This window comes from Typopeltis vanoorti, chromosome 7, assembly GCF_054136105.1.
Source record: "Typopeltis vanoorti isolate ZY-2024b chromosome 7, IOZ_Tvanoo_1.0, whole genome shotgun sequence".
Lineage (NCBI taxonomy): Eukaryota > Metazoa > Arthropoda > Arachnida > Uropygi > Thelyphonidae > Typopeltis > Typopeltis vanoorti.
The window spans coordinates 25,324,652-26,478,084 of record NC_143555.1 but is presented as its reverse complement, the minus strand read 5'-3'; the positions used below and the strand labels follow the sequence as shown (position 1 = coordinate 26,478,084).

The 1,153,433-nt window shown below is 36.4% G+C and overlaps 3 protein-coding genes and 1 long non-coding RNA gene across 15 annotated transcripts in view; 2 read left to right on the top strand and 2 right to left on the bottom strand.

Moving 5' to 3' along the window:
- The window catches only part of Epg5 (ectopic P-granules autophagy protein 5), a 923,436-nt gene extending 798,150 nt beyond the window's left edge, over positions 1 to 125,286 (bottom strand). The window contains exons 1-4 of one of the 3 annotated variants that reach the window (XM_090395201.1): positions 125,050 to 125,286; positions 100,245 to 100,298; positions 68,816 to 69,277; positions 52,266 to 52,433 (exon numbers count right to left, since the gene is read on the bottom strand). In XM_090395201.1, the coding sequence (XP_090251327.1) occupies positions 52,266 to 52,433; positions 68,816 to 69,277; positions 100,245 to 100,298; positions 125,050 to 125,094 (729 nt within the window). In that variant the 5' untranslated portion in view covers positions 125,095 to 125,286. The remainder of the gene's footprint in view (positions 1 to 52,265; positions 52,434 to 68,815; positions 69,278 to 100,244; positions 100,299 to 125,049) is intronic. The other 2 variants (XM_090395199.1, XM_090395200.1) reach the window with 2 other exon arrangements.
- Positions 125,287 to 212,281: 86,995 nt separating this feature from the next.
- On the top strand, positions 212,282 to 290,000 carry LOC150104531 (uncharacterized). The gene is made up of 4 exons (XR_016548601.1): positions 212,282 to 212,377; positions 259,056 to 259,160; positions 270,494 to 270,601; positions 289,727 to 290,000. It is a non-coding gene; the product is annotated as an uncharacterized LOC150104531 (long non-coding RNA).
- Positions 290,001 to 296,578: 6,578 nt separating this feature from the next.
- ash1 (histone-lysine N-methyltransferase ash1) lies at positions 296,579 to 882,349 on the top strand. Its single transcript, XM_090395574.1, has 27 exons — positions 296,579 to 297,061; positions 329,888 to 333,156; positions 333,460 to 336,336; positions 386,089 to 386,238; positions 405,591 to 405,701; positions 448,394 to 448,565; positions 472,096 to 472,144; positions 495,304 to 495,412; positions 498,492 to 498,646; positions 518,908 to 519,106; positions 533,364 to 533,472; positions 552,561 to 552,716; positions 589,482 to 589,686; positions 593,797 to 593,851; positions 611,531 to 611,628; positions 621,825 to 621,879; positions 648,962 to 649,094; positions 680,952 to 681,099; positions 702,101 to 702,192; positions 711,678 to 711,764; positions 731,037 to 731,127; positions 778,200 to 778,398; positions 815,568 to 815,652; positions 828,783 to 828,964; positions 852,586 to 852,658; positions 875,003 to 875,194; positions 880,869 to 882,349. Exons 1-27 carry the CDS (start codon positions 296,579 to 296,581, stop codon positions 881,013 to 881,015), a joined length of 9,681 nt encoding a protein of 3,226 aa, XP_090251700.1. The 3' UTR covers positions 881,016 to 882,349.
- Positions 882,350 to 985,560: 103,211 nt separating this feature from the next.
- The window catches only part of LOC150104529 (lachesin-like), a 1,086,504-nt gene continuing 918,631 nt past the window's right edge, over positions 985,561 to 1,153,433 (bottom strand). For all 10 annotated transcript variants that reach the window (XM_090395729.1, XM_090395728.1, XM_090395732.1 and 7 more), the window contains 4 exons: positions 1,118,266 to 1,118,325; positions 1,093,384 to 1,093,473; positions 1,063,156 to 1,063,486; positions 985,561 to 985,690 (listed from right to left, as the gene is read on the bottom strand). In XM_090395729.1, the coding sequence (XP_090251855.1) occupies positions 1,063,380 to 1,063,486; positions 1,093,384 to 1,093,473; positions 1,118,266 to 1,118,325 (257 nt within the window). In that variant the 3' untranslated portion in view covers positions 985,561 to 985,690; positions 1,063,156 to 1,063,379. The remainder of the gene's footprint in view (positions 985,691 to 1,063,155; positions 1,063,487 to 1,093,383; positions 1,093,474 to 1,118,265; positions 1,118,326 to 1,153,433) is intronic.

Sequence of the window (1,153,433 nt, the reverse complement as noted above, 5' to 3'; positions counted from 1 at the left end):
TATTTGCTCAGGCATATTATACTCATTCATACATTCAACTGCCTCCCTAAGGTCTATCTACCCCCCCCTAATAAATCTAGTTTCCCTGATTTGCACATCCACTACATTCAGCAACACTTTTTCAAGTCTCCTTACACCGTATCCATTCAAATGCAAGCCATCCATCTTATATAGATCCTTTCACCCATCGAACTTACTCCACACATCCACAAATTCCACACCACTCGTCATACATAACCCACACATAAAGTTATTTACAATTATGGCCCTCATTGCCAACATTTCCAGCTTATGCAAATCATTTTGCAAGTGAAAGATATTGGCAGCATCCCTGATTGCCCTTTCTATCCTTGCATCATCAGTGAACATCTGATCATCTCCTGTCTGCTCCTTCCCAATATAATTAATGTATAAACTGAACAACAATGGTCCAAGGACTGATTCCTTGGGTACACCACTGGTCACTGTAAATTTGACAGATTAATACCATTTTCTGAAACCTGTCCTTCAACCACCCACTTATCCAAATCAATTGGAGAATATTCCTATCCCATATTCTCCAGTTTATGCAAATGTCTATATTTAATGTCAAATATTTAATAAATGATATTTATTAAATTCCTTGGTAAATTCCAACAGTATTATAGTGTATCCATTCCCTTTATCCAACTCAGCTGCAATATTATTATAAAATATCAACAAATTGATAAAGCATGATCTCACTTCAGTAAACTCATGCTGTTCTTTGCATAGTATAGCTTGTCTATGAACCAATCTTCAATGCCACTCCAGAAATATTGAGATGCGCAAGGTTAATGCAAAACCTATTATATTTATGGTAGTAAGATACAATGGGTTTTGCAATATCCATGCACAATGGAACTATCATACATTCTTTCCATTCCTGTGACATTCATGAGCTGAGACTCAAATTACACAAATATGTCAATGGCATATGCAATTCAGCTGAACATTCCTTTAGCAAACTTGCTGATAATCCATCTATTCCTATTCCCAAATTCTTATCCAAGTTATGCAACAGCTCATCAATACCTCATTCTTATGCACCTCTATCTCTTTATTCAATGTAATAGTAGCACTGTGTTCTATACACCTGTTTGATCTGACATGTGCTTTATCTTTCATAACTCATCTCACTCTTATTCTCATGATATCCCTTCCTTACACTCTTCTTCTTATGGATCTCTGGTTTAATAAGGTTGCACATCCATTTTATTCCCATCCGATTTGTTTTTCAAACTCTAGGTATACATGCAGATAGTGCCTTATTTAAGTCCCATGCATTGCTGATATCTTTCCCATTCAGATACTGATAGCACTGGACTAGAGAGAGTATTCTGAATTGGTTATAATTTCCAGCTGTGGAGTTTGATATGAAACCTGTCTAATTGGAACATTAATATAGTTAGCTACTTGAGAGTGAAGTACAGCATGATCCCTGTAACCAATTTGTGGTAGAATAATCACATTCTTAACTACAATCTCTTTTGGTGCTATGATTAAGTCTAACACTCTTTTATCTCAAGTTCCTTCTTTCACATGATGCTTAAGGAAGTTGTCTAGCCACAACTCAAACTTTCCTTCATTCCTATCATGAAGGAGAGTGTATTGATAAGTCACTCATAATAATCACTCATTTAGTGCCCATCAGGGTAATTTGGCAATGCATTTCATCATCCCCAGCAGATGAGCCACCAGGTTTGTAACATCACCTCACCATCTATTTTATCCTGTTAACCACTTCACATCAGACAGCCTTAAACGAAATGCTAAATGAGATATTATTACCATTATTGCTTTCATGAATTTTTATCCTAACTATACTCAAGTTGTCTGATATCATCAATAGTCCCTCCCTCCTCTCCTATCTCTTGTCATTCTAAAAAAAACTCAATACCTGTGCTGTTAGTGAGTCATAATTGTCATTTATTTTATTTAGTAATTAATCAATATCTCCAGTCAATATTACACTAACCTACAACTTAATACTCTAATTAGATGCTTTTAGCATGCTTGATGTGGCAAAATGATGCTATCAGCAAGTTGCAGAGATATATTTGTTGAGTGTCTACTTTCTAGTTCAAATGTTCAGTCACCAGAACTCATGCAAATGGTGATGATTTGATTCTATGATTTATGATTTTGCAAACTGAAGCAAATTTATTTAGCGCTCATAATTTTACACTTTATAGCTAGAAGAAAAACAAGCAACATTAATGGGAAATATTATATTAGTACATATTGAATCTAAGACCAGAAACTTGCACACATGGACTGGCAAAAATCAGATGGAACATTGCTGAGGACTATGATAAACAGAATGTGATGTGCAGTAGCTCAATCAGCTGAAGGGGAAAGAAATCAATAGTGCCTGGAATCAGTTACTTATGGCAACATCAGATTACATTCCTAAGGTTCAAAGGGTAAATAAAGTAGGAGTGAAATGGATAAACCATAGTATTACACAGGAACTTCTAAGAAAGAGGAAGATGAAAGGAAATATAAAGAACAGGGTACCCTACCCATCAACAGCATGAGGAGTATAATGTGCAGGCTAGGAAGGTGAAAATTGTAGGATGGAAAGAGATATTCGCATATAAAAAGAGATTGGCTGAAGCAGCAAAGCAAAGCCATAGAGAATTCTTTAGTTATGTTGCTCACAGAAGAAAGGGTGAATATGGAAATCTGACTACAGTTGCTAGAGATGGAACATGAGTTACTTCTGCTGAAGATATAGTTGAAATGTTCAATGAGTATTTCACATATGTGGGAGGGGAAGGCTAAGAATAGTGGTGAAAAGAAATAGGACAGGGGACTGACAGTCTAAGAATTGGGAAGAATTTAGAATATTAAGTAACCTTGATGTTTAAGAACACTGTGGGATTTCATGGGATATCACTACATATATTACAAGAATGAGCAAAAGAGCAGGTTGTTCAACAGAAATCTGGCACACAGGGAGAGTCCCAGAAGAATAGAAAGAAGGAAGAAACCAAGTCAGGAGTGTCAAACTATAGGCTAGTGTAGTATATCAGGTGTGAAGGTGTTAGAGACAAAGGAAATCTTTCAAGAAAGCAACATGGCTTTGTTAAGGGGAGGTCATGCTTTAATGACTTGGTAACATTTTATAATAGCATAACTAGTGTAAGGAGATACTTATACAATGATTTATTTGAATTTTACTAAATCACTTGATTGAGTACCATATGGTAAATACTGTTGAAAGCAAACAGGATGGGATGTATAGTGATTTCTTAGCTTGGTTACAGAGTTGGACTAATAGGAGCCAGCAAGTTGTGTAGAGAGGTTCAGTTTACTGGAAAAAAGGTGACGAGTAGGGTGCACAGGGTTCTTTCTATTCTGGAAACCATTGCTGTTTAACTTATATATATAGTTAAAAAGACAGTTCATGAAGTGAAAGGAGATATTCAGTTGTCTGCCAATGATTAATGAGTTCTCTGCCAATGATTTTTTAGCTTGGTTACAGAGTTGACTAATACGAGCCAACAAGTTGTGTAGAAAGGTTCAGTATACTGGAAAAAGGTGACGAGTAGGGTGCCACGGGGTTCTTTCTATTCTGGGAACCATTGCTGTTTAACTTACATATATAGTTAAATATACATAGTTCATGGTGTGAAAGGAGATATTCAGTTTTCTGCCAATGATGCTAAATTAAGAAAGACTATGTCAGGAAGTTCTGATGTGTTATTGTTACAACAGGTTTTGAATAGGTTAGTGCTCTGGGCTGAAAAATGGGAATGTCGTTCCAATGTTTCAAAATGTAAAATTAAGCACTTTAGCCAGAGAATTATTATTATGATTATGTGACAAACCAGAACAGAGTCCATGGAGTGGAGTAGAGTGTGCCCTCCCACAAGGAGTCCAAAGACTCATCGTGGGAGGACAATCTACTCCACTATTCACATCTAACCATCTCCCCTATTACTTAATTCTCCTACTACACACAATTACTATCAACATTGCCACCACCAACGGTACTTTTTGCCTGTAAATTGCATGTGTCCTGAAGGCAAATTTCCTTTATGTGGGATGAAAAAAACAGTTTCCAGGAGGGGAAAAACACTCCTGTTTCCATATGAGATTGGCTAACTCACTTTCAAATGAAAAAAGTCCATATAAAGAATAAAATAAGAAATGAGATTTGCCATATTGGAGAAACTATGCTTCAGGAGGGAGAGGACACAAGGAATCTTGGGAGATAGAGAACTGAAGTTCAGATGACACATCACAAAAGTTTTAACATTACCCAAAAAAATTACTGCTATAATGCAAAAAAACACTGAGATGATCAGATAAGCTAATTAGGCCTCATTGGATTTCTGTGCATAGATCTGGTCACCTGATGCTATACTGGTGATAAGCAAAAAATGGAGATAATGCAGAAACAAATACTTAATACTGTCTCAGAAGTCTGGATTGAAAGAATGCAATCTTCAGAGCTGGATAGATAGGAGGATGAGGGATGATACAATTAAGACATAACTTGATGACAAGAGCATATCAAAGAGATGAAGAGGAATTACTGCACAGAATAATGAGCAATGGAGAACCAGAGGTCATCCCCAGAAAACTGTACAAAGGTCATTTGAATAAGAAAATGAAGGGTTTTTTTTTTTGCTTGGCAGGAAGTGAACAAGTAATGCATTACATGGAGGTTTGGAAGCAATACTAATACTATAATAGCACTTCACTGCATAAACAGAACCAAATGAAAAAATATATATATAATTAATTTACTGAATTTTGTAATATTATACAGGTATCCTGCTTTCCTACAGGCTTCTGATCATAAGCATCTTTGCACTAGCTTTCATGTTTTCCATCATAGTTAGCTAACTCTAAATGTTCTTAACTGGTGTAAACTAACTTGAAATGTTGTTTCACTGAAGACAGAGTTAATATTTCTCAAAAAGCTTAATTGATCAATAAATCATAATTTACTGTATTTAACATGTTTCTGTATTATATCAATTTTATAAATTCAAATTAATGAATATGTCTGTCATAGTATTCAACACTAAATACGAGGCTAATCTCCTTGAATGGCAGGCAGTCTCAAGTAGAGTGATGTGGGCAAATATGAGAATGGAGAACTGGACAATGAGACCTATTTGTGCCTATGGTCCCAGAGAAGGTTCTACTAAAGTAGAAGTGGAGAAATTTTTTGAGGATTAACAGAAAGCATCTGACACAATGAAAAAGGAAAAGTTGGTCCTTGTTGGGGATCTAAATAGCAGAGTAGGAAATGATTGTCAGACATTCAAAAATATATTGAGTAAATTTGGAGAAAAGAGCAAAGCTAATAATAATGGCATATATTTGCTGGATTTCTGCTCAGGACATGGACTGGTTATTACTAACACCATGTTCCAACATAAAAATGTGCACAAATTCACATGGAGAGAAGAGGCTAGGAATAAGAAAAGTCTCATTCACTATGTTATTGTTGATAGTGATGTTATCTCCCTGGTGCAGGACACCGGGGTGTACAGAAGATTTGAAATTGGAAGTGATCACTATTTAGTCTTGAGCAGGATAAAATTAAATTTCATATTGAAAAGAATAACATGTAAGAAAGTTTTAAAGCGAATTAAAGTTGAGCAGCTCTCAGATGTGAACTGTAGACTAAAATACACAAAGATTATTGAAGAAACAATGAAAGAGTTTGAGAACAGGAACTAAACTTTAGAGATTCAGTGGCAAGCCTTGAAGAAAACCTTGATTGATTCAGCCAGAGAGGCATGTGTGGTTGTCTGCAAGGATAGAAAAATAAGAACTCCATGGCAGACACAGGAAGTTAAAGTGGCAGTGAAGGAAAAGAAGAAAGCATATCAAAAGTTCCTGGCAAATAAGTCAGCTTGTGCTCTTAGAGAATACAGAGACAAATGTAAGAAAGCTAAACACTGTGTAAAACTAGCTAAACAAAAGCCATGGGAAGATGTTGGTAAGAACATAGAAAATATCAAGAAGGTGGCAAGATATTCTGGAGGTTGTTAAAAAAGCTCAAAAATGCAGGAAAGAGTGCTATAAAAGGAATTAGAGATGATAAAGGTGATATGAAAACTGTAGAAAAAGATATCCTTGAAATATGGAGAGATTACTTCGAAAAATTGCTAAATGAAACAAGCAGTGATAGCACAGTGGTAAAAAATACTGACCAGGCATGAAATCAGGAATACATATCCATAATTGAAGTAGAAAAAGCCATCAACGGCTTAAGATGTGGAAAGGCAACAGGAGCAGATGATATTCGACCAGAAATGCTGACATATTGTGGTATAAAAGTCTAAAGAGTGGCTACACTGCACAGTTCAGAAGGCCTGGACAGAGGGACGAATTCCTGATGATTGGAGTGAGCTCTAATAAAAAGGGAAATAAAACTGAATGTGAAAATTACAGAAGTATTTCCCTACTGAGTGTTCTTGGTAAGATATATGCAAGTATACTTAAGAAATGGTTGAGAAGAATTGTAGAAGAAAAGCTTGGTGAAGAACAAGCTGGATTCAGGCCAAATAGAGGCTGTCAGCATCAGATCTTCACTTTACGACAAACAGTGAAGAAATCATGGGAATATAACAAAGATCTCTATTTGAGTTTTGTCAATCTGGAAAAGGCATATGATAAGGTGCCAAGAGAGAAGCTATTCAATACGCTACAGTTATATGGTGTCAATGGGGCATTATATCAAGCAATACTTAGTCTTTATTTGAGTTGTAAGTCAGCAGTCAGAATTGATGGAAGTACAGGAAGATGGTTTAAATGTTAAATCTGGTGTGAGACAAGGATGTACATTATCCCCTCTGTTATTCATTATCTATATGGATCACATTATGAAAGAAAGTGGTATTAAACATGATATCAAAATTGGAGATGTTAATACTTATCAATAAATCCGCTATGAGTCTGCAAGATTCCTCGACTAAATTGAAGAACTGTTGTAATTCAATTTAGTTCAATATTGTGTTCAATATTCTATTCAATATTGAATAGATATGGTATGAAGGTCAGCAATAAAAAGACAAAGACAATGAAAATAGAATCGTTGAAAATGTCAACTGCATTGTGAACAGGGAACCTGTGGAAGAAGTAAAACATTTCAGCTACTTAGGCATGATTTTTAGTGAAGATGGTAAAATAAATATGGAATTAGACAACATTATCAATAAAGCTGGTATGGTAGGAAGTCGAATGAATAAATTCATATGGAATAAGAGAGAAATTAGTCGCAACACTAAATTAGCTGTATATAAGACAGTTATGTTCAGGCAATGATAATCAAGGAAAAGGGGTAGCCATATTATTCAACACAAAATACGAGGCTAATCTTCTTGAATGGCAGTCAGTCTCAAGTAGAGTCGTGTGGGCAAATATGAGAATGGGAAACTGGACAATGAGACTTATTTGTGCCTATGGTCACACAGAAGGTTCTACTAAGGTAGAAGTGGAAGAATTTTTTGATGCTTTAGAAAAAGCAACTGACACAATGAAAAGGGAAAAATTGGTCCTTGTTGGGGATCTAAATAACAGAGTAGGAAATGATTGTGAGACATACAAAAATATTTTGGGAAAATTTGGAGAAAAGAGCAAAGCTAATAATAATGGCAAATATCTGTTGGATTTCTGCTCAGGACATGGACTTGTTATTACTAACACCATGTTCCAACATAAAAATGTACACAAATTCACATGGAGAGAAGAGGCTAGGAATAAGAAAAGTCTCATTGACTATGTTATTGTTGATAGTCATGTTTTCTCCCTGGTGCAGGACACCAGAGTGTACAGAGGATTTGAAATTGGAAGTGATCACTATTTAGTCTTGAGCTGAATTTCATATTGAAAAGAATAACATGTAAGAAAGTTTTAAAGTGAATAAAAGTTGAGCAGCTCTCAGATGTGAACTGTAGACTAAAATACAGAAAGATTATTGAAAAGAAAATGAAAGAGTGTGCGAACAGGAATCAAACCTTGGAGAGTCAGTGTTAAACTCTGAAGAAAACATTGATTGATTCAGCCAGAGAGGCATGTGGTGAAGTTGTGTGCAAGGATAACAAAATCAGAACTCCCTGGTGAACAAAGTTAAAGAGGCAGTGAAGGAAAAGAAGAAAGCATATCAAAAGTTCCTGTCAAATAAGTCAGCTTTTACTCTTACAGAATACAGAGACAAATGTAAGAAAGCTAAACAGTGTGTAAAACTAGCTAAACAAAAGTCATGGGAGGACTTTGGCAAGAAAATAGAAAATAAATATCAAGAAGGTGGGAAAATATTCTGGAGGTTGTTGAAGAAGCTTAGGAATGGAGGAAAGAGTGCTGTAAAAGGAGTTAGAGATGATAAAGGTGACATGAAAATGGGAGAAAAAGATATCCTTGAAGTATGGAGTAAATACTTTGAAAAACTGCTAAATGAAACAAGCAGTGATGACAGCACATTGATAAAAAACACTGATCAGGCATGTGGTCAGGAATATATATCCATACTTGAAGTAGAAAAAGCCATCAAAGGCTTGAAATGTGGAAAGGCAGCAGGAGTAGATGATATTCGACCAGAAATGCTGACATATTGTGGTATAAAAGTCTAAAGAGTGGCTACACTGCATAGTTTAGAAGGCCTGGACAGAGGGACGAATTCCCAATGATTGGAGTAGAGCTCTCATAGTACTCATATATAAAAAGGGAAATAAAACTGAATGTGAGAATTACAGAGGTATTTCCCTACTGAGTGTTTCTGGCAAGATCTATGCAGGTATACTTGAGAAACGGTTGAGAAGAATTGTGGAAGAAAAGCTTGGTGAAGAACAAGCTGGATTCAGGACAAATAGAGGCTGTCAGGATCAGATCTTTACTTTACGACAAATAGTCGAGAAAGCATGGGAATATAACAAAGATCTGTATTTAAGTTTTGTCGATTTGGAAAAGGCATATGACAAGGTGCCAAGAGAGAAGCTATTCAATATGCTACAGTTATATGGCATCAATGGGGCATTATATCAAGCAATACTTAGTCTTTATTTGAGTTGTAAGTCAGCAGTTAGAATTGAAGGAAGTAGAGGAACATGGTTTAATGTTAAATCTGGTGTGAGACAAGGATGTACATTATCCCCTCTGTTATTCATTATCTATATGGATCACATTATGAAGGAAAGTGGTATTAAACCTGATATCAAAATTGGAGATGTTAATGTCAGCTCTTTGCTTTATGCGGATGATGTTATACTTCTAAATAAATCTGCTACAAGTCTGCAAGATTCTCTGACTAAATTGAGTAGCTGTTGTAATAGATATGGTATGAAGGTCAGCAATAAAAAGATAAAGACAATGAAAATAGGCAGAATCATTGAAAATGTCAACTGTGTTGTGAATGGAGAACCTGTGGAACAAGTAAAACATTTCAGCTACTTAGGCACGATTTTTATTGAAGATGGTAAATTAAATATAAAAAGAGACAACAGAATCAGCAAAGCTGGTATGGTGGGAAGTCAATTGAATAAATTCAATTGACTTCCCAATTGAATTTATGGAATAAGAGAGAAATTAGTCGGAACACTAAATTAGCTGTATATATACAAGACAGTGTTCAAACCAGTTTTAACTTATGGATCTGAGAGCTGGGTCAGAAGTAAAACACTTGACCAAAGACTAGAGACCGCAGATATGAGAGTCCTGAGAAAGATTAGAGGCGTGAACAGATGGCATCAATGGCAATATCTTATTAAAAAGGAGGATATTAGGAAAGAACTTGACATTGTCAGCATCCAGGAATGCATTAGCAGAGCTAATCTCAGGTGGTATGGTCACTTAAATAGAATGGGAGAGGAAAGATTAGCAAAACAAGTGTTCTCTGCCAGGTTGGCAGGAAAACGACCCAGAGGAAGACCAAGATATAGGTGGATTGATACGGTACAAAGTGCCTTAGAGGATAGAAATATAAGATCTGATAATGTTGGAGTCTTGACAAGTAACAGACTGATTTGGAGGAAAATTGTAGATAGGAAGTTAGTAATGATGTAATTTTTTCATGTAGTACTGTCATATCCTGTACACCCCTTGAGGGTACATGGCAGGAATTTGATGATGATGATGATGATCAGACAGTGATCAAACCAGTTTTAACTTTATGGATCTGAGAGCTGGGTTTTAAGTAAAACACTTGACCAAAGACTAGAGACCACAGATATGAGAATCCTGAGAAAGATTACAGGCGTGAACAGTTGACATCAATGGCAATATCGTATTAAAAACGAGAATATTAGGAAAGAACTTGACATTGTCAGCATCCAGGAATGTGTTAGCAGAGCTAATCTCAGGTGGTATGGTCACTTAAATAGAATGAGCAAGGAAAGATTAGCAAAACAGGTGTTCTCTGCCAGGTTGGCAGGAAAACGACTCAGAGGAAGACCAAGATATAGGTGGATTGATACGGTACAAAGTGCCTTAGACCTGCGCTTTCAAAACTGTAGGCCACGACCCCCCTTGGGGGCCGTAGGTTTTGTTGAGGGGGGCCACGAAATAATGAAAACAAATTTAAAATGTTTTAAGACTAAGTAGATTTTTTTTATCCGAAAAGAAACATATTTACTTTTTATTATTTATTATTTCTTTTTTGTTATTTTTTATATTTTAATGGAAAAAAATCACACGTTTGTGTTGGTTCACAAATTTTGCTTCCTGCGTATTTCTGCGCTTAATGAATATTAGTAAATATATGCTTATTCATATAAGTTTCATTTCAAAGCAGAAATCTAAAAATTGCAGTTTTAAATATTTCACCTGATATTGAGTTTTTGTGTAGCAGTACTGAAGCACATCCGTCACATTAAATTGTTATTAAACTTCTTTTATGTTTTTAATCATTACCTTGTTTATTACTAATCGTTTTACGTTTCATGTACTTGTACTGTTATTATACAAAATGTATAAAAATATGAGATAATGTGCCATGTGAAATGAGTATGTTAGACGCTAAAAATGTAATATTTCCATTTGTTGCAATATTTGCTATGTATGTTTTGTATTGAATATAACCACAATAAATATTATAATAATATATGTCTATGTTAAGATTTTGTTTCAAGGGGGAGGGTGAAATATTTTAATTTTTACAAAGGGGGCCCTGACATTCCGAATTTTTTGAAGCTCTGCCTTAGACCACAGAAATATAAGATCTGATAATATTGGAGTCTTGACAAGTAATAGACTGATCTGGAGGAAAATTATAGACAGGAAGTTAGTAATGATGTAATTTTTTCATGTAGTACTATCATATCCTGGACATCCCTTGAGGGTATGACTAAATGACCTGATCTTTGCTTGGTCATTTATTCAGCAAATCATGATAATATAACACAGGTCTGTATTTAAGTTTTGTAGATCTGGAAGCAGCACATGTTAACATATATTAAAAGAAAATCCCTTCAAAACAATGTGCTTATATGATGTAAATAGTATATGATACAGAGCAAATACAGCCTTTGCTGGTTTGGAAGTATAGTTTTATAATTCACAACACTAAATTGATGAAATAAGAAATTTAGCTGCTAATATTTCACTAGATTTCCAACTAGCATCTTCAGAGCACAACCAGTTGGTCACACACAAGCAATGACGGTCATTAGTGAACAGATTAAAATTGTAGAAAATAACTCAAGTCCTAATTAACATTAACTTTTTTTTTGATCCTGATAAAAAAAAAGTTTACAAGTAAGAGCAGGTCTTAAAATGATTCTCTTCCAAATTTTTGTATATTAATACAGCCATGTTTGGTGAGGTTTGAAGAATGTTTCATTTTTACTGTTGACGCCAAGAACAGTCCCTTCAACTTGAAACATCTTCTGTGTAGCTCTTTAATTTTTTTTTCTTCTAATACTATGTGAAAAAAATATACTGGACATGTGGTTCGTCAGTGCTGACTTGCCACGATGATAGTAGTGAATGTAATTCTTATGTTCTCTTAGGCAGATGACAACAGTTCTTCCTATCCATTCATAGTCAATTCATATATATATACAGTCATCCCTCGACTTACATCCGGGTTCAGTTCCATCCGGCAGGACGCAAGTCGAATCGGACATAAGTCAATAAATTAAATCAACAGAGTTATAGGGGTTAGGGACTTAACTATAATAATTATACTGTCATTTTAATTTTTAAACCTTATTATAAAACTATACTGTGTGTTACTGCAACTATAAAACAGGAGAATAACCACCCAAATCTTCCTCTACAATCACATCTTCATTAACTACCTGTCCGAATGATCAGGCTGTGGCTCTTCTGGTGTAACGTTTTTTTTTTTTTTTTTTTTGATGAAAATGTCCGATGTGCTTTGTTTATTCATCTTCTTAAATTCATAAATTTGTTCTTAGCAAGCGAACACATCATGTACTTTCGTTTCTATTATTAAGCAGCATTCAACATTAGGGTCCATGCCTTCAGACAATTTAAGAACATCGCTAACTGCAAAGAACATTTCTGCAAGACCCTTAACTGTAAATTGTTTAAATACCTGTTCCTGTTACACTTTTTCCTCTACCTTTTCTCGTTTTTCCTCTTGTGCAACAGTTGTTCCACCAGTTCGACCAATTCTTCATCAGTCATCTCTTCAGGGGAACTTTCTATGAGTTGAATTATGTTGTCATCATTCACTTCGAGATTCAGATTGTTTGTTAGGCCCACTATTACAAACTTGCAAAATCATGCACAAACCTTTTTAATGTCTTTTTCCATATCCTACTCATACATTGAGAGTTCACTTCATCCCAAGCGACAGCAATATTTTTAATAGCATGATAAATATTGTATGTTTTCCAAATTGCATGAGAATCTGGTCATTTCCTTCAGTAGCAGAAATAACTTGTGAAAATGCTCTCCATAGATAATAAGCCTTAAACACTGCAAGAACTCCCTGATCCATCAGTTGGATCAATGAAGTAGTGTTTGGAGGGAGAAACATGACCTTGAACTTGGTGAAGATCACCGCTATAAGAAGTATAACCTCAAGCATTATCTATAATTAATAAAATTTTAAAATCGTAATCAACAGTTGATTAAGGCATCCTGAAACAATTTTTGAAACATCCACGACTTCTTATGGCTCCGATAATGAACTGGGAGTGTATGCTTCCTAATGTTTTTGAAGGCTCATGGATTCTCACCGTGCCATATTACAAATGTTTCAGTTTATATCCGGCCACATCACCCTTAACAGAATCGTAATACAGGCATTAAGAGCTTTCAAACTAGATATAGATTTTAGATTTTGTGGATCAATGTCTGCTCGGGCATTTTTTTCCAAAAGAAGGACGTCTAATCGATATTAAATATTTGCTTGGGCAAATAATTTTCCTCTAATTTTATTCAATTTTTCCACAAACTCCTTGGCAGCCTTCTCAGCACTTGCAGATTCCCATACATTTTCACATTATGCAGAGCAAAACGCTGCTTGAATCTCAAGAACCAACCGGAAGAATCATTGAATTTGTAGTCATAATCGGGTCCTGCTTTCTTCTTCAACATGTTGAAGACACTTAGTGCATTGGCTGTTATGGTCACAGTGCTAAGGGGTATGTACTTTTGGTTCAGGTCCTCTATCCATTATGCAAGTAGCTTGGCCATATCACCAATAGGACCTTGTCGTTGCTTTGCCCCTATCACCGATTTAATGGAAGCAGATCGTTTCACAGCCTGTACGATTTTATCCTTATGTTTCAAAATGGGCATCACTGTAGAATGAGACCATCCGAAGTCATGTGCGATCACATTGACGGGCTTACCAGCTTCATGTTGTTTTATAACTTGCAACTTCATTTCAATATCAATTCCTCATCTCTTTTTTTCTGTGATTCTTCATTACTGGGTTTTTTGATTGAGTGTGTGTAGGGGTCATGGTGCACAAAACATCACAAAATATTTAACGATAAATACACAAATAAACCACTTCTCAAACACAAAATCAACAGAGGAACTGTTGAAGACATGTGCCGACTGCCTAGGGAGGTTGCTGCTGAAAGAGCTGTTGCCACTGTGCATGCTTTACCTTACGCTCGCTTGCGTCTTGTTCGAAAGTACAGCCGAAAATGTTATTTATTCCCTTATGGGATCACGGACGTATCTTCGAAAGGATGCAAGTCGAGGGATGACTGTATATATACATAAGGCACTCTATAAAACCCTAGATGTGCTCAAGAATGGAGTTTGTACTTAGGTAAATAGAATGTAAGACATTAAAATAAAACAGCACACTAGCTGTTTCTTAGCTGTCTCCCAGATATACACACACACACATATATATATATTTTTCCCCTTTTGGGTTGGGGGAAGATAAGGGTATTTAGCGTTTTATCCATTTTATTTCAGTATAGCCACTAGCTAAAAATATGTGGCAAGGTGGATACGTAACTTCACTGGCAAGAGCAGCTGCAGCTTTCCAACTAATGGTACTGCCTATGTGTGTGTTAGTGTTTGTAGCAAAATGTATTGTATAGCCAGTGGCTAAAAATATGTGGCAAGAGCTGCTGCATCATTCAAACTAACACGAATATGTGTGTGTTAGTGTTTTTAGGATAATATATTGCTGCGGTGGAGGATGGTATGATTGCTTGTTCAAATATTTTCCAGAGTATGAGCAAGTTGAAAGGGTTTTTTTTTTTGTCACTTGGTTATACTATAAATTAGGATGCCAAAAAATTATATTCTTGATTTCATCCTATATCCAAGTGTAAGCAAGCAAAGTTTGCATGTGACTTCGTGTCATGAGTGGGCTACTTGTATGTAGAGGCTGATGACTTCACATCAATTACCTTGGTATCCCATAATACAACATATATAATGCTATGCATTATAGGAAGGACCACTACCCAGAACGGTTTCGATCTTTATTGAGGTCTTATCAATTGGAGCCATACTCAGAAGTGATACTAAAGTTGATAACTTTTGGCTACTTGTATATGAAAATATGACTTCTGCATTACTTCAACCTTGGTACCACTTCTAGGTCTGGCTCCCAGTGATGAGACCTCAATAAAAGTTGAAACCAGTCTGGGAAGTGGCAATTCACGTAATGCATAGCATTATACATGTCTGTAAGGATATGTGCAATGCATTATGGGATACCAAGGTAATTGATGTGAAGTCATTAGCCTCTATATACAAGTAGCCCAGTTGTGAAGTGACTTCATGTGTAAACTTCGTTTGCTTACTTGGATAAAGGATGAAACCAAGAATGTAATTTCTAGGCATCTTTAATTTATAGTATGTGTATGTGTTGGCTATCTAAAAATAGAAAAAAAGAACGAACCATTTGAAGGGTGCATGACTACTGTTTCTAAAAAGGACAGACAAATATTTATTCTTTTGCTGTTGTGAAGTGAATTTTAATCTGTTCACTGTTTTGCTGAATTAAAAATGTCTCCAAGGAATGCTGAAGGGCAAAGCTGGATAACTGAGAGATCTCCACATGGCCTTTTAAAAGAGTGCAGAAACTTCTGACCTAATGTGCAATCCTCACCTTCTCGTGGTGCACCCTGCCAGGTATCTAAATGAATACTAAATGAACAAAGATAGGCTAGCAATTTGGGATTTAGCTGTATTCTTACTGGCTTAAATCACAATGCAAAATGATGTTACAACATGACAGAATTTCAGGCCAGCTTGGGTATCGCCCTTTAAACAACATCCTGAATCCCTGACATTCCTATCATCAAGGAAACAGGATGAACAGAAAAAGTCAGCTACTGGAAGAAATCCTAATTCAACATCAACAGAGTTTTCAAGATTGGCACCATCAACATAAGAAGCATCAATGGAAAAGAAATGGAACTAGTTGAAGAACTTGATAAGTACAGATCGACATAAAAGGCGTTACTGAAATAAAGAAGACAAAAATGTAAGATTTTCATGAGCAATGATACAAGATTCATATTTCCGAATTTAGGGACACAAACATGTGTTGAAATGGTTATTTTACTTATTATCAATAAAATAACAATTTGACGTTTCAACCGCTGTATTGAGGTCACATCAGAAGGATACATGTGTATAGGGAACAAGCTACATGCTCTTGCACTCTGTACTGGTAAATTAAATCTACGCTAATTTTTTTCTTAGCCTGACCTCTAGCAATAATTAAATAAAATAAAATAAAAGTTGAGAAAATAAAATAAAATAAAATAAAATAAATAAAATATACATACATATACTAGAGGGCTCTGTCCCCGTAGAGCCTACGGTGCCCAATGCCTCAGATTTCCGGGCTGGTAAGCCCGGAAATCTGAGGCATTGGGCACCTTTCTAACCACGCAATCCAAACATACCACAGAAATGATTGGAAAAATACCAAGTCCCTACACCGCACCAAAACCTGGTTCGACAGGAAATTCAAAGAAGCATGCAAAATGCTCAAGCATAACCCAAATCTGAACAAAAATGATGGCCTAACCATTCCAAGAATGTGGAGGACCCATCTGCAACCTTTATAGCAACTAGAACAAGTCAAAGAAAAATCCCAATACAAGAAGACTTGGTGAAGTGTGTTTTTTTTCCCTTAACATTCCACAGCAACTTGAACTGTACAAGTCCTGAAGAAAATCATAGTATAACAATCTGAACTGTACAAATCCAAAAGAATCTTAGTACATGAGGACTTTAGCAGAGTTTATTGAAGATTTTTATTTATTAATTATAATTTATATAGATATTTTTTTTTCAACTTTTATTTTATTTTATTTAATTATCACTAGAGGTCAGGCTAAAAAAAAACGATTAATTAACAGCACAGATTTAATTTAGCAGTACAGCGTGCAAGAGCATGTAGCTTGGTTCCCTATACAAACGTATCCTTCTCATGACCTCGATACAGGGGTCGAAACGCCAAATTGTTATTTTATTAATAATAAGTAAAATAATCATTTCAGCACGTGTGTTTTGTGTCCCTAAATTCAGAAATATGAATGCAGATCACCATGTAACCTTAAAAGAAAGAATGATACAAGATGTTACAATCAGTCAACTATCATGAAAAAGAAAGAAAGAATAGGTGTAGTATCCAACAGTAAATAAGGCTAATCTTCTTGAATGGTAGGCAATATCAAGTAGCGTGATGTGGGCAAATGGACAATGAGACTTCTTTGCATCTACATTCCCACCTTCTGTGGAACCATAGACACAAAGGGAGCAAAACTCCACCGTAAAAGCTGCCGTTGCACAATTGGAAGAACAACAGAACATTGTGTCCTTTGATTGGAAAAGACCTGGGTTCGATTCTTGTCATGATGACGATGGGAATCTTTACATGGGCTTTCTCAGTTGAAGGTGAGTTAGACGATCTCATAGGGTGGTAGCATGGTTTTTTAACCGGAAACTCAGGTTTTTCATCTCACGTACAGACAAATTGTCCTTCAGAACACACACACAATTTACAGACAAAAAATACTATTGTTGTTGGTGATGATGGGTGATAGATGCCGTTGATGGTAGTAGTGTCGTAGTTGGAGAATTAAGTAGTAGTGGAGAGGATGAGATGTATTTAGTGAAGTAGAGTAGTGTGCCCCCTACGATGAGGCCGTGGACTCCCTGGAGGTGTCATGTAGTAATAATAATAATAAATAAAAAACTAAGGGAGCAGAAGAGGAATTTTTTATTCAAAAGCATTAGGGAAGGCAGATAACACAACAAAAAAGAACAGTTGGTCATAGTTGGAGATCTAAACAGAAAAGAAAATGATTATCAGATATAGAAATATTTTTGGAAAATTTGTAGTAAAGAGCAAAGATGATAATAATTTTAAGTACTTGCTAGATTTCATGTGAGGAACAGTTATTACTAACACAATGATCCAACATAATAATGTGCACGAATTCACATGGAGAGAAGATGCCAGAAATAACATAATCGACGAGACTTTTCTTATTGTTGATAGTGCTGTTTTTTCCCACTGGTTCATACAAGGGTATACAGAGGATTTGAAATTGGAAGTCATCACCATTTACTTTTGAGCAGGACAAAACTGAATTTCATATTGAATCAAAGTTGATCAGTTTTCAGAGGTGAACTGTTGACTATTCAAAGAGCCGTATGCGGCTCTGTGAATAATTCAGCTCTTTTTGTTATTAAACAATCTATTTTTGAATAATGCAAAATGAATGTTATTTATTAAATTAGAAACTAAAAACCAAAAATATAGCATTTGCAATAAATTAAGGACATTTTACATTTAATCAAGGAGATTTTTCATTAAGTCAAGGACATTTTACAATTGAAAATAGTACATGTGATGCTGAAAAATTTAATACTTTCATGTTTGAACTCTTTGAAATCATACGTGATAATCCTTCTTTACATTCGTCTTGGATTATCATGGATAATGCAAGAATTCATAAACCCAATGTCAAATATTTGTTTTAATTATTCATGCCAATTAAAATTACTTAAGTTATGTTTTATGTTGTTTTAATTTATTAAACCAAATACGTCACACTAGGATAGCACATGTTAGTGCTACGGTAGCACTTGTCCATTGTCTTCGCATATAGTGCAGGTGTGGTCTGTAAATCTGCTAATTTTGTTAAAATATGTAAAGGTTTTATAGTAGACACTGCAGTGCATTCATTTACTGGTGATTGTGTTAGGTAACATGAATATTGTAATTATTTTGTTAATATTAAATTAAATATTAACAAAATAAAAATATTTTTATAGTATTTAAAATGTCAGCAAAGAAGAGAAAGATACAACAAGAAAATCGGAAGTTTAAAAGTGAATGGACCGAAGCCTATGCATTTATAGCAAATACAGCAGGATTTCCAATGTGTTTAACATTGGAAACACGAAAAGCTTTCAAACGACAAAAAATCAAATATACTAAGACATTTTTTAAATAAACAGGATACATTTGACAAAGTATATCCACGGGGAGATGAAAGAAAAAAGACAGTAGAAGAGCTGCAACACAAAGTATACCTAATTAAATGTTCATTTTCCAAATGGATAAAAGCATCAAGTAATACAACTATTGCTGTTTTGTGGCCGCTCAAGTTGTTAAACGAGGAAAACCTTTTACGAACAGCGAATATGTGAAAGAATGTTTTATTAAAATGTCCGAATTTCTCTTCTGCGATTTTAAAAACAAAGCGAAAATAATTACAAAAATAAAACTCATGCCATTATTTGCTAAGATTGTAAGGGGACAGAACTATACGAATGGCAGAAGATATAACAAACCAGCAGGTTACAGATCTAAATTCCACACCAGAATTCTCCATTGCCTGTGACGAATCATGTGATGTGGATGACATTGCACAGATTGTACTTATTTACAGATACGTAAACTCTCAAGGACCTCAGGAAGAATTACTCCATATACTGCCACTTACAGGAGAAACTCGTGGAGAAGACATTGAATCTGCTGTTACTGCTTGCTTGAAAAGTAAGAGTATTAATATTAACAAAATAATATCTATTGCGACCGATAGTGCCAAGCATGAAATGTACAAAAAAAGGTTTTGTTTCTTTATTTAAAAAACAAATTTTGCATGACATGTTTTCCTTTCACTGCATAATCCATCAAGAGATACTTTGTGCACAAACTTTTCCAAAAGAGATAACGGTAGTGATGAATTTGGTTGTAGAAATTGTTAACAAAATAATGGCAAGACTGCTACATCATCGGCAATTTTGTGAACTTCTTAAAGAAATCAACTGCAAATATTCTTTTGCATAACAGAATAAGATGGCTTTCCAGAGGTGTTGTGTTGATGCGATTTGCAACCTGCCTTGGAGAGGTTAAGTTGTTTCTAAGACAAAAAGACCTTGAATATGCACGGTTAGAAGATACTCATTGGTTACAAAAATTCTACTTTATGGTGGATATGATTTCCCATTTAAACGCACTAAATAAGAAACTACAGGGAAAGGGAAATACAGCAGTTTTACTTTTAGAAGAAGTGATTTCGTTTGAACAAAAATTATATTAGTTTGTGACAGACTTAGAGAAAGGCACATTATTACATTTTCCTACGTTGAAGAAATATCAACAAGAACAAGCTGATAATTCCATAAATTTAACCTTTTACAACAAAATTGTGGTAAATATGCAATCTGAATTTAATGGGAGATTTAAGGAGTTTAAAAAGAACAAGGCAACTAATGTCATTTTTATTGCAACCACTTGAAATTAATCCTGCCGAATTAAATTTTTCACCTTTTGCTGGAATTGATGAGGTTGCATTTCAACTTGAGTTAGAGGACCTGAAAACCAAGGATTTGTGGAATTCAAAATTTAGAAATCTTGAATCTGACCTGGAGGAGTTGAAAAGACAAAAATCTATCCTTGTAATACAACACAAATGATCTGAAATAGAAGATCTTAAAAAGCAAGATCAGATATTTGACACATGGAATTGTTAACTGGACACTTACATGCAGTTAAAAGCGTACACATTTGGATTTCTATCGATTTTCGGATCAATATATTTCTGTAAACAAATATTTTCTAATATGAAATTTATTAAAAGTAAGTTGAGAAACCAACTAAACAACGCGAGTCTTTCATCATGTTTGAAAATAAAAATTACAGCGTATTCGCTGCATATTGAGAAACTATCCCAAGAAGTTCGAAATCAAAAGTCGAACTAAGAAGATATTTTAAATTAAAAAAATAGGTATGTTATTGGATTTTATACATATGTTTTTGTGAGGAGGAAATCTTTGTTTTATTATTTAATATTTAAAATATCATATAATTTCGTGTGACATGCCACCCCTGTGTTTTATAAGTATGATAACGTGTTACTGTAAAAAAAATAAATAAATAATTTAATTATAATATTTTTCAATGTAGTTTCTAAATTTAAAGCAGTGATGAGCAATTAAATAGTAAATCAACTACTCGGTTTGATCCACATAAAGAATATTTTCTTTTTCTTTGATTAGAAATTATTAATTTATTTTCCATTATTTAGGCATATTTTAATTTTTTAACTTGCACAAATAAATCCACATGTAAAAATCAACATTCATAAAATAGATTTTTAATTAAAATATACTAATTCTGCCATACAAAACGAACACCGTGGACCACACAAAAAACCTGAGAGGGCCGCATGCAGCCCGCAGACCATTGGTTGCTCATCACTGTGTGACTCCCTAATTTTTTTTTAACAGATTTAATTTTAAAAATGGCTCTTCACTCCAAAAACAGTTTTTTTCTATATAAGATGTTTGTTTTCTGCCAGAGTACATTGTGGCCAGTGAAAGTCGTATGGAAAGCTAGACCTGATTTGTGTTCTCTTCTGTTTAATTCTACACCAAGTTTGGTCAGCTTTGATAAGAAATATACCTCAGTCAGACCTCGGACATTATGATCATGAACAACAGAATGTGGCATCATCCAGCACTGTTTAAACTTAGCACTGCTTTGAATCTGCATTCTGATTTTTTTAATTTTATAAACAGTCAGACGGCTACAACTGTATAGTATGAACTATTCATTTCTCTTTTTTGTTGTTTTAACTTTCAGTTACCCTGAAGATGTAAGTCAAACGACTTACAAAACTTGTCAGGTTTTATTTCTTTATTGTACTTTTAGCTTAATAAAAAAAAATGTGGCCCAATTACTGGAATATGCCTTATGAACTTCTAAACCAGAAATTTCCACTTATAATTCCACTTTTTTTCATAAAGCGATCCATATAGATGAATAATAGTGGAGATATTATGCACATTATCTCCACTATTATATGTGCATCCTTGTCTTATTCCTGATTTTACATAAGACCATCTTCCTGCATTTCCTTCGATTCTAACTGCTGACTTACAACTTAAATATAGATTATGTATTGCTTGACATAATGTTCCATTTATCCAGCATAACTGTAATGTTTTGAAAAGCTTTTCTCTGGGCACCTTGTCATATGCCTTTTTCAGATCTACAAAACTTAAGTACAGATCCCTGTCATATTCCCAAGATTTATTGACTAGCTGTCATACAGTGAAAATCTGATTTGTTCATCTCCAAGTTTCTGTTCCACAATTTCTTTTCAACCTCTTTTCAAGTATGCTTGCATAAATCTTATACCTGGAACACTTAGTAGAGAAATTCCTCTTTAATTCTCACATTCAGTTTTACAGATGGGTACTATGAGAGCTCTAGTCCAGTCATTTGGAATTCAACCTACTGAACAAGTCCTCTGAATTATGCAGTGTAGCCACTGCAAAACTTTTATACCTCAGTACTTAAGTATTTCTGGTCAAGTATCATTTACTGCCTTTCAACATTTCAAGTTTCTGATGACTTTTCTACCTCAAGTATTTATACTTGATATTGAACTCTTGTTTGCATTCCTGTTGAAAATTTTCTCCTACTGTTTTGTTACTATGTTTTGTTTACAATCCTTCAAAGTAATCACTCCAGACATCTAGGATAACATTATCTTCAGTATACATATCACCTTTATCATATTTTATTCTTTTTACAGTAGTCGTTCCTTCATTTCTAAGCTTTTTCAATGGTCTCCAGGACATTTTGCCACTTTCCTGATATTATTTTCTATATTCTTCATGTCTTCTGATGACTTTTCCTTGGCTACTTTTGCACATGGCTTAGATCTTTTACATTTTTTTTTCTGTATTATTCTTTTGGGACATTTGCTTTTATTTGCTAGAAATTTTCAGTATGCTCTTTTCTTTTCCTAACTTCTTGTGTCCACCATAGTTCTTATTTTTTTTATCCTTGAAGCCAACTCACCACATACCTTCTTAGCTGAATCAATATTTTTTCCGAGTTTGCCACTGAGATTGCAAGATTTGATTCTTGTTTTCGAACTGCTTCATTTTTTCCTGAATGTTTGTATGGTTGAGTCTACAGTTTACCTGTAAAAGCTGCTCAGCTTTAATATTAAAACTTTTTTACGTACTGTTCTTTACATGTGATTATTTCTATCTTTTATTTATATCCCACTTTGTTTTCTAAGAATTTTCTTAGAAAACAAAGCTTTCAATGTGATATCGGTACACACTTTTTACATAATAATATACATATAAATGACTTCCAATCATCACGCGAATTATTCACCCTTTAGCAAATCTAAGGTCATTACATAAAGATCATTCATAATATTTGACTTTTTGTCAGCAGCTCTCTCTCTCTCTTTTTAATAACAAATATTTCATATATTCCAGTATTTCATTGAAGTTCAACAGACAGTGCACAGCGTATAGTACATACTGTAATTAGAGGCATCTGGAATGACACTCCATAATGATAAACACTTTCCTCCCACAGACACTATGCTGCATTCATGCAATCAACATAGATTTATTGTAGCACTAACAAAGTATCTAACTAAACACATTTGCCCTAACATCCTCTGTCAAATTTACAGTAGCAGAAAATGTGTGAAAAATCTGTTTATAATGTAGTTATTGTGTATAAAAATGACCCAATTTGTATAAAGATGCTGGCATTCATAGGCATTCTGGATCCCTGAGTACTGTTGTGCCCATTCGCTTGGAATGATCTTGTGTATGCCAAAGTTGGATAGCTGAGTAGTGACAATTAGTGAGGTTTACAGCTAATGTTAGTATTAAGCCAGATTGAGGACAATTTCTGTTGGTTCAATAATTCTCCTCTCAAGCTCACTTTTTTGTTTCCATTTTATGTTATGTTGCTTATGTTCCTTCTTCTTAGATTTCAAAACTTCTTTCAGCATAATTTACATACTTTGCTGTATCAACAGGAAATCCAATGTATCCAGAGTATTTTTCAAACAAAACGCTGTCTTTGAGCAAGATGGAAAGTTCAGTACAATGTTAACTACTTTGAAAGCCATTCTCAATTTTCCTTTTTTAAAAATAGTACTATCTGTCTTGAAAAATCCTACCTACATGATGTAAGGATATTGGTATCTTTGTAATCAATTGCTGTTGTACTTTTTCTGAAAATAATAATTTATTTAATAACATTTTGTCATAGCCATCCAGAAGGAAATGGTTGAACAAGAACAAAAGTTCCTCTTGCTTTTTTGTGTCATCATTCTTAATTATGTTCAAGGCACTTTTTTCTTTTTTTTTTTGGGGGGGGGGGTTGTGACAATAAATGACCTTAGATGAGAAGACTGAAAGGAAGTAGTGTATATCTTCTTGTATGGGGGGACTTTATTCTGCCTTATATTTCTGCACTCCAAAATGCAACACCTTGCACTTATTGATATTAAAACTACAACCTCACTCTTTTGTCCAAGTAAAAAAGTCTATTCAAATCTTCCTGAAGGAATTTAACATCAGCAGTGCTACTTATAATTCTTCCTAACTTTGCATCATCAGCAAATAATTGAAGAACCCCCATTCAGTAAACATGATACATCATTTACAAACAAGTTAAATAGCAAGGGCCCAAGAACAGAACCCTGGGGCATGCCATTGGTTACCCTCCTTTATTGAGACACTACTCCATCATACACAACTTGCTAGTATCGTTCAGAGTGAATCGCTAGTCAATCTAACCAATATACTATCTATTCCCATTCTTTGCAGCTTGTACACCAACTTATCATGTAGCAATCTATCAAACACTTTTACAAAATCTAAGAATATCACTGTATATAATTTTCCCTTAAATAACACACTTGTCACCTTATCATAAAATGCAAGTAAATTACTAAAACAGGACCTATCCTTTACAAATCCATGCTAACCATCATAAAGAATGCTATGTCCATCAACTCAATTCTGTATTCTATTCCTTCCCAATCTCTCCAACACCTTGACCACAACTGCAGTTATACAGACTGGCTATAGTTGGAAACTTCTGCCTTAGACCATACTTGTGGAGTGGTACTATTTTGCCTTCTTTCCACTCCTTAGGAACATTACCCACTGCAAGACTTTCATTAAATAAAGAGGTCAAGGGCATAGCCAACTGTGGTGCACATTCATTAAAAATACATGGTGATGTCATCCATTCCCACAAGCTTATTCAAATCTAACCCAACCAACATCTGATACACCTCTGTTTCTTTCACTCCCAATTCTTCTAATACTTGCCTCTCGCCTATATATATTACACCAGATAATTTACACTAGTACGATATATGCTGATAAAGTGCTTGTTCAATAATTCCAATATATCCTTTGCAGCTGTTAGTCTGCTGTCATGACAATCCACCAATATTAATCTATAATAATTATTCTTCCTCTTGCTTGCCTGTAGCAGAAAAATTAACTTGAGTTAACCTTGGCCTGACCAGCCAATCTCCTCTCATCTTCTTCATGTAGCTTCCTCACTGAGAGGAAGCTACAAGAAGAAGATGAGAGAGAGAACAGAGAGAGAACTGAAAGCACCATGTCCTTTCAGTTCTCTCTCTGTTGGTGGTTTACATTTTTGTTTCTGCATAGCCATGTGATCCTGTCCATGATCTTATATAATCAAGCCATGTCCTTCATTTTTTGCCTCTTGATCCTTTTCCCATAATTTTTCCTTCTAAAACTGTTAGTATCCTCTGTACTGCTGAACCTTTCAGTACATGTCCAGCCAATCTTATCTTTCTCTGGATCATTTCCTGTAAAAAAGATCTCTGTGTTCTTATTCTCTGTAGAACATCTGTATTTGTCACATGTTGTGTCCATGAGATTTTCAGAGCTCTCCTATAATACCACATTTCAAAGGCCATTATCTGTTGCTTACTCTCTTCTTGAATATCCAGGTCTCACTTCCATATTTGAAAATTGGCCACACTAATGTTCTTAGCATTCTTTTCTTTGTCTCAATACTTACAGAACTTCTGAGTAGATTTTGTTTTCCAGAATGCATCTTTAATGGCTGTTTTTATTTTTATTTCGTTATCTTGCTTTCCATCTGCAGTAAAGTAGGTGCCTAAATATTTGTATTCTGTTATATGTTCAATTTTCATATTGTTTATGAATATTTCTGGCTTGGATCTGTTTTCTTTTGAGATTTTCATAAATTTGGTCTTTTCTGCATTTATATCTAATCCAAATTCTTTACCTTCTTCAATTAGTAGCTGCAGTAATTTTCCATAATTAATTTGTTTCTGGTTTCTGCTATTAGAATGGTATCATCAAGCATATCTAAGGTTGCCATATTTTATATCATTGATACTAATTCCTATTTTTTGTTTTCCAGTCTTTTTCATCACTATCTCACTATAGATATTAAATAGATTTGGTGAAAGGATACAACCTTGTCTAACTCCTCTTTTTATTTTCACTACAGAAGTCGCAGAGTTAAACAGCTGCATTTTCTGTTTGGTGCAAATCATTTTTTTTAATCTTAAGTAGATGATCTGCTATGTCTAATTTATCTAACATATTGAACATTTTATTATGTTTTACCTGATCAAAAGCCTTCTGAAAGTCTATGAACATGTAAATGTAAATGAAACCTATGTAAATGTTCTTATTTCTTTCAAGTGATCTTTCTATTAGTATTTTTAGTTCCAGGATAGCATTAATGGTTCCCATTCCTCTTCTGAAGCCTTTCTATTGTTAACTCAATTCACCGATTAAGGCTCTTTCAATTTGTTTGTTAACAACGGTTAAAATAATTTTAGATGCATGGGATATTAGGCTCACAGCTCAGTAATCCTCGCAATTTTGTGCTTGCTTTTTTTTTCTTTCTTTTTAAATTGGTATGCAGGTAAATGTAAAATCTTCAGGTAATTCTATTGTTTTATAGATGTCCTGAATGAATTCCACTAAATAGTGTTATTATTGCCAGTCAAAGCCTTCAGCAGCTCAGCCAGGATATTATCGCACCCATGGGATTTATTATTAGGAAGATTCTTAATTACTTGTTCTATCTCCTTTCTTGTCGGTAGAGTGGTATCTGTTGTAAAGTTTAACTTAAGGTGTCATGAATCATGTAACATGTTACCATTATCACCATCATACAGATCAGATAAGTACTCCACCTATCTTCCATTTATCTTTTTCTTATCAATGATTATGTTTCCATCTTCGTCCTTGATGTTATTAGACTGTGTACGTTTTGCTTTTCCATTAAGTTCTTTCACTTTCAGGAATCCTTCTCTGGTTTTGTTCCTATTTTGTAATTCTTCTATCTCAGTGCACTTCATATTTATCCAATATTCTACATAAATGTTTGATTCTTCAATGTTTTATATCTTAATCTTTCTTCTTCCTTTGCTCCTCTTTTCCATGTTCTTCTTTCATCGATAAGGTTGATTACTTGTGTTATCCATGGTTTTTTCTTTCTTTCTTCTTGTTTATTCATGTGGTTTTTAGTAGATGTCATGATAGCTGCTTGTAGTCTATTCCACATTGGGTTCATTTTCGTTTTGCAACTGGCCAAACAGCAGTTCTGAAACATTTTCATTAAATTTTGATTTTACTATTGGATTTTGTACTATTCGCAGATCCCTTTTTAGAGGTTGACTTCTTTTAATTTTTATTGTTTTCAAGTGAATATTCATCTTCATTAAGACCAGTCTATGATCAGATGTACAGTCAGCACTTGGCATCACCTTGGAGTTCCGTATTCCATTGAAGTAACGTTTACTGACCACAATATAGTCTAATTGATTTTTGCATCTTCCATCTGGACTTCCTCATATGTATCTTGTTGTTGGTTTTTGCTCAAAATAAGTGTTAGTTATGATGTTAGATTGTGCTTTTTACAAAAATCAATCAGTTTTTGTCCTCTCTCATTTCGAATTCCAAGTCCAAATGGACCCACATGTGTAGATGTTCTCTCTGATCCAACTTTTGCAGTCACCCATAGCAAAAATAAACTTTACCATTCTATTTCATCATATATGTTAATTATTTCTGCTTCCTCATTCTGTTCTGTAGGAGCATATATTTGAATGATCAGCATATCTCTAGGTTTAGACTTCACTAGAATTGCCATTACTCTGATTTTTTGATGACATGGATAATGTTTTTATTAGTTTTCTTCTCTACAATGAATGCCACACCTCTCCTCGATATTTCACCACCAGAAGTATATACTTTATATATCTTGCCATTTGGAAGTTTCGACTCAAAATCTGATGATCCTTTCCAAAATGTTACTTATTCCTAGTATGCTAATATTCAATCTCTCCATCTCTCTCATCACAACCAATTTCCCACATTTATTCAATCCTCTTACATTCCAAGTAGCAATATTCAAGCCATTTCTGCATTGAGTTTCTTTATAGCAGTCACGGACTGATACTGCAGGGCCTGCTGCATCACCCTGACACCACTGTTCTGGTTTTAATCTCCTCTCATACTGCACCTTTTCTTTCTTTACCATGCTCATCACCTTTCTAGCCTGCACTTTATACTCTTCATGTATCTGATCACCACCAAATGTCTTGCACCTTCTCCATAACATTTTCTTTCCCAGCACAGCTTGCCTGATTTCACTGTTTATCCATTTCACTCCTACTCTATTTACTCGCTTAACCCTTGGTATGCAGTCAAAACTTGCTTTTGTCAGATACTTTCCATGCACTGTCAACATCTTTTCTGCTCAGATCATACCCAACATACTGATGCTAAGTGATTACAGGCGCTTTCTATAATCACCTGCTTTATACTTCCACATGTATCCATTTTTGGCAGTGACCTTTTCTTGATTCATCACTTCCCAAATAAGTACCTCATGATCACTCTCACCAACCAGCATCAGTATCAACACTTCATTAACAACTACATCTTGTGTAGTTATCACCAAATCCAAAACATTAAAGCCTCTAGTTGTTTCAATCACATGCTGCTTAAGATACTTACTCTCAGAAATTCCACATACTCACTCTCCTTGTTCCCATATACTATCTCCTCTTTCCAGTCTATATTTTTGTAATTCAAGTCTCCAATCAGGATCACCATTTTACATGCCCAACTGATTGTGAAATATTTAGGCAAATTAGTTGACCATTTTAAAAGGGAAAAGTACACAATGCTCAACACTCCTCATAGATCTTTTGCCAGAAATAAGATCAGAAGAATCTTGAACAAATTATGCACAAAAGTCTCCTGGTCCTGATGGCACTCCTAAGATTGTTCTGAAGTTTTACACCCCAGAGCTGACTCCTGTTCTGAGTTACTTTTTTTTTATGCTCTCTTATTTCACTAGTATCCACCCAACAGCCTGGAATTTAGCCTATATTCAACTCATTCTCAAGAAGGGTGACAAATATTTACCATTACTATCATCCTATCGCTCTCTCACCTCTATAAAATAATCAAGAAAACTATCAGCATCCAACTCATACACTACCTTAAAGGCACTCAACTAATATATGACTGCAAATATGGTTTCTGCCAATGCTGATCAACAGAGGAGTGCTTACATAATGCCCGTTTCTTGACAAATACCATGGAAAAGTTTGTTGAATCTCAAGGTTCCACTTGATATCTCCAAAGCTTTTGACCAGGTCTGGCACAAATGCCTATTAAGTGAGCCCCATCATTTGGTCTGTCCCATAACCTTTGCAACTGGGTTGCTAGCTTTCTGACTGGAATTACACTACACATGGCAGATGGTCCCTCATGTTAAAACTATACAACTAATGCTGGGATTCCACATGATTTTGTCCTCTCACCCATCCTCTTCCTTGCATTTATCAGTGCCCTACTCTAGCTGACCATCAATCCAGTAGTTTCCTTGATGAAAGTGTGCTTCGCCTCTCCTTTTCCCTTGACAAACTTGCACTATACAAATCACCATAACTTACAAAGTATCCACCTCTATTACCCTTAATTTTGATCTTCAAACCATTCTTCAATAGAATTTATTTCTCTTCTCTTCCGTCTAAGACAGGTTGAGTCTTCCATTGAGCAGGATCTTCCAGTTTCTCTATTCCTTACATTTTGAAAAATATTATAAGTTCTACATCCTGAAATGTTCTTTATTGATTTCAGTCAGGCGATTCTTGGTCACCAGCGTCTTCTTTTTTCAGTTATAAAAGTATTTATTAGGAAAAGGGATATTACACCCCATATTGTTTCATGCCGAATATAGAAACTATATAAAGTTCGGCAAGTCCAAGCGTAAGCAAATACCTGGATAGTGCAACACATAACCCATTTTGGTAGTGCAACACTGAGGCAACTCATAGTAAGGATGGAGCAAGCTCTGTTCACTATTCTTGGTATTTACCCATAATGTGAAACCCAGCTCCTAGGAGCTGTATTACTGTTCTACATTATGAGAGAAGGTCACTACCCAGACTGGTTTCAACCTTTATTGAGGTCTCATCAGTGAGTAGATAGACCTATATAATATAATACCAAGTTTGTAGCGAACAGAACTTACACACCCTACTATAAGAAGGTGTCCTAATAAATTACTAATTATATGAAGAGCCAAAGGCTTCAATTCAGCGACATGAACTTATTTAAGTTAAGGGATATTACATCCCATATTGTTTCATAGCCGAATAAGAAACTATATAAAGTTCGTCGAGTCCAAGTGTAAGCAAATACTTGGATAGTGCAACACATAACCCACTTTGGTAGTGCCAAAATGGATCATATGGGATATAATATCCCTTAACTTAAATAAGTTCATGTCGCCGAATTGAAGCCTTTGGCTCTTCATATAATTAGTAATTTATTAGGACACCTTCTTGGCAATTCTTATAGTAGGGTATGTAAGTTCTGTTCGCTACAAACTTGGTATTATATTATCTAGGTCTACCTACTCACTGATGAGACCTCAATAAAGGTTGAAACCGGTCTGGGTTTCAACCTTTTGGTAGTGACCTTCTCTCATAATGTAGAACAGTAATACAGCTCCTAGGAGCTGGGTTTCACATTATGGGTAAAAAGAACAGTGAATGGAGCTTGCTCCACCTTTACTATGAGTTGCCTCAGTGTTGCACTACCAAAATGGGTTATGTGTTGCACTATCCAGGTATTTGCTTATGCTTGGACTTGCCGAACTTTATATAGTTTCTATATTCGGCATGAAACTCTGAGTTTCTTATTCAGCTATGAAACAATATGGGATGTAATATCCCTTAACTTAAATAAGTTCATGTTGCTGAATTGAAGCCTTTGGCTCTTCATATAATTAGTAATTTATTAGGATGTTAGATGTCTGACATCCTAATAAATTACTAATTATATAGTTCGATACTGAGATAGTTCGGCCATGCTGCATGCATGGCCGAACTATCTCAGTTGTTATTTTCTAATTTTTTCTAATATTCTAGAATTTATTTAACCTTCTCAATTTCAAAGCTAGAAAAATACTGTTAGGCCTTATTTCCCACAAAAAATGAACCCAAACCATTTTCTTTGGGTATTATATTTGCTAATATGCAAATCTATAAAGCAGATGAGATCTCTCTTTTCTGGTTTAGCCTGACATCAAGCCTTTCTTGGCATAAACATTAATTATAGCCAATGCTTCCTCGGCATTCGAAACATTACGATTCCTCTTTAGCTCAATGCATGCTTTACCTCTGAACAGCTATTAATCCTATACAACCCATAAATTTTCTTCCAAGAGCTCACTACAAATAGTGACTCAAAACAGAAGAGAGCAATTAGGTTGATTTATGACCTGCTTCTTATCATTTCACACATCCCCACTTTCAAACAAGCATTTAGAAGAACTAGAAGGAATAGTTCCTCGACTCTACTAAACCCACTGAAACACGTTGCTATCATTCAATACCCTTCACAGTTCAATTGTAAAAGTACCAACTAACTCAAATCCTCTTATAACAATATCACATCAGAGCTTCTTGATACTACTCTTCCCCATTTAGCATCATCAGTAAACAAGCAGCAGTACTGCAGTAACACACTTGTCACCACTGCCTTTCAAGACACTGCACCACATATAACTTGATGGCTCCAATCAGCAAACTATCCCAGTACCAAATGATAATTCATCCTATCCAGCTTAATTTCAACAGCAGTTTGTCATACTGAATGTCTTTAAAAAATCTGGAAAATTCATCATATTAACATCTCAGCTAGTGAGAATGATCATGTGGTTTTGATATGGGATGTGGACAGGCATAAGCTGGAAAGGAAGAAAAATCACTAGCGCCTATGACTTGGTGAGATCACTTTCTGATAGCAAAGTCAGACTGTATTAATAAAGTCAAGTGTGGTGAAATGGAAAAGGGTGCAATATTGTTGGTGAAATGGATGAATCAGAATTATGATGAAATGCGATCTACAAATTAGAGTAATCCTTGTTGAACACGGTACTTATACAATGCAGTTTCGATATAAGACGGCCTACAAACTGTAGTAACCCTTTATCTTTTCATATATTTTTCAATGCGCGACTTAAAAATCAAATTTTATCTTCGTTAAATTTGCGTCTGCCCATATCGCACATGTAGTTATAAGTAGCAAATTTATATTATGGGAAATACCCTTTAGCATGCATGTACATCAATTGTTTACCGTATAAAGTGTTTATTGTTGAAAATTGTCTTCGTTTTCTGCCAGGAAAGAGCATTCAAAATCATAAGTGTCTTAATCTCAAGCCTAGCACTTCATTTTTTTGCGAGTTACATGCAATATGTAATGCTTTCTTTTTTTATGTAAAAAAAATTATTTTTATACTAATGGCCACTTAGAGCGCTTTTGCGATATACGCATTTATTAATAGGGATAAACCCATACACTGTAAGCCAAGGTAACAATTGAACAAGACTGAAGATACATTCGGTTTCGATCAGCACATGGGACTCAACCTTCACAAACTTCTTCATAAGTGCTCCAATCTCTTCAATAGTGAATTGATGGGGAAATATATTTAAACGAGGAGGAACTGGTAGAATTAATAGATGATGTCGAACCAAATGGCAGGGAAAGTTCTGCTAAAGATTCTGATTCCTTAACTTACATGAATTACCTGAATTAAATAAAAATATATTTTTGTTGGATGTCATCGTTTATATAATCTTTAAAAAAAAAAACGATTTTGGAACCTAACCCTACGTTTTCTATGTGATGAATCCATTAAAGAATTCAGTTCAAAGAAATTAGAAGGATTAGACTTGCCAATGAAGTTATTTTATGGATAATGATTTCTCAATGGAGCGCTCCGAAAATTCAGGAGACAATTGGATATTTGTTTAGCTCCATATTATGAACTTAATAAAAAATTGTAGTATAGTGGTAAGCAAGGTCTTATTACTGACTTCTTGATAACTAAACCAGCCGAAGTATGCAATGAGAATTATACTAATGAAGTCCAAGAGATTAAGTGATGACAACGTCCGGCCACTCGTAAATAAAGCACATCTACGAAATGTTAGTTCTGAAGAGTGACGATTAAAATATACACTTTATTTTATTTTGCATAAAAACATTTATGTATTATGTGCAATGAAATTTTGTACAATTTATAATTTTATACTATGTATTTGTTTCATAGTTTATATGTTTCTTAACTTACATGAATTACCTGAATTAAATAAAAATATATTTTTGTTGGATATGTCATTGTTTATATAATCTTTAAAAAAAAAAACGATTTTGGAAGCTAACCCTACTTTTTCTATGTGATCAGTCTCGCATAACGCGATTTATATAACGCAGCATTTTTGCGGAACCTAACATTCGCATTATACAAGGGTTATCTGCATTCAGGAGCTGGGAAGAAAGAGGATGTTATACAGGAGGTATAAAAAAAAACAAGGTATTCAGCACCATAAGTTGTAATACAAGCTAAGAAGATGAGAGTAATAAGGAAGGTGAAATTCACATATGTAAGGAGATTGGCTAATGCAGCAAAATGAAATCCTAAAGAAATCTGTAGTTATTTTGCTTTATTATCTGTAGATGGCATGGCATGAATGACATCTGCCAAAGTTACAGAACAAATGCTCATATTTCTAGTTGAGGAATTAGGAGTAGGCATTGAATAATAGTGGGAAAGAGGAGATACAGACAGTTCCTAGCATAAGTGTTAGGAATATTAAGTAAGTTTGTTAATAATGACGTAGGAATTAGGGAAATGTGCAAAAGGGCTGAAAATGCCCTTAACCTTGGCTCCTCAACAAAAGTTTGGCATGGTAGAAAGGAAAAATGGTGCAGCTGCATAAAAGAGAATACATGAGTGTGAAACTGAAAGACAGTTTGTGTATCAGATGTGGTGGTGAAGTTACTAGCAGTAGGATACTAAGTTGGATCAATGAGAACAAATCTTTCTAGGAAGCAGCATGGGATTTTTAAAGTAAAGCCTAGCTGCAGCAATATTTTAAAAGAGTAAAAAGTGCCATCTCCTGCAAATAAATCAGTCTTCCATATTTACTCTTTCATCTACCAGCAAAATAATTACAGAATGCTGTAGGATTTTGTTTTGCTGCATCAGCCAATCTCCTTGAACTCTCCTTCCTTGTTACACTCATCATCTTCCTAGCCTATATTGTATAAGCCTTGTGCCACTAAGTCCTCTGTTTTTAATACCTCCTTCTAGTTAAATCTTTCTCCATCTCTTGCATAATTCCATGATTCATCCACATTCTATTTATCATGTAGATAAATATCATGTCATGTAGCTGAACATTCTGGAATAATCCCTTCCCTTCACCACCATCACCACGCACTCAACATTCTCTTATGTACAGCAGCAACGCACTATCTAAAATTTCTGTTAACTTCATCCTCACACCAAATGGCCTCAAAGCCATTAAGAGCTTCTTTATTAGGGAAAATACATACAGGGATCATGATTATTTTGAGATCATTACCCACCTCTTCTTTCAACTCTTCTGTTTTATCAAAAAATGCTATATCTGTCATATTCTAGTCACATCTGCATATCATGTCCTACTGACACAAGGATTTGCAGACAGACTAATTTTATCAGTTACAAAATCTGCATTTAATTCCTGAAACTCCTTGCATTAGTATATAAGCATATAAAAGCTTGCCCCAGTCGCTCTTTCCTTACCACAAAACATTTAACGGTGCTGTTTCAAATGAGACCATCTCTGAAGCCCAACTCTCATCATTCATCTCACACACCAATCTTGGTAGCTAACTTGCTATCACTAAATTTTTCATCTAATTTTCATTTTTTTGTCTAAATATACATTCTTCACTTCTCAACACCAATCTACCAACATTCAAACTGCCATTCTTTACTCAAATACACCATCTCCAGCAAAACAGTTCTTTCTTACCCTCAAATTTATCTTATATATCTACATACTCAAGGCCTCTCTTCCTACACATCCTAAATATTAGACAATTTATAATCACTACGCCTCTTTTCCATCAAACTTCACAACACATAAATATGTCTCTCACAATCTTGTTCACTAACAATACTCAAATCCTGCTACTTCATTTGTGCTTCTTTGTAAATCATTCATTCCGACCAACACAATTCTCCTGCACCCCTCTCCTCTCCAGAGCATCGATCACTCTTCCTACTTGTCCCCACTCGAGCAAACCTTGTTCTGCTTGGATATTTTTCACCAGACAGTCCATCTATAACATTACAGTACTTTCCAACCTTCACTGCCATCATTCAACTTCTTGTTCCCAAGTGCTTTCAAGAGTCAGTCTTTTCCAGATTTCTCGGTTCACTTTCACCTGCCTTAATTCCTTCCTTACCCTCAACAATTCACTTTGTTCTTCACAGTGTTCATTCACCTCATTACCACCCCTCCTTCATTTCTATCTCTCTACTGTTCCTCTTTCTTTCATTCTCCTCTTCCTTATCAATCCCAAATTCACTGATTCACTGCGATTCAACGTTATCATTAAACATTAATTCTGTCCTACTATTGTTCTGTTATCATTCTACACTAATTATCTCCTACTTTCGTTCATCTTTCATTAAACATTCATTCTATCCATGTCAGTCTTCTTCACAACAAGTTCACGCATGCACCTTTCACAACTTACTTACTGATCCTTCACAGTAACAAACAGGCACACTTCAAGTACACATCTAATACAATGATTCCTCATACCCAGAAACTATCAAATCCTACAAATAATTGACCAAAATGCTTATTTTAAAGAGCAAACTTCGAGCACACCTTACTATCATAACCTCCTGAATATGCACATAACTATTATTAAATCCGTTTGAAGTCACTTTTATGTTTGTGAGACGAAAACTGAAGCACTCAGAAGGGAAATTAACTCCACAGCCACATATGGAACTAATTCATGTGTTAAGGCATAAGTGCTGGGAGAAACTAATGTTAGAGTAGAGGTTTAATAGACTGATCACTGAGAAAGGATTAAAAATATTTAATTCTTCTCATATTTTGTCTCAGTCAGTGAGATGAAATACTGAATAATGAAATTAAATATTATTTTTAAGCCTTTCTCAGTGCTTTTTAAATGAATTCAATGTTTGAGGTGTTGATGTGTGGAGGGGGGGGACACATATATGGACAACAAAATTCAGAGCCTATGCATATATCTTAGCTTCTGTATATTCACTCACAGATTATCTTCAAATTCTATTTTTCTTTCTTTAATTTTTATTTGCTATTTTTATTTATTTCCATGCATATTTATATATTAAAACATAACAAGATTAAATCAGATAATCGATATAAATAAAATACCATTAACCTGTTTTCCATCCTGTTCAGTACAGAAAACTCCTATCTATATGATGTATAACATCATCATCAAATTTCTGATAGATACCATCTTAGATGAAGGTACAGTCTGTGGAGGGCATAATCGAGTCAAATTTGTGGGTTTTTGCAATTTTAATATTGTTTCGCTGATGATGTCTCAGTAATGAAATGAAATACAGACTTGATTAAATGTGTCATTGAATTATTTATGTGTGCTGTATTTATTCCATTAAACCTTCAAATGAGTTCAAACTAGCACTTAAGTCTAAACAGTTGATTGCTGACTCACAAATTTAAATACAGACTTTGTAAAATACCTTGTCTACACTATATACGAAGGTGGTCTGAAAAGTTCTCAGCCAAACAATGAAAAAACGAATTTATAATTTCAAAATTATTTTTAGTTTTCAACATAATCTCCCTTAAAATTAATACATTTATTCCAGCGATGCTCCATGCCACTATCCAGTCCCTGTAGTGGTTCTCAGCAAGATCTGCAAAATACCCATCTACAGTTGCAATCACCTCTTGATAAGAAGAAAAACACTGACCAGCGAGGAAGAGTTTTAGTTTTGGGAAGAGACAGAAGTCAGAGGGACCCAAATCTGGGGAAAAGGGTGGATGTTCCAACAATTCATAGTGCAGATTCCTTAATTTTCCCACTGCCAAAACACCTTTGTGGGCAGTTGCGTTGTCCTGATGAAAGATGATTATTTTCTTCTGCAAACCGGGTCTTTTCTCACAAATTTTTTCGTCTAGTATGGTTAAAAGATCAGAATAATATTCCCCGGTTATTGTCTTATACTTTTCAAGATAATAAACAAAAAATTTTAAGATTAATAAACAAAATGCCTTTAGCATCCCAAAACAACGATGCCATGACATTTCCTGCTGATGGAACTAAATTTATCTTCTCTGGCATTGAACAACCAGCTTCTGTGCACTGTTTTGACTGCTGTTTGGATTCTGGTGTGTAATGGTGAATCCAAGTCTCATCCATAGTAATAAATAGACACACATAATCAGTTTTATTCTTGTTAAAACAATCCTAGCACTGTTCAGAGATTTTCATGCGAGTGGGTTTTTGATCTGCTATGAGCAAGTGCGGCACCCATCTTGCTCAAAACTTTTTCATTTGTAATTCTTCGTGCAAAATATATCCTACGCATTCTTTTAAAATGCCTATAGTCTCATCAATTTCATGTACTTTGACTCGCCAGTCATCCAATACTATATCATGCACTTGATCAATGATTTCTGGTGTTATTACACTTTTTGGATGCCCTTCAAGTGGATCGGCCACGTTTAAACTCGGCAGCCCATTTGTTAATTGTCAAAAATGAAAAAGAAGAGTGCCCATAAACTTTTATGGACTTCGAATGAATTTCTTTTGTCATTAATCTTCTATTACAAAGAATTTTATAACTGCACGATACTGAATTTTATCCATTTCAAGGGATACAGACAACACTTCTGCTTCAGACAGCTGTATAAAACAAACTACTTGATAGAATGACTTGCAATTTCACATGAATGCTTATGACAGATGTACCAACTTAGAAAAAAAAAATTTTGCCAAGTGTTGCCATCTATGGTCGAGGCCGAGAACTTTTCAGACCGCCCTCATAATAGTAACATTTTGAGCAGTTTTCATATTATTTACATCACCATAATTTTTCAACTATTTGTCATAAAGTGAAAATCTGATTAATATTATTATACAATTATTATTATTTTAATAATAATAATAATAATTTTTCAACTATTTGTCATAAAGTGAAAATCTGATTAATATGAGACACCCCCCCCCCACACACACACACCCTTTAGCCTGAACCTGGCTTGTTCTACCTTAAGTTTCTTGGTAACAATTTGTCTCAAGTATGTTTGCATAAATCTTATTGAGAAATTCCTATGTAATTTTCATATTCCATTTTATTTCTCTTTTTGGGAACATGAGAACTCTGCTCTTATCATCCAGAAATTGAGCTTCTAATAAGGCTTTATGAATTATGTAACGACTTGAAAACTTTTATACCTACATAATTGAGAATTTCTACTTATGTAGTCCAGCTGCTTTCCACATACCAGGTTTCTGAGAGCTTTTGTATTCAAGGACTGATATATATACTCCTTAATGCATTCCTCTTGAATATTTCTAACCACAGTTTTGTCACTCCTTACTTCATTTAATGCTTTCAAAGTAACAACTCCAGACATCTTGAATATATCATCTTTATTATCACCAATTCCTTTTACATTATGCTTTTCTCATTTCAAATCTTTTCAATAGCCTCTAGATCAGTGGTCACCAAAGTGGTTGATATAACATTGTTAGGGGTCGATTCGGGCTCATGGGTCGATTGGGGATCGATAGAAAAATATAAGACAACATTGTAAGGGTAATATTTAATTCGGTTAACTTGGATTACCTCCATCCTAAATGACAATGCAATTAAGAGTAAATCGTGGGAACAGTGACATGAATAGGACCTGTAAGATGGAGCAAGGTCATGAAAATAGTTAGAGGTTAATCAAGTAGGCCAAAATGACGTATTTACCAATAAACGGATGTTGGTGGTTCCTTCCCGGCAGGCACGACAGGAGCGAGATTGCAACACATGCGTGGTTCTTATTTACTTACACGTATTCAATCCCAGTCTCATTTTTGCGCATCGATATATGAGTGAGCGTTAATGTTCTAAAATTCATCAACATGCATATTATAATTCAATTGTTATTCATTCACGAACTAAACTTCTCTGTGTTGAAGAGTTGAGCAGGACTGGTAGTAATACCAGTAGTTTATTAATATCACTAGTAATAACAGTGATATTACTAGTGATAGTAATAGTAGTAGTAATATAATAATATATACAATATTATACATACAATAAACACTGTAACTATAAAATAAACAATCTAAAAACTCACATAAGCATCTTTTTTTTGCTTGTCCTATTATAATTACATAATAGTAAAATAGAGGGGGTCGATAAAAAGTCAAGAAACTCTTGAAGGGTCGACGGTCAAAGAAGTTTGGCAACCCCTGCTCTAGATCATCTTGCCACCTTTTGATATTTCTCATTTATATTATTACTAAAGTCTTCTGATCACATGTTAGTTATATCACACATATGTTTAGCTGTTTTACATTTTTCTCTGTATTCTCTGACTACTTATTTGCTAGGAACTTGAATATGATTTCTTCTTTTCCAGGACTGCCTCTTCAACTTCTTGCATCAACCATGGTGTTCTGATTTTCTATTCACAAAAACATGAAATTTCACAATTTCATGACCTGCCTTCCTAGATGAATCAGTCTATGCATTCTTCAGAATTTACCAGTGAAACTGAGGGTTTTTTTTCTTGAATAATATCTGTATAGTCGAGTCTACAGTTTACTTTTTAAAATAGGCTAAACTTTCTCCTTAAAGTTTGCTTAAATATTTACCTTTTCAAAACAATATTGATTTTTACATAGAGGTGATCATCACTTAAAATTAAGTGATGATCACCTGTTTTCAAATATGATGTATAACCTTATATTTGAAAACCCTATTATTCTGAACCTCATATTCTGAACCAGTGTAAAGATATCACTATGACAATAATCTATGATGAATAAAGCCAATAAGACTTTTCTTTTAACTTGTGTCTTCTATGTGAACATGGTGTTAGTAATGACTAATCTATGTCCTGAACAGAATTATAGCTGGCACTTACCACTTTCATTAGCATTGACCTCCCTACAAATTTTCCCAAAACATTTCCATACACCTGGGATTCGTTCAAGCAATTCATCTATGATGAATAATATAGTTACTCCTTTCCTCAGATCACCATTCCTTATAAAATTTTCAAAATTTTATAAAATTTTCTTATAAAAGTGGTATAAAATTTTCAAGATGGCAATTAAGATATCACTATTTGAAGTACAAAAACAGACACCAGAATAGTGCAAAAGCAGCTGATGTAGATGGCATGTGAACAGAAATGCTGAAGTACAGGGGTATAAAGATTTTACAATGGCTGCAGTGCATAATTCAGATGGCATGGTCAGAATGTATATTTCAACGTAATCAAAGTAGAACTAGCAGAGCACTCATCAATAAAAAGGAAAATAAAACTGCATGCAATAATTACAAAGGAATTTCTCTACTCTGTTTATGTATGCTTACTTGAAAAAAGCCTAAGAAAAATTATAAAAAAGAAACTTGAAAAAAAGAACAGACTGAGCTCAGGCCAAATAGGGGTTGTCAAGATTAAATTTAAACTTTGAGAAAACAGTACAGGAGTCACTTAAAGGTCAAAACTATATGTAACTGAGAGGAGACCTCCACATATCCTTTTAAAGAATGTGAACCTGCCAAATGTCCAAATCCTCACCTTCCTGTGTCACCTTTATTAGATATCTCCTTCAATGCTTATACCATAGCCCGAAATAGATGCAAGAAAACCATCGCCCAAATGGCAGCCAAGCCTTTTGGTCTTTTGCCAAAGCAATAGGTCATAACTTTTGCCCAACACTATTCCCACCCACCCCTCATACCCAGATGGCTCTACTGCATCATCACCCACAGAAAAGCTAATCTCCTGGCTTCACACTTGACCTCCAATGAATACATAACTGACAATGGTAAATGCCCCCCCCAATCATTCCAGCTGCCAAACATACAAAGCCTCCTATATCCTTTTGTCAGAAAGAGATCAGAAACATTTTTTAATTAGACACAAAAATATCTCCTGGTTTTAGTGGCAATCCTCCAATTGTCCTGAAAGTTTGTTAATGAGAACCGATTCCTATCCTAAGAAAACCATCAATTCCCAACATCAATGCCGATCAACAGAAGATCTACTCTCATATATCACCCATCTCTGGACAAATGCCAGGGAGAAATTTGATAAATCTCAAGTGGTTGCACCTGATATCTCTAAAGCTTTTGACTGGGTCTGGAATAAAGGCTTACTAAATAAACTCTGAATACTTGGACTGTCTCAAGATTTCTGCAGTTGGATTGCTAGCTTTCTGTCTAGATGCACACTACGTGTGATGGTAGATGGTTCCTTATCCTCTCACCATGCAACTAATGCTGGGGTGCCACAAGGATCTGTTCTCTCACCAGCCTTCTTCGTTCTGTATATCAACGTCCTACTTCAATTGACCTCCCATCCAATAAATAGTTTTGCAGATGACAGTACAGTGCATTCCTCCCTTTTAGTTGTGTAGAGTAACACAAATCTTACTCTATACAACTCACTTCAACCTTCAGAACATCAATTCCTCAATTCTGATCTCCAAGCCATTCTCCAATGGGGTTCAGATAACTTTGTCAATTTCAATTCTAATAAAACCCAGTTCTGACTTATTTCTCAAAAAAAAAAAAAAGAACCATTTTCATCCAGTATTATTTTTGATAACACCCAAATTTCCAGACAAGATGAGATTTCCCTTCTTGGAATTACCCTGACATCAAACCTCTCCTGACACATCACAGCCATTGCATCCTTGGCTTCCAAAAATCTAGGATCTCTCTTTCGCTTAAGACATTATTTCACCACTAAATCTGCCTAGCTATTGAATACTGCTCTCACATTTGGAGTGGGGCTCAATACAGAAAAGAGCAATTATATTGATAAATGACCCATCTGTTACCAACTCACTACTGCTATACTGTGGACCAGTCTCCCCCACCCCAATGTATTTCCTAAGAAATACAATATACGGGCTTTTAAATCAAATGTAAACAAGCTTCTCCTTTCCCAACCCACTACCCATATACAGTACTAATGTACTATAGGTTGATAACCAACCTCTCATGTATGGGCTCAACATAAAAATCTACCTGGATACTGAACAAATAAATAAAAACAAATTTATATCATGTCAGCTGGTCCAATTCATGGAGCTTACAGCAACTGGACAGGATCAGAGGCGGCGGATGGTGGAACACTCCCCCCCCCCCCCCCAAGATGAAGGACAAGTGCAAGATAAGCAGAGTAACCTGACAAATAAGCAGTCTGGGATGACATGGTCACTAGTAATGGCCCTTGGCAAGAACTCTTGACCAAAACACTACAAAACCTTAAGATGACAACGTGATACAGTGCCGCATGCGATCACTTAAATAATATGGCTCTGAGGAAGCACCCAAAACAACATCTGAGTGACTGTACTCTGGGAAAGCCTGCACTGGTACTAAGCTGTGAAGCAACAACTGACCAATATCTCAGTATGGTATCCAAAGGCCAACAATGGGATCGTGAATGTGCTACAAGAAATGAGCATATACCAACAAAGCAGCAGACACACTGGCCCAAATAATGCCCAGATGTATAAGGTTCACATCCATAGCTTAGACAGAGCCATGTTCAAAAAGTCCACTACAGTCTACAAATTATTTTAATCACAAAAATGAACAAAAATTACCAAACGCAACATTGAGACTTACCTGACTATGCTCCAGCTGGACATCAAGTATTTTACTAGACTAAAATTAGAGGTATTAAATAATTAATATCCTTAGCAGGCACAAAATAGACATTGTTTTGGTGCACAAGAAACTCGCATTTGAAGAGAAAATATTACCATTCCTGGCTACGGAATGATAAACCTGATAATGGATATGACCTGGTGATCTACACAAAAACAAATCTGCAAAACACCTCTGAACTTCTGAGACAGACACTCGCCAAGTGACTTCCACTGTGATCAATCTGCATAATTTCTCAATCTACAATGTATAGAAGCCTCTTCTATTTGATCAGCCAAGCCCTGTAATTGGAACCAGCCCATCCTCTGGGATTTCAACTCTTCAGCACACAATGGGGATTGAATGCTAACTAAACACACACACCCACAAATCAAGAATATGAAGATCAGTGACAACCCCTGATCTCCAGTTTACCACCACTGATACAAAAGAAACTCCCTCACCTCAACATATTAAATAATGTCTCCTTTTCCAATTCTGCACAATTCTAACAGGACTTATAATCCCCAGAATAAACAGCTTTCAAATAACCTGATGAAATCTCAGGAAAGTGACCAAAATTCACTGAAAACAACATTAACATAATTTCACCCAGGGTTGATAATTATGAAAAATTCCTTATTAAAATTACAGAAACAACTGCTGTGTTATAGTAAAACTCCAGTTTAATATATAAACCAAAATAATTACTCGATGTTTCGACCTTCTCATTAAGGTCATCATCTGGAGTATAGATATATACAAAGAAACGAGCTGCATGGTACTTCAAAGTCACATTAATTAGGTAAACGATTAAACTACTGGCATGACCTCTGACAAAAAAAAAAATCCCGTTATCACATCACAGCCAGAGTCCTGTTATTATTATTATCTATTTGGTTAAAAATCACTAAGAGATATATTAAACTAGAGGGCAACATGGTCTCACATAATTACCAGACTTGTTGCCTTATAACATGCGCTTTTTTGTACCTACAATTTACCTGAAAATTAGGATGTGTCCAATAAGCCGAAGGCATCTTATAAGCCTGTGCACATTATACACCAATGTGTTTTTTATGCATGTGCAGTTAGTTGGTGCATCATCACTTGTTCGTAATGAGTGATCAATATCTGAATAGTCTGCACGGTCATTAACGGTGAAGGATTTAAACTAGTAATCAATGCATCATATTTATTTTATAACCCACAGATTCTAGCAAGCACAGATATAGATATAGGATTGCATTTAAGTGTAGTATGATTGATTATGCAAAAAAGAATGGCAATAGGTCAGCAGAGCAGCACTTTGGGCTTCTACCTACAGAAAAAATGGTACGAACTTGGAGAAAAATGAGAGCAGCAATTAATAGAAGCAAATTCTAAAAAAAAAAAAAACAATCTCTGCAGAAAACCAGCAAAATGGCCAGAAATTGAAAATTAATTAAAAACTTGGTTAATCAATCAAAGAAGATCAAGTTGGTGTGTATCTACAAAAATGATTATTCAATGAGCAAAATTATTGGCAACAGAAAGAAATATCATAGATTTAACAAGGTTGCCACCATGGTGCTTTAGATTTATAAAGACAAGTTATTTATGCATGCATGCAAAAACAAAAATATCCCAAAAAAAATACCAGACGAAATTGAAAATAAAATCACTGAGTTTCACAGATTCATCATAAATGCTAGAAAAAAAGAAACTGCTATCACTACATTTGTGGCCATTATTCTGGATAAAACTTCTGATGTAATGTCAAAATCGCAGCCAACAACTGTTTCCCTTTTGTCAGTAATGGGCAATACACAAAAGATTCATTGGATTTACAGATGTGAACGATGATAGAACGTTTAGTGGTCTTTTTAAATATGTTGTAAACAGAGTTCAGATATTTAATATTAGTCGGCCAAACTGATGATGGTTCCTGTGTAATGAGTGGGCATATTAATGGGTTACAGAGGAAAGTTATCAAGACATATCCTTCAGAAATATTTATACATTGCTATGCCCATTTTTCGAATTTAGTTCTGAAGGCGAAGCCTCTCGGATATCAAGGAATGTAGATTGTTTTTCCAAACTATCACTGCATTGGAAGCACATTTTTCATCATTATCAAATTCCTAACATGTACTCTCAAGGGGTGCACAGGATATGATAGTACTACATGAAAAATTTACTTCATTACTAACTTCCTATCTACAATTTTCCTCCAAATCAACATGTTACTTGTTAAGACCCCAATATTATCATTATCAGATCTTATATATCTATCGTCCAAGGCACATTGTACCATATCAATCCACCTATATCTTGGTGTTCCTCTGGATTATTTATCTGCCAACCTGACAGAGAATACTTATTTTGCTAATCTTTCTTCGCCCATTCTGTTTAAGTGATCATACCACCTGAGATTAGCTCTGCTTACGCATTCCTGGATGCCGACAATGTCAAGTTCTTTCCTAATATTATTGTTTTTAATATGAAATTGCCATTGATGCCATCTGTTCATGCCTCTCATCGTTCTCAGGACTCTCATGTCTGTAGTCTTTGGTCAAATGTTTTACTTCTGACCCAGCTCTCAGATCCATAAGTTAAAACTGGTTTGAACATTGTCCTGTATAAAGCTAATGTAGTGTTCTGACTAATTTCTCTGTTATTCCATATGAATTTATTCAATTGACTTCCTACCATACCAGCTTTGCTAAATCTGTTGTCTATTTCCATATTTAATTTACCATCTTTAGTAAAAATTGTGCCTAAGTAGCTGAAATATTTTACTTGTTCCACAGGTTCCCCGTTCAATTTAGTCAGGGAATCTTGCAAACTTGTAGTGGATTTATTTAGAAGTAAAACATCATCCACATAAAGCAAAGAGCTGACATTAACATCTCCAATTCTGATATCCTGTTTAATACTACTTTCCTTCATAATGTGTTACTCATTATCCATACAGATAATGAATAACAGAGGGGATAATGTACATCCTTGTCTCAACCAGATTTAACATTAAACCATCTTCCTGTACTTCCTTCAATTCTAACTGCTGACTTACAATTCAAATAAAGACTAAGTATTGCTGGATATAATGCCCCATTGACACCATATAACTGCAGTGTATTGAATAGCTTCTCTCTTGGCACCTTGTCATATGCCTTTTCCAAATCGACAAAACTTAAATACAGATCTTTGTTATATTCCCATGCTTTCTCCACTATTTGTCATAAAGTGAAGATCTGATCTCAACAGCATCTATATCCAGCTTGTTCTTCACCAAGCTTTTCTTCCACAATTCTTCTCAACCGTTTCTCAAGTATACTTGCATAGATCTTGCCAGGAACACTCAGTAGGGAAATACCTCTGTAATTCTCACATTCAGTTTTATTTCCCTTTTTATATATGGGTACTATGAGAGCTCTACTCCAATCATCGGGAATTCGTCCCTTTGTCCAGGCTTTCTGAACTATGCAGTGTAGCCACTGTAAGACTTTTATACCACCATAATTCAGCATTTCTGGTTGAATATCATCTACTCCTGATGCCTTTCCACATTTCAGGCCTCTGATGGCTTTTTATATTTCAAGTATGGATATGTATTTCTGACTGCATGCCTGGTCAGTGTTTTTTACCAATGTGCTATCAGTGCCTGTTTCATGTAGCAATTTTTCGAAGTAATTACTCCATACTTCAAGGATATCTTTTTCTCCCGTTTTCATTTCACCTTTATCATCTCTAACTTCTTTTACAGCACTCTTTCCTCCATTCCTAAGCTTCTTCAACAACCTCCAGAATATCTTACCACATTCTTGATATGTATTTTCTATGTTCTTGCCAAAGTCCTCCCATGACTTTTGTTTAGCTACTTTTACACAGTGTTTCACTTGCTTACATTTGTCTCTGTATTCTCTAAGAGCACAAGCTGACTTATTTGCCAGGCTTTTGATATGCTTTCTTCTTTTCCTTCACTGCCTCTTTAACTTCCTGTGTCCACCAGTGAGTTCTGACTTTTCTATCCCACCAAACATCAGCAAGTTGTTCAAGCATGGTTTTACTTCGAATTATTTTACATAGCAAAAAACCTACTACAAACAACTTACTGGATTAGCCATGGGTAGCTCTCTCTCTCTCCTTCTTGTGCCGACCTATTTAGAAATTTGGAAACTCAAATTTTATCCCAAATTACCCCTAAACCAACCACATGGTTTAGGTATGTTCATCATTTGGAATCACAAAAAAGAAGAACTAATGACTTATCCAAACAAAATTAATTGCTTCCACAACACTATCAAGTTCACATTGGAACTAGAAAAAGATAATAAACTTCCATTCCTAGACGTCCTTATTAAGAAACAAACTGACAACAGCATCAACCTCTCGGTATATAGAAAACCTACCAACACTGGATGCTACCTCCATTTCGACTCGTCTAACCACATATCCCAGAAACTCAGCATTATCCATATGCTTAAAAAAAGAGCTATTTTTTTAAGCATATGGTATATAATATGTACCACAGACCCTGGCGACTTACAAGAAGAATTAATGAAAATATTCAGAGATCTATCCCTAAATGGCTACCCTACAAGACTCATCAACAAGATTCTCTTTAATGACATACCACAAAGACAACGAGATGAAACCCAATACATCAGCTCTATAACAATTCCATTTGTTAGTACCATATCCAAAAAATTAGCACTTCTTCTAAAACCATACAATATCAGAGTAACCTTCAAACCTATTGAGACCATTCAGAAGTTTATAAGATCCCCGAAAGATAGCCATCCTTTCTATAGATATTCTGGAATTTACAGCATACCCTGTTCATGCGGCATCAATTACATCGGACAGACAGCTAGATGTTTTGAAACAAGAAAGAACACATAGGTTATGTAAAAGACAAGATATATCAGGCCTTTCTTCCCATTTCGCCTCTACCAACCATAATATTGAATACGATATGAGTCATATGTCCTACATAGAAGAGAACTACCATTCCAGAACATTCAAAGAAGCTGCTACAATCGCCTGTTCAACAGGTAACTGTAGAACAGGCGATAAGAATCAAGGCCTAATCCTACCAGATATATAGAAAACTCTAATTAGATCATTTAACCAAAAAGAAATGAACTTTCATGAAAATTACAATAAATATCTCAACAAATAAAACGTTGTACTTGCGACACCCGTATTGTACCACGCACAGTGATAATTTTATAAATTTTTAGAATTGTCGGTTAGTTTCCTAGTTTTTGTTACTTTCCATTGCTTACCAGTGTATCCCTGAAAATGCTGACAGATATTAGTCAGCGAAACTAGTCGGATATTAAACAATTATTTACTTGACTAACATACCGAATTAAGTCTTTAATTTATTAATACTAGTGGTCAAGAAAAAAAGGTCATATTATGTGGTGATATATTATCAATTCCCACAGCCATATTAACATCAAGTTTGCTTGATGTTAATATGGCTGTGGGAATTGATATATGTGGGAATTGAATTACGCCCCATATAGCTCCTGCTTACTTTCAGTCAGTCAGTCTCTCTTCCTCCTCATCAAATGCTCTCAAATTCTCCAAGAATGAAAGACCTTTACGAACTGCTCATTAAACATCTCAACTATATCCTCTACAGAAGTTGTTCTTATACCATTTTCTCCTATCAATGTCATCTTTCCATAATCACTCTTTTTTTTTTGCTAGCTACATATATCAAAAGACTCACTAGGATTCTTTTTGGCTTCATTAACTAACTGCTGCTCATACTTCACTTCTGCTATCAAGTAGCAAATGTGAAGCAACCTGACCATTCCTCTATGTTGCCTCCATAATACCTCTTTCCTCTGTGTCACCCGCTTAATCTCTTCAATCATCCATTTCACACCAAACTTATTTAAACTTCTGACCCTTGGAATACATTTAGACATTGCTTCTACTACACAGTTCTTGAATATCACCCAAGCAGCATTGAGATCCCTTCCAGTCAACTCCTAATTCCATGCTACACTCTGCAAGCTGTCTCCTGAGTTTCTCATAATCACCAGCCTTGTAGTTCCACATATACCCTTTCCTCACAGAGGTCCTCACACTGCTGGCAACCAGTAATCACTCATGGTTGCTATCATCAACTGAAGAGTGATTAGATTTTATAATATCCTCTGATGAGATGTTCAAATCCAAGACCCAAATCCTCATGTGCCCTCTGTTATATACTGCCTGAGGTAGTTGTCTCTCAAAAACTCAAGAAACTCCTTTTGTTTATTTCCAGTTGCTATTTCATCATCCCAGTCTATACTGCCATAATTAAAATCACCCATAATGATCACCCTTTTCTTATTTGCTTGGCTAATTTGATTATACATTTTATGGTCACTACCATACACGTCACATCTATAACAACATCTGACTAAGCATTTCATTCTATTCACCTCTATCTCACACCATACTGCCTCAAACCATTGGCACTATTTCCCTCTTGCATCTCTACCTTGTATGGAATAACTCTTTCTCAATCATCAATAGCACTCCCCTCCCTTTTTATCCTTTCTATCTTCACGAAATGCATCATACCCTTCCATCTCTATTCCTGTCAGGATATCATTCTCATCCAACTGTGTCTCACTTATTCCAACAATTCTTGGTTGAACAGACTCAATGCAACCAATTTTATTTGCCTTGTTTCTTACACTTCTAGCATTTGTATACAAACATAATTCATTACTGGACCTATAACAATTTCACTGATACCACTTATTAAATGCAACTTCTCCACACTTAACTTGAGCCATTTCTTATTCTCCTTATTCATCTTAGAACCTTCTTCAAATCCAAGTGTTTCTCCTTTAACCCAAGTCCCATCCCTTCCTTTTTTGTCTACATATGCATTCACATCCTCTTGAAGAATCAACCTTTTTCACACTATGTCCCCCCCCCCCCCCATCCACCCTGAACTTCCCCATTTCCTTGTTTGTCTTGCACATGTTCTCTCATCCTTTATACTCGTGCTACTCACTTCTTCATTCATAACCACCACTTCAAACTCTCCTTTCTTACTCTCCCGGTCTTTCACATCATCTCTTACTAAATCAGATTCATTGTATGCACTTATTTCTCAATCTTCTGGCAGTAGTCTCTCCAAATGACAATACAAACCATTCAAATGCAGTTTATCACTCTTATACAGTTCAATTTGTCCTTCAAACTCATTCCATGCATTAACAAACTGCACTCCTTTCTCCTCACACATTTCCGCTAACATACTATTTACAATCTTCACTCTCTGCCTCATTTCATCACTATCATACCTTGGGCAACACTATGACTACCTTTCCTATCACACTATTATCTTTTATCCTTCTCAACAACTTCCTGATATCCAATCTTATGTGTTCCATGTTCCTAGTCAAGTCATTTATCCCTATTGCCACTACCAACTCTTTTGCTTGCTTACTTCTCATATCCAATGCCTCAATCATTTTATCTCTAGGAAAACAAACCTTGTGCATCTTCTCATTTACCACACCTCTAATAATCGAATCACCATATAACGTCACTCGTAGGTCTTTCATTACCTCTTTCTTAATTTCACTTTATATCTGTTTCATCTCTTGCCTCATCTTAACCAACTCAGTTTTCAAATCTTGCATCGCATCTCCACTCTCAATCACTCTCTCAATTTCACTGCCAGTCATACATTCTAGTTCACCGTCAATGGCACTCACCACTTAACTTTAATTGCACTCTGTTTTTCAACTTCTACTACATTCATATTGCTTTCATCATTCTTACCATCAATTGTTAAGTTCATAAAATCGCTTGTTTGCTTTTTCAGAACTTTTTTTTAACCAATTTTTCACTGGTCGTTTACACTGTCCCTCTTTACTATCAGATGAGCACTCACCCTTCTCAATGCATTCTCAATAGCAACACTTTCAGTTATCAACACGCAACCACTCATCACGTCTTCATTCAGATCAACTTTGCACGCACACACACACCTTCCTTCAATATGCCTTAAATATCCATAATTTATCTATATAATCGAACAAATACATATAGCACACGTCATATTTCATGAAATAAATGAAATCATAATTAAATTGCTGCAAAAAAAAAAGCTGCTAGCATCTTTCCTTCATTGGTTACCGTATTCCACTGTTTAACGATTTTGTAAAAAAACTTAAACAAACTAGCCCACACACTAGAAACAGAGCAAGTGCATAACTTTTACAGCATAAACTTACTCATAAACACACACTTATTTACAATTAATTATTCATTCGAAAAAACTAATCTGAAATGGGAGCTTTCTTCAGTCCTCACAAGTCACTGATAATTTTTGGACTCAGCAATAATAACAAGGCTACTCCCCTGAAGTATGGTTGGCATACTTCAAAGCTTTAGTTAAAATTACTAATATCTATAAACTTCTTTTATAGTTCTGTCTGTCCTTTACAGCTGTGAAATGTTTCCACTACTATTACTCGAATGTCAGTGCCTGTATAACAGGAAAGTTCTTTGTGCGCTGAAGATAGCAGTTTACTAACTGTTTAATTTTGTTCCTAGTATTATTTCTGTTATGAGATTACTACATGACTATGTCATTAAGTATGATCAACAACAGGGATTCAAGTGACCTTTAATGCTTTTTTAATTTTTTGGTTACAACAATTTCAATACAACAAACTGAAAGTCTAAATAACTCATAGGAATGAGAGGAAATTTTTAACCTTAAAAATACTGTGAACCAAACCAAATATCACTACAGAATAATAGCAAATATCACACAGAACTCTGGTATGCAACAAAGTTTCCCTCATTCTGAAACTGAACTTCAAATCATTGTTAATTCAAATCTGATTCAATATGAGTACGTCATTCAGGTTGATGGAGTAACTCTATAAAAACATCCACATTTCTCATATTTTTAAAGTCACATCTCAGCAAATCATAACAACTGATGAGGAACTTCAGTCTTGTTGAGTAGTGTGCAGTTTTTAGAGACACTTCAGATATTTTAGAGATAGTTCCTGAAGAGTTATTTATATCAACTCAAAAGTATGAATTATATAATATTTATTATAATTCAAGTACTTGAATTATTTTGTCTGTTAATTTTGAGATTCAAGATATTATTTACATGAAAAAATAATGACCATAGCTCAAATATATATCCATAAACAAACCAAAAAGTTGCTAATCTTACCTTAGATGATATCAATTTAGTAACAATTTTCCATAACTTTTGTTTCTTTTGTTTATAATTTTTATCAACTTCAAGAAACATCTTTTTGTACTTTATTAGTTCATATTGTGACTTCATATAACTGGAAACTAGTTCATAGAAGTCATTGTTTTCCAAGTCATTCTGATGCTATGAGGGGGAAAAAAATAAAATAAAATAAAACTACAAAAAACAGAAATCTTAAAGAATGTAAGTAGAAAATCTTAAATACAGATTTTTATGATAACAGGTTTATAGCTAAACAAATGCAACAAACAGTTATCTGAAATATTTCAATAACTAACACAATCTAATAATGCTGAAAGTTTAACCACTTCATTATACTATAAATTTAAGATGCCAAGAAATTATATTCTTGGTTTAATTCTTTATCCAAGTGTGAGCAAACAAAGTTTGCATGTGAAGTAACTTTGCAACTGGGCAAATCGTATATAGAGAATAATGACTTCACATCACTTGCCTTAAAAAAAAGGCAATGCTTTGCTGCCAGAGCCGTATGTAATAGATCAACATGGGGGCATAAGAAAAGTTGTTTATGAAATTTTGTGTATATGTGAAAGGCTTACAAGCTCTGCAAGTAAACACCTCCGAAGTCAGTCAGAAAGGTTCAAGCAACTTTCTGATGATCAGCAACTTACAATGAAAAAAAAAGCGGGCCGAACTTGAAAGAAGATGAAAGAGTCATGCCAAGTTCTTTGAGGATTACAAACTTCGTGTGAGGTCTCAGAAAAGGCATAATAAAAAGGGACAGAGCCAAGAATAGGGAGCTTCCTGGTTTGAGACGTCGCTAGAGAGAGAGAGAGAGAGAGAGAGATGGGGGGGTTTTCCAGAGGCTGCAGACGGAGCTCCCCATTTCCAGTCACCACCAGAGAGGAAGCTTCGAGTCACCAGAAGGCTTCCAGTCATCCAGGCATTTCGGCGATCCCAAGCCAAAGGAGACAAGCCGATGTAAATTCTCGAAGCAGAGAGTTGGCAGCAGTTTCAGTTATTGGAAGAGCTTCCAGTCGCTGAGAAGAGAGAGGGATCCCATTCGAGAGTCAAAAGAGACAGTTGGAAGCAATTACAGTTTCTTTGAGGCAATAGTTCAAGCTACTTGAGATGGCAGTCATCCAGGCATTTTCAGCGAGCCAAACCAAAGGAGAAAAGGCGATGTAAATTACCCGAAGCAGCTTTGGTCGGAAGTTTTTCTTTTCACCGTGGGAAAATAACATTTTGCCGGAGCTGTATGAGTACCACAGGTTGCTATTTACAGCCTGCTATTTTTCCGATGAGATACCACTGAAGCCAAATTTCCTGAAGGAAGCTCAAGAGCTGAGATGAAAGATTTGCCACAGAACTTTTAGTGAAAGACTTTTGACTGAATGTGCGATACAGAGCCTTTAAGTTAAACACTTTTGTATATTCCCTCTTATAGTTGTTATAGAAGGACGTTTAAGATTTTTGTTTAATAGTGATAAGAAGTGTCCTTAAGAGAGTCAATTGGAATGTTGGAAACTGATATCAAATTTATAAAAATAACTCTAACCTCTTTGCAAGTAAACTAAGAGTTTAATAAGTTAAATTTGTAAGCAGAGAGTTAATAGGTTTTTGAGTTAAAGAGATTAATTAATGTTGAAGTAAAAAAGGTTCTAATTTGTGCTAAAGAAATTTTATAGATGGATAGAGAAAACAATCTCCCTATTGTTTAATTCATGTATATTTCATAGTAACGTAAATAAAATGTGTTTTGATTTTTTTGTTAAAGGAGTGCTGCCTGATTGTTTATTTTTACAACTGCAATGTTCCTAAATAAATCTGACTTGTGAGCAGGAAACTAAGTGAGACAGCCGAAGCATACAGTTAAGTAAAAGAATAGACCGCAACTGTTTGTGTAAAGTTTTATTGAAGGAATTTGTGTTAGAGAGAGAAATCTGCTGGCCGTATTATTGAGTTTTATGCTAATTAAATGATATTAGTGGCACAGTCTAAATTAAATAAATTTTCTAGTATCTTAGGAATAAGACTCGTAGTGCAAAGGGTAGATAAACATAGTATGTAATAATATAAGCAAGAAAGATTCAGAGAGAGAAAGCGTGCACAGCCAATTAGAATGAAGCATATAGAGAAATGACATACAGTAAATAAATAGCAAGTAACAGACATATTAGTACGTAATAATAGTAAGAAACCACCAAACACACCAGCTACAGTGGTCCGTAGAATTGTTTTAGGTGTTTTACTGGTCCTTGGGCTTAGAAAGGTTGAGAAATGCTGATCTAGACTATGCAGATGTCCAGAATAAATTATTAACCATTACAAGACGAATTGCTGAAAGTCGATTTGAAAATAAATACAAATAAAATAAAAGAAATGAGAATCAATGTAAACAAGTTACCAAGTACAATTAACATGAAAAAATGTCAACTGTTTCAAATTTTACATCTCAGCTTTATCTACAGATGGAAGAACTACTAGAGCTGTTGATATAAGGATTCAAAGGGTAAGAAATACATATAATGAACTTAGTAGAGTATGGAAAATGAAAAATATTCACACACACATACATATACAAAAATATTTCATGCATGTATTAAATCAGTTATTTTATATGGATGCAAAATGTGGTTGGTTTCATAAGAAATATAAAGAACATTCATAAACCGATGTTTGTAAAGTCTATTTCGAAATAGGTGGCCACAAATTATTACTAATAAACCTCTGGAGAAGAACAAATCAGCAAAAAGTCAACTGGAAAACCAGAAAATAAAAATTTAGATGAATTGGACACTTAGAAAAGATAGTCAAATAATAGGTCATGTGATCTTGGAATCAAATTCACAGAGCCATCCTAAAAATTCGTGGAGAAGATCAACTTTAATGGAATGGGAGAAGAGTTTTGTGAAACTATGACCAATAGCAAAGAATAAGGAATAGATGGAAAGCATTTACAAACTCCCAATATTCCTGATGAAATTGATGAAAGAAGAACTCCACGCATGGGTACTACCTTTTCCACTACCATCTGATCATTCTCTTCATTTTCCACCACTTCACTCATACTGCTTGTAACACATCAATCGCATTATCAGGTATTTCATTTTTCAACTTACCACTAACATTCTTCTTATTCTCTTCACACTTCTGCCATTCACTCACAAAACACAACGCATTCTCCACTTTCATTCTCCTTGCATAAATCTCTCGTTCCATGTATTGCACACATTTTGCATATGCTGCAGCGAACAAAATCATGCATGCTAAATCCACCTGCCACTGTTTTGCACATTGGTACCATGACACACAAAACTTAAACCTTTGAAATTTACAAAATTAAGCACGCTATGCTTATTAATGAAACAAACACTGATTACTAAAATAATGCAAAAAATGAGTTAATTATTGCTAAATACTTCCAAACAAAGTGGTGTTACATATAGAAGATGCTACACATAGCAAGGTGTTTCGTTACACATGTTAAATTGTGACATTTTTGTGATTTTTTAACATTGTAAGGACAATGTTAAAAAAAGGAAAACAAAGGAAACAATGAAAGATAGAATAAAAAACATGGACATAGAGGAACATTTTCTGGCTAAAAAATAATTGTAAAATTAATAACAAAAATTAGAAATAATAATTATTATTATTACGGGCAACTCCAAGGAGTCGGCAGACTCATCGAGGGAGGCCCTAACATTATGTCAAGAACAACTATTCGACATTCACACAGTATCTATCATACCTCGCCTTTAACTCATTCACAGTCATGGCACCCACAATAGACTCTGGTAGCTTATTCCCCTCATTCACCACTCTCCAAGTAAAAAAACCTAGCTCTAACACCTTTGCTAACCACACTCTTCCCCAGCTTCCATGTATAGCCTTAGTCCTCCCACCACCAGTCCTATTCTCAAAAATATCTTCTGAATTAATCTTATAGAAACCCTTCAGTAATTTGAATGTCTCAATCATATCCCACCTTTTCCACCTATCAACCAATTTCTGCAACCCACAAATCTTAAACCTGTTCTCATAAGGTTCATTCCATAGACCTGCTATCATCCCGTTCACTCGTCTCTGAATCCTCTCCACTTCCTCCCCATGAAGAAGAAACCCTGGCACCCATATCTGGGCACAGTAGTCTCGATGGGTCTTATCAAGGTTCGATATAGAGGAACAATAACCTGTTTGTCTCTGCTTGTTAAAGTATTTTACAGCAACCAAGCGATTTGATGAGCTAATATAGCCACTTTTGCGATGTGTCCCCTAAACTTCAACTCCCTATCCACCAACACTCCCAAATCCCTGGCCTCATCAATCTCCTGGAGTACGTTTCCACCAGTGTGATATACTGCTGCTAATCTTTTCACCCCAAAATGTATAACCTTACACTTTGCCACATTAAATTGACATCCATTCTCCTTAGACCAGTCCTCCAAACTATCCAAATCATTGTGCAAAATTTTGACATCCTGTGCACTCACTATTGCTCTACCCAACTTTGCATCATCAGCAAACAAATGAACACTTCCTCTCAGATCCTTTCCTATATCATTAATGAACAAATTGAAAAGTAGTGGTCCAAGAACAGAACCCTGTGACACACCACTAGTCACAGGCCATCTTTTGGACTCTACTCCTGAATAAACCACTCTCTGATATCTCTCCATTAATCCACCCTTCTATCCATCCCCATATGCTGCAGTTTACTGATTAGAATTCCATGTGGTATCCTATCAAAGGCCTTGGCAAGGTCCAGTAGAATCACTGTAAACCCATTACCCTTATCCAATTCAGCCGTCACTGTGTTATAAAACGTGAGCAAGATACTGAGGCATGAACTACCCTTCACAAAACCATGCTGTCCCCCCCCCCATTCAGTATCCCTTTTTCATCTATCCAATCCTGTATTCTTCTCTTGACTAATTTCTCCAAGACCTTGACAACGATTCCTGATATGCTGATCGGTCGGTAATTTACAACAGCAGTCTTGGAACCCTCTTCATGCAGTGGAACTATTTTCCCCTCTTTCCACCTCCTCGGGACTAACCCAGACCCAAGACTCAAATTAAACAAAATGGTCAAGGGCATTGACAATTCTTTAGCCGCTTCACGTACGACATGAGCTGGTATACCATCCAATCCCACAAATGTATTGACATTGAGGTTTGTAAGAGACTATTCACCTCCACTTCATTCACCACAATTCCTGTATAAGCTATTGGTTCATTCATTCCTGCAATGTCACCACCTGGATCATATACTCTTGCAAAGTGCTCGCTCAGTAATTCAACTATATCAACTGAGTGTGAGCAAACAAAGCTTTGTGCCTGAAAGTATCTTCAGGACTGGGTTAAGGTGGTACAACACCAGGGCAACTCGTTGCAAAGGTGGAGCAAGCTACCAACACTCCTATCTCAGTATCTCATATAATGCAAAACACATCTCCATGCGGATATGTCTAATGTTATGCATTAAGGGAAGGGCTACTACCCAGACTAGTTTCGACCTTTATTGAGGTCTCTTCAGTGGGAGCCAGGCCCAAGTGGAGATATCAGGCAGAAGCATTAGCAGGTCATCTCTACCTATAGGAGTTGCCAATTGGTGTGCCACCCTTTTTTTAATAAATTACTCTGGATTTAGAGAAAGATATTGAAAGTTTATTTTTCACTTGGTTAGAGTATAATAAATTTAGTTTAATCCTTTATCCAAGTGTGAGCAAACAAAGTTTGCGCCTGAAAGTATCTTCGGGACTGGGTGAAGGTGGTACAACACCTTGTTGTACCACCTTAACCCCAAACCGAACTTGAATTATTCAAAAGACAAAGACTGAAAATGTGCAGAGACACTGAAAACTGTAATCTGAATGGCAAACCTATAGAACAAGTAAAACATTTAAGGTGTTTAGGCAAAATTTTTTATGAAGAAGTCAAATTAAATATGGAAATAGACAATAGAATTAGCAAACCTGGTATTATAGAAAGTCAACTAAATAAATGTATTCATACAGATAGGAGGTGTGCTCATTGTCCATAACAAAGCTTAGCAGTATAACTAACACCAAGAGTTAAAAATATATTTATTAAGCTCACTAATATTTCTCTGGTTTTCTACCCAGCATCATCACAGCACATTGAGAAGCTATTCTTAGAATCAGCATCAGCTATGAAGCACTCTCCTAACCCCAACAAATATGGTTGTATTAATTTACCACAGATCTGAGAGACTATCATTTTAAGACCTAATAACTGGACTTCTCCGAATTAACTTTGTAGTTATCTGACACACAGAGAGTGCCACTTCTACAATTACTTGGTTTAGTGCAGTATGCCTGTCACAGTTTCACTGTGATCTCATGATGCTGACTAGAAAAAACAGCAAAATATTAGTGAGTTTAAGAAATGTATTTTTTCCTCTTGGTATTATTTATACCATTAAGTGTTATTATGGATAAATGTACAGTAAGACCCCCCGTTTAACACTACCCTGATTAACACTGATTCGATATAACGCAGTTTTTCTGAAGCCTACTGAACCCAAACTAATCAGTGAAAGGTGACGAGTCATCATAACGCTGTAATTCCCCTAAACCCAAAATACTTGTTTTTTCCATACATCATGTAGTTGTTCATTGGCAGTGAAACAGCGTCCATGCTATCAATACAATTTGGAGTGCTGCCTAAAACGTTATTTATTCTGTAATCATTGATAATATTGACCAAGAAAATAAACAAAAATTCCATTTGTTCATTACTGTCATTTTTTAAATTATTCAAAATGAGTGGGTGTAAGGATGATAAAACAAAACTGATACAAAAAAATCATTTTGCTCGACATTAGGTGATGAGGCGATTAGAAAAAGGTGAATGTCAAGTTGACATTGGAGGTGCTTTAAATTCATCTACCTCTACTATACGAATGATTTTAAAAAACAAGAACAGAATTAAGTGTTCAGCAAACAAAACTACAATCTCTTCTGCAAAAAAAAAAAAAAAGATAACCTGATCCAGAAGTAATGTTTTAGAGGAAATGGAGAAACGTCTTTCCATTTGGATTGACGATGAAACCGAAAGCAAAACATGCTATTATGTTGGGCAATAATCATGGAAAAGGTCAGAAGCATTTTGCTTCTGGCCTTTTCCATGGTTCGATAGATTTAAAAAAAGAAGTAATCTCTGATAATTGCTTAATGAGATAAAAAGAAAACAACAAATGACAGTAGATGACATCATCACTAAAAAATCAAGAATTTCAGAAGAACTATAAACCTTCGACAGTACAAAAATAAACACTGTATTTCTGTGTACGTATGTATATGTGTTATGTATATTTTGCAAGTTAATATAAAAATAACTTAAAATTAAAGTAAAACATCTTTATTTTTGGTCGTGTGTTCCCCTGTCCCTATTTATGTGTTAAAATAACCCCAATAACGCAGTTTCATTTATCACTTGGTCTTCTAGGAACACCTCCTCCTGAGCGTTAATCATGGTATTACTGTATATGTAAATACAGCAATCCCTCGATTAGTGGGATTGCTGTATTTACATATGCGCCTAATGCGTTCTTTAAAACAGACGCATTAATCGAAAAAGCACTAATCGAATATAATAACCTATGGGAAAATGTATAATTCATTCCTCAGCTTTCTTTTTTGACCCTTAATTTTTTTTAATAAAAGAATTAAGGTATGTCTCAGGGCATAGTTAAAGGAAAACCATGAAGCTTAAAGACAATAAAACATATTCAGAATATAAATTTTATTATTCTACTTCTTCAAAAAGAATTGAGCTAACGTAGTTTGGCAGGCATTTTGTTTCTTATTTTCATATAACCGACGGTATGGTTTTATTGCCTCTTCTACTCTTCTGCAAATTTTACTGCTTCTCTTTTCATCAGGGTCAGCCTCTATGCATTGCTGCTTAAAAACTTCGATTGTACGAAAAATATTTTCAAATTGTTTCTGTGAAATCTCTTTTGGCTGACTATTCAGTGGTTAAATTTTCTTCATATTCTTTGGGATCTTCCCGCTGTGCATCTAAATTTAGCAGGTTGGAATCACTCATCTTCTCAGAATGAGATGTAATTAACTCTTGGACGTTATCATTGAATGGGAGAAAGAAATGAAGGACGTACGAATTGATCGCCAACACACGAAATCACGTGCTTTATAGATAAAATTTGTTATACAAGCAAAATAGTTACCGCTTTAAAAACTACAATGATCATAAAAGAGAATGGATTCTCCTTTTTGTGACATGCACAGAAGTGTCGAAGGGTCTCGAATCTGTGGGCATACTATAGCAGACGACATAAATTTTGGCGGTAAAAATTTGGAACATAGTATACATAGTGTACATGGAAGTAGTGCAGTGTGCCATTAAAAATAACTTTGTAAAATGTTTTAAATCAGTAACTAAATTATTTCATTCTGGTGAGTGATTTTTTTAAAAATAGTCAGCCATAAAAATGTATAGATGGAAAATTTTTAAAATCTGTAACATTTATTTTTAAGATAGGCACACTAATCGAATTTGGGTATCGAAAAAAAAATCACGCAATAATCGAGGGATTACTGTATGGAGAAATTAGTGAAAACACAAAACTAGCTGTGTACAATTGGTTAGACTGTGTACAAGACAACATTCTAACCAATTGTGACTTATTGATCTGAGAAATGGATTAGAAATAAAACATTTGATGAAAGACTGGAGACCACAGGTATGAATTCTAAGAAAGATTAGGAAAGAGATGGCAGAATCATATTAAAAATGAGGATATTATGAAGGAACCTGACTGTTAGCATTCAGGAGTGTATGTTAGCAGATCTAATCTCAGGTGGTACAGCCACTTAAACAGAATGGCAATGGAAAGGGTAATGGTAAAAGTGTTTTTTGCAGGATGGAAAGACAAGGACTCAGAGAAAAGTTAAGGTCAAGGTGGACTGATACAGTAAAAATACAGTAAGCCTTAGAAGACCAAAAGATCTGATAATATTGGAGTCCTGACAAATAACAGATCCTGTGGAAAATTGTTGAAAGGAAGTTAGTAATGAAGTAAACTTTTTATTTAGTACTATCATAATGTCCTGTACACCTCCCAGAGGGTACACATCAGGAATTTTATTATGTAATTTCTTATCAATTTTAATATATAATACGAATAAGATTGAATGTCAGTAAGAAAAGATCATTGATATATATATATATATGAAAGGACATACATAGGTGAAAGCACAGAGCTTTGATGTACTTTGGCAATGATGGGAAAACAAGATGAGAGAGAACTATTCATTATGTTTCATGATGGATATCAGAGAAGCTGACAATACACAAAACTTAGGAAGATGACTATATAATAGCAGCCTGAAAGAAGGCCATTATGTCAGATTGAATCAAATGCCTTGAATTATGAAGTGTAACTATATAAGATTCTCAAAATCTTTCCAGGTATATGTCCAATGGTGGCTAAAGTTTGCAATGAAGTCTGCCTATTGAAAGAGAATAGCAGAATCAACATTTCTGATCACTAATAAACAAACGGGCCTCTAGGTAGCTGGTGTTAACCTTCTCCACAACTCCCTTGCCTCAAAACTCAAGTACTGAAGTAAGGAAAATGGGATGATAATTTGATGGGTGACTTTTATCTTTTTATTCTGTTGGATAGAGTGCAGCAGAGCATAGTAGGGCAATACAGAATAGGTGTTAATTCTGGAACAAAAACATTAGCAAAACATGCATATGTCTAAATGTAAAGATTACGCAAAAAGACCCAGAGAAAGACCATGATCTAGGTAGTTTGATACTTACTCTAGAATAATGAAATATAAAATCTGACAATACCCGAGTTCTAGCAATTAGCATATTAATTTGGAGGAGAAAGACTGCTGCTAGGAAACTAATAACAATGTAAAACATGTATACTAACCTGCACATCCCTTGAAAGCACACATCAGGAATTTTGTGATTCTTACACTATGAGGCAAATAACAGAAAGAGTGAATAACTATGGAAATGATAACTTTAATAAGTTCTAATGGAAGCAAGGTGATAGCAGCAGACAAAATAGTTGATTCACTACATGGCAACTTTGCAAAGTGAAGCTCATCCAGATTAGGAAAATGCTATGAAAGAAACTGATGTGGAAATATGAAATAATGTGGCAATTGATGAACCTGATAGTACTTCCAATTACAGCATTTTGCATACTTCAGAATCTCAATGCAACTACAACCAGGGTAATAGATAGGATATCAGTTCATACATCATGAGAATGTACAAATAAATTAGCACTACCTCTGATTAGGCTGTTTAACTACAATATCAAGTCTAGTAATATTGCAAAAGAATGGAAAGAGAGCAAAATAGATCAGCTGCATAAAGTAGGTTCTGAGACACTCAACAAATTATAAACTGATCAATGTCTCAGAAGTGGTGGTAAAGGTAGTGGAGAAGTTAGTCAAAAACAAAATTCACAACTGGGTGGATAGCAATGTTATACTCTGTGAGTGACAACATAGCCATGCAAACAGGTGATGCCTTAATAATAACTGACATATTATACAATGATAGTACAGCTGAAATGGATAAAGGGAATGGATGCACAATTTGTAAACAAAGTGTTTGACAGAATACAAAATGGAACTCTGTTACTCAAGTTAGAACAACAGGAATAGATACAAAGCTGGCAATATGGACAGCTGATGAATAGATAGAACAGATAAAGTAGTACATGGAAAAGCAGAATTCAGGAGAACACGTGTGAATATGCCACAAATCTCTGTGTTTGGAATACTGCTATTTAATTTGTATTCAAATAATACAGAAAATGATTTGAAGGGATTTATTCTACTGTTTGCTAATAATGCATTTGATGGAATAATGCAATAGTTAATCAAGATAGCATAGAGAGACTGCCAAATAATTTAAATAGGCTGACATGGGCAAAGGATACCGGGTATCAATTTCATGGAAAACTGTAACGCATTCTGAGATGTGTACTACAATGATGGAAATGTTCCAAGAAAGTGATGTAGCTAAGGATTTGGGGTATTTCTGTAGACAGTGAATGAAGTTCAGAGGGATTATTTCAAAAGTGGCCAAAGTAGATCATAGAATTACTTGGTTACTGAAGAACATCCTAGTAATTAGAGATAAGAAGGTTATCATTCATCTTTCAAGGTTTGAAAAGGCCACATCTTTATTACTGTGTACAGGTCTGTTCACTAAGGCTTCTTGGGGATGAGAAAATGGTGGAGAAGATCCAGAGGTAGGATCCAGGATGATAAGTGGTGTCTAGAATGCTTTCTGCAAAACAGATTGAGGCTCTGTGGTTTGCATAACTTGGTTGATAGGTGGGAGAAAAAAAAAAAAAAAAAAAGATGTGACAGACACATTGGAGGCCTGAAGTGGCTTGAAATAAAAAGTTCCATGTCTGGTTTCTGTACTATGTAAAAAAAATCAATAAAATACAAAATAATAATAATATTAATAATAATAATAATAAAACAGAAAAAAATCCTTAGCCCATTTAGAGTACTTTGTACTATATGCCTGCATTTCATGAGTGGGAATCACATAAAAAAAAAAGTAAGTTACTAAAAGGGTTTTATAGGAGACTAATGTAGAGGAAATTTTTTCAGGCTAGAGAGGCAGAACAAAGGGGTCATCTGTGGAAAATGAGTAAGAGTGTGGTTAGAAAGGGCATCAAGCTAGATTTTTTTTTTCATTTAGGATAGTGAATGAGTGGAAAGAGTCGTCAGCCTATTCTGAGTGCTATGTCAGTTAATGTGTTCAAGGAGAGGTATGACAAGTAATGTGTCGAGAGTGTGCACCTCCTGAAATGTTTCTTTGAAATTATGGAGATGCCCATGCAAAAATAATAATAATAATGATGATAATGATAAAATCTTCATTTCCCCCTACCCAGAGTTCTTGATTCATATCCAAATAACAATCACGCTTTCTGTAAGCTTGATAAATAAAGCTACTGGTGAAATGTTTCTTAGGCTACTTCTTCTACCTTTTTTTTTTTTTGCACTCCAATGTTTCGACTAGTAGTATTATTACTTGCAAAAAAAAAAAAAAAAATCTAATATCTTCTCTCTTCCAACTTTTCCCCTATTTTGTGCATTAATAACCAGTAAATATTCCTTCTACCATTCCAAGCACACAATCTTGTCTAATTTGAATACTCAAAAAATCTCTAGCATTTCTCATAGGATTCAACACTGGAATACAATTCTATTTTGCATCGTTTTAAGCTCTTCTATTCCACTGACATTTATTCTGCAGCCTGCAAATTAGTTCATATCCAACCTATTCATAAGAAGGTAGAAATCTTTACTATCAAACTACAATTCGATAGCTTTGACTTCAATTCTTTCTTAAGATATGGAGAAATCCATTAAGAATCAACTTCTCCATTAATAAAAACCTCTTAACTAAATGCATGATTACCAATGAATTCTCTGACATTCAATCTCACAAGAAATTTTCCTGCTCATGTCACCTAATTTGGGTGACATAACCTTTAATGTAGTTTTTTTTATTTCTATAAAATAAATTTGAGAGAAGAAGATATTGATCTTTTTGATGATGTTTTCATGGCACAGAAGAACTACTGACTTGTTTACAAGTGACCTTCATCTCACTGCCATGTTGCTTACCACGTCAGGCAGTAGTACTTCTGAAGAGGAAATTGAATTAGTGAACAAGAAAGAAAAATAAAACAGCTTTTGTGTTCATGAGAACATAGAGAGAGAGAGATGACATTCGAAAGGAGTTTGGAAGTTTTAGAGGAGACAATAGAGTTTTAAGGAATTTCTTACTGAAAAGGTGGATAAGAGTGTTATGAGAGAAACAAATAGTTATCTCAAAATTAACAGATAAATTTCCTTTATATGAAGTAAAGTTGGGGCAGATAAAAGTGATTATATAGTTTCTCCCAAAGAATCAGACAGTTCCTTTTTGATACATCATCATCAAATTCCTGACAAGTACCCTCAAGAGGTGTACAGGATATGATAGTACTACATGAAAAATTTACATCATTACTAACTTCCTATCTACAATTATCCTCCAAATCAGTCTGTTACTTGTCAAAATTCCAACATTATCAGATCTTATATTTCTATCGCCTAAGGCACTTTGTACCGTATCAATCCACTTATGTCTTCCTCTGGGTCGTTTTCTTGCCAACTTGGCAGGAACATTTGTTTTGCTAATCTTTCCTCGCCCATTCTGTTTAAGTGACCATACCACCTGAGATTAGCTCTGCTAACGCTTCCTGGATGCTGACAAAGTTCTTTTCTAATATCCTTGTTTTTTTTATATGATATTGCCACTGATGCCATCTGTTCACACCTCTAATCTTTCTCAGGACTCTCATATCTGTGGTATCTAGTCTTTGGTCAAGTGTTTTACTTCTGACCCAGCTCTCAGATCCATAAGTTAAAACTGGTTTGGACACTGTCTTGTATACAGCTAATTTAGTGTTTTGACTAATTTCTCTTATTCCATATGAATTAATTCGATTGACTTCCTACCATACCAGCTTTGCTGATTCTGTTATCTATCTCCATATTTATTTTACTATCTTCACTAAAAATCATGCCTAAGTAGCTGAAATGTTTTACTTGTTCCACAGGTTCTCCGTTCACAATGCAGTTGACATTTTCAACGATTTTGCCTATTTTCATTGTCTTTGTCTTTTTATTGCTAACCTTCATACCATATCTATTACAACAGTTATTCAATTTAACTTGTAGAAGATTTATTTAGAAGTATAACATCATCTGCATAAAGCAAAGAGCTGACATTAACATCTCCAATTCTGATATCATGTTTAATATCACTTTCCTTCATAATGTGATCCATATAGATAATGAATAACAGTGGGTATAATGCACATCCTTGTCTCACACCAGATTTAACATTTAACCATCTTCCTGTACTTACTTCAATTCTAACTGCTGACCTACAATTCAAATAAAGACTAAGTATTGCTTGATATAATGTCCCATTGACACCATATAACTGTAGCGTATTGAATAGCTTCTCTCTTGGCACCTTGTCACATGTCTTTTCCAGTTCAACAAAACTTAAATACAGATCTTTCTTATATTCCCACGCTTTCTCAACTATTTGTCGTAAAGTGAAGATCTGATCCTGACAGCCTCTATTTGGCCTGAATCCAGCTTGTTCTTCACCAAGCTTTTCTTCCACAATTCTTCTCAACCGTTTCTGATGTACACTTCCATAAATCTTGCCGGGAACACTCAGTAGGGAAATACCTCTGTAATTCTCACATTCACTTTTATTTCCCTTTTTATATATGGGTACTATGAGAGCTCTACTCCAATCATCAGGAATTAGCCCCTCTGTCCAGGCCTTTTGAACTATGCAATGCAGCCACTGTAAGACTTTAATACCACCATACTTCAGCATTTCTGGTAAAATATCATCTACTCCTGCTGCCTTTCCACATTTCGAGCCTCTGATGGCTTTTTCCACTTCAAGTATGGATATGTATTCCGAATGTGTGCCTGTTGAGTGTTTTTTCAACGATTCTTACCACTGTGCTATCACAGCTTGTTTCATTTAGCAATTTTTCAAAGTAGTTACTCCATACTTCAAGGATATCTTTTTCTCCCGTTTTCATGTCACCTTTATCATCTCTAACTCCTTTTTGTCACCTTCTTGATATTTATTTTCTATGTTCTTGCCAAAGTCCTCCCATGACTTTTGTTTAGCTAGTTTTACACAGCGTTTTATGCAGAAAACATATTCCAAATAAATGCTGTAAACCAGAAAAAAAAATAAACTTTCTGTTTTTTGGATAATGATGAAGCTTCCTCAAGGAAAGAAAGAACTTTAAAATTATCTTCATATTCTAAAGAAATGGGAAAGAAACTGCTACTGAAAAGAAGATATGAAAGAAATATGTTCTTTTTTTTTTAAAGAAAGATTGTGCAAAAAATTATTTTTTTTTAGTTTTAGAGGAAAAAGAGGTATGAGTTAATTTATATTTTATGGCCATTATTAAGAGATGAAGAAACTGTGTTGAGCTTAAAGTTTATGTATTCACATAAATTCCTGTGATTTTGAAGAGAAGGAATCTTATGTAATGTTCATGTTCTTTAACTGTGTTAAATGTGCTGGCCTTTATTCTCTTTAGGAGATAAATTAATTTAAAATGCAAAATTGTATATAGCAATTGGAAGACAAACATTTTACACACACACCATTGAAAATAATACAGAAAAAAAAATCTACACTAATATTATTTATAAATAAATATATTATTTTTGAATTTTCCTTGTCTCTCACTAAATCTCTAATTCATCATAACATCCTTGATACAAATCTGTGGTATTAACCAACCATTTCTCTTATAATGAAAAGAAAGTGGAAACACATATAAAACAGATAAATGCCAGAGAAAAATATGGAGAAATTCAAATACTTGCTCAGAATATCTCAAAGGCATTTGATGAAATGTGATACTTAGGAGAATTTTTTTTCACTAGGTTATAAGGTGTATACTTCACAAGAAATTACATTCTTGTTTATTAACCATTTACACAAGCATAACACAGTTTACAGGGATGCAAACTATCATCAATGTTATTTAACTGCTTCCTCAAACATGTTGTAAATTAAGTCCTGGAGAACTGTGATATTGGAGCGACAGTAGGAGGAAGAAGAATAAACCATCTAAAATTTGCTGAATATATTGATCTTCTAGAATCTAGAGGGAAAACAAATCAGATCTTCGGGAAATCGCCACAAAATTAGCTTATACTCAAAAATATATGGCTTAACCATAGGTACCCAAATATCAAAAACAATGACAAATATCTGTGCTTCTGACCAAGAAGGAAGTGCTGTAGTAGAAACTGAAAAAATCCTACTTGAGGATACACCCACAGAAGAAATTTATCAGTTTAAACACCTAGGCATAAATATCTTTAATAAAGATAGAACAAAAATTATAAGCTTAAATTACCAACAGATTATGCCTTATTGACACATCATTGTGTCCTACTGACATAGAATTCAGTACTTCTATATGGAAGTGAAACTCGGACACACCTAAAACAATAGGAAAGGAGTTTGCTTGCATTTGAAATGAAGTACTACAGACAACTCCCAAAGATATCATACACTGATCACATCACAAATTGTGAAGTAAGACAGAGAATCAGATCTTTTCGCCAGTCCAAGATTTAACATCATAACTAATATTCAAAGGGAACAACTTATATGGCTTGGTCATATCAGCAGATCAAATGGTCTACCAATGCAAGTTCTTGAAGTATTTATTCAGGAACTCAAAAAAAAAAAAAAAAAAAAGAGGCAGCATCCTTTTGTTGCTACTTGTAAACACCTTTACAAGTAGCAAAATGGCATATACCCATATTATTAAATACTCTTTAAATACTTTAAGAGCATTTTAAATATCAGATTAACTTGTCCAAAACTTATTGATACACAATAACATTACACAAATACAAAAATGAAAACACTTACCCTATAAAAATCATCAAATGCAATTTTAATCACATACTCTGTTTTCTTCTGGATACTCTCGTAATAAGTTTTGATATGAGGACGGAGGTTTGTGACAACCATCTGAACCTTCTTCAAAGGAGGGTAATGACAAAGTATTTTGTTTTTTTTCATGGAATCAACAGAAATATTTTCTTGTTTCTGATATGTTTCTGAGAAATGAACTTCTTTATCATTCACATCTTCTGATACTTTGCTATGAGCTGTATCACTGCCATCCAACTCTTCAAAGCACTTTCCATCATCCTGTGCATATTCTGTAGTAAATTCTGCACTGTTATAATTAAATAATTTATCATTTTCAGCTGTATTTAAATTCTTAGCTTTCCTGTCTTCACAAGAGAGATCGGAAATATTATGTGATATCTGTAATTCAGAATGGGTCTTCTGTACAGATTCTGGTAGTACTGGCAGTTGCAAAACCTAATCAGAATAACTTAATTTCAATTACTATGTATAATAAATAATAATAAATTATTATATAGTAATAAATAAATACTTTTTAAATGCTTCAAATTTTATTACGTTTAGTTATCTATTTTGCACACTGTGAAAATTGCATTTACATTTAACCCTCCTACCAGCCAAGGTGGATGAAATAGCAAGACTACCCCCAGACTTTTTCGTGGATCAAAACTTCATCGGCATTCTATCTTTTATCAAGTATTTACCCTCCTCCGCTGTTAATCCTTAATGGCAATTTGAGAGCCATTAGCAGATTAACTGTGGTCAAGTGACTTTTGTGTCACTTGTCTTTACATGTACTCTATTACTTCAAATTTTCTTCACTGTACTTGGATATTCGATCGGTTTTTTTTTTTTTTTGCTAAACAATTTATTTATTGTGTCTCTTTTCAAAATAGAAGTTTCACATCTGCCAAAATAAATAATCAATCCTGAAATGACCATAGATCAGCTTTTGCAATTAATATACTTCAGTAATAGTTAATTTGCTCCACTTTACTGACAATATATATTATTTTTTGCGAATTTTCAAACGTCTGTTTACGTTTAAAATATTTTGTCAAATATTTATATTTTTAAATAACATTTAGTGAAATAAATATGACATTTTGCTTTCTTTCTTTGCAAAATAACTTTATATGGATTGTCACATTTCAATTTCAGGAATGATTGTTTGTTTGTTTTTTATGAACAACAAATGATTATAAACTGCATTACTCGGTTTCCGATAGTGTCTTTTTTAGTATCAAAAATTTATGCCTAATGGTATTTTATCAGAGACTCTTCTTTTGCTGAAAATTGCAACAGAGGGTTTTTTTTTTCCTTCTTTTTTTTTTTTGGAGGATGCACATTACTATAATATCCAGTGATTAACCACTGTAGATATGCTGAAAATATAATAGGAAGGATATCCTGTATGGAATGATTAAAAATGTATGCTCATTTTTAGAATTTTTTACTGCAACCCCCCCCCCTCTCCTGTCCTGGAACTGAGTTGCATAACTACTTTAAATTTCTACAGCTTTGAAAGCATTCAGACGGTATTCAAAATCTCTTATTTCAGTTTACCGTTTTGACAAAAGAAATAAAGCAATAATATTGTTGTATATCGAAGCTTCTGATTCTGTACTTTTTCTTTGAATCTAAAATTAGCAGTCTGCTGAAATTATTCTAAGATTTAGAAATACTATGCTGTATTTTCAACATGTAAAACTGTATACCACACAAAGAAATTTCAATTGTGTTATTTCTGTTTCTTTTTTTTTTTTTAAAAAAATCTAAATATTACTACTACTTCAATTTCTGCTGATTGCTATTTCTGAAATACGTCTTAGAAATGCTGGACAATAATCCTCTTACCTAGAGGAAAAGCTAAAAGTCATAGATTACTCTTTTGAGAAACACAAGTTTCCGAGAAGTCGTACTAAATTGCCTCAAGCAAGAATGTCTTGCTTCGTTTTCTGTTGTTCAGATATTATAACACAGTAAAACTAACATTTCTTTTATATGCTGATGAAGTATTTATGCCAAAACTGATTTCTTTATTTATAGTGATCAGTTTCACTTTTATTATTGAAAAATTCTAAATTAATTGATAATTATCTTGAAAAAAATTACTGCTATTGCTGCTCTTGCCTGCCATCTCACAAATGAATTATTAGAAAATATATTGGGTATACTTTCTAATATTCCTTTCTGCCCAGCAACAAGTTGTAGACTAATGGAAATTACTAACTCCCCCCCCCCAACACACACACACTGGGAACTAGATCAAAAGAACATGCCCAGAAGGCAGCACACTAAAGTACCTTGTGCAATAACTGAATATTTTACAGGCAGAAATTCCTTGTTCTGTTTTTCCATCTTTCTGATTGATTAGCAGACATTCGAAGCATATTCTGATATTGCATTTGTAGGATGACAGTGTTTTTAAATATTAATTTCCCCAATTAGACGTCACATAACTTCCTGATTTATAATAATAGGGAAATAATATGTATATTTTCTTATTTATAATTTGCAAATTTATAATAATCAAAACTTAGTTTCTGTGTCGAAAAAAATAAACGTTATGTGGAACAATTATTATGGAAAAATCACGAATGAAATAAAAACTGTACCCATGTTTCATAAAAGCTTTCGGGTGTCTGGTAATGTTGCAATGGGAAGGGGGTAGTGATGCTATCAAAGTTGAAATAAAGTTCATTTCAATTGTGAAAATATGAAATTTCACATTTGATGCATGCACATATACATATTTTGTATTAGAGAATATACGCAAAAGTATCACTTATATTAAAATTGGCTATAAACTAGCAGAAAATATATACATATCAATTTAAATAATAACTGTTTATTTCATTCTATAAAGACTGATTATACAGGGAAACCAAGAAAGTGAAAGTACAAAGAACAGTAGATTACTATATAATATAAAGAAAAATTTTAGTGATATGATTAAAGAATTTCATGTTATTCTCTATAAAGCAAAGTTGCTCCAGCGTGTCCTAAAGGAAATTTGTGAAGTATTATTCGATTTCAATGGTTTTGTACAAAAATAAAAATAATATAATCTGGAACGTCGGCAGCTGGTTTTCTTTTCTTTTTTTAAAAGAATATTTCAAATAATTATCGTGAATTAATTTCTTCGAGAACAAAGAAAAATGTTTTGTCTAGAAAGCGATTAGAAAAAAATTAGTGCAAAAAATTAAAAATGAAATTGGTTCTCCAAGGTAAGGCAATATTTAAGTGAAGAAATTATGCAAGACCTTTATTTTGTCCAGAAATTAAAATTGTACTGTACAATAAAAAGAGAAAACAAAAATATAAATAATTCCTCTATTTTTAGTCTATCCTATAGAACTAAAATCCAGTTAACCAGCATAGAACAAGGATCTGCATTTCATGTTATAGGTAACTGAGAGGTAGCTAGGAACATGAGATAATCCGATTAACCGTTCTCTTCAGCGTGAGGGTTTATCACACCTTCTAATGGACATGACGGTCAAATTGCACTTCTTATCCCAGTTCTTTAAATAGGTGGGCTGAATCATATCCAGATTTAGCTGGACGTCCTGGCCGTTTGGGAGGTTAAGCAAGGGATTCATTAGAAAAGGACGATGTGGAAGGAATACTATTTACATAAGGATGACATCCGTTATGAACGTTATAAGCAGCAGGTTAGAATAGTTGCAACTGTTGTACGGAAAGCAAAGTCTGAGTATGAAAAGAAACTGGCTCTGTAAGCTAAAGACGACCCACAAGAATGCTATAAAGAAAATGGGCTGCCGACGTTTCAGATTATATTATTTTTATTTTTGTGCAAAACTATTGAAATCGAATAATACTTCACAGATTTCCTTTAAGACATGCTAAAGCAACTTTGCTTTATAGAGAATAACATGAAATTCTTTAATCATATCACTAAATTTTTTCTTTATATTATATCGTAATCTACTGTTCTTTGTACTTTCACCTTCTTGGTTTCCCTGTATAATTGGTCATTACAAAATGAAATTAACAGTTATGATTTAAATTTATATGTAGATATTTTCTGCATAATTCAAATATTTTATTCTCCAATTTTTAAAGTAAGCGATACATTACCTTATTTTTATCATTCAAAATATGTATATGAAATTTCATTTCCTTTCACAATAGAATTGAACTTTATTTCGCCTCTGATAGTTTACCCCCCCACCCGTTGCATCACTATCACACTCCCAAAAACTGTTATGAAACATAGGTACAGTTTTTATTTGATTCATTATTTTTCTTAGTAATTGTTCCACATAACTTTAATTTTTCGATGCTGAAACTATGTGGTGATTATTATAAATTAGCAAATTAAAAATCAGAAAATATACATATTATTTCCTGATTATTATAAATCAGGAAATTATGTGATATTCGGTAATAGGCGAAATTAATATTTAAAATCACTGTCATCCTTCAAAAGAAAGTGGAAAACCAAAAAAGAAATTTCTGCCTGTAAAATATTCAGATATTGCTTGAGGCTCTTTAGTGTGCTGCATGTTCTATTGTTCTGTTTCTCAGTGGGGGTTAGTAATCTCTGTTAGCTTAGAACTGGGCAGAAAGGAATAATTAGTAAGTATACCCAAGACACAATTCATTTACAAGATGGCAAGCAGTAACAGCAGTAGCAGTGACACTCAGGAAGAAAAGAAAACTTCGTGGAATGCAGAAAAGTTGGAGCCTTCGCCTTTCGAACAGCTCTTGTTCTACCGATGAGGAGAGAAATCTTTCTAGCTCTGAAGATAGCGATTCAGCCTGTACTTTACATATGTCTTCGTGTAGAAAATGGGTGATCGCCACTGAAAGTACTTGTCCACGCTTGTCCACGGTTTCCCTTCATAGGTAAGCCAGGAAAGACTGACTCCAGCAACATTTTAAGCTCTTTCTGTCTATTTTTAGACGATGATATTCTATCCTTCATAGTGGAACAGACTAACCTTTATGCTTGCCAACAACATCAGCAAGTTGAGTACAGTCCGCATTCTCGCAGTAAACTTTGGAGCCCAATAGATATCAACATGCTCCTTACATTTATAGCACTCTTGATTGTGCAAGGTATCGTGAAAAAGCCTGCTCTCGAAATGTATTGGTCTACAGACTGGATTCTGAACACGCCAATGTTTCGTGATGTTATGACTGAAAAACAATTCAGTCTCATCATGAAGTATTTGCATTTTCAGAATAACGAGGAATACGATCAGGCAACACATCCTTGCCCAGTCCTCAACAAAATTCATGATTTTCTGATGAAATTCCGTCAGAAATATAGATCATTCGACATTCCTGAGAGAGACTTGAGTATCGATGAAAGCTTTATGCCATTCAAAGGTAGACTGAAATGTAAGAAGTATATTCCCAAAAAGAAAGGCAAAGTATGGAGTAAAATTTTTTATGCAGTTACTAGACCCTTTACTGGGGAAAGGTTACAGCATTAAAATGGATAATTACTATATGCGTCCTGAACTCGCTGATTTGCTTTTACAGCATCGTACAGATAATTATGGTACTGTAAATGCAAAAAGGCAAGACATGCCTCCAGATCTGGCTTCAGGAAAGCTATCAAAGGGGGAAATCCGTGCTTATCAGCAAGGGAAAGTATTTGCACTACGTTGGAAAGACAAAAAAGATGTTTTTCTGCTGTCTTCCCTGCATAATCCATCAACGGAATCCATGGAGAAGAATGGTTTGAAGAAAGAAAAACCCATTGCTGTGTGTGCATACAATGACACTATGGGTGGAGTCGACAGGTGTGATCAGCAGCTATTATTCTACTCTGTAATGAGGAAACATTATAAAATATATTACAAAAAAATGTTTGGACATATATTGGATTTTGTTATTTGGAACAGTTACCTCCTGCACAAGAAAAAATGTTTGTCTACCATAACATATCTAGAATACAGAATAGAAATTGCGTAAGCATTGCTGCATGCACATGCGCCTTCTTCAACAAGCAGAAAAACAGGCAATCCTGCCAGACATCTGAGGTTGAACGCTGCTAACTCCAACCATTATCCCGAAAATCTACCACCAATAAAATAAAATAAACCTGCACGCAAATGTTATGTATGTAATAAAAAAAAATATATCAAAAAGGAAACAAAAATCTGGTGCCCCGAGTGTAAAACTGCTTTGTGTGTTTACCCTTGCTTTAGGGTGTTCCACACTGTTCAAGAATTTTAATTTCTGAACAGTATGAAATACAAAATGTTTCTTTTCATGGTCATCAAAACAGTCCTTTTCAGGACTACAAATATTGACAGAGGGATACCTGAATGTACTGTTTCCTTTTCATCTTGAAGGCTAATTTTTAAGTTCTTTTTATAACATTGAATGATATTTTTGAAGGAATAAAATATAAGAGGAACTGGAATACCCTTTCCAGTTCCTCTGGAACTGGAAAGAGTATTCCAGGTCAAGTATTTCACCAAAGCAATAAAAAATAATAAAATAAAATCTACCTTATATATATATAAAATGATAAGCCTTTTTATGTCACGTTTTTTGAAACTCAGGGGCTACCCTGAGTGTTGAGTCTTCAAAATTCGAGTCATCAGAATTCAGGCAACCCTAGGTGCCAGGAGTTAGAACCTAGGCGCCAAGAGTCTGAACCCCCCCCCCCCCCTTTTCAAGTTATCAGAATTGAAGGAGAACTGGCCTACCAGTCCGGAACTTGGGGGGGGGGGGTGCCATAAGCGCTAGAGGAAGGAGTCCCCCCCCTTTTTGAAGACTCGACACTCAAGGGCTACCCTAGGCAGGAGTTCGAGTCTTCAAAATTCGAGTTATCAGAATTGAAGGAGAACCGGCCCACCAGTCTAGAACTTCGGGGGGGGCGTAGGTGCCAGGGGGGGAGGAACCCCTTTCGAGTCTTCAAAGTTAGAGTCATCAGAATTCAAGGAGAGAACTGACCTACCAGTCCGGAACATGGGGGGGTGGGCATAGCCCTCCCTAGTTAATAAATGAAATATATAAATAATAACGTGAACATTTTCACCTTGCCAACACTCAACACTGATGTGATATGGGCTCCAAATTTCTTGTTTCATATATATTACAAAGTTTTCTAATAAAAATTTCAGCTACAATGAAGTTTGACAGAATCAACAATATTATTACTACCTTATTTCTGTTTCTCGTGTGGGAGAAAAATGGTAAAATGTCACTCTTATAATTATATCAGATGTTATAATGGCAAAAATAGTAAAAAAAAAAATCATTTGCACTTTCTCTTCAAAACGCAAAGAAAGAACATTGTAAATTCAGCCAGTGGAAAAGAAAATACTACATATTTTTTTTCTGTAATCTGATTTTTTTTTCTTGTAGTACAAAGAAGAAATCACTGCATATAACATGGAGTCTGCAGGAGGAAAAAAAATCTGAAAATTGGTTACATTATAACGACTAGAGAAATCATGTCAGAAAAATTATTCACCTACGATTCTAACATCAGCAGACATAGCATTTTCTTCTAGATTAGATATCTAAAGTAACTGAACCTTTGCTACTATTTTGAGCTAAAATGAATGGGCATGTTCCCCAAGTGATTTACGTTTGTAACAGTTGTCTTGCGAATGATTTATGAAATAAATTCTCTGAAATATCCGCAGATTGATTCGGTCTACCCCCCCCCCCAAAAAAAAAGAAGATTATGAAATGAATATGCACCTTTTCTTAGAAAATAATTCAAATCCTCTTTTTCAAGATAATTGTATGAAATAATTTCTAATTTTTCGATAATAAAAGTGAAACTGATCATGATAACCTAAGAAATTATTTTGGCATAATTAATGTATAAGCATGTAAACGGAATGTCAGTATTTCTGTTAGGATATCGGTAATCAACAATCAAAAAGGAAACAAGACATTCTTGATGTATTCTGACTACAGCCTGAGGCACTTTAATGCGACTTTAGTGTTCTCCCCTTTCTTTCTCAATAGCACTGAGAGTAATAAGCCTTCAGCTTTTCCTCCAGTTAAGAGGATATTACCACGTATTTATAAGACGTAGATTATTTCAGAAATAGCTTCCAGCAGAAGAAGAAGTAATATTTAAATTTTTTTAAAGAAAAACAAACAAAAATAATACTCCTGAACTTTCTTTTGTGTGGTATGCTACATGGTGAAAATATAGCATATTATTTCTAAAATATCACATAATTTCAGCAGACAGTAGAACAGCTAGTTTTAGATTGCAAATAAATAGTACAGATAGAAGCTTCATGGTACAATCTGATTGTATATCTTTTGTCAAAATGGTAAAATGAAGTAATAAGAAATTTAGAGTAGTTATGCAATTGAATTCCATGAAAAGATAAGGAGGAGGAGGGAAAGCATTAGAAAATCTTCAAAATGAGCAAAAATTTTGAATCATTCCGTATATAATATTTTTCATATTATATTTTCAACATATCCATGAGGATAAGCACTGGATATTATCGTAATATGCATAATACAAATAAATAAATAAATAAAAGACGAAGTCGAAGAATCACTGCTAAAATATCACTGGATATAAATTTTTGATACCAAAAAGACTCACAATCAGAAACCGAGTAATGCAATTTAGCATTTTAACATTTTTTTTTTTTTGAATTTTGTCTTTATGAATAACAAAAAATCGTTTCTAAAACTGAAATGTGATGATCCATATAATGCTATTTGGCTAGAAACGAAAGCAAAAGGACATTTATTTCAATAAATATTATTTAAAAATATAAATATTTGACATAATATTTTCAAAGCAAACATTTGAAAATTCTGAAATTTGAAAAAAATTGTTTCTATATTATAAGTAAAGTGAAAGAATAATCAGTGCAACTCTTCTGGTGCACTGATTTGTAGAATAAAATACACCAAATTTACTATCACTAAATAGATTCATTGCAAAGGCTGATCGGTGGTCATTTCATGATTGATTTTTTTCACATATGTGAAATGCGTTTCAATTTTTGGTAAGAGACACAATAAATCATTTTAGAGGCAAAAAAGGTAAAATAACTTAAGACAGTAAATGAAATTCTAAGCAACACAATAGATGTAAAGACGGGGGGGGGACACAAAGGTCACTCAGCAACAGTTAATCCATTAATGGCAATAGAATAGCCGTAGCGAGGTTAATGGTGGAGTAAGGTAATGGCATGATAAAAGGCAGAATGCCGACGAAGTTTTAATCCATGAAAAAAGCTAGGGAGAGCTGACTATTTCATCCACACCAGCCGGTTGGGAGGTTAATAAGATTACACATTCATTTGACTCCTACTCTATTTATTCTTAGAACTCTTGGGAAACATTCTGATATCGCATCGTTTAAGTATTGTTTAAATGCTTCCCACACACTCTCGATATTCTTTCCAGCCATCAACCGATCCCATTCCAATGAATTCGGTATACTCCTCAGTTGGTCATAATTTCCTGCTTTGTAGTTTAGCATGTAACCTTTTTCTGAATGGAACATTCATAAACTTAGTCACTTCCCAAGTGAGTCAGTTTCTCTGACTCTCTGTGTTATATCTCATACCAGTTATTAGTTTTTCTAGACTCCTGACACCAAACGCATTCAGGTAGGCTGTCCCTCTTATACAAACCCAGTCTTGCCTCAAATATCAGGCCTGATGCCAATTTTTTTATAATGTAATCCATATAGAATATGAATAAAAAGTGGAGATAATGCCCATCCTTATCTTTCCCCTGATTTTACTTTACACCTTCTTCCTGTATTCCCCCCCCCCAATTGCTAATATGGAAGATTTTTGAGCAACGTGCTCTAGATTCCTTCACTTTAAAACCTAGGGTTTGGCTTATATAAATTAATGATTATTTCATTATCTGGCCACATGGTGACCAAACTCTAACCAACTTCATCAGCCAACTAAACAAACAACATAAGCACATACAAGTTCCACTGAAATTGAAAATCAAAACTAACCTCCTTTCCTGGATACATTAGTTACACATGACAAATATTATCACCACTCTTCACAAAAACATGGAGTCATTAAAGCCCTCAAAAACAGATCTATAAAGCTCTTAAGCAAGAATTTCAAATTATTAATACCACATTTATAAACAATGGCTATAGCAAAAATACCATCAATAAATGTCTTCATAAAACTTAACCAAAAATGCAAAGAATAGAGAATGCAGTAAAACCATAGCCATCCCATAGTTAAAGGGTTATCTGATAAAACAAACAGAATTCCATGCCATTACACTTAATGCTACATTTAAACTGCCTAGAAAATTTAAAACATATTCAACTCCTCAAAGGATCCCTTCCTCCCCCTTGGCCCACCATGAGATATACTGAATCCATTGCACCTACAACTTACCTTATATTGATGAAACCAGATGCACAAATTCAAACGTAAAAAAAAGAAAGAACACAAATGACACATTAAAATATAATAGTTTTGATAAAGCAAGCCTCTTGAATCACACTCTTAACACCCTACACTAAACTGATTGGAGAAGTGCCTGTTCCTTACAGCATACTAAAATCTGTTATGAACACAAATTTAAGGAATCATATGAAATTTTGATCAACCATCACAATCTAAACAATAATGAGGGCATAAAAATCCCAAGAATTTGGATTGCACAAAAAGGTTGGTCGATTGGTAGAGCCTCTGCTACTAATGGCTCACGAAAAAAGTTAAGCAAGTTTGAGTGTGGTTAGTAGTTGAAAGGGTTCAATCGTTCGATGTTGATGGCACACTGTCTCTCTCTCTCGATGAGTCTTTGGACTCCCTGGATGTGTCTAATAATAATGATAATCAATGTCATTCAATCCACTACAGGGTGAAGGCCTCTCCTATTGCAGGAGGGTTGGGTCTACGTTTCCCATGATGACCCAATCCATCTTGGGAGAATGTTTATTCACTCGTATCAATGAATGTATGAAGGTGGAAGACAATCACAACTTCTTTTAAGTTTTCCAGCCTTTATATCACCATCAATACTGTTTTTGTTCTGTAATTTTATCTGTAATTATGTGAGAACTCGTTGTTCTCTAGTTTCATACATCTCTTAATGATTTGTAACCAAGCATATAACAGGACTCTAGCTTTGATTTTGATGTAGGTGTTTTTTGTTTTTTTTTTCAGAGTTCAGGACAGAAGTGTTAATGGTTGACTTGACAAATAAGTGTGACTTAATCATACCATGTATACTCCAAACGATGACCTTGCTTTCCTTTTGTCATATTGCCAGGATGAAGCAATACAATTACAGATTTAGTCCACACCCCTTTCCTTCTCTCTCCTTTATTTTAGGCTTACACGGTGATCAGAATACATTTTGGAAAATTATGAAGACAACTACCGTGTTTGAGTAAAACTTCAGTTTAATATAAACCAAATCCACACTCGACATTTCGACCTTCATATCAAGGTCATCTTCTGGAGTATATACACTACATACAGAGAAAAAAGCTACACTACAATCTACATTGTTTGCTAAAGTTACTGACCAACCATTACAACGATTATTGGCCTGACCTCTGGTGAAAAAAAAAAAAACCTTTACTACATCAATGCTAGAGTCCTATTATTATTATTATTATCTATTGGTTACAAAATTACATTGGGCTGGAGGGCAACATGTTTATATATATATATAAACATGAGATTTTTATTTAATAAGGTCAAAGCACCTTATGGTAACTTGTGTTGGTAAAATATTTATAAGCTCTGTATTACTTAAAACTTAGTATTTCTTAGCCTGGCTCCCACTGATGAGACCTCAATAAAGGTCGAAACTGGTCTGGGTAGTGGCCCCCTGCCTTTAATACACAGCATCATACATCTCCTCCAGGAGATGTGCTTTGCATTAAGGGTAAATATTAAGAATAGTGATCAGAGCTTATTCTACCTTTACCACGAGTTGCCTTGGTCTTGCACTACATACAGGATCAGCTAGACTTGCAACACTTGCAGGTGCAAACTTGGCTGACTTGTCTGTTTGCTTACTTGGGAAATGGAGTAAATAAAACCAGGTTTATATTTAAAATAACTTGGTATCTTTAACATATATATATATATATATATATGCCACCACCCATCACAAAAATATGGAGTCATCAACACCCTTAAAAACAGAGTTACAACAATTTGCTCTAATCAGCAAGCTCTTAAACAAGAATTAAAAATTATTAGCAACACATTTATAAATAATGGCTATAACAAAAATACTATTAATAAAGGTCTTCATAAAACTTCATCAAAAAAGAATTTCGATTACAGTAAAACCACAGCCATCCCATACATTAAAGAGTTATTAGAAAAAATAACTGACAACAGAATCCTTGACCATTATAATCTCAATGCCACCTTTAAATCACCTACAAAATTAAAAAACATATTCAACTCCTCTAAGGATCCTCTCCTTCCACTGCCACATCCTGGAGTTTATTGCATCTACTGCACCTATAACTTACCTTATATTGGTGAAACTGGACATACAATCCCTATAATGAAAAAGAACACAAAAGTCACATTAAATATAATAATTTTGGTGAAGTAGGCCTCTCAGACTACACTCTCAACACCTTACACCAAACTGATTGGAAAAGTACCTGCTCCACCATACAAAAACCTGGTATGAAAGAAAATTTAAAGAAGCCTGCGAAATTCTGATTAACCACCCGAATATCACAATAATGATGGCATGAAAATTCCAAAGAATCTGGATGACACATATTCAGCCTACTTAATACTTAGTATCTAGCATACCTTTAGGACTTGAAGCAATCTTCATCTAGTATTGGAAACTATTCCACATCAACTGATTAAAATTTATATGTATAATCATGTTTTTAATATATATATATATATATAAACATGTTACTCTCCAGCCCAATGTAATTTTGTAACCAATAGATAATAATAATAATAGTACTCTAGCATTGATGTAGTAAAGGTTTTTTTTACCACCAGGGGTCAGGTCAATAATTGTTTGTAACGGTTGGTCAGTAACTTTGGCAAACCATGTAGACTGTAGTGTAGCTTGTTTCTCTCTGTATATAGTGTATATGCTCCAGAAGATGACCTTGATATGAAGGTCAAAACGTCACGTGTGGATTTTGGTTTATATTAACCTTCCAAACGGCCAGGACGTCTACAGACGTTCAGCTAAATCTGGATATGATTCAGCCCACCTGTGTAAAGAACCAGGATAAGAAGTGCAACTTGACCGTCCTGTCCATTAGAAGGTGTGATAAACCTTCGCGCTGAAGAGAAATGTTAATCGGATTATCTCATGTTCATAGCTACCTCTCAGTTGCCTATAACAAGAAACGCAGATCCTTGTTCTATGCTGGGTAACTGGATTTTAGTTAAATAGGATAGACTAAAAATAGAGAAATTATTTATATTTTTGTTTTCTCTTTTTATTGTACAATACAATTTTAATTTCTGGACAAAATAAAGGTCTTGCATAATTTCTTCACTTTAATATTGACTTACCTTGGAGAACCAATTTCATTTTTAATTTTTTGTGCTAATTTTTTTCTAATCGCTTTCTTGATGAAACATTTTGCTTTGTTCTTGAAGAAATTAATTCACGATAATTATTTGAAATATTCTTTTAAAAAAGGAAAAGAAAACCGGCTGCCGATGTTCCAGATTATGTTATTTTTATTTTTGTACAAAACCATCGAAATCGAATAATACTTCACAGATTTCCTTTAGGACACGCTGGAGCAACTTTGATTTATAGAGAATAACATGAAATTCTTTAATCATATCGCTAAATTTTTTCTTTATATTATATAGTAATCTATTCTTTGTACTTTCACTTTCTTGGTTCCCTGTATAATCGGTCTTTATAGAATGAAATAAACAGTTATTATTTAAATTGATATGTATATATTTTCTGCTAGTTTATATATTTTTCGCCAATTTTAATAATGTGAAATTACATATTTTCACAATAGAAATGAACTTTATTTCAACTTTGAGAGCATCACCCCCCCCCCTCCCGTTGCAACATTACCAGACACCCGTAAGCTTTTATGAAACATGGGTACAGTTTTTATTTCATTCGTGATTTTTCCATAATAATTGTTCCACATAATGTTTATATTTTTCGACACAGAAACTAAGTTTTGATTATTATAAATTTGCAAATTATAAATAAGAAAATATACATATTATTTCACTATTATTATAAATCAGGAAGTTATGTGACGTTGGCTAATAGGGGAAAAGAATATTTAAAAACATTGACATCCTACAAATGCAATATCAGAATATGCTTCGAATGTCTGCTAATCAATTAGAAAGATGGAAAAACATCATCATCATCATCAAATTCCTGCCATGTACCCTCAAGAGTTGTACAGGATATGACAGTACTACATGAAAAATTTACATCATTACTAACTTCCTATCTACAATTATCCTCCAAATCAGTCTGTTACATGTCAAGACTCCAACATTATCAGATCTTATATTTCTATCGTCTAAGGTACTTTGTACCGTATCAATCCACCTATATCTTGGTCTTCCTCTGGGTCGTTTTCCTGCCAACCTGGCAGAGAACACTTGTTTTGCTAATTTTTCCTCTCCCATTCTATTTAAGTGACCATACCATCTGAGATTAGCTCTGCTAACGCATTCCTGGATGCTGACAATGTCAATTCTTTCCTAATATCCTCGTTTTTAATATGATATTGCCATTGATGCCATCTGTTCACGCCTCTAATCTTTCTCAGGACTCTCATATCTGCGGTCTCTAGTCTTTGGTCAAGTGTTTTACTTCTGACCCAGCTCTCAGATCCATAAGTTAAAACTGGTTTGAACACTGTCTTGTATACAGCTAATTTAGTGTTCCGACTAATTTCTCTCTTATTCCATATGAATTTATTCAATTGACTTCCCACCATACCAGCTTTGCTGATTCTGTTGTCTATTTCTATATTTAATTTACCATCTTCAGTAACAATCGTACCTAAGTAGCTAAAATGTTTTACTTGTTCCACAGGTTCTCCATTCACAACACAGTTGACATTTTCAATGATTCTGCCTATTTTCATTGTCTTTGTCTTTTTATTGCTGACCTTCATACCATATCTATTACAACAGCTACTCAATTTAGTCAGAGAATCTTGCAGACTTGTAGCGGATTTATTTAGAAGTATAACATCATCCGCATAAAGCAAAGAGCTGACATTAACATCTCCAATTTTGATATCAGGTTTAATACCACTTTCCTTCATAATGTGATCCATGTAGATAATGAATAACAGAGGGGATAATGTACATCCTTGTCTCACACCAGATTTGACATTAAACCATCTTCCTGTACTTCCTTCAATTCTAACTGCTGATTTATAACTCAAATAAAGGCTAAGTATTGCTTGATATAATGCCCCATTGACACCATATAACTGCAGCGTTTTGAATAGCTTCTCTCTTGGCACCTTGTCATATGCCTTTTCCAAATCGACAAAACTTAAATACAGATCTTTGTTATATTCCCATGCTTTCTCGACTAGTTGTCGTAAAGTGAAGATCTGATCCTGACAGCCTCTATTTGGCCTGAATCCAGCTTGTTCTTCACCAAGCGTTTCTTCCACAATTTTTCTCAACCGTTTCTCAAGTATACTTTCATAGACCTTGCCAGGATCACTCAGAAGGAAAATACCTCTGTAATTCTCACATTCAGTTTTATTTCCCTTTTTATATATGGGTACTATGAGAGCTCTACTCCAATCATCGGGAATTCGTCCCTCTCCCTATGCTTTCTGAACTATGCAGTGCAGCCACTGTAAGACTTTTATACCACCATACTTCAGCATTTCTGGTCGAATATCATCTACTCCTGCTGCCTTTCCACATTTCAAGCCTTTGATGGCTTTTTCTACTTCAAGTATGGATATGTATTCCTGACTGCATGCCTGGTCAGTGTTTTTTATCACTGTGCTGTCATCACTGCTTGTTTCATTTAGCAGTTTTTCAAAGTAATTACTACATACTTCAAGGATTTCTTTTTCTCCTGTTTTCATGTCACCTTTATCATCTCTAACTCCTTTTACAGCACTCTTTCCTCCATTCCTAAGCTTCTTCAACAACCTCCAGAATATTTTCCCACCTTCTTGATATTTATTTTCTATATTCTTGCCAAAGTCCTCCCATGACTTTTGTTTAGCTAGTTTTACACACTGTTTAGCTTTCTTACATTTGTCTCTGTATTCTGTAAGAGTAAAAGCTGACTTATTTGACAGGAACTTTTGATATGCTTTCTTCTTTTCCTTCACTGCCTCTTTAACTTCCTGTGTCCACCAGGGAGTTCTGATTTTTTTATCCTTGCACACAACCTCACCACATGCCTCTCTGGCAGAATCAATCAATGTTTTCTTCAGAGTTTGCCACTGAATCTCCAAGGTTTGATTCCTGTTCTCAACCTCTTTCATTTTCTTTTCAATAATCTTTCTGTATTTTAGTCTACAGTTCACATCTGAGAGCTGCTCAACTTTTATTCGCTTTAAAACTTTCTTACATGTTATTCTTTTCAATATGAAATTAAATTTTATCCTGCTCAAGACTAAATAGTGATCACTTCCAATTTCAAATCCTCTGTACACTCTGGTGTCCTGCACCAGGGAGAAAACATCACTATCAACAATAACATAGTCAATGAGACTTTTCTTATTCCTAGCCTCTTCTCTCCATGTGAATTTGTGCACATTTTTATGTTGGAACATGGTGTTAGTAATAACCAGTCCATGTCCTGAGCAGAAATCCAACAGATATTTGCCATTATTATTAGCTTTGCTCTTTTCTCCAAATTTTCGCAAAATATTTTTTGATGTCTCACAATCATTTCCTACTCTGCTATTTAGATCCCCAACAAGGACCAACTTTTCCTTCTTCATTGTGTCAGTTGCTTTTTCTAAAGCTTCAAAAAATTCCTCCACTTCTACCTTAGTAGAACCTTCTGTGGGACCATAGGCACAAATAAGTCTCATTGTCCAGTTTCCCATTCTCATATTTGCCCACATTACTCTACTTGAGACTGACTGCCATTCAAGAAGATTAGCCTCGTATTTTGTGTTGAATACTATGGCTACTATGGCTAAATGATGGAAAAACAGAACAAGGAATTTCTGCCTGTAAAATATTCAGTTATTGCACGAGGTACTTTAGTGTGCTGCCTTCTGGGCATGTTCTTTTGATCTAGTTCCCAGTGTGTATGTGTGTGAGGGGAGTTAGTAATTTCCATTAGTCTACAACTTGTTACTGGGCAGAAAGGAATATTAGAAAGTATACCCAATATACAATTCATTTGTGAGATGGCAAGCAAGAGCAGCAGCAGCAATAGCAGTAATTTTTTTCAAGATAATTATCAAATAATTTAGAATTTCGATAATAAAAGTGAAACTGATCACTATAAATAAAAAAATAATTTCTGGCATAAATACTTCATCAGAAGAAATGTAAAATGTAATGTAAAAGAAATGTCAGTTTTACTGTGTTAGGATATCTGAACAACAGAAAACGAAACAAGACATTCTTGCTTGAGGCAATTTCGTGCGACTTCTCGGAAACTTGTGTTTCTCAAAAGAGTAATCTATGACTTTTAGCTTTTCCTCTAGTTAAGAGGATTATTGTCCGTCCAGCATTTCTAAGACGTATTTCAGAAATAGCAATCAGCAGAAATAGAAGTAGTAATATTTAGATTTTTTTAAAAAAAAAAAAAGAAACAGAAATAACACGATTGAAATTTCTTTGTGTGGTATACAGTTTTACATGCTAAAAATACAGCATAGTATTTCTAAATCTTAGAATAATTTCAGCAGACTGCTGATTTTAGATTCAAAGAAAGAGTACAGAATTCGAAGCTTCAATATACAACAATATTATTGCTTTATTTCTTTTGTCAAAATGGTAAACTGAAATAAGAGATTTTGAATATCGTCTGAATGCTTTCAAAGCTGTAGAAATTTAAAGTAGTTATGCAACTCAGTTCCAGGACAGGAAGGGGCGGGGGTTTACAGTAAAAAATTCTAAAAATGAGCACACATTTTTAATCATTCCATACAGGATATCCTTCCTATTATATTTTCAGCATATCTACAGTGGTTAATCACTGGATATTATAGTAATGTGCATCCTCCAAAAAAAAAAAAGAAGGAAAAAAAAACCCTCTGTTGCAATTTTCAGCAAAAGAAGAGTCTCTGATAAAATACCATTAGGTATAAATTTTTGATACTAAAAAAAGACACAATATCGGAAACCAAGTAATGCAGTTTATAATCATTTGTTGTTCATAAAAAAAAAAAAAAAACAATCGTTCTTGAAATTGAAATGTGACAAACAATATAAAGTTATTTTGCAAAGAAAGAAAGCAAAATGTCATATTTATTTCACTAAATGTTATTTAAAAATATAAATATTTAAACATAAGCAGACATTTGAAAATTCGCGAAAAAGAATCTATATTGTCAGTAAAGTGGTGCAAATTAACTATTACTAAAGTATATTCATTGCAAAATCCGATCTATGGTCATTTCAGGATTGATTATTTATTTTTTGGAAAGAGACACAATGAATAAATTGTTTACAAAAAAAAAAAAAAACGATCAAATATCCAAGTGCAGTGAAGAAAATTCGAAGTAATAGAGTACATGTAAAGACAAGTGACACAAAAGCTGCTTGACTACAGTTAATCCGCTAATGGCTCTCAAATCGCCGTTAAGGATTAACAGCTGAAGATGGTAAATACTTGATAAAAGATAGAATGCCGATGAAGTTTTCATCCATGAAAAAGTCTGGGGTAGTCTTTCTATTTCATCCACCTTGGCCGGTAGGAGGGTTAAACTAAAGTTTTACTAAACATGGTAGTTGTCTCCATAATTTTCCAAAATGTCTCTTTCTCTCTCTCTCAGACAAGATACTTTAAATGCCTGCATCCATTTACCTAGGAGAAATGAACGCTTTTTTTTAGTATGTTTAGAATACCAAATAGGAAGTCAGCCTGTATAAGTTTAATGAACACTCTTAATCTCAATATCAATGCTTCAAAGCACTACTTCAATTTTATCCTTAGAAAGCAAGGGAGGAAAAAGTTTCTTAGGAAGTACAACAACAAAGACTTTTTGTACAATAATAAAAGTTAAGTTATTGAAGAAACTGAAAAAGAATGTTAAGAGATTAAGCAATGAAAGTATGGTGCTGGATTATCAACATTCTAAGGCAAGAAACTATGGAAAGAATCATTTACGGTTTATGCTAAAATGACAAGATTTATTGTCTGAGATGGAAAAAATCATTGTCAAACACTATTGATTTGCATAAGTTGTCAAAATGAATTAGACTGCACTAAAGTAATAATTCTTCTATGGATCATTTGAATTTCCTGAAAGAAGGAAATCTATTTCGAGAAGAATTAGGCATCACACTTTCTACAGACTGGATTACAAGAAATGACATGACCTTGGTTTGCTAAAGGGTATGATATTAAAAAAAAAAAGCTTCTGCCAATCATAAAGCCACACTGACATTTATTTAAAAAAAAATTAGCTGGTTCAAAGTAGCACCTTATTACCACATGTGCTAATGCACATTGTACACAGGTGAAACTGCAAGTCAGTGGCAAGTCAGAATCCCAGGACTTTTACGAATATCAGAGTTTTCCTACATGGATTATACCGAATTTTGGAATATATCTGCAATAATTTTTGTCTAGTTCTGAAATTATTTCATACCCGAGATATTCTAGGCTAATTTTTAGGCAACCAAGCTTCCCATTCACTGCACCACAATGTAACTGATGTCTTGCACATCTAGCTGCAGATGAAAGACAATATTTCTTCAATTTACCTGGCTGCTAACTGCACATACATAATAAACTCATGGATCAGAGCATTCTGCATTCCTTCAAATTGAAAAAGAAGAATGAATTCATGCATAATATATATTTAATGCAGCATTGAAATTAGGCTATTAAAAAAAAAAAAAAAAAAAAAAAGTGTGCTCTTCCAATGATACAGAGAGCTGAAAAGTATGTGCTAGTACAGGAGTTGCTAACCTGTGAGCTGCATGCAGATTTGAAAATTTTTTTCAAGGTTTATGTTTTGTTTTTCAAAAGAATTGGGGGATATATTATTTATATTTTTATTTAAAAAAAAAAGTACACGCATTATAATCATTTTAAATTAGGTATATCACAAAATGTTTCTTTCTGAAAGCATGGCTGACACAAAATTGTGTTCTGCATGTGGAACTGCTTATCTGACAAATATAATCAACTGAAGACATGCATCTGGGCTTCTCTTGACATACTTCTATAAGCAAATATTTTACTAACCAGAATTTTATTAAAAATCAGTTGAGAAAGCAGATGAACAATGCAAATCTTCTATCATGTTAGAAATTATGGCAAATTCACAGAATGTTGAATTCATTTCAACAAAAGTCACATTAAAAAAAGATCATAATAATTAATTTTTAAAAATAATTTTTTAAATTTAATTTTACCGTGTGATAGCCGAAATTGATATGTTGTATAACTGACAATGCATAATTTAAAGATTGTGTATTGGTTAATTTCTGTTGTACTCCTTTGTATATTCACTGATTCAAACAAAATGGTGATGAGAGTGAAAAGCTGGTATCTAAACTTTTCACTCTCAAAAAAAAAAACTGGTGCAAAAGATGAATAATGTGAGTAGCGTGGATTTTTTGAAAATAGTATGGTGATACACATGCAATGATGTGTATACATGGGGAGACAATCAGGATGTGGAGACGACGAATAAGAGAAATGAGAAAGTATGGGTACGTAGGAATTGACATACTCAAGGATTATGACGATTGTGTGACTTATTTTCTTGACTACTTATATTAGAAACTATAACTCATTTCAGGAATGTTAGTCAAGTGAGTAATATTTATTATCCAATTACTTTCACCGATTTTTTGCTATCGGCATCTTCAGGGATACAATTGGTAAGTGATATGAAAGTAACAGACTAAGTTTCTGGGATATATGATGTGACGAGTTGAAATAGAGGTAACGTCCAGTATTCGTAAGTTTTCTATACACAGACAAGTTGATACTTCATGACTTATTTTTCACGGTATTAACAACACCACAAACACTTTTAACAACAAAGATGTTTTATTAATGCTTATATTTCGCTGATTTTCAACTCAGCATCATCAGAGCACAACACACTTGTAAATGCGACAGTGAGTGAGTGAAACAATATAATTGCAAAAGACAAAAGATCTAAAGTCCTATTTTTTGGCACCCTCTAACAAAAAAAGCAGTTATCCAGGAGTTTTTCTTAGGATAACCGTCTCCCAAATTTTTGTGAAGGTTAGGAGAATTCTTCAAAGCCATTGCTGACTCAAAAAATAATCTTTCAGATCTATAACGACTCCTAAATAGCACATTCGTTTTCCTCCATCTAATCCTGTGTGAAGGAGTGTCCAAAGCATGGTCTGCCAGTCCCAACTTGCCATAGTAATAGCAGCGAATGTATCTTTCATGTTCTTCCAGGGGGATGTTCACTGATCTTCCTGTTTGCCCATAATAGGCCAAGTCACAGTCACACAGAACTTCATACACTCCTGGGTGTGCTAAAGGGTGAAGTTTATCCTTAGGCGAGCAGATCAGAGTTGCCAGCTTGACACGAGGTTTGAAAGCGGGGCGAAGGCCATGTTTCAACAATACTTTGGCTATCTTTTCTGATGTACCTCTGATATAGGGAATAGAAATGGTGATGTTGTATTCTTGTGTATTAGGGGAGGGCAGAGTAATGGGCCTATGTAGTATTTTATCTATTTTGTAGGGATTGTGGCCATTGGCTAAGAACGTATGGCGCAGGTATTGGAGTTCAGCGGTTAGAGCTGTATCGTTAGAACAAATGGCCCTGGCTCTGTGTGTAAGTGTTTTTAAAATACTGTACTGTTGAACTGGATGATGATGTGATTGTTTATGTAGGTATCTTCCTGTGTGTGTGTGTGTGTGTGTGTAGGCTTTCTGTAAACAGAAAAAGATAGTGATCCATCTGAAAGGTGGGCGACTAGTGTGTCAAGAAAAGGTAAACAGTTATTTGATTCTTTTTCTACTGTGAAGTGAATTTTGGGGTGTTGGCTGTTTAGGTAGGTGACAAAAGCATCCAAAGTGTCTTGTCCATGAGGCCAGATGGCAAACACATCATCTACATAGCATAACCACACATGTGGCTTGTATGTAGCTGTGGTAAGTACTTTATTTTCAAAGTGTTCCATGTAAAAATTTGCTAATGGGGGAGAGAGGGGGGGAACCCATAGCAGTACCATTAATCTTTAGAATTCCCCCCCCCCATGTAAAGTAACCTGCATTCATGGTAAATTGAAATAATTCAAAAATATCTGGGGGAAATTTAGACTTGATTAAATCAAGAGTGTCTATAAGTGGTACATTGGTAAATAAGAAGATGACATCGAAACTAACCATTATGTCTGAATCTTTTAGGATTAATTTTTAACCAGTGTTTTGAAATGTTATCAATTGTATCCCTGAAGATGCCGATTAGCAAAAAATTGGTGAAACTAGTTGGATAATAAAAAAATAAATAAATAAAAGAGAGAGAGAGAGAGAGAACAGCAGATCATGAGTACAGGTACAGAGACAAGCAAGACTAAACAGTAAGAAACTATGCAAGACTGACAGTGAGAATTAGAATGTCACTGAGGGGTAAGATAGTGTGTAAGGCTAAAAGCAAGAAAGATAGGCCAACCATTGGTAAGCGAGTGGACATGACAGCAGCAAGAAACAGCGTATCTGAGAAGTGGATACGCTGTTTCTTGCTGCTGGAAGAAACAGCGTATCTGAGAAGTGGAATCAGTGGGACTTGTTACAGAACCAAAAATGCACTATTATGTTTGTTTATCACATTCATTTGTCCAAAAATGTCAAAATAAGTGAGACATGGTTGGATGAAGATGGCACCCTAACAAGAATAGAGATGGTGTTGTGTCGACTCTCCTATGTTTTGGGCCCTCTTTTATCTTTTATATGTATATATCACTCTATTCTATCTTTCTCTCAATAATTCCTATGTATTCTTTTCTTATTTCTTGTTTAATACCATTTACTTTAAACTTCTATCTCACATAACTCAACTCAGGCCGAATCCCTGACAAGAATTAAGCTGTTGGTTTGTGAGACAAAGAAAATGCAAATGGCGGATGCCTATTTCTTTGTCTCAGCACTGGTTCTAACTCCTTATTCAAATTCAGAGAAATTTATTTATTTTCGCTGTGCCACCCTGAATCCTAGATTACATTAAACTTGTATGACCAAGGAGTTAGAATGCAGTCAGCATTCACTCTTATCAACTATATTTTTCCAACTTGCAGTCATGATCCAATATTATCTATTCTCCCGCCTTTTGAGGTTCGCTAAATTTTATGAGCAAGTGCAATAGGTTCTAAGTTCAGACAATACAACATTTATATCTAAACAAAACATTTTAATTTCAAGAAAAATACATATAATACACGTTATAACACTGAGTCAATCGAACAATCAAAGCTAGGTAGAGAATTAGCACTCACATATACAATTACTTTATCCTTTCTATAAATCTCAATCTGAGAAACATATTTAATAACATTTAATACACTTGGTCTCGTTGTGCTACTCTAGTTAATCAATTCCATTCTCAATATGAATCAAATTCTATTCTCATTTTTCTCTGACAATCCTATTCAATATATATATAACAGACTCAATTAAGAACTCTAGTAAATCTCTCTCTCAAGGTTAATTCATGAAACAACTTTCTGTATCTCTTTCAATTTTAGCAGTAATTTCTAGATTCTATCTGCCACATAAACTTTATGCACAATATTCTGTTTCACTCTCAATCTATCATTTTACTCTCCTAAGAGTCTCTCGTAGCACATACAATAAAATCTACCTAATCATTTCCACTAGATAGAAGATATAAAATTTTTCACCTTACCAATTGCTGGTATGTTACTTTGGCAACTTCCTTATCTCGTCAGATATCTGCCTTCTACGACTACTTTACTTCACGCATTCTCAGAAGTTCACTGCGGATTCCCTCTATACTTCATAGTTGGATTTTTCTGTAGTCTTCCACAAATATAGTCTGCTGGGCTAGTTTCCGACTGGCAGGCTTCCTGGTCATTCGTCCGATATCTTCTTGAACAAAGGAAAACCACGTGGAGGACACCAGCCGGACCTACGAGGGCACAGGAACACAGCAGCATGAAAACGTCTAAAAGGGCCTTATCTCCAGCGTTACATGCACTTTTAAGCGTCGCACCACTCCTTTCTCTTTCGTCATCAACATCTACGTCATCTTTCTTCACATCACACACCACTTAGCACCGCACGCGGAATCCTCTCGTAACTTACGGAGTGTAGCGGTGGAAGGGGGGAAGGCACCGTGCTTACTAACGGATATGCCTGTACACAGTATTAAGTGTTTCCGAAGTCGGCCATTTTGCATTTTTGAATATTATTTCTCTCCCAGCAATTGTCAGGTACTTACATAGTATTTGAGACTAAGCAGCCATACATAATAAAATTTCACAATACAATATAATATAAAAGACATAAAACTAAATTAAGATTGCTATACAAGTGCTTATTCATTTCTGAAAAAAATCATTATTTTCTCCAAGAGAGTGAGAACTATGTTAAGTCTGAGTGAAACATAATTTTCTTTAATATTTTGTTTCACTCTGACTTAACAATGGACAGATATGATGTTTTCTGTGAAGATAGACAAGGCAGTAAGGGAGGACGAATGAGTTTATGGTAGCAGAGGGGAGCTTACGTCTATTTAAGGTGAGCATGCAAAGGACAAATAGTGGGGGTGGTTTTGAGAAGTATGGTGTGAGGCATTGGTGGATGGGACAAAACATTTAGGTGGGTATTACTAAAGACTGGTAATGTGGAGAACAGTGAAAAGAAAATATATAGGCAAATAAGAAAAGGGTGATCATCATGGATGATTATAATTAAGGAATAGAGACTGGAATGAAGAAATCTCATCAGAGGATGTTATTACAAATGGAGTGCAAAATCTTTCTCCAATTAGTATGAGTGACCATTAAGTAATAATCTGGGTTGTGGCCAACCAGAGGATGTTATTACAAATGGAGTGCAAAATCTTTCTCCAATTAGTATGAGTGACCATTAAGTAATAATCTGGGTTGTGGCCAACCATATGTAGAACTATAAGGCTAGTGATTATGAAAAACTCAGGGGACAGTTTGCAGCAATATCATGGAATGAAGAATTAGATGGAAAAGTTACCAATGCTGCTTGGGCCCTACTCAAGAACTATCTGGCAGAGGTAACATCTGAATGTGTTCTAAGTATTAGGCAGTTAAATGAGATATTGGTGAAACTGATAAATGCAGGTATGAGGCATGCAATATGGAAGGAGAAATTATTGAAGTAGCACAAGATGGGTGGTAATAATAAGATGCATGAAAAGTCCAATGAGCAGGTGAAGTAGGCAATTCACTTTGTAATAGCAGCAAAAGTGCAGTATGAGCAGCAGTTAGCTAATGAGGGGAAAAAAAAAACTCAGAGTTCTATTCATATGGCTAGTAGAAGAAAAATTATTATGGAAGAATGATACTGGTTGGTGAAAATGGTAGAATGATAACCACTACAGATATAGTTGAAATATTAAATGAGCAATTCATAATGGTATTTTTCCTTGTGATTGTGACATTCTGCATGATGTCACAATCATGAAGAAGGATGCACAGTGAGAAAGGTGGAGGAGTAATGGTAAATAGGCATGAGGTACAGTAACAAACAAATTAATCCAAACACTCACATTTAAAAAAAAAAAAAATTCATTTCACAAGAAAATAAGTACAAATTAAACTCAAACTTTATCTAATAATTTATATGTGCTCCTCTGTTCCTAATAAGTTGATTAATTTGCTTAGGCATGGACTCTACAACATAGAACACATTTTGCTTATTTCTGCATCTCGAAACAATACTTTTATAATGGATTGTATTAAGTTATCCTTTGTATCACAATTTAATTTTCCAAGACTCGTTTTCACTATGGCATACAAATTTTCTATCGAGTTAATGTCAGGAGCGTGACCTGGCCACTGAAGCCATTGGATGTTATGATTTTTGAGGAACTCTTTTTTTTTTTTTAAGGTGTGGCATGGAGCAAGGTCCTGTTAGCAGATGAGTTTGTCTTTCTGGATCCATGGGACCACTCTTTTCACCAATATTTTTATGTATTGGTAAATATTCATCATACTGTCAGCAGGCACAAGTGATCCTGGACAGTCATGTGTAAACCACCCCAGAACATCTTTTTAGCTGGGTATTTAGGAGCTGAAGGTGGGCAGGAGAAGTCTTCTCAGCCACTGATTTGCAAACATAGGGTACTCTCTCTCCTTGGACAAAGAAATGGCTCTCAACTGAGAACATGACCTTCCACTTCTCAACAGTCCAATCTCTGCACACTTTTGCCAACTGGAGTCTCTTTTTCTGCATAGCCTTCATCAACAGTTATTTCTTTTTTGGCCTGTGGAGAGTCTCCCTGCTTCCAACAGTCTTTGATGGACTGTATGTCAAAAACATTAATCTCACTAGCTGCCAAGTCTCTATTTAAGTCTACAGCAGATAATTTTGGATTCATTTTTCCTTTTCTAATTAGTAAATGATCTTGAGTAGGTGTAGTTTTCTTTCTTTGCCACAATAAAAGGTACTTATCTCCTTTTTAAAATCACATTAGCAGTACCCAAACCAACAGCACACTCATTGGCAATTTGTCTTTGAATCATGAATGTGTGTGGTGAGAAAGATTACATATTTTTGAAGGCTTTTTTTTTGGAGATGTATCCACTTTATAGAGACACAAAAGTTGACACTATGAATGTCAACTTGTTTACACTATTAAAAAAGCACAACTCTTAATAAACACAGTAGAGACAGTTAAAACAAAAAATACAGTCAAAAACCAAAATAGTGAACTAAAACCAAAACTGAATTATTGTGAACTAAAACAAAACCAAAACCAACAACTTAACGAAAATTCAGTTGTGCGGATTAATTTGTTCACTATTCTACATGAACAAATAAGTAAACTTGATGTTAATAAGGATACAGAGTTTAATTATACATCATTATGTGTTTTGAGGAATGTTTTCCAGGGAGTTTACAACAACTATGACATACCTTTCTAATAGTCTTACACTGGCCAAGTTCCAAAGGAGTAGAAGGATAGCAAAATTGTTCTGCTTCAATGTTGTACTTTGAATTATAGGCTAATTTCATGTAAGAGAAGTTATTGAGGACAGGACTAAGATTCTGAATTGAGTCACATAACATAATGGTAATTAAACTGGAACATATGAGAATAGATAGTAATTAGCATGCTGAATTTGAGACTGGATGTCATATAAGTAGTATATAGAGAAGCAATACCCAAAAGAAGGATGTTCCAGGGATCTGTTTTGAGGCCACTGCCATTTAACTTTTAAATTAATTAATGATACTGGGAAAGGTTTGAATGGTGATAAATGTTTGCAGATGATAGAAAGTTAGAAGCAACTATGAGAAGAAGAGCAGATGTTATGACTCTGCAAGGGAGCTAAAGACTGGTGAAGGGACAATTGAGTGGGGTGAAGTTTAATGTTCCATACTGTAAGGTTTTAAAACTTGGTAAGTAAAGATGAGATGCAGAATATAAAACTGGTACAGATATCTTAGAAGCAGCTTAGGAGATGAGGAATGGGGATGATGATGGATGAAGTCCTAAAACGTTGGGAAATGCATTGCTAAAACTGTGAGGATAGCATAGCAGATAATGGCAGTAATGTGGAGGACACTGAACTGTATAAGTAAAGATGTTATGGTTCCTTTAGGCTTTGATCAGATTACATAAATTGATGAGCTAAACAGAGAACTAAAAAACAGATACATTGATATAGCAGCAATAACTGAGACAAGAAAGAAAAAGAAGGGATCTCAAATTCTGGAAGATTATGTCATGATCTTCTCTGGAGTTCAAGAAGACAAATTGGCTTCATCTGGGGTTGCAATTTGGATTAATAAGAAATGGAAAAACAAAATTTTAGATTATACTTGGGTATCAGACAGAATAATCAAAGTTAGAATGAAAATTATGAATCAAACATTCAATATTTTTGGAATTTATGCACCAGTAGATGGAAAAGAGGAAGAGACAGAAGAATTTTATGGAAAACTTCAGGAATGTATTGATGAAACAAATAAAAATGAAGCAACAATCTTGATGGGAGATTTCAACGCTAGAGTGGTAAGTAACCCAATAACAGGATGCACTGGATCAGAGGGAGAATCAGTAACAATGGAATTTTATTAAGAGACTTCTACATATTTAACAATCTAAAAGTCAACAATACTTTCTTCAGGCATAAAAATATACCTAAGTACATATGGGAAGCAAGAGGAACAAAATCAACAGTAGATTACATTATTATTAACAACACACTAAATAATAATATCGTGGATATAAGAGTTTTTAGAGGGAGCAAAATTGATAGCAATCACATGTTAGTTGAAAGCAGATTTGAATTCATAAAAAGAACCACATACTTCAAAAGAAAAAAAAAAAAGACAACGACCCAACATCTAATAAACAGTTTAAAATTCACCTCCTACAACAGGAGAGTATTAGAAACTTATATAAAAGCAGAATAAGAGATAAAAGATAACCATCCACAAACAATATTGAAACTGACTGGAAAAATATAAAGGAAACCATACTAAAAGCAGCAGAAGAAAGCTTGAGATACAAATCAAGGAAAAACAAAAAATGGCTCAGAACTTAGAATGATGACAAGAAATCTATCTGCAAAGTAAAAACACTGCTGACTACATAAAATATAAGAAATTATAGGATGAAGTCAGAAAGCTTTCCAGAAGTATATGCAGAGAAGAATGGAGTAAATATATGAAATCATTAGAGCAGAATATCACTGGACCACAAAGAACAGGTTTTAAAATTTTCAGGCAACTACAAACAGCAGAAAATGATTAATTAAGAAATAATCTAATTTCAAAAGAGGATTGGATAGAACACTATAAAATATTGTGGAATGAAAAACAAGAAATACCAAATAATGACAAAACACACAAAATTGAAGATATCAATATACAGGAATGTACAGAAGAAATAATAATGGAAGAATTAGAAAAATAATTAAAAAACTCAAGAAATAGAAAAAGCCTGGCATGGATGGAATATGCATTGAGCTCTTTAAGTATGCAGACAATAGCTTAAAAGAAAACCTACTTAAACTCTTCAATGATATCTGGAAATATCAAAAGATTCCAAGGACAAATGAGGCTTTAGAAGAGGATGCACAGATGCCTCTTTCACAATGCATCAGATCATAGAAAAAAGAAAAGAATTTAACCTGCCCACTTTTCTTCTATTTATTGACTACGAAAAGGCATATGATAACTTGAACAGAAATCTACTCTGGAAAATATTATAAGATGATAAAATACCTCATAAATTAATTAAAGCAATAAAAAATTGCATCAAATTTGCAGATGGAACATTATCAGAACCTATAACTATAAATAAAGGAGTAAGACAAGGTTGTGGCTTATCCCCAATCCTATTCAACATTTATGTAAACAGAATCCTAAAAGAATGGAAAACAACTGTCAAAGATGGAATTAAACTAACAAATAATAAACAGCTAAATACAATACTTTATGCAGATGATCAAGTACTAATTTCAAATTGAGAAGATAAACTCCAAATTGCAACTAACCATCTAAATGAAATAGCTCAAAATGAAATTAAACTGAAAATCTCTGAAACAAAAACTATGGCAATGTGTGGAAACATCATTCAAAATGTCAAAATTATGCTTAACAATAAAATAACAGAACAAGTTTCAAAATTCAAATACTTAGGAAATATAATCTCACAATACAATACTGATTCACAATTGGAAGCAAAACTACAAATTTACAATAGAATGAATGGCATAATTAAAAGAAATTTTGGAAAACAAATGACTAAAGAAATTCAATTAAGATTACATAATATGACCTCTAAACCATCTCGCAAATTTGGAAGTGAAACCTGGATTCTAAAACAAAGATACAGACAAAAATTGGAAGTAGCACAAATGAAGTTTCTAAGACCTCTCCTGGGACTCATTAGATTAGATAAAAAGAAAAACACAGAATTAAGAGAACAATTAGATACAAAGAACATTGTACAAGAAATATAATAGAAGAATATCAGCAAAATTGTCTACACCACATAGAAAGGATGGATAACAATAGGATTCCCAAACTAGCATATAAATATAAACCTACAGGAAGAAGAGACTGGGGATGTCCAAGACTAAGATGGAAAAACCAACTTCTTCTGCAGAACAGGACATAAAAAGCCTATATCTGAATTGCTCAGATGACGATGACATTAAGATTACTGTAAACAGATCTGGTACCTAGTTTTCAAAAGAATGAAGGGTCCAGAGTCAATTAACTTAGGTGGTGGTTTCCAGTCTTTGGAATGTTAGACTATGAAGCTGAGATGCTCAAATGATTGCTGCAATACTGAGACAGACAAGATCAGGGCTAAGAGGATGACGGTTCATTACATAAAGCCCAGATCAGACCACATCAAGATAATTTTGCTATCATCTGGTCAATGAGATTTGAACCAAATGTGGAATGTACAGAGGCAGATAACAAATATGATGTAGAACACTGGTTACAACGATAGCGAAAGCATGTAATTTGCCCAGTCTGATAAAAACAAGACCCCTTTTGTCTCCTGAGAAAATCTCTCTTTTGGTGGAAAGCAGCCATCAGTGGAAGTTAGAAGGGAAGTAATCAATAAGAGGATAAGAAGTGTTTTGCATGCAGAGTGGTAGCATGGAATTCACTGTGTGAAAGAATGAGTTTAGAGTGTAGTATGAGAGACTGTGTTGTCTAAGAAAGATCGACAATGATGAGTCATGAAACTCTACAGAGATCAGGAATAATAAAACTGATTTTTCATACAGCAATGAATGAAATGACAAAAAAAAATATTTTCTTCTGTTATTCAATAAGTAAAGGATATGAAAAGTAAATGATATGTGTATGCACCTGCATGAACACACATTCACAAATACTATTAAAATGTCAGTGATATCAATTAATGTAAAATCTGAATTAAATAGGATTGATTATAATAACTAAATGATTCATATCGATATTATCTCCCAATATGATGGCTCACTAAATATATATAATGCCTAAGTAAAATGATACAAAACATTTTTTTAATAGCAATGCTAAAAAGTGTTTACAATAAAACTTCGCACTAATGTATAACAGTGACCGATGATGATAATAATAACAATCAAATCATTCACAATACCTCAGCACTTTTCACCTCTTTAAAATGTGGGACTTCAGTATGAATTCTCACCTTCTGAAAAGTATGAAACAATTTTGAAATGAAATTCCAAAGTTAATGTTTCATATATAACTTATATACAACCAAATTATTTATTTAATAATAAATCACCATATTAAGAAGGTATAGTCTTCATTAATTCAAGGTAGCATTCAAATAAAATTTAACCAAGGATATGAAAGTTATTAGGTAAGAAATAAATGATAAATTAAAGATGCCAAGAAATTATATTCTTGATTTAATCCTTCATCCAAGCGTAAGCAAACAAAGTTAGCACATGAAATATCTTCAGTACTGGACTACCTATATATCCAAGCTAATGACTTCACATCAACTGACACAACAACAGAACTTGGCAATAATGTATAACAGTGACTGATGATGATGATTCTTGTATATAGGCTTATAAGTTGGTAGCACGACTATTAAATTATTTAAGGAATTTACAATGTATACTGGAATATCAATTAAAACAAACTTTAATAAATACTTCCTATATTTTGGCAATGTCACATTACTATCTTCATGGGAACATGCAACTATGACACGTGCACACAGGCATTACAAAAAGCAAATGAAGCAGAAGAGAGAAAACTACTGTTGTTCCTAGAGTCCAAAAGGTGCCCCCCTAGCAGGCTATATTGGGTTGTCTTGGCTGATGGGCTGAAGTTCTCAAGAAGCAAGATTCCCAAATTTGTTGAGATTTGGAAAAATTTTTTAGAGCTCAGGCTGATTCCATGAACAATCTTTCCTATTTAAATTTGCTGCAGTGTATTAACATGGCTTTCTTCCAAAGTATTCTGTGGCTGGTTATCCAGAGCATGATCTGCAAGCCCAGAGTGGCTGTACTGGTGAAACCAGATGTAGTCTTTGTGTTCCAAAATCCTGACATTTGCTGTTCTGCCTGTTTGGCCAAAGTAGGACTGTTTACAGCTGCAAGAGACCTGTTATACCCCAGGTAGGTCTAGGGGAAGTGGTTGGTCTTTGGTGGAGCGAATAAGGGATGCCAATTTTTTATATGGTTTGTAACAAGAAGTCAGGTCATATTTTTTTAAGATTTTGGTTAACTTTTCAGAGGTACCCCGGATAAAGAGAATGGTGATGGATTTTGTGTAATCTTTGTTATGAAGGGAGGGAGAGGCGTTGTGGTTAACAGGTTTTAATATTTTTTGGATTTTTTTGGGGTTGTAGCCATTGGCTAAGAAAGTGTTAAGGATGTGGTTTAATTCAGTGGTTAGGGCATTGTCATCTGAACAGATTAATTTTACCCTATTATGTAGTGTTGTGTCCCATTCTTGTTTATTTATATATTTCCCTTATACTTTACTTTCCTTTATATATCTTATCCCTTTTCTTTGCGTATCGTCACCTCCATACTATAAATCTAAACTATTGCTCCTCTTATTATCCTAAATCATTTATTTCTTAAAGCTTTGCCATTTAGGATATTTAGTTTATAAAGAAATTTAAAACATGAAGCATATTCCTAAATAAGTCTAGAAGTGAAATAATCATGCAGTCATAACTTTGATCTCGTAACTTAACTTTTTCTTCCCCCCCCTGCACCTAGGTTCATATGTTATAACAAGCGGTGCATTGAATGGCAATCTCAAACAACTGAATATTTGATAAGCAAAAGTTCATTAAACTCATAAATACAATACAATACATTAAATTCTAAAAACTCCAATTCAATACTAAATTAATACAATGTTAATAAGTCTAGCAAAATAAAAAAATGAAAAATTTACACTAGCACGTGGGATAAACTGTTATGTTACAAAGGACTCTACACACAAGCTTTCCCGTCAATGATTAAGTTGTCTTAAATCCTTCAACCGTTAAGTACAATAATATGATATAATAACTCAATTAGACACAACTGGATTACACACATTAATTTACAAGAGTTATGTAGGCTTAGCAATTCCTTTGCTACAATGAACGCCACATTCAATTCTCTTGACCTTTCTCAGTTAAGGGTAAATTACATATACTATTATCAATACACACTATCGCTCGCTCAGCAATGGTGATAAATTAGTTCCCTCTTTCTCTATACTATTAAGTGAGCTAAAGTCCTAGTTCAACTCTCATTCAAGTCCTTCAATTGCTTAGTAATACGAATTACAACAACAGCCATATTAAATTAACAGAATTAACATAAAATCTTTCACAATACCGTTTGATGAAGCTCTTCTACTAGACGTTACTTGTCTGCGATTCCTGAAAAAAAACTCCTTCTATAGTGGGACATATTTGGGGTACTTGGGATCATGAGAGCTATCTCAGTTGCAGCATATCAGGCTTCTTCTAAGGAAACACGATCTATCTGCTGTTCTGCAGTCATCAGATTCGCCATGAGGATATCCACAATTTCTATTGATAGTCCTTCCATTAGAACAGGGTTAGCTTAGTATGCAGTAAATACCTTACTTCCCGACCATGTGGCGTCCTTTGTTCTTGATGGTAGGAAAACTGGACCTAAATCCCACTTACAAATATTCCATGTTGAGGTGGACGGAGGGGACTCCTGACCATCACTCAGGAAACTGCATAAGGTAACCTCCAAACGAAAACTGGCAAACGACCTCGTGTGTGTGTGTGGGGTTCCTAACTCTTTTATATTATGACCCTACCAGCACCTCATGCAACTAAATTTTTCCCCCGGCATTAGAATACGTTTATTGTAACCTGTTAGGGTGGCGTTTCCCTGCTGAACTTTCCATCTTTGGTAGGCCGTGTGCACAAGACCGACTCGCGGCAGTGTTTAAATCGGGAACCTTGACCTTGGACTTTATTTCGGTTCTAGGTAACCCTATGAATCAGCTTTATCAAACTCTATCAGCTCACCTATTTTTTCTAAGAATTAGCATAACTTACAATCTCTTGTTTCAAGTGTATAACAAGCAAGCCTTTTACATGAAAAATTCTTATAACTAAATACTGTAAATTAATTATCTCATTTTTCTAATATTACTCAATCAATGTTCTTATACGAGTTAACAATTATTCTTTTCAATATATTTATTTCATTTTATACTTAGATGCAAGCACGATTTTCTTATTAAGGTTTCTACTTGTTAAATTGTGATCAAGTAAATTCTCTTATGAAGTTTACAAAGATAACAAATTTAACAATAGTGTTTTTATAACCCCATATTGTTGTGAGGAGAGAGGGGGGGGGATTGCTGATGAATGTATCTGCCTGTATGGGTGGGTTTTCTGTAAACTAGAGAAAACCAAGGATTCGTCAGGCTTGCAAGTGATTAGAGTGTCTAGGAAAGGGAGACTGTTGTTTTCCTCTTTTTCCAAGATTAACTGGATTCTGGAGGTGTTGGTTGTTTAAGTGTGTTAAGGAGGGTTATGTATCTGAGCCATGTTGCCAAATAGCGAACACATCATCAACGTAGTGAAGCCAAACAATGGCTTTTTGTGGGGCAGAGTTTAAGGCTTTCTCTTCAAAAGTCTCCATAAAGAAGTTGGAAAGAGGTGGGGAGAGTGGTGAACCCATGGCTGTCCCCTCTTATCTGTTTGTAGAATTTTTCTTGCCAAACAAAATAGCCTGAGTTCATTGCAAATTGAAAAAGGGCTAAGATATAGGAAGGAAATTTGGCTTGGATGAGCTCTAAGGTTTCCTTGAGTGGGACATTTGTGAATATGGAGGAGATGTCAAAACTGACCATTATGTCAGTATGTTGGAGTGAGCTTCACCAGCAAAAGAATTTGAAAAGATACAGAGTCGGCACATAAGAAAATTTGAAAACTTGAAAAAGGACTCTACCTCTGAACCTCAACAACCACTCAACACTGTAATCAATCTTTCTTCCATTACTTTGAAGCTTGAGGCACTCAACATACTGCCACTTCGCTACAATTTCGCCATATCTCCTAAGAAAATACCGGCTGAAGAAAATGATTCAGATTGAACGTGGTATCCGCAGCCCTCCAAACCATATCACCAACAATACCAGACTGATGTAGCTGGTGTTCTCACCAAAACAAGACCACCAAAAACCAACCTATCCAAAGGAGAATATAAAGCTCTACATGAAATGAAGAAAAACAAAGAAATAGTAATCACCAAAGAGGATAAGGGAAATACTATGGTTCTCGACCAAACTGACTACAGAGGTAAACTTAATGCTTTATTGTTAGATTGGGCTACCTACTTCCCTGTTGAGTATAATCTCACCAGCTCCCAAATTAGAACACTCCAAAGGCTCCTTAAGAAGATCACTTCTTAGCCTGTGGAAGTTACCAACAAACTAAAACCTTTTAACTCTAGGACCCCCCCCTCCCCAAATATATGGTCTTCCAAAAATACATAAACAAAATGTGCCATTATGTCCCATACTGGATGGCACTGATTCAACCACATACAAATTAGCCAAACATGTAGCCAAAGTGCACATGGCAATATACCATCACACATAAAAAACTGGCACATAGAAAATCTCACTCCAACATACTGACATAATGGTCAGTTTTGACGTCTCCTCCCTATTCACAAATTTCCCACTCAAGGAAACAGATCTCATCCTCCCTATTCACCACTCTCCCCATCCCTGGCCAACTTCTTTATGGAAACCTTTGAAAAGAAAGCCTTAAACTAAGCCCCCAAAATCCCACTGTTTGGCTTCACTACGTTGATGATGTGTTTGCTATTTGGCCACATGGCTCAGATACACTCCTTAACACACTTAACTAAACAACCAACACCCCCAGAATCCAGTTCACCTTGGAAAATGAGGAAAACAACAGTTTCCCTTTCCTAGACACTCAAATCACTCGCCAACCTGATGGATCCTTGGTTTTCTATTGTTGACAGAAAACCCACCCATACAGGCAGATACATTCACCAGCAACCCCCCCCCCACAACAATATGGGGTTATAAAAACACTATATAATAGGACAAAATTAATCTGTTCAGATGACAATGCCCTAACCACTTGACTAAACACATCCTTAACACTTTCTTAGCCAATGGCTACAACCCCAAAAAAATACAAAAAATTAAAACCAGTTAACCACAATGCCCCTCCCTCCCTTCATAACAAAGATTACTCAAAATCCATCACCATTCCCTATATCTGGGGTACCTCTGAAAAGTTAACCAAAATCTTAAAAAAATATGACCTGACTTCTTGTTACAAACCATATAAAAAATTGGCATCCCTTATCCACTCCACCAAAGACCAATCACTTCCCCTAGACCTACCTGGGATATAACAGGTCTCTTGCAGCTGTAAACAGTCCTACTTTGGCCAAACAGGCAGAACAGCAAATGTCAGGATTTCGGAACACAAAGACTACATCTGGTTTCACCAGTACAGCCACTCTGGGCTTGCAGATCATGCTCTGGATAACCCGCCACAGAATACTTTGGAAGAAAGCCATGTTAATACACTGCAGCAAATTTAAATAGGAAAGACTGTTCATGGAATCAGCCTCAGCTCTAAAAAACTTTCCAAACCTCAAAAAATTTGGGTGCATGAGACTGCCCCAAATTTGGGAAGCTTGCATCCTGAGAACTTCAGCCCAACAGCCAAGACAACCCAATATAGCCTGCTAGGGAGCACCTTCACGACTTTAGGAACAACAGTGGTTCTCTCTCTTCTGCTTCATTTGCTTTTTGTAATGCCTGCATGCACGTGTCATAGTTGTATGTTCCCATGAAGATAGTAATGACAATGCCAAAATATAGGAAGTAATTATTAAAGTTTGTTTTAATTGATATTCCAGTATACATTGTAAATTCCTTAAATAATTTAAGTCATGCCTTAGATCATAGAAAAATAAAAAGAATTCGACTCTCTCTAGTAATGTGTTTCTTAGACTACTCTAAAGCTTTTGACTGTGTTGAATATGTGAAAGTGGGGGAAGTAATGAAAAGAATGGGTTTTCCTCAACACATTATCAGGTTGTTAGCCAACTTGTACAGGGAGCAAGAACACAGTAAGAACAGGTGTTGGATTGACTGATTGGCTTCAGGTTGGAAAAGAATGTTTACTTTCTCCTCACTTGTTTAGTATATATGTGGAGAACATCATGTGTGAAGCATTGGATGAGCTCAAGACAGGAATTAGGATAGGAGGTAGATTGATCAGTAATCTGAGGTATGCTGATGATACAGTGTTCCTTTGTAATGACATAAAACTAGGCCTAATTCTTGACAAAGTTAACAAGATCAGTAATAACAGAGGACTTCAAGTCAATCCTAGCAAGACAAAGATTATGGTTCTCAAAGGAAATACAAACAAAGAAGCTCTTGAGAAACAAATGTACCTTAATGGAGAAAGAATTGAGGTAGTCAGCAAGTTTGAGTACCTGGAATCCATTATTAATGTGAAAAATTGCTGAAGAAATGCCGAAGTGACCATACGGCATCTGTAGATGCCCAATGAACATAGATAGCTAGATAGATAGATGGATTATAAAAATCAAATTTCTCTTCCCATTGCTGACAAGCAGTGGGTACTGCAAAAAAAAGAACCTGTTCTGTTGTAAGTAATGGAATGCATAATCTGTTCCAAATATGCAGGGTAAGGGAGCAGATGTGGAATGTTCTACTGTTTCCAATCAGTAAATTACAAAGACAAGACATTGTGTCTTTTTATTTTTAAGTTGCTAAGTTTTTTGAAAGCTTTAGGTCAACCAAATCTGCAGAAATCAGATCTTGACTGTAAATTTGAAGAGGGTAAGACGGGACTGTGTTTTAGTTGTATTGACGTTCACAAGGTTATCCTCACCCCACTGAAGAACAGCAAGAAAATTAGAGTGTAAGATTGGTTATGAAGGATCTTGAAGCTTGAATTATCTGGGAACTAAAAGGTTTGGTTGCTTAAAGTAGAGTAATGGGGTGTACAGTTATTAGTAAAACTATGGATAGAATATGAAGTTAATAAGTTCCTTAATGAACAAGAGGAAGAATGTGAGTCAAATAATATCTAACCATGACAGAGAAGTTCCCAAGAGAGGAAACCATCCACTATGACACAGTAAATGACCAGAAAGGAAACTGGCAATCACCAAGGAAAGAAGGTAGACCATAAAATGATAACCAGATAAAGTGATTTCGATGCTAGATCCAAATGAATGCCAAAGGAAACCATAAGTGCCTCCACATCTTTTCAAGAATATGTCCAGAAGTGAGTGAGGTTGGGCAGATCAGCTATGGAACAAGACTGGTAGAATTCATATCAGTTACTACTAATTAACTGGTGGGCCTACAACATAGTGAAGAAGTTGAATCTTCTCCATTTTTTTCAAGAAGGCTGAAGTGAGAGCAATGAGATGATAGTTTGGCTTGATATAGATTTGCTTACATGTGTTAAGCAGGCAAAATTGACAGCCTTTAGGCAATAGAGGATGGATTTTAATTTTGGAGTGAAATTTTTTTTTTGAGGGGAAAAGGACCATCTTGACCATGTTAATATTAGCTATTCACTTTATGCAGATGTAATACTAAATAAATCCAGTGAAAGTCTGCAGAATTCCCTAACTAAATTAAATAACTACTATAATAAATTTTGTATGAACATCAGAATAAAAAAGACATTAAAAACAGGTAGAAACATTGAAAACATCAATTGCATCCTAAAAGGAGAAACTATGGGACATGTAAAACGTTTCAGATATTTAGACAATTTTTAGCAAAGAAGGTAATCATTTAACAGAATTAGCAAAGATGGTAGGAATCAACTGAAAAATTTTATACCATGGAATAAGAGAGAAATTGGTCAAAAAACTAGTTGTATACAAGACAGTGTTCAAGCCAATTTTAACTTAAGGATCTGAGAGCCAAGTTAGCAATAAAACCCCTGATGAAAAGATTGGAGACCACAGATATGAGAATTCTAAGAAACATTAAGAAAGTGAACAGATGGCACCAAAGGCAGTATGATATTAAAAATGAGTAGATTAGGAAAGAGCTTGACATTGTCAGCATTAGGAATATTATAATGTCCTGTACATCACTTGAGGGAATGTAACAGGAATATGATGACAAATATTCTTTATACGGCATAAATAATATTTCTATTTCTATAAATATTACAGAACATAATTACATAAAATATACAAATATTTTAGGTAATTTTTTATGAGAGATGTCGGAGAAATGTCACTGTTATTTTTCATTAACTTTTTCATAGTTGGTGATAACTAAGAAACTCACAGAGCAAGTATGACAGATACATGTAAATGCACCCACAGAGAAATTTCCCAATATCTTATCCATTCATGACCTTGACAGCCTCCCTGTTGAATCACCACCTGTTTGAGAAAATTCAAACATGTCCAATTTGTTATAGTGTACTGGGAATGCCCATGAAGGATGTCACCCACACATCACATGTGAGGTGTGAGAACTTAGGCTGGAAATGCTATCTATAGACCAAATACAGGATTAGCTATTTTAGGAAATATTTTTCGTATAAAACTACAAACAAGGATGTCAAACAGAAACTATGTTTTTATTTTGACTACTTTCATGAAATACTTTGTTTCACTTCATCAGGAAATGACATGAATAAATTAAAAACTAGAAAACAAGTAATAACAATAAACATTTCTAGTGAAAAATATCTGAAAATGTTTAAACTATGGAAAGCATGCATTCGCTATCATGCTGACTGCTGGTTAGTTAGCTGCTCTAACATACTACTACTACTGGTGGATACAAGTGTGTCATGATGGATTAAGGAAGACCAGACTTGATAGAAAATCATCCCTTGCTTTTCTCTTACACTGTAGAGGATTCTCCTTAGTAAAAATGCTAATCAATGTAGAGCATTTCAGTTTGTTGCCATTCTTCTTGGTGCTTTGATTCCATCATATATGCTGCCAGCCCTGATGCGTGCTTTCTTTATCAATGTCTCTGAAGTATTCCAATTGGTGTATTGCACCAAATCTGCCAGTTTGTCCTAAGCAGTGTAGACAACAACTGCAAATGATCTTGTAGACAATTAGTTTTTTAAGTGATGGATGTGGAAGTTTAGGAGGTTTCAGATGTTCATAGATTTTGTTGATTGGGTAGAAGGTGACTTTTACTTTTGTTGGCAAAGCAATCTTGCTATTTTATCTATGATTAATTGTATATATGGAAAAATCACTGTTCTTTTGTATTCTTGGTGGTGGTTGTTTTTTTTCTCTGATTGTCTTGAAGGTTGAAATAGAATTTGACTGATGTTCTGTTATAGCAATTTTTTGAAAGGACAGAAATAAGATACTGTAGCTCTCGATTTCTTTTATCTATGTTGGTAGAAATTCTGTTGGCTGTATCACATAAGGAACAAATGATGCCCGTTTTTTGCACTGGGTGGTGATGAGAAGCTTCATGTTGGTAAGGTACTGTGTTAGCTGGTTTCCCATACTCTGAGGAGCTTAGTGTGTTTTGTATCCAAAAATGGTAAAGACCTATTTCTTTTTAATTCAACTGTGAATTTAAAAACTGGAACTTAAAAAACTAATAACTGGTATGTGACCTACCACTGAGAGTCAAGTAAACTAAATTATAATGGGAGGAATGGTGAGAATGTGTGTGTGTGTGTGTGTGTGTGTGTGTGTGTGTGTGTGTGTGTGTGTGTGTGTGTGTGTGTGTGTGTGTAAGAGTGACAACGTTATGTAACTGTGCATAATGACAGGAATGGGTCTCATCACTGAAATTATTATTATTATCAATACCCGATCTCCACGGAGTCAGAGACTCATCGTGGGAGATACTCACTATTGCATAACAATGCTCATCCAACCGCATCTTAAACTGATTCAATGTGCCCACATCCACAACACACCCAGGCAATGCATTCCACTCACCAACCACCCTCCATGCAAAGAACCTGCTTCTCACTCCTTTACTCACACCCACCTTATACAGTTTCCAGCAATAGCCTCTTGTTCTACTTCCCTCTCCAATTCTACGAAAAATCTCTTCCATGTCTATCTGATAACAACCTCTGACCAGTTTATATTTTTCAATCATATCCCCCCCCCCCCTCTTCCTCCTATTCATGAGGTTCTGCAACGTACATTCCCTCAATCTGTCCTCATACTCCACATTCCAAAGACCACTGACTACCTTTGTGAATCTTCTCTGTACCCTTTCCAACATATCCTTGTCACCATGAAAACCCAGCGACCAAATCTGTGCACAATAATCCAAATGAGGCCTGATCAAGGCCTTATACAATGGAATCATAACCTCTCTATTTCTGCATGTAAGGGTTCTCCGCATCATTGCCTAATTTCGATGTGATGTCTTCACAACTTGTGCAATGTGGCTCCTGGTATCTCCTCTCATCTCCTCTACTTCTGTTAAAGTTTACCCACCAAGTGTATACTTGGCATCCCATCGTTGCTTACCAAATTTCAAACCTTCGCTTGGCAATATTGAACTGACAGTTCCACTTACCTGCCCATTAATGCAATCTATTCAAGTACTCTTGTAAGACATTAACATCAGCCTGACTGTGCATTGCTCTCCCAGTTTTGCAACATCTGCAAACAGCTAAATATCACTAGTTATCATTAACATATAAATTGAACAATGGCCCCAAAACTGACCCCTGTGGCACACCACTTTGAGACACTGCACCCCCCCCCCATATACAACCTTCTGATACCTATCTGACAGCCGGTCACTGATCCAACACAGAAGTCTGTTATCCAATCCCATCTCTTTCAATTTAATTAACAGCTTGTCATGTGGCAGTCTATCAAAAGCCTTTGCAAAATCCAAGTACACCACTGTATATGCATCTCCTCTGTCCAAGGTATTTGTCACTTTGTTATAGTACATAAGTAAGTTAGTGAAACATGATCTCCACTTAACAAACCCATGCTTATAACCACAGAGAATACTGCCGTTATCAACCCATTTCTATCCTACTTCTCACCAATCTCCACAGGACCTTCACCACAACTCCAGATATACAGGCCGGTCTATATTTTGAAGCTACAGCCTTATCACCTTTATGCAGTGGAACAATTTTACCCTCCTTCTACTCCCTTGGAACCTGTGCTGTTGCAAAACTCTTGTTAAACAGGAATGCCGATGCTACTGCCAGTTCCGCGGAACATTCTCTTAAGATCTGTGGTAATATTTCATCAAATCCTATCGGCTTATTAACATCAACGTTATTTATTTATTTCCTCAAATACCTCCTGCTCACTGACAATTAAGTTCCTCATGATTTCACCCTGATCAGGATGAAACACACTTATAAATTGATCACTGAATACCTCAACAATGTCTTCTGCAGCAGTTACCATTCTACCACTTTCACCCCTTAACTTCATCTTTCCATGATCATTCTTCCTTCTACTTGCCACATATCATAAAAACTCTCTAGGGTTTTTCTTAGCCTGATTTGCCAATTTCTGCTCATACTCTACTTTTGTTTTCCTTACTGACTGAGTCACTCTCCTGGCTTGTTCTTCATGTGACTGATTACCATTATTCATCTTGTACTTCCTCCAAAGGACTTTCTTTTTCCAGATTTCATGCTTAATCTCAACAATCATCCATTTTACACCAACCTTATTCTACACAGTAGTATCAGAAATAAAGGGGTAGATTCTGTTGCCTTCAATATGCTGGGACCTCTCATTGTAGGCGTTAATGGGACCTGGCTATCAAAATCAGACATACTAACTGGTATCGCTTGTAAAGAGTACAGATTTTTAGGAAGGATAGACAAAATAGGTGAGGAGAGGGAATGCTGCTAATAATATTGGACGACTGAATCCAGTTAGTGTTGAAACCTATGACTGTCATACTAGTAACAGTTTCTAATATCGCAGAGAGTATGCAGCCATCTGGTGTCAGGTGGAATCTAAAAAGATAAATACACAGTGGGCCTGGTGGATCGATTCCCAGTGGTGAAGAAATGCATCACCAAATAAAGACGATGGGTGAGTAAAAGTCTTTTCGTCAAATAAAGACGAAAAGAGTAATCATAATGGGGGAGTTTAATTACCCAAACACTGATTGGGTAGCAGTAAAATCTCATGAGAAGAATGAAACTGAATTTACTGAGCTGCTTCAAGACAAATTTCTCAAGCAGCATGTAACAGAAGACACTCGAGGTCACAGAGCATTACATTTGATTATAGTGTCAGAGGGTGTTTCAGTTAGACATAACTATTCTCCCTCCAGTTGATGACCATGATTATGCAGTACTCAGGTACTGCAGTACATTGGGTACTCAGTACCCGGGAAGTGGCAAAGTTTACAAATGTTCCATTCAGGAAAAGTTACATGCAGAATTACAAAGCAGAAAATTATGACCAACTGAGTTTAGCACAATGGTATTGGATGCTGGATGGAAAGAATATCAACAGTGCATAGGAAGCATTTAAAAAATACTTAAATGATGCAATATCATTTAAGTATTTTAAAATATATCATTTAAGTATAATACTTAAATTTATCATTTAAGTATTTTAAAATATATCCTGAGAGTTCGAAAAATAAATAGGGTAAGGGTGAAAATGGATGTGTAATCTTATCAAGCAAGAAATTTTTAAGAAAAGGATGATGTGGAAGTAATACTGTGTACATAAGGATGATGTCCGTTATGAAAATTATACGCAGAAGGACAGACGATTCACAACTGTTGTACAGAAAGTATGAAAAGAAACTGGCTCTGTAAGCTAAAGACAACCCCAAAGAATTCTATCAATATGCTGCAAGTAAAAAAAAAAAAGACTGAATATGAAAGAATAACTCTACTGAATGGAGATGGGGAGAGGGTGACAGATACAGAAGAGATTGGTCAACTGAGTGCCCATTTTGCGAAAAACTATCAACCTGATGTATGCAACATGGAGCTCACTGAAAACTCTTCACTAGATGAAGAAACTGAGGTATATGAGAAGAAGGTATTACAGCTGTTGCACAAACTGAATAAGAATTCAGTATAGGGGCTGATGGGATATCAGCACAGGTGCTAAAAGAGTGTAGAGCTGATTCGGTTATTTCTTTAACCAGGCTATATAATTTGAGTCTCAGAACAGGGAAGATTACGCAGGAGTGTAAAGATTGAGTGGTAATCCCACTATACAAGGGTGAAGATTTTCAAAAAGTTTTTAAGGGCTCGCATTCAGAAATGGGATGACAGAGAATCTCTACTTTGCAACAAATGGCCAGCATGGGTTTAATAAGGGAAGGTCATATTTTAGTAACTTGCTCACATTCTATAATAATATTATTATTATAATAATAATATAATAATATCTAGCTGAACTAGATAAGGGGAATGGATACACCATGATACTTTTGGATTTTGCTAGGGCTTTCGACAGAATACAGCATGGAAGACTATTGAATAAATTGGAGAATATAGGTTTGGATTATGAAATATTAGTGTGGATAAAAGAATGGAAGACTGACAGATATGACAGATAAGAATCAGTCCTCGGTCCACTGTAATTTAATCTGTATATTACTGACATTGGGAAGGATTTGACATGCAACATACAGCTATTTGCTGATGATGCAGAGATAGGCAGGGCAATCAGGAATGCTGCTGATATGCAGTACTTGCAGAATGATTTGAATAAGCTGGAATTGCGGGCATGGGAAAATGGATGTCAGTAAATGAAAAGTCATGCATTTTGGCATGATTAGATGTCCAATGTCATATTATATGGTTGGGATTATGCTAGAAGAAACTGATCAGGATAGAGATCTTGTAGTGTTAGTAAATAGGAAGCTGAAGTTCAAAGGCCATGTAGCAAAGATTGCAAATAATATTCGAAAGATAATTGCAATACTGAAACAAACTTTCACATATAAAGATATAGATGCCATTTTGCCTATTTAAAAGACTTTGATAAGATTCACTTGGACTATTGTGCACAGGTCCGGTCTCTTGGTTTCTGTTGTGAGATACAGTGGAGAGAGAGAGTGCAAAGGAGAGTGTTAAAAATTATATCAGGATTGTGGAATACTAATTATGAAGACAGACAGACAATTTATAGACTGCAGATGACAGAAAACAGGAAAAGGAGAGGTGATATTATTATTACGGGCAACTCCAGGGAGTCATTAGACTCATCGAGGGAAGCCCCAATTCATATTCATCACAACTATTCGACATTCATACAGTATCTATCATACCTCGCATTAAACTCATTCACTGTCAGAGCATCCACCACAGACTCTTTGAGCGCATTCCACTCATTCACCACTCTAAAAGTAAAGAATCCAGCTAACACCTTTACTAACCACACTTTTGCCCAGTTTCCATGGATGTTCCCTAGTCCTCCCACAACCAGCCCTGTTCTCAAAAATATCTTCTGAATTAATTTTATAGAAACCTTGCTGTCCCCGATACAGTATCCCATTTTCTTCTATCCAATCTTGTATTTTCCTCTTGACTATTTTCTCCAAGACCTTGATAATGATTCCTGTTATGCTGATTGGCTGGTAATTTTCAACAGCAGCCTTGGAACCACCTTTATGCAGCGGAACTATTTTCCCCTCTTTCCATCCCCTTGGGACTGACCCAGATGCGAGGCTCAAATTAAACAAAATGGTCAAGGGTACTGACAATTCTTCAGTCGCTTGACGTACGACACAAGCTGGTATACCATCCAATCCCACAGATGTATTGACATTGAGGTTCTGTAATAGACTGGTTACCTCTACTTCATTCATCACAATTCCAGTATAAGCTGTTGGTTTTTCCATTCCTGCAATGTCACCACCTGGAAGATATACTCTTGCAAAGTGCTCGTTCAGTAATTCCACTATATCGACTGATTCGGTTATCTCCCTACCCTCAGCATTTTTTAAGATCATTCTATCATGAATATTTTTCCTTTTACTTTGAACATATTGAAAAATCTGTTTGGGATTCTCTTTAGCCTGCATGGCCAATTTTCTTTCGTAATCCGCTTTTGCTTTTCTTACCACCCTTGTTACCATCCTGGCCTGAGCTTTATACTGTTCCTGCACCTGCTGGTCGCCTTTCTCCTTAAATTCCCTCTACAATTGTTTCTTTTTTTGCAGTTCAAGCTTAATAGTGTTATTCATCTATTTAACCCCTACTTGATTTTTTATTCAGACTCTTGGTATACAGTCAACCATTGCCTCCTGCAAACACTTCTTAACCACCTCCCATGCACTATCAACATCCAGCCCTTGCAGTTTTACATGGCATGGCACTGAGCCAAGCACACACCTAAGCTTGTCATACTTACCAGCCCGGTGATTCCACATGTACCCTGTCTTAATTGTAAATCCCACTCCTTTAGCCACCTCCCAAGTCATGACCTTATGGTCACTCTCACCAATTGGTGGCAACATGGTCATGTTCGTTACAGCCATATTCTCAGTTGCAATTACTAGGTCAAGCACTCTCTGCCCCCTGGTATTTTCCACTACATGCTGCCACAGATAGTTGTCCCTTAATAACTGAATAAAATCCAATTCCTTCCTCCCATGTGCCCTCTCCTCTTTCCAGTCAATGTTACCATAATTGAAATCACCCATAATAATTACCCTTCTTCCACTCATTTCTTCTATTTGCCTATGCATACTACCCCCACCATCTATTCCATCACCATATGATTGAGACTTACAAACTTCTGAAAGGTCATACATGATTTCAGTTGATGGAATTTTTCATTTTATGGAGGATGGGGAAAGGACGCAAGGGCATCTTTTGGAAATTGAGAATGAATGCTGTCAAGAAGGGAATTAGGGCTAGATTTTTCTCTCATAGGGTGCATAATTGGAATGGATTACCTTTGGATGTTGTGAGTGCAAGCAGTGTGAATGAATTCAAGAATAAGTATGATGCCTAGTGTGTGTAGTATGTGGCCTCCCTCAATAAGTGCCTGAAAGTCTCTCTCTTAATTAAACAATAATTTAATCCGAGGATGAATATTGTTCAGGAAGGTGACACAATCTTCTAATTGTGTAATAGTACTAGGCCAAATGATAAAAATATCAACATGACTTCAAATTTTTGGTTGTGTTCCATGATGTTGGAGGGATGTTTTCCCAAATCAGTCCATGAATAGGTCACAGCTAACATATTAGAAAGGGAAAGAGCCCATTTCTAGTCCCCCTTTCTATTCAAAAAAATCCTCTTCAAATTTGAAAAAGCACTGTTGACACACTGTTGAAAGAGGTCTACTGTGTCTAGTGGGAAAATGTCTTGAAGGAATTGAATGATTTCTATTCTTGGAATTAGTGAAAAGATTTACTATATCCAAGCTTGCAATCATATCAGTAGGTGCCAATGTGACGTCTTTGATATTTTCTTCTAGTGTATGGTGTTTTTTATACAGGAGAATGTTTGCCTGATGTAAAGTTTCAGTAGATTTGCTAGATGCTAAAATAGTAAATAACTTGCAGAGCATCTTGCATCATCAATTGGTATTAATGGCATGTCTTGTTTATGCAGTTTAGGGACTCCCCTTGGAACAAGAGGATCTCTAGATTCAAGGCATGTTTGGATTTTTTTTAGGACAAGTTCAGCATGTTTCTTATTATTAAGTTATTAGTTTTATAATGGAAATATCCCATGGGATCTCATTCCAACTTTTCGTAGGTGTTTAAGCCTTCTAGAAGTGTTTTCATTTTTTTTCTATGTATTCTGTGCAATTCAAAACAACTGCTGAATTACCTTTGTCAGCTTTCAATATTATGATGCTTAATTGATGATTGATGATTGATAGAAACCTGAAATTTAAGGGACATATTGCAAAGGTGGTGAAGGTAACACAGAGGATTGCTGCAATTATGAGAAGGACAATGACCTGCAGAGATAAAAGGGTTATCATTCCGTTGTATAAGTCTTGTTCTCAGATTTGGTCCCCAGGATTTGAAGGGGATAAATTAACTGTGGAAAGGATACAAAGACGGATGACAAAGATGGTTTCAGGACCGTACAATGTTAGTTATGAGGATCGGCTGAGGGAATGTGGACTGCAGAGTTTGGTGGATAAAAGGAGAGGTGATATGATTGAGACTTTTGAACTGTTGAGAGGTGGTTACAGGGTTGACACCGGGGAGTTCTTTCGCTTGGTTGAACAGCAGGAAGGAGTGATTACAAGAGGCCATCCCTGGAAGTTACGAAAGAAAACTGTGAGCAAGAGGGTGAGGAGTGGTTTCTTTGCATGGAGGGTGGTTGAACTGTGGAATGCATTGCCTGATGGAGTGGTGAGAGCGAGAACGGTCAATGAGTTTAAGGAGTGGTATGATAGACTTTGTTTCTTAAGGGGGAACCTCCCTCGATGAATCTTGACAGACTTTATGTTCTTAGGAAGGACCTCCCATGATAAGTCTTTTGACTCCATAGAGGCCTAAATAATAGTTCCTGAATTACAGGGTTGACACTGGGGGGTTCTTTTGCTTGGTTGAATAGCAGGAAGAGTGATGACAAGAGGCCATCCCTGGAAGTTACAAAAGGAAACTGTGAGCAAGAGGGTGAGGAATGGTTTCTTTGCATGAAGGGTGGTTCCTGAATAATAGTTCCTGAATTACAGGGTTGACACTGGGGGGCTCTTTCGCTTGGTTGAATAGCAGGAAGAGTGATGACAAGGGGCCATCCCTGGAAGTTACAAAAGGAAACTGTGAGCAAGAGGGTGAGGAATGGTTTCTTTGCATGAAGGGTGGTTGAATAGTGGAATGCATTGCCTGATGGAGTGGTGAGAGCAAGAACGGTCAATGAGTTTAAGGAGTGGTATGATAGACTTTGTGTTTCTTAAGAGGGGGACCTCCCCTTGATGAATCTTGACAGACTTTATGTTCTTAGGAAGGACCTCCCACAATGAGTCTTTTGACTCCATGGAGGCCTGAATAATAATAATAATAATAATTAATGTTTTTTAAAGACCTTTAATTCTATTTTTGGGATATTACTTATAGGAGGATTTGCTTGTAAAAGTACAGAGGCCATTTGAATGCAAAGAAAATTTGCAGCATTTCTTGAAATTCTATGGAGGCCTTTTTCCACATTTGCCTTAATACATAATTTTGGAATCTTACTGAGAGAGAGATCACAAAATAACTTTCTGGAGGACTTATAAATTATATATTTTATATTTTATATATATATTTTATTGAATGGCAATCTGTCACTGGGATTGTTTTTTCATAAGGTTTAAAAGCATCTTCTTTCTTTCTTTGCTTATTGTACTAATCAGCGTACCAATACTTGTCAGCAGCCAAATTGGTTTTAAAGCACCAGTTCTCATGTAATTCCTGAAGTTCAACAAACCTGAGCCCAGTTAGAACTTGGGAGGGTGACCACCTGGGAACTCTGGATGCTACTGGCACGAATTTTAACTTTTTGAGTTGGAAATTAGTATAACGGATCTCGGCAGCATTGCGTCAGAGGGAAGAATAGCAACCCAGAGAGATGAGCAGCGTGATAGAAGTTGAGGATAACAAACAGAGCATAAATAAAAAAATAAAAGTGGGGAGTATAAGTTTGAATTGCTGTGAAGTTTTCAGAGATGGTATTAATTGGGATGATAAATGAGGAGAAAGAGTGAGTAGCTTGCAAAGAGAGATGTGCTGAAAGAGGAGGTGGAATATCTCTGGAATGAGTTGAGAGATGTGAAAGAAGAGATTAAGCAACCGGAAACAAATCAGATTAGAAGTGAGAGAGAGTTATAGGAACGATGGAAGAGGAGAGAATAGAACCAGTAGAAGGAAGGAAATGAGAAAAATGCGAGGGAGTGCTAGAACAGATGGAGAGAGATACCAGGACAAAGGCAAATAGGGGAACAAAGAAAGAAAGTGTTAGTGAGAGAGTGAATGAGGTGAGCAAGGAACAGTGGTAAGAGATGTGATGTATGAAGATCCGATGATCTGTGGTGTGCAATATGGAATGCCTGAGGAGTGTTTGCCTGAATAAATGATAGAAAGTCTAGCTATAGCAATTAAGCAAGGTGAAAGCGTGGAGGAGATGATTGTGATGTTGGGCATGAATGACTTGAGAGGCAGTGTAAATCAGGTAGCAAATCTGAGGTTCATGCCTGAGAGAGGAAAGATAGTATCTGTGTTACCCAGGTATGATAATGCAGAGCTGCAGAGAAGAGCATTAATAATGAATAGTATGATAGCCAGAATGTGTAGAAAAGAGGAAAGAAAGGAACTGTAAACGAGAGACAGCTTGCATTTGAATGAGGAAGGACGTAGGCATCTAGAGAGAATGCTGTTTGCTGAATGAGTCTGTGTCAATGAAGGGGAAACCAGAATTATCAGGGTGGATGGTAGCTGGGGGTGGCCTCTTGTGGGAATAGGTGTTTGGGAGAAGAATGCTGAATCCAGGGGAGTCTGGAGGGGATAATGATAGGTATGGAAATAGTGACAATGCCTTGATTCTTTCTACTAATGCCATGAGTATCTGGAATAAAGAAGATAAATTGGTGGCACTGAGAGCATCAGTCTGTCCAAAGATTATTGGGATCTCTGAGACGATTGAAGATGATATACCAACTAGGAGTAGTATATTTTTAGACATTTTTCAACAGGATAGGAAGGGAAAATGTGGTAACAGAATACTGATAAGTGATGTACTGATGAGTGATACTGATAGGTGGTACTGGTAAGTGAGGACTTATGTCCTCTAAGAGTGGAGGATTTGGAGGGCAATGGAATTAATGATTTTGAAAGCATATGGTGTGAGGTAGAAGCAGGCAGGACAGGATATTTAGTGGGGTGTTGCTACAAGCCAGGGAGCATAGAGGATGAGAAGGAGATGTTTAGGCAGTTCAGCTTGGCAAGTGCAAGAAGAATGATTGTTATGGGAGTTTTAACTAAAGCAATATAAATAGGGAAGAGGAAACAGCATGTAGTAATAAAGGATTAAATTTCTAGAATTCTTGAGGGACATATGTCTTAGGCAACATGTAATAGAGGAAACAAGAGGTTCAAGAGTTTTGGATTTGGTCATAGCATCAGAGGAGCTGATTATAGCTAAGATGGCATCTCTGCTCCCTCAATAATTCCACTATTTGGTTTTGTTCTGTTAACTCCCCACCACGAATAATTTTTAGTCATCATTCTGAAGTCATTCCTCCTTGCCACATAGTGAAAAAACTCTTTACGATTTCTTTTGAGTTCATAGCTAGCTTTCTCTCGTAATTAGCTTTGGCCTTCCTGTGGCTTGTACTGCTCATGGATATACTAATCTGATCATCTTTGTCTTTATATTCCTTTCAAAACTTTCTTTTTCCCACAACTCTTGCTTAATGATGCTATTCATTCATCTAATCCCTACCAGATTTATTCTTCTGACACTGGGTATACATTCTGATATTGCTTTCTTCAAACACCCTTGACCTCCTCCCATACACCACCAGCATGTCTGGTAATTTCCCAGGTCGAGACTACATGACCTGAGAAATTACCAGACATGCTGAATTTTCTGTTAAGAAGGGATATATGTGGAATTACAAAGTAGATGATTATGACAAGCTGAGGATCAGCTTTGGCAGTGTCATGACATAAGAACTTGCAGCAGAGAGATGCTAGTGTGTATGGAAGGTAGTTAAGGGTGTTTGGAGAAAGCAATATCAGAATATATATCTCAAGGTAGGGCAGCTAGCATGAGTTTGGTGTCAGATAAAGAAAAATAGGGCAAAATATATTGTTGGTTGCTCCTGCAGACTTGGGGGTTCTGAAAAAAAAGATGTGGATGCTATGCATCAGCAGATTAACACAATAAGTGCAGGCTGAGCAATTATCATGGGAGACTTCAACTACGGTGATATGTTATTCGTCATCGTCCGGTAGCATCCTCTAGCAAGAGGGTTACAGCAGATGAGCAGCTCTTCTCCATTTCTCTCTGTCTGTCGCCTCCGTCATTCTTAAACCAGTCCATTCTACGATATCATTGAACCAATCTCTAGTTGGTCTTCCACGTCTTCTCTTCCCCTCAACTTTCCCTTGTAATATAGCTCTTGTCAGGTGTCCCGAAGAACCTCTCAGAAGATGTCCTGCAAATCTGTTCTTTCTTTGCATAAAATTCTTGAACAGTGTTCTTTCCATTACAACTCTTCTTAAAACTTCTTGATTTGATCTTCTCTCTATATAACTAATCTTTTCCATCTTTCTATAACACATTTCCAATGCATTAATTCTTTCCATATCTCTCTTTCTGAATGTCCATGACTCACTTCCATAACTAGCAATACTCCAAACTGTAGCTTTAACTATTCCAACTCTAAAACCTATTTTAATATTCTTTTTATTAAAATTCTCTTCATTTCCATAAATGGCGATTTAGCTTTGCCTATTCTATTTCTAATGTCCAACTCTGAAGTTCCTTTCTCTGAGATCCAGCTACCTAAATATTGAAATCTATCCACGTCTTCTAAAATCTTTCGTCCACATCATCATTACATTATCTCCTATTTTTCTGTCTATTATCATTATCTCGATCTCCTTTGTGTTAATCCTAAGTCCATATTCTTTACAAGAGTTTTCGATTCTTTAAACAATTTGCTGTAATCCATTTTCACTTTCTGCCATCACCACTACATCATCCGCATATCTTAAGTTATTAATGATTCTTCCATTTATTTTTATTCCTTCTATATCAAGCGCCTCTCTAAGCATCTGTTCACTATAAAGGTTAAACAATAATGGTGATAATTTGCATCTTATATCTTGGTCTTCTTTGTGTTAATCCTAAGTCCATATTCTTTACAAGAGTTTTCAATTCTTTGAACAATTTGTTGTAATCCATTTTCACTTTCTGCCATCACCACTACATCATCTGCATATCTTAAGTTATTAATAATTCTTCCATTTATTTTTATTCCTCCTTCTACATCCTCAAGCACCTCTCTAAGCATCTATTCATTATAAAGGTTAAATAATAATGGTGATAACTTGCATCCTTGTCAAAATCCTTTTTTCAACTAGAGTTCTCCTGTTTTCTCTCCATTTACACATACTGATGCTGTTTGTGACCAGTATAATCTCTTTAAAATTTCCAAGTCATAAGAGTCAATATCAATATTTTCTAGAATGTCAAAAAGCCTTTCATGTTTCACTGTATCAAATGCCTTTTCAAAATCTAGAAATCCCAAATACAACTTTCCACTATGGTTTTATGTTTTCTCCCCAATAATTCTTAGACAAGTTATAGCCTCTCTAGTTCCTCTGTTGGTTCAGAATCCAAACTGTTCCTCATTCATTTCTTTTTCTATTTTATTCTTAATTCTCTCTAAAATTATTTGTGGCAGAATTTTTGCTGCCACAAATAATTTTTGTGGCAGCAAAAATTGTTGCATTCTAAAATTGCTCTAAAATTGTTACATTCTAAAACTCCCGCCTTTTTTGGAATGGGGATAAAAATGGATCTTCTAAACTTCCCTGGTAATTCTTGTCCCTCATAAATTCCATTAATAATTTGCCTTGACGCTTCCATACCTTTTTTACCTATATTTATTCCTTATAAGTTCTACCTGTATACCATCTATTCCAGGGGATTTTCCTTCTTTCATCTTTTGAATTGCTAGATTCAATTCCTCCCTCATGATGTAGTCTCTGCCCACCATGCTCTTTCACTTGATTTTCTCCTCTTTCTCTGTCTTCATAAAGTTTACTTACATATTCTTCCCATCTCTGTAATATCTTCTCTTTTTCTCTCAGAATTTCACCTCTTTCATTCTTGACTGCTCTAGTCCTTTGCATCTTTCTCCTTCTTGTCATCATATTAATGTTTTTATAAACACCTTTTATGTCATTTCTTTCTGCCTTTGCTGTTGTATCTTTACTTATTTCATCTAACCACTTTACCTTTTTCCTTCTTATCTCTCTTTGTATCTCCCTACTCGTCTTTATACTGCTTTTTTTTTCTCCCCTATTTAACTATTAACTAACTTTCTTCTTTGTGTTATTTTCCTCAAGATATTGTCAGTCATCCATGGTTTCTTTCTTTTCTCTCTTTCCTCTTCTTTTTTGGCCTAAATGCATTTCTGTAGCAGTAATTATGTTTTCCTTCAGAATCTTCCATTTTTCATTTACATCTTCCACATTTCAGTTACAGACCATATAGAAAATTGGCATTCCTTATCCGCTCCACTAAAGACCAACCTCCTCCCCTAGACCTATCTGGTGTATACCAGGTCACTTGCAGCTGTAAGCTGTCCTACTTTGGCCAAACTGGCAGGACAGCTAATATCAGAATTTCAGAACACAAGGACTACATCCGGTTTCACCAATATAGCTGCTCTGGTCTTGCAGACCATGCTCTGGATACCTGCCATAGAATATGGTGGAAGAAAGCCACGATAATACACCGTAGTAAATTCAAATACGAAAGGCTATTCATTCATGGAATCTGCCTCAGCCCTCAATCCAAACCTCAACAAATTTGGTTGCATGAGACTGCCCCAAATTTGGGAAACCTACATCAGAAGACCTTCAGCCAAAACGGCCAAGAATACCTACATTGCCCGCTAAGGGGAACCATCAGGACTTTTAGGAGAAAGAATAGCTTCCTGCTTCGTCCTCATTTACTGTGTATTGTGGTTGCGTGCACTGTATTGTTTCCAAGTTCCTGTGAAAATGCAATGTTTGCCAAAATATTGTAGGTGTATTAAAATTTATTTTAATGTATATTCTATTGTACGTTGTAATTTCTTTAAGCTATTTAGTAAGCATCTCAAGGAGATGTGCCTTGCATTAGGGGTAAATACTAAGAATAGTGATCAGATCTTATTCCTCCTTTACCACGAGTTACCTAAGACTTGCACTACGTGCAGGCGCAAACTTTACTTGTCAGTTTGCTTACTTGGGAAATGGATTAAAACCAGGTTTATATTTAAAATAGCTTGATATCTTTAACGTATATTATACCGAGGGTAAAAAACTTTCTACATCTATGTATGTATGTATATATATATATATATATATATATATATATATATGTTAAGAATACCAAGCAATTTTTAAACCTGGTTTTACTCCATTTCCCAAGTAAGCAAACAGGCAAATAAGTCAAGTTTGCGCCTGCAAGTGATGCAAGTCTAGCTGATCCTACAGGTAGTGCAAGACCAAGGCAACTCGTGGTAAAGGTGGCATGAGCTCTGATCACTAATCTTTATATTTACCCTTAATGCCAAAACACATCTCCAAGACGGAGATGCATGATGTTTTGTATTAAAGGCAAGAGGCCACTACCCAGACCGGTTTCGACCTTTATTGAGGTCTCATCAGTGGGAGCTAGGCTAGAAATACCAAGATTTAGTAATACAGAGTTCATAAGTATTTTACCAGAACAAGTTGCCATAAGGTGTTTTAACCTTATTAAATAAAAATCTCTGGAGGAGATTTTTATTTAATAAGGTTATTGAGGTCTCATCACACTGATGAGACCTCAATAAAGGTCGAAACCGGTCTGGGTAGTGGCCTCTTGCCTTTAATACAAAACATCATGCATCTCCTTCTTGGAGAGGTGTTTTGGCATTAAGGGTAAATATAAAGATTAGTGATCAGAGCTCATGCCACCTTTACCACGAGTTGCCTTGGTCTTGCACTACCTGTAGGATCAGCTAGACGCATCACTTGCAGGCGCAAACTTGACTTATTTGCCTGTTTGCTTACTTGGGAAATGGAGTAAAACCAGGTTTAAAAATTGCTTGGTATTCTTAACATTTATTACACCCAATGTAAAATACTTTCTACATATATATATATATATATATATATATATATTGATGCGTATTTTTACAAATACACTATACATGCAATATATTAACCAGAATTTAGAAACGTATACACACCGTTTTAGCTTTAACTTTTGGTTTGGGTTTCATTAATTCTGCCATCGTTTTCAAATATAAGCCTCTATTTTCGCAATATATTCATCAGAAATTAGACAGTGCACACACACAGTACATACACGGTTTTGGCTGCAACTTTTAGTTTGGGTTTCATCACTTCAAACGTCGTACTAAAGTAAACACAACCAGCGCCACTCAAACCAATACTAAAACTAAGTCATCTCGAAGAAACACAATCACCCATATGCCTACAATGCCATCTCTAAAATATAGTGAACAAAACCTAATAAAAGATTAAATTAAATAACCTCTAGGTACACCAGTGATTGTGGATTACCATGCTTGTCACAGAACATGTGCAATTTAAGGATACGATACATAACATCAGAATATGTTGTTTCGTGATAGGTAATTAGCAAACGAAGTGATCAGTCTATTCATTCCGTTGTTTCGAATTACGCAGCACCAACATAGGTAATAAGATTAGTGTGTTATGTGAAGTAATTTAGCAGTCTGTCTATTTAGCGAAATTAAAAAATCTGCCTTCTCCACACAAAACCTGTTAATGGTTGAACTGGAAGGATTTTATAGACATGCTTCGTATCACTGATTGCCTATGAATGGCATTCCATCATAGGCAATCAGTATGGATTGAGCTCCGGAAGCCACAATCGCCACAACTGTTAAAGGCATGTCAAAATGATTTTTTCAGTGAATCTGGTATGGAACTTTAATAGGACTCCCCCCTCAAGATTCTAATGGAATGATAAATAATTTCCCTTAAAAAAGCAAGGAATGTTAGATTGATTGTTATTTTCAGAGTGGTAATAGAGATTTCTCTAAAGTTGATAAGATTGGAATACAGAAACTAACTGTGACATAACTCCATGATTTAAACTGCACGAAGAGGAGGCCTGGTTGGCCGAGTGGTTAGCGTGTCCGCTCTCCAGCCAAGAGGCCACGGGCTCGAATCCCGCCGTGGGCACGGATGCTTGCGATCGCCCTACAAACTGTGGGTGGAAAGGGAATCTGCAACCCTACCACTTATTCTAGCAGAAGACATCATTACCAAAACCATGTGAAGTACGGCAGTGACTATACGGCGTCTACAGACGTCAAATGTGAAAAGGAAAAAAAAAAAAGAAGAGGCGCAGTAGACCGTTAGCTTAAAATTAATTGAAGTACTTAAGAACTGTTTAAGATCATTATAAATGGTTTCAAAAGGAGAAAGGTGTCATAGAGTAACTCAATCGCTAAGAAAATAATCAAATCCCGCACCACCCCAAAGCTATATATTACACTATATTCTACTTCCATTGACGATTCATGCTCTCTATATCCGCTCTGGCGGTACAATTCTAGCTCTCCTTCTCCTGGAGCACCCTGGATAACGCTAAAGAGCTAGAGACTCTTGGCAACCAGACTATCTTCTCGATCTCCTGGTTACAGCACACACATGAACTCAAACACATGAATTAGCTCGCTTAAGTGCAAGGTGAATAGAAATATTGGGCCTTCTGTCCGAATTTGTGAAATTAATGTTCAGGGTATATGTAAAGCAAAATCTGAATAACTCTCAAAGAGTTTATATGACCACAATGTCGACGTTGTTCTTGTTCAAGAGCCTCACTGTAAGGATGAAGACCAACTCCACTGCAGGGGTCGATTGTTGGTTACATTGTGATTGGAGCCAATTACCATCATGCACATGGCCATGCCACCTATGTACATTGTACCCTAGAAGTTTCCCACTCATTACAACCAATATTATCGGCGTCATTCATCTGATAACCACCAACATAGGGAACATAACCATTACCACCTTGTATAAACCTCCCCCATCCTTTTTGTAGCCCCCACAAGTTCTAACAGTACGAAATACAACCACCCTGCGATACAATATTAACACCTACCACACGCTATGGAATTATGCTTCCAACAATGAATGCGGAGAGACTTTGACTGAATGGATAGAATTCACAACATGCATCTTATTTTCGATGCAAAAGACAGATCTTCCTTCACGTCAGCACCCTGGAACTGGGAGTACAACTCCAACCTCTGATTCATCACTGAAGACAACAATGGAGGTGCGTTACCTACATCAAGAAGAGTTCTCTCCAACTTTCCGCGAAGGCAACATAGACCAATTATATCAGAGGTAAGTCTGCAAGTAACCCTTGTCAGATCCATCCAACATCCCCACTGAAACTTCCAGAAAGCTGACGGGATACATTTGCAGCCTTTCTTGAAAAATATGTCTGTTAGATTCCTCCAACAAGCAATAAGTACGATTCACAGGTGCTGGTTTAACTATAGGTAAGAAGACCATTCCAAGAGACTTCCGCAAGGAATATACGAGGGTGGTCTGAAAAGTTCTCGGTTTAACAATGAAAAAACGATTATAATTTTAAAATTATTTTTGTTTTTCAACATAATCTCCCTTAAGACTAATACATTTATTCCAGCGATGCTCCAGCTTCATTATCCGTTCCTGTAGTGATTCTCATTAAGATATGCAAAATACCCCTCTACAGATGCAATCACCTCTTGATTCGAAGAAAAAACACTGACTAGCGAGGAAGAGTTTTAGTTTTTTGGGAAGAGGTAGAAGTTAGAGGGAGCAAAATCTGAGGAACAGTGTGGATGTTTCAAACTTTTTATTATAAGAATGGGTTGTTTGTGCTTGTCGGTATATCTTGATGTGTTGACAATATGTGATACACATTGGTCAGGAGAAATAGCTGACTGTTCCCGGACAGCAGGGTGACACTACCTAGTTTTCTTAGAAGGCCCATGCTTTTCTACTGGAGTGACGAAAATCGAGTCTTTCTACTGTCTCATTCGATTTCTTCTGTCGGTTGATGTCAAGGCTATGAATGAGTTCATCTGCAATGTCAGGGTCGCACATTCTAGGTATTCTTGATACAGGTTATTCCTATCATCGTCCAATCCAGATATACGAGGGTGTTCTGAAAGGTTCGCAGCCTCCACCGTAAATGGCAGCACTATCGGAGCGATTTTTTTAAGTTGTACATCTGTCATAAGCATCCATGTAAAATTGCAAGTCATTCTGTCAAGTAGTTTGTTTTATACGGCTGTCTGAAGCAAAAGTGTTGTCTGTATCCCTTGAAATGGATAAAATTGAGTATCGTGCAGTTATATATACTTTGTAAAAGAAGGTTTAACGCAAAAATAATTCATTCGAAGTTCATAAAAGTTTATGGGCATTCTTCTTCTTCGTTTTCGACAATTAAGAAATGGGCTGCCGAGTTTAAACATAGCCGTACCAGCCTTGAAGATGATCCACGTAAATGACGTCCAAAAAGTGAAACAACACAAGAAATCATTGATCAAGTGCACGATTGGATGGCTGGCGAGTCAAAGTGTGTGAAATTGCTGAGACTATAGGCATTTCAAAAGAACGTGTAGGATATATTTTGCACAGAGAATTGCAAATGAAAAAGCTTTGATCAAGATGGGTGCAATGCTTTTTCGCAGCAGATCCAAAACGCACGGCATGAAATCTCTGAACTGTGCTTAGAGCGTTTTATCAAGAATAAAACTTATTTTGTGTCGATTTTTTACTATGAATGAGACATAAATTTACCATTACACACCAGTATCCAAATAGCAGTCAAAATAGTGGAACAGAAGCCGGCTGTTTTCAGCTCCAAAGAAGACAAAATCGGTTCCATCAGCAGGAAATGTTTTGGGATGCTAAAAGAATTTTGCTTATTAATTATGTTGAAAAGCGTTAAACAATAACCGAGGAATATTATTCCGATCTTTTAACCAGACAAGAACAAAAAATCGTTGGAAAAGACCCCATTTGCAGAAGAAAAAATCATCTTTCATCGGGACCTGTCCACAAAGGTGTTTTGACAATGGAAAAATTAATGTTTTGACATTGTGAATTGTTGGAACTTCCACCCTATTTTCTAGTTTTGGCTCCCCCTGACTTCTATCTCTTCCCAAAACTAAAAGTCTTCCTCGCTGGTCAGCTGTTTTCTTCAAATCAAGAGGTGATTGCATCTGTAGAGGGGTATTTTGAATATCGTAATGAGAATCACTACAGGGACGGATAATGAAGCTGGAGCATCGCTGGAATAAATGTATTAGTCTTGAGGGAGATTATGTTGAAAAATAAAAATAATTTTAAAATTATAAATTCGTTTTTTTTCATTGTTAGGCCGAGAACTTTTCAGACCGCCCTCGTATGTATTATTATAGTACATATGTCTATCACTATGTTTATATATATTAAGGATTAATGTAATGCAACTTTACATGTGTCAGCCATACGCTAAATAAATAAATATCCGCCCCATGAATTATCAGTGCAAATATAGTAAAATTTCTCATGGTTTTAAACATCGCCACAACTATTGCCACCTCTCCACCATGTGTACTATATTTCCGCAAATATATCGTACACACATCATCACGTTCACTTCGCTACCAAACGTTACACGTAACAACTACCCTAAATATGTGGAACATCGACTAGCCTAATTACATCTCACAGAACACAATCAGAATGACATTACTTCTTAAAACATTCTCTATCTTTACTCTGCCAACAAACAACAAAGATCACCTATACATCTCAAGTGAATAATAAAAAAAAAAATTCGGTAACCCATGTTATTCTTGAAATGCAGTCAGCAGAAATCTATTGCACTGTATTACTAACGGAAATTAGTAGGCATGCAGTCGCTCTTAACCTATAGTCTTCTCTGCAGGCAGCAGCCTCCATCATTTCGATAGATGGGGAGGAGAAAGAGTGTTGCATGCAAGAAAAGTAGAAAAAATCTTACTAGACATTATGATTATAAATATCTGTTTTCCCAATCTATCCTTTATGATATATATCTATCTGGCTTAGAATTTTATGAAATTTTATCATGGGAGTATCTCTAAAACAACGTGCGAATTCTTTTTGCGTGATTGCATAATTTCATGCTATAGCATGCATTTTGTTTCAGTTTGTTCCTTCCAATTCATTTTTTAAATTGGCTAACCTGTCATATACCCTCGATATATGATGTGTAAGATTGCATCGTTAGAAATCTAATCTTCTCAAAGACTATTTTTTCCTACAAGCAGGGCGGTCGCAGATTAGATCGCACCCTGAGGCAAGCAATTAAATATCGCTCCTGATGGATTATAAGGCAAAAATATAAGAAAATCTCCAATTACTATTTTGTTTTTATTACAAGAGAAACATTAATGCAAAAGAATTACACAATAATATTAATAAATGTTTGCTCTACGGGGATATCGCACAATAAAACTGTTTATAAGCTCTTCTAAATTTAAATTATAAGCTATGTCCGGCTCTATCGATACAGTTGCTATGCTACACCAAGTTCTAAAATGTTTAGTTTTAGTATGTATGACTACAATTTTTTTATTGCTAAAATATAATAAGCATATAAACTAAACTAAACGCCGTATATTTGTAAAATATCTTGTTGCCGAAATAGGCGCCAATCGCAATATGGCTGAATGCGCCTTTCTTTATTAATCGCGCCGTGAAGCAGGCTGCCTCGATGCTACACCCACCTAATTCAAGTATTCATCTAATTCACAGGTAGGTAAAAAGAATGTTTGGCCCTAGTAGCATGGATGACAGGTTAGATGATTTGAATATACTGTATTTCTAAAGCAAGTTAGGACTATGAGTCCAGAACATGTATGTAAATTGCTTCGGTTTATTGGCTGATGTGCCTGTTTTCTGGATGATAAACCGGAGTTTCTGGGGGGAACACTATACCATCGTCGCCTGATATATACACTGTAATTTCACAGAGATGTTAGATAATTTTCATATTCTATCAATTTCCTGCAATGTAGCTCATCGTCCCATTGTATTAAATTAATCTAACAAAAATCTTTTCATAACTCCTCACATTACATTGCACTCGGTAAAACCTTGTCGTCGTTAGTTACTCTGAGGGTAAAAAAAAAAAAAACCTTTCGTTCCTTTATTGGAAGTAGACAATGCTTTCTTAACCCTATATACTCGTAGCTTTTGGAGAGTGACTGTACAGTTCCTTCTCAACCGGTAGTCAATCAGAATAGCAGTAACAAGACTATCGCCAATTAAAAGCAGAACTGATGAAGTGCCTGGCAAACAAGTACTGCCATCGCTTGGTCCTACTACTACTACTACTACTACTACTACTACTACTACTACTACTACTACTAATAATAATAATAATAATAATAATTTTTTTTTAAACATTTTATTATGTCTCAGTATAAATTACATACAATAATAATATTTACAATATTTACAATAAGGTTTATACAGAATTTTTGAATTTAGAATATAATAATAATAATAATAATAATAATATATTTTTTTTTCCTTTTTCTTTTATAAACGACTTATTTGTTTTTATAATGAAAATGATAAGGTTTACTATCACACAGAGTATCTGCACACACACAATGAAAAACATATTATATTTTCTGTACAGTACGAAAATTCGATATACAAAATGCAGAGTACATTTTATAAATATGAATATACATTTTTTTAAACTAGCTAAATATGGATTGGCACCAATGTACACACAATTCATGATACAATGCAGTAATGCAGCATACACACACAATTCAATAATAATAATAATAATAATTTTTTTTTCTTTTACATTTTATTATGTCTCAGTATAAGTTACATACAATAATAATATTTACAGTATTTACAATAAGGATTATACAGAATTTTTTTTTATTTTTTTATGTCTCTGATGAATTGCATACATAGTTGCTGTAGTAATTATATGTATATAATATTTATAACGCATTACAAGTGTGTATAACAGATACTTGCAAGTTAGTAATTTTTTTCCTCGAAGCTTAGCAGAGCTTATCTGAGGAAGATAATAGATGACAGAGGGTGGTGGTTTCATGGTTGTGTTCCTATAGTGGTCACAAGCCAGGTGTTGTTTTTACTGTTTGTTGGTACGTGCTTGAAAGACTTCGTCTGCTATTACAGTTTAACTTTTTTTTTTTTTTTGTGCAAATAGGGTTGGATTTAGACATGGTGTGTTTGTTTCTTTGTGTTCTTATAGTGGTAGTTTTTTGAGAGGGGGGGTTGTCGTAGGTTTGTGTGTGTGTGTGTGTGTGTGTGTGTGTGTGTGTGTGTGTGTGTGTGTGTGTGTGTGTGTGTGTGTGTGTGTGTGTGTGTGTGTGTGTGTGTGTGTGTGTGTGTGTGTGTGTGTGTGTGTGTGTGTGTGGTGGGGGAGAAAGAAACAGGAATTGCTCTAATTTTCATTCTCACTATAATATTTATATAGTGCCTGTTTCAGCTCTCTGTATGTTCCTAGGTTTCTGTTGTCGAACGGCAGTTTGTTTATCGTGTCAGGTACGTAGAAGTTTCGGGTGGCCTTGCCGTGGTGATTGTTGTACTTATGTGTTATGTAGTTTGATTGATCTGTATGATCAATTAGAAACAAAGGAAGGACAGAGAAAAATTGACCAACTAGCGAAATGTAGAAATAAAGCAGCTAAGGACATCTTACATGTGAGGCAGATCAAAGATGCTGAAGGAAGAGTATTATGGAGGGATGTGGACATAAGAAACAGATGGAAAATATACTTTGAGGCACTTCTGAATGAGGAAAATGCAAGGACTCACAGAGGAGATGGGCAGCCTTCTGAGGGGATGGTGCAGAACATCAGTAGAATGGAAGTGACGGAGGCCATGAAGAGGATGAAGAATGGAAAAGCGGTGGGCCCCGACAGAATTCCAGTGGAGGCATGGAAGGCACTGGGGGAAGAGGGAATTGACTGCTGTGGGACCTGTTCATGAAAGTTTGCCAACAGGAAAATATACCCGAGGAATGGAGGGAGAGTACTCTTGTTCCCATCTACAAGGGTAAAGGGGATGCACAAGACTGTAAAAATTACAGAGGAATAAAGTTGATGTCCCACACAATGAAGATCCTAGAAAGGGTTCTTGATGGTAGATTGAGGGAGGAGGTGGAGATTGCAAAGGAACAATTTGGCTTCATGCCTGGTAGATCAACAACAGATGCTATCTTTGGGTTACGACAGATGATGGAAAAATATCGAGAGAAACAAAGGGAGCTACATCTGGTATTTATTGATCTGGAGAAAGCATACGATAGAGTGCCAAGGCAAGAAGTTTGGAGGTGTCTGAGGGAGAAGAAGGTGCCGGAGAAATATGTCAGGTTGGTGCAGGAAATGTACAGAAATGTGAAGACAAGTGTTCGGACCTGTTTGGGACAGACAGAAAGTTTTCAAGTAACAGTTGGCTTGCATCAAGGGTCAGCATTAAGTCCGTTCCTGTTTAATATTGTGATGGAGGTGGTAACAGAGGAGGTGAGAGAAGATGCACCTTGGACAATGTTGTATGCAGATGACATCTTGCTCAGTGTAGATTCAAGAGAAGAAGCGGAAACTAAACTGGAAAGATGGAGAAAAGTACTGGAAGAGAGAGGTATGAGACTGAGCAGAAGTAAGACAGAGTATATGTGTTGCGCAGTGGGCGGTGGCCAGGAGACAGATCTGGAGCTGGAAGGAAATGTCATCAGGAAGGTGAGAGACTTTAGATACTTAGGTTCGACAGTGGAAGAAGATGGAGGAGGTGAGAAGGAAGTGGGATGCAGGATACAAGCAGGTTGGAGGAACTGGAGGGAGATGGCTGGAGTGTTATGTGATAAGAGGGTGCCGATCAATCTGAAAGGCAAAATTTATAGGACAGTAGTGAGGCCAGCTATGACATATGCTATAGAAACTGTGGCCCTGAGGAAAAATAACATTAGCAGGATGGAAGTAGCAGAGATGAGAATGCTTAGGTGGATGTGCGGTGTGACCAGAAAGGATCATCTGAGAAATGACTATGTCAGGGGAACAGTGAAAGTTACGAACTTAGGAGCGAAAATACAGGAGGCAAGGTTGAGATGGTTTGGTCATGTGATGAGGAGGGAGGACGAATATGTGGGAAGAAGGGTCATGCAGATGGATATGCAAGGAAGGCGGAAGCGTGGGCGGCCAAAGAAGAGATGGAGGGAGCTGGTAGAAGAGGATTTGAAGATGAAGAACTTGGATGTGGTGACAGCCCAAGACAGGAAGGTGTGGAGGAGACTCATAAGAAACAGTGACCCCACTTAAGTGGGAGAAGCTGCAGAAGAAGAAGAAGAAGATATGTTATGTAGTTTGTTGACTGTGGTCTTGTTATTTGATATGTTGTTCTGGTTACTCTATATGTTGGGCTGTAGTAGTGTTTTAACATGACTGTGTAGTGGCGTAAGTGTTTCACCTTAAATATTTTGTGTTTTGTCCATGCTTCCTGCATAAGAGTGGGTTGTTCCCAGAATATCAGTTTTATCATTTTATCTTGCAACCATTGTAGCCTGTTAAGTCTGTAGTCTGCGCAGAATGCGTATGATGTGATTGCATATCTTAAAATGTTTTCACATAATGCATTATAGATTAGTATTTTTATGTGGGTTGGGGCAATGTCTTTTAATCTGTATAGTTTGCTTGCTATTATCCTAAGCTTGGTATGTAGGTAGTTTGTATGGCTATTCCAACTTTGATCTGCATCGAAGTGAAGTCCAAGGTAGCGTGTTGTTTTCACCTGTGTGATGGTTGTGATTTTAGGTTCTGCACTTTGTTTATAGGAGGATGAATATTTGATAGTGAGGTATTTCGTTTCTATTGGCAGGGTTTGGGGATTTTTGAATATCATTAGCTTTGTTTTTCCAGGGTTTACCGTTTTCGGTTAACCAGTTAGTGATTTGATTGATGTCGTGTTGCATATTTTTGTAAGCGATTTTTGCAGTGTTGTGAATGGATACTATGGCAGTGTCGTCTGCATACTGGAAGATTTTACTTTTTAGGGGAAGTTGGCTTATGTCGTGTGTGTATATGTTAAATAGAATGGGAGATAGGACAGCTCCTTGCCGTACTCCACAGGTTACATGTACCTCTTTGCTGTGTGCTGATCCTATACGTGTGATGTGCTTTCTGTTTTTCGTGTATGCTTTAAACCACTGGAGTAGACGACCTCCAATTCCGATATGGGTAAGTTTTGTTAACAAGGTTTTATGTGTTAGAGTGTCAAATGCTTTTGTTAGGTCGATGAATACCACTAATGTTATTCTGTTTTTATCCAATGCAGCGTTTATTAGATCTGTGTAATCTTCCAGGAGTGTTGCTGTTCCTTTATTTTTTTGAAAGCCATATTGTGTTTTGGGTATGATTTGAAATTTTTCAACGTATGTGGAGAGTTTCTGATGTACAATGCGCTCCATGATTTGGTTGATTACAGGCAGCGTAGCGATAGGTCTGTAATTACTTATTATGTTTCTTTTTCCCTGTTTGTGTATGGGTGTGATTAATCCAGTCTTCAGTGTTTCAGGTATGTGTCCCGTTTCGAAGATTTTATTTAACAGTTTTTGTATAACTGGAAGTAGGTCGGTTGAGTGTTTCTTGATCTTTTGGTCTGATTCCGTCTATCCCCGGTCCTTTGTTAAGATTAATTTCTTGAATTGCCAGTGATAGTTCTTCTTTTGTTACTGTGGGGAACCACATCGACTGGGTTGCTCGTGGACCTAGTGGAGAATGTTCGTTTGTGTGCGGAAAGGTTGTTTCTTGTAGCTTTTGGACAGAGTTCACGAAGTGCTGATTAAATTGTTTGCCAACTGTTTGAGGGATTTGGGGTCGCAGGCAAAGCTGTGTTTTATTGTTTCTGTGGCAGTGGTTCTGTGTATATTGTCCAGCATTTCATTAATCAGGTGCCAGGTTTCCTTTATGTCATTCTGTGCTGTTGTTAATTTGTTGCTGTAATAGTTTCTTTTTGCCGTTCGAATCTGGGTTGTTAGGAGATTCCGTTTTCTTTTGTATTCAGCTTTTAAAGCGATATTGTTCGGTGACTTCTTAAGTTGTTTCCATAGGGCATCTTTTCTTTGTATGTCTGTTAGTATGTTGTCTGTTATCCATGGATTTTGTTTCGTTTGGGGACGTATTTTTATTTTTGTTAATGCTTTGTTGTATATTTTGTTAAATGCAAGTTTAAGATTATTATATACAGCTTCAGAGTCTAAAGATGCTATCTGCATCCAGTCTGTTTTTCTGATTTCATCGTTCACTATTGCTTCGTTTACAATGCTATGATACTGTTTTGTAGTGTCAGTGATTTTTATGGGTTCTGGTTCAGTGTGTAACTGTAATGCCGTGAAATAATGGTCTGCTAGTTTGCATGTTATGACGGCTGCTGTGTGGCTGTTTGGAGGGGTCCTTATATTTATATGATCAATGCAGGTTGAGGTTGTTGTGTTTCCGACTATCTCTTCTCGTGTAAACGACTGTATGGATGGGGTTATGTTATATGCCGATAATAGGTCTAGGTATTGTTCTGTGTTGTTATTTATGTTCCTAATGTTTATATTAATGTCTCCTATTATTATCAAGTATTTTGAGGTGGCTGAGAGCCATCTGTTTAGTTCTAGGAATTTTGTGGTGCTTAAGTTGGGTGGTCTGTATATTGCGTTTAATATCAGGGAGTTTTCTTGCTTGATGTTTTTAATTTCGATGCATATGTTTTCTGCGTATTCTAATTTATAGTTTATTTCTGTTACTTCTAGTTTATGTTTGGTAAATATTATTATACCACCGCCTCTTTTTGTTTGTCTGCAGTGTTTGTGTTGTTGGAAGTGTGGCATTTGGTAGGAGGATGCCTCTTCGTTTGTCGTAGATACTTCAGTCAGTATTAAAATGTCTATTTCGTCTATATCTTCCTTCAGATAAGCTTGCAGGGTCAGCCAGTATTTTTGAATGCTTCTGATGTTGATGTGGAGAATAGATAGTCCTTTTTTGGGGATTGTCAGTTGTTTCCATTCTGATATTGATTTCAGAATGTGGCAGTTATCATGTTCCGGGGTGATTACGTCTGCTTGATGGTGTGCATTCATGTTGGTTGGGGTGCTGGTCCTTCTTTACACGTTGTCAATATTCCTTTCAATGTGACAGCCTGTTGAGGTCATCTACGGATTTTATTTCGATTGGTTTTGCGTCTTGTGTCTTTCTAAGGAATATTTTGCTGTCTCTTATCCGTATAAACTGGTAATTGTTTTCGGTTTTTACTTTCCTTGCTTGGTAGAATATTTTGTGATAGTGTGGAGTAAGGTATTCAGACAAGTATATTGGGGTGTTGTCGTGGTCTCCTTTCAGATCCTTTACTACTGGATTTTTAATCCTGCTAGCTTTTATAAGTGTAGTTTTTGTTAGGCTGTTGGTGAGTCGCACTACGACGGGAGAAGGACGGGTATTATTTTTTCTTTTCCTTTTTTGTGGTAACCGATGCACTGACTGGATGTCTCTTGTTTCGATGGGGGAGCCGATTTTTTGGCTTAGTTGTATTACAGTGTCTCTTAGAGATTCCGTAGCTATTTCTGGGAGACCATTTATGAGGAGGTCATTTTTGTGCTGCTGTTGGTTTGAGAGCTCGTACTGTTGCTTTAGAGAGTTTAGTTCTTGCCGTAGGTCCGTTGTCTCTTTAATTAAATTATGCTGTCTTTCAGTTAGCTCTTTGACGCAGTTTTTAATTTCTCTAACGGTCTGTAACATATCTTCTATCGAGTTATTATTGAATTTAATAAATGCCTCAATAATAATAATAATAATAATAATAATAATAATAATAATAATAATAATAATAATAATAATAATAATAATAATAATAATAATAATAATAATAATAATAATAATAATAATAATAATAATGCTATTACATTATTCGCATAACTGAAAATAACTGAAACATAGTCAAAACCAGATATCATTCACAACAATATGAATAGTGACACAGGGCAATGCCACTCAGATTCTTTTCAAGAATCTAAGAAGTCTCTCAGGTATAACGTAAAATATGGACTGCTCCATGTAAATCGCTTTTTTGTAAATCGGAAATGTTTAAATCTTTGCTGTTTAATTCTTGTAGATAGTTAGATTCTTTGAAATTGCCCTAATAACAACTATGATAAATTTGGGTGTTCAACCCATTCCGCATAACTTCCAATGCCAGATCTTATTTACTGTCTTGTCACACTCTCCCATTTCTTTCTTCTTGATGTTATCACTAGGAATTAACTTGTCAATAATCACAATTTGTAAATGTTCAATTATTGTGACATCAGGTTCATTGTGATCAAAAGGTCAAACAGATTGTATTATCAAGTCTGAAAGAATTTTGATAGTTTCATTTTCAAATACTGTCTCGATTTTATGGTACCATCAGTTATATAATATATGAAAATCATAATTGTTGCATACATGCCAATGAATAATCTTGAAAACTTGATCACTGCGTATTTATAATGAGGCGTGTTTCACTGCAGGCACTAATCAGATGCGTTAATGATTCATCTTTCTGATCTCATAATTTGCATTTACTGTTACAGCAATCCCTCGATTAATGCGTTCTTTAAAACAGGTGCATTAATCGAAAACCTACTAATTGAATATAATAACCTATGGGAAAATGTATAATTCGTTTCTCAGATTTCTTTTTTTTTTTACCCTTAATTTTTTTAATAAAAGAATTAGGGTATGTCTCAGGGCCTAGTTAAAGGAAAACCATGAAGCTGAGAGACAAAAAAACATATTCAAAATATAAATTTATTATTCTGCTTCAGAGAGCCTGTGTAGCTCAGTGGATGTGGCGTTTGCCAACCACGGCGCTTGGCCGCACGAAGGAAGACTTGGTTTCGAGTCTAATCGGCGACTAGAGGAAATTTTTCTAAGCCTTTTTTCGACCGGTTCCCGAGTTAGTCGATCTCTGGCACGGGCAAGCAGGTTTTTCCTCCCGGAAACTCGGGTTTTTCGTCCTGTAAACTCAAGAAAATCGACCGTAGAACCCACATTATTTCAGACATTAAATATATTGTGTTAGGGTTAGGGACCACGAGATGGCGGCACATTTTTGAGCCGTCTCTCTTCACTGAGTACCGCTTAATTAGTGATAGCCTTGGGCCATCTATCTATGATTGGTACCAGTGGAGATTGAACTGCCCACTCAGTCTCCAAAAGTTAGATAGGGTTAAATGGCCTCGCCTACTCCCCGTATACGGGAATAAAAAGGCGTTAGCTGATTTTTTTTTTTTGATTATTTTGCTTCTTAACAGAGAATTGACCTAACGTAGTTTGGCGGCCATTCTGTTTCTTTTTTTCATACAACTGACGATATGGTCCTATTGCCTCTTCTGCGAATTTTACTGCTTCTCTCTTCACCCGGGTCAGTCTCTAAGCATTGCTGCTTAAAAACTTCGATTGTACGAAAACTATTTTCAAAGTGTTTCTGTGAAACCTCTTTGGGCTTGTCGGTGAATAAATTTTCTTCCCGCTGTGCATCTACATTTAGCAGGTTGGAATCACTCAACTTCTCAGAATGAGATTTAATTAACTTAGATTCATTCGAAAAGCTTCTAAAATCATTTGCACAAAGTGGAAAAATGTGCTTCTAGACGGCTCGCATATTGCTAGCAGTAATTTCGTTCGACGTTGAGACTTTATTGCCACGCTGAGATTTCTCTGATCTGGTTAGAAAAGTATTGGAAGGCATTCGCTTCCAAAAAAGGCCAGTTTCATCGACAATAAATATTTGTTGATCACAATAGTCCCTTCTCACACAATTTTCTTCATAATCTCTGGATATCTCCTTATCTGCAATTCAGCTTCGCCTATGATAAAAACATTATGCAGGCTATTTCTCTTTTTGAAACGTTCAAATCACCCAGCACTAATGTGGAAGGTTACAAAGAGACAATGCTTTTGATTTAATAAGGCCAGTATTTAGCAGGATCCGTTTTTGGTTATCATCTTCGATCCATGTAAAAAGACGTCTCTCTAATTCAATCATTATAATACTTTGATTTCGAGTGCATGCATGATGAACTTGAAGCAGCCTTACCTTTCTCTTTGTATTCAGCAGTTGATTCACCCATTTTTGTGTTATTGTCCAATCTTTGCTCTGGACTCGCCATGTTAATTTTCTTTATTATTTCAAGTTTTTCTTCCAATCAGATTACTTTTCGAATTATTTTCACAGTTCTATTTTTTGCTCACTAATTCATTTGCTCATGATTAAAGGTTAGGATAATAATTTAAAATAAAAAAAGTAAGGAAAACAATTGCACAAGATATGATCAGCAAAATACTATGTAAAACAGATGACATGAATTTTGGCCGTAAATTTGGAACATAGTGTACATGGAAATAATGTAGTATGCCATTAAAAAATAACTTTGTAAAATGTTTCAAATCGGTAACTAAATTATTTCATCCCGTGAGCGACTTTTTAAAATGGTTAGCCATAAAAAATGTATAGATCGAAAATTTTTAAAATCTTTAACGTTTATTTTTAAGCTGTATATAGGCGCACTAATCGAATTTTAGAGGCGCACTAATCGAATTTGGGTATCGAAAAAAAATGACGCACTAATCGGAGCGCATTAATCGAGGGATTTCTGCATTATTCATATTCTCATTTTTTGCTTTAATTCCATTAATTTGTAATAATGCCTGTTCTTCACCAACAAGGGTAAAAAAACCTGCTGATTCTTTTTGAAATTCAGCAGTGTTGAGATCATGGATCTGTAGAGTCCAGTTAGGTAATGACCACAAACCACGCAGTTACAGCATCAGAGGCGTGATGACACAGTGCATTGTCTTACTGAAACAGACAATGGTGACTTCGATAGAAAAGCCACAGAGTAGGAAGTATCGCGTCGTCTAGAATATCCAGATACTACTGGGAGTTCAATGTTAGTGGCACCACAAGCAGAGTTGTGAAGCATAATCAAGACAGTGAAGGACATATCATCACACAAATAGCTCCAAATTTCATAGTTGGTGTTAAACACTCTGGTGAGAGACATTCACCAGGCATTCGCCACACCCACACCCATCAATCTGCTCAGCACAGAATATAGCGTGATTCATTGCTCCATAACACAACTTTTCAAGCTTTGACATCCCACTGTACACGCTTTTTGCACCACTGAAGACGAGGCTGCATGTTGGATCGGATATGTCGGGCAGCAATATCGGGGTCATTTCATTGAAACCTTGTTGTGAACCTATTTTGTAAATGATTTTGTGCAGATTCATGTTCCATTCGATGTGGCATTTCTACGGAACTGATCGTTTTCTCTTTCACAAACACAATGCATTGTGTCATAAGGCTGCTCTAACTAAATGGTTTGTAGACATGAACATAAACCCACTTCACTGGCCTCTACAGAGCCCTGATCTCAACCCAACTGAACATCTACTTTATGAACTGGAGCGTCTAGTGAGGTCAAATTGTCCACCACATAGCATTCCAGGTTCTCATCACATGACTACAGTAAGAATGGTCCAAAATTCCATTAATCGCTATCGCACCCTTTGAAAAAATGTAAATTGTAGAAATAAATCCAATATCTGATATTGTAGAAAGAACCCCCTGTGACTTTTGCAAGGTGGCGCGATTGCTACTTGTTTCTTAGAATATGGTATTTATAAGTGGTTTGATGCTATTATTTTTCAGTTACCCTTCTTAATTTGATAAGATCTGTGCATAGTTTTATGCTTATCGTTCGAACTGCATTTCCTATAGGGCAGACTGATTTATTTTAGGCATTTGCGTTTGCAATTTGCAACAACGCTCTACTATAATGTTATAGGCTGGGCTGTATGAGTGGATTTGTTTACGTTAAACTTTTAGTTTTGATTGCTTCTATGACAGTATCAAACAGGAGCTGTTTTAGAATATATAATGAATAGTGTTGAACACTTATTTATCCAATTCTCATATTCCAATATGTTCGACTTCTGTTCACACTGCATTACTGTCAAAGCATTCTGAGATATATCACCAGTCTGATGATCACTTCGTTGAATTTCGAAGTTAGATACAGCTACTTCCTGACGATTTGTTGCTTCTCTGGCAAGTGATTGATTACACCACTCTTGCAAATGTAGTTCAATAAATATTTTATTGCAGAAAATAAAATTCTTCCAGTCCGTAAGTATTTTTTCTGTTATTGCAGTATGGGATTTGTTGTTGTTGTTGTTGTTATTTATTTATTTATTTTTGTTTCTTCCAACTCAACTCAAGTCAAAACCACATCTATCTAGAATTGATCTGAAGGAAAATAAAAGAAAAAAGATTTCATAATCTCCTTGTTTTCTTCTGTAATTTTACCTTTGGTTTTTTTCAGTCAATTTTCAGCTTCCTGGCCTGCTTTCCCTGAAATAAGATTTGTATGCTATAGTCGAATTGTTGTCTGATGAACACGATCTCTAACACCTGTTTGAGCATTGTTTGAACCAGAATGGATCTCTTTATTTTTCAAAATTAAGAAGTGAATGGAGCACTGTTATGCTTGCTCCTCAGTTAAAACATGGCTCACAAGGTTGGCTCTGCTGGAAGCTATGTTACCACTAGCATAAATGTTGGACATTGAAGCACACAATCTTCCCTGGCATATTCAGTTATGCTCAATTATTCTTTTTCTTCTTCTTCTTATTATTATTATTAAACATATCCAGTCAGTACATCGATTACCACAAAAAAGGAAAAGAGAAAGTAATCCCCATCCTCCTGCCGTCGTGATGCGACTCACTAACAGCCCAACAAAAATTACACTTATAAAAGCTAGCAAGATTACAAAATCAGTAGCCAAGACAATATCCCAATATACTTGTCAGAATACTTAACGCCATATTATCAGAAATTATTCTACCAAACAAGGAAAGAAAAAACAGAAAAAAAATTACCAATTTATATGCATAAGAGACAGCAAAATATTCCTTAAAAAGACACAAGATGCAAAGCCAATCCAAATAAAATCCGTAGAAGACCTCAATAGGCTGACACATTAAAAAGAACACTGATGAGTAGTAAAGAAGGTAACAACATTCCGACCCACATGAATGCAGACCACCAAGCAGATGTAATCGCTCCGGAACATGACAACTGCCACATTCTGAAATCGATAACAGAATGGAAACAAGTGACTATCCTCAGAAAATGACTATCTATTCTCCACATCAACCTCAGGAGCATTCAAAAATATTGGTTGACCCTGCAAGCTTATCTGAAGGAATAAATAGACAACATAAACATTTTAATACTGACTGAAATATCTACGACAAACGAAGACGCAATCATCTATCAAATGCCAAACTTCCAACAACACAAACACTGCAGACACTCGTACAAACTAAACGAGGCGGTGGTATACTAATATTTACCAAACATAAACTAGACATTACATAATTAAACTATAAATTAGAACTGGCAGAAAACATTTGCGTCGAAATTAAAAACATCAAACAAGAAAACTCCTTGATATTAAACGCATATACAGACCACCGAACTTAAGCACTACAAAATTTCTAGATGAATTAAACAGATGGTTTTCAACTACGGAAGAAGGCGCCTCAGAATACTTGATAATAATCGGAGACATGAATATAAACATTACGAACATAAATAACAACACAGAACAATACCTAGACCTCTTATCATCATATAACATAACCACATCCATACAGTCGTATACACGAGAAGAGACAGTCGGGAATACAACCACCTCATTTTGTATTGACCATATAAATATACGCCCCCCCCCCAAAAAAAAAACAGCCACACAGCAACCGTCATAACGTGCAAACTGGCAGACCTTTATTTCACAGCATTACAGTTACACACAGAACCAGAACCCATAAAACTCACTGAGACTACAAACCAGTATAATAGCATCCCAAACGAAACAATAGTAAACGACGAAATCAGAAAAACAGACTGGATGCAGATAACATCTTTAGACTCTGTTGATGCTGTATATAATAATCTTAAACTTGCTTTAATAAAATATATAAAAAAAACATTAACAAAAATAAAAATACGCTCCCAAACTAAACAGAATCCATGGATGACAGACAACATATTAATAGATATACAAAGAAAAGATGCCCAATGGAAACAACTTAAGAAGTCGCCAAACAGTATCGTTTTACAAGCTGAATACGAAAGAAAACGGAATCTCTTAACAACACAGATAAGAACGGCAAAAAGAAACTACTACAGAAACAAATTAACAACAGCTCAGAACGATATAAAGGAAACCTCGCACCTGATTAATGATGTGCTGGACAATACACACAGAACCACTCTCTCAGAAACCATAAAACACAGCTTTGCTTGCGACCCCCAAATCCCTCAAACAGGGCGAACAACTTTAATCAGCACTTCGTGAACTCTGTCCAAAAACTACAAGGAACAACCTTTATTGTCACAAAGAAACATTCTTTACTAGGTCCATAAGCATCCCAGTCGATGTGGTTCCCCACAGTAAATAAAGAACTGTCACTTGCAATTCAACAAATTAACCCTAACAAGGGATCAGGAATAGACGGAATCAGACCAAAAAACATCAAGAAACACTCAACCAACCTATATATATATATATATGTATATATATATATAAACCCTGGAAAAACAAAGCTAATGATATTCAAAAACCCCCAAACCCTACCAATAGAAACCAAATATCTCACTATGCAACATCCATCCTCCTATACACAAAGCGCCGATCCTAAAACCAGAACCATCACACAGGTGAAAACAACACGCTATCTCTGACTCTTGGACTTCACTTCGATTCTGATCAAAGTTGGAATAGCCATATAAACTACCTACACAACAAACTCAGGATAATAGAAAGCAAACTATTTATGTGTAGCTCAGTGGATGTGGCGTTTGGCCGCACGAAGGAAGACTTGGTTTCGAGTCTAGTCGGTGACTAGAGGAAATTTTTCTAAGCCTTTTTTCGACCGGTTCCCGAGTTAGTCGATCTCTGGCACGGGCAAGCAGGTTTTTCCTCCCGGAAACTCGGGTTTTTCGTCCTGTAAACTCAAGAAAATCGACCGTAGAACCCACATTATTTCAGACATTAAATATATTGTGTTAGGGTTAGAAACCACGAGATGGCGGCACATTTGAGCCGTCTCTCTTCACTGAGTACCGCTTAATTAGTGATAGCCTTGGGCCATCTATCTCTGATTGGTACCAGTGGAGATTGAACTGCCCACTCAGTCTCCAAAAGTTAGATAGGGCTAAATGGCCTCGCCTACTCCCCGTATACGGGAATAAAAAGGCATTCGGTGATTTTTTTTTTTTTAACTATATCGATTGAAAGACACAAAAATACTAATCTATAAGCATTATGGGAAAAGATTTTAAAGGCCTTGTCTTTAAAATGTTTTTATCGCCTTTTATCCCCTCATTTAATCTTTTATGATTGTGATATGATACAGACAGGAACTTGTTGTCTGTTCGATAACATCAGCTCTTTTCAGCCTTATAGTTGATAAGGGCAATCAATAACATGCACCGAATTATCATTTATCACTTGCAAAGATGCTTATTGCAACTAGCTCAAAAAAAAAAAAAAACACTCGTTAATTACACAAGCATGCGTACTACACTCTTGTTGTTATTAACTTGATTAAATGACCGATTCATGGAGGGACTAGCAACTATTACGAGGCTTAGAAATTACTTAAGAACGGCTCGCGAACCCGCTATATTATGTTAAAACTAAAAAAAAAAAAAAAATCATTGAAGACTGTTGCATGCAGTGGAGAATATGGGATTGGATTATAATTATTACATTAGATAAGAGGGTGGTTGACATAAAAAAGTGGTATATGGGAGATGAAGCACTTCACGATGTAAAGTTACCAGTGGTTAAACACAAGGTTCAGTCCTAGGTACATTGTTACTCACTCATTTTACTCAGACTTTTGGAAGGATTTGACAGAAGAGATACTGCTATATTCTGGAGATGCAGAGACAGACAGAGTAATGAGGAATGTTGTTGATAGATATTCTTGTCAAATAATTTTATTTCGTTGAAAATGTAGGTATGTGAAAATGGCTCTCAGTTCAGTGTTATTAAATGTAAAGTTATACACGTTTGTGTCATGAGATATCCAAAGCCTTATTATTCTGGCGGTATTATGATAGACGAAACCGATCAGGCTAGGGATCTTGGAGTTTTGTAGACAGGAAGTTGAAGTTCGAGGACCATATAGCAAAGATTGCAAGTAAAACTCACCGGATAATTCTAATGCTGAAACAAAGCTTGACATGTAAGGACAAGGAAACTATTTTACCTCTTTCCAAGGCCTTAATATAATCTCACGCGGACTATTTTGTGAAGGCTTTGACTCCTTGTTTCAGTGGTGACACTGCCACAATAGGAGTTCGAAGGAATTGTTAAATATGATATCGGATTTGTTGAATACAGATTGAGAATTTGTGGACTGTCGACACTAGCCAGTACGAAAAAGATGGGTAATATGATTGAAACTTATAAACTGTTGAACGTGTATAGGATAACTGTAGACAGATTTTTCCATATTGTGGAGGATCAGGAAAGGATGTGAGAGCATCCCTGAGAGTTGAGAATGAATGTAGAAAAAAGGAGCGAGAACTAGATATTAAGTGATAACCTAAGGTTAATTTTTATGGAACACCCTAAGATAAGTTCACATCATTTTTTGGGCTGCTGAACTTTTGAAAGTACTACAAACACTAACGAAATTATCTAAATTCAGTATTATTTCCTAATTTACCGAATTTGGCAGTTATGTTCTTTAGAATTTGAGGCTGTAAATGCGTATGGTGAATGGATACGATGAGACACGGACCAGAAAAAGAAGATACCTAATATTTGGAAACCAGCAACATGGAATGTTAGAAGTACACACCACAAAATACAAGAATTAGACCAAACCTTGGAAAAACAAAAAATAAAGATAGCTTCCATTACAGAATGAAAGAAAAAGCAAAAAGGAACAGAGGAAACCGATTTATCTTTATAGTGGAGTAAAGATGGAAGGAAGGACAAATTCAGGCATAATGATGTTTATACATAAAACATTAAGAAGAAATATTATACATTACAACTACTGGAATGATAGAATCATAGAGACAAGACTAAAGATACATAGAGGATATTTAACAATAATAGGCATTTATGCCCCAGAAGAGGGAAAAGAAGAAGAATCAGTGATTGTTTTTATCAAGAACTACAAAAGATTATAGACCAAATAAACCCTTCTGATTATAGTATAATAATTGTTGATTTAAATGCAAGAATTGGTAATACCTCACATAAACCCAATATAGGACCAATAGGAGAATCAATATATAATAATAATGGGAAGAGATTAAGGGCATTCACCTTATACAACAACCATAGAATAATGAATAGCTACTTTAAACATAAAGATATTCACAGATATACCTGGCAGGCAAGAAATAAAAAAAAAACATCATAGACTATATAATAATTAATATGAAATTATCAAATATGATCATAGACACCAGAGTATACAGAGGAGCAGAGATAGAGTCAGACCACTACTTATTGTTAGGGAAAATTAAATGGAAACCAACCAAGATGAGAAGGGAAGAAAAAACCAAAAGAATATAGAAATACAGAGCTATATAAGATTAAACTTGCTCAATTATTTTATTATTTATTACTATTTTCTGACATGGTTATATCCATGAAAAGCCATGAGTTTAATTTTCTCCGTTGATATTTCCAGGCCAAATTGTTGTATAATATTATTTAAATTATTGATTGATTTCTGCAGTTCATCTTCAGTCTTTCCAAAGATGATCTCGTCATCAGCAAAGAGTAGCGTGTCTATTTTTGTATGTCGATTAATTTGGAAGTCACATGTATTTACTTCTCTCCATTGTTGATAATATTGTCCATATATATGTTAAATAATATGGGTGATAAAGGACAGCCTTGACATACTGCCCTATTTATTGGTTTCCAAGTCGATATGTTATAATTCTGCTTTATTGCTATTTCATTATTGTGGTATATGTTCAATAGAGCATTGTATATTGGTTTGGAGAGTCTTAGAGTTTCCCGTAGTTTATTTCTCAACATTTTGTCAAATGCTTTTATATAATCAATGAAAGCTATGTGTGTTTCAATATTGTATTCTCCATGTTTTTCTATAAACTCTTAGATGATAAGAATATCAGAAGCTTTTATCAGAATAGAATTAGGGATTGGTTGAGTAAAATCGAAAAAAGTTGGACAGTGGAAGAAGAATGGGTAAACATCGAATATATATTAGAAAATGCTGCAAAAGAGAGTTTTGGAACAAAAAGAAAATGGATAAGACACAGTGGTCTGAGACAACAAGACGAACAGATCAAACAGGTAATCGAAGAAAAAAGATATCATATGAACAATGTCTAAATTTAAAAACAGCTGAATTGTTTATTGAACATAAAAGGAAAAGAGAAATAGGAAAGAAAGCATGTAGACAAAAAAAATAGAGAAACATATAAAAATTTTATAGCAGAATTAGAACGGGACTGTACATTAAAAGACCTAAAACATATAGTATCCTCAAACAAATGAATAACGATTTAAAATAAAGAACAACAATCGATATAATCGAATAAAATCCTGGCAGGAGCATTTCCAGTAGTTATGGAATTCCGTTGAAATACAACATCAGTGTTATAGATGAATTTACATATGAAGAAGAATGGGAATGGGACATTTAGAATAACTCAACAAGATAGGGGTGGAACAAAGGGATCACTGCATTTCATGTATACTAATGCCAGGAGTATTAGGAACAAGAAGGAAGAATTTTGGGCCTTGATTGGCTCTTCCTGGCCACAGGTTATTGGCATTAGTGAAACATGGCTGACGAAAGATGATGTAGTTACTGGGATAGAATGTGTAGGTTATAGTGTTCTTAGGAGGGACAGAGAGAATAAAATGGGGGAGGAGTGTTATTGATGATAGCTGATGAACTGCAACCAAAGAGAATTGAAATTGTATTGCAGGATAGTGAAAGGAGCTCATTTGAGGCTATTTGGTGTGAGATTGAGATTGGCAGAATAAAATATACAGTTGGGTGCTGCTATAGACCAGGTGATGGAATAAATGGTGGAGATAGTATGCATAAACAAATGGATGAAATGAGTGGAAGGAGGGTAATTATTATGGGGGATTTTAATTATGGTAACATTGATTGGAAGGAGGAGAGGACACATGTGAGGAAGGAAATGGATTTTATTCAATTATTAAGGGATAACTATCTGAGACAGCATGTAATTGAAAATACTAGGGGTGTGAGAGTGCTTGACCTGGTAATAGCATCTCACAATTTGACTGTAATGACCATGTTGCCACCTATTGGTGAGAGTGATCATAAGGTCTTGACCTGGGAGGTTGCTAAAGGTGTGGAATTTTTGATTAAGACAGGGTATATATGGAATTACCGTGCTGGCAAGTATGAGAAGCTTAGGAGATTGCTTGGATCGGTGCCATGGCATGTACAAATGCAAGGGCTGGACGTCGATAGAGCATGGGAAGTGGTCAAGGAGCATTCACATTGAGGTTATGGCTGATTGTATACCTAGGATCCAAAGAGTAAAACAAGTAGGGGTTAAATGGATGAATAACACGATTAAGCTTGAGCTGAAAAAAAGAAACAACTGTGGAGGGAATTTAAAGAAAGGGGTGACCTGAAGGCAAACGAACGGTATAAAGTGCAGGCCAGAAGGTTAACGAGTGTGGTAAATAAAGCAAAAGCCGATTATGAAAGGAAACTAGCTATGCAAGCAAAAGAGAATCCCAAACAGTTCTTTCAATATGCTGCAAGCAAGAAAAAAAACTGTACATGGCAAAATGATTTTAAGGAATGACGATGGTAAGGAGGTCACTGAACCAATCGATATAGTGGAGTTACTGAGCGCGCACTTTGCAAAAGTATATCATCCAGGTGGTGACATTGAAAAAATGAAGGAACCATTAGTTTATACGGGAATTGTGATGAATGAAGTGGAGGTGACTAGTCTATTACAGAACCTTAATATGAATACATCTGTGGGATTGGATGGTATACCGGCACGGGTCTTCCGTGAAGCGGCTAAGGAATTATCAGTGCCCTTGACCATGTTTAAACTGAGTCTCGGGTCTGGTTTAGTCCCAAAGGTGTGGAAAGAGGGGAAAATAGTTTCACTGGATAAAGGAGAATCCAAGACTATGGTTGCAAATTACCGACCAATCAGCATATCAGGAGTTGTTGTCAAGGTCTTGGAGAAAGCAGTCAAGAGAAAAATACAGGAATGGATTGATGAAAATGAGATACTGTACAGCGGACAGCATGGCTTTGTAAAGGGTAGATCATGCCTGAGAAACTTGCTCAAGTTTTATAACAAGATGACGGCTGAACTAGATAAAGGAAATGTGCTTACAATGATGCTGCTGGACCTGGCAAAGGCGTTTGACAGGATACCACATGGAATTCTAATCCGTAAACTACAACATGTGGGAATGGATATAGGGTTGGTGAGATGGATAGGTCGTTGGTTAATGGAGAGATATCAAAGAGTGGTTTATTCAGGAGTGGAATCCAAAAGACGGCCTGTGACTAGTGGGATGCCACAGGGTTCTGTTCTTGGACCACTGCTGTTTAATATGTTTATTAACGATATAGGGAAGGATCTAAGTGGAACAGTTCATTTGTTCTCTGATGATGCAAAGTTGGGGAGGGCGATAGTGAATGCAGAAGATGTCAAAGTCTTGCAGGATGACTTAGATAGATTGGAGTTCTGGGATAAGGAGAATGGATGTCAATTTAATGTGACAAAATGTAAGGTTATGCATTTTGGGGTGAAAAGATTAGCAGCAGTATTCCACATTGGTGGAACTGTAGTCCAATAGATTGATGAGGCCAGGGATTTTGGAGTGTTGGTGGATAGGGAGATGAAGTTTAGGGGGCACATTTCGAAAATAGCTAAATCAGCTCATCAACTCACTTGGTTGTTGAAAAATACCTTAACGAACAGAGACAAGCAAGTTATTGTACCTCTGTACCGAGCCTTGATAAGACCTCATCTTGACTACTGTGCCCAGATTTGGTCACCTTGGTTCCTTCTTGATGGGGAGGAGGTGGAGAGGATCCAGAGGCGAGTGACTAAGATGATAGCAGGTCTATGGAATGAACCAAATGAGAACAGGTTTAAGATTTGTGGGTTGCAGAAACTGGTTGATAGTCGAAAAAGGGGAGATATGATTGAGACATTCAAATTGCTAAAAGGATTCTATAAGATTAATTCAGAGGATATTTTTGAAATCATGACTGGTGGTGGGAGAACTAGGGGACACCTATGGAAGCTGGGAAAGAGTGTGGTTAGCAGTGGTGTTAGATCTGGGTTCTTTACTTTTACAGTGGTAAATGAGTGGAATAAGCTGCCAGAGTCTGTTGTGGGTGCTATGAGAGTGAGCGAGTTCAAGGCAAGGTATGATAGATACTGTGAGAATGGCGTATAATTGTGTGGACATGATATTTAGGCCTCCCTCAATGAGTCTAAGGACTCCCTGGAGTAGCCCGAAAAAAAAAATAATAATAATAACTAGAAAACACCCTCAAACAAAGCAGGCAAGTCACCAGGAGAAGATAATATAAACACAGAACTTATTAAATTTGCAGGTAAAGAATTTAATGCCAGATTTCTAAAACTTATATACCAAATATAGAAAGAGGGAAAGTCCTCAAAAATCTGGAGTCGAACTCTAGTGATCCCAATTTACAAAAATGACAAAAAACAGATTGCAATAACTATCCTGGCATCAGTCTCCTCAATACAGGTTATAAAATCTATGCAAAGATGTTAACAAACAAATTAATATCCTATATAGAATCACAACTGGTAGATGAACAGAACGGATTTTGCAAAGGGAAGACCATGTATAGAGTCGGCTTTTATTTTAAAAATAATTAGAGAAAAACATAGAGAATACAATATTGAAACAAACATAGGTTTCATTGTTTATATAAAAGCATTTAACAAATTTTTGAGAAATAAACTACGGGAAACTCTAAAGGAATATCACATTCCAAATCAACTATACAATGCTCTATTGAACATATACCATAATAACGAAATAGCAATAACGCAAAATGATATCATATCTACTTGGAAACCAATAAATAGAGCAGTCTGTCAAGGCTGTCCTTTATCGCCCATATTATTTAATATATATAGAGAGAGAGACAAAAATGGAGAGACGTAAATACATATGACTTCCAAATTAATCGACATACAAAAATAGACACCCTACTCTTTGCTGATGATGAGATCATCTTTGGAACGACTGAAGATGAACTGCAGAAATCAATCTATAATTTAAATAATAATATACAACAATATGGTCTGGAAATATCAACGGAGAAAACTAAAGTCATGGCTTTTCATGGAAATAACCTTGTCAGAAAATAGTAATAAATAATAAAATAATTGAGCAAGTTAATAATTTCAAATACCTAGGCTGTAAACTATCTTACATAAATGAAATAGATATTGATTTTAAGATGACAAATTTTATAAAAATCAGTGGAATAATTAACAGAAATTTTAAACCTAATTACGTACAGAAACACACAAGACTTAGAGTCTACAACACAATAACAAAACCTACAGAATTATATGGAAGTGAGACATGGACCTTTGGAGAAAGAGATATACAGAGAACTCAGGCAGCAGAAATGAAATTCCTTAGAAAAACAGGCCGGGTTTTTTTTTCGACTGGTTCCCGAGTTAGTCTATCTCTGGCACGGGCATGCGGTTTTTTCTCCCGGAAACTCGGGTTTTTCGTCCCGTAAACTCAAGAAAATCGACCGTAGAACCCACAGTGTTTCAGAGATTAAATATATTGTTAGGGTTAGGGACCACGAGATGGCGGCACTTTTTCAGCCATTCTCTTCACTACATGCCGCTTAAATAGTAATAGCCTTCGGTCAGCTATCTCTGATTTGAGTACCAGTGGAGATTGAACTGCCCACTCAGCCTCCAAAAGTTAGATAGGGCTAAAAACCAGCCTCGCCTACTCCCTATACGGAAATAAAAAAAAATAATAAAAGGGAGTGAGCGGAGCGGATAGAAAAACAGAAAAACTAACCTTATTAGACAAAAAAAGATATAGTGAAATAATTAAAAATCTTAAAATTAATTCAATAACAGACTCAGTGATGAAATATAGGAAAAACTGGCTAAACTATATAGCAAGAATGCAGAGAGAAATATTACCAAAAAAAGATCTCAATATATAAGCCTACAGCTACAAGAAATAGGGGACGACCAAGAGGATGTACTAGTCCAGAACAGGCCACTTGGCCTAGAACCTGGATAGGAAGAAGAAGAAATGCATATGGTTTTGAATGGGAATGATTCTGATGTTAAGTAAAATCGTCAAGAACAAACTTCATTGAAAAAAATTAACACGGGATTTATAGACAATTATTTCATTGACACTTCGATCTATGGATAAAACATAAAAATATAATTTAAAGACATAATAATGACGAGAAATAAATCTCTAATAAATGATATAATATTCAATAGCAAGATAAAACAATTCTCATAGAATATAAGTGAGTGGTCTGAAACGATCTCAGCCTAACAATGAAAAAAACGAATTTATAATTTCAAAATTATGTTTATTTTTGAATATAATCTCCCTTAAGACTAATACATTTATTCCAGCGATGCTCGAGCGCCATTATACCGTCCCTGTACTGGTTCTCAGTAAGATCTGCAAAATACCCCTCTACAGCTGCAATCGACTCTTGATTCGAAGAAAAACGCTGACCAGCGAGGAAGGGTTTTAGTTTTGGGAAGAGATAGAAGTCAGAGGGAGCCATATCTGGGGAACAGGGTGGGTGATCAAAGATTTCATAGTGGAATTCCTTAATTTTCACATCGCCAAAAGGCCTTTGTGGGAGGATTGTGAGGGGTGCATTGTCCTGGTGAAAGATGATTTTTTTCTTCTGTAAACCGGGTCTTTTCTCACACATTTTTTCGTCTAGTCTGGTTAAAAGATCGGAATAATATTCTCCGGTTATTTTTTTACCCTTTTTCAAGATAAGCAATAAACAAAATGCCTTCCTGGATAGGAAGGAGAAGAAGAAATGCGCATGGTTTTGAATGGGAAGGATTCTGATGTCAAGTAATATAGGAAGAACAAAACCCAAAACACCGATCCCATGAACTACTCTTCTTTTTCACTGAACAACGGACTTCTGTCCACTGTTTTGACTGCTGTTTGGATTCTGGTGTGCACTGGTGAATCCAAGTCTTGTCTATAAAAATAAATCGGCTCACAAAATCAGTTTTATTCTTGTTAAAATGCCAGTGCGTTTTTACAACACCCATCTTGCGCAAAGCTTTTTCATTTGCAATTCTTCATGCAAAATATATCCTACACGTTCTTTTGAAATGCCTATAGTCTGAGCAAATTTCACGCACTTCGATTGGCCGGTCACTTGGTCAATGATTTCTGGTGTTGTAACACTTTTTGGACGTCCTTCACGTGGATCATATTCAATGCTGGTACGGCTGCGTTTACACTTGGCGTTTAAAAAGTTATCGATGCACCTCGCGCAACATATGTTGCACAAAGTGCATCGATAACTTTTTTTCAGTTCTTTGTTGTTAATATTTTTCTCACTGGGTACAGTGACGTCAATAATTCAAACCTGTCGATGTTCGATTATTGCAATGTCAAGTCTATTGTTTTCCAAATGGCGATCAGTTTGCATTCTAATGTCCAAGAGAATTTTTGCTGTTTCGTTTTTCAATACTGTCTGTATTTTATCCTGCTACCTGTTATCAGAAGTAGGAAAGTCGCATCTTTTGCATACATGCCAATGAAAATTTGGCCACTTGATCTTGGTGGTATTTATAATCAGTTTGAGCTATCTTGCTGCAGGCACTGATTAGATGTACTATAGTCTCATCATTCTGATTGCATAATCTGCATTTTCTATTATTATTGATTTTCAAAATTTTTGCTTTGATTGCATTAGTTTGTAATGCCTGTTCTTGAGCTACTAGAACAAATCTTTCTGTTTCTTTTTTAATAGATCTTGTTCGTGTCAATTTTTTCCCCAGTGTATCGAAGAAATTGGCCACGTAAGGCTTATTTTTCCAGCACACATATCAGTTATTTTGCTGTTCCTTTTTTATAATCGGATTTGTTTCCTGTTGGTTTTAGAAGGTTCCCTTCACTAATTGCTTGAAGAATTTGCTCAGAGCTACTGTCGATGTAACTTTTAAAACTAATTTCACCTTCTTCCACAGTCTGTCGCACTTGCAGAAAATCCGTCCGCCTATTCTCTTGGTAGGTACAACCGGTCAACATCACCTCATGGATTGAATGCATGATGCATAGCCATTAAATTATTATTGAATGGATTTATTTTTTATTATTCTAAAAATATGTAAATATTATAAATAATATAAATTATAATTATAATTTATTATATATAATATTTAAAAAAATCAATTAACGTCATTTATGCTCTTAGAAGGAAACGGTGAACCCTGTCCAACTTTACGAGACCAAGTGGACAGTTTAGTCTCCACTGGTAGCCAATCAGAGATATCTGCTCCAAGGCTATCACTAATTAATCGGCACGCAGTGAAGAGAAAGCTATCAATTGCCGCCATCTCGTGGCACCTAACGCTAACGGCATATATATATATATATATATATATATATATATATATATATATATATATATATATATATATATATATATATATATATATATATATATATATATATATATATATGCCGTTAGCGTTAGGGGATGTATGATGTTTTGTATACAAAATTTTGTATACAAAACATCATACATCCCCTTTCTTGGAGATGTGTTTTGGCATTAAGGGTAAATATTAAGATTAGTGATCGGAGCTTGCCCCACCTTTACCACGAGTTGCCCTGGTCTTGCACTACCTGTAGGATCAGTTAGACTTGCATCAATTGCAGGCGCAAACTTGACTTTTTGTCTGTTTGCTTACTTGGGAAATGGAGTAAAACCAAGTTTAAAATTGCTTGGTATCTTTAACATAATTTTACCCAAGGTAAAAATACTTTCTACATATATATATATATATATATATATATATATATATCGAATATCTTGGAACCGGGTGGAGAAAAGGCTTTTTTATTTATTAAAAAAAAAGCTCCTCTAGTTGGTAACTAGAATTGCAATCAGGACACACTTTTCGTGGGGTTGTTTAGTAGTGAGGAGTGTAAACACCACTTCCAGTGAGTATATTTTATTAACGATAACAAGTAAATACACAGTAGTAAAATATTTACATCATAAATAGATATATACATACAGATTATATGCATATTTAACTCTTAATACCTTTGCTCTACTGTTATCAGATCAATAACAAATAAATACATAGTAGTAAAATTAGACACATCATAAGTAGATATACATCATATATTTACATTTGTTTTAACCTCCTTAGGGGAACTCTATTACTATTTTTTACAAGTAATTCATTTTGTGAATTTTCTTCTCATAGTCTTTAACAGGGATCAGTTAAAGACTATGAGAAGAAAATTCACAAAATGAATTACCGTATTTTTCGGACCATAAGGCGCACCTTTTTACATAGAAAAATCGACGTAAAATTGGGGTGCGTCTTATGGTCCGAAGGTAACATTAAAATATGAATCTTTGCACTGTACCAAAGCTGTTAGCGAAGTTTAATTACTGGTGCAGTTGTTAATAAAATTAGTAAGTACGCCACTGAAGGTAGTTACCTAAGCTATTTCGCTGCATGTGAATGAATCACCGATTTAGAGAGTCAATAGTCATTACTGTGTAAACATATATGCTTTTGTATGGTTCATTTGAATTATTTTTTATAAATCGTTAAAATTTTTATCTTAAAATTAGAAAAAATGAGTGTAAAACAAAAAAGACTTTCATATAACGTGAGTTATAAATTAAATGTGATAAATTATGCAAAACAATATGGAAACAGAGCATCAGGAAAACATTTTGGCCCACCACCAACAGAAAAAATGGTTCACGAGTGGAGAATACAAGAGGAACAATTAAAACTGCTATGTAAACACAAGAAAACATTCCGTTCGCATCTAGAAAAATGGTCAAAATTAGAAATACAAATGAAAAACTGAATAACAAATGATCGAAACATGGGAATATCTGTTTCTACGAAAATGATAATTTTTGAAGCGAAACGAAGGGCAACTGCTAATGGAATTTTAGATTTTACCGAATTTACCGTCTTGGCGCTTTAGATTTATGAAAAGACACGGGTACGTACAAAAACCACTCTGACCCCAAAAATGCCAGCTAACTATGAAGAAAATTATAGAATTCCATAGATTTGTCATATCAGCGAGAAGGAAATTTGACTTTGAACTTAATAAAATTGCGAACATGGATGAAGTGCCTCTAACTTTTGATGTTCCTTCAAATCGGACAGTAGATTCAAAAGTCACCAAATCAATAGTGATCAAAACAACAGGTCACGAAAAAACTCACTACGCTGTAGTTTTAGCTTGTTGCACGGACGAAACCAAACAACTCCCGACGTTACTCTTCAAGAGCAAAACGTTACCGAAAGATGAAATTCCTCGTGGCATTATTATCCACGTTCAAGATAAAGGCTGGATTGGATACAAAAGATATGGGCAAAACGTCCAGGTGCGTTGTATAAAAAGCCTACGATGTTAGTGTGGGATCAGTTCAGAGCGCATTAAACAGAATCAACCAAGAAGCTTCTAAGAGAAATGAATGTCATTCCTGGAGACCTTATTAATGGATCTATTAATAAACCATTCAAAAATTTTATACGGGAAGAGTGGAACAAATGGATGACAAAACCAAATCACGATGTTACAGCAACAGGACGTATGAAACGGCCAACAATTTCAGAAGTATGTACCTGGGTGAAAAATTCATAGGAAGCTGTGAAAGAAGAAACGATTATAAAGTCATTTGAGAAATGCAGGATAAGTAATACGATGGATGGTACCGAAGATGATGCAGTTTTTGAAGAGAGTGACAACAGTAGTTCAGACGAAAGTAATATGAACGGTGACATTAAAGAGACAAGTGATAATTCCGAGAGTGAAGATGAACTGAATATTACTAATACAAATAATTGTAACAATAAATAAAAATTAAGTAAAAATTTGTAAATATCTTTATATAATAAAATATTTTTTTCCAAAAATCGTCTCATAAATTTGGGGTCCGAAAAATATGGTAGTTACTTTCAGGTTTAACTCTTAATACCTTTGTGTTACTGTTATTATACAAATAAAAATAAATACACTGCAGTAAAATAGATACATCATTGATCGATATATTCATCATATGTTTGCATATTGCCCGCTAGAGGGCCAGGCGGATGGTTGTGTTTTCAGAGAGCTCCCGAAAGCTAAGTACAATTTTGAGTAAAAATTAGAATATAAGTTAAAATCATAACGCAATATTGCTAATTTTGGTAGCTTGTTGTGTCTGTGGGATTTTGGTGTGAATTCCGTTATTTAATTTAGTATATAACGTTACGTTTCATAGATTTGAATATGGCGCCAATGCGACGTAAGATAATGGCGTCCAAAAATATGACGCCATTGTTCAAAAACTATAATGAGTTTGTCCAATGTGATGTGTGTGGGATGTATGCATTCCCGAATGAGGCTGGAATTTGGATTGAAAGTGATGGTGGTGGGAGAATGTGCAGAAAGTGTAAGCAAAGTGAGGAGTTGAAGTATGTGTCAGGTTGTGAGATAGTTAAAGAAAGCCAGAATGTGAGTGAAAATAGTGGCTTGATAGGGAATTGCGATGTACAAGATGGCAATGAGAGCGGTGTTCTAAGAAACAGTGAAAGCAACCATACAGAGAGAGAAAATAGTTTAAATGATAAAAATAATGAATTATTTGTAGGAAGTGAGATCACTAGGTTGAGCGCAGTGATACAAAATGCGCAGCGGCAATTAGAGCACCTGCAAAACTCTTTCCAGAGTGATTCGGCTAACGTAAATGAACAGCGTAAGAATGGGAGAGTATCTGAAATAAAGGAAAGAGTGTTGTATGGTGACTCGTTATTAAGAGGGGTGATAGATGGCAGTGTAACTAAATCGTACTTACCGGGTGCGAAATTTAAGGATGTAAGTGAGAGTATTAGAGTGCAAAAACAGAGGGTGAAAGAATTAATTGTGGCGGGTACGAATGAATTGAAAGGTGATAAATTTTTTATGAGAGAGGACTTGAAAGTATTGTTAAAGGTAGCGAAAGAAAAGAGTGACAGAGTTAGAATGGTTAGTCTGTTGCCGCGCTATGACAGAGAAGAGTTTAGAAGGAGGGCCATAATCACAAATGACATTATGCGCAGGTTATGCAGACGGTGAGGTGTGGAATTCGTGGAATGAGTTTGAAGGGCGAAAGGACTTATACAAGATGGATGGCCTGCATTTGAATGGACTTGGTGTGCGGAGACTGGAAAGAGTGTTGCTGAATGAAGTGAAAATGGATGTGCAAAACCAGGGAAACTAGAACTACCAAGGAGGGGGGGGAATGGATATGCAGACATCAGTGAGACAGATGAGTGTAAGAATGTATATAATGTACTAGAGCCAGCACTAAGGACAAAAAATGGGAATGGGTCATTTAGAATAACGCATCAGTATAGGGGTGGGACTAAGGGATCACTACATTTCATCTATACTAATGCCAGGAGTATTAGGAACAAGAAGGAAGAATTTTGGGCCTTGATTGGCTCTTCCTGGCCACAGGTTATTGGCATTAGTGAAACATGGCTGACGGAAGATGATATAGTTAGTGGGATAGAATGTGAAGGTTATAGTGTGTTTAGGAGGAACAGAGAGGATAAAATGGGGGAAGGGGTATTATTGATGATAGCTAATGAACTGTAGCCAAGGAGAATTGAAGATGTATTGCAGGACAGTGAAAGGAGCTCATTTGAGGCTATTTGGTGTGAGATGGAGACTGGTAGAATAAAATATACAGTTGGGTGCTGCTATAGACCAGGTGATGGAATAGATGGTGGAGATAGTATGCATAGGGAAATTGATGAAATGAGTGGAAGGAGAGTAATTATTATGGGGGATTTCAACTATGGTAACATTGATTGGAAGGAGGAGAGGACACATGTGAGGAAGGAAAAGGATTTTATTCAATTATTAAGGGATAACTATCTGAGATAGCATGTAATTGAAAATACTAGGGGGTGTGAGAGTGCTTGACCTGGTAATAGCATCTGAGAATTTGACTGTATTGAATATGACCATGTTGCCACCTATTGGTGAGAGTGATCATAAGGTCTTGACCTGGGCGGTGGCTAAAGGTGTGGAATTTTCGATTAAGACAGGGTATATGTGGAATTACCGTGCTGGCAAGTATGCAAGCTTAGGAGATTGCTTGGATCAGTGCCATGGCATGTACAACTGTAAGGGCTGGATGTCGATAGAGCATGGGAAGTGGTCAAGGAGCATTTACAGGAGGTTATGGCTGATTGACCATTAAGCTTGAGCTGAAAAAAAAAGAAACAACTGTGGAGGGAATTTAAAGAAAGGGATGACCTGCAGGCACACAAACGGTATAAAGTGCAGGCCAGAAAGGTTAACGAGTGTGGTAAAAAAAAGCAAAAGCGAATTATCTAAGTCATCCTGCAAGACTTTGACATCTTCTGCATTCACTATTGCCTTACCCAGCTTTGCATCATCAGCGAACAAATGAATTGTTCCACTTAGATCCTTCCCTATATCGCTGATTAACAGATTAAACAGCAGTGGTCAAAGAACAGAACCCTGCGGCACACCACTAGTCACAGGCCGTCTTTTGGACTCTACTGCTGAATAAACTACTCTTTGATATCTCTCCATCAACCAACGACCTATCCATCTCACCAACCCTTTATGCAAGCAAAAGAGAATCCCAAACAGTTCTTTCAATATGCTGCAAGCAAGAAATAAACTGTACACGGCAAAATGATTTTAAGGAATGACGATGGTAAGGAGGTCACTAAATCAGTCGATATAGTGGAGTTTCTGAGCGCGCACTTTGCAAGAGTATATCATCCAGGTGGTGACATTGAAAAAATGAAGGAACCATTAGTTTATATGGGAATAGTGATAAATGAAGTGGAGGTGACTAGTCTATTACAGAACCTTAATGTGAACACATCTGTGTGATTGGATGGTATACCGGCACGGGTCTTGCGTGAAGCGGCTAAGGAATTATCAGAGCGCTTGTTTAATCTGAGTCTCAGGTGTGGTTTAGTCCCGAAGGTGTGGAAAGAGGGGAAAATAGTTTCACTGCATAAAGGAGGATCCAAGGCTACGGTCGCAAATTACCGACCGATCAGCATATCAGGAGTCGTTTCTAAGGTCTTGGAGAAAGTAGTCAAAGAAGTCAGAAGGAAAAAATACAGGAATGGATTGATGAAAATGAGATACTGTACAGGGGACTGCATGGCTTTTTGAAGGGTAGATTATGCTTCAGTAACTTGCTCAAGTTTTATAACAAGGTGACGGAACTGGATAACGGAAATGGGATTACAGTGATACTGCTGGACCTGGAAAAGGCGTTTGACGGGATACCACATGGAATACTAATCCGTAAACTACAACATATGGGAATGGATAAAGGGTTGGTGAGATGGATAGGTCGTTGGTTGATGGAGAGATATCAAAGAGTAGTTTATTCAGCAGTAGAGTCCAAAAGACGGCCTGTGACTAGTGGTGTGCCGCAGGGTTCTGTTCTTTGACCACTGCTGTTTAATCTGTTAATCAGCGATATAGGGAAGGATCTAAGTGGAACAATTCATTTGTTCGCTGATGATGCAAAGCTGGGTAGGGCAATAGTGAATGCAGAAGATGTCAAAGTCTTGCAGGATGACTTAGATAGATTGGAGTTCTGGGCTAAGGAGAATGAATGTCAATTTAATGTGACAAAATGTAAGGTTATGCATTTTGGGGTGAAAAGATTAGCAGCAGTATACCACATTGGTGGAACTGTACTCCAAGAGATTCATGAGGCCAGGGACTTGGGAGTGTTGGTGGATAGGGAGATGAAGTTTAGGGGGCACATTGCAAAAGTAGCTAAATCAGCTCATCAACTCACTTGGTTGTTGAATAATACCTTGACGAGCAGAGACAAGCAAGCTATTGTACCTCTTTACCGAGCCTTGATAAGACCTCATCTCGACTACTGTGCCCAGATTTGGTCACCTAGGTTCCTTCTTGATGGGGAGGAGGTGGAGAGGATTCAGAGGAGAGTGACTAAGATGATAACAGGTCTATGGAATGAACCATATGAGAACAGGTTGAAGATTTGTGGGTTGCAGAAACTAGTTGATAGGCGGAAAAGGGGGGGATATGATTGAGACATTCAAATTGCTAAAGGGATTCTATAGGATTAATTCAGAGGATATTTTTGAGATCAGGACTGGTGGTGGGAGAACTAGGGGACACCTATGGAAGCTGGGCAAGGGTGTGGTTAGCAGGGGTGCAGAGCTGGGTTCTTTACTTTTAGAGTGGTAAATGAGTGGAATAAGCTGCCAGAGTCTGTTGTGGGTGCTATGACTGTGAACGAGTTCAAGGCAAGGTATGATAGATACTGTGAGAATGTAATCGCATAGTTGTGTGGACATGATGTTTAGGGCCTTCCTCGATGAGTCTAAGGACTCCTGGAGTCGCCCGAAATAATAATAATAATAATATTCTTTAACCTCCTTAAGGGTATTACCATTTGTTACAAGTAATTCATTCTGTGAATTTACTTCTCATAGTCTTTAAGAGGGATCAGTTGCATGACATTTCAATTAGTTACATTCAGGTTTAACTCTTAATATCTTTGCATTACTGTTATTATAAAAATACCAATGATCGACAACGGTTTCTGTATATAAGATATATTTATTATATTTAATATACGTAATTTATTATTATAATTGTTATAATAATTATAAAAAAAATTATTTATTATTGAATTATTATTATATTATAATTAATTATTGTTACTATTATTATAAGAGGGCGTTGTGTAAGTATATGTGTGCGCGCACACACACACACTAATATAGCTGCTCCCGTTTTTATTAAGGTTGTTAATTTATAAGTGCTGCAAGGTAATTCTGTGTTTCGCGAAGTCAAAAGTTGTATAATTCATCGAAATTGGCTAAGTAGAATCCAAATTTTGTATGCTGGAAGTGTTAGATAAAGAGGATGGACACCAACAAGCAAAGAACAAAGGCTTTTGCATTTCAACACACACACACACACACACACACACACACACACACACACACACACACACACACACACACACACACACACACACACACACACACACACACACACACACACACACACACACACACACACACACACACACACACACACACACACACAGTGGCTCAGGGGAAGAAAGTACAAAGGTCACTAATCAAAATGTCCTATAACAAGTGTACCAAGCCGTTAAGCGATGAAGGGGATGGGCCGCATTGCTCTGCTGCAATCGAAGACTACACTACCAGTGTTCCGGGATCTCGGAATCCAAGTGGAAAGCAAAGGAGTCTACGAAATGTATCGAACGGTGCTGTGCACAATACCATCAGAAAATAAAGGCCAAAGAACAGACACCAAGCAAAAGCAATGATGCACACAAAGGCAAGTCTCTTCCTGCTACTAAGATAACTTAGATTCATTCAAACTCATGTATAAAGATTTGGTAAATATACACATGGAAGAAATTAACAAAAATTCGAGGAATATGAACATTATATGCAGTACAATAATGAGACAATTAAAGAAATATTAGGAACTGGACCTAAAGAGGAAATTAACGGCAGCGGTAGAAGGAATCATTTGAGAATGTTTATCTCTTTCTGCAGAAAAATTGCAGAAAGAGATAAACATCCTCAAGTGTTAAATCGAGCACATAATATAAAAAGAATGAAAAAAAAAAGAACTTCAAATAGAGGGAATACCAAAAGAAAAGACAGCAGATTAAAGCAACATAGTGCAATTGATTGCCACCAAAACTGCTATTCCAGTCACATTCACAGACATCACCTCTGTTAATCGAGACCCATAAAGAACAAAGAGAGACTACGAGCAGAAGTCTGAGAAACTGCATTCTAACAGAAAGCAAGAAAAGAAGGCCAACAACATCGATCCTAACTAACAAGAAATTCCTAACTCCAATCTATATATCTGAACACTGGACTGCGTACTTTAAAACTCTTTTACACCAGGCAAGGAAAACAAAAACAGAAAAACTACAAGTTCCTGTGGACTATGGATTCACAGATATTTGTGAGACAGAATGAAAACACTCGAGTTTATATAATTGTAAGAGAATCGGAACTACACAGCCTAACAATATGATAAATTTACTCTCCCCATCATTAAGAACAAGATTTAAAAATTATTTTAAAAATTATATCATGGAGATCTCAAATTTGGGAAAACATATCCAATCAGAAAATAAATTTTTCAAAGTCTTTCACTCTGTGAAGAAATGGACAGAGAACACTTCCACCAATACCGACTTCACTATCGTACGCACAAACGTAAGAAGCCTGAAGAAACTCTGGCATACATTGAAAACCCTGCTCAAGTCAAACTTGTCAAATATAGACGTGCTAATCCTCGTCGAAGTTGCAATAAATGACACAGAAACATATGCATACAACATTGAACTACCAGTCCTAGACCAATGCAGATCAAACAAGACAGAGAGCGAGAGATAGTATCATGGCATTTGTCAAAGAAAAATACAGAGTGACTGAAAAACAAACTCCTTTCGAACATGCAGTAACACTGATTTTGGAAATCACAAATAATAAGAAACATAACATCAAATACACAATAAACATAATATACATACCCCTAGATAAAAATCTACTCAGTTTTCTGGATGAATTAGAATCATGGTTAACCAGCATTGAACACCATAATTCTAATAGGAGATTAACATAACTACTTTAGATCATGTTTTTTCAACCACTAACACATACCTTGATATTCTAAATCAGTGCAATGTAAACCTTACCATAAACTCTCCAACAAGAGAAAAAATACTCAACAATTCACTAACATAATCATTCATTGACCCTATCAACATAGTGGCTCCCATCCATATCAGTAATTAACTCCAAAATTGCCGATCACTACTTTGTCTCAACTTCGTTTCCTTATGTCACCTCTCCTCATCCCAAACCGTAAAACTCGACAAAACTCGATCATATTAAAGAGCGTTGTCGACAACCTTATAAAATATATAGACTTAGAATTGCCTACTTAAAATAAATGACCCTGTGACTTTATAGAAGAATTTTCAACTGATGTTCACAGAAATATACAAAAAACCAACACAGCTTTTTTGTATATTTCTGTGATGCAACAAACATACAGTAATCCACGGATAAATGGAGACATTCTAAATAGTATTATTGTAACGGAAAATCTATGGAAAAGACTAAAAAAGTCACCGAGTAACACTCATCTACAAACATTATACAAAATCACAAGAAATCAACTAACGACAAAACTTAGTGGTGCAAAAAGACAGTACTACCGCTAATATAAAACATTTACGGAATATAATGAAAATATGAAGCGAACCTGGACTACATTTAAAGAATTATTAACTCGAAAAAAGAAAACTTCATCACAAGATTATATTGCAAAAAGCATTGGTCAGGATATGACGCAAAAAGAACTAGCAGACTTACTCAACTATACCTTTGCAAACAATATCACACAACTGAAAATGGTAATCTATCAATGATCAACAAAAAATTGCCAGCAAAAAGTCAACAGCAAACCAATTTATTTGTTCAAACATAATTTGAACAAATAAATCCAACATTTCTGAGACTCTAAATGTAGAAAGTATTTTTGACTTGGGTATAATTATGTTGAAGATACCAAGCAATTTTAAACCTGTGATACTCCATTACTCCATTTTTCCCAAGTGAGCAAACAGACAAAATGTCAAGTTTGCGCCGGCAATTGATGCAGGACTAGCTGATCCCACAGGTAGTGCAAGACCAAGGCAACTCGTGGTAAAGGTGGAGCAAGCTCTGATCACTAATCTTAATATTTACCCTTAATGCCAAAACACATCTCCAAGAAGGGGGATGTATGATGTTTTGTATTAAAGGCAAGGGGCCACTACCCAGACCGGTTTCGACCTTTATTGAGGTGTCATCAGTGGGAGCCAGGTTAGAAATACCAATATTTAGTAATGCAGAGCTTATATAAGTAATTTACCAAAACAAGTTACCATAAGGTGTTTTAACCTTATTAAATAAAAATCTCAGGAGGAGATCTAAATGTAGAAAGTATTTTTAACTTGGGTATAATTATGTTGAAGATACCAAGCAATTTTAAACCTGGTTTTACTCCATTTTTCCCAAGTCAGCAAACAGACAAAATGTCAAGTTTGCCCTGCAATTGATGCAGGACTAGCTGATCCCACAGGTGGTGCAAGACCAATGCAACTACCTGTGGGATCAGCTAGTCCTGCATCAATTGCAGGCGCAAACTTGATATTTTGTCTGTTTGCTCACTTGGGAAAAATGGAGTAAAACCAGGTTTAAAATTGCTTGGTATCTTCAACATTTCTGAGACTCGTCAACATAATTTTCCATACTGGTATTATTCCTCAACAACTAATAACGGGAATAATTACGCCAATTTAGAAAATGGCGATAGAAACGATACACAGAACTATAGCCAAGTTACCGGTCATCTCCAAAATTCTTAAAAAAGTAACACACACTAGACTACAGAACAATTTACAGAAGTGCAACATTACCTCACAAAACCTACACGGCTTCCAAAAAACAACAAGCACCACCATTAGTAGATATCGCCGACGCCATAAACATAGCTCTCCATAACAAGTTCGCTGTCCTTATATTTATTGAAATAAACTAAAGCTTTTGATTCACTTGAACATGACATACTGCTGACCAAACTACATTTACTCTTAATAAGAGGAACACTGCATACCTGGTTCAGAGATTATCTCTCTAACAGAACGTAAGTAACAAAAATAGGCACATATTACAGCAGAGCTATACAGATAAAACATGGAGTCCCGCAGGGCACCATATCTCCTACCCTGTTCACAACTTTGCCACAAGAAATAAAATATATCAATACGCAGACGACACTGATCTACTAGCAGTCCAGAAAGACAACACCAACCTTCCCAAAGCACAGCAAGGACTAAACGAAATAATTTCTACCAAAAGTCATTTATAATGAATAGCATCAAAACAGATGTTAATAACTGATAGTGGTGAGACACAGTGAATGAGTATTCCACTCATTCACTGTGGGTTGCCACAGTCAGTTGATAGTGCTTTTTCTGTTAATGGATTCAAGGAGAGGTGTGATAGATTCACATTCACACAGTATCTATCATACTTTGCCTTGAACTCATTTACAGTCAAGGCACCCACAACAGACTCTGGCAGTTTATTCCACTCATTCACCACTCTCCAAGTAAAAAACCTAGCTCCAACACCCTTGATAACCACACTCTTGCCCAGTTTCCACGGATGGCCCCTAGTCCTCACACCACCAGTCCTATTCTCAAAAATATCTTCTGAATTAATCTTATAGAAACCCTTTAGTAATTTGAATGTCTCAATCATATCTCCTCTTTTCCACCTATCAACCAATTTCTGCAACCCACAAATCTTCAACCTGTTCTCATAAGGTTCATTCCATAGACCTGCTATCATCTTGGTCACTCGTCTCTGGGCCCTCTCCCCCTCCTCCCCATCAAGAAGAAATCTTGGCGCCCAAATTTAGGCACAGTAGTCTAAGTGGCTTCTTATCGAGCCTCGATAGAGAGGAACAAAAACCTGTTTGTCTCTGCTCGTCAAAGTATTTTTCAGCAACCAAGTAATGTGGTTAGCTGATTTAGCCACTTTTGCGGTGTACCGTGTATGTTAAAGCTGTTGTTAACACTCCGTCAAGACAAAAGATGATATCCCATCAAGTTCCATGACCTTGTAGACATCATATTTACTTAATTCCTCATGTACCTCCTGCTCACTCATCATCATAGTTCCTCCCACATTGCTAAAGAATCTCAAGTTCTGCATTATGTTACAATCACAAGATGGAATATTTTAATGAACTGCTCATTTAACACCTTTATTAAATCATTCTTATTGTTTATCATTCTTCCATTATCGACCAACATCATCCTCCTGCAACTGTTATTCCTTCTGCTGGCGAGATATCGAAAATACCCAAGCAGTTTTTTTAGCGTTATTTGATAATTGCTAATCATACCACACTTTTGCTACCTAATGTGAGTCACTTTCCTTGCTCCCTCTTTGTGCTCCTAATATAACTGATTACCTCTACTCATCTTCTTATGCTTCCGCATTGCATTTTTCTTAAAGATTGCACGCTTCACAATTCTTTATTAAATCGTCCTTATTGTTTATCATTCTCCCATTATCGACGAACATCCTCCTCCTGCAACTGTTATTCCTTCTGCTGGCGACATATCGAAAATACCCAAACAGTTTTTTTAGCGTTATTTGATAATTGCTAATCATACCACACTTTTGCTACCTAATGTGAGTCACCTTCCTTGCTCCCTCTTTGTGATCCTAATATAACTGATTACCTCTACTCATCTTCTTATGCCTCTGCATTGCATTTTTCTTAAAGATTGCGCGCTTCACTTTTTTAGTCCTCCATTTTACATCTACTACCTACTTTATTAACTCTCCTGACCTTTGAAATACACTCACCCATTGCATCTACCAGATAATGCCTTAGTGGAGACCAAGCAGCAGCAATTTTCTTCCCCATGCAATTACGCATTCCATGACATCGCTGTGAGTTGCCTCCTGGGTGTTTGCCATAATCACCTGCCCTGTAGTTCCATATAACGCTGTCTCACTAAAGTCTTGTTATGGCCCTAACCGAAGCAATCGTTTCATGGTCATTTTTGCCAACTGGAGGATGATGTTGCACTTCATTTACAACTATAACTTATGATGAAACAATCAGGTTCAAGACGCTCTACCCACTTATTAACTGTTTCCTTAAGCACACGTAACGTATACTTTAGGTGGTTGTCCCACAAAAATTCAAATTCATTCCCTTTTTGTTCTTGACTCAGTCTCTTCAATACCTTCTATATTACCATAATTGAATACCCATAATATCCATAATACCCATAATGATCAACCAGACTAATTTTTCTAAACATTTCTTTCTTTCGTACTGCCTTCCACTTTACTAGGTCTATAGTAACAGCCTAATAAATAATTAATCTTGTCCACCTCAACTTCACACCATACTGCTTCAAAACCACTGTCAGTATTTGTTCCTTTCATTTCCACCCTAGATGGTCACAACTCTTCAGCCTTCATTAATAACACTCCTCCATTTTTGCTTTGTCTTTACAAAAGACTGCATGTCCCTCCATCACTCTTTCTGTTAAGAATATCATCCTCGTTTAACCATGTCTCAATTATGCCAACAATTTTTAGGCGAATGAACTCTATCAACGCTAAAATTTCATTCCTCTTATTTTGAATACATCTATCATTAGCAAACACACACACACACACACACACACTAGCCCAGTGTTTCTCAACGTGGGGCGTACGCGCCACAGGGGGAAATTTGAAAATGTACATGTACATATTTATACTATACTTTTGCAGAACTTGGCTGACTATTATGCTAAAGGGGGGCATCAAAATCTTTGAGACGTTGAGGTGGGGAATCAAGATCTTCGAGACGTTGAGGTGTGGCATGATCCAAAAAAATTGAGATACATAACACTAGCCCATCTCTGTTTCTATAACAAGCCAATTCTCGAACTTCTCGAACATTATTCTTGTGCATCCTCTCCGGTCCATTGCTCTGTATCATCACTGATATTTCACCTCTCCCTAGACCTAAGTATCATCCCCACATCCTTGACTCTCATAATTCTTTATTGCGCACTCACCCGTCTCCTCCTGAAACCATCATGTACACTTTTCGCGCAGTGACCCCTGCTCACCTTGACCTTCCCCGTTTCCTTGTCCTCTCTCTGTGTTCATTCTCTTTTATTCTCTTCAATCGCGCCACTCACCTCTCTATTCACAAACTTGATTACCTTACTCTCCTGCTCTTCCACAACACCACATGCTTTCTCAGGTTTTACATACACTTCAGTTATTCTCTCTTGCAGCAACAGTTTCTCAAACTAGAATCACACCAAATCCATTCAAATGTAGTCCATTTATTTCATACAGCTCTATTAGCCCTTCATACTGAATCCACGTCTTTCTTCCCATACTTAATCACGTTCTCATGCAAATCCTTAATTTTCCTCCATTAACTGTTCATACATTTAATCTCTTGCCTTATCTTTGTAAACTCTGCTTTCATATCTTGAATTAATTTTTCAGTGCAACTTACACAAAACTTATTATTTTCACTACCTTGCAAGCGTGCTGTAGGACCGGTAACTCACCTTTATCTACAAATGATGTTTTACTACTCAACATCGCTAACCCATCGCCGTTTCGACTGCTGTCATACCGTAACCTCACCTCCGCTTTCTCCCGTTGCTACATCCACGATCCTTTTGTAGGGTTCTTTTCCCATAGAAACTTCATGGGAAAGTGTCACCTTATAGCAATATTTTGAATGTAGAACTCATACCATTACAGATAATAATCAGAGACAAGTGGTGTAGGATATAAGATGGCATTCTTTTTGGCATAACCCTTTCTCTCTCATTGTCTATCTGCTTGCACCTTGCCTTCAATAATTGTATCAAAGCACCTTCGCCAACTTGCTTTTGCAAAGATAGGCAGACCTTGATAATGCTCATTATTATTTTTTATTATTACTTCCTCACTCAGCACTCACTCACGAATGTCTTCCTTACCTTCTTATGCTACTGTGTGCTATAAGTATATATATCATTTTATATTGTGTATATAATATGTTATCGGCTGAGGGCAATCATTCCCCTATAAGAAGTAGGCGAAGCCTTTTTAGCCCTACCTAACTTTTGGAACCTGAGGTGTGATGCTATCTACATAGCTAGCCAATCAGAGATAGGTGGCCTAAGACTATTGCGAATTTTAATTAGCATAATATAGTTGCTATCTGATATAAGTTGAGTTATACAGTCTATTTTCAAAAAAATTGAGAGAAATAACCCGTTTGCACATGGCAGAGATCAACTATCTCGGAAACCTGTCGGAGAAACTGTTAGAAAAATTCCTCTCGTCAGAGACTAGTTTCGAACCGTGAACGTTTTTTTTCGTGGCCTAGCGCCATTGTGCAAAAGCCATTTCCACGGAGATACACAGTCTTTGTGGATATTATTATTATTGCTATTTTTGTTGTATGGATATTTCAATGATGCAGTCGAAAGACACATCGTGGGAGACTGAAAAAGCACTCACAAATACTTGTAACAACTGCTTTCATCTTTTCACTACCGTCCAAACAAAAAACTCCTACCACCTTTTATAATTCCCACCAACTTTATAACTCTTACCAAATTGCCATGGGGATCCTTTCCATTCATGTATTGAAAAGTGGACTTCACTGTTAATCTCATAACCCTCCTTTAATATCTGATATATTTTTATCATAAACTCTGTTCCACGGCCCGCCTCTAATACAGCTTTATATCAGCCCATTTGATCCAATTTAAATAGCAGAGTTCTATTTGGAATTTTGGGAAATGTTTTGGAAAAATCCGAACTGTCACTGAATAGTTTTTCCTTTATAGAATTCAGTTGCCAGTTTATTATAAAAGGTTAGAAATTTAATAATGCAAGAATTATCCATCATGAAGATATGTTACACCTTATAAAGAATCATGTTCCCACGCAAACAGTCCTAAATTCTTTAATCGAATTCTCTAATACCTGGAACATCACTTTTGAATACTGAGTGGCATATAATTTGGTAATCATTCTTGGCCCCTCCTTTAAACAGTCCGATGTTTTGCTCTTTTACACTATCAGCTCATTCTGTAAACTGAGAAATAAATTCATCAGCTTTGTCAAATCAGATCTAATTTCATTGCATTTTCTCTCAACTCAGAGGCTGACACATCATGTAATCTCTTGGCATTGTTTGAATTAAAGTTCGTTGTATCAACATCTAGGCACCAACTGGTGTGACATATTACAAAGGAGTAGGGAGAGCATAGAATACAGCATCTGATAATGTCCAATGAACGGATGGATCAATACACCCTATTGCCTGGTTTCATCAATCTATTTTTTCATCGTTCAATATGGCATCTGTTACCACAATGTAGAAAGTACATACGTACAAAATGGCTACTAAGTAACTCAAATATTTTATGATCTTCTGATACCTCACTTCCATTACAACTCCTTAAAGTTATCCTTCCATAAACATTCACTTATACTTGACCAGAACGTAAGAACTCCATCGGACTCCTTTTGGCCTTGTCAGCTAGCTCCCTTTCCATAATTAGCTTTGACCTTACTTACCATACTGATCGGGCATAGGTATGCTTAACATTTTTTCTTTAATCTCTCTGTACCTCATTTACTTTTTCTGCAACTTCTTCATGGATCTACTTCCTACCTGATTTATTCTTTAGATTCCAGAATATATTGGCAAGTCTGGGCTAATGAGGATGGATGTCAGTTTAATGTAGCAAAGCGTAAGGTTATGCATTTTGGGTGAACAAATTAGTAGCAGTATATCACATTAGTGGAATTGTACTCCAGGAGGTTGACGAAGCCAGAGATTTGAGTATGTTGGTGGATAGGGAGTTGAAGTTTAGGGAGCACATAGCAAAAGTAGCTATATCAGCTCATGAGATCACTTGGTTACTGAAGAATACTTTGACAAGCAGAGATAAGTAAGTCATTGTTCTTCTTTTTCGAGCCTTGATAAGATCCCATCCTGATTACTGTGCTCAGATTTGGGCACAGTAGTCAATATAGGGTCTTGACTACTGGGTTTCTTCTTGATGGGGAGGAGGTAGAGAGGATCCAGAGGCGAGTGACCAATATGATAGCTGGGCTATGGAATGAACCTTACAAGAACAGGTTGAAGGTCTGTGGGTTACAGAAATTGGTTGATAGGCGGAAAAGAGGTGATATGATTGAGACATTCAAATTATTGAAGGGGTTTTCACAAGATTAATTCAGAGGAAATTTTTTAGAACAGATCTGGTGATGGGAGAACTAGGGGGCCATCCATGGAAACTGAGCAAGACTGTAGTTAGCAAGGGTGTTAGAACTATGGAGAGTGGTGAATGAGGAATAAGCTGCCAGGGTTTGTTGTAGGTGACATAAATGTAAATGAGTTCAAAGCAAAGAATGAGAGATACTGTGTGTATGTCGAATAATTGTTCTTGATATGATGTTAGGGCCTCCCTCGATGAGCGTAAGGACTCCTTTGAGTTGCCAGTAATTTTTTTTAACTGTTATAACATTTTATTTATCATCTAACAGAGAATTTTCATGTATACAATAAAGTATACTATTACATTTTCAGTTGAATACAAATATAGAGTACATTGATTTTTTTAAAAAAATATAAATGTACATAATTTTTTTTTTCAATAACAATATCATAGCTTATTATTAATCACAGCCTATTTACATATACACAATTTTCTTTTAATATCAGTATCTTCATTACTGTTATATAGTTTACTGACTGTTTTATTTGCATTCTTTGATTAAAAGGATTACATGTACATGAGTGAGGCTAGTTAATCGCACCTACTTCGAAGCTTGGGTTAGCTTTTATGAAGTGAGTAGGATTTAGTCTTCAATATTTATGTTGTTGTTACTGTTTATGTATGGGATGTAGTCATTGGATGCTGGTGATTTGTGATGTGTATATTAGTGTGGTATATTAACCTTGTTGGTATATATTCCAGAGTTCGTGTTTTAATGTTCCGTAGATTGTAGTAGTAGGTAGTTGAGTTGCGTGGGTAACTGATGTGATCTCACAAAAGAACCGTATGAGTTGTTGAAGGGTGTAGGGATTTAAAGAGTTGTTGTAGGTCGTGTTATACGATATGTGTGTCTCCGTTGTTTCGATACGTGATGTTGAAGTAATTCATTGTTAATGTTATATAGTGTTTCAGGTTTTTAATGCTCAGGATTCTGCGTGTCGCCATGTGCTCGTCGGATATTGGTTGTTGCGTGAGGTGTCCAAATCACTGTTGATACAATTTTCCTGTGTAATGTTTCTAATTCTGTTAGGTGGCTGTTTGATGTATTTGCACAGACTGTTATACCGTATCTGAATAGGGATTCACAGATACCGTGATATAGGAATTTTTTTTACGTTGGATGGAATAATGTCTTTTACTTGGAAGAGTTTTGTTGCGATGATCCGGAGTTTGGTATGTAGGTATTCTATATGTTTTGTCCATTTAAGGTGACAATCTGTAGAGACCATGGTATTTTGCATGTTCTACAGGTTTAATTTCGGGACATTGGCAGGTATTTTTGTTGTTAATGCAGCGGTATGCGTGACAGTATATTGATAGTGGTGCGGGGCGGATGATTCTTGGGTTGTGTATTATCAACATCTGTGTTTTGGTGCCGTTGATTAGAATTGCGTTTTGGTAGAAGTATGTTGTGATTTCATTTAGGTCTTGTTGTGCTTTGCAGAGAGCCGTGTTGATGTCTGTTTGGACTGCTAGTAGTGCGGGGTCATCGGCGTACTGAAATATGTGACTGTTTTTGGCCATGTTATGAACATCGTTAATGTATATGTTAAATAGAGTCTGGGATAAAATGGCACCTTGAGGAACACCGTGTTTTTTTTTTTTTTTGTGTACCCCGATTGTAACATGTACCTATTTTTGTTACTTGTGTTCTGTTTGAGAGGTAGTTCCTGAAACATGTATGCAGTGTTCCCCTTATACCTATTGAGTATACTTTGGTGAGTAGTATGTCATGTTCAATTATATCAAATGCTTTAGTTAAGTCAAGCAATATAAGGAAGGCATACTTGTTTTTGTCGAGAGCTTTGTTTATTGTGTCGGCGATGTCTTCTAATAAAGTGATGGTGCTTTTTGTTTTCTGAAAGCTGTATTGGTTTTGTGAAATTATGTTGTACTTCTGTAAATAGTTCTGTGGTCTGGTATGTGTTATTTTTTCTAGAATTTTTGAAATGACTGGTAAGGTAGCTGTTGGTTTATAGTTCTGAATATCGTTTATTTTACAGTGTTTGTAAATTGATATAATTATTGCAGTTTTTAGTTGTTGTGGAATAATGCCAGTGTCGAATATTATGTTCACGAGTTTCAAAAGTATTGGATTTATTGGTTCAAAATGTGTGTTATAAGGTCTGTGAGTCTTATAACACACATTCCTGGAGTGGTCTTTGGTTTTAGCTGTAAGAGTGTTTTTGTAAGAGTGTTTTTCCACTTGTAACAAAACAGGAACTTCTTTCAATTCCTGTTTTGTTACGGTGGAAAATGTATAGTTTGTTGTTGAATTTGTGTCGATAGTTTTTTTGTTGACCGTTAGTAGTTTGTCTTTTTTGAGTTGTGTGATATTGTTTGTGAAGGCATGGTTGAATAGTTTGCTAGTTCCTCTTGGTTTGAGTCCTGACCGAAGCTTTTTGCAATAAAATCTTGTGCTGAATTTATTTAAGTTAAGGGATATTACATCCCATATTGTTTCTTAGTCGAATAAGAAACTCAAAGAGTTTCATGCCGATTATAGAAACTATATAAAGTTCGGCGATTCCAAGCATAAGAAAATACCTGGATAGTGCAGCACCCGACCCATTTGGAAGTGCAAGCTGAGGGAACTCATAGTAAGGGTGGAGCAAGCTCCGATCACTATTCTTGGTATTTACCCATAATTATTATTACGGGCGACTCCAGGGAGTCCTTAGACTCATCGAAGGAGGCCCTAAACATCATGTTCTCACAATTATACGACATTCTCACAGCATCTATCATACCTTGCCTTGAACTCACTCACCGTCCTAGCTCCCACAACAGACTCTGGCAGCATATTCCACTCATTTACCGAGCAAAAAGTAAAGAAACCAGCTCTAACACCCTGCTAACCACACTCTTGCCCAGCTTCCATAGGTGTCCCCTAGATCTCCCACCACCAGTCCTGATCTCAAAAATATCCTCTGAGTTAATCCTATAGAAACCCTTTAGCAATTTGAATGTCTCAATCACATCTCCCCTTTTCCTCCTATCAACTAATTTCTGCAACCCACAAATCTTCAACCTGTTCTGATATGGTTCATTCCATAGACCTGCTATCATCTTAGTCACTCGCCTCTGGTAATGTGAACTTAGCTCCTACGAGCTGTATTACTGTGTACCCAGAGCTGTATTACTGTGTACCCAGACCGGTGTGTAACCGGTCTGGGTAGTAACCTTCTCTCATAATGTAGAACAGTAATACAGCTCCTAGGAGCTAAGTTCATATTATGGGTAAATACCAAGAATAGTGATCGGAGCTTGCTTCACCCTTACTATGAGTTGCCTCAGCTTGCACTACCAAATGGGTCAGATGCTGCACTATCCAGGTATTTTCTTACGCTTGGAATAGCCGAACTCTATATAGTTTCTATAATCATGGAACTCTTTGAGTTTGTTATTCGGCTAAGAAACAATATTGGATGCAATATCCCTTAACTTAAATAAATTCATGTCGCCGAATTGAAAACTTTGGCTCTTCATATAATTAGTCTTGTGCTGAAGTTTTCTTTTTTTGAGTTACTAGGTCGTTGAGTTCTACCCATGTTTGGTTCATATTGTCGTTATGTTCCATCAATTTTTGGAAGTAGTAGTGTCTTTTTGCCCTACGAATTTTTGTTGTTGGTCGATTTCTGGTGTTTTTGTATGAGGTTTGTAGATGTGTGTTACTGGGTGACTTTTTGAGTTTTTTGGGTAGATTTTCTTTTACATTAATGCTGTTTAGTATGTCGTCATTTATTCATGGATTTTTGTCTGTTTGTTGCCTCGTTTGTATAGGCTTTGTTGCTTTTTTGTATATTTCTGTGAACCTTAGTTGGAAATTCTCATATAATGTTACAGGATCATTTATTTTAAGCAGACAATTCTGGTCTGTACTTTTTACATGGTTATCCACGATGCTCTTTAATATGATCGAGTTTTGTCGACTTTTGAGGAAGTGAGATGGGAGCGGGTAGGTAACGTAATAAAACGATGTTGAGACAAAGTAGTGATTGGCAAATTTGACGTTAATTACTGATGATGATATATAGGTATGGATAGGAGCCTGTATATTGATATGATCAATGCATGATTGTGTTAGTGAAATGTTGAGTATTTCATCTCTTGTTGGGGAGTTAATGGTAGGGTATGTTGTACTGACTTAGTATATCAAGGTTTTTGTTAGTTGTTGAAGAAGCTTAGTCAAGAGTATTTATGTCAATGTCTCCTATTAGGATGAGCCTATGTGTTGTACGGGGTTCGATGTTGCTTAGCCATGCTTCTAACTCATGAAGAAAGCTGAGTGGATTATTATCTTGGGATTTGTATATTGTGTTTATTGGGTATTTGATACTATGTTTGTGGCTATTTGTGATTTCCAAAATTAGTGCTTCCGCATGTTCGAAATGAGTTTGTTTTTCAGTCACATTTTATTTTTCTTTTATAAATGCCACGATGCGACCTCCTATTTTGTTTGGTCTACATAAGGCGTAGGTTTGGTAATTATTAATGTTGTATGCATAAATTTCTGTGTCGTTTATTGCAACTTCGGTCAGTATTAGCGCATCTATGTTTGTCATGGCGTAGGTGAGCAGTGTTATCAATGTAAGCCAGTGTTTTTTAATACTTCTAATGTTTGTTTGTATGATAGTGAAGTTTGTATTGGTGGAAATGTTGTCTGATCATTTCTTCGATGAGTCAAAGACCTTGAAATGTATATTGTCTGACTGGATATGTTCGCCTATGTTTGAGATCTCCATTATATAGATTTTAATTGATTTCTAATCTTGTTCGTAAGGATGTGAAGAGTTAGTGTTTTATATTGGTAGTCTGTGTAGGTCGGATTCACTTGTAATTGTATAAACGCGAATGTTTTTATTCTTTCTCATGAATATCTGTGAATACTTAGTCTACAGAACGTGTAGTTTTCCTCTGTATTTTTCTTCCTTGTTTGGTATAAAAGATTTTTGGAGTATGGAGTCCAGTGTTCCGTTATACAGATTGGTAATGGGAATTTCTTGTCAGTTAGGATCATTTTTGTCGGCCTGATTTTGTTGCTTGCTGAAAGAATGAAGACTCTCAAACTTCTTCTGGTAAAACGAGCGATAATTGGTGGCGATCTCTCTCTCTCTCTCTCTCTCTCTCTCTCTCTCTCTCTCTCTCTCTCTCTCTCTCTCTCTCTCTCTCTCTCTGATTTTTGTGGGTGTCTCTGTTAATAGAGGCGATGTCTATGGTTCCGACTTGAATGCCAATTTTGCTGTCGATCAGTTGTATTATGTTTCTTAAGTCTTCTGTATTTTCTTTTTTCATTCCCTCAATTTGCTCTTTTTTCTTTCTTTCTTTTTCTTTCTTTTTTTTTTGGTAGCATGTGCTCCATTTGACACTTGAGTGTGTTTTCCGCTATCCGCAGTTCTACATTTTCGCGCTTGAGTGTTTCTTGTGTTTCTATCCCTACCGTTAATTTTGTCTTTATTTCATGCACGGTTCCTAACATTTCTTCAGAGGTCACGGTATTGAACTGTATGTAACGTTCATACTCCTCAAATTTTTTGATACTTTCTTCCATGTGTGTATATAACAAGTCTCTAATCATGAGTTTAAATGAATCAAAGTTATCTGTAATTTTAGGATCAGGAAGCGGCTTACCTTGATCTGCGTCGTTACTTTTCTTTGGTTACTTTTCATTTATAGAGAATAAAATGGGGGGAGGAGTGTTATTGATGTTAGCTGATGAACTGCAGCCAAGAAGAATAGAAGTTGTATTGCAGGATAGTGAAAAGAGCTCATTTGAGGCTATTTGGTTTGAGATTGAGACTAACAGAACAAAATATACAGTTGGGTGCTGCTATAGACCAGGTGATGGAATAGATGGTGGAGATAGTATGCATAAACAAATTGATGAAATGAGTGGAAGGAGGGTAATTATTATGTGGGGATCTAAACTATGGCAATATTGACTGGGAGGAGGGGGAGGACACAAGTGAGGAAGGAACTTTATTTTATTCAGTTACTAGGATAACTATCTGAGACAGCATGTAATAGAAAATACTAGGGGTTTGGGAGTTCTTGACCTGTTAATAGCATCCGAGAATTTGACTGTAACGAATATGACCATGTTGCCACCTATTTGTGAGATTGATCATGAGGTGGCTAAAGGTATAAAATTTTCGACGATTAAGACTGGGTATATGTGGAATTACCGTGCTGGCAAGTATGACCAGCTTAGGAGATTGCTTGGTTCAGTGCCATGGCATCGATAGAACATGGGAAGTGGTCAAGGAGCATTTACAGGAGGTTATGGCTGATTGTATACCTAGGGTCCGAATAGTAAAACATGTAGGAGTTAAATGGATGAATAACACCATTAAACTTGAGTTCAAAAAAGGAAACAACTGTGGAAGGAATTTAGGGAGAAAGGTGACCTGCAGGCAAAAAAAGGAATAGCGGATTATGAAAGGAAACTAGCTATGCAAGTTAAAGAGAATCCGAAACAGTTTTTTCACTATGCTGCAAGAAAAAGAAAAACTGTAGACGGCCATTCCTTAAAATCATTGGAATGATTTTAAGGAATGCCGATGGTAAGGAGGTCACTAAATCAGTCGATATAGTGAAATTACTGAGCGAGCACTTTGCAAGAGTATATTATCCAGGTGGTGACATTGAAAAAATGAAGGAACCATTAGTTTATATGGGAATTGTGGTGAATGAAGTGGAGGTGAATAGTCTATTACAGAACCTTAATGTAAATACATCTGTGGGATTGGATGGTATACCGGCACGGGTCGTACGTGAAGCGGCTAAAGAATTATCAGTGCCCTTAACCATGTTGTTTAATCTGAGTTCGGGTCTGGTTTAGTTCCGAAGTTGTGGAGAGAGGGGAAAATAGTTCCACTGCATAAAGGAGGATCCAAGACTACTGTTGCAAATTACCGACCGATCAGCATATCAGGAGTCGTTGTCAAGGTTTTGGAGAAAGTAGTCAAGGGAAAAATACAGGAATGGATTGATGAAAATGAGATACTGTATGGGGGACAGCATGGCTTTTAGTAGGGTAGATCATGCCTCAGGAACTTGCTCACGTTTTATAACACAGTGATGGCTGAACTGGATAATGGTAATGGGTTTACAGTGATACTGCTGGACCTGACTAAGGACTTTGACAGGATACCACATGGAATTCTAATCCGTAAACTGCAACATATGGGAATGGATAAATGGTTGGTGAGATGGTTAAGAGGATGGTTGATGGAGAGATATCACAGAGTAGTTTATTCAGGAGTAGTCCAAAAGACTGCCTGTGACTAGTGGTGTGCCTCAGAGTACTGTTCTTGGACCACTGCTGTTTAATGTGTTCATTAACGATATAGGGAAGGATCTAAGTTTCGCTGATGATGGAAAGTTGGGTAGGGAAATCGTGAATGCAGAAGATGTCAAAATCTTGCGGATGATTTGCATAGATTGGAGGTCTGGGCTAAGGAGAATGGATGTCAATTTATTGTAACAAAATGTAAGGTTATGCATTTTTGGGTGAACAGATTAGCAACTATATACCACATTGGTGGAACTGTACTCCAGGAGATTGATGAGGCCAGGGACTTGGGAGTGTTGGTGGATAGGGAGATGAAGTTTAGGGGGGGCACATTGATAAATGGCTAAATTAGCTCACCAAATCACTTTGTTGCTGAAGAATACTTTGACGAACAGAGATAAGCAAGTTATTGTTCCTCTGTACCGAGCCTTGATAAGTCCTCATCTCGACTACTGTGCCCAGATTTGGTCACCTAGGTTTCTTCTTGATAGTGAGGAGGTTTAGAGGATCCAGATGCGAGTGACCAAGATGATAGCAGGTCTATGGAATGAACCTTATGAGAACAGGTTGAAGATTTGTGGGTTGCAGAAATTGGTTGATAGGCAGAAAAGAGGAGTTATAATTGAGACATTCAAATTGCTGAAGGGTTTCTATAGGATAATTCAGAGGATATTTTTGAGAATAGGACTGGTAGTGGGAAGACTAGGGGCCATACATGGAAGCTGGGCAAGAGTGTGGTTAGTAAGGATGTTAGAGCTGGGTTCTTTACTTTTAGAGTGATAAATGAGTGGAATAAACTGCCAGAGTCTGTTGTGGGCGCTATGACAGTGAGTGAGTTCAAGGCAAGGTATGATAGATACTGTGAGAATGTTGAATAGTTGTGTGGACATGATATTTAGGGACTCCGTCGATGAGTCTAAGGACTCCTTGGAGTCACTCGTATTAGTAGTAGTAGTAGTAGTAGTAATAATAATAATAATAATAATAATAATAGTATCTGTTCTTTGTTTTTCATTTTCTCTCTGCATTGTAGACAGCGCCATTGTCCGTTTCGCGTCTCCTTTTGCTTTCTGCGATCCCTGAACCGTGAAAGTGTTGTCTTTTGCCACATCCAGAATAATGCGGCTCATCTCCTTCGTTGCTTAATGGCTTATTGCACGTGTTGCAGCTCATTTGCTTGACCTTCGCTGTATCAGTGACCTTTAGAATTTCTTCCCGTTAGCGACTGTAGTGCGACTTTTAAAATGGCGACGTCCTTTGTACCTGATTGGTTGATGACACCAGTTTACTCTATGACTTTCAACACTAAAAATTTCAATATTACTTAGCCACTTTTGGTGATTTAAATGCCCTTGTCTTCAGCGTGACTAGTAGAATTAAGAAGCAGCACTTTCAAAAAAACGGGAGCAGCGATAACAACGTGCGTGCATCCAATTGCCCACATGGCACCCTGTGTAATAATAATAATAATAATTATAATTATTATTATTATTATATATAGTCTGATACTGCTTTCTTCAATCAGCGCTTTACTATTTGCAATGCATTGCCAATCGTAGCCGGAAAATTCGCTAAACATTTTCTCTGTAAGACATTTTCGCAGTAAAATATTTACAATCTGCTGACCTTATCAAGCAATCAATCGAAAAAGTAAGCTAACAATCTGCTGATTTTACCAACCAACCAGTCAGTTAGGGGAAGGTAATTGCTTAAAAATTAAGATTTCCAACTGACGTTTTGTTTGTGTGCTTCCTTTCATAAATATTTCTGTGCTCTAACTCCGTTGTTATGGTCTATACAGTGAAAAGTAGTCTCAGCGGTGTCAAATTAGGAGATGATATAAACTATGTGAAATGTGAAAAGAAAGAGTGCAAAAAAAAGAGTACATACCGTATTGCAAGAGGAGAATTTATAAATATGTAAAACGTTCAGTGAGCATTGTCACCTTTCTCAAACTCTGTCTTTCTCTGCAACTCTATCTCAAGATAGAGTTGCAGAGGGATAGGGTGTGAAATGGAAGATGTTTAACATATGTGAGCTTCAGTCTGCACTCCTGTCTCTCATGTGTTTTTGCTTCTTTCACTTCAATTCTTTTGCTGTTTTACTACGAAGCAAAACCTTTCATCCAATTCAGTTCCCTCTGTCATCTGCTCTGAAAATAATACACCCCTTGCATCCTCTTTGAGTTAATCAAGTTCCATTAATGGCTATAACCTTTGGACAAACTGAGTTTATCAATGTCATACTCTTCTTTCTTATTCTGAATACTTGTTGCATTAGCATATACAAAGTGCTATCTGCAATCCTCTTTATATATCATGCTGATTATGGCACTAACGTTTAGAACCTTGGAAGCAATATGCAACATCAAGGGATCACTCACCCACTTTTTCAATGGTAGCCTGCTTCCACACTCACATGAATTTCTCCTAAACATTTTTTGTTCCTTGATTATCCACCTCCAAAGTTTCACGTAACAATTCTTTCTCAAGGCAGTTAAAGCAGAATATATTCAAATACAGATAATCACCTTATATAGGATCTTCATTCTACTCAATTCGCTTTATACAGTACATTCACAAACGTCACACGTTCCCTTCTGCACAAGCTGCACAGTGGCTTAGTATAGTCATTCGTCTCAACTCCCCTCTTCTCTGCCATATAATGCCAGTAGAATCATAACTTTTATTTTTCTCTGTTCGTATTTGATTGTATACAATAAAGTCTTTCATATTTTCTCGAATATTAAACTTGTCACCTACTAGACCATTAAAGCCATTGACGATAATCATCTGTTTGTCCTTCATTCCGTTTATAACATTGCTAACGTCTTCAATTTGGGCTCTAGAGAAACAGGAATTATTTACGTTCAACTCTAGAACCCTTCTATTCATTCAGTTTCCTTATACAACATTCGAATCTTATTCCCTCCTTTGCTACATCATAATATGCTCTTTCTCTCACGTTACATCTCTCACTTATCTGGTTTCAGTGAAGAAACTTCTCGCCAATCACTGAGTCGCACATATTGTTGTCTGGAAAACGTTACGTAAGTTTGGTATCTCTAATATTATCTACTGCTTACCTTTATTTTCCTTAATTCAATTCTTTCCTGTCACTTACTTCATTCACACAGACAAACAACCTTGATTTAAGAACTAATTTTTGTCGCATTCTGTAGTTCATCTCAATGCTACGGTTCTTCTTATTCTCTACCAAAACGTTTAGCAGTGGTTCACATAATACTGTCACTGCTCATACTAACCAGCTTCTTACTCTCTCTCTCTCCATAAGTCTCTCATTCAACGAACAGAATATATTTAGTAGTTCTTTGCCTTGCCCTAGTATTCGTTATTTTCATTTCATATTTCGATTTCCAATTTATATTCTTCGTCGTTTCCGTTTTGATCGTTAGATATGAAATTTTGATTTTCTTCTTTGCTCCAGACAATTTTATTATTATTATTATTATTATTATTATTATTATTATTATTATTATTATTATTATTATTATTATTATTATTATTATTATTATTATTATACGAGCACATCCATGTAGTCCAAAGATTCATCGGAAGAGACCAAATCTATACACACAATCTATCATAACTCTCCTTGAACCTACTAACAGACAAAGCACTCACAACAGATTCTGTAACCCAGTCCGTTCCTCTAGCCAAGTGCTGAAACATTTTTCCTGCATCTGTCCTATAAAATCCTTTAAGCAACTTAAATGTTTCTATCATATCCCCTCTTTTGCTCCTAACAACCAACTTCTGCAATCCACATGCTCTCAATCTATAATCATAGGAAATATTCCATAGGCTACTCACCAACTTGGTCACTCGCCTCTGAATCCTCTTCACGGATTCCACATTACCAAGAATCCCAGGGGAACTAGACTTGAGCACAGTAATCCAGACGTGGGCATATCCAGGCCTTGTAAAGAGGAGTGACAGTTTCCTTATCTCTACTTGTTAACATATTCTTCACTAGCCAAGTAATCTTATGTGCTACCTTAGCGTCCTTAGCAATATATCCTCTACACTTTAACTTTCTGTCTTCCACCACCCCCAGTGTCATCACTGTGTTAAACGGCTTGTAATCTATTTATCCCAAAGTGTATAACTTTACATTTCTCGATATTAAACTGACACCCATTATCTTTTTCCCATACTGACAGCATATTTAAATCGTTATGGAAGCTCCCCACATCGCCTTAATATCAACTATTAGTCCACTTAAGTTTTCCTTCATCAGCAAGTAATTGGATATTTCCTTTGAAGTTATTTCCTGTATCATTTATGTACCAATTAAACACCATTGGTCCCAGCACTGAACCTTCAGGCACACTAGTAGTCATCTGTTTTTGCCTCGTTTCTGTCCCTTCTATATACCACTTTTTTGATATCTGTCCAGCAGTCTGTCCACACTGGTTAAATGGATAAGAGGGTCACATCCATCCCTATTTCTTCTAATTTGCATAATAACAGAATTCACTGTGGTATTCTGTTAAATTCAAATCCAGCAAAATCATCTTGCAACATTTCCTTTATGCGACGAAGTTAGTAAATTAGTATTAACCAAATTTATATGCATTACGGATCCCTAAGTTATTCTCTTGATGTCCTTCAATTAGTAGCAAACATACTGATGATCTTTATTCTGAAGGTCACAATTCTGGTAGCAGGATATTCAAGAATAGGTATGTTAAACTTATTTGTTTTGTAGCACGAGTGACTTGAATTAAAACTTTTATATAACATTGTATCCGATTCCTAACGGTTTCTGCTTGTATCTGAATCATTTTACAATTCAGATGATTGTAGCTGAAGTATTGTCTTGCTTTAGCATATCATACTCTTGTAACGCTGTGTTTCAACATTAAACAATTATCTAAAAAATTAGTTAACGCCATTTATTCCCTTATATAAAATACTCGATGCCTTTTAGCCTTATCTAACTTTTAGCTCCTGAGTTGGCAGTTCAATCTTTACCCGATCAGACATAGTTGGCTAAAATCTATTACTGATTATAAAATGCAACTCATGAAGAGACTGGAAAACTAGTGCTATTATCTCTTGGTTCCTAACTCCTACAGGATATATTATTGCCTGATATAATGTGAGCTCTACGATAGATTTTCTTGAGTTTATGGGACAAAAAGCTCATATTTTCGGGAGTAAAAAATCCGAATGCTCCTCCCAGAGATCTATTAACTCGAGAATGGTTGAAAACAGGCTTAGAAGTAGTTCCTCCCGTCTGCAAATGTATTTGAACGTGAGTCTTTCTTGGGGCGGCCTAGCGCAGATAATTCAAACTCCATATCAGTAGTAGTAGTAGTAGGGGCGCTTTGAACCAGATCAAGATCAAGATAAGATAAGGAATTGTGACGTAATTTGTTGTTCCAATGATGACGTCATTGTGTGTGTGACGTCATGAGTTTGGAATGTATGGAATTTTTCTGGGGACCATCTGTGTGAGTGACGTCTCAGTCACGTTGTTAGTTTGGTTCGCGTATTGAATGTGGGTGATGTTTAGAGATAAGGATTCATGTTGTGATTGTTGGGGGCACTATGAACCAAATAGGGGTAGGGTGAATGGGGATAAGCGACGTCCATGTCCTGGATGTGTGTTGTTATGAGATGTATATAGGTGACATCATTTGTTAGTTGTAAATAAGTGACGTTATTGTTTTGAATGGAAAAGGAAGATATATTATTGGATATGGATTCGTGTCGTGATTGGTGGGATACTTAAACCAAACAGGGATAGGATGAATGGGGAAGCGACGTCGTGTCATGGGTGTGTGCTGTTATGAGTTGTAGATACGTAAATGGTTTGCATATGGCATTAAAGTTGATGGATAGTGATAATATAGAGTTTGGAATGTTTGGAATTTCTCTCGGGGGCCCAAAATCTGTAAGGGACATCACGTGGTGTGTTCGGTCGCAATTAGCATTGTGGGTGGTGTTTTGTAATAAGAAATCGTGATTATGTGTTTGGAAAATTCTGGTTAACATATGTCTCTCTGACATCACGTGTTGTTTTGGTTTGCCTATGGATTTGTGGGTGTTATTCTTGAGATATCTTGGAATTTCCCAGGGTGACAAACATCCATCATCGTCATCAAGTTTTGTGTTTGGTTGTCTGTAGATGGCAGTACTAATTTTCCAATACAGTTTTGGGTATTTCTTTACTGTTAAACACTATGGAAATTCGTAGCAAGAGTAGAGTCGAAATGGCGGCAGCGTTTTGACCTTTTCAGAATAATTAATTCAACCACACACATTAGACATAAAAAGTCGCTACTGTATCCATGGTGATATTCTAATATATGTACCCTATGATTATTCTTATGAAAAAAAAATATTCAGTATATAGAATTGGCTTACCAAAACATACGATCACAGGTCATCGAAATTACAAATATCACATGCTATGTTTAAGTTAAACAAAAAAAGATTAACTTACTTTCCAGAATATGGCATCTTGGAACTATTGAAGTTTTCTGAATATTCCAAAATTTTGATTTCTAACATATATTCACACCACAAAACACACAAACACAAGGTCTGAAATGCAGTTGACTCTTTTTCCTTATAGTTACTATGCAGTTTGTTTATTTCCTATACTCATTGTGGCTCAAGCTATGTTTTTTTACCCCACGGTAGCTCAATATGTCTTGTCATGGCTAATATCTGCCAGCGACCTATATTCACCAATTTGTTGTGTCTACTTGTTACTTTTCTGACTGAACTTGGAATATCTCCTGGTCTTACTTGAGGGTTTGATAATACTTACCAAACGACCATCCAAACTTCACCTTTTTCATGACTCCTATCCTCCATTTGATGTTCTGCGCAGTATTATCAGTTCGGGGTTTGAGTATGTGAGCGAAATGTTTACAGATTACTCAAACATTGTCAATAGGTAGCATTAGACAATTTTCTAAAATAATTAATTACAGGATATCAGTTTCCCCAGGTTTTGTTTTTCTTGTTTTCAACACCAACCTTTTTTAAGAGTTTGGTAACATAATGGGTTAAAATATCTACAGTCTCTCTGTAAAATAACCAAATTCTAACAGTCGTACTTTAACTATGAGTGTTTTTTTTTCTAGTCTGGTGATGGTATCTACAGAAATAGTAACGAAATCATCACTTTTCAGGTGAAATCTTCTCCATTAAAAATTCTGGCTATTAAAGGAATCGGGTAGTAAAATACCCATTTCCTTTTGCTTCCAAGAGTTGACACAGGTTCATGAAATATTTGAGTGATTGCATGAACAAATAACTTTAAATTCACTGAGTGGATTTAAAAAAGGTTTCTGGTTAGTATTGGCAAGAAATTTCACAAGAAAAAAATCATTTGTACTTTATTCATTTCAAAAGATACAATTACATTATTAGCTATCACATCTGTCATTTTTTTCATTTTCCTAATGGAATAGCATGTGTTGTCAAGTTTTGAGAAAAAAGTATCGACTGCCAGTCATATGTTTTTTAACTGTTGTCATGTACAAATGTAATGTTTGAAAAAAAAATAACAATGTGCCTTCTTTTCTACACCAAGCTTTTTTAAGAGTTTGGTAACATGATGGGTTAAATTATCTACAGTCTCTATGTAAAATAACCAAATTTTAACAGTCATACTTTAACGAAGACTGTTTTTTTTTCTAGTCTGGTAAAGGTATCTACAGATATTATAACAAAATTATAACTTTTTAATTCATTTGTACTTTAATTCAATTCTGTTATTTGCTATGGTCTCTGATTTTAATTCCCCCAACACTAGAATGCATGGGTGGTAAAGTTGTGAAATAAGTTTCGAGTTGCACTCAAGTCACTTGATTTCAACTTTTATTATGCACAGTTGTGTGAAATGTGAAAAGAAAAGAAAAGATGTACCTTTTTTTCTTTTGAAAGCACCATAACCGTTTTTGCCTATTTATTCTTGTTACCTTGCTATGAACATTCATTTATCCTGTCTTCTCATTCCCCAAGCTTGTGTTTGTGTTACCTGCATAGTATTCGACACATTTATTTTTTCTCCACCAAACTTTTTTTAAGAGTTTTGGTAATGTGTTGGGTTAAAATATCTACTGTGTCTCTGTGAAATAATGAAATTCTAACAGTCATATTGTTACAAATTACTGTCAAACTTCTAACAGTCGTACTGGGGGAAAACACGTTTTTTTCCTCCAAAGTTATCTGTGTTAGTTGGAGATGAGATCACTGTAAGATATCTGCAAAAGAAGAGTTCGCTCATCTCTACTAGGCTGAGCAGACATCTTCTGCAGGGGAGAGGGAGATGGGTTTAGGGGATGGGTGGGAGAGCATTGCAGGGAAGACCACTGTCACCTTCTTGACTACCCTTTCAATTCCACCACCTAATGCTTTTTTTACAATAATTAAACAAAATTGCATTAAGGTATAAAGTTATGGATTTATATATCAACTTGTAATCAGAATAACAGTGTAAAGTTTCTCTATGTAAACATCACAGAAACACATATATTTGTTCAATTAAGTTACAAATGCATATTTTATATTGATGAAATATTAAATCACCAAATGCTGATAGTTGCACTTTAATTCCAAACTGATGAAGAAATATATTCTTCATCAGTTTGGATGAAGAATGTTGGTAACTAGCATGTTGGTAACACCTACAGATATAGCAAAAAATTGTCACTATTTAATTCATTTGTACTTGTTACTGTAGTAAAATTAAGCGAAACGTTTTTATATTTTTTAAACCAATAGATATATATTTGAGCATTATTACAAGCACAGAATCGTTCGTTATGTTTCCAAAAGCATTTAAAAGTACACATTATGTTTCACGATTTGGGCATCCAATTTCATTTAAATCAAGAACAGGTCTCCCTATTAACCATCTTAATGTTTTTGATTTTTCTCTTCCTTTGGTGAGCAATATTTCATATTTGCATGTTGATTCTATTATCCAATTTCTTAGTTTGTCCAGAGATAGTGAACCAATTTCCCACTTCAGCCGCTGGTTATATTTTATTAACAAAGAATTCTGTTTTTCTGTTTTTTAACTCTTTCAAGTAATTTATTCCATCTACAAGGTGACTCTGTCAATGCATATCTTACAATAATTCCATCAGAAATACACATTTCTTAAATAAATTTGAAGTCTTATTTAAAAGAAATTGTACATCAATTCTACCAGTGATAACCGAAAATTCTAATTTTTCACCCACTGTAGATTTCTCATATTCGTTTTCCTTCATTCTTCTTCTTAAATTACTCCATTTGGCACCACAAATAATTATTTATTTATTATTATTATTATTATTTCACTGAGCTCGGTAGAAGTGGGGTTTCCACTCTACAGACTTGACCGCACGACAAAAGGCATTCGAATCGAGTCACTGAGTATCGGAACTTTTTCTAAGCCTTTTCTCGACTGGTTCCAGAGTTATCGATCTCTGGAATGGGCTAGCGGGTTTTTCTTCCCAGAAATGTTGGTTTTTCGTCCCGTGAACTCAAGAAAATCGGACGTCGAACCCACACTATTTTCAGACATTAAAATATTGTGTTAGGGTTAGGGACCACCAGATTGCAGCATTTACTAGCTGCCTTCTTCACTGTGTGCCAATTAATTATTGATAGCCTTTGGCCAGCTATCTCTGATTGGCTATCAGTAGAGATTGAACTGCCCACTCAGTCTCCAAAAAGGCATCAGCTGATTTTTTTTTTGATTATTAGCTCTCATTTAATATTTTATGTTAACTTTCTGTTATAAAATTCTAAAGAATTAGAACTTTACACAAAGAAACTTTCAAGGAATTTTGTCACTCACTCATTATTTTTACTTTACAGGACAAAAAACACCACAACACAATACAATAGTTGCAATGGATGAAAGATTACCTTAAGTCCAAAGTCACTTGACTCGTTTGTTTTTCCTTATAGTACTGTCTACGCTACACTACCCTTTCCTGATCGTTCCTTTAAAAATGAAACTTTCATGCACATGATTCACAAACATGTTTTTGCATGTTGGTGGATATGCTGTTGATGTCAGTTTATCTTTCAGATAAACTGACAAACAGAAAATTTGCATTCGTGTTTTCTGCAGAGTACAAACCTTTTTTCTGTACCAAACATTTTAAGAATTTAAGTCACATTTTTGGGTTAAATTATCTGCTGTCTCTCTGTAAAAATCACCAAATTCTATCAGGTCAGATTTTCGAATATGTGAAAGAAATGTTTATAGTTAACTCAAGCAATGTCAAATAGGTAGAATTAGACAATTTTCTAAAATAATTCATTACAGGATATAAGTTTTCCTCACTTTTTCCCCCACATTCCTGGCAATAAGTTCACAGTAGTAATTTTTTAACAATAATTAAACATTAAAGTATAAAGTTATGGATTGAAATATCAAATTTTTAACTGAATAACAGAGTAAAAATTTCACTATGGAAAACACAATAAGAACAGCAACACACATCGTTGTTCATTTAAGTTTTACAAATGCATATTTTATTTTGTTGAAATACTATTTACAAGTATCTTCACAGAGAAAAATTTGTAACATGTAATTATCTAAAAATATTTCACACTATTTAGTTTACACTCAACATTTTCCAAAGAGTTCAATAAAGAAAAATTTCATTATTCACTGTTTCTTGGTTGCATTACATAGCTGGTCATGCAAAAGAGATTTTAGAAATGGTACCATAGTAAGCACACCTCCACAGATTTGATAATGCATCAGTTTGGAAATGACACCATGCCCCCCTAAACTTTCTGTGTATTCTTTTGTCACAAGATATAAACAAGCAGTTTTCATAAAATGTTAGTAAATGTCCAAAATAAAGAATCTTTATCGAATTGGATAAAATCTTGAAAGTCTAATTTTACCATTGATGAATTTAAATGATTAGCGATAATTTTCCTAATGATATGAACTGCTGGTAATTCAGTTTCCAAAAATTGTAAATGATTATCAATGTCGTACATTTTTGGTGAAAATCTCTCAGCTTCTTCACAACTAATAGAGAAAACTTTACTTCCATCAGTTTCTGTATCATCAAGTATTAGCTCCCATCTTGGCATTTCAGAATATAACACTCAGTGAGGCCCATTTCATAGTCAACTCTTCTTTGCAAGTAGCTGAGGATATCAGACCACTTCCTGCATAACTTTTCCAAAGTGGTCCTGGATAAATACATCAAAATGTATGTGTCTTCTAAAATAATAATCGGTTTTAGAGCTATGTGAAGTGTTTTTCTCATGCTATTTTCCTGACAAAAGAAAATTTCAAAGACTTTTGTGGTTCACCCATTATTTTACTTTACTTTACTGGACACAAAACACCACAACACAATATGATAGCTGCACTGGATGAACGAATTGCAGTAACTGAAAAGACACTCGACTCGATGTTTTTTCCTTATAGTACTGTTTACCTGACGCTTACCCTGACTGTTCCTTCCAAAATGACACTTTTGTGCAGATGACTCACCGACATGTTTTCACATGCTGCTGGTGGATTTGATGTTGATGTGACTTTATTTTACTTTGTGACTTTATGGGGTAAACTTTATCTCTGTGGCTCAAATTCATCCAAGGGAAGATGAGCAAGCTCTCCATTTGCAGATATCTTTTAGTGATGTCACATCAAACTGACAACCAATGAGATAAGCGAGTTAACCTGCAGATGTCCGAAATTGTTGGGATGGGAAAAAAACAGCATTATGTGGTGGAGGTGAAAGGGTAGTCAAGAGGTTGACAGTGGTCTTCCCTGCAGGGAGGGTGGGGTGTAGGTCCACCCTACACCCCACCCTCCTCTAGAAGGTGTCTCATTTAAGGGGAGATGAGCGAGCTCGCTGTTTTCGGATTTCTATTAGTCATTTCACCTCCAACCGATGCTGATAACTTAGGAGCAAAAAAAAAAACGCTTTTTTTGCTCAGAATGGGAACTCAACTGTACAACAGTTGAGTTCCCATTTTAACAGTTTTTAAATGATGCCAAAATATGTCAATCAAATCAAACATCATTTAATGTCTTTTATTCCCTTATAGGGAGTAGGCGAGGCCTTTATACCCTATCTAGCTTTTGGAGACCGAGTGAACAGTTTAATCTCCAATGGTAACCAATCAGAGACATCTCTCCCATGTCTCTTCACTAATTATAAGCGGCTACTGATGAACAGACCAGCAACTAAATGCTGCCATCGCTTGGTGCCCAATCTTAACAGGATATGTTACTATCTGAAATAATGTGGGTACTATGGTCAATTTTCTTGAGTTTACGGGAAGAAAAACCCAAGTTTGCGAGACAAAAAAAACCGCTTGCCCTTGTCATAGATCGACTAACTCGGAAACCGGTCGAAGATGGGCTTGGATAAAGTTCCTTCAATCGGCGACTAGACTTTAACCTAAGTCTAACTTTGAGTGAACAAGCACAGAGTACACAAATGCCACTTCCACTGAGTATATTTTATTAAACCAATAACGAATAAATATATAATAGTAAAAATAAATACATCGTATATTTACATATGCTTTAACCTCCTTAAGAATATTACTATTTGTTACAAGTAATTCATTTTGTGAATTTACTTCTCATAGTCATTAACAGTGAATAGTTACATGACATTAATTACATTATTAGTTACATTCAAGTTTTAACTCTTAATACCTTTGTTTTACTGTTATAACTACTTAATTGTTAGTTCTATTAATACACTGTTATCTGAATAAACATTTTGATTTCTTAAAGTTCATTTTGCATTCCAGAAATTGTCTTATTAGCTGATGCTCTCTCTCTCTCTCTCACTCTCTTTTCTCTCTCTCTCTCTCTCTCTCTCTCTCACACACACACACACACACACACACACACACACACACACACACACACACACACACACACACACACACACACACACACACACACACACACACACACACACACACACACACACACACACACACACAGAGAGAGAGAGAGAGAGAGAGAGAGAGAGAGAGAAAAACTTATATGTAAAGGTTATTTCTGCTCAGCTATCTGAAAGGTGGCGTTAGTTAATTTGATGGAAGTAAATTCCTAAGGACTCCCATTCCTCTGCGTTCATCTTTTTCAAAAGGATAGAGTTCTTCATGACATCGTAAAGCTATCTATGGAACTAATAACTGTGCTGTTGCAAGAAAGTTTGACATAACCGTGAAGATGGTAAGAGAATGGAGGAAGAAAGAAGATATTTTTAAAAAATTGCCAAAGAAAAAATGTGCGATGAGAACGGGGATCACCCGATGGCAGCAACAGGAAAATCACCTTGCAGAATGGGTATTTGAACAAAGGCAGAATGGTTATCTTGTTACAAGAAATATGATTAGAGCATATGGACTAAAATGGTCAAGATTGAATCCAGATGAAAGTATAGAATTTCAAGCTACTTCTGGATGGTGTAATCGTTTTCTGAATAGACAAAATCTGGTAATACGACAAAAAACGAAAATAGCTCAAAAACTACCAGCAGATCTTGACCACAAACTTACTAGTTTCCATAAATTCATTATTCAGTTGAGACAAGAACATAAATTTCTATTGCCAAATAGTGGAAATATGGATGAAACTCCAATGAGCTTTGATATGATAAACAATAAAACATTGGAGTCTAAAGATAGTAAGAGTGTGCCAGTTCGAAGTACAGGTCATGAAAAAACAAGGTTTATGGTTGTGTTGTCATGTATGGCTGATAGAACCAAGTTAAAACCAATGATCATCTTCAAACGTAAAACTAAACCTAATATAAAATTTCCTCGAGGTGTTTTTGTACATTTTCACGAAAAAGGATGGAAGTCTGTTTGAACAAACCATTTAAAGTTCACATGCCAGAAGAGTGGAATAATTCGATGTTGACTAGTGAAAAATCATTCACAAACGGTGGATCCATGCGCGCTGCATCACGTGATATGTTGTGCAATTTTGTGATTAAAGCATGGAATAAAGTAAAAGTAGCGACTGTAATAAAATCATTTAAAAAGTGTGATATCTCTGATCTTATGGATGGTACAGAAGATGATCTGTTGTGGGACACTGATGGCAATGAAAACGAAATCAATTCACCGGATTCGAACTGGGATCCATATGACAATCATTTAAACAATGAATCTGAAGAACAATTTTCAACAGATGATGAAGAAAATTAAAATAAAAATTGCATTTAATAATTATTATTTGTTTTTTAAGACTTACATATATTGTAATATTTTAAATAAATTTATGTAACAAAAATTAATCTGATTTGTTTATAAACACTGCCTATTTTCTTATATAACGATGTATCGTAACTACCTAAATGTTCATCCAAGAAATTAAGCTTCAATTTTTTATACTCGCCTTATAAGACGACACACGATTACGAGGGGGTTTTCTGTAGTATTTGAGAGTCGTCTTATACGCCGACATATACGGTAAGTAATAAAAATTAGTAAGTTAACATAAATAAAAAAATCGTTAAAAAATAAAATTGTGTCTCATATGAAAAGTGCTGCCCCGGCGGACCACCCTCTCTGCCCCCCTTGCTATGCCACTGCGTGTAGGATATATGTTTCATGAAGAATTGCATATGAAAAAGCTTTGCGCGTGATGTGTGCCGCGTTTGTTCACAGCAGATCAAAAATGCACGTTCATGAAAATCTCTGAACAGATTGCTTGGAGCTTTTTAACAAGAATAAAACCAGGCCAACCGGCCTGGTTGGCCGAGTGATTAGTGTATCCGCTTTCCGGCCAAAAGGCTGCGGGTTCGTATCCCGCCATGGGCACGGATGTTTGTGATTGTCTGTGAAAATACTAGTGGTGGTTGTGGTTGGCGATGGCGTAGATGGGTTTGTTGTAGTTAATGAATTGAGTGGTGGAGACAGAGAATTGTGCAGTAGGTGCCCTCCATTGATGAGTCTTCTGACTCCCTGGAGGTGTCATGTAATAATAATAATAATAATAGTAAAACTGATTTTGTGTGTCGATTTATTACTATGGATGAGACTTGGATTCACAATTACGCACCAGAATCCAAACAGCAGTGAAAACAGTGGACAGAAGCCCAGGGCCGGTGCGAGAGAATCTGACGCCCCTAGGCAAAGAAAATTTAGGCGCCATACACAATGTCTCTATGCGGTAATTAGTGCGTCATTTTTTTCAATACCCAAATTCGATTAGTGCTCTTATATACATCTTAAAAATAAATGTTACAGATTTTAAAAATTTTCTGTCTATACATTTTTATGCCTAACTATTTTAAAAAATCACTCACCAGAATGAAATAATTTAGTTACCAATTTAAAACATTTTACAAAGTTATTTTTAATGGCATACTACACTACTCCCATGTACACTATGTATACCAGGGTGACCCAAACTGTGTTCTGCGGAAGGTGAATAAGTGCTGAGAAGTTCCTGGAATTTGTCATTTTAGTTTTCTAAGCATTTTTTATGAATAAATATTTATAGTGGAAATATTCTGAGGAGAATAATATTCGAGAATATGTCGAAAATTTCGGACCCAGAACGCCTAATAATATTTGTGTATCGTTAATTTTCACACATCGAAACCTTTCAACATTTGGGAAAGAGAATACCGCTGTTTATGATCGGTCATAAAAATTGCCTGCAAGTGGATTATAACAATCGGCCGCGTATAATATTTTTCGTACAAGCGAAGTTTTTAAGCAGCAATGCAGAGGCTGACCCTGATGAATAGAGAAGCACTAAAATTTGCAGGCCATACCGTCGGTTGTATGAAAAAATGAAACAAAATGCCCCCCAAACTACGTTAACTGAATTCTTTGTTAAGAAGTAGAATAATAAAATTTATATTTTGAATATGTTTTATAGTCTTTCAGCTTCATGATTTCACATTAACTAGGCGCTGAGACATACGTTAATTCTTCTATGAAAAAATTAAGGTTCAAAAAAGAAATTTGAGGAACGAATTATACTTTTCCCATAGGTTATTCGATTAATGCGCCTGTTTTAAAGAACGCATTAGGCGCACTAATCGAGGAATTGCTGTATATACTTTATATATATATATATATTGTGATACTCATACAAGCACACGTACACCTACAGATGTGGAAATTTGTAAAAATAATATCATTATGAACATTTATATATAAATGTTTATTATATAAAATTTATTAATCAAAACCAATACATTTGTATACAAATATGATTATTCATAATATCTGTATAACAAGAAAATTATTATATCTTAAATACAAAAATTATGAAAAATTAATCTTTCGGGCTTTTCCTTTGGTAAAGTTTTGAATTAATTAATCTATATTGATTGTAGATGCAATTTCATGCTCTATAGATATTATTGCATGACCAGTGAGTCGTTCCTGAGCCATCGTAGAGTGAGTGTAAGTTTTTGTAATTTTTAATTTCGAGAAACTCCTTTTTGAACTTGCTACCCATACTGGCAATGTCGAAAATATTCTCAGAGCAATAAACACATTTGGAACACTATTTTCTAAATTATTTTTGCATATGTATGACAGGACATCTAATGAGGAAGTATTTTCTTGAATTCGCCTTGCTATTATTTGTAATTCACTACAAGGGAGGCTCTAAGACTGATGTTGCAAATTATAGACCAATCAATATATCTAGAGTGGTGGTTAAGATTTTGGAGAAATTAGTTAAAATTAGAATTCAGGACTGGGCGGACAGCAATATGATACTTTATAAGGGGCAACATGGTTTTGTGAAAGGTAGGTCTTGCCTAAGTAATTTGCTTACGTTCTATAATAAAGTGACTGTGGAGTTGGATAAAGGAAATCCTTTCTCAGTGATACTGCTTGACTTTGCAAAGGCTTTTGACAGGATTCCATAAGGAACTCTGTTACATAAATTAGAGCAAATGGGTTTGGATCCGAAGATGGTGATTTGGATTAAAGGATGGCTGGCGGACGGATATCAAAGAGTGGTTTACGGAGGAGCTGAGTCCAGGAAAAGGCAAGTGACTAGTGGTGTACCTCAGGGCTCAATTCTTGGTCCTCTATTGTTTAATTTGTACATCAATGATATTGGAAATACCTTGAATGGAAATATCCACTTGTTTGCTGATGATGCAAAATTGGGAAGAGCGATAATCAATTCAAATGATGTGGATATTTTACAGGATGACTTAAATAGGCTGACGCTATGGACTGAGGTAAATGGCTGTCAGTTCAACGTGGCTAAGTGTAAGGTGATGCACTTTGGGAGGATGACATCGCATGCTGTTTACTATATTAACGGAACTGAACTGCAGGAAGTTGATGAGACAAGAGACTTGGGAGTTATTGTGGACAGAGAACTTAAGTTTAAAGGGCATATTGCAAAGATTGCCAAAACATCACATCAAATTACATGGTTGTTGAGGAACACTAACAAGCAGGGATAGGGAAGTTATTATTCCACTCTATAAGGCATTAATAAGGCCGCATTTGGACTATTGTACACAGATCTGGTCGCCAGGATTTCTTGGTGATGCGGAAGTGGTAGAGAGGATTCAGAGGCAGGTTACAAAGATTGTTGCAGGTCTGTGGGATGTTCCCTATGAGGATAGATTGATGATCTGTGGGTTCCAAAAACTATCTGATAGACGTAGGAGAGGAAATATGATAGAGGTATTTAAATTGTTAAAGGGATTTTACAGGATTGATACTGATGATATTCTTAAGACCAATGCAGGATGTGAGAGAACGAGGGGCCATCCCTGGAGATTGTGTAAGAGTGTGGTTAACAAGGGTGTTAGGACTAGATTTTTTACTTGGAGGGTTGTGAATAGGTGGAATGCTTTGCCAGAACTGGTTGTGAATGTTTCAACTGTGAATGAATTTAAGCAGAGGTATGACAGGTATTGTGTAAATAATAGTTAGTGTGTCAATGTCGGGTCTCCCGCGATGAGTCTTTTGACTCCATGGAGACACCGTTAAAATAATAATAATAATAATAATAATAATAATAATAATAATAATAATAATAATAATAATAATAATAATAATAATAATAATAATAATAATAATAATAATTAATCTTTCTGGCAATATCTCTAGAATTATCATGTGTTAAATAATTTTCCAATATCAAACATTTTTTAAACAGTTCTGCTGAAGTAATTTTTTGAAATTCATATATATTTAAAAGAAAGCCAAACTTTTCGTTAATTGTAGAGATGTGCATGAATTTTTCATCAACAGATGCAATTGCAGTTTCAATAATCATAAAAAATCATCTAATGCCTTTTTATTCCCTTATACGGGGAGTAGGCGAGGCCATTTAGCCCTATCTAACTTTTGGAGACTGAGTGAGCAGTTCAATCTCCACTGGTACCAATCAGAGATAGATAGCCCAATGCTATCACTAATTAAGCGGTACACAGTGAGGAGAGACGGCTTAAACGTGCTGCCATCTCGTGGTCCCTAACCCTAAAACAATATATTCAATGTCTGAAATAATGTGGGTTCTACAGTCGATTTTTCTTGAGTTTACAGGACGAAAAACCCGAGTTTCCGGGAGGAAAAACCCGCTTTCCCGTGCCAGAGATCGACTAACTCGGGAACCGGTCGAAAAAAGGCTTAGAAAAATTTCCTCTAGTCGCTGACTAGACTCGAAACGAAGTCTTCCTTCGTGCGGCCAAGCGCCGTGGTGTGTAAATGCCACATCCACTGAGCTACACAGGTTCATTGTGAATGAGCCTGTGTAGTTTCAATAATTGAAAAATAAAATGCTACCTTAAATTTTTGATTAAAATCTGTATTGAATTCATCCTCTGCTTCATACACAAATTGCGTCTTCTAAGTCTAACTGTTTCTTGTTCAAAATTAGACGTTACACCTAAGACCTCAGCGAATTTTTCCGCATCTGTTAACATCTTTTCAAATTCATCCTCATTTCGGATTTTCATTAAGAAATTCTTTGTATCATTAATACAATTTATGGCACCATTTATATCAAGGCTTGTATTCTGAAGTTGTTTGCTTGTAAAGTTTATTTCAAAAAGTATATTATACCACATTACTATGGATGCGATAAATTTGAACTTCCTTAAAGTTTTAAGAAGACTATTTGCGTCTAATTTCATGGTATGTCCACTTAATCCGCATAAACTATCATCTTGCGATATTTCTTGCAGTGTTTCGGAAACACCGGACAAATTACATCTTAAGGGCTTTAATGAGTCAATTCGACTCTCCCATCGTGTATCACAGACTGGTTTGAGTATAAAATTACTTATGTGTCTTTTGAGGTATTCCCATCGACGAGTCGAACCGGAAAAAAAATACATATAGACGTTGTACCGGGTCAAAAATGCTATGGCATCTAAAGTATTAGCAGTGCAATTCACTATTAAATTTAATGAGTGTGAACTACAGGGTACATACATTGCTCTCTCGGGTTAATATTTGAAATTCGTCGCTGCACACCTTTTACATCACCTTTCATATTACTGGCATTATCGTTTCCTCGACCTCGTAAATCTTGTATTGGTAATGAAAAATTGTCTAGTGTTCCTAGTATTTCATTTGATAAAATTTCTCCAGTGGTATATTTTATTTCTATAAATCCCAAAAAAGTGTTCGTTTATAGAAACCGTGCTATTACTAGTGTTTACGAATCGAAGTACTACGTTCATTTGTTCCGTGTGACCAATGTCGGATGTTCAGTCTTTTATATTTTAATATTTTGCGCAACAACAGATTCTAAAATTTTCTTTTTTTATCGCATTGGCGAAGATGTTTATTATATCATTTTGAATATCTTTTCCAAGATAATGCACATATGTAATTTTATCTTTTATTCTACGAAGATGTTCATTCATTATTGGATCAAACTTGGCTAGAAATTCGACAATTTTCAAAACATTTCCGTTTCCATGCGAAAACAATGTCTCATTTGTTCCTCGAAATGATAAATTTTTAATAGCTAACGTCTGAACTAAAGCAATTAGTCGTTCTAATACTTGCACCCAATGTTTCTCCTCTTTTCTAATAACTACCAAGTTCTCTTCATCAATTGTTTTCTTTTCTTTTATTCGAATTTCTAAATCTTTCCACTTATGGTAATTTTCAACGTGTCTTTGACTTTTTTCTTGTGCAGCTAAAATAGAATAAGTATTTTTGCAGTTCCTCAATCCAAAATCAACAAGGATAATCCTCCCTTGATCAAATAATAAACAGTAGAAGCAAAATGCGGAATCCGTGGATTTTGACTGCAATAACCACAAACGCTGCATTGTCTCGCCGTCAAATAGTTTTAGAGTATAATGAGTCATTGAAAATCTTCTATTATTGTTATCTTTCGGAAAATCAAAATTATGAATCTGTTCAGGTCCATGTTCAACTAATAGTTGACATAATTGATTGATATTGGAAAATTTTACAGGACACCAAGTTGTGGATCATTATAATTTATATTTGTAAAATCAAATCCTTTTATGATTGGATCTGTAGACCAACCAGCTTCAGAATCAACAATACCCATATGATCTGTAGATTTCTCCTTCGATGTTTTAATCCAATTTTTGGTATCTGTAGAATTCTCCTCCAATTCATTAATCGAAACTATGGACGAATTATCCAACGAATAATCTTGAAGATTTTCTTCTTGTATGCGATTACGATCTTCTCGGCAAAGATATTTTAAAAATGCACCTTCTTGTTTTTTCAAACTTTCTTCCTTTTCCGCTTTACGTTTGCGATATTGAAAACCTGATTTCGTTTTATCCATTACAGCTAATTTAGTGTTTTGACTAATTTCTCTCTTATTCCCTATAAATTTATTCATTCAACTTCCTACCTCTTCTTGGCATTTTGTTATTCTTCATATTTGCATCAGTGCCATGAACAATGCTCTTTATAGAACATGCACTTTACAAATCTAGCAAAAACACTGGTGCTCTCAATCTTCTCCAATTCATTAATCGAAACTACGGACGAATTATCCAACGAATAATCTTGAAGATTTCCTTCTTGTATGCGATTACGATCTTCTCGGCAAAGATATTTTAAAAATGCACCTTCTTGTTTTTTCAAACTTTCTTCCTTTTCCGCTTTACGTTTGCGATATTGAAAACCTGATTTCTTTTTATCCATTTTCAAAATCCAGTAATTGAAATATTTATAAATAAAAATAAACTTAATTATAAAAAATAGGGACTTTAAACTATTTCATTCACAAATAAATGTTTATACATTTACTTAATGAAGTATTTATCAATTATATATACCTTATATGTCATAACTATATAATTTATCTATCATACATTTATAATCTAATAATTCAACAATATCTTTTTCTATGAACATAATTGACAAATTTCTCAAATGCACTTCACCTAACGAATTGTGTAAATATTTTTAACGTGTTTAAGTAGAGAAAATGAACGTTCAACAAGCATTACAAACAGGCAATGTCCAGGGCCACATTTATACCTTTGGAGAACCGGAGGAACAACATCATTATGAGGTCTTAAAAATAAGCACCTTTTTTTTTTAGTTTATTGAAAATAAAAGTCAACATTTCCATGAAAAATCAGTAGAACATTGGTATACATATATTTTCATCAAAAAAAGTATAAAAATAAATCAGTTCAAATTTAAATTTTAAAAAATCAATAACTGAAAGTTTTTTTTTCAGTCTTTGGTTTTAGAAAATATATATATAGTGTCCATTATATCTGATTCAATGCATATTGCAATGCATAATAAAAGGTTACTTGTTTTATTTTGGTGCAAGTTGCTTCTTAAATAATTTTATAAGGATAAAAGTTTTTTTAAAAAAAAAAAAGAAAAGGAAAAAAAAGAATTTAAATGCAATCAAATTAAGCTTGCTAATCAAGGTAAAAATAGAAACTTTATCAACTATAAAGTTCAGATATTCTCACTAAAGATAAAATTTTGAATTCACGGTAATAAAAATTGTAGCAAAAATCATTATATTTACGGAATTACAACATGGATCTAAATATAAATATTAAACGTTTCAGTTTGCAGTAACATGCACAGTATGCCTCCCTGGTTGACAGAATGGTTAACGTATCTGCTTTCCAATCACCCAACTTTAGGTCAAAGGTAAATATTGTCGCCTAGTGCGAGAACACCTTACTTACTTACTGGAGGCCTGGGATTCACATAAAAAGCATTTATTATATATATATATATATATATATATATATATATATATATATATATATATATATATATATATATATATATATATATATATAGGATAACCAAGCAATTTTATATGCTTGGTTATTTTAGCTCCTAATCCCAAGTATGCAAACAATTAAGTTTGCGCCTGAAACAAAGTTCAAGTCTAAAGATGGTACAACACCAGGGCAACTCATTGTAAAGGTGGTTAAAGCTTTGATCACTATTCTTAGTATTTTCCCATAATGTAAAGCACATCTCACTAGAAGATGTATACTGCAATGCATTATGGGTGGGGTCACTACCCAGACCGGTTTCGACCTTTTTTGAGGTCTCCTCAGTGAGTAGCTAGACCCTAAATACCAAGGTTTTAGTAATACAAAGCCTTATCAACTTTACCTATATAAGTTGCAACAAGGTGTATTAAGCTTTAACCACCTTTACAATGAGTTGCCCTGGTGTTGTACCATCTTTAGACTTGAACTTTGTTTCAGGCGCAAACTTAATTGTTTGCATACTTGGGATTAGGAGCTAAAATAACCAAGCATATAAAATTGCTTGGTTATCCTAATATACAATATACCCAAGTTAAAAATTTATTCCCATCAATATCTCCTCCAGAGAATTTTATTAAAACTTAATACACCTTGTTGCAACTTATATAGGTAAAGTTGATAAGGCTTTGTATTACTAAAACCTTGGTATTTAGGGTCTAGCTACTCACTGAGGAGACCTCAAAAAAGGTCGAAACCGGTCTGGGTAGTGACCCCACCCATAATGCATTGCAGTATACATCTTCTAGTGAGATGTGCTTTACATTATGGGAAAATACTAAGAATAGTGATCAAAGCTTTAACCACCTTTACAATGAGTTGCCCTGGTGTTGTACCATCTTTAGACTTGAACTTTGTTTCAGGCGCAAACTTAATTGTTTGCATACTTGGGATTAGGAGCTAAAATAACCAAGCATATAAAATTGCTTGGTTATCCTAATATACAATATACCCAAGTTAAAAATTTATTCCCATATATATATATATATATATATATACAGTTGGTAAGAGATAATTACCTGAGAAAGCATGTGATAGAAGGGACAAGAGATTCTAGAGTGTTAGATCTGGTCATAAAATCGGAGAACATATCAATAAGTAATTTAGTTACAATGTCTCGGCTTGAGGAAAGCGATCATGTGGTCTTGACCTGGGAGATTGAAAGACGTGCTGAATATTCTATTAAGAATGGGTATATGTGGAATTAGAAGGGTGGTGATTATGGCAAGCTGAGAAGTCAACTTTCAGCTTTACTATGGCATGAGAAATTCAAGGGGAGAGATGTTGATGGTGCGTGGGAGATTCTCAAAGAATATTTGAAGAAAGATGTATCTGATTGTATTCCCAGAGTCAGAAGGAGAAATTAAGTAGGAATAAAATGGATGAATAATACTATTAAACAGGAGTTGCAGATAAAAAATTGGTTGTGGAGGACGTATAAAGAAAAAGGCGATGAGCGTTCCAATGAGCAATATAAGGTACAGGAAGAAAAGAGTAACCTGTATGGTAAGGAAAGCCAAAGCTAATTATGAGAGGAAGCTAGCTGATGAATCCAAAAGAAACCCTAAAGAGTTCTTTCGCTATGTGACTAGTAAAAGGAAGAATATCCATGGAAAGATTACTTTAAAAAGTGTTGATGGTAGGGAAATCACTGAAGCTAATCAAATAGTTGAGTTGCTTAGTGATCATTTCACAAAAGTGTACCATCTTCGTAGTGATAGTGCAGTGTCAGATATGCCATTAACTGATGAGAGTATAGAGATAGATGAAATTGAGTGCTTAATATATTAAAGAACCTTAATGCTAACGCTGCCATTGGGTTAGATGGTATATCGGCCCATGTGTTACGAGAATGTGCAAGAGAATTAGCAACTCCACTAACCAGAATGTTTAATTTAAGCCTCAGTTCTGGTAAAGTGCCAATAGAGTGGAAAGAGGGGAAATTAGTTCCATTGCACAAGGGAGGCTCTAAGACTGAGGTTGCAAATTATAGACCAATCAATATATCTGGAGTAGTGGTTAAGAGTTTGGAGAAATTGGTTAAAATTAGAATTAAGTCTGGGTGGACAGCAATATGATACTTTATAAGGGGCAACATGGTTTTGTGAAGGGTAGGTCTTGCCTAAGTAATTTGCTTACGTTCTATAATAAAGTGACTGTGGAGTTGGATAAAGGAAATCCTTTCTCAGTGATACTGCTTGACTTTGCAAAGGCTTTTGACAGGATTCCACAAGGAACTCTGTTACATAAATTAGAGCAAATGGGTTTGGATCCGAAGATGGTGATTTGTATTAAAGGATGGGTGGTGGACAGATATCAAAGAGTGGTTTACGGAGGAGCTGAATCCATGAAAAGGCAAGTGACTAGTGGTGTACCTCAGGGCTCAGTTCTTGGTCCTCTATTGTTAAATTTTTACATCAATGATATTGGAAATACCTTGAATGGAAATATCCACTTGTTTGCTGATGATGCAAAATTGGGAAGAGCGATAATCAATTCAAATGATGTGGATATTTTACAGGATGACTTAAATAGGCTGACGCTATGGACTGAGGTAAATGGCTGTCAGTTCAACGTGGCTAAGTGTAAGGTGATGCACTTTGGGAGGATGACATCGCATGCTGTTTACTATATTAACGGAACTGAACTGCAGGAAGTTGATGAGACAAGAGACTTGGGAGTTATTGTGGACAGAGAACTTAAGTTTAAAGGGCATATTGCAAAGATTGCCAAAACATCACATCACATTACATGGTTGTTGAGGAACACTAACAAGCAGGGATAGGGAAGTTATTATTCCACTCTATAAGGCATTAATAAGGCCGCATTTGGACTATTCTGCGCATATCTGGTCGCCAGTATTTCTTGGTGATGCGGAAGTGGTGGAGAGGATTCAGAGGTGGGTTACAAAGATTGTTGCAGGTCTGTGGGATGTTCCCTATGAGGATAGATTGATGATCTGTGGGTTCCAAAAACTAGCTGATAGACGTAGGAGAGGAGATATGATACATATATTTAAATTGTTAAAGGGATTTTACAGGATTGATACTGATGACAGTTTTAAGAGCAGTGCAGGATGTGAGAGAACGAGGGGCCATCCCTGGAGATTGTGTAAGAGTGTGGTTAACAAGGGTGTTAGGACTAGATTTTTTACTTGGAGTGTTGTGAATGGGTGGAATTGTTTACCAGAGGTGGTTGTGAATGCTTCAACTGTGAATGAATTTAAGGAGAGGTATGACAGGTAATATGTAAATAATGGTTAGATTGATGATCTGTGGGTTCCAAAAACTAGCTGATAGACGTAGGAGAGGAGATATGATACATATATTTAAATTGTTAAAGGGATTTTACAGGATTGATACTGATGACAGTTTTAAGAGCAGTGCAGGATGTGAGAGAACGAGGGGCCATCCCTGGAGATTGTGTAAGAGTGTGGTTAACAAGGGTGTTAACAGGTATGACAGGTAATATGTAAATAATGGTTAGTGTGTCAATGTCGGGTCTCCCGCGATGAGTCTTTTGACTCCATGGAGACACCGTTAAAATAATAATAATAATAATAATAATAATAATAATAATAATAATAATAATAATAATAATAATAATAATAATAATAATAATAATTCAGTTCCAACTTTATCGCACAATTATTAAGATTTATTCAAGTTCAGATTTGTTTTTTAAGTTGCAGTAATAAGTATAATAAGAAGCAATAAGAGAAGGATATATATTAAGTAATAAGAGAAAGATATATAATAAGTAATAAGAGAAAGATATATAATAAGTAATAAGACTAAGATAAGAAGAATAATAGTAATAAGTAATAAGAAAACAAAATTGATGAGTCTCCAGGAAACCAGGAAGTATCAAGGTGATGATGAATAGAGAAAGTGTAGCGCAAGTGAGACAATACAAATACCTTGGTAGTATAATACAAGAAAATCGAAAATGTGACATAGAAATAAAAGAAATAATTAACAAAGGAAAATATGCCTTTTATAGCAAGAAAAATTTGTTTATTAATAAAATGAATAAAAATCTACAGAAAAGGCTTATTAAGTGCTATATTTGAAGTATGACTTTATATGGGTCAGAAACATGGACAATTAGGAAGCTAAAATGTTGGAGGCATTGGAAATGTGGTTATGGAGAAGAATGGAGAAAATAAAGTGGACTGAAAAAATCACCAATGAAGAAATATTACAAAGAGTTGAAGAAGAAAGGAATTTACTAAAGGCCATAAGAAGAAGAAAGCGTAACTGGATAGGACATGTATTAAGAGGAGACAGCCTATTGAAAAGAATGATAGAAGGGAAAATTGAAGGAAAGCGACCAAGAGGAAGAAGACGACTAACGATGCTTGATGATATAATGGGAACAAGAAGATATCAGGAAATGAAAGAGGAAGCAAGAGACAAAGGAAATTGGGGGAAGATAATCTGCTGAGTTATACCATTGGACCTGTCAAGAGACAGAACACTAATTATGATGAATAAGCGTAATAATTCCAGCTTCAGTTAAAACATAAAAGCAATCGATAGTAACGATAACTTGCTATGCTCGCTAACATCCACTTTTTTACTCGACATTTGACCCTAAAATAACTAGAATCTTGATGCACAAAAAAAAATGAACTGACAAATCAATTTAATTTATAAATAATAATAAAGCTTGTAAATCAAATGGTCTGTTTATGTAATATAGAAACTGATCTTACCCACCAATTAATACAAATAGCAGCGCGCGCGCACACACACACACACACACACACACACACACACACACACACACACACACACACACACACACACACACACACACACACACACACACACACACACACACACACACACACACACACACACACACACACACACACACACACACACACAAAAATCTGTTGTCTCAGAAACGTGTTTCAAAATGATCGCAAGTTCAATACTGAGCGATCTGTTTTTTCCTAATAGGATTTTGGAAATCACAGGGTGAAATATTCTTAAGAACGTTATAGATTAAACTGACCATATATTTAATCTCTGGATTAAACTGCTAAGTCGGTGATTGGTCAACACAAGTCAAACATTTAGTAATAGAAATTTTTCCAGAGAAATTTCCATAGAATGCTGATGAAGCTTCATTAGCATTCTATCTGTTAAAATGCAATTACCCCCCCCCCCACACACACACACGCGGTTAACGGATTATTGTCTTTATGTGCACGTTATTACTTGGAATTTCTTTACTGTCTTTAGATATTTAACCTTTTTTGCTGCACAATTTATTTATTGTGTCTCTTCCCAAATAAAAACGAATTTCACATGTGCGAAAATAAATAATCAAAACATTTGTTTACATTGGAAATATGTCAAATATTTGTTTTTTAAATAACTTTTATTGAAATAAATATGACATTTTGCTATCTTCTCTTGCAAAATAAAATTATATGGGTCGCACATTTCAATTTTAGGAACGATTTATTATTTTTTTTTAATGAACAACAAATGATGTTAAACTGCATTACTCGGGGTTTCCGATTGTGAGTCTTTTTAATATCAAAAATTTATATTCAATGGTATTTTATCAGAGATTCTTCGCCTTTGTCTTTTGCTTAAAACTGCAACAGTACAATTACTTTGGAAAAATAAAGAATTCAAATAAAGAGAAAGTGCACATATGTTATCTAGCAGTATTTTGTGTGTGTGTGTGTGTGTGTGGTGATAATTTTGGGAGGGGGGGTGGGAGTTAGACATTAAAGACGAATTAATTCTGTTATGAAAACTTTGGAAATAAAATTTCATTTTGACGCATGCATCTACACGTTTCGAAGGATAAAGTGTAGGGAAAATCTCGCTACTTCAAAACTGCCGCATAATACCGAAAATATGTACATAACAGTTGACTTCATAACTGCCGTTTATTTCGATTTGTAGGGAGTGATTGGGGGAAACCAAGAAAGTTGAAATGCAAAAACCTACAGATTACGTTTATAAAAATTATGCATTAATATGCATATTATGCATAAATCTTGATAGGATTCAAGATTTACATATGATTCTCTATAAACCAAAATTTAAAAGTGCGAACCTTCGTGCAATCTGTGAACTAACCTTCGAACTAAGATTGTGAATAAAAAAGAAAACTTAATTTGGAAAAGAAGGAGACAGTATTCATTTTTATATTCCGATTTTCATGAATTTATAAAATAATTTTTTGACAAAAATAATTATCTTCAATCACATTCTGGGAGAATTTTAAAATGTATTGGTGATTAAAATAATTAGACAAAAAATTGATAGTGACATTGATCTTCCATAGTGATACAATATGAAGTGAAGAAAGTATGAAAGGATTCCTTATTTTGAGCTGGCATGAAAAACTATAATTATACGATAAAAACAAGCAGCAAAATGAATATAACTCATAGGTATTTAGTCATATTACTTCCGGTTACGGAGCAAACGGCAAGAAACTGCGTTTCTTGCTGTATGTAACTGAACGTAGCTACTACATACGCCAAGTAATCTAGTTAAGTGTTCTTTTCAGCGTGTAGGATTATTGCCCCTTCTAATGGACATGACTGTCAAACTACACTTCTTATCCATGTTCTTTCAGAAGGTGGACAGAATATTATCCAGGTTTGCTGGACATGTATATACGTCCAGCAAAGAAATGGTACGCTTACATACATGAATTTTATGAAATACAGGAGTTCCTGTTAGTTTTATATAGTTTTATATGTAGCAAAATCTGGCTCCCCGAAGTCTTGGTGCCCATAGGCGATTGCCTAGGTTCGCCTAATGATAAAACCGGCTTCTGAGAAGCCGGATGTTCAGCGGCAAAGAAGACAAAATCCGTTCTATCAGCAGGAAAGGTCATGACATCGGTGTTGTGGGATGCTAAAGCATTTTGTTTATTAATTATCTTGAAAAGGGTAAAACAATAACCGGAGAATATTATTGCAATCTTTTAACCAGGCTAGGCGAAAAAATTCGTGAGGAAAGAACCGGTTTGCAGAAGAAAAAAATCATCTTTCATCAGGACAATGAACCTGCCCACAAAGGTGTTTTAGCAATGGGGAAAATTAAGGGATCAGCACTATGAATTGTTGGAACATTCACCCTATTCCCCAGACTTGGCTCCCTCTGACTTCTATCTCTTCCCAAAACTAAAACTCTTCCTTGCTGGTCTGCGGTTTTCTTCGAATCAAGAGGTGATTTCAGCTGTAGAGAGGTAGGTATACTTAAAGGAAACACACGTATTAACCACAGTGAAAATTATTTACTTGTAAATATTTCATCCTAACTATCACAGGACATCATCAGTACAGTAGTGTAAACAATAATAGGAATAACATACAGTTAGGGCGCATAATCATGCGCCCTAACTCTATTTTTTTCCTATTATTGTTTAAACTGCTGTACGGCGCATGATTATGCGTCCTAACTGTATGTTATTCCTATTATTGTTTAAACTACTGTACTGCTGATGTCCTAAGATACTTAGGATGAAATATTTACAAGTAAATAATTTTCACTAAGGTTAATACGTGTGTTTCTTTTAATTATGATCTCACCACAGGTTTCGTTATTTAAAAAAATAGAGGGGTATTTTGTAGATCTTACTGAGAACACTAAAGGGACAGGATAATGGCGCTGGAGCATCGCTTGTATAAATGTATTAGCCTTAAGGGAGATCATGTTGAGAAATAAAAATAATTTTGAAAATATAAATTCGTTTTTTCATTATTAGGCCAAGAACATTTCTGACCACCTTCGTAGAATAGACAGAATTTACCTTCCAATTCATCGAGGAATAACTGTAGTAAAATACTCCAGTCGCATTCAGTGATCACTATACTGTAGAAGTGAAACTTTAGTGTTCCTAAAAAGAAAAACTAAAAACACTTATTAATCGGAACTTTTCATTATGGAAATTCAATGAAAATCTAACAGAAGAAAATGTATTTAACACGGAAGTAGAAAATATAATAGCAGAAGCTGATAAATATGCCGGCAAAGGTGGTCGATTGGTAGAGCCTCTGCTACTAATGGCCCAGTTAAGTAAGTTTGAGCGCGGTTAGTAGTTGGAAGGGAACCAATCGTTCAATGCTGTTGGCACACTCTCCCTGGATGAGTCTTTGGACTCCCTGGAGGTGTCAAATAATAATAATAATAATAACATGAAAATGCAATCAGTGCATGGGAAACATTTAAATTAAATATCAAAAGGGCAGTTATCCGAATAGGAAGTAAAATAAAGAACCAGCAATAGTGAGGACAGGAAGAAGATCTTAAAACGTTATCTAGCCTATTCAGACAGAACAAAGAGACAAGTAAAAGCAGAAAGAAATCGATTAAAACATGAAATAAAAGAACTGCAATACAAGGAAATAGAAGGTGCATGGCCACGGGCGCGTTTGAAAGCTGTAGAAAATGATGAAGGCAAAACAGCCACTGCTTGGCTAAAGAGCGAAGAGGCTATTTTTTTTCCGCCGGCGAAAATTGAGTTAAGGTGGTAATAAATCCCTCATTATTTTAAAGCCGGATATGAAACTCGGAGATCGAAATCTAAGAGTTTCATGCCGAAGAACTATCGGCGAGTCCAAGCGTTAGTCATCACCTGGGTAGTACAATACTAGGGCAACTCATTGTAAAGGTGGATCATGCTCCGTCTGGCTGTTTGAAATATTTCACGGGTTTTTATTTCTCAGATAAACTACAAACAGTACATCGTATTTATTCATACTGTAACTGTATTATCCGCACACCAGTTAGAAGTCGAATCCAATTAATAATAACATTTTTATTTGCTTTAATTAAAAGCGGTTCTCAGCAGTATGGATTAATATCAAAATTATTACTGAAGGAATCAGACCTTGAGTTTAGCACTTTCTTCTGGAATAATGCAAACTTAAAAAATTGGTACAATTATGACACGTTAATTCAAACATAATATAAGAAATAATCATCCAAACTTATATTTACGAAAACATCAGGGGACGCAAGAGTTTAAATCGTACGCTACAACTTCGGCCATTTGTTCTGAAAATGGATCTATATATTATTATATTAAAATAACGTATTGCAAGGTTTGAGGAATTTGGAATGAAAATGTCAGTGATAAAGCGTTGAACTATACCCAATTTTTTTAAAAAAATAAAGACTACAAATTTAGCATTTCAAATGAATTGAAGTTGTATATGAAAATGCATGCATCTAGGATAAGAAGCCGTGGTTTAGCGAGTTTGGAAATAAAACGGCTGTAAACTTGATCGTTCGTTTGAGTTAATTTTATGGAATGCTTTTTTTTTTAAATTTAATGTTTTAATGTATGTGGTGATGTCGTCTTGAAAAATAAACTAAGCAACGAAACTTATTCAGATATGAAATGATTTGATAATAATAAAAAAAAAAATGCTAAAAGCATTAGGTAAGCCAAGTGGTTCCTCCGTTGAGAAGTGTTTCCCGCCATGTTGATTGGCGGTTCGATGGTTATTTGGCCTTCAGAGACGTGATATGAAAAAAAAAATATTTAAAAAAAAATTGTAATTTGAAACATGACACTGCGGTAATTTTGTGCAGTTCTTTTACCAGGTGAGGCGTCATGTATCTATTTCTTTGTACTGTTTTGTAATACAAATAAATGATTCAAACTTGCACTGCATGTTGGTGTCATTGGTCAATGCACCTTGCTGCTCGTTTTGTATTTCTATTTAAGCCTAACTAGGTGTGCGTGTGTGTGTAACGTACAAGTTTTCTTACTAATACATGTTTAATCGGAGTATATGAATTGATTGCACTGACACGGGATGTTCGTGTTCATGCAGTAGCGTTTTTATTATATTAAATATAATGAACCTGCACGTACTTGAATGATATAAACATGCCGCATGAGTTTGATTGTCAGTGTTATGATATACTTCTCTTAATTATTGTTTGATTATCTATTGCTTCATTGCCATTTCCTCATTATATCGCCATAAATATCCTCTAAAAGCTGCTATCTAATCAAATTATCACAACCTGTTCGTTGCATTTCGTGTTTTGAAGAAATACCTGTAAGTTTTGGAATAGTAAGATTGACATGCAATGGCGTTAAATATTATTAGGAAATAATTGTTCACAAGATAGTTCTGTTTCCTGCAAAACAAACTGGCCGGCCTATACATGTAGTTCATGGATAATACATGCTCTTCCTGGCTATGCCCTGTTCATAATTCATGAAAGAAACCAAGTCAGTACTTCCTCTATTGCATAGTAATTTGCACAAATTAGCGTTTTTTTTTTTTTTTTTGAAACAATGGGTTACATTGATTTCATTTTATGGTTTACATCCTTTGATCCTTTTTTGTAGGGAAGGAGAGATGCTTCCATACAGTTTTTGTATCTAGAGTGAATGCTTATTAATTTACACCAGTTCTTTCCACTTGGCTTCAGGGTTAGGAGTCAGTAAGTATTTATAATAAAATTGTGCAATATAGCCTTGTTTGAAAATTACATTTTTTGCAACAACATTATATGGGAATATAACTTTTATCTGAAAACATAACTGTAAAATTTGTTACGGTATACATTCTTAGCTGATGCACAGTATACTAGTTTTTTGGTTTACATACTTGACAGGTATTCACCTTCTGCTTTTTGTGTCCAAATGGTAGTTTACCAGGGAGGTTCTGTAGCTGTATCTAGCAAAGTTTACTTAAGTACTAAGAATATTTTACAAGAAATGAATGTGGAAACTCGCATTCTAAACTGAAAAAAGAATATATAATAAGAAAACAATTGTGATAAAATTATACTTTATCACAAACAAATGCTTTTTTTTTTTTTTTTTGTCTATCATCAACAACATGAGAGTGTGACATTCTAAGAATTGCTTGTTCAGGATTAAAGCACAGGCTGTAGATTAACTAAATCTGAATGATTTTCTAAAGTCAACTAGTGATGTTTAATTAGAGAATAGTTGAATGGTTATAAATTCTGTCATGTAGGTTAAATTGAAGTAGATAGAGGTTGTAGGGTTTGGATACTGGTGTTATTTCTGGAAAACAGCTAGAGAACACATCTAATTAACAGACATAGGATACTGATCACTTAGCCTTAATTCATTTGTTGTAATTCTAGCAAGTTCTACTGAACAAGTTAGAAATCATTTATTTTAAATTGAAGGCTTATAAATTATGTTTTTATAGCTTATTTAAGGAGGTGTGCAGGGCATGAGAGAATTTCACACATAAAAGAGGCTCAAGGATAGGGGTGTGAAATTATAAAATATTCCTGTTTCAGGCATAGAGCAATAATATTTTATGTAAAAGTTGGTCATGGTCATAATTTGCCGGTGAGTGTATAGGAATATGATGTTCTATGGAGACACCACAACTTTGTCTGAAGAAAATATCTACACTATATATATATATATATATATATATATATATATATATTGATTTACTTCGCATAGAATTTGACAAAAGTGCATGGAAGAGTCGTGAAAAGTGGATCAAATAGCAATGAGATGGATATGAAGCTAGTGGTGTGATAGTAGGGTAGCTGTTGTGCAGTTAATAGTATGGTGGAACCACAGGACTCTGTTGCTGGATACTGACAGAATGCAGATTATAATACTAGGAATGAAATGATGACCAATACCTAGCTGTTTGCAGATGATGATGAAGTGAGAAAGACAGTGGTTAATAAAGATGATGTAGAGATTCTGCAGGGTGATTTTAATATGCTGACATCTGGGAGAGTGGATAATCGTTGTCAGTTACTGTTGCAGCAGAAAGACCACAACATCTATATTGCATAGAGATAAACTTTAGGAAACTGGTATGGCTAAGGAGGTAATAAACAGAGAGAAGGATATTGCTGATGTTAAAGAGCACATAGACAAGTATGGATAAAGAAACAAGGATTGCTTAGAAGGGTTTGATATGAACACATCTGGATTACAGATTTGACATCTGTGGGAGGAGGTGATGGTGGAGAGATCCAGTGTTATCACCACAGTTGTAAACAGTTTGTGTAGTGGGGGTAAGAATTAGGTTGGCATGAAAAAAAAAAACCTATTATATAGAAATAAAAAAAAAATTATATCAAGTATTCCCCCCCCCTCCCACCCCAAATCTGAAATGTGTGCTATAGGTTACATTTTTCAGTTTTAACTGCTGTTGGTCAAAACGTCTGACCTACCTCAACTTCAAACCATTTATATCATAATGGTTTTAGATAATTGCCTGATCTCTCTCTCTCTCACACACAAAGCACAAATAAATAATATCTTATATTTTTATTGAACAGATCATTTGTGTTTTTGATAATGAATTTGAGTTTTGTACTAAAGTTTTTAGTAAACTTGCCATGAATTTTGACAGAGGCAATACTGTGGCATTTTTTTGTAAGAAATTATTGGATGTATGGAAGTGGATTCTTTGCGGATTTTAATTTGGCCAAAAATAATGGGAAGAAAATAAGGTTTTTCATAAGTTTATTTTTTTAGATCAAGTGGAAATTTGTCATAAATGTTTCATAAGATCAGAAGTTGGATCAGTATCCATTTTCTGGTATGTGTTTTGGTCTTTGATAATGCAGTCATTTTGCATTTGTAATCATATTTGTTAATAAGTACACAAAATATCTTTATCTGTTTCATAATTATTATATTATGTAATTTTTTTTAAAGGATTTAATGGTGCATAGAATGAGAATAAGCTTAATGATTATTTTTCTATTAATAATGTTAATAACCTTCCCGAAGTGAGGTTCTTCATTAGGATCTGCCTCTAATTTTGCTTGTGCATCTGTAATTTTTTTTTGAGGAATATTTTTTGTGAAATTTAGGCCTTTTTTCTAGCATTGTTATTTTATTAGCTGTGGAGATATAATTAGATAGGTTAATTATTGAGCTAAATAACATAATCTTTAGTAGAAGTATCATCGATAAGTGGAATCCATGAAGGAGGGGAAACAGTCTTGTTTGTTTATCATGATATTCTATCTCTTATCCCTTGTTTCTATCTGAGAGGTAATATTAGCATTTTCTTACTGCATACTTTCTGACCACATGGAATTCTAATCAGTAAATTGCAGCATATGGGAATGGACATAGGGTTGGTGAGATGGATAGGAGGGTGGTTGACGGAGAGATATCAGAGAGTGGTTTACTCAGGAGTAGAGTCCACAAGACGGTCTGTGACTAGTGGTGTGCCACAAGGATCTGTTCTTGGACCACTGCTGTTTAATTTGTTCATAAATGATATAGGAAAGGATCTGAGAGGAACAGTTCATTTGTTTGCGGATGATGCGTTGGGTAGGGCAATAGTGAATGCAGATGACGTCAAAATTTTGCAGGATGATTTGGATAGATTGGAGGTCTGGGCTAAGGAGAATGGATGTCAATTTAATGTGGCAAAATGTAAGGTTATGCATTTTGGGGTGAAAAGATTGGCAGCAGTTTACTGCATTGGTGGAACCGTGCTCCAGGAAATTGATGAGGCACGAGATTTAGGAGTGTTGGTGGATAAGGAATTGAAATTTAGGGAACACATTGCAAAAGTGGCCAAATCAGCTCATCAAATCACTTGGTTGCTGAAGAATACGTTGACAAGCAGGTTATTGTTCCTCTGTATCGAGCCTTGATAAGACCCCATCTAGACTACTGTGCTCAGATTTGGTCACCTAGGTTTCTTCTTGATGGGGAGGAGGTGGAAAGGATCCAGAGGCGAGTGACCAAGATGATAGCAGGTCTGTGGAATGAACCGTATGAGAACAGGTTGAGGATTTGTGGGTTGCAAAAATTGGTCGATAGGCGGAGGAGGGGAGATATGATTGAGACATTCAAATTACTGAAGGGTTTCTATAAAATTAATTCAGAAGATATTTTTGAGAGCAGGGCTGGTTGTGGGAGGACTAGGGGACATCTATGGAAACTGGCAAAAGTGTGGTTAGTAAAGGTGTTAGAGCTGGGTTCTTTACTTTTAGAGTAGTGAATGAGTGGAATGCACTCCCTGAGTCTGTGGTGGATGCTGTGACAGTGAATGAGTTTAAGGCGAGGTATGATAGATACTGTATGAATGTCAAATAGTTGTGATGAATATGATTTGGGGCCTCCATCGATGAGTCTAATGACTCCCTGGAGTTGCCCGTAATAATAATAATAGTAATAATAGTAATACTGAAGGGGATGAGAATGAAGACCAATTATTCTCATCTAATAAAGATTTAAGGTTTTTTTTTTTTTTTTTTTTGTCTTGTTGTTCTATGAATGTGCTGATAAATTTGTTTCTTTATAAAAAATATCAACGGCTTACTTGATGGGAGATCTGGATGAGTGGAAACAGAATTTCTTGTTTCCCGAGATTGATTTGTTTTGTTTCCATGGACTATGGCAAATCCAGATATTTGCACGTTAGTGAATTGGATCGGAAATTGGATGTCTAATAGATACTAGAGATTTTTGTATTCGGGGGTAGGAAGTGTGGACAGCAGTATCAAGGAATAAGGTCCGAAGTGGGATTCTACAGGTGTACTTAGACCTTTGCTTTTTAACCTTTATGTCAATGATATCGTTATTGAATTGTAGGGTATATTCAATTATTTGTAGATGATGTGAGTCTTGTAAGGTTATTGGTAATAGTGTCAATGTGGTAGCCTTTCCACATGATTTAAATATGCTGGACAGATGGGTTAATCAATAGGGATATCAGTATAATGCAACAAAATGTAATGTTTTGAAATTTGAGATCTACTGATTGGAGACTGCATACTTGATTGGTGGATCTATACTACAGGAAGTGGATGAGGCAAGGGATCTTGGGGTGATAGCATATAAAAATTTGAAGTTTAGGACATATATTGCAATGGTGATGAAGGTAGCCTTGAGGATTTTTGCAATATTAAGAAGGATTATGAGCACTAGAGATAAAACAGTGGTGATTCCATTGTTTAAAGCCTTTATCAGGCAACATCCTGGTTTATTGTGCCTAGATCTGTTCACTAGGATTTGAAGAAGATAAGTTAGTTGTTGAGGGTGCAGAAGCAGATAACTAAAATATCAGAACTCCACTATATTGGTTGTGAAGACAGACTGCAGGCATGCAAACTGTAGGTGGATAGAAGGCAAAGGAGGGGGGGGGGTATAAGTAAGACATTTAAAATGTTCAGAGGTATTTACAGGATTGACACAGAAGAGAATTTTTTTTTTTTTTTTTTAATCTAGTAGAACAAAGGAAAGGTACAAGGACAAGGAGCCATTCCTGGAAGTTGTGAAAGGAGGTGAGAAGTGGCTATTTTATACATGATGGGTGGTTGGACCATGGAATTCATTGCCTGACAGTCAGGCAGTGAATTCCATTAAGTCAGGCAGTGGTGAGTTGAATGTGCAGATCGTTGAATACATTTGAGGAGTATTATGATGGATTTTATGCTCTCTAAGAAGGGCCTCCCACACTGATTTCAGTTGGAGGTTCAGAATATTGATAATACGATTTTCTAAGAGAGACATTTGTTTAAGAATAATTTATGCATTTCATATATTATATAAATAATATAAGATCATCTTAGTGCATTGTTTTTTTTAGTAAATTCAGTGCAATCCAGTAGGGAGTATTGTGAAGTCATGATAAGAGTATAAATATATACACACACGAAATTAGAGAAAATAAAGTTATCCTTAAATTTTAAATGTGGAAAATATATGTATTCAAATAAATGTGTAGCCAAAACGGACTAGGGATTTATTGAACTGGCACAAGTATTCAATTTAATTATTTAATAGTATCCTGAACCTCGGGTTCATGTAGTTCCTCAGTAATTCCTCCTCATAAGAATATTCAAACAAGCTTTTATTTAATGGAGCACTTATTTTATGCAAGAAATTGCACATATTATACTTAAACAAATGTCTCTTGTACATTGTCATACCCAAATTTACCATAGTTCATGGAAACAAATCAATCTCAGACAAAATTTGTTTCTATGCATCCACATATCTCATCAAATGAACCTTAAAGCTTAGATTTTTAATAAAGAAACAAACTCACAAGTATATTCATGTAACAAAAAACTGGTTTTAACAGGTGAGAATAATTGGTCTCCTTTCTCAAATTATACAATAACAAATTGGTAATATCACTTCAAAGATAAAAACAAGACAAGAAATGAAATGTCATAATAAGCAAACATAAGGCTGCAGATTTTTCTTTTAAATGCTATCCATCTGTTTTTGATTATGTATGATAATGTTCATGTTATCCTCAGACCTCCATGGAGTCAGAGACTCATCATCGGAGGTCCCTTCATCATATTCAGTTCATCATACCTTGCCTTAAATACATTCACATTCTTACAGACACCACACACTCATGCAGTGCATCCCAGTCATTGACCATGCTCCTTATACAGCTTCCAGGGATGACCTCTTGTTCTCCTGCATTTTATGAAAAACCTCTACACTGTTAATCTGATGAGAACCACTTCATATCATCCTTCCTCCTGTCTGCTAGCCTCTGTGAATTGCATCTTTTCAACGTTTCTTCATAGTCAATTGTCTCTGCACCCTTTCCATTAACTATTCATCCTTTTGAAAACCAGGTGATCATATCTTGCTTAATCAAGACCTTATACAGTGGATCCAAAATGTCTTTCCTTCTACAAGGCAGTGTCCTCTACATCTTTGCCAGAATTCATTGTGCTCTCCTAACAACTTTAGCAGTGTCTTTTAAATTTTAGATCCTTATTTATTCGTATGGCATGAATATCAAAACATGCAGTACAATTCACTTTAATAATATATAAAATTAAAAGTCAAAAGTCATTTTAAAAACCAATAAAATTAAAGGTTACATCCATATTGGTCAGATAGTTCATAGCTTCGGGTGTAGCACTTAAAAAGTCCAATTTGTCTCCTGAATATGCTCTGAGATAACACTGAGTCACAATATGGTTCACAGTTTTTCTCTGAGTTCCACAATCACAATGCGGGGATGGTCGTTTACCCCATTTAAAAAGCATGTCTGCACATACACCATGACCAGTTCGTATTCTATTAAGCTGAGTCCAGGATTTTCGTGGGAGGTGTGAGCAAGCATCAAAACTTTCTTGTAATTCATTGAGAGAAAATTTTGTGATGTCATCTGTATGGCTCTCCCACTGTTCTTGCCACTTTTGCTTCAAGTCAAAGTTAGAATGTAGTAGTAGTTGGGCTAATTGTAGTGGTGGATGTCTTGATCTCATTCGTCGTACACTTAAGTCTGGGAGATCTGAATGTATTGGTAAGGCTGTGTTCTCCAAGATTTTCTTATACTCATGTAAGAGAGCCTTAGTCCTGCGCAGATTCGGTGGAACAATGTTACTAAGAGCTGGAAGCCAGTGTGTGTGGGCGTTGATTTAATTGTGCCAGAAATCAGTCTCATTGTATTATTTAGTTGGCTATCAACAAGTTTAACATGTGTGCTATTTAGCCACACTGGTGAGCAGTATTCGGCAACAGAGAAAACTAGACCAAGAGCAGTAATCCGCAGATTATCGGCTGATGCTCCCCATGTCGTGCCTATTAGTTTTTGTATTATGTTGTTACGGGTTCTTAACTTAGCAGAAACGTTTGTTAGGTGTTGCTTGTAAGAGAGCGTGCGGTCCAGGGTAACGCCTAAGTACTTTGGAAACTTGTGTCGTAGTAAACATCCTTCAAAGAAGATATGTAAAGTGACATCTGCCATGTGATTATTAAGGTGAAAGGCTTGATACTTCTGTTTTGTCTGGATTGAGCTGGAGCCTCTATTTTTTATAATATTCACCTATAGTTTTCAGATCTTTTGTAAGTACGTCTTCAGCCTGACTCATGTTTTTGTGTCGAATGGCAATTACAGTGTCATCAGCATAACAGAACTTGTGTGAGATGGTAGCAGGCAAGTCATGTGTATAGGTTATAGAGTAAGGGTGCCAATACTGACCCTTGTGGAAGACCATTATTAAGTTTTCGTTGTCGGGACATTTTATTTCCTAATATAACTTGAAAGAAACGTTCAGTGAGCATGGAGGAAATTAAGTGCAGTCCATTTACATGGGACAATGCTAAACAATTTGTATATAAGACCTTCACACCATACTGTATCATAGGCTGCTGTTAGGTCCAAGAAGACAGCTGATGTTTTTTCTTGCTTCTGAAATCCAGCTTCTATGTATGATGTTAAAGTGAGCACTTGATCACAGCAACCACGTTTTTCTGTAAAACCAGCTTGTTCAATCGGGACATGCTGCATAATTGGTGTGGACAATCTGTTGTACAGAAGCCGCTCTAACATTTTATAGGTGCAACTCAATAAAGCAATAGGTCTGTAACTTTTTGCCTCCTGGGGTAGTTTTCCAGGTTTAAGAATAGCAACTGTTTTTGACTTCTTAAACTGGCTAGGTAGTCGGCCAGTCAATAATATATCAGAAAAGAATTCACAGAGCCAGTTTATAGTATTTGGCCCGCTATTAATCAGAAATTCAGGATGGACACTGTCGAAGCCTGGGGCCTTGCCTGCTTTGATATCTTTTATGACAGCTTTTACTTCATCTATAGTGAAAATTGAGGCATATTGTGAGAAAGCAGGGGCATTTATTTTTAAAGCTCTGAGTTCTTTCTTAACTTTCTTGGTATGTTCATGGTCCCTAGGTGCTCTTGACATATTAATGATTTGATTAGCTATTTTCTCAGGGGAGATAATTGTGCATTTTCTTTTAGGTAGATTAGTTGTGGATAGCTGTTGTAGAAGATTCCAAGCTTTTCTACTTGATCGTTTGAAGTCAAGGTTTTCAACCGTTTGAAGTCAAGGTTTTCAACCGTATCAATCCATTTTGTTTTTTGAGATGAGTTCAGACTATGTAGTAATTCATTTGCTATTTCAGGATCTTCATTTTTCAGGAACTCTCTGTAGAGATGTTCACTCTCTTCATTCCATCCAGGGACATAATCTATTCTGTAACCTCTAGGGATATATTTTTTCGCAGTTGATATGATTGCTCCTACAAATCTCTTGTACTCTGCAACTCTAGCAGGTATCCACCGAACACATTTATCCAATTCATTCGCAAAATATCTCCACTTTGCTTTTTTAAAATTCCAACGCAGTATTGGAAAGGATCTTGCTATAGGTAGTGTCATACCAATTTTCAGTAATACCGGTCGATGTTGACTGTGTGGGAAGTTAGAAAGTACATATCGTCTTGCTGGTAATGTTTGCCCTTCTGTGTTTATTGAAACAAAACATAAGTCTGGATTAGACTCTGTTTGCCATGCTGATGATCTAAAGGTGTTTCTATATTTGGCATCAAATACAAGGTGTATATTATTTATTTCTGCCCATTGAACGAGGGTAGTTCTGCAGTCGTTGTTATCACGGTACTTCCATTCTTCATGATGGCTATTAAAATCACCAATCCATACTGTTGGATATTGATAAGTAGGTATCACATCTATAGACCATGATGTTAAAGGAGGTTTATAGACATTAACTATTGTTGTGTTGTGAATTTTCACACTCACAAGATGGGTATTGTTATCACATCTCGTTGTCAGGACAGAAGCATTTTCTATATCATCCTTATATATGTTGCAATGCCATAATTCTGGTGGTATGTAGCACCAATCAGAGTGTAACCAGTTATTTTTCCTCTTCTATTAAGGTTGTCTTCGTTTTCAGCATGTGTTTCTTGAAGACGCACAACGTCAATGTTACTTTCTTGTAGTATTTTGCAGAGATAGTCGCATTTTGCTCTGTTAATTCCCTCGATATTTAGTTGACACATCTTAAGGCTAAATCCCAGTTTTTTTGTCAGCATCATCAATAAAATTAGAAAAATCAGTATTGTTTGACTGCATGCCTTAGCCAGGAGAACTAATTGTTAGACTGGCTGCCAAATCGCTCTAGCTCAATTAGCGTTACCCAGGGTGCACCATGAGGAGGCGAGCTAGATTACATCCCTTTAGATCCTTATCTACCAGCTATCCTCCAAATCTCTTATATCATCTACCTCCTTCAATATATCCCCACCAATTGGATACTCGATATCAATTTTGTTTTCCTAATTTTAAAACCTTACACTTTGCAATATTGAACTGGAAACTCTACTCGCATGCACAATTACCCATCTATTCAAGTTCTGTTTTCAAGCCACAGCATCTGCTCTTCTACTCATAGTTTTTCCCAACTTGGTATCTACAAACAACTGAATCCTGCCATTTAAACTTTCCCCAATATCTTTAACATACAGATTAAACAGCAATGTCCCTAAAACAGACTCTAAGTAATTACCCTCTCTGATTATAGCCCCCCCCCTCTAAACAAAATAACATTCCTAAAAAATGGCCAGAGAAGTTTCTCTACTCAGTGTTCCTGGTTAGGTTTATGCAACTATTCTTGAGAAACGGCTAAGAAAAATTCATGAAGGAAAAGCTTGTAGAAGACAGTTAGGGGAGTGGAAAGAGGGGAAGATAGTACCATTGCATAAAGGTGGCTCCAAGACAGAGGTAGCAAACTACAAATCAATTAATATATCAGGAGTGGTTGCTAAAGTATTGGAAAAGTTGGTGACAGGTAAAATGCACCAGTGGGCGAAAAGGGATGTGATTCTCTGTAGTGAGCAGCATGCCTTGTAAATGGCAGATCTTGTCTTAGTAACTTATTCAGAATTGGATAAAGTTAATGGCTACACCATGGCACTGCTTGAATTTGCCAAGGCCTTTGACAGAATATCACATGGAAAACTATTACAAAATGAGGAGAAAATGGGAATGGATATGAGGCTAATAGCATGGATAAGGGTTGGCTGACAGACAGACAACAGACAGTAGTATATTATTATTATTATTATTATTATTACGTGACACCTCCATGAAATAATATGGTGGAGTGGAATCTAGGAGAAGGATGGTGACTAGTGGAGTACCTCAGGGGGTGGTACTAGGGCCACTATTTAACTTGTATATGAATGACATAGGGAAAGATTTAAGAAAGATTCAGTTGTTTGCTGATGATGCAAAACTGGGGAGAGCAACAGTTGATAAAGGTGATGTAGATATTTTGCAGGACGATTTAAATAAATTGTCATTGTGAGCAAAGGCTAATGATTGTCTATTTAATATTGCAAAATGTAAGGTTATGCACTTCGAGTCAAAAAGGTTGCATATATTGTATCATATAGGTGATATTGGATTGCACAAAATTGATTAGGCTAAGGACTTGGGAATAATGGTGGACAAAGAATTAAAGTTCAGAGGGCATATTGCAAAATTTGGTAAAATAGTTCAAAGGATTACTTGAATGCTGAAAAACATACTAAGAAGTAAAGAAAATGGAAGTTATTATCCATTTTTATAAGCCTCTGATTCGGCCACATCTTGACTACTGTGCACAAATTTGTTCACCTTGCTTTCTTGGGGACCTGGAGGTGGTAGAGAGGATTCAGAGGTGAGTGATATGGTTACAGGTCAGCGGAATATTCCCTACAAGGGTAGGTTGAAGGTTTGTGGTGAAGGTTTCTGCCTATCAAAGTTTAGTTGTTAGGCAGAAATGAGGGGGACATGATAGAGAAACTTTTAAGATATTAAAAGGGTTTTATAAAATAGATGGAAGGGAAATTTTTCCGTATATGACAGTCAGAGAACTAGGGGCTAACCCTGGAAATTGTGTAAGAATGTGGTTAGAGGTGTGAGGACCTGATTTTTTGCATGGAGAATGAGTGGAATGGATTGCCAGAATTGGTTTAGAGTTCCTTGGCAGTGAATAGATTCAAGGAGAGGTATTAATATTTGACTATTTAGGCTATTTTCTTAGGGGGTATCCCTTGTATAATGCCATTGGCTTTTTTTACTGAATTTATTTCAGCTATTAATGATATTTTAAGGACATAGATAAATGAAAAATATGGAAGGAATAATTTTGGACATACCTTTGTAGGATGCTTGAGGTTGTCTTCTTTTGGAGCATAATCAGGCATATAATAATAAAAAAAATTATATATCTTAACTGCAAAATATGACTGAAAGGAAGGGGGGAGGGAAATGTGGAGATAGAAATATGTGGGAGCTAGAAATGTGGAAATCAAAGATATGTGAATTAAAAACTGAATTTCCAAGGATGGTCTAAAATTTTTTATTGGGAAAAGGAAAAAGAATATTTTTTGGACAGAGGAGAAAGATAAAATATAATGAATGAAGATTAGGGGTGGGAGTTATGTGGTGTGAGCCGTTTCGACTCAGTGTTGTCTTTGGAGCTTGTGGGCAAAGCAGCTCCAAAGACGACATGAATGTCATGGCAAGAATGGAGTGAATGAGGGTCATCCATGGAAATTGTGCAAAATGTGCATGGGTGTCAGGGGCTAGATGTTTTGCTTGTAGGTTGGTGAATTAGTTGCCAGAGGTGGTTCTGAGTACTTTGTCAGTGAATGAATTTAAGGAGAGGTTTTGTGTGAATAATCAGTCTCTCTCAGTGAGTCTTTTAACTCCATGGAGATACCTATACAATAATAAATGAGACACACCTGAATAATATGAAGATCAGGATGATTGTGGTGTAATGGAAATTTCAAAAGTCAGCCAAGAAATGACGTCAAATTATTATTATTATTATTGTTATCGCGGGCAACTCCAAGTAGTCGAAAGACTCATAGGGAGAGGTCCTAACATCATGTCAAGAGCAACTATTCGACATTCACACAGTATCTATCATACCTCACCTTGAACTCATTCAGTCATAGCACCCACAACAGACTCTGGCAACTTATTCCGCTCATTCACCACTCTCCAAGTAAAAAACCTAGTTCTAACACCCCTGCTAACCACACTCTTGCTCAGCTTCCATGTATGGCGCCTAGTCCTCCCAGCAATCCTATTCTCAAAAATATCTTCTGGATTAATCCTATAGAAACCCTTCAGTAATTTGAATGTCTCAATCATATCACCCCTTTTCTGCCTATCAGCCAATTTTTGTAACCCACAAATCTTCGACGTGTTCTCATAAGGTTCATTCCACAGACCTGCTATCATCTTGGTCACTCGTCTCTGGATCCTCTCCACCTCCTCCCCATCAAGAAGAAACCCTGGCGCCCATATCTGGGCACAGTAGTCTAGATAGGGTCTTATCAAGGCTCGATATAGAGGAACAATAACTTGTTTGTTTCTACTTGTTAAAGTATTTTTCAGCAACTAAGTGATTTGATGAGCTGTTTTGGCCACTTTTGCAATGTGCCCCCTAAACTTCAACTCCCTATCCACCAACACTCCCAAATCCCTGGCCTCATCAATCTCCTGGAGTATGGTTCCATCAATGTGATATACTGCTGCTAATCTTTTCACTCCAAAATGCATAACCTTACACTTTGCCACATTAAATTGACTTTGCCACATTTTCTCTAGTCCAGTCCTCCAAACTATCCAAATCATCCTGCAAAATTTTGACATCCTGTGCACTCACAATTGCTCTACCCAGCTTTGCATCATCAGCAAACAAGTGAACACTTCCTCTCAGATCCTTTCCTATATCGTTAATGAACAAATTGAAAAGTAGTGGTCCAAGAACAGAACCCTACGGCACACCATTAGTCACAAGCCGTCTTTTGGACTTCACTCCTGAATAAACCACTCTCTGGTATCTCTCCATCAACCACCCTCCTATCCATCTCACCAACCCTATATCCATCCCCATCTGCTCCAGTTTACTGATTAGAGTAACATGGTATCCTGTCAAAGGTCTTGGCAAGGTCCAGTAGAATCACTGTAAACCCATTACCCTTATCCAGTTCAGCCGTCACTGTGTTATAATACGTGAGCAAGTTACTGAGGCATGATTTACCCTTCACAAAACCATGTTGTCCCGCATACAGTATCCCATTTTCATCTATCCGGTCCTATATTCTTCTCTTGACTAATTTCTCCAAGACCTTGACAACGATGCCTGATGCTAATTGGTCGGTAATTTACAACATCAGTCTTGGAACCCCCTTTATGTAGTGGAACTATTTTCCCCTCTTTCTACCCCCCTCCAGACTAACCCAGACTGGAGACTCAAATTAAACAAAATGGTCAAGGGTACTGACAATTCTTTAGCTGCTTCACCTACAACACGAGCTGGTATACCATCGAATCCCACAGATGTATTGACATTGAGGTTATGCAATAGACTACTCACCTCCACTTCATTCACCACAATTCCCGTATAATTTATTGGTTCATTCATTTCTGCAATGTCAACACCTGGAAGATATATTCTTGCAAAACGCTCAATCAGTAATTCAACTATATCAACTAAGTTGGTTACCTCCCTACCATCGGCATTCTTTAAAATCATTCTACCATGTACATTTTTTCTTTTACTTGCAACATATCGAAAAAACTGTCTAGGATTCTCCCTAGCCTGCATGGCCAATGTTCTTTCATAATCCTTTTTTGCTTTTCTTACCATACTCGTTACCCTTCTGGCCTACACTTTATACTGTTCATGTGCCTGCAGGTCACCTTTTTCCTTAAATTGTCTCCATAGCTGTTTCTTTTTTTGCAGCTCAAGCATAATGGTGTTATTCATCCATTTAACCCCTACTTGATTTATTATTCGGACTCTAGGTATATATACAGTCTGCCATCTGCCATTGCTTCATGCAAACACTTCTTTACCACCACCCATGTACTATCAATTTCTAGCCCTTGCAGTTGTACATGCCATGGCACTGAACCAATCAATCTCCTAAGCTTGTCATACTTACCAGCCCGATAATTCCACATGTACCCCGTCTTAGTTGTAAAATCTACACCTTTAGCCACCTCCCAAGTCAAGACCCTATGATCACTCTCACCTATTGGTGGCAACGTGGTCATGTTCGTTACAGTCATATTCTCAGATGCAATTACGGTCAAGTATTTTCCATTGCATGCTGTGGCAGATAGTTATCCCTTAATAACTGTATAAAATCCAATTCCTTCCAATCAATGTTACCATAGTTGAAATCTCCCATAATAATTACCCTCCTTCCACTCATTTCTTCTATTTGCTTATGCATACTATCTCCACCATCTATTCCATCACCTGATCTATAGCAGCACCCAACTGTATATTTAGGTCTGCTAATTTCAATCTCATGCCAAATAGCCTCAAATGTGCTCTTTTCTCTATCCTGCAGTTCCACTTCTATTCTTCTTGGCTGTAGCTCATCAGCTATCATCAATAACACTCCACCTCCGATTTTATTCTCCCTGTCACTCCTGAACACACCATACCCCTCACATTCAATCTCACTAGCTGTATCATCATCTGTCAGCCATGTTTCACTAATGCCAATAACTTGTGGTCTGGAAGTGCCAACCAGACCACAAGGCCAGAAATTCTTCCCTCTTGTTACTAATACTTCTGGCATTAGGAACAAGAGGGAAGAATTGGCTTCTTCAATTCTGTATACATGAATTGAAGAAGCCGATTTGTCCCATCCCTATTTTGATGCTTTATACTAACTATCCCATTCTGATTCCTGGTCATTCCCACTCGCTTGGGCATATTACACACATTCACACACTCAACTGTCTCCCTAAAATCTGCAAATCTACTCCCTCCCCCTTAATAACTCTAGCTTCCCTGGTTCTGTAACTTCACTTCCACCACATTCGACAACACCTTTTCATGTCTCTGCACACCAAATCCATTCAAATGTAATCCATCCATTTTGTACAAATCCTTTCGCCCATCAAACTCATTCCACACATCCACAAATTCCACACCACTCATCAAACATAATTCATGCATAAAGTCATTAGCAATTATGGCCCTCCTTCTATACTCTTCACTGTCATGCCGTGGCAACAGACTCACCGTCCTAACTCTCTCACTCTTTTCTTTTGCCACCTCAAGCAATTCCTTCACATTCTCACTCATAGCCTTTTTATTTCCTTTCAAATCATTTGTACCCACCATCACTATCAATTCCTTCACCCGCTGTTTTTGCATCCTAATCGACTCGCTTACATTCTTTACGGTCGCACTGGGTTGGTACGATTTTGTTAAACTCTCAACTAACACACCTCTTACTAGGGAATCTCCATATAATACATGCTGTTTCATTTTATTTACACTCACTATCATACCCTTATTTTTTCTATCATACTTTTGATTATTAGTTGGCACGCTTGTTAACAATTGTTGCCAACGTTCCAGTTGCTGGTTTACACTATGTATCGCACTGCGTGATAAAGCTATTTCACTCATTGCATCTGTGTCGTCATTTTTATTTTCTGATGATTCATTTAATCGTCCTGTATGCTTAACTTCATTCACTCATCAACGCCACTCTCACAGCTATCAGGTACTACCTCGCAAATATCCTCGTTCATACCTCGAATGTCGCTGTTATCTAGTTCCTCACTTTCGACAATGATATCACTCACATGACCCGAAACATTCTTTAAATCATCACATTCTTTACACTTTTTGCACACATTTACTCCACAATCGTTGTTTAACCAGACTCCAACCGCTCTCCTCAATGCATACATTTCGCAAACAGAACACTGAATCAAGTCTTTTAAATCGAGATTTCCAGACAAATATGGCGACCAGGGCGCCATCTTAGTGTTCCTCTTTATGGGAGCCATGAGCACAGATAATCGATCTATCAGATTACTGTTTAAAATATTCAAAAAACTCACAAAAATCACCCAGACATGTTCAACTACTAAAGTAAACAATACTATGTAATATGTAATACTTAATATATACTTAATTATTCCTAGAATAACTTTTCTCAATCAGGAGCTCTTCTTAAACACCTTTAGGTGTTTAATTAGGAAACAATGTGGAGAGTAAAAACTGAATTCACAAGTAAAGACATATTAAAAAGTCATAATGAAAATTTGGAAGGCAATGAATTGAAAGATTAAGAAGTTTAAAAATATTATATACTAAAAGTCAGCAATTTAAATAATTGTGTGCTGGTCATTTTGGTAGATCATCTTTAAATAAAAGATAGAAAACTGGTTTTTAGTTGGAGTTTTGCTGGTTTTCGAGTAAGGGGGAATAGTTGAACTACTTTCCCTTACCTTACTTTAGTAGTGTGATATCTTATTATATAAAGAAATTTGTGAAATTAACACAGTTCATCAATGTGTACAAAGTATGCACTCATCCTCAACTGCTGCCTTAAATCAATACTAGTATACCTTAAAGATATCTTCTGTTTTAGCAGTATCCCCAAAACAGAACATTTCCTGTTTGTTTGTTTGTCCAAAAATCTTATGCTAGAAACAAAACATCAAACACTTATACCATCTTAAAATTTCCATATGTTTCTAGCATCTCAAAAGCCAACAAATACATGTTCAGATATTCTCATTACACTCTCTTTAATCATTCAATGCTGGTTGGTGTGTGATGCAGTTTTTGCTGTTTTCTTTTCATTCCCATCTGGTCATTGCCAGATGGCTCAGCTCTTCTAAACTCTTTTTACTATTCCTTTACATCATCTGCCTACTGTCATCTTGGCCATCCTCTTCTTTTTTTGCTGTCTGTTGTATTTGAATATAAGGTTTGATCTTACTGCTGTCATCCATCTTGCACATATATATCCAAACATTTTTTTTTTTTTTTAATCTCAGTCTATATATTCTTTACCTGTTGGGTAAAGGCCTCTCCCATGCAGGAAGTTGGATCTACTTCTCCTATGGTGATCCATTCTATCTTGGAAGAGTGTTTATACACTTGTATGAATGAATGTATGAAGGTGAATGACAATCACAAACATCCATGTCCACAGCAGGATTCAAACCTGCAGTCTTTAGGCTGGAGAGTGGATATGCTAACCACTCGGCCAACCAGGCCAGAATCCAAAAAGGTTTAGAATTTCCTTTAATTATTTTCTCCATTAGATTCTCTTTCCATTTTACTTTTCTATAAAGGTTCTTCATTTATTACCTTTTGCATCCATCCAGCTTGTGGAACGTTCATATAGCACGTTCTTTCAATGTTGTTAACCAATACCCTCAAATAAATAGGGAGCACTTGTAAATATGCATGTTTCCAGTACTCTGAACTTTGTGTCAAAGCTTACCACTTTCCTTTTTGATATCTTATCGATTTCCTGTAGATTTATTTTCACTTTTGTTATCAAAGATCTTATATCATTTCAGCAGCTAAATCATGCTTCGAGTTACTCCCTAGATACACAAAACTTCTAACCTCCTCTAGCTTTTGCTCATTTATATTTATTTTCTGCTTCATTCTCTTTTCTTGGAATATTGTTTTAGTTTTTGCTGTCTTCATTATCAACCCATATTGCTTTAGCACTGTGCTTTCTAGTTCATTTTCTTCAGTGATGACTGTCATTTGCTTATCTTAAATTATTGCTTCTTGTACCTTGAACTGAAATTTCCCATATATATATATATATATATATATATATATATATATATTATCCTTTATAACATCCATTATTCTTTCTAAAAGCATAACAATGTTTAGGATACCCCTTGTCTAGAACCATTTTCCTGTTTCTCCACTGTTTTTTAATTTGTTGATATTCTATAATAGATATAAGGTTCCTGTTCACTCTATAAGATTTGAGTTCGACCCATGCCCCTTTCTGATCTGTGCTGTCTCATGCTTTCTGAAACTCAATCAAACAGGCATGAATATATATATATTTAATGTAGAGCTTTCTCCATAGTTAATCTCACCATTAATATTTGGTACTTTTTTTTATGTTGGGTCCATACGTACTATAGGTTGATCATACTATATAGTACTGTATGGTACTATACGTTAGTACCATACGGTACTAACGTACTATAGGTTGATCAGCCAACAGAGGTTGGCTGATCAACCTATAGTACGTTAGTACCGTATATGGGTAATGGGTGGGAAAGGAGAAACTTGTTCACAGTACACCTTGAAACCCACAGGTTTCAAAGTGTACTGTGAAGGATGTTGGGTGGCAGCTGTACATGTTCCAATGGGCTTAGTACAAAGTGGGGGAATTATTGATGCTGTTTCAGATTTTCATTTCCCATGGAAGTATTTATAGAATATACAAATTGCAGAGAACAAATATTTATGTGAAAGTGAGGGAAGCGAGATATGGTAAGAGATGGGTCATTTATCAGTAATTGATCTCCTCTGCATTGAGTCAAGCATTTTGAGGGAGCTTTTAGGATCCCACTCCAAATGCAAGAATAGTACTCGATAGCTGGGTGGATTTGTGATTTGTATGAAGTTAACAGCTGTTTAGAGGTGAAGTAACATCTTGAGCGAAAGAGAAATCCTAGTTTTTTGGAAGCTGAGGATTCAGTAGTTGTGATGTGTTTATGCCAGGAGAGGCCTGATGTCAGGGTAATTCTGAGAAGAGAAATCTCATCTTCTCTGGGAATTTGAGTGTTATCAAAAATAATACTGGAAAATGATTCTTGTTTTGTGAGAAATAAGTCAGAACTGGGTTTTACTAGCATTGAAGTTGACGAGATTATCTGAGCCCCCATTGGAGGATGGCTTGGAGGTCAGAATTAAGGTCAGTGGTGATTGATGTTCTGTTGGTTGAAGTGAGTTGTGTAGAGTAGGGTTTGTCAAATGAAAGGGAGGAGCGCAGTGTGCTGTCATCTACAAAACTGTGTATTGGGTTGGAGGTCAAGTGTTGTATAACTTTGGCACATCTTTTGGAGAACCAGGGTTCAGAGAAGTGTGGGAAATATATGTTTTCATGCCAGTGAGGATTACTTTGGTGATACGTTTGGTGCATATGTTTGGATTGGAAGATCCGAAACAATAGTCCGACCATGGGAATGAAACATTGAGGCTGTCCCATTTGACACTATTATAATATCAAACTATTGTGTGAGAGTGTCTGTGTAAGCATTGTTGCATGGGGGATGAGATGAGCACTAGGTTGTGGTCAGAATTACCCAGGGGGCTCATTACATTCACTGCATATTTGGAAGGGTCATTGGTAAGGAAGAGATCTAGGGTATTTGGTGAGTGGTTTGGGTTATCTGGTATTCTGATTGGCTTGTGAATAATTTGTGTAAGATCGTTAGTGATGGCAAATGTTTCAGCATCTCTGCCTGCAGGTTTTGTACAACTGGAAGAGGAAAGCCAGTTGGTATTATGGACATTAAAGTCACCTAGGAGGATGATTTCACTGTTAGGAGAATGGGATTGGAGAAAATCAACTTTTAAGGAGAGGAGATTAAAGAGCTCAGAGTGGTTGGTGGTATTAGGTGAGCAATAGAAACAGCAGATGAATTTGACTGAGTAGTACTTCTTTCTTGGCATAGTACTTCTTCTGAATGTTCTGGCTTGTATTCTAGATTTGCTTTCATTAGTTTCCTTATTCTTTCTCTTAGTATAATCATAAGTACTTTTCCAACATGATTCATTAGGGCGATTGTTCTCTAATTGTCACAGTCCATTTTGCTTCTTTTTTTTTTTTTTCTCTTCTGGATTTATGTACTATTGCATAGCTAGTGTAGTTTGTCTATTATCACCTCACACTATGTTTTAGCATCTCCTCAGTGATCTCATCATTCTCGGGGGTTTTATGGTTCTTCCGATGTTTTATTGCCTTTACACTCTGTCCTTCACCATATCTTTCTTTCTTTCCCTGTCTGCTTGGCAGTAAAATTTCCTTCAGTTCATTGATTAACTTCTTTCTATCTCAGCATCTTCCCATGTTTTATATAATGCTGAGCATTATTTTTACCATCTCTCTTGGTTCTGTGTTCATCAAGATTTCATCCTTTATGGCACTCTGCTTTGAGCTGTATTTCTTGTTAATGTTTTTGATCGTCTTGTAGACTTCTCTTGCTCTGTTTACCATTGTTTATCAGTATTCTTGCACTGATCTAACCGTTTTGATATGTCCCTTCTATGTTCTTACATTTCCACAGAAATCTCTTTCTCTTAGTCTTTTATGCTCTTTTTTTTTTTCTTGAATTAGCGTTAATGTCCTTTGGCCTGTGTATCCCTGTGGAAATGGCATTTGCATCCATAATACTAGGTTGCTTGAAGAAAGGCCATTGTAAGTTCAATTCTAGTTACCAACTAGAAGAACATGTTTTACTACTTGACTGGTTCCCAAGGTAGTTGAACTCTGGATGGGTAAGTAGTGATTTTTCCTTCTGGAACTCAATTTTTCATCCTGTAAATTCCAGAAAATTGATCGCAGAACTCAGACTATATTGTTAGGAACTGCGAGTGCGAGATGATAGCAGTTGTCTGTTATACTCTCCTCCCTGGATGGGATGATAGTCTTGAGCTAGCCCCCCCCCCCAGACTCTGTAATGGTTTCTTTCACTGCTCTGTTAAAATTGATAAAAATAGTGTCTGTTAATTACAGGTGATATATTATACAATTGGATGTGATTCAGGAGACTTTAATTCTTTGTCTCCTAGTGGAATGCATCAACAAAGGTTATCAGCACCAAACTTGGTGTGTGTGTGTGTGTGTGTGTGTGTGTGTGTGTGTGTGTGTGTGTGTGTGTGTGTGTGTGTGTGTGTGTGTGTGTAGAAGAACCGCAGTTGGGTGTGAATACAGAATTCGAATTGATGTCATGTAGGTTGATGGAACAGGTGACAACAACAAAGAATGTGTCAGTATATTCTGACAATCTGTCTCGCTGTCATAAATTTACTTCAGTTTCATATCAGCCTCCTATTCCTGCTACTGTTGTATTATTTGATGCTCACCAAATAGTATCAGAGTCTTGTGGAGATAACGAAGTATTAGTTCCTTGTTCTATACCATTTGACCCATCCACACTCAGTTATATTCCTCAGGACTCCACACTAGTTACCAAATCCAATTGTTTTGGTATCATTTGAAGAACCTCCAATATCACATGTTGATATTGGAGATTTTTGTCAAAAACAACAAAAACAACATGGGGGTTGCCACTGTTAAGAAGACAGAAAAGAGGAAGTCCTAGAAAAGGATTTCTTTGCAACTCAATTTGTAAATGTATTAAAGAAGAGATGACGGCAATACCCATAGACCTGTCACAAATGTGGTACTCCAGGATATTATGAGGAAGCAGTGCTATTCACAAGAGACAAAAGACCAAATTTCTTGCCACCTAACTCTCCGTTAACTTAAGTTTCCCCTACATTATTCATGTGTAAACATTGGTGTGACTCAATCAGTTTCTGGTGTTCAGTGTTCTGTAATGGTGGAAGGATCATGATCTGGAAAAGATACAGTAATTGACTTAGAGTTATTTCCATTATTACAGATGATGACAACAGATAATGTATCTTCAGATAGATTGTATCAAGGTATTGTGGTTAATTCCTGATGATAAGCGGCCTGACCACTGTTGAATTTGTTGACATTCAACCTCATCTCCAAGTATCAGGGTTATGTGCAGATGGTCAAGCATTAGTTCATTGCTCTATACCAGCACTTCCCAAACTGTGGACCACTGCTGTTGAGGGGGGGGGGGGGCATGAAAATAACAAAAAAAAAATTTTAAATGTTTTAAGGCAAATATTTCATCACCTGATATTAACTTTTTGTGTAGCAGCATTGAAACACATCCATCACATTAAATTGTTATTGAACTTCTTTTATGTTTATAATTCTTACTTTGTTTAATATTAATAATTTTACATTTTATGTGCTTGTATTGCAAATGTACAATAAATCTATCTATATAAAAATAAAAGATAATGTGCCATGTCAAATGTGTAAGATGCTAAAAATGTAATATTTGCAATATTTGCTGTGTATGTTTTGTATTGAATATAAATACACTAAATATTATAATATATGTCTGTATTACGATTTTTTTTTTTTCCGATGGGGGCCGTGAAATATTTTAATTTTTCCAAAGGGGTCTTTACATCCATAAGTTTGGGAAGCACTGGTCTATACTACCAAGCTACATCCACTCAGATTGCTCATGATCCTTTGCATCATGATAATAGGAGTAGAGCCATCATGTATAAAAATACACCTGGGTATTATCACTAAGTCAAGAATTCATAAGGTGTCTTATAGGGTTTCTTTTGTTGATCCAGACACGAAAGTGGAGATGGTGAAGATGAGGCAGGAGATGAAGTGTATGCATGTTGAAATAAAGAGAATTATAGATGAGTGAAGAATGGAAGGAAAGATGGCTGTGTGAAAGTGGTAATGAATGCATTGAGAGTTGCCCTGTGTGGAGATTCCATTATTAGAGGTGTGACAAATGAGAAGGTGCACAAGGTTTGTTTTCCTGGAGGTAGAAAGAACAGAGTGATTGTGGTGTTGGATATGAGGAATAAGAGGCCAAAAGAGTTGGTGGTGGTGGTAGTAGGGATAAATGATCTGGAAAAGAACAAAGAAAATGTCAGATTGAATATAAGGAGGTTGTTGAGGGGAGTAAAGAATAACAGTGTAGTAGGAAAGGTTTTGCCCAGGTATGTTATTAATGAGTTGAGGTGATGAGAAAAGATCATGAATGCTACTATGTGAGGAGAAAGAAGTGCATTTTGTAAATGTGTGGGATGAATGATCAGTGGAACTGTATGAGGAAGACAAATTGTATTTAAATGGTTTTAGTGTGTTTGTCAGCTGGAGAGATTGTTGCTGAAGGAAGGTAATGAATGGTAGTGAATAGAAGATTTGATATTGTACAAGTGATGTGAAAGAGCAATGGAGCTTGTGAATGGAGATGGGAGTAGCATGAGTCAAGGAAATTAAAAGGCAGGAACACAACACAGTCAGGGAAACTGAGAAAATAAGGGAGGATGGGGGTTACCACATGAAAAGATTGGATGTTGGTTTATGAAGTGGATATGTGAGTAGGCAAGAAAGGATAGAGATTGCTTGGGGTGGGAGGGAACATTTGGGTTTGAGGAGGGTTGTAGGATTGGTGGTAGTATGGAAGAAGAGACTAGGGAGGTATTGAGGAGACACATCGGAGAAATGGTGTGGGTTTAGTCATTATAAAATGAGAAATGGTCTGTTATGTTTGTACACCACTACCAGAAGTATCCAAAACAAGGGGAGTGAAATTGTTGCATTGATCAGGTTTATTCACCCAAAAATTGTCAGAATAAGTAAGACTTGGTTGAACTAGGATGATATCCTGAGAGGAATAGGATGAACTTTAATTACTGTTTTTTGTGAAGAGGAGTTCTGTTGACAGTAGACGGTAACAAAGGAGTTATGCCCATTAGGCAGAGAGTTCTTTAGAACCAGACAAAACTCATTCAATCAAGCAAGTTCAAATTGGAGTGAAGATACAAGGGAAAAAATGGTGGCAGCGGTTTTAAGGGAATATGGTGTGAGGTAGAGGTGGACAAGATGAAATATTTAGTTGGATGTTGCTATAGACTTAGTAATGTGCAGGGCAGTAAGAAGGAAATGTATAGACAAATTAGCATGGTAAATAAGAAAAGAATGATCATTATGAGTGATTTCAGTTATGGTAAAATAGAATACAAGGAGAGATTAGCTCTGTGGTTCAAGGAAAATCCTAAGGAAGTCTTTTGTTATGTAGCCAGTAGGAGTAGAAATGATTATGGATTAATGACTCTATTAAATTGAAAAGGAGGCAAAGTGTGACCAGTGCAGATGATATAGTGCAGTGGTTCTTAACCTTTTAGTATTCGCGGCCCCCTCGGCATCCTAAAATATTTTTGTGGCCCCCTAGTTTCTAGTAACATAATAATTAAACTTTTTTTTTTTTTTTTTTTTTTGAAATAGTGGTTTTACTTACTGATTATAATGACAAAAAAAAAAAAAATCAAATAACAGAAATCAACTTTACTTGAATGTATTTTAATGAAACATCTGTTGTTGAACACTATCTACTAATTTGTCTATTCTTGCTTCAATTGTGTTACTCAATGCTATTCGCATGCAGGAGTCTATTCAGAGTCAATTTCATTATTCCATTTTAATATTTACCATTCTGGAAAATCTCTTTTCACTTTTCACCTTATGATTTATTTCAAATAGTTATTGCATTCATGAAGGACTTCTGATTTTTCAGTTCATCCTTTTTTCTTATAATAAACTGTTCTGGTTTATTTTTATGTTGCTGATGCTTCGTTTCTAAATGCCATCTTAATTTATTTGGTTTCAGACATTCATTTGAGAGGATTACACTGCAAAGAACACATTGTGGTTTTTGAATTTCATCATTTTCTACACTAATAAATCTGAATTTTATATAACATATCATATTTCCTTTGTTTACTTTTATTTTTTTACATTTATGACTGGCATTATTTTCTGTTTCACACGTGTTTACATCGATGGAATTATCACTATCACTACTTTCATGTGTTCTTCTTGAACTACCAGGTGTACTTATATTTGGAAAATCAAATAATGTTCTTTGTTTGCTCATTTTATGAAGGGGTAAATTTTAAGAAATAACAAATCAGTATTACAGCACTCAAGTGGCACCTAACAATGTTAAGTTCTATGCATTCGTACTAGTATTGTTTAAAACTTAGAGAATCACTTCCATCACACGTTCACACATCCAGTATGCAGATGTCACGACTGGCAGTGTTTCCAGCAGTGAAAAGTCAATATCAGAATTATGTATCTTTTGTGGCATCACGATACAAAACGATACAAGTTTGAAACAAAGTAAAATAAAGAGCAAAAAATAATTATTTTAAGAGATTTCCAAATTTTAAAAACTAGAAATGTTCTATAAATTCCCCCCCCCCCAAAGAATCACTGATATAGTGGGTCTTTAATCATCACTGTATTTGGGCATTTTATCCTGGAAAAGGTGGTGTTATTTCTGAAGGGATGGAAGGATTGAAGCTTTCTAAGTGCATGAGGAGAATGTGTTTCAAATGCTAAGTACTATGGAAATCGATAAGGCATTGGGACTGGGTTGGATTACACTGCGTGTTTAAGAAACTGTGCTAAAGGATTGACAGCTCCATTGACCTGGCTGTTCAGTGAAATTGTAACTATTGACAAAGTGCCTTGTTAAAGGGCACTCTTCTCTTTGTAATTTGCTTGCTTTTTATAATCAGGTGATGAGCAGTCAATGTGGTAGCTCTTCTGGATGATGTAATTAAGTTGGCAGATGGGCAGGTAAATAGGAATTCAGTTTAATTACTAATTGTAACGAAATTTGGTATCCAGCGATGGGAGACTGTATACTCTATTCATGGATCTACACTGAGTGGCCACTTAGGAATACCTCCCCATTTAGGAAAATAGGAAGGTGTTCCTAATGAAGTGGCCTCTCAGTAGACTACAGGAAATGAACGAGGCATGGGATCTTGGGATGATTGTCGATAAAAATTTGAATTAGGATATATGTATATTCCAAAGGTGGTGAAGGTAACCGAGAGGAATTCTGCAGTATTAAGGACTTTGATTAGTAGAGGATGAGTGTTGATTCCATTGTATAAAGCCCTGATCAGGCTAAGTCTAGATCATTGTCCCCAGATCTATCTGGTCACTGAGATTTGAAGAACATAAATCTATCTTGGAGCAGGTATAGAAGCAGATAACACCATCCTGAAAATATCAGGACTCTACAGTGTTAGTTATGATGATATACTGAGAGCATGCCAATTTCATAATTTTGTATGTAGCAGATGAAGGGTTGACATGATTGAAACATTTTATTATTTTATTGTACAATGAAACCTCTGGAGAATTCATGACTAAACAAACACACGTAATAACCACAGTAATAAGTTTTAATAAGTAAATATTAATTCTATAACTTGCTACTGCATGCATATTGGGATTTCATTATAATCATGTGCCCTAACTGTATGTTATTCCTAGTATTGTTTGAATTAAATGTAATTCGATATCCTAAGATACTTAGGATGAAATATTTACTCATTAAAACTTATTACTGTGGTTATTATGTGTGTTTGTTTAGTCATGATTGAAACATTTTAATTGTTGAGAGGTATTTACAGGATTGACATCAGGATGGGTTTTTATATAACAGAACAAGGGGGAGGAATAAGGACAAGAGACCATCTCTGGACATTGTGAAGGGAGGTGATGAGTACTATGTGAGAAGTGGTTTTTATGTGGGTGTAGTTAGACCATGCAATTCATTGCCTGATAGAGTGGTGAATGGAGTGTAGATGGTGAATGGGTTTAAGGAGTGGTTTGATAGAATTTGTGTTGTTTAAGATGGGTGGGACTCCTATAATGAGTCGGGAATAATAATAATAATTTCCTTATAGTTCTGTTTATTTTCTCAGAAGTAGTCCAATCATAGAAAATAATGTAATTTTGTATAGAGAGGGTTGTGGATTGGAGAGAGGATAAAATATATAAAGTATATTTTGTTAATTGTATTGGAATTGTAGCCATTAGTTATAAAGATGTGGTAGAATGGCTGATCATAGCAAATTGATGACTTTATTAACTAGAGTAGGAAGTAGAAAAAGATTGAGAAATAAAAATGTTAAGGATTAGCACTGAAACAGACAAATGTAATCTTAACATTGACTGTCTAATATAACATTATATGGTCATGTTTATGGTTTAATAGTTGATGTACTGCTGATTCCGAGTTTAATGATCAAGTATAAAGTTTAAACTGTTCTCACATTTCATTGCTGGCCTGTCAAAGCTAGAAAATCATTAACACCAATTGCTGAGGAGGATGCAATTCTGATAGATAAGCTTATATGTTGGTTACTCATGACTGTTATTTCTCAGGAAATAACATATATTAAAATATTAATTAGAAAAACTCTAATACTTTTCTATATTTCAGCAACGTTACATTTCCATCATCAAGGATTACAAAAAACAATGATACGTGCACACAGACACTAACACTGGGCAAATGAGACTGAAGAAATGCAACCAAATTTGAGCCAAGAGTTCTAAATGGGCTAAATAGGATAGTCTTGGCTGTTGGGCTGAAGATCTGAGGATTAATGCATTTCAAATTTGGGGCAGTCACATGCACCCAAATTTGATAAAGTTTGGAAAGTTTTTCAGGGCTGAGGCAGATTCGAGGAACAAACTTTCATATTTGTATTTGCTGCAGTGTAATAGAGTTGCCTTCCAGCATATCCTGTTGTGAGTGTCCAAAGTATGGTTAGCAAATCCTGAGTGGCTGTATTGGAAGAACTGGATGTAGTCCTTATGTTCAGAAATTCTGATATTGGCTGTCCTACCTATTTGGCCGTAGGAGGACAGTTTGAAACTTCAAGGGACCTGGTATGGTAGGTCTAGGGAATGTGGCTGGTCTTTGATGGAGCAGATAAGGAATGCTAATTTTCTTTGTGGTCTATAAGTGGTTGTAAGGTTGTATTTCCTTAGGATTTTTGTCAGTTTTTTTGGATGTGGCCAGGATATATGGGATAGTGATAGATCTAGAGTAGTAGTTCCCAACCTTTTTTCACTTCTATATCCCTTGGCAGCCCATTTCCATAAATCATACTCTTTGTATTAGCAAAATGTTTGTAATTAATATCGTTTCTGTTATTTCAAATTTATATGTTGTAACTGTAAATAAATAGCCCAAACTTTAAATATATTATTTCATAACTTGAATATGTTTTGAAATAATATTTATAAAACACAGAACAAATATTTTATACACAACAAATGTTCACTGTGATCCTTGAGCTTGTTTTGAGGCACATCGTTTTTTGAAATCAGGTTCAACTGATGTAAGATACAGTCTTAAATCTGCAACTGCATTCAGCTTACTACGGTAGTTATTTTTTATAAAGGTATAAGAAGAGAAAGCCCTCTCCACCAGCTCCATATTTGTAAATGGCAACAAAAACTTAAGTGCCTTGTCAGAAAGCTGTTCATATTCTCTGCTGATCTCTGCCCAAAAGTTAATTTTTTCTTTGAACTCAGCTTTTAAAGTAATATAGCTTACCTTTTTTCTTGATTGATAATGTATTCTTCAAAGGGATTTGCAATCCAGTTGTTCTCTTCTCCAGGTTTTGAGAAGTACTTCTGGAATGATGATTTTAGCCCTTTCAAGTGTTCAGTTCGCTCATTTCGCTCAGTTCGGCCAACCTGAGGTATTTCCAATACCTCAGATTGGCCTTTTTCAATACATGATCTCCAAAAATCTAAGTTTTTAATCATAGATTCAGTTTTGTCTGGAACTTTGAAGATTCTATTTTGAAGTGGCAAATTTAGGTTATTTATTTGTAGAAAAATATCTGATAAGTATGCAAGAGCCTGAAGCCAGTCACGGTCATGTAACTTAGAAGCAAGGATTGTCTTCAAAAAAAACAAACAAACAAACAAAAAAAAAACGACCTCATGTGTAAGTTTGAACAGCCCTGTTAGGCCTTTACCATGAGTGAGCCACCTTACATAAAGGAGCAGGATAGAATGAAGACTCATCATCTCTTCTTACAGTACTTTTGAAAATCCTAGAGTTTATGGACTTTGACTTTATAAGATCAACCAGTTTAACATTTTTATCAAGAACGACTTGTAATTCACTAGAGAGTTATATTGGGGACTGCTTTCATGGCACAACCACAAAGACTGGAGTAAAAACTTGAGATAGACTTTGTTCCCCATCATTGCATAGCCTGTCACATTTAGACCAATTAATGTCCTTTTCTTTGAAATAACAATCAAGTATATCTCACCTTTTGTATGCTCTGACAGAAGATGAAAACCAAAAGTTTTCTTCAATTCATTGCTTTCAAATACTTGCAGTGACAAGCAAAACAGTGAATTAAGCAACATCTGTGTTTTCATCAACTTGAATAGCAAAGAATTTACTATTGTTAATTCTACCTATTACTGCCACCTCAACATTGTCATACATATCCCGAATTCTTCGAGATATTGTATCATTCAGAAGTGGGATATAGTGTTCATTTTCCTCACATGTTCTTCTCCAAGCATACACGGAATGGCATCTTTTACACAAGGAGAAATTAAATTCTCAGCTACGGTATGATTCTTATCATATCTAGCAATATGATAACTAATATGATAGGGGGCTTCAAGTGCATTTTCATTATCTTTGTTAGCTGACGACAAGAATGATGTCACAATTTGATGTTTTGAAAAAAACAGCATTCCTTGTTTGTATAACTGGCATGTTTTGTTTGTAAATGCCACAAAAGTAAAGAAGATTTCATGTTACCATTGGATAATACTCCCCCACACACTACACACTGCTTAGGACAGTTCTCATCTCCTGTATACAAAAATCCATACCTACTGTATTCATCATAGTATTTTCTATTTTTACCTGTTTGAAGAACTGAAGACTGTGCCTTTTCACTGTTTTTGCATTAAAGTGTTAGATGCGTCCTGAGAAATTCTTGATGATTAGTCACTATTCACATTGTTTCACTTTTTTTTTTTTTTTTTTTTTTACTGTGCTGGTTTTTAACCACTGATCCATATTTGATGATACACGAATTGAAAAATTAATTTGAAACTTAAAACAATGGTACCGAGAAGAGACATTAAAGAAGACCTGGAAGAACTTGCTCATTGAACACTGCTCACAGGTTACTGACTGAGGTGTCCACTTATATCTTTCTTCTTCTTCCTAACATGGATTTTAGGCCAGGTGGCTGGTCTTCTGATTCTTCTTTTACCACTTACTTTATATCTGTATAATATTTTTGGTAGTCTGCTGTTGTTCATTCCATTTAAATGTTCTATCTAGTTTTGCTTATACTGTCTTATGTAGTGATTAATTGGTTTTATATTCAGGGAATTGTAAAATTTCTTCATTTGTTTTATGGTCCCACTTTGTATATCCAGCTATTTTTCTGAGAAATTTCATTTCTGCTGTTTGAATTCGTATTTCCTTTTTATGGTCCATTTTTCACTTCCATATAGTAGAGTGGGTTTTGACAGGACATTATATAGTCTGCTTCTAGAGTGTTTTTGTACTCGGGATGGCTTAAATATATTATTTATTATGCCATTTACTTTGACAAAGTTTGATATTTTAGTGTGTATCTTTTCCTTCTTTATATGGTAAATCATGTCCCAAGTATCTGAAAGTATTTACTTGTTCTAATATTTTATTATCTATCACTATTTTATTTCTTATTGGATTTTCCCCTTTGAATACAATTATTTTTGATTTTTCTTTAGATATTATATTATATTGTTTTGAGATATCATTTAATGATTTTAATGATCTTTGTAAATCATCTTCTGACGTAGCTAATACTATTTGATTGTCTGCAAATAGGAGTGTGTCTCTCCTCATTTGTGGGATTATTTGTATACCAAATGGGTTATACTGTTTCCAGATTGTTATAATTTTATTTGTATAAAAATCGAAAAGCAGAGGGAGAGGTACATCCCTGTTGTACTCCTCTTGATATATCTTTCCATTCTAAGATGTGTTCTAATTTAATTGCTATTTTATTTCCTGTATATATTTCTTGAATGGATTGTAAAAGTTTGTTTGGTATATTTAAGTCAATTCATATTTTAAACACTTTTTGTCTACTAATTTTGTCAAAGGCTTTTTCGTAATCAATAAAGGTCACGGTGTGTTTCTTTTTGAATTCTCTTCCCTTTTCTATTAATAATTTTAGAGTAAAAATTGGATTTATGCAGGATCAGCCTTTTTGGAAACTGTTTTCTTTTCTAGTAGTTTGTCCTCTACAATACTGCTTAGCTTCTTTTTTAATATTCCTATGTATATTTTATATATATATTGTATTTAACAGACTAATTCACCTATAGTTATTGCAATCTTCTTTATTTCCTTTTTATTTTATTTTATTTATTTATTTATTTTTTTAAATAATTGGGATAACCAGTGCTTTTTTCCAAGAGTTAGAGTTTCCAGACATCTAAACCATTAAAAAATTTCAGAAGTCTTTCATTAAATTTTTCATCAGCATTTTTGTATAGTTGTATATTTATATTGTCTTCGCCTGGGGTCTTCCTGTTTTTCAACTTCTTGATTGTATTTTTCAGTTCTAACATTGTGATATTTTCTGTTAGGTCATTCTTTGCTTTATAAAATTTTATTTTATTGTTCTCATCTGCTCAGAGATTTTGGAAATAGGTCACCCATTTATTTAAATCTATTGTTTGTATTTTTATCTTTTTATTTCTTTATTCATGTATTGTATTACTTTATAAGTTTTGGGTTGTAGCTTAAACATATCCTTTTCTGGTTCTGTTACGAAATTGTTCCATCTCTCTTTATGTTTTTTCCTTACTTCTCGTTTCATGATTGCACTTACATACTCTATTTCTGCTTCTATTGTTTTGGAATTTAGCCATTTCTGGTAACTGTCCTTTTTTATAATGAAGGAGATATGAATCTTTTGATGTTTAACTGCCAGTAAGCGAAATTCTAAGAACTCGGACCGTTTGGCTTTCAATCTATGTCCTTTTTTATTTTTATTATATTTTTTATTTTTTTGTTCCAGTTTTGTAGTCCTCTTTTTCTAATCCTTGATTCATGTATGGTTTGTGCATTTTTGATATTGTTGTTTAACATGGGAATCTTGTAATGAAATAATTTTGTGTCCACTTATATATATATATATATATATATATATATATAACAACATAACAAAGCTAGGGAACAGGGCTTTTCTCAAGGTTAAATAAAGAAGGAAACCCACCCTGCTACTTGTTATAATGTTCAATTAATTTCACAACTTTTGACTTGTATCTTGTCTTGCACTATTGATGTATATGCCTTTTTCTGCCATTATTCAATTTTTTTCGTGTGCCCTTAAATATCCTGGTTCATACCCCAGGTTGGGAATCACTGATAGAGTAATCTCTGCTCTGAAGGGATAGGGGAGATTGCAGTTACAGGGTTTTAATATTTTTTTGGGAATTGTGGCCATGGGCTAAGAAAGTGTTGAGAATATTGGCAAGTTCAGTAGTTAGGGCACTGCTATCGACTTAATTTTGTCCTGTTATATAGGATTTTTATAATCCCATATTGTTGGGAATGGGGTGTGACTGCTACTGAATATATCTACCTGTCTGTGTAGATTTTCTGTAAATGGAGAATGCCAGGGATCAATCAGGTTGGCATGTAATCAGTGTCTAAGAATGAGAGACTGTTATTGTTTTTCATTTCTAAGGTAAACTGGATCCTGGGGTGTTGATTGTTTAGATGTGTTAAGAAATTGTGGAGCATATCCAGGCCATGTGGCCAAATGGAGAACACATCATCTACATAGCATAGCAAGATAATGTGTTTATGTGGGGCAGAGTTCAAGGCTTTTTCTTCAAAGGTCTCCATGAAGAAGTTAGCCAGGGGTGGAGATATACAGCCACCAATACATTTTTATTATTATTATTATTATTCAGTCCTCCATGGAGTCAAAAGACTCATCGTGGGAGATCCTTCCTAAGAACATAAAGTCTGTCAAGATTCATTGAGGGGGAGGTCCCCCCTCAATGAATCTTGACAGACTTAAATTTCAGGTTTCTATCAATCATCAACCCCAGATCTCTTGTCTCCCCTACTTCCTCCAGTATAAATCCTCCCATAGAGAATGCAGCATCCCACCGATTTGGTCACCCACCACAGGATGCTCTGGAAGAAGGTCACTGTGTTACATATAACTGTGTATTGCAGCAAATACAAATATGAAAGGCTGTTCCTTGAATCTGCCTCATCCCTGAAAAACTTGCCAAATCTCAACAAATTTGGGTGCATGAAAAGGCTCCCAAATTTGAGAAACATTAATCCTCATATCGTCAGCCCAAAGGCCAAGACTTGACAATTTAGCCCACTAGGGAGTGCCATTTAGGATCTAGGCCCAACTTTGGTTGCCTTTCTTCAGCCTCACTTGCTCAGTGTTAGTGCTTGTGTGCACGTATCATTGTTGATGATGATGGCAATGTAACATTGCCAAAATATAGGAAAGTATTAAGATTTTTTATACTTAATTAATATTTTAGTATACATTGTTATTTTCTGAAAAATAGGGTTTTTATAATCCCATATTGTTGGGGGGGGGTGCGACTGCTACTGAATATATCTACCTGTCTGCGTAGGTTTTCTGTAAATGGAGAATGAGTAAGATTCATTTAGCCAAGATAAGGTAATGGTTAGTAAAAAAAACAAAATTGTATTACTACTACTTTCTTAAAGTTAAAGAAGTAGTAATACAATTTTGCTTTTAAGTCTTAGTTGGAGTTAAAGTCAAAATTGTATTAGTGTAGTAACTTCAGTTTTCTGTGTATTCTTCTTGGTGCATGTGTGATTCTGCTTTTTAAAAAAAATTAAAAATTATATTTTTTTTTTATGTTGGGCTGATATACGAGAGATTGGCTGGTCAACCTATAGTACTTTAATACCGTATATGGGTAGTGGGATAGGAAAGGAGAAACTTGTTGACATCTGATTTAAAAGCCTGTATTTCCTTGGGAAATACATCAAGGGAAAGGCTGTTCCACAGTACAGCAGTAGCAGGGATGAAGAAGGAGGGGAAAAGAAACTTGTTCTGTGGGTTTCAAGGTGTACTGTGAAAGGATGTTGGGTGGCAGCTGTATGTGTTCCAATGGGCTTAGTACAGAGTGGGAGAATTATTGATGCTGTTTCATATGAACATTTTCCATGGAAATATTTATAGAATATACAAATTGCAGAGACTAAACATCTATATGAAAGTGGGGAGGGGGACCGAGTTGGTAAGAGATGGATCATTCATCAGTCTAATTACTCTCCTCTGTATTGAGTTAAGTATTTTGAGGGAGGTTTTAGGAGTCCCCCCACTCCAAATGTGGGAAAAGAATTCGATAACTGGGAGGATTTGTGATTTGTATAAGGTTAACAGCTGTTTTGAGGTGAAGTAACGTCTTGAGCGTAAGAGAAAGCCTAGTTTTTTGGAAGCTGAGGTTGCAGTGGTTGTAATATGTTTATGCCAAGAGAGACCTGATGTCAAGGTAATTCCGAGAAGAGAAATTTCATCTTGTCTGGGAATTTGAGAGTTATCAAAAATAATACTGGGAGAAATTGGTTACTTCTGATTTAGCTATATTTTCCAACCTTATCAAATATAGTTGCATAAATGCAGCCGTATTTTTTTCAAGTTGGAAAAATATCTAGTTCCTTCACCAGACTCCTTTAAATGCTTTAGCTCCTCTGTACTTGCTGTTCTGTGAGAATAGTGGTCTTCCTCTGTAGAATGCCATAGCATTCTTTGAAGTGTGTTATATTCGATAGCATTTATGAAGCATTTTTGTATAGGATCCTCTGGCTTGTTGAAACTTCCATGTTCTGCAGCCATTTTCATATTGAAAGAAACAAATAAAATCCATTTATTTAAAAAAAAAAAAAATTATGTTGCTCTCACCCACAAAAGTTCCAATTTTTTCTATTTTTATAAATTTTATGTATATTTTTGTATTTTTCATTTCTTTTTCACATACTCTGGAAACCTTTAGACGAAACATAGTACTTTTTCAAGCCACTTCAGGCCTTCAGTAAGAAGGACGGTGGTCTCCCACTGTGCTATGATATTCATATCCCATCTAAAATATGTTCTGATTTGTCTCCAGTATAGAACAGTCAGGCAAAAATAGGAGAGATGGAAAAATATCATTTTATGGAATCTGATATAGTAATGCGGAACAATCATATTACTATTCCAAATCACAAGGAAAATGGTACAGTGAATGTTATTCAATGGAACCTAACCACATGCTGCTTCCGAGAGGTTGTTCTGCCTATAAATTAATGCAGACGAAATGTCATGTTATACACATATAATGCTTTAGATGCTGACACATGCACTCCCATAGTACTTAGGATATGTGGACTTCCAAAAAATACATAAAATAGGCACACATTATTTGTACATGGTAGTTGATTATATATTGCTTGCTTATAAACTTTAAAAATTTTTATGTCCTCCACTAATCTGATGTGTAAACCTACAATCATACATATCAGTCCCAAGTATAGCTCAACAGACACTATACTTCTGAGGTGGGCATCCAACTTAATCAAACAATGAGAATAATAACAGGAATATAAGATCTACACCAAATTATTGGCTCCCTGTTATCAATAACATTGCGCTTCATAACTTAGAAAAGCATCTCTTGCTAAATTATGGACAAATATAACCAACAATGTTAGCCTATCTTTCCACGAAGACATACAAAATCTCCCCTACAAGGAGACTAAAATCAAGAAATCCTGGTTGGAGAACAGCAAGGGAATTAATAGGTGAATCTTTCAAGTTGACTGACAGATGGAAAGATGAATGACTTCAACACTATAACAATCCCAGATTACCTATATCGGACCTTAGATCTAAACTACCTGGATTTGGACTACCACATCATCTTTGGACAATCTTAAACTGCATTAGAACTGGTCATGATAGATGTAAACACCATCTACATAAATGGAAATGGTCTGACTCTCCTGCTTGTGACTGCAGTTATCACTCTCAAACTATTAATCATATTTTACTGGATTACAAGATATACATAATGTTATGACGGAAGCTATAAACTGGCTTAAAAAATTGAAAATTGCTTTGTAAAACTTTCTTTTATGTAGCTTTTAGTTGTCCTATATCTGTTACATTGGTTTATTATGTTTCTCACTGTATTTTACTATCATCATCATCAAATTCCTGCCATGTACTCTCAAGGGGGTGTACAGGATATGATAGTACTACATGAAAAAATTACATCATTACTAACTTCCTATCTACAATTTTCCTCCAAAACAGCCTGTTACTTGTCAAGACTTCAACATTATCAGATCTTATATTTCTATCGTCTAAGGCAGTGCTTCCCAAACTTCTGGATGTCAGGGCCCCCTTTGTAAAAATTAAAATATTTCACGGCCCCCCCCCTCGAAAAAAATATCATAATAGAGAGATATATTATTATAATATTTATTGTATTTATATTCAATACAAAACATACACCGCGAATATTGCAAAAATCAAATGCATATATTACATTTTTTGCCTCTTACCGTTTGGTTCTGAAGACGATGTGGGCTGTTCTGGTAAAATATGAAATACTGTCCTTTTTTTTTTTGAGTCTGTTTCTGCGTCTTCTGATTGTTCGCTGGAATTTTTTTTTATTTTTTATCAGCCACTTATCCATCTCAGGGTTAAATTTTTTAACGTAGAATAGATCAAATAATATCACCACTTACCGATACTGGCACACCACAGACTGATAATATGAAATTAGTAAATTTACCTGAATAAGGGAATCCCCGGACCAGGAACATTTTTCTCTTTTGTGACTTTTCTCCCTTTAAGGTAATTAAGCCTAACGCGAAACAGACAGCAAAGGCAGGTTATTAAAACATGCATATGATTGGTGCGGTATTAACAAAAGATCGCGCAACTGAAAGATAAAAGCATAGCTAACAATTGAGTTCAAATGCTAACTCTCTTCAACCGAATTCCATATGTGAAACTGCCATAACATTCATTTTATATATATATATATATATATATATATATATATATATATATATATATTACTTAGTTTTAACACTTTTACGAATTTTAACATGTTCGGTGTTGAATTTTATTGCTACCTTGGGAAATCGAACTCTCACACATATAATTAATAACAATAGTTTTTAGTTAGATACTGTGTTTGCCCATGCAACATATGGTTTTGTTTCAGTCTATACAGCATAGTTTCTGTATGAGGGGACATGTGATTCATTAATTAGTGTTTTTATCCCAGTTGTTTCTAATTGCACTATTTGTTGAGAAATATATTACACAGACTCCTCATACCTTATTCACTGGCATAATAAAAGTACTTGTTTTTATTGCCTCTGCAGTATAGTCGCTGTTAGGGAGGGCGTGTTGTTTACGCTGCAAGGGATTTACTCTCCCCCACATGAACTTGTTTAAGCTTTTTTTTCATGTGTGAAGTATATGCGAAACTTTTATTGGTAACACAAAACTAGCTCGGATGACAGTGATAATATAAAACGAGTTTTGATATCTATATAAAGTCAATATCAACAGTCCATGATTACGAGCATGTGATGAGAGGGAGAGGAATATTCGGAGCTTCCCTGGAGAGCATTCAGAGTAAATACAATTAACCACTGCTTTGAAATGAAACATATGAATAAGCAATATATACCAATATTTATTAAGCGCCGAAATATGCAGGAAGCAAAGTTTGTGAACCAACACCAATGTGCGAATTTTTCCATTAAAATATAAAAAATAACAAAAAAGAAATAATTAAAGTTAATACGTTTCTTTTAAATTAAAAAAATCTACTTAGTCTTAAACCATTTTAAATTTGTTTTCATTATTTCGCGGTCCCCCTTCAACAAAACCTACGGCCCCAAGGGGGCCACAGCCCACAGTTTGGGAAGCGCTGGTCTAAGGCACTTTGTACCGTATCAATCCACCTATATCTTGGTCTTCCTCTGGTTCGTTTTGCTGCCAACCTGGCAGAGAACACTTGTTTTGTTAATCTTTTCTCGTCCTCATTTTTAATATGATATTGCCATTGATGCCATCTGTTCACAACTATAATCTTTCTCAGGACTCTCATATCTGCAGTCTCTAGTCTTTGGTCAAGTGTTTTATTTCTGACCCAGCTCTCAGATCCATAAGTTAAAACTGGTTTGAACACTGTCTTGTATACAGCTAATTTAGTGTACCGACTAATTTCTTTCTTATTCCATATGAATTTATTCAATTGACTTCCCACAATACCAGCTTTGCTGATTCTGTTGTCTATTTCTATATTTAATTTACTATCTTCATTAAAATTCATGCCTAAGTAGCTGAAATGTTTTACTTGTTCCACAGGTTCTCCATTCACAACACAGTTGACATTTTCAATGATTCTGCCTATTTTCATTGTCTTTGTCTTTTTATTGCTGACCTTCATACCATATCTATTACAACAGTTATTCAATTTAGTCAGAGAATCTTGCAGACTCGTAGCGGATTTATTTAGAAGTATAACATCATCCGCATAAAGAAAAGAGCTGACATTAACATCTCCAATTTTGATATCATGTTTAATACCACTTTCCTTCATAATGTGATCCATATAGATAATGAATAACAGAGGAGATAATGTACATCCGTGTCTCACACCAGATTTAACATTAAACCATCTTCCTTCAATTCTAACTGCTGACTTACAACTCAAATAAAGACTAAGTATTGTTTGATATAATGCCCCATTGACACCATATAACTGCAGCGTATTGAATAGCTTCTCTCTCTCTTGGCACCTTGTCATATGCCTTTTCCAAATCGACAAAACTTAAATACAGATCTTTGTTATATTCCCATGCTTTCTCGACTATTTGTCGTAAAGTGAAGATCTGATCCTGACAGCCTCTTTTTGGCCTGAATCCGGCCTGTTCTTCACCAAGCTTTTCTTCCACAATTCTTCTCAACTGTTTCTCAAGTATACTTGCATAGATCTTGCCAGGAACACTAAATAGGGAAATACCTCTGTAATTCTCACATTCAGTTTTATTTTCCTTTTTATATATTGGTATATAAAAAGGAAAATAAATCGGGAATACATCGGGAATTCATCCCTCTGTCCCTCTCTCTAGGCTTTCTGAACTATGCAGTGCAGCCACTGTAAGACTCTTATACCACCACACTTCAGCATTTCTGGTCGAATATCATCTACTCCTGCTGCCTTTCCACATTTCAAGCCTTTGATGGCTTTTTCTACTTCAAGTATGGATATGATGGCTTTGATGGCTTTTTCTACTTCAAGTAAAAACACTGACCAGGCATTCCTGACGGCATGCCTGGTCAGTGTTTTTTTACCACTGTGCTATCATAACTGCTTGTTTTATTTAGCAGTTTTTAAAAGTAATTACTCCATACTTCAAGAATATCTTTTTCTCCTGTTTTCATGTCACCTTTATCATCTGTAACTCCTTTTACAGCACTCTTTCCTCCATTCCTAAGCTTCAACAACCTCCAGAATATTTTGCCACCTCTTGATATTTATTTTCTGTTCTTGCCAAAGTCCTCCTATGACTTTTTGTTTAGCTAGTTTTACACAGTGTATAGCATTCTTGCATTTGTCTCTATATTCTCTAAGAGCACAAGCTTACTTATTTGACAGGAACTTTTGATATGCTTTCTTCTTTTCCTTCACTGTCTCTTTAACTTCCTGTGTCCACCAAGGAGTTCTGATTTTTTTTATCCTTGCAGACAACCTCACCACATGCCTCTCTGGCAGAATCACTCACCTTATTTTTCTTCAGAGTTTGCTACTGAATCTCCAAGGTTTGATTCTTGTTCTCAAACTCTTTTATTTTTTCTTCAATAATCTTTGTGTATTTTAGTTTACAGTTCACATCTGAAAGCTGCTCAACTTTTATTCGCCTTAAAACTTTCTTACATGTTATTCTTTTCAATATGAAATTCAATTTTATCCTGCTCAAGACTAAATAGTGATCACTTCCAATTTCAAATCCTCTGTACACTCTGGTGTCCTGCACCAGGGAGAAAACATCACTATCACCAATAACATAGTCAACGAGACTTTTCTTATTCCTATCCTCTTCTCTCCATGTGAATTTGTGCACATTTTTATGTTGGAACAAGGCGTTAGTAATAACCAGTCCATGTCCTGAGCAGAAATCCAACAGATATTTGCTATTATTATTAGCTTTGCTCTTTTCTCCAAATTTTCCCGAAATATTTTTGTATGTCTCACAATCATTTCCTACTCTGCTATTTAGATCCCCAACAAGGACCAACTTTTCCTTTTTCATTGTGTCAGTTGCTTTTTGTAAAGCCTCAAAAAATTCCTCCACTTCTACCTTAGTGGAACCTTCTGTGGGACCATAGGCACAAATAAGTCTCATTATCCAGTTATCCATTCTCATATTTGCCCACATTACTCTACTTGAGACTGACTGCCATTCAAGAAGATTAGCCTCGTATTTTGTGTTGAATACTATGGCTACTCCTTCTTTTCCTTGATTGTCATTGCCTGAATATAACATTTTGTATTTATTGCTCAGAAAGATCTCACCAGTTTTGGTCTTTTTTGTTTCAGTCACCCCTATTATGTCGATCTGGTACTTATCTAATTCCTCAGCTAGCTCCATTTATTTGCCATTCAGGCGTCTTACGTTAATAGTACTGATCTTTAACTCTGGTGATGTGGAGTTGGGGTTTGTTTTCAGATTTGTTCCAGTAGCTGACTTTTCGCTGTTCGCCCTGCTTTCCTGGCGAAAACAATGGGGGCCTTGTTTAACCGGGCGACACCCCAGCCGGCATGAAATTTTGTCATGTTGTACCATCATTTTTTATTTTGGTTTAACCAATAAGAATACAGTTTGGTCGGCTAAATCCCAAATTGCTAGCCCCATCCTCGTTCGTTCAGTATCCAAGTAGATACCCAACAGGGGTGCACCACGAGAAGGTGAGGATTGGACATTAGGTCAGAAGCCCTAATGTCGGTTCTCCGCATTCCTTTAAAGGCTATGTGGAGGTCTCCTCTCAGTTATACAGCTTTGACCCTTAAGCACCCCTGTACTTTACCACCCTGTATTTTACCATCATGAGATAAATGAATAAATAATAGATAAAAAAAGAATACCTTAAATTTCATTTGTAAAGTGAAAGGTCCTCTTCTGAGTAATGATATCATTTTGCATTTGATGTTTGACTTGTCACTAGTCACTATTAAATATGATACCACAGTATTACTTTTTAAGGATCTATAAGTGTGTAGAATGTGCTTTGATGGATTCTGCCCCCCCCCCCTCTTTCTTTGTGACTACAGTGATCTATATCTTTATTATGTATCCTTTAAATAAAAGTTTCAAGCCATCCTTAATTTGGTATGTCATTTAATGCAGAATCTTGCATGCATTTTCCAGACAGTTGTGTAAGGTACATCCATGTGTCTTAGTACAGCACTGCAGGAACCAATACCGTTATTTGTGGCTTTCTCCATGACAGTAGTAGAACTTCATTCACTTGTGAACTTATTGGTTTGCGATCTATGTCAGGTCTAACTTCCAACGATCCTGTTTCTTCAAAGAAGGATCATTTGTTGCAGAACATACATAGATGTGGACCTTGTCAACATATGATGAAATTTGCAGTGTGCAGCAACAGCATTGCAGTTGTTTAGGTGGTACTGCTTATGAACAAAGTATGTTGAACAAGGTTAATGCCATCATTCTGGATGCTATTAACAACTAGAATGAAGGGAAAAAATTTTGTGTTTAAAACCCTCCAGGCACCTGCTGAGTTGCGTGTTATGCAAATTCCAAGCATTTGGTGTTTACAAACATCTGGTGGTAAATTTTGGATGGAACTACTTTTTTCCCTATATTACTACTGCATGACATGCAATGTATTCCTGCAAAGTTTCACAGTATTTGGATCATCCAATGATCCAAATGCTGTGAAACAAGGTCTTCAACAGGGATACTTTAATTTTGATCACCCTGTATTTTAGTCAGAATTAATGGTCATTCTCTTGAATAACTATCAAGTCAAGAGTTTATATTCTGATCTCATATTTTCCAGTTTATGCAACAACCTTTTGTGTGGTATCCTATCAAATGCCTTAGCAAAATCCAACATTATTATAATGTTTCCATTCCCTATATCCAAATTGGCCATAACATTGCATTAAAATATGAGCAAATTGCTAAAACATGACCTTTAGTAAACCCATGCTGATCCTTGCAGAGTATAGCTTGTTTGTCTACTCATTTCTGTATGTGATTTCTTACCAACTTTTCTAAAATCTTTACCACCTTCAGAGATACTAATAGGTCAGTAGTTAAACATATCAGTTTTTGCACTGCCCTGGTTCAGTGGAACTGTCATACATTCCTTCCATTCCTGTGGTATCATTCCTGAGCTGAGACTCAAGTTATACAAACATGTGAAAGGCGTAGCCAATTCAGTTGAACATTCCTCTAGAAAACATGGTGATTTTCCATTTGTCCCTATTGACAAATTGTTATCCAGGTTATGCAACAGCTCTTCACATTTTCATGCCCCCCCCCCCCCCCACTGCTTCATCCAAGGTAGCATTAGCACTATACACCATGTGACATACAATTAGTTGATATTTCTTAGCAAATTGAGTACAGGAAAACCTCACTTAACGCGACTAATTAATCCATCAATTAATGTACGCTAATTGAAATTGCATTAAGTAAATAAAATAAACAATGGGAATAATTATAATTTATCTATCAGTTAGAGTAAATTTGGAAAAAAAATTACAGTATAAGCTATATTAGAAATAAAATCATCGAAGTTAATAAAAATCAATTGCTTAAATTTTTATTTAATGTCTAAACATTTGATTGAGCTACTTTCTAAAAAAAAAAAAATTAAGTAAAGATGTTTGAATAGTGGTTTATTTTTTCATCTTGTCATGCAGTTTGTGATCATAGCTGGCGATCACTTTATCAAGATTTTCAGCAGACTTTGAAGCTTCGTTCCGTATCAGGATCAGCAATAAACAAAATTTCCTTAGCATACTCCAGGTGAATGAAAACTAGCTCAAGCTCTTTTGCAGTTAGCTTCTTAGTCATAACATTCTCTTCCTGTTCACACTCCTTATCTTCTTCATATGCACTCTGTTCTTCTAGTTGAAGGAGATCATTCTCACTTAAGAGTTCTGAATGGGAATTGAGCAAGTTTCTCACATCTTCATTATCCAGTTCATTAAATGCAAGTTCTTTTCCAATTGTGCTGAATTCTTCAATAATGTTAGATCCTGGATTTTGCGCATGATAAACTAACATAGGCTTGAGTTTAAAGTTGTCTTCTACATTTCCTCCTAATAAATGCATAAGACGATTTTAGATACTTTGTATTCTTTTTGAGATGCTTTAGTTTTAGCTAGGAAAGTTTTTGTTGGCATATGCTTCCAACACAGACCAATTTCATTTCTGTTGAATATTTACCGATCATGAAAATCACCGTCCCTAATTATCCTTTGCACTTCTTCAGGAAACTTGGTTCAGAATCTTTATCAGCACGAGCAGATTCCCCAGTTATTCTTCCGTTATGCGGTCCAGTTTGATTTTTAAAATGGTCAAACCATCCTAAACTTGCAGTAAAGCTTTCACATCCCTCTTGAAATTTGGTCTCTTTCAATGAGGTAAAAATATTGAGAGCTTTTGCCTGAATATACCCCATGCTAAGAGGTATTCTTCTTTGGTTATAATCCTCAATCCAGCCTGATAGAAGACGCTCCATATCAATCATTAAATGGCTTCTATTTTGGGTGATCTGTTGTATGCTTAAAGGAGTAGCAACTTTTTCTAATTCTTTGTATTCTTTGCTCTTATTTAATATATTCTGAACTGTAGACTCACTGTATCCCAGGTCTCGCACAATCATTGTATTACTAGCAAACCTTTCATGTCTCTTAATAACTTCTAGCTTTTCTGCTTGCTGCAGATTGGCAACAGAAAATTTTGCTTAACGTAAAATTTCTCATAACGTAAAAAAATTGTGTTAACTGATTAATCACTCACTTAAAGTGGGAAATAGTATCATTTCACTCAATTGTGCTAACTGATTATCCCGCATATCGAATTCACATTAAGCAAGACTTTCCTGTACTCATTAATTGCACAATGTCATTAGCTTCTGACAACTAGAGTACTATCTGCATTCAGTCAGGTTATTCTTCCACATTCATTCTTTCTTTTGCTTGTGGCATAATGATAAAATTCTTTTGGATTGTCTTTAGCCTGCATATCCAATTTCTATTCATATCATATTTAGCTTCCAATACAATACTCGTTACTTTTCTGGCCTGCGTTTTCATAACTGCTGTCACTCTTATTCTCACAATATTCTTTCCACATCATGTTCTTCTTGTGGATCTCTTACTTAATAAGGTTGCACATCCATTTCGCTCCCAACCTATTTATTCTTCGAACACTAGGGTTACATTCAGATACCACTTCATTAAACACTTTTTCAAATATTTCCATGTATCGCTGACATTTTTCCCAATCAGTAAATGGCATATCAAACCCACCCATTAAAAATATCAGAACCTTATAGCAAATCAGTGGCATTTATTTGTATATGGTATCAGTTTGTTGTAGAATTTGCAGCCTCTTCTGTGTTTTGGTATAAAAGAAAGAAAAATGTGTGGGCAAGAGAAGAAGGAGTAAGAATGAATCTGTTGATGAATTAACAGAATGACAAAAAGTTTATTTCCTGGTTTGAAGTAGGAAAGCTATATTAATTAATGCTGACTTAATTCCTGAAGTTCTTATAGGTAAGAAAGCATAGGAGTGATGTCATCAGAACATGAGGCAGAACATCTACAAGAGAGTGATTGGAGTGTATCTCAGATGAGAGAAGGGTCTTGAGTTAGGTTGCTCTCAGATTATCCTCTTCTGGATACACTCAAGTAGGTAGGTTTCAGGTACCCCATGCCAAATGTTTGAGAAGCATTATATGGTCGGGCAGTTCTGGGATTTATATTTAGGTATTGTTAGCATTATGGTGTAAGTGGAAATTTGTGTCCTGACCAGAACCATCCACCTAAATTTTTGGAAGCTATGGCTGAAATGTGTTTGTGACAGAAGGACTTGAAGTCAGCATGTGAAGACAAATCTGATCTTATTTGGAGATCTGGGTAAGGGGAAAAAAATTTTTTTTTGAAAAATTAAAGACAGAAACTCAAAGTTAAATGAAATAAATTTATTAGTTGTAAAATTAATTGTCTTATATTTCACTGGATTTCAAACCAGCATCTTCAAAGCACAAAGCAGCATGTTATAATTTACATGCGACAAAGAGTAAGAGAAACAGCTCCAAATTGTTTTACTTACCACTAACTACCTCTAGAGGGGATCCCAATACCTCTTGGGTCTTTAGAGGTACTTGCTGGTTGGTAGCGTTAGTTATTTTATGTTATTTAGTGGAAGAGGTTAAATTTTAATCTGAAAAACGTGGGAGAAATTAGATTTCAGGCTGATCACTTCCACTTGTTTTTTATGTGCATTCGCATTACAGTTTTTATGTTGCATCCCCAATATTTATTGACTCCAGAAATATTGGAATCATTAACTTTTGTCCACTAAACCATCAGTTTCAAATCAACTCTTCAGCATAAACACACAATTGTGTTTCTCTTTCTCATGTTACAATGCTTCCATCAGTGGTATGAATCACGAAAAAAAAAAAGGAAAGAAAGAAAAAGAAAAGAAGTATAAATAGAGTAATAAATAGTAATTTAGGTTTCAGGATATTGCTTTAAAGTGATTTTGTGCCTTTATTTCAGAATTAAAGTGATTTTTTTTTCTAGGTATTATCATTTCATCACATGTAATGACATATCTGATAAGTTTTTTTTATTATTATTATTTTTCTAGAATCAGATATTTCTCAGATGGATAGACAAAAATTCCTAGGGTACAACACAGTTCAATATTGGCAGAAAAATGGAAAATAAGGAAAATCAAGCTGCAATAAAAATTGTAAGTTTTTATGCTTATTTACAAATGCTTCTAGATGTATTAAGACTAATAGGGGGAGGATTGAACTTCAGCCATTGGTTAACACTAGTGTAAATAACAAACACGAACAGTTTGTTTGAAAGATTTTCACACATGAAACATAGTCGATGATGAGGATATCCTCCTAGGGACAAAACATAAATGGTACATAGAAAGGCTAGAAGATGGCAGTGGATAGAATGTTCTTTGGTGTGCATAAAGCTAGTAATCGTAATGGACACTTAAGTATCAGAATACAGAGATGAGAAGCAGAAGAACATTTGAAGGAATCTATGGATTAAGAATTTAATATGATATTATTATTATTACATGACACCTCCAAGGACTCATCGAGGGAGGCACGCTATTCTATAACTCTCCACCTCCACTACTTACTTAATCCACCAACTACATGGAACACCACTAGTATCTATATACAATGCTATCCATCCACCATCATTAGTATTTTTTTGTCTGTAAATTACACTTGTTCTCATGGTTGGTTGGTCCATATGCAGGATGTTTATTTTTTTCTTCAGTTTTCATGTCACCTTTATCATCTCTAATTTTACAGCACTCTTTCTTCCATGTCTGTGGTTTTTTTAAAACAGTCAAGAATATTTGGCCACCTTCCTGAAAGTTTTAAAGCGAAGAAAAGTTGAGCAGCTCTCAGATGTGAATTGTAGACTAAAATACACAAACATTATTGAAGAAAAAATGAGAGATTGAGAACAGGAACCAAACCATGGAGTTTCACTGGCTAGCCCTTAAGAAAACGTTGATTGATTCAGCCAGAGAGGCATGTGGTGAGGTTGTCTGCAAGGATAGAAAAATTAGAACTCCATGGTAGACACAGGACGTTAAAGAGGCAGTGAAGGAAAAGAAGAAAGCATATAGAAAGTTCCTGGCAAAAAATGTTAGCTTGTGCTTTTAGAGAATACAGAAAGAAATGTAAGAAAGCTAAACACTATGTAAAACTAGCTAAATAAACGTCATGGGAAGACTTTGGTAAGCACATAGAAAATAAATATCAGGAAGGTGTCAAAATATTCTGGAGCTTTTGAAAAAGCACAGACATGGACGAAAGAGTGCTACAAACGGAATTAGCGATGATAAAGGTGACATGAAAAACTGAAGAAAAAGATATCCTTCATGTATGGAGTAAATTGCTAAATGAAACAAACAGTGACAGCACAGTGGTAAAAAAAACACTCAGCAGGCATGCAATCAGGAATACATATCCATACTTGAAGTAGAAAAAGCCATCAAAACCCTGAAATGTGGAAAGGCAGTGGGAGTAGATGATATTCAACCAGAAATGCTCAGGTATGGAGGTCTTACAGTGGCTGCACTGCATAGTTCAGAAGGCCCAGACAAGAGGGTCGAATTCCAGATGGTTGGAGTAGAGCTCTCATAGTACCTATATATAAAAAGGGAAATAAAACTGAATGTGAGAATTACAGAGGTATTCTCACATTCAGTGAGAATACCTCTCACTGAATTTTTCCCTACTGAGTGTTCATGGTAGTATTTGTGCAAGTATACTTGAGAAACTGTTGAGAAGTATTGTGGAAGGGAAGCTTGATGAAGAATAAGCTGGGTTCAGGCCAAATAAAGGCTGTCAGGATCAGATTTTCACTTTAGGACAAATAGAAATCGTGGGATATAACAAAGATCTATATTTAAGTTTTGTAGACCTGTGACAAGGTGCCAAGAGAAAAGCTATTCAAAATGCTACACTTATATGGTGTCAGTGGGGCATTATATCAAGGAATACTTTGTCTTTATTTGAGTTGAAAGTCAGCAGTTAGAATTGAAGAATGTACAGGAAGATGGTTTAATGTTGAATCTGGTGTCAGACAAGGATGTACATTATCTATATGGATCACATTATGAAGGAAAGTGGTATTAAACCTGATATCAAAATTGGGGATGTTAATATCAGCTCTTTGCTTTATGCAGATGATGTATCAATGAAAATCATAGAAAATATCAGTGCTTCTGCATTGATACTTTCAGTGCATTGTGAATGGAGAGCCTACAGAACGAGTAAAACATTTCATCTACTTAGGCATGATTTTTAGTGAAGATGGTAAATTAAATAATGAAATAGACAATGGAATCAACAAAGCTGGTATGGTAGGAAGTCAACTGAATCAATTTATATAGAATAAGAGAGAAATTAGTCAAGACACTAAATTAGCTGTATATACGAGACAGTGTTCAAACTAGTTTTAATTTATGGATCTGAGACTTGAGTAAGAAGAAAACACTTGACCAAAAACTAGAGACCACAGATATGAGTCCTGAGAAAGATTAGGGTCAAGAACAAATGGCATCAATGGCAATATCATATTAAAAACGAGGATATTAGATAAGAACTTGACTTTGTTAGCATCCAGGAATGTGTTAGCAGAGGTAATCTCAGGTGGTATGGGCACTTAAACAGAATAGCAGAGGAAAGATTAGCAAGTTCTCTCAGGAAAAAGACCAAGATATAGGTAGATTGATATGCTAAAAAGTTCCTTAGAAGATAGAAATATAAGATCTGATAATGTTGGAGTCTTGACAGGTAACAGATTGATTTGGAGGAAAATTATAGATAGGAAGTTAGTAATGATGTAAATTTTTCCTCTAGTACTATCATATCCTGTATACCCCTTTTGGATACATGTCAGGAATTTGATGATGATAATGATGATGAAGATTGAAATTATTACAAATTATTGGAATCTCGTAGGTACATCATTTCAAATGCTTTGCATTTCATTTTTACAATAATAATATCAATAATGTACACATTGCAAGTATGTGATCATATGTGTTACAAAACCAAAAGTAATAATTGGAGTCTTGACAGGTATTATATCAATTTTTTTTTTACAAACATTTCCAAATATATATCTTATATGAAATAAAACTTTTGTTTTAACAGTAAAACAAAATAATTTGTTTTGCTGCTTAAATAATGAGGTTCTTGCTGATCATTATGTAATGATTAATTATTTACAATTTCTGAATGAGTACTAGTGTCAGAATCATCTGATGATAGATATAATTTCGAATTTACATTTTCCAATTCATTATATTTACAAATTTCATTATTGTACTTTTCAAATCTTTTACTTAAATTACTTGAATTACAGAATCATCACTATCAGAATGAAATTCTACAGGCTGAGATTGTTATCTTTATGAACTAAATTAAGAGACATTTTCACATTCCTGTGATTTATTTAACTGTAAGTTAATGAACCCATGATACTCTGACACTATTTCATCCATGTTTTGTTTTGATTATCTTCACTTTTATGTTGTCCATTATCTGAATCTGTTCTTTGGAGTTTCTAAAATTTTTTATATGATTAGGTTTTGTTTTACCAGGATTTCTTAATTTTCTCCTTTGCTGTGTATTTGAATTATGAGGTTCAAAACTATTCCCTTTCTTACTATTTGATTGTGAATGAGGTGCACTTCATTTTGATTCAAATGATTATCCCTAGATGATTTATCATCAGATCCTAGAGATTTAGATAGGTAATCTGCTACTACATTTCTTTTTCCTGGAATATAAGGAATATATCAATGTTATATTCCTGCAGTTCCAGTTCCTACCTAATTATACGTTGATTTTTATCATTCATAATACTTAGGAATGAAAAGGCTGGTGATCAGATCTTATTTCAATAGGTTTTCCTAACAAGTACCTACATTTTCTCAAAGGAAATGTATCACAGAAAATGAGTATTATCAAAATTATGTGCATAGAGCTCATACGATCTGATCTTCTGATTCCCTTTTGTTACTGTAGATGCCCAGTGAACATATACTATACTATATGTTCACTGGGCATCTACAGATGCCGTATGGTCACTCCGCTGCTTGAATCAATGTAGTCCTGTTGTTTGCTTTTCTGTAGGCCTCAACTCTCTGAAAATCAGTTACTCCATACACACACACACCATCCATCCATCTTATTGATGGTCTACCCCTTCCTCTTTTTCCAGTAACTTTATCTTCTATTACTGTCTGAGAAGTCCCCTTTCCATCCTTTCAGTGTGTCCAAAATATTTTAACTTTCTTCTGTCAATATCCTTAAGGAGCCTTAAAGTTCTACTGATCTTTTCTAACACCCATTCATTGCCTTTCAATATATGATATCCTCAATAGCCTTCTGTAACACCACATCTCAAAAGCAGATATCAGTTTCTTATCTGACTTCTTTAGATTCCAAGTCTCACTTCCATAAGTCGCTGTTGGAAAAATGACTGCATCCAAAATCCTCAACTTTGTTCCCATGGAGATAGATCCATCCTTCCAGATTTTAGACAAGTCTCTAATGTTGTTTTAGCCATTCCTAACTTTCTTCTGACGTCTTCTGAACATCAGTTTTTCACATTAATAATGGATCCCAGGTACTGAAACTTGCTGATTTCTTCACTTCTTTCTCCATTAAGGTACACTTGTATGTCAAGAGCTTCCCTGTTTGTATTTCCTTCAAGAACCATAATCTTTGTCTTGCTAGGATTGAGTTGAAGTCCTCTGTTATTACTGATCTTGTTAACTTTGTCAAGTATAAGCCTAGTTCTTCCATGTCATTATAAAGGAGTATAGTATCATCAGCATACCTCAGATTATTGATCAATCTACCTCCTATCCTAATTCCTGTCCTGAGCTCATCCATTGCTTCACCCATGATGTCCTCTGCATATATACTAAACAAGTGAGGAGAAAGTAAACATCTTTGCCTCCTTTTCCAGCCTGAAGCCAATCAGTTAATCTAACACCTGTTCTTACTGTGGTTTCTTGCTCCCTGTACAAGTTTGCTATCAACTTGATGGTGTGTTGAGGAAAACCCATTCTTTTTGTTACTTCCTACAGTTTCACATGCTGAACACAGTCAAAAGAATAGTCTAAGAAACACATTACCAGAGGGAGTATGAATTATTTATATGATCTGTCTAAGGCAGAGGATCTGATCTCTGGTGCCCTTAAATTTCCTACAACCTACTTGTCCTTGGACATTTCTGCCTCAACTTTGGTCTCAATCCTATTTAGAATGATCTTCAAAAAAATTTTGCTTGCATGAGATATTAAAGTAATAGTTCTATAGTTCTTGCATGCCTTCATATCACCTTTCTTATCTAGTGGTATGAAAACTGACTTCTTCCAGTCTCTAGGACATGATCCTGTCTCCCATGTCCTTGTAATCAATCTATGAAACACTTAATTCCTCCATCTCCTGGGGCCTTAATTAACTCTGGTGGGATTTCATCTGCACCTGGATCCTTATTGCTTCTTAACTGCTCTTTCAACTTCATGCCTAAGTGGAGGAGGTTCCAAATCAAAATTTATCTGGTGAGGGCTCCCTTTTGTTAGATGAACTGAATTAAAGGCAATCTGATATATAATGGATTCAACAAAACTACCATTCAAAAATTATTGATAATTATCATCTTTCTATCAGACTACAATCTTATGTGAAAATAATTTCAGTACCCTACTTTAAAGAAACTTTGGAACAAATTGCAAGGATTTTTTGTAAATTCAATCTGTATGCCTCCTTCAAACCAGCTTGGAACAAATCATCCAAACCTAAACTTATCTGCAATATCATATCTTCAGCTTCTACTTAGGCATGTGCTGATATACACATGATTTATTACTCACTATTGTGATTCACGTTTTGAATGTAGTTAATGGTGTACCAAGTTTTGAAAAAGGTTAATGGTACAGAGGTACTCTGAGCCAGTTTGCAAAACCTATTGTCCTGTTAATTGCTTCTGATGTCTTGACTGATTGACTGCATGTGGAATTTGATTGATCCACATATGATTGTAGTATAAGTGAAAATACCATCTCACATAAATGTTGCTGTGAAAAGCACGTGCCCTTCCCACCTGCCTGCACGCGCACACACACAAAACATTTGTTTTGCCTATGCTGTTTTAGAATTCGTGGACAAAGTACTAATTGATGATGATGATCATCATCTGGTAAAATTTTGAACGTGCTGGAAATGCTACAATAGAGTTGATTTTCATCCAGGCTCCATACAGCTGCTTGGGAAGGCACTCTCTTCCACTGCACTCTTATATGTTCTAGCTTGTGAATTCCATGCCATTGAACCTAGTATGTTTTCTTCAGTTATATGACTTCAAATGCAAAGCATGTCCTTTTATGTGTTATAGTGCTATTCATCATGGGAAGGTCCACTACCCAGACCAGTTTCAACCTTTATTGATGTCTCATCAGTAAGAGCTAAACCTAGAAGAGATGCATAGTAATGCAGAAATCATATATATCTCATGCACAAGTAGGAAAAAGGGTTTAACATCTTATTATTAAAGTACTGGATTAGATAAAGGAGTCTGCGTGGTTAGCCTAGTGGCTTTGCACTTCGCAACCATATACTTGTGGAAGGAGTGTCCTAGGTTCGATTCCCGTCTACGACGTGAGGAGCTTAAGGATCTTCTTCAGCCATAATCAAGTTCTGTCTTGGGTGTGGACAGCAGGGTTTTCTCACCAGTTTATCTGGGGTTTTTCATCCTGCAAGCAGGCAAACTGGCCCTGTGAGCACACAGGGATACAGTCAGGAATTCTTAAAGGCATAGGACTGACCATCTTATCTTCGTATTTCGGTTACAAAATCTAAGCATGCTTGGAAGGTTGTGGGACTTAAAGGCCTGTTAAAGCCATTTACATAGATAGATATGGATTAGAGCTAGTTGCAGAAAGTTTTTTCACTTTTAAATTAAATGAAAAATGCCAATAGATAATATTATTTTTTTTATTTCTTTATCCAAGTATAAGTCTGATCTATAGTATTTAATAATATGGTGATACACCATTTTATTACTTATATATAGGTTACTTGTATATAAAGGCTAATGACTTCAAATACAAAGCATGTCCTAACCACTCAGCCGGCCTGGTTGGCTGAGTGGTTAGCCTATCTGCTCTCTAGCCAAAAGGCTGCATGTTTGAATCCCACCATGGGCATGGATGTTTGTGATTGTCTGTGAAAATACTAGTGGTGGTGGGCAGTAGATGGCATTTGTGTAGATGATGATAGTTGTAGTTTGTTGGTGGATTGAGTGTTGGAGACAGAGAGTTGTAGAGGAGGTGCCCTCCATCGATGAGTCTGGACTCCCTGGAAGTGTCATGTAATAATAATAAGACTAATAATAATAATAATATATGGGACATACCCTCATTAGCCAAAATGTTATGACCACTGTACCCTTTTCCTGCCAATTAGACTTTGCATTTAGCCTCTCATGGACATCAGTAGGTCCTCTCATCCCCATTGAATATCCATGATCACTAATTCTTACCTGGGGATTGTTTTGGACCAGGCAGTGCATATTGGTAGTATGGTCCAAAGGATCTGGACTCCTCCAGCAAAGCAATATCACATGGCTTGAAGTTTGTATATCTTGAAACAACAGCCACATGTTGATGCCAGCTCCTCGCTCAGTTGCTGACCTCCGGGATGGTATTCTGTCTAGTTGATTCAGCATACTTTAGGATACTTTCCATAGTCTAGTGGAGTCAGTACTAAGATGAGTGGAAGAAGTTATCTTGGCTGAAGGAGGGTCAACATGCTACTAGGTAGGTGGTTATGATGTTTTGATTCATGAGTATATGACCTGCATTGATTTAACCTGGCATCTTTCTTAGTTTAGCATCTACTGATAAGACTTCAGTAAAGGTCAAAACTAGTCTGGGTGTTCACACTTCCCATAAGGTTTTTGCATTATGGGATACTGTAACAATTGATTTTAAGTCATTATCCTCTACATTGTGAAGATTTATTGGCAAGCTCTGTTTGTTCATTCACACTTGGGTGAAGTGTTAAAATAAGAATATAATTTCTTCAGTATCTAGTATGCCTTTTTCCAGATCTTCAAAACTTAAATACAGATCCTTGTTACATTACATTCCCACAATTTCCTAGTAATTTATTAAAATGCAGAAATCTGATTCAACCTCTGTTTGACCTGAACCCAACTCGTTCTTCTCCAAGCTTCTCTTCAGTAATTTTTCCTAACTTCTTAAATATGCTTGCATAAATCTTACCCGGAACACTAAGTAGAGAAATTCTTCAGTAATTTTTGCATGCAGTATTATTTCTCTTTTTATAGATTTATTTATTTCATGTGGGGTTCCCCCCCCCCTTTCTCAACCGTCCGTTAGGACTGGTTGAACCCTCCTAATGAGGGTTTACCTATGTATTTTATGACTGTAGATCATCCAGTTTGCCTGTTCTGAGGGATGAAAATCCCGAGTTTTCTGGGTTAAAAAGCTGGCTAAATTACCTTTAGTCAAAAGAGACCAGGTAAAGGTTCCTCACATCATGGATGGGAATTGAACCCAGGTCTTTCCGACCAAAGGGCTTTGTCTATACTGACTTGAGCTACGGAGGCTCTCTTGTTATAGATAGGAACTATGAAAGTTCTACTTCAGTTAGCCTAGATTTGACTTTCTGAATTATGCAGTATAACTATGTAAAACTTTTATACCTCCATTTCTGTATTTCAGGCTTTTGCTAGTTTTTTCTGCCTCAATTATTGATGTGTTCCTGATTACATTTCACTTTAATATTTCTGCCACTTTTTTTTTTCTTGTCCACTACTCATTTCATTTAAATAGCCTTTCACAATAACAACTTCACATATTCAGGATATCTATAGTTTGTTTTCATGTCACGTCTATCATGTGCGATTCCTTTTACTGTATGCTTTCCTCCATTTCTAACTTTTCAGTAGCCTCCAGAACATTATAAAAATCAAGTGGATAATAAATCCAGCATTATTTCAAAGCTGAATACAGAAACTTTAAAAAAGTTTTGCATGAAATTTGACCGGAGAGCTTATGGGAATATGCTCGCTGACATTTCCGAGTTGCCCTAGCCGGACCGTATAGGAGACACGATTGCTATGCCCAGGCATACGTGTATTCATCTCCTATTGGTACATTTTGATAAGGTTTCATTGTCCTGACAGCTGTTTCAAACTGGTTGGTTTTCATCAGAAACCAAGCAGAAACCTTAAGAGAGCAAAAATTCTCTTTCAATACTAAGGAACTTGAAACGCAGGAGAGGTGTATTTTTCGTAAGCGAACTCTCAGTCAGCACGTAAAGGTATTTACTAAAATAAAGAGTCAAGACTTCAATTTGGTGATGCAAAAATTATAAAAACAAAGTGGATATTAAATCTAGCATTATTTCAAAGCTGAATAAACTATAAAAGTTTCGTATGAAATTTGACCAGAGAGCTCATTGGAATACTCTTGTCGGCATTACGAGTTGTCCTAGTCGGACCTTATGTTATGCCCAAGCATCCATGTATTCGCCTCTTATTGGTCCATTTTGATAAGGTTTCACTGGCCTGACAGCTGTGTCAAACTGGTTCTTCAGAGACGACTTTTATAGTTTCTGTATTCGGCTTTGAAATAATGCTGGATTTAATATCTACTTGATTTTTATAATTTTTGCATCGCTGAACCTCGTTTACTAAAATAAAGAGCCTTATGGCTCTTTATTTTAGTAAATGACTCCAGAACATTTGATCACATTTCTGATATTTATCTTCTTGATTCTTATCAAGTCTTCTCGTGACTTTTGTTTAGCTACTTTTACATATAGTTCTGAAAGTTTTTTGTATATTATCTTTGGGTATATACTGACTTACTTTCTAAGAATTTCTGATTTTTCATCCTCGCAGACATCACCACATTCCTTCCTAGTTGAATCTGTTAATGTTTTCTTGAATAATATTTGTATACTTGATAATTCGCAACTGACAGTATCCCTCTGACAGATATGATTGAATTGCTTTATGAAGACTTTCCTCCTGATATCGTAAAATTATTTGACTCTGTCATTAATGCAGGTTACTTTAGATTCCAGAACAAACTGTATAAACAGATAGAAGGAATAGCAATGGGATCTCCTCTTTCTTTAACTCCACCCAATTACTTTATGGAACATTTCGAACAATGTATTCTGGATATTTTTTCACCCAAATCATTAGTTTGGTAGAGATATGTTGAAGATGTGTTTGCTCTGTAGTACTCTTCCTTGCCCGGTCTTCATGAATTTCTTGAAAACATTAATTCAATAAACAAGAATCAAATTTACCCTGAAAGTAAAAAACAGTTGTCTTCCTTTTTTGGATGTTCTCATTCTATGTCAACCAACTCATGCTGGTAAATACATTGATTCTAGCTCTCATCATAACCCTTGTCAGAAATATGGTGTAATCATCCTTAGTTGACGAAGCTCATAAAATTTTTTCTTCGTGTTCTCTTCTGAACAAAGAACTGTTCATTATTAGAACTATCTTTATTGCTCATGTTGTAATGAAAAAACTATCAAAAAAATAATTAGTAATTATGTCCTTTGACCTAACCCTCCTCAAGAAGAAATTGCCAGAATTTGTATTCCATACGTTAAGGGACTTTCAGAAAAAATAGCAAGATTATTTCGACAGATTAACGTACAAGTCTCTTTCAATACAGTTTACAAACTTAATACATTCTTTATCTCACAAAAAGACAAATATTATCCTATCTTATCCTGGAGTTTACAGAATGAAGAAACTGGTCCATCTGCACAGATTCGTCTTGAAGAACTTCAAGAATACATTTCTCTTAAAGAACCCAATAAATCCAGTTTAGCAAGCCATATGCTATATCTACAAAACACAGGATTCAGTGGAACAAAAAACCAAAATGTTACACAAAATAATTTTTTTTTTTTGAAAGACTTTACAAAGAAAGCTGTGAAGCACATATCCACAACCCTAACCTGAACAGAAGCTAATGTCTAAAACCTTTTCAATTTTGGGAAGTTATATTAACTAATACTCACCATTCGTGTGTTCCTTAATTGTAAAATTTTGCTTATATTTAAAAATAATTAACTAAATTAATTTATTGTAATTCATTTGCATATCTATTAATGCAGATGAAGCTGTTCTCCTACAGCGTATAGTGCACATAATATCACATACTTTCAATTAAATTGTTGTTCTTTTTAGAGTTTTCCTATAACTGTATTGATAATGGTTATAAAACCTAGCCGAAAATTTTACGAATGCAAATATTTAACACAAGTGATCCTTTCCTTTTTTTTTTCTTTTTTGTAAAAAGCAATTTGTTAATTATCAAACTGAATTTAACTGAACAAAAAGTTAATTCACCTGATATGAAATGTGCTGAGTTAGTTATATGAAATATTATGTGTTAATAAAATAGCTTATGTCCTAAAATTACAGTCTTCAGCTGTACTTTCTCTCTTTTCCTTCCAGCTTCCACATTAAGTCATTCCGGAAGGTATGGAAAATGATGAAATGTGAAGTCACCAATTGTTTCAATTGTGCTGATGGCGTTCTTCTTCATGATTGGGATTATCACAAGTATGCATAATCATTTCTATATATTCTCTCTCTCTCTCTCTCTCTCTCTCTCTCTCTCTCTCTCTCTCTCTCTCTCTCACACACACACACAGACAGACAGAGAGAGAGAGAAATCTTTCAGTTATTGACCCACAGTGGGAAAGCAGTTTGCCAGTCAAATAACTGAAGGTACAATTACATGATTCTGTACTAAAAATGCTGACTTCATTTAACTAGCAAAAAGTTGGTTAAATGATGATTCAGTCATTTGAAGGTTTGAATAATTGAGAGATCATATATTAGGTATATAATAGATATGTGTACGTTATGATGATATAATAATAGATATACAGTAGATGCATATATAAGGTCTTTTGTGTGTCTTTACAGATTTGGTCTTCATGAGTGATTATTTATCATGCAGACATAGGAGTTCCAGTATAGTTTTCTATTTGTAACCCTAAAACTAATGTATTAATTTTGTTTATTCATGGAGAAAAAAAAAAAAATAATGCCACTCTCTCTTTTACATATTAGGCATAATTAGTGGAATAATTGTCTTTCATTCACTTAAGGATGCAGCTAAGTTACACAGCAGCTATGTCGACAAATAGGTTATGACAACTTTTAAAACTTACTACCTATGTTGGACAATAGTTAAGTCAACAATTATACATATGTTATCTCCAAACTTATCAAACAAGCTTCTTATTCTCTTCTTGTATTCAATCTACTTAAACAGCTTTCCACATATATCATTCTCCCAAGGATTATGAAGGATAACTTCATTAACATAATTTGACAAAGATTATTATTACTTGATATCTCAGTGTTTGTAGACTTCATCATTGAAAACCATTCTACAATTCATAAATTCCATTTCACATTTCAGTTGCACTTCAATTTTTAATTCTTCATCTTCAAAAAGATGAAGAGCTGAAAGAAACTTTTATAAAGCTTCTTCATGTCATTGGATTAAAATTCTGATCCTTTTCCATCAAACAGTGATTTGCATTTCTTTAATTTGGACATTTTCCTTCCATCTATATGAAACCTGGTTGATTTATCTTGATTTGAAAATGTATGGAAACTTCTTCGATATTTTCAGAATGCAAAAACATAAGTATTGAGTTATTGAAAAAGAAAGGAAGAAAGATAGTATTTTTTATTGCACTGAATATAAATAATACATCTGAATTGATTACATAATACAGAATAAACGTGGTATACAGTGATTGTAAATGTGTAATGTAAGTTGAAGAACGATGAGTAAATTTATTCAACTTTTTTCTTTTGAACTGCAGATTTCCCTGCCTCTATTCACTTCTGGCATCACATTAAATATCACAGATTTGGAGCAAATCCGTGATATTTAATTGCATCTGCTTAGAATTCTTCTTACAACCTCCATCCATGGTTGTCAAATATACAAATATTATTCAAGTAAAAATGGAAGAGTTTGAAAACGAGTTACTCTGTGGAGATCATGAAGAAAACATGATTGATTCAGCAGACATTCATGTGATGAAGTTGTCATCATTAATAGAAAAATGCAGAACTCCATAGTGGACTCAGGAAGTTAGAGGCAATTTTGGAAAAGAAGAAAGCATGTCAAAAGTTCTTGGCAAGTACATCAGCATGTGAACGAAGAGATTATAGAGAAAAATATAAGCAAGCAATATGCAGAAGTAACTAAATGAAAGTCATGGGAAGGTTTAAGTAAGAATATAGAAGACAGATATCAGGAAAGATGCTGACAGTTTATTTTTCACTTGGTCAGACTATAATAAATTTAGTTTAATTTTTTATCGAAGTGTGTGCAAACAAAGTTTACTCCTGAAAGTATCTTCAGGACTGGGGTAAAGTGGTACAACACCGGGCAACTCCTTGCAAAGGTGGAGCAAGCTACTTCACCCCAGTCCTGAAGATACTTTCAGGCGTAAACTTTGTTTGCACACACTTGGATAAACGATTAAACTAAATTTATTTTAGATATCAGGAAAGTGGCAAAATGTTTTAGTGACAATTGTGAAACCTCAGAATTAGAATTAGAAAAAGCCATTAGAAACCTGAAGTGTGGAAAAGCAGCTGAAGGATAATATTCAACCAGAAATGTTCAAACCGAGATGGAAAAGTTTTACTGTAGCACTGATTAATTGATAAGTCATGTCTAAATGTCAAATTCCAGGTGATTTCCTCACTGATGATGACCTGTAATTTACAGGTTGAAATATATGGTTTTTGAATAAACATTATTCACTCCTTTCCTTGTGTTATCCCGTGAACTTAAGAAAGTCAGCAACACTGTAAACATAAACAGTTTAATATAATTTTTAGTGAAAATGGAAAATTAAGCATGGAAAAAAAAAAAGAATTAACAAAACTGCTGTGGTAGGAAGTCAGGATACTAAACTAGTGCGAAAGACTGTGTTCAAACAAGATCTTAACTTATGGTTCTGAGAGCTTGGTTAGAAATAAAACACTTAATCAAAGATGAGAGACTACAGATATGAGAGTTTGAGAAAAATTAGGGGATTAAACAGATGACGTCAGTGGCAGAACCATGTTAAAAACGAGGATATTAGGAACTTGACATTTATAGCATTCAGAATTATGTGAACTAAACTTATGCTCATTTCGCATAATTCTGTGTAGAGCCTTACATAGCTTTCATTTATTTTATAGATTGGCAGTAAGAATTGAAGGTTGTACAATTACAGCATGTTGATTCTCATGTAGCTAGGAATTGTACACTATGTTCAATGTTATTTATAACTATATGGATTGTTATAAAGAAAAGAAGCATTAATGGAAGGTTATAAAAGTTAGCAAAAGAAGTGGCTTTTTGTTAGTATGACAGGAAAAAGGTTTATAGGAGAAATGTTTTAGCATTTGGCTAGATCTAGGTGGATTGATATAGTAAACAGTGCTCTAAAGACCTTAAAGATACAGTAAACAATGCCTTTATAACTAAATTTATAACTATATGGATTGTTATAAAGAAAAGAAGTATTAATGGGAGGTTATAAAAGTTAGCAAAAGAAGTGGCTTTTTGTTAGTATGACAGGAAAAAGGTTTATAGGAGAAATGTTTTAGCACTTGGCTAGATCTAGGTGGATTGATACAGTAAACAGTGCCTTAAAGACCTTAAAGAACAGTAAACAATGCCTTAAAGATTTTCTTGGATTGATAAAGTAAACAATGCCGAAAGATCTGATGATGTTGGAGTCCTGACAGATAATAGATTAATTTATCATCTATCAGGAAAATTGTCAGTAGGAAGTTAATGATGTATAGTTTTCATGTGTTATTATCATAATATTTGGTCCTCCCCACAGTATTACATATTAGTAATTTGATGATAATGATAAATGGCAATGATTAAAGGTAACAGATGAAATTTCTATTATAGAAAATTACCTGGAGGAATGCAGTTGTGTGTATGTTTCATTACTGGAAAAAAAGCCATCAGAAAATGGAAATGTGTATAGTCAACTGCAGTAGATGATTCATAAAACACTTAATGAAAAAGTTAAACAGCATAATTCAGAAGATTAAATTCTAGGTAATTGGATTAGAATTTCTATTGTGTCCATTTGTAAAAAAAGTATTCATCATCATCATCATCATCAAATTCCTGCCATGTACCCTCAAGGGGTGTACAGGATATGATAGTACTACATGAAAAAAATTACATCATTACTAACTTCCTATCTACAATTTTCCTCCAAATCAGTCTGTTACTTGTCAAGACTCCAACATTATCAGATCTTATATTTCTATCATCTAAGGCACTTTGTACCGTATCAATCCACCTATATGTTGGTCTCCCTCTGGGTCGTTTTCCTGCCAACCTGGCAGAGAACACTTGTTTTGCTAATCTTTCATCGCCCATTCTGTTTAAGTGACCATGCCACCTGAGATTAGCTCTGCTAATGCATTCCTGGATGCTGACAATGTCAAGTTCTTTCCTAATATCCTCATTTTTAATATGATATTGCCATTGATGCCATCTGTTCACGCCTATAATCTTTCTCAGGACTCTCATATCTGCAGTCTCTAGTCTTTGGTCAAGTGTTTTACTTCTGACCCAGCTCTCAGATCCATAAGTTAAAACTGGTTTGAACACTGTGTTGTATACAGCTAATTTAGTGTTCCGACTAATTTCTCTCTTATTCCATATGAATTTATTCATTTGACTTCCCACCATACCAGCTTTGCTGATTCTGTTGTCTATTTCTATATTTAATTTACCATCTTCATTAAAAATCGTGCCTAAGTAGCGGAAATGTTTTATTTGTTCCACAGGTTCTCCATTCACAACACAGTCATTGAAAATGTTTCTGCCTATTTTCATTGTCTTTGTCTTTTTATTGCTGACCTTCATACCATATCTATTACAACAGCTATTCAATTTAGTCAGAGAATCTTGCAGAATTGTAGCGGATTTATTTAGAAGTATAACATCATCTGTATAAAGCAAAGAGCTGACATTAACATCTCCAATTTTGATATCATGTTTAATACCACTTTCCTTCATAATGTGATCCATATAGATAATGAATAACAGAGGGGATAATGTACATCCTTGTCTCACACCAGATTTAATATTAAACCATCTTCCTGTACTTCCTTCAATTCTAACCGCTGACTTACAACTCAAATAAAGACTAAGTATTGCTTGATATAATGCCCCATTGACACCATATAACTGCAGCGTATTAAATAGCTTCTCTCTTGGCACCTTGTCATATGCCTTTTCCAAATCGACAAAACTTAAATACATCATCATCATCATCATCATCAAATTCCTGCCATGTACCCTCAAGGGGTGTACAGGATATGACAGTACTACATGAAAAAATTAAATCATTACTAACTTCCTATCTACAATTTTCCTCCAAATCAGTCTGTTACTTGTCAAGACTCCAACATTATCAGATCTTATATTTCTATCGTCTAAGGCACTTTGTACCGTATCAATCCACCTATATCTTGGTCTTCCTCTGGGTCGTTTTCCTGCCAACCTGGCAGAGAACACTTGTTTTGCTAATCTTTCCTCTCCCATTCTATTTAAGTGACCATACCATCTGAGATTAGCTCTGCTAACGCATTCCTGGATGCTGACAATGTCAAGTTCTTTCCTAATATCCTCATTTTTAATATGATATTGCCATTGATGCCATCTGTTCACGCCTCTAATCTTTCTCAGGACTCTCATATCTGCGGTCTCTAGTCTTTGGTCAAGTGTTTTACTTCTGACCCAGCTCTCAGATCCATAAGTTAAAATTGGTTTGAACACAGTCTTGTATACAGCTAATTTAGTGTTCCGACTAATTTCTTTCTTATTCCATATGAATTTATTCAATTGACTTCCCACGATACCAGCTTTGCTGATTCTGTTGTCTATTTCTATATTTAGTTTACCATCTTCAGCAAAAATTGTGCCTAAGTAGCTGAAATGTTTTACTTGTTCCACAGGTTCTCCATTCACAACACAGTTGACATTTTCAATGATTCTGCCTATTTTCATTGTCTTTGTCTTTTTATTGCTGACCTTCATACCATATCTATTACAACAGCTATTCAATTTAGTCAGAGAATCTTGCAGACTTGTAGCGGATTTATTTAGAAGTATAACATCATCCGCATAAAGCAAAGAACTGACATTAACATCTCCAATTTTGATATCAGGTTTAATACCACATTCCTTCATAATGTGATCCATATAGATAATGAATAACAGAGGGGATAATGTACATCCTTGTCTCACACCAGATTTAACATTAAACCATCTTCCTGTACTTCCTTCAATTCTAACTGCTGACTCACAACTCAAATAAAGACTAAGTATTGCTTGATATAATGCCCCATTGACACCATATAACTGCAGCGTATTGAATAGCTTCTCTCTTGGCACCTTGTCATATGCCTTTTCCAAATCGACAAAACTTAAATACAGATCTTTGTTATATTCCCATGCTTTCTCGACTATTTGTCGTAAAGTGAAGATCTGATCCTGACAGCCTCTATTTGGCCTGAATCCAGCTTGTTCTTCACCAAGCTTTTCTTCCACAATTCTTCTCAACCGTTTCTCAAGTATACTTGCATAGATCTTGCCAGGAACACTCAGTAGGGAAATACCTCTGTAATTCTCACATTCAGTTTTATTCCCTTTTTATATATGGGTACTATGAGAGCTCTACTCCAATCATCGGGAATTCGTCCCTCTGTCCAGGCTTTCTGAACTATGCAGTGCAGCCACTGTAAGACTCTTATACCACCATACTTCAGCATTTCTGGTCGAATATCATCTACTCCTGCTGCCTTTCCACATTTCAAGCCTTTGATGGCTTTTTCTACTTCAAGTATGGATATGTATTCCTGACTGCATGCCTGGTCAGTGTTTTTTATCACTGTGCTGTCATCACTGCTTGTTTCATTTAGCAATTTTTCAAAGTAATTACTCCATACTTCAAGGATATCTTTTTCTCCTGTTTTCATTTCACCTTTATCATCTCTAATTCCTTTTACAGCACTCTTTCCTCCATTCCTAAGCTTCTTCAACAACCTCCAGAATATTTTGCCACCTTCTTGATATTTATTTTCTATATTCTTGCCAAAGTCCTCCCATGACTTTTGTTTAGCTAGTTTTACACACTGTTTAGCTTTCTTACATTTGTCTCTGTATTCTGTAAGAGTAAAAGCTGACTTATTTGCCAGGAACTTTTGATATGCTTTCTTCTTTTCCTTCACTGCCTCTTTAACTTCCTGTGTCCACCAGGGAGTTCTGATTTTTTTATCTTTGCACACAACCTCACCACATGCCTCTCTGGCAGAATCAATCAATGTTTCCTTCAGAGTTTGCCACTGAATCTCCAAGGTTTGATTCCTGTTCTCAAACTCTTTCATTTTCTTTTCAATAATATTTCTGTATTTTAGTCTACAGTTTACATCTGAGAGCTGCTCAACTTTTATTCGCTTTAAAACTTTCTTACATGTTATTCTTTTCAATATGAAATTCAATTTTATCCTGCTCAAGACTAAATAGTGATCACTTCCAATTTCAAATCCTCTGTACACTCTGGTGTCCTGCACCAGGGAGAAAACATCACTATCAACAATAACATAGTCAATGAGACTTTTCTTATTCCTAGCCTCTTCTCTCCATGTGAATTTGTGCACATTTTTATGTTGGAACATGGTGTTAGTAATAACCAGTCCATGTCCTGAGCAGAAATCCAACAGATATTTGCCATTATTATTAGCTTTGCTCTTTTCTCCAAATTTTCCCAAAATATTTTTGTATGTCTCACAATCATTTCCTACTCTACTATTTAGATCCCCAACAAGGACCAACTTTTCCTTTTTCATTGTGTCAGTTGCTTTTTCTAAAGCCTCAAAAAATTCCTCCACTTCTACCTTAGTAGAACCTTCTGTGGGACCATAGGCACAAATAAGTCTCATTGTCCAGTTCCCCATTCTCATATTTGCCCACATTACTCTACTTGAGACTGACTGCCATTCAAGAAGATTAGCCTCGTATTTTGTGTTGAATACTATGGCTACTCCTTCTTTTCCTTGATTGTTATTGCCTGAATATAACATTTTGTATTTATTGCTCAGAAAGATCTCACCAGTTTTGGTCTTTTTTGTTTCAGTCACCCCTATTATGTCGATCTGGTACTTATCTAATTCCTCAGCTAGCTCCATTTCTTTGCCATTCAGGCTTCTTACGTTGATAGTACCGATCTTTAACTCTGGTGATGTTGAGTTGGGGTTTGTTTTCAGATTTGTTCCAGTAGCTGACTTTTCGCTCTTCGCCCTGGTTCCCTGGCGAAAACAACGGGGGCCTTGTTTAACCGGGCGACGCCCCAGCCGGCATGAAATTTTGTCATGTTGTACCATCATTTTTTATTTTGGTTTAACCAATAAGAATACAATTTGGTCGGCTAAATCCCAAATTGCCAGCCCATCCTCGTTCGTTCAGTATCAAAGTAGATACCCAACAGGGTGCACCACGAGAAGGTGAGGATTGGACATTAGGTCAGAAGCCCTGGTCGGTTCTCCGCATTCCTTTAGAGGCTATGTGGAGGTCTCCTCTCAGTTATACAGCTTTGACCCTTAAGCACCCCAACTTAAATACAGATCTTTGTTATGTTCCCATGCTTTCTCGACTGTTTGTCATAAAGTGAAGATCCGATCCTGACAGCCTCTATTTGGCCTGAATCCAGCTTGTTCTTCACCAAGCTTTTCTTCCACAATTCTTCTCAACCATTTCTCAAGTATACTTGCATTGATCTTGCCAGGAACACTCAGTAGGGAAATACCTCTGTAATTCTCACATTCAGTTTTATTTCTCTTTTTATATCAGAACTTTTCAGTCTTCCACTTGTATATGCAGGCATACTTGAAAATACTAGGAAAAAGTGTTCTGGGGAAGATTTTGAATGATAATCTGGAGAAATCTTATGGATTCACATGAAAGATATTCTTAAAATCATGATAATTTAATGAGGTTCTGTTTAACTTTCGTTGATTTAAAAAAAAACATCCAGATATAATTTTTTTTAGGTGAAATCCACCCATGACCTACGTATGTTTTAGTACTGTGGGTGGTTAGTGATAAGATAATCTGGGAAACATTTTCAGAGACCAAATAAAGTATGTACACTCACTAAATCTGTGTAGAGCCTTACATTAAGTGATATATAGTTTCATTTATCTCATGGACTGGCAGTTAGAATTGAAGGTTGCATAAGTACAGTGTTGTTGATTCTGGTGTAAGTAGGATTGTACACTATATCCACTATTATTTAAATCTATATGGATCACATTATTAAGAAAAGAAGTATTAATTATAATATCTAAGGTGATATTAAGCAGAGTTCTTTACTCAGGGGTGCTTGTGTACCTTGAGTAAAGTAATAACTACTCAGGGTACTAATAAAGTACCCTGAGTTCATAATAACTACCTTGAGACTAGATCACTGGAAGAGAAACCTTTATAGTCTGATTCTGGTAACTAACTAGAGGAATATTTTCTGTCAATCTTTGGTGTGAGTAAGATTTTTAACTTTTTTAACTGTGAAAAATCATGAAACCTGAACAGATCATTACTGTGGTCATCTGCTTAGAGTGTTGACAATTGGAACAACACCTTTATTTCCTACACTTTCTTCTCGTTTGATTCAGTTTTCTCTGACCAATAATAGTCTAGTAAAATAAATCTTAATAGATTTGAAGATCATAACATCCTTGTTCTTCAGCAGGTGTTCCAAGTCAGTCCAAGGGGGGAAAAAAATTATCTTATCAAAAATGTCTCAAGACTATTAACTGCTTGGTTCTTTGGAGTTAAAGTCAAGGAAGCTACGGCTATAAGACCAGTGTATTAAGTATTAATTGTGTGTATTCTTCTGGCTGATATGTCTGCTTTGAGGGATGAAAAATTCAAGTTTTTGGGAAGAAAAAACTGTGCCACCTCCTTATTGGACTGGCTAACTCACCTTCAATTGAATAGTCCTTTTAAAGGTTCTTTACAATTCTAGATTGGATTTGAATCCAGATTCGAACCAAAGTCATGATCAGTACAGACTTAGCTAAAGAGATTGTTGAAGACAAAACAGCATCTTTGCACTAATCATCTTCAGCCAACTTAACAAAGCTCACTGTAGAAAGATCCTGATAAGCACTGTTATAACAATTTGAAGATCAGGCTGCCTTTCTACTATCATTCCTCTCTGGCTCCTGCAGAAATGAGCAAGTCAGTAGTACCTCCCACTTTATCAAGAGCATCTCAGTCCTTCCTTTGTTTTTGCCAGAAATACATCAGAAGAATCCTGACTTGCTTGGACACCAACAATCCCCTCGATGTTGATGGATCTCTCTCTCTTGTGCTAGAAAACTAGTCCTTCATTATTTTATATTGTGTTTATGAACTTTATAGACATCTTGCTTCTGTGCTCTGGGGTGGAAGCAAGCTTATATGTAGCTTTTTGGAAGTTTGTATATTTATTTATTTTTTTGCACTTGGTTAAACTATAATAAATTTAGTTTAATCCTTTATCCAAGTGTAAGCAAACAAAGTTTGCACCTGAAAATATCTTCAGGACTGAGATAAGGTGGTGCAAACCCAGGCAACTCCGAGCAAAGGTGGACCAAGCTCTCATCACTCCTTGTCTCAGTATCTCCCATAATGCAAAGCACATCTCCTTGCGGACATGCATTAAGTGAAGGGCCACTACCCAGACCGGTTTCGACCTTTATCGAGGTCTTCTCAGTGGGAAGCAGATCCAAACATGGAGATACTAAGGCAGAAGCAATAGGAGAGGTCATATTTACCTATATGAGTTGCCAACAGGTGTACCACCTTATTATTGAATTACTTTGGATTTAGAGAAAGATGTTGGAAGTTTATTTTGCACTTGGTTAAACTATAATAAATTTAGTTTAATCCTTTATCCAGGTGTAAGCAAACAAAGTTTGTGCCTGAAAATATCTTCAGGACTGAGGTAAGGTGGTGCAACACCAGACAACTCCAAGCAAAGGTGGACCTAGCTCTCATCGCTCCTTGTCTCAGTATCTCCCATAATGCAAAGCATATCTCCTTGCAGACGTGAATACTGCTATGCATTAAGGGAAGGGCCACTACCCAGACCGGTTTCGACCTTTATTGAGGTTTCATCAGTGGGAGGCAGACCCAAACATCTTTCTCTAAATCCAGAATAATTCAATAATAAGATGGTACACCTGTTGGCAACTCGTATAGGTAAATATGACCTCTCCTATTGCTTCTGCCTTAGTATCTCCACGTTTGCTTTGCCTCCCACCGACGAGACCTCAATAAAGGTCGAAACTGGTCTGGCAGTCCCAAACATCTTCCTCTAAATCCAGAGTAATTCAATAATAAGGTGGTACACCTGTTGGTAACTCATATAGGTAAATATGACCTCTCCTATTGCTTCTGCCTTAGTATCTCCACGTTTGGGTCTGCCTCCCACTGATGAGACCTCAATAAAGGTCAAAACCGGTCTGGGTAGTGGCCCTTCACTTAATGCATGTCCGCAAGGAGATGTACTTTGCATTATGGGAGATACTGAGACAAGGAGTGATGAGAGCTTGGTCCACCTTTGCTCGGAGTTGCCTGGTGTTGCACCACCTTACTTCAGTCCTGAAGATATTTTCAGGCGCATACTTTGTTTGCTTACACTTGGATAAAGAATTAAACTAAACGTATTATACTTATATGTAGCATGTTCCAAAAAAGAATGATAAAAGTCAGTTATTACTGTTGTTCCGTTGTATTTACTTCATTTTACTTTGAGTGAAGGCAGTGAATTAGCTGTAGATCCACTAATTAATTATTGACCTCTAGTATGAATTCTGCCACTCACATTTCATAGCAGATCCTTTGGCCTAAAGTCATGGATACTTCTGGAGAAACCTCCTTTTGTTGCTGCTGGCATTACCAATGAATTTGATTGAGTTTAGCACCATTATTAACTTTCTTCTAAAAGTTAATCTATTAACTTTTTATATAGGATGACAGCTGAGTTGGATAAAGGGAATGTCTACACGATGATACTGCTGGATTTTGCAAAACCGTTTGACAGGATACCACATGGAATTCTATTACCCAAACTGTAACAAATGGGAATGGATAAAAGGGTGGCTAATGGACAAAAAGTGGTATATGGAGGAAGAGAAGGCAGGCGACTAGTGGTGTGTCACAAGGCTATGTGTTTGGACCACTGATGTTTAAGTTGTACATAAATGATATAGGAAATAATTTGAAGGGAGATATTCAGTTGTTTTCTGATGATTCAAAGTCGAGTAGGGTAATAGATCATGTAGCATGATTTGCATAGGCTGACAGTGTTGGTTAAAAAAATCATCGATGTCTATTTAATGTGTAAGAGTGTAATGGTATGCCTTTTTTGGGATACAAAGATAACAAGCTGTGTGCTACATTGAGGGAACTGTACTCCAGGAAATTGTCAAGCCAGGGATTTGGAGGTAGTAGTAGATAGAGTTGAAGTTTAGAGGGCATATTGTTTAAGTGGCCATCATAGCTCACAGGATTATTTGGTTATTGAAGAACACACTAACAAGCAGAGATAAGGAAGTTATCATTCCTCTTTATAAAGCTTTAATATGACCACATCTAGATTATTGTGTTTAGGTCCTTTCACTTTGGGTTTTTGGGGATCAGAAAGTGGAGATGATCCAGAGGTGAGTGGTTTGTAGAATACTCCCCCCCCCCCATGAGGATAGCTTGAGGGTCTGCTGATTGTAAAAGTTGCTTGATAGGCGAAAAAGGAGGAATTGATAGAAACATTTATGTTACTTAAAGAATTTTATAGTATTGCTGTGGAAATGTTTCAGCACTTGGCTAGAGGAAGCAGAACAAGAGGTCATCCCTGGAAGCTGGGTAAGAGTGTGGATGACTTGACCTCCTGTTACAGACCGTACAGAAATTTGGCATCCCTTATCCGCTCCACTAAAGACCAACCACTTCCCCTGGACCTACCTGGCGTATTCCAGGTCCCTTGCAGCTGTAAACTGTCATACTTTGCCCAAACAGGCAGGACAGCAATTATCAAAATTTTGGAACACAAGGACTACATCTGGTTTCTTTTCATCCGGACTACATACAAGTACAGCCACTCGGGTCCTGCAGACCATGCTCTGGATACACGCCACAGAATACGGTGGAAGACAGCTACAATAATACACCGTAGCAAGTTCATATTCGAAAGACTATTCATGGAATCGGCCTCAGCCACCCCCCCTAAGAAACTCTCCAAACCTCAACAAATTTGGTTGCATGAGACTGCCCCAAATTTGGGAGGCTTACATCAGCAGACCTTCAGCCCAACGGCCAAGAACACCTATATAGCCCACTAAGGGGCACCATCAGGACTTTTAGGAGAACAGTAGCTTCCTCAATTCATTCTCAGTTACTGTGTTGTAGTGAATACGTGCACGTGCCGTTTTTGTAAGTTCCTATTGAAGATGGCAACGTGACGCTGCCGAAATATCAGAAATATTTATTAAAGTGTAATTTAATGTATATTCTTATATACGTTGTCAATTCCTTAAGTGATTTAGTAATGCATAACCAACGTATAAACTTGTCTATGAGAATTACCTTTCAGTCTAACAATTTAATCCCCCACCCCTCTCAACGTTGTAACTATGCCTTCACGTGTACGTAGTTTAGAATTTCGGAATTGCCTCTGTCTGGAGCCAATTCCCTTGTCTAACTTTCTAGCTTTCTCTCATACTGATCTTTGAAAATTTATTTGTATTTACGACTGCACCATCAGAGATCGCATAGTGGGATTGTATAGCTTTCCTATACATGCAAGAGAAATGCCTAGCACAACATGGAAATATCTCAAAAATTCAGCTCTAACTCAAGCAATGTTTTGAATCTTACTATAAGTCAATTGTGGTTACTCTTACTTTTAAGGTCACACAGGTTCTATCTTTTTATGAGAAGTGCATTGGTAAGGCAGAATCAAGCAAGTTATTTAACAAACAAAACAATTTATTCATGCTAAATCAAGGTACATATAAAGATTAATACTACACATAAAAAAATTTATTTGGCTCTAATTTACTCAACATAAGGACATGGAAACAATGTAAATCATGTGTCTGGCTTTCCACTCGATTAATTAAACATTTCTCTCATTAAGCTTAATGACTAATGCCATAAATATGCTCATACATAAATCAGACACTGAACAGACTTATACTCACTTTAAATTAATTTAACTCAGACTGTAGACATTATTTTAACTAAAACTTTCACATACAATTCTCTTCTCAATATACATTAGCTAATTCCTCAGAATTCTACAAACTACTTCACAAGTATTTAGAAGTACAGCTTTCCACCTTTACAACTGTTCTGTATGCTAACAAACTATAAAATCAGCAATCTTTGCCATAAATTTCACATCTAGGAAAGTTAATCTTACTTGCTACTTTGTCATCCAGTTCATTATACATGATCCTAGAAATCATTGACACATTCTTCTTTCTGATAAAATCCACAATCAGACACTATTTCGACATCAATGATACTTCCACACAGACATCGTCAAGGAACTTAGCTGTGGGAAGTCTGGAGTCTAACATCGTCGGACTTCTGCTGGCGGTTCATGGATCCCCCGTGCTTGGAAAGACAGGACACAGGAAACTCCTCGTAGTGAGAGCTGGAACAGAAAAAAGCCGAACAGAAAGCCAAGTCCAAGTCAAGTCTTTTTTCCCTCGATTCTTCCCCCTTTTATTCTGCTCTCCCGACCTTGAAACTCCTACAGATTAAATCTCCCGGAGTTTCTTGGAGGGGTCTTCTCCACCACTCTGCAGTCGCTGAGTTAAGGCAGGAAACCCCATTTTTCGTTGACCTTCGCAAGTTCCACTAGCCTCAGGTCTTACATTTATAATCCCGTCTGAGTGATTTCTTTGTTTATACAATCTTTATAACAATTAATTCTAACATTTTTCCAGGTTGAATACAGCATAAATGAGTTAAGTGTTGATAAAATTAGAAGTATATCATATTATTTATATTTCCCAAGTAAAATCTGTATAGAAAAAAACTTTTATTCTAAATTTCTTTCTATACAAGATTTTACATAGGCTTTTACCTTGATTACCTTGATGGACCTGTGGTTTCAGTCCGGATTTCTCCATGACTGCAGGTCGTAAAGAGTGCAGCTATTCCTGTCTTGGGCCTTTCTTCTCCATTTTCTTTCAACTTTCTTAATCATTGGGTCTTACCACTTTTGGTATCTCTCGGATACCAGTTTGTAACTCTGACCGTCCATCTGTTGTCTCTCATTCTGGCGAGATGTCCTGCCCATCTTCTTTTGCCATTGTAGATTGTTTTTATTATATCTGTGAGTCCAAACTTCTTCCTGATTTCTGTGTGTCTTACGTGGTCTATTTTGTTTATATTGCATATTTTTCCTTCTATTGCACGTTGAGTTGTTATTAAGCTTTGTTCTTCTTTTAAGGTTGTTTCATGTTTCACTTCCATATGTTAATGCTGGTAAGATATGACTATTGAAAAGATGGGCTCTTATGTCTATGTTTCGGTTTGTAATTGTTGATTTTATTTTGTTGAAGGCTATCCAAGCAGCTCTTTTTCTCCTTGCTATTTCATTTGATATATCATTATTCAGTTTTATGGACTGGCCGAGGTAGATGTATTCTTCAACTTTTTCGATGGTGTGAGATAGGCTTACTGTCTAAAAAATTTTTTTTAAAACCTCTTGCCTGCATATTTTCTGGAGAAGACCCGACTGCAAATTTTTATTTTTACCCTTGAAAATTTTTCTCTTGACCTCACGTTGAAACTCGTTTCAATATGTGCTCTCATGATTAAACCTATTCCTATCTTCTAAAGTTTTGAACCTAAATAAATTTCCGTTATGCTCACTCATAGAACTTTCACAATCAGTTATTGAGTGTGCATCCTTTGTAGCTATAGCTGAATTCCAACCTAACAATCCTCTTACTGCTCTTCTTAGCATAAAAAGTGAACAGAGGATATGGGCGTAATTAAACTGCCACTGGGTTTGTACATCAACTTCAATTTTTCTTTGCCTGTTCCATCTCTGTTTGTTATAGGAACTTCTGGATCTTCTATGTCTCTCCACTACGTTTACTTCGACTGCCTATTGATTACCTTCCCCCTAAATTTTCTCCCGTTTCACCTTGGTCATTCACTAGTTTGACACTTGATATGTGGTAGGTCTCAGATTGACTGTTCCTTTTGGATGTTGAAGCTACTATTGAGGGATCAGTATGATTATTTCGATATTCTTCTTTACCTCTCTCAGGCAATTCATTCTGCATTCTCTCTGAACTTATGGTTCCCTTTTCCTGACCGTTTATTACCCATTGGGAACATTTCGTTTCTGGAAAAGTCGCAAGAGAACTTGTGCCTCTCCAGAAAGTTAGTTCCTAAAATAATTTGCATGCTAGGGCAAGATGTCCTAGGGAGGCCCAACAATTTTTGCCAAACACGCGAATTAAATTCTGTCAAATATATTTTCATTCTTACTTTCTTGGTCGCATAAATCTCAGATGTCGAAATTCCTGATAATCTGATTGGTTTCCTTAGTTTAGAAATGCCTCTCCATATATGGGATTTTATTCCTTTAAAATAATCTCCAGTTATGACAGAAGCCTGGGAACCATTATCAAGTAATATTTCACAAGGGGATCCTTGTACCTTTCCTTTTATGATCATCTTAGACTTTCTTTGGTGTTCTCTATTCTTGTGCTCTCTCCCCATGGTTTATTTGCGTAATTATGAGGAGTGTGTAAAAGATTCGACTCATATCTAACATTTCCGTTGGAGGGTCTTTTGTTTCTAAAACAGTTGCGAGCCATGTGCCCATATTTATTGCAAACAAAGCATTTGGGAGGCTCCCTTCTGTCTTTTACCTCATTATTCCTCTCTGGTTGAGGTAAAGTTAATTCAGAGGTCTTTGCTGTCACTGCCACCAACTGCGGTATATAACAGCATGAAGTCAATCCATCATAGGCTGTTATAGCCTTTCTACCTCCTGTCTTATTATTGTACTGAACTCTTCCATGTTTGTAGGTCCTACTTCTTTCGGGACATTCATTGTATTGTCAGTTACTTGATTAATGCTGACTGATCTTTCTCTATCTCCCTCTCTTTCATTTTGATCTTTATTTGACTTGCCCTTACATGTGCTTGAGCCCTTTTCGCTCTTGCTTTCGCAAGAGGATTCATTAGCCTTTTTGATAACATTAATGTGGCTGCTAGTAGAAGCAGGACAAATGTCTCCAAGCCTCTCTTCTTTCTCTTTCACAGCGAGGAAACATTCCTCAAGATTTGTGATTTTCTTTTCGTAGGCTGTCTCTTTCAGTTCTTCTTTGACCCCAACCTAAATTGATGAAACACCGCCCAGTCGAGGTGAGGTTTATCCTCTATCGGAACGCTTAGACTGTTGGCAATTGTCAGTAGCTTATAGTACTTGGGTACATTCTCCTTCTTTTGAGCACATCTCTGTAATTCCCAGAGATTTGGGCCTAGACTTCTTACTCTGGAGAACTGGGAAATCAAGGTTTCCTTAAACTTTGAGTATTCTAAGGTATCCTTCAGTATTGGGGATTAATACAAGAAGCTTTTGGCCTTTCTGACAAGTTTGCTCCTGACCAAGATAAGTAGTTGGAAGTCTGACTACCTTCCAACTTTTCTCAGCTCTTCGACGAAGCTAAAAAAAAAAGCTAAAACGTCTTCATTTTTTTCTCCAGAAAATTGCGGAATGACAAGTTGAGGATTTATGGTTCGAAAGAATTCGACATTGTTCATTGTTGCACTATTAGTTTGATTAATACTTGTAATTTCACACTCCATATAAAAACTTAATTCTCAAAGTAGCAATTTTCAAAGTAACAAAATTATTATTTTTTTCCCCGTAACTGCCTGATTCGTTACCAAAACTTTCTCATATAATCCATGATTTGACTAATTAATTAATGCGGATTAAATCCTGTTGGTGTGCCATTGTAAAAAATATAGTTATTATTTATTAATTTATTTCATTGAATTCAATTCGAAATATATATTCAATATTTTTTCTTTTACTTATCTTCTTTTACTTATTCACTTAACTTATTTTTATTGTCATAATGCCGAGTGTAATCTTGTTGCTTGAAATAGTCTGTCACCTTTAATCCTTTTAGTTCTAACAATTTAACCCCCCCCCCTCAAGGTCGTAACTATGCTACTTCATGTGTACGCAGTTTAGGAATTGGCTCTGGCTGGAGCCAATTCCCTTGTCTAACTTGCTGGCTTTCTCTCACACTGATCTTTGAAAATTTATTTGTATTTATGACTGCGCCATCAGAGATCGCGTGGAGGAATTATATATCTTTCCTATACATGCAAGAGAAATGCCTAGCACAACACGGAAATATCTCAAAAATTCAGTTCTAAGTCAAGCAACGTTTTTAATCTTGCTATAAGTCAGTCGTAGTTACTCTTACTTTTACGGTAACACAGGTTCTATCTTTTTATGAGAAGTGCATTGGTAAGGCAGAATCAAGCAAGTTATTTAACAAACAAAACAATTTATTCACGCTAAATCAAGATACATATAAAGGTTAATACTACACATAAAAAAATTTATCTGGCTCTAATTTACTCAACAAAATGACATGGAAACAATGTAAATCATGTGTCTGGCTCTCCACTCAATTAATTAAACATTTCTCTCTTAAGCTTAATGACTAATGCCATAAATATGCTCATACATAAATCAGACACTGAAGAGACTTAGACTCACTTTAAATTAATTTAAATCAGACTATAGACAACATTAGGCTTAACTAAAACTTTCACTCACAATTCACTTCTCAATATACAACATTAGCGAATTTCTCAGAATTCTGCAAACTATTTCACAATTACTCAGAAGGGTGACTTTCTGTCTTTACTACTGCTAACAAACTATAAAATCAGCAATCTTTGTCATAAATTTCACATATAGGAAAGTTCTACATAAAATCTTACTTGCTACTTTGTCATCCAGTTCATTATACACGATCCTACTGATCGTTGACACGTTCTTCTTTCTGATAAAATCCAATCAGATACTATTTCACGAAATTGATGATACTTCCACTTGGAGATCATCAAGGAACTTAGTCGTGAGAAGTCTGGAGTAAACCATCACAGCTATTATGAACCTCCTAAGATCGTCGGACTTCGTCTAAGTAATTTCTTTGTTTGTTCGATCTTTATAACAATTAATTTAATTAATTTAAAACAATTGCCTGTTTGCTTAAATACACGATTTTCTGTTAGGGAAAAGCCATCATCTTCGTATAATCTCGGCCATCATCTCTAATTTATTTTCGGTGGAAAACCCCTGATGCAGGTTCTCATAGTACTACATAGTTTTCAAACCCAGGGTTTCTAACCGAAGGAAACTTGCGCTCTCCTCACATCTGCTTTAGAGGCATATACTATGGATGATGTATCTCATATGTGAAAAACGGATGTTCACCCCCAAATTTGTTTGTTTTGCATTGGGAAGAGCCTAATTTCTAAAAATGAATGAAACCGGGATAATTTTTCTTTTGTTTCAGAAATCTCATGGTCACAGTTCTTACAGAGCAAAGTTTTCTGGATGAGCTATGAAATCCTCAGTTTTCCAAGACTAGCAAACGCAAAAGTAACACTTGGAAGAGTTTCACTGTTCGTCCTAGAACCCACCAGGTTTCAAGTTTTACATTACTTGAAAAGAAAAACAAGAAATATGACTACTTTCAGAATATAGAACATAGAAAATAGTGTTATTATTGTTGTTGTTGCTGTTGTTAGTAGTAATAGTAATATTTTACTAAATGTGGGATAAAGGAATGTTTTTCATGTACGTATCGATTTATATTAGAAAACTTATTGTGTTATCATAATATAAACTGTATTCTATAATAACAGTATAAGTGATAATAACAATAATGTAATATTCTATTATTGTCATTCACTCAGGAAGAACGAATAAAATGAGAACTATTATTGTTAGTATCAAATTTATTTCTAATGGGAAAGAAAGAAAACAGTTACTATTATGAACATGCAATTTTTGAATACTAACAGAGTAATCTTGAACAGAAGATGCTCATGTTATCTCATAATACTCAAATTCTGTTTTTCATGAAATATCAATTTTTATCAATCGGGAAAACATGTTATGATATAAAAGTAAATTACTTCTAACGTGAACTTTTCCCCTTGCCAACACATGCACGCGCGCGTGCGCACACACACACACACACACAGTATTGATATGGATTTCAAATTTGTTGTGTGGGAGATACATAAATATATATATATATATATATATATTCATTTTTAATATAAACTGACTATAAACCCGAGAATTATAACAAATTGAGATTTATTTGAAAACGCAACATGTTTCGTCGAGATTGACTTCATCAGGCATTAAGAACATAGAAAGATATTAAAAGACACTGAAATAAACATTGAGACGCTCTAAAGCTATACAATTATAAAGTTATTATATTCGACTTTATAATTGTATAGCTTTAGAGTGTCTCAATGTTTATTTCAGTGTCTTTTAATATCTTTCTATGTTCTTAATGCCTGATGAAGTCAATCTCGACGAAACATGTTGTGTTTTCAAATAAACCTCAATTTGTTATAATTCTCGGGTTTATAGTCAGTTTATTATATTAAAAATGAACATATCCCAACCCCGAGTTAATAGTAGTAGTCATATATATATATATATATATATATATATATATGTGTGTGTGTGTGTGTGTGTGTGTGTGTGATATCTTAATTTTATTCCAAACAATTCTGAATAGTAAGCTAAATTATTCTCTGAGATGTTTTATTTCTTAATTTTTTAAACATTCTGTGTACCACAATCCTACCTAATGCAACTGTTTTTGAATTTGATTATTATAAGATTGTTTTTAGTACATAAGAATACAGTTTGCTGAAAGTGAACACGTTGTCTTAAATTTTCATAGCAATGTGTGCCATAGATTAGAAAAGTTCAGAGTAGCACTAATATTTTCCTATTACGAAACAGCAAAGTTTTGTGAGAAAATGTCATCCTTATAATTATATCAGATGTTATGTTGGCAAAAATAGTAAAAAAATAATCATTTGTACACCTCTTTTCAAAACACAAAGAAAGAACATTGTAAATTCATCTAATGAAAAAGAAAATATTACATATTTTTCTTGTTACTCTTGTATTTTCCTTGTAGTACAAAGAAGAAATCGCTGCACATAACATGGGAGAATTCAAGAGGGCAAAAATCTGTAAATTGATTACATTATAACTAATAGAGAAATCATCCCAGAAAAAATTATTTATGTAAGAGTCTAGTGTAGATAGATGGCATTGTTGAAGTAGATAAACTTTTGCTACTATTTTATACTAAAATGCATGAGCATGTTCCTAAAGTGATTTATGTTTGTAACAGTTGAGTTGCAAATGATTTTTAAATTAAATTCTCTGAAATATTTGCAGATTGAATAGGTCTATAAACCCCCCCCCCCAAAAAAAAAGCGTATGTAACACATATGCACCTTTTCTTTTAAATAATTTAAATCCTTTTTTCAAGATAATTGTGTCATATAATTTATGATTATTCGATAATAAAAGTGAAACTGTCATTGTAAATTAAGAAATTACTTTGACATTAATACTGTATCAGCCTGTAAAAGAAATGCCAGTATTTCTGTGTTAGGAAGTCTGCTAATCAACAATTGAAAATGAAACACGACATTCTTGATGTATTCTACACTACAGCTTGAGGCACTTTAGTGTGACTTCTGACGAAGTGTTTTCTCAATAGCAGTGAGAGTAATTTAAGCCTTTAGCTTTTCCTTCAGCTGAGAGGATTATTATCGAGTATTTCTAAGATGTTGATTATTTCAGAAATAGCAACCAGCAGCAGTAGGAGTAGTATTATTTAGAGTTTTTTTTAAGAAAAAGAAACAAAAGTAATACTACTGAACTTTCTTTTGTGTGGTATGCATATAAACAGTTTTACACGGGGGAAATATAGCATAGTATTTTTAAAACTTAGAATAATAGCAGCAGACAATTGAACAGCTGATTTTAGATTGCAAAAAAATAGTACAGAATTAGAAGCTTCGATGGTACAACAATATTATTGCCTATTTCTTTTGTCAAAATGGTAAAATGAAATAATGGATTTTGAATACTGTTTGTGAAAGCTTTCAAACCAGTAGAAATTTAGAGTAGTTATGTAACTGAGTTCCATGAGAGGATAAGGGGGAGGGAGGGAGGGAGCAGTATAAAATCTTCAAAATGAGCATAAATTTTGAATCATTCTGTATAGGATATCCTTCATATTATATTTTCAACATATCTACAGTGGTTATGCACTGGATATTATAGTAATGTGCATCCTACAAAAAAAAAAATGTTGCAATTTTAAGCAAAAGATGAAGGCGAAGAGTCCCTGCTAAAATATTTGATATAAATTATGGATACTAAAAAAGACACAATCAGAAACCAAGTAATGCAATTTAACATCATTTATTGTTCATAATATATATATATATATACAGGGTGTTCGGGATAAATTTGACAGTTTCGTAAGGAAAAAGAAAATCTTCTTTGTATCTATTAAATTTAATGAATTGACAAAAAAACATTACAGGCAGAGTTAATTACAATACTATCAACAAGATTTACTCAAAATAACCACCATTAGCATCGATCACAGCTTCAATTCTGCTTCGGAACCTCGAACAAGCTGATGCTACAGTCTCCCTGGGAAGGGCCGCAAAAACTGTTTTAATTTTATCCATTAACTGGGCTTTTGTATTACTGGAAGTGCGATTGCTGTCTTTTTCAACTGCGCCCCATACAAAATAATCCATGGGGTTAAGGTCTGGGGAGTTTGGAGGCCAAACATTTGGACTGGTGAAGTCGTAGAAATTTTCAGACAACCATTTTTGACTTTTCCCAGAGGTGTGGCAAGGGGCCGAATCCTGCTGCCATACATACGGCCTACCATTGGCTACCCTTGTTATCCAGGGCTTGACTACAGTTAGCAACTCCACGAACAAAGCCCGAATTCCAATGCCAGGGTTCTTCAACACCTGTTCCTGCAGATTTGCGAGGAATTCTGCTGTACGAACGCAATCAGATCGTCTGCTAGGGATCTTTCTTCTTGCTACATCCTCGTAGTCACCATTGCAAGTCTCTAGTTCATGCCTGATTGTTTTTACTGTATTCAGGGAGCATTGGGCAGCAGTCGTAATATCCTTATTTTGATGGCGGGCACGAATCATCATGATACAAGTTATTCTCTTCCATGATTCAGGTGGGTTCCAGCTATCCATCCTTTCTGACATCTTGTATGTGAATGAAGAAGGGTCCAAACTTTTAAATGAAGAGAAGTGTGTGTTAATACATGTAACTTACGGAAAAATATAATTAATTATAAATATGTCAAATTTATCCCGAACACCCTGTATATATATATATATACACATACATACATACATACATATTGTTAAACTGGTGTTCCAATTTTATTTTAATATTTGTATTCATATATATATCTTCTGTTCTGACTTGCCCCCTTTAGTAATTTCTTAATCTAACATCAGTTAGTCATGTCTTAACTATCAATCTAGGCCGATGAGCAATTATACAAGATGTGGACGTGGGCTATGAAGACAAAGGAAATGTCGTTAATTGCCGCCAATTCCTTTGTTTCAATTCTGGTACTGATTCCTTTTTAATTTTAGGGAAAATTTTATTTCCCTAAAAAAATTTAGGGAAATAAAATTAATCTTGATAATATTGGGAAGTGAGTAGTTTCACTTATGATTGCTAAATCTCCTTTAACATATTAGATCATAATTTCATACCATTAATTCTAACAAAGATCTAACTCTCATCTGTATATGACACCATTAAGCACTATTCTTTCTATAATTCACAAATATCTTCATACTATTATTCCAATTAAAGTATAGAGTTCCTAAGTTTCATCAGCATAACTCCTAAAGTTTTTTCAATGAGGGCTCAGTCCTGAGTTGAAGATTTTACCTATATCTAATTATTGTCCCCTACACAATTTTACATAACAAATAAGAATCTACATTACCCGTAGTTGGGGATGCACTAGGCCTTCATGTGTATCCCTACAGCACCTTCAATTTCCAGATTACTTTCCAGGTTTACCTCGGCTTTTCTACACATCAGTTGAATTCGGACATGACACATCGCTGACGGGGGGAAGCAATTTTGGCTCCCTGCTCGCTCATCAGTTGGCTGGGCATGGGTCTTCGATCTCCAACAAGATCTGGAACTTTACTGTGTCAGGTCATTCCATAGCCTAGAACTGCTCATGGACACTGCCGCTTGCTACGATGACCTCACGATGGACTTCTCCGCCAATGACCACTCCAGTACAGGGAACGAGAAAAAAGCTACAGGCTGGCGCCGCAGCGCCTTTTAAAGCGCGCCCTATGTTTCTTGTACGTCATCCTGATTTCTCCCTTTCCTCACGGCGCATCACTCCTTTCAGCACCTAGCGCCAATCTTTCCCCTAGCGTGCTCTTCAGAGGAAAACCACTCGCGTTCTATTAGGTGCACGTGTATGACTTCAGGCCATTGCTGTATAATCGGATTGTCCTTTGCCTTCAACATTGTAATAGCACTTATATAGATTACACATACTTTAAACTTCACAAAACACTTAATTATTTTCAATATGATGCATTAGGTAAAATTTTCTTAAATATTAACGTGACTGATAATTTACAATTGGTTATTTTTCTCTTGATATATTAATAGTGGCTCTGGAATTGATAAACCGCGTTAAATCTGAATGAAGGTAAAGGTTTTGACTTTTCCTTTCATTCAGAGTATAACAATATACAGATGTGTGTATATATATATATATATATATATATATATATCTGTTTCTGAAACTGAAATGTGATGATATAATGGTATTTTGCAAGAAAAGAAAGCAAAAGTTTTTATTTATTTCAATAAATGTTATTTAAAAAAAATGAGTATTTGACAATATTTACAATACAAACAAAATTTGCGAAAAAAAAATTGCTTTTGTATTGTCAGTAAAGTTGAAAGAACATAAATTTGTTTTTTTCGGTTGCACTAATTTGAAGAATAAAAGAGAGCAAATTTACTATCACTACTAAATAGATCCATTGTAAAGGCTGATCAGTGGTCATTTCAAGATTGATTATTTATTTTCACACATGTGAAATTCATTTTTATTTTTAGGAAGAGAGATGATAAATAAGTTGCGCAGCGAAAAAAAAAAGGTCAAATAACATTTCATCCAACTCAGGACATTAAAGGAAATTCCAAGTACACATTACTTAAATTAAGGGGATATTAAATCCCACATAGTTTTAAAACTGAATAAGAAACTCAAAGATTGGAATCAGAGAGTTTCTTTACTTTATAGTAAACTATAAAGTATCGGCGATCACTTAGCGTGAGCTAATGCAAGTGACCCTAGTATGTAGTACAATACTGGACGACTCGTTGCAAAGGTGGGGAAAGTTCGGATCGCTATTCTTAGGTATTTTCCATAATGTAAAAACACATTTCCTAGGAAATGTATGCTGTTATTACATTATGGAGGGAGGTCACTACCCAGACCGGTTTCAGCCTTTTTTGAGGCTTCATCAGTGAGTAGCTAGACCTAATACCAAAGTGTATAGCGAAAAGAACTTATATACTCTGCGATACGAGTTTCCAAACAGGTGCAACCATTAAGTTACTTAAGTATAAAGAGCTAATGAGCTTCATTTCGGCAATGAAAACATTACTTAAATTAAGGGGATATTAAATCCCACATAGTTTTAAAACCGAATAAGAAACTCAAAGATTGGAATCAGAGAGTTTCTTGCCGAATATAGTAAACTATAAAGTATCGGCGATCACTTAGCGTGAGTTAATGCAAGTGACCCTAGTCACTTGCATTAGCTCACAATACACATAAAAACAAGTGACAGAAGGGTTTCTCCACCACAGTTAATCCGCTAATGGCTCTAAATTAAGGGATTAACGGTGATAAATTACATGATAAAAGGTAGAATGCGGATGAAATTTCGATCCATGAAAATGCTAGGGCCATCTGGCTATTTCATTCACTTCGGCCGGTGGGGAGGTTAAACAAACAAACAAACAAAAAAATGTTTTTCCTTTTCCTGCATCTTTTTAATGTCTGGTTTCCCTATTGTTTATAGTTTATTGTAGCTAAATCTAAATGTCCTTTTTATTGCCTTTTGAGTTATTCTTTTAAATAAAGTAATATTGCAATAATGTCTATATTATTTTTAATTGTTTTCAGTTATTTATGATGGGTGAAGATCAAGAAGATGCTTTAGGTACATGATGAGTGATTCTTCATGATCAGGAATGTTTAACAATGGCCCAGAGCCTGTTGACACAGAGAGGTGTGGAGTATGGCTCCACAATCAGGACAATACAAGCAGGCTCTAGAAAACACTTGTCCAAAAAGTGGCGGACAAACAGCCAGAGCTGTGGGAATACAAGCAGTAGTTGCACCAGTAGTGAATCAGATGGTGAAAGTACATGCTCAAGTTGGCATTCTGATTTTTCAGAGGAACGAGAATTTTCAATTGTGAAAGAAAGTAATTTTGACAGTGGGCAGCTGAAATTAAAAATAGCAACTAGAAGAATCCAAAAGTCATCACATTCAAATGGTGTTCAAGGGATTTCAGTTAAAAAAGATGGGGATTTGCATGGTGTTTTAGGTCAGACTCCTGAACAGCCTGATCTTCCAACTTTGAAGATTACAATAAAAAGTTCTCAGCAAAATTCAGATGACGATGATTCCATCATGAGAGAACCAGCAAATGGACCATGTTCTAGAAAAGAGTGTGATAAGGTAAGAATCTTCTCATATTTTGAATATTTTAAAAGTTATTATATTTTGATTTGACATTATCTGAAATCACATTTTTATGATTTCTTATCTTGAAAGTTATATAAATTAATTTATTTTCCTCTGATGTTATTTATACCCCGATGCACTGTAATGAATGGCAGAAGTAGGCAGTAAATCCAGTTAGTTATTCTGTAACGTTTGACTTCACTGGGGGATATTAGTAAACAGCAAAGTGTAAATCCAAAGATCTCATCCTTGCTTGCTTTATTGAGCATGAGATCTTTTTTTTGTTAATGAAGTGCTTTGTTTCCTTAAATGTGTGTGTTTGTGTGTGGGGATGGGAGGATACAGCCAACTCCTTGTGTATCGTTACTAATTTTAAAATAATAGCTGTGACTGCCTAAACCAGTGGTGTTCAACCTTTTTTACTACACAAGCTACTTTTCTATATAAAGTTATTCGGCGATCTACTCTCTTATATATAAGTTATTTGGTGATCTACTCTCTTATATAGATCATATTCCCTCAACCTGATATCTGATTATGCACAAATAAACAACTAAAAAAAATACACAACTAAAAACTTTATTTGTGTATTTGTGTATTTAAAAATTTATTTATCACTTTTAATTATTTTAATACAACAAAACAAACAAACAAATATATTGGAATAAAATATTTATTTCTTTATTTTGGAAAACCAGAGTTAGAAAAAACAACAGATTGATTACAAACTCACAAGTTTACAGGAAATGCTGGTTGATTAAAAAAAAAAGTTAAGTGAAATTTGCCATTTTTTGGACCTCACAATATTTTCATAGTGATATGAAGAAGTGGGCAATCGCAGACAGTCGTCCAAATTGTCATTTGTAATTTGGTTTCTTAATTGATTTTTTATGATGGTCATATTTGAAAAAGCAGATTCTGACAAGTATGTCGATCCGAAACACGACAGAATTTTTCGCGCAATATCAGTTAATATTGGCAATTTTTCATGTGCATACTTTCAAATGACTTCATTGTTTATTGATTTTAAATGTAAACTATTCTGAATGTTTATTATCTCAAGTTCAACTTCAGCTTGGTTTGTATCAAACAGCTCACTAATTTTATTTGAAATTTCTGTGATGTTCAAGTTTTCTTGAAATGGATTATTGATAAAAGATACAATCATTTCAGTTTTATTAAAATCTTTAAATCTTGAATTTATTTCTTCCTCAACTAATTCTGTTTCACGAATAAATTCTTTTAAATCATAGCGAAGCATTTCTTGATTTTGTTCAAAAAATTTTAATAAATATGGGAGATGTCTAAATTCGTGGTCATTTATATTTTTCTTTAATAAAAGTAAGTATTATTGGAAAGTTTTTATTGAACTTAACATGTTGATTAAATTTTTATCTATACCTTGTAACTCTAAATTTAAATTGCTTAATTTCGTACAGAAATCTACTAAAAATGATAAGTTTAACAACCATCTTTTATCACTCAATTGTGGATAAATATCTCCTTTTTCATCAAGAAAATTTTTTATATCATTAATTAATACAAGAAATCTTTCTAAAAATTGACTTCTGCTGAGCTAGCGAACAGTATTATACAACAGAAGTTCCCTACCATCATCTGCCTGTAATTTAAATAACCGCCATTGCAGGGCTTTTCCTCGAACAGAATTTACAATTTTAAATGTAATATCCAAAACATCTTTTGTGTTTAATCTTTTACTACACAGTACTTGTTGGTGAATAATACAGTGATACGTTAAAAAATTTGGATATTTGTCATCGTTTTTACATAATGAAATGAAACGTGATTTATTACCTATCATTGCAGGAGCACCATCAGTAATAATAGACACAAGTTTAAAAAGCGAAAAAGTTTGTGTTGTTTCACAAATTCATCAAATGCCGAAAAAATGTCTTCTTCCCTAGTCCTTCCCAATAATGATATAATTTACAAAAAGTTCTTCTTTTACTTGAATAATCTTGAAATACCATGCGAATAAATACCATTAACTGAGCAATATCAGTGAAGTCGTTTGATTCATCAAATTGTAATGAAAACGCAACACACTGGTCTGACATTAACCTGGTCTGGAAACTTTTCTCCAGCAATTGGAACTCTTCCTTTCGGTAAATTGAAACCCTGTCTGCGGCCTAGAAGTAGTCTCTCTCTCTCTCTCTCTCTCTGGCGACATCTCGAACCGAGAAGCTCCTTTCTGGAAGTGGGAAACTCCTCTCTCAAGCATCGTGGATCTGGGCAGTCTCTCTGACGGCGACTCTGGACAGGGCGGCCTCCTCTCTGACAGCAATTCTGGAACCGGGATCCCTTCTGCTTGCTTTAGTCCCTTTTTATTAGGCCTCCTCTGAGACCTCGCATGAAGTTTGGCAACCCCCAAAGAATCGGTATGAGTCTTTCATCTTAAGTTTCAAGTTCGGCATGCCTTTTGCTCTCCTCCGCTTTCTTTTGTTTGTAAGTTGCCGGCCATCAGAAAGTTGTTTGAACTCTTTCTGACTGACTTTGAAGATGTTTACACTTAGAGCCTGCAAGTCTTTCTCATACATACAAGTTTCAATAACAATCTTTCTAATGCCGCCATGTACAGCTTCGGCGACAATATTCTTCTTAAAGCAGTATATACAGTTAGCTTCAAAAGAGTTATTTACAAAAACATCTAATACAAACTATACCGAGACAAACAAAGTTTATTTTTTTACAATATTCACATGGGACTTAACCGAAGTAAAAAATTGGTGTAATGTGCTTTGGAATATTTAAGCTACAATTGAGTTTTTACACTTTGCTCATAATCCTATTCACTCGGCTCGCTGTTTGACTTCCACTGATCCAAATTAATTCATTTACCCGAACTTTACTAATTTTAAACCTGAAAATTTTACCCAGAAAATTACTGATTTGACAATTTTAACGAAAAATAAATAAACAATAGCAATACATTTAAAGCGAATTAAATATAATACAAAATAATGATAAATAAAATATTATGTTTTCAGTTTTAATTAAATTTGTAAGTAAGGAGGAATGCACAAGAGATCGACCTAAAATCGCTCCGTGATCGACGGGTTGAACACCCCTGCCTATATCATCCATGAATATGTAGATGAGAATTGTTATATATTTTGAGTAAATCATATATTCTAGGTCCTAGATGGTGAACCTGTGGCATGCGTGCCAGAGGTGGCACGTCGACAATTTACAAGTGATATCCTTTTATATGCTTATTAATTATTCAAGCTTGTTTTTTTTTAATTATTACAATATGTACAAGTTAAATTTTGTTTTACACAAGAGAGCAGCTAAGAAGACATGCATATCATTGGTGCGGTATTAACGAAAGATTGCGCAACCCAAAGACAACCAACAATTGTTGAGTTGAAATGCTAATTCTCTTCAACCGAATTCCATAACATCTGAAACTGTCATAACAACATTCACTATATATTTCTTAGTTTTAACACATTCATGACGGGTGTCGTTTATCGTTCCGACAGAACTTCTGATTATCGGCAGGTTTAACTCGCACAAAGTTTCAACCCTTGGTTTGAAAGTCTGTGTGAGTTGAGCGTGCTGGTCATGTAATTTAAAAATTGGACAATAGTTTTTAGTTAGATACTGTGTTTCCTGTGCAACATATGGTTTTGCTTGAGTCTATACAGCATAGTTTCTGTGAGAGGGCACATGTTTCATTAGTTAGCGCCGTTTTTATTCCAGCTGTCTGTAATTCTATTATTTGTTGAGAAATATATTACACAGACTCTGTACTTTATTCAGGGATACAATAAAACTACTTGTTTTTCTTGCAGCTGCAATATAATGGCTGTTGCTGAGGGCGTGTTGTTAACCGTGGGGAGCGAGTTACTATCGCCTCGACGTGAACATGTTTAAACATTTTTCACGTGCGAGGTATATGCAAAACTTTTTAATATCTTTTTTCGTAAAGTAAAATCAGGGGTGCAAGTTATAAGCGAGGGCAAGTTATTCGAGTAAATACAATAAGCGTTTTGCCAACAAGTTGATATCCTTCTGCTGCTTCCCCTGCTCAGCTGACTTCTGTCGTGAGTTACATTGCATAAATGTATTTCTCACTACTGTTTTTTTTTTTCAAATCATCATTAAAATCAATTTAATAATACACTTGGTCGTCGACTTATGACCGACTTCCGTTCTGGCTGACAGGTCGTAAGTCGATCTTGTGGTATGTCGGCCATATATTTATTAACAGTATTCTTTAATCTTTTTATCATCTTTATAATTATTTTTATAATCTTTTAAATTTATGATTATGTATATTGTATATAATGTGAAAAATAATACTGTACATACTGTACTGTAAACACAAAAATACAATCTAAAATTAATGTAAAAATTAATGCAAATGAAATTTACAAAATCAATTTTTAATCTTTGCTTGTGCTGGGTTGTGGATCGTCAGGGTCATGTTCTTGGGTTGAGGATAAGAGATGTTCTCTTGATGAGGAACATGCTGAGCTTTGTTTGAACAGTTTGTTTCTTTTTTTCTTCATATATCTCACGATAACAACGCACAGCATCTTGAATGATACATTCAACCTTTGTGAATCGTTCGACATTAGGGTCCATTGCTTCAAAACTGGCGAGAGCTTTATTCAGTTGTGAAAAAGAATCTGATAAACTCTTTGCAGCCAATTTCTTTTCTGACTCCTCTTCTTTTTCTTCTGACACTCTCTGTGCTTCCAATTCAATCAACTCTTCATTCCAAAGTTCTTTTATTTCACAATCTAGCAACTCCTCTACGTCTTCTATTGCACATTCTAATTTAAGATTTTTTGCAAGTTTAACTATTTTTTCTGTAATCACTTCCAATTCCTCTCCTTTTTCAAATCCTCCAAATGTATTCGCATAACATTTTAGACACTTTTTCCAAATTCCCGACATACAATTTTTTGTTACACATTCCCATCGGTCAAAATATTCTCGATACACTGAAGAATGTTGTACTGCTTCCAGATGTCTCGCAAAGATAAATCAGCATCAGAATCTATCGCTTCGATGGCTTATGCGAATGTTGTTCTGAGGTAGTGAGCCTTGAATGCTGAAATAGCTCCATGATCCATGGGTTTGAATGAGAGTGGTTGTGTTAGGTGGCATAAAAATCCACTCTAACATCATGTTGAAGGTCGTCCAGATGAGGAGGGTGGCCAGGGGCATTGTCCATAATCAATAAAATCTTGAAAGGGATACCTCTCTCTCCACACAATATTCACGAGCCTGTGGAATAAAGCAGTTCATGAACCAGTCTTCGAACAGCGCTTGAATCATTCAAGCTTTAGGGTTTGAACGATAGTAAACGGGTATTGTGTGGTTGTTGATGTGCTTAAATGCATGAGGGTTTTCTGAACAATAAATGAGAAAAGGCTTCAGCTTAAAACCCGCGGCATTCCCACCAAGCAACAAAGTCAACCAATTCTTAAAAGCTTTGAATCCTGGCATCCTTCTTGCTTATTGGTGTATGTACGTACGATTAGGCATGTGTTTCCATTGCAAGCTGGTTTCATCTACGTTAAATATTTGTTCCGGTAGATAACCTCCTTCTTTGATTAAAGAGTCAAAACTATCGACGAATTTTTGGGCTTCATCTTCTTCTGCACTTCCTGCGCCTCCTGTGACACGTACATTATGCAAAGGAAATCTTTTTTTAAAACGCTTAAACCATCCAGTACTAGCCTGAGAATCTGCGTAATCGTCTCTGACACGTGATTTTAAACTCTGAAACAGACTTCTAGCCTTCACTTGCAGTGTGCAAAGGCTCATGGTGAATTTTTCTATATTAAATCTTCCATCCACATAAACAACAATTTCTCCATTTCATGGATGGGTCCCTCGTTGTTTGGTTAAAATTGTAGACTTCATCGGTGCAGAACCTTTCACAGCTTCCCGAATTCTTTCTTTGTCCTTAAGTATCGTCGATACCGTGGAATGTGATAACTTCAAGTCACGTGCTTTCGTATTCACTTTCTTTCCGCCTTCATACTTCTGGATAACTTTCATTTTACACTCTAAATCAACAGTTTTCCTTGACTTCTTAGCTAGCATATCTGTAGATGAAGGCATTTTCCTTTTACTACACATTTTATGGGTAGTATTTCAGTAGAATTTTAATTAATACACCACACGCAACAGATGCTTGAAAGCGGTTGAGTGAATGCGAGAGATAGTTATCGTACGATAACTATTGTATCCCATAGTTATCGTATGTGATACGATACGATAAGCTGCACATACGATAACTATGGGATACGATAGTTATCGTACGATAACTATCGTATCCCATAGTTATCGTATGTGCAGCTGCCTGATTTATTATTCATTTATTCATTCATTAATTAATTTTATTTTTTTGTGGTCGTAAGTGCGTCGGTCGTAAGTCGACGACGAGGTGTATTGTAATCATTTTACACTGAATAATATTATAAATTTATAAATTGATTAATTAATTAAGGTAGATTAATTTTCTATTAATATTTCCCCTATTAAAAACTGCACGGCATCTCAGCAACTTGATTGGTAAATTTTTGGCATGCACGCATAAACAAGTTCGCCACAACTGTTCTAGGTGAATAGCAGTCTTGTTGAACCAATTATTTTATGCTATCTGTTGACCCTGTGGTTATATTTTTTCATTTAATATTTTCATGCTTGGTAGTGTTTTGCAAGTGAACTCACTTTACCATATATTATGTGCTTTTCATGTCAGACAGGCAGGTTCATTTTTGCAGCTTTCCATATATACACAGTATGTTAGTGCAATTTGTTCAGTAAAATTTTATTAAAATTAGTATTCATTCAATTAGTATTCAAATTACATTTGAACTGATTTCAAGTTATATGCATATACATCTTTATTTGCTTTTTCTGAAAGTTTTTTCACTTGGTTAGACTATAAATTAGAGATACCAAGAAATTATGTTCTTGGTTTAATTCTTTATCCAAGTGTAGGCAAACACAGTTTGCATGTGAACTATCTTCATGACTGGAATACTTGTATATAGAGGCTAATGGCTTCACATCAATTACCTTAGTATACCATAATGCAAGGCACACAAAGTTTCATTGTAGCATCAGACAGCATTTATTTAAATCCATTGTCTTAAATTTTTTTTTCAAATTTTCAGTTGCAGAAAATATCTGGAAACACTAGTTTATAATGCAGTCATTAGGTGCATGTGTAATGTAAATTTTCAAAAGCAAATAAATTAAAGATGACAAATTATATACTTGCTTTAATTCTTTATCCAAGGGATACTTGGATAAAGATTTTCATGCATAAAGATAGTTTGCACGTGAAGTATCTTCATGAACTGGACTACTTGTATACAGAAGCAGTTGACTTCACATCAATTATACCGACATGAATGTTAAATAATAGTATCCCATATGCAAAGCTCCCCCTTTCAGATGTGTATAATGCTATACATTTTGGGAAGGGCTGTGCTTTGCATTATGGGATACTAAAGCAATGGATGTGAAGTCATTGGTCTCTATATATAAGTAGTCTATTTGCGAAGATACTTCATGCACAAACTATCTTTGGTTACATTTAGATAAAGTATTAAATCAAGTATGTAATTGCTTGGCAGCTTTAATTTATTAGCTTTTGAAAATTTGCTTAGCAACATTTGCACAAGGGGTTGCTTAAGGGTCAAAGTTGTATAACTAAGAGGAGACCTCCACATAGCCTTTAAAGGAATGCGGAGAACCGACCAGGGCTTCTGACCTAATGTCCAATCCTCACCTTCTCATGGTGCACCCCTGTTTGGTATCTACTTGGATACTGAACGAACGAGGATGGGCTGGCAATTTGGGATTTAGCAGAACAAATTGTATTCTTATTGGTTAAACCAAAATAAAAAATGATGGTACAACATGACAAAATTTCATGCCGGCTGGGGCGTCGCCCGGTTAAACAAGGCCCCTGTTGTTTTCGCTAGGGAACCAGGGCGAACAGCAAAAAGTCAGCTACTGGAACAAACCTGAAAACAAACCCCAACTCAACATCACCAGAGTTAAAGATCAGTACTATCAACGTAAGAAGCCTGAATGGCAAAGAAATGGAGCTAGCTGAGGAATTAGATAAGTACCAGATCGACATAATAGGGGTGACGGAAACAAAAAAGACAAAAACCGGTGAGATCTTTATGAGCAATAAATACAAAATGTTATATTCAGGCGATGACAATCAAGGAAAAGAAGGAGTAGCCATAGTATTCAACGCAAAATACGAGGCTAATCTTCTTGAATGGCAGGCAGTGTCAAGTAGAGTGATTTGGGCAAATACGAGAATGGGAACTGGACAATGAGACTTATTTGTGCCTACGGTCCCACAGAAGGTTCTACTAAGGTAGAAGTGGAGAATTTTTTGAGGCTTTAGAAAAGCAACTGACACAATGAGAAATGAAAAGTTGGTCCTTGTTGGGGATCTAAATAGCAGAGTAGGAAATGATTGTGAGACATACAAAAATATTTTGGGAAAATTTGGAGAAAAGACAAATCTAATAATAATGGCAAATATCTGTTGGATTTCTGCTCAAGACATGGACTGGTTATTACTAACACCATGTTCCAACATAAAAATGTGCACAAATTCACATGGAGTGAAGAGGCTAGGAATAAGAAATGTCTCATTGACTATGTTATTGTTGATAGTGATGTTTTCTCCCTGGTGCAGGACACCAGAGTGTACAGAGGATTTGAAATTGGAAGTGATCACTATTTAGTCTTGAGCAAGATAAAATTAAATTTCATATTGAAAAGAATAACATGTAAGAAAGTTTTAAAGCCAATAAAAGTTGAGCAGCTCTCAGATGTGAACTGTAGACTAAAATACACAAAGATTATTGAAGAAAAAATGAAAGAGTTTGAGAACAGGATTCAAACCTTGGAGATTCAGTGGCAAACTCTGAAGAAAACATTGATTGATTCTGCCAGAGAGGCGTGTGGTGAGGTTGTTCGTAAGGATAAAAAAATCAGAACTCCATGGTGGACACAGGAAGTTAAAGAGGCAGTGAAGGAAAAGAAGAAAGCATACCAAAAGTTCCTGTCAAATAAGTTCAGCTTGTGCTCTTAGAGAATATAGAGACAAATGCAGGAATGCTAAACACTATGTAAAACTAGCTAAACAAAAGTCATGGGGAGGACTTTGGCAAGAATATAGAAAATAAATATCAAGAAGGTGGCAAAATATTCTGGAGTTGTTGAAGAAGCTTAATGATAAAGGTGACATGAAAACGGGAGAAAAAGATATCCTTGAAGTATGGAGTAATTACTTTGAAAAACTGCTAAATGAAACAAGCAGTAATGACAGCACAGTGGTAAAAAACACTGGCTAGGCATGCAGTCAGGAATACATATCCATACTTGAAGTAGAAAAAGCTATCAAAGGCTTGAAATGTGGAAAGGCAGCAGGAGTAGATGATATTCGACCAGAAATGCTGAAGTATGGTGGTATAAAAGTCTTACAGTGGCTGCACTGCATAGTTCAGAAAGCCTACAGAGAGGGACGAATTCCCGATGATTGGAGTAGAGCTCTCTTAGTACCCATATATAAAAAGGGAAATAAAACTGAATGTGAGAATTACAGAAGTATTTCCCTACTGAGTGTTCCTGGCAAGATCTATGCAAGTATACTTGAGAAACGGTTGAGAAGAATTGTGGAAGAAAAGCTTGGTGAAGAACAAGCTGGATATAGAGGCTGTCGAGATCAGATCTTCACTTTATGACAAATAGTGGAGAAAGCATGGGAATATAACAAAGATCTGTATTTAAGTTTTGTCGATTTGGAAAAGGCATATGACAAGGTGCCAAGAGAGAAGCTATTCAATACACTGCAGTTATATGGTGTCAATGGGGCATTATATCAAGCAATACTTAGTCTTTATTTGAGTTGTAAATCATCAGTTAGAATTGAAGGAAGTACAGGAAGATGGTTTCATGTTAAATCTGGTGTGAAACAAGGATGTACATTATCCTCTCTGTTATTCATTATCTATATGGATCACATTATGAAGGAAAGTGGTATTAAACATGATATCAAAATTGGAGATGTTAATGTTAGCTCTTTGCTTTATGCGGATGATGTTATACTTCTAAATAAATCCGCTACAAGTCTGCAAGATTCTCTGACTATATTGAATAGCTGTTGTAATAGATATGGTATGAAGGTTAGCAATAAAAAGACAAAGACAATGAAAATAGGCAGAAACATTTTCAATGACTGTGTTGTGAATGGAGAACCTGTGGAACAAATAAAACATTTCAGCTACTTAGGCACTATTTTTACTGAAGATGGTAAATTAAATATAGAAATGGACAACAGAATCAGCAAAGCTGGTATGGTGGGAAGTCAATTGAATAAATTCATATGGAATAAGAGAGAAATTAGGCGGAACACTAAATTAGCTGTATACAAGACAGTGTTCAAACCAGTTTTAACTTATGGATCTTAGAGCTGGGTCAGAAGTAAAACACTTGATCAAAGACTAGAGACCACAGATATGAGAGTCCTGAGAAAGATTATAGGTGTGAACAGATGGCATCAATGGCAATATCATATTAAAAATGAGGATATTAGGAAAGAACTTGACATTGTCAGCATCCAGGAATGTGTTAGCAGAGCTAATCTCAGGTGGTATGGTCACTTAAACAGAATGGGCGAGGAAAGATTAGCAAAACAAGTGTTCTCTGCCAGGTTGGCAGGAAAACGACCCACAGGAAGACCAAGATATAGGCCGATTGATACAGTACAAAGTGCCTTAGATGATAAAAATATAAGATCTGATAAGGTTGCAGTCTTGACAAGTAACAGACTGATTTGGAGGAAAATTGTAGATAGGAAATTAATAATGATGTAATTTTTTTCATGTAGTACTATCATATCCTGTACATCCCTTGAGGGTACATGGCAGGAATTTGATGATGATGATGACATTTGCACCCAATGACTATATTATAAATATGTTTCTACATATTTTCTGCAACTGAAAATTTGAAAGAAAACGTTAGGACAGTGAATTTAATTAGATACTGTCTGATGATACAATAAAACTTTGGTTTGCTTGTGGGTATGCAGTATAGTGTCCATCTGTCTAATTACACTAATTATCACTAAATATAATCCTATCCCAATGGCTTTAACAGGCCTTTACGGCCCACAACCTTCCAAGCATGCTTGGATTTCGTAACCGAAATACGAGGATAAGGTGATCAGCCCTATGCCTCTAAGTATTCCTGACTGTATTACTCTGTGTTCATGGGGCTGGTTTGCCTGCTTGCGGGATGAAAAAACTCCAGATAAACTGGCGGAAAAACCCTGCTGTCCATGCCCAAGACTGACTAACTTGGCTATGGCTGAGGAAGATCCTTAAGCTTCTCACGTCGTCGACGGGAATCGAACCTAGGAAACTCCTTTCCCCCAGGCATATAGTTGCGAAGCACAAAGTCACTAGGCTAACCACTCGGACACTAAATATAATACATGGACTAAATGCCTGAGTACTGTATTTTGTGATAAAATAAAACTACCTGTTATTCTTGCATCTATAGCATGGTGTCAGTTAGGGAGGAGATGGTTTTACTATACAGGACTTTTCATTCCACTCTTGGGAAAGATTAGGCATAGCATGTAAAAATCCATCTGTTCCTGAATAAAAATGAATCCTATTATGCTTTATTAGAAAAGGATTAATACTAGCATATGCAGTATTGCAGGATATCCATAATTGATAAGATAGAAGAGCCGCTGACAAAAACATGATGCAGGTAGAATTCTCAAATTATTTATTCATATATTATTATGTAAAAAAAAATAGTGTATGATTATCATTAGTGTGAATAAAAGAAAAAATCTTACAGTGAAATGTAAATAAAGAATATAAATAAATATGCATAACAAGCACAATAAATTGTACAAGATGATTTGCTGCTCTGTCAAACCATGCATATTCCTGCCACACCTAGATGAATCACTTAGTCAACCTTACTTATTAGTTCAATGGATAAGCCTCCTCCCTATAGCTACATACTAAGCATCCAACACATGCAGCTGCTGTTTATTATTGGTCATTTCTTTATATTTTACGAACAGATCTCTCTCTCTCTCTCTTAAGTTTTTTGTCAGTGTTTTTTCCTTCAGTGTCAGTTCACATATTTAGACCTTTAGTAATTTAAATACACTCATGAGCAGTTGAATTAGAGATACCTGCCTAGTAGTTGGCAACACCCCATTTCGCCTTGATGAAGGCTGTGATGAGGCATGGCATGGACTCCACAAGGCACCTGAAGCATTGGGGAGCCAAACTGATCCATGACCTGCTGCACAGCCTCCCACAATGCACCTGAAGCATTGGGGAGCCAAACTGATCCATGACCTGCTGCACAGCCTCCCACAATGCATGGAGATTAGTTGGAGCAGGGTCCAGGGCGCGTATATCTCTTTCGACAGCATCCCAGATGTGTTCAATAGGATTGAGGTCAGTGGTCCTCGGGGGCCAGCCAAGCATCTTCATGTCCATGTAGTGTTCATCCACCCACTCAGCCACAATTCGGGAGCGGTGGATCGGTGCATTGTCTTGCTGCAGGTACAGGTCTCCTGCAGGGTTCTGTAGGTGCAGAAATGGGTGCACATGATCTGACAACAGGTCCCTGTATTATTTGCCGGTGAGGGACAATGGTAGATATATCATGGGACCATTTCATCCCATGTAAACAGTCCCCATACGAGGATACTATCACCATCGGTCTGAACTGTACCCTGCTGGCATGAGGGATCCATCGCTTCATGTGCTTGGTGACACACTCATATCCTGCTATCGGCGTGTACCTCGACTCGTTTTCCATGCGTTGAGGGTCCAATGGCGGTGTTCTTGCACCCGTGCTAATCGTTGTGCCTTGTGATGTGTGGTGAGCAGAAGTACCCTAGTCATGCGGTGGCTTCTGTACCCCATAGCGAGGTGATGATTCCGGATGGTGTTGCTGCTCACACGTCGTAGTTGTCCAGCATTGAATTGGTGAGTGATCTGCGGCCTGTCTATCTGCTGTTACCATCCAAGCTAGCCGACGGCATCACTTGTCATCGACACATTGTACACCATGGCAGTTTTACCTGGCGGCTGTGGTTTTACCCGATTCCACGTACCCACGGTACACTCTTGACACAGTGGCCCGTGAAAAGCCCAGTGCCTGCACGACTTCGGAGATGGAGTGCCCCCATACGTCTGACTCCGACTATCTGGCCGCGATTGAATTTTGCTGAGATCTTGAGTCTTTCCCATTCTGTGCTCGACTATTACTCAGACGGTCAGTACAAGATCTGACGATATCCCCGTCACGCTCCATGTGGCACTATTCCATTTGCCGGGGCGACCACAGCACCATTTCGCCAACACAGCCGGTATCTCTAATTCAACTGCTCATGAATGTATATAAATCAAATATAGTAGTAATCTTAATATATTCAGAACCTCTCCTTCCCCAATGCAGATTTGGTTATAATTGATGAACCCATTACATTATGTGGGATGTTCTCCAATAGGCAAATAGGAAGTATGAAAAAACATACGTGGTCTAACCACAATATCCATGAAATTCTTCTCATGCTGACATGAATGTGTTAAATAATACTTTTGTTTTAAATACATATTTGGGATCTTATGATTAGTAACTTTTATAATTACTGGTGTCATAACCAGAACATGTTAAAGAATCTGATTGCTGATTATATTCATTCATGATTATATATGATTGCTGACATTGTTTTTCTCTGAAATTTGTTCCAAGTTAAAAATTTGGTTATCTTGGGATGGGGTCTTGTTCCTTCAGAATTCTTGATATTCAGCCATGTTTTCTTTTGCATATGGTAAGATTGTTTTTTGAGTACTGTCTTTGACTTCTGATGTATGTGATTTATATTGGCCATCCCATTAACACGTTCAATGAATATCACCTCATTCCTTCAACTCAGGAACTAGGTTGTTATTGCTGCCTTCCAGGAAAATTATTTAAGAAATGCTTTTGCTGAGGTATTACTCCTATTGTGGTTAAAAAAATATTCAGAATCTTTTAAAAGGAATATAAAATCTTGCATTGTATAAAAAATGCAGATGCAGCAGGGTTTTTAATAGTGTGCTGGAAGAAGCTGCTAAAAATGTGTGTTTGTACATTCACAGTATTTGACACAAAGCTTTACAAGAGATTGGTGACGAGATCAAGCTGCTAGCTAAAGCGTTGGAGACTGAATGAAGATGCTGAGCAGTTTGTGCAAACTGTGGTGGAAGGGCTCTTACATTAATTAAATGAATTGCTCTTAAATGAAGACAGAGAAATGCACAACATCAGCAAGATGCTGAACTCCACAAAAAGTTTACACTGAAAAAAAAAAAAAAAATTGACACAGGCATTCACTTATGTTAATAAGGCAATTTCATTTTTTTGAGGAAGTGGAGCTCAGCATGAGGAGATTTAGCAAAGTGAACAGAATGAGGGAAGCTGAAGTTTTTTTGTTTCAGAGATATTTATACAGAAAACAACAGAAAACAATGTCACCTGAAGATGAGCCTAGATCCAACACAAGTTATATGGTGAGCCATCTGCAGTGCTTTTTGTTTGCATTTCCTGAATTTGAAGAATTTGTTGTTGATGACCTAGTTCCTCCTGCCTAGAGTGATGAATCATCCAGTAATAAAGCAATTGTTTTGAAGAATTACTCTTGATCTGTGTGTTTCCAGCTGATTATTTTACTGGTTAAATCACAGGAGTACTGTACCATCTAGTTTCAATTTGTTATAGAACAGCAGTTATATACACTAATTTTATGTTATAATTTGCAAATAATTTCATTATAAGGAAAGAGAAAATTAGTTAAAAAATATAACAAAAAGATTGTGCATTTTTAGCATTCAGTATTGTTAACAATTAACATATTCTTTTGGTTCATTTAGTGATTTGCGACCTTTTTTTGACTTACAGTAGGATCATTTGAAGGGTATCGCATCACAAGTCAAGGACTGACTGTATAATAGGTAAAATTCTGTAACATGTGTATAGAGGCAAACAAAAATGAATGTGAAAATTAGGATTCATTTGTAATTTGCACATTAATTTTTGTTTCCTTTTTTTAATATATTGGTATGATTAGTGAATCTTTCCATTCTGAGGATAACTCATCGTTTTTCCATATTAAATTTATCATTATTCATTTTTGTATTTAATTCATAACCATCATATTTGATGAATTTGGTTGCTGTTCTATCATATCAGGTGCTATATTAATTCAGAGAGTTGCTTTATTCTTTCTTCTAATGATCGCTTAAGCATTTATAGATGATAAGTATGATGTCTTCAAAGGTCTTCAGGTTCATCACAGTTCAGAAGTTGGTTAAAGTTAAAGTATGCTCTCTCCCCACCTCCTATTTCATCTCTAGTAGCTAATTATCCATTGCTATTGTAGCCTTAATGTGTGGGCTTCTTTGGTTTCTAATTTCATAATTTTCCTTTATTGTTTGACATAAATCATTTAAGTAGCATGAATATTGAATGGTTATTAAGCCAATTACTTCTTTACTGCCAATTCACATCACTCTTATTCCATAGAGTTTCTTGTCACTACTTTTATATATGGATGATTTAAATATTTTTGTTTATTTTTTAGCTCTTCTTTTCTCTTCTTATTATTTTCTCTTATTTTCTTCTTTCCTCTGTTATATTCAGTTTGCTAATATTGTTCGCATGTACTGAAAATATTTGCTTTTTCTACTCTAAGATCTTAAGGTTCTAATTTGAAAATGACTGTCAATACTCAGCTCATCTGTAGCTCCATTTTCTGGATGCAGTTTTGATGTCTGTTGTTTATTATGATATGGGCAAATGTATATTTTAGTTTAGTATATCCATCAGATGATTCCCATGTCTGTTTTGTGTATATTCTACACATATGGATGATTTAAATATTTTTGTTTATTTTTTAGCTCTTCTTTTCTCTTCTTATTATTTTCTCTTATTTTCTTCTTTTCTCTTCTTATTATTTTCTCTTATTTTCTTCTTTCCTCTGTTATATTCAGTTTGCTAATATTGTTCGCATGTACTGAAAATATTTGCTTTTTCTACTCTAAGATCTTAAGGTTCTAATTTGAAAATGACTGTCAATACTCAGCTCATCTGTAGCTCCATTTTCTGGATGCAGTTTCGATGTCTGTTGTTTATTATGATATGGGCAAATGTATATTTTAGTTTAGTATATCCATCAGATGATTCCCATGTCTGTTTTGTGTATATTCTACCTCATAAACACACTGCTCATTATTAAATTTCTGAACCATTCTGCTTGTATTCTTAGCTTGTTTTTGTTCTTTTGTTAAAAGCTTTAAATTCAAACAAAAATTATCATAATCTTTTTTTCTTCTGATGGTGATACCTGTTCTTAGTTCATGTTTATAAGAGTTATTTCCACTATAAAGTAATATTAGGTTATATTTCTTTCTTCATATTTGTATAATATGCATGTTTTTGTGTGAATTCCACTCCTGTAAGATTGTAACTTTGCATATAGTATACTGAAGTATTGATTTGTAGTGATCTGGATTCCTTAGAGATCAGATAATCCAGAGATCTCTTCTCAAAAGACCAACACGAAACTTTTTAAAAAATTAATTGGTTTAATCCTTTATCCAAGTGTAAGCAAACAAAATTTGCACTTGAAGTATTTTCCGGACTGGGGCAACTCATGGTAAAGGTGGTATGACTTCACATCACTTGCCTTAGTATCACATAATACAAAGCACATCTCCTTTCAGACATGTATAATGCTATGCATTATGGGAAGGGTCACTACCCAGACCGGTTTCCTTGTTTAAGTGTGGGGTTACCTCTCCAAAAACTCATACAATCACTGAGATCACCCAACACTGAGCGACCTGAGTGATCGTTTAACTCCACAGTGGCACTGCTCAGTGACAGGTTCCCCCACCACCAAGCAGAACCGCTCATATTCCAGGAAAAGCATCAGCCAAGGAAGCTGTAATACAGGCCACCCCAACAGATTAAATCCCTGAATGCTCAAAAGTTGCTTAAGGCAAAAACCTTAAGGGAGCAAAAACTCTGCTCCCCTGGAATCAAACCACAAACTGGTTTCGACCTTCATTGAGGTCTCTTCAGTGGATTGCCAGACCCAGAGGTAATACCAAGGTTGCAGTAATGCAGAAGTCATTTTCATATATGGGTTGCCAGAAGGTGTCACACCTTATTATTATAATACTCTGGATTAGAGATGGATAGTTGTTGAAAGTTTTTCCACTTGGTTATACTATAAATTAATTGGTTTCATCCTTTATCCAAGTGTAAGCAAACAAAGTTTGCACCTGAAGTATTTTCAGGACTGGGGCAACTCCTGGTAATGGTGGTATGACTTCACATCGCTTGCCTTAGGTAAGTGATGCGAAGGTCAAAACCGGTCTGGGTAGTGACCCTTCCCATAATGCATAGCATTATACATGTCCGCAAGATGTGCTGTGCATTATGGGATACTAAGGCAAGTGATGTGAAGCCGTACCACCTTTACCACGAGTTGCCCCAGTCCTGAAAATACTTCAGATGTCCAAGTTTGTTTGCTTATACTTGGATAAAGGATTAAACCAAATAATTTATAGTATAACCAATTGGAAAAACTTTCAACAACTATTTGTAATCCGGAGTATTATAATAATAAGGTGTGACACCTTTTGTCAACTCGTATATGAAAATATGACTTCTGCATTACTTCAACTTTGGTATTACCTCTGAGTCTGGCTTCCACTAATGGGACCTCAATAAAGGTTGAAACCAGTCTGGGTTGTGACCCTTCCTGTAATGCATAGCATTATACATGTCTGCAAGGAGATATGCTTTGCATTATGAATACTAAGGCTGGTGATGTGAAGTCATACGAGTTGTCCCAGTCCTGAAAATACTTCAGATGCAAACTTCATTTGTTTACACTTGATTACAATGGGATTAAACCAATTAATTAGAGTATAACCAAGTGGAAAAACTTTCAACAACAAAACTTTTTGAAGTCAATTTAACCCAACATTAGTAAGGTGGGGTGTCACAAACCCCAAACATATAGAAAGAAATAACTGTGACACTGCCACCTTACTAACGGCAGGTTAAGCTTCAGTAAGCAGGTGGTAGTCACACATTGAGTGACAGAAACCATTTGTTTGTGTTTTTTTTTATGGATAGGGATTGCACATCCAGTATCACCAATATAAGGTAAGTTACAAGTGCAGGAGATACAATAAACCCTAGGGTAAGCAATGGGGGGATAGGATTAGAGGAGTTGAATATGTTTATTAATTTTATAGGTGGTTTAAAGGTGGCATTAAGATTACAATGGCATAGAATGCTGTTTATATTTTCTGATAATCTTTAAGCTATAGTTTTACTGTAATGTATATTATATATATATTTTTTGATTATGTTTTATGAAGAACTTTATTGATAGCATTTTTGTGCTATAGCCATGATTTATAAAAGTATTGTTAATAATTTGTAGAATTATAATAAAATATAAAACTTCTGACATATATATGAGTCAGCATATGTATGTTGGCCAGTATGTGTAGGCTTGTGGTAAACAGTGAAGGATAGACTACCTGAGGGAAGACTTGACCAGTGTTTCCAGAGTTCTTATTTTGGTTTATATTAACCCTCTCATGCACGAATTTCTGAAATCCGTCCACTGTGGTGGACGGATTTCAGAAATAGTAGCCGTCCACCACAGTGGACATGTGCATGAGAGGGTTAAACTGAAGTTTTACTCTAACACTGTAGTCATTTCCATAAATTTTATGATGAATCATTTCATTCACTGAAATTATTTGATCAGGGGTGGCTGCCAATGAATTTATTAAAGAAGTTTTATTTCCAGAGAAGGAAACGAAACTTCTGAATCTAAAATTCTTAATTTGAACACTACAGTGTTCCCTTTTAAAGTATCACAAAAACACTTGCAATTTTAGTTGCTGGTTTTCTCTAAAAGTCATACTGTAAACCAGACATCTTCACTTTCTTCTGTCAGAGCTTTATTTCTGTATGATAGACTTGGTTTTTTCTTAGTAATTAAAAACTCTCAATCTGCATAAACTTTTCCCCTCCCTCCCTCAAAAAAATGTTCTGTTGTCATTGTTATAATGTAACTAATAACTTTTAAATGCTTTTCTTTCAGTATGAAAGACTTCATAAATATCTATCTTCTAGTTCCAGAAATTCTGTTATTTCTCTCATAGTTTTGAGATGAAAAACAAATTTTTCATCTCAAAACAAATAAGTTTTTTATATCATACATAAATACATTTAAATTAAATTAATTATTTCCAATAAATTTTTAATCAATCAATGTATTCGTTTAGTTCTATCAATCTTACACGTGTGTGTGTGTGTATATGTGATTTTCACACAATATAATTTCAGTAACAAAATAAACCAATAATTATAAATACAAAATTTAAAATTGCCATTATCCACTTAATACTATAGTTCATCTGTATATCTTATTTTTCCAGTATCTTTACCCCTTAAGCAGGTTCGCAATTGTAACATAGTATTGTACCAAGATATTTTCACAGCTCGCAACATGAATTCACTTAGTGTAATTATATTCTTAAAATTTTTACTTAACAAAAGTGCATTTTAATACTGTTATTTAAAAAATACAATTATCTTGCAGGTGTACTTAAGGGTCAAAGCTATATAACTGAGAGGAGACCTCCGCATAACCTTCAAAGGAATGCGGGGTACCGACCAGGGCTTCTGACCTAATGTCCAATCCTCACCTTCTCGTGGTGTACCCTGTTGAACGGATGAGCTGGAAATTTTGGATTTAGCCGATCAAATTGTATTCTTACTGGCTTTAACCAAAATTTCAAGTGATGGTACAAAATGAGAGAATTTCATGCTGGCTGGGATGTTGCCCGGTTAAGCAAGGCCCCCGTTGTTTTCATCAAGGAACCAGGGCAAACAGTGAAAAGTCAGCTACTGGAACAAATCCTAAAACTTACCACAACTCAACATCACCATAGTTCAAGATTGGTACTATCAACATAAGAAGCCTGAATGGCAAAGAAATGGAGCTAGCTGAGGAATTGGATAAGTACCAGATCGACATAATAGGGGTGACAGAAAAAAAAGAGACAAAAACTGTTGAGATCTTTTTGAGCAATAAATATAAAATGTTATATTCAGGCAATGACAATCAAGGAAAAGAAGGAGTAGCTGTAGTATTCAACACTAAATACAAGGCTAATCTTCTTGAATGGCAAGCAGTATCAAGTAGAGTGATGTGGGAAAATATCAGAATGGGGGAACTGGACAATGAGACTTATTTGTGCCTATGGTCCCACAGAAGGTTCTACTAAGGTAGAAGTGAAGGAATTTTTTGATTGGGAGATCTAAATAGCAGAGTAGGAAATTATTGTCATACATACAAAAATATTTTGGGAAAATTTGGAGAAATGAGCAAAGCTAATAATAATGGCAAATACCTGTTGGATTTCTGCTCAGGGTATGAACTGGTTATTACTAATAACATGTTCCAACATAAAAATACACATAAATTCACAAGGGGGGGGGGGGGGAGAGACAAGGAGTAAGAAAAGTTTCATTGACTATGTTATTGTTGATAGTGATGTTTTCTCCCTAGTGCAGGACACCAGAGTGCACAGAAGATTTGAAATCGGAAGTGATCACTATTTAGTCTTGAGCAGAATAAAATTGAATTTCATTTTGAAAAGCAGAACATTTAAGAAAGTTTTAAAGTGAATAAAAGTTGAGCAGCTCTCAGATGTGAACTGTAGACTAAAATACACAAAGATTATTGAAGAAAATATGATAGTGTTTGAGAACAGGAACTAAACCTTGGAGATTCAGTGCAGGTCTTCAACAAAACATTGATTGATTCAGCCAGAGAGGTATGTAGTGAGGTTTTCTGCAAGGATAGAAAAATCAGAACTCCATAGTGGACACAAGAAGTTAAAGAGGCAGTGAAGGAAAAGAAGAATGCATATCAAAAGTTTTCCTGGCAAATAAGTCAGCTTGTGCTCTTAGAGAATACAGAGACAAATGTAAGAAAGCTAAACACTGTGTAAAACTAGCTAAACAAAAATTTGGCAATAACATAGAAAATAAATATCAAGAAGGTGGCAAGATATTCTGGAGGTTGTTGAAGAACTCAGGAATTGAGGAAAGAGTGCTGTAAAAGGAATTAGAGATGATAAAGATGACATGAAAACAGGAAAAATAGATATCCTTGAAGTATGGAATAATTACTTTGAAAAACTGCTAAACGAAACAAGCAGTGATGACAGCACAGTGGTTAAAAACACTGACCAGGCATGCAGTCAGGAATACATATCCATACTTGAAGTAGAAAAAGCCATCAAAAGTCTGAAATGTGGAAAGGCAGCAGGAGTAGATGATATTTGAACAGAAATGCACAAGTATGGAGGTATAAAAGTCATATAGTGGCTGCACTGCATTTCAGAAGTCCTGGACAGAGGGACGAATTCCAATAAATGAACAATAAATGAAAAAAGACACTGAATTGGTGTTATGGCTTACTGTGTGTGAGCAAAAAAAATTTTATTTATTTATTTATGATTTTTTTTTTTGCAGCTATAAGATTCAAGTTCTATTTCTGTAGATTCAGCACGCATTGTTACATGCTCATAGGGAACAGAGGATCAGCTTATCATTGACTAATGAATGATTATTTTCTATCACAAATGTCTGATTAATATGATCTATAAAAATTGCTAAAATTTCTTGTATAAATATAGAAAAGAAATAGTTTGGCTTAGTGGGAAGTTGGGTATGCTGAATTTCCTTTAGGATTGCACTGCTGCTATGGAGTTTTAGTGAGGGCTTCATAGTAATTTATTATAGTGAATGAATTTGCTATAATATTATTTGCTACACTCAACTCATTAATAAGTCTTATCACTAATAAAGCTATTGTATTATATAAAAAAGCTCTTATCTACGGCATTTCGAATTGGTATTTGAAATGATCCCCACCCCCCATTCAGATGTTGATACACTCTGATTATCAAAAACAAATTTGAAGTTGATTGAGCCACTATCTGTGACCCAGTTATATGAGAACATTTGATGTTACAAGGCAATAATTTGTAATTAAAAATACTTCTAACATAATGGTCATTTCATTTATTTATTTTTATAAAATTTTGACACCGTTATTAAACAAAATCATCACTAATTTTTAATTTCATTTTTGTCACTAACCAAAAGCATAAACAGTAGCAATAATCAGGAAATTCATCAAGTGAAAAACATAGCAATCTCGAAAAAATTTTTTTTGTTTTGTTTTGTAATATTCATACTGGATTTTAGATTAAGAGCTGCTATAACTGAGTTGGTATTGACATTGCCTTTTGTTAGAAACAGGTTTGCTAAAAAGTCAAGTTACTTTGTCTGTCACAAGCCACTATACCAAATCTGTTGCAGAGATACTAAAAGAATCTCTGCAACAGATCGGAACCATTACGAATATTACAAAACAAAACAAAAAATTTTTTTTTCCAGATTGCTATGTTTGGCAAAGTGTGGGGAAGATCAATATATGATAATCTCCATTTAATAAGAGATCTCATCCACATCGCAAACAGCCAAAATGAAAACCTAGCACTCATCTGCCTTGGTCAGGAGAAGGCTTTTGACAGAGTAGAGCACTAGTACCTTTATGAAGTCCTAAAGGCATTTGGCTATGGTCCTCTCTTTATTGAAACAGTCCAGTTACTATACAGAGATGCGCTCTTCTGTTTTAAAATCAACAGCAGGCTCATCCACACTTTGCCATGCTCTCGAGAGATCAAGCAAGTATGTCCTCTCTCTGGACATCCTTGTGATGAATTTCTTTGTCCCCTGCAACTGAGCCGTCAGGTCTGTAACAACACCCCACTATATATTTCATTTTGTTAGCCTCCATTTCACACCAGATAGACTCAAACTGACCACTACATTGGACGTTGCTACCATTATTGTTTTCTTGTGTTTCTACCCTAACTGGACTTAAGTCATCTGATATGATTAGTAGCACTCCTATTTCTCCTCTTGTATCTGTTCTGTCATTCCTAAAAATAGTATACCCATTGCACCCGATCCCACTTACTATATCTGATTCTGATAGCCAGGTTTCACTAATGCCAACAATTTTACGCCACATCGTATTCAATAAAGTAATGAACTCAACCCCTTTGTTTCTAATGTGCTCCTGGCATTTGTGTATAGACATAATAAATTACCACATAGCCTGTTCTTATAATTAGCTATTACTCTATTTGGTCTTGTTCTAGAATTTTCTCTTTCCCCTCCCCAGACATACTTAAAAGTTCCTAACCAAAGCATATTTTTCCACCCCTTCACTACATACATAACCATGTTCAAAGTCATTCATATCTTTATCTCGTTTGCATACCATAGCTGAACTTTCACACACATTTTTCCCATTCCTCCCTTGATGATCTAGTTTCCCTGCCTCTGCATTAGGTCTCATATCAAGAAGTAATTTCTCCAGGCATCTGATGCCAAATGAATTCAAGTGCAGGCCCTCCTTCGTATACAAGTTTTTTTTTCTGCCATCAGACACACCCTGCATATCTAAATATTCACATCCATATCTTCTACACAGCCTGCATGTGAAACCATTTGCTATCATTGCTCCTCCTTAACTCAGTACTGTCATATCTGGGTAGTCTCACATATGTGAGAGACCAAAAAATTTCTTTCTCACTTCTTCCAACAGACCGTTCATATCTTCTCTCATATAATATTTGTCACTAATTAAATTATTAGTACCTACCAGAACTACCATCTCTTTTACTTTTCTTTTTTGGTTTTCAATTACGTTTGTCATATTTTTCATTTTTGCTCCCAGGAAACTGGAAGTGGTGATTCTCTCGGCAAGTGCAAATTCACATTGAATATATATATTTAAAAAAAAAAAAAAACTGTTACCAAACTTTTGTTCCATTCACAAACACAGTGTCAAGTTAATAATGGTGTAATGAAAGGTTATATTTTTCTCCCATTTACAACAAAGTTAGTGAAATTCTCAAGAAATATGTCTGTACCACATTCATGCCTGTAGCCAAACAAAGATTCTTGCTTCCCCATTTGTTTAATCGTAATGTCACATATTACAAACAAAAGAAAAAAGTGCATGCTCCTCTATGCACCTACTCTCCAGAGAATAGGTGCTTAGAGGAGCATGTTAACCTTAATTAGATGCACATTTTTTTGTTACATAATTAGTCGCATGGAGTCATAATGTCAGAAATGTCCTTACTCCACATCTGATTGCACTGACGGCCAGTACGTGACTGATTTGGTTGGGGACAACAAGAAACTCAGCTACTCCAAACTGCAACAAAAATCCATCATTAGATTTATCAGAAATCAAACTTGAATGACCTCTGGAATCAAATAGATCCCATGCGACTAATTAAAGGTTAAAGATGTGAGAGATCCATCTAATCATTAACTAACTTCTACAGATCCTAATATGCAATCACCTAGACACTATATAGACTGGTTTTAAGTAAAATCAGAGGACACATCAGAGATCTTACACCAGTGCTATGATGATAGTGAGAAAAATATACTAGAATATATGAAAATAATGCTGTACCCTGTCCATCTGAATATAAATCTCAGCTAAAACTTATCAGATTGTTATTCAGCTTTAAATATCAGTCGACTATTTAGACTTGCGTACTGGTTTGAATTCATTATAAAGTGTAATGAATAAATACGACACATAAATAATATAAATAATTAAACACAGTTAATTAAATAATTAAACCTGTATTTTGTCTCGGTCACTAAAACATCTTCAGGGAAACAATATTAAAATTGCAAAAAAAAAAAAAAAAAAAAAAAAAAAAAAAAAAATAAATCACAAAATAAGTAGAAAAGATTATACTGGAAGCCTAAAGTTCTTTGAGGGGCACCCTGTATGAGTGCTGTTGGGCAGGATTAATTCTTAGGCCTCCCATGATTTTTAATGCCATTAAGACAGTTCACAAATGCTAATTTTACAAATAAAATTCTACTGAAAAAGTTGCAACTAGCATGCTATATAAATATTGTGAAAAGGTGCCTGTTCAAAACTAAAGCAAAATCCATATAGTCAAGTGAGTTCTACAGGCATTGTCTCCACATGGACACTGCCTGGCACAAACATGTCAAGTAGTGCTAACCTAGCAATTCCAATACTGAAGTTTATATTCATAAGCTCTCTTGTAAATTTTGAAACTTACGTTTTCTATCATCAGCAGCTTTCTTCAGTCCACTGGATGAATACCTCTTCATGCTTTTTCCATTTTGGTTGATTTTGTGCATCTCTCCACCACAATTGTGCATGACATTTGGCAAGCTTTTTATCTCATCATCCCATCTTACCACTGGTCTCTCTGGTTTCCAGTAATCAGTTCTTGGTGTCCATTCTGTTCTCTTTGTCCATCTGTTGTCATACATACTCACATGTTGTCTAATGCCATTTGCTGCTTTTATATTTCTTTTATAGTTCTTTTTATATTTGGCTATAAAATATGGATGTATCCATAAGATGTTTAGTCAGTAGACTGTTAGTTTAAAACAAACCAGTTAGTGATTCTATAAGACAGTGCAGAATGTTGGTTATGAGGATAGACTGTACTGAGGTCAATACAGTCAGCAGAGTGTGATAGAGGATGGAGGTAGTATGGTTACATGTCTGAATGGTAATTTGCCAGATTGACAATGGGGAGATTTTTTCTATAATGAAACAAGAGAAGGGCCGTATAACTCTCTGGAGTTATAAGTGAAAGTGATGATTAAGAGGGTGATGCAAGTAGCTTTTTTGGATAGAAAGTGGTACGACCACAGAATAGAATGCATTGTCTTACAGGATGGTGAGTGTGTGGAGCAGTGAATGAGTTAAAACAATGGTATTCATGACTAATTTAAATCTCCTGTACTGTTTCTTCTGACTCCATGGTGATCCTGAAGATAATAAGAATTATAATTGTTAATCACTGCTGACCTCATCATCAATTTCCTGATATGTGCTCTCAAGGGGGGGGGGGGTGGATAGGCTACTATGACAGTACTACATGATTGTAGTACTACAAGTTCATATTATTACTAACTGTCTTCCAATCGTTTTTTGTCACCACTCCAATATTGTTGCATTTAACATTTTGGTCTTCCAAAGCACTTCTGACTGTATCACTCTATCTAGATCTTGTTCTTCCTGTTGGTCTTTCTCCTGCCATCTTTGCATCATTTAGATTAACCCTGCTCATGCATTCTTGAATACTAACATTGTCAAGTTCCTTCCTAATATCTCAAGTTTTAATGTGATTCTGCCTTTGATGGCATCTGTTCAGGATACTAATTTTTATCAGAATTCTCATTCAAATTCATAACTTAAAGTCAGTTTGAATACTGTCTCGTATACTGCTAATTTAGTGTTGTGGTTAATTTCTTTTCTATTCCATATAAATTTATATAACTGATTGACCACAATACAAGGCTTACTTATTCTGCTGTCTATTTCCATCTTCACTAAAAACTAAATAGCTAAAACATCCCACTTGTTCTAAAGGTTCCACATTGAAAATGTAGCTGAAGATTTTTATGTTCATACTTATTTTCATAGTTTTGGTCTTTTTATTGCTGATTTTCATAACATTTCAAGTTTAGTTAAAGAATTCTGGAGACTTGTAGTGGATTTATATAGGAGCACATTGTCTGCATACAGCAGACGATATACACCTGATATCAGAAAACTGAGATTAACATCTCTGATTCCGATATCTTATGCCACTTTGTTCCATGTAGATGATAAATAGGAGTGGACATAGTATGCATCCTTGTCTTACACCTGATTGTACATCAGTACCATCTTCCTGTATTTACTTCATTATAAACTGTGTTGAATTTTTAAGAAACTTGGATTAAGTGGTTAAACATCCTGCTCCTAAAATTAATGCACTATAGAACATACATAATGTGCGCTCCTCTCCTTCAGGCTTATAACAAGAACTTCTCATTATCAAAACTTTAATGAAATTAAATGGTTACAACCCTCATCAAATCCAGCAGATAATTGACTCCATGTTCCATCACCTAGGAATTCTCCAACAGAGTTCCAGTCCCTTATATTTCCAGTATCTCGGAACCTATTGGTAGAATTCTGAAGAAGTATCACCTTATTCCCACATTTTCTTATCAGCAAAATTTGTAGTGGATTTATATAGGAGCACATTGTCTGCATACAGCAGACGATATACACCTGATATCAGAAAACTGAGATTAACATCTCTGATTCCGATATCTTATGCCACTTTGTTCCATGTAGATGATAAATAGGAGTGGACATAGTATGCATCCTTGTCTTACACCTGATTGTACATCAGTACCATCTTCCTGTATTTACTTCATTATAAACTGTGTTGAATTTTTAAGAAACTTGGATTAAGTGGTTAAACATCCTGCTCCTAAAATTAATGCACTATAGAACATACATAATGTGTGCTCTTCACCTTCAGGCTTATAACAAGAACTTCTCATTATCAAAACTTTAATGAAATTAAATGGTTACAACCCTCATCAAATCCAGCAGATAATTGACTCCATGTTCCATCACCTAGGAATTCTCCAACAGAGTTCCAGTCCCATATATTTCCAGTATCTCGGAACCTATTGGTAGAATTCTGAAGAAGTATCACCTTATTCCCACATTTTCTTATCAGCAAAATTTCTCATCTGCTACTATCTACAAAAGACAAACTGTCACCTCTATCTTTAGCTGGTGTTTTACCAGATTCCTTGTAAATGTATTTGACATACTGTATATGTCGGCGTATAAGGCAACTCTCAAATACTACAGAAAATCCCTCTTAATCATGGGTTGTCTTATACGGCGAGTATAAAAAGGGAAGCTTAATTTCTTGGATGAACTTTTAAGTAGTTACATTACAATACATCGTTATATAAGAAAATAGGCAGTGTTTATAAACAAATCGGATTAATTTTTTGTTACATAAATTTATTTAAAATATTACAATAGATGTAAGTCTTAAAAAAAATAATAATTATTAACTGCAATTTTCATGTTAATTTTCTTCATCATCTGTTGAAAATAGTTCTTCAGATTCATTGTTTAAATGATTGTCATATGGATCCCAGTTTGAATCCGGTGAATTGATTTCTTTTTCGTCATCATTGTCCCACAACAGATCATCTTCTGTACCATCCATAAGATCAGAGATATCACACTTTTTAAATGATTTATTACAGTCTCTACTTTTACTTTATTCCATGCTTTAATCACAAAATTGCACAACATCACGTGATGCAGCACGCATGGATCCACCGTTTGTAAATGATTTTTCACTAGTCAACATCCAATTATTCCACTCTTCTCGCATGTGATCTTTAAATAGTTTGTTCAAGCAGACATCTAGTGGTTGCAATATAGAAGTTAAACCACCTAGTATAACAGCAATTTTTGTGTTATTTTTTCCTAGAAGACTTTTGGTATTCTCAGTTAAATGACTACGAAACATATCCCATACTAATAAACTGCGTTTCATCATTATACTACCTGGTCATGTGTTCCGCACATTACTTATCCATAATTTCACACCATTTTTATCTGTCCATCCTTTTTCATGAAAATGTACAAAACACCTGAAGGAAATTTTATCTTAGGTTTAGTTTTACATTTGAAGATGATCATTGTTTTAACTTGGTTCCATCAGTCAAACATGACAACACAACTGTAAATCTTGTTTTTTCATGAACTGTACTTCGAACTAGCACACTCACTATCTTTAGACTCCACTGTTTTATTGCTTAACATATCAAAGCTCATAGGAGTTTCATCTAATATTTTGTTGGAAATATGGATGAAATTCTTGAGACAAGAATTTATGTTCTTCTCTCAACTGAATAATAAATTTATGGAAACTGGTAAGTTTGTGGTCAAGATATGCTGGTAGTTTTTGAGCAATTTTCGTTTTCTGTCATATTACCAAATTTTTTCTGTTCATAGAACGATTACACCAACCTGAAGTAGTTTGAAATTCTATACTTTCATCCCGATTCAATCCTGACTATTTTAGTGCATATGCTCTAATCATATTTCTTGTAACAAGATAACCTTTGTTCAAATACCCATTCTGCAAGGTGAGTGATATTCCAGTTGCGGCCATCGGGTGATCCTCGTTTTCATCACACATTTTTTCTTTGGCAGTTTTTTTAAAATATCTTCTTTCTTCCTCCATTCTCTTACCATCTTCTCAGTCATGTCAAATTTTCTTGCAGCAGCACAGTTATTAGTTTGCTTTGCGATCGTTTGAATTCGATCTTCATACTTTCTTCATTTTGTTGCTGGTTCCATGATTTTAAATGCCAACAATTTTTATAATCCTAAAATTAAAAAAAAAATGCAAAATTAATAATTAATTAAAATTTGGGCTAATCACTTTTAATTAGGATAATTCGTGTAAATACTAAATGTATGCTATGCAAAAATATAACGGATATGCATAGATATAAAAATAATGGATATGACAAGAATACCTAATGTTGCATTAATACAAGAAAGAAGAAATTGGGTGGCCGTCTTATACAACCAACATAAGCTTAAAACCTAAAAATAGCTTAAAATTTAGGCCTCATCTTATACGCTGGTCGTCCTATAAGCCGACATATATGGTAATTTGGTAGGCCGGCCATTCTGTGGAAAAAAGAATCAATGAACATCAATATTACATTGAATACATGAAACTTCAAAAGTCTGATATGGCAAAGAGTAATATTGATACTAAACACAGTATCTGGTGGGATGAAGCTCATCTTCTCAATAGAAGCAGTTTTAAATTTGAATGCCTTTTCAAAGAAAGTTGTGAATTCCTTTTACTTTGGCCATACCTGAATCAGAATGATTGTTTCTTTCTCTCTCAAAAGTTTGGGAGATTCTCATTTTATGCAAACATTCAAAATAATTTTAATATTAATTTCTAGCTCTCAGCAATTCATTTTAATTGGTAAACCAATTTTTGTATATGCCTTGTATTCCTGTTCTTTGATTTGCATGTTTCTACACACTGATGATGTACCATTATTTTCAGTACAAAATATCTGTACTTTCATTAAAGTTAATTACTAGTTATTGTGTAATTTGTTGTTTACAGTTGACTCTCACCATATCAAATTACATGATAATGAATTTGCTCATTATGATAGACTTAAAAAGACCTGACAAAGTTTTACAGATACGGAACAAATGTTAAATTGAATAGGAACTATCAACTATAACAAACTGTTCCCATGGCTCCTGCAAGTTTCCTTTGGTGGGAGTCAGCCATATAAAGAGCTGTGCAAACGACATACAAACAAAAAAATAAATTGTGGTACCGAATTCATAATGCCATACTTATAATTTCTAGCACATCACTGTATTTTGAGATATACCAGACAGTGAAACTGGTGGACCTGATTCTTCCTGATACCACCTTTTCCAAGTCTTTAATTGTTAATGCTCTAAATTTTTATTTTATTTTATTTATTTATTTTACATGTAACTTCCACTGATGAAAGATTAGGAAGCTATAGTACTATTAATACTATTGGTGAGTTAATCATTTTCTTTCTATTATTATTAAAAAAATATGGTAACAACTTGGTGTTAAAGTAAAACTTCAGTTTACTTTAGTAAATTGAAGTTTTATACTAATATAAACGAAAATAATTATCTGATGTTTCAACCTTCATACCAATTTCATCAGTTGGAGTATACACATGTATACAAAGAAACATGCCATGTTACAATTCACATAATATGCTGAAGTCCCACTAATTTGGTCAGCCGTTAATACTACTGGCCTGATCTTTTGTGAATGAAGAAAAAAAAGTCTTGCTACATCACAACTAAAGTTCTGTTATTATCTGTTTGGCTACAAATCATTAAGAGATATATTAAGCTAGAGAGCAACATGCTCCCATGTAATTACTCGTCTATAAATTTCATGCTGGAGGCTTAATGGATTTTTTACAACGCTCAGAAAGGATTAAAACAGAATTTAATACTTCCTATATTTCGTCTCAGTCAATGAGACATCTTCAGGGATTACAAAAAAACTAATGTAACATATAAACAATACTAAGCCCAACCACATGGGTGACACTGAAGTCCTTTCTAGGTGGAGCGCCCTCTAAGGGCATTTGTAGGTGGCCTGGAATGTAAAGTGGGACCTCTGGTGATAAGTGTTTCCCAAATCTTAGGAAGCTTAATGCAACCATATTTGTTAAGATTTGGTTGATTCCTGAGAGCTGCTGCTGATTCTAAGAATAGTCTCTCTTTTTTGAATTTGCTGTGGTGAAGCATGGTGTTTTTTTTTCCATGAGATCCTGTGGGTTGTATCCAAGGATACAACGCACAGGATATCATAGATAAATTAAAATCAGGATATCATAGATAAATTATAACAAAGATAGCATAGATGGTGGTGGCCAATAAGGGATGAAATTATCGTATAGAGTTTAAAATAAGGATTTGTTGGAGAATTTGATGAATGTTATGTGGACTGAATGTATGGCATTCTAATTCTTGCAATTTTTATGCCACCATTATTGTTTAGATTGGGATGCTTGATCAAAATTTCACAATTAGGAATAACACTGATGTACAGCACCTACAGAATGATTTCAATAAGCTGGAATAGTTGACAAATGATAATTGCTGTCACTTCATTGTTAGAAATTGTAAAGTTATGCATTCTGGCATGGTGAGATTTCCAAAGGGTATATTATATTGGTAGGATTATGCTACAGAAAACTTATGAGGCTGGAGATCTTGTTGTTATGGTGGATAGCAATTTGAAGTTCAAAGATCACATTGTAAAAATTGCAAACACAACTTGTAGGATAATTGCAGTGTTGAAATGAACAACATCTAAGGATAGGAAGTCATTTTGCTTCATTCCAAAGCTTCTCTGTAATCTCACTAGGACTACTGTGCAATCCAGGCCAAGCCAATTTAGCTTAACATTCCTTTAGCACGTCCTGATAACCCATCTGTCCCTATTGCCAAATTTTTACCTAAGTTATGCAACAGCTCTTGAACTTCATTCTCACATGCCTCCTATATCTCTTCATCCAGTGTATTGGTAGCTACATTGGCATATTATACACACTTAGGGATTAAAAACTGCCAAAAGCCACAAAGAAGAGTGCCAAAAATGATATTGGAATTATGGAATTTAGATTATGGGGACAGATTGAGAGTATGGGAATTGCAGATACTGGTAAACAGGAGAAAGTAGGGTAATATTATAGTGGTCTACAAACTTCTGAAAGGGTGTTATAGGTTATCAGTTGATGAAAATTTTCATTATATGGAAGGAGGGGGAGATCCATGGAATATTGCGTGCTGTTAAGGCAGTGGTGAGAACTAGATTTTTATTTACAGAGCAGTGAGTGAGTTGAACAGTGTGCCTGTTGAAGTTGCGAGTTTCAGAGAAAGCATGAGCCAACTGGTGTGGGGGAATCTATGGCCTCCCTTGACCTGGGGGGGGGGTCTCAGATAATAATAATATAATAGGAATTAAGTAATGTCATAGAGTCCATGCCACTGCTTCTCATGGTCTTGCACCTTCTATGAAGGGAAATAATAATATTTTGCATTAAAGTTCATAGCATGATTGCTTTTTAATATCAGTTTATCTTTCATAGGATTCTCCAAATGGTTCACTCCATGAAGGGCAGCTCAGAAAATGTTCAACATCAGGCAGTATCCGGAATCATAAAATCAGTGGCAGCAGAAGTGCGTCATCCTCAAGTAGTACAAGATCTGGTAGTAGCAGTAGTACTAATAGTAGTACTACAAATAGTAGCAGTAGTAGTTCTAGTACAGGTAGTAGCAGTAGTAGCAGCAGCAGCAGCAGCAGCAGTAGTGGCAGCAGCAGCGGAAGTAGTAGTGGAAGCAGCAGCAGTGGTGAGAGTAGTAGTGGAACTAGTAGCAGCAGCAGTGGCAGTGGCACCAGTAGTGATTCTGACAGTGAAAGCTGTAGCAGCAGATCTGATGGTCACTATTCGACTTCACATAAACTTGTTACAAGAAAAAAGTGGGACAAAAATAAAGATCCATTTCCAGCAAGTCATTGTAAGTCTCGCTATCCAAGTATTGACAGTGCGAAACAAAATTCACATATTCAGAGTTCTGAATGTCATAAAAGAACATTGAGCAAAAGAAAAGATTTAGTAACAAAGGGTACTAAACAATTTCATAGAGATCATGATGCAGTTAGGACTAAAAATAAATCTCTGTTGATAAGTGATGGAGAAGATTCATATTCTGAACGAAGTCTTTCATCAGATTCTGAAGATCAAGCTGAAAGCCTCAGGGAAGCATTTGTGATGTGGAGAAAAGTAGAACAGCAACAGCAAAATGGCTTTTCTGGAGATCAGGATAATATTAAAGATTACATTGTTACATCTCAGCTTGAGTTTGCTACTTGTGAAATGGATAGCAGCAGTTCTCGTATAAAACATAATGAACAGGTTTCTTCTAGGCTGACTGAATCAAATTTTGAAGTAAATCACATTAAAGAAAGTGCAAAAAAATTTGAGTCTTTCAGCACAATTGACTCGACAAGTTTTCTTGAGGAAACAAAGGTCAATTCATCTTTAATTCATCCTCCTGTATCATTAGATTTGGATTCTTTGCCTGTGAACTCTCGATCTAATGTATCTCCAGATAGTGGTATTCAGTCTTCTGGTGATTCCCCACTTCAAAATGAGTGTGATTTAAATAGTGGTATTTCTTCTCTTACTGAAGAACAAACTAGTTCCTTGCATTTTGTAGTGTCTCAGACTGTAGAGCTACATGAGGAAATATGTGATACCGTGGAGGAAGAAAAGGAATCATCAGTTAGTCATTGTTCACATACTCCGTCACCTCCATTACTTACTCCATTGGAATCATTGTGGTGTCAAGATATTGATGATAGGTGTTCCGATAGTGATAAACAGAGAAATCAAGGTGATGATACGCCTGCACCTCTTCTTACCCAAGAAGGCTTGAATATTGGGGATATGGGCAGTGTTACTAGAAATGACAGTAGCAGAGATTTAAATTCAGATTCATTTCTTGATTATGAAAATAAGGAGGTATGCTCCTTATTAATGGAAACATCCAAACAAACTTTAACAGTTAATAATTCACTAGAAAAAATTAGAACTGATAGCCAAGATATGGAAATTCTCAAAAGCAATTCTTTATCTTTTCTAGAAAAGAATGGTTTTTCTGCAATTAATAAATCTTCATTAGAAAAGCATAACCAAACTCAGATTAAGAATGCTGAAAAAGAGTCATCTAAAGAAAAATGTATAACAGAAATATCTGTTATTGAGAGCCTTGTGATATCAAATAGCAAACAAAGATTACTTAATTCAAGAAGACAAATAGACAATAATAAAACTGACAATGAATTGCAAATGCTTATTCAAAGTGTACAAGATTCTATTTGTTCTCAATTCCAAAGTCTAGAATCTGATGCTTTAAGTGATCTAGAATTTAATGAACTCACCATATCTCATGATAGTGATAGCATTACAACCACCCATGTCTCCTGTAATGGAAACCATGAAGAGGATAGCTACAAAAATAACAAAACCTCTTTAAATGCATTTAGTAATTTATCCACTGAAAAAATATTAACAAATTTAGAAATACCCTGCTGTGAGATTGAAAAAAATAAACTACTGTCTAATGATAAAAGTATTGCAAATGCAGTAAAGAAAATGAACCGTTTAAGAAAGAAACATTCTCTTGTTATTGAAGAAAAAATTAAGAAGACTGTTAACAAAACGATCAATTGTAAGTGTTCTTTTTCACCAGATTCAAAAAATGAAATTAATGATGATAATTGTACAAACCCATTTATGAAACAGAAAGAAGTACAAGAGAACACACCACTAGGTGAAGTTAGATTAGCTTCTACCAAAATAAACAAATTTGCAGATCACAGTATCGAAGTAAGTGATCTGTTACCTTTAGTGCAATCAGAAAAAGTCTTCATTGAGTCTGTTGATAATCAGCCCTGTCTAACAGAAGAAAGAAACACAGATTCTGGGACTGAAACAGTGTTATCCACAAAAAGTGCCTTTTGTTCTGCACAGTACGCTGTGAAATCATCAGATGTCGAAGAACAGATTAATACAAATCCTGACTTTCCTGAACAAGAAAAGCTAGATACTGTAGAAAAACTTCATGATGAAATTCAAAATAGAGCTTTAAAAAGAAAAAGCAGGTGTGAGAAAACCAAATTAAATGAACAAAATCAAAAAGATAAAATTTCAGACAATGATATACCAGTTTGTGAGTCAAAGATTAAAACATTTAGAAATAAAAAGCTAAGTCTGAAACAAAATTTATCGAATAATAATAATTTTGTTAAGCAACCATCTCAGACAGCTTTGAGTCCTTCAAAAGAATCTGTGTTAAATCAGGAATTATCTGTTAATGTTTTATGTAACACTGACTGTACTGAAGAGAGGGAAGATATTAATCGATGTGAAGTTCAAAACAAATCGGAACACGAACCACATATTTTTATGGAAATGCCGGATGTGTCACTTACAGATAAAAATTGCAATGTTTTACCTTCTTTATCTTCTCAAAAGAAAGGGAAAGCAGCTGCAAAGAAAGCCCCTTTAAAACCAAAAGGGAGCAAAATAAAAACTAAACCTTATGAACATCAGATTACTGATTCCATAAAGTGGAATAAAAAGACATCTATGGATCATTCAGAGGTACCTTCTGATATGAGATGTTTAACAGCAGAAATGTGTGTTTCAAAAGTAAATAGAACACTAATAAGTAAAGTAGAACAGATACAGTTATCAGCTGCACATGTTTTGAATAGTGCATGTTCATCTGATGGAAAAATTAGTGATGAAATTATTTGCGAAGAAAAACTAGAAAAGAAACAGAACTTAAAGCAAAAAAGAATATCAAAATTAAAAAATACTTTTGATTTATCAAAAGTGGAAACAGAATTAACAGACAAAAAACTAAGCATCTTTAAAGCAAAAAATAAAACAAAATTAAAAACAGTGACTCCTGAGTTTAGAGATGAAATAACAAAAGAATCATTTACACAAAAACAAAATATAAAGAAGCAAAAAAACCGAACCAGGCCACTTTATCGTATCAATGATAAAAATATTAAAGTTGAAAAAAAAATCACAAAGCAAAATAAGATAATTACAGATGATCAGATTGATAAACCTTTTGAAAACAGTGTTGTCATTTCAAAAAGAACTAAATCTAAATCTGTAGTTAATTCTCTTCCCTGCTTGATTTCTAGTGAAAAAAGAATTGCAATTTCTAAGAAAAGAAAACTTATAAAACAAAAGAACGTCCCCATTACTTCACCAATTGAGAACAGTTCTTGTAAATCACAGTTTCATAAGAGAAGCAAAAGGGTAAAGCTGAATAGTGAAGAAACACAGACAAAACAAGACACCTTAATTGTAGAAAATATTATACCTTTAAAACAGTTTAATGATGAGCACATGAATGTTCTAAGTGACCAAGAACCACTAGGAGAAAAAAGAATGAGTCCAAGAAATAAAGTTAACAAGACCAGGGTAATTCTAAGTGAGGATAAAGAACTTTCATGTTCTAATAAAGCTTTAAAAAAACAGCTTCAGACAAATACAGTGATGAAAGCAAAACTTCAGTCAAGAAGAAAAAAGTTTATAAGAGGGCTAGATCTTAGTGGCAAATTAACTAATAAAGAAATGCATGCTAATATTGAGAAAGTTCACAATAATTCTAAGAAGTTACAAAAAGGAAAATGTGAGTGTAATTGTGAAAAGTCACCAGAACACAAATCTGTAAATCCGAAGAATGCTTGCAATCTTAAAACAAACACTAGTACAAAGGATTGCACTCATGATGCTGAAAATTTTTTGTTAGTGCAAGAAGTTAAAGCCATTTCCAAATCAAAACGAGAATTTAAACTAAAAGGCATTGAATTGACAGAAAATGACAAGGGATTACTGGTGGGGAGTTATGAGAAATCACAAAGTAGTAAACAGAGTAAGAGTAAAAAGCATAAAGATACAGAAGTCTCTGCAAAAGAAGTGTTTACACTAACTGAAGAACAAAATCCAAAAAAAAGTAAGCTAGTAAAGCCAAAGCCAAATAAAATAGCTTCAGAATATGTTATGACTAGTGATGATGATGTCAGAATAGGAAATACCAAACATTGTAAAGGAATAGAAAAACAAGATTATATGGAGAATATGACTGAATATGACTTGAAATTGGATGAAAATTTAAATATGCCTAAACAAGGGAAAACAAAAAAAAAAGACAATTCAAATGAATTATCTCTTGAACAAGAAGCACAAACATTAGAAGAAAAAGTTATCATGTCAAAACGGAATCAGAGGGGGAAGCAAAATGAAGAAATTGATGAAGAATCTTATTTAGAAGAGGAAAAAGAATATGAAAAAAAGATTGTTTCTTCTTCAAAAAAAAATAAAACTAGAAAACAAAAGCATGAGAATGCAGATCCTGTATCCTTAGATATTCCAGATATTCTTTCTCTATCAGGGGAAGCTTATGATTATGATCAGCAGGGTGCTGATAGTTTTTCTGATGCTTGTGGATCATCAGCAATAGATAGACATTCAGATCATTTCAGGAGAAGAAGAAAGAAATGTAAACAACATCTAAGGGTTAAGTATAATGAGAATCCCGAATTTTTAGCTGATTTAGATGGTTTGTCTGATTTGTTAAAGCTTTGTTATATTTCAAAAAATCTTGTGATGCCAAATTCTACGTCTGGAGAAAAGTTACTTCCTACAATTTTCCAGATAAAGAAATTTGTTAAGATTAAAAAATCAGATAGACCCCAGAGAGCAGTAAATGAAAATAAGAATTCCAAACAAAATACAGAAAAATCAAGCTTAAAAGATATTAAGGAAAATGCAAAAGAAAAACTGAGTAAAAAGATTAAAAGAAAAGCAGCAAGTAAAATTGATTCACAGAATAAAACTGCAAAAGAAAAACTGAATCAGCAAGAAGCTCAGTTACCTTTAAAGAAGCGTCGTCATATTGAAGTTCCTCATTTAGATGAAGAAAGTTCAGTAAAAGTCAATAACACTGGTTCTCAAAGTACACCTGTAATAAGAAAAACTGTTAATAAAAATTCAGAAAAGAATACTATAGATGAAGCTATTGATGCTTGTCTAATCAAATATGCCAGTCCCTGCCAGTCCATAGATAACAAGGGTAATGAAGAAAAGAGTCTTTTATGTAGCACAGCAAAAAAGAAAGCAGAATACCTGCAAAATAAAAGCACTGTATTTCATAATGAAATGAGATTTTCTTTAAAATCAAACACCTGTAAGTCGGGTTCAAAGCTATCAGAAACCTCTCTAAATAAAAAAACAAATGCATCTCTTAAATCAATAGAAGATGCTATAGAAAGCTGTATACTTAAATATTCTTCAGAAACAAATTATGTATCACAAAGTGACAGGGAAATTAGTCTTAGTCCTTGGAAGTCTTCTGGCAGTAAGAAAGTTAAAGAGGATGAATCAGATGATGTACCTTTAGCTGTATATGCAAAATCACAAAGAACTCGTAAGGGAGTACTTTCTTCATCTCTTGGAGTAAGGGAGTTTTCTAAAACTATAGCTGCTCTGAGACAGAAACGAAAGAGATTATTAAAAGAAGTAAGAATTCATGTAAAAAAGCTTTCTACAAAAGATTTGCAAGTTAAGCATTGCACTGGTATTCAAAAGCGAAAAAGAAAGCTGAGAAACAGGACAGGTTTTGTAAAAATAAAACGGAAAAAAGCATCAGGCAGTAATGTGCAGAAAAAGCTTGTATCAAATGTTCAGCCTTCTTTAGTTAGCAAAGAGATTACAGAAGAAGCTAGACATGCTGAACAGAATATTTGTTATGTTGATACAGTTTTGGAAGCAATACAGTCAGTTGTAAGGGCATCAAGTTGTCTTACTGAGAAGGAAGCAGATAAATTAGAAAATTCCGGTGGAAATTCTAGAAAACATAAAGAAGAGGACTCAGACAGTGATGATGGGGTTTCCAAAAGGATGAAAACATCAGATGGAGAAGATGAGGAAAAATTTGAAGAACCAAGGTAAGTTGACACATTTTTATTTGTTTATTTTTTTCGTTTGATACCCAGCATTGTGTTTTTGTGTAATTCTGCAGCAATGCCTTTAACGAATTTCTGATATATTAAAACAAAAGAGCCATACTGATTAAGCAGTACTGATTGGATGCAATTTAAATCTTATTTTTAATAATTAATGGTATTGTTGTACTGTTTAAATTTCCAAGAGTAATTTACATTCCCCACGGGGAAAATTAATTATCAGCCAATTAGCAGCTTCTAAATAGCAGCCAACTGCCTGATAGTAATTAATATATTTAACATGTGAGATGTTTCTTTTCGGAGCCTGTGTAGCTCAGTGGATGTGGCATTTGCACTTCACAGCACTTGACTGCACGAAGGAAGACTTCTTGGTTTTGATTCTAGTCGACAACTAGAAGAAATTTTTCTAAGCCTTTTTTTTTGACCGGTTCCTGAGTTAGTCGATCTCTGGCACGTGCAAGCGGGTTTTTTCTCCCTGAAACTTGAATTTTTCGTCCCGTAAACTCAAGAAAATTGACCGTAGAACACACAGTATTTCAGACATTAAATACGAGTGTTAGGGACCACGAGATGGCAGCTCTTGTTGAGCCGTCTCTCTTCACTTCATGCCACTTAATCAGTGATAGCTTTGGGCCATCTATCTCTGATTGGGTACCAGTGGAGATTGAACTTCCCACTCAGTCTCCAAAAGTTAGATAGGGCTAAAACGGCCTCGCCTATATGTGGGAATAAAAAGGTGTTAGCTGATTTTTTTTTCCTGATGTTTCTTTTCTTTCTTTTTTTTTTTTAAAATGTGTTTTTTATTTTTTAGATTACATGGATAAAACAACTAAAGAATAAGTTAGACAAAATTGGTTGAACAGTGTTATTTGCAATGGCCTGTGCCATTTTCCTTTCTGCTCTCTGCTTTACAACCTCTCTCAACACAATTCAGTGGAAAAGTCAGTCAAGGACAACTATATTTCATATACCATGAAAAACAATTGATCCTGTATAGTGCCTAAGGGAGGGGGGTGATGACTCTCTTTTCCTTTATTTAGCTCTTTTTTGACTGAATTTCCCAAATAGCTTTACAACACACTATACGAAACTACCATATTCAGTTGAAAATAGTTGAGGTATGCAAGCCATGTTTGTATCTGCTAAGATAAGCAGGATCTCCATTACTTTTAGTCTGATTACGATGAATTTTTCATACAATCTTAAGCATTGTCAGTAAATTTAGTATTCTGAATTTGGTCAAAAATGGGGACAAGGTTACCTTTTGTGAATTCTCGAAGAATGTAATCCTGTCCTCCACAGCCTCCTTTACTTTAGTCTGACTAGACAGAATTTCTCGGGGGGGGGGGGTGCTTCATATGAAGCTACTATATATCAAATCTAAGCAAAATCAATAGAACATTGCTTCCTACAGATTTGTTTACCAAGGAGACTGAGAAGAAGAAGAATGATTTGTTTTGATTAATCAGAATCAACATTTCAATTTTAACATGCTGCATCATGCATGTTGACATTAATCTTAATCAGAGTTATAGTAGATCAAATATTTGCATTCTTAATTCTTATAATAAGAGTGGCTAGTCACTTATTGCAGAAGTTGGCTTAAGAGTACCTGTTAGAAATGTTGATAGTAACTTACTCACTCTCACTATATCCAGCTACTAAAATTTTCTGGCTATAGCACTAACCAATCCAAATGAAATTCATTTCCGTGAACTTTTCACCATAACAGACTATTCCGTTTTTGAGCACCTGTATTCAGATTTGATAGTACTTCCATAAGGAAATATTATTGCTTAATTACATCTACCAAATGAATTTATAGAACATTCAGATTTTCATAAAGATGCAATATTAAAAACCTGTTAATTTGTTTGTTTTTTACACTACCTCATATATATGGTGTTCAGAATATCCTTCTTTCTTTCTTTTTTTCTTGTGCATCATAAGGTAAAGTTTATTCAGTAAATCTATGAAAAGTTTCTAAGCCTTTCCCTACCAGTAGTTCACAAAACTTCTTGTCGACTTAGTATTCTTTGTTTTGGACTGCTTGTGAACTGCTCATCAATAAAAGTTTGATTCATTCAGTTTTCTACATGCATGCATTCTACAAGTCTCTACATCTAGTGTATATTCCTTCTGCTTTTTTATCTTCATCACCTCTAATAGAGTAGCATGGCAATAAATTCAGATATAGTGTTACTACTGTGATTAAATTAAAAAAAAATCCTTCCACATCTACTTCAACATTAACAGCATAAACACCAACTTGAATGATGTGTGACATTGCTTACAGATATCTGATCTGCTTTTTGACTGAATCCCAAATCACTGCCACAACAACCATATCATTACTCCAAACTATACTCTATATAATTTGTTACTGCATAAGGGTGGTTGAATAAATGGTGCTTTTGTGTGGCATGATATTCCATGCCAAAAGATGCCAAATAACAAATCTTCTGTTATTTTTACTTCCGTGTTTTAAGATTTCTCATCATGCATCATTGTTGGCTTGATGTCTCTACCTTCGTTTGTTCTGAAAAATCATTCCAGCCTCTTTCACTTTTTTATCCTTGAAACATTAGTTTCTTCAATCCTAGCTACTCTAACAGTGAAGTCATCTTCTTTGGTAACTTTACTGTTCACAACTCCAAGAAACTCTCTTTTTCCAATTCCACCAAATTACCTGAAAGAGAATTTGATGTATTTTACTGTAATTAGTACCCTAAAGCCAATTTTTCATGTACCAACCAGAATACTAGACAATCTTCTATACTTACTCAACATAGAACTGGATCTTTCCTTAAACATCTCTACCTCCATGTAAACTGCCAAGGTGACCTCTCCTTCTTGTGATTCAGATTATAATATCATCCATGTTTTATGTCTAGTGGAATGCATTGCCCTCAATCATTCATAGCCTCCTGTTTCTTTGGCACTATAACAAAAAAAGTGGGAAGGTCTCTAAGACATTATCTCTTTCCATGGTCAGACAACTGTTCCTGCTCTCCAGATCCAGATACTTGTCATTGTGTTACAAATATTTATACATGCTGTAATGAGGGCCTTCATTTCCCACTTTCATCAGATGTCTTGTCCAATCTAAGCCATAGTTTTCCCCAGAAATCTGCCAAGGCAGTTCTGGAGGATGGGGTTTTAGGAAACAGCATATTGTAATTGGTTTGAGATGAAAACCTTAGCTTCTTCATTCACAGCCTGCAATCCTGTGACAGTTGAAAGTCAGTCTTAACAAAGATAATTCTGACTATGAATGAGCTAAATGTAGAAAGCTCACCTCTTGCACAATGGCAGTCCTGTCTTCTGCATCCAACTCTTGCTCCATCTCTCTCATTCTCTCATTTGACACTATTGTAATATCACCTAAAGATAAAGTTACTCTCTTGACATCATCTCATCCCATCCAAGTCCTGCATAATCATCTTTGATTATAAACTCGGATATGAGATGTTAATAATAATAATAAACATTGTGCCATGCCTCCTGTTTCACCAAAATGCTTTGATCTTGATTATATCCTGGCAGCTGTGCTCCTGAGCTAACAGCTATCATTTTTAATCTTTGCATTTTATTATATTCAGTCCCCAACATGGACTGTATATAGCTGATAAAAATGAGGGGGGGGGAGAGCAAGTGTATGCCAGTCTGTAAGTCTCAGCTTGGTAGTTATTGCATAAAGTAATGCAGACAGTCATTAACAGTCAACTTCTTCAACACCTGGCCAACTGTGATTACCTGTTTAATTTATCATGGACCACCAATACAGAAGCAGATCTACTTGCCTATATCATCCACCTCTGGCAGACATGATCCATGGGAAGATTTAGAGAAACATATGATGTTACTCTTGACATTTCCAAGGCATTTGATATGGTCTAGCACATAGTCTTTCTCAGTAATCACTTTCTTATTGTCTGCTTCTACCCTTTGCAATTGGATCACCGTTTTTTCCTTAGTTTATTCATTGTGCATAGTGTTTTTCTCTCTTTTGATTTCCCTACTAATGCACGTATTCCTCATGGCTGTTATTTGACCCCAAACTCTTTCTCATAATACATAAAGCAGTCTTTTTCACTGATGTCAAACACCAATTCATACTTTTATTGATAATAGCACTCTCTGTTCCTCTTATTCATATGATAAAACTTGTAATTACTCAAATGCCTGAAGTGTGATTATCTTTCTGCAGCTAGTTCCCTAAGACTGGTCTTCATATCATCTTTCACTAAGCTAATGATAACCTGGTCACCTTTCAGTATCTGCAGAACAAATTTTTTTTTATTTTTTTGCAAAAAAAAAAAAACATTAATTATCCCTTTCCCCTCTAATGACATCATTGCTCAGCTCAGCGATCAGGGCCAAATTCCTCTTCTTGTACTGACAGTTATCCATGGCACAAACATCACTTCCGTAGCATCCTCAGCAAATTGGCATAATCCCCCCTCTCCCCCATATTACTTTTCATTCAGTCCAGCTGTTATCTGTATTAATTCCATATTAGTCCAAATTTTGAATACTCTCAAATATGTGATGGTGGACCAAAAATCATCTCTAAAAATTCTTGTGCTGCCAGAAAGGAGTAGTACATTTAATTGACATCTCATAGAGTCTCTCTTCCACCACTGTCTCAAGCATACAGTCTGTTTTTGCATTATGTCTTTTCTATAGATATTTCCGTGGGCACAGTTCAGCAGAACAGTAGGTTCTAACATTTCCCCCAGTTTCTTCAGTAACATGAACAACAGCTGTCCAGCATCATTTACAGTTGAATTGATAATCTACCAAACTTGTTGCTTCATATTCCATTCCATTTACTTCTATTTTCTAAATCAGCCTTTACCATGAAATACTCCTTGAATACTAAAACTTCAGACTCTTCAAGAAGAATATCAACAGATTCCTTTTCTCTTCACTTCTGCCTATATGGGCATTAATTTATTGTAAACTTTGCAGCCTCTTATGTTTGAGTGTGATTAAAAAAAAACAAAAAAACCCAGTCATACTTTTTTGAGGTTTGGCTGATTATTTACATTATGATTATTTTTGGCTGATTGGCCGTTATTTACAATTATTGCTGCATTGGAAAACATCAGAGGTGTTCCTTTTCTCCTGTTAAACAAATTAATTTACAGAGATCTCATAGTGACTCTTTACCTCTCTGAAAATTTTTGCACATCTGCCATGAATCCTTCAAAATATTCTAATCAGGAAAAATTTTTCTAGTTATATTGGGTCATATTATATACACAGTCATCCCTCGACTTACGTTCCTGATCCCATAAGGGAATAATGGAACGGAACCCCGACGTAAATCGAGGGATGATTGTATATATAATAAGAGATTCTGTATCTCACTTGGTTTCAACAATGTCCTTTGGAAAGTCTCGAGTTCAAACACCATCGGAGATGTTAAGAACTTATTAGTTCTTTCCAACTGCAGTGAGTTAGCTAGTCTAATATAGAGGTGGCAGGGTTTTTTCCTCTCAGAAACTCATGTTTCAACCCACAAAACAGAAACCAGCAAGAATAACACATGCAATTGACATCCGTAATACTCTATTATGTAGGGAGATTTTTCCATATTACAGCTTTAATTAAATTTTAAATAAGTTGCATTACTTGGCTCTGACAGGCCATTGAGCTTAAATGTGCAAGAGGAAATGGGTGTGGTTGGGAGGAATGGAGACCCTAACCTTAACAAGAATGGGTTGAAATTATTGGACTTCTGCTGTACTAACAGCTTGTCCATAATGAATACCTTCTTCCAGCACCGAGAAGTTCATAAGTATACCTTTGTCCAAGTGTATACAGGATACACTTGGACAAAGGTCTTTGATTGACTTATTTATGGTATCAGCAGGTCTATTTTCCTCAGTGCTGGACGTTCGTGTGAAGAGGAGGCAGAACTGTCAACTGACCACCACCTTGTTGTCTGCACTCTGCGACTTCAGAAACCAGATGCTACCATCAACGCTGGTAGGCCTAAGCATCTATACTGCGTGAAATGGGAGGCATTGGAAAATGAGGCTGTGAGGAAGAATTTTACAGATGACATTTTCTCCAGGTTCAAAGAGATTCCCAAGCATACTGCAGATGTTGAGGAGGAGTGGAACTGTTTAGAACTGCTGTCACTGCCTCTGCCACCGCATGCTGTGGCAGAAAGCGGATCGGCGTGGCGATGGGCAGTAAGAAAAGGACACCTTGGTGGAACCAAGAGGTCCAAAAAGCCGTCCGGGTAAAAAAGGAGGCCTACCTAACATGGCTTAGGGTTAGGTCACCTGAGATGTGTTTCCAGTACACTGAGGCACGAAAAGCTGCTGCTGAGGCAGTAAAGACAGCAAAGCAGAAAGCTTGGGAATCCTTTGGAGAAAGATTAATAGACTCATTCTATGCAAATGCAAACAAAGTATTCTGGCAGACCATCCGCAGCCTTTGAGGGAGGAAATCGTGCATAGCAAGGGCAATTAAGGCCTCTGATGGTGCACTTTTACGTAATGTAAAACACACAGCTCTTAGGAGATGTAATACTGTTTTACATTATGAGGAGAGGTCACTACCCAGACCGGTTTCAACCTGAGCTGTGTGTTTTACATTATGAGAAAATATCAAGAACAGTGAGGGAACTTGCTCCACCTTTGCAACGAGTTGCCGTGGTGTGGTACTACCAAGTGGTCACTTACGCTTGGATACGCTGACAGTTCGTCCGCACGAAACGTTCAGATCGTAGTTTTCAATCGTTGTTTCGCTTACTGGCTGAAAAACAATAAGGTATTTTTATCCCATTAACTGATCAACTTCGCCAGAAAAAAATAGCCGTTTTGCTTTTCATCTGTTGATGAGTGTTGTAGGGTAGCCATTTAGGGATAGATCTCTGGATATTTTCATTAATTCTTCTTGTAAGTCGCTAGGGTCTGTGGTACACTGTATAGCTCTTTTTTTAAACATAGTTTACATGGATAATGCTGAATTTCTGGGATATGTGGTGAGACGAGTCGAAATGGAGGTAGCGTCCAGTGTTGGTAGGTTTTCTATATACCAACAGGTTGATGCTATTGTCAGTTTGTTTCTTAATAAGGACGTCTAGGAATGGAAGGTTATTATCTTTTTCTAGTTCCAATGTGGACTTCATAGTGTTGTGGAAGCAATTAATTTTGTTTAGATAATCCATTAAGTCTTCTTTTTTGTGATTCCAAATGATGAAGATGTCGTCCACATACCTAAACCATGTGGTTAGTTTAGGGGTAATTTTTAGTGGAAAATGATATTTTTGTTGATTCTGAGTTTCTGGAAAGGGTTTGTGACCACCTCAAAAATTTGAAACGGAATTTTGAAACATATTTTCCAAATAACTTTTATAAGAAATTTCTGTGGGTTAGCAATCCATTTCCGGCTTGCAGTCACGAGAACGCCCTTTCGTTATTGAAAAAAGAACAGTTAATTGATCTTTCAAGTGACAGTGGACTTAAAATGCAATTCCGTGATCTTGGTTTGGCTCGATTTTGGATCTCGCCTTCAGTGAGAAGTGAATTTCCCGAATTATCTGAAGAAGCATTGAAAATAGTCATGCAGTTTTCTACAACCTGTCTTTGTGAGAAAGGATTTTCTTCGCTCCTTCGAATAAAAACATTCGAATATAGAAATCGTCTTCATGTGTGTGCCAATCTTCCACTGAATTTGACCAATACTGAGCCAGACATCCAGCAGCTCTGCAATGGCTGAGAAGCTCAACCATCTTATTAAAAGTAAGTAGTAACATAATTCCTCGTCGTCCGGTAGCATCCTCTAGCAAGAGGGTTGCAGCAGATGAGCAGCTCTTCTCCATTTCTCTCTGTCTGTTGCTTCCATCATTCTTAAACCAGTCCATTCCACGATGTCATTAAACCACTCTCTAGTTGGTCTTCCATGTCTTCTCTTCCCCTCAACTTTCCCTTGTAATATAGTTCTTGTCAGGTGTCCCGAAGAACCTCTCAGAAGATATCCTGCAAATCTAGTCTTTCTTTCCATAATATTCTTTAACAGTGTTCTTTCCATCCCAACTCGTCTTAAAACTTCTTGATTTGATATTCTTTCTGTATAGCTAATCTTTTCCATCTTTCTATAACACTACATTTCCTCCAATGCATTAATTCTTTCCATATCTCTCTTTCTTAATGTCCATGACTCACTTCCATAACTGGCAATACTCCAAACTGTTGCTTTAACTATTCCAATTCTAACGCCTATTTTAGTGTTCTTGTTTATTAAAATTCTCTTCATTTCCATAAATGCCGATTTAGCTTTGCCTATTCTATTTCTAATGTCCCATTCTGAAGTTCCTTTCTCTGAGATCCAGCTACCTAAATATTGAAATCTTTCCACTTCTTCTAAAATCTTTCCTCCACATCTTATTTTTACATTATCTCCTATTTTTCTACCCATTATCATTATCTTGGTCTTTTTTGTGTTAATTCTTAGTCCATACTCTTTACAAGAGTTTTCAATTCTTTGAATAATTTGTTGTAACCCATTTTCACTTTCTGCCATCACTACTACATCATCTGCATATCTTAAGTTATTAACGATTCTTCCGTTTATTTTTATTCCTTCTTCTACATCCTCAAGTGCCTCTCTAAACATTTGTTCACTATAAAAGTTAAACAATAATGGTGTTAACTTGCATCCTTGTCTGACTCCTCTCTCCACCGGGAATTCTCCTGTTTCCTCTCCATTTATACACACTGATGCTATTTGTGACCAATATAATCTCTTTAAAATTTCCAAATCATAAGAGTCTATCAGTATTTTCTAGAATGTCAAAAAGCCTTTCATGTTTCACTGTATCAAATGCCTTTTCAAAATCTAGAAATCCCCAAAACAACTTTCCACCATGAAATCTTTCCACCATTTTAGTGTTTTCTCCTCAATAATTCTTAGACAAGTTATAGACTCTCTAGTTCCTCTGTTGGTTCTGAATCCAAACTGTTCTTCGTTCATTTCTTTTTCTATTTTATTCCTAATTCTCTCTAAAATTATTTGCACCAGAATTTTTGCTATGTGAGTTATAAGACTTATCGTTCTAAAATTGTTACAGTCTAAAACTCCCGTCTTTATTGGAATGGGGATAAAAATTGATCTTCTAAACTCCTCTAGTAATTCTTGTCCTTCATAAATTCCGTTAATAATTTGCCATAACACTTCCATACCTTTTTCACCTATATTCCTTATAAGTTCTATCTGTATACCATCTATTCCAGGGGATTTTCCTTCTTTCATCTTTTGAATTACTAGATTCAATTCCTCCCTCATGATGCACAGTCCTGCCCACTATGTTCTTTCCTTTGATTTTCTCCTCTTTCCCTGTCTTCGTAAAGTTTACTTACATATTCTTCCCATCTCTGTAATATCTTCTCTTTTTCTATCAGAATTTTACCTCTTTCATTCTTGATTGCTCCAGTCCTTAGCATCTTTCTCCTTCCTGTCATCATATTAATGTTTTTATAAACACCTTTTATGTCCTTTCTTTCTGCCTTTGCTGTTGTATCTTTACTTATTTCATCTAACCATCTTCCTTTTTTCCTTCTCATCTCTCTTTGTATCTCCCTACTCAAGTCTTTATACTGCTTTTTTTTCTCCTCTGTTTTACTATTAACTAACATTCTTGTTTGTGTTATTTTGCTCAAAATATTTTCTGTCATCCATGGTTTCTTTCTTTTCTCTCTTTCCTCCCCTTTTTTAGCTAAATGTAATTCTGTAGCAGTAATTATGCTTTCCTTCAGAATCTTCCATTTTTCACTTGCATCATCATTTTCTTGTATATTTCTCTCGTTCATTTCTTCCTCTACTTTCTTTGAGAATTCATTCGCCGTACTTGGTATCTTCAGCCGCTCCATGTTCCATGATTTGTTCCATTTCCCTGTAGTTACCTTTTTTAGATTAATCCTTATCTTAGTTGACAACAATATGTGATCTGTATCACAGTCTGCTCCTGGATATATTGTCACATTTTTAATGTTTCTATATCTGTTTCTATATCTTTTGTTTATCAAAATATAATCGATCTGATTTCTTTTACTATTTATATCCTCCCCTGGGGCTTTCCATGTGTACAATCTTCTTGGATGTTTCTTAAACCAAGTGTTCATAATTGCTAAATCATGCTTTCTACAGAAATCCAACAACATATCTCCTCCTTCATTTCTCACTCCCAATCCAAATATCCCAACAATATCTTCCTCCCTTCCTCTTCCGATTTTTGCATTCATATCGCCTTGTATTATAATTATATCTTTTGTTTCTTTACATTTCAAGTCCTGTTCTATATCGCCATAAACTCTCTCTACCTTCTCATCCTCATAATCACAAGTAGGTAAATATATCTGGATAAGTAGAATATTTCTTGGTTTTGCTTTCAACTTTACCACTAAAACTCTGTCTCAGATTTGCCAGTAGCCTTCCACACATCCTGCCACTCGTTTATTCAATATTATTCCAACACCTGCTTGATGTTGCTCTTCCCTTCCTGAGTAAATTATTCTTATTCCATCCTCTGTTCTAAAATCTCCTTTTCCTTTCCATCTCACTTCAGCCATTCCCAGAACATCTATTTTCAATCTTAGCATCTCCATCTTTACAATCTCCAATCTTCCAGTTTGATGTAAGGTATTCACATTCCAAGATCCAATGCAAAAATTACTTTTAGCCCCTATTCCACATGAATACTTTCCATCTTCCACTTCTCCACCTCCCGCAGGCTTTAGTAAAGAAGATTCATATGACTGACATGCAATCTGGTCCATATCCATACAGGAACAATTGACCTCCTTGGTAGCCAATTGCGCAGTTCCAGACCCAGGGGACCCATCCTGAGCTGTGCATCGCTCGTCATTTTGATCTTTACTGCTCATCCAAACTAGGGAAAAAGGAAGCATAGTGGTTTCCCGTTGCCTTCTATACATGAAGAGATGAAAAAAGTAGAAACATTGAAAGAATCACCCCTAGCCCTCGATTACTCTAATAGCATTGGAGGGAAGGAACAAGAGAGAAGAAAAGGATAGAAAGAAAGAAATAAGAGTAGGGACCATCCTATAGATAATATAACAGATGTATATCACATGAAATAAGGTATTATTACTTAATAATATATTAAGTTAAATAATTAGATCATATTATTTATTTGTTTAATAAAAATTAAAACTTTGTTCAATGATGATACACTTTTAATCGTTTACTTCAAAATTAATTAATTATGTTTCCATATGTATTCAAAACATGTTTTGAGATTTATTATGTTATAAATGGCACAGTTTTTCTGAAAAATTTATGAAAAGTCAAAATGACGTATAGGGAAATAAATTAAAAACATGTTTATTTTTGAAATAAAACTTTGAATTCCAACATTCTAAAATGTTATTTTTCTTGTTTTTCTGTTCACAAAATCGTCGATGACATTGTCAAAGTCTATTACATCACTCAGTTTGATGTTTTATAGACAGTAAGGCAAGATTTCTTAAATGCCAAAAAAAGTGTCGCCCGGGGCAGATGCCCCCCTTCCTCTCCCCAAGCTACGCCTCTGTAACATAGTGGTCCATAGAATTGTTTTCAGCATTCTACTGGTCCGCCTTAGAAAGGTTGAGAAACGCTGCTCTATATTATCGCAAATCTCTTGAATATTAATTAACCTGGTTGATTTTGAGTTGTTAATATTTGCCTTAAGTTGTCTCTAAATTTCTTATGGTTTCTTTGTAGATTTTCAACCTCTGTTCTTTGTTTCTGAACCAATTATTCTTGTTTTTGGTTTTTTGGAACCAGAAGGTTCCTCCTATTATAATTTATGATGTGAATTAAAGTTGAAATTGTTGAGAACTTCAAAGTTATACAGATGAAGTGAATCTTTTAATAAGATATAGTCTATTTCATTTGTTGTTTTTCTGTCAGGTGAAATCCATGTCCACCTTTTTTCTCTTTTCCTAAAGAAGGAATTTCCAATTTTCACCTTTAGGAAAATTGGAGGAAGGCGAATCCTATAATTCACCTTTAATCACTAAATTATGGGATTCACCTTCCTCTGTCATTCCTTTTCTGGCTGCCATTGTTTCCAAGAACTAAATCTTCTACTTTTGTTGCTTAGTGCCTACTTGGGCATTAAAGTCTCCCATTATAATGACCTGGGAGTTATGGGGTGTTATTACTAATGGAAGTTCATCATAGAACTATTCTATTTTTTCCCGATCATAGCTTGTGACAGGAGCATAAATTTGTAGTAGTGTTAGTGATTTTTTTCTCCCCTAATTCTAACGGTAAGGAGGCAATTCTGCTTGTATAACTTTTAAGTTCTGCAGTGTGCTTTTATCATTTGCTTTTAATTAAGAAACTGACTCCATTAAGTCTGTTTTCACCTTCATTATGGTAAAATAGAATGTTATTGTTTCTTTTGATAATTTTTTTGGTGTCACATCTTGCCTCTGAAAGTCCAACGATGTCCCAGTTTGATAAGGAATTCAAAATCAGATTACAAGAAGAAACTAGTAGAGAATGCCAATGGAAATCCCCACAATTTTTTTTTTTTTTTTTTTGTTACATGGCAAGTGAAAAGAAGAATGAATGCAGAAGAATAACTATAACCCATTTGATCCCAAAATTTTTTTTTTTCAAAAAGGCAATTTTTTTCATATTATTTAGTTGAAAATGTGTCAAAATGCTACACTATACTGACAGTTAAAAAGAAAGCATAATTAAAAAAAAAATGTGTACTTGTATGAGTACAATGGGCAGATCAGGTATCAAAATTAACAAACTGCTTAGCAGAGTGATGCCCAAAATACTTGATCATGACTTCATCGATTGAGAGACGTTTGTTGAATATGCCAAACTGTTGAAATTTTTTATTTAGTTTATCCATTAGAGGTCTTATTTTATACCATTATCGTTTTTATCTATTTGTGAATTATCGGCCAAATGTAGATATTTCTTGATTTCTTGAAAACAGTTCCTTGACATACTTTTGGCCACTGGGGGAACCAGGAGATCCTCATCTAAACACCAATAGTGACGCTCTCTTGGCAACCTGTAGTATCCACTCAAAAGTAGAATTGTGATAAATACCTTGATGTCTTCTTCAGTTACTTGAAATACATGATTATTGTTCTGCGTAGCGCACAAATTGGTCTGTTCAATAATAATGGTAATAATTTCTTTATCGATAAATCTTTCAAATATTTCAACTGGAGTTTTATTTTGGATTTAGTCCTTCACATTACTCAGACCGTCCATATACCTTGTAGTTACTGCCATACTGATGTCTAAGATATCTTCTGTCCATGGGGCTCGTTGGTAAATACTTTACCTTGTGCAGCCAAGCAACGTTGTCTTATCGTGGTTAGAGGAAGATCATCATCATCGCTCTCTGATTCGTTACTAGCATAATGAAGCTCTATTTCCCGAAGATCATCGTCATTAATATCCTCATTATCCGTTTGATAATCAACATCGGGAGGATTGATAACTACGGATATATCTTGGTGATTGAAATTTGCTACGTCGTCTGCAACTAACCCAAGTTTTCTGTAACTCTTTCCATAAAACTGAACTGGATTTATTGGCTGAAATTCATCGGGGTCCATTTTTTCGGAGGTACTAAACCTAGAACAAAAAAAAATATATATATATATATTGACTCCTTATAAGCCCACTGTTCTCAAATAAGTTTAGGTCCATTTTGTATGCATTCTCAACCCGTAATCAAACAGAGGTGCTGATATATAAAAAAATGTATTTAGTACTTACTTTTGTAACACATAAAGTCAGCACAATGAAAAATATTCGAAAAAACTACAAGAAATAAAGCATTTGAATTATCATACAGGAATTGACAGGTCTGTTTTAGAACATCTACTGAAAAAGTATGACTACAGCGTCACCTAACTTTTAATTTGCGAAAATGTGGCAGAATAGGGCTTTCTAAAACTGTAACCTTCCCCGATGTTTGACTGTTGTGCAAGAGATGTTACCACTAGGCCATTTTAGGTGCTGTACTCAAATGAGTATGCTGGGATAAAATGAGTTAATGAGTGCTGATGTGATGAGGTTACAGAATCAAATAAAATACACTCGGGGTCTCTTTTTATGCATATCTTTTTTATGCGGTTTTGAAGTTATGCACTGCATAACTTCAAAACTTATGTACTGTTGTACATAACGAACAGCGTGTTGCAGCACATTCTGGTGTAACGTGAGTAAGTTGTAAGTCCATGAAGTGTAAAGTAAGTTTAAGTCCATGAAGTGTAAAGATTTAATTTGGCCCAGTGGAGAAAAAAACGCACCAAAGAAAAAGCAGTTTCTTTAGAAATGAAAATTGCAATTTTAGACCACTTAGCAAAAAGAGTGGGATCTATGGTGATTTTTTACTTTAGGTGAATCTACTATATGAGCAATTAAAAAGAATGAATCTTCAATAAGAAAATCTGTCATTTCTGGCACAAAACTAAGTGCCAAATTATCATCATACTCAAGATATGCTTTATTAGAAAATATGGAACAAGCACTCGTAATTTGTATTGAAGAATTTAGTCAAAGAAGAATTCCTATAAGTGGTTATTTAATTAAACAAAAAGCGTTTCGGTTTTATGAACAGATGAAGCAATTGGAGCCATCTACTTCCGCTTCCCAGGCTGATAAAGAATTTTTGGTTAGCAAAGGATGGCTAACTGGGTTTTTAAAAAGGAATGCACTTCATAACATGAAGATTACAGGAAGATGGTGGATATTGTCCTGATCAAGTGTTTAACATTGACGAAACAGGATTGTTTTGGAAGAAAATGCCTAGTCGAACTTCCATTGTAAAGTATGAGAAAAAAGCAAGTGGGTTTAAAGCAAGCAGAGATCGAGTAACGTTGTTACTTTGTAGCAGTGCATCAGGGGATCGAATGTTGAAACCTCTCCTTGTAAATCGATCTCTAAGACCACGTACTCTAAAAGGCAAAGATCTAAAATAGCTGCTGGTACATTGGATGGCTAATACAAAGGCCTAGGTAACAACTGCTGTTATTAAATGGTTCAATAATTGCTTTGTACTAGAAGTGGAAACATGTATGAAGCAAAAAGCTCTCAATTTTAAAGTTTTATTTTGTTGACAATGCACCAAGTCATCTGCATTTAGAACATTCAAATGTGCAGGTAGTGTTGTACTTCCCAATACAACAATACAAGCATTATTCAGCCATTAGATCAAGGCATAATTGCTACTTTTAAAAAAATTTACGTTAAGCACACTTTTTAATTTATGTTGGATAAACTAGAAAATGAATCATTAAGAGTAACTGACATTTGGAAAAAATTGTCTGTTTTGGACTTTAAATCATGTTGCATCTGCTATCGCCAAAATAAGACCACAAACTTTAAATGTCTGCTGGAAAGCAGCTTGGCTTGGATGGGTTGCAAACAGTGCAACTATTCAAACATCTACATTATCAGCGGAAGTCATTACTTTGGCACATGAAATTGGTGGAGAAGGTTTTGATACATTTAGCCAGAATGATGTAGACGAATTGCTTGTGGATAATGCCTTAAGTGACGATGATATTATTGGATATTAATTAGCTTTAGATATCGTTGACGATCCAGAAAACGATAGTGAATCGGAAGAAAAACCTGTCCCCCTCACTGCAAATACAATTCGAGAAGTCTTGAACTGTGCAATAAATTGGAAAATCATTTTCTTGTTAATGACACAAATTCTGAAAGAGCCTTTAAATTCCAACATGAGCTGAAGAACTGTATGTCTGGATATTGCGAGCTGTATAAAAAATTAGTAAAATCATCATCGCAAAGTTTAATATTTGATTGCATTGTCAGAAGAAAAGAAAACAATCAGTGCAAAACGAGGGTGAAGCTAATTCTCTTTGTGAAGAACCATTGCCTTGAGCATACAGATCTGATGTGCTGACTATCTTCTGGTGACGAAAATGATTTCGCACCAGTTTGCAAACGTTGCCGAATAATGTCTAATAGCGACGATAATTCTGATGAAAAATTTAAAAAAAAATGTTACCTTTCAATAAAATTAAATGAATGAAGCTTTAAAACAAACTCAGACATTCTTATATTCCTGAATTTTTATAAACATTTTTTATGTGATTTTAGGTTTATTTTAATTCATTGCTTCCGTTTTATGCGGTTTTAGAAAATTATGGAATGTATCCCTAATTTTTCAACACAAGTTGGGTCTTTTTTGTGCGATTTTTTTATATGCGGTTTTATGTGGAACATATCTATCGCATGAAAAGAGACCCAACTGTACTTGAATTACTGTGACCGCTACGAAGGGCATGTCATCCAAGTGATGCTACTGCTGTGGCCTATGTGACAGAGACAGACGTGAGAACATAAGTGAATGAATTAGAGGTTCTTATGATGTTGCAGAATCTAAATACGGCTGCGAGATTAGACGGAATATCAGCTTGCGTTTTGCAGAAATGTACAAGGGAACTGTAATGCCTCTTGCTAGGCTCTTTAATTTGTGTCTGCACTGGTAGAATTCCAAGGGAAAAATAATTCTTTTCCATAAGGAAAGGTTCTAAGACTGCAGTAGCATATTATAAATCAATCAGTATCTAAGTAATGGTGGTAAAAGTACTGGTAGAATTGTTCAAAATGGGAATTCATGAAAGGATAGATAAGAATATGATATTGTACGAGGGGCAACATGGCTTTTTTGTAGGATCGATCATGCTTTAGTAATTTATTAACTTTTATAATAGAGTGAACAGTTGAGTTGAGTGAAGGAAATGGTTCTGCTGGATTCTTGCAAAGGTATTTGATGGAATACCACATGGAAATCTTTTACCCAAATTAGAACAAATGGGGATGGATATGATGGTTAGGCAGATAAGAGGGTTGCTGATGGACAGATATCAAAAAGTGGTTTACGGAGGAGCAGAATCCAGGTGAAAACTGGCGAGTAGTGATGTGCCGTAAGGTAGCATGCTAGGACCATTACTGTTTAATTTGTACATAAATGATATAGGAAATCATCTGAAAGGAAATATTCGGTTGTTTGCTAATGATGCAAAAGTTGGTAGAGTCATAATTAATCAAGGCAATGTGGAGAGCTTGCAGGATGATTTAAATAGACTGTCCATATTGGCAAAAGTTAGTGAATGTCAGTTAAATGTGAGGAAATGTAAAGCCATGAATTTTGGGGTAAAACGATTACAAGCTGTGTAATTACCACATTGATTGTACTATAGTCCAGGAAATGGATGAAGCTGGGAATTTGGGGGTGGTGGTAGACATAGTTGAAGTTTAGATGACATATTGTCATAGTTGTCAAGATATCTCATAAGATTACCTGGCTGTTGAAGAACACACTAACAAATAGAGATATGGAAGTTGCTATTCTTCTTTATAAACCTTGATACATCCACATCTGGATTACTGCCCTCTCAGGTTCTGTCTTCTGGGTTTCTTCGGATGAGAAAGTGGTGGAGAGGATTCACAGGCAAGTGACCAAGATGGTGAGCTCTTTGGAATGTAGCCTACAAGGATAGATTAAGGGTGTGTTGGTTGAAGAATTTGGTTGGTAGGTGAAAAAGAGGGGATATGATATAAACATTTAAGTTACTGAAACGGTTTTATTGGATTGATACTGGAGAAATGTGTTAGTACTTAGTTAGAGGGACAGAACAAGAGGTCATCCCTAGAAGTTGAGTAAATGTGGTAAGTAGGGTATGAGAACGAGATTTTTTACTTGGAGAATTGTGAATAATGGAATGGGTTGCCAAAGTCAATTGTGAGTGCTTTGTCTGTTAATGGGTTCAAGGAGAGGTTCGCGATAGATACTATGTTGATAGTTTGTGTCTCCCTTAATGAGTCTTCTGACTCCATGGAGGTTCCCATATAATAATAATGATGATGATGAAGAAAGTGATATCCCTCAGATCAGATTAATATTTGTGGCCTGTGCCAGATATCAAGCTGACACTATCTTATCCAAAAAAGCCCAGAAACAAAAAGTGTAGCACCTGTTCTTATCTTAATATCTGATGATTATTCCCCCCTCCACACACACCCATTGACTCCCAAGACATTAAACTGGTTTTTTGAAAACCAGCAGAGTGCTTACTCCACCTTTGCCTCAATTTCCCTGGTGTTGCACTGGCCAGTTCTCTCTGTTGCAGAGAAATGAAGTTTAAATTAAAACTACATGGGATTAAAAAATTTAGAAATCGGAATGGAAGAATGAAATATGACATGTCTAAATTAAAAATGAATGAAATTAAGAAAACCATTTCTGTTATGATAAAAAAATTTTTATATTTTGTAAAATGAGAAAGTAGAAAGGCCCAGGAGACATGATTGAAATGCAATGGAAAAATTTTAAAGGGTATATAATGAGGTTTCAAGAGACTTTTTGTATGCTAAGAAGATTTAAAAGAATGACTGAACAATTAATTTCAGCAATTATAGAGAGAAAGCCAAGTTAATTAAAAAATGGATGTACAAGAGAGAATAAAAGGAATTATGTGGACAGTTTCACAGAAGCATCAGCAGAAAAGGCTGCAAACATTAGAAAACTGTATGAGATCACAAAGAAAATATGCTCTGTAAAAAAGAAGCAAGTAAATGCTATAAAGAATGTAGATGGTTTGATGTTAACTTAAGAGAATAGGATTGTTAGAAGATGGAAAAAACACTTTGATGTGATTCTAAATTTAGACAACAACATAACTGACATAATTAGAAGTTCAATAATGTAAGAACCTCCTTAATCATCATCACTATCGAATTCCTGATATATATTAAGAGAGCGTACAGAATAATTATTAATAGTACTACATGAAAAATTTACACATTACTAACTTCGGATCAATAATTTTCCTCCAAATTAATCTGTTATTTGTCAAAATTACAATATTATCAGATCTTATATTTCTGTATTTTTAGGTGCTATTTACTGTATGAATCCATCTACATCTTGGTCTCCCTGTGGGTCTATTTCCTGCCAACTTGACAAAGAATCTTTTTGCTAATCTTCCTCTCCCATTCTGCTTAAGTCACCAACCATCTGAGATTAGTTCTACTAACACATTCCTGAATGTCTACAATGGAAAGTCTTTTCTAATATCCTCATTTTTAATGTGATACTGCCATTGATATCATCTGTTCACTTCACTAATCTTTCTCAGAACTCTCATATCTGAGGTCTTCAGTCTTTGATCAAGTGTTTTATTTCTAATCCAGCTGTAAGATCCATAAGTTAAAATTGGTCTGACCACAATCTTGTGTACAGCTAATTTAGTGTGTTGGCTAATCTCTCTCTTATTCCATATTAATTTATTCAGCTGACTTTCTACCATACCAGCTTTACTAATTCTGTTGTCTATTTCCATGTATAATTTACCATCTTCACTAAAAATTGTGCCTAAATAGCTGAAATCTTTTACTGGTTCAGTAGGTTCACCATTCAGGATACAGTTGATGTTTTCAATGTTTCTGCCTAATTTCATTGCCTTTGTCTTTTTAATGCTGATTTTCATACCAAATTTATTACAACAGTTATTCATTTTGGTCAGGGAATCTTTCAGGCTTAGATTGGATTTATTCAGAAGTATACCATCATCTGCATAAAGTAAAGAGCTAAGATTAACATCACCAATTTTAATATTAGATTTAGTACCACTTTTCTTCATAACGATCCATATAGATAATGTATAGCAGTGGAGATAATGTGCAGCAGTGGAGATAATGTGCACTCTTGTTGCACACCTGATTTTACCTCCAGCTATCTTCCTCTAACTCCTTCAAGGCTGCTGACTCACAGCTTAAATGGACACTATGTACTGCTTGATATAATGTACTTGTTTTATACCCAAGATTTTTTAACCATTTGTTGTAAAGTGAAAATCTGATTCTGACATCTTCTATTTGGCCTGAAGCTAGCTTGTTCTTCAGCAAGCTCCCTTCTCCAATTTTTTTAGCCGTTTTCCAAGTATACTTGCATAAATCTTACCAGGAACACTCAGTAGGAAAATATCTCTATTCTCGCATTCAGTTTTATTTCACTTTTTATATATGGGTACTATGAAAGCTCTGCTCTAATTATCCGGAATTCAACCCTCTGACTAAGCCCTCTGAATTATGTAATGCAGCAGCCACTGTAAAACTTCTATACCCCTTGTTTGAGTATTTCTTCCCAATTTCATCTACTCCAGCTGTCTTTCTATATTTCAGCTTTTTGATGACTTTTGTACTTGTATGGATATGTATTCCTGACTGCATTCTTCTTTGGAGTTTTCTACCATCATGCAAACACAGTTTGTTTCATTTAGCAGTCTTTCAAAGTAATTACTCCAGACATCTGGAATATCTTTAGTTTTCATGTCACCTTTATCATCTCCGATTCCTTTTACAGTACTCTTACCTCTATTTCTAAGCTTTTTCAATAGCCTTCAGAATATTTTGCCACCTTCCTGATATTTATTTTCTATGTTCTTACCAAAGTCTTCCCATGACTTGTTTAGCTAATTTTACAGTGCTTCACTTTCTTACATTTTTCAGTGTATTCTCTAAGTATTTTCCATTGAATCTCCAAGCTTTGGTTCTTGTTTTCAAATCATTTTTTCTTCAATGATGTTTGTGTATTTTAGTCTGCAATTGACCTCTGAAAGCTACTCAACCTTTATTCATTTTAAAACTTTTTTACATACTCTTCTTTTCACTATGAAATTCAGTTTTATCCTGCTCAAAACTAAATATTGATCATTTCTTATTTCAAATCCTGTGTATACTCGTATGTCCTGAACTATTGGGAAAACATTGCTATCAACTAAGACGTGGTCAGTGAGACTTTTCTTATTTCTTGCATGTTCTCTCTATTGTGAATTTGTGCATATTTTTATGTTGGAACATAGTTTTAGTAATAACTAATCCATATTTTGAATAGAAATCTAGTAGGCATTTACCATTATTATTAGCTTTTTGCTTTTCTCAAAAATTCCCCAAACATTTCTATATGACTGGTAATCATTTCCTACTTTGTTGTTTAGATCTCTAACAAGGACCAACTTTTTCTTTTTAATTGAGTCATCTGTCTTCTCTAATTTCTCAAAAAATTCCTTCATTTCTTCCTTGGTAGCACCTTCTGTGGGACCATAAGAACAAATAAGTCTGATTGTCCAGTTTCCCATTGTGATATTTGTCCATGTCACTGTACTTGATATTGCCTGCCATTCAAAATTATCCTCATATTTAGTGTAGAATACTGTATCTACTCCCTCTTTTCTCTGATTGTTATTGCCTGAATATGACATTTTGTATTTGTCGCATAGAAAGATCTCACCTGTTTTCGTCTTTGTTTCAGTCATGTCATTGTTGAGTTGGGATTTGTTCCTGTAGCTTACTTTTTGCTGATTGCCCTGGTTCCCTGACAAAAACAGTGGAGGTCTTGTTTAACTAGGCGGTTCCCCAGCCGGCATGAAATTCTGTCTTGTTGTACCATCATTTTACATTGTGGTTGAAGCCAACAAGAAAACAGTTTGGACAGCTAAATCCGAAACTGCCAGGCCATCACTGTTCGTTCATTATCTATGTAGATAAGTAACAGGGTGCGCTACGAGAAGGTGAGGATTGGACATCAGGCCAGAAGCCCCAGTCAGTTCTCTGCATTCCTTGAAAGGCTATGTGGAGGTCTTCTGCCAGTTATACAGCTTTGACTCTTAAGCAGTCTCCCTTCCCATAAGCATAAATGTAAATCTTATAGCAGAACTTATATCTAAAAATGAAATTTCTCTATTATGAATGTAATAGAGAAAATGTAAAGTGGAAAGGCTTCGGGCAATAATAATATATTAACGAAATGCTTAAGACAACTAAAGGAACTCTGCTGATAAACTGCAACTAATCTTTAACACTGTACTAGAGACTGAAAAGATACCTAAACAACAGTGGAAAGAAGCAATGATAATTATAATTCCTGAGAAAGTAGCTCTCACTAGATGTGAGAATTGGAGAGGAATTAGCCTACTGTCAGTACCTACAATTTTTTTTTTTTGTAGAATATTGATAAATCTGATTAAAAATGAAGCAGAGAAGATATCAAAGCATGAACAAACTGGTTTTAGAATGGGTGGGAGTATTGTACATGGCATTTTTACTTGAAGAAACATCATCAAACATTCATGGAAGTTAGAAGCCCATTGTACCTTAATTTTATAGATTTTGCTAAAGCATTTGACAGTATTGACAGAGAAACATTATGGTTAATTATTAAAAGTTATGGGATTCCTGACAAATATGTGAGAATAATCAAAGAAATGTATAAGGTAAGTTAGTTGTGTTATTGCATAGCAAACATCTTAATAGGTTTGAGATAAGAGCTATTGTAAGGCTGGCAGGGTTGTATAATGTGTCGGTTATTGTTTAATATAGTCATTGATTTTATTATGAGAAAAGTTACTGGTGTAAGAAGAGGAATTAAATGGAATCCTATGTCACAAGATCTAGATTATGCTGATAACAGTTTTCATATCATCAGAATACAATGATACACAAACAAAATCTGAAGACTTGTATAAATCATCTGAAATGGTTGATCTTAAAATAAATATGACTGAAACAAAAGTGTTTAAACTGAACGGCAAAGATTACAAATAAATCAAAATCAACCAGCATGCTATAGAAGTAGCTAAGAATTTTACATGTTCGGAGAAAATTTAGATACATAAGGTGGAACTAACAACAATATAATGCAAAGAGAAAAGCCAATACTGCTCTTAGAAAATTAAATAATATATGTTTTTTTTTTTTTTACTAAATAATTTAAGGAAATTACAACATCAACTAGGATATACATTAAAATAAATTTTAATATACTTCAATATTTTGGCAACGTCACGTTGCCAAAATATTGAAGTATATTAAAAAGTATATTGAAGTATATTAAAATTTTTCAAGAAACTTAAGAACAAGACACGTGCATGCAGGCACAACAGACAGTAAGTGAGGAAGAAGCAGAAAGCTATTATTTCTCCTAAAGTCCTGATGGTGCCCCCTAACATGTTATTGCATAGCAAACATCTGAATAGGTTTGAAATAAGAGCTGTTGTAAGGCTGGCAGGGTTGTGTAATGTTATTGTTTAATATAGTCATTGATTTTATTATGAGAAAAGTTACTGGTGTAAGAAGAGGAATTAAATGGAATTCTATGTCACAAGATCTAGATTATGCTGATAACACTTTTCATATCATCCGAATACTAAAGACCAACTTCCCCCCCTAGACCTATCTGGTGTATACCAGGTCCCTTGCAGCTGTAAGCTGTCCTACTTTTGCCAAATAGGCAGGACAGCAAATATCAGAATTTCAGAACACAAGGACTACATCCGGTTTCACCAATACAGCCACTCTGGTCTTGCTGACCATGCGCTGGATACCTGCCATAGAATACGGTGGAAGAAAGCCACGATAATACACCGTAGTAAATACAAATATGAAAGGCTTTTCATGGAATCAGCTTCAGCCCTAAGAAACAATTCAAACCTCAACAAATTTGGCTGCGTGAGACTGCCTCAAATTTGGGAAACCTACATCAGAAGACCTTCAACCCAATCGCCCAAGAATACCAACATTGCCCACTAGGAGGCACCATCAGGACTTTAGGAGAAATAATAGCTTCCTGCTTCTTCCTCACTTACTGTTTTCACTTACTGCTTCTTCCTCACTTACATGTCTTGTTCTTAAGTTTCTTGAAAATGGCAACGTGACATTGCCGAAATATTGAAATATATTAAAATTTATTTTAATGTATATCCTAGTTGTAATTTCCTTAAATTATTTAGTAAAAAATGCATAACCAACGTCTAAGCCTTTCCACGAGAATAAATAATATACGGAAATCTTCAAAATATCATGATAAAAGAAAATAAAGATCTTCAATTGCTATGTGCAGGAGGTATTATTATATGGATCAGAGACATGGAAGCTGACCCAAAACAGGAAACTAAATTCAGTTATCAAACAAAAGATCTGCATAAAATATCAAAAATATTTTGGTCCCAACATATAACAAGTGATGACTTAAGCTGTGCATACAAAAAAGCATTACTGATGAAATAAAAAAAAAATGCATATGGAAATAGTTTGAACACATACTGAGAGTCAACAGCAGAGAGAGATTCCTAAAGTGACTTTTATATGGATCCAAAACAGAAAAGGAGAAGGCCTAAATTAACTTGGTAGAGAATAACAGAAAAAGAAACAAGACTGACTGGCAGGAAGAGCTGGAGAGAAGTCGAACTGGTGGCTCTGGACACATGTATCTGGAAGAAACAGTTCTTGACCTTATGTGCCATGAGGTACAAAGAGGATAAGTAAGTAACAAAAGTTTAACAAGATGTTTTACGTGTCTTTACTACATATAATAAAGTAAAAACAAAACATAACAAAGTTAATATCAGACATGAATTTTATTAACATGCAAATACAAAACCCAATAAACACCTCAAAATAAACAGCAGAAACAGTGATTAGAAAATAATTTATTTAATGACGTAGATGTGCTTGCCATAAAACATTACAGGATTCATTTTTATGCATAGGAAATAAACAGTTTTATTCACTATGCCTATTCTTCTGGAAGATGAACGATAATGTTCTTGTATAGTGATAAATATCCCCTCCCAGCAGACACTAGGCATGCTGCAAATGCAAAAAAAGTAGTTTTATTGTACCACTAAATATATAGGGTGTTTCAAAAGGTGGTATACAGCTTTAAATGACAATAGAAGGTAAATAGCGATAGATGAACAATGTTTATTACCGTGCAAATGTAGTGTAACACATGAAGTTTTTCAACACAGAGACAGTTAAAGTTCGATATGACTGGCTCAAGTAATTCCACAGACATCCCATCTGTAATCAGTTTCCTGCTGCATGTGGCAGAGCATATCTGGCGTAACTTCAGCAATGGCAGCAATAATTCTGGAATATAGCTCATCCAAATTGGCTGGTAGCGGTGGTACAAACACTCAATCTTTCGCAAAGTTCCGTAAGAAAAAATCTGGTATAAGGTCAGGGGGACACGGTGGCTATGCTACAGGTGTCCCTCTATGAATCCATCTGTATGGAAAATGGGTGTCGAGATACGACCTTATGTCTGTCATAGTAATGTGGTAATGAGGAGGTGCTTCTTCTTCCTGGAAATGTAAGAGTCCATCATGGTCATCATCTAATTGTGGTATTAGGTATCCTTGTAGCATGTCCAGATACACACCACCAGTAACAATAGATTCCGAAAAAAAAAGGGTCCATACAGTTTCTTCTTCTTGCTTATGGCACAAAAAACGTTAGCTTTTGGGGTGTCGGGAGCATGTTCTATGATAGCATGTGGATTTTCGCATCTCCAAATTCTGCAGTTATGATTGTTTACTTGCCCGCTTATGTGAAAAGTACACTTGTCACTGAAAACAATCGTGCCCTAAAAGTCCTTATCGTGTTCTTTCCTGCTTATCATTTCTGTACAGAAATCCTGGCATATCTTCTTATCATCTTTCTTCAAATGTTGTATGAGGGTAAATTTATAGGGCCTTAAATTTAGATGCTGTCATAAAACACACCACATAGTCACATGTGGAATTCCAATTTGATGAGACACTCATCTGGTTGACTTTCCAGGGTGTCTCTTGAAACTTTACCAAACTTCTACAATATTGGAAGCACGCACCCTTCCAGTTCACCTTGAACAATGCACATAACAGCCTGTTTCCACATCTTCTGAGTTATTCTCTCCTGCAAAGTTGTATACACCCTTTTGAAACACACTGTAGTATGGACACAATTAGAGGCTCTGTACTATATGTAGAGACAGTTAGTGTAAACTGGAGACATCTGGAATGAAAATGATCCTAAATCTGCATAATGATAAACAACTCCCTCTTACAGGACACTATACATTATTGTTATGATATTACTAATTTTACAACAAAATTTAATCAAAAGCATTCAAATTGGCATGCCTTATACATTTAAAACTTGGTAAAAATACCCCTGCTTGATGCAGAAGGTTCAATATACCAAGTGGGTTTCCCATTGAGGCGAATCATGTGAAGTGTGACAGTGCTGGCATGAATGTGAAGCTGTGAAATCTATGAGATACACTTTGATAATGTCTGTATTTCATTTTAAAAAACATATAGTCACAACTTCATAAACTGATATAGCCTACTAACAGGTCATGACCAGCAGTTTGAAAGTCACTGATATGTCACATGCATGATACTTTTCTCATAAATGGTCCCAATCTCTTTCTGAGTTCCATGAATTAATGACTGTATCCAAAGAATTATGTGAAACCACTGCTTTGCATATTTGAGGCCAAAAAATTGTGCATATATGGCTCAAAAAAAGTTCCTGTTTAGTGTCTGTAGCAGGATTCCAGAATTTGCGGGAGGATAAAATTAATAAACATAGGAAAAATACCTTAGTCAAGCACAGTGCTAATGTACTGTAGGATTAGAGCTTTGATTTTATAGGTCGGAATTACAACAACAAACAACAAAATAATAAATTACACGACAACCACAGTAATTAACTTTAATGAAATGAAAGTACAGATATTTCGTACTGAAAATAACAGTACTTCATTAGTGCATAGAAGCAAGCAAATCAAAGAAATGGGAATGCAAAGTACATACAGCATTCGTTGGTTTACCAGTTATAAACTGTTGCGGAGTGCTAGAAATGAATATTAATAAAAACTATATTTGATGGTTACTTAAAACAAGAATCTCCCAAACTTTTTTTTTTTTTTTGGGGGGGGGGGGGAGAATTGTTCCGATTCAGATTTGGTCAATGTAAAATGGCTTCACAACTTTCTTTGAAAAGGTGTTGATATTTAAACTTGCTTCTGCGAGAAGAAGATAAGCTTCATCCCCTGGATCCTGTGATTAGTGTCAATGCCATGTTGTGCCAGACCAGACTTTTGAGGTTTTATGTATTCAATATAATATTGATGTTCATTAATTCTTTTTTCCAGAGAACCTGTCTGCCCACAGTGTGTTAGATTACTTCACAATGTATCTGGTAAATACTTGCTGATGATAGAGATAACAGTCTGTCTTTTTGTAGATGGCAACAGATGAGAAATTTTGTCGATTGGAAATATGTGGAAATGAGATGATACTTCAAAATTCTACCAATCCGTTCAGAAATGCTAGAAATATTAGGGATTGGAACCCTGTGGTCTGTTGAAGAATCCTGAGGTGTTGGAACATAGAAGTCAATTGTCTGCTGGATTTGATTAGGGTTGTAACCATTAAATTCCATCATCATCAAATTCCTGCCATGTACCCTAAAGGGGTGTACAGGATATGATAGTACTACATGAAAAAATTTACATCATTACTAACTTCCTATCTACAATTTTCCTCCAAATCAGTCTGTTACTTGTCAAGATTCCAACATTATCAGATCTTATATTTCTATCATCTAAGGCATTTTGTACCGTATCAATCCACCTATATCTTGGTCTTCCTCTCGGTCGTTTTGCTGCCAACCTGGCAGAGAACACTTGTATGCTAATTTTTCTTCGCCCATTCTGTTTAAGTGACCATACCACCTGAGATTAGCTCTGCTAACGCATTCCTGGATGCTGACAATGTCAAGTTCTTTCCTAATATCCTCGTTTTTAATATGATATTGCCATTGATGCCATCTGTTCATGCCTATAATCTTTCTCAGGACTCTCATATCTGCGGTCTCTAGTCTTTGGTCAAGTGTTTTACTTCTGACCCAGCTCTCAGATCCATAAGTTAAACTGGTTTGAACACTGTATTATATACAGCTAATTTAGTGTTCCGAGTAATTTCTCTCTTATTCCATATGAATTTATTCAATTGACTTCCTACCATACCAGCTTTGCTGATTCTGTTGTCTATTTCTATATTTAATTTACCATCTTCAGTAAAAATCGTGCCTAAGTAGCTGAAATGTTTTACTTGTTCCACAGGTTCTCCATTCACAACACAGTTGACATTTTCAGTGATTCTGCCTATTTTCATTGTCTTTGTCTTTTTATTGCTGACCTTCATACCATATCTATTACAACAGTTATTCGATTTAGTCAGAGAATCTTGCAGACTTGTAGCGGAATTATTTAGAAGTATAACATCATCTGCATAAAGCAAAGAGCTGACATTAACATCTCCAATTTTGATATCATGTTTATTACCACTTTCCTTCATAATGTGATCCATATGGATAATGAATAACAGAGGGGATAATGTACATCCTTGTCTCACACCAGATTTAATATTAAACCATCTTCCTGTACTTCCTTCAATTCTAACTGCTGACTTACAACTCAAATAAAGACTAACGTTTTAATAGTGAGAAGGTCTTGTTTTAAACTTGAGGGAGAGGAACACACGTTATGTGCTCTATTAATTTATATATTATTCAGGCTTCCATGGAGTCAAAAGACTCATCGTAGGAGGTCCTTTTTAGGAAACACAAAGTCTATCATACCACTCTTTGAACTCATTGACCGTTCTTGCTCTAACCACTCTCTCAGGCAATGCATTCCACGGTTTAACCACTCTCCATTCAAAGAAATCACTCCTCACACTCTTGTTGCTCATAGCTTCCTTTTGTAACTTTCAGGGATGGTCACTTCACATCGCTCCTTCCTGCTGTTCCACAAAGTGAAAGAACTCCCCAATGTCTACCCTGTAACTACCTCTCAACAGTTTAAAATTCTCGATCATATCACTACTCCTTCTATCCACCAAACTCTGCAGTCCACATTCCCTCAGTTGATCCTCGTAACTGACATTGTACAGTCCTGAAAACCATCTTTGTTATCCGCCTCTGCAGCCATTCCCCAGTTAATTTATCCCCTTCAAATCCTGGGGACCAAATATGAGAACAATAGTCTAAGTGTGGTCTGATCAGGGTCTTATACAACAGAATGATAACTCTTCTGTCTCTGCAGGACAGCGTCATTCTCAGTATTGCAGCAATCCCATGGGTTACCTTCACCACCTTTGCAATATGCCCCCTGAATTTCAGTTTTCTATTGATGATCCCCCGCAGATCTCTTGTCTCCCCCTACTTCCACCAGTACAGCTCTTCCAATCGAGTATTCAGCCTCCCATTGATGGATCCCAAACTTCAAGACTTTACATTATGCTGCATTAAAACGACACCCCATTCATTTGCCCATCTGTCTAGTTTATTCAATCCTCTTGCAGGGTATCCACATCTGTACTATTACTGATAACCCTTCCTAGCTTTACATCATCTGCAAACAACTGAACATCCCCTTGCAATCCATTGACAATGTCATTGATATAAAGGTTGAACAATACAGGTCCCAGTACTTAGCCCTGTGGAACTCCACTTGTAATCTTCTGCTTCCTTGATATTGCCCTACCATACACAACTCTCTGATACCTATCAGACAGCCAATCCTGAATCCATTTGACTTACCCGACATTTAACCCCATGTGCTGCAACTTAAATATCAGCTTATCATGTGGCACCCTGTCAAACACCTTTTGATAAATCCAAAGAAATGGCAGTATATGTCGTTCCCTCATCAACTGCCCTTGTCCTCTTTTTATAAAAGGCAATCATATTACTAAAGCAAGAGCTCCACTTAACAAATCTATGTTGATTCTCAACGATAACATTACCCTCATCTGTCCAACACTGTATATAGTCTTTCACTTATTTCTCCAAGACCTTAACAACTACTGATGACACACAAACTGGCCTATAATTAGACACTTCCAGTCTGCTATTGCCCTTGTAGAGTGGTACTATCTTACCTTCCTTCCATTCCTTAGGTACCTTTTCTGCAGCCAGACTTTTATTGAAGAGCCAGTTGAACGGAGCTGTCAGGTCTTTAGCACATTCTCTCAAAACCCATGGTGAGATACTATCTAGTCCCACAGTTTTACTGATATCCAGAGTACTCAGTATTTGGAACTCACTTTCCTGTTGCACCTCTAAACCCTAAACCTGCCCTATCCCTCTAGTATTAAAACCTTCTTCTCCAGGAGGAAATACTCCAATGAAGTGCTCATTGAATAACACCACTATGTCCTCTGCATCAGTCACTCTATTCCCATTTTTATCCTGCAATGTTATTCATTCGCAATCATTTCTCCTCCTACTGGCCACATAGCTAAAAAAAATTCCCTAGGATTTTCTTTGAATCTTAGTGAAAATCTCCTCTCATATTCCAATTTTGACTTCCTCATCATACTAGTCATTCTCATGGCCTGATTCTTATATTCTTCGTTTATCTGTTCCCCCCCCCCCCTCCTAATATCTCTTCCATAATCTATTTTTCACTGCAGTTCCTGTTTGATATTGTTTGTCATCCACTTTACTCCAAATTGTGTCCTCTTCTTCACTCATGGAATACAGCTTACTTTTGCTGCTAACAAATATTCACAATTTCCCGATCACTAATGATATCATGACCTTCCAATTCTACCCTCCGGAACTCCCCTAGTTGGTACCAAAGACTTTTATTATCATCTGGCTAATAATTCCACATACATTCCCTTTTCTTTGATACACCTACATGTCTATTCATCTTCCAAGTCAAAACCACATGGTCACTCTCTCCAACTGGTGGGAGACATGTCATCTCACTTATTATCAGCTCTTCTGAAGCTATGACTGAATCCAAAACTCTTTAACCTCTTGTTCTCTCTCTGTTACATGTTGCCTAAGACATTTGTCCCTCAAGAATTCTAGAAATTCCACCCCCTTATTACTACATGCATTTTCCTCTTCCCAGCTTATACTGCTGTACTTAAAATCTCTCATAACAATCATTCTGCTTGCACTTGCCAAGTTAAACATCTCTTGCTTCCCAACCTCTGTGTTCCTTGGTTTGTAGCAACACCCCACTAAATATCCTGTCTTAGCCATTTCTACCTCACACCATATGCTTTCAAAACCATTACTGCCTCTGCCTTCCAAACCTCCACTCTTAGAGGACATAAGTCATCACTTATCATAAGCAGTACTCCACTACCACGTTTTCCTTTCCTATCCTGCCGAAAAATGCTGTGCCCTGCTACTTCAATTTCTGTTATTATATCATCCTCCGTCAACCACGTCTCAGAGATCCCAGGCTGATGCTTTTAGTGCCACCAGTTCGTCTCCTTTATTTTGGATACCCCTGGCATTAGTATAAAGCATAAAAATATCAATGCTTCTATGCCTATCATTATCCCCTCTCGACTCGCTGGACTCAGAGTTACTTGATGTTGTTTCCCCTTACCCCAGGCACCTATTCCCACAAGAGGCCACTCCTGCTACCATCCACCCTTGGAATTCTAGTTTCCCTGCATTGACACACTGACTCGTTTAGAAAACGGCAATCTCCCCAGATGCATTTGCCTTCCTCATTCACATGCAAGTGGTCTCTCGCATACAGTTCTCTTCTGTCCTCAAATGCTGTCCAAGTATTCACATATTCCAATCCTCTCTTCTGACACATTCTGGCTATTATGCTATTCATTTTTTCTGCTCAGCTCATCACTATCATACCTGGGCAACACACACACAATTTTTTTTCTCTGTGTTTTCTTTTGCACAACCTCCAGCAGGAATCTCAGATTTCTTGCCACCCGATTTACATTGCCTCTCAAGTCATTCATGCCCACCATCACAATTATTTCCTCCATCCTTTCACCCCTCTTAATTGCCATAGCCACACTTTCTATCATCCCTCCAGGCAAACACTCCTCTGGCATCCTATCTTGCACACCACAGATCATCGAGTCTCCATACATCACACCTCTTACCACTCTGTTCCTTGATTGCTCACCTGCATCCCTCACTCTCTCTCTCTCTCTCTCTCTCTCTCTCTCTCTCTCTCTTCTCTAACCCTGTTTCTCTGTGTTCTCCTGCTTGCCTGCTGTCCTATCATCACTCTATCCCTGGTTCCAGCACTCCCTTGCATTCTTCTAATTTCCTCTCTCTGACTGTTTCCATTCTCCCCTCTTCTATCATTCCCATAACTCTCTCATCCCCTCTCTTCTACCATTCCCATGCCCCTCACTCTCATTCCCTCTCTTCTACTGCTCCTATTCTCTCCTCTTCTAGCATTCCCAAAACTCTCTTTCACTCATACTCTGATTTGCCTTGCATTCATCTCTTTCATTCTCCTAATATCATCTTTCATACTTCTCATCTCGTTCACAAGACATTCCATCTCTTCTAGTTAGCCACATAATTAAAGACTTGATAACACCAATTTTTTGAGAGGGGTGTTGAGCAGACATTTGATGAATGTATCTGCCTGTAAAGGTAGGTTTTCGATAAATGCTGGTTGATAAATTACCGGAGTCTGTGTGCGTAAGAAGGATGTACGAGAATGGTAAACTACCAGCCTTTTCTTTTTCCATGGTGAATTGAATGCGTGGATGAAGACGATTGAACAGTTATAGGGAAGTGGTAAGTTCATTTTGAGATGAAGCCAAAACAGTAAAAGAGATCATCAAAATAATGTAAACAATGAGAGGGGTGGGAATGATTGGATGAGAACAAGGTATTTTTCCAGATGGTTCAAAAAAATAGTTTGCCAAAGGTGGAGACAGAGGACTATCCATGGCAGTGCCTTCAATTTGTCTATAGATCTTGTTTTTCCAGATGAAATATCCTGATTCTATAACAAATTCAGAAATCTTTGCAAAATCAGGAGGGTAATGATCACATAGTAAATTAATAGTGTCAGATAATGGAATGTTGGTAAAGAGATAAACAGTGTCAAAGCTGACTGACAAATCCAACTGTTGTATTTGAACATCTTTGGTTTTCTCAAGAAAATGTGTGGAATTCTTGATGAATGATCTGGATTGTCCAGTATGGGCAGTTAATAAACGTGACAGAAATTTAGCATTTCTTTCAGTGGGAGAGTCAATACAATTCAAGATGGGTCTTACTGAATAACCTTTTTCATTAATTTTTGGGATGCCATATAAATGAAGAGTTCTTCCAAAATGAATACGAATTTTCAGTAAGAAATATCTGTACTTTCATGTCATTAAAGTTAATTACTGTGGTTATCGTGTAATTTATTATTTTATAGTTGTGCCACAGATACCTTTTAAAGATTAAAAAAAAAAAATATTTATTTAAATTCACTACCATATAACCATCCTATTATCTGATTAACTGTGTGTAGGATGGGATTCATTGGGAGAAAAGATTTACTCCTTAACCATTATTACATGTCCGAATCAAAAGAATTAGAATAAACAAAGAAAATGTGTTGAATGATTTGCAATTCTAATTTATTGCATAGAAAATAAGTATTACCAAATATGAATTAGCATACATTCTTTCATGCTTACACAGTGATCAGAATACATTATGAAAATTATAGATACAACTACTGTGTTAGAGTAAAACTTTAGTTTAATATAAACCAAAATATACACTCTACGTTTTGACCTTCACATTAAGGTCGAAATTACTATTATCAACCATTAAAACTATTTGCCTGACCTCTGGTGCTTAAAAAAAAAAAAAAAAAACTCACTACATCAAAGCTAGAGTCCTGTTATAATAATAATAACAGGACATTTGATAACATTTAGGAGTGGTAACAACAGCTCACAAATTGACTACATTTTGACTAGAAGAAAACATCTTAAGGTTGTGACAAATTGTAAAGTAATTCCAACAGATCAAGTAGCACAACAACACCGACTGCCGTGTGCAGACTTTAAAATAAGATCGAAGATAAGAACTTCTGGATGCCATGGGATGAAGACAATTAAGTGGTTTCGCTTAAAAGAGGAGAGTGTGAGGAATCGTTTTAGGGAGAGGGTGTTAGAGAGGATTTCGGATGGACTGGAAAGTGTACAAGATTGGTGGAAACATAATTCAAAAGTAATCCTGAGCTGTGCAACCGAGGTGCTTGGTGAGACATCTGGAAAGATTAGAGAGCAGAAGGAGGGTTGGTGGTGGAATAATGATGTACAAGTGGCAGTGACAGCTAAGAGGAAGGCAAAGCAGAAGTGGGATGAGTCAAGAGTGGAAGAGGACAGAGAGGTGTACAAAGAGAGAAAGCAAGAAGCCAAGAGAGTTGTGGCACAGGCAAAGGCCATGACATATCAAGATCTGTATGATCAATTAGAAACAAAGGAAGGACAGAGAAAAATTTACCAATTAGCGAAATGTAGAAATAAAGCAGCAAAGGACATCTTACATGTGAGGCAGATCAAAGATGCTGAAGGAAGAGGGATGTGGACATAAGAAACAGATGGAAAATATACTTTGAGGGACTTTTGAATGAGGAAAATGCAAGGACTCACAGAGGAGATGGACAGCCTTCTGAGGGGATGGTGCAGAACATCAGTAGAATGGAAGTGACGGAGGCCATGAAGAGGATGAGGAATGGAAAATCGGTGGGCCCCGACAGAATTCCAGTGGAGGTATGGAAGGCACTGGAGGAAGAGGGAATTGACCTGCTATGGGACCTGTTCATGAAAGTTTGCCAACAGGAAAATATACCCGAGGAATGGAGGGAGAGTACTCTTGTCCCCATCTACAAGGGTAAAGGGGATGCACAAGACTGTAAAAATTACAGAGGAATAAAGTTGATGTCGCACACAATGAAGATCCTAGAAAGGGTTCTTGATGGTAGATTGAGGAAGGAGGTGGAGATTGCAAAGGAACAATTTGGCTTCGTGCCTGGTAGATCAACAACAGATGCTATCTTGGTTATGACAGATGATGGAAAAATATCGAGAGAAACAAAGGGAGCTACATCTGGTATTTATTGATCTGGAGAAAGCATACGATAGAGTGCCAAGGCAAGAAGTCTGGAGGTGTCTGAGGGATAATAAAGTACCAAAATATGTCAGGTTGGTGCAGGAGATGTACAGAAATATGAAGACAAGAATTCAGACCTGCCTGGGACAGACAGAAAGTTTTCAGGTAACAGTTGGCTTGCATCAAGGGTCAGCATTAAATCTGTTTCTGTTTAATATTGTGATGGAGGTGGTAACAGAGGAGGTGAGAGAAGATGTGCTTTGGACAATGTTGTATGCAGATGACATCTTGCTGTGTGTAGATTCAAGAGAAGAAGCAGGAACTAATCTGGAAAGATGGAGAAAAGTACTGGAAGAGAGTGGTATGAGACTGAGCAGAAGTAAGACAGAGTATATGTGGTGCGCAGTGGGTGGCGGCAGCCAGGAGATAGATCTGGAGCTGGAAGGAAATGTCATCAGGAAGGTGAGAAACTTTAGATACTTAGGTTCAACAGTGGAAGAAGATGGAGCAGCTGAGAAGGAAGTGGGATGCAGGATACAAGCGGGTTGGAGGACCTGGAGGGAGATGGCTGGAGTGTTATGCGATAAGAGGGTGCCGATCAATCTGAAAGGCAAAATCTAGAGGACAGTAGTGAGGCCAGCTATGACATATGCTATAGAAATTGTGGCCCTGAGTAAAAATAACATCAGCAGGATGGAAGTAGCAGAGATGAGAATGCTTAAGTGGATGTGCGGTGTGACCAGAAAGGATCGTCTGAGAAATGACTATGTCAGGGGAACAGTGAAAGGTACGAACATAGGAGCGAAAATACAGGAAGCAAGGTTGAGATGGTTTGGTCATGTGATGAGGAGGGAGGACGAATATGTGGGAAGAAGGGTCATGCTGATGGATGTGCAAGGAAGGCGGAAGCGTGGGTGGCCAAAGAAGAGATGGAGGGAGCTGGTAGAAGAGGACTTGAAGATGAAGAACTTGGATGTGGTGACAACCCAAGACAGGAAGGTGTGGAGGAGACTCATTACAAATAGTGACCCCACTTAAGTGGGAGAAGCTGCAGAAGAAGAAGAAGAATAACAGGACTCTATCTTTGATGTAGTGATTTTTTTGCACCAGAGGTCAAGCAAATAGTTTTAACGGTTTATCAGTAACTTTAATATGCCATATAGATTGTAGTGCAGCTTGTTTCTTTGTATATATATATATATATATATGTATATATGTATGTATGTATGTATGTATGTATGTTCCTGAATAGGACCTTAATGTGAAGTACCAAAATATACTCTCGAAACGTTGAGAGTATATTTTGGTTTATATTAAACTAATGTTTTACTGTAACACGGTAGTTTATCCATAATTTTCATAATGTTTGAATTAGCATAATATAAGTTATAAGAAAACTGTTATTTGAAAACATTCATAAAATTAGAATAATTTTTAATGTGGTTCAAAATAGTAGAATATTCCAAATTTTTCCAATTGGTTTTTGAGGAGAGCAGAGAAATAGCATATCATGTTGGAGGCTTAATGGATTTTTTTACAACACTCACAAAGGATTAAAACAAAATTTAATACTTCCTATATTTCATCTCAGTCACTGAGACATCTTCAGGGATTACAAAAAAACTAATGTCACATAAACACGAATAACAAAGAATGCTAAGCCCAACCACGTGGATGACACTAAAGTCCTAACTAGGTGGAGCGTCCTCTAAGGGCGGTTGTAGGTGGCCTGGAATGTAGGTTGGGACTTCTGGTGATAAGTGTTTCCCAAATCTTAGGAAGCTTAATGCAACCGTATTTATTAAGATTTGTTTGATTTTTGAGAGCTGCTGCTGATTCTAAGAATAGTCTCTCTCTCTCTTTTGAATTTGCTGTGGTGGAGCATGGTGGTTTTTTTCCATGAGATCCAATGGGTTGTATTGAAGACATGGTCAGCAAGGCCTGACTGACCATAGTCGTGGTTGCAGATGTAATACTTGTGTTCCTCCAGGTAGATGGTTGCTGATCTCCCTGTCTGACCAAAGTATGCCAGCTTACAGGAACAGGATACTTTATAAACTCCAGGCACTGAGAGAGGAGGGAGCTGATCTTTTGTAGAACGGATAAGAGTAGCAAGTTTGCGGTGGGGCTTAAATGCTGTGTGTAGGTTGTACTTTTTTAAAATCTTGGCTATTTTTTCAGATGTGCCACGGATGTAGGGTATGGAGATGGCATTTCTAAACTCTCGAGAAGACCGGGGAATGGGGAAGGAGCCTCTACACACGGAGAAATAGCGTATATTTCAGTAGCTGTGGGACTTGTGTGAGGAATCGTTTGTGTATGGATTTCACTTAATTGTTTGCTAAACATGGGTCAATGAGTGACATGTCAGAAGCTATACAATGTTATTACCTTGAGTTTATTATACGTTAAAGATACTAAGAAATTTTATATTTGGTTTTAATCTGTTTCCCAAGGAAGCAAAACAATGTTTTGCATTTGAAATATATTCACGTCTGAGCTGCTTGTATATAGAAGCTAATGACTTCTTATCACTTGCCTTATTAAGTATCCCATCATGCAGAGTGCACCCCCCCCCTTTCAGGCATGTATAATGCAATGTATAATAGGAAAGGCCACTACCCAGACTGGTTTTGACCTTTATTGAGGTCTCATCAGCGGGAGCCAGACCCAGGATAGACCAAGGTTGAAGTAAGGCAGAAGTCATATCTCTCCTATATAAGTAAATAAAATTGATTCAGAATTACCTATATTACTATGCAATTGACTTTGCCAATGTCATCCATCGACGATTTTGCTAACAGAAAAGCAAGAAAGATAACATTTTAGAATGTTGAAATTAAAGTTTTACTTCAAAAATAAACATAGTGTTTTAATTTATTTCCCTGTAAGTCGTTTTGACTTTTTTTTGTAGTATTTTTGATGTGTATTGAGAGGGGCGGTAAACTCAGGGGCTGCCTTGGGTGGCAAAAGCTCTAGCTACACCACTGTATTTATAGCATCCAAATTTTCCTCCACAATCATATCTTCATTATCTTTCTTATGTGAATGACCAGGCTGCATCTCTTCTGGTATAACTTTTTGTTTTTTAATGAAAATGTCCAATGTCCTTTGCTTATTCCTCTTCTTCTTTGCATGATAAATTTGTTTATAGTAAACAAATGCATCATGTACAGGCAGCCCTCGGTTTACGCCGATTCACAATAACGCCGGTTGCCTGCGCGTGCATTCTTACTATAGTGTGGTTGACTGAGAAATGACGCTAGCAGGCACTCCAGTGTTTGAGTGTTTACTGAGCTACTACGACGTATATGTATCAAACCTAGTTTTAATGTTGAATCTACCTAATTGTATTTAAATTGATAAAGTACGTAATTACATACCATGTTTGATAATAGAAGTGCAGAAAAATTAGCAGAACTTGGTATTCAGAAGGCGCAGAAATCAATTGTACTTGAAAAGAAGATGGAGGTGATTCGAAGAATTGAAGATGGGCAGACGTGCTAACATCTGTAGAAGAATGAACTTACCTCCATCGACTGTTACTACAATTATGAAAAATACAGATAGAATAAAACAGTCTGCGCAACAATCTACGGCAGCACTAAATGCAAAACACGTACGTTATAGCAGGGGTAAACTTCATGAAAAAATGGAAAAATTATTATCGTTATGGGTGGATGACTTGAATCAGATAAACATTCCTCTGACGCAGGCTGTTATAATTGAGAAAGCAAAAAAAAACAATTTTTGAGGATCTTAAAAAGACGGAGGCGAAGAAACGTTTTTGGGAAACAAAGGTAGGTTCATGAGATTTAACTGTCGAAGTAAGTGCCACAGTGTCAAATTATGTGGTGAGGTGGCAAGTGCAGATGTTGCGGCAGCGGCTGCTTTTCCTAAAGAATTTCAAGACTGTGTAGAACAAGGAACTTATCCTCCCGATCTCATTTTTAATGTTGATGAGACTGGGCTCTACTGGAAAAAATTGCCATCACGCACCTTCATTTCCTGTGAAGAACGCTCCGCTCCATTGTTTAAAGCTACAAAAGATAGACTTACGCTTTTGTTGGGTGCAAATGTCTCCAGAACTTTGAAGCTTAAACCAATGTTGGTGTATCATTCACAGACGCCACGTGCCTTCAAGGGTCTAAAAGCCATGCTGCCAGTCTATTGGGAATGGAACAAGAAAGCTTGGGTTACACAAGACGTTTTTATAGATTGGTACTCAAATTATTTTTGTCCTACCATGCTTCGCTTCTGTAAAGAAAATGATTAGCCAGCCAAGGCATTGCTTCTCTTGGATAATGCCCCCGGACATACTCAAAAACTTCCTGAAGTAAACACACCATTGGATGTCGAGGTTGTTTACATGCCCCCAAACACAACATCGCTTTTGCAACCGATGGATCAGGGGATTATATCAATCTTCAAAGCCTGTTACCTATTTATAACATTTATGGAAATGGTAAGAGTCTTGGACACTTCAGGAAAAACTATTAAAGACTATTGGCGGTCACTCGATATTTTGAAGGGCATTAAAAACATTGAGGTAGCTTGGAATGACGTGTCAGCAAAGTGTTTAAAAGCAGCATGGTGAAAAGTTCTTCCAGCATTTATGCACGATTTCAAGGAATTAGAGGCAAGAGGAGAATGTTATTGAAGATGTTACCAAGCTTGCACGAGAGGTGGGATTGTATGATATTACATCTGAAGATGTGACAGAAGTCTTAGAGAGCCATGTTAAACTGCTTTCCAATGAAGACTTAAAAGAATTAGCCGAACATTTAAGTCAACATCCAAAGGAGGAGAAAGAAAACAAAGAAGGTCCTCTGAGAGATATGAAAACGGCCGATTTACAGTGTATCCTTGCAAGCATAGAGACATTGACTGATGAACTCTGCGAAATGGACCACGATTGGGAACGGAGTGCGAACGTAAAAAGGAGTGCAATCGCATCTATTTGACTCTACACTGAACTCCTTAAAGAGAGAAAAAGAAAATCTAGGTAGTTAACTGGATACTTTTTAAAAAAAAATGCGGGTGGTCTGAAACCAGTAACTTCAACATAGAAATATGTAATATCTTTTCGAAGTTTCATATTTTTTGTATGTTTTGTTTTCGTTATTAATAATTTTATTTTAACAAATATATATGTATGTATTATCAAAGCTTTAAATATAATAATGTTACACATACTTCATGTGCATATTTTTTGGCTGTGCGGAACATAACTTCATACCTCCCATTAAAATTGGGTTCGTTTTATGGCGATTCGGTATATGCCCGTTTTTTCAGGAACGGAACTGAGGTGTAAACCGAGGGCTGCCTGTACTTTCTTTTCTACTAATAAGCAGCACTCAACATTGGGGTCCCTGTCTTCAGCCATTTTGAGAACATTGCTAACTTCATAGAACATTTCTGCAAGACCCTCCACTGTGAATTGTTTAACTACCCTTCTTTCTCTTCTCCCTCTTCCTTTTCTCGTTCTTCCTCTTCTGCAACATGTTCGACCAATTCTTCATTGGTCAACTCTTCACGGCCACTTTCTATGAGTGGGACTATGTCGTCGTCATCATTCACTTTGAGATTTAGATTGTTTGCTAGGCCCACTATTTCTTCACTCAATTTACAAAAGTCTTCATTTTTTTTCCGAACTTCCAAAATCGTGCACAAACCTTTTTAATGTATTTTTCCATATGGCACTCATACACTAAGAGATTAATTCATCCCAAACCACAGAGAAATTTGACAGAGACATTGGCAGAGAAATGGCTTGTGAAAAAGTTCTCCGTAATAGGCTTAAACACTGAAAGAGCCCCTGATCCATCAGTTGGATCAGTGAAGTACTGTTTGGAGAGAGAAATATGACCTTGATCTTGCAGTGATGATCACTGATGTAACGTGGATGACCTGGAGCATTATCTAGAATTAATAAAATTTTAAATTCTACATTTTCTTTCACACAATAGCTTTCCATTTTACTCCCATAACAGTTGATTTAAGGCATCTTCAAACAATTTTTGAGTCATCCACGACTTATTGCTCCGATAATGAACTGGAAGAGTATGCTTCCTAATGTTTTTGAAGGCTTGTGGAGTCTCACTGTGCCATATCACATAGCTTTGAAACTAGGCATAGATTTTAGCTTTTTAGTGGATGAATATCTGCTCGGACATTTTTTTTTCCCAAAACAAGGAGGTCTTGTAAAAATAATCATAATTTAAAATTCTGAATATTTTTACATATTGTTCATGTTAGTATGTTTGTTAGTTTTAGTTTCATAACATGCATTGTTGGCACTTGCGATGTGCCAGTTATTGAAATTGTTTTGTCAAAGTGATATGTAAAGCATTTAAAAAATTTATGTCCTTCCCTGATTTGGATATTTGTATTACTTACAGAAATTTTATTATAGTTTAAAATATTAAGTTGTGTTTTATGAAGACATTCTCTTGTCGTTAACGTAATCTATGTGTCAGCCATTTTATTTAGTTTCTCGCTTGCCACTTTCAGAGTGCGCTTGCTCGCCAAGAAGTTTGATATGTGATTGATAGCTGACAAGTTCGGTATTGAAGCAACCGGAGAGTAAACAAGAGAACGTTCGGGAGGAAATAAGAACACAGGCCGGAAGATATTTAGATTCGGAGGAAATTGATTTTTTTTTTTATATGACAGTTGGAAGAAAATTAATAGTATATTCCGAAAAAGGAATCGTGGAACTACGAAGTTTCAAAGTGGAATAAGTATTGATAAATAAAAGAAAATATTGCTATACATCGTTTTAAAAGGAATATTGGAGGAAACGTTAATTGGAAGATTTATAGTAGGTTCCGAAAAGGGAATCGTAGAACTGTGAATTCTTTTAAAATGGAAGAGTTAAGACTGTCAATAAGCATTAGTGGATAAAATAAGAAATTGCTATTTATGTTCTAAAGGAATGTTCGAGAAAACTGATTAGGAAGTTTCATCTGTCTTAAGGACGCAGGATCTAACTATTATTTCTGCTAGACAGATTGAGTTAGGAAGAATTAATGTGTGCTACATGAGTGATGAGAAAGGATCCTTTGAAAATGAAGAATAAAGTCATATATCTTTGGAAAAGGGCCTTGACAGAGAGAGAGAAACTGACTGTGAACATTTTGTCATTTTGCAAACAAAGTGTTTAGTCTAATCTTAAGTGTAAGTTTATTTTTAAAATGCCTTGGATTCAATTAAAGTTGTAGTTAGTTATGTAATATTGTTTGAGTATATATATTGTTTTTGTTTAATTAAATGTGTTTATTTTGTATTTTGGTCTTGAGTCATTGATTTATTTGGATTCTGAAAGCAATAGTAAAAAATAGGTCATTGCGCCAATCGGAGTGAACCCTTGTGCATATTAAATAATAATAAAAGCACTCAAAAATTAAAAATAATTGTTAGAAATAGAGATTAAATAAAATAAATAAAAATCCTGTATTTAAACAATGGCGCAGCCGATAGGATTAATATTATGATAATATCCTCTATATAAAAAAAAATTATAATTATTAACAGTCTCATCCATATTAAATATTTGCTGTGGCAAATAATTTTTTCCAATTTCTCCACAAAGTCCTTAGCAGGCTTCTCATCAGCACTTGCAGATTCACCATACATTTTCACATTATGCAGTGCAAAACTCTGCTTGAATCTCATGAATCAACTGGAAGAAGTGTTGAATTCGTAGTTGTAATCGGGCCCTGCTTTCTCCTTTAACATGTTGAAGAGACAGTGCCTTAGTGGTTATGGTAATAGTGGTAAGGTGTGTGTGCTTTTGGTTCAGATCCTCTGTCCATGATGCAAGGAGCTTTTCTATATCACCGATAGGACCTTGTCGTTGCTTCATCACTATTGTTGATTTAATGGAAGCAGTTCCTTTCAACAGCCTCTTCAATTTTATCCTTATTTTTCAAAATGGCCATTACCGTAGAATGAGATCCGAAGTCATCTGTGATCACATTGACGGGCTTACCAGCTTTACATTGCTCTATAACTTGCAACTTCATTTCAAGATCAATTGCTCACCTCTTTTTCTGTGATTCTTCGCTAGGTTTTTTGATTGGGCATGTAGGGGGCTGTATTGCACAAAATATCGCGAAATATTTAACGATAAACACAGAAATAACTTATTTCTCAAACACAAAATCAACAGAGGAACTGTTGAAGACACGTGCCGACTGAACTTGCCACTGAATGTGCCGTTGTCACTGTGCATGATACATTGTTGCTGAATAGAAAATTTTTTACTTTATGCTCGTTTGTGTTTTGTTCGAAAGGATAGTCTAAATGTTATTTATTCCCTTATGGGATCATGGACGTAACTTGAATGGACATAAGTGAGGGATGACTGTGTATATATACAGTAAACCCTTGCTGAGCACGGATTTGCAGAACACGATTTTGCACATACACGTTATCTTAATTGTTTCCATTTAATTTGTCCAATGCTAGAATTTCATTCATACGTGGTATGCTGCAGAGCATTGGTCGGCAACCCTGCTTAGAGCTGCCCGCTAGCTGAGTGACCCAGGCCAAGTTGTGATAATTTCACTCACGTTAGCAGAGCTGTAATCACGTATTTAGGTGTTTATCCTCCTCTCCTTTTGCATTTATATATCTTTTAATTTCAGAAATTCAATATGTTATCTAAGAGGAAGAATGAAGATGATAAAGCAGCAAAAAGATGCAAAGTTTTGCATTATCTCAGAAAATTTAAATTTTAGATAAGTTGAAAAATGGTACACGTGTTTTATCACTTGCAAGAGAACTAGCTATAAAAGAATCGAGCATAAGAACAATACGAGAGAATGAAGAAAAGATTTGGTCTAGTGTCAAAGCTTCAGGTGATACTTCCACAAAGGTTGCTCAAGTTTCAAGAAGAATTCCGCAATTGGAAAAGATGGAAAAAATATTAATAGCTTGGATTGACAATCAGGTAAACAAAAAAGGCTCAGTTGTGGATGGTGTTGCTATTCGAAACAAAGCTTTAGATTTGTTTTCTTTCGTTTTAAATAAAGATGGCCAATCATCAGAGAAAATTGACTTTCAAGCAAGCAAAGGTTGGCTTGAAAACTTTAAGCTTCGTTTTAATTTGCACAATGTTAAGCTTCAGGGAAAAGCTGGCTCTGCAGATAAAGAAGCAGCAGAGAAATTCAAATCGAAATTTTTGAAATTCATTGAAGAGAGGGGTTACGTTCCACAACAAGTTTTCAATGCGGATGAGACGGGCCTATTTTATAAGCAAATGGGACAACGAACCTACATCACAAAGACACAAAAGGTTGCCCCAGGTTTTATAGCTTTTAAGTATAGACTCACTTTGCTTTTTGTGGAAATGTATCAGGCAACTTCAAGTGCAAGCCTCAGCTCATTTATCCATCTAAAATGCTTCGTTGCATTGCAGGGAAAAAATTTTGAGCATTTGCCCATTGTGTGAAAGTGGAATAGAAAAGCTTGGATAACAAAAGCCCTCTTTAATAACTGGTTTGAAAAATCATTCGTTAAAGAAGTCAAACATTACTTAGAACAGCAAAACCTGTGCTTTAAAGTTCTCCTAATTCTCGAAAATGCTCCAGGACACAATGCTGAAGCCCTCACAGCATTGCATCCAAATGTAGAGGTTTTATTCCTTCCACCTAACACCACTTCCTTAATCCAACCAATGGATGAAGGGATCATAAAAACATTCAAAGCCTATTATGTCAGGCATGTTTACACCTCTGCAAATAAAGCGCTAGATGAAGGAAAGCACGACACGCTAATGGCATTTTGGAAGCGATTCAACATAAGCCAGCATAGAAATGATTAAATTCGCATGGGAACAAGTGAATTCATCAACATTGAATGCTTGCTGGCATCAGCTCTGGCTAGAAGTTTTCAACAATTTTAAAAGATTTCCATCGATTGAAAATGAAGCCAAAGAAATCTTACAAATTGCAAATGCAATTGGCAGCGAAGGATTTTCAGATATGGAAGAAGGAGAAGTCAAAGAATTAATCGAGAATGACGAATGAAGAATTGGTTGATCTTGTAACACCAGCCGACAGTGAAAGCAGCGATAGTGAAGAAGAAGATAAAGCACCTTTAACTTACAAGAAGTTAAACGAATTGTTAAGAAAGGCACAGGAACTGTCTGATTTTGCAATGGAGATTGATCCAAATGAAGAAAGAAGAGGACACTTTATGAAAGGCATTGAAAAACTCTGCGCTTATTACCGCGAAACTTTTAAAGAGTTGCGTCAGTCATTGTCCCAAGCAAAAATCACTAGCTTTTTAAAAAAATAATTGTAACATGTAGCTACTTATTAAGCAGTAATAAAAATCCTTTCAATTAAGATATGTTTCATTTTTCCCTTTTAATTACAACAATATTTAGGTTAGTTTAAATTATACATACATATTTTCTTAATTTGAACTATACTTAACACATTTGTTTCCATAGAAAGTTAACTTTGCGAACGCGATTTTTCCGTTCCCGCAATGTATTAATGACGTAACCCTTTCCGCATTCGGCAAGGGTTTACTGTATAGTTATTTTGTTTATTTTTACCTGGGGAAAAAAAAAGGTTTTTTTAAATTTAATTTGATTTGATTATTTTTGCAAGTCAGGAAAATGTTCACTACTTTAGTTGTCTTACATTATAGCTACTAAGATGGCAAATTTTAGAATTTCTTATTTAATATATATATATATATATATATGTGTGTGTGTGTGTGTGTACATACACACACACACACACACATGTTGTTATTATGTGCCATTCAGCCGTTTTCGACTCTTGGTGACCCTGTGACAAAGGCCCTCCTTTCCACTCAGCCTTATGTCCTTTTTTTCAGTAATTGTTAGTTCATGTTGGTAATTTCTTTTATGTTGTCCATCCAACTCTTCTGTTGTCTTCCTCTCTTCTCAATCCATGTGGTCCATGCGATTCTTAATATCTCCTCCACGCCCATAATTCAAATGAATCATTTCCCTTGCCTTCTCCAATGATTCATTAGCTTGCATAATATGGCCAAAGCACATCAACTTCTGTTTACTGATTATTGCCTCCATGGAGCATTCTGTCTTTATATTCTCTAAAATCTTATTGGTCATTCTTGCAGTCCATGGGATTCTTTATATCTCCTCACACCAATAATTCAAATGAATCAATTCATTTTCTGTCTTTCTTAATAACCCCATCTTTCACATCCATTCATCACAACTGGAAATAACATTGCTTTGAGAATTATAATTTTCGTAGCCTTATTCACACCTTTGTCTTTCATGATTTTTGTCGGGTTTGACAGTGCTTACCCCCCCCCCCCTGACTATCCTTTTAATTTCATCATCACATTTACTATCATTTCTGATTCTGGACCCCAGTAAATCATCACTTTCAATGATTTCTGTTTTACCCCCCTCTATTATAAATTCATTTAAATTGCCAGAAGCCATCACTTTTGTTTTGCTGATGTTTAAATTAATCCTGGCTTTGTTACTTTCTGTCTTAACCAATAGAAACAGCTAATCCTGTTCTTCCTGATCTTCCTTAGTTTCTACTATGAGGGTTATATGATCTGCATATCTCAAATAAATATATATGTGTATATATATATATATATATATATATATATATATAAATGTGTGTGATTATTATTTTATTTATTTTTTCAGTTAGGAAAATATTGACTGCTTTAATTGTCTTACATTAGCTAATAAGATGGTTATTTTTAGAATTTTCTGTCATTGTTCAGTTGCTGTTTTTTGTACTGAAAATGCATGTAAATCATAGGCAAAAATTTCTACAAATCAATACAAGTTTTAATAAGTTTTTTTTTTCCTTTTTATTGCTTGTCACTAGTATGCCCACTCAGAGTCCAATATTGAACATTTATTTTTTCTCATGTATATATTATGTGTAATTCTTACCTTTATTAGTCTTCATGCAATCATTGTGTATATATAAATCCTCACTAATTAATTATCGTATCTTTCTATTTAAGTTTTAAAAGAGGTAAACCGTGAGTAGACATAACTATACAAATAAATAACGGAAAAACTCACGTAGAAATATTATTTAATAGTATAATTTTCGCCTGTGTGTCACAGGCATCTTCAGTACAATTAGGCACAAAAATTTTTGTGCCTAATTGTACTGAAGATGCCTGTGACACACAGGTGAAAATTATACTATTAAATAATATTTCTACGTGAGTTTTTCCGTTATTTATTTGTATAGTATCTTTCTATTGCAGGATAGTGTTTCAAAATTTTGTCTGCAAAGCTCATGACGGACTTATGATAATTTATCTTAGATATTTATGGAAAGTTTGATATTAATCTGAGCCTTTCCTCTTAACTGTAGGTGTGGTTTATTCACAGAATTTTTAATTAATGATAGAGATTATAATAAGTACTTACCATGTTTATCAGCAAAATCTTCAGGATGTACAAAGCACTCTGGCAAACCATTCCATTCATTCACCACTCTCCTAGCTAAAAATTAGTCCTTATCTTTTTGCTAAGCCACTCTTACACATCTTCTAAGGTTGATTCCTTGTTTGTTCCATTCTTGTAGTTGAAAAATTTTTACTATATTTATAATTTCTGCCATATTCCCTCTCTTTTTTTTCTTATTTTTTTCACATCAATCCTATCAGTTGAATTTTGCGATAAAACCCACACACTTTCCATAGATCCATTTATATTAATGATAGTGAGCATTTCACAGAGTTGTCACCAACTTGGTTTCTTGCTTCCGGATTCCCCCCCCAGTAAGTGGAGGGGGGGTGACCTCATTTTTAAGAAATTCAGGCAACGAAATCTGTATATAGGAGTCGAGGTATGGCTGTATCAAATCTTTATGAAGGAATATTCTTCTTTAAAGTTTATTCTTATGGTGTGTGTGTGTACAGTGAAATCAATACAGTGTAATATATATATATATATAGTGAAATCATTAGTATATATTACAGTTCTTGAAAATCTTGAGCCTGAGTATCTCAGTGGAAGTAGTATTTGCATGCACAATGCACAGCACGAGGATGCCAAAGAAAAGACCTAAGTTTGATTCTAGTTGTCAACTAGAGGGAGTTTTTCTAAATCTTTCTTCGACCAGTTTCTGAGTGAGTTGATCTCTGGCACAGGCAAGTAGGTTGTTTAATTCCATAAACTCAAGAAAATTGACCGTAGAACCCACATGATTTCAGTTTATGTTAGAATTATGGGTTGTGAGATGTCACCATGTGTTTGCTGCCTCTTCATCAGATGCTGCTTAAAATTAGTGATAGTCTTGGACAATGTTCCCTCTAATTGTTTGCTGTGAGTGTGCGCAGAAATTTGCATGTGTGCAAAATTTGCCTTCTTTTGAAAAGTATGTGCGCACCCATATGAGTCACCATACTGATCATTTAAGCAAAAAAGTTAAAAGATTTCAGTTCACTCTTTACCTTCTGGTGTCAATGGGACATCAGCCAGGTCACCCCAACTCCCCACCATGTTCCCACACACGGCAGTAGCCTCCCCAGTAAAGTTGGAAATCACGATTCATAAGCCTTGGGCAGGACTCGATCCGGGGACTTCACGAATGCGAGGCCAATACGATACTGACTGTACTAGATAGGATTCTAAGTGTGTGTGTATTATTACCATCAAGTAAGTTGTGTGAGACAAAGCTGAACCAACACTAAACATTGCTGAGGGCAACAAGAGCTAAAAGATATGCCTAGAGGCTAGATTTAATTAACTTGGTTGTATCTCAATGCGTGTACACGAATGTTATTATTTAGTCTACTGTTTTAAAATTCCTTTTAAAAATGAGAGAATTTTGAAACGCTACAATATTTTTAATTGTACTCTAATTTAAGTTTTTAAAAGTATTTAATTATTTTTATATTAAAATGTTGAAACCATTGTTTTAATTCATCATGATCTTGAACTAATTTGATCAGCCAATCATATTTGGGAATTTTCCATGAGTCAGGCCTGAGATGTTAACAAACCGCATGTCATTCTATATGCTACTTAAAAATTACACATTTAAGCCACACCCCTTTCACTTTGGCATCAAATCGCTAGATTCGATGCCAAATCGCTAGATCGCTAGATTCGAGAATGTAATAAAAAATGCAAGGTTATAGGCTTGTGCGTTGCCGAGTTACCATATTTTTTAAAAAATTTATAGGTGCTCTATAAATTTCCAACTAAAAGAAGTTTAGGTGGAACTTCTTTAATTGATAAATTTTAATTTCATCTTGAAAGTCTAGTGTGCACATATTTTTTGCTTTGTGCACTAGTTGTAAAACATGTGCACACAGCTTAGATGGAACATTGGTCTTGGACCAGCTATCTCTGATTGACTACATGGAGATTGAATGACCTCCTCTGTCTATAAAAGCTTGATAGGGCTAAAATGACCTCACCTACTCCCTATAAGAAAATAAAAAGCATTAAAGGATTTTTTGTAATAATTTATTAATAGCTCTGTGTTTTCCATTTCGATAATTCCTTTTTTTTTATCCTCCCACTTCTTAGTCAAATGAACAGTCCACATAGTGGACTGTTCGTTCTAATTTAACATTTTGATATACTATGTGTACATTACACTTGTCTGCATCGGGGAAAAAAAAAACGAGGGCTAACCACTCTGTTTTGAAAAAGAGTAAATTCTGTAAAGTATTTTTCTAGGTGATATTTTATGACATGCTGTGGACTGTGAAAGGCTTCTAATGCTAAGCTGGAATAGGCTAGTGAACATTTCATTTCCTTCTTGATTGATTATATTAATAAAGTGAAGTTTTAAATTTGTCATATTTTTTAAAATATGACAAATTGATACTTCGCTAGGTTAGAAGTCCCTTGAAGTAAACTGAGTCAAAGTAATTTTAAGTTCTTCATTATCATATATTAGATTCTTTATAAAAGATTTTATATTATAGCTATCCTCAAGTCATTATGGTCACTGAACCATCTGTTGGTCGAAGTGCTGCATCCGGAGAAATAAGAAAGCTTAGGAAAAAAGAACCACGTTTGCCTAAAAAGAAATATCTTAAAGCTGGATTATATTCATCCTATTTTAAACAGGATAGGTGAGTGAAATTTAGCATGGTAGAAATAATTGCTCTTTTTTTAATGGCACTCTCAAATGTTTGAAATCCGTTATATACCGTTACCATTATACAGATAAATTTTGCTGTAGAGAAAGAGCAGAATTCTTAAGTTTATGTAACTTTGACTTATTAATTTCAGGTAAAGTAATTTCAGGTTTGCAATGAGAATGAATTTGCCCCTTGCAGATAGCCAACTATCCTTCAAAGATATGCAGGAAATTTGTTTATATTAGTTTTCATTCCATTATTTTTATATATTTTATATCATAGGACCTTGTTCTGTCTGAACTTATTTCACACCATGCCATTCTTTGGCAACTTACTTTAGTTGCCTCATGCTAATGAAAATCATCTATTACAGTCAAGGCTTTCACAATGATTTGTGACATAGAATGACAGAGAATGCAGTTAATGTTTTCTATGTTCCTTGCCTAAAATAAGTTTCGTTACTTTTCCTTTTTGCTGATTTTCATACCAGATTGTGCACTTTAATTATTCAGTGTGATTTAAAAGTCTGAAGACTTTTAGTGGATGTGTTTAGAAAAATAACATCATCTGCATTATAAAATGCAGAATTTAATATAGTCGATTTTCATCTCAGGTTTAATGTCACTTTCCTTCATAATGTAATACACATTGATGGCTCTTTTGACTGAGTGGATGTTATTTCCGATTTCAAACCATCAGGTTGCTAGCTCAAATCCTACCTTACTGGAAACTTGAGGTGGCTTAAAAATGGTATTTTCTTTCATTTTTCTGTGAACAGAGTTCACAAGTGCATGCACGCATGCACACACACACACACAAAGGGAGGCAGGATGAATAACATCCTCACTCTCTTTCTCTGGTGAGAGTATACCCTTGCTCTATATTTACACAAAATCATCATCCTCTAATTTTAACTCCAGACTTACAAATTGAACAAAGGTTATATATTGCTCTGTATAATATCCCATTTGCACAACATATTTTTAGCATTTTGAATACTTTCCTTTTGGCACTCAATCATATGTTTTTTTTCTGCATGTACCAAGCATAAATTCAGATAAATCCTTGTTACTTTCCTACAATTTCCCAGCTATTTTTGTCTTAATGTAACAATCTAGTATTCATCAATATCAATATGTTTATAGATATGTATCTTGTAGGGGTGTACAGGATAATATAATAGTACTACATGATTAAGGTTACATTATAACTTGCCTAGTCTAGCCATAAATACTGTTACAACTTGAACAGCGCATAAACCTTTAATCTATCTGTAAATAACTTACTGCTTTCAGCACTTGCAAACTACATGCATAATGTGCATATAGCAACACTCAAGGGTTGAGAAAGAAGAAAGTTATTAATATTCTTAAAAAGCTGTTGGTTGAAATTGTTGGGAAGTTATCATGGGGGAAGGCTGTTCCAGAGGACCAAGGTAGATGGAATAAATGAGGATAGAAGAAGCAGGTTTGATGAATTTGCAGTTGCACTATAAAGGGATGTTGGACAGCTGCTTCTCTTGTTTTAACAAGTCTAACAGCAAGTGGAGGAATCTTTCACTGTCACTGCTCCAGTTCTCTGGAACAGTGATCGTGAAAGTACTTGTAGAAGAGACATAGAGCTTGAAGCACCGTGTCTGGGAGATAGAGGTTGAAGTGAGCCTGCAAGGGAAGAATCATATATAAGCTGAATTCTTTTTCTCTAGATGGCATCAAGAACTTTTAAGGAGGTTTTTAGGTGCACCATCCCAAACGTGTGAACATTATTCTAAGGGTGAGCAGATTTGGGATTTGTACAGGGTTAGTAGCTGTGTGTGGGTTAAACTAGCTTCTTGGATGGAAAAGAATGTCTAGTTTTTAGAAGCTTGGGGATGATATTGGTGTGATGTGATTGTGCCAATGGAGGTTGAAGGCAAATGTTAGTAGAAGGAAAGATAGTTCATCCTGTCTGGTGATATGTGTATTACTGAGGATGAAAGAAGGTGACTTTGAGGTCCATTTTGTGAGAGAAAAGGCAGGAATGCATTTTGGAAGCATTTAAGATCGCTAGTTATCCTTGTCCCACTGAAGAATGGTATGGAAATTAGTGTGTAAGGCACTGGTTGCAGATGATTTTGAAGTAAGGGATGTCTGGGTACTACATGGTTTGTCAAAGGTGTAGGATTAACAAAGAGTACTTCAGTCAGCAAAGCTGCAGATAGGATATAAGTATGTAGTATAGTATATAAGAGAAGGAGAGTAGATAAGACAACGGAGCCCTGAGGCATTCCTGCATTTATGACAAAGCTTTAAGAGGAGGTGCCATCCACCATGACATGCAGTGAATGACCAGAGAGAAACCTGGCTATCCAGTTACACAGGGTGGAAGGTAGACCAAAGAAAAGCAGTTTGCAAGGTAGACTTTGATGCCATTGAATTGAAACTCACCGGAAATGTCAAGGGCGACAGCACACATTTCTCTGAACCTTTCCACATCTTATGTTTAATGGTGAGTAATGTAGACTAAGATATATCAGCCATGGATCTGGATGATTGGCAGAATCTGTACTGTGGTTGTGATTAACTGGTGAGCTTCTGGGTAATGAAGAAGTTAACCATTGATAACTTTCTCCTTTATATTGGAGCAGATTGAGGTGATAGCAGCTGGTTGTGATAGTTGGATGGAGGGTTATGTGTCCTTTTTTGGAATGAGCTGGATGTATGTTAGCTTCCACAAAATTGACTTGTATCAACTGAGTATAGAATATTCAAGAGACGAATAAGGACAGACAACTTTGTAGCTGGTTGGAAGTTTTTTCCCATTTGGTTAGAATATAATAAATTTAGTTTAATCCTTTATCCAAATGTAAGCAAACAAAGTTTGCGCCTGAATTATCTTCAGGACTGAGGCAACTCGTGGTAAAGGTGGACAAAGCTCTCATCACTCCTTGTCTCAGTATCTCCCATAATGCAAAGCACATCTCCTTGAAGACATGTATAATGCTATGCATTAAGGGAAGGGCCACTACCCAGACCAGTTTCGACCTTTATTGAGGTCTCGTCAGTATTCTTACGACTTTCTACCGAAAGGCCACGGGAAGCATACGATGCTCAGTTGCTGATATGAAAAGAGATGATTTGTCTTTGCTGTCTACTCAGGAGTTAGAGTTAAAGAGTGATGCTAGGAGTCTGGCTTTTTCTTTGGGTGCTTTAATAGTGGTGCCATCTGGATTTGGGAGAGGTGGGAGCACAGGCAAGCAGATGTTGCATCCGATGGCGTTTGTGAAGGACCAGAAGTCTTGGCTACAATTTAGACAAGAGATGAGTGTTCTCCTATTGGCCTTTATGATGTTGGATTTGGATTTGCTGATAGTTGATTTATATTTATTACGTGCTTCTACATAGGCTGAGTATGAAGCTTAGGTTCTTGATGCATCCCACCTGCTGTAAGCTGAGTTTTTTTCTTTGAATGCTGTCATGTATCTTCTGTTGAACCAATATTTTTAAAGTGAATGGGAATTTTGATGGAAAGAAAGAATGCCTTCATGCCACTGTAGATGATTACCGTGAATACAGTAATCATCTACAGTCTCGCTCAGTGCACGTGTCTGAGTAAGAAGAGTGGAAGCAATAGTCATGGCATAAGAAAGAAGAGTAGTAGTAGTTCTGGAGATCATCCCACTTTGTAGTGCCAGAGGACATGAGATTGGGCGTGTTCAGAGGAGGGGGGGATGTTCTGTGAGACTGGAAATTTGCACAGGATTGTTGTCTGAGTTGCTGAGAAGTGAGGTGACCTCTACAGTGTGTCTGGACAGAGAACTAGTTAAAAAGGGATCAAGAGTATTAGGAAAGTGGAGGGAATTATCTGGAATTCAGATAGGTAGCTGCATGCTTTGTATTAGATCATTGCTTATAGCAAAAAATTCTGCATTACATCCATCTTGATCAATAATGTTGGAGGAGGAGCCAGATGGAGTTGTGGACATTCATGTCACTTAGGATGATGACTTCATTGTTTGGATAGCTGGATTATAGATGGTCAAGTTTCATGAAGAGAAAAATGAAGAGGTCTTTGTGGTTTTCAGAGTTTGGTGACTGGTAAATGCAACAGATGAATGTTACTAAGTGGGGCATTCAGCCAGAGGAGATTAAGAACAGTGGATTCTTAAATTAGCATTCTCTGTCAGACAGTGTCACAATGTACAAAGGCACAGGTGCCACCTTTGTGGCAAAATGAAATATGAAGAGTATAATTTAGGCACTGGAGGTGTACCATGGTTGATGTAGCTGCAATTTTGGGTTTTTGTTAAGAGGAGGAGGTCTGGTTTGTTGTGTGTAAGTGGTAATGAATGTGAATTTATGTTGCAATTTATGCCGCAGATTTGTAAAGTGGATGTGTAAATGATTTTTTTTTTTTTTGTAGGGATTCTTGTTAGTGTGGAGTATTGTGTTTGGTTTGATTTGTTTTGGATGAATTGGCTGTTTAAGGAGATTTATTTTGTTATTCTCAACACCGTTCATGTTGAATTTACAAACACTTTACAAACACCGCAGATGTTTGTAAAGTGGATGTGGAAATGATTTTTTTTTTTTTTTTTTTTTTTTTTTGTAGGGATTCTGGTAAGTGTGGAGTATTGTGTTTGGTTTGATTTGTTTGGATGAATTGGCTGTTTAAGGAGATTTATTTTGTTATTGTCAACACCGTTCGTCAGTTCTGTATACAGACAACAGACAGTTTATAAGATCAAATCTAGTAAGATGCAGTGCAGGAAGCATTGCAGTGCAGGAAGCATTGACAAATAAATTGCAAGAGAGGTAAGCCTGAAATTAATTATAGTAGCAAGGCTTATACGTTGGTCATACATAACTGGTAATTAGCTTACGGAATTAACAACGCATATAAAGGATATTAATTAAAGGTAACTTTAATGAATAACTTCAATATTTCGGCAACGTCACGTTGCCATCTTCAGGATCATAAAAATATGGTATGTGCATGCAGGCACTAACAAAAGCAAATGAGGAAGAAGGAAAGAAACTAATATTGTTCCTAAAGTCCTAATGGTGCCCTCTGGCGGCTAATTTGGTTGTCTTGGCCGTTGGGCTGAAGTTCTCATAATGTAAGTCTCCCAAATTTGGGGTAGTTTCATGCACCCAAATTTGTTGAGATTTGGAATGTTTTTTAGAGCTGCTGATGATTCCTTGAATAATTTTTCATACTTAAACTTGCTGCAGTGTATTATTTTAGTTTTCTTCCAACGAATTCTATGGTGGGTATCTAAGGCATGGTCTGCCAGCCCAGAGTGGCTGTACTGGTGAAACCGGATGTAGTCTTTGTGTTCTGAAATCCTGATATTTACTGTCCTGCCTGTTTGGCCAAAGTAGGACAATTTGCAGCTGCAAGACACCTGGTATACACCAGATAGGTCTAGGGAAAGTGGTTGGTCTTTAGTAGAGTGGATAAGGGATGCCAACTTTTTATATGGTCTATAACACGAAGTCAGGTTATATTTTTCGAGGATATTGGTTATTTTCTCAGAGGTGCCCTGGATGTAGGGGATGGTGATAGATTTGGTGTAATCTTTATTGGGTAGGGGGGTTGTGGTTTACTGGTTTTAGTATTTTTTTGGGGGTCAGTTATAAGTTTACTCATTTAATGAGTAAACTTATAACTGATATAAATTAGTGCAAACAGTACAATTTTTCTGAATATTTCTTGTAGCACTAGCCACCAGTATATTTCTTGAAAGTGTTTTATTCAGAAGTTGGAAATATTTATGAAAAAACTAGGTTTGTGCTATTTAGAACCAAAAACGTAAAAAAATTGATTTTCCTACATTAAGGTTTATCCCAAATATTGTAAAAAAAAATATTGCACTAATTTTTTTCCGATTTTTATGCTGGAATGTTTTTTAAATACAACAATGTTCTCCATGAAGTTAAATGGTAGTTTTATCATATCAAAATAGAAGATGCTATGGTTTCAAGTATATCTTAAAGCATAGATACATGTATTTACATGTAGATATAGATATGTATTTATATCTTAAAGCGTTTACATGTAGAAAAAATGCCAAGTTTCGAAAATTTACCAGTGAGCTTATAAGAACAAGACCAGAAGTGGAGTTGCCTTAACTTACACTACTTAAACAATTCTTTTCTGATTAGGATAGTGCATCCTGTTTCTCGTATGTAGGGTAGGTTACATGTACGTTGGATTTTGTAAACCTCTGGGTGAGTCTCAATAGATCACAGTATGGTGGCTGCTCTTCTAAGTACAACACCCAGACCAGTAATTAGGTTGTCTGCAGACAATTTGGTACCCATACATCACACCTGAATGGTGCGGCATAGGAAGCAGCTGTCACATAGTCTCAATGGCTGCCTTGATGCTTCTGTTCTAGTGGCCTCATCGCAAAGAGCGATTGCACCATAACAGTAGTGTGAAAGCAACTCTTGCTAGCGCTGCCTTTCAACGCGTGAGGCATGAACAGTATCGTTGCAGTGGCTAGATGGGATTCTGACTTAGAGGCATTCAGTCATAATCCCACAGATGGTAGCTTTGCACCACTGGTCACCCGACCAAGCACTTGTTCTAAATGTCCGAACCTGCAGTTCCTCTCGTACTGAGCATGATTACTATTGCAACGACTAGTCATCAGTAGGGTAAAACTAACCTGAAATCTTAATTAGAATGTTGGATTCTCTTGGCAATGTGCTCCTGTCTCGCATTAAGAATCTAAAGGCGCTCAGTCCTTAATGTCCTGTGGTACGAGCCTAAAGTCATTCATTTCATGCATTTACTACAGTATGACCATCAGCCTTAGATATTAGACTTAGATACTAAATAAAACATAAAATTAAACACCGAATTGAAATAAGAATTTCTAAATTTCTACACAGAATTGTGGACAGATAAATATTTTAAAAAAGACAACTGGCAAACATTTAATGAAAAGGAAATAACTAAAGAAGAATTAGAAATCAGCCTGAAAGAAACAAGAAATGGAAAATCACCTGGAGAAGATAAGCTAGGTTCAGATATATATAAATATGCAGGAACAAGTGACTATTAAATTATTTAAGGAATTCACAACGTATACTGGAATATTAATTAAAAGAAACTTTAATAAATACTTCCTATATTTCAGCAACATCACATACCAGATCCCTTGCAGCTGTAAACTGTCCTACTTTGGCCAAACAGGCAGGACAGCGAATATCAGGATTTTGGAACACAAAGACTACATCCAGTTTCACCAGTCCAGCTACTCTGGTCTTGCAGACCATGCTCTGGATATCTGCCACAGAATACATTGGAAGAAAGCCAAAGTAATACACTGCAGCAAGTTTAAGTACGAAAGATTATTCATAGAATCTGCCTCAGCTCTAAAAAAACATTCCAGACCTCAACAAATTTGGGTGAATGAGACTGCCCTAAATTTGGGAGACTTACATCATTAGAACCCAATGGCCAAGACAACCCAATATAGCCTGCCAGGGGGCACCATTAGTACTTTAGGAACAACAATAGTTTCTTATCTTCTGCCTTATTTGCTTTTTGTAGTGCCTGCATGCACGTGTCGTATTTGTATGTTCCCATGAAGATGGCAATATGATGTTGCCGAAATATACGAAGTATTTATTAAAGTTTCTTTTAATTAATATTCCAGTATACATTGTGAATTCATTAAATAATTTAATAGTCATGTGTTGCCAACGTATAAGCTTTTCTACAAGAATGCAGGAACAAGATTCAAAGAAAGACTCCTATTATTTTTACATAAAATTTATACAACTGGTAACCTCCAATAGAATGGAAAAAAGCTATTATGATTCCTGTCTTTAAAAAAGGTGATAGAGATGACCCTAAAAACTATAAAGGTATACTAAATTCCTGTTACAAAATATATAGCAGAATTTTAAATAGCAAACTAATGAAATATTCCGAAAACTTATTTTAGAAGTACAGAATGGATTTAGAAAAGGATGATCATGTGATAGAGATGACCCTAAAAACTATAGAGGTATACTAAATTCCTGTTACAAAATATATAGCAGAATTTTAAATAGCAAACTAATGAAATATTCCGAAAACTTATTTTAGAAGTACAGAATGGATTTAGAAAAGGATGATCATGTATAGACCTAGCCTTTTGCCTAAAATTAATAATAGAGAAAAGAAGAGAATACAATTTAGAAACACATATTGCATTTATTGACTTTGAAAAAGCATTTGACAAAGTTAAAAGAAGCATTTTTTTTAACATATTAAAAGAAAGACAAATATCAAATAATATACTGAAAGCTATCATAAGTATATATGAAAATAATCAAATAGAAATAAGATTAAATACATGAGCTATCATATACGAGAGATGCTCCCTCTCAGCAACTCTCTTTAATATTTACCTAAATGAAATAATAATAAAATGGAATAAAAATTTCCATCAAGTATTCTCGTATCGTGAACTTAAACGCTGTCCTTTTTGCTGACGACCAAATAATAATTACAAATTCTGAAGATTACTTACAGAAAGCTATTTTAGATCTAAATGAGATAGCCAAAGATTATGATATGATAATATCAACAGAAAAATCAAAAACTATGGCCTTTAGAGGACAAGATCCAATAAGAACAAAAATAGTAATAGATAACAAGATGTTAGCGTGGTCCACCTTTGCTACGAGTTGCCCAGTGTTGTACTATCTTACCCCAGTCCTGAAGATACTTTCAGGTGCACACTTTGTTTGCTCACACTTGGATAAAGGATTAAACTAAATTTATTAAGATCTTAGAACAGGTGAATTCATTAACTACCTAAGATGCATGATCACATATGAAAATGAAAAAGATATAAACCTAAAAATTGCAAAATATTTAAAAATAACATATGTAATTAACTCTATATTTAAACCAAACCTAGTTCAAAAACAAACCAGACTAAAAGTATACGATACATTAGCCCTACCAGTCTTATTGTATGGAAGTGAAATCTGGACAATAAAACAAAAAGACAAACGAAGATTAATAACAGCAGAAATGAAGTTTATGAGAAAAACTGCAAAGTATACTCTATTTGATCACAAAAGAAACAAAGAAATTATGAAAGACTTATGTCGTCGTCAGACATGTTATAATAGATTTCACAGTATGATATGAACACAGATGGATAAGAAAATAACTATTTATTAACTTAAAAGCTAATATTTCGCTGGTATTATACCTCTTCAGAGCACACGACACAACACAAAGTTTGTTACAGATGCAAGACAACCACAATCCGGTGTAACAGTGGGGCTAGTATAAGTAATTGCAGCGTGCAACACAAGACTAAAGTCCTAATATGGCGCCATCTAGGTTAAAAAAAAAAAGTTCAAAGTTTTGAAATAGTAGTCCAAATGATAGTCTTTGAAAGTTTGAAAAAAATATAAAATAAAATAAAAAAAAATAAAAGTAATAAATATTAATTTGGTCTTAGGATGACTGTCTCCCAAATCTTTGGTAGATTTATACAGCCATACTTGTTAAAGTTTGGAGTATGTTTTAAGGCTTCTGTTGATTCCAGGAACAAACTCTCCTACTTGTAGAAGCTTCTGTGCATTACTTTTGTTTCTTTCCAATTGATCCTGTGTCCATAGGTATCCAAAGCATGGTCTGCCAGATCCGACCTGCCATAGCAAAAGTGTCGGATATATTTTTTGTGTTCATTGAGGCGGATGTCCACAGTTCTTCCTGTCTGTCCGTAGTAGGCTTGACAGCAAGAATAGGGCACTTCATAGACTCCTGGATGTGATAAAGGAGTGCATTTCTCCTTAGATGAGATGAGATGAGAGTTGCTAATTTTACGTAAGGGTTTTTTTACATAACGGATTTACATAACTAATTTTTACATAATGGATGAGAGTTGCTAATTTTACATACGGTTTAAATACTGTGCGTAGTTGGTGTTTTTTAAGCATCGTAGGTATCTTTTCAGATGTGCCTTTAATGTATGGTGATAGTGATAGTTATGGTGATAGTTTAAGACTATCACCATAAGTTTAAGACTATCATTTGGAGTACTATTTCAAAACTTTGAACTGTTTTTTTTTTTTTTTTTTAAACCTAGATGGCGCCGTATTAGGACTTTAGTCTTGTGTTGCACGCTGCAATTACTTATATTAGCCCCACTGTTACACCGGATTGTGGTTGTCTTGCATTTGTAACAAACTTTGTGTTGTGTGCTCTGAAGATGCTGGATATGATACCAACGAAATATTAGCTTTTTAGTTAATAAATAGTTATTTTCTTATCCATCTGTGTTCATATCATAACATGAAATCTATTACAACATGTCTGACGAACACATAAGCCTATCCACGTGTAATTCTTCACGGAGATAACATTGAACATAAGGCATGACAATACGGTAAGTGGAAAGTAAAATTGGCGTGGCAACTGAACAGGTTAGCCTTCTTAAAAAGGTGCCGAGATACCAATTTGATACCAAACTGTATAAAAATTAGGAACATGTTTCACTCGGCCAAAGCCCAACGTGTTTATAAAAGAGCGAGTTTAGCACTATTACGAGAACAGGTATACGCTACTCGCCGAGAACTTTCAAAAATAAATTCCTCCATCAGTGTACTACGTGATATATTATCTGACATTTTGAACCCGCAGCTATGGGATATCTTGGATAGAATCTCTGACTCGACAGCCAATAAAGAATTTGCTAAAGTTAAAAACAGACACCGGAAAAAATTTGAAATCCTCCAGCAACGTGATGTTACGCAGCAGCTGCAATTTCATCAAGATGGCGTCGTTGTGAACCTATCATCGACAACCTTATCCAAAGAGGCCACGGGTACATTAAGTCTTGAACACAAATTTTGCTGTCTCCTAAATATGTGCCTAAAACCAAAATAATGGCTTCTGTTGAATGCGAGATTTACCACTTGCCTCCAGCTATAGCCAATAATATTAGGTTATATGTGGCCAATATCCTTATCCATTCTAAGCCTCCCAAAAATAATATCCCACATAAAGAAATAATAGCTCTAAAAGAACTACGCAATAATAACCACATTACAATAACCAAATCAGATAAAGGAAACACCACTGTAGTAATGGATACAACAGAATATGAAAGCAAAATGCATGCACTGCTCCAAGACCGGTCTACATATCAAATCATAGATCGAGATCCCATCAACTCGCAGAAGAATAAGGTGTGCAAGTTACTGAACAAAATCACTTCCTGGCAAAAACAAATTGTCAAAAAAAATCAAACCCTTGCACCTTTAAACACCCAGAATATATGGTGCTCCTAAAATACACAAATAAGGTCTTTGCATCCTATTGTAGATAGTATAAACAGTCCTACATATAAACTAGCTAAACATTTAGCAAAATTACTAACCACTTACACAAACAATTCTCCCTCTTTTATTAAAAATTCTATCTACCTAAAAAGTATTTTAGAAAACCACGTCTTAAATAGTACAGACCTAATGGTGAGTTTTGATATCACCTCATTATTCACTAATGTACCACTGATTGAAACACTTAACTTACTAAATTCACAGTTTTCCCCAGATATATTTCAGCTATTTAAATTCACAGTACAGGCAGCTTATTTTACATGGAAAGGGAAAAGATACAAACACTTAGATGGGACAGCTATGGGTTCACCCTTTTCTCCCCCCTTAGCAAACTTCTACATAGAACATCTGGAAAAATTAGCTATCAACACAGCCACTCTAAAACCTAGTCTCTGGCTACGCTATGTTGACGATGTGTTTGCTATTTGGCCACATGGCCCAGACACATTGAATACATTTTTAGTGCATCTAAATAGCCAGCACCCTAAAATCCACTTTACAATGGAACTAGAAGCCAATGACTGCCTGCCCTTCCTGGACACACTGATCACACTTCTTCCAGAAGGTTCCTTATCATTTTCGGTTTATAGAAAAACCCACACATACAGGGAGATACTTACACAAACAATCACACCATCACCCTTTTCAACAATATGGTATCTTAAAAACACTAACCCATAGAGCTAGAGCAATCTGTTCCAATGACATTGCTTTCACTGCTGAACTTTCTCACCTACATCACACCTTCTTAATCAATGGTTATAATCCCCATAAGATAGATAACATACTAAATGCTACCCATAAATCCCCTCTATCTACCACAGAAGACTACAACAAAACTATCACCATCCCATACATTAAAGGCACATATGAAAAGATATCTAGGGTGCTTAAAAAACACCAACTACGCACAGTATTTAAACCTTATGTAAAATTTGCAGCTCTCATCCGTTCACATAATGACACTCCTTTATCACATCCAGGAGTCTATGAAGTGCCCTGTTCTTGCCATCAAGCCTACTAGGGACAGACAGGAAGAAATGTGGACATACATTAAAGGCACATATGAAAAGATATCTAGGGTGTTTAAAAAACACCAACTACGCACAGTATTTAAACCTTATGTAAAATTAGCAGCTCTCATCCGTTCACATAATGACAAATGCACTCCTTTATCACATCCAGGAGTCTATGAAGTGCCCTGTTCTTGCCATCAAGCTACTATGGAGAGACAGGAAGAACTGTGGACATCCGCCTCAGTGAACACAAAAAATATATCCAACACTTTGGTTATGGCAAATCGAGTCTGGCAGACCATGCTTTGGATACCCTTGCACACAGGATCAATTGGAAAGAAACAAAAGTAATGCACAGAAGCTTCTACAAGTCAGAGAGGTTGTTCCTGGAATCAACAGAAGCCTTAAAACATACTCCAAACCTTAACAAGCATGGCTATATAAATCTACCAAAGATTTGGGAGACAGTCATTCTAAGACCAAATTAATATTTATTACTTTTATTTTTTTTATTTCATTTTATATTTTTTTCAAACTTTCTAAGACTATCATTTGGACTACTATTTCAAAACTTTGAACTTTTTTAAAATTTTTTTTATATATATATATATATATATATATATATATAACCTAAATGGCGTCATATTAGGAATTTAGTCTTGTATTGCACGCTGCAGTTACTTATACTAGCCCCACCGTTACACTGATTTGTGGTTGTCTTGCATTTGTAACACACTTTGTGTTATGTGCTCTGAAGATGCTGGATATAATACCAGCAAAATATTAACTTTTAAGTTAATAAATAGTTATTTTCTTATCCATCTGTGTACATATCATACCGTGAAATCTATTACAACAAATTATGAAAGAATTAAACCAAGAATCAGTAATAGAAAAAATTAAAAAAATATAAACATAAATGGATGGAACACATTCAAAGAATGAAAACAGAAAAATTTCCAAAACATACCTTAAAGTACAAGTCATTAGGAAAAAGAAAACCAGGACGTCCTTTTAAAAGATTCAATGATGACTTCTAAGGCCGGAACAGGCCATGCTAGGCCAATATGCATAATGATGATGGACTATTAGCCATACTCTCCAGCACAAAACAATGCATAGATTTAGATCAAGCCAGTTTTTTCATGCTGTCGCTAACACCACGAAGGGCACCTGCCATGGATGTGGCCAGTCGAACTTGCACCTTATCAGAAAATAATTCTTCTTTCCCAAATTAATTGCTCTTTCTCATTAACCTAGCTTACATGCTAGCTAATATCTAACCTAAAACTATCTTATATCTAGAGCTATGAGCTCACTTACTCCTATCCAAGGATCTCTTATTCTTATTTCATACAGAGTAATTCGTTTTCAGCAAGTCCACCAACTTAAATCCAATCAGATGTGCATCGCTAGACACTCCGAGAAAGGTTTTCAACAAGTACTGTGCTGGGGCAGGGTGATGGGTTAATGGAGTATACCTCTCCATTGTCGTATCTAACGATACTCGAATAAATATTTGACCCAACACATGCTTTTCTTGCTCCATCTTAGACTAACTTAGATACTAACTTAAATCTGCCTTAATACTAGAATCTGATTGAAAGACTTCCCCTAATAAGGAGCTTATATATAATTCATTTTATCTCACAGAGCACTTCATATTTGCAAACTTCACCATCTTTAATCCAATCAGACATCTCACTTGGCTCCTTTGAAAGTTTCTCAACAAGTACTGTGCTGGGGAAGGGTGTCGGATTAAGGAGCACACCTCTCATGGAATCAAGCTGGCCGAATTTTTTACGATAGAGCACGTGTGCCTAGGTGCATGGGTAGGATGTCCATTCTCTGTGTTAAAAACAGCACGAAGGCCCAGTCCTTCTCGGACTTTGCAATGGAGCCAGGCTCTTATATCTCTTCGGGTTCCCCTTAATGGCCACCCGAACCCGGTATCATGAGAGTAGTTCACTGGGAATTTGCTTTCAGAAACTATCAACAGGCTCCCTCTAATGACATATGCTCCTGAAAGAAATCATAAGTTCATACTACCAGCTGGACCAGAGCTCCATCCAACATGTCTACCTCAAGGAGAGTCATAGTTACTCCTATCATTCATTTACCTGCGCTTGATTGAATTTCTTCACTTTGACATTTAGAGGACTGGGCAGAAATCACATTGCATCAACACCTCTCAATGGTCGTCGCAATGCTTTGTTTTAATTAGGCAGTCAGATTCCCCTGGTCTGTGCCAGTTCTGAGTTCGCTGTTAGTTGCGGCATAGATGGGCCATCCGGCATGCCGTGCAGCTGAGGCATTCCATGAAAAAGCCCAACATTAGTCCAGGCTCAACCATTCTATCGCTGGACAGTTTCGCCCAGTTCCGGTGCAGTGCTATACCCGCTTTGGAACCCCATCCCAACTGGTCCAGTCCTCAGAGCCAATCCTTGTCCTGAGGTTACGGATCCGTATTGCCGACTTCCCTTACCTACATTATACTATCGACTAGAAGCTGTTAACCTTGGAGACCTGCTGCGGATATGTATTCAAAAGGAACAACAACAGAATTAATTAAATCTGTGATCATTTGGCCAAATGAAACAACCAAAAAAACTAATACCTCATTCTGCCCGTGCTCCCAGATTTTATGGCCTGCCAAAAATACACAAAACAAACAAACCACTATGTCTGATAGTTCAAGGACAGCTCTAATTACCATTTAGCCAAGAAATTAGCGGCTACACCCAAAAAGTTGGTAGGTCATTCCCCCTCCTACGTAAAAAAAAATACACAACATTTTATAAACAAAATGAAAAATATCACACTCAATGATCAAGATTTGTTAGTCAGCTTTGACAAAACTGCCCTTTTCACCAGTGTCCCAATCAATGATACTGTTATTCTCCTACAGAATATATTTCTGCCTGACATCACGGTCCTCTTTGCCCGCATACTCTGCTCCGGGTATTTTGTGTGGCAAATCAATTTTTACCTACAAAAGAAAGGTACGGCCATGGGCTTGCCATTCCCCCTCCCAATAGCCATATATTACATGGAAAACTTTAAGCAACTAGCTCTAGTGGCCAGCCTAAAGCCCAAAGTCTGGCTTCGCCATTTGGCCTCATGGCTGTGAGACATTAAATAGATTCTGTAAAAACTCGATGTAGCTTAAAAAATTCCAAAGCACATCACATCGATTTTTTTACCTAGGTCAAGTCCCATGAGAACTGTAAATAATCTTGTTTATTTCTATGTATATTTTGCAAAATATTAATGTAGTTAACCCTGTGGGAAGTGAATGTATTTACTGTTTTAACATCAGAAACCAATGCAATGCTTTCTCAGGGGAACTTTGTGTATGTATATAGTTATTATTATTATTCCTGACACCTCCATGGAGTCCGAAGACTCATCGCGGGAGGACACCTACAACTGTCTCAACCACTACACCGAACCTCTACTACGAATCATCTTCATCATCGCCATCTCCCGCCCACCTCCACCACAACTGGTATTCTATGTCTGTAAATTGCATGTGTTCTGAAGGGCCGATTTGTCTGTATGCGGGATGAAAAACCTGAACTTACGGGAGGAAAAAAAACCTGGGGGGTGGGGGGGGGGGGGGGTGGGGGGGGGGGGGGGTGGGGGGGGGGGGGGGTGGGGGGGGGGGGGGGTGGGGGGGGGGGGGGGTGGGGGGGGGGGGGGGTGGGGGGGGGGGGGGGTGGGGGGGGGGGGGGGTGGGGGGGGGGGGGGGTGGGGGGGGGGGGGGGTGGGGGGGGGGGGGGGTGGGGGGGGGGGGGGGTGGGGGGGGGGGGGGGTGGGGGGGGGGGGGGGTGGGGGGGGGGGGGGGTGGGGGGGGGGGGGGGTGGGGGGGGGGGGGGGTGGGGGGGGGGGGGGGTGGGGGGGGGGGGGGGTGGGGGGGGGGGGGGGTGGGGGGGGGGGGGGGTGGGGGGGGGGGGGGGTGGGGGGGGGGGGGGGTGGGGGGGGGGGGGGGTGGGGGGGGGGGGGGGTGGGGGGGGGGGGGGGTGGGGGGGGGGGGGGGTGGGGGGGGGGGGGGGTGGGGGGGGGGGGGGGTGGGGGGGGGGGGGGGTGGGGGGGGGGGGAAAATTCATACCACCACCTAACACAAAAAAAGTGACATAAGCACCTTCAAACACAGAGCACTAACTATCTGCTCGAATGAACAAGCTCTAAACAAAGAATTTGAAATCATTAAGCATACATTTGTAAAAAATGGTTATAATAAAAAAAAAGTTCAAAAGTTCCTCCATAAAAATACCACCAAAAACTAAAAAAATTATAATAATGCCATAGCCATACCATATGTTAGAGGAATTTCAGAAAAAACAGAATAGAACACTTCATAAATACAACATCAGGACTACCTTCAAACCCATGACAAAATTTAAGAAATTTACTCAGTTCTTCCAAAGATCCTCTTCCACACCTGGCCCACCCAGGGGTTTACCAAATCCAATGTACATGTAACCTACCCTACATACGGGAAACAGGATGCACTAGCCTAATCAGAAAAGACGAACACAAACGACACATTAAATATCTTCATTATGAAAAAACAGGCCTATTAGACCACACACTCCAAACATACCATAGCATTGACTGGAAATTTGCCAAGTCCCTCACCGCACCAAAACCTGGTTTGATAGAAAATTTAAAGAAGCCTGTGAAATGACAAAACACAATCCAATCCGGAACAAAAATGATGGACTAATCATTCCAAGAATGTTGAGGACCCACCTGCAACCCTTATAGCAACTGGAACAAGCCTAGAAGAAAATCTCAATACGAGAGGACTTTATTTTATTTTATTTTTTAATAATAATAATATTATTATTTTTTCTGTTTCCCACTGGAGGCTAGATAAAAGATTAATAAGCAGCTTAGTTTCATTTTACCTTGTAAAGTGCAGTAGCATGTAACATGTTTCTTATACATGTGTATTTTTCTGATGATGACCTCATTACAGAAGTCGAAATGTCAGTTGTTACTTTGCTAATGTTAAGTATAGTAATTATTTTAACACGTGTTGTATATCCCTAAATTCTTAATCATGAATTATTCTTTCCTTTGTTGTCTGCATGACCCACTGGGACAACTTGCAGATCTCTATTCTTATCTAATGTCTTACTGTGCAGACATTCTTGTAAATGCTTATGAATGGAGCTTTTCTGATAATGCACATTCCTGTCCGTAACAGGGTTTGATAAATATAGTTGCTCTTCTATGTACTTTTCACCATTCTCATCATCTACTTTCCAGACAGTTCGTATTAGATCTCATACCAATTCATAATTTTTCCTGAATCCTTATACCAAAGTACTTTTTAAACAATACATATAAAAGTATCACATTTTATTGGTTTTTAAGTATATAGTTTTTCATTAGACCAAATTTTGAACTACAAACTCATTTTACTGCTCAGTTTTTGTTCAGCAACAGCTAGCATACGTACTTTTTTTGAAATAGTGTGATTTAACTTAACACAAACTCTTGTTTGTGTTAAGTTAATTCACACTATTCCAAAATTGTTCAGAATACAAAAACATCATTTGTTTTGCATGTGCCCATAATTCATAGAAGTTGGTTTTCAAAGTGTCTTTTTTTTTTAACCCTTGATACATCAGTAGTTAACAGATGTCGACTCTCCCCCCCCCCCCTTCCCCAGCTTGGAAAGAAGTCAATAGACACAATAGTCTGAGGAACAAACAGCCATGATGCCCACTTTAATAAGATGTAGGACCTCCTTTCAATGCGAAGACTTCATCAATCCTGTGGGACATACTTTCCACAAGAACACGATAATGATCAATGAGAGTTTTGGACCACTCTTTCTGTAGGTACTGGACTGTTGTGGGGCAAACATTCCTTGACTTCATCTGACACTCCAGTTCATCCCACAGATCTTAAGTAGAGTTGATATCAGGGCTCTGTGGAGGCCAGTCAAGTATGGTGATGTTCTTTTCCGCAAATCACATAGTTATTGCAGCATGCTTATGACACAGTGCATTGTCTTGCTGAAAGAGACAACAGTCATTTCCATGGAAATGCCACAAAGTAGGAAGCATTGCATTGTCCAGAATGTTCAGATACCTCTTAGAGTTTAATATTCATGACACCACAAATAAAGGTCTAAGGCCAAACCAGAAAAACAGGACCACACCATCACACCACCACCACCTCCAAATTTCATATGTGTTGCACTCTGGTAAGAGATGTTCACTTGGGATCTGCCACACCGACACCCACCCATCCCCTTCTTGGTGGAGGGTGTGGCATGATTTGCTTTATTACACAGCTTTTCAAGCTTTCATGTCCCACTTTACATGCTCTTTGTGCCACTGAAGACAATGCTGCATGTTGGTTTGGGTAATATGAATCTTGCATATTGTGGTCCAGCCATTGGAACCTATGTTGTGAGCCTTGATTCTGAATATTTTTGTGCAGATTCGTGTTCAAGTCGATGCCCAGAACTCAGACTCAGTGTGTTGGCTGATGTTTGATACATATTATCCTTTGTAGCACCCCACGGTCACGTGTGGTGGGTTGTCCACTGCAGGTAGCACTTGCAGTTTGTTTCCATCTCAGTGTGATATCACTGATTATTAACCTGGGATGGCCCAATTTGCTAAACAAATAGGTTTGCAACATGTCATCCTATCACAATGCCACTATCAAACTCCATCAGTTCTCTTCTTGCAGATATTTCACTCAGAGTTGCATTGACTTGAGCATCGTATTCCTCCAATTTATACTCATGCACGATTAGACATTTGTATTACCATAATGAAGGATAAAAATAAGATATTAAATCCTGGTGTGTTGTCTAAATAAAATTTATCTTCTATTCAGACTTAATTCCTTTTTGGATGGCTTGTTCTTCCTTTTTCTTTTAGTTAAAATATTTTGTAAATAAATGAAAATAAGTAAAAGTGTTGTAATTTAATTCTCTTTCTTATGAATCCAGGCCATCACAGGGTGAACATGGTGAATCCAGTGATTCTACCTTACCAGAAAATGTAATTTCTTTTGAGTGGTCTTCTAATCAAGAAAATAATCTTTCAGCCGATGCCTACAAGTAAGTTTCAGTTACATATTTATTGTAGGTAATAGCTAAATTTACCTGACAAATGACAGGTAAATTTTGATTCTGGGCCAAGGGGATTAGGAAGACTCAATAAATTGTAGTTTTTTGGATCAGGTTAAGGAAAGCTTGAACCCAGTTTACTTTCAGCACTGCATGTAACGAGGGCTGAAACTTAATCACAATAGGACTTAGAACTGTAATAATGTTATTTCATTCAGAAATATATTAATTATTCTCAAAACCACAATCTTGAATTAACTTCTAATCATCTACCTATTAGTTAATGCAGATTTAAAATTTAATGTCACTTACTTTAAGTACTTAAGAAAGCATCAAAAAGTCTCTGCTAATAATTATAATTTTTCATCAACTTACATTTTGATTTTCTGAAATAAAATGGGAAATTAACATAGTTATGTTGTGTGTGTGTGTGTGTGTGTGTGTGTGTGTGTGTGTGTGTGTGTGTGTGTGTTTAGTTGAAATATCTGGAACATTGTTTTATGTACAATTGTTTTCTCCTTTAATTTTAGCTTACTTCCCAAGGAGTATGATCTGTGACTTTCATTTTATTAACATTAACATTCAGTCATGAACAGCTCTTTTCAATGATGGCATACTACCATATAAGTTACCACTTATCAGTAATAATGCATTGCAGTTTTCGATGAAACTTTCCAGTTAATTTTCATATTTTCACATATATTATGAATTCATTAATTTCCTGGTTTTTTATTCTGCTGAATAAAAAGTTGCCATGCCATTGAATTCATCATTAAATACCCCTGGGGAAAAAGAAAAGATTAGTAATGAAGATGAGAGTAGTAGTGAAAGCAAAGGCGAATTTGAAGAACTGATTTGTTTATCAGACATTGATGATCTGCACCTTTCTTATGTAGTATTCATTTTGGTAGTCAGCCTCTAAGGATAAAATGATCAACCATAAGAAGGAAGTTAGAAATCATCAAACACCAGACTCTTGGTCATTGTATTCCAGGCCCTTCAGTGAAAAAAAAAAAAAAGACCTTCATGATCAGTGATCATTTTCACCCATGTTTCCACACATTAACAGAAATTTGGAGTTATGAAATAACTCCTTTGGAAAATAACTCCTTCTCGAGTTGTTTGATCTATCTTTCTGTCCCGATAACTTTAGAGCCTGTTTAGGCATGATACTTTTATCTTTCTCATTAACTGTTTGAGAATTTATAGCATGTTGGTGAGGTAAGTTTATAATTTTATAACATTACTGATTTTTTTCTCAGGACTTCTACGAACCTGGATCATTTGTAACCATCAGTAATTATTTTCTAGGGTTCTAAGAATTATACCTTTTTTTATTTGTCTGTTTTTTTTTTAGTGTGCACATAGCCAGTAAACCAGTGAAGTTAGGAATTAAGTTGTGTGACAGCAACTAAATATACATTTGATCTTCCCCTTGCACTATAACAAGTATTAACAGGAATGGACCTCTTCTACTGGAAGAATATGTTATCATGGAGATATCCAAATGAATCCATGGTAATTGGAATGGGATCGTAGATAACATTCCCATTACTACCATGGATTCATTTGGTTTCTTTTTTGATTCACTTTATTCAAACTAGAAAATGAATTGTTGAATGCAGATTGCAGACTAACAAGTGCACTTAAGAAATCTCCATCCTTTCCCAAGCTATATATAAGGGAAGAGGAGTCTAAAACTATATTCTTAATGTTTTTGATTTAAAAAAAGAAAAAAATGAACAAAAAGCAGACAGCAGAAATTAATGAAAGCATTACCAGATGGCAGCATTTGTCTGCTGCTATCTCTCTCTCTCCACTACCTTCAAAACCATTGGTAGTTTATAACATTTCTGATTTTTTTCTCAAGACTTCTACAAACTTGGATCATTTGTAACTATCAGTAACATTCTATTTATTCTAGGATGAGTGGATTTGAGAATGATATATAGTAAGCAACTAATATATTGATTGGAAGAGAACGCCTACTTTTTTTTAGATTCTGAGGAAGCTGTTGATGTGTTTATGACATTGAGTGGCTTGAAGTAATTGTCACTCCAAATAGAGAGAGAAATCTCATTTTGTCTGGTGGTTTTTTGTATTGCTGAGGGTGAGTGTAATTTGTCTGAGATCCCATTTACAAAAGAAAAGGCAAGTCCGCATTTTGGTGGCATTTAAAGTAACCAACATCAATCTATGTCTTTAGTCAACACTCAGTTGAAAATTAGCATTTAACACGCTGGTTGCAAATGATCTTGAAATGTGTGATGTCTGAGCAATGAATGGTTTGTTGAATGAGTCAAGTGAATAGGGAGTACTGTCATTATCATCAAACCTCTGATTAGGATTAGTTGTGATTGTGAGTAGTTCATCTATCTACTGGAAGAAGAGGGTAGGTGGTAGAATAGAGCCTCGAGACACTCCTGCATTGATGTGACATATATACTTGATGTTGAAAGTTTATTTTTCACTTGGTTAGAGTATAATAAAATTAGTTTAATCCTTTTTTCCAAGTGTGAGCAAACAAAGTTTGCGCCTGAAAGTATCTTCAGGACTTGGATAAGGTGGTACAACATCAGGGCAACTCGTTGCAAAGGTGGAGCAAGCTACCAACACTCCTATCTCAGTTCTCAGTATCTCCTATAATGCAAAACACATCTCCTTGCGGATATGTCCAATGTTATGCATTAAGGGAAGGGCCACTACCCAGACTAGTTTCGACCTTTATTGAGGTAGAATGGGAGTTCATGTCTCTCATCATTGGCCTTTGGAGAATAAAGCATGCTGAGGATCAGCAGACAGTAAAAGAGGAGTATGATATAAGATAGAGTAGGATAGTAGGAGGTAAAAAGAGGCCTCAGTCAACCTGTTTAGCCTTATTGGCTAATTGGTCTGTAACATATAATCTCAATTTATCTGTTCAGAAAAAAGGTTAAACATAGACTTTTGTCTATAGTTCACATATTATTTTATCTAAAGTAATGATTTACTCCAGTGTTAATGGAGGTTCTTTTTATGTTACTAGATATAATATCCTTATTTTTATTCCAGGTAAATATTTTTTTTTTTTTTAAAGACAAGATGTAAATAATAGGACTTATTTAAATATTTATTTTAAATCTAAAATAACAGGACTTAAGGTCCGGTAAGTAGGAATGAATAGGAACTTACTGAGGAACTTGTATACCTGGTACCACTGGGACTTAGAATGGGGAAGAGACTGGCCCGGGAGATGCCGCTCACGAGGTGCGGCACCGCCTCGCAGTAAGCCTTCGCCGCCCGGGTTCTCAGCTCTCCCCCCTTGTTTGGAGTAAAGAAACCGTGCCAGCGAAAGCTTTGTGGCTAGGGGAGACAGAGTGGTTATTCTTTTTCCTGGGGTGGGGGGGATGGTGGGTTTTGTGGTTCTAAAGAGATATACAGGGCTTGATGCGTCCCTGTATAAGAAAGCATATTGTCGGTGGTTTGCAGTATTGATTCACAAATTTAAAGTCTCCTAGTAAGTGCCTTTCTTGTGCAAGAAATTTGGGTAAGTAGAAAAAGAAACCTTTTCTTCTTCTTGCATACATTAAATTTGCATCTCGTACCTGGGATTTTTTCCGTACTTTCCAGATGTGATATTTTAGTACATTGATTAGGAAGATAGCGAACTTTTGGGTTTTTTGGACTGGTGGCAGGAATTGTAGTCGTACGACCTCTTCTACTGTCAGCATGGGGATTCCCAATGCTGTGCTGAGTCTCCGCCAGATGCGTTGGGCTGGTGGGCAAAAATAAAAGAAGTGGTCCACCGTTTCCACGTCCCGGCAGACATCGCAGAATGGGTCGCACGGGTTAAGTACATACCGGGATTTCACCTGTTTCACCGGGAGCCGCCCGTAGGCTATTCTCAAGGCTAGATCCCGATGAAAAGGCTGTCCCCAGCTATCTTTGATGTTTCTGAAGAGAATTTCATTATTTGTACTAAGATTGGGTGTATCATGCCTGGAAAGTTAGAAGAAATCCCAGTATACTGCTTTGGGTTTGTGTGTGAGGATTGCTATTCCTCTGTCTCTGAGTGTTGTGATCGATTTCACTACTGTACGGTACCACTTGGGCACCCCCCTTGCGCAGGGTCCAGCATAGTCCGTGATCCCAAAGAGGGGGAGGAAAAGTCCTATAAAATATCTAATTAGTAGGCCAGAAATGTGGTTGGAGTTTAAGGCCTTCCGTACGGTTTTGAACGTGTTTGCTTGTAGCAAGCTTTTGTGATCGGGCAGAGCATAACCCCCTTCTTCCTGTTTGAGTTGTAGGTATTCTTTCTTTACTTCGCATTTTCTCCCATTCCATAAGAAATCCAGGAGTTCTTTTGATAATTTATTTTCTTGTGCCAGTGTGATGCCTGTGATATTGACAGTGTGCATCAGCATTGGGGTGACGATTGTTTTTATTACTGTCGCTCTGCCATAAAAGGAGAAGAAGGTTGGTTTGAACAGCCTTATCCTTTCCTTGCTTGTCTCCTGCAATTTTTGGATTGGTAGTGCTAGGGTGTCTGAAAAGGGCACGCCTAGTATAGTTATGGGCTGTGTCTGTAGCGTTAAACCGTAGGGAAGTCCAGTGCTATGGAAATTTCCGAAACTTTTGATTTTGTTTTTTTGTGCGTTAACGCGAAGACCACTGACTATGCTGAATTTTTGCAGCGTGTGCAGATAGATATAGATGGACTCAGAGTCTCTGAGTGTAGCCACTACATCGTCTGCATATGCCACTATTTTGCATTGTCTGGAGCCTTGGGGCAGTGGAATACGTTAATTGCGGGGGTGTTATCAATTCTTTTGATTAGGGGTTCTAATACTAGGGAGAAGAGGGAGGGGGCTTAGCGGGCAGCCTTGCCTAACCCCTCTCTTTATGCGGATTGGTTCTGTTAGAAACCCATTAATAGATAGTTGGGTCGTGGCTTCCGCATACATGTTTTTAATTGTACGCCGAAGTCTCGGGCCCACGCCTGTTTTTTTGTAGGGTGTTCTGCAAGTACCTGTGGTTGACGCTGTCAAACGCTTTCTCCAGGTCGGTGGAGAGAAGTGCCAGGGGGTATTTTTTCTCTTTGGCCAGTTTGATCAAGTCTCTTAACAAAAAGAGATTGAATTCCATAGATCTACCAGGGATCCCGTAGACCTGTGAGCTTGTTATTATTTTTTCGATATCGCCCTTAAGGCGCGTGCAGATAATTTTTGCAAAAATCTTGTAGTCTACGTTGGTTAGGGAGATTGGACGCCAGTTATTCAACAAGGTCCGATCTCAGTCTTTCTTGGGGATAAAGATGGTGTGGCTCTTAACGAATTCCTCGGGGATGTTTCCCGAAGTGAGGAATCCGTTAAAGATGTTTATTAACGCTGCCAATGCAAATTCCCAGATAGATCTATAGAATTCTATCCCCAGTCCGTCTGGCCCTGGGGTCTTCTTTGTTTTCATCATTCTGCACGTGGCCTTTAATTCGGCTGCAGTTATCGGCCTGTCCTGCAGGGCACTAAGATGATCGGGAAAACGTGTTGCGTCCCACTCACTGAAGTCATCCGTGCCCTACCGGTCAGAGAAGATACCGATATACTGCTGATGAAAGTGACGGAGTATTTCGTGGGTTGAGCGTAAAATCTGGCCCTTCTCCTCGATCTGGTGAATCGTTTTCTCATCATTAGCCGCCACCTGTTGTTGGTTGTAGAATGCGGCGGAAGGTGTTTCCAAATTTCTGAGATAGAGTCTCGTTCGAAAATCGAGGTCTTCGACTCTTCTCTGCCGCTCTTGCTGCAGCTCTATTTCTACTTGCCTGATAAGATGTCCGCAGGGAACTCCGCTCCGTTCGTTTGTCCGGTGCAAGCCGAGTTCTCTGTAGAGATCCCTCAGCCGTTTGCGTTGTTGGTAGGCCCTTTTGCGCCCGCATTTTTGGAACAGTTCCCTAGCCTGCCACTTGAAGCTCAGCCAGTTTTCCCAGTCCCAGTTGGTGTTTGTCCATCTGTCACAGAGGTTCTGTAGCTGGTCGCTGAAAAGACTGGGAAAGGTGGGAGGAAGCCTCCAAGGACCTCTGGCTGTTTCCATAACCTCTGGGAGCGTGATTTTGAGTATGACCATTTTGTGGTCGGTTGTCATGTTGTGCACTGCAGTGTGACGTATCCTCGGAACATATTGTTCCAAGTTTTGGGACACGTACACCCTGTCTAGTCTTGTCGCTATCTGGCCGCGGCACCACGTAGTTTCTACTTTGGAGGGGTTATTCCGCCTCCAGATATCGACGAGATCAAAATTAATACAGCATCGTTTTAAAGCGGCAATGCCGCCAGTTCCGTTGTTTGGATTCCCACCGATTTTGTCTAGACGTGTGTCTTCCACACAGTTCCAGTCTCCTGCAACTATTAGGTGTTCTGCTCCCAGGAGATAGTTTTCAAGGGCAGAGAAGAGACCAGTTCTGTGGTATGGATTGATCGGGGCGTAAACTGCAGCCAGTCGGATGGTACGGCCACTGTACTTCCAGTCCACCGTTACTAGGCGTCCTGTGGCGTCTTTTTGGACGTTGAAGAACCCCCCGCGATTGGGGGGCGAATTAGTATCCCCACCCCTCTCGAGTGAGCGTCCCCGAAGCACCAGTAGCTGGTGACTGGATAGCTTCTCGAGAAGTTCTCCATGTCCCAGTGCTTATAGAAATGGGTTTCTTGTATCAGGAGGATATTGATTTTGTGTGTTAACATTAGCCTCCAGACAGCGTTTTGCGCAAAGGGGTTGCGTAGTCCGTTAGTGTTTAAGGTTGCGATTTTAACTTCCATGTTGGTGTTAGTATGGGGGGGGGGCGTTATCTGTTGGTTGTTCTATGCAGGCCAGTTCTGGTTCCTCGTCGGTGCTAGTTTCACATTCAGCACCCGAGTCAACGACGAGCCTGTTTGGGGAGTCCCTCTCCCCTTCGTCTTCAGAGTCTATTTCGTGGACTTGTGGTTCTGTCGGTTGATCCCTTACTGGGGGTAGGCTCTCTAGCATTGTTACGTCATTGTCGAGGGGCTTTGTGCCTATTGTTTGACATCGACCTTTAGTATGGGTATACTCTGTCTCGTCCTTCGATGATATCAGGCTGCTTTGTTTCGCTTTTTTCTTTTCTTTTGATTCCGTTTCTCTTGTGCGCTTTGTTGGGGCACTGGGTGTGACTTCTTCCTATTTCCTGCGCGTTTCATAGTTTGCCACCTTGATGCTGGCGATGTTGTCTTGCGTGTGGCGGCTTGCCTTGGATATCTTTTGGGTTTTTGTGGAGGTTGTGATTTCCGTTGATGCTCCCTTTTCAGCCTGTTGGCAGAGCTCCGGAAAATCGCTCCTTGCTACTGTCTCAGGCTTCCCGATGGGTGTAGCCCTAATCGGTGTTATGGTCCCTCCAATTGCTTCTGAGCTTGTCCTGTTTGGACATGTGTCCACTTTGTGGGTCAGATCCCCACACTTCAGACAAGGTTCCGTACAGCTTTCTATTTTATGTTTTGATGCTTTGCAATTTCTGCATTGTATTTGAGGGCAATCTGCTCCAAGGTGTTCTTCCGAGTTACATCTAAAGCACCTTCTTTTCACACCCGGTTAGTTGATCATTACCCTCGTCCCCCCCCCCAAAAAAAAACGAAGTTGGGGACTTCTTTTTTCATTTCAATCTGGATTTCGACGTCTCCTGTTTTCCATCCTTTATAGTCTGTGTACTCCATTGCTTTAATCTCGTGAATTTCCCCCCATTGGCTAAAGAATTTCTTGACTTCAGGTTCGTTCTCTAGGTATTCTAGTGGAAACCTGGTTATTTTTAGCGTTTTGCGTAGGCTCCCTACTAGAAACGGTCTGATTGTTTGTCCACAACAAATGAAACCCTCTAATAATTTCTTTTTTGTTTGTTCGCTTTTGACCACTATTTGGAATCTATTGTTCCCATAAGTTATAAAACCGTATATATTTTCAGCCCCTACTGTTTCAATTAGAGCTCTCGCTAACGCTCGCTGATCTACGGGCTTCTTGAGCTCGATACCGAGCGTCCTAGTTCTAGGCAAAAAAATGCGACATGGTTACAGAAATTCCTGACTACTGGGTGTAGAAAGGGGATGTAAGGGAGGGCAAAATCGAGGAACGTTGGGCGTTCCTCGCCGCAAACAAAGCGATACCAGAATTGACGGATAAAACATGCAATAAAAAGAAAAAATGGTCTTACCAAAGCTGGGGTACTACTGCGGAATCTGAGCATGGAGCTCTCTTTTCGGGCCGTTGAAACTGGATCTTCTTGAGAGGTAGACGTCTGCCTTCGGCCGGAGCTTTCTCGGGGGTCCTTGGGAACTGTCTCTGGAATCCGCTGCGTTCTGTCGATGTCGATATTGAGGTCTCTTCAGTGGGAGCCAGGCCCAAGTGGAGATAACAGGCAGAAGCATTAGCAGGTCATCTCTACCTATAGGAGTTGCCAAATGGTGTGCCACCCTTTTTTAATAAATTACTCTGGATTCAGAGAAAGATGTTGAAAGTTTATTTTTCACTTGGTTAGAGTATAATAAAATTAGTTTAATCCTTTTTTCCAAGTTATGCATAACATTAGACTTAATGCATAACATTAGACACATCTGCAAGAAGATGTGTTTTGCATTATAGGAGATACTGAGAACTGAGATAGGAGTGTTGGTAGCTTGCTCCACCTTTGCAATGAGTTGCCCTGGTGTTGTACCACTTTACCCCAGTCCTGAAGATACTTTCAAGCGCAAACTTTGTTTGCTCACACTTCGAAAAAAGGATTAAACTAATTTTATTATACTCTAACCAAGTGAAAAATAAACTTTCAACATCTTTCTCTGAATCCAGAGTAATTTATTAAAAAAGGGTGGCACACCATTTGGCAACTCCTATAGGTAGAGGTGACCTGCTAATGCTTCTGCCTGTTGTCTCCACTTGGGCCTGGCTCCCACTGAAGCGACCTCAATAAAGGTCAAAACTAGTCTGGGTAGTGGCCCTTCCCTTAATGCATAACATTAGACATATCCGCAAGGAGATGTGTTTTGCATTATAGGAGATACTGAGAACTGAAATAGGAGTGTCGGTAGCTTGCTCCACCTTTGCAACGAGTTGCCCTGGTGTTGTACCACCTTACCCCAGTCCTGAAGATACTTTCAGGCGCAAACTTTGTTTGCTCACACTTGGAAAAAAGGATTAAACTAATTTTATTATATATACTTGACATACTGTGAGCAATCAGAGAAAAGCTAGAAACCCACTCCCTGCTAGTAGCAAAATTGATTTACTGAGCCGGCCTCAAGGTCAGATGCAGTCAAAAAATCTGGAAATGTCAAGAGCAACAGCCCATTTCTCCAAACCTTTTCATGGCACTTGTTCACTGGTGGTGGTGGTGGTGTAGCTAAGATGCTAGCCAAAGACATTGAATGGCAGACATGATACTGGTGGTGATTAACTGGTTTGCCTTTAGGTAGTGGAGAAGTTAACTATTGATAAATTTTATTCATTATTTTGGAGAGGATTGAGGTGATTAGTCAGTAGTTTGATTATAGTCTTTTGTCTCTCTTTTTTGGAATTGGCTGATGAATGTTTGCTTCAACTTGTTGGAATAAGTGCTATCTAAATATAGAAGATCAAAGAGATGATGTGGTCAGGTGTTAGGTCTGGAGCACATTATTTGAGTACTATTGGAAAATTGCCGCTAGCACCAGAAGACGTTTTTTTGGAATCCATATTATTTAGTATACTTCTTCTGATGTCTTTTTGTCAAAAAGTCACTGGAAGCATATTGTGATTAGAGTCTGGTATGGTAGGAGGCATTTTGCTTTGTCCATCTGTACAGGAGTTGGAGGAAGAAAGTAATACCTGCAAATCATTTTTGTTGTTGGATGCTGTAATGGTGGTGTCACCTGGATTTTGGGAGACAGAGTGGAAGTATATGTGAGCAGAAGTTGCAAATGATGGCCTTAGTAAGGGAGAAGAATGCTATTTTTTTTTACTATTGACTTTTATGAAGTAGGATTTAGATTTACTCTTTTGCATTTATTGCATGCTTTCTGCATAGGCTGAGTATAAAGCTGGAATTTTAAATCAAGTCATCCATGTTAAGCTGAGTTTTTTTATTCATCTGCTTTAGTATACTTTCTGTTGAAACAGGGTTTGGAAAGTGGATTCTCCATTCCCCATTCATTCCCCATTCTACCTAAAGAAATTCAGGTAGAATGGGGAATGAAGGCCTACATGCTGGTGAGGATAATTTCTGTAACTCATTCGGAGCACGTGCTTGAATTATAAGAGCAGAAGTCAGACTATGGAAAGAAGAGACCAGTACTGTTGTAGTGCCAATGGACATGAGGTTGGGAATTGTTGGAGGAAAGGCATCAGCATTCTGTGGAAAAGGAGACTATCACAAGATTGTTATGTAAATTACTGAGAGGAGTGTCCTCAGCAGTGTATCTGGAAGGAGAACCGATTTAAAATAGATTAAGAGTATTGAAAGATTGAAGAGGGTTGTAAGTAATTTGAATAGGTCAATGTATGATTTGCATTAGGTTATTGCCTATAGCAAAAACCTCTGTGTCTTGACTACTTATGTTATTAGTGTTGCAAAAGGGTAGCCAGTTGGAGTTATGCATATTAAAGCCACCTAGTAAGATGACTTCAGTATTTGGATAGTTGGATTGTACATACTCAGGCTTTGTGGATAGGAAGCTGAAGAGATGGCTCAGCTCAGTTTTTGAAGTTTATGGACTGGTGAATACAGCAGATGATTGTTACTAAATGGGACAAGGAAGCTATGAGCAAAGGAGGTCATAAGCAGGAGATTCTAAATTACCCATTCTTTGGCAAGTAGTGTCAGATCTCACAAAAGCACAGGTGTCACCATTGTGGAATAAGGAATCATGCGATCTGGATACTGAAGAACAACAGGAGTTGCAATTTGAGTTGCTGTCTCTTGCACATCATTTAAATTGGTGTTTATACCATGGACATTGGTAAAGTGGATCATCATCATCAAATTCCTGACATGTTCCCTCAAGGGGGTGTACAGGATATGATAGTACTACATGAAAAATTTACATCATTACTAACTTCCTATCTCCAATTTTCCTCCAAATCAGTCTATTACTTGTCAAAACTCCAATATTATCATTATCAGATCTCATATTTCTATCGTCTGAGGCACATTGTACTGTATCAATCCACCTATATATTGGTCTTCCTCTGGGTCGTTTTCCTGCCAACCTGGCAGAGAACTGTTGTTTTGCTAATCTTTCCTCGCCTATTCTGTTTAAGTGACCTTACCACGTGAGATTAGCTCTGCTAACGCATTCCTGGATGCTGACAATGTCAAGTTCTTTCCTAATATCCTCATTTTTAATATGATATTGCCATTGATGCCATCTGTTCATGCCTATAATCTTTCTCAGGACTCTTATATCTGCGCTCTCTAGTCTTTGGTCAAGTGTTTTACTTCTGACCTAGCTCTAAGATCCATAATTTAAAACTGGTTTGAACAACACTGTCTTGTATACAGCTAATTTAGTGTTCCGACTAATTTCTCTCTTATTCCATATGAATTTATTCAGTTCACTTCCTACCATAACAGCTTTGTTGATTCTGTTGTCTATTTTCACATTTAATTTACCATCTTCACTAAAAATCATGCCTAAGTAACTGAAATGTTTAACTTGTTCCACAGGTTCCCTGTTCACAACACACTTGACATTTTCAACAATTCTACCTATTTTCATTGTCTTTGTCTTTTCAATGCTGACCTTCATACCGTATCTATTACAACAGTTATTCAATTTAGACTGCCCCAATACGGAACTGACACCCACTCACATCTTTACCTGTCCAGCAATTACAGCAGCCTTGCAAGAAATAGATCCTAATCCTGAACAACAGCTCTATACAAACAAAATCACAGACATAGCCAAAGCAGTACAAAGAGCGCACGGAAACATCTAAGACTCTTCAAAGGACAAGACAACAACAACAACATTCAATTTAGACAGGGAATCTTGCAAACTTGTAGCGGATTTATTCAGAAGTATAACATCATCCGCATAAAGCAAAGAGCTGACATTAACATCTCCAATTCTGATATGTTTAATACCACTTTCCTTCATAATGTGTTCCATATAGATAATGAATAACAGAGGGGATAATGTACATCCTTGTCTCACACCAGATTTAACATTAAACTATCTTCCTGTACTTCCTTCAATTCTAACTGCTGACTTACAACTCAAATAAAGACTAAGTATTTCTTGATATAATGCCCCATTGACACCATATAACTGTAGCGTATTGACTAGTTTCTCTCTTGGCACCTTGTCACATGCCTTTTCCAGATCGACAAAACTTAAATACAGATCTTTGTTATATTCCCATGCTTTCTCGACTATTTGTCGTAAAGTGAAGATCAGATCCTGACAGCCTCTATTTGGCCTGAATCCAGCTTGTTCTTCACCCAGTTTTTCTTCCAGAATTCTTCTCAACCGTTTCTTAAGTATACTTGCATTGATCTTGCCAAGAAAGAACACTCAGTGGGGAAATATGTCTATAAGTACCTCTCTTACATTCAGTTTTATTTCCCTTTTTATATATGGACACTATTAGAGCTCTACTCCAATCATCAGGAATTCGTCCCTCTGTCAAGGCTTTCTGAACTATGCAGTGCAGCCACTGTGAGACTTTAATACCACCATACTTCAGCATTTCTGGTCGAATATCATCTACTCCTGCTGCCTTTCCACATTTCAAGCCTTTGATGGCTTTTTCTACTTCAACTATGGATATGTATTCCTGACTGTATGCCTGTTGAGTGTTTTTTAAACACTGTACTATCACTGCTTGTTTCATTTAGCAATTTTTTGAAATAATTACTCCATTCTTCAAGGATATCTTTTTCTCCTGTTTTCATGTCACCTTTATCATCTCTAACTCCTTTTACAGCACTCTTTCCTCCATTTCTAAGCTTCTTCAACAACCTCCAGAATATCTTACCACCTTCTTGATATTTATTTTCTAAGTTCTTGCAGAAGTTCTCCCATGACTTTTGTTTAGCTAGTTTTACACAGTGTTTAACTTTCTTATGCTTGTCTCTATTCTCTAAGAGCAAAAGCTGACTTATTTGCCAGGAACTTTTGATATTATTTCTTCTTTTCCTTCACTGCCTCTTTGACTTCCCTTGTCCACCATGGAGTCCTGATTTTTCTATCCTTGCAGACAACCTCACCACATGCCTCTTTGGCTGAATCAATCAGGGTTTACTTCAAGGCTTGCCACCGAATCTACAAAGTTTGGTTCCTGTTCTCAAACTCTTTCATTTTTTTCTTCAATAATTTTTGTGTATTTTAGTCTACAATTCGCATCTGAGAGCTGCTCAACTTTTATTCGCTTTAAAACCTTCTTACAGGTTATTCCTTTCAATATGAAATTCAATTTTATCCTGCTCAAGACTAAATAGTGATCGCTTTCAATTTCAAATTCTCTTTACACTCTGGTGTCCTGCACCAGGGAGAAAACATCACTCTCAACAATAACATAGTCACTGAGACTTTTCTTATTCCTTGCCTGTTCTCTCTATGTGAATTTGTGCACATTTTATGTTGGAACATGGTGTTAGTAGTAACCAGTCCATGACCTGAGCAGAAATCCAACAGGTATTTTTCATTATTATTCACTTTGCTCTTTTCTCCAAATTTTCCCAAAATATTTTTGTATGTCTGACAATCATTTCCTACTCTGCTATTTAAATCCCCAACAAGGACCAACTTTACCTTTTTCATTGTGTCAGTTGCTTTTTCTAAAGCGTGAAAAAATTCCTCCACTTCTACCTTAGTAGAACCTTCTGTGGGACCATAGGCACAAATAAGTCTCATTGTCCAGTTCCCCATTCTCATATTTGCCCACATTACTCTACTTGAGACTGACTGCCATTCAAGATTAGCCTCGTATTTTGTGTTGAATACTATGGCTACTCCTTCTTTTCCTTGATTATCATTGCCTGAATATAACATTTTGTATTTATTGCTCAGAAAGATATCACCAGTTTTGGTCTTTTTTGTTTCAGTCACCCCTATTATGTCGATCTGGTACTTATCTAATTCCTCAGCTAGCTCCATTTCTTTGCCATTCAGGCTTCTTACGTTGATAGTACCGATCTTTAACTCTGGTGTTGTTGAGTTGGGATTTGTTTTTAGATTTGTTCCAGTAGCTGACTTTTCGCTGTTCGCCCTGGTTCCCTGGCAAAAACAACTGGGGCCTTGTTTAACTGGGCGATGCCCCAGCCGGCGTGAAATTTTGTCATGTTGTACCATCATTTTTTATTTTGGTTTTGTCAATAAGAATACAATTTGGTCGGCTGAATCCCAAATTGCCAGCCCATCCTCTTTCGTTCACTATCCAAATAGATACCCAACAGAGTGCACCACGAGAAGATGAGGACTGGACATTAGGTCAGAAGCCCTGGTCGGTTCTCTGCATTCCTTTAAAGGCTATGTGGAGGTCTCCTCTCAGTTATGCAGCTTTAACCTTAAGCACCCTGTTTCTTTGATTCCAATATGGTTGAGAATCCAGCACTTCTCAATATCAAAATTAAGGAATTTCAATTTGTATGACAGCTGCAGAACCTCAAAAGCACTGGATGTAGATTTTACACAGAAGACAAAATGGCCTGTAATGTACTCAGTAAGTCTAAATAAATTATGCACTTCTGTTGGAAGTCATCTTTTACATGGAAAATTGCAAGGTGAATTTGTATGCAACTCTGCTGTATAACATCTGCAATCAACTGGGATCTGATTGGATATTATAAAAGTCAGGAATTCAGCAGCACCAACAGAGGTCTCAGAGTTTGAACTGTTCAGTGCACGATGGTAAGGAAATTCAAGTTCCCTGCTCTGTGTGCATTAAATAACTGCATGTAGTCAGATGGAGTGTGAGACTTCCTTAGTTGGCATAGTGAAAGGTTGTGTGATCGAGTTCAAACCTGCCATAGAGGAATGCTGTTTTAAGTGGTTCCCTCCAACAAAAGGTTATTAATTGTACGTTTATACCATGGGTGGGCTAAGGATTTCTCCCCATTTTTATATAGTTTTTTTGATTTTTTATTTATTATTACATAGAACCCAGTATAGAACCCTGCTGTACAGGAAAAACATGGAATTTTTTCAAGCTACTTCAAACCAATAAGTGGGGAAGCCTCACACCAGGTGTTGAAATTCATCTCCCACCTAAAGATAATCACAAACATCCATGCCCATGGCAGCATAGATGTTTCTGATTTGATTCAAATCTGCAACCTGTTCATTGGTTGGTTGGATAGCAGGTACACTAACCACTCGGCCAACCAGGCCGGAAAATGCAAGTATTGTTGTCATCATTCAGGAATAACCTTTTCAATGCATATACCATAAAGACATATGGTAGTGCTGTGTGTGTGTGTGACATTGAGAAATTCAAAGCAGAGGAAAGATACTAGTGCATGGATCAATAGCATTATTGTACTATCAGTGCTGCTGAAAAAACAGGCAGGGAATTTAGCGAAATGTGTGTGCAATCTGAAAATAAGAAAAGAACTGAAAGAACCAATGAAAGTAAATTTACTAAATTAATGAAACAGTTATAATTGTTATTATACCAGTCAAGATTTCTGTAGTTTCAATAAACATTGAAAATAGTATAACAAAAAAACTACCTGGGTTGGGTCTTTAATAAATAAATGAAGGATAAAATTCATCATCATCATGCATATCAAGGATTTAGGCCTAGCGTGGGCTGTTCCGGCCTTAGAAGTATAACTTTGATTATTTTAAGAGGACATCCTGGTTTTCTTTTTCTTAATGGCTTGTACTTTAAGGCTTGTTTTGGTAATCTTTATATTTTCATTCTTTGAACGTGTTCAATCCATTTATATTTGTATTTTTTAATTTTTTCTATTACTGATTCTTGGTTTAATTCTTTCATAATTTCTTCGTTTCTTTTGTGATTAAATAGAGTATACTTTGCAGATTTTCTCATAAACTTCATTTCTGCTGTTATTAATCTTCGTTTGTCTTTTTGTTTTATTGTCCAGATTTCACTTCCGTACAGTAAGACTGGCAGGGCTATTGTATTGTATACTTTTAGTGTGATTTGTTTTTGAATTAGGTTTGGTTTAAATATAGAGTTAATTACACCTGTTATTTTTAAATATTTTGCAATTTTTAGGTTTACGTCTTTTTCATTTTCATATGTGATCATACATCCTAAGTAGTTAAATGAACTTATTTGTTCTAAGATATTGTTATCTATTACTATTTTAGTTCTTGCTGGATCTTGCCCTTTAAAGGCCATAGGTTTTGATTTTTCTGTTGATATTATCATATCATAATCTTTGGCTATCTCATTTGGATCTAAAATAGCTTTCTGTAAGTAATCGTGAGAATTTGTAATTATTATTTGGTCATCGGCAAAAAGGAGAGTATTTGAGTTCACAGTAGGAGAAAGTTTAATACCTTGATGGAAATTTTTATTCCATTTATGTAAATATTAAAGAGAGTTGCTGAGAGTGGACATCCCTGTCGGACCCCTTGGTTTCTCTCTCTCTCTCATATATGATAGCTCATGATTTAATCTTATTTGTATTTGATTATTTTCATGTATACTTATGATAGCTTTTAGGATATTATTTGGTATTTGTGTTTCTTTTAATATGTTAAATAAAATGCTTTTTCAAAGTCAATAAGTGCAATATGTGTTTCTAAATTGTATTCTCTTCTTTTCTCTATTATTAATTTTAGGCAAAAGGCTGGGTCTATACATGATTGTCCTTTTCTTAATCCATTCTGTTTTTCTAAAATAAAGTTTTTGGAATATTTCATTAGTTTGCTATTTAATATTCTGCTATATTTTGTAACAGGAATTTAGTATATGCTTCTATAGATTTTAGGGTCATCTCTGTTTCCTTTTTTTCAAAGATAACAATCACAATTGCTTTTTTCCATTCTATTGTGTGGGGGGGTACCAGCTGTATATATTTTATTTAAAAATAATAGGAATCTTTCTTTGAATCCTGTTCCTGCATATTTATATAGTTCTGAACCTAGCTTATCTTCTCCAGGTAATTTTCCATTTCTTGTTCCTTTCAGGCTGATTTCTAATTCTTCTTTAGTTTAGAAGGATAAAATTGATTATATAAATTATATAAAGATAATAATGCATTTAAAATAAATACCTCATGCAGTCGAAGTAGATCATTTGTGGGACTGAAACCACAGCAAAAAAAGGGCATTTTTTTATTATAGTAATTAAGGTCTTTTGTTCAGCGAGAGGAATTCCAGGTTTAGTATATAGTCTTTGTTTCAATTCAAACTGAAATTGAAGAGAATCATATATTTAAATTATACATATTTGGTCGTTTTATAATAGAAATACAATTTTATTAATACAGACCAGTTTACAATAAAACTTATATTAAAACCTACCAGTTTTGCCAGCAAACTGTCTGGCTTTTTCAAGGCGTTTACGGAGATATGAAAACTAGTAAATGCAAATTGAAAGGAACATAAAAAACGTTGTAAACCAACTAGTAGCTATGGTTACACGTTTCGCGTGACAGAGAGGACTTATTGTTTTTATTCATTATCACACATGCGTTGTAGACGTGTAATGTGATTACTGGCTAGCTGTAGTTCAGATTGATTGAGAGAGAGGATCAAGTTTTTCCACGAACTGTTTAGAATTACACCCTGATTTCTGTTGAGGTTTCCACTGGTTATTGACACTATTGTGGCTTCCTTAAATAAACGATGCCTGTAGTCATCATCGAGATATGGCATGGAGCTGTTTTTGCCAATCTATCGTGTGGTTAGACATACAGAAATGATGTGCTAAGCCAGAAGAGATGCTTCGGTTGTGGTTTCATGTTCTAATTTCTAAACTTCGTGAAGTTTGTCCGATGTAGGCAAGACCACAGGAACAGGGAATGTAATATACTCCTGGATATTTGTAGAACAGCTACTACTAGTTGGTTTACAACATTTTTTATGTTCCTTTCAATTTGCATTTACTAGTTTTCATATCTCCGTAAACGTCTTGAAAAAGCCAGACAGTTTGCTGGCGAAACTGGTAGGTTTTAATATACGTTTTATTGTAAACTGGTCTGTATTAATAAAATTGTATTTCTGGAATCATATATTATTATTATTATCAGAGTTGAAAGAGTGGTATGTAAATCATCATCTCCAAATGAAAGACTATATTAAGAGAAAACCTTGTTACTTTAATATAATTCAAATAATTCCCTCCCTCCCTATCTTATTATATAAATGTGTGTTAATGCACTTATCTGAATATAATATCAAGATCCCTATACGGTATCAGACTTTTTGATAAAATTAGACTTCTCTGAATAACACCAAAATTTTGAAACATATAAAGAATTGCCATTTAGGAAGAAAATCAGATTCTAACTTTTCTGGGTATCAATATCAGAGTATACAATTAGCGGAAAATATCTTGGAGGAAATAGTGGAAATGAAGACCCCTAGGAGTGATTGTGGATAGAGATGTAAAATTTTGGGGACACATTGCTAGCATTGTGAAGACAGCAAAAGAGATTATGGCAACGATGTGAAGGACACTGACAAGTAGAAGTAAGGAAGTTATGATTCCACAGTATAAGGCTTTGATTCAATCATATATGGACTACAGTGCACAGATTTTGTAACTTGGTTTTCAAAAGGATGATGAGATAGTGGAAAAGGTCCAGAGTTTTATTGTTATTGGAAATGTTTTTTGTACAAAATAAGCAGTAAACGGTAGGCTAACAGAGGGCACGAAGGAGTGGATTACTTCCGCACAACTTTTATGTACTCATAGTCCATCAGATCAGTTATCTTTACAATTAAAAAAACAGCAACGTGAAAGTTTATGGAAGAAAGCTCGCCATTCCTATCGTACGAAGTAAAGATGGCAGCAACAAAGGGCCAATGACAAAAGAGTACCTCCATTCTCATCAGCGCACCACCATCGATCGCCAACAAACTGAATGACAATGTGAAGTGCCGCAGTTGTAAAACTGAAGTTACCAAAAAAGAAAAAAGGTATTTTATGTGCCACTGGGAATGTGCTTCCTGTGCAAATATGGATGAATTGGCACACAAGCTTTTTATCGAAGTCAATAAGCCTTCCTTCTGCAAAACAGCTACTAAACTTAGTCATACAATCGAAAACCACAAATAATACCTTAATACGATGATCAAAACTTTCTCTTCCAAAATCCGAGTGCTGGAAACTAAGCTCGAGATACTCGATGGCCACTGCCCGATCGCAAGTGCACCCTTGCCTGCTAATGAACTCCATTCCCTAATCGCATCCACAGTGCGTGTCGATCAAGGGATTCAAGTGATGACAACAAGAGATTCAACGCTGTTATTCTGAACTTTCTGATGGGAAATGGTAAATCATTAAAAGAAGACATCAGCAACTTCAATCCCAGAAACATCGTCAAATGCCATCGTTTCAGTCCCATAACGAAAAGAAAGCACGGAACGAACTTTCCATGTCTCCTGAAAGTGACCTGTGACACACCAATAAGCGCATCCAAATTAACAATGCTGATAAACAACATGTAAAAGGACACTTGCCCCCAATCGTGCATACGTGCTTGAATTGACTTAACATTTGCCCAGAGGGAACGCAAACGCCAATTTCAAAGACAACTTGATGAAAATTGCGAAAATGAAGACCACAGTTGGATCATAGACTACAAACAGGCAAAACTAGTGACGCCACTAGTATTAGTATGCCACGACTGTGTAGGAAATGTGTGCGTGATCCTTGCAATCAAATACGTACCTCACAGAACTTGTATATCCACTTCACCAAATCCGTGGCCTCAACTCCAACCTTAACAGTGTCCACTACCATCTGCAGTCCACCAAACTCCACTTACTCTTTTAGCAGAAACTCAAATCTCACTTTCCACCCAGCACTATCCATTTCAACCTTCCAAACTACACATGGTTTAGCTTTCGACAATAGGGTGGTGTCTGCACACATATCTACTCTGACATACACTGCCAGAGAGCACCTAACCTACAGTCGCCCAACTTTGACCTTCTTTGGTTGAAAACATTTCTTCCCTACTCAGCCAAATTTATCTCTATATCTCTATTGCTTTCTTAATACCACCAACCACTCTGAGCTCTTTACTTTTCACTCCTTAAAAATTGATTTTCTCCAGTCCCACTCACCTAACAATGAAGTCATTATCTAGGAGATTACAATGTCCATAACACCAACGTATCACAAAAAGTAATCCTCACTGGCATGGAAACATGCATTCTCCACCACTTATCTGAATTGCTGTCCATTAACTAAACTCTGGTTCTCCAAAAGATTTTGCTAAGGCTGTACAAATGAAAAATCAATCATAATACAACTGCTTCATATCAAGAACTCCATCCATCTTTAATCTTATACTGAAGATTGAAACTGCTGGTAGAAAACTATCAATGCTTCCTAAACAGAATGTGAACACACAAAACTTTGCCTCCAGTGCATTCATAATTGACAATGGCAAATGCCCCCCACCCCATTTCCTTTTGCCAGAAAAGGATCAGAAATCTATTGTCTAAATTAGACACACAAAAAAAAATCTAGCCCTGATGGCAGTAACAGGTGACATAGTCCTATTCTATGTCACCTGCACATACTCTCTTACTCTACTGGTATATATATATTCTAAAGCCTGGAAATTGGCCTATATTTAACTCATTCCTAAGAAGGGCAACAGATCACTGCCATCTAACTACCACCCTATTTTACTCACCTCAGTCCTATCTAAAGTGATGGCAAAAATCATCAATTCTCAACTCCTGCACTACCTTGAATGTACCCAGCTATTAAGTGTTGCAATATCCATGTTATGTGATTTTTTATCCTGATTTCATATAATGATAACAGCCTTGTTTAATTCTTCATTACACACACACACACACACACACACACACACACACACACACACACACACACACACACACACACACACACACACACACACACACACACACACTGTCCAAAAAGAAACCGAACTTTTCGAAAATAGAAGAAACTAGTTGTGCCACCTGCTGTATCTTTTTTGTTGTCGAAAGCGGCAACCTTCATTAGTGTTGTGTCAACTGTTTATGACATTTGTTTCATTAGAAGAGCCAAGTTATAGTGCCAAGAGTGACAATCTGGTTTTTCGAATGGTCGGTCATCATGATATTCGTGCTGTATGCGATGAATTCTTGCTATCAATCACTTCAAAACTTCGAGATAAAACTCGCCATTAACCGTTTGGCCAGACGGAATGAATTTTTTGTGGATAATTTCCTTGCAATCGTCGAAACAAATCAGCATTGTCTTTACTTTCAACTTCTCCAAGCGATTTTTTTTTGGATGCCTGCCCCCCCCCCCCCCTCTTCTGGTGGTCTCCACTCAGCACTCTCGCCGTATACTTTTTGAAGCATCTGATGCATTTCGATAAAATTTTTGTTAAGTTTAACACAAAAGTCAATCGCAGCTCTCTGTTTGAAACTCGTTTTTTCGACTGTTCGTGAAAGCACACTGTCACTCTTGGCATTATAACTTGGCTTCTAATGAAACAAATGTCATAAACAGTTGACAAAACACTAATGAAGGTTGCCGCTTTCGACAACAAAAAAAGATACAACAAGTTGCGCCTCTAGTTTCTTCTATTTTCGAAAACTTCGGTTTCTTTTTGGACAGAGGGTGTGTGTGTATATATATATATATATATATATATATATATATATAATGAAGAATTAAACAAGGCTGTTATCATTATATGAAAGCAGGATAAAAAATCAGATAACATGGATATTGCAACATATCAAAAATTGGTTGAAAGCATTCCCAGAGGGTAGTTGTCATCATTCAGGCTAAAGATGGATCTCATGCGTTACTAGAAACGTAACTGAAACATTTTTTTTTCCTCTCAACTAGGTTAGGGTCTTAACCGTAATAAGTACGCTGTCATTTTAATTTTTAAACATTATTATAAAACTGTATTGTGTGTTACTGGCACTATTCCAATGTGCTTTGCTTATTCCTCTTCTTCTTTTCATCATAAATTTGTTCATACGAAGCAAGCGTCCTGTATATGTAAAAAATGATGTCCCATCATGCACTAATGCCAACAGACTACAGGCATATTTTTATGGAAATGACTTAGACTAAGGAATTTATTTTTATTGAAAGACATTACAAGTATCACAAAACAGATTATAAACAATTTATATTTTGCTGAAACACTGCATGAGTGATAAAAATTTTGATTACTTAGTGCAAACAAAAAAGTAGAACAATTAGAATTTGCAGTAGAGCTATGCAAATCAAGAACAGTCTTATTCTCTTTGCCTCATTTTGCATGGAAAGACTGATTCCGGTCGGATTGGAACCTCACATCTACCACAGATGTATCCTACTCTTGCAGTGTACATCTCTGCAACGATTGGCATTAGCACCTGTTGTCTTCTTTGGGAAGTGTCCACCGCCGTCAAAACATTTCTCATGTGGCACAGAGTGATTTTTGCATTTCTTTAGTGGTGGTGGTGTTTGACTTGAAGGGCTTACTTGTTTCTTTGTACCTAGCTGAGCTAAACCTTGATATATCAAAGCAGTTGCCACTCTTGATTTGAATTCCAACGAATCCAATTTTTCTTTTTCTTCCCATTTCCGAATGATCCATGCATTACATACAAATATGTTCAACATATGGTAAAAAATTTTCATATACCATTGTTTGTTCCTGGTATCATTTCGATACAAAGCCACAAGAGAGTCCATAAGGTTCACTCCACCCATATGTTTGTTATAAACAGCTATGCTGTGTGGTAGTGGAATTTCAACATGCTTTTTTTCTTTCCAGCTGAACCTCTGACATACACTGACAGGCTACTTTCCTAAGTAGCTAGATACCACATGTAATATTGAGTTATCATCCCATCTAGTGACAGTAATGCCATCAGAGGACGTGGTAACTGACATATTTCCTCATTCCATCTTCTGCAAATCCTTTTCTTTTTTCAGTTTCTTGTCAGCACCTCGAAGCCGATTTCTTCTGCATGTACCCACATAATAAATATTATCTTCCTTTAGTTTCTTAATTGGGGGGGGGGGGATGCTCATGAAGAGGTTTTCTGTGTTTACCTTGAAGTTCTTACCAGCAAGATCATGACAAAGCCTAAGTATTACATTTTCACTTGCATTGAATGAGTCCGAATTTTGTCTTCCAGATCTGTACCTACATAAATATCAAAACAATATACCGTATTTTCCAGCATATAGGATGCACCCCCTTTTTTGTACATATTTTTTAGGAAAAAAACTTTATCAATTAATATTATAATGAATTTACAGTATTTCAAATATAAAATAATAAGTAGGTCTACTTTCAACAAATACCTAATATAACTAGGAAAGAGTACCCACCTTTTAATCGTCAAAACCCAGAATTCATCTCCAGAGCTAAATGAAGAGCCACTTGAAACCTCTTCTAAATCAGAATCTGAGTCCTCATACAACAAATTGTCCTCTGTACCATCCAGTGCATTACTAATTCCACACTTCTTAAATGATTTAACCGCTGTCTCAGTTTTCACAGCATCCCATGAAACTTTGACCCACTCACAAACTTGCGAAATGCTAGGCCTCCTTCCTGATGGCGTAACTTCAAAATCTGAAGACTGCATCCTGCTGTTCCACTTCTCCTTCATAAATCCTTTAAATGGTTTATTAATACAGACATCTAAAGGTTGAATCTGACTAGTTAGACCTCCTTGAATTACAGCTAACTGAGTTTTCAGTTCCTTGAGTTTATTTGTAACATCGTCTGTTCTGTGAGAAGGAAACTGATCCCTTACTAGCATGGCAGGCTTCTTCAATAGTCCACCAGGGCGCCTAGGCCAAATTTTATCTATCCATAACTTCATTCCTCCTCCTCCATCCATCCAGCCTTTTGCGTGAACATGTACAAATACTCCTTTAAGCAATTTTTCTTTGGGTAGCGTCTTCCTTTTAAAAATCAAAAGTGGCGGCAATTTTGTCCCATCAGCATAGCAGGATAAAACAACCGTGTAGTGAGTTTTTTCGTGTCCCGAAGTTTTAATAATAACACTTTTAATGCCCTTGGCATCTACAGTTTTGTTTGAGAGTACATCAAAAGTCAACGGAACCTCGTCCATGTTTCCTATTTGCGCAAGTTCAAAATTTTCTCGTTTCCTTGCTTTTATGACGAATCGATGAAATTCAATAATTTTTTTCTTCATATTCAGCTGGCATCTTTTGTGATATTTTTGTTTTAGTCTTCATACATAGCTGGTTTCTCTTCATGAATCTTGAGCACCATGATGTTGATCCAGTAAAGTTGGTGATCCCTCTTTTAGTGGCTATCGCTTTTGCTTGATGAATAATCATTTTTGTAGACACCGAAAGTCCCGCTTTTCTGTGGTCTAAAATACAAGTATCCAGTTCTGCCTCAAGATCTGGCCATTTTGCAGTTCCACTTCGTAGGTTATGTTTACTGTGAGTTGCTTTTTTTTAAATCCTCTTCCTGATTCTGCTAAGTTCTCGTCATTTTCTCAGTTGGGGGTGGTCCAAAATGTCTGTCTGTAGCCCTGTTTCCATGTTCTTTAGCATACGCAATCACATGTTGCTTGTATGCAATATTGTAACAATGCCAATGTTTTTCAGCCATAATTTGCCAAGAAATTTAGAGAAAATTTATCATCGTTCACAACTGCGACAACAATTGGAAAGTTTAAACGAACAGGATACGGCTGTGATCGTCGATGACAGCACATGTGCATCCACTGAACTCTCCGTTAGTGTTTCTCAAAGTGTGGTATGCGAACCCCCTGGGGTATGTGAAAGGTCTTCAGGGGGTCCGTGGCGATTTTCGGCTATGTATCATTAATGCATAGAATAAAATTCAATGTATCCGTGAAGTTCGAGATCATAAAACGTTCCTTTTGTATCACTGAATAAGGTACAGAGACATCTGCAGGCTGTGCAATGTGTTTCTCAACAAACAGTGCAATTAGAGACAACTGGGATTAAAACAGCGATTCATTAAAACCTAATGAATTGCATGTCCCCCTCCCACAGAAAATGCTGTATGACTCAAGCAAAACCATACATTGGCAGTGCAACATATGGTTTTGTTTGAGTGAACATGTTAAAACGAAGAAATATATAGTGAATGTGTTTCAGATATTATATATTCGGAATTCGGTTGAAGAGAATTAGCATTTCAACTCAACTGTCGGCTTGTCTTTATCATTTAATAGCACGGTCTTTTGTTAATACTGCACCAGTCATATGAACACAGATGTCTGAAGTTTGATAAACACTGCTCTACGTAACCAGAATGCTCTCATACACACCACCGCAAGGAAGCAATAAAAAAATCGCGTAACTCAGAACAGAGAAAATTTCCAGAAATGAAAATAATAAAAAACTGAGTATCGGTGTATGAGAAGCACCTTGTTTTTCAGACTTATTTTCAAAGAAAAAATGGGCGTCTTATACGGCAGCAAATATACAGTACATAGCCTGAAATTCTTGCCTTCACCCACATTTTGAAACACGGAAAATTTTTTTGGTTTCTTAGGTAAGTGTTATTTGAGTGGATGTCCCTTGAATGGAATCATCATCTCATCTACACTCTGAAATTCTTCTGGGCTGACAGTAACATGGAATGTTTCATGAAACTTTTGCAGTACTGATCTTATACGTATTGCTTTGTCTTTATTGTTGGTAGGTATTGTGTCTGAATCAACAAAATGCAAATATCGCCTTATGTCCCCCCATGTGTTTACTGACAAAGCATCAGCTATAACATCCATGCACAGTCCATGTTCTGAACACAGTCCATGTTCAGAAGACCAATACTGCCTTACATGTGGGTATTTTATGTATCTCATGACTAGTACAATTCCAAGGTAAATTTTGAGTTCAGTCACAGTAAGTGCTGAATTATCTTTGCCTTTATGGCATGCATACAGATTAGTTTGTTTCACAGTTTCATCCATCAATTCATCTGGAAACAACTGTGAAAAATAATCTACAGGGCTCTCTCCGTGAATTTTTGCTTGGTGTTTTCCTCTGAATTGTGGTTCAGTACCAGCAGAGAGAGAGATTCTCACTAAACCTCACTGGTTTTTCTCTGCAATGGCATATAACCAGCAACAGCTGTATTTTGCACATTAGCTGGACTCTGAACGTTGTGAGTCTGACCAACAGGGGAAGGATACCGAACATCACTGTCTTCACCTGAACTGTGTTATGTCTCTTTTTATCTCTATTTTGTATGACACTATTTGTTTAAGTGATCTCTACTCTTTCTTTTACTTTGTTATGTATGTTGGCTTCTATCTGTTATCTTTAACCTTTGTATACTTTTAAAATCGTCTGTCTATTTTTGAATACCTGATCTTACTGCTTATCTAACAATTCTAAATTAGGCCCCCCCCCCCCAGAAATACCTGCTTTCTGATTTCTATAAGTCATCCCCAATTACTCAGACAAATTTATATTGCGCCAACCTAAGCTTACGATAGAGTAAATCTCAGCCTAAGGATGGTTATAAATAACCAGGTGCTACTAATATAATTCACTTGAAATTAGAAGCATTCTAGTTTGTGTGCAGTCGTGCCCCCTTTTTCACTCTTACATAGGATGTACCCGCGCACATATATAATCACCAGGTTCGTATTTTTATGAAGAGTCTAGGTCAGTCAATATGGTCAGAAAAACAAACATGGAAAGTAACAAATAATTTTAATGAATTCATAGTAAATTACGATACAAAGACAAAATTGATTTAAATGCTAGGGTAAATCTCTTACGTTTCTCTCACTCTCTCATTCTTAGATAAATGGATTTCTTAATCTTTATAATACAAATTCTTTCAACTTATCAGATATTTAGTTTACAACTTATTGGGAACCAGCTAGATATTTAGCACATTATTAATTTCCCTCGAGTGGGTCACGACAAAGTATCTAGTAAGCTAATAGTTCTCAGAACTCAATCCAATGGTATAGAGTTATTCACACACATTTTAATTCTTCATTCTTCTCTTTATCACAAATTCGAAACACTCTCTAACGTTTCTGTTAGTCATTTTCTCTAAAAGGGCTAGAATATGTAAAAGTATTTATCTACACTATCCCAGGTTCTCTCGGGATTTTCTCCGTCCTTCCTTCATACGAAATTCTGGCTGCCTTGTTTCTGCTGCCACGTGGGAATCACGTACTCTCCCTGAATCGGGCGCTGTTTCTTTGCTAAGAATTTACGTCAATGCTTTTCCTGATCGACGGTCTACGTTCGATCTTGCCATGTTCTGTGGCAGTGCCATGCTGGAATTTTTCGGAGGTCAGTTCTTAAAGATAAGAACTAAACCACGATGACCACGCGAAGCACACGGTGAGAATATAGGGACAAACAAAACGGGGGGGGGGGGGGGGTAAATTCTGTGTTGCAGGTTTTATACGCTCCCTACAAGCGCCACGTTTCTGAGATTGTCTTCTCCTTTCTGCCATTCCTATTAGCCCCTGACTGGGTGACTTCATCGTTCCTCATACGGGCCTTTCCAATTCCGGGAATGTATGTGACTTGATGTTTTCTTAGAGGTAGCATCCATGGGCGCTTAAATTGCTTTTGTAGCATTAGGGCGACCTTTGCCCCTTCTTGCCGAATATTGGTATTCTTTCACGTGTAGAAAAATCACTGATTATCACTCTTACATTTGACCTTTTTGTTGACTTAAGTTACATTTAATATATAGTTACATTAACCTCCCAACCGGCCGGTGTGGATGAAATATTCAACACTCACTAGCTTTTTTCATGGATCAAAACTTCGTCGGCATTCTACCTTTTATCATGCCATTACCTTCCTCCGCCGTTAATCTCGTTACGCCTATTCTATAGCCATTAGTGGATTAACTGTTGCTGAGTGACCTTTGTGTTCCCCCCCCCCCCCCCCTGTCTTTATGTCTATTGTGTTGCTTAGAATTTCATTTACTGTCCTAAGTTATTTGACCTTTCTTGCCTCTAAAATGATTTATTGTGTCTCTTCCCAAAAATTGAAACGAATTTCACATATGCGAAAAAAATCAATCCTGAAATGACCACCGATCAGCTTTTGCAATGAATCTATTTAGTGATAGTAAATTTGGTGTATTTTATTCTACAAATCAGTGCACCGGAAGAGTTGCACTGATTGTTCTTTCACTTTACGTATAATAGTTAAATAATTTTTTTTCGAATTTTAAAATTTTCAAATATTTGCTTTGAAAATATTATGTCAAATATTTATATTTTTAAATAATATTTATTGAAATAAATATGTCCTTTTTCTTTCGTTTCTAGCGAAATAGCATTATATGGATCATCACATTTCAGATTTAGAAACGATTTTTTGTTATTCATAAAGACAAAATAAAAAAAAAATGCTAAATTGCATTACTCGGTTTCTGATCGTGTCTTTTTGGTATCAAAAATTTACATCCAATGATATTTTAGCAGTGATTCTTCGCCTTCGTCATTTATTTATTTATTTGTATTATGCATATTACGATAATATCTAGTGCATAACCTAGTAGATATGTTGAAAATATAATGTGAAAAATATCATATACGGAATGATTCAACATTTTTGCTCATTTTGAAGATTTTCTAATGCTTCCCCCCCCCCCCTTATTCTCTCCTGGAACTGAATTGCATAACTACTCTAAATTTCTATACAGGTTTGAAAGCTTTTCTAGACAGCATTCAAAATCAATTACTTCATTTTACCATTTTGACAAAAGATATACGGCAATCAGATTGTATTGTGAAGCTTCTAATTCTGTTCTATTTATTTGCAATCTAAAACCAGCTGTTCTACTCTCCGCTGAAATTATGTGAAATTTTAGAAATAATATGCTATATTTTCACCATGCAAAATTGTTTATGTGCATACCACACAAAAGAAAGTTCAGTAGTATTATTTGTGTTTGTTTTTCTTTTAAAAAAATCTAAATATTACTTCTGCTGCTGCTGGAAGCTATTTCTGAAATAATCTACGTCTTCTAAATACTTGGTAATATCCTCTTAGCTGCAGGAAAAGTTGAAGGCTTATTACTCTCAGTGCTATTGAGAAGAAAGGGGAGAACACTAAAGTGCCCCAGGCTGTAGTGCAGAATATGTCAAGAATGTCTTGTTTCCTTTTCGATTGTTGATTACCTATATCCTAACAGAAATACTGATATTTCGTTTACATGCTTATACATTATTTATGCCAAAATAATTGCTTAATTTATAATGATCAGTTTCACTTTTATTATCAAAAATTAGAAATTAAATCATACAATTATCTTGAAAAAGAGGATTTGAATTATTTTCAAAGAAAAGGTGCATATGTGTTTCATAATCTTCTTTTTTTTGGGGGGGGGGGTATAGACCTAAGCAATCTGCGGATATTTCAGATAATTTATTTCATAAATCGTTCGCAAGATAGCTGTTACAAACGTAAATCACTTGGGGAACATACCCGTTCATTTTAGTGTAAAATAGTAGCAAAGTTCAGTTACTTTAGATATCTAATCTAGAAGAAAATGTTATGTCTGCTGAGATTAGAATCATACGTGAATAATTTTTCTGACATGATTTCTCTATTTGTTATAATGTAACCAATTTCCAGATTTTTTTCCCTCCTGCAGACTTCATGTTATATGCAGTAATTTCTTCTTTGTACTACAAGAAAAAAAATCAGATAACAGAAGAAAAATATGTAGTATTTTCTTTTCCACTGGCTGAATTTACAATGTTCTTTCTTTGTGTTTTGAAGAGAAAGTGCAAATGACTTTTTTCTTACTATTTTTGCCATTATAACATCTCATATAATTATAAGAGTCACATTTTACCGTTTTTCTCCCACACGAGAAACAGAAATAAGTTGGTAATAATATTGTTGATTCTGCCAAACTTCATTGTAGCAGAAATTTTTATTACAAAACTTTGTAATATATATATATATATATATATATATCTCCGAAACAAGAAATCTGGAACCCATATCACATCAATGTTGAGTGTTGGCAAGGTGAAAATGTTCCCGTTATTATTTATATATTTCATTTATTAACAAGGGGGCTATGCCCAACCCCCCGTGTTCCGGTATGGTAGACTAGTTCTCCTTCAATTGTGATTACTCGAAAGGGGGTTCCGCCACTGAATTCTGATGACTCGAATTTTGAAGACTCAACACTCAGGGTAGCCCCTGAGTTTCAAAACGTTTCGATAAACATGACATAAAAAGGCTTATCATTTTATATATATATATATATATATAGGGTAGATTTTATTTCATTATTTTTTATTGTTTTGATGAAATACTTTACCTGGAATACTCTTTCCAGTTTCTCTGTGTCATAAAAAGAACTTAAAAATTAGCCTTCAAGATGAAAAAGAAACAGTGCATTCGGGTATCCCTCTATCAATATTTGTAGTCCTGAAAAGGACTGTTTTGATGACCTTGAAAACAAACATTTTTTATTTCATACTGTTCAGAATTTGAAATTCATGAACAGCGTGGAACACCTTGAAGCAAGGGTAAACACACAAAGCAGTTTTACACTCAGGGCACCAGATTTTTGTTTCCTTTCTGATATTTTTTTTATTACATACATAATATTTGCATGCAGGTTTTTTTTTTATTAGCCGTTGGTGGTAGATTTTCGGGATAATGGTTGGAGTTAGCAGCGTTCAACCTCAGATGTCTGGCAGGATTTCCTGTTTTTCTGCTTGCTGAAGAAGGTGCATGTGCATGCAGCAATGCTTTCGCTATTTCTATTCTGTATTCTAGAAATGTTATGGTAGACAAACATTTTTTCTTGTACAGGAGGAAACTGTTCCAAATAACAAAATCCAAACACTTCAAAATTCAAATAACATGTCCAAACACTTTTTTGTAATATTTTTTATGCTGTTTCCTCATTACAGAGTAGAATGATTGCTGCTGATCGCACCTGTCGACTCAACCCATAGTGTCGTATGCACACACAGCAATGGGTTTTTCGTTCTTCAAACCATGCTTCTTCACGGATTCCGCTGATGGATTGTGCAGGGAAGATAGCAGAAAAACATCTTTTTTGTCTTTCCAACGTAGTGCAAAGACTTTCCCTCGCTGATAAATTCGGATTTCCCCCTTCGATAGCTTTCCTGAAGCCAGATCTGGAGGCATATCTCGACTTTTTGCATTTACAGTACCATAACTACCTGTAAGATGCTGTAAAAGCAAATCAGCGAGTTCAGGACACATATATAGTAATTATCCATTATAATGCAGTAACCTTTCCCCAGTAAAGGGTCTAGTAACTGCATTACTGCACGCATCGACAAGGGGAGATCCGAATATTTATCGTGCTTGATTACAGTTTGCTTTCCCGTATAAGGTTTAAATATCCCAAAGATATCCACTTTCCGATTCACAAAGCATAAAAAATTTTACTCCATACTTCGCTTTCTTTTTGGGAATATACTGCTTACATTTCAGTCCACCTTTGAATGGCATAAGGCTTTCATCGATACTCAAGTCTCTCTCAGGAATGTAGAGTGATCTACATTTTTGACGGATTTTCATCAGAAAATCATAAATTTTGTTGAGGACTGGGCAAGGATGTGTTGCCTGATCGTATTCCTCATTATTCTGAAAATGTAAATACTTCATGATGAGACTGAATTGTTTTTCAGTCATAACATCACGAAACATTGGCGTGTTCAGAATCCAGTCTGTAGACCAATACATTTCGAGAGCGGGCTTTCGAAATGTATTTCGAAACTTCGAGTTTTTCATTTTCTTTATTCTGCTATTGCATTTGAAGGATGACAGCGATTTTAAATATTTATTTCACCTATATCCGAATATCACATAATTTCCTGATTTATAATAATCAGGAAATATGTATATTGTCTGATTTATAATTTGCTAATTTATAATAATCACCACATAGTTTCAGTATCGAAAAATTAAAGTTATGTGGAACAATTACTAGAGAAAAATAACGAATTAAATAAAAACTGTACCTATGTTTCATAACAGTTTCCGGGTGTGTGATAGCAATGCAATGGGGGGGGGGGGTTGAACTATCAGAGGCGAAATAAAGTTCAATTCTATTGTAAAAATATGGAAATGAAATTTCACATTTGATATACATATTTTGAATGATAAAAATAAGCAAATGTATTGCTTACTTTAAAAATTGGAGAATAAAATATCTGAATTATGCAGAAAATATAAATTTAAATCATAACTGTTAATTTCATTTTGTAATGACCAATTATACAAGGAAACCAAGAAAGTGAAAGTACAGATTACTATACAACATGAAGAAAAAATTTAGTAATATGATTAAAGAATTTCATGTTATTCTCTATAGAGAATAACATGAAATTCTCTATAGAGAATAAGCAAAGTTGCTGAAGCGTGTCCTAAAGGAAATCTGTTAAGTATTATTCGATTTCGATGGTTTTGTACAAAAATAAAATTAATATAATGTGGAACGTCGGAAGCCGGCTTTCTTTTCTTTTTTTAAAAGAATATTTCTAATAATTATCGTGAATTAATTTCTTCGAGAACAAAGAAAAATCTTTTGTCTAAGTAGCGATTAGAAAAAAATTAGCGCAAAAAAATAAAAAATTAAATTGGTTAAGTGAAGAAATTATGCAAGACCTTTATTTTGTCCAGAAATTAAAACTGTATTGTACAATAAAAAGAGAAAACAAAAATATAAATAATTTCTCTATTTTTAGTCTATCATATATAACTGAAATCCAGTTCACCAGCATGGAACAAGAAAGTCCGTTTCTTGTTATAGGCAACTGAGAGGCAGCTACGAACTGGAGATAATCCAATTAACCTTTCTCTTCAGCGTGAGGGTTTATCACACCTTTTAATGGACATGACAGTCAAATTGCACTTCTCTTCCAGGTTCTTTAAACAGGTGGACTGAATCTTATCCAGATTTAGTTGGACGTCTATAGACGTCCTAGCCGGTAGGAAGGTTAACTTCAATATAAACAATTCTTCTTTTAATTTGCAAGTTGTTATTTCTTTTAAACATAGTTAAATTGTGCCAAAATGATAAGTATGCTCATTCAGTGGAAAATTTCTGTTAGACTCTGGAAAGGTGATGTCATTTAGAATGAGGTCGCTTTTTCAGATCTAACAACTGTCACTCTCTGTAGGATCGTTTTGTTGCTGCTGGTATGTAGGATCATCATCATCATCATCATCAGAATCACTCGGCTCCAAACCATCTTCAGATTCCTCCAACAGTTTTTTAATCTCCTCTTCAGTAAGTCTCTTGTGGTAATAGGCATTTTTTTATGCTTGATGGACCTGGCTTTTGGTTATCCATCTGTAAAAGAGATGATAATGCCAATTAACACACTTACTATTCATTTATGCTTGCAAAAATAAAATAATATGAGGCCTTTATACATTAGAGGATTAAAATGTTCTGGATCAGAGATATTTTTTGAAATTTTTTTTTCACTTGATTATAAATTCAGTTAAACTTGAAAAGAAATTATATTGTTTATTCCTTTATCCAAGTGTAAGCAAAGAAAGTTTGTGTGTGAATTATCTTTATGACTTGGCTTCTTGTATATAGTAAGTAGCTAATAACTTAATTCACTATGTAGTCATTAATAGTTCATATAGATTCTGATGTAGAATATGTTGAGGTAATGACTTCACATCAATTGCATTAATAGTCATTAGCCTCTATGTTCAAGAAGCCTAGTCCAGAAGATACATCACATGCAAACTTGGTTTGCTTATGCTTGGATAAAGGATTAAATAAGAACATAGTTTCTTGGTTTGTTTAATTTAATTTATAACTAAGTGACTTTATACAATTATCTGTCATCCAGCATGTTTTAATAGTATGGTGGAACTGTAAAATCTCGATGTAGATTAAAAATAGGAAACGCTTGACATAGATTTTTTACAGAGGTCAAGTCCCATAAGAATGTTGTAAAAATAACTTGTTTGTCTCTATATATTTTGTACTAGATATTTTTGTAAATAACCTTTGAAGTTAACTGTATATACTCCTTAAAAAGGAATATTTCAGAGTGTTAAAAAAACAAGGCAATGTTTTGCCGCCAGAACTTTATGTAATGGCTCTACATGACGGCATAAGAAAGGTTGTTTATGATTTTTTTTGTGTATGAGAAAGACAAGCTCTGTGCATAAACGCCTCCGAAGTCAGTTAGAAAGGTTCAAACAACTTTCCGATTGCAGGCAACTCACAATCAAAAGAAAGTGGGCCGAACTTGAAAGAAGATGAAAGAGCCATGCCGAGTTCTTTGGGGATTACAAACTTTGTGCGAGGTCTCAGAGAAGGAATAATAAAAAGGGACAGAGCCAAGCATAGGGAGCTTCCCGGTTCGAGACGTCACTAGAGAGAGACAACTTCTATGCCAGAGAGAGGGATTCCAGAGGCCACAGACGAAGCTCCCCACTTCCAGCAGTTGCCAGAGAGGGGCTTCCCGGTTACAGTCTAGAGAGCTTCGAGTTGCCGAAAGGAGAAGCTCCAGTTGCCGGAGAAAAGCTTCCAGGCTAGAAAGGGATCCCGGTTGACAGTTGGCGGCAATTACAGTTTCTTGGAGGCCGGAGTTCAAGCTACTTAAGATTGCAGTCGTCCAGGCATTATCGGCGAGCCAAAGCAGAGGAGAAAAGGCAATGTAAATTACCTGAAGCAGCTTTGCTCAGAAGTTTTTCTTTTCGCAGTGGGAGAAGAGAACAACATTTTGCTGGAGTTGTATGAGTACCACAGGTCGCTGTTTACAGCCCGCTATTTTTCCGATGACATACTACTGAAGCCAAATTCCTGAAGGAAGCTCAGGATCTGAGATGAAAGAATTGCCATAGAACTTTTAGTGAAAGAATTTTGACTGAATGTGTGATACAGAGCCTTTGTAAGTTACACACTTTTGTATATTCCCTCTTATAGTTGTTATAGAAGGACGTTTAAGATTTCTGTTTAATAGTGATAAGAAGTGTCCTTAAGAGAGTCAATTGGCATGTTGGAAATTGATATGAAATTTGTAAAAATAACTCTAATCTCTTTGTAAGTAAACTAGGAGTTTAATAAGTTGAATTTGTAAGCAGAGAGTTAATAGGTTTTGATTTGAAGAGATTAATTAATGTTGATGTAAAAAAGTTCAAATTTGTGCTAAAGAATTTTTATAGATGGATAGAGAAGGCAATCTCCCTATTGTTTAATTCATGCATATTTCATAGTAATGTAAATAAAATGTGTTTTGATTTTTTTGTTAAAGAAGTGCTGCCTGATAGTTTATTTTTACAACTGCACTGTTCCTAAATAAATCGGACTTGTGAGCGTGAAACTATGTTAGATAGCCGAAGCATAAAGTTAAGTAAAAGAATAGACCATGGCTGTTTGTGTAAAGTTTTATTGAAGGAATTTGTGTTAGAGAGAAAGAAATCTGCCTGCCGTATTATTGAGTTTTATGCTAATTAAATGATATTAGTGCCACAGTCTAAATTAAATAAATTTTCTAGTATCTTAGGCATAAGACTTGTAGTGCGAAGGGTAGATAAACATTTGCTAATAATATAAGCAAGAAAGATTCAGAGAGAAAAAGCGCACACAGCTAATTAGCTAATAAGAATAATGGTATATAAGGTATAGAGAAAAAATAAAGACACTTAAAATAAAGAGAAATCAACAGCTTATGATTACAATGGCACAGCATTCATTTACAGTACACCATTTCACTACATTTATATGGAAAATATATACGGAATGCATTAATTCAATGAGTGTTTAATGTTTGGCTCTCACTGATGAGACGTTAGTAAAAGTCAAAATAGTTTGGGTAGTGGCCCAAACCATAATGCATCGCATTATACATGTCTGAAACATTGGGTGCTTTGCATTATGGGATACTGAGGCTAATAAGTCATAATCCTCTATACACAAGTAGCCTGTGTATCATGAAAATACTTCATGCACAAAGTTCGTTAGTGCTCACCTGAATAAAGAATTACACCAGAATATAATTTCTTTGTAAGTTTTATTTATTACTCTTAGATATAAACTCCGACAATATTGCACTTCTTATAGATAACAGAATAATTCGGAGGAAAATCTTTGCTAAGATGTTTGTATTAACATAAATTTTGCATGCAGTACTATCATTGTTTCTTCTATACCTCTTGATAGTGCGTATGAGGAATTTGACGATGTTAAAAAGACAAAAGAACGTGATCTTTTACACAAAGCATTTATGCAGAACACATATTCTTAAAAACTTTATACAAAATAGTAATTATAGAATTACCAGCATAATCGGGTATAGAAGCAACATACATTGTTCCATAATTTTTTCATTCATGTTTATATATATATATATATATATGCACACATGTAGATATGTCATCATCATCATCAAATTCCTGCCATTTACCTTCAAGGGGGTGTACAGGATATGATAGTACTACATGATAAATTTACATCATTACTAACTTCCTATCTACAATTTTCCTCCAGATCAGTCTGTTACTTGACAAGACTCCAATATTATCAGATCTTATATTTCTGTCGTCTAAGGCACTTTGTACTCTATCAAACCACCTATATCTTGGTCTTCCGGTGGGTCGTTTTCCTGCCAACCTAGCAGAGAACACTTGTTTTGCCAATCTTTCCTCGCCCATCCTGTTTAAATGACCATATCACCTGAGATGAGCTCTGCTAACGCATTCCTGGATACTGACTGTCAAGTTCTTTCCTAATATCCTGTTTTTTAATATGATATTGCCATTGATGCCATCTGTTCACACCTCTAATCTTTCTCAGGACTCTCATATCTGCGGTCTCTGGTCAAGTGTTTTACTTCTATCCCAGCTCTCAGATCCACAAATTAAAACTGGTTTGAACACTGTCTTGTATACAGCTAATTTCTCTCTTATTCCATATGAATTTATTCAATTGACTTCCTACTATACCAGCTTTATTGATTCTGTTATCTATTTTCATATTTAATTTACCATCTTCACTAAATATCATGCCTAAGTAGGTGAAATATTTTACTTGTTCCACAGGTTCTCCATTCACAATGCAGTTAATATTTTCAGCGATTCTGCCTATTTTCATTGCCTTTGTCTTTTTATTGCTGACCTTCATACCATATCTATTACAACAGTTATTCAATTTAGTCAAGGAATCTTGCAGACTCGTAGTGGATTTATTGATAAGTATAACATCGTCCGCATAAAGCAAAGAGCTGACATTAACATCTCCAATTTTGATATTATGTTTAATACCACACTTTCCTTTATAATGTGATCCATGTGGATAATCTTATACCTGATATCTTAAGAATGTAGAATTCTCAGCTATCATGGTGTAACATGAAGAATATATTAAAAAAAAAAAAAAAAAAAAAAACCTGCATAAAAGATAATAGATGAATTATTTAAAAGAAAAAGAAATATTCTTGCATCCAATAAAATATATAAAATATAAAGGTGTTTGTTAAACTAACTAACAAAAGAAAGAATATATTAATGTTGTAATATGATATAAAAGAGAAAATTTAACTATATAAGACAGAAAAGGATTAGTCATAAGAGATGGTATGTGAGAGGCTAGAGATTAACAATATTAAGTGAATTCATAGAAAAATTTTGGAAAGGGGATTAAGTTAGAGGCTAGCGGAAGAAAAACAACAGACTATTGCTCAGGGCCGATTCCTGGATTGAGACATCGTTTGGCTCGCCGACCAAAGGACGTTTGGCAGAAAAAAAAAACGCCACCCTAATATTGGTCGGTGAAGTAAAAACAAGTAGGGGCGGAGAAAAGAAGTTAAAGAGGAGGGAACGTATAAAAGGGTGGGAATCCCCCCCCCCCATATAGCTTTTTGGTTTTTGTTTTGGTTCTGTTCCCGAGGAGTTCTCTACGAGCTCCGTGGCATATGTTTCACGCAGTTTTCCTGAGTGGAGATTGGGGTTATATCTCCGTCGTCACAACATGGAAACAAAAGTGAGCGGGATTTCGATTCCGGATTTCCCATGTAAGAAGCGAAGAATGCCATAGAGTCAAAGAAAAGGAAACATATTCTTTGTGTTTCAACTTCAGTGACAACCACGAGAAAGGGAAAGATATAAAGATATCGATATCCACGTCGCGAGTCGCACAGCCGTCATATAGATGATTCAAAGTGTGTCCTGAATTACGGAAGTTTAAAACCGCGTAAGCATAGTTCAACTCCAAAAGGAACGCAGGAGTAGCAGATTATCGGAGAGGTTATACCAAGCTAGTTCAATCAGAAAAAGGTAAAGACCCATATGAAAAACTCAAGAAAGAAAGGTACTGTAAAATATATCTAATGTTAACTAAAATTTGTCTGCAATAAGTATCATTATTCTAATACGGAACTGTTGAAGTAACCAAAGAAAATTTATACTAGGACTTTAGTATCTGACAGAACATATTAAAATAAGCTGGCTAGTGTTAATGTTATATGAATAATTAAGTGTCCTGAGAATTTTGCATGTCTATTGTATGAGAAAGTTAAAATGTCATAGTTGTGTGTTAGTGCAGTAAAAGGTTTAGTTAATCTACTTAAGTTTGAATAGTTAAATAGTGTGAATTAATCTTATATGTCCATGTCACATGAGGTTATGTGTTGAATTGTTATGGCGGCATGATCGTAATACCCATTATAGGATCATAGCCTAATTACTTGTAATAAGTTAATGTTAGTTTGTAAGTATTTAGTTTAGCATTGAATAATAACAAAAATTGAATTGTACCATGTTAAAGTTTTTAATAAACCTTTGTTCAATGATAAGAAAAGTTGTCTGAAATTGCTGTCCAATGCACCACTTGAACAATACGGCCTAATCACGCGGGAAATTAATGTGTTAAGAAACGAGATAAAGTGTCACGACTGCAACATTGTTTCACTTTCAACATATTTTAGTTCTTTCTCCTTGATTTCGTATATAATATCTCAAACTAAATATCCCAAAAGGCGCAGTATAAATACAAATATTAGGGGTACTAAGGGGAGAAATAACTTAAGTATTAGTAAAAAGTTTGGTGATATCTCGTGCATAGATAATAGTTGAACATAGCTAAGCAGAATTTCTCTAATTTGAATAAAAATCATAAATTGGGACACAACAATAATGAATAACAGAGGGGATAATGTACATCCTTGTCTCACACCAGATTTAACATTAAACCATCTTCCTGTACTTCCTTCAATTCTAACTGGTGACTTACAATTCAAATAAAGACTAAGTGTTGCTTGATATAATGCTCTATTGACTCCATATAACTGTAGCGTATTGAATAGCTTCTCTCTTGACACCTTATCATATGCCTTTTCCAGATCTACTAAACTCAAATAGAGATCTTTGTTATATTCCCATGCTTTCTCGACTATTTGTCATAAAGTGAAGATCTGATCCTGACGGCCTCTATTTGGCCTGAATCCAGCTTGTTCTTCACCCAGCTTTTCTTCCACAATTCTTCTCAACCGTTTCTTAAGTATACTTGCATATATCTTACCAGAAACACTCTACAGGGAAACATTTCTGTAATTCTCACATTCAGTTTTATTTCCCATTTTATATATGGATACTATGAGAGCTCTACTCCAATCACCGGCAATTCGTCCCTCTGTCCAGTCCTTCTGAACTATTCAGTGCAGCCACTGCAAAACTTTTATACCACCATACTTCAGCATATATTTCTGGTCGAATATCATCTACTCCTGCTGCCTTTCCACATTTTAAGCCTTTGATTGCTTTTTCTACTTCAACTATGGATATGTATTCCTGACTGTATGCCTGTCGAGTGTTTTTTACCACTGTGCTATCACTGCTTGTTTCATTTAGCAATTTCTCAAAGTAATTACTCCATACTTCAAGGATATCTTTTAATCCCATTTTCATGTCACCTTTATCATCTCTAACTCCTTTTACAGTACTCTTTCCTCCATTTCTAAGCTTCTTCAATAACCTCCAAAATATTTTGCCAGCTTCTTGATATTTATAACTGGTAATTAGTTTACGGAATTAACAACGCATATAAAGTATATTAATTAAAGGTAACTTTAATGAATAACTTCTATATTTCGGCAGCGTCACATTGCTCTCTTCAGGAACATAAAGATATGGTATGTGCACGCAGGCACTAACACAAAGCAAATGAGGAAGAAAGCAAGAAACTAATATTGTTCCTAAAGTCCTAATGGCGCCCTCCTGCGGGCCAATTTGGTAGTCTTGGCTGTTGGGCCGAAGTTCTCATAATGTAAGTCTCCCAAATTTGGGGCAGTTTCATGCACCCAAATTTGTTGAGGTTAGGAACCTTTTTTAGAGCTGCTGAAGATTCTCTGAGTAATCTTTCGTATTTAAACTTGCTGCGATGAATTATTTTTGTTTTTTTCCAACGAATTTTATGGTGGGTATCTAAGGCATGGTCTGCGAGCCCAGAGCGGCTGTACTGGACGTATAAGCCTTGCTACTAGATTTCTTGATATTTATTTTCTATGTTCTTGCCAAAGTCCTCCCATGACTTTCTTCTTTTCCTTCACTGCCACTTTAACTTCCTGTGTGCACCATGGAGTTCTGATTTTTCTATCTATGCAGACAACCTCACTACATGCCTCTCTGGCTGAATCAATCAAGGTTTCCTTCAAGGCTTGCCACTGAATCTCTGAAGTTTGGTTCCTGTTCTCAAATTCTTTCATTTTTTCTTCAATAATCTTTTTGTATTTTAGTCTACAGTTCACATCTCTGAGCTACTCAACTTTTATTCGCTTTAAAACTTTCTTACATGTTATTCTTTTCAATATGAAATTCAATTTTATCCTGCTCAAGACTAAATAGTGATCACTTCCAATTTCAAATCCTCTGTACACTCTGGTGTCCTGCACCAGAGAGAAAACATCGTTATCAACAATAACATAGTCAATGAGACTTTTCTTATTTCTTGCCTCTTCTCTCCATATGAATTTGTGCACATTTTTATGTTGGAACATGGCGTTAGTAATAACCAGTCCATGTTCTGAGCAGAAATCCAACAAGTATTTGCCATTATTATTAGCTTTTCTCTTTTCTCCTAATTTTCCCAAAATATTTTTGTGTATGAAAATCATTTCTTACTCTGCTATTTAGATTCCCAACAAGGACCAACTTTTCCTTTTTGTAAAGCATCAAAAAATTCTCCCACTTCTACCTTAGTAGACCTTCTGTGGGTCATAAACAGAAATAAGTCTCATTGTCCAGTTCCCCATTCTCATATTTGCCCATATTACTCTACTTGAGATTGACTGCCATTCAAGAAGATTAGGATCGTATTTTGTGTTGAATACAATGGTTACTCCTTCTTTTTCTTGATTGTCATCGCCTGAATATAACATTTTGTATTTATTGCTCAGAAAGTTCTCTCCAGTTTTTGTCTTTTTTGTTTCAGTCACTCACATTATGTTGATCTGGTACTTATCTAATTCCTCAGCTAGCTCCATTTCTTTGCCATTCAGGCGTCTTACGTTGATAGTACCGATCTTTAACTCTGGTGATGTTGAGTTGGGGTTTGTTTTTAGATTTGTTCCAGTAGCTGACTCTTCGCTGTTCACCCTGGTTCCCTGGCGAAAACAACGGGGGCCTTGTTTAACCGGGCGACGCCCCCTCCGGCATGAAATTTTGTCATGTTGTACCAACATTTTTTATTTTGGTTTAACCAATAAGATTACAATTTGGTCGGCTAAATCCCAATTTGCCAGCCCATCCTCGTTCGTTCAGTATCCAGGTAGATACCCAATCGGGTGCACCACGAGAAGGTGAGTATTGGACATTAGGTCAGAATGTTGTGTATGAAGTTTGACTTAGTACCAAATCCCACTAAGATTGCTTGAAAAGAATCATGATTACTGACACAAATATGTTTAATAAGCACCTCGAGTTGCTTGAAAAGTGTTATATTTACTTTTCAGATTATTTAACCCTTACCCCACTAAGAATATTACTGTATCGTTTGTGTGTGTGTTGGGGTGGAGGATTCATCCATCACTGGTATGATAGACTTTGACTTGTATAGGATCAATTCCCACAGTGAGTGTTGCAAATCCATGGTGATCCTGAACACTGATAATAAATTGATGGTGTTGTGCAAAATGTAACATTTGTAAGAGGTTTAGACCATTGCTGAAATTTATAAATGCTGTAATCATCTTTTTTTTTTTTAAATATAAAGTGAATTAATTGAAATAATAGTATCCTGTAAGTGTGCTGCAAATGATTATGCTACTGGTAGCACAGATAAAATGTTGCAAAAACTTCCTAAAATTGGAAAAAAAACACTAGATGGAGTTCTAGCACTATGAAATAAAGGTATTGACTTAACATTTACGCCCCCTTCCTGCTCTCATATTTGGATGAGAAATCACGTTCTATTTATATGATTTATATGTTTATTCATTGAACAATTGTTTAATGAATAATTATACATCACATAAACAGAATATTCACTGTATATTTAAATATACATAAGTAAATATTCACCCAGATAATCATGTTTTTAATTTTGAATGGAAAAAACAGTATTTTGTTTATTTTAGTGGAAAGAAAAATGCGAAGCGATCACAGTCCAAAGAAAAATTAAATTATATTCCACAAGATCATGAACATGGCTTATTACCCTCCCCAATCCATGTGGGAAGATATTTGCGTGAAAGAAGATCAGACTTTCAACTTTCTTATGACATTTGGTGGCTGTATAAACATAAGCAGGTAAATAAATATACATTTTGGAAATAATTTATAGTTTATTCGATAGCAGATTTGATTTTTATCGCATTTAAAACAGTCTCATTTTATCTTTTTCATTGCACTTACATTTCATTAGAAAAAATTGCATAGTTTAATTATTATCAGCTATAATAATGTTTATTAAATAAAACTAACCATCTTCATGATAACGATATTTAATTATGTGTTGTGATTTCTGGTGAATGGAAAAGGCATGGTTGATTTTTGTTCTGAAAGTTCATTATAAATTCTTCAATACTAGACAAGAACTCCAGTGACTAAACAAGGCTGCTACACATTTGTAGTTGTTCAGGATTGTTTATTTTCAGAAAACCTTAAGGAATGCCTGCCTGTTTGGTAAAAAAAAAAAAAAAAAAAAAATTAGCTTGGGTAATATTTGATATAATTTATCATCAAATTGCTGACATATACTGTCAGCGGGTGTAGAGGATACTGTGATAGTATGACATGAAAAATTTACTTCATTACTACCCATTAGTTATCTTTCTGAGAATTAGCCTGTTATCTGTCAGAACTTCATTATCAGCTGTTATGTTTTGATCTTCTATGGCCTAGAGTCTGGAAAAGTTGGTTTTCATACCCCTTCATAAGAAAGATATGTAGGATTGCAGGAACTATTAGTTTAATCTCTCAATGCATGCAAGATTTTATTAAAGATCATTCTAAATGGGATTGAGGTAGAGATGTCCGAGGAACAAGGAGGTTTTAGGAGAGGCAAGGGTACCAGAGATTAGATCCTTTGCCTTTGACAGATCATAGAGAAGTATAAAGAATTTGGACTCCTTTTGATAATGTATTTCATAGACTACTCCAAAGCTTCTGTGTTCAGCATGTGAAACTGTGAGAAGTAATAATGGGTTTTCCTCAACATACTATCAAATTGATAGCTAACTTATACAGTGAGCAAGAAGCCACCATAAGAACAGGTGTTGAATTTTAGGTGTATTTGAGATGTTTTAAGGGTAATTTTTGAACTTGAAACCTGTGATTCCATGCATTAAGAATTTTGCCTATAGAAAACATTGATAATATTAGCAGTAGTTTATAATACAGTGTTAAGTAGCAAAAGATTTTCAAGTAAAACAAGTAAATGTAATTCTATATAATAAAATATGAAGGCGACTTCGTGTGCGTGTGTGTGTGTGTGCAGGGCCGGCACTACCATTTAGGCAAACTAGGCAAACGCCTAGGGTGCAAGCCATTAAAGGGCACAGAACTTCAAGCTATGCTTTATTCATACTTTACTAAAATATCAAAATTAAATAGTGATATATGATTTAGGTATCAATTCTTTTTCCTTAATCCCTCACACCATTTTACTATTTAACTCTTGGTTCTTTTTTTGTTTCCTTACCTAAATGCTTCGAACTTACCACTATTTAAAATTCAATCAAGATTAATATTTTAAAACATTAACATTTCAAAATATAAAATTTCGGTATTTTATAACTTTTTTTTTTTTTTTTGTTAATGAATTATAACAGAGAATTTTCAAATTGATTAAAAAAAGAAAATAAAAAAAAGCCCTATTAATTTAACCTGGAAGGCAATTTTATTTTGTTTAATGTCAATTAGAAACATTTTAGTTTTTGAAATAAGGGGCACACGTGTAAACTTTGCCTAGGGGGCAAAATAACCTGCCACCGACAGAGTGCGTGTGTGCGCGTGTGTGAGTGAGTGAGGGGGCGAATGTTTCAGGTGTAGTAGGTGTGCAGTGCACACCCACTAAATAGCAATGTCATCAATATTATATATTTTTCTTTTATTCCTGTTACAAACTCCCCTAATTATTTCCTGGCTTTGTGTGATTCCTAAAATTAAAAACAATATACAGCAATCCCTCGATTAATGCGTCCTCAATTAGTGCGTCATTTTTTTCGATACCCAAATTCGATTAGTGCGCCTATATACAACTTAAAAATAAATGTTACAGATTTTAAAAATTTTCGATCTATATATTTTTTATGACTAACTATTTTAAAAAATCACTCTCCAGGGTGAAATAATTTAGCTACTAATTTGAAACATTTTACAAAGTTATTTTTTAATGGCATACTATACTGTTTCCATGTACACTATTGTTCCAAATTTACTGCCAAAATTTATGTCGTCTGCTTTAAATAGCATTTTGCTCATCATATCTTGTGCAATTGTTTTCCTTAATTTTTTATTTTAAATTATTTTCCTAACCTTTAATCACGAGTAATAGAATTAATGAGCAAAAAATAGAAGTGTTAAAATGATTCAAAAAGTAATCTGATTGGAAGAAAAACTTGAAATAATAAAGAAAAATGAACAAGGCGAGTCCAGAGCAAAGATAAGACAAGAACACAAAAATGGGTGAATCAACTGCTGAATACAAAGAGAAAGGTAAGGCTGCTTCAAGTTGATGCATGCACTCGAAATCAAAGTATGATAATGATTGAATTAGAGAGTCTTCTTTTTACATGGATCGAAGATTGTGACCAAAAACGGATCTCACTAAACACTCGCCTTATTAAATCAAAAGCATTGTCTCTTTGTAACCTGGAAAGAAAGGGTTATCAATGATGGAAAAGAAGAATTCCACTTTAGTGCTGGGTGATTTGAGCATTTCAAAAAGAGAAATAGCCTACATAATGTTCTAATCACAGGCAAAGCTGCAAGTGCAGATAAGGAGATATCCAGAGATTTTGAAGAAAATTGTGTAAGAAGGGGACTATTGTGATCAAATATTTAATGTCGATGAAACCGGCCTTTTTATTTTTTATTTTTATTATTTTTTTTTAAAAATTTTTTTGGAAGCGAATGCCTTCCAAGACTTCTAGCCAAATCAGAGAAATCTCAGCCTGGTTATACAGTTGCAAAGTCGAATCAAATTATTGCTAGCAATATGCATGCCGTTTGGAAGCACATTCTTACACATTGCAAATAATTTTAGAGGCTTTTCAAATGAACCTAAGTTAATTTAATCTCATTCTGAGAAGTTGAGTGATTCCGACCTGCTAAATTTAGATGCACAGTGGGAAGATCCTGAAGAATATGAAGAAAATTTTATCACTAACAATCCCAAAGAACTTTCACAGAAACAATTTGAAAATAGTTTTCGTACAATCGAAGTTTTTAAGCAGCAATGTTTAATGGCTGACCCTGATGAAGAGAGAAGCAGTAAAATTTGCAGGGGTAGTAGAAGAGGCAATAGGGCCATACTGCCAGTTGTATTAAAATAAAGAAACAGAATGCCTGCCAAACTACTTTAGCTCAATTCTTTGTTAAGAAACAGAATAATAAATTTATATTCTGAATATGTTTCATTGCCTTTCAGCTTCATGGTTTTCCTTTAACTAGGCCCTGAGACATACCCTAATTCTTTTATAAAAAAAATTAAGGGTCAAAAAAGAAATCTAAGGACTGAATTATACATTTTCCTGTAGGTTATTATATTCGATTAGTGCATTTTCGATTAATGTGCCTGTTTTAAAGAACGCATTAATCGAGGGATTGCTGTACTAATGCCTAATGAAGAGGACACTTTTTAATGCATAAACATTGTATCACATTTGTGTTAATAGTCTGGGTGTGTGGTCAAAAATACTGATACCTTTGAGCCCTTTAAATAAACATGCAGATGGTGCAGCATGTCAAATTCTTAGTGTTCCATTTGTTTTAAATGGCCCAGAAGTCGAGGCAGGTTGTGGACTGAGGCAGTAGCACCCAAAGGTCATTAATGGCTGTGATTGATTGGTTATTGTGCGAAGCAATCCAATTGAACGTTGTCATTTGCCATGAGTTGCTGTTTTGGTTTTCTGAGTTTCATCTGTTTAATGTGCATGAAGTGTGAACTGACACGTTTATGAAACCGATATAGAGAAGTTTTTAATATATGTTTATAATTTTTGTAAATAATTCATACCTTGTTTTGCCTATATTTACAATGGAAAACAGTGTTGACAGTGTACTGTATATTCCGTTTTCTGCCAGAATTTTTGTGGATTGTATGATTAGAACTTGTCTATGATAAGTAAAATGAGTTATTTCAGCCTTTCTTTGCTTCATTGCAGAAAAATAATTCCCCAAGTAATTAATTTTTCTGTGCGTATTATATGGCTGTATTTAAAATTTGTATCAAAATTCAAATTATCTGTGTCATACCCTAGTATTTGCGAATGATAATTTAATCTCACTATGAAGTGTAAACCTTTTGTGCATCTCGCATAAATGATACGCGTGAAGCATAGCTATTGTTCATTTCACCTATATGCTTTCCATATTTAAAATTATATTAATTGTTAAGTTAATGTATTCAAAGGTATCCTACAATTATTTGCATTGGGCCACAGGTCGTTACCCTCAAAGACATTTGACTTTTTCAGAGCATCCACACCATATGCCACTTTCAACAGCTCCAACGTTTCAGTAATATTTTTGCTGATTTTCACACAAAATTTGATGTTAACACACTGCTCCAAATTTCGAATTTCGATTACACATTTTTATGTTGAAGTATACATGCACATCTCTATTGTTTTTGTAATAGCCAACTAGCAAATGGCTCTATCAGCTTGAAGATGATTACTCATGTGACTCCAACCAAATCAGATGGGTAATGCTACGCGGTTGTTCTGGGAATTAAATTGTCACAACTCGTGTGTGTGTGTGTGTGTGTGTGTGTGTGTGTGTGTGTGTGTGTGTGTGTAGAGAGAGAGAGAGAGATTCTGAGAAGTCTCCCTATTAACATGGCCACAGCTGTTTTCATCAGGAAACCAGGACAAATGGTTGCAAGTCAGAAAAAACACTAGGAAAAACTCCAATTTACCATCAGCAGAAGTCAGAATTGGCCCTATCACTGGAAGAGGCATCATCAATGGAAAAGATGTTTTACTGAAAGATGAGTGGGGAATACCAGATCGACATAAATTGTGTTACTAAAATGAAGACAGAATTTCTCATTCTGTGACAAACACAGAATGAGAAATTGGACAATGAGATTTATTTGTGCCTATGGTTCATCAGAAAGTTCTACTGATGAAGAGGTGGAAGAATTTTTCAAATTGTTAGAAAAAGCAGTTATATTATATACAGTCGGGTCTCTTTTTATGCTGTAGATACGTTCCACAGAAAACTGCATATAAAATATTGCACAAAAAAGGCCTAAACGTACGTTGAAAAATCAGGGATATGTTCCATAATTTTCTAAAACCGCATAAAAGCGAAGCAATGAATTAAAATAAACCTAAAATCCCATAAGAAAAGTTAATGAAAACTCAGGAAAATAAGAATGCTTAAGGTTGTTTTAAAGCTTTATTCATTTAATTTTATTGAAAAGTACATTTTTTTTTAACATTTTGTCATCAGAATTATCATCGCTATTAGACAATATTCGGCAACATTTGCGAACTAGTGCAAAATCATTTTCATCACCAGAAGAGATAGTCAGCGCATCAGATCTGTATGGTAAAGGCAATGGTTCTTCACAAAGAGAATTAGCTTCACCCTCGTTCGTGCTAATTTTTTTCTTTTTACAATGTAATCAGTGATTAAACTTTGCGATGATGATTTCACTAATTTTTTATACAGCTCGCGATATTCAGACATACAGTTCTTCAGCTCACATTGGAATTTAAAGGCTCTTTCAGAATTTGTGTCAATAACAACAAAATGATTTTCCAATTTATTGCACAGTTCAAGACCTTCTCGAATTACATTTGCAGTGAGGGGGACAGGTTTTTCTTCTCATTCACTATCGTTTTCTGGATCTTCGACGATATCTAAAGCTAATTAATATCCAATAATATCATCGTCACTTAAGGCATTATCCACAAACAATTCGTCTGCATCCTTCTGACTAAATGTATCAAAACCTTCTCCACCAATTTCATGTGGCAATGTAATGATTTCATCTGATTTTGTAGATGTTTGCATGGTTGCACTGTTTGCAGTACATCCAGGCCAAGCTGCTTTCCCGCAAGCATTTAAAATTTGTGGTCTTATTTCAGCGATAGCAGATGCAACATGATTTACGCAGTCCAAAATAGAAAATTTTTTCCAAACGTCAGTTACTGTTAATGATTCATTTTCTAGTTTATCCAAAATAAATTTAAAACTGTGCTTAACGTAATATTTTTTAAAACTAGCCTTGATCTAATGGCTAAATAATGCTTGTTGTATTAGGTGGAAAAAACACTACCTGCACACTTGGATATTCTAAATGCAGATGGCTTTGTGCATTGTCAACAATTAATAAAACTTTAAAATCGAGAGCTTTTTGCTTCATGTATGTTTCCACATCTGGTACAAAGCAATTATTGAACCATTCAGTAAATACAGCAGTTGTTATCCAGGCCTTTGTATTAGCCATCCAATGTACAGGCAGCTGTTTTAGATCTTTGCCTTTTAGAACACGTGGTCTTAGAAATCGATTTTCTAGGAGGGGTTTCAACATTTGATTTCCTGATGCATTGCTACAAAGTAACAGCAATTACTCGATCTTTGCTTCTTTAAACCCACTTGCTTTTTCCTCAGACTTTGTGATGTAAGTTTGACTAGGCATTTTCTTCCAAAACAGTCCTGTTTTGTCAACGTTAAACACTTGATCGGGACAATATCCACCATCTTCAGTAATTTTGGATAACTTCCCATGAAAATTTTTGGCTCCTTCTTCATCTGCTGCTGCAACCTTGCCTGTAATCTTCATGTTATGAAGTGCATTCCTTTCTAAAAATGCGGTTTACCATCCTTTGCTAGCCCAAAATTCTTTATCAGCCTGGGAAGCGGAAGTAGACGGCTCCAATTGCTTCATCTGTTCATAAAAACTGAAGAACTTTTTGTTTAATTAAATAACCACTTATAGGAATTCTTCTTTGAGTTAATTCTTCAGTCGAAATTACGAGCGTTCGTTCCGTGTTTTCTAATAAAGCATCTCTTGAGTACGATGATAATTTGTCACTTAGTTTTGTGCCAGAAATGGCAGATTTTTTTATTACGTCTTCATTCTTTTTTAATTGCTCTTACAATAGATTCACGTAAATTAAAATGTTTACCTATCACCGTAGTTCCCTCTCCTTTTGCTAAGCAATCTAAAATTGCAATTTTCATTTCCAAAGAAATTTCTTTTCTTTGGTGCTTTTTTTCTCCATTTAGCCAAATTTAGTTAATTATTAATTAATAATCAGTTATTAATTAATAATAAAAATCAGCTAAATTAACAATTAATTATTAATGAATACATTACAAGGTGTTCCTTGAAAATTTCAGAATTTGTGAAATGTTTCCGTTTAAGGAAAAGTTTGGGAAACACTGGATTACCTTATTATCAGAATGGATTCGCCTTCAGTTGACATGCACAGAAGTGCCAAAAAGTCTCATATCTGTGGGCGTGCACCAGATAACTTCAAATCCGCATTAAAAAGTTCTGCATAAAAAGAGACCCGAGTGTGTGTGTGTGTGTGTGTGTCTTCTTTGGCACTACAGCCATATATAGGGTCTTGGCCTCCCATTTTTGGGTTTCGTAACTCACTATGAGATGGGGTTGTTACCCCCACACTCAAACATGTGTAATTGTCTGTGAAGCACTGTGTTCTTAAGACCAGTTTTCCTGCTTGCAGCAGGAAAAACCTCAGATAAATTGGGGAGAAAATCCTGCAGTCCACGCCGAAGACCGGCTAACTTGGCTGTCTGAGAAAGATCCTTAACTCCTCACGTCAGCGATGAAAATCGAATTCAGGACACTACTTTCCCAGTCATATGGTTGTGGACTGCGTAACCACTCAGCTAACCATGCGGTTATATATATATATATATATATATGAAAGGAAAGGATCGCTGGTCCAGCGATCTAAACATCAGAATAGGGGGGATGACTACCAGACATTTAGAAATATGTTGGGAAAATTTGGATGAAAAAATAAAAGGCAAAGCTAATAGTTGGATATTTCTGTTCAGGCCACAGACTAGTCATCACTAATACTATGCTCCTATATAACGATATAAACAAATTTACATGGCAAGAAGATATGAGGAACAAGAAAACCATTGACTATGTTATTATGGATGAAATAAAAGATAATTTCATGCTGATTCAGGATACTAGTGTATACAGAGGATTTGACATTGGAAGTGATCACCATTTAGATTTTAGTTGAATAAAGTTGAATATACGAGGGACGTCCAGAAAGCACGTTCCGACGGGCTGTCAAAGAAACAAAAAATATACTTACAGAAAAAACTTTATTGGAAATTAAAGTAGACATCTTTCACTACTTTTCTACATAATTTCTACCATTGTTCGGGCACTTATCATAACGGGGCACCAAGAGTTGTATACCTTCGTCATAGAAGATTGCCGCCTGTGATGCAAACCACGTATTGACTGCTTCTTTGACCTTGTCGTAATAGAATTTGAGTATAGTCAGTGTAGTATAAACTGTAAAATACTCTAAATTTACAGTGAATTACACAAGAGTCCAGCATTAATAATACAAGTGTTCCATTACAGACATTTGCATTGCCAAATGTGTCATCTGAAAAAGTTTGAGAACCACTGTTCTGGAGGCTGTTGAAACAGCTTAAAAATGGAGGAAAGGGTACTCTAAAAGGAATCAAACATCATGTAGACATCAAAACTGGAGATTAAGATATCCAAGATGTTTGAACTAATTATTTTGAAAGACTGTTAAATGAAAAATAACAAATAACAAAACAGTGATAAATATTCTAGAGAAATGCACGCAGGAGTATATATCAGTATTTGTTGTAGAAAAAAATCATCAAAAACCTGAAATGTGGGAGGGTTAAATTCAAGATGATTGGGTGGGGGGGGAGGACAATCAGAATTACTGATGGTTACAGTTAAATTTATGCAAGTATACTTGAGGCTAAGAAAAATTGTTTAAGATAAACTTTGAAAGAAGCTGGTTTTAAACCACATGAGTGGTCAGGATTAAATTACATTACATCAGCTGCATATGATGTAAATGGAACAGCGCACTGAACAATACACAGTATATATTTAAGTACAATCTTTCAAGGTACCTGTGGCATAATTAAAATTGATAACTTAACACATATATAACCAACTTTAATGAATTAAAGGTACAAATATGGAGTGCTTAAGGGTCAAAGCTGTATAACTGAGAGGAGACCTCCACATCGCCTTTAAAGGAATGCGGAGCACCGACCAGTGCTTCTGACCTAATATCCAATCCTCACCTTTTTGTGGTGCACCCTGTTGGGTATCTACCTGGATACTGAACGAACGAGGATGGGCTGGCAATTTGGGATTTAGCCGACAAATTGTAATTCTTATTGGCTTAAACCAAATTATAAAATGATGGTACAACATGAGAGAATTTCATGCTGGCTGGGGTGTCTATATATACAATACACAGTATATATTTAAGTACAATCTTTCAAGGTACCTGTGGCATAATTAAAATTGATAACTTAACACATATATAACCAACTTTAATGAATTAAAGGTACAAATATGGAGTGCTTAAGGGTCAAAGCTGTATAACTGAGAGGAGACCTCCACATCGCCTTTAAAGGAATGCGGAGCACCGACCAGTGCTTCTGACCTAATATCCAATCCTCACCTTTTTGTGGTGCACCCTGTTGGGTATCTACCTGGATACTGAACGAACGAGGATGGGCTGGCAATTTGGGATTTAGCCGACAAATTGTAATTCTTATTGGCTTAAACCAAATTATAAAATGATGGTACAACATGAGAGAATTTCATGCTGGCTGGGGTGTCTCCCAGTTAAGCAATGCCCCCGTTGTTTTCACCAGAGAACCAGGGTGAACAGCAAAAAGTCAGCTACTGGAACAAATCTGAAAGCATGCCCCCAACTCAACATCACCAGAGTTAAAGATCGGTACTATCAACATAAGAAGCCTGAATAGCAAAGAAATGGAGCTAGCTGAGGAATTAGATAAGTACCGGATGGACATAATGTGGGTGACTGAAACCAAAAAGACTAAAAACTGGTGAGATCTTTCTGAGCAATAAATACAAAATATTATATTCAGCCAATGACAATCAAGTGAAAGAAGGAGTAGCCATTGTATTCAACACTAAATACGAGGCTAATCTTCTTGATTGGCAGGCAGTCTCAAGTAGAGTGATGTAGGAAAATATCATAATGGGGAACTGGACAATGAGACTTATTTGTGCCTATGGTCCCACAGATGGTTCTACTAAGGTAGAAGTGGAGGAATTTTTTGATGCTTTAGAAAAAGCAACTGACACAATGAAAAAGGAAAAGTTGGTCCTTGTTGGGGATCTAAATAGCAGAGTAGGAAATCATTGTGAGACATACAAAATATTTTGGGAAAATTTGGAGAAAAGAGCAAAGCTAATAATAATGGCAAATACCTGTTGGATTTCTGCTCAGGACATGGACTGGATATTACTAACACCATGTTCCAACATAAAAATGTGCACAAATTCACATGGAGAGAAGAGGCTAGGAATAAGAAAAGTCTCATTGACTATGTTATTGTTGATAGTGATGTTTTCTCCCTGGTGCAGGACACCAGAGTGTACAGAGGATTTGAAATTGGAAGTGATCACTATTTAGTCTTGAGCAGGATAAAATTGAATTTCATATTGAAAAGAATAACATGTAAGAAAGTTTTAAAGCGAATAAAAGTTGAGCAGCTCTTAGATTTGAACTGTAGACTAAAATACAGAAAGATTATTGAAAAGAAAATGAAAGAGTTTGAGAACAGGAATCAAACCTTGGAGATTCAGTGGCAAACTCTGAAGAAAACATTGATTGATTCTGCCAGAGAGGCATGTGGTGAGGTTGTGTGCAAGGATAAAAAAATTAGAACTCCCTGGTGGACACAGGAAGTTAAAGAAGCAGTGAAGGAAAAGAAGAAAGCATATCAAAAGTTCCTGGCAAATATGTCGGCTTTTACTCTTACAGAATACAGAGACAAATGTAAGAAAGCTAAACAGCGTGTAAAACTAGTTAAACAAAGGTCATGGGAGGACTTTGGCAAGAATATAAAAAATAAATATCAAGAAGTGGCAAAATATTTTGAAGGTTATTGAAGCTTAGAAATGGAGGAAAGAGTACTGTAAAAGGAGTTAGAGAGGTGATAAAGGTGACATGAAAACAGGATTAAAAGATATCCTTGAAGTATGGAGTAATTGCTTTGAGAAATTGGTAAATGAAATAAGCAGTGATAGCAGAGTGGTAAAAAACACTCAACAGGCATACAGTCAGGAATACATATCCATACTTGAAGTAGAAAAAGCAATCAAAGGCTTAAAATGTGGAAAGGCAGCAGGAGTAGATGATATTCGACCAGAAATAAATGCTGAAGTATGGTGGTATAAAAGTCTTGCAGTGGCTGCCCTGCATAGTTCAGAAGGCCTGCACAGAGGGACGAATTCCTGAAGATTGAAGTAGAACTTTAATAGTACCTATATATAAAAAGGGAAATAAAACTGAATGTGAGAATTACAGAGGTATTTTCCTACTGAGTGTTCCTGGTAAGATATATGCAAGTATTCTTGAAAAATGGTGGAGAAGAATTGTAGAAGAAAAGCCTGGTGAAGAACAAGCTGGATTCCGGCAAAATAGAAGCTGTCAGGATCAGATCTTCACTTTACGACAAATAGTGGAAAATCATGGGAATATAACAAAGATCTCTATGTGAGTTTTGTAGATCTGGAAAAGGCATATGATAAGGTGCCAAGAGAGAAGCAAGCTATTCAATACGCTACAGTTATATGGTCGATAGAGCATTATATCAAGCAATACTTAGTCTTTATTTGAGTTGTAAGTCACCAGTTAGAATTGAAGGGAGTACAGGAAGATGGTTTAATGTTAAATCTGGTGGAAGACAAGAATGTACATTATACCCTCACTTATTCATTATCTATATGGATCACATTATAAACGAAAATGGTATTAAACATGATATCAAAATTGGAGATGTTAATGTCAGCTCTTTGCTTTATTCAGACGATGTTAATCTTATCAATAAATCCACTACAAGTCTGCAAGATTCGTTGACTAAATTGAATAACTGTTGTAATTGATATGGTATGAAGGTCTGCAATAAAAAGACAATGATAATAGGCCGAATCGTTGAAAATGTCAACTGCATTGTGAACGGAGAACTTGTGGAACATGTAAAACATTTCACCTACTTAGGCACGATTTTTAGTGAAGATGGTAAATTAAATATGGAAATAAACAACAGAATCAATAAAGCTGGTATAATAGGAAGTCAATGGAATAAATTCATATTGAATAAGACAGAAATTACTCAGAACACTAAATTAGCTGTATGCAAGACAGTGTTCAAATCAGTTTTAACTTATGGATCTGAGAGCTGGGTCAAAAGTAAAACACTTGACCAAAGACTAGAGACCGCAGATATCAGAATCCTGAGAAAGATTAGAGGCGTGAACAGATGGCATTAATGGCAATATGATATTAAAACTGAGGACATTAGGAAAGAACTAGACATTGTGAGCATCCAGGAATGTGTTAGCAGAGCTAATATCATGTGGTATGGTCATTTAAATAGAATGGGCGAGGAAAGATTGGCGAAACAAGTGTTCTCTGCCAGAATTCCTTCATTCAGTTGGTGGATTACCAATTAAAATTGTTGCAGCTTGCCAGAAAATTATTATTAATAAAATATTATTAAATGATTTTTAAAAACTATTTCATTAATGGTTGCATAAGATAAGAATCTCCTAAACGTTTGGGTGAGAGAAGGTACAGTCATTTCGATTCAAATTCGGCCAATGTAAAAAGGCTTTGCATCTTTCTTTGAAAAAGTGTTCATATTTAAACTTGTATCTGTGGAGAAGATAAGTTTTATACCACTGAATATTATGTTTAGTGTGAATACTATGTTATGCTAGACCAGACTTATGAGGTTTCATGTATTTGATATAATACTGATGTTTCTTCATTCTTTTTTCCACAGAATAGCTTGTTTGTTCAATGTATATTAATTTACATTCACACGGTATCTGGTAAACACCAGCCAACGATAGAGGTGCCAGTTTGTCTTCTGTAGATGGCAACGAGTGAGAAATTTTGTTGATAGTAAAATATGTGGGAATAAGATGATACTTCTTCAAAATTCTGCCAATAGATTCTGAGATGCCTGAAATATAAGGGATTGGAACTCTGCGATCTGTTGAAGAATCCTGAGGTGTTGGAACATAGGAGTCAATTATCTGCTGGATTGGATTAGGGTTGTAACCATTAGATTCTATTAACTTTTTTACAGTGAAAAGTTCTTGTTGTAAGTTTAAGGGGAAGGAGCACACTTTATGTGCTCTATTAATTAAAGATTTGATAACACAGATGTTTTGAGAGGTGTGATGAGCAGACTTTTGATGAATGCATCTACCAGTAAAGGTAGGTTTTCAATAGACACTTGTTGATAATGTACCAGAGGATGTGTGTGTAAGGAGGATGTCCAAGAATGGTAAACTACCAGCCTTTTCTATTTCCATGGTGAACTGAATGTGTGGGTGAAGTCTATTTATGTGTTGTAGGAATGTGGTAAGTTCCTCTTCAGCATGTGGCGAAATAGCAAAGACATCATCGACATAACGAAACCAAAGAGAGGGTTGGGATGAATGGAAGAGAACAAAGTGTCTTCCAGATGGTTCAAAATGTAGTTTGCCAAAGGTGGAGACAGAGGGCTACCCGTGGGAGTACCTTCAACTTGTTTGTAGAACTTGTTTTTCCAGCTGAAATATCTTAAATGTATAACAAATTCAAAAATCTTTGCAATATCTGGAGAGTAATCACCAAACTTATGTAAATATATGAATCTTTATACCATCATCATCATCATCATCATCATCATCAAATTCCTGCCATGTACCCTCAAGGGGTGTACAGGATATGATAGTACTACATGGAAAAAATTACATGATTACTAACTTCCTATCTACAATTTTCTCCCAAATCAGTCTGTTACTTGTCAAGACTCCAACATTATCAGATCTTATATTTCTATCGTCCAAGGCACTTTGTACTGTATCAATCCACCTATATCTTGGTCTTCCTCTGGGTCGTTTTCCTGCCAACCGGCAGAGAACTCTTGTTTTGCTAATCTTTCTGTTTAAGTGACCATGCCACTTGAGATTAGGTCTGCTATCGCATTCCTGAATGCTGACAATGTCAAGTTCTTTCCTAATATCCTCATTTTTAATATCATATTGCCATTGATGCCATCTGTTCACACATCTAATCTTTCCAATCTCCAATATCCTTGACACTATCATAAACTTCGGGGTGGCATGGGATGAAGTCAAGCGGACAACAATGAATGCCGTGTGGAAAAAACTCTGCTCAGAAATGGTGCAAAATCGTTTAATGGGAAGAGAGCAGACAATGACTGATACAGTTGTTGAGTTGACACAAGAATTACAGCAAGCGATGGAGACTTGTGTGCAACTGGTAGAGCACTTAGAGCTGGAAGTGGATAATGTTGATGTTAACGAGCTTCTTTTGAGTCACGATGAAGAGCTTACTAATGATGACCTTATTCAGTTGGAGGCATTCTGAAATTCCGAAGAAAATACTATTCCGATTGAACCGGCAACTCCAGATGTTAAGAAATTTACAACAAAGGGACTAGCCAAGGCTTTTGACCTGATAGACATGGTGCTAGCAAAAATAGAATGGATCTGAACACTGAGCGGTTCGAGAATGTTAGCTGCAGTATCCATTCCGATATGTCTAGCTACAAGGCCATCTACGATGACAAAAAGCGTGTTACCACACAATCTACTTTAGACATATTTGTGAGATTCCGCTCACATCAACGTCAAGATGACAACTCAGACGACCCTGACTATGCTCAGCCTTCAACATCGAGAGGGATCGAAGTTGCCAGAGAACAGCATTTCTCTTTACAACCATCCACCTCCAGCTCCGACTCTCCCACTACAGAGCTAAATTAGCTGCCACAAGACATTTTTTTATTTGAAAAATGTTACATATTTCCGTTTGTTTTTATATTCTTTTATATATTTTTCATACTTTTATAGTTTATATCTGCATAAATACTGCTGCATGATGTTTCATTTATAAAATAATACTGTGTAAATAATATACATATCTTTTTTAAATAACGAAACCTGTGGTGCGTTCATAATTAGAAGAAACACACATATAAACCACAGTGAAAATTATTTAATTGTAAATATTTCATCCTAAGTATCTTAGGACATCATCAGTACAGTATTTAAACAAGAATTAGGAATAACATACAGTTAGGGCGCATGATTACAATAGAATCTCATGAAAACATACATAACATGCTAAAGTAGTACAAAAAAAAAAAAAAAAAAAAAAACGTTAATTATTTAACACAGTTTCGTATGATAATTTCCCATACTTTAGGAATACAAAGAACGTCCTTGCGGTTTAGGTTTGGTCTGTGTAGTAAGGCTTCAGAACTTTCTTTGTATAAACGTTCATGTTTAAATAAAGATCTATGTAAAAGTTTAGCCTTTTCCCAATGGATCCTATGGTTTGGATTTTCAATTCCGTGTTGAGAGAGGCCAGATTTCTGCGGTTTAAGAAGACGAATGTGGTCTTGATGTTCCGAGATGCGTTTCTGAACAGACCTACCTGTCTGTCCAAAGTAAGATAATTTGCATGAGCATGGAATCTCATAAACACCAGGTAACATCAAGGGTGAGAATTTGTCCTTAGGAGAAGGTAATAAGTTGTAAATTTGGTTGATAGGTTTGTAAGTAGTGGCAAAATTGTATTTCTTCATAATTTTAGAAAGACGTTCTGAGATGCCTTTAACGTAAGGTATGGGAATCCTATGCACTTCTTCCTGTCTGGTTTGATGTATGCAGAAGTGACTGATGATTTTTTGAGTTGTTTTGGGATTATATCCATTTAGGATGGCTGTATTTTTGATAACTTCTAATTCCTGGTTTAAAGATTCTTCAGAGGAGCAGAATTTGTGTGCTCTGGAAACTAGTGATTTAATAATGCCAGATTTCTGAGATGGATGATGAGCAGAAGAATTGTGAATGTAGCGACCTGAGAATGTAGGCTTGCGAAAGACGGAAGTGGCGATGGAACCGTCTTCTTTTCTTTTGATGTGTAAATCCTAAAAAGAGATACCCTGTGGAGATTCTTTTTCTAACGTAAAGTTGATGCGATGATGAAGAAGGTTAATTTTATCTAGAAACAGTTGTAATTCAGGTTCGGGATGATTCCATACTGCAAATACGTCATCGACCTATCTTAGCCAAATTTTTGGTTTGGGTTCAAAAGTGAATATTTTTTCCTCAAGGTGTTCTAGAAACAAATTTGCTAGGTTTGGTGATAAAGGAGATCCCATTGCTGTTCCTTCCTCTTGCTTGTAAATTTGACCTTTCCAGGTGAAGTAACCTGATGCAATAACAAACTTGAACAATTCAACTATATCAGACGGAAATTTTTGAGTTAGTAATTCTATTGTTTCTTTATGGGGAATGTTAGTGAAGAGGGAGACAATGTCGAAGCTGATTAACAAGTCAGTTTTTGATAGTTGAATGTCTTTAATTTTTGTGTGAAACTCAGTAGAATTTTTGATTGAAGAGACTGAGTGGCCTAAAACCTTCTCCGCCCTCACATAGGCCACTCAGTCTCTTCAATCAAAAATTCTACTGAGTTTCACACAAAAATTAAAGACATTCAACTATCAAAAACTGACTTGTTAATCATCTTTGACATTGTCTCCCTCTTCACTAACATTCTAAACTGAACTGAAACTCCATTTCTGTTTTCAGTTTTAATTGAAAAAAAAAAGTTGATTATTCCAAATCCTTTTTTTTTTTTTTTTTGCAGTTAATAAGCAGGCTATCCTCTTTTCTTCCACAAACGAGAAAATAATTCTCTGTTCTCTTTCTAGTATTTAGAGAATTCCATGTTTATGCAATCGTAATTACTATGTAGAAAGTTGCCAATCTGCTATATGAGTTTATGAATTAATTTAAAAAAAATACAAAAGAAGAAAAAATATAAAAAAAATAAAATCATTTATCACTCGTACAGTACTAATGCACTGCAGGTTTTCAACACATTGCTGGGTGCCAGCTCGTTAAAATACCTTTTAGTGCCATGTCTCTAAAAACCATTGTATGAGCCAGTGCAGCATTATATAAATGGGCTTGGCCATAATTGAAAACCATGGTATGAGCGGATTTGTAAAGCAAAGCATTATTTCTGTACCTAAGGTGGGATATTTTTTTTAACTGTAAAATGGGAAAGAAAGCTGATTATGAGAATTACAGAGGAATTTCTGTACTGAATGTTCCAAATCAGCTGTATGCTGTATTTACTCGAATATAACTTGCACTTTTTTCCCAAAAATTGAATTTAAAAAAATTATAGTGCAAGATATATGCAAGGATTTTCAGAAACTAAAGTTTTTCAGGAAAAAATGAAATTGGCATTTATAATTAATCCTCAGTATTCATTATAATTTATAATTGCTCAGATTATTTTTAAAATGAATGCATGTAAATTTTAATTACTAACATTATTTACCTGAGTGCCACTCATCTTCATCATGTACTATATTTGAATATTTAGTGACAACGCTTCAGTAATTAAATTAAAACACAGTTATTGCTTCTCTTTTTATCATTTCGGAATCATAAGATCATCATGATTTAAAAAACTGAAAATGGGTGACTTACCAAGAATCATCTTTTCGCTATTGCTACTTTTGGTCTCAAGAGCAATTTCCTCGTGTGCATTGTTAAGGTCATCTATCCAAATAGCATCATCTTCGCCCCCATCCAAGGTATTAAGGATGCCAGGTTTTAAAACTCTTGGCAATTATTTCTGCCTAAATCATGTCCCAAGCTCTCAAAATCCAGTTGACCAACAGGAAAATTCTACATGGAGTGGAAGGCAGCCAGCAGCTACGACCTGACTCTGGCAGGGAAGATTAAAGTGACCATCATTAGATCATAGTCGCCGGCTGCCATCCACTCCATGTATAATTTTCGTGTAATCCTTGAATGATTTGTTGACTGCTACATCCAAGGGCTGTAGACAAGGTGTAAGACAACCTGGAATAATGGCCACATCGGTCTTCACATTCAGAAGTCGTTTTTCTATTTCAGGTCCTAATTGTCCGCAGAAACTATCCCAAATGAGGAGAGTCTAGTGTCAAAGTAAGCCCTGGCCGTTTCTATGCTTAACCGCTACAGTTTTCGAGGCTAAGGTGGTTAGCCCTATACCTCCCAGTGTGTTTTGACTAAAGGTGAGCTCCCTCCTTTTGAGACCGGCTTGCTCACCTTTAGTCAAAAGAGACCAGGTGAAGATTCCTCACATCACTGACGGGAATCAAATCCAGGTCTTTCCGACCAAAGGGATTGTTGTACTGACTGAGCTACGGAGGCTCTGATTAAGGTAACATATTAAGGTATATGTACTCTTAACTATTATAATAGATGTAGATCACTTTATGAATGAAAATGGCATTGTGAAATTCATAGGTTTTAAACTCCGTGCTTTATGGAGTTGTTGTCATTTGACTCCGAAATAAATCTAACATCTGTAAGAAAATTAGTATGAAATCAGGAATAACATGACAAAACTATAGGTTGGAATCTGAAAAACATCATGTGTATTCTGAATGGAAAACCTATACAACAATTAAAATGGATTCACTTTTTATCATATCATAACAGTAAATGTACATGCTTGTTGTTTATCACTGCTTTTGGTAGCTCTGTCCTATTCTCTTCATTCCATACTTTTATATTGCAGTTCTTTCATACTTGCCATAATTATTATACCCATCTTTTACCTTTTTTGCAATCTGCCAATATTATCAACATCTATAATCTTCACAAACAGTAAAACAGTTTAGTTACATCTTATCATGCATGCTCCTAATCACTGACTCTGTATACAATATTGTTTCCTTATCCCTCCCCCCCTTCCCCAAGCTTTTTGCACACTTTCCTTCTTCTTTTCGCTTACCTCTCCTTTCTTATCTGTGGTATCAGACACCAGTCACTCTATCTTGAGCTGAATCTTTTTATATGTGTCCCTCCCATGAAAAGTCAGTTCTAGAGTTCAATGGAACATTTCAAGCCAAGCCACTACAGGTTTCGTTTGCAATATGGTTAATAGAGGCCGATAAAGTTGATATGCCACCTGAGGACATTAACAAGCATCCATGCTCATAGATGGATTTGAATGCAGTGTGTTGGTTGAACAGTGGGTTCACTATCCACTAGATCAGCGTTTCTCAACCTTTCTAAGCCCAGGAATCAGTAAAATGCCTAAAGCAATTCTACAGACCACTAACTTATGTAATTTTGTTAAAACCTGTGTGAGGGATTACCAACATTTGGAAAAAACTGTGCAATTTATAACATAATAAATCTAAAAGCATGTTTTGATTACATATGGTAACATAAATAATTAAATTGGAAGTAAACGATTAAAAGTGTATCATCATTGAACAAAGTTTTAATTTTTATTAAACAAATAAATAAAGATATAGTTATGTTCCTACTTACTTTTAATGAGATGGTTGAGCTTCTCGGCCCTTCCAGAGTTTGCTGGATATCTAGCTCAATATTGGTCAACTTCAGTCGAAGATAAGCACACACACTAAGATGATTTCTGTATTTTGTTTTAATTTGAAATGACGATTTTCAATTCTTCTTCAGATAATTCAGAAAATTCACTTCTCACTTCTCACTGAAGGCAAGATCGAGCCAAACCAAGATCATGGAATTGCATTTTAAGCCAAATTTCACTTGAAAGGTCAATTAACTGTTCTTTTTTCGATAACAAAAGGTCGTTCTTGTGACTGTAAGCTGGAAATGGATGCGAAACCACAGAAATTTCTTATAAAAGTTATTCGAAAAAATGTGTTTCAAAATTCTGTTTCAAGTTTTGAGGTGGATGCAAACCCTTTCCGGAAACTCAGAATCAACAAAAATATAATTTTCCACTAAAAAAGATTCCAATGTTGGAAAAGGTACAAATTGTCTCTGTCTTTTACATGACTAATCCATAACACCAGTTTTTTCTCAAATGCTTTTATTTTGTTGTAGTTATCAAGAACAGTTTAAAGAATTTCCCTGAAGGGAGAGAGATTCATAGTTCATTTAATTTCTGAAAAATGTCTGAAAGATGGGATAGTGTTGATAACCATGCTTCGTCAACAAGGAGTGATGCAAAATCAAAATTACATTCATTTACAAACAATAAAACTTTGTACCTTAATTGAAATGACCTTGTTAGTACTTTACCCCTGGAAAGCCAGCGAATTTCAGAATGAAAGAAAAGTTGTGTATATTCACTGCCCATTTCATTGCAGAGTACTGAAAATAACCTGTTATTTAACGGTCCAGCCTTAATAAAATTAACCAACTTTACAGGGTTGTATAGCACAGTTTTAAATTCTGGTGGCATTCCTTTAAAGGCTAACACTTCCCTATGTATGAAACAATGTATCCATTTCATATCCGGAGCTAATTTCTTGACCATAGAAACAACCCAACTGTGCCTGCCTGTAAGGACGTGAACTCCATCTGAACAGAAGCCCATACATTTTTTCCACTGGATCCCTTTGTGTCTTATGTAATTATTGAGCGTGTGAAATATTTCTTCTCCAGTTGTTCGGGGGTGATAAAGTTCTACAAAACAGAATATGTCATGAATGTTATCATGTGCATATCTTATGTAGCATATTAACTGCGCATCATTTGTAACATCGGTAGTCTCATCTATTTGTAACGCATAATAAGGGCTCTTAACTCTTTCTATTAACTGAGATTTTCCATCACCTGCCATATCATTAATTCTATGATGGACAGTATCATTTGAAAGAGAAATCAAATCAAATTTCTTTTAGTAACTTGTTGCCAAACTTAGTTTTTACCACATCTTTTATAGCTGGAAGTAGTCAATTTTCCCCGATAGAATGAGGTTTTCCTGTTTTTGCTATGCGCAAACTTAAGAGTAGGATGCTTCCAGTGCCTTGCTATTAATCGAACCCATGGCCGAAACTATATCTTTGCTATGATTTAATGTCCCAAAGTGTTGCTGAAAAAAAATTAAATTGGCTTATTTTTCACATCATGATGTTTAGTTTTTAAATGTCTTCAGACAGTTTCGCAGGTTTCATGCACTTGTTCGACAACTTTATAACACAAAACACATTCAGGTTTCTGCTCACTTTCATCTCCACTCCAAGTAAAGCGGAATTCCTGGTATGAACTGTTATATTTCCTACTGTATTTTTTCTTTGAATAGCTTGTTTCTTCTACTTTAATAGTATCAGATTTACTCACTGTTACAACACATGTATCACAATTGGGTTAGCATCACCTATTTCATTTTTTTTTCTTTTCAAAGTCCTAGTTCTAAGCCACTTTTCCATTATTAAAAAACATTTCAGAAAAATATACTTTGTCTAAGTATCACTTAGCACTTCTGAAGATTTTTAATTTTTATCTTTAAAAATTATCAATAATTTTTACTTATTCACTTTTAATTTGTTTTGTTTGGATAAATAAAATATATACAGGGTGTTCGGGATAAATTTGACATATTTATAATTAATTATATTTTTCCGTAAGTTACATGTATTAACACACACTTCTCTTCATTTAAAAGGTTGGACCCTTCTTCGTTCATATACAAGATGTCAGAAAGGATGGATAGCTGGAACCCACCTGAATCATGGAAGAGAATAACTTGTATCATGATGATTCGTGCCGGCCATCAAAATAAGGATATTTCGACTGCTGCCCAATGCTCCCTGAATACAGTAAAAACAATCGGGCATGAACTAGAGACTTGCAATGGTGACTACGAGGATGTAGCAAGAAGAAAGATCCCTAGCAGACGATCTGATTGCGTTCGTACAGCAGAATTCCTCGCAAATCTGCAGGAACAGGTGTTGAAGAACCCTGGCATTGGAATTCGGGCTTTGTCACGTGAAATGAATGTTGCAGCCTCTACTATGAAGCTTGCACTCAATGAAGACCTCCGCTACTACTCATACAAGCGCCGCAAAGGTCAGCTGCTTACAGAAAAGGCCCGTGAAAAACGTTTGATAAACGCGAAGAAACTTCTAAGCAGAGTGAAACATCCTGCGGAACCACAAACAATCTGGTTCTTTTCCGATGAGAAAAACTTTTGCCAGGATCAAAAACACAACACGCAGAATAACAGATGGCTTGCATACAGTACAAAGGACATTCCTCGTGTAATGCAGACTAAATTTCCCCAAACTGTGATGGTTTTCGGATGTGTATCCTCTGAAGGCAATGTGATGCCGCATTTTTTCCAAGAGGGCCTCAGGTTGACTTCAGATGGCTACGTGGAGTTGCTAAACACTGTAGTCAAGCCCTGGATAACAAGGGTAGCCAATGGTAGGCCGTATGTATGGCAGCAGGATTCGGCCCCTTGCCACACCTCTGGGAAAAGTCAAAAATGGTTGTCTGAAAATTTCTACGACTTCACCAGTCCAAATGTTTGGCCTCCAAACTCCCCAGACCTTAACCCCATGGATTATTTTGTATGGGGCGCAGTTGAAAAAGACACCAATCGCACTTCCAGTAATACAAAAGCCCAGTTAATGGATAAAATTAAAACAGTTTTTGCGGCCCTTCCCAGGGAGACTGTAGCATCAGCTTGTTCGAGGTTCCGAAGCAGGATTGAAGCTGTGATCGATGCTAATGGTGGTTATTTTGAGTAAATCTTGTTGATAGTATTGTAATTAACTCTGCCTGTAATGTTTTTTGTCAATTCATTAAATTTAATAGATACAAAGAAGATTTTCTTTTTCCTTACGAAACTGTCAAATTTATCCCGAACACCCTGTATATATTTATTTAAATAATTTAAGTCTGCCTGCGGACCACCTGTCCCATCGTCGTGGACCACAGGTTGAGAAACACTGCACTATGTCATACTAGAAAATACTGCACGATCTGCATTTCTGTGAAAATAGACCTTGTTCATACCAAGAGTTGACATGCGAGAAGTAATGTCTCGTTCAATGCTTCATTTACAGTGTTTACTTTCATGTAATTCCTATCTTCAGCCAGTTAGGGGTAACCATGCATAGTTACTCTGTGTAAGTTTTGCTTTAGGTACTGTTTTTTTATATTCTTTTTGAAAATAATTATTTCTTGAGCAGATTGTAGAAAGTTTTGTCATTTTTGAACTAGTTCATTAGCAATCGTAATATTTCTTTTAACAAAGAAACAATACAGCATGTGAGCAAAACTGATATACTGTATACACCATTATTATCATAATTAATGTTAATGATACATATTTAATAATTTTTCCTATTTAGCTAGTATTATTATTACCGGAAGAAGCACAGAGTCGTATTATTTAGCAAAATGCTAGTGTTAAATTTCTGCTATGTAAGCTTCAGAGAATATTTATTTGTGTAACAATCTCTTTTATCTTTTTTGATATTTTTCTAATTTTTAATTTTCTCAACATTTTTATTTCAGCTGTTATATAATGATGATCCATCATACAACTATAAGAAAATAAGAACAAGTAAGTCTTGAATTGTTATATATTATTATATATTATTATATTTTTTGACTGTTATCCAGCATTGGTTAAACAGGCTGGGTTTGAATGTGCTATGATCAATATAATGTTCATCTTAGGATGTATATTGCACACTTTTTTGCAGTAGATTGGTTTGGTATGTGTGTCTGTTCTTCATCGGATAGTCTCATTTCCATAGATGCATCCATATTTGAGTTTTTGTGCTTTTTTTTAAAAATATACTTTTGATATATTTTGAGTTAAAATAGTTTTTATTTTTTTAAACTGCTTCTGAATAATTTTATGGGAAGCTATCATAAACATAATATCAAGCAATTTAAGAAAAACTGTTGGTAGTATAATGTTTTAAAAGTATTACCTATTAAATGAATTGTTTTCAAAGGTATTTGTTATGCATACTGATAGTCTGATTTTATGATTATGGTATATTGACTGAATAATGAAGTGATGTAAAGTAATTGACTGAGCTATTGAGTCTCTTCACTGATGTAATGAATAGGTAAAGTAATATTGTAAACTTAATTTGTATGGTTAGGAGCCTCTGCAACCCATTAGCTTTGCTTTTTGGTTGAAAAGATCTGGGTTCCAATCTCATCCAGGATGTGAGGAACCTTTCTAAGAACTTATCTATGGTAGATGAGTCATTTTGTCTCATATGGAACAGGCAGTTTTTTTTCTCCCTGAAACTGGATTTCTCATCCTAGAAGACAATTAAACTGGCAAAAAGATACAGGCATTTGACAGTTATAGCAGGCAGGATTAACTGTTCAATCAAAATATAAATAAGCCATATTTTCTCCAATCTTCCAGTCATTTTCTAAGCTAGGGATTAGGGTTTGTCAGTATTTAAAAACCGTTTTTTTGGATAAATTTGTAAAATTTGAAAACCAGTTTTAGATACTAGAAATAATATGTAAAAATTAATTATTTATTTTAAAATGTTAACATTTTGACTTGAAACCGATATATACGTTACAAGAGAGGAACCGGAAAATGATGTAGAGTGTGAAGATGACTATGGCAAGGATTTTTTAAATTCTCTTGATCTAGATAACGACCATGAATTCCCTATGTTGTCTGACAATTACAAACAATTTCCCAAATTAGAAAAATTTGCAAATTTTTTTAGGAAATCTCCTGGAAGAGATAGTATCCTTCAGAATTATGTAAAACAAGAAAAAGGAAAGAGATTAAGTCTGATTCTTGACTGCAGAGGGAGTGCTGGAACCAGGGATAGAGTGTGCTAGGAGCAGGTAAGTAGGGGAACACTGAGAGAAAGGGGTAGAGGAGAGAAAGAGAGTGAGGGATGCAGGTGAGCAATCAAGGAACAGAGTGGCAAGAGATGTGATGTATGGAGATGCGATGACCTGTGGTGTGCAAGATAGGATGCCAGAGGAGTGTTTGCCTGGAGGAACGATAGAAAGTGTAGCTGTGGCAGTTAAGCAGGGTGAAAGGGTTGATGAAATGATTGTGATGGTGGGCACAAATGACTTGAGAGGCAGTGTAAATCGAGTGGCAAGAGATCTGAGATTTATGCTTGAGGTTGTACAAAAGAAAACAGAGTGAAAAGATTGTGTGTGTGTGTGTGTGTGTGTGTGTTACCCAGTAGATCAATAATAACGAATAGTATAATAGCCAGTATTTGTCAGAAGTGGGTGCTTGGATAGGATTTGAGGACAGAAAGGAATTGTATACGAGAGACTGCTTGCATTTGAATGAGGAAGGACGTTGACATCTGGAGAGAATGCTGTTTTCTGAATGAGTCGATGTGTCAATGCAGGGAAACTAAAGTTCCCAGGGTGCTTCGTAGCAGGGGTGGCCTCTTGTGGGAATGGGTGCCGGCGGGGAAGGGAGACGACATCAGGTAACACTAAGTTCAGTGGGGGGGGGGTCTGAAGGGGATAATGATGAGTATAGAAGCAGTGACATTTTTATGCTTTATACTGTGAGAGGTAGAAGTGGCCAAGACAGGATATTTAGTGGGGTGTTGTTATAAGCCAAGGAGCACATAGTGTGGGGAGGAGATGTTTAGGCACTTGATCTTGGCAAGTGCAAGAAGAATGATTGTTATGGGAGATTTTAACTACATCAGTATAAGCTGGGAAGAGGAAAATGCTCTTTAGCAAATTCTTGTTCAAGAATTTGCTAAAGAACTGACAGCTCCGTTGACCTGTCTCTTCAATAATAATAAGGGGATGGAATTTCTAGAATTCTTGAGGGACAAATGTCGTAAGCAACATGTAATAGAGGGAACAAGAATTTCAAGAGTTTTGGATTTGGTCATATTGTCAGAAGAGCTGATATTAAATGAGATGACATTTCTCCTACCAGTTGGAGAGAGAGTGACCATGTGGGTTTGACTTGGAAGATGAATAGACATGCAGGAGTATCAAAGAGACAGGAACATATGTGGAATTATAAGGCAGGTGATTATAATAATCTTAGAAGTCAATTTGGGAAGTTTCATGGAGGGAGGAAGCGGAAAGCCTGGATATCATTAGTGTTTGGGAAATTGTGAAGGAATATTTGTTAGCAGCAATAGTAAGCTGTATTCCACAAGTGACGAAGTGTACACATATCAAAGAGGAACAGCAGTTGAAAAATAGATTATGGAAGAGATATAAGGAGAGGGAGGGAGGGCAGATAAACGAAGAATATAAGATGCAGGACAGTAGAGTGAGTAGTATGGTGAGAAAGGGAAAATTGGAGTATGAGAGGAGATTTTCACTAAGATCCAAAGAAAATCCTAGGGAATTTTTTAGCTATGTGGCCAGTAGGAGGAGAAATGATTGCGGATGACATTGCGAGATAAAAATGGGAATAGAGTGACTGATGCAGAGGACATAGTGGAGTTGTTCAATGAGCACTTTATTGGATTATTTCATCTTGGAGAAGAAGGTTTTAATTCTAGAGGGATAGGGCAGGTTCAGGGTTTAGAGGTGCAACAGGAGAGTGTGTTCCAAGTACTGAGTACTCTGAATATCAGTAAAGCTGTGAGACTGGATGGTATTTCACCATGTATTTTGAGAGAATTTGCTAAAAAACTTGCAGGTCAACGGAACTGACAGCTCCGTTGACCTGTCTCTTCAATAAAAGTCTGGCTGCGGGAAAGGTACCCAAGCAATGAAAGAAGGTAAGATAGTACCACTGCACAACAGCAGCAGCAGACTGAAAGTGTCTATTATAGGTCAGTTTGTGTGTCATCAGTAGTTATTAAGGTTTTGGAGAAATTTATGCAGCATTGGGTAGATGAGGGTAATTTTATCTGTGAGAATCAACATTGATTTGTTAAGGAGTGCTCTTGCTTTAGTAATATGATTGTCTTTTATTATAAAGTGACGAGCAGTTGATGAGGGAAAGGCATATACTGCCATTTTTTTGGATTTTGTAAAGGTGTTTGACAGGATCCCACATGATAAGCTGATATTTAAGTTGCAGCACATGGTGTTAAATGTCGGGTTAGTCAAATGGATCAAAAGAGAGTTGTGTATGGTGGGGCAATATCAAGGAAGCAGATTACAGGGCTCAGTACTGGGACTTGTTCAACCTTTATATCAATGACATTGTCAGTGGATTGCAAGAGATATTCAATTGTTTGCAGATGATATGAAGCTGGGAAGGGTTATCAGTAATAGTACAGATGTGGATACCCTGCAAGAGGATTGAGTGAACTAGACAGATGGGCAAATGAATGGGGTGTCGTTTTAATGCAGCATAATGTAAAGTCTTGAAGTTTGGGATCCATCAATGGGAGGCTGCATACTCGAATGGAAGAGCTGTACTGGTGGAAGTAGGGGGAGACAAGAGATCTGGGGGTGATGATCAATAAAAACTGAAATTCAGGGGGCATATTGCAAAGGTGGTGAAGGTAACCCATGGGATTGCTGCAATACCGAGAATGACGCTGTCCTGCAGAGACAGAAAAGTTATCATTCTGTTGTATAAGACCCTGCTCCGACCACACTTAGACTATTGTTCTCATATTTGGTCCCCAGAATTTGAAGGGGATAAATTAACTGGGGAATGGGTGCAGAGGCAGATAACAAAGATGGTTTCAGGACTGTACACTGTCAGTTATGAGAATCGACTGAGGGAATGTGGACTGCACAGTTTGGTTTATAGAAGAAGGAGAGATGATATGATAGACTTTTGAACTGTTGCGAGATAGTTACAGGGCAGATATTGGGGAGTTCTTTCACTTGGTGGAACAGCAGGAAGGAGCGATGACAAGGGGACCATTCCTGGAAAGTACGAAAGGAAGCTGTGAGCAAGAAGGTGAGGAGTGGTTTCTTTGTGTGGAGGATGATGGAACCGTAAAATGCATTGCCTGAAAGAGTGGTGAGAGCAAGAATGGTCAATGAGTTCAAAGAGTGGTATGATAGACTTTGTGTTTCCTAGGAATGACCTCCCACGATGAGTCTCTTGACTCCATGGAGATCTGAATAATAATGATGAATTCTTCCTCTTCCATCTTGATTTTTAAAAGAAGCTAAGCAGTGATAGAAATTAAGTAGGAGGATTCTATCGTGTGTACATTTCATTCCTACAGGTAGGAAAAGCTAATAAAAGATATGGAAAAAAAAGCTGGAGTAGATAGTTATGCATCCAGAAATTCTCAGATAAGGAGCTATAGATTTCACAGTGGTCATCCTACATCATTCCAGCATGATTACATGTCAGTGAGCTATAGCTGTTACCATACCATCTATAAAAGGGAAGTGAAATTAAAGGCGAGTATTTCAGAGAAATTTCTGTGCTGTGGTCAAAGTAAGCTTCTTTTTGATTTACTTGGGGGGGGGGGGGGGGGGGGGAGTTGAGAAATCTGCAAAGCTGTAGTTAGGATATGAGGCTAAATAAGGATTGTTAGGACTGTAATTTTGATCTAAGATGGATAATGAGAAATCTTGAATCTGGTCTAGGTTTTGTTTAGTTTTTTAAGGTATCACTTAAATGTAGGTTGTTCTGGACGATAGTCTGATGCAAATAGGATGCAATCTGTCTTGTACTGTTATTTATATGTACTTATCTATGCTCCTTTATGTAATGTTTATTCTAATAATTCCAGTATCTTTAGGTGTCCTTTAATTATTTGAGATAACTAAATACAAATTTGGTTAGAAAATTTGATGCAATAAAAAGACAATTACAGGTATTCAAATTGGCATGTAATATTACAAGAGTAGAAGAACAATAAAGGAGTGCAAATTAACACAAAATTTAGACATTTTTTAAAAGTTTGTTTTCTATCCTGTTATAGCTTGTGAGATATCATTATCTTATTGGCTGTCTGGAAGTCACCGATCTGAATCTGTTGAACTTTAAATTGTGGCCAGAGCTTGAGAAAGTAGCCTGCAAGAATCAACACCCAAGTATAGCCAGCCTAAGATGGATTTGGAGGGAGCAGTGGCAGTGTTTCTGTTGGATGTTGTGCTTGCTGCCATTGATATGTGACCTCAGAGACTGCAGGCATGTGTGAAGGCAAAAGGAAGACATTTCAAACATTGAGTGCTCCTATATTATACACATGGTTTCATGTGCAGAAAGCTGTAAATGATTACTTATATAGTAAAGGTTTATGCGCCTTTCAAGTGTAACGGTATTTATGGTTAGACTAGGTAAATTATGAGTTTGGATAAGAGAGATGGCTGAGTGACAGATAAGAAAACAAGGTATATTGGAGATGTGAGTCTACAAGATTTACTTGACTCATATCCTCCATATAGGATCAGTCCTTGTCTATTGTTATTCAATTTTTACGTTAATGATATTTGGAAAGATTAAGATGTAACCTTCTGCTATTTGTTGATGATGATGCAATGATAGGCAGGGTAATCAAGAATGTAAATAACATGTAGCACTTGCAGAATGATTTGAAAAAGCTGGAAATGTAGGCCTGAAAATGGCTATCAGTTTGATGTTAGTAAACTTAAAGGCGTTCCCTTTGTGTGTAATTAGATATCTAGTATCATATTATATTGGTTGGATTATACTAGAATACTGATCAACTAAGGATCTTGGAGTTTTAGTGATAGGAAGCTGAAGTTCAGGAGGAGTTGTGTCTGTCAAAATTGCAAATACAACCCATAGCATAATTGATGCTGAAACAAACAATCATATGTAAGAACAAAGAAGTAATTTTGCCCCTTTGGATAACATCATCTGGACTATCCATGGAAATTAAGAGAGAACATGGCCTCTCTTAATTTCCAGCAGGTGCAAAGGAGAATGTCATTGGAACAGATTGCTCTAGCTCTATGGATTAGTGTTTTTAAGATACCATATTGTTGAGAAGGGTGATGATGTGATTCTTTGTGTAAATATCGCCCTGTATGTATGGGTTTTCTATAAACCGAAAATGATAAGGAACCTTCTGGAAGATGTGTGATCAGTGTGTCCAGGAATGGCAGGCAGTCATTGACTTCTAGTTCCATTGTAAAGTGGATTTTAGGGTGCTGGCTATTTAGATGCATTAAAAATGTATTCAATGTGGCCAAATAGCAAACACATCATCAACATAGCGTAGCCAGAGACTAGGTTTGAGAGTGGCTGTGCCAAATTACATTTAGCCAAACTACTAGCCACTTACACAAACAATTCTCCCTCTTTTGTTAAAAATTCTACCCACCTAAAAAGTGTTTTAGAAAACCGCACCTTAAATAGTTCAGACCTTATGGTGAGTTTTGATATCACCTCATTATTCACTAATGTACCATTGACTGAAACACTTAACTTATTAAATTCACAGTTTTCCCCTGATATATTTCAACTATTTAAATTCACAGTATGGGCAGGTTATTTTACATGGAAAGGGAAGATATACAAACAATTAGGTGGGACTGCTATGGGATCCCCACTTAGCCAACTTTTACATAGAAAATCTTGAAAAACTAGCTATCAACACAGCCACTCTCAAACTTAGTGTCTGGCTATGCTATGTTGATGATGTGTTTGCTATTTGGCCACATGGCTCAGACACATTGAATACATTTTTAATGCATCTAAATAGTCAGCACCCTAAAATCCACTTTACAATGGAACTAGAAGCCAATGACTGCCTGCTCTTCCTGGATCCACTGATCACACGTCTTCCAGAAGGTTCCTTATCATTGTTGGTTTATAGAAAACCCATACATACAGGGAGATATTTACACAAACAGTCACATCATCACCCTTCTCAACAATATGGTATCTTAAAAACACTAATCCATAGTGCTAGAGCAATCTGTTCCAATGATATTGCTCTCACTGCTGAACTTTCTCACCTGTGCCACACCTTAGCCAATGGCTATAATCCCCATAAGATAGATAAAATACTAAATGCTACTCAGAAAATCCCCCCCCCCCCCACTATCTACCACAGAGGACTGCAACAAAACTATCACCATCCCGAACATTAAAGGCACATATGAAAAGATACCTAGGGTGCTTAACAAACACCAACTGCACACTGTATTTAAACCTTATGTGAAATTGGCAACTCTCATCCGTTCACCTAAGGACAGATTCACTCCTTTATCACATCAAGGAGTCTGTGAAGTGACCTGTTCTAGTCATTGAGCCTACTACGGACAGACAGGAAGAACTGTGGACATCCGCCTCAGTGAACACAAAAAATATATCCAGCACTTTCGATATATCCAAAGCATGCTTTGGATACCCCAGCACACAGGATCAATTGGAAAAAAACAAAAGTACTGCACAGAAGCTTCTACAAGTCAGAGAGGTTGTTCCTGTAATCAGCAGAAGCCTTAAAACATACTCCAAACCTTAACAAGTATGGCTGTATAAATCTACCAAAGATTTGGGAGACAGTCATCCTAAGACCAAAGTAATATTTATTTATTTTAATTTTATTTTTTTCAAACTTTGGACTACTATATATTTTTCAAAACTTTGGACTGTTTTTTTTTTTTTTTAATAACTTAAATGTCGCCATATTAGGACTTGAGTGGTGTGTTGCACGCTGCAATTACTTATACTAGCCCCACTGTTACACCAAATTGTGGTTGTCTCACATTTGTAACAAACTTTGTGTTGTGTGCTCTGAACATGCTGGATATAATTCCAACGAAATATTAGCTTTTAAGTTAATAAATAGTTCTTTTCTTATCAATCTGTGTTCGCATCAATACCGTTTAAATCCAATTCAATATTACATATCACAGCTCAACAGTGAACCACATGCTTGATATTTCACAAGATGTTCAACCTGTCTTGAGGATGGAAGAGAAGAAGATTAATATATGGAAATTAATCTTTAGGAATCAAGTTGTTAATATGATTTTTTTTTCCCCCAAATTATATTTTAATGCACAATATTTATTAGTGTGGGCTCTTTGTGGTTCACACTGGAAATAATGTCATAAATAATTCAAACCGTATAAGCCTAACTCCAACAGGTATTATCTAATTAGATTGGATTCAGTGTCCCACTGTTAAGAGAGTAACTTATTACTGGTTATCAAGTTTAAATGAGCTAACGGATTTGAATTGTTTGTTTGTTTGTTCTTATCAAATCCTGTGATTTTGAAGAGAGGAGATTGGAAGTAATTTTGTGCTTTCATTTTCATGATGTAAAGTTTGTGGAGCCTTTTAGAATATTAGCTTTGTTCATAAGTCTGATTTTCTGTATAACACTTGCAAGATACAAACTTTTTAATTCACTGTTACATCTAGGCATACCATAATTACATTGATGCTATTTATTTATTTATGAGTAAAGATATTAGCTTGAATTTAATTATCTCTCACTTGGTCACATCAGTTCTCAATTTTAGTAAACAAATTATCAAATTTCTGATATGCACTCTCATGGGTGGGCAGGATGTTATGATAGTACTATATGAAAAGGTTATGCCAAGACTAACTTCCAGTAGAGAGTTTTCCTCCAAGTTAATCTGTTAAATGTCAGTACTTTGATATTGTCAAATCTTATTATTATTAACATCTGACCTCTATGGAATCAGAGACTCATCATGAGAGGTACACGCTGGTGCACAGAATGCTCATCCAACTGTGATTTAAACTGATTGAATGTGTCTGCGTTCGTAACACACTCAAGCAATGCATTCCACTCACCAACCATAATCCATGCAAAGAACCTTCTCCTTACTCCTCTGCTCACACGCTTCTTTTACAGTTTCAGTCATATCTCTCTCTCCCCCTCCTCCTATTCATGAGGCTTTGCAACTTAAATTCTCTCAATCTGTCCTCGTACTCCACATTCCAAAGACCACTTAGTAACTAATGTGAATCTTTTCTTGACCCTTTCCAACATATCCTCGTCACCATGAAATCCCGGCAACCAAAACTGTGTACAATAATCCATTTAAGCCTGATTAACGCCTTATACAGTGGCATCAAACCCTCTTTATTTCTGCATGTCAGAGTCCTCTGCATCATTGCCATTATCCAATGTAACATCTTCACAACTTATGCAATGTGGGCCTCTGAATTTCAGGTCCTTATCCACCTAGGTCCCTCATCTCCTCTGCTCCCTTTAAAGTTTCTCAACAAAGCATATACGTCTCATCCCATTGTTGCTTATCAGATCTCAAAACCTTACACTGAACTGACAGTTCCACTTACCTACCCATTTATGCAATCGATTCAAGATCTCTTGTAAAGTGGATTGTGCATTGCTCTCCCCAGTTTTGCATCATCTGCAAACAGCTGCATATTACTAGTTAATCTCATCTCAGTATCATTAATATACAAATTGAACAACTTCTTCTTCTGCAGCTTATCCCACTTAAGTGAAGTCGCTGTTTTTGGTGAGTCAACTCCACATCCTCCTACCTTGGGCTGTAACCACATCCAAGTTTTTCATCCTCAAGTCCTCTTTCACCAGCTATCTCTTCTTTGGCCTCCAATGCTCCCCCCCCCCCCCCCCGCATGACCTTTCTTTCCACATATTTGTCCTCCCTCCTCATCACATGACCAAACCATCTCAACCTTGCCTCCTGTATCTTCGCTCCTAAGTTCACAACTTTGACCGTTCCCCCTCACATAGTCATTTCCCAGATGATCCTTTCTGGTCACACCGCACATCCACCTAAGCATTCTCATCTCATCTATCTCCATCCTGTTGATGTTATTTTTCCTCAGGGCTACAGTTTCAATAGCATATGTCATAGCTATTCTCACTACTGTCCTATAGATTTCGCCTTTCAGATTGATCGGCACCCTCTAATCGCATATCACTCCAGCCATATCTCTTCAGTTCCTCAATCCCACTTGTATCCTGTATCCTACTTCCTTCTCAGCCTCTCCATCCTCTTCCACTGTTGAACCTAAGTATCTAAAGTCCCTAACCTTTCTGCAGACATTTCCTTCCATCTCCAGATCTGTCTCCTGGCCTCCGTCCACTTTGCAGCACATATACTCTGTCTTACTTCTGCTCAGTCTCATACCTCTTCCAGGAGTTTTCTCCATCTTTCCAGTTTAGCTGGCACTTCTTTTCTTGACTATGCACACACAAGATGTCATCTGCATACAACATTGTTTAATGCACGTCTTCTCTCACCTCCTCCGTCACCACCTATATCACAATATTAAACAGGAAGAGACTTAATGCTGACTCTTGATGCAAGCCAACTATCACTTGAAAATTTTCTGTCTGTCCCAGGCAGGTCTGAATTCTTCTCTTCATATTTCTGTACATCTCCTGCACCAACCTGACATATTTTGGTACTTTATATCCCTCAGACCCCTCCAGACTTCTTGCCTTGGAACTCTATCGTACACTTTCTCCAGATCAGTAAACACCAGATGTAGCTGCCATTGTTTCTCTTGAAACTTTTCCATCATCTGCCGTAACCCAAAGATAGCATCTGTTGTTGATCGACCAGGCATGATGCCAAATTGCTCCTTTACAATCTCCACCTCCTTCCTCACTCTTCCATCAAGAACCCTTTCTAGGAATTTCATTGTGTGGGACATCAACTTTATTCCTCTGCAATTTTTACAGTCTTGTGCATCTCCTTTACCCTTGTAGATGGGGGACAAGAGTACTTTACCTCCATTCCTAGGGTATATTTTCTTGTTAGCAGACTTTCATGAACAGGTCCCACAGCAGGTCAATTCCCTCTTCCCATAGTGCCTTCCATGCCTCCACTGGGATCCTGTCAGTGCCTACCGATTTTCCATTCTTAATCCTTTTCTAGGCCTCTTTCACTTCCCCCTCTATTGATGTTCTGCACCATCCCCCTCTCAGAATGCTGCTCATCTTCTCTGTGAGTCCTTGTATTTTCCTCATTGAAAAGTCCTTCAAGGTATATTCTCCATCTGTTTCTTATATCCACAACCCTGCATAATACATTTCCTCCAGAGTCTTTGATCTGCCTCACATGTAAGATACCCTTTGATGCCTTATTTCTACATTTTGCTAGTTGGTAAATTTTTCTTTGTCCTTCCTTTGTTTCTAATTGATCATAAAGATCTTGATATGCCATGACCTTTTCCTGTGCCACAACTCTCTTGGCTTCTTGCTTTCTCTCTGTCCTTTTCCACCCATGACTTATTCCACTTCTGCTTTTCCTTCCTCTTAGCCATCACTGCTTCTTGTACATTATTATTCCGCCACCGACCCTCCTTCTGCTCTCTAATCTTTCCAGATGTCTCACCAAGCACCTTGATTGCACAGCTGAAAATTGCTTTTGAATTGTCTCCAGCAATCGTCTACACTTTCTAGTCCATCCGAAATCATCTCTAACACCCTCTCCCTAAAACGTTTCCTCACACTTTCTTCTTTTAAGCGAAACCACTTAATTGTCTTCATCCCATGACTTCCAAAGATTCTTATCTTTGAACTTATTTTAAAGTCTGCGCACAGCAGCTGCTGTTGCTGCACCACTTGATCTGTTGGGATTACCTTACAATTTGCCACTTCGTTAAGATGTTTTCTTCTAGTCAAAATGTAGCCAATTTGTGAACTGTTGTTACCACTTCTAAATGTTATCAAATGTTCTTCCTTCTTGTAGAAAAATGGTCCCAAAACTGATCCCTGTGGTACACCACTAGTGACTTCCCTCTTTCAGGATACCTCTCTGACAGCCAGTCACTAATCCAACTCAGAAGTCTGTTATCCAATCCCATCTGTTTAAATTTATTACCAGCTTGTCATGTGGCAGTCTATCAAAAGCTTTTGCATGCAAAATCCAAGTACACCCCTGTATATGTATCACCCCGGTCCTAAGGTATTTATCACTTTTCGTACTTAATTTTACTTACTTTAACAAACCCATGCTGATAACCACAGAGAATACTGCTGTTATCAATCCATTTTTATATCCTACTTCTCACCAATCTCCCCAGTACCTACACCACAACTCCAGATACACAGATTGGCCTATAATTTGAAGCCAGAGCCTTATCATCATCTTAATGCAGTGGAACAATTTTACCCGTCTTCCACTCCCTTGGAACCTGTGCTGTTGTATGACTTATTAAACAGGCATGCCATTGCTACTGCCAGTTTCCTGGAACATTCACTTAAGATGCATGGGGATATGTCAGCAAATCCTGTTGCGTTATTGACATCAAGTTTATTTATTTCCTCAAATACCTCCTGCTCACTCACAATTAAGCTATTCCCTCCTATGTCCTCTGCACTTAAGTTCCTCATAATTCCATCCTGATCAGGATGAAACACCCTTATAAATTGATCACGGAATTCCTTAACAATGTGTTTTGCAGCAGTTACCATTCTACCACTTTCATCTATTAACATCATCTTACTGTGATCATTCTTCCTTCTATTTACCACATATCTGAAAAACTATAGGGTTTTCTTCACCTGATTTACCTATTTCTGCTCATACTGTACTTTTGTTTTCCTTAGTAACTGAGTCACTCTCCTGGATTGTTCTTTATACTCGTCGTGTAATTGATTTTTACAATTATTCATCTTGTACTCCTCCAAAGTACCTTGTTTTTCCAGATTTCATGCGTAAACTCTACATTCATCCATTTCACACTTACCTTATTCACTCTGGCCTAGGAATACATTCACACATTGATGCTGTGATGTATTTCTTTGTCAGTTCCCATGCAGCATTTATTTCCTTACCACTCAACTCCTCATTCCATGTTATAGCTACAAACTGTCTGCTAAGCTTGTCATAATCACCAGCCTAATAGTTCCACATAATTCCACTTCTTTTCAAACAAAAGTCTGCATATGGCTAGCCACAACTCGTGATCACTTCATGATCACTCTCACCAACTGGAGCAAAGTGTGAACTCCTCTCATAAATACATTCTTTGATGAAATGATGAGATCTAGAACTCTTGATCCTAGCGTGCCCTCCTTCATGTGCTGCCTGAGATAGTTATCTCCCAAGAACTGAAGAAATTCATTTTCCTTATTCCTCTCTTCATTCCAATCTATACTGCCATAATTAAAATCACCCATAATAACTACTCTTCCTTTTTTCACTAATCCAAGTTGTTTATACATTTCTTCATCACCACCCTCCAAACTCCTGGGCCTATAGCAACATCCAACTAAATATGTCTTCCCATCAACCTCCACGTTACACCATACTGTCTCATAACCATTGCCACTATTTCTCTCTTTCATGTCTGCCTTATGTGGACTTTATTCCCCTGCTATTATCAGCAGCTTCACATACTTTACATATTATTATCAGTGGGCATTACCTACTAGAAGACAGAAGAAATCTCTCCACAATTAAATTCACTAACAGAATCAGGAGCCAACAACAGGTTCACATCTCACTCAGTACTTTCAATGCCTGGACAGGAATATCTAGACTAAAGAGATCATCTACTTTACAATATGATCACAAAATTAGAAAACAGATCGACTTAGTGCATCTGTCCATTGAAATAAGCAAAGAGCCATTCTTTTCCACTGTACTACCTAAAACACAAGGATTAACTTAAATCTCCTAGAACCTTGTTCAGAAAAAAAAGACTCACAGCATGAAAATAAAAGTACTTGACGTATACATCACTTAAATAATCTTAACGATGCCATTGCCTATACTGATGAATCACCTAATGAAGCACTCGACCAAGGAGGATCAGAGGTTTTTCCTAACTCTACCTGAGGTGAGGAAATGCAAATCAAAATCACATCTGGCAAAATGGATTCAAACTTTACTTTTGAATTAACAGCCATACATGCAACTCTCAAGTTCTATCTCTCTAATCCAGTAATAAACATTACAAAAGGAATGTACAGTGACTCAAAATCTGCACTTGAGGCATTAAAAAATGGAATAACAAAACTCACATAGGAAATATATGAACAACTATCAACTTTAAATTTGAAAAATAAGAACTACACTGCAATAGATACCAGCCCATGTAAATATTGAAGGCAATGAAAGAGCAGACAGACTAGTCAAAGAAGCAAGATGCTTACTTCAAATATTATACTGGTTATCACTAACTGATGCTAACTCTGTCTCAAAAATAAGATTGGTAAAACAAACTATCTATCTATTTCAATGGCTTTAACAGGCCTTTAAGGCTCACAACCCTCCAAGCATGCTTGGATTTCATAACCAAAATATGAGGATAGAATGGTCACCCCCTATGCCTCCAAGTATTCCTGGCTGTATCCCTCTGTGTGTGTGTGTACACGGGGCTGGTTTGCCTGCTTGCAGGATGAAAAACGCCAGATAAACTGGTGGAAAAAGCACTGCTGTCCACGCCCAAGACTGGCTAACTTGGCTATGGTTGAGGAAGATCCTTCAGCTCCTCACGTCGTCGACGGGAATCGAACCTAGGACACTCCTTCCCCAGTCATGTGGTTGTGAAGTGCAAAGCCACTATGCTAACCGTGCGGACAAACAAACTATCAAGAAGAATAATGAAATCAGCGAAATGAATGAAAATAGAGAAATAATCACAATCATCACTAGACTAAGGACGGAACATTTTAAAGGCATGAAAATTCATCTGCAGAGTTATTGTCAATAATCAGGTGAAGAAAACTATAGGGTTTTCTTCACCTGATTTGAAATATGACCGTGGGCCTGTTCAACAGATTACTAAAGCAGTTCTACAGGCCCACGGTCATATTTAGAAGCTCTTCAACGGACTCGACAACAACAATATCAGCAGCACTCTCCCTCGCTTCTTTTCCTTTCTATCCTCATAGAAAATACTGTATCCTTCCATTTCTATTCCTGTTAGAATATCATCTTCATTCAACCATGTTTCACTTATTCTGGTGATTTTGGGGTAAATAAACTTAATCAGTGAAACCATTTCATTTCATCTCCCTTATTTCTGATACCTGTGGCATTTGTAAACAATCATAGTAATTCATTTTTAGATCTGTAACCAATCCTATCCGAGCCACTTGTTGGTTGTGATATCCCCACCACTTACTGCATATAACTGCTCAGTCTCAACTTTCCCACCCACATCTCAGTGTACTCCATCTTCACACATACATTCACTGTCAATTTCAACATCCACTCTTCCTATGCTATGTCTCCATGTCGACCCGGGCTTCCCACATATCCCTGTTCCTCTTGCATTCCCATTCTCTCTTCATCTCTTGCACCACTATTTTTTCTAGTGCCAAACACTTTTGTCTCTTCAATACCGCTCTCCTGATTTTTCACTTAATCCCTTTCTTCTGATCTCTTGCATGCATCACACACTGTACCTCCATCCAGCAACACTTTCTTCTGTGCACTCACTTCAAAGTCATTTAAATGCAATCCATCACACCTGTATAATTTCATTCTTCCTTCAAAATATGCCATACATGCACAAACTGTACTTCCTTCTCCTCACACAAACTCTGCTAGCATCATTCATGATTTTGGCTCTCCGTCGTAACTCATCGTCATACCTTGACAACACAATGATAGTCTTTCCTACTACTCTGTTATCTTTCACTCTTTTCAATAGCTTCCTGATATTCGTCCTCGCATCTTCTTTATGTCTACTTAGATCATTTATCCCACAATCATGACTAACTCTTGCTTGTTTCTTTCCCACGTCCGACACCCTAATTATTCTACTCATTCTCCTTCCTGGATAGCAGACCTTGTGGACTCTCTCAATAACTAGTCCTCTATGGAATCTCTATATACTGCTATCTGGAATCACTTGTCACCTCTTTTACTCGTTTTTCTTTCATTCTATTCTCTTGCACACTTTCATTAGTTTCCACTGGACTTCTAACATCACTCCCCATATTCCTCATTTCATTTTTCATTTTCAATAACTGTTTCATCAAAGTCTGCATTCCGACAATTTTATTCTCTGTCTTTCCCACAGTCTTGCTACCTGCTGTTCTGCCACACCTTATTTCCATTTCCTCATTCATACTTTCTTTCACTCCCTTATCACTAACTTTTGTTTTTACATTATTGCATTCTTTCACACCCTCAGTTTCTCTAGCTTTCGTTTCACTTCCATGTCTTTCATGTACACTCATCTTCTTTCTTTCCAGTCAGTTTTACATTTATTGCATCGCAGTCTAATAATATATCCCACTTATGACAAACCCATACTTTCTCTTGCCTCGTTCATTCTCTCTCCCCCCCCCCCCACAAACACATCTCCTACACTCTGCCATGCATACATATTGCACTCATGACATCAAATCATTTTTGAAGTCTATGCTGTTAATTCCACTTGATTTTTGCTGTGCTCACCTAGTTGCACCTGTGTGGTTGACCTTGTGACTGCCATTGTGTTATATTTAAGGCAATTTCAACTAATAAATCAGATATAAATCATAACAAAAATCATGCAGACATACTTCATTATCAGAAATAAATAATACAACTCTAAAATTCATGAAATATTGCCAATTATCACTCAAAATAGCACTTATTCTTACGGATCTCTTTCCAGCACTACACAACTTACAGCCCTCTAGCAGATGTTTCTTATATTTGATTCTTATGTATTCTTATATTTCATTCTTATGTATTCTTATATTTCATCTTATATTTCATTCTTCGAAGATACTAATTATCACATTCACACCATGATACATTAATCAGTGCCATCACTAATTACTTTATCATCTAGTAATTTTTTTTTTTTTTTTGCTAACCTCCTTCCTCTTTCACATTTTGTTTAAGTGACTATACCACCTGAGATTGTTTCTGCTCGCACATTCCTGAATGTTAACAATGTGAAACTCCTTCCCAATGTTAATATGATTATACCATTGATGCCATATTTTCACTCACCTGATTTCTCTTTGCTTAGCATATGAGGTCTTTGATTGAGTGTTTTATTTCTAATTCAGCTTGCAGGACTATAAGTTAACATTGGTTCGAACACTGTCTTATATACAGCTAGTTTAGTATGTTGAGTAATTTCTCTCTTATTTCATATAAATTTCTTCATTTGACTTCCTGCCAATTCTGTTTTGCTAATCTTCACTAAAAATTCTGCCTGAAAAGAATTGAGCAGCATATAGATTTTATGATTTCCTAATATATTTAATTTGTAATAATAATCTAATAATAATTACCTATATAAATTAGAAATTGTTAATTCTTGACCGCAAAAATTAATGAAAATTAACTTATTTAGATATTGGTCAAGTGTAGGTGAATAACTAATTTAATTACCAACTAGTTTCTGCCGGCTTGTGCTGTCGGCTTCATCATGGTACAATCAGGAAAGCAAAGAAACGAAAATTACAAGCTAAACATTAACTCTTAAGTTAACGTTTAGCTTGTAATTTTTGTTTCTTTGCTTTCCTGATTGTACACTGATGAAGCCGACAGCACAAGCTGGTGTTATGTCCCCTACTTCCATATATATATTCGTTATTTAACTTCAAAGGGATCTCTTACGTGTGACACGTGATATCTCTTTTTTAAATAACGAAACCTGTGGTGCATTCATAATTAGAAGAAACACACGTATAAACCACAGTGAAAATTATTTAATTGTATCTAACACAAAAATTTCCGTCTGATATAGTTGAATTGCTCAAGTTTGTTATTGCATCAGGTTACTTCACCTGGAAAGGTCAAATTTACAAGCAAGAGGAAGGAACAGCAATGGGATCTCCTTTATCACCAAACCTAGCAAATTTGTTTCTAGAACACCTTGAAAAAAAAAATATTCACTTTTGAACCCAAACCAAAAATTTGGCTAAGATATGTCGATGACATATTTGCAGTATGGAATCATCCCGAACCTGAATTACAACTGTTTCTAGATAAAATTAACCTTCTTCATCATCGCATCAACTTTACGTTAGAAAAAGAATCTCCACAGGGTATCTCTTTTTTGGATTTACACATCAAAAGAAAAGAAGACGGTTCCATCGCCACTTCCGTCTTTCGCAAGCCTACATTCTCAGGTCGCTACATTCACAATTCTTCTGCTCATCATCCATCTCAGAAATCTGGCATTATTAAATCACTAGTTTCCAGAGCACACAAATTCTGCTCCTCTGAAGAATCTTTAAACCAGGAATTAGAAGTTATCAAAAATACAGCCATCCTAAATGGATATAATCCCAAAACAACTCAAAAAATCATCAGTCACTTCTGCATACATCAAACCAGACAGGAAGAAGTGCATAGGATTCCCATACCTTACGTTAAAGGCATCTCAGAACGTCTTTCTAAAATTATGAAGAAATACAATTTTGCCACTACTTACAAACCTATCAACCAAATTTACAACTTATTACCTTCTCCTAAGGACAAATTCTCACCCTTGATGTTACCTGGTGTTTATGAGATTCCATGCTCATGCAAATTATCTTACTTTGGACAGACAGGTAGGTCTGTTCAGAAACGCATCTCGGAACATCAAGACCACATTCGTCTTCTTAAACCGCAGAAATGTGGCCTCTCTCAACATGGAATTGAAAATCCAAACCATAGGATCCATTGGGAAAAGGCTAAACTTTTACATAGATCTTTATTTAAACATGAACGTTTATACAAAGAAAGTTCTGAAGCCCTACTACACAGACCAAACCTAAACCGCAACGACGTTCTTACTATTCCTGAAGTATGGGAAATTATCATACAAAACTGTGTTAAATAATTAACGTTTTTTTTTAATTTATTTATTTATTTATTTATTTATTTTTTTTTTTTTGTACTACTTTAGCACGTTATGCACGTTTTCATAAGATTCTATTGTAATCATGCGCCCTAACTGTATGTTATTCCTAATTTTTGTTTAAATACTGTACTGATGATGTCCTAAGATACTTAGGATGAAATATTTACAATTAAATAATTTTCACTGTGGTTTATACGTGTGTTTCTTCTAATTCTAACGTGATATCTCTGGTTCACAAAGGAATAGCCCGAGGGTCAAGCCAAAACCTATGTGGATGATTCTTCCTAACTAACCTCTCGTTAAGCCTAAGAATATTTATTTTTTTTTACTGCGCCACTTAGGACCTTAGATTAATTGAAATATTAATCAAGAGGTTGGTAGAACGCTTCGACAAAGTATCACAAATAATTGCAATCGTTACTGAAAATTTACACTGAATGAGTTTCCTGCTTAGATCCGTATTATTTCACAGGTGGCGCATTAAATTCCATACAGACACAGGATTTAGTTAAAGAATAGCAAACATTTATTTAACATAAGACATACAATACTATTTACACAAAGAAAGTTTTTCATCCAATAAGGGTTAAGAATTAAATCAAGTCTAACAGTATTAAGTCATTGAAATGAAATTCACACTAAGTTTCAGTAAGCCTTATATATCTGTCCTGATACAACTATTTAACACTATGAACCTTAATTAAACAATCCCTAATTTTATATCCTCACTCTAGACACAATCTTATAATTCCTTTTATAAGCAGACATTAATCTAATACACATTTCATCAGATTACTCAATATTCCACACATTTGTTTCCCTTTGCCCCCTAAAGTGCTCATAATAATTGCCTCTGGGTTCTTTGTTATAATAATTCTATGTGAGATTAAGCTCTTAATTCATATACGTGCTATCGGAAAATCATACACTATTAGTCACAAAGGATCATACAGGCACCATTCAATTAACCTTAGTTATTCCATACAAAATATCCTTTATACATTACTAATTTTAGAATTAACAATTTTTTTCTTTAAGCATTCACTCCTAAGATCAAATTTCTATTATAATATTCTTGGAAAAGTTTAACAATTTTCAACCACACAGTGCCTATTCATTTAATACTTTAAATCAAATTATTCACTTTCCTACAGTCCTTATTTTTAACTATTCTTAGAGTTCTTCGCTGATTAATTCTTTTACAATTCTTAGATTCTGCTTTCACGCACAAATCAGAGAACAAAATTTTACTTATCTATATGCTTTGTTTTCTTTCCCTCTGATCGACAATATGACAATGCAATCTTCTTTATGGCCCTCTAATTTCTTAGCGCTCCAGGTACGAACATTCTTGGGCACTTCATGCTGTATAGACTGCTACTATTTGGTGGAAGTTTGGAATCAGGATCTTCGCCGACAAACCGTTCCTTCCGCATGCTAGCGAGGGAATCGGCACCTAGATACGCGTCCGACCACGAGGTAAAAACCCGAGGATCTCAGGAGCACAACACAGGACTAAGACCAAAAGACCTTGAGACGGGGGGGGGGGGGATTCTAACCCTTTTATACCACTTTCTTATCGGCCCCTACCGTAAACTTGGCCATTCAACCGAGGCGTGAACATGCTTGTGACGTCACAGCATCCGATTCTCCTGCTACTCGCTCTCGCTAGCATGGGACAGTATGGAGGTTTGCTTTCCCCCTTTCTTTTCTTGGAGTATACGTAAGCATAGAATTTTCTTGATTGTTTTCCTTTTTTTTTTTTTTTTTTTTTTTATAAAATGAAAAACAATTTGACCAAACTTTAAGCATTACTATCAATACAACGTTAGCATATCTTCTTAAATATTCTTTCCATTTCTTAAAGTAAACATGTTTTTTCTTTTTACACTAGTACATAACCTTTCCTTCAGATATTTTACAATTTCTTCCTTTCTTTTTCTTGTTAATACACATCATCATCATCAAATTCCTACCATGTACCGTCAAGGGGTGTACAGGATATGATAGTACTACATGGAAAAAATTACATCATTACTAACTTACTATCTACAATTTTCCTCCAAATCAGTCTCTTACTTGTCAAGACTCCAACATTATCAGAACTTATGTTTCTATTGTCTAAGGCACTTTGTACTGTTTCAGATTCATCATTCTCATCCCCCATCCTTCTTGAAGTATACAAAACTGCTTATTCATTACGTCCAATAGTTGATTGCATAGAATCTCCTACTTACTATTTGGCAAAATATCTTTCACAACTTATACAAAATTTTACTGGGAAAACCATGTCTTATATTACTTCACTTCTAAGAAAAAATTTATTTGGTTATTTAAAGGTCGGATAATTGAGGGATCTTTGTATTTGAACCATTGGAGATGGCCAAAAAATAGATCTCTTTATATGAAATATTATGTCACAATAATAATGTGACAAGGCACATACACAATGATTTCACACTTTTTCAGCTGTATTGTAAAATGCTTTGCCATCTGCTCTTTGAACATGCTTACTCTCACTATAGCAGTCTTATAACACTTCGTTTAATTTTCAGTATTGAGATCACATGTTTCTAAACATAAAACAAATTTATTAAATGATAAGGTTTGTCAGTTTTCAGACTTTCATCATCAGGGTTTACAAGGTTTGTTATTGTTTATTTTAATATTTGATCATGTAAGTCTGGCAATTTCTGAAACTTGTCGGGTTATATTGTTCATTTTAATAAATCTGCTTTATGTTTATAAATGGATTCAATATGTTTATTTATGGTTTCAATACTGGAAATTAAACAAAGATTCTCTAAATGTAGAAGTAGATTTCTGTGGTTAAGTAGTTTTCTGTAGGTAGTTTTTGATATTGAGACAACATTGTAATATAAAGATTTATTAAAAATAAACAATTAAGAAACCCGACAAGTTTCGTGTGTCTTGAGACTTACATCATCAGTGGTAATGGTACATAAAGGTTTTATACAACAAAAGCTTATTGATGATTAATTACACATACTAATAGATGTTATTTATAACTTCACAACTGTTAAACAATTAATTAGTTGTAATTAATCGTCAATAAGCTTTTGTTGTGTAAAACGTTTTTATGTACCATTAACCCTGATGTAAATCTTACAAAGCATGAAATTGTTGGATTTTTTAATTGTTCATTTTTAATAAACTCTATATATTATAATGTGGTCTTAGTACAGAAAACTTACCTACGGAAGATTCTCTGAATCACAGAAATATTTATGTTCAGTGTTATAACACATTCACCCATTTATAGCAAACTGAAGGGGGGGGGGAATCACTGACCAGTGTCCACTTGCACAGTTCTCTTCTGAAATTCTGAATAGCAAACTATTTGCTATAAATAGCCATCCATAATCTCTACCATACCACTTCCACTGGCCACAATGTACTCTTGCAGAAAACAAACATGTCTTATATAGAAAAAACTGTTACATAAGGAAATTTATAGAAGCTGCAAACATGCTTAGAATTCCAACACAATGCAATAAAAACCAAGGCTTTGGTCAGCTTTGATAAAAAAAAATATACCTCAGTCAGACCTCGGACATTATGATCATGAACATCAGAACATGGCATCATCCAGCATTGTTTAAACTTAGCACTGCTTTGAATCTGCATTCTGATTTTTTAATTTTATAAACAGTCAGACGTCTACAACTGTATAGTATGAACTATTAATTTCTCTTTTTTGTTGTTTTAACTTTCAGTTACCTTTTACCCCTGAAGATGTGAGTCAAACGATGTACGAAACTTGTTGGGTTTTATTTCTTTATTGTGCTTTTAGCTTAATAATAATAATAATAATAAAAAAAAAAACTATGGTCCAATTACCAGAATATGCCTTACAATCTCTACCGGTTTGCTGTAGTGAGAAAGTGTCATTTGCATGTGTTTACACAAGGTGATTCCAGCAGTCACATGATGTTAAGATTAATTTAACAACTAGTAACCGGAGGTAATAGTTATGAGAGTTAAATAAGTGGAAAATCATTATATTTCTATAATTATATAGATAATTATCAAATAATGAATTTGTATTAATAGTATTTTTTGGTCTCAATTATTAGATGTTTATGTGGATGTTAAACCAATATCCCATTATGAGGTCCAGAGTTGTAATTGTATTAAGCCAAAACATGATTTCCAGAAAGGGTGTGGAGCAGACTGTTTAAACAGGTATGAATTTAAATAAAATCTTGGATACTATCTTTTCATGTGTACAGATTATTTTAATATAATCCAAAATTGATTGATACAAATTGCTACAAAATTGATAACATTTTCTAATAAGACTTTTTGAAAAGTATGTTGAAAATTTACATAGAATAGTTTTGAAACTTTAGTGCAAGCCAAATGTGGATGAGCATCTTCTTAATGCTCAATACAGTATTCCACATAAACTATTAAATTTTATTAAATCTACTACATTCTCAAGCACCATTCATCCCATCCATCTATCAATGGTTAATATTGGTCATAAATATCTTAAAAATAGCTTTTCCTTTGAGTTTTCTTCATAATATTCTAGACTTTGGAAGTTGTAAAACTTCAAAATATCCATGATTGGCCTTCTCAGTTCTCTCCGCTGTATCTTGATGCATATCATTGTAGCTGTTAACGTTGACTCCTTAGATAGTTAAAGTTATTCACTTGGTCAAAGATATAATTATCAACAACCAAGTTGGACTGGTCTTGATGAGTCCTTGAAATGCATCATATATTTAATCTTTTCATTGTTTATGACAAGACCTATATGCTTATTTGCTCTGATTAAATTAGACATCAGTGTGTACATGGTGTAGCTATTAAATAACAAGACTGGTTGCAAAAATGTGGTTTATTATTACAATTGTAGAATTCAATTGTTATCCTCTTCAACATACTCCCCCTCCTCTATCTATACACTGTTGCATATGAATATTCTATTGTTGGAAGCAGTGCTGCAAGTCATAAGGTGTTATCTGCTTCAGTGCTAGAGCAGATAACACCTTTCTCCTTGAACTCATCCACTGACTGAGATTGGTGCTCGTCAATGCGGATTTTGACTTTGGAAAAAAAGGTGAAAGTCGCATGGAGCCAGAAACAAAGAGACCATCGACGCACTAGAAAACTCCCACATCACCATGAATGTAAAAAAGCAAGAATGAGCAAGTCAAAACTGAAAGTAATGCGATAGTTTTTTTTTTTATATCAATGACGTGATAATGGTTGAATGGGTACCAGAGGTTCAGACAGTTAACCAACATTGTTACCTTGAGGTTCTGGCCAATCTGAGAGAACAAGAGGAAGAAGAGACCCAATATGTGGAAGAACAACGCTTGGATTCTCCATCAGGACAATGCTCCAGCTCACAGTGCACTGTCTCTGAAGCAGTATCTGGCTGATAAGGTCCCATTATTGGACCATTCACCTTACTCGCCGGACTTAGTTCCATGTGACTTCAATGCAGATTTCAACTTTTTTTCCAAAGTTGAAATCTGCATTGAAGTTCACCCATTTTCAGTCAGTGGATTGAGGTAAAGGAGAAAACGGCAGCGCTACTGAAGCAGATAACACCTGATGACTTGCAGCACTGCTTCCAACAATTGAAATTTCGTGTGCAGTGATATATAGATAGAGGAGGGGAGTATGTCGAAGGGGATAACAACAAGTTGTACAGTTGTAATAATAAACCACAATTTTGCAACCAGTCTCATTATTTAATAGCGACACCTCGTATAACATCCTCACAAGAAAGTAAGTCTCTTTCCATTTATTCCATCTATTATTGTTCATTTAGGCCTCTAAGGACGTTTTTTCAGTACTAGATTTAACAGGGTTGGTAAGAAAATCTTCTTGGAGGAGTCCAGATTTTATTTCAAAATTGATGGATGTTCCCAGTGGAAATGCATCTTACAGAGGATATGGCTATGTACAAAGTCTTATCATATTTGAGGTGAAATAAACTATTGTATTGATTACTTTGTCCATTCCACCGTTTTGTAAAACTGCTGCAAGTAAACTGCTTAAACATGACCTCCATTTAACAAATCAATCTCTGGATCTTAGCTCTTGCCACCCTTTTCAACATCTGAATCAGACAAATCCTTAGATCAGTGTTTCTCAAACTTTTTTCGACTATGGAACACTTCACAAATCCTGAAAATTTTACAGAACACCTTGGTTATTTTGTAATGTATAAATTAATAATTAATTGGTAATTAGCTGATTTTTTATTATTAACCAATAATTGATAATTAATTATTAATTAATTAAACCATCATTAAATTAATTTGTGCTGATAAATTAATTTAAAAATGACAAATTCCAGAACTTCTTGCAGAACGCCTATTCACCTTCTGCGGAACACCAGTGTTCCGGAGAACACCGGTTAAGAACCACTGCCTTAGATATATGTAAAAATGCTATGATCTAGTCTGCTTTTCACTAACACATCAAGTCTTCTAATGAATGTAGCCTGCTCAGAAAATACTGTAAAAATGATATTGTTCCATGAAAAGCTATTAGAAAAAAAAATATTGGCATGAACACTGCTACTGAAGAAAAAGTCGCCAAATGTCTAACAGAAAAAAATGGATATACATCTATATCCATGTAGGAATCCAACATTATCAAAGTACCAAGCATACTGAGAGAGGTGACTTGAAGAACATCTTGGATATTTTTTCCTCAGGAAGGTATGGGCAATGGCTTCTCCAAAAAAACTCAAAATCCAAGATAGATAAAAACAAATTCTAACAAATCCAAATCAGAAGTGTGTGTGTGAACAGCCTATCCAAAGAAAGGCTGTTCTAGGTCAATATTTAGTCCTTTTCTTAAGCCTTTCTTACTTTTAAGATAAAAATATTAATAAGGAAAATATCACAAGGAAGGGTTCTATGTTTACTGGATCTCTGATGTAAAATTTCAGATCTAACAAATATGCTGCTTTCTTATGGAAGAAATTCATGAACAGTGTAGTTTGAATATTTGTGATGGATGGTAATTACTGAGTGTTCTGTTTGAATTCTCCAAAAATATGATAATCAGGTTTGATGTTCATTGACATCATTATGGACATACTTGTGTTAAGGCAGCAAATGTTTGTGAATTGGTCTTGGAATTTTTTTTTTTGCATGAATTATGAGATTTTAGAGTTTCTTTTTGGTATTGATACTGATTCCAATCTCTGATGCATGTTAATTTAGACTTTAGATATTATTAGCCACTGAAATTTTTGAAAAAAAAAAAAAAAAAGTTTTATCTTTCATTACAGAATGATGTATGTTGAATGCTCACCCCAGCTATGTCCATGTGGAGAACAGTGCTCAAATCAGAGGATTTTGAAGCATGAGTGGGGTCCTGGCTTACAGCGATTTATGACTGGTGACAGAGGATGGGGAATTCGAACAACCGAACCAATTAAATCTGGTATGAAAAGATTCAGGATGTAACGTCAAGTAATTATTAATGTATAGCTTAGTATTATTTGCATAAATCTTATGCAATGAATTAAACCACTTATACCTTTTGGCATTGAAAAGTTATGCACAGAGTAAAAAAGTATATATTAACCTTACCACAAGATAAGATTATATATATGAACTGGATAAAGTATTTAAATCACAGTCATGCATGCTGAGTTGTTAATCCATCATATCGCAAAGCACCCAGCGGCTTTCTGTTTTAACCACATTTTACTTTCTGCCTCTCCTAATGTTTTATCCAAGACACTTTTTTTTTTATCTTTCTTCCCCTTATTTTTACCAACTCAACCCCTCCCCTCACAATTTTCACTCTTCTATTCTTTCATATACAAATAGACCGTTTGCCTTCATCACAACTTAAATAACTGGAATACCAATGGCCAGCATTCATAGATCTAAATACAAATGTTACATTACTTTACTTTCCTCTTTTACAATTTCTTATCTTCAATATTTGAAGTTGCTGAATACTTGCCAGCTAAAGTTTAACTTACACAGTACCTTGACTTAAATTGTGCTTCTGGTTGGCTAAGTAGATAACCATAGTTCCAACTACAATCCATATTCAATAGCTGAAACTGTTTTCCTTTTTTCTTGTGAGTGCCATAGTGAAAGTCAGCTGTGCATCTGAAAAATCCACCAGTGAGTGTTATAAATGCAGTAGACATTCATTATAGTGAACAGAATGATATATATAATGACCCGTGGAAAAATTGTGGCCTTATTCCTATAGAACTTATGCTATTTTACACTCACTGTTACAAACATTAAAAGCTCAAAACGTTCATGATTGTGATTGAATTTTGTAGTAAATTATGGCACAGTCAATGGCATTGATGACAAATGATTATTATGTATGGCAAGAACCATACATTAATAAAGGATATGACAGGAAATAAAACATAGAATTTTGCAGAAAACATAACAAAAGGAAGTTGTGGGAAGCTTTGTGTGGAAATGGCAGAAAATTTTATATTGACATAGAACAGAAAGGATTGGCAAAAAAACAAATATAAATCAGAAATGTCAAAGAAAAAACATGAAAAAGTACAGATACAAACAATAATGAGAACACATAAGAAAGAACAAGAAGGATATGAAATTACAGAAAAGAAAATGCTGAATTAATGTTTTAATTATGAAAAGGAAATGAATGAAAAGGCTTAACAATGAAAAGGAAATTATAATTTCAAAATTATTTTTGTTTTTCAACATAATCTCCCTTAAGACTAATACATTTATTCCAGCGATGCTCCAGTGCCATCCCATCCCTGTAGTGATTCTCAGTAAGATCTGCAAAATACCCCTCTACAGCTGCAGTCACCTCTTGATTCGAAGAAAAACGCTGACCAACGAGGAAGAGTTTTAGTTTTGGGAAGAGATAGAAGAGGGAGTCAGAGGGAGCCAAATCTGGGGAATAGGGTGGATGTTTCAACAATTCATAGTGCAGATTCCTTAATTTTCCAATTACCCAAAACACCTTTGTGGGCAGGTGCATTGTCCTGATGAAGATTTTTTTCTTCTGCAAACTGGATCTTTTTTCACGCTGAACAACCCACTTCTGTCCACTGTTTTGACTGCTCTTTGGATTCTGGTGTGTAATGGTGAATCCAAGTCTCATCCATAATAATAAATCGATGCACGAAATCAGTTTTATCCTTGAAAGTTTTTTAAATTTGGATATATTATGTGCTAAAGATACCAAGAAATTTTATATAAACTTGGTTTTAATCCCATTTCCCAAGTAAGCAAACAGACAAGTAAGTCAAGTTTGCGCCTGCATGTTGTGCAAGTCTGAGGAGGCCACTCGTGGTAATGTAGTGCCAATCTGAGGCAACTCGTAAAGGTGGAGTAAGATCCGATCACTTTCCTTAGAATTTTCCCTTAATGCAAAGCACATCCCCTTGGAGAGATGTATGATGCTACGCATTAAAGGCAAGAGTCACTACCCCGACCGGTTTCGACCTTTATTGAAGTCTCATCAGTGGGAGCCAGACCTAAAAATGTCAAGGTTGAAGTAATACAGAGCTTATGAATTTTACCTAAACAAGTTGCCACAAGGTGCTTTGAGCTTATTAACACGTTCGCTGCCACGCTACTTTGGCATGGTCTGTTCCCCTACGCCGAGCAGTTTTCCTTCTTCAAGGTCAGTACGATAATCTCGTTACCGGAGGTAAACGTCCTACGAGTATACTCGTAGTTGGCTTGTACGGAGCATATACGGTCTATCAGAATACACAGTTTTGATGCTAGCCCCACAAGCCAAGCATTTTGGCTTCTTCAAGGTCACTACAATAATCTCGTTCCCGGAAGTAAGCGTCCTACGAGTATACTCGTAGCTGGCTTGTGAAGCAGGTTCACCTACTACGAGTATACTCGTAGTTGGCAGCGAACGTGTTAAATAATATCTTAGGATGAGAGATAGATGTAGAAAGTTTTTTAAACTTGGGTATATTATGTACTAAAGAGGCCTAAAAATACTTTCAATTCTGTTTTGTCTATTCGTTTAGCATCTCTTTCTTTTGAATACTGGCTTGAAATAGAATCGATGTATTTATTTGTATATAAAAAGATTAGATCTAAAATATCATCTGCGATAAAGCAATTCCAAGTCTCAAGTTCTTCAACTTGAGACTTGGAATTGCTCAACTTTCGTTAACGGTCAGCATTTGGCTGACCTAACGGAAGTTGACACAAATCTGCAGCTGTTTTCTAATTTGCCCTCTTATTGGATTTTCCCTCCATTTTGATTCTTTATCCTTTCCAAGCAAATACTCTTCATTTGTGTCTAAATCATCTTCACTTTCTTCACTAGAAATATCTTGTTCGGTATCCGAATCTTCTGAATGAACTTTCACGTACCCATCATCTTCTAAATCACTTTCACCTTTGCATTCGACTCTATCATTCTCATCATTGGACTCGAGTAACATTCACTGAATCTCTTCAACATCTGATGGATTATCCAATCAATATATTTTTCCAGCCATTTTCAAATAAAATGGCTGGAAATACTATGCTGACATTGGAGTTTGCGGTATCTCTCAGATTCAGTTTGCTATCAAATATCACACACCTTTACATTACATGTGTTTAAACCAAATTAACTGCATAAACAGTGCAGAATATCACACGTAATATACACAGACACAGCTAGTCATGAACTCCAAGCTATACTGGATGTGTGTAAGAATATTTATATTAAAACAATTTGTTTGTATTTGTCAGATCAGCTTGACCTCCACAGTGTTAATAAAGGTACCAATATTGTTGTGCACTGTACCCCCCCCCCCCCCCCCCACACACACAAAAAAAAAAAGCACTGGATATAGAATAAAATTGTATGTTGCAAAATTTATGACCCTTGTACTCTCATTCTGATATCAAAATTGGAGATGTTAATGTCAGCTCTTTGCTTTATGCGGATGATGTTATACTTCTAAATAAATCTGCTACAAGTCTGCAAGATTCTCTGACTAAATTGAATAGCTGTTGTAATAGATATGGTATGAAGGTCAGCAATAAAAAGACAAAGACAATGAAAATAGGCAGAATCATTGAAAATGTCAACTGTGTTGTGAACAGGGAACCTGTGGAACAAGTAAAACATTTCAGCTACTTAGGCACGATTTTTACTGAAGATGGTAAACTAAATATAGAAATAGACAACAGAATCAGCAAAGCTGGTATCGTGGGAAGTCAATTGAATAAATTCATATGGAATAAGAAAGAAATTAGTCGGAACACTAAATTAGCTGTATACAAGACTGTGTTCAAACCAATTTTAACTTATGGATCTGAGAGCTGGGTCAGAAGTAAAACACTTGACCAAAGACTAGAGACCGCAGATATGAGAGTCCTGAGAAAGATTAGAGGCGTGAACAGATGGCATCAATGGCAATATCATATTAAAAATGAGGATATTAGGAAAGAACTTGACATTGTCAGCATCCAGGAATGCGTTAGCAGAGCTAATCTCAGATGGTATGGTCACTTAAATAGAATGGGAGAGGAAAGATTAGCAAAACAAGTGTTCTCTGCCAGGTTGGCAGGAAAACGACCCAGAGGAAGACCAAGATATAGGTGGATTGATACGGTACAAAGTGCCTTAGACGATAGAAATATAAGATCTGATAATGTTGGAGTCTTGACAAGTAACAGACTGATTTGGAAGAAAATTGTAGATAGGAAGTTAGTAATGATGTAATTTTTTCATGTAGTACTGTCATATCCTGTACACCCCTTGAGGGTACATGGCAGGAATTTGATGATGATGATGATGTACTCTCATTCACATTCATAACCTTCAAATATTGAGTCTTCTTGCATTAAATATAAAATATTTAAGGCAGAGGTAGAAGATAACATACAGACATAACAGAGAACTAGGTAATCATGCCTTAGAAAATGAAAACATATTTTCTTAATCAGTCTAATTTATCTAAGGGAAATAGCAGCAACAAATTTCCTTGCACACATTCACGCAAGAAAATGTCAACTCATTGTTTGTTTAGCTACTTCATTAAATGCATTGAGTTTCTGTTTAAAGCAGGCATTAAAAACATGAATTGTTTATCTCATAAGCATAAACTATTCACTGCTGAAACAGAAAACAACTATTTTGGAACTTTCTTTCCTTTTTTACTTGCTGCCGTTTCCAGAAACAGAACACATCCACCTGTCTAATCGTCATTCAAACAACCAAAAATTACTAAAACCACCACAACAACAACAAAAATAAATTAAAATAAAAAAATAGTGAAGATACATTTACTTCTCAGTAAGTACTTGAATAATAAGGAATTCACAAAAAACAACTATTCATTATGTTTTTCTTTACTTTTTAAAGGAAACCATTTACAACTCTCCCCTACCTCCATCTGTCTATTCCATCTTTTAATATTTAATCTCTCTCTCTCTCTCTCTCTCTCTGTTCTCTTTCTTGTGTCCATCAGCTATTCATTTCATAGCATAAGTAGTACATACACCATATTCTCTGAATTGTAATTACATGATTGACTTCATAACAGTCGGTTATCAGAAATAGTAGAAAGGATAAGTTTATTAATGGGGCGATCGAGTTTCTTTTCCAGTTAATGACTAAATTTATGTACTCTTCATTTAAAAAAAAAAAAAAGTCTACATGTTTTTTAATTCCAAAATTGGAAAAACTACTTGCACCACTGACTTAAACTATGATGCATGGATAGGCTTGCCTCGCTAATCATCTGCTAGTAGTCAAACTGCAATATTGATGATGTTTGTCTTATAACATAATATTGTTTTAAAAAATAAAATGTTATCAGCCTAATGTTACTTTCATACATATTTTTTCTCCCTTTTAATTGACTAAAACTGATGTTGAGTAAAGATATTTAAATATCTTTACAATTCTTATTTTGATCCTTTGAATAGTTTTATCTACTTCTTGATCATAACTGTATTTTTTAAGGAAGTTAAATGTAGACTAATACTAACTAAAATAGATTTAATTAATACTTCTAATATTTTGGCAAAGTCAAATTTCCAGATTTCTGAGATGGATGATGAGCAGAAGAATTGTGAATGTAGCGACCTGAGAATGTAGGCTTGCGAAAGATGGAAGTGGCGATGGAACCGTCTTCTTTTCTTTTGATGTGTAAATCCAAAAAAGAGATACCCTGTGGAGATTCTTTTTCTAACGTAAAGTTGATGCGATGATGAAGAAGGTTAATTTTATCTAGAAACAGTTGTAATTCAGGTTCGGGATGATTCCATACTGCAAATACGTCATCGACCTATCTTAGCCAAATTTTTGGTTTGGGTTCAAAAGTGAATATTTTTTCCTCAAGGTGTTCTAGAAACAAATTTGCTAGGTTTGGTGATAAAGGAGATCCCATTGCTGTTCCTTCCTCTTGTTTGTAAATTTGACCTTTCCAGGTGAAGTAACCTGATACAATAACAAACTTGAACAATTCAACTGTATCAGACGGAAATTTTTGAGTTAGTACTTTTATTGTTTCTTTATGGGGAATGTTAATGAAGAGGGAGACAATGTCGAAGCTGATTAACAAGTCAGTTTTTGATAGTTGAATGTCTTTAATTTTTGTGTGAAACTCAGTAGAATTTTTGATTGAAGAGACTGAGTGGCCTATGTGAGGGCGGAGAAGGTTAGATAAGAATCTTGATAACTTGTATGTTGGACAGCCGATACAGTCTACGACAGGTCTAAGTGGAACAGGTCTAAGTTCTCCCTGTAATTTTATGTTATTCCTAATTTTTGTTTAAATACTGTACTGATGATGTCCTAAGATACTTAGGATGAAATATTTATAAATTAAATAATTTTCACTGTGATTTATACGTGTGTGTTTCTTCTAATTATGAATGAACCACAGGTTTCGTTATTTAAAAAAGAATAGCAATAGGTTTGGTGTGATCTCTGTTTTGGAGAGGGTGTATGAGTTTGGGGGTTTTAATATATTTTGGAAATGGTAGTAATTGTTGTCATTAGCTAAGGAGGTTTAATGAAGGTAGTCAAGTTCAATGGGGAGGGAACTGTTATCTGAACTGTTAGTTTAGCCCCGAGTAACTTCATCAGGCCAGGAGGTGACCTTCTTTGAAGGTATTTGAAGAAGTCTTTGAAGTGATCTGATGTTGTTGTCTTATCCTTTGAGGAGTCTTAGATATTTCCATGTGCTCTTTGAACTGCTTTGGCTATGTTGATGATTTTGCTTGTATATTGTTGTTCAGGATTAGGGTCTATTTCTTGCAGTGTTGCTGTAATTGCTGTACTGGTAAAAATGTGAGTGGGTGTCAGTTCAGTATTAGGGCAGTTATTGAAGTTTCTGTGTGTTCTCGTACTATCTGTATTGATCTTCGTTCCTGTAAGTTGTCCTGTTCAGAATCTTGCTCTTGTGATGGAGATCTTTCTTTCAACATTAATTTTTGGAATTTGGTGTTGTATTCTCTGATTTCAGTGTAATTAGTTTCAATGTTGCTAGTGCATTAGCATCAGCAAGCATTATCATGTCAGTTTCTTGGTTGAGTTCTCTGGCCTCTTTTTCTAATTTATCAACTTCTTCATTATAATTAATGTCTATATGAGCAAGTTGGGTGAGATTTGCATTGCCATTTTTGATTGCCTCCATAGCTGATCTTGAGTCACCGTAAATTATAATTCCCTCTGATTGCTAAGATGATGATAATTTTAAGTAGGCTTCAAGTGCTTTATTTATTGAATAGAGTTCGCTGATAAAATTGGAAGCAATTCTCCCAGATTCAACTTTTATTGCAAGTTTTTCTCCTTTCAGGAGCAAAAGGAGAGCACCAGTGCCTCCATTAATCATATTGGTGTCTGATGATCCATCAGTAAAACATGTAACTTGTTTGGAGGATGAAAGAAGATTGATAGTATTTAGGCCTTTTTCTTTGTGTATTTCTCTTGATTCTTTTTTTGTACAGGGTTCAGTAAGGTTTATGTTTATGGAGGTATTTGAAGGTAAAGGTTTGGAAAATAGAGGTTCTCTTTGCTTATGTGGGCATTTAAGATAATCAAGACCCATTTCCTTCCTAATAGTGTCATCATATTGTAAAGTTGATGATCTTTATGAAGTCTTCATTTTTGATTCCAACGTTCTTAAGTTTTTAGGGAGATATGATTGCTATGGTAGATTCTGATATTATTAATGAATTTTATGGTGACCAATTTTAGTCTCTCCTCCAGCAGGTCAAGCCAACATTCCTGTTGGGCTCTGATGTTATTAGTGGATGAGACTGCACCAATGATAATCTTGGATGCTTTTGCTTGTGCTTTGTCTCATTTTTCCTTTACGATGAAGCAGAAGGTGACCAGTTAGGTACTGCATATTCCATTATTAGCATTATTAGTGTAATGTAAGTAGTTTTGAGAATTTTTGCAGAACTGGGATGTTCTGCAAAAGGCTTTGCAGAACATCCCAGTTTGTTCTGCAAAGCCTTTTCAATATATTTAGTTTTTTGAGACCCTGTTGGAAGGTAAAGTCAGAAATGTGTTGAGCAAAATGTAGTTCCTCATCAAGTGTGATACCAAGGTATTTTGGATTTGCTACTTTTTCAATTAGCCTGTTATTGATCATGACTTTGTAAGAATGTCTATTTTTCCTGTCTGTACTAAAGCTGCTTAGTTCTGTTTTATTAATTTTATCACTAGTGTGCCAGATGGCTATATTGCCTGTATAGCAAGCTACTTTTTTGTCTTCTGTAAGGTAAGGATGAATATTATTGACATATAAAAGGAATTGGATATTGCTGCATTTGTGATCTGCGTACTGATAATGTTATAGTCTAATGGACAGTAGATTGAGTGATCTTTAAGTAACAAAGCAAGTTTTACTATGTAATCATAGTAGTTTAGAACTACTGTAGCATATGCTTATCAGATTTAGTAATTATTGTTTTGTTATTCTTCTTGATTTCCAATAGTGCTTCGTATTCTTTATAGAAGAAGTTACATTTGTGGAGGCTTTGATTGAATTAGTACTTGCAACATCTAGTTTGATATTGTTTACTATATGGGTAGGAAGGGTGAGAATCCCACTTTAAATTTGAATCATATAATTTCTTCTTTAGGAATTTTTGTAGGTACAAGACCATAGTTGGTGCCAAGAGATAGATCTGAGGCACATTGGAAAAACTAACAACAACAACAAAAAAAAAAAAAAAAAAAAAAAAAAAAAAAAACCTTTCACCTGTTACAATACGATATAAAAAATTAGCATCACTTATCCGTTCCACCAAAGACCAGCCACAGTTCCTGAACCTGCCTGGTGTTTATCAGATCTCTTGTAGGTGTAAATTATCCTACTATGGCCAAACAGGCAGGACAGCCAGCATCAAAATTGCTGAACATAAGAACTATATCTATACTACAGCCACCACCGAGGACTTGCTGACCATGCTTTGAACACCTGCCATGGAATATGCTGAAAGAAACCCACTTTATTCCATCACCACAAATATAAATATGAAATACTCTTCCTTGATCCCATTCTGACTGAAGAAAAACTATCCTAACCTCAACAAATTTGGTTGCATAAAACTGTCCCATATTTGGGAAGCACTATTCCTCCATACTTCAGCCTAACAGCCAAGGATGCCCAATTTAGCCCACCAGGGGCATTATTTAGGACTTTAGGCCTGTTTTCAGTTGACATGCTTAATTACTTAGTGTAGTTCCTGCATACATGTATCTAATTATATTTTGTTCCCTGACAATGGCAATTTGACTCTGCTGCTGTAGTAGAAATATTAATTAAAGTAATTTTTCTAATATTAGTCTACTTTGTCATTTCCTTAAAAATTACAGTTATGAATAGCCAACATGTAAGCCTTACCACAAGACTTGCTTCTTGATCAAAAAAAAAAAAAAATTGTGATTTAATAGGCATTAATATGTACATATGCAGACTAAACCATGACTACTTTTGGAAGACTGAAGGAATAGGTGCTTCTATCATCAGGGTAGAAAACATAAACAAAAATTAAAAAAGCATATTCAGTTTCAAATCATTTATGTCATTATGTGTTTCAGACATGTATAATGCTATGTATTATGAAAAAGACCATAAAGTGAAGTTGTTAACTTCTGTATACAAGTAGTCCAATCATGAAGTTACTTCATGCACAAATTTTGTTTGAACTTGAATAAAAGATTAAAATTTCTTATAACTTTGATTTATAGTATAACCAAGTGAAAAACCTTTGAATGATGGAGAACCTGTAGAACAAGTAAAAGATTTCAGCTGTTTAGCACAGTTTTTAGTGAATATGAGAAATTAAATCTTGAAATAGACAGCAGAATAAGCAGAGTTGGTATTCTGCAGAGAGTTGAATCAATTTATATCGAAGAAGCCAAAACATTAACCTAACAGTTTACAAGACATCATTCAAACCATTCTTAATTATGGGTATGAGATTTGCATTAGACGTCAAAGATTAGAGACCAGGGATATGAGAGGTATTATTATTGTACGGGTACTTCCATGGAGTCTGAAGACTCATCGTGGGAGACCCAAACTATCCACACAATCTATCATACCTCTCCTTGAACCCATTAACAGACAAAGCATTCACAACTGGCTCTGGCAACCTATTCCACTCATTCATAACTCTCCAAGCAAAAAATCTAGTCCTCACACCCCTACTGACCACACTTATTCAACTTCCAGGGGATGACCACCTCGTTCTGGTCCATGCCAAATGCTGAAACATTTCCCCTGCAACCATCTTATAAAATCATTTACACACCTTAAATGTTTCTCTCAAATCGCCCTCTTTTCCTCCTATGAACCAACTTCTGCAATTCACTCACCCTCAATTTACCCTCATAAGGATCATTCCACAGACCACTGCTTCCTCATCCCCAAGAAATCCAGGAGACCAGATCTGAGCACAGTGATCCAGGTGTGAATATATCAAGGCTATATAAAGAGGAATAACAACTTCCTTATCTCTGCTTTTTAATGTGCTCTTCAATGGCCAAGTAATTTTATTGGCAATCTTAGCAATATATCCTTTAAACTTTAACTCTCTGTCTGCTACTACCTCTAAATCTCTAGCTTCATGTGTTTTCTGGAGTACAATTCCATCAATATGATACACACCCTCACAACTCACAGCTTGTAATCTATTTATCCCAAAATGCATAACTTTACATTTCATGTCATTAAACTGATATCGATTATCATTTGCCTATACTGATAGCCTGTTTAAATCATCCTGCAAGCTCTTCACATCATCTTGATTATCTATTACTCTATCTTATTTTGCATCAACGTGATGTGGAGAGCTTGCAGGATGATTTAAGCAGTCTGTTTAAATCAAATATGAAATAATCTGATTATTTCCTTTTAATTTCCTATATCATTTATGTACAAACTAAACAGTAGTGTTCCCGGTACTGAACCTTCTGGCACACCACTAGTCATCTGTTTTTGCCTTGATTCTACCTCTCCATATGCCACCAGCAACCACTCTCTCATCCACATAACCAGTGTCATATCCATTACCATTTGTTCTAATTTGCATAACAAAGTTTCATGTGGTGCTGTGGCAAAATCCAGCAGGATCATCCTGTAGCCATTTCCTTTATCCAACTTAGTCTAACTTTTTATAAGAGTAACAGCTGTTACTCTTATAAAAAGTTAGTAAATTACTAAGGATTGACCTATCCTTCACAAAGCCATGTTGCCCCCTCATACATATGATATCTTTATCCACCCATTCTTGAATTCTCTTTTTGAACAGTTTTTCCAGTACTTTTACCACCATTCTTCAGAGTTGCTGTTAGGTATTGTATTGTTTGTGCAGAGTGGTTATCAGAGCTCTGGAAGGATAAGTAACTGTTTTTATAAATTGAAGATGTCAAGAAACTATATTCTTGGTCTCATCCTTTATCCAAGTGTTAATAAATAAAGTTTGTGCATGAAGTAACTTCATGACATGACCACTCGTATATATATAGAGGCTGATGACTTCACATCAATTGCCTTAGTATCCGTTAATGAAACACACATATTCTGAGAGACATGTATAATGCTATGCAATATGGGAAAGGCCACTACCCAGACCGGTTTTGACCTTTATTGAGATCTCATCAGTGGGAGCCAGACCCACAAGTGATTCTAAGGTTGATATGCAGAACTGGTATTTTTTTGTATTTTAGTTGATAATATTAGGTTAACTTATTGTAATTTCTGTTTTAAATGGATGTGTGATTGACTGTGTTATTTACTTTATAAGTAAATTCTTCTGATTTTTTGTTTAAATACGATATAGTAGGCATGGCCCAAATACATGGTCAAACAATGCCAGCAAGGACCACGTTGTCGAGTGATTTGAAATTGCAAGTATTTTGTGCAGTGCAGCGTGTGAATGTCTTTGTTGAGAAAATTAAAGGGTATGTGGAAGGCAATTGAAACTGGAGACAGAGTATATATTAAACATTTCAAAAGTGAGTGCCTATTAGGAGACCAGAATGTAGTATGTGTCAGTAGAGTGAGCAATATCGATGATAGGATATACTTAGTCTACAGAATGGGAAGTCTTGCACAAAATGATTACATTCTATCCATAGAAGATCAGTCACGTACTGCAGCTGCTACACAGTGATTATGATAAGCAACTAACATTTGCTCTGACATTTCTGGTCAGATTGGAAGTTCACAGTGCTTGACCTTGGAAAATTCTGTAAGGAGATCAGTTGCATTTTTTATCTGAACAGGACTGTAAACATCAAAAATTGTCGAATTTTGGCTTCCAAATCACCCCATAATTTCCAGAAACTCCTATTACATTCACTGAAAATTACCATTTGGTGTGACTTCACAGCAGATTTTATAACAGGGCCATTAATTTTTTGAGGACATCACTCCAACAGGACCAGTAACATGTTAGATTGCTGCATGGAAATATCACAGTATACTGAACAATTTTGTCATTCTGCAACTTCAACAATGATTATGTCTGGACGAGACCATTTTCATCCAAGATGGAATACCTCCTGTTAAATTTGTGACCTTTGTAAACTTCATAAGAGAATTTACTTGATTACAATTTAACAAGTAGAAACCTTAATAAGAAAATCGTGCTTGCATCTAAGTATAAAATGAAATAAATATATTGAAAGAATAATTGTTAACTCGTATAAGAACATTGATTGTATAATATTGGAAAAATGAGATAATTAATTTACAGTATTTAGTTATAAGAATTTTGCATTTAAAGGCTTGCTTGTTATACACTTGAAACAAGAGATTGTAAGTTATGCTAATTTTTAGAAAAAATAGGTGAGCTGATAGAGTTTGATAAAGCTGACTCACAGGGTTACCTAGAACCCTAAAGTCCAAGGTCACAGTTCCCGATTTAGACAACGCCGTGGGTCAGTTGCGTGCACATGGCCCAACCAAGATGGAAGGTTCAGCAAGGAGATGCCACCCTAACAGGTTACAATAAACGTATCCTAATGTCTGGGGGAAAAAAATTAATTGCAGGAGGTGCCAGTAGGGTCATAATATAGAAGGGTTAGGAACCCCCCCCCCCCCTAAACACACACACACAAGAGGTCTTTTGCCAGTTTTCGTTTGAAGGTTACCTTACTCAGTTTCCTGAGTGACGGTCAGGAGTCCCCTCTATCCGCCACGACATGGAATATTTGTAATTGGGATTTAGATCCCGTTTTCCTACCATCGAGAACAAAGGACGCCACATGGTCGGGAAGTAAGGTATTTACTGCATATTAAGCCAACTCTGTTCTAAAGGAAGGAGACTATCAGTGGAAATTGGATATCCTTATGGTGAATCTGATGACTCCAGAACAGTAGATAGATTGTGTCTCCTTAGAAGAAGCCTGATATGCTGCAAAGGAGAGGGTCCTCATTATCCGAAGTACCCCAGATATGTCCCACTACAGAAGGAATATTTCTTCAGGAATCGCAGACAAGTAGCGTCTAGTAGAAGAGCTTCATCAAATGGTATTGTGAAAGATTTTATGTTAATTCTGTTAATTTAATATGCCTGTAATTGTAATCTGTATTACTAAGCAATTGAAGGACTTGAATGAGAGTTGAACTAGGACTTTAGCTCACTTAATAGTATAGAGAAAGAGGGAACTAATTTATCAGTATTACTGAATGAGCGATAGTGTGTATAGATACTACTATATGTAATTTATCCTTAACTGAGAAAGGTCAAAAAAATTGAATGTGGCGTTCATTGTAGCAACGGAATTTCTAAGCTCTCATAACTCTTGTGAATTAATGTGTGTAATCCATTTGTGTCTAATTGAAATATTGTATCACATTATTGTGCTTAAGCGGTTGAAAGATTTAAGCCTTAATCTTTGACGGGAAAGCCCCTTTATCTTGTGTGTGTAGAGTCCTTTGTGGAGGCATAACAGTTTATCCCACGTGCTTGTGTATAATTTTCATATTTTGTATTTTGCTAGTCTTATTAACATTGTATTATTTTAGTATTGAATTGTAGTTTTTAGGATTTAATGTATTGTATTGCATATATGAGTTTAATAAACTTTTGCTTATCAAATATTCAGATGTCTGAGATTGCCATTCAATGCACCACTTGTTGTAACATACGAACCTAGGTGGGGGGGGGGGTTAAGTTACGAGATCAAGGTTACGACTGCATGATTAATTCACCTCTAAACTTATTTAGGATTTTGCTTCTTGTTTTAAATTTCTTTATAAACTAAATATCCTAAATGGCGCAGCTTTAAAAAATAAATTTTTTAGGATACTAAGAGGAGCAAGAGCTTAGAGATCTTGTACTGAGGTGACGATATGTGAAGAAAAGGGATAAGATATATAAAGTAAAGTATAAGAGAAATATATAAATAAACAAGAATGGGATACAACACTACATAATAAGGCAAAATTAATCTGTTCAGATGACAGTTCCCTAACCACTGAACTAAACCACATCCTTAACACTTTCTTAGCCAATGGCTACAACCTCCCAAAAATCAAAAAAATATTAAAACCAGTTAACCACAATGCCCCTCCCTCCATAACAAAGATTACACAAAATCCATCACCATTTACTATATCCAGGGTACCTCTGAAAAGTTAACAAAAATCTTAAAAAAATATGACTTGACCTTGCATGACTAGTACAGTAGCTTATGACGTCACTTCACAGAATAAAGAGGTGATAACTCATTCCTTTCCACTTGCTTGGCCACCTCTCTCCTCAGATATTACTCCATGCGATTTTTTGCTTGTGGGATTCCTGAAGACCAACATCTATCGCAGCAGTGTCTCGAACTTGGCAGCCTTAAAGGACGACATATCCAGCTGTTGACGAACATTCCTTGAACATGTTATGTTCTGCTATTAAGAAAGGTGTGTACAGGATATAATTTCTCTTCCACAAGAACATTTACCACATTGAACCATTTTCTTTTTCTCATAGGTGATCTCAGTGTGCTCTATTTGTGCAACAGATTTGTGACAAATCTGGTGGCATTCCATTTTTTAGATCTATCTACATATATATGAGGGTAGTCTGAAAAGTTCTCGGCTTAACAATGAAAAAACGAATTTATAATTTCAAAATTATTTTTATTTTTCAGCATAGTCTCCCTTAAGACTAATACATTTATTTATTTAGATAATTAATAAACAAAATGCCTTTAGCATCCCAAAACACCGATGCCATGATGTTTCCTGCTGATGGAACCGACCTTGTCTTCTTTGCCGCTGAACAACTGAACTGGCTTCTGTCCACTGTTTTGACTGCTATTTGGATTTTGGTGTGTAATGGTGAATCCAAGTCTCATCCATTGTAATAAATGGATGCACAAAATCAGTTTTATTCTTGTTAAGATGGACTGTTCAGAGATTTTCATACGACTGCGTTTTTGATCTGCTGTGAGTAAGCACAGTACCCATCTTGTGCAAAGCTTTTTCATTTACAATTCTTCATGCAAAATATATCCTACATGTTTTTTTGAAATGCCTATAGTCTCAGCAATTTCACGCACTTTGACTCACCAGTCATCCAATACCATATCGTGCACTCGATCAGTGATCAATAGCTGATACGGCTACATTTAAACTCGGCAGCCCAGTTTTTAATTGTCAAAAACGAAGGAGGAGAGTTCCCATAAATTTTTATGAGCTTCAAATGAGTTTCTTTTAGCGTTAAAACCTTCTTTTACAAAGAATTTTACAACTGCACGATACTGAATTTTATCCATTTCAAGGGATACAGACAACACTTTTGCTTCAGACAGCTATATCAAACAAACTACTAGATAGAATGACTTGCAGTTTCACATGGATGCTTATGACAAATATGCCAACTTAGGGAAGAAAAAAAAAAAGTGCCGATAGTGTTGCCATCTATGGCCGAGACCGAGAACTTTTCAGACCACCCTCGTATATATGAGCTATATACGAGATAGTTGTTTTTTTCTTTTCCTATGGTGAAGTGTGTTTATGAATGTTAGTTGTTGTTTTATTGCACCAAAATGTAATGTCTGTGCCATGTAGCCAAATAGCTAAAACCACATAGCCAAATTTACAAACATCCCCACCCCTCCTTCTTTATATAGTAGTTCACAGCATATGCATAGATAGGTTTAGGTGTTTGTGGTTATTCATAAAATAGCATGAGAAGAAAACATAATTTATCGAATATACTAATATATTGCTGGTTTTCTAACTTTACAGTTAGGTGGCCTGTAGATAGCATCTTGTGAGGACATTCAGAACCATCTACTTTAGTGCTACATGCTTGTCACAGATTTAATTTGTAGCCTCCAATCTTCTGTGCTTTGTGCTGCTCATATGTTTGCTTATCACCCTCTCGAATGCATTTTTTTAGGTCCTCATTGATGCTGCTCATCCATTTAACTCCCACTTGATTGACTAGTGTATATTCAGTTTAGGGAAGTGTATATGACACTTCCCTAAGCTCCAATGTTTATTGCAATCATTATAGATGTACAACTTATCACTAGGTCTGTTCCGGGGGTCCTTTCTTAACTGAAAATTTTACGTTTTTAGCACTTTCCAGGGCAAGAATACATAATTTCTCCTTCCATTTAGAGCAGCGTGGCTACTTGTTATGAAAAATCCTTTAATGCTTCTCCAGATTCAGCATTCTCATATCCAGATCCCTTCCATCACATGCTCTTTCAAATACTAGAAATAGCAACAAATTTGCCCATAAATAAATGTGTCGAAAAATCCATAAGAAATAAAAAAAAAAAAAGTGAATATTTGATACATGTATACTTAGCAGGTGAATTTTCATTTTGTGGAGCTTCCATCTTGTTTGAAAATGTGTTACCATTCTTTATTCAGAAGGATTTAGAATGGTTGGCAGGATCCCCAAAATCCATAAAAACTGTAGAGGTACTTTTCATACAAAACATCATTCTTGAAATATTAACAATTCCTCTTCCCTGCAATATCAGTTGAGAGAATAAGTTACACTATACCGATGATACCAGTTTATATTAATATTTATGGCTATTTTGTCTATTTTTCTTGAGTAGTACCCCTTGTATTTCATCATTGGCTATTTACTCCAGTTTACTTAAAACATTAACGGTATTTTAAAGACATAAATTAAATGAAAAACATGGAAGGAATAATTTTTTTGACATACCTTTTTAGAATCCTTGAGACTATCTTTTTATGGATCAGCATCAGAAATATATCAGAAATTATATATCTAAACTTTAGACCTTTAGAATGAACTCTGGATGATGGACTATAACCATTTAGGGCTGTCGATAAAAAAATATGTGGGAACCAGAAATTAAAGATATGCAAATTAGAAGTTGAAATACACATATAGTAATATCCTTATGGCCTTATATCAAGGATAAACTACAACATTTTTTTTTTTTAGAAAAAGTGATAGTTACGGGGTGTGAGCCGTTTTGACTAAGTGTCTTCTTTGGAGCTTATGGGCAAAGTGGAGGCTATGTCATGTTGGCTACCATTTTTGCCTCAGGTTTTACGGTGTTGCTTTCTTTTGGTGGGAATATTGACCTAATTTTCATTTTTTGGTGCTAACAACTCTGAGATTACAAATGTCCTCCCTTATGTCTACATTTGGTACTAATGTATATAGGTTTACAACCTTTGATGGGTTGAAGTTACAATACAAAAATTATATATCAGATAACCAATTTTACTTATATACTCAAATTTAGTTGATTACTAATGTAGTTTAACCACGCTACCGGCCAGGACGTATATATACGTCCACATTTCCATGGATGCAAAGTGCATATTAAAATTGTAATAACATTGATATTACATTGAAATTTATGATGGATACAAAGCTTTTGAGGGTACGTATTTGATCTGTAATGGCCAGTAAGGTGGTTAACTTTTGCCATGTTGAATAGCAGTCTCCATTAGAACGTATTGGAAAGCAGACTTTAATCCCATGGTGGTTAGTCAATAGTTATCAGTGAACCAGCAATAATACCTAACAGGTTGTTTTCTGAGAAAAGCCAATTCCAATAAAGTACTCTCAATTTCATATCTGGCCAAAACTACTCTATCCTACCAATAATTATCTGGACACCCCTGTTATTTTAAGCTATGGAAAATTCCAAGTTTGTTAATAACATAAAAACCACTGTACAGATAGTAGGAAGCAGCATTTCATTGCAGCAGTTGAATACAGATGGTATGGCAACACGACATGAACTCGGTGACTTCAGCAGTGTCATCATGGACTGTCACATTGGTGGCATGTCCATAAATGCCATCATCCTCAACTGGAGCATCCAGAATCGACATGTTGGTAATGTGATCAACAAATGGAGACGTTCTGGCATCACTAGTGCCAGAAAACACCCAGGGCAGCCGCTGAAAACGACTGACAGGAACAAGCGGGTGTTAAAATGGGTGGCATGCAAAAACCAGCTACAATTGGCACAGACCATCTGTGATGAATTCCAGATTGCCAGTAACACCATGGTGAACACTAATAATAATAACGCTAAGAAAAAGAACTCCATTTACTGGGTTTTCATGGAAAAGCAGTGGCACGCAAGTTGAACGAACAAGGCGGCTCGTCTGGCTTGGTACAATGATCGCATGAACTGGACAATTGACCAGTGGAAAATGGTACGTTGGAGCGATGAATCAAGGTTCACCTGTTTCCAGTCTGATGGCAGGATGTGGGTGTGGAGGCAGCTCATTACCACAGTGTGTTGTACCCACAGTAAAGTTTGATGGTGGAGGAGTAATGGTGTGGGGTGCATTCAGCTGGTTTGGAGTAGAACCATTGTTCATTGTCTGTGGTTCCATGAAGGCAGTTCATTTAACAGTCTTGATAGTAATAGACCCATGTTACTATCAAGACGACAATAACCCATCCCACAAAGCTGCAGCTGTTATTGAATGGTATGAAGAGATGGATGTTAAAAGACTTCCCTTATGTTTGCAGAGTCCTGATCTTAACCTTAGACACTTGTGGGAAGAATTCGAGTGGCAATTGAGTTCCAGAGCAGCACATCCTTGATCTTTTGCTGAACTTAGTGCTGCTTTTATGGAGGAATAGAGACAAATTCCACCTGATTTCTGCCCCACATTGTTGGAAAGCCTCCTTCAAAGGGTGCAAGAGGTGATCAAAGCCAAAGGTGGAAATGCCTGATATTAGGGTTCGCCTGCTGGTATCAGTTGTAAATTGCTAAAGTGTCCAGACAATTATTGGTAGATAGTATAGTGGGACCCTAAATTAAAAAAATTTTAAGAAATTTTTCAAATCTCTGTACAACACTTCATCAGTGATATTGTTGAAAAGAGAGCATTCCATTTTGACCTGTTTTAAGTGTAACGATATTTTGTTCTAGTTGTTAGTAACAGAACAACTTCTTTAAACTATAGGATATGCTGTTATTATTATTGATAATTTACAGTTTCTCTCATTCATGTAGCAAGATGGTCATGTAAAGGGCATTGATGATTTTTCTTTCTCTATAGGAGGTCATGAGCGAGTTCATATGTTCATAAAAAAATAAATAAATACATGTCTGTGTATTTATTGAAAGTGTATTGTTGTTCAACTTGACAAAGAATGGGACATTAATTTCCGGCCCAATTACAACACAAACTGCATTTTTGGAGACATTTCTCACAAAAAGTTAAATATAATCTTCTGCAAGGAAGGAATATCTTGCAAACATTTGTTAAATAAATTGCAGATAACAGCATCTGGTCTTCTGTAATGTTGGCTTTTGCTAAATGTTTTCTGCATCATTTGTCTGTTGTATATTTGTAGTTCACAGATACATGTTTCTACTGATAAAAACATACTGATATGTTTTTATCAGTATGCTTGTCTAATCCACAGTAGTTCCATGGTTATATAATTTATAAATCTTCATCCAGATCTCAGACATTAAACTTTTTACAAGTTACTTGAATCTTCAATAAGTAGGGTAGCTGTCTCACATAGCATAAGATATTTCGAAACAGCTATGTCATGTGGGGAGGGTATTTAGCCAGTTAAATGTAAAATAGATATGATATTCAATAGGCATCCCGTCTGGCTTAGTTTTTAGGTATTTTTTAATAGCATAGTTTTAAGCTTTATTATGCAGTTATTTATTTTTGTTTTTGCCTAAGTTCAGCAAATAATAGTTCTATATGCAGTATCATCTTGAGACTTGAATATAATAGTTAATATATTATTTAGGCACATTCATTCTGGAGTACGTCGGAGAAGTAGTAAGTGAGCAGGAGTTTAGGCATCGTATGGCCGAGAGGTATCGCAATGACCAACATCACTACTGCTTGAATTTGGACAGTGGCATGGTAATTGATGGTTATCGTATGGGTGGAGAAGGACGTTTTGTTAACCATTCTTGTGAGCCAAATTGTGAAATGCAAAAATGGTAATTTTTATTTTATTTATGTTTAAAATATGGATATAGAATTAGTCCAAGTTATTAGTACAGTAGGCTGTTGATTTAATGGACAAAAAATTTCTGTCCTTTAGAACTTTTTTTGTGAATAGAGCATACTAAAAGATTGGGTCAATGAGTCAGTATTATTTTATCATGCATCCAGTGTTGAGCTCGGGGTATTATGTCATCTAGGTAAGGGAGGGGAATGATTAGCGATGTATGTCAACACTGTCAGTCTTCTAGTTCAATTTTTCCTATTCTGTTGTTTACTTTCTGGTTATTTTTGCATTTTACATATTTTATACATTTATTGACTTGGAAAAAGCATTTCATAAAGTTAAAAGAAGTATTTTATTTAACATATTAAAAGAAATATGTAGAAGAAATGGAAGCTGTGCCTTCTAGTCTCTTGCAAAGACCATTGGATGCAATATCTGCTCATCTGTGCTCTCAACTGGATGGCACCAGTATTACAGTATCCAAAGATATAGTCTACTTCCTCTGGCAACACTCTTTTCTTCTAACTCTTGTATAGATGATGAAGGCAAATCACTTCCTTCCATGTCATATTAATGACATGGAAGGAAGTGATCTTTACCATCTCAGAGATTGTCAATCTCCGAGATGCTAAAGCAATGTATGCCTTCTGTGCTGTTTTGGCATAAAGACAAGAAGAATACTAATTAATTTGGACTTTAAAAGGTCTTTCAGTCTGTATGATATTCATTTGTACTTGAACATTATGCTTTCAAGTTAATGCCTGTCCTTGATTTTCTCTTCAATCTTCTGTACTTAGTGATCACTTATTCTAACGCATTAAATTGTACTTGACAAGAAATGATATTCTTGATAGTGTAAGTTTGCTTGTGAATTATTGTCACGACTAAACTACTTGTATATAGAGATTGTCAATCTCTGAGATGCTGAAGCAATTGTTGTGAAGTCAACACCCCTATATACAAGTAGTTATGAATATACTTCACATGCAAACTTTGCTTACATTTTGATAAAGGATTAAATAAGAAAATAATTTCTTGTGAAGTGTAATTTACTTTTTAACCAACTGAAAAAACTTCGGTTTCCACAACTGTGCCAACACATGAAAGCAAGCATATCCAACTTGTTTAAAAAAAAAAAAAAAAAAAAAAAAAAAACAATTGCCATGGGTTCATCGTGCCAGCCATAGCTTATTGTGGTTTTATATTGCCAGACTTTTTTCATTAGTGTGAGACTTATTCAGTGGATAATAACCAGTACACGCCATTTTGGATCATTTTTTGGGTTTAGCTTCCATCACTATGGCATCTACGAGTAAAAAGCATAAATCAAGTGATTCTTGTCGGGTTTTTAAAAAAGTGGACCAATTTGTACTTTTTTGTGCCGATTGACGATAAACAAGTCTGTTTGATTTGTCATGTGTCAGTATCAAAAGAATACAATAGAAAACGACACTATGAGACAAATCATGTGTCCAATTTCGATCACCTTCAAGGGCGGCTTCGTGTGGACAAAGTGAACTCTCTCCAAATTGATTTAAAATGCCAACAGGGTACGTTTAAAAGGCAGAGGGAAGAGAGAAAAGCGTGGGTCAAAGTAATTTATGTAATAGCTGAAAAAATTGCTAAAAAATCAAAAGCCTTCTTGGACGGCGAGTTTGCGAAAGAGAGTCTCATCGCTGCTGGGAATATTCTGTGCCCAAATAATAAGGAAGTGTTTAAAAAACCAAGTTTGTGTTTGGTAACTGTAGCACGACGTGTCGAAGAACTTGCCAACGACATTGACGGAACCTTAAAAAACGGGCGTCTGAATTTACTTCATATTCACTTACTTTAGATGAGAGCACAGATGTGAAGGATATAGCACAACTGTCTATCTTGGTCCATGGCATTGATCAGTAATTCAATGTGACAGAAGAACTGTTAACGCTCGTACCTATGAAGGGACGATGAAAGGCACTGATATTCTTGAAGCCGCCAATTTCCCACCCCTTTTATGGTGGGAAAGAACGAAGAGTTTGTTGTGCTGCTATGGAAATAACTGGAACTAGAAGGAAAAGATTTTGTCCATTACCACTGTTTAATCCACCAGGAGAATTTGTGCACGAAAACTATTGGATTTGAGAATCTCATGAAAGTTATTGTGACTGTCGTCAACATTATTAGTGCAAGAGAATTGAATCATCGTCAATTCCAAGAGTTTTTGACCCAAGAGTGCAAAGCTGATCACTCCGATGTGGTTTATTATAGTGATGTGCATTGGTCGAGCAGAGAGAAGGTTCTTCTTAAAAGTCTTTGACTTAAGGAGCGAAATACAGCAGTTCATGCAAACCAAGGGAATCCGATTGTGGAATTTAATGATCCGAAGAGGATGACAGACTTTGCCTTTGTGACTGACATCTCGTTGCATATGAATAACCTAAATACTCGGCTACAATCCAAAGATCAACTGGTGCACACTCTGTTTGATCACATCAAAGTTTTTGTGGCCAAGCTCAAACTTTGGGAGGTACAACTCGCAAAAAAGACAACTCATTCTCTGCTTCTCACTGAGTCCAACTGTTTGTCTCTTGATGAATACGCTACAAAATTAGCCATGTTGCGAAGTGAGTTCGAAGAGAGATTTAGTGATTTTTGTAACCAACAGTCTTCTTTAAATTTATTTGCAATCCCATTCAGTGGCTGCCGAAATGCCAGGCTCAGTACAAATGGAGCTGCTTGAACTCAAAAATAACTCTTCTTTGAGAGAACAATTATTCAATGTGCCCTTGCTTACATTTTACAAAGACTACATTTCTGAGGACGTATTCCCTAATCTTTGCCGGCATGCTTTGAAGACGTGCGCTTTGTTAGGAAGCACATGTGAGCAGTTCTCCAGAATGAAGCATATGAAGTCCAAGACAAGAACTCAGATTACAGACCAACATCTTGAGAATACTCTGCACATGACAACTTCCAACATTGATGCCAACATCGACAAGCTGGTCAAGGAAAAACATTGCCAAGTTACCCATTGACATTGTAAAAAATGAATGTTTTCTTCATTAAATTATCTTTTTTCAAGTATTGATTGTATTTACTTATCATGAACCCGACTCCTACCTACGCTCTTAAAACTGAGTTTGTTTATTTTTATAGGATTTTATGTAAAGTATCAAATGCATAGCATTTGATAACCACTCAGCCAGCCTGGCTGGCCAAGTGGTTAGCATGTCCGCTCTCCAGTCAAGAGGCTGCGGGTTCGAATCCCGCCATGGGCATGGATGTTTGTGATTGTCTGTTGAAATACTAGTGGTGGTGCTGGTCGGCGGTAGATGGTGTTGGTGTAGTTGCGGCCAGTTGGTGGATTGTGAGTGGTGGAAGCAGAGTTGTAGAGTGGATGCCCTCCCTCGATGAGTCTTTGGACTCCCTTGAGGTGATAAATAATAAATACCACAGTATAGCTTAGTGGCCCTCGGGCTTCATTGAAATTTTTAATGTTGCCTGCACTGTCTGAAAGGTTGAAGACCCTTATTCTCTTTCTCCTATATACATAAAGGACTTACTTTCAATCATTATACATACATTTCAATCGGTATACATAGCTTTGCTAATCATGATACACTTTATTCATCCTATTTGTTAACAAACCATGTAGTTTTCAGACATATCTAGCTTCAAGATCATTGGCAACCAGTACCTTAAACACTGGTCTCCATACCATCTTTCAATGATGACATGGATAGGTGGGTTGAGATCCCTTTTCTCTTACAAAAAGGGATCTCAGCTCATCCTCCCTTACCCCCTGGATAGTCACCAGACAGGATCAGATCTCTCTCTCTCCTTGAACTGACATTTATTTACAACCACTTCTGAAATAAACACATCAAATGAGTTGCTTCCCTGGCCTCTAAAAACAAGACAGCCTTTTACTAACCATGTATATATGTTAAAGATACCGCAAGCAATTTTATGAACTTGGTTTTTAATCCTTTTTCTCAAGTTTGCTCCTGAACATAGTTCAAGTCTGAGGCAACTCGTGGTAAAGGTGGAGTAAGCGCTGATCACTTTACTTAGTATTTCCCCCTAATGCAAAGCACATCCCCTTGCAGAGATGTATGATGCTATGCATTAGAGGCAGGGGCCACTACCAAGACCAAGTGCAGCCTTTGCAACATGTCCTCTAAACTTTAGTCCGTCAATCATCATTCCCAAATCTCATTCACCTCCAGCAGTATAGCACTGTCAATATAGTACATAGTCTTATATTTCTGCACTCAAAAATGCAACACCTTGTACTTAATATAAAAACTACAACCTGAGACCTCAATGAAGGTCAAAACTGGTCTGGGTAGTGTCCCTTGCCTTTAATGCATAGCATCATACATCTCTGCAAGGGGATGTGCTTTGCATTAGGGGAAATACTAAGAAAAGTGATCAGAGCTTATTCCACTTTTACCACGAGTTGCCTCAGACCTAACTATGTTCAGGTGTAAACTTGACTTACTTTTCTGTTTACTTACTTGGGAAAAAGGATTAAAAACCAAGTTTATAAAATTGTTTGGTATCTTTAACATATAGTATACCCAATGTAAAAAACTTTCTACGTCTTTCTCTCATCCTGAGATTTTTATTTAATAAGGTCAAAGCACCTTATGGCAACTTGTTAGGTAAAATATATAAGCTCTGCATTACTTCAACCTTGGCATTTTTTGGTCTGGCTTCCACTGACGAGACCTCAATAAAGGTTGAAACCGGCCTGGGTAGTGGCCCTTGCCTTTAATGCAAAGCATCATACATCTCCACAAGGGGATGTGCTTTGCATTAGGGGAAATACTAAGCAAAGTAATCAGAGCTTACTCCACCTTTACCACGAGTTGCTTCAGACCTGAATTATGTTCAGGCGCAAACTTGACTTACTTGGGAAAAAGCATTAAAAACCAAGTTATAAAATTGTTTGGTATCTTTAACATATAGTATACCCAAGGTAAAAATCTTTCTATATATATATATATATATATTTAGCTCATTTGCTTCATTCTCTATCTCACAGGTGCGCTGTTTCAGAGCTGTGTCTTTCCTACAGGTAATTTCATGGTCACTTCACCAGTGACTAGCAAACATGATTCTTCCACTTTCTCTTTTGACTGTTAAAGCAAGATTAGGACTGTCCAGCATCCGATTTCAGTAGAACTTTAAACATATTAACCCCCCCCCCCCCAACCAGCCACGACAAGATAAATCTGGATATGAAGCCCTGAAACCCATTGAATAACATGGATAAGAAGTGCAATTTGGTGTCACTATTTCATCCACATTGGCCGGTTGGGAGGTTAAACTTACTTCTCCTCTTCCTCATTTATTTCATGTACTTCTGTCCTTTGGATCATCAATCATTACTTTGATAATATGTACCCTCAAGGGCTTTTCAGGCTACTAGGGCAGCACTACATTATTAAGTCATTATCACCAAATTCCTCACATATACCCTCAAGGGGTGTTACTTTAATCTGTTAAGACTCCAACAGTGTCAGATCTTATATTTCGGTCTTGTCTTCTAAGGCACTTTTTACCATATTAATCCACCTATATCATAGTCTTTATCTGGTTCATTTTCCTGCCTGCCTGGCAGAGAACACTTGTTTTGCTAATCTTTCCTCTCACATTCTCTTCAAGTGACCATACCACTTGAGATTTCCTCTGGTAACACATTCCTGAATGTTAACAATGTCAAGTTCTTTCATGATATCTTCTTATTTAATATGATATTGCCATTGATGCCATATGTTCATGCCCCTGATCTTTCCTCATAATGTTCACACCTTTCTCATAATGTGTTTCCCATCAGCTGCGATCTGCAGTTTTTCAAGAGGAATGTCAGTAATTTCTTCTTTCTCAGTCGTTAGCTACATCATATGCACCACACTGATATTGTACAGATTCTTGTACTTCTTGTGTGTGGGATAAATATAAAAAAAATAAGAATAATAAAATTAAAATGCAAAATGGGATAAGCAGAAAACCAGAATGGAAAATTATCACCCTTCTTTATTCAAAATGATTTAGGAGCATTGTCAGAAACACTGAAAAACAGTTAAAAAAAGAACTGTGTTCCAGTGATATTCTTGTTTAAACAACATATCAGTGACTACTGTGAGCAGCTATAGTGAGTGGAAATAGCAATCAATTAACAATGCATAATACACTTAACTGTTTCAGACGCATGGTATTAGAATTGTATCTTTTTTGATGTTCCAGATGACATGTATTCAAAGTTTAAAGAAGGAGTGACAGGCATGAGGTGTATCCTGGGTATGTGTCAGAAATATTGAATATTGTCCTTATTTTTGATGCACCCTAACTTTCAAGGTCGTTGAAAAAGAAGATCTCTATTGTCTTTATAGAGACTACATCTGTAATCTACTAAGAGCCTTTAAATATTAGAATTTATGGTATGCTTAACTGCCTATCATGCAGTTTGAGCAAGTCCCTTGTGTCATGTCATACCATATTTGCTTGATGTGGTAGTAAAGAGCATGATAATAAACTTTGATCTAACCTAAATGTGTCAACTGTGTGGTAAGCATCTGGCCTTCACTGTGCATGTCAAATTTGGAAGAATGAAAAAGACATACAAAAGAGTAAACTGAATCCACTATCTCATATCAGGATGCATAGAGGAAGGTGGTCACCATAGTCTGTTCTCCTGAAATATCCTCTTATTCTGAGAAAAAGGGTTGCATATCCATTTTTCTCAGCATAATTTCAACCTATCTTCGTTGAAATTTTTGTTAAATTTTGGTGATTCAAGAAAAATTTTTTTCATTTGAGCTCATTAATACTTTCAAAAGAACTCCTAACACAATCCTGCTAAGTGAGAACATATTTATCAAAAAAATCATGGCAGTGACATCACTGATAGAAAAATGACCAGGTACCTTCACAAAAAAAAAGTGGATTCTTCTGTATCTACCAAATTTAAATTAAACCCAAGAACTGGCCATGACATATCAGATGATATATTTAACATTATACCAGAGGAACAGACAGACTTTTGCCCTCCATACTTCTTAAATCAATTTACAAATTCTAGCCACTGAAAGGTAAGCTTTCAGAAATAAGATAAGTTTACAACTCAGAAAGAATAGGCAAATTCTTACAGTGGAATTCTTCTGTATTTGACCAAATATCGATATCACATTCTTCAGAAACATACACCTATATGTTTCTGTTTAAAGGAGGCATTTTAAACCCCGTGATAATCCCTGCATTAAATTATTTTACTATTATTCGTAAGGACAGAATGAAGTGACTTGGTGAGTGATGGGTCATTATTCAACCCAAGTGTTTTTTTGCTGTGCGGAGTGGTATAGCTTTCAGGGCAAAACTCCAAATGGGAGAACATTATTTAATGGTTGGATGGATTTGATATTTGGGTATCTTTCTCATTTGGAAGCAGAGAAAGAAGAGAGCAGTGTATTGTCAGTAATAAATTAACATGTATCTGCCAGTATGGGTTTCTACAAACAGTTTCTACAAGTTCTACAAACAGATAGAGGGGACAGCCATGGGTTCATAAAAAAAATGTCTCCATAAAGAAATTTGGCCAATTTCTTTATGGAGACATTTGAAGAGAAAGCCTTAAACTCCGCCCCACAAAAACCCACTATTTGGCTTCTTTATGTGGATGATGTGTTTGCTATTTGGCCACATGGCTCAGACACACTCCACTCCTTCCCAGGTCTAGGGCATGGTATAGCATAGATGAAATTATGGAGGCTTATAAGACACTTGTATTTGTGCCAAGTTCTTCCACCATCATAGGTAATTGGAAGGTTACAGTAATCCCCAAAAAAGAAATCTCATTTTGTTCAGACAGAAAGCTGAAAACTAGCTGAATAAGTCTGTAGATAAACCATATTATTATTATTATTATTATTATTATTATTATTATTTGACCCCAAATAATATTATTATTTCACACACATCCACAAGGGCTTACTTTAGTGACTACGGGCATGGAAAACCCGAGGTACCTGATGCTGGACCGTGCCTTACTTCATGTAATATACATATTATATTATCTGTAGACTGGTTCCTCCCCTTCTTTCTTTGCTTCTTTCTCCATTTCTTGCTCCTTCCCCCCCAATGCTATTAGAGTATTTGAGGGCTAGGGGTGAATCTTTCCTATCTTGCTAAGTCATTTCGTCTTATGCAACCACCGAAGGAGGCAAGCTAGCTTCAATAGGTGCCGGTCCCAAGCCCAGATAAATGGCAATGCTTGACCTCAGGAAGGACATTCAGTCATAAAACTTCACTGCCAGCTCTAGCTATGATCTAATGAGTCAGAGAGAAAGCGGTATAAGGGCTAGGGCGTACCCCTTAAGCGACGCGCAGCCACATCACCCTACAGCTGCGAGAAGTGGACGAGGGCTACCGCATCAAGGGTGGTTGCAGTTAAAGAAGTGAGCCCAGCAGGTGGAGAGGATGTTGCAAGTTGGAACACTGAATGTTGGAAGCATGACTGGAAGGCAAAGAGAGGTGGCAGACATGATGAGGAAGAGGAATTTGGACATTTTGTGTGTGCAGGAGTCAAGGTGGAATGGGGGAAAGGCGAAGAAACTGGGAGATGGATATAAATTGTTCTACTCTGGAACGAATGAAGAAGAAGAAATGGTGTCGAAATTGTGGTGTGTGGCAGAATGAAGGGCGAAGTACTGGAAGTGGGTAGAAGGAACGACAGGATCATGCGAATGAAACTGGGTCTTGGAGAAGAGCAACTGGTCATCTTATGTGTATATGCCCCGCAAGTTGGTTGTACAGCAGAGGAGAAAGATGAGTTCTGGAGCGTGTTAGATGAAGAAATGAGGAAACTGGTAGAAAACGAGATGGTGATTGTCGGAGGAGACTTGAACGGACACATAGGGAAACAGAATAGAGACTGTGAAAGGGTGCATGGTGGCCATGGAGTGGGAATGATGAACCAGGAAGGAGAGAGGATTGTGGACTTTGCAGTAGCGTTTGATCTGGCAATTGTGAACTCCTTTTTCTACAAGAGGGTAGAACATTTGATGACATTTAGAAGTGGTAACAACAGTTCACAAATTGACTACATTTTGACTAGAAGAAAACATCTTAAGGTTGTGACAAATTGTAAGGTAATTCCAACAGATCAAGTGGCACAGCAACACCAACTGCTGTGCACAGACTTTAAAATAACATCGAAGATGAGAACCCCTGGAAGCCATGGGATGAAGACAATTAAGTGGTTTCGCTTGAAAGAAGAGAGTGTGAGAAATCATTTTAGGGAGTTGGTGTTAGAGAGGATTTCGGATGAACTATAAAGTGTACAAGATTGGTGGAAACACAATTCAAAAGTAATCCTGAGCTGTGCAATCGATATGCTTGGTGAGACATCTGGAAAGATTAGAGAGCAGAAGGAGGGTTGGTGGTGGAATAATAATGTACAAGAAGCAGTGACAGCTAAGAGGAAGGCAAAGCAGAAGTGGGATGAGTCAAGAGTGGAAGAGGACGGAGAGGTGTACAGAGAGTGAAAGCAAGAAGCCAAGAGAGTTGTGGTGCAGGCGAAGGCCATGGCATATCAAGATTTGTATGATCAATTAGAAACAAAGGAAGGACAGAGAAAAATTTACCAACTAGCAAAATGTAGAAATAAAGCAGCAAAGGACATTTTACATGTGAGGCAGATCAAAGATGCTGAAGGAAGAGTATGAGGGATGTTGACATAAGAAACAGATGGAAAATATACTTTGAGGGACTTTTGAATGAGGAAAATGCAAGGACTCACAGAGAAGATGGGCAGCTTTTTGAGGGGATGGTGCAGAACATCAGTAGAGTGGAAGTGAAGGATTCCAGTGGAGGCATAGAAGGCACAGGGGGAAGAGGGAATTGACTTGCTGTGGGACCTGTTCATGAAAGTTTGCCAACAGGAAAAATATACCCGAGGAATGGAGGGAAAGTACTCTTGTCCCCATCTACAAGGGTTAAGGGGATGCACAAGACTGTAATAATTACAGAGGAATAAAGTTGATGTCCCACACAATGAAAATCCTAGAAAGGGTTCTTGATGGAAGAGTGAGGAAGGAGGTGGAGATCGTAAAGGAGCAGTTTGGCTTCATGCCTGGTCGATCAACGACAGATGCTATCTTTGGTTTACTGCAGATGATGGAAAAGCTTCGAGAGAAACAACTGGAGCTACATCTGGTGTTTATTGATCTGGAGAAAGCATACCATAGAGTGCCAAAGCAAGAAGTCTGGAGGTGTCTGAGGGAGAAGGTGGTACCAGAGAAATATGTCAGGTTGGTGCAGGAGATGTACAGAAATGTGAAGACAAGAGTTCGGACCTGCCTGAAACAGACAGAAAGTTTTCAAGTAACAGTTGGCTTGCATCAAGGTTTAGCATTAAGTCCGTGTCTGTTTAATATTGTGATGGAGATGGTGACGGGGGAGGTGAGAGAAGACGAACCTTGGACAATGTTGTATGCAGATGACATCTTGCTGTGTGCAGACTCAAGAGAAGAAGTGGCAGCTAAACTGGAAAGGTGGAGGAAAGTACTGGAAGAGATAGGTATGAGACTGTGCAGAAGTAAGATAGAGTATATGTGTTGCAAAGTGGACAGCGGCCAGGAGACACATCTGGAAGGAAATGTCATCAGGAAAGTGTGGGACTTTAGATGCTTAGATTCAACAGGAAGAAGATGGAGGGGCTGAAAGTACGTGGGATGCAGGATACAAGTGGGTTGGAGAAACTGGAGAGAGATGGCTGGAGTGCAATGCAATAAGAGGATGCTGATTAATCTGAAAGGCAAAATCTATAGGACAGTAGTGAGGACGGCTATGACGTATGCTATGGAAACTGTGGCTCTGAGGAAAAATAATATCAGCAGGATGGAGGTAGCAGAGATGATAATGCTTAGGTGGATGTGCAGTGTGACCAGAAAGGATTGTCTGAGAAATGACTATGTGAGTGGAACGGTGAAAGCTGTGAACTTTGGAGCGAAGATACAGGAAGCAAAGTTGAGATGGTTTGGTCATGTGATGAGGAGGGAGGACGAATATGTGGGAAGAAAGGTCATGCAGTTGGATGTGCAAGGAAGGAGGAAGCATGGGTGGCCAAAGAAGAGATGAAGGGAGCTGGTAGAAGAGGACTTCAGGATGAAGAACTTGGATATGGTGACAGCCCAAGACAGGAGGATGTGGATTCTAGTAGCAAGGCTTATACTTTGGTTAGACATAGCTGGTAATTAGTTTATGGAATTAACAACGCATATAAAGTATATTAATTAAAGGTAACTTTAATGAATAACTTCTATATTTTGGCAAAGTCACATTGCCATCTTCAGGAACATAAAGATATGGTATGTGCACGCAAGCACTAACACAAAGCAAACGAGGAAGAAAGCAAGAAACTAATATTGTTCCTAAAGTCCTAATCGTGCCCTCTTGCGGGATAATTTGGTAGTCTTGGCAGTTGGGCTGAAGTTCTCATAATGTAAGTCTCCCAAATTTGGGGTAGTTTCATGCACCCAAATTTGTTGAGGATAGGAACGTTTTTTAGAGCTGCTGAAGATTCTTTGAATAATCTTTCGTATTTAAACTTGCTGCAATGAATTATTTTTGTTTTCTTCCAACGAATTTTATGGTGGGTATCTAAGGCATGGTCTGCCAGCCCAGAGCGGCTGTACTGGTGAAACCGGATGTAGTCTTTGTGTTCTGAAATCCTGATATTTGTTGTTCTGCCTGTTTGGCCAAAGTAGGACAATTTGCAGCTGCAAGGGAAATGGGTTGGGGGAATGGGTTGGTCTTTGGTAGAGCGGATAAGGGATGCCAACTTTTTATATGGTCTGTAACAGGAAGTAAGGTCATATTTTTTGAGGATATTGGTTATTTTCTCAGAGGTGTCCTGGATGTAGGGGATGGTGATAGACTTGGTGTAATCTTTATTGTGGAGGGGGGTTGTGGTTTACTGGTTTTAGTATTTTTTGGATTTTTTTGGGGTTATAGCCATTGGCTAAGAAAGTGTTGAGGATGTGGTTTAGTTCAGTAGTCAGGGCCTTGTCATCTGAGCAGATTAATTTTACCCTGTTATATAGTGTTTTTATAACCCCATATTGTTGTGAGGGGTGGAGGGGGGATTGCTGGTGAATGTATCTGCCAGTATGGGTTTCTACAAACAGTTTCTACAAGTTCTACAAACAGATAGAGAGGACAGCCATGGGTTCACCACTTTCCCCACCCTTGGCCAATTTCTTTATGGAGACATTTGAAGAGAAAGCCTTAAACTCCGCCCCACAAAAACCCACTATTTGGCTTCTTTATGTGGATGATGTGTTTGCTATTTGGCCACATGGCTCAGACACACTCCACTCCTTCCTAACACACACAAACAACCAACACCCCAGAGTCCAGTAGAAAAAGAGGAAAACAACACCCTCCCCTTCCTAGACACTTTAATCACCTGCCAGCTTGATGGATCTTTGGTTTTCTGTTTACTGAAAACCCACCCATACTGGCAGATACATTCACCAGCAACCCCCCCCCCCCCCTCACAACAATATGGGGTTATAAAAACACTATATAACAGGGCAAAATTAATCTGCTCAGATGACAAGGCCCTGACTACTGAACTAAACCACATTCTCAACACTTTCTTAGCCAATGGCTATAATCCCAAAAATATCCAAAAAATACTAAAACCAGTAAACCACAACCCTCCTCCACCCCTCCACAATAAAGATTACACCAAGTCTATCACCATCCCCTACATCCAGGGCACCTCTGAGAAAATAACCAATATCCTCATAAAATATGACCTTACTTCCTGTTACAGACCATATAAAAAGTTGGCATCCCTTATCCGCTCTACCAAAGACCAACCACTTCCCCTAGACCTACCTGATGTATACCAGGTCCCTTGCAGCTGCAAATTGTCCTACTTTGGCCAAACAGGCAGAACAACAAATATCTGGATTTCAGAACACAAAGACTACATCTGGTTTCACCAGTACAGCCACTCTGGGCTGGCAGACCATGCCTTAGATACCCACCATAAAATTCGTTGGAAGAAAACAAAAATAATTCATTGCAGCAAGTTTAAATACGAAAGATTATTCAAAGAATCTTCAGCAGCTCTAAAAAACGTTCCTATCCTCAACAAATTCGGGTGCATGAAACTACCCCAAATTTGGGAGACTTACATTATGAGAACTTCAGCCCAACTGCCAAGACTACCAAATTATCCCACAAGAGGGCACCATTAGGACTTTAGGAACAATATTAGTTTCTTGCTTTCCTCCTCATTTGCTTTGTGTTAGTGCTTGCGTGCACATACCATATCTTTGTTCCTGAAGATGGCAATGTGACTTTGCCAAAATATAGAAGTTATTCATTAAAGTTACCTTTAATTAATATACTTTATATGCGTTGTTAATTCCGTCAACTAATTACCAGCTAGGAGGATGTGGAGGAGACTCATCATTAACAGCAACCCCACTTAAGTGGGACAAGATGCATAAGAAGAAGATTTGACATCTCCCTCGATGAGTCCAAAGACTCATTGAGGGAGGGCACCTACTCTACAATTCTCTACATCAACACCATTTACTGCCAACCACCACCACTATTATTTCCACAGACAATCGCAAACATCCGTGCTCACGGCGGGATTAGAACCCGCAGTCTTTTAGCTGGAGAGTGGATACGCTTACTACTCAGCCAGCCAGGCTGGCCATTATAAGAACTTATTACTATGTGAATGGAAATAAGAACTGCTAATCAAACGTGTCTGCTGTATCTTAGAAGATCCAGTTGTCAGTTATTGGATAACTGACATTTGATTGATTAATTTTGAAGAAAGTCATTGGTTTGAACTTAGTATTAGTATACTGTTCTACTAACATTATACTTGTTAAGAGTTTGATTACCGATAATCATACTCAAATAGCAATATTGGATAACTAGTTGATTAAATATTCCAATTGTTGACTATAGATACATGCTCTTTCTTCAGTTTTAATAGTTGAATTTGTTTAATTCTGACGATTTCTCTGAAAAATATCATTAAAATCACTCGTAGAATGTCAATAAAATTCCTGTTTAAGTACAAAAATGTATAAAAATAAAAATGTTGAACATATGAGGTTTCAAGCTATCTTTCTATTGAAATTTTAACTAGTGATATTTCTAATTATCACCGAGCTCACAGTTTTTGTAAATTATATTATTTATTTCTTATTATATTTAATTTTTAGGTCAGTGAATGGAATGTATCGGATAGGGCTATTTTCTTTGAGAGATATACCGCCAAACGAAGAATTGTGTTATGACTATAATTTTCATAACTTCAATATGGAAACACAGGTAAAGTTTTAACATTTACGTAAACTTTGCGTAACATTAATGAAGTAGAATACATTCTACGTAGAATAGGATTGTAACTTTTGTTGTGCATACAATTTCTCTATTACCTTAACTCTTCACACATGCAATGCATTTGTCTTAACATACAGTGCATGCTTACTATGAATTTCATAGGCAGTCTGAACATACCTAATTAGGTGGGATACTGATACTCTCTTCTGTTTTGAGAGTACAGCTTAATCTAAGTAACTATGAACTATCCAGTTACTGGATAGTTCATAGTTACTTTATATCTCATAGTTAGGTCATAGCTCAATCTGATGATAATGTATCATGAGGCTTCCCTCCAGGCTATTAATTAATCCTGCAACACCTATTTTGCCAGATCATGCCCAAGAGGTTCTAAAAAGTATATCATTATGTAGGCTGTATATATATTAATATAACTTTATATATATTTATATATTATAAATTATATATTAATATGTAACCTTATACAGGGTGTTTCAGAATTCCACGTACAAACTTTGAGGGGGAGGTAGAGAACATCAAAATCAACCATATTCACATAGGAAAGCATGACTGGAAACGCCACCAAAAGGTACTAACAGGGACACAAAGATACAGATATACAGAAATAACATAAGGCAGTAAGTAGTGTAAAAAACTTTATTAGGCATAACTGAACAGTTCAGTAGTAGTTGGATGCATAATATGGTTTCATAGCAGGTGCTCAAAGTTACGACCATTAGCAGTGATTGCCGTACATTTTCGAAAATACCTGGAGTTTCCTGGATATTAGCAGTGGTGATTCTTGCCACGAGGTCCATGTCAGAGGCAACAGCAGTTTCGTACACCATGGCTTTAAGGGTCCCCCCACAGAAAGAAGTCAATGCTCGATAAATTAGGAGCAGGGGGGGGGGGGGGATGCGATGGGTCAACCACGCCCAATTCATTGAGCCCCAAAGGACCTGTCCAAATACTGATGCACAGAAATGCCAAAATGGGCTGGAGCCCCGTTGTGTTGGAACCACATCTGCCGACGCACAGTCATTGGAGAATTCTTCAGTAAATCAGGCAGAACTTCTTTCATAAAGGTCCGATACTTCTGGGAGTCCAATCAGGGTGATAACAGGTATGGGCAGACTGAAAAATCAGTGACGATACCTTCCCATACATTAATGGCGAAGCGTTGTTGTGCAGCATGTGATCGCACAGCGTGTGGGCTCTCATGGGCCCACAGATGAGCATTGTGGTGATTGAAGACCCCTTCGCGGGTAAATGAAGCTTCATCCGTGAACAAAACACAAGTTGGAAAATCAGTGTCTATGGCACTTTTCTGCAGAAACCACTGTGCAAATTCCGCATGTCGAGGATAATTTTCGGCCATCAGTAACTGGATCCGTTGCAGATGAAATGGATGTAAGGACTCAGAGTGCAAAACGTGCAATACACTGGATCGAGATACTCCTATAGCAGAGTGTGCTTGTCTCTGGATTATTCTCCATCGCATGCAACACCTCCTCTTCCATGGTGAGATTTCGTGTCAATCTTGGCCACCCACTGTCATGCCTGTGATCCCTGAATGATCCATAGTCACACAAATTCTGATGCAAACATTTGGTGATGCAGTACATGTCTGTTTGGGTACCTTTCGCGATACATTCGTACAGCAGCTCGTCCATTACCTTCAGCTAACCCGTAAATGAGGTGCATGTCTGTCATTTCAGCGTTCGTAAAACATTGAAATGTTCTTATGTTCTTCATACGATGTCGAAAGCTTGAATGAGGAAGCCCCAATTGCTCACCTGCAGCGCTGGTGAACTGCGCCACCTATCACTTTCAGGTGGCATTTCTGGTCATGCTTTCCTATGTGAATATGGTTGATTTTGATGTTCTCTACCTCCCCTCAAAGTTTGTACGTGGAATTTTGAACCACTCTGTATATTATCACCAGGGAGTTAAAATGCAAATAATTACAATCATTATTTACTTCGCCTTCACTGCATGCTTTGTATTTCTGTAAGTTTCTGAACGTTGTGTAAAAATAATCATAATTTATAATTATGAATCTTTTTACAATTGTTTCGTGACTTGTATGATCAGCATTTACTTATATGTCTGATATTTATGTTAAAATAAAATGAAAAGTATTTGATTGTAAAGTAAATTAAATGTAAAGTAAAGATTGATGTACTTACTGGATATCAGATAACTGTAGGATTTTCAATATTCTTTATTGTAATTTATATTTTGTTAAGTGTTGTGGTATCTGTTGTTCATCATAAATACATTCTCTTTTTGCTGACAACACCCATCAATTTCCTTAGTGAGAAAATTGATGGGTGGTTGACAGTTGAGAGAGAGAGATTGGAAATTTGAGAATGCAGATCAGAGAATTTTATTTTAGGAAGTTTTTAGGAAAACTTGACAGCTAGGATATATTAATAGAGGATTCCGAAAAGGAATCATAGCAAGGTGAATCCTTTAACTGGAAAAGTAGGGACTGTCAGCAAGTGAATAGTTAATACAAAGAGATATTAAGTAGACATTCTATTTCAACGTTTCAGGAAATGCAAAATCGAAATTTTCGTCTTCTGTCTCAAGGATAGTGGTGATATTATTTTATCGGGATGGTTGAAATTAGTGAAATCCAAAACTCTCAAGTAGCTTTAATGAACAGCTATACTTTGATATGGTGTTTATAAAGTAATAAAGTAAACTGTATTTTCTCTGGTAATAAGTTTGTGATTTGCCATCTTGTAAATATAATTGCCTGAGGTAAGAATATTTATTCTTAGTGAAACAGTATGATGATGAGTGGAAAAATATGTGCTAAATAAGGAAACAATGCATAGTCCAATGGAATTTAAGAAGTTTTATGTTTTGAATTAAGAACTGACTCTAATAAACATTTATAGTTTGTAAGAATTTGTTGTGAAAACAAAATTTTTAGTATTGTAGACTAATTAAGCTCATGTTAAACAAACCAATAATAGAATGAGTCAGTCAGAGAATGAAAATATCATCATCATCATGCATATCAAGGATATAGGCCTAGCGTGGCCTGTTCCGCGTTAGAAGTCATCGTTTAAGAGGACTGGTTTTCTTTTCCCTAATAGCTTGTACTTTAAGGCTTGTTTTGGTAATCTTTCTATTTTCATTCTTTGAAAGCGTTCCATCCATTTATGTTTATATTTGTTAATTTTTTCTATTACTGGTTCTTGGTTTAATTCTTTCATAATTTCTTCGTTTCTTTTGTGATCAAATAGAGCAGACTTTGCAGTTTTTCTCATAAACTTCATTTCTGCTGTTATTAATCTTTGTCTTTTTGTTTTATTGTCCAGATTTCACTTCCATACAATATGACTGGTAGGGCTAATGTATTGTATACTTTTAGTCTGGTTTATTAAATATAATTATATTATTTGGTACAAGTGAATTAATTCCTGGATTCTAAAAATAATGGAAGTAAAAGTCATTGCACAAATCAGATTGAACTCTTGCATATTTAGTTAACACTTGGTATAAAAACAATCTCATTACAGAGAGCATAATAGTGGCACATTGCGTCCTTCGATTGGAAAAGACCTGGGTTCGATTCTCGTCAATTCAAGGGGAATCCTTATTTGGGGTTTTTCAGTTGAAGGTGAGTTAGCCAATCTCATGCAGTGGTAGCAGGGTTTTTTTCTCCGTGAAACTTGGGTTTTTCATTCCGTGTACAGACAAATTGGCCTTCAGAACACACGCAATTTTTTGATAGGTGATAGATGACGTTGATGTTAGTAGTGTTGTAGTTGGAGAATTAAGTAGCAGTGGAGAAGAAGGTGAGATGTATTTAGCAAAAAAGAGTAGTGTGCCCTCCCACGATGAGTCCTTGGATTCCCTGTCATATAATAATAATAACATTAGCAATGCAGCTTACAGAAGTTTTAAAATAACTGAGACAGCTGGCCTGAAATATTAACAGTGCCACAGTTGATTATCAAGGTTTGGTTGTGACTTAACTTTATTGAAGAATTTTGTGGGAAGAATGAGGAATTTTTTCGGTTAGTTAATCCAAACTTTGTAACACCCTCATACTCAGTGATAATAATGTGAATATAGAAAAATTGTTTAAATATGCAGAAAGAATTTGGGAATTTAGTAAAATAGTCAGATTTCAATTTGTTAATTTTCCTTTCTAATAAACTATTGAGCAAAGCTAAAACTTTCTTAAACACACCCCCTTTATTGAGAGACACTAACAGTTATACTACCTTTAAAAGTTTACTGATATCTGAATTTTCAAATGTGGTAGAGTTAGGACTAAAGATTAAATCTTGCTTGCTCGTTTGCAAGGTATGCTTCCAATTGTGTCCTCAGTCTTTCTGTTGATATCATCATCATCACCTTACCAAGGTGACTTGTCAAAGCAATTGTTTTATAATTTTTACATTCTAGTTTATTTCCTTTCTTATATAATGTCATTAATATCAATTTTGCCCATTTCTCTGGCATTTTCCCTTCCTTCCATACCATATTACAGTGTTTCTCAAACTTCAGATATCTGTGGGCCCTTCTTAAATTTTCATTATTACCAAGTACCCCCTAATTAATTAATTAAAAATAATTAAATTCATTAAAATGAATTATTTAATTAAAATTAATAAACTCATTTAAAATATTAAAAAATATATCTATTTTATTTGAATTTATATGTTCATGTAAACAAAAAATATGATTTATTTTTAATAGAATAAACTTGATAAAGATACTATAAAGTTTTACTTACTTGAAATAATTTATCATCAATGAGAGGAGTGAAATTGCTTATGGTGAAATAAAATTTCAGAAAAATTTGGCTCTATAGTTGTTAATTTCAATCTCAGATGCGGTTCGACATCTATAATGTGATTCTTCTTCTTCGTCTTCAATTTCTACAAGGGCCGAAAATCCAACTTCGCACAGATATGAACTTGGAAATAGAAAAATGAACCTTAGAGCTTTATCTGTTAAATCAGGAAATTCATTCTGTATTTGTAGCCAAAATGATAACATATTCTTGCTGTATTTATTTTTTAGGAAACCATCAGAAGCGAGTTCTAAAAGTTCTTCTTCTATCGACAATAGACCCTTTGGCATAAATTTGTTTTTATTGAAAGGGTATCTTATCCACTCAATATTAATGTCCAATTCAGGGAAATACTTCTCTAGATTCATTTGTAAGCTTTTTAAATGCTGCATGATAGTAATTTTCACATCATCATCAATTTGTTCATTTGAACTTGCGAGCAATTCATGAAGCGATGGAAATGCATCAAATTCTCCATTACCAACCTGCTTTTGCCATAACATCATTTTTCCAACGTGGCGTTCGCTTTATCTTGGACATGAAATATAGAAATTTCCTTGCCTTGTAAAGATAAATTAAGACTATTTATTACAGTAAATATAATCTGCCAGGTATGCTAATTGAGTGAGCCATTTCCAATTATGTAAATGCTTTTTCAATTCAAACTTTTCATCAAGATAAACTTGTAGTTCATTCCGAAGTTCAAATAAATGAGTTAGGACTTTTCCACGAGAAAGCCAACGAACATCGGTATGGAAAAGAAGTTGTGTATAGTTGCTTCCCATTTCTTTGCAAAGTTGAGAGAAAAGTCTGGCGTTTAGAGGATGGCCTTTAATATAATTTATGATTTTTACAGCTTCATTAAGAACTTTTCTTAGTCTATAGATAGCAAAAAGTGGTGCACCGGAAACAAATGACGAAACTTTGGTCAAGCCTGCAGCAAAAATAATAGCGGAACTACATACACAGGGAGGCAAGTTTTGACTACACATGTAGTCAAAACTTGCCTCCCTGTGTATGCAGCAGTGTGTCGACTTTGCATTTGGTGCAACAGCTTGAATCTTTGAAACAAGCCATTTTTTAGATTCGACCATGGATTTCTTATTCCAACACAACTTTTCCAATCAAGCTTGTTTTGATTCATAAAGGTATTTATACTGTTGAATATTTCTTCTCCTGTTGTATGTTCTGGCAAGGGTTGGCAATATAAAAGGTCGTCATGAATTTTTTGATTTTTTTCGTACCTAACGAACACCAGAAGATTGGCAAAATTAGTAATGTCGGTGGATTCATCTACCTGCAACGCATAATAACGACTCTTACGTATATCTGATAACAATGTTTGTTTTATATTTTTAGCCATTTCAGTGATTGTTCGATGAACGGTACTATTTGAAACGCAAATCCGATCAAAAGATCTTTTTGCATTATCTCCGATCATAATTTCCGCTATTATTTTTGCTGCAGGCTTGACCAAAGTTTCGTCATTTGTTTCTGCTGCACTTTTTGCTATTTAATGGCGACACATGATATGAAGCTTCTAAAGCCTTCATGTTTTCACCTCCTGACATAGTCGACATCACTTTTTGAGATTCTTTTAAATTTTTAGTTCATTTTGAAAAAATTCGACAGGTTTGTCCTTGCGTTTCGATTCAAAATGCCGATTTAAATTTCATGGTTTCATGCTTTCATTTTTTAAAGTTTCACCGCAAATTACACATAATGGAATAGGTTCCTCTTCATTTATTGTCCATGAAAATCAACATTTCAAGTAATTTATATCATACTTACGAAGTTTACTCATCTTCTTCCTAGTTGGTTCTTTAGAGATGTCAGACGACACACTTATCAATTTCACTTGATCCAGATACAGTATCAACATTTTCTTGTTGCTGACAGCTACTTGTATCTACTATGTTCCTCTCTTTTGCACATTTTAAAAATCCAGTCTTTAACCAGTGATCCATACTTAAGAATTTGAAAGCTAAAAAAAAATTACTGTATTTAACGAGCAGTCCTTCAACAAATGGCTAGTGAAAGCAGAACTTGAAACAGACAGCAATGGTGTTACACCCTGATAACCAAGAATGTAAAAATTTCAGTTATCATAGTGTAACAAGAAAATAAAAATATAAAGTCCTATGTAAGTTGATAATACAAAATATTTAAAGACAGAAAATATGCTTGCATCCAAGTAAAATAATTATAGCAGAAATTGTTTATTTACCTAAATAATAAAAAAGGGAATCTTATTACAAAAAAAAAGGGATATGGAAAAAATAGCTTAAGTAAGACAAAGAAGATTAGTAGTAAGAATTTGTATGTGAGAGGCTAGTTTAACACTTGAAAAAAGGAGAGTTAAATATTCAATTAAATTCTAAAAAGGGGATTAATTTAGTATAGAGGCTAGCTTAAAACAAATGACAATCGCTCAAGGGCAATTCCTGGAGTGAGACATCGTCACGTGAGAGTCGCGTGCAAAGGAACCATAGCATGTTTGGGCAGAAAAATGCGACTTTACTTGGTGGGTAGGCTCGACTCCAGTAGGGGGGGGGGGGGGAAGAAAAGAAATTGAAGAAGGTGCTGATTGGGACCATGCAGATAAAAGGGTTAGGAACCTCCCCCATGGGGCTTTTTTCCTCGGAGTTTCTTCACGAAATTTTCGTATAGGTAACATGCAATCTTCCTGAGTGATGGTGTAGGAGTTATCTCCGTCCGACATAACAAGGAAACAAAGTGTGCTGGAATTCGATTCCGTATTCCTATTGCAAGAGACGAGGAACACTGTATAGTTACAAGAAGGAAGAAATTGTCTATGTATTTCATCATCCAGTACTCGTAAAAAAGGGAAAGAAAATCCATACAGAAGTCCGTGCCCACGTGATGAGTTTCATAGTGATAAAATAGAAGATCCTATGTGTGTCCTTAGTTCAAGCATGAAAGGTATAGATCACGAAAACCAGGGTTCGTCCTAGAAAGGTACTGCAAAATCTTGTATCAATTGAAATCGCATATAGTTGCAATCTTTGTTAATTGCTGGACGGTTGAAGATAAACTTGAACTTTAGTACAAGTCAGAGTAGAATGAGAGTAAACTAGTTTGTATTATTTGATAAGCATTCATGTGCCAGAGATTTATGTATGCGAATGGTATTTCATATGAGAGTGTCTTAAAGGTCAAATGTATGTATGGACATTGCGAAAGGATAGTTTAACCTATATTGATTTGTTTTGGAAGTTAGATAAGGTAAATTGAATATAAAATAAATGTCCATGGTATTATTGCAATATAGAGCATTCTGACTAGTATAAGGTTAAGTAAACTGTAAATTTGTTCCAGGAGTATATGTGTATATTTATATGTATAAAATCTGTTATGATGTCATGATCGCAAATTCCCATATAGGATTTTGCCCTAGTGCTTGTATTTTGCTTGTGTAATTTTGTAATTTTATTCTTAGTATTGAATTGTGTTTTATATAATAGAAATTGAATTGTACCATGTTTAAGATTTTAAATAAACTTTTGTTTATTGATAATACAGTTGTCTGAAATTGCTGCCTAATACACCACTTGAAAAAACGTACGAACCTAATCATGCAGGAAATTGATGTGTTAAGTTACGAGATAAAGGATCACAACTTCATAATAGTCACACACTCAGACATATTTTTGTAATTGCTCCTTGATTTTGAATTATATATCTTAAACTAAATGTCCCGAAAGGCGCAGTATAATATAAATATTAGGGACACTAAGGGGAGAAAAGGCTTAAATATTTGAATTTTGTAATATCTCGTACATAGTTAAGTTTTGAATAAAGATAAGTAGAGATTCACTTGAAAGGATAAAAGAAAGTTTAATAATCGTAAGTAGGGACACAACATGGTAGGCCAGTAGAGATAAAGCAGCTATGAAGACGTTCATATGATTGGTGCGGTATTAACAAAAGATCGCGCTACTAATTGACAAAGGCAAGCCGACAGTTCAGTTGAAATGCTAATTCTCTTCAACCAAATTCCGTATATATTATCTGAAACACATTCACTATATATTTCTTAGTTTTAACATGTTCACTCAAACAAAACCATATGTTACCAGTGCACCATATGGTTTTGATTGTCTACTATACAGCATTTTATGTGGGAGGGTTCATGCGATTCATTAGTTAGTGCGGTTTTTACCCATTTGTCTCCATATTGCACTGTTTGTTGAGAAACATGTTACACAGCCTGCAGATGTCTCTGTACCTTATTCAGTGATACATTAGGAATGTTTTCCGATCTCAAACTTAAATTTAATTCCATGCGTTAATGATGCATATCCGAAAATTGCCACGGACCCCCTGAAGACCATTCGCGGAACCCTGGGGGTCCACGTATGCCACACTTTGAGAAACACTGCCATATTACATAGTTGGCGCATTTCTATAACTATACTTTTGCCACCATATTTAATCATTTCTCCAGTGATGTTATCATTATTAAAACACTTGTTGTGTTTTAACCGTCCTATTACTTTTTCTACCTCTCCTCTTAAAATGTCCATATCATACTCATTATCTGGTGGTGATATCTGCTTCAATTTTTCAATCAATTTCCCAACTCCATCGAAATCTAACACTTTTCTACATTTCTTTTTAATTTCAATATGAATAAAAATTATATAACTCACTACAGTATCTTGTCCACCGCTGTACAATTTTATTTTTTATCATCAATACTTTACCTTTTTCATCTTTAATTGTGCTGTTTTGATTGCCACCTTTAATTAATGGTTCTGATCATTTTGTACACCTCCCTGGTCCTATACTCTGCATAGTGCTGTTCTATATTATTGTATTGGGCTTCTAACCATTTTATCTTATCCATTCTGACTGATTTCTTCACCTCATTACACTTTCCTCTATACTGCTCTTTGTTCTTCTGATGTATCCCTTATCTTCAACATTCTGTTCTCCTCTGCTGACTTCAGTGTTTCTTGTCTACTTCACTTCTTGATTTCCTCTTCTTCTGGTACAGTTTCTTCAATTGCATGTTCTATCGCCTTCAATGCTCCTTTCACTCTTAGATTTGAATTTTTTTCTTTGTCTACACTTTTAAGTTTCTCTTCTAACACTGTTTGTACCTTTCTATTTCTACTTTACATTCTTGCTGCATCTTTTCGTTTCTGATGATGGGGGTTTATATTTTCTTTTTAAGTTCAATTTGTTGTTTGTAATTACTAAAATATGATCTGAATCTATATTCGCTCCTTGAAAAGTTTGACACTCTATACTAATGTTATCCATCTTCTTTTAATTGTAATCATATCAATCATGGTCTTGGTTTTCCCATCATTTGATCGTCACATTGATTTTATACACACCTTTTACTGGAATCTTGAGTTACAGATAATCTTATCGTGGTCTACAGCAAATTCTAACATTTTTTCACCTCTTTCATTTCTTTCTCAAAAACCATATTGTCCCATGACTCTTTCCCAACCATCATTTTCTATTCCAACTTTGGTATTCCAATCTCCTTCAATAATTAGTGCATCTTGCTTTGGTATGGTTTCTATTGTTTCTGTCAGATCTTTATAGAATAAGTCAATATCCTCAGATGTGGTGACATATATCTGGACTATTGATATATTAAGTGGTTTTGCTTGAAATCTTACTGCTATAATTTGATCATTGACTGGTTTGGAGCCTAACAGTGCCTGTCTAGTTTTTTTTTTGTTAAGAAGGAAACCAACTGCTGCTTCATGCCCTGACCATATGTCTTCACTTCCATTTCTCTCTCCCAGTATATCACACTAATATCTCTTCATTTCCTCACAAAGTAATTCTAGTTTTCCTGACATCCAAAGTGTCCGTACATTCCATGTTCTTACTATTAATAGTTCTGTTGGTTTCAGTTTCTATTTTCTTTCGGTATCCTGCTTTTCTATCCATCTGGGTGACGTCCGAGGCAGCATGGTTTCACTGCTAGGCATCATTTACTCATTAGGAATAAAGCTTAAAGGTAGCTGTTTAGCTGGCCTGGTGGGCTGAGCGGTTAGCATATCCGCTCTTTAGCTAAAAGGCTGCAGGTTCGAATTCAGCTGTGAGCATGAATGTTTGTGATTGTCTGTGGAAATACTCGTGGTGGTTGTGGGTGGTAGATGGCATTGGTTGCAGTTAGTTGTAGTTGGTGGATTTGAGTGGTGGAGATCATTATTACGTGACTCCCTGGAGGTGTCACGTAATAATGATAATTAACAGTCTTTATCATCTAAATTTACTGTTGTGGAGCATATGGTCTTTTTCCAATTGATTCTGTGAGCTATATCCAAAGTATGGTCTTCAAGGCCAGATTGACTATAGTCATGATTCCAGATGTATTTTTTATGTTCTTCCATTTGGGTGGTAGCTGATCTTCCTGTCTGCCCATAGCAGTCCATCTTGCAGGAACAAGGAACTCTTTAATACACCTGGGACTGAGAGGGGAGGGAGTTTGTCTTTAGTGGATCAGATGAGGGTAGCTAGCGTTAAGTGGGGCTTCAAAGTGGTCCAAAGATTGCATTTCTTTAAGATTCTGGATATTTTTTTGATGTATCTTGGACATAGGGGATGACAATAGGATTACCAATAGGATTACTAAAATCTTTCTAAAGAGAAGTTCATGGATTGGGGGAAGAATTGATTATTTTTTGATATAGTGGGAACTGTAGCCATTAGACAGAGAAGTGTGGTGTGTATGATCGATTTCTGTTGCAAGAGAGATCTCATTGGAACAAATGTTATAAACTCTATGGGTCAGTATTTTTATGACACTGTACTGTTGAGAGAGAGAGAGAGGGGGGGGGGGGATGATGAGAAAGTGTGAATACATCTACTTGTATCAGTGGGTTTCCTATATACTGAAAAGGACAGGTTACCATTAACTAGGCAGGTGAACAAGGTGACCTAGAAAGGCCAGAATGTTATTAGTTTCCTTTTTCATTGTAAATTGGATTCTAGGGTGAAGACTATTAGGTGACATAGCAAAGTATCTAATGTGTCTGGGCCATGAGACCAAATAGAAAAGACATCATTTACATATCTTAACCAGATAGAGGGTTTGAGAGGAGCTAAGTCACGTGAACTTGTTTTTCAGAATCATCCCTAAAATAATTGGCAATTGGGGAGGGGGGGGGGGAGACCCCATAGAGGTACCCTTTGTTTGTTTATAAATTTTGTTCTTCCAAATGATATCAAGGGAAAAAACATTTTTTTAAAAAGTAGTAAGGTGTCATTTAATGGAATGTTAGTGAACAATGAGATGAAGTCGATGCTCATTAGGATATCAGTATCATTAACAATTATATTTTCATTGGAACTTTTAAAACGGGAAGAATTTTTTATATATAATCGGCTATGACTAGTAAGGGGACTAGAGATTTTGCTAACTGTTTGGATAATTTATATCAGGAATGATCAATGGTATCTATTATGGGTCTCTGGGAAGCCATAAATCTGTCTAGCTGAGTCTTCCAAGTGCGAGTAGGAAGTATGTTATTTCAGCCATATCATCACTAACAGGGTGTTCCCTAAGGCCGTGTTTTCAGTGTGACACTTTTTCCTACCCAAGTTAACTCAGTTACTGAACAACTTCCTCTTACTGTAGGCAATGCTCTATATGTTGATGACTTCACTATTTACTGTTATTCTTGTAACACAAGGATAATTGAAAAACAACTTCATCAAGCCATTGATTGTGTCTCTTCTTGAACTGTTATTAGTGGGTTTGAGATTTTCAGCAGATAATTGTGTGTGTATGTATACTTCGGCTAACCTCACTCTTTATGAGATTCTGAGTGAAGAATGGGAGAAACTGCTATTCCACTATCAAAAGAAGCCAACTTCTTGATACATATCTGTGACAAAAAACTTACATTCATTGCACACATTCATGAACTAACAGAAGAGCATGAATCTCCTTTGCATTCTATACTCTACTGAATGCGGTGTGGAGCGATCTTCATTGCTTTGTCCTTATTGCGTGCTTATACGTTCAAAACTGGATTATGGGTCTCCATTCTAGTTCTTCAAGGCAGCATAGCCTGCAAGAGTCAGATCCCATCCATCATCTGGATATACTACAAACTGATGGTGCCTTTTGCATGCCCACTCAGTCATTATGTTGAAGCAAATGAACCATCTCTATTACTTAGACAGAAACTGTTGTCTCTTAATTGTGCCTGATAAATAAAGTCCCTTCCGGAGCATGCTACATTGGCTTCTATTGTTACTGTTTTGAATTTTAGTATCACATCCATCTCACTGCCATATGTCCTAACTAAGCTCTTGGCATGAATGTTGACAACATTACCTGCATCAAACATTTTGATGGTTGATGGATTCCCAGCCATGTTGAAATTACATGAAATGAGGCTGCAGATGCGAGATCAGCTCATACTTTTTCTGTGTACTGTTTGACAGTCCCATATACAGACTATAGGCAGTATACAAGATCGAAGATAATTACCTAATGGCAGGAAGCACTCGCAAACATACTGGATGCGATTAACCCTAATTTAAAAAATTTAAGCACTGGCAGGTTTAGTCAATGTAGAAACAGAAGAGAGGAAGTTGTTTTTGCTAGATTCCACATAGTTCAGTCATTTTACACATTCTTATTTACTGCAGGATGATAACATATCTGCGTGTGAAAAATGAAACGTGTCTCATCATTCGTCATGTTCTAGTGGAGTGTTAGCAGTTCACTTTTTTTATTAATTTTTTAAATAAATCGCTTTTTTGTGCGTACACTGATTTATCTCTTTATTACTACATTATGACCTGTTTATCTTGGTTAGGCATGACCTTAGATGTCCTTGTGCAAATAAACCTGTAATTAGCCAACCACCTAACAAATATTATAATAATGTCGGAAAGTCAAAGTCGCTATTTCCCACCATTTAGAAACTTTTTTACCATGATTATCATTACTATTAAGATTCAGTTAATTGCAAGGAGTTCCATAACATTTGATGAAGAGTGTTTCAGATTTGAAGAATCTTGTGTGAATAATTATTATGTTGTCCCATATTATCCTTTGGCTAGTAGATACTCCATGTTCTGGATGATTAGATTTATTAGCTTGATGAATATGGATATTATTTACATGTTCTGATTGTAAAATCTGTGGTATGACCAGTTTGGCCAAATAGGAGAGTTTGCAGGAACAAGGAATCAGGTATACAAATAGCAGCGTGAAGGCAACTTTTAAGCTGTGCTGCTTTGAATATGTTTGCTATTTTGTGTGTAACATTTTTTTATGCATGATAAGGAAGGGACACTATTGTTGTGTTGCTGCTGTATATCCTTTCGAATATTTGATGGTCTGATTAAGGTGTTATTGATGGCTTTATGAATTTAGGAATGAGAACATTTAGGGATTGAAGTGATCTGTATTTTTTAGCTTCTAATGTGCATTGGAATTTTGTGTTTTCAGCTGTTGGATAATTCTATGATTGTGCAGGGTTTCTTCAGAGCCTGACCAAATTACGAAGATATTATTGGTGTACCTTAGCTGCAGGCTGGGTTTAAGTATGATTGATTCTTGGTAATGGCTTTTTATTCAAATGATTCCATGTACATATTTGTTAAATGTGGGATGGGGTGGTTGATGCATCTATGGCTATGCCTTCTTCTGTTGATAACAAAAGTCTGAAATCCTGAAGAAAGAAAGAAACAGAATGTGAGGAAAAAGGTTAACAAAACAGGTGTTTGATGCTGGGATGGCAAATAATTATCCTGAGAAAGAAGAATAGAATATAGTTGGATGAAAGTATTAGATCTGACTATAACAGATTAATTTTGGGGAAAATTTTTGATGGGAGTCTACTAATAATTTCAACTTAAGTATTAATACTATCATAGTATTGCATTATCTTCTATACACCACAAAGCAGATCATCAGGAATTGATGATAATGGCAATGGGATGAACAGCGATATTAGAAAAAAAAGTTATTATGGAAGAGATATAAAATAGAAGTTCCATAGAAAAAATGTACTATATAAAATTACAAAAAGTTCATTTGGAAGATATAACACTATCTTCCAAATGAACTTTTTGCAATTTTGCCGTCATTCCTACAAGACGTTTTAGTGATCAGTGTCAAACATGGTATCTATGATCTATCTCCCTCAGTGGCTAATAGTATTCATTTTGATGTTGCTAACATTCTGATATAATCCAAATAATTCCAAATAGCAATATTCCACCTAAATAAATACTTGGCTTAAAAACCTTATACAACAGAACAGTCATTATAATCAAAGCAGATAAGGTTAATGCATCTTTCGTAATCGATCACACAGAAAATAACAGAAAAAGGAACAGCTTTTTCAAGACTCATTTGAATACAGAGAAGTCTTGTTATACATTAGGATCCTGATAAGTCGTAAACAAATAAAGTGTATAAATTATTTAAAAAAAAAAGTTATTTATTTGCCCAAAAAATTATCAAAAAAAAAAACTAAAACTTTACTATGTTAAACTGCCTTGGATATATAGGACTTCAAAAATCACAACCACACTACTAGTGTTTGTTACATGCATACGCAGCACTACCCAAAAAACTTGCAAAACTGTTATCAAAATCACTTTCCCAATGGCTGTTCTCCCCTTTCATTAAAAATTCTATTACTTTAAAACCTTAAAATATTTTAACCAGAACTATTCCTTCATTATTTCTCATGTAACATTGACAAAGACTCTTAACCCAGTGATCCCCCCTAACATATTTTAATTTTTCTAATTCACCATGCATTGTTGTTTTGGATGGAACGGAAAATTGTACAAAGAGCCATCAGGACTTTAATCTCTCCCAGCCACTTCCTGTATGAAATTTCTGAAAAACAATGCACTCAACAAAGCTATTCAGAAACCAACAGTCTGGCTACACCATGTAGATGAGTTGTTTGTGTGACCTTATGGCTTAGATGCATTTTTAGACCATTTAATGGTGTTATGTCATTGTTTTTTCCCTATATATTTTTGTTGTTATCCTTAATATACATTTTTCTTTTCAACAAGACCTAGCCCCTCCAATTACAGCAAGCTTTGACTCTCAACTCACTTCTTGTGCACTCACTCTCACAGGGAGAGCTAGTCTGTGTCACAAGTCGATTTCTAAAACTTTGTCACGTTTTCATTCTAACTTGTAAAGGTTATTCTTTAATTAAGAACGGATCCTTTAAAATTTCTATCTGGGGCAGCCTCCTTTTCAGATATTTACGAATTTATTTTTTAAAGCTGCGTCAGCCAATATCCTAGGATAGAAGGGACTTTTATTCAGAGAGACCTTCCCAGAACTTTATGCTCATACTCATTAAACAAACACTCAACTACGGCTATGTAAAACTCAGCTTGCAGTCGTGACCTCTAATCTAACACAATATACCATCTATTCCTTCCCACTTAGGTTTGAGTTTATGAGTGGTAGTTTGATTTCATATTCAGGCAAGGCTCAGGTATAAGAAACAAAACATGTTTATTGGAACCTTAAACATTTACAATTATAAAATATCACATACTCAAATAATTCAATAACATACTAAATCAAACTAGGAGAAACAAGTAAACCCTATGGCATATGAGCAATAACACTTTCCCTTAAGATAAACATCAATACACATAATATAAATACTATGAACTTCTAATCAATTCTGTCTACAGTCTTAGTCTCACACCTTAAAATTTGTCACATTCATCTATAAACGTTTCCAAACAACTTGTCTAATGGAAATCTGCCTTTATAAGATTAAAATGATCACTTAAAGATTCTCTAATAATCTGTCCACATTAGACCAGTACATAACGATTTTCTTTCCTCTAACATAATTGGGAAGTAGATAACAAAGTTCTGTACTTTACCATTTCTTGGCCGGGATACCTGGTCCATTAGATCCATTCACCTTTGTTGAACTCGGCTTGGTACTTCCATCAGATCATGTCCATGTGGAGGGTCACGGTAGTCGTCTGATTAGGCTTTACTCTGCACCTGACATAGTGTCTCTGTTTATCTGGATCTGCTGCTGATTATTCTCATCTGTTCTGCCAGTTGCAAGGAAATGCTCCGCTGCTTCCTTCTGATGAGACACGTAGCGAAAGTTCGAAACTATAGATGCCGACATCTCACGTTTGGCACCATTCGTAATCTATCAAGCATCCAAAGGAAAGGGCTCACCGTCCGACATCGTCGTACCACCTTTAATCGATCAGGAACAAGCAGGTTCAAAGGAGACGAAAAAAAAAAAAGCCTCGAGAAACGGCGTGAATTCCCTTTTATTCTCTCTTCCTTGTGCCCTCTTTTCCGCTGTTCTTTTTCACATGGCACTTGTCCTCAGTGCCCCTTGGCTGATCCGTTATGCTCCTTCTCCTCTTCGAGCGCTCTATTTCAGGAAAGTGAGCTAGAGTCACCTTCTGCGACTCTAGCTCTGCCCTTGCTTCAAGCAGGACGACTTGTATGCGACCTTTGGACTATTGGTCACAACCTTACTTAGCCATTCACTGTATACAGAATGCCTTAATATAACTATAATTACCACACAAATCCTCTACATGATTTTTGGATAGACAACGTTGAATCTTATAAATCTACATAAAGAGATACATTTAATCTTACATACAGTAAATAATTTCTTTATCTTCTGCTGGAGTAAAAGTTTCTCTTTCAGCTGTTATATTAAACTTGTTAAGTCCTGAATGATTAGTTTCTTTATAAAGTTTTTCATTCAGGATCTAACAATAGCCACCATCCAAAAATACACCTCATTATAGACAGATATAGACATCACTTCTTTCTGGATATTCCAGTTATCTTACTACCAAATGGTTCATTATCATTTTCTCTTTATAGGAAACCTAGATATGCTGAAAAAGGTACTTTCATAAGCAGTCACACTATCATACACTCCAGCACTATGGTATTCTTAAAACACTTAGACAAAGAGCCTAGGGCTATTTGTTTGAATGACAACTCTTGCCACTGTATTCAGGTATCTTTGCAACACTTGTTTAGTAGAGGTTATTGCTACTAATATTTTAGTAGCAATAACTCCTATAAACTAGACAAGATGATGCTTTCCCCTTCCCATTCCAAAACCAATATACAAGGTCCTTGTATAAGTACCTTGTATAATGGTTTTTTATAATTTTGTATAATGTATATTTTTTATAATTTTGTATAATGTATAAAGGGGGAAATTTTTTAGATGTATCCTGTTTTATCCAGGATACATCTAAAAAATGGCTCAAGTACTTCACAGATATAATTTGTAGGTAACTTTCAATCAACACATCAAACTAGTAGCTTTCATCTGTTCTTCAAAGGACAGATGCAATTCAATGGGAATTTCATCCTGGAATGTATGGACATGTGCCTACAACTTATCCCACTTTGGACAGACCTGTATATTGCTAACATCATAATGCTAATTTTGTGTGAAGTATTTAGAACATCGTCTGCTAATCCTAGCTTGCTATTGGTGCTGCCTAGAAGTTATGCCTGAGAGACTTTTTAATTTACCATATCTCCTCAAATCTGAAAAATATGGCTGCATTAATTTTTTTAAAGATCTGGTAAATATTATTCCTAAGACCTCATTTACCCTGACTGCTCTAAGTTCATTTTGTTTTTATCTGGTGCCTACAGGAAACCTTGATAGGTTATCTGCTCTGTGTTTTAAGCACAGTTGTAATTGTAATCTGAAAATGCTAGTTAGAGATCTCATTAGTAAGCTCTTTAATTCATTTTTTTTTGTACTGTTCTTTATGCAGTTAACACGTTCGCTGTCAACTACGAGTATACTCATAGTTGATATATGAGCCTCACAAGTTAACTACGAATATACTCGTATGTCGATTACTGATCTCCTATGCCAAGCACAAGTTAACCCGTAATTTGTAAATCAAATTACGAATGGTACACTTTAAAACAATGTTCCATGCACAAGGGTGGTTTTTCCTGGCACACAGGACAATAATAATGTGTTTCCCATTGTTTATTTATTTTTATTTTAATTTATGCACTATGAGATTACTCATAGTGGTGGTATGAAACAAAATTGTCTGATAAACCGGCTACAAGATTATTCGTACTGACCTTGAAGAAGTGAAAGTGCTTGACATGTGATAACAAACCATGCCCGAGGAGCGTGGCAGCGAATTTGTTAATTACTGTTTTGAATATTTCGAGTATACTTTATTTTAATTACATGTTAACTTTGCCATTTTGCAGCAAATATGCAAATGTGGTAGTTCTAAATGTCGTGGTTTTATTGGAGGCCGCTCACAGAGATTAAATGGACAGACTAAAGATAAGGAAAAGAACAAGAAAGGACCAGGTAGGCCCAAGAAAAGAAAGGAACAAGAAGAGGTTACTGATGTAAAAGAGGTAAATTGTAATAATGAGTACTCCTGAAATATGCATGCCATGTGAACTAGACTTGGAGTTACATGATATAAAATTTTCCATTTACTTTTGTTTTCACTTTTTTTTATTATTATCTTGCTATGTATTATCAAAACACAGAGGAGACGGGAGCACAAGTTTTGATTCAGAGTGCAATGTCAAAGCCTTTTAATCTGTGATTATGATTATACAATAGCAATTAAAATTGCACAAAAAAATTCAATAATTTATCCAATAGTTTGTGTATACTAGTAATCGAGGCATTTTTTTTAAATATTGACACTGCAAATGATATTATTAGGAATACATATTCACAAAAATGAATAATAATAATTGTATTACATCAAATATTTCAGCCTGAAACTATAACAGGCTATCATCATAGCACAAGCTCATTTACAAAGTGACTACATACAGTGGAATGTTATTCCTTTATGAATTTCAAATATGTAAATAAATATATTGTTTATTTCTTATTCTCTTTCATTTCTTTTACCTTTCCCCTCCATTTCTTTGGCAGTACTTCCTTTGCTCTTGTTTTCCCCAATGATTGCAACTTTAGCTGTTCAAGAAACACAAACTGATTTCTTCTTTTTTCCTTAATCCCCTGCCCATGTACAGTACTGATAGCTTTTGAAACTTTTTGTGTGTGGATTGGTTTTCTGTATTTGTAAGCATTAACAGGTCGATTGTCTTTTGTTTACCACCTGCCTATATATGATATTGATGTACTGTTCATTATGCAACCTTTTTTCGTGTGGATGTTTTTCTAGATGTATGTGTGTAGAATTTTAATAAGTAATGCACCCAATGAAGTCTTAGAAGGATAAAACTAGTTATGCCTTTGGAAACAAATTAGTTATTTTCTATTTTAACATTCGGCTATATAGTCATATAATAACTTATATATGTTAATTTATACGAATTTTTATACAAATAAGACTATTTATACTAAGAAGAAAGATTTGTCAAAATAATCCAAAATCACAATTTCTTTTTTAATTTGATGCAGAAAGAAGAGTGTGTGCTTTTCTTAATTTCTTTCACAAACTCATGTTAAATTTTTACAGTACACCACACAAAAAATAAATGATTAAACTGCAGATGGATTTTGACCCACTTTGAGCTCACAATTACAGAATACAGAAAGTGTTAGTGATCAAATAATTATAGAAATGTTTCACATTATTAGAGCTTTAAATATTATAAATCAAGTTTTTAAACCCTCGTGCAAAAACATACTCGGATTAGAGCTTATAAAACATCGGCAAGCCTAGTTTTATCCTATTTATCCATTTTATGAATTTTATCAATCTCTCGACCTGAGGCACACTTTTGATCCTCACTTTCATGACACTTTCCCACCACTATCACTCTGAAACCAAACTCCAGCCACTTTTGGCAAAGCATACATTCCACAGACCTTACACTGGACGAACTCCCTTTGATTAAATTCTTTAAACAATGACGATGATTTGGATGCCATTGCTCTACTTCGCATTGTGCCATCTGCTATGCCACATATTTTATCAAAAGACTAAATTAACACTATTTAAAAGAAACTTTTTAAGCTAAACTAATTAACTCCACAATATACTCCAGTTCTAGCACAACTTTTGAACTGATAACGGCATTTTTTTTTAAAAACTAAATAACTTATCTTTCGGAGCTCTTCAAACGCAGTCCTACCCAAATCTAAAAGATGGAATGAGACCGTAACAGGTCCCGAAGCATAATACAAGATAGGAAGGTGCTGGTGATGATTCACATTATAGTGGAAAATGAACTAGCTTCCTGCCATGCTACTTTTTTTTTTGAGCTGAATGTAACGTTGATGGTAGCATTGTGCCCAATGTTGTCTTATAACAAAATTCTTCCACATTCTAAGCAATTTATTGCACTTGTTGAAGTTTGGGGAAGTACTCCATGAAGATGCTGACTACAATAATAATATCTCGGATTTCTGTTAGTATATTAGTTGATTTTCTATTTAATTCCATGTAAACAGTTTCTCCAGCAAAGAGTTTGCGACTCCTGACTGGCCACAGTGATGACAGTGCATGTATTTCTTGTATTCATTATTCATCAAGGCATGTTTTGGTGCTTTTTCCTGGCTGTTTAGTGGACCAAAATACAAACCTTAGTATCTTGATGCACTCTTGTTATGCCATAGGATGAAATTTAGTCGAAGAATGTCTACACACACACCCAAGGGTGAATATGTTGATGGTTGTGGTAAAAGCCAGAAGGTTGTAAGAAAGTTCCTAGAATAATTGTTCACAATTGGGAAGGGGATTAAATCAGTTGCTGAGCAGTTTAAACGCCTTGAAAAATATGTGAAGTTTTTAAACAGATTGACTAATTTTGCAAGATTTCTTGCAAAAACAGTAATTGAGAACCTTCAGGCCTGCACTGTCTACACAATTCCTCCTTTACATGTAAGTCAAGGCCGTCCACTTTTCTGTCTTCCTAGTAGTAACCATTTCATTATTTTCTTTGCCCTTTCTCTCCTGAGGCATCCGATGAACGTGCTGTTACTACTGCTATAACGGTCAATCCTCAAGTAATCCTACATTTTCTCACAAATTGATTCTCTCCACTTTGGTCTCATCCGAAATTTTTTGAAGGCGAGATATACACACACTTTATTCTATGCCACCCATCTCCACTACTCTTATACAACTCTTCTGCTTTGCATTCAAAGCCTCCCCCCCCTATACATCAGAATATAACTGGTAATTAGCTTATGGAATTAACAACACATATAAAGGATATTAATTAAAGGCAACTTTAATTAATAACTTGAATACTTTGGCAACATCACGTTGCCATCTTCAGGAACATAAAAATATGGTATGTGCACACAGGCACTAACAAAAGCAAATGAGGAAGAAGGCAAGAAACTAATATTGTTCCGAAAGTCCTAATGGTGCCCTCTGGTGTGCTAATTTTGTTGTCTTGGCCGTTGGGCTGAAGTTCTCATAATGTAAGTCTCCCAAATTTGGGGTAGTTTCATGCACCCAAATTTGTTGAGGTTTGAACGTTTTTGAGAGCTGCTGCTGATTCCTTGAATAATCTTTCGTACTTAAACTTGCTGCAGTGTATTATTTTAGTTTTCTTCCAATGAATTCTATGGTGGGTATCTAAGGCATGGTCTGCCAGCCCAGAGTGGCTGAACTGGTGAAACCGGATGTAGTCTTTGTATTCTGAAATCCTGATATTTGCTGTCCTACCTATTTGGCCAAAGTAGAACAATTTGCAGCTGCAAGGGACCTGGTATACACCAGGTAGGTCTAGGGAAAGTGGTTGGTCTTTGGTAGAGCAGATAAGTGATGCCAACTTTTTATATAGTCTATAACAAGAAGTCAGGTCATATTTTTTGAGGATATTCGTTATTTTCTCAGAGGTGCCCTGGTTGTAGGGGATGGTGATAGATTTGGTGTAATCTCTATTCTGAAGGGAGGGGGGATGTGGTTTATTGGTTTCAGTATTTTTTGTTGGTTATAGCCATTGGATAAGAAAGTGTTGAGGATGTGGTTCAGTTCGGTGGTTAAGGCATCGGCATCTGAGCAGATTAATTTTGCCCTGTTATATAGCTGGCGATATAACAGGGCAAAATTATATATATATAACAGGGCATTTGCCCTGTTATATATAGTTTACGCTGGCGAGTGATTAAAGTGTCTAGGAAGGGGAGGGTGTTGTTTTCCTCTTTTTCTAAGGTGAACTGGACTCTGGGGTGTTGGTTGTTTATGTGTGTTAGGAAGGAGTGGAGTGTATCTGAGCCATGTGGCCAAATAGCGAACACATCATCCACGTATTGAAGCCAAATAGTTGGTTTTTGTGGGGTGGAGTTTAAGGCTTTCTCTTCAAAGGTCTCCATAAAGAAATTGACCAAGGGTGGGGAAAGTGGTGAACCCATGAATGTCCCCTCTATCTGTTTGTAGAATTTTCCTTGCCAAACGAAATAGCCTGAATTCATTATGAACTGAAATAGGACTGAGATATCAGGAGGAAACTTGGCTTGGATGAGCTCTAAGTTTGCTTTGAGTGGGATCTTAGTGAATAGGGAGGAGATGTCAAAACTGACCATTATGTCAGTGTGTTGGAGTGAGAGGTTTTCTATACTGACTTTAAAGTGGGCTGAGTATTTTATGTGTGATGGTATGTTGCCAGTATAGTGCTTTCACTATATAATTTAAGGAAATTACAACGTACTAGGATATACATTAAAATAAATTTTAATATATTTCACTATTTCGGCAACGTCATGTTGCCATTTTCAAGAACTTAAGTACAAGACACGTGCACGCAGGCACAACAAAACAGTAAGTGAGGAAGAAGTAGGAAGCTATTATTTCTCCTAAAGTCCTATTTGTGCCCTCTAGCGGGTAATGTTGGTATTCTTGGGCAATTGGACTGAAAAAGTTGGCCAAGGGTGGGGAGAGTGGAGAACCCATGGCTGTCCCCTCTATTTGTTTGTAGAATTTTCCTTGCCAAACAAAATAGCCTGAGTTCATTGTGAACTGAAATAGGGCTGTGATATCGGGAGGAAATTTAGCTTGGATTAGCTCTAAGGATTCTTTGAGTGGGACATTAGTAAATAAGGAGGAGACATCAAAACTGACCATCATGTCAGTGTGTTTGAGTGTAAGGTTTTCTGTGCTGACTTTGAAGTGGGCTGAGTTTTTTATGTATGAAGGTGTGTTGCCAGTATAGTGTGAGAGAGCTTTGGCCAAATGTTTAGCTAGTTTGTATGTGGAAGAATCAATGCCATCCACTATGGGACGTAATGGCACATTTTCCTTGTGAATTTTTGGGAGTCCATAAATAAGGGGGGGGGGGTATGGAGTTATATGGTTTTAATTTGTTAGTGATTTCCACAGGCCAAGAAGTGACCTTCTTAAGGAGCATGTGGAGTTTTCTAATTTGTGAGTTGGTGGGATTATAACCGATAGGGAGGTATGTGGCCCTATCTAACAATAGAGATTTCAGCTTACCTGTGTAATCTTTTTGGTTAAGCAATACTGTGGCATTCCCTTTGCAGCTTTGGTGATTATTATTTTCTTGTTTTTCTTTAATTCCAGTAGAGATTTAATTTCTTTACTGGGCATGTTGGCTTTAGGTGGTTTAGCTTTGGTCAGAACACAAGCTACATCCAGTCTGATATCGTTGGCGACATGGCTTGGAAGGTGTCGAATCCCGCGTTCAGTACATATCACCATATCCACGAGAAGCCAGTATAGTGTATGAGCATTTTGGCTAAATGTTTGGCTTATTTATATGTGGGGGAATCAATGCTATCCACTATGGGACGTAATGGCACATTTTGTTTATGTATTTTTGGGAGTCCATATAATCGGGGGGGGGTCTAGAGTTATACGGTTTTAGTTTGTTAGTGGCTTCCACAAGCCAAGAAGTGACTTTCTTAAGGAGTCTGTGGAGAGTTCTAATCTGAGAGCTGGTAGGATTATATTCAATAGAGAGGTAGGTAGTACGGTCTAGTACTAAAGCATTAAGCTTACCTTTGTAGTCCTTTTGATTGAGCACCACAGTGGCGTTTCCCTTATCCGCTTTGGTGATTAATATTTTTTTGTTTTTCTTCATTTCTAGTAGAGCTGCATATTCGTCTTTGGATAAGTTGGTTTTTGGAGGTTTTGCTTTGGTGAGAACATCGGCTACATCCAGTCTGACATTGTTGGTGATATGGTTAGGAAGGTTGCGAATCCCACGTTCTATTTGGATCATGATATCCTCGGCAAGTATTCTTTTAGGAGCTAGGGTGAAATTGTTGCCACGTGAAAGTGCGGTGTGTGCTTCAGGCTTTAAAACTACGGACGAGAGGTTGACTACAGTGTTGAGTAGTGGCTGTGGTAAGGAAGTAGAATTCTTATCAGGTTTTTGTGTTTTTAGCCTTAAACTCCACGCTACAAAAACCCACTATTTGCCTTCGATACGTGGATAATGTTGTAAAAATAATCATATTTAAAATTCTGAATATTTTTACGTATTGTTTATGTTTAGTGTGTGTGTATTATTTTTATTTTCATTGCGATGTGCCCGTAATGAAAATTTTTTTGTCAAAAGTGATATGGAAAGAAGTCAAAAAATTGATGTACTTATCAGATTTGATATTTGTATTACTTAAAAGAATTTTATTGTAATTTAAAATTATCAAAGTTTGTGTTTTATGAAGACATTCTCTTGTCGCTATCGGAGACAATGTGTCAGTCATCATTTATACCTAACTTCTTGCTTACCTGTTTCATGGAGTGTGCATGCTCACTGAGAAGTTGGATGTGTGATTGACAGCTGATGAGGAAAGCGTTCGGTATCTGAGTAACGGCTGTAAACAAGATAGCTTTCGGAAGGAAATTAGAACACAGGCCGGCAGATATTTAGGTTCGGTGGAACTTAAGTTTTTTTTGTGTCAGTCGGAGGAAAATTAATAGTATATTCTGAAAAAGGAATCGTGGAAGTATTAAGTTTTAATGTGGAATTAGTATGTGGATAAATAAAAGGAAAATGTCGCTATATGCGTTTTAAACGGAATATTGGAGGAAACACTAATCGAAAGATTTATAGTAGATTTCCGAAAAGGAAATCGTAGAACTGTAAGTTTTTTTTTTATTGGAAGAGTTAAGACTGTCAATTTAAAAGGAATGTTCGAGAAAACACTGATTAGGAAGTTTCATCTGTATTAAGGACGCCGGATCTGACTATTATTTCTACTGAAGAAAAGAGACAGAATTAAGTTCGGACAAATTAATGTGTGCTACATGAGTGATGAAAAATGATCCTGTGAAAATGAAGAATAGAGCCATATATCTTCGGAAAAGGGCCTTGACAGAGAGAGAAACTGGCTATGAACTTTTTGTCATTTTGAAAACAAAGTGTTTAGTCTTAAGTGTAAGTTTATTTTAAAAATGCCTTGGATCCAATTAATTTGTAGTTAGTTATGTAATATATTTTGAAGTGTATATATATTGTTTTTGTTTTATTAAATGTGTTTATTTTGTATTTGGTCTTGAGTCAGTGATTATTTGGATTCTGAAAGAAAGAGTTAAGATCATTGCACCAATTGGAATGAACCCTTGTGCATATAATAATAATATAGGTACACTTGGAAATAAAAAAAATAATTGTTAGAAACAGAGATCATCTCTATGGTAGGATTAATATTAAGATATAATATCTATGAATATCCTGGAATATAAAAGTCCCCACCAATTATTAACAATGTGTTCGCTATTTGGCCACATGGCTCCTCCGATACACTCCACTTTTTCCTAACACACTTAAACAACCAACACCCCACAGTCCAGTTCACCTTAGTGAACTGGACTCTGGGGTGTTATAAAGGATATTAATAAATATCCTTTATATGCGTTGTTAATTCCCTAAGCTAATTACCAGTTATATATGACCAACGTATAATCCTTGCTACTAGAATTACGATCATCTACGGAGATTCCATCGCACGAAAGGCCCATCAATATGGCAAATTGGGATGAATTTATCGAGACAACTATATTGTCTGACCTTCCTGAAACGCTGCGGGGATAACAAGGTAATCCCTAATTGTGTTAAATTTAAGCACCGTTTTATTTCACAGACAGCTCTCCGTATTTATAATCGCACTAGCTTCGCCTTATTAAGAGAAAAAATTACCGCTACGCGTGTTCTCCTTGCCGACGAAAACAAAACCTTACGGACGCTAGTGGAAGAGCTTTCAGATATGCTCGGCCATGATCTTTGGACGATTCTTAATGACTTGTCATGCGCTTTGGCAAGAAAAGAATTCAAAAAAATACGTATCGGCACTTGAAAAAATACGAAACCTGATAAAGAATTCTCCTTCCTTTCCACAGCCACCACTCAACACTATAGTCAACCTCTTGTCCGTAGTTTTAAAGCCTGAAGCACTCACCACACTTTCACGTGGCCAAAATTTCGCCCTAGTTCTTAAAAGAATACCTGCCGAGGAAATCATGATCCAAATAGAAGGTGGGATTCACAACCTTCCTAACCATATCACCAACAATGTCAGACTTGATGTAGCCTGTGTTCTCACCAAAGCGAAACCTCCAAAAACCAACTTATCCAAAGACGAATATGCAGCTCTACTAGAAATGAAGAAAAACAAAAAAATATTAATCACCAAAGTGGATAAGGGAAACGCCACTGTGGTGCTCAATCAAAAGGACTACAAAGGTAAGCTTAATGCTTTAGTTCTAGACCATACTACCTACCTCTCTGTTGAATATAATCCTACCAGCTCTCAGATTAGAACTCTCCGCAGACTCCTTAAGAAAGTCACTTCTTGGCCTGTGGAAGTCGCTAACAAACTAAAACCTTATAACTCTAGACCCCCCCCCCGATTATATGGACTCCCAAAAATACATAAACAAAATGCTCCATTACGTCCCATAGTGGATGGCATTGATTCTCCCACATATAAATTAGCCAAACATTTAGCCAAAATGCTCACACACTATACTGGCAACATACCATCACACATAAAATACTCAGCCCACTTTAAAGCCAGTATAGAAAACCTCTCACTCCAACACACTGACATAATGATTAGTTTTGACATCTCCTCCCTATTCACTAAGGTCCCACTCAAAGCAACCTTAGAGCTCATCCAAGCCAAGTTTCCTCCCGATATCTCAGCCCTATTTCAGTTCACAATGAATTCAGGCTATTTCGTTTGGCAAGGAAAATTCTACAAATAGATAGAGGGGACATTCATGGGTTCACCACTTTCCCCACCCTTATTCAATTTCTTTATGGAGACCTTTGAAGAGAAAGCCTTAAACTTCACCCCACAAAAACCCACTATTTGGCTTCTTTATGTGGATGATGTGTTCGCTATTTGGCCACATGGCTCAGACACACTCCACTCCTTCCTAACACACATAAACACCCAACACCCCAGAGTCCAGTTCACCTTAGAAAAAGAGGAAAACAACACCCTCCCCCTTCCTAGAAACTTTAATCACTCTCCAGCATGACAGATCTTTGGTTTTCACTGTTTACAGAAAAACCCACCCATACAGGCAGATACATTCACCAGCAATTCCCCCCCCCCCCCTCACAACAATATGGGGTTATAAAAACACTACATAACAGGGCAAAATTAATCTGCTCAGATGACGATGCCCTAACCACCGAACTAAACCACATCCTCAACACTTTCTTATCCAATGGCTATAACCACCAAAAAATACTAAAACCAATAAACCACATTCCCCCCCCCTTCAGAATAGAGATTACACCAAATCTATCATCATCCACTACAACCAGGGCACCTCTGAGAAAATAACGAATATCCTCAAAAAATATGACCTGACTTCTTGTTATAGACCATATAAAAAGTTGGCATCCCTTATCTGCTCTACCAAAGACCAATCACTTACCCTAGACCTACCTGGTGTATACCAGGTTCCTTGCTGCTGCAAATTGTCCTACTTTGGCCAAGCAGGTAGGACAGCAAATATCAGGATTTCAGAACACAAGACTACATCCGATTTCACCAGTACAGCCACTCTGGGCTGGCAGACCATGCCTTAGATACCCACCATAGAATTCATTGGAAGAAAACTAAAATAATACACTGCAACAAGTTTAAGTATGAAAGATTATTCAAGGAATTATCAGCAGCTCTAAAAAAACGTTCCAAACCTCAACAAATTTGGGTGCATGAAACTACCCCAAATTTTGAGGACAAAGAAATTAGCCCGCCAGAGGGCACCATTAGGACCTTGGGAACAATATTAGTTTCTTGTCTTCTTTCTCATTTGCTTTTGTTAGTGCCTGCGTGCACATACAATGTTTTTATGTTCCTGAAGATGGCAGCTAGACGTTCCCGAAATATTGAAGTTATTCATTAAAGTTGCCCTTAATTAATATCCTTTATGTGTTGTTAATTCTGTAAGCTAATTACCCTTTATGTATGACCAATGTGTAAGCTTTGCTACTAGAACATCACAATATGTTTTTATCATTTGGAGTATCATCTTATTGATTTCCTTTCTTGCTTGGTGCTTGACTCCAGAGCACACAATTCAGTTCCTTAAAAATTGTGATTGGTTGACACTATCATCTACATGTTCTTTCTCACATCCTGCTGACTTATGAATAGTAGATTCTGAGTATCTGAAATGGTCTCATATCTTGACTTTAGCAACTAGAATGGCTCTGCTTTTTTCCATCCCTGTGGGACACCTGTTCATAATGGGGTGGTGGTGGGGCTCCTAGTGATGGTACTGGCCATTTTCGTTCTTTCTCATTTTCTTTTCTTTTTCTTCCCATACTCTTCTCTCTCTCTATCTTTCTTGAGTCTCTTACACTCCCCACCCACCCATTCCACCATCACAGGGATCCAAAAACTCTGCAGCTGTGTTTGGCAGTGCAACTTATGGGCATATCAGGATGGGGGGAATCTTGATTTGCCCTACTTTGGGAAGACAGGCATCCTGGTTGCCCTGGAAAGGATCAGGCTTGCCTGCAAGGGTAAGCAATATTGTAGTGAGTCTAATAATGCGATGGTCTAATGACAGGGATCAAGGCTTGTAAGGTGTCTGGATAGCAGCCCTGGCATTCCACATCCGATCACAGTCATTGCTTGTCAATCAATGGACATCCATGAGTGATTCCATCATGGGTGGGTACCTCTGACACGATACAAAAATTTTCTTCAGCATGAATCCTTCATCCTCAAATATTTCAGGATCCCTAGCAAGGTCTCAACCAAGTACTGATATTATAGATACATCACTCGATAACAGAAGTAAGAAACAAAAGATGTGATACCAGTATAAATGTACCAGGTTTTCTGATCATCCATACAACAGGTGAAAACTCCATAGGGAAAATGTCACCTTTCTTTATTCAAAAGGACTTAGAAGGACTGGGTGGATCTCTCAAAACATTCGAGAAACTATGTTCTGTTGATATCCTTGTGGGAACATCTAGTGTCAGCAACACTCAGAAAAATTGTGTGTTAAGGTTTAAGTGCTGGAAAGATGCTCCTCCATATTAAATTTAGAAAGGAAAGACTGCTTTTAGAATTTGCAGCAGTACTTGGAAATCAGTACGGATGATAAATAAATATGGGTGTATAAAACTTACCAAAATTTGGGGAAACAATAATTGTCAGTGGTTCAACTTTACATCCTAGGCCACCGACAAATGCCATAGAGAGCACACCACCTAGATAGGACTTTAGAGTCACCCATGTGTTTCATTTAGTATTGTGTTGTCTTTGTATATGTGTGTGTTATTTGTAATCCCCAAAGATGTCTCAGTGACTGAGATGAAATATTTGAAGCATTAAAATTCGTTTTTAATCCTTCCTTGGTGCTGTAAATATTCCTTTAAACTCATAAAAAATTATTAAGGGCAATATCAATGGATAGAAAATACCAATTACAGTGACACCTGATAAAACAACACCGAAGTCCTCTAGAGCAGTGCTTCCCAAACTTCTAGATGTCAGGGCCCCCTTTGCAAAAATTAAAATATTTCACGCCCCTCCCCCTCGAAAAAAATTGTAATAGAGAGATATATTATTATAATATTTATTGTATTTATATTCAATACAAAACATACACAGCGAATATTGCAAAAATCAAATGCATATATTACATTTTTTGCCTCTTACCGTTTGGTTCTGAAGATGATGCTGGCTGTTCTGGTAAAATATGAAATGCTGTCTTTTTTTTTGAGTCTGTTTCTGCTTCTTCTGATTGTTCGCGGGAATTTTTTAAAATTTTTTATCAGCCACTTATTCATCTCAGGGTTAAATTTTTTAACGTAGAATAGATCAAATAATAGCACACCCTTACCGATACAGGCACACCACAGACTGATGACATGAAATTAGTGAATATTACCTGAATAAGGGAATCCCCGGACCAGGAACATTTTTCTCTTTTGTGATTTTTCTCCCTTTACGGTAATTAAGCCTAACGCGAAACAGACAGCAAAGGCTGGTTATTAAAACGTGCATATGATTGGTGCGGTATTAACAAAAGATCGTGCAACCGAAAGATAAAAGCATAGCTGACAATTGAGTTGAAATGCTAACTCTCTTCAACCGAATTCCATATGTGAAACTGCCATAACATTCATTATATATATATATATATATATATATATTACTTAGTTTTAACACTTTTACAAATTTTAACACGTTCGGTTGAATTTTATTGCTGCCTTGGGAAATCAAACTCACACGGATCTAATTAATAACAATAGTTTTTAGTTAGATACTGTGTTTGCCCATGCAACATATGGTTTTGTTTGTCTATACAGCATAATTTCTGTATGAGGGGACATGTGATTCATTAATTAGTGTATTTTATCCCAGTTGTCTCTAATTGCACTATTTGTTGAGAAATATATTACACAGACTCCTCATACCTTATTCACTGGCATAATAAAAGTACTTGTTTTTATTGCCTCTGCAGTATAGTGGCTGTTAGGGAGGGGTGTTGTTTACCACTGCAAGCGAGTTACTATCTCTCCACGTGAACTTGTTTAAGCTGTTTTTCATGTGTGAAGTATATGCGAAACTTTTTATTGGTAACAGAAAACTAGCTCGGATGACAGTGATAATATAAAACGAGTTTTGATGTGTATATAAAGTCAATATCAACAGTCCCTGATTACGAACGAGTAATGAAAGGGACAGGAAGATTTGGAGCTTCCCTGAAATTCGAAGTAAATACAATTAACCACTGTTTTGAAATGAAACATATGAATAAGCAATATTTACTAATATTCATTAAGTGCCGCAATACGCAGGAAGCAAAGTTTGTAAACCAACACCAATGTGTGAATTTTTCCATTAAAATATAAAAAATAGCAAAAAAGAAATAATAAATAATAAAAGTTAAATACGTTTCTTTTAAAATAAAAAAAAAATCTACTTAGCCTTAAAACATTTAAAATTTGTTTTCATTATTTCATGCCCCCCCTCCCCCTCCCCCCTCAACAAAACCTACGGCTCCCAAGGTGGCCGCGGCCCACAGTTTGGGAAGCGCTGCTCTAGAGTGCCGATATCAAGTTTTTTTTTTTTTTGATGAGATATATTCAGAGTTAAAGATCAAGCAGTGACAGTTATCAGGCAAATCGTCTTTATTTCGGGATGGTCAGCTGTTTTCAACTAGGAACATTATCTTTAATTTTAATACACCCAACCAGCCAAAATTTCTAATGAGACGCTTTAAATGTTAGAAATATGCATGCCCAAACTGCCTGTCATGGCTGTGCCATCTGCACCCAATGGCATAGTAAAGAACATGATATTAAATCTTGATCTGCAAAGGAAGCTAAATGTGGTAACTGTCAGGGAGGTCATCCCTCCTATTCCCATGCATGTCAGAGGTGGACGGATGAAACACAAATTCAAAAGATTAAAACAGAACAAAATATTTCATATCAATATGCAAAAAGGAAGTTATTCACCACCACACCCATCCTGAAGTTCTTTTGTGCTGAGAAAGTGACAGTTAAGAAAATATCAACAGCATCTCAAACTCATGTCTATTCCATCATCTGATAATTTTACTATACCTGAATGTTATGATTGTGACTGCTTCTCTGTGGAGCAGATCAGTAAAACTATCTTTGGTCTCACTCCTGAAACAACAACAAACATGGTGCATTCGATGAAAATCCACTTGTCAAAGAAATTATGGCTAGGATGTCATTGAAAGATAAACCACCAGATACCCCCACAGAACAAATGGATACTTCGGTATCCACTGAAAGTAAATTAAACTCTCCAAATGTTTCTGACACATCAGATGATGTACTGAACATGTTTTCTGAGGAAGAGAAGGACATTTACCATCCCAAAATCATTAGACAAACAAACCTGACAAAAGTAAGCCTTCAACCTTTTGGAAATTTGACAACTATACAAACCAAGCTGTCCTAGTTTTTGCAACAGCATCGATGATATCAAGATTTTGATGCAGAAACACATGCAAACACATGCTATTCTATTTCACTGTTGTTTGTAAGGACAGAACCAGTTATGGTCCTTTTCATGGTGGTGTAGCTATCCTAGTGGACATTTGTATTCATTTTCATCATGTCCAGCCTAATACTGCTATGGATGCAATAGCAATTTGCCTATCCATGTGATTTTTGATTACAGTATGTTCTATAAATTTATCACCAGATTATAAGTTAAATCAGATGGAAATGATCACATTATTAATGACTCAACTCTTACTTCTCATTGGAGATGTTATTGGACACAGTAGTCTCTGGTGAAGTATGAACAAATGGATGAGTTCATATCATTCAGTAATGCTCAACAGTCTTGATCTCTCCATTTTAATAAGAGTTAGTACCTTCTTTGATATGCCTACCTGCTTGTATTCTGCAGTAGATCTTACAATTTACTCCCCTGCGATTTTCCACTGCACATGTTAGAGAACATCTATGGAAGTGATTGTTTTCCTGTTATTGTGCTATGTATTCACAGGAATCGTGTTCTGCTACATGGTTGCCCCATATAGAAAATGGAAAATGAGGGGACACCTTTCAGGCTGAATAAAATACTTTTTCTTATCTTCCAAAATTTAATGCTGAAGTCATCAGTCAAACACCTATCAACAAAGTAGTGCTTAACAGATTGTATTGTCCATGCAGCATCAGCCATAATTCCAAAAAATGTATCTTGATTTCCACTGTATCCAAAACGTTATTTAACTCTGACTGCCAAGCAGCCAGAGTTAAATAAGGTTTTAACTCTGGCTGCTTGGCTTATTGTATCTAATGAAAAAAAATCTGGCTTATTGTATCTATGAAACACGGGGTATGTTTCATAGATACAATACTGTATCAGATCTGATTGCTTTGAAAGGTGCTTGGACTAAAGCATGTTATGTTAGATGTCAGAGTCAAAGCAATCTTGGATGCAATTTTCATCATCCATAAATCTAACAAGCCGTGCGAAAATCACATGGGATAAAATCTAGCAAATGAATGTTAGGTATACCACACACCGTGTGTCTTAGATCATAATAGATGTGTTGTGCTTAACCTAAAGCACAACACATCTATTATGATCTAAGATCAAAATTTTCTCCAACATTTTTGGAGAAAATTTTGCTAGCATCTCAGCAACAGCCTTGATATCCTCATGAATTTTTAATATTAAAAGAAAAACTAGAGAATTAGCAATTAGTCTTCTCTTTAAATATGCTAGACCTATCAGCCATTTGCTAAGGAGTAGCTTAAAAGAACACTTACTCTCTCGTTCTTATTTCAGTGCATTGGGGCCCAGTGACATCCATTATGAGGTGATAAGCATTCTCTTCTCTGTACCTCCTCCTATTGCTGTAGAACAATTAACTTACAGAGGAGGAGTTTTGAGATTCTTGGACTAAGTCAGTTGTCATTGCCATCCTAAAATTTGGATCCAACACAAGCAAACAGTTATTGACCTGCCACTTTGGCCACCTGGCTTTTTAAGATATTGGGAAAAAATGGTAAATGTAAGTCTTCTGTGGTACTCAGAACACAACAAACTTCCTCTCAGCATACAATGTCACTTTCATCGACACTATCAACATTAGACTACTCTGTCCATTTAGAAACCTGTGTCAGAGACACTTTCCTGTAATGAGAACATCTGGTTTCAGTCTTCTTTGACATGGAAAAAGCTTATGGCCTGGAGATTACCTTGATGGACCTGTGATTTCAGTCAGGATTTCTCCATGACTGCAGGTTGTAAAGAGTCCAGCTATTCCTGTCTTGGGCCTTTCTTTTCCATTTTCTTTCAACTTTCTTACTCATTGGGTCTTCCCACCTTAAGGCTGGTCTTCCAGGTTTCCTTTTGATATCTCTTGGATACCAGTTTGTAACTCTGACTGTCCATCTGTTGTCTCTCATTCTGGCAAGATGTCCTGCCCATCTTCTTTTGCTGTTGTAGATTGCTTTTATTATATCCATTAGTCCAGACTTATTCCTGATTTCTGTGTGACTTCAAGTGGTCTTTTTTGTTTATATTGCACATTCTTCTTTCTATTGCATGTTGAGTTGTTATTAAGCTGTGTTCTTCTTTTAAAGTTATGTCCCATGTTTCACTGCTATAAGTTAATGCTAGTAGGATATTACTATTGAAAAGATGGGCTCTTATTTCTATATCTATGTTTTTGTTGGTAATTGTTGATTTTATTTTGTTGAAGGCTATCCAAGCAGCTTTTTTTCTCCTTGTTATTTCATTTGATATATCATTATTCATTTTTATGGACTGGCCGAGGTAGATGTAATCTTCAACTTTTTCAGTGGTGTGGGATTCTAGAGTGAATGTATGATCTTTACAATATTTGTTTTTCATTCATCTTGTTTTGTCCAGGTGTATTTCCAATCCAATTTTTTGGCAGTTTTGGCTTGTTATTCAGCATCGATTCTAAGAGTTTGGGTGAGTGAGATATTAATACATCATCAGCGAATAATAGGATATTTAACATTTCCCCATTTACATTTACATTAGCCAGGCGCTATCAGCCCCGGGGGGGACTTTTGGCCTTAAGCACCACACGTCGCCACTGGGCACGGTCCTCTGCGACTGTCTGCCACATTCTAGTCTCCAGCCTGCAGGTCTTCCTGATCCGCCCATCTCTTTCTCGGCCTCCCTGATCGGGGTTGGGCCTCCCACGCTTGTCTCACTGTCTTTTCAGGGTTCATAGGTGCCCCAGCCACTGAAGACACCGGGCTCGCAGCTCCATCAAGACATCTGCCGAGTTGTATAAAGTGTGTATGGCAGCACAGCATTGGGCCACCTCCTCCAGACTCAGTCTGCCATAACCCCTCCATAGATACGTCATAGCATCTTGTTCTCGAATACTCTCAGGTGATTGGCTTGTCTCGCCATGAGAGTCCACGCTTCAGCACCGTTGAGGAGAACAGGTCTGATCAAAGTCTTGTATAGTCCCACCTTTGTAGTCCAAGATAGCAAGTGCAAGGCAAAAAGGGGACGCACCTGATAATAGGCCACATTCGCAGCATTTACCCGACTCTGGACATCAGCCTCAACTTTGTTGTCTTCAGTCACGAAAGAATCCAAATACCTAAATACCTTCACCCCTCTCAAACTGCGCAGCTCCCTCTGGATCTTGAGCTGCATGGCGACTCATAAAAAGGTATTTTGTCTTCTCGGCATTTATTTTCAGGCGAACTTCTTCTGCAGCTTCTTCAATAGCAGTAACCAATGCCACCATTCGTTCCGTTGATGCGCCATAACATTCAGGTCGTCAGCGTAGCCAAGAATCCTAACTTGCACCCCCATGTCGACTCCACCTGCCACTTGATGTGTGTTTAATTACCTTTTCCAACACTAGATTGAAGAGAATCGGAGAAAGCCCATCACCTTGCTTCACACCGGTCTTTACTTGTAACGGGTCCGAAAAGTCGCCTTCTGCTTTCACTCTTGCTCTTGAACTAGCTACGCATGCCTGCGCCATTTTTCAGAGTTTTCGAGGAATTCCCAACTCTTCTAACACCTGCCATATTTTTGGGCGTATCATTGAGTCTTAGGCTTTAGAAAAGTCTATGAAAATATTATGAACTTCCCGGTTATATTCCTAGCACTTTTCAAAAACTTGGGGCAGCGTGAAGAGTTGGTCTATTGTAGAACGGTTCCTCCTGAAGCCCCGTCTGGTAGTCACCAAGGTACTCTTCTGCATATGGTGTGAGGTGCATTAGCATGATGTTAGACAGCACCTTGTAGCCAGTCTACAGCAGTGAAATGCCCCTATAGTTGCCGCATTGAGTCCTATCTCCTTCCTTATATACTGGGTTGATCAGCGACTCCTTCCACTCCTCCAGCAGCCGTTCTTCTCACCAGATCATCAAGATGAGCCGGTGCAGCTGCTCCAGCAGGAAGTCCCCACCATTCTTCAGAAGCTCCGCCGGTATGCAGTCCACTCCTGGAGCCTTATTATATTTTAGCATGCGTATAGCATGAGCAATCTAACTAAATGTCAGCTCTTCGATAAAGGTTCAGCAGTTTGATAAGGAGTATAATCCTCCGATATTGACGTTCCAGCATTGACATTCAGCAAGTTCGCAAAATATCTACACCACTGAGCGAGGGCACCTTTTGAGTGTGTTAATAGATTTGTTAATAGGACCGTGCCCAGTTGTGCACTGCTCAGATTATCACAAGACCGCAGTTTGTTCGCCAAGATGGTCGCTGACCTTCGATAGAAGATAGCACAATAAGAAGAAGAATAGATTTCCACTCTCATCTCTCATGGTTGCCGCTTGTGTCTGGGCACCTCATGTGGCTTTGATCGTCCGGTACATCTCCCGTCCATTATTCGTCACCCTATTTCTCTCTATACTAGCCACTTTCTCATTAAGATACTTCCGCTTTTCCCTGCTTAGTCATGTATTCACCACTCTTCTCACCCTCTCATGTGCAGCTTTCTTCCTACTATCCGCTAGGTAGTTCAATAGTGCTTCCCTTTGTTTCGCTACAGCTTCTTCACACTGTCTTATTAAACCATGCTTTTCTCTTTCCCACAGTTCTCGAGGCAGCTAACGCAACCGTATTTTTGATGGTGTCCCACATCCCATCTGGATCATCCTCCTCCTCCTGTAACTCCCCAAAACGATTCTGCAAGTCTAACTGGAACGCTTGCTTACCTTCTGCTGTTTTCAACTTGTCCAGGTCCCATGCCGATCGTATGGTAGGACACGCGGGCTTCTGAACTGCAATTCTATGCCTGAAATCGTAGGCTACCAGATAGTGGTTGCTATCTCCATCTGCTCCTCTGAAACTTCTCACATCCGAGATGGTGCTGTGGTGACGTCAGTACACTAGTACATGGTCTATTTGGTTAGCTGTTCTACTGTCCGGCGATCTCCAGGTCTGCTTGTGGATGTCTTTATGCGCAAACATAGTGCTCTTTACAAAGCATCCTGTAGCGGTGGCAAAACTCGCAAGTCGGATCCCATTATCATTGCACTCCTCATGTAGGCTCTCACTATCCACGAAAGGGCGCCACACACACGCTCTCTCCCCAGCTTCGCGTTGAAATCTCCCACCACTAGCTTCACGTCATAGGACGGTAGATTAGTACAAGTACGCTCAAGCACTTCGTAGAAACGATCTTTAGCTTCCTCCAAGCTCTCTTCAGTTGGCGCATGACAGTTCACAATAGACACATTTTGAAAATGTCTCTTAACTCTAATAGTACACAGCCGATTGTTCACAGGTTTAAAATTTAAAATATTACACAAAAAGTTATCACTAACTAAAAATGCAGTTCCGAGGACTCTTCTTCGTCCTCTGTCGTCACCACTATAGTATAGCGTGTACCCTTGATTGCAGGTCGAGCCTTATCCTGGCCAACTCGCTTCTTGTACAGCACAAAGTTCAATTTTATACTGTCATAAGACATTTGTCACATTAAAAAAAGCCCCTTCTTTCAGCAAATTACATATATTCCAGGTCCCAAAATGATTAATAATCATAGTTGCAAAGGCATCCGAATTCCGAGGCTTCTGTGGTGCTTGTTTCATAACCAATAGGATTTTTACAGGAGGGGTGGTTGGCCCCTCGCTAACCCCCCCCCCCCCTTATATTAGGATTCCTTAACTAAATTGAGCAGCATAGTACCAGCGACAGAAATTCTTAAGCAGTTGCATACAACGAAGTATTATAATAAGCTTCTACTCAAATTAGGCTTAGTTGCTCGCACATTCTCTACCACTACAGTTTCATAAAGTATACTCACTAAAAACCAATAGACAATTTACACAAACCAATATGCAATGTGCTCAACCTAAGCATCATAATTTTAAAAGAAATACTCCTCAACAAAAATATTTCACTAAAATGCGTAAACAACTTTATACATCTAAATCAACCACCAGTCACAGCACCACCCATTTCATTTCACCATCAATGTTTATTCCATCTTTCATGTCAATTTTTCGAATAATACTGTCCAGAGTAGATGTGAAGAGATTATGTGATAAGACGTCACCCTGACGTACTCACTTAAGTTAATTTTAATTGGGTGATTGAAAAGGGTGATATTTGTTGTACCGTCTTTGTAGATATATTTTATGAGTTGAATGTATGCTTTGTCTATGCATTGTTCTATTAAAGCTTGGAATACTGCTTTATGCTTAACAGTGTCAAATGCCTTTTTAAAATCTATAAAAAGACAGAGTGGAATCCGGTATTTTCTGCATCTTTCTGTTAGCTGAGTAATAGTTTGAATGTGATCTATTGTTGAAAAGCCTTTTTTGAAACCAGCCTGTTCTTTGCAGCTATTTTCGTTGATGGAGGTTTGTATTCGGTTTAGGATGATTCTGGCGAATATTTTGTGTGTGTGTGCTAATAGACAGATGGGTTTGTAGTTAATAATGTCTTCTTTATTACCTTTTTTATGAAGAATTATGGTCTTTGATGTTTTCCATTCAGTAGGTACTTTCCTTAATTGTATATATCAGGTAAACCTTTCTGCTAGAGACTTAAAGAGTATTTGTCCACCCATTTTTAATTCATCAGATTTTATACCATCAATTTCTGGGGATCGGTCATTTTTCATATGGTGGATAGCCATTGCTTAAGGGTCAAAACTGTATAACTGAGAGGAGACCTCCACATAGCCTTTAAAGGAATGCGGAGAACCGACCAGGGCTTCTGACTTAATGTCCAATCCTCACCTTCTCTTGGTGCACCCTGTTGGTTATCTACCTGGATACTGAAGGAACGAGGATGGGCTGGCAATTGGGATTTAGCCGAACAAATTGTATTCTTATTGGTTAAACCAAAATAAAAAATGATGGTACAACATGACAAAATTTCATGCCGGCTGGGGCGTCGCCCGGTTAAACAAGGCCCCCCGTTGTTTTCGCCAGGGAACCAGGGCGAACAGCGAAAAGTCGGCTACTGGAACAAATCTGAAAACACACCCCAACTCAACATCACCAGAGTTAAAGTTCGGTACTATCAACATAAGAAGCCTGAATGGCAAAGAAATGGAGCTAGCTGAGGAATTAGATAAGTACCAGATCGACATACTAGGGGTGACTGAAACAAAAAAGACCAAAACCGGTGAGATCTTTCTGAGCAATAAATACAAAATGTTATATTCAGGCAATGACAATCAAGGAAAAGAAGGAGTAGCCATAGTATTCAACACAAAATACGAGGCTAATCTTCTTGAATGGCAGTCAGTCTCAAGTAGAGTAATGTGGGCGAATATGAGAATGGGGAACCGGACAATGAGACTTATTTGTGCCTATGGTCCCACAGAAGGTTCTACTAAGGTAGAAGTGGAGAAATTTTTTAAGGCTTTAGAAAAAGCAGCTGACACAATGAAAAATGAAAAGTTGGTCCTTGTTGGGGATCTAAATAGCAGAGTAGGAAATGATTGTGAGACATAAAAAAATATTTTGGGAAAATTTGGAGAAAAGAGCAAAGCTAATCTTCTTCTTCTTCTTCTTCTGCAGCTTCTCCCACTTAAGTGGGGTCACTGTTTGTTATGAGTCTCCTCCACACCTTCCTGTCTTGGGCTGTCACCACATCCAAGTTCTTCATCTTCAAGTCCTCTTCTACCAGCTCCCTCCATCTCTTCTTTGGCCGCCCACGCTTCCGCCTTCCTTGCACATCCATCTGCATGACCCTTCTTCCCACATATTCGTCCTCCCTCCTCATTACATGACCAAACCATCTCAACCTTGCCTCCTGTATTTTCACTCCTAAGTTCGTAACTTTCACTGTTCCCCTGACATAGTCATTTCTCAGATGATCCTTTCTGGTCACACTGCACATCCACCTAAGCATTCTCATCTCTGCTACTTCCATCCTGCTGATGTTATTTTTCCTCAGGGCCACAGTTTCTATAGCATATGTCATAGCTGGCCTCACTACTGTCCTATAAATTTTGCCTTTCAGATTGATCCTCACCCTCTTATCACATAACACTCCAGCCATCTCCCCCCCCAGTTCCTCAAACCTGCTTGTATCCTGCATCCCACTTCCTACTCACCTCCTCCATCTTCTTCCACTGTCGAACCTAAGTATCTAAAGTCTCTCACCTTCCTGATGACATTTCCTTCCAGCTCCAGGTCTGTCTCAAAAGAGCAAAGCTAATAATAATGGCAAATATCTGTTGGATTTCTGCTCAGGACATGGACTGGTTATTACTAACACCATGTTCCAACATAAAAATGTGCACAAATTCACATGGAGAGAAGAGGCAAGGAATAAGAAAAGTCTCATTGACTATGTTATTGTTGATAGTGATGTCTTCTCCCTGGTGCAGGACACCAGAGTGTACAGAGGATTTGAAATTGGAAGTGATCACTATTTAGTCTTGAGCTGGATAAAATTGAATTTCATATTGAAAGGAATAACATTTAAAAAAGTTTTAAAGCGAATAAAAGTTGTGCAGCTCTCAGATGTGAACCGTAGACTAAAGTACATAAATATTATTGAAGAAAAAGTGAAAGAGTTTGAGAACAGGAATCAAACCTTGGAGATTCACTGGCAAACTCTGAAGGAAACATTGATGGATTCTGCCAGAGAGGCATGTGGTGAGGTTTTCTGCAAGAATAAAAAAATCAGAACTCCCTGGTGGGCACAGGAAGTTAAAGAGGCAGTGAAGGAAAAGAAGAAAGCATATCAAAAGTTCCTGTAAAATAAGTCAGCTTGTGCTCTTAGAGAATACAGAGACAAATGTAAGAAAGCTAAACAGTGTGTAAAACTAGCTAAACAAAAGTCATGGGAAGACTTTGGCAAGAATATAGAAAATAAATATCAAGAAGGTGGTAAGATATTCTGGAGGTTGTTGAAGAAGTTTAGAAATGGAGGAAAGAGTGCTGTAAAATGAGTTAGAGATGATAAAGGTGACATGAAAACGGGTGACAAAGATATCCTTGAAGTATGGAGTAATTACTTTGAAAAACTGCTAAATAAAACAAGCAGTGATGACAGCACAGTGGTAAAAAACACTGACCAGGCATGCAGTCAGGAATACATATCCATACTTGAAGTAGAAAAAGCCATCAAAGGCTTGAAATGTGGAAAGGCAGCAGGAGTAGATGATATTCGACCAGAAATGCTGAAGTATGATGGTATAAGAGTCTTACAGTGGCTGCAATGCATAGTTAAGAAAGCCTGGACAGAGGGACGAATTCCCGATGATTGGAGTAGAGCTCTCATAGTACCCATATATAAAAAGGGAAATAAAACTGCATGTGAGAATTACAGAGGTATTTCCATACTGAGTGTTCCTGGCAAGATCTATGCAAGTATACTTGAGAAACGGTTGAGAAGGATTGTGGAAGAAAAGCTTGGTGAATTCAGGCCAAATAGAGGCTGTCAGGATCAGATCTTCACTTTACGACAAATAGTCGAGAAAGCATGGGAATATAACAATGATCTGTATTTAAGTTTTGTCGATCTGGAAAAGGCATATGACAAGGTGCCAAGAGAGAAGCTATTCAATACGCTGCAGTTATATGGTGTCAATGGGGCATTATATCAAGCAATACTTAGTCTTTATTTGAGTTGTAAGTCAGCAGTTAGAATTGAAGGAAGTACAGGAAGATGGTTTAATGTTAAATCTGGTGTGAGACAAGGATGTACATTATCCCCTCTGTTATTTATTATCTATATGTATCACATTATGAAGGAAAGTGATATTAAACGTGATATCAAAATTGGAGATGTTAATGTCAGCTCTTTGCTTTATGCAGACGATGTTATACTTCTAAATAAATCTGCTACAAGTCTGCAAGATTCTCTGACTAAATTGAATAGCTGTTGTAATAGATATGGTATGACGGTCAGCAATAAAAAGACAAAGACAATGAAAATAGGCAGAATCATTGAAAATGTCAACTGTGTTGTGAATGGAGGACCTGTGGAACAAGTAAAACATTTCAGCTATTTAGGCACGATTTTTACTGAAGATGGTAAATTAAATATAGAAATAGACAACAGAATCAGCAAAGCTGTTATGGTGGGAAGTCAATTGAATAAATTCATATGGAATAAGAGAGAAATTAGTCGGAACACTAAATTAGCTGTATACAAGACAGTGTTCAAACCAGTTTTAACTTGTGGATCTGAGAGCTGGGTCAGAAGTTAAACACTTGACCAAAGACTAGAGACCACAGATATGAGAGTCCTGAGAAAGATTATAGGCATGAACAGATGGCATCAATGGCAGTATCATATTAAAAACGAGGATATTAGGAAAGAACTTGACATTGTCAGCATCCAGGAATGCGTTAGCAGAGCTAATCTCAGGTGGTATGGTCACTTAAACAGAATGGGCGAGGAAAGATTAGCAAAACAAGTGTTCTCTGCCAGGTTGGCAGCAAAACGACCCAGAGGAAGACCAAGATATAGGTGGATTGATACGGTACAAAGTGCTTTAGACGATAGAAATATAAGATCTGATAATGTTGGAGTATTGACAAGTAACAGACTGATTTGGAGGAAAATTGTAGATAGGAAATTAATAATGATGTAATTTTTTTCATGTAGTACTATCATATCCTGTACACCCCTTGAGGGTACATGGCAGGAATTTGATGATGATGGAATTTAATGGTTACAACCCTAATCAAATCCAGCAGACATTTGATGATGATGATGATGATGATAAAGGAGATTGCTCTATTTGGTTGGTATATTTGAATTACTCAAAGGTACTCAAAATTAAAAACTTCAAAATTTTTGCAGATTATAGGCCTGATAAATAGAACACTTCACCCAAATATAGTGCAAAAAGAAACATGCTTGAAAATATACAATACATTGGCTGTGCCCACATTATGATATAGCAGTGAAATTTGGGCAATAAACAAACACAATAAACAAAGAATAAAAACAAGTGAAATGAGATTTATGAGAAGAACTGCAAAATACACATTATTAGATCAAAAAAGGAACAAAGACATTTTAAAAGAACTAAAAACAAAATCAATAGAAGAAAAACTAAACAATTCTGAATAAAAATGGATTGACCATGTAAACCGAATGGCCAACACCTTTCATCCTAAACAAAAACTAAAATATAAGCCAATTGGAAAAAGAAGGCAAGGTAGACCTCAAAAAAGGATAATGGATGGACAATGAGACTGTATGTTTTATACCTGTAATTAGTGTTATGATGATGATGATGACTCAAAGGTGTAAAATGTGAACGATCATCATTTATAAGCCATATGAAAATGGGAAATGTAAAGGAAAGAATAACTGTGAGTAGAAATACTTTCATTAATGGTAAACAAATTATTAATAATTAACAGTTGTGATTGATATGTGTGTCCTATAAGTTGCTGAGGAGAGGGAATAGCATGCCAAACATGAATAAGTGCATTTATGATGGCATAATTTAAAAAAAAAAAAAAAAAAAAAACTGAGAGGGATAGAAATTTGTTTGCAAATTATCAATAACTAACGAATAATGAACAGCCACTAATACATTTAGTAGTTCAGTTAAAAACTATAAGGAGAGGCTAATCCAATGAACTAATAATGTTGATCAGGTGATTCATTTAGGTGTGGCAGGAATACATTGAATTGTTGGATATGCAAATCATCTCCTAATATTTGTTTTGCATGTTATGTGTATTTTTCTGGTTTATGTATATTTCTCTTCGTTTCTAAGAATTTTCTTTTGTTTACTGAGACAATATATATTTTATGCAATAATAGGAAAGGTAATATCTGATCATTATTGGAATTATCCACACTTTCAAGCATCCTACATTCATTAGTTTTAGTTATTTATTTAATTTTTATTTATTTATTGATTTTTTTTTTTACTTAGTGTCAGCAGCTCTTCCGTCTTATCAATAATAGATATCGCACATATGCTAATATTTCATTGAAGATCAACAACTTCTTATAAGTTACAGAACTATTCCTTCTTATTCAAGAATAGATAATTTTTACTACGTCTGTTGTTTCTGAAGACTAGAATAAAACTGGTCGTATACCATTAAAAAACTCCAACCTCAGCAGATGCATATAGCATCTTGTCGAGGTTGGAGTTTTTTAATTTAATTTTTTAAAATTTTTTAATTTAAGAAGTTTAATGGCATAGGACCAGTGCTGCACAAGCAAGAAAAACATGCAGCTTTATTTATCACTAAATACAGTGAACAGACATTTAACATCTGTGTGCTATATTTAGGAAGAACAATTAGTGTAATTAGAGACAACTCGAATGACACAATTAATGGAAAAACACTCTGCTCTTGCAGACTATGCTGCATGCATGCAAACAGAACACATTTATTGTAGTTGTAAACCTAGCAGCTAACTAAACACATTTGTCCTAACATCTGCTTTATAAATATTCAGTCCTTGATAATATTTGTAATAACAGCTGTTTATAGTACAGACATTGGACACAGGAAGCTCTCAATTTATGAAAAGCAAAATGAATATATATATATATATATATTATATTTAAAAAGAATTGAATGACATAAACCAAGAGAAAAGGAAAAAGGTTTAATAGTATCACATGACTAGTTTCGGCTTTTTACAGCCTTCTTCAGGTGTTTTTATAAAAGAAAAGAAAAAACATTAACCATTGAAGATAAAAACTGTGAACAGCACAGGAAAGTCACTATACATATTTAACGTGAAAACATTGTAGTTAACGTATTCAAAGCTGTTCCTTTGTTGGCCACATAGTTGGGTGAGTGCATGCGTATAGCACCTCATGAGCGCAAGTATTTGATCACAGCAGAATGACAGTCTGGGAGTTTATACCTTAAATTATTATTTAAGGTATAATGACAGTCTGGGAGGTTATACCTTAAATTATTATTTAAATGTACAAGGTTGAGGATGATTTCTCTAGATTCCACAATTTTTCTCTCCAATTCGTCATGGCAACGGTTGTTAGATCTATCCGAAAGGATTGTATGACTGATTTTCATCATCAGAATCGGCCAAAAAAAGGATGTGGCTGGATAAAGCACTGGCACGTGCTCTCTTGTGAGCAATGTCCCTCTTCTGCTCCTCCATATGCAATTCGATAAACTTATCCATTTGGCCAAAGTAAGGAATGTCGCATTCACGCCATATCTTATACACACCGGGATATTTTAGATTGTGATGGCTAGGCTTTGGATGGCTCACTAGAGAGCAGATCTTAGGTAGCAGAGTAAATAAAATTCTAATGTTAAATTTTTTGAGAATCTTGGCTAATTTTTGAGAGAATTAGCCAATTATTAAAAGAATGAGGGATTTATTATCCCCTTACTTAAATTACAACATTTTCACGTTAAATATGTATAGTGACAGTTTTTATCTTCAATGTGTAATGTTTTTTCTTTTCTTTTATAAAAACACCTGAAGAAGGCTGTAAAAAGCCGAAACTAGTCGTGTAATACTATTAAACATTTTACCTTTCCTCTCGGTTTATGTCATTCAATTCTTTTAAAAAATATGTTTAACAACCAAGTAAATGAACCACCATGCACATATATATATATATATATATATATGAAACTTGAAATCAGTTTTTGTTGCATTTGAGATATTTAATATCAGGTGCAACTAACATGCCATATAATATCTTTAACCACATCAGATATAGTGCTAATAATATCATTTTGTTCACGGAGCACATTTAAAAATTCTATATAATTTCCTCGATTAACTGAATCTTCAAATTCACCATGACTTCTCAAAGGAAACTCTTAGCTAAATAGCATACATCAACTAATCTTTTTAAAATGTCTCTATTTTTCTTTACCTGTTCATTATGACCTGTACTTCAATTTTTCTTTGTCAATGAGAGTGTCAAATCTTTGTTTTCCAAACATCTTGAGATTTAAAAATGACTGAACATGTGATTGGGAGCACTCATATTTTTGCACTGCTGCTGTTAAATGTTTAAGGTTGGAATATCCATTGTTAAATTTCTCCTTTTTTATTACTTTAACTTATATTCTTACCTTGTGTGTGTGTTTGTTGTGTTTATAATTTGTTATTATTAAAACACTTACGATTATTATTTTTAGTGAATATCCCTATTACTAGATATAATTTCTCGCACTTGCTTTCACCCTTTTCGCTCTGTGACCATTACTTAAATTGCTCACGTGTGCAAAACTTGGTAGACAAAGAAATTGCCCATGGCTAGAGCCAAATTTCTTTGATACAAATCTGGAATTAACTCCATGTCAGAATATGGAAAAATTTGTTTGTTAAAGCTGCGCCATCCAAATTCTTAGACAGGGGAATCTTCCTTGTCAGGGAGTTAACACTCAGAATGACACACTATTCGATAAATCAAGCAATTAAATTTCCCGATTACAAAAAAAAAAAAATTCGTATATCTTTACTCTTACTGCAGTCATAGCTATCCCCACAATTTAACTCGCACTGGTTCTATTTTTATGAGTGGTGCATTGAGTTCATAGATCAGGCAATTTGTTAGATAAGAAAAAGAAAGGTTTATTCATTACTCTAATACGATGTACAAATATTAAGATCACTTAGCAAAACTGAATCTCTCCTACAAAATTAAAAATGATTAACCAGACATAACCTTAATACTCCTAGTCATAAACAATATGAGACAATATATACTACCAATTAAATTTCTGACTTGATCCTATTCAATTAACATTCTTGTACAAGCATTTATCTTATTCTAGATTCAAGAACTATCAGGCTATAACAAACTTTAGCAATTCAATACCACACTGTACATGAATTCTTACTCAGAGTTAAGATAATCTACCAGTTGATTAGATACTAAAGTCCTGGTTCAGTTTTGTAAGTCCAATCACTGAGCATATCCACACAAATTTGCACACTAAGTGTTTCTTGCATACAAAGGAATTGAAAAGTTTCTACATTACCGAGCATAAGGATCTCTCTTGCCTTTTCTCTTGATCTCCCGAGAAAATTCACGCCGCTTGTTACCCTCTCTTACGGTCAGTTGTCTTCAGGTGGGCCAAACTAGTGATTACGATCATGATTCACGATGTGGGCGAAGTTGCTCTGCCAGGTTTGGTCCACGTGGTTCTGCATGTTGATCGGTTTGTGCTGGCTTTTCCACTGTACCGATGATTATGCCTGCACTGGTTCACTATCTGGCCACATTGCTACCACTGGACATCGTTCTTTTCGACCGCTGTCACGCAACTTCTCCGAGAATGACTGGAACAGGAATCCCGAACAAAAAAAAAAGAGCCCCGAGTTGGCTTCTCCAAGCTCTATATATCTTTGGTGAGCTGTTCTCCCTCTCATATTACTATTTTCTGGCCGGCACTTAAAATTCTTGCACTTGGTACAGTTCTCTCCTCGTTGCATTCTCCATGCGTGCAACTTGGACCTCGCGTACGTGACTGGCTGTGGTCATTTCTTGAAGCTGATTATCTCGTATTCTTAGATCTAACTTTCTCATGTTAACATAACTTTCACTAAATTCTAACCCTTATAGGTTTTACAAGTACACTTAACAATATAATACATAGGAGAATTTACAATTAAATGATTATTTCATTACTTCTGTCAACAATTTCACTTATACCTATATACAAGCATTTTCTCCGGGAATTTTTTTTGTACCTGTTAAATCTGAATGAAATATTTTACAATATAATAAACCTTTCATTCAAGATTTAACACCATGCTTATTACAAACGCCTTTTTCTTTGGAGAATAATAAACAAGGCTAACAAAAAAGTTTCGATTGCACTTCACATCCAGTTAACCATTCTACTGTATTGTATTTTGAAATAGAGAAATGTCTCGTGAACTCAGTTTTTGCATCTTTGTGCTTGCTCAGTAAATAATTTGGAAGAGGAGGATGAGGCTTACCTCCTTCGACCACCATCATATAATCTGCAAAATTTCTGTCAGAAAACGGGATCTTTATTAGATTGTCAACACTATTTCCCATTGTAAATGTGGTCAAAAAAAAAGTTCCAAATTTATCAAAAATTATATATTAAAAACTTGTCTATATTATTTATAAAAACTTGTCTACCATATCAGTTCACACTTCGCACATGCAAAACAGATGAAACTCAGAAAACAAAAACAGCAACTCATGACAAAATGAGCAACATTCAGTTGGATTGGTTGACACAATAACAATCACAGCTACTAGGTGCTATTGTCTCAACGCTGACCCTACCTCCCCTTTTGAGTGGTTTAAAGCCATCAGAGAGCTAAGAGTTTTATCCACTGTACCATAGTTTCAAAGGGCTGAAAAGTGTATGTATTTGTGACCACACGCTCAAGCTATTAACACAAATGATGCAATGTTTATACTTCGAAAAGCGTTCTCTTCATGAAGCATAAGCGTATTGTGTTTACCTTTAGCGATCATGTGGAAACAATTAGGGGAGACTTTAATGAAATACATGCAAAAATATAACATCGGTGATATTGCTATTCCGTGGATGAGCACCACACATTTAGCACACCCTGAATATTCGCCCCTTGTTGACAACATTATCTGCACCAAACATAACAGCATTTCTCCATGGCTGGTTTGTACTCCATCCTGCAACCTCTAACTGTGCCAACTAAGTAAGTCTCATGCTACAACTGTCTATATGCAGGATGAAGCATACAGTGTACCACACTGCAATCAAGCGGGATCTGGTGGGATATCCCACCAGATCCCGCTTGATTGCAGCAATTATAAAGAAACTTACATGCCATACAGCTTATGCTTTTGCATCTGAAAGAAAAATGTCATCAAGAGTGTGTAATTTATACAGAATTGTTGAGTTCTTTATAAGTCATCTCATCTTCTGTGTATCATAAAGCACGTCTTCATAAAGACGGGCTTTATGAAGTTTTACAACTGCTGTACAAAATGAAGAGCCTTAATTTTGAGTTTCAGTTGTTCTGAGTTCCCATCCACATTGGAATGAAAGGAAATGTGATTGCAGATGCTGCTGCTAGTCATCTTATAGTTTTTCCATGTTGTGGTTTACAGGTCCCATATATAGTCTTCAGATATCTTATAAGATCAAAGGTAATTTACCCAATGTCAATCATCATTGTAGGAAGAACTGACAAACAAATTGTACAAGAATCCTAAAATTAAGCATTGGCAGTCTATTCAACATACAAGAGAAGAGAGGAAGTTGTTCTTGCTAGATTCTGCATTTCGCGTTCATCTTAACCATTCATATTTACTTCGGGCTGATTACCTACTTATGTGCTAAAAATGAAACACGTCTCTCATCACTTGTGATAACCTGGTGGACTGCTGTCATTTCACATGACGGAGAGAGAGGAATGACATTTTTACTGATCTTCTTTTAATTCTCTTCAAGGATTAGGCATTTGCCTGTTATGATTGCCCTTGAAATCTTGCAGCTGATCTCTCTCTCTCTCTTTCGTTCCCCTTGGTCTATATCTATTTATCTCTTTTGGTAGCCAATATCTTTCCATCCTAAATAGATGTTCTTTCCATTTCTCTCTATATTTCTTGATCTTTTCATTTGTTATTAATATCTCTACTCTTTTCCAGGTTATCTTGGAAGTAAAGAAATACTACAGACTGTACTGCTTCCGAAGGTAGCGGGATTAGTTTGTTGTTACTATGATAACAGTGAAGTGCGTTGCGTTTGTAACCAAGTGCATGCTTCGAAAAGCTGTCATTGCCTGAATCACACCATTCTACGTATAACACATTATGATTGCTAATATGAAATTGCACGGCCAAGATGACTCTATATGATTTTGTGCCTTTGGATTTTCTGGAATTAACTGATAGGCTGTAACAAAGTAGATGTCATATAGATTATTATAAACTGGCTTAAGATAAGCAGTGATTGCTTACGATATGAAGTGAACTTCACTCGTTACAACACACATTTCCGAACATGACATATTTTATCACAATAATATATACATAAACATTCTTATCCCTTCATTAATTTAATTAGGAAGCTCCTCAACACCACTTAGGCTCTGGGTAGCATCATCAGATTGTGCATCTTCACTAAATAAAGATTCATAGTTGTCATCTGCCGTGAAACACACGTTTTCCACCACCTTATCCATCTTTCCATCAAGGACCCAGAATTTTTCTTCTTCTTCAATAACATGGATTATGCAACTTTTCCATGTGCACTCAGTAATTTTTTGAAATCCTTCCATCACCAGTCTTTCAACATCTGAAATTTTGAAAGTTGTGTTTTTAGCTGCAACATGCCCCTTAATTGTGCCCAGATGAGTTCTGTGGGGGTTCAGTCCACAATGGTATGATGGATGATGAATAACTGTGTCCTTTCTGTTTGACAATACTGTCAATGCAATATTTTTGAAACTCACTCTTGACATTTGCCACCAAGTTCAGTAGTTCTGTTTTCACAATATCAGAAGAAAAACCGATTCCTTTTTCCTTCAGCTACTTCTGAATGTCCTATTTACGTGTAGCCTGAGATGGCACATTTTCCAGTTGGACAGAATGGTAATGCACATTGTCCATTACAATAACGTTGTTAGGCTCAATGTTTGGCAAAAACATGTTTGTGAACAATAGATACCAAGGATAGTGAGTTGCCCTGACTTGCACTATGTGTAGGCGCAAACTTGACTTACTTGTCTGTTTGCTTACTTGGGAAATAGGATTAAAACCAAGTTTTATTTAAAATTGCTTGGTATCATTAATATGTTTGTGAACCATTGTTCATAGTGCTTTCCATCCATTTCCTTATGATAATCACCTTGTGATTTTTGTGCTCGTAAAATTTCAAGGGGTCCCTGGCAAAAATTTGTCTTCACTGCCAGCGTGTGTTATGATTATGAGACCCCTTTCCACTCGGTGCTTTCAGTGAGTGGAAAGCTGAAAGCACTGAAACAAAAATGCTTGACAAGCACTTTATACTGTCATGTCCTGGGGAAACTTTAGTGCAGATGTGATCGGCATTCACCCAGGTTTCATCTGTATAATAAATTTTTCGTCCCTCTCGATGATATTTCCTGATAGAACGCAAATACTGGCAATACCATAAAATTATATCTTCCCTTTCGAGTAATGCCAGTGATTGCTTTCTTGTGGCGTATACAAAACCAAGGCCCTTTAACAACTGTCATTACCTTACAGCAGTCATTACTTTATATATCATAGGAATTTTGTTCTTTTGGAAGAAATCATGCACTTTCTGACGAATTGCTGACAGTGTAAAGTCGTATTTCACCGAGCATGTGCTTAGGTCTACGGCGCTAGGATTCTTCTCCAATGTACCCAGCTGTTCCGTCGTGGGCATTTCTTTCTTCATGCAGTATACTGCCATCTTGCTTACACATGTCAATTCGGCTGTTTGAAACACCTGATAAAACAGTGGGTATAAACACTTACTCTGGGTATCCCCGTGTGCATATACAGATAAACAGTTTTGAAATTTTTATGAGTGGTAAGAGTCAGTCTACATGGTCAGGTCACACACATATGATACTATAAAACATATTTAATGAATTCATAAGTAATACAAGACATAAACATAACGTAAGCAACACTAAGTTAAAATCATCTAAGGTTTCACTCACTCTCTCATACTTTAAATATACAATTTCTCATTTACATAGAATGTTTCCTTGAAATGGTTAAAATACTATATACCATTGATCAGGTGCTCGTTAGGCACAAAACACGTCTTGTTTTCTTTTTGTATAGGTTAAAACATTGGTTCTTAACAAATTCATGAGTCTTGGACAGTCGGTCTAATGAGATTTAAAATGTTCTATAATCTGCTTAATCTTCAAAGTTCATTTTTCATTCTGAAACACAAAATTTGTTCCATTCACAATCATCCTAATGTTTAAAGGACAAAGAATATGTAAAGTACTTATCTACCCTGCACAGGTTTTCGGGGTTCCTTCCGTCCTTCCTTCATAGTGGAAAACTTTGTTGTTCAAGGTGTTGTTGAAGAATACACGTGGGAATCGTGTATTCTTCATGTCTGGCGCTCGCTTCTTCAAGAATTACATCGGTGCACTTTCTTTGCCGATGGCCCGCAATTTTATCTGCTGTATTCTGCTGCGATGCCTTTCCAGGACTTATGGTAGTCAACTCCGGGAACATAGGAGTTGGACATCGTTGATCACTGAGGAGCACATGGAGAGAAAACCGGAACAAACAAATGGGGGGCGATTCAGACCTGTGTTGCTGCATATATTTTCCCTTTCAGCGCCCTCTTTTTGAGTTAGATTTTGCATATTCGGCCTTTCGATTCGTCCCTGAATGGGTGACCTCATCGCACCACCATAAAGGGCTTTCCGTTTTCTGGAACATGTGCCTCTAGATATTTTCCACGAACTAGCACCCACGGGCGCTTATAATACTACGGTGGCATTTGAGTGACCTTTGCCCTTTCTTAGGCAGTGTACTGACATTCTTGCATTTGTAGTTATAAATCACTAGTAATTATCTTTACACATACTCTTTGATTATTTTACATTTACCATTCTAATTTAGATCCATCAAAACTTATACTAAATATTTCTTTCATCTTATTGATCATGATATTAATTCTTCTATGACATGAACTTAATTGCTGAAAGGACACGTATGCTCTCTTAGTGGGGCATATTCTGTTAGATTCTGGATGAGTGACCTCATTGTAAGTGAGGTTGCCCATTTCAGATCTAACAATTGGAAAAAATTAAGAAAAAGTAAACTTCTCCTGGAATGGATCAACAGGTAAAATCTGGAAAAATAATAAAATCCCCAAACCTCTAAAAATAAGACTATAAAATGCAATTATAATACCCACTGTGCTATGCTTCAGAAACTTGTATGCTCAAAAAGACAGAAATATGAAAACTGCAGGCTTTCGAGATGAAATGTCTCAGAAAAATAAATAAAACAAAATGGACAGAAAAGAAAACAAATGAAACTGTTAGACAAGACCTAAACTATACAGAACTATACATTAATAAGAAGATGAAAAGAAGGCAACTTCAGTGGTATGGACATGTAGAGAGAATGCCACAGAATCGTTACCCAACCTCACTCTATATGCAAGATTAGAAGAGAAAAGAAAAAAAGGAAGACCGAGAACTAAATGGATAACATCAATAAAGGTTAACTCTGGACTTGTAGACAGCTCACCTGCCATGCAAGAAACCAAGACTCCTGGAGGCAGTTGCAGAAACACTGAAGACACAACCCATCCCCGATGGAAGAGGACATTAAGTAAGTAATATTATGTTTTTGCTTGTGCTATAAGTATCTCAGGGTGGACTGAGGAATACATAATCCTATAAACTCTAGACTTTCATATTTGTATTTATGATGGGTGTTTAAATATATATATGAATAGATGGAAAGGGATTTGTTTGCAAAATATAAATCACTGACCAATAAGAAACAGCAATTGTATACATTGCTAGCTCATTACATAATGAAGCAGTACGCAGACATTAATGAGAAAATCATTGGGTATGATAAACATAAGCATGCAAACCACTTACTGATGTGAACATGCTAAATAAACACAGTGATAAAAGTGCCCAGGTTATGCACCTTGAGATATCATTAGGTCAGCTGAAGTCTTCTTCAGTTGTGTAAATCACCAGTGAACAGATTATGCAGTAATAACTTTATTTTAACACATTTAAGGACTTGAAGGTTTACAAGGCTTACAATTGTCACTTCTCTCTCACTCTAGCTACTCATCTTGCCACACAATTCAACTATTTAGGAACAGTAATAACAGAACACTTAGATACCATGACCACTATTAAACATAGAATATTGACTGCATGATCACTATTTAATAAGCTAGGTAAAATCTGGAAAAATAATAATATCCCCAAACCTCTAAAAATAAGACTATATAATGCAATTATAATACCCACTCGTTACTCTTGTATTTGCTGTTGAAATTTACAGCAAACTCCAGCTGTAAATTTCAACATCATTTGAGAATGTGGTCAGGCTAGCAACCACTTAAAGCATAATTTTTCAAATTGGTTTACAGCTGGAAATTATGTAGGATATATGTTGAGGTGGTTTTACATCTCATTGGGATGTGGGTATGCCCTTGGTTATAAAACAAAATTTCTGCATCTGTCACCATGTTTTCATCTTTGTGTGTTGGTTATATGGCTGAACACAGAATCATGTTCTGAGTGATTCTATGTTGTTCTATGAGATGCTTCTTGAAACTAAGTCTTTTACAGTGATAGACGCAGATATCTCAAACTGGAGTTGAGTTCAACACATTGTATTAATGAAAAATGTATCAGCTGCTTACAAAAAGAATTAATTTTTATAGTCAATTTTGATCTTAGATTTTTTTTGTTTGTTTCATACTTAGATATTGTACTTTTTTTTGTCAAACGGGTGAGTTTTCCACAAAAGCAGAGGGGAACATTTAAATCAAATTTAAATTCGTCATCAAATTCCTGATGTGTATCTGTATATATATATGTATCCTCAGCTGGTGTGATGGAGAGGACCCCCCCCCCCCCTTTCCCCAAATAATTGTACTGCACCTTTTTGTTCTTCCTCTTTTTCTTTGCTTTTCTTCCTGTACAGATGATGTGCCACTAGGTTTTCTGTTCTGGGCTCACTTGTTTTAAATTATTTATGCTGTTTTAATTATCTTAATTCTGATAAATTAATTTAATTATTTTTATCTATAAGGAATAGATATTTTTGTATACTAAAATATATAAACTATTCTAACATTTTTTCTCAGATATGTCTGAATAATTTTAATCTTTCTTTTTAGACTAAGTGTGAAAATATGACATCTGGTCGTAATCTTTCTGCCCCATTGAAACCAATGTCTCATCAGCAGAGATGTTTTGTTCAGAAACATCATTGTTTTTTGTTAAGAAATTATGAAAAAGTTAAAAGAATGAAAGAACAAGCTCGCATTGCAGCCCAGAATAGAGAAAAAGAATGCTTTCGTGATCGTTTGTTAAGTAAGCAAGGTAAATTATCAATTTTTGTTTTAATTTCATTGAACAATTTACATCATTATCATTAAATTCCTGACATAATTCCCCAAGGAATGTACTAGATACTATGATTATGTTATGTGATAAGTTTATAATATTATTAACTTCCTGTTCCTATGTTGTAATAGATATGGTATGAAGGTCAGCAATAAAAAGACAAAGACAATGAAAATAGGCAGAATCATTGAAAACTGTGTTGTGAAAGGAGTACCTGTGGAACAAGTAAAACATATTAGGTACTTAGGCACAATTTTTAGTGAAGATGGTAAATTAAATATTGAAATAGACAACAGAATCAACAAAGCTGTTATGGTAGGAAGTCAGTTGAATAAATTGATATAGAATAAGAGAGAAATTAGTCCGGACTAAATTTGAACACTGTATACAAGACAGTGTTCAAACCAGTTTTAACTTATGGATCTGAGAGCTGGGACAGAAGTAAAACACTTGACCAAAGACTAGAGACCGCAGATATGAGAGTCCTGAGAAAGATTATAGGCATGAACAGATGGCATCAATGGCAATATCATATTAAAAAGGAGGATATTAGGAAAGAACTTGACATTCTCAGCATCCAGGAATGCGTTAGCAGAGCTAATCTCAGATGGTATGGTCACTTAAATAGAATGGGAGAGGAAAGATTAGCAAAACAAGTGTTCTCTGCCAGGTTGGCAGGAAAACGACCCAGAGGAAGACCAAGATATAGGTGGATTGATAAGGTACAAAGTGCCTTAGACGATAGAAATATAAGATCTGATAATGTTGGAGTCTTGACAAGTAACAGACTGATTTGGAGGAAAATTGTAGATAGGAAGTTAGTAATGATGTAATTTTTTCATGTAGTACTGTCATATCCTGTACACCCCTTGAGGGTACATGGCAGGAATTTGATGATGATGTTCCTAATATCTAAATTAGTCTGTCATCTGTCATGGCTCCAATATTTTCAGATCTTATATTTCAGTACTTCTATGGCATTTTTAACCACTTCACCTATATTTTGGCAGTTTTCTTTATCTTTCTAAGATTATAGAAAATTAGGAAAAATAATTGTAGAGAATTTTGTTGCAGTGTTGCTTGTGGACAGTTTGAATAGGCACAGTTAGCCAGTTGAGAAGTGGGAAATGATAGTTTAATGTCAAGATATAAAGTTTTACACTTGGGCCAGACAAAATGTTGTGCCTTACTGGCAGAAATGCACGGTTGATTATGGAAGCATTAGGAATCTGGGAATGTTAAAGTATAAAATAGTTGAAGCTTAAAGGCTGAACATTGCTGCCACATTGAGAAGAATTGTGAAAAACAGGGATAAGAATGTAATTGTGGTGCTATGTAAGGCATTGTGTATGCCACAACAGGACAGTTGTGCCCAAATCTTGTCTTGTGAATATTTAGTTTGTATGGAGACATTGAGCCAGCAGTGAGTAATAAAGATTGTACGAGGAGACTCCAGAATATAAAGTACAAGAATAGAGAAAAAGAAAGTGAGCAGTCTGTAAAAGAAGGTATGATAGGAGAAGATAGAAAACATGATAACATACAAGGTGGCATACGGCATCTCTGTAAACTGGTAAAAAGAACTGCACAGTCATTGAATGATGAGATTACAAATAATTATGGATGATGAAAATTTATTTTTCACTTGGTTAGAGTATAATAAATTTAGTTTAATCCTTTATCCAAGTGTGAGCAAACAAAGTTTGCACCTGAAAGTATCTTCAGGACTGGGGTAAGGTGGTACAACACCAGGCACTCCTTGCAAAGGTGGAGCAAGCTATCAACACTCCTATCTCAGTATCTCCCATAATGCAAAACATATCTCCTTGCAGATATGTCTAATGTTATGCATTAAGGGAAGTCTACAACCCAGACTAGTTTCGACCTTTATTGAGGTCTCTTCAGTGGGAGCCAGGCCCAAGTGGAGATACCAGGCAGAAGCATTAGCAGGTCATCTCTACCTATAGGAGTTGCCAAATGGTGTGCCACCCTTTTATTATACTCTAACCAAGTGAAAAATAAACTTTCAACATCTTTCTCTAAATCCAGAGTAATTTATTAAAAAAAAGGGTAGCACACCATTTGGCAACTCCTATAGGTAGAGACCTGCTAATGCTTCTGCCTGGTATCTCCACTTGGGCCTGGCTCCCACTGAAGAGACCTCAATAAAGATCGAAACTAGTCTGGGTTGTGGCCCTTCCCTTAATGCATAACATTAGACATATCCGCAAGGAGATGTGTTTTGCATTATGGGAGATACTGAGATAGGAGTGTTGATAGCTTGCTCCACCTTTGCAAGGAGTGCCCTGGTGTTGTACCACCTTATCCCAGTCCTGAAGATACTTTCAGGCACAAACTTTGTTTGCTCACGCTTGGATAAAGGATTAAACTAAATTTATTAAATTAATTATGGATGATAATTATTTGTAACCCATAATTATGAATTGTGGATTACAAATCCTCAAAACTATGTAAAAATAATGTCAACCAGTGAGTGAGAAGTTGATTCTTTGTGTACAGAATGAATAATTGAATGTGCTATTAGACTCATATTGTCTTATGATATTAAGACAATTCAAGATAAGTATAATATTCTATGTTGTGTAAAATTGGAGGCCCTGTGACATGTTCATGGACTCCAGTTGCTATGAAATAATAATAGTGATGATGCACTTTAACAAACTACTGAAAAAAATTTGTGAGAAAAGACCTGGTTTGCAGAAGAAAAAAAAATCATCTTTCATCAGGACAATCCCCACAAAGGTGTTTTGGCAATGGGAAAATTAAGGGATCTGCACTATGAATTGTTGGAACATCCACCCTATTCCCCAGGTTTGTCTCCCTTTGACTTTTCTCTCTTCCCAAAACTCTTCCTCGCTGGTCAGTGTTTTCTTTGGATCAAGAGGTGATTGCAGCTGTAGAGGGGTATTATGCAGATCTTACTGAGAAACACTACAGGGATGGGATAATGGCTGGAGCATCATTGGAATAATATATTAGTCTTAATGGAGATTATGTTGAAAATAAAAATAATTTTAAAATTATAAATTTGTTTTTTCTTGTTAGGCCGAGAACTTTTCAGACCAAATCTGTAATGCACTTTAAAATGATTAGAGGTCGAGTGGCATATTATATTAGTGGGTTTATGCTACACAAAACTGAGGAGGCAAGGGGTATTGGTGTTCAAAAGGAATTTGAAGTTCAAACGTCACATAGCAAAAGTTGTAAATACACTCAGAGGATAATTGCAATGTTGAAGCGAACCTTGACGTGTAAGGATAAGGAAGTCATTTTGCCTTTTTATAAGGCCTTGCTAAATCTGCACACAATAATCCGCGCCTGGATTATTGTGTGCAGATTTAGTCTTTCAGATTCCGGGGGGGGGGGGGGTAAAGAAGCTATGGAAAGGGTGCAAAGAAAAGTTACGAAGATTATATCTTGTTTATGGGATTTAAACTGTGATGACAGATTGAAAGTATGTGGATTATAGACTTGTTAACAGAAGCCAGCGGGGTGATATGAGAGAGGTCTAGAAACTTTTGAATGGATATTATAGGACAGCCTCTGATGAAATTTTTTGTTATATGGAAGGCAGAAAGAGAACACTGGAACTTCCATGTAATTTAAGTTTGTTCGCAGTCAAGAAAGGGGTAACAGCTTGGTTTTTCTCTCAGAGAACAGTGAGTGAGTGGAAAAGTTGCTTTTAGGAGTACTGAGTGCATCTTGCTGAATGAATTTAAGGGAAGGTATGGAAGCTGTTTTGGGTTATTTATAGCCTCTCTCAATGAGTCCTTGACTGCCTGGAGGTCTCGGATAATAATAATAAACAGTTGACTAAAAAAAAAAAAAGTTGGTTTCTTTACTTTAGAAAAAGAAAAAAAGCAATATAGCATATGACAATAGATATATCAGGAAGAAAACAAAAAATTAAATTTAAATGAAGACAAAAAAAAAAGTGGTAGAATTTGTAGTATGGCCTTTAAGTTAAATATATAGAAGTAATGCTACACAGCATTCAAACACATATGCACATTTATGTATAGTTATGTATATATTATTATATGGCTTTTTTTCCCCTTTTTTTAGATGTCTTCCTCACTCATTTTACTGCATTAAATACTTCCAGGTCTGTTAAAACACGGTAAGTTTTCAATTTTTTAATTTTTATTTTATTTAATTTTTTTTAAAACTAGTTAACTTACTGGTCACAGAATGAGTTTTATTATCCTTTATAGGCATCAAGCTATTCCTTGAATGTATAGCTTGGAAATACACCTGCTTGTAGACATGTATATTTAGTCTTTGTTGAATATGTTTGTCTATCTGCGAGAAAACTAAGGTATAGGGTAGATAAAATAGTCAACTTTGTTTAAGACAAGTTAATTCAGTTGCTCATAAAAAGCTTAAAAAATTTTCTCCTCTCATTTGACATGATTCATATGAAGTTCTTTCTTGCTTAAAGGAACATATCCATTCTGGCTGCACCACACATATTTATTTCCTTTATGCACACACACACACCAATGTAAAATGTTACATATTATATGTGTTAAATGAATACATACTCTAGATTACTATTAACGTAAGAGATATAAACAAAAAACAAAGTGGAACTGGAGAAGTACTGAGGCAACATAATGCTACTAAAGCAAAGAAGACAAAAACAGATGGCTAAATAAATAACCATTACAAGAAGTTATATTCAGGCAATAGTGATCAGAGAAAGGCAGGAGAAGCCTTAGATTTAAAGAAACTAAACATGAGAATAAACTTCTTGAATGGCAGGCAATATAGTAGAGCGATATAGGCAAACATCAAAATTGAGAAATTGACTTTATTTATTTATTTATTCATATGGAGTTTCCTCCCTTTTTCTTCCCTGTTCCTATTGGGGTAAGTTGAGCCTCCTCATGGGTGATTAGGTATTTATGGCTGTAGATCCGTGTGTGTTCATGGGGCCAGTTTTCCTGCTTTGCGGGATGAAAAACGCCAGATAAACTGGCGGAAAAAACCCTACTGCCCGCACCTAAGACCAGCTAACTTGGCTATGGCTGAGGAAGATCCTTAAATTCCTCACATCTTCGACAGGAATCAAACCTGGGACACTCCTTCCTCAGTCATATGATTGCGAAGGGTACAGCCACTAGGCTAACCACGCGGACAGAAATTGACTGATTTGTGCATATAGTCCCACAGTTGATTCGACTAAGGAGGAAAGGGAGGAATTTTTCTAGTCATTAGAGGAGGCAGCTGACACAAAGTAAAAGGATAAGTTGGTCCTTATTGATTGATCTTAATAGAAGAGCGGTAAATGAATACTATGCATAACAAAAATGTTGGGTAAAATTTGGAGAAAAGACCAAATCTAATAATTATGGTATGTATCTGTTAGTTTTCTGTTCTAATTATTAGTCATTACTAATACCATAAATTGATATAGAGGGAAGACACAAGAAACAAAATAAGTCCCAGTGGCTTATTCTACAATTGACACTGGTTCCAGAGAAGATATAGTACAGGGGGTCCTCGAGTTATGTCGGAGATCCATTCCTACGGACCGATGTAAGGTGATTTTCGATGCAAGTCGGAATTACCATAGCCTAAGTTACTTAACTAACTTAAAACACCCTAAAGTCCGCATATATCAAGAAACAGAACTAGGCCATAGGAAAATGAAAGGGAGAACATAATTACTGTATAGTACAGAAAATGACAAAAATGAAACTGTAATAAAAAAACAAACATAAAAATGAGAACAATCCCCAAAATGACAAATGAAACTGTACATTCTGTACAGATGATTAAAAAAAAAAAATGAAGACAATTCTTTACCTTTTATCCTGTGGTTGAAGAGACAGTTGAGGTACGAGCACTTGCTGCACGCCTCTCTACCTTCATGAATAAACGTTCCAGGCTAGTCTGGAATGATACCATTCTCCTCGTATATCTCCCTATAACACTGCAGGCAATCCATAACTCCTAAGAAGACCTTTGTGTTCCTAGCAGTGTTGGGATCCTTAGCCTCAAACTTGGCCAGCCCATCCTCAATGAGGGCAAACCTTCTGCCAAGCCCTTGGTGATGAATCTCCTGGGTTCAGGGGTTGGAACCGTTTCCTCCTTCTCCATCAGCTGCTTCTCTAACTGAATGAGGTCTTCTGCTGACAACTCCTCCCCATGAGATGCCAGAAGCTCTCATCTTCCAGCCAAAGAACAAGAAGCCTTTCCATCTCAACCATGAGCCTACTACGTTTTTTCGTAATCACAGTTGATTTCTTGGACGCCAATCTTTCACGTGTTTAAGGATGCGAACTTTATCCTTGATAGTCCCAACTGTGGTATGACTTAAGTTCAACGCGTGGCCGATGTTCGTTGGCCTTTCTCCCTTTTTTGCGTTTTTAATAATTATAATTTCACTTCTAATGTAATGGCTTTCCTTTTCTTCGACACACTGCCATCGGAAGAGCTGTCTTATGTTTGGGATCCATATTGAAGGGTAAAAAGTCACAAAAAAACACAAACACAAAATTTAGAGAGCGGATGTAAACAAAGCATGCGTTACCCAAAGAGTGTATGCTGGGACCCAAGCTACGTCACCTCTCCCAAACAAACGCCACGTAATGGCGTATTCTTCCACTGCGCTCACAAAGAAGTTCGCCTGCGACGTTTGAATTTTATGTTGTGCTGCTTCAAGTCGAAATTTATTTTTTAAATTATTTATGGGATTACCGCCATAAAGTTGAAATGACGCATGTCGAGGACGACGTAGGTCGAGGATCCCCTGTATATAGGAAATTTGAAATAGGAATTGATCACCATTTAGTTTTAAGCAGGTTAAAATCGAATATCATATTGCGCAGCAGGTTAACTTTCATTCAGTATGATATCATTATTTAATTTAAGAAGAACAAAAACAGAGTTGCTTTCAGAGCTGAACTGTAGACTCAGTTATGCAAATATTATTCAAGAAAAAAATGCCAGAAACTTTCTGGCAAACTGAAGAAAAGCTTGATTGATTCAGCCAAGGATTCGTTTGGTGAAATTGTCAGCAAGGATGGAAAAATCAGAATTCAAGTAGCATCAGGTAGTTAAGGAGACGGTCATGGGAAAAAAGAAATATCAAAAGTTCCTAGCACATAAATCAGCATGTTCTCTTAGAAAATACAGAGAAAAATATAATAAAGCAAAGTGCTGTACAAATCAGGTAAAGAAATGTTATTGCAAGAATAGGCAGAATATATAAGATAAATATTGGCTGTTGAAAAATAATGGAAATGGAGGAAAAAATATGAAAGGAATCATAGATGATAATGGTGACTGGAAAACCTGAAATATAGAAAGAGCAGCTGGAGTAGATGAGAATTGACTACCAATAGTGAAATATGGAGGTATATAAAAGTTTTAAGTGGCTACATTGGATATTTCAGTTTTAACCTGATTACAGAGTTAAATTCCAGGTGATTGTTGGAGGGCTCTCATTGTATAAAACAAAAAGAAATATAAAACAATGTGAGAATTAAAACAGAATTTCCATACTAAATATTCCAAGTGAGATGTCATACTTGAAATCTCACTTTAAATATTTAGTGCATCAAAAAATCAGCAAATTACATCAAAATCACCAAATTATCAAATTTGTATGTGTCCTGGATGTATATCCAAAACACATTCAAAGCCTACAAATACATTTTTAAACACATTGACTATAAGTTGGTGATTATTAAAAACACTTAAATCCACAGTAATAACTTTTAATTAATAAATAAGGTACAGATATTTCATACTAAAACTAATAGTACATCTTCAGTGTTACAAACAGATAGGAATGGAATACGAGTAACGAACATTCAGTGGATCACCTGTTAAAATACATTGTTGTCATGAGCTAGGAAATGAAAGAAATTAATAAATAATTAATATTTAATGAAATTGGTTTTTTTAATGATTACCTAAAATAAAAGACTCTCAGATCTTCGAGAGATAGAGACAATCATTTCGATTTAAATTTGGTCAGTGTAAAATAGCTTCACAACTTTCTTTAAAGAGGCGTTCATATTTAAAAATGCATCTATGAAGGAGAAAAGCTTTATCCCACTGGATATTATGGGTAGTGCTAATACTGTGTTGTGCTAGACCAGACTTCTGAGGTTTGTTGTAATCAATATAATATTGATGTTCTTTAATTTAAAGAACAGATGTGAATTAGAAGACTATAGGATCTGATGCTATCAGAGTCTGACTGATAATTGATTAATTTTGAGGAAAATCATGAATAAAAAGTTGGTAATGATGTAAACTTTTCAAATAGTTAAGCCATAATATGCTGGACCGTCCATTGAAGATGGAATTTAGGAATTTGGTGATGATGATGGTGCAGGTGTACTAGTCTGATCCTGTAAATTTAGTGCTCAAGAGAAAGGTTGGAATTACATTATCATGAACTACAGTACCTACATATGCAGTTGTGTATTCTGCACTTTGTTCTTTACTTGCATATGAATATTCTCATGAATGTGTTAAGTGTCTTATCAACGAATCACATAAATTCTTTACAGTTGTACATCAATAAATCTGTGACAAACCTATTAAGCTATAGCTTTTTTTTTTTAAAAAGAATATCAACTCCATCCATGAGAAGTTTAAAAAAAAACAATGACCCATCTGTCCTGTGTATATGGAGGTGATTAGAGAAACAGAATAAATCTATCGTTGCATTTCTTGAATAGTTTGAGAACCATGGTCTCTGTGAAGAAATACTTCACTACATTCATTCCTCAAGTAATGAATGTGGCGAAGTATTTCTTCACATACCAATTTTCTTTTTCCAAAATAGAAAAGAAAAATGATACGTGAAGGTTGGTTGGAAGTTTATTGGTACAAAGACAGCAAAGGTCATACTGTGCCAAGCCAATGGGTTTGGCACAGTATGACTTTATTACTTTATTAATTTATTACTTTATCTCCCCATTACTGGGGAGATAAAGTAATAAATATAACTACAAAAAGCAAATTTTTTTAAAAAAAGTAATCAATAAAATCATTAACTCTCGTAGATAAATAAGCTTATACATTGGTTATGCATTACTAAATCACTTAAGGAATTGACAATGTATATAAAAATATAAATTAAATAATACTTCAATAAATACTTCTGATATTTCGGCAATGTCACGTTGCCATCTTCAAAAGGAACTCACAAAAACCAACCATATGGTTTCGCTACATTGATGATGTGTTCACTATTTGGCCACATTCTCTGATACACTCCTCTCCTTCTTAACACACTCAAACAACCAACATCCCAGAATCAAGTTCACTCTGGAAAAAGAGGAAAACAACAGCCTCCCTTTCCTAGACACACTAGTCACCCACCAACCTGATGAAACCTTGGTTTTCTCAGTTTATAGAAAACCCACCCATACAGACAGGTACATTCACCAACAATCCCTCCCCTCACAACAATATGGAGTGGAGAAAACACTATACAACAGGGCTAAACTAATCTGTTCAAACGACAAGGCCCTAAACACTGAATTAAATCACATCCCCAACACTTCTCAGCCAATTGCTATTCCCCCCCCCCCCCCCACACACACACGCACAAGGATTACTCTAAATCCATCACCATTCCCTACATCCGAGGCACCTCAGAAAAAATTACCAAAATCTTAAAAAAAACATGACTTGATCTCCGGTTACAGACTATACAGAAAATTGGCATCCCTTATCCGCTCCACTAAAGACCAACCACTTCCCCTAGACCCACCTGGTGTATACCAGGTCCTTTGCAGCTGTAAACTGTCTTACTTTGACCAAACAGGCAGGACAGCGAATATCAGAATTTCGGAACAAAAGAACTACATCCGGTTTCACAAGTACAGCTACTCAGGTCTTGCAGACCATGCTCTGGATACACGCCACAGAATACGGTGGAAGAAAGCTACAATAATACACCGTAGCAAGTTCAAATTCGAAAGACGATTCATGGAATCAGCCTCAGTCCTAAGGAACTCTCCAAACCTCAGCAAATTTGGGGAAGCATACATCAGCAGACCTTCAGCCAAACGGCCAAGAACACCTGCATAGCCCACTAGGGGGAACCATCAGGACTTTTAGGAAAACAATAGCTTCCTCACTTCATTCTCAGTTACTGTGTTGTAGTGCCTACGTGCACGTGCCTTTTTTGTAAGTTCCTTTTGAAGATGGCAATGTGACGTTGCCAAAATATCACACATATTTATTAAAGTGTTATTTAATTTATATTCTTATATACGTTGCTCAATTCCTTAAGTGATTTAGTAATAAAAATCATTAACTACATGCAGATAAGAATGTATTTATTTCATAGAATTAATAGAAAAGGGGTGCTTAAGAGTCACAGCTGTATAACTGAGATGAGACCTCCACATAGCCTTCAAAGGAATGCAGAGAACTGACCAGGGATTCTGACCTAATGTCCAATCCTTGCCTTTTCGTGGTGCACCCTGTTGGCCATCTATCTACCTGGATACTGAATGAACGAGGATGGACTGGCAATATGGAATTTAGCGGACCAAATTGTATTCTTATTGGTTAAACCAAAACACAAAATAATGGTACAACATGACAAAATATCATGCCAGCTGGGGCGTCATCCGATTAAACAAGGCCCCCGTTGTTTTTGCCAGGGAACCAGTGTGAACAGTGAAAAGTCAGCTATTGGAACAAATCTGAAACACACCCCAACTCATCATCACCAGAGTTAAAGATCGGTACTATCAATATAAGAAGCCTGAATGGCAAAAAAATGGAGCTAGCTGAGGAATTAGATAAGTACCAGATCGACATAATAGGGGTGACTGAAACAAAAAACACAAAAACTGGGGAGATCTTTCTGAGCAATAAATACAAAATGTTGTATTCAAGCAATGACAATCAATGAAAAGAAGGAGTAGCCATAGTATTCAACACAAAATATGAGGCTAATCTTCTTGAATAGCAGGTAGTCTCAAGTAGAGTGATGTGGGCAAATATTAGAATGTGGAATTGGACAGTGAGACTTATTTGTGTCTATGGTACCACAGAAGGTTCTACTAAGGTAGAAGTGGAAAACTTTTTTGTTGCTTTAGAGAAAGCAACTGACACAGTGAAAAAGGAAAAGTTGGTCCTTGTTGGGGATCTAAATAGCAGAGTAGGAAATGATTGTCAGACATACAAAAATATTTTGGGAAAATTTGGAGAAAAGAGCAAAACTAATAATAATGGCAAATACCTGATGGATTTCTGCTCAGGACATGGACTGGTTATTACTAATACCATGTTCCAACATAAAAATGTGCAAAAATTCACATGGAGAGAAGAGGCTAGGAATAAGAAAAGTCTCATTGACTATGTTATTGTTGATAGTGATGTTTTCTCCCTGGTGCAGGACACCAGAGTGTACTGAGGATTTGAAATTGGAAGTGATCACTATTTAGTCTTGAGCAGGATAAAATTGAATTTCATATTGAAAAGAATAACATGTAAGAAAGTTTTAAAGCGAATAAAAGTTGAGCACCTCTCAGATGTGAACTGTAGACTAAAATACAGAAAGATTATTGAAAAGAAAATGAAATAGTTTGAGAACAGGAATCAAATCTTGGAGATTCAGTGGCAAACTCTGAAAAAAACATTGATTGATTCTGCCAGAGAGGCATGTGATGAGGTTGTCTGTAAGGATAAAAAAATCTGAACTCCCTGGTGGACACAGGAAGTTAAAGAGGCAGTGAAGGAAAAGAAGAAAGCATACCAAAAGTTCCTGGCAAATAAGTCAGCTTTTACTCTTACAGAATACAGAGACAAATGTAAGAAAGTTAAACAGTGTGTAAAATTAGCTAAACAAAAGTCATGGGAGGACTTTGGCAAGAATATAGAAAATAAATATCGAGAAGGTGGCAAAATATTCTGGAGGTTGTTGAAGAAGCTTAGGAATGGAGGAAAGAGTGCTGTAAAAGGAGTTAGAGTTGATAAAGGTGATCTGAAAACAGGAGAAAAAGATATCCTTGAAGTATGGTGTAATTCTTTTGAAAAACTGCTAAATGAAACAAGCAGTGATAACAGCACAGTGGTAAAAAACACTGACCAGGCATGCAGTCAAGAATACATATCCATATTTGAAGTAGAAAAAGCCATCAAAGGCTTGAAATGTGGAAAGGCAGCAGGAGTAGATGATATTCGACCAGAAATGCTGTATAAAAGTCTTACAGTGGCTGCACTGCATAGTTCAAAAAGCCTGGACAGAGGGACGAATTCCTGATGATTGGAGTAGAGCTCTCATAGTACCCATATATAAAAAGGGAAATAAAACTGAATGTTAGAATTACTGAGGTATTTCCCTACTGAGTGTTCCTGGCAAGATCTATGCAAGTATACTTGAGAAACAGTTGAGAAGAATTGTGGAAGAAAAGCTTGGTGAAGAACAAGCTGGATTCAGGCCAAATAGAGGCTGTCAGGATCAGATCTTCACTTTACGACAAATAGTCGAGAAATCATGGGAATATAACAAAGATCTGTATTTGAGTTTTGTCGATTTGGAAAAGGCATATGACATGGTGCCAAGAGAGAAGCTATTCAAAATACTACAGTTATATGGTGTCACTGAGGCATTATATCAAGCAATACTTAGTCTTTATTTGAGTTCCAAGTCAGCAGTTAGAATTGAAGTCCAGGAAGATGGTTCAATGTTAAATCTGGTGTGAGACAATGATGTACATTATCCCGTCTGTTATTCATTATCTATATGGATCACATTATGAAGGAAAGTGCTATTAAACATGATATCAGAATTGGAGATGTTAATGTCAGCTCTTTGCTTTATGCGGATGATGTTATACTTCTAAATAAATCCGCTACAAGTTTGCAAGATTCCCTGAATAAATTGAATAACTTTCGTAATATATATGGTATGAAGGTCAGCAATAAACAAAGACCATGAAAATAGGTAGAATCGTTGAAAATGTCAACTGTGTTGTGAACGGTGAACCTGTGGAACAAGTAAAACATTTCAGCTACTTAGGCAAAATTTTTAGTGAAGATGGTAAATTAAATAATGAAATAAACAACAGAATCAATAAAGCTGGTATAATAGGAAGTCAATGGAATAAATTCATATGGAATAAGAGAGAAATTAGTCGGAACACTAAATTAGCTATATACAAGACAGTGTTCAAACCAGTTTTAACTTATGGATCTGCTGGGTCAGAAGTAAAACACTTGACTAAAGACCGCAGATATGAGAGTTCTGAGAAAGATTAGAGGTTTTAACAGATGGCATCAATGTCAATATCATATTAAAAACGAGGATATTAGGAAAGAACCTGACATTGGCAGCATCCAGGAATGCGTTACTAGAGCTAATCTCAGGTGGTATTGTCACTTGAACAGAATGGGCGAGGAAAGATTAGCAAAACAAGTTTTCTTTGCCGGGTTGGCAGGAAAATGACCCAGAGGAAGACCAAAATATAGGGAGATTGTTACGGTACAAAGTACCTTAGACGATAGAAATATAAGATCTGATAATTGATAAGTAACAGTCTGATTTGGAGTAAAATTGTAGATAGGAAGTTAGTAATGATGTAAATTTTTCATGTAGTACTATCATATCCTGTACACCCGTTGAGGGTTCATGTCAAGAATTTGATGATGATGATGAATTAATAGAAAGAAAATTAATCAAACGTGATTGTATAAATTAATCATTTTTAAATGTTAAAAACTTCATGCAATTTATCTGAGTCTGCAAGAGTGTATAAGGCCCACCAAGTATAATAAACAAATCATTCCTTTCTCAAGTTTAATGCAGGCACTCCAGAAGAACCTGATGAAATGTGAGAGGCATGTTGCATGTTCACACATAATTGTGTAAAAATAATCATAATTGAACATTATGAATAGTTTTGCAAATTGTTTATGTTAGTATATTATTAATTTTGGTTTCGCAACACATAATAAGCACCTGCAGTGTTCCTGTTATTGATACGATTATTATTGTCAAAATGAAACGTAAAGTATTTTAAATCTTAATGTACTTAGTAGATTTTGATAGTTATGTTACTTTCAATCTTTTTTGTTGTTTGAAATTTTTAAGTGTCGTGTTTTATAATGATATTCTCGTTATGCTAACGGATACGAATCAGCCATATTACATAACTTCTCTCTTGCTACTTTCATGGAGTGCGCATGCTTGCCGAGGAATGTGATGGGTGATCGACAGCTGACAGAGAGAGTGTTCAGTATCGAAGTAATGATGAAAACAAGAGTGAGAGCTAATGGAAGTTTATGAACGCAGATCGGAGGAATTTTGTTCTTATGAAATTTATTTAGTTTTATGTGACTTTCGGAAGAATATTAATAGTAGATTCCGAAAAGGAATAGTAAAACTTTTAGTCTTTAAACTGCAGGACTTGAGACTGTCAACAAGTAATTAGTAAATAAAAGAAGATATTGCAGTCTGTTCTAAAGGAATATTTGAGCAAACGTTGATTGGAAAGTTTCATCTGTCATTAGTATGCCGGATATATTTGTTATTTGTAGTAGAAGAAACTTTTTTCTCTGGTACAAAAAATTAGTAAATTGTGCATCAAACTGCAAGAGGTAAGAATATTTATACTTTAGTGAGGAATAATATCGTATGCTACATAAGGGTGATGAGAAAGGATCGTATGGAAAAGAAGAAGAAAATGTTTATATTTTTGGAAAAGGCCCTAACAAAGAAACTGACTATGAACATTTTTGTTGTTGTGTAAACAGGTTTGCACACATTCTCCTATTTACATTGGGCAATAACAGATTCCACTGCGTTTTCAGAAACTACTGCAGTAATATAATAAAAATAAAATACGATAATAAATATACTCTAAGTATCCTACCTGGTTGGCCGAGTGGTTAGCATATCTGCTTTCCAGGCTGTGGGTTCAAATCCTGCCATGGAAATGGATGTTTGTGATTGTCTGTGGAAATACTAGTGTGATGGCAGCTGAAAGTAGATGGTGTTGGTGTAGTTGTGGATAGTTGTAGTTTGTTGATTGAGTGGAGACAGAGAGATGTAGAGTAGGTGGCCTCCCTTGATGAGTATTTGGACTCCCTGGAGGTATCACATAATAATAATAATATTGAGAAGTCAAATTCTCAGTGGAATAGCCCATTCATCTTAATTGAAAAACCAAATGGAAGCCTAAGGTTTGTTTTAGACTTGAGAGCCATCAATAAGGTTACAAAGCCTATTGATTTTCCTCTGTGTAAAATTGAGGAATTATTGATCTGTTTGGAAGGAGCACAGTATTTTACAAAACTGGATTTAAATTCTGGATGTTTTCAGATCCATTTGAAGAAAGAAGAGAGAAAATACTTAGCATTTACTTCTAGATGGCAGAAATATCAGCTATGTAGATTACCAGAAGTTGCAAGAAATTTTGCTATGTCATTCCAGTCTTTAACAAATTCTGTGTTTTAGGATATGTTGGGAAAGGGAGTCATCTGTTTTCAGGATGATCTAATTTATTCAGAGAATCTAGATAGCTATTGAAAAATCCTGTGGAATGTTGTAAAGAGATAAGATGAAGCAAATCTATCTTTAAAGTGCTCTAATTGCCAATTTTTCTTAAAAGAAGTTGAGTATTTAGGCCATAAAATCAGCAACAAAGGAATTATGCCAACTCAGTCAAATGTAGAAGGCATATTATCAGCCAAACTTCCAAAAACAGTTAAGCAAGTTTGTAGATTCGTTGACATGTTAAATTCTTATAGAAAATTTATTCCTAATTGTTTGCAGCTATTGAGACCCATAGTGTATTTGACAAGGAAAGGAGTTAGATTCAGTTGGGGTAAAGCTCAACAAGAAGAATTTGTCAACCTAAAACTGGCATTAACTAAAGCTCCAGTTTATCCTAAATTTGGTAAAAAAATTTTTATCTTTCAGCTGAAGCTTCAAATGATTGCATTTCTGCAGTATTAGAACAGAAAGAAAGAGAAGAATTTAAGCCAGTAGCTTTTATTAGTCGGAAATTATCAGGTCCAGAATTGAACTCTTCAACCCTAGAGAAGGAAGCACTAGCAATAATTTTTTCATTGAGAAAATTTAGATACTTATTGTTTGGACAACCTATTAAAATAAGATCTGATCACCAGCCTCTGTCATTCCTAAGTACCATGAAGGATAAAAATCAGCTTATAATTAGGGCATTGGAACTGCAGGAATATAATATTGATATGGCTTATATCCCAAGAAAAGGAAAATAGTAGCTGATTACATATCTAGATCTCTAGGATCTGATGATGATGAATCATCTAGGGATAACCATTTGAACAATGAATAGAAATCTAAAATTCATGTTATTCATAAGATGAATAAAGAACCAAGTTCACAGAAAACCGGACAGTATGTGAATTGTTTCAGAAGGTATAAGTCATTTGCGCAAGGTGATTTAGTATTGTTTACATGATAAATCTAGTATAAAAAGGGTTGGGAAATTAGGAAGTAAAGTTTCAGGTCCATTCAGAATTGTAGACCAATTTTCTCCTGTGAATTTTAGGATTCAAGATGTCAGAAATCCTATTAAAATTATAAGTGTACACTCTGATAAGCTAAAAAGGTACTTTTTAGGAAGTAGAAATTTAATTATGTTAGGAAACAATATGAATAAAATATGGAAATATGAGGGTTTGTTTTCCTCGTACTAATTGTGCATCAATTCACAATCAGATTGTAGGTAAGGGAATAGTTTCAAACCTCATAATTCAGATGCACAACAAAAGAAAAAAATTAAATTAGGGTAAAACAAAACATAATGCAAGAAATTCCAGAAATCCCAGGGTACATAATTCCGATAATGTACAACATAAGAGTGATGATAATCAAAAAGACTTCAATATGGATGAAATAATAGCAGAATATAATAGGTTAATTAATCGTTGCTTGAAATAGTCTATCACCTTTAATCCTTTCAGTCTATCAATTTAACCCCCCCCCCCTCCTCAAGGTCACGACTATGCTACTTCACATGTACATATTTTAGAAATTAGGAATTGCCTCTGACAGAAGCCAATTCCTTTGTATAAATAGCTGGCTTTTTCTCACACTGATCTCTGAAAATTTATTTGTATTTATGATGGCGCCATCAGAGATTGCGTTGAGGAATTGTCCTTCCTATACATGCAAGGAAAATGTACAGCACAACATGGAAATATCTCTAATATTTAACTCTAAGTGAAGCAACGTTTAAATCTACTATTCATCAGTCGTGGCTACTTTTACTCTTAAGGTCACACAGGTTCTATCTTTTTACGAGAAGTACATTGGACTTCTCGTAAAAATCAGGCAAGTTATTTGACAAACAAAACAGTTTATTCATGCTAAATCAAGATGCATGTAAAGGGTAACATTACACATACTAAAAATAATCTAACTGAAATTCACTCAAAAAAATTGACATGGAAATGATATAAATTCACGTGTCTGGTTCTCCACTAGATTAATTAAACATTTCTTGCTTAAGCTTAACAACTAATGCAATAAATATGCTCACATATAAATCAGACATAGGAGCAGACTTGCACACACTTTACATTAATTTAACTCAGACTATAATTATTATTAAGCTTAACTACTTTCACATACAATTCCCTCTTCAATATATAACATTAGCTAATTCCTCAAAACTCTGCAAACTACTTCACAATTAATTTAACAAAACAGCTTTCCATCTTGACTACTGCTCTTTATGCTAACAAACTAAAAAAATAAGCAATCCTTGCCATATATTTCACATCTAGGAAAGTCCTAAACAAGTGTTACTTGCTACTTTGTCATCCAGTTCATTACACAAGATCCTAGAGATTGTTGACACCTTCTTCTACTTTCCAGTAAAATTCACACACGAGCTCTTTTTATGACATCGATGATACTTCACATACGGATATCGTCAAGGAACTTGGTGGTGGGAACTCTGGCATATATCGTCACTGCTAATACGAACCTCCTATCATCGCCAGGCTTCTGCTGGTGGGACATGGATCCCCGTCCTTGGAATGGCAGGGCACGCAGGAAACTCCTTGTAGCCAGAGCCGGAACCAAAAAAGCCTAGCCCCTTTTAATCTACTCTCCCGACCTTGGAACTCCTACAGATTGAATTGCCCGGATTTTCTTGGAGGGGGGGGGGGTCTTCTCAGCCACCTTACGGTCGTTGAGTTAAGGCAGGAAACCCATACTTTGTTGACCTTTGCGAGTTGTGATAGCCTGAGGTCTTACATTCTTAATCCCGTCTGAGTTATTTCTTTGTTTGTACAATTTTCTTATATTACAATTTATTCTAACTTTTTTCCAGGTTTAATACAGCAAAATTGAGTTAAGTATTAATCAAATTACAAATATATTATATTGATTTCATTTCCCAAGTAAAATTGGTATAGAAGAAATTTTATTCTAAATTCCTTCTATACAAGATTTTACACTTTCAATCCTTTTATTCTAGTTTATAAAACACAACACTTAATAATTTTAATGACATTCTCATTATGCTAACAGAGACGAGTAAGCCATTATACCTGACTTCTTGCTTACCACTTTCATGGAGTGCGCATGCTCGCCGAGGAGTTTGATAGGTGATTGACAGTTGACACAGAGAGAGAGAGAGTATCGCATTCAGTATCGAAGTAACGATGAAAACGAGAGAGAGCTAATGGACGTTTAAGAATGCAGACTGGAGGAATTTTGTTCTTATGAAGTTTATTTAGCTTCATGTGATGTTTCGAAGAATATTAATAGTGGATTCAAAAAAGGAATAGTAAAACTGTGAGCCTTTAAATTGGAGGAGTAGTGACTGTCAACAAGTAATTAGTAAATAAAAGAAGATATTCTAAAGGGATGTTCGAGGAAATGCTGATTAGAAAGTTTTATCTGTCATAAGGACACCAGATATATTTGTTATTTCTACTGGAAAGGATGGCTTTATTAGCTCAAATTAGATATGTTGTTTTTGAATTAGTAGAGGACTCTTTGTTTTCCTGTACAAAAATTAGTAAATTGTGTATCAAACTGAACTGCAAGAGGTAAGAGTATTTATACTTCAGTGAGGAATAATATCGTATACTACATAAGGGTGATAAGAAACGTTCCTATGGAAAAGAAGAAGAAAATGTTTATATTTTCGGAAAAGGCCCTAACAAAGAAACTATGAACAGTTTTGTTGTTGTGAAAACAAGGTGTTAAGACTGGTAGACGTGATTAAGTACATGTTAAACAATCCAGTAATAGAATGAGTCAGAGAATGGATGATTTTAGTATTTTTGAATAAGAAATTCTCCAAAGTGTAGATTTATTTTAGAAGGCCTTGGATCCAGTATTTGGTAATTATGTAATTTTATTTAAAATGTAGATATTGTTTTAGTTTTATCAAATGTGTATATTTTTTGTATTTGGTCTTGAGTCAATGATTTTCCAGATTCTAAAAGAAACAATTAAAATTTCATTGCACCAATCGGAATTGAACCCTTGTGTAATAACAAACACCCAGAGTATAAAAAAAATCTTTACAGAGATTAATTTTTTAACAGTTGGGTCACTAGCACTTAATAAATATGAATGTCTAAGATGACTGTGACCGATGCAGAAGGTTTCATCTCCTATTTCTCCATTGACTTGGCTGCTAATGCTTACTTTCAGGCTTAACCACGTGCAATTAATTTGTCAGTTCCTGCCATGAAGACTGCCATTGGGAAATTTTCTTTGATGTTATAAACTCTCTCTAGACTGTATATGTGACATTGTCAGTCCCATATACAGACTTTCTTCAGTATGTAGAAAGATAATCAGCGGATCTAGCAGCTGCATCTACAGACTCATTTCCATCAATTCCAGTGTAACTGGAATCCTTCACAGCTGAATATTAAAATTAATAATCTTCTTTTTGTACAAGAGCTGTACAACCACATAAAGCACTGGATGCAGACTGTACATGGAAGAGGGGGTTGGCCTGGATAGAACTTAATGAGTCGATATAAATCATATACCTTTTGTAGAAGTTTTCTCTTATATTCAAAAATGCAAGCTGGCTTGCATGCGTCTCTGCTGTATAATTACTGCAATGACCTGGGATCTGATTAGGTATGACAAAGTTGGTAATTTACAGCATAACAACAAACTGAATTCTCAGATTTTTAACTGTCAGTAGTGACTGGAAGATAATCAGAGTGTTTTGCTCTGTGTATATTAAATAATTGCTTTTAGACAAATGGCGGAGTGTGAGACTTTCTTAGTTGACACAGAGATTATAGGATGGAACACAAACCTGCCATGGAGGAATGCTGTTATGTTTGGTGCAAGTAATGTCAAAATTCTTGTCAATAACTTGCATAACTTATGTAACATGTATTCCAAAAGTACATATGGCAGCCTGATGTGTGGGATACTGAGCGCCCAAAGCAAAATACCAAGCCTCCCAAGACCAGATGAGAATAACCATTTGGTTATTCTCATCTGGTCTTGTTCCCACTAATGAGACCAAGAAATGGCATAACTGATCTGAACCCCTCTTATCTCAAATAGTATGTTACTTAAACAGAATGAGAGAGAAAAGTTAGCAAAAGAATTGTTCTTTGCCAGAATGGCAGGTAAAAAAAAAAAAGACACCCAGATGAAAACTAATATCGTGGAAGGCAGAAGTATAAGATATGATGTTGGAAGTTTATTTTTCACTTGGTTAGACTATAAGAAATTTAGTTTAATCCTTCATTCAAGTGTAAGCAAACAAACTTTGCACCTGAAGTATCTTCGGGACTGAGGCAACTCGTAGTAAAGGTGGACCAAGCTCTCATCACTCCTTGTTCCAGAGTGTCACTCTGGGTCTGGGTAGTGGCCCTTCCCTTGATGCATAGCATTATACATGTCTGCAAGGAGATGTGCTTTGCATTATGGGAGATACTGAGACAAGGAGTGATGAGAGCTTGGTCCACCTTTACTACAAGTTGCCTCAGTCCTGAAGATACTTCAGGTGCAAAGTTTGTTTGCTTACACTTGAATAAAGGATTAAACTAAATTTCTTATAAGATATGATAATATTATAGTATTGATAGATTAATTTAGAGGAAAATTGTAGGGGGTTAGTAACTGTAACTTTTTCATGTGGAACTATTGTGATATCCTATAACCTCCTTCTGGAAGGAGGAATTTAATTCTGATTCCATATAAGTGCTTTTTTAAAAAGAATAAGCCAATTGTCTGTGAATTTGCACATATAGGAAGAACTGTTTTGAGGTACTGGATTTGAAGATGTCTAGTTCACTTATTTAATATTAGAGAATTCTCATTAACTATAACATCTTATTTCATGTCTGATCTAGATTTCCTTCTTACATTTCTCCTATCATAAATCTCAAGCTTTATACCTTATTTAGAAGTCTTCTTGCAGTAGATTGTTGTCAAAGAGAATGCAGAAGTGTGATAGTAACATTAATCCTTACTAAGTATTATTTATTCCTAATTCAGTAAAGATTAAAAAGTGTGCTAATTGTTTATCTGCCCTATTACATTGTAGCTGCTTGCTTATCTCTATATTGTTCAAAGATTATAACTATAATATAAAGTCAGAGTGGTGAGTTGCAAATTCACTAAAGTTATTTATTTTTTAAAATGACTATATATTAATTTCACTTCATTTAATTATTAATTTTTTTTATCTATTTATTATGTTTTTTATTCTTTTTCAAAAAAACTTTAACGAACTAATTCTTTTTAATTCTTCATTTAACTTTATTTAATTCTGCAAGCTGTTTCATCATATTTTAAAAAGCAATGCTCTTTTGAATTTTGCAGAAGATTGGCTATGGCTGAAGAGAATACAGAATTGGCTAGAACTGCAAAACTGGCACAAGTATTTAAAGATATTTTTACTGCTGTAACTTCATGTAAAAGTAAGCGAACGTTTGTTACCAAGTAAATATGCACTCTTATATGATCATTAATCTTATGCATTTGTTACATGTAGACTATTCATGTTGCATTTCAGCTGTATGGCAAACTCCATTATAACAGGCTTTTCACTCTATAACAAACCATGGAAAAGTCCCAACTAAATCCCTCCAGGTAAAATAAACCACTTCTGTGGCTTGATACTATGAGTTGGCTGTAGGTGAGAATTGACTGTACTCATTTATGTTTGTCAAGTTGATCTCTATTTTCTTGTTGTAAATGACGTGTAAGTGCTACCACAGAACTGCCAGTATTAAAACATCCCTGAGTGATAATCTTTTCAGATGTGGAGGCGGAATTTATGAATGTAAAGTTGAGTAAGCCAGTCTGATAAGCTGGTGACAGATTTTCATCACATACCATAATTCCAACCATAACCTTCCTGCAAAAGATAAATATGCCAGAAAACACGTGCATTCATTGATAATTATATTAATTTCTGTCATTAGTTTTACAATTCAAAATTAAGTGTTACAATAAGCCTGGTTAGTTGGCTGTAACAGGCCATTACTTATCATCTAAAAAGATGAGAACATTTTGGATTACAAGTGTAAGATGGTAGTGGGCATCCACTTGATTACCAAATGAGTAATAAGAATAAACTTGAACTATTTATATATCCAGCTAAATACTCTGGTTTAGTAAACTATATAAGGTGAAGCCAAAGTATGAAATACAATGATGGTGTCTAGGAAATCGGTGTTCAAATCTCTCAAATTGCAGAACTAAAGAAAAGCATAGATGGAGCCTGCATAGCGCAGTGTGTATTAACAAGACCTTTGATTGCAAAGACCTGAAACTTATCCTGGAAAATAGCCAAACTGGTAAGAACTTGTGTAATTTACAGACAATGCAGATATCATCATCATCAAATTCCTGCCATGTACCCTCAAGGGGTGTACAGGATATGATAGTACTACATGAAAAAAATTACATCATTATTAATTTCCTATCTACAATTTTCCTCCAAATCAGTCTGTTAGTTGTCAAGACTCCAACATTATCAGATCTTATGTTTCTATCGTCTAAGGCACTTTGTACAGTAGCAATCCACCTATATCTTGGTCTTCCTCTGGGTCGTTTTGCTGCCAACCTGGCAGAGAACACTTGTTTTGCTAATCTTTCCTCGCCCATTCTGTTTAAGTGACCATACCACCTGAGATTAGCTCTGCTAACGCCTTCCTGGATGCTAACAATGCCAAGTTCTTTCCTAATATCGTCGTTTTTAATATGATACTGCCATTGATGCCATCTGATCATGCCTATAATCTTTCTCAGGACTCTCATATCTGTGGTCTCTAGTCTTTGGTCAAGTGTTTTACTTGTGACCCAGCTCTCAGATCCATAAGTTAAAACTGGTTTGAACACTGTCTTGTATACAGCTAATTTAGTGTTCCGACTAATTTCTCTCTTGTTCCATATGAATTTATTCAATTGACTTCCCACCATACCAGCTTTGCTGATTCTGTTGTCTATTTCTATATTTAATTTACCATCTTCACTAAAAATGGTGCCTAAATAGCTGAAATATTTTACTTGTTCCACAGGTTCTCCATTCACAACACAGTTGACATTTTCAATGATTCTGCCTATTTTCATTGTCTTTGTCTTTTTATTGCTGACCGTCATACCATATCTATTACAACAGCTATTCAATTTAGTCAGAGAATCTTGCAGACTTGTAGCGGATTTATTTAGAAGTATAACATCATCCGCATAAAGCAAAGAGCTGACATTAACATCTCCAATTTTGATATCATGTTTAATACCACATTCCTTCATAATGTGATCCATATAGATAATGAATAACAGAGGGGATAATGTGCATCCTTGTCTCACAGCAGATTTAACATTAAACCATCTTCCCGTACTTCCTTCAATTCTAACTGCTGACTTACAACTCAAATAAAGACTAAGTATTGCTTGATATAATGCCCCATTGACACCATATAACTGCAGCGTATTGAATAGCTTCTCTCTTGGCACCTTGTCATATGCCTTTTCCAGATCGACAAAACTTAAATACAGATCTTTGTTATATTCCCATGCTTTCTCGACTATTTGTCGTAAAGTGAAAATCTGATTCTGACAGCCTCTATTTGTCCTGAATCCAGCTTGTTCTTCACCAAGCTTTTCTTCCAGAATTCTTCTCAACCGTTTCTCAAGTATACTTGTATAGATCTTGCCAGGAACACTCAGTAGGGAAATACCTCTGTAATTCTCACATGTAGTTTTATTTCCCTTTTTATATATGGGTACTATGAGAGCTCTACTCCAATCATCGGGAATTCGTCCCTCTGTCCAGGCTTTCTGAACTATGCAGTGCAGCCACTGTAAGACTCTTATACCACCATACTTCAGCATTTCTGGTCGAATATCATCTACTCCTGCTGCCTTTCCACATTTCAAGCCTTTGATGGCTTTTTCTACTTCAAGTATGGATATGTATTCCTGACTGCATGCCTGGTCAATGTTTTTTACCACTGTGCAGTCATCACTGCTTGTTTCATTTAGCAGTTTTTCAAAGTAATTACTCCATACTTCAAGGATATCTTTTTCTCCTGTTTTCATTTCACCTTTATCATCTCTAATTCCTTTTACAGCACTCTTTCCTCCATTCCTAAGCTTCTTCAACAACCTCCAGAATATTTTGCCACCTTCTTGATATTTATTTTCTATATTCTTGCCAAAGTTCTCCCATGACTTTTGTTTAGCTAGTTTTACACAGTGTTTAGCATTCTTGCATTTGTCTTTATATTCTCTAAGAGCACAAGCTGACTTTTTTGACAGGAACTTTTGGTATGCTTTCTTCTTTTCCTTCACTGCCTCTTTAACTTCCTGTGTCCACCAGGGAGTTCAGATTTTTTTATCCTTACAGACAACCTCATCACATGCCTCTGGCAGAATCAATCAATGTTTTCTTCAGAGTTTGCCACTGAATCTCCAAGTTTTGATTCCTGTTCTCAAACTCTTTCATTTTTTCTTCAATAATCTTTGTGTATTTTAGTCTACAGCTCACATCTGAGAGCTGCTCAACTTTTATTCCCTTTAAAACTTTCTTACATGTTATTCTTTTCAATATGAAATTCAATTTTATTCTGCTCAAGACTAAATAGTGATCACTTCCAATTTCAAATCCTCTGTACACTCTGGTGTCCTGCACCAGGGAGAAAACATCACTATCAACAATAACATAGTCAATGAGACTTTTCTTATTCCTAGCCTCTTCTCTCCATGTGAATTTGTGCACATTTTTATGTTGGAACATGGTATTAGTAATAACCAGTCCATATCCTGAGCAGAAATCCAACAGATATTTGTCATTATTATTAGCTTTGCTCTTTTCTCCAAATTTTCCCAAAATATTTTTGTATGTCTCACAATCATTTCCTACTCTGCTATTTAGATCCCCAACAAGGACCAACTTTTCCTTTTTCATTGTGTCAGTTGCTTTTTCTGAAGCGTCAAAAAATTCCTCCACTTCTACCTTAGTAGAACCTTCTGTGGGACCATAGGCACAAATAAGTCTCATTGTCCAGTTCCCCATTCTCATATTTGCCCACATTACTGTACTTGAGACTGACTGCCATTCAAGAAGATTAGCCTCGTATTTTGTGTTGAATACTATGGCTACTCCTTCTTTTCTTTGATTGTCATTGCCTGAATATAACATTTTGTATTTATTGCTCAGAAAGATCTCACCAGTTTTGGTCTTTTTTGTTTCAGTCACCACTATTATGTCGATCTGGTACTTATCTAATTCCTCAGCTAGCTCCATTTCTTTGCCATTAAGGCTTGTTACGTTGATAGTACCGATCTTTAACTCTGGTGATGTTGAGTTGGGGTGTGCTTTCAGATTTGTTCCAGTAGCTGACTCTTCGCTGTTCACCCTGGTTCCCTGGCGAAAACAACTGGGGCCTTGTTTAACCGGGCGACGCCCCCTCCGGCATGAAATTTTGTCATGTTGTACCATCATTTTTTATTTTGGTTTAACCAATAAGAATACACTTTGGTCGGCTAAATCCCAAATTGCCAGCCCATCCTCGTCCGTTCAGTATCCAAGTAGATACCCAACACGGTGCACCACGAGAAGGTGAGGATTGGACATTAGGTCAGAAGCCCTGGTCGGTTCTCCACATTCCTTTAAAGGCTATGTGGAGGTGTCCTCTCAGTTATTGTTATTATTATTATTATTATTATTATTCCATTCAATCAGAATCTGTTGTACCAAACAAGAAAAACAAAAACAAATTCTAATAAATTTTTGTGGATCAAAGACGGCAAGATATTCTTGAGAAAGTCACAAACTGCATCTATACAAATAAAAAGCTCAGAAGACATAGATAGGCTGTCAGAGTGAAACAAAAGACTCCAAATTAGTTCAAAAAGAAGACCTCAACACAAAAGAAATGAATGTGAACCTTCAGATAGATGTAATTACACCAGAATACATTAGCAATTGTACTTTTGACACACTTGATGCATGGAAACAACACACAGCACAAGTGAGAGGACTCTCAGTCTTGCATATTAACATCACATCAGAAGCATCCGAAAACATTGGTTATTGTTACAGGCTTCTGTGAGGAATCACACTGGTGTTATTGATATATTGGTTCTAACAGAAGTATCCATAACTAATGACGAAGCGACTGCTTTCCAAATTCCAGTCTTCCAACAACATAGATCATGCTGCCAAACAAAAAGAGGGGTGGAATATTAATATTTATCGAACATAAATTAATAGCAAAAGAAACAGTCTATCAGTTTGAGTATGCTGAAACCCTTTGCATCGAAATCACTAATACCACCAATAGACAGCATCCCATAATACTAAATGTATTTACAGGCCACCAAACTTAAACATGATAAAATTTTTGCATGAACTCAACTGCTGGCTTTCACACCAAGAAATATGCTCAACCAAATACCTAATGATAATCGATGACATAAATATTGCAAACGAAAACCAGAACAACACTGTACAATACCTAGACACGCTATCCATGTATAACCTAATAACATCATGTACTAGAGAAGAAATATTCAGAAATACTTTCACTGCTTCCTGCCCAGATCATATAAGCATCCAAGCACCACCATACAGTTGCACCTCATCAGTCATAAAGTGCAAAGTAGCAGATCATTACTTCACAGCTCTAAACCTGCACACTAAGACAATATCCATGCAATGCCAAACAGATGAAAAGCAACACAAAACAATAATAGACGAAGAAATAATCAACCACGAAACAAGAAAAACCGAATGGGAACACATGGTATCAAATTCAGGAGATATCTTATACAACAATGTTAAACTCACACTTGAGGAAATGTATAAGGCAGCTGCAAAGAAAGTCAGAATTCATTCAGAAACAACCCAAAATCCTTGGATAACACAAAAATTAATCCTAGAAATACACAGAAAGGACAATCTATGGAAAGAATTAAAGCGATATTATCCAAATAATGCAGCTTTAAAAACTGAATATAAGATAACAAGGAATCGCCTTACAACACAAATAAGAAATGCAAAAAGAAACTACTACAGAGATGAATTAACCTCTGCACAAAACAACATGAAAGAAACCTGGCATCTGATCAACGAGATGCTAGATTGTGCTCCCAACACCACTGCCTCTGAAACCATAAAACACAGCTTCATGAAAGACACAAAACCTATCTAACAACTAGCAAATGACTTTAACCAATACTTTGCAGACCCCATCCAAGAACTGCACCGAAATATTCCCCCAATCACAAAACGTGATCCTCCACTTGGACCACAATATAAAACCGACATTATGGTTCCCAACCATAAAAGAAGCAGAACTTCTCTATGTAATACATCAAATCAAACCAAACAAAGGCACACGAATTGATGGTATAAGACCTAAGGATATCAAGCAACATGCAACTAGCTTAGGCCCTATCCTACTAAAATAAATAAATAAAATATTTAAAACAGGACAGATACCAAGTATACTAAAGACTGCCATAATCACACCCATATGCAAACATGGAAGAAGAAATTTAATCAACAATTACAGACCCATAGCAACATTACCAATTATAAATCAAATTATGGAGCAGATCATGCTAAAGAAACTTGCAGCATATACACAGAACTTTCATATTATCCCCAAAACGCAATACAGTTTTCAGAAAAATAAGGGAACAACATCTCTCTTGGAAGACTTTACAGATGTAATTAATACTGCCTTAGACAAAAACAAAATTGCCATGGTAGTCTTTATTGATCTAACTAAAGCATTTGATGCACTCACACATCAAACCTTGTTAGAAAAGCTGAGACATGTTGGAATAGATGGGCCTCTGCACAGGTGGTTTACAAACTACCTTCCAAATAGAAAGCATATCACACGTATCGGGTTAAGCCGAAGTAGAGAGCTACCAGTAACCTGTGGAGTGCCACAGGGAACTGTACTCTCCCCAACTCTATTCAACATTTACACACACAATATTAATCAGCTGCCTCTCAAAGGTAAGATCTTCCAATACGCAGACGACACAGCTATAATATCCATCCATAATAATGCAAGCATAGCCCAAACAAATATGCAACATGACATAAATCTGTTCATAGACTGGCTCACCAAAAACACCATACACCTAACCTCAGATAAGACCAAATTAATGATATTTAGAAATCCACTGACTCGACCAATTGATAACAAATATATAACCATCCAACATCCACTCTCCAACATAAAAAACACACAGAACGGTAAGACCACTACAATCACTCAGGTTGAAGCAATACAATACCTTGGAATTTAATTTACCGATATGAACTGGAATAGCCACATAAACCATCTACACAACAAACTCCGAGCAATAACTGGCAAACTCTACAGGTTAAAAGACATAGTTCTCACACGCCTGAAAACATTAATATACAAAGCAGTATGCCAAAATATAATAAGATATGCTATAACAACATATGCTTTCTGTGCACCCTACAAACTAAGTTAGTTTGTGGTTTATTTTGTCTCTGTAGTAGTTTCTTTTTTTTTTCTGATTTGTGTTGTAAGGTGATTCCTTGTTATCTTATATTCACTTTTTAAAACTGTTTTATTTGGATATTGCTTTAATTCTTTCCATAAACTATCTTTCTGTGTATTTTTATGGAATTTACTGTGCATCCTACAAATTAAATAGGTTAATGTTGTTACAGATTAATGAGTCTGTTGTGGGCGCTATGACCGTGAATGAGTTCAAGGCAAGGTATGATAGATACTGTGTCAATGTCGAATAGTTGTTCTTGACATGATGTTAGGGCCTCCCTCGATGAGTCTGTCAACTCCTTGGAGTTGCCCGGAACAATAATAATAAAAAAGTTATCCAATTAAATTTTACAAGAATACATATTCAGATATTAATAACTTCTAAGTTAGGTTTGTGGATTGTGACTAATGTTGACATTTCTTATTTCTAAAGCTTTAGTATTTTTTTCACATAGTTCTCTCTATCCAATTGGATGAATCATATCATAAATATATTAGCTCAGTTTAAAGTATTCAGAATAATTTCAGTCCATTAACTATCAAACATTCATTTCTCAGTTCTTTATGCTCAGTCAGTCAAGTTGAGATTAGTTCTTATAAGTTTATGCTTTCAAATGTTACAATAACTAATCTTATGACAGGCTACATTGCATTCTTTCTCAGTCAGCTAACACTTAATAGAACAACATAACACTTATAGCTTCGAGGGGAAAGTACTTCAGTACATCTAACATCCGACCATTGATTGACATAATACCACAGCTAAGGTTAAAGTATATCTGACGGAATTAACTGATATTGCTTCACAAGTCATAGAAAGGACAACTCTTACCGGGTTACCACTTCTAAGCATCGAATTTGCATAGGCACAATTAGATTTCTTATTGACTTTTACTTTATGGCAACACATTTAAAAGAAATCTTCCAGTAATAACTGAATTATAGACACAGAAATACATAAGACTTGATGCACTTGGTTTAAGTTATTTACTGATTCCTTATTTTCTTCTATGTATTGACTTCAGTTCTGCACTATTCTTCCACTAACCATTAGGAAATTATTGAAGTATCAGAACTCCTATAGAAGTAATTCCAAATGCTTATTAATTCCTTGTCCTTTCCTAGACGATTTTCGGCATATACCAATTCCCCTTCTGCCACTCACTACCGATCTCTATGCTGTCTCCAGGGCTTCTCTCTTTACTTTTTCTTTCCAATCAACTACGTTCTCTTTTTCCCGCCAAAATCCGGTTTTAACCTGTTTAGCTTATATCGACTGGCTTTTCTCTTTATACACAGTAGCTCATGCCTCTCCGCACGAGCTAACTAAAATAAACTCTGTTTCTCCGTCAGTAGCCAATCAGATCTCATCAGTAGAATTCCATAAAATTACTTTTACTTATAGAAATAAAAAATATATATCACGGTTCAAATAAGGTACATTTAAATTTATATACACACAATTTCTTATAATAAATTTTACAGAATTAGGTAAATAAATTGAATGTCATTTTTATATTACATATCCTAAGGTTATACAATTAATTAATAACAAACAAAACTCAAAGCATTTATATGAATTTTATATAAATTTTATTGACATTGATGACACAATGTTTACATTTGGTGGAAACTATACATAAACAAAGGAAATTGTTGAAAACTTGAAAGAAAATCACAAAATTGAACACCGATAATGTGAGTATTGATGCAAACATGAGATATATCAGAAAGAACTAGAAAAATAAGAAATTATATGAATTAGACTGCAGAATTATTGCCTAAATTTCAAGTAATAGTTTAGCTTAAATTAATGTCACTTATCTAAAATCTTCATAATGAACTAAACTTTTAATTCAGAATAAATTCTAAATCAAAATAAGTTTTTAACTATGGATAAAGAATCTTTCAAGCATAGAATTAGCTGTTTCCCACACACACTGTTCATAATTTATTTTAATTAAACAACAAACTAAGAAAAGGAATGTATATTATGCCATATTTCTTTAAGATTTTCAATAAGAGTACAGAATTAATTTATGTAAGCTGTACATCATTGGGCCACTGTCCAGAATTGTTTAGACCAGGGGGTTCTCAACCTTTTCCATTGGCCTACCACTATATTTAATTCAAGATATTAGATGTACCAGTAAGGCAGTGGCTCACGTACCACCAGTGGTACACGTACCATAGATTGAGAATCCCTGGTTTAGACCATCTGTGCCAATCTCCCCTCCCCCATTCCCCTCCTCAAGCTGAACAGTGCAGAAAGACTAATGCTGAATAACTTTCATCATTCGTGTTCCCTTCTTTCTTTTCAATGGGATGACCAATTATAAAGTTGATTGACTGATGAAGTTTTCAGTTCATTTTTATTTTTTAATATATTATTTTATTTTTATGGTGCAGACTGTGCATATTTAACTCAGTATGAAGATTTCAGGTTTGTGACTTTTAAATTACCATAACATTTCTAAATTTAAACAATAACTCTATATTTCATTTTCTACATTCCAGCAAATGGACAAACTGGCCCTGTGAACACAGATTTCCAGCCATGAATACTTGTGATAATTGTTGTGGGAGAGATAGGGTCCTCACCACATGTCGTTATGCCCATAGTCAACCATGAGTCATATCATGGTAGTCAACCTCCTTGATAGATGATGACACATGGGAATGTGTCATCTCCTATCCAGGAATGGGAATGGGATTGTTAGCCTTTGTACTTTTTTTTTTTTTTTTTTTTTTTTTTTTTTTTTTTTTTCCCAATGCTGTTTTGTATACTTTATGCCAGTCCCAAAGAGTTTGCTGACATTTCCTTTGAGTTTATTCCATACATGAACATTTCTTTCAATTTCTTCTGTCTTTTCCCACCATTTCCTTTGTTTCTTTAGAATGAATTTTTTTTCACTAAATTCACTATAGGAAAATAAACTATTTCTCTGGTCTCTATCGAGTTCACCATAGTGACATGTGCAAAATGTGTTGCTCTTTGGCTGGAGAAACATGACATTTCAACATTTAATGGAAAAATGTGAATAACATTTGCCATTATTTTGCTGCAGATATGTGATTACTCAAAAAGAAACATTATTTTTTTGTTGCAGATGAAAATGGGGGAGTGCTGGCTACTGCTTTCTTATCATCACCTTCAAGGCGAAGGTAATTTGCTATTTATTTATTATTGGTGCTCACTCAAATAAAGTGCAGTTAATGTAACTTATAATTTCATGGATGGGAGTCGATTTTCATGTGCATAGTATTTGTTAGAAGTTCTCTGTTTTTTGTATGTGTGTAATGCTTTTTGCACATTTTTAATACCAAAATTATTAAGTATATTTAAACAGGAAAAGAGTTTTTATATGACAGTATAAAAACTACTGATGCTAACAGTATCTTTTAAGCAATAATACCAATGTAAAATTAGATTTGTTTTAAATTCATAAAAAATTGCTGTGATGCCTGAAATGGCTTCCATTTAGTGTATTGTTGGCTAGTTTACTTTCCAAACCTTTATAATTAACACTGAACATCTTTAAAAAAAAAGCAGGATAATTGATGAGTTTTGATAACAAAGCTCATAAATATTGCAATATCATTGATACAAAAATAGCACAGTATTTATTCGTTATCATATTTTACACAGACATTAAGGGAAAGAATGATTGCTTGTAATTTATAAAACTGGTAAGATAGAAAGTGTCAAACCATATTAATACCCCCCCCCCCCTGCAAAAAAGGAGAAGGAGGAAACTCCTGTGCTCGTAGAGTGACAGTGTTTATATTCATCATAAATCTAAACAAGCCTCGTATGAATAGGATTGTAAAGAGAATGAAGAGAAAGAGAAGGATTGTAAAGCTTTAGAAGAGGGGGGGAGTGGAAACTTCCCCCTCTTCTAATGTGTATAAGAGACAGAAAGAAAGACAAATTTTTGTATCACAGATTAGAAAAAATAAAAATCTAAGCTTATAGGAGGGAATCACTATACTTTTTCAGTCATACAGAGCCACAAAATTTTATACTGTATTCAAGATGGATGCAATTCCATTCTTTTTCAATTGGCACTTTTTTAAAAAATCATTTAATATCTTGTAATTTTAGTTGCTCATTTAACCATTGAAATTGGACTCACCTCAGGAAGGTGATTCATCGTTCATCTTCCTGCAGGCGGTACAGGTATGAACATTATTTCCACTGGTATTCATCTATGTGGATCATGTTAGGAAGGCAAAGTAGTATTAAACCAGATAATAAAGCTGGAGATATTAATCTCGGCTCTTTACTCTATGCAGATAATGTTTTACTTCTAAAATAAATCAAGTAGGAGTCTGCAGGATTTCATGACTAAATTTGATTACTTTTGTATAGTATGAAAATCATCAATGAAAAGACAGATATAATGAAAATAGGCCAGAAACATTGAAAACATCAACTGCATCCTGAAGCGAGAACCTGTAGAACTCCCTTCCATGTTAGATGCCTGTACGTGGTGAAGGAGACCTAACAGTGATTATTCTTATTCTTTATCAGTGCTTTTCATCCATATATTTTGCTGTACTTCTCCTGAGTCTTTATTACTATCCTGCTTCTAGGCCACCATCTCTGGGATCTGATGCCTTGCCATCATGTTTGCTACGTGGACCTGTGAACGTTCAGAAAGGAAGATTCTAGTAGTGTTGCACTACCTTGGCCCCTGCTTCAGCAAGATGGGCAGTCATGTTTGGCCTGACCAGGATCATTCGGCTAGTGGGCTTGCCTGCAAGGATCAAGGATGTTACAGTGGATCCCTGTGTCTGGGGATTGCTGTGGTGCCTATATGTCATTCGGGGGGGGGGCTAGCTTCTGCCTTTGAGCAGAGTCACCAGTTTTCAGAGAGTGGACATCCATGTATGGCTCCATGATGGATTGGGAACTCTGGCACTGAATCGTCCTGAGAATGAATACTTCTTCATTCTCTTGTTTATCAGATGGCCTTCAACAAGCCCAAACATGTCATAAAACCATAGAAACTCTAACTGAAAATCAGAATAAGAAGCAGAAGCTGCAATCAATATACAACTTTTCTTGATAAGACATTCAACAAGGGAAGGTCAACTTGGAAAAATGTCACCCTTATTAATCCTCAGAGCTAATCTCAGGATATGGGCATTTAAACAGTAGGGGAGAGGGAAGTTTAGAAAAGCAAATGTTCTTTGCCAGAATGGCAGGAGAATGTCCAGAGAAAGACCAACATCTACATGGATTGATATAGTATGAAGTGCCTTTTAAGACAGAAATATGAGCTTTTATTTATTTATTTTGTATCCAAACACAAGTGATACAGTAGTTAGTAATTAGTACAACATTATTTACAATATATTAGGATACATTACAAATAAGAACAGCTTAAATTTAATAGGTAAGTTATACAGGGAATAATAGGTAAAATATGATCAAAAAAGAAACTATATATATTCGTTATATGGTCAGATGTTCCTCCAGTATCTTGCGCAATCAACTGCTCTTTCTGAGCAGGTTGTGAAGGTCCTCTTTTTAATTGGTACAACATTGTTTACAAAAAATTAAGATACATTGCAAATAAGAATAGCTTAAATTTAATCGGTAAATTATGCAGATAGTTAAAATATGAAGAAAAAAGAAACTATATATAAGTTGTATACAATAAATATGGTCAGATGTTCCTCCAGTATGTTGCGCAATCAACTGCTTTTTCTGTGCAGGATATAAAGGTCCTCTTTTGTGCAAGGCAATTGAAGAGAGGGACAAGAAAAACGTTTTTCTATGGGCTGGATCTCCACATTCACAGTTATCTGGTCAAGTGAGGTAGCCCAATTTGATGAGATTTTGTTTGCATCATCCTACCGTTCGTAGTCTGTTCAGGCTTCTTTTCCAATTATTCCAGTCCAAGTGGGCACCATGTGGAAGATGTTCGGCTGTTGAAATACCAGTATTACTCTCAGGGTATGGTGCAAACCATTGTTGAAGCATTGTCTCTGGAGGATTTTTAAGTGACTCAATGGTAACTAGAAAGCTATGTAAGGATCTTAGTCTGGGGCACTGTAGTCTGGCCAAATAGTGAGTGGCACTTGTCATTCATTTGTCTGCTTCGTTCGTCAGCTTAGAATGTAGATCTTCAAATTGTAGGAGATGCAATGCCAGTCAAAGAATACAGGTCTCTTTTAATGGTGTTGGTTTCAGGCATCCTGTAATTAAGCAACAGCTTTCATTCAATACTGTTCAAATTTTTCAGCATGTCAGAATCGGGCCCATACAGGGCAGGCATATTCAGAAGATGAATAGCAAAGGGCCAAGGTAGAAGATATCAGTGTGCTAGGGTCTGCATCCCATTTGGAGGAAGGTAGTTTTCTTAGTATATTGTTTCTTGCATTTACTTTGCCTCTTTTTTTTTCTGTATTAGTTTTATATCAAAGAGTGCGATCAAGAGTCACACCAAGGTAAACTGCGTTCCTAGAATGTTCTATATAATAGCCTTCCCATGAAATCTGTAGCTTCTTGGTTTTCTAGTTTTAATTGATTATTGCTATAATATGTGGTTAGACTATTTAAGGCCAGTGATAGAGTAGTTTCAATGGACTTGAAATCATTTGATTGAGTAGCCATGACAAAGGTCATCAGCATAGATGAAATTTCTAGTTTCCTCAAAAAGATTGGGATATAAAATTTCTTATGATATGTCATGTTCACTTTTGCATGTTTTTCTAAGGAGATTGCACTTAAAGAAATGTCAACTTTGTCTGTAATAACCTTGTATTTGTAATAACTTAACTATGAGTCCTTTTTAAAATATAGGGCATTACGTCATCATGTAATGCTGTTATCCCATGTCCATATACGGCAATTTCAAAGATTTGCGAAGTGTGACGTCAACATGTTTGGATGTCCATATATGGAATTTTCAATAGACACGTGCATGTGTACAATGGACATTTCCATATAAAGGCCTGGAAGTCCAGACCTTTATAAGACAAAATGTCAAGAAGGCCTTGACCATATATGGAAGTTTCGAGAGATGCGTACAACAGAAGTCCAGGCCCATATTGAGAAGGACTTGGTATTAGGTTTCATGGTCTTCTCTTACCTGGCTCCATCACCACGTGAGGTTCGTTGTCGGTCATTGAAAGAGAAGCATCGCGGGTCTTAGGTTTCTCAGTCTTCTCTTGCCTGGTCTGAGCCATGTGAGATCTGTTGTCGGTAATCGAAAGAGGAGCATCACAAGTCTCAGGATTCTCAATCTTCACTTATCTGAGTCTGCTGCCATGGGAAGTATAGTGTCAATCATTGGGATGTCTTGCTAGAGAGGAGCTGCACATTATTGTTATGTTAAGGGTCGTAAAGGGCATAGAATAATCGACGACTTGGACAAAGAAGAAACTTGGTAGGGGGGATTAAGAATGAGCCGGCAGAAACAAAGAGAACAAAAGGGACACTTTCGTGTGGACCAAAGATTCATGTAAAAGACAGTGCTGAACAAGAATTGTAATTACTGACATATGTGATATTTCCAAGCAAGAAAGTAATCAAGTGTATCTGTGCATAGGTAGAATAAGATTGTGTAAATAATATTGAAATAAGCTCACTCTAGATGTGTCTTAATCTCAATTGTGTATAGGTAATTATTGTAAGAGTAAGAAGAGTACTGTACATAATGTAAATTAATATTGATTTAAGCTTACTCAAGGTATGCTTTATTTTCAGTTTGTTTATATATGACTAGCAGGATACTCTAGATTGCGATTTAAATTTAAGGGAACAAATATAGAACTAATCTGAATCAATTCAGAAAGAATTGAAATTAACAAAGACTTGTAATGCAATTGTGTGTATATATATATGTTAATGTGGATCAGACTGCGTAAATATTCCCTTTTGAATTAATTAATTGGTTTGTGACCAACAGATTGGACTGATTCTCTCAGTGTACTATCCTGAAAATTTCAAACCTGCATAAGATTAAGTGATCATTAATCAAGCCACGTCTAATTAAAGGTAAAGATTAACAGAATCCTAACAATATATGCTCTGTCTTTAATTTAAAAATCTTATAATCTTACACTCACTGGCACAGTCGTAAAACAAATAAATTTGTTAGACTATAGAGCTTGAGATCATGAGATCTAGTAAAAATAATAAATGCCGGCAGTCAATAGTTAAGGCACTCTACCATTTATGACGTCTCACAGAGATTAAATAAAGGAACCATAAAGATAAAGCAAGGTTTAGAAATAGAGATAACAGGAGGGAGGGGATGCCAGCAGCCCTTCTTGCACTCCAGGTGCACAAAAAAAAAAAGCGACTGTTGTCAAAGAGTGAATGGATCAGGAGGACAAGGCAATAGTCTTCATATATTTTATTTCTGATTGTGAATGGTTTATGGTGTCGTATGCTACAGTTAGGGGTCTGCAAAGACTGCTTCTATGGCTAGTTTTTGCTCATAACCATTTTCTAGATATTGAGTGAGGTTGAGAATTTGTGCTGTACAGGATTTTCCTGCTCAACAATAAGATTGGGTTCAATTAGGGGTTGTAACCAGTGGTGAGCTATAAGGGGCTCGAGCCCCTTGTTAAATTTTTCTCAAATTTGCGAGCCCCTTGTTGTTCTTGTTTACTTTTTTAATATTTCAAAAAAAAATTTATTTTTATTTTTTTTTTAAACATATTGGGCGAGAAACTCATATGGTAACGTAACAAAAATTAGTCTATTCACAGTGTATAGATTATTTGGAATTATTGTTTCAACTCCTCTATAACGAATGCACCCAAGTTTGAAAATAAAATAAGCGCATGCACTATCTTTACCCTTCTTCCTTCTGGTAGCCAATTGTATGGTAAAACCAGTAGCTAATCAAGTGTTTTATAAAAGATTATCAAAGATTTCATTCTTATTATATTTTTATAGTTAAAAAATATTTTCCTTATGTAAGATAAATTAACACAGTTGATTGTGTGCAAATATTTCATGTTTAGATCATGAAATATTTGTTTAAAAATGATAGCCTTTAGAGGTTGATTGTCCTCTAATACTTTTTGATTGGAATTTGTACCCAAGTTGTATTAATAAAAGTTCTTGTGTGAAATATGGCTTTTTTTTTATTTATTTATTTTTTTTTTTATTGACGATGCGAGCCCTTTGTTAAAATTTCCATAGCTCACCACTGGTTGTAACCTCAAAATGAATCGTTCATAGAGTTTAAAGAGGTTGCTGAGTAGTGATATAGGTCTGTAATTGTTTTCTTCGGTTAGAGTAGCTACACACTATGATTTACAAAAGCTATGAATTGCATCCAGGACTGTTTTTGACTCTGATGCCTGAAGTAAAGTGCTTTGTACCAAGCACATTTAAAAGCTCTGAAATTTGGTGTGGTATGATACTACTGAAATATACTTCAGGCTTTATCTTATTTTTTTCTGCTTGGTACTGACAGTGGTTTCAGAAAGAATGGAAATGAAGATGTTTTCTATGGAATTGTAGTTTTTGCTCTCTGGACAATACAATATCCAACATGTATAGTGCAGAGGTGGTACAGGATAAAATCATTGGTATAGAATACATTATGCATCATCCTGGAACATAGCGATGTGTAGCTGCTGATCCTTAAGCACTTTCATTCTAGGAGAAAGCTTTTCTAGAATCTCTGCAATAAATTAATTTCCTCCTGAGTTTTTGATATTCAAAGAAAAGCTGGAGAAGCAGATACTTTATCTCTAAAAATGCATTATCTCATTCAGCTACTTTTTATGGAAGAACCAAAAAGAACACATTTCCTCACACATTCCATTGCTGTATGACACGATGATATTGATTATATGCTGGTTATTTATCTCCCATCTTCGTTGGATCTACTCCTCATATTATACAACTTATTATATTTTGTCTTTGGATTCATTGCACGAGGCAGTTTGTGATTGCCTTGCTAATGCCAAGAAAAGTTCTAAACCTATCAGTCAGTTAGCTTCCTATCACTCTTACCAGCTGTGTTTATAAGATCTTATGAAAATAATTAATGGCCAACATATATAATGTGGATATTGTGGATGCCAGCAGACATTAGACCATTTAATTTGTTTAGAAACTTGTATCAACGATGCATTCCTGAAACTTGACTAACTAGTTCGTTTTCTTCTTTATCATCATCATCAAATTCCTGATATATACAATATATATATATATATATATATATATATACTGACTTAGATCCGAAAACTAGAAATAACAATTAAATTTATTCAAAATGCAACATGTTTCATCTGATTGTCCGACTTCTTCAGGCATGGGAACATAGAAATAAAATAAAAGACACTATAAGAAACGTTGTATCACTATAAAAACGACTATTATAAAATTCAATTAGCTTTGAACTGTAGCTACAGTCCGTGTTGAAGTTCTATTGTTGGGCAACTGCGTGCGTCTGATTTCACGAGTGTGCCAATATCGGATAGCAGAGCTGAAAGAGTCCGGTAGATTATAACTAAGGTTATTATTTATATGATGAGAGTCCATAACAATTTCCTTAGACACGACTATGCTGCGCTCCACCTTGTCATGGCATATACGAAGGTTTGAAGTTGTTGTCCAATTTATCTCATATTGACGGCCTTCATCATTTGTGTTTACTGAAAACAGTACATGGCTTGACAGGGCACTTGCTCTAGTTCTTTTGTAGGCAATATCCCTCTGGTGTTCTTCCAGACGTAGGAGGATGGATTTTTCCGTTTGGCTATTTTATTGTTTCCCGCAGTCACACGTGATTTTGTACACTCCTGGGAATTGTAGATGGTCGTGAGCTTGTTTGTATTTGCTTAAAATCGACCTTAGTTTAGGAAGAGAGTAGAGAAGCAGGTTTTTATGTTGAACTTTCATAAAGTTCTTCTTAGTTTCGTGGAGAGCTAGCTGATGTGTGGTAAGGAGATATAACCTTTGGGGTTGTCTTGTGTTTCTGAGTTGTTTTGATGGCGGCATTGTAGATGTTTATTAATAGTTTTCGACGAGTAGCCATTACTTGTGAAGGTTCTTTGTAGATGTTGTAGTTCATTTTTTAGCTCTTCATCATCTGACAGTATAGATCTAACACAATGTGCTAGAGTTGAGATGATACCCACTTTCTGTGCAGGATAGTGATGTGAGGACGCATGTAGGTATCCATCCGTGTGTGTAGATTTTCTAAAGATTGAGATTTTTATAGAATTAGATGGCTTAGTAAGTCTTACGTCCAGGAAGGGAAGAGATCCATTTTCTTCACTTCCATTGTTAATTTGATGTCTGGGTGGAAGTTGTTTAAATGATTTAAAAAAGACTGAAGGTTATCGATGCCATGTTCCCAGATAAGAAATATGTCATCTACAAATCTCAATCAAATTTTTGGTTTAAGAGTAGCCGAGGAGATTGCCTTTTGTTCGAAATCTTCAAAAAGGATGTTAACTAATATAGGAGACAGGGGGCTGCCCATTGCCAGTCCCTTATTTTGTTTGTAAACTTTTTTCTCATATTCTCAAGGAAAACGTTTTTTTTGAAATCTTGTTCTTTAGAATATCGAGAACCTCTTGAGTTGGAACGTTTGTAAAGAGAGCCACCACGTCAAAGCTCACCATGATATCTGAAGGCTGGAGTTTTAAATTTTTGATTTTTGACACGAAATATGTTGAGTTTTTTATATATGAAGAAAGAATTTCTTGTAAAACCTTTTAAGGATGAAGCCAGAAACTTAGTTAAGCTGTAGGTAGGTGAGTCAATACTATTTACGTCCACTCATCCCAATGGTGGCTCTCTTTACAAACATTCCAACTCAAGAGGTTCTTGATATTTTAAAGAACAAGATTTCAAAAAAGATGTTTTCCTCTGGCTACTTTCAATATGAGAAAAAAGTTTACAAACAAAATAAGGAATTGGCAATGGGCAGCCCCCTGTCTCCTATATTAGCTAACATCTTTTTTGTGAAGATTTCGAACAAAAGGCAATCTCCTCAACTACTCTTAAACCAAAAATTTGGCTGAGATTTGTTGATGAAATATTTCTTATCTGAGAACACAGTACTGATAACCTTCAGTCTTTTTTAAATCATTTAAACAACTTCCACCAAGACATCAAATTAACAATGGAGGTTTAATGAACTTATGTCCAGGAAGGGAAGAAAATGGATCTCTTACCTTCCTGGACATAAGACTTACTAAGACATCTGATTCTATAGAAATCTCAATCTTTAGAAAATCTACACACATGGATAGATACCTACATGCGTCCTCACATCACTATCCTGCACAGAAAGTGGGTATCATCTCAACTCTAGCACATCGTGCCAGATCTATACTGTCAGATGATGAAGAGCTAAAAAAAAAAAAAAAAAGAACTACAACATCTACAAAGAACCTTCACAAGTAATGGCTACTCGTCAAAAACTATTAATAAGTATCTATACTGCCACCATCAAAACAACTCAGAAACACAAGACAACCCCCCAAGGGTTATATCTCCTTACCATACATCAGCTCGCTCTCCACGAAACTAAGAAGAATTTTATGAAAGTTCAACATAAAAACCTGCTTCTCTACTCTTCCTAAACTAAGATCGATTTTAAGCAAATACAAACAAGCTCACGATCATCTACAATTCCCAGGAGTGTACAAAATCACGTGTGACTGAGGGAAACAATAAAATGGCCAAACCGAAAAATCCATCCTCCTACGTCTGGAAGAACACCAGAGGGATATTACGTATAAAAGAACTAGAGCAAGTGCCCTGTCAAGCCCTGTACTGTTTTCAGTAAACACAAATGATGAAGGCCGTCAACATGAGATAAACTGGACAACAGCTTCAAACCTTCATATATGCCATGACGAGGTGGAGCGCCGCATAGTCGTGTCTAAGGAAATTTTTATGGACCTTCATCATATAAATAATAACTTTAGTTATAATCTACCGGACTCTTTCAGCTCTGGTATCCGATATTGGCACACTTGTGAAATCAGACGCACGCAGTTGTCCAACAATAGAACTTCAGCACAGACTGTAGCTACAGTTCAAAGCTAACTGAATTTTATAATAGTCATTTTTATAGTGATATGATATTTCTTATAGTGTTTTTTATTTGCTTTTTATGTTCCCATGCCTGAAGAAGTCAGACAATCTGATGAAACATGTTGCATTTTGAATAAATTTAATTGTTATTTCTAGTTCTCGGATCTAAGTCAGTATATATAAATATGAATATATCCCAATTCCGAGTTAATATTACAAATCGTCAATTTATATATATAAGTCATTAGCTTCTTGATACGAGTTACCCAGGCACCTAGCAACACTTCAGGTTCAAACTTGTTTGCTCACACTTGGATAAAGGATTAAACCAAGTATATAATTTCTTGATATCTTTAATTTATAGTATAACCAAGTGGAAAAACTTACAATAACTGCTGTGGTCTTAGATGTGGCTTTATTTATATGTGGATGCTACACTGCTTAATGTAATTATTGTACTTACAATTGTACATATACTATTTGCTAATTTGTCCTGAACTATATGTGTGCTGTTGTGGCCTTTTGTTTATATGTAGATGCCACATTGTTAATTTAATTTTGTGCATATAGGCTTTACTGTTCTTGGTTTATATGTGGATGCCAATTGCTTAACTTGACTTTTGTACATTCTCATTGCTTACAATTTTATCCTTGACTACATGTGCTATAATTTTATTTATGTGTAGAGTGATTGAGGAATTGGATATGAGGAGGGACCGAGCAAAGGAGTTGATGGTAGGTATAAATGACTTGACTGAGGACAAAGAGCATGTCAGAATGGATATCAGGAGGCTGCTTAGACAGATAAAAGAGAATAGTGTGACAGGAAGTGTAGTAAGCATGTTGCCTAGGTATGACTGTGGTGAGATGAGGTGGAGAGCAAGGATTATGAATGATATGTTTGCTGAAATGTGTGAGGAGAGGGGAGTACAGTTTGTTAATGTGCGGAATGAGTTTGAAGGACGAAGTGAACTATATTTGAGATGAACTGCATTTGAGTGGTTATGGTGTGAGTCACTTGGAGAGACTGCTGCTTGAAGGTAGAGAAGTGAGTACAGAGAATGAATCAGATTAAGTGGGAAGTGATGTTAAAGAGCAGGAGAATGAGACAGGAGAGATTGAAGAGGTTATAATGAATGAGGAAGTGAGTGGCATGAGTATGGAGAATGAGAGAATGGGTGTGCAAGAGGAACAGGGAAATGGGGAGGCTCAGGGGGTACATAGCATGTGAAAGGTGGATGCTCCAAGAGGATGTGAGAGCATGTGATGGCAGGAAAGGAATGGAATGACCTGAATTCAAGAGGAAACAGTTGGAATTGAAGAGAGTTCTAAAATGAATAGGCAGAAAGGGAAAATGGCCCTAGTCGAGCATGGAGAGATCACATCGAATGAGTGGTATTAGTGGAACTAGCTGCTGATCTAAGAATAAGTTGTTGTGTTTGTATACAAATACTAGAAGTGTAAGAAACAAGGCAGATGAAATCGTTCACTAATTGAGTCTGTTCATCAAAAAATTGTTGGAATAAGTGAGATATGGTTAGATGAGGATGACATCCTGACAGGAATAGAGATGGAAGGGAATGATGTGTTTTGTGAGGATAGAAAGGATTAAAAGAAAGAGGGAGTGCTATTGATGATAGAGAAAGAGTTATGTCCATACAAAATAGAGATGCAAGATGGAAATAGTGCCAGTGATTTTGAGGCAGTATGGGTGTGAGATAGGTGAATGGAATGAAATACTTGGTTGGATGTTCTTATAGAGCAGATAATGTGGATGGTAGTAACTACGAAATGCATAATCAAATTAGCCAAGCAAATAAGAAAAGAGTGATCATTATGGGAGACTAATTATGGCAATATAGACTGGAATGATGAAATAGCAACTTGAAGTAAAGAAAAAGAGTTTCTTGAGTTTTTGAGGGATAACTAACTACCTCGGACAGTATGTAACAGAGAGCACACAAGGATTGAGGGTCATGGATTTGGTCAGAGGATGTAATTATAAATGAGGTGTCAAATCACCCACCAATTGGTGAGAGTGACCATGAGGTGATTACCTGAGTGGTTGCCAGCAGTGTGGGGACCTCTGTAAGAAAAGGGTATATGTGGAACTATGGGGGGGGGGTGATTATGAAGAGCTTTGCAGACAGCTTGCAGGTGTAGCATGATAATGAGGAATTAGCTGGAAAAGAGATCAGTGCAGCTTGGGGGATTTTCAAAAACTGTCTAGTGGATGCAATATCTAAATGTATTCCAAGGGTGAAAAGGTTAAATAAGGTAGGTGTGAAATAGATGAATAAAGAGAAGCATGCAATACAGAGAAAAAGGGCATTATGGAGGCAGCATAAGATAAGTGGAAATAACCAATTCCTTGAGGACTGCAAAGACCAGTCAAGGTGGCTGACTTGGTTGGTGAGAGTAGCTCAAGTGAGGTATGAATAGCAGTTAGCTGTTCTTACCTCACTATTCATACGCTAGTTCAAGCCAGAAAGAATCCTAAGGTGTTCTTTCGATATGTAGCCAGCAAAAGAAAGAATGATTATGGAAGGATGACATTGATGGGAGAAAATGGTATAAAGACAGCTGTTGCAGAAGGTGTGGTGGAGATACTTAATGAGCAGTTCATAAAGGTCTTTCAATCTTTTGAATGTGTGACTTCATGGAGAGATTGAGAGCAGTTGATGATGGGGAGGAGAGACTGACTGTAAGTGAGCAAGAGGTGTATGCGGAGTTGAGCAAACTAGGTGTAAATAAGGCTGTGGGACTTGATAATATATCACCACTTATTCTGAAGGAATGTGCCAGGGTGTTGATGCCGGCCTTGACATATTTTTTTAATACGAGTCTTGCACTCAGGCAAGTCTCTAAGGAGTGAAATGAGGGCAAGATTGTGCTACTTCATAAAGGAGGTGATAGAACTCAAGCATCAAACTATAGGCCTATCTGTGTGTCAGGTGTTGTAGTTAAGTTGTTGGAGAAGCTTGTGAGAACTAGGATCCAGAATTGGGTTGACAACAATGGTATTATCTTTGATGGACAACCTAGATTTGCTATAGGGAGGTTATGTTTTAGTAATCTACTTATTACAATAAGGTGACTGCTTCCTTGGACAGAGAAGAAGGATACACAGTAATATACTGAAATTTTGCAAAGGCTTTTGATAGATTACCTCATGATAAGTTGATATACAAACTAGAGCGGATGCTGTTGGATATTAGATTGGTGCATTGGATTGGAGACTGGTTATTTGATAGGTATCAACAAGTTGTATGGGGAAGCGATATCCAGGAAAAGGAAAGTCACTAGTGGTGTGCCTCAGTCGTCTGTTTTAGGGCCATTACTGTTTAACTTGTATATTAATGATATTGGTGAAGATTTGGATGGAGATATGCAGTTGTTTGCAGATGATGTAAAATTGGGATGAACCATGAAGAGTAGAAAAGATGTTGTGGCCTTACAAGAAGACTTAAATAAATTGAGTGATTGGGCACAAGAATGGGGATGTGATTCAATGTTGCAAAATGTAAGGTTTAATATTTGGAAAACAAAGATGGGATGCAGAATTTATACCTGGTGAGGATGTATTGTCAGAGGTGGAGGAAATGAGATCTGAGGTGAATGATTATTGTGTTAGATATTTGCATATAATGTTGTTCAGTAAGAGTTTCCAACTGCAAAATTAGGATTCTAGAAGAATTGTAGGTAGATGCTGTCTAGCATATGTCCAGCCACTCCTGGAACAAATTGTGAAGACAACACAAAGGCTTCTGGGAATGTTGCGGAGGACACTGACTTGTAGAAGTAGGGAGATTCTTGTTCCATTGTATAAGATTTTGATTAGGCCACACATGGACTATTGTGTGGCCCTAATTTGTCCCAGATTTGGTCACCTGGTTTTCATAAGGACGAATAGATGTTGGAAAGGCTCCAGAGGTGACTGACTCAGGTAGTTTCTAACCTCTGGAATGTTGAGTGTGAGGAAAGATTGAGAAGATGCAACTTGCAGAGTCTGGTGGACAGGGGGAAGAGGGGAGATATGATAGAGACCTACAAGTTAGTAAGGAGTTGTTATAGGATCATTGCTGGAGAGGATCTACAGAAAATAGTGGCAGATCAGGGGAGAACCAGAGGTCATCCCTGGAAACTATAAAGAGGGTGTGAGTGGGGGAAGCAGTTTTTTTTCATTCAGAGTTGTGAATGATTGGAATGCCTTGCCTGAGAGTGTGGTGTCTGCAGAGAATTCAAGTGTATTTAGATATGTTTAGAGCATGGTACGATGAGCTGTGTGTATGATAAAAGTACCTCCCAAATAAGTCTTTGACTCCATGGGGTCTTTGGGTAATAATAATAATAATAATATATTGTTTAACCTTGTACAGTTTTGTGCATACTTTTATTTTCATTTTTATTTACTAATGCATATTTGATTATTTGTGTGCTGCTTTGGCCTCTATGTGCAGCTGTAACATTTGCTGGAAATTTATTTATATGAATATACTGTATGCTTAGTTTTGTACATTTTTGTATATATCTTTATTTAATGTATAGGTAGTTCCCACCTTTACAAATTAATTGGTTCCTGGTGACCTTTTGTAAATTGGGAATTCGTAAGGCGAGAGTTTATTTGCCTTAGAAATAATGCTATAAGCTAGAGTTACATTCGTAAGAAGGAACATATAAAATACAAAATTAATATTAACTGATAAGAAAAAAACTTTACTGGCCAAAGATTTACATATTTAAAAAATAATGCAAGAAAAATTTTTAATTAGAAAGATTCTTTGGAAAAAAAACAAACTCATTTCTGTATCACTGGCTGAATAAGCATCTGTCGAGGTAGTAGGAGATGTATTAGCAAGCTTCGATGCATTTTTTTTTTTTAAAGGTCTCGAGTGTCATCTGCTTCGTAGACTTTTGCTTCTTTTTATTAACAAGCAGAAGCATTATTCATTTCGTGAGAAAATGTACTAATCGTTCAAAGTCTAAATCTTGTGATTCAAAGATTGCTTGAGCTTCTTCGAGAAGTTTAAATGCTTCTTCTAGGCCTTTTAATGTGAAAAATAAAATTCAAGCTTCGTTATGTTGTCTCGCTTAAAAGACAACATAATCTCGCTTTTAAGCGAGATTAAAGCGGCTCATTAATATCACCTTCCGAAACTTCCATTTGCAACTGGTTAGTCATACCTAAGATCGCTTGAGTTTCAAAATTCACAATCTTTTTTGATTCTTCAAAGGATTCGTAATTATCATTAAACTGAGGACAAAGTTTATGCTATACTCCTTTCATAGTTTTTTTGGAAACTTTATGCCAGGCGCTCTGTGTTACACGAATTGCATCTAAAATGTCGAATTTCTTCCTAAACTCGTTGATAAAATGAAAGTTTTTATCTTTATCAGTTGCTTCTGTTAACATTTTAAAAGTCTCTTTGAAATAGTGTGCTTTAAATGTCTCAATCACTTCCTGATCCATTGGTTGAAAATGAGAAATTGTGTTTGGAGGTAAAAAGACTATGTTTACAATAGAGCAAATATAAGCTACTGATGAGGGTTAGGTGCATTGTCAAATACCAGAAGCACTTTAAATGGAATTTGTTTTTTCTCACAATAAAGTTTCTTCAAAACTTCAGGAACAAAGTGATGCATAAGCCAATCTTCGAATAGGGAACCAGTGAGCCAAGCCTTCTTATTTGCCTTCTGTATTACTAGGAGTGTATCTTTTTTAATTCCTTTTAAGCTTCTTGAATTTTCTGATTGATGAACAAATAAGGGTTTTAACTTGCAATCACCAGCAGCATTTACTCCTAATAGTAGAGTGATGCAATCTTTTGATACTTTAAAACCTGGCATTGAGGATTCTTCTTTTGCGATGTAAGTTCTTGCAGGCATCTGTTTCCAGAAAAGGCCCATCTCATCATTAAAAATGTGCAATGGCGAGTAATTTCCTTCTTTAGTTATTTCTTCTAATTTCTCTGAATAAGATTTTGTAGCCTCACTATCGGCACTTGTATCATCACCTTGTACTTTAATGTTATGCCAACCAGTTCGCTTTTTTATAGTGGTCAAACCACCCACTACTTGCAGCAAAAGTCTTTTTGCAGTCATACCCTTTTTGGTCTTTCAGCAAAAAGTGACAAAATATCTTAAAAATGGCTAATGCTTTAGTACAAATCGTTGCATAGGTAATAGGCATGTTTAATCGTTGAGTTTGGTCACTTATCCAAGCAGTTAACAGTTTTTCCATATGAGGAATTATACTGTCTATTACTTTATTATGTGACCATGTAGACTGCATACATTGCACATTTTTTACTACTTTCAAATATTTTTTCTTTATCCTTTAAAATAGTGCAAACTGTAGAAGCAGCAACAGAAAATTTCTCAGAAAGAGCTTTAACAGTGCTACCCGCTTGATGGCTGGTAATAATTTCGTAATTTTTCTCTAATGTAATTGCTTTTCTTTGTTTGTTTTGCTCATTTTCTGATTTTGCAGTGTTGCTTCTTTGTGACAAAGTTGGATATGTAGTGAAAGGGTTATAGTTAAAAAGGAAATGAAATAAAATATCAGGTGTAATTGAAGAAAACTATGAATAACCTCCTCATGTTGCCAATGCTAGTGAGTGACTGGGGCTCGTTCTAACTGATCATTGCATCATTACGTACTACTGCGTAATTCACTGTACGTGCCGCTCCTGATTGCCTTTGCTGTGCAAAATTTAAAATAAAAATTCTGATCAAAAATATTCATGAAGTGAGAACAACTGTATATATTTAATATATACTGGCTCTTTGACTATTTGTGTACAGCTGTAGTCTTTGCTGTAATTTTGTCTAGGTGTAAGTACCGTGTTATTTAATTTTTTGTAACTTTCAGTAAATCTTGTGTGCTGCAGTATGACCATTGTGGTCTTCGTGCTAACCAACTTCCGTTCTTAAAAATTTTCGATTATGCCAACTCGTGCTATTTCATTATTGACACAAATCTCTAGACTTCAAGGGCATCCTTGGAAGTTGAGAATAAATGTTGTCTTGAAGGGATAAGAACTACATTTTTCTCTCATAGAGTGGTATGTGATTGGAATGGTTTGCTCTTGGATGTTGTGTAAATAGTAGTGTAAATGAATTCAAGATCAGATATGACAGCCAGTGTGGATAATATGTTGCCTACCTTGATGTGGCTCTTAATAATAACCCTTAACAATAATCTCTTCCACTGCAAGAAGCGACAACTTCTTTGATATACAGGGTGTTCGGGATAAATTTGACATATTTATAATTAATTATATTTTTCCGTAAGTTACATGTATTAACACACACTTCTCTTCATTTAAAAGTTTGGACCCTTCTTCATTCATATACAAGATGTCAGAAAGGATGGATAGCTGGAACCCACCTGAATCATGGAAGAGAATAACTTGTATCATGATGATTCGTGCCCGCCATCAAAATAAGGATATTACGACTGCTGCCCAATGCTCCCTGAATACAGTAAAAACAATCAGGCATGAACTAGAGACTTGCAATGGTGACTACGAGGATGTAGCAAGAAGTAAGATCCCTAGCAGACGATCTGATTGCGTTCGTACAGCAGAATTCCTCGCAAATCTGCAGGAACAGGTGTTGAAGAACCCTGGCATTGGAATTCGGGCTTTGTTCGTGGAGTTGCTAACTGTAGTCAAGCCCTGGATAACAAGGGTAGCCAATGGTAGGCCGTATGTATGGCAGCAGGATTCGGCCCCTTGCCACACCTCTGGGAAAAGTCAAAAATGGTTGTCTGAAAATTTCTACGACTTCACCAGTCCAAATGTTTGGCCTCCAAACTCCCCAGACCTTAACCCCATGGATTATTTTGTATGGGGCGCAGTTGAAAAAGACACCAATCGCACTTCCAGTAATACAAAAGCCCAGTTAATGGATAAAATTAAAACAGTTTTTGCGGCCCTTCCCAGGGAGACTGTAGCATCAGCTTGTTCGAGGTTCCGAAGCAGAATTGAAGCTGTGATCGATGCTAATGGTGGTTATTTTGAGTAAATCTTGTTGATAGTATTGTAATTAACTCTGCCTGTAATGTTTTTTTGTAAATTCATTAAATTTAATAGATATAAAGAAGATTTTCTTTTTCCTTACGAAACTGTCAAATTTATCCCGAACACCCTGTATATGCCTGTCCGAATATTTACTGCCATCAACTTAACTATATGCTAAACCTCCTTTTTCTCACTTTTCAAGTGAGAAAATTATGAGAATTTATTTGCAACTGATCGCTTTCTTTTGATTCCAACTTTCCTGCATGGGTCAGCATGAAGTCTATCACAGATATAATGGAAAATTGAGCATGCTAGCTGGCACACCTTCTATCAGCAATGCAGTGAATCATGTGACAGAATGCAGTACTCAAGCTTCCACAACTGGAATTCCTAAGACATCTAGTCATTTTCCATGTTTTCTAGCCATGGCAGAATGACGATTGGGAAGAAGCTTGAAGTATTTGTTTGAAGATACCCCATAGTGTCAAACCTTTTCGCTTTCAAATATGTCCAGGTTCAAACAAAACACATCTGGCATCAGAATCAAAAGTAAACCTGGATCCAGTAGACATCCTCCTTAAGAACAGCCAATTCTAAAGAAGCCTGGGAAAAATTCCAAAAAATAAAGGGCAGGTATACCATTCATCTGATCTCCATTCTTTAATACAGTGCTTCCACAGTTACTGATCCAGCAGTGATTGCCAACACACTCAGGAGATTTTTGCTAAAACATCAGAATTATGTCATCTCTATTACTTCCTTGCTAGAAAAAGCGCAAGATAATTAGACAACTATTCCAGTTTTTTTTTTTGAATAGCCCTAAAGAATAAAACGGGTTGTTCACAGAACAAGAAATGAATACTTCTTTCATTAAATGCATCCAACTGTTATTGGACCAGACAACATCCATTACAAGATAACAAAACATCTGTCACCATCATCCATGAATCCACTGCTACACCTTAACAACATTTTTCTGTTGATATTTCCATATACTGTGCAGAAGCAATCATAGTTATTTTTCCTAAACCAGGAAAGAATCCAGATTTACTAAATTACTATCTCTGAATTACATTGACCAGCTGCTTGTGCAAGATTCTGGAAAAAAATGGTTAACTCTCATATTTTCTGCTTTCTGCAGAGAAATAATTTTTTCCTCAACACAATCTGGTTTTCAAAAATATCATTCTGTTACTGATCATTAGTCCAGATGGGAGCATCCATTACAGATACCTCCTAAATGTGAGCATCTAGTATTGGTTTTCTCTTATATGTTAAAAAAACATAGGACTTGAGATTTGAAATACTGAAAGACTTACATTATAATTCTGGCATTAGAGGGAATTTCTCTTTTTATTAGTAATTTTTTTTTTTTAATCTAATCAGATCATACAAGTCTAAGCCTGTCCTGACCCTATAACCAAGAGATGCGGCACTAGGTTCTTTGTCACACTTTTTGCAATCAAGGTCAACAGAACAACTTTCTCCAGTAGCAAGTAATACCTTATATGTAGGTGACTCTACATATCGGGCATTCCATCTTTTCAACATCTTCTTTCATTCATGTAAAATGGGGGATATACAAAGATAGCTGCAGCAAACCATTGACCATCTCTCTCTCAAAATGGGTGTACTTGCAAATGGGTTCATATTTTTATAGCAGAAGACAGGTAGTGTGCACTTTTGCCCTAGATGGGATCTTTAATCTAAGTTGCACCTGAAGCAAAGTTCTCTTGGGACTCATAATTAACAACAATCCCAGTTTCCTCTCTGACATATGTCAGTTAGAGACAAGTGCTGTAATGCAATGAACGTTCTATTTCACCGGTTAAAAATCCTATCAGTTGCACCCTTTATATTTATATCTGTCTAAAAAGACTGCTTTTACACTGAGTGTTAGGTAAATATATACGAGTTTAATCCATTTGTTGCAATGACTTTTTTAACTATATTAAATTTTCAGAATCCATGAAATAATTGACTTTAGACCAAATAAAAGAATAAACAAATTAATTAAACAAATTAATAGCTATAAAACTATTTAATGAAATTAAACACTGTGTACATTGTAAATAAAATTATATTAATAACTATAAAACTACTTGGATCCAAGGCCTTCTAAATTAAAACTATAGATTAAAGATCTCCTTTATCTTTATAGGATAAATTCATTCTCTCTCTCTCTCTCTCTGATTCATTCTGTTAATGGTTTGCTTCACATGTATTTAATCAGTCTATCAGATTGAACATTTTGTTTTCCACAGTGAATTCCTAGAAACAACAAATATTCATTAGAGCTGTCGTAAGTTTTTCCACTTGGTTTAATCCTTTATCCAAGTTTAAGCAAACAAGTTTGCGCCTGAACTATTTTTAGGACTGGGGCAACTCGTATTAAGAAGCTAATGACTTCACATCACTTGCCTTAGTATCCCATAAATTGAAGTAATGCAGAAGCTATATACAAGTAGCCAAAAGGTGTCACACCTTATTATTAAAATACTCTGGATTAGAGAATGATTAGATTAGATTAGAGAACTTCCAACAGCATTCTCTTTAAGTCATTAGCTTCTTTATACCAGTTGCCCCAGTCCTGAAAATAGTTCAGGCGCAAACTTGTTTGCTTACACTTGGATAAAGATTTAAACCAAGTATATAATTTCTTGATATATTTAATTTATTCATTAGAGCCAGTTCTTCATCAAGTTTTCCTTAATCTAAAACTTCTTAACTTCCACAGAACTATGTAATATTTCCTTATTTAGCATAAATTGTTTCATTCATCCTCACTGTTTCATTGAGTATAAATATTCTTACCTTAGGAAATATAAGTACAAGATACACAAATCATAAATTCATTACCAGAAAATAAGTTTCCTTTACTACTTTATAAACACTGTATCAAAGTAGAACTCTTCATTAAAGCCACTTTACGGTTTCATTTCCTCTGATTACATCACTTGTTCCAATAAATAATTACCATCTCCAGAATCCTTGAGACAAAAGACAAAACTTTCCATTTTGCGTTTCTGTGAGCATTAAAATAAGAGTAAAATGTCTTCTTAATATATGCTTTTTTGATGACAATGTCCCTTTTTTCCAGTCAAAGTAATTTCACCAGTACAGCCACTCTGGTCTTGCAAACCATGCTCTGGATACACGCCACAGAATATGGTGGTAGATAGCCACAGTAATACACCGTAGTAAATTCAAATTTGAAAGGCTATTCATGGATTCACTCTCAGCCCTAAGAAACAGTCCAAACCTCAACAAATTTGTTTGCATGAGACTTACATCAGAAGACCTTCAGCCCAACAGCCAAGAATACCCACATAGCCTGCTAGGGGCATGATCAGGACTTTTAGGAGAAACAATAGCTTCCTGCTTCATCCTCGTTTACTGTGTGTAGTGCCTGTGTGCACGTGTCTTTATTTTAAGTTCCTGTGAAAATGGCAACGTGACGTTGCCGAAATAATGCAAATATAGATTAAAGTTTAATTTAATTTATATCATGTGTACGTTGTAAATTCCTTAAATTATTTAATAAGCAAGTCAAAGGAATAGTTGAGATTTCCTTTTCAGAATCTTCTATTAATTTATGCTGTCAAATTTCTTTAAAAGCTTCCTAAAACAAAATTCTCTGGTCTGCATTCTCAAACTTCCATTCTCTTACTTCTTGTTTCCTTCCATTATCTTGGTGCCGAATGGTCTCTCAGCTGTAAATCGTCCATCTTTCTCATCGGTGAGTATGTTCCACTAAGTGGCAATTGAGAAGCTAGTAATAGTTGGCATGTTATTGTCATTGGCAATAAGAGAATGTCCTTATGATGATCGACAGCACTTAACAATTGTGAATTAAAATAAAAAACATTGAAATTATTTTAACCATCAGATATCCGTAAGTACAATAAATCTAACATGTCAATATATTTGGCATATCACAAGTGTCGATTATACCTGATGATGAAATCAAAATGTGATTATGGTTCCCGAGTCTATGCTTCTTCCTAGTAGAGAGTATCGGCAATGTCTGGATGCTTTTCATCATCAAGTCGTCATAATTTCAATTTATACATTATGCATCCCCTATTCCTAGTTTGTATATTGAGAGAAATGAAGTATCTTTGGCTCTTCAATGTCAACAGCTACATGCAGAGAAAATCAATCCATGTCACATGGCAAACTATCTTTCATTCATTAAGGGATTATCTGCACAGTTGATCCTTGAACAACGTGGGTTTGAGCTGCATGGGTCTGCTTATACACGGATTTTTTTCAGTAAACATACTGACAAATGTTTTGGAGATTTTCAACAATTCACAGATGAACCATGTAGCCTAGAATTATCAAAAAAAAAGAGAAAAATTACTACTTGCAGACCGTACATGGTGCCATTTGCAGTTGAGAGAAATGTAAAGACACATAAAAATGCAGTATTAAATCATAATTGCATAAAATTAACTGTCAATTAAATTTTATTAATACTTAGCATAAAATAAAAATTTTATAATGATTCATTCATTAGTGTATAGGTATATGGTAGCCTAGGATATACAGATTACACTAGGCTACCATAAAGCAATCATATTGCTGCTTCTTTGTTATCAGTGCATGAATCGTTATAACTGATTCATGCACTGATAAATCATTATAAATGATGTTATAACTTCTATAAATAAATATGAATTTCTTTTTCACATTATGTTTTCATGTTTTTCGTCTAGTGTTAGTAATGCTTATAACATCTACAATGTTCTGTATGATATAAGAGAATATTGGTGAATTTACTGATAGACATATGGTTAATCTTTTAAAAACTTGACGTAAACATATGGTATACAGTACTGTAAATGTGTTTTCTCTTCCTTATGATTTTCTTAATAACATTTTCTTCTCTCCAGCTTACTTTATTGTAAAAACACAGTATATATAACATACAAAATAGATGTAATTGACTGTTCATGTTATTGGTAAGGCTTCTGGTCAACAGTAGGCTATTAGTAGTTAAGAATTTTGGGAGTCAAATGTTATTTGCGACTGCATGGGACATTCCATGCCCCTAACCCTGTTGTTCAAGGGTCAACTGTATATCACTTGACAGACTGCCATAAAATCCTTTGTTTTGTGGATGGAAGCTCTCTCTCATACAAATCATAGTGACAGTAATTGACAATATTACCAAGATACCACAATACACTCTTCCACCCTGGTACTTATTTAGCTTTTAGATTTTCTTTCAGCAGTCTCCCAAAATTCCCCTCCCCCCCTTGTCATCTACCAACAGTTCACCGAAGCTCGTAGAACTAAATGCTCTGATTTTGTGCCTGTCTACATTACTCAAAATCATAGGACTTGTGGATCATCTGCAGTCTTTCCAGACTACATTGTATCTGCATAAAATTTAAGTAGAGTGCAATGACATTGCAGCTGAGTTATATGCAGTAGAGTTTGCACTCAAATACATCGAATTGCCTTGTTACCAAAAGTGCATGATATATTCAGACTTCCAAAGTTCTCTTCAGGCAATAAAAAGTCCTAGAATAGTGAAAACAGTCAGTACCCTCTTAAATCTAACTCCTCCGCTTTCAGTTATTGAAGCTACACTTAGATGTTTGTTTTTGGATTCTGAGCTGTGTCGCAGTCGAGGGAAATAAAGCTACAAATACTGCAGTTAGGTCACTTTGCTTCCCAAACTTCCAACATCTGCCTGTAACATACACTGATTACTAGCAGATTTTCTGACACAGACTTCTGTCCCAGGGGGCAGTCATCTTGGAATCTTCTTTCTCATCTGTCAGATGTGAGGTTGAGTCCCCTATGAACAAATCTTTGCCACCTGACTTTTTCTCTGGCCATATCTGTAATTTCTCTGAAGTTCATTAATTATGATCTTTACTTCAAAGACTGTAGCTTAGGTCTTCTGGTCTACCTCTTGATCACCTTCCTTCATTGATTCCCTTCAAGACTATATTTGGTAATCTCTGAAAGAATATTCTCTGGAAATGTCCAAACTTAATTGCTGTTTAAGAAGAATTATAGCTATGATTAGTTTATAGTTTAATTCTATCTATAGTTTAATTCCTGCTTGACTTACTTATTTGTTTTGTGTTCTTACCAGTGAGTCTTATTTATTTTTCTTATACATTTCATTCTGAATCCTTATTTTCTGTATTTCTTTCTGAATGAGTCTCCATGTCTCTCCTCCATAGGTTTAATAATGTTTTTCTGGAATTTTAGTTGGAGGCTTTTTCAAATGTTTTTTTTTTCAATTTTTTCAATTATTTTCCCATATTTTGTTTAACTTAATCATGTTTGTTAAGTCTGTATTTTACTAATGTGGTTGTGACTAATGAGACTGCCAAAATATATGTAAATTGCTTTACTTGTTCAAATATTTGATTTTATAAGTTAAAATTTTCTTCCTATTCATCTCTTTCTATTTTCATTGTTTTAGTTTTGCTTAGATTGATTTTCATTTCAAAAGTTTTGTACTCTCCACTTAAAATTTGCATTGCCTTTTCTAATTGTGCTGTAGATTGCAGGAATAATAATATCATTTCTATATTTAATGTGATTGATATTTGTGCCATTTATTTTTAGATTTGGATCTTTAACTATGGTTTTGCATATTTTTTTTGAGAGTTAATAAATTTGATGGAGCAGGGAACCTCGCATAACTCCTTTTTCTGCTTTGAATTTGACAGTTGCTTTGGTATCTTTATAATAATTTGTAATAAAGGTTTGTATTTCTGAATCTAATGTCATAGATTTTAAGATGTTCATTATTTTGTTCCTGTTATTGGAATCAATTGCTTGTTTGAAGTAAATAAAACTGCAGTACGAGGGTGGTCTGAAAAGTTCTCAGCCTCGACCGTAGATGACAACACTAATGGCAAGATTTTTTTTTCTCTCTAAGTTGGTACATCTGTCATAAGCATCCATGTGGAATTGCAAGTCATTCTATCAAGTAGTTTGTTTTATACAGATGTCTGAAGCAAAAGTGTCGTCTGTATCCCTTGAAATGTATAAAATTGAATATCGTGTGGTTATAAAATTCTTTATAAAAGAAGGTTTAATGCCAAAAGAAATTCATTTAAAGTTCATAAAAGTTTATGGGCACTCATCTCTTCTCTACAATTAAGAAATGGGCTGCTGAGATTAAACGTGGCCGTACCACCCTTAAGATGATCCATGTGAAGGACGTCAAAAAAAGTGTAACACCACCAGAAATTGTTAATCAAATGCACGATATGGTATTGGATAACTGGCGAGTCAAAGTGCATGAAATTGCTGAGATTATAGACATTTCAAAAGAACGTGTAGGATATATTTTGCATGAAGAATTGCATATGAAAAAGCTTTGCGCAAGATGGGTGCCACGCTTGCTCACAGCAGATCAAAAACGCACTTGCATGAAAATATCCGAACAGTGCTTGAAACATTTTGGCAAGAATAAAACTGATTTTATGCATCGCTTTATTACTATGAATGAGACTTGGATTCACCATTACACACCAGAATCCAATCAGATGGGTGCCATGCTTGCTCACAGCATATCAAAAATGCACTTGCATGAAAATCTCTGAACAGTGCTTGGCGCATTTTGACAAGAATAAACCTGATTTTGTGCATCGCTTTACTACTATGAATGAGACTTGGATTCACTATTACACACCAGAATCCAAACAGCAGTCAAAATAGTGGACAGAAGCCGGTTGTTCAGCACCAAAGAAGACCGGTTGTTCAGCACTAAAGGAAAGGTCATGGCATCGGTGTTTCGGGATGCTAAAGGCATTTTGTTTATTAATTATGTTGAAAAGGGTAAAACAATAACTGGGGAATATTATTCTGATCTTATAGCCACACTAAACAAAAAAATTCGTGAGGAAATATCTGGTTTGCAGAAGAAAAAAATCATCTTTCATCAGGACGATGCACCTGCCCACAAAGGTGTTTTGGCAATGGGAAAATTAAGGGATCTACACTGTGAATTGTTGGAAATTGATTGTTTTACACCCTATTCCCCTGACTTGGCTCCCTCCGACTTCTATCTCTTCCCAAAACTATTCTCTTCTTTGCTGGGCAGTGTTTCTTCGAATCAAGAGGTGATTGCAGCTTTAGAGGGGTATTTTGCAGATCTTACTGAGAACCACTACGGAGACGTGATAATGGCACTGGAACATCGCTGGAATAAATATATTAGTCTTAAGGGAGATCATATTGAAATATAAAAATAATTTTGAAATTATGAATTCATTTTTTAATTGTTAGGTAGAGAACTTTTCAGACCGCCCTCATATAGGTCGACCAGGCTATTAACTATAAAAATATGGTCTATAGTAATACGCTAATAATATATTAGCGTATTACTATACACCATATTCTTCCAAATTAAGCCTGAAATTCCTTCCTGTTGATAACAATCCTGTGTGAGTTTTGAAATTCCAGACTCCTCATTACTCATATTTTAATTGACCATCCTTATATCATTTATGAACATAGTCATTATTTCAGCTATTTTCACAATGTGTTTGATCTCTATGCATCTGAGTGTATAGAGCTCAGACTGTGAAATTTTATCAGATGCAGTGGATGTCTTTTTTTTTGTTTTTTTAATTTTTAAGGACATCTTTTACTGTATGTATTGGCTGTTTATGCTGTTATTATTTATACAGCATTTCATGTCTATATATATCTTTTTAATATCTCTTCCCCCATGTTTTGAACTTTTTACACTTGCTTTTTATCCATTTATTATATATGTGTGTGGTGTGCTTATTTTTTTTCCCTTCACTTTTCTTTTTACAAATACATTTTGTTTGTCCTGTTTTTTTAACTCGTGACTCCTTTGATCATTTACTGGCACAGTGACCACAGATATCCCTGTGCCATAAAACACCAAATAAACAATGAATGAGTGTCAGTGTGTCTTTCGGCATTTTTTTATTTATATATATATATATATATATATATATATATATATTTTTTTTTTTTTAACTCTGTAAATAGGATAGGCTTTGCTATCATAATATAAATTACATTTTGAATGCTTATATACTTGGATGTGACAGACCATTTAGTGTAAGATATAGTAGGAAAATGATGATTCATATATATGTATGTTTGTATATAGTTTTCAGTCTGATCATAAATGAATTGCATTGTAAAAGTACTTGTGCTGAATTTTTTTCAGAAATTCTAGCTATTATGTAAAAATACAGAATCCAATTGATTTAAACACTATTGAAAAGAATATAATCACTGGTCAGTATAAAACTGTTGATGCATTTGAAGAGAACTTTTCACGACTTTTCAATAATGCTGAAGTAAGTAATCATGCTGTTTATGTTGTAAACTTTTACTTAAAATTTTTACTGTAAAAATTTACTTAATGAAATGTTGAGTTTGATTTTAAAATATTAGGTATTGATTCTTTCTTATAAGAAAGTAAATTTGATTCTTTGAACTGTGTTGTTTTCCTCTTAATGTTGAGTTTTGATGGAATGACCTTGTTATGAATTCCATAAGATAATCCTACTTGGAGACTTGCCTAGCATTTAAAACAGTCGCCAGTTCATTACCCCAATGGCTTATTAATAAGAAAAAGAAGTTCATATCACACCTTATTAAAACATAACATTCTTTAAAAATTCAGACGTAATTAGTTCTAACCTTATTTCTCTTCTTAATAATGCACCAGTGACATACAGCATTGATTCAATCCCATCATACTTTCTTCCCTGCATTTTTGAATTATAGTCATCCCTCGACTTACATCCGGGTTCCGTTCCATCCTGCAGGACGTAAGTTGATACATTAAATCAACAGAGTTATAGTAGGGAGTTAGGGACTTAACTGTAATAAGTATACTGTCGTTTTAATTTTAAAACCTTATTATAAAACTGTACTGTGTGTTACTGCCATTATTCCAATGTGCTTTGCTTATTCCTCTTCTTCTTTTCATCATAAATTTGTTCATAGCAAGCAAATGCATCATGTGCTTTTGTTTCTACTAATAAGCAGCATTCAACATTAAGGTCCATGTCTTTAACAATTTTGAGAACATCGCTAACTGCAAAGAACATTTCTGCAAGACTCTTCACTGTAAATTGTTTAACTACCTCTTCCTGTTTCTCTTTTCCCCCTTTCTTTTCTCGTTCATCTAATGCAATAGTTGTTCCTCCAGTTCGATCAATTCTTCATTGGTCAACTCTTCAGGGGAACTTTCTGTGAGTTGAATTATGTTGTCATCATTCATTTCGAGATTCAGATTGTTTGCTAGGCCCACTACTACAAACTTCCAAAATCATGCACATACCTTTTTAATGTCTTATTCCATATGCCACTCATACATTGAGAGGTCACTTCGTCCCAAGCCACAGCAATATTTTTAATAGCATGATAAATATTGAACATTTTCCAGAATTGCATGAGAGTCTGGTCATTTCCTTCAGTGGCAGAAATGGCTTGTGAAAAAGTTGTCCGTAGATAATAAGCCTTAAACACTGCAAGAACTCCCTGATCCATCGGTTGGATTAATGAACTAATGTTTGGAGGGAGAAACATTATCTTGAACTTGGTGAAGATCATTGCTATAAGATGGATGACCTGGAGCATTATCGAGAATTAATAAAATTTTAAATTCTTCATTTTATTTCACACAATACCTTCTTATTTCACTCCCATAACAGTTGATTAAGGCATCCTCGAACAATTTTTGAGTCATCCACGATTTCTTATTGCTCTGATAATGAACTGGGAATATGCTTCCTAATGTTTTTGAAGATTCGTGGATTCTCACTGTGCCATATCACAAATGCTTTCAGTTTATATCCAGCCACATTACCCGTAACAGAATTGTAATATGGGCATTAAGAGTTTTGAAACTATGTATAGATTTTAACTTTTTGTGGATGGCTGTCCGCTCGGGCATTTTTTTCCGAAACAAGGATGTCTCATCCATATTAAATATTTGCTGTGACAAATAGTTTTCCTCTGTAATAATTTTATCCAATTTTTCCACAAACTCCTTGGCAGCCTTCTTAGCACTTGCAGATTCTCATACATTTTCACATTGTGCGGTGCAAAATGCTGCTTGAATCTCATGATCCAACTGGAAGAAGCGTTGAATTCGTAGTCATAATCAGGTTCCGCTTTCTCCTTCAACATGTTGAAGAGACAGCGGTTATAGTCACAGTGCTAAGGGGTATGCACTTTTGGTTCAGGTCCTCTATATATAGCCGAAAATGTTATTTATTCCCTTATGGGATCATGGGTGTATCTTCGAAAGGATGTAAGTCGAGGGATGACTGTACTCATATTTACAGTACATTCAGGTTATTTTATATGGAAAGAAAAAAATTTACAAATAGGTAGAATTGCATTAGGTTCCGTTCCTTCTCCTTTGGCTAATTTTTATGTAAAATCATTAGAGAGTCAAGCGCTCAGCATGGCTAGCAGCTCTGAAATCTTTTATTTGGTTCTGTATACAGTACATATCATATAGCATGGCAGTTTGTCCCATGAATCAAATACTCTGGATTATTTTTAACTTATCTAAGCAACTAGCACCCTAAAATACATTGTAAAAAGTATCAAATAATTGCCTACTCATATAAAACACATTAGTCATAGAATTAACATAGTTTGGTACCTTTTTTTTTTATTTACAGAAAACCATCACAAACACACACTTTGGAATATACTTACACAACCGATAATGCCAACTTCCAGTTCAGCAGTGTGGTCTCTCTAAAAACATGACTCATACAGCTGGGAGGATTTGTTCTTTTCAAAGGTAGTCGAGTTTTACTGCAGAACACAACTGCCTTTACGATGTATACACCTCCAGCAATTGTACTAGCTCTTTTTCATTTTTCATCTGTTAATATTCTTTTCTTCCCATATTTGATAGTGGCTTATGTTGATCATCAAGGTATACAAGTAGCTACTGGTACATTTCACACATCACCTATTCAGAGGCTTTATATTTATCTTAAAGGAAACAAACCTTCTCTCTTACTTTAACAAAACTGCTCTTAAGTGTGCCATAAAAATAGTCTTTGCCTAAGCATCCTACTTGAGCTAGTATTTTTTGTTACATTGGGAAGTTCAATATTAGACACATTTTCCTGTTTGATTTGCATGTCAAAGAGACATCATTACCTGCCTCAAGCATGTTTCTCTCTATGAAAGGTTTGCACCCCCATCATGCATCCTATCAGAAGTCGAATTGAGGAAATTGCATATTACATGTGCATATATGTCTGCTTAATACATTCATTGCCAATCACGCGATGCGAGTTCTCACCAAACGGCCGATCACGCGGTATCGCGTGGACGTCGCTATCAAGTAAAAAAAATTTGGCCACCACACGAAATTCCAATTTTCAGCTTGCCAAAGAACGTGTTAATGCATGCAGAATGGAACACTTTGATTTCTTATGCTGACAGTTTGAGATGCAAGACCTCTGTTCTATGTACTATTGTCTTTCTGATCACATTGCCTCGATTCAGATTCCTCTTGAATGCAGCAACTATACTGCTAAACTGCATGTCATATAGCTTGGACTTCAACACAAAAGAAAATCACCACCAAAAATTTATGATTTAAACTTACTACTGAGTAGTAAGTTTAAATCATAAACTTAGTATAGTGTTGTACACTATACTAAGTGTTGTATAGTGTTTTCAATTATTGTATTAAATCAAGGCCCTTAATTTTGATCTATGATTGTTCTGGATTCCCAGCAACATTGAAATGAAGAGAATTGAGCTGCAGACGCAGTTCCTGTGTCAGCTTACACTTCCTGCATGTATTCTTTGTTATTCTCCTATATAGACAGTTAATAAAAGCAGAGTTAGCTCATCAGTGGCAGTCATTCTGGTATTCAGAACTATTAGATAAATTTCAAAAAATTAACCCAGATATTAATCATTGGCAAGGCAGTCTATACAGAAATAGAAGGGAGGAAATCATTCTTGGTAAGTTTCACAAATGTCATAATCATCTTACACCTTCTAATCTGCTGAGAACAGATAATTCATCTGTGTTCAATCAATGTAACATTTGCCTTACCATATGTCATCTTTTGTTTGAATGCTGACAGTTCAATCATGAGAGGAATACTAGTCTTGATGAGCCAGTAGATAAATTGCATGGAGTTTTTAACTTTTTACAGATGCATTTGATTATAAGTGTCTTTTCTACATATATATGACACTATTTCACTTTTTTTGCCTAAGATGTTATTTGCTTATTTAGCTCATCATGAACTTCTCCTAAAGAAAACTCTCATGTTATTCAAGTCTCTATTTTTGTCCTTTCACATTCGTTTCTCCTGAACCCTCTTCAGCTCAACCCCCCCCCCCTCATACACACACCCACACCCCACTAAATTTTCTATTATGTATTTTCTCCACCTATTCTCTGGGCTTCCTTGTGGCCCTTACTCCTAATTTCAATTTCATTTTTTTCTTGATATTATTTCTAAATTCATTCTCATGATATATATATATCCAAAACTCACTCACTTCTTTTGCTAAGTAATTTTTTATTACTTTGTGCATTGCTGTAACCAGTAATGGCATGTGACCTATTCTACACTTGCAACAATAACTAGAGTCCTAGTTTGAATGCAGATTTCTTTCAATCAAAACGCCACATTTCTTGACTGATAACTCTGAATATATGACACATTAATGCGAAATACTTCCCCCTAACCTCAGCTGGTATGATTGCATTATTTTAAGTAAAATTTGGGAGATATTCATTTCAAAATCAACCTAACAACTTAAAATTTATTCTCTGTAACCATCGTGTTAAGAAATCCTTGTTTCAAATCCAGCAAAATATCTTCTACTAGTTGTAAATTTTAATTATTATTCTTATTACATTATTAAAAAAATTATATTGTATTATTTGTGTCTAGGATCCCTAGCAGTTATAGGAAATATGCTTTTGCAAGTTCATTTCTGATTTACCCTCACCATGTAATATTTAGATGAATACACAACTCATAAAAATGGCTGTTATTTCTGTTTGCTTTTGTGAAAGCTGCCACAAAGCAGCTGACTATTGGATAATGGTATTTTCTTCTGTGTCGGTCATGCTGAGTATTGAAAAATGATACTAATAGAACAGGGCCTTCTAAAGGAAGCCTAAATTTTCTTGATACCAGTAATAATAATTCATTACTGTCTTCTTTAAAAGTACAGCACTCGCTTATTGATAAAGAGTTTATTCCTGAACATTAGTCTTTACACACACACACACACACACTGGTTATGCTGGCACAGTAACGAACAAATTAATCCGAACACTCACATTTTAAAGAAAAATGTTAATTTCACAAGCATATGTAAAAAAAAAAATTGAACTTTAACTTAATAATTTATATGTGCTCCTCTTTTCCTAATAAGTTTATTAATTCACTTAGGCATGGAATCTACAAATGTAGATTCCATGCCTAAGTGAATTTTCAGAACACATTCAAGTCTCTTTTTTAGTATGGCCCACAAATTTTCAGTCTAGCCACTGTAGCAATAGGAAGTTAAAATTTTTGAGGAACTCTTTTACTTTTTCCTGAAGTGTGACTTGGAGGGAGATCCTGTTGGAAGATGAGTTATTTATCTTTCTGGATTTGTGGGACCACTCTTTTCTCCAATATTTTTATGTATTGGTTAGTTTTCATCATGCTGTGAAGAAGCACAAGTGATCCTGGACTGTTATGTGTAAAACAATCCCAGAACATCTTTTTGGGTAGGTGTTTAGGAGTTTGTTGAAAGTGGATAGGAGAAGTCTTCTCAGCCACTGATTTGTGAACACAGGGTACTCACTCTCCTTGGAGAAAGAAATGGCTCTCATCTGAGAATATTACTTTCTTCCACTTCTCAATAGTCCAATTTTTGTACACTTTTGATGCTGGAGCCTCTTTTTGTTCATAGCCTTCATCAACAGCGGATTGTTTTTTGGTTCTGTGGGCAGTTCACTAACTGCCAAACCTCTATTTAAGTCTACAGCAGACGATCTTGGATTAATGTTACTTTTCTTAACAAGTAAACAATCTTGAATAAGTGTAGTTTTCCTTTTTTACATACATTGTCTTTTCTGTCAGGAGAATAGGGACCTGTCTCCTTAAACCTCTTTAAAATTGCATTAACAGTACCAAAACCAAGAAAACACTTATTGGGAATTTGTCTTTGAGCCATTAATGTGTGCTGAGAATGAGTACATATTTTTGAAACCTTGGAGAAACCTATGAAACCTACACAAAATGATTAAAACACTATTCCTATGAATAAAACACTAACCTATGAATGTCAACTTGTTTACACGATTAAAAAGCAGAACACTATTAATAAACATTGTAGAGACACTTAAAACATGCAGCACACAACCAAAGTAGGAAACCGAAACCAAAGACAAAATTATGATGAACTGAAACAAAACCAAACCAAAATTAAAAACTTAACACAAATTTGGCTTTTTTTTGGATTAATTTGTCACTACTACTCATACAACTGTTCCTGTATAGAAAGTGATCCATTGAAAAGCATTAATCCAGTGAGGTGAGAAAATATAACAAAAGTGGTAAGGTGGGGTCCTACAGACCCACCCAAATAATGTAGTATATTATAGAAATCCATATCTTTTTAATCAATATTAGTGGATTCTTCCTCTGAAGATTCTTCCTTAGAGTCTTGTTCTGTATCAGACTCATGATTACTGACTAATTCTAAATCAATTTCACTATCATCATCTCTACTAAATGGCTTCTTGTCTGTCAAAGCTTCATCTGTAAGTTGACGTAACCTTTGTTCTTCCCGCTTGTAACTCATCTGGTAAAAAAAAAGATATTATTCTCAAAATACCCTCTAAATATTTACGAAAACATATTTGCATATAGTTGGTATGTAAAAATATAGAAGACAGCAGTAACGATAATATTTTAGTAGAATATACATGAAAACAACTTAGGTTTCAGAAGTAAATATAGTCACACTTTTGATAAGGTTGGGTCTGGTGGATCCCAGCACACTTTACACTCTTGCACACTAAACTTGCTTGTGCGCAACAGACTGTCATCTATGGTGTTGAGCAGCAGGTTACGGGAGGGGAAGCTATACTGAGGCATGATCCACTGCCACACGTTATTAAAAAGTTATAGTCAATTTAAAATCTTTGAGGTCTGTGACACCACACCTTACTAACGCCAGGCTAATTCCAGTTTATAATCTTAAATCTGCAAGGAAGGGGCAGAGACCATTGGACCTAAGACAGTTGACCTATTATAACTCTTAGAAGAAGAAGAATTACTGTACTCAAATTTAGTTGATATCAAATAAGGAAAGACTCATTTCATTCACCCCTAATAAAGAAATAAATAACTTCTCTAATACCTTTCTATTCCTCAAAATGAGTATGCAGAGCTTTTTTTTTTTAAATGCTAACTAACAGCTGAGTTTGTAGCATTTACATTTGGTGTCAGTGATTTTTTTAAAGCCACTTTGGCATAATCAGTAAATTGTCACCATCTTTTAATCCTGATTCCCAACTTGCATTATTGTCTAAAACAGTTAAGAGTCCTGCAATCATTTTTCTGAACTGTTGGATTAAAAACTCAAATTTCTGGAAGAAATTCCCTACTTTTTCCAAAGACAATCCAAGTTGCAGACCATCTAATAAAAGTCCTTGAAAAAGTTCTTCTAGTTATCAACTAGATGAAACTTGTAGTGGTTTTTTACTCTGGCAATTTAACCTTATGGAACCAAAAACATTACAATATACATCCACAGTGCACAGTCATCATTCTGCATTTAAATTAACTGTGGATCACAATCAGTTATTGGTAAATGCTTTCATACTTCAGCAAAGTTCCCTTATATTGTGATCAAAAATGTATTAATTTATTGTTTTTATTTATTTATTTTTTATCCAGTTAAATGTTTAGAATCTCTCAAAAGTGGCAGAACATGTGGAATGAAATAGATATATGCTAATAGATGAAGATCAGACAGTTAATTTTCTCTCCGAGTATCTCATCTTCCATGCACATTGTGCAGTGAACACCTATCTTTTCAAAATTGAATAGTTAACAAAATGTATCCCTTATATATATATATATAAGCAGTTACCAGCTAAGTGTGATATATCCACTGACTTATGAAACATGTAGATACAAGATTTATTACTAATGTATATAACATTTTGAAATGAAACTTACAGATCATCTTTAGTTTTAAGAGACAATTTAGTAAGGTAGAATAACACCACTGGCATTATATTTCACAAGTGAGATGCAAGTTGCTTAATTGTGCAACTCCTCTATCCCTACCTGGTATTTACCATGTTCCTTGTGACTGTCTTCTCTCATATTTTGGAACATGGTAAACACCAAGTAGGGATAGAGGAGTCAGCTTATCCATGATGGATGCCAATTGTAACATGTAGGATAGGTTATTATCAGGAAAGAAATTAAGTACCAACCTATATTTTTCTAGTATCTTTGATATTTGTTCTGCGATTATTTCAGCAGTGTAGGAATATTAGGATTCTATATACAGAATCTGAGTTCTTAGGAAGACACTTGTTAATGCTGGTTCTTTTTTGGGGGGGGGGGGGGTTGAAATCATTCTGAATCATAATTCTTTGGATAGTGTTTTATCCATGTTCAAATTTAAGGTAATTGGGATTGGATCAGATAAAGTGCTCCATTGACTATTGTTTTGATGGTGCTAGTTTTTTTGCATCATCAAAATGGCACAGGTATTACAACATAAATGGTGTAATAGATATAATATATTTGTTAGAAAAACACAAATATCTCTCAATGATGAAACATTGCAGCTATCACTGGAATAAACTTTGATCTTCTTAATAAAGCATTGCTGATGGCATGGAAGTTAGTCTTGGAAAAATTAAACAATAAACTCTATGACTGACTCATAGAAGCCCATGTCTTTTTCTCATAGTTCGTTTACCAGCCTGTGTAAAATTAGTTATGTACTCTTCACTTATGATAATTATGAATGCAGTAGAGTGATGTGGGCAAATATCAGAATGGGGAACTGGACAATGAGACTTATTTGAGCCTGTGGTCCCACAGAAGGTAGAAGTGGAGAAATTTTTTGAGGCTTTAGAGAAAGAAACTGACATAATGAAAAATGAAAAATTGGTCCTTGTTGGGGATCTAAATAGCAGAGTAGGAAATGATTGTAAGACATACAAAAATATATTGGGAAACTTTGGAGAAAAGAGTAAAGCTAATAGTAATGACAAATGCCTGTTGGATTTCTGCTCAGGACATGAAGGGTTATTATTAACACAGTGTTCCAAGATAAAAATGTGCACAAATTCACATAGAGAGAAGAGGTAAGGAATAAGAAAAGTATCCATGTAAGAAAGTTTTAAAGCGAGTAAAAGTTGAGCAGCTCTCAGATATGAACTGTAGACTAAAATACACAAAGACTATTGAAGAAAAAATGAAAGAGTTTGAGAAAAGGAACCAAACTTTAGAGATTCAGTGGCAAGCCTTGAAGGAAACACTGATTGATTCAGCTAGAGAGGCATGTGGTGAGGTTGTCTGCAAGGATAGGAAAATCAGAACTCCATGATGGACACAGGAAGTTAAAGAGGCAATGAAGAAAAAGAAGAAAGCATATCAAAAGTTCCTAGCAAATAAGTCAGCTTGTGCTCTTAGAGAATACATAGTCAAATATAAGAAAGCGAAACACTATGTAAAACTAGCTAAACAAAAGTCATGGGAAGACTGGTTAGGGTATGAAGAACATAGAAAATAAATATCAAGAAGGTATTTTGGAGGTTGTTAAAGAAGCTCAGAAATGGAGGAAAGAGTGCTGTAAAAAGGAAAAAATTAGAGATGATGAAGGTCACAAGAAAACTGGAGAAAAAGATATCTTGATGTATGGAGTAATTATTCGAAAAATTGCTAAATGAAATGAGCAGTGACAGCACAGTGGTAAAAAAACACCCATCAGGCATGCAATCAGGAATACATATCCATACTTGAGGTAGGGAAAAAAGCCATCAAAATCCTGAAATATGGAAAGGCATCTAGAGTAGATGATATTCAACCAGAAATGCTCAAGTATGGAAGTATAAAAGTCTTTCAGTGGATGTATTGCATTGTTCAGAAGGCCTGGACAGAGGGATGAATTCCAAATGATTCGAATAGAGCTCTCATAGTACCCATATACAAAAAAGGAAATTAAACTACTGAATGTGAGAATTACAGAGGTATTGCCCTACTGAGTGTTCCTGGTACGATTTATGCAAGTATACTTGAGAAACGGTTAAGAAGTATTGTAGAAGGGAAGCTTGGTGAAGAACAAGCTGTATTCAGGCCAAATAGAGGGTGTGTCAGGATCAGATTTTCACTTTACAACAAATAGTTGAGAACTCATGGGTATATAACAAAGATCTGTATTTAAGTTTTGTAGATCTGGAAGAGGCATATGACATGGTGCCAAGAGAGAAGCTATTCAAAACACTACTGTTGTATGTGTCATTGGAGCATTATATCAAGCAATGCGTAGTCTTTATTTGAGTTGTAAGTCAGCAGTTATTATTGAAGTATACGGGAAAATATTGATCACATAATATGTGATCCATATTATGAAGATCATAATATGGATCGCATTATGAAGGAAAGTGGTATTAAACCCGATATCAAAATTGGAGATGTTAATCTCAGCTCTTTGCTTTATGCGGATGATGTTATATTTCCGAATAAATCCATTACAAGTCTGCAAGATTCTCTGACTAAATTGAATAACTGTTGTATTAGATATGGTATGAATGTCAACAATAACAAGACAAAGACAATGAAAATCGGCAGAAACATTGAAAATATCAACTGCATTGTGAATGGAGGACCTATAGAACAAGTGAAACATTTCAGCTACTTAGGCACGATTTTTAGTGAAGATGGTAAGTTATATATGGAAATGGACAACAGAATCCACAAATCCAGTATGGTAGGAATTCAACTGAATAAATTTATATGGAATAAGAGAAATTAGTCAAAACACTAAATTAGCTGTATAGAAGACATTGTTCAAACCAATTTTAACCTATGGATCTGAGAGCTGGGTTAGAAAACAAACATTTGACTAAAGACTAGAGACCACAGATATGAGAGCCCTGAGAAAGATTAGAGGCATGAACAGATGGCACCAATGGCAATATCATATTAAAAATGCCTCTAATATTAAAAATGCTCCTAATCTTTTTCATGACTCTCATATCTGTGGTCTAGTCTTTGGTCAAGTGTTTTATTTCTAACCCAGCTCTCAGATCCATAAATTAAAATTGGTTTGAACACTGTCTTGCATACAGCTAATATAGTGTTTTGGCTAATTTCTGTCTTGTTAAGAAGGAACTTCAGATTTTTAGCATCCAGGAATGTTTTCGCAGAGCTGAGATTAGCAAAACCTGTGTTCTTTGCCAGGTTGGCAGGAAAAAGACCCAGAGGATTACCAAGATAGATTATTGTTGGATTGGTACAGTAAAAAGTGCCTTAAAGACAGAAATAGAAGTTCTGATAATGTTGTAGTCTTGGCAGGTAACAGGATTTGGAGGAAAATTGTGGATAGAAAGTTAGTAATGATGTAAGTTTCATGTAGTGCTATCATATCCTATACATCCCTTTAGGGTATGTATAGGATATGATAGCACGTCAGGAATTTGATGATGATGAATGCAATATTATCTTACTACAGTTTCACTTCATTCTTTCTTGATATTGGAGTACACATAGAAGTGTTCCATTATCCTTTATTTTCAGTTTGATCAGTTATTTTTGTTCTCCAATAATTGCAGTTGTATGTCAGCATTTGTTTCAGTATATAATTATTTCACCACATTGACAAATCCTTGTATTGGACAAATCTGAAAATTGATTTTATTATTTATATTTTTATTATTTGAACATCATATATCTCATGTTAATTCTAATATTCATTGTTTATAGTTGTGTGATTATTTTAACACCAAACATTACTTGACATTTAAAAACACTGCAAATTGGTCTTATCAGTTGTTTACTATTTATAGTTTTACCAACCATTTGAACATCAAACAAAATCTTGCCATCTAGTTATTTGAAACATGTAACTCCCTTCCCAGAATTATGTCATGTAACTCACTGCATTTATGAAATCACATATGGAGTGCTTATTGCTTCTTTATAATATGATGTTAATTCTTCCATGTGGGCATGTGTTCATGGTAGGGGGATGTCTCAGTGATTGTACTACCTCTTCTCATTTATATGTTACTTATGTAAAAAATAAATAAATAAAGCATATTTTGGAACAGTATATAAAATTTTTACAAAAATCATTATCATTAGAATACAAAATAAGTTTGATTTTTTCCACATAGAATTTTCTAATAAACTGCAGCACTATTGAACGGGTGTATGTAATAAGACAAATGATTATCCAAAATTGTTAGTTCTGGCATTTATAGATTTTGAAAAGGTGTTTGATTCAATTTCAATATTAGCTGTTTTATAAACCCTAAAAATGTAGAAATTCAAAAAACTTGTGTGTTGATATACTTAGATATAAAATTTCATTTGCATCCTTAAAATCACAAACAGATATGATATTATAAAGGGAGTTGGACAATGAGATAACACCATTTCATGTAAATAAATGAGATAACACCAATTCATGTAAAACATTAGCTTTCAAGAAGTAGTTTAAAATCTGGAATGGAAAAAGAGCTGACTTATAGTCAGTATAAAACGAAAAAAAAAAAAAAAAAAAAACTAAATCCCTTATGACATTGTTCTTTTAGGCAACTCAGTAGGAAAACTTTGACATTGAAAGATATAATAAAAAAAATATAATCAATAAATTGAATCGAAAAAGTAAAAAGAAAGGATTAAATATAAGCCAAAACTAAAATAATGTGTGTGATAAATACATAACCAAAAAAGTCCAATCAATTTGGAACACCGCGACACTTATATAGCAACTTCCTGTGTTAACTTAGGACAATAAATCAGCATAGACAGAGGGTAAGAAAGGAATCAGACATAGAATTCAATATAGCTTTTGGAAAGAACCATGAAACAATGAAAGGTAAGATTCTAGTCATGACTTGTGGAAGTGAAACATGGACTTCTGCTAAAAAATTGAGCAATAAATTAAGGATTACCTAGAGGAAAATGGAAAGATCACTGCTTGGTATTGTATTACCATACAAGATAGAATACACGGTACTTGGATAAGCTTTAAAACCATAATGAGACATTGTAACAGCCATTAAACAATTCAGGTGGCAATGGACATGTAATATTGCCAGAAGTAACACTCAAAAATGGTCAAAAATAATATCTGAATGGTGATGCCCCAGATATGGAAAGAGTAGTATAGAGAGATCAGAGAGAAACAGGAAAATAATAATAAAGAAATGGCTGAAACTCATGAGCATAGAAAATTTCATGATAGAATAGAATAGAACTTGGGATTTTGGGGCTATGTTTGTCTATAAGTACAGAGAACATGATAAATGAAAAAGACGATTATTGTCATATTTTCTCATTATCCATTTTCTTATTCTTTGCTTTGCCTCTTCTTTTTTTGATGTCCCAGCCAGGATCACTCAGCTAGAAGACTGTATTGCATGGGTCAGCAGCATTCCACTAAGTCTCCTTCCCTTCGGAGACAAGGCCTAAGGCTTGCTGAGGTACAGTTGCAATGTTTGGGTTAGTCGAAGTATTCTATTTACATGTGTAGTCATACGTGCTGTATAATGGACATCCTTATGTCCATGCCTCCTTCTGGATGAGGCAGCTCTGGCATTGAGTTCTCCTTCCTTATTGGGATGAGTCTCATTTTCGAGTTTATCATGAGCCCTGAACAAGGCTCATCCCATTACATAAACTATTTGCACATTAACCATGGGGGGGGGGGGGGCACTCCCTCCCTCCCATGGTCAGAATATCCCCCTGTTCAGGAGATATTCTGGTTGAAACATCCTCCTAAAAATAAATTAATCACCTCCTTCTTGCAACATTGCTTGGAGAAATACCACTCATTGTAACTTCCATGAAGCTCTGAACTTTTCTTGAGGAGTAATATCAGGCATAGACCTCAGCATTCCTGGTGAATAAATTTCCTTTAAAATAAAATAAACGTCGAAACTAGTCTGGGTTGTGGCCCTTCCCTTAATGTATAACATTAGACATTTCTGCAAGGAGATGTGTTTTGCATTATGGGAGATACTGAGATAGGATTGTTGGTGGCTTGCTCCACCTTTGCAAGGAGTGCCCTGGTGTTGTACCACCTTACCCCGGTCCTGAAGATACTTTCAGGTGCAAACTTTGTTTGCTCACACTTGGATAAAGGATTAAACTAAATTTATTATACTCTAACCAAGTGAAAAATAAACTTTAAAAATTTATTAAAAGATCACAGAGTGAGAGATCAAAAGGGATTCTCATACTTAAGAATAATATCCTAGTTCTGGCATTGGGTATCACCCTTCCGTTCCACACTTCAATATTCTAAACATAAATTAAAGCAGGGTATGCCCCCCCCCTCCCCCCCCCCCCCAATATTTTGAATAATTCTCTCATATCCATGGAAGTTATGTAAGAGTGTAGTTAGTAGGGGTTGTGCAGACCAGATTTTTTTACGTGAAGAGCAGTGAGTGAGTGGAATGCATTGCCACAACTGGTTGTGAATTCCCTGATGATGAATGGAAGGAGAAGTATGATAACATTTGTGTGTATAATGATTAATTTGGTTCTCCCACGATGAGTCTCCGTACTCCATGAAGATGCCGTAAAATCCTAATAATCGTATCTGTGGTCTCCAGTTACTTGACCTTGTGTTTTATTTTTAATCCAACTCTTTGATCCATTAGTTAAAATTGGTTGAACACTATATATAGTAGTTTAGTGTTTTGATTAATATCTATCTTACTCCATATAAATTTATCAGTTGACTTCATACCATACCAGCTTTGCATGGTCTGTTTTCATGTTTAATTTGCACTGTGTTGATGCTTGTAGTATCATGTTGTTGGAAGATTATGTATGGTAGATGGTGAGTTAGCCTGTTTTCTTACTGCTGATTATTATATACTAATTTATTACAGCTGTTATTAGTTTAGTCATGAATTCTGCAGACTTTATTGTCGTGGAAAGGCTTAGGCGTTAGTTATGCATATTCTTTATATAATTTAAGGAAATTACAACGTACTAGGATATACATAAAAATAAATTTTAATATATTTCAATATTTCGGCAACGTCATGTTGCCATTTTCAAGAACTTAAGTACAAGACACGTGCACGCAGGCACAACAAAACAGTAAGTGAGGAAGAAGTAGGAAGCTATTATTTCTCCTAAAGTCCTGATTGTGCCCTCCAGGGGGCAATGTTGGTATTCTTGGGCGACTGGGCTGAAGGTCTTCTGATGTAGGTTTCCGAAATTTGAGGAAGTCTCATGCAGCCAAATTTTTTGAGGTTTAATATTGAAATTAATATTATCTTATTTTAATATTGAAATATATTAAAATTTATTTTTATGTATATCCTAGTACGTTGTAATTTCCTTAAATTATATAGTGAATCTGCAGACTTTACTGGATTTATTTAAGAGTATAATGAAAAGGTTTAAGCTGAATATCCAATTTTGATATCAAACTAATTCCACTTTCCTTTATAACGTGGTCTCTACGGATGACGAATAACACTCAAGATAATGTGCACACTTGTTTATCATCTGATTTAACATCCGACCACTTCCTGGATGTGTGTGTGTGTGTGTGTGTGTGTGTGTGTCCATTTCTAATTGCTGACTTTCAACACAAATATAGATTGATCAATATAATGTCCCATTAACAGCATGCAGTATGTTGATAAAAGTGTCAGAAAAGCAGCTGTTTATATTTCCTGTTGCTACAACATTGCTGTCATTATGAGGTTGGGCCTCCTTTTGCTGCTATTACAGCCATTACTCTTCGTGTAGGCTCTTCACTAAGTTCTGGTAAATTGCTGCTGGAATTCATTTCCATTCCTCTTGTAGTATTGTGAACAGTTGGTGACTGTCAGGTGGTCGAGTAGGGCTGGCCGGTTTGGTTCTTCCCCCTCCATGTCTTCAAACCATGGAGGTGGGGTGTTGTTGTACTGATACAGGAAAGGGCCTATTCCAAACTGTTGCCATAGTGTGGGAAGAACGAAATTGTCCAAAATGTCATGGTAGGCATGAGCATTTAAAGATTCATACACAGAAACCAATGAACCACTCCAAACCAGGAAAAACAGCCCTAGATCATTATAATACTGCCTCCAAATTTCACAGTTGATACAAGACATTCTTGTAATTATTGTTCACCAAGTCCAGACATCTCTATCTGTTTATCAGATTGCATACCACAATTCATTTCTCCACAGGATTCTTTGATCCACAGTCAAATGGGTTTTTTTTCCTTTCCTGGTGTCATCAGGAATTACCATTCCTGATGACACCAGGCATTGGGAGGTGTAATCAAGGATTTGTGAGCTGCAGTATGACCATGAAACTGAAGGGCAAACACCTCTGGGTGAATAGTACTCTTACTGGCATCCCTTCCAGAACTAATACAGAATTCAGTTGCTGTGATTGCTAAGGGTGACTGACAATTTACTGTGATAACATGCCCGAGTGTTCCCTGGTCCTGATTTGTCAGTATCTTCAGCCTATCAGTTTGGGTGGGGTGTGTGTGGGGGGGGGGGGGATTTGGTGGTTCCATCACATTTCCACTTCATGATAACCTTGCTGATTGTATTATTGGGCATGTGCAATATGTCAGAAATCTCACAAACTGAATAACTGGACTTGTGGGCTCTGATTATCGTACCACGTTCAAACTGACTTGCAAATCCTGATGGCAAATAATGTCTACACTGCTAATATTGACATGTCTATGCTAATATAATATTGCAAGACATGTATTTGTATCATGTGATGAAGCAATAGGCTATGGATTGTCTGGACACTTTTGGTAGCATTTTGAAGGCTTTTCTCTTAGCACCTTGTCGCATTCCTTTTCCAGATCTACAAATCTTGAATAAGGTCCTTATTAAATTTCCATGGTTTCTCAGTTATTTATCTGATCCTGACAACTTCTACATGGCCTGAATCTTGCTTATTTTTCTCCAAGTTTCCCTTTCACAATTTTTTTCAAATATGTTTGTATAAATCTCAATAGGGAACACCCAGTAGGGAAATTCCATTGTTAAATGCAGTTTTATTTTTTTATTATAGGTAGATACTATGAAGCTTTACTCCAGTCATCAAGAATTTCTCCTTTTGATCATTTTGAATTATTATAATGAAGTCACTGTCTTCTGCTTAGCCATACATATTGATATATATACATTGCTTCCATTTGAATATTTTCTAACACTAGTCTATCACTTTTTTCATATAGCCAGCTTTCAAAATTATCACTTCTGATATCTACAATATCTTCAGATTTTATTTTACCTTTATCAATCTTTGATTTCCTCTATTGAATAGCCTTTTCATTACGCTCTAGAACATTTTGCCAACTTCCTGTTGTTATAATGTATCTATATTACTAAATTCTTCTTGTGACATTTATATATCTACTTTTACACATTCCATTCCATGTGAGGCACCAGTTTGCAACAGAAAAGGACCTCCTAGAGATAGTACATTTCCATCCTTATTCTTTTGCTATCCTACCTTCCAAATCGCCATCACAAGGATGCATTGCCTTGTTTGCATGTGATATAACATATGGCCATCTTAAAATGAGGATTCTGGTAGTGTCTTACACTACTTTGCCCCCTTTTTTGACAAGACAGGTGGTCCTGGAAGTCTTGGCTCTGATGATCCTGTATCACATACCAGGAGTAACCAATCATGGTTACTCCTGGTATGTGAAACAGGATAGCCCTATCATAGTTTTTCATCTTCAAATAATCCAGGACCATTAAAAAGCTCCAACCATGTACAGAAACTATTGAAACATCAGCTGAAAAGAAAATTCAGAAGCAGTGAACATACCAACCTTTTTAATACTACACTCAATTAACGAATGCTTACTCAAGAAAATATGACCCTTTCTTCATTCAGAAGAGTGTGTGGAAAGGTTGGCAGCATCTCCAAAATCATTATAAATTATTATAGAAACCCAAACACAGTCAGAGCATCTCCTTTGCAAAACATCCATCAGGGGAATACCAATCATGATTACTCTGTATAAGAATTTAACTATTTTCAAGGATTATTATTATTATCCCAAGACCCATGGAGTTAAAGACCCTTCTAGGAGGTCCTTTTGTCATACACGACTCATCATACCGCACCTTAAACACACTCAAATTCTCTGCAGACACCACACTCTCAGGCAAGGCATTCCAATCATTTACAACTCTGCATGCAAGAAACCTGCTTCTCATTCCCCTGCTCACACCCTCCTTATACAGCTTCCAGGGATGTCCTCTGATTCTCCCCTGATCTCCCACCGTTTACTATAAAACCTCTCCAACATTGATCCTATAACAACCCCTTACTAACTTGTAGGTCTCTATCATATCATCCCCCCTCTTCCTCCTATCCACTAGACTCTATAAATTGCATCTTCTCAATCCTTCCTCGTATTTGACATTCCAGATTTCAGAAACTACCTTAGTAAGTTGTCTCTGGACCCTTTTCATCATCACTTCATCCTTTTGAAAACCAGGTGACCAAATCTGTGCACAGAGGTCCATGTGTGGCCTAATCAAAGCCTTATACAATGGAACAAGAATCTCTACTTCTACAAATCAATGTCCTCCACATCATTTACAGCATTCTTTGTGTTGTTCTCACAATTTTGGCAATGTGTCCCTTAAATTTCAGATCTTTATCCACTATCACCCCAAGATGTCTTATTTCCTCTCCTTCCAACAATATATCAGAGTAGGATCTTCTCAGTGTCCCAGATGAAACTTGATCTGAAATAAAAGATCAAGGAGGAGAAGAATACTCATATGAAAGATGGTCACTTTGTTCTCAATAGGAATATCGTGCTTACTTTCAATACTCTTAAACCACTAATGCCTGTGCAAGCAGCATATCTAAACTGCCCAGTTAGGTACAACATTTTGAACTCTTGGAGCTGCTTTAAATGTCAAAAGTAGGATCATTCTCCTTTTACTGGTATGCAGAGATGGCAGAGCCATCTCTGCATACCCAAGAGTACGCAGCATACTCCCAAGTTCTAAAGGAGGAAGGAAGAAAATAAGTTCCACGAAATGAAGCAGAGCATCCCATACCTGGAGGAAAAGAGACAATAAACGCAAAAGCTGGAACATCTCCCACAATGAGAACGCAAGTGTAAAAGAAAGTGTCAGTTGGCTACACTAACATGTTTGTTGATGCCACATTCCCATAAGTACAACATCCCTGAATGATCTGATTTGCTTGCTGTTTTTCTCTCTGGAGTGCACGAAAGATAAAAATTGATATGTAGCTATTTTTGAGGACATGCCAAAAGTGGTCCTTCTACATTGGAACCTACTAATTAAAATAATAATGATACTGGAATGTGCAGCACAGGGGATCATAGACATACTTCCAGAACATTTAATAAATGGCTTGTCAATAGATGGCATGGATACCTCTTTCTCACTCACATCAAGATAAAACAGTATGTATACCATGTACCCTAGAGGGTGTCCATTTGACAATGTCTGCATATTTTTGCAGATAAACATCAAGAACACTGGCTGTACACAACTCCATAAAAAGGAAATAATCCGAAGCCAGAAAACAGAATCTCACAAAATCATAAACAAAATAGTACTACCAAAAAGAAATAATGAAATCATTTCTAAAATGGAATAATCTTTAATTCCATTGAAATATTGATTATGTCAAAGCTCTCTCACAGACATATAATTTAACCTGTTTTTACCTGCAGGGAACATGCTTGAAGACTGGTGATGATTCAGTTACAAACTTTTGCCATTATTCTTTAAGGCAGGATGTATCTACTCATGGAGGAGTCACCATCCTTAGGGACAACCATATGTCTTTCCAGCATGTCCCACTTAATACAAAGCAGAGGCAGATGCCATCTGACTCTTTGTTAGATCTCTTATAACAGTGTGTTGCATCTGCTTACTTCTGCAGTATTTCTCAGGATGACCTTGTTGCTGTTTACCATTCTCCATACTTTTAATAGGGACTTTAAATCCACATAATGCTCTGTCATCTATCCAAGAGAGAAGATGAGCGATGGACCACTATACTAACCAACTGTATTCCGAAAGAAGGGAAACGAGGCCGAGGACGTCCTAATATCAACCAGTAGAACATGCAGGATTCCGTAAAAGCTTTAACACAATTGATCATATTCATGCAAGAAACAAATAATAGAAAAAGCAGAAGAAAACCAATTGCCTCTCTGTTTAGCCTTTATTGATTATGAAAAAGCATTCGATTCCATCAAAAACTAATGGAATAATCAAAGCACTCCAGAATCAGGGAGTTCTTGGAGAACATATATACCTCCTCCAGGAAATATACCACACTGCAACAGCAACAATCCAACTTCACACAAGTAGCAATAAAATATCAATTGAAAAAGGCGTCCGACAAGGCGACTCTCTGTAACCCAAAATCTTTACAGTAGTGCTTCAAGAAATATTTTATAGTATAAACTTGGACAAACCTTGGTATAAAAATTAATAACAGCAACTTAACACACCTAAGATAGGCAGATGATGTCATAATTGCAAACACTCCAGAAGACCTTAATATAACGATAGAAGACCTATATCATGAAAGCAGAAATACCGGACTAAAAATAAACAGAGAAAAAACTAAAATCATGTTTAATCATTTTGTAACACCAAAAAACATAATAATAGAAAAGAATTTTTTGGAAAGAGTCTCTTCATATACATACTTAGGTCATCTCATTGATCTAAACTGTAGACTCCAAAAGGAAATAAATAGGAGAGTTCAACTTGCCTGGGGTGGATTCAGAAAATTAAAAGCATTTTTCAAAACAATTATGTCCCACTCTTTTAAAAAAGGAAGACATTTAATCAGTGTATACTTCCAGTCATCACATATGGTTGTGAAACTTGGTCGTTAACAAAAGCACTGGCAAATAAATTAACAACTCAAAGAAAAATGGAGAGGTTGATGCTAGGCTTCACATTAAAAATAAGAAGCAAAACACCTGGATAAGAAGCCAGACTCACATCACCGACATCATTCTTCACTATAAGTGACTAAAATGGAAATGGTCCTGACATCTATCCAGAAGAGAAGATAAGCGATGGACTACCATGCTAACAAACTGGATTCCAAAAGAAGGGAAACGAGGCCGAGAACGTCCTAAAAGAAGGTGATGAACTGTCAAAATTTGTTGGGAAAAATTGGTCAACCATTACCAAGAACAGAGAAAGGTGGGAAGAACAGGAGGAGGCCTTCGTCCAGCAGTGGGCAGAAAATGGCTGAAAAGAAGAAGAAGAAGAAGAAGAATGCTCTGTAGGGGAAAGCCTGGACTAACATCAGAATAAGAGTCATTGAATGTATGTATCAACAACAGTAATCTCTTCTCCCTTGTGAACACAGGAAGTAACACCTTCCTAATGTTCCTCAAATATTCACAGCCATTGACTTAACTGCCTGATCTACCCTATACCCATTTCCCACTGTAAATTTAAGTGGGAAAAAACTGACAACTTATTTGAGAACATTCAGTTTGCAGTGATATGCACTTTTTTGCTTGGTCAGCCACGTACTGCATCATGGATATCCTGATGCAAAACTGGGCAAGCGGATTGGCATGCCTCTTCCTTAGCAAAGGTTGATTCTACGATTTCAGCCCATTACCTATTAGCAATGTGGTGAATCATGTGATGACCGTCTTATACAAGCTACCACAAGTGCATTTCCTAGAACACATAATCAGTTTCCATCCTTCTGTATACCATGGTGAAACACTTGGAGTATCTTTTGCAGACACTCCACAATAAACCTTGTTTTCAAATATGCTCAAGCTTGAGCAAGACTCATATCATAAGAGCCAGAAAGAATCCTGCATCCAGTATACATTTCAATAACAAGAGCAACAACAATAAAGAGGTCTTAGAGAAAATCAGGAAATGAAGGGTAGATAAACCACCCAGCACCTCTGTCCTTCAACATAATGGATGCACAGTTACTGATTTAACAGCAATTACTGACACTCTGTAGGAGATATTTGCTAAAACATAAGCAGCATCTTCTTACTCCCTCTAGTTCCTTGCATAAAAATTCGAATCAGAAAGTCAACAAATTGTTTCCTTTAGGCAGTACTGAAGAATACAACAGGCTCTTCACAAGAGAGGACAAGAAACCTATTTGCTTAAATGTTGTCAAACTGCTGCTGGACCAGATAACATCTGTTATGAGATGATTAAGCATATGTCACCATCTGTCAAAGATTGGCTATTATAGTTCAACAGACTGAGAATATTTTATTGAGATACTTGGCAAAATGCAATTATTTTTGCATTTTCAAATCCAGGGAGGGATCCAGAATCCCCAATAAACTATCATCCAGTTGCCTGTGCAAGGTTCTGGAAAAAATGGTAATTCCCATCTTTTATGGTTTCTGGCAAGAAGCATCCTTTTTTCCAGAACACACTCTAGCTACTGAAAATATCTTTCTATAACTGATCATCTAGTCCATCCGCAGGCATCCATTAGTGATGTCTTCTTAAAGTGAACACTAAGTATTGGTTTTTTAACAATACTTGTGACATAATGATTAGAAATATATACACGTTTACACAAGAATAATGTTTAATTTGCCAAATATTTCGGTCTGGATATTACAGACCATCTTCAATGGCTACATAGGAATAGTTTTAAAAAACAAGGTGGGATACGAACAATTGATAATTCACACATAGAACGAGCTGCGTGATGTCATATCGCTAAGTATTAGAAAAGTAAACATTTTTAAAGTCATAATTAAAGATATTAATTCAGAAATCCATATAATAATCTTAAATAACATTAGACTAATATAGGAAATTTACATTAAAAAAAAATTAATGTGTTATCCTCATTAAATTTTCCCAAATTTTGATATAGATATACAGATATAAATATACTCTCATTACGATTCAAGTTAAGACCTTGAAGTAAGGCTTCCACACTTTCTTTAAATAAACGTTAAAATTTGTAGCGACATCTACGTAGGAGGAGAGTCTTGGGCCAAAGGATGTTGTGGCTTGTTTCTAATCCATGCTGAGCTAATCCAGATTTCTTGGGTTTGTTGTGTTGAATTGATGATTGATGCTCTTGAATGCTTTTTTCTATAGAATGTCCCGTTTGTCCAAAGTAGGAAAGATTACAATTGCAAGGAACTTGATATACACCAGGTAGAGACAAGGTTGAGCATTTATCTTTAGATGAAGGAAAATGGGTGGATAATTTGTTAATAGGTGTATAAGTAGCTGTTAAATCATATTTCTTCAGAATTCTTGAAATTGGCTCTGAAATCCCGGAAAAATGAGGAATTGGAACTCAACGTATTGAATCTTTGCTGTTCTGTGTTGGATTGTAAGAATCGAAAAGATGTTGTGTACTCTTTTCAGAGAAGCCATTTAGTTTCATGTGATGTTTGATAGTCAAAAGTTCTTTCTGTAATAAATGAGAAGTTGAACAGTTAGTTTTGGCTTGTTGGATTAAACATTTTATGATTCCTGTTTTTTGACAAGGATGATGAGCAGATTCTTTGAGAATATAACGACCTGTGAAAGTTGGTTTTCTGTAAACTGTTGTTGTAAGAATACCAGAAGGTGAACGGATGAGAAGGACGTCTAAAAATGATAACTTTTTGTCTTTTTCAATCTCCAAGGTAAACTTTATACGAGGATATAAGGAATTGATACTGCTTAAAAAGGAAGGTAAGGAGACTCTGTTGTGAGACCATACAGCAAAGATGTCATCTATATATCTAACCCAAAAGGATGGTTGAGGGAATATAGATGAGAACAGGACTTCTTCTAGATGTTCTAAATAGAAGTTGGCAAGAGCAGGAGAGAGTGGACTTCCCATGGCTGTTCCTTCCACTTGGTTGTAAAATTTGTTTTGACATAAGAAATATCCAGAGTGCATTACGAAATCAAATAACTTTATAATATCTTGTGGGAAGATGTCAGAAAGTAATTCTAAAGTCTCTTTGAGAGGTACAGTCGTATATAAAGATTCTATATCAAAGATAACCATAAGATCTGTAGGTTGTGAAGTGATGTTTTTCAATTTATTTAAGATATCAGAAGAGTTTTTCAAAAAAGATCGTGAGTTGCCAATTTGTGATTGCAATAATTTAGATAGATATTTGGCTATGCGATAAGTAGGAGAATCAATACAATCCACTATAGGGCAAAGAGGAATATCTGTCTTGTGTATTTTAGGTAGACCATAAAACCTAAGAGGCCTTGCAAAATGAGTTTTTTGTCTTTCAATAGTGTCTACATCCAAACTTATGACCTCATCTAGCAGGGAATTTAATTTCTTCAGTTGTCTGTTGGTTGGATCGTAATTGAGTTCTTGGTATGTTGAGCGATCTCGAAGTAAAAGGGAAAGTTTTCTCTATAGTTTGAGGAGTCCATAATTATTATAATTCGCTTTTCCCTTGTCAACTTTAGTAATGATGAGGTGATTGTTGTTTCTTAAGGAATGAATAGCTTTCTTTTCAGAAGGAGATATGTTTGAAGGAGGAAGCTTGGCTTTAAGTAGCGAAGAAGCAACTTCTAGACGGAGAGCATTAGCTTGGAGTATCTTTTGCAGACACTCCACAATAAACTTGACAGATGAATGAGGTTCCATTCGATATTAACTAGAAAATCTAGATATGGAATCTTTTTAGGAACTATAGGGAAATCATATCCTTTTGAGAGGATGAGTGTTTCACTATTAGTTAAAGGCCGACCGGATACGTTGACGATTCAATTATCTGGAACTTGAAATGGCTTGATTTGTTTAGAAACAAGAACATTATATTTGTGGTTTAGATGTTGATTCTGTTTTTTATACGAACGTTGTAAAGAGCATTTAGCTACATTCAGAACTATGTTTGAAAGATGTGGTTCTAAGTTCGTGGAGATATAGGATTGATCATTCACACATAGAACGAGCTGTGTGATGTCATATGTGTGAATGATCAATTGTTCGTATTCCACCTTGTTTTTTAAAACTATTCCTATGTAGCCACTGAAGATGGTCTGTAATATTCAGACTGAAATATTTGGCAAATTAAACATTATTCTTATGTAAACGTGTATGTATTTCTAATTAAGTATTGGTTTTCTTTGATATGAAAAAGTCTTATAATACTGTTTGGAGATTGGGGATATTGAAAGAACTTCACAACTTCGGTCTCAGAGCAAATCTCCCTGTCCCCATCAAAAACATTTTTTCCAACTGAATCTTCAATTCTGAATGGGAATTACTTTCTACCACCTGTATATCAAAAGGATAGAGATCCACAAGGTTTTAGTTTTAAGTATCACTTTTTTTGAGATCATATGAGAACAATAACCAAATTACTTTGCCCAGCTATCAGTAATGCCATCTGTGTGAATGACTTTACTATCTTTTGTGATTCATGTAATACGAGCAGGGCTTGAAAAATGTTCCCTTCTCATCCGTGATTAGTGAGAATTTTTAGTTGAAAAATTAAAAATAATAATAATAATAAGAGGAATTTTAGTTTCATATTGTATTTCATAAATTGCAAGGAAATAAAAACTGCAAGGAAATAAATTGCAGCTTTTATTTCCTTGCAATTTATGATTATTTATGAAATAAATAATCATAAATTGCAAGGAAATAGCCCAAATGGATAACGAAACAGAATTGGTAAAAAGGACTATGAACTGAACACGGATCGGAACAGTAAACATAAGAGACATCAATCACAAGATTGAAGAAATACAAAAAGCCCTGACAGAAATGAAAATTGAAATAGCAGTAAATTCATGAACAAAGAAAAGATGAAAACACTGCTCTACAGAACTTCAGGACTACAGTTTAATATACAGTGGAGTACCCAATGAAAAACGAGCAGCTGCAGGTATAGCCATCATGATCAGCATTAAATGGAAAAACAAAATTGAATCATACAACTGGATCTCTGAAAGAATAATAATGGCTAGACTTAAATAAGAAATTTATTAAAATTATAGGACCCAAAGAAGGATAAAAATCTGAAACAGAAGAATTCTATAAAAACCTCCAAAATATAATTCAGAACACAAATAAACAAGATTACTTATTCATTGCAGGTGTTTTCATTGCTATAATTGGATCAAATACATTTAAAGATTTAATAGGTAATCAAGGAGAAAACACCATAAATAACAATGGAAGAGAACGTAGGAAATTTGTGGCCAGTAATAGTTTGAAAATCACCAGCAGCTTCTTTAAACATAAAGATATATATAAATCTACATGGGAAGCCAGAGGATATAAAAGCATCATTGACTATATAATGGTGAGTGAAAAACTAAAGAAGATGGTAAGAAATTGCAGAGTATACAGAGGATGCAATATTGACTCAGACCATTATTTATTAATCAGTACTATTAAGATCCCAAACCAGAGAAATAGAAACAATACAAGAACACAAAACAAAAGCATGAGCAATTTAAGATAGGACTGTTACAGCAAGATACTATTAGAGAACTATATGAAAGAAGACTTACAAACATTACAAAGAAAATAAATGAAGATACAGATATAGGAAAATGAATGGCAAAACATTAAACAAATAGTAAAACAAGCAGCATAGGAATAGAATCTTTAGTGAGACAAGAAATGCATCCTAAATGGTTAAATGACAGAACCATAGGAAATGAAATAGAAGATAAAAGAATCAGAGCACTAACAAGAAGAGAAATCAGGAAAATCAGAAGACAAGACTGGGAAAAATTTGTATCAAGATTAGAGCATGACATAAATGGACTTCAGCTAAAAAGCTATAATATCATTAAAAAAATGACTCAAGAAACAAAGGATAATATACAATTAGAAGGCTCCTCCACAAAAGAATGGACCAATCACTACACTCAGCTTCTACAGAAGATGGAATAAATTCAGAACTATACAAATACAGCTCTAAACCATTCCAGTTACGATTAATTCCAAAACATAATGTGGGAAGAAGGAAATATCCCACAAGAATGGAAGACAGCAGTAGTCATAAACATATTCAAAAACGAAAACTACAAAGGAATATCCTTATTAAATACATGCTATAAAATATATCTAGATATAATTACAAGTAAATTAACACCATGGGCTGAGGAAATTATTGGAGAAGAACAGTGTGGTTTTAGGAAAGGGAGATCCTGCACAGATCCCACATTTACACTCAAACAAATTATAGGAAAAAAAATAGAATTTAACCTGCCAAGATATATGGCCTTCCTGGATTATGAGAAAGCATATGATCAAATCAACAGAACAAAATAAATCAATATAATGTATAAATTGAAAGCTCCACCTCAAACCACAAAAGCAATAGCAAATATAATGGAAGAAAGTTTCATTATTAAGTTTAATTTTAATATAGCTCTCTTCAATTATATTTGCTTTTCCATTATACTGAAAAAATGAAAACCAATCAAGGTCTTGTTCAAGGAAGTGGATTATCACCAATACTTTTCAAATGTAAATATGGAAAAAATTTCAAGAGAGTGGAGGAAAAACAAAATCATAGGAATATAAATTGGAAATAAAGAATTAACCAGCCTTTTGTGTGCTGATGATCAAGTTATTTTTGTTGAAAATGAAGACCAATTACAGAAAATCGACACATATTGAACAAAACAATAGAACAGTATGACATGAAAATCTCAATAAATAAAATGAAATCAATAGCATTTCAAGGTAAAGAAATTAAAAGATGCAAACTAGTCATCCACAACAAAGTAATAGAACAAGTTAACAAATTTAAATATCTAGGAAATTACATAAGCCCCAATGGAGAAATCGACATTGCATATAAAAAACAAAAATTCCTAGCAGTCATTGGACAGACACTTTAATAAACAGATGTTTAGAACAACCCAAATAAAACTATATAAAATAATAGCCAAACCAATTCTGAAATATAGCAGTGAAACATGGACTTGGGGGGAACGAGATAAAAGACAAGTGGAAGCTGCAGAAATGAAGTTCCTAAGACCGCTTGCAGGCTATAAAAGAATCGACAAGGTAAGAGATGAAGAAATAAGAACACAATTATCCATAATTAACAGAAGACATCACAAACTATAGAAAGAACTGGAAAAACCACGTAGAAAGAATGATTGAGGACAGATGGCCAAATATTGCCTGGAAATATAAACCAAAGGGATGCCGATCAAGAGACCCACGAGGAGATGGGCAGAAGACTTTTTAATCCCTTGAAAACATTGCTGGCAAACAATTGCCTGATACGCGAAGCCAAGAAGAAGAGTAATAAGAACAGGGTTTGAAAAATGTGCACGTATTCTCATCCATGAATAGTGAGAATTTTTAGTTGACAAATTAAAAATAATAAGAGCAGTTTCATATTTTATGTCATAAATAGTTTTTTTTTTGTTGTATATTTATCTTACTTATCACATCTACAACGGGAATGCCCAGCATTACAAATACTTGTTTCTATTGATTATCACTGATTTTGTAAATGTATCAATTAATAGAATATTAAACATTTATGCATCATTTATTATTATTACATAACACCTCAAGGGAGTCCAAAACTCATCGAGGGAGGGCACCTACCTCTACCACTCTGTTTCCACCACTTACAATTAATGCAACTACACTACCACCACCATCACTAGTATTTTCACAGACAATCGCAAACATCCATGCCCACAAAGGGATTCGAACCCGCAGCCTTTTGACTGGAGAGTGGATATGCTAACCACTCTCTTGGCCAACTAGGCTGGCTGAATGGTCTCTAAAGATTTTATCTTTAGAGAGCACCTAGTCGTATCTTGAGGTAACCAAATTAACTGGACCTCATGTTACGAAATTAATTGGTTATCTTACTCATACCATGAGTTAACCAGTTAATAGTGACAAGGTAGCCCAAAATAGTATTTAGCAGTAATTATCTTTTTTTTTCTTATCCAGTGATTTGACTATTCAAAATTTGACCGTTAACGTGGTTAACAGGAAAATTCTGAATCGAAAACTGGAACTATTTATATTTGTTGCTTTCTGATATACTTTCATTATGATTGCAAATGCTTTTTAATTATTTTCTTGATTGATATTTGTATATTTGAATGCAATTATTATTATGACTTGTGAGTGCATCACAATCAAATTCCTGATATATATCCTCGGGGGGGGGGGGGTATCCAGGATCTTATGATAGTACTACATGAAAAGTTACATAATTATAATTTTCCTACCACATACCTCTCTCTGATTGCATTCAAATATACAAATATCAAGCAAGAAAATAATTAAAAAGAATTTGCAATCATAATGAAAGCAGTCATAATGGGAAAACCTGAGCACAAAGATGTAATATCCTTGTTTTGGTTCCCCATTTTAACGTGTGCATGTATCGCTGTGTTTGATATTTTACTTTTGAGAGAAACCTGTGACATGAAATTAAGAATTATCAACATGTTAGCACAAGAAAAGTATATTTAATATATTGCAAGATATTTCAGTTTAAAATAACAAACCATCATCAGTGACTTGACAGGAAACAGTGTTTTACAAGGTAGAATACAATCAGTTGATCATTCAAAATTAAAACAAGCTGCATGATGTTAATCATGTTACATCGTTAATCACAACATCATTTCACTGAAGAAAGGCAAACATAGGAGTGCAGAAATATTTTACATGTATAAATTTACAATGTCATACAAAAAAAACTTAATTTACAAAATCGTATTAAAGATATCATTAGACAGATGTAGTATCTAGAAGGTATTAATTTTAAAAAAAAATTAATGAGTTATTCGGATTGAACTTTCTCATATTTTTGACAAGGATATGCAGTCATTTCGGTTCAAGTTAGGGCTTTGAAGTAAGGCTTCAGCACTCTCTTTGAATAGGCGTTCGAATTTATATTGACATCTGTAGAATGCAAGTTTTAGAACAGAGAATGTTGTGGTTTGTCTCTATTCTGTGTTGCACCAATCCAGACTTATCGGATTTGTTGTGAAGAATATGAGATTGATGTTCTTGTATTCTTTTTTCTGTAGAGCACCTGGTTTGTTCAAAGTAAGAAAGATGGCAGTTACATGGAACTTGGTATATACTGGGATGAGACAGTTACTTATATTGATAGGAATATAAGTAGCTGTTAGATCATGTTTCTTCAGAATTCTTGAAATTGGTTCCGAAATTCTGGAGATATATGGGATTGGAACTCGACGTATGGATTCTTCTTTGTTTTGGTTTGGCTTGTAGGATTCGAACAGATGTTGTGTAGTTTTATTGGAGAAACCATTTAATTTCATGCAATGTTTGATAGTATAAAGTTCTTTCTGTAACTGACAGGGAGTTGAACAATTAGTTTCAGCTCGTCGAAATAAACATTTTGTGATTCCTGTGTTTTCAGAAGGATCACCATCCTTGACAGGATGGTGATCCTTCTGAAAATGAGTTATTTGGATTGTTTGAGAATGTAACATCCAGTAAAAGTGGGTTTTCTGTAAACGGATTTTAAATTACCTGATGGGGAGCGGAAGAGAAGGGTGTCTAAAAAGGATAATTCGAACACCTATTCAAAGAGCGTGCTGAGGCCTCACTTCAATGCCCTAACTTGAACCATATCCTTGTCAAAAATATATGAAAGTTTGATCCAAATAACTCATTAATTTTTTTTTCTTTAATTTATACCTTCTAGATACTACATCTATCTGATGATATCTTTAATATGATTTTGTAAATTAAGTTTTTTTTGTATGACATTGTAAATTTATACATGTAATTTATTTCTGCACTCTTATGTTTATCTTTCTTCAGAGAAATGATATCATGATTAGCGATGTAATATCACACAGCTCGTTCTAATTTTGAATGATCAATTGTTTGTATTCTACCTTGTAAAAGATTCTACCTTGTAAACTACCATCATTGTCAAGCCACTGATGGTTGTTTGTTATTTTCAAACTGAAATATCTGGCAATATATTAAATATACTTTTCTGGTGCTAAGGTGTTGATAATTCTGTATTTGATATTACCTACAATTAAAAAAAAGATCATCCTCCTGGATAGCATTGAATACCATAGCTACTTCCTTTCCATCAGGAACCTAAATAGATTATGGGAAGTAATAAGTGATAGACTGTGCTCTGGTGGATATCTTTTTACACATGATATAATGAAGAAAGTGCTCTTCTGCATCTAATTCACCAGACATCTGATAGACTATTTTTACAATCAGCATGAATTATCAAGAACTGCTTGAACTTCAATAAGAGTGGTTGCATTAATTTTGCACAGAGTTGTTCAACTTATTTCAAGACATCATCTACTCTAACATTTCTTCCTTTCATTCCACTCCAGTGGATGCCATGATAGAACATTAGTTCCCTTTTTAGTTAAAATTTGAATTGTTTCTGCAAATACCCAGTTTAGTGTTTTGTTACAAGTATATGCTTGTGCTCAGAAAATACTGGTTTGAAATCCACTGAAATATTAGCAACTTAATAAAGTACACATTTATTTGGTTTGTCTTACGTTTATACTGTGATGTCTTACTGTGAATTCCTGTGACATCACTACTGTAATAAACATAAATGCATAACTGTTCTTTATAGTAAGTTTTATTTATTTCATATAACTTGTTTAACATGATTACTCTGAGAGATATTTGCTAATAAAGATCCTTAAAGTAATAATACCCTTTTTTTTTTCAGTTGGAATATACTTTTATAACGCTTTATGTAAAGACTGATATAGTAAACTCATTTGCTCGTTCTGTATATCTATCTGCCATAAGGTTTTATTATTATAAATATCAGATGCTGTTTATTAATTAATATGTTACAAATACTTAAATGAGATTAAATTTTGTTAGTTAACTAGCAAAAATTAACAGCACTTGTAGCTTAATTCCTTGCTTCAGATATTAATCATTTCCTTATCATTTTAATTTTTTTTATAGTTGTATTATGGCCGAACATCAGAAATTGGCCACACGGTAGCTCATCTTCGCAAAGTTTATCAGTCTGCCAAAAATGATGCCATAATTCAGTTGGAAGATATTTTAGGAGAGTCATTGCCATCATCTTTTGTGTCTTCCATAATTTATGGTAGAATTCATATTTCTGTGTTCACTTTAAAGTAAAATAATTATTAAAAATTTCCAATATAAGAAATAAAAATTGCTAGTTTATTTAAGAATGAATTTTAGTGCTAGTGTATCTTGGTTAAATGGAATATAATGAGTTAAAGTAATCAAAACACCTAATCAACTATCTTTCTAGTGATGGTTTCCAGTGATATCACTAACTTAGCTCTGCCTTGAATCTTGAGCACTGTGTAATAACAGTAGTGCATAATGATCATACTGTCTCTTTTGTTTCATACTTGTTGAAAATTTAATGAGCACATACCTTGCATTTTAATGCAATTTTGTTCTGTTCATTATTTTGATTCAAGAATGAGCTCGCTATTTTCACAGGTAAAAAAGAAACTAAAAAAGACAACAAAATAATGTGAATTATAACATCTAGTGGAGTAGCTACAGTGTCATTTTAAAAAAGTGCAATTATGAAATTTTTATTATTTTTTAAAATTTGATTGTAGAATATACAATTAGTGTGGGTTATATTATAAGAATATAAATAAAGTGGGAGGCAAGTGAATGGATTTTATATATATTATATAATGGTTTTTATTATCTGCATGGTGTTGGTATCTGCTGGACTTCTGCTCGGGATACAGCCTAGTCATAACTAACACCATGTTCAAACAGAACGATGTACACAAGCTCGCATGGAGAGTGGAGAGAGAAGACACAAAAAATAAAAAAAGCCTCATTGACTGTGTTATTATTGATAGTAGTATCTACATACTGGTTGTTCAGGCAGATGCCCTAAAAGAATATAGAAGTCTGAGAAAGCCAAGCTGTGAAAGTAGCTAAACAATAGTCATGGGAAGACTTGGGTAAGAATATAGAAGATAAATATCAAGTAGGTGAAAAAATGTTCTTGAGGTTATTCAAAAGGCTTAGAAACAGAGGTAAGAGTACTGTAAAAAGGTTTAGAGATGACAAAGGTGAAATGAAGATGGAAAATAAGGATATCCTAGATATCTTGAGTAATTATTTTGAAAGACTATCAAATGAAACAAGCAGTATCAGAACCATTGTAGAAAATTTTCAAAAGAAATGCAAACAGTACATGTCAGTACTTCAGGTAGAAAAAGCCATCAAAAATTAAAATGCAGAAAGGCTGCTGAAGTAGATGATATTCAACCAGAAGTACTCAAATATGGAGCTATAAAAGTTTGGTGGCTACACTGCATAATTCAGAGGCTGTGGTCAGAAGGTTGAATTCTAGATCAGCATTTCCCAAAGTATGTTCTGCAGAAAGTGAATGTGTTCCATGAAAAATTATCAAAATTAATACGAGCCTGGAATGGTTTTAAATGCTGCGACAAGTTCAAACATATTTGAAAATCAGGTGCTCCTCACTGCATGTGTATGGATTGTGCTATTAAGGCCCACGCATGCTGGCCTTGACTCAGCCACTCGCGGTTGTCAACACCTTTGAGCTCAGAGATATATATTCTTGGAAACATGCAGTCACAAGCAAGGTCAATGCGATGGACTGCAGCCTGGCATGCCTGTAATGTGCGCTGCCGCATTTTTGCAGTGCGATACTGGGGCGTTAGTGTGATACTAATGCCTGCTGTGGCAATAGTGTGTATGCTTAGCTTTACATTGAATATGAGACCAATGATACTCGACTCTAACCAAGATGTTGCGTTAAAATTTCAGGATTTGTAAAGTGTTCTGTCATAGGAAAAGTTTGAGAAACGCTATTTCTCAAACTTAGTACAGTTTTCATAGAACCCATCTATAAGTTTAATGTATGAATTATAGAGGAATTTCTCTGCTAATTTTTCCAAGATTTATGCAAGTATCCTTGAAAAGAGGCTGAAAAAATTGTGAAAGAGAAACCAGAAGAAGCTGGATTCAGGCCAAATAGAGGTTGTCGTGATCAGGGCAGCAAATTTTCATAAATTTATACAAGATTTTCAGACGTATTATTTTTTTAATATTTTTTATTTATATTACACGGTGCGAGTTGAATATTGATTGACGGAGCAAGTTCCTCATGTGCACGCAGATTTGCTTTCTTTGCGCATCTTAGAACTTTTGGTGGCACCCAGTGGCGTGGCTTGACTAACTTCATAGGGAAGCATTTGACAAATCTTATTATGTCAGGATACGGAAGAAAACGGTTATCGCGGGCTCAATATTGTATAAGAAAAGCAGAAAAAGATACAAATATTAAAAAAATGAGTGGTTCTTTGAGTAAATTCTTAAAATCAGATAATTCTAATGATAGTGTTGGTGAAATAGTTGCTTCAACTTCATAAAGTCGAGAAACTAATGAGAAAAATTAGAAATTACAGAAGAACCGATCTCCGATTCATCAGTTTCCAAAGTGTTGGAAAAAAAGCAAAATACAGAATCACAAGAATTTACAAGCACTAGCAAAACTCAAAAAGTGAAATTTTGTGCGATCCTGCAGAATGGCCTCAGATAATTAATGATTCATTTAGATTGTTCATGATAGAGAAGGGAGTGGTACAAATTGGTAACTCTGATGAAGAAAATAAATTCAATATTCCACAAGACAGTCGTGGTCGCCACTTCAAACCATCATATTACAAAAGACATTTACATAATGGTGAAGTAGTGCGAAGGTCGTGTTAAATATATTCCCGTAAAAACAATACGGTGTTTTGCTTTTGCTGTAAGACTGTAAAAGTGATATTAGTCATCTGGAACAAATGTCTGTCATTTTTCGATACGTCTCTATAAATAGGGAAAATGAGCCAAAAAAAAAAAAAGTAGAAATTTGTGAGATTTTTTTTGGGATTTGTACCAGTTAGTACTACTATTGGAGCTGCATTATTTCAAGTAATAATTGAACAACTGGAAGTAAATGACTTGTCAATTGATAATTTAAGAGGACAGGGTTATGAGAATGGCTCAAACATCAAAGGGAAAAATTCTGGCGTTCAAAAATGCATTGTTGATATTAATTCTCGGGCCTTTTTATTCCATACAGTTGCCATTCACTTAACCTGATAGTAATTGATGCAGTAATGTCATCAAAAGAAGCAATGTCATACAAAAATTATATGTATTTTTTTCTGGTTCCACACACAGATGGGATGTATTAAAGAACCATACTAAATTAACATTAAAACCACTATCTGCTATGCAGTTGGAAAGCCGTATAGAAGCCATTTGACATCAATCGAGAGATATTTATGACTCTTTATTGGAAATCACTGCTGAAGAGTGTATGGATAAAATGGCTAGACATGAAGCTGAATGTCTAGCATTGAAATTGCAGAATTTTCAATTCCTCTGTTCTATTGTTTCTTGGCATAACATTTTAAACCATATTAATATCCCCAGTAAAATGCTTCAACAAATTAATATAGATATTCAGCAACTGTATGTGAGTTAGAACAAGTTATACTTTATTTAGAAAGACACTGATCAGACGAAGGCTTCGAAAATACCTTGAAAGAAGCAAAAGTGTTGGCAGATCAATTGGATATTGTAGCAGAATTTGCAATTACTCCGTCTGCGATACCAAGGAAAGCCAGAAGACTATGAATCAGAACATATGCCAATACAAGATCCAATAACAAAATTGAAAGTGGATTTTATTTCAACGTGATCGACATAAGCGTTAAATTCGGTAAAAGAGAGATTTCAACAACTTCAAACGCATAGTACATATTTTTCATTTTTATAATATGACATTCATATGAAATTACAAGAAAAAGATCACATTTTAAAAAAGTGATCTTGTTTTAAAATGTAAAAATTTAGGCAGTGCCTTATCTGATCACACCAAAAATGTAAAAGACACAGATGCAATAGATCTGGCAGATGAATCAGATGTTTTATCTAGCTTGTTAAGAAAGGAAGCACACACCCTTAGAAGTATTGAGTTATGTAAGTCAACATGATTTATTCCTGAGCGTGGCAGTGGCTTTGAGAATTTTATTAACATTACCAGTGAGTGTTGCGAGCTGTGAAAGAACCTTCTCCAAATTAAAATTAATTAAAAATATTAATTTTATATTTCCTTCAAACAGTGAGAGTTGAAGGAAATACAGGAAGATGGTTTGATATACACAGTGTGCCCATTAAGTAATGAGATTGATTTTTTTTACAGGACAACCCTTTGAATAAAAGTAACAAATGTGTTTCTAGTTTTGACTGCTAGATTGTGTTGTTATCACAGGTTCAACTTTAGATTTGGGTGAAACAGCAATTTCACATGGCAGCTGTTGAAATAAGAGTGTGTCAGAAGTTGCATCACGGAGCAAAGAGCTGTGATAAAATTTTACTGTAAATTAGGAAAAACTGCTACGAGGGTGGTCTAAAAAGGTCTCGACCATAGATGGCAACACTATCGGCAAGGTTTTTTTTTTTTCCTAAGTTAGTACATCTGTCATATGCATCCGTGTGAAATTGCAAGTCATTCTATCAAGTAGTTTGTTTTATATGGCTGTCTGAAGTAAAAGTGTTGTCTGTATCCCTTGCAATGGATAAAATTGAGTATTGTGCAGTTATAAATTTCTTTGTAAAAGAAGGTTTAATGCCAAAAGAAATTCATTTGAAGTTCATAAAAATTTATGTGCACTCTTCTCCTTCTTTTTTGACAATTAAGAAATGGGTTGCCGAGTATTAACCTGGCCATACCAGCCTTGTAGATGATCCACGTGAAGGACGTCCAAAAAGTATAACAACACCAGAAATCATTGATCAAGTGCACGATATGATATTGGATGACTGTCAAGTCGAAGTGCATAAAATTGCTGAGACTATAGGCATTTCAAAAGAACGTGTTCGATATATTTTCCATGAAGAATTGCAGATGAAAAAGCTTTGCGCAAGATAGGTGCCATGCTTGCTCACAGCAGATCAAAAATGCACTCGCATGAAAATATCTGACAGTACTTGCAGCATTTTATCAAGAATAAAACTGATTTTGTGCATCGATTTATTACTTTGGATGAGACTTGGATTCACCATTACACATCAGAATCCAAACAGCAGTCAAAACAGCAGACAGAAGCCGGTTGTTCAGTGTCAAAGAAGATAAAATCGGTTCCATCAGCAGGAAAGGTCATGGCATTGGTGTTTTGGGATGCTAAAGGCAGTTTGTTTATTAATTATGTTGAAAAGGGTAAGACAATAACTGGTGAATATTATTCTGATCTTTTAACTAGACTAGATGAAAAAATTCGCAAGAAAAGACCCAGTTTGCAGAAGAAAAAAAATCATCTTTCATCAGGACGATGCCCCTGCCCACGAAGGTGTGGCAATGGGAAAATTAAGGGATCTCTACCATAAATTGTTTGAACATCTCCCCTACTCCCGAGTTTTGGCTCTCTCTGTAACTTCCAAAACTAAAAGTCTTCCTTGCTGTTCAGCGTTTTTCTTCGAATCAAGTGGTGATTGCTGCTGTAGAGGGATGTTTTGCAGATCTTTCTGAGAACCACTACAGGGATGGGATAATGGTGCCTGAGCATCGCTGGAATGTATTAGTCTTAAGAGAGATTATGTTGAAAAATAAAAATAATTTTGAAATTATAAATTCGTTTTTTCATTGTTAGGCAGAGAACTTTTCAGACCACCCTCGTATATTTTAGGATGCTGACTATTTAAAAATGAATGAAAGATGCATCTGTTCTGAATCCTTGAGGCCAGAAGACATTGTATCATGCAGACCTTTGAGTGTGGAGTGCTTTGTGCTCTATGTGTTACATTTAGAAATTAGCTAAAGAGGTTAATAAATTTTTTTTTTTTTTTTTTGGATTTATACATTTTACTTTTCCATGCAAAATAAGAAAATTATGCTGCCTGGAAAAAGTCAGTTTTTGTGAAAATATTAATGTGAAGATGTTGAAAGTTTATTTTTCACTTGGTTAGAGTATAATAAATTTAGTTTAATCCTTTATCCAAGTGTGAGCAAACAAAGTTTGCACCTGAAAGTATCTTCAGGACTGGGTTAAGGTGGTACACACCAGGGCAACTCGTTGCAAAGGTGGAGCAATTCAGGCGCAAACTTTGTTTGCTCACACTTGGATAAAGGATTAAACTAAATTTATTAATGTGAAGAGTTTACAACTCTTCACATTAATATTTTCTAATATCAAAAACGTTTGGTTTGGTTGGTGAGTGCAATAGAACTTAGGACAAGGATCTCTTTTTAGACTTCATCAGATCAAGGGTACATGAGTAAACAGATACCATATCAGAAATGGTTCCTTAGTAAACTGACACATAGGTCCATGGACTGTTTCGGCCAGTTAGTCTCGTGCTACAGAACTCTTATGTGTGGCAAAATGTGCCATGCTCTTAACAAACCCAGTGGCTTACTCTATAAAATAAATAAAATTCTACGTTCCCTTTTTTTCCTGATCCATATCTCTCTTATCATACATAATAACAGTAAAAGTATTTCATCCCCTTCATCCAGGCTGTACGAGTAAATATAGCCAAAAATGCTAAATGAATATAATCATTACATTACTCAAGCTAGCAACCATCAATTGATCTCTGATTGAGGGACATCTTTGAAGGTCAGGACTGTTGGTTGATGCCCTCTGCAGGATTATATGGAAAAATGGTGTTACGGGCATGACAGTTACTTTATGCAGTTGGCATCAGAATTGAAGGACTTCCTGATCTGTTATCATTAATTTGTCGAATATTGTTGGTTTTTATGTTTCTGCCCTCCTCTGGATCTTTCACCTACCAAATACCTGTTTTGCAGCCTTTTCTCTCCCATTTTATTTATGTAGCCATATTGCCTTAGAAGATCTCCTCATATATTCTATATTACTGAATGTCAAGTATCATTCTTATATCTTCATTTTTAATATGGTTCAGTTGTTTATGTTGCCAGTTCACTTTCTTTTTCTCAGAGCTCTCCTATCTATGGTCTTCAATATTTCTTCATCATCATCAATTTCCTATAAATTAAAGATACCAAGAAATCATATTCTTGGTTTAATCCTTTATACAGTAAGCAACCAAAGTCTGCATGTGAAGTAATTTCACGACTGAGCAACTCATATATAAAGGCTAATGACTTCACATCACTTGCCTTAATATCCCATAATGCAAAGCACATATCTTTATGGACATATATAATTATTATTATTATTGTTCTGGGAAACTCCAAGGAGTCGACAGACTCATCGAGGGAGGCCCTAACATCATGTCTGGAACAACTATTTAACATTCACACAGTATCTATCATATCTTGCCTTGAACTCATTCACGGTCGTAGCACCCACAACAGACTCTGGAAGCTTATTCCACTCATTCACCACTCTTCAAGTAAAAAACCTAGCTCTAACACCCTTGTCAACCACGCTCTTGCCCAGCTTCCATGCATGGCCCCTAGTCCTCCCACCACCAGTCATATTTTCAAAAATATCTTCTGGATCAATCTTATAAAAACCCTTCAGTAATTTGAATGTCTCAATCATATCACCCCTCCTTCGCCTATCGTCCAATGTCTGCAACCCACAAATCTTCAACCTATTCTCATAAGGTTCATTTCACAAACCTGCTATCATCTTGGTCACTCGTCTTTGGATCCTCTCCACTTCCTCCCCATCACGAAGAAACCCTGGTGCCCATAACTGGGCACAGAAGTCCAGATGGGGTCTTATCAAGGCTCGATACAGAGGAACAACAGCTTGTTTGTCTCTGCATGTTAAAGTATTTTTCATAAGCCAAGTGATTTGGTGAGCTGTTTCAGTCACTTTTGCAATGTGCCCCCTAAACTTCAACTCCCTATCCACCAACACTCCCAAATCCCTGGCCTCATCAATCTCCTGGAGTACGGTTCCACCAATGCGATATACTGCTGCTATTCTTTTCACCCCAAAGTGCATAACCTTACACTTTGCCACATTAAACTGACATCCATTTTTCCTAGCCCAGTCCTCCAAACTATCCAAATCATCCTGTAAAATTTTGACATCCTGTGCACTCACAATTGCTCTACCTAACTTTGCATCATCAGCAAACAAGTGAACACTTCCTCTCAAATCCTTTCCAATATCATTGATGAACAAATTGAAAAGCAGTGGTCCTCCAAGAACAGAGCCCTGCGGTACTCCACTAGTCACAAGACGTCTTTTTGACTCCACTCCTGAATAAACCACTCTCTGGTATCTCTCCTTCAACCACCCTCCTATCCATCTCACCAAACCTATATCCATCCCCATCTGCTCCAGTTTACTGATTAATGTTCCATGTGGTATCCTATCAAAGGCCTTGGCAAGGTCCAGTAGTACCACTATAAACCCATTACCCCTATCCAGTTCAGCTGTCACTGTGTTATAAAACGTGAGTAAGTTACTGAGGCATGATCTACCCTTCACAAAACCATGTTGTCCCCCATACAATATCCCATTTTCATCTATCCAATCCTGTATTCTTTTCTTGACTAATTTCTCTAAGACCTTGACAATGATTCCTGATATGCTAATATCAGGAACAAAAACAAAACAAATATCGCTTAAATTTTAGCATACAGTAATTTACTTTTTACTAAAGTAGTCTTTTAGTGTTCGTTGAACCATCCTTGTCTTCTTTGTCTCTTCAAGTACTACATCTCTGTAGCATTTGATAGCATTATTGAGACTTTGTCTTACTTTGATGCTTCTTTCCAAATTCGGGTCAGCATTTATGAGAAAGTCAGAAGCTTCATCAATTTTTCTCACAAAAGTTGAAAGGTCACCAAAGGAAAATTCTTCAACCATGAAATGAATGGGGTCATCTTCTTCTTCTGCTTCATAGGCTCGTTGTTGTTCCAACTCCAAAAATGTTTCGTCATCCAGATCATTTGAATGAGAATCAATGCATTCGTTCACATTCACAATCTAAACTTGTAAAACCAAGATATTTGCCCATCTGCACAATTTCTTTTGAGATTTCCTCTTTCTGTGTTGCAAACGCAACACAGAAAGAGGAAATAGCATAATATCTTGCCGCATTGTCCTTTGAATAATGCGGCAAGATATTATGCCATACGGCTCTCATGTTGCTTTGAGTCACCTCTTGCCAAGATTCATAAATATTTTGAATGGTATCTTTTATGGTTTAAATTCCAGAATTCATTCGAAGTCCAAGAATCTTCTTCTGCTGCAGCTTTAATAGCTTGAGCAAAAGTTCATCTTAAATAGTAAGCCTTGAAAGTGAAGTAACGCCTTGATCCATCGGCTGCAGATTTGATGTTGTGTTTGGAGGGATAAAATTAATCTTGACATTTTCATCTAAGTCAGTCAATAGAGTTGGATGGCCTGGCGCATTTTCTAATAAAAGCAAAATTTTGAAAGGAATATCATTCTTTTTACAATAGCTTTTAACTTCAGGGCAAAAACAAGTTTTAAACTAGTCTTAGAAAATTGAACGAGTCACCCACACTTTTTTATTCGAATGCCAATGAATAGGTAAATTGTTCTTTGTAAAGCCCTTAAGAGCTCTTGGGTTTTCTGCTCTGTACACTAACAGTGACTTCAATTTTAAATCACCTGATACATTACCCCCTAGTAAAAGTGTCAATTGGTCTTTTGACACTTTATACCCAGCTTGTGTTTTTTCCTTCTCTGCTAGAAATGTGTGCGGTGGCATTCTTTTCCGGAACAAGCCAGTCTCATCATCGTTAAAAATTTGATGATGTGTGTAGCCTTCATTCTCAATAAGCTCCTTCAATTCATTGGGAAATAATTCTGCAGTTAGTGTCAGCACTTGCGCTTTCACCTTGGATTCTTACGTTATGGAATCCCATACCCTTTTTTGAAATTGTAGAACCACCTGCAACTTACTACAAAAGTTTCACTGGTTGTACTTCCTTCATTTTCACTTTCATTTTCTTTTATTTTGTCATATAGACTTGTTGCTTTTGCCTGGATTATCATTTGACTCAAAGGAATCTTTTTCTGATTACAATCTTCAATCCAGATCATTAGAAGGCATTCCATATTTTCTCGTGATCATTTTGACATATACGCGGTGCTCATTCCATGTTGTTTAATCTTTTCTTTGCTCTGAATAATTGTTCCTACAGATGACTCATTCATTGAATTCTCACGTGCTATTTTAGCAAACGAAGCGCCATTCTCGTGAAATTTTATAATTTCAAGTTTCTTCTCTAATGTCAACCACTTAGCGTTTTTTTGTTACTCAACAGTGTCTTCTTTGTTTTGTCTCTTTTCACTCATACTTAAATAATAAAAAAATATTAAATGCTAATATTAACGTAAATAATAAAATGCCGCGGGTAAAGAACGTGTCTACGTGAGAGCCAGTCGAATAACTACTGCATAAATGTGGCTCTCGACTGTTGCTTGAGGCGCCTGGGAGTTGCCGGTCAGTGTTGACAATGTTAGTGTAATAATGGTAAGTGTTATAATATAAACCACGTTAGACCAAAACCTGCATTGTTCAAAACCGCGCTATGCTGTAATATGTTGTCATTTTGTTCCTTCATAATATTTTTATTTGTATATATTTTATTTGTGTACACTGTATTCAGTGCGTTCTATATATATTTTTAACATACATACATACATGTAGTACTCTCTTTTTATATCTATCCCATCTTTATCTTATTTTCTATTTAACTCAAACATGTATCGTTCCGCCTCTAATTTCTTTCTATTCTACCTTCGGTGATTCTATGTTCTTTGCACCTGAGAGCAAAGGAAATTTATATAGATTTATGACTGTGCACCTTGCCTCAATATGGTACATGAAATATGATACCTCCGCTAGATTTCGATCATGCAATATTAATTACTTCTTAGAACATTCACAGTCGTGGTCTCTTAACCTTATTTTCCTACTCTAATGATTTCCCGCTTATAGGCTCGAATTATTTTAGATCAATACATTGCAATAAATAAGATCAGGTGAGAGTTTTTAAGAAAATTCAACAAGCATATTTAATCTATAATTAAAGAAATGTACAATACAAAGAGAAGAGCAGGGGATCTGTTCTCTGTTAATCTCAACTCAAAATTCATGCAACTATCTACATATTTCTTACAACTTTCTTTAGTTATTTGAATAGTTTATATTACTTTCCTCAACTTAATTCTCAATATCTACTTCTATTTGTTTCAATATACCAACATGACATACATACAGCAATCAATCCTTATCAATAACACACAAGGTAATTTCCCCAAATTTCTCAGTTTGTAATACTTTCCTCAGCTTAAATTAAGTACATCTCTATCTATATCAAGACTTATAAAACAATCAGTCATATCAACAATAAAACGTAGATATTATAAAAAATGTCAGATTACCTCCTAAACTCAATTAGCTTCTCAGGAATTAGCTATACTCATATACACATGCATTACCAATTTCAATCTTAAAGGACATATCAGTTATTCTTTGGCTATGGCTATCCTATCTTATGAATCTTATCAGTTCATTAAAACTTCTTTCTTACACCACATAATCTTATAAAATACAATATCAGACTCACGTGAACAGTCCTCCTCTTTGATGCCCCCTTTTCTTCTGTTTTTGTTACGGCGTCCTATGTTCCCTTTTCCATTCCGGGTTTTGGATTTTCTACCTCTAGATCCTCGGAGAACCGGCAGCTTTGTCAGGTCGGCAAGCGGGATATGAGGAACAATTCTTTGGTGTTGAACACTTGGTCGAAGGGCTTTGATTGTCGGGCCTTCACAGGCTCGTCTGAGCGGAATAGCATCTGGACGGTTTTGTTTCTCCTTACGTATTGACCCTCTGGACATCCACGCTCCTTGACTCGAATGGCTTAAGGTTGATCGACCTCCTTCCTCGGACTTCTCCGTGTCTGGGTAGAACCTCCTCTTGTTCCTTTCTTTACGTGTCGATGCTTGTTGTCAATCCCCGATCATTTCCCAAAACTTGCCTTATATCCTTCTCAGGTTCCAAAAACCTTGGGTTCAGTTTTGAAACCCCCTTGCAATATCATGTGATAGCGTGCTCTGGAACTTTTGCCGACGACTTCTTTCATGTTCCTAATTCGTTTTTGTCGGCCTGCGGAAGTCACGTTTGATTCCTGCTGTCCCTTTCTGCACTGACTTGAAGGCCACCTGTGAATGAACATGTAAACAAGAATCAAACAGCCTCCCGACTGCATAGCCTTGCCCTTGGCGTTATCAATTCTATATGTTTTGTTTTTGTAAAGAGTAAGGTAATTCTCGTCGTGCTGTAAATATTCTGTATACAATGCTAATTAATAACATAAGAGACATTTACAATTTTTCTGGGTTTTTCCTTTCTGTAAAAGGTCAATGCATTAACTGGACGAAAATTCATGCTGCATTGAACTTTTACAATGCAAGATATTCCTGTATTTCATACTGAAAATAACAGTACATCATCAGTACTTAGCAACAAGCAAATCAAAGAAACGGGAATACAAGGTACATACAGCAGTCTGTGGTTTACCAATTAAAAACTTGCTGTGTGCTAGAAATTAATATTAATAAATAACATTATTAAAAACTATTTTTGATGGATATATAAAATAAGAATCTCCAAAACGTTTGGGGGAGGGGAGAGAGAGAGAGAGAGATATTCCGATTCAGATTTGGCTGATGTAAAAGAGCTTCAAAACTTTCTTTGAAAAGGCATATTTAAACCTCATTCTATGGAGAAGACAAGCTTCATCAGACTGGATACTGTGTTTTGTGTCAATACTATGTTGTGCCAGACCAGACTTTTGAGGTTTCACGTATTCAATACAATATTGATGTTCATTAATTCTTTTTTTCCACAGAATGGCCTGTCTGCCCAAAGTATGTTTGTTTACAGATACCTTGTGAATGTAATCTAAACATGATACTCTTTCAAAATTCTAGAAGTTGAAGAATCCTGAGGTGTTGGAACATAAGAATCAGTTATCTGCTGAATTTGATTAGGGTTGTAACCATTCAATAGACTGCAGGGTTCCACAGACTTCATCGGACCATAGGGTTCTAATCTCTTATATTTCTGGCATCTCTGAACTGATTGGTAGAATTTTGAAGAAGTATCATCTCGTTTCTACATTTTCCTATCAACAAAATTTCTCATCTGTTGCCATCTACAAAAGACAAACTGTCACCTGTATCTTTAGCCGATGTTTACCAAGATACCTTGTGATTGTAATCTAATATACTTTGGGTAGACAGACTATTCTGTGGAAAAAATAATTAATGAACATCAATATTATATTGGGGGTGCTTAAGGGTCAAAGCTGTATAACTGAGAGGAGACCTCCACATAGCCTTTAAAGGAATGTGGAGAACCGACCAGGGCTTCTGACCTAATGTCCAATCCTCACCTTCTCGTGGTGCACCCTGTTGGGTATCTACTTTGATACTGAACGAACGAGGATGGGCTAGCAATTTGGGATTTAGCCGACCAAATTGTATTCTTATTGGTTAAACCAAAATAAAAAATGATGGTACAACATGACAAAATTTCATGCCGGCTGGGGCGTCGCCCGGTTAAACAAGGCCCCCGTTGTTTTCGCCAGGGAACCAGGGCGAACAGCGAAAAGTCAGCTACTGGAACAAATCTAAAAACAAACCCCAACTCAACATCACCAGAGTTAAAGATCCGTACTATCAACGTAAGAAGCCTGAATGGCAAAGAAATGGAGCTAGCTGAGGAATTAGATAAGTACCAGATCGACATAATAGGGGTGACTGAAACAAAAAAGACCAAAACTGGTGAGATCTTTCTGAGCAATAAATACAAAATGTTATATTCAGGCAATGACAATCAAGGAAAAGAAGGAGTAGCCATAGTATTCAACACAAAATACGAGGCTAATCTTCTTGAATGGCAGTCAGTCTCAAGTAGAGTAATGTGGGCAAATATGAGAATGGGGAACTGGACAATGAGACTTATTTGTGCCTATGGTCCCACAGAAGGTTCTACTAAGGTAGAAATGGTGGAATTTTTTGAGGCTTTAGAAAAAGCAACTGACACAATGAAAAAGGAAAAGTTGGTCCTTGTTGGGGATCTAAATAGTAGAGTAGGAAATGATTGTGAGACATACAAAAATATTTTGGGAAAATTTGGAGAAAAGAGCAAAGCTAATAATAATGGCAAATATCTGTTGGATTTCTGCTCAGGACATGGACTGGTTATTACTAACACCATGTTCCAACATAAAAATGTGCACAAATTCACATGGAGAGAAGAGGCTAGGAATAAAAAAAGTCTCATTGACTATGTTATTGTTGATAGTGATGTTTTCTCCCTGGTGCAGGACACCAGAGTGTACAGAGGATTTGAAATTGGAAGTGATCACTATTTAGTCTTGAGCAGGATAAAATTGAATTTCATATTGAAAAGAATAACATGTAAGAAAGTTTTAAAGCGAATAAAAGTTGAGCAGCTCTCAGATGTGAACTGTAGACTAAAATACAGAAATATTATTGAAAAGAAAATGAAAGAGTTTGAGAACAGGAATCAAACCTTGGAGATTTAGTGGCAAACTCTGAAGAAAACATTGATTGATTCTGCCAGAGAGGCATGTGGTGAGGTTGTGTGCAAGGATAAAAAAATCAGAACTCCCTGGTGGACACAGGAAGTTAAAGAGGCAGTGAAGGAAAAGAAGAAAGCATATCAAAAGTTCCTGGCAAATAAGTCAGCTTTTACTCTTACAGAATACAGAGACAAATGTAAGAAAGCTAAACAGTGTGTAAAACTAGCTAAACAAAAGTCATGGGAGGACTTTGGCAAGAATATAGAAAATAAATATCAAGAAGGTGGCAAAATATTCTGGAGGTTGTTGAAGAAGCTTAGGAATGGAGGAAAGAGTGCTGTAAAAGGAATTAGAGATGATAAAGGTGAAATGAAAACAGGAGAAAAAGATATCCTTGAAGTATGGAGTAATTACTTTGAAAAACTGCTAAATGAAACAAGCAGTGATGACAGCACAGTGATAAAAAACACTGACCAGGCATGCAGTCAGGAATACATATCCATACTTGAAGTAGAAAAAGCCATCAAAGGCTTGAAATGTGGAAAGGCAGCAGGAGTAGATGATATTCGACCAGAAATGCTGAAGTATGGTGGTATAAGAGTCTTACAGTGGCTGCACTGCATAGTTCAGAAAGCCTGGACAGAGGGACGAATTCCCGATGATTGGAGTAGAGCTCTCATAGTACCCATATATAAAAAGGGAAATAAAACTGAATGTGAGAATTACAGAGGTATTTCCCTACTGAGTGTTCCTGGCAAGATCTATGCAAGTATACTTGAGAAATGGTTGAGAAGAATTGTGGAAGAAAAGCTTGGTGAAGAACAAGCTGGATTCAGGCCAAATAGAGGCTGTCAGGATCAGATCTTCACTTTACGACAAATAGTCGAGAAAGCATGGGAATATAAGAAAGATCTGTATTTAAGTTTTGTCGATTTGGAAAAGGCATATGACAAGGTGCCAAGAGAGAAGCTATTCAATATGCTGCAGTTATATGGTGTCAATGGGACATTATATCAAGCAATACTTAGTCTTTATTTGAGTTGTGAGTCAGCAGTTAGAATTGAAGGAAGTACAGGAAGATGGTTTAATATTAAATCTGGTGTGAGACAAGGATGTACATTATCCCCTCTGTTATTTATTATCTATATGGATCACATTATGAAGGAATGTGGTATTAAACCTGATATCAAAATTGGAGATGTTAATGTCAGCTCTTTGCTTTATGCGGATGATGTTATACTTCTAAATAAATCCGCTACAAGTCTGCAAGATTCTCTGACTAAATTGAATAGCTGTTGTAATAGATATGGTATGAAGGTCAGCAATAAAAAGACAAAGACAATGAAAATAGGCAGAATCATTGAAAATGTCAACTGTGTTGTGAATGGAGAACCTGTGGAACAAGTAAAACATTTCAGCTACTTAGGCACAATTTTTACTGAAGATGGTAAACTAAATATAGAAATAGACAACAGAATCAGCAAAGCTGGTATCGTGGGAAGTCAATTGAATAAATTCATATGGAATAAGAAAGAAATTAGCCGGAACACTAAATTAGCTGTATACAAGACTGTGTTCAAACCAATTTTAACTTATGGATCTGAGAGCTGGGTCAGAAGTAAAACACTTGACCAAAGACTAGAGACCGTAGATATGAGAGTCCTGAGAAAGATTAGAGGCGTGAACAGATGGCATCAATGGCAATATCATATTAAAAATGAGGATATTAGGAAAGAACTCGACATTGTCAGCATCCAGGAATGCGTTAGCAGAGCTAATCTCAGATGGTATGGTCACTTAAATAGAATGGGAGAGGAAAGATTAGCAAAACAAGTGTTCTCTGCCAGGTTGGCAGGAAAACGACCCAGAGGAAGACCAAGATATAGGTGGATTGATAAGGTACAAAGTGCCTTAGACGATAGAAATATAAGATCTGATAATGTTGGAGTCTTGACAAGTAACAGACTGATTTGGAGGAAAATTGTAGATAGGAAGTTAGTAATGATGTAATTTTTTCATGTAGTACTGTCATATCCTGTACACCCCTTGAGGGTACATGGCAGGAATTTGATGATGATGATGATGAATATTATATTGAATACATGAAACCTTCAAAAATCTGGTTAGACACAACATAGTATTGATACAAAACATGGTATCCAGTGGAATGAAGCTCATCTTCTCCGTAGAAACAGGTTTAAATATGAATCAGAACGATTGTGTGTGTCTCTCTCCCGAAAGTTTGGGAGATTCTTATTTTATGTAATCATCAAAAATAGTTTTTATTAATATTATTCATTAATATTAATTTCTAGCATGCAACTTGTTTCACCGCACTGATGATGTACTGTTATTTTCAGTACAAGATATCTGTACTTTCATTTCATTAAAGTTAGTTACTGTGTGATCATGTAATTTATTGTTTATAGTCATTTCACAGGTACCTTTAAAGATTAAACCATCTTCCTGTATTTCCTTCAATTTTAACTGCTGACTGACAACTTAAAAATAGACTATCTATTGTCCTGTATAATATTCCATTCACACCATATAATTGTAATGTTTTTGAAAGTTTTTCTCTGTGCGCCTTGTTGTATGCCTTTGCCAGATCTACAAAATGTAGGTACAGATCCTTGTCACATTCTCATTATTTTCTCAACTGTTTGTCTTAAAGTGAAAATCTGATCTTGACAACCTCTATTTGGCCTGAACCCGGCTTGTTCTTCTCCAAGTTTCTCTTCGATGGAATGATGTGGAAGACGTGCATCAGCAGGTTAGTACAATGAGTGCAAGTCAAGTAATTATTATGTGGGAACTTCAACTTCAGAGACATAGATTGGAAGGAGGAAAGATAACATGGCAGAAAGGAAATGGGATTTATACACTGACAGAGAGAATTGATTGAAGCAGAATGTGACAGGTACTCAGGCTATGAGAGTGTTGGATCTTGTTATAGGATCAAAACACCTGTCCACAACATTGCATTCAGATTCTGCAATATTCTGCAATTGGAGATATCTAAGTATCTTCACTTGGATGATAAACCCTTGCAAAATGATCACTCAGTGTCTCCACAATTTCCTCTGATTGGGAAAAGTGATCATGTTGTCTTGACTTGGTAGGTAGTGAAACCTGTGGAAATTCCAGTTAAGAAGGGAATTATGTGGAACAGCAAGGCAGCTGATAATGATACACTTAGGTGGTAGTTTGAAGCAATATGATGGCATAAAGTCTGTAAGGGAGAGATGTTCACATTACTTGGGGAATGGTCAGCAGGTATCTCGAGTTAGCAGTATCATACTGTATACCCAAGACAGGAGGGTAAATTGAGTAGGAGTTAGAATGAATTAGTAGTATCATTAAGCATGAGCTGCAAATGAAATAAATGCTGTGGAGGGTATATAAGGAGGAAAGGTGATTAGCATGGTAAGGAAGGCAAAATCAGATTATGAGGAGAAATTAGCCAAGCAGGCAAAAGAAATCCCAAAGCGCTTTTTCATTATGTGGTAAGTAGGAGGATGAATGACTATGGGAGGATGACTTTAATGAGTTCAGATGGTAGAGAGGTAACGGAGGCAGACGAAATTGTTGAGCTACTGAGTGATCATTTTTGCAAGGATATATCATCCAAGTGAAGATATTATTATAACACAGGTGACAAGTGACAGATGTGAGAAAAGAAGTTGAAGAATTGGAGGTACTTAGAGTATTGCAGAATCTGAATATGCAAATACAGCTGTGGGATTGGATGGGATATTGACTTGAGTTTTACAAATGTGCAGGGGAACTGGCAGTGCCTCAGACTAGGCTGTTTAAATTTAACTCTCAGCTCTGGTAAGGTCCCAAGAGAGTGAAAGTAGGGCAAAATAATTCCTATGCATAAAGGAGCATCTAAGTCTGTGGCAGCAAGTCACTGCTGGCCTGGTTAGCCAAGTGGTTAGCATGTCCACTCTCCAGCAAAAAGGCTGTGGGTTTGAATCCCATTGTGTGCATGGATGTTTGTGATTGTCTGTGAAAATACTAGTGGTGTTGGACTGTAGACGGCATTGGTGTAGATGATGATGGTAGTTGTGGTTCACTGTAGTTGATGGATTGAGTGGTGGAGACAGAGAGTTGTAGAGTAGGTGTCTCCTTTGATGAGTCTGTGGACTCCCTGGAGGTGTCACGTAATAATAATAAATTATAGACCAATTACTATCTCGGCAATCATGGTAAATGTACTGAAAAAGTAGGTCAAAAAGAGAATTCAGGAATGGGTAGATTAGAGTTATGTGGACAAATATCAGAGGGGAACTGGACAATGCGACTTATTTGTGCTTATGGTCCCAGAAGATTTTACCAATGAGAAAATGGATGAATTTTTTGAGACATTAGCTGGCTCAATGAAAAAGGAAAAGTTGGTCCTTGTTGGAGATTTAAACACCAGAGTAGGAAATATTTTGAGACAATTTGGAGAAAAGCACAAAGATAGGTAAACACCTGCTGGATTTCTGTTCAGTCCATGAATTTGTTATTACTGACACCATGTCCAACATAAAAATATGCACAAATTCACATCGAGTGAAGATGCAAGAAATCAGAAAAGTCTCATTCACTATGTTATAGCTGACAACAGTATTTTCTGACAGGTTAAGGACAAGAGTATACAGAGGATTTGAAATAGGAAGTGATCACTATTTAGTTTTCACCAGGATGAAACTGAATTTCACATTGAAAAGAAGAGTGTGTAAGAAAGTTTTAAAATGAATCATGTTTGAGCAGCTTTCAGAGGTGAACTGTAGACCGAAATGCACAAACATCTTTGTAGAAAAAATGAAAGAATTTGAAAACACGAACCAAACTTTGGGGATTTAGTGGCAAATCCTGAATAAAACATTGATTGATTTAGCCAGAGAGGCATGTGTGAGATTGACTGTAGGATAGAAAAATCAGAACTCCATGGTTGGGACTGTGGAAGTTAAAGACACAGTGAAGGAAAAAAAGGAGAAAGCATATCAAAAGTTTCTGACAAGTAAGTCAGCTGTGCTCTTAGAGAATACAAAAAAAAAATGTAAGCAAGCATACCACTGTGTAAAACTCAGTAAGATTTATGCAAACATACTTGAGAAACAACTAAGAAAAATTGGAGAAGGGAAGCTTGGTGAAGATCAAGCTGGATTCTGTGTAAATAGAGGCTGTCAGGATCAGATTTTTACTTTAAGATAAATATTTGAGATATTTTGGGCATATAACAAGGTGACAGGAGGAAAACTCTTCAGAGTGCTACAGTTATATGGCATAAATGGGGCATTATATCAAGCAATGCACAGTCTCTGAGCTGTAAGTCAGTAGTTACAGTTGAATGATGTACAGGAAGACTGAGGTAAAATCAGGTATGCGACAAGGGTGCACATTATTCATTGTGTTATTCATTATCAATATGGATCACATTTTGAAGGAAAGTGGTATTAAATCTGATATGCTAATTGGATATGTTAATCTTAGCTCTTTACTTTATGCAGATGATGTTATACTTTTGAATAAATCTAGTACAGGTCTGCAAGATCTCCTGACTAAATTGAATAACTATTGTAATTAATTTGCTATGAAAATCGGCCATAAAAAGACAGACAATGAAAATACCAATTGTATCCTGAATGCGAACCTAAGAAGTAAAACATTTCAGCTGTAAATAGCCAAAATGTTTTACTGGCAGTGAAGATAGTAAATTAAATCTGGAAATAGACAATTTCCAGGTTAAATTAGTAAAACAGAATTAGTAAACCTTTTGTGGTATAAGTCAGTTGAAAAAGTTTATATGGAATATGAAAGAAATTAGTCAAAACACTAAATTGGCTGTATATAAGATGGTGTTTAAACCAGTTTTAACTTATGGATCTGAGAGCTGAATTAGAAATAAAATTCTTGATCAAAGACTGGAGACCTCTGATATGAGAGTTCTGAGAATGGTTAGTGGAGTGAATAGATGGCATCAATGGCAGTATCACATTAAAAATGAGGATATTAGGAAATGACTTGCCATTCTTTGCATTCAGGAATGTGTTGGTAGAGCTAATCTCATTTGGTAAGTGACCATACCACTTAAACAGAATGGGAAAGGAAAGATTCGGAAACTAAGTGTTCTTTGTCAGGTTGGCAAGAAAATGAACCAGAGGAAGATGCCAATGGATTGATACGGCAATGAAATGGTCACTTTCACAAGCATTATTATTCTTGTGAAAATTTAAAACAAAAAGTGGCTTAAAAGACAGAAATATAAGATCTGATAATATTGGAATCTTGAAGATCAGTTTAATTTGGAGGGGAATTATTTACCATTAGTAATGGTGTATGTAACTTTTTTTTCATGTAGTACTATCATAATTATCTACCCCTCCTTCCCCCTCCAAGGGTACATATCAGGAATTTAATGATAGTGGGATTTAAAAGATGAATTTTTTTTTTTACAGATAGCAAAACAAATGAGGGAATTTAATGATAGTGGAATTATCAGGAATTTAATGATAGTGGGATTTAAAAGATGAATTTTTTTTTTTTACAGATAGCAAAACAGATGAGGATGAGGAAGTAATCCGCTGCATTTGTAATATATATAAAGATGAAGGTTTGATGATACAGTGTGAGAAATGCTTTGTAAGTAGAGTTTTATATATTTAAAATTTTTTGTTTTAAATTTTCACAAGAATAATAATGCTTGTGAAAGTGACCATTTCATTAATATATACAACTGTTTAATGGTCAATTACGTGGCATCCAACTTAGTTTTATATACCTCAGATTTTCTAAGAAGGGGCTGAGGTCCTCATTTGTTCATAGTGGTTAACACCATATCAACTTGAAAAGATTTTTATCATTACTGCTAACATAATAGTGAACAAAGTTTTGTTTGTTTATGTGTACAAATAAAATAGAGAGCCTCCGTAGCTCAGTCGGTATAGATGAAGCCCTTTGGTTGGAAAGACCTGGGTTTGATTCATGTCGTTGACATGAGGATCCTTTTTCTGGTCTCTTTTGAGTAAAGGTGAGTTAGCCGGTCTCATATGGAGGTAGAGGGTTTTTTTCACCAGGTAACTTTTTTTTTTTTGTTTTGTTTTGTTTTTTTTTGCCTCTCAGAACATGCACATGGGTCTACAGTCATAAAATACATACATAATCCCTCATTAGGAGGGCTGAACCCATCCTAAGGTGATGGTGGGAAAGATTTACTATTATTAAAGTACTCTGGAATAGAGATAGATGTTGGAAGTTTTTCCACATGGTTATACCATAAATTAAAGATGCCAAGAAATTATATTCTTGGTTTAATCCTTTATCCAAGTGTAAGCAAGCAAATTTTGCTCCTGAAATGATTTTAGGACCCCAATAAAGGTTAAAACTGGTCTGGGTAGTGACTCTTCCCATAATGCATAGCATTATACATGTCCATAGGGATATGTGCTTTGCATTATGGGATACTAAGGCAAATGATGTGAAGTCATTAGATTCTATATACAAGTTGCTCAGTTCTGAAATTACTTCAGGTGCAAACTTTGTTTGCTTACACTTGGATGAAGGATTAAACCAAGAATATAATTTCTTGGCATCTTTAATTTATAGATTTCTATTGTATTTAGAAAGCTCCAACATGGTGTTGCTTTTGTAGACAGTGAATAGACCATTTTATCTTGTGGGGGCATATTTCTCTGTTTATTAAAAACTTTCTCACCAGCTAAATAATTCAAATCTAGGTAGAAAGCATACTAATTTGGCTATAATGCCAATAGGAGAGTTTGTCTCTAAGGCTTTGTCTTAAATTTAAAACACGTTGCTACCAAAGTAGTCAACCATTGAATAACTTCCCCTCACCAAATCACAACTGTGAGTAATACTCTCAGAGAATAATGACCACAGTGAGACAGCATTATTCATAGTTTTGAGTAATGCCTTGAGGTCACTACCATCTTCTCTCTTTCATTGGTCATAGAAAGACAGCTGCAGTAAGCTCTTCAACATCTTTCAAAATATCTGCATGCAAAAATGGGTTAGTATTTTCACAGCAGAAGACTGTTTTGTTTGCATTTTTCTTGCTGATCTGGTTATCATTCTTATCTGTAGCCCAGAGTAAATAAGCATTGCTCCCTGTTGCACCAGAAGCCAAGTTTTTTGTGTTCTTGTTTGATAAGAAACTCAATTCCCTTGCTCAAAGTCTGTTATGAGATAAGTGCATTAAAGCAATGGTGCTGAACTGATGTTCTTTGCTTTGAGTTTACAGAGCACTATTAGATCAAAACTTAATTATGGATCCCAAGTCTATGTTTCTGTTAGAGACTGAGAGCGTAATGGCTAAACTATTCACTATCAAGCCAGAATTGGAAATGGAGCATTTTTGAAACTTGTGATGCCTGGTCTGTACTCTAAGGCAATTGGAACTATCTTTGTCGATTTGACGGCAACAACTGCCTCCTGGGGTATGCTGAGAAAATAAAATTCTTGCCAGATCCTCTCATTTGACCAACTATATTCTGGCCACAGTGTCAGAATCAGTACAACACTCATCACACCCTAGGACCCTTTAGTTTGCAAATGAAAGTTCTGTGAGAAGCTATAGACATTGAAAGGGTTGACAACATTGTGTAGATGAAAGTAAATGCATTACCAGCTTGTAGTTTTCCTCTGTGCATGGTACACAGATCTTTCACCCCTCCTGTTTACAGCAGCGTTCTCAAGCTCATAGAAATGAATATTTTGATTTTGTGCCTGTTTGTACTGATGGTTATGTTAAAATCTGTGAAACAAACATCAAGTCTGAACATGGTCACTTCATATATAAGTTGCAACAGATGTGCATAGGTTTAAAATAATGATTACAGGGTAGATATCCATCAAAATTATTGATGCGGAAGAAGTATATAAACTGTGCAAATGATTTTTACTTCGGTTTACCTAGTATTTCTTCATAGTTGAACTGGCAACACACTTCTCATAGAAATCTTGCTTAAGCCAGATTTCTCTGGAAGAAGACAAATTTACTAATGAACCTAGAGTTGTGTTATCATATTCTCGTGACCCAATTCAGTCTTTTATCTGTTGATCCTGAGCAGAGTTGAATGATCTTCTCAGCAGGGTGAATCTTTCTAGATTGCAACTGAGATCTTTTAGCTTGACTTCCAGGTTGTACCCTCTGGGGGGGAGGACAAGGAATGAAGACCATTACATTTCAACAACTTCGGTAAAATTTAGCATTTTGTTCTCAGAGTGCGAGCATTAATTTTGCATGCGTTTACTAACTAATGGAAATGCTGATAAAAATTTATAGCCGCACCATGGCTTAATTTTTTAGACTATTGTGCCATACTTCAGAAATAAGTATCCCTCTATTCTGGCATCATAAAATTTATATGATGGAATCTTGTCTTGATGTAACTTTGTATTTGGGATACTTCAATCACAATGAATGGAACTTTTTAGTGACTTCACAGTGATAGTACTTTTAATGTATAATCAACTGCATTCTAGAAATGTTGCTGCTTTATATATGACTGGGACAGCAGAGTTGAAAAATTGCTCTGCAGAACATTCATATCTGCTGGATATCAAAACATGTTGGCTTAAATGCTACAGCCATAATTCTGATTGACCCAGCTGCTATTATGTGGTTAAAAATGGTTTGGCAGAATTCCAAAAAAAAAAAAAAAAAAAACTTTAAAATAATAAAATAAAATGTCTCATTTGCTTTCTGCATTCATCCTAACCTGGGTGCTTCTGGCAGTGGCAAAAGATATATGAAGCTTTGTTACCCTGGCATGTGAACCTCCATTATGATTTTTGTTATTCCTTAAAGAAAACATTGATGTCAGGTATAAAGAAAAGTGTTTTGAAATTGAAGTAAATTCACATGTTTATGTGACCTACATTTCCAATAAAATTTTATGTAATTGTATTGATGTGGGGTTTAAATTCAGGAAATTAAAATAGATAAACTCATCTAGTTATGCTTAAGGGCAAAACAAAAATTTTCTATTTATTTGTTAATACAATTTTTACCCTATCATAAAGAAAAGAAAAAAAGAAAGAAAGAAAATCCTTTACTCCTTCTTCAATTGTTCAGTTTTATTGTATCACCACTATAACATTTCTTCTGATTCCTTATGCAGATACAGATGCAGTTATCTAATTAGTATAAGTGGATAATTGGCATTTAGAATCAATTATGCAGTTAGCATAACATTCATTATTTTTATTGAGTAAAAAGAATGCATGTAAAAACCATCACATTTTCTTGAAATGAAGTATCAGATTCTGTCAAGTTACTTGTAACAAGATTCTAAGAATTTTTTAACTGTGTTTGTTCACTAAAAAAAAAAATGAGTGGAATACTCTGTGCACTGGATATACAAGGGTAGTCTGAAAAGTTCTCAGCCTAACAATGAAAAAAACGAATTTATAATTTCAAAATTATCTTTATTTTACAACATAATCTCCCTTAAGGCTAATACATTTATTCCAGCAATGTTCCAGTGCCATTATCACGTCTCCGTAGTGGTTCTCAGTAAGATCTGCAAAATACCCCTCTACAGCTGCAATCACCTCTTGATCTGAAGAAAAACGCTGACCTACGAGGAAGAGTTTTTGTTTTGGGAAGAGATAGAAGTCAGAGGAGCCAAATCTTGGGAATAGGGTGGATGTTCCAACAATTCATAGTGCAGATCCCTTGATTTTCCCATTGCTAAAACACCTTTGTGAACAGGCATGTCCTGATGAAAGATGATTTTTTTCTTCTGCAAACCGGGTCTTTTCTCACAATTTTTTCATCTAGTCTGGTTAAAAGATTGTAATAATATTCCTCGGTTATTGTTTTACCCTTTTCAAGATAATTGATAAACAAAATGCCTTTAGCATCCCAAAACACAAATGACTTGACCTTTCCTGCTGATGGAACTGACCTTGTCTTCTTTGGTGCTGAACAACCTGCTTCTGTCCACTGTTTTGACTACTGTTTGGATTCTGCTGTGTAATGGTGAATCCAAGTCTCATCCATAGTAATAAATCGATGCACAAAATCTGTTTTATTCTTATTAAAACGCTCCAAGCTCTATTCAGAGATTTTCATGGAAGTGCTTTTTTGATCTGCTGTGAGCGAGTGCGCAAAGTGTGCACTCGCTCACAGTGGTGCGCTCACTCTCACAAGAGTGTGCACATCTTGCGCAAAGCTTTTTCATTTGCAATTCTTCATTCAAAATATATCCTGCTAAATATATTTTGAAATGCCTATAGTCTCAGCAATTTCACGCACTTTGACTGACTCGCCGGTCATTCAGTATCATGTTGTGCACTTGATCAATGATTGCTCGGTGTTGTTACACTTTTTGGACATCCTTAACGTGGATCATCTTCAAAGCTGGTACAGCTGGGTTTAAGGCAGCCTATTTCTTAATTGTCAAAAACTAAGGAGAAGTGTGCCCATAAACTTTTATGAACTTCGAACGAATTTCTTTTGGCGTTAAACTGTCTTTTAGAAAGAATTTTATAATCAGGTGATATATCCATTTTTATCAATTTTATCCATTTCAAGGGATACAGGCAACACTTTTGCTTTAGACAGCTATATAATACAAAATACTTGATAGAATGACTTGCAATTTCGCACGGATGCTTATGACAGATGTACCAACTTATATAAAAAAAAAAATTGTGCCAATAGTGTTGCCATCTATGGCATATGGTCGAGGCTGAGAAATTTTCAGACCCTCCTAATATAAATTAAGTTAAGCTTAGCTGTCTTGTTGGTTTATTTTAACTACTATTCTTTTTTGACGTGACATTTTTGTTTCTGTTGTTGTTTTTTTAATGGAATTCCAATTTTATGTTTCATAAATATTTTTTGAATGATATGTTACAGATATTTCATCTCTCTTGAAACACTTCCAGATGCATTCATAGAATATCCTAATTTTTTTTCATTTTTAAGCATGAATCTTTTGTTTCAGTTAAGAAACAGTTCCTCAGTACCTTTGGTTGTGTAGATATGTATTTTTCATCTGTGCACTTTTAAAATTTAAGATCAATATAATTAATTATTCTTTCAGATTATTCTGTGATGCCAAATAAAAAACTTCGAAAATGTCATAAACAACTAACACTTTCATGGAACTAGATTTGAAATTCTTGTGTTGCAGTGTTTTTTGCTTGGGAGGGATTGGATGTGTATATTATCTCCATGTGGAGATAATATACACGTCCAATCCAAAATCCAAAGATGTAATATTCTTAATGAATGTTGCAAAAAAACCATAATTGGTGATATAAATCTAGTTTGCCATTCATGTGGAGTTCAGAACATGATGATGCAGAATATTAATTAAACAATATCAGAAAGAGATATCACTGTATGTGTATTTTGAAAGCCTTCTGCTTCTGCTGTCTCCTTTTTATTTATTTAATAGTGAAAAATGTGATCATGCAGCCATCTAGTTATTCTGGGAACAGGCTCCCATTTTTAAAAACTGTAATTAATGAATTAGTTGATTCATAGTGTCTTGAGACTATATGGATATGCCTTCTGCATTGTAAGATACACTGTGTGTTTGACAGAGGTGTGGCAATGTCACACCTCTGTCACAAAGTGTGTCACTTTGCCCAAATGTGACACTATAGCATATCAGTGCCACATCAGGCACTGAGATTTTGCATCCTCTTGCAGGGCAGGATTAAACATACACATAAAAAGCTGGTTATTAATACAAATCATACAAATCTCAATGTGCATAGATTGCTAAAATCTCTACACAGTAAAATGTATTATCATTTGCCCAACACCCACACACAATTCTTTGCCCATTTACAGTGCTACTGTGCTGCAGCTTTTCCACCTTTCATAGATGAAATTATCAAAATAAATTTAAGATATATGGGGAAAATGCTGGAAAAATTCATGACACGTTGGGGAGGAAAAAGACGTCAGTAAAATAATTGATTCTAAAATTTTATACCAAATTTCTCATTGCTAAATATGAATTCATTGAAATACGAGAGTTGTTTCAAAAGTTTGGTAAAATTCCAATATACGGCGACAATTTCATTCATTCATGCCAGTGTCAGCACATATCATCTTTTTCATGACCCCTGGCAAAAATTTAGCCACGTGCGACGTGTAGTTCTCGTTTGGCAAACATTTAAAATGACCGTGTTCACAATTTTCATAAAAATAAAGAAAAATTAGTTTCATTTAGTGATAAAACATTTTTATTTGAATCAATGGACGGTCATGGAGACCGTCTACTAGTTAGACTAGTCCGATGCAGTTCATGGGGACTCTGCATCAGCATAAAAGACTATTTATTTTTGGATAAATGAGTTTAAACGTGGTCGTAAGTCCATTGAAGATGAAACGTGCTCTGGACACCTGACTGAAGTCACTACGGAGGAAATGATTGACAAAATCCATGGTATCGTTTTGGAAGCCTGTCGAATGAAAGTGCATGAGATTGTTGAGATTGTAGGCATCTCACCTGAATGGCTGTATAATATCCTGCACGAAAAGTTGCACATGAAAAAGCTGTGTGCGTGATGGGTGCTGTGATTGTTGACTGTGGATTAAAAAGCACAATTCAATGCAGTGTTTGGCAATGTTTAATCGCAATTCGTAGGATTTTTTGTGTCGATATGTGACTGTAGATGAAACTTGGATCCACCACTACATACCTGAGTCCAAGCAGCAGTTAAAACAGTGGACAATGCCTGATGAAAGAGCACTGTAAAAAGTGAAGACCATTTTTCAGCTGTTAAGGTGTTGGCCACATTTTTTTGGGGGGGGGGGGATTCCCAAGGAATTAACGTGATAGACTGTTTGGAAAATGATAAGACAATAACAGGAGTCTATTATGCATCATTGTTGGACCGTTTAAAAGAAGAACTGAAGAAAAAAAAAAACGGCCAAGATTGGCACACCAAAAAAAGTGCTCTTTCATCAAGACAATGCACCGTCCCACACATTGGCAGTCTCGATGGCAAAATTGCACGAATTGAAATTTGAATTGGTTCTATATCCACTGTATTCTTCGGACTTTGCGCCATGTGACTTTTTTGTGTTCCCAAACTTAAAAATTTGGCTTCGTGGGAAAAAATTTTCTTTGAATAAGGATGTCATCAAGGCTGTCAATGACTATTTTGCAGAATTTGACAAATCCTAATTTTTAAATAGGATAAAAAATTTGGAAACTCGTTGGACCAAATGTATAGACCTCGATGGAGACTATGTTGAGAAATAAAGGTGATTTTTTCCAAAAAAATGTATTTAACTTATTTTTTTACCAGACTTTTCAAACAATCCTCATATGATTTGGCAGTTATAATTGAAGGTAGCACCAAAGATGGTTTATATGGAATCAAGTGTGACACAGGGATACACATTATCTCAAGTATTATTCATCATCTATATAGGCTACATAATGAAGGAAAGTGGCATTAAGCTTTATAGCTAAATTGGGGATATAAAATGTAATAAATTTTGTATGAAGATCAATAATATAAAGACCCAGACTATGAAAAGAAACAAGGGATACTGAAAACATCACCTGTATCCAGGGTGTCAAACCTATAGAACAGGTAAAATATTTCAGCTATTTAGGCACAATTTTTAGGGAATTATAACTGATTTATAAAAGGTGCTGTAGCAGGTAGTCAGGTGAATAAATGTATATGGAATTAAATTAGTTAAAACATTAAACTAGCTTTGTACGACCGCGCGGTTAGCCTAGTGGCTTTGCGCTTCGCAACCATATGCCTGGGGAAGGAGTGTCCCAGGTTTGATTCCCGTTGTAGACGTGAGGAATTTGAGGATCTTCCTCAGGCATAGCCAAGTTAGCTGGTCTTGGGCGCAGTCAGTAGGGTTTTTTCTGCCAGTTTATCTGACATTTTTCATCCCGCAAACAGGCAAACCGGCCCCATGAACATACGCCTCTACAGTCAAAAATATATCCCCCCCCCAGCGGCAGACCAGGCGACGGGTCGGTTGGGAGTAGTACTATCAAGAAGTCGCATCTAAAAAGTAACACGCAGACCCTGCATGGGAAGCGGGAATAATGCGTAGTAGAAGAAGAAGATTAAACTACCTTTGTACAAGACAGCAATCAAACCAGTTTTAACTTATTGATCTGAAAGCTGGATTAGAAATGAAACACTTATCAAAGACAGAAGACCACAAATATGAGAATTCTGACTAAAATTTCGAGTGTGAATAGATTGCATTAGTGGCAGAACCATGATAAAAATTGAAGATATTATGAAGGAGCTTAACTTTGTTAGCATTCAAAAATGTGTAAGAGAAGCTAATCTTAGTGATATGGTCATTTAATACGTTCGCTGCCACGCTACTTTGGTAGTTTGTTCCCGTACGCCAAGTAATTTTACTTCTTCAAGGTCAGTACAGTAATCTTGTTGCCGGCGGTAATTGACATGTGTATACTCATAGTTGGCTTGTGCAGAGCATATTCCATCTATGAGTATACACAGTTTTGCTGCTAGCTCCACAAGCCAAGCATTTTAACTTCTTCAAGGTCAGTATGGGTAACCTTGTTGCCGGCGGTAAGCGTCATATGAGTATACTCATAGCTGGCTTGTGTGGCTCATATACCAGCTACGAGTATACTCATAGTTGGCAGCGAACATGTTAAACAGAATGGCAGCGAACATGTTAAACTGTTTTACACACACAAATGCTATCTAATAAAGCTATTTGAGTGTATTTAAGTATATTTCGTTATATGGCACATAATTTAACGCAGAGGTTGTTAAAGAAACCAGCAATACATAGTATAGTGCTTTATACCTTGTTTGGACATTATGTCGTTAGAGGGCGCTGTTATCGAACTGTATAACATAAAATCTGCTGATATGGAAGTTGGTTATGGTAGAAACTTTTCATATAGCTCTTTCATGATATTTTCGGAATTTGTAACATAATCCGGAATTTGATGATTCTTCATATCTTTTGGTCTCTTCATGCTAATCAGATTTCATTGTATTTCTTGATTTACAATACACTTATCCTCCTTTGTTGTTTCTTTTCTTTTCATTTTAAGTTGTTAAAGTGATGCATATTATTTATAAGAAAATATGTTCAACATTTGTTGCATTACTAGGTATGGCAGCACTGTGACTGTGTAAAAGTTGATGGAAATGTTGAGAATTATGCATGTGAGCAGTGCAATCCACGAGAACTCTCAAAGGTAAGTGGAATTATACTGTTCTGATGTTTAAGGAATCAGAAAGTGCTATGCATTTTAATATTATGAAGAAAGCTAATGAACTTCATCTTAAAATTTTCGTTATCACTTTTTTTTTTTTTTTTTTGGTTATATCTTTTACTATAAACACCATGTAAAAAAAAAGGATATTAAAACTGTAACTAAGCTATAACTATCTTAAAAACTTAAATATGTTAAATTTATAATTATTTATTTGCTTATTTTTTATGTGGCTCCCATCCACAAATAGTTTTTAAATTAACCTATAGCACATTAGTACCATGGGTGTATAAAAGATTTTTTTTTTTTTGTATTATATATTAATTTTTCATCTGGTTTGGAAACCCTGCTCTAGAACCAAACATTGAACTTCACCAAACCAATTCAGGCCTTGAGTAAACAGAGTGGTGATCTCACATTGGCTGATGAAATTTATTTCCCATCTAAAGGCACTCACAACATCTATACTCATGGCAGGATCAAGCTCACAGTGCATTGATTGGTGAGCAGATATCCCAACCAGGCTGACAATTTATTTTTATTAAATAAAATTTTATTTATTAAATTTGTTGGGCAGTTGCATTGCACAGCATGTCTGTACTGTTTTAGTCTCTGCTTCAGCAAGGACAGTCCTGGATGGGCCCTATTCAGGATCATTCAGCTAATGGGCTTGCACACAGGAGTCAGTACTGTTATGGTAGGTCTCCTTTTCCCATGTTCCCAGAATAGAGTCGAAAGCTTGCTGTGGTGTTGGTGCAGCATCCATGGAAAACCCTGACATTCCACTTTTGACCACATTTATTGTTTTTTAGATGGTGAGCATTCATGTATGTCTCCATGGTATATGGATATTTTTGGATCTGACCAAAAACCCATTGATCATGAATCCTTCATTGTTACATTTTTATGAGCTATTGTGAGGCAACTGCCAAATGCAGATACATTATCTGATAACAGAAATAAGAAACAGAATATGTCTGTTGCACATAATTATGCCATTCTTTTTCATTGTCTGTGAAAAAGGAGAAAGTCCAATAGGGAAAATAACATCCACCTTTATTTAAAAGGAGTTTATATAGATTGGCAGGATATCTGAAAAATATTATTATTAGACACCTCCAGGGAGTCCAAAGACTCATCGAGGGTGAGTGTGCCAACAGCATCGAACGATTGACCTCCTTCCAACTACTAACCACGCTCAAACTTGCTTAATTTTTTGCTGAGCCATCAGTGATATTATTGTAGAAGTATTATATCATATCTTTTTTCTAGATAAGTGATATTGGAATAAGATCACCTTGATGATCAAGATGAAGGAATATGTTTCAGAGCTTAAAGATCAAAGTGTGACAGATATGAGCTGTATCCTAGAACCAGACTGCCATGTAAGCATGGCAGTCTGGTTCCAACTAAAATTCTAACACATGCAAAAGCAGGATATCTGATATGTATATCTGGATCCCTGATCCATCAAGACACTTTATATGTCAAATATGGGGATGTCCAAACTACCTGTCATGGTTCAATCCTAGTGTAGCAGTAAAGAGGATGATAATGAATCTTACTCTGCAAAAGAAACTAAGTGCATCAACTCTACCTACTGTTGAGCATGCCAGGTTAAGGATGAAAATAGATAACAAAATAAAAATGTAAGGTGAGAAGGAACATCTGATACCATCTGTATTGTAGAGAGGAAGGAAGCAGTTAAGAAAACATCAAAAGGGGCTCAGTACCATATGTTGATACCACCATCCAATAAATTCAACATTCCTGAACTATATGATTATGGATGCTTCTTTTCAGCACATTAATCCAAGCTATTATGGTTTTACTCCCGAAACAACTCCTAAAATAATCATGCTAAGTGAGAATTCACTTTTCAAAAAAAGCATGGCAAGAGTACTACAAAAAAAAACTTCCAGATACTTTCACCAAAAAAAAGGATTATTCTCTTCCATGTGTCAGATTATCCCTTTCTTAAAGAAGAGATGTACAGTGGCTATTAATACTTATAAAACTCAAATGACAAACAAAACAAAAGCTAGTCAAAGATAAGCCCTCATCCTTTCAGAAATTGATATCTACAAAGGCTAAGGAATGGGGAATTATTAAGTATGAACTGTTGTTAATTCTGCCAAAATATCAGTGCTATTAAGCTCCTTCTGCATAAAGTTTTCTACAAATGGCTTGAAAACAGCCATTCATTTAGAGGGAAACTAAAAAGAGCATTGTTACTCTCTCATTCCAGTACACCATCATCAAATTCCTGACATGTATACCCTCAAGGTGGGGGGGGTGTATATAGGATATGATAGTACTACACGAAACATTTACATCATTATTAACCTCCTATCTATCTATCTATCTATCTACAATTTTCCTTGAAATCAGTTTGTTACCTGTCAAGACTCTAACATTGTGAGATCTTGTATTTCTATCTTCTAAGGCACTTTTACCATATCAGTTCACTTATATCTTGGTCTTCCTTGTTTCAATACTAAAAAGAGCATTATTACTCTCTCATCCTGGTACACTGAGGTCTCATTACATCCATTATAAGATGATAAAACTTCTTCCATTATGTTCTCTGGATCTCCTTCCCTTACTATACAACAGAAACACTTACAGAGGATTTCTGGATTCTTGGCATAACTCTATTGTGACTGCCATCCCAAAACCAAGAACGAATCCAACACAAGGAAACAGTTATAGACCTATTGCTCTGACCAGCTGTCTTTGTATGATACTGGTGAAAATGGTGAAGGACAGGCTTCTCTAGTATTTAGAAATCAATGAACTTCTTTCCTACATGGAAATGTGGCTTTCAAGAAATCGCAGCATTGGACTGTTTGGTCTGTTTAGAAACATGTCTAAGAGTTGCTTTCCTGAAAGAAGAAGATCTGGTTTCACTCTTCTTTGACATGGAAAAAGCCTTTGTCACATCCTCAAGATAGGGCGTATTAAAAGATCTCTTTAATCTTCATCTCAGGGACACTTTCTGTCCAGCTAAGTCTTCAAAGTCCAAGTGGAAAGCACATTTCCTTGGCCATATCATCACAAAGAGGGTGCTCTTAAGGGCTCTGTCTTAAATATGACACTCTTTACTATGAAAGTTAATCCATTCACTAAACAGCTTCCTCCACAATAGGCAGTGCTCTGTTGTCGATGACTTTGAGACTCCCACATCATGAGGATAATTGAAAGACTACTTTGAAAAGCAGTCAGTCATGTCTCTTTATGGATTGTTAGTAGTGAGTTGAGGTTTTCAGCAGAAGAAAATATTCGTGTACACTTCTGCTGGAAACATATTCTTCTCCCAGATCCTGATTTAAGATTGGGACAAAGTATTATTTCAGTAGAACAAGAGGTCAGGTTCTTGGGCTGCATCTTTGACAGAAAACTTACATTCCTTATACACATTTGTCACCTTAGGTAAAAGTGCAAACGAGCATTGAGCATCCTTTACTCCCTATCCTCTACAGAGATAACTTTCCTTCCATATCACCCATTCAGTCCTCTTGTTAAAGCAAACCAACTTGCTCTGTCACATGGAAGGAAAGTTATCTCTTTACTAAGTGCTAAAAATAAAGTTTGTTCCAAAACATCCAACACGGGCTGATATTTTTTCTATACATTGCCTGGTATTACACACAGCGGACTGCCATGTATCCCTTAGGTGTGGAAATATTGACAATGTTACCAGCACCAAACATTACCAACATATTTCAATGGTGGATTTGCACTTCATCTTGCAACCATTCGCCATGTCAACTATAAAAATCTCATAGTCTGTCATCTGTCTACCTGCAGTTATTTATTGTACAGTGCAGCCTGCTCTGAATTCTTGCCTATCTATACTGATATCCCAAGGTGTTCTCTGTTGGTTATGCTGCTGTGTTTCCTGCCTTTATTATATCCAGCCAAATCCCACTTGATTGGAATTTGACTGGATACTTGCCGTGCAGCTTCCACTTCTGCACATTAAAAGAAACTTCTATGAAAAACGTATGATTTATACAGATTCTGTGAGAACTTAACAGCTTATCTCCTCTTTGTATTATTCACATCCAGTGATTTGTGAGGTTTTAGAACAAAATGTACAGCTTTAATTTTGATGTTTCGTTATGTTGGATTCCCACCTACATTGGAATTAAAAGAAATGAGACTGCAGATGCAGCTGTTTGTTCAGTTAATTTGAACTTGCAGTCGTCATGACAGGAAGCACTGACAGACAAATTGCATGAGATCATCATCATCATCAAATTCCTGACATAAACCCTCAAAGGGTATACAGGATATTATGATATTACTACATGAAGAACTTATATCATTACTGACTTCCTATCAACAATTTTCCTCCAAATCAGTCTGCAGTTTGTCAAGACTCCAACATTATCAGATCTTATATTTCTGTCTTCTAAGGTGCTTTTTACTGTATCAATTTACCCATATCTTGATCTTCATCTGGGTCTTTTTCTGGCTAACCTGGTAGAGAACACTTGTTTTGCTAATCTTCCCTCTCCCATTCTGTTTAAGTGACTATACCACTGAAGATTATCTCTTCTTATACATCTTGGATGCAAAAATGTTAAGTTCTTTCTTAATATCCTAATTTTTAATATAATATTTCCATTGATGTCATCTTTTCACACCCTAATCTTTCTCAGGGCTCTCATATCTGTGGTCTCTAGTCTTTGTTTTATTTCTAACCCAGCTCTCAGTTCCATAAGTTAAAATTGGTTCGAACACTGTCTTGTAGGGGGTGCTTAAGGGTCAAAGCTGTATAACTGAGAGGAGACCTCCGCATCGCCTTTAAAGGAATGCGGAGAACCAACCAGAGCTTCTGACCTAATGTCCAATCGTCACCTTCTCGTGGTGCACCCTGTTGGGTATCTACCTGGATACTGAACGAACGAGGATGGGCTGGCAATTTTGGATTTAGCTGACCAAATTGTAATTCTTATCGGCTTAAACCAAATTACAAAATGATGGTACGACATGAGAAAATTTCATGCCAGCTGGGGCGTCGTCCGGTTAAACAAGGCCCCCATTGTTTTCACCAGGGAACTAGGGTGAAATGCGAAAAGTCAGCTACTGGAACAAATCTGAAAAAACACCCCAATTCAACATAACCAGAGTTAAAGATCGGTACTATCAACATAAGAAGCCTGAATGGCAAAGAAATGGAGCTAGCTGAGGAATTAGATAAGTACCAGATCGACATAATAGGAGTGACTGAAACAAAAAAGACAAAAACTGGTGAGATCTTTCTGAGCAGTAAATACAAAATGTTATATTCAGCCAATGACAATCAAGGAAAAGAAGGATTAGCCATTGTATTCTACACTAAATACGAGGCTAATCTTCTTGAATGGAAGGCAGTCTCAAGTAGAGTGATGTGGGCAAATATCAGAATAGGGAACTGGACAATGAGACTCATTTGTGCCTATGGTCCCACAGAAGGTTCTCTTAAGGTAGAAGTGGAGAAATTTTTTAATGCTTTAGAGAAAGCACCTGACACAATGAAAAAGGAAAAGTTGGTCCTTGTTGGGGATCTAAATAGCAGAGTAGGAAATGATTGTCAGACATACAAGAATATATTGGGAAAATTTGGAGAAAAGAGCAAAGCTAATAATAATGACAAATATCTGTTGGATTTCTGCTCAGGATATGGACTGGTTATTACTAATACCATGTTCCAACATAAAAATGTGCACAAATTCACATGGAGAGAAGAGGCTAGGAATAAGAAAAGTCTCATTGACTATGTTATTGTTGATAGTGATGTTTTCTCCCTGGTGCAGGACACCAGAGTGTACAGAGGATTTGAAATTGGAAGTGATCACTATTTAGTCTTGAGCAGAATAAAATTGAATTTCATATTGAAAAGAATAACATGTAAGAAAGTTTTAAAGGGAATAAAAGTTGAGCAGCTCTCAGATGTGAGCTGTAGACTAAAATACACAAAGATTATTGAAGAAAAAATGAAAGAGTTTGAGAACAGGAATCAAAACTTGGAGATTCAGTGGCAAACTCTGAAGAAAACCTTCATTGATTGAGACAGAGAGGCATGTGGTGAGGTTGTCTGCAAGGATAGAAAAATCAGAACTCCATGGTGTCTACAGGAAGTTAAAGAGGCAGTGAAGGAAAAGAAAAAAGTATATCAAAAGTTCCTGGCAAATAAGTCAGCTTGTGCTCTTCGAGGATACAGAGACAAATGTAAGAAAGCAAATTCAAAAATTTCGACTTCCGGCATAAAATGGTTAAATCTGGTGCCACACAAGGAAGAACATTTTCCCCTCTGTTATTCATTATCTATATGGATCACATTATGAAAGAAAGCAGTATTAAACCTGATATCAAAATTGGAGATGTTGATCGCAGCTCTTTACTTTATGCAGATGATGTCATACTTTTGAAATCCAGTACAAGTCTGCATTGATGGGTGCCCTTCAATGCAGCTCTCAACTTTGAAAAAACGTAAAAGTCGCACTGCCAGAGCTAAGTCTGTCGAGCAAAGTGGATGGTCCAACACTGTGATCATCTTATCACATCCAGATACTGTTTTTACAGACAGTGCACTATGTATGGGCCGGAGTGTTGTTCTTCCACAGACTGGGTCTCTTTCTCCTCACTCGTTCTCTCAGGATGGCCAGAATATCAAGGTAATAATGTTGGTTAACTGTCTGATCATCTGGTAACCATTCAACCAGTATCACACCATTGATATATATATATATATATATATAAACGAACAGCATTGCCTTCAGTTTTTACTTGCTCATTCTTGCTTTTTTTTCATTCTCGGTGACGTAAGAGTTTTCCAGTGCATTGATTGTCTCTTTTTTTCTGGATTATACTGGAAAATCCATGATGTCGGTGCAAATTTGTTTCCAGATGTCTTTCTGCTCTTGACACAAATTTTTGGGAAACATTTTGGTACAGACTTTGTTCATGTTCAATTGTTCATGCAGAATTTGTCTTTCAGTCTCCTTATCAATGTGCACCATGTCTGCTATCATCCGAATGCTTAATCGGCGATTGTTGCGTATACAATTTCATTAATTTTCTCCGCATTTTGTTCGGTTGCTGCCATGACATGCCGACCCGGTCGTTCATCATCTTCATTGTTTTCTCGACCTTCAGCAAAGCATTTGTGCCATTCAAACATTCGTGCACATGACATTACATTATCACCGTACACCTCCTGCAGTAGTTTCAAATGCTCTGGTTGATGATTTCTTCAATTTCACAAGGAATTTGATATTAATACGCTGCTCGAGTTTAACGTTAGATATTATTCTGGCAAAGTGACTTCACACATGTTTCTTTTATAACTGCCTACAGACTAACTACGAATGACAGCAAACAATGCTTATCTCAACTGCTTCTAGAACCTTCAAGGTCATTCACGACACAAGTTCATCCGACTGCTACGAGTACACGATTCACAGCGCACCTTGTCTCGTTATTTAATAGCCACACCTCGTATATGAAGATTAAACTGACCAATGCCTCTCAGGCATTGGTCATACCAACTGCCACCCAAGACAGTATCTTCCAAGGCCTTGAGAGAACACTGAAAATAGATTTGAGCTTACTGCAAATCTACTTTGAAAGTTGGAGACTATTTACCAACACCAGGAAAACTCTGTTGTTTCAGCTTTTCACTTAAATAATCACGATGCTCATAGAAAAATAAAACTTCTGCAACAGGACTGTAATCCATGAAAGTAACCCTCACTACCTTTTTGTTGACTGCAGTCTATCATGCCCAAAACATTTTGAAAAAAACTAAGTTAAAAATATCTGCTCGGAACAACATCAGAAACAACCCCAGAAGCACCATTTGGTGTTGTAATGATTCGACTCTTAGAACAGCAGTCCTGGCTCTAGTCTTTCCAGTATTGCTCACCATCATCTCTGGTACCTTAAGATCTATCCCTCTGCCATTGTTGCCTGTTCTTTCCCACATCACCCCTCCATGTTTCAGAATAGAAGATGCTACCATCAAAGAAATAAATAAAATCAGAAATAATATGAACTTTACTATACACCAAGGTATATCTCCACCTCCAGCTTACTGCCTTACCTCCAGATTTCCCATCTGGCTTGTGGAAATACCTAATTTCAGATCCACTATCAAATCTCTAGGATTCAATCTATCTTGAAACCTCTGCAACCAGCTAAACAGATTTAGAATTGGACAGTGCCACTGTGCTCCCTTATGTAAATCTTTGGATAATTTCACAAGCACCCCTTTTTGCATATATGGCACTGTGCAGACTTTGCGTGATATCACTGATGACTGCTCTCTCCCAGACTCCTTCCCTTTAGGCCTCAGGAACTTGCATTTACTTCCAGATCATGCCGTCGATTGGTTAACTGAACTGTCAGTCTGTATATAGCTTTTGTTTATTCATTTCTGCTTTTTTTAACCCATATGCTGATTCTTCTTCTTTGAGTGCCATTTCCTATCGGAGGTCAGCGACAACCTTGCCAAATTTTGAGTGATCCTCAGCCACTCTGAACAATCCACTGTATGATGTCTGCCAACCAAGATTTTCTTCGTCGTCTTTGTCCTCTTCTTCCATTTATCTTCCTTTTTATAATCAATTGAAATAATATCTTATATTTTTCATTACAATTTGTTCCAGTTCTTCTTGATTGGACGTTTTTGCTGTCCATTGAATTTTTAATATTTGTCTGTATAACCACATTTCAAAGGGTTCGAGTTATTTTTTTTATCGATGTTGTCTTCAAGGTCCAAGTTTCTGCACTGTACAGCAGTACATACCATACATAGCATTTAACCATGCATACGAGGTGATATCAAAAAATGTTTCGAGACTAGGTTTGTAACACACTAACAGATGGCAGCACAAGTCTGCATGCACAGTCACAGGGAGCACCTACCTTCATAAATCAGTGTGCCAAAAGACATCGTCCTGTGTACATCAGGAGCTGTGCAACTGATGCTATTCTGACCACCTGCGTTACCACATCAGCGATTTCATCGTTAGAATAAATAGCAAATGTGAAATTCAAGGATCATTACCGGTGACGAAACTTGGGTGTATGGGTACGACCCTGAGATGAAGCAACAGTCTTCACAGTGGAAGAGCCCATCATCTCCACGACCGAAAAAGGCAAGGCTGGTCCGCAGCAGATGAGCATGCACTCGACCAAGTGCATGCTCATCGTCTTTTTTGACATTCGCGGCATTGTGCATCGAGATTTCATCCTCAGGGGCCAGACTATCAATAGCGAGTTCTACTGACAGGTTTTAAGGCGTCTGAGGGAGGACATTCAACGAAAGTGACCAAAAACTGGATGCTCCACGATGACAATGCAAATACACCCTTTCACCGCGCTCTCTTCACACGAGTTTCTTGCCAGAAACAACATGATCTCACTTCCACACCCACCCTTCTCGCCAGATTTGGCTTCTGCAGACTTCACCCTCTTCCCGAAGATGAAGATCCAGCTCAAAGGTCACCGTTTTGACACCATTTCAGAGATCCTGTGTGAATCGCAGAAGGTGCTTGACATGCTTCGAAAAGAAGACTTTCTGGACACATTCCAGAAGTGGCAAGAATGCTGGGAGTGCTGTATTGATATGCAAAGGAACTATTTTGAAGGTGATAGTGTGTAAACATAAATAAATAAAGTAATTTCTCGTAAACAGAGTTAGTCTTGAAACTTTTTGATACCACCTCATACTCTCAGCTCTAAATTTAAATTGCAGTTACAGTGTCGATTTCATCATGAAAAAATTTTTTCTTGCCATTTCAATTCCAACTATTATTTCCATTTCTGGATTGCATTCTTCATTTAACCAGCATTCAAGATATTTAAATTTTGTCACTCTTTATTTTTTTCTTTTTAATGAAAGTGCTGAATTAAGAATTGGTTTCTTGCTTATTACCATGAGTTTAGTTTTGGTAATATTTATTCTTATTCCATTTTTTTCACTCTCTTTGTTTACTAGTTCAAGAAGATTTTGAAGATGCTGAATATTGTCAGACAGGAAGCTGTTTCATCAGCATATCGGATATTATTCATGATTTTGTCATTTACATTAATCCCTTCCCCCTCTTCCGTTTAAGATTTTTTGAAATATAGCTTCTGGTATGTATTAAAAAGGAAAGGTGACAGCACACATCCTTGCCTTACTCCTTTTTTGGACATGGACTGTTTATTACTAACACAATGTTCAAGCATAAAAATGTGCACAAATTTACCTAGAAAGAAAAGGCAAGAAATAAGAAAAGTCTCTTTGATTATGTTATTGTTGATAGTGATGTTTTCTCCCTGATGCATGACACCAGAGTGTACAGAGGATTTGAAATTGGAAGGGATCACTATTTAGTCTTGAACAGGATAAAATTGAATTTCATATTGAAAAGAAGAATATATTAGAAAGTTTTAAGGCAAATAAAAGTTGAATAGCACTCAGATATGAACTGTAGACTAAAAGACACAAGCATTGTTCAAGTTAAAATGAAAGAGTTCAAGAACAGGGACCAAATCTTGGAGATTCACATGCAAGCCCTGAAGAAAACACTGATTGATTCAGCCAGAGAGGTTTGTGGTAAGGTTGTCTGCAAGGATAGAAGAATCAGAACTCCATGGTGGACACAGGAAGTTAAAGAGGCATTGAAGGAAAAGAAGAAAGCATATCAAAAGTTCCAGACAAATAAGTCAGCTTGTGCTCTTAGAGAATACAGAGACAAATGTAAAAAAACTAAACATTGTGTAAAACTAAACAAAGGTCATGGGGAGACTTTGGGAAGAACATAGAAAATAAATATCAAGAAGGTGGCAAAATATTCTGGAGGTTGTTGAAAAAGCTCAGAAATGTAGGAAAGAGTGCTGTAAAAGGAATTAGAGATAATAAAGGTGACATGAAAACTGGCGAAAAAGATGTCCTTGATGTATAGCATAATTACTTTGAAAAATTGCTAAATAAAGCAATCAGTGATAGTGCAGTAGTAAAAAATAACTCGACAGGCATGCAATCTGGAATACGTATCCATACTTGAAATAGAAAAAGCCATCAAAGGCCTGGATGTGGAAAGGCAGCAGGAGTATGACATTTGAACAGAAATGCTCTCGAGTTTGGAGGTATGAAAGTCTTACAGTGGCTACTCTGCATAGTTCAGAAGGCCTGGACAGAGGGACGAATTCCAGATGATTGGAGTAGAGCTCTCATAGTACTCATATATATAAAGGAAAATAAAACTGAATATGAGAATTACAGAGTTATTTTCTACTGAATGTTCCTGGTAAGATTTATGCAAGTATACTTGAGAAACAGTTGAGAAGAATTGTGGAAGAAAAGCTTGGTGAAGAACAAGCTGGATTCAGGCCAATTAGAGGGTGTCAGGATCAGATTTTCACTTTACAACAAATAGTTGAGAAATCATGGGAATATAACAAAGATCTGTATTTAAGTTTTGTAGACCTGGAAAAGGCATATGACAAGGTGCCAAGAGAGAATCTATTTAATATGCTATAGTTATATGGTGTCCATGGGGCATTATATCAAGCAATACTTAGTCTTTATTTGAGTTATAAGTCAGCAGTTAGAATTGAAGGAAGTACAGGAAGATGATTTAATGTTAAATCTGGTGTCAGACAAGAATGTACATTATCTCTTCTGTTATTCATTATTTATATGGATCACATTATGAAGGAAAGTTGTATTATCTGATATCAAAATAGGAGATGTTAATGTCAGCTGCTTGCTTTATGTGGACGAGTTATACTTCTAAATAAATCCGCTACAAGTCTGCAAGATTCTCTGATTAAATTGAATTACTGTGGTATTATAATTATAATTAAATTGTAATAGATATGGTATGAAGGCCAGCAATAACAAGACAAAGACAATTAAAATAGTTGGGAGCATTGAAAATATCAACTGCATTGTGAATGGAGAACCTATAGAACAAGTGAAACATTTCAGCTACTTAGGCATGATTTTTAGTGAAGATGGTAAGTTAAATATGGAAATAGACAACAGAATACACAAATCTGTTATGGTAGGAAGTCAACTGAATAAATTTATATGGAATAAGAGAGAAATTAGTCAAAACACTAACTTAGCTGTATACAAGACAGTGTTCAAACCAATTTTAACTTATTTATGTGAGACTAGGTCAGAAATAAAACACTTCACCAAAGACTAGAGACTGCAGATATGAGAGTCCCGAGAAGGATTAGGGGCTTGAATAGATAGCACAATGGCAATATCATATTAAAAACGATGATATTAGAAAAGAACTTGACATTGTCAGCATCTAGGAATGCGTTAGCAGAGCTAATCTCATGTAGCATGAGGAAGGTCGACTGTAACCAGTCTTGAGGAATTATGCCTGTATCATATATCTTATTAAATTGCTTTACTAATATAGTAATGTTGTTGCCATCTAATAACTTGACTAATTCTGCTGGTATTCTATCAGGACCTAATATTTTACCATTTTTAGCTGAGTTAGTGCACATTCTACCTCTGATCTTAGAATGCATGGACCTTCCATCTCTTCATAGGTATTTTCTGGGTTTTGTCTGTTGTCAGTAAAGAGTTCTTCTACACGTTTCACCTATTCTTGTATTTTATCATTCTTTTCAGATATTATTTCTCACTGTTTGTTTCGAAGGATGCATAGTTGTGTTTTCTGAAATACACCTGAGGTCTCTTTTAGCTTTTTGTGTAACTTAAAACTGTCATGCTTTTTTTTGTGGAAATTCTATTTCTTTACATTTTTCATTCATCCAGGTTTCTTTTGCTTCTTTGATCTTGTCTTTAATAATTTTCTGAACCTCTTTATATTATGTTGGACTATGATTTATATATGATCTGCATTGATCCATGAGAGAAAGGATTTCGCCAGTTATCCAGTATTTCGTTTTTACTGATATATCCGTACACAAGGTATTGGTACATTTCTCTATGAAGACAGATTTTAATTTGTTCCTTGATTCATCAGCCGTCATGATGATGTTATTCTTGATAAGTGCTATCTCTTGATTCAGATCTTGACTCAGTTTTTTTCTTATTTCTGGGTTTTTTAACTTTCATAGATCAAATCTTTTTTATTGATGTTTCTTATGTATTGCTTTCAGTTTAAGTTTTAACTCTGTCACCAGCAGATTATGATCAGAAACAAAATCTGCACTAGGATAGGTTTTTGTATTATGGAACTTGGAAATCATGATTAATCAGCAAGTAATCAGTTTTGTTTCTGATAGTATTTGCATTATTATCCTGTGGTGATTGTCAAGTATATAGCCTTCGGGGTGGTAGCTTAAACCATGTTTGTAATTATTAGTTCCTCTTCTTGGCAGAATTGAATAAGATGGTCTCATTTCTTGTTCCCAGTTCGCCAGATATATCTTCACTTCTACCTTTCCCAACTTTAGCATCGAAATCGCACTTGACGATGTTAATATCATGTTATTTGTATTTTTCATCAGTTTTTTAATTGATCATAAAATTCTTCAATCTCAGTATCATTCTTGTCAGCAGTAGGGGCATAGACCTGTATAAGTTTAATATCTAGTGGTTGACCTTTCAATTTTAATGACATCCTATCTGAGTAGGGGATGAAGGTTATCAGTGACTTATTGGCATCTTTGTTTATTATTATTCCAACTTCATTTTGATGATTGTTTTCACTTCTTCCAGAGTGGTACATTGTCTTATCATTAACTTGAGTTTTGCCTGATCCTGGCCACCTAACTTACTCATTCCTAAAATACCAATTCCAAGTCTTTTCATTTTCTGGATAGTGTTTCTTAACTTACCTGCTTCATACAGGGTTCTGACATTTCAAGTTCCTAGTTTTAGTGGACACACCATTTTTAGTCCAGAGATTCAACGCACCCCCCTGTCCCATTCGAGTGTCGCCGAGAACTTGGGCCATTTGTGTAAATTTGCTCATCATGGTGGTTAGTCTGGAGAAAATGGAGCAGTAGTTTCTCCATTTTCCCCACAGTATTACAAACTTCAACAATAAACTGTATTGACATCTGCAATTTTCTGGAGAAAATAGAGCTGTAGCTTTTCCATTTGCTTCTGCCCCACAGTATTATAAACTTCAACAATAAACTGTATTGACATCTGCAATTTTCTAATCACAAGCTTTACCATCATCATGAGACTTCAACATTGTGGCAGTACTGACAAAGCTGCTTCCCTTTGTCAGAGAATTGAATCCTTTAGTTTTCCTGGTAACCCTAGGTAGGGGCCCTAACCAGATATTGACAGCCGGAGCCAGCTGAGCCTAGGTTGTTTATAGAGGTCTGCTCCTCTGAAGATTCTTCCACACATTTCACCATTGAGAAATGAATGATCTTCTGCTGATTTAATATATTAATTACATAAATAAATGAAACTTGACTGCAGCAAATTAAAAATGCCATGTATTTGGGGTGATAGTGAGTCAAATTTTAGAGATTAGTTTGCAAAGTGGATCAAATAGGTCATCAGATTTCTTGAATGTTGAACTTATTGACATATCGGAATAGGGTAGTTATCCCTCTCTGTAATGCTTTACTAAAGTCCAAAGGAATCCAGATCATAGTAATTGTATACTGAATATCATGGAGATTATCAAGTGCTGAAGAAGATCCAGTGGTGAATGCCCAAAATTTTGATAAGTCTTTCAGTGCTCCCTTTGAGGATTTGAAGGCAAGGCTAGGTAAGTTATGAAAGCTATTTGATAAACAGAAGAGGGGGAATATTATAGAAATATCAAAATGACTAAAAGGGGTTTATATCATTGACACAGAAAACTTTTGTGAAACAATACATGTCAGAAAAAAACTAACAGGAAGATATTATCTCTGATGATTGCATAAGATTGTAGTTAAGGGCATGCAAACCAGATTTTTTGCTTAGAGGTTTGTGGAAAGAGTTACCAGATGCAGTTGTGAAAGCTTTGTTGGTGAGCGAGTTCAAAAAGAATTATAATGCATATTGTGTGAATAATAGTAAATGCAGGCCTCCTGTGATGAGTCTGTGACTCCATTGAGATGCCTAAGAAAACAATAATAATGATACTCTGTGTTTGAAATTAGAACTTCCATTACTCACAATAAATTTTTCATCTTTGATGGTGGTTATTGCTCTTTCACTGTTGAGGTTAAAAACATCTTGGAGAAAATGATTTTGTTGAAGTTGATATCCACCATATATTGCTTAGAATAGAATGTGAAGTCAGTCTGGAAAGAATGTCTTTTTGCTGAATTATTTCCCTCCACTTTTCCTGTAAGACTATCACTTTTACTGAGCTTTAGACATATAGTTTGATATCCTTACTTTCCACTTCTCATATTGTTTTTGTAATGTTACAATTCTCATGTCACATGCCAGATGATGTCTCTGTGACAGAGACAAAATATGGAACTATTAAACCTCTGTTCACTTCTCTCATTGTTCTGTTTTCACTGCATTACACCTTAATTTTAACTTGTCATGTAGTACCTTAGTGAAGGTCTTTGCAACATCTGGATGTATTTCCATGTATGTGTAACCCCTTGTGTAGCATATTTGCCTCCTTGTTGTAATATATAAATAAATGCTAAGAGAAAATTAGCTAAGTAGGCCTAAGCAGTTTTTCACTGTGTAGCAAGTAGGTGGTGATTATGGAAGAATAATTTGAATCATTGCTTATGGTGGGAAAGTGATAGATGCAGAAGAAATAGTTGCGTTATTGATCACTTTGCAAGGGTGTATCATCAGTTGGAAGGTTTGCAGTTGCCGTTGTGAACAGACTAATGTGAGAGGTAAGGTAGATGAACTGGAGGTGCTCAACATATTGAAAAATATCATTGTTAGTATAGTATTGGGGTTGGTGACATGTTGACCCATGTGCTACAAGAACTGATAGTGCCTCTGATGAAGTTTAAGTCTCAGCTCTGGCAAAGTTCCAGTGAAGGGGAAAAGTGGTGAGTAAGATAGTTTCATGCATAAAGGTGGCTCCAAGGCAGAAGTAGCAAATTACTCCACCTGTTAGTATATCAGAAGTGGTTAAAGGCAGAATTCAGGAATGAGTGGATAGAAATGTGATACTCTGTAGTGGGTAGCACTGTTGCCTAAAAGATAGGTCCTATGTTATTAGTAATTTACTCACATTTTATAATAGTGGCTATGGAATTGGATAAAGGAAATATGTACACCATGATACTGCTAGAGTTTACAAACTCCAGCAGTTAGGGAAGTGGCTGACAGATACCAGAAAGTGGAATATGGTGGTGTGTAATCAAGGAGAATGAGGACCCTGTGGAACACCTCAAGGCTCTGTACCAGGGCCCTACTATTTAAGTGGAATATTCAGTTATTTGCTGATGATTCAGATTTAAGCAAATTTGCACTGTGAGTGAAGCATCAGGGTTGTCAATTTAATATAAAATGTCAGGTAATACACTTCAGGTGAAAATAATTACATACTTTTTTTTTTATCATAGTGATAGTATACTCAGTGGTGTAGCTAGAGCTTTTGCTGCCCAAGGCACTCCCTGAGTTTGCCGCCCTCTCAATACACATCAAAAATACTACAGAAAGTCAAAACGACGTACAGGGAAATAAATTAAAACACTATGTTTAATTCCAACATTCTAAAATGTTATTTTTCTTGCTTTTCTGTTAGCAAAATCGTCGATGACATTGGCGAAGTCTATTTCATAGTAATTTTGGTAATTCCTAATCAATTTTAATTTAGAAAAACTCCTCTCACAACTAGCAACACTTACAGCAATTGTGAGAAAAATTCGCAGTAGTATTACAATATTTGGAAATGAGTTCTCGAGACTGTATTTTAGAATTAACCACAAAAGTTCAAAAAGGTTCAACATGCTGCCCAGGGTGCACCGCCCCCTTCTAGCTATGCCTCTGAGTATACTGGATTGCAGGAAATAAATGAGGCTAGGGATTTGGGGACAATGGTAGATAGAGATCTGAATTTCAGTGGACATATTGCAAAATTTGGCAAATAGATTACAGGATTACTTGGATATTGAAGAATACATTGACAAGTAAATATAGGGAGGTTATTATCCCTATTCATAAACCTATGATTTGGCTGCATATTGACTGATGTACACAGATTTTTTCACCTGGGTTTCTTGGGGATTTAAGAGGTGATGGAGAGAATCCAGAAATAAGTGACTAAACTGATGGTGAATTTGTTGTATGTCCCAATTGATGGTTTTTGAGTTGCAAAGTTTAGCTGACAGGCAGAAAAGAAGTGACATGATAGAGTTCCTAAAGGGTTTCTATGAAATTGACATGTATGCACAAATGCATGCGCGCACACACACACACACACACACACACACACACACACACACACACACACACACACACACACACAAAATAAATAAATAAATAAATAAATACATGATGAGTAGAGAAAGAGAGAGAACTAGAAGTCAGCTTTGTAGTTGTATAAGAATGTGATTAGAAAAATGTGTGGACTAATTTTTTTCTTGGACAGTGATGAATGAATGGAACAGATAGCTATAGGTAGTTATGAGTGCTTTGACAGTGAATGAGATTAAGGGGAGATCTGATAGGTATTGTGTAAATAATTGTTAGTGTGGATCTACTGCAGTGAGTCTTCCGACTTCATGGAGATACCCATATAATAAATTCATGTGTAATAGCATCTGAATAACAATGTCCTTTTTTAACTACCTGTATACCTAGTATAGCCATAAATACTGTTACAACTTGGATAGCAACAGCACATGCAAACCACATGTGCTGTTGCTATCCAACAACACATGCAACAGCACATGCAAACCACATGTATAATGTGTATATAGCAACACTGAAAGTTCGAAATGTCGCCCTTTTGCCTTCATGCATGCCCAAATTCTGTGAGGCCATATGATGGTGGCACACACACATACACACAACAACCAATGGAAACACAGCCAAAAGGTTTTGACCCCTTTCTCACAGAAATACAACTTGGATGCCACTTGATATGTTACCCCCAAACTAACCACCACTGATGTGGAACAATGACCTCTGTGAATCCTATGTGCTATGGCATGTTTTGTGTGACCTTCCAGGGCATATATCAGATTGTTTGGGCATTAGAAGACTCTTCAGTGATGAAAATCTTCTCATCTGTGAAGAGGATATCTCCTTCTTTGTTGTTCGCATACTGCCAGAGAAGTGCCTTTTGATTTTATCACTCTGTGCCACATAAGTTGTGGTGTTAGGAACTGTTCAGTAGAACGATGATATACTTCCAACCCAAGGTCATCAGTTAGTACATGTGATATCATTCTCTGTGAAATGTTCATCTCTCATGACATCTCTTTCCGCTTTGCCACAGGATAATGACAGAGGCATGCCTTCCCAGCCATCACAAGCTGTTGCCTCCTAACACAACACGGTCATCCTGTTCTTTGGCAGTCATATATATATATATATATATATATCCTTTAAATCATCATTAGTCAGTAGTCTGATTCACAAACATGATACTGATCATCAGTGTTTTTAGCATGTTTAAAATAACAGGTGGCTGCATTCCAACCTTGTGAAGTGCTGTTACAACTAACAGTTATCATAATCTCCCTATTGCATATCAACCCATATAGCTAGACAACTCTTTCTACTGATAAAGACGCGAGTGTTGGCTGCATACCAGCACCATTAATGGAACTGGGCTTGTTCAATTCTGAGGGCAGCATGGTAGTGTGTGTGGAAGTTGTAACAGTATTCATGGCAAGACTCTGTGCGTGCGTGTTATATTTCCAGTTCTTTAAAAGAAAGCTTGAAGAATTCAGTCATTTTAGCTCTTATATCTGACTTTGGATGGGTAGCCAATTATAACACTAATTTTCCAGTCTTTTGTGTATTTTAAAGAAAACTGTTTGCCTTCTACACTTCTAATGTCCTCACAGATACAATATTTGTAATTTTTTAATATCTGTTAGTCAAACCTATTCTTTTACATCTATTGTGATTTGCATGTATCAGTTCTCACTATCACTGGTAGTTAGTTGTCATAAGCCTGTCAATTGTTATCCTTTGACATGACATACATAAGATTATTGCAATCTTTTATTTATTGGTAGCTGTTTTCATATTACATGAATTGTAAAGTGACTTAATGCAGACAACATATGAGATTCTGAGCAAGTATTAGTAATTTATTCTTTTTTTCCCCGCATAGTTTATGAAATATTAACTACCAACAGTTTGAATTAGCATTTTTCATTATTTAGGAAATCCCAGTAGTACCACAACCTTATTATGCCAATCCTGGGTGCCAGTATTATTTAACATTGCTCAAAGATAATCTTCAGATTAAGCAAGGTTGGTGATATGATTTCATTAGTTTTTATTAACCTTAGAATACTAATTTGTGGATATATTAAATTTAGGGATTTTTGTCATTTCTTGAAAATATTAAAATATTATGAAATTCAGTTAAAAACACGAAGTAGTTCATCAATGTTATACAGTGGAAAAAAATACTGAATAACTACAATGGTATATGTTATGGAGTAAATAGGAGTTGAAGTTCAGTACTTCTTTTTTATTTTTATTTATTTTTTTACAATAGTGTACAGTGTGAATAAGTAATATTTTAATTATTCTGCAGAATATCACTGCTGTTATTTTTATTATTACTATTCCTGTCCAAAAGAGTTTTATTTTTTATGTATAACCTTTAATTACACATATGTTTTATGTCCACCTTATTTTGTGTAAATGATTAAAACAAAATTTTATGGTTTTATTATTTCCATGAAAATGGTGTCTCAGTAAGTTCCGTAACAACAGAGATTATGTCATAAACAATTAAACAGAATAGAGCTCATGCCTAAGTGAGCCATATGTTGTTTTTATTTATCAACAAATTAAGTGAATCACCACACAGTGATTAATGAACAAATCAATAATATTATCATTAAATAAATGTAAACAAGTTTTTAATTCTATGACACAAAGATTGTGTCACTTTCATACTGAATAACTTTGATGAATACTGAAGATTTGTGTTCTGCAAACACAATCTTTGTGTTTGCAGAACATCATTTATACACATTTGTCCATCATAGTTACCTAATAAAGGTTTCATTTTCAGTACTAACTTAGAAAAACCTTCTTTTATCCTGTAAGAAATTCAGAGAACTGACCAGTGCTGTCTAATCCTCACCTTTTCATGATGCACTACATTATTAGATATCTAGCTGGATACTAAGAAAATGAGAATGGGTTCACATTTTGGGACTGACTTAGCCAAGCAAATTGTATTCTGTGTTAAACAGAAATTATACTACAGTAAGATAGTATTGTGACTGTTTTAGTTTGCCCGATTAAGCAAGCCCCCCCCCCCCCTTTTTTTTTTTTTTTTTTTTTTTTTTTTGTCCATCAGAGCTCTGAAAAGTCATCTCAAAAAAAAAAAAAAAAAAAAAACTCAGTCATCATAATTGAATTCCGTGCACAGTTTTTTCATGTGCAATTTTTCATGCAGGATATTATCATACACCTGTTCAGTTGAGAAACCTACAATCTCACGCACTTTCACTCGGCAGTCTTCCATACCGATACCATGGATTTTGTCAATCATTTCCTTCGTAGTGACTTCAGTCGGGCGGGCGGAGTGTGCTTCATCTTCGATGGACTTACGACAACGTTTAAACTCATTTATTCAAAAATAATTAGTCTTTAATACTAGTGCAGAGTCCTCATGGACTGCATCTAACTTGGCTTTGATCTGCATGGCTGTCCACTTCTTCAAATAAAAGTTTTTTTATGATTGCATGAAACTTGTTTTTCTCCATTTTAATGAAAAATATGAACACGTCATTTTAAATGTGTGTCAAACGAGAACTATGCGTCACACGTAACATTTTGCCGGGGATCATGAAAAAGATGATACATGCCAACACTGGTATGAATGAATGAATTGTGTCACCCCGTCTATTAGAAATTTACAGAACTTTTCAAACAACCCCGTATAATGAATAAAAACTATAAAATCAAATGACAGCAATCATGGAAAGAAAGTACTAACTGTAATATTGAACATTAACCATGAAGGTGAACTTCTTGAATGGAAATAAATTCAAGTTGATTAGATGAATTTTATTGTCCACTGTGACACCACCAAAAAGAAATAATGAAATGGTGGAACATGAAAAGCTTCCATGTGTAGTGTATGGAACAGGGTTTCTGGATTAGAAAAAAAAAAAAGCACAAAAAATGTTTAAAAAAATTTATAAAAATAGAAAAAGCACTGACTTACACCCACTGTACTAATGTACAATGGGATTACAACCTTTTGTGGGTGGGAGTTACATTAAAAAAAAAAGTAGAGTGATGTGTGCAGATTTCAAAATGAGGATGGACAGTGAGAATATTTGTGCCTGTAGTTAGTGAACTTTCTAGAACCAGAGAAGGTTCTTGAAAGGAAGAAAAGTTTGCCAATATGAAGAAAAAAGGCTGCATTGTTCATGAACAGCAGAATAGGGAAGTTAATGAATACCAGGCAAGCAGAAATATTTTGAGAAAATTTTGGTGAGCAGAGCAAAGCTAATAATATTTGTTAATTACCTGCTCCATTTCTGTACATAACATGAACTTGTCATCACTAACACCAGCATTACGAACACCAAGTTTTGCATAAATTCCTGGAGAGAGAGTATTCCATGGGGGGAAAAAAAAACTTATTGATTGTGTTAATGGGGGTGTTTAGGGGGTCAAAGCTATATAACTGTGAGGAGACTTCCATGTAGCCTTTTAAGGAATGCAGAGACTGACTGTTGCTTCTGACCTAGTGTCCAATCCTCACCTTAGAAAAGCCTCAGAAAATCCTCATGTTCCAACATGAGAATGTGCACAAATTCACATGGGGAGAAGCTGCAAGAAATAAGAAAAATCCCATTAACTATGTTATTGCTGATGGCAGTGTTTTCCCACTGGTTAAGGACATGGGCATACAGAGGATTTGAAATAGAAAGTGATCACTATTTAGTTTTGATCAGGATAAAACTGAATTTCATATTGAAAAGAAGTGTTTCTAAAAAAAAAAAAAAAAAAGTTTTAAAACAAATCATGGTTGAGCAGCTTTCGGAGGTGAACTGTAGACTGAAATATCAACTGTAGACACAAACATCATTGTAGAAATAATGAAAGAGTTTGAAAACAAGATTTTTTCAAGAAAACATTGATTGATTCAGCCTGAGAGCCATGTGGTTAGGTTGTCTGTAAGAATAGAAAAATCAAAACTCCATGGTGGAGTCAGGAAGCTAGAGGCAGTATAGGAAAAGAAGAAAGCATATTGAAAATTCCTAGCAAGTAAGTCAGCTTGTGCTCTTGGTAAATACTGAGAAAAATCTAAGAAAGTAAAGCACTTTGTCATGAGAAGACTTTGGTAAGAACATAGAAAATAAATATCTGGAAAGTGGCAAAATATTCTGCAGACTATTGAAAAAAGTTAGAAATGGAGGAATGAGTACTAAAGGAATCAGTGATGATAAAAGTGACATGAAAACTAAAGATAAAGATATTCTAGATGTCTGGAGTAATTACTTTGAAAGACTGATAAATGAAACAAGCAATATCAGCATGATGGTAGAAAACTCCCAATAGGAATACATGTCCATGCTTGAAGTAGGAAAAAGTCATCAAAAATCCCAAATGTGGAAAGGTGTTTGGAGTAGATGAAATTCTGCCAGAAAGTCTAGAGATAGCAGTTAACAACATAGCCCATATACCACCACTAAGCACATTTCCACTTTGGCAGTCATACATACCTGCATGTAGCAAGCTATCCAAATTTGCTACCACTCCTGTTATCTACCACCATCTGCCTGTCTCCATACACTTACTACTGGGAGATTATCAGATACAAACTTTGATCTCAGTGACAGTAGAATAGATCAACTAATAATAATCTTTTGCCAAATTAAGCCTGAAATTAAGTTATGGCAGTCTAGTCTGCACAGGGTTCGAACAGAGGAAGTTGTTTTTCTCACCTTTGCATAGGTCATAGTCATCTCACTTGCTCCTTCTTTAGCTTGTGTGTGAATGCCAGACTGACATTCTCATTTCATGAATGAGCATAATTATTATTTTAGCCATACTCATGATCCATCTGAGTGCTATATGTTCAGTCAGATATTATCATACTCAGCAGTTGTTTCTTTTGTTTTCCAATTTTCAAAAACAATATCTTTTATGCTATTTTTATTTATACAGTGTTAATTCTTATATATACCCTTTTAACACACACACACACACACACACCTACCTACCTACCTACCTACCTCTTTTTATGCGGTTTTCAAGTTATGTGGTGCATAACTTCAAAACTTATGTACTGTTGTACATGATGAACAGTGTGTTGCAGCACATTCTGGTGTAATGCGAGTAATGTGCAAGTCAGCCAGTGTCTGTGAATTTTAATTTTGCATGTCAGTAAGTGTTTGTCTTTTCTTTATCTTAAGTCTAAATTTTGCTAATTTTTATTTTAAAGATTTAATTTGGCCCAGTGGAGATAAAAAGCACCAAAGAAAAGCAATTTCTTTGGAAATGAAAATTGTAATTTTAGATCACTTAGCAAAAGGAGAGGGAGCTACGGTGATTGGTAAACATTTTACTTTAGGCGAATCTACTATATGAACAGTTAAAAAGAATGAAGCCGCAATAAGAAAATCTGTCATTTCTGGCACAAAACTAAGTGCTAAATTATCATCGTACTCAAGAGATGCTTTATTAGAAAAAACGTAACAAGCGCTCGTAATTTGGATTGAAGAATTAACTCGTAGAAGAATTCCTATTATAAGTTATTTAATTAAACAAAAAGCTCTTCGGTTTTATGAACAGATGAAGCAATTGGAGCCATCTACTTCCACTTCCTAGGTTGATAAAGAATTTTCGGCTAGCAAAGGATGGCTAACCGAGTTTTTAAAAAGGATTGCACTACATAACATGAAGATTACAGGAAGATGGTGGATATTGTCCCGATCAAGTGTTTAACGCTGACGAAACAGGATTGTTTTGGAAGAAAATGCCTAGTCGAACTTCCATTGTAAAGTCTGAGAAAAAAGTAAGTGGGTTTAAAGCAAGCAAAGATCAAGTAACATTGTTACTTTGTAGCAATGCATCAAGGGATTCGAATGTTGAAACCCCCTCCTAGTAAATCGATCTCTAAGACCATGTGCTCTAAAAGGCAAAGATCTAAAAAGCTGCTGGTACATTGGATGGCTAATACAAACACCTGGGTAACAACTACTGTATTTACTGAATGGTTCAATAATTGCTTTGTACTAGAAGTGGAAACACGTATGAAGCAAAAAGCTCTCGATTTTAAAGTTTTATTAATTATTGGCAATGCATCAAGTCATCTGCATTTAGAACATCCAAATGTGCATGTAGCGTTGTATTTTCCAATACAACAATGCAAGCATTATCCAGCCATTAGCGCAAAGCATAATTGCTACTTTTAAAAAATATTACGTTAAGCACACTTTTCAATTTATATTGGATAAACTAGAAAATGAATCATTAATAGTAAACTTAACGATTTGTTAATGAAAATAGAAAAAATTTGGTCTATTTTGGACTGTTTAAATCATGTTGCATCTGCTATTGCTGAAATAAGACCACAAACTTTAAATGCCTGCTGGAAAGCAGCTTGGCTTGGATTGCTGCAAACAGTGCAACCATTCAAACATCTACATTATCAGCTGAAATCATTACTTTGGCACATAAAATTGGTGGAAAAGGTTTTGATACATTTAGCCAGAATGATATAGACATATTGCATATGGACAATGCCTTAAGTGACAATGATATTATTGGATATTGATTAGCTTTAGATATCGTCGAAGATCCAGAAAACGATAGTGAAGTGGAAGAAAAATCTGACCCTTCACTGCAAATATAATTTGAGAAGGTCTTGATCTGTGCACTAAATTGGAAAATCATTTTGTTATTAATGACACAAATTCTGAATGAGCATTTAAATTCCAACGTGAGCTGAAGAACTGTATGTCTGGATATCATGAGTTGTATAAAAAATTAGTAAAAATCATCATCGCAAAGTTTAATCACTGATTACATTGTCAGAAGAAAAAAAATCACCACAGAACTAGGGTGAAGCTAATTCTGTTTATGAAGAACCATTACCATACAGATCTGATGCGCTAACTATCTCTTCTTGTGACGAAAGTGATTTCGCACCAGTTCGCAAACGTTGCTGAATATATGTTTTACAAATATTTTTCAGTGATCATTTTATGATTGCTTTTTATCCATTTTCATGTACTTGTCTAATAGTGACGATAATTTTGATGAAAATTTTTTTTAAAAAATGTTACTTTTCAATAAAATTAAATGAGTAAAAACAAACTTAGACATTCTTATTTTCCTGAATTTTTATAAACTTTTTAATGCGAATTTTAGGTTTATTTTAATTCATTGCTTCGGTTTTAGAAAATTATGGAATGTATCCCTAATTTTTCAACGTAAGTTAGGTCTTTTTTGTGCGAATTTTTATATGCAGTTTTCTGTGGAATGTATCTACCTCATAAAAAGAGACCCAACTGTATGTATGTGTATATATATATATATGTTTTTCAAAAATATATAAATATTTTTCAGTGATCATTTTATGATTGCATTTTATCCATTTTTATGTACTTGTTTTTGTACACTATTTTTTATTTTTATTTATTTATTTATTTTTTTTTTCAGAAATGCATTTATATATAAATTTTTATTTGTGTATGTGATTTCATATTTTCTTGTTTTTTAACTTGAATATTGCTATAAACATTTATTGCTGCAGTATGACTGCCTTCCTGTGCCATAAAACTACAAAAAATAAACAAAAATAATCTGAAAAATAGGGACTTAGTAGTTTCACACTACTTTGGTCTATGCTTTTGAAGATGGACAGTTCTGGATGGCATACCAAGGATCTTCCTGCTTGTGGTCTTTTCTGCAAGGTCAGTGGTGTTTCAGTAAAGTCTACTTTCCCATAGCCGAAGGGGATATGACCTAAAGGTTGCTGTGGTGCCAAAATGAACTGGAATGCCAGAGTTCCTCTGAAACTCTGGCCTTCCAGTTCCAATTATAATCAGTGCAATGCAGATAGTGGTGCCATGGTGAGTGAGGAGCCCACTGAAGTATTCCTTTACTCGAGTTTTTCATCTTAAAATGTATTCAGGACCCTGAACAAACTCCACCTCAGTCCAGAAAGTAATTGCATATAACTGCTAACAAAAAGTAAAAAGCCAATATCATTACAGATACTTCATCTTTTCTGATTAATTATACAATTGGTAACATTCCCAGGAGAAAAATGTTACCCTTCTTTGTCCAAAATGGTTAAGAAATGTTGTCAGGTTTCCCAGAGTCAGTTAAAAAAACTATTCGGGAAACATTTTTGTCAACACATTCTCACATAAATATTCAGAGTCACTCCTTGTCTAGCCAGTCACAGTTAGCCCCACAAAATTCTGCTGCCAAGTGGAGTGCCTTATCTTTAGATGTTACCATTGTTCCATCAGGTTGTGAGTGAGGTGGAAATATAGTGGGATTGAAGTTTTGTCTTGGCAGGAGACTAGAGACAGTTCATCTCCATTTGAGTAGGAGACAAGTTTGGTTATGTGGTCATTACAAACTCAGTTTTAGATTTGCTGATTTTTGTTATGAGCTGTAGTATAGGCTAAGTGAGTGGCGCTGAAATTTTAGCTTGAGCCATTGAATGTATGATGCATTTTTTACTTTGATTGTTTTGGCACATCTGTCAGAAAACCAAGGCTTGAATTAGTGCTGGGAATTTTTAGTCGTATTAAGAATAAATTATCCCAGCAAGAATAATTTCAGTTATTAGATCAGTGGACAGAAGGACTAATCAGACCATTTAAAAGAGGCATTAGAAAGCCCAAAAGTGATTCTAATTGGCACCATTGTAGCCTAACGACTATTCAACTGGGAGAAGGATGATCTGTAGAAAAATAAAAATAACAGACAAGATTGTAGTTAGAGTTGCCAAGAAGAGAACAGATGTGAGTGATGTATTCAGAGGTAGAGCTGGTTAAGAAAAGGTCCCTGGTGTTTGGAGGATGAGAGAATTATCTGCAGTTCTGCTAGTTAAGTTAACAATTTGCAGGCTATTCCCAATAGTTATTCCCACTATCATTTTTTCTGTCTTTCCTGTTAGAATATTAGGAAAATGTGTAGATTAGTAGAGTAGACTCAACTCCCACACAAGGAATTCCCAGTTCCAATCCAAGTTTGGCCTTGATAGTGTCCCTAGCAAGCTACTATACTTGGTCTCACTCTGATCATAAACTGGCAGACTAAGCATCTGTATAATTATACTCCACCAGATGGGGAATTCTCCTGAGGTGTTACTATCAAATTTGGTTGCATGTTCCTTACTGTTTGGCTGCCAACCTGCAGAAACTACTTTACTGCTGTACTCTCAAATGGAGAAAGAACTGGCTCTCCCTAGTTGAAAAGTGATTTAACAGATAAGCTTAGGTGTTGATGGTTATTCATGACTTATTTTTCACGGTATTAACAACACCACAAACGCTTTTAACAACAAAGATGTTTTATTAACGCTTATATTTCGCTGATTTTCAACTCAGCATCATCAGAGCACAACACACATGTAAACGCGACAGTGAGTGAGTGACACAATATAATTGTAAAAGACAAAAGATCTAAAGTCCTATTTTTTGGTGCCCTCTAACGAGGGAAAAAAAAAAAAAAACAGCAGTTATCCAGGAGTTTTTCTTAGGATAACCGTCTCCCAAATTTTTGGCAAATTAATGCAACCATATTTGTTAAGGTTGGGAGAATTCTTCAAAGTCATTGCTGACTCAAAAAATAATCTTTCAGATCTATAACGACTCCTAAATAGCACATTCGTTTTCCTTCATCTAATCCTGTGTGAAGGAGTGTCCAAAGCATGGTCTGCCAGTCCCGACTTGCCATAGTAATAGTAGCGAATGTATCTTTCATGTTCTTCCAGGCGGATGTTCACTGATCTTCCTGTTTGCCCATAATAGGCCAAATCACAGTTTGTGGTGTTGTTAATACCGTGAAAAATAAGTCATGAATTGAAAAGTGATTGTTTGGAGAGTGTACCAACAAGGCCATTCCTCACACTACATGTAAAATAAAAAAGAAAAAAAGGAGGGAGAAGAAATTACAAGATCTTAATCTAGAGATGAAACAAAGTAAACATTTCTCACCTTCAGCTATCAGGTGGTGTTTTACACCTGTTATTCAGATGGTGTAAAAACTTTCACTTGGTGATGAAAGTGTCTATCACCCAGTGTTAGTCTGTTAAGCTGTTCAACTGCTTGATATTAGTGCTTGTATGCCCTAAATGCATAATACTAAGCAATCTTTTAATGTAATTCTTCTGAGGAATTGTACTACAAGATATGCAAAACTAGTGCAAAATTAAACTAACTAATGAGTGACCTTTTTTAAAAAATTCAAGCAGTACAAGTTCCAAAATCAAAATATAGGAATCTAAATTATGTGCAAATTACACTAAATAAATATCCTGTGATGATTTTGGAAAGAATACAGAAGAGAGAGAGAGAGAGTAGATAAACGATCTGGGAGAAATGGTGGACCTGAAGTTTAGGGAGCGTATTGCACAGGTTGTGAATTCATCATTTTGGATTATAGCAATGATGTGGATTGACCTGACATTCAGAAATAAAGTGGTTGTGGTTCCATTGTTTAACCTTTAATTAGTCACATGGGATGTATTTGACTCCAGCTGTCATTCAGGTTTGATTTCTGACAAAACCAGTGACTGATTTTTGTTGTGATTTTGAGTAGCTGAGTTTCTTTCTGCCCCCGCACCAAATCAGTCACTTGTCAGCCATTGACACAATCAATTCTGGAGTAAGGAATGATTTCTGATGTTCTGACCCCGTGTGCCTAATTATGTAACAACAAAAAAAAGGTGCAACTAGATCATGCTTCATATGTGTTATTATGCACAGATTATATTAGATATATTATCAGGTATATTAAAAATGGACAGAGAAGATTGATTAAAGCGGTATAAGGTCTTGGGAATGTGGGATATGAAAACTGATTGTGTGAATTACCAAATCTTATAAATAAAAGTAAGTCAAGAATCAACAATATATGTGTGTATACTGGTGATTGTTCTGAGTTTTCTGTTCATCTTTTGATGAAACGTTTCATTACTGCGTTGTCTCTGACAGTGAATGGGAGACTGAGTCTCATTCATGAGCATAGCTTAGAGAGAACACTGTCCATCACCTAAGCCTATCTTATGCTTATATAAAATATCTTTTACTGTATCAGACAGTGCTGAAAATTGAGTTATTCTAGGTTTTATTGTCCTACTTTCGTTTAATAATAAATGAAATTCCTATATATTTCCTTTTTTCAACATAAGTATTCAACAGGATGCAGCCACTACCCAGATCAGTTTCAACCTTTATTGAAGTCTCATCAGTGATAGCCAAACCCAGAAGGGATACCAGAATTGAAGTAATACAGAAGTCAAATATTTTCCATACACAAGTAGTGAAATCCTTATTATTAAAATACTCTGATTTAGAGATAGTTAAAGAATGTTTTTTCACTTGGTTATAAATTAAATTAAACTAATCAGTCATGAAGTGACTTCACATGCAAACTTTGTTTGCTTACACTTGAATAAAGGATGAAATCAAGAATATAATTTCTCAGTATCTTTAGTTCATAGTATAACCCAGTGAAAAAACGTTCAACATTTAGAATATTTTAATAATAAGGTGTGACACCTTTTGACTACTTGTATATGGAAATATGATTTCTACATTACCTCAACCTTGGTATCACTTGTGGGTCCGGCTCCCACTGATGAGACCTCAATAAAGGTTGAAGGGTCACTACCCGGTCTGGGTAGTGACCCTTCCCATAATGCGTAACATTATACATGTCTGTAAGGATATGTGCAGTCATTAGCTTCTATATATGAGATGCCCGGTCCTGAAATTACTTCAGGCAGAAACTTTGTTTTCTTACACTGGGATAAAGGATAGAACCAAGAATATAATTTTTTTTGGCATCTTTAATTTGTAATTATATTCTTGTTTAATATTTTATACAAGTGTAACCAAACAAAAGTTTGTGCAGGAAGTATATTCTGACTAAGCTACTGGTATATAGAGACTAATGACTTCACATTTAATTTCATTTGTAACCAAGTGAAAAAACTTTCTACACCAAGTCACCAATGTTCATTTGCACAGCATATTCATTCTGACATTTGCCATGCTAGCTCTACTTGTTGTCTTCATGCCAATAAAACCACTAACCAAACACTATTTTTGAGGCTGAAACCATTTACCTGTTGCTAGGACTGCTTACTATAATATGCTCCATATACTTAGAGGATTCTGAGTTAACTCATACTGAGCTTGATAATCGTATAATGTAACTACCAGTTCACATAATACTCTGTTGTAAACACCAAATACATCATGAAACAAATATTTGATAATAGCAACCATGCTGTTCTAAATAATAGCAGTAGAACATTCTTTCTCATTTTACGTGTCTCTCCATATTATTCATTTGTAATCTGCAATAGATGTCACAGTTATTTTTGCTATCTTTCCAGTTGTGAGAAGTTGGCATGTGGAGGCAAGCAGTTGTTGTTTTCTGTAGGTGATCATCAAAGGAATGTTCTCCTTTCCGAATGCCACAGTGGAATTAAGGGGTTAACTGGAATAGACTTTTCACATCTCAAAGGTCTTGCAGTGGTTACCCTATAGTGTCTATCAGGGAGACACAAGAGGTTACATTTCTGAGGTGGCAGTTACTGCAATTCCAAAAATATCATTCCGACCGTACTGAAACCAGACTACAAATGCCAAGCAACTAAGGAGAAAATAAGAGTATATTTCATATACTTATCAAACTAAACTTTTAAACATACTCAGACAAAAAAAAAAAAGTACATGATGGAGGCCACATATCACTCACACCATTTGTCATACCTTCTATTGAATTCATTCACACTATCTGCATTTGCATTCTCCAAAGACAGGCCATTCTAGTCACCCATATACTGCTTAATGAGAGAAAAATCTAGCTCTCACACCTTTCTTGATTGCATTCATTCTTGGCTTCCTTGGATGTTCTCTCCCTGCCCTCCATAAAATGAAAAAATCCATCTACTTGTATCATATATGACACTTTCAGATGTTTGTAGGACTTTATCATATCTGTCCTTTTGCTTGCATGTGCATGTCAGTGGTGAGCATCTAGAAGGGGCTCGCGGGGACCCTTTGTTAAAATTTTCTCAAATTTGCGCACCCCTTGTTCTTCTTTACTTATTTATTTTTTTTTTTTGAAAAAAACATAATTTTTTGAAATATGTTAAGCCTCAAACTTGTTCAGTAACCTAACAAAAATTAGTCTATTCGGCAGTGAATAGATTATTTGGAATTATTGTTTCAACTCCTCTATAACGAAAGTTTGAAAATAAATAATGCAATCATATGGTAAAACCACTAGACCAGAGCTTTCCAAACTGTGTGTCGCGACACGTTAGTGTGTTGGCTGCAGTGTGAAGGTGTGTTGTGTGAACATAAAGCTGAAAATTTCCACAGCAGAATCCATTTCACAAAGTACCAGTACAATTTTTAGTTAGCACCATCAAAATTATATATACAAACTATCTTTTAATTATTTTTAACCTTTAAGAATATTTCATATCAATATATTTCGATAAATAATGAGAATAAATGCAGTCGAATTCATCCCTGTGGTTTATCACGTAGTAGTCGCTCGGTTTTATTATCATTCAACCAATAAAAATAAAGCGCACCACTTATTCATACAAATTATATTATTGATGTTTATTCTAACTGCAATGTGAATAAACGAAGAGCTGGTGCTTTTATTTTATGTTTAGTTACTGTTAAAGCTTTACAGTAAATTCGTACAGTTTTATTTATCAAATTGGTGTTGAATTACCCGTAAAATGAATAAGTTTCTAATTAATAAAAGAAAAGTTGAAGGTGACGTTTGTGATGAACAAAATGTATCGACTATAGAGGAAACTGCAAGAATCAACTTTTGAATGATCTGCATTAATACGGAAGAAGTGTAAAGGAAAATTTTCCATGCCTCGTTTATACAATAAAGATTATATGAAATTGTGGTTCACATTTTCTGATAATGAAAACCATCCTTGTCCCCAATGTTTAGTTTGTGGGGTGATACTTGCAAATAAAAGTATGGTACCAAACAAATTAAAGCGCCATTTTACCTCAAAACACAGTCATTTGCAGAAAAACCAGTAGAATACTTCATTGAACTTTCAAAATCTATAAAGGAGCAGTCTACATCGTTCACCAAGAGAATGAAGACATCAGAGAAAGCTCAAAAGGCAAGATACTTGATTGCTCAAATAATTGCCAAAAACAAGGAACCGCACACTATTGCCAAAACCACTATAAAGGAATCTTGCTGTGCTATTGTTAGAACAATGTTTGGCCCCGAATTTGAGATAGAAGTTAATAAAATCTGTTTGGCAGATTACACAATTGGAAGACGTATTCAAGACATGTCTGCTGACGTTAAGCTGCAAATAAAAGATATTTTTCAAGACAATAATATAATTTTTACATTGCAGTTAGATGAATCAACAGATGTCAGTGGATTAACGCAATTACCCGTTTTTATATGTTTCATTCATGCTAACAGAATTATTGTGAGCAATTCTTGTGTTGTCTAGAACTTCCAATGAAAACTAGAGGTGAAGATATATTTAAAACAGTAGATTGCTTCATGAAGGAAAATAATTTGCTATGGTTAACTTGTGTAGGAATATGCACAGATGGCACTACTTCAATGGTTGGGTCAACAAAAGGTTTCACAGCTTTAGCAAAGAAAGAGAATGAAAATATTATAATTACTCATTGCTTTTTACATCGTGAAGCACTAGTCACGCAAACCACTGGTAATGAATTAAAAAAGGTTATGGACAAAGTTGTTCAAATGGTCAATTAAAATAAAAGTAGACCTCTTAAATCAAGATTATTTGCTAAAATTTGTGAAGATAGGGGGGCAAAATTTAAAAAAACTTATACTACACTCAGAAGTTCGTTGGCTGTCAAGAGGTTAAGTGCTTTGTTGTGTATACGAATTGAGAGAAATGATGCTTAAACATTTTGAGGTAAATCAACAAAACGAATTCTGCGATCTAATTCAAAACAAATGATGGTGCATAAAATTGGCATATCTTGCTGACATATTTGAACACTTGAATAGAATAAACACCAGTATGCAAGGAAAAAGAAAAAATATCTTAACAGAAGTGGATAAAATTTGTGCTATGAGAGACAAGATAAAAATTTGGAAAAGGAAAGTGAAAGAAGGAAATTTTGAAATGTTTTCCAAAACTGCAGACTGTGAACTAAAATGTGATATCAGCTCACTAATTGTTGACCATTTAACAATGCTCAGAGAGAAAATTCATCACTATTTCCCATATATTGAAATACAAGACTATCATTGGATCAGAAATCCATTTTTTTCAACTGCCACGATTAACTTGTCACTTATTAAAGAAGAAGAATTAGCTGAAATAAAAAATGATCGAAGTCTGTTACATGATGTATGAAGAGGGTGATTTAGACAACTTTTGGATTCGTGTTTCAAAAATGCATCAAACATAGGTAAAAAAGCGTTAAAAATTCTTTTGCGGTTTTCCACTACATACATGTGTTAAGTATCCTTTTCAAAGATGGCAAACTTGAAGACATTGAAATGTGGAAGCTTAAGAATGCCTGATGATGAAATGTGAGTGTCTTTATCTGCTATTCCACCAAATATTGAAAAGCTGTGTTCATCCCATGAAGTTCATATATCTCATTAAAATTCTAATATAAACAGGAAAAGATTTTTAAATAAACTTTCTAAAAGTTATACAAAATATAACTGTAAAAGCATATACTTGAACTACATCCGATCTGGCCACGTGACCCATGAGAGGCACATCAGACTGAATTACAGTGCTGCAAAATTATGTTTGTCTAAAAAGTCTGTCACCAACATGAAAAGTTTGGAAAGCACTGCACTAGACAATCAGATGTTCGTAAAACTGTCATCAGAGGGTTGTTCCACTGGACATTAGTTCTGTGTTCGTCAGTACACTGATATATAACAGTTGTTTCTGTTTAAAATTTAAAAATAATAATAAATTTAAAAACTGTAGATTCAGCAAATTTTATTTTTATCCGTGAAACATGAAAAGACAGTGAAATTTCTTATATTAAATTTTTTGGGGAAAAAAAATAATGAAAAGTGGTTCTGCTGATTCTACTGCTGTTGAAAATGAAGTCGAAGATGAACTTTGAAGATAATATGCACATTGATTCAATGAATATGCAACAGGTTGGAGGAGAAAGAGAAAATCATTTACCTGATTGCTGGAACGAGAAGCAAGCATCGTATTTCAAAACACAGTATAAGTGGTTAGAAGTTAAAAATGGTAAATTTGGATGTCGTGTCAATTACTTGTCAAGACTCCAATATTATCATTATCAGATCTTATATTTCTGTCTAAGGCACATTGTACTGTATCAATCCACCTATATCTTGGTCTTCTTCTGGGTCATTTTCCTGCCAACCTGGCAGAGAACACTTGTTTTGCTAATCTCTCCTCGCCCATTCTGTTTAAGTGACCATACCACCTGAGATTAGCTCTGCTAACGCATTCCTGGATGCCGACAATATCAAGTTCTTTCCTAATATCCTCGTTTTTAATATGATATTGCCATTGATGCCATCTATTCACGCCTTTAATCTTTCTCATATCTGCGGTCTCTAGCCTTTGGTCAAGTGTTTTACTTTTGACACAGAACCATAAGTGAAAACTGGTTTGAACACTGTCTTGTATACAGCTAATTTAGTGTTCCGACTAATATCTCTCTTATTCCATATGAAATTATTCAATTGACTTCCTGCCATATCAGCTTTGTTGATTCTGTTGTCTATTTCCATATTTAATTTACCATCTTCCCTAAAAATCGTGCCCAAGTAGCTGAAATGTTTTACTTGTTCCACAAGTTTCCCATTCACAACACAGTTGACATTTTCAACAATTCTACCTATTTTCATTGTCTTTGTCTTTTTAATGCTGACCTTCATACCATATCTATTACAACAGTTATTCAATTTAATCAGGGAATCTTGCAAACTTGTAGCTGATTTATTCAGATGTATAACATCGTCTGCATAAAGCAAAGAGCTGACATTAACATCTCCAATTCTGATATTAGCTTTAATACCGCTTTCCTTCATAATGTGATCCATATAGATAATGAATAACCGACGGGATAATGTACGTCCTTGTCTCACACCAGATTTAACATTAAACCATCTTCCTGTACTTCCTTCAATTCTAACTGCTGACTTACAACTCAAATAAAGACTAAGTATTGCTTGATATAATGCCCTATTGACACCATATAACTGTAGCATATTGAATAGCTTCTCTCTTGGCACCTTGTCATATGCCTTTTCCATATCGACAAAACTTAAATACAGATCTTTGTTATATTTCCATGCTTTCTCGACCATTTGTCGTAAAGTGAAGATCCGATCCTGACAGCCTCTATTTGGCCTGAATCCAGCTTGTTCTTCACCAAGCTTTTCTTCCACAATTCTTCTCAACCGTTTCTCAAGTATACTTGCATAGATCTTGCCAGGAACACTTAGTAGGGAAATACCTCTGTAATTCTCTCAGTTTTATTACCCATTTTTATATATTGGCACTATTAGAGCTCTACTCCAATCATTGGGAATTTGTCCCTCCGTCCAGGCTTTCTGAACTATGCAGTGCAGCCAGTGTAAGACTTTAATACCACCATACTTCAGCATTTCTGGTCGAATATCATCTACTCCTGCTGCCTTTCCACATTTCAAGCCTTTGATGGCTTTTTCTACTTCAAGTATGAATATGTATGGACTGTATGCCTGTTGAGTGTTTTTTACCAATGTGCTATCACTGCTTGTTTCATTAATAAATGGGGAAACCCTTGAATGAATTTAATCCCAATCCCTATGTCAAATCTTTTCTAGAAAATAATTGCTCGGCTATAGATCCCCCTAGAAGAACACAAGGAGGAAAGAGAAATGAAAGAGGAAATAAGGTGTGGCAGCTGTTGTCATAAGTATTTCCGTAAAGTAATTGTTTGTAAATGTTAACCTGTAAAGGAGAGAGTTTTTTTTCTGGGTAAATGTGCACACCAGGCAGAGTTTTTTTTTTTTTTCATGTAAAATCGTCTCAGTGTTTCTAAAGTGATTTTATTAAATTAAATATTATACTTACTGTTACTACCATTTTACAAATAAGAATTCACTTTTGGTTGTCTCATATAAATAAATAGGACTATAAAATAATGCCCCTTGATTGGTACCGTTGATTATCACTTGAAGTATAAAAACAAAAGAGAAATATTCATATTTATGAATTTAGGGACACAAAACACATGTTTTGAAAAGGTTATTTTACTGATTAATAATAAAATAATAACTTTACGTTTCAATCCCTGTATTGAGGTCATCTTCAGAAGGATACATGTGTATAAGAACAAGCTACATGGCGTTGCTCTCTATACAAGTAAATTACATCTACGTTGTTAACTATTCTTTTTTCTTAGCCTGCCCTCTAGTGATAAAAAAATAAATAAATGAATAAAATAAAATAAAAACTACAATAAACTCTGCTAAAGTCCTCACGTACTAAGATTCTTCTGTAATTATTGTTATATTATGACTATCTTCTGGATTTGTACAGTACAGGTTGCTATTGAATGTTCAGGAGGGAAAAAAAAAAACAAAAAAAAACGCTTCAAGTCTTCTTGTATTGAGATTTTTCTTCATGGTTGCTATGAAGGTTGTAGATGTGTCCTCCACATTCTTGGAATTGTTAGACCTTCGTTTTTATTCAGATTCAGATCATGCTTGAGCATTTCACATGCTTCCTTGAATTTCTGCTTGAACCAGGTTTTGGTGCGGTGTAGGGACTTGGTACCTTTCCAGTCAATTCTGTGGTATGTTTGGAGTGCGTGGTCAGAAAGGCCGGTTTTTCCAAAATGGAGGTATTTTATGTGACGTTTGTGTTCATCCTTTGTGATTGGGATGGTTCACCCTGTTTCCCCTATGTATGGTATGTTACATGTGCAATCTATTTTGTAAACCTCTGGATGGGCTAAGTGTGGCAGGGGATCCTTGGAAGAACTGAGTAGGTGTCTTAATTTTGTCTGGGGTTTAAAGGTGGTTTTGATGTCGTATTTGCATAGTGTTCTGTCTATTTTTTCTGAAATGCCTCTAATATATGGTATAGCAATAGCATTCTTGAAATCTTTTTTTTTTTTTTTTTTTTTTTTTTTTTTTTTTTTTTTTTTTTTGTTATTAGTGGTATCTTTGTGGAGGATCTTGTGAATGGTTTTTATACTGTATCCATTTTTTATAAAGCTATGTTTGATGGTCTCTTATTCATGGTTTAAAGCTTGTTCATTTGAACAAATGGTTTGAGCTCTGTGTTTAAGGGTGCTTATGACCCCCTAGTTTTTGTGTTGGGTGGTGATAAGAAGTTTTGTGTATGTACTAGCTTGTGTGTGTGTAGGTTTGCGGTACACTGAGAAGGAGAGACAGCCTGAAGGAAGACGTGTGGCTAGGAACTGAAGAGAGAGAGATGTTTTTTTCAATTTCAGTGGTTAATTGGATGCATTTGTGTTGTTTGTTCAGGTGGCTAAGGAATGTATCTAGTGCTTGGCGGCCGTGGGGCCAAATGGCGAAAATACATCAACGCATCTGAGCCAAATTTTGGGCTTTAGGCACAATTCTAGAGCTCGTTGCTCAAAATCTTCCATATAAAAGTTCGCTATTGAGTGGGAGGGGGGGTAGTGGTGAGCCCATGGCTATACCCTCTTTTTGAAGTTAAAAATTGTTTTGCCACACGAAATATCCAGAGTGGAGCGCGTGGGCATAGAGGGCCATGATGTCGTGTGGAAATATGTTCTGTAAGAGTAGGATAGTATCATTGATTGGGACATTGGTGAAAAGGGAAGTTATGTCAGAGCTGACTAATAGATCTTGGTCGTTGAGTGTAATATTTTTAATTTTGTTTATGAATTGTGTATTTTTTATGTAGGAAGGGGAATGACCAATCAATTCCTTGAGTGTGGCCGCTAAATTTTTGGCTAAGTAGTAATTCGGACTGTCAATTCCTTCCACAATTGGACGTAATGCCGTGTCTGTTTTGTGTACCTTTGGCAGGCCATAAATTCTGGGTGCACAGACATACTGCAGTATTAATTTTTTAATTGTTTCTTCTGGCTACATGTTAACTGATTTAAGTAGTTCAGTAGTTTTATTTTTGTTACGTTGCGTGGAGTTGTAATTTACCATTTGGTAGGTGTTGTGGTCCGATACCAAATGGTTCATTTTTTCAATGTAGGTTGTCCGATTTAAATCAACAGTGGCGTTCCCTTTATCTGCTTTTGTGATGATAATGTCACGTTTATTTTTTAGGGATTTGAGGGTCAGTTTATCCGCTTTCTTTAGGTTGCTGCTTAATTTTTTGGTTGAATTTAGTAAACAGGCAGTTTCCATCCGTATTTTGTCAGCTAAATTAGTGGGGAGGGATCTTAAACCTCTCTCGATATGATATATTATATCTAGTTTATTTACTGACTTCGGAGCAATGGCGTAATTTAAACCTTTCTCCAGAAGCGAGAGTTCACCTTGTGTGAGGTTGTAATCTGATTGGTTGATAACCAGACAGTGGTCTGATGGTGGGTGATTGGCTGCTCCTTCCGTTATGGTGTCATAATTGTCTTGTGCTTTCCTGTAGTTTTAATGCTTGAAAGTTTGTTATTAATTGTTCTCTGTTTTCGAGTAATAGGTGCTTGGCTGAGTCGTCTGTGATCCTGTCTAGAATATTCCAAATTTCCGGATTAACGTAACTGGATAGCTCAAATTTCAGTTGTAACACTTTGGCTTGTGTAGATGCTGTTAGATCTTGAATGATGGTTCTATCAAGAATAGAACTGCTTCTTTCAAGATTTAACAAGAACAACCATATCAAGCAAAAGCACACTTGTATTCTTGGCAAAACAGACATAATATGTAAAAATGCGGATGTTAATTTTGCTTAAGAAGGGGAATGAAAATATAAAGGAAGAAATTGAATCCTAAATTAAAATGAAATTGAAGAAGGAAATAAGTATTAGATTGTACTATGTTTAAAGTATTGTTTAAAATAGATGGGAATCAAACTTTCAAAAGCACCAATATTAAACTATGCCATGTATAAAATCGCGTATTGTCGTGCGAACAAAAGTACAAAGGTTGCTGTGTGACCACCAAAGATGACGTAACGAACGATGAGTAGGCATTCGTGGAAGGCGCTCGAATTTCGCATTCCCCGAAGAGAGCGATCCTCATTCAGCGAGAAAGTGACCTCGGAGCAATGCCGTAATTTAAACCTTTCTCCAGAAATGAGAGTTCACCGTCATTGACAAGCTTGCAGTACAGAAGAGGGCACTATAGAAGAGTTTAAAAACGAACTCATGGGACTGGAGGCTCTCTTAGTTCCCTCTACATTTTGGTTCCTGTGGTGTTCCCCGGTCCCGCGTGCCCCCCCCCCCCCCCACGTGGGTTACAGGCTCGTAGTTCCGAGGCGGGTCAGCACATGGCTACATGGCTGATATCTGATAAGATGGCAGGGCGGCAGTGAGTTTATTGTTCATTGTTCTGAAGCGGGTCAGCACGGCTGATATGATAAGGCGGCAGGGAGCTTATTGCTCGTAGTTCCGAGGCGGGTCAGCATGGCCGATATCCAATAAGATGGCATGGTGGCAACGTGTTTCTAGTTTCTGCTGAGTGGCACGAATCGAAGATGTTGAGCACGAGATGACAACCTTGTTTCGGCAATCGGTCTGGTTCTAACCGATGAGAAGGCAGCAAAGGATTCCCTTTGAAGATAATTTGTGTTAAAAGCAGCGTCGCGAAAAGTTCATAAGCCCAGAGGAAACAAAAAAAAAAAAAAATCGGGACGAGCATGTGACTCCACGTGGCGGCAGATCACCGTAAAAGGGGACAGTCTGTAACAAAGAACAGACGGAAGGATCGAGAAATCGTCTAACAAGGTGGTAACGTACAAAATCTTCAATCTTTGTATTATCTATTAATGATGAGTGTAAAAAAATGGACAGAGATTAAAAAAGAAGGTAGTGAGAATTTAGAGACCGTTTTATATGTTAAGTTGATTGAATTGGACTGGTAGTCTACGTTCTTAGATTGTCTAAACCCTAGTTAATGTGTATGGGTCGTTAGTAGCACTAATTTAATTTGATGTCAGGAACCATGTTTGTGATTTAGATGAATGATGAGAGTGTATAAATAACTTGCCTGTTTGATTACCACTGCCTTGCTTTACCTGTTTTTTAGTATTGATCTTGATTAGCTTTGAATATTCGTGTTAGTCATATTGATCTAGTAGTCTGAAAGCATGAGAGCATGCAACACTAAGTTAATGTGAATTGATCTTTGTTAGCAAGTTATATTTAGAATTTGAACTAGTGTTTTATGATGAATGTGTACTTATTTAACCTAGAGATGTAAGATTAGAATATTTTGATAATTAGAATGTTCCATATTGTTTAGCTAATAAATTAGAATTTTGATATGACATATCTTTGATGTGTGGAAGCTTAATGTATGTAATCTTGATAATTAATAAACATGTTTTTCCTATGTAAGTCTGAGTCTGTCTGAGCATGAGATTGAAATTACCACTCGCTAAAGTTCGAACCTGTGAATAAGGGGAAATTAAAGAAAGTTTAGAAAGTTTAGGCCATGACTGCAATGTTGAAGTTTCTATAGGCACGTAATACTTTAATAAGATTAGGTAATACTTAAACTCTGGGAAGATTTCTTTGTACAAGAACTCTTCTGTACTAGGACTCTGGCTGGCACAGCTAAAATAAATAAATTTTGTCAGAGTTCCGAATAGAGAAGCAGCCCCAGAGAGATAGGTTAGAGATTTCAGGCTTAGTTGGTATGACAAGGATTTAAGATAGAAAATTAACAAGAAAGTGACACCACACGCAAAGACAAAAAGAAAGAAGAAGGAGATATAACAATGCTAAGTTCTTTCGTGCCTCGTGAATTTGTTCTGTTAACAACGCTTTTTCTAGCCTGGCATAGATACGGAGCGCTTTAGCTGATGTAAATTTCTTCTTTAGTTTAATGCAGTTGGGTATTAAGTTGCTGTCTCTACATCGTTTCAAAAAGGCCAGTCGATTAATTAACATATAACTACATATCTTTAGTTTACCGTAGAGGCTGCACTGCTAGTGGGTCACATCTCCATGGATTATGATGACTCTTTCTTTTAAGGTTACACGGTGATCAGCATTCATATTTATGAATTTAGGGACACAAAACACGTTTTGAAAAGGTTATTTTACTGATTAATAATAAAATAATAACTTTACGTTTCGACCCTTGTATTGAGGTCATCTTCAGAAGGATACACGTGTGTAAGAACAAGCTACATGCTGTTGCACTCTATACAAGTAAATTACACCTACGTAGTTAACTAATCTTTTTTTTCTTAGCCTGCCCTCTAGTGATAAAAAATAAATAAATAAAATTAAATAAAAACTACAATAAACTCTGCTAAAGTCCTCACATACTAAGATTCTTCTGGAATTATACAGTTTATATTGTTATATTATGATTATCTTCTGGATTTGTACAGTACAGGTTGCTATTGAATGTTCAGGAGGAAAAAAAAAACACTTCACCAAGTCTTCTTGTATTGAGATTTTTCTTCGTGGTTGCTATGAAGGTTTAGATGGGAAAAAAAGAGAAATATAACGTATTTCAATATTATTGTTAGAACTTATTCTACAAAGATCTGACAGAGACAATAGAAACAATACCAAAGCAAGATGTGCTAATTATTGAAGGAGATTGGAATGCCAAAGTCAGAATAGATAATGATGGTTGGAAAGAGTCATGGGAAAATATGGTTTCAGAGAAAGAAATGAACAAGGTGAAAAATTATTAGAATTTGCTGTGGACGACGAGATGATGATCTGTAACACAAGATTCCAACAAAAGGAGTGTAGAAAATGGACGTGGTGATCGAATGATGGGAAAACCAAAAATATGATTAAAAGAAGATGGATAACATCAGTACAGTAGTGTTGAACTTTTCAAGGAGCGGATATAGACTCGGACTATAGTTTAGTGATTACAAACATCAAGATGAAATTAAAAAAGAAATATAAACCCCAACATCAGAATAGAAGAGATACAGCACCAATAAGTGAAGCAGAAATAGGAAGAAGGTACAGAACAGTGTTAGAAGAGAAACTTAAAAGTGTGGAGAAAGAAAAAAACTCGAATTTAAGAGTGAAAATAGTAATGAAGGCGATAGAAGATGCAGTTGAAGAAACAGTACCAGAAGAAAAGATCAAGAAGAAATGGATTACACAAGAAACACTGAATTTGGTACAGGAGAAAAGAATGTTGAAGATAAGAAGGGATACATCAGAACAAATAGAAGAGCAATATAGAAGAAAGTCTAATGAGGTGAAAAAAGCAGTCAGAATGGATATGATGAAATGGTTAGAAGACCAATGCAACAATATAGAACAGTACTATGGAGAGCATAAAACAAGGGAGGTATACAAAATGATCAGAACCATTAATAGAAAGTGGCAACCAAAACAGACCACAATTAAAGATGAAAAAGGCAAAGTATTGATGAATAAAGAAAAAATTTTACAGCGGTGGACAAGGTACTGTAGTTAGTTATATGAAGAAAAACTAGATTCAGTTAGCGTTGGGAAACTGACTGAAGAATTGAAGCAGATATCACCACCAGGTAATGAGTATGATATGAACATTTTAAGAGGAGAGGAGAGGTAGAAAAAGCAATAGGATGGCTATAACACAACAAGAGTCCTGGTAATGATAACATTACTGGAGAAATGATTAAATATGGTGGTGAAAGTATGGTTACAGAAATGTATCAACTACGTAATATGGTATGGAAAGAAGGGAAAATGCCAGAGGAGTGGGTGAAATCAATACTTAGTAACATTATACAAGAAAGTAAATAGGCTAGAATGTAAAAATTATAGAACAATTACCTTGATAAGTCACCTTGGTAAAGTGATGATGATCATATTGACAGAAAGATTGAGAACACAATTGGAAGCATACCTTGCAGACGAGCAAACAGGATTTAGGAAGGATAGAACTATAATTCAACAGATTTTGACATTGAGGTTAATAGCAGAGAAAGCTAGGAGAAAAAACAAAAACATATATACAGGAATACTATGTATAGCGCTGTTTTGAACAACGCGGGTTTTGGTCTAACACGGTATTTATTATTACAATTATCTTTATTACACTAACATTGGCAATACTGACCGGCGACTCCCGAACACTGCAAGTGACAGTCAAGAGGCAAGTTTATGCAGTAGTTAATCTATTGGATCTCACGTAGACATGTTCTTTCCCCGCTGCATTTTATTATATACGTTAATTATTTATTATTAAATTAATAGCAAATTAATAATTGTTAATTATTAAAATTCAATGTGAACAAAAACGTGAAAATTCAATGAATGAGTCGTCTGTACGAAAATTATTCAGAGCAAAGAAAAGATTAAACAACGGGGAATGAGCACCACTTCTTATATTTCAAAAATGATCACGAGAAATTGATCTTCTACAATGGAAAATATGGAGCGCCTTCTAATGATCTGGATTGAAGATTGTAATCAGAAAAAGATTCCTTTCAGTCAAATGATAATCCAGCCAAAAGCAACAAGTCTATATATGACAAAATAAAAGAAAATGACAGCGAAAATGAAGGAGGCACAACTAGTGAAACTTTTATAGCAAGTCGTGGGTGGTTCTACAATTTCAAAAAGGGTATGGGACTCCATAACGTAAGAACCCAAGGTGAAAGCGCAAGTGCTGACACTAAAACTGCAGAATTATTATCCAATGAATTGAAGTAGCTTAACTGAGAAGGAAGGCTACACAGATGATCAAATTTTTAACGCTGACGAGACAGGCTTGTTCTGGAAAAGAATGCCATCGCGCACATTTCTAGCAGAGAAGGAAAAAACACAAGCTGGGTATAAAGTGTCAAAAAACCGATTGACACTTTTACTAGGAAGTAATGTATCAAGTGATTTAAAATTGAAGCCACTATTAGTGTATACAGCGGAAAATCCAAGAGCTCTTAAGGGCTTTACAAAGAACAATTTACCTGTTCATTGGCGTTCAAATAAAAAAGCGTGGGTGACTCGTTCAATTTGACTGGTTTAAAACTTTTTTTTTGCCCTGAAGTTAAAAGCTATTGTAAAAAGAATGATATTCCTTTCAAAATTTTTCTTTTATTAGACAATGCGCCAGGCCATCCAATTCTATTGACTGACTTAGATGAAAATGTCAAAATTCATTTTTTCCCTCCAAACGCAACATCAATTCTGCAGCCGATGGATCAAGGCATCATCTGCACTTTCAAGGCTTACTATTTAAGATGAACCTTTGCTCAAGCTATTAAAGCTGCAGCAGAAGAAGATTCTTGGGCTTTAAGCGAATTTTGGAAGAAATTTAACATAAAAGATGCCATTCAAAATATTTATGAATCTTGGCAAGAGGTGACTCAAAGCAAAATGAGAGCCGTATGGCATAATATCTTGCCGCATTGTTCAAATGACTTTGTCACCTTTGCAACACAGAAAGAGGAAATCTCATCAGAAATTGTGCAGATGTGCAAAGATCTTGGTTTTACAAGTTTAGATTGTAACAATGTGAATGAATGTATTGATTCTCATTCAAATGATCTGGATGATGAAACCCTTTTGGAGTTGGAACAACAACGAGCCTATGAAGCAGAAGAAGACGAAGATGACCCCACTGATGTCATGGTGGAAGAATTTTCCTTTGCTGACCTTACAACTTTTGTGAGAAAAATCGACGAAGCTTCCGACTTTCTCATAAATGCCGACCCGAATTTGGAAAGAAGCATCAAAGTGAGATGCTTCTTTCCAAAATTTGATAGCATTATTGAGATTCACCAATCTCAATAATGCTATCAAATGCTACAGAGATCTAGTACTTGAAGATACAAAGAAGGCAAGGATGGTTCAACGAACACTAAAAGACTACTTTAGTAAAAAGTAAATTATGCTATAAATGAAGCAATATTATTTGTTTTGTTTTCTACATCTTGTATATCAGTTTAAAAGGATTTTATTTGTTATTTAGTTAATAAAAATAGCAATCTTTTTTCATTTTAAACATTTTTATTATTCTAAATTTTTGTAATAAACAAATTAAATTGAAAACCTTTATAAATAGACCTCGAACAACGCAGTTTTGAATGGTGCAGACGCTTCTTGGAACCAATTAACCGCATTATACAAGGTATTCCTGTACTTGCTTTGTTGATTTTCAGAAAGCATTTGACAGTATTAACCAGAAAGTGACATTAGGAGTTCTGGAATCCTATGGAATTGATAAAAACTAATAGCTATATTAAAAGATGCTTATCAGAATGCATTTGCAGCAGTTAGAATAGGTGATGATTTGGGGAAATGGTTTAAAACAAGCAGAGGTACTTGACAGGGAGACCCAATATCACCAAACATTTTCATCGCACATTTAGAAATAGCAATGGATAAAATGAAAGAAGATGCCAAAGGAATATCTGTACACGGAATGAGAATTAAAAATCTGAGATTTGCAGATGACATTGTTATTATTGAAGAAGACGAAAGAGAACTACAAAAAAACACTGAAACTATAATTAAGAAGAAAAGCCAAACGACTATTTTTGTAGCGAAGTTGATAAATTAAGGGGAGATAAAAATCCCTTATTGTTTTTCAGCCAGTAAGCGAAACTCCAAGATCGAGAACTATGATCTAAGCGTTTCATGCAGACAAACTGTCGGCGAGTCCAAGCGTAAGTGACCACTTGGTAGTGCCACACCAAGGCAACTCGATTTAAAGGTGGAGCAAGCTCCCTCACTATTCTTGATATTTTCTCATAATGTAAAAACACATATCTCCTAGGAGATGTAATACTGCTTTACATTATGAGGAGAGGTCACTACCCAGACCGGTTTCAACCTTTTTTGAGGTCTCATCAGTGAGTAGCTAGACCTAGAAGATATCAAAGTTTTAAGTGAAAAGAACTTACATACCTTCGCTATACGAATGCCAAAAAGGTGTGCCACTATATTTTATTATAACATATTATAATTAAGAAGAAAAGCGAGACTACTATTTTTCTGGTGAAGTTGATAAATTAAGGGGATAAAAATCCCTTATTGTTTTTCAGCCAGTAAGCGAAACTCCAAGATCGAGAACTAGATCTAAGCGTTTCATGCTGACGAACTGTCGGCGAGTCCAAGCGTAAGTGACCACTTGGTAGTGCCACACCAAGGCAACTCGATGCAAAGGTGGAGCAAGCTCCCTCACTATTCTTGATATTTTCTTATAATGTAAAAACACACATCTCCTAGGAGATGTGTGTTTTTACATTACATTTTACATGTAGGAGATGTAATACTTGGAGATGTAATACTGATGAGACCTCAAAAAAGGTTGAAACCGGTCTGGGTAGTGACTTCTCCTCATAATGTAAAGCAGTATTACATCTCCTAGGAGGTGTGTGTTTTTACATTATTAGAAAATATCAAGAATAGTGAGGGAGCTTGCTCCACCTTTGCATCGAGTTGCCTTGGTGTGGCACTACCAAATGGTCACTTACGCTTGGACTCGCCGACAGTTTGTTGGCATGAAACGCTTAGATCGTAGTTCTCGATCTTGGAGTTTCGCTTACTGGCAGAAAAACAATAAGGGATTTTTATCCCCTTAATTTAAACACTGAAACTGTTAAATGAGGAAGGGAAGAGATTTGGACTTGTTATGAACTTTGAAAAAACAAAGACAATGGTATTTGATGAGAAGAACATGAAAGAAAAGATACAAGTGGATGGAACTGATATAGAAAATGTAGAACAATTCACATATTTGGGAAGTAAACTGACATATGACTTGGATTGTAAAAAAGAAATAAAGATCAGGATTGCAAAAGGAAGAACAAATCTGAAGGCCATGGATAACATCTGGAAAAGTAAAGTGATCAGTCTGCAAACAAAACAAAACTAAGAGTATTGGAAACATGCATCTTCAACGGTGTACTGTACTGATCTGAAACGTGGGTAATAAATAAGGAATCAAGAAAAAGAATTTTGGCATTTGAAAGATCTTGTTACAGGAAGATTCTAAGAATAGGATGGGTACAGAAAATCACCAATGAAGAGCTCTATCAGAAGATACAACCAAAACAGAATCTAATGCAGAAGATTATAAAACGGCAGCTGCAATTATTTGGACACATCTGTAGAATGAGTGAGGACCGGAAGATAAAGACCTTTATGTTTGGTATTTTGGATGGTTTAAACAGAAGAGGTAGACCATACAGAGAATGGATAGATGATATAAAAGACTGGTGTGGAATGGGTGTACAAAAACTGTGCACTGGACAAAGAAAGGTGGAAGAAGATTGTGAAACAGGCATCAGACATCAACGGGCAGTGAGCCCATGGTTAGTGATGATGATGATGAATATTATGATTGTGTTTAGGTAATATTTATGTACTATTTATAGATTGTTTGTCATAAAAACTTCTATCGCAAACAAAACAAACTTTTATTTTGTTTATAAACATCCCGCGAACATCCATTAGCATTCACAAACATTTGTCATAAAAACATCTTCCGTTTTTTTTTATTATTTTTTTTATTTTTATTTTTTTAGATGATGCGAGCCCTTTGTTAAAATTTTCATAGCTCACCACTGATTCTAGTCCTAGCATTATCTTTAACACTGTCCTTTGCACCTCCTTCACTGTATTTGCATCATCTTGGAAATTCAGAGACAGATCTGCACACGTTAGTCCAGATGAGGTCACATCAAAACCTTGTAAAGAGGAAAAATGATTTTCTTATCCTTAAATGAAAATATTCATTTCAACATTGCAATTATCCTTTGAGTTGTATTCACAGTCTTTGATATATGGCTCTGAACTTAATGTCCTTTCTGTTAAGACTCCAAGATTCCTAGCTTGGTCATTTTCTTCTAGCATAATCCTACCAATGTAATACAGTGTAGGATTTCTCATTACACCAAAGTACATAACTTTACATTTACTTACATTGAAATGAATTCAAAATAAAATTGAGTAAAGAATTGATGCTAGGCTTGAACATGTGATAGTCACTTAATCCCTCTTTGAATGGACTTGATTCATATAATCAGTTGTTGAATAAGGAGGAATGAAAGAGACTGCTCTTACCTTCCTTTATCAGTGCCGTAGGACCTGATGATGTCTGTCATGAGATAATAAACCATATCCCACACTGTCTTCAGTACTTCTACTACACTATTCTGTATAATAGTGTTTTTACACAGGAGCTGAGACCTGTTGGAAGGTCCAACAGGTCTAAGCGTCTGCACACAAGAAAAGAACCACACAATAGTGGTTGAGGCAAATGTACCTGACCACATATCACCATCTGATTGGTCACCTGGAAGTCCAATTCTGAATCCATTGGACCAAATTGTGGTCAGAGCTTGAGAAAGCAGCCTGCAAGAAATGACACTCCAGTATATCGCCAGCCCGACGGTGGGTTTGGAGTGAGCAGGAAAGCTTTTCCATTGGATTTTGTGCATGCCACCATCAGTATGTGGCCTCACAGACTTCAGGCATGCATGAAGGCCAGATTGCGACATTTTGACATTGAGTGTTGATATATGCACATTATACATGTGGTTTGTATGTACTGTAAGCTGTGAAAGATTTACTGATAGCTTAAAAGTTTGTGCTGTTCAAATTGTAACAGCATTTATGGCTAGACTAGGTCGATGGTTATTGCTTTCAGATAACATCATTTTATTTGTTGTTATGATTTTTTTTGTTTACTGAAGCCTAATTTTTCTGCTAAATTTTTAAAGATTGTTTTATACTGTTTTTTTTTTTTTAATACTCTTTTACTTATTCATATGACCTATGTTGCTTTTCCTTTGTCTTGATGCATTATGTACCCTGTTATCCATGCACCAGTAAAATCCAAACCAACCAAAATGTTTAGCAAACATCTAGAACACTGTCTTTTATTTAAAAACTACACACACACACACACACACACACACACACACACACACACACACACACACACACTGAAATGTTCACTGAAAAATATTTGTAAAACATATATATACACATACATACACACAGTCGGGTCTCTTTTTATGAGGTAGATACATTCCACAGAAAACCACATATAAAAAATCACACAAAACACACACTACACAGCTTGACTAACATTCAAAGCTAAAAATGCACAAAATGAAAGACCCAAAAAGCTTCACTTTGGCGATGCGAATTTATAAAAATTAAATGAATATTAAATCCAGCATTATTTCAAAGCTGAATATAGAAACTATAAAAATTTCATATGAAATTTGCCCAGAGAGCTTACAGGAATACACTTACCTATATTTATGAGTTGCCCTAGCTGGTCCTTATAGAAGAGATGATCGTTCATATATTTCCCTCCTATTGGTTCATTTTGAAAAGGTTTCACTGGCCTGACAGCTGTTTCAAACTGGTTGGTTTTCATCAGAGACCAGGCAGAAACCTTAAGAGGGACAAAAACTCTCAGTACTAAGTTACTTGAAACATCAGAGAGGTGTATTTTTCGTGAGCAAACTGCTCTCTTAGGGTTTCTGCCTGGTCTCTGATGAAAATCAACCATTTTGAAACAGCTGTCAGGCCAGTGAAACCTTTTCAAAATGGACCAATAGGAGGGGAATAGGAATATATGGACGCTTGGGCAGCTATCATCTCTCCTATAAGGTCCGGCTAGGACAACTCATAAATATTGGTGAGTATATTCCCATAAGCTCTCTGGTCCAATTTTATACGAAACTTTTATAGTTTCTATATTAGGCTTTGAAATAATGCTGGATTTTATATCCACTTAATTTTTATAAAAATTCACTTTTTGCAGTTTAGTACTTGTTTGGTGCAGTGTTTTGTACTCTTGACTTTACAGCTTGGCAACAGCAGTGTATTGACAAAATTGATTTCCTGATGGATGATACTGTCATTTCATGGTTCCATGCCCTTATAATGGCTTCATAGAGCTCCCAAAGTGTTTCCAGCTTCTTGTGTATATTTTAGTTTCCATTTGATACCACAAATTCTTAATGGGGTTGGGATCTGGGCTATTTCCTGGCCATGGTAGTTGCTGAATTTAGTGTACTTTGAGCCACTTATTAACCCACAACAAAAACTAAAGCTTTTTTAAGTACTAAACTCAATTTGTATGGTACATTTACTGTTATAATAGGATTACTTACACTTTTTGCCCTGTGACAACGGGCAGAGTCATCCGGAAAGATGCAGTTTATCATTACGATAAAGTAAACTCTGATAGTAGGCAGCAATTCTTCTAAAATTTTCTAATACGCTTGTGTATTCACTGAACCTTTTGTGAAATGCAAGCGACCAACAACATGATACGACATGCAGCCCGCCAGATCATCTGACTGACTGTGACTTTGACTGTTGGCACCAGACAGTTGGGGTTAAATTTTTCCTGTGATCATCTTTGAGCTGTCTGTCTGCTTTTGGTGTCCTGCAGGTTAAACTTTTTTTAGTCAGAAAAAAAAATTACTCTTTTCCACTGATCTGGAATCCATTTGGCATGCTCTTTGCACCAATTTAACTGAGTCAGTCTCATTTTTTTTTGGTTAACAAATGCTTTTTAGGGTAGATGGCTATCAGTCCCTGTCAAATGAGTCTTCTCCTGACAGTTACAGAGCTTGCCACAATTCCCATTTGTTTTTCCCAGTCTTGTTTCAGTTTTCTGGATGATGCACACTGATTTTTGAGGCAGAGCTTCTTTACCACTCGATCTTGGCATGCTGTAGACAGTGACTTTCTTTCTTTCAGTTTTCCTTCACTTTTGACAGCAGCTATACCACACTAGATTAACTACAGTGGTATGGCTTTTAGCTACTTCACAAGAGATATAGCTTACTCTATTCAAAGCTTGAATCACTTTTTCTGTGAGCTGTTATCTGCACATAACTAGCTGTAGATGTATATTTATAGCATAAAAAATTCTGATGCAATAGCAGCAACTTACATTATATAGATACCCATGGGAATGATAGATAATGCAATACAATGAAATATCTAATGATAAACCAATGAAAATGACCATTTAGCTACTAAAAACTATATTTATGTAAAGTGATGTGGTTTCTATGAACATATATAAACAAGTCAAATAATATTTTTATGTTATTCAATTTGTTTGAAAGTGAAATTATTGGAGATGAGACAATGCAGAGAACTAGGGAAAGTGTCATCATGATGATCACTGAGAATGTGAGTGTATATTCAGCTAAGATATACAGATGTGATAATGATATGAATATCAAAATGCATCATCATAAATCTGATGAAGGGATAGACCTGTATTCTTTAAGTTTGGACTTTGTGCATGAGTGTGTGTAGATGGGAAAGTAATCCAGCTGGGTGAAACTGATTGCAGATGGGCATATACAAAAAAGCTAGGAGGCAACTTGTCTATACACAAATGTCAAGAGTATCAGGAACAAAGATTGTTTTTTTTTTAATTCGTTGCCTTGATAAATATGAATTGGTTTAAAATTATTGGTATTATTGAAACTTAGCTCTGAGTCTGATGTTTTAACTGTCACTGAATATAAAAGGTAGAGATCATCTAATGATATCACAGAATTTAAGTCCAGTTAAGATAGAATCATGAAGATAATAATATTAATAATGTTCCATGTAGCAGTGAGTTTATGGCTATTGATGTAAAAGCAGAAGCTAACAGGATGAAATATATGGCAATATTGCAACAGACCTGGCAGTTGCTGGCACTGATGAAGTAAATTGTAAAATTACCCTAATGAGTAGTAATAGAGAAACCATTATGGGTGACTTGAATTATCCAAACACTGATTAGATTGCAGGGAAAATTCATAAGAATGAAGAATTTATTGAGCTGTTTTGAGACACCTTGCTCAAGCAGCATGTGAAAGAAATAATTCAAGGTCAAGTAATGTTAGATTTGATCATGGCATCAGATGGGATCTCAATTAAGAATGCAACTGTTTTGCCACCTGTTGGTGACAGTAATTATCTGTCATTTTAGTTAATTAGAAGAAGAATTAATGGGAAGTAACTAAGTTTATGGATATTCCAATTAGGGCATGTTACATACTGAATTACAGAGCAATAAATTATGATAAACTCAGGAGAATACCATGTTTTGTCCCATAGTATCAGTGTTACTAACATGAGAAGGATATCAGTAGTGCTGGGTGTCTTTGAAAAGGTTTTTAAATAATGCAGTATCTGAATATGTTCCTCAGGTTCAAAGAATGAATAGGGTGAAACAAAATGGAATTCCAACCTCATTAAGCAAGAGATTTGTAAGAATAGGATGATACGAAGAAATATTGTGAAATAAGAGGAGTTACGAGAAAAATATATAAAGTGCAGGCCAGAAAATTCACGTTGCAAAAAAAAAAGGTGCCAGTACTCCATGAAGATGTTCTTACAGCAACTTCCACACTTTTAACATATCCTCCAATATACCCTTGTCATCTCTAGATCGCTTCTTGCTTTTGGTATCAACTGCAGAATGATGACCTCGGAGCAGCCATGAGTCCACGTATTTGCTAGAGTTGAACTGAGTGAGAGGAGGTCCTACTATCCTGATAACATCAGTGCAGAAGCTGTCCGTACAAAGCAGAGATGACCTAGATGAAGTTACTATAAGATTCATATGAGAGAAACCCCTTTCACCTTCATTGGAAGATATTGCAATTGTGCCCAAAGTGTGCTTTAAAGGAAGTACTGTGTCCGGGACTTTATTCATGGAAACCACGAACTGCTTCTCTTTCGTTTAAGTAATTTGCGTGCTAACTTTTTAATTTCAGCTTCATCAAATGTCAGATGCTTCCCAGGATTTTCTGGCCAATACTTTGAATCTAAAATCTTAGCACATTCAGGCAAATCAGCATCATCTCCTTCAAGTAGATGCTTTCCAACAGCTTCTTTCAGACTTATAGAAAGCAGACGAACTTATTGCAGGACTATCTTTCATTTTTGTGGAGCTCAATCCCTTTGAATTTCATGTTCTTCTGACTTTGACTGTAGTACAGACCAGGATTTTCAATTCTTTCTTCAAAGAGTTGAATTCTTTGTCTTCCTATCTGCTTTATACACGTCAATATTTCTCTCTTATAGATCTAGACTTAGTTCACTAAGTTCTTGAAGAGCATCACACACAAGGCCCAAATCAAGAACAAACTTGCATGACTTTATATTTTTCTTAAAAGGCCGTCATAAAGAAAATAAAGAAACAAAACAGATCTTCTGCTGTCTTCTTTTGTCTCCAGAAAGTGATGGAAGAGGGCTTCAGTCTTCCCACACTGCAGAAACAGTGCGAAAGCTAGATGCAACCCAGCAAGTGCTTAAAATTTGCTAATTTTAAGAAGTTGAAGTTCTTCGAGCTGCTGCTTATTCCTATAGTTCCCTATCATTCTTAGGTGAAGCATGATAAGTCACGTAAAGTTTGTCCATGAAACTCTTAAAGCATTACATCTGGCACTCCTGGCACATTGTTCACTGTGTCACTAACAGACAATGCAAGGCGATGGCTAGCACAATGCCAGAAAATAACACTAGGACACTTCTCTTGCATTTGCTGCCTTACACCATTATGCACACTAAATAACATGGCTGCACCATCACGAGTAACCGGCCTGGTTGGCTGAGTGGTTAGCGTGTCCGCTCTCAAGCCAAGAGGCCGTGGGTTCGAATCCTGCCATAGGCATGGATGTTTGTGATTGTCCTATAAACTTTGTGTGGAAATGGAATCTGTGACTCTACCACTTATTCTAGCAGAAGACATCATTGCCAAAACCATGTGAAGTATGGTAGTGACCATACAGCGCCTACGGATGTCAAATGTGAAAAAAAAAAAGTAAGCAGGGGCAGCTTGTGCATAGCCACTGCAGAACTGCAGCACCCCTAATTTTTCTCGATATATAAATATATTTATTAATTTATTTATATTTGCTTGTAATATTTAATTTTATCATCAACAATCTTATACAATTTTCTTATTTTGTATAAAAAATAATAAAAATCCATGTTGTAGCACTTAGGATGGCTAAGGACACTAGCAGCACTGTGTTTAGCACAGTATCATATTGCTACGCGCACAAACATATGCACATCATAGTGAGATGCGAGCTATTAGTGTAATGTGGCTGTCCGTCACGCAGTTCCACTGTTGTTTATATGCAGTTTGCGCCAGTAGTAGAGTGTTTGTAGTGCTTATCGTGTTTACTCCGTAAACTCGATATATCCTATGATCCACAAAGAAAAACTTGAAACTGAACTTCGAGTATTCTATAGTAGTCCCGACATGCATGATTATTGTAAATTAATTGACTTGTTAAAATTTATAACAGAAAATAATTTAGATTGTGTTCTTAGTGAAATTACTGTATTGATAAAAATTCTCTTGACAATTCCTATGACTACATCAGAGCCTGAATGCTGTTTTTCAAGGTTAAAGAGAATAAAAACATTTCTGAGTAGCACTGTGAATCAGGATAGGTTAAATGCACTTGCGATGATTTCAGTGGAGAAAAAATTTTCACACGAACATCAAGGAAAAAGTTATTGACCTTTTCGCTCTAAACAAAACAAGAAGAATGGATTTTATTTTTAAGTAATTTTGAATTATATTGAACTGTATAATTTTATCAATAATAAACAATATTTTTTCATGAAACAAAACAAGAATATATTTTATTTTTAAGTAATTTTGAATTATACCAAACTGTATGATTTTATTGATAGTAATATTTTTTCATGTGTTATCTTTTTTTTTTTTTTATTTAAATTTTTACCATAATTTTACTGTATATGTATATTTCGAAAGTTGCAGCATCCCCATGATTTCAAGCCACGAGCCACCACTGCCTTTAAGTAATCTTCAGATAATCCTAAACACTCAAGATGACTAATTAAAGAGTTTAGAATTCCTCCAGCAGTTACATCTGATAATTCGATCCAATCTAGGAAAAGACTCACAGGAGCCGAAAGTTCAGGAAGAACTACACGAACAATAACAATCAATGTTGTTGTGTTACTCACAGTTGTCGATTCATCGATAAGTAACGATATTTTGTTCTTGGAGTTCACTATATTGTTTGTTAATGTTTTTCTCATCTCGTTTGCGATATTGCTCACAATGTTAAGGCAAGCATTTGCAGAATGAAGAATATATCCCATGTCTAGGTTCCTCTAATAAAGTTCCTGTAAATTTATTTTGTCTTCAAAGTTGTTACATGATTGATTTGTCCTCGCAACATTGTAAGTGGTTCGAAACACTTTTTCTGTTACATCTTTATTATGAGACAAATTGTTTAGGAAAACTGTCTAATATTTAGTTTTTTTGCTTCAGATTTTATTTTTTGGCACACTTTGTGCGCTGCACTCTCCTTATGATCGTATATCATTTTTCTTAATTACGTTAACTGTTATTGCAAGATTCTCCAAAATGACTGATTTTACCATTTGTCCACTTCGCTGAAATTTTTGTTCCCATGTGTTTATCGACTGCAAGACTTCCAACTTCACGACACACTTTACAGCCTAACATTTTATTCTTGACATACAGCCACTCATTTCTCTCACAGAGGTCATTTTTCTGCAAAAGTGTCCAACATTCGGGCCAATCATTATTGGAATCTGCTTCCTTTTGACCACGTGGATCTTTGGTCTAGGTTTTTTGATCCTCTTACCAAGTGTATTTTCAGTGCTAGTTTTCTGTTTTACAGAATCACAAGTAGATTCAACAATTTCGGCTTCTTCAGCTTTTCTTTTTTTATTCATTGGCATAAAGTAACTACTTATTTTACTCATTTTGAACAATGATTGCACTGATTTAACTTAGATTAATTCAAAACTCACGTGAACACCTGCATGTTGCAGAGTGAATATAGAACTAATAAACTGATATTGGAAGCAATTGGAAGTGAACACAACTTCCTGTTTCCCGTTACGAACCAACCTAAAAAAGAGGAAAGCAGGGTACCAACTTATGAGTAACCAAAATACTGAAAATTCAAGTCGTGAACACAGTACCATCTACCGGAATATTTATAATACATTTTGCTGTCAATACATCGCAAATTTTTAAAAACTTAAGAAAAAAGGTGCTGGTACTGCATACTGCCAGGAAAAAAAGCACTGCCAGCATGTATGCTAAAGGAATGTTCAGCTGAATGAAAGGAACATATCTGGCTAGGTCTTTGATTTTGTATAACTTCAGTTTCTGCTTAGAAAAGATCCCACAGGAATGGAAAGAATATACATTCATTGCATTCTACAATAACATTCAAAAGTCTGATGCCTGACTATTTTACTATCAGTATCTCTGGAATGATAGTGAAGATTTTAGAGAAGATGCTAGGAACTCACATACTGAAATTGGTAGACAAAGATGCTGTACTTTGTGAAGAACAGCATGGGTTTACTAAATGGAGGTCAACTCTGAGCAGTTGCCACATATTTTATAATAATGCTTTGACAGAGTTGGATAAAGAGAATAAATATATCATGACTTGAAATTTGCTAAGGCATTTAGTAGGATACCACACAAAAGGCTGTTGCATAAACTGGAGAAAATGGGGTTAGAATGTAAATTGCTGACTTGTATAAACGGGTAGCTGGTAGACAGGTATCTGAAAGGGGTGAATCTTCCAGATTTAAGGCGATCAGTGACACACTGCATGGATCATTCCTTAGACCATTGTTGTTTATTCCACACATTAATTGTATTGGAAATGACCTTAGAGGAGATGTTCAATTGTTTGTTGCTGATACAAAGGTAGGCTGTGCGATCAGGGAATATGCTACTGATATACAGCACTTACAGAATGATTTGAAGGATTAAACTTTAAACTTACATTGAACTGTAATTCAATGTAAGTTTAAAGTTATGCACTTTGGCATGATGAAATTTTCAAGGGCTTATTATATTGGCAGGATTATGCTACAAGAAACTGATGAGGCTAGAAATCTTGGTGTTATGGTGGATAGGAATTTGAAGCTTAGAGGTCACATTATAAAAATTGCAAACACAACTCGAAGGATAATTGCAATTTCGAAATGAAACAATATCTACGGATAAGGAAGTCATTGCTTCTTTACAAGGCCTTGATACAACTACACTGGGACTTCTGTGAACAGATTTGGTCTACTGGGTTCTAGGGCATAAAGAAAGTGCAAGAAAGGTGTGCAAAGAACAGTAACAAAAATTATATCAGGGTTATGGATAGTAGATTATGAAGATCGATTGAAAGTATTTGGACTGCAGACATGGGCAAATAAGCAAAAGAGGGGTGATATGGTATTGTTGTGTCCCAATTTACGATTTCTACTCTAATCTTACAAATTCCTTTTATCTATATTCTTCTAACTTCTATGCCCGAGATTTTACCAAAACTTATACCAATATCTAAGTTATTGCTCCCCGTAGTACCTCTAATATTTGTATTTATACTGCGCCTTTTGGGATATTTAGTTTAGGATATTACATACATAATCAAGGAGAAAGAACTCAAATATATCTGAAAGTGTAACTATTGCAGTCGTGACACTTAACTCGATTCTCAACTTAAATTTTCCGCGTGACTAAGTACAATATTTTCAAGTGGTTATCAACTGCACCATTTTATGTTGTCATAAATAGGAAGAAAGTCAATCTCGAATATATCTCTTAGTATTTAAATATTATTGCAGTCGTGACTCAATCTCTTTCCTCAACATTAAATTTCCCACGTGATTAGGTACGATGATTTTAAGCGGTGCATTGGATTAGCAACATCAGACAACTCTTTTATCATTGAACAAAAGGTTTATTAAGTTTCTAAACATGGTACAATTCAAATACTAAACTAAAATACTTATAGACTAACATTAAATCATTACAAGCAATATGGCTATTTGTGATTATGCCGCCATACACATTAATTCATAAATTCACCTGATGTGAACAAATTAGATCAATTCACACTATCTGATTATTCATACTGAAGTAGATTAACAAATCATTCACTGCTAACACATACCTGTGACATTTCAATTATTTTATACATTACATTAGGCATTCAATTCTTAGGATACGTAATTACTTAATTCACACTATTCCGTTATACCGTTATTTGCACTAACACACAATTATGTCATTTAAATATCTTGTGCAATATAATAGACATGCAAAAATACCTTAGGACTCTTAATCATTCACAAATCTTTAACACTAGTCAATCTACACATAACACATTCTATCATATACTAAAGTCCTAGTATAACTTCAACAGTTCTGTATTGGAATCACGATACTTCTTACAGACAAATTTCTAGCTAACATAGGTTATGATTTACAGTACCTTTCTTGAGCTCTTCGTATGGGCCTTTATTCTTTTCCAAACGACCCTCTGGTATAACTTCTCATAACTCTGGAATACTTTAACACACATATATTTGCTCTACTATCAGCAACGAGGACATCAATCTCTTTACAGTTTTCTGCTTTGCGTAGTTATCACTAGCGTCGAAATGAAGAAGATCCCTCCTTTTCTAGGACTCTATGGCAATTTTTCCTTTGCTTCCTACTCGGGAAAACGGGAATCGAAATCCCGCTCACTTTCGTTCCGTGTTGTGACGAGGAGATATCACCCCTGTCGCCACTCGGGTAAACCCCGTGAACTCCACCGGAACCAAAACCAAACTCCAAGGCCAAAAGCGACTATCCAAAAAGAGTCCTCCCCAGGGGGTTACCAACCCTTTTATAGCTGCTCCCCTAACGGCACCTTTTCTTACTTCCTTTCTCCTCCTTCTACTTGTTTTTTAATCATCGACCAATTAGGGTGGCATTTTCTCGCCAAACGTCATTTGATCGGCAAGCCCGTTCTCAATGTTTCAATCCAGGGATCGGCCCTAAGCGATAGCTTTTCTTTTCTTGTGCTAGCCTGACTTGATCCCCTTTCAAACTTTTTCTGTGAATTCTACTTAATAACTTAATCTCTCACATAACGTATTTTATGACTCACCCCTTTCTACTTATTTGCTTAACTCTCTCATTTTTAATCGTATTACAATATTAATCTATACTTTCCTTTGTTAGCTACTTATTTAGTTAGAATTCCTTATTTTAAGTCATCTTACAATATTAATACATTCCTTCCTTTATCAGCTACTTTAACAACAACCCTTACATTTTATACATATTACTGGATGCAAGAAATTTTCCATTAAATAATTCATTTTTTTATGCAGGGGTTTTAATTTATGATATTTATTCTTCATGTTACACCATGATGACTGAGAATAGTATATTCCTAAGATATCAGTTGTAACAGTATTCTTTAAACTTATGAAAGGATTTTGTAGGTTATAGACTGATGAAAATTTTCCTTGGTGGGGAGTGTGCAGCTAGAATTTTCTCTCGTGGATTAGTAGTGTATGAGTGGAACAGTTTGCTTATTGAAGTAGTGAGGTTCAGGTTTGAATGAGAATTAAAATAAGGTATGAGAGCTAGTGTAGGTGACGAATGGTTTCCCTCAGTGACTCAACTTCATGGATGTCTCTGATAATAATAACAATAATAATATTTTAAATATTTAGGCCATGTAATTAGTTTGCATAATGTCCTACTGTTGGCCAACATTCTGAAATGGTAGAGTACTTGATAGAAATATTCTTATATGACACTGAGACTTTGGAGAAAAGTTTATATATATATTTTTTCAGAATTCATTTTTACTCAGTTGGAATATTATGAAAAAGCTTTAATGACTGATACCGAGAGATAAAAAGATGACATGATATATTTGAAAAGATACTACTAGTACACTAGTTTCGTTGAATTGATCAACATCTTCAGGTATCACAATCAAAGAAGTATATAAAGAATTACAGAGACTTAAAATTGTAATAACAGAACAAGTACAAAAAGACGGTAGCGTGTTTGAAAACAAAATGTGAGCTTGAGTTCCAAACAAACGTAAAATATGCGCTGTCACGAGTGCGCCAGTACTGAACAGAGTCAACGTGTGCATCAGAGAGATTGAAACTTGGGCTGTTGTTGATATGAGAGGAATCTAGAGAAATTTCCCTAGATTCGACAATCTTTCTCTCGAGTTGAAAGTTTATTTTTCACTTGGTTAGAATATAATAAATTTAGTTTAAACCTTTATCCAAGTGTGAGCAAACAAAGTTTGTGCCTGAAAGTATCTTCAGGAGGACTGGGAGTAAGATGGTACAACACCAGGGCGACTCCTTGCAAAGGTGGAGCAAGCTACCAACACTCCTATCTCAGTATATCCCATAATGCAAAACACATCTCCTTGTGTGAGCAAACAAAGTTTGCGCCTGAATCACCTTTTTAATAAATTACTCTGGATTTAGAGGAAGATGTTGAAAGTTTATTTTTCACTTGGTTAGAATGTAATAAATTTAGTTTAATCCTTTATCCAAGTGTAAGCAAACAAAGTTCAGGCGCAAACTTTGTTTGCTCACACTTGGATAAAGGATTAAACTAAATTTATTATATTCTAACCAAGTGAAAAATAAACTTTCAACATCTTCCTCTAAATCCAGAGTAATTTATTAAAAAGGTGGCACACCAATTGGCAACTCCTAAATGTAGAGATGACCTTGCTAATGCTTCTGACTGGTATCTCCACTTGGGCCTGGCTCCCACTGACGAGACCTCAATAAAGGTCGAAACTGGTCTGGGTAGTGGCCCTTCCCTTAATGCATAACATTAGACATATCCGCAAGGAGATGTGTTTTGCATTATGGGAGATACTGAGATAGGAGTGTTGGTAGCTTGCTCCACCTTTGCAAGGAGTTGCCCAGTGTTGTACCACTTTACCCCAGTCCTGAAGAAACTTTCAGGCGCAAACTTTGTTTGCACACACTTGGATAAAGGATTAAACTAAATTTATTATGGTCTAACCAAGTGAAAAATAAACTTTTAACATCTTTCTCTAAATCTAGAGTAATTTAATAAAAAGGTGGCACACACCGTTTGGCAGTTCCTATAGGAGGAGATGACCTTGCTAATGCTTCTGCCTTGGTATCTCCTCTTGGGTCTGGCTCCCACTGAAGAGACTTCAATAAAGGTCGAAACTGGTCTGGGTAGTGGCCCTTTCCTTAATGCATAACATTAGACATATCCGCAAGGAGATGTGTTTTGCATTATGGGAGATACTGAGATAAGAGTGTTGGTAGCTTTCTCCACCTTTGCAAGGAGTCGCCCTGGTGTTGTACCACCTTACTCCCAGTCTTCCTGAAGATACTTTCAGGTGCAAACTTTGTTTGCTCACACTTGGATAAAGGATTAAGCTAAATTTATTATATTATATTTCTCTCGAGTTCATCATAGCACACATGGATGTTAGAAGTTTGAGTCCAGTTCACAATGTGTTGGCGGCCTTCGTCTGAGTTAGCTGAAAAGAGAGCATGGCTAGAGAGAGCGCTGGCTCTAGTCCTGTTATAGGAGATGTTTCGACAGTGTTCTTCCAAATGTAGAAGGATGGATTTAGCAGTCTGGCCATAGTATGGCTTTCCACAATTACATAAAACCTTGTACACTCCTGGAAACTGAGTTGGAAGATGTTTCTCTTTAGGTTTGCTAAGTATTGAACGAAGTTTTGGAAGCGTTGTGAAGCAAGTTTTGAAGTTAAACTTGTTGAGAATCTTTGCCAGATTTGGTGAAATAGAGCTGATGTAAGGCAAAGAGATGAAGGCTCTTGGGGAAGAGGGATCTTCAGAAGTAGTTGAGCTGAAGATCCCTCTTTGGATGGGGAGAGTGTTACCCACTTTTGGTCTGGAAAAATCCTCTGCAACTGTTGTGTTTTTGTATATTAAAAATCTAGCAAATAGCATCTCAAGAATTCTGAATAAACACTAGATCATGACAGGTATGTTCCTGTCCAGCAGACTGTATTTCTTTTCATGCCAAAAATCTCATATCCAGTAGAGATAACAATTGACTCTCTGTAAAATATTTCTTTACACATGTGAATATTAGGCAAGAAAATTTGGAAACAAGGGATATACAGTTCACTAAATAAAATCCAATCCTGATTACCATCCTATCACAGATTCAGCAAAATTAATTGAAATAATTCTGGCTTATTATTAATAATCTACAATCACAATGAACATAATAATAATAAGCATTGGAGGTGATAATTTGAAATCTAAACCGGAATCAGAATTTATATCAATTCCCATTAACCAGTGGGAATTAATAGGTCCATTGCTTATTTGTATCTGATGGAAAGGCCATTATTTTTTCCCCTATCTCGTTTTATTCATTGCCATGGTCACTCAACTCTTGCAAATTGCAAACTCTCTTCCATCTACCTACTTTTTGTTTATGTTCTATCAAACATGAATGTTAGGCAGCCACTCATCTTTCAGATATATATATAAATGAAGGTTGAGTTTCCTTCTAATTATTTTCTGGATCCCATTCCATCTTCCTTTTCTTGTTAAGCTCAGTTGCCTGTCACAGCAACTTGGCTTCTTAGAAACATAATACTGCTTAGCATAGGACAGTTTATCCTATCTGCATTGTCCCCTATGGCTGTAAATTTAACTTGTGTGTTCTTCTGGCTAATTTGCATTTTGTGGGATGAAAAAAGAAAAACAATTTTTGGGAGAAAAACCCTTGCCACTTCTGTATGAGATTAACTATAAAAAGATTGGCTGAAAAAGGTTCCTTGCATTCTAGGTGGAATTTGAACCCAGGTCGGTCCAACCAGAGAGCTTCATTAATACCGACTGATCTACAGAAGGTCTTAATTTCTGCAGTAGATTCCTATTTACTTTTTAGTGTATAGTTCTTCATTCATTATTTTTTGCTTCCATCTAATTCATAGTACTTTTCAAATAGCATGATCTTTCATATACCAGTGTTCACCTACTGAAAGTGGATGACAGCAAAAATATGCAACCAAGGACACTACAGAATACTAAATTTATTCTAATGTTATCTTGCACCCCCTGATTTTACTTTATGGAAAAAAAAAAAGAAATTAAAAAGTTTTGCATATACCTCGCACATGAAAAAAAGTTTACAACTGTAAATAGTGAGCGTTCTTATGGCAGTTTCAGATATTTTGGAATTTGGTTGAAGGGAATCAGTATTTCAACTCAACAAACATCAGATTGCCTTTATTGTTGAATCACACCACCAAAGAACAATAACAGAAAATGGTGAAAATTGTCATAATGTGCACAACCGGAAGTGAAAAACCGCGATGCACAATCTTAATTGCTATTTCTGCAGATGGAAGGAAGTTGCCTCCTTATGTAATGTTCAAAAGGAAAAACAATGTTGAAGGGGAAATTTCCCTGTAGAATTCATGTAAGAGTTCAAGAAAAGGAGTGGATGGACACTAAAATGGTTTAAGATTGGACTAGAATACTTTGGAACATATGGCCAGAGGCTTATTTCTATGCCCAGCTCTTCTCGTGTGGGATAGTTTCCGCAGATACTTGGACTTGAAATAATAAGACGACTTTCGGAGGTGAAGACCGATGTGGCCATTATTCCTGGTTGTCTTACACCCTGTCTACACCCCTTGGATTTATCAGTCAACAAACCATTCAACAACTACATATGAAAATTCTACACAGAGTGGATGGCAGCTGGCAGCTACAACCTGACTGCAGTAGGGAAGATTAAAGAGACCATCATTAGAACTGTTGTGAAACTGGAATTTGAAAGCTTGGAACATGATTTTGCCAGAAATAATTGTCTAGAGGTTTTTTTTTTTTTTTTTTTTTTTTTTTTTTTTTTTTTTTTTAACGGCATCTGTAATGCCCTGGATGGGAGTGAAGATGACATCATTTGGGTGGATGACCTTCACAATGCCCATGAGGAAACCGCTCTTGAGGCTGGAAGTAGCAATAGCCAATAGGAGATTCTTGGTAAGTCACCCATTTTTAGTTTTTTTAAATCATGGTGATTTTATGATTCCGTAATGATAAAAGGACAAGCAATAATGAAACTGTTTGTTTTAATTTAATTAAGAAGCACTGTTGCTAAAGATTCAAATATATTGCGTGATGAAGGTGAGCGGTGATCACATAAATAATGTTGTTAATTAAAATTTAAATGCATTCATTTTATAAATAATGGGAGCAATTATTAATTATAATGAAACATGAGGATTTAATTATACACTTCAATTTAATTTTTTCCTGGAAAACTTTAGTTTGCAAAAATCCCCGGATGTATCTCGCACCAAAAAAGGTGAGAGTTACATTAGAATAAATACAGTAGGCATATTTCCAGTACTCAATTACTGTACTCTTCCATGTCTTGCTTTTGTTATCTGAATTCTTATTTCCTTTTTACAATCTGAATCGTGTCATGTTGCTCCCTAGGTGCCTGAGCCTCATTACTTCTTCCTGCTCATGTTCATTGGCTGCTATTTTCTTCTTCAGTCTCTTATCCTTGAATGCCCTCTTTTAGTATTTTCAGCGTTGATTATCACCACTGTTTCTTTGCTTTTTCACTTAACTTTGGCACTGTTCTTTCTGATCCATCTGCTTTAATAATGATTATCATCTTAAAATCTTAACAACCCATTTTCATACCTTAAACTTTTGCTTATCAACATCATGGGAAGAGCAGAATAAAGAGCTGATTATTCCACAAATTTGTTGTGCTGATTTGCTTATCACAAAACAGGAGGAATAACTTTGGTAACAGTATGCAGCTAAGTGCATGAGATTATTATTATTATTATTCAGGCCTCCATGGAGTCAAAAGACTCATCGTGGGAGGTCCTTCTTAGGAAACACAAAGTCTATCATACCACTCCTTGAACTTATTGACCATTCTTGCTCTTACCAAAATGAGATCAGAATACATTATGGAGAAATACGTAATGGAAATAATGCATGGTTATTAATGATTCCAGTATTTCATCCCTTTCACAGAGATATCAGGAGTGCAATCTAAGACTAGTATGCATGTGGGCAACTGGAAATGATTGTACTTAAGAGGTTAATCTTCCAGGAAATGTATCCCATAACTAAGTTTACAGACTCATTTGCTGCTTGCTAGCATATCTGCTCCCCATTCAACCTGTTGTTGATTCTAATCCCATCATGAGCGTGGATGTTTGTGATTGCCTTTAGGTGATGGATGAATTTCATCACTTGGTGTGAGACATTCATCCCACTTATTAGAGAACTGAAGTGGCTTAAAAAAGTTCCATGTTTCAGGATTTCTAGATTATACAAAATAAATTTAAAAATACAAAAAACATTATAAAAATCAGTAATTGATAGCATTGTTTCTGAAGCTTTTCTGGCCATGGTCCACTAACCTCTATTCCCTGCCCTTTACCAATACTTCCCACCAGAGGTGAGCCTTCAGATGTCATTTCTAAGTGCAAAATTGTGGAGTAGTTGCCAAAACATACACAACCTTAATATTTTTCTGATAAAAATAAAGTTGCAGGAAAATTACGGTAGGATTCTCAACCATTTCTGGGTGTATCATGGAGACACAGTGGCTGATTTTGTGTGCCACTGTACACTTGCTCATTGAAATATGCAGCATGAGCAAAATATTATGCATATTATTATATTGAAATGACACAATTATGTAAAATAAATTTTTAATTAATAGGATTTTTAATATATTGTATTCTAAATTCACAAACTAGTGTATATATATATATATATGTGTATATTAATTAGGCTCTAGGTCCAACAGTATCCTATTCCTTTGTCTTGTCCACATTCACACTGAACTCTTATGTTGTATTCTCCATGATGCCTCTCTGACACAAATAAAATACTGAAATCATTCAGTTAATATTTAATTTGCATTATTTCCATTAAATTTGCATAATACATTTTATCAAGCTTTTAAGTCCTTATGGTTGCTAGAGGTGAATATCTACTTGAGTATTCCCTATTTCCTTGATTTTCAACACAAAATCAAGCACTCACTGGAGAATTATCTTTGTGTTTGTTTTTAATTTTTCATAAAAATATCATTTATTAATAGATTTCAATTATAAATCAGTTTAAAATATCAAAAATAGTTCAATATTCATAAATGATTATAAATAGGGGACTGTGTATATCTTCGAAGAGAAGAATCAAGTGATGCACAAAATCCTTCTGTTAATAAAGAACAATTTGGAAATAAACTGTCCAATAGTCATTTGCAGAATGCAAACAAGAAGTTATTTCTAAAAGATGCAGCAGAGATATCAAAGAGAGAATGCCTTGATATTTTTCGTATAGAAAGACTTTGGAAAGATGAAAAGTAAGACATTATTATTTATTTATTTGTTTGTTTGTTTTTTGAAATCATTTTATAGTGTAAAATCTCGATGATATGTAACTTATCATGTTCGTTTTTAAATGTTTTTCTATTGAAACTGCACTTAAAAAAATGTTAAATTTTGTCTGTAATAATTTTTGTACTTGTAACAACTTAACTATAAGCCTTTGTTAAAATAATGTGGTGCATGACGTCATTGCATAATGCTGTTAACCCATGTCCATATTTGTCAATTTCAAAAGACATGCGAAGTGTGATGTCATCATGTTCATATGTCAATACGCGACCGTATAAGGTAGTTTCGAGAGATGCGCACATGCATTCAACAGAAGTCCAGGCATTTATAAGGCGAAATGTCGAGGACTTTGTCTTGGGTTTCTCAACCTTCTTTGCCTGGTTCTGCTGTCTGTAATCAAAAGAGAAGTGTCGCAAGTCTTAGTTTTCAGAATCTTTTCTTACATGGGTCCACTTCCACATGAGGCACAATGTCAGTAATTGAAAGAGAAGCACTGTAAGTCTTAGGTTTCTCAGTCTTCTCTTATCTAGATCCACTGCTATGAGAATAGCAGTGGCTCCAGATAAGAGAACAAGCGCTAGTAAGGAGCTGCACATTGCTGCCATATTAAGAGTCCTAGAAGGCATACAATAATTGACATCTCAAACGAAGAAGAAATTTGGCAGGAAGTCAAAAACGAGCCAGCATAAGGAAATGAAAACAAAAGGCAGCACTGAACCCGAATTGTAAGTACAGGAATACTGCGATTATCGCGGTTATTGTTGCCACGAAAAATACAGCAATAATTGAATCCATTATAATCGGGATAAATAAGGCATGTAAAATGGGTGATCATTGCCAAGGATTTTTCAAATCTGTTAATTAAATTTAAAAAAGAAATGTGTTAAACGTGTTAAGTAAAAAATGAAGATTCATTTAGAAAAACAAGATTATTCGTTAATCTTTATTTATATATAAGGAGTACATACAATTATTCTTTCTTGGATAAAAATTGGTGTAGAGTTGTCTGGTGGAATTTTTTCTTTCTTTTTTTCTTCGTATAAAACTTGGTAGCAACAGATGGAATTTTTAATTTCCTGATGAACTTTCATCGATCGCTCGAGATTAGGAATCTTGATCACTCAAGATTTTTTTCTTTAAAATTTTCAACCATTCTAAACATTTCGTCCATTTCTTTGAGTGTAAATTCCTTAGGTGCCACGTCGATTTGTTTGTCATTATCATCGATTTGAGCATCATAAGCACGTTCTCTCTTGAGGTTAATTAGGTCTTCATCTAGCTCCTTATCATGTGACTGAAGCAGGTCCTGAACATCACCTTTTTCAATTTCTTTTAGTCCTAGATTGAAGCCAAGCTTAGTTATGCCATTGATAACATGAGTTACTTCATTTAATCTTTTGCCACGCCACTCTCAGTTTGCTAGACATTACTTCACTCCATGCTTCCTTGACATTCTCAATGCAATTTTTGATATTGAATGCCTTCCAGAATTCTGTCGAAGCCATAGCTTCATCTCCTGTAGTCTTTTCTATTGCTTGTGAAAAAGTTCTTCGTAGGTAATATGCCTTAAAGGATGTGATTACACCTTGATCCATTGGCTGGATGATGGAGTGGTATTAGGTGGTAAATAAATAACTTTTACATTTTCAAACAAATCATTCAGTGCTTTTGGATGACTAGGTGCATTTTCTAATATCAACAATATTTTAAAATCAAGATTTAATGAATTGCATTACCTTTCAGCTTCGGGACAAAAACAGTTTTTAAACCAATCCTCAAAAATAGTTTTTGTCATCCAAGCTTTTCTATTGAATCTCCAATGAACAGAGGGAAAATTTTTATCTCATCTTCTAAGCGGGTGAGAATGATAAATAAAGGGAGGCTTCATCTTGTAATCTCCAGAAGCATTGCCACATGGTAAAAGTGTTACACGCTCCTTCGAAACCTTGTAATCTTCTTTCTTCTTGATAGCTGTAGACTTGATATCATCCTTGTTTCTTTTAGCATTCATTGTAGGGGTAAATAAGAAGAGAAATAAATATCCACATGTACTTCAGGCAAAGGCGGACAGTTACTGGTGAGTGGTGAGCAGCCACCGTCAGATAAAAACGAAGCACTACAAGAGAGCGATACCTGGAGAGTGGTGACTCGAACTGGTTGCATATGTAGTGGGCTACATCTTGCGGCCGCAATAATTCGAATTTGGAGTGCAATAATTGGAATTTTGGTATCAAATTACAAACCGCGATAATCGAGGTATTCCTTTACTTATATGTGATATTTCCGATTAAGAATGTACATCAAGATTGTCTGCTTATGGGTACAATAAGATTATGTAAGTAAATAATTGAAATAAGCTTACTTAAGGTGTGTCTTAATCTGAATTGTGTTTATTTAATTATTGTAAAGCAAGAGTACTGTACAAGATAATGTAAATTAATATTGATTTAAGCTTACTCAGGGTATGTTTTATTTTCATTTTGTGTATGTTTGACTAGGCAGGATACTCTAGATTGTGATTTAACTTTAAGGGAAGAAATATAGAACTAAGTCTGAAACAGGAAGAATTGAAATTAACAAAGACTTGTAATGCAATTGTGTGTGTGTGTGTGTGTGTGTGTGTTAATGTGGATCAGATGTAAACATTCCTTTATGATTTCATTAAATGGTTTGTGAACAACACTTTGGACTGATTCTGTCAATGCACTATCCCAAAAATTTTGAACCTGCATAAAATTAAGTGATCAATAATCAAGCTATAACTAATTACAGTAAAACTTTGCTTAACGTGATTAATTTATCCATCAATTAATGCACGCTAAGTGAAGCGAATGCAATAAACAAAAGGAATAATGGTAATTCATCCATCATTTAGCCTAAATTTGGGGAAAAAAATGACCGTATAACTATATAGAGGATAAAATCATCAAAGTTAATAAAAATCAATTGCTTAAATTTTTACTTAACATCTAAACATTTCTTTGAACTACTTTTTTACAAAAAAAAATTAAATAAAGATGTTTGAAATTAATTACAAATTTGGTTTAATCCTCTATCCAAGTGCAAGCAAACAAAGTTTGCGCCTGAAATATTTTCAGGACTGGAGCAACTCATGGTAAAGGTGGTATAAGTTCTGATCACTTGCCTTAGTATTCCATAATGCAAAACACATATCCTTATGGGTATGTAAAATGCCATGCATTATGGAAAGGATCGCTACCCAGACCGGTTTCGACATTTATCGAGGTCTTGTCAGTGGCAGCTAGACCCAGTGGTGGTGATACTAAGGTGGAAGTAATGCAGAAGTCATATCACCATATACCAGTTGCCAAAAGGTGTCAACACCTTATTATTAAAATTCTCTGCATTAGAGATAATTGCTGGAAGCTTTTTCACTTGGCTTTGTTAACAATTACATATTTGGTTTAATCCTTTATCCAAGTGTAAGCAAACAAAGTTTGCGTCCAAAATATTTTCAGGACTTGGTGCAAAAAAGAAAAAAACTTCCATCAAAGATGTTTGAATAGTGCTTTTTTATCTTGTCATGCAATTTGCGATCGCTTTATCGAGATTTCTGCATACTTTGAAGCTTCATTCCATATCAAGATTAGCATCAAACAAAATTTTCTTAGCATGCTCAGTGCAATTGAAAATGAGCTCAAGTTCTTTTGCAGTTAGGTTCTTAATCATAACATTCTCTTCTTGTTTGCATTCTTATCTTCTTTTTCATATGCACGCTGTTCTTCTATTTGAAGGAAATCATTCTGGCTTAATTCTGAATGGAAATCAATCAGATTTCTCACATCTTCATTGTCCAGTTAGTTAAATCCAAGTTCTTTTCCAATTGTGTTGGCTGCTTCTTCATGTTAGCTCTTGGATTTTGTGCACAATAAACTAACATAAGCTTGAGTTTAATGTCACCTTCTGCATTTCCTCCTAATAAAAATGTAAGACAATCTTTAGATACTTTGTATCCTGGTTGAGATGTTTCAGTGTTAGCTAGGAAAGTTTTTGTTGGCATGCGCTTCCAAAAAAACCAGTTTCGTTGATGTTGAATATTTGATGATCATCATAATCATCCTCCTCTAAATTAGAGCAAAATGAAGGAAATGTGATTGTACAGGAGAACAGAGTTTGCACATGCGTTTACGAGGAGAGTTTTGAGTCAACTGCCGAGTGTCGCCTGCCACCGCTCGATGCAGATTGGCGACAAAAAATGTTGCATAATGTAAAAAAATCACGCTAAATGATTAATCACTTGCTTGAAGTGGGAAATAGGATCATTTCACTCAGTTGTGCTAACTGATTATCGCGCATATCAAATTTATGTTAAGCAAGATTTTCCTGTAAATGTAAAGATTAGCATGACCGGGAAATGCTAACAGTATCTGCTTTGCTTTTAATTTAAAAATCTTATAATCTTGCACTCAATACATTGTCTAATTGGTGCAGTCGAAAAACAAATAAATTTGTTAGGCTATAGAGCGTGAGTACAGAAGATTTAGTAGAAATAAATAAATGATGGCAGTCGACCATTTATGACATTTCACAAAGTTTTAAGTAAAGAACAAAAGACGAAGCAATGTTGGTAAAAGAAAACAAAATGGCATGGTTAACAGGATAAAGTTCAATAAAGATAGAGAGTAAAATTAATATTTGGTTGGGATAGTTTTGACATCACTATCAGTGTGTTGTGTAAAAGGTCTTGTGCCTTAAGTAATTACGGATACAGAAGGTAATTGTGATGCTATGGTAGATACTAATGTAATGGAAGATAGAGAATTCTTTAGAACTATAGACCCTCATCTTGTAATTCCGACATTTTCAGGAGAAGATCATGAAAATGTAGAGTCCTATTTTAATTTTGTGGAAAAACTTAGAGACAAGAAAATGGTCAGGTTTTCACTTGCTGATAATTCTTAGAAATAAATTAGTGGATAAGGCTAAGACATTCTTAAATACTTCGGCTATCTTGCGAGATACAATAGATTATGCTAAATTTAAAAGTACATTGCTGATAATTCTTAGAAATAAATTAGTGGATAAGGCTAAGACATTCTTAAATACTTCGGCTATCTTGCGAGATACAATAGATTATGCTAAATTTAAAAGTACATTAATAAAGAAATATTCTAAAGATGTAAGTCTGAATTTGTGGAAATTGCATAAATGCATTCATGGCAATTAAGAAACTGTTTCAGATTACTACAACAGATTATTAAGCGTAACCAATAAGTTAAATGTCTCAAAGGATGAATGGTCGCACCTAGAATGGTCTATATTTCATCAATTCAGAGTAAGTTTGAAGGATGATTTGAAAGAAGTGGCTTGCAAGAAAAAGGTTAAACTAGAGAAATGTTACCAACTCGTTATAGAAAGGAAAGAAAGACTTGGAGGCATCCATCACTTCTCAATTCTCAAACAAGTGCACGCTTTAGAACAATGCAGTGTTGTTGTAGGTAACATGAACTGTAAAGTTAAAAATGAGATTCAAAAAATTAAGTCAACCAAAATTGAAGGAAATAGTAAGAAATGTGTTGAAGATTTTGATACCGACAGAAATGTTGGTTTAGGTGTTAATTCTAAATCTAAATCATCAGATTTAATAGAGCTGGAATCGCTAAAGGATTACATTAAGAAAGAAGTGGAGAAACAACAAACACCGATACTGGAAGGGCAAGAGAGACTATTCAAAATGTTAGAGGAGCTCAAAGCAATTAACAACTTACAAGTATGGAAGTAATGAAAGAGTGAGTTCCCCCTAAATGCTACAACTGTAACAAAATAGGGCATATAGCTAGGTATTGTTATAGATGGAAAAGGTTAGATTATAAGGAACGAAAGAGAAAAAGGGTACTCAAATATTGTTAGTACATAATAACTTACTGAATAATCAAACTAGTCTACTTAGTAGCGCTGAAATAGCACATGAACAGTCATACAAGATCTGATTGAAAATGTGCCTTGTGAGATTCTGTTGGATACTGACACACGTCTCAGTAATGTCTTGGTCACTTTATGACAAAATTAAAACCCTAATTCTTGACAACATTGTTAATTTAAATAATCCAAGCATACTGACAGGCATCTCTGAGTCTGAGATTTGCACATCAAAGAAAAATAAATGTGTTACTCAGAATTCCATGCTTTCCTTTTTTGATGAAAATTCAATTCCAAATGTTCAGGTAATTCTTGGCCAGGATTTCTTAAGGAAATGCCATTTTTCCCTGTAAATTTTTAGTGGGCACAATTACTCATTGTGGGATAGAATATAACCCAAGCAAGTGCTCTGATCACACATTACAGGAGTCTAATGAATGCTCTAAGTTAGAACATAAAAAAAGTTCTTGAAAAGGAAATGATAAAGGAAAGAAGGAAGACTTGATAAAACTGAAAGATCTTGTAGATGATGCTGTAAAATTGGAAATTCAGTAGAAGACCTTCTTTGAGTCTGCATTCCAGTTATTTCCTGATGTCTTCTCTGAGAATCTCACAGAAATGCCCTGTACAAATCCAGTCAAGCACTAACTGAATCAAAGAATTTTCTCCATGCAAGGTTGAAGAAATAGTGAATAATTTAGAAGGAACAAAGTGAAGACTTTTGTTCTTCACTTTGCTGAAGTCAAAACCAGCTTAGCAAAACTGGTTTTGACTTCAGCACTGTCAGTTAAGACATTATTAAATTCTGTACTTTCAGACATAAGTGAAGGAATAAATTGTTTCCAGGACAAGTTAAGGATCTAATATCCCATAGAAAAACCTTACTGAAGGTTCTTTCTAGACTGGATGAAGAAATGTTATTCTTGAATTGTTCAAAATGTGAGTTCTTTCAAGAGGATATTATGCTCATAAGTCATAAAGATAGTAATACAGATGTTGCCGAAATTAATTCTCAGAAGGAGGTCATCAAAATAGATGAAGTAAATGAGACATCCTAGCAACAAAACTGGGGAAAGTCCATTATGAATATAACACAAACTAAGCTTAAGACTTATAAGCCAAGAATAATTGTTAATAGGATTAAAAAAACAAATCGCCTGAATTCTAATAATCCGGCAACTTGTAAAAGGGAAAAATATGTTAATCCTAAAGAGGGTAGTGGGTCTAATTCTAAGAATAGCGAAAGTCATACTCCTGAAGCTGTAAAGAGAGGAGGGGAAAAATTTTTCTTCTTTTATTGAGAAAGATTAAGCCTTTCTAAAATCTCTCATGACACGTATGTAACTTACTCTATTCGCTTTTACATGTTTTTCTAATGAGATTGCACTTAAAGAAATGTCAGATTTTGTCTGTAATAATTTTTGTACTTTTAATAACTTAACCATGAGCCTTTGTTAAAATAATGTGGTGCATGACGTCATTATGTAGCACCATTAACCCGATTCCATATATGGCAGTTTTAAAAGAAGGGAGAATTTTTTTTTTTTTTTTTTTTTTTTTTTTTTTTTTTTTTTTTTTTTTAATGTTGAGTCCATATATGAGATGTTGGTTGATCAACCTATAATACATTAGTACCGTGTATGGGTTGTCGATTGGGAATGAAGATACTTTCACATTTGATTTGAATGACTGTACGAGGGTGGTCTGAAAAGTTCTTGGCCTCGACCATAGTTGCCAACACTATCGGGATGTTTTTTTTTTTTTCCACTTCTCTAAATTGGTATCTGTCATTAGTATGCAGTATGCATGTGAAATTGCATATTCAGACAGCTGTACAAAACAAACTATCGAGTAGTTTGTTTTATACAGCTGTCTGAAGCAAAAAGTGTTGTCTGTATCTCTTGAAATGGATAAAATTGAGTATCGTGTGGATATAAAATTCTTTGTAAAAGAAGGTTTAACGCCAAAAGAAATTCATTTGAAGTTCATAAAAGTTTATGGGCACTCTTCTCCTTTGTTTTCGACAGTTAAAAAAATGAGCTGCCAAGTTTAAACATGGCTGTACCAGACTTGAAGATGATCCACGTGAAGGACGCCCAAAAAGTAACAACACCAGAAATCATTAATCAAGTGCACAATATAGTATCGGATGACCGGTGAGTCAAAGTGCGTGAAATTGCTGAGGCTATAGGCATTTCAAAAGAATTTTGTATGAAGAATTGCAAATGAAAACGCTTTGCACAAGATGGGTGCCATGCTTGCTCACAGCAGATCAAAAACGCACTTCCATGAAAATCTCTGAATAGTGCTTGGAGCATTTTGACAAGAATAAAACTGATTTTGTGCATCGATTTATTACTATGAATGAGACTTGGATTCACTATTACACACCAGAATCCAAACAGCAGTCAAAATAGTGGACAGAAGCCGGTTGTCAGCACCAAAGAAGACCGGTTGTTCAGCACTAAAGGAAAGGTCATGGCATCGGTGTTTCGGGATGCTAAAGGCATTTTGTTTATTAATTATGTTGAAAAGGGTAAAACAATAACTGGGGAATATTATTCTGATCTTGTAGCCACACTAGACAAAAAAATTCGTGAGGAAATATCTGGTTTGCAGAAGAAAAAAATTATCTTTCATCAGGACGATGCACCTGCCCACAAAGGTGTTTTGGCAATGGGAAAATTAAGGGATCTACACTGTGAATTGTTGGAAATTGATTGTTTTACACCCTATTCCCCCTGACTTGGCTCCCTCCGACTTCTATCTCTTCCCAAAACTATTCTCTTCTTTGCTGGGCAGTTTTTCTTCGAATCAAGAGGTGATTGCAGCTTTAGAAGGGTATTTTGCAGATCTTACTGAGAACCACTACGGAGACGTGATAATGGCACTGGAACATCGCTGGAATAAATAGATAAACGGTCAACTATGTCTCTGCCTGGTGTTTTATTTTCAGCCTGGTGAAATATTTTCAGACTGTAATATCAAGTTCCTTGTAACGGTAATCTGTCCTACTTTGGATAAACAGGACACTCTATAGAAAAAAGAATTCAAGAACAACAAATCCGATAAGTATGGATTGGCTCAGCACGGGATAGAGACAAGCCACAACATCCTCTGGTCCAAGACTCGCCTTCTACACAGATGTCACTATAAATTTGAACGCCTATTTAAAGAAAGTGCTGAGGCCTTGCTTCAATGCCCTAACTTGAATTGAAATGACTGTATTTCCTTATTAAAAATATGGGAAAATTTAATAAGGATAGCACATTAATTTTTTTTTTTAATTGAGATGTAATTCCTACATTAGTCTAATGTTATTTATAAATTAAGATTATTAGATGAAATTTTGAATTAATACCTATAATTGAATCATCACTCTGAAATTTTTCCTCTCTTTAATACTTAGCAATGTAACATCACTCGGTTCGTTCTACTTTTGAATGATCAATTGTTGGTATTCCACCTTGTTAAAAACTGTTCCTATGTAGCCACTGAAGATAGTCTGTTATTTTCAGACTGAAACATTTGGGTGCTTAAGGGTCAAAGCTATATAACTGAGAGGAGACCTCCACATAGCCTTTAAAGGAATGCGGAGAACCGACCAGGGCTTCTGACCTGATGTCCAATCCTCACCTTCTCGTGGTGCACCCTGTTGGGTATCTACTTTGATACTGAACGAACGAGCATGGGCTGGCAGTTTGGGATTTAGCCGACCAAATTGTATTCTTATTGGTTAAACCAAAATAAAAAATAATGGTACAACATGACAAAATTTCATGCCAGCTGGGGCGTCGCCCGGTTAAACAAGGCCCCCGTTGTTTTCGCCAGGGAACCAGGGCGAACAGCGAAAAGTCGGCTACTGGAACAAATCTGAAAACACACCCCAACTTTACATCACCAGAGTTAAAGATTGGTACTATCAACGTACGAAGCCTGAATGGCAAAGAAATGGAGCTAGCTGAGGAATTAGATAAGTACCAGATCTACATAATAGGGGTGACTGAAACAAAAAATACAAAAACTGGTGAGATCTTTCTGAGCAATATATACAGAATGTTATATTCAGACAATAACAATCAAGGAAAAGAAGGAGTAGCCATAGTATTCAACACAAAATACGAAGCTAATCTTCTTGAATGGCAGTCAGTCTCAAGTAGAGTAATGTGGGCAAATATGAGAATGGGGAACTGGACAATGAGACTTATTTGTGCCTATGGTCCCACAGAAGGTTATACTAAGGTAGAAGTAGAGGAATTTTTTGACGCTCTAGAAAAAGCAACTGACACAATGAAAAAGGAAAAGTTGGTCCTTGTTGGGGATCTAAATAGCAGAGTAGGAAATGATTGCGAGACATACAAAAATATTTTGGGAAAATTTGGAGAAAAGAGCAAAGCTAATAATAATGGCAAATATCTGTTGGATTTCTGCTCAGGACATGGACTGGTTATTACTAACACCATGTTCCAACATAAAAATGTGCACAAATTCACATGGAGAGAAGAGGCAAGGAATAAGAAAAGTCTCATTGACTATGTTATTGTTGATAGTGATGTCTTCTCCCTGGTGCAGGACACCAGAGTGTACAGAGGATTTGAAATTGGAAGTGATCACTATTTAGTCTTGAGCAGGATAAAATTGAATTTCATATTGAAAAGAATAACATGTAAGAAAGTTTTAAAGCGAATAAAAGTTGAGCAGCTCTCAGATGTGAACTGTAGACTAAAACACAGAAAGATTATTGAAAAGAAAATGAAAGAGTTTGAGAACAGGAATCAAACCTTGGAGATTCAGTGGCAAACTCTGAAGAAAACATTGATTGATTCTGCCAGAGAGGCATGTGGTGAGGTTGTGTGCAAGGATAAAAAAATCAGAACTCCCTGGTGGACACAGGAAGTTAAAGAGGCAGTGAAGGAAAAGAAGAAAGCATATCAAAAGTTCCTGGCAAATAAGTCAGCTTTTACTCTTACAGAATACAGAGACAAATGCAAGAAAGCTAAACAGTGTGTAAAACTAGCTAAAGAAAAGTCATGGGAGGACTTTGGCAAGATTATAGAAAATAAATATCAAGGTGGCGGCAAAATATTCTGGAGGTTGTTGAAGAAGCTTAAGAATGGAGGAAAGAGTGCTGTAAAAGGAGTTAGAGATGATAAAGGTGACATGAAAACAGGAGAAAAAGATATCCTTGAAGTATGGAGTAATTACTTTGAAAAACTGCTAAATGAAACAAGCAGTGATGACAGCAAGGTGATAAAAAAACACTGACCAGGCATGCAGTCAGGAATACATATCCATACTTGTAGTAGAAAAAGCCATCAAAGGCTTGAAATGTGGAAAGGCAGCAGGAGGAGATGATATTCGACCAGAAATGCTGAAGTATGGTGGTATAAAAGTCTTACGGTGGCTGCACTGCATAGTTCAGAAAGCCTGGACAGAGGGACGAAATCCCGATGATTGGAGTAGAGCTCTCATAGTACCCATATATGAAAAGGGAAATAAAACTGAATGTGAGAATTACAGAGGTATTTCCCTACTGAGTGTTCCTGGCAAGATCTATGCCAGTATACTTGAGAAACGGTTGAGAAGAATTGTGGAAGAAAAGCTTGGTGAAGAACAAGCTGGATTCAGGCCAAATAGAGGCTGTCAGTATCAGATCTTCACTTTACGACAAATAGTCGAGAAAGCATGGGAATATAAGAAAGATCTGTATTTAAGTTTTGTCGATTTGGAAAAGGCATATGACAAGGTGCCAAGAGAGAAGCTATTCAATATGCTGCAGTTATATGGTGTCAATGGGGCATTATATCAAGCAATACTTAGTCTTTATTTGAGTTGTAAGTCAGCAGTTAGAATTGAAGGAAGTACAGGAAGATGGTTTAATGTTAAATCTGGTGTGAAACAAGGATGTACATTATCCCCTCTATTATTCATTATCTATATGGATCACATTATGAAGGAAAGTGGTATTAAACCTGATATCAAAATTGGAGATGTTAATGTCAGCTCTTTGCTTTATGCGGATGATGTTATACTTCTAAATAAATCCGCTACAAGTCTGCAAGATTCTCTGACTAAATTGAATAGCTGTTATAATAGATATGGTATGAAGGTCAGCAATAAAAAGACAAAGACAATGAAAATAGGCAGAATCATTGAAAATGTCAACTGTGTTGTGAATGGAGAACCTGTGGAACAAGTAAAACATTTCAGCTACTTAGGCACAATTTTTACTGAAGATGGTAAATTAAATTTAGAAATAGACAACAGAATCAGCAAAGCTGGTATGGTGGGACGTCAATTGAATAAATTCATATGGAATAAGAGAGAAATTAGTCAGAACACTAAATTAGCTGTATACAAGACAGTATTCAAACCAGTTTTAACTTATGGATCTGAGAGCTGGGTCAGAAGTAAAACACTTGACCAAAGACTAGAGACCGCAGATATGAGAGTCCTGAGAAAGATTAGAGGCATGAACAGATGCCATCAATGGCAATATCATATTAAAAATGAGGATATTAGGAAAGAACTTGACATTGTCAGCATCCAGGAATGTGTTAGCAGAGCTAATCTCAGGTGGTATGGTCACTTAAATAGAATGTGAGAGGAAAGATTAGCAAAACAAGTGTTCTCTGCCAGGTTGGCAGGAAAACGACCCAGAGGAAGACCAAGATATATGTGGATTGATACGGTACAAAGTGCCTTAGACGATAGAAATATAAGATCTGGTAATGTTGGAGTCTTGACAAGTAGCAGACTGATTTGGAGGAAAATTGTAGATAGGAAGTTAGTAATGATGTAATTTTTTCATGTAGTACTGTCATATCCTGTACACCCCTTGAGGGTACATAGCAGGAATTTGATGATGATGATGATTCGCAAATATTAAAATAATCATGTGTTTACGTGTGTATAATTCTTATATATATAATGACAGCTGATGCAGCAAAACAGCACCTATAAAAATTCTTACTGAAATGGACAAGAGTCAGAAGTAGCATGTTTGAGAGAAGGTGGAGTGAGTGTGAGAGAAGAATTCAATTAAGCATCCACATATTACTAAGAAGGTTCCCAGCAATCTGTAAGAATTATTCCAAGAAGAGAAATTTGATCTAACCTGGAGATGTGAGCACCATCAAAGGAATTGAGGAAGGAAGTGAAATCCCAGTTTGCAAGAAGTGTGTTTTGAAGCAGATAAGTACAAAAAGCAATCCTTGCCACACTTGCTGGAGAATGGCAAGGAGATTCATGTTTTACAGCATTTGTTATTGAAGTTTTTGAAGCTCGGATCATTTGAATACTGCACAGCTTTTCAAATGAAGAAGAAGAGGAACAGAGTACATTGTTGTCTGAAAAACCTTGGATATGATGTGAAATCACTAAGAAGCAAGTAATTTGCAGGAGAAAGAGCATGGATACTCTAGCATTAGTGGTGCTGGACTTGATTATATACCTCAGAAACGCAAGAGCTATCATCTGAGTCTCTCCAAACTCTGACTGAATTTTTCTGATACCTTTCTCGCGAAAGACCAGCAGAGGCATTCCATGAGTTGCACTTCATATTTGTCTTCTTTGTTGAAACAGAATTGGGAAGAAAATTATGATATTAAGAATTAGCTTTGAGTAATACAGGGTGTCCATATTGGACCTCCCTAGTTTCAACATGTTGCAAATTGTGCTGAAATTGTACAAACTGTATGAAGGAACACTCACGAAATTTTGTAAACACAATCAGTACACTTCCATGTGTGCTCCTTGAGTTGCACGCAACTCAATAGTCTATCTCCGACCAGGTTCGCTAATGCATGTCAAGTGTGATGGAGGACACAGCAGCAGAAATGCAATGCTTCAAGTTCTCTAGGCTGTCCACATTAGTTGCATAGACTGTGTCCTTCATCCCCCCCCCCCCCCCCCCACACACACAAGAAAAAATCAAATGGGATAAAATCTGGCAATCGTGGTGGCCAGGTAATCGGCCCTCCACGTCTGATCCACTGCTGAGGGAATGGTGCAACTCTTGACCCTTGTCAAGAGTTGTGCCAACCTCCAAATGCCAGTCTGGCAGAGCAATATCCTGTTGAAAGAGGATGTGTGGTTGCAAGTCTTTGACTTGTGGAAAGACGAAATTTTCCAGCATGCCGAGGTAAATCATTCCATCAATATTGCTTTCCATGAAAGAAAAAAAAAAAAAAAAATGGGCCAATGATTGCATTTCACCACACCAGATGTTTACCTTGGAACATGCATGTGTTCCATGACACAGTGAGTTTCACTCCCTCATATCCTGATGTTGTGCCTGTTCACTTTTCCACTGATATGAAAAGTAGCTTCGCCAGAAAAGCAAATCTGGATTCTCATTGACACGTTCCAGAATTTTAGCTGCAAACATTACCCGTTGTGGCTTATCATTTCGCTTGATATCTTGCAACACCTATACTTAGTGCACATGTAGATGCAATTTATGATGGATGACCTTGTGAACAGTAGAGTGGGATATTTGCAGTTCACATGATGCTCTCTCTTAATGGATTTTGTTGGGCTTCATGCAGATGTCTCATGAATCTTCTCTTCCGTTATTAGCTACTTCCTTCCTCCATGTTGTTAGGAAATTTTCTTTCCATTTTACTCTTGGGGTTGGGTACTGCCATTTTGTACACCTGGTGGAACTTACGCTGTACTGCTTTGATTGATTTCAGCTCAGCTAAACCACCACACATCTTGCACTTCCTCCATTCCTGATGCTGAGTTTAAAACTACAACAGTCCTGTCCAGCAGCACAGGACAAATCCTGGGTGAAGCTTGTAGAATCTCTGGAACGAATTGAACAACCCAAACTTTACATATTTCTGCATTTTGATCATTTTACCATTCTTTGAAACTAGGGAGGTCTGATGTGGACACCCTGTATTATGATAGCACCATCTGAACTGCAGGCCAGAAGCAAAGTTAATTCTACCATCTCAGCCATGTTATGATACGATTTTATTTTGTTTTATTTATTTATGTATGTATTTTTGCTGCTTTAGCATATCCGTTAGGAAAGTGAGCAGTTGTTCACAGGTGGACATCTAAATGAAATTTCTTTCTCGCACTCCAGCAAGGATTATTGCATGGTCCAAAGCAAGTCTGTTGACTCTGAAAGTGGATATATCAATTATGTCACAAAAAGGAGAAAGAAAAAATCATAGGCTCCCAACATGTATCTATGTTGACAAAGGATATAAGACTGAGATGGCTTAGTCAGAGCCGCCAGTGAGAGAACTGATAATGGTATCACAAAAAGACAGCTAGTTATAAAATGGTCTGAGTATTGGGAGAATGGTGAAATGTTTTCAGTATTCTGTCAGAGAAACAAATTGTGGTAATTTATGAGCACCAACCAAACCTCTGCATTTTTTACAGCATGATAAACATAACTAGAAGAGAAAATCCAGCCTAATGTTTTGGGAAGGATTTTCAATTTTCCAACTTTGAGGCCAACTTCTGTGGCATCATTCTTCAAGCTTTCTACAATTCAAAGTAATCAAAGAAGACGGAGTGATTAACAAAACTTGGATGGTGACAAAGATAACAAATACAACAAATTGGAAGTCGAATAAGGAAATTATGTGCCATTGCAGGTCAAAATGATGAAATCTCAAATCTCTCCTTTCCAACAAGGAGCATCAGATCTGATGAATATAGGAATGAAGTATTTGGTGTAAGGTTGAAAAATAGAATAGCTTACATACAAATGGCAGTCTATAGTGATGACTGATGCTACAGTCATCACTATAGCAATTACCATTAGAACAAGATCAGTTGTTATAACAGGATACTATAAATATAAAGTCCCTATTGGGACAATGCTGTGGTAAAGAACATTCACTCTGTGGATCCACAGAGTGTATCCACAGTAGGATTATGTTACAGATTGCGAATGTGTTGGGCAATGATCCTGATATTTTTATGCGGTATGTTGGCAAGTTAAAAAGAGAGTCTTTTTTTTTTTTTTTTTTTTTTTTGCAGTATTTTAATGATAGGAATAGTAATTTGAAGAAGATAATATATTTGAAACACACACAGTGAATTTCTACAATTTTGTGAGTTACTATCACTTCTTTCTAAGGATGATCATGAGGCAATTAATTTAAAAGTGGATAGGCAAAGGCAGGTTACTTTCAAGAGGGGATATATTATTATTCATAATAAAGTAATAATAAATAAATAAGCTAAATGCATTTTATTTCTTTATAGGAAGGAGGCAAGGCTAATTTAGCCCTGTTTAACTTTGGAGATTGGGAAGGCAGTTCCATTTCCACTGATTGCCAATCAGAAATAGCTGGTCCAAGATTATAAGTAATTTTTAGTGGCATCCAGTGAAGCGATTGCTAACAAATGCTGTCTTTCATATTCCATAACCCTAACAGAATATTTTTAATGTCTGAAATAGTGTGGATTCTACAGTCCATTTTCTTGAGATTATGGGATGAACAAGCCGGGTTTCTGGGAGATAAAAACCTACTTGCCTCTGCCAAGATCAACTAATTTGGGATCTGATCAGAGAAAGGCTTATAAAAAGTTCCTCTAGTTGGTGACTAGAATCAAACTCCTCAGGTTGCCTCGCGTCGAGGAGTGCAAACGCCTCTTCAACTGAGCTACACAGCTCCTCATTTATAATCATTATTATTATGTGGGCTCTTATAGAATGTCTATGGACTTATCAAGAGAGGATCCCTTTTGTTTTGCTTATTGCCTCCATATATATGTGTGTGTGTGTGTGTGTGTGTGTGTGTGTGTGTGTGTGTGTGTGTGTGTGTGTGTGTGTGTGTGTGGAGCTCATTCAGTTTGAATGAGCCTTTTGACACCCTTGAAGTCTCAGATAATAATAATATGCTCATGTGATATGCACTAACTACTTCAACAGGCAAACCTTTCCACTCACTTCCTGCTCTGTGAGAGAAAAAAATCTAGCTCTCATTCCTTTCTTAATCACACGCCCACTTATCTTCCATGGATGTCCTTCCATAGATCGGAAAATTTAATCAGTCGGTAACCTATAGCAGTTTTTCAGAAGTTTATAGTCCTCTCATATTATTAGTCTCTCTCCTGTTAACTAATATCTCCATCTACATACTCTCAATCTGCCCCATAATCTACAGTTCTGTGCGTTCTTTCCTCAGCTTGAACATTCCTTTAGCATACATACTGATATCCTATCTGTCCCTATTGCTGAATTCATATCTAGGCTATGTTACAGCTCTTGAACCTTATTTTCATGCATCACTTCTTCCAATGTAGTTGTAGCATTACATCGAATACCACTGGTAGATAGATCATATCATAGTGAGTCCTCATTATTGTCATTTGCTTTTCACACAAAAGTACCACCTGCATTTACTAAGTTATTCTTCTACATTCATTTTTTTTTCTTTTGCTTGCAGCATTAGAATAAAATTCTTTTCAGTTGCCTTTAGCCTGCACAGCCAATTTCTTTTAATACCCCAATTTAGCTCTCTCTATGATACTTTTAACTTTTGTGAACTGCACTTTAATATTCCATAACTCCTCTTATTCTCACAATATTCTTCCACATCATCGTTATCATGATCTAACAAATCTTTTGCTCAGTATTGTTGTACATCGATTGCATTGCTACCCTATTTGTTCTTTGAACTCTAGGATTGAGATACTCCATTATTTAAGCAACTTTTCAAAGCCATGCAGCATTACTGATATCCATCCCATTTTAATAACACTGATACAAATCTGAAAACACACCCTAACTCAACATCACCAGAATTAAAGATGGGTACTATCAACATAAGAAGCCTGAATGGCAAAGAAATAGAGCTAGCGGAGGAATTAGATAAGTACCAGATCAACATAATAGGGGTGACTGAAACAAAAAAGACAAAAACTGGTGAGATCTTTCTGAGCAATAAATACAAAATGTTATATTCAGGCAACGACAATCAAGGAAAAGGAGTAGCCATAGTATTCAACACTAAATATGAGGCTCATCTTCTTGAATGGCAGCAGTGTCAAGTAGAGCGAGTTGGGCAAATATGAGAATGGGGAACTGGACAATGAGACTTATTTGTGCCTATGGTCCCACAGAAGGTTCTACTAAGGTAGAAGTGGAGGAATTTTTTGAGGCTCTAGAGAAAGCTACTGACACAATGAAAAAGGAAAAGTAGGTCTTATTGGGGATCTAAATAGCAAAGTAGGATGTAATTGTCAGACATGCAAAAATGTTTTAGAAAATTTGGAGAAAAGAGCAAAGCTAATAATAATGGCAAATACCTGTTGGATTTCTGCTCAGGACATGGACTGGTTATTACTTACACCATGTTCCAACATAAAAATTGCACAAATTCACATGGAGAGAAGAGGCAAGGAATAAGAAAAGTCTCATTGACTATGTTATTTTTGATAGTGATATTTTCTCCCTGGTTCAGGACACCAGAGTGTACGGATGATTTGAAATTGGAAGTGATCACTATTTATTTTGTCTAGAGCAGGATAAAATTGAATTTCATATTGAAAAGAATAACATGTAAGAAAGTTTTAAAATGAATAAAAGTTGAGCAGCTCTCAGATGTAAACTGTAGACTAAAATACACAAAGATTATTGAAGGAAAAATGAAAGAGTTTGAGAACAGGAACCAAACCTTGGAGATTCAGTGGCAAGCCTTGAAGAAAACCCTGATTGATTCAGCTAGAGAGCCATGTGGTGAAGTTGTCTGCAAGGATAGAAAAATTAGAACTCCATGGTGGACACAGGAAGTGGCAGTGAAGGAAAAGAAGAAAGCATATCAAAAGTTCCTGGCAAGTAAGTCAGCTTGTGCTCTTAGAGAATATAGAGACAAATGCAAGAAAGCTAAACAGTGTGTAAAACTATCTAAACAAAAGTCATGGGAGGACTTTGGCAAGAACATTGAAAATAAATATCAAGAAGGTGGCAAAATATTCTGCAGGTTGTTGAAGAAGTTTAGAAATGGAGGAAAGAGTGCTGTAAAAGGAGTTAGAGTTGATAAAGGTGACATGAAAACAGGAGAAAAAGATATCCTTGAAGCATGTAGTTAATCACTTCGAAAAATTGCTAAATGAAACAAGCAGTGATTGCACTGTGGTAAAAAAACACACAACAGGCATACAGTTAGATATACATATCCATGCTTGAAATGGGGAAAGGCAGCAGGAGTAGATGATATTCGACCAGAAATGCTGAAGTATGTTGGTATAAAAGTCTTACAGTGGCTGCACTGCATAATTCAGAATGCCTGGATAGAGGGACGAATTCCCAATGATTGGAGTAGAGCTCTCATCCCTATTGAGTGTTCCTGGTAAGATATATGCAAGTATACTTGAGAAACAGTTGAAAAGAATTGTGGAAGAAAAGCTTGGTGAAGAACAAGCTGGATTCAGATCAAATAGAGGCTGTCAGGGTCAGATCTTCACTTTAAGACAAATAGTCGAGAAATCATGGGAATATAACAAATATCTGTATTTAAGTTTTGTCGATTTGGAAAAAGGCATATGACAAGGTGCCAAGAGAGAAGCTATTCAATACGCTACAGTTATATGGTGTTGATGGGAAATTATATCAAGCAATACTTAGTCTTTATTTGAGTTGTAAGTCGGCAGTTAGAATTGAAGGAAGTACAGAAGATGGTTTAATGTTAAATCTGGTGTGAGACAAGGATGTACATTATCCCCTCTGTTATTCATTATCTATATGGATCACATTATGAAGGAAAGTGGTATTAAACATGATATCAAAATTGGAGATGCTAATGTCTGCTCTTTGCTTTGTGCGGAAGATGTTATACTTCTAAATAAATCCGCTACAAGTCTGCAAGATTCTCTGACTAAATTGAAAAACTGTTGTAATAGATATGGTATGAAGGTCAGCAATAAAAAGACAAAGAAAATGAAAATAGGCAGAATCATTGAAAATGTCAACTGTGTTGTGAATGGAGAACCTGTGGAACAAGTAAAACATTTCAGCTACTTAGGCACTATTTTTAGTGAAGATGGTAAATTAAATATGGAAATAGACAACAGAATCAGTAAAGCTAGTATGGTAGGAAGTCAATTGAATAAATTCATATGGAATAACAGAGAAATTAGTCGGAACACTAAATTAGCTGTGTAGAAGAAAATGTTCAAACCAGTTTTAACTTATGGATCTGAGAGCTGGGTAAGAAGTAAAACACTTGACCAAAGACTATTGACCGCAGATATGAGAGTACTCCGAAAGATTAGGGGCCTGAACAGATGGCATCGATGGCAATATCATATTAAAAACGAGAATATTAGGAAAGAACTTGACATTGTCGGCATCCAGGAATGCGTTAGCAGAGCTAATCTAAGATGGTTTGGTCACTTAAACAGAATGGGTGAGGAAAGATTAGCAAAACAAGTGTTCTCTGCCAGGTTGGCAGCAAAACGACCCAGAGGAAGACCAAGATATAGGTGTACTGATACAGTCAAAGTGCCTTGGACGATAGAAATATAAGATCTGGTAATGTTGAAGTCTTGATAAGTAACAGACTGATTTGGAGGAAAATTGTAGATAGGAAGTTAGTAATGATGTAAATTTTTCATGTAGTACTATCATATCCTGTACACTGCAGGAATTCAATGATGATGATACTTCGGGATTGAACATGGTATTTTCTTAAGTTTGGCATAATTTCCAGCTCTGTAGTTCAGTATGTAACATGCCATAATTGGAACATCCATATACTGAGCTACTTACCAGTTCAGCATGGAATGATCACTGTCACCAATAATGGCAAAACAGTTGTATTCTTAATTGAGATCAATTTGGACGCAATGATCAAATACTACACTTCTTGACCTCGAATTATTTCTTTCACATGTTGCTTGAGTGAGGTGTCTCAAAATAGCTTAATATTCTCTTTCATTCTCTTTTTCAATTCTCTTTCATTCTTATGTGTTTTCCCAGCTACTCAGTCAATGTTTGGATAATTTTAGTTGCCATAATGTTATTATTGAATAATGTTATGTTGTTATATATAATCAAGATATATATATCTATATATATAAAGCAAAGTCCGTATTCAATGGTTGTTTATACCTTGAGAACAAATCAACCGATTTTGATGATTTCTTCACCAGTAGATAGAGGATGTTTCAAAGATGGTTTACGTGCATTTTCATCAATGTACACATCCAGATTACGGAGTGGTGATTATTATTATTATTTTACGTCCCTCCACAGCCTAAACTATAGGTCAACAATATGTGGCTACTATTTTGTGACTATTTTTTAGATGTTAAATTCTGTTAGATATTGTGATATTAAGTGTAATATAAAAAAAAAATTTTTTTTGATGGTTTGGAATGAATGTACAATGTCCCATAAAATATCTGTTGAAGTGGTTGACAGAACACACGATATCAGATGAGCCAATCGAAGAATGGGTGGAATAACTTTTATTTGCCAGTGATTTTTGACAAACACTGCCCATCCTATCTCATAGAACCAGGATGGATGAAGTGAATGACTGCCTTAAGAAATCATCACTGTTGTTGTTGTTGTCTTGTCCTTTGAAGAGTCTTAGATGTTTCCGTGTGCTCCTTGTACTGCTTTGGCTATGTCGATGATTTTGTTTGTATAGAGCTGTTGTTCAGGATTAGGATCTATTTCTTGCAAGGCTGCTGTAATTGCTGGACAGGTAAAGATGCGAGTGGGTGTCAGTTCAGTATTGTGGCGGTTGTTGCAGTTTCTATATGTTCTCATATCATCTGTATTGATCTTCATTCCTCTATAATGTCCTGTTCGTAGTCTTGCTATCGTGGTGGAGGTCCTTCTGTCAGCACTGATTTCGGGAATTTGATGTTGTATCACTGATTTCAGTGGAATTAGTTTAGCTTTTGCTAGTGCATTGGCATCAGCAAGAGTTATCATATGAGTTTCTTGGTTGAATTCTCTGGCCTCTTTTGCTAATTTATCAGCTGCTTCATTGTAATCAATGCCTACACAAGCAGGAATCCATTGTAAAATGCAACTTTTACCTAAACACTTTAGTTGATTTATGAGTTTATGGATGTCTTGTGTGAGCTTTGGTATTACCATTTTTGATTGCCTCCATAGCTAATCTTGAGTCACTGTAAATTATAATTCCTTCAGATTGTTGAGATGATGACAGTTTTAAGTAGGCTTCTAGTGCTTTATTTATTGCTTAGAGTTCGCTGGTAAAATTGGAAGCGATTCTCCCAGATCCAACTTTTATTGAAAGTTTTTCACCTTTTGGGAGTAGAAGGAGAACACCAGCGCCTCCATTAATCATATTGGTGTCTGACGATCCATTGGTATAACAAATAACCTGTTTGGAGGATGAAAAAAGGTTGATAGTATTTAGGCCTTTTTCTTTGAGCATTTCTTTTGGTTCTTTTTTTGTACAGAGTTTGGTAAGGTTTAGATTTATGGAGGTATTTGAAAGTAAAGGACTGGAAAATAGAGGTTCTTTGTTTATCTGGGCATTTAGTTGATCAAGACCTATTTCTTTCCTGATAGTGTCATCATATTGTAAAGTTGATGATCTGTGAAGTCTGCATTTTTGGTTCCAATGTTTATAAGTTTTTAGGGAGATATGATCACTTTGATAGCTTCCGATATTATTTATGAATTTTATGGTGGCAAATTTTCATCTGTCCTCCAGCAGGTCAAGCCCACATTCCTGTTGGGCTCTGATGTTGTTAGTGGATGAGACTGCATCAGTGATAATCTTGGATGCTTTTGCTTGTATTTTGCTTAATTTTTTCTTTACCGATGAGGCTGAAGGTGCCAGATAGGTGCTGCATATTCCATTATTGGCCTTATTAGTGTAGTGTAAGTAGTTTTGAGGATTTTTGGCTTTGCACCCCAATTTGTTCCACAAAGCCTTTTCAGTATATTTAATTTTTTTAGAGCTCTGTTGGAAGTGTTAGAGATGTATTGTGCAAAACGTAATTCCTGATCAAGCGTAATACCAAGGTATTTTGGATTTGCGACTTTTTCAATTAGCTTGTTGTTGATCATGACTTTGGGATTGTAGGCATGTCTATTTTTCCTATCTGTATTAAAGGTGCTTTTGTTTTGTCTGGGTTGATTTTGAGTTTAAGTTCATCTGACCATTTTTCTAATCCTCTCATGGATTTGTTTAGAATCTCCTCTGATTCTTTGATTTTAGCACTAATGTGCCAGATGGCTATGTCATCTGCATAGCGAAGTACTTTTGTGTCTTCTGTAAGGTAGGGATGAATGTTATTGACATATAGAAGGAATAGTAAGGGACTGAGTACTGAGCCCTGGGGAACAGCCAAGGTTCTCTGCTCTTTTGATATTGCTGCATTGATTCTGACTTTGATCTTTCTTCCTCTAATGAAATCAGCAATCAAAATTAAAGCGTTTCCTCTAATTCCAATATCATGTACTGTTTGTATTAATTTTTTGATCCAAACACAATCGAAAGCAGGAGTCATATCAAGGAATATGGTTTTTCCTGAAATGAGTCTATTATTGTTTGGCAGAAGTGGAATAATTGATCTGTTGTCGAATGACGAGTTCTATAGGCAGTTTGGTAGTAGTTGATTTTCTTATTTTTTGTCAGCCAGTGCATAAGCCTGGAGTGTATGATTCTTTCAGTAATTTTACAAAGTATGCTAGTTAATGTGATAGGTCTATAACTTTGACATTCTGCAGCATTTCTGTCAGGTTTCAGGATGGGTAAAATAACTGATTTTTTCCATTCTTTTGGAAGTTTGCCTGTTTGCCAAGAGGTATTGTGAATGTCCAGAAGTTGTTCTTTGGCAATTTTGCCAAGGTATTTGACCATGTGACCAAAGATAAGATCATTACAGGAGATTTATTAGGTGCAGTTTTCTCGATTGATGAATTTAGTTCACTTAGTGTAAATTCTTCGGAGAAGATGTCGTTATATTGGTATGTTCTTGCTTGTTTTAGTATTTTACTTGTGAGTTTATTGAGGGTCTTGTCCTCTCTGTTATACTGAAGTTTGGAGTTGTTTGAATAGGTTTTTGCCAGTGTGTTTGCAATTTCTTGATCTGTAATAGCTTGTTTCCCAGCATTTATGATGAAGTTTGTTTTCTGTTAGTTCTCTTTTTTGATATTGTTGTCTAGGATTCTAATAATGTTCCAGTGTTGGCTGTCTTTTCTTGGATCCAGGTTACTGCAAAACTCTGCCCATTTCTCTTGTTTGCACTTCCAAATTTCCTGCTCTATTTTGTGTGTTATGTCCATTAATTTCTTTCTGTATTCATCAGTTTTATTAATTCTGAATTGTTCATTGATATTGTCTCTTTCTGTAATCATTGAATCAATATTGTGATCTTTCCAGTATGGTATCCAGGTATTTTTCCACGTGCCTCTTGGTATTGTTGCTTTGGCAGCTTTACTGATGTGTGAAGTAAGGGTTTGTAATTTTCTGTCGAGGTTTCCAGAGACAGGTTCATCTTGACAGAGGCTCTCCAAAGTTTGAGTAAACCTTGTCCAGTCGGCTTTTCTGAAGTTCCATGTCCTTTTGATTTGCTGTTCTTGATCAGTCTTGAAGTTTAGTGTTGTTATTATGGGTCTGTGGTCACTGATAGCATTTCCCAAAATTTTCCATTGTGCACTTGATGCAATACTATAATTAATAGCTGTGATGTCAATAGCAGATTCAGTTCCCATAGTTTTAGAGAGATAGGTGCTCTGTCCATTGTTAATTGTTGTGAGTTCCAAATCTGTAAAGAGGTCTTCCAATTGTTGACCTTTATGGTCTAAATCAGCGGAGCCCCACTGTCATCACTGTTGACATTATATATAGAATTTTTTCCTCAAAACCAATATGCGTGTTCACCTACGTGGAGACTCCAATGCACATTCCTTCTCTTCAGAAATGTCAAAAATTGGCAATTGTGAAGTATGGCAAAGAGTCAAAAAAATTATATTAACACACTCTAAATATTGGAAAAATTGTCGGAACTGCAGATGAACTGTTGTGCAGTGTTTACCCATCTATTGAGACCATAACAGAAAAGTCACCTTCTTGGTTCAGGGAGAGAGCTATTCTTGCACCTTAAAATGATGCCATGTCAATAATGAACGAGTTTGTTCTTAATAAACTTATAAAATATAGTAAGTAAGTAAGTATCTGATAATGGGAAATTTGTAAATAGATGTGGGAGTGCATTTTTTGAAGAATATCTGATTGTGTTAAAAGTGAAAGGGATGAAATATTACACTGCAGATGTTACTAAAATTAAATAATAAAATCTGAAGGGGAAAAAAAATGAAAGTGAAGAAAGTTATATCACTCTACAATAACAGATAAAAAGTATTTATTATTATTACTGTGTGACACTTTCAAGGAGTACAAAGATTCATCGTTAGAGGACACTCCACATTACAAAGTTCCATCTCCATATTGCTTGCCTCCTTCGATATATGAAACCACTAACTACACACTATACTACAATGCCATCTACCACCATTAATAGCATTTTTGTGTCTAAATTGCATGTGTACTCCTGCCAAATTACCTATAGGTTGAATGGAAAAATCTGAATTTCCAAGAGGGAAAAACCCAGCTAGCTCTGTATGAGATCGACTAACTCTTGTTCCATTACAATCTGCTTTTAAACAATTACAATTTCCAATAAGAATTTGCTTTGCAATGATGATTAATAAATAATAATAAGTAAAATAGGGACTTGGGAGTGTTGTTGAATAGGGAGTTGAAGTTTAGGGGGGGGGGGTACATTGCAAAAGTAGCTAAATCAGCTCATCAAATCACTTGGATGCTGAAGAATACTTTGACGAGGAGATAAGCAAGTTATTGTTCCTCTCTATCGAGCCTTGATAAGACCCCCCCATCTCGACTACTGTGCCCATATTTGGTCACCTAGATTTCTTCTTGATGGGAAGGAGGTTGAGAGGATCCAGAAGCGAGTTACCAAAATGATAGCAGGTCTATGGAATGAACCTTATGAAAACAGGTTGAAGATTTGTGGGTTGCAGAAATTGGTTGATAGGCAGAAAAGGGGAGATATGATTGAGACATTCAAATTGCTGTTCTAAAGGATTAATTAAGAGGATATTTTTGAGAACAGGACTGGGGGACATCCATGGAAACTGGACAAGAGTGTGGTTAGTAAGGGTGTTAGAGCTGGGTTTTTTACTTTTAGAATGGTGAATGAGTGGAATAAGCTGCCAGAGTCTGTTGTGGGTGGTATGACAGTGAATGAGTTCAAGGCAAAGTATAATAGATACCGTGTGAATGTCGAATAGTTGTAATGGACATGATGTTTTTGGCCTCCCTCGATGAGTCTAAGGACTCCTTGGAGTCTCCCATAATAATAATAATAATAATAAAGTCCAAGACACACCCTTAGATATGCATTTAGGTTTCAAGTTTAGAATTTAGAGGTGAATGTTTCGAACATGGGCAGTTAAATGTAACATGTTCTAAAGTTAGCAGTCCTGAGAATTTAATTATTTTTGTCAAGGATGATGAAACTTCTAATGTTGTTTACACAGAAGTGTTATAATGCTCATAATTCTACATCATGACGAAAGCACCAGCACCAAATACTCAAATAAATATCCTGAATTGAATCACTGGCAGTATAAACTAGCACTCCATGAATCAGGAGTGCAGTTTACAGGCAGCCCTCGGTTTATGCCTCACTTCTGTTCCTGAAAAAACAGGCGTAAACCGAATCGGCGTAAAACAAACCCAATTTTAATGGGAGATACAAAGTTATGTTCTGCGCGATCAAAAAATATGCACATAAAGTATGTGTAACACTATTATATTTAAAGCTTTGAATAATACATACATATATATTTGTATGTAAATATGAAAAGATATTACATATTTTTATGTTGAAGTTCCTGGGTTTGGATGATCTGCATTGAAATAAAGTATCCAGTGTTAACTGCCTAGATTTTATTTTTCTTTCTTTAAGGAGTTCAGTGTAAGGTCGAAGAGATGCTATTACACTCCATTTTACTTTCAGACTCCGTTCCTAATCCTGGTCCATTTTGCAAAGTTCATCAGTCATTGTCTCAATGCTTGCAAGGATATGCTGTAAATCAGCCATTTTTATATCTCTCAGAGGACCTTCTTCGTTTTCTCTAAGACTTCTGTCTTAGAGAGATGATATTATGTACTCAGCTGTAATATCGTCCAATCTCATCCCTTGCGCAAGCTTGGTAATGTCTTTAATAAATTTCGCCAATCTCCTTTTAAACACTTTGCTGACACTTCGTTCCAAGCTGCCTTGATGTTGTTAATGCCCTTCAAAATATTGAATCTGTCGATGGTCTTTAATAGTTTTTCCTGAAGTGTCCAAGATCTTACCATTTCCATAATTGTTATACGGAGATTGATATAATCTTTGGAGGCTTTGAAGATTGATATAATCTCCTGATCCATCGGTTGCAAAAGCGATGTTGTGTTTGGGAGCATGTAAACAACCTTAATTTCCAATGGTGTTCTTACTTCAGCAAGGTTTTGAGGATGTCCAGGGGCATTATCCAAGAGAAGCAATTCCTTGGCTGGCAAATCATTTCCTTTGCAGAAGCGAAGCATGGTAGGACAAAAATAATTTGTGTACCAATCTATAAAAACATCTTGTGTAATCCAATCTTTCTTGTTCCATTTCCAATAGACTGGCAGCATGGCTTTTAGATCCTTGAAGGTGCGTGGTGTCTGTGAATGGTACACCAACATTGGTTTAAGCTTCAATGTTCCGGAGACATATGCATCCAAGAAAAGTGTAAGTCTCTCTTTTGCAGCTTTAAAACCTGGAGTGGAACGTTCTTCGCAGGAAATGAAGGTGCGTGATGGCAATTTTTTCCAGTAGAGCCCAGTCTCATCAACATTAAAAATGAGATCAGGAGGATAACTTCCTTGTTCTACAGTCTTGAAATTCTTTAGGAAAAGCTCCTGCAACATCTGCACTTGCCTTCTCAAAACATAATTTGACGCTATGGCACTTACTTCGAGACTTAAATCTCATGAACCAACCTTTGCTTCCTAAAAATGTTTCTTCACCTCCGTCTGTCTAAAGATCCTCAAAAATTATTTTTGCTTTCTCAGTTATAACAGCCTGCATCAGATGAATGTTTTTCTGATTCAAGTCATGCACCCATAATGATAATATATATACCCACACATCCATAATGATAATTTTTCCATTTTTTCATGAAGTTTACCCCTGCTATAACTTACATGTTTTGCATTTAGTACTGCCATAGATTGTTGCACAGACTGTTTTATTCTATCTGCAATTTTCATAATTGTAGTGACAGTCGATGGAGGTAAGTTCATACTTCTGTAGACATTAGCACATTAGCCCATCTTCCATTCTTCGAATCACTTCCATCTTCTTTTCAAGTGTAATTGATTTCCGCACCTTCTTAACACCAAGTTCTGCTAACTTTTCTGTACTTCTTTTATCAGACATGGTATGTAATTACATACTTTATCAATTTAAATATATATGTATGTAAAAAAAATTGAATAGAAGAATTAGGTAGATTCAACAGTAAAACTAGGTTTGATACATATACGTCGTAGTAGCTCGGTAAACACTCAAACACTAGAGTGCCTGCTAGCGTTGTTTCTCAGTCAGACCACATTACAGTAGGAAAGCATGCGCAGGCATCCGCCGTTATTGTGATTTGGCATAAATTGAACCATAGTAAACTGAGGGCTGCCTGTATAATATATTATATTACTGAAGATATTCCCACAATTTCAAATGGCCACATGGCATGAGAACTGGACCTCAGGTACTTCCTAATCGCATCCTAATTCAACTTGCAGAGATAACCTTCCATCTCCACCAACTGACATGAACTTTGGAATTTTAAATATATCTCACATGTATCTGTACTATGCTCTACAATCTTATGGCTTGTATCTGTGGCATATCTGTCCTTATTTCTCAAACTTTAAAGACCATTTCTTCAATGTGTCCTCCTATGCAGAATTGCATTGACCAGATAACATCTTGGTTATCCTACTCTGTTCCAGAGGAGTGTAGCCAAGGACAGAGGTAGATGAAATGAAGGAAAGAAGATAATTTTTGTTGTGATAAGCTTGGAACTGAACTGTGAATGCTTATGGATCTTGACTAGCAGCTGTTTAATTTTTTACATGATTATTTATTTATTTAGTGTATGATGTACAGGTCTCATCAGGATGTAAAAAACATAAAACACGTATGTAAAAAACATAAAACATTTATGTTTCATGTACATAAAACATAAAAACAATTGTAAAAATCATATTAAAAGGGGTACAATAGGTTGAAATGATTAAACATTAAAAATTAAGAATCAGGAGTCGGAGCTTAATCCTTAAATCCTGCAGCCACTCCAGTGATTTTTGGGTCAGTTTAAAAAAAAGTCCTATTTAGTGCCTGAGAATGAGTAGATAGGGCACTCAAGCACAATGTAATTGAATAGTCTGGATCTTACTTCCACATTCACAGTTTGGTGTATCAGACCAGTTCCATTTATGCAAGAGATGCTTACATCTACCATGTCCTGTTCTGATCCGATTTAAAGTAGTCCATACGTGTCTAAGAAGATCGAAGCCCTCCAGATGAGATGTTGGATTTGAAATTGGAATTTGAAGATTTGAGGTATGTTGAATACCTCTTAAGGGGGTCTTAAGGGTCAAAGCTGTATAACTGAGAGGAGACCTCCACATAGCCTTTAAAGGAATGCTGAGAACCGACCAGGGCTTCTGACCTAATGTCCAATCCTCACCTTCTCGTGGTGCACCCTTTTGGGTATCTACTTGGATACTGAACGAACGAGGATGGGCTGGCAATTTGGGATTTAGCTGACCAAATTGTATTCTTATTGGTTAAACCAAAATTAAAAATGATGGTACGACATGATAAAATTTCATGCCGGCTGGGGCATCGCCCGGTTAAACAAGGCCCCCGTTGTTTTCGCCAGGGAACCAGGGCGAACAGCGAAAAGTCAGCTACTGGAACAAATCTGAAAACAAACCCCAACTCAACATCACCAGAGTTAAAGATCGGTACTATCAACGTAAGAAGCCTGAATGGCAAAGAAATGGAGCTAGCTGAGGAATTAGATAAGTACCAGATCGACATAATCGGGGTGACTGAAACAAAAATGACCAAACTGGTGAGATCTTTCTGAGCAATAAATACAAAATGTTATATTCAGGCAATGACAATCAAGGAAAAGAAGGAGTAGCCATTGTATTCAACACAAAATACTAGGCTAATCTTCTTGAATGGCAGTCAGTCTCAAGTAGAGTAATGTGGGCAAATATGAGAATGGGGAACTGGACAATGAGACTTATTTGTGCCTATGGTCCCACAGAAGGTTCTACTAAGGTAGAAGTGGAGGAATTTTTTGAGGCTTTAGAAAAAGCCACTGACACAATGAAAAATGAAAAGTTGGTCCTTGTTGGGGATCTAAATAGCAGAGTAGGAAATGATTGTCAGACATACAAAAATATTTTGGGAAAATTTGGAGAAAAGAGCAAAGCTAATAATAATGGCAAATATCTGTTGGATTTCTGCTCAGGACATGGACTGGTTATTACTAACACCATGTTCCAACATCAAAATGTGCACAAATTCACATGGAGAGAAGAGGCTAGGAATAAGAAAAGTCTCATTGACTATGCTATTGTTAATAGCAATGTTTTCTTCCTGGTGCAGGACACCAGAGTGTACAGAGGATTTGAAATTGGAAGTGATCACTATCTAGTCTTGAGCAAGATAAAATTGAATTTCATATTGAAAAGAATAACATGTAAGAAAGTTTTAAAGCGAATAAAAGTTGAGCAGCTCTCAGATGTGAGCTGTAGACTAAAATCCACAGAGATTATTGAAGAAAAAATGAAAGAGTTTGAGAACAGGAATCAAACCTTGGAGATTCCGTGGCAAACTCTGAAGAAAACATTGATTGATTCTGCTGGAGAGGCATATGGTGAGGTTGTCTGTAAGGATAAAAAAATCAGAACTCCCTGGTGGACACAGGAAGTTAAAGAGGCAGTGAAGGAAAAGAAGAAAGCATATCAAAAGTTCCTGTCAAATAAGTCAGTATGTGCTCTTAGAGAATATAGAGACAAATGCAAGAATGCTAAACACTGTGTAAAACTAGCTAAACAAAAGTCATGGGAGGACTTTGGCAAGAATATAGAAAATAAATATCAAGGTGGCGGCAAAATATTCTGGAGGTTGTTGAAGAAGCTTAGGAATGGAGGAAAGAGTGCTGTAAAAGGAATTAGAGATGATAAAGGTGACATGAAAACGGGAGAAAAAGATATCCTTGAAGTATGGAGTAATTACTTTGAAAAACTTCTAAATGAAACAAGCAGTGATGACAGCACAGTGCTAAAGAACACTGACCAGGCATGCAGTCAGAATACATATCCATACTTGAAGTAGAAAAAGCCATCAAAGGCTTGAAATGTGGAAAGGCAGCAGGAGTGGATGATATTCGACCAGAAATACTGAAGTCTGGTGGTATAAGAGTCTTACAGTGGCTCCACTGCATAGTTCAGAAAGCCTGGACAGAAGGATGAATTCCTGATGATTGGAGTAGAGCTCTCATAGTACCCATATATAAAAATGGAAATAAAACTGCATGTGAGAATTACAGAGGTATTTCCCTACTGAGTGTTCCTGGCAAGATCTATGCAAGTATACTTGAGAAATGGTTGAGAAGAATTGTGGAAGAAAAGCTTGGTGAAGAACAAGCTGGATTCAGGCCAAATAGAGGCTGTCAGAATCAGATCTTCACTTTACGACAAATAGTGGAGAAAGCATGGGAATATAAGAAAGATCTGTATTTAAGTTTTGTCGATTTGGAAAAGGCATATGACAAGGTGCCAAGAGAGAAGCAAGCTATTCAATACGCTGCACTTATATGGTGTCAATGGGGCATTATATCAAGCAATACTTAGTCTTTATTTGAGTTGTAAGTCAGAATTGTAAGTTAGAATTGAAGGAAGTACAGAAAGATGGTTTAATGTTAAATCTGGTGTGAGACAAGGATGTACATTATCCCCTCTGTTATTCATTATCTATATTGATCACATTATGAAGGAAAGTGGTATTAAACATGATATCAAAATTGGAGATGTTAATGTCAGCTCTTTGCTTTATGCGGATGATGTTATACTTCTAAATAAATCCGCTACAAGTATGCAAGATTCTCTGACTAAATTGAATAGCTGTTGTAATAGATATGGTATGAAGGTCAGCAATAAAAAGACAAAGACAATGAAAATAGGCAGAATCATTGAAAATATCAACTGTGTTGTGAATGGAGAACCTGTGGAACAAGTAAAGCATTTCAGCTACTTAGGCATAATTTTTACTGAAGATGGTAAATTAAATATAGAAATAGACAACAGAATCAGCAAAGCTGGTATGGTGGGAAGTCAATTGAATAAATTCATATGGAATAAGAGAGAAATTAGTTGGAACACTAAATTAGCTGTATACAAGACAGTGTTCAAACCAGTTTTAACTTGTGGATCTGAGAGCTGGGTCAGAAGTAAAACACTTGACCAAAGACTAGAGACCACAGATATGAGAGTCCTGAGAAAGATTAGAGGCGTGAACAGATGGCATCAATGGCAATATCATATTAAAAACGAGGATATTAGGAAAGAACTTGACATTGTCAGCATCCAGGAATGCGTTAGCAGAACTAATCTCAGGTGGTATGGTCACTTAAACAGAATGGGCGAGGAAAAATTAGCAAAACAAGTGTTCTCTGCCAGGTTGGCAGCAAAACGACCCAGAGGAAGTCCAAGATATAGGTGGATTGATACGGTACAAAGTGCCTTAGATGATAGAAATATAAGATCTGATAATGTTGGAGTCTTGACAAGTAACAGACTGATTTGGAGGAAAATTGTAGATAGGAAATTAATAATGATGTAAATTTTTCATGTAGTACTATCATATCCTGTACACCCCTTGAGGGTACATAGCAGGAATTTGATGATGATGAGTTATGTTGAAGCCAATACTCTCCCATGAATCGTATAGGTCGGAGTTCTGGTTGTTCATTTGTATTACACTCCTCCAGGCAGGGCTCCTGACTTTCAATCTTTGTGAAGTATAGAAGGAAATGTCTTCGTGGAAAGGCAAGGAACTGTTTTCAATTATTTTTGTCCATAATTTGCTTAAGGCTTGGGTCCTGTGAAATGAGGGGCTATATTACTGAGAGTTGGGAGCCAGGAGTAGATCTTAGAGCCCCACAGATTATCCTCATAGTTTGATTCAGCTGGACATCGATTAAAGAAGCATGTGCGCTGTTCGGCCACACAGGAGCACTATACTCTGCTGTAGAATAGACTGTAGTATGCAGTGTGTTGGCATCAGCACCCCAAGAACTACCAGCAAGTTTATGCGTTATATTATTATGAGTTTTTAATTTTCCAGTGATATTTTCTAGACGATATTTAAATGTCAAACTTCTGTCTAGGGCAGGGGTCGCCAACGTCATTTGCCCGTCGACCTCTTCAAGCGTTTCTTGACTTTTTATCGACACCTTATATTTTACTATTACGTAATTATAATAGGACAAGCAAAAAAAGATGCTTATGTGAGTTTTTAGATTGTTTATTTTATAGTTACAGTGTTTATTGTATGTATAATATAGTATATATTATTATATTACTATTACTACTACTATTACTATCACTTAGTAATATCACTGGTATTACTACCAGCACTGCTCATCTCATCAACATAGAGAAGATTAGTTCGTGAATGAATAACGATTGAATTATAATATCTATGTTGATGAATTTTAGAACATTAACACTCACTTGTATGTCGATGCGCAAAAATGAGACTGGGATCGAATACTTGTAAGTATCAGTAAATAAGAACCACGCACGTGTTGCAATCTCGCTCCCACTGCACCGGCCGGCAGGAACCACCAACATCCATTTATTGGTATATACGTCATTTTGGCCTACTTGATTGGCCTCAGTAACTATTTTCATGACCTTACTCCATCTTACAGGTCCTATTCATGGACCTGTAAGATGGAGGTACTAATCCCACGATTCACTCTTAATTGTGTTGTCATTACCTCCATGTCTTTTGTCATGGAGGTAATCCAAGTTAACCGAATTAAATATTACCCATACAATGATGTCTTATATTTTTCTATCGATCCCAGGAGGTTGATATCGACCCCCTTTGGCGACCACTGGTCTAGGGTAACTCCTAGGTATTTTGGATGATTGTTAAATTTCACCTGTTTATATCTGAAGTAAACCTTTGGGATATAGTTGGCCTGGATATTATTTAAATGAAAAGATGTTACTTCAGTTTTGTTCAAGTTAGGTTGTTAGCACCATCGCCTAAAGTATTTATCAAGTATAGCCAGATCTTCAGTTAAGACGTTCTCAGCTTTTTGGAATGTTGAATTGCAATGGCAATATCATCAGCATACATGAATCTCCATGATGTTGTCACTGGGATATCACTAATGTATAAGTTATAAAGCAATGGGGCAAGAACTGACCTCTGAGGTAGGCCATTTTTAATCTTAAAGAATTCACTTTTGGATTCATTGAGAGATACTTGTATCCATCTGTCTGCCAGTATTTGGTTAATTAGGTTTGCTAGTTTTGGTGATGGCATAGTTTCTAAGAATTTTAAAATAAGACCCTCTCTCCACACTGTGTCATAGGCTGCAGAGAGATCCACAGATACTGCTCTGTTCATTATAAAGGTTATCAAGGCCACTACTTAATCTCAACAACTTCTGTCAGGTTTTAAGCCAGCCTGTTCCTGGGGAGTTCTATTATGTATACTTAAATTCTATTGTATATCATTCTTTCCAGAAGTTTCAGGCAGGTGCTTTACATGATTAGAAGAAGCAGAAAAAATTGTGGTGTGCCAGTTCAATGGGACAACATCCATGAAAATACCTACAAAATAGACTTAATGCAGAAACAGAGCATATATGACTAATTAGTTTGAAGATGTCCATGAGATAGGGGATTATCTCTTAAGTGTATTTTGCTCTCTTCTGAATAGAGTTGACCATTCTCATGCAGATGCACCACAGAGATGTGATACAATATTGAAAGGTTGGGAGATTCAGTCATAACGTTTTAGGAGTTATGCAGGATAACAGTAATGCCATTTATAAAAAAGAATAACAAATTTATTGGAATCTGAGAAGGTGATGGATGTGATTCCATTGTATAGGGTTCTGCTTTATGTGTAGTCAAGCCAAAGAAACTGACTTTGACTGTCATTTGCAGCGTTAGAAGTAAGAAAGAGTTAAGTGAGATCTTTCTTCTGAAAAAAAAAAAAAAAAAAAAAAAAAAAAACCAGCAGGAGTGTGTTTTAATGGCATCAATATTCACAAAATTATCTTTCCATTGAGGTGATCAGTTTTTAAAGCATTGATTATAAAAGATCTTAAAGCTTGAATCCTTTTAGCATTAAAGGTTTCGTGAATGAAGAAGAGGAATGCACTGTACTGTCACAACTATGGATAAGTTTGTGAAAGCACTGAACCCTTGGTATTCCAACATTGACAGAAAAAACCCTCATGAGAGAAAACCATCCATCATGATACACAGTGAATGACCAGAGAAGAAACTTGCAGTCCATTCACAGAGCAGAGGAGATATCCTTACATGGTAAGAAGGCTTTGACACCAGAAGTGACTCAGTCAGATACCTTCAGTATATTAGGAGCCCATTTCTTTCAAAAATTTCTTGAAACTCTATTATGTTTTGCATCCAGAGATTGTTCAGGTTAACTAGGTGGTCTACCATGGAATGAGAAATTTTAACATGGAATCCATCTTAGAAATTGCTAATTAATTGGTTGATTTTGATTTTCAAGTAGTGAAGATATTGGTGATTAATTAATTACTTTCTCCATTATTATTTAGAGTGCTGAGGTGAGAGAATATGGGCAATTGATGGATGGCTGTTTCATCCCCACCCCCCACCCCCCTTTTTTTTTTTTTTTTTTTTTTTTTTTAAATCAGAGCATCAGTTTGTGATAGTTGAGAGAACATAACAATATTAACACTGGCCCTTTTAGTTCTTCCTCTTTTTCTGTACTTCTCTACCCATATTGATTACTTTCCTTTTGTGTCTTGTTTTCATCTCCCCCCATACACACACTTCTCCAAAATGGTACTCTGGATTTCTGAAGGGACAGTGTGGTGTTGCAGTTCATTTTCACCAGCTTTCATCTAAGTTATACTCTGTGTTCATTACTGCTGTTATTTTTATTTGGTTACTTTTGGTCACACTTTTTTATTTTTATTTTTTGAAATAGCCATAATACAGTATTTAGACACTATTTACTTGGTGAAGTTAAAATACAACAATAATTCATTACAATGCTGCAACATTAAACTGAAGAAGGCTTGCAGTAATTATTGGAAATATTCAATACCATTATTCAGAAGATGTTAGTTCATGATTTCAGGATGACTTGCAGTTCTTTGTAAGGAGATTTTCTTTGCACATTATGGTGAAATGCTTATGTGTTAATCTTATTTTATTTCTCCATTATGGATTTAGTACAAATGGTCTTTTTTGATTCATACCATTTCATTCTTGGTCTTCCAGCATTTTTCCACTTCTTTAATTGCAGGGCCATACTTATGCACAAGCACATGAAGCTCTAGCTTTCAGTCTCGAAAAATTAGAACCAATTTAAGGGTCCCAAACAATGAGAGGGGGGCCCAAGGACATTCTAGCACCTTCGGTCCCACCCACCTTGGGAAAAGTGTAAGTACAGTCCTGTCTAAATGCCCAACTGATTTATATGTTCTATTATTTTTTGTTTATATTTACTAATGTCATAATTTAGTATGATTTGTATTTAATGAATTGTTAGATTTCTGCATTTCTTTTGTGGTCCCACATTGCATGGCCAGCTGTTTCCTAAGGAAATTCATTTCTTCATTTTGCTATATCAAGGAAAAATATTACATATGTTCACTTGGCATTTGTTTTTGTTTTTTTTTTTAAATTCTGGATTTACAGTTAAATTTATTGTGATGAATGATGATGGAATAATATTACATATTTTCCTATTGCATTTGTTTTGTGTGTTGTCTTTTGAATTTTTTATTGTTATTTATTGTGATGAATGTTGTGTGTTAAACATAACATACTGAGTATTACGTTGCATCTTGTTAGTCTCTGTTTTAATGCTGTAATAATTATAAACTTCCTATTTTAACCAGAGGTGAGAAATATGCATTTGGCCATCACTACTTGCGACCCCATGAAACTTATCATGAACCATCTCGAAAATTTTTTCTAAATGAGGTAAGTATTATTGAAAAAAATATATATAAAGGTAATTTAATAAGTTTATGTAAAGACCAGTGAAAGTCTCATGGCAGTTATAAAACTAGGTATAACTTTGGTAAAACAAGCTTCTTCATTGTACCATACCAACTTGATCTAGCAGAAAAATTGCATAAAAATAAGAAAGAAAAATTATACTTGAATTGCAAAGATGAATAATATAGTTTTACTAATATTATGACAAATGTTAAAAAAAAAATTCTTTATTAGAGGAGGCATTAAAACAAAAATAGTAAATTGTGCAGTTTTCTTAGCTGTTATCTGTAGATAATTTATGCCATTTTGTCTGGATTAAAGTTGTCAATTTTCCTTGAAATTATATACACGGTGTCCCTGTTAAGTAATGTGATTGATTTTTTACAGGACAGCACTTTGAATAAAAGTAACAAACATGCTTATAGTTTTGACCACTAGAGTGTGTTGTAATTGCAGGAAATTTTGAGTTGTGATGCAGCAGTTTTTGGGAGGCAACTGTTGAAGCAAAAGTGTGTGAGTGGAGCATGTCAGAAGTTGCATCATGGAGCAAAGAGCTGTGATAATATTTTACTGCAAATTAGGAAAAACTGCTACAGAACTGTACTATGAGCTAAAAATTTTTTATTATAATGACTGTCTGAACTGTGCATATGTGTTTCACTGGTTTTGAATGTTTAAAGAAGTGGGGAGGGAGTGTGGAGGATGAAGCATGCTGTGGAAAGCAGTTTCTGCACAGACAAATGAAAATCTGTTAAAAACTAGGGAAATTGTTGCTTATAACAGGTGAATAACCACTATACTACTCACACACGCTATAAGAGTGTGTGAGTGGAGTATGTCAGAAGTTACATTGTAGAGCAAAGAGCTGTGATAATATTTTACTGTAAATTAGGAAAAACTGGTACAGAATTGAACAAAGAGCTAAAAAAAAGTTTTTTGTAATGACTATCTGAACTGTGCATAGGTGTTTTGCTGGTTTTGTAATGTTTAAAGAAGGGGGGAGGGAATCCCTGGAGGATGAACCATGCTGTGGAAAGCAGTTTCTGCACACACAAATGAAAATGTGTTGAAAACTAGGGAAATTGTTGCCTATAACAGGTGTAAAACTACTATACTACTTGCCTGTACAGCCTGGTGTTGCTAAGGAAATGGCCAGATTAATCTTAGAAAGAGATTTGTCGCCAGTGATGAAAGTTGGTGTTTTCAGTTAAATCGGGAAATGAAACAGCAGAGCATGGAATAGAAAGTAAGGTTGCAAAAATCATGTGTCAAGACAATGGTCATTGTTAAGAATTATAGACACGTAAACACAAGATTATTTTAATATTTGCGAAATATTTCAGTCTGAAAATAACAGACTATCTTCAGTGGCTACATAGGAACAGTTTTTAATAAGGTGGAATACCAACAATTGATCATTCAAAAGTAGAACGAGCCGCATGATGTTACATTGCTAAGAATTGTTACTTTTCAATGATCAATTGTTGGTATTCCACCTTGTTAAAAACTGTTCCTATGTAGCCACTGAAGATAGTCTGTTATTTTCAGACTGAAATATTTTACAAATACTAAAATAATCTTGTGTTTACGTATCTATAATTCTTAATCATAATGTCACAAGTGTCTCTAAAGAGTAAAATGGTCATTGTTTTTTTCGATGCTGCTGGAATTATTCATTGTGAATTTGTTCCTGAGGGCACCACAGTGAATGATCGATATTATTATTATATGGGCATCTCCATGTAGTCCAAAGATTCATCACGTGAGACACAGTCTATCATACCTCTCCTTGAACCAATTAACAAACAAAGCATCATTCATAACTGACTCTGGCAACTCAGTCCACTCATTCAAAAAACCTAGTCCCCACATCCCCTACTGATCACACTGTTATTCAACTTCAAGGAATGATCCCTTGTTCTGGTCCTTCTAGCCAAGTGCTGAAACATTTCCCTTGCGTCTATCCTATAAAATCCTTTAAGCATCTTAAATGTTTCTATCATATCCCCTCTTTTTCTTCTATCAGCCATCTTCTGCAATCCACACACCTTCAATATATCCTCATAGGGAACATTCCACAGGCCACTCACCATCTTGGTCACTTGCCTCAGAATCATCTCCACCACTTCCCCATCCCCAAGAAACCCAGGGGACCAGACTCGAACACAGTAATCCAGATGTGGGTGTATCAAGGCCTTATAAAGAGGAATTACAACTTCCTTATCTCTACTTTTTAATGTGTTCTTCACCAGCCAAGTAATCTTATGGGCTACCTTAGCAATATATCCCCTAAACTTTAGCTCTCTTAATCTCTAGCTTCATCTTTTTCCTGCCATCAATGTGATACATGGCTTGTAATCCATTTATCCCAAAATGCATAACTTTACATTTCTCGACATTAAGCTGATACCCATTAACATTTTGCCCAACTAACTGAAAGCCTATTTAAATCGTCCTGCAAGCTCTCCACATCACTTTGATTAACCATTACTCTGCTTAATTTTGAATCATCAGCAAACAACTGAATATTTCCTTTCAAGTTATTTCCTATATCATTTATGTACAAATTAAACAGCAATGGTCCCACCGCTCTTGCGGCCCACCATTGGTCACCTGTTTTTGTCTCGATTCTTCCCCTCCATATATCACTTTTTGATATCTTTCCAACAGCCACCCTCTTATCTACTTAACCATTGTTATATCCATCCCCATATTTTCTAATTTGCATAACAGAATTCCATGTGGTATTCCATCAAATGCCTTTGCAAAATCATCGTGTAGCCATTTCCCTCTACCCAAGTCAACTGCTACTCTATGATAAAAAGTTAGTAAATTACTAAGGTATGACCAACCCTTCACAAAGTCATGTTAACCCTCATACATTATCACATTTTATCTACCCATTCTTCAGTTCTCTTTTTTCCAAAATTTCTAGTACTTTTACCAGCACACCTGAGATACTAATTGGTCTATAATTTGCTATTGTAGTCTTAGAAACCTCCCTTATGCAAAGGAATAATTTTGCCCTCTTTCTACTTCTTTGGAACTCTACAAGAGCTGAGACTTGAATTAAACAGCTTAATCAAAGGCATTGCCAGTTCCCTTGCACATTCTTGGAAAACACTAGCTGATATCCTAATCCCACAGCTGTATTTACATTGAGATTCTGCAGTATCCTAAGAACTTCCAATTCATCCACCTCTGTTCCCACATTAGTGTCTGTCACATAGGTTAAAGCAGTAAACTCACTAGGAAGATATATGCTTGCAAAGTGGTCACTCAGTAACTCAGCTATTTTATCTGCTTCTCTCTCCTTGTGACCATCATCAATCATTAAGATTAATCTTCCATAGGCATTTTTTATCTTACTTGCCACATAATGAAAGAACTCTTTGGGATTTCCTTTGGCCTACTCAGCTAAATTCTTCACATAATCTGATTTTGCTTTCCTTGCCATGCTGGTCACCTTTCTTGCCTGAGCCTTGTATTGGTCATGAGTTTGCTAGTCACCTTTTTCTTTATATACACTCCACAGCATTTTCTTCTTCTGGAGCTCATACTTAATGATATTACTCATTCATCTAACTCCTACCCAATTAACCCTCCTTACCCTTGATATACAATTTAGTACTGCTTCTTCTAGATGACCCTTAACTATATCCCATGCACTACTAACATCCTGCAGTGTTTTATGCCATGGTACAGATTTAAGCTTCTTAATTAGCATGTCAAAATCATCTGCCTTGTAGTTCCACAAATATCCCTTCTTGATAGAATATTTCTCATGTTTTATAATTTCCCAAATCAAGACCACATGGTCATTTCACCAATGTTGTCTCACTTACTTCCATCCTTGGTTATGGATAGCTCCTCTGATTGTATGACCAGATTCCTACATGCTGCCTTAAGTAATTATCTCTCAGTAGGTTTATCAATTCTGTTTCTTATCTGCCAAGATCTTTCTTCCTTTCAGTCTATATCTGCATAGTTGAAGTCTCCCATAATAATCACTCTACCCATACTCATTGTACTAATTTGGTGTCGCATATCTTCCAGATCATCTGTAAAACTCCCTGGACTTTAGAAACAACCAACTGTATATTTTTGTCTAACTGATCTTAATCTCATTGTCATGCTCACTCGCTTCGTGGGTGTCTTCACACAAACTTACTTTCTTCCATCCTAATTGCTTAAGTTTCCCTGAATTTGCACGTTAGAATGCTTGGTGAACAAAGCTCTCTCCCAACACCTAATACCAAAACCATTCAGATGCAGTCCATCTGCATTGTACAAATCCTTCTTTCCGTCAATCAGATTCACACAGATTCACAAATTTTACCTTATTCCTTTTGCACAATCTATGTATAAACTCATTGGCTATCAATGCCCTCCTCCTCAGTTCACCTGTATCATAGCATAGTAGAAGACTTATAATCTTCACCATCTCACTCCTCAGTTTTGCCTCTTTTAACAGATCCTTTACATCCTCCCTCGTAGAATACTTCTCACCTTTCAAATCCTTGGTACCAACCAAAACAGTAATTTCCTTCAATTTCCTTCCACATATTCTTTAATTTTCTTGATGCATATATTTCTCATACACTGCACTGAATAACATCCCGCAAATTCAAATTACAGGACAATATGGTCTTTGTTGCCATTGTTCATCACGTTAGAGTCTTGCCAACAATATCACAATAAAAGTGTTATATACACTAAAATCTACCTTAATTTTCTGATGAAAAAAAAAACAAAAAACAGATAAAAATTGCTAATTTCACACAATAAATATAATTTAATTTAATTTTAGTAGCAAGGCTTATACGTTGATCAGACATAACTGGTAATTAGTTTACGGAATTAACAACGCATATAAAGTATATTAATTAAAGGTAACTTTAATGAATAACTTCTATATTTCGGCAACGTCACATGGCCATCTTCAGGAACATAAAGATATGGTATGTGCACGCAGGCACTAACACAAAGCAAATGAGGAAGAAAGCAAGAAACTAATATTGTTCCTAAAGTCCTAATGGTGCCCTCTGGCGGGCTAATTTGGTAGTCTTGGCAGTTGGGCCGAAGTTCTCATAATGTAAGTCTCCCAAATTTGGGGTAGTTTCAGGCACCCAAATTTGTTGAGGTTAGGAACGTTTTTTAGAGCTGCTGAAGATTCTTTGAATAATCTTTCGTATTTAAACTTGCTGCGATGAATTATTTTTGTTTTCTTCCAACGAATTTTATGGTGGGTATCTAAGGCATGGTCTGCCAGCCCAGAGCGGCTATACTGGTGAAACCGGATGTAGTCTTTGTGTTCTGAAATCCTGATATTTGTTGTTCTGCCTGTTTGGCCAAAGTAGGACAATTTGCAGCTGCGAGGGACCTGGTATACACCAGGTAGGTCTAGGAGAAGTGGTTGGTCTTTGGTAGAGTGGATAAGAAATGCCAACTTTTTATATGGTCTGTAACAGGAAGTAAGGTCATATTTTTTGAAGATATTGGTTATTTTCTCAGAGGTGCCCTGGATGTAGGGGATGGTGATAGACTTGGTGTAATCTTTATTGTGGAGGGGGGGGGGGGGGTTGGTTTACTGGTTTTAGTATTTTTTGGATTTTTTGGGGTTATAGCCACTGGCTAAGAAAGTGTTGAGGATGTGGTTTAGTTCAGTAGTTAGGGCCTTGTCATCTGAGCAGATTAATTTTGCCCTGTTATATAATGTTTTTATAACCCCATATTGTTGTGAGTGTGGGGGGGGGGGGGACTGCTGGTGAATGTATCTGCCAGTATGGGTGGGTTTTCTGTGAACAGAGAAAACCAAAGATCCATCAAGCTGGCGGGTGATTAAAGTGTCTAGGAAGGGGAGGGTGTTGTTTTCCTCTTTTTCTAAGGTGAACTGGACTCTGGGGTGTTGGTTGTTTAAGTGTGTTAGGAAGGAGTGGAGTGGGTCTGAGCCATGTGGCCAAATAGCAAACACATCATCCACATAACGAAGCCAAATAGTGGGTTTTTGTGGGGCGGACTCATCGCACTTTCACGTGGTCACAATTGCGCCCTAGCTCCTAAAAGAATACCTGCCGAAGAAATCATGATCCAGATAGAATGTGGGATTCGCAACCTGCCTAACCATATCGCCAACAATGTTAGACTGGATGTAGTCTGTGTTCTCACTAAAGCCAAACCTCCAAAAACCAACTTATCCAAAAACGAATATGCAGCCCTACAAGAATTGAAAAACAACAAAAAAATAGTAATCACCAAGGCGGATAAGGGAAACGCCACTGTGGTGCTCAATCAAAAAGACTACAAAGGTAAGCTAACTGCTTTAGTACTAGACCCTACGACTTACCTCCCCAATGAATATAATCCGACCAGCTCTCAGATTAGAACTCTCCACAGACTCCTTAAGAAGGTCACTTCTTGGCCTGTGGAAGTCACCAACAAACTAAAACCTTATAACTCCCCCCCGATTATATGGACTCCCAAAAATACATAAACAAAATGTGCCATTGCATCCCATAGTGGATGGCATCGCTTCCCCCACATATAAATTAGCCAAATATTTAGCCAAAACGCTCACACACTACACTGGCAACACACCATCACGCATAAAAAACTCAGCCCACTTTTAAACCAGTATAGAAAACCTCACACTCCAACACACTGACATAATGGTCAGTTTTGACGTCTCCTCCCTATTTACTAATGTCCCACTCAAAGAAACACTAGAGCTCATCCAAGCCAAGTTTCCTCCCGATATCTCAGCCCTGTTTCAGTTCACAATGAACTCAGGCTATTTCGTTTGGCAAGGACAGTTCTACAAACAGAGGGGATAGCCATGGGTTCACCGCTTTCCCCACCCTTGGCCAATTTCTTTATGGAGACATTTGAAGAGAAAGCCTCAAACTCCGACCCACAAAAACCCGTTATGTGGATGATGTGTTTGCTATTTGGCCACATGGCTCAGACACACTCCACTCCTTCCAAACACACTTAAACAACCAACACCCCAGAGTCCAGTTCACCTTAGAAAAAGAGGAAAACAACACCCTCCCCTTCCTAGACACTTTAATCACCCGCCAGCTTGATGGATCTCTGGTTTTCTCTGTTCACAGAAAACTCACCCATACTGGCAGATACATTCACCCTCACAACAATATGGGGTTATAAAAACAATATATAACAGGGCAAAATTAATCTGCTCAGATGACAAGGCCCTAACTACTGAACTAAACCACATCCTCAACACTTTCTTAGCCAATGGCTATAACCCCAAAAAATACTAAAACCAGTACCCCCCCCCCCCCTCCCTCCACAATAAAGATTACACCAAGTCTATCACCATCCCCTACTTCCAGGGCACCTCTGAGAAAATAACCAATATCCTCAAAAAATATGACCTTACTTCCTGTTACAGACCATATAAAAAGTTGGCATCCCTTATCCGCTCTACCAAAGACCAACCACTTCCCCTTGACCTACCTGGTGTATACCAGGTCCCTTGCAGCTGCAAATTGTCCTACTTTGGCCAAACAGACAGAACAACAAATATCAGGATTTCAGAACACAAAGACTACATCTGGTTTCACCAGTATAGCCGCTCTGGGCTGGCAGACCATGCCTTAGATACCCACCATAAAATTCGTTGGAAGAAAACAAAAATAATTCATCGCAGCAAGTTTAAATACGAAAGATTATTCAAAGAATCTTCAGCAGCTCTAAAAAACGTTCCTAACCTCAACAAATTTGGGTGCATGAAACTACCCCAAATTTGGGAGACTTACATTATGAGAACTTCGGCCCAACTGCCAAGACTACCAAATTAGCCCGCCAGAGGGCACCATTAGGACTTTAGGAACAATATTAGTTTCTTGCTTTCTTCCTCATTTGCTTTGTGTTAGTGCCTGCGTGCACATACCATATCTTTATGTTCCTGAAGATGGCCATGTGACGTTGCCGAAATATAGAAGTTATTCATTGAAGTTACCTTTAATTAATATACTTTATATGCGTTGTTAATTCCGTAAACTAATTACCAGTTAATTTAATTTTAATTTATATAAATATAATTTTATATAAGTATAAAATTGGACACAAATTTATGATATATTCATTGGTTACAGAAATTACTCAATCTATGAAAAGTATAATGAATATATTATTATTATTACGTGACACCTCCAAGGAGGCCAAAGACTCATCGAGGGAGGACATTTACTTTACAACTTTCTGTCTCCACCACTCTATCCACCGACTACAACTAACCACAACTACACTAGCGCTGTCTACCGCTCACCACCACTAGTATTTCCACAGCCAATCGCCAACATCCCTGCCCACAGTGGGATTCGAACCCGCAGCCTTTTGGCTGGAGATCGGATACATTAACCGCTCAGCCAACCAGGTCAGCAGTTAGCATATCCGCATATGAATTATTCGATATCATCCAACAACTTACAGACTAATATACAGACTAATTTTAGAAATAAAATTCTACAGGTAGAGGTGCTACTAGCATGCTGTATAAGTTTTGTGAAAATGTGACCACTTGACACAGAAGCATCATACATACATACATACACTAAAGCAAATATTCACCAGGTTATATAGAAACAACAGACACTGCCAGGTGCGAACTCGAAAACGTGTTAATATAATTTTATGAAATATGGAAATTATAAAGGTCAAATGAACAATAGCTATGTTTCATGCACTTTTCTCTCTGGATAATAATAAGTCCCACAAAAAAAGTCTTATCTGCATTTCACATCCAGTTAATCATTCTCTATTTCACAATACTGTATTGTATTGTATTGTATTGTGAAATAGAGATGTGTCCCATGTACTCAGTTTTGCATCATTGTGCTTGCTCAGTAATTACCCACTTTGACAATAATCATACAATCCACAAAAGTTCTGTCAGAAAATCTAACAGTCATTAAATCGTCAACGCTGTTTCCCATTGTAAATATGGACAAAAATTTATAAATTTGTAGAAAGTTATTATTAAAAACTTGTCTATATTATATATAAAAACTTGCATATATCAAAACAGCAAATGACAATGTTCAGTTGATTGGTTGACACAATAACTAATCACAACATAATTTCTAGGTACTATTGTCTCAGTGCACACCGTGTCTTGCCTTCTAGGTGGTTTAAAAACAAGGGAACGTTAAGAATTTGACCCACAGTGTCATCTTATGTTTCTTCAAAGAGCTCAATGCTGTCTCTATTTGTGACCACACACCTGGGCTGTTATCGCGAATGTGGAGCAATGTTTACCTGTCAAAAAGTATCCTCTTTGTGAAGCATTATTATATTGTGTTTAATTTTAGGAATCATGCAAAGCCCGGAAACAGTGGTCTTGAACAGGAATAACTGCAAAAATATATTGCTATTCTGTAGGTGTTCATCACACACCTAGTACATCCTGAATGTTTTCCCCTGATGTGTGTGTGTGTGTGTGTGTGTGTGTGTGTGTGTGTGTGTGTGTGTGTGTGTGTGTGTGTGTGTGTGTGTGTTAAGGTCTGGAGCATCCCCACTCCCCTACACACACCGCATGATAATTTTTATTTTACGAGTAAAAAAAAAAAAAAACCAGAAGAGTTTCAGTTTAATCATCAATTTTATTTATATCATGCTGATTCTATGGCACATTTTATTTTGTGAAGAGCTCATATATATGTGCACATACATACAAGGTGTGACAATTTAATTCCCAGAACGGCCCCATAGTGTCGCCTGTGTGGCGATCTGGCTGGAGTTATGTGAGTAATTGTGTTTGAACATCTTTAACTAATGCGTGCATAAACCTCAAGGCGATGTAGCCATTTGCAGGTTGGCTATTGCAAAAACAATAGAGATCTGCATGTTAACATTACATTTTGTGTAAAAATCAGCAAAACTGTTACTGAAACATTGGAGCTGTTGAAAGTGGCATATGGTGTGGATGCTCTGAAAAAGTCAAGTGTCTTTGAGTAGCATTAGAGATTCAAAGGTGGGGTGAGAAGATGTGAACGACGACCCAAGAAATAGACACCCCAAAACAAAAATGATGGATGCAAATCTGAACAGAGTGCAACATTTGGTATGGTCTGACAGACAATTAAGTGTGCGATTAATTGTTGATGAATTGCAAATGAATCAAGATACAGAAAGGGTAATTTTAACTGAAGAATTGGGTATGCAAAAGATTTATCTGCAAAGTTTGTGCCTCAGATCTTGAATAAAAGCAGCGGCAGGTTCTGGCAAAAATATCGATTACCAAAGTAGGTCATTCTGCTTATTCACCTGACTTAGCTCCCTGTGATTTCTGGCTGTTTCCAAAATTAAAGACTGCTCTAAAAGGATGATGATTTTCCGACATCACTGATATCCCGCATAAGGTGATAAAGGAACTTGAGAGTATTCCAGAAAAGGAGTTCCAGGTCTGTTTCCAAAAATGGGAACACCGTCTAAACCAGTGTATAAATTCACAAGGGGGACTACTTCGAAGGCGACATTAGCCACTAATGTCTAGTTCTGAACATAGGTTTTTTATAGGTGCATTCTGGGAATTACATTGTCACATCTTGTATATATTAACCTACTTACCACTTTTACTGTGGCACGTGGATCATTGGAAACACAGCTGTTTTGTTGATGTTGATAACTAATTTTGTTGTCATGGCATATGATTAATAAGAGGATAAAATATGCAGAAATTATAATCTTTAAAGAGGACTCAGGTAACACAAATTATTGCCCAAACAGTGATGCAGTAACTTTTTTTAGGGTAACATTAAAAAATATATGAACAGTAAGCAGCAATAAAAAATTATTAATTATTTTTATATATCATATAAAAGTATATTGTTTAAAAATATTTTATGCAGCCTAATGTTTTTTTGAATGTTTTCTCTGATGCTTCTTATTCACATCATCTGCTCTCACTAATGTTTCAGAGTTAATCAGAATTTAGAAAGCAAACTATTGTTATAAATATGCGTGAGACCTAAGGAATTCTTTTTAATGAGAGTTTTTAATATGATTTTTGAATATTTTTCGTGGAAGTGATTCAAGACATCTATAAGTATTAGAACTAAAATTGTATGTAAATGATAATTTTTCATTAATAAATAAATATTTTGTTTTATTTTATTTATTATTTTATTTTTCACTTGGTTACACTATAATAAATTTAGTTTAATCCTTTATCCAAGTGTGAGCAAACAAAGTTTGCACCTGAAAGTATCTTCAGGACTGGGGTAAGGTGGTACAACACTGGGCAACTCGTTGCAAAGGTGGAGCAAGCTCACAACACTCCTATCTCAGTATCTCCCATAATGCAAAACACATCTCCTTGCAGATATGTATAATGTTATGCATTAAGGGGAGGGCCACTACCCAGACTAGTTTCGACCTTTATCTTTCGACCTATATATTCCGAGCCGAGTGTTGTGAGCTTGCTCCACCTTTGCAACGAGTTTCTCAGTGTTGTACCACCTTACCCCAGTCCTGAAGATACTTTCAGGCGCAAACTTTGTTTGCTCACACTTGGATAAAGGATTAAACTAAATTTATTATAGTCTATAGCCAGAAAATATGTGTAACAGCCATTTATATAATATACTCATTGGATACAGAAAGTGCTCAATTTATGAAAAGCAGTGTGTGTGACTTGAAATCAGTTTGAATTGCATTTGAGATATTCGATATCATCTGGACACTTTACAAATTTTAGAAATAAAATTCCTCCAAAAGATGTGGAAATTAACATGCTGCATAACATCTTTAACCACATCAGATATAGTTCTAATCATATCATTTTGAACTTTGGAAGAAGTTCCTTGAAATACAGTCAGATCCTTTAAATGACTGTCTAAAAGTGAATCTTACTTATGGAGCACATTTAAAAATTCTATATAATTTCCTTGATTAGCTGAATCTTCAGACTCATCATGATCTCTCAGTGGGAAGTGCTTGCTTAGCCAAATAGCATATGCCATCAATTAATCTTTTTAAAAACATCTTTATTTTTCTCTACCTGTTCATTATGACTGATAACTTAATTTTTTTTTTTTTTTTTTTTTTTTTTTTTTTTTTTTTTGGTCAGTGAGAGTGTCAATTCTTTGTCTTCCAAACATCTTAAGATTTAAAAATGATTGAACATATGATTTGTTGTGCTCATGTTTTTGCACTGCTGATGTTAAATGTTTAAGGTTGGAATATCCATGCTTATTGCAAACATTTTTCTCTCTGAAGAGTAATAAAAAAGGCCAACAAAAAAAGTCTTGACTGCACTTCACATCCAGTTAACCTTTCTACTGCAGTGTATTGTGAAATAGAAAAGTGTCTCACGTACTCAGTTTTTGCATCTTTGTGCTTACTCAATAAATTTGGAAGAGAAGGACGAGGCTTACCTCTTTTGACTACAGTCATACCATCCTCAAACGTTCTGGCAGACAACGGGACATTCATTAGATCGTCAACATTGTTTCCCATTGTACATATGAAAAGCAGAATTACATTCTGCTTTTCATTCAGAATGTAAGCAGAATTGGGCAAAAGTTATAGATTTATGGAAAAATTATATATGAAAACTTGCCTACCAAGTCAGTTTGCACTTCATGCACGCTAATCATATGATGGTTATGACAGGATGAGCACTCAGAAAACAAAAACAGCAACTCATGACAAATGACTATGTTCAGTTGGATTGGTTGGCACAATAACCAGTCAACAGCCACTGATTTCTAGGTACTATTGTCTCAGTGCTCATCCTGCCTTGCACTCTGGGCAGTTTAAAAACTGGAATGTTATGAATTTGATCTGCCACCATCTGTACATCTGATCAAAGGGCTCAAAGGTGTATGGATCTTGGATGCACACCCAGACTGTTAACAGCAATGTGATGCAATGTTTGTGCATCAAAAATTATCCTCTTCATGAAGCATTATTATATTGTTTTAATTTTAGGAATTCATGCAAAGCCCGGAAACAGTTGGGGAAGTCTTTAATGGGAATAAATACAAAAATATAATTTCAATGATATTAATATTCCATGGATGTGCATCATGCACCTAGCACATCTGGATTATTCATCCCTGATTTATATATATGTTTATTTATAGGTCTTTCGTATACCACTCTATGAAATAATTCCTCTTAATACTGTTGTTGGACAGTGCTGTGTTTTGGATTTGAGCACTTACTGTAAAGGAAGACCAAGGAGATTTTCTGAAGATGACATATACATTTGTGAATATCGAGTAGACAAATCTGCACACATCTTTTACAAGATATCAAAATCCAAGTAAGGTTTTCTATAAGATTTATATACTGAGTAATTTTTGCTCAAATGTTTACCATATTAGTACATGCACTTAATATACTTCTATTTATGTGTGACTTCATACATCATTAAGTAGTTTTGCCTTTATATACCAATGGATACTGTTAATTTTCATTATGTATATGAATAGGTACATTCTTTTAGTAGAACTGCTATGAAGTCTGCTAAAATATTGCTGCAGAAACACAAACCAATATGTTTTTGTGTGCAAGAAACATTTTTAAAAACCAACGAGGACCCTATCTTCAGGCGTTTCGTTGTTGTAAGGACAGAAACAGATATGGTCCTTCTTATGGAGGAGTTGCTATTTTAGCAGGCAGCCATACTTACTTCCAATTTATTCATAATTAATACTGCTTTAGAAGTAATAACCATTCGTCTGTCAGTGCGATTTCTTATTTCACAGTGGTCCATTTATTTACCACTAGATTCTGAGTTAAATGTGACAGACCTTCGTAACTTTATATTGCAACTGCCTCAGAGTGGATACAACACATTGTAGGGTAATGCCAACACGAATGGACAGGACTGTATCGTTAAGCATATGCTTAACGATAATGAACTCGGCACCTTCTTCCATATAACTAACCTCTGTATTCTGCAGTTGATCTTACAGTCTGCTCTCATGCATTCTTCCACCTCATGGAACGTGGAAGAGAACATATGTGGAAGTGATCATTTTGCTGTGATGTATACTTTGTCCTCACAGGAACTTTATTATTCTACATGGATGCCTACATGAAAAATTCACCACACTAACTGGAATACTTTTCTCCATCTTGTAAAATTTGATGCTGAAGCAGATTATAACAGATTGTATTGTCCAGGCAGCAAACTGCAGTTCCAAAAATATCATTTCAATTTCATCTCCATCCAAAGCCATGGTGTAATTGTAAATGCCAAGCAGTCAAAACAGTTAAGCATGAGATATATTTTATAGATACTCTAACACATGGAGGAAAATGAATGTGGGTAGAACACCTTGCTGTATGATGGTTGAGTAATAGCTAAATACAAAGCAATTACAGCCACTTTAGAGGAAATCTCTTTTAGAATCTTAGCAACTGTCTCCTGAATTTTTAATATTGAACGAACAACAAGAGAAAGAGTGGCCAAACATTTTCTAAAAATGTGCTCGAGCACTAGAAGTGTACACTCTCTTGCCAGTGCAGTGGGGCCTGATGACATCCATTATTATTATTATTATTATTATTATTAGACCTGCTTGGAGTCAAATGACTCATTGCTGGAGGTCCACTATCTCACACATATCTCCTCATACCATGACTTAAATTAATTCATTATCTCCACTTTCAGGCAATGCATTCCAACCACCCACCACTATTCATGCAAAAAAGTTTACTTCTCACCCCTTACTCACAACAGCCTTATTCAATTTCCAGAGATAGCATCTTGTTTCTCTCCCTTTCTCCACCGATTCTATCAAAAATCCCATCCACATTAATCCGGTAATAACCATTTATCAACTAATATATCTCAAGCATGACACCCTCCCCTCCATGTGAAGCACTTTTCATTCTTATTATTATTATTTATTTTTTATTTTTTGCTTTTCTTTCCATATTCTTCACCCTACTTTTCCTGAGACTACCATCACTGGGATCCAATGCCTTGCAGCTGTGTTTACCATATGGTGCAAACCATAGACATCCAGAAAGAGAGGGTTGGGGATCCACAGAGTTTGCACTATTTTGGCCTCTGCTTTGGCAAGATAGGTGGTTCTGTATGTTCTGGACAGGATCAGGTGGAAACTGGGCTTTGTGTGAAAGTGTCAAGAGTTTTTACAGTGAGTCTCCTTCCTCTGTGGTCTGGGGATAGGGCCCAAACCTTTCTGCAGTGTACATATATTGTCCAGGGTAGCCCTGGCATTCCAATCCTGAGCACAGTCGCTACTTGCTGGTGAGTGGACATCCATGTGAGGCTGTATGGTGAGTGGAGAGCTTTGGCACTGCATAAAATCCCCCTGAGAATGAATGCTCCTTCATCCTTTGGTTAATCAGGGGCTCTCATTAAGCCCCACCCATGTAACTTAACCTTAAAACATAGAAACACCAACTGAAACTCAGAATAAGAATCAGAAAACATCAATGCTGCAATCATTTTAGCTTTTTTTTTTCTTAATAATACATTTAAATGTCACCCTTTTTCATCCTGAAGAGTTTGGAAGGGTTGGTAGGATCTCTAAATCTGTGAAAAAGCTGCAGCAGGATATACTTATTGAAGCATGAACAAAGACACAGTCAGAAAAGTTGCTTTGTGCAACGTCTACCATGGGAATATCAATTACTGTTACTTCCCACAAAACTTTTAACTTTTCCAAAGGCCTAATATCATAGTGGGATTCTCTGATATACCAGACAAAGATATCTCCCAAGTTAAAACATCAGGGAGTGACAGCCATGAGTTGAAAACCTACATATAGAGTTGGTCACCTGTTTCCCACCAGAGTCAACATCGTCACATTTAACACACCAAAACCTATTTCAACCGCACAGTAAGCCTCCACATCCCAAACTATTTGCTCAGCTTTAAATGTTAGAAGTGTGGTCATTCTCAAACTGCCTACTGTGGCTCAGCCATTTGCACCCAATATTGCAATAAAGACCATGAGAATAAATATTGCGAGAGCAAAACATCAAACTGCCCTAATAATGAGGGAGACCATCCAGATTACTCTCAAGCATGCCAAAAAAATAAAATCAGCAATACATCACTTACTAGGAGACAAAGAGACATTATATCACGACAATGGCAGCAACATCTGGTAAGCTCGCTTATGTTGTGAAGGCAGCTCCAAAAAAAAGAATCAACGGGGATCCAAATATGTTGATACTTCAACCAGTTACAATATCCCTGAATGATTAAAGGAGATCAATCAATATGGACTCACTCCTGAGAACATGCTAAAGATATTCTGGCTACAATAAAATCAACTAATAAAAGAGATAATGGAACTTGCACTACAGAAGGTCCAAAACGTGCTTCAAGATTCTCTAATATTAAGATGGATCAACTTCAGATGGCATGGATGCCTCTGTTTCACCTGAAGAAGATCAAATAATTCACGTACTTATTGTCCTAGAGGGAGTGCAATTTGGATGTTTTTCCTGATGAAGGGGAAATGATGGATATTAGCCATCCTTAATTCTCTAAAAAGAAAAAAATCCAAGGCTAATGAAAGCAGAAGTACTCAACATAGAAACCCAGATAATAACACCAAAAAAGAAATACTGAAAACCAGTGAAATTATCATGGTTCCTTCAAAACTTTGGTGACATCAAATTAGTATTGCAGAAGTATATAAACCAGTATGTTTCTGCCTGCAAGAAACATATCTAAAGTCGAGAGATTATCAGACATTACCAAATGCTACCTTCATTCATAAGAACAGGATAGTGGATAGACATGCCCATGGTGGGGTCGCCATCTTCATGGGAGCAAGTCTCACTCAATATGAACATACAATTAGTTGCTTTCCTACTCTCAATTGGAACTCTTAACAGGGTGCTGCATCTACACCCTCCTGCCAAAGATGTCTCTCAAGATTACCTTGATGATGATGTCATATTACAGTGATTAGCCTTCTTTTAATGGAGAATTTAAATGGACACAACATTCTTTGGGATAGTGCTTGAACAAACATCAGAGGAAGAGTTGTGGATTATATGCTTGATAACAACAATCTCTCCCTCCTAAAAATGAGAAGTAATGCCTTCTTCCATATGCCTACCTTAATATTCACTGCTGTAGACCTATCTGCTCACCCTCCCTTTTATTACTCTCTTCAAGTGGAAGACTAATGACAATTTATTTGGGAAGGAACACTTTCCAGTGATAACCACCTTCCTTCATGGGAAACCATGCACCACATTGCATATATCATGATGGAAAATTGAGCAAGCTGACGAGTTCACTTTCTCATCATTAGCAGAATTTGAGTTTGCGATGGGTCAGCTCTTCTTCCATTAGTGATGCAAGAAGCATGTAACAGTTTATTATACAAGCTGCAACGACTATAATCTGAGAACATCTAGCCAATTTCAAAATTTTCCTAAACCATGGTGGAATGATGACTGCACAGTAGTCAAAGAAGCTCAGAACACAGCTTGTGGTATTTTTCAGAAATATTCTACAGCAATAAACCTGATTATTTTTATGGCTATTTTGCCTGATTTTGTTTAGGAGTGTCCCTTCTTTAATGTCATTGGCTTTTTACTCAAGAATTCTTAGGGCATTGTAGATGTATTTTAGAGACAAATATATGTAGCATAATAAAAGAAAATTTGCACGTATCTTTTCTTGGATGTTGTTTCCTGTCTTCTTTCTGCCGTGTGCGTACTTCTGCTGTTATGGTGTTGAAGGGGGAGGGGGGCTTAGGCAATGTGGGAGAAATAATTGAAAAAACCCGTTTTTTTTATATAATATATACATATATTATTTTTAAGAGTGGGCGGAGCGTTTTTTTTTTTTTTTTTTTTTTTTTTTTTTGTAGGGTGGGAAAAATGAAAACGGAGGCTGAAAATAGAAACTTTTTTAGGGGAAGGGTTTATGGGAAAAGGAGGCCAGGGAGAGAGTCGATTGGAGTGCAACAATGTGGGTTGTCGTCTGAACTCATGGAGAAAGTGGATGCTATGTCGTGTCGGCCTGGTGTTTCTGTCTTTTAAGTGTTTGTGTTATCGCCTGTTGGTTGGAATTGTGACCTAATTTTTATGTGTGTGGAGCTTCCAAACCTGATGACTTTCAAACATACCCAGGCTCTAGCAATACACATTTGTTGTCAAAGTCAAAAGGAATCCTGCATGTATCCTCCATGATCAGAACAACCAAAACTAAAGAAGTTTGGGCAAAATCTGGAAAATGGAAGGTAGATATACCACCCACCAGCTCTCTATGCATGAGCACAGTGGTTGCACAGTTGCTTATCCAACAATACAAATGAATTGCATGAGATTAAGTCTTAATAAGCGCTTCCATTCCAGTCAGTGTAGAAACAGAACAGAGGAAGTTGCTCTTGCTACACTCCAACATGGGTCACTGTCATCTTACGCATTCTCATCTGATGAGCGCTGATGATCCACTGATGTGTTAAATTAAACAGTGCAACATGCATCTTATTTGACATTTTCTGGTGGAGTGCCAGCACTTTCCTCGAGAAAGGAATGAAAATTTTACTATCCTGGCCAAGCCATATACTCAGGCAGATTTTATGAAACTTAAACCCTCTGTCCAAAAAGAAACCGAACTTTTGATAGAAAATAAAACACAGGCCAATTATAATTATTCAAATCATTTATTTCAATCAATATACTCTCCCTCAGCTTTGATACAGTGTTTGGCACTGTCAATTAATTTGTTAAAGGAGTTTTTTATATCAGTTTTTGGGATACTGTTGAGGGTCATGGTTACTGCCACTTGAACGTTTTCAATGGTGTAGTACTGCTTTCCTTTCATCAGCAAATAAAGTTGGGGGAGAGAAAGAAGTCACAGGGTGCTAAATCAGGTGAATACGTCGAGTGATCCAACACACACACAAACTTGGTTTTTGCTCAAAAACTGTCTCACAATGTTTGAACGATGAGAATGGTACATTATCGTGCAAAAGCGACCAGCTGCCTGCATCACAATATTCATGCTGTATGCGACGAATTCTCGCTATCAATCACTTCAAAACTTCAAGATAAAACCCAACGTCGACTGTTTGGCCAGGTGGAATGAATTCTTTGTGGATAATGCCCTTGGAATCGTAGAAACAAATCAGCATTGTCTTTACTTTTGACTTCTCCAAGCAACTTTTTTTTCAGATGCCCCTCTTCTGATGATTTCTACTCAGCACTCTGGCACTTTGTTTCATGCTCATACTCAAAACACCACATTTCATCACCAGTAACGATCATTTCAAGAAAGTTTAGCGGCTTTAATGAGGTCCTTGCAGTGTTCAATTTGATACTTTTTTGGTTATCGGTCAACTTGTGGGGAAAAAATCTTGAATTCAATTTAAGAAGGCCAAACTCTCGGTCAAAATGTTGTGCACAGTTGATTTTGGAATCCTCATTTCATCTTCAATCAATCTCACGGACGATTTCGGGTTTTCTTTGATGAAATCACGCACTTTTTGGATTTAACTTTGCTCAGTCCAGTTTTTGGATGACTGGGCTTTTTGTCATCTTCAAGCGTCTCACGACCACTTTGAAATCGCTTCAACCATTTGTAAATTTGAATATGGGATAATCATTCATCACCATATGCTTTTTGAAGCATTTGATGCGTTTCAGTAAAACTTTTACCAAGTTTAACACAAAAGTCAATCGCAGCTCTCTGCTTGAAACTCATTTTCTGACCTTTCGTCAAAACACTGACACTCTTGGCACTATAACTCGGCTTCTAATGAAACAAATGTCACAAACAGTTGACACAACACTAATGAAGGTTGCCACTTTCAACGACAAAAAGATACAACAGGTGGCATTGCTAGTTTCTTCTATTTTCGAAAACTTCGGTTTCTTTTTGGACAGAGGGTGTAGATAGATTGCATGAAATTTTTAAATTTTTACAAACAATTTATTTTTTTTTAGATTTGCTTTCTTGTACATAACATTATTTAGTAATTTATACTAATTTACTATTTACTAAGGAGACAAATTAGTAAATTTTTCTCCTCAATGAGCTGATTTATTATTACCTTGAGTATACTGCATAAACTTTGGTTTGGCACAGTATGACCTTTTCTGTCCTTGTGTCAGTAAACAGAGTGGATGAGGCAGATATTGAAAGCCCAAATTGTTTATTGTCTGTTGGGTTTCATGAGCAGTATGAGCAGGTGTGTTGTCATGCAAAAGCAACATGCTTCTTCTTGGTTTCCCACAGCATTTTTCCTTCAGTACTCCTTCATTCCTTCAGAGCTGTTGAATAAACTGCTGCTGAAACACTAAGAATTACACTATCCATATCCCAAAAGATAGTGGCATGGCAAGAACCTTCCCTTCTGACTTTTGGGTTCGTAACCTTTTTGGCTATGCAGAACCTTTGTGTCTCCAGTCTATTGACTGTTGTCTGATTTCTCAAAATGACCCAAAATCCCTTGAGATGACAGCACACATTCTGTCTTTTTGGTTGGCCTTTAACCATTTGGGGATCCATTTTGCTGAGTCTCTTCATGTCCAGATGTTGGTGGATAATGATCCCAAATTGTTCCCTGGATATCTCCAGAGTCTTTGCAATGTTTTTGACTGGTATTCATCTATCATCAAAGATCATGGCATGCACTGCATCAATGTTTTCAGGGTTGATCGCTGTGGAAGGTCATCCTTATCTAGGGGCATCTGTTGTCTCATGGTGCCCAGTTAAACTTGGCCACCCATCTGCCAACTGTTGGATATGCTGGTCACAGTTCACTAATGTCTCACACAAAGTTTAGTGAATCTCAGTTGCAGACTTTTCTTGCTGTATGAAAAAATTGATGACAGCCTCTACCTCTGTTTTCGAATTTCTTCTAACTTCTCATGTCTTCTTATATATCCTAAAAGAAAATGGGCAAATTATTAGAATTTGATGAAACATGGGGTTAAAGGGTTTTAAGATATGTTCTTTCTTGTGGTTATATCAGCTTCTTCAATATCATTTTTATTCTAGGTGTTTATCAGTTTATAAATATATAACATACTAATTTTCAATGCAAGCATTTGAAAATATCATGAAAATCACTTCTGCAATATTGTCATTAAAATGAAAGAATATAAATTGTTGTGTTTATTTGCACAGATTGAAGAATAAAAAATAGCATATTTGCTGTTGCTAAATAAATTGCTAAGGTGATCTTTTGACACATTTTGGAATAGGCTGTTTATTTTCACATGAAGGAAATTCCAAGTAAGTGTACTTTTAGTCAAAATGACACAAAGATTGCTCTGTTGCAGTTAATCCACTAATTGCTCCACATTCACCATTAAGGGATTAATAGTGGAGGAGAGTACTTTCATGATAAGTGCAGTTCACTTTACATGAACTGTTCATGTTTTGATCCATATAAAATCCTGCTGATCAGAATAATTCATACAATTCATTCAGGGGTTTATCTTAAAATTGATCTTAAAATCTGCTCCCTCCCCTGCCATTTTTCCACTGCTCTTGTGGGATGTCAAAGAGAACATCTCTGAAAGCGATCATTTTCTTGTTACTTAAACAGTGTCTGTAGGAACTGTATTCTACACCAATGCCCATGTGGAAAATGGAATAGTCTGACTGTAATACTAAAATATAATGCTAAAGTAGTCTGTTATACCTCTACCAGTGAAGCAGTAAAGCAGGCGTTCCCAACCCTATGCCCATGGGCACCATGGCGCCCATCGATCAATTTGTGTGTGCCCGCCGCTGTTCAACCGTGTGCCGTATAGTTTGAAATAATCACGTGCACATCACACAACCATTGATGGCATGCTATATGACGCATGCGTTAATGACACATGACGATTATTAAACGCATACAATGTAAAGTAGATGCGCATTCGAAGTTGCATTCATTTAACAAGAGAATTCAAAAAATTTGCTTGAAAAAATAGATGGTGCCTATCGCCCTATCGGTATTTTCGAATGTACTCTAGGAAACAAAAAGGTTGGGAACCCCTACAGTAAAGTATGTAGCAGATGATATTCTTCAGGTAGCAACAGCCACATTTCCAAAAACATTGTCTTGATTTCGACTGTATCCAAAGTCTTGGTGGAACTTGGAATGCCAAGCAGCCAAAAAAGATCAAGACAGAGTATGGGGTATATTTCTTCAATATGCTATCACTTCAAAGTTACTTTTATTAGGCCATAGCACGTTATGTGAGACATCAGAGTTAAAAAACAATTTTGGATCCAATTTACATCATCGATTAATCAAACAACCAGTGAAAAAACTGTATAGGATAAAATTCAGAAAAATGAAAGGTTGATATTAAACAGACTGTTTGTCTATCTTGGAACATAATGAATGTGTTGTTACTGATCCCAAAACTATTGAGACCCTTTCGGAGAAAATTTTGTCCATCTCACAGCAACAACATTATATTCTCCTTTATTTTTAATATTAAAAGAAAATGAAACAGTGGCTAAGATTTTCTACTGGTGGACTAGAGCCATACAATCAACCAGTTGTTTATGAAAAAAACTAAACAGAACTGTTTTACTGTCTCATCCCAGTGAAGATAATATCCATTGTGAGATAATAAAACATCTCCTATTGATCTTCTTTAGCGTGGAAGAGTTTCTAGATTCTTGATGTATGTCAATTGTCAATGCCATTCCAAAATGAGAAAAAGAGCCAACACAAGCAAACAGTTATCCACATATTGCTTTGACCAGCTGTCTTTATAAGATACTTAAGAAAATGATTAAAAAATTATCAGTATTTAGAAACTCTCCAATACACAATGTAGCTTTCATAGCCTTCATTTAACTTTGACTGTTTGGTCCATTTATAAACACGTATAAGAGATGCATCCTGAAACAAGAACATCTGTTTTCAGTTTTCTTTTACTTGGAAAAAACTTATGAAACAGTCTGGACATATTAAAAGACCTGTATGGTCTCAGAAGGTACCTTCTTATATTAAAAATTTTCTGTGAGCTAAGTTTTCGAAGTCCAAGTGTAAATATGGTATCTCAGCCATATCATCAAGGATAGGGTGCTCCCCCTAGGCTCTGTCTTAAGTGTAACACTCTTTGCTGTCAAAGTGAACTCAATCACTGAACATCTTCCTTCCACTGTAGGCAGTGCTTTATATGTTGATGACTTTCCAATTTATTTTCTGTCGCTCTTGTAACATGAAGGTAATTGAAAGAAACTTCAGCCAGTGGTTGATCATGTCTCTGCATTGGGCTTAGTATGTGTTGAGGTTTTTCAGCAGAAAAAAGTTTGTGTGCAGTTCTGCCATGAACTACTCTGCACTCCAATCTTGATTTAAGAATGAGACAAAGTGTTATTCCAGTAGCAACAGAAGCCAAATTCTTAGGACTCATCTTTGACACAAAGCTCGCATTTCTTGCACACATTCATCAACTATGAGAAAAGTGGAACAGAGCATCAAATCTCCTTTGCACTTTACCCCTCTACTGAATTGCTGCAGATCGATCTGTTGATTCATTTGTATTGTGCACTTACACATTCAAAGCCAGATTATCTGTCATAAATATATGGTTCTTCAAGGCAGCGTAGGCCCATCTTTCATCAGAGTATGTGGAACTGGTGCCTTTTGCACATCATCCAAAGTGGTTATGTTAAAATAAAGTATTTTCTTTACCAGAGCATCCTTCTTGAGCTATTATCTTTTCTCTGCATTGGGAAGCTCAATATCATACACAAAGATGCTTATGTACCTTTGGGATGCATGTTAAAGAGATTATGCAAGCTATTGGCATGAATGTCGACAACATGCACCAGACATAACAGCATTTCTCCAAGGCCTATTTGAAATTCATCCCGCAACTGCTTACTTTTTCAACTAAGTGGTCTCATACTCTATTCATCTGTCTACCTACCCACAATTGTTTAAGGTACACAGAGTTTAGCACATTCTGATTTCTTGTTCATCTGTTTTTTTATGTAGTTCCCACCCCACAAATATAATATATTTGTGGGGTGGGAACTACATAATAGAATATCAAAATTAAAGGTATTCATCTTGTACAACAGTTGAAAATCTCAAAAAGCATCAGGTGAATTAAATATATTAAGAGAAGAGAAAGGTGAAAAAGATCAAGACAAGGACCAACAAGTAATGTGAAGGGAAATGATGGATGGGAAAAGATAAGAGGAATGAATAGCTTGCTTTGTTAACTCTGATGAAAATTAGTGTTTCTGCTAAATCTTGCCACCTTTAGACAGAGAAAGGAACATATAATGCCTTATGGATGTTTATAGATGACTGGTCAGTGAATGTTGTAATTGTTTTTGAAACAAGCAATCTATTAAGTTGGATATCTATTGTTTTTTTTTTTCTGTTTGTAGTTTGTATTTTCATGCTAAGCTGACTGTGCAATCTGAAATTTTCCAGAAAAAAAAAAAAATCTGGAAAATCATTTTAGTATCTTATATATTTTCTGTCATATTATTATGATTATTATGGGCTACTCCAAGGAGTTCCTAGACTCATTGAAGGATACCCTTGATGCCATGTCAAGAACTATCCAACATTTGCACAGTATCTATCATACTTTGCTTTGAACTCATTCAGTCATGGCACCCACAACAGACTCTGGCAACCTGTTCTACTCTTTCTCTTCTCTCCAAGCAAAAAAAAAAAAAAAAAAAAAATCTGGTTCTAACACCCTTGCTAACTACACTCTTACTCAGTTTCCTTTGGTGGCCCTGTTCTCCCACCACCAGACCTGTTTTGAAAAATTGCTTCTGAATTAATCTTGTGAAATCCCCTGAGTAATTTGTATTTCTCAATTATATCAGCCCTTTTCTGCCTATCAACCAGTTTCTGTAATGTACAAATCTTCAATCTGTTCTCGTTAGGTTCATTCCATAGACGTGCTACCATCTTGGTCACTCGCCTCTGATCCTCTCCACCTCCTCCTTATCACCAAGAAAAACCTAGTGCCCCGATCTGCACGCAGTAGTCAAGATGGCATCTTATCAAGGCTCGATAAAGAGGAACAATAATCTGCTTGTTTCTGCACATCAAATATTCTTCAGTAACCAAGTAATCTGATGAGCTGCTTTAGCCACTTTTGCTATGTCCCCTAAACTTTAACTCCCTATCCAGTAACACTCCCAGATCTCTGGCTTCATCAATTTCCTGGAGTACAGTTCCAAAATGCATAACCTCACACTTTGCCTGACATTAAACTGACATCCATTCTCCTTTGCCCAGTCTGCCAATGTATCCAAATCTTCCTGCAAAAAATTTGACACGTATTAACTACTGCTCTACCCAACTTTGCATAATTGGCAAATAACTGTGATTAACGATAACATTAACGATATATAACATTAACGATATAGGAAAGGATCCTTTCTGATCCTTTCCTATATCGTTAATGTGCAAATTAAACAGTAGTGGTCCAGCAGCACTCTGCTAGTCACAGGTCTTCTTTTGGATTCTATTCATGATTAAACTATTCTCTGATATCTCTCCATCAACTGCCCTCCTATCCATTTCACCAACCCTATATTCATCCTCTGCAGAACTCTACAGAACCCTGCAGCACTCCACTAGTCACAGCCCTTCTTTTGGATTCTATTCATGATTAAACTATTCTCTGATATCTCTCCATCAACTGCCCTCCTATCCATTTCACCAACCCTATATTCATCCTCATGTGCTGCCTTTTATGGATTAGAATTCCATGTAGTAACCTGTCCAAGTCCTTAGCAAAGTTCAGCAGTATCACTGTAAAATCCCATTACCTCTATCCAACTCAGTATAGTCAGTGACACTGTCAATTCCTTCACAGCTTCACATGAAACTTGGGCTGGTATACCATTGAATCACACAGATGTATTATAGTTCTGCAGTATGCTATGCACCTCCGTCTTGTTTACCTTAGTTCCCATATAAGCCTTTGCCTCTCTCATTCTTGCAATATCACCACCTGAATGATATACTCTTGCAAAGTATTCACTTAGTAATTCTACTATTTCGGCTGATTCATTTACCTCTCTACCATCGGCATTCATTGAATTCTGCCATATACATTCTTTCTTTTACTTGCAGCATATTGAAAGAACTTTTTGGGATTATGTTTAGCCTGCATTCTTTTCATACACTACTTTTGCCTTTCTTACCACACTAGTTACCCTTCTGGCCTGCCTAGTGCTATTCGTGTGCTTGCTGGTCATCTTTCTCCTTAAATTTCCTGCACAGTTGTTTCTTTTCCTTTTTTTTTTTTTTGCAGCTCCAGCTTAATCATGATATTCATCCCTACTTGATTTACTCTCCTGACTTTAGGTATGTAGTCTGCCATTACCTCCCAAAAACACTCCTTTACCACTTCCCACTGTCAACAGTGTTTTTTGCAGTTTTGCATATGCTTTCATAAATTTAATTTATGAAAACATTTCAGTTTATTTTATTATTTTTCATGTGAGTTTCAGTCGTGGTTGGTGGTTAACCTATAACATATTTATTATCAAATGGAGTAAAGGTTAAATAATCCAGGAATTCATCCTGGTCTTGACACTATACATGAAACATTTTGTTCAAGCCTTTTAAGTTTTCTCATATTGAATGGCTTTCCCATAATGTATGGCAATATGCACATCCAAAAGGGAAGCTAGCCTTGTGCATTATGGTATAGTGTGCCACTCTGATGTGGTCATATGCTTCTATATTCAAGTAACCTAGTTATGAAAGATAATTTGTTTGCATACTTAATCTTGGGTGAAGGAAGAAATCAAAAAATATAATTTTTTCTCAAGTATAATTTACTTTCAGATCCATCATATTACAATAATGTGATAATGCACTATTTTGCCATAATGGTGTATTATTATTAAGATAGACCTCCACTGAGTCAGGGACTCATCAACTGAGACCACATACTATCTGCATCAGCTGTCATACTGATTTTTGAATTCAATCACACTGTTTGCACACAAAATGTTAATTGTGTGCAAACAGTGTGCATTCCAGTCGTGCACTGCTCTGTGAGAGAAAAATCTAACTCTCACTTCTATCTTGATGAGATTCATTCTCAACTTCCAAGTATGCCCTCTTGCCCCTTTCTTAGACACCCCATAGAATGAAAAATTCTATCTCTTAGTATGCTGTATGAACATTTCAGAAGTTTATAAGTCTCAATCCAGTCACCCCCCCTCCCTCTTTGTTTTGTTTGCTGGTATCTGAAGTTGACAAATTCTCATTCTGTAATCAGTATTCCACAATCCTGATATCATTTTTAGCACTCTCCTTTGCATTCTCTCTCTCTCTCTACTGTATTAAAATCACCACAGAAACCAAGCGCAAAGTAGTTCAAGTAATAAGTAAGATATTACTTTGATAACTTGACTGTTATCAAAGCCTTGAAAAGAGGCAAAAATTACATCCTTATCTTTACATCTCAAGGTTTGTTTCAGCATTGCACTTATCCTCTGAGTTGTATTTGCAATCTTTGCTATATGCTTCTTGACCATCAACATCCTGTCTACTAATTCTCCACGATCCCTAGCCTGATCAGTTTCTTCTAGCATAATTCCACCAATATAATATGACATTGGATATGTAATCACACCAGAGTGCATGACTTTACAGCTAACATTGAACTGATAGCTGTATTCACATGCCTACAATTTCAGCCTATTCAAATGATTGTGTAAGTACTGCATATCAGTCACTGCTTAATTACCCTGCCTTGTGGCACACCACTGGTTACCATAAATCTTGCAGACTCAGATCCCTCATATACCACTTTTTGATATCTGTGAGTCAGTCAGCCATCCTCTTATCCATGCTAATATTTTATAATCCAATCCCATATTCTCCAATTTATGCAGTAGTTTCATTGTGCATTCTGTGAAAAGCCTTAGTAAAATCCAAAAAAAGTATTGTGGCGTATCAATTCCACATATCTAACTCAATGGTAACAATATTATAGAATGTTAGCAAGTTGCTCAAATAGGACCTTCCATTAATAAAGTAAATCCATGCTGTTCAATGCAAAGTAGAAATTCTCTCTCAATTTCTTAATTCGAGCCCTTACCAATACTTTTCAAATTCTTCATCATTGCTTCAGAGATACTGAGAGGTAGATAGCTGGATACATCCGTTGTTCCACAACCCTTGTATACACTATAAATGGAAATCTTATATATAAATTGTGTGTGTGTAAAGAAATTTCTGTTGACTTGATCTTAGACTATGAAAACCAAACTGGATAGTGACCTTTCCCATAAGGCTTGGCAATATATACATCCAAATCAAAGTTTGATGTGCAGCTTCATCCCCAAGTGGATGTAGTTTGCATTAGTGAGGCGACAGAAAAAAAAGTCTGTTTCAGTATAAAATATTAAGATATTTGTTTTAAATTTGGAGGGAATCTTCTGGTTAGATCATAATTGAATGTGTAGTCTATGTTTTGATAATTTTAGGATTTAACCTGTTATTTTTAGTATATTTTGTTTGTGTTTAATGTGATATTTGTTTAAACAATGGCAATCACTATTAGTCACCATCAATTAATTACCACATTTTGCACCCTGTCATACAAGCTTTTGTAGCAAATAGGAATTACATCATGCTTGCATTCCAGTAATTCAAAATGTGGCAGGTAAGGATTAGGAAGTGGAAGTGTGGCAACATAAAGTATAGGAAATGGGAAGAACTCAGTGATACCAATTTAAGTATAACTGATTTTAGTAGCGACAGTAGTAGTGTGTTGGAGGAATGCAAGCAGCTTGATCAACAGTGTTGGAGATGAACATAATGTGGAGATGGATAGAGCATTAGGAGGTATAGCAGATTTGGAGGATGGTCGTTGATTAGTGGGATGATGTTAGTGGAGATTAGCATGTTTGCAGAGAGAGATACTGAGAGAAGAAGTGGATAGTATGAAAAAGGAGTTGAGACATGTGAAGGAAAAGATTAGGAGACTGGGAAGGCTGATTGATGTGATGCAAACAAGAATAGGGGTGAGAGAGTTATAGGAATGATTAAAAAAAAAAAAAAAAACTGTGGCAGAGCCAGAGAAAACGGGAATGTAAAGATGAGATATTGCAGGAGCAAGGGATGGGGAAATAAACACAGGTAAGGGAGAGAGAGCACTTGGGGGGGGGGGGTCAGAAGTGAGTAAGGAATGAACGGATCATTAAGAGAAGATGTATGGAGATTCTATAAGTTAAGAGTGCAGATAGAATGTCGGAGAAGGACTTGTCTGGAGTCACTATAATATCCTCTATATTCCCTTGAAGTACATATCATTAATTTGATGATGATGAAGATTTGGAAATGATTCATGTCCATGTAAGACATCATAAGGCTGGAATAAACACTTGCCACTTACTTGGGGGGGGGGGATGGAAGCAACACCAGAGACTATATATATATACACACACACACACACACACACACACACACACACACACACACACACTAGACTAAAAACTATACTACACTAAGCTAGCAGCAATGAAAAGGAGAACTCCGCATTTATTTCCTGGTAGAGTAGAATTCTACTAAGCTCAAAGGCCCTGCCTAGTTTGATGAACAAAATCATTTATGTAAGTGATTGCCTCTGTTTAATTGGACTGAATTTGGAATTAGATGTTGGGAAAAGAGAGAGGAAAACATTGATATTGTAATCAAAGAAAGAGAAAGCAGGGAATGGAAACAGGTGAGCATGTGTGAACCAACCTTTAAGGTGGATAAATGAAAATCAAAATTATTAAAAAATATATTCTAAATGTGATTTTCTAAGGACTGAGATTTGAATGGATTAGTCACTAAAAAAATGCAGAAATACTGTACATATCCAAGGGGGTATGGCATTTCACGTTAGAGGCTTAATGAAAGAGCACTGAAAAAGGATTAAAAATATTATTTAGTTATTCCAGTATTTTGTGTCATTCTCTGAGATGAAATATTGGAAGAATTAAATAATAGTTTTAATCCTTTCTCAGTGCCGTTCACTTGATTAAGCTTCTAATGAGTTTCTCCCAGCACTTTAGCCTTAACACACAGATATGGCCATTATATTTCAGAAATGAGAGAGAGAAGTTTTGGAAGTTTATTATTATTATTACCATCTCAAGATCCCCCACAGATTCAAAGACTCAACATGGGAGTTCCCCTTGGCATACACTCAGCTCATCATACTATGCCTTAAATATATTCAATTTCTCTGCAGAAAATACCACTCTCATGCAGTGCATTCGAATCATTCACAAATCTTCTTGCAAAAAATATGCATCTCACTCCTTTGCTTGCACTCTCCTTATACAGCTTCCAGGATTGAACTCTTGTTCGCCCCTGATCTCCCACCATTTTATGGAAAACCTCTTTCGACATTAATCCTATAACAGCCCTAACTAACTTGTACATCTCTATCATATCAACCACCCCCTTCCTGTTATCCACTAGACTGCAAATGGTATCTTCTCGACCTTGCTTCATACTCGACATTCCAGAGACCAGAAACTACCTTAGTCAATCACCTCTGGACCCTTTCCAATATCTTTCATTATTTTGAAAACCAGGTGATCAAATCTGTGCACAGTAGTCCGTATTTGGCCTAATCAAGGCCTTATACAATGGAACCAGAATTACCTTACTTGTACAAGTCAGTGACCTCTGCATAATTCCCAGAATTCATTATGTTTTCCTCGCAATTCAACAATGCATCCACCAAATTTTAGATTCTTATTCACCATCACCCCAAGGTCTCTTATTACCTCCAACAGTATATCCCCACCAAGAGTAAATTCTACAACTCATCTTTGTTTCCCAAGTTTTAAAACCTTACATTTTGCAACATTGAACTGGCATCCCTACTTCCATGCTCATTCACTTAATCTATTCAAGTCTTCTTGTAAGGCTGAGTCTGCTCTGCTTCTCATAGTTCTTCCCAACTTTGTGTCATCTGCAAACAACTGAATATCCATACTCAAAGTTTCCCCAGTATCATTAACATACATGTTAATCAGCAGTGGCCCTAAAACAGACCCCTGATGCACATCAATAGTGACTTTTTTTTTTCTAGAATACCCCCCCCCCCTCCCAACATACACAGCTTGCTAAATGCAGCAATGTAATATCCAACCCCATCCACTCTAGCTTGACTATCAACTTACCATGTGGTAAGTTGATAAAAAGTTTTTGCAAAATATAAGTATACCACTGTGTATCAGTCTTCCTCGTCCAATACAGCTGTCACCTTGTTGTAATAAGTAAATAGATTAGCAAAATGATCTCCCTTTAGCAAATCCAGATCCTGATTCTCGCTAGCCTCTCCAACACTTTACCCACAATGCCTGACACACTGATTGGCCTATAATTTGATGCTTGAGTTCTGTCAGCTCCCTTATGAAGCAGTACCTCCTTCCACTCATTTGGAACTTGACCCAGTGTAAGACTCTTAAACAAATATGTCAGTTCCCTGGCACATTCCTTCAAAGTACCTGGTAATATTTCATCAAGTCCCATATCCTTATTAACATCATGTTTGCTCTGTTTTCCCCATATACTTCTTGCTCACTCGCAATCATTCTCTCCTCCTCATTCTCCACTGTTCTCTATCTCTCTGTGATGTCACATTCACAAGGATGAAAGACCTTTATGAACTGCTCATTAAATACATCAACTATATCCTCTGCAGCAGTTATCCTTATACCATTTTCTCCAATCAGTGCAATCCTGCCCTAATCTTTTTTTTTCCCCCATACACTAACTGCTGCCCTTACCAACCAAGTTACCCTCCATGCCTTTTCTTCGTGCTCCTCATGTAATTAATTATTACCTCTCATCTTATGTTGCCTCCATAATGTCGTCTTGTGTTGTATGCTTAATCTCTTCATTAATCCATTTCACACCTCCTTTATTTAACCTTCTGACTCATGGAATGCATTGTTTCTACTAGATAGTTTTTAAATAGCAACAAAAGCACATTAATGATCTCCTTTCTGCCCAATTCGTCATTCCATACTACAGTTGCAAGCTGTCTCCTGAACTTCTGATAATCACCAACCTTGTAATTTCACATATACCATTTCCTCACATGACTGGCAACCATCCATGTAATCACTTTATGGCCAATCTCACCAAATGGAGGAAGATTTGACACCATTTATAATAACATCCTCTCATGAGATGATCAAATCGAAGATCTTCAATCCTTGCATGCCCTCTGTTACATAATGTCTGAGGTAGTTATCCCTCAAAACATTTTAGAAATTCCTTTTCTTTACTTCCAGTTGCTATGTCATCATACAAATCTGTATTGCAATCATTAAAATCATCCTTTTCATGGTCACTACCCTCCACATTACCAAGTCTATAGCAATATCCAACTAAATATTTCCTTTTATTCACATCTGTCTCATACCACACTGCCTCAAAATCTCTGCCATTATTCCCACCCCCCTTTCACATCTCTACCTTGTATGGACATTCTTTTTTTCTATCATCAAAGTGCTCCACCTCCCTTTTTGCCTTTTCTGTCTTCATGAAAAACATCATACCTCATCTCTATCTTGATTCCTATCATGATGTCATCTTCATCCAACCATGTTGGATGTCTCAATTATTCCAACAATTTTTTGGGTGAACAAACTCAATCAATGCAACCATTTCATTTCCCTTGTTTCTGATACCTACATTCATATACACAAATATAACAGCTCTCATTCCTGGATTTATAGCAAGTGTCTCTGCTACCACCTATTAGATGTGATTTCTCCATACCTTCTCTGGTCATTTCTTTGTCTCCTTTACCATCCCAGAATCTTCTTCAAATCAAACTGTTCCTCTTACATTCCAGGCCATCCAATTTCTTTCTTGTACACACACACATTCTCTTTCAGCATTGACCTTTCTCAAGTTGTTTCTTTTTCCATCCTGAGTCTCCCCATTTCGTCTCTATCTGTCTTTCACACTTGTTCTCTATACTCATGCCACCCACTCCTCCATTCATAAGCACCACTTCAATCCCTGCTTCATTACTATTCTGCTCTTTCACATCACTACTTACTTGCTCAAGTTAATCTCTGCACCCATTACTCTCCTTTTCAGCAGCATTCTCTCCATTTACCATTCATATGCAGTCCCATCGCTCTTATACAGTTCAGTTTGTTCTTCAAACTCATTTCACACATTAACGAACTTTGCTCCTTTCTTTTCACACATTTCCACTAACATATCATTCATAATCCTTGTTCTCTGTCTCATCTCATCACTGCCATACCTGGGCAACACACTGACTACCTTTCCTATAACATTATTATCTTTTATGCTTTTCAACAACCTCCTGGTATCCAATCTTACATTCTCCTTTTTCCCAGTCAATTCATTTGTTCTTGCTTATCCATTGCCTCAGTTCATTTTACCTCCTGGAAACAAATCATGTGCATCTTCTCATTTACCATCTCTAATAATCAAACATTCATACAATGCTAGTCACAATCTTTTGTTACCTCTTTCATACCAACATCATTTGTTCTTGTCTTGACTCTTCCATACATATCTACAGTTCTCTTCATTTCACTCCACACCCACTTCATCTCCTGCCTCATCTTCACCAACTCGGCTTTCAAATCTTGCATAATTTTTTTCACTATCATGTGCTCTTGTGATCTTAACATCAGTTGATACTTTATCATCAGTCAAACTCTTTTCCTCTCTATCACTTCCACAGACTTTCTGAAGATTTGCACAATCTTCCTCAACTACTGTTTCAGTTACAACACTGTGTTTCCTGCTCATATTTAAACAAGCTTTGTGGTCCATCCTACATACCCCACTTGTTCCTTTCTCTTATTCAGCCTCTTCAGATATTCTTGATATCTTCCCACATATACATGCTACATTCATGTCAGTGTATACCATTTTGTTCCTGTCCTGTTCAAATTCACATCATTACTTTACTTGTCTTTCATGCCGACTATGCAGCAATCTACCTTTCACTGCCATATTGTACGAAGGGACGTCTGGAAATTTCTGATAAACACCTAGAACAAAAATGATATTTAAGCAACTGATATAACCACAAGAAAGAAAAAGAACAAATTGGGAAGCAGTGCATTTGAGGCTGTCTGTGCAACATATATATATAGACCTTCCTATTATTGCAAGGAATATGCAGGTTAGCTTAATGCAAACAGAACCAGTAATTGTGGGAATTTTAATTATAGGGTAAAAATTGGAACAAGGAAAGAATATGTGAGAAGAAAGAAAATGAAAATTATAAAGACACTGAGAGAGAGAGAGAGAGAGAGATTATTGCTTAAAAAGAAGTGCATGATTGATTGGACTTGTTTTTTGAGAATGCTAAATTGGATGATAACACCAGACGGTTTCTCCAAAACTGAGATTGCCACTGTGCTTCGTGTTGGGAATGATCATTTTTGCTTCACCTGAAAGGTGACAGCATGTGGAATTTTTAGCTAAGAAGTACATGTGAAACTACAGAACTGGATTATGACAAACATTGCCAAAAGTTTTCAATTAACATGTACAAGACATATTTCTAATCACTTACAGGATTAACACACACAGAAAAAATATAGCATTTTTTAAAAATCTCCAGTATATTTATCCATTGTAACATGGACATCATCAGGGAGAAAAGACATGGACGTCATAAGTATCTGCATTCTAAACATGAATCAAAAGATATGTCACCTAGCTCCTGACCTTAGTCTGCACATCATTTATTGCTACCTTTCATGTATGGGAGTAATATATTATTATTATACAGGTATCTCCATAGAATGAGAATACTCATTGTAGGAGATCCATTATTGACACAATACGTACCATACCTGTCCTTAAACTCATTCACTGATGAAGCACTCACTTTCACTTCTGGCATCCCATTCCAACCTCCAAGCCTTGCTAACCACACTGTTACATAATTTCCATGGATGACCCCTCATTTTCTCCCCTTCTGCCATGTATTTAAAAAAGGCTTCAATGTCAATCCTACAAAACCCCTTTAATAACTTCTTTAATTCTATATCATGTACCCTTTTTTGTCTATGAGCTAGTTTTTGAAGCCCACAGACCTTCAATCTGTTCTCATATGGAGCATTCCTTAGACTTGCCACAATCTTTGACACTTGACTTTGGATCCTCTCCGCCACCACTGCATCCTCACAGAATCTGGATGACGAGATCTGTGTGCAGTAGTCCAGATGTGGTCTTATTAAAGTCTTATATAAAGGCATAGTAACTTCTTGATCCCTGCTTCGTGTGTTCTTCAACAACCAAGTAATTTGGTGTGCTGTTTTGACCACCTTTGCAATATACCCTCTAAATTTCATTTCCCTTTCTGCAATCACCCTTTTGTGGGTGTGATGCACATAAAAATATATATATTCATACATAATAATAATAATCTTCTAATGCCTTATATTTCCTTATAGGGAGTAATTGAGGCCATTTTAGTCCTATATAAACTTTTGAAGAGTGAGTGGGCAGTTCAATCTCTACCTATAGCCAATTATTGATGGCTGACCCAAGACTATCACTAATCTTAAGTGGCATCCAGTGAAGAAATAGCAAACAAGTGCCACCATCTCATGGTCACCCACTCGAACACAGATATGTTCTTTTCTGAAATTATGTGGATTCTACTGCCAATTTTTTTCTGGAGTTTAGAGGAGAAAAAAAAACACTTGCTTATCCCAGAGATTGATTAACTTCAACCAGTCAAAAAAAAAAAAAAAAAGGTTTAAAAAAGTTTCTCTAGTCAGTGAGTAGAGTTGAACATAGATCTCTTTAGGCGAGTGTTGGATTAATGAGTACTAATGTGTGATAGATATACTACATTTTGTGGGGTAGAATCCACATAAAGTGTAGTGTGTACAGACTGATCCTGAGATACATACTTACATAAGAAATTCCCACGATACACAATATTTGCAGACAGCACTTAGGCACAAATGGTGTGAGTAAGTTGACACTCAACCCCCATCATCCCAGTTCCTGCGTATCTCTTGCTGTGAATGCATCTTTATAGTGTTGTGCTTATTTTCACATTTTTTGGTGTTTTACCTAAATATTATTCACAGTGGCTGGTGGTAAACATGCCTTTGAATCAAAATGTGAACCATCTCACAAACTTACTGCAATCAATCTAGAGATGAAATTACAGATAATATGAAGGTCAACATAGCTTATCGGGTATAGCACATGAACTCGGTCTTGGGTATTGGCAGTAAATACCATAGTAAATATCAAACATGCCCCACTTCCTTAAAATGCAAAGAATGGCTGAAGTTACCTTTACCTGCTATAGAGAAATTTATGAAGAAGAAAAGAAAGCAAAAGTTCAAATATGTCTTGACAAATTTTTATGATGACTAGCAACTAAACAACCCGCAACAATATATACAGTTTTTTTTTTATTAAATTTAATCATACTGGTGGAGCATTTTGGATGATTTTTTAGTTGATAATTCTTGATTTTCTTCTTTTATCCGTAGAATGAGTTTGGATTAATGAAAGCCATGAGTTAAAAGTTAATGTGCAGGGACAGTTTCCTGTTAATATATTGTATTCAGTGTTTAAAAATTGTCCAATTGGATATGCTGTAAAATGTATGTATCTTTTATGTATTTAATAGAGGATGTTTCTTATTTTATTTGTGTGTGTGAACCTGCAAGAAACAGAAGATCTCTTTTTCAAAGGTTTTTGTGAAACCAAAAAAATTCACAAAACTTATTATTCTCTGAGATGATAATGATATTTAATGTATAACTGGAAATTTGACACCATTGCATAACAGGGTATATTAAGTATCACACCCACTTAATAGTTAACATTAATGTTTAATGTAGATATTATGAAGGTGTAGAGACATGCTTAAAAAAAAAAAAAAAAAAAAAAAAGGAAATTTTCTTCACTATTACTTTTTTTTTTTAATTAGGTATCCAACATGTACCAAAAGTTATGCTTTTGATTTGTTTCATCAAAGAATAACACCAAAGAGAACATTTTTGGTAAGTATTCAATAGTAATGTTAATGATTTAATATGAAAGTCTAATGAACAGTTTAACTAGGGGTTTTTTAAGGATCAAAGCTTGATAACAAGGAGGAGACTTCGACATAGTCTTTTAAGGAATGTGGGGAACCGATTGGGCACACTTCCATATCTCAGTCACTTTCAATTCAAGGGCAAACCAGTCAGAAGAACTCACACTTAAAAGCGTAATACACTGGCCTCATAGCATTAGTTGCTTCAACTATAATCCAAATCAACCAACCAATCTGGACTTCTGACGTAATGTCCATTCCTCACCTTCTTGTGGTGCACCTTCATTGATCAGAGCTTTTGACATTAATGTCCATTCCTCACCTTTTTGTTGTGCACCTTCATTAGCAGTTATCTCCTGGATAGGGACCAAATGAGGATTAGTTGGCAATTGAAGTTTAAGCAACTAAATTATATTTTTATTGGTTCGAACATAAAGTGATAGTACAACAAGATGAAAAGCTGGGCCACACTGTTTTTTTTTTCAGAAGGGAACCAGGATGAACAGTAAAAATTTGACTACAGGGAAAAAAACTCAAACACATCTGCAGAATTCAGTCATATAGGATGTGGAAAACTGGCAGAAGAATTATAGAAGCACCACATTGATATATTCGTTACTAAAACAAAAAAAAAAAAAAAAAAAGACAAAAACAACAAGTGTCTTCTAAATAACATCTACAAGTTGGTATTTAGATGGTATTCAGACAGTGATTATCAGGGAAAAGAAGATAAGAATAATCTAGTGTTCAACACCAAAAATGAAAATAATCTTCTTGAATAGCATAATGTCAAGTAGAAGTCATGTGTACAAACAGCAGAATAAAACAACCAATAAAAATATAATTTAGTTGTTTAAACTTCAAATTGCCAACTAATCCTCATTTGGTCCCTATCCAGGAAGAATTGAACAGTGAGACTTATTTGTGCCTATGGTTCTGCAGAAGATTCTAATAAGTATTAAGAACAAGTTGAAGATTATTTGAGTCATTAAAGAAGGCAACTGATATAAAGAAAAAAAAAGTTGGTCCTTGTTGGAATTAATAACACACATAGAGAAATATGTTGGAAGAATTTGGAGAAAAAGAGCAAAGCTAATAATAATCATAAGCACCACCTGCTACATTTCTGTTCTCTTCTTGGACTAAGTCGTCAGTAACACAATATTCCAGCAATAAAAATATTGCTGTCATTAAAGAAGAGTCATTAAAGAAGGCAACTGATATAAAGAAGAAAAAAAAAAGTTGGTCCTTGTTGGAATTAATAACACACATAGAGAAATATGTTGGAAGAATTTGGAGGAAAAGGGCAAAGCTAATAATAATCATAAGCACCTGCTGCATTTCTGTTCTTCTTGGACTAAGTCATCAGTAACACATATTCCAGCAATAAAAATATGCACACATTTACATAGAGAGAGAGAGGATACAGGAATAGGAATATGTGATGGCAGATAGTGGTATCTTCACACTGGTTCAGGCCACAAGTGCACAGGGTATTTGAAATAAGAAGTGGCCATCATTTAGTTTTGAGTAGAATTAAATTGAATATCATATTGAATAGAAAAAATTTAAGAGTTTTCAAAAGAGTCAAAGTCTATGAAGAAGAATGAAAGCACTTCAAAACAGTAATCAAGCCTTGGAGACTCAGTGGCAGATTCTAAAGTAAAAATTGATTAATCTGGAGATGCATGTGATGAATTTGCATGCAAGAAAAGAAAAATCATAACTCCGTGGGGAATTGGACAATGAGACTTATTTGTGCCTATGATTCTGCAGAAGATTCTATTAAGTATTAAGAACAAGTTGAAGAATTTTTTTGAGTCATTAAAGAAGGCAACTGATATAAAGAAAAAAGCAAAGTTGGTCCTTAAGAGGCAGTCCTGGAAAAGATGAAGCATATCAAATGTTCCTGGCAAGTGAGTTGGTGGATGCCCTGAGAGAATTAAAATAAAAGCAAAGTAGCATGATAAACTAACTAAACAAAATTTTTGGGTAGACTTTAGTAAGAATATAGGAGATAAATATCAGGAAGATGGTAGAATATTCTAGAGGAAGTTCAAAAAGCTCAAAAATGGAGAAGAATACTGTAAATGGAATCAGAGCTAATAAGGGTGACATGAAAACTGAAGATAATGATATCATACATGTATGGAGTAAATTATTTTAAAAGACTGTTAAGCCGTAACAGTGGTGGAAAATATTCAAGAGGAATGCAATCGAGAGTACATATCAGTACTTAAGATAGAAAAGCTATCAAAAAAAAAAAAACTTCCATTGTTGGAAGGCAGCTCTAGTGTACATGATATTCAAGCAAAAAGTGCTCAAGTATAGGGGTAGGGTATAAAAGTTTTATTAGTAGCTGCACTGCATAATTTAGAAGGTCAAATTCAAGATGTTTGATATCGAGTTCTTGGTCTATAGAAAGGAAAATAAAGCTGTATGCAAGAATTATAGCAGAATTTCTCTATTCAATGTAGAGAAATTTTTGCTGTAATTCCAGGTAAGATTTATATAAGCATACTTGAGAAGAGGCTAAGAAATATTGTCAAAGGGAAACTTTGAGAACAAGCTGGTTTCAAGCAAAACAGGTATGCAAGGTTACGATTTCAACTGTAAGACAGATATTTGATTAATCACTGGTACATTAATCATGCAGTACATTGTACTGAGTTGATAGCCTATATTTAAGTTTGTAAGTAAGCGGTTCGAATTGAAGAGGTTACAAGAAGATGGCTTAATGTAAAATCAGGTGTGGGACTAGCGTGTACACTATATCCACTGTTATTTGCCATTTATATGGATCACATTATGAAAGAAAGTGACATTAAACTGGATATCAAAATAGTTGTTAATTTTTTCTCTTTACTATAAACTTTGTTATACTACTAAATAAATCCAGTACAAGTTTGCTGCTTTCCTTAACTAAATTGAATAACTGCTGTATCAAATATGGCTATGACAATCAGTAACAAAAATACCAAACATGAAAATAGGCAGTAACATAGAACATTTCAACTGCATTCCAAATGGAGAACCTACAGAAAGAGTAAAATATTTTGGTTATTTAGGCACAATTTTTATTGAAGAAATGCAAATTAAATAGGGACTAGACATGGACAAAAGAATTTGCAAAGCTAATGTTGGGAGTCGGATTGGGGGGGGGGGGGGGGGGGGGCAACTGAAAAAAATTTAAATGGAATAAGAGAGAGAAATTAGTCAGAAAACATTGAACAAGCAGTATACAAGATGTTGCTCGAGACAGTTTTAACTTATGATCTGATAGCAGCATCAGAAGTAAAAAGCTGATCAGAGACCTGAGACCACAGATATGTGAGTTTTGAGAAAAATTAGGGGAGTGAATGGATGGTTTCAGTAGCAGCATCATATTCATAAAGGGAATATTAGGAAGGAACTTGATATTGTTTGTATTCAGAAATGTGTGGAGGAGCAGAGCTAATCTCTGCTGGTATGTCAAAGCTCATCATGAGACATGATGGTGAGCTTTGATATTGTGTCTCTCTACAAATATTTCTCACAATGAGACAATAGAAATTCTAGCCCAAAAATTATCATCAGACATAGTGGGCTTATTTAAACTTACAATCAAATCTGGTTACTTCACTTGGAAGGATAAAGCATACAAGCAAGTGGAAAGAATGGCAATGGGCTCATCACTATCACCTAACCTAGCCAACTTTTATCTTGAACACTTGAAGAAAATCTTCTCTTGTGACTCCTAAACCATTAGTCTGGCAGTAGAAAACAGACGATGTCTTTGCAGTCTGGAGTCACACAGAACAAGAACTCCATTTCTACAAAAAATCAAAAAAATAATCCTCTTTCTAGATGTACACATACAATGGAAACAAGATGGATCCATTTCTAAGTTGGTCTAGCAAAATCCAACTTTTACAGGTTGCTATATCTATAGTGCATCAGTCCATCCATCCATCTAAAAAAAATGGCACCCATCATTAAATCCCTAGTGTCTCGAGTACACAATATTTGTTGTTCCTCTAAAGCAGTGGATCTTAACCTTTTTAGTGATCGGCACCCCCTTGAGAAATGTGTTTCTATTTCTTTATTTAGGAAATTACATCTATTGCAAGATAATTTATTTATTGAAAAATAAATACTTACATATACATACAAAACTATATCTCAATTTTTAATGGCTATGTTGTTGTTGTTTATTCATAATAATACTTTTGAAGCGAGGCTCCTTTTTTGAAAGAGCAATGCGTAAGTCATCACTTGCATTTAAGCAATTTCTGGCTTTTGTTTTTATGTGCAAAAGTGATGAAAATCCCAATTCACACAGGTGGTGGCAAATGGTAAAAGTGTCTGCAATGCTGCTTTTGCCAGCTGTGGATAAGGTTCTAATTGTGTACACCGAAATTATTCTAAGTCCAGTTTTTCAAATTCCATTTGAATACATGCATTGGCTCGTATTTCAATAAGATCGTCTTTTATTAAATAGCTGTCGTCCATCAAATCTGGGTCAAAATTTAGAATCTTCTCTTGCACCCCTGGAAATGCTTTCTCACACCCCCAGGAGTGCACACACCTCAGGTTAAGAACCACTGCTCTAAAGGATCCAAGAATTGAAAACTATCAAGCAAACACTCCTACTAAATGAATACTATCTAAGAATAACACAGACAAGAAGTCCACAGGACTCACATACAATATATTAAAGGCATCTCTGAATGGGTTGCAAAAATTGAGAAAATATAAACTCATCACTACGTCCAAACCCATCAACAAATTCATAATCTGTTTCCTTTTCCATTACATGCATTCCACATATAATGCATGTGCTCTGCTGTTTTTTATATTTAAATTCTTTATTGTTGTTCTCTGTCTACACTGATGTCTTACAATACAGAAGCCGAAATATCTGTATAATAAATTAATTTTTTACTGTGATACATATGTGATTGTTATACAAGAACATTATGATAAAACATGATCAAATATCAGGGGTGGATATTACTTGATTAAACATGTCTTCTCTGTTTTTTGTTATCGAATTAGAGTTAGCAACAATAAGTCGGCAACTAGAATAACCTTAGCAGGTTGAAGATAGGTACCAAAAATGCATGAATCATTAATGCAAAGAGCTGAAACTAGTAGAAGAATTACATGAATAATGTGTTTAATGGGATAAGGATGAAAAGCAGGTAAAATTCTTTTGAATAATAGGATGATTTATTCAGAAACTGGGGAATCAGGATAGGATGGAGTGATAGAAACACTTACATGAAGTAAGTAATTCTCAATGTACAATAACCTTCTTGAAAGGGAGATTGGACATTGAGACTTCTACTGTATTACTGCAAGCTCCAGCTCAGAAGAAGTGAAGACATTTTTATTTATATATTAAATTTCTACAAGGATTAGGCTAAGAAAAATTGTGGACAGCAGACTAAAAAACTCTTCAAAACACTACAATTATATCATGCAAATGGAACATTAATATTTTATGAATTTTCATAAAATAAGGAAAAAAAATGGTGAGATCTTTCTGAGAAATAAATACAAAATGTTGTATTCAGGCAACAACAATCAAGGAAAAGGAGTAGCCATTGTATTCAACACTAAATACGAGGCTAATCTTCTTGGATGTGGGCAAATATCAGAATGGGGAACTGGACAATGAGACTTATTTGTGCCTATGGCCCCACAGAAGGTTCTATTAAGGTAGAAGTGGAGGAATCTTTTGAGGATTTAGAGAAAGCATCTGACACAATGAAAAAGGAGAAGTTGGTCCTTGTTGGGGATCTAAATAGCAGAGTAGGAAATGATTGTCAGACATACAAAAATATTTTGGGAAAATTTGGAGAAAAGAGCAAAGCCAATAATAATGGCAAATACCTGCTGGATTTCTGCTCAGGTCATGGACTGGTTATTACTAACACCATGTTCCAACATAAAAATGTGCACAAATTCACATAGAGAGAAGAGGCAAGGAATAAGAAAAGTCTCATTGACTGTTATTGTTGATAGTGATGTGTACAGAGGATTTGAAATTGGAAGCGATCACTATTTAGTCTTGAGCAGGTTAAAATTGAATTTCAAATTGAAAAGAATGACATGTAAGAAAGTTTCAAAATGAATAAAAGTTGAGCAGCTCTCAGATGTGAACTGTAGACTAAAATACACAAAGATTATTGAAGAAAAAAATGAAAGAGTTTGAGAACAGGAACCAAACCTTGGAGATTCAGTGGCAAGCCTTGAAGAAAACCCTGATTGATTCAGCTAGAGAGGCATGTGGTGAAGTTGTCTGCAAGGATAGAAAAATTAGAACTCCATGGTGGACATAGGAAGTTAAAGTGGCAGTGAAGGAAAAGAAGAAAGCATATCAAACGTTCCTGGCAAGTAAGTCAGCTTGTGCTCTTAGAGAATATAGAGACAAATGTAAGAAAGCTAAACAGTGTGTAAAACTAGCTAAACAAAAGTCATGGGAGGACTTTGGCAAGAACATTGAAAATAAATATCAAGAAGGTGGTAAATATTCTGCAGGTTGTTGAAGAAGCTTAGAAATGGAGGAAAGAGTGCTGTAAAAGGAGTTAGAGTTGATAAAGGTGACATGAAAACAGGAGAAAAAGATATCCTTGAAGCATGTAGTTAATCACTTCGAAAAATTGCTAAATGAAACATGCAGTGATAGCACAGAAGTAGAAAAAGCCATCAAAGGCTTAAAATGTGAAAAGGCAACAGGAGTAGATGATATTCGACCAGAAATGCTGAAGTATGCTGGTATAAACGTCTTGCAGTGGCTGCACTGCATAGTTCAGAAAGCCTGTACAGAGGGGCAAATTCCCGATGATTGGAGTAGGGCTCTCATAGTACCCATATATAAAAATTGGAATAAAACTGAATGTGAGAATTACAGAGGTATTTCCCTACTGAGTGTTCCTGGTAAGATATATGCGAGTATACTTGAGAAAAGGTTGAGAAGAATTGTAGAAGAAAAGCTTGGTGAAGAACAAGCTGGATTCAGGCCAAATAGAGGCTGTCAGGATCAGATCTTCACTTTACGACAAATAGTGGAGAAATCATGGGAATATAACAAAGATCTCTATTTGAGTTTTGTCGATTTGGAAAAGACATATGACAAGGTGCCAAGAGAGAAGCTATTCAATATGCTACAGTTATGTGGTGTCAGTGGGGCATTATATCAAGCAATACTTAGTCTTTATTTGAGTTCCAAGTCAGCAGTTAGAATTGAAGTCCAGGAAGATGGTTTAATGTTAAATCTGGTGTGAGACAAGGATGTACATTATCCCCTCTCTTATTCATTATCTATATGGATCACATTATGAAGGAAACATGATATCAGAATTGGAGATGTTAATTTCAGCTCTTTGCTTTATGCGGACAATGTTATACTTCTAAATAAATCTGCTATGAGTCTGCAATATTCCTTGACTAAATTGAATAACTGTTGTAATAGATATGGTATTAAGGTCAGCAATAAAAAGACAAAGACAATGAAAATAGGTAGAATCGTTGAAAATGTCAACTGCATTGTGGAAGAAGTAAAACATTTCACCTATTTAGACACGATTTTTAGTTAAGATGGTAAATTAAATATGGAAATAGACAACAGAATCAATAAAGCTGGTATAGTAAGAAGTCAATTGAATAAATTCATATGGAATAAGAGAGAAATTAGTCGGAACACTGAATTAGCTGTATACAAGACGGTGTTCAAACCAGTTTTAACTTATGGATCTGAGAGCTGGGTCAGAAGTAAAACACTTGACCAAAGACTAGCGACCACAGATATGATAATCCTCAAAAAGATTAGAGGTGTGAACAGATGGCAACAATGGCAATATCATATTAAAAAGGAGGATATTAGGAAAGAACTTGACATTGTCAGCATCCAGGAATGCATTAGCAGAGCTAATCTCAGGTGGTATGGTCACTTAAATAGAATGGGAGAGGAAAGATTAGCAAAACAAGTGTTCTCTGCCAGGTTGGCAGGAAAACGACCCAGGGGAAGACCAAGATATAGGTGTATTGATACAGTACAGAGTGGCTTAGACGACAGAAATATAAGATCTGATAGTATTGGGGTCTTGACAAGTAGCAGACTGATCTGGAGGAAAATTGTAGATAGGAAGTTAGTAATCATGTAAATTTTTCATGTTGTATTATTATATCCTGTACACCCCTTGAGGGTACATGGCAGGAATTTGATGATGATGACAATGAATTTTCATAAAATATTAATAGGTATAATTCTCTCTTAAATCTCTTAATGTCCAGATACTTCTGCATGATTTCATTGATATATACTTACATTTTTAGATACAAAATATATATTTTTAGAACCTAAACAACACCTGTCATATGACGAGTGCATCACCCATCCTCTTAACCATGTTGAGGGAACTCTAGCAGTGGGACTGGCCCTTTTCATTCTTCCTGTATTCCTCACTCTTCTTCTTCTCCTGCAGTCTTTCTTGTCTATACTCCAAACCGCCAACAATGGGATCTAATGCCATATCACACTATGTTTTTCATGAGATAGGGCACTTGGGCAACTGAAAGGGAATCCTTGCAGTTCTGTACTGCTTTGACCCCTGCATTAACAACGCAGGAAGTCCTGGATGGCCTAGTGGACTTGCCTACAATGGTCAAAAGCCAACAATAGCACTGCTCTTTTATCCGGAGTAATCCTTCCATTCCACTTTCCAATGCATTTCATGCTTGCCAGATAGTGCATGTACATTTGTATATCTGTTCTAGGTTGGAATCTATAACATTGAATCTGAAATCCCATTTTTCGTGAATCCTTGATTCTCGAATATTTCAGGAACCCCAGATATCATACTTGTATTATCTGATAGTAGAAATAAGAAACAACCAAGAGAATGGCCGATTGGAAAAATATTACCTTTCTCTATTCAAAACAATCAAAAAATACTCCTAAAACACTTAATAAAATATGTTTTGGCAATAGTCTATAAGCATCATTTCAGGAACATTTAAGAAAACTTCTCTGAGCAATGGGAGTGAGTGAGTGTGTGTGTGTGGGGGGGGGGGGGGGGGTTACCAGCTATGTCAAAACCTCATAAAACACTTAACTATTCTAGGATATGACATGATGTTGGAATGGAATCTCCTTGACCATGGCAGGACAGCTATTGAAGTACATCCTTCTACAAACTCCATCTTCTGTAGATGGAGATATCTTAGCAGTCCTCTTAGCTCCTACATCTCTAATCCATGTAAATGTCAGAAATATCCATTATTTGCTCCTACAATCTGTGGCCAGTGTGCTAGTAACAATAAATCATGCTCTGCAAAAAAAAAGAAAAGAAAAAAGTCTGAATGTATCAACTCTGAGAGAGAGATCATCCAGCCTATTCTCAAGCATGTTAAAGAAGTGGGAAAGAATAAGAAATAGATAAAATAGATCAAGCTGAACTGATCATTTCACATCAGGAAACAAAAATAAATCCCCTCACTATAACATCTGTCCTGAACTCCTCTTATGCTGAGAAGGTGACATTTAAGAATATATCAAAATTTATACAAATCTCTACATATATTTGATGTTCCTACAATTTCGACATACATGAATTTCATCATCATCATCAAATTCCTGACATCTACCCTCAAGTGGTGTACAGGATATGTTAGTACTACATGAAAAATTTACATCATTACTAACTTCCTATCTACAATTTTCCTCCAAATCAGTCTGTCACTTGTCAAGACTCCAATATTATCATTATCAGATCTGATATTTCTATCGTCTAAGGCACATTGTACCGTATCAATCCACGTATCTTGGTCTTCCTCTGGGTCGTTTTCCTGGCAGAGAAAACGACCCATTCTGTTTAAGTGACCATACCACCTGATATTAGCTCTGCTAACGTATTCCTGGATGCCGACAACGTCAAGTTCTTTCCTAATATCCTCCTTTTTAATGTGATATTGCCATTGATGCCATCTGTTCACGCTGCTAATCTTTCTCAGGACTCTCATATCTGCGGTCTCTAGTCTTTGGTCAAGTGTTTTACTTCTGACCAAGCTCTCAGACCCATAAGTTAAAACTGGTTTGAACACTGTCTTGTATACAGCTAATTTAGTGTTTCGACTTATTTCTCTCTTATTCCATATGAATTTATTCAATCGACTTCCTACCATACCAGCTTTGTTGATTGTCTTGTCTATTTCCATATTTAATTTACCATCTTCACTAAAAATCGTGCCTAAGTAGCTGAAATGTTTTACTTGTTCCACAGGTTCCCTGTTCACAACACAGTTGACATTTTCAACAATTCTACCTATTTTCATTGTCTTTGTCTTTTTAATGCTCACCTTCATACCATATCTATTACAGTGGTTATTCAATTTAGTCAGGGACTCTTGCAAACTGTAGCGGATTTATTTAGAAGTATAACATCGTCCGCATAAAGCAAAGAGCTGAAGTTAGCATCTCCAATTCTGATATCATGTTTAATACCACTTTCCTTCATAATGTGATCCATATAGATAATGAATAAGAGAGGGGATAATGTACATCCTTGTCTCACACCAGATTTAACATTAAACCATCTTCCTGGACTTCAATTCTAACTGCTGACTTGGAACTCAAATAAAGACTAAATTTTGCTTGATATAATGCTTCATTGACATCGAATAGCTTCTCTCTTGGCACCTTGTCATATGCCTTTTCGCAGATCGACAAAACTTAAATACAGATCTTTGTTATATTCCCATGCTTTCTCAACTATTTGTCGTAAAGTGAAGATCTGATCCTGACAGCCTCTATTTGGCCTGAATCCAGCTTGTTCTTCACCAAGCTTTTCTTCCACAATTCTTTTCAACTGTTTCTCAAGTATACTTGCATATATCTTACCAGGAACACTCAGTAGGGAAATACCTCTGTAATTCTCACATTCAGTTTTATTTCCCTTTTTATATATGGGTACTATTAGAGCTCTACTCCAATCATAGGGAATTCGTCCCTCTGTCTAGACTTTCTGAACTATGCAGTGTAGCCACTGAAAGACATTTATACCACCTTATTTCTGGTCGAATATCATCTACTCCTGCTGCCTTTCCACATTTCAAGCCTTTGATGGCTTTTTTTACTTCAAGTATGGATATGTATTACTGACTGTATGCCTGTTGTGTGTTTTTCCACTGTGCTATCACTGCTTGTTTCATTTAGTAATTTTTCGAAGTTATTACTCCATGCTTCAAGGATATCGTTTTCTTATGTTTTCATGTAACCTTTATCATCTCTAACTCCTTTTACAGCACTCTTTCCTCCATTTCTAAGCTTCTTCAACAACCTCCAGAATATCCTACCACCTTCTTGCCAAAGTCCTGCAATGACTTTTATTTAGCTTGTTTTACACAGTGTTTAGCTTTCTTACATTTGTCTCTGTATTCTCTAAGAGCACAAGCTCACTTATTTGACAGGAACTTTCGATATGCTTTCTTCTTTTCCTTCACTGCCACTTCTAACTTCCTGTGTCCACCATTGAGTTCTGATTTTTCTATCCTTGCAGACAACCTCACCACATGCCTCTCTGGCTGAATCATTCAGGGTTTTCTTCAAGGTTTGGTTCCTGTTCTCAAACTCTTTTATTCGCTTTAAAACTTTCTTTCATGTTATTCTTTTCAATACGAAATACAATTTTATCCTGCTCAAGACTAAATAGTCATCGCTTCTAATTTCAAACTCTCTGTACACTCTGGTGTCCTGCACCAGGGTGAAAACATCACTATCAACAATAACATAGTCAATGAGACTTTTCTTATTCCTTGCCTCTTCTCTCCATGTGAATTTGTGCACATTTTTATGTTGGAACATGGTGTTCCAGTAGCTGACTTTTTGCTGTTCACCCTGGTTCCCTGGCAAAAACAACGGGGGACTTGTTTAACTGGCTGACGCCCCAGCCAGCATGAAATTTTGTCATGTTGTTCCATCATTTTCTATATTGGTTTAAGCCAATAAAAATACAATTTGGTCGGCTAAATCCCAAATTGCCAGCCCATCCTCGTTCGTTCAGTATCTAGGTAGATACCCAACAGGGTGCACCATGAGAAGGTGAGGATTGGACATTAGGTCAGAAGCCCTGGTCGGTTCTCCACATTCCTTTAAAGGCTATATGAAGGTCTCATCAAAGTTAACAGCTGTGATCCTTAAGCACCCCCAATACATGAATTTTATTATCTTAATGCTTGAACTTATTTTGCATCAGCAGCATGAACTATAATGGCATAACTCCAGAAATCATTCCTCTAATTTGAACTGTCTGTTTAAAAAAATAATGGCAGTACCACATAAAGAAAACCTTCAGACACTGCCACAAAAAACTACATCCATTCTACAGTTTATCCAGTGAATTTAAAGTAAATGTAACAACTGTGCAGAACACATGGCAGTGTCCTGGACAGTTGTTGACATGCTGGTCATTCATATTTTCCATAATCAAATTCAAACACTAGCCAGAACTGGATTCTGTCAAAATATTGAATATGTGATGGTCCTCATTCAGAACCATAAAAGTTCTCTGCTTTTATTTTTTTTTTAGATTTGTGGGAGACTATAAGACACCTTCACATAGCCTTTAAAGGAATACAGAAAACTGACCAGTGATTCTGACCTAATGTCCAATTCTCACCTTTTTGTGGTGCACCCTGTTAGATGCTGGCAATTTGGGATTTAGCTGACCAAATTGTATTCTTATTGGCTTAAACCACAATGTAAAATGAATCTACAACAGGACAGAATTTCATATCAGCTGGGGCATCGCCTGATCCCATTGTTTTTGCCAGATAACCAGGGCGAACAAAAAGTCAGTTACTGGAACAAATCCTGAAATACATCCCAACTCAACATCACCAGAGTTCAAAATTGGTACTATTAACATATAAAGCCTGAATGACAAAGAAATGAAACTAGCAAAAGTATCGGATAAGTACCAGATCGACATAATAGGGGTGACTGAAGCAAAAAAGACAAAAACTGGTTTCATCTTTCTAAGCAAGAAATATAAAATGTAATATTCAGGCAATGACAATCAGTGAAAAGAAGATGAGCTATGGTATTCAACACTAAATACAAGGCTAATCTTGAATGGCAGGCAATATCAAGTAGAGTGATGTGGGCAAATATCAAAATGGGGAATTGAACAATGAGACTTATTTGTGTTTATGGTCCCACAGAAGCTTTTCCTAAGGTGGAAACGGAGGAATTTTTTTGAGGCTTTAGAGACAATGACACAATGAAAAAAGAAAAATTGGTCTTTTGCGAATCAAATAGCAGAGTAGTTAATGATTATCAGACATACAGAAATATTTCGGGAAAATTTGGAGAAAAGAGCAAAGCTAATAATAATGGCAAATGCCTGTTGGATTTCTGCTCAGGACATGAAGGGGTTATTACTAACACAATGTTCCAAGATAAAAATGTGCACAAATTCACTTGGAGAGAAGAGGAATAAGAAAAGTCTCATTGACTATGTTATTGTTGATAGTAATGTTTACTCGGCTGCAGGACAATGTGTGCAGAAGATTTGAAATTAAAAGTGATCACATTTAGTCTTGAGCAGGATAAAATTGAATTTGATATTGAAAAGAAGAACATGTAAGAAAAATTTAAAGCAAATAAAAGTTGATCAGCTCTCAGATGTGAACTGGAAAATACATAAACAATATTCAAGAAAAAATGAAAGAGTTTGAGAACAGGAACAAAACCTTGGAGATTGAGTGGCAAGCCCTGAAGAAACATTGATTGATTCAGACAAAGAGGCATATGGTGAGGTTATCTGCAAGGATAGAATGATCAGAACTCCATGGCATATCAAAATTCCTGGCAAATAAGTCAGCTTGTGCTCTAAGAGAATAAAGAGACAAATATAAAAAAGCTAAACAATGTGTAAAACTAGCTAAACAAGAACATAGAAAATAAATATCAGAAAGGTGGCAAAATATTCTAGAGGCTGTTGAAAAAGCTCAGAAATGGAGGAAAGAGTGTTGTAAAAGAAATTGGAGATGATAGAGGTGACATGAAAACTGGAGAAAAAGATATTCTTGATTTATGGAGTAATTACATTGACCCTTGAAAAACGTGTTTGAACTAAGCAGTTCCACTTATATGCGTTTTTTTTTTTTTTTTTGAGTAAATATATTGGAAATTTTTTAAAAGAATTGCGACAATTTAAAAACACTAGCAGATGAGCCATGTAGCCTTGAAATATCGAAATTAAAAAGTTAAGTGTGTCATGAATGCATAAAATATATGTAGATCTAGTTTATTTTATCATTTACTACCATAAAGTATACACATGATGCACACAATCACTTACTGATCCGTACATGGACATTTGCAGTCGAGAGAAATGTTTATACTATAAATTAAAGATACCAAGAAATTATATATTTGGTTTAATCCTTTTTATCCCTGGTGCTCACTACCTTTAGACTTGAACTACGTTCAGGCACAAACAACTGTTTTGCTTACTTGGGAGAAGGAGTAAAAAAACCAAGTTTATAAAATTACTTTGTATCCTTAATATATATTATCCCCAAGGAAAAAAACTTTGCACATATATATATATATATATATTTATATTTTTTTCATATTATTTTCATATTATTTTGACCATTGCTGTGGCACATCACAGCCTCTAGTTACTAATGCACCAAAAAAAATAATAATAATACCAAGCATGAACAATATCTCTAGTTATTTTTCTAGTTATTTTCTATTTCTAATTATTCTAGTTATTTGATTCCTGTACCTTCCTGGATGTGTTGAGGAAGTTGTGTGACCTTAGGTGAATAGATGAGGATCACTAGTTTTAATTAAAAGTTTCAAGGAGATTATATTTAAAGCACTTCATCCATATTTTTGTTTCACAGATATAGGAATATCTTTGCTATTTCCCATTACTGTATCTGTGGTTTACCTAAAAGGTCTTTGTGTGTTTGTGTGTGTGTGTTGGAGGAAGGAGGGAGGTATTTTATCTCTTTTATTTATAAGTGCTCTATCCTTTGACTTAAAAAAAGTGCCACATAGATAATTAAGTTCTATGGCAAGGCACTGTCATATGATCTGATAGTCATGACTCCATGTGTTAGTATTTTGAGTATACCATATTGTTGAATTGTATGATTTGTGAGTGGGGGTGTTGACTTTCCATAAAATAAAAAGAAAAAAAAAAAGAGGAAGAAAGATAGATGCTTGATTCAATTTATATTACGAAATGATTTTTTACAATGTTGACTGTTAAAATGCATTAAAATGAATTTAACGTATCTTGACCATAGCACCACATAGTAAACACATCATCTACATAATGCATCTATATAGGAGTTTGAGTGTAGCTGTGGAATGCCCTATATATTCTCTAAATATAAATAGAGAAGAAGGCAAACAAAAATCTCAGCCCATTCACTGTACTAATGCACTTATTTATGAGACTGGTGCAGGGGCAGGAGTGGGTTGTTCATTGACTTATTAAATTCTTTAATCGAGGCTTGTCTTCTCCGTATGTTTGGTGGAGCAATGTTAGATAGGACAGGTAGCCAGGAGAGAGGGGGTGCTTCTCACTGTGCCACTAATTGTGTACATGGTAGGTGTCTATAATGTTAGTGTGTACACTTCTTTCCTAGACACGGGCACAATATTCTGCTGCAGAGAATGCGAGGGCTAGTGCAGACAACCTTAGGATTTCTGCACCACAGCCCCAGGTTGTTCCAGCTAGCCTTGAAATGATATTGTTTCTCGTTTTAATTTTGTTGGACAGGTTGGTGATGTGCCTTTTATATGTTAGACTTCTGTCCAGGCTAACTCCAAGGTATTTCGGGTGAGGCTCGTGTTCTACCATTTTTCCACAGAAAGAAAGGTTGAGGTGTCGATTCGCCTCTGCATTGTTCAGGTGGAATACTGTGGAAACAGTTTTTGTTGGATTTGGCTTCAAGTACCACTGCTTGAAGTACTCTTCCAGGATGTTCAGGTCTGTGTTCAAGGTTGATTCCAGGTTGGCAAAAGAGGTAGATTGATGTAGGATTGCTAGGTCATCAGCATACATATACTTGCTTGAGCTGGTATGTGGTAAGTTACACGTAGATATTAAAGAGTAAAGGGGATAACACAGAGCCCTGTGGGAGACCGTTGTGAAGGAATCTGGGCCTGCTGTTTTTTCTGCCAATATGGACCTGGATCTTTCTGTTGGAGAGAATGTATTAAAAAATTTGGAAAGTTTTTTTTTGCACCTTATATTTCTTAGCTTTAGGAGGAGGCCCCTGATCCAGACTGTGTCATAAGCTGATATTAGGTCAATGAAAGTGGCTCCGGATTTCAGTTTCTTCTGGAAGCCTGCTTCAATCTGTGTTGTCAGGTCCAGGACCCAGTCACAGTGACTTCTTCCCGGCCTGAAGTCAGCTTGTTCAATTGGGAGCGCTCTTTCAATGAGTGGTGAAATTCTTTTAAGGAGAATTCTTTCAAAGAGCTTAAAGGTGGAGCAAAGCAAGGAGATCGGTCATAGATTTTTGACATCATTTGGATCTTCACCTGGTTTGGGCATGGCAATTATTTTGGCTTCCTGCCACAGATTTGGTAGTTTTCCAGTCATTATAATTTTTGAGAAAAGGGCAGCGCAGCTAGCCATATTTGGCCTTGTTGACCAAGATGTTTTATAGGCTCAGGGAGGATACCATCCACTCTTGCAGCCTTGCCATTCTTGGCGAGTTTTAAGATTACCTGTACCTCTTCCCGTGATACTGGGTCTACAAGTTCAGGAAACTCAGATTTGTCTGATGGAAGATTGCACAGCAATTTTCCTGATAGAGCTGGGACATATCTTGGAGGTTTTCAATAAATGATTAGCCATTTGATCAGGAGTTATCTCTGTTGTTTTGTTTTGTGTCCATGGGTTAATTTGAAATTAACCCATGGACACAAAACAGAATTGTATAATCTCTCAATTAATGCATCTGCACATGTAATGGAAATAGTTGAGCATCTAATTATCTTAATCAGAAAACTATGGGACACGCAATAAGTTTTTAGTAAAAACAGTCTTTGGAGAAATGGATAGTGTTTGTTTGGAGAAAGAAGTGAGGCAGAGATCATTGGATGTGTATATCAAGAAAGGATGATGATGTTTTGATTATGATGATCAATACCTTGATGATTCTTTGATATACACATCCAACGAAAATAAGATGGTTCCATCTCTATTGAAAACCAACTTTTTTTTCAGGTCGTTACATCCGCAATTCATCTGCTCATTATTCATCTCAAAAATATTGTAAAATCTCTGGTATCCAGAGCACACAAATTTTGTTCCTCTGACGAGTCTTTAAAACAAGAATTGGAAATTATTAAAGATACAGCCTTCTTAAATGGATACAATCCAAAAACAATTAAAAAAATCATCAGCCACTACCCTATGCATCAACCCAGACAAGAAGCCCATGAAACTCCTATACCTTATATCAAAGGTATCTCAGAATGTCTGTCAAAAATTATGAAGAAATACAAACACGCTGCTACCTATAAACCAATCGACCAGATCCACAATTTGCTACTCTCACCTATGATGTTGCCTGGCCTATACGAAGTTCCATGTTCTTGTAAGATGTCATACTGGAAGATCTATAAGTAAACACATCTCTGAACACCAGGATCATGTCCGTCTGATCAAACCACACAAATCTGGCCTCGCTGAACATGGAGTTGAAAACTCTAACTATAGGATCCAATGGAAAAACACCAAACTGCTAAATACATCCTTATATAAACATGAGTGTTTATATAAAGAAAGTGCTGAAGCCTTACATCATAGACCCAATCTTAACCTTAATGACTGTCTCACTATCCTAAAGGTCGTCTGGGAAATTAACCTCACTTTTATAAAATAAATTTATCAGATATATTTTAATTTACAACTGAATATTTTAGTCCTCAAACACGCTATTGTATGCATAGTGATTCAGATATAAGCATGTGCACTACTGTTCCTTTGAATGTAATTCCTAGCATTGTTGTAATAACTGTACTAATGATGTCTTAAGGTACTTAAGATACTAAAATTAATAATATCTACATATTATTAAAATTTAATTACTGTGGTATATATGTGAATTTTTAGTTTTGAATACTCCACAGGTTTCACTGTGTAATAATGACAAAATTGTCCTTGGAAGCATTGATATTGCTTAACAGATAGTAATGTACTTTGGAAATATTATGTGAGCAGATGAATCATTGAAAAAAGCAGTCATATTCAGGAAGGTTGATACCATGATAAGCAGAGGAAGACAGCAAAAGAGTTGGATGAACAACATGAGCTAACTTACATGAAATTGCAACTGATGAAAGGAAAGACAAGAGACCAAGTGAGATGAAGAGTGTGTGTGTGTGTGTGTGTGTGTGTGTGTTCACAAGTCACCAAAAGTTGGAAATGATGTTGTATAATAACATCTTGCCTACATGTGACTACTGTAACATCATTTAACTGTTCTTTGCTTAACAATGAGTTGTCCTTATGTCTAACATTTAAAACTGTGAACCTTACATTTTCATATAAATCTACCTGGAATATGATACAATGTTTCAGATGTGTTTCATCTTTTTAAGAAACACTACATTTATGTATATTTGCCAGCCTGGTTGGTCAGCTGCTAGCATATTCACTCTCTGAAACTAGCACGCTGTGGAATTTTAAACTTGCCACGGGCATGATGTTTGTGATTGTCATTAAGTGGGAAATGAATTTCATTGTCCAGTTGGAGATTATTGTCCTTCACTTGGAGGCCTTGAAGTAGCTTGAAGAAAAGTGAAAGGTTTTTTATTTTTTTATGTAAAAAATAAATTAGAAATACCAAAAGATATATATATAATTAATTAAAATAAACAAAAAAATCCTTAGCTTACCCACAGTCCTCATGTGCTGTAGGTTTTACAACTTTTCATGAGCATAAATAACATTTTAAAATGTGTTTATATGAGTAAATACTTTGTTTTATTTATGTTTATTTTATATTTCTTGGAATCCTTTCCTTCATGCTTACATGGTGATCAGAGCACATCATGAAAATTATGGAAACAACTACCGCTTTAGGGTAAAACTTTAGTTTAATATAAACTAAAATAAACACTTGACATTTTGACCTTCACATTAAGGTCATCATCTGGAGTATACACATATATACAAAGAAATAAGCTGCACTACAATCTAAATGGTATGCTAAAGTTACTGATCAACCATTAAAACTATTGGCCTGACTTTGGTGAAAAAAAAAAAAAAAAACTTGACTACATCAAAGCTAGAGTCCTGTCATTATTATTATCTATTAGGTTATAAAATTAAATTAAGCTGGAGAGCAACATATTCACACAAAAGAAAAAAAATTACTTATATAAATATGCATATAAATTATAATTAACCAGTATGGATAGTGGCCAATAAAAGCTGAAAAATTGCTTCGATTCCTAAAGTCAGGGTTTGCTGGAGAACTAAATGGACTGAATGTGTGCCATCCAAATTCTTGGGGTTTTTATGCCAACATTATTATTAAGGTGATTAATCAAAATTTCACAGGCTTCTTTAAATTTCCATTCATATTAGGTTTTTGTATGATGTAAAGAACAGAGTACTTCTAATCAATTTGGTGTTGGTTGTTAATTAACAGTGCGATCTGAGAGGCCTGCTTCACCAAAATTGTTAAATTTAATGTGTCGTTTGTGTTCTTTTTTTACGGAGAGGGATTGTACATCCAGTTTCCCCAGTATAAGGTAAGGTAGAGGTGCAATAGATGTGATAAACTCCAGGGTGTGCCAATGGGGAGAGGATCCTTAGAGGAGTTGAATATGTTTTTTTAATTTTAAAGTTGGTTTAAAAGTGGCATTAAGATTATAATGGTGTAGAATTCTATTAATTTTTTCTGATAACCCTTCAATGTATGGGATAGCTATGTTATTATGCTATTTTTTACAACCCTGAACAAGCACTTAAAGATGAATTAAAAATTATCAGAAATACTTTCCTAAAAAATGGCTACAGCCAAAATATTATCAACAAAATTCTTCATAAGACCACTTAAAAATAAACTAGACTACAATAAAACTGTAACCATTCCACACATTAAAGGGATATCAAATAAAATAAACAGAACACTACAGAAATACAGCCTTAGAGTCATCTTTAAACTTTTTGCAAAACTAAAGAACTTACTCAACTCATCCAAGGATCCACTTCCTCCGCTGACCCACCCTGGAGTATACAGTATTCATTGCACCTGTAATTTGCCCTATATAGGGGAAACAGGATGCACAATTCCTACCAGAAAAAATGAACATAAATGGCACATTAAATTTAATAACTATGGTAAAGCTGGCCTTTCTGATCATGTGCTGAATACTTTATATAGAATTGACTGGAAAAGCATCTGTTGTTTACATCACACCAAAACGTGGTATGAACATATATTAAGGAGGCCTGTGAAATTATTATCAACTACGCTAATCTTAACAGTAATGGTCTAAAAATCCCAAGAATATGGAAGGCACATTTTCTACACGCATAACCTTTCTCCCTGAGAGTTAATTATAAATAGGACTATAGGTAATCCAGGATCTTAAATCTAATATAAAAATTCTCATGTTAAATTAAGACATCACTTTTGCTGTAATAAAATTTTTCCTCTGATGTTGTCATAAACAGAATATAGCTTTGATGTAGTTACTTTATTTTGTTTCATTTGTTTATTTTTTTTTTTTTTCACTAGAGGTCAGGCCAGTAGAATAACAATTGATCAAATCATTGTCTCTTTAGCATACTATGTGAAATGTAATATAGCTTGTCTCTGTATATATATGTGTATACTCCAGATGATGATGACTTTACTATGAAGGTCGAAATATCAGGAAATGAAAATAATTATTTCTAACATGGTTGTAGTAACTGCATTCTGGTTACTTCGTGTGACAAAATAATTTTTACCTACAAAAAGAAGGTATGGCCATGGGCTCATCACTATCCTCCCTCCCATTGCTAAATTTTATATAGAAGCTTTTGAGCAATGTGCTCTAGATCTTACAATTTGGCTTAGATATGTTGACAATGTTTTTGTTATCTGGCCACACAGCTGCCAAACGTTAAACACATTCCTTAGCCACCTGAACAAACAACATGAGCACATACAATTTACTATTAAAATTGAAAATCATAACTTGCTTTCTTTCCTGGCTACACTGGTCACATGCCTTTCCTCAGGCACTCTATCCTTCACTGTTTACCATAAGGCTATGCCTACACATACCAGCCAATATATACATGCCAACTGATATCACTACCCTTTGTAAAAACTTGGAGTCATTAACACCTTCAAAAACAGAGCTATAACAATTTGTTCTAATGAACAAGCTCTCAAACAAGAATTAAAAATTATTAGCAATACATTTATAAATAATGGCTATAGCAAAAATACTATCATGAAGTTCTTCATAAAACTTAGTCAAAAAATAATATAGATTAGTAAAACCATAGCTATCCCATACATTAAAAGGTTATCAGATAAGGTTAATAGAATTCTACACCATTATAATCTTAATGCCACTTTTAAATCACCTTTAAAATTAAAAAAAAAAAAAAAAAAAAAAAAAAAAACATATTCAACTCCTCGAAGGATCCTCCCCCCATTGGCACACTCTGGAGTTTATTGTATCTATTGCACCTGTAACTTACCTTATATTGGGGAAACTGGATGTACAATCCCTATCCATAAAAAAGAACACGAGCGACACATTAAATTTAAAATTTTGGTGAAGTAGGCCTCTCAGATTGCACTGTTGACACCCTACACTAAATTGATGGGAAAAGTATAGATGATGAGAATAAAAAGAGTCTAGCTTTGTTGTAGTAAAGGTTTTTTTTTTCACCAGAGGTCAGGCCAATTGTTTTAATGGTTGATCAGTAACTTTTGCTTACTATGTAAATTGTAGTACAGCTTCTTTCTTTGTGTATATCTGAAGATCGAAACGTCAAGTGTTTATTTTAGCTTATATTAAACTAAAGTTTTACTCTAATGTGCTATTCTTTCCATAATTTTCATGATGTATTATGTATTATATTTCTTGAAATTATCCATAAATATTTATTATTAGTGCCTTATATTTTTTATTGTTATTCTAATCTGATATTCTAATACTCTCTTAGCATTAGTTGTTGTTTTTTTATCACAAAACAAAAAAAACAGTGAAACCTTAATTAAAATGTGATACTATGAAATATGTTGACTTATTCATGATATCTTTCAGCCTCATACTGTGCCAACAACTTATAGAAAGAAATGTTGTGCTGTTGACAAGATTATTACTCATGGATCATTGCAGAAGACTAAATTTAACAAAGATAGCACTCACTGGAGTAACTCCAGTAGCTGTCAGAATCATTTCATCGTAGAAAATATGTCAACTAGAGAAAGCAGAGTGGAAGATATTGTTGAGCAGGTAATTTTCTGCCTTATTTATCATTTTAAAATGAATTGCTCATAGATTTATAACAAATCTTTCATCTGGCAGTCTGGTATGCTAGACTGCCAGATGAAAGGCCAGTGATCATCAACTAGTGGAAATATTTCTGTGTCTTTTATCAGCTGGTTCCTGCATTAGTCATTCTTTGTAGAAAGTGTTTTCACTTGACAAGAAATTATATTCTTGTGTAATCTCCTTCATCCAAGTATAAGAGTTCCTGCATGCCATAGGGTTTGCACTACCATTATATGAATTTGAAACTATGAATGATGCATTATATGCATCACCATTAATTTTTCTGTAGGTTTTATCTGGCTATTTTTCTAACATTTGTGTTGGATCCCAGCTGCATTGACTATCAAGGTTGTAGCCTCTTGAGCAGGTCTGATTGTTCTCTATCATCTGCCCGTCTCCTACATGGATTACAGGCAAATTATTAGATTACTATAATTTCACTTTGGCACTGGTTTGTAGAGAGTCTTAATGTGATATAGCTTCTTGTTTCCACTATGCCATGATGACTGTAACTAGTTATAATTTTTTGTCTAGAGAACAGCAACCTTTGTAGATAGCTTCCGGTATTGAGACCACATGTTTTAAGATAACAAGTTTAATAAAATTCAAGCAGCAACATATTTTCAAAGACACTGTCTGTCTTCCAAAAACATTCTGCACTACTAGATCATTTAATCATTCTGGGTGCATTTATTAGAGTTGCTTAAAACCAGTGGCAGCCGGTGAAATTTTAAGGGGGTGCTGCCTATACTATTTTGTATAGGCAGCACCCCCACTGCCACTGCTTAAAACACAAGTATTTTATATTAGTTTTCTTTGAGATGGAAAAACATATGACACAGCTTGTAGGTTCAGCATATTTAAAGATCATTCCATCTTGGGTCTTAGCAGAAATTTTTATCTTTTTATTAAAAACTTTATATCTAACAGGATCTTTCTAATTTAAATGGAATCAACCTTAAGGGGTGCTTAAGGGTCAAAGCTGTATAACTGAGAGGAGACCTCCACATAGCCTTTAAAGGAATACAGAGAACCGACCAGGGCTTCTGACCTAATTTCCAATCCTCACCTTCTCGTGGTGCACCCTGTTGGGTATCTACCTGTATACTGAACGAACGAGGATGGGCTGGCAATTTGGGATTTAGCCGACCAAATTTTGTATATTGGCTTAAACCAATATACAAAATTATGATACAACATGACAAAATATCATGCCGGCTGGGGCGTCGCCCGGTTAAACAAGGCCCCCATTGTTTTCGCCAGGGAACCAGGGCGAACAGCGAAAAGTCAGCTACTGGAACAAATCTGAAAACAAACCCCAACTTAACATCACCAGAGTTAAAGATCGGTACTATCAACGTAAGAAGCCTGAATGGCAAAAAAATGGAGCTAGCTGAGGAATTACATAAGTACCAGATTGACATAATCGGGGTGACTGAAACAAAAAAGACCAAACTGGTGAGATCTTTCTGAGCAATAAATACAAAATGTTATATTCAGGCAATGACAATCAAGGAAAAGAAGGAGTAGCCATAGTATTCAACACAAAATACGAGGCTAATCTTCTTGAATGGCAGACAATCTCAAGTAGAGTGATGTGGGCAAATATCAGAATGGGGAAAGTTTATTTTTCACTTAGTTAGACTATAATTAATTTAGTTTAATCCTTTATCCAAGTGTGAGCAAACAAAGTTTGCGCCTGAAAGTATCTTCAGGACTGGGGTAAGGTGTTACAACTCCTTGCAAAGATGGAGCAAGCTAACATCACTCCTATCTCAGTATCTCTCATAATGCAAAACACATCTCCTTGCGGATATGACTAATGTTATGCATTAAGGGAAGGGCCACTACCTAGACTAGTTTCGACCTTTATTGAGGTCTCTTCAGTGGGAGCCAGGCCCAAGAGGATATACCAAGGCAGAAGCATTAGCAAGGTCATCTCCTCCTATAGGAACTGCCAAACGGTGTGTGCCACCTTTTTATTAAATTACTCCGGATTTAGAGAAAGATGTTAAAAGTTTATTTTTCACTTGGTTAGACTATAATAAATTTAGTTTAATCCTTTATCCAAGTGTGTGCAAACAAAGTTTGCGCCTGAAAGTTTCTTCAGGACTGGGGTAAAGTGGTACAACACTGGGCAGCTCCTTGCAAAGGTGGAGCAAGCTACCAACATTCCTATCTCAGTATCTCCCATAATGCAAAACACATCTCTTGCGGATATGTCTAATATTATGCATTAAGAGAAGGGCCACTACCCAGACTAGTTTCGACCTTTATTGAGGTCTCTTCAGTGGGAGCCAGGCCCAAGTGGAGATACCAGGCATAAGCATTAGTAACGTCATCTCTACCTGTAGGCGTTGCCAAACGGTGTGCTACCTTTTTATTAAATTACTCTGGATTTAGAGAAAGATGTTGAAAATTTATTTTTCACATTGTTAGACTATAATAAATTTAGTTTAATCCTTTATCCAATTGTGAGCAAACAAAGTTTGCGCCCGAAGATACTTTCAGGTGCAAACTTTTGTTTGCTCACACTTGGATAAAGGATTAAACTTAATTTATTATCAGAATGGGGAATTCGACAATGAGACTTATTTGTGCCTATGGTCCCACAGAAGGTTCTACTAAGGTAGAAGTGCAGGAATTTTTTGATGCCTTTAGAAAAAGCAGCTGACATAATGAAAGAGGAAAAGTTGGTCCTTGTTGGGGATCTAAATAGCAGAATAGGAAATGATTGTCAGACATACAAAAATATTTTGGGAAAATTTGGAGAAAAGAGCAAAACTAATAACAATGGCAAATACCTGTTGGATTTCTGCTCAGGACATGGACTGGTTATTACTAACACCATGTTCTAACATAAAAATGTGCACAAATTCACATTGAGAGAAAGAGGCAAGGAATAAGAAGAGTCTCATTGCCTATGTTATTGTTGATAGTGATGTTTTCTCCTTAGTGCAGGATACCAGAGTGTACAGAGGATTTGAAATTGGAAGTGATCACTATTTAGTCTTGAGCAGGATAAAACTGAATTTCATATTGAAAAGAATAACATGTAAGAAAGTTTTGAAGTGAATAAAAGTTGAGCAACTCTCAGATGTGAACTGTAGACTAAAATACACAAAGCTTATTGAAGAAAAATTAAAGAGATTGAGAACAGGAACCAAGCCTTGAAGAAAACCCCGATTGATTCAGCCAGAGAGGCATGTGGTGAGGTTGTCTGCAAGGATAGAAAAATCAGAACTCCATGGTGGACACAGGAAGTTAAAGTGGCAGTGAAGGAAAAGAAGACAGCATATCGAAAGTTCCTGGCAAATAAGTGAGCTTGTGCTCTTAGAGAATACTGAGACAAATGTAAGAAAGCTAAATACTGTGTAAAACTAGCTAAATAAAAGTCATTGTAGGACTTTGGCAAGAAGGTGGTAAGATATTCTGGAGGTTGATGAAGAAGCTTAGAAATGGAGAAAAGAGTGCTGTAAAAGGAGTTAGAGATGATAAAGATGACATGAAAATTGGAGAAAAAGATATCCTTGAAGTATGGAGTAACTACTTCGAAAAATTGCTAAATGAAACAAGCAGTGATAGCACAGTGCTAAAAAACACTCAACAGGAACACAGCCAGGAATACATATCCATACTTGAAGTAGAAAAAGCCATCAAAGGCTTGAAATGTGAAAAAGCAGCAGGAGTAGATGATATTCGACCAGAAATATGGTGGTATAAATGTCTTACAGTGGCTGCACTACATAGTTCAGTGAAGCCACTGTAGGTAATACGACATGGACAACACCACTAAATGTATTACAACCATGGCACAGCTACATTCCATTGTGTATCTTCTTCTTTTGCATATTGAAATATACCACTTCCCCTGTCTTCCAGTAGCACTTTCACACACCAGAATACTCTGATTTTGTAGCTGTCAGTACAGGCTGTTCATAGTCTGGTGTGATCTGCCTCTGTCTTTAGCTACATAATAATCCTGCTAGAATGTACTATATACAACTGAACTGCATACAGTAGTTCTTGCAATTAAATTACATAAAATTGATGTGCTACCAAAGCAGTTTAAGAAACTCTTTTCAGGTACTTAAAAGTATAGTATACTAACACCATCCAGTGCTATTCCAGACCCAACATTTGTTTTGTCATATAAGGTCACTCCATCTGGAAGTTCATCTGTGTCAAATCTCAAGGCTTGTTAGGATATGAAATGAAGCTGCAATGTGGGAGCTGGATTAGCTCTTTCTTTAAGATACTATCATATTCCTGTTCCATATATTGATTACAAGCAGATGATAAATTTTTATATCTCAGTTCATAACCATCATGCAGTAGAGAGAATAACAATGACTGGTACCAGATTAAGCCTGAAATTCTAGTCTAGTCTCTGCAGGGTTCACAGAGAGGAAGTTGTTCTTTCTTATACAGAGCCAAGAAAGAACAACTTTCTTGGCTCTGTAGCATCTTATACATTCTTTCCTGTTAAGAAATGATGACAAGCCTTAATTTTATCATCAGTTCTCATTGACAAAATGAGCCACTTTTTATTATTTTAGTTTCCAGGTATTATCTCCCTAGGCACTATACATTCAGACAGATTTTATCTGATTCTTCTGATTTTTTTTAATATATGGCTACCCTTTTTTAATTATATATATACACAACTTTTAAAGAGAAATTGTTTATAATTTATTTGTTTTACATTTTTCATGTATATTTGTCTTGATTAATGTGCCCCCCCCCCCCCCCCCAAAAAAAAAAAAAAATTCAAACCAACCAATTAGCTACTCTCATTCCACAGCAGACATAGCCAGTTTTACTCACTTTTAGATAAAATCAAAAATTTGGAGAAACTCATATAGTTGCTCTTGATGTTTGAAAGCCCTTTGATCAAGTCTGGCTTAGAGCTACCATCTTATTGTCTTCTCCATCCTGCTCTTTGTTTTTAAAGATAGCCAATTTCCTTTCTGGTCATTCATTTCCTATTATAGCAAATGGTTTACTATTATCTGATTTCTCTGTCAATGCTGGTATATTCTAAATCTGTGCTTTAACTTATACTATTCTCATACATTAATGACCTACTCTCATTAACTTCAAATCATGCCCATAGTTTTGCTTATGATAGTAGACTCCATTTCTCTTCATTTGAGAAACCTTGTAGTGCTCAAATGCTTCAAGTTTATGAATCTTCATGGCCCATGTCTTGGACAGGATATTCTTGCCATTCTCCAATATAATAATAGAGTGGTGAATTTCATTGCTGCTGGAACACAGTTTTATTTCACTCTTCGTTGCTTTTGAAAATATTCCAGTCAAGAGTTGAGATCAGTTCTCTCTTCTTTGGTTGTTCAAACAACTGCTGGTGAACATTCATTCACAGTTCAGATTCTCTCTCTAATCACTTATCCACACAGAACTGTTATAGGTTTTTTTTTTTTTTTTTTTTTACCTCTTTTGTGTGAGGTTGAAAAAAAAAAAAACTTAACAGTCACAGTCTGCTGGCCTTAGTTTTTTTTTGGCTGTAATTACAATCAATCCTTGCTTTTATATTTATATATTTCTCTGCTTTTCTTAAATATAATTGTAAGTATGTTGTTATATATATATTTTTTTTTTTTTTTTTTTACAGCGAGAACAAAAAAGAACCTATTTGAATTCCATTTTGCTTAAACTTTTAGCAAGTATTCCTGGTAAGCAACGAGTGGATCTCACTTATCTCTTAGATGGTGGATGTGGGAAAAGAACACGTAGAAAGGCCAATCCACTACTGACTTGATATGCTGCACATCATTGAAAGATTATCATTATCTATCCTTTGAGGAATTAAAATCTTACTGGTCATGGAATAACATCCCATTCACTTACTCCAGTTAAGGTTCCATGCTATTTTGTGATTTGTCAGCACTGCCAGAGACTTAACCTGCTGTGTAGGAGACTCTTTTGAAAACTTTCAGCTATTTGCAGATGCAGCACACATTGTTGGCAGGATACAACTAAATTATGTGTGTTGTGCTGATCTGACTACTCAAGTGATATGTACAGCATCATTTATTGTTTCTTTTTTTTTTTTAGGTGTTCTTTACACTTTTCGTAATAAGTATTATGCTGGGAGAAAATTGATTGCCGCCATAAGAATTCCGTGTATAAATGTAAGAACTATCAGAGCAACACAGTTTGATACTGTGAATGATCCCATACCAGCAACAGCAGTGTTTGTGACTTTATTATTCTCATTATAGCTACTTTTAACTTAAAAGATAAGGAAATTGTTCAAATTGTGTTTTGTTTTGTAGCTTCAAAAAAAGAAAAAAAAAAGTCACTCTTGTCATTAGGTTTCTGAAACCAGTTAATATGCTGTTGTTGCTTGTACAAAGAAAATCTTAAGCAGATGTGGATACTTAATATAAGTTCAGAATGAATTTGTATGTAAAACCATTGTAATATAACATCTCATTGGTAGCTGTGTATTTTATCATCTTCATTGTAATCGCATCTTCCTTTACGTACTGGCCGGTTGTATTAAGCCAAAAACTAGTCAAGATCTCTTGACAGCAACTGCCAGAACATAGCACACAGGTTGTTTAGAAGTGTCACACGACAACATAAGTTGTTTGTTGGCCTCAGCCGTCCTTACAGCGAGGTTGCAATGTCAGGTATTGTTTCAGGAAGAGAAATTAAGGGAAAAGGTGTCTTTTTTTTTTAAATTGTTTGTATAAAAAAAAAAGTTTTAAAACCCTTTGAATGCAACCAATACTAAGAGACATAAAAAGAACCCACTTAAAATAATGATAGTGTCCAAAATATATATATATACACATAAAGTATTTTCACATTCCTGTTGATTATTATGATTTTTTTTTAATTTATTTATTTTTTTTAACCACACAAAACAATCAAATTTGTTTTGGTAACTTTTGTTGTCTCTCAGTATATCGTGACCGTTTGAGAGGTATGTTAATGGTTGCTGTTACCTATTGAATCTTGAGTATGAAATACTCAAAACTGCTGTATAACATGTTGTCTTTGGGAATATTGTACATATTGAACTTAGCATCAGACTACACAGATATTTACAAAAACAAATATGGATTAAACATTTTTAACAAATCAGTACAGTTTGTGATTTTTATTATTGAATAGTTTGAAAGGCATCAGAAAGAAATACTTCATTCTGTAATATATAGATATGTCACTCAGAGTTACATATATAATAATAAATTCTGGCTAATTCACAACCCATGAAATTGTAAATTATCAACAACAAACAAAGTCAGCAGAGCTGGAAGAAAGATAAGGGTCATCAGTGCACAAGCATTCAGACATAACAGTGTAGCCCAATTAACAAGTACTGTATATCATATCTTTTAAGGTTACACGGTGATCAGCATTTATAGTGAACAGATTGTTAAGACAAAAACACACATATTGGAGTAATTCCTTTACTTATAATTAAGAAAATAATACACAATGTTTTGACCTCTGTGTTAAAATCATCACTAGGAAAACATATGTACAGGATGCAAGCTAGATGACACTACACAAAAGTAAGATGCTCTGTTAATCATTCACCTTTGGTTGTGAAAAAGAAAAATTAACTAAAAATATTACTAAATGAAATATATACAAAATTAAAAATTAAATTAATCCACAAACTAAAACAAACTTTTTATACATATCAGTATAATAATATACAGATGATTTAAAAAGTGGGATGCATAAGGATTAAAGTTATATAACTGAGAGGAGACCTCCACAGTCAGCTACTGGAAAAAATCCTAAAACACATCCAACTCAACATTACCAGAGTTCAAGATCAGTACTATCAACATAAGAAACCTGAATGGCAAAAAAAAAAAAAAAAAATGGAGCTAGCTGAGGAATTAGATAAGTACCAGATTGACATAATAGGGGTGACTGAAACAAAAACTTGAGATCTTTCATAGCCTTGCAAGGAATGTGGAGAACAGACCAGGGCTTGTGATCTAATATCCAATCCTCACCTTCTCATGGTGCACCCTCTTAGATATCTACCTGGATGCTGAATGAACGAGATGGACTGACAATTTCGGATTTAGCTGATCAAATTGTATTCTTATTGGCTTAAACCACAATGTAAAATGATGGTACAACATGACAGAATTTCATCCTTGCAGGGGTATCGCCTAGATAAACAAAGCCCTCATTGTTTTTGCCAGGGAAACAGAACGAACAACAAAAATTCAGCTACTGGAACAAATCCTGATAAACATCCAACTCAGTGTTAGCAGAGTTCTAGATCAGTACTATCAACATAAGAAACTTGAATGGCAAAAAAAATGGACTAGCTGAGGAATTAGATAAGTACCAGATCGACTTAATAGGGATGATAGGAAGAAACTGAAAACTTTTCAGCAGAATCTCTCTTTACTTCAACACATTTTTCACATCTTTGAATTAACATTTCGATGCCTTTGAAAAATTAGTCTGTACTTTTAACTGAAAAATGGCCTTAAAGTGCATCTTTCACCTCCTTGATTATAAGTAAAGTAATTACTCCAGCATGTGTGTTTTTGTCTCCACAAGCTCTTGATTATGGATAACTGTATACCAGTTTTCACAAATGTCTTGTATGTATGGTCAGTATAATAATGTTAAGTAATTATTATTATTAGTACCCCAAGACCTCATGGAGTCAAAGACTCATCTGGGATATATATATATATACTGGGGGGGGGGGCTGCACCTACACCGCCTGAGTTCCGGGCTGGTAAGCCGGTAAGACAAAAAACGTGACATAAGCCGAAATTTGAAACATTTTTACCTTTTTATATATAGAGAGTAGATATAAAGTGTTTGATTACATTGAGAGCACTATTCAGTTTATTTTTTATTAGAGTGAGTGCTTTTAGTTGTCTTCTGTTGTGTTGAGATAAATGTTTAATTAGCATGAAATAACTATATTGTGCTACCCCACAACTACACACATTTAATAATTTACAGGAAGTTCATATTGAGCTGTTCTTCAGTTTTAATGTGAACTCTTTGTGAAACAACTTTTATTACATGGATAAACATATCAGAATACCAAAAAATTTCATTAATGAAATAGACATAGTATAAAAACTTCAATGTGGATAATAGATTGTTTCACTGTTCTCACTAACAGTTTTGAATTATGAATTCTCTTAAAAGTTTTGCAAACCAGTAATACAAATTATGCTTCAGTAAATATTATTATTGCATTATACAGAGTAATGTTAAATAAGCTTAACAATTTTATTTGCTCTCAAATTTCAGTGTATTTTTATGATCATAACACAAATGCATTTCTACTGTATGATGATGTTATTGAGTGAAAGTAGTCTAGATGATTTATTAGGAATGGAACAGAGAAGATTATTATTTTTTTTTTTTTAGATAAATTATGGACTCTACAACCATGTCATAAATAACTATTTTAATTTCCTGATGTTTCGACCTTCATATTAAGGTCATCATTTGGAGTATACACATAAATTCAGAGACAAGCTGAATTACATTTCACATGGTATGCTAAAGAGACAATGATATGATCAGTGATTATTCTACTGGTATGACCTCTAGTGAAAATAGAATATAAAAAATTAATTGCTTAATTAAAAACTACATCAAAACTATATTCTATTTAAGATAACATCAGAGAAACATTCTTTCATATAGATAGTTTTCTTACAGTAACAATGATGTCCTAATTTAACATGACAATTGTTATATTAGATTTAAGATTCTGGATTACTTATGGTCATATTTATAGTTAACTCTTAGGGAGAAAAGTTAAGTGGGTAGAATACATTCTTTCCATATGCTATTGTTAAGATTAGGGTGGTTGATAAGAATCTCACAGGCTTCCTTAAATTTACATTCAAACCATGTTTTGGTGTGATGTAAACAACCGGTGCTTTTCCAGTCAGTTCTATGTAAAGTGATCAGGGCATGATCAGAAAGACCAGCTTCACCATAGTTGTTATATTTAATGTGTTGTTTATGTTCCTTTCTTCTGATAGGAATTCTGAGTACTGTTTCCCCTATATATGACAAATTATGGGTGTAATGAATAAGGTATACGCCATGGTGGGCTTGAATCCTGCCGTGGGCATGGATGTTTGTGATTGTCTGTGAAAATACTAGTGGTGGTGGAAGCAGAGTTGTAGAGTAGATGCCCCCCCCCCTCAATGAGTCTTTGGACTCCCTGGAGGTGACAAATAATAATGATAATAAGAAGCAATGGAATGGCAATACAAACTAGAATCTATCATTACAAACAGAGTGGTAACATAAATCATCTCCTTCAAAATAATTAAAAAAATAAGTCACTTATTACCTTTAAAGATAGTGAACACATTATTTTTTCAGCTTTTTTTCTTATTCCAGATGACCTATCAACACGAATAAGCATTTTTGTGTGTGTGAGATAGTGTAGGACTTGTATATTTTTTTTCTTAAAAAAAAAAAAGAGGGTGGTCTGAAAAGTTAGATGGCAACACTATCGACAAGCTTTTTTTTTCTAAGTTGGTACATCTGTCATAAGCATCCATGTGAAATTGCAAGTCATTCTATCAAGTAGTTTGTTTTATACAGCTGTCTGAAGCAAAAGTGTTGTCTATATCCCTTGATGAAATGGATAAAATCGAGTATTGTGCGGCTAAAATTTCTTCGTAAAAGAAGGTTTAACGCCAAACGAAATTCATTTGAAGTTCATAAAAGTATATGAGTACTCTTCTCCTTCGTTTTTTACCAATTAAGAAATGCACTGACGAGTTTAAATGTGGCCACATCAGCCTTGAAGATCATCTACGTGAAGAAGGTCCAAAAAGTGTAACACTGCCAGAAATCATTGATCAAGTACACGATATGGTATTGGACGACCGGCGAGTCAAAGTGCGTGAAATTACTTTGCGTTGCATTTTGCATGAAGAATTGCAAATGAAAAAGCTTTGCGCAAGATGGGTGCACGCTTGCTCACAGCAGATCAAAAACGCACTCGCATGAAAATCTGTGAACAGTGCCTGGAGCATTTTAACAAGAATAAAACTGATTTTGTGTGTTGATTTATTACTATTTAATTGGGACTTGGATTCACCATTACACACCAGAATCCAAACAGCAGTCAAAAGCCGGTTGTTCAGCACCAAAGAAGAAGACAAAGGCAGTTCCATCAGCAGGAAAGATCATGGCATTGGTATTTTGGGATGCTAGAGACATTTTGTTAATTATGTTGAAAAGGGTAAAACAATAACTGGGGAATATTATTCCAATCTTTTAACCTGATTAGACAAAAAAATTTGCGAGAAAAGACCTAGTTTGCAGAAGAAAAAAAATCATCTTTCATCAGGACACCTGCCTACAAGTGTGTTTTGGCAATGGAAAAATTAAGGGATTTGCACTATGAATTGTTGGAACATCCAACCTGTTCTTCAGATTTGGCTCTCTCTAACTTCTGTCTCTTCCCAAAACTCTTCCTCACTGGTCAGCGTTTTTCTTCGAATCAAGAGGTGATTGCAGCTGTAGAGGAGTATTTTGCAGATCTTACTGAGAACCACTACAGGATAATGATGCCAGAGCATCTCTGGAATAAATGTATTAGTCATAAGGGAGATTATGTCATCATCATCAAATTCCTGATATATACCCTCAAGGAGAGGTACAGGATATGATAGTACTACATGAAAAATTTACATCATTACTAACTTCCTATCTACAATTTTCCTCCAAATCAGTCTGTTACCTGTCAAGACTCGAACATTATCATATCTTATATTTCTACCTTCTAAGGCATTTTTACTGTATCAATCCATCTATATCTTGGTCTTCCTCTGGGTCCTTTTGCTGCAAACCTGGCAGAGAACAGTTGTTTTTGCTAATCTTTCCTCTCACATTCTGTTTAAAGGGAGATTATGTTAAAATATAAATTTGTTTTTTCATTGTTACTCCAAGAAATTTTCACACCACTGTCGTATATTGGGAAATCATCAGGAATAACATCACTATGCACTTAAAAAGAAAGAATAGTGCAACGTGGGACTGAGTTGAAGAAAGTCAAAAGGTTTGTTGATCCAATTTAAATAATGTTCATTTGTTGAGAAGAAGGCAGAACAGGGTGAGTATTGCCACTCTCATGCAATACCTTACTTGGAGAACAATAGGGAGTTTAGATATGGTAAGAGAGATCAGAATGCAGATGTGCTGGATATGTGCTTTACTGAGAGGAATTGTGAATCTTTTAGAGAACTGCTAAACGATTGGGCAGAAGAAGAAGAAGAGTGTATTACCTTGCAATGATTTTGCAGAAATGTAAAGTAATAATGGATGGCGTGATAAGAAGAAGACCATGCAGAAAGAGGTTCAATATTTCAAAGTGTGTAAATGTTTTGGGTACACTTGATGACATGACAGAAAAGAGTGTGCTAGAAATGGACTGCATGTGAACAGAGAAGGATGTACACATTTGGAAAGGTTGCTGTTTTTAGTATTTAGGTACTCAGCTGGATTCACTGAAATAGATGGAAACAAAATGGCCTTGGGACAGATTGTGGGATAGGTGATGAGAGGGTTTATCATAGAGCAGAATGGATGCTGGTACAAAAAGTAATAGATATTACTAGTATGCCCATTGTCTTCGAAGCTTAATTGTATATTTCCATATCAGGAAAATAGGATTTATAGTGTGCTATGTTTTCAATATCCAGAACAGGGTAAAGTATATAGTCAGTCACTGTGATGTTCGGTAGCTTAATGAGCTCATGAAAACATTCTCTGTCGGGAGACATAGCTTAGATTGGAGAAAGGGCATATGGGAGCAGGAAATGGAATAAATAGTGTGCTTTGTTTTTTAAATACAAATACTGGGCATATCCAGAATAAGTTTGTTGGCCTTGAAACACTTGAGCTATCCAAAAGTATCATTCAAACATGATTTACAGAAAATAACATCCACGACAGTAGCAGAATTTGAAAAGTATGTTGTTTCAGGCATGGGGGGGGGGGGGGGACTAACCAGGCAAAAAATAGTATAAATAGCTTTTTGAGAGTTTATGGTGCAAGATCGAGGCAGCTTGGGAAGATGATAAAGGAAACGGGTGCTAAAAAAATTATTCTCTTATGGAAATACCTATAATGATAAAGTTTCAGGTATTCTTGAGGGATAACTGTCTAGTTGGAATATAATGAAAGGAATTTGAGGGTCAAGAATTTTGGATTTGGGCAAGAACTCAGAGCATTTGATCACAAAAGACATCATCCCTGTGTCCGTTTGTTGAGAGTGATCACGTGGTTTTGATTTAAGCGGAGAGCAGGTAGATAGCAGTAGCAGCCCCAAGGGGGGTGGAAGGATTGTGAGGAACTGCACGCTAGGTAATTATAATAAAAAACAGCTTGAGGCAATACTGTGGATAGAAGAACAGAATGAAAAAGAGATCAGTAATAAATGGGATTAAGAAATATTTGTAAGCAGCAGTGCAAGTTACATAATTTAAGTGAGAAAGCTAAAGACATCTTGAATGAAATGAATGACTAAATATTGAAACAAGAAATGGAAAACATAGAAAGATGATGTGGAGAATAGTTGAATGAAGATTTAAAAAATGAAAGAATAGCGAACAGTTGGAATGAGAAAAAACTAGCCATGATCTGAGGACAATCCCGAATATTTCTTTCATTGTGTGCCAAGTAGAAGGAGATATGATTGTGGACAAATAATCTTGCTAGATGGAGCACGTGGTTGTGTAACAAATGTAGAGTTCTTTATTTAATGATCACTTTATGAGCCCTTTGGTCATTTTGGTGAGACCAGTTTTGTTTCTAAATTGGTCAACTTTAGAAAGTGAATGAAATAGAATGAAAGTAGAATGTTTTAAGGGGCCTCTAATGAAGTTATTGACAGTCTTTAAGGAATGGAAGGAGCTTAACTAGTGTCTGGCTAGTGGATAAATTTTTATTATTATTACAATACCTCGAGGGAGTGCACCTACTCTACAGCTGTGTCCACCACGCAAATCCACCAATTACAACTAACCGTGACTACACCATCGGCATCTACCGCCCATCACCAGTATGAAGTGATATTGTTTATCAGGGCAGCATAAATTTGTTATCAGCAGCTTCTTTCAATAATCCAAGGAGAATATATATAATGTGATCGCTTTGATTGTAAAAAGCATTGGACATGTTGCTATATGTAATTTGCTATGAACGAGCACAGATATTAGGCTAGTGGATTGAATTTGCAGTCATCTGTTTGATAAATATCAAAGAGTTGTGTGGGGAGGATGAAAGTTACTCTGTAAGATTCCTCTGGACTAGATTGTCCTGGGATCATTGCTATTCAACATTGTACCAGCACTTGTCACTGGCTTGCACAGAGTTATTCATTTATTTGCAGATAAGATGCTACAAATCATAACGATAATAAATAACGTAACACATTACTTATATATATTTATTAGTATAAAATTTTCTCCCTAGTATCTTCAGTATAACTTCTAAATTAAACAAGAAGCGAAACTAGTATATTCAACATTGCGTGCAAACTGCACATACATGATGCAGAGCATCATTGTCCAATTATATTTATTAAGATTCTAGTAAAAATAACAAGATTTAATAATCTATAAAAAATAAACACTAAATTAATTCTGGACTTTATGAAGAAGAACTATTTCCCATAAGAGAGATAACTTAAATCCATCAATTCTCTTTAGATACGGTCGATATAGCAAGGTCTCACAACACTCTTTGTATAGATGTTCCAGGGATTATTATTTTTATGGAGAGACATATAATTAGACTATGTTAAGTTCCATGAGCCAGAATGTGATGTCTGGTGGTGATAGCATGTTCTGCCTCATGGAACTTAGTCTAAATGTTCATCATCACGGTGCGTGGCTATTTGCTCTACCTGTTGGGCCAAAATATGATATGCTCCAGGATGGGCTGAAGGTGGAAGTTTATCTTTAACTGAGTCTAGAAAAGTAGATATCTTGTTGAGAGGACGGTATAACACTTGTAGGCCAATGGATCTAAGTGGCTCATCAACCAGATGGTAGGCTTCACTTCTCAGTATTCAGAAAGAAAATACATACATCTTCTTGTAAACCATCATAATTGTCAAAAATCTGGCACCATTAAGACTTTAGTACACGGAGTACGCTCTCTCTCTCTTTGCTCCTCTGAAGAAATAAATCACTACCCTGGAGCCCTTATGTTCACCTTTTATTAGTACTTCAATTAAGTCTCACTGGCTTGGCAGTTCTTTCAAACTGATGGTTCTCATCAGAAACCTAGGTGTGTGTGTGGGGTGGGGGGGATGATCCCTCTCAACATGTATCGGTCTTATGAAAGTTAAATTTAAGCCTTTCAATTCTATGCATCAGTGATTGTCTCTTCACTTATGACTTCTCGGTTTCTGCTCTGTCTTTGATGAACTCCAATAGTTTGAAAGAGCTGCCAAGCCACTGAAAACTAATTGAAGCATGATAAAAAGACTCCAGGGCAGAGCTTATGTCTTTTAAGTAATGTGGACTAGGCAACTCCAATGCAAAAGGTTATATTCTCATATGCCTCTCTCTCGGCACAAATGATTTTACTGCTAACAACCAGAATGTAAGAATGGATGTCAGGAGACTGTTAAGTAGAAGTGAAAGATAACAGTGTGGTAGATAAGGTATTCAGCATGTTGTCCAGGTATGATAATGATGAGTTGAGAAGGCTAGCAAAGTTGTGTGAGGAGAAAAGAGTTCATTTTGTGAATGTGTGTGGTATGAATTTGAAAGGCAGATAGAGCCTCTATATAATGAGGATTGACTTCCAACAGGAATAGAGATGAGGAGATATGTAGTCTTTCATGAAGACAAACAAGCTGTATTAAAAGTGATGGGCTACATTTAAGTTAGAGAAAGTAATGACTGAAGTGAATATAAGACCTGAGGAAACAAGAGGTGTTGTGGAAGAGTAGATGATGATTTCCGGAGTAGATGTGTGAGTGTGCAAGAAAGGATTAGGATTGTCAAGGATGTCGAGGGGAGTGTAATATCAGTGATGATAGGAATGGACATGGGGGAGTGTGGAGGAGTCATATCCAAGAAGCAGGAATGGGCTAGTGTGTATGTTAATGAAAGACAGAAGTATTCAATACAAGTGAAATTAAATTGTAGTATTGATAGAGTTCATTTGCCCAAAAATGGTTGGCATAAGTGAGACATGGTTTAATGAGGATGGCATTCTGATAGAATAGATTGACGGATATATATATATATATAGTCTTTCATGAAGACAGACCAGGCAAAAAAGGAAGGAGTTGTGCCCATCTGTGATTGAGATGCGGGGGGGGGAATAGTGACAGTGGTTTTGAGGCAGCATGGTGTGAAGTGGAGGTGGACAGGATGAAATGTGTAGTAGGGTGTTGCTATAGGCCTGGCTGTGAGAAGGAAATGTTTAGGCAAATTGTTCTGGGCTAATAAGAAAAGGGTGATCATTACGGGTGATTTGAATTATGATAATATAGACTGGAATAAAGAGACAGTGTCTGGAACCAAAGAGAATGAATTTGAATTTTTGAGGGATAACTATCTTAAGCAGTATGTAACAGAGGTTACATGTGAATGGAGGGTCTTGGATTAAATTCTCATTAGACCATCATGAGAGGTTAGTTTTACCCTACTGATGACTAGTTATTGTGATAGTAATCCTGCTCAGTACAAGAGGAACTGCAGGTTCGGACACTTGGTACATGTGCTTGGTCAAGTGACCAGTGGTGCAAAGTTACCATCCATGGGATTATGACTGAACACCTCTAAGTCAGAATATCTAGCCACTGCAACGATACCATTCATGCCTCACGCGTTGAAAGGCAGCACTCCAGAGTTGCTTTTGTTACGGTGCGATCGCTCTGGCAATGAGGCCACTAGAACGGAAGCATCAAGGCTGCCGTTGAGATTATGTGGCTGCTGCTGCTTCCTACACCACACCATTCAGGTGTGATGCACAGGCACCAAATTGTCTGCAGATGACATAGGTATGGGTGTCATGCTTAGAAGAGCAGCCACCATACTGCGATCTATTGAGACATCCTCTGACTGGGAGATTAATTTTACCAGCCTGGTTGGCCGAGTGGGTAGCATATCTGCTCTCCAGCCAAGGTCATGGATGTTTGTGATTGTCTGTGAAAATACTAGTGGAGACGGAGAGTTGTAGAGTAGGTGCCCTCCCTGGAGGTGTCAAATAATATTAATTAGAAGATATTGTAAATGAATTGTTGCATCTTCCTCCAGTTGGTGAAAGTGACCATTTGGGTGGTGGTGGTAGTGGCCGGTCATATCAGGACTTTTTTTTTTTATTATTATTATTATTATTGTTTCGGGAAACTCCAAGGAGTCGACAGACTCATCAAGGGAGGCCCTAACATCATGTCAAGAACAACTATTCAACATTCACGCAGTATCTATCATACCTTGCCTTGAACTCATTCACGGTCGTAGCACCCACAACAGACTCTGGAAACTTATTCCACTCATTTACCACTCTCCAAGTAAAGAACCTAGCTCTAACACCCTTGTCAACCACGCTCTTGCCCAGCTTCCATGCATGGCCCCTAGTCCTCCCACCACCAGTCATATTTTCAAAAATATCTTCTGGATCAATCTTATAAAAACCCTTCAGTAATTTGAATGTCTCAATCATATCACCCCTCCTTCGCCTATCGTCCAATTTCTGCAACCCACAAATCTTCAACCTATTCTCATAAGGTTCATTCCACAGACCTGCTATCATCTTGGTCACTCGTCTCTGGACCCTCTCCACTTCCTCCCCATCACGAAGAAACCCTGGTGCCCATAGCTGGGCACAGAAGTCCAGATGGGGTCTTATCAAGGCTCGATACAGAGAAACAACAACTTGTTCGTCTCTGCATGTTAAAGTATTTTTCATAAGCCAAGTGATTTGGTGAGCTGTTTTAGTTACTTTTGCAATGTGCCCCCTAAACTTCAACTCCCTATCCACCAACACTCCCAAATCCCTGGCCTCATCAATCTCCTGGAGTATGATTCCACCAATGCGATATACTGCTGCTATTCTTATCACCCCAAAGTGCATAACCTTACACTTTGCCACATTAAATTCACATCCATTTTTCCTAGCCCAGTCCTCCAAACTATCCAAATCATCCTGTAAAATTTTGACATCTTGTGCACTCACAATTGCTCTACCCAACTTTGCATCATCAGCAAACAAGTGAACACTTCCTCTCAGATTCTTTCCAATATCATTGATGAACAAACTGAAAAGCAGCGGTCCAAGAACAGAGCCCTGTGGCACTCCACTAGTCACAAGACGTCTTTTAGACTCCACTCCTGAATAAACCACTCTTTGATATCTCTCCTTCAACCACCCTCTTATCCATCTCACCAACCCTATATCTATACCCATCTGCTCCAGTTTACTGATTAGGGTTCCATGTGGTATCCTATCAAAGGCCTTGGCAAGGTCCAGTAGTATCACTGTAAACCCATTACCCCTATCCAGTTCAGCCGTCACTGTGTTATAAAACGTGAGCAAGTTACTGAGGCATGATCTACACTTCACAAAACCATGTTGTCCCCCATACAGTATCCCATTTTCATCTATCCAATCCTGTATTCTTTTCTTGACTAATTTCTCTAAGACCTTGACAATGATTCCTGATATGCTAATCGGTCGGTAATTTACAACAGCAGTCTTGGAACCACCTTTATGCAGTGGAACTATTTTCCCCTCTTTCCACCCGCTCGGGACTAACCCAGACCCGAGACTCAAATTAAACAAAATGGTCAAGGGTACTGACAATTCTTTAGCTGCTTCTCGTACAACACGAGCTGGTATACCATCCAATCCCACAGATGTATTGACATTGAGGTTATGCAATAGACTACTCACCTCCACTTCATTAACCACAATTCCCGTATAATCTACTGGTTTATTCGTTTTTGCAATGTCACCACCTGGATGATATACTTTTGCAAAGTGCTCACTCAGTATCTCAACTGATTCAGTTACCTCCCTACCATCAGCATTCTTTAAAATCAATCTGCCATGTACATTTTTCCTTTTACTTGCTACATATCTAAAACACTGTTTAGGATTCTCTTTAGCCTGCATGGCCAATGTTCTTTCGTAATCCTTTTTTGCTTTTCTTACCACACTCGTCACCCTTCTGGCCTGCGCTTTATACCGTTCATGTGCCTGCCGGTCACCCTTCTCCTTAAATTCCCTCCATAGTTGTTTCTTTTTTTGCAACTCAAGCTTAATGGTGTTATTCATCCATTTAACCCCTACTTGATTTATTATTCGGACTCTAGGTATACAGTCAGCCATTGCTTCATGCAAGCACTTCTTAACTACCTCCCATGCACTATCAACTTCTAGTCCTTGCAGTTGTACATGCCATGGCACTGAACCAATCAAACTCCTAAGCATGTCATACTTTCCAGCCCGATAATTCCACATGTACCCTGTCTTAATTGAAAATTCTACACCTTTAGCCACCTCCCAAGTTAAGACCCTATGATCACTCTCACCGATTGGTGGCAATGTGGTCATATTTGTTACAGCCAAATCCTCAGATGTAATTACTAGGTCAAGCACTCTCTGACCCCTAGTATTTTCCATTACATGCTGTCGCAGATAGTTATCCCTTAATAACCGCATAAAATCCAGTTCCTTCCTCCTGTGTGTCCTCTCCTCACTCCAATCAATGCGACCATAGTTGAAATCTCCCATAATAATCACCCTCCTTCCACCCATTTCTTCTATTTGCTTGTGCATACTGTCACCACCATCTTTTCCATCACCTGGTCTATAGCAGCACCCAATTGTATATTTAGTTCTGCTAGCCACAATCTCACACCAAATGGCCTCAAATGTGCTCTTTTCTCTATCCTGCAATTCAACTTCTATTCTCCTTGGCTGGAGCTCATCAGCTATCATCAACAATACTCCTCCCCCCATTTTATTCTCTCTGTCATTCCTGAACACACTATACCCATCACATTCAATCCCACTAGTTATATCATCTACAGTCAGCCATGTTTCACTAATACCTATAACCTGTGGTCTGGAAGTGCCAACCATGGCCAAAAACTCTTCCTTCTTGTTCCTAATACTCCTAGTATTAGTGTACATGAATTTAAGACCCCCATTAGCCCCAACCCTACCTTGATGCCTTATATTAACTATCCCACTCAGATTTGTTGTCTTTATTTGCTCTGGCATATTATATTCATTCTTTCATTCAACTGCCTCCATAAGGACTGTATCTCTACTCCCCCCCCCCCTAACAAATCTAGTTTCCCTGAATTTGCACATCCACTACATTCAGCAACACTTTCTCAAGTCTTCTTACACTGTAACCATTCAAATGCAAGCCATCCATCTTATATAGATCCTTTCGCCCATCAAACTCACTCCACACATCCATAAATTCCACACCACTCGTCATACATAACCCACGCATAAAGTCATTCGCAATTATAGCCCTCCTTTTAAACATTTCACTGTCATACCGTGGCAAAAGACTAATCATTCTAACTCTCTCACTCTTTTCTTTTGCTACCTCACACAATTCATTCAGGTCTTCTATCATTTCCATTTTATCTCCTTTCAAATCATTCGTACCTGCCACAACAATCATTTCTTTCACCCTTTCCTTTTGCTCTCTAATAGACGCAGTTACGTCCTTTATGGTCGCACCAGGTTGGTACGATTTTGTCAAATCCTCTATTAACACACCTCGTACTAACGAGTCTCCATACAGCACTCTATCCTTCATTTTGTTCATGTTCACATTCATACGTCTATTTTTCCTGTCATACCTTTTATTATTGGTTGGTTCATTCAGTCTACTTTTGTTCATGCACTCTAGCTGCTGTTTTGCTCTTTCTATCGCACTATTCAACAACGCGATCTCACTCAATGCATCTATCTCATCTTTTTTGTTCTCTGAGAAACCATTTATACTATCATTCACACTCTCACAATTTTCATGTACAACCTTGCCGTTTCTTGTCATATCCCTATTTCCTTCATTCTGAAGGTTGACAAAAATATCACACTCACGATCCGAAATACACTTCAATTCCTCATTCTACTTTTGTGAGAAGGGGTTATATATGTGGAACTATAAGGCAGGTAATTATGACAAACTCAGAAGGTGGCTTGCAGCAATAGCATGGAATGAGGAACTGGATGGAAAGGAAATCAGTGCTGCTTGGTCTCTACTCAAGAACTATCTGGCAGAGGCAATGACTGATAGTATTCCTCGGGATTAAATAAGGTAGACATAAAATGAATGACTGAAGAGGTGAAGCATGCAATCTCAAAGAAAAAGTCATTGTGAGGCAGCACAAGATGAGTGGCAATAATCAGTTACATGAGGAGTGCAAAGAGCAAGCAAGGAAGGTGACTCACTTGATAAGAGTAGCAAAAGTGCAGTATATGAGCAGCAGTTAGCAAATAAGGATAAAAGAAATCCTAGGGAGTTTTTTATGTGTGACTGATGGAAGGATGATATTGGTCAGTAATATTGAGGAGGATAGAATACAGGTGTTAAATGATCAATTCATTAAAGCAGCATTTCTCAAACTTTTCCTATGATGGAACACTTTAGAGTCGAGTATCATCGGTCTCATATTCAATGTAAAGCTAAGTGCACATTATCGCTGCAGTAGGCTGTATCGCATCGCAAAAATGCGACAGCGCACATTACAGGCGTGCCTGGCCGCAGCACATTGCACATGTCCTAGAATAGATACCTCCGTACTTCACGCGTGCTTGGAGGTGTTGACAACCATGGGTAGCTGAGTCAACTCCAGCCCCCTGGCCTTAATAGCACAATCCTCACACAAAGTGAGGAGCACCTGATTTTCAAACATGTTTGAACTTGTCGCAGCATGTAAAACCATTCCAGGTTCCTATTAATATTAATTTTGATAATTTTTCATGGAACACTTATTCACTTTCCACAGAATATAGTTTGGAAATGCTGCATTAAAGTATTCCATCATTATGATTGTAACATAATGCAGAAGTTGAGTGGTGGGAATAGGGGAGGAACCAATGATGGCAAGTGAGCAGGAGGTATATGAGGAATTGAGGAAACTTCAAAATCATACGGCCATGGGACTTCATGGAGACATGCAAGTAAGAGGAAGAATGACTTCGGAAGGATAACCTTAGTGGGTGCTGATGGTATTGAGGTGACAAAATCCGATGTAATAGTCGAGTTACTGAGTGATCACTTTTCAAAAGTCTATCACCCAAGTGAGGATATCTCTATACCTGTAGCAATACCTAATGTGAGAATTGAAGCTAAAGAATCAGAGGTATTAAATATATTGCAAAACTTAAATGCAAACACTGTGGTAGGCTTAGATGGAATATCAGCTCGGGTGTTGCGTGAATGTGCAAATGAATTGTCAACCCATCTTACTTGGATATTTAATTTAAGTTTGAACTCTGGTATGGTCCCTAGGGAGTGGAAGTTAGGCAAAGTGGTTCCTTTGCATAAGGGTGGCTCTAAAACTGCAGTATTAAATTACAGACCAATCACCATCTCAGGAGTAGTGGTAAAAGTATTGGAAAAGTTGGTTAAAGACAAAATTCAAGAATGGGTGGATCAGGATATGATACTCTATAGAGGCCAACATGGTTTTGTTAAAGGTAGATCTTGCCTTAGCAATCTATTAACTATTCATAATAGAATAACATCTGAGTTGGACAAAGGAACTGGCTACACAGTGGTACTTCTGGATTTTGCTAAGGCTTTTGTCAGGATACCCCATAGAACACTGTTACGCAAATTGGAGCAGATGGGAATGGATATTAAATTGGTGATATGGATAGGAGAATGGCTCAGGGAGAGATACCATAAGGTGGTGTATGGAGGAGCCGAATCCAGAATGAGGCAGGTGACCAGTGGTGTGCCTCAGGGCTCTGTGCTTGGGCCAATGTTGTTTAATTTGTATATAAATGATATAGGAAACGGCTTAAAGGGAGATATTCAGTTGTTTGCTGATAATGCAAAGTTGTGTAGTGCAATAAAAAATCAAGCTGATGTTGAAATTTTGCAGGAGGATTTAAATAAGCTGGTAAAATGGGCAAAAGAACATGGATGTCAGTTCAATGTGGAAAAGTGTAAAGTCATGCATTTTGGGATTAAAATGCAATACCAGCTGTGTACTACATCGATGGAAAGGTACTCCAAGAGATTGATGAGGCTAGGGACTTAGGGGTATTGGTAGATAGGTAGATGAAATTCAGAGGACACATTGCTAAGGTGTCCAAGATTGCACATAGGATTACTTGGTTGTTGAGGAACACACTGACATCCAGAGATAAAGAAGTTATTATTCCCCTTTATAAAGCATTGATACTTCCACATTTGGATTACTGTGCTCAGGTCTGGTCACCTGGATTCCTTGGAGATGAGGAGGCTGTGGAGAGGGTTCAGAGAAGAGTGACCAAGTTGGTGAGTGATATAAAAAATACTCCCTACATTGAGAGCTTGTGGATTGCAGAGATTGGTTGATAGGCGAAGAAGAGGGGATATGATAGAAACATTCAAATTACTAAAAGGTTTTTATAGGATTGATGCAGGGGAAATGTTTCAGCTATGTGATAGTGATGGAAGAACAAGAGGTCATCTCTGGAAATTAAAGAATAGTGTGGTTAACAAAGGTGTCAGAACAAGGTTTTTTGCCTGGAGGGTGGTGAATGAGTGGAATTCATTGCCTGACTTAGTTGTGAGCTCTTCGTCTGTAAATGAATTCAAGAAGAGATATGACAGATATTGTTTTGCTAGTTTGGGTCTCCCGCGATGAGTCTACTGACTCCATGGAGATACCCGTAATAATAATAATAATAATATTATTAATGAATTTTTCATTAATATGAATAAAATTCATATCGATGATTTTTTTAATAATAATGAATATTAATAATAAATTTTTCATACAATGTCTGGAGACGGGAAAACAAGAGGCCATCCCTGAAAGTGTATAAGGAGGGTGTGAATAGAGGGCTGAGGAGTAGATTTTTTGCATGGAGAGTGGCGGGTGATTGCAATGCATTGCCCATGACATTGTGGTGAGTGCAGAGACAGCGAATGCATTTAAGTGAAGGTATGGTGAGCTGTGTGTGTGTAAGAGTGGGCCCTTTCATGATGAGTCTCTTGACTCCATGGAGATCTTAAAGTCCTCCCCCCCCCCTTCATATTTGACTATAATATATGAATGGATCCATTATATCCTTCATTTTTACATCTTACTTATGCCAAATTGAAGCTTTTCAGCTCTATATTTCAGTAATTATAATATTTTCATGTTAGCTTCAAAATGAAAATAAATCAATCTGAAGTTTGGAAATACTTTAAGAAATGTAAAAATAATGAAGCACCAGTACAGATTTCGCGTAAGCAATCTGAACACTATCTGACTCATTACTAATGCCATGATATCAAAATTGGAGATGTTAATGTCAGCTCTTTGCTTTATGCAGGTGATGTTATACTTCTAAATAAATCCGCTACAAGTCTGCAAGATTCTCTGACTAAATTGAATAGCTGTTGTAATAGATATGGTATAAAGGTCAGCAATAAAAAGACAAAGACAATGAAAATAGGCAGAATCATTAAAAATGTCAACTGTGTTGGGAATGGAGAACCTGTGGAACAAGTAAAACATTTCAGCTATTTAGGCACGATTTTTACTGAAGATGGTAAATTAAATATAGAAATAGACAAAAGAATCAGCAAAGCTGGTATGGTGGGAAGTCAATTGAATAAATTCATATGGAATAAGAGAGAAATTAGTCGGAACACTAAATTAGCTGTATAAGACAGTGTGTTCAAACCAGTTTTAACTTGTGGATCTGAGAGCTGGGTCAGAAGTAAAACACTTGACCAAAGACTAGAGACCACAGATATGAGAGTCCTGAGAAAGATTATAGGCATGAACAGATGGCATCAATGGCAGTATCATATTAAAAACGAGGGTATTAGGAAAGAACTTGACATTGTCAGCATCCAGGAATGCGTTAGCAGAACTAATCTCAGGTGGTATGGTCACTTAAACAGAATGGGAGAGGAAAGATTAGCAAAACAAGTGTTCTCTGCCAGGTTGGCAGCAAAACGATCCAGAGGAAGACCGAGATATAGGTGGATTGATACGGTACAAAGTGCTTTAGACGATAGAAATATAAGATCTGATAATGTTGGAGTATTGACAAGTAACAGACTGATTTGGAGGAAAATTGTAGATAGGAAATTAATAATGATGTAATTTTTTTCATGTAGTACTATCATATCCTGTACACCCCTTGAGGGTACATGGCAGGAATTTGATGATGATGATGACTAATGCCATGTTTTAACATAAAGATGTCCACCAGTTCATGTGGAGAGAAGACAAGAAATAAGAAATGGTTCATTGATTCTGTCATTGTACATAGTGGCATCTTCATACTACAAGATTATACAGAGGAAGTGACCATCACTTCATTTTAAGTAGGATTAAAATGAATATCAAATCAAAGAGAACAGTATGTAAGAAAGTTTTAAAGAGAATTAAAGTTGAGCAGCTTCTACAGTAAAATGTAGACTTAATGATATAAACATTTTTCAAGAAAAAATGAAACAAGAACAAAACTAGTAAACTCTGAAGAAAACATAGACTGGTTCAGTTGCTGAGGTGTGAAGTTTTCTGCAAGGATAGGAACACTATGGTGGACACAAGAAGTTAGAGAAAATAGCATACAGAAAACTCCTAGCAAATAAGTTGGAAGATGCCCAAAAGGAATCAAAGATAAAGATGACATGAAACTGAAGACAAAGATATCGTAAATGCCTGGAATAATTATTCTGAAAGTGTTTTAGATGAAGAAGCAGTGAGAGAACAGTAGTAGAAAATTTTGAGTAGGAATGCAAAGATAATTATTCTGAAAGTGTTTTAAATGAAGCAAGCAGTGAGAGAACAGTAGTAGAAAATTTTGAGTAGGAATGCAAAGATAACTACATAACAATACATGATGCAGAAAAAGCCATTATATAATTGCAATATGGAAAGGCAGCTAGTGTAGATGATATTCGGCCAGAAATGCTCAGATATTATTAAGAGACCTCCAGGGACTCATTAACAGAGGCCACATACTGCATGCACCAGCAATCGTACTTCTTCTTGAATTCATTCACTGCTTGCATGCACCACTCTATGAGAGAAAAATCTAGCCCTTCATCCCCCCCCCTTCTTAGTGGCATTCATTCTCAACTTCCAAGGATGCTGTCTTGTCCTTTTCCCACCTTCATAAAAGGAAAAATTTCATCGACTGAAATTCTGTATGATCCTTTCAGAAGTTTGTAAGTCTCAATCATATCACTCCTCTTTCTCTTGTTTGCTAGTGTCTGCAGTCTACAAATTCTCAATCTGTCTTCATGATTAGTATTCCACAATCCTGATATCATTTTTGACACTCCTTTGAACTCTTCACTGTATCAGAATCACAATAGAAACCAGACCTGCTCACAGAAGTCCAAGTGAGGTGTTATCAAGGCCTTGTAAAGAGGTAAAATGACATCCTTATCTTTACATGTGAAAGTTCGTTTAAGCATTGCAATTATCTTTTGAGTTGTATATATTTGGTTTAATCCTTTATCCAAGTATAAGCAAACAAAGTTTGTGCTTGAAGAGTATTCTAAAGGCGGAGTAAGTTCTGATCACTTGCCTTTGTATCTCCCATAATGCAAAGCACATCTCCTTGTGGACATGTATAATGCTATGCATTAAGGGAAGGGCCACTACAGTGATATGACATGACTTCTGCATTACTTCTACCTTAGAATCACCACCTCTGGGTCTGGCTCCCACTAATGAGATCTCAATAAAGGTCGAAACCAGTCTGGGTAGTGGCCCTTCCCTTAATGCATAGCATTATACATGTCTGCAAGGAGATACTAAGGCAAATGATCAGAACTTACTCCACTTTTACGAGTTGTCCCAGTCCTGAAAATACTTCAAGCATAAACTTTGTTTGCTTATATTTGTATAAAGGATTAAACCAAATATATATAATTGGCAGCATAGCCAAGCGAAAAAACTTCCATCAACTATCTCTAATCCAGAGAATTTTAATAATAAGGTGTTGACACTTTTTGGCAACTGGTATATGGTGATATGACTTCTGCATTACTTCCACCTTAGAATCACCACCTCTGAGTCTGGCTCCCACTGATGAGACCTCAATAAAGGTTGAAACTGGTCTGGGTAGTGGTTTAAAGGAGTGATGAGAGCTTGGTCCACCTTTGCTACGAGTTGCCAAGGGATGTACCACCTTACCTCAGTCCAGAAGATATTTTCAGGTGCAAACTTTGTTTGCTTACACTAGGAGAAAGGATTAAACTCAATTCATACATGAAAATTGATCACAGAGCTTATGAGAATACAAAGTTTGGTTGCAGTTTCCTTTGTATTGCACTGCGTGGAAGCCATGAACTCTGTGAAGGAGCCCATATGGGCTTTTTTTTTAATTAATGCTTTTGATTAAGGGTTCACTAACCTCAACTGTTTTGAACTGTTGGTTATTCTAAAACACCAGGCAGAAATATTAAAAGGGCAAAACCCTCTTTTTAATACTGGCAATATCTGTCACAAAGTTGTATTTTTCATAAACTATCTCTCATGAGTAATTGAAAACACTTGAATAAAGTGCCTAAAAGGCTTCAGTTTTGGGTATTAGTAATCAATTTTGGTTATATCTTTGGACTTACTTCAGACTAAACTCATGAGTGTGAGTGTACGAAATTTAATATGGGGTATCGTTTAGAGTGTTTTTTCATGGCACAGATGTGTAGAAGGAAAATAGTGGCCAAGGCTTTCTTCTTCACCTCTTTTAAATATTGTAGCAATCTGTCACAAAGTTGCATTTTTCATAAGCAACTCACATGTGTAATTGACAACAGTTGAAAGCCTAAAAGGCTTCAGTTTCGAATATTAGTAAATAATTTTGGTTATATCTTACTTTAGACTAAACTTGTGTGTTTATCAGAAATTTAATATGTGTTATCAATTAGAAAGTGTTTATTTCATGGCACAGATGTGTAGAAGGGGAAAAAAATGGTGGCCAAGGCTTTCTTTTTCACTGAGTTTAGCATGAGGGATTTTGTACGATGTAGTGTATGTTCTATTATATTCATTGCTGATAGTGAATGGGTAATTGATGGTACAAAAGCAAGAGTGATGGAAGGAGGTGTAAATGTTTTGTGTGTGAGTACAAGAAATACAAGTTATGTTGGAAAGCAGGAGAATTAAAGAATTAATATTAGTGTATGTAAAGAAAGATAGTGAAAATGTTCTGGAGAAGGTGCAAGTGGTGAATGCTAGTGCACAAAATATGAGTAAGAGCATGAAAGAATATTGTCACATGAAAGATATTGTCACCTCATCATTCACGTTGCTTTCAGCAATGTGAATGATGAGGTGACAATAAGGAGAGTGAAATAGCACATTTATGCAGCATCCTTCACATGACAAAATAGGAGTTAGAGTGACTGTTAGAGAATGAAAGAAAAAGTGGATGGGAGAACCTATGAAAGTGCAACAAACTGAAAATAAGTAGAAGGTATTATATGGAGATTCAATGGTAAGAGGTATACTTAATGAAAAAATGAAGAAAGCATGTTTCCCAGGTGCAAAGATTGAGGATGTTAGAAGCTGTTTGGAGAAGTGAAAGAGTAGATTGTTTTGGCAGAAACAAATGATTCCCGGGGGGGGGGGATATCCAATGAGAAAGGATATAAAAGAGTTGTTGAAAGAAGCATAAATGAAGAATAAGGAAGTAAAGATTGTGAGTCTGCTGCCTTGTTGTGATAGAACAAAAGTGAGAAGAGCCAATGCGAAGATCGTGCAGGAAGAATGGTGTGCAGTCTATAGATGAGTGGAGTGAATTTGAAGGACAAAATGACATATATCAGTAGAGTCGTGTGCTCATTTCGGTTGGGTGTGCTGTCATGTGGGTTATGCAACCCATGCTACAAATTTCACGTCAATTTAACTGTATGCAAGGGCGTGCGTCCCCAGAAAATTTTTCAGGGGAGAGTGGGCAAAGCTTGGAGACAAATAATTACATAAATAAATTTTTATAATTATTGATTTAATTAAATAATTACATCAATAAATGCCTTTTAGTTTTTTATTTATTTAATTATTTGTTGATGTAAACTATAAATACATTATTTTCATTTTTGCATCGATTTTAATGATATTTAATTCTTGGGGAAAAAAAAGGTATTCAGAATTAATAGTTTCATATATAAAAAATATTGACTGGCATATTTTATTAAAAATCAACTAATTAATTAATCCTGAATTAAATTATTTCAGTTTAAAAGCAAAAAAACCTAAAAGTAAAATAATATGAATTGCAAGGGGATATTCAGTTGTTTGCGGATGATGCAAAGCTGGCAAGGATTATTAGTAATAGTGCAGAATGGGCAAATGAATGGGGGGTGTCAGTTTAATGCAGCAAAATGTAAGATCTTGAGGTTTGGGAAACATCGATGGGATGTTGCATTCTCTATGGGAGGAGTTATACTGGAGGAAGTAGGGGTGACAAGAGATCTGGGGTTGATGATTGATAGAAACCTGAAGTTTAGGGGACATATTGCAAAGGTGGTGAAGGTAACACAGAGGATTGCTGCAATTATGAGAAGGACACTGGCCTGCAGAGATACAAAGAGATACAGGAAAGGATACAAAGACAGATGACAAAGATGGTTTCAGGACTGTACAAGGATAGTTATGAGGAGCGGCTGAGGGAATGTGGACTGCAGAGTTTGGTGGCTAGAAGAAGGAGAGGTAATATGATTGATACTTTCAAACTGTTGAGAGGTGGTTAAAGGGTTGACAGTGGGGAGTTCTTTCGCTTGATTGAACAGCGGGAAGGAGTGATGACAAGAGGCCATCTCTGGAAGTTACGAAAGGAAACTGTGAGCAAGGGGGTAAGGAGTGGTTTCTTTGCGTGGAGGGTGGTTGAGCCGTGGAATGCATTGCCTGATGGACTGGTGAGGGTGAGAACGGTCAATGAGTTTAAGGAGTGGTATGATAGACTTTATGTTCTTAGGAAGGACCTCCCACGATGAGTCTTTTGACTCCATGGAGGCCTGAAAATGAGTTTAAGGAGTGGTATGATAGACTATGTTCTTAGGAAGGACCTCCCATGATGAGTCTTTTGACTCCATGGAGGCCTGAATAATAATAATAATATTAAATTACATACGCTTATCTTTTAAAAATGTATTTTTCTGTTTAAATTTGTTTCACTATAAATTTACAATTCACACTTCACTCAGTAACTCACTAGACACAGAGGGCAAACTAACTGGTCACTGTTCACAAATCAGAAAAAGATGAACCAAAAACAGGAACACATTTTACTGCTGCAATAAAACTCGGCCCATGGCTACCCTGCCTTGGGCCGAAACAGGCCAACCCATAATAAAATTTTAAGACAGAAAAAGCTTTCCCAGGGTGTCAAGGGTGTAAGATTATATATCCCAATCAATTTTACGATTATTATTTGTGAAAATTTTTAATCAATCGCAGGGGGAAGTGCCCCCCCCCCCCCCCACGTGTGATTGCATTTTATCGATGTATGAAAGTTTTAAGAGGGCATAGCGCATCAGTGCTCATTAATTGCAGGATAACTTTGTTCCCCCACTGTACGCAGAAGTATTCAATCTGTTTTAGGATTTATTAGAAAACAACAATGAAGGGGAATGCTATATTTGGTTGGTATATTTGAAATACTCAAAGATGAAAATATGTGAACCATCATTTATAAGACGTGAGAATAGGAAAGAAAAAGTGAGTAGAAACGCTTTCATTAATGGTAAAGAATAATTAATTATAAATTGTGATATGTGTGTCCTAAAAGGTGGAGGAAATAGCATAATCCTATAAATTCTAAACATGAATAAGCGAATTTATGATGGCATAATTTAAAAAAAAAAAAACTTATGAACAGAGAGAGAGAGATTATTGCAGACATAAATATGGTTTGATGGAGCAGCAAATCATCTCGTAATATTTGTTACGCGTGTTATGTATATTTCACTCTGTTTTCCAAGAATTTTATTTTGTTTACTGAGACTCAGTATACATAACATCTGATCATTATCGGAATTATCCACTTTCAGGAATCCTAAATTCATTAGTTTTTTTTTTTAGTATCAGCAGTTCTGTCTTATCAATCTTAAATATGCTGGTATTTTGTTGTAGATCAACAACGTCTTATAATATAGGAATAGATATTTTTTATTTCCGAAAACTAGAATAAAAATGTCTTTATATACCGTTAAAAAACTTTGCAACCTCAACAGATGCTATACTGCACAAGCAAAAGAAATCAATTAGCATTTTTCTCCTAACAATTTTTAGTTCCAGAAAACATGCGTAACAACTGTTTGTAATATACATCAGATACCAAAAGCGCTCAACTCAAGTGACAACGTTCAGTTGGATTGGTTGACATATGATTTTAGCTCACCCGGCCCCGCCTTCTCAGCGGTATAAAAATATTAGAAAGCTAAGACTTTGACCCGCTGTGCCCTCTTTACATCTTTTCGAATGGCTCAAAGGTGTATGGATTTCGAAAGCACATCTGGGCTATTAATGCGAACGTGATGCAATATTTACGTGGCGAAAAGTGCCTACTTCATGAAGCACTAATGCTTTATTGCCCTCCTGTAGAGGGCAATGAAGCATTAGTACAGTATATTGTTTCAATTTTAGGAATCATGCGAAGTCTGCAAACAATTGGGGGAGTCTTTAATGGGAATAAATGCAAAAATATAATATAGGTGATACTGATATTTTGTAGATGAGCACTGCACACCTAGCGCACACACAGAATATTCGCCCTTGATATATATATATATATGTGTGTGTGTGTGATGGACTACATTTGAATGGTTTTGGAGTCGGATGTTGGAAGGTGTGTTGTTTAGTGAGAGTTTGGAAATGCAAAACCAGAGAAAGTAGAGATATGGTAGGAGGATGCAATTGACGACGTGTCTAGCCATTCCTGGTTATGTAATGCTAAATGCAATTTCACAGCTTTCAGATTCGAATTGCTTGGTAATAACATTACACAAGGGTAATTGTAGGTCCAAGACATCTTTTTGAATGACTCAAAGGTGTATGCATTTCAAAAGTACACCCAGCTATTGACGCAATGTTTATGCAGTGAAAAGTGCCTTCTTCGTGAAGCACTAATGCTTTATTATTCTCCCGAAGAGGACAATGAAGCATTAGTACAGCATAATGTTTCAGTTTTAGGAATCGCATGAAGTCTGCAAACAATTGTGGGATCTTTAACAGTAATAAATGCAAAAATATAATATAGGTGATACTGATAACTCGTGGATAAGCACTGCACACCTAGCACACACGGAATATTCGCCCCTGATATATATGTGTGTGTGTGTCTGATGGACTACATTTGGATGGTTTTGGAGTCAGATGTTGGGAGAAGGTGTTGTTTAATGTGAGTTTGGAAATGCAAAACTGGAGAAAGTAGAGATATGGGGAGGGGGATGCAATCAACGATGTGTCTGGCCATCCCTGGTTATGTAATGCTGAATGCAATTTCACAGCTTTCAGATTTGAATTGGTTCGTAATGACATTACACAAGGTAATTGTAGATCCAAGAGGATGCTGAAATGCATTTCCACGAATGACAGAAGTATCAGATATAAGGGAGAGCATTTTTTGGCATTGGTCAGCTTGGTTTGTCAATAAATGATATAACAGAGATAGAATGTAAAGAATATTGCATTTTCAGGGATGATAGAAGGAATAGAACAGGAGGTGTGGTACTGCTGATGACAGCTACAGAATTAACTAACAAAATTAGAAGTTAAAGAAGATTTTAGGTCTGGGAGAGATGATTAATTTGAGGCTGTCTGGTGTGAGATAGAGGCTAATAGGACAAAATATATTGTTGGTTGTTGCTATAGACTGGAGGCGGGGGGGTTCCACTGGAAGATGTAGATGCCAAGTTACTAAGGGATAATCACACAAAACATAGAAGAGAAGGGATTTGAGACTTTTGGATCTGATCATAGCATCAGAAGATATATCTGTAATCAAGGTAGATATTCTGTCTTTAGTTGGGGGAGATTGACCATGCAGTATTGTTCTGGGAAGTGGCTAAACATGTGGAATTCTCTGTAAAGAAATAATTTATGTTGAACTATATAGCTGGAAATCATGAAAGAATTAACAGGCATCTTAGAGCAGTGCCATGGCTTGAGAAACTGATTTTTTAAACCTTCCAGCAGGACATCTACATCACCTTTTTTTGACTATTGCTCTCCCCAATCATCAGAAAACAACTGAATATCAGTTAGGGATTTTGTTTCCTGAAACAACTGATATTCAGCTGTAAGGTGATGATGATACTTGGAAATTTTTAAGGTTATTTAAGGAAATTTAAAGGTTATTATTATTATTTTTTTATTATTATTACGGGCAACTCCAAGGAATCCTTAGACTGATCGAGGGAAGCCCCTTAACATCATGTCAAGAACAACTATTCAACATCCATGCAGTATCTATCATAATTTGCCTTGAACTCATTCACAGTCATGGCACCCACAACAGACTCTGGCAGCTTATTCCACTCATTCACCACTCTCTAAGTAAAAAACCTAGTTCTAACACCCTTGCTAACCACAATCTTTCCCAGTTTGGATGGCCCCTAGTCCTCCCACCACCAGTCCTGTTCTGAAAAATATCCTCTGAATTAATCTTATAGAAACCCTTCAGTAATTTGAATGTCTCAATCATATCACCCATTTTCTGCCTATCAACCAATTTTTGCAACCCACAAATCCTCAACCTGTTCTCATAAGGTTCATTCCATAGACCTGCTATTATCTTGGTCACTCGCCTCTGGATTCTCTCCTCCCCATCAAGAAAGAACTCTGGCACCCAGATCTGGGCACAGTAGCCAAGATGGAGGATCTTATCAAGGTTCGATACAGAGGAACAATAACGTCCTTGTCTCTGCTCATCAAAGTATTCTTCAGTAACCAAGTGATTTGATGAGTTGATTTAGCCACTTTTGCAATGTGCCCCCTAAACTTTCCACCAACACTCCCAAATCCCTGGCCTCATCAATCTCCTGGAGTACAGTTCCACCAATGTGGTATACTGCTGCTAATCTTTTCACCCCAAAATGCATAACCTTACACTTTGCCACATTAAATTGACATCCATTCTCCTTAGCCCAGTCCTCCAATCTATCCAAATCATCCAGCAAAATGTTGACATCATGCACATTCACACTATTGCTCTACCCAACTTTGCATCATCAGCAAACAAATGAACAGTTCTTCTCAGATTCTTTCCTATATCATTAATGAACAAATTAAATAGTAGTGGTCCAAGAACAGAACCCTGTAGCACACCACTAGTCACAGGCCGTCTTTGGACTCTAATTCCTGAATAAACTACTCTCTGATATCTCTCCATCAACCACCCTCCTATCCATCTCACCAACCCTATATCCATCCCCATATGTTACAGTTTACTGATTAGAATTCCATGTGGTATCCTGTCAAAGGACTTAGCAAGGTCCAGCAGTAAACCCATTACCCTTATCCAGTTCAGCCGTCACTGTGTTATAAAATGTGAGCAAGTTACTGACGCATAATCTACCATTCAGAAAATCATGCTGTCCCCCATACGGTATCCCATTTTCATCTATCCATTCCTGTATTTTTCTCTTGACTACTTTCTCCAAAACTTTGACAATGACTCCTGATATGCTGATCAGCCGGTAATTTTCAACAGCAGTCTTGGAATCTCCTTTTTGCAGTGGAACTATTTTCCCTTTCTTCCACCCCCTCGGGACTAACCCACACCTGAGACTCAAATTAAACAAAATGGTCAAGGGCACTGACAATTCTTTAGTCGCTTCATGTAAGACCCGAGCTGGTATACCATCCAATCCCACAGATGTATTTACATTAAAGTTTTGTAATATACTATTCACCTCCATTCCCGTATAAGCTATTGGTTTGTTCATTCCTGCAATATCACCACCCGGATGATATACTCTTTCAAAGTGATCGCTTAGTAATTCCACTATATCAACTGATTCAGTTACCTCCCTACCATCAGCATTCCTTAAAATCATTCTGCCGTATACATTTTTTCTTTTACTTGCAGCATATCGAAAAAACTGTTTGGGATTCTCTTTAGCTTGCGTTGGTAATTTCCTTTCATAATCTTCTTTTGCTTTTCTTACCACACTAGTTACCCTTCTGGCCTGTGCTTTATACTTTTCGTGTGTCTGCAGGTCACCTTTCTCCTTAAATTCCCTCCACAGTTGTTTCTTTTTTTGCAGCTCAAGCCTAATGGTGTTATTCATCCATTTAACCCCCACTTCATTTACTATCCGGACTCTAGGTATGGAGTCAGCCATTACCTCCTGCAAATGCTCCTTAACCACTTCCCATGCACTATCAACATCCAGCCCTTGCAGTTTTACATGTCATGGCACTGAACCAAGCAATCTCCTAAGCTTGTCATACTTACCAGCCTGGTAATTCCACATGTACCCTATCTTAATTGAAAATTCCACACATTTAGCAACCTGCCAGGTCAAGACCTTATGATCACTCTCACCAATTGGGGCAACGTGGTCATATTTATTACAGTCAAATTCTCAGATGCTAGTTTGAGCACTCTCGAACTCCTAGTATATTCCATTACATGCTGTCTCAGGTAGTTATTCCTTAGTAACTGCATAAAATCCAATCCCTTCTTCCCATGTGTACTCTCCTCCTTCCAATCAATGTTACCATAGTTGAAATCCTCCATAATAATTACCCTCCTTCCACTCATTGCATCTATTTGCTTATGCATACTATCTCCACCATCTATTCCATCACCTGGTCTACTATAGCAGCACTCAACTGTATATTTTGTTCTGCTAGCCTCAATATCACACCAAATAGCCTCAAATGTGCTCTTTTCACTAAATCCTGCAGTTCAACTTCTATTCTCGTTGGCTCATTAGTTCATCAGCTATCATCAATGACACTCCTCCCGCCAGTTTTTTCTCGCTGTCCCTCCTTAACACACTATACCCTTCACATCCCACTAGCTATATCATCTACCAATAACCTGTATATATACCAATAACCTGTGGCCAGGAAGAGTCAACCAAGGCCAAAAATTTTTCCTTCTTGTTCCTTATACTCCTGGTATTAGTATACATGAAGTGCAGAAGTCCGTTAGTCCCACCCCTATCTTGATGCCTTATACTAACTATCCCATTCTGATTTGTTGTCCTTCGTACTAGCTCGGAAATATTATACACATTCTTATACTCAACTGCCTCACTGATGGTCTGCATATCCACTCCCCCCCCCCAATAGCTATAGGTTCCCTGATTCTGCACATTCACTTTCACTTCATTCAGCAACACCTTTTCTGGTCGCCACACACCAAATCCATTCAGATTCAAATCATCCTTGTATAAGTCCTTTCGTCCATCAAACTCACTCCACAAACTCCACACCACTCCTCCTGCATAACCTGCGCATAGAGTCATCTGCAATTATGGCCCTCCTTCTCAACTCTTCTCTGTCATACCGTGGCAACAGACTCACTCTTTTCTTTTGCTACCTCTAGTAATTTCTTCAAATACTCTCTCATAGTAAATTTTTCACCTTTTAAATCATTCGTTCCTGCCACTACTATCATTTCTTTCACCCTCTGCTTTTGTGCTCTAATAGCCTCACTTACATCTGTAATTTTCGCGCCCGGTAAGTACGATTTTGTCAAACTCTCGTCTATTATACCTCTTTCTACTGAATCACCATACAACACTCGCTCCTTCATTTTTCTTACACTCCCGATCATGCTCTCATTTTTCTTATCACACATTTGCTTTTTTCCATTAGCTGATTCACTCTGTAAACAATTTTGTAATATCTCCAGCTGCCGCTTTGCCCTATGTATCACTCCGAGCAATCGTCTGATCTCCCTTATTGAACTAAGGTTGTGCAGATATCCTACAAAAAAGTTATAAATAAATCAGCTTCTCGAGCCATAATTTAAATAAATTGGCATTGTGGACAAAGGACTGTCAGTTTAATGTTGCAAAATGTAAGAGCATGCACTTTGGGTTGCATACTGTATATCATCACAATGATGGTACTGAATTGCACGAAATTGATGAGGCCAGAAACTTGTGGATAATGATTGTTAAGAGAGATCTCCAAGGAGTCATCAAGGGAGGCCACATCCTACCCAAAACCATCTGTCATACTTGTTTTCTTGAATTCTTTCACACCATTTGCACAAAATCCAGTTGCCATCCATCCCAATCATGCACCATGCTATGAGAGAAAAATTTTGCTCTTAACCCACTTCTTGATGGCATTCATTCTCACCTTCCAAGAATGCCCTCTTATCCTTTCCCCGTCCATAAAAAGAAAAATATCAACTGAAATCCTGTTTGACCCTTTCAGAAGTTTGTAAGTCTCAATCATATCACTTCTCTTTCTCCTGTTTGCTAGTGACTGCCATGTACAAATTCTCAATGTCTTTATAATCAGTATTCCACAATTTCGATATCATTTTCAACATGCTACACTGCATGACAATCACCACAGAAACCAGGAGACCAGGCCTGCATACAATAGTTTAAGTGATGTCTATGTCTTGCCAAAGCCTTGTAAAGAGGCAAAACGACTTCCATATCTTTGTGTCAAAGTTTGTTTCAGCATTGCATTTATCCTTTGAATTGTATTTGTAATCTTTGCTCCACTAAAACTCCAAGATCACTAGCCTGATCAGTTTCTTCTAGTAAAATCCCACCAATATAATACAACATTGGATATCTAACAACACCGAAGTGACAGCCAATTTCACATGCCCACACTTCGAGCCTATTCAAATCATTCTGGTATAGTGTATGGGTCTAGTGGGTTGGGAAAGGATGTACTTGTTCACATTTGATTTAAATAACTATGTATTGTATTCCTTGGGGAACATAACAGGGGAAAGACTGTTCCACAGTATAGCAGTTGCCTCCCCAAACCTCAAAAAATTTGGGTGCAGGAGATTGCCCCAAATTTGGGAAGATTACATTCTAAGATTGTCAGCCCAACGACCAAAACAACCCAATTTAGCCCACTGGAGAGGGGGGGGTTGCACCTTTTAGGACTCTCTGGCTGCCTTTTCTTTTCTTCAACCTCATTTGCTTAGTGTGAGTGACTGTGTGCACATATTGTTTTGTGATCATTGAAAATGGCAATGTAACATTGCCGAAATATAGGGAGTTATTAATTAAAGTTTTTATAATTAATAATTTAGTTTATGTTGTCTTTTCCTAAAAAATTAGAAGTACACCAGTTTTCATAAATTAAGGAACAGAAAAATCATGATAACTCATAAAGAAATAGTTTAATTCAGTAACAAATGGGTACATGAAGAAAATTGGCAAAAAGAGGTTGTCAAAATACCCCAATATGGAATGTGGTCATGCTGTTTATTTATGAAGTCCAGGAGCCCAGTCAGAAGAACAATTATTGCTCCTGCAAATCTCTTCTACAATATGTTCCTCAAAGTTTTCAAGAGTGTGGGGGGGGGGATTAAGAGCAGCAGCAGAATGTCTACCTGCAGCGTCTCAGATCTGCTCAGTAGGATTAAGGTCAGGAGACCTGGCTGGCCAGTCAATACATACAATAATCTCTTCTTGAAGATATTGGTCCACAAGTTTTGCTTGATGAGGATGAGCATTATCGTCTTGTAGGATAAATATCTCTTCTATTGTACTTTTGTACTAATGAACCTAGAGGTCCAGGACCTCATCTCCATAAGATGCATCATTTATGTTACCATCTAGGAGGCACATACAGGTCATTGTATTCACCCATAGAGATGTCTCTGCAAGCCATCACACTACCTGCATCATAAGTGTCCCTTTCATTGATATTAGAGTGATAATAATGTATCCCTGGTTCTCTCCAGATAAGAGCATCCTGGTATCACTTTGTAGAGCAAATCAGGACCAATACTAATCCCCATTAGTTTTGTGTCTGGTTCACATGGAGCTGGTCCACTTCAAATCTTCTCTCTTGTGACATGGGGATCGGGGTGCACAGACTACATGTAGCCTAGCATGCAGACCACCTTCGTTAAGCCTTCTGTGCACATTGGAAGCAGATATCAGTGTTCCTGTTGCAAGGTCAGATTGTAGCTACTAATTCAGGGTATCACTCCTGTTTCAAGAAGTAGGTGGGATGCTGTTACTGTTGGTTCCACAGTCACAAACCACAGAACGATTCACATGTTAGCTACCTCTACATGACTTCTTTTACAGTTGCTTGCCACATTAATTCATTGGTTAAATGATGCCTTGCTATCATTCTAGACATGAAATGAAAATCACTCTAAAATGGGTGATTTTATGCTGTGGATCATTTGCATATACCACTGACAGCACCACTCATTTGTAACTTGTGTGTGTTTTTTTTTTCCAAGTCATCCTGATTTTTCTCTTTGTTACATAATTTATAGAAAGTAATGTGTATTGATAGCAAGAGCAGATTAGACTGCAATCTTCCTGAAATTTGTAAAATCTATGATAAAGAAATATAAAAGTTGCCATAGAAACCAAGTTCTTTGTATGCCTCACACCCACTTCATATACAATAAACATATGCAGGGAGTTTCTTTGTACCTGAATCACACACGCTTCACTTGTTAAAATAAAATGGATATGAAATGTAATCCATCATTTACTTCCATTGAGAGGTGTGATCACACCTAAGCACTGAACTGGATTAAATCACATTCACTGCTGTAGCTGTTAAGTTATTTGCAGTTCCTGATGTATTTTTTAATATCCTCGTGTGTGTGGGGGGGGGGGCGATTTATTTACCTATAGCAGAGTCCATAGCAAATAAATGGAATATATGGGAAGAGGTCAAGAGCAAAGTAATATGTTAAACATTTGAAGAGTAGTCTGGGAAATACTTCATGATGTGGTAGTCTGTTCCACAAAACTTAGACAGACAGAATGAAAGATGAGTGGGAATATCTGGTTTGGTGGGTCATCAGTTCAACTGTAAAAGAATATTGGGCAGCTGTTGCTCTCATTATTGTAGGATAAGCAAAAATTGGGTTGGGGGGTGATATGCTTATCATCTTTGCTGAATAGCACCAACATCAATATTTGTAGAATAGACACAAACTGAAAATTGGAAAGAATTGGAAAAATTGGAAAGAAGTAAATGGACTATCCCATAGGCTGCATCGTGATGTATAAATTGGAGGAATATGATGCTCCCAAGTCAGTGCAACTGTGTCTGAAACATGTGCCAGAAGGAAACTGACGGGATTTGAAAGAAGCATTGCAATAGGATGCCATGTTGCAGAGCTATCTGTTCAGCAAATCATTGAAAAATTGGGCCATCCCAGGTATCAGTGATATCATATAGTGATACCATACTGAGATGGAAGCATAGTGAGTCAACTGCAAGTGCTGCCTGCAGTGGACAACCTGCCACACTCACCTAATGTGACCATGGGGTACTATAAAGGATAATATAAAATACACCATTCATCGGCTGACACATTGAATGTGGAGTTCCTGGCATCAGCTGGAACACGTTCAGAACCGAGGCTCACGACATGGGTTTCCATGGTAGGACTGCAATATGCAAACCCCACATTACCCAAACCAACATTCAGCATCATCTTCAGTGGTGCAAAGAGTGCACACAGTGGGGCATGGATTCTCCACAACATAGTTGGAAATCTGTGTTTAGAGCTACGAATCATGCTACATCCTTTACCAAGCAGATGGATGGCAGTGTGATGGTATGTCCTGTTTTTCCTGGTTTGGCCTCAGACATCTGTTTGTGGTACCATGAACATTGAATTGAGAGGTATCTGAACATTGTGGACAATGCAATGATTCCTACTTTGTGGTATTTCTACATAATTCTCAAATATATGAGCACTACAAAGTTTATTGTATTGATTAGGATGAGTTAAGTGTCAAACTATAGATAGGTTTTTAGGTCAGTGAGAAAAGGTCATTTATCAGCGAAATAATAGAGCTCCTAAGAGAAAAAACATTAAACCATTATATGCTGAAAGGACATAAGTAAGACCATATGTTGGCAATTTGCTAAGAAATCCTTGATGTCAAACCCTATCATATACCTTGGAAATGTCAAATGCAATAGTACAGGTTTCTCCAGACTCTTCCATGGCACATGTACAGGAATGAGTTAATGTAAGCAAAAAGATTGGCTGTAGATCTTGATTAGTGGTAATTCATTAGTTCAAAATTCTTCAAGAGTTGAATTTATCGACCATTGATGACCCTTCTTCTTTAACAAGTCAGTATTTAGTCTTAGGTGCTGATTTAAGTTCAACTTTAGGTTTAGTGGAATGATAAACAGCAGTTAAATAATTTAAACTCAGGCTTAATCAGTGGTGGCTCATACATAAGCACTGTGACACTGCAGCACCCCAAGGAAAAAATGAAAAAATTAAATTTTGTTTGTGTTTATAAATAATAACAATGCTTACAACATTATATAAATGCAATATAAATGCATGTTAAAGTTACAGCTTATGTTTGACATTGATTGAATAGTTAATAATTGGAATTGATCAATTAACACTTTAGATTACAAAACAAATGCACTGCAATCTAATGCAATGTCGGATTTATTACATTCGGCCAATTGCAGCTAGATTCGCCGATATTCGTTTGTGCTTCTCATGGCACATTACAAGTGATTCCGACACGGCTCGTTCGGGCAGTGTATCGTATGCTTTCGCGCGTTATTTCTGTGAGATATGAAACTTTTATTATTGGTGCATGTTTGTAGTGAGGGTGAACTATTTTTTATAAATGTTATTTTATTTTGTTAAAATAACATATAATTTATTTATTATAGATACAAGGCTGAATTATGATGAGTGTCACTGTTGAAAATATGAAAAGAATTATATATATTTTTTTCAATTATCATTACACGAAACCAATGCAGTGCGAGAATTATTGCACCAATTGCAGCTAGACTCGCCAATATTCGTTTATGCTTCTCATTGCACATTACAAGTGATTCCAACACTGCTCGTTTGGGCAGCGTAGCTTACAGATAAATTGTATGCATACGTGCGTTATTTCTGTAAGATACGAAAAGTTTATTATTGGTGTTTGTTCGTGGCGAGGGTGAAATATTTTTAATAAAGCAATTTTTTAATATGTAAATTTATTTATTAATAAATTGGTTACTGATTAGGAAAATAATATTTTTAATTTTTTTATTTTGTATATGCAGCATCCCCACTTAAAATTTTCACCGGCCACCACTGGGTTTAATACTTGCAGTATTAGCTAAATCTTTAACCTCCTTGGTACTTCATCTTACATTAAAAATTCCACCCATTCCAATCAAGACTAATAAGATTAGATTTTACATCACTTCTTTATTCACCAATATTCCTCTTTCTGATACCTTGACTTTATCCCCCCCCCGATATTACTGATCTCTTCACTTTTGTTATCATACTAGTTTCTTCATGCTGAAAGATAGTGGATACAGCCATGAGCTCTCTACTAGCCAATTTCATTATGGAGCATTATGGAAAAACAAATTCTTGATACTGCTGTTCTTAAGCCTTCTATCTAGCAAAGAAAGAAACAATGATGTGTTTCTCCATTTGACCACATGGCTCTTTTTGTCAGCACCCCTAAAATCCAGTTTACTATGTGTGTGTGTGTGGGGGGGGGGACTATAGTCATTTTCCACACTTTCCCAATGGCATTCTTTCCTTCTTAGTATACCAAACACCTATCCACACAGCTGTATATATTCACAAACTTTCCCAACAGTCATCATCATCATCAAATTCCTGACAGGATATGATAGTACTACATGAAAAATATACATCATTATTAACTTCCTATCTACAATTTTTCTCCAAATCAGTCTATTGCTTATCAAGACTCCAATATTATCATTATCAGATCTTATATTTCTATCGTCTAAGGCACATTGTACCGTATCAATCCACCTATATCTTGGTCTTCCTCTGGGTCGTTTTCCTGCCAACCAGGCAGAGAACACTTGTTTTGCTAATCTTTCCTCTCCCATTCTATTTAAGTGACCATACCACCTGAGATTAGCTCTGCTAACACATTCCTGGATGCTGACAATGTCAAGTTCTTTCCTAATATCCTCATTTTTAATATGATATTGCCATTGATGGCATCTATTCACGCCTCTAATCTTTCTCAGGACACTCATATCTGCGGTCTCTAGTCTTTGGTCAAGTGTTTTACTTCTGACCCAGCTCTCAGATCCATAAGTTAAAACTGGTTTGAACACTGTCTTGTATACAGCTAATTTAGTGTTCCGACTAATTTCTCTCTTATTCCATATGAATTTATTCAATTGACTTCCTACCATACCAGCTTTGTTGATTGTGTTGTCTATTTCCATATTTAATTTACCATCTTCACTAAAAATCGTGCCTAAGTAGCTGAAATGTTTTACTTGTTCCACAGGTTCCCAGTTCACAACACAGTTGACTTTTTCAACAATTCTACCTATTTTCATTGTCTTTGTCTTTTTAATACTGACCTTCATACCATATCTATTACAACAGTTATTCAATTTAGTGAGGGAATCTTGCAAACTAGCAGCGGATTTATTCAGAAGTATAACATCATCCGCATAAAGCAAACAGCTTACATTAACATCTCCAATTCTGATATCATGTTTAATACCACTTTCCTTCATAATGTGATCCATATAGATAATGAATAACAGAGGGGTAATGTGCATCCTTGTCTCACACCAGATTTAACATTAAACCATCTTCCTGTACATCCTTTAATTCTAACTGCCAACTTACAACTCAAATAAAGACTAAGTATTGCTTGATATAATGCCCCATTGACACCATATAACTGTAGTGTATTGAATAGCTTCTCTCTTGACAGCTTGTCATATGTCTTTTCCAGATCGACAAAACTTAAATACAGATCTCCGTTTTATTCCCATGCTTTCTTGACTATTTGTCGTAAAGTGAAGATCTGATCCTGACAGCCTCTATTTGGCCTGAATCCAGCTTGTTCTTCACCAAGCTTTTCTTCCACAATTCTTCTCAACCGTTTCTCAAGTATACTTGCATAGATCTTGTCATGAATACCTCTTCAGTAGGGAAATACTTCTGTAATTCTCACATTCAGTTTTATTTCCCTTTTTATATATGGGCACTATTAGAGCTCTACTCCAATCATCGGGAATTCGTCCCTCTGTCCAGGCTTTCTGAACTATGCAGCAGTGCAGCCACTGTAAGACTTTTATACCACCATACTTCAGCATTTCTGGTCGAATATCATCTACTCCTGCTGCCTTTCCACATTTCAAGCCTTTGATGGCTTTTTCTACTTCAAGTATGGATATGTATTCTGACTGCATGCCTGGTCAGTGTTTTTTTTATCACTGTGCTGTCATCACTGCTTGTTTCATTTAGCAATTTTTCGAAGTAATTACTCCATACTTCAAGGATATAATAAATTTAGTTTAATCCTTTATCCAAGCGTGTGCAAACGAAGTTTGTGCCCGAAAGCAATCCTAGTTAACAGAGCCACCAACCTCTGTGCAAACCAGTCTTCCTTTGTGGATGAGTCTCCTTTATTTGTCATACCTTTTTACCCAATGGCTACACTGCCACACAAAATAATATTTATAGATGCTTATACAGCTTACATGTAGAAAAAATATAGCATTTATTAAAAACCTGATATCTTTCATCCAATGTAACTTGGAAATCATAAGAAAGACCATTAATTACATTTTAAACATGAATCATGAGAATGAGTCATGTACTTACTAGCTTGTGCCTCAAGCACAGCTGATTTGACAGGATTACACTATTAGGGTTCAAAGGAACAGTTGTAAAATTTTCTGCAGATGAAAAAAAAATGTAAAAATTGTGTCTTGGAAATTGGCATACAGAGAGTGGTTAAGGATGATTTTGTAGTGTTTCACATTTCAAGGAAAAGACAATCGATTTTGAACCTTGCAGTGGCGGCTTGTGGCTTGAAATCGTGGGGGTGCTGCAACTTTCGAAATATACATACGCACTGTAAGTACAGTGTATACTGTGTTTGGATAAAATATTAAAATTATGGTAAAAATTAAACATGAAACAATATTGTTTATTATCAATAAAATTATACAGTTTGGTATAATTCAAAATTACTTAAAAATAAAATATATTCTTCTTCTTGTTTTGTTTCGTGAAAAAATATTGTTTTATTATCGATAAAATTATACAGTTTTGTGCAATTCAAAATTACTTAAAAATAAAATCCATTATCGTAATCCCAATGAAATAAAAACTTTGACAAATGTTATGTCTTTAATTGTAATGTCCAAATATTTAAAGAGACGGAGTAAACACAATAAGCACTATGAACACTCTACTGCTGGTGCAAACTGCATATAAACAACAGTGAAACTACGCGATGGAGAGTGCTGCATTACGCTAATAGCTTGCATCTCACTATGACGTGCATATGCTTGCACATGTAGCAATATGACACTGTGGTAAACACAGTGCTGCTAGAGTCCTTTGCCCTCCTAAGTGCTGCAAGATGGATTTTTATTATTTTTTATACAAATTAAGAGAATTGTATAGGATTGTTGATGATAAAACTAAATATTACAAGCAAATATAAATAAATTAATAAATATATTTATATATCGAGAAAAACTGGGGGTACTGCAGTTATGCAGTGCCTATGCACGAGCCGCCCCTGGAACCTTCTGAAATGAAGAATCTTTGTCTGGTTCCAAAGAACTCTGTATCTTGTCACTAGCATGATACATGATAAGCAAGGCCAGACTTGCAAGATGCATTATAGTCTTGGTGTTTTTGGATTCAATTCTAATCATAGCAGAGCAGCCATTCTGTCCAAAATAGCAAAAGTGACATGGGCAGGCTACTTTATAGACACCTGGTAAGGAGAGAGGTAATAATGTATCCTTTTATTCCTGCTCTCAGTCTGTTTAAATCATCCTGTATGTTATCTGTATATATCACATTTATTACCTATTGCTCTCATGAGTAAGTTGTACATCATTAGCAAACTAGATATGCCCCTTCGAATTAAATAACACTAGCTGGAGTACAGAACTCTGTAGCACATCACTAGTAACTTGTTTTCTCTTGTGTTCTACTCTCTAATGTGTCTATCTATCTCCATTTCTTCTGGTTTACCTATTTAAGTTCCATGCACCGATAGAGTATAATATTCCTGAATTCTTCGTTTAACTGCCCTAGTATGATAAGGAAGGCAAAACTGGAATATGAGAAGAGATGGGCTCTAAGATCCAAAGAAAATCCTAGGGAATTTTTTTTAGCTATGTGGCCAGTAGGAGGAGAAATGACTGCAGGATAAAAATGGGAATAGAGTGACTGATACAGAGGACATAGTGGAATTGTTCAATGAACACTTTATTCGAGTATTTCATCCTGGAGGAGTCAGTTTTAATACTAGAAGGATAGGGCAGGTTCGAGGTTTAGAGGTGGAGGAGGAGAGTGTGTTCCAAATACTGAGTACTCTAGATGTCAGTAAAGCTGTGGAACTAGATGGTATTTCACCACGAGTTTTGAGAGAATGTGCTAGAGAACTGACAGTGCCTTTGATCTGGCTTTTCAGTGAAAGTCTAGTTGCAGGAAAGGTGCCCATGGAATGGAAGGAAGGCAAGATACGATAGGGCCATTGCATAAGGGCGGTAGCAGACTGGAAGTGTCTAATTATAGGCCAGTTTGTGTGTCATCAGTAGTGTTAAGATCTTAGAGAAAGTACTGAGGGGACCATATACAACATTGGGCAGATGAGGGTAATGTTATCTGTGAGAGTCAACATGGATTTGTGAAGCGGTGCTCTTGTTTTAGCAATATGCTAGCCTTTTATAATAAAGTTACAAGAGCATGAGATAAGGGAAAGACATATACTGCAATTTTCTTAGACTTACCGAAGGCATTTGACAGGTACCACATGATAAGCTGATATTTAAGTTGCAGCGCATAGGTCTGGATGTCAGATTGGTCAACTTGATTCAGGATTGGCTGTCCGATAGGTACCAGAGAGTTGTGTATGGTGGGGCAGTTTCAAGGAGGCAGAGGGTTACAAGTGGGGTTCCACAGGGCTCAGTACTGGGACCTATATTTTTTAACCTTTATATCAATGACATTGCCAGTGGATTGCAAGAGGATATTCAGTTGTTTGTGGATGATGCGAAGCTGGGAAGAATTATTAGTAATAGTGCAGATGTGGTAACCCTGCAAGAGGATTTGAATAAGCTAGATAGATGGGCAAATGAATGGGATTTCGGTTTAATGCAGCAAAAGGTAAGGTCTTGAGGTTTGGGAAACATGGATGGGACGCTGCATACTCTATGGGAGGAGTTATACTGGAGGAAGTAGGGGAGACAAGAGATCTGGGGATGATGATTGATAGAAACCTGAAATTTAGGGGACATATTACAAAGGTGGTGAAGGTAACACAGAGGATTGCTGCAATAATGAGAAGGACACTGACCTGCAGAGATAAAAGGGTTATCAGTCCATTGTATAAGACTCTGATCAGACCACACTTAGACTATTGTTCTCAGATTTGGTTCCCAGGATTCGAAGAGGGTAAATTAACTGTGGAAAGGGTACAAAGATGGATGACAATGATGGTTTCAGGACTGTACAATGTTAATTATGAGGATCGGCTGAGGGAATGTGGACTGCAGAGTTTGGTGGATAGAAGGAGAGGTGATATGATTGAGACTTTTAAAATGTTGAAAGGTGGTTGGTTACAGGGTTGACCCTGGGTAGTTCTTTCACTTGGTTGAACAGAGGGAAGGAGTGATGACAAGAGGTCATCCCTGGAAGTTACGAAAGGAAACCATGAGCAAGAGGTTGAGAAGTGGTTTCTTTTCATGGAGGGTGGTTGAACCATGGAATGCATTGCCTGATGGAGTGGTGAGAGTGAGAATGGTCAATGAGTTTAAGGAGTGGTATGATGGACTTTGTGTTTCTTAGGGGAGACCTCCCCTCGATGAGTCTTGATAAACTGTGTTTCTTAGGAAGGATCTCCCACGATGAGTCTTTTTACTCCATGGAGGCCTAGATAATAATAATAATAACTAGGCTGACCATACGTACCGTTTTGAACGGGACAGTACCATTTTTTTCATATTTCCTGGCCGTCCCATCATTTTAATATAAATATAATTTTTTCCCTGTTTTTAATAAATTCTATAAATATACTTTAATATTGGTCAATCATAAATTATTATTCATAACCTGTAATCATATATCAATATCATGGATACCAGTAATTTGTGTTACCATGGAGTCACATTGTTCGATACTAAATATCGATATCTGCAGTGATTTATTCAGAGAAAATAAAAAAATGCATGTTGGCAGCACTTGCGTGTCTCAGACGCGGCATCTGTTTTGCTGTAGCGTTAGTTTTTGCTTTGCCCTTATGCTAACCGGTGGCTATGTTATTCCTTGCAATGTGAAAGAGGTGAATCTGCAGCTTTAATTATTCAATCTCTAGAAAGAATTCAAAGTTAATAAACTGGACAAGCTGTGTAGTGATTGAACAAAAGTGGTATGCCAACAAACATTGTAATGTCCATTTTTCTGTTGCTCATGGAGGCAGAAGCGACCTCAACCAATATCTACATAGCCAGAAATATAAAGATGATGAAAAGACTCTGGCTTCAGTCAAAAACATCAGCTCGTTTATGGTGACTCATGATGGTAATAGTGAAAGCGATTATATTGCAGCAAGTGAAGCTCTTGTTGCTTATCATACTGTGCCTCACGGCCAAAGCTTTTGCGCAAATGACTGCTTGTCAACATTGATAAATAAAATTTATAAACCAAAATTTTCTTCAGCATGTACCAAATCAGAAGACAATTACCAATGTTTTATCACCATACATATTGGGCAAAGTAATAGAGGATTTGAATAAAACAAAAAGCATTACAGTCAGTTTCAATGCATCAAACAAAAAAGACAAACTTTCAATCGTTGTGCAGTACTTTTTGTCAAATTGTGGTGTTCAAGACAAAATTATAGACTTTATTTTCTTACCTAGTGAAACATCTGACCTACAGTGTGCTATATTGAAGGAAGTAAGTGACAAATTTGCCTTACATAAAAAATTGTTGCTGAATAGAAAGAAATACAGGACAGCATGAACGAGGAACTCATCACACGCAGAAACAGAAGAAACTTGTGTATTCGATCAGTGGACCCTCATAAAATCCATTAATTGTGAGGCAGTTGGATACATGGAATAAAGAAAACATTCCTGTATCTGATAGATCGGTACAAAATTTTTCTGAAATGAGCGAAAAACGCCTAAACTTTCAAGACTTTTGTAATATAGAATTTATTCTTTGTCTTCCAGGAAGTGCAGCACCTGTTCAGAAAATATTTTCTGTTATGAACAGTATGTGGTCAAACGAGAAATCTAGATTAAGGGTTGAGACAATGAGGGTTATGTTAGTGGTAAGACAAAATTTTGTCATGGAGTGTGATAAGCTTTATGAAAAGGTGTTGAAAGAAAATACCAAAATTTGTTGCATAAGATCACTTCATCGGAGAAATATTCTTGGTATGATCATGGTGAAATACAGTCCCCCTTTACATCTACCAAATATTTATATGGGTTCTGTCAGAAGAATAATGGTGTTAGATCTTCATTTTTACTTTCGCTGTTGTTATTTAATATACTAACTTACTTCCTTAATAATGCCCTACTCAACTCCACCTAGGAATGCTTCCTTTTCGGACACTAGGAAATTTATTTTCTTTATTGCTGCGCCAGCCAGAGTCCTATAATATGAGCTTATTCAAAATTCAGGGAAATATTCCTAGGTTAACTGGCATTCATTCTAATATGCACTAAATAGATACTGGTTCTAACTGCAGTCGTGACCAATAAATCTATTACTCAAACACTCTCATTAAATTCCTTCCTGCTATGGTTCTAAATTTTTTGCAAGTGGTAATTTGAATTCTCGAATCAAGCATGAAACAGGCATGTACAATAAAACATGTTTATTGGGACAAATTCACTTTACAACTATAATTGAAATGGGATATTAAGCTTTACAAAATCTCTTACTAAGTTAGTTACTCAATACTAATTTAAGAAAACACTGATAGATCAACTTGGCAATTACTCATACTCTATGCAACATTAAAACAAGCTAACTATGTTATTCTAAATCAAGCTCTTAATTCTTGCTACATTAAAATACATTTCTCAGCCCGTTACTCTTCTGATATAAATCATCTACAAAATATCAAATTCACATATAATCTCAGTCACATGCAGCTAAAATTTCACTCCTGACATTCCTTTGTTTAGCAGAATTACTCTATCTCAAAATTCAAATCCTCCTTATAGTCCACTATGAAATGTCCACTTAATATGATCTAACATTAAATTTTGTCTCATTTAAACATACAACAAAGGTCTTTACGTTACCCAATCTTTTTCTTCCGAAGGTCTGTTAACGGCTGCGTGTATTTTGGGTCCTCCTTCCGTCGGTAGCTTCTGCAATGGGCTTACGACTACGCGGTCCGTTTTACATTCTTCCCGGACTCGAAATTCTCACTGCCTCGATACAGCGCATTCTGTGCTCCTACTCGAGTGGGACATCTCTCTCGCTCGTCCCTACTCCATTCGCTATTCAGGAATCCTCGAAGTGAAGTCAGGAACAACCCAAAAAAAGCCCCACATTATCGCGCGCATTCCGCTTATATTTCATCCCTTCTTTCCCATATGACCCTTTGTTTTCATGCCCTTATGGTGATCCTCAAGTCCTAGCTGCCGTTTAGGTGCTGTATTCTCGGGAATCCCACTTACGTCATCTTCCTCGTACGTTGTAGCTGGCGGCATTACGGCCAATACGTGCGTATGTAACTCGACCTTTGCACTCGTACTCTTAACTTCTTTGGTGACTTATTAAGTTTAAGACAGCTTAATAGGACAAGATTATACTACAATTTCCTTATTAAAATTTCACTAATCCTATAATTCTTCAGTTTAACTTTAAACTACAAGATTTTTCTAGTACGATGTTATTATACAAATTCCTTTACAACATAAATTCAGAACTGTGTGCTGTCAACCAGGTATTATCTGAGTTAGCCAAATTCTTATGCTAGATTCTGAATGAATAATTTCTAAAAATCGGCCATTCAGGATCTAACAATGGGAAGCTCAATATGTTTATGTAATAAAACTTTTTTTATTGTCTTACTTTTTCATGAATACAGAATATTACATAACCCCCCCCATCCCGTTTTTGCCCTCCCAATGTCCCATTTTTGTCTCAAGGAAATATGGTCAGCCTAACCTTTAACTAATCTTTCCAATACCTTAATCACTATGTCTGTAATCTCTGTCTTGAATCCTCCTTTATACAGTGGAAAATATTTTACCTTCTTTTCACTCCTTGTGAACTGGTACAAACCAAAGCTAAAATTAAACATCTTGGTCAGAAGCATGGGTAGTTGCACATTTTCATATAATACATTGACATACCATCCAATTCCATGACTACTTCAGATTTTCTTACTACTTCCAGTTAATTGGCCATTGCATTATTATCTCTCAACTTTATGATTCACCCTTGCAAATCTCTGTTCTCAGAATAATTGCACTGTCTGATAAATGGCATCTGAATCTCTTTCTACACTTCTGGGTATATTGTAATAATCAATTATATATTTTACTCTGTCAGCCTCTGTCTCACACAAGATAGCTTCAAATTTATTGCCTTTCTCATTCCTGCTTAACTTCTACTTTTGTTCACTGCAGTTCTACTTCTTCCTTAAAATACAGTACCCCTTACATTCTGTCCCTATAATTATATCACCTTCCATCAATCAAAGTTTTGGCTAAGTGGAGGCAGATAAAGCCAACTCACCTCACCTATTATTAAGGGAGACCTCCAGGGAGTTAGGAACTCACTGAGGGAGGCCATACTATTGGCACCAGTTGTCATACTTGTCTTGAATTCATTCACGCTACTTGCACACACAACATCCAATGGCAATCTATTCCAATCATGCGCTACTCTAAGAGAGAAAACTCTAGCCCTTACCCCCTTCTTGACAGCATTCATTCTCAACTTCCATGGATGCTATCGCATCCTTTCCCCCAATCTCCATAAAATGAAAAATTCATGATATTTCTGGCATTCATGTATGTGAAATGCAGTATCTCTTTGGGCGTCATGACCAACCTGTTTAGATTTAAGATCTGAGAAACTTTGTTCTTTGATTGTTCCCATCCTTACTCTTATTTGCTGCAGGAGTACCTAACATAGCACATTTGCTTGTGTCCTCTTTGATTTTGCACTTCCAGTCTCTCTTGCTGAACAGTGCTTTCTCCAGACATCTAAAACCATTCAGATGCAACGCATCATTCATATGCATGTTCTTCATTCATCTACAAACTGCTCAATTTAACTTACTCAGTAAATCTTGAAGAAATTAAGTTTTATTTATAATCCTACTTAGCAGTCATTTCACAGAATATTTACATTTCTACACTTTTTCATTGTAGAAGAGGCTCTTTACAAATAATTTTAACCTTTATAAAAGAGTATGCAAGAAACTGAGTTTTTGAGGGATAACTACCTCAGACAGTATGTAACAGAGGGCATGCGAGGATTAAGGGTCTTGGATTTGGTCATCTAATCAGAGGATGTAATTGTAAATGAGGTGTCAAATCATTCACCAATTAGTGAGAGTGACCATGAGGTGATTACCTCAGTGGTTGCCAGCAGTGCGAGGACCTCTGTGAGAAAAGGGTATATGGGGAACTACAAGGGGGGGGGAGTGATTATGAAGAGTTCAGGAGACAGCTTGTGGGTGTAGCATGGAAGGAGGAGTTAGCTGGAAAAGAGATCAATGCAGCTTGGGGGATTTTCAGAAACTGTTTAGTAGATGCAATGTCTAAATGTATTATCAATGTCTCTATGTATCCAAGGGTGGGAAGGTTAAATAAGGTGGGTGTGAGATGGATGTAACAGATTAAGCATGTGATACAGAGAAAAAGGACATTGTGAAGGCAGCATAAGAGAAGTGAAATAACCAATTCCATGAGGTCTACAAAGAGCAAGCAAGGAGGGTGACTTGGTTGGTGAGGGTAGCTAAAGAGAGGTATGAACAGCAGTTGGCTAATGAAGCCAAAAAGAATCCTAAGAAGTTCTTTCGATATGTAGCCAGCAAAAGAAAGAATAATTATGGAAGGATGACAGTGATTGGAGAAAATGGTATAAAGACAGTTGATGCAGAATGTGTGGTGGAGATACTTAATGAGCAGTTCATAAAGATCTTTCAATCTTGTGAATGTGACTTCATGGAGGGATCGAGAGCAGTTGATGATGGGGAGGAGAGGCTGACTATAGGTGAGCAAGAGGTGTATGGGAAGTTGAGTAAACTAGATGTTAATAAGGCTGTGGGACTTGATAATATATCACCACATATTCTGAAAGAATGTGCCAGGGAGTTGACACCTGCCTTGACATATTTTTTTAAAATGAGTCTTGCACTCGGTCAAGTTCCTAAGGAGTGGAAGGAGGGCAAGATTGTGCCACTTCATAAAAGAGGTGATCGAACTCAAGCATCAAACTATTGGCCTATCTGTATGTTAGGTGTTGTGCTTAAATTGTTGGAGAAGCTTGTGAGAACTAGGATCCAGAATTGGGTTGATAACAATGGTATTATCTTTGATGGACAGCATGGATTTACTAAAGGGAGGTCATTTTAGTAATCTACTTACTTATTACAATAAAGTGACTGCCTCCTTGGACAGAGTAAAAGGATACAGAGTAATATACTTGGATTTCGCAAAGGCTTTTGACAGAGTACCTCATGATAGGTTGACAGACAAACTAGAGCAGATGGGGTTGGATATTAGATTGGTGCATTGGATTGGAGACTGGCTATCTGATAGGTATCAGCAAGTTGTGAATGGGGGAGCGATATCTAGGAAAAGGAAAGTCACTAGTGGAGTGCCTCAGGGGTCTGCTTTAGGTCCATTGCTGTTTAACGTGTATATTAATGATATAGGTGAAGATTTGGATGGAGATATTCAGTTGTTTGCAGATGATGCAAAGTTGGGACGAACTATGAAGTATAGTGAAGATGTTGTGGCCTTACAGGAAGACTTGAATAGATTGAGTGATTGGGCATGGAAATGGGGATGTGAGTTCAATGTTGCAAAATGTAAGGTTTTAAAATTTGGAAAACAAAGATGGGATGCAGAATTTACGCTTGTTTGAGAATATATTGTTGGAGGAAGAGGGAATAAGAAATGTGGGGGTGATAGTGGATAAGGATCTAAAATTTAGGGGACACATCACCAAAATTGTGAACACAACACAAAGGCTTCTGGGAATGATGCAGAGGATACTGATGTGTAGAAGTAGGGATATTCTTGTTCTGTTGTATAAGGCTTTGATTATGCACACATGGACTATTGTGCCCAGATTTGGTCACCGGGTTTTCAGAAGGATGAAGAGATGTTGGAAAGGGTCCAAAAGCTGACTAAGGTAGTTTCTGACCTCTGAAATGTTGAGTATGAGGAAAGATTGAGAAGATGTAATTTGCAGAGTCTAGTGGACAGGAGGAAGAGGGGAGATATGATAGAGACCTACAAGTTGGTAAGGGGTTATTATAGGATCAATGCTGGAGAAGTTTTACAGAGAATAGTGGGAGATCAGGGGAGAACCAGAGGTCATCCCTGGAAACTGTATAAAGAGGGTGTGAGTAGGGGAGTGAGAGGCAGGTTTTTTTCGTGCAGAGTTGTGAATGATTGGAATGCCTTGCCTGAGAATGTGGTGTCTGCAAAGAGTTTGAATGTGTGTAAAACATGGTATGATGAGCTGTGTGTGTGATAAAAGCACCTCCCAGATGAGTCTTTGACTCCATGAGGTCTTGGGGTGGTAATAATAATAATAACCATAAATGCATAATATTGTGGATGCTTGGAGTGCATTTGAGGAAAAAGAGGAATTGTATGTGAGAGACCGCTTACATTTGATTGAGGAAGGACGTAGGCATCTGGAGAGATTGCTGTTCTGAACGTGTCAGTGTGTCCCAGGGAGGATGATAGCAGGAGTGGCCTCTTGTGGGGATGGATACTTGGGAGAAGGGAGACGATGGCAGGTAACACTGAGCCCAGTGGAGTCTAGAAGGGATAATGCTGGGTATAGAAACAATGGCATTTATATGCTTTATACTAATGCCAGGAGTATCCGGAATAAGGGAGAGGAATTGGTGGTGCAGATAGCATCAGTCTGGCCAAAAATTATTGGGATGACTGAGACGTGGCTGACAGAAGGGGATATAACAACAGGAATAGAAGTCGCTGGGTATAGCATTTTTCATCAAGATAGGAGGAGAAAGCGTGGTGGTGGGGTACTGCTTATGATAAGTGATGACGAATGTCCTCTAAGAGTGGAGGCTTTGGAAGGAAGTGAGACAAATGATTTTGAGAGTGTATGGTGTGAGGTAGAGGTAGGCAAGACAGGATATTTAGTGAGGTGTTGCTACAGACCCAGGAGCACAGAGGATGGGGACCAGGAGATGTTTAGACAGCTAAGTTTGGCAAGTGCAAGAAGAATGATTGTTATGGGAGATTTTAACTACAGAAGTATAAATTGGGGTGAGGAAGATGCACGTAGCATTAAGGGAATCGAATTTCTAGAATTCTTAAGGAACAAATGTCTTAGGCAACATGTAATAGAGGGAACAAGAGGTTCAAGAGTTTTGGATTTGGTCATAGCATCAGAAGAGTTGATAATAACTGAGATGACATCTCTCCAGCCAGTTGGAGAGAGAGTGACCATGTGGTTTTGACTTGGAAGATGAATAGACATGCAGGAGTATCAAAGAGACGGGAACGTATGTGGAATTATAAGGCAAGTGATTATAACAGTCTTAGACATCAACTTCGGGAAGTTTCATGGAGGGAGGAATTGGAATGCCGGGATATCATTAGTGCGTGGGAAATTGTGAGAGAATATTTGTTAGCAGCAATGGTAAGTTGTATACCACGAGTGAAGAAGAGGACACGATTTGGAGTAAAGTGGATGACAAACATTATTAAACAGAAATTGCATGCGAAAAAGAGGCTATGGAAGAGATATAATTATTATCAAACAAGACCTCATGGAGTCAAAGACTCATCTAGGAGTTAGGTGAAGAGAAGATGCATGAAGAATATAAGACACAGGCCAGAAGAGTGACTAGTGTGGTAAGGAAAGCGAAACTGGAATATGAGAGGAAATTGGCCCTAAGATCCAAAGAAAATCCTAGGGAATTTTTTAGCTATGTGGCCAGTAGGAGGAGAAATGACTGTGGAAGAATGATATTGTGGGATAAAAATGGGAATAGAGTGACTGATGCAGAGGACATAGTGGAATTGTTCAATGAACATTTTTATTGGAGTATTTCATCCTAGAGGAGTCAGTATTAATGCTAGAGGGATAGGGCTGGTTCAAGGTTTAGAGGTACAGGAGGAGTGTGTGTTTCAGATACTGAGTACTCTGGATGTCAGTAAAGCTTTGGGACTGGATGATATTTTACCACGAGTTTTGAGAGAATGTGCTAGGGAACTGACAGTGCCTTTAACCTGGCTTTTCAATGAAAGTCTGGCTTCGGCAAAGGTGCCCAGGGAATGGAAGGTAGGTAAGTAACAGTCTGGAGGTGTCTAATTATAGGCCAGTCTGTGTCATCAGTAGTTGTTAAGATCTTGGAGAAAGTACTGAGGGACTGTATACAGCATTGGGCAGATGAGAGTAATATTATCTGTGAGATTCAACATGGATTTGTGAAAGGGCACTCTTGTTTTAGCAATATGCTAGCCGTTTATAAGGTTACAAGAACATTAGATGAGGGAAAGGTACTGCAATGTTCTTAGACTTAACGAATGCATCTGACAGGGTGCCACATGATAAGCTGATATTTAAGTTGCAGCACATGGGTCTGAATGTCAGATTGGTCAACTGGATTCAGGATTGGCTATCTGATAGGTATCAGAGAGTTGTGTATGGTGGAGCAGTTTCAAGGAGGCAGAGGTTTACAAGTGGGGTCCCACAGGGCTCAGTACTAGGACCTATATTGTTTAACCTTTATATCAATGATATTGTCAGTGGATTGCAAGTGGATATTCAGTTGTTTGCAGATGATGCGAAGCTAGGAAGGATTATTAGTAATAGTGCAAATGTGGTAGCCCTGCAAGAGGGTTTAAATAAGCTAGATAGATTGCAAATGAATGGGGATGTCAGTTTAATGCAGCAAAATGTAAGGTCTTGAGGTTTGGGAAACATCGATGGGATGCTGCATACTCTATGGGAGGAGTTATACTGGAGTAAGTAGGGGAGACAAGAGATCTGGATTGACGATTGATAGAAACCTGAAGTTTAGGGGACATATTGCAAAGGTGGTGAAGGTAACACAGTGGATTGCTGCAATTATGAGAAGGACACTGACTTGCAGAGATAAGAGGGTTATTATTCCGTTGTATAAGTCTCTGATCAGACCACACTTGGACTATTGTTCTCAGATTTGGTCCCCAGGATTTGAAGGGGATAAATTAACTGTGGAAAGGATACAAAGATGGATGACAAAGATGGTTTCAGGACTGTACAAGGATAGTTATGAGGATCGGCTGAGGGAATGTGGACTGCAGAGTTTGGTGGATAGAAGAAGGAGAGGTGATATGATTGAGACTTTTAAACTGTTGAGAGGTGGTTACAGGGTTGACACTTGGGAGTTCTTTTGCTTGGTTGAACAGTGGGAAGGAGTGATGACAAGAGGCCATCCTTGGAAGTTACGAAAGGAAACTGTGAGCAAGATGGTAAGGAGAGGTTTCTTTGCGTGGGGGGGGTGGTTGAACCGTGGAATGCACTGCCTGATGGAGTGGTGGGAGCGAGACCGGTCAATGAGTTTAAAGAGTGGTATGATAGACTTTGTGTTTCTTAGGGGGACCTCCCCTCGATGAGTCTTGACAGACTTTATATTCTTAGGAAGGACCTTCCACGATGAGTCTTTTGACTCCATGGAGGCCTGTATAATAATAATAATAATTCTGAAATAGTTATTTGCAGTACTTTGGCTAAACCATGACCTCCCATCTTGCTACTAATGTAAACAAATATATGCCTTGCTATAACTCTCTCAAGTTATTGATGCATGATAGAAGGATAATGAAATGTTGGTCCTTTTAATCAATACTTTCTGCATCAGTTTAGTGTATAATTCATTATCTTTCCAGGTTCATGAAAATATGACATTCATTCTGGTTTTTTTTTTCATTTGTTTATGTTACTAATGTCTAATTTATATCTGTCAGTATGTCTTCAGATATTCAGCAGGTGTAAGCATCAAAGGAGAAAAAAAATGATCCTTATAATTTTTGAGCACCCGTTTCTATCTTTGAAAAAAAATGAACATTGTAAATAAAATGTTATATTACTTATACATACATATTTTTGGACCTAACCAATAAAGTCATGATTGAAAATACAATTTTAGATCAAATTAACTGCTTCAAATATCTTAGATGTGTGCAGGTTCGGTTTTATCATTAGGCGAACCTATGCAATCGCCTAGAGGCGATTATTTATTTTTATAAATATCCGCATGTGTAGGTGTACATGTGCTTGTGTGAGTATGACAAAATATATAGAGAAAGAGCCAATGTATAGGGGTGCATAAATTTTCTTTGCCTAGGGACATCAGATACTCTCGGACAGGCCCTGGATGCGTGCTATATCATACACTGAAGAAGCTGACACTGATATCAAAATTTCACTTTCTAAAGATAACAGGAACGATCAAAAATATTTTCAAACCCAACCAAGTTCAAAAGCATAAGAGTATATGCTTTGAGTTTATAAAGTTTTGGCAAGACCTTCTCTGCTATGCAGAAGTGAAGTATGGACCATAAAAACTGCAGAAGAAAATAAGAAACTGGAGAAATTAAATTCCTGCAAAGGACAGCAGGTTATATATCATATATACCCTTAAGGGGTGTACAGGATATGACAGTAGTATAGGAAAAATTTACATCATTACTAACTTCCTATCTACAAGTTTCCCCCCAAATCAGTCTGTTAAATGTCAAGACTCCAATATTATCAGGTCTTATATTTCTGTCTTCTAAGGAACTTTTTACTGTATTAATCCACCCATATCTTGGTCTTCCTCTGGGTCTTTTTCCTGCCAACCTGGCAGAGAACACTTGTTTTGCTAATCTTTCCTGTTCCATTCTGCTTAAGTGACCATACCACCTGAGATTAGCTCTGCTAATGCATTCCTGGATGCTGACAATATCAAGTTCTTTCCTAATATCCTCATTTTTAATATGATATTGCCATTGATGCCATCTGTTCATGCCCCTAATCTTTTCTCAGGATTTTCATATCTGTAGTCTCTAGTCTTTGGTCAAGTGTTTTACTTCTAACCCAGCCCTCAGATCCATAAGTTAAAAATTGGTTTAAACACTGTCTTGTATACAGCTAATTTAGTATTTTGGCTAATTTCTCTCTTATTCCATATAAATTTGTTCAGTTGACTTCCTACCATTCCCAGCTTTGTTGATTCTGTTGTCTATTTCCATATTTAACTTACCATCTTCACTAAACATCGTGCCTAAGTAGCTGAAATGTTTTACTTGTTCTATAAGTCCTCCATTCACAATGCAGCTGATATTTTCAATGTTTCTGCCTATTTTCATTGTCTTTGTCTTTTTAATGCTGACCTTCATACCATATCTATTACAACAGTTATTCAATTTAATCAGGGAATCTTGCAGACTTGTAGCAGATTTATTTAGAAGTATAAAATCATCTGCATAAAGCAAAGAGATGAGATTAACATCTCCAATTTTGATATCAGGATTAATACCACTTTCCTTCATAATGGGATCCATACAGATAATGAATAAGAGAGGGGATAATGTAGATCCTTGCCTGCCACTAGATTTAACATTAAACCATCTTCCTGTACTTCCATCAATTCTAACTGCTGACTTACACCTCAAATAAAGACTAAGTATTGCTTGATATAATGTCTCACTAACACTGTAGCGTTTGGAAGCTTCTCTCTTGGCACCTTGTCATATGCCTTTTGCAGGTCTATAAAACTTAAATACATATCTTTGTTATATTCCCATGCTTTCTCAACTATTTGTCGTAAAGTGAAGATCTGATCCCGACATCCTCTATTTGGCCTGAATCCAGCTTGTTCTTCACCAAGCTTTTCTTCCACAATTCTTCTCAACCGTTTCTCAAGTATACTTGCATAGATCTTGCCAGGAACACTCAGTAGGGAAATGCCTCTGAAATTCTCACATTCAGTTCTATTTCCCTTTTTATATATGGGTACCATGAGAGCTCTTCTCCAATCATATGGAATTCGTCCCTCTGTCCAGTCCTTCTGAACTGTGCAGTGCAGCCACTGTACGAATTTGATACCTCCATACTTGAGCATTTCTGGTCAATTATCATCTACTCCTGCTGTCTTTCCACAGTTCAGGCCTCTGATGGCTTTTTCTACTTCAAGTATGGATATGAATTCCTGATTGCATCCCTGTCGAGAGTTTTTTTACCACTGTGCTATCACTGATTGTTTGATTTAGCAACTTTTCAAAGTAGTTACTCTATACTTCAAGGATATCTTTTTCTCCAGTTTTCATGTCACCTTCATCATCTCTAATTCCTTTTACAGCACTCTTTCCTCCATTTCTGAGCTTCTTCAACAACCTCCAGAATATCTTGCCAATTTCTTGATAATTATTTTCTATGTTCTTGCCAAAATCCTCCCATGACTTTTGTTTAGCCAGTTTTATACAGTGTTTAGCTTTCTTACATTTGTCTCTGTATTCTCATAAAGCACAAACTGAGTTATTTGCCAGGAACTTTTGATATGCTTTCTTCTTTTCCTTCACTGCTTCTTTAACTTCCTGTGTCCACCATGGAGTTGTGATTTTTCTATCCTTGAACACAATCGCCATTAGAGATTACTATAACTGACCTCGTTGAGTAAGAGGTGGGAGATTCTCCACGTAGAGAGATGAGTAGTATGATAGAGGGCGAGAATGGTGAGAGAAATATGAATAAAATAATGAGAGTGGGGAACATGGAAAGGTTGAGGGATTTTGAATTTTTCAGAGATGGTCTCAATTGGGAGGAGAATGGCAAATAACAGTGACTGACTTGCAGAGAGAGGTAGATGAGCTGAAGGAGCAGGTGGAATATCTAGGGAATGAGATGAGAAGTGTGAAAGATGAGATTAGGCGAATGAAAGAGGCGAAACAGAGTAGGAGTGAGAGAGAGTTATGGGAATGATAGAGGAGGAGAGAATAGGAACAGTAGAAGAGAGGGAATGAGAGAGAGAGAGAGCTATGGGAGTGATAGAAGAGGAGAAAAAGGAACAGTAGTGGAGAGGGAATGAGAGAGAGATTTATGGGAATGATAGAAGAGGAGAGAATGGAAACAGGAGGAGAGAGCTAATGAGAAGAATGCGAGGGAGCACTGGAACCAGGGAAAGAGTGATGTCAGGAAGGCAGGTAAGTAGGGGATCACAGAGAGAAGGTGGTAGAGGAGAGAGAGAGAGAGGGATGCATAAGAGCAATCGAAGAACAGGGTGGTAAGAGGTGTAATGTATGGGGACTCAATGATCCGTGGTGTTCAAGATAAGATGCATGAGGAGTGTTTGCCTGGGGGGAACAATAGAAAGTGTGGCTATGGCAATTAAGAGGGGTGAAAGGGTGGATGAGATGATTGTGATGGTGGGAACAAATGACTTGGGAGGAATCTAAATTGGACAATGAGAGATATGAGATTCTTGCTTGAGGTTGTAGGAAAGAAGACGCAGAGAGGAAAGATAGTGTGCATGTCGCCTAGGTATGATAGAGACAAGATGAACATAAGAGCAGTAATATTGAATAACATAATAGCTAGAATGTACAAGAAGAGATTGGAATATGTCGATGCTTGGAGGGCATTTGAGGACAGAAAGGAATTGTATGCAAGACACTGCTTGCATTTGAATGAGGAAGGACATAGGCATCTGGAGAGATTGCTGTTCTGAACGAGTCGGTGTGTCAATGCAGGGAAACTAGAATGCCCAGGGTGGATGGTAGCAGGGATTGCCTCTTGTGGGAATGGGTACTTGGGAGAAGGGGGAAGACATTAGGTAACGCTGAGCCCAGTGGAGTCTAGAAGGGATAATGCTGGGTATAGAAACAGTGGCATTTTTATGCTTTATATTAATGCCAGGAGTATCCAAAATAAAAGAAGGAATTGGTGGCACTGATAGCATGAGCCTGGCCAAAGATTATTGGGATCACTGAGACGTGGTTGACAGAAGAGAATATAATAACAGGATAGAAGCAGCAGGATACACCATTTTTCGGCAGGATAGGAAGGGAAAGCGTGGTGATGGAGTACTGCTTATGACAAGTGATGACTTATGTCCTCTAAGAGTTGAGGCTTTGGAAGGGGGTGACAATAATGATTTTGAAAGTATATGGTGTGAGGTAGAAGTGGGCAAGACAGGATATTTAGTGGGATGTTGCTACAAACCAAGGAGCACAGAGGGGGGGGGGGGGGGCAGGAGATGTTTAGACAGTTGAGCTTGACAAGTGCAAGAAGAATGATTGTTATGGGAGATTTTAACTACAGAAGTATAAATTGGGGTGAGGAAGATGCACGTAGCATTAAGGGAATCGAATTTCTAGAATTCTTAAGGAACAAATGTCTTAGGCAACATGTAATAGAGGGAACAAGAGGTTCAAGAGTTTTGGATTTGGTCATAGCATCAGAAGAGTTGATAATAACTGAGATGACATCTCTCCAGCCAGTTGGAGAGAGAGTGACCATGTGGTTTTGACTTGGAAGATGAATAGACATGCAGGAGTATCAAAGAGACGGGAACGTATGTGGAATTATAAGGCAAGTGATTATAACAGTCTTAGACGTCAACTTGGGGAAGTTTCATGGAGAGAGGAATTGGAAGGCCGGGATATCATTAGTGCTTGGGAAATTGTGAAAGAATATTTGTTAGCAGCAATAGTAAGCTGTATTCCACAAGTGAAGATGAGGACACAATTTGGAGTAAAGTGGGTGACATACAATATTAAACAGGAACAGCATGCGAAAAAGAGGCTGTGGAAGAGATATAAGGAAAAAGGTGAAGAGCAGATGCATGAAGAATATAAGACACAGGCCAGGAGAGTGACTAGTAAGGAAAGCGAAACTGGAATATGAGCAGAGATTGGCCCTAAGATAAAAAGAAAATCCTAGAAAATTTTTTAGCTATCTGGTCAGTAGGAGGAGAAATCGTTGTGGAAGAAAGACATTGTGCGATAAAAATGGGAATAGAGTGACTGATGCAGAGGAAATAGTGGAATTGTTCAATGAACACTTTATTGCATCCTGGAGAAGTAAATTTTAATACTAGAGGGATAGGGCAATATCAAGGTTTAGAGGTGCAGGAGAAGATGTGTTCCAAATACTGAGTACTCTGGATGTCAGTAAAGCTGTGGGACTGGATGGTATTACACCACAAGTTTTGAGAGCATGGGCTAAAAAACTGACAGCTCCTTTGAACTGGCTTTTCAATGAAATTCTGGCTACGGGAAAGGTGCCCAGGGAATGGAAGGAAGGTAAGATAGTGCCATTGCATAAGGGCAGAAGCAGACTGGAAGTGTCTAATTATAGACCAGTTTGTGTGTGTGTCACCAGTAGTTGTTAAGATCTTGGAAAAATTAGTGAGGGACGTATACAGCATTGGACAGATGAGGGTAATGTATCTGTGAGAGTCAACATGGATTTGTGAAGGAGCGCTCTTGTTTTAGTAATATGCTAGTCTTTTATAATAAAGTTACAAGAACAGTAGATGAGGGAAAGGCATATACTGCCATTTCCTTGGATTTAGCGAAGGCATTTGACAGGGTGCTACATCTTAAGCTGATATTTAAGTTGCAACACATGGGTTTGGATTTCAGGTTGGTGAACTGGATTCAGGATTGGCTATCCAATACATATCAGAGAATTGTGTATGGCGGGGCAGTTTCTAGGAGGCAAAGGGTTTCAAGTGGGATCCCACAGGGCTCAGTACTGGGACCTATATTGTTTAATCTTTATATCAATGACATAGTCAGTGGATTGCAAGGGGATATTCAGTTTTTTGCAGATGATATGTAGCTGGGAAGGGTTATTAGTAATATTACAGATGTGGTGGCCCTGCAAGAGGATTTCAATAAGCTGGATATACAGGGTGTTCGGGATAAATTTGACAGTTTCGTAAGGAAAAAGAAAATCTTCTTTGTATCTATTAAATTTAATGAATTGACAAAAAAACATTACAGGCAGAGTTAATTACAATACTATCAACAAGATTTACTCAAAATAACCACCATTAGCATCGATCACAGCTTCAATTCTGCTTCGGAACCTCGAACAAGCTGATGCTACAGTCTCCCTGGGAAGGGCCGCAAAAACTGTTTTAATTTTATCCATTAACTGGGCTTTTGTATTACTGGAAGTGCGATTGGTGTCTTTTTCAACTGTGCCCCATACAAAATAATCCATGGGGTTAAGGTCTGGGGAGTTTGGAGGCCAAACATTTGGACTGGTGAAGTCGTAGAAATTTTCAGACAACCATTTTTGACTTTTCCCAGAGGTGTGGCAAGGGGCCGAATCCTGCTGCCATACATACGGCCTACCATTGGCTACCCTTGTTATCCAGGGCTTGACTACAGTTAGCAACTCCACGAACAAAGCCCGAATTCCAATGCCAGGGTTCTTCAACACCTGTTCCTGCAGATTTGCGAGGAATTCTGCTGTACGAACGCAATCAGATCGTCTGCTAGGGATCTTTCTTCTTGCTACATCCTCGTAGTCACCATTGCAAGTCTCTAGTTCATGCCTGATTGTTTTTACTGTATTCAGGGAGCATTGGGCAGCAGTCGTAATATCCTTATTTTGATGGCGGGCACGAATCATCATGATACAAGTTATTCTCTTCCATGATTCAGGTGGATTCCAGCTATCCATCCTTTCTGACATCTTGTATATGAATGAAGAAGGGTCCAAACTTTTAAATGAAGAGAAGTGTGTGTTAATACATGTAACTTACGGAAAAATATAATTAATTATAAATATGTCAAATTTATCCCGAACACCCTGTATTACTATTATTACGGGCAACTCCAGGGAGTCATTAGACTCATCGAGGGAGGCCCCAATTCATATTCATCACAACTATTCGACATTCATACAGTATCTATCATACCTCGCCTTAAACTCATTCACTGTCACAGCATCCACCACAGACTCAGGGAGTGCATTCCACTCATTCACTACTCTAAAAGTAAAGAACCCAGCTCTAACACCTTTACTAACCACACTTTTGCCCAGTTTCCATGGATGTCCCTAGTCCTCCCACAACCAGCCCTGTTCTCAAAAATATCTTCTGAATTAATTTTATAGAAACCCTTCAGTAATTTGAATGTCTCAATCATATCACCCCTCCTCCGCCTATCAACCAATTTTTGCAACCCACAAATCCTCAACCTGTTCTCATACGGTTCATTCCACAGACCTGCTATAATCTTGGTCACTCGCCTCTGGATCCTCTCCACCTCCTCCCCATCAAGAAGAAACCTAGGTGACCAAATCTGAGCACAGTAGTCGAGATGGGGTCTTATCAAGGCTCGATACAGAGGAATAATAACCTGCTTGTCTCTGCTTGTCAACGTATTCTTCAGCAACCAAGTGATTTGATGAGCTGATTTGGCCACTTTTGCAATGTGTCCCCTAAATTTCAATTCCTTATCCACCAACACTCCTAAATCTCGTGCCTCATCAATTTCCTGGAGCACAGTTCCACCAATGCAGTAAACTGCCGCCAATCTTTTCACCCCAAAATGCATAACCTTACATTTTGCCACATTAAATTGACATCCATTCTCCTTAGCCCAGACCTCCAATCTATCCAAATCATCCTGCAAAATTTTGACGTCATCTGCATTCACTATTGCCCTACCCAACTTCGCATCATCCGCAAACAAATGAATTGTTTCTCTAAGATCCTTTCCTATATCAATTATGAACAAATTAAACAGCAGTGGTCCAAGAACAAATCCTTGTGGCACACCACTAGTCACAGGCCGTCTTGTGGACTCTACTCCTGAGTAAACCACTCTCTGATATTTCTCCGTCAACCACCCTCCTATCCATCTCACCAACCCTATGTCCATTCCCATATGCTGCAATTTACTGATTAGAGTTCCATGTGGTATCCTGTCAAAGGCCTTAGCAAGGTCCAGTAGAATCACTGTAAACCCATTACCCTTATCCAGTTCAGCCGTCACTGTGTTATAATACGTGAGGAAGTTACTGAGGCATGACCTACCCTTCACAAAACCATGCTGTCCCCGATACAGTATCCCATTTTCTTCTATCCAATCTTGTATTTTCCTCTTGACTATTTTCTCTAAGACCTTGATAATGATTCCTGTTATGCTGATTGGCCGGTAATTTTCAACAGCAGCCTTGGAACCACCTTTGTGCAGTGGAACTATTTTCCCCTCTTTCCACCCCCTTGGGACTGACCCAGTCCTGAGGCTCAAATTAAACAAAATGGTCAAGGGCACTGACAATTCTTTGGCTGCTTCACGTACGACACGAGCTGGTATACCATCCAATCCCACAGATGTATTGACATTGAGGTTCTGTAATAGACTAGTTACCTCTACTTCATTCATCACAATTCCAGTATAAGCTGTTGGTTCTTCCATTCCTGCCAAGTCACCACCTGGATAATATACTCTTGCAAAGTGCTCGCTCAGTAATTCCACAATATTGACTGATTCGGTTACCTCCCTACCCTCAGCATTTTTTAAGATCATTCTACCATGAGCATTTTTCCTTTTACTTGCAACATATTGAAAAAACTGTTTGGGATTCTCTTTAGCCTGCATGGCCAATTTCCTTTCGTAATCTGCTTTTGCTTTTCTTACCACCCTTGTTACCATCCTGGCCTGAGCTTTATACTGTTCCTGCGCCTGATGGTCACCCTTCTCCTTAAATTCCCTCCACAATTGTTTCTTTTTTTGCAGCTCAAGCTTAATAGTGTTATTCATCCATTTAACCCCTACTTGATTTATTATTCGGACTCTTGGTATAAAGTCAACCATTGCCTCCTGCAAACAGTTCTTAACCACCTCCCATGCACTATCAACATCCAGCCCTTGCAGTTTTACATGCCATGGCATTGAGCCAAGCACACACCTAAGCTTGTCATACTTACCAGCCCGGTAATTCCACATGTACCCTGTCTTAATTGTAAATTCGACTCCTTTAGCCACCTCCCAAGTCATGACCTTATGGTCACTCTCACCAATTGGTGGCAACATGGTCATGTTCGTTACAGCCACATTCTCAGTTTGCAAATGATTGGTGGTGTCGGTTTAATACAGCAAAATGTAAAGTCTTGAGGTTTGGGACACATCGATGGGATCCTGCATACACTATTGGAAGAGCTATACTGGAGGAAGTAGGGGAGACAAGAGATCTGGGGGTGATGATTGATAGAAACCTGAAATTTAGGGGACATATTACAAAAGTGGTGAAGGTAACACAGAGGACTGCTGCAATAATGAGAAGGATGCTGACCTGCAGAGATAAAAGAGTTTTCATTCCGTTGTATAAGACACTGATCAGACCACACTTAGACTATTGTTCTCAGATTTGGTCCCCAGGATTTGAAGGGAATAAATTAACTGTGGAAAGGGTACAAAGGCAGATAACAAAGATGGTTTCAGGACTGTACAATGTTAATTATGAGGATCAGCTGAGGGAATGTGGCCTGCAGAGTTTAGTGGATAGAAGAGGTGATATGACTGAGACTCTTAAACTCTTGAGAGGTGGTTACAGGGTTGACACTGGGGAGTTCTTTCACTTGGTTGAACAGCGGGAAGGAGTGATGACAAGGGACCATCCCTGGAAGTTACAAAAGTAAACTGTGAGCAAGAGGGTGAGGAGTGGTTTCTTTGCATGGAGGATGGTTGAACCATGGAATGCATTGACTGATAGAGTGATGAGAGTGAGAATGATCAGCGAGTTTAAGGAGTGGTATGATAGACTTTGTGTTTGCTAGGAAGGACCTCCTGCAATGAGTCTTTTGACTCCATGGAGGCCTGAATAATAATAATAACCTCACCACATGCCTCTCTGGATGAATCAATCAGTGTTTTCTTCAGAGCTTGTCACTGAATCTCCAAGGTTTGATTCCTGCTCTCAAATTCTTTCATTTTTTTCTTGAATAATATTTGAGTATTTTAGTGTACAGTTCACATATGACAGCTGCTTAACTTTTATTCTCTTTAAAACGTTCTTACATGTACTTGTTTTCAATTTGAAATTCAATTTCATCCTGCACAAGACTAAATAGTGATCACTTTCAATTACAAATCCTCTGTACACTCTGGTGTCCTGCACCAATGTGAAAACATCACTATCAACAATAACATAGTCAATGAGACTTATCTTATTCCTTGCCTCTTCTCTCATGTGAATTTGTGCACATTTTCATGTTGGAATATTGTGTTAGTAATAAGTAGTCCATGTCCTGAGCAGAAATCCAACAGGTATTTGCCATTATTATTACCTTTGCTCTTTTCTCCAAATTTTCCCAAAATATTTTTGTATGTCTGACAATCATTTCTTACTTTGCTATTTAGATTCCCAACAAGGACCAACGTTTCCTTTTTCATTATGTCAGGTGCTTTCTCTCAAAAACGCCTCATAAAAGTCCAGAAATTTATTGCTCAGAAAGATCTTGACAGTTTTTGTCTTTTTTTGTTTCAGTCACCCCTATTATGTTTGATCTAGTACTTATCCAATTCCTCAGCTAGCTCCATTCCTTTGCCATTCAGGCTTCTTATGTTGATAGAACCAATATTGAACTCTGGTGATATTGAGTTGGGGTAAGTTTTAGGATTTGTTCCAGTAGCTGACTTTTCGCTGTTTGCTCTGGTTCCCTGGTGAAAACAACAGGGGCCTTATTTAACCGAGCGACGCCCCAGCCGACATGAAATTCTGTCATGTTGTACCATCATTTGAAATTTTGGTTTAAGGCAATAAGAATACAATTTGGTCGGCTAAATTCCAAATTTCCAGCCCATCCTTGTCTGTTCAGTATCCTGGTAGATACCTAACAGGATGCACCACAAGAAGGTGAGGATTGGACACTTTGCACTACGTTGAAAATAAGTCAGAAGCCCTAGTCGGTTCTCCACAGTTATTTAGCTTTGACCTTAAGCACTCCAGGTTATACTCTCTGGGGCAAAAAAAAGAAGTACAGAAATACGTAAAGAACTAAAAATAGACTCCATGTTGGACAAAGTATACTAATACTGAAAGAAGTGGTGTGAACACATTGAAAGAATTGACAATTCAAGACTGCCCCAAAAAGAGATTCTCTGATACCACCCACTTGGAGAGCGTTGAAGTCAATGGCAGCTCGTACATAAACACTGCAGCACCCCGAAGGAAAAAAATGAAAAAATTAAATTTTGTGTTTATAAATAATTACAATGCTTACATTACATAAATGCAGTATAACATGTTAAAGATTACAGCTTATGTTTTGACATTGATTGAATAGTTAATAATTGGAATTGTTCGATTAATGCTTTAGATCACGAAACAAATGCACTGTGATCTTACGCCGATATGTTTTCTCGTCATTGCACATTACGTTATTCCCAACTGTAACTGCTCAAATGGCAGTGTATTTTTAGTATGCTTATGCACCTTATTTCTGTGAGATATGAAATGTTTATTATGATGCATGTACGTGGTGAACAATTTTTTGTAAATCTTATTTTATTTTGTTAAAATAACATATTTATTATAGATACAACGCTGAATTATGACGAGTGTCGCTGTTGAAAATATGAAAAGAATAATATTTTTTCAATTATCTTTACACGAAACAAATGCATTGCGATCTAATGCCGATATTCGTTTGCTGTCGTTGCACATTACGTCATTAGATACCCTGCCGCTTGGGCAGTATATCTTATGCCTGCGCTCGTTATTTCTGTGAGATGTGAAATGTTTATTATTGGTGCATGTTCGTGGTGAACTATTTTTTTGTAAATCTTATTTTATTTTGTTAAAATAACCTAATTATTTATTTATTAATTATAGATACAAGGCTGAATTATGATGAGTGTCACTGTTGAAAATATGAAAAGAATTATATGTTTTCAATTATTGTTACACGAAACAAATGCACTGCGATCTTGCGCCGATATTCGTTTGCACTTGTCATTGCTATTGATACGAAACTTTTATTATTGGTGTTTGTGGTGAGGATGAAATATTTTTAATAAAGCAATATTTAATATGTAAATTTATTAATAAATTCGTTACTGATTAGGAAAAAATGGTTTTTTTTTTTTTTTTTTTTTTTTGTATATGCACCCCCACTTAAAATTTTCACCAGCCGCCACTGGTTGAAGTAAAGAATGACCAAGTGTTTGTGGTGAACTTTTTTTTTGTAAATCTTATTTTATATGTCAGCAAAGGTATGTCATACCCAAACTTTGCTTATGATTAGGTAAAGAATTGAAACAAGCATAATTTACAGTATAACATATCTGATAAGTAAGTTTTGTACCTGGCCATCTTACTTTACAGCTGAAAAATTATTAATAAAGATTCTTTTCATCCTAGATGAGATTTGTTCTCCTGATGGCTGAACATTATGTACAGAATGGAACAGAGTGGGTAGAGAAAAATAAATACAAAATAAAAATCTATATGAATCTTTCCCATGAAAGTTTGCAAAAGCTCTTGCTCTTTTTTTTTTTAATATCCATGTGTGGACCAAGTGTTAAATAATCTGGGAATCCATCTATCAGATCAAGGAATCTTTGTATCAGAGATGGATTTCCAGATTATTCAATGGTCTACCAACAACATAGTGTGAGATAACTGTTTTGTTGCACAGTGGTCTTAAATCATGCTTGATCACCTAATCAAGCATGATTTAAATCATGTTAATCAAATTTAAATCATAGTAAGCAAGCATGATTATCATGCTAATCAAATTTAAATCATAGTAAGCAAGCATGATTTAAATCATGCTCGATCACCTAATCAGTTTTGTATAAATCCATGTCACATTGGTATTCAAACCCACAGCTGGTTCACTGATGAGCAAAAACACCCATTAGACCAACCAAGCCAACGTAAGGTTACTAATAGTTCCTTGGTAAGAGAGAGTATCCAGTTTATTGAATGCTAAGGACAAATTATATTGAAGATAAGACCTCTCTTTTATTGGAAGTTTATTTTTCACTTGGTTAGACTATAATAAATTTAATTTAATCCTTTATCCAAGTGTAAGCAAACAAAGTTTGCACCTGAAAATATCTTCAGGACTGAGGTTAAGGTAGTTCAACACCAGGCATCTCCGAGCAAAGATGAACCAAGCTCTCATCACTCTTTATCTCAGTATCTCCCATAATGCAAAGTACATCTCCTTGCGGACATGTATACTGCTATGCATTAAGGGAAGGGCCACTACCCAGACCGGTTTTTTCAACCTTTATTGAGGTGTATTTAAGTAAAGACCTCTGTAAAAATTAGACTATCCCGAAAGATCGCCCAACTCAGCTTTGTTCCACTCGCTGACAGGCTCACCCCCGTCACCAAGAAGAACTCAGCATTGGCTCTACCCAGTGTCAGGCTCACCCCACCACCAGACAGAGCCATAATCTCAGTGGTGGCTCTACTCAGAGACAGGCAAAAACCTACCCCAAGCAAAGCCTCTCATATCCAGCATGCGAGGCAGACCCAAACGTGGAGATATTAAGGCAGAAGCAATAGGAGAGGTCATATTATTTACCTATAGGAGTACCACCTCCTTCAATAATAAGGTGGTACACCTGTTGGTGTACCACCTTATTATTGAATTACTCTGGATTTAGAGAAAGATGTTGGAAGTTTATTTTTCACTTGGTTAGACTATAATAAATTTAGTTTAATACTTTATCCAAGTGTAAGCAAACAAAGTTTGCACCTGAAAATATCTTCAGGACTGAGGTAAGGTAGTGCAACACCAGGAAACTCCGAGCAAAGGTGAACCAAGCTCTCATCACTCCTTATCTCAGTATCTCCTATAATGCAAAGCGCATCTCCTTGCGGACATGTATATTGCTATGCATTAAGGGAAGGACATGTATACTGCTATGCATTATTGAGGTCTCGTTAGTGTTACATTATGGGAGATACTGAGATAAGGAGCGATGACAGCTTGGTTCACTTTTGCTCGGAGTTGTCTGGTGTTGCACTACCTTACCTGAGTCCTGAAGTTATTTTCAGGTGCAAACTTTGTTTGCTTACACTTGGATAAAGGATTAAACTAAATTTCTTATAGTCTAACCAAGTGAAAAATAAACTTCCAACATCTTTCTCTAAATCCAGAGTAATTCAATAATAAGGTGGTACACCTGTTACCAACTCCTATAGGTAAATATGATCTCTCCTATTGCTTCTGCCTTAATATCTCCACGTTTGGGTCTGCCTCCCATGCTGGATAGAGATAGATATATATATATGAGAGGCTCTGCTTGGGGTAGGTTTTTGCCTGTCTCTGAGTAGAGCCACCACTGAGATTATGGCTCTGTCTGGTGATGGGGTGAGCGTGTCACTGAGTGGAACAAAACTGAGTTGGGCGATCTTTCGGGATCGTCTAATTTTTAGAGAGGTCTTTACTTAAATACACCTCAATAAAGGTTGAAACCGGTCTGGGAAGTAGCCCTTCCCTTAATGCATAGCAGTATATACATGTCCACAAGGAGATGTGCTTTGCATTATGGGAGATACTGAGATAAGGAGTGATAAGAGCTTTGTTCAGAGTTGCCTGGTGTTGCACTACCTTACCTCAGTCCTGAAGATATTTTTAGTTTAATCCTTTATCCAAGTGTAAGCAAACTTTGTTTGCTTACACTTGGATAAAGGATTAAACTAAATTTGTTATATTATTAACCTCTCTTTTATGCTTTGGAAAAACAACCAAAGACTGAATTTTACAAGCCTGTCAGAATCTCACTGAAGAATGTGGAGAGTAGGTTGCAGCAGTAGATAATTCAGAGTTTTCTGCAACTTACATTCCCTCAATCTTTCCTCGTACTCCACATTCCAAAGATCACTGACTACCTTTGTGAATCTTCTCTGTACCCATTCCAACATATCCTCATCACTATGAAAACTCTGCGACCAAATCTGTGCACAATAATCCATATGAGGCCTTATACAATGGAATCATGACCTCTCTATTTCTGCATGTCAGGGTTCTCCACATCATTGCCATTATTTGATGTGATGTCTTCACAACTTGTGCAATGTGGCCCCTGATTTTCATGTCCTTGTCCACCATGACACCTAGATCGCTCATCTCTTCTACTTCTGTTAAAGTTTCCCCACCAAGTGTATACTTGGCATCCCATCTTTGCTTACCAAATCTCAAAACCTTACACTTGGCAACATTGAATTGACAGTTCCACTTACCTGCCCATTCATGCAATCTATTCAAGTCCTCTTGTAAGGCATTAACATCAGCCTGACTGTGAATTGCTCTCCCCAGTTTTGCATCATCTGCAAACAGCTGGATATCACTAGTTAAACCCAATTCGATATCATTAACATACAAATTGAACGACAACAATGGCCCCAAAACTGATCTCTGTGGCACACCACTGATGACCTATCTCTTTCAAGATACTGCACTCCCGTATACAATTTTCTGATACTTATCTGACAGCCAGTCACTGATCCAACACAGAAGTCTATTATCCAATCCCATCTCTTTCAATTTAATTAAGAGCTTGCCATGTGGCAGTCTATCGAAAGCCTTTGCAAAATCCAAGTACGCTACTGTATATGCATCTCCCCTTAACAAACCCATGCTGATAACCACAGAGAATACTGCTGTTATCAACCCATTTTTATATCTTACTTCTCACCAATCTCTCCGGGACCTTCACCACAACTCCAGATATACAGACCAGTCTATAATTTGAAGCTACAGCCTTATCACCACCTTTATGCAGTGGAACAATTTTACCCTCCTTCCACTCCCTTGGAACCTGTGCTATTACAAAACTCTTGTTAAACAGGCATGCCAATGCTACTGCCAGTTCCCTGGAACATTCTCTTAAGATGCGTGGTGATATTTCATCAAATCCTATCGCCATATTAACATCAAGGTTATTTATTTCCTCAAATACTTCCTACTCACTTGCAATTAAGCTATCCTCTCCTATGTCCTCCACAATTAAGTTCCTCATGATTCCACCTGATCAGGATGAACACACTTATAAATTGATCACTGAATACCTCAACAATGTCTTCTGTAGCAGTTACCATTCTACCACTTTCATCCCTTAACTTCATCTTTCCATGATCATTCTTCCTTCTACTTGCCACATATCTAAAAAAACTCTAGGGTTTTTCTTAGCCTGATTTGCCAATTTCTGCTCATACTTTACTTTTGTTTTCATTACTAACTGAGTCAGTCACTCTCCTGGCTTGTTCTTTATATTCTTCACGTGACTGATTACCATTATTATTACCCCAAGACCTCATGGAGTCAAGGATTCATCTGGGAGGTCCTTTTATCACACACACATCTCATCATACCGTGTCTTAAACACACTCAAACTCCTTGCAGACACTACACTTTCAGGTAAGGCATTCCAATCATTCACAACTCTGCACGAAAAAAACCTGCCTCTCACTCCCCTACTCACACCCTCTTTATACAATTTCCAGGGATGACCTCTGATCTCCCACTATTCTCTGTAGAACTTCTCCACCATTGATCTTATAACAACCCCTTACCAACTTGTAGGTCTCTATCATATCTCTCCTCTTCCTCCTGTCCACCAGACTCTGCAAATTACATCTTCTCAATCTTTCCTCATACTCAACATTTCAGAGGTCAGCAACTACCTTAGTCAGCCTTTGGACCTTTCCAACATCTCTTCATCCTTCTGAAAACCCGGTGACCAAATCTGGGCACAATAGTCCATGTGTTGCCTTATACAATGGAACAAGAATCTCCCTACATCTACACGTCAGTGTCCTCCGCATCATTCCCAGATACCTTTGTGTTGTCTTCACAATTTTGGCGATGCGTCCCCTAAATTTTAGATCCTTATCCACTATCACCCCCAGATCTCTTATTTCCTCTACCTCCAACAATATATTCTCACCAAGCATAAATTCTGCATCCCATGTTTGTTTCCAAAATTTTAAAACCTTACATTTTGCAACATTGAACTCACATCCCCATTTCCATGCCCAATCACTCAATTTATTCAAGTCTTCTTGCAAGGCCACAACATCTTCACTACTCTTTATGAATCGTCCCAACTTTGCATCATCTGCAAAATATTTATTCATCTTGTACTTCCTCTAAAGGACTTTCTTTTTCCAGATTTCATGCTTAAGCTCCACATTCATCCATTTTACACCAACCTTATTCAGCCTTTTGGCCTTTGGGATACATTCGTACATTGAATTTTACATAGTGAAAATGCAAACAGTATTTTAGAAGTAGTGGAATATGGAATAAACTGTTGTCTCCTTCAATAAGCCTCACAACTTCATGGTAGCTATGAATAAACCGGTTCTCATTTAGAAGATCTAGATAGATCTTAAATTGGTTGAAGACAAATGCAATAAATTACTGCTAAAAAGGAAGTAGATGTCATCAGACCATTCAAGGCTCAAAAAAAAAAGTTGCTTTCACAGATAAATTCATTTCCTGCTAATGTAGAGTAGTTAGGGGGTTAGGTGTAAACCTGGGGTGGATGGAAATAGCAAGATAAGTCAGCTTCTCTCAATTTAATAAACTAGTACCTGTCAATATATATATACATACATATATATATATATATATATATATATATATATATATAAAATGATACATCTGAAATGTTATGTTCCTAATCATGTCACTCCTTCTGATGTGATGCTACATTTTCTTATATTGACTACACAGTCTAGTAAATAAAAAAACCTATGACCACTCTCAGATAGTACTCTTATCACAACGAAAGCAAGTATCTGTGAGTTTGTGACACAGTTGCTGATCGACATGGGCTAAAGCAGTGTTTCTCAACCGCTGGGCCGTTGCCCAGTACTGGGCCCTGGCATCAATTATACTGGGCCATGAGAAATTCACCTGGAATTTGTCATTTTAGTTTTCTAAGCATTTTTCATGAATAAATATTTTATAGGGGAAATATTCTGAGGAGAATAACAATAATTGCGAATGCGTCGAAAAGCTCAGACCCAGAACGTCCAAATAACGTGTGTAGCAAATGTAAGTGACCATAGCCATGTATTTTTAAACATGGAAGTATTCATGAATTATCAATAATTTTCAGACATCGAAATCATGCACCATTTGGGGAAGGAATACCGTTTATGACTGGTCATAAAAATTGCCTGCAAGCCGATTACAACAATGGGCGGCGCATCCTCTGTTCTTGAAACTGAAAAATAACATCTGTGTTGCAAATGTCAGTGACCAATCAGCAAGGAAGTATAAAGAAAATTTTTCTGCTGAAATTGAAGATCAAGGCTCTCTGTATCTGGTTTTCAAATCTAGTAAGTTCTCATTGCAGTGTGTAAGTGCTTTCCGCGCAGTTAGCCTATTGCCTTTATGCTTCGCAACCATATGCCTGGGGAAGGAGTGTCCTAGGTTTGATTCCCATCGCCGATGTGAGGAGATAAAGGATCTTCCTCAGCCATAGCCAAGTTAGCTGGTCTTACACGTGGACAGCGCAAGACCAGCTGGGGTTTTGATTGATATCTGGGGTTTTTCATCCCACAAGCAGGCAAACCGGCCCCGTGAACACACATAGATCTACAGCCATAAATACGTACCCCCCATGAGGGGGTTCAACTCTCCCCTATAGGGATGGGGTAAAAAGGGAGGGAACTCCATATGAATAAAAGTGCTTGTTTCAAAACCTAAGTGCTGTGATTTTTTAAAATAGATCTACAGATTTAAATTTTAATAAAAAGAGACTTTGTTTAATTTTGGTGTTAAGAAATGTCGTATTGAAGGTGTTTGTGACAGATAGTGATTCATCACCTCAAGCCTACAGAGTGATCCCCAGGATGTACAAAAGGAGGGGGAAACTACCAGCACACAGAAGAAAAAGTCTGCATTCACTCGTAAGTACTTATAATATAAATTTTTGCTGATCAGAATGGGACATGTCAATGAAAATCAGCACAAATTAATTTAATAATGTTGGCCTGAGGAAACTACAATATGCTACAAGATTCCATTAGTCCGGTGATTGATAACTAATTTAAATGCAATTTTATATTTGTCAACATGCCACATTGTATACATAAGGGTACTAATACTCTTTATGATTATGCCATATTTAATTATTAATACTTATGTTAGCTTAATGTATGAATGTGAAAAAAATTTGGAAAGGTATTTACGAGTAAATTTGTTGGGACCGGGCCTTCATCTTATATAAAAAAGAATTTACCGGGCCGCAGTCTCACAAAGGTTGAGAACTACTGGGCTAAAGGATATGAACAGGTGGACTTCTGAAAAAGGCATGATTAAAGGGAATCTCTAGGAAATGCTCCATACTGGGCTGTTCATGGCATTCCAAGAATGGATGGATATTGGGAAGAACACCTAAGTAGTTGGCAGGTCAAAGATGAGCTCTTGCATAGGTTGTCCTGCCTTGTGTGAAATGACTTACCATGGAACTTAACCAAGAGATGAATGGTGTCCTAGACTGCAATCCAAAGTAGGTGCTGAGTTAAGGTACCAGTGCTTACATCTATGGTTTCAAGAGATGTCAGACCATTCAAGCCTCCCCCCCCCCCAAAAAAATGTTGCTTTTGCACATGAATTCACATTTTCCTCTAATGTAGAGTAGATAGAAAATTAGGTGTAAACCTGGGGAGGGAGGGAGGGAGGGAAGAATCAACCCGTGTCATGGTTTATCGGATGCAGTAGCATTATGGTATGAGGATGCTTTTCTGGAAATCATAACTGTGGACTCTACTATGAATGCTACAAAGCACTTCTCCATTCTGGCTGATATCAGGTACACATTGTGATTTTCTTCCCAAATATAGCACATATTGGATAACATATTGCACCACATTGCCAGTATCGTTTGAGAGCGACTGCTGAGATCTACCATGATCCAATCCCTGAATTTGGTAGACTTGAACATTCACATGTTCAGATGAAGCAATTCTGATCATGTGGAAAGCATATCTACTACAACATTCAAAGGATTCGTGTGTAGAGGCTTAAGTGCTGTGAGGACATCATGTTGGAGGTTTAATGGATTTTTTACAACACTCAAAAAGAATTAAAATAGAATTTAATATTTCCTATATTTCGTCCTAGTCACTAGGACATCTACGGGGATTACAAAAGCAGTTAATGTAACATGCACACACAATTCTTACAATACTAAGCCCAACCACGTGGGTGACACTAAAGCATTCAAAGGAGTGGAAGTCAATGAACTATTAAGATGATGGTCATAATATTCTGACTGTCCATATAGTTTTCTTCAGATTTGATTGCATATCCAGTTATTTGTCTGGTTCACATTTTATGCTTCTTTTGATATCTTTGTGATTATAACAGTTGTGCATATGCTACTAAAAAAAAAAAAAAATTCTTTAACACTACTGATCTACAGTTAGCTGCGACACTCTATATATTTACACAATAATTTCAAAGCTCGACAATGCACATAAAATGAGAGTGTGTCTGTCAAAATCAGTGATGAAAACATTGATTTCAAGCAAACACTCTTTGATTGCCAGAAAGTGAAAATTCCCACAACTGTATACCTATATATATACATACACACACATTTGAATAATTCAAGACCCCCTCCCAAAAAAAAAGAAAAGAGTATTTACTCAAACCAGAATTTTCATATGGTATTAATAATTACTTATGTTGAAACTTGTTTAAATTTATGTTAAATTAAACATTACTTATGTTAAAATGGAATATAATATTTAATGACAAGGAAGCATGCACGATTTATAACATGCCATTAAACTGGCAGGTTTCAATTTTGGAAAGTGATTCTCTTATTTATTTTTGTACTAATTCAGGTGACTGTATACCATTGTAGAAATGGTGTTTGCTTCCATAGAACTAGACCATTATAAGCTCAGTTCTAGTCATTTTGTAGAGAAACTTTGGCACAGCAAGTAGCATTCCACTTTTATCAAACTCTTGTTTGTTTTTATCGTCATAGCGAGAGTTCTATTTCAGACATATTACCCGTTAGAATTTATCAGGAGTAAGTGACTGCCAAAGACACAGAACTCTGTCTTGTATATTTCCACCAACTTCATGTTCACTCCCATTTGCTGCAATTTATGTATCTGAATTCCATGCAGTGTACTGGCCTGGTTGACATATCCGCTCTCCAACCAAAAGGCTGTGGGTTCAAATTCCTCCATGGGCATGGATATTTGTGAATGTAAAAATACTAGTGGTGGTGGTGGTCGGCAGTAGATGACGTTGGTGCAGATGAAGGTAGTTGCAGTTCGCTATAGTTGTTGGATTGAGTGGTGGAGATAGAGAGTTGTGGAGTAGGTATCCCCCCCCCCTGAAGGCGTCACGTAATAATAATAATTCTGTTAAACTCTGTCGCGAAGTCCAACAGTATTATCTTTATCCAACTCAGTTGTTTCTTTTTTTTATATACAGTGCATTTAAAATTAAAGTATCCCTGTTTATGGGCTTGTAGAACACCAAGCAGTGATCCGAATGGTGCGTCACATAAAAGATATCTGGGGGGGGGGGATTCCAAAATTCACCACTGGGACGTTCTAAACACCAAATGCATCGAATTTGCATGTCATGCAACTCTGCAGGTGCCAGAAGGGTTTAATAAGATGGACATGAGATTTTTTCCTTCATTCTGGTTGTTAATACCATCCACAGCAATGACACTAATCTTTCCCCAACGTGCTTTGCTCATGAAACTGTATTACTTACAGAATTGCAATGCCGATGCTGCAATCCACGAATTTTGTTGGCTAGGTCCACTCATTCCATGTGCTCTACAACTAATGATTAGAAGAAATGGGATCATTGGTAGTTAGACCTCGCAAAGGTCGGAAACCAATCAGTTTACAAGTGAATGTTGCTACTGCTGTTGTGGAGCAGGCCTTGAAGAACAGTGTTGGTTCTTCCTGCAGTGCATGTGCTATATCAAAAAACATCAATGTGTTTTTTCTGCATTCTGCATTTCTATCCATTCAAGATAACCCTCACATGAGTTGCACTCACAGGACTTTGAAAGTTGGCTGACATTCGCTTTAATATTCGTTGCTCGAGTGGAGTTGGCCATGGATGATTTTGGTGGAGAGATGAACCTCACTTTCACCTGAACAGAGCCATGAATACCCACAATTGCCAGGTATGGGCTATGCAAAACCTGTGTGCAATCCAACAGATTCCTTTGCATTCACCCAAAGTGCTGCCTGGTGCTGATTTAAGCTTTGTTTATGACTGGACAATTCCTCTTTGAGGATATTCGCCAGTCGGGACCTGCTTAGTTACTGCAGAGAGGTATTGCAGTATAAACAATTTTGCTATGGCATGGTTACAGCAGCACCGATGCATGGATTTAGTGATTTTCATACCGGATGGAGTCAATCTATACGGGAGATTTTTCAGGAACATTTCACAGAAGCCAGAGTCATCAGTCATGCATTTCCCATTGTATGTCTGCCTTGTTTGCCTGTGAGGGTTATCTTGACTCCCTGTGACTTCTGACTTTGGGGATTTCTCAAAGACAGGGTTTATTGGGATCATCCTGATAATTTAGCAGCACTGAAATCCAGCATGTGTACAACATCAGTCCCGACCAGCTGTGTTCTGCCTTTGAACAGTACAGCCCATGATTAAAAAAAAATAAAAATGTTATTTATGCTTTTGTTGCTTTTCTCCTTACACACAGGAAAATCAATACATCGTGCAAGAATGCTACATTTTATCACTGAATGGCTCTCCATAAGGCCTTAAACAGGGATACTTTAATTTTGATCATCCTGTATGTATATAACTAAGTTACTGAAGCATGAGCTTCCCCCATATAGTGTCACATTCCTGCATTTATGTCCTTAACTTATCAAATCCCAGGGCCATCACTCCTGAAAGGTTGATAATTTGCTACTTCTCTCTTGGGAAGACAGAAGAGCAAAGATCCAAACAATTTAGTCAAAGGAACTACCACTTCTCATGCACATTCTGCAATATTCTACATACAGTTGCCATATCTATTACTGAAGTATCTTCACTTGGATGATACATCATTGCAAAACGAGCACTCAATTAATTCAGCTATTTCATCTTCTTAAGTCACTCCCTTATTCTTTCTTCTACTTGCTATACACTGAAAGAACTCTTTTGGATTATCCTTGACTTGCTTGTATAATTTCCTCATATACCCTGATTTTACCTTCCTTACTGTACCAGTAACTCTCATCTTGAGAAGTTTGAAAAGTGAATCCCATCAACATTTTTTTTTTTTTTTTTTTAACTCTATCTTGCTACTCGTTCTTTTCCCATGGGACTCTTCCAAGACAATCTAAGTCTAAGCTAGCTATAATTCTACATGTTTAATTGCCATGGCAAAACCAAATAATTGCTCTGGTATATAAGTTGGCAGCAGTGTGGCTAATTTAGTCCAGAGAAATCATCTAATGTAATCACAACTTCCAGCAATCTCTGTCCATTAGAAGCTGTATAAATTTCATTTCCTTCCAATCTACATCCCTCCACTTATTGAGTTTTGCTGATACATATCACTCACGGCAGCAAACTCGATACTTTCTATCTTGTTGAACTCCTACTCTTTTAAGCTGCAATCATCAGCGATACAGCTTCACCATTGTATTTGCTCTATCGCTGATATCAATAACTTTTGGTTATTCCTTGTTTCCTATACAGGCTCCACCCCTGTACATATACATAAACCTGAAAGTGATGGCCGATTTCTTGTCCTTGAGGATCAAATTGAGTTGTTTACAGGAATTTTCAATAAATAAGCTGAAAAATAATGGCCAAACGCAGATCTGTATGGCTATTTTATGAAATAAATCGGATGTTTTAAATATATTTTAGGTTTTCTGCAAATATAATTGAGAATGAATGCTATCAAGAAGAGGAGTAATGGCTAGATTTTTCTCTCATAGTGGTGCATGATTGGAATGGATTGCCGTTCAATGTTGTTTCATCAATTAAAACTTGTTAACATCCACGCAGTTAGCTGAGTGGCTATGCGCTTTGCAACCATATGCCTGGGGAAGGAGTGCCCTGGGTTCGATTCCCATTGGCGACATGAGGAGCTTAAGGATCTTTCTCATGGACTGCAGGGTTTTTCTCCCCAGTATATCTGGGGTTTTTCCTCCCGCAAGCAGGCAAATTGGCCTAGTGAACACACACACATCTACAGACATAGGACACACCCGGAGGCATAGGGCTAGCCACCCTATCCTTGGGATGGGGTACAGCCTAGAAGGGCTAAGGATAGCCCCATAACAGGCCACTAGGCCTAATACATGAAGGGAAGAAGATAACTTGTTGACAACACGTGCCACGTCTTACAAGTTATAGAATCCCTTCTATCATGTTAAGTAAATTCTGCTACCCATAGACCTGTCTCTCATTTATGATTCCTAAGTAACCCAGATGACCAAATCTGGTTGTATTCAACATGCGGTAGAATCATAGCCAATATTTACTAGTCAGTGTGTTCTTCAACATCAAGTAATCCGTTGAGCTATTTCGTTAAAATAATATAATATATAAATCTACATCGCCTTTATCAGCTGTTGCCCTCCCTAGTTTTTCGTTATCAGCAGACAATTGAATATCCCATTTCATTAATATATATACAGTTGACCCTTGAACTGCGTGGGTCCACTTATACGCAGATTTTTTTCAATAAATATATTGGAAAATTTTTGGAAATTTGCGACAATTTAAAAAACTCGCAAGTGAACAGCATAGCCTAGAAATATCGAAAAAATTAAAGAGTATGTCATACTATTTTATTATTTACTACCATGAAATGTTAAATTTTATGGATTTATCAAAACTTACACTTACAGACTGTACGTGGCGCTATTAGCAATCGAGAGAAATATAAAGATGCAGTATTAAATCATCACTGCATAAAATTGTTATTAATTAGAATAAAATGAAAAAAAATTATGATTTATTCATTAGTGTATAGGCTAGGATACCATAAAGCAATCATATTGCTGCTTCGTTATTATTATTATTATGACACCTCCAGGGAGTCCAAAGACTCATCGAGGGAGAGTGTGCCAACAGCATCAAACGATTGATCCATTCCAACTACTAACTGCACTCAAACTTGCTTAACTTTTTGCATGAGCCATTAGTAGCAGAGGCTCTACCAATCAATCAACATTTGCTGGCTACCTGTAAATAAATATGAATTTCTTTTTCACATTATTTTTTTCATTTTTGATGTCTAGTGTTAGTAATATGTAAAACATCTGCTGTGTTTTGTATCATATGAGACAATATTGATGTAGGCACTGACAGACAGATGACCAGTGGCAGCGGAGAAAATTTTAAGTGGGGGTACTGCATATATGAATAAAAATAGTCATAATTCAGCCTTGTATCTATAATAAATAAATAATTATATGTTATTTTAACAGAATAAAATAAGATTTACAAAAATATTTCATCCTCACCACAAACACACACACCAATAATAAAAGTTTCGTATCTCACAGAAATAACGTGCGCAAACATACAATTCATCTGTAGCGACACTGCTCAACAAGTAGTGTAGGATTCACTTGTTACGTGCAGTGACAAGTGTAAACGAATATTGGCAAGTCTAGCCGTAACGGACCGAACGTGATAATTCCAAAACTGCGTTAGATCACAGTGCATTTGTTTCGTCTAATGATAATTTTACATGTAACGATAACTGAGAAAATATAATTCTTTTCATATTTTCAACAGTGACACTCATCGTAATTCAGCCTTGTAATGAATAATTATTTTAACGGAATTAAATAAGATTTACCAAAAACATTTCACCCTCACCGAACACACACCAGTAATAAGTTTCTTATCTCTCATAGAAAGAACTCGCACAAGCATACAATTTATCTGTAGCAATAATGTGTTAGATCGCAGTGCATTTGTTTTGTAATCTAAAGTGTAAATCGAACAATTCCAATTATTAATTACTCAATCAATGTTGAAACATAAGCTGTAACCTCACAGGCGTAACTAGAGCTTTTGCCACCCGGAGAGATTCCCAAGTTTGCTGCCCCTCTCAATTCACATCAAAAACACTACAAAAAGTCAAAACAACATATAGGGAAATAAATTAAAACACAGTTTATTTTTTAAGTAAAACTTTAATTCCAATTCTAAAATGTTATTTTTCTTGCTTTTCTGTTAGCAAAATTGTCGATGACATTGTGGAAGTCTATTTCATCACTCAGTTGCTGTTCTATAGACAGGACAGCAAGATTTCTTAAATCCAACGTGCTGCCCGGGGTGGACCTTCCCCCCACCCCCCTCCCCAGCTATGCTACTATGTAACCTTTAACATGTTGCATTGCATTTATATCATGTTATAAGCATTGCTATTATTTATAAACAAAAACAAAATTTAATTTTTTCGTTTTTTCCTTAGGGGTGCTGCAGTGGCGCAGTGCTTATGTACAAACGGCACTGCAGATGATGTAAAATTACGGTATCAATAAATACAGTATAGCACTGTAAATGTATTTTCTTTCTCTAGCTTACTTTATTGTAAGAATACCGTATATAATACATATATTTTATATGTTATGTGTGTTAATTGACTGTTTATGTTATCGGTAAAACTTCCAATCAACAGTAGGCTATCAGTAGTTGTTTCTGGGAAGTCAAAAGTTATACTCGGATTTTTGAACAACATGGGGGAAGGGGAGTCAGCTCCACTAACCCCTGAATTTTTAAAAGGTTCAAATGTGTGTATATACAATAAAAATTAATTAAAATTAAAGACTGTAGTACAGAGCCCCGGGACACTCCACCATAAGCTACCTATTAGCTTTTAATAAGGTATTCCATCAAATGCCTTTGCATCTAGAAGTAACATGGGGTATTTATTTCCACTGTCACTTTATCATAAAATGTGAATTACTAATTGTCGGCCGTGCTTCCCCATAGAATATCCATTCTATGGATATTCTATCTAAATCTATTTAAATACAGTCCATCCACATAAGTCCGACTCATTCATGATCACAACTCGCCTCTATGAGACCAGACTCTTATTTTGTCACTTTTTTTTTTCTTATGCCCTGAAAATTCATTCATATATATATATTCTTGCATACTGCATTTTGTACCAGCCGAAATAACGATGACTTTCATTCTGCATCGAAATTGTGTTTTCCTGGCACCAGGAAAACACAATTTCGTTACTCCTTCCTCCTCCCCCTCTTAACAAGAATTCACACAATCCGATCCTTATTGTTATGCTTCTGTTTCACACAATTCACCAGAAGAGGCGTTGCTAGGGAGGAGCAGTCCACCCCGGACGACACTCTGACCCTTTTTTGAACTTCGCAATTAATTCTAAAACACAGTCTTGAGAACTCATTTCCAAATACCGTAATACTATTGCGAATTTTCCTCATAATTGCTGTAGGTGTTGCTAGTTGTGAGAGGAGTTTTCTAAATAAAATACATTAATAATTACCTATATTATTATGAAATAGACTTCGCCAATATCATCAACTATTTTGCTAACAGAAAAGCAAGAAAAATATCATGATGTGTAGAGAGAGCTCCCGAAAGCTAAGTATAATTTTGAGTGAAAATTGGAATACTGGTTTAAATCTTAATGTAGTATTGTTTATTTCTGGTAGCTTGTTGTATTTGTGTGATTTTGGTGTGAATTCCGTTTTATTTAATTTAGTATTTTAACGATACACTTCATAGAATAGACATGGCGCCAATGCGATATAAGATAATGGCGTCCAAAAATACGCCGCCTTTGTTCAAAAACTCTAATGTGAGGGAGTTTGTCCAATGTGATGTGTGTGTGTGGGATGTATGCATTCCCGAAGGAGGCTGGAGTTTGGATGAAAAGTGATAGGTGGGAGAATGTGCAGAAAGTGTAAGCAAAGTGGGGAATCGAAGTATGTGTCAGGTCGTGAGATAGTTATGGTTGAAGAAAGCCAGAATATGAGTGAAAATAGTGGCTTGATAGGGAATTTCGATGTTGTAGAAGATGGCAATGAGAGTGGTGATCAAAGAGAGAGTGAAAGCAACTATACAGAGAGAGAGAAAATGGTTTAAATGATGAAAAAAACGAGGAATTATTTGTAGGGAGTGAGATCGTTAGGTTGTGTGCAGTGATACACAGTGTGCAGCGGCAGTTGGAGCACCTGCAAAACTCTTTCCAGAGTGCCTCAGCTAATGGAAATAAACAAGTGTTTAAAAGGAAAAGTAGGCGTAAGAGTGGGAGAGTTTCTAAAATGAAGGAAAGAGTATTGTATGGTGACTCGTTATTAAGAAGAGTGATAGATGGGAGTTTAACTAAATTGTACTTACTGGGTGCAAATTTTAAGAATATAAGTGAGAGTATTAGAGCGCAAAAACAGATGATGAAAGAATTGATAGTTGTGGCGGGTACGAATGAATTGAAAGGAGATAAATTTTTTATGAGAGAGGACTTGAAAGTATTGTTAAAGGTAGTGAAAGAAAAGAGTGACAGAGTTAGGATGGTGAGTCTATTGCGATGGTATGACAGAGAGGAGTTTAGGAGGGCCATAATCGAAAATGACTTTATGCACAGGTTATGCAGATGGTGTGGTGTGGAATTCGTGGACGTGTGGAATGAGTTTGATGAGGCGAAAGGATTTATACAAGATGGGTGGCCTGTATTTGAATGGATTTGGTGTGCGGAGACTGGAAAAAGTGTTGCTGAATAAATTGAAAATGGATGTGCAGAACCAAGGAAACTAGAACTACCAAGGAGGGGGGAAGTGGATATGCAGACATTAGTGAGACAGTTGAGTGTAAGAATGTATATAATGTACCCGAGCCAGTATTAAGGACAAGAAATCGGAATGGGATAGTTAGAATAACGCATCAAAGGGACCAAAGGACCTCTGCATTTTAAAGGCAAAGGATGAACCCAAAGGGGTGAAAAGATAAGGGCCGTGTGCAAAAAGGGGACTGATAGAAGAATAAAAGGGGTTGAGCCTGTATCGGGAGGTGACTCTTTCTGGTTGCAATGTTTTCCTGTTTTGGTGGTTCGGAAGTTAGTGGGCAGTTTCGTAAGGGGGGAGGGTGAAGTGTGTAATAAGATGTCAGACTGTGAGCATTCTTAAAATTAAGTAGGATACTATGCAAAGCTGAAGGTAAAATTTCCAGTCCTAGCAGAATCAAGCCATCGCTGAAAAGTCTCATTGAAATGTTCCTAAAATGTAGAGACTGAGTCCGTTTTCGGCAGAAATAATGAAGATAGTGTAAACCCTACGTTGGCGGTTGGCATATGGACAGCCAATAGATGAGAAGTATCCAGACGTACACGTGGTGCAGAACGACGCGGAAAAGCTCGCTAAGGTGCAATTACTCTCATTTTGTGTGAAATTTTGTGTTCATTAGAAGAGAGAAGATTGTTTACAAATGTGAAATTAAGAACTGTATTCTAAAGAACTCTGTGGACATTCTCTATTTAGAAAGTTAACCTCCTTTGAGAGTAAGAAGAAGTGTTTGGAAGAGATCTTTTGTAATTTTGTATGTGATACGATTAACTTGATGCGATAAGAATAGTAGAATTTAGTATCTCATTAACATTAGAATGTTCGTTAGTTTTCTCTTGCGAGTAATACTACTGAAAGGTATTTAGCTTAACTTCATACAATTGCTATCTATATCCCAATGTGCAGTTACTGTGTTTAGCATGGCTTTTAAGATTTAATTAGTTTAGAATGTGTTAATCTCTTAGTTCGAGTTTTATTTAGTATTGAGCATAATTGAGTGTATGAATTTTGTATTGTGTTTTAGATATTCCAATAAACATGTCATATTTACCTGAACCTGAGTCATGCCTGATTACGATTCCAAATTACCACTTATAAAACTAGAACCTATTTTGATGGGAAGGATTTAGAGAGTGAATATAAATATAGATTTAGGTCACGACTGCAATAATCTGAATCTATACGGCAGTTTAAATAAGATATTCTGTAAGAAAGCTAAGAATCCAGTATTGTCTCCCTGAGTAAGGATCTTTTCTACTATAAGATACTGGCTGGCACAGCAAAATATAAATTCGCCAGTATCCGAAGAGGAAACAATCCTAGATATAAGAATAAGATTAAAGTAAGAGAAGAAAGAATAAATAACGAAAGGTAAATATATAACAATAGAGCACCCAGTAAGATTTTGATTGTATAAGGTTTTAGGTAAGAAAGGATAGGTATAAGTAAACAATTAATTAAGCATAAATCATATAGAAACAACTTTTTAACAGAACCTTAATGTGAATACATCTGTGGGATGGGATGATATACAGGTACGGGTCTTACGTGAAGTGAAGCGGCTAAAGAATTATCAGTGCCCTTGATCATGTTGTTTAATCGGAGTCTCAGGTCTGGTTTAGTCCTGAAGGTGTGGAAAGAGGGGAAAATAGTTCTACTGCATAAAGGAGGATCCAAGACTACTGTTGCAAATTACCGACCGATCAACATATCAGGAGTCGTTGTCAAGGTCTTGGAGAAAGTAGTCAAGGGAAAAATACAGGAATGGATTGATGAAAATGAGATACTGTACAGGAGACAGCATGGCTTTGTGAAGGGTAGATCATGCCTCAGTAACTTGCTGACGTTTTATAACATGGTGACGGCTGAACTGGATAAGGGTAACGGGTTTACAGTGATACTGCTGGACATGGTTAAGGCATTTTACAGGATACCACATGGAATTCTAATCCATAAACTGCAACATATGGAAATGGATATAGGGTTGGTGAGATGGATAGGTGGATGGTTGATGGAGAGAGATATCAGAGAGTAGTTTATTCAGGAGTGGAGTCCAAAAGATGGCCTGTGACTAGTGGTGTGCTGCAGGGTTCTCTTCTTGGACCACTGCTATTTAATTTGTTCATTAACAATATAGGGAAGGATCTAAGAAAAACAGTTCATTTGTTTGCTGATGATGCAAAGTCGGGTAGGGCAATAATGAATGCAGAATTTGTCAAAATCTTGCAGGATGACTTGGATAGATTGGAGTTCTGGGCTAAGGAGAATGGATGTCAATTTAATGTGACAAAATGTAAGGTTATGCATTTTAGGGTGAAAAGATTAGCAGCAGTATACCACATTGGTGGAACTGTACTCCAGGAGATTGATGAGGGCCAGGGACTTGGGAGTGTTGGTGGATAGGGAGATAAAGTTTAGGGGGTCACATTGCAAAAGTGGCTAAATCAGCTCATCAACTAACTTGGTTGTTGAAAAATACTTTGATGAGTAAGTTATTGTACCTCTGTACCGAGCATTGATAAGTCCTCATCTCGACTACTGTGCCTAGATTTGGTCACCTAGGTTTCTTCTTGATGGGGAGGAAGTGGAGAGGATCCAGAGGCGAGTGACCAAGATGATAGCAGGTCTATGGAATGAACCTTATGAGAACAGGTTGAAGATTTGTGGGTTGCAGAAATTAGTTGATAGGTGAAAAAGGGGAGATATGATTGAGATATTCAAATTGCTAAAGGGTTTCTATAGGATTAATTCAGAGGATATTTTTGAGATCAGGATTGGTGGTGGGAGAACTAGGGGTCAACTTACGGAAGCTGGGCAAGAGTGTAGTTAGCAAAGGGTGTTAGAGCTGGGCTCTTTACTTTTAGAGTGGTAAACAAGTGGAATAAGCTGCCAGAGTCTGTTGTGGATGCTATGACGGTGAGTGAGTTCAAGGCAAGGTACAATAGATACTGTGAGAATGTCGTATAGTTGTGTGGACATGATGTTTTGGGCCTCCCTCGATGAGTCTAAGGACTCCCTGGAGTCGCCCATAATAATAATTATAATAATAATAAAATAACATTTTAGAATGTTGAAATTAAAGTTTTATTTCAAAAATAAACAGTGTTTTAATTTATTTCCCTATAAATCGTTTTGACTTTTTGTAGTATTTTTGGTGTGTATTGAGAGGGGCGGCAAACTCAGGGACCGCCCCAGGCGGCAAAAGATCTAGCTACACCTCTGACCGCCAGGCATGTGTTCTATAGAGAACTGCATGTAAGTGCATTATCTCTTCCATTACCATCTGTTCATTGTCATTTTCCACTGCTTGTAATATCAACCTCGTCTCTCAACACAGTACGGTACCACCATTCTTCTTCTCTTCACACTTAGTAACAGTTGCTGCAACAATGATTTTTTTTTATGTTTTCATATAACACAAGAGGAATCTTTATATGGAGTTTTTACTTATAAAATCTCTCAGAGACCTCTCCAGAGACAGACAAATACTATTAGTTGATTGTACAGGGTGTTCGGGATAAATTTGACAGTTTCGTAAGGAAAAAGAAAATCTTCTTTGTATCTATTAAATTTAATGAATTGACAAAAAAACATTACAGGCAGAGTTAATTACAATACTATCAACAAGATTTACTCAAAATAACCACCATTAGCATCGATCACAGCTTCAATTCTGCTTCGGAACCTCGAACAAGCTGATGCTACAGTCTCCCTGGGAAGGGCCGCAAAAACTGTTTTAATTTTATCCATTAACTGGGCTTTTGTATTACTGGAAGTGCGATTGGTGTCTTTTTCAACTGCGCCCCATACAAAATAATCCATGGGGTTAAGGTCTGGGGAGTTTGGAGGCCAAACATTTGGACTGGTGAAGTCGTAGAAATTTTCAGACAACCATTTTTGACTTTTCCCAGAGGTGTGGCAAGGGGCCGAATCCTGCTGCCATACATACGGCCTACCATTGGCTACCCTTGTTATCCAGGGCTTGACTACAGTTAGCAACTCCACGAACAAAGCCCGAATTCCAATGCCAGGGTTCTTCAACACCTGTTCCTGCAGATTTGCGAGGAATTCTGCTGTACGAACGCAATCAGATCGTCTGCTAGGGATCTTTCTTCTTGCTACATCCTCGTAGTCACCATTGCAAGTCTCTAGTTCATGCCTGATTGTTTTTACTGTATTCAGGGAGCATTGGGCAGCAGTCGTAATATCCTTATTTTGATGGCGGGCACGAATCATCATGATACAAGTTATTCTCTTCCATGATTCAGGTGGGTTCCAGCTATCCATCCTTTCTGACATCTTGTATATGAATGAAGAAGGGTCCAAACTTTTAAATGAAGAGAAGCGTGTGTTAATACATGTAACTTACGGAAAAATATAATTAATTATAAATATGTCAAATTTATCCTGAACACCCTGTATAATGTAGAATATTCTCTTGTGATGATGTTGTTATTATTATTATTACTGGCAACTCCAAGGAATTCTTACTCATCGAGGTAGGCCCTAAACATCATGTCCAGAACAACTATTCAGTATCCACACATTATCTATCATACTTTGCTTTAAACTCACTCATAGTCATGGCAGACACTGGCAGCTTATTCTACCCATTCACCACTCTCCAAGCAAACAACCTAGCTCTAACACCCTTGCTAACCACACTCTTGCCCAGTTCCCATGGATGGCCTCTAGTTTTCTCACCACCAGCCTGTAATGAAAAATTTCCTCTGAATTAATCTTGTAAAAACCCTTCAGTAATTTGAATGTTTCAATCATATCACTCCTCTTCTGCCTATCAACCAATTTCTGCAACCCACAGATCTTCAACCTGTTCTCATAAGGTTCATTCCATAGACCAGCTATCATCTTGGTCGCTTGCCTCTGGATCCTCTATACTTCATCCACATCAAAAAAAAAAAAAACCTGGCTCCCAGATCTGGGCACAGTAGTCAAGATGGGGTCTTATCAAGGTTCGATACAGAGGAACAATAACTTGCTTATCTCTGCTCAAAGTATTCTTAAACATCCAAGTGATTTCATGAGCTGATTTAGCCACTTTTGCAATGTGCCTCCCTAAATTTCAACTCCCTATCCACCAACACTCTCCAATCCTGGCCTCATCAATCTCCTGGAGTACAGTTCCACCAGTGTGGTATACTGCTACTATTCTTCTCACCCCAATATGTGTAACCTTACACTTTACCACATTAAACTGACATTCTCCTTTGCCCAGCCTGCCAATCTATCCAAATCATCCTGCAAAATTTTGATATCATGTGGATTCACTATTGCTCTACCCAACTTAGCATCAGCAAACAAATGAACAGTTCCTCTCAGATCCTTATCTATATCGTTAATGAACAAATTAAACAGCAGTGGTCAAAGAACAGAACCCTGCAGCACACCACTAGTCACAGGCCTTCTTTTGAACTCTACTCCTGAATAAACTACTCTCTGTTATCTCTCCATCAACCCCCTCCTATCCATCTCACCAACCCTGTATCCATCTGCATATGCTGCAGTTTACTGATTAGAATTCCATGTGGTATCCTGTCAAAGGCCTTAGCAAGGTCCAGCAGTATCACTGTAAACCCATTACCCTTATCCAGTTCAGCCATCACTGTCTTATAAAACTTGAGCAAGTTACTGAGGCATGATCTACCCTTCACAAAACCATGCTGTCCCCCATACAGTATCCCATTATCATATCCATTCGTGTATTTTTCTCTTGAATACTCTCTCCATAACCTTGACGACTCCTCCTGATATGCTGATCGGTTCGGTAATTTGCAACAGCAGTTTTGGAGCCTCCTTTATGCAATGGAACTATTTTCCCCCTCAGGATGAACCCAGACCTGAGAGTCAATTTAAACAAAATGGTAAAGGCATTGACAATTCTTTTGCTGCTTCACATAAGACCCAAGCTGATACACCAAACAATCCCATAGATGTATTCACATTAAGGTTTTGTAAATATACTATTCACCTCCATTTCATTCACCTCAATTCCTGTATAAGCTATTGGTTCCTTCATTCCTACAATATCAACCACCTGGATGATATACTCTTGCAAAATGCTCGCTTAGTAATTCCACCATTTCAACTGATTCAGTTTCCTCCCTACCATCAGCATTCCTAAAAATCATTCTGCTGTATACATTTCTTCTTTTACTTGCAGCATATCGACAAAACTGTTTGGGATTCTCTTTAGCTTGTGTTGCTAATTTCCTTTCATAATCTTCTTTTGCTTTTCTTACCACACTAGTTACCCTTCTGGCCTGTGCTTTATACTTTTCGTGTGTCTGCAGGTCACCTTTCTCCTTAAATTCCCTCCACAGTTGTTTCTTTTTTTGCAGCTCAAGCCTAATGGTGTTATTCATCCATTTGACCCCCGCTTCATTTACTATCTGGATTCTAGGTATGGAGTCAGCCATTACCTCCTGCAAATGCTCCTTAACCACTTCCCATGCACTATCAACATCCAGCCCTTGCAGTTTTACATGCCATGGCACTGAACCAAGCAATCTCCTAAGCTTGTCATACTTATCAGCCTGGTAATTCCACATGTACCCTATCTTAATTGAAAATTCCACACATTTAGCAACCTGCCAGGTCAAGACCTTATGATCACTCTCACCAATTGGGGCAATGTGGTCATATTTAATACAGTCAAATTCTCAGATGCAATTACTAGTTTGAGCACTCTCAAACTCCTAGTATATTCCATTACATGCTGTCTCAGGTAGTTATCCCTTAGTAACTGCATAAAATCCATTTCCTTCCTCCCATGTGTCCTCTCCTCCTTCCAATCAATGTTACCATAGTTGAAATTCCCCATAATAATTACCTATCTTCCACTCATTGAGTCTATTTGCCTATGCATACTATCTCCATCATTTATTCCATCACCTGGTCTACAGCAGCACCGAACTGTATATTTTGTTCTGCTAGCCTCAATATCACACCAAAGAGCCTCAAATGTGCTCTTTTCACTATTCTGCAGTTCAACTTTTATTCTCCTTGGCTGCAGTTCATCAGCTATCATCAGTAACACTCCTCCACCCATTATTTTCTCTCTGCCCCTACTGAACACACTATACCCTTGACATTCTATCCCACTAGCTACATCGTCTTCTGTCAGCCATATCTCACTAATGCCAATAACCTGTGGCCAGGAAGAACCAACCAAGGCCAAAAATTCCTTCTCGTTCCTAATACTCCTGGCAGTAGTATGTTATTAGTTATCGTGTGGGGATTCCTCATCCGTCCCTTAGGACAGGTTGAGCTTAACAATGAGGGATTTTTTAAATATGTATTTTTGACTGTAGATCCATGTGTTTATGAGCCTGTTCTGTGGGACGAAAATCCCGAATATGCGTTATTTAATAATAACGCATATTATATCATTCATGTTTCATCTTAATAGACAGCGATCGAAATATACTCATTATGAATTAGCTAAGGGTACAAAAGAAACCTAGTTATGCCACTGCAAAGGATAATTACAGTGGAGGCTCGTGGCTTGAAATCGTGGGTGCTGCAACTTTTGAAATATACATACACACTGTAAGTACAGTGTATATGTTTGGATAAAATATCAAAATTATGGTAAAAATTAAAAAAAAAATTAAACACGAAAAAATATGAGTAGAGTGATTGAGGCATTGAATATGAGGCGGGAACGAGCAAAAGAGTTAATTGTATTAATTGGTACGAATGATTTGAGAGAGAACAAAGAGCATGTCAAAATGAATGTCAGGAGACTGCTTGGAAAGATAAAGGAGAATAGTGCGACAGGAAGGGTGGTCAGTGTGTTGCCTAGGTATGATTGTGGTGAAATGAGGCGGAGAGCAAGGATTATGAATGATATTCTGGCTGAAATGTGCGAGGAGATGGGAGTAGAGTTTGTTAATGTGTGGAATGAGTTTGAGGGACGAAGTGAGCTGTATGGGAGCGATGGACTGCATTTGAGTGGTTATGGTGTGAGTCGCTTGGAGAGACTGCTGCTGGAAGGTAGAGAAGTGAATAGAGAGAATGAATCAGATCGAGAGGGGAGTGATGTGGAAGAGCAGGAGAGTAAGACAGGAGAGATTGAAGGAGTGGAAATGAATGTGGAAGTGAGTGGTATGAGTATAGAAAATGAGAGAATGGGTGTGCAAGAGGAGCAGGGAAACGGCGAGGCTCAGGGTGGACAGGGATACACAGCGTGAGAAAGGTGGATGCTCCAAGAGGAGGTGAGAGAATGTGTAGGCAGAAAAGTAATGGGATGATCAGGGATCAAAAGGAAACAGATGGAATTGCAAAGGGTTCTAAAATGAAGAAGCAGAAAGGGAAATGGCCCCAGTCCAGCATGGAGAGATCACATCGAGTGAGTGGTATCAGTGGAACTAGCTGTAGCTCCAGAAATGAGTTGTTGTGTTTGTATACCAATGCTAGAAGTATAAGAAACAAGGCGGATGAAATGGTTGCACTAATTGCGTCTGTGCACCCAGAGAATGTCGGAATAAGTGAGACATGGTTAGATGAGGATGACATCCTGACAGGAATAGAGATGGAAAGGTATGATGTGTTTCGTGAGGATAGAAGGGGTAAAAAGGGAGGGGGAGTGCTATTGATGATAGAGAAAGAGTTATGTCCATACAAGGTAGAGATGCAAGAGGGAAATGAGGCCAGTGGTTTTGAGGCAGTATGGTGTGAGATAGAGGTGAATAGAATCAAATACTTGGTGGGATGTTGTTATAGACCTGGTAATGTGGATGGTGGTGATAGTGAAATGTATAGTCAAATAAGCCAAGCAAATAAGAAAAGGGTGATCATTATGGGTGATTTTAATTATGGTAATATAGACTGGAATGAAGAGATAGCAACTGGAAGTAAAGAAAATGAGTTTCTTGAGTTTTTGAGGGATAACTACCTCAGACAATATGTAACAGAGGGCACAAGAGGATTAAGGGTCTTGGATTTGGTCATCTCATCGGAGGATGTAATTATCAATGAGGTATCAAATCATCCATCAATTGGTGAAAGTGACCATGAGGTGATTACTTGGGTGGTTGCCAGCAGTGCAAGGACCCCAGTGAAAAAAGGGTATATGTGGAACTACAAGGGGGGGGGTGATTATGAAGAGCTCAGGAGACAGCTTGCAGGTGTAGCATGGAATGAGGAGTTAGCTGGAAAAGAGATCAATGCAGCTTGGGGGATTTTCAAAAAATATTTAGTGGATGCAATGTCTAAATGTATACCACGGGTGAGAAGGTTAAATAAGTTAGGTGTGAGATGGATGAATAAAGAGATTAAGCATGCAATACAGAGAAAAAGGGCATTGTGGAGGCAGCATAAGAGAAGTGGAAGTAACCAATTTCATGAGTTCTACAAAGACCAGGCACGGAGAGTGACTTGGTTGGTGAGAGTAGCTAAAGAGAGGTATGAACAGCAGTTAGCTAATGAAGCTAAAAAGAATCCTAGGGAGTTCTTTCGATATGTAGCCAGCAAAAGAAAGAATGATTATGGAAGGATGACATTGATTGGAGGAAATGGTATAAAGACAGCTGTTGCAGAATGTGTGGTGGAGATACTTAATGAACAGTTCATAAAGATCTTTCAATCTTGTGAATGTGACTTCATGGAGAGATTAAGAGCAGTTGATGATGGGGAGGAGAGACTGACTGTAAGTGAGGAAGAGGTGTTTGGGGAGTTGAGTAAACTAGATGTAAATAAGGCTGTGGGACTTGATAATATATCACCGCGTATTCTGAAGGAATGTGCCAGAGAGTTGACACCTGCCTTGACATATTTTTTTAATACGAGTCTTGCACTTGGTCAAATCCCTAAAGAGTGGAAGGAGGGCAAGATTGTGCCACTTCATAAAGGAGGTGATCGAACTCAAGCATCAAACTATAGGCCTATCTGTGTGTCAGGTGTTGTGGTTAAGTTGTTGGAGAAGCTTGTGAGAACTAGGATCCAGAGTTGGGTTGACAACAATGGTATAATCTTTGATGGACAGCATGGATTTGCTAAAGGGAGGTCGTGTTTTAGTAATCTACTTACTTATTACAATAAAGTGACTGCTTCCTTGGACAGAGGAGAAGGATACACAGTAATATATTTGGATTTTGCAAAAGCTTTTGATAGAGTACCTCATGATAAGTTGACAGTCAAACTAGAGCAGATGGGGTTGATATTAGATTAGTGCATTGGATTGGAGACTGGCTATCTGATAGGTATCAACAAGTTGTGTATGGGGGTGCAATATCCAGGAAAAGGAAAGTCACTAGTGGAGTGCCTCAGGGATCTGTTTTAGGGCCATTACTATTTAACTTGTATATTAATGATATTGGCAAAGATTTGGATGGAGATATTCAGTTGTTTGCAGATGATGCAAAGTTGGGACGAACCATAAAGAGTAGTGAAGATGTTGTGGTCTTGCAAGAAGACTTGAATAAATTGAGTGATTGGGCAAGCAAATGGGGATGTGAGTTCAATGTTGCAAAATGTAAGGTTTTAAAATTTGGAAAACAAAGATGGGATGCAGAATTTATGCTTGGTAAGAATATATTGTTGGAAGTAGAGGAAATAAGAGATCTGGGAGTGATAGTGGATAAGGATCTAAAATTTAGGGGACACATCGCCAAAATTGTGAAGACAACACAAAGACTTCTGGGAATGATGAGGAGGACACTGACGTGTAGAAGTAGGGAGATTCTTGTTCCATTGTATAAGGCTTTGATTAGGCCACACATGGACTATTGTGGCCAGATTTGGTCACCTGGTTTTCAGAAGGATGAAGAGATGTTGGAAAGGGTGCAAAGGCGACTGACTAAGGTAGTTTCTGACCTCTGGAATGTCGAGTATGAGGAAAGATTGAAAAGATGTAATTTGCAGAGTCTAGTGTAGAGAAGGAAGAGGGGAGATATGATAGAGACCTACAAGTTGGTAAGGGGTTGTTATAGGATCAATGGTGGAGAAGTTCTACAGAGAATAGTGGGAGATCAGGGGAGAACCAGAGGTCATACCTGGAAACTGTATAAAGAGGGTGTGAGTAGGGGAGTGAGAGGCAGGTTTTTTTCGTGCAGAGTTGTGAATGATTGGAATGCCTTGCCTGAGAGTGTGGTGTCTGCAAGGAGTTTGAATGTGTTTAAGACCCGGTATGATGAGATGTGTGTGAGATAAAAGGACCTCCTAGATGAGTCTTTGACTCCATGAGGTCTTGTTTAATAATAATAATAATAATAATATTGTTTATTATCGATAAAATTATACAGTTTAATATAATTCAAAATTACTTAAAAATTCTGAGGTCATAATTGTCAATAACTCCAATAATGTTCTAAAATAAAATCTATAACAAATGTTATGTCTTTAATTGTAATGTCCAAATATTTAAAGAGATGGAGTAAACATGATAAACACTATGAACACTCTACTACTGGTGCAAACTTCATCTATAAACAAGTGGAATTGCGTGGCGGACAGTGCCACATTACGCTAATAGCTCACTATGATGTGTGCATATGCTTGAGTGCGTAGCAACATGACACTGTGGTAAATACAGTGCTGCTAGCGTCCTTTGCCCTCCTAAGTGCTATAAAGCTAATGCTTTATAGTATGATACTGTTTATAGCGTAGTTGCTGAATATATTAGAATACAATCCAAGTCTTCAGCAGAAGGTTGCCTTTACGAGTTGCCTCAGACTTGAACTAACGTTCAGGCGCAAACTTGACTTACATGTTTGTTTGCTTACTTGGAAAAAAAGGATTAAAACCTAGCTTATAAAATTGCTTGGTATCTTTAAGATAGTATATACCCAAGGTAAAAAACTTTCTACATCTTACTCTCATCCCGAGATTTTTATTTAATAAGGTCAAAACACCTTGCGGCAACTTGTTTAGGTAAAATCTATAAGCTCTGCATTACTTCAACCTTGGCATTTTTTTTTAGGTCTGGCTTCCACTGACGAGACCTCAATAAAGGTCAAAACCGGTATGGGTAGTGACCCTTGCCTTTAATGCATAGCATCATACATCTCTGCAAGGGGATGTGCTTTGCATTAGGTGAAAATACTATGGAAAGTGATTGGAGCGTACTCCACCTTTGCCACGAGTTGCCTCAGACTTGCACTACTTGCAGTCGCAAACTTGACTTACTTGTCTGTTTGCTTACTTGGGAAAAAGGATTAAAACCTAGCTTATAAAATTTCTTGGTATCTTTTACATAGTATTACCCAAGGTAAAAAAATTTCTACATATCTATTCTGTATATATAAAAAAAGCTGAAATTTGAAACGTTTTTATGTCACGTTTTTTGTCTTATCAGCATACCAGCCCGGAACTCGTGGAGTTGGGCACCAGAGGGCAGAGCCCCCCCCCAGTATATATGTATATATATATATATATAAACAGATTTAACAGCATGGCATTTTGTTGGTTGATTATCAGAATTGGTGGGTTGCATGCCATGCTGTGATTCTATTAATATAATAAAATTTGATTTTATATTTAGAAATTGTACTGGTTTCATAGGCTGAAGAACACTGCCGAGATCTAAAAAGACAGTAATATATAAACTATATTGGCAAAATTAATGCCGTTTATAGGCATATTTCAAATAATTATAATACCGGATAAAAACTCATGTAGAATTTTTGCATATGTATCATAGACATCTTCAGTACAAGAACACGTAAAGGCAATATGTATGTGTGTGTGTGTGTGTATATATATATATATATTTTTTTTTTAAATAAGTTAGGAATTTTAGTTATCTTACATTAGCTAATTACGTGGCAGTTTTTTAGAATTGTCCATTCTTGTGCTGAAGTTTCCTATGATATTTAGGCGAAAATTCTGCTAATAAAATATATACATGAGTTTTTGGTATTATAATCATTTTAGAATAAAGTCCTGAAGTTAAACTACAGACTTGACCACCACAAAGTAATTTAGCAAGAGAAGCAGAAAGAGGACTTCCTTCTATATGCTAGTAAATCTTTTCGGACAGGTGAAATATCCATAATTAAAAAAAAAAATGAAGTCCAACAACCAAACCACACCTGAAGAAAATCTGGATACTTCTAAAGAAATGTTTGTAAAAAAGAGAAATAATTTCGAGTGTGACAGATAAATCAGTAGAACCATGATAAAAAACAAGTTACTCAAAACTTCAAGTGTAGAGGGTTTCTTCAAAATCTTGGAAAGAGTAAGCAGGGTACATCTTCAGTTTTCTTTGAAACATCATGCCAATGGAAGGTTTTGTGTCAGAGTTTGTTCAGACAGTTTGAAGCAGGAGAGCGAATGGTATGTGAAATAGTCACAAAGCACGCTTCCTGTAGATTCTTTTCTATTTAGGACCAGTGTGACTGCTTTTTTTTTGCTTTAATTTGGAATTTTATAGATTATGAACTGGAGGTGCAGATCTGTGAATCTTTGGTTTACATTATCGTTGCTCTGTTGATGGAATAAAGGAAACCTTTAGTTGGATTGTTTTATGAGTAACTCTAAATTGTGACCTTTGGATAAAAATACATAACTCCTCCAGAAATATCAGCAAATGTGTTTTTGATTTTTACAGATGATTGGAGGGGGGGGGGAACTGAAAGTTATATCCTTTAATCTATTAAGCTGTAATAGGACTGTTAGATGATTCTGTACAGTGTATAAGTGCAAATAATTCAGATTTATTCATCGTGAAGAGAAATAACATTCTAATTTTTTGGCATTATTAAGCTGACTAAGCGGGATCAGTCAGAGACCAAAACGTTTTCTCCACAATGCCTGAAAAATCTAATTCTTGGCATATTTTGAAATATACTCTAGATACAATACTTAAGTACATATTTTTAAGAAAAATAATTTGTCAAGTAATTCTTCTGTCGTCTATTCTTGTTATAAAATTTTCATCAAGTGTTAAGGGCATCTCCTCAGTATGAATATGAAAAAAATTACAGGCACAAGCAATGTAACAGAATAATTATTAAACAGTGTCACTGCTAGAAAGGAAATACCTTTGGATGATTCTTTTCCTAGTGTGAACTTAATATAAGGATGTAAGTTGTTGATTTTTTGTAGAAATGAGCAGAATATTAATATAATATTAATTACCTCAGTCTTATTTTCCATAACTTTACACTTGACAACACTGAACCGATATTATTATTAACATCCAACCTCCATGGAGTCAAAATGTGCTAGACATAGTGGAGGTGGCAAGGAATCTTGGCTTGACAGTTGTCTCAGAGACAGAGGAGTGGCAATTCCATGTATAAAATTTACTGAACGGACCAGATCTGGTCACCAGGATTTGAAAGGGATAAATTAGCCTTAGAGAGACAGCGAATTGTTCGATAACAAAAGTGATAGCAGGACTGTATGACAATGTTATGAAGTTAGACAGCATGTAAATTGAGAGTTTGGTATAAGACGAAGAGATGTTTAGAATGCAAAATTTAAATAGTTGAGAGGTAGTTTCAGGGTTGACCCTGAGGAGATCTTTCGTATGGCAGAATAACGGGCCATCCCTGGAAGTGGCTTGTTTGAATGGAAGATGGTTAGAAAGAGGAGTGCATTGCCCAATATGGTAGAGAGCACTAATAGTGACATAGCTTGGTATGAGAGATTTAGTGTTGTCAAAGATGGGAATTCCATGGAAGTCTTGAATAATATAAAGAAGACAAAACGAGGCTAAGTTTTCATTGCTGTATTTAGTTATATTTCATTTTATTTAGTGTACTTAAACGTTTTGTTTTGATTGTAATTTTTTGTACTTTTTTTCTTATTTAACGGAATTTATTAATTGAATAATTAACGATTACGCTACTTGGCAGTAAGGAATGATGGCGGATTCAGCTGCAGTCGCAAGTGGTGTATTGCTAAGTTCTCTGCCATTTAAGAACTCTATTATAAGCAATATCATAAGGAACTTTGTGGCATGCAGTACTTGCGGCGTGTATGCGTCTCAGGAATTGGATATTTATACTTATTTCCTCCCACTGCCTGCATTTTGCACACATTGGGAGGAAATAAGTGCATTCGAAATATCAATATCTGACCTTGTTCCTCCAGGAACAGGGAATGAATGTAGGAAGACAAGTAGTGTGATAGGAGAGAATGAAAAAAAAATATATATGAATAAGAAAATAATAGTTGATAGTGTGGAAGGTGTGAGTGACTGTGAAAGTTTAGTAGATGGTTTTGTTTGGGAGAGTGAATTTAGATTAAGAGTGACTGACCTGCAGAGGGAGATAGATGAGCTGAAAGAGGAGGTGGAATGTCTTGTGAATGAGAGCAGAAGTATGAAAGATAAGATTAGGAGAATGGAAGAGATAAATGCAAGGCGATTCAGAGTAGGGGAGAGAGAGAATTTTGGGAGTATGAGTGAGAGGTATGGGGGTGCTAGAAGAGGAGAGAATGGAAACAGCAGGAGAGATGGAATGAGAGAGAGATATGGAAGTGCTGGAAGAGGAGAGAATGGAAACAGTAGGAGAGATGGAATGAGAGAGGTATGGGAATGCTAGAAGACTAGAGGATGGAAACAGTAGGAGAGATGGAATGAGAGAGGGATATGGAAGTGCTAGAAGTGGAGAAAATGGAAACAGTAAGGGAGAGCTGTATGAGAGTGCTAGAAGGAGAGAATGGAAACAGTAGGACAGAGAGGTATGGAAATGCTAGAAGAGAGAATAGCAGTAGAGGAAAGGGAATGAGAGAGACCTATGGGAATGAAAGAAGAGGAGAGAATGGAAACAACAGGAGAGAGGGAATGGTAAGAGGTATAATGTATGGCGACTCAATGATCCGTGGTGTTCAAGATAGGATGCATAAGGAGTGTTTGCCAGGAGAAACAATAGAAAGGGTAGCTATGGCAATTAAGAGGGTGAAAGGGTGGATGAGATGATTGTGATGATAGGAACAAATGACTTGAGTGGTAATGTAAGTCGGGCAGCGAGAGATATGAGATTTTTGCTTGAGGCTGTACGGAAGAAGACAGAGAGAGGAAAGATAGTGTGCATGTTGCCTAGGTATGATAATGATGAGCTGAGCAGAAGAGCGGTGATATTGAATGGCATAATAGTGAGAATGTGTGACAAGAGAGGACTGGTATATGTGGATGCTTGGAGTGTTTTTGAGGAAGGAGAGGAATTGCATTCGAGAGATCGCTTACGTTTGAATGAGAAAGGATAAGCATCTGGAGAGATTGCTGTTCTGAACGAGTCAGTGTGTCCCAGAGAGGATGATAGCAGGAGTGGCCTCTTGTGGGAATGTATATTTGGGAGAAGGGAGACAACATCAGGAAACACTGAGCCCAGTGGAGTCTAGAAGGGATAATACTGGGTATAGAAACAATGGCATTTATATGCTTTATACTAATGCCAGGAGTATCCAGAATAAGGGAGAGGAATTGGTGGCGCAGATAGCAACAGCCTGGCCAAAAGTTATTGGGATCACTGAGAGGTGGTTGACAGAAGGAGATATAACAATAGGAATAGAAGTCGCTGGGTATAGCATTTTTCATCAGGATAGGAGGGGAGAGCGTGGTGGTGGTGGGGTACTGCTTATGATAAGTGATGACCTATGTCCGCTAAGAGTGGAGGCTTTGGAAGGAAGTGAGACAAATGATTTTGAGAGCATATAGTGTGAGGTAGAGGTAGGCAAGACAGGATATTTAGTGGGGTGTTGCTACAGACCCAGGAGCACAGAGGATGGGGACCAGGAGATGTTTAAACAGTTAAGTTTGGCACGTGCAAGAAGAATGATTGTTATGGGAGATTTTAACTACAGGAGTATAAATTGGAGAGAGGAAGATGCATGTAGCAATAGGGGAAATGGAATTTCTAGAATTCTTGAGGGACAAATGTCTTAGGCAACATGTAACAGAGGGAACAAGAGGTTCGGATTTGGTTATAGCATCAGTAGAGTTGATAATAACTGAGACGACATCTCTCACATCAGTTGGAGAGAGTGACCAGTTGGAGAGAGTATGGTTTTGACTTGGAAAATGAATAGACATGCAGGAGTATCAAAGAGACGGGAACCTATGTGGAATTATAAAGCAGGTGATTATAATAGTCTTAGACGTCAACTTCGGGAAGTTTCATGGAGGGAGGAATTGGAAAGCCGGGATATCATTAGTGCGTGTGAAATTGTGAAAGAATATTTGTTAGCAGCAATGCTAAGTTGTAAACCACGAGTGAAGAAGAGGACACAATTTGGAGTAAAGTGGATGATAAACAATATTAAACAGAAATTGCATGCGAAAAAGAGGCTATGGAGGAGATATAAGGAGACAGGTGAAGAGAAGATGCATGAAGAATATAAGACACAGGCCAGAAGAGTGACTAGTGTGGTAAGGAAAGCGAAACTGGAATATGAGAGGAGATTGGCCCTAAGATCCAAAGAAAATCCTAGGGAATTTTTTAGCTATGTGGCCAGTAGGAGGAGAAATGACTGTGGAAAAATGATATTGTGGGATAAAAATGGGAATAGAGTGACTGATACAGAGGACATAGTAGAATTGTTCAATGAACACTTTATTGGAGTATTTCATTCTAGAGAAGTCAGTTTTAATGCTAGAGGGATAGGGCTGGTTCGAGGTTTAGAGGTACAGGAGGAGAGTGTGTTTCAGATACTGAGTACTCCGGATGTCAGTAAAGCTTTGGGACTGGATGGTATTTCACCACGAGTTTTGAGAGAATGTGCTAGGGAACTGACAGTGCCTTTAACCTGGCTTTTCAATGAAAGTCTGGCTGCAGGAAAGGTGCCCAGGGAATGGAAGGAAGGTAAGATAGTGCCATTGCATAAGGGTAGTAACAGACTAGAAGTGTCCAATTATTGGCCAGTCTATGTGTCATCAGTAGTTAAGATTATTATTATTATGGGTATCTCCATGGAGTCAGTAGACTCATCGCGGGAGACCCAAACTAGCAAAACAATATCTGTCATATCTCTTCTTGAATTCATTTACAGACAAAGAGCTCACAACTAAGTCAGGCAATGAATTCCACTCATTCACCACCCTCCAGGCAAAAAACCTTGTTCTGACACCTTTGTTAACCACACTCTTCTTTAATTTCCAGAGATGGCCTCTTGTTCTTCCATCACTATCACACAGCTGAAACATTTCCCCTGCATCAATCCTATAAAAACCTTTTAGTAATTTGAATGTTTCTATCATATCCCCTCTTCTTCGCCTATCAACCAATCTCTGCAATCCACAAGCTCTCAATCTATCAATGTAGGGAGCATTTTTTATATCACTCACCAACTTGGTCACTCTTCTCTGAACCCTCTCCACAGCCTCCTCATCTCCAAGGAATCCAGGTGACCAGACCTGAGCACAGTAATCCAAATGTGGAAGTATCAATGCTTTATAAAGGGGAATAATAACTTCTTTATCTCTGGATGTCAGTGTGTTCCTCAACAACCAAGTAATCCTATGCGCAATCTTGGACACCTTAGCAATATGTCCTCTGAACTTCATCTCCCTATCTACCAATACCCCTAAGTCCCTAGCCTCATCAATCTCTTGGAGTACCTTTCCATCGATGTAGTACACAGCTGGTAATCTTTTAATCCCAAAATGCATGACTTTACACTTTTCCACATTGAACTGACATCCATTTTCTTTTGCCCATTTTACCAGCTTATTTAAATCCTCCTGCAAACTTTCAACATCAGCTTGATTTTTTATTGCACTACACAACTTTGCATCATCAGCAAACAACTGAATATCTCCCTTTAAGCCATTTCCTATATCATTTATATACAAATTAAACAACATTGGCCCAAGCACAGAGCCCTGAGGCACACCACTGGTCACCTGCCTCATTCTGGACTCGGCTCCTCCATACACCACCTTATGGTATCTCTCCCTGAGCCATTCTCCTATCCATATCACCAATTTAATACCCATTCCCATCTGCTCCAATTTGCGTAACAGTGTTCTATGGGGTATCCTGTCAAAAGCCTTAGCAAAATCCAGAAGTACCACTGTGTAGCCAGTTCCTTTGTCCAACTCAGATGTTATTCTATTATGAATAGTTAATAGATTGCTAAGGCAGGATCTACCTTTAACAAAACCATGTTGGCCTCTATAGAGTATCATATCCTGATCCACCCATTCTTGAATTTTGTCTTTAACCAACTTTTCCAATACTTTTACCACTACTCCTGAGATGGTGATTGGTCTGTAATTCAATACCGCAGTTTTAGAGCCACCCTTATGCAAAGAAACCACTTTGCCTAACTTCCACTCCCTAGGGACCATACCAGAGTTCAAACTTAAATTAAATATCCAGGTAAGAGGGGTTGACAATTCATTTGCACATTCACGCAACACCCGAGCTGATATTCCATCTAAGCCTACTGCAGTGTTTGCATTTAAGTTTTGCAATATATTTAATACCTCTGATTCTTTCGCTTCAATTCTCACATTAGGTATTGCTATAGGTATAGAGATAGCCTCACTTGGATGATAGACTTTTGAGAAGTGATCACTCAGTAACTCGACTATTACATCTGATTTTGTCACTTCAATACCATCGGCACCCACTAAGGTTATCCTTCCGAAGTCATTCTTCCTCTTACTTGCCACATAGCGGAAGAACTCTTTGGGATTACCCTTGATCTCTTTGGCTAAGGTCTTCTCATAATCTGATTTAGCTTTTCTTACTATGCTGGTAACCTTCCTAGCTTGAGCCTTGTACTGCTCATGGGTGTCCTGATCGCCCTTCTCCTTGTAATTTCTCCATAACATTTTCTTTTTTTGCAGTTCAAGATTGATACTACTGCTCATCCATCTAATGCCTGCCTTGTTTGACCTCCTGACCATGGGGACACAATCTGATATTGCTTTCCTCAGATACCCGCTGATTTCATCCCAAGCACTGCTAACATCTTTCCCTTGCAATATGTTCTGCCATGGGATGGCTGCAAGCTCACTCCGAAGCTTGTTATAATTGCCTAACCTGTAGTTCCGTACATACCCCTTCTTAATAGCAAAATCCACAGATTTTGCAACCTCCCAAGTCAATACCACATGATCGCTTTCACCAACTGGAGGTAACGAGAACACCTTACTTATGCATATAACCTCTGAACCAATAACCAGGTCCAACGCTCTCACACCACGTGTCCCTTCAGTTACGTGCTGTTTCAAGTAATTATCTCGTAGAAGATGTATGAACTCCATTTCCTTTTTGCTACGTGATATTTCCTCCTTCCAATTGATATCACCATAATTAAAATCCCCCATAATAATCACTAAGCCTTCACTCATTGCACTAAGTTGCTGATGCATGAATTCAATATCTCCCCCCGTACTCCCTGGCCTATAGCAGCATCCAACTGTATATTTGGTTGCGTTGGTCACTATTTCGCACCAGACTGCCTCAAATGAACTCTCATTCACATGTCTATCATCATGATATGCTACTTTCTTTGGCTGCAACACATCAGCTATCATCAACAGTACTCCTCCTCCTGTTCTATCTTCTCTATCCTCCCTGAAAATACTGTACCCATCACATTCAATTCCAGTGACCACATCTTCTGCTGACAGCCAAGTTTCACTAATGCCTACAACTTTTGGTGAGATTTCACTGACTAATGCCAAAAATTCTTCTCTCTTATTTCGAATGCTTCTAGCATTGGTATACAAAAATTGCAGATTCCCTCTAGATCTTGTACCGGCTTTAGAACTGATATATAAGTCACTAACCACCGTAGTCCTATGTCGATTTTTATCCCCTCTCTTCTGCAATTTATTCTGCCTATAAGGATCAATAAATACACAATCAGTGCTAAAGTTTCTCTCTCTTACACTCAACCTTTTCAATATTAGTTTCCCTGCCCAATAACTTCAACCTGTTCAGAAAACAATAACTTCTTCAATCGCTTATGTCCTTCCATGTTAAGATGCAGTCCATCTCTAGCATACAACTGCCTTTTTCCTTCAAACACACTCCAAACATCAACAAACTCCAGACCTCTTTTTCTGCACATTCTTGCAATCATATCATTCATTATCATTGCTCGTCTACTTAACTCGTAATTGTCAAAACGAGGCAGCACACACACTATTCTCCCATTGACACTTTTCCTCTTCACAATATCTAATAATGTTCTTGGAGAAAGTAGTGAGGGACCATATACAGCATCTGGAAGATGAGGGTAATGTTACCTGTGAGTGTCAACAAGGATTTGTGAAAGGGCGCTCTTGTTTTAGCAATATGCTAGCCTTTTATAATAAAGTTGCAAGAACATTAGGTGAGGAAAAGGCATATACTGCAATTTTCTTAGACGTAGTGCAGTCATTTGACAAGGTGCCACATGATAAGCTGATATTCAAGTTGCAGCACATGGGTCTGGATGTCAGATTGGTCAACTGGATTCAGGATTGGTTGTCTGATAGGTATCAGAGAGTTGTGTATGGTGGAGCAGTTTCAAGGAGGCAGAGGGTTACAAGTGGGGTCCCACAGGGCTCAGTACTAGGACCTATATTGTTTAACCTTTATATCAATGACATTGCTAGTGGATTGCAAGGGGATATTCAGTTGTTTGCGGATGATGCGAAGCTGGCAGGGATTATTAGTAATAGTGCAGATGTGGTAGCCCTGCAAGAGGATTTGAATAAGCTAGATAGATGGGCAAATGAATGGGGATATCAGTTTAATGCAGTAAAATGTAAGGTCTTGAGGTTTGGGAAACATCGATGGGATGCTGCATTCTCTATGGGAGGAGTATCAACCCCATATCTCTTGTCTCCCCTACTTTCTCCCATTCTCTATGGGAGGAAGTAGGGGAGACAAGAGATATGGGGTTGATGATTGATAGAAACCTGAAATTTAGGGGACATATTGCAAACGTGGTGAAGGTAACACAGAGGATTGCTGCAATTATGAAACAGACACTGACCTGCAGAGATAAAAGGGTTATCATTCCATTGTATAAGTCTCTGATCAGACCACACTTAGACTATTGTTCTCAGATTTGGTCCCCAGGATTTGAAGGGGATAAATTAACTGTGGAAAGGGTACAGAGACAGAGGACAAAGATGGTTTCAGGAGTGTACAATTTTGGTTATGAGGATTGGCTGAGGGAATGCGGACTGCAGAGTTTGTTTGATAGAAGAAGGAGAGGTGATATGATTGAGACTTTTAAACTGTTGAGAGGTGGTTACAGGGTTGACAATGGGAATTTTTTCGCTTTGTTGAATAGCGGGAAGGAGTGATGACAAGAGGCCATCCCTGGAAAATACGAAAGGAAACTGTGAGCAAGATGGTGAGGAGTGGTTTCTTTGCATGGAGGATGGTTGAACCGTGGAATGCATTGCCTGATGGAGTGGTGAGAGCAAGAACGGTCAATGAGTTTAAGGAGCGGTGTGATAGACTGTGTTTCTTAAGGGGGACCTTCCCTTGATGAATCTTGACAGACTATGTTCTTAGGAAGGACCTCCCATGATGAATCTTTTAACTCCATGGAGGCCTGAATAATAATAATAAAAAAGAATAGTCTGCATTCACTGTATTTCTTCAAAAAAGGAAATATATTGTAATTTAACAAATTTTTCTTCTGATTTATAAAAGTTCACCTACCTATCCAAGCTTTTAATATTATTATTTGACACCTCCAGGGAGTCCTAAGACTCATCGAGGGAGGCACCTACTCTACATCTCTCCATTTCCGCCACTCAACCTTATCCACAAACCGCCTCATCTACACCAACACCACTATTATTTTCACAGACAATCACAAGCGTCCATGCCCACAGCGGGATTCGAACCTGCAGCCTTTTGGTTGGAGAGCGGATATGCTAACCACTCGGCCAACCAGGCCGGCTTTTGTTAATGGTTGCCCATAAAAAAATAAATAACTAAACACTGAGTAAAGCTATTATTACTAATTATATGTATTAAAAAGGAGAAAATACAAACCTTATTTTATATACAAAAATATTTATTTACAATGCACATATGTACTGTATAGTATTTGTTACAAGTGTATACTAGATGTGAATGTAGTACACAAAGGTAGTCTTGCTGCATATAAAAGAGGTATATCTTTGCACAACACCATGGCTTCTCTTCTTAGTTCCTAGAAAACAAAATAAATTATTATGAAACAAGTGCATTTGAGTTAATTCGGTAAAGATAAAGAAGGAAATGTTATAAGTCTTTACATATTTATTAAATAGTAGCAAATATCTGCAGTTATAAAAACCAACTTCTCAAAACCATGACTCCAAAGATACTGACTGGTCTGTAATTTGTTACCTCTGTCTTGGAGCTTCATTGGAATGATTTTGCCTTCCATGCACCAGAGGAGCTGGCTGATATCCCACATAATCTGATGGCCACATCTGCATTAAGGTTCTGCAATATTATAAGCACCCCCAATTTATCAGTCTGCTCTCACATCTAGCATTGCTAGATAGTACACCCAGTGATGGTCTTATTCTTTTACTTCCCTACCATCAACTCATTAGAGTTATTCTTCCTTTTTCTCAGTACATAGAATTTTTTGGCATAATCAGCTTTTGCTTCCCTACCAAACCATACTGGACATCTTTCATACTTGAGCCTTGTATTGCTCATCAACTTGCCAATTGTATTTATACATTTTATTTTTCTGCAGATGCTATTCATCTGTCTAATTCCAACCTGGTTTATCCTTCTGAATCTGGGTATATTGTTTGATACCGCTTTCTTCCTTCAAATGCCCATTGAATGTGTACTGTTAACATCATTCCCCCCTCCAGATGTTTATATCTTGGCAATGCTCCAAGATGGCTTTTCTCTATTTGTCTGCACACTGTTCAACATACAAGTAATCCCATGATCTGTTTTTCTCTTTGATCTTTATGCTTTTACTCTAGTTCTATTAATGTAATACACAGCTTATAATCCTTTGTTCCCATAGTACATAACTTTACACTTTGCTATTTTAAGCTGGTAACCATTATCCTTTGCATTAATAGTCAGACATCATGCCCATTCACATTAATGTGAAAATTAAAAAAATTAAATAACTACAGCACACCACAGATCGCCTGCCTGCCATCTCCTTGATTAAATTCCATCACATAAAACTCTTTGATGTTAGATCCTTTAGTCACGCTTATCCATGTAATCACCTTCATCACAATCTGCTCCAATTTTTGTAATAGAGTTCGTCTGGTATTCCTTTGAAAGTTTAGCATCATCCTCTGCTTTATTACAGAATGTGAGTAAATTAATAAGGCTATGCTGCTATCCAATCATTCATGATTTCTGGCCTTAACCAATAGTTCCCTTACTTTCACCATTTTTCGGGTCTCCCGCGATGAGTCTTTTGACTCCATGGAGACACCGTTAAAATAATAATAATAATAATAATAATTTCTGAGATATAATCAGTCTAAAATTTGTTAATTATGTCTCTTGCTAGAACTGAGACTATTATTATGAGTACCTATCCAGGGAGAACCAACTTACATATTTATATACCTATCACATCTTTCATCTAACAGTCTCCATTCCATGTGCAACATTAGAAGAACATCTCAAGCCAGCTTCAAGGGAAAACCCCTAAGTTACTTCACAATCTCACTTGTGTCTATACTGCAAGATTCCCTTGCTAACTTGTTGTTTCTATCATATGCCCTCTCCTCTCTCTCTCTCTCTATTCCTCAAAGTATGAAGACCACATTCCCTCACTATATTCTCATATGCACAATTCTATAGACTTGGTATCAACTTGGGTACAAGAAGCTATATCTTTTCAAGTGTCTCCTCATATCCACAGAACACAGATGTGGCCTTATGCAAGTTTGCAAAGCAGGAAAAATATTTTTCTTACAGGTCATTATTATTTTAAAAGACAAATATTAACAACATCTCCAAGTCAAAAGAATCACCACCACCACCATGGGAGGTACACTGTTACACACAAATCTCACTGAATGTGTGATTTGTGTGTAACAGTGTGAAAATTAAAAAAATTAAATAGCTACAGCATACCACAGATCGCCTGCCATCTCCTTGATTAAATTCCATCACATAAAACTCTTTGATGTTAGATCCTTCAGTCACGCACTTATCCATGTAATCACCTTCATCACAATCTGCTCCAATTTATGTAATAGAGTTTGTCTTGTATTCCTTTGCAGTGTGTAACATTCGCCACACTGTCAATTCATTCTACTCTTCATGCAAAGACACTGCCTCTTGCTAGTACATCATATACAAGTTTAATTTAATCTAATATTTAACTCTGTCCACTGCAAATTCAAATTCTCATTAATATAATATTAATTACCTCAGTGTTATTTTCCATAACTTTACACTTGACAACACTGAACCGATATTATTATTAACATCCAACCTCCATGGAGTCAAAAACTCATCGTGGGAGGTAAACACTATGGCACACAATGCTCATCCAAATGTGCCTTAAAATGATTCATTGTGTCTACATTCACAACACGCTCAGGCAATGTATTCCACTCTCTATGCGAAGAACCCTCTGCTCACACCCTCTTTATACAGTTTCCAGTGGTGGTCTCATGTTCTATTCCCCCCCCCCCCTCCTATGAGGACCTGATAACAACCCCTTGACTAGCTTATATGTCTCAATCGTACCCCTTCTATTCACGAGGCTTTGCAATTTACATTCTTTCAATCTGTCCTCATACTCCATATTCCAAAGACCACTGACAACCTTTCTGAATCTTCTCTGGTCCTTTCCGACATATCCTCATCACCATGAAAGCCCGGTGACCAGATTTGTGTACAATAATCATATGAGGTCTGATCAAGGCCTTGTACAATGGCATCATAACCTCTTTATTTCTGCATGTCAGGGTCCTCCACATCATTGCCATTATATGATGCGATGTCTTCACAACTTGTGCAATGTGGTCCCTGAATTTCAGATCCATGTCCCCCTTTGCTTACCAAATTTTAAAACCTTACACTTTGCAACATTGAACTGATAATTCCTCCTACCTGCTCATTCATACAATCTATTCAAGTCCTCCTGCAAGGCAGTGAAATTTGCATTGCTCTCCACAATTTTGCATCATCTGCAAACAGCTGCATATTACTAGTTTAAACCATCCCAATATTCATTAATATACAAATTGAACAACAATGGTCCCAAAACTGATCCCTGTGGTGCACCACTAGTTACCTTCCTCTTACTGGATAGCGCACCCCCATATACGACTATCTGACAGCTAGTCACCGATTCAACTTAGAAGTCTGTTATCCAATCTCATCAGTTTCAATTTATTATAATCAAAAGCTTTTGCAAAATCTGAGTTCACCATTGTATATACATCTCCCCTGTCCAAGATATTTGTCACCTTGTTATAGTATGTAAGTAAGCTAGTAAAACAATCTCCCCTTAACAAACTCATGCTAATAACCACGAAGAATACCGATGTTTTCAAACCCATTGGTGAGATACACAGACTTGTCCTATAATTTGAATCCACACACTTATCACCACCTTTATGCAGTGGAACAATTTTACCTTCTTTGCTCCCTTGGAACCACCTTTGCCATTTTAAGACTTATTAAACAAGAATTCAATGCTAATACCAATTCCCTTAAGACGAATGGTGATATATCATCAAATTCCATTGCCTTATTGACATCAAGGTTATTTATTTCCTCAATGCTTCCTGCTTATTTAAGCCATCCTCTACAGTTAAGTTCCTCATGATTCCACTCTAATCAAGATGAAACATCCTTATAAATTGATCACTGAATTCCTCAGCAATATCTTCAGTGGCAGTTATTCCACCACTTTCATCCACTGACATCATTTTACCACGATCATTCTTCCTTCTACTTGCCACATATCTAAAAAAAATTCTCTAGGGTTTTTCTGCTCATACTACACTTCTGTTTTCATTACTAACTGAGCCACTCTCTTGGCTTGTTCTTTATACTCTTCATGAAATGGATTATTACCATTATTCATCTTTTACTGCCTCCTGATTTCATGCTTAATCCTCTCATTCAGCCTTTTGGCTTTCGGAATACATTCACACATCGATGCTGTTATGTATTTCTTTGTCAGTTTCCAAGCTGCATTTATTTCCTTATCGCTCAACTCTTCATTCCACGTTATAGCTCCAAGCTGTCTCCTAAGCTTGGCATAATCAACAGCCTTATAATTCCACATATATCCTTTCCTCATAGAAATCTGTATATGGCTAGCCACAACCCAGGTGATCACTCTCACCAACTGGAGGAAAGTGTGAAACCCCACTCACAATTACATCCTCTGATGATATGATTAGATCTAAAACTCTCGATCCCCATGTGCCCTCCTTTATATGTTGCCTGAGATAGAAATTAATTTTCCTTATTCCCAAATGCTATTTCTTCATTCCAATCTATACCACCATAATTAAAATCGCTCATAATAATTATCCTTCCTTTGTTCACTAATCCAAGTTGTTTATGCATTTCTTCATCACCACCCTCCACATTCTCTGGCCTATAGTAACATCCATCTAAATATGGCTTCTTGTCAACTTCCACATTACACAACACTGCCCCATAACCAGTGCCACTATTTCTCTCTTTCTTGTCTACCTTATATGGACTTAATTCCACTGCTATCATCAGCAGCATTTCTTGCCCTTTCTATCCTCCTAAAAAATGCTGTATCCTTCCATTTCTATTCTCATTATGATATAATCTTCATTCAACCTGTTTCATTTATTCCAATGATTTTGGGGCAAATAAACTTAATCACTGAAACCATTTCATCCCTCTTATTTCTGATACTTCTCGCATTTGCAAACAAACATCATTTCATTTTTAAGGTCTATAACCAAGTCCTGTCCAAACCACTGGTTGGATGATTTCCCCAATCACATTCATCATCACTTACCATATATATTCACTCAGTCTCAACTTGACCACCCACATTGCAATATGCTCCATCTCCATACACACATTCATTGCTACTTTCAACATCCACTCTTCTTACGCCATGTGTCCCTATCCTCTCTTCTCTCACACTATCATCGTTTCTAATGCCAAGCACTGCTCTCACCAACTGGAGGAAAATGTAAAACCCCACTCACAGTCATATTCATTGTTATTTTCCCATATAGTCAACCTGCAGGAATTTTCTATCATCTGTACCCCTTAGCATCACTAAATAACTGAATGCCATACTTATGATGCTTCAAATATACAATCATTAATGTACTAGTTTAACAATAGCAAAACCAGTGTGTGTGTGTGTGTATATATATATATATATATATATATATATATACATACCCTGGATACACTAATGTATCCAGGGTACACTAAATGTACCCTGGATACATTAGTGATTACACCTTTTTTTATGCTCGGAAACTTCTTACATTATGTTTAATATCTGTCAGTCAGCTACTCTTGAATCCATGTTACAGTTTATTTTAACTTTGCTTGTGGAAACCTGTCAAATGGCTTGGAAAAATCGAGAAGTATTTTGCTGAACACACAAAGATATTGATTGATCTATAATTAATTTCATCCGTCTTAGCTGTTGCTCTCCTTCACTAGAATCATGCTACTGAGATTCAGTTTGTATAACAACTAAGGCAGGGAACTGCAAACTCTCTTGTATATATCTGGATCAACTGTGTCAATATCTGATCTAGTGTGACTGCTATATTGGAATAAAGCTATTGTAATAGCTTAATACCTTTATTCTTTTGTTCATTTCAAAAGGGCTAATAGGTTTGGACAGAATGTACATCTTACTAGTTTGTTTACTGGAGCTATCCCTAAAATAGTGCCACATTTATATTTTTTGAATGCTTAATTTTATGCACATGACCATGATATCTTGCAGCCACCCAGATATACTCGGGGAAACTGGTTAATAAATTCATTCTTACCCGACAACAGAACTATTCATGTAAGTAGAAATTGCCTCCTCAACATATTGCACACTATTTTTCTACACTGAATCATTCACAGTCACCCTTCTTATCTCATTCACTCAGTCTTAGAAAATACACATTCCTCACTTATAACATGCCTCTGAATCAGGAATCAACCCATTTTTGAAAATTTTGCTATTTTCATATTTTATATTGTCACACACTACTCTCATATTTCTGCATTCTAATACCTCTATTCTTTTATAACATTCTTCTTTGCATGTGTCTTTACCTGCCACAGCATCTCATTTGTTTCCTTCCTTTGATCCTCACAATTCTAAATTTGTCTAATCACCTAGCAATTCTGGCATGATTGTCTCCTTTTCCCTATAGACTACTCACCATGCTCTGGATACACGCCACAGAATACGGTGGAAGAAAGCTACAGAGATACACCGTAGCAAATACAAATTTGAAAGACTCTTTATGGAATCAGCCTCAGCCCTAAGAAATTCTCCAAACCTCAACAAATTTGGTTGTATGCGACTGCCCCAAATTTGGGAGGCCTACATCTGCAGACCTTCAGCTCAACGGCCAAAAACACCTACTTAGCCCGCTAGAGGGCACCATCAGGACTGTTAGGAGAACAATAGCTTCATCTCTTCATTCCCAGTTTCTGTGTTGTAGTGCCTACGTGCACGTAACTTTTTTGTAAGTTCCTTTAGAAAATGGCAATGTGATGTTTGCCGAAATATCGGAAAATATTTATTAAAGTTTAATTTAATTTATATCCTTAACTACGTTGTTCTATTCCTTAAGTGTTTTAATAATGCCATATAAGAGCCTCCTAAGTATGTCATGATTACCTGCTGTATATGTTGGAAGTTTTTCCACTTGGTTATACTGTAAATTAAAGATACCAAAAATTATATACTTTGTTTGCTACACTTGGATAAACAATAAAACCAAGTTTGCACCTGAAGTATTTTCAGGGCTGGTGCAACTCAGATATAGAAGCTGATGACTCTAAAATATGTATACTGGCTTGAAGTCTTCTAGTTGCCAGTTTTGGGCTCAAAGATCTTGCCATTAATGCAGTATCATCTGCATATAATGCAATGAATGTTGTTCTCGGGTTAAGAGGGATGTCTGCTACGTAGATTGAGAACAGGAGAGGGGCCAGAAGAGAGCCCCGAGGTATGCCTGCCAAGACCCTGCGTCTGAATGAGATTGTTTGGCCGACCCTAACCTGCACATATCTGTCTTTCAGGTATGAATTAAGTATTTTTATTAACTTGATTGACAAGTTAAATTTTCTGAGTTTGTAGAGAAGGCCTTGATACCATACTTTGTCAAATGCCTTCTCTGCATCGATGAAGATGGCAGCTGTATTGAGTTTCCAGTTAAAGCCTTTAGTAATGATTTCCATTAGCCACTATACATGTTGAACTGTACTATGGGCCTTGCGGAAGCCAAACTGTTCGTTAGGAAAAATTCCTAACTTATCCGTTTCTGCTTGGAATCTTGTGAGGATCACTTTCCCTGTCAACTTTACGAGGCCTTCTCTGCATCGATGAAGATGGCAGCTGTATTGAGTTTCCAGTTAAAGCCTTTAGTAATGATTTCCATTAGCCACCATACATGTTGAACTGTACTATGGGCCTTGCGGAAGCCAAACTGTTCGTTAGGAAAAATTCCTAACTTATCCGTTTCTGCTTGGAATCTTGTGAGGATCACTTTCTCTGTCAACTTTACGAGGCTGGACAACAGCCTGATAGGTCTGTAGCTTTTGGGAAGGTGAGGGGTCTTTCCTGGATTCTTCAATGGCATGATGGTGGCTGTTTTCCATGCAGTGGGAAAATGCTGGAATCTAAAAATGGCATTGGTGATGTTGACCAAATGGACTATCGCCTTTCTTGTCAGTAGTTTTACTATTCAGTTAGTTATGCCATCAGGTCCTGGGACCCTTTTAACTGTTTAGGTGAGTGACGATATTTATCATTTCTGCTAGAGTAGTCTGAGTGATATGTTCTGAATTAACAGTGTGTTGTCATAAAGTTGTCCTGAGATAAGCAGAATGCAGAATGATACTGGTTTGATGGGTGAAGCATAAATGCTTTTCATATTCCCCTTTGTCTGAGAAGGAAAGTTCTTTGAGTGGAGAATTATTGAGCTTTAAGCTCAGCCTTTTTTGTGTCGGAAAAAGTGATGAGTCATCCCTTTTTCCCACCCAACACTAAGTTACCTCAAAAGCAAGGGATAAGGACATGCTTGTGCCTCCGGATGGGAAGTGTACCGTATATTGTCCTGAGAAAATGTAAATAACCAGATGTGTAAATTCTAAACAGTGTCAAGATAGCCCATAAGTTTATTAAGATAGTAATTGTGAATGAATTAAAGTAGAAAGTCATGTAATATTAACAAGTAAATATGTATAAGCTAAGTACAAGTTTAAGGCATGTAAAGACAGTCCGTAGCCACGGCGTCCAATCAGCTGCCGCCGTATGCGTGACGACACCACTGAGTGAGGGAGCTGTTTCGGAGTATAAAAGTTTTGGCGGGAGTTCAAATCGCTCTCTTATCTCTTACCTCTTGTGTCTCGTCTCCAAGGTTCGTCAGCATCAAGTTTCCCATAGGAGAGCTATGTAGAGCTTGCCGCCACGTGTAGCAAGGATCTCCCCTTGCTATGCGTGTTACATAGGTCAAAGCTGCAACTACAATGTGTTCAAACACATAAGGAGAAAGAGCTGCTGATGAAATCCACGTCAGCGTACAAGTCTGTGTATGAGTGCTTTCGGTTCGTGTCGAACAAAGGAACAAAGCCCGCCATCAGAGGAAGTACGGTGAACAGATCAGAATACCTAGTCAAAGCAAGAACGGTAAGCGAAGATTTTCTTATATTAATGTTGAATTAAAGTAGCCGTGGAGTAAAGAAACAAAAGTTAAGGAAACACGCTATCTACTTGTTGTGGTATAGGAATAGTCTGCAACTTGGACACTTTTGTCTACTGTTAAGGAGAAAGCATATTAGGCTCCAGCCGAACAGGAGGCCGGGCTCCGGACTGTTTAAGTGATTTAAGAAAAGTAATGTCATATGATCAGAAAGTGATTAAGTGTTAACAGATATTTTGGGGGAGAGAATTAAGTGGAAATAAGTACTATTGTCCTAAAGAATTACATGTCAGATTTATTGAATTGTCTAGTGTTTATATGTAATGTTTCGTATATGATATTATCAGGTAACTTAATTGTGAGAGTCTGAGGATAGATATATGCACAGAAGTGAGGAATTTATGCCCAGTAAGAGATCATAGTGCAGAAGTTTAAATGTGTTAAATTAAGTAAGGGGAACTCTTTTAAGATTAAGAATTTAAATAACATGTATACTTGTCTTTGTGAAATAATAAATGTGTTTCTTTTTACATAATCAATCGAGTTTGTTATATCTTCTGCGGATTTGAATTACCGTTTGGAAAATTTCGTACCATGCATTTAAAGGGGAAACCAATAGTGATACGAGAATAGGGACCACGACTGCATATATCTTGATCCCTACAAATTTCTTTAAGTATTTTAGATAGTGCATCAGAATTTAGTTGCTGGCTGGCGCAGTCTTTAATCTATACAAATTTGTCGGCAACCGAAAGTCTGATAACAAGAGATACAAAACTTAAAGCTAAGTAGAGTTAAAGCAAAGTCAAAGAAATTAAAGATTAAAACAAGAAAAAACAGGGATATAACAGCCTGAAAGGGCAGTGAGATTAGCTGTGTTCAGCTGAGCATAGAATTGATTTTGGTCTTTGTTATTTGCAGAATTCTGCTTCATTGTAGCCTGAAGCTTGCTTGATCAGTAGGTTCAGATTATTATTTGTCTTGATGAAGAACTTTACTGCTAGGTAATGGAGGAAAGATGTGATGTAGGGAATGTTGACCTCTCTGTGAATTTCTGATGAACCATGGGGCGTCTAAACTCATTCTCAGGCATTTGTTCTGTATTCTCTGCAGCTTTTGAATATTTGTATTCGAGGTATGGCTCCATGCAGGAGATGCGCAAGTGATGACTGGGCGTATTACCATCCTGTATATGAGAAGTTCGTTCTGAGTGTCCAGTTTGCTTTTTCTGTTGATCATGGGGGTAGAGCTGCGCAATTACTTTGGATGTCTTTGAGCTTATGTGTTTTATATGACTGGTGAATTGTAGTTTTTTGTCGAGCATTACACCGAGCTACTTGACTTCACTCTGCCATGGGATCTTAACCCCTAGTATATGTATGTCTTCCCTGGTCTGAAACTTCTTTCTAGTGAGCAGTATGGCTGAACTCGTCTGTGGGTTTGCTTGAATCCTCCAGTCCATCAACTATTTCTCTAATGTGTGAATACTGCTTTGTAGTCTTTTGATGGCTAGTTTGGGGCTGAGAGATTGCTAATAATGCAGTATCATCTGCATATAATGCAGTGATTGTTGAGCTTGGGTTGAGGGATATCAACTATGTAGATAGAAAACAGCAGGGGGGGCAGGAGTGAGCCCTGTGGCACACCTGCCAGGACCTTGCGTGTGTTTGACACAGTTTCATTTATTTTGACTTGCGTGAATCTGTCTTTGAGGTATGAGTGAATTATTTTTAATAGATTTGTTGGTATATTGAATGTAATGAGCTTGTAGAAAAGACCCTGATGCCACAACTTATCAAAAGCCTTCGCAGCATCTATGAAGACCGCAGCTGTGTGGAGGTTCCAGTTGAAGCCTTTGGTGATGAATTTGACCAGTCTATGAATCTGTTGTATGGTAGTGTGGTTTTTTTCTGAATCCGAACTGCTCATTAGGAATAATACCTAGTTTATCCATTTCTGATTGAAGCCTTATAAGGATGACCTTTTCCGCAATCTTTCCAAGGCTGAATAGAAGACTGATAGGTCTGTAGCTTTCGGGGTGCTGGGTGTTCTTTCCAATCTTTTTAATTGGCATGATATCCACCATCTTCCACGTTAAGGGAAAATACTTGAGTCTGAGGATGGCATTGATTATGTTGATTAGATGCACAATGCCTTTTCTGGGGAGTAGTTTGATTATTTTATTTGTGATTCTGTCTGGACCTAGAGCCTTATTGTTGTTCAGGTGGGTTATGATATTTATAACTTCTGCTGGAGAAGTGGGTGTGACAGGTTCTGGGTCATCCTTTTGTTGTGTCATGGCCTGCTTAACTTGGTGGTGAATCTTGTAGATAAGATTGATATTCAAATTTTCATAAGAGGGGTTGCATTTTTCCAAGCTGTCTACCAGAGCCTCTGCCTTTTCCTTGTCAGTATGGGCTATTCCCTTTTTGGTCTGAATTGGGGGTAAAAGTTGCCTTTTAGTGGGGAGGGTTCTCAAGAACTTCCAAATGGAGTTGTCCTCTGGGTTTAGCTTCGTTAGCTTGCATTCCCAATCTTGGTTTCGATGTTTTTGGAGAGCTTCGCGAACTTGTCTATTTAGTTTATTCAGATTTGTTTTATCTTGTGGGGCTCTTGTGTTATGGTACCTCTTTCTGGCTTTGTTTTTCAATCTGATTAGATCCATGATTTCCTTGGGGGGATCCAACCACTAGGGTGAAAGACTGTAGTTTGGGTGACTGAGTTTATTGCTTTTTTGATTTGACTGGTTAGGTTGTTTACAGCAAAGTCTATCTCCTCTTTAGTGTGAATAACAGGGACTGGGCCAATATGGTCAGGGAGAATTCTGGAGAGCTTATCCCAAGATATGAAAGAGTGTGGAAGGGAGAATTGCTCTTGTGTACCAAGTTTAAGCAGAATGGGGTTGTGGTCGGAAGAAAGTTCATTTAATGTTTCCAACTGATACTGGTATCTGATGTTTTTGAGGATGACTATGTCAAGTACATCTGAGCTTCCAACTGATCTGTGATGGGTGGGCTCTGTGGGTCCATCTACAACAATAGAATTTTGTATTGAGTAATGATTTAGAGTTCAACTTTTGTCATTGATTGTGGAGCTTTACCAGGCTGTATGTTTTGCATTAAAGTCACCAGCCATGATGATGGAGTCTGTGAAGCCAAGAATGATGTTTAAGTCCGATACCAGTAATGGAATGCTGGGTGGATTGTATACAGCATAGATTTTGATACTGCCAGCATTGTTGGTATGAACTTCAACACCTATTATCTCTAGGTTCTTGGTTTGTGAATTTGTGAGAACATTGTGGCTTAGGTAGTTTTTAATGTATATGGCTGTACCTCCTCCACTGCTGGTGAGTGTCTGTTTTGTACATAATATAGTTCCGTAATTTGGGATTATTAGCTGGCTTGAGATGTGTTTCATTTACTAATATTATGTCAGGATTGTGTCTATGAGTGAACTCTTGCAATTCCAGAATTTTGTTACTCAGTCCATTTGCATTCCATGCAGTGATCATGAAAGAGGTGGGATGGAATTTTCTTTTGTTCATTATTGAGGGCTGTCAAAATTGAGTAGGTACCTTGTAGGAATCTTTTCGTGGAGGATGGCGAAGGATTTGTCATGCTGAATTCTTGTAACATGGTAGCTAGTGAGGCAGTTAATACTGATGTTAAATTAGAACTTATTTGTACATGGGATGGAACGGCCTTAGTTCGTGCGGCCTCTGCACGTTTTCTTTGTTTTCTTTCCTGAGTTGTTGAGCTGGAAATTATTTGGACCGGGGTGCAACCCGCACAGCTGCCTTGAGCATCGCTGTAGTGTGTTGGAAGGATAGTTTTTGCTGACCCATGGTTCTTTGGGTGTGTAATGCATCCCTTGTAGTTGGCAGGGTGAGGTCCTCCACAATTGGTGCATTTAGCTGGTGTGGATCTTTGCTTGGTGCACATGATGGTCTGGTGGCCCTCGGCGCATTTTAAACACCTGAAATTTGTCTTGCAAAGTTTTTGGGCATGGCCAAACCTTCGCCACCTGTGACACTGCCCAGCTAACGACTTTTTCCTTACTGGCTCAGTAGAAATTCTGAGGCCACAGATAGTGGTCAGTTCATATATCTTTTTCTGTGCCTTGTCAATTTCTACGAGCACCAGGGGCATTGGCCGTTTATCTGACCTGAGCATCCTGTTCACTTTTACTGGGGTCAGGCCCCGACTCATAAGGTCAGCAGTGATTTCTTCAGAGGTGACACCTTTGGTTACCCAGAGAAGTACCACCTTGAGATTCTTTTCACTGGGTAAAGCAAATGTGTGATAAGGAAGACTTTTGTCATCCATGAGCACTTTGCAAGAGTATATCATCCAGGTGGTGACATTGCAGGAATGGAAGAACCAACATCTAATACTGGAATTGTGATGAATGAAGTAGAGGTAACTAGTCTATTACAGAACCTCAATGTCAATACATCTGTGGGATTGGATGGTATACCAGCTCGTGTCATACGTGAAGCGGCTAAAGAATTGTCAGTGCCCTTGACCATTTTGTTTAATTTGAGCCTCGGGTCTGGGTCAGTCCCAATGGGGTGGAAAGAGGGGAAAATAGTTCCACTGCATAAAGGTGGTTCCAAGGCTGCTGTTGAAAATTACCAGTCAATCAGCATAACAGGAATCATTATCAAGGTTTTGGAGAAAATAGTCAAGAGGAAAATACAAGATTGGATAGATGAAAATAGGATACTGTATTGGGGACAGCATGGTTTTGTGAAAGGTAGGTCATGCCTCAGTAACTTGCTCACTTATTATAACACAGTGAACGGCTGAACTGGATATGGGTAATGGGTTTACAGTGATTCTAAGGACCTTGCTAAGGCCCCTTTGACAGGATACCACATGGAATTCTAATCAGTAAAATGCAGCATATGGGGATGGATATAGGGTTGTGAGATGGATAGGAGAGTGGTTGATGGAGAGATATCAGAGAGTGGTTTATTCAGGAGTAGAGTCCACAAGATGGCCTGTGACTAGTGGTGTGCCACAAGGATCTGTTCTTGTACCACTGATGTTTAATTTGTTCATTAATGATATAGGAAAGGATCTGAGAGGAACAGTTCGTTTGTTTGCAGATGATGCAAAGTTGGGTAGGGCAATAGTGAATGCAGATGATGTCAAAATTTTACAACATGATTTGGATAGATTGGAGGTCTGGGCTAAGAAGAATGGATGTCAATTTAACATGGCAAAATGTAAGGTTATGCATTTTTGGGGTGAAAAGATTAGCAGCAGTTTACTACATTGGTGGAACTGTACTCCAGGAAATTGATGAGGCACGAGATTTAGGAGTGTTGGTGGATAAGGAGTTGAAGTTTAGGGGGCACATTGCAAAAGTGGCCAAATCAGCTCATCAAATCACTTGGTTGTTGAAGAATACGTTGACAAGCAGAGACAACTAGGTTATTCTTCCTCTGTATCAAGCCTTGATAAGACCCCATCTCGACTACTGTGCCCAGATTTGGTTTCTTCTTGATGGGGAGGAGGTTGAGAGGATCCAAAAGCTAGTGACCAAGATGATAGCAGGTTTGTGGAATGAACCTTATGAGAACAGGTTGAGGATTTGTGGGTTGCAAAAATTGGTTGATAGGCGGAGGAGGGGAGATATGATTGAGACATTCAAATTACTGAAGGGTTTCTATAAAATTAATTCAGAAGATATTTTTGAGAACAGGGCTGGTTGTGGGAGGACTAGGGAACATCCATGGAAACTGGGCAAAAGTGTGGTTAGTAAGGGTGTTAGAGCTGGGTTCTTTACTTTTAGAGTGGTGAATAAGTGGAATGGGCTGCCAGAGTCTGTGGTGGATGCTGTGACAGTGAATGAGTTTAAGGCGAGGTATGATAGATACTGTATGAATATCGAATAGTTGTGATGAATATGATTTGGAGCCTTCCTCGATGAGTCTAAGGACTCCCTGAAGTTGCCCGTAATAATAATAATAGTAATAATAATTAGTTTTATCATTTGTCTGTAGTCAGCGACTAAGGCTGGCTGGATTTTGACTCCGTCTTGATTTTTAGCCCAGGAATATGAGATTTCATGTTCCCTAAGGGCTGATGTGACAGTGGTCCATTTGTCCTTCTGCCTTAGTATAACAGGTGGAATCTTTCCAGTGTTCCTCGGAACATCTGCTGTTGGCGAGTCTTCATCCATCTGGTCCTTTGTAGTTCTACGATTTTTGTTAGAATGTTCCCCCTGTGAGTTGTTTCGACAGGGAGATTTTGGTAACAGAGCAGTAATGAATTCTTCTTGTGATATTTTCTCCTCCTCTCCATCCTGATTATTAGTTTGAATGTACTGCTTTATAAAACCCAGCCAGGCAGATTCAAGCTGGCCTATTATGAGTTTCGGTACCTCTAGGGACTGCTCGTTATTAAAGATCTGGATCTGCTCCTTGATATTTTCCATATCCGAGCGGTGATCTCCTGCCGGCAGAAATTGTTTGACAGCAGTATATGTAATCCTGCAGGGCTAGGAGCCTGCCAGCAAAAGTCCTGTAGACTGAGTTGGTCTACTAGCAATATTGAGTCTTGTAGTGTCCTACTAAATGGGGAAAGGAGTATCAGTATCTCACTTGGCCACAGCTTGGAAACCTACCTCCCTATAAAATCTTAAATCCGCCACTGGTCCTCATTGCAGGTGGGGCCTGCCAACCATTTGACCTCTTGCATGTTTCATGCAGAGGGGGAGACGGTAGGAATCAAACTGTGTCAGCGGCAGTGCAATGCGAGATTTCTGAGAAACCGTGTATGCAATCTAATCAGGCTCAATCTAAAATAATACATCCATTCTCATCAAAAGCCAAAAGCAGAATCCTCCCTGAGATAAGACAATTGACATTTATGTCTAAGGGTGAAGCAAAATGCATTTCATATTCCCCGCTATCTGTTGTGGTTACAGTGAGGGTAAAATTTACGAGCAGTTTGCTCACCCTGAATGGGCATGGAGATTATGCATCATTATAGGAGGCTAATATAGCTTTTGGTCTTCTATATTTGAATATGTCCGTTTGCTCGTATGCTGCAGCTTGAACCAAATCGTTGGGATGTGTGGACGCCTTTAGGAAAAACTTGGATGCTAAGGATTGTAGAAAAGAGAGAATACAGGGAATATTTGTGTCTCTGTGGATTGGTTGTTTCTAACATACCACGGGGTGTTCAGAATCATTCTCAAGCACTTGTTCTGCACTCGCTGTATTTTGATAATGTTATTATTAGAGGTGTGGCTCCAGGGCAGAGAGGCATAGGTGATTATAGGACGAATCATCATCGTATAGTTGCAATTTGATTCTGTTGCTGAGCTTGCTATTTCTATTAATTAGGGGATAGATCTGAGCTATGGCTTTAGATGCTTTTGCACATGCAGACTTGATGTGTTGGTTGAAAGATAGCTTTTTGTAGAGAATCACACCCAGGTAATTTGTTTCGGTCTGCCAGGGAATTTTAGTATTGAATAGTAACACATCTCCTGCAGGAGACATTGGCCTTTTTGAGAAAAGAACGGCTGAGCTTTTCAGGGGGTTGACTTCCAATTTCCACTTGGAGAACCAACCCTCCAGCTTTAGGTTTTCTTGAAGCTTTCTGGTAACGAAGTGGGATTTGAGAGATCTGGTTAGTATTGCCGTATCGTCTGCATACAGGGCCAAAATGGAAGTCATCGGATTCTGTGGGATGTCTGACATGTATACAGAAAACAGCAATGGAGCCAGTAGAGATCCCTGCAGCACTCCAGCAAAGATATGGCACTGGGACGATGTAGAACCGTTGATTTTAACTTGCATTGATCTATTCTGAAGATATGAATGGATTAGATGAACCATTTTTAGTTAGGTACCGGCTGAGATAAGTTTGTGCAGGAGTCCAAAATGCCAGATTTTGTCAAATGCTTTGGATAGGTCTAGGAAAACAGCTCCTGTGCACTGGTGCCAGTTGTAGCTGGTGGTGATGTATTCGACAATTCTGTGGATTTGCTGGGTAGTACTATGGTGTTGTCGAAAATCAAACTGTTCTTTAGGGAGGATGTTTAGGAGGAAGTCATTTACTGAGGTTTGGAGTCGTGAGAGGATGACCTTCTCTGCAACCTTACCCAGATTGGAGATGAGACTGATTGGACAATAATTCTGCAGTAAGTGTGGGTCTTTGCCTGACTTATGTATAGGAATCACATCAGCCAGTTTCCAGGTGGAAGGAAAATAGTGAAGTCTTAAGATTGCATTTATTATACTGGTCAGGTGCACTATAGCTTTATGAGGCAGCAGCTTGATTACCCTGTTTGAGATGCTGTCTGGTCCAGAAGCTTTATTATTCTTAAGTTTTTTAATAATATCATATAATTCAACAGGTGATGCATGATGCAGGTGCAATATGGTCAGCACTGGTATCTGGGAGGTTTAGTGCATCCTGAAGTTGAAGTAATGCAGAAGTCATATTTTAATATACGAGTAGCCAAAAGGTGGCACACCTTATTATTAAAATACTCTAGATTAGAGATAGCTGTTGGAAGTTTTTCCACTTGGTTATACTATAAATTAGAGATACCAAGAAATTATATATATATATATATATATATATATATATATATATATAATTTAATCCCTTATTCAAGTATAGCAAACAACTAAGGCAAGTGATGTGAAGTCATCAACTTCTATATACGATTTTCCCCAGTCCTGAAAATAATTTAGGTGCAAACTCTGTTTGCTACACTTGGATAAAGGATTAAACCAAGTATAAAATTTCTTGGTATCTTTAATTTATATAGTATAACCAAGTGGAAAAACTTCCAACAACTATCTTCTCTCTAATCCAGAGTATTTTAATAATAAGGTGAGACACTTTTGGTCTACTCATATATGAAAATATGATTTCTGCATTACTTCAACCTTAGTATAACCTCTGCGTCTGGCTCCCAATGATGAGACCTCAATAAAGGTCGAAACCGGTCTGGGTAGTGACCTTTCCCACAATGCATAGCATTGTGGGAAAGGTCACTAATAATAATAACACCACATCTCAAAAACAGATATCTGTTTCTTATCTGACTTCATTAGGTTCCAAGTCTCACATCCATAAGTTGCTGTTGGAAAAACAACTGCATCCAAAATCCTCAACTTTGTTCCCATGGAGATAGATCCATCCTTCAGATTTCAGACAGGTCTCTGACTGTTGTTTTAACCACTCCTAACCTTCTTCTGACATCTTCCGAACAGCAATTCTTCACATTAATAATGGATCCCAGATACTCAAACTTGCTGACTTCCTCAATTCTTTCTCCATTAAGATACACTTGTTTCTCAAGAGCTTCTCTGTATTTCCTTTGAGAACCATAATCTTTGTCTTGTTAGGACTGAGTTGAAGTCCTCTGTTATTACTGATCTTGTTAACTTTGTCAAGAATTAATCCTAGTTCTTCCATGTCATTACAAAGGAATACTGTATCATCAGCATACCTTAGATTACTGATCAATTACCTCCTATTTTCAATTTCTGTCTTGAGCTCATCCAATGCTTCACTCATGATGTCCTTTGCATATACTAAACAAGTGAGGAGAAAGAAAACATCCTTGCCTAACTCCTTTTCCAACTTGAAGCCAGTCAGTCATCAATCCAACACCTGTTCTTACTGTGGCTTCTTGCTCCCTGTACAAGTTGGCTATCAACCTGATTGTGTGTTGAGGAAAACCCATTCTTTTATTACTCCCCACAGTCTCACATGCTCGACACATCAAAAGCTTTAGAGTAGTCTAAGAAACACATTACCAGAGGGAGTCTGAATTCTTTATATTTTTATATGATTTGTCTACAGCAAAGGATCTGATCTCTGGTGCCCTTACCTTTCCTAAAACCTGCTTGTTCATCGGGCATCTCTGCCTTAATCCTATTTAGCATGATCTTCAATAAAATTTTGCTAGTCTCTAGGCCAGCAAAATTTTATTGAAGATCATGCAAAATCTTGTCTCCCATATCCTTGTAACCAATCTATGAAACACTATCCTTCCATCTCCTGTGGCCTTAATTAACTCTGCTAGTATTTCATCTGCAGCTGGGCCTTATTGCTGTTAAGCTGCTCTTTAAACTTCATGCCTAATTGGAGTAGATTCCAAATCAAAATTTTCCTGATGAGAGGGCTCTACATTTTCTTTATCCACTCTGTTGTACAGTTCCTCACAGTATTCTTTCCATCTGTTTTTGATTTCCAACTCTTCTGTTAGTAATGTTCCATTCCTGTCTTTGATGACATTCAATTTGGGCTTAAACTTGTGCTTTAAGTCATGAACTAAATAAAACATTGTTTTATAATTGTTCCTCTTTGTCTGGAACTCTTTCTAGACATTTATTAGCACAGAACTTTTCCTTGTCCTGCTTGATAGCTCTTCTGACTTCTCTATGTAATCACTTATATTCTTCAGTCCCTGTGTCACTTTGTTTTTCCAACCATCTTCTTGCAAACTCTGTTTGCTACACTTGGATAAAGGATTAAACCAAGTGTATAATTTATTGGTATCTTTAATTTATACATGCTGCATAGTTGCTAACTGAAAATTCCACACTCGGAACCTCTCAGATTAAGACTACATGATCACTCTCCTTGAGAGAAGGCATCATCCTCTGGTGATAGTTGAAAGGATAACTTGGATGATGAAGAACACATTAATAAGTAGAGATAGAAATGTAAATATCTACCTTTATAAGATGATGAAGTGGTGAAGAAGATTTATAGATAAATGACAAGGATGGTGACAGTCTGTGGAATGCTTCCTATGAGGATATAATGATAAACATCCCCATTTTCTGCCTATCATCTAAAGTTTCATTGGTAAGCAGATTAGGGATATGATAGAAAGATTAATTATTTTTGTATGTCATTGTATGACATACAAAAATATTTTGGGAAAATTTGGGGAAAAGAGCAAAGCTAATAATAATGGCAAATACCTGTTGGATTTCTGCTCAGGACATGAAGGGGTTATTACTAACACAATGTTCCAAGATAAAAATGTACACAAATTCACTTGGAGAGAAGAGGCATGGAATGAGAAAAGTCTCATTGACTAGTAATGTTTTCTCCCTGGTGCAGGACACCAGAGTGTACAGAGGATTTCAAATCGGAAGTGATCATCATTTAGTCTTGAGCAGAATAAAACTGAATATCATATTGAAAAGAATAACATGTAAGAAAGTTTTGAAGTGAATAAAAGTTGAGCAGCTCTGAGATGTGAACTGTAGACTAAAATACACAAACATTATTCAAGAAAAAAGAAAGGGTTTGAGAACAGGAACCAAACCTTGGAGATTCAGTGGCAAGCCCTAAAGAAATTCAGGGCTTGCCACTGAATTTACACACCACATACCTCCCTGGCTGATTATTCAGCCAGAGAGGTATGTGGTGTGGTTGTCTGCAAGGATAAAAAAATCAGAACTCCATGGTGGCCACAGGAAGTTAAGGAGGCAGTGAAGGAAAAGAAGAAAGCATATCAAAAGTTCCTGGCCAATAAGTCAGCTTGTGCTCTTAGAGAATACAGAGACAAATGTAAGAAAGCTAAACACTGTGTAAAACTAGCTAAACAAAAGTCATGGGAGGACTTTGGCAAGAACATAGAAAATAAATAACAAGAAGGTGGCAAAATATTCTGGAGGTTGTTGAAGTGGTGAAGGAGGAAATGGAGGAAAGAGTGCTGTAAAAGGAGTTAGAGATGATAAAGGTGACATGAAAACTGAAGAAAAAGATATCCTTGAAGTATGGAGTAATTACTTCGAAAAGTTGCTAAATCAAACAATCAGCGGACAGTACAGTGGTAAACTCTCAACAGGGATGCAATTAGGAATTCATATCCATACTTGAAGTAGAAAGAGCCATCAAAAGCCTGAAATGTGGAAAGACAGCAGGAGTAGAGATGATAATCGACCAGAAATGCTCAAGTATGGAGATATAAAAGTCTTATATTCATCCCTCTGAACTATGCTGTACTGCATAGTTCAGAGGGACGAATTCCATAGTACACATACACTAGTGGCCAAAATTGTGGAAACTTTTTGGAAAAAGTGTATTTTTGAGGTCTGATGGCTCATAACACCACTTTTTTTGGTTAATACCATAAAATTATACATCAATGGAAAGATAATTTAATCAAGAATGTAATGCAACAAAGTTTGTTCAATTATCTGTATTCTATGAAAGGTTATAGCCAAATAACCAGAAAAAAGAAGCACAACTTGCTTAGGTTGATACGAAGTAGCTTTCCTTCATTTGAATGTAGCCAATGAGCATGAGGGTTTAGAGAGCCAATCAGGTGTCTTCATCTTGTTTTGCCAATGAGCCAACAAGGTCACAGTAGGATTCAGCTATTGATGTCATGTATTGGAGCTGAGAGGAGGACATTTGTCAGTGTGTTATGTGATTGGTTGGTGTTTTTTGTGTTCTTTCATTTAGTGAGTAAAACATAATAAAATTAAAGAAATGGCGCAAAGAGTTGACTGGTCATCCAGAAAGGGATGTAAAATAGTACTATTAAGTGAATAAGGCTGCAGTTATGAAGAAATTAGAAGAAAAATTGGTGGACACTTAACCAAAGGTGGCATTTCTAAATTTTTTGAAGAGGTTTAAGGAGACTCAGTCACTACAAAATCAGACTGGTAAAGGAAGGAAAAGGTGCACAACAGCAAGTGATGACAGAAGAATTGAGAGACTGTGCCTACATGACAGAAGAAAATCATCTGGGTGTATACAAGATGCAGCAATACAATGTGAAGCAGAGTGCAAGGACTGTTCGGTGCAGATTGCAGGAATTTGGTCTAAATGCTAGAATTCCACGAAAAAAGCCATTTTTATCTCTCAAACAAAGGTTGAAAAGATTAAACTGGGCTAAAACCCATGTTAACTGGACAGCAGAACAAAGGGACAGTGTTATTTGGAGTGATGAGACCAAAATCTCCCCGTTTGGTAGATGGCATAAAATACGCAAGGAAAAGAATCGGAGAAGATTTGCATCCTGGTTGTATTACACCTACCATGAAACACCCACTTAGTGTTATGATCTGGGGTTGTATGACATCAAAAGATGTGGGCAGAATTTGCATGATTAATGGGAATATAAATGCCTCAAAATACATAAATGAAATACTTGAGCCCAAACTGAAGCCTTCTGCATATGATCTTTTAAAAGATAATGAAGCATTTATATTTCAACAGGATTCAGATCCATGTCACGTTGCTGCTGCTGTGTGAAAACGTGGTTTCAAGATAATCATATTCCACTGCTGGAATGGCCTGGAAATAGCCCAGATGTTAATCCAATCGAAAATCTATGTAGCCTACTAAAGAAACTTGTTAGTCAAAAGTTTACTTTTCACATGGTTAGACTATAATAAATTTAGTTTAATCCTTTATCCAAGTGTAAGCAAACAATGTTTGCACCTGAAAATATCTTCAGGACTGAGGTGAGGTAGTGCAACACCAGGCAACTCCGAGCAAAGGTGGACCAAGTTCTCATCACTCCTTGTCTCAGTATCTCCCATAATCCAAAGCACATCTCCTTGCGGACATGTATACTGCTATGCATTAAAGGAAGGGCCGGTTTCAATCTTTATTGAGGTCTCGTCAGTGGGAGGCAGATCGAAACATGGAGACACTAAGGCAGAAGCAATAGGAGAGGTCATATCTACCTATAGGAGTTGCCAACAGGTGTACCACCTTATTATTGAATTACTCTGGATTTAGAGAAAGATGTTGAAAGTTTATTTTTCACTTGGTTAGATTATAATAAATTTAGTTTAATCCTTTATCCAAGTGTGAGCAAACAAAGTTTGCGCCTGAAAATATCTTCAGGACTGAGGTAAGGTAGTGCAACACCAGGCAATAGTGGCCCTTCCCTTAATCATAACAGTATACATGTCTGCAAGGAGATCTGCTTTGCATTATGGGAGATACTGAGACAAGGAGTGATGAGAGCTTGGTCCACCTTTGCTCGGAGTTGCCTGGTGTTGCACTACCTTACCTCAGTCCTGAAGATATTTTCAGGCACAACGTTTGCTTGCTTACACTTGGATAAAGAATTAAACTAAATTTATTATAGTCTAACCAAGTGAAAAATAAACTTTCAACATCTTTCTCTAAATACATAGTAATTTAATAATAAGGTGGTACACCTGTTGGCAACTCCTACAGGTAAATATGACCTCTCCTAATGCTTCTGCCTTAGTTCCAAGTTTAGGTCTGCCTCCCACTGACGAGACCTGAATAAAGGTCGAAACCGATTGGAAGCTTGGGTGATGAATGGCAATGCTGTATCCAGTGAAGTTTTAACTGAGGCTGGGCTGTTGCTGTCACCCTTCCAAATGAGCGTTTCTGAGTTTTTGAATTTCTGATCCTGTGGGTCGCTCATTATTGGGTGATCCAGGGGATTTTCAGAGTTTTTGGAATGGTATGCCCGCACTAAAACAAAGGGAAACCAGTCTGGGTAGTGGCTCTCTCCTTAATGTATAGCAGTATACATGTCTGCAAGGAGATGTGCTTTGCATTATGGGAGATAGTGAGAGATTTGTCCACCTTTGCTCAGAGTTGCACTACCTTACCTCAGTCCTGAAGATATTTTCAGGTGCAAACTTTGTTTGCTTACACTTGGACAAAGCATTAAACTAATTTTATTAAACTTGTTAGTCAGAAGCAACCAAGCAATAAAACCCAATTAATAGAAGAAAAAATTCAATCTTGGTTTCACATTATAACAGCTGCAGAACTAAAAACATTGGTTCACTCAATGGGAAGGAGTTGCAAAGCAGTAATTAACGCTAAAGATTATCCAACTATGTATTAACTCACATTGTGAGAATTTTTGTATATCTCATTTTTTCTGTGTTTCATTTTTCTTTTTTATAACTGTTGTTCTAATAAAAAATCCTTAATAAAAGTTATTGCATTACATTCTTGATTAAATTATTTTTCCATTGATATATAATTTTATGGTATTACTCCAAAAAAAAAAAGGGGTGTTATGAGCCATCAAATCTCAGAAATACACTTTACCCAAAGGGTTTCCACAATTTTGGCCACTAGTGTATATAAAAAGGGAAATAAAACTGAATGTGAGAATTACAGAGCTATTTCCAAGATTGTTGCCAGATTAGATTATGCCCTGAGGCAAACAATTAAATATCGCCCCTAATGGATAAGACAAAAATGTAAGAAAATCTCCAATTGCCATTTTCTTTTTATTACAAGAGAAACATTAATGCTAAACAATTACATAATAATATAAATTAAATGTTTGCTCTATGGGGATATCACACAATAAAACTGTTTATAAGCTCTTCTAAACTAAACACAGTATATTTGTAAACTATCTTGTTGCCGTAATACGCCACCTACCGCAATATGGCTGAATGAACGCCCTTATTAAGTGGCACTGTGAGGTAGGCTGCCTCTATTCTAGACCCTGTTGTAGAAAAATAGCCTGTTGACGGTACAGGCTATTTCTCTACCGAGGCTTCCTGGTCAGATTTATAAGATTTATGCAAGTATACTTGAGAAACAGTAGAGAAGGATTGTGGAAGAACAAGCTTGATTCAGACCAAATAGAGGCTGTCAGGATCAGATTTTCACTTTACGAAAAATAGTTGAGAAATCATAGGAACATAACAAAGATCTGCATTTAAGTTTTGTAGATCTGGAAAATGCATATGACAAGGTGCCAAGAGAGAAGCATTTCAAAATGCTACAGTTATATGGTGTCATATAACTGTAACATATGGTGGGGCATTATATCAAGCAATACTTAGTCTTTATTTGAGTTGTAATTTATAAATAATATGATTTATAAATTTATAAATAATATTATATATAAAATGAGTTGTATTTATAAATAAATAAATAAATTTATTTATTTATTTCAAATAAATTGAAATAAATAAATTTATTTATTTATTTCAAATAAATTGAAATAAATAAATTTAGAATTGAAGTACAGGAAGATGGTTTAATGTCAAGTCTGGTGTCAGACAAGGATATACATTATTCCCTCTGTTATTCATTATCTATATGGATCACATAATGAAGGAAAGTGGTATTAAACTTGATATCAAGATTGGAGATGTTAATCTCAGCTCTTTGCTTAACGTGGGTGATGTTGTACTTCTAAATAAATCCGCTACAAGTCTACAAGATTCCCTGACTAAATTGAATAACTGTTGTAAGAGATATGGTATGAAGATCAGCAATAACAAGACAAAGACAATGCAAATAGGCAGAAGCATTGAAAATATCAACTGCATTGTGAATGGAGAAGCTATAGAACAAGTAAAACATTTCAGCTACTTAAGCATGATTTTTTGTGAAGATGGTAAGTTAAATATGGAAATAGACAACAGAACCCACAAAGCTGGTATGGTAGGAAGTCAATTGAATAAATGTATATGGAATAAGAGAGAAATTAGTCAAAACACTAAATTAGATGTATACAAGACAGTGTTCAAACGAATTTTAACTTATAGATCTGAGAGCTGGGTCAGATGTAAAACACTTGACCAAAGACTAGAGACTGCAGATATGAGAGTCCTGAGAAAGATTAGGGGCATGAACAGATGGCATCAATGGCAATATCATATTAAAAATGAGGATATTAGGAATGAATTTGACATGGTCAGCATTCAGGAATGCGTTAGCAGAGCTAAATCTCAGGTGGTATGGTCACGTAAACAGAATGTTAGAGGAAAGATTAGCAAAACAAATATTCTCTGCCAAGTACAGGAAAAAGATCTAGAGGAAGACCAAGACATAGGTGGATTGATACGGTAAAAAGTGCCTTAGAAGATAGAAATATAAGATCTGATAATGTTGGAGTCATTACAGGTAACAGACTGATTTGGAGGAAAATTGTAGATAGGAATTAGTAAAGATGTAAATTTTTCATGTATACTATCATACCCTGTACACCTTTTGAGGGTACATGGCAGGAATTTGATGATGACATCTATATTTTCTGCCGTTTTATAGATCTAGAGAAGGCATATGACTAAGTACCTAGAAAAGAGAGATGGAGGAGTTTAAAAGAAAAGAAAGGACCAGAAAAATGATAGATTGATACAGAAATGTGCAAGCAGCGGTTAGCTGTTTTGAGATAACAGTTGGTTTACATTAGCACTCAATCCTTTTCTCTTTGATGTAGTAATAGATACTTTGACAGAGCAAGTCAGAGAGAGTACCTTGTAGTATGCTATATGCAGAAAAAAGAGAGAAAGTGGAACAGAGTATTAGAAGATAGAGGACTGAGAATTAGTAGAAGAAAAACTGAATATCTGGTGTGTGGTCAAAATGTTGACACTCAAGAAGATGTAGTGCTTAACGGAAAGGTCATTAAGAAAGTAGGTAAATATCTGGGTTCAGTAGTAGATAGGGAAGTCAATAACAGAATTCAGGCATAATGGAAGAATTGGAACAAAAAATATACAGAATGGTAGTGAGACCTACAATGTTATATGGAATGGAGATACTGCCTGTGAAAAGTCTAATGAAAGCCAGATTAGTGCTACAGAAATGAGATGCTTTGATGGCTGTATGGAATAACAAGGAAAGATCAGGTAAGGAATGAACACATCAGTGGTACTGTAAAGATGACTGCAATTACAAACAAAATACAAGAAGCACGACTAAGATGGTATGGACATGTAATGAGGCAAAATGAAAAATATGATGATGGAAATACAAAGAGGAAAAATGGGACAGATAATGTAGAGAAAGATCTGAAGGAGAAAATCCTGGACAACGATGCAGTCAACAATAGAAACCAGGTAGAAGACTCATAGAAATGGGAGCAGCTGAAGAACATTGAAAGATTAAGTTACTGAAGTAGTTTTAGAGGAAGGAAGGGAATAGGGCATCATCCCTGGAAGTTGTGTAAGAGTGTACTTAGCAAGGGTGTGAAGACTAGATTTTTTTTTTGCTGAGTGAATGAGAGAAATAGGTGATAAGTGATCTAGCAGTGACAATAGTATGTGAATAATGGTTAGTATGGATGGCTTTAAAGATGTCCACATATATGGGACTGTAAGATTTGGAGTTTCATTCCTCAAATTTTAAACTAAAAAATTATACAAAATATTAAAGTTACAAGAATTTTGAAATTCACAATGTTTCAATATAAATCAAAATGCAAAGCTAATTTGCCAATTATTAATGGTCAGGGAACCTAGGTTAATATATTTTCAATACAGACTGTAACACTAGAATTAGGTTGTCACTTTTCAATGGCAAATACCTACAAGTCCTGATATTACTACATTTAATAATAACACCAGAACTCCATGGAGTTAAAAGACTAATCACAGGAGGTACACACAAAGCCCATCAAACCATGCCTTAAACTCGTTCGATGTATCTGCATTCACTGTCAGTGAAATGTCAATACATTTCACTCTCCATAAAAAAAACCGCTCACACCCTCCTTATACAGCTTTCAAGGATAAGGGTCAAAGCTGTATAACTGAGAGCAGACCTCCACATAGCCTTTAAAGGAATGTAGAGAACCGACCAGGGCTTCTGACCTATTGTTCAATCTTCACCTTCTTGTGGTGCACCCTGTTGAGTATCTACCTGGATACTGAACAAATGAGGATGGGCTGGCAATTTGGGATTTAGCCGATCAAATTGTAATTCTTATTGGCTTAAACCAAATTACAAAATGATGGTACAACATGACAAAATTTCATGCCGGGTGGGGCATCGCCCAGTTAAACAAGGCCCCCGGTGTTTTCACCGGGGAACCAGGGTGAACAGTGAAAAGTCAGCTACTGGAACAAATCTAAAAAAACACCACAACTCAACATCACCAGAGTTAAAGATCGGTACTATCAACATAAGAAGCCTGAATGGCAAAAAAATGGAGCTAGCTGAGGAATTAGATAAGTACCAGATCGACATAATAGGGGTGACTGAAACAGAAAAGGAAAAAACTGGTGAGATCTTCCTGAGCAATAAATACAAAATGTTATATTCAGGCAATGACAATCAAGGAAAAGAAGGAGTAGCCATTGTATTCAACACTAAATATGAGGCTAATCTTCTTGAATGGCAGGCAGTCTCAAGTAGAGTGACGTGGGCAAATATCAGAATGGGGAACTGGACAATGAGACTTATTTGTGCCTATGGTCCCACAGAAGGTTCTACTAAGGTAGAAGTGGAGGAATTTTTTGAGGATTTAGAGAAAGCATCTGACACAATGAAAAAGGAAAAGTTGGTCCTTGTTGGGGATCTAAATAGCAGAGTGGGAAATGATTGTCAGACATACAAAAATATATTGGGAAATTTTGGAGAAAAGAGCAAAGCTAATAATAATGGCAAATAATTGTTGCATTTCTGCTCAGGACATGGACTGGTTATGACTAACGTCATGTTCCAACATAAAAATGTGCACAAATTCGCATGGAGAGAAGAGGCAAGAAATAAGAAAAGTCTCATTGACTATGTTATCGTTGATGGTGATGTTTTCTCCATTGTGCAGGACACCAAAGTGTGCAGAGGATTTGAAATTGGACGTGATCACTATTTAGTCTTGAGCAGGATAAAATTGAATTTCATATTGAAATGAATAACATGTAAGAAAGTTTTAAAGCGAATAAAAGTTGAGAAGTTCTCTGATGTGAACTGTAGACTAAAATACACAAAGATTCTTGAAGAAAAAATGAAAGAGTTTGAGAAAAGGAACCAAACTTTAGAGATTCAGTGGCAATCCTTGAAGAAAACCTTGATTGATTCAGCCAGAGAGGCATGTAGTCAGGTTGTCTGCAAGGATAGAAAAATAAGAACTCCATGGTGGACACAGGAAGTTAAGGAGACAGTGAAGGAAAAGAAGAAAGCATATCAAAAGTTCCTGGCAAATAAGTCAGCTTGTGCTCTTAGAGAATACAGAGAAAAATGTAAGAAAGCTAAACACTGTGTAAAACTAGCTAAACAAAAGTCATAGGAGAACTTTGGCAAGAACACAGAAAATAAATATCAAGAAGGTGGCAAAATATTTGGGAGGTTGTTGAAGAAGCTTAGAAATGGAAGAAAGAGTACTGTAAAAGGAGTTAGAGATGATAAAGGTGACATGAAAACAGGAGAAAAAGTTATCCTTGAAGTATGGAATAATTAATTCGAGAAATTGCTAAATGAAACAAGCAGTGATAGCACAGTGGTAAAAAACACTAAACAGGCATACAATCAGGAATACATATCCATACTTGAACCATCAAAGGCTTAAAATGTTGAAGGCCAGCAGGAGTAGATGATATTCGACCAGAAATGCTTAAGTATGGTAGCATAAAAGTCTTGCAGCGGCTGCACTGCATAGTTCAGAAGTCCTGGACAGAGGGGCAAATTCCCAACGACTGGAGTAGAGCTCTCATAGTACCCATATATAAAAAGGGAAATAAAACTGAATGTGAGAATTACAGAGGTATTTCCCAACTGAGTGTTCCAGTTAAGATATATGCAAACATACTTGAGAAATGGTTGAGAAGAATTGAAGAAGAAAAGCTTGGTGAAGAACAAGCTAGATTCAGGCCAAATAGAGGCTGTCAGGATCAGATCTTCACTTTACGACAAATAGTGGAGAAATCATGGAAATATAACAAAGATCTTTATTTTAGTTTTGTAAATCTGGAAAAGGCATATGATAAGGCGCCAAGAGAGAGAGAAGCTATTCAATACGCTACAGTTATATCGTGTTAATGGAGCATTATAGCAATACTTAATCTTTATTTGAGTTGTAAGTCAGCAGTTAGAATTGAAGGAAGTACAGGAAGATGGTTTAATGTTAAATCTGGTGTGAGACAAGGATGTACATTATCCCATCTGTTAATCATTATCTATATGGATCACATTATGAAGGAAAATGGTATTAAACAAGATATCAAAATTGGAGATGTTAATGTCAGCTCTTTGCTTTATGCGGACGATGTTATACTTATCAATAAATCCATTACGAGTCTGCAAGATTCCTTGACTAAATAGAATGACTGTTGTAATAGATATGGTATGAAGGTCAGCAATAAAAAGACAAAGACAATGAAAATAGGCAGAATCGTTGAAAATGTTAACTGCATTGTGAACGGAGAACCAGTGGAACAAGTAAAACATTTCACCTACTTAGGCACGATTTTTAGTGAACATGGTAAATTAAATATGGAAATAGACAACTGAATCAATAAAGCTGGTATAGTAGGAAGTCAACTGAATAAATTCGTATGAAATTAGAGAGAAATTAGTCGGAACACTAAATTAGCCGTATACAAGACAGTGTTCAAACCAGTTTTAACTTATGGATCTGAGAGCTGGGTCAGAAGTAAAACACTTGACCAAAGACTAGAGACCGTAGATATGAGAGTCCTGAGAAAGATTAGAGGCGTGAAGAGATGGTATCAATGGCAATATCATATTAAAAATGAGGATATTAGGAAAGAACTTGACATTGTCGGCATCCGGGAGTGCGTTAGCAGAGCTAATCTCAGGTGGTATGGTCGTTTAAACAGAATGGGCGAGGAAAGATTAGCAAAACAAGTATTCTCTGCTAGGTTGGCAGGAAAACGACCCAGAGAAGACCAAGATATAGGTGGATTGATATGGTACAAAGTGCCTTAGACTACAGAAATATAAGATCTGATAACATTGGAGTCTTGACAAGTAACAGACTGATCTGGAGGAAAATTGTAGATAGGAAGTTAGTAATGATGTAAATTTTTCATGTAGTACTACCATATCCTGTACACCCCTTGAGGGTACATGGCAGGAATATGATGATGATGATGATAATGACAACCATTTATTGACTTAAATGTCTCAGTCATATCCCCCTCATCCCCTATTCAGAAGGCTTTGCAAACTGCATTCCCTCAATCTGTCTTCATATCACAAAGACCAGTTACCATCTTAGTCAATCTTTTCTGGAATCTTTCTAATATATCCTCATCACCATGAAAACCAGAGTACTAAATTATTATTACTAACATCTGACCTATATGGAGTCAAAGGACTCCTTGTGGTAGGTCTGTACTCTAATGCAAAAGATAATCGAACTGTGCCTTAAACCTATTCACAGTTTCCACACATTCAGGAAATGTATTCTGATCAACAATCACTTTTCATGTAAAGAACCTGCTTATCACACCCTCCTTATACAGCTTCCAGGCATGGCTTCTAATTCTACCCCTGCCTTCCCTGTACTCTATGAAAAATCTCCCCCACATTAATCTGGTAACGGCCCCCTAACCAACTTATATCTCAGTTATATTCCCTTTACTTCTATTCACAAGGCTCTGTAAGTTGCATTCCTTTAAGCTATCCGTGTATCTGACACTGACTTAGTAAACTTTCTCTGGACCCACTCCAGTACATTCTCATTCCCTGAAATCCAGGTGATTAAATCTGTGGCCTGATCAAATGTCTTCCTCATTGTTGCCACAATCCACTGTAATGTTCTTACAATTTTAGCATTGTGATCCTAAACTTCAAGTCTCTACCCACCTCCTTCAAAATTTGTCTGTTAATTGTCTACTCTGCATCCCAACCAAATTTCAACACTTTGTAACATTAAAATGATAGCTCCACTCACATAGTCTATTCAGATCTTCTTGCAATGCCACAATATCTGCTCTACTTTTTAGTTCTTCTCAACATTGCATCATTGACAAACAGTTGCACATCTCTAGATAAGCTGGTCCCAATGTCATTAACATACAAATTAAACAATAAATGAAACCAAAACAGATCTCTGTGGCACTCCACTAGTTACCTTTCTCTTTTGGGATAACACTGTTCTATACACAACCTGCTGATATGTATTCAACAGCCAATCAACTCACTAGTTGATTGGTCTTATCTAATCCCATCTGCTTCAAATAGTTATTAGCTTGCTATGTGGTAATCTATCAAAAACCTCTGAAAAATCCAAGCACACCACTATGTGCATCTCCTTTATTGAGTGAATTTATCACCTCATTGTAATATATAAGATTGCTAAAAAGTGACCTCCCCTTAATAAAGTCATGCTAACCATCATAAAAGATACTGATACTATCTATCCATTTCTGAATCCTAGTCTTTAACTCCAGACATACACATTGACCTATAATTTATAGCTTCAATCTCATCCCCTCCCACGTTATGAAGTGGAACAACATTTCTCACCTTCCATTCCTTTGGGACTCGTGTCAAACAGGTATGCCACTAATTCAATGGTATAGGATTTGTGGAATTAGGGTCTGAGTTTGACAGAAAGAGGGATTTGTATAATATTAATGGACAGCACCTAAATGATTTTCTTGTCAGGTGTTTGGAGAGAGAGAGCTTTGGTCACCGAGCATGCTGAAGCACAAATTCAGGAATTAAGAAGGAATTAAGCAATTAGGGTTGATGCAGGTGAGTGAGTGAGTGCAGAATCATTATTAACATCTGACCTCCATGGAGTCAGAGACTCATTGTGGGAGGCACACAACATCACACATTAATCTCAGGCAATGCATTCCACTTTCCATGTCAAGAACCTGCCCACACCCTCCTTATATGGTTTCTAGGGGTGGCCACTTGTTCTACTCCCCCCCCTCTTCCATGTCAACCTGATAACAACCTCTGACTAGCTTATATGTCTCAATCATATCCCTCCTCCTATTCACGAGGCTTTGCAATTTACATTCTCCATATTAAACTGACAGCCATCTGTTTAAATCATCCTGCAAACTCTCCACATCACCTTGATTCACTATTACTCTACCTAATTTTGCATCATCGACAAACAGCTGATTATTTCCTATATCACATGTATGTACACCTTGCAGCACACCAATAGTCACCAGCTTTTGGCTGGATTCTGCTCCTCCACATACCACTTTTTGACCCTTACTAACATATCCTTTGTCACCATGAAAACTCAGTGACCAAATATGTGCACCATAACCTCTTTTTTTCTGCATTTCAGGTACTTGTCCACCAACACTCCCAGATATCTCATCTCCTCTATCTCATTTAAAGTCCTCCTTCCCAAGTGTATATATTACATCCAATCCTTGCTTACCAAATTCCAAATTACCCTTACACTTTGCAACATTGAACTGAGTTCCACTTACCTGCCCATTCATGCAATTTATTCAAGTTCTCCTATATATCCATAACATCTGCTTGACTCTACATTGCTCTCCCCAATTTTTCCTCATCTGCAAACAGCTACATATCACTGGTTAAACCCATCCCAATATCATTAATATACAAACTGAACAACAACAGTTCCAAAACTGATCCCTGCAGCACACCACCACTAGTGACCTTCCTCTTTCAGGATATTGAAAAATTTCTGAAAAATCTGAAGCCTATCTGGCAGCCAGTCACTGATTTAACACAGAAGTTGGATAAATAAATTGAAATGGATAGGATTGAATGATGTGATCTTTGGCCTCCCTGAAGGTGTTACATAATAATAATAACATCTGTTTCAGTTTATTTAATAGCTTGTCATGTGGCAGTCTATCAAAAGCTTTTGCAAAATCTAAGTATACCAGAATATATGCATCTCTCTTGTCTCCAAGACATATGTCACCTTGTTATAGTACAAAAGTAAGTCAGTAAAACATTATCTCCCTTTAACAAACCCATGCTGATAACCATAGAGTAACTGTTGTAATCAACCCATTTCTGTATTGTACTTCTCACCAATCTCTCTAGTACCTTCACCACAACTCCAGATATACAGATTGGCCTGCAGCTGCAGCCTTATCCCCAACCTTTAGGCAATGGAACAATTTTACCTTCCTTCCACTCCTTTAAAACCTGTGCTGGTGTAAGACTCTTATTAAACAAGCATGCCAGTTCCCAGGAACATTCTGTTAAGGATGCATGGTGATCTGACATCAAGGTTATTTATTTCCTCAAATATCTTTTGCTCACTCACAATTAAGCCATCCCCTACACTACAATTTCTCATGATTTCATTCTGATGAGGATGAAACATCCATATATAAATTGATCATCGAATACCTCAAGAATGTTTTTTGCAACAGTTACTATTTTACCATAATCATTCTTCTATGTGTTAAGGCTGAAATGCTGGGAGGACATCATGTTACAGGTTTTTTTTTTTTTATTTTTTTAAGTATTGACAGCACTATGAAAGAAATAAAAACTAACGATTCTAATATTTTGTCTGAGGCATATTCAGGGAGTACAATGACACTTGTCTCTCTCTCTCTCACACACACACACACACACACTTGCCAATTTGTACATTAAAAAAAATGGAAAAACAAGCCACAGACTGCCTCTCAAACCTTCTCTCTGGCCAAGATATGTAGGTGATGTGTTCTCTATTTGGCCTCATGGCCTAGACACATTATATTCCTTCCTCAGTCACCTCAATATTCCACATCCAAGAATCCAGTTTACAATGAAAAAGGAAAATAACAACAGTTTACTTTTCCTAAACACTTGGAGTCACTTTCCCGGCTTGTTCTTTATACTTTACATTAACTGATTATTATCATTATTCATCTTCTACAGCTTCCAAAAGTGCCTGTTTCCAGATTTCATGCTTAAGCCCTCTCATTCATCCATTTTACATCTACTTATTAAGCATTTTACATTGGTCTGTTAGGTATTTCTTTATCAGTTCCCAACCAGCATTCATTTACTTATCATTCAACTCCTCTTTCTATAATCACTCACCTAGTACGTCAACATATATCCTTTCCTCACAGAGGTCTGCATATGGCTAGCCACAACCTAGATGATCACTTTATAATCACTCTCACCAACTGGAGGTTAGTGCAAAACCCCACTCACAATTACATTCTCTGATGAAATGATCAGATCTAAAACTCTCAATCCTCACATGCCCTCCTTTACATGCTGCCCGAGATAGTTGTCTCTCAAGAACTCAAACAATTAATTTTCCTTATTCCCAGCTATCTCTTCATTCTAATATTCTTCTTTCTCAGCCTTGGTTGGTTCACTGCTGGACGAAGACCTCCCCCCTTTTTTTTGATCACTTCTCGTCAAAGTTTCTAAGGTCATCATCTCCGATCTAGTCCTCGGCTTTCCTCTCTTTCTTCTTCCGGTTGGTATCCAGTTTGTAAGTTCCAATGTCCATCCTCTCTTCTCATTACATGGCCTGTCCATTTCCATTTTCTAGTCTTAATATGAGTTAGTATGTCATTTATCTTGGTTTGCTCTCTAATCTTTAGCTCCACAAAGATACATACATATTACAATCATTACACTGACCCATTTTTGAAAAGTCTATGTTGTTAACGACACTTCACTTTTGCACCAGTTGGCACCCGCATGGTTGACCTTATGAATACTGCCACTGTCTTTTGTTTAAAGAAGGCAAAATTTCAATGAATAAACTCAGTAACAATTTGCCGAGGCCAAAAATGACACAGACACACTAAGTTATCAAAAATAAACAATACTGTACTAGAATTCAAGCAATACTACCAATTATTACTCAAAATAACACTTATTTTTTCCAGAGCCCTTTTCTAACACTACACATATTGTGGCCCTCTAGTGGTCAATCAGTCTAGTTTCTCAAGCAAAAATATTGATTAGAGTAGTCAGTAGGAGTAAAAGTAGTTGTGGGTTTAAAGGGACACTGTACTTTCTCTATATTGATGCCAGAATTATCAGGAACAAGAGGGAGGAGTTTTTGGCATTGGTTAGTGCAACCCCAACAAAATTAACATCCATTAATAAGACTTGGCCAACATCAGATGATGTAGGTACAGGGATAGAATGGAGGAGGGATACTGCTGATGATAGTAGATCAAATTAATACAATGAGTGCAAGTCTAGTGATTATTATAGGGGATTGCAACTATGGATATATAGATTAGAAGGAAGAAAGATAACACAGGAGGGAAATGGAATTTATATAATTACTTGAGGCAACATGATAGAGTGGGATTCTGGGTGCGAGAGTATTGGACCTGGACATAGGATCAGAAGAGCTACCCATAACCAAGGTGGTGACACACTACCTCTGATTTGAGCAAGTATCTATGCAGTCTTGACTTGATCTGATCTAATTTTCCCTTTCAGTCGTTTCCGACTGTAGGCATTGCCCACAAAGTATTCCTGGTGAGATTTTTACAGGGTAGTTCACCATTGCTTTCCCCAATTCCTCAATCTGGGCTCAGGACTGGCATATGGCTGGAACGTATTCATGACTGTAATCCATGAGAGTTTCCGGGTGAAAAAAAACCCCTACCTCTGTATGAGACCAGCTAACTCACCTTTAATCGAAAGAGACCAGATAAAGGTTCCTCACATCACTGACAGGAATCGAACCATGTCTTTCCAACCAAAGGGCTTTGTTTATACTGACTGAGCTACGGAGGGTCTTGACTTGGGAGAGTGCAAAATATAAGGCATATTCTGTGAAGGAGGAGTATATGTGGAGCTTAGGAGGAAGCTTGAAGCTGTGCCATGGCATAAAGTTATGCAAGGGAAGAATGTTAATAGTGCATGGGAAATAGTTAAGGGGCATCTAGAAGAAGCGATATTAAATTGTGCACCTAAAGTAAGGAGGATAAATCAGATGGATGAGTAGTGTCATTAACAATGAGCTGTGAAGAAACTAGCCGAGCAGGCCAAAGGAAATTCCAAAGAGTTCTTTCACTGTGTGGCAAGTAAGAAGAAGATTGACTATGGCAGATTAACCTTAATGAGTTGTGATGAAAGCACATAAAATTGTTGATTTACTTGGAGACCACTTTGCAAGGGTATATTGTACAAGTGAGGTTAATGCTGTCACATAAGGAAACAGAGGTGAATGAATTGGAGTCCTTAGGATATTGCAGAATCTCAGTATAAATACGACTATGCAATTAGCTTTGACATCAGCTCGTGTTTTGCAAGAATGTACAAGTTTAAAGGTCATATTGTTAAGATAGCTCATAAGATTACTTGGTTATGGAAAAACACACTAACAACTAGAGATAAGGTAGTTGTTATTCCTCTTTATAAAGCCTTGATACATCCATATCTGGATTACTGTGCTCAGGTTTGATCTCCTGTGTTTCTTGGGGGAGAGGATTCAGAGGTGAGTGGTCTGTGGAATGTTTCCTATGAGAATAAATTGAGGATTTGTGGATTGCAGAAGTTGGTTGATAGGCAAAAAAAAAGAGGGGATATAATAGAAACATTTAAGTTACTTATAGGATTTGATGCAGAAGAAATGTTTAGAACTTGGCTAGAAGGTGCAGAACAAGTGGTCATCCCTGGAAGTTCAGTAGGGGTGCGAGAACTAGATTTTTTGCTTGGAGTGTGGTGATTGAATGGAATCAGTTGTGAATGCTTTGTCTGTTAATGGGTACAAGGAGAGATATGATATATTATGTGGATAGTTTGGGTTTCCTGTGATGGAGGTGCCTGTACAATAATTCCATAGAGCATTCCATGAAGATGTGTTGATATAATGTCAAGCCCTATCGTCTTATTAACATCAAGTTCAATTTATTCCTCATATACTTTATGCTCATTCACCATACCTCTACATTTCAGCTTATCATTATGTCACCTTCACAAGGATGAAATTCACTGATAAACAAAATCATTAAATATTCTTCAATTATATTGTTATTATTACGGGCAACTCCAAGGAGTCCTTAGACTTATCAAGGGAGGCCTTAAACATAATGTCAAGAACTATCCAACATTTGCACAGTATCTATCATTCTTTGCTTTGAACTCATTCGCACACAACAGACTCTGGCAACCTATTCCACTTATTCACTACCCTCCAAGCAAAACACCTAGTTCTAACACCATTGCTAACTACGCTCTTACTCAGTTTCCATGGATGGCCCTTAGTTCTCCCACCACCACACCTGTTCTGAAAAAGTTTCTGTGAATTTGCCGGCCTGGCTGGCCGAGTGGTTAGCGTATCCGCTCTCCAGCCAAAAGGCTGCGGGTTCGAATCCCGCCGTGGGCATGGATGTTTGTGTCTGTGGAAATACTAGTGGTGGTGGTCAGCAGTAGATGGCGTTGGTGTAGTTGTGGTCAGTTGGTGGATTGAGTAGTGGAGACAGAGCTGTAGAGCAAGTGCCCTCCCTCGATGAGTCTCTGGACTCCCTGGAGGTGTCAGATAATAATAATAATAATTAATCTTGTAAAAACTCCTCAGTAATTTGTATGTCTCAATCATATCAGCCCTTTTCCACCTATCAACCTGTTCTTGTAAGGTTCATTCCATAGACTGGCTACCATCTTGGTCACTCGCCTCTGGATCCTCTCCACCTCATCACCAAGAAACCTTGGTGCTCGAACCATCAAAGTATTCTTCAGTAACCAAGTGATCTGATGAGCTGCTTTAGCCACTTTTGCTATGTGCCCCTAAACTTGAACTCCCTATCCACTAACACTCCTAAGTCTCTGGCTTTGTCAATTTCCTGGAATCTTTCACCCCAAAATGGATAAGCTTACACTTTGCCACATTAAACTGACATTCTCCTTTTCCCAACCTGCCAATCTATACAAATTATCCTGCAAAATTTTGACATCATCTGTATTAACTATTGCTCCATATATGCAAATGCATATATAGAGCAATATTTGCTCATGATGCAAATAACTATTAGTTATTTGCATCATCAGCAAATAACTAAACATTTCCTCTCATGTCCTTTCCTATATTATTAATGAACAAATTAAACAGTAGCGGTCCAAGAACAGAACCCTGTGGCACGCCACTAGTCACATGCCTTCTTTTGGACTCTACTCCTGAATAAACTACTTTCTGATATCTATCCATCCTCATGTGGAATCCTGTCAAAGGCCTTTGCGAGGTCCAGCAGTATCACTGTAAACCCATTACCTTTATCCAACTCAGCTATCACTGTATTATAAAATGTGAGCAAGTTACTGTGGCAGACCTACTCTTCATAAAACCATGCTGCCCCCTCCCATACACATTCCATTTCCATCTATCCATTCCTGTATCCAACTTCTCCAATACTTTGACAACAACTCCTGATGTGCTGGTTGGTCAGTAATTTTCTACATCAATCTTGGAGCCTTCTTCATGCAATGGAACTATTTTACCCTCTTTCCACCCCTCAGGACTAACCCAGAGCTGAGACTTAGATTAAACAATATGGTCAAGGATACTGTCAATTCCCTTGCTGCTTCACGTAAAACTCAAGCTGGTATACCATCCAATCCCACAGCTGTATTCACAATAAGGTTCTGTAATATGCTATGCCTCCATTTCATTTACCTGAGTTCCTGTGGCTCTCTCATTCCTGCAGTATCACCACTTGGATGATATACTCTTGCAAAATGTTCACTTAGTAATTCTATTATTTTCCTACCATCGGCATGCCTTAAAATCATTCTGCCATATACATTCTTTCTTTTACTTGCAGTATATCGAAAGAACTGTTTGGGATTTTCTTTAGCCTGTATTGCTAACTTCTTTTCTTATCACACTAGTTACCCTTATAGCCTGTGCCTTGCAGCTCCAGCTTAATCATGATATTCATCCATTTAACTTCCACTTGATTTACTCTCCTTACTCTAGGTATGCAGTCTGCCATTACCTCCTTCAAACACTCCTTTACCACTTCCGATGCACTATCAACATCCAGCCCTTGCAGTTTTACATGCCGTGGCACTGATTCAAGCAATCTCCTAAACTTGTCATACTTACCAGCCTTGTAATTTCACATATATCTCGTCTTAACTGAAAATTCCACACAGCCACCTCCCAGGTCAAGACCATACAAGATGAATGGGTTGTGAAGGCTTTGTCTGTTAATATCCTCCACATTGATTACCAATCTGCAAGTGTCACCATCCTTCTACTTACCACAGTTGAAAGAAATCACTAGGATTTTTCTTAGCTTGAATGGCTAATTTCTTCTAATACTACACTTTTACTGTCATTACCAACCAAGTTACCCTCCTGGCCTGCTATTTTTGAACTCTTCATGCAACTGATCATTACCAACATTCATCTTGTGTTGCCTTCATATTTCTGATTTCATTCTTCCATTTTATTCCTATGTTGTTTAGCCTTTGGAATACATTCAATATTGTTGCTGTTAAATAGCTCTTGATCAGTGCCTGCTCAACTCCTCATTCCACGCTATAACTCCCCCATTGTCTATTCATAATCACCAGCCCCATAGTTCTACATATATCTAATTTTTATAGAAGTTCTCATAAGATTGGCTGCAATTCAGGTGATCAATCATGGTCACTCTCACCAACTGCAGGAAATATTAGAAACTGTTCACAATCATATCCTCTGATGATATAACCACATCTAAGACTCTTAACCCTTGTGCCTAAGACTGTTGTCCCTTAAGAACTTGACAAATTCATTCTCTTTATTCCCTGATGCTATCTCTTCATTCCAATCTGCTGCAATGAAATATCCCTTTGTTTGCCCACTAAGCCAAGTTATTTATACATTTCTTTGTCTTCACCCTCCACATTCTCTGGCATGTAGGAGCACCTCCCAAATATCTCATTCTATCCACTTTACTACTTCAAAACCACTGCCACTTTTTCTACCTTGTGCAAACATAATTCCCCTCCTTTCTTGCCTTTCCTATCTTCATTCATATTCTTCCATTTCAATTCCTTATATTTCTTTGTATTTCATCCAACCATGTTTCACTTATTCCAACTATTTTCGGGCATGCACACTCAACCATTCTTGTTGCTATTTCATCTTAATACTGGGATTCATAAATAAGCATAACAATTCATTTCTTGAATGTTTGTATGCATCGCTCATTGCACAACCTTTCCAAAGCCAAAACCATTCAGATGCTTTCCATTCATCCTTCAAACTCATCCCACATGTTCCCAAACTGAACTCCTTTCTCTACACACATTTCCACTAACATTCCATTCAAGATCTTTCCTCTCCACTGCAACTCATCACTATCATACCTGGACAAAATGCAAACTAATCTTCCTGTTATAAATCTGTGTACAATGATCAAGGCCTTATACAATGGAACCAGTACCTCTTTATTTCTGCACCTTAAGTTCCTCTGCATCATTGCAATAATCTGATGACTTCACAACTTGTGCAATGTGACCTCTGAACTTCAGATCCTTGGCCATCACCATTCCAAGATTTCTTATCTCTTCTACTTCCTCCAAAATTTTCCCACCAAATATATATTTTGCTGTTAAATAGCTCTTGATCAGTGCCTACTCAACTCCTCGTTCCACTCTATAATTCCCATTGTCTATTCACAATCACCAGCCCCATAGTCCTACACATATCTAATTTATATAGAAGTTTTGCATCATCTGCAAACAGTTGTATATCACCAGCTACATTTTCCAATTTCATTAATATACAAATTAAACAACAATTGTCTCAAAACAGACCACTAGTGAATTTCCTCTTCTGGGATACTGCACCTATGATACATTTCATGAAATATTTGATGTCTGGTAGATGAATTTGTTGCTAGAAAATATGATAAGCATGAATTTTTGTTGAATATCTGCTTGCAGCAGTGACCAAGAATTCACTTTTTAGTTTCGAATATAACGGTCTAATATATAGTGAGAAATTATTATTTACAGCATGTCCATGGAGTCCAGAGACCCAAATCAACCATGATAACACACAAATACTATCATACCTCTCCTTCAATCCAATCCACCCTCCATGCAGAAAAGCTGGCCACACACTCTTACACATCTTTCACAGATGGCCGCTAGTTCTCTGAGTATTTGTCATATATTAAAAAATTTCACTTGCATCAATTTTATGAAACCTCTTTAATATCTTAAAAGTTTCTATCATGCCCTCTCCTTTCTGCCTATCAACTAAACTTTGTAACCCACAAACCTTCAATCTATTCTCGTATGGAATATTCCACAGACCTGTCACCATCTTGGTCACTTGTCTCTGGATCTTTTTGACCACCTCCTGGTTCCCAAGAAACCCAGGTAACCAAATCTGTGTGCAGTAGTCATGATGTGGTCAAATCATGGCCTTATAAAGAGGGATAATAACTTCCTTATCTTTACTTATTAGAGTATATTTCAACATTCAAGTAATTCGTTGGCTACTTTACCAACTTTTGCAATATGCCCTCTGAACACTAACTCTTTGTCCACCATTATCCTCAATTTCCTGCAAACCAATACCATCAATATGATACACCATATGCAATCTTTTCAAACTGAAATGCATAACCTTACATTTATTATTATTATTATTATTATTTCAGGTGACTCCAGGAGTCAGACTCATCGAGGGAGGCCCTAAACATCATGTCCACACAACTATGCGATTACATTCTCACAGTATCTATCATACCTTACCTTGAACTTGTTCACCGTCATAGCACCCACAACAGACTCTGGCAGCTTATTCCACTCATTTACCACTCTAAAAGTAAAGAACCCAGCTCTAACACCCCTGCTAACCACACTCTTGCCCAGCTTCCATAGGTGTCCCCTAGTTCTCCCACCACCAGTTCTGATCTCAAAAATATCCTCTGAATTAATCCTATAGAATCCCTTTAGCAATTTGAATGTCTCAATCATATCTCCCCTTTTCTGCCTATCAACCAATTTCTGCAACCCACAAATCTTCAACCTGTTTTCATAAGGTTCACTCCATAGACCTGCTATCATATTGGTCACTCGCCTCTGGATCCTCTCAACCTCCTCCCCATCAAGAAGAAACCTAGGTGACCAGATCTGGGCACAGTAATCAAGATGGGGGTCTTATCAAGGCTCGATACAGAGGAACAATAACTTGCTTATCTCTGCTGGTCAAAGTATTCTTCAGCGTCCAAGTGATTTGATGAGCTGATTTAGCCACTTTTGCGATGTGCCTCCTAAACTTCAACTCCCTATACACCGACACTCCCAAGTCTCTGGCCTCAATCTCTTGGAGTACAGTTCCACCAATGTGATATACTGCTGCTAATCTTTTCACCCCAAAATGCATAACCTTAAATTTTGCCACATTAAATTGACATCCATTCTCCTTAGCCCAGACCTCCAATCTATCGAAATCATCCTGCAAAATTTTGACATCTGCATTCACTATTGCCCTACCCAACTTTGCATCATCAGCGAACAAATGAATTGTCCCTCTTAGATCCATCCCTATATCGTTAATGAACAGATTAAACAGCAGTGGTCCAAGAACAGAACCCTGCGGCACACCACTAGTCACAGGCCGTCTTTTGGACTCTACTCCTGAATAAACTACTCTTTGATATCTCTCCATCAACCAACCACCTATCCATCTCACCAACCCTATATCCATTCCCATATGTTGTAGTTTACGGATTAGTATTCCATGTGGTATCCTGTCAAACGCCTTTGCCGGGTCCAGCAGTATCACTGTAAACCCATTTCCCTTATCCACTTCAGCCGTCACCTTGTTATAAAACTTGAGCAAGTTACTGAAGCATGATCTACCCTTCACAAAGCCATGCTGTCCCCTGTACAGTATCTCATTTTCATCAATCCATTCCTGTATTTTTCCCTTGACTACTTTCTCCAAGACCTTGACAACGACTCCTGATATGCTGATTGGTCGGTAATTTGCAACCGCAGTCTTGGATCCTCCTTTATGCAGTGAAACTATTTTCCCCTCTTTCCACACTTTCGGGACTAAACCAGACCTGAGACTCAGATTAAACAACATGGTCAAGGGCACTGATAATTCCTTAGCCGCTTCACGCAAGACCCGTGCCGGTATACCATCCAATCCCACAGATGTGTTCACATTAAGGTTCTGTAATAGACTAGTCACCTCCACTTCATTCATCACTATTCCCGTATAAACTAATGGTTCCTTCATTTTTTCAATGTCACCACCTGGATGATATGCTTTTGCAAAGTGCGCGCTCAGTAACTCCACTATATCGACTGCTTCAGTGACCTCCTTACCATCGTCATTCCTTAAAATCATTTTGCCGTGTAGTTTTTTCTTGCTTGCAGCATATCGAAAGAACTGTTTGGGATTCTCTTTTGCTTGCATAGCTAGTTTCCTTTCATAAATCGCTTTTGCTTTTTTTTACCACACTCGTTACATTTCTGGCCTGTACTTTATACCGTGCGTGTGCCTGCAGGTCACCCCTTTCTTTAAATTCCCTCCACAGTTGTTTCTTTTTTTGCAGCTCAAGCTTAATGGTGTTATTCATCCATTTAACCCCTACTTATGTTCCAAGTAAGCAAACAGACAAAATGTCAAGTTTGCACCTGCAATTTATGCAAGACTAGCTGATCCCACAGGTAGTGCAAGACCAAGGCAACTCGTGGTAAAGGTGGAGCAAGCTCTGATCACTAATCTTAATATTTACCCTTAATGCCCAAACACATCTCCAAGAAGGGGATGTATGATGTTTTGTATTAAAGGCAAGGGGCCACTACCCAGACCGGTTTCGACCTTTATTGAGGTCTCATCAGTGGGAGCCAGGCTAGAAATACCAAGATTTAGTAATGCAGAGCTTGTAAGTATTTTACCAAAACAAGTTACCATAAGGTGTTATAACCTTATTAAATAAAAATCTCAGGAGGAGATATAGATGTAGAAAGTATTTTTAACTTGGGTATAGTTATGTTAAAGATACCATGCAATTTTAAACCTGGTTTTACTCCATTTTTTCCAAGTAAGCAAACAGACAAAATGTCAAGTTTGCACCTGCAATTTATGCAAGACTAGCTGATCCCACAGGTAGTGCAAGTCTTGCACTACCTGGAGTAAAACCATGTTTAAAATTGCTTGGTATCTTTAACATAACTATACCCAAGTTAAAAATACTTTCTATAACCCCTACTTGTTTTACTATTCGGACCCTAGGTATACAATCAGCCATAACCTCCTGTAAATGCTCCTTGACCACTTCCCATGCTCTATCGACGTCCAGCCCTTGCAGTTGTACATGCCATGGCACTGATCTAAGCAATCTCCTAAGCCTGTCATACTTGCCAGCATGGTAATTCCACATATACCCTGTCTTCAACCATAACTATCTCACAACCTGACACATACTTCAACTCCTCACTTTGCTTACACTTTCTGCACATTCTCCCACCACTATCACTCACTTTCAATCCACATTGCAGCCTCATTCGGGAATGCATACATCCCACACACATCACATTGGACAAACTCTCTCACATTATAGTTTTTGAACAATGGCGTCATCATTTTTGGACACCATTATCTTACGTCGCATTGGCGCCATATTCAAATCTATGAAACGTAACGTTATATACTAAATTAAATAACGGAATTCACACCAAAATCCCACAGACACAACAAGCTACCAAAATTAGGCAATATTATGTTATGATTTTAACCTATATTCTAATTTTTACTCAAAATTGTACTTAGCTTTCGGGAGCTCTCTGAAAACACAACCATCCGTCTGGCCCTCTAGCAGGCACTGATCGTCAATTTAACAACATTAAATTGACAATCATAAGATCTAGACAAGTGACCAAGATGGTGACAGGTCTGTGGAATACTCATTATGAGGAATGGTTGAAAGTTTGTGGGTTTACAAAGTTTAGTTGATAGGCATAATAGAGGGGACATGATAGAAACTTTTAAGATATTAAAGAGATTTCATAAAATTGATGCAAGTGAAATTTTTTAATATATGACAAATACGCAGAGAACTAGAGTCTGTGAAAGTTGTATAAGAGTGTGATTAGTAGGGTGTGTGCGTGTGTGGCCAGCTTTTTCGCTTGAAGGGTAGAATGGATTGAAGGAGAGGTACGATAGGATTTGTGTATGTATCATGGTTGATTTGGATTTACGGACTCCATCGAAATGCCATAATGCCAATTTATTTAAATCATCCTGCAGGATATCTACATCACCTTTATCAACTATTGCTCTCAATTTTGCATCATCAGCAAACAAATGAATATCCCCTCTTACATCATTCCCTATATCATTGATATACAAATTAAAGAGTAGTGGCCCTAATACCAAACCCTGAGGTACTCCACCATATACTACTCTCTGGTGACTGTCTGCCAGCCCCAATCCATGCTACTAGCCTCATATCCATTCCCATTTCCCTCAGCTTTGTAATAGTTTTCCATGTGGTATTCTGTCAAGCAGTATCATTGTGTAGCCATTACCTTTATCCAATTCTGCTGTCACTTGATTATAAAATGTGAATAAGTTACTAAAATAAAACCTACCCTTGAAAAAGTCATTGTATTTTACCTTTCACCAACTTTAACAACCACTCCTGCTTTATTAATTGGTCTGTAGTTTGCACCTCTATCTTGGTGGTGCCACCTTTATCAAATGGCACTATTTTACCCTCTTTCCACTCACTTGGAACCCTGCCAGAGCTGAGACTTAGACTGAGCAACTTGGTCTGAAGCAATGTCAATTCTCTTGCACATTCACATAGTACATGAGATGATATGCCATCCAGTCCAACTGCTGTGTTTACATTCATATGTTTTAATATGCTGAACATCTCATGTTCATCTACCTCAATGTTGATATGCATCTCTGTAAAATCACAACCTGAATGATACATATACCTTTTGCAAAATGATCACTCAGCAACTCAGCTATTTCTTTGGGTTCAGTCACCTTCTTCCTGCCATGAGCATCGTTTATTCATACCGTACGCATTTTTCCTCTTACTTGCAACAAAATGAAAAAACTCGTTTGGATTTACTTTTGCCAGTTTGGCATTCTTTATTCATACTAGTCAGCACTTTGTACTGCTCATTAGTATGCTGATAACTTTTTTTTCTTTATATTTCATCCGCAATGTTTATTTTTTGCAGCTCTTGCTATTATCTCTACTCACCCACTCAAGTCCAACTTGGTTTATCCTCTTGACCTTGGGTATGCAGTCTGATACTCTCAAACAATCCATACACTACTCATTCTAGTGGAAAGGCTTAGAACGTTGGTTATGCATTATTACTAAATAGGTTACGGAAATAACAACGTAGACTAGGATATATATTAAAATAACTTTTTAATACAAATCCAATATTTCGGCAACGTCACGTTTGGTTTAAGGTTGTTTATTTTGTTTGGCAAGGAAAATTCTACAAACAAATAGAGGGGACAGCCATGGGTTCTCCACTCTCCCCATCCTTTGCCAACTTTTATATGGAGACTTTTGAAGAGAAAGCCTTAAACTCTGCCCCACAAAAACCAACCATTTGGCTTCGATATGTAGATGATGTGTTTGCTATTTGGCCACATGGCTCCGATGCACTCCTCTCCTTCCTAACACACTTAAACAACCAACACCCCAGAATCAAATTCACCTTGGAAGAAGAAGAAGAAAACAACTGCCTTCCTTTCTTAGACACACTAGTTACCCGCCAGCCTGATGGAACCTTAGTTTTCTCAGTCTATAGAAAACCCACCCATACAGGCAGATACATTCACCAACAATGTCACCACCCTTCCTCACAACAATATGGTGTCATTAAGACACTACACAACAGGGTTAAACTTATCTGTTCAAATGACAATGCCCTAACCACAGACTAAACCACATTCTCAACACTTTATAAGCCAATGGCTACCCTCCCAAAACAATCCAAAAAATATTGAAACCAATAAACCACAACCCCCACCCCTCACAACAAAGATTACTCTAAATCCATCACCATACCCTATATCAGAGGCACCTCTGAAAAAATTACAAAAATCCTAAAAAAACACGGCTTAACTTCTTGTTACAGACCATATAAGAAATTGGCATCCCTTATCCGCTCCACTAAAGACCAACCTCCTCCCCCTAGACCTACCTGGTGTATACCAGGTCCCTTGCAGCTGTAAGCTGTCCTACTTTGGCCAAACAGGCAGGACAGCCAATATCAGAATTACAGAACACAAGGACTACATCCGGTTCCACCAATACAGCCACTCTGGTCTTGCAGACCATGCTCTGAATACCCGCCATAGAATACGGTGGAAGAAAACCACGATCATTCACCGTAGTAAATACAAGTACGAAAGGCTTTTCATGGAATCAGCCTCAGCCCTAAGAAACAATCTAAACCTCAACAAATTTGGCTGTATGAGACTGCCTCAAATTTGGGAAACCTACATCAGAAGACCTCAGCCCAATCGCCCAAGAATACCAACATTGCCTGCTAGGGGGCACCAATAGGACTTTAGGAGAAAGAATAGCTTCCTGCTTCGTCCTCATTTACTGTTTGCTGTGCCTGCATGCAAGTGTCTTGCTCACAAGTTCCTGTTGAAAATGGCAACGTGACGTTGCCGAAATATTGGATTTGTATTAAAAAGTTATTTTAATGTATATCCTAGTCTACGTTGTTATTTCCCTAACCTATTTAGTAATAATACACTACTCATATTCTTTCCTTGCAGCTTTTCAAGCCATATTACTGTTCCAAGATGACTCCCTGAGTCTTTCATAATCACCATCCTTTTTCACAGAGAATTCTATATGTTTGGCAACTTCCTTGGTCACTCTCCCCCAATTTGAGGCTGAGTGTCTACCTTGGTTATATCTTCTGATGCTATTATCAGATCCAACACTCTAAAACCCTTTTGTCCCCTCTATAACATGTTGTTTCATTTAATCATCCCTTAGCAACTATATAAATCCCACTTCCATCTTGCCATGCTCCCTTTCCTCCCTCCAATCGATGTCTCCCATATTAATTGTTCAGCCTACACTCGTGCTAATCTGATGATACATGGCATATATACATCTTCCTGTGGATACCCCCCCCCATCCGGTCTACAGCAGCACCCAACAATGTATTTTGTCTTATTTGGCTCTATCTCATACTAGACAGCCTCAAATAAACCACCTCTCTCATACCTAATATCCTCTTTCTGCAGCTATCATCAACAATACCCCACCTCTTGTCCGTTCTATCCTCCCTAAAATTACAATACCCTTTCCCTGTGACTATATAATTTTCAGTCAACTAGGTCTCACTGATGCCTATAATTTTTGGCCAAGTTGAGCTTACTAATACCAAAATCTCCTGACCCTTATTCGTGGTAGAAATGCATAAGCAACTTGGATTAGTGAACAAGGGATTAAACTGGGAATATGGAAAATGAATTTATCAAACATGCATTTCAACATCCCTTTGTACCCATAGTTACCCTTGTATAATGTCATTACCAACCCGTTTAAACTGGAGACCCGTGAAATCCTGTTCGTCATTGCAGAATCATTATTGTACCAATGTTCGTTTATCACAGGGGGTGACCAGACACAAGCTTGATTTCATCCTCCCTAATATCTCTAGTTTGCCTGATTTTTGAACTATTACACTTTCACTAAACAACACTTTCTCCAAAACCATTTAAACGTAGTCAGGCACATATAAGTCCTTTCGTCCATCATCGATAAACTGCACACTGTTCCTCCTGCACAATCATCTCATTGGCAATCGTGGCTCTTCTCAGTTCTGTTCTATCGTACACTGAGGCAGCAGACTCACAATCTTTACTTTCTTGCTCTTCATTTCATGGGTCTCCAAACAAAAGGTCTTCACGAGGTAATGAAGATCTTCTTTTCTATTTGAGAGGACTGAGGTGAAGGCAACAGGATGGTAAGCCTGATGCCTGAGCAGTTGGGATGGACTGGATATAGATCCACCTCTATACTGCTGGATAAATGCCAGCCAAATAGGAGAGCTTGTATAGGTAAGATATGACAGGATTTTATTATAATTGGATACCAATAAATCTCTTGGTCCAAATGCTATCTTGTCAAACTAGTGAGGAGTATCAGAAGAAGTATGCAATAAGCCAGTTAGTATAGCTGGAAGAGATTTTTTGTGGGACATCTTATAGAAGGGTTGGAGAAGACTAATGACAAGCATTCAGCCTCATCTTTGGGTGATATTATTATTAGTAAAGTGTGGAGGGTGGTGATGAAGAAATGCATAAGCAACTTGGATTAATGAACAAGGGATTATACTGGGAATAAGGAAAATGAATTTATGAAGCTCTCGAGAGACAACTATCTAAGGCAGTATGTAAAGGAGGGCTTGTTAGGATTGAGAGTTTTAGATCTGATCAATTAATCAGAGGATGTAATTGTGAGTGGGGTTTTGCACTTCCCTTAAGTTGGTGAGAGTGATTACCTAGGTTGTAGTTAGCCATATGAAGACTTCTGTGAGGAAAGTATATGTGGAAGTACAAGGTTGGTGATTATGACAAGCTTAGGAGACAACTTGGAGATATAGCATGGTATGAGGAATTTTAGCAGTAAGGAAATAAATGCTGCTTATGAACAGACAAAGAAATACATAACAGAATCCATGTGTGAATGTATTCTGAAGATCAAAAGGCTGACTAAGGTAGGCATAAAATGGAAGAATGAGGGATTAAGCATAAAATCTGGAAACAGAAGGCACTTTGGAGGCAACACAAGATGAATAATGGTAATAAATAGTTGCACAAAGAGTATAAAGAGCAGGCAGGAGAGTGACTTGGTAAGGACAGGTGCATTACAAGCAGAAATTAGTGAATCAGGCTAAGAAAAATCCTTATGAATTTTTTCGATATGTGGCAAGTAGAAAGAAGAATGATTATGGTAATATAAAGCTAATGGATGAAAGTGGGAAATTGGTAATAGCTGAAGAGGACATAGTCGATGTATTCGATAAGCAGTTCCTCAGTGTCAAATCAGAAGCTCAAGTGTAGTAAATGAAATGAGAGAAAACTTGATGGTGAGTGAGAAAGACATATATTAGGAATTAAGTTGTTCGTTTACTTAATTCCTCAACTGGGGAGAGTGATGAGGAATCAAGCAGATTTTTTTTTATGTTGGGCCCATATATGAGAGGTTGACTGATCAACCTATAGTACTTCAGTACTGTATATAACGAGAGGTTGACTTTAGTGCTGTATATGAGTAGTGGGTCTGGAAAGGAGAAACTTGTTGACATTTGATTTAAAAGCCTGTACATTGTATTCTTTGGGAAATACATTGGAGGAAGATTCCACAGTACAGCAGTAGCTGGAATGAAGGAGGAGGAAAAGAAACTTGTTCCACGGGTTTTAAGGTATTCCAATGGGCTTAGTACAGAGTGGGAAATTATTGATGCTGTTTCAAATGAACATTTTCCATGGAAAATGTTCATCTGACTAAACAGCTATGTGAAAGTGAGGGGAGTGAGTTGGAAAGAGATGGATCATTTATCAGTATAATTGCTCTCCTCTGTATTGAATCAAGCATTTTCCTTTTGAGGGAACTTTTAGGAGCCCCACTCCAAATGTGAGAACAGTATTCAACAGTCAGGTGGTTTTGTGATTTGTATAAGGTTAACAGCTGTTTAGAGGTGATGTAACATCTTGAATGAAAGAGAAATCCTAGTTTTTTTTAGAAGCCGAGGATGCAATGGTTGTGATGTGTTTATGCCAGGAGAGACTTAATGTTAGGGTAATTCCAAGAAGAGAAATCTCAAATGGTCTGGAAATTTGGGTGTTGTCAAAAATAATACTGGGAGCAAATGGTTTTCTTATTTCTCATAAAAAAAGACAGTACTGGGTTTTATTAGCATTGAAATTGACTAGGTTATCTGAATCCCATTTGAGGATGGCTTGGAGATCAGAATTAAGGGAAGTTGTGGTTGATGTTCTGTGGTTTGAAGTGAGTTGTGCAGGGTAAGGTTTATTAAATGAAAGGAAGGAGTGCAACGTGCTGTCACCTGCATAACTGTGTATTGGGTTGGAGGTCAGCTGAAGTAGGTCATTGATATACAGAAGTTAGGTGGGTCAGTGAGAGGACTGAACCTTCTGGGACCCCAGCAATGGTTGGATGGTGAGAGGTTAGAGAGCCATCTACCATCACACATAGTGTGTGTTCAGACAGAAAGCTGGCAATCCATCTGCAGAAGTCCTAATACAGTCCAAATGATGGGAGTTTGCTTAGTAAGCCTTTGTGTCAGACCTGGTCAAAGACTTTAGTGCAACCACTTGGGATTTGCCAAATTTCTCCATGGCATTTGTTCACAGATTGGTGATGTATGAGAGTAGATCACGTGTTGATTGGCATCGATGGAATCCATACTGGTGGTCACTTAATAGCTGGGTACTTTCAAGGTAGAGTAGGAGTTGAGAATTGATGGTTTTCTTCATCACTTTAGATAGGACTGAGGTGCATGAGATAGGGTGGTAGTTAGATGGCAGCAATTTGTCACCTTTTTAGGAATGGATTGAATATAGGCCAAATTCCAGACTTTGGGATACATATACCAGTGGAGTAAGAGAGTACTGTACAGACGGCATAGGATAGGATTCAGTTCAGCTGCACAGATCTTCAGGACAATTGGAGGAATGCCATCAGGTCCAGGAGCCTTTTTTGTGTCTAATGTAGACAATAGGTTTATTATCTCTTTCTGGCAAAAAGATACAGGAGGGCATTGTATGTGGGACATTTGGAATGACTGGAGGCATTTGCCATTGTCAGCTATGCATGCATTGGAGGCGAGGTGTGAAGCCAGGAGATTAGCTTTTTCTGTGGATGATGTTGCAATTGAGCCATCTGGGTATGATAGGGGGATGGGAATATGTAGGGCAAAAGTTATGACCAATCGTCACAACTTGCAGCCTGTCCAAATGGCGGCCATGCCTTTTGGTCTCTGACCATGCTTTGGTCAGAGACCAAAAGGCATGGCCGCAATTTGGACAGGCTGCAAGTTTCCTGCTTTTTGTCTGTTCAAATTCTGTTTTGGAAGCATTGATAATTTTCTTGCATCTGTTTTGGGCTTCAATATAGGCATTGAAGCCCAAAAGTTGGATTTTCCAACTTTTGGAAAATCCTGATTTTCCAAAAGTTGGAAAATCAGGATTTAGATGGAGGATGGCAGTTCAGAGAACTGTGGGGAATGTATGTTTCCATGCCACTGAGGATTACTTTGGTGATACATTCGATGCATATGTTTGGATTGGAAGACTGGAAACAATAGTCCACCATGGGAATGAAGCGTAGTAGTCTTGGAAGTTGTCCCATTTGGCACTGTTATAATGCCAAACTACTCTTGTGTAGGTGTGACTGTGTAAGCATTGTTGCATGGGGGGGGGGGGAGATGAGCACTAGGTTGTGGTCAGAATTACCCAGGGGGGATCACTACATTCACTGTATATTTGGAAGAGTCATTGGTAAGAAAGAGATCTAGGGTATTTGGGGAGTGGTTTGAGTTATCTGGTATTCTGGTTGGCTTGTGAACAATTTGTGTAAGGTCGTTAGTGATGGCAAATGTTTCAGCATCTTTGCCTGTAGGATCTGCACAACTAGAAGAAGAAATCCAGTTGGTGTTATGGACATTAAAATCATCTAGGAGGATGACTTCACTGTTAGGAGCATGGGACTGGAGAAAATCAACTTTTAAGGAGAGGAAATTAAAGAGCTCAGAGTGGTTGGTGGTATTAGGAGAGTGATAGAGACAGCAGATGAATTTGACTGAGTGGGAGAGGGATATTTTTAACCAAAGAAGGTCAAAGTTGGGCAATTCTAATGTCAGAGCAGATATATGTTCAGACACCACATATATCCAATATCCAAAAGTTGGAAACTTTTGGATATTGGAAGAGAAAGTATTAAGATCGTGGTAGTAAGGTGTTGTTTGAGGTTTTCAACTCGTTTACATAGGTTCAGTAGCTGTTTTATGGAAGGAAGGCACATCAAACAGAAGAAAGGCTTGTTGAGATCGATAAAAAGCTTGTGCGCTGATTCATCTATTTTCACACAGGAAGTATGCAGCCAGTGGCAACAGAAATTGCACAAATACGTTTTTTCTTTTGGTAATTTCTGATTCACAGCTGCAGCACTATGCATTGTCATTCAGTTTGTTGGCGATTGGCTGCACTATGCTGACAGGACTCTAAGTAATCTTTTGTTGTTGGCCTTTGTTGCCACCATCTTTACTTTGCATGGTAGGCATATAGCAGCTTTCACATGGCTGTTTTTTTATTGTAAAAATAACTGATTTGAAAGACTATGGGTACTTACAAGTTGTGTGGAAATAATTGTCTCCTTAGTATCCTCTGTTAGTTTTCCCGTTTATGGATTATTTTGTACAAAAAACACTTGCAATTATGATAAAATGCTGGAGCACAAGTTTAACATAATTTATTCATAGGCATCAACTATCAGATACACCGACTTGAATAGACTGTATGAGTTTGCAATATGGATCTGTATTGAATGTTGCAAAGTCTCAATTTCCGAAATTTGGTAGACAACATTAGGATACAAAGTTTATTCTTGGTGGGAAAATTTCGGAGGAAATAGAGAAGATCATAGATCTTGGAATGGTGGTGGACAAGGATCTGAAGTTCAGAAGTCACATTGCACAAGTTGTGAAGCCATCATCAGATTATGGCAATGATGCAAAGGACCTTAACTTTTGTCCACTGTTTGATAGAATGGCAGTGAGTCTCATATGAGCAGTATGGCACCATCTTATGAAACCAATATGAAGCTGTTAGAAAAAATATATTATAACTAAGTATGAGATATTTTCCTTTTGGATTTATTAGTAGACCATAGTTATTCATAAATAAACAGTTGTCGACAAGTCGACACCTAGTCGGTCTTTTGAAAGATAATACAAAGAAGACTCTTTTATAAAGAATTCTAAGCATTTCAGTGAAAAATTAAAAAGGTATCAACATCCCAAATAGAGACATAGCATAGGCATAGTGTCATTATCCACAAACGTACCAGTTGAAGAAGTTATCAAGATCATAGAAAATCTCTATCCACATAACATTGTTCAGTTTTTCCGTCACTGTCTCAAATCAAACTATTTTAAAGTAAATAATATAATGTATGAATAACTTGATGGCTTAGCCATGGGCAGTCCCTTGTCACCTCCCTGCGTGGATCTGTTCATGGAAAAACTAGGAGCTGACATCCTCTCCAAAATAAATTCGAAGCCATTAGTCTGGTGGAGATATAGACGATGTCGTCATTATTTGGAAAGACACAGAAAATACCTTACATGAGTTCCTTAAAAATATAAATTCTTTCCACCAAAAAACAAGTTCACGTTAGAGCTGGAAAATAACAATCAATTACCTTTCCTAGATACACTAATAAAAAAACAAGAGAATGGACAAATCAAGCTCAAAATCTTCCGCAAACCTACAGACACTGGACGTTATCTGCACTCTTCAAATCTTCTCACCATCATGCACAAAAACATAGCATTATACATATGCTTAAAAATAGAGCAACAAATATTATCTCAGAAGAAAAAGATCTCCTCGATGAACTCTCTCTCATATCTCAAACTCTGGTTAGCAATGGTTACCCAAAAAATATAATCCAAAAGATTCTCCATAGGAACAACCCACAGCAACCTCTGGCCATGCAGTATACATCGTCCATTGTCATACCTTATGCCGGCTCACTTTCAACCAAAATAGCAAAACTCATGATGTCTTTCAACATCAGGGTTGCCTTCAAACCGGTTAAAACTACACGACACATGTTAGGATCTCCCAAGGACAGTATTGCCTTCTACAAATATGTAAGTGTATATAACATCCTATGTTCCTGTGGATTGAATTATATAGGCCAAACATCAAGAAGCCTAGAAATCCAAAAAAAAAAAGAACATATAGGGGATATCAACAACAACAGAACAGATACCTCAGGATTAGCCCATCATTTCTCGATTTCAAACCACTCCATCGATTGGGATAACAGCTCCATCCTTACATTGAAGAAGATTTCAGATGTAGAAACTTTAAGGAAGCTGCAGTGGTACTCCGGACAGGAGATAATCTAAACAGAAATCAAGGCATGATACTGAAAGACATTTGGAAAAGCTTAATAAATTCACTAAGCTTAGCAGAATTTAATTTCATGGAAAACTATAAAACACGATCAACAAACAATGACTAAGACTTCAAGCTCCATACTCTTGATGTTAAGTGTCAATTTCAATTTTAATTAATTTAACTGTTGTTACTCCATTCTTCTTTTTACCAGCAAACATTAGTAGTGTACCTATTTTCTTGTCCTGAAGAAGCCAGACAGAATTAGCTGGTGGAACTTGTTGACAACTGTATATTTATGATTAACTTCTTCTTTCACTATGCCTTATCCCATGTTAAATGGGGGCGACGCACCGATCTTTAACCTTCCTCTTCCAAGTTCTCCGGTCCAGGGCGTCCTTCGGACTCCATCCTTTCTCCCTAAGATCCTCTGTCACCTTATCCCTCCACCTGAGCTTGGGCCTGCCTCTTTTCCTCCTTCCCTCCAACTCCATATACTCCACTCGTTTACCAACATACTCCTCACCTTCTCTCTACATGTCCAAACCACCTCAGCCTACTTTCTTGTATCTTCTTGCCAATTGGTCCCACCTTAACCATCCCTCTGATGTAGTCATTCCTTATCCTGTCCTTCTTTGTCACACCACTCATCCATCTCAACATCCTCTCCTGTGCCTTGGTTATAGGCCATGTCTCCGCACCATGGAGCATTGCCAGCCTCACCACCATCTTATACAGCTTTCCTTTTACAACTCACTCTCTTGTCGTACAGGACCACGCTCATCTTCCTCCAATTCATCCAACTGCATGTTATTCAGTACTGTATTTCCTCATCCAAGTCACCATTCCTCTTGACAACTGACCCAAGGTACTTGAATTTCTTCCCTGAAATTAGCCTTTCACCCTGGAGTCGTATGGCCATATCCTCGTCACTCCCCGTTGACATATATTCAGTCTTCACCCGGCTAATTCTCATGACTCTCTCCTCCAATGCTTTTCTCCACTCTTCCAGGGTATTTTCAAGCTTCTCTCGAGATGATTTGCATAGAACAATGTCGTCGGCAAACAGCATGCTCCATGGTGCCTCCTTCTTGACATACTCCACTAGTAAATCCATGATCAGGTCAAAGAGGTAGGGGCTCAGAGCTGACCCTTGGTAGCCCTACGACAATGGGGAGCCTTTCTGTCATGCCGACACTAGACCTGACCTGAGTTTCTGTTCCCTCATACATCTCCTTCACCAACCTCACGTACTTCTCCGACACCCCCCCATTCTTCCTCATACACCTCCATACCTCCTGCCTGGCCACTCTGTTGTATGCCTTTTCCAGGTCTATAAACACCATGTGCAGATCCACTTGCATCTCTCTATATTTCTCCATCAATCGCCTTAGTGCAAATATTGCATCCGTTGTCCCTCTTCCTGGCATAAATCCAAACTGCTCTTCACCAATTTTCGTTTTCTTCCTTCCTTCAATTACTCTTTCCCATATCTTCAATGTGTGTGATATCAGCTTGATCCCTCTATAGTTGCCACAGTCTTGAACATCTCCTCTTCCTTTGTAGATTGGGACGAGAATACTTTTCCTCCATTCCTCTGGTATCTTTTTCTGTTGGGCTATTTTCCTCATCAGATCCCATAACATATCCACGCCCTCACTGCCCAAACTTTTCCACACTTCCTCAGGTATCTGGTCTGCTCCCACAGCCTTTCCATTCTTCAGTTTTCTTAGTACCCAATCCACTTCCTCTCTACTTGGTCTACTAATAAATCCAAAAGGAAAATATCTCATACTTCGTGTTAAGTGACCAAATATAAAAAGTTACAATACATTATAACTGTCATTTGTGTATATTCTTCTTGCCAGTTTGAGGGATGAAAAACCTTTTCAATCAAATGGCAAGCTAACTTGCCATTTGATTGAAAACACCTGATAAAGGTTCCTCATATGTTAGATAGGATTCCAGCCAAAGGGCTTGCCTATATCAACTGAGTTACAGAGGCATCATTGATAATGTTGGGATAGTGGATGGAATTTTACCCTTTGTTTTCAGAAGGTAGGAATTAACAGTACCTCTCTCTTAGTTATTCACATAAGAATCTTGCTTATGGAAGAATACCCTTCAAGGAGGTTCTGAATTAATTGGTCATATGAAGAGATGAGCTGGGATATCAGTTCAATATTAAGTAAGAGTCAAGTTCTGCCCTTTGGAATTCAGAGATAGGAAGTTGCAATGAGTAGGTATGAGAGAAGATATGAAAGTGTTGTTGAGCAAGGCAAAAAATCAGATCAAAACATAAAAAATACATTTGCTACCTATGGCAAATCAGGACTGGCAAACCATTCTTTGGAAACCCCTTCACACAGGATTAGATGGAAGAAAACTAATGTGCTATTTAGAAGTCATTACAGATCTGAAGGATTATTTTTTGAGTCAGCCATGGCTATGAAGAATTCTCCTAACTGAACAAATATGGTTGCATATTAATTTCCCCAAAATATGGGAGTTTTATCTTAAGAGCAACACCCACATAACTGTATTTTTTTTTTTACAACTTTTAGAGGATACCAAAATAGGACTTTAGATCTTTTGTCTGTTACAATTATATTGTTTCACTTACTCACTGTCATGTATGCATGATGTGTTGTCATAATGATGCTGATTTGAAATTCAGCGAAATATATGCAAGTTAATAAAACACCTTTTATAAAGTAGCTCATTTGGTGTTGTTAATACCATTAAAAATAAGTCATGCATTTTTGCTTGATCCTTGTATTGCACACTTTCTTCTTCCTTCTGTGCATTCACCTAACTCCTATCTGATTTAATTATCTGACATTGGGTATACAGTACGATATTGCTTCCTCCAAATACCTATTGATTATCCCTTCCCTTGCAGAACTTTATGCCATCGTATTGCTTCAACCTGCCTTAACAACATACCCTTTCTTAACTGGAATTTCTACATATTTTGTTACCTCCCAATTGGATGCAATGTTGCCACCTTAGTTATAGACATGTCTTCTCATCCAACACCCTTTTACTCTGAGGCCTCTCCATCACATTCTGCTTCAATTAATTATCTCTCAGTAAGTGTATAAATTTCATTTCTGCCAGGTGATCTTTCCTCCTTCCAATCTATGTCTTTGAAGACATAGATTGGAAGGAGGAATCAATGTCTTTCCCATAATAATTATTTGACTTGAACGCATTGTACTAATATGCTGATACATATCTTCCCCCCCCCCCCCAGCCTATAGTAGCAACAAATGTTATATTTTGTTCTATTGGCCTTAATCTCATGCCAGATTGATTCAGAAGAACTGCTAGCTTCCTGACTGACTCTTACTCTTCTTGGCTACAATTCTTCAGCAGTACCCCACTCCTGTCCTGTCTACTGTATCCTCCCTAAAAATATTAAATCTGTCACATTCTATCCCTGTAACTACATCATCTGATGTTAGCCAAGTCTCACTAATTATTATTTTTCTGATCTCCATGGAGTCACAAAACTCATTATGGGAGGTCAACACAAAGGCTATCATATCACTCTTTAAACTCATCACACAGTCTGGACATTTGCCACTCTCTTGGGCAATGTAATCCATGCTCCAGCACTCAATGTAGTACAACTCTGATATCATTTTTATTATCCATCTCTGCACCCTCTCAAAGGTTATTTCACCACTTCAGATTTGAACACAGAAATAGAGATGTTGTCTTATCAAAGCTTTTACAATGGGTCCAGCACACTAATCTCTCATGGACAATATTCTCAGCACTGCCACAATTCTCTGAGATGCCTTTGGAACTTCAACTTTCTATCCACAATCACCCAAGATGCTTTGCTCCCTCCACTTGTTCCTGTTAACTCCACCCAGTGAGTATGAAGCATCCCATCTGTGGATTCAAAATTTTAAAACCTTATTTAGTTGCATTAAACTGACATTTCCATTCATGCCTATAACATTTGGGAAGATTGCACTAACCAATGCCAAAAACTTCTCTCTCTTGTTCCTGATACTTCTGGCATCAGTATATAGAAACTGCAGCATCCCTTTAGGCCCCCAACCAACTTTACTTCCTGAATTGACTAACCTATTCAACATTTTTGCTTGAGAGACTAGATTCTGCACATGTTGAGCATTCTTACGATCATCTGCCTCAGGATGCCTTCCTACACTCATCTGCATCCACCCTAATTTCTTTAGTTTTCCTGACTTTGTGCTTTCACATTCTCAGTGAACAAAGCTACCTCTAGTCACCTGATTCCACATTCATTTAAATGAAGTCCACCAAATTCAGGCCATAGGTCCATACTCTCTACATCATTCCTTCTGCATATCCTGTTTAATTGGATATCATATCCCTCTTCTCATTTAACTATTATCATACAGGGAAGAGAAATTAAAGTGAAGATTCAACTTCAGTTTGAACTGGTCACATTTTTAAGAGTAACCTGAATTAACCTACTGGTTGACTTGCATGTAAACTAATACTAGGAACTTCAGGATCATTAGAGATCACTGAGACGTGGTTGACAGAAGAGGATATAATAACAGGAATAGAAGTAGCAGGGTACACCATTTTTGGCAGGATAGGAAGGGAAAGCATGGTGGTGGAGTACTGCTTGCTCCCTCCACTTGTTCCTGTTAACTCCACCCAGTGAGTATGAAGCATCCCATCTGTGGATTCAAAATTTTAAAACCTTATTTAGTTGCATTAAACTGACATTTCCATTCATGCCTATAACATTTGGGAAGATTGCACTAACCAATGCCAAAAACTTCTCTCTCTTGTTCCTGATACTTCTGGCATCAGTATATAGAAACTGCAGCATCCCTTTAGGCCCCCAACCAACTTTACTTCCTGAATTGACTAACCTATTCAACATTTTTGCTTGAGAGACTAGATTCTGCACATGTTGAGCATTCTTACGATCATCTGCCTCAGGATGCCTTCCTACACTCATCTGCATCCACCCTAATTTCTTTAGTTTTCCTGACTTTGTGCTTTCACATTCTCAGTGAACAAAGCTACCTCTAGTCACCTGATTCCACATTCATTTAAATGAAGTCCACCAAATTCAGGCCATAGGTCCATACTCTCTACATCATTCCTTCTGCATATCCTGTTTAATTGGATATCATATCCCTCTTCTCATTTAACTATTATCATACAGGGAAGAGAAATTAAAGTGAAGATTCAACTTCAGTTTGAACTGGTCACATTTTTAAGAGTAACCTGAATTAACCTACTGGTTGACTTGCATGTAAACTAATACTAGGAACTTCAGGATCATTAGAGATCACTGAGACGTGGTTGACAGAAGAGGATATAATAACAGGAATAGAAGTAGCAGGGTACACCATTTTTGGCAGGATAGGAAGGGAAAGCATGGTGGTGGAGTACTGCTTGCTCCCTCCACTTGTTCCTGTTAACTCCACCCAGTGAGTATGAAGCATCCCATCTGTGGATTCAAAATTTTAAAACCTTATTTAGTTGCATTAAACTGACATTTCCATTCATGCCTATAACATTTGGGAAGATTGCACTAACCAATGCCAAAAACTTCTCTCTCTTGTTCCTGATACTTCTGGCATCAGTATATAGAAACTGCAGCATCCCTTTAGGCCCCCAACCAACTTTACTTCCTGAATTGACTAACCTATTCAACATTTTTGCTTGAGAGACTAGATTCTGCACATGTTGAGCATTCTTACGATCATCTGCCTCAGGATGCCTTCCTACACTCATCTGCATCCACCCTAATTTCTTTAGTTTTCCTGACTTTGTGCTTTCACATTCTCAGTGAACAAAGCTACCTCTAGTCACCTGATTCCACATTCATTTAAATGAAGTCCACCAAATTCAGGCCATAGGTCCATACTCTCTACATCATTCCTTCTGCATATCCTGTTTAATTGGATATCATATCCCTCTTCTCATTTAACTATTATCATACAGGGAAGAGAAATTAAAGTGAAGATTCAACTTCAGTTTGAACTGGTCACATTTTTAAGAGTAACCTGAATTAACCTACTGGTTGACTTGCATGTAAACTAATACTAGGAACTTCAGGATCATTAGAGATCACTGAGACGTGGTTGACAGAAGAGGATATAATAACAGGAATAGAAGTAGCAGGGTACACCATTTTTGGCAGGATAGGAAGGGAAAGCATGGTGGTGGAGTACTGCTTATGATAAGTGATGACTTATGTCCTCTAAGAGGGGAGGCTTTGGAAGGCAGTGACACTAAGGATTTTGAAAGCATCTGGTGTGAGGTAGAGGTGGGCAGAACAGGATATTTAGCGGGGTGTTGCTACAGACCAGAAAGCACAGAGGGTAGGAAGCAGGAGATGTTTAAACAGTTGAGCTTGGAAAATGCAAGAAGAATGATTGTTATGGGAGATTTTAACTACAGCAGTATAAATTGGGGAGAGGAAGATGCATGCAGCAGTAAGGGAATGGAATTTCTAGAATTCTTGAGAGACAAATGTCTTAGGCAACATGTAATAGAGGGAACAAGAGGTTCAAGAGTTTTGGATTTGGTCATAGCAGCAGAAGAGTTAATAATAACTGAGATGACATCTCTCCCACCAGTTGGAGAGAGAGCGACAATGTGGATTTGACTTGGAAGATGAATAGACATGCAGGAGTATCAAAGAGACGGCAACGTATGTGGAATTATAAGGCAGGTGATTATAATAGTCTTCGATGTCAACTTGGTGAAGTTTCATGGAGGGATGGGATATCATTGAGAAATTGTGAAGGAATATTTCTTAGCAGCAATAGTAAGCTGTATTCCACGAGTGAAGAAAAGAACAAAATTTGGAGTCGAGTGGATGACAAACAATATTAAACAGGAACTGCATGCAAAAAAGAGGCTATGGAAGAGATATAAGGAGACAGGTAAAGAGCAGATGCATGACAAATATAAGACACAGGCCAGGAGAGTGACTAGTATGGTAAAGAAGGCAAAACTGGAATATGAGAAAAAATTGGCCACAAGATCCAAAGAAAATCCTAGGGAATTTTTTTAACTATGTGGCCATTAGGAGGAGAAATGACTGTGGAAGATTCATATTGTGGGATAAAAACAGGGATAGAGTGACTGATGCGGAGGACATACTGGAAGTGTTCAATGAACACTTCCAGTATTTCATCCCGGAGGAGTAAATTTTAATACTAGAGGGATAGGGCGGGTTTGAGGTTCAGAGGTACAGGAGGAGAGTGTGTTTCAAATACTGAGTACTCTGGATGTTAGTAAAGCTGTGGGACTGGATGGTATTTCACCACGAGTTTTGATAGAATGTGCTAGGGAATGACAGTGCCTTTGACCTGGCTTTTCAATGAAAATCTGGCTGCAGGAAAGGTGCCCATTGAATGGAAGGAAGGTAAGATAGAGTCATTGCATAAGGGCAGTAGCAGACTGGAAGTATCTAATTATAGGCCAGTTTGTGTGTCATCAGTAGTTATTAAGATCTTGGAGAAAGCAGTGAAGGACCGTATACAGCATTGGGCAGATGAGGGTAATGTTATCTGTGAGAGTCAATATGGATTTGTAAAAGGGCACTCTTGTTTTAGTAATATGCTAGCCTTCTATAATAAAGTTACAAGAGCAGTAGATGAGGGAAAGGCATGTACTGCCATTTTCTTGGATTCAGCAAAGGCATTTGACAGGGTGCCACATGGTAAGCTGATATTTAATTTGCAGCACATAGGTCTGGATGTCAGTTGGTCAACTGAATTCAGGATTGGCTGTCTGATAGGTATCAGAAAGTTGTGCATGGCAGTTTCAAGGAGGCAGAGGGTTACAAGTGGGGCCCCACAGGGCTCAGTACTGAGACCTATACTGTTTAACTTTTATATCAATGACATTGTCAGTGGATTTCAAGGGGATATTTCAGTTGTTTGCAGATGATGTGAAGCTGGAAAAGGTTTTCAGTAATAGTGCAGATGTGGTAGTCCTGTAAGAGGATTTGAATAAGCTAGACAGATGGGCAAATGAATGGGGATTTCGGTTTAATGCAGCAAAATGTAAGGATTTGAGGTTTGGGAAACATCAATGGGACACTGCATACTCTATGGGAGGAGTTATACTGAAGGAAGTAGGGGAGACAAGAGATCAGAGGTTGATGATTGATTGAAACCTGAAATTTAGGTTACATATTGCAAAGGTGGTGAAGGTAACACAGAGGATTGCTGCAATAATGAGAAGGACACTGACCAGCAGAGATAAAAGAGTTATCATTCCATTGTATAAGACTCTGATCAGACCACACTTTGACTATTGTTGACAGATTTGGTCCTCAGGATTTTGAAGGGGATAAATTAACTGTGGAAAGGGTACAAAGACAGATAACAATGATGGTTTCTGGACTGTACAATGTTAGTTATTAGGATCGGCTGAGAAAATGTGGAATGCAGAGTTTGGTGGAGAGAAGAAGAGGTGATATGATTGAGACTTTTAAGCTGTTGAGAAGTAGTTAGAGGGTTGACACTGGGGAGTTCTTTTGCTTGGTTGAACAGCAGGAATGAGTGATGACTAGGCCATCCCTGGAAGTTACGAAAGTAAACTGTGAGCAAGAGGTTGAGGAGTGGTTTCTTTGCATGGAGGATGGTTGAACCATGGAATGCATTGCCTGATAGAGTGGTGAGAGCGAGAACAGTCAATCAGTTTAAGGAGTGGTATGATAGACTTTGTGTTTCATAAAAGGGACCTCCCACGATGAGTCTTTTGAGTCCATGGAGGCATGAATAATAATAATAAAAATAATTCAGGAATAAAGGTGAGGCATTCTTAGCATGTGGAAGCTGCGAGTGTTTTGATATAGTGAGAGAGAAAATAGTAGGTTTGTTAAAGATGGCCTCAGTAAATGCAAAGTAATTTTGTCAAGAAACAAAAGTAAAAAAAACAGGATATATTACAAGGGAAAGGAACTGGTCCTGTTTAAGAATTTCAAACACTCAATAGCCTGGACGTTGTCTGTCATATGTGTATCTAGTAATGCCAAAGCATCCAGAATAAAGACAGGGAGTTACTGACAATGGTAAATACATTGAAACCAAAAAATATAGTCATTATATTAAAATATAGTGAGATTTGGCTGACAGAAGAGAATATTGTTATTATTAAGTAACACCTTCAGGGAGTCCAAAGACTCATAGAGAGAGGCCACCTACTCTACAACTCTTCACCAACTACATCTCACCACAACTACACCAATGCCATCTACCGTATACCACCACCACCACCACTAGTATTTCCACAGACAATCAAAAATATCCATGCCTACAGTGGGATTCGAATCTGCAGCCTTTTGGCTGAAGATTCGAATCCCACTCGGCCAACTAAGCCGACAAATGAATTGTAACAGGAATAAAATGTAATGAGTTTTATTTGGGAGAACAGACAAGATAAAGTGGGAGGGGGGGGGGGATGCACATATTTGTATGGGAACTAGATCCAATGAAAGTAGAAATCTTTAGTGATGGTAGTAGGATGGGTAATGCAAGAAATAGGCATGAAATAGAATACACCCTTTGGGTGCTACTGCAAACCAGAATTATTTGGAGAGGACTATCATTATGGGTACTTTCAACCATATATGAGGATAATGACTGGAGAAAGCAAATATAAAGAATTACTGAGTATAACTACCTCGAAAAGTATGGGACAGAAAGGACTCATGGTACAAGAAGTTTAGATTAATAATAGCATCTGAAAATCTGTCTATAAATAAGTTGACCATTATGCTACTAATTATTATTATTATTATTATTCAGGCCTCCATGGAGTCAAAAGACTCATCATGGGAGGTCCTTCCTAAGAAACACGAAGTCTATCAAGACTCATTGACGGGAAGTCCCCCCCTCCCTGAGAAACACAAAGTTATCAAACCACTCCTTAAACTCATTGACCGTTCTCGCTCTCATCACTCCATCAGGCAATGCATTCCATGGTTCAACCACCCTCCATGCAAAGAAACCACTCCTCACCCTCTTGCAAACAGTTTCCTTTCGTAACTTCCAGGGATAGCCTCTTGTCATCATTACTTCCCAATGTTCAACCAAGCGGAAGAACTTCCCAGTGTTAACCCTGTAACCACCTCTCAACAGTTTAAAAGTCTCAATCATATCACCTCTCCTTCTATCCACCAAACTCTGCAGTCCACATTCTCTCAACCGATCCTCATAACTAAAATTGTACAGTCCTGAAACCATCAGGACTGTTATCAGCCTTTATACCCTTCCCACAGTTAATTTATCCCCTTCAAATCCTGGGAACCAAATCTGAGAACAATAGTCTAATTGTGGTCTGTTCAGAGACTTATACAACGGAATGATAACCCTTTTATATCTGCAGGTCAGTGTCATTCTCATTGTTGCAGCACTCCTCTGTGTTACCTTCACCACCTTTGTAATACGTCCCCTAAATTTCAGGTTTATATCAATCATCAACCCCAGATCTCGTCTCCCCTACTTCCTCCAGTATAACTCCTCCCATAGAGTACGCAGCGCCCCATCGATGTTTCCCAATCCTCAAGACCTTGCATTTTGCTGCATCAAACCGAACCCTCATTCATTTGCCCATCTATCTAGCTTATTCAAATCCTCTTGCAGGGCTGCTGCATCTGCACTAATACCAATAATCCTTCCCAGCTTTGCATCATCTGCAAACAACTGAATATCCCCTTGCAATCCACTGGCAATATCGTTGATATAAAGGTTAAACAATATAGATCCTAGTACTGAGCCCTGTGTGACCCCACTTGTAACCATCTGCCTCCTTGAAACTGCTCCACCATACACAACTCTCTGATACCTATCAGACAGCCAATCCTGAATCCAGTTGACCAATCTGACATCCAGACCCATGTGCTGCAACTTGAATATCAGCTTATCATGTGGCACCTTGTCAAATGACTGCACTACGTCTAAGAAAATTGCAGTATATGCCTTTCCCTCATCTAATGCTCATGTAACTTTATTAAAAAAGGCTAGCATATTGCTAAAACAAGAGCGCCCCTTCACAAATCCATGTTGACTCTCACGGACAACACCACCCTCATCTGCCCAATGTTGTATATGGTCCCTCACTACTTTCTCCAAGATCTTAACTACTGATGACATGCAAACTGGCCTATAATTAGACACTTCCAGTCTCCTACCACGCTTATGCAATGGCATTATATTACCTTCCTTCCATTCTCTGGGCACCTTACCCATAGCGAGACTTTCATTGAAAAGCCAGGTCAAAGGAGCTGTCAGTTCTTTAGCACATTCCTTCAAAACTAGTGGTGAAATACCATCCAGTCGCACAGCTTTACTGACATCCAGAGTACTCGGCATCTGGAACACACTCTGCTCATGCACTTCTAATAGTATTAAAATTTACTCCTCCAGGATGAAATACTCCAATAAAGTGTTCATTGAACAATTCCACTATGTCCTCTGCATCAGTCACTCTATTCCCATTTTTATCCCACAATATGAATCTTCCACTGTCACTTCTCCTCCTAATGGCCACATAGCTAAAAAATTACCTAGGATTTTCTTTGGATCTTAGGGCCAATCTCTTCTCATATTCCAGTTCCGCCTTCCTTACCATACAAGTCATTCTCCTGGCCTGTATCTTATATTCTTCATGCATCTGCTCTTCACCTTTCTCCTTATATCTCTTCAATAGCCTCTTTTTTGCATGCAGTTCCTGTTTAATATTGTTTGTCAATCACTTTACTCCAAATTGCGTCCTCTTCTTCACTCATGGTATACAACTTACCATTGCTGCTAACAAATATTCTTTCACAATTTCTGATGCACTAATGATATCCCGACCTTTTAATTCCTCCCTCCATGAAACTTCCCCAAGTTGACATCTTAGACTATTATAATCGCCTGCCTTATAATTCCACATACGTTCCCGCCTCTTTGATAGTCCTGGATGTCTATTCATTTTCCAAGTCAAAACCATATGGTCACTGACTCCAACTGGTGGGAGAGATGTCATCTCAGTTATTATCAACTCTTCTGATGCTATAACTAAATCCAAAACTCTTGAACCTCTTGTTCCATCTATTACATGTTGCCTAAGACATTTGTCCCTCAAGAATTCTAGAAATTCCATTCCCTTACTGCTGCATGCATCTTCCTCTCCCCAATTTATACTACTGTAGTTAAAATCTTCCATAACAATCATTCTTCTTGCACTTGCCAAACTCAACTGTCTAAACGTCTCCTGTGTCTGTAGCAACTCCCCACTAAATATTCTGTCTTGCCCACCTCTACCTCACACCATATGCTTTGAAAATCATTAGTGTCACTGCCTTTCAAAGCCTCCACTCTTAGAGAACGTGTCATCACTTATTATAAGCAGTACCCCACCACCATGCTTTCCCTTCCTATCCTACCGAAAAATGCTGTACCCAGTCGCTGCGGATCATTGAGTCCCCAGAGACTTTATTCCTGTTATTATATCCTCTTCTGTCAACCACGTCTCAGTGATCCGAATAATTTTTGGCCAGGATGATTCTATCTGCACCACCAATTCCTCTCCCTTATTCCGGATACTCCTGGCATTAGCATAAAGCATATAAATGCTGTTGTTTCAATACGCAGCATTATCCCCCTCTAGACTCCACTGTGCTCAGTGTTACCTGATGTCGTCCCCCTTCTCCCAAGTACCCATTCCCACAAGAGGCCACCCCCTGCTACCATCCTCCCTGGGACACACTGACTCGTTCAGAACAGCAATCTCTCCAGATGCCTACGTCCTTCCTCATTCAAATGTAAGCGGTCTCTCACATACAATTCCTCTCTGTCCTCAAATGCACTCCAAGCATCCACATATTCCACTCCTCTCTTGTCACACATTCTAGCTATTATGTCATTCAATATTACTGCTCTTCTGATCAGCTCATCATTATCATACCTAGGCAACATGCACACTATCTTTCCTCTCTCTGTCTTCTTCCGTACAGCCTCAAGCAAAAATCTCATATCTCTCGCTGCCCGACTTACATTACCACTCAAGTCATTTGTTCCTACCATCACAATCATCTCATCCACTCTTTCACCTCTCTTAATTGCCATGGCCACTATCGTTCCTCCTGGCAAACACTCCTCACGCATCCTATCTTTTACAACACGGATCATTGAGTCCCCATACATTATACCTCTTACCATTCCCTCTCTCCTACTGTTTCTATTCTCTCCTCTTCTTTCATTCAGTTTTGATGTGAGAAGTGACTACGTGCAAGATCTTTCACTAAGGAGGCATATGTGGAATTCTGAGGAAAAATTATTATAATAAACTGAGATGGCAGCTTCCTAAAGTCTATCTACCATAGACTGTACTATGGTAGATAGACCATAGTACAGTCATGGTAAATGAATCACCACTGCAGAGAAATAGTTAAAGAATGCTTCAAGGAAGTAGTATCTGACTGCAATACCAAAGTTAGGAGAAAAAAATTGCATTGTAGTTAAATGGTGAATAATACTTTAAAAAAATTGTAATGTTGTAAAAACAGTGATGATAAAACTCTGAAGTAGTATAGAGAACAACAGCAATGGTGACAAAGGCAGAATTAAATTGTGAAAAGAAGTTGGCCAAAGTAATCCAAGAAAATTTTAGGAAGCAAAAGTACTAAATTCACTTCAGTAAGATATACATGCATTTTGAGTAGATCCATTTTTACATAAAGGAGAAAGTTGAATAATGGTAATAAACCTGTTAAGTTGTAGTGAATGGCATACTGCAAAGGGTATATAAGGAATATACAAGAGAATTAGTAATGCCCCTGGCCTGGTTGTTTAAAGTGTAATCAGCCTCTCCAAACCTTGATTCTCAACACATGTATGAATAGTAATGACTGGAAGGACAGCAAGTTAATTCCAATATACAAGGGTGGAGCTAGGAACAGGTATAGACCAATTGGTATCTTTGGTGTGATCATCAGGGTTTGGAGAGGCTGATTAGAAATTGCAACCAGAGATGGGTGGACAGCTTCTATAGAGAACAGTAGGGTTTATTAAAGGACGGTCTTGCTTTAACCATCTACTCATATTCTATGATACAGGGACAGAAAAATAAGAGGAATGGATATACCATGGTATATAACATGATATAACAGTGAGGATTAACCATTCTATCAAGGCATTTGACACTTAAAAAATTTTAAACTTAAAGGGATGGATATGTGACATGGTTCTGACATATATCAGAAAGTGATGTGCCACAGGGTTTTATACTTGAGTCAATGTTATTTAATTTACCTTCCTATCTTTCATTTAAGCTCAGTGACCTCTCATGGTCAAGTAACTTGGCTTCTAGAAAACTGATACTGCTTATGATAGAATGGTTAATCCTCACTGTTATGGCTATTGTTTAAGAGATATTTGTGCCATGAGGTTTCTCAAATTAACACAAAAAAACATAAGGGATAAGTAATACTATTTATTTAAGGCCATATATTACAGACCATCTTTAGTGATGACAACAGTTAATTACAAAATAGAATGCAAACAACAGATGATTTGAAAAAAGTAAGAGCCACATGGTGTTATACATGAAACAACACAATGGTTATAACTGAGGAAATATTGCAATATTGATAATTCATTAGATCTATAAAAAATTATTGATGTATGATTAGAATAATGCTTTCCCATATCTTTGAGAGAGGCAGTCATTCTGATTTAAGTTCAGACAGTGAAGTAAAACCTCGGCACTTTCTTTGAACAATCATTCAAATTTATACCAACATCAATGCAGCAAGCATGTTTCAGACCATAGGATCTGTATCTATTCCATGCTATGCCAAGCCAGATTTTTCAGATTTACTGTTGCTAATGGTCAATGTTCTTGTATTCTCTTTTCCACAGTGTCCAGTTTGTCCAAAGCTGTCAGAACGATGACAGTCACAAGGAACTTGGTAGACTGTTTATCTTTAGAAGATGGAAATCATGCTGATAATTTGTTGAGAGGAAGAAAAGTAGCCATTATTGTATTTCTTAAGAATTCTGGAAATGGGCTCTGAGATGTAAGGAACTGGAACTTGAAAAAAGTAATTAACTGTTGTCACCATTGAAGAAGGCTGAAATATATGGTCTTAAAAAATTAATATTATTTATCCCTTATCATGACTGGTTTGTCTGTTTTTGTGGGAGAAAGTGAAAGTAGATATCACATTCATAGGGATTTACTGCAAATAGTCAGTGATTCTAGAGATTTGGGGTTATAGTGGATAATGAGTTAAAGCTTAGGTGCCACAATGCTAAGGTAGTTGTCATTATAGTTCGCCCACCATTTCTAGATCCCTTGTTGGATTTGTGCCAAGAATAGTCGATTCATGCTGAAGAGGAGAAAGAAATGAAGGATGTACGAATTGGTCGCCAACATGCGAAATCACGTGCTTTCTTGTCTGTCGCTGTACTAGTACTAGCTTGATTTTTGTTGTTCTCTTTTTGCATTATTTTTTTATTATTAATTTGTATGATGGATCCAGTACAGTCAACAAGTTCTATTGTTACACGTTTCAGTAGCTCTTGCAAAAGAATATTGAATAATGTGCTGACATTCTGCGAAAAAGAATCGTCAGAAGGCCGTCTTCTTGTTCTCCTTTCTCAAGTCATAAAACGTGCAAGTGCAATTGCGGGCATATCGGGGTCGACTGTTAAAAGAATTCGTAGGGAATCAAAAGGTGAAGGTAAGCCAAAATTTAAATCTCCTAAAAAAAAAAAAAAAAAAGCGCCAGAGTAAAACCATCGAAACCGTAGCTTTGAATGATTTTGATGTAGACGTTATAAGAAGAGCTATTCATGAATTTTACGTGGTCGAGAAAAGAGTGCCAACTATTCCGAAATTGATTCCTGTGCTTAAAGAAAAAATTAATTTTCCTTGGAAAAGAGAAACTTTAAGGAAAATACTTCATGAAATCGGATTTTGTTTTAAAAAGTCCCAGAATAAAAGGAAACTTATCATGGAGCGAAGTGACATTGTTTTATGTAGAACGTAGTATTTGCACGTATTAACATTCTACGTACATTTTTCCAACTGTTATACAAGCAAAATAGTTACACTTTAAAAACAACAATATTCGTAAAAGAAAAGCTAAATTTTCCGACCTGTAATAATAAACAAACTCAGTTTGTTTATTATTACCTCCCAGAAGACAGACTGATTACCCTATTATCGGAATGGATTCTCCTTTTTCTGACATGCGCAGTAGTTTCGAGGGACCTCAAATCGGTGGGCGAACTATACATGGGTACACTGTACTGCTGAAGAAAATGCTAACTCATTATTTCCCCACTTTACAAGGCTTTAATAAGACCACATCTTGACTACTACTGTGAACAAATATTGTCACCTGGACTCTGAGATAACACCTGGCATATGGAATTGCAGATATGAAGACAGATGAGAGGAGATATGGTCAAAATACAGAAGTCAGTAAGAGGAACTTGTATCTAATAATGAAAGTGAGGTTTTGCAGCATAATGTGGTAAATGGCTAAAGATGTGGCTAGGAAGCACGTGGTGCAGATATTTTTTTTCATGGTGAGTGATAGGTATACAAGTATAGCATATCTAAAATGGCCCTTCTCTGTGAATCCTTAACTTCCTGGAGGAGCATGCATAATAATAATAAATAGTGTTCTGATGGAATGGGCTGTGCTAGAAGTAATGAATGTTGATTCATTACTTCTAACACAGTGGAACGGGCATTGAAGTTCTGAGGACAAACTTCAAAGGTGGCAAACACAACTCAAAGTACTGCTTTTATAGTAAGCAGAATTGACATGTCAAGGCAATGATTGTTTCCCTGTATAATGCTTTGGTCAGGATATATGTTGACTACTGTGTGCAATTCATGATGATATGGAACTCTTAAACTGCAGAGGGAGAGGAGAAATTAAGGTAATTTCAGAGCTGTGAAATGCAGGCAGACTGAGATTATATAAACTGCAGAGACAATATGACTAAGACATCTATAGTTACTACAATCATACCACATATTGGAAATAAAGATACCGGAAAAAAGTTTCAAAAGGTAGAGAGAATTATTATTACGAGTGACTCCAAGGCGTCCTTAGACTCATCGAGGGAGGCCCTAAACATCATGTCCATCACAAATATTTGACATTCACAGTATTCAGTATCTATCATATTTTGCCTAGAACTCATTCACTGTCATAGCACCTACAACAGACTCAGGCAGCTTATTCTACTTATTCACCACTATAAAAGCAAAAAAAAAAAACCCCAGCTCTAACACTCTTACTAACCACACTCTTGCCCAGCTTTCATGGATGTCCCCTAGTCCTCCCACCACCAGTCCTGTTCTCAAAAATATCCTCTGAATTAATCCTATAGAAACCCTTCAGCAATTTGAATGTCTCAATCATATCTCCCCTTTTCTGCCTATCAACCAATTTCTGCAACCCACAAATCTTCAACCTGTTTTCATAAGGTTCACTCCATAGACCTGCTATCATATTGGTCACTCGCCTCTGGATCCTCTCAACCTCCTCCCCATCAAGAAGAAACCTAGGTGACCAGATCTGGGCACAGTAATCAAGATGGGGGTCTTATCAAGGCTCGATACAGAGGAACAATAACTTGCTTATCTCTGCTGGTCAAAGTATTCTTCAGCGTCCAAGTGATTTGATGAGCTGATTTAGCCACTTTTGCGATGTGCCTCCTAAACTTCAACTCCCTATACACCGACACTCCCAAGTCTCTGGCCTCAATCTCTTGGAGTACAGTTCCACCAATGTGATATACTGCTGCTAATCTTTTCACCCCAAAATGCATAACCTTAAATTTTGCCACATTAAATTGACATCCATTCTCCTTAGCCCAGACCTCCAATCTATCCAAATCATCCTGCAAAATTTTGACATCTGCATTCACTATTGCCCTACCCAACTTAGCATCATCAGCAAACAAATGAACCCTTCCCCTCAGATCCTTCCCTATATCGTTAATGAACAAATTAAACAGCAGTGGTCCAAGAACAGAACCCTGCGGCACACCACTAGTCACAGGCCATCTTTTGGACTCTACTCCTGAGTAAACTACTCTCTGGTATCTTTCCATCAACCACCCTCCTATCCATCTCACCAACCCTATATCCATTCCCATATGTTGCAGTTTACGGATTAGACTTCTATGTGGTATCCTGTCAAAGGCCTTAGCCAGGTCCAGCAGTATCACTGTAAACCCATCACCCTTATCCAGTTCAGCCGTCACTGTGTTATAAAACCTGAGCAAGTTACTGAGGCATGATCTACTCTTCACAAATCCATGCTGTCTCCTGTACAGTATCTCATTTTCATCAATCCATTCCTATATTTTTCCCTTGACTACTTTCTCCAAGACCTTGACGACTCCTGATATGCTGATCGGTCGGTAATTTGCAACAGTAGTCCTCGATCCTCCTTTATGCAGTGGAACTATTTTCCCCTCTTTCCACCCCTTCGGGATTAAACCAGACCCGATACTCAGATTAAACAATAAGGTGAAGGGCACTGACAATTCTTTAGCCACTTCACGTAAGACCTGTGCTGATATACCATCCAATCCCACAGATGCATTCACATTAAGGTTCTGTAATAGACTATTCACCTCCACTTCATTCACCACAATTTCCATATAAACTAACTGTTCCTTCATTCCTTCAATGTCACCACCTGGATGATATACTCTTGCAAAGTGCTCACTCAGTAATTCCACTATATCGACTGATTCAGTGACCTCCTTACCATCGGCATTCCTTAAAATCATTCTGCCGTGTACAGTTTTTCTTTTACTAGCAGCATATTGAAAGAACTGTTTGGGATTCTCTTTAGCTGGCATGGCTAATTACCTTTCACAGTCCGTTTTTGCTTTTCTCACCACACTCGTTACCCTTCTGGCCTGCGCTTTATACCGTTCATGTGCCTGCAGGTCATCTTTCTCCTTAAATTCCTTCTACAGTTGTTTCTTTTTTTGCAACTCAAGTTTAATGGCGTTATTCATCCATTTAACCCCTACTTGATTTACTATTCGGACTCTAGGTATACAGTCAGCCATAACCTCCTGCAAATGCTCCTTGACCACTTCCCATGCCCTATCAACATCCAGCCCTTGCAGTTTTACATGCTATGGCACTGAACCAAGCAATCTCCTAAGCTTGTCATACTTGCCAGCACGGTAATTCCACATGTGCCCTGTCTTAATCGAAAACTTCACACATTTAGCCACCTCCCAGGTCAAGATCCTATGATCACTCTCACCAATAGGTGGCAACATGGTCATATTCATTACATTCGAATTCTTAGATGCTATTACTAGGTCAAGCACTCTCAAACTCCTAGTATTTTCCATTACATGCTGTCTCAGATAGTTATCCCTCAGTAATTGAATAAAATCGAGTTCCTTCCTCACGTGTCCTCTCCTCCTTCCAATCAATGTTACCATAGTTGAAATTTCCCATAATAATTACCCTCCTTCCCCTCATTTCATCAATTTGCCTATGCATACTATCTCCACCATCTATTCCATCTCCTGGTCTATAGCAGCACCCAACTGTACATTTTATTCCGTTAGTCTCAATCTCACACCAAATAGCCTCAAATGAGCTCTTTTCACTATCCTTCAATACAAGTTCTATTCTCCTTGGTTGCAGTTCATCAGCTATCATCAATAACACTGCTTCCCCCATTTTATTCACTCTGTACCTCCTGAACACACTATACCCTACACATTCTATCCCACTAACTATATCATCTTCTGTCAGCCATGTTTCACTAATGCCAATAGCCTGTGGCCAGGAAGAGCCAACCAAGGCCAAAAATTCTTTCTTCTTGTTCCTAATACTATGAGAATGAGAGACCATTGTTGAAGTTGCATAAGTGGAGACTTGAATGAATTTATGATGCATTTCCTGAAATTAGTCTTTTTTTTTTCTCCATTGAGATATATTGTAATAATTCTAGGAATTTAAGTTTTGTGGGCAATTATTAAGTGGTTAATCAACTTTGAAAATATAAAAAATTGAAAATTCAGATGATAAGGTATTAATTATATATATATATATACATATACACAGGCAACCCTCGTATAACGTGGTACTTATACAATGTAGTTTCGATATAACACAGTCTACAAATTGTTGTAATCCTTTATCTTTTTGTATATTTTCACCCTACGACTTAAAAATCAAATTTTATCTTTGTTAAATTTGTGTCTGCCCGTATTGTGAATGCAGTTATAAGTAGCAAATTTATTTATATTTATATTAGGGAAATACCCTTTAGCATGCATTTATGCCATTTGTTTACCATAGAAAGGTATTTATTGTTGAAAACTGTCTTTGTTTTCTGCCAGGAAAGCACATTAAAACTCAGAAGTGTGTGTTAATCTCAAGCTGAGCATTTTATTTTCTAGTGAGTTATATAATTAATATGTAATGCTATTTTTATGTAAAAAATTTATTTTTCTAGTAATGGCCACTAAAACTGCAACAAAAGGGAAAAAAACAATATTGAAAAGAAACTCTTTCTCTCGAAGAGAAAATTAAAATTTTCCTATGAAATGGCTTAACAAGTCCACCTTACCTGTTTATTGGGCCAACAAAAAGGCATGGGGAAGTGGAAATCAAAAAGGAAAATGAAAATTGGGAATCAAGTGTTTTATACCCAATGTAGAAATTTATACAACACACAAAAAAAAGAATATCGGCTTCAGAATTCTACTTATTTTAGATGATGCACCAGGCCACCCAACAAATTTACGCCATCTGAATATTAAAATGACTTTTTTTTTCTGCCTAATACTACTTCACTTATTCAACCACTTGACCAAGGAATAATATCAACATCTAAGTCATATTATATTTGACAAACATTCCAATTAATTTTAAAAAAAAATGGAATCTAATCCAAACATAACACTGCCTCAAGCATGGAAAGAGTTTTCAATATTGTATTCTGTGAAAATTATTTCTCTGTCCATTAAGGAATTACAACTCTCTACGCTGAATGCTTGTTGGAGAAAAAATATCGCCTGATGCTGTTCGGGAACAAAATTTCGTACCTTCAGTGGATGTTTATCATATAATAAACGTTGCACACATTTTTGGTAGAGAGGGCTTTTGCGATATGATTGAAAATGAAATTAGTGAATTAACTGATGGGGAAAGAGATTTAAACGAGGAGGAACTGGTAAAATTAATAGATGATGTCGAACCAAATGGCAGGGAAAGTTATGCCGAAGATTCTGATTGTGATGAATCTGTTAAAGAATTCAGTTTAAAGAAATTAGTATAAGGATTGGACTTGGCATGAAAGTGAATTACATGAATTACCTGACATGAATTACCTGAATTAAATAAAAATATATTTTTGTTGGATATGTCATTGTTGTTTATATAATAAAAAGAAACCGATTTCGGAACATAACCCACTTTTTCTATGTGATCTGATTCTCGCATAACTCAATTTATATAATGCGCCATTTCTATGGAACATAACATCCACGTTATATGGGGTTACCTGTATATCATTTCTTCAGTTAAATTAAGAAAAGGGTACACACAAATCTTGTTATCTTAAAACAGCAGCTGTTTAGTATGTTCTTGTACTTAGTAGTGAGAATAACAGTTTGTTAACAAAGAGCTACAAACTTAATTTCAGATCATTTCACCCACATAATAACAAAGCATATTTATTCTCCAAAATTTAAGAATTATGCATGATCAGTGGTTTAACTAAATACTTATTGTGAATACAATGAGTCTTACGATATCCAACTTAATAATAATAATTGATCAGATGGCTTTTACTTGCAGTTCTTCTGAGTAGTCAATTAATCAACTCCCACCAAACAATGGATCCCTCTCCATAACTAAGGATGTTGGATGTCACATAACTCGCTGTACTTGCAATCAGAAATGAATAAATACAATATATGCTGAAGTAATAAATGTGCACAATTATAAAATGATTCATACTAACCGCTCCTGTTTTAATTTAGATTATCTACAAAGTGGAACTGTCTCACTCAGTTGGCAGTTTATTTTCTAAATGATTCATTATGTCCATTCAAGAATTACATCCTCATTACCATTGATTCACTAACAGGGACCATTTTTGATTTTCTTTCTATAAAAATTATAGGTTTTCACGATGGTGCATAGTTATCTCCAGTTCACAAACAAACACTAAATATATACATCTTCCTATGTTCCTAGTAGATAGTTACACATTAGTAAACATATAAACATATTCCACTGTTCTATTCGATGAAGTGAATGCCATCTTAGAGCAACAGAATGATTTCTTGAACCTGGAAAGTTAATTCAGAGATTAAATACTAATCAAAAACTGCAGTGCATTTTACTACTATTTGTAGTTTCTAATAAAAAAAAATATACGAGAATACAAGTTACATAAATGGATTAACATGATTAGTTTGAGGTTATCTTAGTTTATACAGGTTTTGAGGAATGTGACAGAATTATAGATGTTGATCAGTATTGTGTATACTATTGCCTTAAAAGTATGACTTTCCACTACCTTGCCTTTTGGAGCTTTCAAGTAGTTGCTGCTATGTTTGGTCTCCAGTTTCTGTTCCCTCTTCCTTAAATGCAATGCAGATAACAATGAGGAGCCAAAAGCCTTTGTGATTCAGAGATACGGCAGTAAAGTAGTTTTGCAGCTAACATATAGTACAGAGACAGAATTTGATGGTAATGAATGAAGAGGCTGCCACCTACTCTGCCTGGAAAAGTCCAGCTATAGAAGTTTGCAAGGGAAATTGTTGAAGTCATGCATGACCAGGAGACAGGAAGGCACTGAGTGAGAGAGATTATTTGTTGTCTCAGAAAATTACATCTTAGCAGCTGTATAAATTATATTTCCTTTCCTTCCTGTAAATGTTTCTCATTCCAGTCTATGTCCATAGTTGATGCCCCTCCTAATAGTTAATTGTTTTGTAGTTATATGCTAATTTACTAATGCATGCCACCCATTCTTCCTTATATCCCTTGGCATATAGCAGCATCTCAAATACACTGTCCTCGCAATATACTCCTGCTGTTTTTTTGCTTGATTTCTTCTGCTATCATTAGCAAACTCCTCCCTCTGAAAATACTCTATCCACTGCATTCTATGCCTATGACTATATCAGCCAACTCTCACTAATGCCTGTAACTTTTGGTCATGTTGAACTAAGTGATGCATTAACTCTCTCCCCTCCCCTTATGCAGAATGGTTCTGGCATTAATATACATAAACTGCAGTACCCCTTTGTCTTACACCTTGTGTTGGTTATCCATTCAATTTCAAAATCAGAGATACTACATTCAGCATCATATGTTCACTCACCTCTGGATGCTGACATCCACTCTAAATCTTCTAGTTTCTCTCGCTTTACACTTTCGAACTCCCAATGAACAACACTTTCTCAAGATACCCAACTCCATATAAATGCGACCATCAGTCTTATATAATTTCTTTCATTCAATTAATCCACTCCACATGATTCCTTATGCACTGACCCATTTGCAATCCTGGACCCTCTTCTCAGCTTGTCTATCTTACAGTGGCAAGCAGACTTCATCTTTACTCTTTCATCTCTTCTTGCATACCATACTTGCCATTCACATTCCTAAATCATTTGTACTTGCTAAAATAATCATCTCTTTCACTTTCCTTCTCTGCATCCTTAATCTTTGCCTCGGGTAAAAAATTTCATCACACTCTCCTAAAGCATTCCTTTCATCATGGAGATTCTCCATACAAGACTTTTTTTTTTTTCTTTCTTTTCATAATCAGCTTTCCCTTCCGTACTCTGCTGGTGTTTCTCCAACCATTCTAACTCACATTTGGTTCTGTGAAAGGACACATAAGCATGCTATCGCTGACACCATGTGCATCGTCCTTTACTTCTATCAGCTTTACCAACATTCACCCTTGCATTTTTTTCTTTTCATTATTCAACTCTCTACTCTCACCACATTTCAGGTACTTGCTTTCAAAACACTTTCTATACACATGATTGCCAGTCTCTCTCTCTCTCTCTCTCTCCATCCACAAAACTTTGGCCCTTCACAACAAATAAACTAGCAAACAAAATCCCATATGTTGAATTAGTTCACCACTGATCTGTTTTGGAATGGTTCCAATGAACAATATATATATAATACAAGTAACAGCTATTAGAACCAAACAAAGCAAATATACATAAAAATAGTAATCCACTAAAATGAATAAAATGTCATCGTCACCAAATACACCCACTATTTGATGTTTATTAATCTGAGCCCATCCATGAAAGTCCAAAATTAACCGAGCGCTGATGAGGTGGGAAAATGTAACAAAAGTGGTAAGGTGAGGTCCCACAGACCCACCCAAATAATGTAGTGTATTATAGAAATCCATATCTTTTTAATCAATATTAGTGGATTCTCTGTGGATTCTTTTCCTCTGAAGATTCTTCCTCACAGTCTTGTTCTGTATCAGACTCATGGTTACTGACTAATTTTAAATCAATTTCACTATCATCATCATCTCTGCTAAATGGTGGCTCCTCGTCCGTCAAAGCATCATCTGTAAGTTGACGTAACCTCTGTTCTTCCTGCTCGTAACTCATCTGGTAAAAAAAAGATATTATTTTCAAAATACTCTCTAAATATTTATGAAAACGTATTTTCTTATAGTTAGTATGTAAAAATATAGAAGACACAGCAGTAGCAATAATATTTTAGTAGAATATACATGAAAACAATTTACGTTTCGGAAGTAAATATAGTCACTTTTGGTAAGGTGGGGTCTGGTGGACCCAACCACACTTTACACCTCTGCACACTAAACCTGCTTGTGTCCAACAGCCTGTTGTCTATGGCATCAAGTAGTGGGTTATGGGAGGAGAAGCTATACTGAGGCATGACTCACTGCCATGTGTTGTTAAAAAGTTATAGTCAATTTAAAATCTTTGGGGTCTGTGATACCCCACCTTACTAACACCGGGTTAAATACAGTACTGAAAGATCAGAAAATTTGTTTCAATGTCTTCATCAGGAACATTTTTAGAACCAATAAAAATGATGTGAACCACCACTGCAGACATCTAAATAATTCACATCACTAACTAGCTTCCTTTCTCTAATTTACGAAAGCAACTCAGACTACAATCTCTTTTATGTTTTCTTTTCTACAGAATATCAGTCTTGTATCCTTTTGCACTACAATAATGTAGTATGTGATTGCTGTTCATGATCTTAAATGTACTAAATGCAAAAACTTGCCTTGTGGTCTTTCATCAAGGGTTGCAACATCTGCCCCCACTATAGTTCTACCCCCTTACATCAGTTTAGTATCATCGTAACATCACCCAATGATAAGGCTGACTTCCTGATATCATTCTTCTCCATCTAATTCTTTTACAGATGATCGCCTTTCACTGCACATATCCTCCAACTATCGGAAAGAAAGCATTAAAATCCCTTATAGTTGGATAAATCAGTCTCCTTTAGTCTGACATTTACCCAACAACAACATGGAACAAAATTCTTCTGGAAAAAAAAAACAAAAAAAAACAGCCATCAAATTACCATTCCATTGTCCTCACTTCAGTTTTCTTGAAAATAATGAGTCAATAAATAGCTAACCTTCATCACTTGGAGCCCCATCAATTAATTAGTAATTACAGTGAAGTAACTCAACAATGGATGTCCAGATGTCATGCACATAGCTTGTCAAACTATGCCTTAAAAAATGCTTACCTTACATGTTCCTACATTCTGTGACAAAATTTTCCAGAATAATTTGGTAACAACCCATTATAAACTAATGATTGAGACATATTTCCTGTCCACAAAGCTATACAAGATTGCATTTCTTTAATCTATCTTCCCTCATACTTGACATCCCCAAAATCAAAGAAACTGAACATTGACTTTCTCTGTATCCTTTCCAATATATCCTCATTCTCTTGAACATCAAAACTAAGATGGTATTAGGTAATCAGATCTGTGCATAGTAATGCAGCCTGATGAAGACATTATACAAAAGGACTGTAATGTCTTTATCTTTACATATCAAATATTCTTTATTTCATTGCCACAACCCATCATGTCCTCACAATATTAGCAATGTGTTCCATAAATTTCAGGTTCTTATTCAGAATTACCAAAACCAATCGTATAATATGCATCCAATCCATCGTCATTCCAAATTTTGACATCTTATGCTTTGAAACATTACTCACACAATCTATTCAAGTTCTTTTGTAAAGCCACAACATCTGCACTACTTCTTATAGTTCTCACCCACTTTGCATATTTCTATTTAAATCTCTAGTATCATTAAGAGATGCTAAGTCATCCCAATTTACTTTCTTCTTGATGATACCTATTAGAAACCAAGCTTCTTTTCTTCAGAAATCTGAAGAACGATATTCTCTCACTCAAATCCTATTCCTGTTCTTTATTTGATCCAAATGATTCCAACTTCAAGATCTTCAGCAACCCATGTCTTAAACACTGATCTCCTTGCCATTCTAGTTGGGAAAGGAAAACCTTGCGACTTCAATACAAATTTTCACTTCCTCTTGTCTTTGATAATACTGAAATCTCAATGCAAAATCATGTTCCTCTTCTTGGGTTGACTTACACTTAAGTTTTACTGGACCTCAGTTTCTGCAAAACTTTATTCAGTACTTCTCATCTTTTCAACTACTAATGCAGGGTCACAGGAAGATGTTTTTTTGATCTCACTAGATATTCCGAGCTGAAAAATAAATTGAATTTTGAAAATAATTGGATTTATTTTTAATTACTTACTGTTTTCTCAAGTGGTTGCTAGTGTAGTTATTCGGAAACAGATGTTGCTTATATTATATGCTTTTTTTTTTTTTTATGGCACCAATGTACAACAGGAACAAAGCTGGGAAAAATTAACATGAGAAGGTGAGTCTCGATAGATCAAAGTATGGGGCTGCTCTTCTAAGCATGACACCCAGATCAGTACTTACATCATCTGTGGACTGATTTGGTGCATGCGCATCACACCTGAATGGTGTAGTATAGGAAGTAGTGTTCTCATTGTCAGAGTGATTGAACCATAACAATATGAAAGCAACTTTGGCTAGCATTACCTTTCAATGCACACGGCACAAACAGTATAGTTGCAGTGGCTAGACAGGATTCTGACTTAGAAGCATTTAGTCATCATCCCACACAAAGAGACTAAAGGCATTCAGTCTTTGCTACCATCACTGACACCATTATTTGGTCCTGCTAATGCCAAGTTAGGGCCAGCTATAGATGTGGGCCAGATGAATGCTTACCTTAATCTCACAATCTGACCAAGCACATGAATCAGAATTGCCAAACTATCTTACATACTAACACTTAACTGCCTAACCCTGACTTTACACCAGCTGGACATGCTGTGGACTATAGTCTGCTATTATTCCTATTGGAGATTATTATCACAGCTTATCATCCATAGAGTCGATTGGGTTGTTCCATTGAGAACCACCAACCTTATTTCAATGAGTGCATCATCCTTAGAGAGTTAAACAAGAAGGTTTCAAATAATCAGTGTGCTAGGATATGGTGCAATTAAAATAGAGTACCTCCCTTGCAGATCTAATGATGTCATCACTAGAGAGTCATTGTCCCTATGGGCTGTGTGTGTGTGTGTGGGTGGGTGGTGGTGGGGCGGAATGACAATCTTTCACTTTTAGTTTAGAGTGCCTATGAGTTTATTCATTGACTTGCTCTAGCTGCAGTCAGGATTCTCCACCCGCCCTTCAGGGGTCGTCATGAATTCCCACTAAAAAAAAACAAAAGGACAAAATGTAGCACAAAATGTTTTCTGCCTGATCTGAACAGAGAGAAATTGTTCCTCTTCTTTATTAATCATGCTACACAGCCTATTAGATTAAACCGCGTCAATCATACTGGAAAGATTGGCTAGTTTATTTGACTAGCAGAATTCATTCGTTGAGAAGAGTGAAACATTTTGGAAAGAAAGTGAGACTGGTGACCATGTAGGAAGTATTTCGAAAATGAGTGCCAGAAGGTGAAAGATTGTCAGAAGTATAACAGTAAAGGGATGGATAACAAAAGGTGGAGAAATATGAGTGGGAATACTAATGAGTTTGTTGGTGAAAAGTACAGCATGGATAGGAACAAGGGTGAACAACATATGAGTGATAGCATGAAAAAAAAATGCAGTCACCACAGCAAAAGGAGATCCTACATTTTATTAAGATAAGTGCCATGGCTGGTTGTTCTTCACACTATGGTATCTGTTGACTTCTTTCCAAGTAGTGTATAAGTGTATATCATATTATTATTTTACAAAATCTCCATGGAGTCCAGAGACTCAATCGTGTGAAACCTAAAACACAAATCCTATCATACTTCTCCTTAAATTCATTCCACCCCTACTAACCACACTCTTACACAACTTCCATGGAGTACCCCCCCCCAACCTCTAGTTCGTAGACTATTATTGTCAGAGATTATATTACTGTCATATATTGAAAAATTTCATTTGCAATTTTATAAAACCCCTGTAACATCTTGAAAGTTTCTATCATGTCCCCTCTTTTCTGCCTATCAACAAATCTTTGTAACCTACAAGCCTTTAACCTATTCTTTTAGGGAGTATTCCACAGACCTGTCACCATCTTGGTCATTCCTCTCTACCACTTCCTGGTTCCTAAGAAACCAAGGTGACCAAATCTGTGTACAATAGTCAAGATGTGGCCAACTCATAGCCTTATAAAGAGGGATAATAACTTCCCTATCTTCACTTGTTAGCATGTTTTTCAACATCCAAGTAATTCATTGAGTTGTTTTTTGTTGGACAAACACTAACTCATTGTCCACCATTATCCTTAATTTGCTACAAACCAATACCATCGATATGATACACCATATGCAACCTTTTCAACCTCAAGTGCATAACCTTACATATCACAATATTAAATTGACAATCATTATCCTTTGCCCACAATGCCAATTTATTTATATCATCCTGCAGGATATCTACATCACCTTTATCAACTATTGCTCTCCTCAGTTTTGCATCTATAGCAAACAACTGAATATCCCCTCTTAAATCTTTTCCTATGTAATTGATATGCAAATTAAAGACTAGTGGCTCTAGTACTGAACCCTGAGGTACTCTCTGGTGTCTATCTGCCAGCCCCTCCCCATCCATGCTATTAACCTCATTCCCATTTCCTCCAGCTTTTGTAATAGTTTTCCATGTGGTATTCTGTCAAGCAGTATCATTGTGTAGCCATTACATTTATCCAATTCTGCTGTCACTTTATTATAAAATGTGAATAAGTTACTAAGACAGAACCTACCCTTCACAAAGTCATGCTGCCCACTATAGAGTATCGCATCCCTATCCACCCATTGTGGTATTTTACCTTTCATCAATTTTAACCACTCCTGCTTTATTAATTGATCTGTAGTTTGCTACCTCTATCTTGGAGCCACCTTTATTCAATGGCACTATCTTATTCTCTTTCCACTCACTTGGAACCCTACCAGAGCTGAGAATTAGACTGAGCAACTTTGTCAGAAGCAATGTCAATTCTCTTGCACATTCACATAGTACATGGGATGATATGCTATCTAGTCCAACTGCTATGTTTACATTCACATGTTTTAATATGCTGAACACCTCTTGTTCATCTACCTCAATTTTGATATGTGTGTCTGTAAATCTTCAGTTGGATGATACACCTTTACAAAATGATCATTCAAGAACTCAACTATTTGTTTTTGGCTCACTCACCTTCCTACAATGAGCATTGCTAGTCAACCATAGTTATTTTTCCTCTTACTTGATACATAACAAAAAAAAAAAAAAAAAAAAAAAAAAAAAAAAACTCTTTTGGGTTTACTTTGGCCTTTTTAGCTAATTCTTTCTCATAGTCTGCTTTGGCCTTAGTTACCATACTAGCCAGCCTTCTTGCTTGCACTTGGTACTGTTCATCACTTTTTTTTTTTTTTTTTTTTTAAGCTCTTGACCTTGGGTATGCAGTCTGATACTACTACTCTCAGGCAATCTCTGACCACTTGCCATGCACTGCTGACATTCTTTCCTTGTAGCTTCTCAAGCATGGCACTGTTCCAAGATGACTTCTGAGTCTCTCATAATCACCAGACTTATAGTTGAACATAAATCCCTTCTTGAGAGAGAACTTCATATGTTTGGCAACTTCCCAGAATAAGACTGCATGGTCACTTTCCCCAATTGGAGGTAAAGTGTCTACCTTGGTTATATCTTCTGATGCTATTATCAGATCCAACACTCTCAAACCCCATGTCCCCTTTATAACATGTTGTTTCATGTAATTATCCCTTAGCAACTGTGTAAATCCCGCTTCCATCTTGCCATGCTCCCTTTCCTCCCTCCAATCGATGTCCCCATAGTTCAAGTCTCCCATAATAATTGTTCAGCCTACTTTTTTTTTAATTTTTTTTTTTATGTTGGGCCCATACACAGGAGGTTGGTTGGTCTACCTATAGTACATTAGTACTGTGTATGACAGTGGCGGACGGTGAAAATTTTAAGTGGGGGTGCTGCATATACAAATAAAATAAAATAAAAATTCTTTTTTTCCTAATCAGTAACCAATTTATTAATAAATAAATTTACTTATTAAAAAATTGCTTTATTAAAAATATTTCACCCTCACCACGAACAAACACCAATAATAAAAGTTTCGCATCTCACAGAAATAATGAGCGCAATCATACAATACACTGCCCAAAAACCAGTGTCAAGCGTAAACGAATATCGGTGAATCGACCTGCAATTGGTGCACAATCATTCTCAGTGTATTTGTTTTGTGTAACCATAATTGAAAAAATATAATTCTTTTCATATTTTCAACAGTGACACTCGTCATAATTCAGCCTTGTATCTATAATAAATAAATAATTATATGTTATTTTAACAAAATGAAATAAGATTGCAAAAAAAAAAATAGTTCACCCTTTCATATCTCACAGAAATAACATGTGCAAGCATACTATACACTGCCCAAAGAGCAGTGTCAGATTCACTAGTTATGTGCAATGAGATGCGCAAATGAATATCGGCAAGTCTGGCTGCAATTGGTTGAATGTGATAATATAGACACTGCATTAGATCGCAGTGTATTTGTTTCGCAATCTAAAGCATTAATCGAACAATTCCAGTTATAAACTATTCAATCAATGTCAAAATATAAGCCGTAACCTTTAACATGTTGTATTGCATTTATGTAATGTCGTAAGCATTGTTATTATTTATAAACACAAAGAAAATTTAATTTTTTCATTTTTTCTTGGGGGTGCCACAGTGCTTATGTATGGGCTGCCACTGGTGTATGGGTAGTGGGTTGGGAAAGGAGGAATTTGTTTACATTTGATTTGAATGACTTTAAATTGTATTCCTTTGGAAACATAGCAGGTGGGAGACTGTTCCACAGTGCAGCAGTTGCAGGGTTGAAGAGGAAAAGAAACTTGTTCTGTTTGTTCCTAGGTATACTCTCAGGCAATCTCTGACCACTTGCCATGCACTGCTGACATTCTTTCCTTGTAGCTTCTCAAGCATGGCACTGTTCCAAGATGATGACTTGAGTCTCTCATAATCATCAGACTTATAGTTGAACATAAATCCCTTCTTGAGAGAGAATTTCATATGTTTGGCAACTTCCCAGAATAAGACTGCATGGTCACCTTCCCCAATTGGAGGTAGAGTTGTGTACACTTATTGTGTATCTGATTATACATGGCATCTACATCTTCCTGCGGATTCCCTGTCTATTGTCATGCCCAACAATGTATTTTACCCTATTTCACTCCAGACAGCCTCAATCCATCTGCTCTGAACATTCATACACATGCATTTCAACATCCCTTTGTACCTACAGTTACTCTTGTGTAATGGAATTACCAACCCATTTTGTCACTGCATTGTCATTACTGTACACAAGCTCATTTATCACAGTGGTGGACAGACACATGCTTGTTTTCATCCTCTCTAATATCTCTAGTTTTCTTGGTTTTTCACTACTGCAATCTCTCTAAACAACACTTACTCCAAACCATTCAAATGTATTCTGTCGGGCATATGCAAGTCCTTCTATCCATAAAACTGGCACCATTTCTCCTGCATAATCTCCTCAGTTCTGTCTTATCATACTGAGACAGCAGACTCACAATCTTTACTTTCTTACTCTTCATTTTTGCTTTTTCTAACAACTCTTTCAAATCATTTGTGCTTGAGAAAACAATTAACTCATTTGCTTCTTTCTTCTGTATACTTACAATTCATTATCCTTTATCTTCACGCTTGGAAAACATGCTTTCATCACCTTCTCATCAAGTAAACCTCTTATCACTGAATTACCATACAGTACTATCTTTTTTTTTCTCCCAGTTTCTTGTACTTTTGTTTTTCCCATTTACTCGTTCATTCTCCATCCTTCTATACCACGTCAGTCATTTCTCCAGTCACACAAGCTCATATTTTGTTCTGTGAAGGAGTTTACGTAAGCATGCTATTTCTTTCTGCACTGGAATCTCATCATCCAGGTTTGAGAGTGTTGGATCTTATAATATCATCAGAAGATATATCCATAACTAAGTTAGACACTCTGTCTCCAATTGGGGAGAATGCCTATCATAAATTCTCTAAGCAGAAGAAAACTTCTGTAATGACATAACAAACAAGCAAATATGGTGTTTGCTCATTAATAAATATTAGGTAAATAAATACCTTCCAATTGGATATACCATAAAGAAACTATTATCTTCTTAATCTTAGCAAATACAGCAGAATTCAATTCCTCAATGAAAGCTTACTTGAAAAAGTGCTTTCATTTACTTCAGAGGACCTTTTTCAGTTTCTTTGTCTACTATGTTGCCATTTTTACTTTATGCCACAAAGGCAAGATCACTTTCTTACCATGACAGTAACATCTTTCACTCCTCATTTCTCAAGGATCAGATGACTCCTGACAAAATAATTGGCTGGTTATGTCACCAAGAAGTTCCAAAATATATATATCACTGTGGTTATTGCATAATAATTTATTATTTTCACAAAATAACAGATTATTATTAACACACAACTTCCAGGGAGTCAAAAGACAAGCGTAAACGAGAAAAGTGACAAAACTAAGATCGTGAGTTGGCTGCCATTATATGATAGAGGCAAGTTGATAAAGCATAAAACCATAATTTTACCTCATTCAATGTATCAGCATTCCACCCATCCAGTGGTGTAGCTAGAGCTGTTGCCGCCCGGGGAGGTCCCTGAGTTCGCCTCCCCTCTCAATACACACCAAAAATACTATGAAAAGTCAAAATGACGTATAGGGAAATAAATTAAAATACTATGTTTAGTTTTGAAGTAAAACTTTATTTCAACATTCTAAAATGTTAGTTTTCTTGCTTTTCTGTTAGCAAAATCGATGACATTGGCGAAGTCTATTTCTTAGTAATGTAGGTAATTCTTAATCAATTTTATTTCGAAAAACTCCTCTCACAACTAGCAACACTTCAGCAGTTGTGAGGAAAATTCACAGTAGTATTGCAATAGTTGGAACTAAGTTCTCGAGAATGTATTTTAGAATTAACTGCAAAAGTTCAAAAAGGTTCAAAGTGCCACTCGGGGCAGACCGCCCCCCCCCCTAGCTATGCCACTGCACCCACCAAACACTCTCCATACAAACAAATTGCTCCAATATGCCCTCTTCATACAGGTTTTCAGAGAATACATTGGTTTTTCTCCTATTCTATGGGAAATTTTTTCCATGTTAATCTGGTAACAACCCTTTACTCACTTAAACACCTCAATCATATACCCTCCTATTCATGAGGCTTTGTAAATTGCATTTCCTCAATCTGTTTTCATATTCTACATTTCAAAGACCAGTTACCATCTTAGTCAGTCTTCTTGCACTTTCTAATATAGAGTGTTAATGTTTGAAGTTTTTTCCCACTTTGTTAGACTATAATAAATTTAGTTTAATCCTCTATCCAAGTGTAAGCAAACAAAGTTTGCACCTGAGGTATCTTCAGGACTGAGGCAATTTGTGGGAAAGGTGGACTAAACTCTCATCACTTGTCTTACTATCTTCCATAACGCAAAGCACATCTCCTTGCAGACATGTATAATGCTATGTATTAAGGGAAGGGCCACTACCCAGACTGGTTTCAACCTTTATTGAGGTCTTGTCAGTGGAAGCCAGACCCAGAGGTGGTGATACTAAGTCAACTTCAACTTTACTGACTCCAAGGGTGAAGCAAGATGCGTTTCATATTCTCGCTGACTGAATGGATATAGTGAAGGAAAAAGTTTATGAGCAATATGCTCGTCCTGAGAGGGCAAGGGAATTATAGGTCATTTCTTGAAATCAGGATGGCTTTAGGTATTTTGTGATTGTAGAGATCTGTTTCATCATAGGCAGAAGCAGCTTGTTGCACCAGTGAATTGGGATGTGTAGACGATTTTAGGAAATACTTTGCTGCAAGAGACTAAAGGAAAGAGTAGATATAAGGGATCTCAGTGTCCTGATGAAGTCGAACATCTCTAACAAACCATGGGGAATTCAGAATCACACGAAGGCATTTGTTTTGCACTTGCTGCAGTTTGAGGATATTAGTATTGGTAGTATGGCTCCATGCTGGCAAAGCATATGTGATTATAGGACGAATCATCAGTCTGTAGAAGAGCAGTTTGATTCTAGTATGCAATTTGTTTCTTTTTATTAGGGGATAGAGCTGGGTGATGGCTTTTGATGCCTATGCGCAGGAGTCCTTGATGTGGTGGTTGAAGATTAGTCTTTTGTCCAGTAGTACACAAAGATATCTGACTTCTGTTTTCCAAGGAATTTTGGTGTTAAACAGGAAGATGTCCCCGTAGGAGATACTGTTCTTCTGGAGAAGAGCACGGCTATGCTCTTCAAGGGGTTTACTTGTAATCTCCAATTGGAGAACCATTTTTCTAATATTTGTAGGTTTTCTGGAGTTTTTTGGTGACTAGGTGTGGGCAAAGAGATCTGGTTGGTATCGCTGTGTCATCAGCATAGAGGGGGCCAAGATAGATGACATTGGATTGTGTGGAATATCTGCCATAAATATCGAAAACAGAATTGGGGCCAGTAGTGATCCTTGCGGGTGATACTAAGGTGGAAGTAATGGAGAATTCATATTTACCTATACAAGTTTCCAAAAGGTGTTTCACCTTATTATTAAATAACTCTAGATTAAAGAAAGATGTTGGAAGTTTTTTTTCCCACTTGGTTAGAATATAATAAATTTAGTTTAATCCTTTATCCAAATATAAGCAAAAAAGTTTGTGCCTGAAGTATCTTCAGGACTGAGGCAACTTGTGGTAAAGGTGGATTATTGAGGTCTCATCAGTGGGAGCCAGGACCCAGAGGTGGCGATACTAAGAGAAGCATAAATACTATGCATTAAGGGAGAGTGGCCTTCCCTTAATGCATAGCATTATGCATCATTATTATTATTATTACCACCGCAAGACCTCATGGAGTCAAAGACTCATCTGGGGAGGTCTCCTTTTATCACACACACACACACACAGCTCATCGTACACATTCAAACTCTTTGCAGATACAACATTCTCAGGCAAGGCATTCCAATCATTCACAACTCTACACGAAAAAAACCTGCCTCTCACTCCCCTACTCACACGTTCTTTATACAGTTTCCAGGGATGATGTCTGGTTCTGCCCTGATCTCCCACTATTCTCTGTAAAATTTCTCCAGAATTGATCCTATAACAACCCCTTACCAACTTGTAGGTCTCTATCATATCTCCCCTCTTCCTCCTGTCCACCAGACTCTGCAAATTACATCTTCTCAATCTTTCCTCATACTCGACATTCCAGAAGTCAGAAACTACCTTAGTCAGTCTCCTTTGGACCGTTTCCAACATCTCTTCATCCTTATGAAGACCCGGTGACCAAATCTGGGCACAATAGTCCACGTGTGGCCTAATCAAAGCCTTATACAACGGAACAAGAATCTCCCTAATTCTACACGTCAGTGTCCACCACATCATTCCCAGAAGCCTTTGTGTTGACTTCTAAATTTTAGATCCTTATCCACTATCACCCCCAGATCTCTTATTTCCTCTACTTCCAACAATGTATTCTCACCAAGCATAAATTCTGCATACATCTTTGTTTTCCAAATTTTAAAACCTTACATTTTGCAACATTGAATTCACATCCCCATTTCCATGCCCAATCACTCAATCTATTCAAGTCTTCCTGTAAGGCCACAACATCTTCATTACAATTCATGGTTCATTCCAACTTTGCATCATCTGCAAACAACTGAATATCTCCATCCAAATCTTCACCTATATCATTAATATACAAGTTAAACAGTAATGGACCTAAAACAGACCACTGTGGCACTCTACTAGTGACTTACCTTTTCCTGGATATCGCTCCCCAATACACAACTTCTTGATACCTATCAGATAGCCAGTCTCCAATCCAATGCACCAATCTAATATCCAACCCCATCTACTCTAGTTTGACTGTAAACCTATTATGAGGTAGTCTATCAAAAGCCTTTGCGAAATCCAAGTATATTACTGTGTATCCTTTTCCTCTGTCCAAGGAAGCTGTCACTTTATTGTAATAAGTAAGTAGAATTCCAAAAATACTACTTCCAAAAATAAAACTCTTCCCTGCTGGTCAGCGTTTTTCTTCAAAAAAAGAGGTGATTGCAGCTGCAGATAGGTATTTTGCAGATCTTACTAAGAACCACTACAAAGATAGGATAATGGCATTGAAGCATTGCTGGAATAAATGCATTAATCTTAAGGGAGATTATGTTGAAAAACAAAAATAATTTTGAAATTATAAATTCGTTTTTTCGTTGTTAGGCCGAGAACTTTTCAGACCGCCCTCGTAGGATGTAAACTTAGAATCTGAAAGTATTAGTGTTTCCCATATTTTGGAAAGTTTTATGCAACCATATTTATTTAGATTAGGCTGATTTTTAAGAGCAGCAGGAAATTCTAAAAATAATCTTTCTCTTTTAAATTCACTGTGATGGAGCATGATGTCTTTTTTCAATCGAGTCTGTGAGCAGTATTCATAGCATGGTCTGCAAAGCCAGATTGACCACAGTCATGACTGCAGATGTAATTTTTATGTTCTTCCATTCAGACAGTAGCTGATCTTCCTGTTTGTCCACTGTAGGCCAACTTGCAGGAACAAGGAATTCTATATACACCTGGAACTGACAGTGGAGAAAATTTGTCATTAGTGGGGCTTGAAAGTGGTGCAGGGGTTGTATTTCTTTAAGATTCTGGATATTTTATCTGATATGCTTAGGACATAGGGGATGGTGATAGCATTAGTAAAATCTTTCTGAAGAGAGGGTCAAGGATTGGGTAAATGGTTATTTTTTTGATATTGTGGAAATTGTAACCATTAGATAGAAAAATGTGGTGTATATGATTGAGGTCTCATTGGAACAAAAGCTCAATGGGTCAGTGTTTTTATGACACCATATTGTTGAGATGGGGAGATGATGGGAAAGTTTGTAAATGTATAAGTGAGTTTCCTATATACTGAAAAGGACAGGTTACCATTAGGTAGGTGGGTGTGTAAAACTATGTAGCTTAAAAATACCAGAGCACTTTACATTGATTTTTACAGAGGTAAAAAAAGTTCTCTCATGAGAACTATTACAAAAACAACTTTGTTTGTCTCTATGTATTTTTTGTTAAAGATTAATGTAAATAACCCTATGGGAATTAATTGTATTTACTGTTTTAAATAAAGTTTCTAGAATGTCAAAAACAAAGGCAATGCTTTGCCATTGGAAGTTTTGTATAATAGCTATGTATAAGAGCACAAGAAAGTTGTTTACGAGCTCTGCGCATGAACACTTTCAAAGTTAGTATCAAAGAGATCTGCTAGTTTCAGAGAAGTTTCCGCTCCCCGATAAAACAAGGAAAAAAAGAGCACACAGAGGAGATAAAAGAATGGGTCGGCCTTAACAAAAAAAGATCAAGGTGAACTTCCAATTTCTTTGGAGTTTACAACCCTTGGTGCAGGTCCCAAGAAGGCAAAAATAAAAAGGGACTGAGCCAAACATCGTGAGGAGAGTCCAGGTCCAGTTGCCGAGAGAGAGAAAAGGCGAGGTCCAGTTCCTGATAGAGGAGATCCGAGATCCAGATGCCAAAAGAGCAGAGGTGAGGTCTAGTTACCAAAGCAGGAGAGGTGAAGCGCTGTTACTGAAGAGAGCCAGAGGCAGTCAGCAGAGAACCAGAAGCAATCGGACCCAGAGGAAAAAATTGAGAGAACAGCCGATGCCAAGTGCCGGTCGGATGTATGTGTGTGTGTATATATATATAGTGTAAGAAAATTTTTTAAGAACCATGAATGTGAACAGCAGTAACTTGGGAGCCACTAGTACTAACAAGATGGGGGATGTAGAATTCTTTAGAACAGTAAATCCTCACCTCAGAATCCCTCAATTTTCTGGAGAGGACCACGATGTGTTGTATTTCTTCAAGTTTGTAGAAGAGCTAAGAAACATCGGAAACTGGTCGGATTTCCAGCTTCTAATAATCTTAAGGAATAAACTGATTGGAAGGGCCAAGAATTTTTTGTATTCCTCTCCTATACTGAGACACACTGTGGAATACAATAAATTCAAGGATACCCTGATACCTCAGTTTTCCAAAGTTAAAACTGTGGGTCCAAACCTATGGAGGCTGCAAAAATGTAGACAAATAAAAAAGGAATCTATCACTGATTATTACAATATGTTGCTCATGTTAGCTAATAGCTTGAACGTGTCCAGTGATGAAAAGAGTCACTTTGCTTGGGCTGTCTTCAACCAATTCAGGTTAGGAGTAAGAGAAGAATATAAAGAGACAGCGTACAAAAGGAAAATAAACACCTTAGAAGAATGCTATCAGGCCATAAAAGAAAAAAGGCTAGGCGATCTTCATCCCGCATCTAGTGCCAGCCAGTTGCACAACATTACAGAAGTGTCAGATCAAAAGAAAGAAAGAGAAAAATTAAAATTAAGAAAGATTAAGTAAGAGAAAAATCCAGGAAATTATAAAGAAAAAAGTAAAGACAAACTGAAGGGAGAAAAAGAGGAAAATAAGGCCACAGAAGTAAATAAAATAGACTCTGCAACAGATTGAGTGTTGCAGAGTCTATTAACATGGAAGAAATACACTCTTATATTAAAAAAGAAGTAGAAAGACTACAGCAGCCCTTGATGGAGAAACTTGATTCCATTCTAAACCAACTAGGGGAGTTCAAGGCAAAAACCTCCAAGGAAAAGCTGAGCCCTGAACGAGAATGTATTGAAAGGAGGAAAGTACCTCAGTGCTATAGATGCAATAAATTTGGGCACATTGCCAAATATTGCTACAGTGGTAGAAGAGACTCTGATAGAAGGATGCATTGGGAATCTAATGTCGTAATGACTCACCATCATCCCACACGGAGAACTAAGAAGTGGCCAAGAAACATTAGAAACCAACATGACAATTCCATGACAGTAATAATAAGTAATAAGGGTTACCTGCACCAAAGGTTTACAACCCTTGGTGCAGGTCCCGAGAAAGCAAAAATAAAAGGGCACTGAGCCGAGCATTGTGAGGAGAGTCGAGGTCCAGTTGCCGAGAGAGAAGAGGCAAGGTCCAGTTGCTGACAGAGGAGAGCCGAGATCCAGTTGCCAAAAGAGCAGAGGCGAGGTCTAGTTACCGAAGCTGGAGTGGTGAAGCACTGTTACCGAAGAGAGCCAGAGGCAGTTGGTGGAGAACCAGAAGCAATCGGACCCAGAGGAAAAAATTGGGAGAACAGCTGATGCCAAGTGCCGGTGGGATGTCCTAGTGTTGTGGGAAGTCAACCGAAGCCAAAAGCCACAGAGTGATCTTCAAGCATGTATGCTGAAACTTCTTGCCTGAGCTTTTGAGTACCAGGCAAATTTCAGTCCAAGAACCGCTAATACTCCGACGAAACGCCCCCCTGAAGCAAGGCCTAAGATGAAAGAAGAATCATAGAGACTTTGATGCAAGACCTTTGGAAGGTGTCGTGACAAAGAGCCTCCGTGAGTGTGTTCCAACCTTTAATGTACATTCTTTTTGTAATCTAGGAGCTATGTCATAGATGGACTGATAAGATATAGTAATAAGCAATATCTATAAGAGAGTCCTCTGATTTGTTGTTAACTGGAATATTAATTGTAAGATAACTTGCCATAGCCAGTTAATCTCTTTATGAGTAAATTAGTCTCAGCAAATTGGTTTTCTTAAGCAGAAAAGTAACAGAGTAATTATATTGTACAGTCATTTAATATTGAAAAGGTTTGTTTCTTTATACCAAAAGCATAAAGGACAGGTAGAGAAGAGTAACCTCCCTATCGCTTATTTAATGTACTTTATTTTAAAATGTAAACAAATGTGTTTTAATTATATGTCAATAGAGTGCCGCCCGATTGTTTATTTTACAATGCCCTGTTCCTAAAAAAATTATCGGACTTGTGAGCGGGAAACCAAGTGAGATAGCCGAAGCATATAGTTAAGTGCAAATAGACCACGACTGTTTGCGTCAAGTTTTACTGAAGGAATTTGTGTTAGAGAAAGAGAGAGAAATCAACCCGCTGTATTACTGAGTTTTATGGCAGTTAAAAGATATTAGTGGTGCAGTCTCAATAAAATAAATTTTCTAGTATCCATAGGCATAAGACCTGTAGTGCGAAAGGTAGATAAACATACTATGAAACAGTAAGAAGGAATAGTAAGAATAAGAAAGGAACAAATATAAATATAATTAACAAGAAATAGCACAAATATTACAGGTGATTAAGGTGTCTAGAAATGTAAGACTCTTATTTGTTTCCTTTTCCATAGTAAATTGGTTTCTACGATAAAGGCTACTGAGGTGACATAGAAAAGTATCTAATGTCTGTGCCATGAGACCAAATAAAAAAGATATCATCTACATTTCTCAAACAGATAGAAGGTTTGAGAAGGACTGAGTCAAGAGCTTGTGTTTGAAAATCTTCCATAAAAAATTGGCAAAGGGGGGGGGGTTGAGACCTCATGGAGGGTGGTGGTGATGAAATTTATGAACAACTCGGATTATTGAACAAAGGGAGGGTAATTATTATGGGTGATTTTAATTATGGCTGTATAGATTGGAATAAGGAAAATGAATTTCTCAAGTTCTTGAGAGATAACTATCTTAGGCAGCATGTAAAGGAGGGCATGTGATGATTGAGAGTTTTAGATCTGTTAATTTCATCAGAGGATATAATTGTGAGTGGGGGTTTCACACTTTCCTCCAGTTGGTGAGAGTGATCGTGAAGTGATCACTTGGGTTGTAGCTGGCCATATGCAGACTTATGTGAGGAAAGGACATATGTGGAATTATAAGGCTGGTGATTATGACAAGCTTAGGAGACAGCTTGGCACCATAGCATGGAATGAGGAGTTGAGTGGTAAGGAAATAAATGCTGCTTGAGAACTGACAAAGAAATACATAACAGCATCAGTGTGTGAATGTATTTCTAAAAATACTGAATAATGTAGGTGTAAAATAGATGAATGTTGAGCTTAGGCATGAAATCTGCAAAAAGAAATTACTTTTGAGACAGTACAGGATGAATAATGAATAATCAGTTACAAGAGTATAAAGAACAAGCTAGGAGAGTGACTCAGTAAGTAAAACAAAAGTGCAGTAGGAACAGAAATTTGAAATCAGGCAAAGAAAAACTCTAGAGAATTTTTTTTAGATATGTGGCAAGTAGAAGGAAGAATGATCATAGGAAGATTGTTAATGGATGAAAATGGTAGAAGATGACTGTTGCAAAAGACATTGTTGAGGTATTCAGTGATCAATTTATAAGGGTGTTTCATCCTGATCAGGGTGGAATCATGAGGAACTTAAGTGTAGGGAACATAATAGAGGATGGCTTAATTATGAATGAGCAGGATATATTTCAGGGAAAAAAAAAATAATCCTGTGTTAGATCTTGAATGATGGGCTCCATTCAAGATTTAACAAGAAGAACAATATCAAGCAAAAGCAAACTTGTACTCTTGGTAAAACAGATATAATATGTGAAGATGCAGATATTAACTTTGCTTAAAAGGGAATTAAAATATAAAAGAAGAGGTTGAATCTTAAATTAAAATGAAATCGAAGGAGGAAGTAAATATTAAATTGTACTATGTTTAAGGTTATTGTCTAAAATAGATGGAATCTTAATTTGTCAAAAACATCAATGTTAAAATATGCCATGTATAAAGTCGTGTATCATCGTGCAAATGAAAGTTCAAAGGTTGCGGTTTGACCACCAAAGATGATGTAACGAGCGATGAGTAGGCATTTGTGGAAGGCACAAGAAATTTGTGTTCCCCAAAAAAAAGCGATGCGCGTACAGCAAGGAGGTAATGTCACTTCGTGACAGCAAATGGGAGAGCGTCATGGACAAGTTTGGGGTGTGGAAAGAGGATGCTATAATGGGATTTAAAACGGATTCACATCATTGAGAGAGGACTTTTTTTTCTGCTTCTTTTTACATTTTTCTCCTGGTTACTGTGGTGTTCCCCAGTTGTGTGTGCCCTCCCCGTGGATCTCCTGCTCAAAGTTCCCGAGGGGATCAGCATGCCTGATACCCGACAAGACGTGTGAAGATGGCAAAGTGGCAGTATGTTTCCGGTTGCTGACACGAATCGAAGAAAAAATAGCACAAGATGACGGCAGTATTCGAGTTTCAGACCATTGGTGTGGATCTAACTATGAGAAAGCAGCAAAGGATTCCTTTGAAGGTAAATCGTGTTAGAAACAGCAACACGAAGAGTTTGTAAGCCCAGAAGAAACAAGTGGCTAATTCGGGACAAGCACGTGAATCCCACGTGGTGGCAATCCATCATACAGAGGGACAATCTATAACAAAGAACAGACAGAAGGATCGAGAAAACATCTTACAAGGTGGTAATGTAAAAATCTTCCCTTTTATGTGTTATTTATTGGTGACGAAGGTGTAAAATGGACGGAGTTTAGAAAAGAAGAGAGAGATTTTTGAGACAGTTTCCTGTGTTATGTTAATCGAATTGGACTGGTAGTCTACGTTCATAAGTTGTCGAGATCAAGTTTAATGTGTATGGGTTGTTTGTAGAAGTAATCTAGTTTAATACCGACATCCATGTTTGTGATATAGATGAACATAAGATTCTCATGAATGTTTGAATAGCCTGTCTGTTTGATTATTATTACCCTGCTTTACTTGTATTTTAGTATTAACCTTGATTTGCTTGATTATATGTGTTGTTTAAATTATAATGTTCTTAAATAAATAATAAATATATTTTCCCATGTACACCTGAGTTTGTCCGAGTAAGAGATTGAATTTTACCACTCGCAAAAATATCGAACCTACGTTTAGAGGAAAAGGGGGGATTTTATATTGTCAAGGCCATGACTGTATACTGAGAACTCAATCTACCTAACTACTTAATTTATGTAAGGTATTACTTGAATTCTGGGAAAGTTTCTTCAGATAAGAATATCTATCCTAGAGTTCTGACAGGTGCCGCATTAAGAAATAAATTTCGTCAGAGCTCGAAAAGAGAAATGGCCCCAGAATGTCAGTTTAGAAGCCAGATCTCAGTAGGAGAACAATAGAGGTAAAATATTTAAGAAAACAACGACGTAACACCTGATGTCCATAAGATAATGGGATTTGATAACATATCACTACTTGTCTTAAGGAAATTGGCAGTAGCATTGGCATGCCTGTTTAATAAGTCTTACAACAGCATAGGTTCCATAAAGTGGAAAATAGGTAAAATTGATCCACTGCATGAAAGTAGTATATAAGGATCTGGCTTCAAATTAGAGGCCAATCTGTATGTCTGGAGTTGTGTTGAAGGTACCAGAGAGATTGGCGAGAAGTAGGATACTTCTCACCAATTGGGTTGAAAATGTCAGTATTCTTTGTGCTTATCAGCATGAGTTTAAGGGGAGATCATGTTTTACTAATTTACTTATGTACTATAACAAGGTGACAAATACCTTTGATAGGGGAAATGCATATACAGTGACGTACTTGGATTTTGTGAAAGTTTTTGATAGACTGCCATATGACAAGCTGTTAAATAAATTGAAACAGATGAATCGGATAACAGACTTATGAGTTGGATCAGTAACCGGCTCTCAGAGAGGTCTTAGAAAGTTGTATATAGGGATGCAATATCCTGAAAGAGAAAGGTCACCAGTGGTGCACTGCAGGGATCAGTTTTGGGACCATTGTTGAGTTTGTATGTTAATGATATTGGGAGGGTTTTAGCTTATGGTTTGCAGATGGCAAAACTGGGAAGAGCAATGCAGAGTCAAGCAGGTATTATGGCCTTGCAGCAGGATTTGAATAGACTGCATGAATGGGCAGGTATGTGGAACTATCAGTTCAATGTTGCAAAGTGAAAGGTTTTGAAATTTGGTAAGCAATATATACACACTTTGTGGAGAAACTTTAAAGGAGGTAGAGGAAATAGGAGTAGTGATGGACAAGGACCTGAAATTCAGGGACCGTATTGCACAAGTTGTGAAAGCATGACATCAGATAATGGCAATGATGTGGAGGACTGTAACATGCAGAAATAAAAAGGTTATGATGCCATTGTATAAGGCCTCATATGGATTATTGTTCACAGATTTGGTTGCTTGGTTTTCATGGGAATGAGGATATGTTGGAAAGGGTCCATTGAAAATTCACAAAGGTGGTCAGTGGTCTTTGGAATGTGGAGTATGATGACAGATTGAGAATATGTAAATTGCAGAGCCTTGTGAATAGGAGGAAGAGAGGGGGATATGATTGAGACATAAAAATAGTCAGGAGTTGTTGACATGGGAGAGGGAGATAGAACAAGAGGCCATTGCTGGAAACTGTATAAAGAGAGGAGCGAGGAGTGGGTTCTTTGCATGGAGAGTGGTTGGTAAGTGGAATGCATTGCCTGAGTGTGTTGTGAATGTAGATACATTGAATTAGTTTAAGGCACAGTTGAATGAGCATTGTGTGCAATAGTGTGTACCTCCCATGATGAGTCTCTGACTCCATGGAGGTCAGATGTTAATAAATTTTGTTCTTCCAAGAGAAATAACAGGAATGGATAGCAAAAGAAAATAGATCAATGATATCAATGGGAATTTTTTTTTTTTTATATATAGTAATTAGGTCTCATATAAGGAAATGTTGGTGAACAATGTGATGTCAAAACTCACTAGGATAGCAGTCAGTATCATTAACAATTTTATTTTCAATGGAGCTTTTAAACTAAGAAGAATTTTTTTTCTGTATGATATGGCATGACCAGTAAAGGGGAGTGGGGAGAGATTTTGGTAACTGTGTGGATAATTTATAGCATGGAGAGTAAGTGGCGAGGATTTACTATGGGTCTTAGGGGGAAATTAGGTTTATGAATCTTAGGCAAGCGATCCAGGGATGGGGGGTATGGAAACTGAAGGGTTTGAGTTTTATTGTGATATGGGGGGGGGGGGGGGGGGGGCAGGAAGAAACTTTTTTAAGTAGACTTTTTAATTTCATGATTTGTGATTTTGTCGGATTACAATCTAAAGGTCTATAGGTGGAGCGGTCTCTAAGAATGATATTCATTTTCTTATTGTATTCGCTGACATTGAGGATAACAGTAGCACTTTCATTGCCTAGTAATGACTATGCTATTATCTTTGCGTAGTTTATTAAGGGCTGGCAGATAGATTTCTTTTGGTAGGAAAAGATCTAAAAAGTGAACTGGCAACATCAAGCCTAACGTTATTAGCTGTCTCAGGAGATAAGTTATGGACACTGTATTCGATGTAGGCGATTTGGGAATACACACTATGTAGCACATATGACCTATGATTTAGCATTTGCAATGATCACCAATACATGATACCTGTGATCTCCTCTGGCCCAGCTCAGGCAAATGAAGTAGCACTCAGTCTGCCCAAGCACTACTTCGTTCGCCTTGTGTTCATAGCGGCTGTGATTCCCAAGAGCTATAGGGTGTTCCCATGTTATATGACCACTCATTCATAAGTAGTATAGAAATAGAAGACACGGCACAACATAAATAAAAAAATGAATTTTAATTAGGAAAAGATATTCGGAAAATTTTCTAGTGTTTTTTTTCCTTTTACTTTGGGGAGTGCCAGGACCTCTTCATCCCCTCCCCTCTGGGTGCACCACTGTGTATAAACACAGACTGAGGGAAGCCAAAGCTTTGTGAACAGAGGAAGTAGGGATTGGACTACAACATATAAATTGGTGAACATTTTGTACCAGATTAATGCAGAAGAAATTTTCCACAGATTATAAAAAGGTAGGTGCAGAACAAAAGACAACCATGAGGGAAATATAAGAGAAGTGAGAAGAAAATTACTACAGTCTAGTATAGCAAGATTGTAATTTATATTGTACTCCTCCTCTATTTTTTCACCACTATCTTAACTACAGCATGCAGTATAATTATATATATATTCAGGGTGCGCTAAGCATGTGATGCACACCTAGGAATAGCAGTTTCACCACTATTATATTTTTGCATTTATTCCTGTTAAAGACTCCCCTAATTGTTTGCTGGCTTCCTCCTAAAATTAAACACTATACTAATGCTCATGAAGAGAAGTTTTGATGCATAAACATTGTATCACATTCATGTTAATAGACTGGGAGTGTGGTCACAAATATGGACACCTTTGAGCCCTTTAAACAGATGTGTAGATGGTCCACATGTCAAATTCTTAGTGTTCCAGTGGTTTTAAACAACCCAGAAAGCGAGGCAGGGTGTGTGTGTGTGCGCTGAGACAATAGCATCCAGAAGTTGTTAGTGGCTGTGATTGGTTATTGTGTGAAGCAATCCAATTGAACATTGCAATTTGTCATGAGTTGCTTTTTTTGTTTTCTGAGTTTCATCTGTTTTGCATGTGTGAAGTGTGAACTGATGTGTTTATTACTCTGATGTAGACAAGTTTTTAATATATATTTATAATTTATAACTTTTTTGCCCATATTTACAATGAGAAACAGTGTTGAAGATGTACTGTCTTGTTTTCTGCCAGAGCTTTCATGGATTATATAATTATAGTCGAAGGAGGTTGGAACTTATTTATATGTAAATAAAATGAGTTACTTCAGCGTTTCTTTAGTTCAATCTGGAAAAATAATAATTTTCCAAGTGATTACTTTTTCCTGTTTCTGTGCATATTATATGGAGACAAACTGGCCTTGAGAACACACAATTTATAAACAAAAAGTAATAGCAGTGGTGGTGGATAGTTGATGGATGGAATGTTGTAGAGTAGGTGCCTTCCTATGAGTCTTTAGACTCCTTGGAGGTATCATGTAATAATAAGGCTGTATTTAAAAATCGTATCAAAATTCAAATAGTCTGTGTCTCACTTTGGTATTTGCCAATGATAATCTAATCTCACCATGAAGCGTAACACCCCCTGTGCTTCTCACATAAACGCCATGCATGAATCACAGCTATTGTTCATTGACCTTTATGCTTTCCATATTTAAAAGTATATTAATTGATAAATTAAAGTATTCAGAGTTATCCTACAATTATTTGCACTGGATCAATTAAGATGAGAGCTGATGTGCTATGCACTCTTAAAACTTTCATACATCAATAAAAATGCAATCATACGGTCAAATTGATGTGGCTTGCATATGCCACTGATATATGAATATGAAAAATCTACTGCTCTCAGGCTTACTTCAAGTTAATCTGTGCATCTGCACAGATTTCCTCCCCTTCTTTTCTTTCTTGGTATTATTACAGTTATTATTATTATTACGGGCAACTCCAGGGAGTCATTAGACTCATCGAGGGAGGCCCCAAATCATTTTCATCACAACTATTCGACATTCATACAGTATCTATCATACCTCGCCTTAAACTCATTCACTGTCACAGCATCCACCACAGACTCAGGGAGCGCATTCCACTCATTCACTACTCTAAAAGTAAAGAACCCAGCTCTAACACCTTTACTAACCACACTTTTGCCCAGTTTCCATGGATGTCCCTAGTCCTCCCACAACCAGCCCTGTTCTCAAAAATATCTTCTGAATTAATTTTATAGAAACCCTTCAGTAATTTGAATGTCTCAATCATATCACCCCTCCTCCGCCTATCAACCAATTTTTGCAACCCACAAATCCTCAACCTGTTCTCATACGGTTCATTCCACAGACCTGCTATCATCTTGGTCACTCACCTCTGGATCCTCTCCACCTCCTCCCCATCAAGAAGAAACCTAGGTGACCAAATCTGAGCACAGTAGTCGAGATGAGGTCTTATCAAGGCTCGATACAGAGGAACAATAACCTGCTTGTCTCTGCTTGTCAACGTATTCTTCAGCAACCAAGTGATTTGATGAGCTGATTTGGCCACTTTTGCAATGTGTCCCCTAAATTTCAATTCCTTATCCACCAACACTCCTAAATCTCGTGCCTCATCAATTTCCTGGAGCACGGTTCCACCAATGCAGTAAACTGCCTCCCATCTTTTCACCCCAAAATGCATAACCTTACATTTTGCCACATTAAATTGACATCCATTCTCCCTAGCCCAGACCTCCAATCTATCCAAATCATCCTGCAAAATTTTGACGTCATCTGCATTCACTATTGCCCTACCCAACTTCGCATCATCCGCAAACAAATGAACTGTTCCTCTCAGATCCTTTCCTATATCATTTATGAACAAATTAAACAGCAGTGGTCCAAGAACAGATCCTTGTGGTACACCACTAGTCACAGGCCGTCTTGTGGACTCCACTCCTGAGTAAACCACTCTCTGATATCTCTCCGTCAACCACCCTCCTATCCATCTCACCAACCCTATGTCCATTCCCATATGCTGCAATTTACTGATTAGAATTCCATGTGGTATCCTGTCAAAGGCCTTAGCAAGGTCCAGCAGAATCACTGTAAACCCATTACCCTTATCCAGTTCAGCCGTCACTGTGTTATAATACGTGAGCAAGTTACTGAGGCATGACCTACCCTTCACAAAACTATGCTGTCCCCGATACAGTATCCCATTTTCTTCTATCCAATCTTGTATTTTCCTCGACTATTTTCTCTAAGACCTTGATAATGATTCCTGTTATGCTGATTGGCCGGTAATTTTCAACAGCAGCCTTGGAACCACCTTTGTGCAGTGGAACTATTTTCCCCTCTTTCCACCCCCTTGGGACTGACCCAGTCCTGAGGCTCAAATTAAACATAATGGTCAAGGGCACTGACAATTCTTTGGCCGCTTCACGTACGACACGAGCTGGTATACCATCCAATCCCACAGATGTATTGACATTGAGGTTCTGTAATAGACTAGTTACCTCTACCTCATTCGTCACAATTCCAGTATAAGCTGTTGGTTCCTCCATTTCCGCAAAGCCACCACCTGGATGATATACTCTTGCAAAGTGCTCGCTCAGTAATTCCACAACATCGACTGATTCAGTTACCTCCCTACCCTCAGCATTTTTTAAGATCATTCTACCATGAGCATTTTTCCTTTTACTTGCAACATATTGAAAAAACTGTTTGGGATTCTCTTTAGCCTGCATGGCCAATTTCCTTTCGTAATCTGCTTTTGCTTTTCTTACCACACTTGTTACCATCCTGGCCTGAGCTTTATACTGTTCATGCACCTGATGGTCACCCTTCTCCTTAAATTCCCTCCACAATTCTTTCTTTTTTTGCAGCTCAAGCTTAATAGTGTTATTCATCCATGTAACCCCTACCTGATTTATTATTCGGACTCTTGGTATACAGTCAACCATTGCCTCCTGCAAACAGTTCTTAACCACCTCCCATGCACCATCAACATCCAGCCCTTGCAGTTTTACATGCCATGGCATTGAGCCAAGCACACACCTAAGCTTGTCATACTTACTAGCCCGGTAATTCCACATATACCCTGTCTTAATTGTAAATTCGACTCCTTTAGCCACCTCCCAAGTCATGACCTTATGGTCACTCTCACAAATTGGTGGCAACATGGTCATGTTCGTTACAGCTACATTCTCAGTTGCAATTACTAGGTCCAGCACTCTCTGCCCCCTGGTATTTTCCAATACATGTTGCCGAAGATAGTTGTCTCTTAATAACTGCATAAAATCCAATTCCTTCCTCCCATGTGCCCTCTCCTCTTTCCAGTCAATGTTACCATAATTGAAATCACCCATAATAATTACCCTCCTTCCATTCATTTCTTCTATTTGCTTATGCATACTATTCCCACCATCCACTCCATCACCCGGTCTATAGCAGCACCCAATTGTATATTTTGTTCTGCTAGATTGTATCTCACACCAAACAGCCTCAAATGTGCTTTTTTCCCCATCTTGCAGTTCAACTTCTATACTCCTTGGCTGAAGCTCATCAGCTATCATCAATAACACTCCTCCCCCCTTTTTATTCACCCTGTCACTCCTGAACACGCTATACCGATCGCATTCAATCCCACTAGCTTTATCATCTTCTGTCAGCCATGTTTCACTAATACCGACAACTTGTGGCCTGGAAGTGTCAACCATGGCCAAAAACTCTTCCTTCTTGTTCCTAATACTCCTGGCATTAGTGTACATGAATCGCAGAAGCCCATTTGTCCCATCCCTACTTTGATTCCTTATACTAATTATCCCATTCTGATTTGTTGTCCGTCGTATTCGCCCGGGCATAATATACTCATTCATACACTTAACTGCCCCCCCTAAAGTCTGCATATCTACCCCCCCCCCTCTTAATAAATCTAGTTTCCCTGAGTCTGTACATCCACTTCCACATCATTCATCAACACTCTTTCAAGTCTCCGTACACCAACTCCATTCAAATGTAACCCATCCATCTTATATAAGTCCTTTCGCCCATCGAACTCATTCCACACATCCACAAATTCCACACCACTCTCCATGCATAACCCACGCATAAAGTCATTGGCAATTATGGCCCTCCTTCTAAACACTTCGCTGTCATACTGCGGTAAGATACTCACCATCCTAACTCTCTCACTCTTCTCTTTTGCTACCTCAAACAACTCCCTCACATCCTCTATCATTTCCATTTTGTCCTCTTTCAAATCATTCGTTCCTGCCACTATTATCATCTCTTTCACCCTCTGTTTTTGCAGTCGAATAGATTCGCTGACGTCCTTTATGTTCGCACCCGGCTGGTACGACTTCGTTAAATTCTCAATTATTACGCCTCTTAATAGCGAATCCCCATACAGCACTCGCTCCTTCATTTTATTGACGTTTACGTACATTCTATTATTTGCCGTCACAGACTTCCGCCGGTTATTTGTCGGTACATTCAACACACATTTTTGCATACGCTCTAGTTGTCGTTTGGCTCTGTGTATCGCGCCATTTAAACGGGCAATTTCGCTACTCGCATTTATCTCACCATTTTCATTATCGATCAAATCATCCATTCCTTCGGTGTTTCTACCTTCATTTACACTTTCAGCGACGCTCTCACACATATCTGGCACTACCACGCAATTCTCTAGTACACCGCCATTTTCTACATTCTGACTACCGTTAACGATATCAGTCTCGATACACGAAACACGCTTGAAGTCCTCATTCTCTTTACACTTTCTACACATATTAACTCCACTATCACTTTCTAACCAGACTCCTACCGCTCTTCGCAAGGCATACATCTCACAGACAGCACATTGCATAAATTCTTTTACATCAAAACTCTTAAGCATGGCGACCTGGCCGCCATTTTTTTCTTTATCGGTGCCATGTGTACGCTATCTTTTCTTAAAAATAATAATTAAAATAACAGAAAACACGCAAAAATTGCACAGACACACCAAGAAACAAAAAGCAAACAATACTACTTAAAATTCTGGTAAAATATCTAATGTTAACACAAAATAATACTGATCTTTTCAGGAGTTCTCGACAAGCCGACGATCTAATCCGTGCGACACCAAGCTTTTTATAAGATAAAAACAATTAGTTCAAGAAATAGTGTTATTCTCTCACATTATTTTCATATTGCAGACCTTTATGAGATTAAGAATAAGACAAATAAAATCCCACTTTTGCAATATGATGTTCTGAAGCTGAAATTTTTTGCTGAGATAGAATGAACTTACCTTTTCCTATCTGCCTTCGGTGGGGAGGCGATCTCAGCACTACATCAGTTCCTTTACTAAGTGAATCATCAAGCATTTCATCTTTTTCTCCTTTAAAAGGGACAGCACAATTGTAACAAATGAAACACACGCTTGACAAAAATATGTACATCAGCTAAATATTATGCAGACTTTAATATAACATAATGAGCTGTTTGATATATTGTAATAATGTAACCACACCATAAGAAAAGCAAATTTTACTTTGATTAACTCAAACTACATTAAAATATTTTTAGCAGTAGATGATTTTCATTGCTCAGGGTGGGACAAAATAGATGTATGTACTTAGGTATTAAGGGTTGGATAATCATTCATAGGTGAGCCTGTCATGGACAAAAAAAACAACAACATACCAGCTTTCTTTGTTACCATGATTTTGGAGGTTGGTGCATTTATGATACGTGATCTAGGTATATTATTGAATACTTTGGAAATTTTTTTTCTGTTATTCTTTGAATATAATTAGGAGAGGAGTCTCCATAGCTCAGTCAGTATAGACTAAGCCTTTCGGTCAGAAAGACCTGGGTTCAATTCCCTTCCATGACGAGAGGAACCTTTATGGTCTGGTCTCTTTTGACTAAAGGTGAGTTAGCTGGTCTGATATGGAGGTAGAGGGTTTTTTCATCCCTCAGAACAGGCAAAACTGGCCCACGAACTCAGGGATCTACAGTCATAAAATACTTAATCCTTCATTAGGAGGGCTCAACCAGTCCTAATAGACGGGTGAGGAAAGGAGGACAAACCCCACATGAATTAAAAAAAAAAAAAATGGAGAGGAGTGAAGAAATACACAAAAGTTTTGGTAACACCAGCAGACTACATATCCTGTTATATATATATGTTATCATCATCATCATCACAGACTTCTAGAGTCAAGGAGTTATCAAAGAAAGACATGGAGCTGGCATACCTTCTCTTAGATTCACTTATTGCTCTGTGAGAGAAGTCTTCTAAAAAAGCTACTGATGTAACTGGATGTGTTGTTTTAAGGATACTTGCGACATAAGACTGAATGATATAATCACGTAATAAATATCTTTCTTGTGATTACGTGATTATATCATTCTGTAACTGGATGTGTTTTTTTCCAGGAGAGGCTGCAGATACATGTCAGTCCACACAGTGTGATCTGATCCTATTTGGTGATTTGTGTATTACTCAAGATAGAGGTTTAAGGGTTGGTGAGCATAATCCCTTTATTCTTTTTTTTTTTTTTTAACAAAAGAAAATATAATGTTTTGGTAGCAATCAAGGTGATAAGATTATCCTAACCCTATTGAAGATTGGTATGGAAGTCAGTTTTTAAGGCACTGATTACAGGCAATCTTCACATTTGGAATGTTAGATCAATGCATGTTGAATGAGTAGGACAAGTGAAGCATACTATCATCAGTAAGGTTGTAGACAGGAGTACTTGTGATTGAGAGACTGGGCAACAATGGGTCTACAATTATCAGTGATGTGCAATACATAGTCTCTTCCAAATGAATCAACCAATACTCACGGTTTGGCTTGTTTCCACCAAAGGGACTCTTTTCTGTCAGTCAGTATTAGTGCACATTTCTTTTATAAAAGCTATCTTCTTAATTAGAAAAAATAACAACTTGCCCTACTAGGTGGTAAATGTAATTAATTGCCTGGTTAAGCACAACCTTGTTTATTGGGGCTTGAAGTGGCTATTGCCATGTTTGGTCCCCGGAGTTCCCAGAGGAGGGTTCTGTCCACCTAATAATAATATTATTATTATTCAGGCATCCATGGAATCAAAAAACTCATTGACTATTCATGCTCTCACCACTCTATCAGGCAATGCATTCCACAGTTCAACCACTCCTCACCCTCTTGCACACAGCTTCATTTTCTAACTTCCAGGGATGGCTCTTTGTCTTCGCTTCTTCCTATCTACCAAATTCTGCAGTCCACATTCCTTGAGTCTGTCTTCAAAACTAACATTGTACAGTGTCCTGATACCATATTTGTTATCTGCCTCTGCACCCTTTCCACAGTTAATTTATCCTCTTCAAATCTTGTGGATCATATTTGAGAACAACAGTCCAAGTGTGGTCTGATCAGGGCTTTATACAATAGAATGACAACTCTTCATTGAGTTGTCATTCAATTCCATTCTGGGGGATGATCATTGCTGGGAACAATATGTTCCCAGCAATCATCATCCCCCAGATCCCTTCCCCCCCTACTTCCTCCAACAGAGTATGCAGCCTTCCATCGATGTATTCCAAAGTTCAAGACCTTACATTTTGCTGCATTATACTGACATCCCCATTCATTTGTCTATCTGTCCAGTTTATTCAAATCCTCTTGTGGGGCTACACATCTGCACTATTACTAATAACCCTTCCTAACTTCATCATCCGTAAACAACTAAATGTTCCCTTGCAATCCACTGACAATGTCATTGATATAAAGGTTAAACAATACAGGCCCCCAGTACCTGAGCCCTGTGGGATCCCACATAACCTCCTGCCTCCCGATATTGCCCCCCCCCCCCCGATACACAACTATCTGATCAAATAGCCAATCCTGAATCTAGTTCACTAACCTGACATCTAAACCCATGTGCTGTAATTTAAATATCATGTTATCATGTGGTATCCTGTCAAATGCCTTTGTAAAATCCAAAAAATTGGCAGAATATTCCTTTCCCTCATCAACCACTCTTGTCACTTTATTATAAAAGGCAATCATATTACTAAAGCAAGAACACCACTTAACAAATGTCAATGCAGGGAAACTAGAATCCATGTTTATTCTCACAGATAACATTACCCTCATCAGCACAATGCTGTATATGGTTGCTCACTAATTTCTCCAAGATCTTAATTACTAATGAAACACAAACTGGTCTATAATTTGACACTTACAGTCTGCTACCACCCTTATGCAATGGCACTATCTTACCTTTCTTCTACTCCTTGGGTAGCTTTCCCTTGGCCAGAATTTCATTGAAAAGCCCGGCCAAGAGAGCTGTCAGTTCTTTTGCGCATTCTCTCAAAACTCATTGCAAAATTCCATCCAGAGTACTCAGTATTTGAATTACTCTCCTCTTACACTTCTAAACCTCGAACCTGCCCTATCCCTTTAGTATTAAAACCTCCAGGATGAAATACTCCAATAAAGTGTTATGGAATAACTCCTCTATGCCCTTTGCATCAGTCAATCTATTCTCATTTTTATCCAAAAATGTTCTTCAACAATCATTTCTCCACCTACTGGCCACATAGCTGAAAAATCCCTTAGGATTTTCTTTGGATCTGAGGGTCAATCTCTTCTCATTCAGTTTTGCCTTCCTCACGATACTGGTCACTCTCCTGGCATGAGTCCTACATTCTTCGTGCATCTGCTCTCCACCCCTCTCCTTAAATCTCTTCCATAACTTTTAACCTGCAGTTCCTGTTTTGATATTGCTTGTCATTCACTTTACACCAAATTGTGTTGTCTTCTTCACTTGTGGTATACAGCTTACTATTGCTGTTAATAAATATTCCTTCACAATTTCCTAAGCACTAATGATATCTTAAGTCTTCTAATTCCTCCCTTCATGGAACTGCCCCAAGTTGATATCAAAGACTATTATAATCACCTGCCTTATAGTTTCACATACGTTCCTTTCTCTTTGATACTCCTGCATGTCTATTCATCTTCCAAGTCAAAACCACATGGTTACTTTCTCTCTCTCTAACTGGAGGCAGAGATGCCAACTCAGTTATAAACAGCTCTTCTGATGCTATGACCAAATCCAAAACACTCGAATCTTGTTTTCCTTATACATGTTGTCTGAGACATTTGTCCCTCAAGATTCTAGAAATTCCATTCCCTTATTACTATATGCAATTTCCTCTTCCCAATTTATACTGCTGTAGTTAAGATTTCCCATAACAATCATTCTTCTTATATTTGCCAAGCTCAACTGCTTAAATGTTTTCTGCTCCTCACTCTCTCTCTGATCCCTGGCTTGTAGCAAGACCCCCACTAAATATCCTGTCTTGTCTGACTTTACCTCTCACCCAATGCTTTCAAATCCATTATCGCCACTCCCTCCAAATCCTCCACTCTGAGAGGACATAAGTCATCACTTATCATAAGCAGTACTCCACCACTGCATTTTCCCTTCTTATCAAAAAATGCTGTACTCTGCTACTTCTATTCGTGTTAGTATATCGTCTTCTTCCGTCAACCATGAATCAGAGATCCTAATAATCTTTGGACCGGTTGATGCTATCAGCACCACCAATTAATATCCTTCATTTCAGATACTCCTGGCATTTGTATAAAGGATAAAAATATCACTGTTTCTATACCTATCATTATTCCCTCCAGACTCCACTAAATTCAGCATTACCCAATGTATACTAAATAATATAAGAAATGGCTTAAAGGGAGATATTCAGTTGTTTGCTGATGATGAAAGTTGGGTAGTGCAATAAAAAATCAAGCTGATGTTGAAAGTTTGCAGGATGAATTAAATAAGCTGGTAGAATGGGCAAAAGATAATGGATGTCAGTTCAATGTGGAAAAGTGTAAAGTTATGCATTTTGTAGTACACAGCTGGTAATTAAAATATTACCAGCTGTGTACTACATTGATGAAACAATACTCCAAGAGATTGATGAGGCTAGGGACTTAGGGGTGTTGTAGATAGGGAGATGAAGTTCAGGGAACACATTGCTAAGGTGTCCAAGATTGCACATATAATTACTTGGTTGTTGAGGAACACACTGACATCCAGAGATAAAGAGGTTATTATTCCCCTTTATAAAGCGTTAATACTTCCACATTTCGATTACTGTGCTCAGGTCTGGTCACATGGATTCCTTAGAGATGATGAGGCTGTGGGGAGTTAAGAGAAGAGTGACTAAGTTGGTGAGTGATGTAAAAAATGCTCCCTACATTGATAGATTGAGAGCTTGTGGATTGCAGAGGTTGGCTGATAGGCAGAGAAGAGGGGATATGATAGAAACATTTAAATTACTGAAAGGTTTTTATAGGATTGATGCAGGAAAAATCTTTCAGCTGTGTGACAGTGATGGAAGAACAAGAGGTCATCCCTGGAAATTAAAGAAAAGTGTGGTTAACAAGAGTGTGAGAACAAGGTATTTTGCCTGGAGGGTGGTGAATGAGTGGAATTCATTGCCTGGCTTACTTGTGAGCTCTTCGTCTGTAAATGAATTCAAGAAAAGATATGAAAGATATTGATTTGCTAGTTTGGGTCTCCTGCGATGAGTCCACTGACTCCATGGAAATACCCATAATAATAATAATAATAATAAATAATATAAATAATAATTCCCCCTTCTCCCAAGCACCTATTCACACAAGAGACCACCCCAATAATTCTAGTTTCCCTGAATTGACACAACAACCTGTTCAGAGAACAGCAATCTCTCCAGACGCCTATGTACTTCCTCATTCAAATGCATGCATTCTCTTGCATATAGTTCCTTCTATCCTCCAATGCCTCCCTTTTGACTCATTCTGGCTATCATATCATTCATTATTAATGCTCTTCATTATCATACCTGGGCAACACCTACATTATCTTCCATAGAACCTCAAGCATGAACTTCAGATCTCTTGCTGCCCAATTCACACTGCCTCTCAAGTCATTCAGACTCACCATCACAATCATCTCTTTCACCCTGCTTAATTGCATAGCCACACTTTCTATCATTCCTTCAAGCATTCTATCTTGCACACCATTGATCATCGAGTCTCTGCACATCACACTTCTTACCTACCACTTTGTTCCTTCTTTGCTCACCTGCATCTCTCTCCTCCAACACTTTCTTTCTTTGTTCCCCTACTTACCTGCTTTTGTGGCATCTCTCTATCCCTGATACCAGCACTCCCTCATAACTCTCTTTTACTCTTACTCTGAATTCACTCTTACTTTGCATTCATTGCTTCCAGTTCACGTAATCTCTTTTTCACACTTCTCAATTCATTCCCATAAGACATTCATCCTTCCAACTAAGACCATCTCTGAAAACTTCACGATGATTCAAACTTTTCACACTCCCCACTTACTTTTTCATTTACATTCTGCTCGTTATTCTCATCCTCTTTCACACTACTCGTCTCTCTAGGTCAGTATTCTCCAGCCTCTGAAGCAACTCTGCCAAGGTCTGTTATACTAATCCCCGACTCACAAAATTCTTTCCATTTCCTAAATGTTCTGCACATATGCACTCCCTGATCTCTCACCTGCCGGGATGCATACATGCCACAAAATCCCATAGTATGCAATGCAAAATGTAGTCCTTAAATGGGGGAGGATTTGGTGACAAGCCATTAGTAGACTGAGCTTGGCAACTGCCATTATTCTAATAATGCACTAACACTATTGGAATAACGGCAATATTAACATCTAAATATCATTCAATTTTACTTAAAAACAAGTAAAATTTCACCAACTTCAAATTACTTTATGTTGTGTTATTTAATGTAGAAAACTTATCTTTTTCTTCTCTGCTACCTCTGCCCTTACCCTCTCAGTAAGAATAAACCAGCAGCAAAACACATATGAACAACCAATAAACTCCTATAATAATTCTATTGAAGGACACTTGTATCAAACTGAAAAAAAAAACGTAGCACAATTTGTGACAAAAAGCCACACTACATACTGATTAAATTTTTTTTTTTTTTTTTTAGCACAGCTCAAATTTACCACTATGTTGTCTCGCAACTCTAACATGCAACATATATTTCTTTCAAGTTTTTCCAAACATATTTGAGGATATTTCTTTTAATTAACACAAAGAATAAGTAATACAATTTATTTAAGACCATATATTTCAGATTGAATATTACAGGCTGTCACCAATGGCCATGATAGATAATTACAAGGGAAATGTGACTAATTGACTGATTTGAAAAAGTTAAACAGCTGCATGATGTTATACATGAAACAATGCAATGGTATAACTGAAGGAATATTTCAATATTTATTATTAATTAGCTACGAGGGTAGTCTGAAAAGTTCTCAGCCTCGACCATAGATGGCAACACTATCAGCACAATTTTTTTTCTAAGTTGGGATATCTATCATAAGCATCCATGTGAAATTGCAAGTCATTCTATCATGTAGTTTGTTTTATATAGCTGTCTGAAGCAAAAGTGTTGTCTGTATCCCTTGAAATGGTAAAATTGAGTATCGTGCAGTTATAAAATTCTTTGTAAAAGAAGGTTTAACGCAAAAGAAATTCATTCGAAGTTCATAAAATTTGATGGACACTCTTCTCCTTCGTTTTCAACAATTAAGAAATGGGCTGCCGAGTTTAAACGTGGTCGTACCAGCCTCGAAGATGATCCACATGAAGGACATCCGAAAAGTGCAACACCACCAGAAATCATTGATCAAAGGCACGACATGGTATTGAATGACCGGTGAGTCAAAGTGCATGAAACTGCTGAGACTATAGGCATTTCAAAAGAACGTGTAGGATATGTAGGATATATTTTGCATGAAGAATTGGAAATGAAAAAGCTTTGCGCAAGATGGGTGCCATGCTTGCTCACAGCAGATTTAAAACGCACTCACATGAAAATCTCTGAACAGTGCTTGGAGCATTTTAATTTAAGAATAAAACTGATTTTGTGCATCGATTTATTACTATGGATGAGACTTGGATTCACCACTGAACACCAGAATTCAAACAGCAGTCAAAACAGTGGATAGAAGCCAGTTGTTCAGCGCCAAAGAAGACAAAGTCAGTTACATCAGTAGGAAAGGTCATGGCATCGGTGTTTTGGGATGATAAAGCATTTTGTTTATTAATTATGTTTAAAGGGTAAAACAATAACTGGGAAATATTATTCTGGTTTGCAGAAGAAAAAAATCATCTTTCATCAGGACAATGCACCTGCCCATAAAGGGCAATGAGAAAATTAAGGGATCTGCACTATGAATTGTTGGAACATCCAACCTATTCCCCAGATTTGGCTCCCTCTGACTTCTATCTCTTCCCAAAACAAACTCTCCCTTGCTGGTCTGCATTTTTCTTCAAATCAAGAGGTGATTGCAGCTGTAGAGGGGTATTTTGCAGATTTTACTGAGAACCACTACATGGGCATGATAATGGTGCTGGAGCATTGCTGGAATAAATGTATTAGTCTTAAGGGAGATTATGTTGAAAAATAAAAATAATTTTGAAATTATAAATTCGTTTTTTCATTGTTAGGTCGAGAACCTTCCACACCACCCATGTATTTTAAAAAATTATTTATATGTGATTAGAATAAGACTTAAGCATCTTAGAGAGAGGCAGATCTTCTGATTTAAGTTCAAAAGCACGTTCTTTAAACAAATATTCAAATTTATCCCGAAATCGATGAAGTAAGCATGTTTCAGACTATACGATATTGTGGTCTGTATCTCTTTCATGCTTACCAAGCCATATTTTTCCAATTTACTGTTACTAAAAGAGGGGGCGCTAGTGGGTCAAGCGCTACGAACGTGTTTTGAAGAGCTCCTGATTCAGATAAGTTTTACTAGGAATAATTAAGTATATATGCGTAATTGTTTAAGTAAGAGCGGCTGTAAATATTGTACGCTACCGATATTATTAGTGTGGGGTTTTTTCTTGCTTAAACTAAATACGAAAACGTTAATATTAGACCTAGTAACCTGCAGAGAGGAAAAAAAAAAAAAAAAAAAAATGGCGGCGGCATTGTCATTCCAGGATTTTAATTTGGATTTCAGTCGGTTCGTTAAGTGTGAGGTCTGTTATATGTATTCCTTCGACTACATAAATGATTTGTGGATGTTTAGTGCGGATGGAAGAAGGGTGTGTGCGAAATGTGACCTGAACGACGAATTGATGAATGCGAATATGAAGTTGATGACAGAAAGTGCTAGTACGGATTGTGTCGTGAGTGCACGTTTGAAAGAGGATGGCGAGAAAGACAGGCGAAAAAATTTTAAAAAATCAGGAGAAAAGAAAAAGAGCGATTTGACAACCGTAACGGATGTTAAAAGGGACGAAAGTGAGGCGGAAAGAAACGAAATTGAGAGAACGAATGAAAGTAGAAATGGCGTGATGCAGAAATCGCAAGTAAAAAAAATCGAAAGAATGAATGATAGCGAAAAAAGAATGAATGATGGCGAAAGTTGGATGCATGTTGGAACGAAAGTACTGAACCAAAGAAAGATGAATGACAGTAAAAGTGAGAAGAATGATAGCGAAAGTTGGACGCATGTTAGTCCGAAAGTAAGGAAACAAAGAACGATATGTGAGAGTGAAAGTGAGAAGAATGATAGTGAAAGTTGGACGTATGTTGGACCGAAAGTACGGAAACAAAGAAGGATGAATGAGAGGGAAAGTGAGAAGAGGGGGTCGAGATTTAGAAAGTTAGAAAGATTTAATGATAGAGTGAATGTGTCGCGAGGTTCAGAAGGTGAATTGGATTGGATGAAGCAAGAAATGAAATGGATGTGGAATGAAATTAAGAGAATTCAGGTCAAAACTATTAAAATAAATCATGATGGCATGAAAGAGATAACAAAAGATGAGCGAGTGGCATTGTATGGCGAGTCCATTATTAAAGGTGTGCTAGAGGATAAAATGCACAAGGTATGTTTTCCAGGCGGTAAAATGAGTAGAGTGATTGAGGCATTGAATATGAGGCGGGAACGAGCAAAAGAGTTAATTGTATTAATTGGTATGAATGATTTGAGAGAGAACAAAGAGCATGTCAAAATGAATGTCAGGAGACTGCTTGGAAAGATAAAGGAGAATAGTGTGACAGGAAGGGTGGTCAGTGTGTTGCCTAGGTATGATTGTGGTGAAATGAGGCGGAGAGCAAGGATTATGAATGATATTCTGGCTGAAATGTGTGAGGAGATGGGAGTACAGTTTGTTAATGTGTGGAATGAGTTTGAGGGACGAAGTGAGCTGTATGGGAGCGATGGACTGCATTTGAGTGGTTATGGTGTGAGTCGCTTGGAGAGACTGCTGTTGGAAGGTAGAGAAGTGAATAGAGAGAATGAATCAGATCGAGAGGGGAGTGATGTGGAAGAGCAGGAGAGTAAGACAGGAGAGATTGAAGGAGTGGAAATGAATGTGGAAGTGAGTGGTATGAGTATAGAAAATGAGAGAATGGGTGTGCAAGAGGAGCAGGGAAACGGCGAGGCTCAGGGTGGACAGGGATACACAGCGTGAGAAAGGTGGATGCTCCAAGAGGAGGTGAGAGAATGTGTAGGCAGGAAAGTAATGGGATGATCAGGGATCAAAAGGAAACAGATGGAATTGCAAAGGGTTCTAAAATGAAGAAGCAGAAAGGGAAATGGCCCCAGTCCAGCATGGAGAGATCACATCGAGTGAGTGGTATCAGTGGAACTAGCTGTAGATCCAGGAATGAGTTGTTGTGTTTGTATACCAATGCTAGAAGTATAAGAAACAAGGCGGATGAAATGGTTGCACTAATTGCGTCAGTGCACCCAGAGATTGTCGGAATAAGTGAGACATGGTTAGATGAGGATGACATCCTGACAGGAATAGAGATGGAAAGGTATGATGTGTTTCGTGAGGATAGAAGGGGTAAAAAGGGAGGGGGAGTGCTATTGATGATAGAGAAAGAGTTATGTCCATACAAGGTAGAGATGCAAGAGGGAAATGGGGCCAGTGGTTTTGAGGCAGTATGGTGTGAGATAGAGGTGAATAGAATCAAATACTTGGTGGGATGTTGTTATAGACCTGGTAATGTGGATGGTGGTGATAGTGAAATGTATAGTCAAATAAGCCAAGCAAATAAGAAAAGGGTGATCATTATGGGTGATTTTAATTATGGCAATATAGACTGGAATGAACAGATAGCAACTGGAAGTAAAGAAAATGAGTTTCTTGAGTTTTTGAGGGATAACTACCTCAGACAGTATGTAACAGAGGGCACAAGAGGATTAAGGGTCTTGGATTTGGTCATCTCATCGGAGGTATCAAATCATCCACCAATTGGTGAAAGTGACCATGAGGTGATTACTTGGGTGGTTGCCAGCAGTGCAAGGACCCCTGTGAAAAAAGGGTATATGTGGAACTACAAGGGGGTGATTAGGAAGAGCTCAGGAGACAGCTTGCAGGTGTAGCATGGAATGAGGAGTTAGCTGGAAAAGAGATCAATGCAGCTTGGGGGATTTTCAAAAAATATTTAGTGGATGCAATGTCTAAATGTATACCACAGGTGAGAAGGTTAAATAAGTTAGGTGTGAGATGGATGAATAAAGAGATTAAGCATGCAATACAGAGAAAAAGGGCATTGTGGAGGCAGCATAAGAGAAGTGGAAGTAACCAATTTCATGAGTTCTACAAAGACCAGGCAAGGAGAGTGACTTGGTTGGTGAGAGTAGCTAAAGAGAGGTATGAACAGCAGTTAGCTAATGAAGCTAAAAAGAATCCTATAGGGAGTTCTTTCGATATGTAGCCAGCAAAAGAAAGAATGATTATGGAAGGATGACATTGATTGGAGGAAATGGTATAAAGACAGCTGTTGCAGAATGTGTGGTGGAGATACTTAATGAGCAGTTCATAAAGATCTTTCAATCTTGTGAATGTGACTTCATGGAGAGATTAAGAGCAGTTGATGATGGGGAGGAGAGACTGACTGTAAGTGAGCAAGAGGTGTTTGGGGAGTTGAGTAAACTAGATGTAAATAAGGCTGTGGGACTTGATAATATATCACCGTGTATTCTGAAGGAATGTGCCAGAGTGTTGACACCTGCCTTGACATATTTTTTTAATACGAGTCTTGCACTTGGTCAAGTCCCTAAAGAGTGGAAGGAGGGCAAGATTGTGCCACTTCATAAAGGAGGTGATCGAACTCAAGCATCAAACTATAGGCCTATCTGTGTGTCAGGTGTTGTGGTTAAGTTGTTGGAGAAGCTTGTGAGAACTAGGATCCAGAGTTGGGTTGACAACAATGGTATAATCTTTGATGGACAGCATGGATTTGCTAAAGAGAGGTCGTGTTTTAGTAATCTACTTACTTATTACAATAAAGTGACTGCTTCCGTGGACAGAGGAGAAGGATACACAAATAATATACTTGGATTTTGCAAAAGCTTTTGATAGAGTACCTCATGATAAGTTGACAGTCAAACTAGAGCAGATGGGGTTGGATATTAGATTAGTGCATTGGATTGGAGACTGGCTATCTGATAGGTATCAACAAGTTGTGTATGGGGGTGCAATATCCAGGAAAAGGAAAGTCACTAGTGGAGTGCCTCAGGGATCTGTTTTAGGGCCATTACTATTTAACTTGTATATTAATGATATTGGCGAAGATTTGGATGGAGATATTCAGTTGTTTGCAGATGATGCAAAGTTGGGACGAACCATAAAGAGTAGTGAAGATGTTGTGGCCTTGCAAGAAGACTTGAATAAATTGAGTGATTGGGCAAGCAAATGGGGATGCGAGTTCAATGTTGCAAAATGTAAGGTTTTAAAATTTGGAAAACAAAGATGGGATGCAGAATTTATGCTTGGTGAGAATATATTGTTGGAAGTAGAGGAAATAAGAGATCTGGGAGTGATAGTGGATAAGGATCTAAAATTTAGGGGACACATCGCCAAAATTGTGAAGACAACACAAAGACTTCTGGGAATGATGAGGAAGACACTGACGTGTAGAAGTAGGGAGATTCTTGTTCCATTGTATAAGGCTTTGATTAGGCCACACATGGACTATTGTGCCCAGATTTGGTCACCTGGTTTTCAGAAGGATGAAGAGATGTTGGAAAGGGTGCAAAGGCGACTGACTAAGGTAGTTTCTGACCTCTGGAATGTCGAGTATGAGGAAAGATTGAAAAGATGTAATTTGCAGAGTCTAGTGGAGAGAAGGAAGAGGGGAGATATGATAGAGACCTACAAGTTGGTGAGGGGTTGTTATAGGATCAATGGTGGAGAAGTTCTACATAGAATAGTGGGAGATCAGGGGAGAACCAGAGGTCATACCTGGAAACTGTATAAAGAGGGTGTGAGTAGGGGAGTGAGAGGCAGGTTTTTTTCGTGCAGAGTTGTGAATGATTGGAATGCCTTGCCTGAGAGTGTGGTGTCTGCAAGGAGTTTGAATGTGATTAAGACCCGGTATGATGAGATGTGTGTGAGATAAAAGGACCTCCTAGATGAGTCTTTGACTCCATGAGGTCTTGTTTTAATAATAATAATAATAATAAAAGATTTGTATTCTCTTTTCTACTGAGTGTTCAGTTGTCCAAACAAGGAGATCAATGCTGTTTCGATGATATTCAAGAAAACCGAAATGCCTAAATGCCTTAGAGATAGGCAGATATTCTGATTTAAGTTCAAAAGCATGTTCTTTAAACATGCTTTTGAATGCCTAAATGCATTTCCAAACATAAGAAAGTTAAATTAGGTAGGTGTGAAAGGAATGAATTAAGTTATTAAGCATAAAACACAGAGAATAAAAGGCATTATAGGGATAATAAGAGGAGTGGTTTGATAAATACAAATAACAGACAAGGACTGGTAAGGATAGCAAAAGTTCAGTATGAGCAGCATTATTGGGATAACTAATGAAGCAAAAAAAAAAAAAAATCTAGGAAATTCTTTTGATATGTATCCATAAAAAATAAAAAAAAAGAATGATTATGTTATGATGGCACTGATGGGAGAAAATGTTATAAGGACAACTGCTGTGGAGAATATAATTTAGATAGTTAATAAGCAGTTCATAAAGGTCTTTAATATATGGGGATGTTTCAGAGCAGAGAGGCTGGTGAGAATTAGGATCCAAAATTGGATTGATAGGAAAGAATTTCTAAAGGCAGGTCATGTTTTAGTAATAATCTGCTTACTTATTGTAATAAGGTGACAGCAGCATTGGATGTGGGAGATGGATATACAGTAGTATACTTAGACTTTGCAAAGGCTTTTGATAGATTACCACATAAGTTAATAATCAGACTAGAGTGAATGTGGCTGGATATTAGCCTAGTGTATTGAATTGGTGATTGGCTGCCTGATAGGTATCAAGAAGTTGTGTATGGGCAAGCAATATCTTAGAAGTTACTAGAGGTCTGTTTTGGGGCCATTGCTGTTTAACCTGTATGTTAATGCTACTGGGGAAGATTTGAATTGGGATATTTAGTTGTTTGGAGATGATGCAAAGTTAGAACAACTTTGTATGAGGTGGAGATATATTGTTGGAGGGGGAGGAAATAAGAGATCTTGAGGTGATGTGGATAAGGATCTAAAATTTAGAGGTCATTGCAAAAATTGTGAGGACAACAGAAGGAATTCTGGAAATGATGCAGAGGACACTGACTTGTAGAAGTAAGGAGATTCTTGTTCTATTGTATAAGGTTCTGATTAGGCCACATATGGACTACTGTGCAGATTTAGTCATCTGGTTTTCAAAAAGGATTAAGAGATGTCGTAAAGGGTCCATAGATGATTAGAAACTATTTTAGTCTATCTCTGGAATGTTGAATATGAAGAAAGGTTGAGACGATGCAATTTGTAGAGTCTAGTGGATGGGAGGAAGAGGGGTGATATGATAGAGATGAACAGATTGGTAAGGGATTGATACTGAAGAGGTTTTTTTTTATAAAATGATGGGAGATTGGGGAGGAGAATAAGAAGTAATGCTTGGAAGCTATATTAGGAGGATGAGAAGCAGGTGTTTTGCACAGAGTTGTGAATGATTGCAATGCATTGCCTGAGAGCATGGTTCTGCAGAGAATTTGAATGTGTTTAAGGCATGGTATGATGAGCTGTGTGTTTGACAAAAGAGACTTCCTAGACAAGTCTGCGACTCCATGGTTTCTGCAGATAATGACAGTCATAAGTAACTTTGTATACACTGAGGAGAGTTAGAGGAGACCATTTATCTTTTTAAAGATGGAAACCATGTTGATAATTGATAAGAAGAAAAGTAGCAAATAAATTATATTTCTTAAGAATTCTGGAAATGGGTTCTGAGATGCCAGAAATATAAGGGATTGGAAACTGACATAATGTTTCCTATAATCCTAGGTCAAATAAGGAAACATATATGTTGAGTTCCAATCCCTTACATTTCTGGCATCTCAGAACCCCTTTTCAGAATATCAACAAAACAAATTATCAGCATGGTTTACATCTACCATAGATAAACGGTCTCTTCTGGTGTCTACTAAATTCCTTGTGACTGTCATCATTTTTACTTTGGACAAACTGGATGCTCAGTGTGTTTAAAGTGCTCCATGGAGTCAAAGACTCATCTATAAGGTCCTTTTATCATACTGTGCTTTAAACACTCAAATTCCTTGCAGACAGCACACTCTCAGGCAAGACATTCCAATTATTCACAACTCTTCATGCAAATAACCTGCTTCTCACACCCTCTTTATACAGTTTTCAGGGAGGACCTCTGGTTCTCCCATGATCTCCCACTGTTTTCTGTAAAACCTCTCCAACATTGATCCTATACCCCCCCCCCCCCACTTATTACTAACTTGTAAGTCTCTATCATATCTCTTCCTCTTCCTCCTATCCACTAGACTCAGTAAATTGCATCTTCTCAATCTTTCCTCATATTCGACATCCAGAGGTCACAAACTACCTTAGTCAGTCGCCTTTGGGCCCTTTCCAACAACTCTTCATCCTTTTGAAAACCAGGTAACCAAATCTGGGCACAGTAGTCCATGTGTGGCTTAATCAAAGCGTTATACAATGAAACAAGAATCTCTCTACTTCTACAAGTCATGTCCTCTGCATCATTCCCAGAAGTCTTTATGTTGTCTTCACAATTTCAGCAAAGTGTCCCTTAAATTTCACATCCATATCAACCTACCACTTCAAGATCTCTTATTTTCTTCACCTCTGGTGATGTGGATATGGATCTGAAATTTAGAGTTCATTGCAAAAATTGTGAGGACAACAGAAGGAATTCTGGAAATGATGCAGAAGACACTGACTTGTAGAAGTAAGGAGATTTCTATTGTATAAGGTTCTGAGTAGGCCACATATGGACTACTGTGCAGATCAGATTTAGTCATCTGGTTTTCAAAAAGGATGAAGAAAGCATAAATTCTGCATCCAGTCTTTCCCAAATTTTAAAACCTTACATTTTGCAACATTGAACTCACATCCCCATTCCAGTACCCAATCACTCAATTTATTCAAGTCTTCTTATAAACCCACAATATCTTCTCTACTCTTCATGGTTAATCCCAACTTTGCATCATCCGCAAACAACTGATTATCTCCATCCAAATCTTTGCCAGTATCATTATACAAGTTAAACAGTAATGGCCCTAAAACAGACCCATGAGGCACTCCACTAGTGACTTTCCTTTTCCTGAGTATTGCACCCCCATACACAACTTGTTGATACCTATCAGATAGCCAGTCTCTGATCCAATGCACTAATCTAATATCCAACTCCATCCGCTCTAGTTTGACTATCAATTTATCATCTGGTAATCTATCAAAAGCCTTTGCGAAATCTATGTATATTACTGTGTATCCTTCTCCTCTGTCCAAGGAAGCAGTCACCGTATTGTAATAAGTAAGTAGATTACTAAAACATGACCTCCCTTTAGTAAATCCATGCTGTCCATCAAAGATAATACCATTGTTATTAACCCAACTCTGGATCCTAGTTCTCACAAGCTTCTCCAACAACTTAAGCACAACACCTGATAGGCCTATAATTTGATGCTAGTGTTGTTCTATCACCTCCCTTATGAAGCTGCACAATCTTGCCCTCCTTCCACTCCTTAGGAACTTGACCCAGTGCAAGACTCATTAAAAAAAATCTGCCTTGACATATGTCAACTCCCTGGCACATTCCTTTAGAATACATGGTGATATATTATCACGTCCCACAGCCTTATTAACATCTAGTTTGCTCAACTCCCCATACACCTCTTGCTCACTTACAATCAGTCTCTCCTCCCCATCATCAACTGCTCTCAATCTCTCCATGAAGTTACACTCACAAGAATGAAAGAGTCTTATGAACTGCTCATTAAGTATCTCCACTGTATCTTCTGCAACAGCTGTCTTTATACCATTTTCTCCAATCACTGTCATCCTTCCATAATCATTCTTTTTTTTTTGCTGGCTACACATCGAATAGTAGTTGCTGATGCTGGATCATACCTTACTTCATGTAATATACATCTGTATATTATCTATAGGATGGTCCCTACTCTTATTTCCTTCTTTTTTCTTCCCCCATTGCTATTAGAGTATTCGAGGGCTAGGGGTGAATGTTTCTATGTTTCTACTTTTTCACACATAGAAGGCAACGGGAAACCACTATGCTTCTACTTTTCCCTAGTTTGGAGGAGCAGCAGCAAGGATCAAAATGACCTGTGATGCACAGTTCAGGATGGGACTCCTGAGTCCGGAACTGTGCAATTGGCTACTAGGGAGGTCACTTATTCCAGTATGGATATTGACAAGATTGCATGTCAATCATATGAGTCATCTCTATTAAAGCCTGTGGGAGATGGAGAAAAGGAAAAAGGAAAATATACATATGGAAAAGAGACTAAAGTAAATTTCGCATTGGATCATGGAATGTGAATACCTTACTTCAAACTGGAAGACTGGAGATTGTAAAGATGGAGATGTTAAGATTGAAAATAGATGTTCGGGGAATGGCTGAGGTGAGATGGAAAGGAAAAGGAGATTTTAGAACAGAGGATGGAATGAGAGTAATTTACTCAGGAGGAAAGGAGAAACATCAAGCAGGTGTAGGTATAATATCGAATAAACAAGTGGCAGGATGTGTGGAAGGATACTGGCAAATCTCAGACAGAGTTTTGGTGGTAATGATGAAAGCAAAACCAAGAAATATTTTACTTATTCAGATATATTTACCTACTTGTAATTATGAGGATGAGGAGGTAGAGAGAGTTTATGGTGATATAGGAAAGGGTTTGAAATGTAAAGACAAAAGAAGATATAATTATGATTCAGGGCAATATGAATGCAAAAATTAGAAGAGGAAGGAAGATACTGTTGGGCTATATGGATTGGGAGTGAGAAATGAAAGAGGAGATTATGTTGTTGGATTTCTGTAGAAAACATGATTTGACAATTATGAACACTTGGTTTAAAAAACATCCAAGAAGATTGCATACGTGAAAATCCCCAGGGGAGGATATAAATAATAGAAGAAATCAAATAGATTATGTTTTGATAAACAAAAGATATAGAAATAATATAAAAGATGTGACAACATATCCAGAAGCAGACTGTAATATAGATCATATATTGTTATCAATCAAGATGAAAATTAATTTTAAAAAAGTAATTATAAAGAAACAAAAAAAATCATGGAATATAGAGCAGCTGAAAATACCAAATATGGTGAATAAATTCATAAAGAAGTAGAGGAAGAAATTAAGGAGAGAAATATATAAGTAAGTGATAATGTAAGTGAAAAATGGAAGAGTCTGAAGGAAAGCATAATTACTGCTACAGAAGTACATTTAGCCAAAAAAGAGGAAAGAAAGAAAAGAAAAAAACCATGGATGACGGAAAATATTTTGAGAAAAATAACAAAAAGAAGAAAGCTAGTCAATAGTAAAACAGAGGAGGGGAAAAAAAAGCAGTATAAAGACTTGAATAGAGAGATACAAAGAGAGAGATAAGAAGGAAAAAGGAAGAGTTGTTAGATGAAATGAGTAAAGACACAACAGCAAAGGCAGAAAGAAATGATATAAAAGGTGTTTATAAAAATATTAATATGATGACAGGAAGGAGAAACATACAAAAGACTGGAGCAGTCAAGAATGAAAGAGGTGAAATTTTGATAGAAAAAGAGAAGATATCACAGAGATGGGAGGAATATGTAGGTAAACTGTATGAAGACAGAAAAAGAAGAGAAAATCAAATGAAAGAGTACAGTGGACAGATGCTATACATCATGAAGGATGAATTGAATTTAGCAATTCACAAGATGAAAGAATGAAAATCCCCCAGAATAGATGGTATATAGATAGAACTTATAAGAAATATAGGTGAAAAAGGTATGGAAGAGTTATGGCAAATTATTATTATTATTAATCCTGACACCTCCAAGGAGTCCGAAGACTCATCACGGGAGGACACCTACAACTGTCTCAACCACCACACCGAACCTCTACTACGAATCGTCTCCATCAACACCATCTACCACCCACCTCCACCACAACTGGTATTCTATGTCTGTAAATTGCGTGTGTTCTAAAGGGCCGATTTGTCTGTATGCGGAATGAAAAACCCGAGTTTCCGGGAGAAAACACCCTGCTATTATTAACGGATTTTGAGGAACAAGAATTACCACAGGAGTTTAGAAGATCAATTTTTATCCCCATTCCAAAAAAGACAGGAGTTTTAGACTGTAATAATTTTAGAATGATAAGTCTTATAACCCACAGCAAAAATTCTGGCACAAATAATTTTGGAGAGAATTAAGAGTAAAATAAAAAAAGAATGAATGAAGAACAGTTTGGTTTCCCAAACCAACAGAGGAACTAGAGAGGCTATAACTTGTTTAAGAATTATTGGGGAGAAAACACTAAACCATGGTTAATTATTGCTAATTTTGGGGTTTCTAGAATTTGAAAAGGCATTTGATACAGTGAAACATAAAAGGCTTTTTGATATTCTAGAAAATATTGATATTGACTCTCATGATTTGGAAATCTTAAAGAGAATATATTGGACACAAACACCGTCAGTGTGTGTAAATGGGGAGGAAACAGAAGAATTCCTGATGGAGAGAGGAGTAAGACAAGGATGTAAATTATCACTATTATTATTTAACCTTTATAGTGTTGGATTCTGAATGAAGAGAAATTAAAATTATTAATACTCCCTTCAGAATCCAACATAATCCACCATATCAAAGGCTACATTTGTAGATATTATTTAATGTAAATCTCTTGCTATAAACTATTATTCATATAATTACCTTTGAGTTTTTTTTATTTAATCTAGGATATGTATTAATAATGAAAGGACTCTGTATAAAAATAACATTCAGATTATTTTATTTATTCCTATATTAATAGTAGAAGAATTTGTGTTCATCATATTTAATTGTATATTAATTGAATTTAAAAATATCATTTTATTTAGTTTCTGTATGTAAAGGTATAATGTTATGTAATGCTTATGCTTATGTACTGCTCTAATTGTTGTCATGGAGACGGAGTTAAAAGTAGAAAGCGCGAGCGTGGTAGCGCATGAGTTATCGAATTGAGATGGAATTGATATGAGCTAGACGGTGAGAACAAGTTTTGGCAGGAAAAAGGAGTGAAGGTATATAAACGGAAAGCGAGAGTAAATAAGGGGGAGTCAGCAGTCGGGAGTGAGCATTAGAGCTGGGGAACTAGGGACTGAGTACAGTTGGAGCACTCAGCACAGTACAATAGAGATGAGGAAATAATTTATTAGCAGCACGAAGTTAAGTAAGAGGCTGTAGTACAAAGAATTAAGAGCTGTAATCAGATTATGAAGGATCGAGATGTAAATTGACAACTCAGAATATTGATATGAAATTCTGAAGTTAATGTTGAATTCCAGAGCTTTCAAGGAAGATTAGTGGAAAGCTGATTCTATTGCAAAGTAGTATATGAGGAATAAGTGAATTTTCTAGTGCAAGTGTGTCTGCATTTGTGATGTGCTGAGATTAAAGATGAAGTTAATTTAAAGAAGATTACTTTTGAAATGTGTAGCTCCTGTGTGATAGTTAACTAAAGTTTTAAATGTGCCTCAGTGAATAATATGTGCAAGGATTTATTCCGGTAAGAGCAGTTGTACTTTATAGCATTTTAGAGTGAAGTTATAAGAATTAACTCCTCCTGTTAAATCCTAACATTAACTGTAGTGTTTATACTGAAATTAGCTGAAGCTAGAAGATTAAGTCTTCCCCCCCCCCTTAAAGTGATAACTACCTCTTGACTGAACTATGTGATTTCTGACTAAGGGATAGATAGAGAATACAATTGTTAAAATATTTGCTGTGAATTTCAGTGATATTGAACTTTAGAACTATCTTTGTTTATTAGGGAGAAATTAGACTTTAAAGACTCGATGTTCGATACCAAGAGTTGAGTGAATGTTATGAGTTGTTGAACAGAGTTAATTTTGCATTATCTTGTATCCAAAGTATGCTTATGTATATATTATATAACCCTGCATTAAATTTTTGTTTTATTGATTTCAATTTGTTGTTAGCCTGATTCTTTTTCACTGCACCGTTCATAAAATTATCGGACCTAGCGGGAACCTTAAATGTTAATGTCAAATTCAGCCTATATATAAAAATTAGACTGCTAAAGTTAATTAATATTTGATTCTACTATTTTACATAGACTAATTTGAATAAAGGATGGCACAGTATAATAGAAATTTCCCTATATTTAGATTAGTAATCAACATACAATTAATTAACCTTAATAAGAACAACGTTAAAACAAGATGGCGGATCAAAAGACAGGATGGATGATCCAACAATAGTGAACAGATGCTCAGAGAGGCACTTGCGGATGTAGAAGAAGGAATAAAAATAAATGGAAGAATCATCAATAACTTAAGGTATGCGGATGATGTAGTGGTGATGGCAGAAAGTGAAAATGGATTACAACAAATTGTTCAAAGAACTGAAAACTCCTGCAAAGATTACGGACTAAGAATTAACACAAAGAAGACCAAGATAATGATAATGGGCAGAAAAATAGGAGATAATGCAAAGATAAGATGCAGAGGAAAGATTTTAGAAAAAGTAGAAAGATTTCAATATTTAGGTAGTTGGATCTCATAGAAAGGAACTTCAGAGTTAGACATTAGAAATAGAATGGGTAAAGCTAAATTGGCATTTAAGGAAATGAAGAAAATTTTAATAAATAAGAATATTAAAATAGGTGTGAGAATAGTTAAAGAAACAGTCTGGAGTACTGCAAGTTATGGAAGTGAGTCATGGACACTCAGAAAGAGAGAGAGAGAGAGATATGAAAAGAATTAATGCATTGGAAATGTGGTGTTATAGAAGGATGGAAAAGATGAGCTATACAGAGAGAATATCAAATCAAGAAGTTTTAAGAAGATTTGGGATGGAAAGAACACTGCTTAAGAACATTATGCAAAGAAAGACCAGATTTGCAGGACATCTGACAAGAATTATATTACAAAGGAAAGTTGAAGGGATGAGAAGATGTGGAAGGCCAACCAAAGAATGGTTTAATGACATCGTGGAATGGACTGGTTTAAGAATGACGGAGGCAACAGACTGAGAGAAATGGAGAAGAGCTGCTCATCTGCTGCAACCCTCTTTTTAGAGGATGCTACAGGACGACGATGACATATCAAAAGAACTCCCTAGGATTCTTTTTGGCTTCATTAGCTAACTGCTGCTCATACCTCACTTTTTCTACCCTTACTAACCAAGTCCCTCTCTTGCCTGGTCTTTGTAATCCTCATGGAATTGGTTATTACCACTTCTCTTATGCTGCCTCCATAATGTCTTTTTTCTCTATATTGCATCTGCTTAATCTCTTCATTCATTTCACACCTACCTTATTTAACCTTCTGACCCTTGAAACACATTTAGACATTGCTTTTACTAGATAGTTCTTGAATATCCCCAAACAGCATTGATCTCTTTTCCAGCTAACTCCTCATTCCATGTTACACCTGCAAGCTGTCTCCTGTGCTCTTCATAGACACCGGCCTTGTAGTAGTTCCCCATATACCCTTTTCTCACAGAGGTCCTCACACTACTGGCAACCACCAAGGTAATCATTTCATGGTTGTGCTCACTCATTGGTGGGTTATTGGACTCTTCATTTATATTTACATACTCTGATGAGATGATCAAATCCAAAACCCTCAATCCTCGTGTGCCCTCTGTTACATACTGTCTGAGGTAGTTGTCCCTCAAAAACTCAAGAAACTCATTTTCTTTACTTCCGTTTGCTATCTCATCATCCCAGTCTATATTGCCATAATTAAAATCGCCCTAAGAATTAACCTTTTCAAAATTGTATTGCTAATTTGATTATAATTCTTGTAGATAGGCTTATACGTTGGTAACGCATGACTATTAAATTATTTAAGGAATTTACAACATATACTGGAATATTAATTAAAAGAAACTTTAATAATACCTCCTATATTTTGGCAACGTCACATTGCCATCTTCATGGGAACATACAACTATGACATGTGCATGCAGGCACTACAAAAAGCAAATGAAGCAGGAGAAAGAAAACTATTGTTGTTCCTAGAGTCATAAAGGTACCCTCTAGAGGACTATATTGGGTTGTCTTGTCTGTTGGGCTGAAGTTCTCAAGATGCAAGTTTCCCAAATTTGGAACAGTCTCATGTACCCAAATTTGTTGAGGTTTGGAAAGTTTTTTTAGAGCTGAGGCTGATTCCATGAATAATCTTTCATACTTAAATTTGCTGCGATGTATTAACGTGGCTTTCTTCCAACGTATTCTGTGGTGGGTATCCATAACATAGCAGCAAGCCCTGAGTGGCTGTACTGGTGAATTGGTATAATTTGATTATACATTTCATGTTAACCACCCACATTACCAAGTCTATAACAACATCCAACTAAGTATTTCTTCCTATTCACCTATATCTCATGCCATACTGCCTCAAAACCACTGGCACTGTTTTCCTCTTGCATCTCTACTTTGGATGGACATAACTCTTTTTCTATCATCAATAGCACTCCCCCTTCCCTTTTACTCTTTCTATCCTTAATACACTTCAATAAAAGTTGAAATTGGCCTGGTTATTGACCCGTCCCATAATGCATTGCATTATACATGTCTGAAAAGATGTGTGCTTTACATTATGGGATACTAAGGCAAATGATGTGAAGCAATTAGGCTCTATGTACAAGTAGCCCTGTCGTGAAGATACTCAGTGCAAAAGTTGTTTGTTTATACTTGGATAAATGATTAATTTCTTGGCATCTTTAATTTTTAATTGGAATGTTTGTTTAAAGAAAGTGCTGAGGCCTTACTTCACCATCAAAATGACTGCCCCTCTCTCTCTCTCTCTCTCTAAGATATGGGAAAGCCTTCTTCTAATCACACATCAATATTTTAATAGCTAATGTATAACATCATTCAGCCATTATTTTTTCAAATCAATTCATTGTTCACATTCTACCGTGTAATTATCTATGGTTGCCACTGATAATGGCCTTAAATAAATAGTACAACAGTCCCCCCCCCCTTATCCCCAGGGGATACGTTGCTAGACATCCCATAGATAGCACTGAACCCTATATACACTATCTTTTTTCCTATACCTACATACCTATGATAAAGTTTAATTTATAAATTAGGCACAGTAAGAGATTAACAACAATAACTAATAATAAAATAGAACAAAAATAACAACATACTGTAACAAAAGTTATCAGAATGTAAATGGAATCTTAGCAACCTCAGCAAACGTTTTTATTATGATTATTATTATTTGATGAAGTTGAGAACTTTCACTTTTTCACTTAAAAGGAAGCACTTTGCAGCCTTTTTTGGCATATCTGAATTGCCAGCACTTAACCATTATTAACTAAAATAAGGATTATTGAACACAAGCACTGTGATACCGCGACAGTCAATCTGATAACCGAGTACTGCTCAGAATGGTGTACAATTTAAAACTTATGAATTGTCTATTACTAAAAGATAGAGCTATACCGCTTCATTTCGGTACAACCATAGTGAATACTGGTTTCATAAGATGGTGCCAAATACCCATGAGGGCATCCCAGCACCATTGTATTATAATATGCTAAATAAGTAGTCTTTACAGTAATTAATACTGCATTATCATTTTAAAATTTTAAAACATATTTCACCTTTCCTACGTTCCTGTTCTTCTTTGGCAAAATTGTGATGTACAGATGGCATGCTGATTTCTGAAAAGTATTTAAAAATGAATCATTAGTGATGAATATTATCAAAGAGTCACCAGTTTATGAAAACATCAATTAAGTTTACCAATGACAAATTTCAAGTCCCCAATTTCTAGTAGGTAAGGTAGTCGGTGTGTTGCCCTGGTATGATAATGATAAGTTGAGAAAGTGGGCAGAGATTATGAAGGTGTGGAGAAAGGAGTTCATTTTGTGAATGTGTGGGAATTAATTTGAGGGATGGCCAGTGCTGCATAAGATGGGCTACATTTAAATGGATATGGTGTGAGTGAACAGGAGAAACTGTCGCTACAAGAGAAAGTAAAGATGAGTGGCATGAGTGAAGAGAATGAGGTTAAGGTGGACAGGGAGACACTGCACGAGAAGTGTAGATGATGGTTTCAGGAGTAGTTATGTGAGTGTGCAAGAAAGGATTAAGATAGTCAAGGATGCGGAGGTGACAAAAGTTTCAAGTCTGGGGAGGAGTCATTGGGACTTGTTGTAGAAACAGGAATGAGCTAGTGTGTATGTTTGCAAAAGATAGAAGCATTCAAAACAAGAGAAGTGAAATTGTAGCATTGATAGTTCATTTGCCCGAAAACTGTTCAAATAAGTGAGACATAGTTGGATGGCATTCTGACAGGAATGGAGATGGAGGGATAGGTAGTTTTTCATGAAGCCAGACAGAGCAGAAAGGGAGGGGAATGCTGTTGATGATAGCAGAGGAGTTGCATGCACCCATCTAAAGTAGAGATGCAAGGAGCAAGTAGTGACAGTGGTTTTAAAGCAGTATGGTGTAATATGGAAGGTGGTGAGAAGGAAATGTATAGGCAAATTGGTCTGGCTAATAAAAAAAGAGTGATCGTTATGGGCAGTGTCAATTATGGTAATATATACTGGAATGAAGAGACAGCATATGGAACCAAGGAGAATGAATTTCTCAAGCTTTTGAGGGACAACTTAGGCAACCTTAGCAGCATTTAACAGAGGGTCTTGGATTATATTATCTTATCAGAGGATATTATTGTGGCCCAAGTGATCACTTGGGTGGTGGCTGGCCATAATATCAGAACTCTTGTGAGTGAACAGGAGAAACTGTTGCTACAAGAGAAAGTAAAGATGAGTGGCATGAGTGAAGAGAATGAGGTCAAGGTGGACAGGGAGACACTGCACGAGAAGTGTAGATGATTATGACAAACTTTAGAGGCAGCTATATCATGGAATAAGGAATTGGATGGCAAGGAAATCAATACTACTTGGTCAGTAATCAGGAACTATCTGACATGGGAAATGACTGAAGAGGTGAAGTAGAAAATGTGGAAGAAAAAGGCATTGTGGAGGCAGCACAAGATGCACAGCTGCCTCCACAAGGAGTATAAACAACAAACAAGGAAGGTGACTTGCATGGCAAAGGTAGCAGAAGTTAGCAAATGAGGCCAAAAGAAATCCTAAGGAGGTTTTTTTTTTTTTTTGATGGCTAGTAGAAGGAAGAATTTTACTTTCTTACTGTTCTTATTATAGCTTGTAGCAGAAACTCTTTCATATCTTCTCTCATCTGACACTTGTCACCTGTTCGATCATTAGTACCAGCCAAAATAACGATTTCTTTCACTTTCCCTCTGTGCATCCTTAGAACATCATTAATCTTGGCCACAGATTTCATTGCTTAAATCATGGATTTAAGATTGGATACGATAAATATGTTGTCAATTGAATCAATCTCCCACAATGGGACTGCCGCCTCCATAGAGGGTGTAATAATAATTACCATACAAAATTCAAATCATAATTTTCTCTCTTTTACTCTTACATGCTCTACTCCTTTGCCATACCAACTGACAGGCATTTCTCCAACCATCATATCTCACATAATGATCTGTGAAAAACTCCATGTAAGCATGAACTTCTCTCCTGTTCCAGCTGGCTACTCTGTACAAATCTCAAATTTGTCTAAACTTGGAATACTGCTCTCTCGCATTTCGGGTGATGACTGCTAAAAATCTTGATGCATTCCAGAAGAGAGTGGTTCAGTTAATTGATTAGCTCTTTTTTTTATAAACTCTTCAGCCACTATCTTATGGATGGTCAGTTACAGCACTGTCTCTTCTACATATATTTAACCTCCCTACCGGCCGAGGTGGATGGGACCAAATTGCACTTCTTATCCACGTTATTCAACGGGTGTTACTGAATCGTATCCAGATTTAGCTGGATGTCTATAGACATCATGGCCGGTTGGGGGGTTAAATGGTCACTGTTCAGAAGAGATAGTATCTATTATGTCCTTCCCATTTCTGGTAAACATACATGAACACAAGTGTTTCTCATATCACCTCTCCTCCTGTTTGCTAGACTCTAGAAATTGCATCAGCTCAACATTCCACAGACCACAAATTATCTTACTCAATCACTTCCAAATCCTTTCCAGTATCTCTTCATCTTCCATAATAGTCTATGTGACCTGATCAAGGCTTTATACAACAGAGCCAGAATCGTCTTATAAGTCAGTGTCCTCTAAATTTTTATTCCCTATCCACCATCCAGATTTCTTATTTCTTCTACCTTCTCCAATATATCTCCACTAGGTGGATGACACTGCATCTCATCTTTGTTTTCCAAATTTTTTTAAAGCTTATGCTTTGCAACATTGAACTGGTAATTCCACTTCTGTGCCCATTCACTTGGTGTATTCAGATCCTCTTGTAAAGCCACAACATGTACTGTTATAATTTTAAGAACCCCAATGTAGTCAAAGGCTCACAAAGGAGGTCCCTTTGTCATACACACAGCTCATCATACCTTGCCTTAAACACATTCAAATTCTTGGCAGACACCAATACTCTCAAGGCAAGGCATTCCAATCATTCGCATCTCTCCATGCAAAAAACCTGCTTTTCACATCCTCCTTATATAGCTTCCAAGGATGATCTTTTTTTCTCCCACTATTTTATGAAAAACCTTTTCAATATGGATCCTATAACACTTACCAACTTGTACGTCTCTATCATATCACCCCCTCTTCCTGCTATCTACTAGACTATGTAAATTGCATCTTCTCAACCTTTCCTGACATTTAACATTCCAGACACCAGAAACTATCTTAGTCAGTCACCTCTGGACCCTCTGCAATATCTTTTTGTCCTTTTGAAAACCAGGTGACCAAATCTGTGCACAGTAGTCTATTTGTGGCCTTTTGTGTGTTTCAAAATACAATAACACAAACAAAAATATATCCTGGAGTAGACATAGTATCAGATCACAACCCAGTGATTGCAAAAATCAAAATAAAACTTAAGATATCAAGCCAACCATTCATAAGAGAAACTTATAATTCAGACTCACTTAAGAACTGAAAAGTTAAAGACTGCTTTATAAAAGAATTAATAAAATCCCTTAACAAGTCTGACACCACAACTCACACAGAAAATAGAAGTCCAATTGATGAAATTCACATGAACTAGCAAACATTCAAAAATAGCATACGAAGCCAAAAATACACTCCAACAATTGAAAAGGAATAAACCTTGGATAAATGAAGTTAATGGAACTATTCAAGTTGATGGAACAAAGAAAAAAGTTAAAGAACAAACCAGAATATAACCACATGAATAAAGAAATAAAAAAAGAATGCAGGAAAGCCAAAGAGGAATGGATTAGGAGTGTGTTGCCCAGGTATGATAGTGACGAGCTGAACAGAAGAGCAGCAATACTGAATCACATAATAGCCAGAATGTGTGAGAAGAGAGGGTTGGAATAAATGATTACTTGGAGGGCGTTTGAAGACAGAAGAGAACTGTATGCTAGAGACTGCTTGTATTTGAATGAGGAAGGATGAAGGCATCTGGAAAGATTGTTGTTTTCTGAACGAGTCAGTGTGTCAATGCAGGGAAACTAGAATTCCCAGGGTGGATGGTAGCAGGGATGGCCTCTTGAGGGAAGAGGGGACAATATCAGGAAACACTGAGCCCAGGGGGGTCGAGAGGGGACAATGATAGGTATAGAAGCAGTGACATTTTTATGCTCTATACCACATATGGACAACCCCTGGCCTGCAGGCCGGATCTGGCTCTCTACTTCTTTTGATCCAGCCCTAATCTATTTCAGTGAAGTTTATCTGATTCATGGTGGGAAAAAACATGGTGTGTTCTACTAACTCACATAAAGCTGACGTCATATGACTTGTACAAAACACACTATGTTTTCTCCAACCAAGTTCTCTTTCTCGCTTTGACTAGCGGCATGTGTGAATGTGTCAGTTCGGTACTTGCATTGGTGTTGTGCTTTGTTCAGTGCCTGCATTAATGTTATGTTCTGTTCGGTGCCTGCATTGTAGAAGATAATTTTGTTTGATATTTCTGAATATCGCTTATAAAATTGGGACAATGTCATGGGTTATTGCAAAAAAAAAAGTAGATGCAGAGAATCATCAATTTCAAGACAACTGGACGGAGGATTATTATTTTATTCTGAATAAAGGTTTGCCTGTATGTTTGCTGTGCAATGAATCCATATCCGTCAACAAAGAATACAACTTGAAGAGACACTTTATTTCGAGACATGCGGATCACCCAAAAATTGATGGACAACTACGAAAAGATGAAATATAGAAGTTGAAGAAGAACTTGGATACTCAGCAGCAAATGTTCAACAAGCAAAGAACGCAGCACCACAGCATTGTCAAAGCCAGCTTTGTGGCAAGCGAAAAAATCGCTAAGCATTCTAAGTCATTTGGTGAATGAGAATTTATCAAAGAATGTCTGCTGGATGTTGCATATAATATGTCCTGAAAAGAAAAAAGGCTTCAAGAATATTTGTTTGTCGAGACGTACTCTTGTCCAATGGATAGAAATTATGGCTGATGATATCAAAAAAAAAAAGTTTAAAAGAGAAGATTGCTAGATTAGAAGCATTTTCAATTGCTTTGGATGACAGCACCAATGCCTCCGATACAGCACAACTAGCAATATTTATTCAAGGAGTTGATGCGGATTTCAACATCACAGAAGAATTATTGGCGCTTCGGCCGTAAAAGGAACAACTACCGGTGAAGATATATTTGAAACAGTCAACACAGTCTTCGAGAGATCTGGGCTTAAATGGAGTTCACTATCTGGCATATGCACTGATGGAGCCCCTGCAATGGTTGGCGCACAGAAGGGATTTCTTGGAATAGTTCATGAAAGAGTAATAGAACTACAGATCCATCCAGGAAATTTAACAAATTTTCACTGCATTATCCACCAACAAAATCTGTGTGCAAAATCGATTAAATTCATAAATGTTATGGAAGTTGTAGTAGCCAGTATTAACTTTATTAAGTCATGTGCACTTAATCAACGCCAATTTAAGGAATATTTGGCAGTCCTATTTTCGGATTATGAAGATGTGTCTTATTATTGTGAAGTGAGGTGGTTGAGTAAAGGTAAAATGTTAAAACGATTTTATGATCTGAGACAAGACATTGCAGATTTTATGGACATAAAAGGAAACACCATTAACCAAGTAAAACATGATGAGTGGGTGTGTGATTTAGCATTCCTTGTAGATGTAGATGGAAATGAACTGAATCTTAAATTGCAAAAACAAGGACAAGTGGTTCATGAACTGCATGGACATGTCAAAGCTTTTTGTAATAAACTAAGATTGTTGGAAAGTCAGATAAGAGCTAAAAATCATTATCATTTTCCTACTCTAGCAACTCATAAAAATATCCCTTATAATTGTTATGAAGATGAACTGAAGGCACTAATAGAGCAATTTCATATTTTAAGTACATTTTAATATTTTCATATTATAAATACATTTTAAGAATGGCAGGGCTGGAGGAGTCTTCAGTTGGAGTTAAAACTGGTGGAAGAAATATTAATAATTTGAGGTATGCAGATGATACCACCTTGCTAGCAGAATGCAAAGAAGATTTGGAGGAACTTATTATGAAAGTTAAAGAAAAAAGTGCTAAATATGGTCTTAAACTTAACCTCAAAAAGACAAAAGTTATGGCAACATGTGAGCTTAATGATTTTTAAGTATATAGGGAGAAAATGAAAGCAGTTAACAATTTTGTGCTCCTAGGATCCCGAATTGATCAAGATAGTTGTACTGAAGAAGTTAGAAGATTATTACTCGAAGTTAGAAGATTATTAGCCTCGCAACAAAAATCAGAATTGTGAAAGCAATAGTATTCCCTGTGGTACTGTATGGATGAGAAAGTTGAACCCTGAGAAAGAGTGAAAGAAGAAAGATAGATGCATTTGAATTATGGGTTTGGAGATGCTTACTAAGAATACCATGGACTGCAAATCAGTGATAGACAGAATAAAGCCAGATTGCTCCCTCGAAGCGATGATCATTAAGCAAAAATTGTCATACTTCGGAACATATTATGTGAGCAAATGACAGTGTGGAGAAGATGATTATGCTTACTAAAGTTGATGGAAGCAGGAAGGAAGACCAAGAATTAGATGGGTGGATGGAGTTAAAGAAACAAGTGGAATGTGCTTGGAAATTCGGAAAGATATAGCAAGGGACAGATATGAATGGGGAATGTATGTTCATAGAATCACCAGGAGTCGAAAACGACTCGATGGAACATAACAACAACAATCTTCATGAAATACCCTTACATCTCTATTCCTGTCAGGATGTCATCCTCATCCATCTCTCACTTATTCCAACAATTTTTGGGTGAACAAACTCAATCAATGCAACCATTTCATTTCCCTTGTTTCTTACACTTCTAGCATTTGTATACAAACATAACACTCATTCCTGGATCTACAGCAAGTTTCACTGATACCATTTATTACATGTGGCTTCTCCATATGTAAGTTAAGCTATTTCTTTTTTTCCTTATTCATCTTCGAATCTTCTTCAAATCCAGTTGTTTTCCCTCGATCCTAAGTCATTCTCCTTCCCTTTTTGTCTACACATGCATTCATATCCTCTTGTAGCATCAACCTTTCTCATGCTGTGCTTCGTTTGCACACTTATTCTCTATACTCGTGCTACTGAGTATAGAGAAGAATAGAGAATAATTTTTCTTCATTCATAACCACCACTTCGGGAAGGAGTGATAATAAGAGGCCATCCCTGGAAGTTACGAAAGGAAACTGTGAGCATGAGGGTGAGTAGTGGTTTCTTTGCATGGAGGGTGGTTGAACCATGGAATGCATTGCCTGATGGAGTGGTGAGAGCAAGAACAGTCAATGAGTTTAAGAAGTGGTATGATAGACTTTGTGTTTCTCAGGGGGGGGGGGTCCTCCCCTTGATGAGTCTTGATAGACTATGTTTCTTAGGAAGGACCTCCCACAATGAGTCTTTTGTCTCCATGGAGGTCTGAATAATAATAATAACCACCACTTCAAGCTCTCTTTTCTTATGATCCCATTCTTTCACATCACTTCTTACTTGATCAGATTTATTCTCTGCACTCATTTCTCTACCTTCCAGCAGTGGTCTCTCCAAATGACTTGCACGAAAACCATTCAGATGCAGTATATCTCTCTCTTAAGCAGTTCAATTCATCCTTCAAACTCATTCCATACATTAACAAACTGCACACATTTCTGCTTCATTTCATCTGTGTCATTCTGGGCAACACACTGACTACCTTTGCTATCACATTGCTATCTTTTATCCTTCTCAACAACCTCCTGATATCCAATTTCCTTGTTCCTAGTCAAGTCATTTGTCCCTATTACCACTACTAACTCTTTTGCTTGTTTACTCCTAATATCCAATGCCTCAATCACCCTATTCATTTTACCTCCAGGAAAAAATCTTGTGCATGTTCTCATTTACCATACCTTTAGTAATCTAATCCCCATCCAAAACTACTCACGGGTCTTTCGTTACATCTTTCGTAGTGATATCATTTGTTTTCTTCATTTTCACTCTTCCATGCATATCTCGAATAGTCTTAATTTCACTCTATATCCATTTTATCTCTTGCATCATCTTATCCAACTCAGGTTTCAAATCTTGTCATATTTTCGCTCTCATTCACTCTCTCAATTTTACTGCCAGCCGTACATGCTTGTTCATCATCGACACTGCTTGCCACCTCACCTTTAAAATTGCACTCTGTTTTCAACTTCTGCCATTCTTACCATTGAGTGTTAATTTCATCAGATCGCTCATTCGCTTTTTGAAAACTTTTTTTTTTTTTTCTAATTTTTCACTGCTCTTTTACACCTTTTCTATTAGATGAGCACTTATCCTCCTCTGGGCAATAATCACCAGCCTTGAAGTTACACTATATCCTTTCCTTACAGAAGTCCTCGTATGTCTGGCAACCATCCAAATTAGACTCCCGAAATCCATAGATGAGTTAACAAAGACAAATGGCAAGTGAATTTTCAGCTTCTTTCTAAATTCATTCAATATATATATATTTATTTATTTATTTTATTTTATTTTTTCATTTTAAAACATCTCATTCACTGTCAAGTTATTTGATCATGAGTGACTGCTAGAATTTATTAAAGAAGTTTTATATCCAGAGAGTTGGAAATCCTTAATTCAAACAATATAGCATTTCTTTTAAAGAAGCACAAAACATTTCCAATTTTAATTGACAGTTCTCTAAGGGGTGCTTAAGGGTCAAAGCAATATAACTGAGAGGAGACCTCCACATAGCCTTTAAAGGAATGCGAAGAACTGACCAGGGCTTCTGACCTAATGTCCAATCCTCACCTTCTCATGCGGCACTCTGTTAGGTCACCTTCTCATTAGGCACTCTGTTCAGTATCCAGGTACTGAACGAAGTTCAGTACCTGGATACTGAAAGAACGAGGCTGGGCTGGTAATTTGGGATTTAGCCGACCAAATTGTATTTTTATTGGCTTAAACCAAAATAAAAAATGATGATACAGCATGACAGAATTTCATGCCGGTTGGGGACTGCACGGTTAAACAACGCCCCCCCCCCCCCACATTGTTTTAAAATGCCAGGGAACCAGGGCAAACAGCGAAAAGTCAGCTACTGGAACAAATCCTAAAACCCTCCCCAACTCAACATCACCAGAGTTCAAGATTGGTATACTATCAACATAAGAAGCCTGAATGATAAAGAAATGGAGCTTGCTGAGGAATTGGATAAGTACCAGATCGACAAAATAGGGGTGACTGAAACAAAAAAGGCAAAATCTGGCGAGATTTTTCTGAGCAATAAATAAAAAATGTTATATTCAATATAACAGTTTGTATTTATTTTGTATTGAATGGCAGGCAGCCTCAAATAGAGTGATGTGGGCAAATATCATATTGGGGAAGTGGACAATGAGACTCATTTGTGCCTATGGTCCCACAGGTTCTCCTAAGGTAGAAGTGGATGAATTTTTTGAGGCATTAGAGAAAGCAACTGACACAATGAAAAAGGAAAAGTTGGTCCTTGTTGAGGATCTAAATAGCAGAGTAGGAAATGAAAATTTGGAGAAAAGAGCAAAGCTAATAATAATGGCAAATATCTTTTGGATTTCTGCTCAGGACATGGACTGGTTATTACCACAATGTTCCAACATATAAATGTGCACAAATTGACATGGAGAGAAGAGGCAAGGAATGAGAAAAGTCTCATCGACTATGCTATTGTTGATAGTGATATTTTCTCACTGGTGCAGGACACCAGAGTGTACAGAGGATTTGAAATTGGAAGTGATCATCATTTAGTCTTGAGCAGGATAAAATTTAATTTCATATTGAATAGAAGAACATGTAAGAAAGTTTTTAAACAAATAAACGTTGAGCAGCTCTCAGTGTTGAACAGTAGAACTAAAATACACAACCATGATTGAAGAAAAAAATGAAAGAGTTTGAGAACAGCAACCAAACCTTGGAGATTCGGTTGCAAGCCCCTTAGAAAACACTGATTGATTCAGCCAGAATGGTATGTAGTGAGGTTGTAAGGATAGAAAAATCAGAACTGCATGGTGGACACAAGTTAAAGAGGCAGTGAAAGAAAAGAAGAAAACATATCAAAAGTTCCTGGCAAATTAGTCAGCTTGTGCTCTTAGAGAATACAGAGATAAATGTAAGAAAGGTAAACACTGTAAAATTAGCTAAACAAAAGTCATGGGAGGACTTTGGTAAGAACATAGAAAATAAATATCAAGAAAGTGGCAAGATATTCTAGAGGTTGTTGAAGAAGCTCAGAGGAAATAGAGGAAAGAGTGCTGTAAAAAGGAATTAGAGATGATAAAGGCGATATAAAACCGGAGAAAAAGATATCCTCGAGGTATGGAATAATTACTTCAAAAAATTGCTAAATGAAACAAGCAGTGATGACAGCACACTAGTAAAAACACTGACCAGGCATGCAGTCAGGAATACATATCCATACTTGAAGTAGAAAAGCCATCAAAAGCCTGAAATGTGGAAAGGCAGCAGTCGTAGATGATATTCGACCAGAAATGCTCAAGTAAGGTGGTGTGAAAGTCTTACAGTGGCTGCACTGTATAGTTCAGAAGGCCTAGAGAGAAGGACGAATTCCAAATGATTGGAGTAGAGCTCTCATAGTACCCATATATAAAAAGTGAAATAAAACTGAATGTGAGAATTACAGAGGTATTACTGAGTGTATTAGTGAGAGGTATTACAGAGAATTACTGAGTGTTCCTGGTAAGATATATGCAAGTATACTTGAGAAACGGTTGAGAAGGATTGTGGAAGAGTAGCATGGAGAAGAACAAGCTGGATTCTGTTTAAATAGAGACAGTCAGGATCAGATTTTCACTTTACTACAGATAGTTGAGAAATCATGGGAATAAAACAAAGATTTCATATTATTATTTCATTCTTATTATTTCATTACTCCTTCATCTTTCTCTACTACTCTTGAGAAGGGGATCAGTCATTCGATGCTGCTGTTGGCACACTCTCCCTCGATGAGTCTTTGAACTCCTGGAGGTGTCACATAATAATAATAACAAAGATCTGTATTTAAGTTTTGTAGATCTGGAAAAGGCATATGACAAGGTGCCAAGAGAAAAGCTATTCAAAATTCTATGGTTATATGGTGTCAATGGGGCATTATATCAAGCAATACTTAGTCTTTACTTGAGTTGTAAGTCAGCAGTTAGAATTCAAAGAAGTACAAGAAGGTGGTTTAATGTCAAATCTGGTGTCAGACAAGGATGTACATTATCCCCACTCTTATTCATTATCTATATGTCTGCTATAAATCTGCTACAAGTGTGCAAGATTCCCTGATTAAAGTGAATAACTGTTGTTCTAGATATGGTATGAAAGTCAGCATTAAAAAAAAAAGACAATGAAAATAGGCAGAAACATTGGAAATATCAATTGCATTGTGAATGGAGAACCTATAGAATAAGCAAAACATTTCAGCTACTTAGGCACGATTTTTGAAGATGGTAAATTAAATATGGAAATAAACAACAGAATCAATAAAGCTGGTATGGTAGGAAGTAAACTGAATAAATTTATATGGAATAAGATAGAAATTGCAAGGGGATATTCAGTTGTTTGCAGATGATGTGAAGCTGGGAAGGGTTGTCAGCAATATGCAGATATGGCAGCCCTGCAGAGGATTTGAATAAACTAGACAGATGGGCAAATGAATGGGGGAGTATAGATTTAATGCAACAAAATGTAAAGTCTTGAAGTTTGGGATACATCAATGGGAGGCTGCATACTCGATTGGAGGAGCTGTACTGGAGGAAGTAGGGGAGACAAAAGATCTGGGGATGATGATTGACAGAAAACTGAAATTCAAGGAGAATATCGCAAAGTTATGATAGACTTTGTGTTTCCTAAGAAGGACCTCCCATGATGAGTCTCTTGACTCCATGGATTCCTGAACAATAATAATTCTGCATGTTGCAGAGTATCATTTACACAAGCATGATATGCATTGATAAAGTGCTCATTAAATAATTCCACTGTATCCTTTGTTATGGTCACTTTTTTCCATAACTATCCACCAGTGTTACCCTTCCATAATTATTCTTCCTCTTGCTTGCTGCATAATGAAAGAATTCCTTTGGATTATCTTTGACCTTACTGTCCATTCTCCTCTCATATTCTACTTTCCTTTTTTCTTTTTTACCATGCTTATCACCTTTCTGGCTTGCAGTTTATATTCTTCATTCATCTGTTCACTACAAAGTATCTTGTGCCAGATGCATATCATCTTATTTTCCCACACTGCTTACATGATTTTGCTGTTCATCCATCTCACTGCTACTCTGTTTATCTGCTTAACTCATGGTATGTAGTTATGCATTGTCATTTCTTATGATAATGCATAACTGCATTATCATTAGAATTGACAATGAAGTTATTGTCAACATCTTTCTTGAACAGCTCATCAGCCCTATGTACTAATGCTATTTGGCTACAGAGCTCATAATCACCCATTTTACCATTCCATTATTTGATAAAAATATTTCTTTGTATATGAAGGACTGCTCATTTTCTCATAGTAATTAAAAATTTAACCTGCCATCATTGTCATAACATTTCTGTATGAATGACTTCTTAAATACCAGCTTTTGGAATTTAAGATTTTGGAATTTTAACTCAAAAGCAGATATTTAAGTTCTGACTCTATGATGATACCTATATAATAATAAGTATAATGCTTTAGGTTTTCGTTTCAGTCGTGAAGCGAGAAAAACGAGGTGCCATTATGTGGTATAGTTATTATTATACAGGTATCATCATCATCATGGAGTCAGTAGACTTATCACTGGAAACTGAAACCAGTATCAATCATACCTCTTCTTTAACTCATTGACAGACAAGGCAACACATTGCATTCATTCATCACTTTCCTAGCAAAAAATCCAGTCTTCACATCCTTGTTAATCACACTCTTACTTAATTTCCAGGGATGATCTTCTGCCACTAGTATTGTACTATAAAACCCTTTTAATAACTTAAATGTTTCTATCATATCCCCTCTTCTCCACCTCTCAACCAACTTCTGTAATCGCAAACTCTTGATCTATCAATGTAGGGAGGATTTCTTACATCACTTGCCTCTAATCTTTCTACCACTTCGTCATCTTCAAAGACTCCAGCTGCCAAATATGTATGTATGAATAGTAATAACTTAAGAAAAATTGACATAAATGGTGCAGATGTGGTAGCCCTGCAAGAGGATTTGAATAAGCTAGATAGATAGATGGGCAAATGAATGGGGATTAGGTTTAATGCAAGGTCTTGAGGTTTGGGAAACATCGATGGGATACTGCATTCTCTATGGGAGGAATTATACTGGACGAAGTAGGGGAGACAAGAGATCTGGGGTTGATGATTGATAGAAACCTGAAATTTAGGGGACATATTGCAAAGGTGGTGAAGGTAACACAGAGGATTGCTGCAATTATGAGAAGGACGCTGACCTGCAGAGATAAAAGGGTTATCATTCCGTTGTATAAGTCTCTGATCAGACCACACTTAGACTATTGTTCTCAGAATTGGTCCTCAGGATTTGAAGGGGATAAATTAACTGTGGAAAGGATACAAAGATGGATGACAAAGATGGTTTCAGGACTGTACAAGCATAGTTATGAGGATCGGCTGAGGGAATGTGGACTGCAGAGTTTGGTAGATAGAAGAAGGAGAGGTGATATGATTGAGACTTTTAAACTGTTGAGAGGTGGTTACAGGGTCGACACTGGGGGAGTTCTTTCGCTTGGTTGAACAGCGGGAAGGAGTGATTACAAGAGGCCATCCCTGGAAGTTACAAAAGGAAACTGTGAGCAAGAAGGTGAGGAGTGGTTTCTTTGCGTGGAGAGTGGTTGAACCGTGGAATGCATTGCCTGATGGAGTGGTGAGAGCGAGAACGGTCAATGAGTTTAAAGAGTGGTATGATAGACTTTGTGTTTCTTAAGGGGGACCTCCCCTCGATGAATCTTGACAGACTTTATGTTCTTAGGAAGGACCTCCCACGATGAGTCTTTTGACTACATGGAGGCCTGAATAATAATAATAATAATAAAAACTGGGTTTTAAATTGGGTGAAGGATTTTAATTGATACTAAGTAAAAAATACCATGACGTTTTGCCAACTTAGATGTTTGGCTTCTTCAGGTTGAATAAAAGAGATACAAAACAATGAACCGAATACAATTGTATTTTTGTTTTACAAATACAGAAGAAATGGTGGATAATCTTTAAAGGTTTAAATGTCACTCATATTTCATGTGGCTTGAGGAATGTAGCAATCTTTTTAGAAACTGTCCCAGCATAAGGAATGGCGATGGTGGATTTATAACGTATTTCCTCAGATTGTTGTTGTTGTGGGGGGGGGGGGTCACAGAAGAGTATCTTATGGATCAATTTTTTTGGAGTAACCATTGTCTATCAGGGTTTTTATTATGTGGGATAGTGACTTTTAAACCTTTAAAGACTATCTGCCATTTTTTAAGATCTCCAAAAGACAGTCATGCCTTCTTCAAATATGCCAGTGTCTATAACATCCCCTGTTCATGTGGATTAAATTATATTGGTCAGACCTCAAGAAGTTTAGAAATTAGAAAAAAAAAAATGTAGACGATGTAAACAATAACAGAGAAGACAATTCTGGGTTGGCCCTTCATTTCTCAAGGACAAACCATACCATCGAATGGGACAAAAGCTCCATGCCCTATTTAGAGGAAGATTTCCATTCACGATACATAAAAGAAGCCATAACAGTCATTCGTTCTAAACACAACCTTAATAGAAATCAAGGATTAATTCTAGCTGATATTTGGAAGACCCTCATAAGATCATTAAGCACGCCAGAGTTAAATTTAGCTGCTAATTACAGAACGTTCCTGCATAACAACATTTGACATCATACGTGCTCCATGGGTTTGATGTATGTGTTCTTCTGTATTTGTAAAAAAATACAATTGTATTTAGTTCATTCTTTCATGAGCAGTTTAAGTTGTTTTGTATCTCTTTTATTTACCCTGAAAGCCAAACAGCTAAGCTGGCGAAATGTGTTAGTATATCTTGGTATCAATTAAAATCCTTCTGCCAATATAAAACTTGGTATTAATACTTGGTATCAATTAAAATCCTTCTGCCAATATAAAACCCAGTTTATGTCAATTTTTCTTATGTTCAGATGGTCGAAAATAACATAAAATCATTAGTAATAACTTCTTTATCTCTGCATGTTAGTGTGTTCATCAATAACCAAATAATCTTATGAGCTATCTTATGAGTATAATTCCATTCATGTGATACATAGCTCGTAATCTTTTAATCCCAAAATGCATAACTTTACACTTTAGCATATACTGCAATCTCTCTACATCAGCTTGATTATTATTATGCTACCCAATTTTGCATCATCAGCAAACAATTGAAATCTCCCTTCAAGTAATTTCCTATATCGTTTATGTACAAATTAAACAATGGTCCAAGCACAAGCCTTGCAGCATACCACTGGTCACCTGATCCTCCATACACTACTTTTTAGTATCTGTCCCATGAGTCAGTTCAATATCCATTCCCATTTGTTCTAATTTGAGTAACACTATTCCATGGGGTAGCCTGTCAAAAGCCTAACAAAATCCAGCAGTATCACTGTGTATCCATTCCACTTCTCCAACTCAGCTGTCACTGTATTATAAAAAGTTAATAAATTACTAAGGCAAGACTGACCTTTAACAAAACCGTGTTGCCCCATAGAGTATCATATTGATATTCTATAAGGCAAGTGGGGACGCCACCTGGGGACGCACCCGGGGCAGAGCTGACTACTACCGGGTGCATTTCCAGGTGGCGGATCGGGGAACAGCCTTCAGATATGGAGGCTAGCTGCGATATAAGCAGAGCAATCTGGCGAATAAGCAGCCGTGGACCAACAGCGACTGAGCTATCAGGACGTGGGGGAACAGAAGCGGCAACTCTGTTTCACTTAAAACCTCACAAAGCCCAATGACAACTCGGTGACATGGCGAGTAGTGCCGCCATTAAATAAGCACCTGCTGGGGTCACTGCCCCTGACATTGGGAAGCAGCATTGTCAGTACTGACACAAGGTTGAAGCCAAATGATGACGGAAAAGCTTGTGATCAGAGATTTGCAGATGGCAATATGATTATATTGTGTACCTCTGTAATACTGCAGAGCAGAAAGCAAACGGAGAAACTACTGCTCTACCTTATCTCCAGAACAACTACCATGGCGCGCAAACCCTTACAATTGGCCCCAAGTTCCCGGCGTCCCTTAAATGGGACAGGGGGTTCGAAGAATCTCTGGGCTCAAAATCATGTCCACTTTTCAAATTGCAACTTGGAATGTCAGAACTCTGTATGAATCTGGCAAATTAAGAAATGCCACAAGAGTAATGAAGAGGCTGGGCATCCGGATTTTGGGAATTTGCAAGACAAGATGGCTAGGATCTGGAAAGTGTCAACAAGATAATACGACAATGTATTACTCTGGGAGCGATGAGAACAAACATCGACATGGTGTAGCTGTAATAGTAGATGAAGAAATCAATAAATCAGTAATAAATTGGATTCCATTTTCTGAAAGGATAATGCTGTTACAACTTAAGGGAAACCCCATTAACATAAATATCATCCAAGCTTATGCACCCACAGCTGACAAAAGTGAAGAAGATGTTGAAGAGTTTTATGAACACCTAAAAGAGATTAAAAACCTAACAAAGAAACATGATATAAACATAGTGATGGGTGACTTCAATGCAAAAGTGGGAAGAGGGGATGATGGAGAAATTGTTGGCGAACATGGCTTAGGCACCAGAAACGACAGAGGAGATCGCCTAGTCCAGTTCTGTCAGGAAGAAGATCTAACAATAGCAAATACCCGGTTTAAACTTCCACCCAGAAGACTGTACACTTGGAAATCGCCTCAAGATAACCAACATAACATTGTCAGAAATCAAATTGATTATATACTGATAAATAAAAGATTCCACAGTAGTATAAAGAGTGCAAAGACTTATCCTGGAGCAGATATCTCATCAGACCACAATCCCATAGTTGCAGAAGTACGTCTTAGATTAAAATCAGCTAAAAAATCACAAAAGAAGAAAAAGAAAATTGATGTAGAAAAACTGAAAGACCCGAACATAAATAAAAGTGCCAAGACACAGCTTAACCTGCAATTATTATTATTATTATTATTAAACAAGACCTCATGGAGTCAAAGACTCATCTAGGAGGTCCTTTTATCTTACACACACATCTCATCATACCGTGTCTTAAACACATTCAAACTACTTGCAGACACCACGCTCTCAGGCAAGGCATTCCAATCACTCGCAACTCTGCACGAAAAAAACCTGCCTCTCACTCCCTTACTCACACCCTCCTTATACAGTTTCCAGGGATGAACCTGGTTCTCCCCTGATCTCCCACTATTCTCTGTAGAACTTCTCCACCATTGATCCTATAACAACCCCTTACCAACTTGTAGGTCTCTATCATATCTCCCCTCTTCCATCTGTCCATCAAACTCTGCAAATTACATCTTTTCAATCTTTCCTCATACTCAACATTCCAGAGGTCAGAAACTACCTTAGTCAGTCGCCTTTGCACCCTTTCCAACATCTCTTCATCCTTCTGAAAACCCGGTGACCAAATCTGGGCACAATAGTCCAAGTGTGGCCTAATCAAAGCCTTATACATTGGAACAAGTATCTCCCTACTTCTACATGTCAGTGTCCTCCGCATCATTCCCAGAAGTCTTTGTGTTGTCTTCACAATTTTGGCGATGTGTCCCCTAAATTTTAGATCCTTATCCACTATCACCCCCAGATCTCTTATTTCCTGTACTTCCAACAATATATTCTCACCAAGCATAAATTCTGCATCCCATCTTTGTTTTCCAAATTTTAAAACTTTACATTTTGCAACATTGAACTCCCATCCCCATTTGCTTGCCCAATCACTCAATTTATTCAAGTCTTCTTGCAAGGCCACAACATCTTCACTACTCTTTATGGTTCGTCCCAACTTTGCATCATCTGCAAACAACTGAATATCTCCATCCAAATCTTCACCAATATCATTAATATATAAGTTAAATAGTAATGGCCCTAAAACAGACCCCTGAGGCACTCCACTAGTGACTTTCCTTTTCCTGGATATTGCACCCCCATACACAACTTGTTGATACCTATCAGATAGCCAGTCTCCAATCCAATTCACTAATCTAATATCCAACCCCATCTGCTCTAGTTTGACAGTCAACTTATCATGAGGTACTCTATCAAAAGCCTTTGCGAAATCCAAGTATATTACTGTGTATCCTTCTCCTCTGTCCAAGGAAGCAGTCACTTTATTGTAATAAGTAAGTAGATTACTAAAACATGACCTCCCTTTAGCAAATCCATGCTGTCCATCAAAGATTATACCATTGTTGTCAACCCAACTCTGGATCCTAGTTCTCACAAGCTTCTCCAACAACTTAACCACAACACCTGACACACAGATAGGCCTATAGTTTGATGCTTGAGTTCGATCACCTCCTTTATGAAGTGGCACAATCTTGCCCTCCTTCCACTCTTTAGGAACTTGACCAAGTGCAAGACTCGTATAATTACAACTCGTATAATTACAGTAATTATAATTACAAATAATTACGTATAAGACTCGTAATTACAACAGATTAACATAGAAGAAAATAAAAGTGTGGAATCTCTTTGGAATAGCTTAAAGAATGCCATCGTAACAACAAGTATTGAAGAAGTAGGTTATGTGAATAATATAAAACAACAGGAATGGATGACAGATGAGATTCTTTCTCTTATTGATACAAGAAGAATGTATAAAAACAAAGACCTTGTCAGGTATACAGAAACACATAACATCATCAAGAAAAAAATAAAAGAAGCCAAGGAAAATTGGATGAAAAATTTATGTACTGAAATTGAACTGCTTCAGAAGAAACATGATAATTTCAATCTGTATAAGAAAATCAACGAAATTTCTGGAAAACTGAGGAAAAAGCAAATAGTGTCTCTAAGAGACGAAAATGGAAAAATAGTTCTAGAAGAAGAGAATAAAGCACAGATTTGGATAAAATATGTAACAGAACTTTTCAATGATACTAGACAGAAGCCTATAAATATAAAAGATGACATTCGAGGACCCGCAATCATGAAATGCGAAATAGAGAATGCTATATGAACAAGTAAAACAGGAAAAGCCAGTGTACCAGATGGTGTGCAAACAGAATTTTTAAAATTAATAGAACCAGATAACATCAAACTTCTTGAAAAACTATTTAATAAAATATATGAAAGTGATGAATTTCCATCAGATTGGCTCAAATCTACATTTATCACTGTCCCAAAGAAACCCAAGGCGAATTCCTGTGGTGACTTCTGCCTTATTAGTCTAATGAGCCAAACATTAAAAATATTTTTGAAAGTAATTCAGAATCGTATTTATAGAAAAAGTGAAGAAACTCTAAGTGAAACACAATTCGGCTTTCGGAATGGTTTTGGTACTAGAGAGGCCCTTTTCTGTACCCAAATATTGATACAAAAATGCATAGAAAAACAGAAATCTGTCTTTATGTGTTTCATAGATTTTGAAAAAGCATTCAACAAAGTCAGACACACTAACTTAATAGAAGTCCTTCAACAAATAAGGCTAGACGAACAAGACATAAGACTAATAACAAATCTGTATTGGAATCAGTCAGCCCATTCAATTAGACAACATTACCACCAGTGATATTAACATCAAAAGAGGAGTGAGACAAGGATGTGTGCTCTCACCACTCCTTCAACATATATGCAGAGGTAATCTTTAAAAAAGCATTGGAAGAATGTTCAGAGGGAATCACAATAAATGGAAAGATTGTTAACAACCTTCGATATGCAGATGACACCGTGCTAATTGCAGATAATATTATGGATCGCCAAAAACTCATTGACAGAGTATACATAGAAAGCCAAAGAATGGGAATAAATATAAACATCAACAAGACAAAATACATGATCATCAGCAAACATCCAGCCTCATCAATGAAACTGACACTCAATGGGAAAAATATTGATCAAGTGTCAAGATATAAATATCTTGGTTGCTGGCTTAATGAATGGTGGGATCCAGAAATAGATATAAAGACAAGGATTGAAGTTGCACGGCAGTCCTTCATGAAAATGAGAACACTATTCTGCAATAAAGACCTAAACATGGAAGTCAGATGCCGAATGCTGAAATGCTATGTGTGGTCTATTCTGCTCTATGGAGTTGAAACATGGACATTGAAGGCGACAACCATCAAGAAAATCGAAGCCTTTGAGATGTGGCTATACAGAAGAATGCTAAAGATATCATGGACAGAAAAAATTACCAATGAAGATATCTTAAAATCCATTGGCAAAGCTAAACATCTTGTACAAATAATCAAGAAACGAAAAACATCATATCTTGGCCACATCATGAGAAACAGCAAATACCAACTTCTACAAACTATTTTGATAGGAAGAATTGGTGGCAAAGGAACTAGAGGAAGAAAAAGAATATCATGGTTTGACAACATCAAGACGTGAACAGGAAAGAGCAGTGCACAACTGCTCAGATTAGCACAAGATCGCAGTTTGTTCGCCAAGATGGTCGCTGACCTTCAATAGAAGATAGCACAATAATAAGAAGAAGATAAGGCAAGTAGCACTAGTGGCGGCATAGCACGTGGCGGTGAATTTGAGCTGTGCTGAAGAAAGTGAGTTTTTAATCGGTGAATAGTCCATTTTTTTACGTTTTTGAGTGCTAAATTGTTTCTCTGCAATACGAGGGTACTATAGTGGTTATTTTTTGAAGATAGTGCTGCCGCAATATTGTGTATTTTGTATACTGAGAAGATGGGGCAGATGCATAATGGTGGAACACAACGAAGCTAAGTTTTCATTACTGTATTTAGTTTTTTATTTAGTATATTTTATGTTTTGTTTTGCTTATAACTGTTTATACTTTTCTTATTTCTTTATACTCCCTAATACTTATTTAGCGTTTATTTTTGAAACTAATTTGAATAATTAACGATTACACTAGTAGTCCCTCGGCAGTAACGAATGATGGCGGATTCATCTGCAGTCACAAATGGCATGTCGCCAAATCCTCCGCCATTTAGGCACTCTATTATAAGCAATATAATAAGGGAGTTTGTGGCGTGCAGCATATGCGGCATGTATGCATCTCGGAAATTGGATATCTGGCTTGTGAGAGAGGATAGGGTGCATGTGTGTTTAAAGTGCAGGCAGTGGGAGGAAATAAATGCAGCAGATATCTCAATAACCGACCTTGTTGCACCAGGAACGGGAAATGAATACAGGAAGACGAGTAGTGTGATAGGAGAAAATGAAGAAAAAAATGTGAATGAGAAAATAATAGCTGATAGTGTGGAAGGCGTGAGTGACTGAAAGTTTAGATGGTTTTGTTTGGGAGAGTGAATTTCGATTTAGAGTGACTGACCTGCAGAGGGAGATAAAGGAGCTGAACGAGGAGGTGGAATGTCTTGGGAGAAGTATGATAAGTATGAAGATGAGATTAGAAGAATGGAAGAGATAAATGCAAGGCAAATCGGAGTAGGGGAGAGAGTTTTGGGAATAATAGGAGAGGAGAGAAATTTGTGAATGATAAAAGAGGAGAGAATGGAATTGGATATGGAGAGAATGGAAACAGGAGAGAGAGGTATCGAAGTGCTAGAAGAGGAGAGAATGGAATTGGATATGGAGAGAATGGAAACAGGAGAGAGAGGTATCGAAGTGCTAGAAGAGGAGAGAATGGAAACAGTAGGAGAGACGGAATGAGAGAGAGGTATGGGAATGCTAGAAGAGGAGAGAATGGAAACAGTAGGAGAGACGGAATGAGAGAGAGGTAGGGGAGTGCTAGAGGAGAAGAGAATGGAAACAGTAGGAGAGACGGAATGAAAGAGGGGTATGGGAATGAAAGAAGAGGAGAAAATGGAAACAATAGGAGAGAGGGAATGGTAAGAGGTATAATGTATGGGGGGCTCAATGATCCGTGGTGTTCAAGATAGGATGCGTGAGGAGTGTTTGCAGGAGGAATGATAGAAAGGGTCGCTTTGGCAGTTAAGAGAGGTGAAAGGGTGGATGAGATGATTGTGATGGTGGGAACAAATGACTTGAGTGGTGGTGTAAATAGGGCAGCGAGAGATATGAGATTCTTGCTTGAGGTCATACGAAAGAAGACACAGAGAGGAAAGATAGTGTGCCTAGGTATGATAATGACGAACTGAGCAAAAGAGCAATAATATTGAATGATATAATAGCTAGAATGTGTCACAAGAGAGGACTGGAATATGTGAATGCTTATAGTACGTTTGAAGACAGAGAGGAATTGTATGCAAGAGACCGCTTACATTTGAATGAGGAAGGACGTAGGCATCTGGAGAGATTGCTGTTCTGAAAAAGTCAGTGTGTCCCAGGGAGGATAGTAGCAGGGGTGGCCTCTTGTGGGAATGGGTACTTGGGAAAAGGGGGACGACATCAGGTAACGCTGAGCCCAGTGGAGTTTAGAGGGGATAATGCTGGGTATAGAAACATTGGCATTTTTATGCTTTATACTAATGCCAGGAGCAGCCGGAATAAAGGAAGACGAATTAGTGGTGCTGATAGCATCAGCCTGGCAAAAAATTATTGGGATCACTGAGACGTGGTTGACAGAAGAGGATATAATAACAAGAATAGAAGTCACTGGGTACAGCATTTTTCGGCAGGATAGGAAGGAAAAGAGTCGTGGTGGAGTTCTGCTCCTGGCATTAGTATAAAGGCCGTGATATCACGAGTGCGTGGGAAATTATGAAAGAATATTTGTTAGCAGCAATGGTAAGCTGTATACCACAAGTGAACAAGAGGACACAATTTGGAGTAAAGTGGATGACAAACAATATTAAACAGGAATTGCATTGCATGCGAAAAAGAGGCTGTGGAAGAGAGATAAGGAGACAGGAGAAGAGAAGATGCATGAAGAGTATAAGATACAGGCCAGAAGAGTGACTAGTATGGTAAGGAAGATGAAACTGGAATATGAGAGGAGATTATCCCTAAGATCCAAAGAAAATCCTAGGGAATTTTTTAGATATGTGGCCAGTAGGAGGAGAAAAGACTGTGGAAGAATGATATTGTGGGATAAAAATGGGAATAGAGTAACTGATGCAGCGGACATAGTAGAATTGTTCAATGAACACTTTATTGGAGTATTTCATCCTGGAAGAGTCAGTTTTAATGTTAGAGGGATAGGGAAGGTTCAAGGTTAAGAGGTACAAGAGGAGAGTGTGTTTCAAATACTAAGTACTCTGGATGTCAGTAAAGCTGTGGGACTGGATGGTATTTCACTACGAGTTTTGAGACAAGGTGCTAGGTAACTGACATTGCCATTGACCTGGCTTTTCAATATAAGTCTGGCTGCTGGAAAGGTGCCCATGGAATGGAAGGAAGGTAAGATAGTGCCATTGCATAAGGACGGTAGCAGACTGGAAGTGTCTAATTATAGACCAGTTTGTGTGTCATCAGTAGTTAGTAAGATCTTGAAGAAATTAGTGAAAGACCGTATACAACATTGGACAGATGAGGGTAATGTTATCTGTGAGAGTCAACATGGATTTGTGAAGGGGTGCCCTTGTTTTAGCAATATGCTAGCCTTTTATGATATAGTTACAAGAGCATTAGATGAGGGAAAGGCATATACTGCCATTTTCTTAGACTTAGCGAAGGCATTTGATAGGGTGCCGCTTGATAAGCTGATATTTAAGTTGCAGCACATGGGTCTGGATGTCAGATTGGTAAACTGGATTCAGGATTGGCTGTCCGATAGGTATCAGAGAGTTGTGTATGGTGGGGCAGTTTCAAGGAAACAGAGGGTTACAAGTGGGGTCTCACAGGGCTCAGTACTGGGACCTATATTGTTTAACCTTTATATCAATGACATTGTCAGTGGATTGCAAGGGGATATTCAGTTGTTTGCAGATGATGCGAAGCTGGGAAGGATTATTAGTAATAGTGCAGATGTGGTAGCCCTGCAAGAGGATTTGAATAAGCTAGATAGATGGGCAAACGAATGGGGGTCGGTTTAATGCAGCAAAATGTAAGGTCTTGAGGTTTGGGAAACATCGATGGGATGCTGCATTCTCTATGGGAGGAGTTATACTGGAGGAAGTAGGAGAGACAAGACATCTGGGGTTGATGATTGATAGAAACCTGAAATTTAGGGGACATGTTGCAAAGGTGGTGAAGGTAACACAGAGGATTTCTGCAATTATGAGAAGGACACTGACCTGCAGAGATAAAACAGTTATCATTCCGTTGTATAAGACACTGATTAGACCACACTTGGACAAATGTTCTCAGATTTAGTCCCCAGAATTTGAAGGGGATAAATTAACTGTGGAAAGGGGTACAAAGGCAGATAACAAAGATGGTTTCAGGACTGTACAATGAGAGTTATGAGGATCGGCTGAGGGAATGTGGACTGCAGAATTTGGTGGATAGAAGAAGGAGATGTGATATGATGAGACTTTTAAACTGTTGAGAGGTGGGAACAGGGTGGACCCTGAGGAGTTCTTTCGCTTGGTTGAACAGCTGGAAGGAGTGATGACAAGAGGCCATCCCTGGAAGTTACGAAAGGAAACTGTGAGCAAGAGGGTGAGGAGTGGTTTCTTTGCATGGAGAGTGGTTGAACCATGGAATGTATTGCCTAATGGAGTGGTGAGAGCGAGAACGGTCAATCAGTTCAAGGAGTGGTATGATAGATTTTGTGTTTCTTGGGGGGGGGGGGAGACCTCCCCTCGATGAGTCTTGATAGACTGTTTCTTAGGAAGGACCTCCCACGATGAGTCTTTTGACTATGGAGGCCTGAATAATAATAATAATATTCTTATCCACCCATTCCTGAATTCCATCTTTAACCAACTGATTACATTGCTTTACTTAAAAACAGTAAATCTTGCACACTTGGAGTGTGAGAGAAAATATGCAAGTTTTTCATTCATATATGCATTTACTCATATTCATATATGCAGGTGTCATAAGCACCCTTAAATATAGAGCTCAAACTATCTGTTCAAATGAACAAGCTTTAAAACAGGAATACAAGATCATCAACCATACATTTATAAAAAATGGATACAGTAAAAAAACTATTCATAAGATCCTCCACAGAGATACTAGTAAAAACAAAAAAGATTTCAAAAATGCTATTATTGCCCTTCCTTATGTTAGAGGCATTTCCGAAAAAATAGACAGAACACTACACAAATACAACCTCAAAACCACCTTTAAACCCCCAACAAAATTAAGACACCTACTCAGTTCTTCCAAAGATCCCCTTCCACACCTAGCCCACCCAGGGGTATACAAAATACAATGCACATGTAACCTACTATACATAGGGGAAACATGGTGAACCATCCCAATTAGAAAGGACGAACACAAATGACACATTGAATACCTCCATTTTGGAAAAAATGGCCTTACTGCTCACACACTCCAAACATACCACAGAATTGATCGGAAAAATACCAAGTTCCTACACCGCACAAAAACCTGGTTCGAGAGGAAATTCAAATAAGCATATGAAATGTTTCTGGCGGAAAGCATTTCACATGGTGGGAAGGAGCGATGACAAGGGGGACATCCCTGGAAGTTATGAAAGGAGGCTGTGAAAGGAGAGAGTGATTGGAGCGGAAACGGTCAATGGGTTCAAGGAGTGGTATGATAAACTTGGTGTTTCCTAAAAACGACCTCCCACGATGAGTCTTTTGCCTCCATGGAGGCATGGATAATAATAATAATCAAAATCTGATCAAAAATGATGGCCTAACCATTCCAAGAATGTGGAGGACCCATTTGCAACCTTTTATAGCAACCAGAACAAGCCAAAGAAAAATCCCAATACAAGAAGACTTGGTGAAGTGTTTTTTTCTTTTTCCCCGTAACATTCCATAGCAACTTGAGCTGTACAAGTCCTGAAGAAAATCGTAGTATAAAAATCTGAACTCTACAAATCCAAAAGAATCTTAGTAAATGGGGACTTGAGCAGAGTTTATTGTAGTTTTTTTTATTAATTATAATTTATACATATACATATATATATATACAGGGTGTTCAGGATAAATTTGACAGTTTCGTAAGGAAAAAGAAAATCTTCTTTGTATCTATTAAATTTAATGAATTGACAAAAAAACATTACAGGCAGAGTTAATTACAATACTATCAACAAGATTTACTCAAAATAACCACCATTAGCATCGATCACAGCTTCAATTCTGCTTCGGAACCTCGAACAAGCTGATGCTACAGTCTCCCTGGGAAGGGCCGCAAAAACTGTTTTAATTTTATCCATTAACTGGGCTTTTGTATTACTGGAAGTGCGATTGGTGTCTTTTTCAACTGCGCCCCATACAAAATAATCCATGGGGTTAAGGTCTGGGGAGTTTGGAGGCCAAACATTTGGACTGGTGAAGTCGTAGAAATTTTCAGACAACCATTTTTGACTTTTCCCAGAGGTGTGGCAAGGGGCCGAATCCTGCTGCCATACATACGGTCTACCATTGGCTACCCTTGTTATCCAGGGCTTGACTACAGTTAGCAACTCCACGAACAAAGCCCGAATTCCAATGCCAGGGTTCTTCAACACCTGTTCCTGCAGATTTGCGAGGAATTCTGCTGTACGAACGCAATCAGATCGTCTGCTAGGGATCTTTCTTCTTGCTACATCCTCGTAGTCACCATTGCAAGTCTCTAGTTCATGCCCGATTGTTTTTACTGTATTCAGGGAGCATTGGGCAGCAGTCGTAATATCCTTATTTTGATGGCGGGCACGAATCATCATGATACAAGTTATTCTCTTCCATGATTCAGGTGGGTTCCAGCTATCCATCCTTTCTGACATCTTGTATATGAATGAAGAAGGGTCCAAACTTTTAAATGAAGAGAAGTGTGTGTTAATACATGTAACTTACGGAAAAATATAATTAATTATAAATATGTCAAATTTATCCCGAACACCCTGTATATTGTTGTGCCGGAAATAACCAGCCCACTATTAGTCAGCCATTTATTTTGGACCCAACATGAGAAGAAATTGGCTTACGATAAAAACATGCTTATACTCTCAAGAGCAGGGTAAAGAAATAATAAATGAATTGTAATCAAAGAGGGTATATCAATTTAATTAGTAAGATTGTTATAAAATAGTCCAAATTGTATTCTAAAATCATGCCCAGTATGGGAAAATTATATCTCAACCAATCAATGGAAGGTCAAATTACTACATAAGAGTCCACAGTGACACATCAGAAAAACCGTATAGCCATCCGGTAACCTCAACCGTAACAGTTTCGTGAGAGGCGTGGAGAAAAGAATGTGACATCATCAATACCTGATGAATCAGGGATAGTTAAGTAGGTGACCAAAGTAATGAGAGAGGGTGCTCGCGGATGAAATATAAGGAGCTGTGCGCACTTTAAACGCTCTCTAGTGTTCCTGTATTTGCCTGTGTTCCTGTTTGAAGGCCGTGAAGGCTGAGGAAGCTTGTCTCCGGTATCCAGCAACATTCCACATTGCTGTGGGATCCGATATGTACAAGATATTCGACAGAACATCAGCAGACCAGAAGACAGAGCCATTGTTATATCTGCTACCAATGTGAGGACGGCGAAGGAGATCCTTCGAAGAGAAAAGAAAGCAACAGACAGCGGAGTGACAGGAGACCCTTGACACGTCCGAAGAATATTCGGGACTAAAGTTAAGGAACAAACTTCACTAAGGAAATAGCCGGTAAGGTGCAGAACTTTTATTTTATATATAACAAGTCATATAGAAAGACAGGAAACAAAAGGAGAGAGAACTTTGAGCACAGCCCTGCTTGAGCCATCTAAGTGATCCATTTGGACTAATCGTCTGTGATAAGACCTTCCTATGTTAGTTTAATCTCTTGTGTAAGAGAGACATTATAGCAGAACAGTTATTAAATGATTCAGTATATGTGATAGTGTGTGAAGGACCTGTTCCTAATATTGAGCCTACAACTTATACAAGTTTTACGGGGAAGAGTTTAGTCCTCTGACTAAAACAGTGACTGTTAATTGAGTGAATATATCATGTACATTTAGCTAAGGTTATAATATTCAAGAATTGCATAACCACGTGAGCATCACTTAATCCTAATGCAAGATACAAGAATAACGATGATTAACTAATGCTCTTGACATAAAATTAGATTAACCTGTGTGATAAGAGATATATAAGGGAGATTTTAATATTTAGGATATTTGAGTGATTTATTAAAGTAGTAAGAAAATGTATGCATGAGTTTATCCTTATATTATTGAGATATGATTTTAGTGTAAATACCTTTTGTTCAAATAAATGTATTCTTTTAGACTGAAACTTGTGAGTTCTTGTGTCTGAGACTGAACTACCGCTTAGAAAAGTTCTGACCTGTATACGTAGAGGATATTGTATAAAGACCAGGAAAAAAAAAGGGGGGACATGACTGCATACCATGTGATCTCTAACCTCAATTAAATTGTTGATATAATTAGTAGCTTAAGTCTTAGTATCAGAAACTGGTTTCTGGCTGGTGCAGTCGATCCTAAAATAATTTGTCAGGAACTAATTTCAGGCACATGTAACTTCTTAAGATAAGAAACTAAATTAGGGTATTATAAGAAAACAAAATAACCAAAAGCCAAAAGGAAAACCAGAAAGGAGAAGCTAGGGACATAGCATAACTCCTTTCATAACTTCCCTGGAAGTTATGACAGGAGGCTGTGAAAGGAGAGAGTGGTTGGAGCGGGAACGGTGAATGGGTTCAAGGAGTGGTATGATAAACTGTGTTTCCTGAAAACGACCTCCCACGATGAGGCTTTTCCCTCCATGTAGGTAATCTTAAAAGAAAAAAATATATGCATTTACGATTCGGGTGCTAATAAGCACCTCAATTTCTTCATGGTGATTATCACAACTTCTCAGCACCCCCAGCACATCAAACTGTAAATTTATTTATGGAAAATTATCATTTCCCATAAATAAATTTCAATCAAATCAATGCATTCATTTCATTCAACATTACCCCAACATGTATGTGGAGTATGCATGACATCTATAATAGACATTCCGTTCTTAAAAAAGGAAGTAATTTGTGCGTTTTCTTACAATATATTAATTCTTAACAGAATAAACTGGTAATTATTATTATTATTTCCCAAGACCTCATGGAGTCAAAGACTCATCTGGGAGGTCCTTTTATCACACACACATCTCATCATACCATGTCTTAAACACACTCAAACTCCTTGCAGACACCACACTCTCAGGCAAGGCATTCCAATCATTCACAACCCTGCACGAAAAAAACCAGCCTCTCATTCCCCTACTCACACCCTCTTTATACAGTTTCCAGGGATGACCTCTGTTCTCCCCTGACCTTCCACTATTCTCTGTAGACCTTTTCCACCACTGATCTTATAACAACCCATTACCAACTTGTAGGTCTCTATCATATCCCCTCTTCCTTCTCTCCACCAGACTCTGCAAATTACATCTTCTCAATCATTCCTCATACTCAACATTCCAGAGGTCAGAAACTACCTTAGTGAGTCATCTTTGGACCCCTTTCCGACATCTCTTCATCCTTCTGAAAACCCGGTGACCAAATCTGGGCACAATAGTCCATGTGTGGACTAATCAAAGCCTTATACAATGGAACAAGAATCTCCCTACTTCTACACGTCAGTGTCCTCCGCATCATTCCCAGAAGTCTTTGTGTTGTCTTCACAATTTTGGCGATGTGTCCCCCTAAATTTTAGATCCTTATCCACTATCACCCCAGATCTCTTATTTCCTCTACCTCCAACAATATATTCTCACCAAGCATAAATTCTGCATCCCATCTTTGTTTTCCAAATTTTAAAACCTTACATTTTGCAACATTGAACTCTCATCCCCATTTCCGTGCCCAATCACTCGATTTATTCAAGTCTTCTTGCAAGGCCACAAAATCTTCACTACTCTTTATGGTTCATCCGAACATTGCATCATCTGCAAACAACTGAATATCTCCATCCAAATCTTCTCCAATATCATTAATATACAAGTTAAATAGTAATGACCCTAAAACAGACCCCTGAGGCACTCCACTAGTGACTTTCCTTTTCCTGGATATCGCACCCCCATACACAACTTGTTGATAACTATCAGATAGCCAGTCTCCAATCCAATGCACTAATATAATATCCAACCTCATCTGCTCTAGTTTGACTGTCAATTTATCATGAGGTACTCTATCAAAAGCCTTTCGAAATCCAAGTATATTACTGTGTATCCTTCTCCTCTGTCCAAGGAAGTAGTCACTTTATTGTAATAAGTAACCTCCCTTTAGCAAATACATGCTGTCCATCAAAGATTATACCATTGTTGTCAACCGAACTCTGAATCCTAGTTCTCACAAGCTTCTCGAACAACTTAACCACAACACCTGACACAGAGATAGGCCTATAGTTTGATGATTGAGTTTGATCACCTCCTTTATGAAGTGGCACAATCTTGCCCTTCTTTCCCTCTCTTGGAACTTGACCAAGTGCAAGACTCGTATTAAAAAAATATGTTAAGGCAGGTGTCAACTCCCTGGAACATTCCTTCAGAATACGCGGTGATATATTATCAAGTCCCACAGCCTTATTTACATCGTTTACTCAACTCCCCATACATCTCTTGCTCACTTACAGTCAGTCTCTCCTCCCCATCATCAACTGCTCTCAATCTCTCCATGAAGTCACATTCACAAGAGTTAAAGATCTTTATGAACTGCTCATTAAGTATCTCCACCACACATTCTGCAACAGCTGTCTTTATACCATTTTCTCCAATCAATGTCATCCTTCCATAATCATTCTTTCTTTTGCTAGCTACATATCGAAAGAACTCCCTAGGATTCTTTTTGGCTTCATTAGCTAACTGCTGTTCATATCTCTCTTTAGCTACTCTCACCAACCAAGTCACCCTCCTTGCCTGGTCTTTGTAGACCTCATGAAATTGGTTACTTCCACTTCTCTTATGCTGCCTCCACAAGGTCCTTTTTCTCTGTATTGCATGCTTAATCTCTTTATTCATCCATCTCACACCTACCTTATTTAACCTTCTCACCCTTGGAATACATTTAGATATTGCATCTACTAAATAGTTTTTGAAAAACCACCAAGCTGCATTGATCTCTTTTCCAGCTAACTCCTCATTCCATGCTACACCTGCAAGCTGTCTCTTGAGCTCTTATTAATTACCCCCCTTGTAGTTCCATATATACACTTTTTTCACAGGGATCCTTGCACTGCTGGCAACCACCCAGGTAATCACCTCATTGTCACTTTCACCAATTGGTGGATGATTTGACACCTCATTTATCATTACATCCTCTGATGAGCTGATCAAATCCAAGACCCTTAATCCTCATGTGCCCTCTGTTACATACTGTCTGAGGTAGTTATCCCTCAAAAACTCAAGAAACTCATTTTCTTTACTACCAGTTGCTATCTCTTCATTCCCGTCTATATTGCCATAATTAAAATCACCCATAATGATCACCCTTTTCTTATTTGCTTGGCTTATTTGACTATACATTTCACTATCACCACCATCCGCATTACCAGATCTATAATGACATCCCAGTATTTGATTCTATTCACCTCTATCTCACACCATAGTGCCTCAAAACCACTGGCTCTATTTCTCTCTTGCATCTCTACCTTGTATGGACATAACTCTTTCTCTATCATCAATAGCACTCCCCCTCCCTTTTTACCCCTTCTATCCTCACGAAACATATCATACCCTTCCATCTCTATTCCTGTCAGGATGTCATCCTCATTTAACCATATCTCACTTATTCCGACAATCTTTGGGTGAACAGACGCAATTAGTGCAACCATTTCATCTGCCTTGTTTCTTATACTGCATTGGTATACAAACATGACAGCTCATTTCTGGATCTACATCTAGTTCAACTGATACCACTCACTCGATGTGATCTCTCCATGCTCAACTGGGGCCATTTCACTTTCTGCTTCTTCATTTTAGAACCCTTTTCAATTTCATCTATTTCCTCTTGATGCCTAGTCATCCCTTTTCTTTCCTGCCTACACATTCTCTCACTTCCTCTTGGAGCATCCACCTTTCTCACGCTGTGTACCCCTGTCCACCCTGAGCCTCCCCGTTTCCCTGCTCCTCTTGCACATCCATTCTCTCATTTTCCATACTCATACCACTCACTTCCCCATTCATTTTCACTTCTTCAATCGCTCCTGTCTTACTCTCCTGCTCTTCCACATCACTCCCCTCTCGATCTGATTCATTCTCTCTATTCACTTCTCTACCTTCCAACAGCAGTCTCTCCAAGCGACTCACACCATAACCACTCAAATGCAGTCCATCGCTCCCATACAGCTCACTTCGTGCCTCAAACTCATTCCACACATTAACAAACTGTACTTCCATCTCCTCACACATTTCAGCCAGAATATCATTAATAATCCTTGCTCTCCGCCTCATTTCACCACAATCATACCTAGGCAACAAACTGACTACCCTTCCTGTCACACTATTCTCTTTTTCTTTCCAAGCAGCCTATAAATAAATTAAAACTGGCACAATCTAATTCAGTACTGTTCCAACACCTTTACCCCTTAAGCAGATGCACAATTGTAATGTAGTATTGTCCTAAGCATAATTTTCACAGCTCACAACATGAATTAGCATAGTGTAATTAAATGCTTGAAAATTTTACATAATAGTATTAAAAAGAATCTGCATTACTTAAAAAAAATCCAATTATCTTGTAAAGAATGGATCATGTGACTGAACACACTGTGAAATGTGAATCTGGCTCCAAATCTAAGTACCATTTATCTTTATTGCTAAATTATTGTTCATAGATAGCTTATATAAATTGATCCTTCCTTATTAACAATAAAAAAAACAGTTGTGATGAGCTGTATTGGTGTACATTTTAAGCCAACAATAAATGAAAGCTTTCTGTATAATTACATGTAATGTATAATGAGAATTAAAGAACATATTGCTGTTTGTTTTTTTAAATCACCAACTATAACAATATAAAGTAGACCTTGGATTGTAGATTTAAGTGGTATTTCTGGAGCCCTGCAACCAGGTAATCACTTCATGGTTACTATCACCAACCAGCAGGAGATTGACACCTCATTTATAATGACATTCCTGATGAGATGATCAAATCCAAGACTCTTAGTCTTTATGTATCTTTTGTTACATACAGCATGAGGTAGTCGTCCCTTAAAAAAGTTCATTTTGTTTATTATTATTATTAACATCTGACCTACATTCAGTTGGAGACTCATTGTGAGAGGTGCACACAATGCTCATCCAACAGTGCTTCAATGTGTCTACACACACAACATATTCAGGCAATGCATTCCACAAACCAACCACTCTCCATGTAAAGAACATGGAGTGGTTGGTTAAGCTTAGGACAATACTATATTACAATTGTGCATCTGCTTAAGGGATAAAGGTGTTGGAAGAATAAGATCTATTGATATATTACAGTATTTAATTAGATTCTGCCTACTCTTCCCTCATCTGCTCACACCCTCCTTATACAGTTTCTAGTGATGGCCTCTTGTTCAACCCTCCCCTCCCATTCTATGAAAAATCTCTTCCATGTCGACCCAATAACAACCCCCAACTAGCTTATATGTCTCAATCATATCCCTCCTATTCACGTGGCTCTGCAACTTACATTCTCTTAATCTGTCCTCATACTGCACATTCCAAAGAACACTGACCACCTTTGTGAATCTTCTCTGGATTCTTTCCAACATATCCTTGTCACCATGAAAAACCGGTGACCAAATCTCTGCACAATAATCCATATGAGGCCTGATCAAGGCCTCATAACCTCTCTATTTTTACGTCAGGGTCCTCTGCATTGCCATCATCTGATGTCACATCTGCACAATACTGGTGCAGACCTGACATCAGATAATGGTCGCTTACCAAATCTCAAAGCATTACACTTTACAACATTGAATGAATGGGCAGGTAAGTGGAACTATCAGTTCAATCTATTCAAGTCCTCTTGTAAGGCCAAACTTCAACTTGACTCTGTATTGCTCTCTCCAGTTTTGCATCATCTTATCTGCAAACAGCTACATATCACTAGTAAAACCCATCGCAATATCATTAACATACAAATTGAACAACAGCCCCAAAACTAACCCCTGTGGCACACCACTTTCTTTTTTGGGATACTGCACCCCCATACACAACAACTTTCTGATACCTATTGAACTCAGAAGTCTATTATCCAATCCTATCTGTTTCAATTTATTTAAGAGCTTGTCATGTGGCAGTTTATCAAAAGCCTTTTCAAAATTTAAGTACACCACTGTATATGCATCTCCCCTGTCCAAGGTATTTGTTACCTTGTTATAGTATATAAGTAAGTTAGTGATCATAATCTCCCCTTGACAAACCCATGCTGATAACCACAGAGAATACTTCTGTTATCAACCCATTTCTGCATCCTACTTCTCACCCATCTCTCTAACACCTTCACCACAACTCCAGATATACAGAATGGCCTATAAGTTGAAGCTACAGTCTTATCACCACCTTTATGCAATGGAACAATTTTACCCTCCTTCCACTTCCTTGGAATGTGTGCTGTTGCAAGACTAATTAAACAGGCATGCTAATGCTACTATCAGTTCCCTGGAACATTCCCTTTAGATGCATGGTGATATGTCATCAAATCCTATCGCCTTATTGACATCAACTTTACTTATTTCTTCAAATATCTCCTGCTCACTACAATTAAACTGTCCTCTACACTTAAATTCCTCATGATTCCACCCTGTTCAGGATGAAACACCCTTATAAATTGATCACTGAATACCTCAACAATGTCTTCTGAAGCAATTACCATTCTACCACTTTCATCCATTAAATTCATCTTACCATGATCATTCTTCCTTCTACCTGCCACATATCTAAAAAAACTCTCTAAGATTTTTCTTTGCCTGATTTTCCAATTTCTGCTCACACTCTACTTTTGTTTTCTTTACTAACTGAGTCACTCTCCTAGGTTGTTTGCTATACTCTTCATATGGCTGCTT

Bases quoted from the DNA above. Each gene is read 5' to 3' on its own strand.
- ash1 (XM_090395574.1), top strand. From the start codon at position 296,579: ATGGCCCAGAGCCTGTTGACACAGAGAGGTGTGGAGTATGGCTCCACA. The intron at 621,880-648,961 runs GTAATTTGCTAT...AATTTTTTTCAG, and splicing joins TCATCACCTTCAAGGCGAAG to AAATTCTAGCTATTATGTAA. The intron at 815,653-828,782 runs GTAAGTATTATT...GTTTATTTATAG, and splicing joins GAAAATTTTTTCTAAATGAG to GTCTTTCGTATACCACTCTA.